The sequence below is a fragment of the Peromyscus maniculatus genome, chromosome 6 (genome assembly GCF_049852395.1).
Source record: "Peromyscus maniculatus bairdii isolate BWxNUB_F1_BW_parent chromosome 6, HU_Pman_BW_mat_3.1, whole genome shotgun sequence".
Taxonomy (NCBI): Eukaryota; Metazoa; Chordata; class Mammalia; order Rodentia; family Cricetidae; genus Peromyscus; species Peromyscus maniculatus.
This window is the reverse complement of record NC_134857.1, coordinates 37,837,614-38,991,046: the sequence shown is the minus strand read 5'-3', so window position 1 is coordinate 38,991,046 and position 1,153,433 is coordinate 37,837,614. Positions and strand designations below refer to the sequence as shown.

The 1,153,433-nt window shown below is 40.5% G+C and overlaps 3 protein-coding genes, 2 long non-coding RNA genes, 1 other non-coding gene and 2 pseudogenes across 21 annotated transcripts; 3 read left to right on the top strand and 5 right to left on the bottom strand.

Annotated features, from left to right (window-relative positions):
- Positions 1 to 6,395: 6,395 nt before the first annotated feature.
- LOC102903591 (small ribosomal subunit protein uS2-like) lies at positions 6,396 to 7,738 on the bottom strand (annotated as a pseudogene).
- An 11,083-nt stretch (positions 7,739 to 18,821) lies between these two features.
- Positions 18,822 to 19,922, bottom strand: LOC102921428 (small ribosomal subunit protein eS21 pseudogene; annotated as a pseudogene).
- A 188,334-nt stretch (positions 19,923 to 208,256) lies between these two features.
- Positions 208,257 to 754,003, top strand: Nbea (neurobeachin). Of its 10 annotated transcripts, none has more exons than XM_076574103.1 (59): positions 208,257 to 208,571; positions 285,887 to 286,118; positions 289,506 to 289,606; positions 289,847 to 289,942; positions 290,624 to 290,745; positions 291,568 to 291,694; positions 295,197 to 295,316; positions 297,652 to 297,798; positions 313,815 to 314,012; positions 314,562 to 314,695; positions 331,267 to 331,375; positions 338,341 to 338,493; positions 339,604 to 339,772; positions 344,384 to 344,463; positions 345,238 to 345,300; positions 345,392 to 345,489; positions 346,795 to 346,887; positions 352,299 to 352,407; positions 362,506 to 362,587; positions 362,792 to 362,915; positions 363,616 to 363,808; positions 366,566 to 367,582; positions 369,169 to 369,386; positions 371,534 to 371,687; positions 378,912 to 379,092; positions 380,347 to 380,477; positions 384,036 to 384,143; positions 391,659 to 391,827; positions 393,828 to 393,923; positions 412,894 to 413,332; positions 425,649 to 425,785; positions 427,855 to 427,981; positions 439,834 to 439,961; positions 473,068 to 473,129; positions 483,088 to 483,152; positions 503,377 to 503,485; positions 506,674 to 506,840; positions 544,719 to 544,843; positions 561,220 to 561,363; positions 565,900 to 565,932; positions 586,047 to 586,183; positions 655,604 to 655,721; positions 656,015 to 656,117; positions 661,064 to 661,179; positions 671,332 to 671,444; positions 684,927 to 685,067; positions 691,405 to 691,524; positions 701,010 to 701,162; positions 713,744 to 713,911; positions 729,458 to 729,520; positions 729,827 to 729,916; positions 732,253 to 732,445; positions 734,300 to 734,371; positions 736,479 to 736,634; positions 737,290 to 737,460; positions 746,569 to 746,670; positions 748,375 to 748,571; positions 750,246 to 750,397; positions 752,208 to 754,003. In XM_076574103.1, the coding sequence occupies exons 1-59, from the start codon at positions 208,302 to 208,304 to the stop codon at positions 752,296 to 752,298; spliced, it is 8,886 nt and encodes a 2,961-aa protein (XP_076430218.1). In that variant the 5' UTR covers positions 208,257 to 208,301; the 3' UTR covers positions 752,299 to 754,003. The 10 variants fall into 10 exon arrangements, with proteins under 10 accessions (XP_076430218.1, XP_076430217.1, XP_076430221.1 ...); XM_076574102.1 differs by having other exon boundaries at positions 208,258 to 208,571; positions 425,649 to 425,803; XM_076574106.1 differs by lacking the exon at positions 729,458 to 729,520 and having other exon boundaries at positions 208,258 to 208,571.
- On the top strand, positions 423,671 to 423,785 carry LOC121830621 (small nucleolar RNA SNORA69). The gene has a single exon (XR_006073834.1). It is a non-coding gene; the product is annotated as a small nucleolar RNA SNORA69 (small nucleolar RNA).
- LOC143273849 (uncharacterized) lies at positions 549,178 to 582,562 on the bottom strand. Its single transcript, XR_013052062.1, has 3 exons — positions 582,474 to 582,562; positions 556,872 to 556,953; positions 549,178 to 549,363 (listed from the first exon to the last, which is right to left on the bottom strand). It is a non-coding gene; the product is annotated as an uncharacterized LOC143273849 (long non-coding RNA).
- Positions 587,652 to 592,934, bottom strand: Mab21l1 (mab-21 like 1). The gene has a single exon (XM_006977549.4). It carries the CDS (start codon positions 589,679 to 589,681, stop codon positions 588,602 to 588,604), a length of 1,080 nt encoding a protein of 359 aa, XP_006977611.1. The 5' UTR covers positions 589,682 to 592,934; the 3' UTR covers positions 587,652 to 588,601.
- Positions 754,004 to 850,196: 96,193 nt separating the features above from the next.
- Dclk1 (doublecortin like kinase 1) lies at positions 850,197 to 1,152,348 on the bottom strand. 7 transcript variants are annotated; one of them, XM_015996304.3, is made up of 18 exons: positions 1,151,971 to 1,152,348; positions 1,146,934 to 1,147,329; positions 1,137,401 to 1,137,747; positions 1,011,909 to 1,012,008; positions 938,113 to 938,229; positions 924,405 to 924,499; positions 910,164 to 910,248; positions 907,608 to 907,716; positions 902,192 to 902,249; positions 901,539 to 901,658; positions 899,578 to 899,724; positions 888,341 to 888,474; positions 884,612 to 884,689; positions 884,178 to 884,274; positions 881,018 to 881,098; positions 870,985 to 871,098; positions 865,917 to 865,990; positions 850,197 to 853,510 (listed from the first exon to the last, which is right to left on the bottom strand). In XM_015996304.3, the coding sequence occupies exons 2-18, from the start codon at positions 1,147,307 to 1,147,309 to the stop codon at positions 853,453 to 853,455; spliced, it is 2,190 nt and encodes a 729-aa protein (XP_015851790.1). In that variant the 5' UTR covers positions 1,147,310 to 1,147,329; positions 1,151,971 to 1,152,348; the 3' UTR covers positions 850,197 to 853,452. The 7 variants fall into 7 exon arrangements, 6 of the variants coding, with proteins under 6 accessions (XP_015851790.1, XP_015851789.1, XP_015851792.1 ...); XM_015996303.3 differs by lacking the exon at positions 865,917 to 865,990; XM_015996306.3 differs by lacking the exons at positions 938,113 to 938,229; positions 1,011,909 to 1,012,008; positions 1,137,401 to 1,137,747; positions 1,146,934 to 1,147,329; positions 1,151,971 to 1,152,348 and adding an exon at positions 925,382 to 925,680.
- LOC121830141 (uncharacterized) lies at positions 943,628 to 946,277 on the top strand. Its single transcript, XR_013052061.1, has 2 exons — positions 943,628 to 944,520; positions 945,876 to 946,277. It is a non-coding gene; the product is annotated as an uncharacterized LOC121830141 (long non-coding RNA).
- Positions 1,152,349 to 1,153,433: the final 1,085 nt, after the last annotated feature.

Here is a 1,153,433-nt window from a genome sequence, read left to right as displayed (position 1 = left end):
AATAGAGATAGTATCCACTTCATACACACAGTGCATAGAATTTTAAATCCCTGAACAGGGCCTTTAGGATCACGTCCCCTGTTTGTAGTTAGAGATAAACCTTTAAAAGCAGGTTCCACTCTAGAACATATCTCTTAAATCTTAGTCATCTCTGATCATCAAGGTATCTCTTCCTTCCCACCAAAATCATCTCCTTGTTATCTGGATAAAAATGCAAATGTCAGGCAATTTTTCTTTGCACAATATGTATTCTATGGTTAATTCAATTAATTTCAGTGTTCCCTTTGAATAGATTAAGAAACACCTAGCTACCTTTGAGTATGTCTGCTTCCAGAAATGTGTGGCTGAGGAGGGAAGACCCTCCCTGAATGTGGACAGCACCAGCTCATGGGCTGGAGCTCTAGACTGAACATAAAGGAGAAAGTGGGCTGCGCACCGCCATCCGTCTCCCTGCTTCCTGACTGCAGACACAATGTGACCAGCCGCCTTATGTTCTCACCCAGTGCCTTCCCCACCCTGAGGGATTGTGTACCCTGAAACTGTGAGTCAGTCGAAGTCCTTCCTTCTTCAGTTGTTCCTTGTCAGGCATTTTGTCACAGCTGTGAGAAAAATCACATGACATTGAAGCACACTTTTTTAACCGTTCTTCAAGCTGGTAGCTAGTCTACTAAGATCTGCAGACAAAAAGCAGGCTGACAGTAAGGGGGAGATTTAGTTATTTTAGGTTGGAAGTATGATAGGACTCAGAAAGAAGCAAATACACATGTAGGCTACTCCCCAACAGATTTTTAAAATGACAAGGATAAAATAAAAATAAGAACTGAAAAGCCTCCATAGAGATGAAACACTAATGTTCCTCAAATGAATAATAATCTAACTGGTTACATAATTGTTACCAGAAACATCGGGTGCTGATACAAGTGGTACAAGTACACTCTATTAACTAGCAGATTAAGGAACAAAACCATTAGTGTTTTAGAGAAAAAAAAAATAAACCTTTTTCAATTAGAACTGTATATCATTAAATTAAAGAATACTTTTAAATTTACAGTTAATGAAAGCATTTTACTTTGTCAGACAAAAATTACACTTGTATATGTGTTCAACAAGAAAACTTAAATTTAAGCAAGATGTTAATTTCATATTATATGAACCTAATCAGAATAGTTCAATAGGATGAGATTGAAACCTGCGCATCAGCCCAAAGACCCACAGGTCACTGTGCATCACATATATTGCAGATCCCAGCAAGGGGAGGGCCACTTACGGGGAGTGTTGGTCAGTTTTACGTTTCTGTGACCAAAAGAAAGAGAAAGTCAGCTTCAGAGAGGAAGTACTCTTCAGCACCATGATTGCAGAGAATTCAGACCATGGCAAGATGAATCCACTGCTTTGTGCATGAAGTGAGGCAGAAGACCATGGTGCCAAGAGCATGTGACAGAGCAAAGGAAGCTGCCTCATAGCATCTGAGAAGCAGAGAACCAGGAGGGGCTAGGAACACGGTATGTCTTTCCAGCCACCAATCACCAGCGACCTACTTCCTCCAACTACCTAAACCCCACCTCCTAATTCCCATCACCTCCTCCAATGCCATTTTACTATGACACCATCAGTGGCTGGAATACAAGGAAACTTTATTTGATGACAGAAACCTTATTTTCATATACTTTCTGCATGTCATAAAATACTACTTACCTTTATTTTTAACAGTGTTGAATATAAATATTTGCGAAGTGTAGTGGTTTATACCTATTATCCCAGCACTCTGCAGGCTGAGGCAAGTGGGATATCATGATTTAAGGTCACCCTGGGCTGCCATGTGAGTTCAAATCTATCCTGGACTACAGAATGAGACTTGGTCTCAAAAAACATATGTGAGTTTTCATCTATATTAAATAGATATATTTAAACTTATTTATGTAAATACATAGCTCATAGGCTATACCTGTCTTGATGATAGAAACTAAAAAGCTAAGAAGAGATATGTTTGAGGGTAAATACAAAATTTCTACTTATCCTCGCATGATTACATACTATTTGAATTTGTGTTACCCTTGACTTCTTATAGTTAACATTAACTGAGGACTTTTAATCTACAGTATTAAAAAAGACTATAAAATAAAATTTCTTAAAGAATCAATAACATGAGATGGTCTGTTTTGCTGCCCTTAGTACAGTGGTTCTCAACCTCTGGGTCACAACCCCCTTAGGGGTAATGTATCAGATATCCTGCATATCAGATATTTATGTTACAATTCATAACAATATCAAAATTACAGTTATGAAGTAGCGATGAAATAGTTGTATGGTTGGGGGTCACACAACGTGAGGAACTGTATCAAGGGGTCTCAGCATTGGGACGGTAAAACAAGCAGTGGGGGTGGTTCCCAGCCTAAATGGCAGAGGTGGAAAAGTCAGGCAGTTCTTAATCTCTGGGCCACAGATGTGGGGTAAACATGCTAGAGCCATGATTCGGTCAACAACAGACCACAAATCTGACAGTGGTTCTTTAAGTCTACCATGAAGCTGAAAAAAAGTCACATCATCCTGGTTTAGCTTATTTTCCTATTGCTGTGATAAAATACTCTTATAAAAAGCAACTCAAGGAAGAGTTTATCTAGCCTGACAGTTCCAGGTTATAGTCAATCATAGTAGGAAAGCCATAATCTGCAGTCAGGGGAAGAAAACATTGAATGTTTGCATTTGTGCCCCTCGGCTTGCTTTCTCCACTCACACAATCCAGGATCTGCCTAAGGAATTGTGCCACCCACAGTGGGCAAGTCTTCCTCCTTCAATCAATATAGTCAGGACAACTCCCCATAAATACGCCAAGAGGTCTATCTCCTAGGTGATTCTATATTCTATCAAGTTGACAATTAACACTTTACATCACGCAGTGTTTATCATTATGTCACAAGTGTCGACAGTATTCAGCAGATGTAGCAGGCTACAGTGACTATGTTTCTGTAAGCATACACTATGATGTTCATGCAATCAAATTACCTGATGTGCATTTCTCAGAATATACCCCACTGCTAAGAAGATCTATAAGTCAAGGTGTATATCTTTACCAACAAATGCACAAAAGAGCAGTCCTAGTTACAGGTAATATGCATCAAGTTCTACTTTAATTAAGTAAATTTGTATTTGTCTTAAAATACTAATAAATTAGTTTAAATTAATACTAATAAATTAGTTTAAATTTCTCCAATAGAGAAGTGAACAATTTTTTGATCATTAAATGAGATTTTTGTACATGTAAAGATAGGAAGACACCATGTTACCAAATACAGTTGGGTCTATTCTCTGACCAAATTTCACCAAGAGGCTGAAGGAAGCTGCTACACAGAGCACCAGAGCAACCCAGCCACACAACAGAGTAAAATCATTCTTCTAAATGACAGAGACAATAAAGCAGAAACTCTCGGGCTTTTTAGAAAGGAACAAAAAAAAAAAAAAGACCTCTAGGCTAAGATGAGACTTACAAGACAATTTTTAGCTTTTTCCAGGAAATGCGAATTTTCAAAAATCAATTTTAAAGGAAATGGAAAAACCCAAATGGTCTTTAAAACACAGACAGTACTGAAAATGCTTTTAAGTAGCCACATTTCAAAAGGGCTGTCCTTCCAAAGGATGGATTACGCCTGTCATGTTTAAACTGCTTCACAGAATATGAAATGATAACCATTTTCCAACAAAAATTTTAAGACCAGCATAACCTAGATACTAAAATTGGAAATGTATAAGAAAAGAAAATAGAGTCATAGTCAAATATGGCTTATGAGTGAAGTACTAATAGGCAGCATTTTATGCATGGAGACAGCCAAGCCATCCCTATTATAATAAATAATAACACGTAAATGACCATGTAAATCTTACTCCAGGGTGTTTTAGTATAAGTGGGGGGAAGCCACATGAACAGATCAAAGGAAAAACACCAATCCATCATGTTGATAGATGACATAAAACATTTAATCAGCTCCACCTCAATCCCACAATGGAAATTCATACTTTAATACTAGCTGATTAAGAAAATGTAGGATGACACATCATAAATGGATTGGGTACCATTTTTAAATGAATTTGACTTCCCTTAATTGTAACAGCTAATTTGATAGGTATGGTAAGCAGAACCCTTCAATAAGTTCATGGTGAAACATTAGGAGGATAGCTATCAACTTCATGACTAACACAAGAAGATCTGTGAAACTCTAGTTGTGCTGGACTTTAAAAGTGAAAGGAGTCCTTACAACCTAAATTTATTGCTCACACTTCATGGTAATTACTTTTTAAGTCTGACTAGGCCCCCACTATGGTGGAATATTTGTTTAACTATGCAAAGATGTGTTGCATTTGTTTAACTATATAAATATGTGTTTCATTTGTTTATGTTGCAGAATATTTTTTTTAATCTATGTAAAGATGTGTTGTATTTGTTTAATCATGTAGACATGTGTTGCTGTTTTACCTTGCCAGCCTAAGGCACCTGATTGGTCTAATAAAAAGATAAATGGCTAATATTGAGGGAGGAGGTTTTGGCAGGACTTCCAGGCAGGGAAAGTAAGTAGGGGGAGGTATATAGGCTTGGGGGAAAAAAAGAAAAAGAAATGCCAGGGGTCATCCAGCCAGAACAGAGGAAGCAGGAAAGTAGGACATACAGAAAGAAAGAAATGTAAAGAGTCTCAAGGCAAAATGTAGATGAATAGAAACAGGTTAAGTTAAAAGAGCCAGTAGGACAAGCCTAAGCTAAGGCCAAGGATTCACAATTAATAATAGTAAGTCTCCATGTCTTTATTTGGGAGCTGGTTGGTGGCCCAAAGAAAATTCCAACTCTACCCACTATATTTGGGGATCCAAAATTCCTCTTCCTTAGTCCTTATCAAACAATTATGCAATATATACACAATATTTGGTTTAAAGATGTTTACTGAAACTTTGCTTATACAGAAGTTTGGAACAATCTTAAAGCCTACAGTCATTAATCCCTCTTGTTCTGTGGCAGCTTTGGCTTCTTGGGTTCAGCCCTTCCTTCTTTCCTGACAGTCCAGCTTCTGGTCATGAGACAAATCTAAGGCATCCCCTTATGATCCCTTACACAGTGTTCTGGTTCCACTAGAGACCCATAACTAATACAACCTCAAAATTCTAGACAGTCACCTTATTTACATATACAAAGGAAAAACAAACCTCTCTTTCTTAAGTCACCAAATTTTGGGGTGTCTTTGCTACAGAAAGTCCTCATCAACCCTCTCATTCATATACCCTCTTATGCCCATACCTTAAGCATCCTGTGCACTCATACCTGCCCCTCCCTCCACCCAGAGAGCAACCGCTAATGAAAGCAACTTGCTTGTGTTAGTAAACTAATTCCAATGGCCAGCACATACTAAGATAAGCCCTGCCAGGATCACTTGATGTTTATGATATCACCAGAAGGTTGCCTCCCTGCTTAATTTAAAGCTTAACTTTAAGCTTAATTTTAAAAAGATGAATAAGATATTCCTTCCAGAATGTTAATAGATGTTCACCCTTTCCTTTCAAGGAAAGTGATGACTAACAGCAGAGCTCATGCTGAAATGCTGAAATGTTATAAGGGAATACCAGAATGACTAAGGAACCCATGTATCAAGCGAGTTCTAGACACTTTTGAGATGTATCTGATCACTTCAAGAATGAATCTCCCGGTAATCTAGAAAGTTGCTTTTATTCTCAATAGCCTGAGAGGATAACTGCAACCTTTTAATGTTTTAATTTATGAATTACTTGAAAACCAGTTAAGGAAAGAGCATGAAGCCACCCCTGCCTGAAAATGTCTGCCTACATCTAACAAATAAAATGTCTTATTCTGTCAAGATCAACTTTATGTCTGTATCCCCCTCTATGGCTTTTTATTTCAATGGTGAGTCATTGTGTTCAGACTTCCTGTAGATGTCATAAATAGCAATGCAAGTCAACATTTATGTAATGATGTGGACCACTTGACTGAAGCAATGACAACATGAACAGCTTCAACAAAAATGCCCAGCTCCATCATGGCAGGCCATGAATCAGTGTATGAATTACCTGGGAGTTAAGAGCATCCTGGGAGAACTCGAGATGTATTCAGAGTGAAGAGATGAGTAGCCCCAGGGCTAGATCATGGGGAGTGAAGATGGGAACTATTGCCTGACTCTCCTCAAGAGATGTAGAAGAAACATCTCCTCCCAAAAGACAAGGAGCCTACAAACAAAAGGAAGTATGGTGGTTTAAATAGCAATTGTCCCCTTAGGCTCAAATTTATCATAGATTTCATATATGATATTTTTTTTTCTGGAGTAAAGACCTCAAGAGACAGCTTGTAGGAACTTTATTTTCCTTCCACCTTTTCCCCTTTGCTCAGTTATCTGCAGAGGAGCTCAGGACCACTCAGTGGTGACTCCAACCCACTTGGTGGCCTGTGTTGTGGGAGCTGCTGTCCACTCCTCAATGGCTGGCTGGGCACTCCAATCTTCAGTAGGGAACTGCTGCTGGATGGGTACAGAGGGCACCCACACACCCTCAGACCAGTCTACTCCCTTTGGCTGAGCAGGAGTTGACTCAGGAGATGATGCAGTCTCTTCAACGTAAAATTCCTCCTTGGTCACAGCCTTCTCGGCAGCAGCCTGCTCCTCCTTCTCAATTTCCTCTAGGTCTCTGTAGAAGTTAATCTCGGGTATGTGGTGATATTGTGTCCCCCAATATATTGTGCACCCTAATAAACTTATCTGGGATCAGATAACAGAACAGCCACTAGATAGACATTAGAGACCAGAAAATGGTGGCACACACACCTTTAATCATAGCATTCTGGAGGCAGAGATCCATCCGGATCTCTGTGATTTCAAGGCCACACTGGAAACTGAGCTAGGCATGGCTGCACACACCTTTAATTGCAGGAAGTGATGGCAGGAAGCAGAAACATATATAAGGCATGAAAACCAGGAACTAGAGCCCTTTAAGCTTTTAAGCTTTTAGCAGCAGTTCAGCTGAGATCCATTCAGATGAGCACTCAGAGGCTTCCAGTCTGAGGAAACAGGATTAGCTGGAAAGTTATGGAGGTGAGGTTAGCTATGGTTTGTTCTGCTTCTCTGATCTTTCAGCATTCACCCCAATACCTGGCTCCAAGTTATTAATAAGACCTTTTAAGATTCATGCTCACAGGAGATAATGCCATGCATGTGGAGTACTTCCCGGGCCAGCATCCACCACATCAGACCCACTGAGTGAGCTCCCTTGTTGCATGGGATGACAACATCTAAATAGCGCAGAGAAGAGTCTGTGTCACACAGAGCAATGGTGGGCAGATTGACGTAAGACGCCTCTGTGAGGGACTGGTGGTCAGCCCTGGGATCAGTCACCACTAGAAGCTGTGGCTCCCTGAAAGCTGTTTGAATGAAGGTCCCAGGAGTGAAATGGCCAGCAACTGGAGTGGATCCAGTGAGAGAAGCAACCTAAAGAACAGCTCGCTGGCCAGGAACACCCTGGAGGAGGAGACGCTGACATCAGCAGGGTTCTCAATGGCAACAATAGCCTGAGTTGCAAGCAACATCTTCTCCCAGGTGCTCTCCAGATTTATGATGTAGGTACCATCACTTTTCCTTCTGTAGATGTACTGCTCCATCTGAAAGTCAAGGTTGGTGCCACCCAAGTGGGATTCTTCGGCAAGGAGTTTGAGGACATCCTGCTTCTTCATCTGCAGGACATCAAGGGATCTGAACATTGCATCAGTTTCCCTTAAAGTTATGAGGGGAGTCAAGAACGCTGTATAGACCCATCCCAGTGAAGCATGGGAAGGTGGCTCAAATATTTAAATACTTGATCATCAAGGAGTGTTGCTAGTTGACAGGGATTAGGAGGTGTGGCCTTGTTGGAGTAGGTGTGGCCTTGGAGGAGGTATGTCACTGAGGGTGGGCTTTGGGGTTTCAAGAGCTCAAGCCAGGCCCAGTGTTTCTCTTGCTCTTCCTGCTGCCTGTGGATCAGGGTATAGAACTCTTAGCTACTCTCCAGCACCATGTCTGCCTGCATGTCACCATGCTCCTTGCCATGATGACAATGGACCAGACCTCTGAACTTGGAAGTCGGCCCCAATTAAATACGTTCCTTTATAAGAGTTGCCATGGTCATGGTGTCTCTTTGCAGACTAAGATAGGAAGATTCTATCAAGTCTAGCTTAGTAAAGTGAGTAAGTTTATTGGGTTATAGGAGCAAAGGTCACACATAAGCGGTGGCACAACCAAAAAGTTGCACTTCTAGGCCAAGTCAGACCACGAATGGAAGAAATGCCCTAACTAATCTATTCCATTTACATTTTTACTTCTTCATTTTATCCATATGGATGTTTTGCCTGCACAGAAGCCAGAGGAAGTCACTTCAGAGTTCTTGGAACTGTAGTTCTGATAGGAATTGAACTTGAGTTCTCTATAAGATCAGCCAGTATTCTTAACTGCTGAGCCATCTCCCACACCCCTTGATATTTTCTTATGTTCAGCAGGTATTTTGGAGTACAGACTTGTGTCCTAATAAAAACTATAGGTACATGTCTTCAGGAAACTTATTTTTGATGAGACTACTGTTTTCATTCCTAAATGAGGATTAGTCAAAACATTAAACCTAAAGATGTTTAATTAGAGAGTCACAACTTTCTAGTTCTATGGTCCATGTAAGAAGCACGGTCCAGTGAAGATATGACAAAATGCAGCCCTTCTCATAATGAATGTCATGGTCCTTACGTAAAGAGCACTCTGACAAGTGTGATCAGCTGTTTTGAGCACAACACCTTTTCAGAACACTTGTGGTAGTTAATTATGGCCATTTCTAGCTCACAGATGGCATGTGAAATTGAAGTGCTATGTTTTAGGTAACAAGGGGGGTGGTATAATAAATAAATCATTGTGAAATCAAAGGGCACAGTTGGTGAGGAGCATGATGGATGGCTGTTTACGACGCCCAGCACCTTGGCTGTTAACAGTGCTTTCTACTTGGTTTCTCAGCACCGTTCCATCTGCCACTCTGTTTTTTGCATGGTTTCCAACACAGTGTCTTCTCTTCCACTTGTCCTAGCAAGCCTGAGTCCCTCCACCTGGGGTCAAGCCTTCATGGTCAGACGCAATCTCGTCAATTGAAATCATTTGCCTCCATGCTCAATAAGCGATGAATCTTCCAGCTAGTGCTCTCTTCTGCCTGGCTCCCCATGTTCTGCTCACTACCAGGCAGGCTTCTACTGATGAACTCACCACATACATACATAGTCTATTCTCCTTCCTTCTACCAAAATACAGCTTATGTACCAGCATCTCCAAGAAGTGGTATCAGTTCACCAATTACCACAGTTTCCTGAGTTCCAAACATACACAGAATGAGCCACCTAATTTTACATCCACTGACCCATGACTATGGATCATGCAAGTATTAGCTAAAGAACAGCACACCTGCCATGCTCTTCCATGACCCAGCAAATGGAAACATGAAAGAAGGAAAAGCAGGGTGTCAAGAAATACTGTCAGGTGTCTAACTAACATACACAGAATTTCAGAAGATAGCCAGAACTTTCTGGTTCATTTTCTTAAAGTAAAACACATGGAATCCAGCTGTCTATAGAAGGTTTCCACTGCTCATATAATAATCCGTCTGAAATATACTAGCCTGCCAGCTGTCAAGGACCTCTTCAAGATATCTGCTGCAAGGACCTGGTATTCTACGGCTCCAGTGGTCAATACAACTGGGGCTCTGCAATCCCAGTGACACTGCAAGTGTAGGGAGGCATCTCTCTGGGAGCCAGCTGCCATCAGTAAAATGCTTAGGGTCCTGGGTGGTGAGCCATGAATCTGGCACAGTTTTTTTTTTTTTTTTTGGTGACTCCATCTAATTCACCCAACACTGCAGAGTATCTGCTGTTGAGATGGTTTAAAAATGAAATGTGAAGGAGCTGTTCAGTGGTGATGAGCACTGGCAGCAAGAGTAGCCAGACTCAGCACTCACATGGGGACTGTAACTCCAGCTCCAGAGGATCCAACACTTTCTTCTGCTCTCCTCAGGTGCCAGGCACACATGTGGCGTACATAAATACATGAGGTAAAACACCATGTAAATTAAATAATTAGCTTAATGATTAATAAAAAGAATTTGTAAAGATCCCTTAGCTTTTAAAGTGGTATATAAATGCATATTAGAAGATTTTTAAAAGTTACTTCAATGTAAAGTGTCAGGAGATTCAATCAGTTATAAAACAATTAACAGTGCAGATATTTAAGGTTTGAAAACAAAAATTTGTCATAGACTGTGATAAACAAAAAGAGAGATAAGATATATATATATACATATATACACATATGTATGTATACATACAAACATATTCATATATATATACATGTATATATGTGTGTGTGTATATATATATGATGAATACACGCTGATAGAGATTCAGGAGGACAGCCTAGATCATGCTGTAACATCCATTCCTCATGTGGCATCTTGACTTGGAGCCCCACAGTCCTCATCACATGCTTCACATGTGTGTGCTTTCCTAATGTAATTATTTCAAGCCTGCTTTCTGCAACAGCCTCTCCTATAGAAGCTGGGATAAGGATCTACGAGAACTACTCAGATGACAGCTCCAGTGCTCCTACAGGCAGTTTACATTGACAGCTGAGGTGAGGAGAGTCAGCTGGGCTCCGGGTCCTGCAGTTCTGCGGTTCCTGTGATCATCCACACTTTAATCAGCCCAGTGGCCACCAAGGAACCAGACTCCCCAGAAGAGCTGTGCTGAGAGGGGAGGCTGCTCACGGGCACATCCCTCTCAGCACACACTCTCAGTCCCTTCTCTAAGTGTCTAGTCCAGCTCTGTGGCATCTTTTATTCTAAATAACATTGGTGTCTCAGAAGACAAGCCAAATTTTCCATTGCTATGAAGGCCTTACTAGACTGGTATCGTGTGGAACAAACCAGATGCAATATGATGCAAACTTTGCAGTTCACTGTGTTATAACCAAGTCAATAAATCATGTGCATAAGGATATAGTATATAAGTAAATGAAGAAAGAATAATCTATCTTTACAAATCTAGTTAATTAATTAATTCTAATTAATTCCCTATTCATAGTTTACTCAGCAATATCAATGTATTTGAGAAATTTGAGATTCTTCCATTCAAAGACTTCAGGCAATAATGGACACACATTTTTTTAAAAAGGAGAGGTTTCTTTAGTTTATGGGTAAGTGTTTTCCTGCATGTATTTATGGACAGTGTGTCCATGCAGTGTACACAGGGGCCAGAAGAGGTCACTGGATCCTCCAGAACTGAAGCTACAGACAGTTTTGAGCCACCATGTGGATGCTGGAAACCGAACCCAGGTCCTCTACAAGAGCAGTTAGTTCCCATGGCGGCAGCAGCAGCCTGCCTCAGCCACAGAGGCCACTATGTCATCACCTGTCGCCAGGTGCCTTTCCACCCTCAGCTACGGGACACATGCACCTCTTAAAAGCATCCACCAGGCACAGGTCCTCCTTTTACTCTCTTGCCCTTCTCTTATGTTTCTTGCCTCTCTCGCTCCTCTTCCCTGTTCTCTCTGTCTATCTGTCTGTCTGTCTGCCTGCCTGCCTCTCTCATATCCCCACACCAACAAGGCCTTTTGCTCTTTCTCTCTCTCCCTCCCCACTCCTCCAATAAACCTCTTGCACTAACTCTTTTGTGCATGGCCTGTTTGCTTAGTGGCACACCTTGGCAGGGCCTGCCTGAAGGCATCCATTTCACCTTTCTTTTTTAAATCATTACAGCCAGTGCTCTTAACCGTTGATCCCTACCCATGTCTTTTTTTTTAATATAGGTAAAATTTATTTTTCATGAATCTCTTGCCCAATCTTCTCCTTTCACATTCTTTCATGCACACAATTTTGTTTGATTTCTCTTGACACACATAAACATATTCAGGCTTCAAGAGACATTTTTTGAGTATGATTCTTAGCTACTATGCCCCAAACTAAAGATATCAACTAATAAAGCACAGAATGGCTAAGGACATAAAGTTGCCTATGAGAGAGGCCCTGGTGACATGAATGTAGGCTGAGGCACTGTTAACAGAAACCAACTCTGTACAGAAGCATTTGAAAAGAAGCCAGGACCAGCTAAAGGACTACATCTCCCACTACCTCGTGTTAAAACAAATATTGTTTTCTATCCAGAAATTCTTTTGAAGACAAAAGGGTCTATAAATGGAATAGCAGGTGTGTGGGTGCCATGTGTAATTATGTACTGATAGAAGATTCCTTTTCTATAAGGTTCATGATGATTGAGGGTACAGTACACAGTCTGTTTTCTAATTACAGTCAATCATTTCCTCCTTGAAGACATTCTGGTAACATGTCTCTGCCACTATTTTTAGATCTATGACAAATCATATATTCTGTACTAATTTAGAAATGTTTTTCATTAAATAGCTCTTATCAAATGCTGCTTCAAGGAAGATACAAATCATCCTGGGATCCCAGGGGTTGGCTCCACTTCAAACAGAAAGGAAATTGAGTCCATTTGAAGGGTGAGAGATACAGGAAATGCCAATCTTATGACTAAGTCAAGAAGTCACATACAACATTTGAAATAGACCCACATCGCCAAAATGGCTTCCCAATACAATTATTTATTCTTAAATTTCCTTAAACAAAAGAAATACTTTTACAGATGTGGTAGTTCACTCCTGTAATCCCAGTACTGACACTTGAGAGGCTGCCGCCAGAGAATAGGAAGTGTGAAGCCAACCTGAGCCTCATTCTAGTCTCAAAAATAAATAATAAAGTAAAATATAGTCCCACATCTAAATTACTATTGAAATACAAATAGTTCTAGGCATGTCCATACATAAGCCTATTTTTGTACCGGAGTAAAAATAATATCAGCTGTGTTGTACATAAGCCTGGAGAAATCCATTAGAAAAGAGGAAAGGGACAAAGAAAAACAACATTCTTCATAACTGAAGTTTGGGCAAGAACTGATACTGGTGTGGGGTTTGGCAGAATTTTTTCTGGTTTCCCATTCTGTGTCAATTACCTAAATTTTGTAAGAGAGGATTCTAATTTCTATTACACACACACACACACACACACACACACACACACGGGGCGGGGGGGGGGGGGGGGAGACGTATATGTTCAAATCTTCATGGACCCCATGATTTGCTTTAAGGCAAGTGTTTAAAGCAAGTGTGCAAGGATGTTTCTAAAGTCCAATTCATGATACTAACATAATTATCCTTTTGCCACATGGGGAAAGAAAAACCAGGCCTCCTCGGATGGTCGTTAATTCCACCCACACAGGCTGATCTGCCAAGCTGCTAAGTAACTAAAATTCTGGATGAATGAGTGGATGAAAGAAAGCAGAAGCAAGACGGGAAGCTGCTTGGTGAGAACATGATGCAGAACATCCTCCTCCATGGACCATGCCCACCACCAGGGACGTGCATGGTCCTTCAGTTCTGCCTATGAGTGGAAGCCTTCGCTATGGTTTAAGCATGGATGGTAACACACAGATTTACATGTTTGATGCTGTCATCATCTAGGGGCCCTGGGGGTGGGAGTTCATGCACCTTCAGGAGGGGTCGGAGCTAACTGGAGGAAGTCTTCTCCCTGGTTCCTTTCTTCCTCCCTTCCCTGCCTCTCCCTTTCTCTCTTTTTTTCTCACCTTCTCTGTTTTCTAAATGTCCAGGCATGAACTGGTTTGCTCTGTCCCCACCTCCCCCCACCATAATGGACTGATTGCTCCAAAACTATGAGCCAAAATAAAGCCTTGATTAGGTTGTTTCCATCAGGTATTTGGTGACAGCAACACAAAGGCCTGACCAGTACACCCCCTTTCTTTGTCATACCACAAAATCAGAAGACTAGGCCAGAGAGTAACAGCTGGAATCAATAGTGCCACCCCAGCCCATCTGCATGGCTCCCATAGTGTCACCCCAGCCCATCTGCATGGTGCCCATAGTGTCACCCCCAGACTATCTGCATGGTGCCCATAGTGTCACCCCCAGACTATCTGCATGATGCCCATAGTGTCACCCCCAGACTATCTGCATGGAGACCATAGTGTCACCCCCAGACTATCTGCATGGCGCCCATAGTGTCACCCCCAGCCCATCTGCATGGCACCCATAATGTCACCCCCAGCCCATCTGCATGGCGCCCATAGTGTCACCCCAGCCCATCTGCATGGTGCATGCCCATAGTGTCACCCCCAGACTATCTGCATGATGCCCATAATGTTACCCCCAGACTATCTGCATGATGCCCATAATGTTACCCCCAGACTATCTGCATGATGCCCATAGTGTCACCCCCAGACTATCTGCATGGCGCCCATAGTGCCACCCCAGCCCATCTGCATGGCGCCCATAGTGTCACCCCCAGCCCATCTGCATGGCGCCCATAGTGTCACCCCCAAACTATCTGCATGATGCCCATAGTGTCACCCCCAGACTATCTGCATGGCGCCCATAGTGCCACCCCAGCCCATCTGCATGGCGCCCATAGTGTCACCCCCAGCCCATCTGCATGGCGCCCATAGTGTCACCCCCAAACTATCTGCATGATGCCCATAGTGTCACCCCCAGACTATCTGCATGGCGCCCATAGTGTCACCCCCAGACTATCTGCATGGCACCCCTAGTGTCACCCCCAGACTATCTGCATGGTGCCCATAGTGTCACCCCAGCCCATCTGCATGGCGCCCATAGTGTCACCCCCAAACTATCTGCATGATGCCCATAGTGTCACCCCCAGCCTATCTGCATGGCGCCCATAGTGTCACCCCCAGACTATCTGCATGGTGCCCATAGTGTCACCCCCAGACTATCTGCATGGAGCCCATAGTGTCACCCCCAGCCTACCTACAGGCTGCCAACAGTGTCACTACCATGAGGCTTCTCAGCCTTCCTGCTCAGTGCACTGCTATATCAAACAGAAAAAAAAAAAAACATATCAATGGAAGATACAGATTATAGTACCAAGCAAAATAGAATTCTTGTGGGTGCTAATTTCCTTGAAGAACCTTTTGTGCTGTTACTCTCAAGACTTTCATGTGGTCGAAAATCAATCTCTCACACTCCCTTCACACAATTTTGTTGATTTTTTTTTGACATCCCACATATGCAAAAAAAATCATTTACTCAAAGTGCTTGAGAGGTGGAAAAATTAGAGTTTCATGCTCTGTGAACTGAAATTTATATAGATTTTTACAGCCTTGCTTTTAAAGAAAAGAAAACGTTTTCTGCAGTTAAGAAATCATTCCAACAGATGGGTCTATCTCTTCAGCACTGCTGTTTCTGGTTGGCTTATGGGTGAATTACCCTGGACATGGTTATAAATTTGAGAGTATAGGAATGAATGAGGGAGGCTTTCTTTCTTCCTTTCTTTCTTTCTCTCTCTCTCTCTCTTTCTTTCTTTCTTTCTTTCTTTCTTTCTTTCTTTCTTCCTTCCTTCCTTCCTTCCTTCTTTCCTTTCTTTCTTTCCTTCTTTCTTTCCCTCCTTCCCTTTCCAGCTGGAAAATACAATGAGGACATAGCTGTAGTATCTAGAAATTGAGGGAATCTAAAAACCATAAAAATAGTAGCTTCCTTTGCCTTCTTTGAGACGTGAACTGTGAAACAACAGTTAAGTTTATCTAGTCTCCTATTATTTATAATGATTAATCTGTGACCATTTTCCCAAGAGAGTAATTAGCTAGGCGATTACTTCAGTATGAATCCAGCATTCTGATTAAATATAGCTTTCCACTTACAAGTATCCAAACATCCAATAAAGCACAGAACAGGGCTTTCTTTCTTTCTTTCTTTCTTTTTTTTAATCTGAGTACAAGAATAGCAGGCCCATCTAACTCCAAGGAGATTTTGAGACAAGTAGGAATCCTGCTAAAGAGGAGCTAGCAATGAAATTCTATCTGCTCTGTTATGTTGAGTTTCTATCTGCTTTTGTCTGCTCAATCTATAGCTCTCTCCCCTGCATATCAGCAAGTTTTAAATGATGAACGCATTCCTGTCTTCCAGTTAAGGTATTTGTGTGTGTGTCACTGGATGCTTTATCTATGTATACTCTGTATTTAAACACTTCATTTCCCTTTCAGAATGAGCATGCTATGCTAAATTTGTTGATGAGCCACTTTCATTTTGTAGAATAAATTAAAGCAAATAAACAATGGATATCAGGGATACTTACTAGTATAAGGGATACTTACTAGTCCTCCATCTCACTATTATCTCTAATGTACTGCTATTAAGAGCAGAACTCCAAATACCAACTCATAATCTATTACTCCTCAGGTAAAATTCTGAGAATTGAGAACTAATTCCTCTGGAACCACAGGGTCTGGTCAAATCTTCCTAGCACAGCCTGTAAGGCTGTTCTTGGCCTGAATGCCACCTCCTCTTCTGTAAGTGATGGCCCCAAGGGCTTTTTGTTAGATTCTGCTGCTAGTGGTGGTGTTGTCTGTAGGGTCTCTCACTGGCCTGGGGATCTCCAATAAAACTAAGCTGGCTGTCAGCCCCAGGGATCTTCCCATCCCCGCTTCCCCAGCACCGGGATTACATGTGCATCATCAGGCCCAGCTTTTCCTATGAGTTCTGGGCATGAAACATGGGCCCTCATGCTTGCAAGGAACTCACTTTACTGGCTAGACTATTTCCTCAGGCAGGAAGTATATATAACAGTTATTTTTAAAGGCTTGACTGTTTATAATATACACAAAAGCAAGTGTCTGCTTTGTTTGTAAACCTGATATCCATTGTTTATTTGTTTTAATTTATTCTACAAAATGAAAGTGGCTCATCAACAAATTTAGTATAGCATGCTCATTCTGAAAGGGAAATGAAGTGTTTAAATACAAAGTGTACATAGATAAAGCATCCAGTGACACACACACAAAAAAAAGAAATGTTCTCAGGACCTGACACTGGATACCTGCCCACAATACTATTTCAGAACACCATCAACAAGCTGATTTTACGCACACTGTGTTCTTTCTAAACCTAGTATAAAAGTGACTGTATCGTGAGTCCTACCATCAGAATATGCCCAGGCTCTTGTCTCTCATCATCTCCATGGATCCCACCAACTGTCCTTAGATTATTACCATGGCCTTTCAAACCCAGGACCTTCTGCATGCAGTGAACACGTTCTCCTCAGCCTCACAGCCTGCTTTGAACAAAGGCCTAGGCCTTCCACATATTCCTTGGCTCAAGGTCTCCAAAGATGCTTCCTCTCAGGAGACTTTTGGGGCTGGAGTTCATTAACTTGACTCCAGTCCAGTAGGTGACCTTGCACTTACAAAAGGCTGTCAGCCTTCTTTGTTACTTTGTGCATTGGGATCAATTTTTTTACAACCTTAATCGTTGCCTTTACGAGTCTACTTTTTGCCTAATGGCTTATAGTTCCCACTAAGATAGGGAGTCTGCCTCCAACTTTTACTCTAGGGTAACCATGGGGGTCCTTCACCATGAAGGTAATAAGTGGGAGCCAAAGAAAGCACCCTAGACCTGAGCCACAGTCTTTCTAGACTAGTCTCAAGAGTAAAATCCTACCATGCACTGTATTTATTAGAAGTAAGTGCAAAATTTCATCCCACATTCCAAGAGAAAGAACATGTGGATTAACTGGGGCTCATTTTAAAGGCTGACTACCCATGCATATATCAGCAATCAAATTCCAAATTCTTAAAGCCAAGATTTAAATCACTGTTTCCATGTTTTGTTTTGTTAATTTAAATTCATGGTAGATGGTATTACTGCCTTTAATAATTGAATCACAAAAGACTTTTTCAAAAACTGGATCTGGATACTGTTATCCCTTTCCTGATATTCTTCTACCCTGTTCTTCCCACCACATCAACTGCTTGTTCTCTTAGGTTCTTGTTCAGGTCATAAACCTTGAATTATCTTTATCTACTCAATTTTATTATCTTCCCTGTCTAAAATAGTAGCAAATCTTTCAAAATCAGGTGATCTCACTTCCTACTGCAAGATTCTAAAATTATAGCCCATGAATTCCTGAGGCCTGAGACCTTTCCTGGCAGTCCACAAGATAGACACAGAAGGGAAAGTCCAACAAAGAAGGGCTGTCACTTTGAGAGGAAAGAAACCCAAAACACTGGTAATGTGGTTCAGTAGTTGAACACCTGTCTCCCATGGTCAAGGCCTTGTGTTTAAGCCCCAGCACCTCAAAACTCCTAATGTTAAAGCATCATTTAAAGGGGCTGGAGATATGAAACAGTTAAGGATGTGTTCTGCTCTTATGGAAGACCTGGGTTTGATTCCCAGAACCCATATGAAGCAGTTCACAAACAACTAAAATTCCAGTTCCAGCATCTCTCTTGGCCTCTGAGAGCACACTGCAAGCAGGTTGGCATACATAGAGATAATGTGTATACATGAGCACATACACACACACACACACACATACACACACACACACACACACACACACACACACACACACACGTGCACAAAGAGAGAGAGAGAGACTTGAGAGCCAGTGAGATGGCTCAGCACATACAGGTGCTTGCCACCAAGCCTAAGGACCTGTGTTCCATTCCTGGGGTCAGTGAGAGACATGAGGTCCTTGTGCTCACAGATAAGCACTAGGAAAACCAGGAGTATTAAACACATAGAGCTGTCTCTACAAAGGAAGAGACATACAACCTGTTTTCTGCCCAAAAGGCTCGGGATGGGTGTGGTTAACAGCCTGGTGACCTCTGCACCATGTATGGACAGGCCACATCTGGCTTCCCCCAGACTCCGATGTTTATCTTAGTCAATCTATCCTCTCCTAGACTCTTTTTTTTTTTAAAGGTACTTTCTCACTTTTATTTATAGCAAATATTCCCCGATCTCTTCTGGTCAAAAGTTCTTTGAGACAATTCCATCAGCCTTAGCCAATCGGAGAATAGAGTCATCTGATTCACCCATCCACAGATAGCATAGATTTTAAACTGGCCATTAAACCAGCCTGTGACCCTGCCAACCTCGGCCAGATTCATCCGGATGGATGCGTGGTCCTTGGCACCAATAATGCGGTTGCTGGCGGAGCATTTCCGCGGCACATGCAGGTCTACGAACTCGCAGGCGTCGTTCTGTATGTCGAGGCGGTGCCTGCTCGCTGGGCCAGCGGGAGCGCAGACCTCTTATAGACTCTTAATCACACACTGATTACCTTGACCCTGCATTCCCAGTCAATCCACAGAACCCAACTTTATGGAAGAAGTCACACAGACTTTACAAAGTTTTCATATAACCAAACCTTACTCTTTATCATACACACAGAATTGAGTGAATTATCACCAGGAAACTTTTTACAAATTGTGCTGTGCTTAAATATGCCTGTAATAAACTACTCAGTGTCAGACTCTCAAAATTTGAACCAACACTGGCTACTGGGTCTTGTTGAACCAGACTTCCTTCTTGGCCATGGTGTTTTCAGAGATCCCTGTAGGGACCCACATAATAGAAAGTGAGAACTGACTTCTACATATTGCACTCTTCCTCCACAGATACATGGTGACATACATGCTGACCTGCCCCCAACACACACAGTCACACAAATAAATAAAATGTAACTTTAAAATACTATTAGAATTTTCAACAGCATTGATTTTTGTCAGTGATTATTTCTAAAGTGAGGTATGATGAAACTGTTGATGTGTTGGTATATAACAAGGTAATAAATAGCACTTCGTGTAATGGCACTATCTCAGTCCATTCACAGTTTTGGGTTACTGTGACAAAATACCTTGTGCTAGGTAATTTATAAAGAACAGACATATATTTCCTCATAGTTCTGAAAGCTAGGAAGTCCAAAATGAATGTGCTGACAGGGTTGCTTGTCTGCTGACTGCTGCTGCAAGATGGCGGCACCCCTGTTCTCCAGCGGAGAGGCATAGTGCGGCCACACATAAAAAGAAAATCTAGCTAAGGAATGGGGCAGAAAGCCTTCTGTACCCCAATCAGAGGCAAGTGTCCCCATACCTAACCACCTCTTAGAGTTCCCTCCTCTTAACACCCGAACGTTAGAGGGACAAGTTCACACCATAGCAGACACCCAGCTGTAACTGTTCTTATCTACCTCATCGCTGCACTCTGAAGTGGGAGAGATGGCTTCACTCAAGAATGTGTTCAGGACTGGCAAACCAGCTCAGTGGATAAAAGCACTTACTGTGCAAGCCTGATGACCTGGAGTCTTGGATCCCCAGAATCCACCAGGAAAGACAAGAACCATCTCATCACACCCATTCAAAAACAATAAAATAAAAGTAAATTAAAGAGTGTGTTTAGCGCCAGTACTGATTTTTCATTTTATTGCTGTCAGCCTGTGATTAAACTCTTTGACCTCTGCTCCAGGAGATACAGGGGGTGCATATATAAAGCATCTTGCACCCTTGAGCACCTGCTTGTGGTACAATTTTACTGCACCACTTTTCCTATAAAACACCATTTTTTAACTTAAAAGAACAGCTGATAGACAAGCTATCATTGTTCATGTTGTGTCTCTGGGAGATACCTTGCTGAAAAAAATGAACAAAATGATCTTGTCACTTCAAAGAATGGAAGCCACAGAAATTGGCACTAATATTAAAATTTAAGATTTCAAGGGAAAATGAGAATTTTGAAAAACTCACATCTGCCATTGTAGGAGTTGACAGCTTTTTAATACCTAAAAACTTTTTTGATGAGGTTGGTGGTACCAGTGAACACAGTCTTTATCTTGTACAATAAAATGTGTCAACATTTAGAAGATCTGCATAACTCAGCATACTGATATTTCCTAAATGACAACTTCATAACCTTACCAAATTAGTCATCAGCAAACTGCATTCACAATACAATAACAGACAAATGTATTTTGGTGTAACATAATAAAACAAAAAGTTTATTAATGTAGTTGTAGATTCTGTCATAAGGTAACCTTGAAATTTTGGCACAATATCAAAGTAATGTCCATAATTGTCATAAATTCCTGCCTTTCCCAAGAGAGCATCTCTTAAACTAGTTCCTCCTCATGTACTTCAGTACAGATAGTATATTTCAACAGACAGTATGAAAAGTATATACTGGAACCCAACATCAATGAAAACAAATGTGAGGTTTGAAAACTATGAAACAACACATTCTTCCTTTTTCATTTGGATGATATGTTTAGTTTTCACACTAACACACTACTTCCATAGACTTACTTTTTCCATTTTAAATGATTGAACAGACATTACTTTTTATTTCTATTATGGCAGATACAATCCATCATTTTTTTGAGGTCCTCAACAATCCTTATAAATACTAAGACAGAATATTTTAGACTCACTACTTCCCTGCCTCCCAAGACACTGTCGCTCTGAATCATTGCAGTGACTTAGAGGTTCTCCATGTTCTCAGCTTTGTTGCCATACAGTTTTTCCAAACCTGATTTCATGGTGACTCTTTTTCACATAAACCAGTTGTATTAAACCCTGATGAAAAGCTTCCTAAGGTTTTCTTTCAACATCATGTAGAGAAAATGTGAATATTCTGGTGGCCTACCAACATACCATCTTTCTCTCTTCTGTTCTGGGTCAGAGCTTCATGCTCTGTCCTGCTGCTCTTCCTTCCAATTAGAACTTATTTCCCACAGGTATATATGTGGATCTATGCACAAGTCTCTACAGCAGGTGTGGAAATTCTTGGATATCTGTGCTCATCTTTGTGTTTTAATTCCTGAAGTCTTCTGTGACCACTGAAGTTTCTATGACTGCTTAAAACAATTCTCTCATGCCCTTCTTCCATTTTGTTTTTTCTACATTTATTATCACCTCATATAGTATATGTTTTACCTTTTTTTTTTCAATTGTATTGTCTGTCTTCCTAAGCTTATGGAAGGCAGGAATTCTGTTTTCAGCTATATATCTTACAGGCTTTCAAATTTTGTTTGCTGAATTAATGAGTAAATGAGGATATGAATGAAAGAAAAATATCCTCAGATGTTCTGAAGAAGTCTGGATCCATTGAAGAGATTCTTTACTGGTCTTTGTAGGAAGAGCAATGTTACAGGAATCCTGTCACCAGTCAGCTAACTAATTGAAAGGAGCATTTTGATCCAACAGGTGGAGTTTGAATTGAGAGAGGATGTAACCCAAAGATAAGGTGAGTCCAAGGTGCTTTTGAAACAAGGAAGCAACCGCAGCAGAGCAGCTGGTGATTCGATTCAGATTCCCCATCCCTTATTGTGATGTTTGTGCATGGATTTTACTGATAATAAACGGTGAAGTATTCATTTGACTTCCTTTATCAGAGCAAGGAGAAAAGACAGGAAAGGGGAAGGGCAACCTAAAACCAGCACAGGCTTTATGGGAAAGAACTTGTGAGGAGCTATCTAGTATAAGAACCAGAGCCTACTGTCCATTCATGGGCCAGGAAAAAAAAAAGGAAGAAAGGAAAAAAGAAAAATGAAGTTGTCCCACTTGAGGTCTGCAGTCAGTCCTTGGTGTAGCTAAGAAGGTGGGTGTGTGGTGGGCTGAAGGCTACCAGAACAGTGACCAAGTCTTGTGGTCAGTCTTCACTCCGAGTCAACATGTCAGGGAGGTAAGAATCCAGAAAAACAAGTTGGAACCAAGTTACTTTCATTCTGAGGATTATCATTATTTAACCAAAATAAAGGAGCTTTTCAAAATGGTGTGACCATAACTAAGAGTCTTGAGGAAAAACCTAATCAGGTCTAGATAAAACAACATAGGCAGCATTACAGGCATGTGGCATCCCAAACATGTGGTCTGAAGACCAGTCCATAATCCAAGTGCTTCTCTATAATTACTTCCTGTGAGTTTTGGTCAAGCTGCATGCCTACTTGTACCATATAGCTGCTTTCCTAAACTACCCCTGCTTGATGCTATAGGCCATATCTCTGGTTAGCTCTCAGCCATCCTCTCCTTTCAGAATGTCTCTTGGTTTACAATCCTCTAACTTTCTCTTCTCCTTAGATCAATTCCAAGCACAGTAGTACTGTCTAAAAGAACATTGTACAAGGATCTCCAGTGACGGAGGTGGCATACCTCTGTCTGTACTGTCCTCTATGACAACTACTAGACAAATGTATTGACTAAGTACTAGTATTAAGTATTGGACTACAACTGAGTTGGTTTCTGTTGCTGTTGTTGTAGTCATTTAAATCTGAATAGCCACATATATCTAGTGGCCACTGTATAAGACAGCATAATATTAGAATGATAGATCAGCCCAATTCTCCAGATTCTTCAGGCCACAGATTTTTCTGTTTGCTTCAACTCTCCTGAGGCATTAACTCAAAAACCTTCACCATGCAAAGTCCTTGTGCTTCTTAATGTGAGCTATTGCACACTATCCCTGATTCATAAACTTAGAAAGAACAGACCAAATGAACTTGGCCTATTTCCAAATACACTGGTACAGCAAGAATTGTCCATATTAAAAAAAAAAACACATCTGTAAATGAATTAACAGAAGCCATCTAAAAGCTTCTTTGGATATTAAACTAAATCCAAGGACAAATCTTAGCCAAAAATTTCAATCATGGCCAAAAAATATATTAGGAAGGAACATGAGTTGAGGCTAGCCTGATCTAAAAAGCAAGTTCCAGGACAGCCAGGACTAGAGAAATCCTGTCTTAAAAAAAAAAGTAGGAAGGAACATGAAGCTTAGGATCGTTGATGGTTGTTGATGGTTGAGCTGGGACCCCTTAAAGCTTTGCAGACAAGATGTCTGCAGTCAGAAAGCTCTTGAGAATGACATCCAGGTATATCTTGATATTACCCTACTATTGACCTCTTAGCTTCACTACCATTTACGGAGCACATCAGGAAAGAGCTTCATCTAATAATCTATCATTATCTCTACAACCATCCAGTAGGTAAAAATGGCTATCCCACTTCTCAGAATTGTTTGGACTCTAAGAAGTATGTCTAAAATCCCCAAGTTGGTAAGGGTTGGGGCCAGCTCACAGGACAACCTAGGCGACCTGGAAACCTTTTTCCTTTCTCTGGATCATGTCATTATGCAGGATTAGAGTCATGAAGGTCACTGGGAGTCATCTGAATATCATGCTTCATTGCTTCCTATTTCATAGCCTCCCTGAATGTGGAGAGGGAACATCTGGGTTAATTCCTAGGCAGGAACACCCAGGAGAGCTTTGAACAAAAGTCTAATTTTATTTAAAAAAAAAAAAAAATACTACAAGATCCCTTACAATAAAGACAGCCCCCAAAGGAATCCATCTTAAAGTGAACACAACAGAAAATGATATTCATATTTAAGGAAAGGGGTCTTATAAAGACACCCTAAAATATGCCACTGAATTTCTTTGGAATGTGTTCAGGAGGTGAAAATAACTGAAGAAATTGGCTCCCTTTTCTTATCACACAATATTCCCAGCCATCTGCTGTGTGTGCTTATGAAGATGCTGCAGTGCTTAAAATTCTCATCAAAGGAAATGTGAATAACCAATTTACAACCTGTGAGGGAGAAGGAAAGGATCCGTCCTTCCCATCCCATTTGGTCTCTGTGGTGGTCTTTTGGGGGGTCCCCATGATCTAGGCATAACAACCAGCACAAACTAGGCTAATCCTCACAGCTTCATGCAGTGGCTTCTCTGGGCCTCTTTGCAGGGATACTCCTGCCACATGCCTGGCCTCAGCAGTTTTTTTAGTGATTTATAGTGAGCGTGTGTAGTTGTGGGTGGCTGTGCTTGTTGCTTAAAAGAAGATTAAATTGCACATACCACCAAATAACAAAACAAAAGGGGGAAAACGTGTGTGGGAGATGGGAGTGAGATGCTAAAATAATTTCATTACTGTCAGGTGGTTTTCAAGCTGTACTGGGGTAAGGGGAGCCTTGAAGAGAATCTATTACCCAAAAAACAAATGAGCTTACATCTCTATACTCATTTTTATTGCATGATACCAAATGGTTTCAAGAACATAAAAACTAAAGGCTGTGATGCTAAATGAAATAAAGGGGGTGGTAACCTCAAGACAAGACCCCACCCAGCTAAGCCTCCAACTTGTGAAAAGGAATTAAAGAAGAGCTTAAGCAGTGAAGGAATCCATCAACAGAAAGCTGACACAAATGTAATTGAGTGATGGGCCAGCAAGTTCCAGGCCCAGCAAGCAGCAGAATTTGGCAGCTTTAGCTATGTGATTCTGGCTTTAGAGTCAAGAATACAAGTGGTTGTGGAATCTTCCTCTGTGACTAAAAAAACTGCTGAGGCCAGGCATGTGGCAGGAGTATCCCTGCAAAGAGGCCCAGAGAAGCCACTGCATGAAGCTGTGAGGATTAGCCTAGTTTGTGCTGGTTGTTATGCCTAGATCATGGGGACCCCCCAAAAGACCACCACAGAGACCAAATCACATGTTGTAAAAGCAAAGAGCCTTTATTTCAAGCTAGGAGCTTGGTCTCTGTCTGACACAGAGAGCAGAGAGCCCTGAGCCTGAGCCAGGGCAGGGTGAGGTTTTTATCTTAGCAGAGGTTAGGGTGAGGGGATTTCCAGGGTTCCGGACCCTAATTGGCTGAAAATTGTCTAGGGGTATAGGTGTGTGTGATGGGAATGTTTGGAATGTCAGGTATTTCCCCTTAGATATAGGCCCTCCCTGGTTGGTGTCAGCTTATGGCTTTTCCTAGATCCGGGTGTGACCTGCCAGTAAGCCTGTCACAGAAGCTGTGTCTGGTCCTCTAAGCCTGTCATGGTAGCTAAGTGGTCAAGCTGTTTTGGCCCCTCCACTACCACATTGGTGACCCCAAGATGTTGGAGATGCCAGAGTCATGAGATATCTGCTAAGGAAAGCTGCAGACTAGGTGTGGAATCAGCCCAAGAAAATAAAGTATTTTTTAGTCAACAAAGCTGGAAAGAGTTGAAGTGCTGAAAAGTGTTTTGACATCAGACATGGAGATGCAGAATTTGGAGTTTGTCCTGTTGGTTTTTGGTCTTTTTTGGTCCAGTATTTCCTAATTATGCTTTCTTTCCTCCCTTTGGGAATAGTAATATATACTCTATGCTATTGTATGTTGGAAGTATATGATCTGCTTTTTTGTTTTGATTTTACAGAGGGTTATAGTTAAGAGAGTGCTGGGAGTCTCAAAAGAGACTCTGAACTTTTAAACAGTGTTGAGACTATGATAGACTATGGAGACTTTTAAACTGGACTAACTGCATTTTGCATTATGATATGGCTACCGTCCTATGGGGGCCAAAGAGTAGAATGTAGTGGTTTGAATAAGAATGGCCCCCATAGGCTCGTATATTTGAATGCTTAGTCACCAGGGATTGGAACTCTTTGAAAGGATTAGAAGTATTAGGAGGTATGACGTTTTTGGAGGAAGTATGTCACCTGGGGTGGGCTTTGAGGTTTCAAAAGCCCATGCCAGGCCCAGGGTCACTCTCTTCCTGCTGCCTGAGGATTGGGATGTAGAACTTTCACCTAGTTCTCCAGAGCCATGGCCGCCCGTGTGCCGCCATTCTCCCCTCCGTGATAATGGACTAATGGATAATGGACAATGCTCTGAAACTGTGAGCAAGACCACTATTAAATGTTTTCTTGTATAAGGAATAAATAAACAAACTTCAGGCTGGTAGATGAATCAGTTGTTATTTTCTCCTGGGACAAAGCTAAAGCAGTCAATGTCTCTAATTAGGGACCTGCAAGGGAAATAGCTCCCACCCTGCTATTTAACTACTAGTTGTCTTACAGGATGCTGACTATGGGAACACCATCTCGTCTCTATCCCAACATCACACCTATCACACTCCCTTCTATCCATGAACCTTATGTGCCCAGGGTTCAGACAGAGAATGGAAACTTAGCACCCATCTGTGTGGAGCCCCAAGATTTTGGGGGCTCATTTTGTGGTAGTACTGTATTCTGGAACTGAAACGTCACCCAAAAACCATGTGGTACAAGTTTGGTTGCTAACCTGTGGTGCTACTGGGAGATGCTATAATTTTTACAAGGTTCAGCCTAAAAGGAAGTTAGATCTCTGGGAGTGGGCTCATGAAGTCTCTCCATCTCTCTGTCTCTGTCTCTCTCCCCATCTCACTCCTCCTCTCCTTTTCCTTGCCTGTCTTTGCTTCCTGGCTGTCATGGGGTGAACAGCATTTCTCTGTCCCCAAGCAAGAATGAACATTTAGAGAACCATGAGCCCAAATAAGCCTTCCCTAGTTTTTTGAATGATTATCTCATTTGTTTATCACAGTATCTGAAACCTCAGTAACATAAAGGGGTGGCAAGGAAAGTCTAAATAGTCCTCCCAACAACAGAAAACAGTCTTTCTTAAGAAGAGAGAGTAAAGTACACATCTCAATACAAGCTGAGACCCAGGGGCTGTGGCCTGCTTGGCTGGCTTGGACTTTGATGGTGACACTAAAATATAGCCTGGATATAGCCATGAGTCTGGCCTAATCTAAGTCCTGCTCTGAAGACAGCAGGTGACATGGTAACCAGGCAGAATGCCTCATGAAGCCCAGCAGCTGTGAGGTCCCAGAAGTCAGAAGAAGAAGAGCTGAAGGAAAGGTCCTGCATGTGTGTGATGAAGACACGCACAGCCTTGAGTTCTGTCATGACCCCATGCCCCACTCTTGTGAGGGTTCGAAGCTGGGATTAGTGTGAACCGGACGGCTCTGTCGCAGTGACAAACACTGCAGCAGCAGAGTACTCAGCACTGTCATGCCAGAACAGCAAGGACCTGTTGCAGGGAAATTTAATACTGGATTGGTCATGTGGGCCATCCACCAGCCTTAGGAAAAGAGATGGGATGACAATGGTATGGAACAGTCACTCTGACTCTTGGCATGCTGACAGGATGGACCACCATCACCTCATTTTCCTTCCCACAAACTCACTCTCCAGGTTAGCCTCTAATGTGGGAATCAGCTAAAAAAAATAAAAATAAAAATAAGTAAATAAATAAAACTTCTTGAAATGCAACCAATATACCTTTTGAATTTGGCTACCAACAGGTCACAAATGTTGGCAATAGCCATCAAAATATTGAAATGACATCACATAACTAGTTAGAAACAATATCAAGGTCTGTACTTCTGAATAAGTCAAAGATTAAAACTGTCACCTACACATACTAATAAGTTAATTATATGCTAATAAAAGTCTCTGCAGGCATGGGCAGAGGAGAGATGCCCCCCCCCCATCAATGCCTGAGGCAGGTGGGAGAGCTGGCCCTGATGTCATAAGAGCAGGAGTACTGTCCCTGCTCCTCATCAGCTGCAGCACTCTAGAGAGTGACCCCTACACCTCACCTGGGCAACACAGTAGAGCTGGCCCTGAAGGTGTGGGTGTGGGAGAACCCAACCTGAGGACTTGAAGGCTGGAGAACTGGCCCCGCCCCTTGCACATTGCTATAAGGAGTGAACTAGCCAGGGCAATGCTGGAGAACTCACCCTGGTGGCTAAAAGAGGGGAGAGCCTGCAGGCTGACCAACCTGCAACTACCCAGGCCTAGAATCAGGGTTTTATGTTGGCCCACCCCAACATCCATCCCATCTGTGATCTGCTGGAGCTTAGGGTTGGGGTGGTGTCAGCTGCAGGATCTCCACAGCACAGGGCAGCTATGGGATGTCCAGGAAGAGTCCCACTGAGGACACAATGTTGATGGTGTTAGTTTTAAAAATGACAAGCAGCGCTGTTACTGGGCAAAAAGATCATGAGATACAACAAAACCCAGTATCAGAGTTTTATTAGGAGGAAGAGGGGGCAGACAAAAGAACCAGGCCTGGGAAAGGAGCACATGCAGAGAGCAGAGAGAGAGGGAGATAGAGTGTGCAGGGGGGCAACTGATTGTGTGACCACGCTGCATGCACGTAATCACCAGCACACACTGATGACATAAGACGCAAGACCCCTTGCTTAGCTCCTGAACTGCACATGTGCATTCACGCAGCTGGAGCATTGGTAGAATCCCAACAGATGGTGCAACAGAGACCAGGGGCCTCGAACCAGACCAATTATTTTTAAACACCTGCATGTAAAAATGTATGGATAAAGGGGTTCACTGTGTGACTCACTGTGTCACACTGCAGCTTCTGTGATGAGATTTTTCTCTTTCTTCCTTTTTTCTTCTCCTCTTTTCTCTTTAATTTTATTTATTGAGGATGGAGGGAGATGGGTGGGACCAGGAAGCATGGTGTAAAAGACACAAAGAATAAATAAAAAGATTTTAAAAAAAAAAGTCTAATTTGCTAAAACCCAAATGAGATTGCTTGTGATTACCACGTGTTTTTTTCATCTCTTATCTTAAACAAGGCACAGGAAAGCAATTGATAACATGGCATGGGCAGTGTTGGTCAGAGGGAAGAACTTGGACTGAGCCAGTGCCTCCTCGGTTACTGTTGTGCTTGTGTCTCAAATCTCCCAGAGAACACCAAGGAGCCAGTTTCTGATGCAAGCACACAAGGATCTTTTTATTTGCAGGTTTGAACCTGGACTGCCACCTTAAGCTCCGATGCAGCGGATGGAGGAAAATGTGGCAATGGTGGCAGGATCAGGGGTAGGAGGGTTTTTAAAGGAAAAAACCATAAGCCAGGAATCGCATGCCTTGGCGTTTTGGGGATTGGATAAAGGGGATGTGGGGCAAGGTGATTTTTTTTTTGAAACTATTGGTCTAGACTTTCGTTACAAAACCACATTTGAAACTGTTGGGTTAGACTTTTGGTGCAAAACCACAACCTGCTGACAGGATATATGGATATCTGCAAGGGCCATAAACTGCCAGCAGGATGTCTGCAGGAGCACCTGGATCTTGTTAAACTTTCCTGCCCTGTATCTGTTCAAGTTGTCATGGCACATTCCTGAGATTCTTCTTGGAACTGAGTACAGCCCCCTGGTCACCAGGTGGTCTAAGATGGTGGCCGTTCCTTAAGATGGAGTCTGTAGAGTCAAGTCTAGGGCTTCATATTACTTTCATTGTTAGAAGTACATCATTAGGTACACTGTGAGCCAAAATTAGCAACAACTCCACTGCCCTTCACTCTGGGGATGATGTGAGGAATTTGACAGGGCCATCCTGCCTTGGAGGATCAGCAAGCAGGGCATGTTAGTCCTCTTCCAAATCTCTTCACTGGTCCACGTGATTTTAGACAACCAGGTTGTATGAATTCCCAGTGTCTTAGCTTCTCTCTTTCATCCTCTCAAACATAGGAACTCCACACCAAGGCTTAGTACAGTGGCCCTTAATAATTTGCTAAACTGTTCATAATCAGAAATCTAAATGATAGTTGAGATCTCTTTCTCACTCACTAGCTGTTGGGAGACTCTTGGGCTGCCCAGGGGCAGCATCAGGCAGACAGCTGAGGATGATCAGCCTGAGATTACATACAGTGTCACTCGGAAAAGCCTGGTAGGGCGTGCCAGCCCGTGCGTTCATGCCTCCTGCCTAACTGGCTCATTGCAGGTACACAAACTCTTCTCCTGCCAGCGCAAAGAGAAGAACACATTTAGAAGATTCTCAGAAATCCATGGACCAGTATTTCTGGTTCCTGGCTTTTGAAAGTTCACCTGGCTTCACCAGAGAAATGGCCCTGAAAGAAATGGAAGGGATTTTTCATTTCAAATCCTACAGAGTTCATAGGAATCACTAGGTGTTTGGTGTGGATTGGGTGGGAATTCCCTTTACCCTGGTAGGAAACAAGCATAACAGACGGGGACAGGAAATGTGCCCTTCAGAGAGAACTTACTTCTGCCCTTTGTTGCTCTGCAAACTGACACCTTCCTGATTCCAAGGAAAGAAAACAAGGGAAAGAATATATGTGCTTAATATTTGGAAATTCTTAATAGCCACACTGAAAGGAATAAGTCCTGGAATAAAAAATAGGTTTAGACTCTCACTACCTGTGTGACTTAGGTACATTACTCAACCTCTCTGAGCCTCAGTGAGAATAATTATTTCCATCCTCTAGCCTTTTTGTAAAATCCAGACAAAGCTGGGCTTTACAAAGCACATATTATGCAAGTCAGCCATTACTGTCTGAAGGAAGGTTTTTGTTACATATGCAGGGAAATGTTAGATTAAAAAAGTGTTTCAGAGAGCCACTGTGGCGTATTGGCAATGAATTCCTGCTAGTCAGAGTGATCCCTGTTTTTTTTTTTTTGTTTTTTTTTTTTTGGTTTTTCGAGACAGGGTTCCTCTGTGTAGCTTTGCGCCTTTCCTGGAACTCACTTGGTAGCCCAGGCTGGCCTTGAACTCACAGAGATTCACCTGCCTCTGCCTCCCGAGTGCTGGGATTAAAGGCGTGCGCCACCACCGCCCGGCGTGATCCCTGTTTTAACCAGATTCCTGGAGGTATTGGCGCACATTAGGAGGCAACCATGCCTTTCTGTATAACTGTTGAGGACAATTCTGGTGCTTCCAATATCATAATGACTTGTGACAACCAGAAGTTATGAGAATTGGCATTTCCAGGCCCATCACATTTGGTTTGCTATGGTTCTCAGGTCACTCAGAGATTCGCCAGTCTGACAATTAATACATTTTTTAATAAATAGGAGGATTTGTTAAATACTGGCCAGGACCATGGATGGATACTGGTCAGGTCCATAATTGAGATGCATGCTCAGATTATGTAAGCAGATTACATTAGTCAGGGGCTTATAAAGGCAAAACTCACAAGGCTACATGCTTCCTGCCATCATCCAATAAGAAGCAAGCATACATCCTCATGTACTTCCTGCCTACATGTGATCAAGTACACATCCTGTGCAATTGGGGCAACCAAGCTTGTTTAGAGAAGTGAAAACACAAAGCTTGTTATCTTACATGAGCAGCTCCAGAATTCTAGGAAGTTATCTGTCCTTGGGCAAATGGAGTTTACAGGTTAGAGGCATTTTTGTTTTATAGATCTCTTAAGGACAGATTTTAAACTTAAAACATAACGATAGCCATCACAGGTTAATTTTTTTTCTTTACACGTTAAAACTACTATCACATAAGCAAGATGAGTGTTTGATTCAGACCTAAAAGTGTAATGATAAAGCTTCACAGTTACGTTAGCTTGAAAATATTTCCATTCAATGAGATGTCAGGAGCCTGAAAGCCTGTGCTACCGGCTTTTCCTGCAAATCTGTGGGCCTTCTCAGTAAAGCAAACATTTGCATGCATCATGTGGTTCCTCTACTCGTTGACAAGCAACATTTGTGTGTGTGTGTGTTTTGATGCCTTTCTGCTTAGAATAATTGTGCATTATAAGGAGACAGAGGCACCAGATCACCAACACATTTCTTGGGTTTCTAGTTGACCTGTCACCTTAACAGTTGGACAGCTAGTGGAAGTTGTCAAGAACGACAATTTTCTTATTGCTGCTGTGAGTCTCTCTTTTGGTGTTTGCATCCTCTTAGTGTTGGGGCTGCTTTCCTAATCCGACAGGAAACAAAATGTGTTCTTTTCAGTTTTCTGCCTGGCTTGTATAAAGGACCACACAGAGAGAGGATTTCAGGTGGCCAACACATTTTTGCTTCTCTATAGAGAAGGTAAGTTCTCCACCTCTCTGCTCTAGGATCAAAAACAGACTGATCCCAGAAAGCTGGGGGTTGAGGGTGAGGTTGAGTCCAGATGGCTCTACCCTCAGAGCTGTCTGTCTCCATGGAGACAGAGGGATGCACAACAGAAGACACCCAGCAGGTAGAGCTGATGCAACAGGGAGGTGGTAGAAAGCAGTAAAGGAGATCTGGGTTGTACCTGGAGGTGGGAGAATTTCTAGTTGTCTTTTTTAAAGGAAAGGAAATAGAGAAAGGAAGAGGAAAAGGAAGGGGAGGGAGAAGGACAGGAGAGGAAGGGAGGAATCATCAAGCTTTCCCTGTTAATTTAATTACAATCTCCTCTGGGTCAGAGTGTTCCTTAATGATGTGAGTGCTTATAATTGTGGATCTGCTTGGCTTCATTCTGGAGAAGAAGCAGCAGGAAAGTAGTTGATCGTGAAAACTACTACCTACGCTCAGCAAATCATCAGTCCCAGTGAAAAGCCCCCATGAAGCCCTGAGAGTGATGCAATCTGTTTGGCTCCTTCTTTTCGAGCCTCACATTAATTTCAGAGGTGATTTCTAATGATTGCATCTCAGAAATTGTCAAGAATGGGTTTTATTTTTTTCTTCCTCCTTTTGTTGCTTGTTGCCAAGCAAGAACAGTCTTGTAATGACACCACTCACTTCGACATGTATTTTCATAATGAGTCTTTAGGGGGATGTGCAACTTAGAAGAATTAAGAAAACAGCCTGCTACTTCCCATAACATCAAAACCATAGAAACGTGGTTCTGCATGCATAATGCCATATGGTAATAATGTCTGCAACACATCAGGCTGTACCCTGCATAAACTGTGAGCTGTCACTGATTCAAACAAGGACAGCGTTACACTTGCAAATATGCACATTTTAAAATAATTAATATCGTTTGTTAGCATTTCTAAGAACTGGAGAATATAGAAGACAAAGGAAAAACATCAAAGCACAGTCTTAGCCCCACCCCCAACAAGTCTACTAATGTGTCACGTGTCACAAAAGCTAATGCCCCGAAAAGCAGGAATAGATGTGTTTTGTTACCTTTTACCACCACGAGGGTTAAATCTAATCATAAGCATTGTTTTCAAAATAAAATAGCAAATATGATCAACGGAGGGAAAATAAGCTTGTCAATGGCCTAGGCTTATCCAGAACTCTCTGTCTGTACAGACCAAGAATGGCTTTCAGACTGGGACTGGCAGAATGGAGCTGACAGTCACTGTCACAGCAACCAGAGGAAGAAAGGCAGTGATGGTGTTGAAATCCTGAGGGACGCCTTTGGAAGAAATGGCCTTTAAGTTTATTCTGGGCAAACACTTTTTTTTTTTTTTTAAATGTATTGCAACACAAGTCTGTCACACTTAAAAGCTGATGAATACAGCTCAGACCTGGGATGCTTAAAAATATTTTAAAAGTCCTGATAATTCATCTTATTAAGGAGCCCCTTAATGAAACTTGAGGATACTCTAATTTTCCCTGTTCAGTATCATGATTTAGTTTAATTCAAGTGATCAAAGTTGGCCCTGGATGTTTGAGCCAAAGGAAAATATCCTTACACCCAAAACATACCCTTTGCTCTACCCAAAGTCATAATTTTTGACTTGGTAAAAATTTCAACAAAGCTGCTGGGAACATTTGTGTGCAGGTTTTGAGATGGACGTGAGTGTCCAATTCATTTGAGTAACCATCAAGAAGTGTGATTGCTGAATCCTATGTAAGAGTATTTTTACTTTGTAATAAACTTCCAGAATTGTTTAATACAAGGTAAAAACTAAGATCTGTCAAGTCCCAAAGAAACCCAGGACAGCTCTCGCTCAGCCCCTCTGGCTCCTCCCAGCACTTCTCTCTTCTCCTCCTACCCTAACCCTCTCCAGTCAGGGTCCGGGGTTCCCTTTCCCCAAGCTCCTCTTTTTCTTATATAACCCAGCCATTTGGTTACATGCTCTCTTGGTTCCCATGTGCCCTCTTGACTCCTGGCTGCCTTGCTCTTGGCCTCTTTGCCCTCTCTCCTCTTCTCTCTCTCTTCCCGTTCCTCTCCCTGCTCCCCAATCCTCTCCTAACCCCGTTTAGCCTGAACCCTTCCAGATGCCTCTGGCTGAGCTCTCCCTCATAGCTACAATAAAACTCTTCTCCTCAACCATACCTAGGTGTGGTCACATCCTCATTTTCCTTCAAGATTCAGACAGAAACAAAACTGGTGTGGTTTAATATGAAGCATGTCCGAGCTGAGGGTGCTATTCTGAGAGGCTGTGGAAGCTTTGGTGTGGGCAGGTGGAGCCTGGATGGAAGGAGTAGGTCCCAGGGTGAGGGTTGGGCAGGCCTAGGAGTGCCTTACCTTGGCTCCTTTTTCTCACACCTGCTATTTCCTGTCCATCTACACGTACAGAAGGGTCAGCAGCTACAACAGATTCTCTATCCTAGCTCTTTGGACCAAGTAATCATAGGTCTTTTTAGAACCGTGAGCCAACATGCATCCTTCCTCATTTAACTCTCTTTCTGTTGGGTATTTGTCCCAGAGCAGTGAAAAGTTATCTAATAGAACAAGGTCCTCCTAGAAAAAGAAATATTAGGAACCCTCAATATTCCAGCTTTAAACCACATTGCCAAAAGTGAAGAAATCAAACTCTACAGAATTTTAAGCATGCATAATTGTAATATAGGATTTTCCTGCAGGAGAGATGTTGGTCACTGAGGAATGACATATGTTCTTAGAGAAGTACGAGCTTAGACAATTGCTCCCTAAGTCACTTTCTTGTGGGAATTATTTCAAATGAACTCCATGTGCCTACAGTATAACTCAGTAGTTCTCAACCTTCCTAATGCTACAACATTCTAATATGCTCCCTCATGTTGTGGTGACCCCCAACCATAAAATCATTTTGTTGCTACTTCATAACTGTAATTTTGCTACTATTGTGAATTGTAACACAAATATCTGTGTTTTTCAATGGTCTTAGGTGATATTTGTGAGAGGGTCAGTTGATCCCCAAAGGGGTCATGGTATACAAGTTGAGAACCACTGGTACAGAGGGAACTACGGATACAAACGTGGAGAAATTACTGTATATGGAGATGGGTGTCCTTTCTAATGACAGCAAACCCTATATTCTAGGTATAAGTAAGAGAATCTTCTAAATGACATTTGTCTTAGTTACTACCACTGATGGGCCAGTGTCTGTTTCTCCCATGATACTCCATGGTCCTTATACATGGGCAGAGTGTGCCCTGCTCATCTTGTAGATGCCTCTGCCACCAGGATGGTGCCTGGCATCAAAGTAGGGCTCAGTTCCTTCTGTACTGGTGGCAGTAAACAGATGAGGCTGTTGCTTGGTCCTTCACTACACTCTGTGACATGAGTTGTTTTGTAGATTCTTCGAGGGCAGGGACCGTTTCACATCCTTTTCCACATTGTTCAAGTCACCAAACAGGATGACACAGTTACTAGATGCTGGGTTATTGGAATGAATCCTATGCCTCTCCTCAAGCCTCTGCCAGAGTATGATACACGTTCTTCTGCATTGCTATGCCTCTCTATATGCAACCTGAGCCCATGATTCTTTTCCCAGCATCTTTGCTCTAATAACCACAGCCTTCTAGGACCCAGTGCTATCTCTTCAATAGGCCTTTAAGGCAGGATTTACTGCTGCTATAGCAACCAGCCTTCTTGCAACCAAATTATTGGCGTATTCATCTGTTTCATACATTAAATAGGTTCTTTGAAGGCTCTGCTTTTGGCTTTCTCGATTTTTAGTGACACATTATCTCACTCATAATGGATGTTCATTATATAGTAGTCAAATGAGTAAAGTCCCTAAAAAATAAATCGGTAGACTTCCTAAAAAAAACTACATGAACACATAAGTAGTTGTTTATCTATTAAGAACATACAGGCTAACTATTGGCCAATTTGGAAGTAGCAAACAGAAATTAAATGTCATATACCAACAGAGGAACATCTGATGATGGCCAGGCATTCCCAAATTCACATTGAGCTGAAGTTGGTCTCAGTGTGAGGAACCATTTTGTTTGTTCTGTGTCTCAGAGTTACATTGCTCTCAGTTGAGACTAAGAAGCACAGCTCAAGATTTAACTACATCATACTGAAATTATTTTCTGTCTTTTTGCTGTAGCCATGACAATTTGCTCCTTTAAAACTCTTTCTTCAAAATTAGGAGATGAAAGGAGGGAATTTTTCCAGCATCTTTTAAACGTCATCTAATTACTAGTCACATCAAGAAAGCGTTCCTTATCAAAATTTTCCTTTGGTCTATTGTACTTGATTCATTTTCTCTGTCATGTGAAAGTGTCATAAATTTTGATAGAGGACCCAATTACAGTTTTCACGAGGAAATTTAGTCAATCTTTTAAAATATCTGTTTAAGAAAAGAGCTGCTACTTTCTTAGACATAGACACTGCTAGCTGTGTTTATCTTGTAGGGGGTTTCTCTTTCTTGAATTTATTTTTGTCCATCTTTTTCTCCTGCTTTCCTGATCTTGAAAGCCTGTGACAATCTAAACCTACCTGACTAGTGCAAGGATTCTCATCTCCATGCCTGATGAGCAACTCTTCACACGTGATGAAGACCGGAGCCACACACCCTTTGTCTAAAAGAGTCCACATAAGTTGGAGTAAACAAAGGTAGAAGATTCAAATCAGAATTAACATGACCCAGAACATGAAAAATAATTCAAAATTAATACCACAAATTAATCTTGGAAGTATTCTAAAGTAGTAAACCGTCTGGAGCTTTCAAGAAGGAATCTGATGGAGACAGGAAAAGCCAAGGTGTAAGATAGGCTGAATCACTCTTTTTTTTTTTTTTTTTTTTTTTTTTTCTTTTTTTTGTGATATATATTTTTTATTTTACAATACCATTCAGTTCTACATATCAGCCATGGGTTCCCCTATTCTCCCCCCTCCCACGCCCTCCCCTTACCCCCAGCCCACCCTCCATTCCCACCTCCTCCAGGACAAGTCCTCCCCCGAGGACTGTGATCAACTTGGTAGACTCAGTCCAGGGAGGTCCAGTCCCTTCCTCCCAGACTAAGCCAAGTGTCCCTGCATAAGTTCCTGGTTTCAAACAGCCAACTCATGGAATGAGCACAGGACTTGGTCCCACTGCCTAGTTGCCTCCCAAACTGATCAAGCCAATCAACTGTCTCACCTATTCAGAGGGCCTGATCCAGCTGGGAGCCCCTCAGCCTTTGGTTCATAGTTCATGTGTTTCCATTCATTTGGCTATTTTTTTTCAATAATTGAGTAAAACTGAAATTGATTATATGCCACAGTCATCCTAGGGACCTCCATGCTATATATATAGCCTCTATGGTTCTATGGGTTGTGGTCTGATTGTTCATTTTATATCTAGAATCCACCAATGAGTGAGTACATACCATAACTGTCTTTCTGGGTTTGGGTTACCTCACTCAGGATGATTTTTTCTAGTTCCATCCATTTGCCTGCAAATTTCATGCTTTCATTGTTTTTCTCTGCTGAGTAGTACTCCATTGTGTATATGTACCACATTTTTTTCATCCATTCTTCTGTTGATGGGCATCTAGGTTGTTTCCAGGTTCTGGCTATTACAAATAGTGCTGCTATGAACATAGCTGAGCATGTATCTTTATGGTATGTATCAGCATTCTTTGGGTATATGCCCAAGAGTGGGATGGCTGGGTCTTGAGGTAGTTCGATTCCTAATTTTCTGAGAAACCGCCATACTGATTTCCACAGTGGTTGTACAAGTTTACATTCCCACCAACAGTGGAGGAGTGTTCCCTTTGCTCCACATCCTCTCCAACATTGGTTGTCATTGGTGTTTTTGATCTTAGCCATTCTAACAGGTGTAAGGTGGTATCTCAGAGTCGTTTTGATTTGCATTTCTCTGATGATTAAGGATGTTGAGCATTTCTTTAAATGTCTTTCAGCCATTTGTAGTTCTTGTTTTGTGAATTCTCTGTTTAGCTCTTTAGCCCATTTTTTAATTGGACTGTTCAGTGCTTTGATGTCTAGTTTCTTGAGTTCTTTATATATTGTGGAGATCAATCCTCTGTCAGATGTGGGGTTGGTGAAGATCTTTTCCCAATCTGTTGGGTGTCTTTTTGTCTTATTGACTGTGTCTTTTGCCCTGCAAAAGCTTCTCAGTTTTGAGCGATCCCATTTATTAATGGTTGTGCTCAGGGTTTGTGCTGTCGGTGTTTTATTTAGGAAATGGTCTCCAGTGCCAATGCGTTCAAGAGTGCTTCCTATCTTCTTTTCTATTAAGTTTAGTGTAACTGGATTTATGTTTAGGTCTTTGATCCACTTGGACTTGAGTTTTGTGCATGGTGACAGATATGGATCTATTTGTAATCTTTTACATATTGACATCCAGTTATGCCAGCACCATTTGTTGAAGGTACTTTCTTTGTTCCATTGTATAGTTTTGGCTCCTTTGTCAAAAACCAGGTGTTCATATGTGCATGGATTAATGTCAGGGTCTTCAATTCGATTCCATTGGTCCGTATGTCGGTTTTTATACCAGTACCAAGCTGTTTTTATTACTATAGCTCTATAGTAGAGTTTGAGGTCCGGGATGGTGATGCCTCCAAGGGTTGCTTTATCGTATAGGATTCTTTTAGCTATCCTGGGTCTTTTGTTTTTCCATATAAAGTTGAGTATTTTTCTTTCCAAGTCTGTGAAGAATTGTGTTGGGATTTTGATGGGGATTGCATTGAATCTGTAGATTGCTTTTGGTAAGATTGCCATTTTTACTATGTTAATCCTGCCTATCCATGAGCATGGGAGATCCTTCCATTTTCTGATATCTTCTTCAATTTCTTTCTTTAGAGATTTAAAGTTCTTATCAAAAAGGTCTTTCACTTGTTTAGTTAGTGTTATCCCAAGGTATTTTATATTATTTGTGGCTATTGTAAAGGGTGATGTTTCTCTGACTTCTTTCTCAGCCCTTTTATCATTTGTGTATAGGAGGGCTACTGATTTTTTTGAGTTGATCTTGTATCCTGCCACTTTACTGAAGGAGTTTATCAGCTGTAGAAGTTCCCTGGTAGAGTTTTTGGGGTCACTTATGTATACTATCATATCATCTGCAAATAGTGAAAGTTTGACTTCTTCCTTGCCAATTTGTATCCCTTTGATCTCCTTTTGTTGTCTTATTGCTCTAGCTAGAATTTCTAGTACTATATTGAATGAATATGGGGAGAGTGGACAGCCTTGTCTTGTTCCTGAATTTAGTGGTATCGCTTTGAGTTTCTCTCCATTTAATTTGATGTTTGCTGATGGCTTGCTATAAATTGCTTTTATTATGTTTAGAAATGTTCCTTGTATTCCTATTCTTTCTAAGACCTTTATCATGAAGGGGTGTTGGATTTTGTCAAAGGCTTTTTCAGCATCTAGGGAGATGATCATGTGGTTTTTTTCTTTCAGTTTGTTTATATGGTGTATTACATTGACTGATTTCCGTATGTTGAACCATCCTTGCATCCCTGGGATGAATCCTACTTGGTCGTGATGGATGATTGTTTTGATGTATTCTTGGATTCGGTTTGCCAATATTTTATTGAGTATTTTTGCATCAATGTTCATGAGGGAGATTGGTCTGTAGTTCTCTTTCTTTGTTGCATCTTTGTGTGGTTTGGGTATCAGGGTAATTGTAGCCTCATAAAAAGAGTTTGGTAGTGTTCCTTCTGTTTCTATTGTGTGGAACACTTTGAAGAGGATTGGTATTAGTTCTTCTTTGAAAGTCTGGTAGAATTCTGCACTAAAACCATCTGGTCCTGGGCTTTTTTTAGTTGGGAGACTTTTGATGACTGTTTCTATTTCTTTAGGGGTTATTGGTCTATTTAAATGGTTTATCTGGTCTTGATTTAATTTTGGTATTTGGTATTTATCCAGAAAATTGTCCATTTCTTCCTGGTTTTCCATTTTTGTGGAGTACAGGTTTTTGAAGTATGATCTGATGATTCTCTGGATTTCCTCATTGTCTGTTGTTATGTCTCCCTTTTCATTTCTGATTTTGTGAATTTGGGTGTTCTCTCTTTGCTTTTTGATTAATTTGGCTAGTGGTTTGTCTATCTTGTTGATTTTTTCAAAGAACCAACTCTTTGTTTCATTGATTTTTTGTATTGTTCTCTTGTTTTCTATTTCGTTGATTTCAGCCCTCAATTTGATTATTTCCTGGCGTCTATTTCTCCTGGGTGAGTTTGTTTCTTTTTGTTCTAGAGCTTTCAGTTGTGCTGTTAATTCATTGGTATGGGATTGCTCCATCTTCTTTATGTGTGCATTTAGAGCTATGAATTTTCCTCTTAGCACTGCTTTCATAGTGTCCCATAAGTTTGGGTATGTTGTACTTTCATTTTCATTGAATTCTAGGAACTCTTTAATTTCTGTCTTTATTTCTTCCTTGACCCATTGATGTTTCAGGTGGGTATTATTCAGTTTCCATGAGTTTGTGGGTTTTCTATAATTTTTGTTGTTATTGAGTTCTAACTTTAAGGCATGGTGGTCTGATAAGATACAGGAGGTTATTCCAATTTTTTTGTATCTGTTGAGATTTGTTTTGTGTCCAAGCATGTGGTCAATTTTTGAGAAGGTTCCATGGGGTGCTGAGAAGAAGGTATATTCTTTTGTGTTAGGATGGAATATTCTGTAGATATCTATTAGGTCCATTTGAGTCATAACATCTGTTAGGTCCTTTATTTCTTTGTTAAGTTTCAGTCTGGTAGATCTATCTTTTGGTGAGAGTGGTGTGTTAAAGTCTCCCACTACTAATGTGTGGGGTTTGATGTGCGTTTTAAACTTTAGTAGTGTTTCTTTTATGAATGTGGGTGCTTTTGTATTTGGAGCATAAATGTTTAGAATCGAGACTTCATCTTGGTGGATTTTTCCTGTGATGAATATGTAATGTCCATCCTGGTCTCTTTTGATTGATTTTAGTTTGAAGTCTATTTTATTAGATATTAGGATAGCTACACCAGCTTGTTTCTTAGGTCCATTTGCTTGGAAAACCTTTTCCCAGCCCTTTACTCGGAGGTAGTGTCTGTCTTTGGAGTTAAGGTGTGTTTCTTGTATGCAGCATATGGATGGGTCCTGTTTTCTAATCCATTCTGTTAGCCTGTGTCTTTTTATAGGTGAGTTGAGACCATTGATATTGATGGATATTAATGACCAGTGATTGTTAATTCCTGTTATTTTTTTGGTTGTGTTGTGTTGTCCTTCTGTGGTGTATGTTGGTGTAGGATTATCTATTGCTTGATTTTTCATGGATGTGTTTAGCTTCTTTGGGTTGAATTTTCCCTTCTAGTGCTTTCTGTAGGGCTGGGTTTGTGGACAGGTATTGATTAAATCTGGTTTTATCCTGGAATATTTTGTTTACTCCGCCTATGGTGATTAAGAGTTTTGCTGGATATAATAGTCTGGGTTGGCATCCATGGTCTCTTAGTGTCTGCATGAGGTTTGTCCATGATCTTCTATCTTTCATAGTCTCTATTGAGTAGTCTGGTGTTATTCTGATGGGTTTGCCTTTATATGTTACTTGGTCCTTTTCCTTTGCAGCTCTTAATATTTTTTCTTTTTTCTGTGTGTTTAGTGTTTTGATTATTATGTGGCGAGGGGACTTTTTTTTTGGATCCAGCCTATTCGGTGTTCTGTAAGCTTCTTGTATCTTCATAGGTATTTCTTTCTTTAGGTTAGGAAAGTTTTCTTCTATGATTTTGTTGAATATATTTTATGTGCCTTTGAGTTGGTATTCTTCTCCTTCTTCTATCCCTATTATTCTTAGGTTTGGTCTTTTCATGGTGTCCCAAATTTCCTGGACGTTTTGTGTTAGGACTTTTTTGTCTTTAGTGTTTTCTTTGACTGACGAATCTATTTTCTCTATCGTGTCTTCAGTGTCAGAGATTCTCTGTTCCATCTCTTGCAATCGGTTGGTTATGCTTGTTTCTGTAGTTCCTGTTCGTTTTGTCAGGATTTCTATTTCCAGCATTCCCTCAGCATGTGTTTTCTTTATTGTCTCAAATTCATTTTTCAGATCTTGGAATGTTTCTTTCATCTGTTTAATTGCTTTTTCTTGGCTTTCTTTGATTTCTTCCCATTTTTTGTTCGTTTTTTCTTCCATTTCTTTAAGGGAGTTTTTTATTTCCTCTTTAATGGAGTTTTTCATTTCCTCTTTAAGGGAAGTTTTTATTTCCTCTTTAAGGGAGTTTTTTATTTCCTCTTTAAGGAAAGTTTTTATTTCCTCTTTAAGGTAGTTTTTCAATTCCTCTTTAAGGAAAGTTTTTATTTCCTCATTGAGGGAATGTTTTATTTCTTCTTTAAGGGCCTCTATCATCTTCTTAATGTCATTTTTAGGGTTGATTTCTTCTGCTTCTTCTGTCATGGTATGTTTAGGTCTTGCAGGTGTAGAATCACTAGGTTCTGATGTTGCCATATAGGTCTTTATGTTGTTGCCTGTATTTTTGCACTGGCGTCTGCTCATCTCTTCCTCTGTGAGGTGCAGGTGGTGTCTGTGTCTGAGAGTGCCTCTCTTGTTCTAATTTTTAGTCTTGGTTTAGTAGTGGTTCTTGGTTAAATTGGTGCTATTGGGCTATTTCTTCAGGGGCAGCTGATTTCGATCGGTGAATTATATACTTATGATTCTGGTGATCTGGTTTGGTGTCTGGGTAGCGCCTTCTTCTGTGTTCTCAGGTCACTTTTTGTTCCTTTGTCAACTCCTCCGCTGATCTTGTTTCTTCAGACTTTAAACTGTAGGCATCTGAATCCTCTCCCAGATGGGTTTCAGCTGAGCAGGGTAGTCTCACCAACACCTCCAAGTTGTTGGGTTTCACAGGATCAGCAGCTGGGCCCTGGGTTGTCCTCAGATGGAGTGTTCAGATTCGTTCTGGTTCTGACCCACGGAGATAGCTTCTTCCCCAGTTGTTGGGGTTAGGGGCGTCCCTGTTCCAAGCTGTGTCTGCTTGTCTCCGTCCCTGGGCCTGTTTACCTCTGCGGTCCTCCGCCGGGCCTGTGGTCCCTGTCAGCTGCCGCTGGTTCTGTCTGCCTCTGGGGGCCGCCACCGGGCCTGAATGTCTCTGTCGGCCGCTGCCGCCGGGCACGTCTACCTCAGCGGGCTGCCGCTGGGTCCGTCTACCTCCACAGGCCGCCGCCACAGGCCTACCTGCGTCTGCTTGTCTCCGCCGCCGGGCCTGTCTACCTCTGTGGACCGCCGCTGGGCCTGAATGTCTCTGCCGGCTGCCACCGGGTCTGAATATCCCTGTCGGCTGCCACCGCTGGGCACGTCTACCTCAGCGGGCTGTTGCTGGGCCCATCTACCTCCGCAGGCCGCCGCCGCAGGCCTACCTGCGTCTGCTTGTCTCTGCCGCCGGGCCTGTCTACCTCTGTGGGCCGCCGTTGGGCCTGAATGTCTCTGCCGGCTGCCGCCGGGCCTGAATGTCCCTGTTGGCCGCTGCCGCCGGGCCCGTCTACCTCTGTGGGCCGCCGCTGGGCCTGAGTGTCTCTGCCAGCTGCCGCCGGGTCTGAATATCTCTGTCGGCTGCCGCCGCTGGGCCCGTCTACCTCCACGGGCCCCCGCCACAGGCCTACCTGCGTCTGCTTGTCTCCGCCGAAAATTTCTCACCAGTTCCTCAGCTGGTCCTGTTTCCTCAGACTGGAAGCTTCTGTGTCCTCATCCAGAATCGGGAGATTGTTTTTAAGGGAGGGAGGAATGACTAACTTATCATAGCTGAGGTTTTTAGTCCATCCTGGGAGGGAGAGTGGGGTCAAGCGGGGGTGAATCACTCTTAATACCCTAACCAAAATGAGGATGCCCTAGAAAGCAGGCTTCAAATTCTATCTTTGACAATGTCAAATCCATTTTGTAAAATTGAAAAGTTCTACAAGCAGCTGAACATTAGAGCATGAAAGGAATTGCCCAGGACATCATTTCTTAAGGTGACATATGTTAGTTCCTACCTACAAACAAACAAACAAACAAAAAAAAAAAACAGAAGTCCTGTGATTATTTTAATTGTGGTGATTTTTGCATAATTATTGTAATTCTTATTATTCTTGGAATATACTGATCTGAAATTGGCAAGCTATGAATTTGAGAACAAGAGTAAGGGATCCAGGGAAGGAGCTTCATACCTGATGATTGTGCCCAGTGTTCCTGTGGTTAACTCCTTTTTCTTTTTGTTTGGGGTTCCAATTTATTTGTTCATAAAATGAAGAGCCCAAATAAAATTATCACAGTCCATATTTTGTGACTAAAGGTTACCTTTAGTAAAAATCAGATATGCTTTATGACTTGGAATCTTGAACAAGATAAAGCTCTGGCAAAAGTGAGGAAAGAAGAATTGACTTAAAAGACAAAAAGTGGGGCAGAAGATACAGCTCTGCAGTTAAGAGGATGCATTGCCCTTGCAGAGGACCTGAGTTTGGCTGTCAGCATCCACATCAGGTGACTCACAACTACTTTTAACTCCAGCATCAAAGGATCTGATGCCCTGTTCTGGCCTCCACAGATGACTACACTCACATGCACATACCCACCCACAGATATATATATTCAAAAATAATATAAATAAAAATACTTTTATTAAAAAGAGAGTAACATGTATTCATGTACTGCCATGTGGACATTTGTAAGTAAGATCAAAGTGCAAAAGAGAAAAGAGAAGGGTAAATCTAAGAAGGTAAATTCATTTCTAACTGCAGGTCTACTCCACTTAGGTCAGTAGAGGCGATGTCTAGAACATAGCTTTTTAAACTGTGGGTCTTGACTTGAAATGGGTCATAACTAAATGTAGGGGACACAAATTTGGTATCAGCAATAATTTCTTAATGTTTATGAGTAAAATGGTTATTTAAAATCCAACACATAATGAACCCAGGATGTTTCTGTCATGACTGGCAAACATGGCATCATCCTGGACTGCAGCCTTGGTTCTGAACACACAACCCAGACGCTTTGCACTGGACATGCTCTCAGACCACAGAACATACCATGGTTGAAATTCATGACTATACTGTGAACTGTGGAGTTTCTGCTGTCCAGATAAACCTCTGCTCTTATGGAAACACAGCGTTCCAGTTGCAGGAACAATGACTGTTGCACTGGCCTCTCATCATCCCTCACACGTAGCAAATGACTAGATCTTTAGCAGTATTATGTTAGGATATTTGATTTTTTTAAACATCGCTGCTAAGTTCTTGATGAGTTTCCTTAAAAAAAAATCATTAAATGAACTTTGGCACGGAGTTAAAACACAACTTTTAACTATTTCTGAAGTGGTCCTAAACACACTTCTGCCATTTTGTCTTATATATTTATGCAAAGTGGCATTGTCAGCACTGACAATTATCAAACAAAAATATTGATCAACTCTGAAAAGCCTTGATGATTATCCACATCCTCTAGTATTAAATATTCAGCCAGGGTGTAATCCTTTTTTCTGTACCAGTGTGTGTATACACATGTATGGTATGTTTAAGCCCATGGAGGGCAGAGGGAGACTTTGTGGTCTGTTCTTGCCTTTTCCTTTATGTAACTGCCAGGGATGGAACTCTGCTTCTTGGGCTTATACAGAAATTCCTTTATCCACTGAGCTATCTTGCAGAGCCCAAGATCTAATTTTTTATTTTTAAAAAAAAATCAACAAGAGTACCAAGTTTATTCATATACAAATCAGCTTTCATCTTTAATAAATGATGATATGCATGCAAAACAATGTTCTAAAAGAAATTTATTTATGATTTATTATCAGTAAATATTTGCCTAGAATACTCATTTTATGTACTCATATACCTGGATCATGTACAAATTTTTCAGGGAAAAATAATTCCCAAGTGGTTAAGATTTAAGAAGCCTTGGTGAGGAAATAGAGATTAAAGCTCAGACTCATCTTTATGGGAAAGAATTCTGTGTGCTCTTAGTCATGTCTGCAATAGACTCAGGGAGGATGGGGCACAGAACATATGAGAGATGATTATCATTTAAGTTCTCAAAAGTATACTAACTATGTTTAGTACACATTTGTCATTCTTTTCTGAATATGTCTAAAGTCCTTAGCTCTGTCCCCAAATAACACAGCATATAATCTGTCACATAAAATATAATAAAATAGGACTCTATAACCCAAGTAACTCCTTTCAGCCCTTACTGCTCTATAAACACAAGATGAAAGCTGACCATATCTCCTAATTTTATTCATTTTTTCTGCAGTAATAGGAGCCCTGATTTCATTTGGGCATGCCTATCTAGAATAAATACATACACCCTACAATGTTTTGGTCAACAATGGACATATGACGGTAGTCCCATACGATCGCAATATAGCTTAGGGGAATCAGCTCTCCCATGCAGATTTGGATGGGTGTGCTCTGTGGTATTTGCACAACAATGAATTAACCACAGAGCATTTCTCAGAATGCTAGGCTATACAGGGCTGTGCTATTTCTGAGTTTCTCTTGCCAATAGGTGGGGCTAGGTGACTAAGTGCTAACCAATGAGATATGTGCAGAAGCGATATGAGATGCTTCTACATTGTAACCAGAAAAGGAAGGACAACATTTGCCTTCCACTCTTCTCTTCCTTCTACTGTCCAAGGCAGACTGGCTAGTGGTGAGCCATGAAGGACATGAAGATAAGGCATCACCCTGGAGTCACCTAAATGGCTTACACAAGAAGTCACCTCTAACAGGCATTGCTCTCTGGCATCCCGAGTTGTTATTAATTTGGGTTTCCGGTAGAACAGCCAAACTCTACCATTTCTAATAAAATTTACCTTGGAGTAATGGGAATATAAATAAAATCTTACACCTCCGTGTGGGAAATGTGACATAACCGATGAATCATTTTCCCGTGAGTACACATTTTCCAGAAGTAACAGCAGGTGAAGGCTTTAGAGAAGCCATTGAACCAAGCTTTGTATTAGGGTTGGGAAACTGTGGCCCAGGGCCAAGTTAAGCCAATGGCCTGTATTTCTAAACAGTTACTGGAACATTGCCACTCTTACTTGTGTACTTATTGTCTGCAGCTTCTTGTCAAGTCCCAGTGGCAAGGCTAAGTTGCTCTGACAGAGAATATGACCCACTTTGATGGGTTTACACCTAAGTAAAGCACTCATGTGTATGTGTGTGTGTGTGTGTGGAGAGAGAGAGAGAGTTCCTCTAGAAACAATTGAATCAGGAAGACTCTGACCTTATGAATGGTTTAATACATTGGTGGATTCAAACTTTGAATAGACTTTTGGGAGGGGATAGAACCATGGAAGTAGGAGGAAGGAGGTCATGGGGCAGGGTGGGGGTGTAGAGTTGGGCTCCACTTCATGCTGGTCCCTTCCTATCACTGCTCTCTGCTTCCTGTGCACTATGGAATGCGTAACCTCTAACACATGCTCCGTCTTACCATAAGCCAGGGATCGATGCAGCCAAGGACTATGGATGGGTATATCCGAGACCATGAACCAAAGCCTTCCCTCCTTTAAGATGTCTTTATCATGTATTCTGTCACAGGGACAGAAAAGTAACTAACAAATACAAATCCTCAAAGAGTTACTATCTAGCAGTTTGCAAGGAAAAAAAAAAACACTGGCTGTGGTGGTTTGAAAGAAAATGGCCCCCAAAGGGGGGGGTACTATTAGGAGGTGTGGCCTTGTTGAATCAGGTGTGGCTTGTTGGAGGAAGTGTATCACTGAGGGGGCAGGCTTTGAGGTCTCTTTTGCTCAAGCTTCACTCAGTGTGACACTGGATCTACTTCCTATTGCTTTCTGATTAAGAGGTAGCCAGCACCACGTCTGCCTGCCCACCACCATGCTCCCCACCATGGTGATAATGAACTGGACCCCTGAACTGTAAGTCACCACCTCAATTAAATATTTTCTGTATAAGAGTTGCCATGGTCATGGTGTCTCTTCACAGCAATGGAAACACTAACTAAGACATTGGCCTTTCTCTTAAAAGATAGAAGCCACTCAACTGTGTGGACTCTGGTCACTAAAGTAATTCCAGATATCAGCTTTTCCCTGACTCTGCCTGGCAGCTTGTTCATATCCATTAGTACACCCAGTTCCCTTTCAGTATTTTATAGTTTCTTTTTCCTTTCCTCCTTTCTCCCTGTGCGGAGGTTTCCCTATTCCCCAGGGACATCTTTTTTTTATGAAAAGTTGTCACATTCTCACAAGAATTCATGAATTGCAAGGGAAATCAGGTTGTAAGAACCAGTGGTATGAGGCTCCATGTCTGACTACTGACCCTTCTCCTTCACCAATTAATGACTCAGTCCCATGTTCTTGTCTCTTAAGCAGGGAAATTGAATTTCACTTTCCAACCTTACGGTGGCTTCTTGCCATTATTAAAGAAAATCAGTTCTAGGCCAGTATGATCTACATATCAAGTTCCAGGTCAGCTAGGGCTGTAAAGTAAAGCTCTGTTTTTGTTTATTGGTTGTTTTTTTCTTTTTTCTTTAAAAAAAAAAGAAGGAAGGAAGGAAGGAAGGAAGGAAGGAAGGAAGGAAGGGAGAAAGAAAGAAAGAAAGAAAGAAAGAAAAGAAAGAAAGAAAGAAAGAAAGAAAGAAAGAAAGAAAGAAAGAAAGAAAGAAAGAAAGAAAAGAAGAAGAAAATTTGAACAGGATTTCAGGTGACAACAATAAGCAAGAGCCTATAAAGAATATGCTACATTTATCAAAATAGTCAATTATCATAGGTGGGAAAAATAATCATACTCCTGGGTATAAATTTTAAATCATATCTATCAGAAAGAAGAAAAGAACAATACTGGCTTTAAATGTGCCAGGCTCTGAGACTCCTTCTTTCTATATAAGAAGAAAGCTTAAGAAAACACTTGGGTCCTTAAGTAATGAAAACTTCACAAAATCAAAATCTTTTGTTAAAAATAATAAAAAGAAAAAATGCAGCTCAGTTGCTACATGAACACTAGTCAGGACACAAGGAACACATCGTTCCTATATTTTAATGGATTTTAAAACTTAGATTCATTTTAAATGCCCATAACATAACATGATTTCCTTACTACTTGTAAGATTCCCAAATCTAATTACATAATTATATATGTATATATGTGTGTATGTCCAGAAAACTTAACATTGTCAGAAGTATGCTATATGCATTAAAGACATCAAAATCTCATTGTTCATGTTATCTCATAAAGCCAGGCTTCCTAGTAAGGTAGCTGCTAAGCCACATGTTTGAAGCCCCATTAACACTGGAAATGTGGCCCATCGTCATATGATACTGTGGATATTGAAGATTTAGATTAAAAACAACATAAAACATTACAAATGTTTTACAGTTTGATTACATGTTGAAATATATTGGCCTAGATAATATACCACTGGAGTCAGCAGTTTAGCTTTTTAGCTGTGACTACTGAAACAGTTTAAATTATACATGAGGCTTGTATTGTATTTCTACTGGGTAGCACAGCTCTGGAGGATCATAAAAGATTCTTCCTCAGAGGCGACTGCCAGCTTTCAGGGTGTGAGAGACAACCATGGCAACAACCCTGGCAATCAGAAAAATTGAATTTTGTATCAGTTACTTCACTGAGATGAAAAGTCATTTTGTGTAATCCCAAAGAACTTAACTAGGAATGCAAGAATATAATATCCAAAGTCTATCATTCTCTTTCCCTCATTTTAATATTACTGATCCCAAAGAGGAGATTTTATATATATTCAGTGCATGATGTGCGTCTTACTTAGGGTTTCTGTTACTGCGAAGAGACACCTCTTTTTATAAGAAGCAACTCTTATAAAAGAAAAACATTTAATTAGGGTGGCTTACATTTTCAGAGGTTTAGTCCAGTATCATGATGCTACATGGTGGCATGCAGGCTACTGGAGAAGTAGCCAAGTGCCTCCATCTTCAGTCAACAGGAAGTAAACTGAATCCCTAGGTAGTATCTTGAACGTATATGTGACCTCAAAGTCTGCCTCTACAGTGATAAACTTCCTCTAACAAGACCACACCTACTCCAAAAGGCCACACCTCCTAATAGCACCACTCTCTTTGGGGGCCATTTTCTTTCAAATCACCACATGTGGTATTTGTTATAAGCAGGGGTTCTTAACCTTCTTAATATTGTGACCCTTTAATACAGTTCTTCATGTTGTGGTGAATGCCAACCATAAAATTATTTTCATTGCTACTTCATAACTGCAATTTTGCTACTGTTGTGAATCATAATGTAAATATTTTTGGAGATAGAGGTTTGTCAAAGGAGTCTCAACCCACAAGCTCAGAACCACTGGTTATAAGAGAAGCACTAGATGGCCAAATGCAGCTGAACTAAAGGAAGAAGGTCCCCAAGCAAGTCAAGATAGCCACACCCTGACCCAACTCGATCAAAATAATTAGCCTGAAGAACAAGACTTCAGTACCTTACACATCTCTGTAGATAAAAACTGTTTTCACTGTTTCCCTTTTACAACCAGAGCAGAGTGCTAACTTTGCAGGTCAGAGAAGGAAGTTTCCCCTAGAAAACCTTGACGACCTCTCAAGACCCTCCCATGCTTGGCTCTCCACAGATGATTGACACAATCTCACTCAACTATGGATCTTAAAACAGCAATTTAAGAGTGCCTTTCCTTGCAGAAGGAGTTCAAAAATTCTAACATGCTTTCTAGGCTACTGGGTATGCCTTTCTTGTAGTGTGTCACTTAACAGAGTGGCAAGTAATAGTTCTCAGCATGGCCTGAATAATTGTATTGGGCTGTTTCCATTGTTTTCAGTGGCTTGTGCAGGACACAGACACTTGACCCCCAGAAAGGCCATCCTTTGGACTTCCTCCTAAGACTCACTTGAAAGCTACCTACCACTGCTTTTTAAGTGTCAAGCACTGCTAAGAATGAAAGTTCTATGCCACTCACTCCACTGGCTTCTACCTTTGTCCCCAAACCAATGAGAAGTCCTTGTTCTCACTCCTAACAGATAGCTCCTAGTTCAGCTCCCAGGAGTAGGAATGCCTAACAGACTATTTGTAATTTCTTTCTTATAATTGATCATATATTTTTATGGACACTTTTATGCATTGTATAGTTGATTATGTATTTAAAGGAATATTTATTTTGATATAGTTGGGAACATATCATAAATGTAGGAACACTGCTTCTCAATTAAGGCCAAAAGAGAACAATATGCTTCCAAACTTAAAAACTTAAAGACATGGCATTTTCTTCATTTAATGTTAACTGATATCATAAACTAGTGGGTGCACAGAGTACTAGTAATGACAACAAGAAAGACTCTATTCCATTATTTTTCTGGTGTTGTAAAGATAGGATAAGGTGCCCAGATACAGGTTTACCTTCTACTTGTGGGTCTTAGTATTGGGCATGTTTGTTTTGCTTTGTTTTTACTTTTTTTAATAACAAAATAAATATAATATGGTAAAACAAAAGCTAACACATCGAAATTGGACAAAATGAAAACACTAAACTGAAAGTCATAACATGTATGCAGAGGACCTGGTGCAGATCTGTGCATGACGTCTCAGTCTCTTAGTTCATCTCATGTTGATTTAGAAGGCCTTGTTTTCTTGATGTCCTCCATCCCCTCTGGCTCTTCTATTCTTTCTGCCTCTCTTCTTGGGTTTCCCTGAGCCCTGACAGGAGAGTTTTGGTAAATGTACCATTTTGGGCAGAGTGTTATAAAGTCTCTCACTCTCTGCATAATGTCTGGCTGTGGGTCTCTATATTTGTTCCCATTTGCTGCAGGAGGAAGCTTCTCCAATGATGGCTGAGCAAGGCACTGATCTATAAGTATAACAGAATGTCACTAGTCATTTTATTGCTATGGCTTATTGTTTTGTTCTGCTTGTTTTAGTTTGGTTGTTTTTGTTTTTGTTTTTGTTTTTGTTTTTAAGAACAGTTGTCTTTGGTTTTCCCCTAGGTCCTTGGACGAACTAGTCTCAGATTCCCAGTCACCCAAACAGTGTTGGTATGGGTTCCATCTCATGGAGTGGGCCTTAAGTCAAATCAGATATTGGGTGGTTGCTCACACAAGCTTTGTGCCACCATCGCACTAGCATATCTTGCAGGCAGGACGCCATTGTAGTTCAAAGGGTTTGTGGCTGTGTTGGTATTTATGTTTCTCTTTTGGTAGCCTGCAGGGTACCTTCCTATACTAAAGACGCTAGAACATAGGAGTGAAGGTTCTATGTAGGTACCAGCTGGACTGCTCCATGTTCAGTGATTTGTCTAGGTATTGTCTCCACCAATGTAGCCTTGATATCAGTTTGTGGCCAGCTCAATTAGATATAACCTGACCTTGGGACTGGAAGCTTCATTTGGTGACAAGAGATGGTCAGTTAGGATTCCTTCTTCTCCATTATTTGGCTATTTCATTTAGATAATTATAAATTTATAAGTGTTCATTTGCTGTTATATATGACTATATATTTTAGGAAGCTTCTATTGTATTAGTTTTTCATATTATCCCTGAAATGGCTCTTAATTTTAAGCCATCTCTCCTGTATTCCTTCCTTGCCCTCCTTTCCCTTTCTTCTCCTCCTCCACTTGATCCTCATGTCCCAGCCCATCCATTCATTTGCAATTTCTAGTTGCTACTGAGGCCAATGGGAGAAAAAGACTTCAATTCTATTTCTAAATCACAGGTGAAGAAGTTCTTCATTTGACTCTTTATAGGCAAAAAAAAAAAAAAATGACACAAGAATTTTTTCCATATGCAAAGAAAATGACACCAGATTTTTTTAAGTTTGCCTTTCTTATTGAAAACAAAACAAACTCAAAGAGAGACAAAAGGCAAAAGTTACTTCCAGCTTATCTAACCTGCAACAGGATCACCCAGGTCTTATAGACTCAACCACAAACTGCCCACGGGATCAACACACAGGCTTCTAGGATTAGAGAGATAGAAATGAGGACAGCTTGTGCAGGGGTAGTGTGAGAGAAGAAATGAGAGAGAGAAAGGGTGGGATGACAGCTGTTACCAACCATTTCTAAGACTTCACCTAATCTAGTGTTCCCCAGAAACAGATGACAAAGTCCTCCTTATGTTGAGATATGGTCCTTCTCTCCCTAGTTTTTTCAGGGTGTCTGTCAAAAAGATATGAGGAGGGACTGGAGAGATGGCTCAGTGATTAAGAGCCCTGGCTACTCTTCCAGAGGACCCAAGTTCAACTCCTAGCACACACATGATGGCTTACAACCATCCATAACTCCATTCCTAGGGATCATAAGCTCTCTTCTGACTCCTATGGGTGCCAGGAATGAATACGGTTCACAGACAAAATATGGTATATGCAGGCAAAATACCCATATACATAAAATGAAAACAAATAAATCTTTTTAAAAAGCATGATGTGATGAACTCCATTTTTTGAGTTGTGTTTTCTGAAATTTAACAAAAGTAGATAGATAGATAGATAGATAGATAGATAGATAGATAGATAGATAGATAGATAGATAGATAGATAGATGATAGACAGATAGTAAACAGAAATGAAGAAATGATATGGGCAATTTGATGAGAAAAGTGATACAAACTGAAATATAAGTGTCTAAGAAACTGACTTAGATGCATGTTATAGATGTGGTAAAGTCAGACAGGGGTGGGCTGGTATCGTGAGGGTGATGTCCCATCACCAAAGGAAGCTGAAGAAGTAAGAGTGTGTGTGACAGGTACCACGGTCACTCCCTTCTTCTATGGGTCTCATGTTTTCCCCCTGAGTCTTATTGTCTTGTGGCCACATCTTAGCAACTACAAAGTCAACGTGTTGTCTTCAACATAAATTCTCTTCAACAAAGAAAAAGAAACATTTTTGAGAAAGTGACGGCTGTGTGCTACTGTCTTAATCTCTGTGCAGCAGTGCTCTATGGGATTGTGATGGACATCAGCAAAGATGTATCATGGTATGGTCTCTATCCCACTTACAAAATGTTCCCGTGGGTATCAGCTGTGGCCTCTGTGGCCACGTATGTGTCAGCCATATCCCTCAGGCGAGTGGACTGCAAAGATGGTCACAAAGGAAGAGGTCTGAGCCAAGGGCACATGCTTCAGAAACCTGGGAGATTCTGAGGGGAGAGAGAAAGAGCCCAGTAGATGCAGTGTGAGGTCTCCTAGTTCATTCTCAGAGCCTGCAGGGGCCAAGTGACTTCAGAGCATAAGAAAATTTCCTATCAGAAAATAGAGGTTAGAATCAATCCCAGGCATGTCATTATTTCAAAATATTTGGAATAATAAGCACAGAAAATAAGAACTATCCTTACATTTCAGATTAGAATGTTTCAATTCAGTGAATATTTCAGTATTTATTATATTATTACTTCCTAGATGTGGTGTTCATGAATGTAATAGTAATTTTTTGGGGGGAGGGTTGAATCATTTTAAATTTCTCCAGGAAAGGTCATACTGAAAGCATTCTGAAAAAAAAATCCTGGTTAAAACATTGCCAACTAAACACATCTATTATAATTCTGCATTTTCTGATATGGACTAAAACTTATATTTAAATCGTTATATCTCTACTGAGATTTGTTGTGCTTTCAGATTTTTCACAGGAGCTCAACAAGAACAGGATTCATGATGTGCACTTCCCATGTTACTTGAGAATATTCAGTTCTACTATAGAAGATCAGAGAAGTAACAGGAGGATCTGAGCTCATAAAACGTTGGTTCACAAAAGACAAGAGAAATAAGCAGCACTAGAAAACATGTCAAGTAGAGATAACAAGTAAACAAGGAACTTGTAGGACATAGGAAGAATTCATGTGCTATGTTAAATATAGGCAGTAATATATGCAAATCATCAGTCCATGGGATAAATTTAAAATATGTTGGAGCAAATTAGTTTGTTTTTTTTTTTAATAGAAAGTGATAGAAAAACAAAATCTTGCTCTCTCTGGGATAACAGTTTAGGTGAATCTAAATTTAGCACCCATTGATGATACCAAGTATGATCTCAAACAGACTCATATCAGCTCAGGTAGAGGGGTTATATACAATTAGCACAGGACTTCTGAATCTTCCAGTCCTCATAAGTTCAGCATCCTCGGGGAATAGTGGCATCATTTATCTTCTCTCATTTCCTCACTAGCAGACAAGGTATATATGAACATCAGGATGATGTTATTGATTGAGATACTGTGTTATTTCCTGTTACTTGGGCCCTAAACTTACCCCATGTTCTTGCCCTAGCTTTTCCTCATGTGTTGACTCAATAAACCATGAGACTCTACTGATTCAGTTTAATTTGGAGCCTTTCTACCTGTGACCTCTAAGCTAGTGATCTGGCAATGTGCTTAGATGCTCTCACTGATCTAACATAATTCCCTGTGTGATGGGTCTGATCCATGGAATTCTAATCATTTAGGTGAGAATCATGTAATCCAACCATCCCCCAGTCACTTTTTTTTTAAACACAGTAAGTTCAACTCATGTAAAGTTTCAACAAATATGAAGACAAATAAAATGAACTCAAGCCTTCACCTTTGAAGAAATGTCTTGCTGGGCAGTGATGGTGCACACCTTTGACCCCAGCACTCAGGAGGCAAAGGCAGGCAGATCTCTGTGAGTTCAAGGCCAGCCTGGTCTACAGAGTGAGTTCCAAGACAGGCTCCAATGCTACACAGAGAAAACCTGTCTTGAAAAAAAAAGTATCATATTGGTTTCTGGAATCTTTCTAAGAGCCATCTGTAGATGTAACCAACCATCCTATTAAATAAGAAACACAGAACCAATGTAAAAAAGAAAGCCAAGAGGTCAGAGCTCAGAGCTAAAATCTCACCCTTCCTCCTTCCCGAAAGAGAGCTATTTCCCTGTGTGTAAGTCGTTTCATAGTCATTCTGCCTTCTCATTGGTTGTAAACCCAAACATGTGACTGCCTCGTCACTGTCTGTATGTACAGCTACCCCAGGTCTTAAAGGCATATGTCTCCAATGCTGGCTGTGTCCCTGAACACACAGAGATCTATAGGATTAAAGGCATGTGCCACCACCGCCACACTCTGTCTATGGCTCTAATAGCTCTGACCCCGGGGCAACTTTATTTATTAACATACAATCAAAATCACATTTCAGTACAATTAGAATACCACCACAGCCATCAAAGGCAGAAGTAATATTTATTTATTGAATAAGAATGGCCTCTTACATTCATATATTTATTTGAATGCTTAGTAACCAGGGAGTGTAACTCTTTGAAAGAATTTGAAGAATTAGGAAGTGTAGCCTTGTTGGAGGAAGTGTGTCACTAGAGGTAGACTTTGACATTTCAAAAGCCCATGCCAAGCTCAGTGTCTTTCTCTCTGCCTGCAGATCAGGATATAGCTCTCAACTACTGTTCCAGCACCTGCCCACATGCCACCATGTTCCCCACCATGATGATAATGGACTAAACCTCTGAAACTGTAAGCAAGGTCCCAATTAAATGCATTCTCTTATAAGAGTTGGTATGGTCATGGTGTCCCTTCACAACAACAGAAGAGTGACTGAGACATCTATGTATCTGCACACTAAATGTCATTAGTAACAGTATGAATACTCATTGTACTCCAGTTGAATTAAACAGTGTTGGTACATTTTCATAATGTAATCATTTTCATACTGATATTTGTTGACTGTGACAAAGCTCATAAGTGTACCCTGAAAAATGGCTTTGTTGAAAATTATAGGTATTAAATCAATCATTCAGGCAGTGACTGTCATGAGGAACAGCTGATGTCTGTCTGGATTAGCTGGATAGATGAAAATCCTTCAGAGGACCAGTAAAACCTAAAGTCAGTTTTCAGTAGATTATGAAAAATATCCTAAATCAACTCTTCATTGTCAAAGTGTGTGGGCAATTAAACTTGACAATGACAGATATGGAATGGCAAACCCATGCCACCAGGCTCTGTTTGCTCAGGCACAGTAGAGGAGAGTCAATGTGAGCATTAGGTGAAAGTCCAGATGTGGTACATGAAACAAAGTGAGACATGGGGAGAAAGCAAAATGGAAGCCTTCTGGGTTGTGAATTATCTCAGATGTCTGTTCAATCAAGGACACATCAGATGGATTATACTTTGTTTGTAACAGACTATCTATAGCAGTTTAAGGAGATGGAAAACGGCTTATGAAATGATACAAAACAACCTACTAGGTCCATTACAAACAGAAGTTCAAGGTGAGGAGGAGCTTTATCATATGTCTTATGTTTCAGAATGTAAATAATATTTGCACATGTCCACAACACTGGAGAGAACATGCAGTTCTCTGGTTATATTGTTTACACTAGGAAGAAGAACTAGGTACAAGAGATGTACTGCAAAGATAATTAATGTTTCAGTTTTGTATAGTTTTAAAATTTTTATACTTTTTATTCATTGTGCTTTGGCTCAAAAAGTAAAAAGAATAAAATCAGTTGTTAAAATTCAAGTTAATTTTTTTGGGGTGTGTGTGTGTGTGTGTGTGTGTGTGTGTGTGTGTGTGTGTGTGTGTGAAATGCTCCCTGATCAAAACTGTGAAGCTCAATCTAGGAAGCAAATATGTTCCTTAGTGTATTTATGTCTACAGCACCCTAGAAAACACAGCTGGCAAGTTTTCATTTTCTGATAAAACTCCCAAAGTCAGGTCAAGTGTGGTGGCTCATGTCTATAATCCTCGCACTGGGCAAGCAGAGGCAGAAAGACACATCTGAGGCCAGCCTGAACTATATAGAACAAGACCCTGTCTCAAGAAATAAAAGGAAATGTCTCTTCTAGTTATGTTAATTGAGTTACACCTAATGTTGACTATTTAGGTGTTTGGAGTAGTTTGCTTACACTTTTATGGCTATGTCACTGAGGACATTGGTTTACCATTTCTACTCAGCTTGGAGTTTTCAGTATAGTTGAATTGACAGCTTTTAAAAATTATAGAAAATTTTTCTGAAAATTAAGACTGAGTGCTTTACAGGGCCCTCATGAAGTCCCAGGCTGGACTTGATTCCTCACAAACATTGGAGAAGAAATGAAAGATACATAACTCTGTTTTCTTATCCATAAAATGAAAATAATAAGAGTGCCTAGTTTGATAAAACATGTAAAATCCCAAATAAATGGTAGTTGTAAGTAATACAACTTAGCACTCAGGGGAAGATGGGTTTGTTCTGAATAAATATTTATACTCAGAAAATATAAGCTTATTGTCTTATTTAAATAAAACTGGACGTGCTTAATAATGCTTGGCAATGGCCATTGCCTGCTCATAATAGCTTGCTAAATATCTCTCCCAAATATCTATGATTACTGGTTTGAATTAGAAAGGCTCATCTCCCAGTGTATTAACAATTAGCTGCTTTTGATGGTGTTGCAAAGCCAAATAAGCCAGTTACTGTTAAAATTTCTTGTTGTGAAAATATCTAAAATGGCTTCTAAAAATGTAGAAGGTAAAAGAAACACTTACATATTGGCTTGGGAGTGAGGAAAAACTAGAGTTAAGATCATAAAAATAACAAGACTTCACATTTAAGAAGTGAGAATTAAATTTATATTTCTAAAGCCTGATATAAAGATGAGTTTGAAAACAGTTCATTCTGATTTGGTTAAATTGACCAAGTAATGGTCCCACAGTCTATTTTCATTGCCTTGATAAACACTGACACAGAATCATTTACTTGGAACTTCAGTGAAGAATCATGTTGTGTCTAAAACCATCTAAAGAGGCTTATGTGTAAGTGATTAGTCCCTGAGAACAGAGATAAACCAGATTCAATCATCTTTGGGTATACATGCTGTCACCCAGTAATTATCAGATCAATCTTTTGATTATGCCTGAAACACAAACTAATTACTTTGAAAATGATCAGCCATGGCTGTTTTATGAACATCCCAATCTATTATCTTCCAAGGGAGAAACATGCAGGCCTAAGGTAGGATTGAAGACACACAACTAGTCAAGAAGATAATGAGCAGCTCCAAGCACGGGCGTGAGGGTGTTCATCACTGAAGAGGGAGAACCCTGTGAGCTCTGACCTCTCCCAGACCCCCAGGGATGCCCTCAGCCAGGTTCACTACCCAGGAAGGAGAGACCCAGTAGCCCCTTCTAAGGACGACTCATTACCTGTCAGTGACATTAGTAGTATACAGCAGTCCCCCCTTATCTCGAGTGACGTTCCCCTGTAGTCAGCCATGAGCTATCTTGCAAAAATAGTAGATGGCACACTTTAGAAGTGAAGAAGTCCTCATTGTGTTCTCATCACATGAGGAGCAGGCAACTAACTAAACTATGACACTAAAGGCATAGAAAGGGGGAGATCTGTGCCTCAGAAAACCAGCCCCTGTGACTTCTATCGACTGAGAACATGTCCAGACCCTAACCACCTGAAACCCCAAAAGGTGCACTTTCAAGCTATTTTTTACAGACAGGGTAACATCTCACTTTTTAAACCTCTGAAAATGGTCTTAGGACAGCAAAGGTCATCTGACATTAACAAAAACACCCCTTCAGCCATAACATTTATGGTGAAAACCATCCCAGTAGCTATTATCACTGAATTATGAAGAGAAAATGAGAACATATTTAACCTCTTGACCTCAACTCAGAGACACTGAAAGCCATGGGTTATCAGAAAATCAATAGAATATGCCAAGTTTTCTCATGGGCAGAAAGAGTCGGATGTTTTCATCTAGTCTCACAGACATGGCTGTACTGTGAGGCCTTTCTGTATAGGAAAAAAAAAAAAAGAGGAGGTGGGAAAGAAAGAATGAAGGCCTAACCCTGTTATTGGTATACAGAGCCGCAGGCATAGGTAGGTATAAATCTTTCAAGGGCTGTCGAGTCTGGAAAGGGAGAGTTAGTTATATAATAGAATTCGCAAGAGGAGGGCTGAGGTCCTCATGCAGATGCAAGCTGATTAAAATTAGCACTTCATGAAATTGCTTTTTTCAAAAAAAAAAATGAAAAGTGATTGTAAGTGGGACATAACTATAAAAGTAAAAAGCCCTCATTTTTCAATCTTTACCAAAGGTTCTTTCCATGTCTGACCTTATTTGGTGTTTCAGTATAAGGCTGCGAGAACTTTCAAGACCCCTCCCCCTTCTCTCTCTCTCTCTCTCTCTCTCTCTCTCTCTCTCTCTCTCTCTCTCTCTCTCTCTCTCTCTTCTTGTATTGTCGTGAGAAAATATGATTCTGTGGAGGCAGGGTAAAGATAGTTCTAGAAAGAGAACTGACATAACTGTGGACAACCGCCCAATGTTCTAGTGGGAGATGCTTCCTCAGTGTCCATCCGCAATGTTGCTGAGAGAAGGTACATGTCCAGGGCCTGGCACTGCCCAGGTGGCATTGGTGGTGCCACTGTCATTACCAGTATATATAAATGGCATTAGTGCTGGTGACATTTCTGTCATTACTGTCTCCGGAAGAAAATCATTCCTCTTCCTGTGTCCTCTCACATTTCCATCTGTCCATCAGATTAGCCAATGCCACACAGGACTTCCTCCCAGCCAAACAGGCCCGTCTTCAGGAGTTCAGCTGTGTGTGCTCACAAAAGATCCTCACAGACTGATTTGCTGGCTGTTGACCTTCCCCCACAAAGGGATGGGATGGGGAGGGTCCCTGGACCCTTACCCAAGTGTCAGCTCAGTCTTCTAAACCAGTTGCATGCCTTCTGCCCAGTTGCATGTGGCCTCCTGCTCTCAGGGAAGGGCTAGTATACAAAGGACAGGAAGGACTGAAGGAACAGGACGCATTTGTGCTGCCTTGGAAAAGACACTAGCCATGCTGGCGCCAGACCCTTCCTGTGCAGCTGCTTTGGGGTCACCCAGGATCTTGTCTCCAAATTCTCATCTATACTTTGTAAATAAGATCAATAAATGCATAGTTCCCCAGGGTGAATTTTGTTTGTCATTAGGGTTGTAGAAGGAGGGTGAGGCATTGTCTGGTCCCTCCAAAGAAAAATTTTCACGACAGGTGGACAGAAAGGTAAATTGCCCAGAGAAGAACAAACAGAAGTGTATTGACATAAGCATCCCATATACACATGGGAGCAATCAGTGATGGCGACTTCAAAGGTGTGGCTAGAATTGGGGCCTCTATAGCCTTTCTTTGTGGTGAATGGGGGGAGAAAGCAGAGACTTGGGGTTCCTTGGGGCACTTAGAATCAGTGACAGCTAAGGGATCACCCCTAAATAGGACATTTATACTATGCCCTGTAAGGACATTCCTGAAGATGTAGTAGAATACAGAAGCCAGATGATTGAGAGAAGGGCTGTGAAATGCCATATTCAGGGTACAGCTCAGCCATTGCAAACAAGATCTCACTATAGCTGTGGTGGACTGCACTGGGCCTGCAAGAAAATGGACCCGTTAACAGCCTATCATGGATCAGGAAGAGGCTAGTGAAGCTCTGCCCCTCCCTGCTGAATTCTTGGCTACCAGTGGATTCTGTGTGAGGGAAAGTCATTGTCTTCAGTTGTATGTCAAATGTGAGCCCACCAGGTCCATTGGATAGTGCCAAACCCATCGGCACACAGAAGGCCCGGCTTAAACTCTGTGGGTAACAAAACAAACAACCAAAAAGTCACAAATGTGGGAAAGGAACCTGTAGGGGGATAGGGAATGACAGGGGTGGGAGTGAGATGGAAGTAACCGATGTACTATATACATGCATGAGATTGTCGAAGAACAAACAATAAACAAAACAAAATTAGCAGGGAAATGGAATGGTCAACAGATCATTGAAACTAATGCAAGATAAGAGCAGATTTGATTTGCAGATCCCTCTGGCTTTGTTTCTGGGTGCACAGATCCATCACCTCATGCCTTTATATTCCTACTTGAAAAAAATAAGATGAAACAGAAATTGATGAAAGACAAAAGACTTATTTACAGTTTGACCAAACTGGGGATAGAACTTGAGGTCACCCAGGATCTTGTCTACAAACTCTCATTCCCTCTACTTGTCCTGTAGTCATGTTATCATTTTGTAGAAAAGACGAAACAAACACCAAGGAATGTGCAAGTTAATTGAACTGTGAGACAAGTTGTCAGAACCATGTGAAAGATCCTCCTCACACTAGGGCTCTGACTCCAGGCTTTTTAGTCTTTCTCTGTCTTCAGCATGGGATTCTTAGGGAAGCTTTCATTCTTGGGGATCCATTTGTTGGGGTTCCTGTTTGATCAGTCTGATTGCTGAAGGACAGCTGCCACGTATTGCTAGAATGTCTCCTTCTGTACACAGGCTTCCATGTAAGGCACAGGTGGCGTTGCCCATGGGCTGTGCCTCTGGTGACTAGTTTCTGTTCTTCCTGAGACAGAGGCAAAACCTGTGTGCATTCATGTCCCACTTCAAGGCAAAATGGAGGAGAACCAGAGAGCTTTATTCAGTATCTGCTTACTTTCACTTTCAGTATCATTTACTTTCACCTCTAAATAGTCCTGTGGCAAACTTGTGGGATGGTTCTTTTGCTACCCTGAGTTATTCAAACTCAGCAAACTTGATTGGCCACCTGTTATGCCCAGATCACGGGGACCCCCAAAACACCACCACGGAGATGGAATCTCATATGTAGAAGCAAAGAGCCTTTATTATCTTCAAGCTCCGGGGCTTGGTCTCTCTGTCTGTCTGATGCAGCTGTGAGAGCAGAGAGCCCTGTGTCCAGGCAGGGTAGGGTTATTATCATAGCAGAGGTTGGGGTGAGTGTTAGAATTCTGCTCTCACTCCAGCTACATGACTGCACATGTGCAGTTCAGGAGTTAAGCAAAGGGTCTTGTGTCTTATGTCATCAGTGTGCACTGGTGATCATGTGTGCACAGTGTCATCACACAATCCGCACATGTGTGGTGTGGCTCTGTAAGCCCATCTGCACCTTAAAGAGCTGTGACTCAGACCTCTCTCTCTCTCTCTCTCTCTCTCTCTCTCTCTCTCTCTCTCTCTCTCTCTCTCTCTCTCTCTCTCTCTCTGTTCTGCTCTGTCTCTTTCCCACCATTGTTCCCTCTTGCTGCATGTGCTCCTTCCCCAGGCCTAGTTCTCTTGTACCCCCCCCAACCCCTCTTCCTCCTAATAAAGTTCTCTGCTAGGCAGCTGTGACTCATGACTCGCAACCTTTTCACGAAGTAACCAGTGCTGCAACCAGCACCATTTACCATTCATTTCAGTGAGGGGATTTCCAGGGTTCAGGACCTTGGTTGGCTGACATTTGTCTAGGGGTATCTGTAAAACAACAATAAGTGTGTGCCGGACTCAGGGACATCTGGCTACCTTATCTAATGGTTGGAATGTCTGGGATATTAGGTACTTCCCCATCCCTGGGTAGATCCCTGGGTGATGTCAGCTTATGGCTTTTTCTGGATCTGGGTGTTGCCTGCCAGTAAGCCTGTCACAGAAGCTGTGTCTGGGCCTCTAGGCCTGTCATGGTAGCTGTGTGGTCAAGCTGTTTTGGAGCCCCTCTATACACCTATGCTGTATCAGATGCTGCCCAGCTACCTGCAAGAAATTCATAATCTCACGAGTACACAAATAACCTGAGTCCATTTGATTTGAAAAGGGAGATGAGGTTAGGAGCAAGCAGCAATTTTAATTAAAATTGAAATTCCCCCAGACTGCTGAGTCAAGTCCATTACTACCTACTATAGAGACACTGCAGAGGCTACAACCTAGAGCTTCTAAAAATCCACAATGAGAGATACAAAAAAGGCTTGTTTTAAGCCTACTTTGTTCCATTAGTATTTCTGAAATAGCATGTCCTTCTGAGCTACCCTCTTTGTGTGGTCAAGCTAATTGGTGTATACCCCATGACCTTCACCAATTGCTCCCAAGTGTCTTCTATCACATCCTTGGGCCCTGTCTGTTTAATCCTGCTCTTTTCTGCTGACTCATCACCATCAGAAGAAGTACATGCCACCATCCCTGGCACTTCTCAGAGACATATAAATTGGACTGAAGTCCTGACAATTAATATCTCCACTCTTCCCAGCATGACACATGCAATCTCATCAGTGCTACTTTACTTGTGTAGAAATGAAAAGAAATTACAGAAAACAAAAGATGGATTTAAAAAAAAAAAAAAAAAAGACCAGCATCAGTGACAGGTGCATTTTACTTCCACTTGTGCTTACAGAGAATAAAGACAGTTGTCATAAGTGTGCTACATCAGAAACGCAGACAGACATAGTTATATCTTTCTATAATGTCAGCATTTATTGTTACTAAACATCCTTAGCTTCAACTTCCTAAGTTGTCCCCATTCTCCTTCCTAGCAGCTGGGAAAATACAGGTCCTTCTAGTCCAGTCTTAACTACTAACATTAACTCTCAGATTATGCATTATATACCACACGGTAGCTACAGCTACATTTATGCATATATGTAGGGTAGAGAATGGTCATAACCGGAGGCCCTGGCAGAGTACAAGGAGTCCAAAGAGGTCGTATAGAAAGAACAGGTTGAAAGTTGATAGTGATCCAAAAATGGTCTCTGGGAAGGTTAAACAAGACACCTTGTTGGAGAGATCTTGAAAGCCACACCATTTGGTTATAGTTGGATCCTAGGCTCAGGGTTAAGCTGAGCAGTGGAAGTCAAGGGCAGGACTGTGGAGGAAAGAGACAAATCCAAGTAAACACACTGACAGAAACTTAGAGCATGAAATCACTCTAAGTGATTCTGCAATTATTGTGCATGTAAACAGCACCACCTGTTTACAGTGCTAAAAACATATTCCTAGACAGAGTCAAATGCTGCTTATAACATGGAGACTCTCAGGGAAGGCACAACTTGGAAAAGCACTGTTTTACATAAGATAGGGTAATTTAGGGCAGGACACATCCTGACCTCAGCATATTGTAGATCAAGGTACAGTTTTTAATCACTTGTTTTTAAAAAAACAAAAAAAACAAAAAACAACTTGCACAAGACATGAAATTGTCCCCCTGTCATTACATCACTTTAAAATCCCTAAAAGAACCTGATGGGTTCTCATTTGAATGCTTGAATTATAAAGTACAGCACATGCATGTAAACCTCCCCACCCCCACTCCATACAAATTATAGTCACACCCAAACTTTAACAGACTTCTTTAGAATCACTAATGGTGGTAGGGTAACAAGCCCAAAGCTCTGCCTCTGCTCTGCCTTTGGCCGTGAGAATTTTTTCCTCTGCATCCTCCCCTGGGAGAGATCTGGAGAATAGTTATGACTCCTTCCTCACCTCCTTCAGATCTTGACTGAAATGTCACTTCCATGAGCAGTTTCTAGGCCACCTGTCTTAAAAATGCTAACACCCTACAGTTCCCTCCCCTGCTTGTTCTTTTGTCTACTTTCCATCTTTAACACACTTGACATATTTATAGCCCTTACCTCTAATATCAAAATATGCTTCTTATTGTCTCCCTCCCTCAATGAACTATGTGGCCCATTAGAGATCTTTGCCTGTTTGGGTCATTGTTACATCCCCAGGACTCCATGATACATAAGGGAAGATAATGTTTGATGAATGCATGAAAAGAGACCTTTACCTTCCGCACTTTGGGGTTTTTTTGGGTCCCTGCAAGTTTCCTAGGACTGCCTATGGAAGTGTCTTATATTGATAAAATTAACAAAAATTTGGAAATAAGTCTGCCTGCCTGCCCACACACCTGTTTCTGTGATGAAGCCAGCAACGGAATATTACCTAGTGGGGATGAAATCACACCAGCTATCCTATCCCCATGGAACAGTACCTGTGGTGATATTTTATTTGTGCTGAAGTGTGGTGATATTTTATTTGTGCTTTAATAAATAAATAAAGCTTGCCTGGAGATCAGAGGAAAAACCAAGCCATTATAAGTAAACACAAAAGTCATGCAATAGTAGCACACCCCTTTAATCCTATCACTTGGCAGGCAGAGATCTGTCTGGATCTCTGTGAGTTCAAGGCCACACCGAAAACAGCCAGGTGTGGTAACACACATCTTAAATTCCAGCACTAGTTAACCATGGAGGTCTGGAGGTCTGTACAGACAGACAGGAGTGGCAAAGCTGGGCAGGAAGAGGAAGTGATGTAGCTGGACAGAGAGAGCAAATCACGTGGCAGAACAGCAAGGTATATAGGCATGGGTAGACAGGAAGTATCTCATATTTGGAAGCTGCAGAGTTGGTGAGGTAAGGTTAGCTGTGGCTTTCCCTATTTCCCTGATCTCTCAGGTTTTTCACCCCCATATCTGGCTCCGTGTTTTTTTATTTAATAAGACCATTTAGAAATTCATCTACAATGGAGCCCAATGTTGGGCTCTCAAATTTCCATAAGGCATAACAGAGTTTCAAAAGGGCTTCTAAAAACCACAATAACAGAGCCAAAAACAGCTTTCTACTTCATGCCTCATGTGGGCCAAGATATAGAGATGCCAAGGTACAGAGATGCTGTGGCGTGTGGACTTGAGCTACAGTATGGTAGGTTCATGGTGTATGGGCTTGAGTGCAGCATGGTGGATGGTAGATACAGCTTTTGCTAGTACAGAAAAAAAAGGGGGAGAAAGAAAGAAAAGGTTTTTGGGCTACATGCTGCTGGATGGAAGCATAGACCCACTGCTTCACAGAGTAAGCAATGAGCATGGTTCCCCAGAGCTGGCAGTAAACATAGTTCTACCATGTTGGGAAACTGAGGTGGGCAGAGCCAGCAGCCAAAGCTGCCATTTCAGTCCTAGACATTCTGCAGTTTAAAGGAGTAGATTCACAATATAAATTCAGATGAAAGAACCCTAAACAATTTACAATGTGTATAAAAATATATGTAGGCTTGGAAGAGAGAGGAAAAAGAATATAGACAGTTATATAAAGAAATAGAAAGTTTTAAAAAATAAAGTCTTTAAAGAAAAAGTAATATAAAAAATAAGCCACATAAAGGTGGATATTACATAGAGAATTTAGATTGTGTTGTCTTGGGAATTTTTAACTGCAGAGAGACATTTGATTGTAAAAGCTGTTGAGTTAAATCAATATGTATAATTTACAGGTATCTTAATTTCAAAATTTATGTCTAAGGATTCATTGCTTTGGAAAAGAGGTTCTGCTTTTGTTTCCATAAAATATGAGAACCTATGGATTTGTTCCAGGTTAAGATGGATCAGATTTGATCAAGCCATACCTCCTGAACCTTAACAAATAATACCTATCAACAAAGGTTATAGCTGGTCTTCCCAGGACTTGACCATTATCTCGAATTTTCTGAGGATCCCTATAAGACTATCACCACCCCCTATCAGCAGGAAGTAGCCTAGAACACTATACCCACATTCCCAAAAAATGGATTATGGATATTTGTCTTTGTTTAGAGATTGGGTAAAAATTTTTATTGGTCATAGTTAATATCTTTCTAAAGAATAAAGGGGGATATGCTGTAAAATATAGGATGTAGATATGATAGGATAAAAGGGTAGATTGTTGAATCTACTTTTAAAGAGCAACAACTTGTTTAAAAATGTTTTACATTGCTATGGATTTTAGTTTGTTGACACAAATTTAAAGTTAATTTTGCTATACTGTATGTATATTTCTACTCTCATCTAAGGTATTATGTTTATGTAACTCATTTGAAATTGTAATGGATAGTTGAGAAATACAGATTAATAATTAGTCATCTATGATAATCAAACATAGTCATGTTAGCTAAGTTTTCTAGGTATACATAGATATATTTCAGTTAGGTAGGTAATCTTCAAACACTTCAAAGACCTACAGAATATGACATTTAAAATGTTTTTAAAAAACTTAGACTTTTCTAGACAATGAGACACGTCTGCTCCTGGCAGCACCAATTACTTCAAAGAGAATGATGGGCATTGAATAAACTCATTATGGAGTTTGCTTTCATTGTGGCAAAAGTTAGTCAAAAGGGCACTGGGCAATGAGGTGCCTTTGTGTCGACTGATTGACAATATGTTGTATAAACTGGACGTGCAGGACCCATAGGAAGGTGACCACTGAACTTTGCAAGATGAGATGGTCCTTCAGGTTCCTACTTCACAGAAAAGACTGTCAGACATTCTACAGGACACAGGAAAAATGACAGAGAGACTAGGCCTGTAGGCTAAAGAATGGATGCCCAATATTACAGAGGAACTTTGTATGATTGTCCAGGCAGGCAGCTGTCTCTATCATTTCCAGAATTTTGGAAGTTGTTTACAATACATTTCCTGTTTACTTAGGTAATATTTATTCTTCTGAGGTCTTTGATGTAGTTGAAGACTAGATAGTTATAATTATAGTTTTCCTTAGTCATGATAAGTAAAGATAAATTAGATATGAAACTTTAGACTCACAATTACAGGATAAATGATAAAATGTTTTCTTTAATTTTAAAAAATACAAATAGACTAGATATTGTAACTATAATTCTTGCTTGATAACTGTTCTATTATGTGTAATTTTACTATGTTAAAGTTAAAACCTTCCTTTTTGATTAGACAGAAAAGGGGAAGTGCTGTGGAATGTCATTCTCTATGCTGTGAAAATGTGTTGCTCTGATTGGTTGATAAATAAAATGCTGATTGGCCAGTAGCTAGGGAGTGAAGGCAGGGTGGGGAGAAGAGGAGAATTCTGGGAAGAGGAGGAGCAAAGTCAGGAGCCACCAGCCAGACACATAGGAAGCAAGATGTCAAGGCAAAACTGAGAAAAGGTACCAAGCCACATGGCTAAACATAGATAAGAATTATGGGTTAATTTAAGTGTAAGAGCTAGTCAGTAATAAGCCTGAGCTAATAGCTGAGCAGTTATAATTAATATAAGCCTCTATGTGTTTATTTGGGTCTGAGTGGCTGTGGACCGGGTGGGACACAGGAAAACTTCCAGCTACAAGTACCAATCATCCTTGGGACTGGACTTCATGCAGCACCTATTTGAGCCAAGACCACCTGAGCAGAGGAAACACCAAGCACCTGTGTGGATTCTCACTCAGAGCAGGTGTGCCAGAAACTGGAGGTTGAAACCCACTTTCAGAGGCACATCTGGATATCAAGCCAGACCCAGAGTAGAGGCCAGAGCTAAAGCAAAAATGGCATTTACATCCAAAGCTGGAACTAAAGTCAGAGCCAGACCCACACTCAGACTGTGGTCCAGAATCATCAAGACAAGGTCCAGGAAGGGTTGGTTGGTGGATAAGAGTGCTTGCTCTACATGCATGAGAGCTTCTTTCTTCTACATGCAAATAACCAGTTTTCCCAGTTCCATTTATCAAAGAAGTTGTCTTTTTTTAATGAGTATATTTTAGCATTTTGGTCAAAGATCAAGTGGTTGATGCTGTGTGGATTTATATCTGGATCTTCCATTCTGTTCCATTGATCAATATCCATGGTCAGTTGGAAAATGCAAATCAAAACTATTTTGAGTTTCCATCTTACCCACATCAGAATGGCTATCATCAAGACAACAAATGCTGGCAAGGATGTAGGGAGAGAAAAAATGTTCTTCACTATTGTTGAGAATATAAACTGGTGCAGCCACTAAAAAAACCGGTGTGGGTGTTTCTCAAAAAGATAAAAATAGAATTGCCATATGACCCATCTATGTAACTCCTGGGTTATCCTGGGTTATATCCAAAGGACTTTATATCCTACCACAGAGATACTTGCACATCCATGTCTACTGTTGCTCTGCTCACAATAACAAAGAAATAGAGTCAACACAGATGTCCACCAACAGATAAATGGATGATGAAAATGTGATATTATACACAGTGGAATTTTACTCAGCCATGAAGAAAAACAAAACTATGAAACTTTCAGGAAACTGAATGGATCTAAAATTATGAAGTGACCCATACTGAAAAAGACAAATACTGAATGGTTTCTTATTTGCTGTCTTAGTTAAGCTTATGTTAAACCAACTTGGGAGGAAAGAGTTTATCTGGTTTACAGTCCATCATCAAGGGAAGTCATGGCAAGAACTCAAAACAGGAACCCAGAGGCAGGAACTGAAGCAAAGACCATGGAGGAATTCTGCTTATGGGCTTGATCTCCATAACTTGCCCAGGAGCTTTCTTTTACAAAGCCCAGGACCATCTCATTGCCCACTGTGTGCTAGGATGCTAAGCACTCCTCCATCAATTGACAATCTACCACATGTCATACAAACATAGCCACAGGCCAATTTGATGGTGGTAATTCTCAGTTGAGATCCCCTTTTCCCAGACATGCCAAATCTACAACCAAGAATAGCCATCCTAAGTCTACCCCCTTGTCATCTTAACACATAAACACATAACTTTAAGCCTTATCTTTTTCTTTCTTTTGTCCCCATCATCTCACATTAATATAAAAATATAAAATACAACCTTAAAAGTCCCAGTCTTTAAAAATTATAATGGCTTAAAATTTCAGTATCCACTTAGAATATCCAATGTCTGTCAACTTTGGGCTCCTATAAAACAAAAACACAACTTAAATACTTTCTTAGTCTGAGGTAAGAACCAAGAGCTGGAGAAATGGTTCAGTGCTGAAGACCACTTGCTGCTCTGGAGGACCTAATGCGTTCTGAGGGTAGTGCACACATAAAGTGCACAAACATACATGCAGGCAAAACACCAATACACATAAAATAAGAATAAATCTTTTTTTTTAAAGAGACAAGAAGCAGGACACAAAAAGTATCCCAGTTAAATAAAACCAAAGTCCAGCCATGTAGCTCAATATCTGAAATCTTGGACTTATGATGTTCCAGATTCCAAAAGCCTTAGGCAGTCCTACCTCTCCAGCTTTGCCATCTACAGCACGCACATTCAGTCTGTATCAGCAGGCTCAGGATGGCTTCACTCCATACTTGCTGCTGTTCTTACTAGATATCCTAGACATCCCACAATCTGGAATCTCTGAGACCTTGAAGTCTTCATTACAATTTTACCAATGGCTTCTCCTGACCTCATACGATGCTAAGTTTCAATAGCTCTCCATGACCCATTCAACCCTACAGTTTTCTGACCACCAAAACCAATGCCATAGGGGATACTTCCACACATTATCAAGTTCAGTTGCCAGCTTGAGATGCAGCCTTGGTACCCTTTGGCCCACAGCTCCTTTGTGCTGACCATGAGAAAACATTTCCTAGAACTTTTCACCTCAGTGATACTTTTCTCTTCCTAATAGCAGCTGATTCTTCAGCCCCAGCTTATCAGTAACAGTTTTATCAGTAATAGTTGTATCACATAAGGTGTATCAGTGTCACATGAACAGCCCTGACAGTCTTGCTTTCCTCTGAAAGTTCACAAGCTAGACCTTTTGCACATCTCTCAGAATTGTCTTCCAAGTTCATCATGCCCTGATCACTCAATAGTTTTTCCAGGCAAGAGTTCCAAATTCCTACAACCCTCCAAAATTGACAGATCCATTATAGCAATTTCCCACTTTCTAGGACTAGTTTCTATTTCAGCTTGCTTTTATGTCACTGTGATAAAATACTGACCAAAAGAATCTTGAAGGAGGCAAGGGTTTATTTGGCTTACAGGTTACAATCCATCATCAAGGGAAGTTCATTTTAGTTAATATTCTCTTGCTATGAAGAGACACCATGACCAAGGCAACTCTTATAAAAGAAAGCATTTAACTGGTGGCTTGCTTACAGTATTAGGGGTCATGGAGGGAAGCGAATAGGCATCACACTGGAATAGTAGCTGAGAGCTTTACATCCCGATCCAAAGGTAACAAGCAGGGATGGGGGAACTGGGCCTGAAGTGGGCTATTGAAACCTCTAAGCCCATTCCCAGTGACACACTTCCTCAAACAAGGCCATACCTCCCAACCCTTCCTATACAGTTCAACTAACTGGTGACTAACCATTCAAATATATGAGCCTATGGAGGCCATTCTCATTCAAACCACCATAGAAGCCAAGACAAGAACTGAAGCATTCACTATGCAAGAGTGCTGTTTATGGGCTTGCTTCCTGCTTCTGCTCTTCTAACATCATTACACAACCCAGGACCACTTGCCCAAAGGTGGCACTACCTACAGTGGGCTAGGCCCTTCTGCATCTATTAGTCATCAAGAAAATGCCCCCTAGACATACCAACAGACCAATCTAATGGGTACACTTCTTCAATTGAGGTTCACTTTGCCCTGTGTGTTAAACTGACACACAAGAATAGCCATCACATATGGAGATCCTAGCTTTTAACTTATTTATAAATGCTAGTTTTTAATTTATTTGTGTGTGTGCATGTGTGTACGGCAGAAAGATGGGTCGGGAGTTAGGAGTGCACATTGTTCTTCCAGTGGACCAGACTTGTTTTGTTTTGTTTTTGTTTGGCCAACACTGACTTAAGGTCACAGCCACCTGACACTCCAGTTCCAAGAGACTCAGACACCATCCTCCAGCTCTGCAGGTACCTTCACTTATATGCAGAGACCCACAGATATACATATGATTTAAAAATAAGAATAATTTTATAAAGAAATCTATTTTAAAATATAAAAATCTTAAATAAGTCTTAGGATATAATTTCTGATCATTCTTGAAAACTCTACTGCCTTGTGTCAAATTCATTGTTAAGTTGGATTCTTGCTTTTTGTATAAGCATAAAGTAAAGACACAACAAAAACTTATTTATGCATTAATCAATGAAAGAACCAGCAATGTATTCTAGGAGTATCTAAATAAAATTTGAAGAAGAGCGGTGAATATGTAGGTTAGAAGAATGCTGAAGGAGAGTTACAAACAGATGCAAACTGGCATCTGTGGGGCAAGATTGTCTCTCCACTAAAAGGTAGATCTCCTGTGTATGTTCATGAATACAGCCATTTATGGAGCTGGTTATCTACAACTAGTGGGGTTAGCTCAAAGCCAGTGAGAGGCAGAGTCAGCCAGGAGGGTGCAGCAACTAGAATATTTGATCTTTATTTACCCTGATCTAAGTCTTTCTCAGTTTCCCCGTCACACTCAGACACCCAATTCCAGCCCCTCTCCTTTTTCCATGAAATTTGGACTTACTGTCCATTTAACATAAAAACACTTCTTAGTCCATGTTAGCACTAAGAAATAAGAAAAGGGGTGCTTCTTTTCTGCTAGTTTTTTCATAACTGTGTACAATTCCCTTAAGGATGTGTTGCAGCTTCTTACACTAACTCTATCCACATACTCCAGCTAAGAGACTTCAGAAGACTCTGAATTTGAAAATAAAATATTGATGTGAAGTAACTAGTCCAATTGTTAATCAGATATGAAAAGCCTCTCTTGCCTCTGATAGTAAAAAAGAGCCAAACTCAATATTTTCTTAGCGCTATCCAAGGCTCTATTCAACTAGACAGGACCCTGAGGTTTAGGCTGGTCAATGTGCTCCAGGCTATGGACAGATGGTATCCCAGGCTTCTAGGACCCAGGCCTCTTCTCCAGGATCAGGCCAGTAGGAGAACCCTTAACCTTTTGCACTTCTTTTGTTCTCTATGTGTTACTTTAAATACTACATTCTGCTTCCATGTTGATGAGCCCTGAAGGCAAGATCTGCAATTGGCTGAAGTCATCCATTAAGTGCTTCATAGAGATATATGCAAATATATGCAAATAAGGTACACCACAGAGTATTTAAGCTAAAATCCACTAGCCTTAAATAGACACCAAATAATAGTCCTAGAAGAGGTAATTAAGTCTATTGTTTACAACCAATTCCTTTGTTAGTTGACTTTTTTCCTCAAATGAAGAGAGTAGTCTTTTTCTTAGCTCCTCTGGCAGAAAGACAAAAATTGCATTTGCTGTTTGCCTCATTGTTATCTACAACAACATAGCCAAATAATTTTATTAACAAGAGAAAAAGTAATGCAGAAATGAGGCAGCAGTCATAAGGCTTCCCATGATCTAGCTGCTGTTCACCATTCCAGTCTGCCTTCCCTGCCAGTCCCTTCCACAATCCTTAGCAACTTCCATACTGTCTATCTTCAGATCACACACATCCTGTCATCTTAGCCTACCTCCCTGTTCAAGGTTGTCATTATTGGAGGGACAAAAGGACATAATAAGATGATAACATGATGGTTCCTGAAATGGGGCAGAGGTTAAAAAGATGAAGTAGGGAAGAAAGGCAGGAAAGTTATAGGGACATGAGACAAGAAAGGAGCCCTTCCCTGTGCAGTCTGGTTGAACCTCTCACCAGCTGAGAAGCTAGAATTCCAGCACACAATGCCTGCTGTGATAGTTACTGGCATGGGGTTAATATTCCTTTTGTATATAATGTCTGAATGTATATGACCTTGGAAAAACCTCATTGCTAACCCCATTCCCACTCCCTTCCCTAACCCTCCATATTCTCTGGGAATGTTAACAAACAAGACTATTAACTTTATTTATAGTGAAGATATCCTAATTTCCCTCATCCTTGTGATATAAAGCTTAACCTATTAATTGAAATCCTATCAGGTGCCTCTCAGGATCCACCCTATAACCTTATTAAGTTTGCTTAATCTTTAAAGAAATAGCTTCAAAACCCAGCAGATATTGAAGTGTGACTCTCTCCTTTTATTAAAATTCATTTTACATACCAACCACAGATCCCCCTCTCATCCCTCCCTGACCCACGCTCTATCCCTTCCTCTGAAAGGATAAGGCCTTCCATTGGGAGTCAGCAAAGCCTGGTACATTCAGTTGAGGCAGGACCTAGGTGCCTCTCAACCAAAGAATGAATAAAGAAAATGTGGTTCATATACACAATGGAGTAGTACTCAGCAGAGAAAAACAAGGAAAACATGAAATTTGCAGGCAAATGGATGGAACTAGAAAAATATCATCCTGAGTGAGGTAACCCAGACTCAGAAATACAAACATGGTATGTACTCACTCATAAGTGGATACTAGATGTAAAGAAAGCAAAGAATAACCAGACTACAACCCACAGCTCCAGAGAAGCTAGCTAACCAAATATGGCTCTCTTAAAGAAGCCCATACTCATGCTCGTTCTGAGATCCTCTCTTCTTAGTTCTTATGCTTAAAATCTACATCAATATTAATATATATTGTATGTGATAGTTATTTTGAATTCCTGGTGTTAGGTTTCTCCACCAACACAGTAAGTCAAATCAAGCTGAATTAAAAGATAAAAGACCAGGTTTAATCTGAGCAAAGCATGGGTGATCTCAGGTTAAGATGTGAAATCACATGGCAGGGCACTATGGACCAGAGCTTAAATACCCTGTAGGCATGGTCTTGAGCAACTCTGGGGGAGGAGCCAGCTGGTTGGCAGGCTTTCTAGGGGGCATTGGTTAGAAAGGGGGAGGGGACTGAGGCGGAGCTTCCAATGGAACATCTCAACCTTCTTGGATATATGGGCACCGGTTCAAGTCTGGCTACTTCCTGTTAGCATGGGAAGATGTGAGGAGGGGGAGTCAGGAATCAGTGGGCTCATGCTCAGTGGGAGGTGTGGGTGAAGAAGCACTCAGTTAACTGCCATCCTGGAAACCTCCAGGATCTGTTTCTTGAGGAAGCAGAGAAGGCAAGTTGCTAGGAGATGTACTTCTTCCACCAAGGTCATAACTTTCAGATGTCCACCAACAGTGCCACAAACTGAGAACCAAGTGTTCAAATGCCTATGTGGACATTCTCATTCACACCTCCACACTTACCTCTTAGGGTTACTATTGCTGTGATGAAACACCAAGACCAAAAGCAACTTGGGAAAGAAAGGGTTTATTTGGCTTACATTTCCACATCACTATTCATCATCAAAGGAAGTCAGGATAGGAACTGGGAGGCAGGAGGCTATGGAGGATTGCTGCTTACTGGCTTGCACCCCATGGCTTACTCTATTTGCTTCCTTATAGAACCCAGGACTACCATGCCAGGGTTGGCACCACCCATGATGGGCTGGGCTCTCTCCCATCAATCCCTAATTAAGAAAATGTCTTACTTGCTTTCCTACAACCCTATCTTATGGAAGCATTCCCTCCTCTCAGATGATTTAGTCTGTGTCAAGTTGACATAAAACTATCCAGCAGACTACCATACCCAGCTTTTATGTTAGGGATTCAAACTTAGGTCCTCATGCTTACATGACAAATGCTTCATCTGCTAAGCCATCTCCCAGCCTAAAGCATCATTAGCAAAACTGTAATTTGCTCCAAACTGGCTAGTCCTGAAATTTTTTTCTGTATTGAAGCCCACAAATCCTAGGTTGAAGTTGCTAAAAGATTGAGGGAATTCCTCACATTGTTGAGGGTGACAACATGCAGATACGCCTCTATCCTGCCACCTTGGCAAAGTGACCTACTCAAGATGATTTTTGGAAGTGAGCTGTTTTGTTCCTTTGCATTCTTTACCCTGCAAACCTGATTCACAAGCCTGAGACTGTGTTAAGTGCCTTTTGGGATTGCAGACTCCCAAACTAGAAACTTTTGGATGGTGAAGATGTTGGCTTGTGTTGTTTTTCTACCCTGGTAGCTAGAGCCTTCTTAAAATTCTTGCAAGGACTATGTCAAAGGAATAGTCTAGCCCACTCGTTTTGTGGAAATAATGGAGTGATTGACTCACAAAGACCCTTTGTTTCATGAAACTGTAGTCATGCTTCTAAATATCTCTAAATTCATCTGTGCACTTCCTGGTGAAGTGTGATTTATCAGTTTGACAAGAAGTACCCCTTCTTGTCTCTAATATCACCTTCCATGTGTGATCAGGGTAATGTCTGATCACCTTGCCCTCCTTCATGGCCATCCTATTAAGTCATTTTTGCTAGAATCTTCTTTATCATGCTACTTCTTCTTTGTAATTGTCTACCTATGCCCTTGTCCCTACTCCTTGGCTATTAATCCCACTTGCCCATGCTCTATTGGCAATTAAACCCAATTCTATACTGCGGTCTTTTTCCTTTTCTTGCAATAATCTCCAATATTTTTTTTCCTCTCCAATTCAACCTCTGTGGTATCCTGATGTTTCTTTGATTTTACCCAAGTCCCATGGCTAATCGGGGCAGAGCTGGAAGATGATTTCTAATGCCAGTTTCTATTGCAGCGCCCCTTCCACCACACCACTCTGCTATGAGTCTCTCAGCCTTGCATTTGCTTGTAAATATTTAAACAGCCCTCTGCAGAGCTGCAGAACAACAGTGAAACCATGCTTTAAACAATCTAGTCTTATCCCCAAAGGTACATTAGAGCCCAAACCATGAAATTAATAGTTACTTACTTACTCGGGATCAATACATTCCTTGGCTGAGATGAGAGGCTGTTTTTGGACACAGCATAAAAGGGATGGAAAAGAGTGAGCAAACTAGGCAATGCTGACAAATAGAAAAGCAAAGGAAATTTGGGGGGTGCCTACAAAAGCAAGGGGGGCAGACACCAGTTCCAGCCATGCCAACCCTCCAAACCTATGCCTCACATGTGCCAGGAATGGATAGAGATGGGCAATGAGGAACTAAGCCCTTGAGACTAGGTACTCTTAGATTAGAAACCTTTTAGGAGACCTAATCCTAGGTCTGGGCCCCCATATTCTCAGGATCTTCTGATTTGGGAGTCAACATCTTCATCAACAATTTTTTAATTGCTCAGTCTTTGTAAATGTCCCCAAACATGGAGTGGAAAAATACCTGATATTCTAAAACCTACCACCAAAAGAAAAGAGAGCTGGGGATCGTAGCACATGCCTATAATCTCAACACTTGGAAAGCAGAAGGCAGAGGACCTCAAGGTCAAGTTCAACATTGACTACGTAGCTAAATCCTGTCACACACACACACACACACACACACATGATTGTTCATATATATATATCCCTAGTTTAGGAAAAACACATATATAGGTTGTAAAAATTCCTAAAATAAGAGAGCTCATTCAAATTATTTTATCACAAAGTAAGAAACATCTTAAAATATCACCATACAGTGATTCTAACATAAAATGCCCTGTTCTGTGTGATCTAGTTTCTCATTTGAACTATGTCAAGAACAAACATCAACTGAATGTATCCCTTTAGAAGCTAAAATAGTATGTAAGTACACCATTCCCATGGAAACTATTTTCTTACTAAATGGAAATAGCATAATTAACATTATAGGATGTCTTTTTCTGAGATTTTCATCTTGTATAATAAGTGTCCATTATGTTCATGAGTAACCCATAGTAGTGTCTTCTCCTTTTATTTAAAAAATTAACTTAATGAATGTACAATGAAAAATGTGCTATTTTTGCTGCACTATTGGTTATAACATGTATTCCTTGAATATATTAATATTTTAACCATAGTTGAATAACCATTGTTCTTTATAGTGTTAAGAATCTAGAACTTTCCAAAAGTCAATATATGTCCTAGATATGTTTGGCAAACTCTACAAGTAAATGTTTTCTTTGTATTTATTCTGTTTGGTTCAGAGAATCATCTACAATGACCATACTTTTGGTTTTAAGTATATAGTAATCCAGAACAAAACAAGGCATAGCAAGAGATAGATAGATGATAGTTAGACAGATAGACAGATAGATAACAAAATGTCATCAAATTGGATGCTCAGAAAGACCAGCAGAAACCATCTCAGGAAACCCTATTGAAGCAATCAGTAGGAGTTCCCATTTAAGAACCCCATGCAGAAAAGAAAGTGCCCTCAGTTGAGGTTTCCAAATGAAGAACAAATAGCAACAGATAGAGATCACATTATCAAATTATCAAATCAGGTGTTTACAGCATGCTGCAGAAACCAACTGGGAAAGCTGAGGCATCAGCTGGGAGTTCTGGAGTGAACTTTTTCTCCAGGGCTGATCTCTCCATGGCTGAACTTCTTCTGGCTTCTCTTTCCCACTGTGGGTCCTTCTTTATCATCAACTTCTGTTGGAAATGGTTTACTTACTATCTGTTTTTCAAGGCCATGATGCTTTCACTCAGGCTGATTTTTCTGTTCTCTTTCCACCCTGTTACATAGTTGGGGGTAACCCATGCCCCAAGACAAGGAACCTTGGAAGATACTTTGAGACAAACAAGGGTCTGGAATGAGAGCAGCTGGGATACAGAGGGCAACCTTGCTTCTGGAGACAGCTTTCAGAGAGCTCTAATAGCCCATGACTATTTACTAATACGTTGTAATTACAGATTTTTTTAAAGATAATTTTCAGTAAAAAGTAAAGTCATATCTCTAATATAGATACGAAAATGATTGTGAATTTTTTAAAAACTATTATTCATTGTTCGCAAGGTAGGTAACAAAGACTTTCTCCTTGACCAAATTCAGGTTCTTCTGAGCTCTTTTCTAGACTAGGCCTCAAACTTAATTCATACCCTTGCCAAGCATGCAAGGCCCAGGAGTAGTGAGACACTGCTAAGGCCATTTAAAGAGATTTGCCCTTGATGTCTGATCACCAAGGCTGGCCTTAGCCAAGATTGCTGTGGCATGGGTTCAGCAAGACCCTCCCCTATTCTTGATGTCTCACTGAGTGTTCTCTGTTCCCTGAGCCCCTCACTCTACCTATAGACTGCCTTTGCTGCACTCGGAGTTGAGTTTCTCTCCTCTACTGAGAAAGCGGTGATACAGCTGGGCATGGCGGTACACACCTTTAATCCCAGCAATCCAGAAGTAGGGAGATTTCTGAGTTCAAGTCCAGCCTGGTATAAAGAGTGAATTCTGGGAAAGCCAAAGCTACCCTGTCCCCAAAACCAAAACAAACAAAAAAAGTCATGATACATATTGTAATGGTTCTGAAAAGAGCCTTCCTTGCTCTTAATACTTGTCAAAATAAATTTAACCACAGGCAGACATATTACCAGTTCAAAGGAAATGTTTAAAAGACAAATATTTTTAAAGCATAAAGAAATCAAATTATAAATGAAAGGAAAACTTTTTTTCTGCAGGTCTGCAGATGGCAGGAAAATCTTTTGGAGAAGATAGAAGTTGCAGATCAGTTCTCTATCCCTTTCCTAGACTTCACAAACCCATACAAAAAGCAGCTTGTAGGTTTCAGCATTGACCATAGCCTGCAAGGATCTGCCATAGATGAAACTATTTTCCTTCAAAATGTTGTTTCCATCCTAGATCACAGCATGGGGACTGTATTAGTTACTTTCGTTGTTGTTGTTGATGCTGCTGCTGCTGTCATTTAATCCCATGGCCAAAGGCAATTCAAGAACTTATTTCAGCTCATGGTTCCAGAGGGCTGTTGTCCATTACAGCAGGAAAGGCATGAAAGCAGAAGCGAGAAGTTGAGAGATCACATCTCAACTGTACCCAAGAGGCAGAGTGAAAACTGGAAGTGGGCAAGGCTATAAACTTTCAAAGACCGGCCCCAAATGACATACTTCCTCCAGCAAAACTTCCAATTTAAAGATTCCATAGCTTCCCCCAAACAGTACCACCAACAGAGACCTACTGTTGAAATACATGAGCCTGTGGGGGACAATTTTCTTTCAAACCACCACAGTGATCTATAAACATGGGTCCCTCCCCCCCCCCCCCCCCCCGTAAATTCCTTAAATGTCAGTGTTGCAGCCATACTCTCTTAAGAACCCACAGCATGATTTCTCATGACCTGATTATCTGTGATCCAGTAGGGAACTAAAGGTTGATGGTTGAGTTTCATGGGTCCTCAGTAAAGCATGTTCTATACAATTGACAAGAATTGTCAGGTCCACAGAACATCATTCCTTAGAAGACTGATATAGTAAAAGCTGTGAAGATTACCTAGTAAGAGCAATGACACTATGAACAACTGGAGTCTGTTTGGGGGAAAGAAAAGACAGTTTTTGAGGGACCAAGTTAAATAAAAAAGGAGAAATTATCCTAAGTGATTCCTAATATTGCTTCACTCAAACAGTTATGTCTCTTATACTGATTTTGTACTAGTTTCTATATACTTTTTTCTCTCAGTTCAGAACAGCATCACTTCAAACGTCACCAACTCCACTGAACCTGTTACCTCTCATGTAATCCACGGGGACTGAGTAGTTGAAGATTGATGCAACAAGAAAGGAGTCTATTCAGATTCAGGGTTTGGTCCCCCACAAACTCGTATTGGAATGGAATTGCCATTGTAGACATGTAGGAACTGGGAATTTTCTATGGTTGTTAGGCCACCAGGGCTCTGGGGGATTGCTTCTAGTATAAAAAGACTAGACAGCCTTTCATTCTTTTATTTATTTATTTATTATTAAGAAATTTTTTTATTCATTTTACATACCAACCACAGATTCCCCCTCTCATCCCTCCTCCCACTCCCCCCAGTTCCCCCCCCCCACCGGAATATCCCCCCAGCCCCTCCTCCAAAACGGTAAGGCCTCCCTGGTCTGTTCAGTTGAAACAGGTCCAAGCCCCTCCCCCTGCATCAAGGCTGTGCAAGATGTCCCACCATAGGTAATGGGCTCCAAAAAGCCAGCTCATTCACTAGGGATAGATCCTAGTCCCTCTGCCAAGGGGGGGCCTTAAACAGACCAAGCTACACAACTGTATTGCTTATGCAGAGGGCCTAGTCCAGTTCCATGCAGGCTTCACAGCTGTTGGTCTAAAGCTCAGGAGTTCCCACTAGCTTGGTTCAGTTGTGTCTGTAAGTTTCCCCATCATGATCTTGATGCCCCTTGCTAATGGAATCCCTCTTCCCTTTCTTCAACTGGACTTCTGGAGCTCAGCCTGGTGCTCAGCTGTGGATCTTTGCATCTGTTTCCATCAGTTACTGGATGAAGGCTCTATGATGACAGTTAGGGTATTCATCAATCTGATTACTGGGGTAGGCCAGCTTAGGCATCCTCTCCACTATTGCTAGCAGTCTAAGCTGGGGGCATCCTTGTGGATTCCTAGGAACTTCCTTAGCACCAGGTTTCTCCCTATCCCTATGATTTCTCCTTCTATCAAGATATCTCTTTCATTGCTCTCCCACTCCATCCCTGTTCCAGCTTGACCATCCCATTCCCTTACGTTCTCATCCCCAATCCCCTACCCTCTGTTGCCCCACCTTAACCCCAGTTTACTCAGGAGATCTCATCTATTTCCCCTTGCCAGGGTGATCCATGCATCCTTCTTAGGGTCCTCCTTGTTACTTAGCTTCTCTGGAGCTGTGAGTTGTAGTCTGGTTATCTTTTGCTTTACATCTAGTATCCACTTAAGAGTGAGTACATACCATGTTTGTCTTTCTGAGTCTGGGTTACCTCACTCAGTGTGATATTTTCTAGTTCCATCCATTTGCCTGCAAATTTCATGATATCATTGTTTTTTTACAGCTCAGTAATACTCCATTGTGTAAATGTACCACATTTTCTTTATCCATTCTTCCATTGAGGGGTATCTAGGTTGTTTCCAGGTTCTGGCTATTATGAATAATGCTGCTATGAACATTATTCCTTGTGGTATGATTGAGCATTCCTTGAGTATATGCCCAAGAGTTGTATTACTGGGTCTTGAGGTAGATTGATTCCCAATTTTCTGAGAAACTGCCATACTGATTTTCAAAGTGGCTATACACAGCTTCTCATTCTTTCTTTCTGCCTGTCTGCCATGTTATGCTTCTGTGGTGTTATGACAGAACAGGGAGGTCTTTCCATATGATGTGAACATCTTGATAATGGCCTCTAGAGTACCAAGGCAGCAAATTTCTGTTCATTATAAATTACTCAGTTTAGCTAGCTATGATGGCACCTGACTGTAATCCCAGTACTCAAGAGACTGAGGAAGAAGATTGCAAGTTCAAGGCCAACCTGAGCTGCATAGCAAGATCTCATCTCAAATAAAATAAAATTCATATTACATAATAAAATTTATATTGTGCTATTCTATCTCAAGTATTCTGTAGTACATAATGTAGTACACAAAGTTTTCCTATAGTGTAAGTGAAGTGCCAATTTCCCCATAGCTCTCTCTTTACCAAGAAATTTAATTTAAAAATAGTTTTTAGATAACATTATCAACTAATGTTTACTGAGGGGGCCCTGTGCTGGGCATTTCATTTAATTTCTCTTTTAATATCTGCAACAATACCTTGAGGCTATCCTCATTTTATCAGAGATGGGACAGGAAAAAGTTTGGTTCAATCCTACCTAGACACTACATGTGCATTTTGCGTCTGTGCCTTCACCTTCTTTCTGGGATTAAGCCCAGTCACCACACCGCTGTTTATAATCCCACTATCTTGAAAAAAAAAAAAAAAAAAAAAGAGTGTCCACATAGGGGAATTTAAATAAGATCTACAAGTTTCTAAAGTCCCATTGTGCTGAGGGGTCTTAGCCTATTCCAGCCAGCTCAGGAAAGAGACTATTTGAGTAGGGGAGGACAGATCTCCAGAGCCCTCAGCTCAGATATCCTGTAGGATCCAGCCCAGCTGCAGAGGATTTGCAGATGTGGGTTGTCTTCATGGGACTGGGAGTGTATGAGCTTCTTGTAGTTACCAAGGTTCTCCTCTGTTTATGTCCTCTGACCTCTTCTAAGCACAAGTTGCCTCCCCTGTCCCAACACAATCCTGCATCCTGATTTCCTTTGTGGGACAGCTTCTCTCTTGAATGTTAAGAAGCTTTCCCCTTTCCTCTCTAAGCTCTTACAAATGAAAAGTCTTAACTTTCTAAACTGGCATGTTTGTCACGTGGGATTCAGGGCTTATTCTAGCTTTCAAAAATTGAACATCCTTCCTGGTGGTTATTTTGTAAAATAAGAATCCAAATTCTCCCAAGACCATTTGGAGGACTCCAAGTAATACAGACAAGCAGTATTTTGGGTAAAAGGCCAAATCGTATTTTAGGATTTGTGGACCATAAAGAGTCTCATCAAATAGTGACTTGTTTCATTTGAGCCTTTTGAAATTACAGGAAGCATTCTTAGCTCCCGCATGTTCTATGGCCCACGGAATTCTCTTTGCTGACCTGTGATAAAGGAAGAGGCAAGTTCAGGGCATTTCTTTGTCTGTTTGTCTATACTGGGCTCAAACCAATTCAGAATCTCATAGCCAATGGGAAACAGTCATCAAACTGGTAAATTCTGTATTTCAGTACTTATGTCTGATCTATGAGCAAAATTGTAAAATTCAGGTTACAAAAGCCTCTTTTCCAAATATCCAAATGCATTTTTATGTCTTCTCTGTATGTTTGTGTGTGTGTGTGTGTGTGTGTGTGTGTGTGTGTGTGTGTATGTGTGTGTGTGTGTGTGTATTTTAGAAAGGTCCTAAAAATTATTATGTAAACACTTTCTTATCTTGTAAATTAGATTATAAAATCTCTTAAATTAAAAGAACTCTATCATGATTGACTTCTACAGATAAGTGTTTATAAAATTAAATATTCCTAAAACTCCCAAACATGAAGGAAATTGAACTTCCTATAATTTCAATGTACTAAAAAAAGAATTCTTAATGCAACTAATCTATATTTTAGGAATTCCAGCTTACATAATTCAGCCAGTCTTTTGCAAATGAGACTAATTTATTATTGTTGGTTTAATAAAAACAAATTATGTCTTCTCTGAGTTATCAGCATTAATTAACATACAAGACTACATTTTTATTCTACGTCAGTGCACAGTTAATAAGCTTCTGCAGGTTTATTGATAGAATAAACTAATGTTACTTCTACTAAATATTTAAGATTATGAAAAATGCAAATGTGTATTTAACTAAATTAAATCATGATTCCAACAATATTTATTCCAATCACATTTACAGTTTGTGATATTCTGGATAGATATCTTCCAAGGTCTTTAAGTAACTCAGAGACTGGGCTTGTAGATACTAACCTGGATGAACTGATGGATATTCACTGGCTATTTGGATCATTTCTAAGAAAGATGGAATGGAGAAACAGTAATCACTAATAATAATTTAGTGTTTTGGTTTTTGTTGTTTATTTTTGTATAGTATACAGAAGTTACTTTTTTTTACTAAAGAAATACATATATTCATTTTGCCACTTTAAAAAGTTATACTGAAAAGTACACATGCAGACAGAAAATCTGCAGGGATTAGACTTGGCTAAAGTTTGATGGATTTATTTACAAGATTTTCTAAAGAAATCCCTAATATCAAATATTATACTGGGGAAGAATTAAAGTTTAGATTATCTTTCTTGGATTACTATTTGGATCATATAGACAGTTCTAAGTACTTAGGTGTATCTTCCATATAACCTGTCAAGGTGACAAACTTCTACAGCTTATGTTTTTATTATTTAATTCTATTTCTTAGGAACAAACTAAGACTCTTTCCAATAATGGTAGCTCCTATATTTATTAGAGTTTTCCAGAAAAAAAAAAGCAGAAGATACAGAAGGAAATTTATCACATGGGATCAGCTCTTGGGATTATGGGCAATGTCTCAGAAACAGGAGGAAGAATAAGCTGAGTCTTGTTTGGATGGAACATCTATCCTTCTTACCCTATCCAGAGACTGTGGCTTCTCATTTTCTACCCTTGAGACTCAAGCAGGACAGGACTTACTTCACAGGCTCTCCAGGCTCTAGGGTCTTTGAGCAAGGACTATAATCACACCACCAGCTTTGCTGGACCATCTCACTAACAAAATGCTAATGCCTTCTGCAAACACACTCACAAACATCCTCAGAAACAATTTTCTTCCAGCTATCTGAGCATCCAGGCATGCTGCTTAAAATTAAACACTATAGCTCTTTGAATAGGTAGGTATATCATTATCCTAAATGGTCAAAAAAAGTACAGATACCATCTGTAGTATCCCTTGACTTCATCCTAATTGGGAATCCAAAACTCCCAGTAGATTTTGATGCTTGTCTGTCCAAACTTCAAAACCCAGATCGTATCCCTTGTACCTTGAAAGCATAGCTGAGATAGTCCAGAGGTTTTTTTCCCTGGAAAATCACAAGGAATGTCTTCTTTTGTAAGTGAAAACAGAAGTAGTACAGATAATTATGCTATTTGAAAATTACTTTAAGTTTCCTGGGATGACACATCAAAGCAGTTTAGCCTTCCCCATTGTAAACATGTGACTCAAAGCTTATGTGTAGAAATAGTTCAGTCATTGTATGCTGATCGGAGCTTCCTTAAGAATTTCCTATATTCTTACCACTGACGACAGGCATCTATTGATTAGTATCTTTGTGCCGGTTTCCCTATTGACAGCTTATAAATAATAATTCCAGTTATCTTAAAATGTTAAGTGGGTGCCAACATCTTTGATTTGAATGTAGCTGCAGCTTTGAGTCCAGTGCTTTCCTTTGAAGTTTTACATCACTTATGTGTATTTTATTAACACAGAGAGGCTAAAGATCTGCATCAGACTGGCCAAATATCTTACCTGATGCTTCATATGTCCTTTAATACTCTGGGTGTATATTTTTATTAATTTATCTCAATTTTATATGTATGAGTATTTTCATATATATATACCCACCACATGTGTCTGTGGTGGCCTTTAAAAGGCCCTAGATCCCCTGAAACTAGAGTTACAGATGGTTGTGAGCCATCATGTGGGTTCTGGGAATTGAAGCCAGGTCCTCTGCATGGGCTGAGCCACCTCCCCAGCCCCTGAAAGTAAGTTTCATTGTTATATTTATAGATATTTTATCTGAAACTCTTTTAAGTGGAACATATTGTGTTTTGCCAGCTATTAAAGCAATCAAACTCCTCATTGGCCCTATTGTTCTTGGAATGAAGTCCCATCAGAAGATACACTTTTGCAATGTCTCACTCGGTGGCTGAGTATAGCAACTTAAGCCTTGTCTCGACAGTTTCAGTTTTACTTTGATGATCTATTGAAAGCATGAGCAGCTATAGGACAAGGTGCCTGGTCTTCAACAAGAAGTATCACCCCAAAATTTGCTCACCAGGTTGGCCTCAACTTCATAAAAGTCTTTCTGTCTCAGCTTCCTGAGGCATGAGGGGTGATGAGCATCAGCCACCATACTGGCTTCATGTACTTTCTGACTGAAAAATTTTGAGTGACATCTCCAGTCAGTCCCTTTTTGTCTTTCTAGGTTCATTCTTCTATTATTCTGCTGTCATTTAGAAGAGCTTTAAGAAAACATAAAATACATATTCACGTCACTATGCTGCTACAATTCTTGTTGATTAATTGTGTTCTTCATAATTTTAAAGTCTTAGTCTTTTTTTTCTGCTACCTTTTCTACCCCTGCTTTCATATTCCAAAGAAAATGTCAAACTGCTGTGATGTCGAATACAATGATGTTCTAGTTTCCTTACAATGAATACATTTTTATTTTTAACAGCAAAAGTTGTCAACTTAAATACATATCAAGAAAAACACCTGTGACTCTAGAAGCCCTCTCAGCTCAGAGAACACAACTCCCAGATCCACAACCCTCTATAACACATTATCAGCAAGATGGGCAGGTTACTGTTCCCAGAAGCCCAATTCTTTCCCCCAGTGTTTGGAAAGGCATGTCAAGTGTGTGATTAAACCTTAATTTGTTGATGGTAGCTTCTCGACACATAATAAGCTCTGAGCAAGCGTGTGGTGGAAACTATTGTAAAAGGCACAGCACAAACACACAACAGAGACCACTGCAAATAAATCAGTGGAGATGCCCATTTGCTCACAGGTGAATGAAAGAAGCCCCTGAAATCTTATCTAAATTTTTCTACAAACATGAGTAAATAACAGTTGGACAGGAGTGGTCTCTCATTGTTCCTCATTTTTAATGGTCTGCTTGGGTCTGATCATTGGCCGCATGGCAGGGAGCATACTTCATGAAAATTTGAAATGCCCTAGAGTTTTGCATGAGCTGTGGAACTATGATGTCAATAAAATAAAGTGGAGATTAGAATAGTTTTCTAAGAAAATCAAAAAGCTGTATTATTCTGGGGAATCCTACCTAAAGAAAAAAGAAGTGGTAAGATGACTATACCAAAGATGGGGAGCAGGCCACCATTCTAGGATCACACTCTTCAATGCTCCCAATGTATTCCCTGAACTAAGGTCTAGCTATCAAGTGATGTAACACTGAGTAGGAAGACTGAAGGGATTGACATGCAAATAAGCTCTCCAGGCAACCTACACGGCTTAAATTCTGCTCAGGCAGGAATATTTGGGGTGCTCATTTGCATTGCATTGGTTAGTTACCAAAAAGTACATTGGGTTCACAGCACTTTAAAACCCTCCTTGTCAGATCCTGAGAACAAATGAAAACGTCTGAACAAAGGTGACTGAGCAGTGAGCTCTCCATCATAAGTCAGAGAAAGACAATACTCTTTGTGTTGGGAACATAAATGTTCTCTTTGTATATGTATCACACAAACAGGGGCCACAGATGAGTGTGACCACCTCTTCTTAAAACAAAGCTCTCAGACCCAGTAGCTTCTTTCCTGGTCCCCTGTATCATGGTGCTTCCAATTGAGTTGCTCCTGGAGTCATAGCTCATACTAATGTTACTGCATCTGCTTCCAATTTATAAAAGTGCACTTTAGGAAATGCTCCTTTCTTTAATTCACAGCAGTATTTATTGCTGCAGGGGAATCCTAGGCTTATTCTTTGGCAAGCGCTCAGCTCTCAATTTAAACAGGCAAAGCAATGCATGTCTCTCCTTCCTTAAATGGGGACTTGGTCTCTGCAGAGTTTGGCTACTTCATTGTCAATTTAAAAAATAAAACAAAATAAAAACCATGAAATTAAATGACCATCTTAAAGTGAGGACCGTTCCAGAAGGTTCTTTTCTGTAGAATCTTTGTGTATAGCACTTCAGCTTTTGTGGTTGGTCTTGGTTTTGTTCTGTTTGTTGGTTTGCTTAGGTTTCATTTTGAGACAGGGTTTCACAATATAGTCCAAGCTTGCCTCAGGCTCACAATCCTCCTGACTCGGTCTCCCAAGTATTAGGATTAGAGGTGTGAGCCACAATGTGTAGTTCACTATTGTCCCTTCAGTGGCTATGGTGCCAGAACTGTGCCAGCTGCTGTTCAGAGCACCCACCTTTCTGCTATCTAGCTCCCAACACTTTCTGGAAAATTAAAATAAAGTAAGTCCATTCAGTAATATACATTAAATACTTTCTCAGTACCATAAGTAGACACAATCTTCTCTGTAAGATTGTCAGGAGTTTGCTTTCTGTTCCTGTGATAAACACCATGACCAAGAGCAACTTACAGAGAAAATGGTTTACTGGCTAACAGTTTACAATCTATCATCAAGGGAAGCCAGTCAGGAACTCAAGGCAAGAACCTGGAAGCAGGAACTGAAGCAGAAGCCATGGAGGAATGCAGCTTAGTGACTTGCCGCTTCTGACTTGTTCAGATACATTTCTAACACGGACCAGGACCACCTGCCTAGGGATGGCACTGCCCATAGTGGGCTGGGCCCTGCTACATCAATGACCAATCAAGACAGTGCCCTATAAGCCAATTTAACAGAGCAAGTTCCTCAGTTGAAATTCTCTCTTCCCAAGTGTGTCAAACAGACAACCAAGATGGTGAATGGAGATGTCATGCAGGATAGTATGCTTATAGATAGGACGGACCGACCATAACAACTCCTCTTGTTGGACTCAGGGTGGGTGTTTTATTACAATGACCACTTTTGGCTGTGAATAAAGATGAGATGAGAACAGCCTGTTTCTATTTTGTATGTACAAAGCCACATTTTCAGAAATGTGTATGTAGAGGAGTATAATTATTTCAAACATGCTTGTGTAATAGACTATATCAGTCCCATTAACAAAGCTCATGTGACTTTATTACCAGCTATACTTTGAGAATTCCCTGGAGTTAAATCTTAGCTGTTTTAACTAGCAACACTCAAGAGATGACAAGGATCTGGTTTCCCAACCTCGCAATCAAGGGCAAGGCAGATAAAACACAAAAGTAGCCCAATAGATCACATGATTATTTACTCACAATAAACTGCAAACAGCCACCTTTTAAAGGACGCTTATCTGTGTTCCTGTTGCCTATCATCTTATCCTTTTGGTCTACAAGTTCCACTCCACGTGGGCACAATGCAAACATTTTTTATAACAAGCAAACAACAGCATATCATAACTTCTAACTTTATAGCCCCATGCAAATATTTAACATCAATCTCTGTTTCTTACTTTCAAAGGACTTCTATGATAGAAAAATAGTTTTTAGTTTTATTTGGTAGACTAAAGAAAAGATGAGAGATTCAAAAATAAAAATAGCATCAAATACACATAAGGTCTATGGTAAAGATAAAATCTGAATTAGAAATGAATAAGGTACACTATTCTCATCAATGCAGGTACAATACAGTTCTTGTCCAGCAAAAGCCACAGAGGAAGTACCACTCAGTAGGAAATACGTATCCCACAATGTTTTATTGGTTGGAAATTGAAAAAGTGTCTTTTCTCCAAAATCAGTTGTTCCTATATCCTCATCAAATGGTATGGAACAAAATACAATTAGTGTTGTAAGTATCTTCAGTCTTTGAAGCTGTTGAAGAGAATCTGATGAACAGATTTAAAATTCTGTCCTATTTATGAGTGACATTCTTATATCTGAATATTTGTAGGGTCTTAGTCTATTTTGTGCCCCTTTAACAGAATTTTTATGTAAGTGAGTGATTTAGAAAGAACAGAAATGTGTTTCTCACCATCTTGGGAATCTCAAGCCAAGGTGCCATCATCTACCTGATGGTGGTCTTCTTGGTGAGTTATCCCATAGCAGTGGCAGAAGGACAATGAAGACCTACTTCTACAAACACATAGCCACTCCTAACACAACAACATCGATGACTCCATGGAGAGATGTGTCCAATGTCTGAACTTCAGGTTCCAACTGTGGGTCTTCAGGGGACATCCTTAGACCACAGCAGCATCTTATATACGAAGGCAAAAGATCCAGACTTTTAAGTTATCTCGAGTGTTTACCAGACCAACAAAACTACTAAAATACCTAAACACTTTTTGATATTGACAGTACTTAGCAGGAGTAAAAATTTGATCAAAAGAGAAAAACTATTCACAAAGCTAATATTTATAATAGCATTAATAATGATTAACATACTGAGTTATTTGAAATCATGCTTCTTAGACACTAAGTATTTTCTAAGCAGAAAGTCCTGTTCTACTGACCATTTAATTTAGGCATGAAATCAATTCCTTTTCTAAAAGCAAATTCTGTTCAAAAGGATTGTGATTTCAGAATCTAGAGAAAGATTAATTCCTATAGAAAGCTGAACTGTTTGACACAATCGTATTTTTCAAGGACACATTTTTAGTTTTATTTATTGGCTAGAAAATAATGAGTTTACAAAAGTTCTGAAGAAGGTTAACTAGAAGCAAAAAGAGACAAAAAGATGTATCTGACTGTTATGTATACGTAATGCTTTTATTTTACCTAATGAAAAAGCTGTGAACACAATTCAATTCAGCTTCGATTAAAACAACAAGATCATTTCCCCTGATTTCATCTTGCTTTCCCATCATGGCCACCATATCCAGATCTGACAAGAAACAGAACTTTTAAGGGTGAATGAATTACAGGAGAGGAGAAGAAATAAGAAATCTATGAATCCCAAAGAAATGAATCAAGGCTTAAATAACATGAAGAGATCAAATTGGGAATAAATAAATAAATAATGCCTCCGACCAGGCATATTTACAGAGTCTGTGACAAGACTGTCACTCCTAAAGTGGCACACATAACAGACTTGTGTGTCATTTTTGCTTAGAAGAGAATATTGCCTATTACCTTTTCACATCACCTTTTTAGAGAAGAGTGAAGAGTTCTGATTGAAAATATAATCCCAACGTATTGTATTAAAGAGATTAGTGCTTATAAAATTCTGTAAATAAAAGAATAATGATGTTTATAACTGTTAACTATTACGTATGAGATGAAAGGAAGGCTATGAGGACAAGTATCCAAAGACTACAGACAAAATGTTATAAAACCAGAACCTCAAGGGGAAACCTATAATCTTCTCTGGGTTACTATGTTTAGTGAGCTTATGAAAATGAGTCAACCTTTGATATGCATTTGATGCAAAATTCCTTAAACATTAAAAGAAATGGAGCTTTCTCTACGTAGTAAAGTTGGAAAGCATTAGTGATCTATGATACCTTTTATGTTTCAAATACAGCTTTACTCAAATAAAGGAAACTTTACTCTCTTGTTTTCACCAGAACTCTTTAGTGGGTTAAATGATTATGTGTCCAAAGAGTTTTAATGGTTTTTAATGTGTTAAGCAATAAGAAGTTAAGGTTGGCATAATTAATGGAACATACTACTGAAAGTTTTTTTTTCTAGAACGTTTTCCATGTCTATTAAAGAAGCATTTAAAGCTTCTTTAATCTTTGACATTTAACCTTTGGCAGGAGGAAGCTCCATTCTATAATACAGTTGTCCCTTAGAGATTACATGTGAGCAACAAGGGCTAAAACGGGCTCGCTAGAATCATCAGCACGAGTAAGTCTGCATATAAACTTCTGGGATGCATGTTACACTCATACAATATATACAACATTGTATTATTATATGTGTGTATAATATATATATAAATGCAATAACAAGTTTACAAAAACTATTCTTTATGCAGTATTGTCCAATGTTTTCACTTCTTTTCCTGTTCTAGTCCCTCTTCTAAAAAACACTCATCACAAGCCTGTAAATTGATTCCACAAGCCACTAATGAGTTGCAATCTATAGTTTGAGAAACACTGCTCCAGACCAATTAAATATTGTACTTTACTCTGAAAGTCTTCGATTAATTGGACACACCTGGAGGCAGATGCTGCCATTTGGAAATGATAGCCGAGGCCAAATTATGGCCATAAATGTTCTTCCTAGCAACCCATGAAGCCTTTCTCTGCAAATTAGTATGGTGTGTGTCACTGTAAATCTTGAAAGCATTTCCTTTATCTGAAGAGCGTATCTGCTTCCAAATGGTGAAGAGAATCCCCCACTGAAAAACAAGCCGAACCACATAGTAAATCCAACAGAACGTGATTAATGGGGCTGGCTGTCAGCAGAGGCCAGCTTTCTTGCCTTAAGAAGTGTAAATAGGACCTCAAATTCATCTTCCTCACTGTTTCCACTTAGGGTGGTGGTCCAGAGATACATTTTCTAGTTAATAATTAATCAGAAGGATCACTGCCAGTGACCCAGAAGGAAAAACGAGTGGGTAGGATTTTCCCTACAAAGAGACAGCTTTCCAGCAATGGCCCCATAGCACGATGTCCTAACGATATAGGAACAATAGCACTTAGGAAATCTGGGCAATATGGCAGATTTTAACAATATAAGCAAGTGTGGTTCTCACTACCCCAGCAATGCCCACTAACATACAGCACCAGCTTTCCTGGGCCACACACTTGCTAAACCTTTTCTATCGTACAGTGCCATAAGCTTGTCCATTAGAGTGCTCTTCGACACTGCAATTAATTATTCTTTCATAGCTTCTTTGGGGTCTTCTATCCAACTTCAGAAAGCTTATCTAGTTCACTGTGGAGTCTGCCCGGTCTAGTGCCCAGAACAGCACTGATACTCAGTATATATTGGTCAGGGTAGAAAGATGTGGGCAGGCACAAAGCATTTCATAAACCTGACCAGCCAAGGCTGATTCCCAGATTCCATGGTATGCTAGAAACAACTCCCAAAGCTTGTTGGGGGGAAGGGGACTGGAAACTGCAGTTCTGAGCAATGGCTGCTTTTCCAGAGGACCTATGTTCAATTCCTAGCACCCACATGGTAGCTCACAACTGTATGCTCTCTCTGGCCTCTTCAGGCACTAGGTATGAACATCGTACACAGACATACATGCAGATAAAATACCCATACACATAAAATAAAATAATTTTTAAAGTTATTCTCTAGCTTTTAACACACTGTGGCACATGTGTGTGTACACACACACACACACACCACTAATGAATAATGTTTTAGAACTATAAATAAATATTTGGTGGATGAATGAGTGAATTGATGGATTAAAATGAATGAATACATTGACAACTTAGATTATCATATGCTTTGTGCTCACAAATAGAGAGAGACCAAGCACCTTGACATATGGTTCATCCACTGACTTTCCTCCTGTCTAGTGAGCCAAGCCCACTTCTGGTTATGGTCAATCACCACCACCCCCAACAAACACACCTTTGTCTCTGCAGCCCATTCAACTAGTCTTTATTGGGTTCCCACCACTGGCCAGCAACCAAAGTGTCTTTCTGATAACACCTTTTCCTCTCCATCTCTTGTTCCACAGCCTCATCACTTCTCTCAGGTGATTTCATTAGCCTTTGACATCTTTCTGCATCCTGCTTCCAGTGGTACCCAAGACCCAGACTTCTTGGCTGCCCAAGTAATCTTTCAGAAATATATATATCCTTATTCTGATAAAAAAATTCTCAAATCTAAACATCCAGGTGTAGATTACAAGGCTCCTCTGTTGCCCTGGTTCACCCCCTTTATCAATTTTACACCTCACTTAAATAGCAAAACCTTTGCACTTTGCTGAAGGACCCATGCTGCTGTATCGGGCTATAGTGTGAGCACTCTACTCCTTCAAATTGAATATTTCTTCCACTTTCTGCAAAGAGATATTTCTATTCTCTTTTAAAGATCCACGGCTGAGTGTGGTGGCATATGCTTTTAATACCAGCACTGAGGAAGCCAAGACAGGTGGATCTGTATGAGTTTGAGGCCAGACAAGACAACATAGTGATTCTCTATCTCAAACAAACAAACAAACATATTCAAAGAAATTCATTTATTTTTCTAGTCATTCATCCCTGATCCAGTTATTCTCCTAGACCACTATTCCTTACTGGGGTTCTGTTTCACAAAGCATTAACAGGCATTTGCCTATTAAAATGCAGTGTTGTTAATTTACATACCTGTTGTTGCCCTTCTCCATACAACTGCAGAGTTGTATGGGATTAAATTATAGCAAGCAAGAATTGAGCAGGAGCCGGGTGGTGGTGACACACGCCTTTAATCCCAGCACTCGGGAGGCAGAGCCAGGTGGATCTCTGTGAGTTTGAGGCCACGCTGTTCTACAGAGCAAGATCCAAGACAGGTACCAAAACTACACAGAGAAACCTTGTCTTGAAAAACAAACAAACAAACAAACAAAAAAGAATTGAGCATGAATCCAGTTTTGTACCTAGGGTACCTACCATTGATATTGGCCTCAGTATCCACCATTCCTAGAATATGCAATGCACCTATTTAAGGAAGAAGAAACTTATTTCAAGGTTCTGTTAGCTAAAAAATTCTGGAGGAGTCATGTTGTGTAGCTTGGGTGCCCCTCAGCTAACCAGGCTCAGTGAATAGAACATTCAGTTGCTCTAATGGATAGCTCTAGCTGAAATCTCACTTTCATTACCTCAGACTGGTGACATTATCATCTACAGTTCCTCCATCAGAGTCACCCATGAAGAGTCAAATACTATACCATCAAATTTACTATACCATCAAGTTTGCCAGATGATTCTGTACCACCCATACTTCTTCCTTCCAAATCTTGCCCACAAAAAGACTGTCACACTGCTCTGCACAACCCCAAAAGCAGTCATCTCATTTTAAGGCACCTGTAAGGCATAAGTTACATGGCTACTATGTAGAGTCCTCATTGCAAAGGATTCTGGGGAAATGTATTTTGTATAGCTTCCTGAAGTTGTTTGGGGAGCCATGCTAGAAGTGAACTAAAGTGGATGACAAATCAGAAAGCCACTTTGAAATTCCTCTCATAAAATGATGAACTAGAAAAATGAACTAGTGGGTAGAGAGGTCTTCTGCAGTTAACAGCACTGACTACTCTTACAGAGGGCACAGGCTTGGTTCCCAGCACCCACAGTGACTCATAACCTCCTGTACTTCCAGTTCCAGGGGATCTGATGCCTCTTCTGACTTCTGTAGGCACACACATGGTGTACACACACAGATGTGAGTAAACACTCATACACATTAAATACAACTTTAAAAAATAAACAAATGAGGGGCTGGAGAGATGGCTGAGAGGTTAAGAGCACCAACTTCACTTCCAGAGGTCCTGAGTTCAGTTCCCAGCACCCACATGGTGGCTCACAACCATCTGTAATGAGATCTGGCACCCTCTTCTGTATATACAATAAATAAATAAATCTTTAAAAAAACAAATGAACTATAGAGGCCATAGTTACCATTTTAATTCAGCATATTATATTGTTTGAATAATTTTAATAAGTAATTTGAATTTAGCCTTAAATTAAAAAGATAGGCCATTGCCTTTTCAAAGTATTGCTTAGCAGTGTATCAGACAGTTATTTTTCTCTGGCCTTTAATGAATCAGCTGTTTCTAACATTTTCTAATTCTCTTCTTATGTGTGTTCTATTTCAACCTACGAGTTAAAACACATTATTTATTTGTATGGAGACATAAGCCTTTCAATTATAACACATATTGATTCTGACAATAAAAGACTGCTTCAAATGTTAGGCCATAACACTTATTTCTTCGAGAATAGATAAATAACATTTTTATTTCTCCTTTGTACTTGGTACCTATGCAGTACATTAATAACAAAAATTAACCTGCCTATTTTAGACATACTAAGTATGTCTGAGACACATTATATGATAAATTAGAATCTAATATAACTATCATATAAGTATATCAAAAACATATTAATGTGTTTTGGATATAGGAAGTATAAACTCTTTTGTAAAATCCCAATAAGCCCAAATATATTCCTTTTAACTCATATTTTCAGTTTCATTTTTTTCCCATGGATCAAGCCCCCAGTTTACAACCTTCTAACACAGTTACAATACACGTCATTTTTGAAGACCCAGATTAAGTTTCCAAAGATGGAACTATGTATGGTACTAGGACTTGATCCCAACAAAGACACTGTCCTAGTCACGTTATATGAGTGATGCCTCTGTCTGCTGCCAGCTGGAGCAATAGCAGTCTCCTTTGATGCACAAACCACAGTGACCTCTGCATGCCTGGGCCACTGAGTACAGTGCAGTGGATCCTAGTGAAGAGATTCCCAGGGAGCCTGTATAAGCAGGGAACCCCGCAGGTGCTTGCTTCTCAAGGGAGTCTCTCAGATAGGGTCATTATTTCATATCCTGAGACTAACGTGGGTCATCTCCATTACTGCTGTTATGTGGTTTCTTTTTTCTCTTCAGAAACCATGCTTTCCTTGACTTCAACTCTACATTAGTTTTTTTTTTTGGGGGGGGGGAGCAAACCACAACATTTTTCAGATCTTTCTCCTCTGATTTTCACTCTCAAGTCTTTTTCTTTTTTATTTAATTTTTCATATATATGAATGATTTGTCTGCATATATGTGTGGTACCATGTGCATGCCTGTAGAGGCTAGAAAAGGTCATCAGATTCCCCTGGGAATGGAGTTGCAGATGGTTATGAGACACCAGGTGGGTGCTAGGAATTGAACCCAGGTCCTCTGGAAGAGTAGTAGGTACTCACAACCACTGAGCCCACTCTCTAGCCATTTGCCATCTATTCTAATGTGAATCTGGCTAAAAACATCCAGCAAAAAAGCCCTGTCATAGTCTAAACTCTGTTCTGCCTTGAAATTTTCTGCACCCAGTTAGTTAGTCCATCATCTTCAAACTCAATCTCTCCCAAAGTGTCAGGTCAGTGACAAGGTCTTTGCTGGAATGTAACACAGTGGCCTCTTGTCCCATTCCTCATGGAGTCCTTGTTTCCATCTGAGATCTCAGGGGTCTTTACTGTCTATGTTTATATGGGCATTCTAGTCTGCTGCACCCCCAACAGACATACGCATTACGCTTTACTCACAGCGTTCTGGGGCTTCTCTACAGCACATCTCCAAAGTCTTTCAAATCCTCCTGAATATCAAAAGCTTAAGAACAACATGGGGGGTTGGGGATTTAGCTCAGTGGTAGAGCACTTGCCTAGCAAGCGAAGGCCCTGGGTTCGGTCCTCAGCTCTGAAAAAAAAAAAAAAGAACAACATGGTTAGGTTTAGTCACAGCAACAACTCACTTCTCCGAGGCCAGTATTCTGTGTGGTTTGGTTGGTTTTGTCACTGTGACAGAATATCTGACGTAAACAACTTAAGAAAGGGAGGGTTTCTTTGGATTCTGTGGGGTGTGGACAAAGCCCCAAGTGAGTGAAGTCCTAAGGGAATGTGTGCTGTTAATATGGACATGGCCGTTTCAAAGACCCCAGATCCTCAGGCCCGTGGAGGAATGACAAAGCCTTCTTCACCCACAAATAAAGCTCATGGGGAAATGACAAGGCCTTCTCCACCCCCACATAAGGCTCATGGGGAAATGACAAGGCATTCCTCTAGTCCATGTGTCGATTTTGATAGTGTGTGTATATGTCCACCATTACTTTCTCCCCAAGATGTTCACAGCACAAAGATTGCTCCAATATAGAATCTGCTCCAATCGAGATTAACTAAACCTGTCTCCTTGTTAAACTGTGTATAATAACCCTGTTTCCTTGTGTATCTGCATGTAATAACCCTGCCTCCTTGGTCATTTGTATGCAATAATCCCACAACTCTGTCCAACTCCATATAACAAATGTGTTCCCAGGATGTTGAGGCCTTGCTAGCCAAGAGCCCAGACCTCCTAATCCCAAATTTGTCTGTCTAGGTGTCTGTCTTTTCTTCATGCCCTTGCTGTCCCACGTCAGGTCTAAGTCCCTGTAGCCATGTTCAAAGTTTTAAAAGTTTTGATCTACAGTTTTCCTTGGATCCATTGGTTCTGGGTCTGTGGTGAGGCAGAATATGGCAAAGTCACAATGGCCATGGTCAAGACCTGACCCTGGCCCTTACTTCCTCTGGGTCGTATTCCAAAACAGTGCCAGCATGTGGGATCCATACCTTCAGTACCCAAGCTTTGGGGACAGATGCTTCATACTGAAACCATAACAGCCACTAATCTTTACTGGGCAATACTTCTGAACTTTGTGATAGGTGGTATTTTAACCTGTAGAAAAAGCTTATGAGAATAAAGAAAAATAAAACTGGTTCAATAGGACTAAGTGAAGATTTTATTATAAGAATAACTATACAACTCCATTTTTATATAATGCCTTTATTTTTTAAAAGCATTTCTTCTGATTGTCACATTTCTAATAAGCAATCAGGGATTATGTCCATTTCAAAAATATTTAAGTTCAGTTTCAAATATGATTCAAATCAATAAAAGAAAAAGATGCATATTGAACAGCTAGAATACACCAATCCCTGTAGTAGGGGCTCTGGGACAAAGTGGGAAAGTTAATGTAATTAAACCATGCTAAACACCACAGTAAGAGAGGAGAGAGCGAGATGGATATCCTCACTGAGCAGAGCAGACCTACAACTCAGCTCAGCCCAGGCTTCCTGAAAAAGCAAAAGTAACATTTAAACAAATGTTTTCCAAACAGTGGGGATTTGGTAGTCCACTTGACCCATCTTACCCACTTCCCAATTCTTGACATTTGAACATATTTGATTGTCATAATGCATTCTCATTCATCTGCCCTCCAGTCCCCTTTCCTCCTCCATAGTGACCCAGGGCCTTCTACATGCTAGGTATACACTCTACCACTAAGCCACAACCCTGATAACTGTCACAAGGATCAAAGGAATTTCACTGGCCCCTAATGTGAAACTTCTTTCCAGGTGTCACCCATTGGACAAGCCCTCTACAACAGCAAAGAAAAAAGATTTAGTCCAAAGTGCCCCACTACTGCCCAATGGGAAACCTTGGTCTAAGTGGAGTCCTGACTTGCGGGAAGGAATTGAGGAGGTGATGAGGTGAGGAACAGTGCAGGCAGGATGGAGAGGGTAGAGAGCAGCACTCTAGAGAGGGCCACTGGAAGGAGACCATTGACAATTCATCCAGTCACTAATGTTTATATGGTAAAATACACACAGTGTGAGATTTACCAATTTAACCATCAAGTGCTCAGTTCTGTGATGCTAAATATAAATAAAACTGTCACAATCATCTGTCTCCAAGGCCCCCATCTTCCCACTAAACTCTGTACCCACTAAACACTTAAGTCTACCCTCTCCTCAGAACCAGGCAAACACCACCCACATTTCTGTCTCTTTGAACTGAACTTATCTGAAAAACCTCATACAATGTGATAATTTAATCATTGTCCCTTTGTGTATGGTTTACTTCATGTAGAAAATGTTTTCAAATTTCATATATATTGCAACATATGACAAATTCTTTTGGGGGGGCTAAAATATCCCATTCTAGTATTGTTTTTTATCCATCACTCATCCATTAAATAGATAATACTTTTGACAACATGGAATAACGTTGCTATGGCCATGTATATGATGGAATCCCTGTTTCCAGTTCTTTATAGAATATACCCAGAAGTCATTCCCTGGCATTACGCCAGTGCTTGGTACATGACTGAATGATACCCATGATTGTTCTTCCATGGAACCTATGTTCTGTGAAGGAAAACAGAACAGCTAAAGGAGCAAGCAGATAGGGCCATTTCTGGGATCTTTGTAAAGAAAATAAACATAACTACAGTGAAGATAACCCAAGAAGGGCAAGACTACTCTGAAGAATATGGGAAGCAGCAAAGATGGCCGACACCTTTAAACTTTGAACTTTGAACAGGGCCAGCCAAATCAGGATGCTATATTAGTGTACATAAAAAATTGAGAGATGTTAAATACAAGGTCATAATAAGTTCTACAAGAGGCTAGAGGCTTATATCATTGTTATTTTATAGATATTCTTTGTTGAGCTAAAAGATTGGGCTCAGGTACATGTTTATCAGACACAGTAATCTATGGCTGGCCTCTCAGATATCTGATCTCTTTCCAGAATCATCTTATGAATGGCAAGAGGATACTTTTTAGTTCTAACTAACAACACCTATTTTATACCCAGCACTACTGCTAGTTTTTTTTTTGTTTGCTTGTTTACAGAGACTTTTCTACACGCACAAGATAAAATGGTATTGATTCTAAGAAGAAATGGCTTACTTCACTATAGCCTTGCTTTAAAATAAACAAGTTCCACTCTGCTCAAAACAAGACTCTCATGCTCTGTCAAACAATGAGAATAGTTTCCTCGCACCTAAGACCATGTGCAGCTTATGCAAATATTGTTTAAAACCTGTTTTTCAATGAATAATGATCTACAACCATCTACAAAGATACACACTTCTATTGCCAAAGACTTCCTATTCAAAGAGCAGAAGCTCTGATTTTTTTTTTTTTTTTAACAAGATGACCTTTTCCCACTAGGTGAATGGACACATCCTCTTGGGTAGAACTAAGACCTTGACACCATTCACATGTAAAGATCTAACAAAAGTTTTCCATGAAAGCTCTACCACAATCCAGCTTAAAATACTAACTGTATTGGTTACATGAGCAAGAATAAGTGATGTTATAATGTGTATATTAGGAGGAATGATAAGATTATTTTCTGTTTTGTTAAATTCTCATTTTATCTTTTACTATAATGCAAGTGGCTAATGAAGTAATAGTGAATCAATATTCTTAGCCTCTAAAGTACTTACTAAAAAGTGGCCAGTTTTGCTTAGTGTACTTACTCCATCAACAAACAGTGACTGAACACCTAGATGAAAAGCAAAGCAGAGGCTATTAAAATTGTAATGTAACACCATAAAGCTAAGCATTTGCCTACATACATTAGCTGATTGCTTTAGAATAAGGTTTTAAACACCGTATGTGGAAATATTTAACATGCTTTAGAAAAGCATTAACCTATTAAGGATCCCATCATTACTACCAGGACGTGCACCTCTGACATTTACCATCTAGCACTGACCTCAAACAGAGAAGTTCACAAATATATTCTTAAAAAAGATTATAGAAATTAAAAAAGGACTCTGACTGTTTTGCATCTCCCCCTATAACTCTTGCTTCTTTTGTAACTCCTCTGCCTTCTTTGTTAGTCAACAGCCAACACATTCTTACTGATTGCCAAACACTGCTCAAAATTGAAGACACAAACAGGAATGAGAAGGATGAGATTGATAATCCATGATATTTACAGTCTGGGTGAGGAGGCAGATTAAAAAAAAAAAGGCACAAAGTTCCCAGATGCCTAGGGAGGAGGTAGAGATGATTATCCACAAACATCAAAACCATGATGTCCAGCATAATGTATAGAGATGTACAAGAGAAATAGTTGGGGAAGATGAAGCCATCTCATCCCTCAAAATTTTTACAGTCTCTTCATGAGGAGGGGAAGAGCCTAGATTATAGACCTAGGGTTTGTACATAGTTCTATTTGACTTCTGTTAAACGTACTGCTGGGTGCCACACAACTGTTACTTTCAGCCTGTTCAATCTTGGTCATGCTTCTTCAAATCTATTGCTTGAGGAATGTGTGGCAGGTCCAGGGAAGCTACCAAAAAAGGCTGCAATCTTGTGTTCTCACTCTCAATATTTTCTTGCCTTGGATTTAGCAGTGTATTTCATTTTTTACTGAGAAGAGGACAATCTTCTAAGCAGTTTATCCTGTTCCCTGGTCCATTGCTTAGCTCCAGCCAAATTCTTGGGTTATCTCTCTACTCTTATCAACCATCTAAGACAGTGGTTCTCAACCTTCCTAATGCTGTGGCCCTTTAATACAGTTCCTCATGTTATAGTGACCCCAACTGCAAAATTATTTCATAACTATAATCTTGCTACTGTTATGAGTCATAATATAAAATATCTGACATGCAGGGTATCTGATATGTGACCCTCAAAGGGATCACAACCCATAAGTTGAGAATCACTGATCTGTTCTGGACTGTCTTTGCTGTGGAATAAATGACAGAAAAAATTCAGCCAGAAGTCCTAAAAACTTCACTTAGTCTTATCACAGAAAACAAACTCCACTTTCTGGGGAAGGTAGTCAAATCCTTTGATCACATCAATTGTGATACAGTGGATAACTATACAATGACCTTTATTTAGTGTCCTGGGCATCACTTAGTCCTAAAGTTTCAATCCAAACAAGTCATTTGAGCTTCTCGGAGAAAAGAAAAACATACATACATGTAGCTGGAGAGCTTCTCTCTGGGTCCCGCCAAGCCCCCGCAGTCCCGTAGCCCACTTATAAAATACACACACAGACGCTTATATTATTTAAATTATTTGGCCTAATGGCTCAGGCTTCTAGCTAGCTGTTCTTATATCATAAATTAACCCATATCTATTAGTCTATAAGTTGCCATGTGGCTCATGGCTTACCTGTACCCTACATCTTGCTTGTCATGGCAGCAGCTGGCAGTGTCTCTCTGCCTCAGCCTTCCACTTCCCAGACCTCACCTCTCTCTTTGTCCTGCCTATACTTCCTGTCTGGCTACTGGCCAATCAGCATTTTATTTATTAATCAATCATCCACAACACATACACACTGGGGATAAACTAAGTAGTTCACAGAACTAAAAGAAAACCTAAAACTGCTCCAAACATTGTGTGTTTGCTTGCTTTTAAGCAAAATACAAAAACTGTTCCAAGTGTGAAAGCAGAGGAAGGATGGGACAGTCTCTTGAGGAAGCCATAAGTAGGATGGACCACTGTGAACACACTTCCTAGGTTCACTCATCATTTCCAGAGAAAAGGGTGTCAGGTGGATTCCCACTCATTAGTAAGAGTGACTATCAAAAGCACAGTCAGCAGAAGAGAGAGTAAGTATATCCATTGCTGTAGAACCTAAATGGTCAGTTAGAACCAATCTTGTTTCTTGGGGGTCAGGGGCTGGGACCTGCATTCCAGTTCAGAAGTTTCCTAGCCCTTCTGTGTATTTATCTAAACCATAGAGTTTAGCCATACCCTTCTAAATAGGACCAGCAGGGCTTCAAAGCTGTCAGCTTCTAAGCACCAGGAGTCTGACTCTCCAATGGACACCTGCATGTAACGATGTATAGACTAAAGAGAATACTGTGTGACTCACTGTGTCACACTACAGCTTCTATGACCAGATTTTTCTCTTCTCTTTTCTTATCTTTTTCGTTTTTCTCTTTTCTTTAAAATTTTATTTTGTTTTATTTTGGCGGGGAGGTTGCAGGAGCAAGAGCAGATGGGGGCGGGATGTGGAAATGAGTGGGATCGAGATGCATGATATGAAATCCACAAAGAATCAATAAAAAGTTAAATTAGAAAAAAAAATATGTAGTGTAGATAGTGGTGGTGGTGCACTCCTTTAATCCCAGCACTTGGGAGGCAGAGGCAGGCGGATCTCTGTGAGTTTGAGGCCAGCCTGGTGTGCAAATCAAGTTTCAGGACAGTCATGACTGTTATACAGAGAAACCCTGTCTTGGGGGGGAAAAAGCCAAACAAACAAACAAAACCAAAGTATGAAGTATAAAACAAGAAGAGAAACTATTTTAGGAAAAACTTTAGGACCAGCCACATGAAGAACCCATTGATAAATCTCCTTGTTATGAACTTTTTTTTATCTATGTTCTTATTAACTAGAACAAATCCTTGAAGAGAAAGTTCATGCCAAGTGCTTATCCCAGTCCTCAACAGTGAGCCAATATTCACTGATAACCCCTCTTTCTACAGAGCTAAGATCTTTTTGAACTATATCCTGTCACTGGGGGCATAGTCTTTTTCACTGGGCTCTCCCCATTAACACCCAATCTTACACATACATACTACAAGGTATCCATTCATTCTCTCTTCCTGTTTCCCAAAACGATTTTGTAAAAGGATAGAGAATATTAGAATCTGATTTTCATTTTACTCATCAGTAGTTCCTGAATGTTGGTCTTCGTGACAAGTTACAATGGGCTTTTGCTGTTGTTGTTATTCATTATCTGAATATATCTGAATATACAAGGCCTGATACTTGTCACTGTGTCAAAGGTCAGGACAGAGAATCCTAAGGAAGATGACGACGACGATGATGGCAATGGTGTCAATGGTCAGCATGCGTAAACACCTGCTGTACAGGTGCTGACTGAAGCTCTTTGTGTGCACTGAACTTCCCTGCTGGTGGAGGGGAGCTAGGAACAAATGTTCATGAGGGAAACAGAAACAAGAGAAGAGGCAACCACTGGGATCAGATCTCAGCAGATGCAAATGATGAGACCATGGAATACAGACTTGCTTTGTTTGATAATTCAACACTTTGCATAGTATCTGATAAAGAAATGAACAAATGGGGCGGGAGATATGGCCAGGTGGTTAAGATCACCGGCTGCTCTTGTAGAGGATTTGAATTTGGCTCTCAGCACTTACAATGATGGCTTACAATCCCCTGGAACTGCAGTCTCAGGACATCTGGTGCTCTCTTCTGGCCTTTGAGGGCACCTGAATTCATGAACATACACACATAAAATAATACAAATGCATTTTTTTGAAGAAAGAAATGAACAGAGGATCCACTAACCATACATATCAATTCTCCTAACAGAGTAACACACCCTAGTTCACTGGACTCCAATCTCTGCTTTGTACTGTTAGAGATGGGAAATCTCAATGTCTGTCCTGCTTTTGAAATGTGGAATTAAATATTCTGTTCGCAAAGAACAAGTGAGACCCAACAACTACTCTGTTTCATTTTATTCCTAGTAAGCAGAAAAAAAAGAGAAGAAAAACCTCAAACACTTAGGGAATCTCAGTGTCTAGTATTGACTGGTTCTTTCCAGCAAAGAGAAGATTAAAATACATCCACTGCTTCTCAAAAGCCTCAATTTCCCTACAGCTAACTTCTCACTAATAGCTTATGGTATCTTTTACATTTAATTCTTCTTTTTATCATGTGTGTATGTGTGTGTGTGTGTGTGTGTGTGTGTGTGTGTGTGTGTGTGTAGCACTTACATTAAATCTGAAATGCTTTTAACTAAGTGCCTGGGAAAGTGGATGGAGAAGTACAAGGTCTGGAAACTATCTAGCACCACATGCCAGTAACCCTTACAGATCATCTCCTGTTTGTTAAATGTCAGAATTACATTAAGTGTTGCTTAGTCTTAAACTGTGAAATAATAAAAATGATCCATTTCCCTATTTAGTCCAAATATGGATCAAATTCAATATTCTTCCTAGAGAAACAAAGCAGAAGAATGCTGGATTATAAAGTAATGAATAAAGTTCTGATGCTCTGTACAACTGGGTCCTCATGGACGGTGGAGGGGGACAACAGTGTTACCTGTCCCAGCTCCTTGTTTATAGCAGGATGTACTTTCTTTTGCACAAAAAAAAAAAAATGATGCATTGGCAAGTACTGGTCACAAGGCACGGGTAAATTCCAACATCATTGTCAGTTTACTTGACCAAGAAGTCTACTTCGCATTTCTCACACTTCTTTCAAATGTTTTCCTTGGTAGTGTCTTTAAAGAGGAAAAGCTTTCAACTCTGAGCACTAGAAGAGAGGAAGCCTCTTAAATCATTCATAGAGAAAAATTAATAGTAAACAATTTAATGTCAATTATATTAAGCAGTTCATGTTCTACATATCGGATGACACATTCTATTCCTCTCCATGGGAAGCTTGGAGGTTTCAGCCTTGTCTTGGGCCATATTGTAGGAGCCAGTCCTTCTCCTGGGCCCATCAACTGTGCTCATCAGAAATCTTGCACAGCACTCTGAGTTTTATTAACCCCTCTTTAAAAAGAGAGGCTGAATATTGAAAACATCTAGCTCCGTATTGTATTAAAATATCAACAAATGTATCTTTAAAATTTTATCATTACTGCAAATGTGTGTGTATGCATGTCCACACATGTACTGTGGCAAATGGAAGGCCATGCAGAAAGAAAAAGAAAGATCGCAGGTAAAGAAATGATAAGTAGAAAGGCATGACTTTGGTATGTTTGAAGGATGATAACAGGCCAGTGACATCTGAAGTAATGCAGTGGCAAAAGTCAAGGGGGAAATGTCCTCAAGGTCAGATTGGGTGAGACCTTGTTCATAGAGGCAAGACACAGGGTTCTATTCCAAACATGAGGCCAATATTTTAGAACATTTTAAACAAACAGATGATCTAGTTAATTTCTCCTTGTTAAAAAGTATCAACCGGCCGGGCGGGGGGTGGCGGTGGCACATGCCTTTAATTCAGCACTTGGGAAGCAGAGGCAGGTGGATCTTTGTGAGTTCGAGGCCAGCCTGGTCTACAGACGAGATCCATGAAAGGCACAAAGCTACACAGAGAAACCCTGTCTCAACAAGAACAAAACAAAACAAAAAAGTATCAACCAAAGACTGGAGACACAGCTCAGTGGTTAAGAATGCATACTGCCAAGGACATGAGTTCAGTTCCCAGCACCTATGTCAGGCAGCTCACATCACCTTTAATTCCAGCTCTGGGGTACCTAGTGCCCTCTTCTGGTCTCCACAGTCACCTTCACCCACATGCACACACCCATACACAAATAGGTACACATAATTAAAAATAAATCTCTAAAAGTTTCTAACTTATACAGAAAATAGGTAAGTCCAGAGGATTTTTTACAAGCTTTCCGGCAGAAACTTCGATGGGTACAAGTTGTTTTGTCCAATTGGTCCATCTGCCTCTTAGTTTTGATCTCATCTTCATAGAGAACAGTGCCTCTCAATCTGCAGGTCGCGACCCCTTTGGGGATGGAACAACCCTTTCACAGGGGTCGCCTAAGACTATCAGGAAAAAGATATTCACATTATGATTCATAACAGCAGCAAAATTACAGTTACTAAGTAGCAACAAAAATAATTTTATGGTTGAGGGTCACCACAACATGAAGAACTGTATTAAAGGGTCAAAGCGTTAGGAAGGTTGAGAACCACTGAGATAGAGTCTCCAGGCAAGGATATCATTTAGGGTGAAAGTAATAACAAAGCAGATCTCCTTTCTGGCATTCCTGGCCTTTGGTAAGGACAGACTTGCTGACAAGACTGTGCTGGTTCGATTTTGATTTTTTGTTTGTTTGTTCTTTTTGGTCAACTTGACACAAGCTAGAGTCATCTGAGAAGAGGGAACCTTAATTGAGGGATTGCCTCCCTCAGAGGCTTCTTGCCTGTGGGCAGTCTGCTTTCATGATTAGTGACTGATATGGGAGGACCCAGCCCATGGTAGGTGATACCGCTCCAAGGCAGGTGGTCCTAGGTGCTGTAAGAAAGCAGGCTGAGCAAGTCATGGGGAGCAAGCCAATCAGCAGTGTCCCTCCATGATCCCTGCCTGTTTCTATTTGAATTATTGCCCTGACTTCTGCAAAATATTATCATGTTCTTTAATTTTTTTTGATTGATTGATTTAGTTGTTGTGACTAAGGGTTTAAGAAGTTAAAACAAGTCTTTTAGAGAACCCTAAAACAGGACTAAGGATAAAGAGCTACCACCAACTCTGGCCTTCAGTTGCTGATCTAGTTTATTGGGAAATCTTGTCACCTAGGAAAAAAGAAAAGCCACAATACTAAAGCTTTCAGAGTGGTTAAAAGATGCATCCCAGTGTTCAAAAGGGAAGAGTTGGCCAGAAATGAGAGCAGACAGGATTATCCCAGGGGGCTGAACTCAAGAGGAAAGGGAGAGAGAAGAGCGGACTTACAGTGGAAGATGAACAACTTTTCTCATGATGGGTATTTTCTCAGTAAGATGAGAAGCAAGCTGCTTGGCTAAGAGAAAAGAGGGAAGTGGTTTTGGAGGTTGGAGAAGAGTAGAATTGCTAGGCACTCCCCGGGGCTCACTTGAGGTTTGTGGTTAGAGATTTAAAATACCACTTGGCAGGCTGGCTGCTTCCTCCAGCTACGGTGAGCCAGGGACGAGACTTTCGTTTAACCCAGGTGAGGTTTCTCCACACAAGTAATGTGAAGGGAAGGTGAAATTAGTGAGGGATTTGAGGGGCAGGAAAGGCAGTGTCCAGAGAAGGGAGGATACAATTACAGCGTGGTGGGAATAGGAAAGCCAACAGGAAGAGAAGGGACTGGGCATCCCTGGCCAATGAACAGGGCAAGTGACAGGGCTAAGATATGGCAGTCAAGTGTGTGCTGCTGGAAAGTGTGAAACTGGAGGTGGTAGCAGTCAAAGAAGCTGAGGTGTGGGTGGACAGGGAGAAAGGACCGTCACAAGTCAACGAAGAAACCCAGAGGCCCGTGGAGTGAGCATGTGTTTGAGTGGCAGTCCAAGTCACTTCATCTAATGATAGCTGCAAGGGTGAAGATGATGCTGAGCCGAGTTCTGGAATGTTCAGTGAATAAGTGAGAGTGACTAAAAGAACTGGAAACTGGAACCAGAAAACTTAAGCCAAAATGTGCAGAAGTCAGATTTGTTGGCAAGGATAAAATGTTTTGCTGTGAGAGTAATGTTGTTGTATTGTTTTTTTTTTTTTTTTTTTTTACTGTCTTATTTGAGGATGTATTTGAATTATTCCTTGAAGATTTTTTTTAAAAATCTGTATTACTTTAAATTTAAGTTATGTGTGTATCATGAGTACAGCACCTGCTGAGGCCAGGTGAGACCATTAGGTCCCCTGGAACTGGAGTCACAGGTGGTTATGAGCTGCTCAACACCTAAAACTTGTGCATTGTAACACATACTAACACACACTAATACACACACACACACACACACACACACACACACACACACACACACCACTTCATACATATGCACACATATGTACAATAGTAGAAATAAATAATAACACATTTTTAAGACCCAGAAAGTAAATAAGTCTCAGGAAGGTCTTGAAACTCAGAACATTCACAAGGCCCCTCCCCAAGCTTACATGAACCATAACAACTTCTGGGAAGCTCCAGGGATATGATTTTCATGAGTTGTCACCCATGCTGGGCAGAGCTTCCGAGCTGCTTTTGAATCACCCATGCTCCTGTAAGTGACCCCTGCATTATTATGCCTATACACAACCCCCATAAATTCACTGGTTCACTAAGCTAAACGAGGGTAATCATTCCCTTCATCTGTCATGGGTACCCTGTCTGGGGGTGAATAGATGTTTGATCACATCTCCTTAGGTATTCCAATTTCATATTCAAATTTCTCTAATTATTTCAAAAAAATTCTTGAACAGCTTATTTGCTCTAAATGGGTTTCAATCAGGAATCAAACATAGCATTCATCTGCTGTGTCTCTTAAGCATCTTTATAAACAATGATAATTTCTCCTCCCAATATATTAAGACTTTTTATGACATTAAATTGTTACATATAAATCCAGGCCAGGCTCCTGCCAAATAGCCTGCCTTGTGTATTTTATTGTTCTTTGTGGTAGCATTTAAATCTTTTTTTTCTTTCCCTGATATTTTCTGCAAGCTGGAAGTCAGAGCTAAAAGCTGGATTTGTTTCAGCTAAGCAATTCTGGCCAGAATAACTTGTAGGTGATGTTGTGAATCTCTTATTGCCTCACATCAGGGCCACAGAAGGTCTGTCTCACTGGTTTTGATTCTAAGATTTACCCTCATGAGAACAATAAGTAAGCAGGGTAACACACTGCAAAGGTCTTGCTCTGAAAATGTGAGCCTCTAATTTTGCTAAATAAATAAATAAATAAATAAATAAATAAATAAATAAGGTCTAAGAAGCAAAAGTATAAAACAAAAATCAAGGATTCAAGAAAAAGTTACAGGAGCTTGATACTGAAGAATCCACTTGCCAGAGGCAATTTTATAGTATGGATATTAGAAGAGTGCAACGTCCATGTGGGGAAATTATGAAGACCATGAGAATAGTATGCATTAATCTACCCCTTTCCATTATTACTCCAAGCCTGTTGCTAAGTAACAGCTAAAATATAGATTCTTCATAAGAAAAAAAGAAAAAATTTAATTCATGAATCAGGCTAAGAATGATTTTAAAATACTATATATACACTGCCTAAATAACTAATTCTTGAGTTGCGTCTGAAAAAAAAAATCAAGAATTTGTAAAGACTCCTGTTTTGTTTTTTTGTAAAAAGCCTGGGAGGGCAAAGGCCAAAGAGAAAAAAAAAAACTAAAACACATTTTATATGGTTTGTTAATGGTTCCATAAATACAAAAAACTATGTCAGCCCTCACTTAGCTAGGACAGACTACAAAATTAACTTGGAACATACATTTTTAATCCCTAGATTACTGTACGCCTGTGAGCTCAAATGGGAACTTAATCAATACAGCGTACAGACTTGCAACCTGCTAATTGCAGTTTCCTGCTGTACACTGGCTGTCTATTTTGGAAAGCAAAAGAAAGCCTTACTAACTTCAGATGTGGCAGGCTAACAATGACCCTGACAGCCTTGGTAACACCCTCAACTGATAACATGGAGAGACACTTGGGATCCCACTTGGGACAGTTCCCCGGGGATGTCCACTGTGTATTCTCAGCTGAAGGACATGCTCTAAGCTAGTCAGGATCCTGGTATGAAGCAGCCTGCTTTGTTCTGCCCTCCCTGTACCTCGGGATGCTCACACACTGCCGCTGAGGTGAGAGCAATTGCTTCTTAGGCCAGCCTCAGCTCTAAGTCACCAAGGAACAGATGAAAATTACAAATTCTCAGCCCTTATCCGCCTGTGATTTTACTGACAAATCTGTGAAGAGGGGGAAGGCCCAGGTTTCCCTAAGTAGAACCCTCCAGCAAAGCAGCAGCCTCCCAGAACAGGCTGTTCTAACTTTCCTTTGTTTACCCACGGTAGCAACCATAGCAACCTTCTCTGATCACACCAAGTGTTCCAATTCCTGACGAAGTTTCCATACTGAGACACCTGCTCTCTGAATAGAAATTTTACTGATCACTCTTACGTTGGAATTCTGTAACACACAAATGAGCAATCCACAAGGAGCTAAAGGCGCAGGACACTGATTTTATATTTCATGTTCACTTTTGTCACTTTGGATCTAATTTTTTTTTGGTTTGTTTTTTTGTTTTGTTTTGTTTTTCAAGTTTCTCTGTGTCCTGGCTGTCCTGGAACTCACTCTGTAGACCAGGCTGGCCTTGGTCTCACAGAGATCTATCTGCCTCTGCCTCCCAAGTGCTAGGATTAAAGGTGTGCGCCACCACTGCCTGCAGATCCGACTAATTCTTAAAAAAAAAAAAAGTAACAGTTTACCTTTCACCCCAGTTGCTGAAACTATATCATTTAGTGGGTGGATGTCCACAATCTTCTGAATATGTGATATCCTTCTCATGTTTATTGCCTGTGGCTTCTTTTATTTCTTTCACCTGCTTTTACTCTGCTGTCATTGTCAACACATTTTGTTTATTTCTTCCCTTCTTCCTACCAACATTAATTTAGAATTCCCTCTCTACTTTCATATGCACTGGTGGCCTATAACCTTAATAACGACTACTTCCTTCAAGGTATTTTCACTGCCAGTCTTCCCTCAGCTCTGGAAACTAAATGTGAGCCTGTGCTTATTCCAAATTCAACCTCCTCACTTCTCCACCGCCCTTAACTTCCTTCTGTGTTTGACCAAGATCATCCAGAACTTCAGCTTAAGTATGTCACTGAGTTTTCCATTACATGTCTCAAAATGTCCTTCCTACTTGCATTATCGTTTTCCATTGAGATTGCAAGTATCCATTGAGTTATAATAGATTAGATACCAGATGAGAGATGAGAGAGAAAGATAACTGGTGATAGATAATAAGATGATAGAGGATGGATGGATAGGCAGATAAATGATAGATAGATAGATAGATAGATAGATAGATAGATAGATAGATAGATAGATAGATAGATAGATAGATGAGCAGATAGATGATATAGCGAGGCAGCCTGTTTTTCTTCCTGAGTAAAAAACTATTTACTTTCAACAAATCACTAATATTTTCAGATTATTCACTTCATTTTTATTTTAGGTGATTTTCTTTTTCAAATAAATAAATAAGTTTTCTGCAGCTAGGCATAGTGGAACACATCTTCAATCCCAGCTGCTTACAACTTGATGGGAATAATCACTTGGGTCCAGGAGTTCAAAGCCAGTCTGGATAGCATAGAAAAATCCCACCTAAAAACTTTTCTTCTTTGGAAAATGTGTATAAGTAGTGTGTCTTCTATAGTTATACATCTGAGGATAAAGAGTCTATAATTATAGTTAAAGATCGATTTTAACTTTTCTAGAGGAGTGGTACATGTACCATGGCAAGCGTGTGGTAGTCAAAGGATAACTTGCTGGAGTAAGTTCCTTCCTTCCATCTTGTGAGTCCCAGGGATCCAATCCAGTCATCAAGCTTGGCAGCAAGCACCTTTACACACTGAGTCATGTCAGCTGCCTCTGAACAACATCTTGACCACATAAATTTCCCTTAAATCACAGTCCATTTCAGATATACTCCCTATTGTCTAGCAAATGCAAGTCTGATGCACCCTCTACCCTCCTTAGTGATTTGCTTTTGTCTCTTGTTGGTTTATTTTTCTTTATAATAATTATTTTATTCCAAATTCTTCTTTGAATCTAGAAATCCAAAAGATTTTTTTTGATATTCCTTGGACTTTAGAAATGTCACCAGAATATACCCAGGCATATGACTTTTATAATTATTATTAATATTAAGTTACTAATATTATCTTTTATAGTAATTATAAATATTAAGCTGCATCTGGGCTTCATAAATTTTTTCAATACACTATCTCAAGTCTTTTTTTTACTTTTTCTTTAAGCTTCAAGAAATTTCTTATTTCATTCTCACTTTTCTGCCAGCCTCCATCTTAATCTCTCCCTCTCTCTCTCCCTCCCTCCCTCTCCCTCCCTTCCTTCTTCTCTCCCTCCCTCTATTTCTCTCCCATTCAGAAATCCTACTATGACACAAGCGAATCTCTCTAAACATATGCCAGGGACGGCATATAAGATGGCTGATGTGCTGCCAGCAGAGATTGGAGAAAAGGGGACCCAAGATTGTGGACCATCAACCCTCCGTGTGTTCCCCTTCAGATCTTCTGCTTAGCATGCCTCTAGAGGGCCAAGGCAGAAAAGCCTACGTGTCCCAAGGTCATGCTTTATGGCATGAACGTGTCATGTCCTCCTCCATATAAATACTTCTTGTAATGCTAGTCTTTTTCTTCTGTCTGATCTTCATGTTCTGTGTTCCTAGATCAATGGTGATTTCTGTGAAACAGGAAAGGAGTGAAGTAAATTTCACAGGAAATTATACAGAGATGATCACCCAGGCTGGGATTAAGGTAGTTATGCAGTTCATGGAAAAGAACCTGCAGCCTGGGGAAGCTTTTTAGGCTTGGATAAACTGTACCGAATGTGTGGTCAACTATAGCACATGGTATGATGTGTATCAACACACTGGACTTAAATTGGCCATGATGAATAATTCAGTTTCTGAGGATACTCCAAGGACATCGTGTAAAACTTGAGACCCTAAGGGGTATTGGTTGAAGACTGTGGATAGAGTAACATACAGATGGGATGACAAACTAAAATTGTGGGAACTTACAATAGGAGGAAAATAGTGGCCTCCACCAAGAAAGGGAGATAATGTGACAATTGATGGAGTGATTGCTACAAGCTTTATTGGGTTCCTAGATTAAAAAGAGCTGCCAAGAAAGGTGAGCTTCCTTTCATAGAAGCTCTAAAAATTAGATTAATTCTTCCCTGGAATTGTTGGGATATAGAAGGACAGAAGTTGCTGACTTGCAGGGACAGATTTCTTGTCTGAGGTCATTGTAGGCCACCAGTCATGGGGCTTGGTGTTTGCAGAGGGCTGAGGAGGAACCTAGGTGGCTGCAGGGGTCTTGAGGTCGGAGCAGGCTGTGTGAGAAGGAAATGACTGTCTGGTACATTGACCACCATTCTTATTTTTACCTTTTTTGTGAAATTGCATGTTGCTAGCCTCTGGGTCAAGTGCTCAGAAGATTGTATAATCATTAATAATAAAAATAGATTATTCTTGCTTTGGTGTTGTCTGGGATAGTTCCTGTGTTTAGTAAAAGATGATGAAGGATATATTGGTGATTTTCTAAGAATAATTTTTGGAATCATGAGAACATTTTGTATTGGGTGATTTCCCCTTTTCTTTCTGTTCCCCCTTTACTTATGATAATAAAAGACTGAGGTTACCAGGGCAAAAACAGAAACTAAGAGACATTAGAGAAGCTAAGAGAAGCCAGGGAAGCAAAATCTACTTAGCAACTGCAGAAGCCCGAAGTAACCTGTCAGCTTGCACGAACACTGTCTCTGAGTCGTTACTGGACCTTCCAGGTATCCCATCCTTCGGACTCCCGAAACTGCTGAGGCTGGTCCCTGGCAAACATATCCTTCAGGTCACTGTTTGTCTAGTAAGATGCCTTTACTTTCTCATGACATTCTAAGGTATTTTCTCCATTAATCATCCAGAATTCTCAGTCTGTCCTCAAATTCACCTGTGGGTTTTTAGTTTGGAAAACTGCAGGTATTTTCTTTTTATACTCAGAAAGCCATCCTATGATCTTGTATTTCCATGAGGGTCATTATATTTTTTTCTGTTTTCAGTCTTCAATTAGCTGCTCATCACTGGAGCCACCTGCTCTGGTCACTAAGCTTTGGCCTCCTCCCTCCGGTTACTATGACCTCTTTCATCTTTACTACCCTACCTAATGTACATGTTTTATGTTTATTATGTGGGTGTTGTCTGATTCTCTCTCTGAAATGAGATGGAGAACTTTGTTTTCTTCCTAAGCTACAAGTGGCTATAATAGAACATAGAATACATTGGTTGTTTACTATACATTTTTTAAAATAAATACTGAATAAGTGACTTGTAGCCAAGCATGGTAGCTCACTCTTTAATCCCAGCACTCAGAGGCTGAAGCAAGAGGACCAATCATGAGTTATAAACCAGCCTTCTCTACACAATTTAAAGCCATTCTAGGTATATATACCCAGAAACTATCTCAAACAAATAGTTTTAGATAGTTATTTGTGATGTATACCTGCCAATCCTGCAATAACCATTCATATTTATGGATAAAGGCAGCTGGGGTGGGCTTTCTCTGTAAGTACAGAGGTCTGTTTCCATTTGTGGGTAGACAATGTTTCATCTGTGTACTCAGAGCTAAGGCATCATGGATAATAGACCATGTCCAAATACCATCACAGCATGTAAAGTCCAGCTCCTTAGGCCAACATGGTGAGGGCCAGATCCTGGTATGGCTACATCAATACCACATCTCCAGGGAGTAAAACATTTCTTTGAAGTACAGTTCAGAGTTTTGTATGAAGGTTGAACACACAAGGTCAGGGACTGTGTGTTCCTGAAGATAACAGAAGGACAAACAACAGTAAGATAAAAAAGACAGGACATCTCTCTAGAATCTTCCTTTACATGATAGATCCCAGTACATACCTTCTTGCAACTTTGCTCATGTCTATAGGCAGTGTTGTCCTCTCAGTGAGGAGCATTCTCCAGAAGGGACAGTTCTCCACTTCAGGCTTCTGCATACATTTGAAATAAAGTGCCTACCACTCCAGTGTATTCCTCAATACAGTCCTATCTGTTTTCATTCTTCCAGAACTTTCCTGCCAAATGCCTGGTAGCTGATGCTGCTGTCCACACCACCATCTTTGCTTATTAGTTGCCCTGCCACCATTGTCCCCAGCTCTGTGGCTCAACAAATACACCACGAAATGCAGCAAGCAGGCTGAATAAAGAACCCTTCCCCTTACCTTGCACCAGAAAATTCTCCGAGGACATGGTGGTACTACTTACAGAGGAAGGATTTTATTTGTAGTGGATAAAACTGTGAAGTTTCACTTCAGGTTTTTTTTCCTCCCAAAATTGAAGTAATATTCTATATAATATAATGAACTTTAATTAAATAGGTTTGGCGTGGTTTGGTTTGAGACAATTTTTCATGTAGCCTGGGCTGGCCTCAAACTCATGATGTAGCTAAGGATGACCTTCAACTCCTGATTCTCCTGCTTTCACCTCCCAAATGCTGAGATTACAAGTGAGTGCCAGTACTGATTTAATAGTACAAATATTCAAGAATGTCCTATGTACATAGGTGGTCCCTGTGTATACACTGGAGGGCGTAGTCACAGTGATTCCTAAGCCACTCTTCCCCCATAGATCATAGTCACCATCCACACCAATTTGAGAACAGTTTATAGGAATGGGTGAGATGTGATTCAGCATAGAATAATTCTGCCATCCACTTAGAAAGCTCTGTAGTCACACACTGGACATGCATGTCATACAAAAATCACCTATCTGGCTTACTGCAGAATTCTTTATAAAGATTACATAAATCCTTTAGTTTAATACCATCTTTGTATTCACAATACCCAAAAGGCAATGGCAAAATTGATTTTATAACAAACTCCATCATTTTAAAATATGATGTATTTTATCCTCAGTAATAACCACAAAAACGTTAAGCTGGCAGGTTTTAAATGTATGTCAAATTCCTTTTGTGATCACAGAATTGGAAAATATTTTTAAATGCACTCCCTGGTGATAACTGACAGTGCCTTTGGTATTCTAAAATCTTTGATTCAAATATGTCAGAATTCTAAAGAAACATACTTCAGAATAAATTTCTTGAAGATGAAAATTTCCTTATAGATTTAGTTCATTCCAGTGGTATGACTGTTCCTTATTTTCCCCAAGCTAATTGTAAAATAGGGTAATTATGAACTGGATTGCATTGCAATAAAAGTGAAATGGAGAGCTTGTGGTTTTCCACACAAATACTTTATGGCAGATACTCTCTCCCTAAGACGTAAAGGTTTTCTCCAATGGAGGTGGAGTCTGCTCTTGATGTAACTATAAAGCTCTCTGCATGGTAACATACAAAATGTTGCTTCAGGCATTGCTTTAAAGTCTTACCTGAAAACCATGGGAAGTGCAATGTCCATTAACAAAGCAGGTGACTGCATGGCTTGATTTGAAGGCGGCTCCCAGCCTGTCCTGTGAGTACAGTGTCGTTCCTTAGAATTCCTAAATTGGGAGCCATTCTCTGAGGCCTTCAGGAGGTTTCACATAAATACTAAAAATGTCTTAGAAAAATAGAACTCAGGACAGGAGGGAGCTTAACAACTGTGGATGCCTGACTTTACCCCCAGCTGTTAGCAATAATACCATCAACACACCCGTCACTTTTCTATTTCATTTAAAGCTAATAATGTAAATTAATTTAAAACCTTGACTTTCTTAGAGAGAGAATTGGTTTTAAATTCAGTATATTATTATTGGAAGCCAAGAAAGAGAAACCTAGGTCAAAGGATGGGAAGAGTCAAGGCAAGCATGAGGGAGAGTTATCCTCTCTCCACTTTCCTACTCCCAGGCACACTAGTCATTCAGCTTCTCTGCTTACCCATCTTAAATACAATCATACATGGCAGCCTCCTTACGGGGCTCTCAAATTTTAATTAAAGCTACTTCCTGCTGTTATCCCCCCCTACACACACACACACACACACACACACACACACACACACACACACACACAGAACTTAATTCACAAGTAAAGATTGCCAAAGTATAGCATGTGATGAATTGACTTATGTAAGTATTTTGTAATGAAGGCCCCAATCAAATTACCTAGTACACAGCTCTCAACCCCAGGCTATGCATCGGGTCCTCAGAACTCATGCTCTTGGACTGACATCTCCCCACATCTTTTTCCCCCAGGCCTGTGTGGTCACCATCCTGTTCTGCTCCTACGAGTTTGACTTTTGAAGATTCCAAATGAAGTGAGATCATACAAGGTTTTTCTGCGCCTGGCTTCTTTCATGTGGCATAATGTTCTCTGGGTTCATCCGTATTGTTACAAATTACAAGACTTTGTTATTTTTTGTGTGGCTGAATAATATCTATACCACATAGAGAGAGACAGGGATGCACATGTAGACACGTATCCAGCCATCCATCAGCCAACACAGGGGTCCCTTACTGTCTTGTTGTGAATGATGTTGTAATAAAGGTGGGGGTACACACTAGTAGAGTTCTCTGTCTTGGGTCCAGAAGGAAAAAAACAGAATGTGTCTCCTTGTCTTTCCAGACTATACCATTCACTTAAGTCTTGGATCACATGTACCAGTCCTGAGCCCAGGGTTTACATTGGCCATGGCCCAACCCTTACAGCCCCTGGGGAGGAATATGGCCACACAGACTTGGCTGATCCTGCTGAAGGGCTCAGATAGCAAGTGAGGCAGAAGGACATAAGTCTCTAGTATAATTTCTTAGTCTCACTTTCTCATCTCTAAAATACAGGCAAATAATATTTTTCACACATTTTCCTTAGGATCAAGCTATTTTATTGACTTTCTACTTTAACTGACTTAGAGTAGAATATGATCCTCCAGTGCTTTTTCAGCAAATACCACTCACTTAATTCATTTAATATAATGGACATCACGATGTCCTCACATTTAATAGACATTTTAAATATTAGCATGTATAGAATTGGGTCCAAAGTACAAAGATCTTTCCTGACTTCCTGAGCCTTATTGAGATCAGTTTACTTTAATGATTCCTTCTATAAAGCATTTATAACCTATAAAGCACTCTAGCAGTAACATTATTATTCCCTCTGACTATCTTGGTGGCTGTGGAAGACGTAACACACACTTGCTTTCCAAGGCCTTGTGTTTCTATTTCTGATGAATCACAGTTGCCCTGGGGTCAGAAGTCTGTTCAGCTGGGCCCTGGGTGTGCTGGTGAGGCATCTTCAAGTCAGAAAGCTGCCGGATGTGTGATTCATGATTTCATTTTTAAAATGATAAAAAATAACACCACAGACAATTGCAAGTGTTGACTGTTCAATAAGAAAAAAAAAATATCCTATGGTTCAGCATAGTAAGGCAGACTTCAATCAGGATCATGGCATGACTGGTCTAGGGGTAGGATTCTAGGACATAGAGAGTGGATCAAGGTTGAGCCCAGAGTGAGCAAGTGGGGTTACAACCAAGGAGCAGGGGCAGGGGTTAGGACACATAAGGTAAAAGAGATTCTGTCCAAATCAGCATAAGAAAATACTTCAGGAGGAAAGCAAGCACACGTGGAGTTGTTGGGAGATGGTGGAAGATAGATCAGATGTTGAGGGTGCCTGCCAGTGGTAGGCCGTTCTTGTCAAACTGATTCCACAGGTCTCATGCCAACAGTGAATTTTAGGAGTAAGTACACAAGTGGGACTAGGGAGGGGTTCTGGTCAAGCAAAGAATCTGCCATCACCAAAGGAAAACATGGAGGACAGAGATGCTCTATGAGTCAGGGGTACACAGAAGCTGGGCCCAGTGCTAACGTCAACAAGGGAATTGAGGGCTTGTAGAGATGGATCAGCAGCTATGAGCATATACTGCTCTGACAGAGGACCTGAGTCTGTTCCCAGCTCCAAGCCATGTTGGGCAGCTCACAACTGCCTGGAACTCCAGTTGCAGAGTACCCACCCTCTTCTGGCCTCCACAGGCACTGCACTCATGTGCACATAGACACATACACATGTGTATAACTAAAAATAAATAAATCATCTTTTGAAAAAGAAACTAAAAGCATTGGTGTAGCTCAGAAAATGTTTTCACTTTTGTTTTTGTTTGTCTGTTTTGTTTTTCAATGAAGGTAGGATTACTCAATTTTACTTCTTGATATTTCTGTTTTTTATTTTTTTTTTTAAAAAAATGGTTAATCATTGTCTTATTTGTATCACCTCAGAGGTTTAATAAAGAGTCTGCAGTTTTTTGTTTTTGTTTGTTTGTTTATTGCTATCTTTAATAACAAGGTGCCTACTGGTCAGGTGTGGTAACACATACCTTTCATTTCAGCAGGAAATCTCTGAGTTCAAGGCCAGTCTGGTCTACAGAGCAGCTCCAAGCCAGCCAATGCTACATAGTGAGAACCAAAACCAAATACTACTGTTCTGCTAGAGGAACAGGAGTGCCACAATAAAAGTACTCCTGATGATATCCTGATTTACTCATAGATCAGTGTCTTGCTCATCCATTGTCAGAGAAGCTTCTCCGTGCAGCAGATGGGAACAAATACAGACCCATAGCCAGATATCATGCAGAGAGTGAGAGACCTTGGAACAAACATCCCTAAAAGTATGCCTTCATCAAATCCTCCCCTCGGGGTTCAGGGAACTCTGAGGAAGGAGAGTCAGAAAGAGTTTAAGAGCCAGCAGGGTTGGAGGACACCAAGGAAACAAGGCCTTCCAAACACAGCAGGACACATATGAACTCACAGAGACTGTGGCAGCATGCATAGAACCTGCATGGGTCTGCACCAGATAGGGTCCCAGCGCTGAGAGAAGTGGGCACATGCCCTCATTCCTAACCCAGAAGTTATCTCCAATTGATAACTATTTGCAAATGAAATTAGCTTTCTCCATGGGAGTCTCACTGGAGAAACAAAGCACAGTAGGCCCAATGCCCTGCAATAGATGGCCAACACAAAATGAACAGCATCTTTGAAGGTTGTTTGTCTCGTATTGCTGTGTCAGGGCATGATTTTTCTATTTAATCTCAAAAGTCCTTTGTGTATATATTATGGCTTCTGGTTTTGTGTTTTTATGGGACTCCTATATATGCAAATGTGTGTGTGTCTGCATCTATATGCTTTTCTCTGGCTCTTTACTCTGTTTGTTTTGTCCTATTCATTTTGTTTGTTTTTGGGTTTGTTTTTATCTTGTTTCACTCTATTTTATTATTATTTCTTAGATGATTGTTTTCTAACAAGAGACAGAAAAGATGTGGACCAGGATGGGAGGGGTGATAGGCCGGAACTGGAAAGAGTTGGAGGAGAGGAAACCATAATCAGGATATATTGTATGAAAAAAAAATCTATTTTCAATAAAAGAAAAGAAGTAATTCAAAACAAACAAGCAAACAAAAAGAACCAGGTGCCTGCAAAAGATGGCATTTTAAAAACCCACCCACAGTCTTTCCTCTCTCTCTCTGTCTCTCTCCCTGTCGATCTCTGTGTCTCTGTCTCTCTCTCTCTCTCTCTCTCTCTCTCTCTCTCTCTCTCTCTCTCTCTCTCTCTCTCTCTCTCTTTCTCTCTCTCCTATCGGGGTCCTCCTATTTAGAAAATGGCCTTCACACACAATAGGACCCATGAATTCTACCATGGATTCAGCTTGACACATGAATTCTAGGGATATAGTATAAAATAATCTAATGGCAATTTGGATTGAAAGTGTTTCTTATCAGCTGAAAAGCTTCCAAACTCATCAATTATTAAAAGATTTTGAAGCGAAAGCTAGGTCTCCAGTGTGTGAAACATTTATTTGAAACTACAGTAAGACCACAGAGACAGGGCGGGGAAGAAAAACAAGCCAGTGCACCTGTGGGGTTCTGGGGGAAATACAAAAAGGTAACCAGACAGTCTTGCCTAGCAGTGGCTTGCATTCTCCAGCCCCTCAGTTCCTATGCCAGTCAGGAAATGACGGGAACTTGTGCTATCTTGGCTCCTTCTAGTGCTGGCTCTCTCTCTCTCTCTCTCTCTCTCTCTCTGTCTCTCTCTCTCTGTCTCTCTCTCTCTTTCTCTGTCTCTCTCTCTCTTTCTCTTCCTCCCTTCCCCGCTCTCTCTCTGTCTCTCTCTCCCCCTTCCTCCCTCCCTCCCTCCCTCCCTCCCTCCCTCCCTCCCTCCCTCCCTCCCTCTCTCTCTCTCTCTCTCTCTCTCTCTCTCTCTCTCTCTCTCTCCCCCTTCCTCCCTCCCTTTTTTCCTTCCTATCTTTCTAACAGTGGGAAGCAAAAGAGAGAGAGAGATTTATTCAATGTGTCCACATAGGGAAGAGGGACAAAGAGATCACTCAAATCCAGCAACTCTTACCTTCAGGGTCCTGACATGAGATCAAAATCTATCTAGAAAGCCAAGGATATGAACATCTACACAGACCCAGGCAAGGGGTGGCCCCACCCACAGTTGATCCATCCTTGTCTGGGCCTCAGCCTCATTCGATAAGGTGGTCTGACTATTGTTAGAATTATGTGCAATCTCTTTCCAGCAGACAAGTCCTGCTCTGGTAGGAGGTTTTTTCTTCTCCCTCTATGAGATTCCCGGGGAAATTCTCATTTCTGTGGATTCATTGTTTCAATAGTCTGATAATTACATTGAGTAATTATCATATGGTAATTACAAGTGTCTCTTTAGGATATCTTCATTTCTGCCAACCCAGTCATATTTCTCACTTAATGTTTGAACATCTCCACCATGAGGTGGAATATGTCTGTGTCTGAACCAAACACAGTAAACAGAATTCAAGAGGGACCAAGGTCAGAAGACATTTAGCCATATATAAGAACAAATTTTCATAACCTCTTAGCATTTAGTTACTTTTGGAAGGGCTGGGGAAAAAAACCAACTTCCTCTTACTGATTTTAGACAGGGTGTCCTCATGAAGCCTAGGCTGGCCTCAAGCTTAGTGTTCTCCTGTTTCGGTTTCCAGGGTTACTAGTATTACAGGCAAGGACTTCTGTGTCCATCACGTTATTTAATCTCTTGGCCTGATCACTTAAGTGACCATCTGATAATGCCTGAGCAACAGTCTGTTGAAGATAGTGGGCAGCATCATGCACGAGAAACTGTGCCAGACAACTAAGACTGTCTCTGCAAAAGCTCAAAGTAAAAGTGGATTTCTTTTCCCCCAGAAGCCAACAGGTAAGTTTGGGTTTGGTTTCATTTGTAAGCTTGGTTTTTCATCTGTTGGGGTTTTGTAGGGTTTGCTATGATTTTCATTTGTTACTTTGTTTCCTCTTAGTCTCTAAGCTAAATAATTTTCACTTTTCAGCTACCAGTAGCATGGGAAAGAATACTTACTCTTCATGTGGTATATTCGTTCTAGATCGCCCTACCAGCTTTCCCTGGATTCTGCTTCCACTCTTCTTAATGCACTCCAGGATTTTACTGGTGTTTTTCTTCAGATTTCTTCAGCTTCTAGCTGTAGCCCAGTTCCACAGTGAAGGCCACATTCAGGATTTTATTATGAAAATGCTCACTTCTAGGTGCCCAAATCTTTTGTGATCATCTATATTTGCATTATTGAACCACTCCAAAATTCAGTGACTTTAAAAAAGAAATCAAACATTAAGTTTGTCCATAAATGAATATTTCAGTGATTTGGTGCCTACTAATTTTTTCAAAATATTTGTAGAATTAATTAAATAAACATTTAATTTTTAGTTTAGTAAGTATGCACTGAAGTCTTCTCTGACCCATTTCGTGGATAAAATGGCACCTGTGATTTGTACAGTCTTGATCTACCAGCCTCCTTTCTCTTTTGCATTCCCTGCTTGGCCAGGATTAAGCAGCTGCAAGTGGGCAGACAGTCACTGCCCAGGGGAATCAACATATAGGAAATATACAAGCACTTCAACTCACATACCTGTGCACCTGATTTCATAAAGGCTTGTAATAGCACTCCCGTGCTGGCTTGTTTTATGTCTTCTTGATATAAACTAGAGTCATTTGGGAAAAAGAAACCTCAGTTGAGAAAATGTCTCCACCAGATTGGCCTGAGGGCAAGCCTTTGATGAATTTTCTTGATTGGTGTGGGAGGGCCCAGCCCACTGAGGATGGTGCCACCTCTGGGCAAGTGGTCCTGGGTTATATATATATATATATATATATATATATATATATATATATATATATATATATATATATATATATATAACAAAACGACTGAGCAATCCTTGATGAACAACCAGTAAGCAGCACCACTTCATGGCCTCTGCTTCAGTTCCTGTCTCCAGGTTCCTGCTTCAGTTCCTGTCCTGACTTCACTGGATGATGGACCATAAGTTATAAACTGAAATAAACCTTGTCTTCCCCACATTGCCTTTGATCATGGTGTTTCATCACAGCAAGAGAAACCATAAGACAACCCCTGTCTACATTGCTAATGAAAATGTTATATCAGTGGCCAGTGGCTCCTAATTTAATTTTTTAACTCCTTTTGCCAACTGTTTCTAAATATAGAGTTAAGAATCCTCACCTCAAGTTGAGCATGATAGCACATGCCCTTAATTCCAGTATTCTGGAGGCAGAGGCAGGTAGATCTCTGTGAGCTCCAGGCCAGCCTGGTCTACAGAGTAAGTTACAGGACACTCTTGGATGGATGGATAGATAGATAGATAGATAGATAGATAGATAGATAGATAGATTCTTGCCTCAGTTCTTTATGCTTGTGTAGTATAGTAGCAAGGAACAGAATTCAAAGTTGAAATGTGTCTGCATGTTATCAGAGTTTCTCTATGACCAAATTATTCTGATGAGCTTCCTTCTAAGCATCACCAGTCACCAATCACAAGCATCTGGAAAAAATGGTAATGACCAGTGTTTTGTTTTGTTTTTATCGATGCTTTTTTCCCCAATATAAATATGATGAATAAAAGCCAGATCACCAAATTCAAGGGTAATTGTAAACCTTGATTCACAGATGCCAGATCACTAAACTCAAAGCTAACTGTAAACCTTGATTCACAGACTGATAGAGTCCGAATTGGCTCCTGCTTCTGTTGTAACACAGAATATTTTTAAAGGCTTAATACAATTCCAAATGTGGAGACTAAAAGCCAGAAGTTGAGAGATCATGAATATAAGCTTATAGAAACAGAACAAATTTATAGATTTAAGGATTCTTCAAAAGGTGATTAAATGACAAAATTTACAATGACTGGACTTTGAAGCCAAATAAACAAACAAACAAATCAAAATACAACATCATCCAGAAGAGGTAAAGCCTCCACAAACCATATGCATCTTCTCTATAAGATAATAGAAGATGAAGACTCCAGGATTGGAATGGGAAGCCCCTTAAGAGTGCTGACTGAAATACTTCAGATGAAGATTGCTGTAGGTAGGGGGTAAATACATTGATTGGGTCTGTTGCAGCTGTCATCTACTGAAAAGGAACACTAAGATAAAATGTCTGCAGAGGGAGTCTTCGGTGTCAAAGAGTACACATGAGCAAGTGTGTGTAGGAGACAGCAAAGCACTAAGTAAGGACACCGGGCTTGCACAGGTTGAATCAGAACAGCCCCATCCAAATCCAAATTCTTCTACTTATGTGTTGTCTGAGGTTGTAAACTTCACTGAAAATTTTCAAACTCCCATTTTCTTCTAAGAATGGAAATAAGAGTACCATCTAACATAATTTGTTGGGTTAATGTTAGCATAAGACCAAAGGAGATGATGCATCAAATAGAACCATCCAAATCTAAAACACCCCAAATTATCATTACCTTGTTGCTATAATTTTACCCTCCACACACTGAACAGACTTTTTTGAAAAAAAAAAAAAAAAAAAAAAACCAAAGACATTTATCTGTAATGCTGTTGCAAAAAGTCCTTCCCAAGAGGAGACATAATCAATATCTACCCTTTCTCAAAAGATCACTTTGGCAAACTCAGGCACCATTCAACCAGAATTCACCCTTGGGAACCAGTGACTTAATTGGACTTCCTTACAGAGCTCATGTGAGGGGTTATGCATAGGTTTGTGGGTTCTCCTCCCCTACAAACAGGTTGGACCTGGAAAGCCTTTTTTTACCCAGCAGAGATAGTGGCTTCCCCAGAGCTGCATAAATGGAACCCCTCCCCACTAGTGTTGCTCAGGCTATATATTCTAGGCCTCCTAAGACCTCTTGCAACTAAGACAGAGTTGCATATAACAGGTGGTAGTGAGCCATGAGGTACGCAGGTAAAGGTCTCTTGACCCTCCCACCCCTCCATGAGGGATGTAAATAGTCGACAAGTCCAGCTGGTATGATCCTTTTGTAAGAGTGCACAGATGAACTCCCCAGGATGGCAGTACTTGTCTTGGAGGACAGTCATACACAACATATGTTATAGGAAATTTCAAGTCATATGAAAATTAACACATTCATATTGTTTCCCAATGGTGCACTATTTTAGAGGAAAAATAAATCACTGCAAGTCAGTTATAACAGATAATTTTACACTTAACACAGTGAATGATTTAGGGATCTTGTGGGTTTTCTTCAAAGACATTCAGCTGGGACTCATAAACAAATAATGTCACAGTAACAAGAGGAAAGAGGCAGGACTGTGACCTTAAAACCAGTGAGGAGACTCATTGGAGAAATTCCTTGGTTCTAGAACAAATTCACAGACATTTTAAAGTAACAGACAAACTGTCTAAAATGTAAAACAGCTTTGGGAAGGCCAATCTAAATCATTCTAAAAAGAAATGAAATGTCACCAAATTCATCACAAAACATTTGAGAAAGCATAAAGGCTCTCTCTCTCTAATCCCTGGAAGAATCCTTCTTAGCAGCATGAAAAAATCCTCAACAAGATCATTCTTACCTGAAGAGTGACCCTGTATGGCATACATCGTGAAGGAATAAGGCCATCCTCACTTCAGTCTCTTGACCTCTGAAGTTCCACACTTGCAAAGGGTTTTGTGGTTGTCTGACTAGAGTGGTGATGGTTTTAATGTCGACTTGACAGGGCCTGGAATCACCTAGGAGACAAGTACTCAGGCACATCTGGGAGGGACTGTTTGACTTGAGCATGCCTGTGAGGGATTCCATCAATTACGTGAACTGATGTGGGCAGACCTATCTTAACTGTGGGTGGCACCTTCCCCAGTAGGAATCCTAAACTGCACGAAATGGAGAAGGTGAATTGAGCAGTGGAATTCATTGATCTTTCCTTGCTGATCATGGACATGGTATGACTGGCCGCTTCAGCCCCTGCTGCATTGACTTCCCTGCTATGATGGACTGTGCCCTTCAATTGTAAAAGAAACAAGCTCTTGCTCCATCAAGTCGTATCTGTCAGAGTACTTTATCTCAGCAACTGAAAAGAACCTCAGTCAAGAGGCATTTGATTTGGTTGGTTCTTATGTTTAATGTAAGTCTTTCTGCTCTGAAAAAAAAATTAATGCAAGTATTCTAATTTACAATCTGATACCCTGAGTAAATCCTTCAATCCAATTGAATTTTGGAAAGCTATAAGGATTACACTATGGAAAAAAAAAACAAGAAACTGTCAAGCAGGAGAGAAGTGCAAGTAGTAGCACTAACATCTGTTACTCCTGAAGTAGAGCGTGCCATGACGAGTCCACACCAATTATGGTGATCCCTTGCCAGTAAGCAACCTGGAAATGGGTATGAGGTAAAATTCTGATCAGTGAGACATAAGATGGAATGCTCTGAGAACCTTACTCACTGACTTAAAACAAAAAGAGACACAAAATCAAAACCAAAACCACTCTTCTAGTAGCGAGTGTTTTCTGACCCCTGGAATATCTACTGCTATCTTGTGACCATGAGCAAAACTGCCCTAGGGATGATAGGGATGAACCAGTATATCAATGACTGCAAAGGATAAAATGGAAAGAGCTCCAGTCCCTGATGTTTGTGAACTAATTTCATCCTAATGCAGCCCTACCATGGACCTCAAAACAGCCCTTGACAGCACATTGAGAAACTTGTGCTATGCTTTAAACACCACATATCGTGTATTCCGTTCCTGTGAAATCACCTGGTAACTTGGACAGTGCCTCTTGCCTTCAGCGTCTCTGCAAAGACCTGTGCCGTGTGGTAGCATTGTGGAGTACCTGGTAAACAAAGGTGAGTAAGCCCTGCGTATACCCCATTTATTGAAGGAGGGTATTTAAAGTACGGCACTTTCCAACATCTTCTACTGCTCCTTCTCAGGATCTTGTGAAAACCTAAAATGTGAGATTTAGGCTATGTTTATAATCAAATTCAATTATATGCTTCTGGAAAACTTAACCATTACAATAATGCTGTACATGTAAAGAATTAAAAAATCAAGCCAGTTAATTTTAGGGGGGAAATACAGAGGTATTGTCTCCAGAGAATGGAAAGAGTCACAGAAATGAATGCTTTGTTTTGCATCAAAGACTCATTCATTAGAAATCAAAGCAGACTACTAAATCTGTTTGCTGAATAACAAAAGCCCTAACATAAGACTTTATTTCATTATCAGTGTGATGTTCTAGGCTAACTTCTGTACATGGGATAAGTCTTTGGGTCACGATCTTATTTAGACCTGTCTCACTTAGAGATTGTTAAAAATTAAACCAAGGCCTTGCATGAGTTTAAATGGCTGAACATTCATCATTCATACATACACCCAAGAAAATACAAATTTACTTAGAATCAGAAAAGCTGGCTGTTGTGGAATATTACTGTAACTAGGCAAAGATGTGTTACATTTGTTTATGCTGTGGAATATTACTTTAAGTGTGTAAAGATGTATTATATTTGTTTATGCTGTGGAATATTAATTTAACTATGTAAAGGTGTGCTGCATTTGTTTATGCCATATTTGTTTAACAATGTAAGGATGTGTGTTTATGTATGTAAAGATATGTTGCATTTGTTTCACTTTGCCTTTCTAAGACCTCTGATTAGTCTAATAAACAGATGAACAGCCAAGAACTAGGCAGAGAAAGGATAGGTGGGGGCTGGCAGACAGAGAGAATAACTAAGAGGAGAAATCTAGGCTCAAGAAGAATGAGAAAAGAGAAAAGAAGGAGAAGAGAACAAAGAGAAAGAGGAGGACACACCCGTGACCAGAAGCCAGACAGCTGCCAGACAGACAGACATAGAGACAGCAGGAAAAATAGGAGATAGAGAAGAAAAAAAAACATTTAAAAAAAAAAAAAAAAACCCGGGGCAAGAAGTAGATAAAAAGAAACAGGTTGGTTTAAGTTAAAAGAGCTAGCCAGAAAATGGGCCTTAGCTAGGCCAAGCATTCATAACTAACAATAAACCTCCATGTCATGATTTGGGAGCCTGGTACAGGTAACTATAAATTGCTTCCTGTCCAAATTAAAATGATTCAGCCACAAGGTCACCAACCTCTAATCTTCCACACTGCAGGAGCCATTGAGTAGAAATTATTTATAAGAAATGAAGTGTTTGGAGGTGTCGGAGACAATAGGTTCTCTATGTTGCATTTTCTGTGACTTATGGGAGTCTTGTGATTTGTGAAAGTGTGCTAACTTCAAAAGAGGGCAGAATTAACATTACAAAACAACTACACCCAACTATGTAATGGGATATCATGGAAGGCTCAAGTACTAAATTTTAAAACTTTATCTAATAAAGACTCACCGGATGACTCTGTATTGTTATATATTATATAGCACATATTGATTTTTTAAAAGCTACGTTTGTCAGGCATGCATGCAATAATCTTATAACATCCTCTTAAGGGAAGCATAATTGAACAGTTAAGAGAAATACTTCTTAAATTATTTTCTACCACAAAATATTCAATATACACTATTCACATCACATTCCTGTGGACCATGGGTCTGAGCCTGTAGCCAAATGCTGTAAGACTTTTGGAGAGCCTGGAAATGGAGTCTGGGAATGAAAGTCTGGCCCCAGCACAGATTCTGAAGCCTTAAAAATCCAGCTCTAAATTATTTAACACTACTCTTGTGCAATGGGGCCCTCATGCCTATTTCTTGACTCTTCGTGGCTTGTGACTGCCGAAGTCCATCAGGTAATGTCACAGCCATGCTAGGGGACATGAGCCCATATCAAGCACAGCCATGCACTGCTTCCCTCAGAATCTGGTTCTCTGGATGCTTCCTTTAAAGAAACTAACTCTGGGACTCCAGGCCATGTAAGAAACCAAAGCCACATTGTCCTGCTTGGATTTGTTTTGTTTGTCAACTTGACACAAGCTAGATTGCTCTGAAAAGAAGGAACCTCAGTTGAGAAAGTTCCTCCACCAGATTGGCCTAGGGACAAGCCTGTGGGGCATTTTCTTAATTAATGCTGATGTCAGAGGGCCCACCTCTCTGTGGATGCTGCCATGCCTGAGCAGGTGGTCCTATGTGTTATAAGAACGCAGACTGAAAAAGCCGTGCCAAGCAAGGCCATCAGCAGCATTTTTCATGACACCTGTTTGAGTTCCTGCCCTGACTTCCCTCATCGATGGACTGTTACCTGGAAGTTTAAGATGAAGTAAAACCCGTTCCTCTCCAAGTTGCTTTTTGGTGGTGGTGCTTTATCACAGAAATAGCAATCCTAAGGCACACATTAAGAAACCATACACAGAGGGTCTGGTTTACAGAGCCTCGCTCCTCCTGGTCACTGCACCTGGAACGGAGACACGAGACAGGTGTTTGGATCAGCAGCTCTCAAATTTTAGCACATACCAGAGTTCTTGTGTCAAAGTAGGTAACTGAGCCCCACTGCTAGGGTTTCTGACTCCGTAGGGCTGAGATGGGCCCAGATAATCAGCATTTGTAATTTTCCACGTAGTCGGGAGGCCACACGTGGAGAAACAGTGTTCTTTAAGAACTGAACACTGAGATTCCAGCACCTTGGTGTAGAGCTGAGCCGTTTATTCTCCTCTGTCTGCAATTCTAGTCCACAATCCCCATGAGATGATTGTTCTGTGTTTTCTTCTCTTCAGGAAGATTGATTACTATGAAAACAAGAGAAAGGCATTATAGGAAATGTCTAATTCATTGTATTTGATTCTAAAAGTTTAAGAGCCACAAACTCTTCCACTTTGGTAATGGGACACAGCACACATCTCAGGGAACACCAGATGTTGACCCACCACATCCCAGAGGGCATTCCCCCTGCTGTTTGGGAATAGGGGCTTTGAGAGCAGAGATGTGTTTGAGTTTTACCTATAACGTTAAAAGTTAGCAGACCAATCAATAAGGTAACACATGGACGACCTTTAGAGTTTATGACATAATCCCCATTCTGCCACCTTCTAGCTATGTCAAACCTAAAGCAATATACTTAACCTTTCTAAGCCTCAATTTCTCCATTCCTAACACAGCCCAGGAGAAATGGTTGTGGTCAGTGTGGGAAACAACACCCTTAAGACAGCACTTGGCAGTGAGGGGCCAGTAAATGTCACGCGAGTGTGTGTGCGCCCTTATTTGTTTTTTTTTCTTTCTTTTAAATCTGGTTAAGCATTAAAACATAGCTGCAAAAGCAAGACATATAAATGTACTCTGTGGTGGTGGAGCAATGGTAAGGAATAAAAGACAAATAAAAGATATTTGATGAGCAGTGGCTGTCATTATCAGAGTTACTATGAAATGGACGCATTTCCTGATACTACAGCCTTTGCTCCAATAAAATAGAGCTGTAATGGGGGGAGGGGCAGATGACCCAATGCACAGTGCCTTAGCCAGGCATGGACCAAAGAGTGAGGGCATAGGTAATAAAAAACTAAGCTAAAATAAAAATAAAATCCCATCACATGGGAGGATCCAAGCATGCTGTAAATGTAATCCCTGCGCTTAATTTTCAGATTGCATCACAGTCCTGACAGTGTCTCATGCAAACAGCTGTGAATGAGACAGCATATACCTTTGCTGGTTCCCAGCCCCCAGCATCTGCTGCTCTTCTTTCCCTTTGCAGCCAACGTACAGATTCCAAGTGGCATGCCTACAAGACAACATGCTGATTGATTGGCAGATGTGTAGCAAACCTTTTGTGCTATTATTAATGAATATTGTATTATTTACTTTTCTAGTTGCTGTGACGGAATGCCAGACAAAAGCAATGTAAGAAGGAAAAGTTTATTTTTGGACTGACAGTTTGGGATTGTGGTGGATCACCAGACAAAAGGTCTGGAGGCAGGAAGATGAAGTAGCTGGTCACATTACATTCACAATCACGGAGCAGAAGGAGATGAATGTTGGTTCCCTACTACCTTTCTCCTTTTTATTTAGTCCTAGATCTGAGTCGAAGATGAACGGGGGGGGGGGGGGGGGGGGGAAGCAATAGCTATAATAAATGTAAAAGCTAAGAAATGACAAGTTACCGTAATGAACAGGGTCTTCACAAAACAAAGAACCTGGAGAGAGAGCTCAGTGGGTAAGAGCACTGGCCGCTCTTCTAGAGGATCCAGACTCAGTTCCCAGCACCCACACAGTGGCTCTAAACCATCTGTAACTCCAGTTCAGGGGGTCTGATGCCTTCTTCTGGCCTCACAGGGTGCTAGGTAACTGCATGTTACACTCAGATGCATGCAGGCAAAACACTCACGCATATAAAATAAAAATAAACAATAAATAAAATAAATCTAAAGGAAAAAGAAGCTGCAGGGCCTCAGTAAAATGAATCTATGGTTATGTAATGCTGGGTGAGGAGGCTGCCAGTTTGGAAGCCAAGTATTTTTCATTTCTGCCACGGTGTAGCTGTGTCTAACCTAAAGCACGATACTTGACCTTCCTAAGCCCCCATTTCCCCAATCCTAAAAGGGCCTGAGAGAAATGGTTGTGGGGAGTCTAGGGGACACTGCCCTTAAGACAGCACCCGGCAGTGAGAGGCCAGCAGATGTTACACAGCTGTGTGTGGCCTTACTTGGGTGTTTTCTTTGTTTGAGCATTAGAACATATCTGCTCCCATCTTTCTCTGACCAGTTACATTATGCCAGGCATGCACATACTTTAACATGTTTTTCTTCTGATGTTTTATTCTTCTTATAATTGAAGAATGTTGCAACAAAACATATTTTTATTTTACCTAGATGGGGGAAAAATCTCTCTAAATATAAGAAATAAATGACAAAGTAAAAGACAAACATTTGATTTCATAAAAAAAATAAAAATAAAACCCTTCCATGTGTTAGGAAGAACCAAATTAGTTAAATTAAAACTGAGAAATAACATAATCAAAAAACTTTTCAAGCCATTATGCAAATAATTCATACAAATCAGTAATGAAATTCAAGCTTCCTGGTAGAAATAGGAACTAAGATATAAACAGATAATCTACCATATTAGTCAGAGAAATCATTGCAAATTTACACCATATACCCTTTCTGTCCTAGCAAGATAGCAAACAGCTATTTTAGACTGGTAAAGTTTCATCAAGACCCAGATTCATATTCCTTTCATGAAATTGGTCTAATTTCCCAGGAAGTAAGATGGTTACATAAATTAGAAGTTATAAAAATATTTCCAATCCAGAATCTAAGGAAACTTAATTATAAATAAATAACCACATTCCCAACAATCAAGGTAAATTGATATTTGTGTATGTGTATGGGTATATGGTTTTATCATTTCAAACATTTCCTAGTGAGCTGAGACAATAAAAGCAAAAATATGGGGGAGAGGGCATCAAGACGCACCAGGATATTCCATGACTTCTGAGTGTCAGTAGTCATGGTGTGGAGCGGTGCATGGGATGTTTTTTCTGCAACACTGTTGGGGTCCAGGAGAGAAGACTGTGGTCACTACCTGCCAGAGGCACTAAGAGGGCAGTCACAGCCCATACTCACTTTCTGTGACACCCCAGGAGTTTCAAACACTAATTTGCATACATGTGTATGCAAAATCACTGCAGTATTATTCCAGTTTGTGGGATTAAGCTAATTTAGTTTCCTTTTCCTTTAAGCTTTTAAATTTTTTCAGTGCTTTTGTGATGAGGTTCAGGGCACACACCGCCCTGAAACACAGTTCCTTGGCATATTGACTTCTTTAAGATAAAGGAATTTAAGAAACATGTATCCAGGTAAAACTCTTGGTCCTTGGGACACAGTCCACTGAGAGTTGCTCTTTCTCTGCAGTGAGTAAAGGAGTTTTCTAACCTCTGAAGCCAAGAGACACAGGGAAGCCTCAACAGGCCCCGCTCCCATTTACTGTGCTGGGCTCATACCCCAGTGGGACTGGTCCTATTCCTGTGGAACTTCTGCTCTTCACCAAACTCTCCATGAACCACTTAGGTTTCACCATCTTTCCCGTGTCACAGGTAACAGGATTCAGGAAAGGACAGTGTCCTTGAGAGTATCAGAGGCTGTAAGCTCTAGGTGGACTGAGGCTTGGGGGCCTAGGGTCCTAGAAAATCAACAGCAACCAAAGCCACCATGAGCTAGCGACCTCCAGGTTCTTGCCTGGTGAATTCAAAGAACAAAATTCATCAGACAGAAGGATGGGTTTCAGAAGGTAACTTGATTATAGGATTGTGAGTGGGAATTCAGGAACAGGTCCCCCAAACGAGATATCATTGAGCTATTAGTCCAGAGGATTTTTTACAAGCTTTCCGGCAGAAACTGTGATGGGGCATGGGGAGGTACAAGCTGTTTTGTCCAATTGGTCCATCCGCCTCTTAGTTTTGATCTCATCTTCATGGAGAACAGTGCCTCTCAATCTGCAGGTCGCAACCCTTGGGGATGGAACAAGCCTTTCACAGGGGTCGCCTAAGACTATCAGGAAAAAGATATTCACATTATGATTCATAACAGCAGCAAAATTACAGTTACTAAGTAGCAACAAAAATAATTTTATGGTTGAGGGTCACCACAACATGAAGAACTGTATTAAGGGGTCAAAGCATTAGGAAGATTGTAAGCCACTGATATAGAGTCTCCAGGCAAGGGTATCATTTAGGGTGAAAGTAATAACAAAGCAGATCAATCTCCTTTCTGGCATCCCTGGCCTTTGGTAAGGACAGACTTGCTGACAAGACTGTGCTGGTTCGATTTTTTGTTTGTTTGTTCTTTTTGGTCAACTTGACACAAGCTAGAGTCATCTGAGAAGAGGGAACCTTAATTGAGGGATTGTCTCCCTCAGAGGCTTCTTGCCTGTGGGCAGTCTGCTTTCATGATTAGTGACTGATATGGGAGGACCCAGCCCATGGTAGGTGGTGCCACTCCAAGGCAGGTGGTCCTAGGTGCTGTAAGAAAGCAGGCTGAGCAAGTCATGGGGAGCAAGCCAATGAGCAGCGGCCCTCCATGACCCCTGCCTGTTTCTGTTTGAGTTATTGCCCTGACTTCTGTCAGTGACCATCCATGATGGAGACATGTAAGCCAAATAAGCCCTTTTTTCCACAAGTTACTTTTGGTGATGGTGTTTATCACAGCAATAGACAGCTAACTAGGATAAGGACCAAGGATGGCCCAGCTTCCAGCCAATGACAAGCGTCGAGACTGCTAGTTCTGAGTCCTTCTCCTCATACTACCTGGCCAGTTTCTACTTCCTGTGCCCATCACTTATGTTTAATACCATGTAGGCCTTTCTCTTATTAATCTGCCTGTTGTTATGAAGGTGTCAGTCGATGAACCTGGTTAAGAGAGGTGGAGGAAAACACCACTTCCCCTCTGCTGTTTCCACACTGAGCACATATTGCTTTTTCAGTTTTGATTTTAATCTTCAAATCGTCCAAGTGAAGTTTTAACCAGGATATCACACTCAGTCTAGGGAGAGCTGCAAAGCTCAGGAAATAAAACACAATTACAAATGAATTTCAGAGAGATTCTGTACATGCTTTTCTTTCTTCTTCCAGAATAAATTATTATTAGAGGTAGAAATGTCTTTCCCTGTACAGGTTAGCTCTAAATCTCTTCAAATTTGGTTATGAATATGAATGTGACCTTTTGTCTCCTATAGATATCCAAGCACTTAAAAGAAGATTTCTGTGAATGAGCTAAAAAAAGAAGACAATTTTTTTTGTCAGTATAAATAGCCAAAGGGCCTGAAACTAATGAGCTCTACATTTGAAAGCACTGGTCTTATGATGAGAAGTAAAAAATTTAAAGCAATGAGTGACATTTTGAGGTTCTCTTACTGATTTGTAAACTGCTGCGTCATCCCCACATTGGAAGCTAATTTTGATATTTTCTGAGTTCAGATTTCTGTGCAGAGAGCACCTAGCAGGAGAAGCAGCAAGCAAGCATGATTCTGCAGAATGCCTTCTGCTTGTGAGGCAGCGGCAGACTGCGAAACCACAGGCTTTGGGGAGGGAGGGTCATTAAGACTCACATGCAGCTTCTCTTTAATTACCTCTGTGACCTGAGACAAGCCAATGTCTCTGGTTTTGTTCAGGTTTTCCACATCTGTAATATGAAAATCTACTGCTACTGCACTCTGGAGCATTATATATGAGCATGACTTGAGTAAAAGATATGAGAGACAGAAGCCAGCAGGCAGCAGCCTTTCCTATGGGTCTGACTCCCAGATGACTACATGCAAACCCCTTCTAAAGTGCTAGCTGATAATTAGGATGTTAACTAGCACCCAAACAGCTGGGGAAGATTTGTGCTTCTAAAGTGGAATCAAGTGGAACTGTCCAAAATATCAGGATTGAGCAGTAGGACCAAGATGCCCAGTGTGGACCCCTGGGAGCTCGGTGGGGGAAGTCAGCTACAGTTTCTCATAGGCTTCCCTCAGTCTTATGAAATGAAAAAGTCCACGGGGATGATTATGTGCTGTGCTCTGTGAATTCACATTGACCAGGGTTGAGGGACTTTCCTACTTTGGTCTCAGTGGGTCCATGCCTTCCCCAGTTCATTCAGCCTGGTCCTAGAAACACCTGAGTAAGTGTTAAGACTAACCAGAGTTTAAAATCCAGGTACTGAATATGATCTGTATGTTTTGGGGGGATAAAAATGAAATATGAGAAGAGGGCCAAAATTCACGTAGAAAAGTCTGACGGACATGGACTATTAAATCTAAAGATGCTCCCTACACACACACACACACACACACACACACACACACACACACACACACACACACCCTGGTAACTTCGCTATAAACAAAGGCAGAAACAGAACACAATTGTAGGTAGTTAGCATCTAACAAACAAGTTGATATCAGTAGTTTTCTTTCTTTCTTTTTTTTTTTTTTTAGCATATCCTAAACTAATTGTTTAATGTGTTGCCTGTGTTTCCTGAGAAGCCTTGTGGCATAGCCCCTCTGTCCTGCTCACCTCGTATATACCTGTAGATCACCAAGCAGATTCCACAACTGCTTAGTCTTCGTAGCTGCTACAAGACATGGGACAGACACATTGTAGCCAGGGCAACACCCCATCTTTCTCACGGACCACCTCACTTCTCTCTTGGCACAGCTTCTACACTGTAGACTTTAAAAAAAAATTATCCAAATCAAAACTGCCCAAAGCATGTAGGGTCTTGCTTTTGACTTATGTAAATTTTAATGAAATATATATGCTAGGCGATTTTAGTTTTTACATAAAAAAATATTTAATTGTATTAAAACTGTGTTCCAAGCTAGTTATGGTGGCACAGGCCTATAATCCCAGCACTTGGGAAGCTCAGGCAAGAAGATACAGAATTCAAGCTCAAGATTAAATATGTATATATATACAAAACACAAAACAAACAAATAAAAGTATGTTCTATTTCTTAGGGGAAAAGGTAGTACAAACTTGGGAACATAAAACCCAACCAAAAGGGCTGGAGAAATGGGTCAGTGGTTAAGAGCACTAGATCCAGGTTCAGTTTCCAGGACTCACATGGTGGTTCACAACCATCTGTAACTCCAGTTCCAGGGGCTCTGACAGCCACTTCTGACCACACCAGGCATGCATGTGGTGCATACATGTAGATTCAGACAAACCACTGAAACACATAAAAAATAAAATAAAATTATCTAAAAGTTTTTAACTTTAAAAAAAACAACAACACCAGAATGAATACATGGCAATAGAGCACATGATAATGTTTATACAAAACTAATTGGGGGCTGCAAAGATGGATTATTGGGTAAGAACATTGCTGAGAAAGCATAAAGCTCTGGGTTCAAAACCCAAACACCCACATGAAAAAAATCTACTCTTTGCTGTACATGCCTGTAGCCCAGCCCTGGAAGGCACACACAGGCAGGCCCTGGGAGTTCACAGGCCAGACAGCCTAGCCAAACAGATGAGCTCTGCATCAGTGAGAGGCACTGTCTCAGGCAGTGTGGCAGAGTGATACACACGCACCGCACCTGCAGGGTCACAGCGTGCACCACTCACACATGCAAATTAAAGACGCTGTTGAACCTTCATTCTGTTGCAAGGGTAACTATTTACAACTCAGTTTTACTGTTACCATGAAATGTTGAAAAGAACATGTTGAAAAGCTCATCCAAAGCAAAGAGCCTCTCAGAGATTTTAAGTATCATCTGTGTGAATACCTTTCTTTATCCATTCTTCTTTCTTTCTTTTCTTTCTTTCTTTCTTTCTTTCTTTCTTTCTTTCTTTCTTTCTTTCTTTCTTTCTTTCTTTCTTTCTTTCTTTTAATATGCATTGATGTTTTGCCATGGGTGTCAGGTCCCCTGGAAATGGAATTACAGACAGTTGTGAGCTGTCATGTGGTTGCTGGGAATTGAACCTGGGTCCATCTGGAAGAGCAACCAGTGCTCTTAACCACTGAGCCATCTCTCCAGTCCACCAAGTATCCGTGAATACCTTTGTAGATGTAACCAACCATCTTATTAAATAAGAAACACAGAAACAATGTAAAAGAGAAAGCTGAGAGGTCAGAGCTCAGAGCTAAAATCTCACCCTTCCTCCTGCTGTCCCAGCTTCCCGAAAGAGAGCTATTTCCTGTGTGTAAGTCGATTTTCCAGTCATTCTGCCTTCTCATTGGTTGTAAACCCAAACACGTGACTGCCTCGTCACTGTCTGAATGTACAGCCCCCTAGGTCTTAAAGGCATATGTCTCCAATGCTGGCTGTATCCCTGAACACACAGAGATCTATGGGATTAAAGGCGTGTGCCACCACTGCCACACTCTGTCTATGGCTCTAATAGCTCTGACCCCCGGGCAACTTTATTTATTAACATACAATCAAAATCACATTTCAGTACAATTAGAATACCACCACATACCTTTTTAAAACAATTTTTATTTTTTGAGAAAGAGTCTCACCATGTAGCATTTGCTGGCCTAGAACTCACTATGTAGACCAGGCCAGCCTCAGACTTACAGAGCTCTGCCTGCCTTTGTTTCTCTGAGTGCTGGGATTCATGTCACACCCCATCCCACCTGGCTATGTGTATGTCTTTTAAAAAGTAGTTATTCTCCATAAACGTGACTAGAGACAAAACCATTCATCCTATACTTGGCTTAAGAGAAATGATACTTTCCCAACTATACAGTCTTGTAACCATTTCCCAAGAAATAGTAAACCCTGAATTCCTCCTGTTCTCAGGGGTCTCTCTTCCTTGTTATTACTGTATTCTTTTCCAGGAAAAAGGACAAAAAAAAAGTTCAAATCTTCACGAGACCAAGTAACTCTGGAATTATTTTTTATGCTCTACCACACTGCATTTATTCCTGGAAAGTGACTGTACACTTACAACAGTCAGGTGATCCTGTATCAGGCCAACCAAGCCACGAGGTAAACTCCATCCTAGGCTGCCATGAAATTGCTGCCAAGAAGGAGCCAATTAGAATCCTGGAGCAGCGGGAGCTTCTTGAAGCCAGGTGGATGAGCATAATTGGCAACATGGAAGGTTCTAGGGTACAAACTAGTAGCAGGGACATAAATGGGTTATGTCAGAAGGGGAAGGTTCAGACATGGGTAAGGCTGCCTGTGGGCTTTAGAGTGTATGTGTGGTTATGAACAGTTTAATGTGATGGGAATGGTCACCTCACCTTGAACAGAGTTTCTCAGGTATAATGTAGTGCCCTGGGCATAAAGCTATAAAGACAGACTTTCCTTTTGTCCATGGACAATGTCTGTTCTTTATGAAAGACTTCCTTTGTAGTAGACTTGACACGCCAGAAAGACAGGTTTGAGTAATTTCCGGACGACTCAAAGGCAAACGCCTTCTCACTTGTTGGTATGTTCCCTCTCTTCTCTATTCTGCCTTGACTCTGAGCAGAGTAAATGCAAAGAAAGCCTTAGTTAAGCATTATTAAAAATACCATCCTAAATTTAAGACTAATAAATTTTGGGAATGTAGTCATGACTTTTCTGTTGCTGTGTTAAAACACCAGAAAGTAACTTTTAAGAAATAAAGAGTTAGCCGGGCGGTGGTGGCGCACGCCTTTAATCCCAGCACTCGGGAGGCAGAGGCAGGCGGATCTCCGTGAGTTCGAGGCCAGCCTGGTCTCCAAAGTGAGTTCCAGGAAAGGCGCAAAGCTACACAGAGAAACCCTGTCTCGAAAAACTAAAAAAAAAAAAAAAAAAATAAAGAGTTTATTTGGGGCTTATGGTTCCAGAGGATAAATCCATAAAGGTAGGGGAGGTGTGGCAGCAGGTAGCTGGTGCAGGAGGCTAAGACATCCTATCTTCAACTGCAAACAGAGGGCAGAGAAATAATTAGAAGTGGGGTGATGCTATCAACTCTCAAAGTTTCCCCCAATGATGCACCTCCTCCAGCAAGACCTACTCCCCAAACAGTGCCAACAACTGGGGACTACATGTTCAAATACCTCGCTGTATGGAGGGCATTTCTTATTCAAACCACCAGACTCTTTTAGAGCACTACCAGAATATATCATACATTGTTCTCTCATTTATCACCACTGCATAAAAACAAAGAACAAGGTTGCACTGAAAAGTATTTCATGGGACTGGGAAGATGGATCAGTAGATAAAGTACTTGCCACACTTTATCTGAATCCTCGGAACCAAGGTGAATTATAGGCCCACCTATAATTTCAGCACTAGGAAGGTAAAGACAGGAATCCACAGAAAAAAAAAAGTCCCACCTATAATTTCAGCACTAGGAAGGTAAAGACAGGAATCCACAGGAAAAAAAAGTATGTCCAGAGCAATCTGTCTAGCTAGACAGTGAGCTCTGGGTTTAATTGAAGGACCCTGCCTCAATGAATAAGGTAGAGAACAATCTAGGAAGACATGCACACATATAAATGTGCTCACTGACACACATGTGAACACACATGAACAAATATACACACATACATATGTTAAAAAAATAAATCATACACACACACACACACACACACACACACACACATATATTCCCTTCAAAACAAGCATTTATTCATCATCTATAGTAGAGTGAGTCCTATGCAAAACACAAAAGTCATGTGATTTAGTAGAAAAAGAAATATGACAGCAAAACTGTTTTCCCAAAGATCATTGGTAAGTGAAGGCTTGGAGATGATAGCAAGATATTAGCAAGCACACCAGGAGAGCAATAGTCAGAACCAGCCAGAGGTTTGAGGAGGTTTCTTGCTCTTTAACTGCCACGCACCACTTGGTTGAGTAAGACGCTCCTTTGCAGATGAGAGTGACCACTGCTCAGTTAATGCTTTCGCTTCTTCCCAGTTCATTTCCTTTTCAGCATCCAGAATGAACCTGACCTAAAGATTGGAGAGAGGGCCAGCAAACAGGGTAGGGAGTGGGGCTGGTTATCCCGGGTCCAGGCAGAAAGTTTACAATGGTGTAAAGCTTGCCTTTTTTTTTTCCATTCTGGACATGTAAGACTGAAGTCAAGTGGGAAGATCAAAACACAGAGACTTCTGCAGACCATTGCTGGAAGATGTGAGTGAAACCATGACCACAGAAACTCTTATAAATGAAAGCAATTAATTGAGGCTTGCTTACTGTTTCAGAGTTTTAGTCCATTGTCATCATGGCAGGGAGCTTGGCAGCATGTAGGTAGACATGGCACTGTAGAAGTTGAGAATTCTACATCTGGACCCACAGGCAGCATGAAGAGAGTGACATTGAGCTGACTTGAGCTTTTGAAACCTCAAGGCCCACAACCGTGCCCCCTACAGCCCAGGGACGCACTTCCTCCAACAAGGCCACATCTACCCCAATAAGGCCCCATCTCAAGTAGCACCCCTCCCTAATGAGCAAGCATTCAAATATATGAGACCATGGGTGTCATTCCTATTCAAACCGCCACAAATGCTAATAACACAAAAACTAAAGAGGAAAACAAGCCTTTGCAGAAGTCTAGAAAACCCTGCTGGAGATTAGGAGTCAAAACAGGAAAGGAGAATTCACAGAAATGTACAAGAAGAACATTGTTAACACTATAAAATGCTGCTGAGGAATCAAATAAGATAATTATGGAGAATGTTCATTAGTTTTAGGGACACAGAGGCCACTGGTGGCTTTGCAAAGAGCAGTTTTAATGAGGTAATAAGAGCAGAAAGCAAATTAGAGTGCCGTGTGGAGAAAGAACTTGAAATGCAGACACCAAGCATGCACAATTGATTCACTAAGTATGCCTTTGAAGGAGAGGAGGAAGAAAGAGTACATAGAACAATACACATAATGGACACAGCGTGTGACTAGGGAGACAGAACACCAATAGCGAAACAACAGTGTTGAGCTAACAAGCACATAGATGTGAACTGGACCAATCACAATGGGCAAGGAGGAAATCAGAGCAAGAGAGCAACTGATGAGCACATGACTGTCTACAGCCTAGATACAAGGGCATCCTAGAAGTCAGCATGGTTGAGCTCAAACTCTTTATCTATTTTCTTTTATGTGTATGAGTGTTTGACCTGCAGGTACGTCTGTGTACCATGCTTGAGGAAGTTGTAAGAGGCATCAGATCCCCTAGAACTGGACTTAAAGATGGTCGTGTGCTGTGGGATGTTCTGTATGTTAAATGGGTTGCTCTGATTGGTTAATAAATAAAACACTGATTGGCCAGTAGCCAGGCAGGAAGTATAGGTGGTACAAGGAGAGAGGAAAATGCTGGAAGTGGAAGGCTGAGTCAGAGAGATGCTGCCAGCTGCCGCCATGAGATGTTAAGATACCAGTAAGCCATGAGCCACGTGGCAACTTATAGATTAATAAAAATGGGTTGATTTAAGATATAAGAATAGTTATCAAGAAGCCTGCCCACGGCCATACAGTTTATAAGTAATATAAGTCTCTGTGTGTTTACTTGGCTGGGTCTGAGCAACTGCGGGACTGGCGGGTGAGAGAGATTTGTTCTGACCCTGGGCCAGGCAGGACCAGGAAAACAATCGTTACAGTTGTGAGCTGCCATGTACGTGCTAGGAATTCAACCTGAGTCCTCTGGAAGAACAGTTGGTGCTCTTATATGCTGAGCCATCTTTGCAGCTCCAAGTTCAAATTCTTGTTCTGGCATGTATCAGTTTCCTTCATCTTTGAAATGGGGATAAACTTTCATTTTTTTTCTAAATCATACATTTTAAAAATACATTTTTGTCATCCAATTAAAAATGTATGGCACACATACCCAAAGAGAGTATGATACGTGAGTATCAGTTTTCCTTTCTTCATGTTAAAACAAGTGGCCAAGAAGAATTTAATATAAAAACATAGATATGTAAAACACATCTTCATATATGAATTCTAACATTGTCATAGTTAATTGGTTGGTGTATTTTTGGTATGTTGTTTTCTTTTTTGAGTCAGGGTTTTTCAGTGTAGCCCTGGCTGTCCTGGAACTTGCTATGTAGACCAGACTGGCCTCAAACTTACAGAGATCCACCTGCCTCTGCCTCCAGAGTGCTAAAGGTGTTTCCACCACACCTGGCACCTTATCCTATTTGAAATGTGCTATGGTAGGATATTGTCGTGCTATAGAGATTATTTTACACCACTTTAAAACCCAGTACTGTACTCCACTTTTATCTCTCAACAGCTCTGTGAAGCAAGTAGGGCAGATGTTATTGTGCCTTGTTACAGATAAAGAAACTGGGACAGGCTGAGGTGAAGGAGCCAGGCCTCGAGAGCCCAGCCCCAGCTGCTGGGTGATAGCTGGATAGGATCCGTCCCTGGAGCTCAGGGCTCTCTTTGCATTCTGTAATATGCAGGTCGGGACCCCTTTCAGCACCAGCAGTGCACAGAACAGTGGTGAGTGGGAAATTTGTTCCTTCTTGCACTTGAGTTTTTCTGAGGGGAATATAGCACATCAATTTAGGTTTTCTTCAACCACAGTTTACCCAAATATCCCCAGAGTGACTAGTTCTCCAGCATTGCATCCTCCTTTCACTGAGCCTGGCCAAGTACTAGCCTCCCCATTGTAAAGTTTAAAGCTAAAGAGACCTGGGGGGAAAAGGTTGAGTCCTGCACCCCAGTGAGTGGACAAGGAAACCATGAATCCATCTAAAAGTAATACAGTGTCCAGGAGAAAGTCTCTAGCCAGAGGGAGCTGCAAAGAAGACAGACACCAAACCAAAATACTAGTCTCACTGCCACTCATCAAGGAACAACAGCTATTTATGCAACACTATTTTAGTGACAAATGTGTAAATGAAGACCTATTCCTGAATAGTTCAATAAATACCTTCATCTGCAGTTTTAAGTGATATGTAGTCATTAAAATAATTAATTGAATCTGTTCCTTGAAATATAGATAATGAGAAAGGCAAGATGCAATTATACATAACAGGATAAAGTGTATAGTATATATTCTCTATGTGTGTGTCTCTCTTTGTGACTGTCTCTCTGTTTCTCTGTCTCTGTCTCTGTCTGTCTGTCTCTATCTGTCTGTCTGTCTGTCTCTCTCTCTCTCTCTCTCTCTTTCTATGTGTGCTTGCTTTTAAGTCTTCTCCGTCTTTCTATGTGATATCCCGCACTTTGAATAATCTTCCTTCTCATTCTCTTCTTCTACCTAGGAAATTCCTAGTCCTCTTTCCCAGGCCCATTTAAAGGCCACATTCTCAGGAATTCTCATATTCCTTGGCTGAAGTTAGGACCCCTCCTTATTTACTTCCTTGTAATAGCCTTTTCCTCTAACAGAGCTCTGGTGGTATACTGTAATAACTGTTGTTCATACTTCCCACTAAAGTATGCTTTGTGCAAAGAGAGACTGCCTTGTTCACCTCCAGCTTCTTGTATAACTCCTAACATTAACTGAGGGCTCAGAGCTCAATTAATATTGATTGGATGATTACATGGTTCCCTTTAAGCATCTCAAGGACATTGGTGACATCACTTCATAGATGTCGCACTCCTAGAGGGTGTTCTGGAGTCTACCACCTCAAAAAGATCTTACTTATTGAACAAATTTACACATAGATAGTATTACAATCTTGATACATGGAAGATATGACTGTGTCCAATAGCTGACATAAATAATATTCAAGATGCAAGACATTGAGAGGAATTTAAGAGGATGGGGGCAATGAACAAGACCTTTAAGGACTAGGGCGTATCTTATTGGTGTAAATCTGACTTCAGGCACATTGACTGTAACTTTTCCTTTGCAGATGATTTGACTATTGTGAAACAGGTCTATACATAGAAGTCTTACTAAAGGGATGGGTTTCTGTAGCCTGTGGTCATGTGCCTACTACATCTGCAGTTACTTATGTAAAGCATAGGCCATAGGCACATGGTCCAAAATGTCTACCCTTATTCTCTATCAATATGGAAAACTGAGAGACTCTAGGGCTAAACAATGAACAAAATTGGGGCCATATCTGCACAAAGCCAAGGAAGCATCCCTGAAGAGAGGAAAGTCACCTGCGCAGAGCAAAGAGAAGCAGATAAATGGGAAATGCCAGCAGAGATGACTGATTATCCAGTACAAAGAGACATGAAGATAGCAGCTCCACTCATCTGCCCAAACATTCACTCATTCAGACATTTGGTGTATTTCCTAGCAACTCTACACTACTATTAGTTCTGAGGACTCAAGACTGAATAGAAACCAAAGTCCATGGTGTTTCATGGGGCTTGAAGTCCTATGAAAGCTGCTATAATAAAGAATTACAAATATTATGACAGGGAAGTTCAGGATGCTATGGAAACAAAACATGAGCACTCAACTTTGTCTAACTTCTGTATAGGCTTCTCAGTTTCTATACCATGTAGCCCCATTGTCTTTCACTTTCTGTGTTTCAGTCCCTGTGAGATTCTTCTATTGCTTCTAACACATGTTGTTTCTTCCTGTGACTTGGTACAATAGATACCTGATTTCATCTACTCAGCATCTTCTTGGCGCTGTCCTATCAGAAACTGGTCTTCTCTGCCTGGCGGAGCTGTTGCTCATGAGAAACTACCTCTCTTGCACTTTCAACCGGCTGATCAAAACTTTCCATGTTCTGAATGAAGTGATTGACTCAGATGTTGGCACTCAGACTACTATGGATAACCTGGCACTTGTTTGTGAGGACTCATGGGGAAAATGAGAAAAGTGTCCGCCCTTCTGAAATTGCAAGCACAGGGTCTTTCGGAGTTCAGAGCTACTGAGACCCTTATTGTTAACATTAAAGAGCTGGGCAGTGGTGGCGCACACCTTTAATCCCAGCACTCAGGAGGCAGAGGCAGGCGGATCTCTGTGAGTTCGAGGCCAGCCTGGTCTACAAAGTGAGTTCCAGGAAAGGCACAAAGCAACACAGAGAAACCTTGTCTCGAAAAAACAAAACAAAACAAAACAAAATTAAAGAGCACGTTCCTATGAATGAGGACAACAGAGGCACGAGATGATGACATCTCTTTAAGTACCTCTTAAACTTTCTAGTCCTCTGAACCAATCAGTTCCCTTTCCTGCAACATGTTTGAGTTGCTTTTACTCATAACAGAAAGTATTCTCCACAGTATACCTGTCTTAGATATATTTCTGTTCTATGCCCAAATAATACGTAAGCATGAATGTAGTGGGACTGGGCATAGCCATGACAAAATTGACTTATTCTATTTTTCTGTTCTTTCTCAGATTGTAAAAGCCCATTGTGTAACACTTAACCCAACAGTTCTTCCAACAATTTCCAATATCAACAATGGTGAGATGGCGTCATGGCTATTCCTACCCTGTGGTGCTTTCCTAAGGTTAATTAGCTACGAAGTGGCTGGTTTGGTGTCTGCAGTGTGTTCTGGCACCAATATCTGCCACATCCCTCCTTACTGCTCTGCCTGGCTCTGAGCCCTCTGTGCCAAGCCTAGTGTATTTAGTCCTCTGCTTCAGCTCTGCTCCCTTGGTGTGCAAACTAAAACATGCCAACTGGAACATTATGAATCTATTTAATTATCCTTTTGAAAAATTAAAATCATAACATAAATTTTATTACCCTGCTAGAGTCTAATTTTCATATGCAAATTTTAATACATTAATAGTATAATCAGATTTTCAAGGCACTTAAACTGTGCCAGTTTATATTTTAATGCAGAGGACAAATGCATTTTTCATAGTTTGATAAAAATAATCTAGAAATAGTTACAGCAACAATCAGACGCAGGTATCCATCACAACAAAGAAAAATCACTTTTGTCCAGATTCCTTCCTTTCTTTAATACACAGCAGTCCTGAACTAAAAATAGAGAAAACTGCAGCTTTCTATTTTTTAAAAGAAAATTTCCCTGTAGTGCTATGGATCAGTCCTTAAAACTACATTTTGGAGACAGAAAAAAGTTTTTGCTCTATGACTTTAAATAGTCCAAATACCGATATTAAAATAAATGATCACACTTCAGTTTCTAGACAACTTAACAAAACTCTGTTGTAATTTTAGGAGTTTAGAATTCCATTTGGATGTTATGTTTGTCATAGTTAGTTTTTGTCGGCTTGACACATACCTGGGAAGAGGGAATCCCACTTAAGGAATTGTCTTTATCAGAGTGGTTTGTGGGCATGTCTGTGGGAATTTTCTTAATTGCTAATTGATGTGGGAGGGCCCAGTCTATCGCAGGCAGTGCCACTCTGGGCAGTCAATCCTGAGTTTTATAGGAAAGGTAGCTGAGCAAGCCACAAAGAGCAAGCCAGGAAGTAAGCAGTGTTCCTCCATGGTCTCTGCTTCAGTTCCTGTCTCCAGGTTCCTGCCTTGCCTTCCTCAATGACAGACCGGGACCTGTAAGGCAAACAAACCCTTGCCTTTCCAAGTAGCTTTTGTTCAAAGTGTTCTGTCACAGCAACTGAGAAGCATGCCAGGACAATATTGTTTTTTTGTTTTGTTTTGTTTTTACCAGTCCTTGAAGAATGACATAGATAGATATACTCTAACAAGCATACTGGTACATCAGAGGTCATCCCCACTTTGTGTGTTTGGGGGGCGCAGTTTACACATGCACAGGTCACACAGCACTTGTGTGGAGGTCAGAGGACACTTTGCAGGTGTCTGATCTCTCCTTCCACTATGGTGGTTGCAAGGATTAAGTTCAGATAAGGCAAGTACCTTTACCCACTAAGTCATCTTGCTGGCCCTTAGAGCTTTATATTAAAATACAAACATTGCTATATTTATACACAAATATAGAGAAGAACATTCACATTTGTGTTCATAGGTTGTATTTTCTTTGTTAAAATATTATTTTATCTGATATATGAAATAAAAGGAAACAATGAATCATTTTTTCCCAAACCCATTAAGAAACCCTTTCTTGGGCTGGAGAGATGGCTCAGTCGTTAAAGCCTAGACTCACAACCAAAACAATAAGAAACCCTCTCTTAGTTTTTAAAGATAAATATATTTAAGAATTTATCTGAACTTATCTCTATTTGTCTACATGAAGATTACCCATGAGACAACATATGAACCAAGTAGACACAATTCTGTGGGGTAACTATCCAAGCACTATAATTCTGGAGAGTCTCCATCTCTTAATATTAATAACAATGCTGTCTGAAACTAGAGACCTTGGTTCCTCCTTGCACTATTGTGGTCAACCACTAACATCTGACCACAGACAAACAAATCATTGATCCTCTAAGTGTGATATGCTAAAGGACCAGAGCAGAGAACATGGATGAGATGTAAATTAATAGAGTAGAAGGGAAGCAGGAAAGAAAACTCCAGAATGATCCAGAATGATCTCTGACCCATCAAGGAGCATCAGAGAGGCCCTGGACCACCAGCCTCCGAAGGAGCAGGGAAGGCACCCAATGAAAGAGACCAACAAATCATTAGTTTAACACTTCAAATATAATTAATTCTATTATATTTTACAACATTTTCTAAATGTGCTAGTGGGATCATGGCATTGACAGCAGACTTTGAATTAAGGGACATTGTTTTCCCTTGCTAATTAATTAATTAATTAATTATCTCCTTAGTTAATTATCAAAGATAGTTGGCTGACTCTGGCAATGACACTTATTCTTTTTCCCATTCTCTCATATGCACACTCTGCTATACCTTACTGAAAAAGCTGAAAATTCAATAAATAAATACGTTTGTTAATGATTTAGTGGAATGCAAAAGGAAAGAAAAGCTGCCAGATTCACACCATGGGTCTCCTGCTTTGCCAAAAATGATTTCAGTGGTGTTAGGACTACTGATGTGAACCCCAACTGCAGGAGGCCAAAATGCTGGGGAGGCTGCTGTTTCTGCAGCTGCTGCTCTCAGAGTCCTGCTAAAGGGAGCTTCCCCATGCCCAGTCTGCAAACTTGTGAATGATAAACCAGAGGTTTGAACATGTTTGTGTCAGGGTTTCTTCCTTCAGCCCCTTCATACTCAGCAAAGAAGTTCTACTGAAATTCAAGACATCAGCTTAGAATATGTTAATGCTCATAAATTAAATTGCTCACAGAAGGTGATCAATTTTTAATGTTTATACTCAAGATGTTCTTTTTAATTAACACTTGGCTACATTTGTTCTCTGTGTGATGCAGAAAATGTCTGAACTTGCAGAGAACTGCATTAAGTTGTTAGACATCAAACTCCAGTAATTTTCAGAGTTGCATCCTTCCACTGAAGAAAAAGGGCTTAGCTTCAGATAGCTGACAGCATAAAGACACCTGAGTTACTCTCAGAAGTAGCAGGAAGTTACTCAGTATGCACAGATATTTTTGGAAAGTTACTTGAATTCTTGATAAAGAGATGGAAAAATATCCCTCCCAAAGACCTGTAATATGCTTGAAGACAGGAGTGTGGAAATTGAAAGAGATTTCTCTATTCAGTTCACGTTAATTAATTTAGAATCCACTCATATGACTAGTTAGAAGGAATAGAACTAGAATAAAAAAGACAAGACTGTTCATTAGCAGTGTGATCATGGGAAATGGGCCCAACTCCTTAGGGAAAAAAACATGGTCTGTGATAAAAACAGATAGACGTTCATGAGCCAAAATGAACAAAGTGGCTTCCATGGTAGTGTTGCTAAGTGTCTTAGTTTGGTTTCTATTGCAGTGATGAAGACCATGACCAAAAACAACTTAGATAGGAAAGGGTTTATTTGGCTTACATACCAACTAAGGCAGGAACTCAAGGCAGGAACATGGAGGCAGGAACTAAAGCAGAGGCCATGGAAGAATGCTGCTTACTGTTTTGCTCACCATGGTTTCCTCAGCAAGGGTGGCATCAACTACAGTGGGTAGTCCCTTCCACATCAAACATTAATCACAAAAATTCTCCCACAGCTATATTTACCAGTTAATCTGGTAGAGACATTTTCTCAGCTGAAGTCACCTCTTCCTAAATGACCTTGGTTTGTGTCAGGTTGACAAAACAACAATAATGAAACAAAAAAATGAGATCAGAAGGAATAAGTTCTGGGCCAATGAGATGGTTCAGTGAGTAAAGACACCACTGCCAAGCCTGATGACCTGAGTCCCATCCCCAGGACCTGCGAGATGAAAGGAGAGAACTGACTTTTACTTTACATGTTGTCCTTATACTCAATATGCATGCCATGGCACACCATACCGCTCTCACACATGCACACAAAATAAATAAATATGTAATTTTTAAAAATATAGATATTTCAAGTCTTAGTTGATGGTGCAGCACAATTAGGGCTTAAATTACGGCAGTAATTGGCACTAGTGTGAATGTTGGGACCAAGTTACACTTTGAGGGTGATGGAAGTGTGATTTTGACAAAATGGATAGAAATTTCCCTTTCTGCATATGTCCCAAGCAGCTGTTGGGTTGAAAAATATTATACATAAATGTTCATGCTTCACTAGTAGTTGACTAGCTGGCTAAGAAGATGCTAAGCCACATATTTTCTACTTAGTATCCTCAGCATGAATTTCTAGATTTAGAAATACTTTCAATTATGTGAACAAAATTCTAATAATTCACACAAACCTTGCTTATAGGTATCTATGAAAAAACCTTAGTATGTAACCCATTAAAATTATTTTTTAAATCCATAACAGGTCAGACTATCTGAAACAAGAAGAGTGTGTTCCTTTGTGATCCTGAAAAATCAGTGTTGGGAGAAACTTCCTGATCCATATTTCTGGGGTATTCATTATAATTTATCATACATAGAACTAGAAAATTTAAATGATTAGTTTTAGCTTATCCAAGTTTACTTTTCTTTTATTTCCCAAATATTTTCTCAGCATTAACAAGTCATTGTTGTTGTTATTTTTGTTTTCCAAGATAGGGATTCTCTGTGTAGCCCAGGCTGTCCTAAAACTCACTCTGTAGATCAGGATGGCCTCAAACTCAGATCTTCCTGCCTGTGTCTCCCAAGTGCTGGGATTAAAGGCATGTGCCACCATGCCCAGCTGTGTGAAGTTTTAGTAGGAAAATTCAGTTTTAGGGAGTTTTATGTTTTCTGAAATAGATGACTCAAGAGTGTTAAGGATATTGTAGTGGTTTGAACTCCCCGTAGACTCAGGAATTTGAACATGTTGTCCTTAGTTGGTTTCATGTTTGCTTTCTGCTCCCCACTTTATGTTCAGGTTTTGAGCCCTCACCTTCTTGTTCCTTCAGTTATGCCTGCTGTCTGCTGCTCTGCTGTCCTTGCCATGATGGACTCTCACCCTCTGGAACCGTAAGCCAAAATAAATTCTTCTATAAGTTGTCCTTGATCATGGTGTTTTATCACAGGAACAGAAAAGTAGGTAATGCAGAAGCAAAGAGGGGGGGGGGACGCCAATTGGCAAAGGGGGAAGAAGACTTTATTGTCAACTGGACAGTTTGTTTTAAATGTATTTGAGGAAGATTATATTTTATAAGTAAAAATGTTCAACTCCTGTCAGCAATAATTCTATTGGCTTGGGACTTTGAGAGGTCTCACCCATTTGAGTTAACATACCACCATTCCTTGAAACACTTTGTTTAAGCTATCTCATATTGATTTGCTATATGATAGTTGAGACACTGTGAGGTTATGCCATATAACCTCTAGAAAAACACACAACTCAAGTACAAAGCAATGATCAATGTTTACCAAGCCTGATACACATTAGATTTGGCTTTATAGTTTTCAAAAGCATACAGTAGATACACATGTGCATGCACACACACACACACTCTCTCTCTCTCTATCAGTTCTGTTCCTTTAGAGAACCCTGAGTAATATCACAGCTCCTTGACTATGGTAAACAAACAAAATGTTGGATCCTTAGTTATTTAAATACAGCAAGAATTAACAGATCTTTTTTTTTTGGTCACAGATCACAAAGTAAATATACCAGGCATTGCAAATCTTTGGTCCCTACTGCCACTACTCTGCTTTGCTAGTCTTTGGTACAACTAAGCAATCACATCCTAATGGGGGGGGGAGGGTGTGGAAAAGCCACAAATAGTACAAATTTAAAAGCCCTGGACTCATTCCAATAAAATTGACTTACATAAACAGGCAACTTGTTGACAGTCCCTGTAGCATACCACCTGACCTCCTCACACACACATGCACACAAACTTTTGCAGTTTTATCATGATAGCGTTGTTTTATAGCTTAAAATATTACTTATTTCAAAAAAAATGCTGCAATAGTTTAACCAACCAAGTAGCTATAGTACATGATTATTAAAGAAACTGCATAAATAAAAATGATCAAAATAATAACCTTTGTGCATTTGATGAGATTATCATTTCTAGAGGCTGGTTATTAGTGAATTTCATTAACTTTTATCTAATCTAGCTAATATAACTTTATAAATTATGTCTATCAAGTACAAAGTGATTAAATAAAAATTCTCTAGTGCTCAATGCTAGAACAGAAACTGTTTAATTGTTTCATAGGAAATATTATTATCATCAGTGGGACATGCTGGAAATACTGGGTATTTTAGCCAGTGTTCTATTGCTGTGAAGAGATACCCTGACCATGAAAACTCTTACAAAGAAAAACATTTTATTAAGACTTGCTTGCAGTTTCAGAGGTCTAGTCCATGGTCATCATTGCAGGAAGCATAGTGACATGCAGGCAGACAGGGTGATGGAGAAATAGCTCATAGTTCTGCATCCAGATCCACAGGATCAGATACACTGAGCCTGGCTTGAGCATTTGAAACCCCAGTGACACACTTCCTCCAACAAGGCCATACCTAGCCCAAATAAGCCAGACCTTTAATTCTTCTCAAGTGGCATCACTCCCTAGTGATCAAGCATTCAAACATTTGAACTTCTGGGGGCTGTTCTTATTCAAACAACTAACTACACTGGGTGTATTAGCCAGGGTTCTCTAGAGTAACAGACCTTATAGAATGAATATATATATATATATATATATATATATATATATATATATATATATTATATATATGTGTGTGTGTGTGTGTGTGTGTGTGTGTGTGTGTGTGTGTGTGTGTATAGGAAGGGGGTTTATTAGAATAACTTACAGGCTGTAGTCCAGCTAATCCAACAATGGCTGCCTATGAACAAAAGGTCCAAGAATCCAATAGTTGATCTGCCCATGAGGCTGCATGTCTCAGCTAGTCCTCAGTATGTACTGGAATCCTGAAGAAGTAAGCTCTAATGCCAGTAAAGGAGTAGACTTGCTATCTAGGGCAAGAGCAAGCAGACAAAGAGGGAGATTTCCTTTTTGCATGTCCTTTATATTGTCTTCCAGTAGAAGGTGTGGCCCAGATTAGAGGCAAGTCTTCCCATCTCAAAGATCCAGATTAGAAGTAGATCTTCCCACTTCACAAATGATTTAATTAAGCAAAAATTCTTCACAAGTTTGCACAACCATTTCGGGGTTTTAGTTAATTCCAGATGTAGTCAAGTCAACAACCAAAATATCTATCACACTGGGCATATACAGGGCCCCTCTCCTCTGTAGGAAATATACAACCAATCAATTATAACTGTGTTCAAATGTGATCTCACAATATTTCTTAATATGGCTCCAAGCAGTCAAACACACACACACACACACACATACACACACACACACACACACACACACACACACACACACACACACATACAAGTTAAAAGAGTGAAACCTAGGTGTTATGGGAATTCATTGCATTTAATAAATAACCTTTGGGCTATCTGGCCCAATGGGCATGGCCCTTTCTAGGTACATGACCTGTTAAAACTGAGGAGGGGACACACTTGCACTCTCTTGTGTGGTAGGAGACCAGAAGGTTGATTCCCTTCACCCCTGTGCAGAACAGAGGATAATGGCAGCTGTTTATTGTGGGTGTTTATTTGTGTTCCCCCAAATATTGTGCACCCTAATAAACTTATCTGGGGTCAGAGAACAGAACAGCCATTAGATACAGAGGCCAGAAAATAGTGGCACACACGCCTTTAATCCTATCACTTGGGAGGCAGAGATCCATCCAGATCTCTGTGAGTTTAAAGCCACACTGGAAACAGCCAAGCATAGTGACTCATGCCTTTAATTCCAGAAAGTAAGCCTTTAATCCCAGGAAGTGATGGCAGAAAGCAAAAAGGTACATAAGGTGTGAGGACCAGGAACTAGGTAGGTTAAGCTCTCAGGCTTTCGAGAAGCAGTTCAGCTGAGATCTATTTGGATGAGGACGCAGACACTTCCAGTCTGAGGAAACAGGATCAGCTGAGGAATTGGCGAGGTGAGGAAGCTGTGGCTTGTTCTGCTTCTCTGATCTTCCAGCATTCACCCCAACACCTGGTCCTGGGTTTGATTTTATTAATAAAACTTTTAAGATTCGTGCAACAGTTTATTTTGTTCTGTATTTGTGAGTGTATTATTCCCATTTTACATCTTAACAAATTCTTGATATCCTTTAACAGATTCTTGTGGGTTCACATTACACCTAGGTGACCTTCATATTACAGAGAACATATTTCCAGCTCAAGAGCAAGCAGGGAACTGCTCCATTCTCCATGGATCTGAATGTGACTCTATCACTACACTGAAGAATATGCCTATCTCCTAGAGTTACCAGGGAGCCCAGCCACGTGTCACATTAGAGGTGCAGAGAATGGTGGCCAGCCACATCTCCAAAGCAGGCAGTCAAGATTTTGTACAGCACATTTGGAAGAAAACAGATTCTCCAATCTACAGATTAAAAATTTCGTAGCTAAAAACTGTGCTTTGAGCTTATTTAAATGGAAATACTAAAAATTTTTCCACAATATCTAAAATAAACCCTGAAGCACAGATTTTTAAGGTTGCTAGTCAGGGACTAAGATATGAAGCACACAAAAGATGATCTAAATTGGACCAGAGCTATAGTAATTTAAATGAGATGTCCCTCCCCATCCCCTATAGTCTTGGGTATTTGAACACTTGGTCCACAGTTGATGCTGCTGTATGGAGAGGTTTAAGAGGTGTGGCCTTGATCAAGGAAATATGTCCCCGGAGGCAGGCTTTGGGAGTTTAGAGACTTGTGCTATTTCCAATTCACTTCTCCGCTTCATGCCTGTGGTTCAAGAGGTGAATTCTCAGCTCTCTGCTTCACTTGCTGTCATGCCTTGATGGACTCTTATCCCTGTGAAACCACATGCCCGAATAAACTCTCCCTTCTCTTTGCCTTGCTTATGGTGTTTTATCACAGCCACAGAAAAGTAACTAATTCAAGAGTGTTCTCACTGGCCAAACTCTTCCTGACTGGTAGCTGATACTGGCTGTCTCTCAAGTTACCTCTGTCTATATCACTTGATGTCTCATGTGCTAGACAATCTTCCTTGGTAAGATGGCGTGGGGTACATTCTAAGAAAATGAAGATCAAGGCCACAAAGCCTAGAAGTTACCGTTATACAAGACATTTCAGTACATCGTGTGGGTCAAAGTAAGACTTGAGAAGTAGAGGAAACAGACTCCACCTCTTGGAGATAGGGACTACAAAATGATGATGTGTTTTTCAATCTGCCACTATTAGTGGAGCTGTAGTCTTCAGTAACATATTCACATTTTTTGGTTGTTAAATCCCAAATTAAGATCTTCCAGTTAGTAAATGCTGGTTAGCAAGTCTAGGTGAGGCCTCTCTGACACCATCTTAAGAGCCTGCTTTTCAGAGTGGGTATGGTGAGTAGGGTGTGGATGAGTTGGGTGTAGATGCATGGGGTGTGGATGAGTAGGGTGTGAATGCCTGGGGTGGATATGTAGGGTGTAGATGAGTGACTATGGATGAATGGGTTTGGATGAGTGGGATATGGATGAGTGGAGTGTGGATGAGTGGGTATGGATTAGTGAAGTATGGATGAGTGGGGTATTGATGAGTGGGTATGAATTAGTGGGGTATAGATCAGTGGGTTTGAATGAGTGGATGTGGATGAGTTGAGTGTGAATGAATGGGTGGTCTCATAAGGGTCTTTCAGAATGAAACTTTCTTCTTTTTTTTCATCCCTTCCTGGTTTATTTAATCAATTTTAAAGAAAGAACCTTATATGGCATCCAACTCTGTAAGACTGTTAGTTCAGTGTTGTGTATAACTTTTACTTCTTTAAAATAATACATGAAACTCCATGGCACAGGGTTCTAATTTCTTACAAATAGACAACCTTCTTTAACAAAGAATATATGAAGATGTTTTTTCAGGCATCAGTTCTCATATCTAGCTATAATTGATTTAGACAAAGACAGACAAGCAACAAGACCACAGCTTTGTTCTTCTGGATGAGAAACAGGGACAGGAAGTTCAGGGTTTGGTTCAAGGACATAGACCCACCTAACAGGAAAACTGATGCCTTAAGACAAAATCCCACATCACCAGTATTTGTGCCATTTTGAGTTTACTGTCTGAGTGGGGTTGGCAGGCCTTTCCTGTAAAAAGCCAGATAATATTTCAGACTTTGCAGGTCACATGGGCTCTTGAAGCTCTGTGCATCTCTGCCCTGTCACACAAAGCAAACATGGACAATGCAATTAAAAAGGAACATACTTGTGGTCTATTAAAACTTCACAAAACCAGACAAATTCCAGAGAGAAAGGACATCTGGCGTCTCATCTCTACTGCTCTGGTTCCTGCCCTGTGAGCCATCGGTCTTTGCTGTTCTTAATAGGTGCACTTTTGCTATAATTGTGAGTGGAAGAGCGTTTCTCAATTTTGTGACAAATCGTTGAAACTGAAGTTGTGAGGACCACAAAACACAGAATTTTTATCAAGCATACATGAATGGGAAAGTTAAGAGTGTAATTAATGACTCCACTCTTGAATACACACATAATGATTGTTCCCTGCTCTGCTGTACATCTGCTATTAGTCTAGGAACAACACCCATGTGAATACCTCCCAAACTCATGTGTAGTGTGCAAACCACTGGGACGGGTGAGAGCCAGAGATATTGTAACAGGATAATTGTGTCTTTTTTAAAAATAATCTCCAGGATATCCTACTATGGCAGCAAAAATGGGCTGAAATCCTGGTGCCCTGGTGCCTGTAGCAGCTCTCCCAAAGGAGAAGCTGCCTCTTGGGAAAAGACTTACTGTTTCACAACTGATACCTTATTACATAATTGAAGCTATGGATACCTAGTTTCTGGCTCGTTCTCCCTCCCTCCCTCTCTCCCTTCCTCCCTCCCTCTCCCCCCACCCCCCCCCCTCTTTCTCCTCTCTGCCTTTCTACAAACTATAACATGGTTACAGGGAAGGCAGACAAAAGCTGAGAACTTTTCTTTTTCCTATTCTAGACCAAATTATAAATCACCCATTTCCTTTACAAACTGATTTAATGAGAAGAAATCACTTGAACTTAGTTCTACAGAACCTAATACAAGGTCCCCCTGCCTTGTTTTGGGGGGATGGGGTACAGTGGGGTAAAATTGACTTCATTAACAAAACCCTGCATGTCCATCCACTTCTGGCCTTCTGAGTTGAGGCTTTGGGGTTCCCTACTCAAGCTCCCTGTTTAGTCAGAAAAGCATGTGGTAAGCTTTAGGCCTCCTGAAGGCCTCTCCACCGGTGCAGCAAACTGAATCAAGCCAAATTGGAAAGCCCAGGTTTAACCAGTAAAGTGCTGCTGGGCGATTCCCTGCCCCGCAGAGCTATCTTTTTCTGGGATGCAGTTTATATAGCCTGTGGGAGTAGTCTTGAGTCTCTCTGGAGGAGTTGTGTTTGGCGGGCTTTGAAGGGACAGATTTTGGGAAAGAGATAGGGGAGGGGAGTTGAGGTGGATCTTCCACCAGAACATTCCAGACTCTTTGGGAATGGGGCATTGGTTCAAGTCTTACTGCTTTCTGCAGACATGGGGCAACATGGGGAAGAGTAGTCGGGAGTTGGTGGCCTCACATTCAGCAGGAGGTGTGAATGGAGGAACATCCCGTTAATTGTCATCCTGGAGACCCCAGGCATCTGTTTCTTGAAGAAGCAAAGAAGGAAAGTTTCTAGGAAAAAAAATATCATTAATATCTGCCTTAGTTGTACTGTAGAGAGCAGAAGAGCAGATAGGCCCTTTATTGGGACAACTTGGAAAACCGGAGGATGGAGGGTCCCAACTGCTGGACAGACCATGTATACTGAACAGGTACTCACTTGAGCCTGGGGAGATGGTACCAGCATGGATGTCCCAGGAGCTTGGCAGCCGAGGGGGTGGTCAGGATCACAGTATGAATGGAGAAGGGACCTCAGAAGAGAGAGGTAGGGGAGGTACCCGGCCAGTGGGGGAGTTTGGGCTGGAAGGTGATGATTGAGGAGGAAGGGCCTTCTGTAAAGGAGCTCAAAAGGGCTCAAACCTGTAGGAGAGTGTGGGGTAGCCTGGAGGCAGGTAAGGGCAATGGGGAGAAGGAAGAGCCAAGATAACCTGAGTTCAATGGAGAGCTTGGTGAGCTCTTGTTTGATGAGTCCATTGGCCTTCTCAACCTTTCCTGAGGAGAAAGGTGTCAACCATAGTTAGGAGGTAACGGAGTTCTTTAGGTGTGGGCATGTGAGTGAAGTCCACCTGCCAATCCTCACCTGGTTGGTGTCCTCAAAGCTGGTGCCAAGGCTGACATATCTGGAGGGCCCCTGTGAATGGACCTGTGAGATACTCAGGACAGTGTGGGGGCCAAGGTGAATGTGGCCCTCAAAAGGCTGAGAATATTGCGACCAAGCAGAGGTGCAGGGCAAGCAGGTATGACCAGAAGAGTGTGAGAAGAATCGCCCTGTAAGAATGCAGGGAAGTGTCAGGGTCTTAAGTGGAAAAGAAGGGATCCTGTCCACCCCTGTGACAGAAATTAGTGAAAGAACTATAGGACCTGAGTGAGATGTCAAAACAGAATAGGTAGGTAGCTCCTATGTCCAAAAGAGAGTCAATGGACTTACCCATTACCTGGAGCATCACCCTAGGCTCAGAGAGGGCAATGGGAGTCAGCTGGTCTAGGCCATATCAGTTCTCCACCAGGCTTAGGAGTTCTCAGTTGCCAGTGTTGGTGAGGCTGGACCTCCATGGCATGGCATAGAGGACGAGCCTGCATGGGGGCATTCCAATTTCCAGTGCCCAGGCTATTGGCAGACAGGTCATGGCCTCCTGGGCAGCTGGGGGTCAGGACAATAGCATGACCAGTGGCCCAGCTTGCTGCATTTGAAGCAAATTTTTGTTGATGTTGACTTGGGCTGAGCTCCGGCAGGATGGAGCCTCGTGGCCACCTTCCCTTGTACCCCTTGTGGGGGCCCTGGTGGCCTCAGAGCAGCTGCTAAGGCTTGGGCTTGGAGTGTATTCTGTTGTAACCTTGTCTGTCAGGTTGACTCGGCTGTCATTCTCTAGCATTAGAGAAGCCATTGTCACCAATTCCTATAGGGGAGTTTGGGGATCCTCCCCAACCTTTTAAAAAATTTTTTCTAACATCTGGTACTGACTGAGAAATGAAATGGGTGGGAAGGCAGGAGTCCGGTGAGACCGAGTAGGAGAAGAAACTGGGGAAGATTTGGGGGGCATTAGGCCAGTGTGTAGGTTGAGGTATTGGGGGGAGGAGAGGACAGGGAGGAGGGTAAGGAGGAGGAATTTCTTCTTAGATTTGTGGCCTCGCAGGAGGGGGTTGGGCAGGTAGAGTTCAGGGGAAGGGAGGGAGGGGCCAGTGTCCCTGGCAGCAAGGTCAGAATGAAGTTTTTAGGATCCTAGTTCCCAGATAGGTGGGAATCTGGAGGTGCCATGACAGTAGCCAACAAGACCAGTGCTGTGAGACACTGGCCCCAGTAGGGAGGGCAGGAATGCAGAATCCAAAAACTATGGACATAGGGCAGTTCTGCCCAATTATATCAGATAGCCCCAATTTGAATAGATTATTGTAAAAGACCCCACAGGAGCATTTGGGGATCAGGCTTTGAATGGCAAGTGCTGTTTCTCAAGTCTAGGCTGAAGCCCGGAAGCCTAGCACAATACATCCACTGTGGTAAGTCTTGGGTCAAAAATGGGTGTGTTTGTGAAATTCCCTTCAACAGAACATCTTCTGGAGAAGGAGTCCCACAGAACAAAGGCAGCCCTTTGCTCCAGAATGGGTCAGGTTGGGCAAAGGCACCCCTTTGCTCTGGAACAGACCGGGAGCCTGGCACAGCCACGTCTTTGGCAGGACACCCTGAAAAATGAAACTTACCCAGTTGGGAGCCAATCTCAGTCTGGTGGAGAGCAGGTGTAGGGGAGAGGGGTGTTTTCTCACCATGTGACCCTGGGCAGTGGGGAAAAAAAAATCAGCCCACTCCCCCTGTCGGTAGGACCTCCAGATGATAATTTGCACCCTGATGGCCTCTCCAGACGCAGCAATCCAAAGTAAACAGAATCAGATCAAATTGGAAAAGCCCAGGTTTAATGGGTAAAGCATTCCCAGGTGACTCCCCAGCCCCTCAGAGAGGAGACAGGGACATGAGACAGGAAGAATCATGTGTCTGTTTTCTGGGATGCAGCTTATATACCCTGTCGTCCTGAGCCTCTCTGGGGGAGGAGCTGTGTTTGGCAGACTTTGAAGGGGCAGGTTTGGGGAAAGGTATGGGGGAGGGGAATTGAAGTGGATCTTCCACCAGAACATTCCAGACTCTTTGATTATAGGGATGCCAGGGTGCCAGAGGTTGAGGTGGAGCTCCCACCCAAACAGCATGGAATACACTCCTTCAAATGGTTTGAAGATTTTTCTGCTACAGAAACAAAAACCCAGCAGACATTTCCTCATGCTCTCCCTGTGATGGCTAGTTTTTATGGAGAATCACTGGAGAAAGAGTCTCAGTTATCTAGTTAAACTGGCCAGTCTGTTGGGGCCTTATCTTGATTATGCTAATTGAAATGGGAAGACCAGCCCACTGAGGATGACAACATCCCGTGGCAAGGACTGCTGGATTGTATACAGGGTGGAGAAAGCAAGTTTGAATGTGTTAACTCATTGCCCTCTGCTCTTGACTCTGGATGTAATGTGACTTCAAGTTCCGTTCCTGCCACTTTGTAGTCCTCACCATGATGGACTGACCATAACCTGAAAATGGCAACCCAGTGGAGCCTTCCTCCCTTCAGCTGCTTTTTCCAGGGGATTTTTATTACAACAGGAAACAAGACTAAAATAACTTCACAATTCACATTTGCATTTTCCCCTGTAAATTATTCAACTTGAACACTTTTTAGTTTTGAAATTCCTTGCTGTGGGATGGTCTGTATGTCAAATCTGTTGCTCTGATTGGTCAATAAATAAAACACTGATTGGCCAGTGGCTAGGCAGGACGTATAGGCAGGACTAACAGAGAGGAGAAAAGAAAGAACAGGAAGGCAGAAGGAGTCACTGCCTGGAGTCACCGCCTGGACAAGGAAGATGTAAAGTACCAGTAAGCCACGAACCACGTGGCAGGGTATAGATTTATGGAAATGGATTAATTTAAGATACAAGAACAGTTATCAAGAAGCCTGTCATGACCATACAGTTTGAAGCAAAATAAGTCTCTGTGTTTACTTGGTTGGGTCTGAGCAGCTATGGGACTGGCGGGTGAGAGAAATTTGTTCTGACTGTGGGCCAGGCAGGAAAACTCTAGCTACAATTCCTTCATAATTTGAATATCCCATACAGTTCCCAAGTAACTTTATTGAGCATATATGTGTTAACAGTAAAGATAAAATATCATTTAGGACTTATATGTCTTTATAAATCTCTAGGTTTTTGTTTTGTTTTGTTTTTTGAGACAGGGTTTCTCTGTAGTTTTGGTGCCTGTCCTGGATCTCACTCTGTAGACCAGGCTGGCCTCGAACTCACAGAGATTCACCTGGCTCTGCCTCCCGAGTGCTGGGATTGAAGGCATGTGCCACTGCCACCTCCGTTCTGGTTTGTTTTTTTTTTTTTTTTTTTTTTTGTTTGTTTGTTTTTTTGTATGACTCAAGATTTTCTTTGAAATCTCCTTGCACCAGTACTTTTACATTTTCCAGCAAAATTCGATTGGTTCTTTTAGATTCAAAACTGGAATCTACAGCTATACATCTCTTCCTCGGCATGGAAAAAAGTCTCTTCGGTTAGCACCCTACTTCCCCTTGCCAGTCTCTCCCATCCCAGGCTGTCTTCAGTAAGTCTTCTGTGTTCTTGTTTTCACCCCATGTACCTGCGCCATTTACCTAGTTCTCTCAACAAAGCTCAAGAGGGATGTAGAGCAGGATCAAAGGCATATAAGAGTATTACAGCTGTAGTTCATCATGATTAGTGGGATAGGTGGCATAAACCTGTAATTCGAATACTTGGGAGGTAGAAGCTGGAGGATCAGGAGTTCAAGGCCAGCTTCAGATACATACTTTGAGTCCAGCCTGAGGTCAAAATAATAATAAATAAATAAAAATCATTATTAATTTCTGTTTTGTTTACTTAGGTCTGTTTGTTTGTTTTTGTTTTTGAAACAGTGTCTCATGTACCCCACTATTCAGCAGAGGAAGACCTTGAACTTATCCTCCTGCCTCTACCTTCCCAGTGCTAGGATTATAGTTATTTGCTATCACACCATTTTACCCAGTGTTGAGAACTGAACTCAGAGCTTCATGCATGCTAAGCAAACATTCTATCAACTGAACTACATTCCCAACTCCTATTTTATTTTTTCCTTTTCTTCTTTTTTAATTTTTTATTAATTCTTTGTGGATTTCACATTGTGCACCCTGATCCAATTCATCTGCCCTCTGCCCTTACAACTCCCTGCCAAAAAATAAAATAAAATGTAAAAATTCTCTTATTGGAAGCTGTAGTGTGTCACAGAAAGTCACACAGCATACCCTTTAGTCCACACATCTTTACTTGCACGTGTTCATTGCAATCAGTCATTGGTCTGGTTCAAGGCCTCTCTGGTTTCTGCTACACTATCAACACTGGGCCCTCACTGGGACTCCTCTTGGATATCCTGCTGTTGCCCTGTTTCATGGAGATCCTGTGGCTTTGGGTCTGCAGGACCGGCCCCTTCACATGCTCCAGCAGTTCATAGATGGATGGATGTTGGGGTGGGCCGACTCAAAGCCTGGTTCTGGGCCTGGGTGGTAGCTGGGTTGGTCAGCCTGCCAGCTCTCCCTCATCCTCACCTGTTAGGTGAGCTCTCCAGCACTGCCCTGGCTAACTCATTCAGTGCAGCAGGCAGCAAGGGGTGGGGCCAGTTCTTTTGCTCTCACGCCCTCAGGGGCCAGCTCACCCACACCACCAGGGGCAGCCCTACTGAGCACAGGTGAGGTTCAGGCCTGTTCTCTGGAGTGCTGCAGCTGGTGAGTGCCACAGGTGGTGAGGGGGGATGGGAAGGGCATCTTTCCTTTGCCCACACCACCTCATAGCAGATGGGTGGCGGAGACCAGCTTTCCCGCTCTCACACCCTCGGGGCCTGCTCACCCTCACCCCCACTGTCAGGGCCAGTCCTCCTATGCTGTCCTGGAGAGGGGCCTGCTCTCGAGTGCTGCAGCAAGTGAGAAGAAGTAGGACAAACTCACTGCAGCCCTTGGCTATCAACGTGATCCCAGACTACAACCCAGACCAGGGACATCCACATGGCCTTTGATGGTGACATGGGCCATGGACACCGACACAGACCCCTACTGCTGCATGGCCACGGACCCAGACATGGCCTCAGTGGCAGCGCAGGCCAGGACTTCACCATGGTCTCAGGTGGCTTCACAGGCTGCTCATATCAGGCTGTTCTCCACTTTCACGTCTCCAGTTCCACCTCACTTCATAGCACACAAGCTGCTCGCTTCCATTTCTCCACCACCTACTTGCTACTTGCTCGCTTTCTCTCCCATCACTCCACCACCTACTCACTCACTTCCCACCATGCCCTGGGGCCCCCGTGTTGTCCTTCCACTTCAAGGAATACCTGGGCCTTCCACCCACCCAGGCGGCATGACTGGCTTCCATCCGCCCCTATTTTATTTTTTATTAACACACTCTGTATCAATATACTAAGGACAAAGTTTCTATTGCTTCATTACATTACTTTTCATTATTTGTCCTTGGTTTTTAAGAACAGTACTTTTGCTCTATTTTTAAGTATAACAGAGGGACTATAACAAAAGGTAACAAATATTTTTTATCATGAGAGGCTAATTGAAATAGGTAGTTCTTTTTCTCAAATCTGAAATTATGGGAGACATTTTGCAAGGATTAAATCCTCAAAGTGTTAGTGAGCTAAGATCTAGAAACTTCTAGCAGATTCAGCCAGAGATGTAAACACTAATAACACAAAATAGCTTTCATTCCTTCTATCTTAGGTCCTTATTATGAGATTTAATATAAAAAACTGTTCAATTTTATGTTGGTTTTCAATTCTCCTCTTTGAAAATTTGTCACCGTTTAGTAATCAACAGAAGCTACGATTTAGATTATTGCTTTCTCCTTAAAAAGATTTCTAAACTGTTGTTATCTCTAGTGTCCCTGTATCCTTAAGGGACTTGAGTGTGTGAATTTTCAACCCTATCAGAAATTCTTCCCAGAATACCTCAGGGGCATGCGCCTCAAGGGGGCAATTCCAAAGTCCAGCCTACAGTGCACAGCCCTGACAATCCCTGCTGTTTCAGAGCTCTTGATATTCTCACCCTTGTTCCCTGGCCTCCTGGTCTACAGCATCTGTCAGACGGAAACCGTGCTCATTGAGTCACTCCAAGTACACACAAATTAAAGGACCATGTGTTCCTGTAGTTCTGCACTGCATTACACTTCTGATTATTGTTCTTTAAAATCATAAGTCCTATTTATTCTGAGCAACTTCATTACACCTTAAAACAATTTGCATAATAATAATGTAAATAATAATATTCATAATGGTAAGTATATACTTTGATAATCACTGCCTACTTTTGCTTATGTTAAAACCAGATTCCATTTCTCCTTCTGCCCCTCCCCTTCTCCTTTTTTTCTTTCTTTCCTTCAGATTCACACCAAATATCCTCTCCTCCCTCCTTCTTTCTCTTTTCTCTTCCTTCCTCCCTCCCTCCCTCCCTCATACCTACCTTCCTTCCTTCCTTCCTTCCTTCCTTCCTTCCTTCCTTCCTTCCTTCCTTCCTTTCTCCTAATTGCACATCATTAAACAACCCAATTTGGAGTCAAGGAGACAGCTCAGCAGATGAAGACACTTGTGACAAGCTTGGTGACCTGCGTTCAACCCTCAAAATCCACATGGTAGAAGAGAGGATGTGTACAAGGACACATGCATGCACACCTCCACCCCAGCCCCTGCCACACACAACAGATAAACATTTTTAAAAAGAAAAGAAGAACCTGATTATTTCAAAGTTTTCTCTCATTGCATACAAATCCTCAAACTGGGGAAAATTATGTTTTCTAACTTTCTTTTCCTCCTTCCACTTTAGTTTTCTGGTAAAGTTATACAGAAAAGAAATCAAGAATAAATAAGTTGTTTGTTGGTGGTGGTTTGTTTTTCTATCCAAGGTTGTCAGCCTGAGTCTTCTCCCTTCTTTGTGCAGATTAGCCAACGACATCAAATTGTGAAGCTGAGCACCCACCAGTGGACTGAGGCATCATCACCACCTATGGCAGGGATTAAAAGACAGAGGCCATTTGAGGGAGTGTGGTCAGTTTGGATTCTTGGCACCCATTTTGCTAAAAGAAATCACCTTGAGGAATTTGCTGCACCAAGATACTTTCTCCCCTTTGTGTGGGTTCTAGACCATTTCTCATTTGGACTCTGGGTATTCATAACATCATGAACAATTAACAAATAGTTATTTCTAAATTAATAAGCTTTGTCAATTATCAAAAACATAGTTTGTCATGAGCAACATTCTTGGGTGTTGGTACTGATCCACTGTTTACTATATTTCAGCAAATACCATCAAACATATCTCTACTGTCTTTGATGCCATTTTTAATAGATTCACATACACTTGATGAGAAGTCCTTAGATTCTTCAAGTGAGACTTTCTACAAAACTGAAATATTAAAATCTTACTTTTCTACAATAGCTGTTGAATAAATGTCCCCAACACTGCCTTAGCTCTCGGTGCTGAAATTAATTCTGTTAAAGGTTTTACACATGACGAAGCATGGTTGCTTGGCTTTGTGTCCATTGCTTGGCTGCTGTCCTCCACATTTCTCCACCCCTCTACAGTGTTAAGAGGGGAGAACTGTCTTTCCTGTCCACTCGAACACCTCTGTTTTCCTCTTTCTTGTTGCAACAGCCTTCCACCTGGCACGGGGAGGGTGTTCTGTGTTCGGGCATCACTGTGTTTAGTTGTTGCAGTTTTGTCTTGTTTCACTCTGTGCAGAAATGTGGACAGCCTGGTGCTCTTATGTCACCTCCTCTCTCGTGTCTTAGGTCACCCCGTAGAGTCATTTCTCTTTATGGTCATGCTTGGTTTTAGTCTTGATAACCTCCTATGATGATGACTGCACAGTGAGTTAAAATAGATGAACATATCGTTTTTAACTTATTTCTCAGCCCTCTAACAGGCTTTGCCTGCTGCTTAAGGCTTAGAAACTAAGTGGTAATGACCTATACAATAAAATAATTCATGTTCATGGTTCTCTCTGAGTAGGATTTCTTAGTACATTAGAGACTATCTTTTCCTTTATAGAGCTCGGGATAGCAAACACCCTCTTCTAAATGCTGGAGGTTACAAAAGAGAGAACATATTCCCCAACGAGTTTGGGTTCAGCTTTTAACCTTACCAGTGGGGCCACTTTAACTCAGCTATCCACCTTATAAACAAGAAAGCTTAAAAACCTCGTTTTATTATTGGCTTCCCTCTGTTCAAAAACCACAGAGAACAGAAGGGGCAACTCTTACATAGAGCCCACTCACAAGGTTACAGTGGGCTAACCCCATGTTTGAATTTATTTGTAACATTTCATTCTGTCATTTCTAAAAAATAAATTTGGAAAAAGTGAAAATTACCTCCTGTTTCCTTTTCCTTCAAGTATCAAAACGAGAGACCCCTGAGCCTGGGACCACTGTGCCCTTTCATGTTTTCCTCTCCAGAGGCTGTTCAACTAACAGGAAGCTCTGTTTTCTGGTGTGTAACTGGAATGTGTTTATCTACATGATAAAGAAAGCATTTCCCCAAAGGTAGATCAGAGTCTCTACCTTTCATTGACAGCAATTTCCTGTAGTTTTTAAATAATGAAAATTGAGGGAGGGAGCTTTTTCTGCCATCTATGCTCCCAGGGTTGTCCCCTTGGGGAGGTGGGTTCTGTGAAAGCTGAAACTACTTCTCAGAGTCTGTGTCATCCCATCTTAGGCATTGACTGTATTCAAGTAGTTTTCATTCACTCAACATAGATTGGTTGACTGCCACCTGTGTAACTGAGGCCACCTGGGACTCATCAAGGCAAAGGAACCTCCCCTCCTCCAGCCATGAGAAAGAACACTCAAGATGAGCAAGTGATGAGGTTAAATGTGCATGCGCTAGCTATCAGCACCATGAAGGCAAAGGGGAATCAGAATTATTCTGAAATTACTGAGCTATGCTCCAAAGGAAGTGTCACAGGTATGATGGACTAATAATCTTGATTGTCAATTTGACACAGCTGGAAAGAGGAACCCTTCATATTGGCTTTATCAGATTGGCTTATGGGTGGGGGATTTTCCTGACTGTTGAGTGATTGAAGGAGGCTCGGTCCATTATAGGCAGCACCCTTCTAAACCTGGGCTGTATGAGAAAGGTGCCTGAATGTGAGACTTGGAGCAAGCCAGTGAAAGCACTCCTCCATGATTTCTACTTTAGTTCTTGCTTGAGTTCTGTCCTGAATCCACTGGATGATGGACTGTAATCTACAGGCTAAAACAAATCCGTCCCTTGATAGTGGAAAGCTAACTAGAACACACAAATGTGAACAGCAGGCACAGGCTGGGGCTGGAGCATGCCCAAGTTTTAGAAGAACAGCAAGGAGGCCAAGGTCAGAACCTGAAACTCTAGCACTTAGGTCTCCTGTGACCAGCAGTTCCTTGAAATCCAGGAGAGAGAGAGAGAGAGAGAGAGAGAGAGAGAGAGAGAGAGAGAGAGAGAGAGAGAGAGAGAGAGAGAGAGAGAGAGAGAGAGATTAAATAAAAAATTGCTGTTTTTCTTCAAGTTTTCTTGACCCTTCCTGTATTTGAGGTCTCCGAGCTGTGTGGGGCACTTTAGCACACACCTGGCATTAGATACTTTCTCCACGATTCCTGAAGCTTGAGGCAGTTTAGTCTAAGAGAAATCACTATATATCTGTTATTCTAAGTGTCCTGTCCCTCATGAAACACCGTGGGCATCTAGTTTGGTTTTTCTTACTCCTGGCTGTGTTCTTAATTGCTTAACGATGGCATCTCATTGACAGATGCAAAGCTGTTGAGATCACACCAGTCTTACTAAAATAAAACCAGCTGGCATCTGAGGGGATCATGCCTGGCCTTCTGGACTCTTCCTTTCTCACTCTACGCTCATCTGTGCCCTACTTTCAAAACCTAACTCCTATGGGAAGATGCTGAATTACAGGAATTCCTACTGGATATTTCTCGGCTCTGATGATGCCTTAGAACCGCAAAGTAGGGACAAGATTCAGCCCCCAAACCAGGGCCTCCCAGGGAAAGTAGAGAAGTGGGGATGGTAGTGGTGTGAGAGAAGTAAGTGAGAGCCGTAGTGAAAGCTTGCATCTTTAGAGGAGTCGGTTCTCAGATCTCACCATTACTGCCGTGTGTGTGTGTGTGTGTGTGTGTGTGTGTGTGTGTGTGTGTGTAGGAGGATTACTGTTTTCAACTTTTACTTCAGGAGGAGAAAAAAATAGTTCAGTAAGGATGGCTTTTATCTAAAATAAAGATTGCAAATGCTGGTGAGATGTAAAAGAGAAGGGCTGTTTGTACAGTGCTGGTGGGAATATAAATTAGTGCAGCCACATGGAAGGCAATATAAATGAACATTCCTCAAAAAATAAATAAATAAAAGCAGAACTACCAGTGATCCAGTGATCTCATTTATTAGGATACATATCCAAAAGAAATAAAGTCAGTGTACCAAAGAGTACAAAGATAGTTTCCCTTCTGTGTTCATGGAAGCACCATTCACAACAGAGAAGAGGTAGACCACCACAGTAAGACACTGGCATTGCCATCTCAGTGACCCAGCTGGCACACGGAAGGCTTTGCTCCATTTGGCTGCTGTCTGGAGTCCTGACCTAGTTTGACCCTGGCTCTGGATTTAATCCCTGCCAGCTCTTTGGAGTGTTGCATTCAATGGTTAATAGCCTGGAAAGACCTTGGGAGGCCTCTTGGAATGAGTAATTGTACAACAGAAACCCTGTGTAGTGAGCATTGTAAGATCTACTCGCTCCTCAGGCTCTGACTTCCTCCGGGAGGGCCTCTTATTTTCGATTAGCAGCCAAGCCAACTAGGAATTCAGTTATCCCTCTTAGCACAGTAACTTTCAACCTGTGAGTCGAGATCCCTTTGGGGGTCGAACAACCCCTTTCACAGGGATCTCCTAAGACCATTGGAAAACAGATATTTACATTGCAATTCATAACAGTAGCAAAATTACAGTTACAAAACAGCAATGAAAATAATGTTATGGCTGGGAGGGGGGGGTCACCACAACACAAGGAACTGTATTAAAGGATTGCAGCATTAGGAAGGTTGAGAACCACCGCCCTAATGGATTCTACACCCAAAGGAAGCCTCTAGATTTCCCAGGCTCGGCTTGGTTCCAGGCTGGGGGTGATCTTAGCCCTCTACTCACTTTATCATTTCATCAAGGTCCTTCATGCTCCAAAGGCAGCCGAGGACTTTGCAGATTCTGTTGCTCAGCAAACTAGAAATGGTGTGTCAGATCCTTACTCAATTGCCTACAGCTGCAAAACTAAAAATGGTGGTTTACAATGTTTCCCCCTTGTGGACATGTGGTCAGAACAAATCTTCCGCTCATTTAGATGACCTCTTTTCCCTCTGTGCGCCCTCTCTTGAAGTCTGCTTCTGGCAGCGAAGCTGAGGACTGCTCTGTGCTGGCTTTCTTTGCTTCCTCCAAGGTATATGCATCCATATATGTTCAGGTACATTCTACCTTTTGTCTCTCAGTCTCTAAGAGTCTAAATGACAAATCTGGTTTTCTTCTTCTCTTGCATAATCACTATTGTGGTTTAGATGCCTATAAGATTGTTCTCTCAGCCTCTGCCACACAATCCCTTTCTCTTGTTCAACCTCTACTGGAGTGACATTTCTAAAAGGGTCAGGCCACACTTTCTAGTTTATAATCTTCAAGGTTCTATCACTTTCAGGATGAGGCTCCAATTTTTCCACTTAGCTCTCAAGGCCCATCAAAATCCACTATCTAGTTGTCTCTAACTAGATAGTTATATCTGTAACCATCTAGTTACAGAAACAGAGACAAGCTACTGAACCATCCTGTGCCTTTGTTCCCATCCCTTGTAAAATAAACAAACAGCACATAAAAATATGATTATTGTGAGCATTGGATAGCATTGGGAATATAAAATACTTAGGCAGTGCCTAGCACACAGAAAGCAAGCTGTTTCTCTTTATACTGGGTGTGTGGCACATAGGTAACACCAAGCTACATTATTACATCCTTTCCATCTCATCTCCCTTCCTGCCTCCTGCTATTGGTGAAATTATTAAGGCCACTCCACGTAGTTAAAAGGAAGATTTATTTAGTAGGTGACTTACAAATGAAGAAATAGGTAGGTTGCAGGGTCTGGGGAAGGTGTATTGCAGTCCAGCAGTGTTCTCTGGAGCTCTGCTCAGTCAACCTCCACCGTCTAGGGTCCAGGAACAGAGAGAGTGCTTGCCCATCCAGGTCTCAGGTCTCCAGATGCCTCCCTTGGCCCTGCCTCGTAGGCGTGACAGTTGCCAGAGTCTCAATGGGGGTTGGAACTTCCAGATCCAAGCTGGAATGGCTACCCACTACACCTGCCTTTGGCTATACTGTCTTTCTGGCATTTCAGAATACAGCCTGTGATGTGATTCTTTGAGGCGTACTTGTGGTGTTGCTTTCTCTGCTTTCAGTGCCTTGTCTCTTTCCTTCCTCTACCTAATACTTCGTTCCAAAGACCCTTTCCATATAGCATCTTCCAGGAAGTCTGCCTGCACCTTTCTGCTCTAACCAGCTTTGCTTGCCCTGTACCTCCATAGCTTCTAGTGATACCTCATTCACTGTGCAGAAGTAAAGGTTTCATCATAAGTCTGTTTCCCGTACAAGAATGGGTCCCTTAGAGATAGGTGACAGTCACAAGCCCTCATTTCCCAAAGAGAAAGAGCTGATGTTGTTGAACTAGGATGTTAATAAATGGTTGTTGGGGGCTGGAGAGATGGCTCAGCAGTCTAGCTCTTTCTGAACTTCAAGAGAACCCAGGTTCAGTTCCCAGCAACTACATCTGGCAGCTCATAATCACACGTAACTCTGAGATTTTGCATTATTAGTTTATTGTTAGTGGTGAAATTAAACTGGCCAATTGGAAATTAATCACAGATGAATATATTTTTAAAGGATGCTCACATTTTTTTCAAACAAAGGACTTCTTACAACAGTATAAAGTTTACTGGTGGTGTTTGTATTAGTTGCTTTTATATGACTGTTTTAAAACACCATGAGATGAGCTGTTTTTTTTTTTTTTCTTTTTGAGCCCACTACCTATGGTGGAACACCTTGCACAGCCTTGATTCAGTGGGAGGGGCTTGTACATGCCTCAGCTGAATGTACCAGGCTTTGCTGATTCCCCATGGGAGGCCTTACATTTTTGGAGAAAGTGATGGAGAGTGGATGGGGTTGGAGAGGCTGGGAAGGAAGGAGGAGGGAAAAGAGGAGCATTTGTAGTTGGTATGTAAAATGAACAAAAAATTTCTTAATAAAGAAAAAAGAAACACATGAGAAAGACAATTTAAAAGAGTTTATTTGGGCTTACAGTTCCAGAGGGAAAAGAGTTCATGATGGCGGAAGAGAGGCATGGTGGCTGGAGCAGGAAGCTGAGAGCTCACATCTTGAACCAGAAGAAGTATCTGAGGAGTGAATTTGAAGTGACACAAATCTTTACACCCTCAATGCCTCCCTCCTATTAACATCTTCCAACAAGCTGTTTCTCTTAAGCCTCCTTAAACAGCGCCACTAACTGGAGACCAAACAGTCAGACATCTCATTCAAACCACCACAACATTCTATCTATCTATCTATCTATCTATCTATCTATCTATCTATCTATCTATCTACCTACCTATCTATCTATTTATTTTTCATTTTTATTTTTTTCCCGAGACAGGGTTTCTCTGTGTAGTTTTGGTGCCTGTCCTGGATCTCATTCTGTAGACCAAGCTGGCCTAGAACTCACAGAGATCTGCCTGGCTCTGCCTCCCTAGTGCTGGGATTAAAGATGTGGGCCACCACTGCTGGCTCCATTTTAAATGTTTTAATTGTGTGTGTGTGTGTGTGTGTGTGTGTGTGTGTGTGTGAGAGAGAGAGAGAGAGAGAGAGAGAGAGAGAGAGAGAGAGAGAGAGAGAGAGAGAGAGAGAGAGAGAGAGATGTATGGGGTTAGGAGCATGCCTGCCACGGTGAATGTGTGGAGGTCAGAGAACAACTTTGTGAAGTTGGATAGCTTCTACTTTTACATGGGTTCCAGGGATCAAACTCAGGCTGCAAGTCTTCTACAGAAAGTATTTGCCCACTGAGCCATTTCTTGCAGGCTCAATGTTTTAAAAAGGATGGCAGTATTAGTCAGGGTCCTGTAGATCAGCAGTTCTCAAGCTGTGCACTGTAACTCCTTTAGGGGTCAAACAACCCTTTCACAGGGGTTGCCTAAGACCATTGGAAAACACAGATACTTACATTATGATCCATAACAGTAGAAAATTACAGTTATGAAGTAGCAGTGGAAATAATTTTATGGTTTCAGGTCACCACAACATGAGGAGCTGTATTAAAAAGTCACAGCATCAGGAAGGTTGAGAACCACTGGGGTAGAACAGAACCAATAGGATGTGTGTCTATACATACATACATACATACACATATTAAATCAGCTAAGATGGAAATAGTAACAACGGCTGTCTCATCCATGAGAGGCTGAGAACCTGGTAGTTGTTTGGTCCTTGAGCTTGGGTGCCTCAGCAGTTCCAATCTGTCATTAAAGACTGGGAAGTTTCCTGGAGAGTCATGGGTCCTTCGTCAATGATGGAAGCCTGGAAACGCTGTTTCTGATATCAGTGAAAGAATGAGCAGCAGCAGCAGCAGCAGCAGCAGCAGCAGCAGCAGCAGCAGCAGCAGCAGGAGCAGCAGGATGAATCAGTTCAGCATCAAGAGAAGTCCACCCAAGCAAGAGGTGAGTCATCTTCCTTCTGCCCTGGCCTTCTTTATCTGGGCTTCTAGCAGAAGGTCCCCAGCACATTTGAGGTGCATCTTCCAACATCAATTAACAATCCTCCAGGTGAAGATCTCTATTCAGATAACTAATTTGTGCCAATATGACATGAAAACCCACCATCACAGCAGATGTTAAGTCTCATAGCTGTGGACCTATTATTACATGAGGTGTTTCAACTGGGAAAGCATCTAGAAGCATTTCATAATTAAGCTGAGACACTGGAGTAAAATCAATAATAAAAAGGCAGCATAGCTATAAAAAGGAATAAAGTCTTGATGCATGCTACATATGAAATGAAAGATGACAGACAAAAAGCCATATATTACACTAATTCACTTTTATGGAATTTCAACTACAGACAAATACATCCAGATAGAAAGTATGCTAGAGCTTGGGAAATGGAGAGTGATTTCCAATGGGTTTCTTTAGGGGCTGATAAAAATGTTCTAGAATAAGACAGTGGTTGTGGGCACACAACCTTGTGAATATATTAAAAGTCACTGCATTGTACATCTTACATGGGTCATATTTATGGTTTGTTGAATTATGTCACAATAAAAATATGTAAAAAAAAAAACCAAAGTGATACACCAAAATAATTACCAAGAATGGGGGAAAACAACGCATGTCATTTATCATTGCTATTAAAAGGCCCACAAATAAAAGCACATTTTCAAAGTATGAAGGATTATATAGCCAGCCACTTAATGGCATCTATAAAGCATTTTTATATTTCTTTTCCTCGAGTTTCCCAGAAGTCATCCTGCTGCACTGTTCCTCTTATTCATGGGCTCCAAAGACTGCAATTGTCAGTTAGCTGCTATTTTGCTTTTGTTTTAAACGTTCAAATTTCTTTAAGTAATTTCTTTTGGTTTTATTATGTTCCCCATTTAGTTCATTCAATAAGATGTTAAAATCTATGCTATTTTTAGATAAACTGAAATGTTCCTTTGACCACTAATTTTATTTTTGAAATAGACATTAATAACTATTCATGCCGATGCTACAGATATGATATAATTAATAACATTTTATGTTTATTTAGATTTACCATACTCACATAACTTTCTATTACTGATCACTATAAATGTCAGTTGGAAAAAGGCATAAACTGAGAATTTCTGTAGAAAAGAGAAAAATGTAGTGGTATCATGTTTTTAGTCTCTTTCTCAATGATAACATAATGCTGAGAGGTCATGTATAGGCTATGGCTCTCAATTTCTGTAGTTCAGAGCATGTCTTGAAATACAGCTATTCTGACCTGGAAAACTTTAATGTATCACATAGGTCAGCAATAATTACACGCTAGTCCAACAATCTAATGTCTCCCAGTGTCTGTACAAGTATCCTCTGTCCAGTTGGTTGACTCCTGTGCTGAAGCTTTGGGAGGGAAAGTGAGGTTTCCTAGGCTGTAGCCTTTAGCATATTTAAAGATGGGTTATGCTTTGTGAGAGTGAACACCCATAATCCAGATATCTCCAAAACTGTCTAAAATGTTGTTATTCTGTTTCTGCTAATGTTGATCATAGTTCCTCTTTTGCAACCCTGAGATGACATTACCAACCTCCTCCCTCAATACTTCCTTCACATCCAGGTGGTGCATATTCTCCCCATTGCCTCAGTTATTTGACTTTGAAGCATTATATATGGCTTCTCTGTTAGCTTAAAAAAACCAAACACAAATCCAGGACTCCATATTAGCCAACCTGAACTGCCATAATAATAGACTAGCACAGATTGCAGGACTTAAACGAGAGGCCCTTGCTTTCTGGCAGTGCTGGAGTCTGGCCTGACTCAGTGTGGAAAGAACTTCCTGGCTTTCATACAGCTGCTTTTGTCTATGTGACCTCCCATGGTAGAGAGAACTCTGGTATCCCTCCTTTCTTCATAAGGTCACGAACCCTATTGAATTAAAGCCCTATCTTTATTATGACAATATTTATCTTTTGTCATCCCTTCATGCAGGCACACTGGGAGTAGTGTAGTGCTTCAACGGTTTAAAATTTGAGGAGAAGGCACAGTTTAATCTATAGCATTTCACTCCTAGCTCTCCAAAACACATGTCCTACTCACAAGCAAAATAGATCTGTTTCAACCCCAAAGCTCCAAAGATCTCAATGCACACCAATATCAACTCTTAAGTCTATAGCCCAAGGCATCTAAATCAGATATGAGTGAGACTAGAGATACAGTTTATCCTCAAGCAAAATTCCTTTCTAGCCCTGAGCCCATGAAATCAAACAAGGCATCATCTTCAAAAATGTAACTGTGGACAGAGTAAGATAGGCACTCCATTCTGAAGGGGAGAAGTTATACAAAAGAAATGGATTCCAGATTGCAAGTGTGTTAGTTATCTTTCTCCTCACTGTGACGAAAGACAGAAGCAATTCAAAGGAGAGGTCTGTTTGGGTTTATGGTTTACGAGGGTATAGTCTATCACGGCCGGGAAGGCAAGGCTGTAGAGGGCTACAACTGTAACAGTCTGAAGCAGGGCTGGGCTATTTTACAACCAAAGACTGTCCCCAGCCACTTACTTCTGCTAGACAGGCTCCACCTCCTCCTCGAGGTTCCACAATCTCCAAAAACAGTCACATCAACAACGCCTCATTTTCAAACATAAGAGCTTGTTGGGTGGGGGGACCTTATGGATTCTGAGCATAACACCAGGTCTACAAGCTAACAAGGAAATTCAATTAGATCTTAAGGCTTGGGAATAATTCTCCCTGATTAAATTTTCTGTCTCTCAGGCTTATTGGAATGACAGTATGACCCTGTGGATGTCTCTGGCCCGGTGAAGGTGACTCACCTCTGAGGCAGTAGGTGGAGGCATACTTACCCACTGCAGCCAAATAGAAAACCAAGGAGGATTCAGTCTTATCTTGTAGGGTTCTGGTGGGAAGGACCTTTAATTGACTTTCACTTCAGTATTCTTCTTAACTGGAAGTATAAAGTAGCTTCACAATCAAATAGGTTTTTATCATCTGACCCATAAGACCAAAGTGGGAGAGTTCTCCTTAATATTGCCTCAGTGCTTAACTGATAGTCCTGGCACACCCCTGCTGTTCTCTTTTGAATAGTCTTTTTTACTCTGTGTGATATGGACAGGTTGAGGATTTCCCATGGCTCCTCACAACCTCATCTTCATCCTTCTACATTTCATTATAGTTAAAGGAGTCAGGCCACATCTTCAGCATTTTGATGAGAAAAATGTCTCAGGCAGATAAACATCCAATTTCATTATTTGTCACTTCTACCTCCTACAATGTGTTCGAACATAATACAGCCAAGTACTTTGTCCCATTATGATAAAGACTGCCATTATTACACAGGCAGCCTTCCTGTTCTCACCTGGGCCCTACTCAGGTGAGTACTTGTTCTCCCTTGACCTTTAATATCTGTGTTTCACCAGTACCCTGCTCAGGGGGATGCAGGTTCTTTAAGTTTTACCCATTGGTGAAGCAGCTTCGGTTCAGAGCAGTACCCCACCTTTTAGTACCAAGTCTATAGTAATAAAAGTTTTCTGTAGTAATAAATGTTTTTCAAGAAATGGAACCCACTTCATTTTTCATTTACACATATATTATACACACATACATACACACACACACACATATACACACACAGGGAGTTTTACGCTTGCATGTATTTGTAGAGTTACACGAAGAGATTTATAATGAGAAATTGGTTCACACAGTTACAAGAATTCTCAACTCTGAAGTCAGTGGTTCTGGAGACCCAAGACGTCTGATGATAGGGTAACACTTGTAGAAAAACTCCTGGTGAAGTTTCTCATCTGAAAGTTAGTAGGTTCAAGACCCAAGAAGAACTGATATTCTAGCTCACATAAGAAGTCAGGAAAAGGCTGGAACTCTAGCTGATAGACAGGAAGATTCTCCCTGTGCTTTAGAAGGGAGGTCCTCTCATTCTATTCAGACCTTGTTGATTAGATGAGGGCCATTCATACTATAGAAGGCCATCTGCTGTACTCAGTCTATAAGTTCAAACATTAATGCTGCCCACACACACTCTCACAGTCACAGAGTAATGTCAGAACTAAATGTCTGGGCATCATGTGACCTAGTCATCTTGACATGTAAAATTTACCATTATAGTTTGCCACAAAGAGGATCCATATTATAACGGGTGGGTCACAAAATGCTGATAGCCCTGTTACAAGAAAAATGGGCAGATATACAAAAGAGGAAATGGTTTGACTTAGGTGTCTGTGCCCCTATGGTGCTAAGGCTTCTGGGATACCAGACACATTTTACTGACAGTGCTGTCTCCCAGGCCAAAGTTATTTTCAAAATCAAATACCACCATGCTGCATGTGAATTTTGCCATTGTGATAGATGGTAAACACAGCTGTAGTCCATTTTTGTCATAAAATACCATTTTTTTTCTCCCTTGGGTGTTTTTAAGATCCTTCTTTAATGCAATTTTTTCGACTGTCAAGTAGAAAATTATACTGTACTCTATGCAGCACAAGACTATGCATGCAATTTTGTTTCACCTGCAGACATTGTGGGGGCAAGGTGTGTCCATCATTATGTGACAGGATACATCTATACATCACTGGAGCATGGGAAGGAAACACACACAGGTTTTCACCACACTCATTGAGAACCCTGAAAAGCAGATCACTGTAAGGATGGTGAGAAGTGCCTTGTAAGGATGGCAATGAGGTATCAACATTATTACTTTAAAGGAATTTCACATTCATTGGGGGGGGGATAAGACTTAGATGTAAAAACTATAAATAAGTTGAAGTTCTTCAAATAAATAAAATGAAGTTCTTCAAGATCCACAAAAGTGGATACCACAAATGTTTGGAAAGCATTTTTATAGAAAGTGGTTATAGAATTGATCTTTGGAGGGTGGTTTGGGGCAGGCAATGAGAGGTAGAAAAAGAGAGGTGTGGGGCATAAGAGGAGGTAGGGACAGAGAAGATTGTGGCTGTAAATTGCGTAGTTAGTATCAGAAAGGTTTGACATGCTAAAAAACCTAAATGGCTTTATCATCCTGTTTTTATATAATTTTTAATAGACTTCACAATCACAGCTTTAGTGTTAAAAAATAAATTAGAAATCTAGATGCATGGCTCTGTTCTTGCCCACAAGCTTCAGATATATGGGGTGGAGCACAAAACCACAAGCTTAGAAGGGATGGAGATTACACTTGCAAAATGCCTGTGGAGTCCTGATGGGAGAAATGGGGTGTTGAAGCAGACAGGGAAACTAGAAACAGACTAGAAATGTTTCAGAAACTTCACCATGTCTGTCTGTCTGTCTGAGACAGGGTCTCACTATATAACTCTGGCTCTCCTGGAATTCACTATTTGGACCAGGCTGACCTCAAACTCACAGAGATCCACCTGCCTCTGCCTCTGGAGTACTGGGACTAAAGGTGTGGGCCACTATACCTCACTGACATGTTTTATTACATCTTGTGCTCATCCTACTCCAAGACTATACGTCTTTTCCAACTCCTGTCACTGACTTCTGCTCTTCCTAAAATTGGTTTACTGGACTCTGCTTCCCTTTTTGTATTTGATAATTTGAGTCTTTTCATGTCCTAATATCCATGTTGCCAAGGTAGCTAAGAAGCGTCAAGTAGATCTCCACTCTCTTTCAGCAGATCTCAGCCACAGAGCAGTACCAACCATAGAAGGCATTGGCACACACGAAGGGGTGCTTGCTTTGGTTACCATTGTGATTAAATGATGCAACCTGTGTTTAGTGTGTCTGAGAAGATCTAAATGCTGGAAGTACTACAATTTTTGGAATATTCTGGCAAAAGATTGTCACATTCAAAATAATAGCAATTGTTATGGAATATTACTTTAACTAGGCAAAGATATGTTACATTAATTTTTTCTGAGGAATATTACTTTAACTGTGTAAAGATATATTACATTTATTTATGCTGCATTTGTTTACTGATGTAAAGATGTATTGCTGTTTCACCTTGCCTGCCTAAGACACCTGATTGGTCCAATAAAAAGCTGAACAACCAATAGCCAGGCAGGAGAAGGATAGGTGGGGCTGGCTGGCACAGAGAATAAATAGGAGGAATCTAGAGGAGAGGGGAAGGAGGAGAGAACAAGGGAGAAAGAGAGAGAGACACCAAGGGCCAGCAGCCAAGCAGCTGCCAGCCATCTAGACAGAGCAGCGCATACAGAATGAAAGAAAGGTAAAAACCCCCTAGGCAAAACATAGATGATGAGTAGCAGGGTAAAATAAGTTATAAGAGCTAGCAAGAAACAAGCATAAGATGGGGCCAAGAATTCATAACTAATACTAAGTCTCCTTGTCATGATTTGAGAGCTGGTTGGTGGCCCCAAAGAAAGCCTGCTACAAGCAATGTACCTTTTTGATATCTTTATGGACTTGATAAAGGAACCCAAACATTTCAGTAGAATGAACCAAAATTATTTCTCTTCATGGTCTTGAATGGTCTTTTGCACATATAATTTTGGATTAGGAAATTTGAGGACCTTGTTGATACAAAAATGGATCTGTGGTGTAGTGTCTTGGGCTGCCTTCTGCTGTTGTACAGTACAGGAATGGCCAAGTAATCTGTGAAGAACACAGATGTAGTGTAGATGAATTTCTAAAATGGTCTTATTAAATAAAAAACACGGAGCTAAATATAGGGGTGAAAGCCTGAGAGAGATCAGGGAAATAGGGAAAGCCACCAGTCAACCTTACCTCACTAACTCTGTAGCTTCCAAATGCTGTGACTTCCTGTTTACCCACGCCTATATGCCTTGGTGTTCTGCCATCTGATTTGCTCTCTCCACCCAGCTACATCACTTCCTCTTTCTGCCCAGCTCTGTCACTTCCTGTCTGTCTGTACAGACCTCCAGACCTCCATGGTTACATAGCATTGGAATTTAAAGCGTGTGCCACCACGCCTAGCTCTGTTCCCAGTGTGGCCTTCAACTCACAGAGATCCTGCCTGCCACGTGATAGGATTAAAGGTGTGTGCTACTGTTGCCTGACTTCTTTGTTTAATTAAAATGGCTTTCTTGTTCCTCTGATTTTCCAGGCAAGCTTTATTTATTAAAGCACAAATAAAATATCACCACAATTTAGTTCTCAGAGTTCTAAAAGCTGGGGAGTCTAAGATGACAGGGAAAGGGGCCATCACAGTGCAAGACAGAGCAGGATACTAGCTTAGGATTCTTTCCATTTTTTTTATAAAGCTATCATTGTGCCTTCATGAAGATGCTATCCTCATGACCTCATCCAACTCTAATTACCCTCTCCAAATACCAACACATGAATTTGTGGATTAAGTTTAGAAAATATGAGCTTCTGTGGGACCCATCAAATCATGACATTCAGGAGTCCAGGCCTATATCCCCAGGTTAATCAACTGCCTACTCTGCATGCTGTTCACCTCACAGGGACTTCACAAGCATTCTGCAAATCATCCGTTCTCCATGATCAGCCTCTGACCCTGTTTCCCCTCTCAGAAGGTTGCAAAAGCAGTTCTACACAGAACAAATTATAGCAAAGTGAGAGCAAAAATATCACTCCATGAATGGCTGGAAAAATGCCTGATAAAGCAAGGACAGCCTTTTTAAGAAGTCTGGATTGGAGACAGGTTTATATTAGGCAGCCTATTCTGAGCTTCCCATCCGACTCAGTCTATACCCTTACCTCTTATATATGCCTTCCTACCCTCCTGAACATAACTTTCTGAGTGTCTGAAGCAAGAAAGAGACAGAGACAGAGACAGAAACACAGAGGCAGACACATACACACACACAGGACAGAGACATACACACAGAGCAAATGCTAAGTAGTCAGTCTGGTATAGAGACACACACACAAACAGAGGCAGAGACAGAGAAAGAGACACAGAGAGATAGGGTCAGAGACAGAAACAGACATACATACACAGAGGACAGACACACACATACACACAAAGTGAATGCTAAGTAGTCAGTATGGTACAGAAGACAGAAACAGATACATACACACACAGAGAGAGAGAGAGAGAGAGAGAGAGAGAGAGAGAGAGAGAGAGAGAGAGAGAGAGAGAGAGAGAGAGAGTGCTAAGTCATCAATGTGGTAGTCATCAAGGTGATCATTTATCAGCCAATAGACAATTATAGAAGGAAACAGAATAGAGAAAGAGAAAAGCCTGACTGAGATCACACAAGATGAAGATCCTAAACAGTCTATATCCTCTGGCAGCCAGTTTGAGTGTCTCAAAGGCTTCATTTGCTGAAATTCAATCCTTGTTGAAAGGCATTACTGACATGGAAATAGTCACAATGTTTAGATGTGTGGCTTTGTCGGTGATTAGGGTTAGATTAGATCTTTATGATAGAGCTGCATAACTGAATCCTGGAAGCGCTTCAAGAACAAGAGAGAGAAAACAGACATGTCTACTCCCTCTCTGTTGCCATGTAACGTCATGTGTCACCTTGTGACTCTGTCAACAAGAAAGCCATCCTTATAATGTTAACCTACCTCAGGCATTTCATTATAGTGATGAAAAATTAATTAAAGATGGTGACAAGGAAGAGATTATTACCATAACTATACCTAAAAATGTGGAGGCGGATTGAGAACTGGGTACACTGGAGGAGGTTGGATGATTTTAGAGGAGCAGTCTAGAAATAGTCTAAAATTCGGAAAGGAGAACATTATGGATGATTTTGGTGAGGGCTCAGAGGATGAGGAATCTAGCTGGAACATGCTCTTCAAAATGTCATGCTAACACATTCTCAGATGCAGCTGTTAGGAACTGGGGTAAAAGCCACCCTTGTCACAACATCACAAAATACCCTGCCTGAACAATAGCCAGGCCCTAGAACTTTAAGGAAGGCTCAAGTTAACTATGATGCTATAGGATGTCTGGTGGACCAAATATCCAAACAAAAGTATTCAGGCTGCTGCTTGGTTATTGCAGGATTAGGGAGCAATGTCAGGACTCAAGGGCAGAATGCATAATTAAAAGAAAGCAGAGTGGAAAGATTTGGAAAATTCACAGCCTGGCCCAGGAAGGATGGAAGAAAAAGTGAGGGTTGCCTCATAGAAAGTGCTTGCTAAAGAGATTAGCAGCACAAAAGAGAGTCAGTGCTTTGCATCACAACAAGGAAAAAAGCCTTGAGGGCATCTCCATGCTCTCAAAGACTGAACCTCCCTTCACAGCTACAGGGCATTTGAGGAAGAGTTTTTCTGTGAAATCCCAAGGCACTCAGAAGGGATTTAGAAATATTTGTTTTATTTTTATTTATGTGTCTCTGTATGTGGGTATCCCTAGAAGCCAGATGAGAGTGTCAGATGCCCTGGAGCTGGAGTTATAGGGGATTGTGGGTTCTGAGAACCAAACTGGGTAAGAGTAGTAAGCTCTTAACCACCAAATCTTCTTTCTAGTCCCAAGAAAGGGTTCTCTACTGGAGCCTAGCAATGCCCGAAGATTCTGGCTAAGTACCACAGGACCTCTGTAGGCTTGGTTCACATGGGCCTAGATGTGGCTTCTGCTGGCTGTATACCTTAATGGCATCCACATAAGCAAAATGTAAGTTCTGGGATCATGGCAAATTCCACTGAGATTTCAGAAGTCATAAGAGTCTGGACAGAAGCCTGCTACAGTTGGAACCTCTGCAGGGAGAACTTGATAGGTCCTTGCCGGTAAGTGCAGACCCTCAAAAGGTAGCCATATCAGTAAAGTGAAATGCCAGTCCTGGAAAACCACAATGGTAGTATCCAGCTCTGTAGAACAGTCATGGGTACTGAGACCATAACCATCCTAGGAATAGGCTAACCTAAACTCTGGGGCCCAGCCTATGCTGCCCTGTGTACAAGATACTGTCTTGGAGCTTCAGGATTTAACATCTGTCCTGCTGGGCTTTAGTCTTGCTTTTAGAGCCAGTATTCCTTTCTACTTGGCTATTTCTAGAAAATTCATTGATTGAATCATCACTGGATTTGAATACTTGTTTGTTATCTGTCTGGCCCCTATAGGGTAGGCCCCGCGAGAGCACTGTCCTCTACACTCTATATACCTTTGTTGATTGAATAGCCTAAGCAGGCCATCCCCAAGGGGAAGAGAAGGCATTGAAGCTCTGCATTTATTCTAAACTGGATTGTTACGTGGAGAAACAGAGAATAATACAATGACTTGCTTCATGTTCCTGACCTTGCTCTTTAGTGAATCCTGGGGCAGACACTCAAGATCCTGTTGCCTTTATTTTCACAGCTGAGTTGCTCTGGTTCTAACTTCAGGGGTGATAGTCTGGTTTCTTTCTAGGATTTCTCTCTATCTCTCTATCTGTATCCATATGTCTCACTCCCTCTTTCTTTTCCTGAGATCTCTTTGTGGGAGATTTTATTTGGTGCTGCCCAGGAGTATGACAAAATACAAGCATACCATCATTTTAGGTTTAAGAATCTCATCCACAACTGCAGGAAATGCTTACAACATCTGAAGAACCCATATGTGGCCCAATTGTTGCTGCCTCAAGAAAGATGTGTCCGGGCCTCTGAAACACCCAGACTGCACAGTTTGTAAATTGCCTAGTTAAGCCTGGACTCAAACTGTGTTACCCACTTTTAAACTGTGTTAGATTCCTTAGCATTTTATAGAGCTGATAGGCTGAGTCCATTACTGTGACAAAAGGATTACCTTTAAGTTGATGCTTTACTATAAGTAATTATTTTCCTTTGGTGAGTCTAAGAAAGGAGGGTTACAGTTTATCACCTGTGGGTGGAATTAAAGAAGTCTCTGGAGTACGTGGAATTCTACCACCACAAATAAAATCAACTTTCAGTATTTGTCAGGGGTTGACTATAGGTTCTCCAAAAATAAAATGCATAGATTCACAAGTCCTTCAATAAGACTGTACAGATTTGCATATAAATTATATACATCTTACTGTATTCCTTAAATCATCCCTCCACTGTTTATAAAAGCTAACACAATATAAATGTTACGTTACATAAATGGCTTCAGTACTGCACCAATTAAGGAGCAAAGATAAAGATGCTGGGCCTATTCCATTCAGATGCAATTACAAAATATTTGGTCCAAAGTTGGTTAATTCATAGAGCTAGACCCTATGGATATAGAGGACCAGCTGCAGCTGTATGTTTTGACTCATGGTATACACTGGAAATTGTTTAAATTAAATTGGTGCTATCCTGGAAAAATCAACTTGGGCTTATTGATACATATTCAAAAACAGATTGTATTGTATGAACTTAAATTGAAAAATTTGAAAGTATTTTCTCCTGATAGACATAAGTCTAACTAGTTAAATAACTATATTTAACTTTGTTAAATAACAATAGCTTTGAAACTAGTATTCATCAAAAATGTTGGCAACCATAGCAGTAGCTATTAAAGACTGATGTTTTAAAAATAATAGTAAAAGGATAGGCCTCTTCAAATTGCATTCTTTGTATGTTGTCCTTAAATATTACTTCTTAATTTCCTTTTCAGGACAATGCTAATTTCTTCTAGTGTAATTATTTTTCTTTATATAATATTCCATTTCTATATTCCTCTGGAAGTTGAGATCCATGCCAAAAATTCTCTCAATTGGCCTCCATCTTTTATGTTGTGTTCTTCAAAGATCTCTTGGGATTTGGGCCATCTATGTGGCACTTAATTTTGCTGTAGTCCCTTAGAAGTGGTCTAACCCCTAGAGTCCCATCACACTTCACATGTCTTTCTTGAGAAATTGGCATTGAATTTCTTGTTGATTTTTTAGAGATCCCTTGGCAGGCAGTTGAAGGCAGCACTTGATTCTAATGGGAAAAGGCACAGCTAAGTGATATGGAAAAGGCATTTCTGAACTGTAAGGCTAACTAAAAAAAACTGACAGTAAGTTCTCTTTGTAGACAAGATTTTTACTAACAAAGGAAACTTATTTTATTCCTTATGATAACATCAAAGGCAGTTTTGCTATTGTTTAGTTCAAGCTCCAACCCTCCACCAAATAATTAACTTCAGGAAAAGGAGATGCTGGCATTTAACTTACTGTGTACTTTGGAGGCAAAACAAACAAACAAACAAACAAACAAACAATCCAGGGTTTTTGTGGGGTCAGTCCTATAAATACTTCTTTGGAGGACCGTTAGTTACATCTTTTTAAGAATGAGGAGATAAAACAGTAGGCAACTAACTTCAAAGTAATTTCTTCTGACTGCATGAAACTCAGGTCATTTATCCTAGCCACCCATCTCTATACTCTTTTGTTAAGCAGATTTCTTTTACTCTGAAATGTTTCCATTGAAACTTCTAAAAAGTTCATTTTAGGACATTCACTCCATTCATTTGCTTTAATTTAATAATCAATCCTTCTCTATGGCATGCAGCTTCCCTTGAAAAACATTCAATTGTTCGTTTCCCCAAAGACTGGAATGTCATATGATGTAGAAGTGTGTTGGTATATTTTTAGTTCAGGGTTGCCTATTTCAATTCGATGCCCCTTTACTATAAAAACTTCATCTTTAGAGAAAACCATGGCCATGGTTTTGCCAGAATATCCTCTCTAGCCAAGGCCCTTCATTTTCATTTGGCTCTTCCCAAACCTCAACTTTGTAGGATTCTTGATGTATTCAGTCCTGAGACCTACACTTTGTCTTGTATTTGACCCCTTTTTGTCTACATTCTATACATTTTATGGCCTCCCTGCTCCACATCATAAACAATAAACTTTAGTACTCATGCCTCTGATGCTTATGCTAATCCTCAGATTATACCATTCCTTATTTCCACTCTACTTGTTCTCTGATCTCAGAATAATCTATACTTCTTATCAATTTCTAGATTCACCAACTATTCCTGTCTTAAATTTCTTATTTCTTTAGACTAAATCATGGGGTGAAAGATGAAATATCAGAGAAGCAGAACAAGCCAACCACTAGCTTACGTCTACGAAATCCTCAGTCTCAAGAGAGAGACTTCCTGTTACTCATGCCTTATATACCTTTCTGTGCCCTGCCATCTTCCTTCCTTCCTTCCTTCCTTCCTTCCCTCCCTCCCTCCCTCCCTCCCTCCCTCCCTCCCTCCCTCCCTCCCTCCTTCCTTCCTTCCTTCCTTCCTTCCTTCCTTCCTTCCTTCCTTCCTTCCTAGTGCTGGGACTAAAGGCATGTGTCACCATGCCTGGCTCTGTTCTCAGTGTGGCCTTGAACTCACAGAGATCTGGATGGACCACTGCCTCCTGAATGATAGGATTAAAGGCATGTGCTACCACTGCCTGACCTCTATGTTTAGTATAGTTGACTGACTTTGTCCTCTGATCCCCAGGCAAGTTTTATTAGTGTACACAATATATCACCACATTATCAATGCTATTTTACATTATACAACACAAAATCTAACCATGCCTAAGTGATGTCTTTAACATCTGTATCATGCATGTGCAAGTTATCTAGAGAAGATCTATCATCAGATTCTCTGTTTTCACAGACATTGCTCAAGAACACCTAGTGAACAAGAAGATGTAGTTCTGCATCTCTACAATCTCTACTTAGATTACTCCACAATAGTCCTTTCATGTGATTAAAGATACAACATTCGCTCTCCTCTTCTCTACCAGTGGTTCACTTTTAACACCACTAACTTCCCCTCATTCTACCACAAGTTTCTTTATTCTCATCAGACCACATCCTCTACCATGAGATTAATGTTGAAAAACTCAAGTGAGGGGGATGGCACAGATTAAATAAATCATTTTTAGCTTCTAGATACCAATGAATAAATTAGGAACAGTATTTATGGCCATTGCTTAGAAACTAGTAATTTTTACTGAAAAAATGTGTGTATGTAGGTGTGTGAGTATGTGCGCGCACGTGCATGAGTGCGTGCGTGCGTGTGTGCGTGCATGCGTGCGTGCGTGCGTGCGTGCGTGCGTGCGTGTGTGTGTGTGTGTGTGTGTGTGTGTGTTTGTATGTTGGGTAGGTGTGCATGCACATGAGTAGGAAGGCTAGAAGTAAATCTTGGGCATTGTTATTTAGGAGTCATTTACTTTATTTTTGAGACAAGGTCTCTCATAGGTATGTTAATTTGAATGAGAATGACTCCCATAGGCTCATATATTTGAATGTTTGGTCCCTAGTCAGTGGATGTTTTCAGGAAGAACTGGGAGGTGTTGGCTTGTTAGAGGAGGTGTGTCATGGGGTATTGTTTTAAAAGTTCATGCCATCTCTAGTAGTTCTCTCTCTCTCTCTCTCTCTCTCTCTCTCTCTCTCTCTCTCTCTCTCTCTCTCTCTCTTTCTCTCTTTCTCTGCCTCATGCTTGTTGACCAGATATAAGATCTCAGCTATTTCTCCAGCACCATGGGCACCATCCTGCTGCCATGCTCATGGTCACGGACCCTAACCTTTTGGAACCCTGAGCACCAAATTAAAAGCTTTGTTTTATAAGTTGCCTTGATTGTGATGTTTTGTCATGGCAATAGAAAAGTAATTAAGACACTGGGGCTCACCAACTTAGGGTTTGGCTGGTCAGTGAGCCTCAGGGACCCTTCTCTTCCCATGTAGTCCCCATGATTGGGACTACAAATGTGCAGCACCATGCCCAGCTCCCCAGGGACCCTTCTACTTCCACTTTCCCATGGTTGGGATTACTAATGTGCAGCACCATGCCCAGCTCCCCAGGGACCCTTCTATTTCCACTTTCCCCAGAGTTGGGATTGCAAATGTGCAGCATCATGCCCAGCTTTTCACATGGGTTCTGGGTTCACATGGTTCTCAGTTCCTCATATTTATGTGTCAAGTACTTAACCAACTGAACTAGCTCCCCATTTCTGAGAAATCAATATTATTACACAAGAACTTTAAATAGAATTATGGTAAGAAATTAAGAAAAGCAAGAAATCATTTGAAGCATTATAATCTTTCTCATTCTTACCTCATAGAAAACAACGCTGCTTTCTATACACCCTGGAGTCATTCTTAGAAAAATAATGCAAAAATAGAGGACAGACAGACAGACAGACAGACAGACAGACAGACACACACACACACACACACACACACACACACACACACACACACACACAGCCTGTTTCTATATACTGAGATCTTCATTGCTCCATTTATGTGAGATTAAGACTTAAAAATGTCACTTTAACAAGTTAGGTAAATCTACTTGAGTGTAAGCATGTACAATATTATAGCCATATTGCTATTCCTTTGGGGAAAAAAAGTCAAGTTATAAGTAAGCCTTTAAATGGAAGTGAATGATGGTGTTCTCAATTTTCTAGTTTTTATCCTCACCCCGAAGAAAAGGGCAACACTATGAGAATGTGCCTTTTCACATAGTCTTTCTAGTGGCTTCACCACTTTTAATAAAATGTTTAATTAAGATAGTTATATTAGTTAAGATGAAGCCTTGGATGATACATCAAATGTCTAAATTAACAGAAAATTCCCAAGGTGGAATTCCGTTTCTTTCTCATTTTACCATCCTAAGTGGCATTGTGGTTCTGTTCTCCATTCACCCAAATGGCCAGGCTTCTTGTGTTTGCTTTAACTAAGGTAGTGTCCTAATTTGGGTGGCATCCAGTGGCTTGCTAACACCCTCACTAAACAGTGGAGAGGGGTGTAGGTTGCTGTAAAGGATTTCTTAGATGATGAAGGCCTTGCTTTTGCTTTACTGGTTGCACTCTGGACACAGTCATTTTGAAGAGGTTAGTTAGTGTTACTTTTATTAGGAATGGTCAGAAGACCATTCATCGTATTACTATATTCTATTATTCTAAAAAGAGCAGAAAGATACTAAGAGACTCTTAGTTTTCTTTTCCATCAACTCTTCAGCAGCCCAAACATTTATACCTATCCTTCCTTCTACATGTGGGATATATTTGTGCCTTTCATGGTGATATGGTGGGTCTACAAAGTCCAGAAATGGCATTTTATAAATTAAAGGCCAAGTTATTAACTTTCTCTGCATTGCATCATGAAATAAGAACTAGATATCTGTTCTTCTCTCTTTCTAAAGCTGCCTCTTAAGAGCCACATCTTTCAACTGCTTCAAGGCAGGCAAGTTGCCCAGTGGGTTCCTCTGCAGCTCCTCCCAGACATCAGCAAACTCAGTGCTCAGGCCTTAGGTGGGGAACCTTGTCATCGCAGCTATGACACTTTCCACTATTAGGCTTTTTTAGACTAGCTCCAGCCTCAATTTTCTCTTTTGCAACAAGTATCAGAATACATCCCAGCTATCTTTGGAGTAGTGTACTCAGGTGGCATATGCTTTACCTGCCATGACACCACAGGTTATGTTTTTGGTTTTTTGAGACAGGGTTTCACTGTGTTGTGTAGCCTTGGAAGTCCTGGATCTCACTCTGTAGACCAGGCTGGCCTTGAACTCACCAAGATCCTCCTGCCTCTGCCTTCTGAGTTCTGGGATTAAGGTGTGTGCCACCATCGCCTGGCTCACAGGATATGTGTGTGTGTGTGTGTGTGTGTGTGTGTGTGTGTGTGTGTGTGTGTGTGTGTGGCTTAGCAGGATTTACCAACTGTATCACTCTCACAAGTCCAGAGAAGAGTAAGATTATTAGCCTTGTATTTCAGATTCAGGGTTCTGCTCATCTTACAGATACTGAATGTTATATCATGGTATAGGTTTGGTGGCCATGCTATTTTCAGTAAGAGGTTCAAGGAGTAAATAACAATCTGTCATACTCATCTCCTCTAATATGGAGACATGTGTGACAGGTCTTAATTGATATTCATTTTAAACTTGGGTGAGTAGGAAAAAATAAAGAAAAACTATATAAGTGAATACATCCAAAGATCATTTTATACTCTTTCCTTGTACCCTATTGACTGATGGACTTGAAGCTTAACAGAAATGAGAGGCAAGAAATAGCAGGCTAGGAAGATTTCGATTTAACTTTGTTCCAAAATACTTTCCTGATAAAGAATCCAAATGTTGGATAAGAACTTAAGTGTTATTTAATTCTTCCTTCCATCTCTGGGAAGCTCAGCATTTAAGATGGCATAGGTAATTTCCATCGAAAGACCTCCATGGAAAGATGCTTCACAAATTCTCTCTATTGAATTTAATGTCTCTCCATTTTCTAGCAGAATGAATCCCTTAAGCTGTAAAGTCTCCTTACATAATGATCCACACTCATGAAAAACAAATCTCATAGGAAACTGACATAATGCTAGTACATAAGTGCTTGAGAAGTGAAGTTTGCATCTTTTGTCAGTAGACAATCTGCAGTTCTCTCAGTTTAATGACTTCTGTGTTCCTCCGGAGTTTCCCGAGTGAATATTTTCCCGCCTTCGGTTTTTTGTCACTTCTAATACCTGAGAAAGGAGGCCAGGCCTACCATCAGGAGAGAATACACACTACCGAGTTCACACTTCATATCCCATCTTGGCCCCAGATGTCAGAGAAGTGAAGATGGACTCTCTTAACACTGAAGCTTCCACAGCTAGAGAGCAGGGACTACAGAAGAAAGAGGAAACAACAAAACGAGCCATAGTGGCCCTGCTGATAATCCCAGCATTGGGAAGGAGAAGTAGGAGGGTCAGGAGTTCAAGGCCAGCTTCAGATACACAGTGAGTGTGAGACCAGCCTGGCTTCTGTGAATTCTTTTCTAAAATTAAAAATAAAACAACAGAGAGACAGAGACAGAGAGAAACAGAGAGACAGACAGAGAGACAGAGACAGACAGATGAAAAATGAGGTTTATTTTTAAACTTTAAAAAAGGAAAATAATATATATGTTTAAAAAGAATAGAAGACTTGTTGCAGAAATCATGACAAGTAAGCATTTTTCTATTTCAGAATCATGTTTTTATTATATATTAATATGTATAGCTATTCTATGGATCTGCTACTCATTTAAAAATAATTCATATATTAATGTGCCTAGATAATTTATACAACATAATTGTGGAAGTAGTGGCTTCTCATCTTATCATTATACATGTGTAGATGTGTAGTTTAGTTCCTGCATAAACTGATTAAGTTGTTTTGCTGGTGGTGTTGTTTTAACCATGGCTATCACCTCTAATTTTGCAGATTTCCAACTTGAAACATTTAGAATGACCTCTGACATCTTTTCAACTATGGTTTCTTCTAGTGGTAGGTGAGTGGGTTTTACAAGTCCATCCATACAGTGTTTGAAGTCTAAAGCAGAGAGGAAGAAAGCAAGCTCTGAGTTTACACAAGAGACAGTAACACACAATACTCCTAAATACTCCACCTCAGTAGCCTTCTGTTTCTAGTTTCATATCTCATAAGAACTCAATATCCTGATGAGTTCCTTCTAACTCTATGTAACTAGAGCCAGCATGGAAGGTCATAGGTCACATAACAACTTGAAGAAATTGAACAACAGAATAGCCCAAGAAAATTGGCTTTAACATATTAGATAGGCAGGTAGATAAGAGTAGATCAATACTCCAAGATACTCCAAATGATGTTTTTTTAAAAAAAAACTCCACATCTTCTTTAGGTTATGCTATTCTGTAGTCACCTGCTTTTTACCTAAAGGGTGGGATGTTCAAAGAGATAACGTTTTTTGCTATTTATTTGTTTAATTTATTTAATATCATGCTTATCTGTGTATTCCTGCATGTATGTCTATGTGAAGGTGCCAGATCCCCTGGAGCTGGAGTTACAAACAATTCTCAGCTGCCATGTGGGTGCTAGGAATTGAACCTGGCTTCTCTGGAAGAGAAGCTAGTGCTCTTAACTGTTGAGCCATTTCTCCAGCCTGAGATAATTTTGATATGTTAAATCAGAGGTAAAAACTTTAGATGTTATGTGAGAAAATTAAAAAACCAGAATATTTTTTGGCCAATGTTATTTATTTGTGTGTGTGTGTGTGTGTGTGTGTGTGTGTGTGTGTGTGTGTGTGTGTATGTGTGTGTATGCGTGCGCGCGCGTGCGCCAGAAAGGGGATCATATCCCCTGGAGCTACAATTCCAGAATTCCAGGTGATTGTGAGCCACCTAGCATGGGTGACAGGAACTTTGGTTCTTTAGGGCAGCAGCAAGTGCTTTTAAACATTGAGCTATCTCTCTTGGCTCCAATTGCTATTTGTTTGTTATTCTTTCGGGGTATAAAATGGACAAAAGGATTATTTCAGTTGTGTCCTTAGGTCTTCAGTTTTCAGTTACTCATTTGTTATTCCACAGGTTTCCCTGGTTCCTACCAAGCACTGCCAGGCCCAAGATGAGCATAGAGAGTAGTTACCTCTCAGGTATCCAGGGCTGCAATGGAGGCAGAGACACAATTTCTTGTTATGTCCTAGTTACTGTGACAGATGAAATGAACTCATTTCATCATGCTAACAACTCACTGAAAGAGGTGCTGTTAATCTCAGGAGGAGCTAACATTTAGAGAAACTGATTTTCTTCAAATCACAAACCGATGTGCAAGAGTCAAGAAGACAAATCAGGCTTGTTCTGCATTACAGTTACTCTCTCCCCACGTCATGAAGCCTTCAGAGTTTTGTGTGCCTCGAGGAGCACCATGCCAACCTGACCAGGGATCTGAAAAGCCTTCATGAAGAAGGGGCAAATGGAATCTTCAGAAATGAGTAAGAATCCCAGAAAGAGAGGTGGTTGTGAAAGGCTTTCCAGATTATCGAAAGAGTAGGTAAAAGACAAAGGGTATTATGGGAAAAACCATGTATGCGTGTTTTATATAATTAATTTTATCCATCTAAAAATATTTTTCTGATGTCAGTGTGAAAAAAGATGAGAGGTGAGACTTGAGTCAAGAGACAGGTTTTCTGATTATAGGAACAGTCGAGAGAAGGCCCCACATGGTCTGACCTGTACCGACACAGTTGTGATGCGGAGGTCTGACAGTGCCTACAGAGTTAGGAAGTGGTAGCTGTAGGACCTCATTGAAAGGCAGAGAACAGGTATAGGCTAAGGAATTGGTGGTGCCAATTCCAGAGCAAGAGAATACAGAAAGAGAAGGGGACTCTGAAAACATTGTTTAGATAGTTAAATCAGGTCCTGTTAAAACAGTACATGAAAAGAACACATTCAGTCACAAAATACAGGTTCAATTCTGTTTGAAAGAGCTACCACAGAATCTAGTAACTCTAAGTTTAAAGTTAAAAATAAATTTCTGAGCAAGTAATTTTATTTCAGAAGAAAACAGTTAATGTTTTATTGGATACAACTAATAATATTTGATATAATTTAGAGGTGGCTTTAAAAATATTATTGCTAATTTGTTGCTGGAGACAAAACCCAGGGCCTTGTACATGCCCGCAAGCACTGTACCATTAAGTACACTCCAGCCCCACAGGAAACTTTATATAATATGCAATTTCAGGTAAGGTACAAACTCACGCAAAGAGAGCACACATACAAAGGTTAGGTTAGATTTCTGAATTTATTAGTCAAGAATATAGTTCAAGGAAGAATAAGTGTTGCACATCCCAGCATGGAATCCTTAGCTTCCAAAGTCCCCAAATGGTAAGAGGAATATAGACAACACTGTCAGAACATGACAGGGTCTTACCAGATCTAGAATGTTCTGATCTTTCTATGAATATGTACATGGACGACATCTCACATATGACACCCATGGCCATAATTTATTGGATTCATCTACTTATAAAGAATCTGTACTAGCCACTCCACACCCTTCTATTTATGGGGATATAAAAAAGCATAGCTGTCCCCTGGATGTGACCCCAACTCAGGGTCAAGAAAGCAATCCTTCTGGGGATAACAATTTCATCATATTCTAAGTCATTATAAGCATCAAAATAAAAGCTAACTACTTGTAATCAGGTGTGCTTCAAAGCAACTAAGGAATAAGATTGCAGGTATTTACTTTTAAAACAAAACCCTTAATTCTCACACCTACATAAATACTGCTGAACATGAACAGAGTCAACTATTTGGCTGGTGATAATATGTTTTCAGACATCTTGAACGTTTATACATTTCTTGGTGTCTTTATACTATTTCTGAACTTCTGTGTCTTAGAAACAACTTTCTAACCATAAAATATATTAATAATAAAAACAAGCAGAATGTTTAATACTGACTTCACATTAAGATTCTAATGTGTGTGAAATTTAGTATTTTATTTTAAAATGTTTTGTCTATTTTTTAAAATTTTATTACATTTAAAATTTATTTATTTATGTGTGTGTTTGTGCCTCTCTCTCTCTCTCTCTCTCTCTCTCTCTCTCTCTCTCTCTCTGTGTGTGTGTGTGTGTGTGTGTGTGTGTGTGTGTGTGTGTGTATAAGGGAGAGGGTGTGCATGAACCACACATCAGTGGAAGTAATAGGACAACTTGTGAGAGACATTTCTCTCCTATAATTTGGGTCCTGGGGATTGAACTCAGGTTATCAGCAACAGGCTAAGCCTGCTGAGCCATCTTGCTAGCCTTTACACTTTGCTTGAGGTATGACCATTTATCCAATGAGTAGTTTCAATGGCAGGTTACATCCTAGAGAAACTTTTATCTTTCCATTGCCAGTTTCAGCACCAGGGAGAGTAATCTTCCTGGCTAACAATGAATATAGATGAGTAAATCCTAGGTGTCTAACTTCAAATTAATGTCTAGGTTCATATGAATGAGTGTAACATGATAATGAAGGACACAGGCACAGGAGAAATATTTGATAAATGTTTTCTCCCATTCTTCTTGCTGCTCTTCTTATTATATGGAAAGCTGATGTAATAAAAAGATACTTAAACTTCTTTGTCACAGGTACCCAATATATGTGGAAACTTAATAATCAATTAGATATTTCTAGCTGTTACATTCTAACCTTAAACATAGCATAAGATTGGACTAGCATTTCTCAATATTAGAGAAGCACAAAATATATACAAATCTCAAGGCAGCTGGGCATGTAGCATGTGTGAGGCCCTGTGTTCATGCCTTGGGATTAAAGAAAAGTATGAATTGAAGATCTTAAAAATTCAGCAGTGCTTATAAACACAAAATAACACTTTAAAGAATAATCAATTATCTTCCTTAACATAGCTATAGGATTCCTGTGAATTATAACTTTTCATGTGAATTTTCGATTAGACTTTTATATGCTTTGAAGAATAAAGCAGTGATCTATTAACTAACTATATTACAATGTATATGTGTTTCTAAGTGGCAGGGGTAGCGCAGAGACTAAAACATTTAGGGAGTTAAGCTTGTAGGATTATTAGCACAAAGAAATTACCAAATTGGTTAATTGGTTGACTACCCTAACAATGACTAAAAAAATCTATGCACTAGAATTTACTCATCTTAACCTTTTAAATGCAATCATTTTGATGGAGTTGGCCATGTGGAAAAAACCTAACATTTAAATAAACATGTATTAATTAATTAGTAACTATTCTTCATTAGTAACAAATTTGGGTACTGCACAATTAATGTTGCATTTAGTTGTTTACTAGTTAATATGTCAATAACAAATCTAAAACATTTTGAAGCAACCAATACCTGCGACAATTTTAATGGCGGTATCTTTATATTGACACATATTGGTTATTATGACAATTTAAATTTAACAGATGTCTGAATGTAATGGCAAACTTGGAAAGCTAGCATTTGTAAACTCAATTACCAGAAATGCTCTGGCAAATGGCCAAAATTTAGGAAATAGGCAGACACATATTCCCAATGGTCCATTAGCATAATAGCCTATAACTGTTCTTGTGAATCGAGGGGAACAAAGTTCTTCAGAGAAGAAGTACAAAGTGCTCACAGGAAACCAAAACCAAAACCAAAAACCAGTTCGATGCTGAGCTCTGACCCCTTACCAGCATTCCACTTTTCCATCATTAAGAGAGGCTGGTCTGAGGTTCATGGGTGATCCTACTAACATCTGGCTTGCACATCTGGCAGTCAGTCTTGAATCTGGAAATAGAAATCAAACAGCTACCTAATGAGTGTAAATTGTCCCCATACACAGGAGTGTTAAGCCAAGCATTTACATGAAACATTTACTTGTACATTGCTTCAGTTTATCTGTCAACTAACTTGAGGGAATAAGTTAGTAAAATTAGGTCATAAGACACAGGAGCAGAGAAAATGTTTTCATTTTCACCTGAAATCATACATATGGAATGTCTAATGAGTGCATGAACACCTGATCTAGTCTCTTTACTTTCAAAACATTTTGTTTAATCATAAAAGCATAGCATAAAACCCAAGAGAAATTTGTCTATACGTCCAACAAAGCTTTGTCTTCTAGTAGTGCCAGGATTTTTCTAGGAGAAACTTGTTGACTCTATGAGATTCCCTTACCTCAAACACATGCTCCAGGGCATCTGTCCTTCAGGGATTCAGGCTTGTTTTCCCAAAGAGCAATATGAATACACTGGAAATGAGGTGCAAAATTACCAGACAGCCTTTAGAAGCTGTCAAACTTGGCCTCTTGTTTATCTTTCATTTTATTATGTTTCCAGGTGTTTGCCCAGTCTGAGATTGCCTTTCTGCTTTGCTCTGGGGATTCCTGGCTGCCCCAACTATCTTTTCTGGGTTTGCCTTAACATTTTTGTCTCAGAAGTTTGGATTCTTGACCTTTGCTTCTCAACCACTGGCTCTGAGCGTTGAACTTGACAATTTCCCTTTTTACAGCCCTGACACCATGTACCCACATTTTGTCAAATCCAGTTTCCTGTTTGGAGTCTACTGCCCTGCAGTTCTAGGTGATTGGTATCACTGTCTCATTTTAGTAGTACTAGAATTAACATCACTCTCTCTGTGACATTTTGTACTTTTCAAAGTGTGATCATATCTGCAGATAGATGTTTCAGTCCTGCCAGGTCCCACACTGTTCAGTCCCAAATAAATACAGAGGCTTATATTAATTATAAACTGTTTGGTCTATTGCTCAGGCTTATAACTAACTAGCTCTTACACTTAAATTAATCCATAATTCTTGTCTATGTTTAGTCACGTGGTTCGGTACCTTTTCTCAGTTCAACATTCTCATCTTACTTCCTCTGCATCTGGCTGATGAGTCTGTCTCTGCCTCTCCTAGTCTGGTCACCCCACCTACACTCCTGCCTGGCTACTGGCCAATCAGCATTTTATTAAACCAATAGGAGTGACAAATCTTTATATTGTACAAGAGCATTATCCCACAGGACATATATAAGTTTATTATAATTTCATTCCTATTTCATGAGTAAGAAAACAGATCCAAAGATACCACACAATGATGGTTACTCTGCAACTTTGAGGATTCCAATCCTCATTAACATGCATGCATAAAGGAACTGAATGTTTTTATTTTGATTTAAGAACTGTTTTTTTCTTTAACAGTTGAGATCACCTGTAGTGAAAGTAATTTATAACAAATTGTTGAGATTTTTGAGTTGTTCACATTTCTATCTCTTAATTTCTTTCTCCTTCTTTTTCCTCAATACAGACTTTTTCAGTGCCATGTTAGAGCCCCGAAGCTCAAGATATTCCTGAAAACTTTACTTATTGGAAAGTTGTCAACCAGGTGTAAAAGTCTTAAAAAGACTACAACACCACAGTCAAAGTTATCCTCTGAAATAGTATTATTCATATAGATTTTATCAGTTCTCTGTCCTCAAGGTGCTGCACTCTACACACTTATAACTTCTTCAATAAGGATGGGAACTTCATGTATTTACTGTTTTATCTCCTTTACTTTAGAACTGTCCATGCTTGGCAGAATACACTTGTGATGGTTCGAATGAGCACTGTCTGCCACAGGGTCAAGCATTTGAGTTCTGATTGGCACTGATTGGGGAGGTTACGGGAATTCTAGGAGGTGGAGCCTTTAGGAGGAAGTATGTTGCTGAGGTTGAGCCTCAGAGTTTATAGCCTTGCCACACTTCCAGCTCTGTCTCTGCTTCAGTGTGTGGATAAAAAATTCCTTCTTTGCCTGCATGCCATCATGCCTTTCCTAACATCAGGGGCTTTTGCTCTGGAAGCATAAGTCAAAACAAACTCTTCTATAAACTGCTTTTGGTCATGGTGTTTTATCACAAAAACAGAAAAAGAACTAATAAATACTCAATAGATCTATAAAGAACAGAATGCCTACACTTTATACTTTATTAGTCTTTTATACTTTAGTCATATCTTGTTTTTCGCAATGAATAAATTTCACTAAAATTTTTGGTCTTTCTTTCTCTCTCTCTCTCTCTCTCTCTCTCTCTCTCTCCCTCCCTCCCTCCCTCCCTCCCTCCCTCCCTCCCTCCCTCCCTCCCTCCCTCCCTTCCTTTCTTTTTCTTTCTTACTTTTTTTCCGAGACAGGGTTTCTCATTGTAGCTTTGGAGCCTGTCCTGGAACTTGCTTTGTAGACCAGGCTAGCCTAGAACTCACAGAGATCCACCTACCTCTGCCTCCTGAGTGATGGGATTAAAGGAGTGTGCCATCACTGCCCAGCATTTTTATTTCTTTTTAAATGAGCTTCTAAAAAGTTTATTCTAGCCTCATTAAGCAGGTCATATGGCTTATATTATTCAAATAGTATACAATCTTTTAAATACTGTATAGTTGGAGACATATAATATTTCTTTTGTTTTGTTTTGGAGGCAGGGTTTCTCTCTGTAGCTGTCTGTCCTAGAACTTGCTGGCATGTACACGAGGCTGGCCTGTCCTCAAGCTCACAGAGATCTGCCTGCCTGTGTATCCTTAGTACTAGGATTAAAAGTGAGTGTCACCATGCCTGGCCATACAATGCTTCTTTAAAGTTGTCCTGGCTGATAGTTTTCAGGACGTTCTCCAATGAACTTGTATTGGATGGTGTACAATTGCTACTGCATAAAATATTAATATCAGTACATTTAATTTCAGGCTAATGCTTATGGTGTGGTTGGCGGTCACAAAGCTCCACAGCTTGCTATTTCAATTATATTGACCATTTTATTTTACATTTTATTTACAGTTGCTGCATTCTAAGTTTCCACACATCTTGTTGCTTAACTATAGTCTCTGTGTTTTTGTTATTATATTTCCTCTGACATTTTTCTTACTTAAAGATGAATGATTATATTGTACAATTCCAGAGACGAGACCAAATCTGTACAGCTATCTTTAAAAGTAGCCAATACTATCACTTACATGTAAAAATTCATATATATCTTATAGTGACTCAATATAAGATATTTTAAATTTAGGAATTAGTGGAGGTTTTGTGACAACAAAAGACACCATGAATTTCATAGACACAGGTAGGAAAACTACCGAGGGTATTAATAGAATAAGAAAGCACAGACACAGAAATACTGGGAACTCATATTTTAAAAACTGAAAACTATATAGATAGGAAGGATATGGCATAATAATTAATTATAACCCCATGAAATCCACAGTTCCCTTTAGAAAGGAAACCAGGGACAATCCTCTATCCGGGCATGAGCTTTAAGTGCTAAGTCTGTTTACAGAGCAGGCAGTAACTAAAGATTTTAATGAAAGGAAATAGAAGATAAATAATTTACAAATTAAAAGCTGGCTTAAGCCACTGCAGACAAGTTTGGCAGATGGTTCACTCCTGGGGGTTAGTAAGTTACAATGGGATATTTTGTTATTATTATTGGCTTTTTGTTTTAATAAAGTCTCAGAGAAAAATACTTAGTTCATAATGCCCTTTCTCCTTCCTACCTAAGACTAGCTGAAACCAAAGTTATCTTGTTAACTTGGTTTAATACACCTAATAGATGTGAAACATTTAGGTTTCAGAATGTAATGAAATCATTAGGATTACTATAAAATAAGCAAATGTTATATATATATATATATATATATATATATATATATATATATATATCCATCATGCTGGGCTATTCATTAAAAACCAAAAAAAAAAAAAAAACTGAGCAAGATGCATGTTCTATTTGGATTTTGAAAAAAGGAAGGAAGTTAATGAATAAAGAGAAGGTAAGTGGAAACCATGTGACTCGAAAGCTCAACACACTCTCTTAACTATTTCTGTCAATTCATGATCACAACTTTTACCATCTATGGAAAATGTAATGAACCTTTCTGTTTTATCCCTTTAAGTTCTTTAAGTGATATACATGAGGTAGTTACATAGTATCAGATCAGGAATTTAGGGTCAAGAATAATTTGCCATAATTTGGGTTCAATCTATATGATCTCATTTTGAACCCCCTTTCTCAGTCATTATGTCATACTTTGCAGATTATTTAGAGTTAGGAAAAGAATGGTAAAAAGAAAACAATTACATGCTTGGGGAAAGAAAATGTTGGACGTTATGACATAACCATGTGAGCTGTCTATGATGTTTGTGAATGAAAAACTATGTGTTCTGAGGATAAACTATTACCTTAGCAGGCTTTGCTAATGTATCTGGAAACATGTTACTTACGTGTTGTGACTGCAAACAAAATCTGCTGGAGCTTGTTTTAATATAAACAAAGAAGCTGATGACATAACTGTGGCCAACATATGATATTCCATTTACCTCTCATGAGATTAGAACAAACAAAAAAGAGGCTTTATATACTCCATATGTACACATAACACACAATTACACTTTGTTCCTGGAGACCTCCTTTAGTTGTATGATTGTGGGTGTGATCAGGTCTCACACCAACATCAACTCCATAGCAGCTTTGCAAAACAGATACCTCACAACTCTTGCCAGGTGGAAAGGACAGGTCAGACACCATTTCTTTTTTCTCTAGTCTAGACTTCTAGTTAAGTGAAAAGAAGTAAGGCAAAGTCCTAAATCATCTCCATGTATGTACTAATTACTTGTACATGACAGTTAACTGCTGTGATAAAATACCTGAGGAAAGCATCTCAAGGAAGGGAGGGTTTACTTTGCCTGGGAATATGGCCCATCATAATATGCACGGGACAATGGCAGGAGTGTGAGGCCCTGGTCACACTGGCTTTGCAGTCAGGAGGTAGAGAGGGACAAAAGCAGGCACTCCACTAGCTTCCTTTCTTTTTTATTCAGTCCAGGACCAGGCTATTCACAATAACAGTGCTGTTCCCTCCTCAGTTAAAACGCTGGAAATGCCCTCACAGACAGGTCCAGGGGTGTAACTCCTAGGTGATTCTAAATGCTTTCAAGTTGATGATCCAGATTGTCACAATGCAGTAACTCCTCACATATGTCAGTAAAGTTGTTTCAAGTCATTGGTCCAGTACTCAGCTATGATTGATTCTATGCACTGCTAACCAATAGTGCTAGAGTTTGGTAAGGGTGCTTCCTCTTATTTAAAGTTTCAAATAGTATGACCACCACTTCAAAGGATCCCTGGATATTTCCTCATAGCATTTCTTGTCTTCCCTCCAGCCAGGGTACATATTTTTATTTGTTTGTTTGTTTTTCTTGTTGTTTTGTTTTGTTCTTGAGAGTAAGTCTGGCTGTGTAATCTTGGCTGGCCTGAATCTTGCTGTCAGTCAGGCTCACCTCAAACTCATAGAAATTTGCCTGCCTCTACCTCCTGAGTGCTAGGATTAAAAGTGTTGAGTCCCTATGCCCGGGGCAGTGGGTTAAATCATAATTATGGAGAAATATAACAGTAATACTTTCAAGAAGAACTAGAAGATTAATGGTCAGTCAGGTATATAACAACATCTTTACAAGTATAAGAAGTGGTATACTAATGTAGCTATAAATCAAATTTCTGATTAATCTTAATATAATTAAAAGCCATTTATTTATTCCACATGATTTTTGTCAAACTAAAATGATTCCTAGGAAGCAAAAAGGCTTATGGGTTATTCTAACTCCAGGTGCTGGAGATAGAACCCAGGATCTTTGGCACACTGGGCAAACACTCTGTCATTGATTTATACAGCCAGCCTTTAGTTGTGAACTTTTAATAGAGACAGAGATCTAGGACCTGTTTGATCATCTCCTGGTGGGAAGCTCTACAAAACCATGTTGTTTTTCTTTTGCATTGGACCTTTCCCTACTCTCATCAGTGTCTTTTATCTGGTAAGATTAGTAGAAATTAAATAGAAGCTTTGGTCTTGGTTACACTGTGAAATGCGTGGGAGACTGAGCTCAGCTAGCCATAGCTAGATCAAATCTTAAATGTATAACTTCCTCAAGCATGACTCACATAACTGAGTGAACCACACTTTGTCTTTGTATTAGCTTGTCATTTGAAGAAGGGGATCATATTTTACTCAGAGCACTGTCATGAGGGTTAGAAATAAAACATGTAAGAGTACACGGCACATATGAGAGGAGTGGTGCCTGACCAATGTAACGTTAACCACAGTCAGCCAGTAAAGCTGTGTACATTCTTAATGTACTTTCCTTTCTCTAGCACATGTACACCATACCTGATGTCACTGTGGAAAACAAAACCATTTAATGTTTGTTAGTGTGAAAATATTACACATGCAGTACACACACACACACACACACACACACACACACACACATTGCATTTCAGAGAAGGGATTATATGTGTGACTACATGTATTGGCCTATGATTTTCTTACTTTTAGCAAGTAAGACAGAGAAAATGGAAGCAGTTTGCTTTATTTAAGTGAAAATTTGTCAACCTAGGTTACTGGAAAAGCCAGAAACATTTCTCTTTGAAAGCTGAAAATGGGTATAGCATTTCCTGTTTATTTAGACGGGATCATGAATGTATTCATGAAGATGGCATTTTCACTGACAAGAATTTCAGTGGGTTTGATGATGAGAGCATAGAAAGAAGCCTGAATAAAGTGCTCAGGGAAGAGAGCACAGTTAAGTCAGGGCAAAGGGGAATTTGGCCTTTAGCCTTATTGTTTTAATCTTGGGACCTCGGAGTTATTCAAAGTGATCCATAGATTCTTATCTACATTAGTTACTGTTTACAGAGATTACAAAACCACATTTATGGTGTGTGTGTGTGTGTGTGTGTGTGTGTGTGTGTGTGTGTGTGTGTATTAGTTTCTCAGGGATGCTGTAACAAAGTACACACTAGGGTTGGAATGAGAGCAGGAGTAGCTTAAGTTGCAAAGATTCTCTCACAGGTCTGGAGATCAGAAGTCAAATAAAGGCCATCTCAGGCCATCTCTCTCTGAAGGTACTACAGGAGAGTGTTTCCTTGTTTCTGGTGGTTGTCAGCAGCCCTGTCTTCCTTGTCCTCCCGTGGCATAACTCCAAGGTCTATCTGGGTATTCACAGAGTGTCCTCTGTTTCTGCCTCACTTCCTCTTCTCTGGGCTTCTTTGTCACTTTCCTTTTTAGATGGACACTAATCCTGTGAAGTCCCACTCCATTCAGTCAGTATACTTGTATCTGAATTTACACATACAGCCATCTTCTTTTCTAAATCAAATACAAATGAAAAGGACTGCCTATTAGAACTTGAACATGTTTTCCTATATAATAATCCAACTCACAATATGCATGTGTGCCCACGCACGTGCGTTTTAAATATATGAGGTGTGTGCTTTATAAAACATAAGATGTTGGGCTAGTGACACGGCTCAGTGGGTGAAAGTGCTTGCCACGGAGGACTGAGCACCTGTGTTCATCTCCGGGTGTCACAGTGGGAGGAGAGAAAAGTGGTCTCTGACCTTCACACACCTGTGTGCCTGTGAGTGTCGCATGCACATGTACATACAAACAGGAATGCACACACACATAAATAACACAATTGAAAAAGTAAAAGTTATTTAATCAAAAATTTCATATTAAATTAAAAACTGAAAGTAGTTCACCAATTTTTCAACTGATAGATATTAAATTCATAAATCTCTAGGTAAGAATCTAGGAGTTGGATAAACATTTGTAAGTAATGAGACAAGTGGTGCACACTCCAAAATTCCTGTCAGAAACAGAATGAGGTAAAGCTTGAAAAGAAGCCAAAGCATGGGGGACCTTTGGCACTCAGATGAGCATTCTAATCGTACTATGTTAGACAAAGAGTTGCTGCTGATGTTTTAAACAGATGTGGACGAATGTAGAATTTATAGTGATTAATAAAGTAAGCATTCTAGACCACTATGTGCTCATTAAAAGCAGATTTAGATTTATTCATGGGACGCTGGTGTGGAGACAGTGGAGGTGGAGTCCAGGACCCCAGGTATAAACTTTCTAGCAAGATATATATATATATATATATATATATATATATATATATATATATATATACATACATACACTTGCTGGTTAGCCTTTTATGTTTAAGATAATATTTCTTTAAATACAAAACACTAAAACCATCTATTTCAGCCAGTGATTTGCAAACGTATAATAGACATGCAAATATCTGCTGGTTGGTAATGATTAGCAGGGTCAAATGAGGTAAAAATGCTGAATTTCTGTGTTGTTTTGTATTCTCTGTTTAGGAGAAAAATTAGTAGATTAAAAAATGGGGTGGAAGGGTCCAATGTTGAAGAAAACTAAAGTTTAAATTGATGAAGAAGTTGTAACCAGGTTATAATTAGTTTTTCATGTGTATGTATATACGTCACTCAACACACATAGTTCCTGTATATGAAGGATACAAAGATGCATTTAACTATATGCTAGCTACTGCTCAATGGATGTCATCTGATTAGATTCTTCCCTGTGGGATAGGAATTATCATGTCTGACGTTCACATAGCCTAAAGAGACTGCACAGACAGTTAAAGGGTGATCCAGAGCCCTGTTCACTTTTTACAGGACAAGGAGCTGACAATCTACAGAACACTTTAATTCGCAAGCTTAAACAATATTTCTGAAACTTAATAAGTATGCAATAGTGAGCTTTTCCTACTTTACTCTGAGTAGTGGTCATTTTCTTTACCTATTCCTCATCTCTAATAAATAAAATTGAACAAGAAAAAAAACAAACAAAAAACAAAATGAACACACCTATTGCTTGAGACACAAAACAGAACATTCAGAGCTCTTAAAGGGATGTTTAGCTATTCATTAAGAAAGGAAAAGGAAAGTTCCTGCTGTCAATGTCTATCAAAGCTCTCATCCAAGATGTCTAGAGTAAAGCAAGAGGTACAACCTCCTGAGATATATATGTATTATTATATGTGTGTACATATTGAGATAAAAACCTTTCCTCCTGGTTTTACATAATTTAAAAGAGAAATGGCATTTTAAATTTGCAAGTGAAATAGTTCTCATAGACCTAGATGATGCTTACCTGAGCCAGGCACAGATACTGCAGGTAGTTTGAAAAGTCACAGGAATTCTTAATTGTGACACTATAAAGTCTTACTTAAGGTTTTGCAAATTTCCTAAGCAGTTTCAATGATGTAAACATTTTATAATTCCATTGCAATTTTATTTAAATGGACATATCAAGTTATCACTTCTTTCCGTTATTTTTCATAACTACTTTAACAAGCTCATCAATACAGTGGGAGTTTAGAGTAATAACATTCAACCAAGAATTAATTGTAAGCACAGGTATTAAGGAAGTTTGTCCTATGGTACTTCAGAAATGTTTACCAGATCCTGTATCCTGGGAGTCGACTGAAGGTCCAACAAAACAAGATTAATAAAAAGAAAGATATTATGATGACTTTGTATATTGACTTTTTTTTTTTCCGTTTGGGATGACAAAATGATTTGAATGCACCTTAGGATTTCTAAGCTTTCTGGTGACTGGCAATATGTCTTTATTGAAAAGGGCACACCTCTTGAAATATTAAAGAAACTATATCCTTGGTGTCGAGGAAGAAATCAGCAGTCATGCTTATTTGGTTTTAATTCATCGCCATCAGAGAGGTATTAGCCTGTGCGTGTTAACGGTTTTTAATTAAAAATTTCTCACGGACTAAGGCTGCTCTATATTCTGATAATTCAAACAAATCTTGTGATCCGCATACGCCTATGGAAAAGGGAGACATCATCAACCGGCCTCATACCTGGGGCTCCTTGGGGATTTCTAGCGCGGGGTGTTGGGCGCCCACCCAGCTCCTCCCGCACCCGCTAGGCTGGGAGGCGAGTTCAAGAGCTCGCTCGGCCGGGAGGCTCCCGGGGTGACACGTCCTATTTTTAGCCCACACGCGCAGGTGCCAGCCTCCCCAGCGGCGGTGGAAAAAGCCCCGCGACATTGCACCTGTCTCCAGACCCCAGCAGCGAGGCGGGGTCGCGGGACCGTGGAGGGCGAGGAGGGGGCGAGGCGGCCCGGAGCAGGTGGCCCGCCACTCCCGGCACGTGGCCCGCGCAGCGAGGCTGGGGAGGACGCCAGGCGGGCGCGCAAGCTGTGTCCTTCCCCTCAGGGCTCCTCCCCGCGCACCTGCTCACCTGTCTGTCCGATCCCGGCGCGTGGGGGGAGGGACGAGGGGTGAGGGATGCGGAGGAGGAGCGTCGGGAGAAAGAGGGGGTGCAGCGAGGGCTCCGCCCCCCCCTCCACCGCGGACGCTGCGCGCAGGCGCAGTGGCCGCTACCGCAGGCAGGGGGCGGCAACATGGCGGAGTGAGCGGCGGCGTCGGGGCTTCACAACAACAGCGGCGCCGGTGGCAGTGGCCCGAGCTTCGGGTCCCCGGCGGAGGGCGGAGGACCGTGCGAGCCGAGGCAGCATCCCTGCGGGGCGCGGGGACGACCGGGCTGGTGGCAGCGCGCTGAGGCGATAGATCGGCGAGGAGAGCGCCGAGGTGATCTGCGAGGAGACCGAGAGAGGCGAGCGGGCGCTGAGGCGAACCGTGCGGAGATCTGTGGGAGACAGCTGCGGCAGTCCGGGAGGAGAGCCCGGGAGGCGACCTCGGAGGCGACCCTGGCGGCGATCCCTTGAGGCGATCCGCGAGGCGCTCGGTGCGCACGGCCGCCGGGCCCGGCGGAGGCGCGGACGGGAGCGGGCCCGGCGCCGCGGCGCTGGTGGATGCTGGGGCTGCGAGGCGCCGGCCGGGGGGCGGGGGCCGCGGCGGGGATAACGGAACCGGCGGAGGCGGTGCGGCGGCGCTGCGCGGCTCCTCAGCAGCGGGGCGGATGGCGAGCGACAAGCCGGGCCCGGGGCTCGAGGCGCAGCCCGCCGCTCTCCTGGCCGTCGGGGCCGGCGGCAGTGGAGGCGGCGGAGGAGCCATGGGGGAGCCGCGGGGGGCGGCCGGCTCCGGCTCCGGCCCGGTGGTGCTGCCCGCGGGGATGATCAACCCCTCGGTGCCGATCCGCAACATCCGGATGAAATTCGCCGTGCTCATCGGACTCATACAGGTCGGCGAGGTCAGCAACAGGGACATCGTGGAGACCGTGCTCAACCTGGTAAGGGTCCCCGCGCGTCCGCGCCCTGCCACCCCGCGTCCCTCAGCCGCCCGCCCGCCTGTCCGCCCGCTTGCTCGCACGGCCACCGCGCCACCTCCCTCTTGCCACCCGCGCGATGCCCAACTCAGCCCGGCTTTCTAACACTTCCGACGAGCGTTCATTTGGGCCTAGACCATGAGTGGAGGGGTGAAGCGGCCCTTGGGTCCTCTGGGGCTTTTTCCTCCCAGCCTCGTAATTGTCCATGCTGTGGCTCCGCAAGAGTGACAGTCCGGCCCCAGGGGCATGACACCCTCACCCCTACCCTCCCACCCTACCCCCCCCCCCCCCCCGCGCCTCCCGCTCCCGAAATGTGAGAAGCGCACTCTCTCCAACTTGAGCAGCTGAGATGCTGTGTTTTCCAGGGAGGGCGACGGATGATGCAGGTTTTGCATCTTGTCTTGACATTCCCAGGCTGTGATGGAGAGTGTTGTGCCTGTGCTCGCCCCGACCCTCATCTCTAGGCAACCTTCCCCTCTTTGTAATCTCTAGTTACGCTGCTCTCTTAGCCTTTAGGGGGGTGTGGGGCACAGAAGGTGTTGAAATGGAAGGGGTACCCGATCATACAGGTTGGTTTCGATGGTTGCCTTCAGGAGCGTGGCTGGTGGATAAAGACCAGAGGGAAAGATTTCAAAGGCAGCCTAGGTTTTGGCTCCTTTCATGGTAAGAGAGTTACTGCAGAACTGTGTATGACTTAATGTTTTGTGCTATCTACAGGGAGTCTAAGTGGTGTTCCTGATGACAGGGAAAGAGATAAAGAGAGGAAAATTCTGAATAGAGCACAATTAAGGGTAGATCATGAATTATACGCTTTGTAAATGCAGTGGTTTGGTTTTTTTTGTTTGTTTTATTTTACTATTTATTTATTTATTTTTTTCTGCAGCAAAGCTCTTAAAACAGTTTCCTCTGCAACATCTAGCCTTTGACATTCAGTAAGGTTGGGGTTTGGAAGGCAAGGTGTAAATCAGGAGCAATCAGTTGACCATTGTACTTGGTGTGAAGTCGCAGGCATAAAAAAATGCTTGGCTAGGGGATTTTTACAACACTCATGCAGTCTGAATTTTCAGTGAGGCAATTATTTTTATTTGATGTATTGGAAAATTAAAAGAAAACTGCAGCAATGGCAGCGGTACCCTGAGACATGGATTAGATAATGTCTGTGGTTTATGGACCTTTGAAATTCACAGAAAAGTTGAAGCACTTGTTTTTCCTTTTGCTAGTGTGTCAAGTCAAAGATAGGTTATCTGTCTTTACTTTGCTATATTTATGGCTGCTTGAAAACAAAGCACCTTTTTTTTTTACTTTTGTGTACCCTTCAAATTAATCACCACAACGTCAGTGTAAGTTTGTAAGGTTGTCATCCCATAAGTATAAGTAGTTCCTTTCAAAACACTAATAGGAATATGGTTTTCTTTTTATTTTACCTTGCTTCAAATAGGCCATTACTTTTATTGCTCCTTTTTTGTTTTTAGAAGATAGGCAACCTCAAGAAATATATTCATGTATTAGCTGCTACTCAATTTATGTATATTTAAAGGAACACGCACATTTTAAGTTTTCCCATTTTCTGTAGCCAATAGGATTTTTACTGTAGATGATGTGATTATGGTATTTGTGTGCTCACCTAGTGTATGATTACCTGGTAAGAGGCAATAGGGCTCTCCTCACAGTCTGGAAACTGATTGGAATATGGAACCAGTGTGGACTCAGTAGCCATGCCTGCTGGATCAGTTCTTGACAGATGGCTTCTTTAGATACACAGTAGACTCAAAAAGGAAGTGAAGTATTTCTCTTATGGTAAAAAAGAAATTTAACTCTTCAGTGAAATGAAATCTACCATACAAGATGCAAACTTTTTTTTCTTTTTAGATATTTACTCTTAGCTTATAGATCTTAGAAATATGTGATACCAAAATCACATACAGCTCAATTCCTCTGTTTGATTTTTGGAATAGAAATAGTAGGTGTAAATTTTCTTTGCAGAGATTTAAAGAATGCAGTCTATTTTTAGATGGAAACTTGTGGGGTAAAGAGGAGATGACAAAAGGCACTATTTATTATTATGATGCTGGCTGTATTGTATTTCTTGAGTTAGCCATATGAGGTCTAGGGTTTTGAATTGTAGGTTTAAGCTTTATTGTTCAAAAATAGACTTGAAATTGTGGAATTTTAGGTTGATTCTTAAAAGTATATTTGGCACCACAATAATTATCAAAGCTTCATTTTTATTTAAGAAGTAAGCACAACCAGTAAAATTCATTTAGAATACTGAGTGATGTGTTAGAAGTTGGAAACTTTTAGTATTTCTAAAATGAATTTCTTTTACTTTCGATCTTAAGTTAAATGTAAAAGAACAATGTAAGGTGGAAATAGTGAAACATTTCTTAGGTTGGCCCATGCCAGAAAAGGAAGGAAGGGAACTAATGAAACCGAGTTCTTACAGTATGCTTGGCATGGTCACCTTTGACAGAGTGTTTTTGTTCTGTTCATTCTTCTTTCTGTATAATGAGAAAATATGAGAATACTCATAGTTGGTCTTCAGGTGCTGTTTCACATTTGCCTTACCTGAAAAAATTTGCAAAGTAAAGTTTAAGTATATAGTAAAATATAGGACTTCACCATAGCTCTGCTTGGAATTTTTCTGCTTTTTATCAAAGGCAGAGGACATTCTTCTACTCAGGGGTTGTAGTGAAGATCACAGTGTAATAAAGTGAATGATGTCATTGTCGGTGCTTGTATTGTGAATCATGGGGTTGTAGGTGACGTAAAACATTCGAATATGGAACAGAGCTATCAGGAACATGATTGAATGAGTTTGAAAATAAGGTTACATGGCGAGTGTGTGGTGAAAAATTTGTCTTGTGGCTGTACCAGTACAGAAACTAGTCTGGAAGCTGGCTTCAGAAGTTTTTTATGTAGCATATAAGAGAGTTTATGTTGAAGAGATTTTATTGGTTAGCTTTCTCTTGTAAAGCAGGCATACTTAAGTCTATTGTTTCCTTTGTAAACATACTTGACATGTATTTATAGAAAGTTTCTACTTCCTTCAAGTAAATGCTATGTACATACATATTATGTTTTTTCTTGGTTTATAACACGGAAGTTTCTTTTTTTAAAAATGTAAATTTTTAGAAAAGATAAGAGAATTAATTTTAATGAAATAATTACAATAGTGTTTTTAAATCTACTTTAGGTAGTATAATTTTTAACTATAATAGTAGAATTCAACTATAGTCTTATAGATTTTTCATGAGTTACTGAATTTGATTTTTTCATGTGTTTATAGATTATTTTAAATTAATTACTATGAAATGTATCATTATGTCTTTAGTTGTAGGAATGATATTACTCGAACTTCTTAAAAAATATAAGTGGTATAACTATTTAGTGTATTGAAAGATGCAACTAAATCCATGAGGGCATTTAGACTATTAAATTCCTCTTGGTATGTGGATCATGGTAGTTTTGTGAGAAGGGGTATTTTGTTATTTTATTTATTTATTTTGTAACTAAACTATGACCATAACTCTTCTTCCTTGAGAGTCTATTCATTTGCAAGTTGATAATCAGAATAATTTATATTTTACTGATGGAGTTTCATAAACCAAATACATATAAATTGAATTTATTAACTTTATATACATAAATTAAGTTTATTAAAAGTACAATTATTAATGAAAAAAGAGGCCATGAATTTGATGGAGAGTGGGAGGGACATATGGAAGGACTTGCAGGGAGGATATGGGAGGGAGAAATATTGAAATTAAATTACAATCTAAAAAATAAATGACAAAAATGCACAATTGTATCTTAGGTAGACTCGTGGAAGTGTTTAATTGCAATGAAATTACATTTATATTGAAATGATTTCTTGCATATTAATATTGACGTATGAGCCTATCTATAGTAACTTACATATTTATTCTTGCTGTTCAGTATGAAAAATTAAATACATAAGTAGTGTAAGTTTGGTATCTTAAGAAGCTTAAGGATATATGTGTCATATAAAGACATTAAAAACTGTCATTTAATGATACTAAAGCAGCAAATATGTAGCTTTCTGTCTTTCTGTGCTCAAGTTTTATAATTTTATTCTTTTTTTTTTTTTTTTTTTTTTTTTTGGTTTTTTCGAGACAGGGTTTCTCTGTGTAGCTTTGCACCTTTCCTGGAACTTGCTTTGGAGACCAGGCTGGCCTTGAACTCACAGAGATCTGCCTGCCACTGCCTCCCGAGTGCTGGGATTAAAGGCATGCGCCACCACCGCCCAGCAAGTTTTATAGTTTTAAATAAATATTTTATTTATAGCTGTTTTGGGTACCAGTTAGGCCATTAATTGAAAGTGTCCCAAGGTTCTTTCTTGATTCTTGGTATGCATTTTCCAAGCATAGTCTAACATAGTAGATTTCACAGCCAAGCTCCATTTTGTTTCCTAGGGTAGCGGTATTACAGTGATTCAACTGCACTTTTTTGTTTATTTAGAATGTGGTGTATCCATTGCAGATTTTTCACATATTGTGCCTGTACTTGATATATGTACTGTTGGCTTAGCTCTTTTGTACCACATACTAGTCACTCTGTATTACAATCATTTATGTGTGTTGTACCTTGTAGCTCTGAACTCCATAATCTTTTACATATTTATTTTTTGTGTTTTTGGCCCTTTCATAGTTAAATGCATTTTGAACGCACAGGATACTATTAGAAGGCAATAATAATTAAAACTAGATTTGAAAGCTACCTACTGAATTAGTGGACAGTCTAGCCTAAATGAGACCTTATTGCAAAACATAAAACAAACAAAAATCTGGTAGAGTCTAGATTATAATCCCCCCTCAAATTCATATAAATTGAATGTTTTGCTTACTCCTAAAAATAAAAGTATTTTGGATATGTATATGTTTAGCTATTAGGCATTATTACATGTGTAAATGTTATTTCTAAATTTAAGATTTTTGTTTGTTTGGTTTTTGGCAGGATCTTACAGTGTAGACCTTGCTGGCATAGAACTCAGTATGTAGACCAGGCTGGCCTATAGTTCAGACAGCCTCTGCCTCCTGACTACTGCCTTAAATAATTGTTTTTAAGTGATATCATGGGAATAACTAAGAATATGGTAAAATCTTTTCATGTTATTTTTATTTTTTATTATTAAGAAAGAAAATATAATCACTAAAGAAGAATTTGAAAAGAAGCATTAATAAGAGTAGTCACCTTAGCGTATGTTTCTCCTTTTATAATCGTACCTCAGTTTTTCTCTAATGGATCATTCACTTACATGCACCCTCATTCTCATTGTCTTGTTGAGGTGGGTGGATCTTAGGAAGGGTTGGCTAACCTTGGTTTATGTTGAACATTTATCCAAAGGGAGTCACATAGTTGGTGCCATGACTTTTTGTACGCTCCTAGTTAAGATACTGAACAGGTAGAGTCTTTAGTAAATGGCTGCAGTGCCTGCCTTCAAATTTGACCAAGTATGAATCCAAGAGAGTTGAATGTCTTCGTGATTTAATACCAGTGCTTCTGTGCCTGTCATGATTGACTGTTTGTTATTTTTTTATTATGTTTATTAAATAACTGTTAGTTATTTTTAATTGTCAACTTGACACAGTCTAGAGTCGCCCTGAGAGAATTACCTAGGTCAGATTGGGCACAGCTATGGGGCATTGTCTTATTTGATGTAGGAGGGCCCCACCCACTGTGGGTGGCATCCTTCCCAGGGTAGAAGGCCCTGGGCTAGCTAAACATGGACCTTTAAGCAAGCTAGCAAGTAACATCCCCTCACGGTCTTTGCTTCACAATTCTGCTTCAGTTCCTGCTCTAACTTCCCTCAAGGATGAACTGTAAAATGAAATAAACGCTTTCCTTCCCCAAGTTGTTTTTTGTCTTGGTGTTTAGCAGCAACAGAATGAAACTAGAACATCTTTAATTCTCTTTTAAAATATGTTACCGTTGTTACTAGTTTTGAATCAGTTGAAGTTGGGTCTTTGTCAGTTGTGAATGCAAAGAATTCCCCTGCTTATACAGAATTACAATTAGTAATTACTAATTCAAATTAGTATTTGAAATGAGACATTGTAAGATACAGAGTTTACAAGCTGAGGTGGAGTGTGAGGCATGAGAGCATTGCCTTCCTTGGCAACTTCTTTTAATGATTATAAAGAAGCTGTTTAAATTGTCACTGTGTTACCTTGCCCATGCAACTGTTTAGGCTGGAATTTAGGGATGTGGAGTCTTCTTGGGTACCCTTTGGGACCGACCCTCTTATAATGTCTTATACTAGAACAGCTTGCTTTAGTCTACTTTGCATGCTTGAAAGGAAAAGAATATGTAGTTTTTTTCAAGTAAGAGAGGTCTCTTTTGAAGTAGCTGCCATCTAAGATGGAAAAGCATCAAGATATCAAGAACTTTGTAGGGCAGAAAGTCATTATTTTTGCCTTATGCTAAATTGATAAGAATAAAGGCAGAAGTTTAAATGAAAACAGTTCCATTTTAAGCTTCAGCCAAGTACCTCATCCAGTGTACTCCCAGCTTCCAGACACAAGTCAAAGTGAATCCAGTCTAAAGAGCTTTAAGCTAGGATGCAGTGAGGATGGTAGAGTTGCTGGGTCACCTCAGCCTTAGTGTTTGTTTATTGTGCTGCAGGGAAGATCCTAAGGTGAGGGCTAAGGCAAGGCCTACTTCTGTAAGACCGAAACTTAAAAGCTGAACCTAAATTGCTGTCCTGTATCTCAGCAAGACCTATTGACTGAAGTACATGACTAAAAGTTCAGTAAGGTTTTAGGGAAACTGTACTTCCAAAAAATACTCAACTCGATCAAAAAGCCCATGTTCTTCTTCTTTCTTTTTTGCCAGTCAAGTCATTATTATTCATGTTTCTGTTAGAACACAGCTGCACATAAAAGCAAACTTTAATGTCATAGTAGTAGCTGAAATTGTATCTGATGAAACAGTAGAAACCAGCCCAGGATGACTGATGGAGCAGAAATAATTGGCCATTTTTACAGGAAAGAGCAATTGAAGAAAATATTCTCTCTTCATTTTTTTTTTTTTAAAATTTAGATACAATATCCAGAATCTGAATGAGTTATATTCTAATGATTATACTTGTTTTCCTTAGATTGAAAATAGACTTTTTTCTCACATAATATATCCTGAGTATGGTTTCCCCTCCCTGTACTTCTCCCAGTTCCTCCTCCCCTCTCCTCCCATTCTGATCCATTTCCTTTCTGTCTCTTATTAGAAAACAAATGAGCTTCTAAGGGATAATAATAAAATAAAATATAATAAGATAAAACAAAAATGAACACACTGGCATTGGACAAAACAAACAACAAGGAAGCAAAACAATCCTAAGAGAAGGCACAAGAAACAGAGACCCACTCATTCCCACACTCAGGAGTCCCACAAAAAACACTAACTGGAGGCCATAATATATATTCAGAGGACCTTGTTTGTGCATGCTGCCTTAGTTTCTGTGAGTTCATATGGGCTTTCCTCATGTTGATTTGGAGGGCCTTGTTTTCTAGGCGTTCTTTATGCCTTCTGGCTCTCGTACTCTGCCTTCTCTTTTTCAGGGTTCCCTGAACCCCGTGAGGAAGGATTTGATGGAGACATCCTTTTAGGGTTCCAAGGTCTCTCACTCTGCATAATATCTGGCTGTGGGTCTCTGTATTTGTTCCATCTGCTTCAGGTGAAGTTTCTCTGATGATGGCTGTGCAAGGTCATGATCTATGAGTACAGCATATCATTAGGAATCATTTATTGCTACTTTAGAAAAAAAAGAACATTAGTATTTGGTTTTCCCCTAAGTCCCTGGGGTATCTAGTGCCAGGTTCTTGGTCATCTGAGAAGTATCCAGTGTGGGTTCCATCTTGTGGAGTGGGTGGGCCTTATGTTAAATCAGGTATTGGTTGGTTACTCTCACAAGCTTTGTGCCACCATCTTCCCAGCATATCTTGCAGATAGGATGCCATTGTCTATCCAAAGATTTGTAATTGGATTGGTGTTTATGTTTCTCCTTTGGTAGCCTACAGAGTATCTCCCTGTACCAAAGATGCTAGAACATAGGGGTAAAGGTTCCATGTAGGCACCAGTTCCACTTCCCTGTGTTCAGTGATTTCTGTAGGTGTTGTCTTCAGCAGTGGGGCCTTAGTATCAGTTTGTAGAGAGCAACCTGTGGTCTTGACAACAGACTATGTTTTAGGGGATTCCCATGGGACCCCTTTGACCAGCAACTCAATTAGATGTAACCAAGTCCCTGAACTGGAAGCTTCATTTGGTAACAAGAGATGACCAGTTGGGGCTCTGTCTCCCTTCCCATTATTTTCAATACCATTTAGATTGCATATATATAATATAGCCATAATATATATTATATATATATATAGCCAATGACATATATCATATTCATATATATCATATATCCACATATATATATCACATATATATTCATATATATATGACTCTTCTACTGTATTTGGTTTCTGTATTACTCCACAAATGGCCCTTAATTTTGGCTATCTCTTCCCGTATTCCCTCCCTTGTCCTCCTCTTTCCTCCCCCTCCCCATTTGATCCTCCTGTTCTAGCCACTGCCATCCATTTATAACTATCTATATTCCCCTTTCCTAACAATATCTGTTCTCCCTAGTTCCTTAATCTATATCTAACCTCGTGGTTCTATGGATTATAGCTTGGTTATCATTGACTTAACAGCAAATGTCCACATATAAGCAAATACATACCCTATTTCTCTTCTTGGTCTGGGATACCTAGCTTGGGATGATTTTTTTTTTCTAATTCCATCTATTTACCTGAAAATTTCATGATTACATTTTATTAACAGCTAAGTAACACTCCATTGTGGAAATGTACCACATTTTCTTTATTCATTTTTTTTGTTGAGGTACAACTAGGTTGTTTCTGATTTCTGACGAATTGGAGCAGCAATGAACATGATTGAAAAAGTGTGTCTGTGATAGCATGAAGTGTCCCTTGGGTATATGCCCAAGGGTGGTACAGTTGGATCTTGAGGTAGAATGATTTCCATCTTCCTAGGAAGACCACCACACTGATTTTCATAGTGGCTGCACATGTTTGCACTCCAACCAACAATGGATAGTGTTCCTCCTATTTCCACATCCTTGCCAGCATGAGCTGTCACTTGTGTTAATGATCTTAGCTATTCTGACAGGTGTAAGATGAAATCTCAAAGTTGTTTTGATTTGTACTTCTCTAATGGCTAAGAATGTTAAACATAGTATTTCTCAGTCATTTGAGTTTCCTCTATTGAGAATTTTCTCTTTGTACCCGATTTTTTCAATTGGATTATTTGTTTTCTTGATATCTAGCTTTTGAATTCTTTATATATTTTGGATTTTCACCTTCTATTGAATGTGGAGTTGATAAAAATTCTTTCCCATTTTATAGGCTGCTTTTCCCAAATAATAATGCATGTTGCCTTACAGAAGCTTTTCTGTTTCATGAGGCCCCATTTATTAATTGTTGATCTTAGTGCCTGTGCTAATGATGTTCTGTTCAGGAAGTCTCCTGTGCCATTGAGTTCAAGGCTATTCTACACGTTCTCTTCTGTTAGGTTTAGTGTATATGGTTTTATGATAAGGTCTTTGATCCATTTGCGCTTGAGTTTTTCAGGGTGATTAAGTATGGGTCTATTTGCATTCTTATGTAGCCATCCAGTTTGACCAGAAACATTTGTTGAAGATTTTTCCCAGTGTGTATTTCTGGCTTCTTTATAAAAAATCAGATGTCCATAGATGTGTGGGATTTATGTTGGGGTCTTCAATGGGTTTCATTGATAAATGTGTCTGTTTTTTTGCTAAGACCATGCTGTTTTTGTAACTAATATTCTGTAGTACAACTTGAAGTTGTGCATGGTGATACCTCTTGTAGTTCTTTTATCATTCAGGATTAACTGTCCAGAGTTTTTTTAGGCACTTCTCATTCTAAGCCTCTTGAGACATCTCAAAGAAGTGGGATGCCTGAGCAGTAGACCTGCTAGATAGAAAATCTCCTAGGGAAGATAATGAAAAAGTGAGAGAATGAATAGGTACTTCCAAAATTAGCTGCTTGAAGAATTCCATTTGCCAGGATGTGGAATTATGGCCATTCTGATCATGACTTAAAATTAGGGTCCATGATTTACTTTACAATCTGTTTGATTAAATGACAATAATCATGTTTTGTGTGTGTGTGTGTGTGTGTGTGTGTGTGTGTGTGTGTGTGTGTGTGTGTTTAGCTATTGCTTATTATATGGAGGATATTTGAATTTCCTGTGTAGCTATATTGTCAGTTTATGAAGTTACTACTAAGAAGGATGTATGATTTGAGGTGACCAAGAATAATGCTTGTATTCTAAAAATTAAACTGGGTGCAGTAACTTGACATTATGTTTTTTAAAATTATTTTCACCTGATAATAGTGGTGAGTACATTTTCTGTATTAGCTAAAGACAATACAAATACTGGTATTAAAAAGATATATTATCTATGGGCAGTGGTGGTGCATGCCTTTAATCCCAGCATTCTGGAGGCAGAGGCAGATGAATCTCCGTGAGGTTGAGGTCAGCCTATTCTGCAGATTGAGTTCCAGGAGAGCCAAGGCTATACAGAGAAACCCTGTCTTAAAAAAAAAAAAAAAAAAAAAAAAGTCTGACTATCTATCTATCTATCTATCTATCTATCTATCTATCTATCTATCTATCAATCATCTATCTACCTTTCTAATGTCTGTCAGTCTTGTCTTTTGCTGTTAACAGTTTAAGATTTTCTGATGTTCATTTGAGGAATCATATTTTCTCATTTTTATAGTTTGGAGTTTTATTGGACCACACACAGAAATTGAAATTGGTTCATTAGAAACAGATACTGTTTATGAAATGTAGGTGTACTTTTTAGATAGTTTGATAATGCATTGCAGATATTTTCCGATGGGGTTGTTAAAATGTTAGAATGGAAATATAGAGTTGACTGGCAATCTGCCCCAATGAAAGAAGGAATCTACTTGATAATGGAGGTAGCACAAAGATATTTGAACCAAGAGTTGGATTGCAGAGAGCATCTCTGGAACATCTCAAGTCTGTTGGTTATATATCAGATGTTTCAGCACATTAAGCTAACTCATTTCCTGTTTTGCTTGTGCTTGTTTAAGTCTTTTATTCTAATGGTTGCATGTCAGACTCATAATACTTTAAATTATAAATTGAAAAAAATCCCTTAGGGTATTAAATATTATAGGACAATAGAAGTATGAATTTTTCAAAGGGCTTGGTAAGTTTGAAAAAGGGGAAATAAACATGGTTAATTACTTTCAGCATTCACTAAACAAGAACATGGGATAGTAGCATGAAAAAAATAATTATTGTTTGTTAGGGGATGCAAAAAACAATCTTAAATACTGTTGTTGAGCATAAACATGTTATACTTTTTCTGAATGTCATTTTAGCAATATTTATCAAGAATTTGAAAGAATTTCCTGTACTAAATTCTTAGTATTTTGTTTAATTGTTTTTGAGATAGGCTGACCTAGAGTTTACTATGTAGCAGGATGACCTTGAATTTCTGTTCTGCCTGCCTGCACCTTGATAGTGCTGGCGTTAGAGATGTATTTTACCACACCTTGTTTATGTGGTGCTGGGAACTGAAACAAGGGCCTTATACATGCTAAGCAAACATTGTACCAACTGAACTAAATCCCTGGCCCTAGGCTTCTTTAGCTTAGGAAAATTTACACTTGGACAAGTTAGAGACTAAATGTAGTTCACTGTTATAAAATAATTAACAACAATCTAACTATTCAGTACTAGGGAAAACTTAATTTTAAAGCCATGTTATATAGTCATGGGTTTTTCTGTTCTTTTTTTCCTGTCATTTTTCTATAAAGTGGGTTATGTACCTGATTAGATTGTTGTGCATATTAGAGAAATTATTACATGCAAAGAGCTCAGGGCATAGATAATATTTATTACTTATTGTTGTTCATAATTTTTAGTCTGAAAAAAGAGTAACTTAACTAAAACAGATTCAAAATACTTGAGCCTGGGAACCTATCAGAAAGATCTCAGGTACCTTCTTCTCATGTCCTCCTGAATCTTGCTCATCACATTTCAAATGATGCCTGTGGTACTCTCCCTTCCTCTTTACCTCCCTCCCTCTTTTCCTTTCTTTTCTAATTTCCTACTTTGATGATGGTAGAAAATAGGAAAGGAATAGGCATGAAGTAACACGTTTCTTGACCTGGAACCTGATGCATCTTCCCTCACATGGTTGAGTCTTACATGGATATACAGTAGGGCATGAATGGTGATCCCAGGAAAATAATTCCTCCCTCTGGGAATATTTGCTTAAATATTTATTAAACTACTTGGGTAACAAGCCTAAGGGGCAAGTTAAAGGATTAAATACTATTTCATGATCACTTAGTTTTAGAAAATAATTTCAGTGACTATCTTAATGACTGACAATTTACAGTTCTTTTGTGAAATTGAACTTCATAGTCTAATCCTTAGAATACTGTTTCCTTTGTAGATACTATCCTTTACAGGTAGGTTTAGAAAGTAAGACTGCAGTAATGGGAAGCAGTTAGACAATTATTTAGGTACTGAATAGCTTTGATAGACTTAGATCCTTAGATTCTAAATAAGGTTCTTTCTCATTACTAAATAAAAATATGGTACCCAGAGATTATCTCAAAAGCACCATTGTGTGAGGAAATGACATTTAGTGGGAATGCTTCCTATTGGTGACTCAAGACCAACTGAAGAGAGAAATAAAAATGCAATTAGGAAAATTGGATGTATTTACACATAAAAGTTACTTAGCAAAAATGATATTGTGAGCTGTTTTTGAGTATGAAAGTGATTTATTATACAGTATTATAAGTGACTTTTTAAATAAGCTTTTTACTAGGCAAAGTGGATCATTTGGATAGTATTTGGAACCAAAATTGGTGGTATGGTTTAATACCTTTCAGAGAAAAAGTAGGCTTGGTGCTATCCTTGTTGAATATTGGAGGTAATATAAGAACCATCACAGCCATGTGCTTGAATATGAGTTGAACCACCCTACTTACTTGAATGAAATAGATAATGTAACTTCTAATTATTATGTTTTCTCTCTTAATTTGCTAATGTAGAGCAAACATTGATACAAAATTTTATGGGACTGTAAATGTTTAGATGTGTCTCCTTTTCACAAGTTTTTTTCCTTTGCTGAGGCATGTATAAACATTTCTACTGTAATGCCGAGCTTTTTACTTTTGGGAGAGGAACTGGAATTTATAGGTTGGACTTGCTTTCACACTTTTATTCTTTTTTTTAAATTTAATTTAATTTAATTTTACAATATAATTTAGTTCTACATATCAGCCACAGATTCCCTTGTTCTCCCCCCCCTCCCTCCCCCTTCCCCTTCCCCTCAGCCAATCCCCCATTCCCACCTCCTCCAGGGCAAAGCCTCCCCCAAGGATTGAGATCACCTTGGTAGACTCAGTCCAGGCAGGTCCAGTCCCCTTCTCCCAGGCTGAGTCAAGTGTCCCTGCATAAGCCCCAGGTTTCAAACAGCCAACTCATGCACTGAGCACAGGACCCGGTCCCACTGCCTGGATGCCTCCCAAACAGATCAAGCCAATCAACTGTCTCACTTATCCAGCAGGCCTGATCCAGTTGGGGGCTCCTCAGCTATTGGTTCATAGTTATGTGTTTCCATTCGTTTGGCTATTTGTCCCTGTGCTTTATCCAACCTTGGTCTCAACAATTCTCACTCATATAAACCCTCCTCTTTCTCGCTAATTAGACTCCTGGAGCTCCAGCCAGGGGGCCTAGCTGTGGATCTCTGCATCCAGTTCCCTCAGTCATTGGATGGGGTCTTTAGCACGACAGTTAGGGTGTTTGGCCATCCTATCACCAGAGTAGGTCAATTCGGGCTCTCTCTCGACCATTGCCAGCCGTCTATCATGGTGGTATCTTTGTGGATTTCTGTGGGCCTCTCTAGCACTTTGCTTCTTCCTGTTCTCATGTCTTCATTTACCATGGTCTCCTATTTCTTGTTCTCCCTCTCTGTTCTTGATCTAGCTGGGATCTCCCGCTCCCACAGGCTCTCTTTCCCTTGACCCTCTCCCTTCATTACCCCCACTCACATCCAGGCTGTTCATGTAGATCTCATCCATTTCTCCATCATTGGGCGATCCCCGTGTCTTTCTTGGGGTCCTGTTTTCCAGGTAGCCTCCCTGGTGATGGGAGTATCAGCCCTGTCATCCTTGTTCCACATCTAGTATCCCCCAATGAGTGAGTACATACCATGTTTGTCTTTCTGAGTCTGGGTTACCTCACTCAGGATGATTTTTTCTAGATCCATCCATTTGCCTGCAAACCTCATGATGTCATTGTTTTTCTCTGCTGAGTAGTATTCCATTGTGTATATGTACCACATTTTATTTATTCATTCTTCAGTTGAAGGGCATCTAGGTTGTTTCCAGGTTTTGACTATTACAAACAATGCTGATATGAACATTGCTGAGCAAGTGCCCTTGTGGTATGATTGAGCATTCCTTGGGTATATGCCCAAGAATGGTATAGCTGGATCTTGGGGGAGATTGATTCCCAATTTTCTAAGAAAGCGCCATATTGATTTCCAAAGTGGTTGTACAAGCTTGCATTCCCACCATCAGTGGAGGAGAGTTCCCCTAGCTCCACATCCTCTCCAGCATAAGGTGTCTTCAGTGTTTTTGATTTTAGCCATTCTGACAGGCATAATGTGGTATCTCAGAGTTGTTTTGATTTGCATTTCCCTGATAATTAGGGATGTTGAGCAATTCCTTAAATGTCTTTCAGCCATTTGAGTTTCCTCTGTTGAAAATTCTCTATTTAGTTCTATAGTCCATTTCTTAATTGGACTGTTGGGCATTTTGATGTATAATTTCTTAAGTTCCTTATATATTCTGGATATCAGTCCTCTGTCAGATGTGGGGTTGGTGAAGACCTTTTCACATTCTGTAGGCTGTCGCTTTGTCTTGTTGACCATATCCTTTGCTCTACAAAAGCTTCTCAGTTTCAAGAGGTCTCATTGATTGATTGTTTCTGTCAGTGTCTGTGCTACTGGTGTTGTATTTAGGAAGTGACCTCCTATGCCAGTGCATTCGAGACTACTTCGTACTTTATCTTCTAGCAGGTTCAGAGTAGCTGGATTTATGTTGAGGTCTTTGATCCACTTGGACTTAAGTTTAGTGTACGGTGATAGATATGGATCTATTTGCAGCCTTCTACACATTGATATCCAGTTATGCCAGCAACATTTGTTGAAGATGCTTTCTTTTTTCCATTGTACACATGTGGCTTCTTCGTCAAAAATTATAGGTGTGCGGATTAATGTCAGGGTCTTCAATTCGATTCCATTGGTCCACATGTCGGTTTTTATGCCAGTACCAAGCTGTTTTTATTACTGTAGCTCTATAGTAGAGCTTGAAGTCAGGGATCGTGATGCCTCCAGAGGTTGTTTTATTGTACAGGCTTCTTTTGGCTCTCCTGTTTTTTTTTTTTTTTTTTTCCATATGAAGTTGAGTATTATTCTTTCCAGGTCTGTGAAGAATTGTGTTGGTATTTTGATGGGGATTGCATTGAATCTGTAGATTGCCTTTGATAAAATTGCCATTTTTACTATGTTAGTCCTGCCTATCCATGAGCATGGGAGAGCTTTCCATTTTCTGACATCTTCTTTAATTTCTTTTTTCAGGGACTTAAAGTTCTTGTCATATAGGTCCTTCACTTGCTTTGTTAGTGTTACCACAAGGTATTTTATGTCATTTGTGGCTATTGTAAAGGGTGATGTATCTCTGATTTCCTTCTCAGCCTGTTTGTCAATTGTATATTGGAGGGCTACTGATTTTTTTGAATTGATCTTGTATCCTGCTATGTTGCTGAAGGTGTTTATAAGCTGTATCAGTTCCTTGGTTGAATCTTTGGGGTCACTCAAGTATACTATCATGTCATCTGCAAATGGGGAAAGCTTGACTTCTTCCTTTCCAATTTGTATCCCCTTAACCTCCTTATGTTGTCTTATTGCTCTGGCTAGAACTTCACGTACTATATTGAATAAGTATGGGTAGAGTGGACAGCCTTGCCTCGTTCCTGATTTTAGTGGAATTGCTTTGAGTTTCTCTTCATTTAATTTGATGTTGGCTATTGGCTTGCTGTAAATTGCCTTTATTATGTTTAGGTATGTCCCCTGAATTCCTGATTGCTCCATGACCTTTATCATGAAGGGGTGTTGGATTTTGTCAAATGCCTTTTCTGAATCTAGTGAGATGATCATGTGTTTTTTTTCTTTGAGTTTGTTTATATGGTGTATTACATTGACTGACTTTCGTATGTTGAACCACCCTTGCATCCCTGGGATGAAGCCTACTTGATCATGGTGGATAATTGTTTTGATGTGTTCTTGGAGTCTGTTTGCCAGTATTTTATTGAGTATTTTTGCATCAATGTTCATGAGGGAGATCGGTCTGTAGTTCTCTTTCTTTGTTGCATCCCTGTTTGGTTTAGGAACCAGGGTAATTGTAGCTTCATCGAAGGAGTTTGGTAATGTTCCTTCTGTTTCTATTGTGTGGAACAATTTAGAGAGTATTGGTATTAATTCTTCTTTGAAGATCTGGTAGAATTCTGCACTGAAACCATCTGGTCCTGGGCCTTTTTTTTTTTTTTTTTTGGGAGACTTTTAATGACTGTTTCTATTTCCTTAGGGATTATTGGACTATTTAAATCGTTGATCTGGTCTTGATTTAACTTAGGTGTGTGGTACCTATCCAGAAAATTATACATTTTTTTTTTTTTTTTTTTTTTTAGATTTTCTAGTTTTGTGGAGTAGAGGTTTTTGAAGTATGACCTGATGATTCTCTGGATTTCCTCAATGTCTGTTGTTGTGTTCCCCTTTTTATTTCTGATTTTGTTAATTTGAATGCTCTCTCTCTGTCTTTTGGTTAGTTTGAATGAGGGCTTGTCTATCTTGTTGATTTTCTCAAAGAACCTACTCTTCGTTTCATTAATTTTTTGTATTGTTCTCTTTGTTTCTAATTTATTGATTTCAGCTCTCACTTTGATAATTTCCTGGCATCTATTCTTCCTGGGAGACTTTGCTTCTTCTTGTTCTAGAGCTTTCAGGTGTGCTGTTAAGTCACTAGTGTGGGATTTCTCCAACTTCTTTATGTAGGCATTTAGTACTATGAATTTCCCTCTTAGCACTGCTTTCATTGTGTCCCATAAGTTTATGTGGTGTCTTCATTTTCGTTGATCTCTAGGAAGTCTTTAATTTCTTTCTTTATTTCTTCCTTAACCTATTGGTGATTCACTTGAGTATTATTCAGTTTCCATGAGATTGTATGTTTTCTGTAGTTTTTGTTGTTGTTGAAATCTAACTTTCAATCATGGTGGTCTGATAGAACACAGGAGGTTATTCCAATTGTTTTGTATCTGTTGAGATTTGCTTTGTGGCCAAGTATGTGGTCGATTTTAGAGAAGGTTCCATGGGGTGCTGAGAAGAAAGTATATTCTTTTTTGTTAGGATGGAATGTTCTGTAGATATCGATTAAGTCCATTTGAATCATGACATCAGTTAAGTTATTTTTTTCTCTGTTAAGTTTTGATTTGGGATATCTGTCCAGTGGTGAAAGTGGGGTGTTGAAGTCTCCCATTATTAATGTGTGGGGTTTTATATGTTGTTTAAGCTTTAGTAATGTTTCTTTCACATATGTGGGTGCCCTTGTGTTTGGGGCATAAATGTTCAGAATTGAAACTTCATCTTGGTGGATCTTTCCTGTGATGAGTATGTAGTGCCCTTCTTGAACTCTTTTGATTGGTTTTAGTTTGAAGTCTATTTTGCTGGATGTAAGGATGGCTACACCCACTTGTCTCTTAAGACTGTTTGATTGGAAAGTCTTTTCCCCAGCCTTTTATTCTTAGGTAGTGTCTATCTTTGAATTTGAGATATGTTTCTTGTATGCAGCAGAAAGATGGGTCCTGCTTTCGTATCCATTCTGTAAGCCTATGTCTTTTTATAGGTGAATTAAGTCCATTGATATTAAGGGATATTAATGACCAGTGATTGTTCATTCCTGTTATTTTTTGGTGGTAGTTTGTGTGTACTTCTCTTCTTTGGGGTTTACTGCTGTGGCTTTATCTATTGCCTGTGTTTTCGAGGGTGTATCTGACTTCCTTAGTTTGGAATTTTCCTTCTAGTGCTTTCTGTAGGGCTGGGTTTGTGGATAAGTATTGTTTAAATCTGGCTTTGTCTTGGAATGTCTTGTTCCTTCCGTGTATGATGATTGAAAATTTTGCTGGATATATTAGTCTAGGCTGGTATCCATGGTCTCTTAGTGTCTGCATTACATCTGTCAAGGTCCTTCTGGCTTTCAAAGTCTCCATTGAGAAATCTGGTGTTATTCTGATGGGTTTGCCTTTATAAATCACTTGACCTTTTCCCTTAGCTGCTCTTAATATTCTTTCTTTATTCTGTACGTTTAGCTGTTTAATCATTATGTGGCAAGGGGACTTTTGGGGGGGGGGTCTAGTCTGTTTGGTGTTCTATAGGCTTCTTGTATCTTCATAGGCATTTCCTTCTTTAAGTTGGGAAAGTTTTCTTCTATGATCTTGTTGAATATATTTTCTGTGCCTTTGAGTTGGTATTCTTCTCCTTCTTCTATCCTTATTATTCGTAGGTTTGGTCTTTTCATGGGGTCCCAAATTTCTTGGACATTTTGTGTCATGACTTTGTTGGCTTTAGTGTTTTCTTTGACTGATGAATCTATTTCTTCTACCATATCTTCAACACCAGAGATCGTCTCTTCCATCTCTTGCATTCTGTTGGTTATACTTGCATCTGAAGTTCCCGATCATTTACTCAAATTTTCTATTTCCAGCATTCCCCCTGTTTGTGTCTCCTTCATTTTTTCTATTTCCCTTTTCAGGTCTTGGACTGTTTCCTTCATCTGTTTCATTGCTTTTTCATGATTTTCTTTCAGTGCTTTATTGTTTTCTTCCAGGACTTTATTGTTTTCTTCTACTTTATTTGTCCTTTCCTCTAGTTTTTTAGAGCGTTCTTCCCATTTTTTGTCTTTTCCTCTATATAAGCCTCTACCTTCTTCATGATGTTATTCATAAGGCTGTTTTCTTCTGCTTCTTCCAATTTTTGATGTTCAGGTCTAGATGTTGGAGGAGGGCTAGGTTCTGGTGATGCTGTATTGCTCTTCATTTTGTTGTATGTACTTCTGCCTTGACGTCTGCCCATCTCTTGTGGTTCGTTCTTGGTCTTATCAGCGCACTTCGTCCAGACAGAGCTGACAGATTTAGGAAGTCTCTCTCTTGTCCAGATGGGAGCTCTCTTGTCCAGATGGGAACTCAGGGGCCGCTACTTTATTCTTTATTCATATGTATCAACTTGAAAAATTCTAAAAGTTACAGTATTGTGGGATTAAATTTTGTCAATCAGAAATTATGGGTGGAAGCCCTAATAAACAATGTGACTGCTTTTGAAGACAAAGACTATTAGGAAGTAACTAAAGGTTAAATGGCTCTGAGTCAGACAGGGCTGGTATCCTTACAAGTAGAAATAAAGTGGCTTGAAGTATTTCTGTGGCTGGGAAAAAGCCATGTGAAGATGTAGTGGTGGTCAGCTCGCCGGATCCTCAGCTCGTCTTGTTTCCTCAGACTGGAAGCTTCTATGTCCTCATCCCAATGGCTTTCAGCTGAACTGCTGCTAGAAGCGTGAAAGCTTAACCAGGCCAAATGCTTAACCAGCCAAATTCCCACACTTTGCCCTTTGCCATTTCTTGGAGTAAATGGGGTTTTATTATTGTCATATACAGAGTCTGGCTGAGGTTAACGGGGGGCTTGTCTAAGTTGCTTGCTTCACGGATGACCTTCAAAACTAGATCTTCCATTTTCAAATTTGCTGTTGCTTAAAATTTATAATTTCTTTGGTAGTGATGATATTGGCAATGTGCTAGCAGCATTTTTTGAAACTTCATATCTCAATCACTTGAGATGTAAAGGCATTAAAAAGCATCTTTGCCTATCCAAGTTAAACAAATTCTTTGGTGTTTACAGAGAAAGAGTTAGAATTTATTTTTTAAGCAATATGAATTAATATAAGAATATCTCCTGTTTTTAAGAATTACATTGTGTTGCGTATTACCTGTGAAATATCACTATGGTTCCGCTCTCATATTTCTTTTACCTAAAAAAAAAATCCTGTTCATGCTTTAAGACTCAGCTATTAATTATTAGCTATTTAAGCAAAATCTTCTCTGGTATCCCCCTAAAACCGTCTTCTCCCATTCTGCCCTCTCATATGCTTTGTTTATACCTCAGATTCAACACTTGCACATTCTAATTATTTGTTTACTACTTGAATTACCTAGAGAATTATAATCCCTTGAGGATCATTGTATTATCTTTCTCACCTTGCTATCTTGAATACTTAACATAGAATCTGGCGTTCTGTGGTGTATAGTTATCCCCCTTTTCTTTCTAAGTATTTTTTCACCTTTGATATAATTCCATAAATTGCCTTGTTTTGATCATATTTTACTTGGGAGTGAACATTATCTTTGTTGTACTTTTGATTTCTTTATTGGCCATTTGCTTAAGCATTTCTGTGTTTACTTTTACAAGTAGAAGGATGCTAGTGACATCTAGATTTATATATACATGGTTCAGTTATCTGAGCATTTAGGATGGGTAAGAAGCCATGGTTCCTCCAGATACGGTGAATAGTCTGACTGCTCTTGATTAGATGAAAATGTTCGTTGCTATCCTAAGTGTAGATGTAACCAACCGTCTTATTAAATAAGAAACACAGAAACAATGTAAAAGAGAAAGCCGAGAAGTCAGAGCTCAGAGCTAAAATCTCACCCTTCCTCCTGCTGTCCCAGCTTTGCGAAAAGAGACCTACTTCCTGTCGGTTCGTTTTTTTATAGTATGTTGTTCTGCCTTCTCATTGGTTGTAAACCCAAACACATGACTGCCTCGTCACTGTCTGAATGTACAGCCCCCTAGGTCTTAAAGGCATATGTCTCCAATGCTGACTATATCCCTGAACACACAGAGATCTTAGGGATTAAAGGCGTGTGCCACCACCGCCACACTCTTGCTATGGCTCTAATAGCTCTGACCCCCGGACAACTTTATTTATTAACATACAATCAAAATAATAATTCAGTACAATTAGATTACCACCACACCTAAGTCCTTCACAGACTAGGAATTAACCAGTTCTTTGACTTTACCCAGTCCAGCATTCTTTTCTGTTTATCTTGATGACTAACTGTAGTTCTCTTTACTTTAGTTTATTTGTGGCTCTCTAGTTTATAACTTTCAAGTAGAAGCAAGCTTTTATTTTTATTGACAGATGGACTTTCTAGCCAGTTTTATTTATTATTTATTTTTGCAGGCTAAATAACTTTTTAAAAATTCATCTATTTATTTTACATGCCAGGTGCAGCCTTCCATCCCCCATCCCCCCACTCCCTCTCTTCCACTCCCTCCTCCTCCAACCCCGCCCCCCCTTTTGTCTCCATCCAGGAAAGGGTGGGTCTCCCATGAGTATCAATAAAACATAGCATATCAAGTTGCAGTAAGACTAAGCACTTCCCTATGTATTAAGGCTGGGCAAGGCGACCCAGTATGAGGATTTGGGTCCCCAAAACCTGTTAGAGTCCCGAGATAGACCCTCTTCCCACTGTTAGGAGTCCTACAAGAGGACCAAGCTACACACTGTAACAAATATGCAGATTATCTAGGTCGGTCTCATGCAGGCTGTCTGGTTGTAGGTTCAGTAGCTGTGAGCCCCTTTGAGCCTAGGTGAATTGATTGTGTGAGCCTTCCTGTGGTGACCTTGACCCCTCTGGCTCCTATACTCCTTTCTTCTGCTCTTTCGCAGAATTCCCGAACGAACTCAGGCTAATGTTGGCTGTGGGTCTCTGCTTCTGTCTCCTGGTATCTTTCTGATGACAATTGGGCCAGGCACCAATCTGGTCACAGGAGGCAGCCAGTTCAGGCTACTTATCCACTATTGCTAGGAGTCTAAGATAGAATCCTACCCATAGACTCTGGGTGATTCTCTTGCACTAGGCTTCCACCCAACCCCCAAATGCTGCCCCCCCCATGTCGTCCCCCTCAGCACTCTCCCCATACGTGACCCCACCCCAGCCTGATAGCTCATGTTCCCATCCCTACCTGCCCTCAGTCCACTCATAAAATCTTTTTTATTTCCTCTTTCTAGGGAGAGATCTAGGTGTCCCACCATGAACTCTCCTTGTTACCTAGTCTCTCTGAGTCTGTGGATTATGTAGTGTAGTTATCCTTTACTTTACAACTCATATCCATTTATAAGTGAGTACATACCATGCTTGTCTTTCTTGGTCTGGGTTACCTCACTCAAGATGATTTTTCCCTAGTTCCATCAATTTGCCTTCAAATTTACTGGTGTCCTTGTTTTTAACAGCTGAGTAATACTCCATTGTGTAAATGTACAACATTTTCTTTATCCATTCCTTGGTTGAGGCACATCTAGGTTGTTTTCAGGTTCTGGCTATTACAAATAAAGCTGCTATGAATACAGTTGAGCAAATGTCCTTGTGGTACGATTCATCTTTTGGGTATATGCCCAAAAGTGGTATATCTGGGTCTTGTGGTAGATTGATTCCCAGTTTTCTGAGAAACTGCCACTGACTTCCAAAATAGCTATACAAGTTTGCACTCCCACCAGCAATGGAGGAGTGTTCCACTTGCTCCACATCCTCTCCAGCATGAGCAATCACTTTTGTTTCTGATCTTAGCCATTCTGATGGTGTAAGATGGAATCTGAGTTGTTTTGATTTGCATTTCCCTGATAGCTAATGATGTCGAACATCTTAAGTGTTTCTTGGCCATTTGAGATTCTTCTGTTGAGAATTCTCTGTTTAGAACTGTACCTCATTTTTTAATTGGATTAAGAAGCAAGCTTTTTATTAGATCTGATCAGACTACTAAAAATGAAAATTAAGTAATTTACTCTTTAGTCCAAGCTAGTGTTCTAGGAGCAAAGTTAAGATGTTCATTGGCTATATAAAAACAATTTGTAATCTCTGCTTTTCAATAACTCAAAGTTCATCACAGGTAATAGAAGAACAAAAAGATAAATTATAACAATAAAAAGTAAAATTGCAGAAGTATAAATGAAACTTTGTAGAGATTTACTTCTTTGGAGAAGTCTTTACTGGGTAGTGATTTGTGAGTTGTTTTTTTTTTTTGAGCTGGTAACTGTTCTCCAGAAACAAAGGGGCAAGAATAGACCAGCTCTCCAAACAAACAGTATAATTTGCACAGGGGCCCTTAGTAATAACTACCGTTTGGTTTTTCTTCTAGTATTATTCATTAGCTTTTATTTTAGTTTATTTTTTCTTTTTGTCTTGCCAAGCTTGTTCACAGGAGGTGGCAAAATTTCTTAGGGCCCAATTTGTTACATTATTTAGGAACTCTATTTCTGTGGGTTGTCTCTGACATACAGACTCAGACCAGTAAGAGATTTTATGTATGTTAACTAAGAAATTTACTGCAAAAAATAGTTCACATAGTTACAGAGATGAAGTCCTAAACTATATATTTGGTGAACTTGAAATTAGAAGAGCTGATGGCATACATGTTTAAATTTAAAGACTTGAGAACTAAACTAAGCTGATGGTGTTTATTCTACTCAAAGACCAGAGGGTAGGTACTTGTAGGTCCCTAAATCCTAGATCAAATACTTAGGAGTGGACTAGTGAGAGGGTCCATTTTCTGTTTTTTTTTTTTTTAGGAATTTAACTGACCCATTAGTTATCCATATTGGGGAGGACAATTTGTTTTGCTCAGTCTATTGATTCACATGTTAATCTCATCTGAAAACATAGACACACTAACTTCTGGTCATCCCATGGTTTAGTCTAGTTAACATATAAATTTATCCTCACAGGGGATGTATATTATATTTTTCCTATCCACTCTTTCCTCCTCCTCCGTTTTTTGCATTGTCTGTTGAAAGGTTGTTATACTAATTATATTCTCTTGCACTTAACAAGCATTTAATAAATACTGAATAAATGATGTATAAAAATAAAAGAGTGATATATTGGAAAAAGTAAAGACGATAATTTTTAATACGTCATAATCCTGAGAAGATTAAAATGGATAAAAATGAGAACATTTTATATCCCCAACTCCTGGCAGCCACATTCTACTTTCTCTTTCAGTGAATTTGACTATCTCATGTAAGTGGAAAGCCATAGTGTTTTTTTATTTTGGGTTTGGCTTATTTCCTTTATAATAATATCTTCAGTGAGTCAGAGGTTGTCACCCCAACCAGTATCTAGTGGCAGTACAGATGAAACACTGCATCTGTATTGTGGATGTTCTGTCTGACACCAGGATCTATTCAGTGTTAGTAGAGACAGAAATGGGTAAGTCAGTAAGAAAACGTAATTTCTACCAATTGCTGATTCTTTGTTTCTTAAATATTATGTGTAATAGATAACATGGATCATAGTCACATTTCTTAAAAAACAATATTTTCCCTTGCTTGTTTTTTTTCCCCCTAATGTAGATTTTTTTAAATTATATTATCTTGGTACTTTCTCCATACAACTCATACCAGCCCCAACCTCATATTATTCATAGTGCTTCTTTGTCTTATGAAACCTAAAATAATTAGAGTGGCAAGGTAGTCCCAAAGGGTTGGGGAGGTGAAGACTGAGCAAGAAAGCCAGAATTCTCTTGAGTAAGCACAGAGGGAAGAAAGACCAGGAACACTCCCATATTATTTTTGTCTTGTCGTCTAAAATCTTTAGTGGTAACAGCAGTTAGTTTCTTACAGGTTGTTACACGTAGTGATTTTAGTTCTGCCTTGATTTTTCAACTTGTCTTTCATCTAAAGTGAAAGCCCTTCAGTTCACTGTGTGCTTCAGAGACTGTTAACAGTGCACTTATAGTCAATAGTCTACACTTTAAACAACAACAAAAAACCACTTAGCTTTCAATTTCTTAAGTTTATCTTATGGGCTTCTAGAGGGCATGATCTATCCCCATTTGAACTCATTTTTACATACCATTTTCTAAAGATGGGTCATTCTTTTAAAAAGTACGTTTTAAAATTTGTGTGGTGGTGGGAGCGGCATGCATGTGGCGATCAGAGGACCACTTTTGGGAGCCTGTCTGTTTACTCCTTCCACCATTGGTCTGCAGCTAATTTTATTGGTAAGCTTTATATTTGGAGACTTGGGAAGACAAATTTATCTTTTATATAGTTTTATAAGTTATAGATCACAACTATCATAGAGTCCCCCTTTATCTTTGGAGCAAAAAAAGATTTGCTCTTAAAATGAATTATAAAATGCTCATCAGTAAGAGACTGAATATTTCAAGTGTTTTTTTAAATGATTTATTTATTTTCATTTTATGTGCATTGGTATTTTTCCTGCACATATGTTTGTGTGTGTGAGGTTATTGGAACCCCTGAAACTGGAGTTACAGACAGTTGTGAGCTGCCATGTCAGTGCTAGGAGTTGAGCCCACATCCTCTAGAAGAGCAGCCAGTGATCTTAACCAGTCTACATTTCAAGTTTTGTTTGGAGGAAGTGATAATGGGAAGAGATCTCTGCTGAGCCATGTAATGATGGTAGGCATGGTACATAGTAAGCACTTGCTAAATGCCAACTTATAAAATAGTAGGCCAGGTTTTGAAGAGGTAGCCATGTTGAAGGTGTGTTATCCCATAAGTACAGTTTTGGTTGAAATATATAGGATTGGAGTTAAGCTTTTGGTTGTTGTTGTTGTTAGTGCTTGCCCCTTCATTGATTTTGGAAGTAGGAGCTAGAACCTTGAACATTTGTGAAAAATGAATAAAAGGAAAAGCAGAGAAAGGAGTAAAAGAACTGAGAACTTAAAAATTATTTATAATTTTTGAATTGCAACAATTTAAGTTTAATTTTTCCTTAGCTGGTTTCGTGAGATTACTATTTTGTCAACTACTCTTTTTTTTAATAAGGAAATCTTGTTCTCTCATCCTTTCTTCAAGGACAGATTCTTTTATTTCTTCAAATTACAGTTTTTCAGTTACTTTATAAAATTGAGTATATATTATAGAAAAGTAAATTGGAAGTCAGGTCAGAAAAGTATATGTAATAATGCAGCAGTGAATTATAAGGCAATATAATTATTTGTTTTATTATTGTTATCTCGTTATTATTGTTATTTTGGCACACTGTGTAGCCCTGGCAGTCCTAAAACTTGCCATGTTATAAGGCTGGCTTTGCATTCACAGAGATCTGCCTGCCTCTGCCTCCGGAGTTCAGAGATTAAAGGTGTGCCCTACCATGCTCGCCCTAATTTATACTTTTTGTTTTGTTTTTCAAAACAAGAGTTTTTCTGTGTAGCCCTGGTTGTCCTGGAACTCTCTCTGTAGACCAGGCTGGCTTCAAACTCACAGAGCTTTGCCTGCTTTTGTCTCCTGAGTGCTAGGGTTAAAGGCATGTGCTACCACTTGTTTTTAAGTGTTGGTATTTTCCAGGATTGAGTAGCTGTAAAGATATTTTTCTTAGGGAGATTACTCATAAAAACATGTATAGAGGATATGTTGAAGAAATAGCCTTTAGTTAGAGAAATTGCATGTATACTGGAAATAATGCTTATCCTGATTACTGATATTCACTCTGAAAGATAAATTAATATATTTTAGTTACTGCTTGACAAACTGTCGTTCAGAATGACAACTGAACCCAATACATTGAAAATTATGCTGCCAAACTCTGAAATAAATAGAAAATGACCTGCTTAGAAAAGACAGAATGTAGACATCTACAGTAGAGGTTTTGACCAGAGTAAAAATGAATGGGGCTTGAATCCATATGATAACAAATTATATACTTTACAATGTTAATATCTGTGTATGTAGAAGGATGAAAGAGTTTATGGGAATAAAGTATAATAATCAGCTTTATTCACTTGTGGCATGGTATTAGTTGTTAAAGAGGGACTCCATAAATGCATCCTGTTTTGAAAAAATGCCAGAATTTTTATAAAAGCTTTTCTTTATTATCAGTACACAGGCAAATATTATATACAAGTAAGTTATTATTGAGTTATATAATTTTCCAGTTTGAGTTTAGTTATTTGGGATGGGTTACTATTTTATAGACTATCCAATTCTTATGATCCCACTTACTTTTCTGTGGTTGTCATCCCTCCCTCATTTTAATAGTAGTCTGTTGGTTCTGAGTATGTGTATTCATTTCCAGTAATACTTCAGTATTTTATGTATACATATAAATTTTATTACACAAGTACTTATTGAATACTTACTGCATGTACTGATAGAAATTATAAATAGATGATCACATCAAAATCTCTGTCCTAGAGTTTATAATGTTGTAGGATTAACAGATATAGGCAATTAAATATGTAAATTATTTTATAGAAATTAACCCATATAGGCATGTTCAACCATTTTACATTGTGATGGGATGTTGTCATCTACAAAGTTCATGCTCAAGAATCCTACAATCAGGCTTTAAGCAAGGCCTACAATTTTGTGTTGGGCTACATTCATAGCTATCCTGGGTACATATGGTCCCTTGGGCTGCAGGTTGTAGGTGGCTGACAACTGGCCATAATGAAGAAAGAAGTCTTCAGAAGGAGTTTAAAAAAAAAAAGCCTTTCTGAAGATGAGGATTTTGAAGACTATATACAAAAAAGTAAGATATTTAATACTAATTTCATGTTGAAATGATATTTTGGGAATTTGGATTTACTAAATAAATATTTAATTTCACTTGTTTCCTTTTATTTCTTTTTCTCTTTACAAGGCCAGTAGAAAGTTTAAATAGATTTATGTGGGTTGTATCTGTGACGAGTTATATTTTTATTGAATACTATTTGTTCTGAGAGAAAGTTATTGGAAGTTTTTAAGATTTTGAAAATAAATGATCTATTCAAAATATAGAAACAGATATTCTAGAATGCTGTATTTCTCTGTATGCCTACATACACGAGTGTACACATGTACACAACATTTTTATGTTGTTCAAACCATTCATATTTTGGCCTTTCCTGGTTTGTGTCTGTTAACGTCACACTAACTAATGGCATTGACTTAATAGCACAATTTAAAAACCACATGTCACAGGGGAGAAGCTTGTTCTCTTTGCTCTGGTAAAAATTGCCTAAATAATTCATGGAAATCAATATGGCAACAAATTAAAATGCATTTTATTGTCAGCAGATACTATGGTGGGCAAATTATACATGTTGCTGTAGAATTGACGGGAAGCAATTGGTAGAATTAAATGAAACAGTTTCATTTACAGTGAGACAAAAGTACTGTTATTTCCAACATACATTGTTTATACTGTTTGCTAGAATGTGTTTCTTAATGAAATAATGAAAAACCCTGCTTTTTTCAAATATGCATACTTTCATAGTTGTCCATATATTTATGCTATCAAAACCAAGAAGAAAAGAATTCTAATTTTACCTGGAAAACAGAATATTTTGTGAAGGTTTTTTTTTTTTTTTTTTTTTTTTTTTTTTTTTTTGTGGCTGTCAACATCTATTTTGTATTAGATTATCTCATGTCTGGATTGCTACTTTAATATTAGTTACTAGGGGCACTGTATTCGAAGAAGGCCTCTGAAACTGTAGAATGTTGGAATGTTATTGTTTTATAAGATTTCAAACATCTGGATTTTCAAATGTGGAGATCTAAGGAACAGAGAAGCAACAGATCTAAATTAGGTAGTTCTATTTTTAAATTTCAGGCCTTTGAATTTCTAATACCGCAGTTATATTTTTGGTTGTATTAATCTGAGTATCTTATATTTATCGAGTATATTATTTTGCTAGGGCTGCCAAAACATACCAAAGATGTGGTGGTTTATATGACAGACATTCAATTTTTCTAGTTCTCCTGACTAGGGGCACAAGACTAAGCTATTTGCAGGGCTGGGATCTTCTGAATGCTTCTTGGTCTGCAGGTGTTTTGCCTGATCTTTCTTTTGTGTGTCTGCTTTAATCTATACCATATGATTAGAATCTACTCATCTGCTTAATCAAATTCAGTGGTGGTCTTAGGTTCTGAGAGTCAGTACTTTATAGGATATTTGAGATGATGCAGTCCTGCCCATACAGCTGGCCTTAGCCTGAAAGACAGATGATGGATGATAGGTGTGCAATGTCTTTGTTATTGAAGCTTTACTGTCATTTAAAAATCTTTTAGTCCATCCTTTTCTATTTTTCTGTTTTTTCATCATTTCTTCCTCACATATTTATTCTTGCATGCATTTATCTCTGTACCCAAAGGCATTATTCACTGGTATCACCTTGAGTACAGTTTTGATTTTTTTTTATTTACACATCAGCATTATTTTATCTTTTTAAATATCTGCTGTAATATCCCAGAAAATGGAGATCTCTTTTCTTTTTCTTTCTTTTTTCCTTTTCTTTTTGGTTTTATGAGACAGGGTCTCTCCATGTAGTTTTGGTGCCTGTCCTGGATCTTGCTCTGTAGACTAGGTGGCTCTGCCTCCTGAGTGCTGGGATTAAAGGCGTGTGCCACCACCGCCCAGCCTCTTTTCTTTTGTGATAGCACTGCTACTACTACTACTAATAATAATAACAACACTAATAACTAGTCTCTATTAAGCTCATATTAATATCCATTGTGCTAAATGCTTTGTAGGTATTAAATTTCAAGAAACCCCTGAAGTTGGCTAGTATTTTATAGATAAGAAAACTAAGGATTAAAGGAGGTAACTCCTCCACCCTTTTAGACTTTATACAGAGGACAGCATTTGCTATGTTTACTGCTTTAAAATTGAAAACAAGATATCTACTTTGTTATTTTCCTATTTTATGATTATGCGTGTTTTGCCTGCTTTAATGTATAGTATTTGTGTGCCTGGGGCCTATTGAAGTCAAAAGAGGGTATTGATTTTCCTGAGACTAGAGTTACAGATTGTGATCTTCTTTGGGGGTGCTTGGAATTGAATCTGAGCCCTCTGCAAGAGCAACATGTACTCTTTTTTTTTTTTTTTTTTTTTTTTTTTTTTTTTTTTTTTTGGTTTTTCCAAGACGCAACATGTACTCTCAACTGCTGAGCCAACTCTCCAGCCTCATAATGCTTTTAAATTAAAGAAAAAATATGAAGAATTTTCAAGAATTTGATTTGTTACTGTCTCATATTCTAGCTGTGTAGTTCATTGCAATTAAAGTATGGAAATAGATTCATGGCAACTATAGTATCTACCTAACACAAGAATTGGTACACTTGGCTATAGAAGTTTAAATAAAGTTTTAATTTTTTAAACCCCCAAGAATTTGTTTGTACCTGGGTGCAAAATCATTCAGTGTCATAAAAAAAAATACTAAATCATATTAGGGCTTTTGGTATAACTAATCTGAATTCATAATTCAGTTCTTGGTTCCACCATTTATCTTTGCTTGTTATCTTGATTGAATGTATGTATTAGATGCTGCAACTTCCTAGAGAGTTATTAGCTACTTGGGGAGTAAGGACAGATTTGAAGATGGAAGAGTCCTTTGCTTGGGAGGATTAATTGTACTTTACTGAGTAGACTGAGTGGAGTAAAGCATTTTAGAGAAGGAAAATTGTGTCCACACAGTGTTTTCAAATACAGATTGAACATTCCTCATCTGAAAATTGAAAATAAATGTTTTTGAGAACATACATAGTTTTTGGATTAGGGATATTCAACTCCTAAATCTTTGTAAAAACAACAAAATAAGAAAAACAGACAACAAAGCAAACTGAAAACTACTCAAAGAAAACTCCAAAATCTAACTCATTTCTGGTTCTAGGTTTTCCAGATAAAGAGTATTCAACTTGTACTGTCTTTTTGCAAATTTATAAGAACAACAGACAACAAAACAAACTAAAAACTACTCAAAGAAAACTCTAAAATCTGACTCATTTCTGGTTCCAGGTTTTTCAGATAAAGAGTACTCAACTTGTACTGTCTTTTTGCAAGTGTTTTGTCTCTCAGTAAATCCCAATGTCCTTTTGTAGATGTAACCAATCGTATTATTAAAATAAGAAACACAGAGCCATGGTAAAAGAGAAAAGCCGAGAGGTCAGAGCTCAGAGATAAAATCTTACCTCCTGCAGTACTCCTAGCTTCCCCGAGAGAGGGAGGTACTTCCTGTGTCCCTGTTTAAATAATCTTTCTGTTCTGCCTTCTCATTGGTTGTAAACCCAACCACATGACTGCCTCATCACTGCCTGTAAGTACCGCCCTCCAGGTCTTAAAGGCGTATGTCTCCAATACTGGCTGTATCCCTGAACACACAGAAATCTACCTAGCTCTTCTAACCACCACGCTCTTACTATGGCTCTAATAGCTCTGACCCCAGGGCAACTTTATTTATTAACATAAAATTAAAATAACATTTCAGTACAAATAAAATATCACCACATCCTTTAGGTCTGAGTTTTCTTTCTTCGTTACAGATTCTTTTCTAGAGGAGACAGTTTTGTGTTGAATTCTCTGTAATTAACCAGGTGCCTTTTCTGGCTTGATCTTACATTTGCTGCTTTTAGCTTCTTTAAAACCAATACCTGACTCTCTGTATTTAGATTTATAAATCTCTGTGTAAATACTGTTTTGAATCAAATTATTTTTGTGTCTTGTTTTTCTATAAATAGCTTGGCCTTCATGGGTTGACTAATCTGAATTCAAATCCTGGCTCTGTTTTTGCCTTATGTCCTTGAGCCAAATATTACACCTTTTTAAGCCTTTATTTTTCTTTGTAGAACTGTTATGTTTATATAAATGTGTGTGTGTGTGTGTGTGTGTGTGTGTGTGTGTGTGTGTACATACATACATATCTCATTTGAAAACAGTAAAGGAAGGATGTTACCTTCTTTTTTTCCTCTCTCAAGTAGAAACTGTGTATATGAGAGATGTAGATTATCTTTAATATCTTCTATACAGAACGCATACAGTGCAGTGCCATTCAAAATATGGTTTTAACAAGGCTTGAATATCTATGAGGTGTTTGCTGTCCTAAGGGAGATGGGAAGATTGTGTCAGAATTCAAGTCAGCTGTGTGCCTAAGCGTATTGCATTTGTATGGGGTACTCCATCCTACCTCCCAAGACTTTCTTGATGAAGGTGGTGGTATGATAACTTACTTTATTGAAGTTTTTTCATTGCTTGGCACTCCAAGTCGCATGCATATAGAATATTTTTGAATGGCATTTAAGGAATTCTTTAGTTTTATTTATAATACTTTCCTTTTGATTTGTAATGTTTAAAAGGTGTGCTTTTCTTAGTAATAAGATGATAGATTTGGATCTGTATTGTAATCTGCTACTAATTTATTGGGTAAGTTATTGCAGGATCCTAGACCTTATTTTATTTTTATTTTTATTTTATTTTTTTATTTTATTTTATTTTATTTTTTTTTTTTTTTTGGTTTTTCGAGACAGGGTTTCTCTGCGTAGCTTTGCGCCTTTCCTGGAGCTCACTTGGTAGCCCAGGCTGGCCTCGAACTCACAGAGATCCGCCTGGCTCTGCCTCCCGAGTGCTGGGATTAAAGGCGTGCGCCACCACCGCCCGGCTACCTTATTTTATTTTACCTGACTGCAAATGAAGTTAGGCTAGGTAATAGTTGTGCTCTCTGCAGATTTTAATATGCTAATCATCTGATTTTTAAAAAGTGCTTTTAAAACATAACATAGGTCTAGTCAAAATAGTCAGTGAAAAGGTAAGAAGCATAGAATAGAAGCATTGTTTAAGAAACACATTGTTGTTTGAATTATTAAGCTTCTGTCAGCTGTATGTTAATAAATTGGTACTAAACATGAGATTTATTATTCAGTTTGTGATCTTAAGTAGTGACGAGTCCATTTTTTGTTACTATAACAGAGTAGTTGGGATTGGTTGCTTATTATACAGAATAGAAGTGTATTTTGGCTCATAGTTGTAGAGACTGGAAAGTTCAAGATTGGGTGGCTTCTGGTGAATGTACTTTTTAAAAGTAGATTCAGTAATCTCCCTTTTTATCTTATCATATCCATATTCTCTCTTTTTAATAATAGATTCTCTCTTTCATAATAGATTCAGTAATCTACCTTTTGTCATTTTTATATCTTCCCCTTTTTCTTTTTAGAGTATATTCAATGATCTACCCATTTATCCTATTATTACTTTATCTTTTTTCTCAGAGTAGAGTCAATGATCTACCTCATATCTATATTCTCTTTTTTCTTTTTTAAACAAAAACTCTGAATCTAATCTCCTTGTTCAGCTTTTTCCTCACCATTAACAATTAACAACTTGTAACCAACCATCATAAACAATGACAGTTATCCATAAGTCATTGAACGACCAAAAAACTATCCACCTCATCTCTTGGGAATGTGGGCATTGTTTTCTTAAAATTACTTCCTGCTTTCTGGGGGTGAAGACATCTTTAGAGAATCCTGAAAAGAAATTTTTTTGGGTTAATTGTCAAGTCCTGGGAGAGGTAGCTGTATCACTTGTTGTCCAGTCTCTGCATAATGGGAAAATGTAGGGCTTGTCTCAAGTCCTTGCTCGAGTTGTCTGTAAATCTGGATCATCTCAGCTAGCCATCTTGAAATTGTCCTGAGCTGTTTGTAGTCCAAAGCCGATCCTTCATGGTGTTAATCAGCTTAATGGCCTTACCATAGTCCATGTGGAATCATCATTGTGGGGTCCCATCATCCTTTTGAAGATTTCAAAATTGCTGTTAGTCATGGTTATGGTTCCCTGCAGATTTTTTTTTTTTTTTTTTTTTTTTTTTTTTTTTTTTTTTGTGCTTCCTCTGCGGTTTGGAGCAATCACAGTCTGATAAATGTCTGTCTCTTGGAACCATGAATGTTCTTCCCTAGAAGAGAATATCTTCCCAGCAATTCCTCCCCACCATTTGTCTGGCCAAACTTCTCCAAACTGACCATTGCCGATGTTTTTATGTAACACGATGGTCTTGGCAATCCCTGATGACTACATGTTCAGGGGTTCCCTCAGGCTTAATAATTGATAGAATTCCTAAGTGACATATTTAGAATTTTATTATAAAGGGTCCACCATGGGGACAGGCACATGGAAGAGCTATACAAGGCAAATTATTGAAAGGGAGTGAGTGGGCTGCAGAGTTTGTGTAGCCTCTCTGGTTATGCACATTAGTGTGCTCATAAATCTTTGTGGAGGCATCAACAAAGACCTGATTGAAGTCAAGCTCCACTCATCTGCTTCGTCTTTTCTGCTTGATCTTTTTGAGGTGATGATCCCTTCAGTGAAACTATCTAAGGACTCACCTTGACTCACGATGTCAGCATGAACTAGGTCTAATTGAGTCTTTCGTTGAGTTCGTGAATAGCACAAGCTGCTGCCATTCAGGAAATTTCAAGCATTTTTGAAGCTCTGTGCCAGAAATGAGGTACAGAGAATAAATATAATTTAAAAAACATATATAGGGGATATTAGTAACATGTCAATAAATGTGTGTGATTGTGTTTTAATATAACCCCATTTATAGTGAGGAATCAAGCTAGACTTTATCAGTAGGCAGGTTTGCAGGCTTCTGTCCTAAGAAATGCTTTTCAAAGGTTACATTTGAGCCATGCCTTCTGTTTCTCGAAAAATTTTTGTTCATGTATGTAGTTTTTTATACATTGTATATGTTATTATTATGAATAATGGGACTCATCTTGCCATTTTTACCATGTACATAATGTATTTCAGTCATAGTAGTACATATCCCCCTCCTAATAATCCTATCATTATTCTCTTTCCTCCCCAGATAATGTATGTGGGGTGTGTGTGTGTGTGTGTGTGTGTGTGTGTGTGTGTGTGTGACTTTAATGAGATTTATTAGCGTTATTTACAGGAATATGGATGAGAATTTGTTTACTGTAAAATCCTCCAATTCCAACTTAATTACATGGAATTAGTATGAATCCCATATGTTAAAGGACTTAACACTTCAAGACTGACTACCTGTACTTCTGCCCTGATGACTACGTGTTCAGGGGTTGCCTCAGGCTTAATAACTGATAGAATTCTTAAGTGACGTATTTAGAGCTATCATTTTAATTGTAATTCTGAAATTACCACTGAAAAAATAATCCCTGCCACCCACTGAGCACTTACTTACTATGAGCCCCTCCTTGTTCCAGAATAAGGTGTTGATGGACTCACTGTTGTTCATGAAAATCACAAAGGCTGAGTTCAAGAGTGTAAGCACTGTGTCACTTCCAGAAGTCAATATTCTACTCCCCCCAACATACATACACTTCCTCTTGCTCTTAATTTCTTTCGGCCTCTTTTGTAGTGTTTCCTGAGCCTTGGAGGGAGTGATGTAGATGTCCCACTGATGGCTGAGCATCCATCATTCATTTATTCTTAGTTCTTTGAGGCCATTTATAGGTCTGTAGTCATCACAGACCTTTGCAAAAAAGGCTCCTTTGATGAAAATTGACATCAGCACTAATCTGTGGGTACAAACATAGCTATTTCAAAGGCAATTTGATGGTCATATCATGACCATTTAGTAAAACAATAGTAATGGCTTCCCACCAAGGCTTGTGACCTTCCTGGTTGTGATTATGGTATTACACATAAATTCGCTTCTGTGGAGCAAGTATCACATCCAATCAGAAAATGATTGGTGGTCATTCCTCTAACACTTGCCACTGTTGCATGAGTAGGTTTTATCTTACCTGTATGCTCCATGATATTGCATGTAGGACTAAGTGTTAAAAATGATATCTTACAGTCTTGGTGATATATTTAGAGAAATTGTTTTGATTCATTTGAATTACCCTCGGAAGTTTTCTTTAAAGGTACTTAGTGAGTGATTACAGAAAATTATTAACACATGTGCCACACCTAGTAATGTGTTTTAGTATCAACTGAGAAAAACCTTAGTTCTCTCTTTTCATTGACTCCTCTGTGTACCAGGCTTTTTCTTTTGGGCCACCAACCAGCTCCCCAATCATGGAGACTTAGTTATGAATGCTTGGTCTTAGCTTATGCTTGTTTCTGGATACCCTCCCCTCACCTTAAATTAACCTGTTTCTCTTCATCTGTGGTTTGCTTTGGGTTTTTTCTTTACCTTTCTTTTCTGTGTATCTTACTTTCACTGCTTTTCCTGTCTGCCTGTCTGGCGGCTGCTTGGCTTCTGTGCCCAGGCATTCTTTTTCCCTTGTTCTCTTTTCTTCTCTTTCTCTAGATTCCTCCTCCTATTTATTCTCTCTGCCCACCAGCCCTGCCTATCCCCCTCTTGCCTAGCTATTTGCCATTCAGCTTTTTATTTGACCAATCAGATGCCTTAAGCAGGCAAGATGAAACAAATAAAACACATCTTTACATAATTAAACAAATGTAACACAAGCAAATGTAACATACCTTTACACAGTTAAAGTAATATTCTGCATATAAACAAATGTAACACATCTTTACATAGTTAAATATTCTACAACACCTCTTTGTGCCTCTGAGAAATCTTGAACGTTACATACTGATACACAACTGGTTGGTTCTGTTATGCTGGGTGATCAAGATTTTCATCGCTTTCTTTTATTTGTGATTTTCTTCAAAAATATTGCTGTTAGAATGCTGTTTACTCTCTGTCATTGTTGAGTTCTACTCCTCTTTTCAGAGAGAGAATTAGAGCTTTAGGATGGAGTTTTATTCCTTTGATTTAAATGGGCTTGTGATTAGTTAAGTTCCACATGCTGATAACTGGTAGAGATTAGAAATTTGGTAAGTAGCATTACACTTCCTGTTAATGGAGTTCAAAGCATTTACAGTGTTTGGGTCCACTTTTATCTTGTCCTCTTTTGTTTTCTTAGGAGATGGAGCAGTAGTGATTTTCTATTTTTGGCTAGAGTTTTTACAAGCGAGTGAATAATCCTGCTTTATCAATTTCTCTTCTTAATGTTTGCATCTTAGTATACAAGAGATTCCAGTAGTCACAGAAACAAACATTTAGAAAGCCTCTAACCAAGTGAAACATTACAGTGGGCCAGAAACGCATATTTTAACTAGGATAATGTGGACTTAGGTTTAACTGCTGTTTACTTCCTCATAACCAGAGAATAGAGAGTAAAGCAAAATAAATACTTATGAGGATATGCAGAAATGAAGCTGAAATGAAACTATTGGGAAAAAACATTTTTTTATTTGTGTTGGAGCAAAGGAAAAGAAAGTTTTGTTTGTTCTTTCTGCTAGTGATCACAGCAAGTTAGTAATATTACCTTCAGTTATAAAAGAAAAGTATTTCAGCATAAGGGCAAATATTTAAATAACCTTTACTTACCTTTTTCAGTTGAAGTATGTATTTCTAAAATTTGGATACATGTTAAATGCTCTTGGTACTGGTAGGTCCATTAGGAGAAAAGAGACAACAGTCCTCTCATATTTTAGTCTTAGCTAAACCCTTGAAGTTAAGTCCTGTAAGAATTCAAGTTCACCATAGTGTACATGTGAAGAAACAGCACTAACTGACTTAATTGCCTAGGCTATTCCTTTACAAAGAATTGCTTCTGACTCAAGCCTGTTAGCGATTTTTCAAGTGCTGTAAGAGAAATAGAAACAACTAGGGACTTTTTAAGGAGAGATGGATTTCATCTTGTTTGAGGAGTAGACTTTCAGGGAAAATAGAAGAGAGATGTTGAAGATGAATGAATGAGTGAATGAATTAGTTAGATTACTGCATTATTAAAGTCATAAATGGGCCGATTTTCCATGGTGGTCTAAAGCAAACCATTTCAGACTGCTGCTTGCCTACAGTCATGTTCTTTGTTGGCAGAACAAATAGACATGGACCGTGTGTAAGTGTCTTAAACAGAGTGGATGCTGAACCTAAGCAGTATGTAGAAGGAATTAATTTTCTAGGCATCTGGATGAAGGCCCAGAGTGTTCAGTTGTTAAGGATTTTGTTTCATGTTTCTTTTGCCTAGCATACTCACTAGACATTCACTGATGGAAGGTGGGAAGAAATGGATGAAAAAATTAAATTTATTTTGTTTTATGTAAGAGTGTTTTGCATGTATGTATGTATGTATGTATATATGTATGTGTACCACATGTGTTTAGTGCTCACAGAAGTTAGAAGAAGGCATCTGATTCCCCTGGAACTGGAGTTACAGATGATTGTGAGCTGCCATGTGGGTGCTGGGATCCAAACCCTGGGTGTTCTGAAAAATTAGACAGTGCTCTTAACTGCTGAACCATATCTCCAGCCCCTTAAGTTGTTTAAAAACAATCTTTTAACCTTTAAATGTAAAATGTAACCTTTGAATTTAAAATGTCTCTTCTAGGCTCATGTGTTTGAACACTTGGTTCCTTGATGGTGGCACTCTTTGTGAAGGTTGTGGAATCTTCAGGAAATTGAATTTCACTAGAAGAAGTGGCTAGGGGCAGGCCTTGAGTCTTTGTAGGCTGGCTTCATTTCATGTCCACTCTCCTACTTCCTGACTGTGGATGAAGTAGGTCTGGCTCCTATCACCATGCTTTCTCTGCCATGATGCAGTGTGTCCCATTAAAATGTAACCCAGAATTAACCTTTATTTCCTTAAATTGTGTCTTTTTAGGTATTTTGTTGTAGAAACAAGACAGGTAACTAATACAGTGGACATATTCTAAGAAATGCTCATCAAAAGTAACTTTGAGGAGTATTTTGGAAGACTTAAGTTGGTCATATTTGTTAATGGGACAATTGGGTATTGACTTGCAGGCCCCTAATAATATTTACTGAGGGAATGTAGAACATTTTAATTGAGCATCCATATATGTACTTTACAGTTTACTAACTTGGCTTAATCACATGTCTGTATTTTTGTGCATCTGCCAATCCACTTAAAAATGGTTGATTATGCTTGCTCTGCATAAAATTACAGTGACCCTGTTAAAACAATTTTCCTTTTCTTCCTTCCTTCCTTCTTCCCTCCCTTCCTCCCTCCCTCCCTCCCTTCTTCCCTCCCTCCCTCCCTCTCTTCCTTCCTCCCTCCCTTCCTTCCTTCCTTTTTTTTTTTTTTGAGATGCTGGTGATTGAACCCCAGAGCCTTGTATATGCTAAGCCAACATTTTACCACTGAGATGCATCATTAACTTTCTAAAAATATATTGTGAAAACAGAAGTCTTGAGTGTAAAACCCACTGAGTTTTGACAAGTGCATGTGTTTATGTCAGTCAAACCCCTGTTAAGATATAGTGTGCTTAAAAAAAAAAAGATATAGTGTGCTGTCAGAACATGGTCTAAGAATGGAGTTGTGTCAGGGCATTCTGAGTGTTTATGAGAAAACAAGACAAGAAAGAGTCTTGCGATCTTAGTTTCTTCAAAAACATGGAATTGTTCTTGGAATGTGCATTCATGCTTCTCCCAGGTGTAGCAGATATAAGTGAGTTTACTTCAGATTTTGCATTACAAGTTTTGTTAATTGTTATTTGTTTATATGCCTATATGGGAAAACACATTTTTTGCCATGTGCAGCTTATCTACCACATGTGACTTTCCTGCCACATGTGGCTTATCCTTATGATTGAACACTTTACTCATGTGACTTTAACCTTCAGAGTATAAATTGTCTGATGCTTTGAATAAAGTTGGCTATTGCATGCGATTTCAGTCCACCTCATCTTTAGGCTCCACTCTTCCAGGTTCACGTGGCCAACTAGAGCCGTAAACAGTATGCTACTTGTTGCCCCAGAGAGTTCTTCATATTCCTCTTTTGCCACTTCATCCCTATCCCACACTTTTGGATGTAACCACTTGTTTGTTTTTTTTGTTTTCCTTTTACTATTGAATAATACTGGCTAGTGTAGAAATTTTTTATAAATGACATTTAAAAATTGAACTCATTTTATAGCTACTTGCTGTGTAGTAGAGGAAGATGACCTTGAACTTGTGATCTTGCTTCCACCTCCCAAGTGCTGTCATTACAGACATGCTCCACCACACTGAGCTGATGTGGTGCTGGGATCCAACCTAGTGCTTAGTGCGGGCGAGGTAGGCACTCTTCCATCTGAAGTACACCCTCAGTCATAAGAGGACTCTTAAGTAAGGTTTCTTTCCACTCAGTGAATAGTTGTTCAATTTCCTCATATTTGTTAACAGTTTCTCTGCATACGTATGAGTGTGTGCTGTTTTTGTATTTGCACTTGTTGGGGTGCATTGCAGAGGTCTGAAGTTGATGTTGGGTATCTTCCTTGACTGATCTCACCTTACATGCTGAGGCAGTACCTCTACTTGCACATGGAGCTATGTTTTTGGAGTTATTCTGGCTAGGCAGCATGCTTTAGCCTGTATCTGCTTCACCCCCACCAAGATGACAGGAGGGCCTGCCATGCTCACTTAGCTTTTTCAGAGGTTCTAGGGGTCCTGGCTGTGCTCCATGTGTTTGACTTTACTTTCTGAGCTGTCTCCCCAGCCCTTCAACAGTTTCCCTCTCTCTCTTAAGGTTTTTATTTTTACCTATGTGTTATACGTATATGAGTGTGTGTGTATATGCATACATGTATGCTGATGGCCTCAAAGGTGAGAAGGCCAGAAGAGGGTATCACATCCCTTGGACCTGGAGTTGTAGATGGTTGTGAGGTGCTCAGTGTGGGTGCTAAGGACTAAACTATGGTCCCCTGAAAAATCATCAAGCACCCTTAACCTATGAATTGTTTCTGCAGCCCCAACAGCTTTTTTTTTTTTTTTTTTTTTTTAAATAAAGGTTCAAACTGTAGAATGGATAACCAGAGTTGGCATATTCATTCTCCTGTTGCTAGAACTCTGGACTGTTTCCAGGTTTTGGCTACGATGAATGAAAATACTCATCTACAAATCATTATAGAATTTAAAAAAATATTTCAGGTCATATCAACGAAGGTAATTATTGGGTCATAGAAATTGTCATACTTTCTTCCTAAGAGATTAAAACATTTTGTACACAAAAGTGTGAGCAATTTCAGTTTGTTCAGGATTTCATATGCTTACCCAATCTGGTGAATGTGTAGTCATGTTTCATGGCACACTTGCAAGATATAAAATCTACTTATAAAAGCAAGTAGTTCTTTTTTAAAATATACCAACAACAAACATTATTTTTAAAAAAGGACAACGATTCATTTCACGGTAGCCTTAAAAGCAAACACCTCAAACCAAACCAAATCAAAATAAAAAAACCCGTACAGGGAATACTATAATGCCAGAAAGAAAAATTATGGAAGGCACTATAGTAAACAAGTTTTTATGTTCATGTATTGGCAGAATCAGTACTGTTGAAATGGCAGTGCAGAAGTGGTCTTTGGATTCAGTACAGTTGAATTAACAAAATCCCAGTGATGTTCTTCACAGAAATGTAAAAAACAGCCTTGATAATCATATGGAAACGTAAAAGAGCCTGAAGAGCCAAGCACATTTGAATTCCTGATATTACAGTTCAATGCTGGAAGTATCACAAAACTTGACTTCAAACTATATTTTGGAACATAGTGATAAAAGCAGTATAGTACCAGTTCAAAAACATTGTAGAAGAACCCTAACATAAGCTCCATTCAGCTACAGTCATCAGATTCTTGATAGAAAGGCCAGAAACATACATTGAAAAAAAAAATCTTTAACAAGTGCTATCAGAACAACTGGATATCCACATTTGGAAGACTGAAACCTGATCCCCATTTCTAGTTTTGTATAGAAATAAACTCAAAATAGATGAAAGATCTTAATGTAACATCTGAAAGTTTTCTAGACATATGCAATGACTTTCTGAATAGTACTCCAGTAACCCAGGAAATAGTAGCAAAAACTGACAAGTGGGATTGCATTAAATAAAATCCTTATGTACAGAAAAGCAACCAGTTAACAAAATGAGGAAACATTGAACAGATGGTGAAATACTTATCAGCTATTCATCTGAAAAGTGACTAATATTTAAAATATATAAAGAACTAAAAAAAAATCAGAAGAACAAATAATCCATCCAAGAATGAGCAATCAAAAGAAAACACTACCAAATACTTTTCCATTAAGAAGTTTAAATTCCTAATAAATGCAAGAAGAAAATATGACTGTATTTACCCAAATGAGTAAGCATAAATGGCCAGAAATTGTATGAAAAGCTGTGCACTGTCTTTAATTGTGAGGGAATTTCAAATAAGAATCATTCAAATTTTATCTCACCACAGGCACTATAGCTTTCATTAAGAAAATAAGTGTTGTCAGGAATGTGGGTGAAAAAGGAACCTTTGTTTGCTGTTAATGGAAAATGTAAATTTATTTACCAACTGTGGAGTGAGTATGAAGATTCGTTAACAATGGAAGTACCTGTATACCACTTCTGGGTATATGTCCTGGGTATTAAAGTCATCTCATTATAGATACACCTAAACACTTGTGTTGTCATTGTAGTGTTTAGTATGTAGTAGCCAGTTATGGAATCAGCCTAAGTGCTCATCAGTGGACGAGTAGAGACAGTGCACAATATATGCACAGTAGAGTTTTATTCAGCCATAAAGAAGAATGAAAGAATAGTTCAGGAGACCATCCTTTTAAATGAAATAAGCCAGTGTCACAAAAACAGGAATTGAATATTTATCTCATGTGTGAACTTTAGTTGAGGGAGAGAAGATGAAAGTAGAGTAGAGGCTAATAAGTGTGGCACTAGGGGTGGGTGTACCTGGGATTGTCACAATACAACATGTTACTTTGTACAATTAACATTGTACAAAAGAGTGAATGGACAAAATAGAGGTGCTATGTGGAAAAAGTGAAGAAAGGAAGGTTGTTTGCTTATATGAAATAATTCAAAGGAATGCCTGCATTAAATTTCAGTCATTTGAAAGAGGTTTACACTAGTCAGTTTTTTACTTGAACAAAGGAATGAGAAAAGACAAATACACTGTCAACCAGGAGATGCTTATTTTAGATGCTTTTCCTAAGTATATTGGTTGTTGAGTGAAATAGAAACATTTCAGATGCTGTGAATGTTGACAAGGTTGGCTCCTTCCAAGTGTTCTATACCTCACCATACCCAAAAGACCTGTACAAATATTTTGCTTTCAGACTACTTTTTAAAAACATTCCTTTGAACATTGTTGTTTTTTTTTCACTTCCAGATTTGCTGTGTATGTAATTTGCTGTGCTTGCCTGCTACTGTTTTATTTATTGTCTTTGTCCATTGGCATATAGAATCCCTCATGGTTTTTGATGGTTGGCTTAAAGTTTTCTTTTGTTGCTTAACTTTCCTATGAACATCATGGACAAATTTATCTAGGAGATAAATATCCATTCCTATATCAGACTTACCAGGTTTTATTTAGCCCAGCAATTTGTATTTTCATGCCATTATAGCAGTCAGAATATATATTATGTTATAATCTGTGATATTATAATTACCCAGATCTTACATAATCATATTGATCTTGATTGATTTATTATATAGTCATACTCTCCAATTTTATATATTATTAATATTGATAACTTCACAATATTTTCAAAACTTATATAAATACTAATTCATTGTAAAATAAGAAGCAGACATTATTATACGTAGTATTTACAATACTCTCAACATTGCCACTTATAATATGTATTTTTTATTTGGGTTCAACAAAATGTTTTAATATAGAAATTAAGCAAGAGAGTTAAGAGAAGAAAAGAGTTACTGATGAATAACAGAAACTCACCAGGAGCATGGATGTGGTCTTCTTTGTGAGAGTCTTACTTCATTGTTTTTATAGTAGTCATATGTGAGAATTTTTTATTAAAAAATTAAGTGAAATTGTGTGTGTTCACACATTTTCATTTATATGCATCTGTGTTCATGTGAGTGGAGGTCAGAAGGTAGCTTTCAGGAATTGAGATTCTCTCCTTCTACTGTGTTGTGCCTGGGGATCAAACTCAGGTTGACAGGCTTGCTACAAGTCCTTTTACCCGCTGAGCCATCTTGCCAACATGATTTTGCAGGATTTTGAAGCTATTATTTTCCAACTGTTGCTAGGAAACCTAAATGAGATTGCAGGGCTCCTGTGGGGTACTTGACAGACTTATATTTGATAAGGTCACAGGGATTCAGAAAGGTAAGATATTTTTACTGTAAACATTGTTAATAATCTTGTTTGAGATTCCCAGAAATGTCTGAGGAAAGGTATGATGTCTTACCTAAGATATTACATAATACATGAGGTCTTAAGCCTGGTTTATTTCTATGTTAAAGTAAAATATCCCTCTATAGAAGGAGTATTATGTATTTATTGTCAGTATTCACAGAAAATGTTAATTTTTTATTTTAAACTGGTGAGAAGCTCCTTTTTCTTTTCAAGTACCCATATTTCCCCCTGTCTTTCTATCCTGCCTTAGTTTCTTCCTCTGAGACTTTGATACCTTAATGGTAAAGGTGACTGAAGGCCTAAGTTTAGTTTTCCAAAATTTCTGTCCTGAGCAGGGATGTGGGCCCTACCTACCCTAGGATCAAAGATTTCAGGTTTGCCTGATCTGAAGTGGGCATGAGAAAGTTGGAGCTTGCAGATTGGAAGGTTATTTGAAGGGAATCTGAAAGAGAGGATGTTACTCAAGATATCAAACCATCTAAAGTCAGTAAATCATACAGTAGATTATTATGGCTAAGATTAGTACCAAAAATAATAGGGCCTTTTTTATCTTGAGTTACCTGATAACTATAATGGTAGATAATTAAAAATGAAGGCAGAGTCTGACAGATTTCATTTGAATATATGTAAATCTTTGAGGACTAGGGACATACTGCCCCAGTGGTCAGGAATACACACACACACACACACACACACACACACACACACACACACACACACACACACTATAGTACTGGCATAGGTTTATTACTTTGTGGTATTGTTAGATGTCTTGTAAGATAGCTCTCCCTCTATTAGATAATTAATCTAGGCAATCTGTCTCAAAGCCCAGAGTCTTAACTCTTAAAGAACTCACTTTCAGAGTAATCGGGTTATGTAAACCAAACTCTGTTGCCTGCCATATGTGACTCTGCTTGTATTTACCTTTCTATCTACATATGTTTATATATATTTAAAAATACCAGCAAGTTATCTGTGGCAATATTGGATTCAGAACACTGCACTAATATTTTTAAAGGGTTAGGGGAAAATATATCTGAATCTGGTAATATCCTTTTGGACAAATTGATGTTTTAGAACACAATCTAAATATTGGGCACACAGGGACTCAGAAAGTATCCTGTCCAGAGATCATTGTTGAATAAATCACTAACAGATGTACTCTAGCAAGAATTGCAGTGATTCAAAAAAAAGTAATGGGCTACACAGTGTAATGATGCACAAAGAAAGTAATAAAACATACATTATTAACATAAACTTAACAAACATGTTAAGTTTAAATAAAATTAATAGATTTTTTTTTTTAACCTGGGAAGTAAAGGAGATCAAAAGTAAACTTAGGTTGTATTCTTGGTTGGAAGAAGGTAGATATACTTGCTGACATTAGAACTTCTAGGAAAAATAAACAGATAGAAATTTGTAGTGGGTAGGCCTTCTAGCTTTGACCTGGAAATACCACCCCCTTTGATGCTTCGGTAACTTACTATAAGGCGGAGCCGAGAGAGGACCCCTGAATACCCAGGATTCAGATGGGGGAGCTCTCTTGGTTCCTGGACCCTGGATGCTGGAGGTAGACCGAGCAGAGTTCTCCAGAGAACATGGCTGGACTGCACTGCACCTTTTCCAGACCCTGTAACCTATCCCTTCACTTGTAAGTTACTCCACAAAATAAACCTTCCTTTTAACTACGTGGAATTGCCTTAATATTTTAACCAATATCTGGCGCCCAATGTGGGGCACCATTTGTAGCTGAAGTTTTCTCCAGTCCTGCCTGGCCCACGGTCAGGACAAATCTCTCTCACCCGCCAGTCCCGCAGCCACTCAGACCCAACCGAGTAAACACACAGAGCCTTATATTGCTTACAAACTGTATGGCCGTGTCAGGCTTCTTGTTACCTAGTTCTTGCATCTTAAGTTAACCCATTTCTATAAATCTATACTTTGCCACATGCCTCGTGGCTTAACAGTACCTTACATCTTGCTTTTCATGGCGGCTGGCTGGGAGCGTCTCTCTGACTCAGCCTTCCACTTTCCAGAATTCTCCTCTCTCCTTGTCCTGCCTAAACTATACTTCCTTCCTGGCTACTGGTCAATTAGCATTTTGTTTATATAGAGCGATGTCCACAACAGAAACTACTAATACTGCTGCCTACAACTTAGCATTTACTGCATGACAGAAATGTTGTAAGACAAAGGTAAAGAATTAAATGTCTAATTCATGCATTCTTTAGGAAATCCAAGAGGAAGCACTGAGATGAAGAAGTGTGAAAATCAAGAGGGAATTTGAGCTTTAGAGATACTTTTAAATAAAAATGCTTTTGCAAATTACTTCGGTGCTTTTTTTGTCTATAAAAATTTCATATCAAATATATGTTAGGACAAAATACCTGGAATGAACAAATTAAATCAAGAAAGGTTTATTTTGGCTTATGGTACCAGAGGTTTTAATTCATATTTGGCAAGGTCCTTGCTTTTAGACTGGTGACATGGCAGAAAGTCATGGCCAAGGAAAGGTATGATTTTTTTCATGGCAAACATAAAGGGGAAGAAGGATTAAGAAAGAGAGCGGGAGAGAGACAGTAAGGAGGAGAGGAAAGGTCCAAACAAGAAACTGGCCCAGAAACCTACCTTCAGCCAGGCATATCTTTCACAGTTTGCTCCACCTCCCCACAGTGCATTGAATTGAACACTCTTGTTGGAATCACTTCCCAAAAGAGTCGCCTTTGAAAACTGATTTGAACATTGAATTGGGAACCAAGACTTCAATCTTGATCTCTTTGGAGGCTACTTCATATGCAAACTGTACCAGAAGCATTAGTAATGATGAAATCATTGAATGATAAATAATGATTAAATTAGAAAAAAAGAACATGAAAGGAGTCAGAGGACATAGCACTTGAGTTTTTTGTAAGGAATCTTCTACACATTTCCAATTAAAAAACAAAGATTTGATAATCTGCATTTTAAAGATGAGTGGTGAACATTGAACATACTAAACTGAAATCTAAGATTAGCTTTTGAGACACAGTATGTGTTCTGACAAAATGGAAACAAAAGTACGGGGAAAGGGGTGTAGGCTCAATTATTAAAGTGATACTTGAGAATGAATGATGTTGTCTTAAAATGGTGTCTTGGGAGGGCAGCTATTACCCAACTGTTACAGTGCTCAAAGTTTCATGCTTAGAAATATTGAGGGAGAGGACTGAAAGTATTAGAATAAAGAAGTTTAACAAAAGTATAAATCTTTTTGAGTTCCACAAGAAATAGAAAAAAAAAACTATAGGTAATAAATGAACTAGAGCCTGATATTTGTTTGGGGGTGTTATTGGGAAACAACTGGGCTTAACTGAGAGGATGTATTACTCATACTAAAAAAAACGGGCTCATTTCATCTGTTAAAATTTTCAACTCGGTTAATAGGACAGATTGCAAGTCTGCATTCTGCGCGACAGATGTGTATACTGGGTATGCAGTGACTTAGGCTCATAATAGAAACACAGTCATAGGAAATATAAATAAAGTGACAGGAGGGATGGGCTTTGGTATTGAACAAGATAGACTTTAGATTATAAAACATTAAAAGAAAAAAGAAAGGCAATATAATACTGAAGGCTATAATCCACACTGAAATTATAAGAATTATTCTTGTACCTTGTATTTCAAGTCTGCTCTTAAAAAGGAGAAACTGCAGAGTATGTAAGAATGAGAGATTGGTAATTGGAAGCTTTAACATTCTTCATTCCAGATGCCTCAGATTCATGAAACATGGTTAGAATTGTTGATTTAATTTACGTCAAACTGTAAACCCTTACTTTGGTGACTGAAATGTTATATTAGTGTGCTTTTTGACATTAATGAACATTGACTATAACATAGGTTAACAAAATTCCCATACATTCTGAAGGCTAGGAATACAAATATTTCTCCACTTTCCAGGAACTCTCCTACACTGGAAAAGTCTTAAGTAAAAAGCATATTCAGTCTACTTACAACACATTCTAATATGATAGCATGCTGTAGACTGATACTTATTTTTGTTTTTTTATTTTTGTGATCAGATGGCTGACTGGGAACTGTGGCTGCCCATCATTGAGAGAATATCTTACCACATATATCAGCTGGGGACAAGATCAGATTCCAAATTATGAGTATAGTTTTTACCAAAGACCTGTTATTTTCATACCACCATAAGATAAAATAAATCATAAATAAAAAGTCAGAGAACAGATGCACTGAAAACAGACTTCTCTAATGCAGTTAACTAGGAATGAACAAACTCAATCCAAAAATAGTAAGGAGAAAAACTAGACATGGAGAAACAGATTAAAAAACAAACAAAAGATGCTAAAAAGGTTTTGATATGTTAGTAATTAAATAAATGGTTTATTTAGCATTAAATGACTGATTGTATTGTGGAAAGAAAAAAGCTAAGGTGTATACATTTTGCAAGAGACACATAATGTGCTAATTTAAAAAAAGTGAAATAAGATCTAGGCAAATAGCAGTCAAGTCCTTTCCCTGCAAGCAGCTGAGAACTTTATAAAAATTACAGAAAGTTTTCTTGTTTGTTTTTTGTTTTGTTTTGTTTTTTGTTTTTTTTCTGGAGCTAAGGACCGAACCCAGGGCCTTGCGCTTGCTAGGCAAGTGCTCTACCACTGAGCTAACTCCCCAACCCCCAGAAAGTTTTCTTAATGCTAAAAGGATGAAGAGATGACTAGATTGAAGTTATATTTCATCCATCCATGTGTAGGTAATTTAAGTGGGTTGAATTTTATCAGCTTTGTAGTCTGTATCTTCTATGTTTAGGGTATGTTACACATTGGCATTTTCAGCCACTCACCTTCTTCTTTAAGTTGAATTTGAGTCTGGTTTAGACATTTAGGATGCTTAATCTTTTAATATAGATCATGTAGGTTGCATTCATGTTTTTCCACATTGTAAAATGTTTGACATAGGTTTCTGTGATCTGAAAGGAAATTAAAGGGAAAACAGCTCCAGGCAACTAGACTGGTGTGCCATTTACTCTTGACGATTGTTACTGTTTTCTTGATGAATTTGATTTGTTAGGGACCTTAGAGGCCTCTGTTTCATCTGGAAAGCAATTCTTGTAGGTGATAAGAAATAGTATGTGTTGCTGGGTGGTGGCGCATGCCTTTAATCCCAGGACTTGGGAGGCAGAGGCAGGTGGATCTCTGAGTTCGAGGCCTTCCTGGTCTATAGAGTGAGTTCCAGGAGTATACACAGAAACTTTGTCTCGAAAAAACAAAACAAACAAAAAAAGAAATAGTATGTGTTATGTGCTATTCCCTCACGTTCAAGATATGTCTTCTTTATTTCTTATTTGCATATAATTGAGCTTTGGTTTATTATTTGGTAATATGTTATTATATATTACATAGTTTTAAAATTCATATACAGTTATTGTGCGCATACACATACATTTATATATATTAATGTGTGTGTGTGTGTGTGTGTGTGTGTGTGTGTGTGTGTGTGTGTGTGTGCAGGACTAGGAATCATACCCAGTGTCTCATTCATGCCAGGCATTGAGCTGCTTCACCAGCCCTAAATATTCCATATTGTCATTAGGATTCTGTTTTAAATTTTTTTCCAATTCACTTTTATGTCTGGATAGCAACTACAGAGTAAGGTGTTACTTTCTTTACTCAATGTGAAAAGAAGGTGATTGCTATTTTCTCAGTTCTGAAACAATATGCTGCTTTTCTTGTAGGTAATATACTTCTCATTGCTTCTTTTGAAAGTGACTCTTTATTTATGTTTTCCTTCTAGAGACAGTCCTTATTTGTGGACTGGGCATGCTTTGTACTTGCTATCCTCCTGTTTTAGCGCCCCCCCACCCCACCCCAAATGCTGGGATTGAAGTGATGTGTAACCATGCCTGGCTTTTATTCTCTTTTTTTGTAACCATATGTGTAGTTGTGATTTTCTTTATATTGGTGAAATAGATGGTAGAACAGAAGTGATTCTAGAATCTACAACCTTATTAGTTTTTCAAAACGTTTTTTCCACTTACCTTAAAGCAATGGTTTTCCTTCAATTTCTTTACTGCTCTTTTGGAAATATGATCTTTACATAGAAAAATTTCTTTCCAGATTGAAACATTCCTCCCTGCAGGCAAGCTCCTTAAGCAGGAAGGCAAGCAACTCAAAGTAGGAAATCCCTGAAACTTACTATATGCACTAGGTCCACTTCTTGCCCGAGTAAGCAATAAAAGCTGTAAATCCCCCTCAGATGGAAGGAAGCTGAGCTGTAAAAGAGTATCATTGGAGAAAAGCTACAAAGAAGAATCTCAGAAGAGCCAATTTTCTAAGACTCAGACAAGCTACAAAAAAACTCTGAGATGAGACCAGCTGCCTAGAAGCAGCAGAAAGCAGCAGAGATGCCTGGAAGAGGTTTAGACCAATTGAGGCACCAGGATAGGACACTCTCTAGTTTGTTGAGCTGCCAGTAGGCTGTGAAGTGTGTTCCAGGTTCCCAGCTTTGTGAGTTATTACTCATGCTGGGGTGGGCTTTGGTAATACAGCTGTCTTTGAATCATTTCTGCTCCTGGAGGTAACCCCAATAAAGCTCATTGATTCACTAAATTGGACTTTAGTGGTATCTATACTTTGATCTGTCATGGGCTCTCAATCTGGGATGAGGAGACATGTTTGTTGCAATTTTCCAGGAAAAGTTTGTCACAGAACAGACTATCCTGTTCCTTTTATTCCATATTCATTCTTTCTCGTTCGTTTTTGTCCCCATTTCATCTGTGCACATTTCACTCATTCTTCAGTTGTATAATCTATAATTGGATCTTGGCAAGATTGTTGTTGGTGGTTGGTTGGTCTTTGGTCTTTTTGGGGGCCTGACACCCAGCTCCCAAATAAATCACACTTACTTATGGAAGTCTGGCCTTAGTGTGGCTTCTTCTAGCCAGCTTTCCTTAACTTAACTTATCCCAACTACCTTTTGCCTCTGGACTTTTCCCATTCTCTTATTTCTGTAACTCTTACTTTTACTCTGTGGCTTGCTGTGTAGCTGGTTGGCTGACCCCTGGAGGCCTCCTCCTTCTCTGGCTCCTAGATCTTAGATCTCTCCTCCCAGTTTTCTCTTTCTATATCTTCTCTCTGCCTGCCAGTCCCGCCTATCCTTTCTCCTCCCTTGCTATTGGCCAGTTCTTTATTAGACCATCAGGTGTTTTACACAGGCAAAGTAACACAGCCTCACAAAGTTAAACAAATGCAACATAAACAAAAGTAACACATCTTAAAATATTATTCTACTACACAAGGTCCCTGCAGGTATGCAGGCAGGGAAGTCAACCACATAAAGATATGAGAGTGAAAACTCTGTGCAGATTGACTTCATCAACCTGGATCCTACTTCAGGGAGTCTAATAACAAGCAGTTTATTTCCAATATATTTAAGCTCAGTATAATTTGGAAAAAAGTTTCCTGGTATAATACAATCCCCTGTGTACCAGGAGGCATAATTACATTGAAACTCAACTCAGGGTACATGTCATTTTTTTTCTAAGAAGATGGATTCTAGTGATAGGTTACTTGTACTAGCTTTAATGCCAAAGGGTCTTGCCTTGTCTGGGTCATAATGATAGCATAGAGATCATTTGGGCAATTAGCCACCTGTGGTCCAGGTTGTAGGAGCCTGGGAGAGCATCTGGCTATAAGAGTCATTTAGATTACTAGCTTTCTAGTTGTAGGAGCTTGAAATGGTCTGGCCTAACAGATAACACAGATCACCAGGCTACTAATTACTTCCAGTTCTCAGCTTTCTGGATGGAAGAGCAGGTTTTTCCATCTTTCCCATTGGAAAGACAATGTTGTGTGCTTAACATTCCTTGCTTCCTTTGGAGATCTGTGGGCACAAGGACCTTTGTGCTATGCTCCCAACATAGTATGTTCTTCACTGATACATTGATTTTGTGTTTTAATTGTAGACAGTAACTTTTATATGGCTTTTTCTTGTTTGCTGAAATCCTCAATCTTGTTTCTTGATTCCTTGAACATATTGGTGATGATTAACATAAATTATGGCCCTCACCCTTCACTAATCTTGCTATCTATATATCTACAGTATTATCTAGACACCTAACCTGTATCCTTTTGGTTTTCCTGGTTTGTAATACTACTTCTTACCATTTCATGTAGCTATTTTGATGGACACCTAAATACAGTAGATGAAAACTGTAGAGGTAATTTTAAGCACCTGACTCTCTTACTTTCTTCTAGAGACTGCTTTTGGTTCCTTAGGCTTGAGATGCTAGCTGTTTGAGGTTATCATAATTTATTTAGGGATCAAGATAATTTGAAGTTGTTCTTAATGTATTAAGGGCTTTTTCCATACTTCTTTTCTATTTTAATTGATACAAAATTCCAGCTCCCTGTATAATTATACATTTATAGGTGTACAGTATAGTGGCTTTATTATATTTGGTGTAGTGTGATTACCTAATTCTAGAAATTTTCTACTTCAAAAGGAAAGCCTGCACTTCTCAATTTCCCATCCTTCTCTCTGGTACCCCTAGTCTATAGATTCCTATTTCCTACATGGACTCATACAGTATGTGGTCGTTTCTGCTTTTTGTCTTACATGCTTGGTCCATTTTCCTTTTCCCTTTGCCGGTTCTCCAAAAATGTATCTTCATGATCACATTCAAAATGTCAAGTGTGTTGTCAAAGGTCTGTAATTGAAGGTCTGTAAATCCTAGTTCTTGTATAACTTTTTCATGGTATACTAAAATCTTTCAAGTTCTCAGCTGCTGTTTCCCCATTCCTACATTGGGCATTTGTCTCAAAGGGAAACAATAGTCCCTCTTCTGGGCTTACCTATTATTTTAACTTCTTTGTCTGGATCTGACTTTGTAATTCTTCACTCTCTTGATGGCTGTCTAATGTTTTCAAATGCTGGTGTTTTTGTTTGCTTGTTTGTTGTTGTGTCTTTTCTAATTTTCCATGAGAGTTCATTAGAAATAGACTTTGTAAATAAATGTTTGCTAAACACATTTGCTTGTCAAACTTTATAAAATTGAGAATATGTGCTGGGCTCTTGCTAGAGATTTATATTCTGCAAAACAGACAAGGGCTTTTGCAGTCAATGAGATTACATTTTAGGAACATGTACACACATACTTCTCAAATATGTCTTATGTCATATGTGAAAAATCATATGAACAGGATAAAATAGGAAAGAAGGATTGGGAAAATTGCTAGATGTTGAGTACTGTTTTAAATGAGGTCATTTAGGAAACAGCCATTTGGTAAGATGACATATGGAGAGAAACTAGAAGAGAGGCATATTGGAATTAGAAAGAGTTAGCCTCAAGTCTAAAAACCTGGAGGCAAGAATGAGGTGAGCATATCTAAGCATCATACAGTATGAGTATGATACAGATAAACTGAGCCTTGTGGAACTGCAGGTCCTGAGTACTACTGTGCAGGTTTAAATTTAATAGCAGAGTTGGGAAGCCATTGTGGTGTTTGGGGCAGAGGAAAGACTCAGCTGACATCATTTCTACCATAGGCAGTATTTTCAGACCTGATGTAAACATTGGGAGATGAGGCTGGACACACAGAAACTATTGATGTTCTCTAAATAATCATGGAGCGAGGGAGGGGAAGGTGCCCCAGGTTGGAGTATTAATGTAGGATTTTAAGTATACTTTGCTGGTACAGAGCATCTCCTTTGTTCGACAAATGAGGATGTGAGAAAGGAATTGAGGGTGATTCTGTCATTTTTGGGGTTCCAAATGAGAAAAGTGGAAATTAGACTGATGTGCTTACTGGATGATTTGCCTCTGTCAGGAAGATAGTTCTGTAATTTGCTAGTTACTTTTGCTTAGAATAAATACCTTTTTCCATTCCTTTAAATTTTTTTTCAAAAATTTTTATTTTTTGTGTATGAGTATTTGCTTACATATATGTATCACATGTGTGCCTGGTGCCTGCAGAAGCCAGAAGAGGACCTTGGATCTCCTGGAACTGGAGTTTTTGATGGTTGTGAGCTACCATGTTGGTATTGGGAGCCAAACCTGAGTCTTGCACAAGAATAGGAGGTGCTGTTAACTGTTGAGCCATCTCTCTAGCCCCATCTCCATCTCCCTATCCATTTGCTCTAAGATTGCTTCTGTCTTTGACCGTAATGTGTATTTATCTCAGACATTCAATAGACAGATCCTGGTTGGCCGGCCTGCCCGCCCTCCCTCCCTCCCTCCCTCCCTCCCTCCCTCCCTCCCTCCCTCCCTCCCTCCCTCCCTCCCTTCTTTCTTTTTTTTCCTCCTCATCCAGTCTGCTAGTCCATTTCTTTTGATTGGTAAGTTTAGAGCGTTAATATCCAAGGTTATTATTAAAATATGTGTATTTATTCCTCCTGTCTCATTGGTTTTGATTTCTGATTTATTTTCTGTTCCTCATTTCCTGATAAGGTTTATACTGTGCTTTAATCCTATGAATGTGTTTTTCTTTCTCTTTGGTTTGAAGATTCTTTCAAGTATCTTCTAGAGAGCTGGCTTGGGGGTCATAAAATCCTTTAGTATATTTATTATTATGAAGAGTTTCTTTCCTCTTCAATGGTAACATGTAACTTTGTTAAGTATAGTAGTTTGATAGACAGTTGTATTTGAATTTGAAATAAATCATTCCAAGCTCTCCTGGCTTTTAAAGTTTCTGTTGAGAAATCTATTATTCCAATGAACCTGTCTTTTTGTGTGACTTGCCATTTCTCTTTTGGAGCTTGCCATGTACTTTCTTGGTTCTGTACGTGCTTATGACTATAATAATGACATGGGAGACTTGACTGATCTTCTCTGGTCTTCTAATGCCTCCTGTATCTGGATGGCCATTTCTCATTTCAGTTTTGAAAATCTGTTACAATTTTATTGAAATGTTTTCTGTCTTCAGTATGAAGGTCTCCTCCTTTGTCATTGATTAATAGGTTTGGTCTTTTCATAGTGTCCTATTGATCTTGAATATTGTGTTTATACCTTCTTATTTTGTTATTTTCTAAGTGCTTCAATATTTCTATCTGTGATCAAGTCCTGACCTTTTGTTTTCCTTTTTATCCTTTATATTGGTGCAGTTCAGTCTTACATATTTTTTAAATACATTTATTTATTTTGTATGTGTGAATGCAAGAATGCCATAGTGCACACATGGACATCAGAGGATGACACTCAGGAGTTGGTTCTCTCCTGTCACTTTGTGGAATTGACTGAAATCAGATCTGTCTATTTATTGAAATCAGGTCTGCCTACAAGTATCTGTACATGCAGAGTCACTTGAATGGCCTGACTGAATGAATTTTTCATGTCCAGTATGGTTAGATTCCCCTCTTCATTATTTCTTTTTTTTTAAATTCTACTTTGTGGTGTGGTGTGGTGTGGTGTGGTGTGGTGGTGGTGGTGGTGGTGGTGGTGTGTGTGTGTGTGTGTGTAAGGGAAGTATATTTTCTTGCTAATCTCTACTTTGCTTTTTGAGGTAGTATCTCTCATTGAAGTTAGGACTTGCCAATTTGCTAGTCTTTTGTGTTTATGGCATCCAATTTTCTCTGACTTCAGTGTGGTATTAAAGGCATATTCTGCTGTGCCGATCTTTTTACATGGATGTTGGGGATCTGAATTTAGCTCCTCATGTTTGTATGTGAAATACTTTATCTACTGAGCTGTCTTCCAGGGTTCAAATTCTACTTTCACATCCTATGTGTCTGTCTTTATTTCATTTGGATTTTTCTTTGTGTTCTTTTAAGAATTATTCAACAGATTGTTTGTGTCCTTAAGTTTCCTTGAACATACTTTAGTCATTCTTTGCAGACTTCTTTTTGAGGGAGTGGTTTGGAATTTCATCTAGAATTCATCCCCATTTGAAGACATAGGGAGGTAATTTTTCCCTTCTTCCCTGCCCCCCCCTTTCATTTTTAAAGAAATCATGCTGACTTGAATTTTCATGTTTCTTGTGGTTTTTTTTTTTGCTGGGACCTACATACCTTGGGTTAACTTGTTGGTAGCATTAAAAGAAAATTACCGGTTCTTTCAGTTGAAGTGTTTGTAGTGTTAAAAAGGGAGTAGGCTGTGGAAAGATTGAGCTGTTGTTTTTCTCTGTGATACTAGTCTTACTGGTCTTCAGGACCCCAGGCTTTGTGGTGATATTGTGTTCCCTGAAATATTGTGCACACTAATAAACTTATCTGGGGTCAGAGAACAGAACAGCCACAATATTAAACACAGAGGATAGGCAGTGGTAGCACATACCTTTAATCCTAGCATTCCAGAGGCAGAGATCTACCTTGTTCAAGGATACAGCCAAGCGTGGTGACTCATGCCTTTAATCCCAGAAAGTGAGCCTTTAATCCCAGGGAGTGATGGCAGAAAGCAGAAAGTTATATAAGGCGTGAAGACCAGAAACTAGAAGCTTTTAGCTGATTAAGCTCTTAGGCTTTTGAGCAGCAGTTCAGCTGAGATCCATTTGGATGAGGACTCAGAAGAAGTCTGAGGAAACAGGATTGGCTGAGGAATTGGCAAGGTGAGGTTAGCTGTGGCTTGTTCTGCTTCTCTGATCTTTGAGCGTTCACCCCAATACCTGGCTCCAGGTTTGTTTTTATGAATAAGACCATTTAAGATTCCTGCTACAAGGCTTACTACACTATAAAAAGTAGAATACTGTATTCAGCCATAACAAAATATAGCACCACCATGAAGACACACTAATGCTCAAATCCAGTTCTCTCTCAGATTCAATCACTTTAGGGAGTAAAGGAGCATTGATGGTACCATGTACACCAAGATGTCAGTCAGCTATTGTGGGTATGAATATGAAGGGGAAAATGCAGAATAAGTCTGTGATAGCATTGGGTTGATAGAGAAAAAGTGGAAGAGGGAAATGTAAGGAGAAGGGGGGAATAGTAGACACCAGGTGATGATTAGTGGTAGGGAACGAGGCAGTTTGGTTATAGGTAGAATAGAGAGGTTATGGAATATAATCATATGAAATAAAATGTCTCATGTATCAGGAGGCTGAGACATGGAAACTCTATAAGACAGGTTAGTCTGTGCTTTTGGGGAAAGCCTGTCCAAGAGAGAATGAGAGCAAAAAGAAGGGCTAGGGGAAGCAGAGTGTGATAGCTATTGTTGGTTGTCAACCTGACTATAACTGGAATGAACTATAATCCAGAAATGGAGGGCACACCTGTGAGAGATTTCCAGCTTGGTTTGAAGTGGGTTAAATCCCCTTTTATTCTGGTCCTTTGAGACAGGAAGACACAGGCCTTTAATACAGATCTTGAGGTGGGAAGATACACCTTTAATTTGGGCCACATCTTCTGCTGGAAGCCTATATTAGGACATGGAAGAAGAAAGCTCTTGTTTTTTGCCTGCTTGCCCTCACCTTGCTAGCACATCCATTCCTTCACTGGCATTGGAGTCTACTTCTTCAGGATTACGGCATATACAGAAGACCAGCTGAGACACCCAACCTTGTGGACTGAGCAGCTACTAGATTCTGGGACTTTCTATTCACAACTAGCCATTGTTGGATTAGTTGGACTGCAGCCTGTAAATCATACCAGTAAATTACACACACACGCACACCCACACATCCGCACGCACGCACGCACGCACGCAGGAACGAACATGCTCACGCACACTCATTCTATACATTCTGTGACTCTAGAGAACCCTAATACAGATTTGTACTTAGAACAAGTTATAACTGGCCTGCTAAAATATTAAATTATTATTAAATATGAAATAAAAAGAATAAATGGAAAGGGAGTTTGCTGGGTGGTGTATAAAGTCTGATGCAGTCTCACTTAATTACTGGCTACAGCTTGGATTCAGTTTCTTCCTGGCCTCCTGGATGCCTGTCCCAGATCTAGTTTGTCCTTCATGATTGATTGGGTTAAAGTGATAGCCTTACCTCTGCAGTCCTTCAGTGATCAGGTTATGAATGCTATTCTTCTTTCTGGGAGGTCTTTTAAGAGGTAGAGATTGGGTCACAGATGCTTGCTCTACCCGTGGGTGATCTTTCACAGGTCAGGTCACAAATCCTGGTCACATTCTGGGGAGTCATTCAGGAGTTTAATTGCTAATGCTGGCCCTTCCCCTGGGTTGTCCTCCCCAATGTTGTACATCTCCCTTTGACCCTTAAATTCTTCAGTGGACTTTGTTTCTGACCATGTTTTTTTCTTGCAAACATTTCTTCACAGCAGTATAGCAGCCAGCTGCCCAGGTTTCTGTATATAGTGCCTGAACACTTGCTCTGAATTTCCTAAGAATGGGTCTGGGATTGCCAAGCCTTTAACTCAGTAAGAGTATTTTAAAAATAGCAGCTTGTGGGTCTGGAGAGATGGTTCAGCAGTTAAAAACACTTACTGCCCTAACAGAAGATCCTGCGTTCAGTTCCCACATGATAACTCACAACCATCTGTACCTCTAGGTCCAGGATATCCAATGTCCTCTTCTTGCTTTTATAGGCACCAGGCACATAAACAGTGCTATACACACATACAGGCAAAATATTAATATATAAAAATAAACCTTTAAAAAAAAACAATCCTGTTTAAGCTCTGGTTAAGCACCTACAGGAGTTGGCTTTCTCAGGCAGTGTCTCTATTATTTAGCTGTTTCTATATGCAACTTTGACCTCCTTTTCTCCCTGCTCCTCCTAAAAGCATTTGTTACTGAATGAAGGTACAATGCCAGTTTTTTGGGTCTCTGCTCTGTTTTAAATATGGTTCTGGACCCTGATTCTCGGAAGCCAGGGACTTGCTAGACTGCACCAGTCTCTCTGAGATGGACTGTGTTTCTTGTTCTGCTTTGAAAAGTTTCATAATTTACTTTGGTGTTAGACTAGAGATTTTTAAACATTATCCATCTTTTATAGTTACTACTGCACTTCACCATTTCCTCACTGGGGATTCCAGCAGAACATGTCTGTATGTAGTGTGCCATATCAGATCAACATTTGTTAAAAGGTTTTTAAGTAAAGGAAAGGAGTTATTAAAATTTGTATTAGAATCTTAGATTTTCATAAGATTAGAAAATACACTTTTCATAATTTATTCATTAGCTTCTTGATTTTTTTTTTTTTGGTACTGCTGTCAACATATTTGTTTGATATTTAGGTGGGAATTATCATCATCACTTCCAACACTTCATTCTAGGAACTGAACCTTGGGCCTCATGGAGGCTAGGCAAGCACTATACCACTGAACTGCATCTCTATCTATCCTAGAAGTAACTTTTTGTTTTTCATGGCAGTTGAAATGTTATGAATCAGATACAGAAGTAGAAACTGGAGTAGCTAATGGAAAGCAAAATTAACACTCTGACCTTTCAGAACTTATGGTCTTTTTGTTCTTTTTTTTTTTTGGTTTTTTGGTTTTTCGAGACAGGGTTTGTCTATGTAGCTTTGCGCCTTTTTTGGAACTCACTCTGTAGTCCAGGCTGGCCTCGAACTCACAGAGATCTGCGTGCCTCTGCTTCCCAAGGGCTGGCATTAAAGACATGCGCCGCCACCAACACCCAGCTTAGAACTTATGGTCTTCATAAGGAAGCAACTAATATTATATATCTAAATCAAGTATAGGTTATACATAGTGCTATGAATGAAATAATACTTCTTTGTTGTAGTAGTAGGTAAACGCTGCCATTTGAACTGTGTTGCCAATCTTTAAATAATGTTTTGATATAAAGAAAACCTAGTAGATGTAGATAGAATCTTCAGCTGTGTATAGGCTCTCCTGGAGAGATGTGAACAGATATTTATTCAGCTCAGATAATATACTGATTACAAACCAAAAAAAAGTTTTATTGAAGTGTAACTCACTGAAACATTAGTTTATCTAGGTTAATCACTGGAACATGAGTGATTATTGAATAGCTGCTTGCTCAAATATGGATGACAGCTCATGCATTCTGAATCCTTGTTACTTGCCCAATATTTGTAGGCAGCTGCACTAAAACGTGGTTATTACTTTCTCAGCTCCAGGAGGATCCTGCTGAGTCATAACTTTGTGACCTCCTGAGTCTTCCAAGTTTCTGAGCTTCTTTAGCTTTTTGAGTTTCATCAGCTTCTTGGGGCCTCCAGCCTTCTTTCTTCTTTGTATGAAGAAGGAATATTTTAATCTGGGGAAAATAATTATGCAACATCAACAAATCCATTGTTGAATAGAGAATAGGAGTATGAGAAATTCAGTCATACAAAAAGCCAGTGAAAAACATGGCAGACACAGAAAAGTGCACAGAAGATTGAGTGGGTGGGGGGACAATGATGGGTCGATGGACTGTTTTGGAAGTGACCCAAATATATGTGAATGGAACCTATTGAGCAAAGAGGAGAGAAACATGAGCCTTTAAGTTGGTAAGGTAGACATAACACAATTAGGTATAACTTACCCCAGTTTGGTAGACTGTGAGGACAAGTTTATTTTCAGCAACAAGCAAACAAGAAGTTTGGAGAACTATTGAAGTTTTTCAGCTAGGAGAGAAACATGGTCCCTTACAATCTGAAAGGATCTTATTGTGGGAGTAGAAGGAGACGTAGAATTAAAATTTTAATTTAGATAATAGTTGTTGTTTTGAAGAGGTTGGACTGGGGATATAGCTCAGTGATAGAATGCTCATCTGCCTTGCTTTAAGTCCTAGGTTTAGTCTATAAAAGCATATATGCGTGCATGTGTGGTGTGTTTTAAGGAAAAGTCTTTAGTGTTAAATGCATCCTTACTGTTTCTGTTATTCTTCATTGTAAGATGAATTGATAAATGGTCTTAGTAATAAAAAAAACCCTGGAGCCAGATATTGGGGTGAAAACCAAAAGATCAGAGGAATAGGACAAGCCACAGCCAACCTCACTTACTGACTCCTCAGCCTCCAGAGAGACCTACTTCCTGAATACCCACAACTATATGCCTTTCTGTTCTGCCATTTCACTTCCTTCTCCACCCAGCTACATTACTTCCTGTCTGTCTGTACAGACCTCCAGACCTTCATGGTTAGTGCTGGGATTAAAGGCATGTGTCACACACATGGCTCTGTTCCCAGTGTGGCCTTGAACTCACAGAGATCTAGATGGATCTCTGTCTCCCGAATGCTAGGATTAAAGACATGTGCTACCATTGCCTGACCTCTATGTTTACTATAGTGGTTGACTTTTTCTTCTGATCCTTAGATAAGCTTTATTAGGGTACACAGATAAAATATCACCACATTTTGTGGTGATTCTTTGTGTTGAAATGTGATATTTTATTTGTATGTTAACAAATAAAGTTTGTCTGGAGATCAGAGGTCATAGTGAGCCATAAAAGAAGTCAGGTGGTGGTAGCACACACCCTTAATCTGATCACATGGCAAGCAGTCTCTTTGTGGTCAAGGACACAGCCAAGCATGGTGACACAAGCCTTTAATCCCAGTACCAACCATAAAGACCTGGAGGTCTGTATAGACAGGCAGTGATGAAGAAGTAATGTGACTGGGCTAAGAGCCAATGAAAAGGCAGAACAGGAAGGCAATAAAAGCACAGGTTAGACAGGAAGAAGCTCTCTGGGGAAGCGACAGCGGGGTAGTAAGTTAAGGCTAGTCATGGCTACTCGCTATTCACTCTGATCTCTTTGGCTATTACCCCCGTATTTGGCTCTGTGTTTTTTATTTAATAAGACTGTTGGCACCCAACTTTATCGCTTTGTATGCTGTGAATGTGTTGCTCTGATTTGGTTGATAAATAAAATGCTGATTGGCCAGTAGCCAGGCAGGAAGTATAGTTTAGGCAGGACAAGGAGAGAGGAGAATTCTGGGAAGAGGAAGGCTGAGTCAGGAGATGCTGCCAGCCACCACCATGAGAAGCAAGATGTAAAGATACCGGTAAGCCACGAGCCATGTGGCAAGGTATAGATTTATAGAAATGGGTTAATTTAAGATGTAAGATCTAGCTAGCAAGAAACCTGAGCTATTATGCCATACAGTTTAATTAATATAAGCCTCTGTGTATTTATTTGGGTCTGAGCAACTGCAGTCTGGGCAGGACTGGAGAAAACCCCAGCTACATTTCATTTTTTTTCAATTATTTTCTTTTATGTGTATGTGTGTATTCAAATTTCAGTTTATCATCTGACTGAATGACTTACAATTCTAATAGCAAAAGCCTTTGAACAGGGATTATTCTCTGTTTTTATTTGTTTGCAAAACTCTTTGATTTGATTTGCTGTTACTTACAAACTGGAATAAGATTTTTACTGTTAGAGTAGGAGTTAGATTAAAAGGATGATATTGTTTTGCAGCCAGCACTTCTCATTATTATTTCACTATACTTTTTAGATTGTCTAAAGTACACTAAAGTGTACTTTATATCTGCTGCTGTGGTCACTTGTTGGTCTGTGTTATAGACCATACTTGTATCTGTTGTGTCCATTAATACATAAAAGTGGTCATAATGTTTTTGGTAAACCACATATGGTTTAACATATGTTAAAGATATATCTAAAGTGGGCATTAACTGTTTTGTAGTTGGTCCTTCATTTTCTTCTCCTTCCCTAGAGTTTCTGTAGAGCATTTGTAGCAGTACTTGTTATACACTTGGGTATAGTTATTTCAATGACACAATAGGAGCTACTTCTAGAGAACACAAGTAGGTTGGAAAAACAAGAATTTTTTTTCTTTTACTTTGTCTTTGTTATAAGGATCACGAATTACTACTATGTTTATACCAAAATCACAAAATATTTTCTTTTTACTAAACAAATCATCTAAAAAGTCATTTATCATGCATGCCAATGGTTAGTGGCAAATCTTGAGAGTTTGAGGACTAGTAGAGGTGCATGTATGTGTTCCTTGGTGTGGTTTCTCTGGTACTACTCCTTCAAGATGTGAATAATGCATGAGTTTAAATTCTAATTTGATACTAGCTTTGGACTGTGAGCAGGTTATTCACTGATGTTAATCTCAGTGAGTTGCACATGACCCAGAATTTTTAGAATTAGAGGATATTACATTCATTATACTCAACTTACAGTCAGTTCACAAAAATGATACTTTTTAATTATCCTGCTTCTGCTTGCATTCTTTCATCTCCGAAATTCATGTAGATATACTTTCAGATTGAAGGACATCCTTTATCAGAAGTTAACAGTGGAAAATTTTTATAATTTTTATTGTGCTTGCTTCTAAGAGTGACTTGAATTGGCTTGCAGTATAAGATATCTGAAGACTGGCGGGTGGAGATTATTAAGAAAAATGTAGTTACCTAATTTTGATCATCAATTTATTCTACTTTCTGATGTCCAAGGGGAAACAAGATAATCCTAAAAGGATAAAATGATGGTTTGCAATATTCTGACTGCTTAATATGAGAAACATTCTTATTTCTTCCTATACTTCACATTCTCTCCAAATTTTATAAATAATTTCTTTCTTTCTGTAGAAGTTTCATCAATGTAATTGTTGATGAAAGCCACCCAAAATTTAGATGTGTAAGGAGATAAATCACTTCTTGGTCTTTTGCCTAGGATCAAGCATAAATATGGGAAATTATATTACTATCTTGCACCTCATTCTTAAGTTGCTGGTATTTTAAAGGGCTTTCATATGTCTTTCATCTTTTTGTATCCCAAATCATATTAAATATCACATATAATAGAGTAGAGGTTATGTGCAAGTATCATGGGATCAGAAAACGAGATACTTTTAATTTTAAAAAGAAATATTCAAGAAGATCTTCTGAGGAGGTGAAAATTAAGTTTATTTCTCAAAGATGACTTATGAGAGAATAAAAATGCATGTGGGTTTTGAGCTATCCGTTATGTCTGCTGCCCTTTGGGTGATTTAGTTGAATTTTACTATTGAGTTTTGATAGTGCTGTATAAACTGTAGAGATGAGTCCTTTATTAAATATGTAGTGTGCAAGTATTTTCTCTTAATATGTAGGTTTCATTATTACATTTGTATATCTATATCAAGCATATGGTCATATTCATCCCTTGTGTTATTATCCTTTTGTGTTCTTTTTCACTTCTTACTTTTCTCTATGCATATCCTCAATAGTCCTCTTTTTATTTTTGTATCTCTTTTCTCCCTGTCCTCTACCTAAAAATTCACATTCTAGAACATATGCAACACTTATTTTGTGAGACAGCCTTGTTGTCAATCTTCAGTTCCAGTCAGTTCTGAAAAGTAACAATCCTACTTTGTGTGTGTGTGTGTGTGTGTGTGTGTGTGTGTGTGTGTACACGCATGTGTGCACGCTTGCAAGTTTGCTTATGCTTGTGCTTATGGAGGATCCAAGTTGTCATTGAGGAAGACTCCATTTACTTTACACTTTACCAAGGCAGAGTTTCTTGCTGTACCCAGAGCTCACTGATTCCTGATCATTCAGCTAAACAACTTGCCTCAGTAATTTTATCTCTGCTTCCGGAATTCTAGGATTACAGGTGGCCTTTTACTTGCCTGGCATTTATATGGGATCTGGGGAGCTGTACTCTGGCTTTGTCTAGTGAGCCATCATCATAACCCCATCTTCTTATTCTTCAGTGGCTGCATTCAATTTCATCATGTACCACATTTTCACTCTCCTAATATATTTTTGGGCACCTTAACTGGTTCAGCATTTTGGCTATTGTGAATAATGTTGTGATGAACATGAATGATAGCAACATAATAGCTTTATAGTAATCTAATTTTGATACTTTTGGGTATATATACCAAAGTGGTGTAATTTGATCATATTGTTATTTTAGTTTTAATTTTTTTTTCTTTTATTGATTTTATTAAGGAATTTTTTTTTTACAACACCATTCAGTTCAACATAATAGCCACAGATTTCCCTGTTCTCCCCCTCTCGCCCCCCTCCCCCCCAGCCCACTCCCTCATTCCCACCTCCTCCAGATCAAGGTCTCCCCCGAGGACCGGGATCGACCTGGTAGACTCAGTCCAGGCAGGTCCATTCCCCCCCTCCCAGACTGAGCCAAGTGTCCCTGCATAAGTCCCATAGTTTTAATTTTTTTTTTGTAGCAACCATATTCTGATTTTCTAGGTGGATGGCCTAATTTACATTCCCATCAACAGTGTTTAAATATTCTTTTTCCTTGGTGTCCTTGCTAACAGTTAAACTTTTAGTTTTGTTGATGATAGCTAAATGTAATTTTGAGTTTTATTTCTATAGTATCTAAAGAACTTGACCATCATTTCTTGTAATTAATGGCTATTTGTATTCCTTCTCTTGAAAAATAACTGTTTGACAAATACTGATACGGAAAAAGAAACTTAATACACTGCTGATGAGAATACAAACCAGTGTAGACACTATGGAATCAGTGGGAAATTCCTTAAAAAAAAAAAAAAAAACCCTGAAAATTGAAGAACTAGCATGCAATCTAGCTATACTACTGCTGTTCATACACCCAGAGCAGACTGCAGAGATACTTTCATATTGTTTTTGTTGCTGGGCTATTTATAATAATCAAGATTTGGAGCCAGCCTAGATGCCCTAAGGGAATGTGGTATGTATGCACCATGGGAGTTTTCTTCAGCCTTAAAGAAGAATGAAGTTATGCCATTTTAAGAAAATGGTTAGAATCATAATCATTTAAGTTAAATAAGCTAGATCCAGAGAGACAAATACCAGATTTTATTTCATGTATATAATCTAGATTAAATGTATATATTGGACCTGGTAAGAAGGCTCAGTGGACAAAAGTGCCTGCCATCAAGCCTGATGATCTGAGTTTGAGTCCCAGAACCCACATGATAGGAAGAGGAAATTGGTTCCTGCAAGTTTTCCCTTGTCCTGTTCCAGAATGTTTGTATAAAGATGTCCTGATAGGCCATTGCATGAAGCTGTGAAGGTAAAGCCTAAGTTGGAATTGAGAAACTGGTATGCTGGGACTACTGGAAGATTCTCAATGAAAGCAGCAGGCATGGAGTGCAGCTGGCCTAGGAAAAGGGATATATATATATATATATATATATATATATATATATATATATATATATGCTGTAGGTAGCAGAGATGGAGCAGTAAGGCCTCATAAGGCATTTGGTACCCAGGTTATTATATTATGAGTTCCAGATGCTGGACATGGAGCTGGAGGACTTCATGTTTGCCCTGCTAGACTTTTGTCTTGGTTTGGTCCTTGTTGTGCTCTGATTTTTCTATTGGAATGGGAATCTTTGTTCTGTGCCATTGTGTGTTGGAAGTTTATAACTTGTTTTTTTATATTCTAGGAGCTTATAATTAAGAGATTGTCTTGAGTCTCAGATGAGATGTGAAATTTTAAGTTTTAAAGTCTTAGAATTATTAGAATATGAAGACTTTTGAAGTTGGATTATGATTTTCATTATGAGATGAACATGAGACTTTAGGAAGAAGAGGGGAAAGGTTATGATTTGAAGTGATGTGCTTGTGTGTCAAGTTGACAAGGGATAAATTTGTGATGGTTTATCTCAGTTGTCTTCTTGACAGGATCTAGAATCACCTGAGATATGTCTCAGCACATGCCTGTGGGAGATCATCTTGTTTCATTTGAGATGAGAAGATCCAGCTAGTGTAGGCTGTAACAAAGGAGAGTGGTTTGAGCACAAACATTAATGCTTGTTACTTGAGTGTGGACTGCAGCTGCTCTAAGCTCCTGCTACTTGTCTTTTTTTTGCCATAATGGACTGTGATCTTGAGCTGTGAGCCAAAATAAATCCTTTCTCCCTTAAGTTGCTTTTGCCAGGGTAGTTTATTATAGGGGCTGGAAAAGAAACTAAGATAATACCCATAGGTTCTAAAACGTATCAATTATATTTATCTCAGTAAGTACCCCAGTGCTATTGTCTCGGAACCTTATTTGGGGGACACAAATAAAGTACATAAATGTCTTTTCTTACAAGTCAGCATTGGGACTTCTCTCAAGTCATTCTGTTACTGGAGTTGGCTTTCCCCTCATGGTAGGGAGGATCATATATCCAAATGAAGGCAATTCCCAGGAATATTCACATGCAATGAGACAGACAAGCAAAAAGAGTGAGAAAAGCAAAATAAAAATAGGAGACAACATTAATGAAACAGATGTATAAAACAACCCCCCCCACAAAAAAAATGGTGTATAAAGAAATCAATGAATGAGAAAAACAATACTAAAATTCACATGGAAGTACTAAAGACTCCACTCCAAACAAACAAACAGCAATACATGCTAAGGCAGAAAAAACAATGCTGGGTTATCAGAGTAGCTGGCACCAAATTATACTGCAGAGCTCTAAGTGATAAAACAGCATGGTACTGACACAAAAAGGGACATGTAGACCAATGGAATGGAGGACTCAGAAATAAAACTATACAACTAAAATAATTTAATTATTTTACAAAGATATAAAAAGCCTACATTAGGAAAAACAGCTTCTTTGACAAATGGTGTTGATAAATTGGTTATCTACATAGAAGGCGGAAACTATACTCTTTTTTCTCATCCTCCATAGTAATTAGTTCAAAGTAGATCAAGGACTTTGATATAAAGTTTGATATAAACTAATAGGTAAATATGAAGATCTAGGTATAGCCTTTCTGAAAAGGACTTCAGTAGCAAAGATAATAACACCAAGACTTTGCAAATGAGATGATAGGAAATGAGCAAAGGAAACAGTTCCCATAGTGAAGAGGCAGCCTTCAGAAAGAGAATCTTCACCAACTATACATCAAAGAGGATGTTAATTTCTAGACTTCATTAAAGAACTACAAAATTGAGCAAATGCGCGCGCATGTGCGCGCGCGCGCACACACACACACACACACACACACACACACACACTCTAAAACAAAACAAAAAACAAAATCACCCAAATCTTCCAATCAGCAAATGCGCAAAAATGGACTAAAAAACAATTTTCAAAAGAAGAAAACTGAATGGCCAATACACATTTTAAATGTGTTTATCATCCTTGACAACATCAGGGAAATAAAATCAAATTAAAACTACATTGCGATTACATTTCCACTCGAATAATATTGGCTAGTATCAAGAAAACAAAGGACAACAAATGTGGGGGAAAGGAATTCTTATTACTGCTGGTGGGAATGTAAACTGGTACAGTCACTATGGCTATTTCTAAAAAAAAAAAAAAAAAAAACACTAAAAATAGAACTACTTACTATAGATCCTAGCTATGCTCCCCAAAGGATTTCACATCTTACTATAGAGATATTTGCACATTCATATTTATAGCTGCATTATGCAGAATATCTAATAAATGGAACCAACTTTGATGTCTATAAACAGATGGGAGAATAAAAGAAAACATTCATGTTCACACAATAGAATTTTATTGAGCCATGAACAAAAATGTATTGATGACTTGTGAAAAAACAATGGATGGACCCAGAGATCATAATTTTGAACTGGAGATCCTGACATTACGTGAAAAAGCCTGACTCATTAAAAAGATACCATATTTTCTCTCATGTAGATTTTAGATCTTGTGTGTGTGTGTGTGTGTGTGTGTGTGTGTGTGTGTGTGTGCAGTATGCACGTGAATGTTATGGAACTAGAAAGGAGTCAGAGAGGAAGGGGAGATTTTGAAGTAGTACTGAAGATTGTAATAGAGCTTGTGTGCCATGACAGTAGAGACAGTAGAAAGGAGGCTACTGTTAGGAAGAGAGTGATCACTGCAGGGCAGGCTGATGGAGCAGGCAAGTGGACAGGGAGAGTATAGTTCTTCCACAAGGCTCAGGTAATATGGAGAAAGAGGGGTGGGAAGATTCCAAGGGCCAGATGTAAGATAGGACAGTTTGAAATGGTGTTTTTTGGACATGACAGGGCTGTTGCTTTCATGAACTCAAAGCAGTGGTGTTTTTATGCACAAAATCAAAGCAGTCAACACATCAACACAGAGGATTGGCTAATTAAGCCCCACCCCTAACAGAAGAGCATTTGGAAGTTGATAGCTGCTGAGGGAGGGAAGAGTCAGTTTTTTCAGTGGCCTGGCCCATGTTAGGTTGCTAGCTCCAGTTGATGGTCCTACACTGGTGAGCATACACTTGTCACTGATTGTTCTCAGTGAGCTATTAAAAAAGTAAGAAGACACCAAGTTTGAAGTAGGAAGTAGTTGGGGAAGGTCTGGGAGGAGCTGAAGGGAGGAAATATGGAGTGGGTATAGTCTAAATATGTTGTATTTATGTATGAAATTACTAAAAAAATAAAGATACTTAAGATAAGCAGTGATAACACACGCCTTTAATCCTAGCATTCCAGAGGCAGAAATTCATGTGTTCAAGGATACAGCCAAGTATAATGACTCATGCCTTTAATCTCAGAAAGCAAGCCTTTAATCCCAGGGAGTGGTGGTAGAAAGCAGAAAGGGCGTGAGGATCAGAAACTAGCAGCATTTTGGCTGGAAGCTTTCAGGCTTCTAGCAGCACAGTTCAGCTGAGAGCCATTCTGGATGAGGACTCAGAGGCCTCCAGTCTGAGGAAACAAGACCAGCTGAGAATCCAGTGAGGTGAGGTAGCTGTGGCTTATTCTGGTTCTCTGATCTTCCAGTTCACCCCAATACCTTGCTACAGAAACCCATTACTTGGTATGCTAACTTTCAAAAGAAATAAAAAATTATGTAAATTTTTAACAACTCAGGTAATATAATACTGACCTTAAAAAAGAATACTTGTTTTTGCTTGTTCAGATGAGGGGAGGGTAGTCAGAAGATACTTGAATGTGAGTGTTTTAAAAGCACATATTTGCAGTTTTACTTTGAGAAAATTAACTAAGAAGTAAAAGGAAGTTATCAGACTACAAGTTCTTCTTGCCTGCTCAGACCTGCTGGTTAATCTGCATTTTAGTTGTTCTGTTCACATACTTTTAATTTGCCCTTTTAGACAAGTTGTCTTTGTTGGTTTCTATTTGTTGAGATTTTATTTTTCTAGTCCCTCCTCCCTTGTCTTTGATTTCCTTTATTAGAGCTGCTTAAGATAGTTGGTTTCAAATCTTTGTCTAGGGAGTCTAAGCCATACCTGCACTTTCTCCTAGGTGCTCTGTTAACCTTTCTTCGTTTTTTAGATGGACCATACTTACTTATTTTTAGGCTTCAGAATTTTTTCAAACTTGACTTTTAAGTCTTTTTATACTGCTGGAAATTAGACCCAGGACCTCACATCATACTAGTAACAGTCATTCTTCTATTTAGTTACTTTAGCCTTGGGAATTGTCATTTAAAAAAAAAAAGTATAATGTAGAAATATTTGATATAAGACCTATCTGTCTTCTGATTTTGAATATATATATATATATATATATATATATATATATATATATATATATATATATATAGTGTGTGTGTGTGTTTGGGTTTGTTTTTACAGTGACTCTCCTCTAAGTGTCTAAGAGTTTTGCATTCTCTGTTGTTTGTGACCTTTGAATTCTGTTCTGTTTCTTTGGCTTGTTTTGACAGTTTCTGTAAAAGCCTAGAATCAAAAAAAGAAAGAAAGACAAGAAAAAAGAAGATTAAAATACTCAGTCCTGGGGACAGTGCTGCATCCTGTAGAGCCTAAGGGCTAACTGGAGGTCAAAATTCTGAGTCTTACTACTTCTTTTTTGAGTGTGCTAATGCCTTGGGCATGTTTATGGCTTCCTTAATTCCCTTCTGTACCTGTGAGCATTAAAAAGACCTTATAACCTCACATGTCTCCTTTTCCCACTTGAATATTTTCTTTCTTGTCACAAATGTTACCTCTTGCTCCAGGCTGCTGCAGCCAATCTGTGTGCTTCCATATGTTGTTAGCTAGCCTTCGAAAGCTGTGCTAGTGGAAACAAAAGGGGATGCTTTGTGCCTGTCTTGGAGTTGCCTAGCAGATGGAGATCCACAAAGGTACAAAGGTCTTTGTGAACAGGGGTAAGACTGCTGCTTCTGGAAATGGCAGTTTGTACCCTGAATTCTTATGACTGTTGCCAGTCTAGGGTATAGGAAATGGTAGAATGGTAGGCAAGGTTATTTAATATTCCACAGTGTTGTTAGCAAAAGCAGTGGCTTCTTTATTTGGTTGTTACTAGAATCTAGTAGTCTTTGCAAGTTGATTCTTATACTTTTGCCAGCATTTTGGGTACATATGTGTACACTCAGTAGTACAATACTGAGTGTACCCACTGTGTGTGTGTGTGTGTGTGTGTGTGTGTGTGTGTGTGTGTGTGTTGTCATTCCCAGGTTGCTTTTTCAAAGAAATGTGTTACAAACTGATTTCACTTGAAAATAAAAATTGAAAGTGGAAACATTTAAGTCTGATTTTAACAACTGACAGTTATGTATAACATACTGAATATACTTGGCAAAAGTTTCTCCTGTGCTGACCAGTATTTTTTTATGTCAACTTGACACAAGCAAGAGTCATCAGAGAGGAGGGAGCCTCAATTGAGAAAATGTTTCCGTAAGATCAGGCTGTAGGCAGGCCTGTAGGGCATTTTCTTAATGATGGGATAGATATCATGTTGGTGGGGTAGGGGTAGGGGGAATTGTGTATGGGGCTACCCCTGTTCTTCTTGGTCCTGGTTTCTATAAGAAAGCAGGCTGAGAAGCCATAGGGAGCAAGCCAGTAAGCAGCACTCCTCCATGGCCCCTGCATCAGCTCTTGCCTCCAGGTTCCTGCCCTGCTTCAGTTCCTGCCTTTACTACTTTTGATGATGAACAGTTATATGGAACTGTGAGTGAAATGAACTCTTTCCTCTCCAAGTTGCTTTTGGTCATGTGTATCATTGCAATAGTAACCCTAAGACACCTTCTTAAGTCAAGAGTGTGTGTGTCCTTTAAATTTTGTTTCATATGAAACCTTAATAACAGAAGAAAAAGTAAGGCAGCAGAGGTATATAAAGAGTTGAAAAAGTATCTTTGGCTCTGTAATGATCTCTACAGCCTTAAAAAAAGTTATATGGGAACTTGAGTAATTAATTGTTGAAAGAAAATAGAAAATGGAAACATTGAGTACAAAAACTCAGCAGACAGCTTGAGAACTGACTTTAAAGTAAAATCTGCTACCTTCATACCTCCTGTCTTTCTATCCTCCCATTCTGTGGCCTCTCTTTCTCTGTAAATTATTGAATAGCTTATATGTGCTTGGCAGTGTGCTTGTGGTATAATATATAGTTGATAAATGGTTCTTGTTCTTAAAGAGCTTGTTGTAACATGTGAGATGTAAAGCAATTCCATAAAACAAACATGTGTCCGTCAGTCTAGAAAACAAATTCCATAGATGGTATCCCATGGGCTCTACATGTTGTATGGCCAATCAGTCTATATAGTTCTAGAAGAAGCTGGGAGTTATTACAGTCTAGTTGCTAGTATAATGGATCTGGATGAAAACTATTTCCTGGCTTACAGATAGCTATCTCTCATAGTATTATCTTGTGGCAGAGAGACAAAGATCTGGTATGTCTTCCTTCTGTATAAACACTAATTTCATATTGAGAGATCTGCTCTTATGATTTCAGTCTCAATTAATTATGTTCCAAAGACAATGGCTTCTAACACTACCAGGTTGGAGATTAAGACTTCATTCAGTGGATTTTGGAGAATGTACATGTTTGCTCCCTAATATTATTTAGTGATTGACATGTGGATGGATTATAATGGAAATTTAAAGAAAGGCAATCTTTCTGGGAAAGGTTTTTGGGGTTAAGTGGTATCTAAGCATTAGTATTGGTAGATATTTGGAGATTTATGATTGGGAATCTTGGAGACATAATAAAAGTTAAAATATCTAAGGTTTGAGAGAAAACTATGCCATATATAGGAATAAATGTATACAGTGTCTTAGATAAAAAGTGACTTTGTATACTCCTTTTAATGTCACTATCTAGAAATAGGAAGGAGACTAAATCTGAGTAGCACATTGAGATTTAATGAACAATGTTATAATTTTAGAGTTTATTGTAATAAATGAATTGCAAAGAACTCCAACTGGTTTTTAATTGTTCTTTTTGATCAAAGTAATAATGAATATCTCAATAATATCCCAATAATACTAAATATCCCACTAATACATAATATCCCAATAGCTTGTGATTCTAAAAATATAAAATAAAATAAAATATTAGTAATTAAAATTCTTAATTCTTTCACAAGACAAAGTATTTTCTAGTCATTATTTTATATCCCAGATGCTTTATCAATATTGTTTATGTAAATAAGTTATTGTCATTAAAAAAGCTCAGCTCTGATGTTTATTTCGTATTAACTTACTTGACTGATTCCTGGGTTGGGTAAAGAACAGAATTTTCTGTGAGAACAGAGGGCCAAAGCAGTACACTGAGACTCCTCAGTCTCAGGGACTTGCTAGTCACTTCGATTCTGAGATACAGGGATTTGCCACACCTTTTTGCTTTTCTTTGTTTATTCCCATTGGTGGCAATGTGACCCCGGGCTTGGACTTTCTTTTGCCACCTTTGCCTTTCAGAATGTTTTCTATGATTTTTCTCTTTCAGAAAGAACTGGATTCTCCTGTAATTGAACATTACAAATCTACTTTCTTGTTGGACATGGTAGCTCATGCCTATAATTCCAGCAGTTTAGCCTAAGGCAAGGGGGTTTGAGTTCAAGGTCAGTTTAGAGAATCAAAGCTAAACAAAATGCCAGAAACTACCAAATAATTTCTACTTCCCCAGTGATTTTATTTTTGTGGTTTGCTCTCTCTAGAATTGTCATTTCTTAACAGCAATCTGTCTTTCTTCATAGTTACTGTAACCATGATATTTTTTTTTTTTTTTAAAGCAAGTCTACTGTTAATCCCACTGGGAGAGAATAAGACCACTACCACAATTTTTGAGCCAAATTTGAGGTATGCTTTATTAAATACTTGCCAGGATAGTGGACACTGGCCAGGTCCACACCTGAGATTCCCGGAGAATGGCCAAGAATTATGCTAGTCTGGTGCTTATAAAGACAAAACCCAGAAGGCAATGTACTTCCCGCCTTCTCCCAAGAGCAAATATACATCCTGACATACTTGTTGCCTACATACCTCCAGCCTATGTGTGATCAAGCACATCCTGTGCACTTGGGGCAGCCAACCTTATTTACAGAAGTGAAAACATGTGGCTTGTTTCCTTACATAAATAACAGCCCCCAGCATTCCAGGAAGTTATCTTGTCCTTGGGCAAGTGGGACTTAGAGGTTAGAGGCATTTTTTGTTTTACAGATCTCAGGCATAGTAAGTGAAACTTAAAACATAACTTTAGCCTGTACATCTACACCTCTGACTTTATATAAAGTAAAAGGCACTTTCTGTCTAAATAAGAAATCTGAATCTGCCACTTCTGTCTGACCCAGATTATATTTAATTCACTTGTCTTCACTTTCCCTCTAAAAGCAGTTACATCTTTTCTTTACAGGATTAGTAGATTGTTGTTTGAATAAGACCACTCACTGCTTTTATTAATATGGTTTAGCTGCTGATGACTATTGGACCACTTGTTAAATAGATGGATGAGTATTTTGCTAATTTCAGAAGGGTTTCCTACAACAGTTGTGTTCTCTTTAACACAACTATGTTATCAGCAATCACCATATAAGTTAGAAAGACTAGCTTTTTCTAGATGAATTAGATACACTCCACAATATCTCTGAGGCATGTAAAAGGTTTTCTGCCCCCCACCCCAATAATACGTTTTCTGCCAACAAAGTAAGTCAAATAAGCCAAACTGGAAAAAACAAATAATAACAACAGGTTTATTGAGAGCAACTCCTAGGTGGGTTCTTTGGTTCCAGAGGAGTTGCAACCCAGCATCCCCCACAACAGGAACTCAAGCAGGGAGAGTTTATAGGTTTTAGGCCAGGGGTGATGTTGTGTCTACCACTAGCTGGGTTTGTGCCCAAGTATGGTGAAAAGCTGAGTGCTTAGGCAGGACTTGAGTTGCTGGCACCTTCCGGGGAGGAAGCTGCAATAGCTGGCCAGAATGTGGACCTGGGCTTTTGGATGCCTTTCCTTTGTTGGAGAGATTCTGAAGAGAGGAGAGGAGAGCAGAGCGGTGGGGAGGGGAGAGGGAGAGGAGAAGGAAGAAAGGAGGCTTTCCAGATGGTGCAGGGGCAACCTGGAGGCTCCAGCCAAACAGCATGTTTTTGCTATTTGGATCAAGAAATCATGGAACCTTGACTCTTATTTGTTGTAATTAAATGATACATAGAAGGATGTAATGTTAGCGACTGTGAAAGATGAAAACTTAGACTTTATGTAGCAGAGCTTAATTGCTAGAATTGTGGGCATTAGATTTTTTTAAAGTAGCCCTTTTCTCTTTTATTTGAGTCCTCTTATATACATTTACTTTATTTATTTATATACTTGAGGAATTTATACCATGTTCTGCTACAGTATTTAAAATCGGTTTAGCAGATTAATCTAAAAAAAAAAATAGTGCTGTCCTTTTCCTTTTCATGTTCTTATTACTGTGTGCTTCTACAGATTTATGTATAGGGTCATGTACAGCTTTATATCTGTTGTTAGAGTCATCAGTAAATATTTATATCAGTGAGATGGAAAACCTCTTCTGGGTTGCTAATGACTCATGAAAAACTTCATACAGTGATGACTCAGGTTAATTAAACATACAATGATGAATAGATAGGTCTTCTGTAGTGTATGGAATGATGAAATAATTGTTGGGTTTGATAGATACTCAAGAAAATAGTCATTGTGTAGTACACTGTGTTGGCTGGAAACTTAAGACCTGCTGGCTTGGTTTTATGGGTTTTCATCTATACTGGGTCAGATGAGTCTATGTTTTAGATGGGAAATTGGGGTTGTTCTAGCTCTTCTGATAACAAATCTTAACCTAATGCTGACTGTGTTTGCTGTTGTGTCATGCACTTCTGTATGTGTGGGAGTGTGTGAATGTGAACATATTTATGTGTGCACGTGTATGTATGCTGATGCCAGATGTTGACACTGGGTATCTGTAGCCATACTTTTTTCTTTCCTTTTTTTTTTTTTTAAATGGGTTCATTGGTTTAGTCCATTGTTGTCATGGCAGGGAGCATGGTGGCATGTAGGCAGACATAGTGCTAGAGAAATAGCTTGAGAATTCTACATTTGGATCTATAGGTATCAGGAAAAGAGAATCAACTGGGCCTGGCTTGGGCTTTTGAAACCTCAGAGCCCACCCCTAGTGACACACTTCCTCCAATAAGGCCACACCTCTTAATCTTTTCAAATAGTGCCATCTCTGGGAGACATTCTTAGTCTAACTACCATAGTAATAATTCATGTGGTTTGATCAACAGAGAGTAAGCATGTCCTAGTATTTTGTTCTTTGTGTATTCATCTGTTACTGTGTATTTAGTGGGGCTGGTAATGGTTTATAAAGTAGCATGTTGATGGGAACAGTAGTAACTTTTGAGTCATTTGCCAAAAGTCATAATGTTGACAGTAAAACAACTTTCTCCTTTTTTAATTTGTATGGTTTAGAAGAAGATTATAAGGCCTTACATATTTCTCTGTTCAAATTATTCTTTTCATGTTTCTACACTTAATGTAAGTTGTTCTTTCATCAGTTCCATATTTCATTTTCTGTGTTGAAATTGAACCAAGCTTCTTTTTATTACATCTTTTTTTCCCCTATAACTTCAGTAATAGAAAAATGAAAGTGAATTTTGTCTTAATATCTATCCTTACCTTCTCATCTTTTTAAAAGGGAATTTGACCTGAATCCCACCCCATAATTATTTGCTGTAGTTTGTGTGTTTCTCTAGATTTGAATGTGCTATTTTCCTTCCATCTCTGTAAAAATTAGACTTCTTTTTGCCTGTTTCATTCCTTATATATGTAATTCTTTTTTTAAAGTATCTACTTGTTTATTATGTATACAGTGATATACCTGCATGAAAGAAGAGGGCACCAGATCTCATTATAGATGGTTGTGAGCCACCATGCAGTTGCTGGGAATTGAACTCAGGACCTTTGGAAGAATAGCTAGTGCTCTTAACCTCTGAGCTATCTCTCCAGCCCCTGTAATTCTTACACTTGGATCAAAATTTGCCTTATACAAGATGACTTAGAACATTTTTAGTGTCCGTACTTCCTTGACACTTGATTGTTTGATATTGTTCTATATTAATGTTGTAAATAACCTCCCATGTCATTTCTACTTACTTTTTTTTTTCCTGTTTACTTTCAGCTGGTTGGTGGGGAATTTGATTTGGAGATGAATTTTATTATCCAGGATGCTGAGAGTATAACGTGCATGACAGAGCTTTTGGAGCACTGTGATGTAACATGTCAAGCAGAAATATGGAGCATGTTTACAGCCATCCTACGAAAAAGTGTTCGGAATTTACAGACCAGCACAGAAGTGGGGCTGATTGAGCAAGTATTGCTGAAAATGAGTGCCGTAGATGACATGATAGCAGGTATGGCATGGCCTGATAGAAAACTAAGATTTAAATAATTGTAAGGTTTCATGTATTTCTTTATATTCTACTGTGAAAACAGACTTGTAGAAATTGCCTTAATTTAAAAGAAATAAATAGGAATATATGGACAAATTGTCTTTTATGTTAACTGAAATGTTCAGACTAGAAGAGAAAACAGAATTGTACTGGGCAAACATAATTACATAAAAACATAAGTACATTAGAAAATTATCAGAAAAATAAGCAGTATTTTTTATGATACATAGAACTAAACTACTAACATATTTAAAATATCGCAATATGTAGGTCAGCGCCATTTACCAAGGTACTCCAGCTCCATGCTTCCCAATCTGCTGCACCTGGAACCTAAAGAATCAGCAGAATATATCTTTTGAAACTACCTATTTTTGTCTTCATATTTTTTGGGGACATTTCTCTATTAACTTTTTCCTAGAGTTCTTATTGTGATAAGACACCACAACCAAAGTGACTTATGAATAAAAACGCTTTATTGGGCTTACAGTTTCAGAAGGTAGAGTCCATGATGAGAGAGCAAAGACATGGCAGCAGGAACAACATAGAGCTCTCATCTTGATTTCGGAGTTAGAGGCAGAGAGAGGCACACTAATGGCCCCAGCTGACACACCTCCTCTAACAAGGCCATGCCTGCTAGTCCTTTCCAAACAATTCCACCAAATGGAGGCAAAGAATTCAAATATGTGAGCCTATAGGGGCCAGCTCATCCAACCGCAAAAGCACATATTGTGGAATAGAATATAAAATGTATGTAGAGTAGTTTTAGTTTATTTTGCTTATTGTGTTATTTGAAATAATAATCTTGAAATCCTGGATTTGTTACTGCTTACTCTTAGCTCTCTGCAAGGCGAGTCTCCTCTGTGGTTAAATATGTTTCAATAGAAATATTTTGGCTGATTATCAACAGCAGTTATTTCTAGAAAATAAATACAGCTTGAAAAAAATTAAGTTTTTATTTGGTTTTGTTTGGTTTTTTTGCAAATAGATGTTTAGTCTACATATATTTTGATGTAAAAATATTTACACAATTCTGAAAGTGCTAATTTGACTGTATAACAATATGTTTAGCCCTTACAAATAGTTCAGACCCAGAGAAATTTTAATGCTTTCATATATTGACTTTTAATTTTCAAATTTTCAGAGGAAAACAGCATGAAAGAAAGAAATGAACAGTGAGGTTAACAAGAATGGATTTTAAATTTAAAAGGTTTTCAAAATTTGGTTTTCTTCCTATTTTGAAATTATGTCCAAAGTGGCATGTATTTCTGTTGAGCATGATTTTGGATGAATAATAACATGACTAAAACTAAGATTAAACATGCATTACTTTCAATATTTAGAGTTATTTTGCAGGAATTTGTGTGAGTGTGTGTGTTTGTGTTTGTGTGTGTGGGGGGGTAGTATAGTATAAATTGTTTAGGATATCATATGATCTTTCAATTCTGATAGCTGGGCTTAAGACATTTTATTTTCCCTCTTTTTCTTTTTTTCCCCCCTGAATAAAGTGTCTACTACTTTACAGAATAGTTTTAGAGTGTCCAGAATTATATACATAGTAGTTTATAGTAGTTAGTGGAACTTAATTCATGAGTGCTGTGATAAGAAAGCAATGAGGGCATGTTAAGACAGTCTCTGTTATACCTGAAGTTCTTTAATTCTCTTATCTTTTCTTCTCAGTAGCATTTCCTTCCCAAAGGACCTTATAGCTGAAAGACATGAGAAAAGGGAATGAGTGTCTTGGAAAAAACCAAAAACATATGCTGCTTATGCTTAACTACTTATATTAGAGGAATTAAAATTTGGATACTATACTGAAAGTTTGAAGGAGTACCTGCAGACTATTAAATTCTCATCTTTGAGTGCTATAGTGTGTTAAGTTTATAGAGGTACTCTAAAGTTAATAATTTAACTTATCACTAAAATATGGCTAAATATTTGTAATACATTGATAAAATCTTTTATAGCAGTAATTTTTTCCTCTTTAAAATTTTTGTGGTTGCAAAATTATCTGCCATAATAAAATTAAACTGAACTGCTTAGTTATGGGTCATCTACAAAATATAATCTACAATATATAAAAAAATTAAAAAGTGACTTACTACAAATTTATCTCCTTTATCCTGATTATTGTAAATATAAAGTTGTTTTGCCAAAATCTTTTTATATAAATATTTAAGAAATCTTCAGTGATAGCCATTTCAGCCAAAAGGTTCCAGCTTTTAAGGTTTTTTTTTTTTAATTTTTCTTAGGAAGAAGCCCAGCTTTATGCACTAATATTTAAACACAATTTTATTGTTTAAATAACAAGATATTTTGCTTCATTTAAAGATGTCTCAAAAATGGCATACACATTGTCAAAATTTTACCATAGAAATTGCTTACTCATTGTGCTAGTTAGTAAAAAATAATGAATTACTTATTGTTGATGATAACCATATTGAATTTTGAAATAAATATTTTAATTTTCCAAATTCTAGTCATTAATCTGTGTTTTTGACAATGTAGATTTTATAATCTAATCTACCTTCTTATATTAATTGGTAGTACATTATATATATATATATATATGTCTGTATATTTATATTCACTTGCATATGACATAAGCACTTTAGAATGTGAGATGTATCAATATTTAGTTGTTTAATTTTTTTACAAAAAGTATTGAGAGAATTATTAATCATAATGTATAAAGGTAGTTACCAGACACAAGATTAATTTTTGTCATTATTTGGTGAGTTGTGTCTGTTACACATTCATGAACATTCACATTAGCATAATGAAAATCAGAAACATCATTTTTAAATTAGATCCAGTTGTAGATTAGTGAGTGGCAGTGAGAGAATTCATACTGCCTGCATTTGAGTACTGACTCTGCTGTTCACTGGGCATACATTTTTGGGCAATGTGACTAAGTTGTCTGGGCCATAAATTTATTCAATTTTAAAAGGAGATGATATTTAAAAACTCACAGTCTGGCTTTGAGGATTTCTGATATTAGTACATATAAAGCACTTAGAATAGTGCCCCAAATGGAGTAAATGCTCAAAATTGTTAATTACTTAATAACTAAAAGGTTCACTACTGTGTTTTACTGGTCAGCTGCCAGTTTGAAAATAGCCGGTGTGCAATGCTAAGTCTTGGTACCTTTGAATATTTTTACTTCCCTTTTCCTACTTGTAACATATCTGTGTCTGCATTGTGAAATAAAATAGTCATTCATGAGGACACTTAGGTATTTTAGATTTTTAAATAGAAGTAACATTTGGTAGCTTTCTTCCCCTTCAAAATATAGTAGCTTGACAGATGAGCTCTTGCCTAGAGTGTAGCATAACTTTATTCTCCTCTCAGATCTTCTAGTTGATATGCTCGGGGTTCTTGCCAGCTACAGCATCACTGTCAAGGAACTGAAACTTTTATTCAGCATGCTTCGAGGAGAAAGTGGAATCTGGGTAAGCTGTGGGCAGAGGGAGGAGTCTTCAATACCAGTACATTAGTACTTAATGTTCAACAGATTGTCCCTGGAGAGCCATATATTTGAATTGGTAATGATAACTACTTCCTTCTTAAACCATTTAGTAAATGATTTAAATGCAATTTTCTCAATAGTTACCATACAGTCCATTGATTAGTGTTCTATTAGGTATTATTGCTAACTTGTACAATGACTATTTCTTTCATTGTTTTCTCAGCCAAGACATGCTGTAAAATTATTGTCAGTTCTTAATCAGATGCCACAAAGACATGGTCCTGATACATTTTTCAATTTCCCTGGGTGTAGTGCTGCGGTAAGCTTAAATACACATGTTTATTTTTACCTATTTCTCTGTTATCTGAGTTTACTTGGTGTTCTATTAGTTTGTCCTTTTTAGATTGTCCTATGAATAAAATTGATAAAATCATATTGTATGTGTCTGTGGTTCTTTTGTTGTTGTTGTTGGGGAGGGCGTTGGGGACAATCTTGTTATGTAGCCCTGACTGGCCTCTGCCTCACAGTCCTTCATCAGCTTTCCTGAGGCTGGGATTGTGGATATACATCACCATGTGCCTTGTTTACCCATTATGTTTGGCTTCACAGTGCTTTAGAGCTTGGCCCTTATTCCATTAACACTTTCCAGGGCAGGTTTTCTCAGCTGTAACTATTCTAGCTTCATTAAGAAAATGAAGTCCTACTAAAAACTAGTACAAAGCATCAGAATTAGAAAATTCTGAGGAATGTTTGTCAGTCACATGTGTCTATATTGTGGGAATTAGAGGAGGGGTTTGCAGAACAGTCTGGAGCCTGCTGAACATGCTAGAAATGATACTTCATCTACTATGTATTTCAACAAACAGCATGTGGAGATTATATAACTGAAATAATAAAGTTTTTTTTTTTTAATTTTTTTTTTTTGGGGAAAGGGGAGTTTGACTGTAGTGACTTTGTATTTCATTTAACTGATAATTTACCAAGTTTCATTGTGTTGTAGGCAATTGCATTGCCTCCTATTGCAAAGTGGCCTTACCAGAATGGCTTCACTCTCAACACTTGGTTTCGTATGGATCCCTTAAATAACATTAATGTTGATAAGGATAAACCTTATCTTTATTGGTAAGTAATAAGTAATATGGTTTATTTAGAACTTTTGTCTTTATGTACTTGAATTTTAAAATTAGACACTATCATAAAGCCCATATAGCTAATATTTATTTACTAATGATTCTAGGTATCTTTACATTTGTATTTTCTTTTCCACTTACAGAATAAGAATCAAAGGTAAATCTGTTAGGGGATCATAGGATTACTAATATCTGATGTAGTAGATAAGATACTAGTTCCCACTAGAGTGTATTTACTCTTTCGTTTCTATAAGTATAATTGATATAGGGGTTAAAAATAATAATAGCCAGGAAAGAAATTATTACAAAATAATATTATTTAGTATTCATGTTCTTATTTAGACACACACACACACACACACATATATATATATATATATATATATATATATACTTATTTGATCACTCACATTATTATCAAAATCAGCTCTTTTTTGGTAAGGTCTTTTAACAAGCATAGGAGATTAGAGACTAAGTTGTTATTGACAACATGAACTATGTTGAAATGAGATTGGAATGGGCTAAGTGGAGATGGTCCTTCACAGTAGGTGAAGTCTGCCCAGTAGACATTTTGATCATTAATTTGTTTTATGTCTGTGGTATTTTACACTTAAATATATATAAAAAATTTTCATGGTCATTTTTTGAGTTAAATTCCTAATTTTTTAGTTACCATAAACCTTATGTTTTAGTTTCTATTTGGCCAATGTGTTAAATGTGACTGTACAGAGAATGAAGTTTTATTGTGTAAGGTTTTAGTAGGTGTTGGTATATTTTTTTTAACTAGAGTTTTTATATTCTTGTATTAATACAGTTTTCGTACTAGCAAAGGAGTTGGTTACTCTGCTCATTTTGTTGGCAACTGTTTGATAGTCACATCTCTGAAGTCCAAAGGAAAAGGTTTCCAGCACTGTGTGAAATATGATTTCCAACCACGCAAGGTAGGGCAGAGTAGATGCTTCCCTTGGAGATCATGTCTGTTGTTATTCACCTATCCCAGTGCTTTGCTTTGACTTCTGTAATATTCTTTAGTTTTTCTCCTGACTTCAGTGCTTTTCTATTTCCTGTGATTTTTTTTATCTTTGTGAGAGGTCTTTTAACCACTTGTGTTGTTTCTCTCACACTTGTTCATTCTCCAAGTCTGATCTAATTCTTCCAGGAAGTATGTGCTGAATATTTTACAGAGTGCTAGACCTATGGGAACTAGGGATGTGATGGTGGACAAAAGCATAAACAATCTCACTTTTTTTTTTTTTTTTTGCTACTTACATCTTACTGAGGATTTTTATTCAGTTTCCTAATTGCTTCTACCCTTATTCTTCAGTGCTCTGTTTCTTGGCTTTTCACCACCTGTGAGATGTTGCCACTTGGGTGTCTTTCCACTTCCAGACCTCAGAACGTAAAACATCGAGTTTCCTTTCTCTAGGTCCACATCCACATATGTGCTGAAATCCTCTGGTTTAGATGTCTGCCTTATAATGATTGGGTCATGTTCTTCATCTTCTTTTTGATTACTTTCTAGTACTATGTATTATGTCTCTGAAATACATTTATTTCCTTCTAAAATTTCATTATTTGCTGCTTAACTTTTTCACATTGTTTTCTCTTCATCTTCAATGATTTATTTCTTTCCTAAACTATTTTATACACTAATACTAGACTTATCACCCTGATGATATTCATTTTCTTAAGCTAGTGATTTACTTTTCAGTAACTACAAAATAAATTAAAAGTTTTATCCATGTGAGTGAATTAGTTTTACTTGTTCAGACAGTCCTAAGTCAGACCTATCAGATTGTCCTACTTCACGCAACATTTCTGTGCTATCTTTTCTGGGTTCCCTCCTTCCCTGACTGGGGGCCAACCAATGAGATATATGCGTGCTTAGGCAAGCTCTGTATCAAAGAGCTGTACCTCCACCCATCTCTCTTTATATATATTATTTTCAGATATAATTAATGCCACTCTTTTTAGAATTATTTTTTAAATAACTTTATGCCCATTTAGTGAGTGTTGAGACTAAGATCTGTCTGGATTTATTTATGGATTTATTTTTTATTCTCTCAAATGACTGACAGTATTGAATTCAGTAGAATACCAATAAATTGGGTAGCTATATAAAAATGTGACTTAAACAGGCTGGAGAGATGGCTCAGAGATTAAGAGTACTGACTTTTCTTCCAGAGGACATGAGTTCAACTCCCAGCACACACATGGCAGCTTACAACTGTATTTAACACCAGTTTCAGTGGATCCAATACCCTCACACAGACACACATGCAGGAAAAACAAAAAGAAAAAATTTATAACTTTAATAAATAAAAAGGGCTTTTGCTTTCTAAAGACATAAGTTCCATCAATCTAGGTCAGTTGTTCTCAACTTGTGGATTAAGACCTCTATAGAGGCCGTATATCAGATATCCTGCATATCAGATATTTACATTACAATTCATAACAGTAGCAAAGTTACAGTCATTAAGTAAAAATGAAATAATTGTGGTTGGGGGAGAAATTATAATGAAGGATCACAGCATTAAGAAGGTTTTGAGAACCACTGATCTAGATAGAAATAGAGATTATTAGACTTGCAAATTTTAGGTATATATATTTTTGACAAATACTATAGTTTCCTTTTTATTGAAAATAGTTTTCTTTTCATACATTATATTCTGATCATGGTTTCCCCTCTTCTAACTCCTTCCATGTTTTCCCACCTCCCCATCCACCTCAAAGCATAAGAATTTCTAAAGCATGAGAATAACATAAATTAGCTAGATTTTAAAAAGCAAACAGGTGGAATTGTTAAGTGAAGTAAAGGCAGTTCAGTCCATTTGCTCACATTTTATTTACTTTGTTCCTATTTGTTTATGAAAACACACTTCTGTTTCTCTTATCATTTTAAATACAGGGATTGCAAAGGGTCTTGGGTAGAGTAGGGCTCAGGGACTGATACAGCTTCAAAAAAATTTTTTTTTTGCAAAGATTCTAATAAACCTTGGAAATGAAAGTCATAATTATAATTATTTGACCTTATTTTTCCTTATTTTAGAATATCTAAATCATCTAATTTTTTTCTTTAATTTTCTAGATGTGTAGTTACATTCTTATTATGCTTCAGTTAGGGAAAACTATACCTCAGTAAGTGGGTTACTGGCCTTTTCTAAAAAGACATGCACACTAAAACTTTTGTTTGCCCAGCTGCACTGCTGAAGAAGTGTTTGACCTTGTAAAAATGAGTGTACCCATTAGCATGTTACCTCATTTGTAGAAAGTGTTCAGTGCATAGCTTGTAGCGATATTTGTGTAAATATTATGTTGTAATTTTTCTTATTTATTATCTATTTTCTTTAGTTGTAATGTGTACCTCAGGAATTCTTAGCATATATATTTTTCTTACTTCTTGTTGTACACTTTTATATATCAATTTTTGGGTCTCAGATTACATGTAAATCACAGCATATATGATTAGTGTCAGTATGTGTATGTATGGAGAGTACTCAAGTTCTGTTACTGTCTTGAACTTAAAAATATGTCAAGCATTGGAGTCCTTTGAAATGGTAAAAACTCATTTGCATCTACTACATTTTTATGGTCTCAAGAAACAGAAAAATAGATATAACTTAACTTAGATTAACTTACCCAGTAATTTATACATTCATGTATTCATATGTCTTATTTATTTTATTTATGATCCAAAATAAATTGTTCGTTTAAAAACTATAGACCTGATCATCATGTTTTATTGAATAAGTTAATGGCACCTAGCCATTTAAGTGAAGTAGTAGACACCATTGAAAACTCATAGTTTTCTTACATAGTGCTTCTATCAGTGCCACTGGTTAACTACTCCTCCCCTCCTTTAACTTATCAGTGCATTTGTCTTCTTAGTTCAGGCTCTTCCAGTTTCCTTCTCGAAGCTTTATAGGCTTATCTGCATCCACACTTGTCTGGCAGCTACATTTCCATGCTGTTGCCAGTTATTTTTCTAAGCTATGATCACCATCTCATGTTTCTCACAAGCTTTAGGAATAAACCATTATACAGAAAGCAAAAGGCCAGTTTCCTACAGATGTTGCTGCATCTAAATACTGAGGAAGTTTTCATCAAACCTCTGTGTGTTCTTTTGCTTGCAACCTTGTTTCCCTCCTGTTCATCCCACATTTCCTTTTCATCCCAAGTGTTCGATGTGAAGTTTTTCCACTCATAGTGATTTTTCTATGATTGCCTTCAAATGTTGTGTGTCTTTCTCAGTTCCTAAGCAGTCACTTCTTTTTCTATTTATCAGTGTTGGAGACTGAGAGTTCCCTGACCTCTTCTTTCACCAGGGACATAAGAAATGGGAGGAAGGGGCATGAGTTGTAAACTCCTTGAGATCTTTTGTAAGAAAGTACAAAGGCTGTGACTGTGTTTTAGACATTTGACATCTTACTTGTTGTATTGCAGTGGTACATGATCAGCATTGTCCACATCTACAACCGATGGAGGAACAGTGAGATCCGTTGTTATGTCAATGGCCAGCTGGTATCTTACGGTGACATGGCTTGGCATGTAAACACAAATGATGTAAGTTTAAATTCTTAAATGTATTTTACAGTATGTTCTCTCACTGTAATATAAGTAATGGCTATTTGGTAGAAACATGCAAATTTCTGTTTGAAAGGTTTTATTTATATTTTATTCTTAAATTAATTAATTTATACTTATATAATTTATATTTAATTCTTAAATATAGTATGCAATTGTTTCAGACACATGATTTAATGATATTTAAAAAAATAAAAATAGAATGAGGTTATGTGGTACCCTGGGGTCAGGTGATATAGGTACCTCATTTGCAAATATAGGCCTGGGCTTGCATCTGACCCAGGACAAAAAGCCTCCCAAGTTTATATTGAAAATATTTCACATCTGGGTGGGCATGGTGGTACACACCTTTAATCCCAGCACTCAGGAGGCAGAGGCAGCTGGAATTTGTGAGTTTGAGGCCAGCCTGGTCTACAAAGTGAGCTCCATGACAGTCAGAGCTACACAGAGAAACACTGCCTCAAAAATCCAAAAAAAAAACAAAACAAAACGAACAAACAAACATAAAAGACTCAATCTGGCTGCAGTGCTTAGAAATGCTATAACAGAAAAGGACTGTGAAACAGAGGGCATATCACCCTCAGGATGATCTGTCATCATAACACAGAGATACTTGCTTCACTTTGTGGGTCTGTGTTGGAGCAGGTGACACTGGATCTAGATAGAGAAGTAAAGCATGGTTTGCAGTGCTGAAAGTTATCTTTGGTGCCAGTGATACACAACACTTCTAATATACCTGGTTGTGTGTGGTTGTAATAGTAATGACTTGTTTTTAAGAAAAACAACTAAAATCTACTTCTAAATTTTGTTTGCATCTCCTTTAATTTTAATCTCTTTGAGGGCAGGGGTTATGTTATATTCTCTTGTTCTGTTTCCTCATAAATGAATAAGACTGTTAACATTGTCTAGTCTATATGTAGATCAGTGGGTGACAAGCTGTCCTGCCCCAGCCAAGTTGACTTTACCTTATTTTTGTATGATCTGGAAGCTAAGATTCTTGGATTTTCACTAAGAATATTTTTAAATAACACAACAGCAGAGCAAATCAATATGAATATGCACAGAAGATACATGGAACATGCGGAATTTAGAAAGTTCTTGCCTGTGCCTTAACAGGGGAAGCTTGCTTTACTGCCCAACAGACTCACTGGGGGAACCATAGGCAAATGAGAACATAGAAATAGGATTCTGCTTCTCATCCACTGATGTTGCAGGGGAATGTCGTCTCTTTATTACTAACATAAAGGAAGCTCCTGTTTTTTGTTGACCAACATTATCTGAAAAGACAGTATTTAAAACAACAACAACAACAACAGTAAAAGAGACAGAAGATTTTGAATTCTGTGATAGTACTTCAAGAAATGGAGAAGCCTGGGCATGTACACATTCTTTATGTAGTAGTAACTTTAGTTTCCACAATTTAAATTACACTTGCATGTTTAATGATGAGTTCTTGTTTTGTTTTTATTATTCCATTCATATTACTTTTTGTTATTGTATGAGGCACAAATGGGATTTCATATTTGATAGATCTGTTTGTCTACTAATTGATTTCTCTGGCTCTGTCTAGATTGATAGCTGAATATTGGTGTGCTTATTAGAATCAATGTGTGGAATATCCTGCGGGAGGACATTGGACAGTAACTACAGTTTCTGGCGTCAGTGTTTGGCATTGAAAGGATGTAGATGTGCCATGCCTTCTAGATGGGAAATTGTTTAGATAGACAGTGTTCTGAGCAGATTGAATCATTATTGTGTGTTTGCTTCTGTATAATCCCTACTCATAGAAGAAGAAACTGATTTTCTTCATCATTGCTGAATTAGTGTAGAAAAAGAGGGTGGTAAATCCATGTGGAGAAATGAAGTAGAATTTTTACAAAATTAACACTATGGATTTATAGTTAAGATTTGATAAAAGTCATTCTTTTGATTCACTTTAACCTCTCTAAATTTGAGCAGCTGTGAATATCAGCAATTTAAAATTAGCTTTGCTTCAGTGAACAAATTATAATTTGTCTTCTGATGTATAGAATTCAGTTATAAACAACTATAAACTCTTTGCCTTTAATGTTACAATTTGTAAAAGTGGTCAAGTCTGAGGTTGTGATGGATGGTGTGTGCTTAACTCCTACTTAACTGACTTTATTTTCTCTAAAACTTGTTCATTGACTTATTGAAATACCTGAAAAACAGTTTATACAATGCTTTTCACTATTATTGGTATCTTAAAATATGTCTGTTAATGAAGAAATGCATTCTTAAATGTTCTGTCATTACAAAATAACGATTCATTTTTTGTGACTTTTAAAAATAGAGCTATGACAAGTGCTTTCTTGGATCTTCAGAAACTGCGGATGCCAATAGGGTATTCTGTGGCCAGCTTGGGGCCGTGTATGTGTTCAGTGAAGCTCTTAACCCGGCACAGATATTTGCAGTTCATCAATTAGGACCTGGTTATAAGGTAGGAATGGCCACATTATTACAAATTCCCTACAGAGGTTTTGTTGTATAGTCTGTTGTAACATTGTAGATTTTTGTGAAAATCTTTGTTCAGTATGGGTCAATGTCACCCCAACTTTTTGAACCTTACTATGATGCTCCTTTTTCTCTGCCCTTTCTGTTTTTAACTATTGTCATTTCATGAACTTTTTATTTTTCATAAAGGTGTTCTGGTATTAAAGACATACCTTTAGCTGTCAATTCTTAAAAAATTATTTTCTAACAGTATATTGCTTATTAAAGTGGTATTTGAAATCTCAGATTTTGAAATATGTACATTATATTACAAACATAGAAAATGATTTATTATATTATGTACATATATATGTTTTTAATATATATAATAATGACGTTTTGAGGTCACAGAGGTTAAGAACACTGGTTGCCCTTCCAGAAGTCCTGAGTTCAATTCCAGCAATCATGTGGTGGCTCACAACCATTTGTAACAGAATCTGATGCCCTCTTGTGGCATGCAGATATACATGCAGGTAGAACACTCAGAAATGCATACATACATAAACAAATCTTTAATAAAAATGACATGTTGAAAGGGGTACAATGGAGAAAAGAGTTACATATTTAGAGGAAGAAGCAGTGTCCAATGCTCTGTCCTGTTGAGATCATTCATTTTATGCATCTACATTTACTTGTCCCTTACATTTGGTAAAGAATAGTGTAATAGATGTACTCTGTCACAAAACCACTGATGCTGACTTATCATATTATCCTGATTTCTATTTAGCTTTTGAAATAGATGCATTTTAGGCAAAATGCAGTATTGACACCTATGAAATAGTTTTTAATAAGTACACTTGGTATGTATGGCTAAATTACTTAAATCACATTTGAATTTGTACAATTTCAGACTATTTGGAGGGGAGATAAAATTATACATTATAAATCAAAGTTGATAATGTTTGAGGAGAACATCTTGTGTTGCTGCTTTTTTAAAGTTTAAAGTTTAAATTTACGGGAAGATTGGGAAGAGTAATACTAAATAATAAAATATTTTTTTAAACCTTTTTACATTCATATTTATGTTTTATTGTTTTATGTTAGACATGTAAGTAACAAAATTATTCTTTTAAAAAGATCTGTTTGTTTCTAGTGACTTTAATAACCAAAATACTAAAAAGAGTCTTGCTGTTTTATGTCACAGTGCCATTACATGCTGCTATCTTGTATCCATTTTGTTTTGTTTCAATAGGCCTAGATATGAATTGGTGTTAGTATAGCCACTTTTCCCCTATACCAATCCCTCCCCTTTTCCCCTTTTATTGAAAATAGATTCCTTTCTCACATAATATAGCCTGATTACAGTTTCCCTTCCCTCTGTTCCTCTCAATTTCTCCTCCCTTCCCCTCCCTTTTGGATCCACTCCCTTTCTGTCTCACATTAGTAACAAACAGGCTTTATGGGATAATAATTAAAATAAAAGATAAAACAAAAACTAGGTGGATGAGATAAATGAACAGAAGGAAAAGAGCCCAAGAGAAGGGGCATAAGTCTCAGAGATCCACTTGATTACACAGTCAGAAATCCCATAAAAACACTAAACCTGGAAGCTATAATGTAAGCACAGAGGACCTGGTGCAGACCCATGCAGGCCTTGTGCATGCTGCCTCAGTCTCTGAGTTCATATGTGCTTTGATCATGTTGATTTAGAGGACATTTTTTTTTTCCTGTCCTCTATTCCTTCTTCTCTTCTTTGGATTTCCATGAGCTCTGAGGGGAGGGATTTGATGGAGACATCTCATGTAGGGCTGAGTGTTCCAAAGTTTCTCACTTTCTGCATAATATCTGGCTGTGGGTCCCTATATTTGTTCCCATTTGCTGCAGAAGGAAATTTCTCTGCTGATGGCTGAACAAAGTGCTGATCTATGAGTATAATAGAATGTCACTGGGAGTCATTTTATTGCTAGTTTTTTTTTTAAAAAAAAAAAATAGTATTTGGTTTTACCTTAGATCCCTAGGCTATCTAGTGTGTCAGGTCCGTGGTCACCCAAGCAGTGTTGGGTATGAGTTCCATCTCATGAGTGGACATTAAGTCAAATCATGTATTGTGCCACCATTGCCCTAATGTATTTTGCAGTTGATCCACTGGTTTGAAGCTGTGTTGCTATTTACATTTATTTTTTGGTAGCATGCAGAGTACCTTCCTGTACCAGTGTTGCTAGAAGGCAGTGATGAAGGCTCTATGTAGCTACCAGTTCAACTTCTCCATGTTCAGTAAGTTGTGTAGGTGTTGTCTTCAGCAATAGGACCTTGGTGTCAGTTTATAGAGAGCAACCTATAGTTTTGGCAACAGCATGAGTAGTTTGAGGATTTCCGTAGGACCACATTAGCTAAAAACTCAATTAGATGTAACCAGTGCTGGTACTAGAAACTTCATTTAGTGACAAGAGATGGCCAGTTGGGATTCTGTGTCCCCATTATTTGACGATTTTATGTAGACCACCTTCATGTATATAAATATTTTAGTAAGCTTCTACTATTGTAGATTTCAGTACTACCTTTCAAATGGCTTAATGTTAGCTGTCTCTTCCCATATTCCCTCCCTCAACTCTCATTCCCCTCCTTATCCCCCATCCTCGTTCCAGCCCCCTCATCATCCATCCTTACCTATCTATTCAGTTTCCCTTTCCTAACAAGATCTGTCTCTCATAGCACCTTACTCTATACCTAACCTCTATGTTTCTACATATTATAGCTTGGTTATTATTGATTTAACAGCGAATATCCCCATAAAAGCAAATGCATTCCATATTTGTCTTTCTTGGTCCAGGGTACCTCATTTGGAATGATTTTTCCCTCTAGTTCCACCCATTTACCTGCAAATTTCATGATTTTATTTTCCTTTTTTCTCTCTATTTGATTTCTTGTTCTGCTTTGTGTTAACTTTGCATGAGAGTCTTAATATGGTTTAGAATGTTTCTAGTCTTCTGTCTTCCTTTGTCTTGATCATAAAATATTTTCATTAGCTTTCTGTTTTTATGGACACTCTCTTTCTCTCTCTCTCTCTCTCTCTCTCTCTCTCTCTCTCTCTCTCTCTCTCTCTCTCTCTCTCATATGTATGAAAGTTTGCTTGTATTTATGTATGTGCACCATGTGTATGCCTGGTATCCACAGAGGCCTAAAGAAGGCATTGGTCCCTTGGAACTGAACTTGCAGATGTTTCTGAGCTGCTGTTGGGGTACTGAGAATGAACTTAGGACCCCTGCAAGAACAGCAAGTGCTCTTTACTGATGAGCCATCCCCCCCACACACACACTGTGAAGTAACAATTAAGCACTAATTAAATGATATTAAATACAGTGACAAAATATAAATAAAGGTGAGAAGTTGAAAAATAATGTAAACTATAAATCCAGTATCACTATTGTAAGCAAATTTCAGAATCAATAGGAGCTTCCTGGCAGCACATAAGGCAAAGGGTGAGATCTAAGTGTTAGGTTCTTCTACTCAGAAAGGAGCCAACATTGTGTTGAACAGCTTTGCAAATTAGAAATTCCTCATTTGGCTCTTTTTTGACATGCTCTTTTATAACAGTGGTAAAAATTAGAAGGAGCCCTAAGTAATTGTGTTCTTTCTACATGTATATAGAGAGTCAAGGGCCTATACTAAAATTTGACATATACACAAGAAATACCTCTAATTGTGGGCATGTCTTGAGAAATTATCATATTAAGTTGTAAAAGTCTCTAACCAACTGAGCCTTTGTTAATGGAGATTGTAAATTAATGAGCACAGTTGAATTTTCTCAATTGGAAATACAAAGCATAGTTATTATTCAGCACTTTGTATATGCAAAACTCTTTGATGTTGACAGGTTTTTTAAATAGAAATTTAGATAATATAAAGAAAGAAAAGATGCAAATGAGACCCAGCCACATCCTGACAGGAACATTCACATACTTCACCCTAGTGTCTTGATAGTGAGCAAAGTCACTGCTTGCAGGAGAGCTGTAGTTAGACTGTTCAGAGTGTGTAGGATATAACAGTTAGTTGACTCTCATGGTCCTATGTTACACATGAACACTTTGATACAAGAGCACATTGTATGGTGAGGGCCTTACCTCTCATTCCCATTACTTTTGGACCCTTACTCCTATATCTTTTTGCACCCCTAAAAGGGGAGTTTCCTCCTTTTTTTCATTGTGACACATCATTGTTACCTATAGAGTTCACATTTAAGAACTACATTATCATCTTAGAAAAAATTTGCAAAGGAAAAATTGTCACAGTGTTGTAACTAGGGATATATCTTTGTGTTTAGCTGTGTTCATAGCTGTTCATGTGGGCTGCAGCAGCCTAGCATCTACTTTTATGTCACACACACAAGCATGACTTTGTTAATCTCTATAAAATACATAAACCACAAATGAGAAAAAAAAACACTATTTTTATGAAACTGGCTCAAATTTATTAATATAATTAGCTTTAGTTGCATCCACTTTCCTACAGATGACAGTTTCATTCTTTTTATGGCTAAATCAAGGAATTTCATTGTATATATGTGTCACATTTTTCTATCCATTATCCTATTGTGACACCTGGGTTTGGCTCCATAACTTAGCTACTGTGACTAGAGCTGTAGTGATCACTCATATGCAAGTGTCACTGTGACGTGCTGACTTGGAGTCCTCTGGGAGAATACCCAGGAATGGTATAGCTGGGTTATAGTGTACAGCTGTTTTTTATTAGCTAAGTAACATATATGGATTTTTATAGTAGTTGGACTGTCTGCTTTTAGGCCAGAATCATGCTTTTTTTTTTAAACTATGGCTATATTAGAACTTGATATAGATAGGAACATTATTCCTTTTCTTTAATTTTGCTTTGTTTTACTTTTGAGTAACTTTTGTTTGTTTGATCTCTTATTGGAATGTCTAATATGTTAGGCGTAAGTGAAAGTGACAGAAAAGTATATCTGAAGTAGTAATGTGAAAATATTTCAGGTGTAATAGAGCTAAAGACCTTAGTAACTCCACTTCAAATAAATTTAAAGAGCTCAAACACTTGAAGCAGTTTCAGATAGAAATGGAACAGCTTGCATGGGGCTACTGCAAGTGCAGAATGAATAAGTGTTGAAGAAGAGATCGCTGGAGATGGCTGAGACACAACACTGAGGAGCATAGCAGCTTGTGAAGAGTGGAGCTGGACCAGCAGCTGGAAGAGATGAACAGGGAGTTCACTTTGGTGTATGCATATGCTATTGTTAAGTGTTCTTGTGCTTAAGGAAACTGTAAGAATGGTTTGTCTGGTTTTTGTGTGATGGCTCCAGTAACTGTATGGTTAGTGCCAAGCCAAAGAAGGAAAGGAGGTGAGGAGACAGAAACACAAGACCTTTGTGGAGGAGAAATGTGAAAAATAGGTTGAGCATTTTCTCTCACTTCACCACTGGGATGACAGCCAGAGACACCTTTTGGATAGTGTCCACCAAGTATGAGAGGAGACAACCAACTAAGGCTTCATCCTGGAAATGGAACAGACAAGTGTGCTCCTACCATCCTATATTGATGCAGTTCATCTGGCATCGGGCCAAGAGCCTGGAGTCATACCATACTTCTTATCTAATAGGCCAGGAGAGAACACAGGAGGAGCAGCTCAAGTAGCTGGGGCCTGCAGACTGGACACCGTGGAAGTCTACCAGTCCCTCCCTGCAGAATTCCACAAGTACTTCAAGGGAGAACCTATAAATGCTGCAGGAGCCATCATTAGGATTTATTCTATTGGTGCCAAATACCATGTGCAGTGCTGCATCTGCTCTGGCCTCTGGTCCCCCAACTCCAAGACCAAGCTAGACAAGGAAGGGAGGAGGCAGGTTCTGGGGATCTCTTCCTGGTAGCTATCTGAAAGGCAGGTGATAATAAAGAAGTCAGTTTGTGATTCTAGCCACTGCCATCACTGGCTTACAGGCCTCTGTGAGGCCAATCTCCTGAAAAGGAAACCCTGATACCATATCTCCAGCTTCCAACTTTCTCCACTTCTGTTCCTGACACCATAGCCAGAATACCTGCACAGTGTCTTAGCTGGCCCTGTCCCAAGCTATTATCCATCTCTGCTTTGAGTGAGATGACTCAACTACCTGCATTTCTAATTCCCTTCTGTGTTGTGTCCAAATCCTAGGGAAGGAGAGAAATCACAAGATAAGCACCCAGGTTAGGGGCATGTGTCCCTACAAAGGAGGATTGGTCCCTCATGGTCTGTGTTCCATGTTTTATTTTTGTCCAGCCTTCCCTTTGGAAACTAGGCAGTGATGTTCAATAAACAATTTCAGATGCTCAAATAAAACAAGAACCCCACAAAAAGTCAATCAAAAACAGATAAACATAAACAAACAAACAAACAAAAAGCAAGACAGAAAAATGAAGAGCCAAAAGTAAAGGAAACCCTTGTAAATGAGAGAAAATTGGAAATTGATTGAGGAAGTAATGGTTTGGAAAAACCACATTAGGAAAATCATAGAGATGAAGCAAAGTATTTTTTTAAAGTTATGAAAGAAAAACACCCTTACATGCCAGAATTCATTCATGAAAGTCTCACTAGGTATGAGAAATGAGAAGATTTAGGAGAAATGTTGGCACCAGCACACTTCAGTGACCAAAGTGGGAAACATGGATCATTAGGACTGAGCCCCAGACACAACAAATAAAAGGTGTAGATGAAGTAAAATCTTCTCTCTCCTGATTTCTCTTAAATGTACACAGTTGACTAAAGCAAACTTCTTTCATGTAAAATTGATTTATGTCACACAGAAAAATGCTAACAGAACACTAGAGGGGGCTAGAAATGGTCTCATTTGGTGAATAGTTTCCATATTTTAGTGTCTAGAAATAAATGATTTGAGATTGAGTATAAGTCAGTAGCTCACTTGACCTGAGTAAAATCACAGTTACATGATTTTTTTTTCTTGAGCTTTGTAAATAAATACCAGACATTTCCTCATAGCACATGCTCACACCTCTCTTTCAAATCAAAGGTAGCAGTTACACAATTGAAAGGATCAGCAAAATAAGAGGTGTCAGGTAAACTAAATACAAACAGGAACAGTTACTATTCCATTCATTTATTGTTTCTGTAAATATTGCATAAGTGAGCATGAGAAATTTACTGGGTAAATAACTCATATCCTCTGCTATAATATAAAAGAAGATTTTTATTTTTAAACAGGACCTGACTGTGTAGCTCTGGCTGGCCTGGGAACTCATATGCTGGTATTAAAGGCATGCACCATCATGTCTGGTAATTTTAGTGAAATCCAGGGAATGGAACACATGGCCTTCCAGGGTGGTCAGCATTTAAGTGGACCAACACAGCTAGGAGGCTTTTTGAATGTTCTTTGTGAAGATGAGCATGGTGTAACTCTATGAGTCCTAGGAAAAGCAGCTGTTGTCACTAGTATAGTAGTAGAGATATCAGGAGCTGTGCTGTTGGTTGGGAATTTTGGAGTTTTGATACATTATGTCTACATCCACAGACATTCTGTAATTACTACAAAAATGAATGATGATACTTGTGAAAGAAACTATAGAGCTTTGATCTATATGTGTGTACATTGAATATATATATATAAATATATTATATACATATACATAGAAATTCACGTTTCTTTCTGTTTGAGGCATTTCTGTAAGTTATGCCTCTTACATTCTTATAACACTAAATGATTATTCAGTCTGACTTTTAAAATTCCAGTCTACTAAAAGAACCATCCTTCCAGGACACTACAGACAGGTCAAAAATCTTCGCTTATAGTAGAAGAATCAGTTTCTGTAATTGCTTAATAATGGCAAATGAGACCTAATTTGGAGTGTCTTTTTGTAGTGAGTGTCATTTTATTAAATGGCAAGACTATTGGACATTGTACCAGTGATTCCCTGTTTTAAAAATTTATGAAATGTTACAGTAATTATGAGGCCAGTACTTGGTACAGTAGGTAAACTGATATATGTCATTAGCGTAATACCTTTACATTTTATTGATTCATCATTTTCTGCTATGTTAAAATACTAGCTTCATTGCATGCATTGAAATTTCCTTTACTAACTTTGCCATTTATTGTCAAACTTGTGTCCATAATCCTTATTCTCTCCAATAATCTGACATGTTTGAGGGTGATAGTATTGATTGTAGGGAATTCAATTGAAAAAATTCAATATATTTAATATTTATTAAATTAAAGAAGTATTCTAAGCTTTGGGGATTAATATGATTGAGCTTATATTCTTTTATGAAAATATAATTACATCCCTAAACATTTACAATTAAAGGTTGTTGTGTGTATTAGAAAGGAAATATAATATATGTATGATCAAAGTTTTATGCTAGGATGATTAATTCCAGCCTAAAAGATTTAGGAAATCTTACAGAGAAGGAAGATTTTTAAGAGTTCTTAGGATATAAGTTGGTGTCAGAGGCATCTGAGATAGAGGACATGATTGACAGAATGGAAACAAAGGTGTGCAGGATATATATGGATAGACCCACAATTAGGCATGACTTTGTTTTAGAACACTTAGTGGGAAGATTAGTTTTATAATGAAGCCCTAGGATTCTTTTGATAAACTTAAATTGTTGAAGGCTTTGAGTATTCAAGTACTAAATTTGGATCATGGTTTTTGCTAAAGTAGTATTTACTCCAAATTTGTAGCAAGGAAATAAACTGATCAGATTATATGCTTTTCAAAGATAGGGTTTGAGATACAACTTTTAGAATCTATATGATTTTTAAATGGCCCAGAATGGATTATATATTGTGCTTTAAAGGGAAGTTGTAAAATACAGAGCTAGCACTAGAACATACTTATTGAATGTTGCCGAATTACTATAATATTCTTTCAGCAATATTCGGTATGTGTTATGGGGAGAGTAATATGTATTGTCTTTTTTTTTTTTTTCATTTTTTGAGACAGGGTTTCTCTGTGTAGTTTTGGTGCCTATTTTGGATCTCACTCTGTAGACCAGGCTAGCCTCAAATTCACAGAGATCCAACTGACTCTGCCTCCTGAGTGCTGGGATTAAAGGCATGCACCACCACTGCCCAGCACATGTATTGTGTTTTATCTAAATGTGGCAGCCAGGTATGGTGGTTCACACCTCTGAACCCAGCACTAAGGAGGTTGAGCTAGGTGAATTGCTGCAAGTTTGAGGCCAGCTTTTCTCAAAAAGCAAACAAGCAAACAGAATGCCTATATTCTTGAAGTTAGTAATGCTTTCTGGAGGTTCGTATTACAAATACCATCCTGCAACTTTTGTGGCAGTTAGACTTAGCTTTTTAGTTAAGCAGCATGTTAGTACATTTTCTGATATCTACATTAGGTAAATGGCCCAATTTAGGTGTTTATGGTCTATTAAATGATGTCCTGCCTCATTAGATTATTTTACAGATAATCTGGATATACAGGCTGCCTGTATAATGTTATATCCCCTTGTATGTACATTATATTAGTATGCCATCTGGCTTCCAGATTATGATCTTCTTGTCTTTTGAGTACTGGAATTTTAGGCATTTATCCCAACATACCTGAAAACTTAATGTAATAAGTTTTTATATTTTCAAGGTTTTAGTTATTAGTTTTTCAAACTTCTCTTCAGTAAAAAGATCTATTGTGTATATAAATTGATACTCAAAGTTCTCTGTGATCTTAAGGCTTTATGAGTAAAAAATTGTGGATCAGTTCATTTATAGTTATTAGTATCTAATAATAATAATAATAATAATAATAATAATAATAATAAAATCCTGTATTAGATACTGGGGTAAATGCTGAAAGATCAGAGAGAGACAAAGGAACAAGCCACATCTTACCTCTAGGACTCCTTAGCCTGAAAAAGCCTCTAGCCAAATTAGTTTCCTCAGCCCAAAAGCCTTTAGTTCCTGTCTCTTCATGCCTTATATACCTTTCTCTGCCCATCATATTACTTACTTCCTATTGCTGGGATTAAAGGCGTGTGACTTCTCAAATACTGGGATTCAAGGTGTGAGATCTCAAGTGCTGGGATTAAGGGTATGTGTCACCACTGCCTGGCTCTGTTTCTCTCCTAGACTGAGTCAATCTCATGTAGTCCAGGATGGCTTTGAAATCATAGAGATCCAGACGGATCTCTGCCTCCCAAGTGCTAGGATTAAAGGTGTTTGCCACTATTGCCTGGCCTCTATGTTTAATCTAGTGGCTTGTTCTGTCCTCTGATCTTCAGCCAAATTTTATTAGGGTACACAGTATATCACCACAGGTGAACAAATGTATCACCATTAATTATTAAACACAAAGGCTAGTTTATAAAAATAATATTTTCTTTCCAAGCTTTATTTTGATAACAAAAATTTGTACCAGTATATAAAAGAGACCACAGGTAATATTGTTAAAATATGTTTGATGATCCATAATAATGGGTTAGAGTAAACTGGTTATTTGCAAGCTGCTCTCAAAACTCTACTGGAATTGCCCATGGAGTACCATCTCAGCAGAAAGGAATATGCTCACTTATATTTTAGAGTCCATGAAAATCAGACTGGATTCTTTTGATATTTCATATAAAAATAATGCTTTATGGGTTTACTATGGGATTGAACACTGATATGATTTTAAAGTTATGTTGTGTGTTATTTGATCATGGAAATTGAAGCCGGAGATCCTGTGGGTCAACTTAATAGAGGAAATTTAGAGGGTGTAAGTTGCTTCATGTCAGCCGGGCGGTGGTGGCGCACGCCTTTAATCCCAGCACTCGGGAGGCAGAGCCAGGCGGATCTCTGTGAGTTCGAGGCCAGCCTGGGCTACCAAGTGAGCTCCAGGAAAGGCGCAAAGCTACACAGAGAAACCCTGTCTCGAAAAACAAACAAACAAACAAAAAAAAAGTTGCTTCATGTCTTCTATGCTGTCCTTTAACATCATTTACTGACTTGAGGTATCTTTCAACACTTCAATCTTTAGTGAAGGCTAGCTGCCAATATTATTTTAAGGAACGATTATTATGTAACTTAAAATTGATTAAAAATACTGTTAAAATGGATGATGTATGCCATGTAATAAGTAATAATGTGTTTATATAATACATTAATATTCTTTGTGCATGAGTATATGAATAAATGAATGCTAACTAATTCATTTTGTAAAACAAGTCCTTCTGTTCACTCTTCTTTCTGTGTGATGTCATTTATTTTCTTGGATATTGTTGCTGTAGGTTTTATATGATATAATGTGCTGTGACAGGGAATTCATTCATCATCTCTTAATTGTACTTTCAGTGTATGCAGGGCCTAAAAAGTTGGATATGCCAGTTCTTACTTTTGAAGAATTATTTACCAAAATATAGCAACATTATCACCAGTTTAGTGTATAAAGCAATAGGTAAATATGGGGAACAGTGACTTGGAATTCTATGTAACTCATGGAAAACTGTGAAAGTTGTCTAACTGAAGGCACCAACTAAATTTGATTGCTTCTGACTTGAACTCAGATTCTCAGAGGAGACTTTGATACATTTAAGTGGTTGAAATTAAATTTAAATTTAGAATGTTAGAAATATATGTGATCTTACACTGTTTACCTATTTTTTTCAGTCTGTTTTGTATTTTCTAGTAAGTATTTATATTATCCAGATATGTTTCTTTTATTTTGCATAAAACCAATACATATGACATCATTGGAATAAGAAGCCACTGTTCTATTTCAGGTCTTCTCACTGTAGCATGCTAATAGACAATGTGAGGTCTCATAGGAATGATAATGTGTAGCAACAATACTTACTGTACATTATCTGTGTAGACAATTTCTATAATATATTTACTTATATTTTGATATATAAGTAAAGATATATATATATATATACATATATATATACATATATATATTTGTATTTTTTCCAGGAAATATGAGACTAAAATTAAGTTCTAATTTTATAAATGTTATCATTTATTTAGAAAAATTATTAAATACAGATCTAATTTGAAAGTTCTTAAGAGAGAATTTTTTATTTTTTTTCACTTTTATTTTTATTATGAATAGATTGTTTTCTCATGCAATATATCATGATTACAGTTTCCTTTTCTTCTACTCCCACCTCCTCCCAACATCCCTCTCATCCGAATTCACTCCTTTCTATCTTTCATTAGAAAATAACAGACTTCTAAGAGATAGCAACAAAACCTAACAGAATAAAATATAATAAGATAAAAATGTTCACATCAGACTTGGACAAGGCAAACCAACAGAAAGAAAAGAACCGCAAGAATCTGAGACACAGTCATTCACATACTCAGGAATCCCATAAAAATATTGAACTGAAAGCTGTAATATATACGCAGAGGAATTGTTTCCTACCTGTATAGGCCCTGTGCTTGATGGCTCAGTCTCTGTGAGTTCATATGAGCCTTGATCAGTTGATTTAGAGGGCCTCATTATCCTGGTATCCTTCATCCTCTCTAGCTTTTACACTTTTTCAACCTCTTCTTTTGTGGGGTTCCCTGAGCTCTGAGGGGAGATACCACATTTAGAAGTGTGTGTTCCAAGATCTCTCACTCCCTGCATGATGTCTGGCTGTGGTTCTCTGTATTTGTTCCCATCTGCTGCAGGAGGAAGCTTCTCTGATGATGGCTGAGCACTGATCTATGAGTATAGCAGAATGTCATTAGGAGTCATTATATTGGTTTTACCTTAGGACCCTGGGCTATCTAGTCTCTGGTTCTTGGTCAGCCAATCAGTGCCAGGTATGGGTTTCATTTTGTCCAGTGGACCATAACTCAAATCAGACATTGGTTGGTTACTCCCACAAGCTTTGCATAATAAGCATAGTAATGAGCTTAACATATTTTGCAGGCAAGACAGATGGTACATCAAAGGTTTTGTGCTTAGGTTGGTGTTTATGTATCTCTTGGTAGCACACAGAGTATCCTCCTCTACTGAAGACAGTAGAATGGAGGAGTGAAGGTTCTGTGTAGGCACCAGCTCCACCTCTCCATGTTGAGTTGTATGGGTGTTGTCTATAGCAGTGGGGTGCTGCTGTCAGGTTGTAGAGAGCAAGCTATTTATCTTGGCAACTGCTTGAATTGTTTGGGGATTTCCATGGGACCCCTTTGGCCAATAGCTCAATTGGATATAATCCAGGTCTAATCAGGTGTTCTGAACCCTGAGTTTGGTGACAAGAGATGGCCAGTTGGGACTCTGACTCCCTATTATTTGGAGACTTCATTAAGATTGTCTTCATATATTTTAGGAAGATTGTCTTCATATATTCCACTGCAATTGATTTTTATACCATCCACAAATGCCCCTCAATTTTAGCTGTCTCTTCCCCAAATCCCTTCCTCAACTCCATCTCCCTGCCCCCTGCCAATGCCTGATCCTCCTGTTTCCCTTCCCTTGACCCCCAGCCATCCATAAAATATATTCTGTTTCCCTCTCCCAGAGAAATCCATGCATCTCCACTTGTTCCTTACTGTATAACTAATCTTTCTGGTTCTTCAGATTGTAGAATGGTTATCATTTACTTCCTGGATATTACCCATGTGTAAGAGAATAAAAAAAAATACAATATTTATCTTTCTGGGCCTGGGTCAAATCAATGAGGATGATTTTTTTCTAGTTCTATCCATTTGTCTGCAAATTTCATGATGTCGTTTTTTTTTTTTTTAAACAGTTGAATAATACTCCATTGTTTAAATGTACCACATTTTCTTTATCCATTCTTTTGTTGAGCAACATCTTGGTTGTTTCCAGTTTCTGGCTATTATGACTAGAGCAGCAGTGAACATGTTTGAGCAAGTTCTTTTATTGTTCAGGATTATTTTAGCTATCTTGAGTTTTTTGTTTTTCCATATAAAGCTGAGAATTGTCCTTTTAAGATCTGTTAAGAATTGTGTTGGAATTTTGATGGGAATCAAATTTGCATTGAATCAGCAGATTGTTTTTGGTTGGCCAAAAATTAAATTCTTATTTTATGAAATTCTTATTATCATTTATTTAGAAAAATTCTTAAAATATAAATCAATTTTGAAAGTTCTTAAGAGACAAATTAACATTTTAATTTTATGTGGATGATTTAAATATCTTAGTATATTTTAATCAAGCAGGGAGTTTTATTTGTTATGTTTTTGTACCTGTGGCTTTTATTTAAGACACATTTTCACATGTGTTATTGTTATATGTAAGTGTATACATTAGTGAACATGTTATTTAACTTTACTACTTGTTCATTGATTTTGCTATCCTACTAAATGTTTATGATTATATGTTTATGCATGGCCTCATGGAGAAACATTGACTATCTGTTACAGTTGAAAAACATGTTTTTAAACTCCTTATGAGAGAAACTCTCAATGCTGGGGATTTGTGTATATTTTATTTGTTAACTGAAAAAATCAACACAATCCATTGTTATTTTTGAGAATACCCGTGTTTTATAAAAGGAACTAAAGGAAAGTTTGATAATTAGGAAACAGAAAACATTTTTAAACACTGGGTCATCAGTCAGGTTATCTGATGCTTGGACACATGCTTTAGAGGGAGTGTTGCTTTCTAAGGTGCTTGGGAACTGGAAACGAACCTAGCAAACATCTGTCTTATCTTGATATAGGCTGTCTGTTGGACAAGAGTTGTCGTGATACCCTTGCAATTTCCCCATGGAACTAACTGCAGTAAATATAAAAAAGTTTGACTGGATCAAGGACCACGCAGCCCCAGTTAAGCCCCTTTGTGTATCGTCTTGGACCTTCCCCTCACAGCCTCATCTTAGTCTATTGTTTCAGATATCATTAGAAGTCTTTTCTTCATTGAAGAGGCTAGGATGGATGTTATTCCAGTTTCAACTAGTGCTCCCAGTATCTCCCTGTGGCTTTTCAGCTATAACTGCATGATCTGCTCTACCTACTTATACTATAGCTCTGCCCTTGCCCACTCAGCTCTTTAGGTAGTCCTTCTTTATCTAGGTGACTTTGGTGGTTCTTAATTGCCTTTATCTTCCATAAGAGTTTTGTTTTTACAAATTGACTCATGTCTTATTTCTCTAAAGTAAGTTTTCTCTGACTGGTGGTCTGCAACAGAAGTCAACATGCTAACATTTTTTAAATGGTAGTTTAAAATTAGTAGATTAAGTACAACTACTAACCCTTTTAAGTATTCATAATTTGAGTAGAATGTATGGTAAATGTTATTTTATAATACAAAGTCAGCCAGAGAAGACAATCAGATAGCTTTCTTTTGGCAACATCACTACCCGCCTAAATCATCATTTCACTAAAGAGTTTTAGAAATTCTGGCTGCATGTTTCTTTTGTAGTATATATTTAGGAAAAAATAAATAAAATTTTAGTTTTAAAGTGGCATATTTTGATACTTTTATTTTGAGATGTGTGAAGCAGTGATTTTTAAAAAATAATTAAAATTGAAAGCTTTGAGGTGAGAAATAATGTTCTATATTTTACATAATTAAGTAAAATGAAATATCTGATCCAAATAGGGCAGTTTTGCTCATTTCTAATATTGAAATAGCTAAATATATTTTAATGTAAATGTACCATCTATAACATTGGATACATGTGATTAATTATTCATTTTACCTTTGTCTTCACTTACATCTGGTAATTAGTGGTTTGCGAACAGTTTGGAGGTAAAAAGACTATAGAGAGTAGTCAGGCCACAGGTAGAAAACTGCTTGAATTTGGCCAGATATACTTGGTTTGCAGTGTTTGTAAATACTTGGATTAATCTATAAACTGAATTTTTCTAAAAAAAAAAAAAACAAAACAATTCACTGTTAATAAATCAAACAGCTTTCAGAACTGAAGTGAAAGCAGCAAGATATGCACCACTCCTGTCTAGTGCCAGATATATATATATATATATATATATATATATATATATATATATATATATATATATATATATATAATAACTATCATTATGTAGTTGTTTCTTTGCTTTAAAAATTCAAAGTTTACTCTTACTTTAAAAAGAGTATTAATGACCCTTTATTTTTACAGAGTACCTTCAAGTTTAAGTCTGAGAGTGATATTCATTTGGCAGAACATCACAAACAGGTTCTGTATGATGGGAAGCTTGCAAGTAGTATTGCCTTTTCATACAATGCCAAGGCCACTGATGCTCAGCTTTGCCTGGAGTCCTCACCAAAGGAAAATGCTTCTATATTTGTGCATTCCCCACACGCGTTGATGCTCCAGGTAAGTGGATGGGCCTTTGTGTTCATGCTCTCAACACTGAGAGTGTTTTCATTTCCTGCAGTAAGCACTGCTCACCTACAAAACGTTACTGCTTTTAAGTTTGAATTCCTAAACCAAGCCTCTCTCTTCACCTTTTGACTTACTTGGAAACTTGTTCCATCTGTTATCATGTGTTTCTGTGTCCTTTGAAGTAAAATCTGTTGACTTTCTGAACATGAAGTTGCTAGGTATAAAAAATACTCTTATTTGAAAATGTTTTTACCTGCCAACTTGAAAATTGCTTGAATGTCCTTAAACCTAATAATATTTCTTCTAGAATAACTTAGTTTCATGGTTTTAGGATAAAGTCTTCTCAGTTTATTTCAACTTTAAAGATGACTAGTCAAAGATACTTCATTTTTACTTTATACATGTATGTTTATCAATAATTAAATTTTTGAGAGCTGTTCCATTATCAAAATACACTAACCATATAAAGATGCCTGGGGCAGGAAATAGTGATAAAAATCATGTCATGGAAGTTTAATAAATATTTTTGTCTTTATTTAGGATGTGAAAGCTATAGTAACACATTCAATCCATAGTGCAATCCATTCAATTGGAGGGATTCAAGTACTTTTCCCACTTTTTGCCCAACTGGACAATCGACAGCTCAATGACAGTCAAGTGGAAACAACTGTCTGGTAAGTTTTCTTTGAATGTATAGTATGCTACTTATACTTCACATGCTTATTTTATACATGTGTATTCCATACTACATACTATATTACAGTATTTGGGTCTTAAGTGCCAGTAAGAATATTCTTAGAACTGAGGCAGACATACATCTGCGTAATATAAAAATAACCATCAATGCTTAGATTCTGATTATCATAAAAAAAATTCCTCCCTAGAAATGGAAGAAATAATTCTAGATGTAATAAAGTGATTTTGATATACAGTTAAGGAAAAGACTTAGTTAGCTCCAAACTTATCTGTGAAAATGCTCATAGTCTTGTCAGATTATATCAAACTACTAAGTTCAATAAGTTATACAGTTTATAGCTTAAAAACTTACTCATTTTATAATCCTATACCATGATCTAAAATTAGAACAGTGTTAACATAAGCTCTCTGTTAAATATACATTTTTGAGGAACACACAAAGATGGCAGTTTGTTCATGTTCAGGTAAAATTGAAATGTCTTTTTAATGAAGTTGAATTCATGCTTACTTCTCATAACTTCCCTTATTTTATTAAAAATACCTTGTTTATCAAGTTCTGATTTATGTATTTTCTAAGGTTGAGGATAAATTTCAGCACTATATGGCCACTTTGCTTTGGATTTTAAGAGTGAGTTACATAGACAAACATTTTTTCAGTCCAAAATAAAAAAAAATACTTCACTAGCATGTACATATTTTTAGTGGGTTATTGCATTTTGAATTAATGGCAAACTAGTAAATGAAATTTTGGGAAAAGTTTAATAGCCAGTAAAATATACGGCATGGTTTTCTCAAATTAGCTGAGTTGGCTTTGAAGATTTCTGTGTTAGTATTGATAGTGGTATTGTTCCTTCCTGTATTAAGAATGTCGTTTTGTAAGAAACATATTGAAATATAAATCTTATTCTCATTAATAACATTCAGTGCCTGTCTATAGGCTATCCTTTATTTCAATGTAATATAAAGGTTGGAGTTTTGAAAGTCAAAGCTTTGATGGGACAATGAAACCTGAGCTTGTGTCCTTTTGGGCTATTACTTTACAGTGAGTCTTTGCTTATTTTGATCCTGCAGTAGATCAATTTAGTGAAAACAGAGACAAAAACAAACAAACCATGCAATATGATCCTGAATTTAAATACAAAATGTTTTGCTGTTTATACCTAAGGGGAGTGTGATGCATTATGACCTACATTTTAAACTAATGCTGTGGAGAAAATGCCTTGCAATTAAACAGTCCTTAGGAATTACTTGGAATTCATAAATTTTTAACTTGAAAAATATTTTCCAGTGAAGATTTAGAAAGAAGGTAATTTGGAGTGTTATAACTAAAATTACTACAATAATATATTTCTTTATGGACAGCTATTATAAAATATTAGTGTTAGTAACACTTCTAATGGTTATTTGGGCCTTTTCACCAACATATGTGGAAGTCTTTTATGCTTGAGTTCAAAACTCATTTCAGTGCTTATATTTAACTTAATATTTAAGTTGTGTTTATTTAATCAAGGTGGTAAAAGGGGAGAATTAAACATTCTGATTTTTTACTTTGTTTTTACTATACATCTCAGGTCCCCCTCATAAATACTAATTCCAATTTATTTAATGATGTACATTTTGTCCTTAGTTTATAGATGATAGAAAACATGTCATAGGAAAAAAATTCTAATCCTCTTTAATAAGAGTACACATCCACATCTAAGACACTGTGGGATTCCATTGTGTGCTCCCTTGATCTTTCCAATTATTATTTCATTAAGCGTTTCATAGTCTTTGATATCTGAGGCATGCTGTTTATAAACATTTGTTGTCAGTTGTACAGTCTTTTAATGTTTACTCTTCATAGGGACCAGCATATAATACAGTGTGTGTCAGCAAGAGAGCCATTTATTCATAAAATGCTAAAAGCAACTTGTTACAGATGATTTCTTTCTCACTTGATGAATACAGATTTTTAGCTACATAAAGGTTTATAGAATTTCTTGCTTTATGCTCATCAATTCATAAAGATGAATGGTACCTTAAAGTAGGATTATCATTTTAGGTTAGCCAGTATTAACTTGTTTCAAATAAACAAGAATCACTCTAAAATGCTTTAATTTTCCAATGAAAGTTCAGTATACTTTTAAAAACTGTTTGTTTGTATATTAAATATGCAAAATCTCATTTTTCAGTGTCTTTCAAGAGAAATTGAGCTAAGCTATAATAACGTTTTGCTCTAGTTTCTGTGTTTCATTCTGAAGCATTTTATTTTCCATGCATTAAGCAGTGCCTTTTTATAAAACTTTTTACTGTTTTCATAGCCTCAGTTTTGGTTCGGTGTAGGAGGACGCAAAATTAAACTCACTGAGGGTAAACTTGTTTTCTGGAGTCGGATGCGTGACTTACTTGTGCAGGATGATTGTTCTATCTTTATTTTATCCTGAATGTTGCATTATTATGTTATCACTCAATTCCTGAACTTTCTGGTCACTTAGTTTAGGATTCAGATCTTGAGCTTAATATTATTAGTGCAATTTACAGTACATTATTAACTCTTTCACACCACAGTTTGTAGTAATATAGCCTTTGAATAATAGGGACTTCAGTTATGCAGAATAAGATATGCAGGTAGATCTACAAACCCTCTGGGTTTGTTATTAGGTTGAGTGAGCTAGATAATTCTATAAGGTTTCATCATATGCTTTGATTTTGTATTTTCAATACTGTGTATCACCATTCTTCTTAAGGTAATATAGCAAAAGCTCATATTACTTTACATGTGACTTCCTTTCTACTAATGATCTTACTTACGTTAGATATCTACTTAATTACTGAAATAGGACCAGGACTTTGAACTTTGTATTTTGGCTGTTATGATAACAGTATAGAAATCAACACCAGATTCAGAAGCCTGAACATTCTAAGATGGTTTTTGGACTTGTCTTCTACTGTAGTACTTAATCTCTAGGAGTAGTTGTCTTGATTGCCTTTAAAGAAAATACATAGGTGTAACCTTCATCAGTGTGCAAAACTGTAATTGACTCGTGGATGAATAATACTGAGCAGAGTCAAATAGCTTGTGGCAATACATGTAGTAGTTGTTCAGGAATTTGTAGTTCAGTAAGTAAATTAGGCCAGTGTCTTATGTTGGTGAAACTATATGCTCCTTATAATTATTAACTACCTTGAACATCGCTGTGAACAACAAAACATCCAAATATCTTTGACCCCTTCTTTGGTTCAGGTAAAATTAGACATTTTGAAATAAGAACAAGCAGTTAAAAACTTTAGGCGATGCACACAAAACAAGCATTCTTTCTTTATTGTGTGACAGTGTAAATGTTTTTTGAACCAATGATTAAGTTGATTTTTTCCCATGAGGCAAAAGTGTATTGGAAGTTCTCAGCAGAAATTCTGTGGAGCAAAGATAAAGTTTCTTTTGGTTTCAACTCTCTTCTGTACTCTGATTTCCGATCGTAGGATTGGTCATGAGTTGATAGAAGTTGTATATGATATTCCTTGAGTATTTACTCTTGTATTGTGTCTGTTCCATCTGAAAGACACTTTCACTGTTAGTTTACTAAAGACTGTTCAAAAATAAATAACCAAATGTGATTGTTCGTGCCAGCAATATCTTATTTCTGTAAAACATAAAATAAGCTACTATCATTTGTAAACTATAGCCCAATACAATATTTTAAACATTATCCTCATGTTATGTGAGCTAACTGTATTCTACTGATGATGAGAAAGAGTGAACATGAATAATCACAGGATCATACAAGCTTAGTGAGGGTGGATGTAAAGGTTCTGACTAAGAAGGCCTGAGTTCAGAGCCACATGTAGAATCTTATGAATGCTTCTAGACTATGATATTTCATAAATTAAAAATTAATTTCAAGTAATAGTTTAAATGAAGTCATGTAGGTCTGTAAGTATTTCCTAGACAAATTAGTTTTTTTACTTTTAATTATACCTGTAGGTTTTATCCTAGAATGATGGAATGTAAGACACCACTCATAGAGAATTTCACAGAACATTTGTATCAGTGATCATGTATTTCAAAGGTCCTCTTACAAGGTGAAAATTGCGACATGTTAGTTAGTTTAGTAAAGTTAAATAATTCTTTTCTTTCTGTCTTAAATCATTCTGTCTTGACTTACCAAAGTTATTCCTGTGATCAAGTTGACTTATATGTCCTCTTAGCAATAATCAGTCCTAATGAGCTCGTTTGTCATACATTAAACTTAGATGCTTCATTGTTTAGCTATAGTAAACTTATTTTGCTCTATTCAAAAAAGTGACATCAAATGTTTTTGATTTTTAATTCAAGAAAATGTACTGCTATACATAGATTGTTACCTTTTATTATGTGCTTTTAATCCAACTAGCCAAAACATAATGTGATTGTGTATGCTAAGCCAAAGAAGTAAAACCAATGTTTTTGTAAGATGGTTTCTCCTAGTGGAGGTTGATGTTGTCGATATAAAATATAATTAGTGCTTTTATTTTCAATTTTATTTAAATACTTTATTAAATATTTACTAAAGTAATTCATTCAATCTTATTTCCTTGATTTTTTTTAATACTTTTATGGAAGAACATGTTACTTCACTTAACAGTCACATTTCCTTGTTAGCCACTATAAAAAACAAAACAAAAAAACCAAACAGCAACAGTGAATTGTAAGGAAACCATTTTTTGGGGGGGGGGCGGTTTCGAGACAGGGTTTCTCTGTGTAGCTTTACACCTTTCCTGGAACTCACTTGGTAACCCAGGCTGGCCTCCAACTCACAGAGATCCGCCTGGCTCTGCCTCCCGAGTGCTGGGATTAAAGGCATGCGCCACCACCGCCCGGCTAAGGAAACCATTTTTGAAGTTAAACTACTTAGGTACAGCTCATGGAAATAATAGATGGCAGGTGGCCATTTTTGTTTTATTTATCTAGACAGAAGACTGGATCATTATTAACCTGTTCTAAAATGTTCCCTAAAGTCATAGATTTGGTGGCCTCATACATTTCTCATTTTTCATTTAATATTGTTTGCTTTTCAGTTTTTCTTCAGATTCAGAATCTGAATGTGACTAGAATTTTAGATTTTGTAGAGCATCAGTTATACTTATCCTTCTCTGGTACTATAAATCTTCATTGTGTTTGAGCAAACTCTTAATCTCTTGATAGGCATGTCTGTCTGTACAGTACAATTTTCTGAACAACAAATTTCTTCTTTTTCTGTTGATTACTTGATGCAGAAAAGACAATTTCAAATATTTTTTGAAAGTTTAGGGGTAGATACTATAAAAATGTTAAACAATACTTGTTATTTCCAAATTCAAATGTGTTAATATTTTTTTTTCTTTGTGGTTCATTTGTTGTATAAGTTATTTTAGGTAACATCATTGAGAATCTCTCCTTTAGTAGCCTAACAGAACACGGAAGGCCTTTGTAGAATTGCTTTGATATTACTTTGTTGGGGTATCATTTAGAGGCTTTCATGGTGGTCATACTTTCCTTTTGGCAGAGAGATTAATTTCTTTTTGGACAAGTTACTAGCAAAATCTCTGCTTTTAAGTCTCATCTCTTATTACATGATAACTCAGTGTGAAACTTAAAGGCAAGATCACAATAAGGCAAAGATGGAAGAGAATCTTGCTGGAAAGATTTGGGGATGCTGTCTTCTTTGAAGTTACAGTTGGCTCAGAGCAGTTGCAGATTTGACATGGAACTTTTGTAACTCTGAAAGCCAGGTTTACTAGTTACTACTTTAATACAGTTCAGGCACGGTTGAATTAAATATGAGAATTCAAGGATTTCTAGTAGACTAGTGGTCAGAAACCCAAGGGAAAGAAGTTTGTACGGATCAGTTCCTATGAAATGAGCATCTTGCACAAGGGTCATGTGCAGACATACATAGTGCCATGAACTGCTTGGTTATTCTACCATATATTCTCATGTGGCTGTGAATTGGACACATACAGCATTTCCCCTAAGTCTAAGAGGAACTTGGATGTTGAATTTATAAACGAGTCCTTATAAAGGGCTGTCTTGACATCATTAATTTATGATTTAAAAGCAAAAAACAAAAACAGACTTGCAGATAGATTTCTGCCAAGGACACAGAAGAAAGTATGTGCTTAGCCCTCAATAATTATTCAAATAATAACAGAAGTTTATTATCCTGGTACTTTTTCTATCTCACATATGTTTAGAACATCTGTATTTTAGACTCTAATTTCTGTATAAATCCTTGACATTTATCGGTTTCTGAATTCCATTTTGAGATTTTCTATGATAGCTTGATGAAAACATTAAATTTATTTCACTCTAGATACTTCCTTTACAATTCACCTTTATTAATGGGCAGTGTTACTTTGAATCTGAGTATTGAAGATTTTTATTGACAGCTTTTGTGGATGGAGAGACTCAAAGCATCTTGAAAACATATTTATGTTTTTGAACAGTTATTCATGGAAAGAAATTAATTGTGAATATCTATCGGTTTCCAAGAAAATGAATGAGATTTTTTTGTTTATTCTTTACATGCCTTCCTCAGTTGCATATCTGATAAATGCAGCAAAAAAGACAATGTGCCTGAGGGATTCAAGAAAAATTCTGGAATATTCAATATTCTCTATTACATTTTCTTTTCTTGTGCCAAATTTTCTATACAATAAATGGGATTTAAAAAATATTAACTCAGAGCAGTTTGTGGAATTCTTGAGGTAAATCTTGTTTGTAGGAACATCTAAAACATATGCATTTATTAAAATATTTCTACTACAGTTGGTGGTTTCACATAAGGAAAGTTTAGAACTTAAATCTAGAAAAGACCAGTGGGACAAAATCAGTAGGTTCCAAATTACAGTTTAACGATGGGAATGAGTAGCTCTGATGTCATGTGCATGGGACTGTGACTCTAGGTAAGGGACTATGAATGTCTTTACCATAAGTGAATGTCTTTAGCATAAGTGATGTATGAGGATGCAGATATCTTAAAATCATTGAAACATCACACAGTTATAGACATACAGAAAGATAACGTTACCCCATTAATATGTACAGTTATTCCTTTTATGTAAACAATATTTGGAAAGAGGAACTATTAATACCTAGGCCAAAGTTTGATCTATAGTTAATGCCTTCATGGCTTGTGGTCTACAGTAAATATCCTTAACAATTAAAGGAGGGAGAAGCTGTAAGTTATGTAAATTTATTAACATAACATCAGTAACATGCAGTAAGATTTTTATTTCAATAAAAGTAGCAATTTTTTGTTTCCTGGATTTTGTAAAGTTGTGAATGACTTTGGATCCCTAAAAGGAGTCATGGCATCCATCAATATTACAGCCAAAATCTAGACATTCATGAGAAGCAAGGGTATTTGTACTTACTGACAGCCTCAAATCCATGACTCGAGCAGATTTCTCAAAATGAAACTTTCTATTGCTTCATGTAAGAACAGATGACTCATATAAGAACCACCTCTAGCCAGTGTCTCTTACAGACATTAATCTAGTAAAAAAAAAAAAATAGCGTGAAGATTTTTGAAGTGGGATGTTGGTGTTGCCTTTTCTGTTTTAGTCAAGTGGTCAGGTTTTTGTTTGCCCACAGCTGGAGTAACTGGTTGGTAGGGAACATTGAGTAAGGATGATGTAAATCCATAGAGGAAAATCATTTTATATTGGCTGGGTATTAAAAGGAATTTTAGGATTGGTCTTAGGTTACACTTCATAATTTGTATCTATACCTACTGAGTGAAATTACAGAAGCCAAAAAAAAAAAAAAGCTGTTTTGGAATTGTGTGCGAAAACAATAATAATTGAATATTGTTCTCATGAGTCAGCATTCACATAATTTAAATATTAATAAAATAATCTAGTTTTCTGTCCTCCACAAGTCACTGTGTATGTTTGTTAAAGTGTTTGGTCTCTAAGTATCATGAAGAGCTTTTGCAAAGTATTGTAAGAACTGAGACAAGTTTGCTGTTGCTGTAGCTTTCTGACCCAAGTATACTAGAATATATAATGTGAAGATAAAGAAAAATTAGAATTAAGTAAGGAGAGACTAGTGGGACAAAATTTTGAAGTACATAGTAGTGTATAGTGTTTTGGTTTTCTTCAGGTCTGCTTGTGTTAGGATAAAAAAATGCAGTGTCAAATTATACATGAACTTTGGTGGCTTTCCTCGAGAAAGACATATTATTAACACGGACAGATACAGTCACTTAGGGATTTGCTTTTAAATCTCACTCTCATATCTCAGAGGAGCCAGTATTTATTTTATTATAAGAATGAGATTAGAGAATTACACATGAACTCTTTACCTTTGATCCCACTAGAGACTTCTGCTCTCATTTTGTTGATTTAGACACATGGCTAACTATAATGGAGCTGGGAAATATAGTCTGTTTATATAAGGAGAAGGAAGCTAACATGGGAATGATGATAACTAGTGTCATCTCTGGTCTACTAGTTTCTTATCTTGTGAATTGCTATAGTTCTTGATCAGAATGGCAGCTCAACGTTAGGAAAGGATCTGAAGACAATTGACACTGTGACACTATATAAACTTGATTAACTGGTAATGTAGTATTTATCACAAGTCTTTCCCATTAGCATACAAAAATCACATGATAGTGAATTACATTGGACCATCTTAGTTTGAAGAGTCAATTAAATTAGTAAGAAATAAACATTCCTGTAATGAGCATATTCTATTTGTTTCTGTCTCTCAGTATGAGAAGAAAATCTTTTATTTGGCAAAATTTATTGACTATTTGAGAGCTCTTAAAAGTACAGAGTAGTAGGTAGAGTGAGTAAATGGTGCAGACTTCATAGTACCTTTAAGGTAGTGTCGTGCTCACTATAGTTTGTGACTTCTGTATACTCAGGGATGAACTATATAAACTAGAAACCTAGGATTGAGGAAGAAGGTATGGGGGTGGTGTTTTTAGAGAAACCAGAGAATATGAGTGAGAATGACTACATCTCTAAGAGAAACCCTTTATTTCTAGTAGAGAAGTTATTGTTCCTTTTCCTTTCTTCATCCTGCCCTTTTGTGTCCTCATTTCTAGCAGTCAGTCTCATCTCAACGAAAGCAGATGCACTAATGAAGCCTAACCTATCACAGCCAAACCTGAGGGAGGGGCATCCTTTCCTTTGGCCATTGAAATAAATCATCTCTGAGCTTTCCTTTTTTTTTTTAATTTTAATTTTTTATTGTCTCGGTTTTCCTACTGGTAGCTTTGGATATAGGAAGAGTTAGAGAAAAATATAAAAGAAGGAGAAGAAAAAGTCTCAGTTTTTTTTTTTCAAATAAGGGAAGTGAAAGTGTCAGTGAGATCCTAGAAAGGGGAGTATTCTTTACTGTGAGCCTATGCAGTTTTTAAAGCCTCTTCTGTGCTGTATATATGGACTTGATCTATATCAGGGGCAACAAGACAAGAAAACTAAGATGAGTTACAGAGATTGTAAACAGAAAATGACAATGATCAGTTTTCAAAGATGGCATGAATTTCTTTATACAAATTCTCAAGGAATTGACACACATGAAATTGCAGATTTAGTTGAGTAGTTTTACACTCTTTTGCAAGTGTAGGATTAAATATTCTCAAACAAAATTAAACTATGTTTCTCTGTATCTTACAATGTGCTGTATGACACCTAATTAAAAAAATACTTTCAAGGGTGGTTTCAGAGGCTTAGATAGTTTAGTGTTTAGGAGGGCATACTGTTCTTGCAGAGAACCTGAGAACTTAGGAGATTGGTTCCTGCATCAGATGGTTAACATCCTCCAGCTGAAGGGAGCTAGTGCCTCTGGTCTCTGCATGTACCTGCATACACAGGCCTATACACACACTGAGAAAGGCAGGCAGGCAGGCAGGCAGGCACGCACGCACGCACGCACGCACGCACAGACTTTTAAAAGAATATGTAAAAAATTAAGTGTTTAAGCATAAATTGTGTAAGATATGTATAGGTTCTGAGTGCTGAAAACTTCAAATTGCTAATAAAAGAAATTCAGTATTTAAGTAAATGCACTCCACTTTCATTATCCATTCATTAGTTGATGGACATATAGACTATTTCTATTTCCTAGCTATTGTGAACAGTAGTAAACATAGGTGAACTAGTATGTCTGTAGTTGTATATAGTGTCCTTTGATTATATGCCTAAGGTGGTTTTTTAGTCACTGTACTATTGCTGTGAAGAGACATTATGACTACGGCAATTATGAGAAAGCATTTCCTTGGGGCTTGCTCACAGTTTCAGAGATTTAGTCCATTATCATCATGATAGGGAGCATGGCAGCATGCAGGCACATATGGTACTGGAGAAGTAGCTGAGAGTTCTAGATCCTGATCTGCAGGCAGCAGGAAGAGACTGACACTGTGCCTGACTTGAGCATTTTAAACATACACCTAGTGATACACTTCATCCACAACAAGCCACACCTCCTAATCCCTCTCAGACAGTACCACTCTCTGATGACTAAGCAGTCTAATATATGAGCCTATGGGGGCCATTCTCATTGAAACCACCACAGTGGTATAGATGGACAATATAGTACGTCTGGTACTAGCTTTTTGAGCAAGCTCCCAGTCGATTTCCATAGTGGCAGTACCAGTTTGAAAAAGCTTTACTTTTTGCTTTTGTAAAGCTTCCTAAGATGCATAATATATTTTTTAAAAGTTTAAATGGTGTTACCCTATAATGAAGGGACAGTGCCTCTTCCAGACACCGTAACTATCAAATAAAAACCATGGTACAAGGAATGGGTTATCTTTTTTGGAGGTGTTTTTCACCTCAAGAGATATCCACGCTTCAGTAGATGGTTCCACACCTAGGCACATACTGTTAGCACTAAGTGGACTTGCTAGACTTCAGAAAAAGAGCACATGAAATTTCAGGGGAAGTGGAGGGGGGGGAAGAACTTGATCAAAACACATTATATACATGGATGGAATTCTCAAACAAAAATGCTATGAAAAAACATGCTACAGATTGAAATAATAACCCATTTCTTATTTGAAGAAGGCTTCTTTCAGTTATATACAAAGCACTGTTAGCCCTCAAGTGTTGTTCGAATCTTAGATGTTCTTTTAATAAAAAATCCAGAGCCAGATATCAGGAGAAGCAGAACAGCCAGCCACTAGCTCTTACCTCTACAAAATCCTCAGCCTAAAGAGAGTGAGTTCCTGTTTCCTCATGCCTTATATACCTTTTCTGCCCTGCCATATTACTTCCTAGGATTAAAGATGTGTGTGCTTCCCAAGCAAAGGCATGAGATCTCAAGTGATAGGATTAAAGGTGTGTGCCACACTGCCTGACTTCTATGTCTAATCTAGTGGCTGGCTCTGTCCTCTGATCCCCAGGCAAACTATATTAGGGTACACAATATATCACCACACTCAAGTATAAAAAATAATCCAATTAAAATATTGTCAAAGAAATCCCACCTAAGTAGACACGTTATTAAAATGAATGTGTCACAATAGCTCAAGAAGGTTTTCAACATTGCTGATGGGGGGTTATCACTGTTAAATAGCATTATACACCTAGTAGAATGGCCAGGGGAATAAAAGAAAAACAAAAAATGAAACAACAACAAAAACACCTGTGCTGCCGATGCTGGCAGTGATGTGCCACAGAGCAGAACACCAATATTAGTAGGATTACCAAAGGGTACAGCATCTTTGGAATATAGTTTGGCAGTTTTATATTAAGTCAGCCACATCATGTGTATTTTAGCTTTCTACTCCTTGGTATTATTTATGAGAAAAGAATGGAAACTGCTCATATGCAAGCATCCTTATTTATTTTTATAGTAGCCTTATTCACACTGCCTTGCTGTAACCTTAGTGCTCTCTTGAGATGAATGGTTGTCCAAAATGACTCATCATTTTCTACCATGAAATATTTAAAAATTAAAAATACTCTGAAATATGTATTTACTGTAATGAATCTCAAATTTGGGCAATATATGGAAATCTAGAATGGAACCTTGGAAGATCACGTACTTACTCCACTTACATGACTTTCTTAAAAAGTCAGAGCTGTAGTGACAGAGAAGCATTCTTGCTACGTTACAGGTATTGAGGTGGTGTGAGTCCAAAGCAGAAGGGTGAGCACAAGGACATTTTAATTTGTGGGTGCCCGTGGAGGCCAGAAGAGAGCACCAGATCCCCTGGAACTGGAGATACAAATAAGCTACCATATGGGTGCTGGGAACCAAACCTTGGTCCTCTGCAAGAGCAACCAGTGCTCTTCACTGATGAGCCATCTCTTCAGGCAATGTATACATTTAACATTTTTGTTTCTTTCATTGGTACATCTAAATAGTAAAATTTTAGGCGTTGAAGTTTTTTTTTTTTTTTTTTTTTGTATCTGTCAGATGTAGGATGTTGAAATATAAAGTCACAACCTATAACAGAGGAAAATATAAAAACTTGAGTTTTAGAACATCTCTGCAAATCTCAAGTATTTTCATGTTTAAATCACCTAAATGAAAACATTGAAATTAACGAGCAAAGATTTCTTGCAAAAAATACCCAGAAGGTACCCTGTGCTACCACCCATACTTCTGTCTGTCCTTTCTTCTGCCAGCGGTGCAGTTGCTGTATGGAAGCAGTTGCCTTTGCTGTGAAGCTTCTGTGCCCACTGAATAAGGCAGCTTTGCCTGTGCCAGTGTTTCCTTGCAGAACTCGCAAGTGATGTCCTTAGGAGCACCTTGTTCAAAAACTGCTGTTGCAGTTAGGAACTTGGTTTAGGCCTTTCTGAACTGTAAAGGAGGTTAACTCTTCTGAGATAATGATTCTTTTATTAAAAAAAAAACTTGTTTAAGTACTGGGAATTAGATTTATTGCCTTACGCATGCTAGGTAAGCTTTTCTCCACTTACCTATATCCCTGGATCACCTCCCCCCCTACCCAGCCCCTCCACCTGTTAAAAGTTTGTGACAGGGTCTCACAAATTTTTTTGGATCAGCCTTGTCCTTTCTTTGCACCCGACACAGAATGATCATCTTGTCTTGGGGGTGACAAAATAGCACAGAATCTATGGTGTAGTAGGTATTTTATATGATTTTAATAATCTTTGAAAGATTTTAGTGTATTTTAACATTAGGCTACTTAAAGAGATGAAAAATGATATTATTTTCAAAAGATTTTAATGATATCTTAATCTACTTTTGAATTTAATTTGACACTCATTTCGCCTATAGGGTTTTTAAGATATTAAATTCACCATTTTTAAGGAGAAGAGGTATTGGGTCTCAGCAAAAATCTTTAAGTTTTGCATAGGTTCATTACATTCTTTTTAATAAAAAGATGTTTATTTTGAAAGCCAAATGAGATATGATAGCTTGTTTGTTTTAATATAAAAATCAAGTATTCAGATTCAATTTTTATATGAGATGGCTTTAGAAATGTTCATAGATTATATGTTCATTCCTTCTAACTTCATTTACAAAGGAGGCATATCTTTGCAATATCTTGTGTATCTGAATACTAAAAGTACCCAAAGATATTAAAACTTTCTTGATTCTACCAATGAATAGTCTCCATTAGTTATTTTGAAACACTAAGTGGAAAAAGCAACAAAAATAAGTCAATCTATATTCACATACATTTTAATGGAATGAAAATATAGTATATAAATTTTCATTTAAAATTATTTATATTAAATATAGTGACTAAATATTCTCATATGTTGTTCACAACTGTTATATGATTCTCTACTGAGATGGTGAGCAGGCCTTGACAACAAATATCCCGAGTTGTTGGTATCATGCTACCTCTTCACCCTCTGATGTTTAGCTCTCACAAATAATGATACATGAATATTATTTGCTAACTTAATCAACGCTTATTAAGAATTGGAAGATGGTAATTAAGTTTTCAGGAGAAAATTCCCCATAGTAGATTATTAGTGTCATTGCACTTCAAAGGAGACAGGATTTAAAATCCCCAACCATTCCTAAAGTAGAATTGTTACTTAGAAAATAATACATTATAGTACTTTTAATTGGAAAGGTTAGCAGTTTTCTATTACTGCATAATAATTAATACCCTCCAATCTGCCCAGGAACCCTCTGACAGTCTGTCTCTGGCTGGCTGAAGCTGTATTTGACAGCCATGTTTTATGTTTTCTTAGTTTTGGCTGACAGAGCTGCTTGCCTTTCTTTTGGCTTAGTGTATATGTTTAGACCCTGACACATGAAGTGATGTGTTCTAGACAGGAAGTGGAATACAGTAGATATAGGAATGGGCTGAAGTATCCTTTATATTTGCCTTTGTATCTAGGGGAGTTGGAAATAGGCAAGAATGGAGAGAAATTTTGTATGGCAGTACACAGAATTTTGCAAGTTTATTGTGAGCCCTGCAGCAATCCGATGCATTTTAGTTACTGGTAAGTTTGTTAAATTACGTTTGAAATTGTACATCTTCAAAGATGGCCATCTATTTGCTATTAAGTCCACTTTGTCAGAAATACCTTATTTTTAAGATTTTTTTTTTGAAAAGATGCGATACGATTATTGCATTTGCTCTTAGGTATAAATTACAAATGCTTTGGTTAGTAAATGCATTTGAGTTTTCTGTTGTCATGGATAATACCAAAGTGGAATCAGTGTTTTATGGACAGCATGATCTTGTGTTCACAATTTTGAATTATAACAAATGTGTCCTTCTGCTTCTGCACAGGAGTGGCACTGTACTTAGAGGCCTGAGTTCACACATTACATGACTGCAAATGAATAATTTTGTGATATAAAAGATTTGTAAAAGTCCACGGCATCTTTGTAATTTTATGTGCATGTGTGTGTGACTTTCTCAAAGAATAGTTCCAGCTTTTCCTTGATGTATCATAGGGACCATTGCAAGGCAGACTTGAGTCTTCTCTTTTGACAGTTCTGATGCTTAGGAACCCACTTTCCTAACTCATGTGTAGGTGAAATTCCATGAATAGGTTTGAAAATTGTGGAATATCTATGCAGCAGCTTTATTTTCAAACATTTAAACCAGAAATGTTATACGTAATAGTAGATTTAAGTGGTTGTTTGTGAAATGGACTTGACTATTGACCCAATTCATTTGAAATCAACTAGATTGTTTAATAGCTTCTTTACAGAATCCCAAGGGAGTCTTTGCTAGTTGTGTTTTCCTTAGAAATACTTACCTTTGACTCAGAGACAAAGTAAAAAGAGTATCACTGTTTGGTAATATTCATTTTCATTTTTGTGTGTGTATGGTTTAAGGATGTAGAACTAGCTAATATGATTAAGTTTTAATTTCCTGTGATGAAGTACTTTATTTCTGGGTAGTATGTTTATCAGAATATCAAGTAGTTTGTTCAATTGTCACTTTTTATAATAATGGTAATGATCATTTTGCTGTTGGTTCTTGTTATGAGAACATTTTTTAGTCTAACAGATAGATAGATAGATAGATAGATAGATAGATAGATAGATAGATAGATAGATAGATAGATAGATAGTCCAAATAACTAGAGAAGTGTGTTGTCAATACTTTTGAAACCAGGACAGCTAAGTAAGTTAAAGTCCAGTTAAATATATTTCTTTTATAATCGTTGAGCTTTCCTCATTATCAAATTTTCTTAAATATTTTTAAGAAAGAATACTGCTGTGTTTATTGTACATAGGCAATATGAGGCATATTACAAAACATTTCAGATAGATAGTATTTCAGTTCCTGGTAAAGTCTAGTATATGGCAATTTCTTCTAACTGTGTTAAGCACATATAATGAAGGCTGTATATTTTCATTCATGTGTCAGTGCTGAACACTCTAACTCATGAAGAAATACATTATCAAAGCTTAATTCTTTGCAGTCACTTTCCTTTTGTTTCCTCATTTACTCATTCAGTGTATATATCAAGTGCTTATCTTGTCTGGTACCCACTCTTATCTGATTTTATATGTTTGTGTGCACTGTGTAATTAATTTTAGCAGCTTTGCACTTCTATAATACATGAGTCATTTCTATACTTTGCTCTCATGAACTTTCCTGAGGGCATGTGTGGACATAAGTGGTATGTGAAATTTCTCTGATTGATTTTTATAAATCAAATAAGTGCTTATAAACAATAGTTCTAAAATAAGTTTAAGAACAGGTATGTTCTTCACAAACAATTTCCTGTACATATTTCAAACTGTTATAGCCTCTTTTAAATATAATATTATGATAGTGTATATATTATAGAATAGTGATATGTTTCTTTTGCAAGGTTCACTCAAAGTAGGTTTATATATATGAATTAGTTTTTATATATGTATTGATACATTTTATGCTTAACTGGGAAATAAATTATACAGTTATTTTTTTAGTTTATTGTTTGTTTGTTTTTTTTTTGAGGATAAAACTAACCACATCTTCTCTTGTGAAAATGTACATGTTTGTATATTAAAAGTCATACAGCATTTTAACAAAATAGAAATTAATTTGAATGTTTGTTATTGTTTGGCATAATAAATTACTGAAATGGAGCACTATGTTTATAATAAATATTTAATGACTACAAAATGAAATTGTCTGTACTTTACACACAGTGCTACTCTTTTGGCATTCCTCGTTGAACTACTTAAAAGTTCAGTAGCCATGCAAGAACAGATGCTGGGTGGAAAAGGCTTTTTAGTCATTGGCTACTTACTTGAAAAGGTAAGAAATACACATTGATGACTTTTGTATGTAGTTTTTGTCACTAGTATAGTTGACAATCACTAATCATATTTTCTTAAGTTACCTTTTGATCTTTTAGTGATAATATTGTTTGGTAATTAAATATCATTTTATATTATGCTTTGAATGTAAGCATTGACTTCGAATTAAGAAATTGTGAATAAAAGTAGAAACTGGAGAAAAATTCTCTCCCAAGCCTAGGGAGTCTGAGGCAGGAGAAATACAAGTTTGAGATTAGTCTGGGTTACTAAGACTCTGTCTCAAGAAAACTCAGTTTGAAAAGATTTTCCCTGTGCAAGTGCTATAGAGAATGACCATGATCTACAACTTGCAGTGACCTATAAATGTGAGGGGGAAAAGGCAAGATTTGAAGTGTGCATGTTGCTAAGCTAAGATTCCGGTATATTAGGTGAATGTAATGCATTCTTGACTTACACTGTTTTGTCTACAGTGGTTTACTGGAATACAACACTATTCTTGAGTACATGCACTAATCCATTTTTTTGAAAAGATAATGGATCTGCTGCATTGCAATCTCATCTTTGCTGTAAAACAGGGACATTATGAAAGTAAGATTTTGTTTTCTGTTTTGTAGGCAGTGAACAGTTTTTATCTAGCTTCTTGGTACATTTCAATAGTTGATAATGCAGTCATCTCTCTTTATTATTTGCTCTTTAAGATCACCTCGCTCCTTTTGCCTTTGTGTTTTTATATACATTAACTCATCAGTTTACATAAAACAAGCAGTTTTAATTATTTACAATGTCTTCTGTTTTTGTGCATATAAAATTTACCTGATTTTTGATGGATTTATTTTTCATCAAACATGTTATTTCATGTCTTAACCGTTTTTTTATTTTTTGGCTTGTCATGAACATAGAAATAGAATTATTGATTAGTTCATACCATTTGTACTGCTATTGCTACTCCCTCATTAATTATAGGCCTTTGTAGATGCCTTAAGATTTTGTTTGTGGAAGTATTATCATCCAAAACTGATGACTTAATTTCTTTTCTGATAACTATTTCTGTTTTTCCTGTTGCTTTATTGTACTATCTGAGACTTCTGGTGCGTTGACTAGAAGTTAAATAATGGACACCTCTTATTACTGATCTCATGGACAGTGCATTTAATAATTATAATTTAAAATATAATCTATTGCAGTAGAATAGATTTTATAGTTTTTTTCCAAAACCCAATTGAATTGTTTATCATTTTAAAATTTTTTCATAAAAATTTGTCATAATAATATTGATTTTTTTAAATATTTTTTGTTTGCACGTATGAAGTTCTAATTTGTTTCTTACTTTGCAAACCATATTCATTAATTTCTAAATAGAAAACTTCCATTTACTCGCAAATACACTCTTGTTCCTGTAAGGTTTTCAGATAATCACCATACTGGCATTCATATTGCTGAAACCTTGGCTCCACTGACCTTGTTTTGTTGCTTGGTTATTTAGATTTTCTTTACTTTGATACCAGCTGCAACATTACATTCCAGCAATGTCGTTCTTCAGTTTTGTGTCAGTTTCTCTATTTCCTTCTGAAGACTACCTTTTACCTGCTGGTCTTATTCTTGAAAACCTTTTCTCCTATAACTCGTTCAATTGAGCTCATCCATTTGGTTGCTTTCATTATCCTATAGATACTAATTATTCTGAAGTTTTTCTCCATTTCAGTACTCACTAGGATGTCCAGTGAGTGATCTGCACAAATTTCATTTACCAAATTATTGCTTCTGATTTTTCTCTCAGATATTCTGTTGTCCTTTTTATCTAAGTCAATTTTATTATCATTTAGCTAGACCTAACATTTTAATCCATTTTGACTCTGGGTTTTCTCACACTAAATCCAAATGCTCAATAATTATGTTTAGTCATCAGAATATATCCAAAATCCAGGACTGGAGAGATATCTTAGTCGTTAAGAACACTTGTTGCTCTTGCAGAAGATCCAAGTTCAGTTCCTAGTACCTAGATGGTGGGCTATAACTATCCATAATTCCAGTTCCAGGGGACAAAAAGCCCTCTTCTGGCTTTACTGGTCACTGGGCATGCTTATGGTACATATACATACATGTAGGCAAAACACTCTTACACAAAAAATACAATAATCTTAATATATCTTTAAATACAATAATCTTAATATATCTTTAAAACTTAATGTATGCAGAAGCAATTGCTATTTCCTACTCTTTACTTTCCTCACTACATGCATGGATACCATCTTAGTCCCAATATCATCCTCTTTCCACATTAGTTACTTTTCTAGTTTTATATCTCTTGCTGTGATAAAATAGTGAACAAAAGCAAGTTAGGGGAGAAAAGCATTTATTTTAGCTTACAGGTTGCTGCCTATTATTGAGTTTGTGAGGGCAGAAAATCAGGCAGGAATTTGAAGCAGAAACCATGAAAGAATACATGCCAGCTGGCTAGGTGGATGGCTCAGACTCATGCTTTGCTATTTTCTTTGTAGTCCAGGACTACCTTCCTAGGGAATAGTGCCACTCACAGTGAGCTGGGACCTCCTATATCAATTAACAATCAACATAACCTCCTATGGCGTATCCACAGGGAAGTCTAATATGGGCAGTCCATCAATTAAGACTACTTTCTTAGGTGACTCTAGGCTGTTTCAGGCTAATGGCTAAAACTGGCAAGTATATTTACATATTTCATCCTTTACTTATACTCATACTACTTTAAATGATCTTACTCCTTATTTGACTGAATTGTTAATCTTATACCTCTGGCATCATATGTTACCACTCTTCTTGACTTCACTATGTCATCCCTCTTTGCCTTTCTCCTAGCAATAAGTGTGTGCATATACATACATGCTGGTCTTTGCAGTACCTTGCTCCAGTCTTCTATTAATTTTCTTCTGTATGCACCTGAATCTTTCACCTCTTTCTAGGGCATGCCTGTAGTGACTACTTCTGGTTAGATGCCTCTACTTGAACTTTCTATCACCTTTTATAATAGTGCTACCAGCTAGGGGCCAAGCCCTCCTTACATGAGACTGAACAATACTTCACATCCAAATAACAATAGCCTATCAGTCTTCATCTTGTCAAGAAACCGACAGAGCATTTGACTTGAATTATCAACAAAATTTTAATGTCTGGCTATTTAAAAAGTAAGTTGCAAGCATTGTTAAGGTAATTTGGTTAGATCTGGAGAATGATGATTATTTAGTATAACTCAGAGGAGAGTGTTGTACTTGAGTGGATTGATGTCTTCAATAAAGTAATAGTATATTGATTTGTACAACAATGTCCCCACTTCGTTTTCTTTTTGTCCAGTAACAACCTGCTGATGGATCAAACTAGTCAAACTTTTAACTGGACATCAACAGGCAAGAAAATTTCCCAAGCACAGTGATAAGGAAAGTTACAGAACCATCTAAACAGTGAATTCAGTGTTAGGTTTGGTTACATAAGTCTTAGATGATATCAGACACCAGCTTTGTCTAGGTCTTTTTTATGCTCTCTCCAGGATTGATTTATACTACAGCTGTTCTCCTTCATGTATCCAGGGTTTTTGCTCTATACCCTTGCATCCAGGTAGAGAGACAAATTTCATTTTTTGTATCTATATACAGTTCTTCCCTTCTAATTGATCTGTCAGCCTAGGGCTTGCCTTCTTTTGTGTCTATATTTGTTTTATTGAAAATGCTAGAGTTTGATACTGGGTCTCTGAAATAATGTTGTCACCTGTCCCCCAACATCAGATGATTAATATGATTTAGTTAGGTTGGTGGATCTCATCCTTGGTATCTTGGAAAAGCAAAATTAATATTAAGGTTCAACTATTTCATGATACACATTTTCCAATTAAAATAATTCCCACAGTTATGTAACATATGGCCATACATGTATTGAATGATTTTTTTCAATAAAGTAAAATTTCCTGCTAAGCCATTATATCCTATAAATGTTGGACAAATATTCTTTTATTCAACATAAGTTGCTCCTTATAGCATTCAGTGCTACTATTTGCTGGTTAGTTACTTCCCAGTGGACACTAATTGTTTTTTCTGATATTTCATATTCTATTTCCAAATACATTTACCTATACATTTAATGTGTTACATAGCTTTCCTGTGCTCTTCCTTTCCATTTCCTCCATTTCTTTTTTTAAAGATTTATTTATTTACTATATGGATGCTTTGCCTGCATGTATATCTGCACCAGTTGTATGCCTACTGCCTGCAGAGGCAAGAAGAGATCTCCTGGAACTGGAGTTACAAACAATTTTGATTACTGTGTAGGTGCTTGGGGTTGAACCTGGGTTTCTGCATGAACAATCAATGAGCCTTTTCCCAAGGCTCCTTCCTTATTTTCTTTTGAACTAACTCTCCAACCAGGCTATTCTAGAACCCATTGTCATCCTCCTTTAGCCTTCATACGAGATCACATCTATGCACAGCACTTGGCTTCATATACTTCATAATTATGTGTTCATGGGGATATTGGCCATGTCATGTCCAGAAGACACTGTTTCACAGCTGTCTTCCCTGACCTTGTGTAAGGAGGATCGGAATGTGACATGGTGATAGGAGGTGACAAGAATTGAAATACATTGAAAAATGTATGAAATTGTTAAAACAATGAATAAATTAAAATATTCTAATGTCATATGGCTTGAATCCCAGAGTTTACATTTCTGTGATGTTCACATTGTGATGCTTCTGCCTAAGATTTATTCTTATTAACTGCCCAAGTATAAATCCCTTATGTATGTGTGTGTGTTCCCAAATGTCTCACACATGTGAAGAGAGCACTCTACTACTTAGCTAAACATCTGCATTGCTGCATCTTTTTTAAAGATTATTTTACTTGTAAAAATGAAAACAAATTACAAAATAGAAAAAATATAAAGCAATCAATTGAAGTAAACACTTCAAGAACAATTGGTTTTCTTTTTATCTTTTCTAATCTCCCAGTTTATCGTTTCTGTTCTTGCTTACTTTTTGAATTTAATATGAATATTAGTTAAACTTTTTTTTTTTTTTTTTTTTTGGTTTTTCGAGACAGGGTTTCTCTGTGTAGCTTTGCGCCTTTCCTGGAACTCACTTGGTAGCCCAGGCTGGCCTCGAACTCACAGAGATCCGCCTGGCTCTGCCTCCCGAGTGCTGGGATTAAAGGCGTGCGCCACCACCGCCCGGCTTTTTTTTTTGTTTGTTTTTTTGGTTTTTCAAGACAGGGTTTCTCTGTAGTTTTGCGCCTTTCCTGGAACTCACTCTGTAGTCCAGGCTGGCCTCGAACTCACAGAGATCCGCCTGGCTCTTTAGTTAAACATTTACTGAGGAATTACAGAAGGGACTGGAAGATAAAAGATCAATAACATAGTGTGCTCTGTTTCACGAGGAAAGAAAGGTACATGGATTACTTAGAGAATCTGAGACATAATGAGTAAGTACCATTCACAGGCCAAAGTAAATACTATTGCAGAGAAAGTTCATTGTACACATGGTAAAACTTTGAGTCACCAATAAAACTCAGTTTTGAAGAAAGTTTTTGTAAAGATTAAATGTGGATCTAAATATACTCTCCAGTAGCATTAATGAGCATAAAAAGACAGACGTCTTTATGTAGAGGTCCAATGTGTTCATGGCATTCAGCAAGTTCAAAACCTATCTGTAAACAATGAATTACTATCAGATGAATATAGTCCTAATGCTTGTTGGCATTGACAGGCTTTTGGCGTTTGAGATTAGATTATCAACTTTTTTGAAGACCAATGTGTTTTCTATGTGACCACATTTTTGTTTGAAATTATATTATAGGGTAGCATTGGCCAAATGGAGTATAACTCAAGAATCAAATACAAATTAAAATGTTTAGTAAAAAGTTACAAGTGAATTAATATTTTTTTAGCCTCGTATATCCAAAACATTATTATAGTATTTGATTAGTTTAAAAGTGAGAACACTTTTTTTTTTTTTTTTTTTTTTGGTTTTTGTGCGTAGCTTTGTGCCTTTCCTGGAACTCACTTTGGAGACCAGGCTGGCCTTGAACTCACAGAGATCCACCTGCCTCTGCCTCCCAAGTGCTGGGATTAAAGGCGTGCGCCACCACTGCCCGGCTTGAGAACACCTTTTAAAGCATTATTTTCATTATATGCTATAATAATCTGTTTTACACCCTTATAGGACATCTCACTGTAGGCAGGCTGTATTTTAAATGTTCATCAGTTACATAGGATAGTGACTACTTTATCAAACTGTTGTGAAGAATGATCATGAGTTTTGGAAGGTCTATTGTTTAGCTGTGTTTAGTGATAAGTCATATATTGGTGTTAGCAGTTGAGCATTTGTGATGGGAATACTCTGCACAAAAATGTTATGTGAAGAAGGTCGGAGTGTCATCAAAAGTGATATTTTATTTATAGTGAAAAAAGTGCAAAGGAAGTCATATTTGAGCAGAGGTCTCTGGATTAATCTAAGGATCATGAAGCCAAATGAGAACATTGTGTCCAGAAAAGTCATGTCTGATTTTATGATGGCCAGGCCAGGCCAGGCAGATTTGTGCAGAGGCAAGCAAACTTCATTTGTCAGTGTTGAAATGCCTAGAGGAATAGAATATAGGGTTCTACTGTGCTTGTTGTGAAATGATTTTAAATAAAAGCACTCTTTTTTCTTTAAGTTATTATAATTATTTTACCCTAATTTCTATAGGATCTTTTGTCATTTTGAGTTTCTTATTCATAATTTACTTTACTTCTTTATATTGAAAAGAGTTACTTATCTGTAACTGGACAAGCTATCACTTCAAAGGAATATCATAAAATTGCATTAACTACATTTTTACAAACAGACAATATACACGTTTGTGCCTTTAATTTAAACTTTTGGGACTATTTGAATTAGTCCTATAAACAATATATAATTTGATATCACAGACTTTTCTAGATAGACTTTCTGTTTCTGCCTTTAGTCATCAAGAGTTCACATAACCAGAGCTGTCTTGGAGCAGTTTTTATCATTTGCAAAATACCTGGATGGCTTATCTCATGGAGCACCATTACTGAAGCAGCTTTGTGACCACATTTTATTCAACCCAGCCATCTGGATACACACACCTGCAAAGGTCTGTATTTCAGGTTCATTCATTTACTTTTAGTTTAATGTTATAAAGTAAAGTTAATGATATAGTTTATAGTTATTGAATCTAATGTATCCAGTTGAAAACATTCAACATTTTTTTTTGCTTATTTTCTAGTCAGTGTAAGGCAGAGATAAAAATTTGAATATGTAAATATAATAAATGAAACTATAGTTAAATGTTAAACTTGGTGTAGAACTGTTTTTTTGTTATTAGATATGATTCATAGCTTGTCAACAAAGAGAATCGTGTGCAACTATTAAAGACTAGGAAAAGAGAACAGAACACTGATCATTTAGACTAGGAAGTTACTTTCATTTTGAACTCAGATGTTTTATCATTACAAATATTTTTTATAAGCATATACATAAACCACAGTATTTTTCTAGAAATTTATATAAAAGCCTTATGTAGTATAATTGAATTTAATCCTAACTTAGGTCTGTATGAGGAATATAGTGATTTGGGATTGTCTTTTGTAGCTTTGAAATCTTTTTCACAACTGAGTAAGTAATGTTTAACTCCTGTTTTTCATTGAGCTTATCTCACTATGGCACTATGTCCACAGCTAATAATTGTTCCCTCTTCTAACTAATGTGCCCGATTGTCATGTTCATATGGACAAAATCTACGTAATAGCTCTGTATGGTGGCACTACATGAAGAAAGGGGAGTCCCACACCCTTTGTCACGTGTTATGGCAGTGCATGAACACTGCAGCTGGTCCTCTGGGGAAGGGTGTGCTCAAGGAACTACTAACAGATCCTTTCCTTAGGAGCTGTCCTAGACACAGCTACATCATTTTATTTCTTATAAGATTAGCCCCAATTATGCTAAAGCCTCAGTTATAATTGATAGTGGCTATTATCCTTAGAGAGAGAACCTTCTTTCCTAATTGGGTCATGTGGATTATCTTTACGGAAATCACTTTCATTGGGTATTTATTTTGATTATTACTTTTTAAGATACAAATGGCTATTAAAAAACTTATTTAAAATCACACAAGAAATTGTAATAGTGTGTTGCCAATTTGCATTTGAACTAAAATGGAATTTATACTTAATGAGCACTTAAATTTACTTTAATTATATATTAGGTTCAACTTTCCCTATATACCTACTTGTCTGCTGAGTTTATTGGAACTGCTACCATCTATACCACCATACGAAGAGTTGGAACAGTATTGCAGTTAATGCACACATTAAAATATTACTACTGGGTCATTAATCCTGCTGACAGTAGTGGTATTACACCTAAAGGACTAGGTAAGCACCCCTGCCACCACATTTCCATTTTCATGTGTTTGTCTAGATCCTGGGTACAAGTAAAATGGACACATGTGCATGGCCACAGTTCTCCTTTAGCTCTTTGATTTCTTATCAGGTAGAATAGTATCTTAGAAGTTGCATGTGGTTAAAAAAAGAGTCTAGGGTCAGTGCCATAGCTCAGTGCTTCAGGCACTTGCCTCAAGAAATTGATGACATGAGTTAGATCTTCAGGCTCCACATGATGGAAGGAGAGAACTGATTCTTACAAGTTGTCCACTGACCTCCATGCTGTGGCATGTGTGCACCACCCATACACAAATAAATTAACTGTGTTTATACTGTCATATTGTTAAAATACTTTGGAATAAACATATTTTTAAATGCATTTGATTTTAACCAAGATGCTTTTTATGGGAGCTCTGGGAGATAGAGTCATAATGTTAACAATGGGTAGGTGTGACTGGTCCCATCCGTGTCTTCTAGTCCTTTGAACTTTAGGGTATTTAGACTGCTTTTAACTTTCATTTCAGATATACTGTTTGATCTGAGTGTAGTAGAAAGTGCTTTAAGTTTTCTACATTTACTTTTGTGTTTTAAGAATATAGACATGTTTTCTAATTATACAAACATACAGCTTTAGAGTACAAAATAAACCCAAAGAAAAACACTCATGGTCCACTGCATGGGAAGAAGCACAGTTGAAAGTGCAGCTCTTTTCCCTGTCAGTAATTGAGACATGAAAATGCTTAAGCTTTCTGCACAGTCAGACTACTTTTTCCATTTATAATCATCCTTCCTGTTATATGTTCTCAATTTTAGTCCAAAAAAATGTGGTGACCTATTCCCATTTATGTGACTGTCTCTGATTTGCTTAGAATAGACAAGAAAAGACTAATTAGAAATATTTTAAATTTTTTCCAGAAATGTCCTACCAGTCTATAGTTTCACCAGCAGTGTGTGGTAGGGATTTTCTCAGAATGTTCACAGTAGTATCAGCTAGTATAGTTACACCAGTCTCTTTGTGGAAGGAAAAATAGCATTAGTATGCTAATATTCTGGTAGTCCTACTTTTTATTTTATGATGAGTCAATAATTGTCACTGACAGTCATGTCTAGTCTGTCTTGTCGGAGTTTATCTTGTGACTTTTGAGTTGATTATGCCCAGTCTCTGTTGAGTAATCTTTGCGTATATCTTTAATAACGTGTAATATAATTAGAGATACATAAACATGTTCAGATACATACGTAACATTGTAGGTGTTATTCATACCATCCATATTTTGTCCAGTAAAAAGCTAAAAGCTGCACATCAACTTCTCAGAAGTATGAATCACAGCTATGTGACTTAGAGCCTGGAAGAGCTTGGAGCCCTTGTTCTGAAAGGCTAAATTGTAGCATTCTCCACTGTGAACAAACCATATTGTCATTCAGCTTAACCTCTGATTCACAACATAACTTTACAAGCATTAAAAGTTACTAAGAGTTATATTAAAAAAAACTGAACTATACCTACATATTTGGTATATTTACATATCTTTTCATTTTACTATATTAAATCAGTCTGCCCCTCACCAGATAGCCTGACCCTTTGAATGCTGACTAAAAAATTTGTCCTTCTTATGATCTCTTTTTGTGAAATACTTAAGTATATACATTATTCTTTGTATCAGTTGAAAATAAATGATAGAAAACATGTTTTCTTATTCCATCTCAAATGTTTCCCTGTGTACTTCCCCAAAGATAAGGGTACTCTGTTAAGTCATAGTGGAGTACCCATGAAAATTAGAGTACTAGTATTAATACAATACTGTTTCTAACCAAAGGCCCCATTCGAATTTTATCAATTACTTTATTGGTAGCACGTCTATAAAACATAATACTTATCTTCTTAAAATGCCAGTTGCAGGACAGTTGCATTTCCTAGTCACTTTTGTGTTCCTTTATGTACACTGGGTCTTTGAGCATTCTCTGGGCTTTCGTGTCCTTGACATTTTTGAAAAGCAAAGACAGATTTTGGAGACCCTTCAGTTTGGATTTGTATATATTTTTTCATGGTGACTTGGGTTTTTCATTTTTGACAGGAATAGCACAGAAATCCTGTTTCTGTCTCAATCTATCCTGTCAGTGGGATACTTGATGATCAGCTGACTTGTGTCTAGTGGTGTTAACTGTGAATGCTTGTCTAGGATCTCGTCTACTTCTGCAGCAAAGCTTCACCTACTTATTTCAAGATAAATCATGATGGGATTTATCTTACTCTGTCAGCTGTCAAGAGGGATCCTTTCTAACATAATAGTTTGCATGCTGCTATCAGAGAGAATGTGTTTTCCTTCTGTATGTATGTGTTTTTCAGTTTTTTATATCAGTATTAATTTTTGAATTTCTCTTTTATTCAGTGTATTATATTAGCAGTCGGTAGCTTTCTCTGTAAGGGCCCTGTACTTTAGTTTTCTGTTGCCATAACATCTGTTCCATACTGTGAATTCTGTTGTTTTATTTTATAAACACATATGAGCATGTTATACTGGAATGAGCATGGCATACTCCAGTGCAACCTGGAAACATGTTGATAAAGATCCTGGCAAAGGACACTGGCTCCTGGGTGGTATCCTTATATATTTTGATGCTTGTATTCTTCCAGATTTGTCCAGTAAGAAGCTTCACAGGTTATGTTGTGCCTTTGTGCAGAGATCCATAGTTTTGTAGTATTTTCTTACTGCATAACACAAAATATTCTTGGTTCTTATTATACCTTTCTTGTTCTAACCATATTTCTCCAAAGAACCCTTGCTTGCTTAATGGATATGAAGTTTTAAAAACTATGGGATGAGTGTTAGTTGTGCCTGCTGTGTTTCTGTTGTCCTAGTGGATAGGTATAGGATATACAACTATATGTGTGCACATAGCTCTATTAATAACATACTCTATTGAAGTCACCTGGCCAAGCCCAGCTTTAAGGCGTTTGGATTTGCAACCTTTTCTCCATAGTGAGAACTGGCTCCCATTGGATTATATGTATATGTTTACTTATTTTCTTGATTTACCTTGTTAAACCAGTGTTCTAACATTTGTACCATTACCTCAGTTTTAACAGTTGTGTAAAGCCAGTGTTTCTAAACCTGTGGGTCTGTTTTGAGGGGGAGTTACATATCAGATATCCTGCGTATCAGATGTTTACATTATGATTCATAACAGCAAAATTAGTTATGACGTAGCAACAAAATAATTTTATAGTTTTGGTCACTACAGCATAAGAAACTGTATTAAAAGGTCTCAGCATTAGGAAGGTTGTGAACCACTGGTGTAAAGTTATGATTCGTTTTGCAATTAATTTTAAATTTATTCAATAAATCTTACTTTTATTTTATATTTTGCTTTTTATTTTACTAAAATTGGATTCATGTCATACATACAACATGAATATAAGTGTGTTTCTCTGCAGCATGCTGTTCCCATTATAAAGAGTGTGACAAGCATATTTATAGCTAACAATTACTGCATGTTTACAATTTAAATTATTGAATCACTGCCTCATTGCTTCGCATGCTTCACACACAGTTTGTCCTAACATGCCCTGTATTTCAGCAATATTATCATTTTCATCCTTACAGTGAAGTAAAAACTAACCTGAAACATTTGTGTATTCTTTGTATGTGTTGTAAATCACAATGAGGCAAGCTTTTTGAAAGTAATGTCAAGTATCGATAAGAAGGGTTAGGTACTTTGCCGTTGATTGATAACAGTGGGCAAAAATACAGCTAACACTTGGAAAATGTGGAACAGGTTTGTTTCTAATAATAGATGAATGCACTGGGTGACAGTTTGCTTGCAGTTGCACTAATCTGCATGAAATGTTTGTGAGTAGATAATCATATGTTATAATGATTACCCAAGGAAATTATGCTTTGAAAATATATAAAGCAGTGACATTAATTCTTATTGCTTTAAGAAACATTTGATGTTTAAACAATTTTTGTGAGTCTAGCTATGCTTAAAAGTGTGTTTTATTATATGTCATACAGTGTACAGATCCTTTCAAATTCTCATTTTTATGGCAATTAGACATTCACAATTGAATCCTTTAAAATTAGAAATGATGGAAATGATAAGTGTATTTTAACTCCCCATGCTTGATTTCATTTACTGATTCAGCATTTGCTGGTGCTCACTACAGTGAGCATTACACATGGGAGAAAAGGATGCAAAAATAATAATTGTGAAGAAGTAGAGTGGGACAGTTTTCTATATGAGGCATGGGATTAAAGGAAGAGTCTCTAAATGGGGAGAACTTTACAGGTCAAAGAAATATTAGGAAATTTGTTTATAAAAAAATAAGAGAAAAATATCCATGATAATATTTGGATTTGCATTTTTCACTGGCAATGATATATTGGAAGTTTAAAGCATCTCCTTTTTCCTAAACCTAACATTCAGGAAATAATATGAAATTGCCAAAAACCTGAAAATTAATTTTATTCTTAGAGTCTTAAAATTATAAAACATGAGCATCAACCATTATGATTTTTGAAACATTTAATATATAATTCTACAGAATTTAAATATAATTGCATTAAGCTTATTTAATAGCATGGCTTATTTTCTTTGCAGATGGTCCCCGACCATCACAGAAGGAGATCATATCACTTCGGGCTTTTATGCTGCTTTTTCTGAAACAACTCATATTAAAGGTAAAATAATTTTATTTTACAATTACAATGATTTGGTGAAAAGGAACTACTATTGTCAAAGTATAAATATCATTGTCATTAAATTATTAATGCCTTTTCATGTTGTTCTACAAACTCTGTAATAGTACCTTTTTTTTACACCTAAATTTGGTCAAATATATATTAAAATGGCCATGTTAAGAGGTATGGATGTGCTAAGGAGATGTGCCAGTTGAGATAAGGAACATGTGAAAAAGAATTGAGCAGAAAACCTTATTCTAGAAAATGGCATGTATTCCATTTTAGCTAAGATTGCAGAGTGTTTTGTCATGGAGGATTTTCAAGAGTAATGTACTTTAAAGGAAGTACACAGGGCAAGTTGTATGACAGTATACAAGGTGATCCCCCAAACCCTTGAGTTTCCATTGCTTATGGAAGCAATAGATAATAAGAGCACCGTAACCTAAAATCATCACAGTCTTATTTAGTTTTTGCTGGCCTTGAACTTATAGAGATCCACCTGCCTCTGCTTCCTCAGATTTGATTCTGAACATGCTAGCATTCCTGACCCTAAGTTTTAATAGTTTCAATCATATTAAAACTTGAAACACAGTAATAATTTTCTAAATAGTTACTTTTAAATGAAATAAAATAGTATTTAAATTATGAAACATGGGGGGATTTTAATGAACATTACTTTTAAGTTTCTGTATGTTTTTATGTCATTGATTTTGATGCCTTTCTTTAAAGTCTTAACTTCAGATTTTAATTAACTAACAAAATATTTTTAATTAGGATCGGGGCGTGAAAGAAGATGAACTTCAGAGTATATTAAATTATTTACTTACAATGCATGAGGTAGAGCATATTTTGTATCTTTCATTTTAATTATTTTATTCAAATATTTTCAATAAAATTTAAATAAATACTGATATTTCTTATTATGCAGGATGAAAATATTCATGATGTATTACAGTTATTAGTGGCTTTAATGTCAGAACACCCAGCCTCAATGATACCAGCATTTGATCAAAGAAATGGAATAAGGTATGATCATAATAGCAGTAGTATTAATTGTGCACCCTAGATTATTCCATGAATGTAAGAAGAGAGAAAAGGAAAAAGCTGTCAGTTCTCATGTTCTCAGGGAGCTAATGAACTGTACAGAAATGGTCTGTACAAGTATGAACTGAGTAATTGTGATTGCTACAGTGCAGGCCTTGCATAGTGGGAAAAGCAGATTTATATATTTATTTTTGCAAGAGCACAGTAAAGAACACGGTGCATTTCAGAAAAAGAAGATGCAAGAGAATTATGGAGAGAGAGACAGACACACAGACCAACCAGAATCAGTGATCTATCATATTATGTATTTTTAAAGCTTTATAGTCAGCAACATGAATGAGAATAGAAAGACTAATGTCGTAAGAGCATTAGAAATTATATTACTCATTACTATTAGAGATGATGTCCTAGGCAGGGGTGGTGGATTAGTAGTGGGAATTACAGGTTTGAAAAATATTGTAGAACCAAAGACTAAAGCTAAAATAATTTGAAAAATGACTCTAGTTGTGGAATTATGAATTATTAATAAGAGAAGCACAGTTTTTTTTATTAGAATTCTCATGAACTTAAACCTACAATGTATCTTCTACAGATTTCCTTTTAAATTTTTTTGCAGTCTCAGCAAAAAAAAAATGCAAAAAAAATGAATTTCATTTAATTCTTGTTATTTTATTTTACTTGTGGTGCTGGGCCTCAAACCTACAGCATTACACATGGGAGACAAAGCTTGCCACTGAGCTGCATCTCCAGACCCAGTTTTGCTGTTAGTTTAGTTGGACGTAAGAAGCTCTGGTGATAATGCACCACTGAACGGTGCAGCTAGTAATATGACATATATATCTGTAGGGTCTGAAACAATTGTTTCTGTTGAATACAGTGAACCTAAAGAGGTGTGTTAGGATTATTAGTATTTATATCCTGTCAGCATTTACCAATGGATTTGTATGTGATTTTTCTCCTGCTATATTATCCCTGTTTTGTGACCCTTTCCTTTTCTAATGTTAATAATCTCTAAATTTTCATAAGAGAGAAATGACAAGGTAGGTGTCTGCCTGTGATTCACTTAGTAATCACGGAAGTATAAAGTCAACATATTCAGGTGTTAAAATCCTAAGAAAAGTAGTGATATGGTCTAAGTACATGTCCAGGAATTGAGGAGTTTTGTTTATTTGTTTGTTTGTTTGTTTTTTGTCCAATGTACTGGAAAGCAGTACTTATAATGTATATGTAAAGTACTGTTTCCTTTGTAATACTAGCTGGGTGCTTAAAAGATCATTTGTTTTTTAGGGTCATCTACAAATTATTGGCTTCTAAAAGTGAAAGTATCTGGGTACAAGCACTGAAAGTTCTGGGATATTTTTTGAAGCATTTAGGTCACAAGTAAGTTGATGTTTTCATAATGAATTTCAGAAATAAGTACTGAAAATTTTCATGAGTTTTGTATTTTATTTTCAACATATGAAATTTTATTTATTTAATTTTAATAGACAGTATCCTATGGAAAATAGAAAAATAATAAATGTGTCATTATAAACTAATGTTTTATTAATAGTAGATTATGTACAAGATCACAACTTATGTAGGATACTTAATTTCTACATTCTAGTATAGATAAATTATGAATTTTAAGAATACAATAAAATAGACTTGTTAAAATGAAAAGTGCACATCTATATGACTTTAATGAAAACTTCTGTGACCAGGAATGATGTATACATTGAGTTCTCCAGGAGATATATTCTCAGGCCTGCACTCTGACATGGTAGTTTATTTAAATTATTTCTATTCTTTTCTAACAATGAGCCCTATTGATACTTTGTGATTGTACATCCTACAATAACACATTTCCCCAAATTCTCTTTCTTAAGCTGCCTCTGTTGACCATCTTCTTCAGAACAGAAAGAAATATACTTTTTAGAGACTGTATTCTATGTATTCTATGCAAATGGAAATGGTTGGTACTGTCTTAAGCATGGCTACCTGATCTTTTTCTCAAATCTCAGCATTGCCAATTTTGTCTTGTGCCTAAGTTTAAATTAAAAAAAAAAAAATGACCATGGTCATATGTTACTCTAAAACACAACTGTAGACTAGAAGCAAAAAGGATGCTGCCCAAAAATTTATGAACACACAGAGAATTGTTTCTATGAATAAGTCTTTGGAAAATTGGTGCAGAGGTCAGCCAATTTAGAATGAGTGGAAAATACTAATTACTGCTGGAAAACACTGGATAAATTTAATAGAAAGAAATAAGAGGAAAACAAGTATTTAACTTAGTAGAAAGACTAGAATTGTCCTTTTTTATGACCTAAATATGCAGAAATGCCATAACTAGAGTGACTTGGGGAAGACTGAGGGAAACAGGTAGATGGAGTAAGTCAGGAAGTCAAAGGTCTAAGCTTTTAAGGGTGAGAGAGAATTCAAGTGACAGCAAACAGTCGACTGCTGTGATTGGTAATTGTGAAATGCTGTCTAAAACTGGAGCATTATTTTCCATGTTAAACTAGAAAGGTAAGTATTTTTCAAAATTATAAAGCTTTCAAAAATTGAGTATCTGTGTGGTTAAAACCAAGAAGAATATGTACAGTGGTTCTCTTAAAAGTGAAATGTAGGGCGCTGGAGAGATGGCTCAGTGGTTGAGAGCATGTACTTCTCCTGAGGCTTGAGTTCCATTCCCAGCATACCTCTCAGGTGGATCACAACCACCTGTAACTCCAGCTTCAAGGAATCTGATGCCACTGGCCTCCTTAAACACCTGCACCCATGTGCCCATCCCCCTGAGACACATAAATATACACATAATTTAAAAGTAAATAAATAAATATTAAACAAAAATTGAAATGTATTTTAAAATGTGGCATATATAACAGTAGACATCACTTATAAAAGTAAATGTAAGACATTTTAAAATCACCATTTTAAGAAAAAAGTCATAGTTAATTGCAAAAGTAAAACTTGGTCTGTTTGTATGTACAAAACTCAAGTAACTGAGACAGATAAAGATCAAAAGAATGGACAGGGAAGGCCGCATAAATGCAAAGCAAAACATGGTAAGAATCATAATCTTTATATGTGACCTCCTTATTAGTTTGCAAGCCAAGAAGCAATAACTGTGGAAAGATGAAGTATATTTTATAATGTTGAATGTTAGAGCGTTAATAAAATAGAATTTACAACCACTTGTAATTTATAGCTCTGAGATAGACTGACTACACCTGTCTCTGTCTGAAAAAGTCAAAATGAAAAGTATCTATATAAGAAGAGCATGATATATTTCACAAGCCCATGAAAACTTTGTGAAAATTTCTAGTATTGTAGTAGACATCAGTGGAAAGTTCTAAAATGTTGAAACAAACTGACATATTCTTACAGATGTGAAATAAGTTAAAGTGGGAACAAAAACGCAAGTCAGATAGTTCTATCTAAATATTTAAAGGGTGGGGCTCAGCGATGGCTCAGCAGGTAAGGACACTGGCTGCTCTCCTGAGGACTCAGGTTTCATTCTGTCATCCACAGTGGCTCACAGCCATATGTAACTGTGGTTCCTGAAGTTCCAGTGCTCTCTTATGGCCTCCATGAACACTGCATGTATATGATTCTCAAACATACATCAAGGTAAAACACTTACACACGTAAAATAAATACTTACAGGATTATGCATAGCTGTCAATTTACAAAAAGGAAATACAGGACAAGCATGATGATATAAAAACTTTAGAACAAAACAAACTCACAAATGAATTGAATAAATACAGAAAGAGGGAAATAGTAATTTATGATTCAGAAAATAGCAAAGATTATGAAGGCCAATTTTTAATAAAAATGATAAATTATAGTTTAAGTCCCAAGAAAAATGTGAGTATATAAGCCATATTTATTAGAGATATGAAAAGAATTTCCTTCATTAACTAATACTCTCTAAAATCACCATGTCACCACTTATCCTTGGCATCCTGCAGAACACTCCTAAACCTAGCAGAATGATTTACAGTGCCATGCATCATGATCCAGGGTGTGTCATATATTGGACTTTAATACATAAAACAAACTACAGAGACATTAAGGAAGTCTTCGATAAAATAAACAACATCTCAGAAAAAAAACAGAATTAAATAAGATTAAATGAATCAGCAACAGAAACGGAGGTTACTTTAAGAGTGAACCTTATAAATATCCTCTGGTCAAAAAGTAGTCACAAAATTTGAATATAATTGAACCAAGTGAAAATAAACCCAGAACATAAGACAATTATTGAATTCTTAGGATTTCTATCAGGGAAAGTCTCCAGCCATATTCTAAATTTTCTTATTTATTTAAGAAACAAGAAAACACCTTAGCCTTTAGCCTGGTATTTCTTTACATAAACGTCTACTTCAGAGAAGGGAAAACATGTTTGCGTTTGTCAGCACTCTTGAGTATTCCTAGTACCATTATTTATGGTTAAGTAATGGAAGGAATCCAAAGTGTATCAGCTCTGTGAGTTCTCACAATTGAAATTTCTTAACAAAGTTCACAAACTACAACGTGCTATGATACAATGGGCCCCCTAACCATGATACACAGAAAAAACACAATCAAAAAGCTATACGTTTTAGGGTCCTCCTTTGGGGAATGTCTACAGCACAGATTTGTTGCTGCTTTGGACTGGCAGTGGGAATGAGGACTGAGTGTAAATGGGCCCAAGGAAACTTTCAGGATGATGAAAATGCTTTATAACTGGATTGTGGAGATAGTCATAAAACACTGTAAGTTGTTTAGAACACTCATTTTGCTTGCAAAATGTTTGAATTTTATAGTGTGTGTATTATGATAGTAGAGTTATTAACAAGAGATTTGAAAAGAAAGTTTTAAAAACCTTAGAAATTATTGTTTAGTATCACTTTTTATTTGGGGAAAACCTTCAAAATATACAAATGTGCAAAAAAGAAAAGACCACACAGCCAAGTTAATAAATTTGTGGTGGTTGGCAGTATATAAAAAAGGTAACATATAAAAAAGAGAAGATTAGCCGGGCGGTGGTGGCGCACGCCTTTAATCCCAGCACTCGGGAGGCAGAGCCAGGCGGATCTCTGTGAGTTCGAGGCCAGCCTGGGCTACCAAGTGAGTTCCAGGAAAGGCACAAAGCTACACAGAGAAACCCTGTCTCGAAGGAAAAAAAAGAAGAAAAAAAAAAAAAGAGAGAAGATTAAAAATGAAGGCCAATATATTGTACATATAATAAGAAAGAAAACAATTGAGAAGATGGAAAAAAAAAAGTCATTGCAGAGGACACCAGAAAAAAAAAAGTTCATTTAATACTTATCGAGATGACAGACTTGAAAACTTTTGTCTTTAGTAGGTGTTGGCAAGAATGTGTATTACTGGTAATTTTGCAGTTACTGGGGAAATTAGATATTGATATACGGATTTTGAAGAATAATTTAACATTTTTTTCCTTTGGTTTTTGAACATAAGATTTCTTTGTGTAGCCCTGACTGTCCTTGAATTTGCTCTGTAAACCAGGCTGGCTTCAAGAGATCAGCTTGTTTCTGCCTCCTGAATGCTGGGATTAAAGACATGTACCACCACTGCCTGGCGTTTTAACAATTTTTTAAAAAGATGGATAAACTTATGATGTATGACTCAAGTAATTCTCTTCTTAATATAGGGGATTATTTCTTAGCTGTACAGATGTCCATGCAGTATTGCTACTGATAACGAGTTATTAGAGGCAACATGAAAGAACATAAGCAGGAGAAATTGACTTAATATATAATTCATATACTGGCAAAAAATTCAATCATGTAATTTATTTAGGAGTGAAATTTAATGACTTAAAATTACCTTTGAAATCTTAATATAATCAATAAAGTTATGAAGGAGAGTAGTATGTATAACCATTTATTTAAAAGCTGATAAATTGAGAAACAGAAGTATAACTTTATGAATTTATACCCCTCTAATAAAAGAATAAAGACATACATGGAAATCTGATGTAAGTTATCAGTTACTTACATGAGGAGAAAAAATCAGAGACAGGCACACTGTTTTGTGACTGCCCTGCTGTTACACAATTCCTTCTTTTTCTAAGAAGAGTCTTCGACTGGAGAGGTGGCTTAGTTAGTAAGGTGCCTGTCTCACAAGCGTGACAACTCGAGATTGGATCCCTAGCACCTATTAAAAACCGGGCATACTGGTACATGTGTGTACCTCAGTGATGGAGGAGGGGACACAGAGATAGACACAGTCTTCTGAAGGTTCTACAATATTCCCAAACAGTGACCAAGTCTTTCCATACAAGAACCGACAGGGGATATTGCACATTCATACCAAGAAAGGAGGGGAGCATTGAGATCATTGGAAGTAAACAGAGCAGTGGTTAATCTGTGGGCAACTGTAGAATTAAGCAATGATGAAATGGAGGATTATTTTCTCTTTGACTCCAATATCAAGGGTACATGTTCACTTTTACCATCATTTAAATTGTTTCGATGTTAAGATTTGCTACAGAATATATTAGAGACTTGGAATGATGTATTCTGTGGATTAGGGTTAAATTATAAAAACCTAGATAATTACTAGAATCTGGATAATAATAACTGCCAATCATCATATGTGGTTATGTTATTTGAATATGTCTCATATTTTAATAGTATAGAGGTTTTCCTTAAGAACTATTTAAATAAAGTTATAGGCTATTAGCAGATAACTAGCTGTGTTATGAACTGTTGCTGCTTTTTATAGAGGAAGGTTGATAAAATAATTATATGATTCTGCATTTGTTTGTAAGTGTTTACCTCCATTCTTTTCAGGCGAAAAGTTGAAATTATGCATACCCACAGTCTCTTCACTCTTCTTGGAGAAAGACTGATGCTGCATACAAACACTGTAACTGTCACCACATACAACACACTTTATGAGGTAAAGTAAAAAAAAAAAAAGAAAGAAAAAGCTGTGACAAGAGTTCTTGGTGTGTATGTATGCTAGAAACCTTTTTGTGTGTGATAGAGAGAACATCCCAATCACTAAGATGAGGCTTAATATTGTGCTAGTTAGTTTTTGTCTACTAGACATATCTGGGAAAAGGGATCTGATTTGAGAAAATGCATAAGATTGGCCTGTGGGAAGACACTTGTTAGTGATTGATGTGGAAGGGTTTAGCCCACCATGGGCAGTGCCACCTCTCAGCAGATAGTCCTAGGTTGTATTAAAAAAAATAGCAGGCTAAGCATACCATGTGTAGCAAGCCAGTAAACAATGTTTTTCCATGGCCTCTGCTTCAGTTCTTGCCTTGAGTCCCTGCCCTGACTTTCTTCAGAGATGGAGTGTGACCTGAGAGTTGTAAGCTGAAACAAACCCTTTTTTTCCCCAAGTTGCTTTTGGTCATGATTTTTTGTCACAACAATAGAAACCCTAACTAAGACAAATTCATAGCTTATATTTTCTTTCTTTTACAAACACTTCCACATGTCCTGTGTTGTTTAGGACTTTTCTTTGAGTATAGGTTTGCTGATTTGCTTCATAGTCTTCCCACACAGATAGTATTCACATATATTGTGAATATTAGTTCTACTTCCATATCCAGTACTCTTCTCCATTTCTAATATGCAGTAACTACCCACCTTTAGATAGAGTTGACACTGAGATGAAGTGTAGGTAAGAATTATTTGTAAAAGTGATGTCCTGAATTGTGTTAGAATCTCACCATTTCCATATAGAATCCCCCTCTCAACCCTTCTTACAAAGTGTCTTAGTCACTGTTATAGTGCTGTGAAGAGACACCATAGCCAAGGCAACTCTTATAAAAGGAAGTATTTGATTGAGTTGGCTCCCTTAAAGTTTCAGAGGTTCAGACTATTATCATGGCAGGTAGCATGGTGGCATACAGGCAGACATGGTGCTGGCTACATCTTGATCAGACAGAAATGGGGAATAGACTGTCAGACTGGGAAGTATCTTGAACGTAGGAGAATTCAAAGCCCACCCCCACAGTGACACACTTCCTCCAACAAGACCAAATCTACTCCAACAAAGCCACACTTCCTTAAAAGTGCCACTCCCTTTGGGGGTCGTTTTCTTTCAAACCACCACATTCCATTCCCTGCCCCTCAAAAGTTTGTAGCCATATCATAATGCAAAAATGTACTCAGTCCAACTTCAACAGTACCCATAGTCTGTAACAGTCTCAAAGTTGTTTCAAAGTACAAAGTCTCTTCTGAGACTCATGGCAATCTCTTGACTGTAATCCCCTGTGAAATTAAAATCAAAAAGCAAATCACATATTTGTAGCAGGCTTTTTCTTTTGGACCACCAACCAGTTCCTAAATCATAACAGAGAGACTTACTAGTTTTGACTGCTGGGCCTTAGCTTAGCTCTTATTTTAATCTGTTTCACTTTATCTACATTTTGCCTCAAGACTTTTTACCTTTCTTTCAATATATCTGTGTCTAGCTGGCCGATGGCTACCTGGCTGACGCACCCAGGATGTCTGCCTTTCTTTCTCCCTCATTCTCTCCTGTCGTTCTTTTCTCTCCGGATTCCTCTTCCTATTTATTTTCTCTGCTCTCCAGATCTGCCTATCCTTTCTCTTCCTAACTATTGCCCTTCAGCTTTTTTGTTTTTTCAAGACAGGGTTTCTCTGTTTAGCTTTTGGTGCCTGTCCTGGAACTCACATTGTAGACCAAGCTGTCTATGAACTCAGAGATTCACCTGCCTCTGCCTCCCAAATGCTGGGATTAAAGGCATGCACCACCACCACCCAGCCCCATTCAGCTTTTTCTTAGACCAGTCAGGTGCCTTAGGCAGGCAATGTGAAATAGCAACACATCTTTTCATAATTAAACAAGTGCAGCATAAACAAATGTAACACACCTTTACACTGTCAAAGTAATATTCTGCAGCATAAACAAATGTAATATCTTTGCCTAGTTAAAGTTATATTCCACAAGACAGACTTCCAACATATAATGGCACAGAATATACATTATCATTCCAAAACATAGGGAAGGGAGCATAATGAGGAAATATTGAACCAAAGGAAGACTGAAAACAAGCTGGGCAAACTCCAAACTCTGCATCTCCATGTGTGATGTCAAAATGCTCTTTAGATCTCTATCTGTATTCAGCTTTGTTGACGGCAACACACTTCTTTCTGTTGGACTGGTTCTGTTCCTTGTTATCAGCTTTCCTTGGCAGGTATCATACAGCTCTGGCATCTCTACATCTTGGGGTCTTCAAGGCAATCCACTGACTGGTGGTCTTTTGAAGCCTCAGTGCCCACCTCTAGTGACATATCTCCTCTAACAAGGCCACACATACTCTATTAAGGCCACACCTCTTAATCTTTCCAAACAGTTCACCAGCTGAGGGAGTAAACATGAAAATATATTAGCCACAGAAGCCATTCTCATTCAAACCACCACACAAAGTAACCTGCACTTATGCTGCCTTACAAACACCAGTAAAATGTCAGGTCTGTTCCTGTATATTCACTTGAATTCTACTTTCTTCATTTTGTCTTTAGTGAGTTTCCCTTGCTTCTGTAGTGTTTTAGCAAGCATATACAAGTGAAGGATATTTTTTATCTTCTTAAGGGTTGGAAATAATAAAAAACAGACTAATATGCTATATGGAAATCTTATATGAGATGCAAATTTCATGGTCCATGTATAGTTTTATTGGCTTGATGCTGATTGGTTTTGACATTCCCTGCAGCAGTTTTTGTCATCCCCTCCTTACTTTGTACTACAGCCTGATTCTTTAGGAATTATGGTAGTGCAGTAACTCAACAGTGATTCACATGACACTTGCCTGTTGCTGGAGATTTCTCCAGTCCTGCCGGGGCCTGCAGCCACTCAGACCCAAGTAAACACACAGAGACTTATATTACTTATAAACTGTATGGCCATGGCAAGCTTCTTGCTATCTAGTTGTTATATCTTAAATTAACCCATTTCTGTTAATCTATAAGTTGCCACGTGGCTTGTGGCTTACTGGTACTTGACATCTTTCTTCTCATGTCGGCAGTGGCAGCTGGCAGCGTCTCCTGACCTCAGCCTTCCTGTTCCCAGAATTCTCTTTTCTAATTGTCCTGCCTATACTTCCTGCCTGGCTACTGGCCAATCAGCATTTTATTTATCAACCAATCAGAGCAACACATTTACAGCATACAGAACATATCCACAGCACTTGACTTACCAAATCTTACTTTAAGTTTATTTTTTAAAAAATAATAATGTGCACCTGTCATTTCTGATTAGAAGGACATTATTTCTTAACTCACAATTTTAAGAGACAGTGAATTGTGGATTCTTTGTTATGGGCATAGACAGCAAGGCCTTGTGTCTCTTACATGGGAGCTATAGTTATGTCAAAATATTCATCAACATTATTAAACTCAGAAAAGCAGCTTTTGGAACATATAAAATATATATCATTATATATATTTTTGTAGATTTCAAAATAATATAGGGCAAATTCCAACTCCCTTTTTCATGTAAACTGTGGACCATATTTGGTTCCCTTCCATGTTTTGCACAGTTCTCAAGTGAGATAGTTTAATTGTGTTCGGTATCCATAAATAAAGTCTGGGAATCTAAACATGTGCAAGTATAGTCATGAATGACTGCAACGTTGTAACCCTGTCAAGTATGTGTCATAGGACTATCACCCATATCATCCTAACTAGTGTTTGCTGACCTTGACACTTCTGCAACAGAGAAATGTAGCTCCTCTCTGCTGTCTTTATTAAACAGTGTGTTTTACTTATGATATATGAAGAGAGCTAACATGCATTCATTATAAACATACAAAATAAAATGTGCCTCCATTACTACTCAAAATAAGTATAAAGATTCTCAATCACACTTCTAACTCTTACAGCATATCATCTTATACATAGCCTTTAGCCCTTTTCAATATTTAATAATATCTTAACTAATGTATCTTTTTATTACAGTATTATTGACTTATAGGAAGTAAGAGTAGTTGTTTCAGATAATGAGACAGTAAATATATTTAGGCTTTGTTGGTTATATGATTCTCAGAAGGAGCCATGGTGATATGACTCAAATGGGCTATATTCCAATAAGACTGCGTTACAGGAAAGTTTGGCTGCATATGGTCCCAGGCCTTGGTCTGCTGACCCTTCATCTACAGCATTATGTTTTGCTATTTTATGCCATCTTTTCTCACCTGCTTCCATGTACAGACAAAGGAGTGGGTAACAATGAAACATCTTGGTCTCTGTTTTACCGCTTCTGAATTTATCATGCTCACTGTTGTTAGTCATTCCTCAGATTGCTTGATTTGTAGACTCTATCAGCTACCAGTGCTATTTTTGAATTATTCAACTTTCCCTTTTTAAGAAGTACATGCAGAACTGAATAAATAACCATAGAGTGGATTGTACTGTGCAGTGTGTTGAGGTGGTTTCCTTCCATTCTCCTTTGTGTTTTGAGACAGTGACTGATACTGTATATCTTCATAATAGTAACTCCTTTTTTTTTTTGGTACTTCTTAGGACATTACTTTTTGTGAATGCTATGTGTCTATTACCTCAAGTCTTAAAATCAGCATATGGTTATTGATATTTTTATCAATTCTTAAAGACATACTGAGACTCAAGATTACATAATTTTTCCCAATAACATATGCTCATGAAATAGGTAGGTTACATGTACCTAAGAGGCAAAAATAGCAAAATTGCCTTCAATAAGTTACATGAAAATTTTCTTTTGAACCAAAGCCTTGCTACAGTGTCAAATATGGGCTGTGAATGCTGATGTCTAGTATTGATTTACTTTGTCTGTGTCTTCATTTTCTAACCAGTTAGTTTGCTTTGGTTTATGATGCTTATTTGGGTTTTTCAGCATTTACTTATGTGAATTTCTGACCCTCTGCTTGTTTTGTTATTATTGACAATCGAATAGGAAGTCAATGAATCCTTATATGGAAGTAACAGTGCAGTGTAGCATAACATTTTAAATTTGAAAGTTAATTGTATGCTCCTAGCCTTAAAACTATAACATACCATGTTCATATGTACACTCGAATTTCTGTTGGACTTCCTGAGACTGGCTCAATGCTGAATACAGCAACATCTTACCAAACACCAGTACATGTTTTGCTGCTGAGATCCAGGTTTGGGTCTCTGTTTCATTAAGCAAAGCCAAGCTGTTTCTGACTCTATTAGAGTGGAAAAAATGCAATAGGTGTGAATCCTCTGACAGTGTATGATTCAGAGACTCTAAAATGGGAATAAAAAAAAACTGGGTTCTTGTATCAGTTGGTCACTATGTATGTCTTTAAATGATAATCATGATGGATAGAAATAAGTTTTGAAGGATTTTGAGTTATTAATGAACTCATTTCAAAAGGTAGAATTAATGTAAATATACTAAAAGGAAGACAGTGTCTGATTGTTCAGCCCTGCTGATTCTACTCAGCAGTATAAGTTTCTTCACTTAGGCTTTAGTCAGTGTTACCAACAGGACATGTTGAATTATGAAATTGTGTTTGAATGAATTGCTATTTCTGGGTCATCACAGTTTGAAGATTGTATCATTGGGGCTGCTGTCATTTATTGCAAAATAACTAAATTCAGCCAGATGGTGGTGGTGGCGCACGCCTTTAATCCCAGCACTCAGGAAGCAGAGGCAGATGGATCTCTGTGAGTTTTAGGCCAGTCTGGTCTACCAGCTGAGTTCTAGGACACCCAGAGCTGATTACAGAAAAACCATGTCTTAAAAAACCAAAACACAAAACCAAAACACAAACAACAACAAAAAAACCCAAACGTACAAACCAACCAAACAAACAAAAAACTAAACTTATGATAGAATTAACAGACAATAATCAAATATATGTTATTTAAGTCAGTGTCCTATTATGATAAAAAGTATTTCATTTAAAACTCGTATTTCAGATAATATGTACATAAAATAGTGTCTATTAAACTAAAATCAGACTTTTTCAACAAGTATTTTTTCATTAATTTAGTTCTTTGAATTTTTATACATGAATGTATATAATTCATTCTGGTTACTCTCTTCCACATTTTCTTCTCTCATTCTCCCTTGTCAGTGCCTACTTTTCCTTACCTGACCTTTTCCAAGATCATTACTTTTGGTTTTATTTTGTGACCCATTTAGCTTAATGAGGGCCATCTGTGTGACCTCCCAATTAGAATTTTCCATTGGAGCCTGATGGGGTCACAGTGCTGGGTACATAGCTAAAGGCAGTGATCTCCCATTCTCTGAATCTATCAATAGGTGTCTTAGTTACTTTTCTGTTTCTGTGATAGGACACTATGACAAAGACAACTTATAGAAGAAAGAGTCTATTGGGGGCTTATAGTTTCAGAGGGTGAGTCCATAGCCATCATTGTGGGGAACATGGCATCAGGTAGGCAGTTATGCATAGTCCTAGAGCAGTAGCTAAGAGCTTATATACTTATCCCCCAGTAGGAGGAAGAAAGCCATCGAGAAATGGTCTGAGCTTTTGAAACCCTATAGCCCACTTCCAGTGAGACATCTCCTTCAACAAGATCACACCTCCTAATTCTTCCCAAACAGTTCCACCAACTATTGACCAATAATTCAAATATATAAGCCCTTGGGGGCCATTCTTATTCAAATTACCACAGTAGGAAATAGTTTGTTAGTGGCCATCCCAAGTACTTGCCCCATCCTTGCCTGACTGTTGATGGGGTATCCTTCTTCAGACCAAGTTCAGTCATCCATAGTTGTGGGAAGCTCTTGATTGCAGTTGATGTATATTGCCTAGAAGATGGCATTTCTCAGCCCTTTCCCCTATCTTCTGACTCTAACATTCTTTAAGCTTCCTCCTCCACAGTGTAGATGAATTTCTAAACAGTCTTATTAAATGAGAAACAAAGAGCCAAATACAGGGGAGAAAGCCATAGAAATCAGAGTGGTAGCCACCAACTAACCTTCGCTCACCACGTTGCCATAGCTTCCCAAGAAAGCCAAACCAGCTTCTTCCTGTTCAACCTGTGCCTTTATTGCCTTGCTGTTCTGCCTTCTAATTGGCTTTAAACCCAGCTACATCACTTCCTCGTCACTGCCTGTCTATACAGACCTCCAGGTCTCTATGGTTGGTACTGGGATTAAAGGTGTGCGTCACCATGCTTGGCTGTGTCCTTGAACACACAGAGACTCTGACTGCCATGTGATTGGATTAAGGGTGTGTGCCACCACCGCCTGACTTCTGTTCATGGCTGGCTATGACCTCTGATCTCCAGGCAAACTTTATTTATTAACAAACAAATAAAATATCACATTTCAGCACAAATATAATATCACCACACCACAGTGTTTCCTGAGCCTTGCAGAAGAGGGTGTGAATGTCTGGTTTAGGTTTGAGCACTTGTCCATCACTTGTTCTCAGCATCTTGCATATCAGTGAGGCTCTCTATTTACCACCATTCACTGGAAAGAGAGCTTCTCTGATTAAGGCTGAGAGTGGTAATTGCCAATGGATATAAACATAGTTTAGAGGGCAGTTGGGTGTGCTGTCAATTTAGTTAACCAGCAGAATTAAGTTATCCCATAGGGCCCAGGAACTGCCTTGCCATGGACTTTTGAGCAAGTTCAAAGTACCAGCTATGGATTTCCTCTTATGAAATGGGCCTCAAATCTTATCAGTGTGGTTAATTGTCTTCATAACAGTCCTACCACTGTTGTACAAATGTCCATGGTTTTTACCAAAATCTTCTAGTCAACATCATATAAATTATGAGGCAGTGAAAAATATCAAGAAACAATGACAGAGATACCCAGTGAGCATTGGGAGTCAGTAAGTCACAAAGGAAGCTCTCATAGCTAGCACTTTAGACTAACATCTTCCAGTAACATAAGGAATACGAAATAAAATTTAATGCTTAGCACTGCATTGAGATCTGTATCTCTAAACATCACATTTATAAAGATACCTCTGTGCTTAGAATTCAGTCTTTCTCTATTCTTTCCAACACAACTGCCACCTGTCGTCACATGTGACTTCACTGTAAGTGTTGAATCATACAAAATTCATGAGGACTTCTTCATCTTATTTTGTTTTAGTTTAGGGTAAGGGCTTAACTTCTGTATATCCCTCGTATAAGTCAGTAGAATCTTCAGGGATCACTTTGAGTCTTAAACTGCCATTAAAAGGTTTATACCTATATTCATTTCTCCCCATTTTATACACATTATTTCCTTCCCTCTTTTAAAATCTCACATAGGTTCTTAATGACAGTTTCCCATGTTTTATTGCTTAATAGAAGCATGCATTTGTACCTGTTTCCAGAACATTAATTAAGTAAATTGATGCTAGAAATGTAGCTCCACTTAACAACTGTTTTCCACCTCCAAACATTAAGTAGTGTGTGGGCACGTAACTGGTACTTAACAAATACATGCTGAAGTCAGTTCCTAAGTATATTTGTATAACTTGTATAAATCTTTCATATTTGAACATGCTGTAGTCATAAGAGTGCTTTCACACAGGTACACTGTAATCTTGGTAGCAGGTTTATGGATAAGCACTACCATTACTGTCTCCAGTGTCACATGACAGAGCCGAGCTTTGAAAAGACAACAGGAAAATCAGTGGTGCCTTAAGCCAGATTGTGTTTCCTGTACAGTGTGACTTATTCTCTCTTGGTTAAGAAGGGTTGGAAGATTCTATCATAAGGGAACATGGTCTGATGTCTCACCTGCAAGTGTGCAGTTATTTTGAGTATCATCTTTATAACAAGAATTATCTGGAATTTTGTCCTTTGTGATTTTGAGGAAAGTTGGTTTGGAAACTCCTTTTAGGTATATACCAGCCACTGTTCTTTGATATGTATTATTCAAATAGATTTTTATCTCATGTGTCAGCTCCATGTAGAAATTCATGCTTAGAGTACGCTATTCAGAAAGCATTCTGACACTTTAGTTTAACACTGTTTATTTTTAAACAAAAGTATGGGTAATTCTATCCAGTATTTATCACTTAAGTAATAATAGACCAATGTCTTATTTCAAGTCAATACATTTTTCAGATATATCCCTCATTTATCTATGTAAATTTCCTGTCCTCTTTGTACTCTGATAAAAATGAAAGAAAAGTGCTTCCCTTCTGAATGTCATGGTTCTCTTCTCAGAAGCTATCACCCCTGTATTCTAACTTGCTCTTTCTAGTCTAATTTTACCTAAGAGCTCTACATAACTGATTACAAAATTAACACTGATATTTTTGCCATGATTTTTTTGTATTGATACTGTGTTGAACTGTTTTTTAAGGTTATTCAGAGTTTAACATGTTAGCTCTAAGTAGAAAATTGTCATTGATAGGAAATGCCGTGTTTAGTGAAATGCATCTCTACTGAATTATATGTATATAGAGAGACAGGTAGGTAGATAGATGTAAGAATAGAGACAAGAATGATTAAAGCCTAGAATACATGAGCAACCACACACATTCATTATTTATATATGACTCAGTTATTCATTCTGTCACTTGATGACTACTGATGTGTGTCAGTTTCTGGTGCTAACCATGGGAACATAACCAAGATGTGCAAAATTATTCTTAAGGGTTTTAAACCTCCATTTTAGTCAAAAATAGAAATATAAATTGTAGATTTCTGTATGAGGCATAATTTTGTTAACATTCGCTGATTTTTTTATTAACATGACACAAAACATCAGTGTTTATAATTCAAAAAAGGGCTGTATTAAAAGTGTATACTGAAAGCATATTTCAAACAGAACAAATTTATATTAGCTAATTATTCTTTCCTTCTATAGATACAGTGTCTGGCTTTTGTCTTTATCCAAAGTAAGTAAAATTTGAGGTATATAGATTTTAGAGTTTAGGGATATATGTCATTTATTAGAAAGCTCTTTTGGGAGAGATATTTCTTTTGACTTGAAATTATTCTAAATCTTTTAGAGATTCTTTTGTTATATAGCTATATTTGGCAGTTTTAATTTTTTCTCTCTAAATGAATCAAATTTTTCATCTTTCAGATCTTAACAGAGCAAGTGTGTACTCAAGTTGTGCATAAACCACACCCGGAGCCAGACTCTACAGTGAAAATTCAGAACCCAAGTGAGCAGATTCCACTCTTTACTATTCCATGGTGGTTATATGATTATGTATGGGACTAAATCGGAGCTTGTGGTCCTTCTGGTGTCCGCATTTTTTAACAGTTACAATTCCATTGCCAGAGCTAAGCATTTAGTTGAAAATTACTGAATGTGATATGTCTTACTTACCCTTTTACATTTTAATTCAGATTTTGGTTGTTTATAGTGATTCTTAAGGTGGTGGCAACTTTGTTAAAAAACTCGACACCAAGTGCAGAATTGATGGAAGTTCGTCGGTTGTTTTTATCTGACATGATTAAGCTTTTCAGTAACAGCCGTGAAAACAGAAGGTAAACAGTCTGGATTTTATTCTAGCTTAATATTTTTTCTGTGCTTGATTTTCAATCATTTTAAAATAAAAAATTCAAATATTTTGTTAAATACTCTTAATCATTTGAAAAAGCATGCTTTTTCCAATTGTATATGCTTTTATTTGGTTGTCCTAGTATATTTAATTAAATATATGTATGCATATGCAAATATACAGAATTGTACTGAGAATGTAGTCAACTGTCCCTGATACATTTTTCTCACCAGCAGTGCATTTAATACTCACTGTGTTGGTTTGCCTGTGTTCACTGTTTTTTTCCATCATGTCACCAATTGTTGTTATGCATTCAAAGCTCAGACATGTTGTGCAGTCTGAGTCCGTGAACTTGTCTGTGGTCATTTCCTAAGCTTCTATCAAGTTTTATATGTTGTATGTGAAGCATTGTGGTGCCCAGGTAGTGAAGTTGGATTGGGGTGCCTATAGAGCAAATTGAGTGCATTGTGATTGCTAAAGTTGGTGAGAACTCTGACCAAGAAGAGTTAGGAAGTGATTTTGATTAATAATTCAAATTTTCTAAGAAAGAAAGAAATTTATGGAAGTTACAGAATACATAGAATAATTTTGTACTCAGATTATATTTTTATTATTTTATTTTATCTACATTTCACAGTAGTAAATTGTAATTTTGATATTTTTAATGAGCTCTTTTTCCTACTTAGATGCTTACTGCAGTGTTCAGTGTGGCAGGATTGGATGTTTTCTCTTGGCTATATCAATCCAAAAAGTTCTGAGGAACAGAAGATTACTGAGATGGTCTACAACATCTTCCGGATTCTTTTGTATCATGCAATAAAATATGAATGGGGAGGCTGGAGAGTCTGGGTGGACACACTCTCAATAGCCCATTCCAAGGTAACAGGGACCCAGCTTGTTCTGTCATTGAAGTTTCAGCAATGGCTATAAACTCTCATCTGGTGCCACCTGGTGGCCATTCTCAGTTATGCCCATTCCTTTATCCTTGTTTTGACTTTGTGCTTTTTCTGCCCCTTGGTTGAGACTCTAGAGCTTGAAGGTGGTTTCAAGATCATTTAATTCAAACATAAAGTTTGTAATTTAGAAATTTAGTTTTAATAACACTTAAAAGATAAAGTGCATGTGTGGGCGCCCACTTGAATTCGGGATGGTGGGAGCCGGGTCTCTCCTTCTACTTTCTGGGTTCAGGAATTAAACTCAGGTCATCAGGCTTGGTGGCAAGCACTTTTCCCTGATGGCCATCTCAGTGTCCCCTTAATTTGGAATTTCACTATATATGTTTGTCACAGATGTGAGAACTTGGGGCTCAACCAGGTTTTTTTTTTTTTTAACCAAACCATACTCAAATCTTACAAGCATATTTCATGAAATAGTAGCTGAAATGTACTTCTATAGATGCTTTTAAAGTAATCAGATTTCATTCTCAAGTGAATAATAAATACTTGTAAATAATAAATAAATAACAAGTGGGACTTAGCTAAGTGGATAAAGTACTTTCTATACAAGCCTCAGGACCTGAATTTGGATCCCCTTCATCCACATAACAGGCTAGGCATGGCTGCACACACTTCCACTCCAGTGCTGGAGAGCATGATAGGTAAATCCCAAGGGTTCTTTGGCCAACCAATCACTCTAGCCAAAACCATGCATCCCAGTTCAGTAAGAAATGCTGTCTCAAAAAATGAGGTGCCAAAAGTGATTGAGGAAGACATGTCAGTGTCAATGCCTTGTGAATGTACCTACCTTCCACGTGTGTGTGTGTGTGTGTGTGTGTGTGTGTGTGTGTGTGTCTGTACACATATGTAGTTTTTTCTTAATATATATACTTCAAATATATATATATATATATATATATATATATATATATATATATATATATATATATATTTTGAGACAGTCTTACCATGTAATTTTGGCTGGCCTGGGAACTTGCTATATAGACCAAACTGAGCTCAAATTCACAAAGGTCTCGATGCTTCTGCCTCCCTGGTGTTGGGACTAAAGGCATGCACTTTTAATATTTTTAATTGTAGTGGTGTAGTCAGTGTTCTATTGCTGTGAAGAGAGACACCATGAACTAGGTAATCCTTATAAAAGAAAACATTTATTTTGGGGCTTGCTTTCAGTTTCAGAGGTAAGTCCATTATCATCATTACAGGAAGCATGGTAGCAGACAGGCAGTCATGGTGCTGGAGAAGTAGCTGAGAGCTACATTCTGATCCACAGACAGTAGGTACTGGGCCTAATGGGGGCTTTTGAAACCTCAAAGCCCACCCCCAGTGACATACTTCCTTCAACAAGGGCACACCTACTTCATCAAGGCTACACCTCCTGATCCTTCTTATCCTTCTCAAATAATGCCATTCCCTGGTGACTAAGCATTCAAAAATATGGGCCTATGGGGACAATACTTATTTAAACCACTATATAGTATCTTTTAATATTTTTTAATTATTCTAAGATTCTATCCTTATTAAATTTTGAGTATCATTTGTCTTTGGTAAGGAGAGTAGTAAATTTATGCACACATTATATTCTAGTAATTCAAAGTTGTGATTTCCTCAACCAGTAGCACCCAGAAGAAACATGGACATCCAAAATTAGGCTGAATCGAGTTATGTTGGAATTAAGGTTTGTGGTTTAGAAAGCTCATATAGTTATTTTTAATATGAATTAGAAAAATTATTTTAGAAACCAGATAATACATGTTTTAGGCTTTCTGGCCTGCCTCTGATGAAGCTGCTCAACTCATCTGTTTAGTGTGAAAGCAGACACAGAGAACAAGTACATCCGTTAACATGGTGGTATTATAAGAAAATTTTACTTATCAAAATAGATGACAAACTGATGTGGCCTTTGAGTAACAAGTTGCCAGCCCCCATGATTGGGAAGTTTCTTTTGTAGGAAATAGGTTTCATATCTTTAGAGAAAGGTCAACCAAGAACCCTGTTAGTCCACAGATTAATATAAATTAAATTTGTGTACCTATAAGAAAAGATTTTTTAACATTAGAAAAATTTAGAAGAATTTATATTCCCTGTTGTAGTCCTACATTTTGCATATGCACACCTTGCATTTGTCATTGCTTTAATAAGTTTTAATGTAACAAAGAAAAAGATATTGCAAGTCCATGCGTAGATCATATACTGATGTTTCTGATTTAGTCACCTGTCTACATATAAAAATTATGTAGTGCCTTAGAAATGTCTGTTTACAGGTCTATGTGAGGTACTTTCAGTAGTGGTTGTGATGGGTAAAAATAATACAGTAGCCACGTGAAAGCTGGCATAGTGATAGTAGTTGTGATATTGGATATTATGACCTGCCAAGTCATTAAGCCTAAACAGTGTTCACAAGTTAGGTATCATATGATGTTGGTTAATATTGGAATACTTAACCTGCACAAAGGAACCTTAATATTGCAGCTACCTATATGATTAGAGACAAGTCAGGAAATAATGTATTGCTGTATTTCATCATTGTTCCCAATCATGTAATAAAACCATTTATTTAATAAAACTAAATCTTAAAGTAATTGTACCATTTTGCTATTATTACTGAATTTTATTTCTCTTAATTCCATCTTTCTCTTGGAATATACAAGACACCTCAGTTTTTTCTTTACTTATTTCCTAGGTTACTTACGAAGCACACAAAGAATATCTGGCCAAAATGTATGAGGAATACCAACGACAAGAGGAGGAAAACATTAAGAAGGGAAAGAAAGGAAATGTGAGCACTATCTCTGGTCTTTCATCACAGACAACCGGAGCAAAAGGAGGAATGGAAATCCGGGAGATAGAAGACCTTTCCCAAAGCCAGAGCCCCGAGAGTGAGACAGACTACCCAGTTAGCACAGATACAAGAGACTTGCTCATGTCAACCAAAGTGTCAGATGATATTCTTGGAAGTTCAGATAGACCTAGCAGTGGAGTGCATGTGGAAGTGCATGATCTGCTAGTTGATATAAAAGCAGAGAAAGTGGAAGCAACAGAAGTAAAACTTGATGATATGGATTTATCGCCGGAGACATTGGTGGGCGGAGAGAATGGTGCCCTCGTGGAAGTGGAGTCCTTGTTGGATAATGTTTACAGTGCTGCTGTTGAGAAACTCCAGAACAATGTGCATGGAAGTGTGGGTATTATTAAAAAAAATGAAGAGAAGGACAATGGTCCGTTGATTACACTAGCGGATGAGAAGGAGGAGCTTCCTAATACTAGCACATCCTTCCTCTTTGATAAAATACCGAAACAGGAAGAAAAACTGCTTCCAGAACTTTCTAGCAATCATATTATCCCGAATATTCAAGACACCCAAGTACATCTTGGTGTCAGTGATGATCTTGGATTGCTTGCTCACATGACTGCAAGTGTAGATTTAACTTGCACATCAAGCATAATAGAAGAGAAAGACTTCAGAATCCATACGACTTCAGATGGAGTGAGCAGTGTCTCTGAAAGAGACTTAGCATCATCAGTTAAGGGATTAGACTATGCTGAAATGACTGCTACAACTCTGGAAACAGAGTCTTCCAATAGCAAAATTGTACCAAATATTGATGCGGGAAGTATAATTTCAGACACTGAGCGATCTGATGATGGCAAAGAATCAGGAAAGGAAATCCGAAAAATCCAGACTACTACTACAACACAAGTAAGCCATCCCATGTGATTCCTAGAAGTAAACAAAAGAATCAGATAGGCATTGAGTTGTTAGGTGCAAAGTGGTTTCCTAGAATGACACTACACTTAAATTCATGTAATTTATAACTTACAGAACTGCGTGCTATGGCATATACATATGAAATTCAAGTGATCTGACTTATACTACCAATTCTGCCACATTTCTCTTAATTTTGCTCAGCCTCTTTGGGTCTCTGACTCTTCTGTCATATAAGACACTGTAGTAGATTAAAATATGACTGCTAAGGTCTTCTGCCCATTCTTACAGTTTGTGTCTACATTTATACCTTTGTACTTGAGCTCTTCATTCTAACCTTGTACTCCAGGCCAGTCCTGTTCTGGGGATTATAGAAAAAGGACTTGCAGCCAGCTTGAACAGATGCATGAACAATAGGGAAAGGACTGTTATCTGTCCATGCCTACTGTGCTCCAGACACTGTAGATGTTTTCAGATTCAGTCCTCAACCACACTTTGGGAGGTAGGTAACATAGCTGAGAATATGTGGAGTTAGGAGCAATGAGAACTTTCTTTGCAAACACAGCAGTAGAACTTGTTACTTTTAAAAAGGAAGCTGCTTAGGCCTGGTGGTTAGTGCTGTGGTTTTGGACAGTTTGTAGTACAGCTAAAACAAAACAAAACAACAACAACAAAAACACTATGTCTTGTGAGACAAACTTGTGACTACTTAATTTTTGGACTAAATCAATATTTATGGTTAGAAATTGATGAGATTATAATGACATTTAAGGATTTGAATTCCGTTAAAACCCTATGGACTTTCCTCCTGCCTCTTCATGGTAAGTTTGTTTCCATTCCACCTATACTGGAAAGAATAAACCATGTCTTACTCTTGTCTTTGTACTCTAGTAAGAGTACTGGAGTGTATATTCTATATGTGGGAAAGGTGTGTTTATTTTTTGTTTAACTGCCAATTTCCATTTTGGTGGCAGTTGTACTACAGTGATAATTGGCAGGGAGAGAGGATATTGAACAAGGTGAGATTTCAAATAAAAAAAACCAGATCATTGCTTACTAGGCATAATATTCCTTAGGTTTGCCTATTTTTCATTGAGAATGCACAGGCATTTTTCTGGCTTCTTTTCTTACATCATACAGTGTGTTTGTTTTTTATTGAAGTATTGTGAATGAAATGCACTTTGAAGTTAATTTCAGTCCCTCCAGTGATATTTCTTTACCGAGTATTTTTAGTTATAATTAATTGATGGTGTGTATCCATTGCCCCTATTCATGCATACTAAGTTCCACAAAGGTCATCTTATACTAGTGTGAAGATCTGTGATTAGGGAAAAGGGATCTGGTTTTAAGTGAGAACTTTAGAGCTGTTTTTTGATGACCTTGGTTAGATTCTGCAGTATCAAAGCAGAAGCCCCAATAGCAGACTTTAGATGAATCTAAAGGATTTCTGTGCAGGTGTTTGAAATGCACTCACCTACTAAAGTCACATGTAAGGCTCCTACTCACTCTGTTATGCACACTGGTTTTTGAATCTCACATCTCTTTTGTGCTCCACAAAAGTTTACCTTCTCTTTGTATAGGCTGTTCAGGGCCGGTCTGTTACCCAACAAGACCGAGATCTCCGAGTTGACTTAGGATTTCGGGGAATGCCAATGACTGAGGAACAGCGGCGTCAGTTCAGTCCTGGCCCCCGGACTACCATGTTCCGGATTCCGGAGTTTAAGTGGTCTCCAATGCACCAGCGGCTTCTCACTGACCTGTTGTTTGCGTTAGAGACAGATGTTCATGTGTGGAGAAGGTACAACTATTTCTTTTCTATATTTTGATCACCTTCATTTGAGAAATTGAATTTTTTTATTTTTATTTTGCATGTGTGTTTATTTTGCTTTGTATCTGTGTCTGCCTACAATGTGCATGGCCTGGTACCTGCTAAGGTCAAAGGAGGGTGTTGGATATTCTGGAACTGGAGTTACAGATGATTGTAAGTCAGCATGTGGGTGCTGGGAATTGAACTTGGATCCTCCACAAGAATAACAAGTGCTCTTAATCATTGAGCCAGCTTCCCAGCATGAGAAAATGAATATTTTTATTGAATGATTTCTGTCATCCAATAAAATTCACAAATTTGTTTTAAAAATTAAATATTTAAGTTTTTAATAGACAAATATTTATATAAAGTATACTTTTTATGATGTTTGGAGCACACATCTCTAGGTATGTAACAATTTAGCTTAAGACAGTTAGAGCAGAATTTTAAAATCTATCTAGCATTGCTCATTCTACACAATTCAAGAATTAAAGACCAGCTTTTGTTTATACTTCTGTAATTGCATATTTTCTTGTTAAACTCAATACTATGAGCTATATTATTGTTAAGTAACAACAATAAATAACACTTAGTACTAAAATAAAATCTTAAAGTAGCCTTTAACATGTATGTTGTTAGAACCAGTATGTATAAGCAGTTAGTGGATGTTTAAATCTATCTGAATTCAGTGTTTACTTTTTTTAAATTTCAATATAGTTTTCTAATAGCAGATTCACATTTCTCAATCAGGAGATGTATCATTCACATGTGCACGTGTGTAAATTTTGGAAGTTGATGGCTGTCAGCAGGAAAAATACCTCGTTTTCAGAGATTTGTTCCACTCGGTCACGTCTCAGGCTGAAGTTGACTTCCCAACTTCTCTTGGTTTTCCTTTAGGATAAGGGCGGTGACTTGAGGTTGTCTGTGTTAAAAGGCAGACTCTCATAAGGCAGACTCTCCCTCCCTTCTCTCTCCATCTTCTTCTTTTTCTATTTTTTCCTTTTCTTCTTTTCATCAACATTTTTTCCTACTGAATGGAGCCCCTTAAGAAATTTCTTCCATACTGTCTATCAGGGTTGTACATTCATTTGGAAAACATCCCCCAAAAAGAAATATGATTCTAATGACTAGGCTGTGTGGATCAATTCTGATTAACAATCCAGTAACTGGTGAGGCCAACTCATCTGTGGGAAGCTGACATGACTGTTGTGGAAGTTGCCAGTGTATTTGCCAAGGGAGTCTTTAAGTTTGATCTCTCTTCACAAGCGAGGCGTAGACTCGTGCTAATGTTGGTGCGTGCTGTGTGCCTTTAGATGACTGAGGAAAAGAAATAGCATGACTAAACATGAAAGTCTATGTACGAGGGGAAAAATGGGATTTGCCCCATTTCCTCCGACAACAAACTGTGTGTCTTTGCTTTTTTTATGGATGCTCAGGAAAAGTTTCAAACATAAGTGTATACAAATTTAAAGACTACATTTAGGCTAGAGGAGAACATCTAATCACACTAAAACAGTATATTTCTTTGGCACCTTCATTGCATGTTTTCTACGGGAAATCCTGCTGCTAACTTCTTCTGTGGCCTCCCTTTTCATTCACAATAATTCTTGGACTTCTGCCAGTTTTCCCTCAGTGATGCTTCACATCACACATTTCTTCATGGGTGTGAAAGATGTGCTCAGAACCACAGCTGGAACTTTCTCTCTGCGGGCTCTCAGCTGGTTTGCTTCCTAACACAGAACAAGCAGATGCAACCAAACTAGTTCTAGTTAAATTCATGTGGCCACTCAGATGTCTCAGAAGCTAGTTAATAATCAGAAATGTGAAATGGAGGATTATTTTCCCAGGCTACTTTTGTGGTTAGTTTAGTCTTTGGAGTACTGATGTCCATTCTTAAACAAACCAAGAAAGAACAAGAATAGCGTATTTTCTAAATATGGACACAAAACCCTGCAGGAATAACTTTTTGACAAAATGCCTGAATTATGAGTTGTTTTTGTTTTAATAATTCCATTTTAAATTTGTCTAGCACTTCTCTATTTTGTAATTGTTTTCATTTTAAAATTTTTATTCTGAATAAAGTATCTAAACCCCTTACATTTACATGAAGGAAATAAATGTGTTTTTTTCTGTTTCAGCCATTCTACAAAGTCTGTAATGGATTTTGTCAACAGCAATGAAAACATTATTTTTGTACATAACACAATTCACCTCATTTCCCAAATGGTAGACAATATCATCATTGCCTGTGGAGGAATTTTACCTTTGCTCTCGGCAGCTACATCACCAACTGTAAGTTCTTTACCTCCACCTAGTGGTTATATTTTGTAATGACATGAGTTGAGGATTCCAGTCATTTGAAAAACAAGCAGATTTTTAACAGTGTCTCCTACAGGAACTCTTATGCCATTTATTAGATTTACATTCCAGTCTCTTTTATTTACCAGTATTTGGGTCATATTGTGTATATTTATTAGAGTATTTCTCAATTATTTCTGGTGAAATCTTTTAAGAACTACAATTATATAATTTTTTTTAACTTTTATATGCTGTGTATCTCTTTAAATCTTATATAGTAAGCTGTTAAAGTCCATTTGTAATGTAATATAACCTTAATTACCAATTTTATATTAAAATATCTATTTCTCTTTCTTTATAAAACATGAAAAATACTAATATAATCAATTTGGAAAGCATTTAATATTGATCATGTATGTCTTTTAAAAATGCAGCAGACCAGTATTAAGTTATATGTAATTTTCATCTTCTATATATATTTAGTTCTAGGCTGGTGTGTCTGTAGCTGAGTGGCAGTACTCCTGCCTAGCATTTGTCATTATTTGGTTTGATTCCCAGAGTCACAATTTTAAAAATATATATTTTTTTGACTTATGTCAGAATAACTCTTATTTAGGTGTAACTTGATTATATGGGAAGGAATATAGAATTCCACTTAGCTTGCAGCCCATCTTGCTGCTTCTCATAAGAAACCCTTTTGTAAGCCCCAGCACCACAGACAACCCTGTGATTTATTAACACATCTACTGCTTAGTGAGGAATTTTTCCAAATTGATCCAGAATTTATTTCATTAGTAACATGATTTTCCTGCATGGCTCTTCTTCTCACTCTGTCCACTGGAAAAGCACTGAAGTTAAAATATTAGCTGCAACAGACTGTAACCTCACACACTTCCTCCAGGCACACATACATACCTGTGTTTCTGATGAATTCATCCAGCAAGCAGGCTAGTTTGGGAACAGTGCAAAAGGACAGACCAGCAATGGGGTCCTGTGGAATTAATTAGTAACCAAACCATGGAAGTGGCCTGGGGAATAACACTCCACAGAGTGGATGATATGTGAAGAAGGTTGATGCCTAACGTTGGTCTGTCATCCCTTCTGTCCTGTCTCAACTTTCCTCTAGTGATGTATACTAAATTCTGGTAAACGGCATTCTTATATTAAGACGGGGAGGGTGCTGCTTTTTCTATAAATCAAAGACTAAATACAATGCTTTCTGTGTGGAATCATGAAATTATCATTTGTTTTCAGACTGTATTTACTTTAATATAAATATTGAATGTTTTTACACTTTTGTGTAGAACAAAAATGATTATTCTATAAAATAATTTAGTAAAAAGTTATCAAAATATGCAGAGGTTTGAAATATCCACATTACTAAATATCTTCAAAATTTTAGTGTCAAATATTCAAAGTATTAAATAAATTCAGTAACTCATAAACCTGTTATGTATACTACTTTAACACTCAATATAGCTTATTTTAAGTTCAATATATCTTAACAAAAACAAAGATAAGATACTAGCATTTTAAAGTTTGATTAACAAGAACACTTGTATATACAGTTTTGACCACTGTAATATGGGGCTTTAAAATAATAGTTTGCCTATTATTTAGACTGTTCTTAGCATATTTGGAAGTTAATTTTATTGCCGAAATTTTTTTGTCTTTATTTTCTGTTAATTGGTCCATTAACTGATTGTACCTGTACTTGGTTATGCAACACACTTGATTTTATATATTTATATAACATACAAATGTATTCTATATAATATAATAAACATGTTTATTGTTATTCATTATGAAAACAAATATATATAATATAATATAAATATATAAGTATGTTTCTTTTTAAAGAAAGTTTTATATATAAGTTATATATATATATATATATATATATATATAACTGTTATATAACTCTTTAAAAAGAAACATCTATATTTGTTCTCATGCTTTCTATATAATGTGGAAATGTGAAGGATATTATTTTCTTTTAGTGTTACTGGATTGTTTAGTGTTCTTGCTATATAGTGGGAAAAGGAGGGAGAAGCCTGAATAAAGAATGAAACCCACACTGAAAATATGAGCTTTTCAGCTCAAAACTACCAAGTACAAAACCTCAAGAGTTCTGGAACAGGTGAGAGGGAGGAGACACTAGGGTTGCTCTGATTTACCAAAAGGGCGCTGTCATATAGGAGCGTCCGAGTATCAGCTCCAGTGCATGAAGCAGAAACACTCGACGCTGTTGTCTTAGTGTCCTGGGGATTTTAATAAGGCATATATCATTTTCAAATTTTCATGTCTATGAAGCTTTGTATTTTTTAATATCTGGGAGTAATGATAGCTTTGACAGTAGTAGCTGGCAAACTTTCTATGTGGAGCTAGATAGTAAATACTTTATAGGTCTTACAGCCATCTGCTGAACTGAGCTGAGTGGGAGTGGAATAGGTTTATCCTAAGAACTCTATGGTATGAGACACTGACATTGCATATGCTGTTCATAAAACAAGAATAACACAGGGATGTATATAAAAACTTTATTATTATAGAATTCATTCTTTATAAAATAGGAACTTGAATTTGACTCAGTGGCTAGTAAGTATAATAAACTATTTTTTAGCAAATGTAGTTATCTCTTAGAAGATACATACTTTTTTAGTATTTTTGTCAGTAGACATTTTTAATGTACAGCTATATTAAACTTTAAAATCATAAGCAGAAGTAGAATTGAAATCTTTTTTGTAGTCCTTTATTTTAAGAGTAACAACCTAAAGCTTAACCCAGAAGTAGCCTTTGTTATTCCTCAAGGTAAGTGCTGTTCTTTGTTGATGGTCTGCTGCTCAGAAACAGACTTATTTTTCAGTGAGACTCAGACATGAATTTTTGTGAAGTTGGGATTAAATGGAAATGATATTAACCTCAGTATGAGATCAATCTTTGCTTCCATGGGGGCTGTTTCATTTGCTGGGCATGGCCTCAACCTTGGTTTAATTGGCTAAGGGATAATAATTATATTTATCCCAAAGAAAGTGTTTGAAAATCAAATTTGATAGTAAATGTGACATATACTAGATGGGGAAGCCTCTTTGAGCTTTCTTGAATTCCTTCAATAACTCCCTCTTTACATATTTGTTTGATGGAATAATAATCCCAGTTTATTTTAAAAGCCTTTCATTTATAAAACTCTAGAATTTAGAATGTTTGAGATAATATAGCTATTTTTGATAATCCGTTTTGATAGCAAGATATTCAACCAGAAATAGTTTTTTTATTTGCTATTTCTAGGGGACTGCCCATTCAAAGTGGTCTGTTTCTTCCTTGAAACTGTAAATGACCACAGCAGTCTGTGTGTAGTAGGAAAAACATTTCTGAATTATTCATATAGTGTCATTTTTCTGAAAGAAAGTTTTGAACTCTTTAATTAATCTTACCTGTAAGGAGATGACTTAATGTAGACTTTAAGACTAGAGATGCATGTGGCTTATATTATAGTAAGCAATCTAAAAAAGCAGTATTTATTGAGGTTTTAGATACTTGTGTTATTTAAAATTGTGTGTTATTTCTGTAAATAACACACAATTTTTTTTAAATAAAGATAAACCAGTAGTTTTAACCTTAATATTCAAGATAAATTAAGACACTTGGCCCAGCATGATGGTGCATGCCTTCATTCCCAGACTGCAGAAGCAAAAGCAGATGTCATTACAGTTCTTTGTGAGTTCAAGGCCACCCTGGTCTACATAGTGAGTTCCAGACTACCAGGGCTACACAGTGAGACTCTATCTATAAATAAATAAACAAACAAATAAAATTGGACCACTTGCTATGCAATTTGATCAGTGTTTGCTTTGTGGAAGGAATACTATTTTGTTGAGTTTTTGAGTTAAGTTTTCCAGGACTAGTCAGTTGAATTACTTCTTTTATTTCCTACCACAGTGTTCAAGTTAGTTATGAATGAAGGCAGAGAATTGAAGGGAAACATGGAAAAGCAAAGAACATTGTCAGTCATACATTCCTTCACATTGTGTTGTGATCATTCAAGATTATTTTTTTCATTTTGGCTTTTTTAAGACATAGTTTCTTTGTATAGTCCTGGCTGTCCTGGAACTCGCTCTGTAGACCAGGCTGGCCTCAGACTCAGAGATCCACCTGCTACTTTCAGTGTGCTGGGATTAAAGGCGTGTGCCACCACTGCCCAGTGACCAACACCACTGACCAACAATCACTCAAAATTTTAAGTTGACCATATTAGTCAACCATCAGAACACAGTGTCAAATGTGGTTTAATTTTTTTCTGCCCCAGGAAAAAAATAGAAATGATATTTCTGGTTCTTCAAATAATGCATCATCATAGAGAAGGAAAGCAAGATTTTCTTCTATGTCAGGCATGATGACAGTCTTAGTTACAGTCATTTAGTAACAGGATGTAGGGGTGGAAAATGTGAGACTTTTGAGTTTGATGTAGTTTATCTCATAGTAGTTATCTTAGTGGTAGTCTCACGGATCTTCTATATATTTTCCCAGTGAATATACCCTTGAAAATGGCATATTTTCAAATTTATACTCACATTTATTTGTTGTAAAAACTCAAAGAATTGGGATTTTGTAGTTTTGGTGGGGGGGGGGAGGCCTATAATGTTTTTATTATATAGACCTGATTCTTAACAAGGCCCTGAAACTTTTAGATGATATGCAGCCACCTAAGCTCATATCATAGGCCTAATAGTGTATCAGTGAGTTATTTTCTTACACAAAGTGAATTTTAAGTTGTGATGGCATAAATGTTTTAGTTTTGTATAGGAAGGGTTCTGAATATTTGAGAAAATTAATTATAATATGATTTCCTCATGGAAGAAGTCTACATAGTTGGTGTAAGAAATACGCTGATTTCCGAGTCATTTCTGCTCAAGTCCATACTGAGTTAGGGTTTGAACAGAGGCATTCTGTGTTTGCTCTTTAAAATGTCTCATTAATCATCTGCTAGGAAAAGATACTTGTTATATAAAATAGAATTTGCATTCTTTCTCTTATATTTGCTATGCTCACGTGAATATATTTGGGGCAGTTATTCAAACAAAAATAAGTTTAAATTTAAATGTTTTCTTATTAAATCTTAATCATAATTATGTACTTTATAAAATAAATATCTATTGTGAGAATTTTGTTTTTAATAAAATAATATAATTTTAAAATGTTATTTTGTGTTTCAATTTTACATGTATTTTTATTTAATTTTAATAATTTCCTTTTTTCTTGTACTTTTTTGGTCTTTTGTCTGTTTTGTCTAATGCATGTCCAGGGTTCTAAGGTTAGTATTACTTTTGCAGTAATTTTTAGGTTTTTTATTTTTAAATTTTATTTTTAATTATGAAAATTTTACTTGGTTATATTTTGAGTTTTCATATCATCTTTTAATCAGACATATCTTTGTGTATTAAAAATTCATTAAAAGGATTATTTTTCCAATACACTGATGTATTTGTTTTATTAGTCACTACAATAAATATCATAATATAATGAAAATAATGTAAAATAGAGTCCTATGTGCAATCAGATTTAAATGCCAGTTACAGCAAATTAGATGATATATATATATATATGTATATATATATTAAGATTTAGTTAGAATTATATTAAATGAATTTTATCATAGGATGCTTATATAATATGTTTGTAAATTATATTAACAGAATGGAATAAGAATCATTTTCTAGATTATTATTCATGTTAAGAATACCTTTTACTTTCAATTTTGATATTTTGGTAAAATAAGTCTGTCAAATTATATGGACAATTTAATATTTATTTATTTAATATTTGTTTCTGATTCACTACTTCAAAATTAGAGCATATTTACATGGACAATTTAATAATTATGTACTTAATATTTTTTTCTGATTCACTGCTTCAAAATCAGAGCATATTTCACTGGTTAGGTTTGTAGATTCCAACTGGAAAATAAAGCAGTAATACAGTGAGGTAGAGCTCTCAACATTTCAACAATTTAAAATAACGAAGAATTTAAGAACATGTCTGCAGATATACTGAATTCTAATTTATTGAAAAGTTATTAAGAAGAACTCTTGACTGATGTAAAGCAATGGCTAGTGTTTCATCCTAGAATAACTGAAAATAGATTTACAGTGAATTCTTTTCTTCTGTTAAGCTCTGGTCACAGCTGTTTAATTTGATGCTGTGTCAGCAGTAAAGCACAAATAGGTAAGCAGACGCATTTCCAGAGACAGTGTAAAAGCCAGTAGGAACAGGAAGCTATTCCATGCATCTACCATGTGCTTGACCTTACCATTTGGTTAAAGATAAATCAGTATGGATAGTTTGCCCATTTTCAGGAACTTTGACAGAATTTTTATTTACAAAGCATATCTTTTCTTTGCTCTTTCTGGCACTAAGAAAATTAATTCTAGTTATGAGAAAATCAAAATCATTATAGTGTTATTAGTATAGAATGAAAAATAAAGAAATGTTGCCATTACTCATAACTTATGGAGTTACACATTCTAAGAAACAAAATAGATTTTAATATTCCCTCTGAAAGTAGCAAATAACATTTTATCATAGAGAATATTTTAGTGAAATCTAACTTTCAGCTTAACAATACTCCTTCCTCCCTCTACAATGAGAGTTTCATAATTTATCGGTTAGGTATCTAAAGGAGCAATCCTTCTGGTCATTTCGAACTTAGTCTTATTGGACACATGAAATCCTTAGTGTTTCAGTTTATGATTCTAAATAGAAAAGTCAATAGTATATATTCTAGTTTAACAGTCATCTATTTGATAGCACAAGAAAATTTCTATGTATTGTTCCCTTTATTCATTATATCTGTAAGAAAGGAAAACATCTATTTGTAAATGGAAATGAAGATTTTAGGAGAGAAAGGCTAATTTTATACCTCTTTTATACCAAAACAAGAATAAGAATATATGTGTGGTTGTCTCTAAGTATCTTTGTGAAATTATATGAAGTTCTTTCTTCAACTAATACAGTATTTAAATTAATACTAATTTTAAAATGGGCTTTTTAGTTTAAGAATAGTGAGTAGGGAAACGAAATTTGGCAAGGTCTTGTGATATGTATTATTAATTTATTTTCTATATTCTTATGCACGCTTTCTATACTTCTTTTCACCTGTAGTGTATATAACATGTGCCACATTTCCCAATTTTAAACAAGGTTAACTCTCCTCTTTTAAAGACTGAGTTGGAAAACATTGAAGTGACACAAGGCATGTCAGCAGAGACAGCAGTGACGTTCCTCAGCCGCCTCATGGCTATGGTTGATGTCCTTGTGTTTGCCAGCTCTCTCAATTTTAGTGAGATTGAAGCTGAAAAAAACATGTCTTCTGGAGGGCTAATGAGACAGTGCCTAAGGCTAGGTAAGTATGCTAAGGTAGTGGTACACACTGTGTAATTAAGTCGACTTGTGCAGCTCTGAGGTATAGAAAGCACTGATTCAGGTTGGTGAATCTGCAGCTTAGTAACTGTCTTGTAATTCCCAGAATTGCTCAGTTTTAAAAACTTGTATCTTCTCAGTGGAGACTGCATGGAATCATTTGTTGCTTCAAATATTAGTCAAACATATTTAGAATTATCCAAAGTCAGTAAAACTGGTATTTATCATTGAAGTGATTTTAATGTAGATCGCTTTGTGAACCTTGTTTATGTCCTTGGCCTGCAAACAACTGAGGATATAGTGTATTGCAGAGCCCTTACCTAGAATAGGAGAGGCATGAGTCTAATGGCCAGTATTAATTACCAAAGGAAGACAGAAAGGAAGTTAGAGAAACAGTGGCCCAAAATCTGTATGTTTCTTATAATAATGATTACATGCGAGTAACAAGGAGTGTAAACTCTTTCTGCTGTGCAGAGCTATTACAACCCTTAGAGTGGATGATGTCTGAAATGAGAAGGTGTACTCTGTAGTCACCAAGAAAGGTGAAGTAAAGTCAGAGCCTTATTATTAAACATTTTAAAGGTTGATATTAATTTGTGAATGTATGTATGATTGTGTATATGTATAGCATATGTGTATATATGTATGTTTGTATATGTGTGTGTATGCCTACCAATGCATTCATATGTGAAAGTCAAAAGATAATGTTCAATATCCTTCTCTGTCATTCTCCACTTTATTCCTTTGAAATAAATAGTCTTTCACTGCACCTGGAGCTAGGATGTCCTCTTATCTCACTAGAGTTACAAGTGTGAGTGACCTTTTTATATGAGGAATTTGACTTCAGGTGCCTATGTCTGTACAGCAAATGCTCTTACCCACTATACTGTCTTCCCAACACCTCCCATAGGCATTTTATGTCGCTAAAATTTTTAGTGATACAGAACATTTGGAATAGTGACTGATGGAAGATTATAGTATTAGGAAGAGTTATTTTGGGAGTTTGAAAAGCTATGGTGATCTGTTTCTTTTGACTTGGAAGTACATGAGTATTTTATTTAATATATATTCTATGGGTATTGTACCTTAATTATTATATTTCACAATTTAAATTTATCTAATTTTAAAAATAATAATATATGGCAGAAAAGGAAATACAAAAAAATAAATAAATTTAAAACATTTTTCTATATAGCCAATGTCAACAATTTATGTTAATATCTTTCTGGTTTCTTAGTTTGCTGTGTAGCAGTGAGAAACTGTTTAGAATGTCGACAGAGACAGAGAGACAGGGGAAACAAATCTTCCCATGGAAGCAGTAAACCTCAGGAAGCTCCCCAAAGTGTGACTGCCACAGCAGCATCCAAGGTAATACACCATTTCCTCTGTAATATGCAGTCCCTTTTCCTTTGTGAGAACAATGCAACAAGATCTATAAATTGACATAGGTTTGATGACCAGGTGCTGGCTTCTGTGCTTCTTGGTGTATCTGCAAGGTTAGCTAACCTCTTAGATTTTCTCTTGTATGTTATTGAAGAAGGTACTAGTAATTTCTACTGATAGGGTTCTTAAGAATTGCATTGGCACATAGCAATGGAGATTTCTGTTTTAAATAGTTACATCTATTTTCAAAGGTCAGCCTATGAGCAAAGCACATTTTTAAATGGATTAGCTTTGGGTAAAAAACTAGTTATTGACTACCCATGAAATGAATGAATGGTATATAGTAGTTTGAAATATATTAGCAATACTCATACAAATGAGTTTTCTTCTTGTGTTTGACCCATGACATCATGTGCAGCCTCATGGCTTTGAAGGTTTATATGACTGCTCTGCACTTACTTCCACATCTCAGTTGTGACCTTTCATACATATAGTAGACCTCATTTAACTCATCTAAAGATTTTGACTTCTTAAAGTTCTATATAATTTCTTTATCTTGAAGTACATTTCCATATATTTTACTCTTCTTAAATACATTCATGTAGGCCATCTTAGATGCTGCTTTCTCAGGTCAAAGTTTTTTGACACCATTACTGTGCACCAGTCCTCTGATGGTTTCAGTAAAACCAGCATGTCTCTTTATCACTCACTGCACTTGTAATTAAATGTTCAGCATTGACACAGTAATTTTTTGTTCAACAATTGAAGAAACTTAATTGGTTTTCTAAGTTCCATGCCTCTGTATTGCTATAATTTCTGCTAGGCCACTTGCACATGCATAAAGTCTATTAGTTATTAAGTGTTGCAGCCTCTTTTCTTGTTCACTGCTGTCAAAGAACTATGACCCACATATTATTTTAATGCTGAGAAGACTCCATAGTGATCTGCATTGCTTGGGAAGTATTAATGTGTCAGCAGTCTGGCTCATATTCACTACATAGACATATTAAAGGGCTGGTTACTAGAGGGTGGTGACCATATCTTGTACATCTCTGTGCCGTCAGTGCATTTGTGGTACTGTAGGTTGCAAAGAAATGTTTCTGAGGTGTGTTCTGGCTTCTGCCACTTAGCTTAGAGAATCTTGAGACAAATTTCCTTGTCTTCCATGTCTCAGTTATTCAGGATTTTAAAGTGAATGAGAATCCTAACTTTTATGATGTTTGTTTAATAAAATGCAAAAATAATATATTAAAGCACATCGAGGTTCCTGGGGTGAGGTGAATATTCAGGTGTTACTGGTGCCTCGCTTCTCTTAACACTTAGAAGAGTGTAACTAATTCACTGCTTGGGAGAGGCTTTGGTCTTGACTGTGCCTATACTTTTCTTCGTTCGTTCGTTCCTCCCTCCCTCCCTCCCTCCCTCCCTCCCTCCCTCCCTCCCTCCCTCCCTCCCTCCCTCCCTCCTTACCTCCCTCCCTCCCTCCCTCTCTCTCTTTCTTTCTTAATTATTTTACGTCTTGACCACGGTTTCTCCTCCCTCCTCTCTTCCCATTCACTTCCGGCTCCCAATCTACTCCACTGTTTCTGTTCAGAAAGGGGCAGGCCTCCCATGGGTATCCACAAAGTGTGGCATATCAAGTTGCAGTAAGATTAAGCACCTTCCTTTGTATTAAGACTGGGCAAGGCAATCCAATATGAGGAATAGGTTCCCAAGAGCCAGCCAAAGCATTAGGGACAGCCCCTGCTCCCAGTGCTAGTCCCACAAATAGAACAAGCTACACAACTGTCACATATATGTAGCAGGCTTAGGTTGGTCCTAGATTGGTGACTACCCCAACTGTCATCAGAGAGCCTTCATCCCCTAACTGAAGGAAACAGAAGTAGAGACCCACAGCCAAACATTAAGCCTAATTCAAGGAATCCTGCTAAATAGAGGGAAGAAGGATTGTAGGAGCCATCCTACAATTGTGGGAGGGACATCACGAGAAAACCCACAGAAACAACTAACGTGGTTCATAGAAACTCACAGAGTCTGAACCAACAACTAGGGAGCCTGTACTTTTCTTACCAAATAAACAGAATCTTCAAACTAAGTGTGGTTCTTCTTATGTTATATAGACAGCATACCGAGTGAGACAGAAATCTGTGTTGTTTAGTTGAGTTAGTGAGTGTGTCTCTGGCTAGAGGTTGGGCAATGAAAAGTAGGTAAGTGTTGATACTGGAATATTAGAAAAATATATGACCTGTTAGCAAAGTATATCCGTACAGAGAATAAAAACAAGTGATGTTGTTTTTATGCATGCATTTCATACATGGCACTTTAGGCAGTATACCATAGTTGATTTTTAATCTAGCAGAAGGGCTCTCTGGTACAAATCTGGACACACTTGCATGAGTGCTGTATCTCCATGGAGCCTCATTTTCATATTGTGTAAACACAGGAGCAGCAATTTAAACTTGTCCTCACATAACTTTTCCAAGGTCAACTGGGAATAAGGGAATCTTTGTAAAATGGTTCATATATTAAAATATTTCTAGTTTTTCTACATGTACTATAGATTTATCTAGTCCATATCCTATATGCAAGTTTTTCTAATTATCCAATGCAAAAACTATTAGGCTATCATATAGGTAATCTAGTTGAATTTTGGAGTAGTTACAATTTTACATAGAGTGGATAACCTTGATTTTAATGGAAACCATGTAACTATCTGCCTTAGATACTGAACTTTTTCCTATACCATGTTCCACCAGAGCTTCATGGCCTCCGTTAGGGGTGAACACCACAGTGGTATCTGTGGGGAAGGAGGAGTTGGACAGCAAGTGCATAGCTGTTATGTGCAAAACTTGCATTTGCATTTTATATATATACATTGTCAGATTAGTCCAAAGCATTCTTAGCACATTGAGTAATTGAAAAAGCACTAGAGTGAGCCAGAGTAACTCGGGGCACTTTCTAATTTATGTTATGGATATATTATCTAAAATCCTTAAGAGTTTTGTTTATTCAACTACAGAAAATCATTTCATTGGTATGTTCTCTAGTGTCTGTCAACTATAGTGAACTAGGACTAAATTTTAGAGCTTACCTTTTAAAAATGGTCATGAAGTGACTACATTTGTAATTTCATAATGTTACATAGCAATATTTTTATCTCATACATATATACGCATGATGGATAAATTAAGAGAATTAAAGACATTTATTAACTGGGAATTTTAGTAACACATTAAGCCAGATAGCAGAGACTTGCACTCAGTTTTTCTGAAAGGCAAGGTATTTTTTTTTTCCTACACAACCTCACCTACATTTATGAGCTCATAGAGGCACCTATGTTGATAGCAGATAAGAACACGGAGGAGAGAAAGCATGGCAAGCAGAGGAGAACAGAAAATGAGCCCCATACCAGTTTTGTTCATTTCTAATTCAGGGGTGCAGGAAACGATGTGGGAAGATCAGCCTAATGTAAAAAATACTGTAATGATGCTTCTCAATAATTTTCTAGAATATGGTATTTCTTAATAATTCTCTTTTGTTTTCAAGACTCCCTTAGAAAATGTTCCAGGTAACCTTTCTCCTATCAAGGATCCCGATAGACTTCTTCAGGACGTTGATATCAATCGCCTTCGTGCTGTTGTCTTTCGAGATGTGGTAAGTAATGTATCTGCTTGGCTCCCTTGCAAAAACAAACAAAAATCAAACAGTAACAACAACAACAACAGTAAAACCAACTTGCATGGTCATTTGTGTTAAGCAGTGTAAAATTCACAAAGTTTTGGCTGTCACTACCAATTGTCCTGTTGTCTGGATATATTTCATACTTCTAATGGTAAAATAGTTGAACCTTAGTTTTCCCAAGAGCTTATTGATAGTTTACTTTGAAAAATGATATGTATGTATACAGGGCTGGCTGGGAAATGGCTGACTGGGTAAAGTGCCTGATGCAAAGCATGAGGACCTGAATTCAGATACCCAGTGCCCTTGTAGATCTAGGTATGGTGCTGCACATCTGTAACTCCAATGTTGAAGACGCAGATGAAGTTTCTCAGATTCAGTGAGAAACTGTCTCAAAAAGTAGAGTGATGGAAGGCAGTCAGCATCAATCTCTGGTCTCCACATTCACACTCACAGGTAAGGAGACACATACATGTACATATACTATTGCTTACACAAATGATAAGTTTTGAGATTTATGTCATATTCCAAGATTAGAGATAGCCTTGAAACACTAAGTTTGACTTTATCTTAGGTCCTCTGGTCCTGCCTTTTATATTTTTTACTCCATTTCCACATAATGAATATTTTGTTATTTTTAACATTTCTTTTATTAGACATAAAAAGTTACCTCATCAGGTATTAAAGTTGCCTTTGGGTATGAGAAGATATTTTCTTTCATTTAAAAAGTATTAAGTATTATTGTGTATGTATGTGCTCATAATGCATGTAAAGGGAGTTGTTAATACCACAGAGTACATGTGGAGGTCCTAGAACAACTTTGTGGAGCCCATTCTTACCCTTTACCTTTCTGAGGGTTCCAGGGATTGGACTCAGATTTCCAGGCTGAGCAGTAAAAACTTTTACCCATTGAACCCTCTCACTGGCCCCTACTTTCACAAATGATAGTATCTGTAGGAATCTGAATTAGAAAGAAGGCTTAATAACATTCAAAGAAAGAAATAGCTTAAGGAAGGTTTAATGGAACTCTCTACTCCATGACTACTTACTCAAGGCAACTAAAAATAAGATAGACCTTTTTATGAATTGTGTAAAAGTACAGTGTTTCACAACAGATTAAGCAATAATAGCAGTTTTAAATATGGGCATTATAACCAGCCAGATTAGATCCTGTTATTTTAATTATAGTTAATTCTTGAAGGAATGTTTAAAAAGTGTATGTTTGAAATGTATATGTAACAATCAGTTAAGTGGAGTGCTTTGTTGTTTACAATGTGGTTGTGATAAGTCTAAGCCATGCGGTATGGTGTTTCATGCTGTAAATATATGATAGAAAAATATTAATTCTTATAATTAATGGAAAATTACAGCAAAATAGATAACTAGGAAAACATAACAGACTTAAGCAATAAATACAAAATATGTAATATAAATCAACAACATGATTAGAAGTATCATCCGTGGATAACAGAATGAAAATTAAAAGGATATATTTTCAGTGTTAAATGAACTAAAAACTGAAATGATAATGCTTAGCATTTCAAGAATGGAGAAATCAGGTTCTTTTATGTAATCTTTGCTGTATAAACCTTTTGTATAGTTCTTCACTACTATATTAGGGAAAAGAAAAACTTTCCAATATCTCACAACCCAGCTCCTGTACTTGTAGTTATGCAACAGTGTATTTAGGTGATAGGCATCAGGCAGGTCTGCATGAGATTGACAGCACACATGTGTAGAATCAGAGTGTTACCTTTTTCTCACCATATTTCTAGATTACAAATGCATCTCTCACGTGGAATAACCTGGGTCCTTAGTTTTTACAAATGTTAGTATGTTAGTTGGTTGTTGGTTTCAAAGTTTTTATAAAACAACAGTGACGTTTAGTTTATTTAATTTCTGAAATGTATCAGACCTCAGATTAGGTTTTAGGAAATATTCATATGTACATTACCTCTGTGTGTGTGTGTGTGTGTGTGTGTGTGTGTGTGTGTGTGTGTGTGTGTGTTTTCAGAGGACAAATAATTGAATATTTGACAGCAATTTTAGGGCAGGAGCTTTTGTGCTTCTCAAAAATTTCTCAGCTGTTTTGCTTTTCAAGCACATAAAGTTTTTAGTATAGTAGACAGTATATGTGTACATCACATTTAGATTTAGAGATTGGGATTATAGTGCTTTTTAAGGACTTCTGAAGGTGTGGGGAGCAGTGAAGAAAGTATATATTACCTGTATAGCAGGACAAGTATTTGCTGTGTGCTAAGATGAAAACGTTGCTTATAAACAATCAGATCAGTTAGATGACTCAGCAGCTGGTGGAGGTGCTTGCTTGCAGGCCTGATGGCCTGAGTTTAGTCCCCAGGTCCCACACGGTGGCAGGAGGGAACAGACTTACATGCAGGAGAGCTGTTCTCTGACTCCTACATGCATATCACACACTAAGAATTTTTTTAAGATTTCTGAAAATTTTTATATATTTTTACAAATTTTCTGAAAAATTTTCAAGAAAGCCTTTATTTGAAATTTCTCAAATAGATTGAAATTATGAGCGAATTCATTTTGTTTTTGCTGTCCTCATTAGAGACTGGATTTTATTAGATCACCTGTATCTCAAATGATATAAAATTTAGCGAAATTTAATCCTTCAAAAAGTACTGGAGAGCTTTGCATCATACCAGTCAGTATGTGCATTAAAATCTTAAGCAGTTATAGGGGTAAACAGTTACATTATTTATTCAAATTGTGGGGAAAAAACAACCCAGGAATACACAGACAGGAAAAACAGAGCTTATGTCTTTATAATAATAAAATACCTCTAAACATCAGTTGATTTATGTAAAATTTAGTCATTCTTGAGGTGTTTAGCTCCTGTGTATATGACACTTTATTTCCAAAGACAGAACTGGAAATAAGGGCAATTGGCTTAAACTCCTGCTTTTAAAATGCAAAAGGCAGCTCTTTTCATGCCAGTTAGGAAGGAAATTTTTTTTTATTTTATTTTACAATACCATTCAGTTCTACATATCAGCCACGGGTTCCCCTATTCTCCCTGCTCCCACCCCCTCCCCTTATCCCCAGCCCACCCCCCATTCCCACCTCCTCCAGGGCAAATCCTCCCCCGAGAACTGAGATCGACCTGGTAGACTCAGTCCAGGCAGTTCCAGTCCCTTCCTCCTAGACTGAGCCAAGTGTCTCTGCATAAGCTCCAGGTTTCAAACAGCCAACTCATGCAATGAGCACAGGACTCGGTCCCACTGCCTAGTTGCCTCCCAAACAGATCAAGCCAATCAACTGTCTCACCTATTCAGAGGGCCTGATCCAGCTGGGGGCCCCTCAGCCTTTGGTTCATAGTTCATGTGTTTCCATTCATTTGGCTATTTTTTTTCAATAATTGAGTAAAATTGAAATTTATTATAAGCCACAGTCGTCCTAGGGACCTCCATGCTATATATATAGCCTCCATGGTTCTATGGGTTGTGGTCTGATTGTTCTTTATTTTATATCTAGAATCCACTTATGAGTGAGTACATACCATGACTGTCTTTCTGGGTTTGGGTTACCTCACTCAGGATGATTTTTTCTAGTTCCATCCATTTGCCTGCAAATTTCATGCTTTCATTGTTTTTCTCTGCTGAGTAGTACTCCATTGTGTATATGTACCACATTTTTTCCATCCATTCTTCCGTTGATGGGCATCTAGGTTGTTTCCAGGTTCTGGCTATTACAAATAGTGTTGCTATGAACATAGCTGAGCATGTATCTTTATGGTATGAATCAGCATTCCTTGGGTATATGCCCAAGAGTGGGATGGCTGGGTCTTGAGGTAGTTCGATTCCTAATTTTCTGAGAAACCACCATACTGATTTCCACAGTGGTTGTACAAGTTTACATTCCCACCAACAGTGGAGGAGTGTTCCCTTTGCTCCACATCCTCTCCAACATTGACTGTCATTGGTGTTTTTGATTGTAGCCATTCTGACAGGTGTAAGGTGGTATCTCAGAGTCGTTTTGATTTGCATTTCTCTGATGATTAAGAATGTTGAGCATTTCTTTTAATGTCCTTCAGCCATTTGTAGTTCTTGTTTTGTGAATTCTCTGTTTAGCTCTTTAGCCCATTTTTTTAATTGAAGTGTTCAGTATTTTGATGTCTAGTTTCTTGAGTTCTTTATATACTGTGGAGATCAGTCCTCTGTCAGATGTGGGGTTGGTGAAGATCTTTTTCATTCTGTTGGCTGTCTTTTTGTCTTATTGACTGTGTCTTTTGCCCTGCAAAAGCTTCTCAGTTTCGAGAGGTCCCATTTATTAATTGTTGTGCTCAGGGTCTGTGCTGTTGGTGTTTTATTTAGGAAATGGTCTCCTGTGCCAATGCATTCAAGAGTACTTCCTACTTTCTCTTCTATTAAGTTTAGTGTAACTGGATTTATGTTTAGGTCTTTGATCCACTTGGACTTGAGTTTTGTGCATGGTGACAGATATGGATCTATTTGTAATCTTTTACATATTGACATCCAGTTATGCCAGCACCATTTGTTGCAGATACTTTCTTTTTTCCATTGTATAGTTTTGGCTTCTTTGTCAAAAACCAGGTGTTCATATGTGCATGGATTAATGTCGGGGTCTTCAATTCGATTCCATTGGTCTGTATGTCAGTTTTTATACCAGTACCAAGCTGTTTTTATTACTATAGCTCTATAGTAGACTTTGAGGTCAGGGATGGTGATGCCTCCAAAGGTTGATTTATTGTATAGGATTCTTTCAGCTATCCTGGGTCTTTTGTTTTTCCATATGAAGTTGAGTATTTTTCTTTCCAAGTCTGTGAAGAATTGTGTTGGGATTTTGATGGGGATTGCACTGAATCTGTAGATTGCTTTTGGTAAGATTGCCATTTTTACTATGTTAATTCTACCTATCCGTGAGCATGGGAGATCCTTCCATTTTCTGATATCTTCTTCAATTTCTTTCTTTAGAGATTTAAAGTTCTTATCAAAAAGGTCCTTCACTTGTTTAGTTAGTGTTATCCCAAGGTATTTTATATTATTTGTGGCTATTGTAAAGGGTGATGTTTCTCTGACTTCTTTCTCAGCCCTTTTATCATTTGTGTATAGGAGGGCTACTGATTTTTTTTGAGTTGATCTTGTATCCTGCCACTTTACTGAAGGAGTTTATCAGCTGTAGGAGTTCCCCGGTAGAGTTTTTGGGGTCACTTATGTATACTATCATATCATCTGCAAATAGTGAGAGTTTGACTTCTTCCTTGCCAATTTGTATCCCTTTGATCTCCTTTTGTTGTCTTATTGCTCTAGCTAGAACTTCTAGTACTATATTGAATAAACATGGGGAGAGTGGACAGCCTTGTCTTGTTCCTGAATTTAGTGGTATCGCTTTGAGTTTCTCTCCATTTAATTTGATGTTTGCTATTGGCTTGCTATAAATTGCTTTTATTGTGTTTAGAAATGTAGGAAGGAAATGTTTTAATTCAGCTACCACTACAGTTCATAGTGGTGCTTATAGCATAGCTTGTATTCATTGATTCTGTATGGATTTATTGAATGTTCTCCAATTGTGGAGAGCAGAATTTCCTGTGGTAGAAACAGAAGAATTGTGGGAATAGCGTCTATTACAGCTTGGGCTGAGTGTGAATTCATTCTTGGATGGAGTCTTTTGTTAGTTGAATTGTACTTCACTTTCCTTTGTAATAACTGCTTGAATGTGTGATTTTTGTCCCTTCTGTTGGTACTAGTCCATCTTCATGAAAATAATAGTCTGCACTTCAAACATTTCATGAAAATTTATATCCCTAGAAAGCTTTTTGTCACTCATAGCATGTGAAAGATTAAATTACAATACTTCAGAGTTGTAACATTTTTTATCATTTCTCCATTACTATACTTAGTCTGTTTCAGCATAGCAAATCATCAGTAATTATTTGTCATTTGTTTTCTTTCTGACAAATGTACATAAGTTCTGAATCATATTAGAATTTTGCTTAAATGGTCTAGTAAATATAGAGGCTGATCATTAATGAAGTAGCTAGAATTGTACGAGTTTTTCTTTTTCTTATTTCTGTCCTGCTGACCAGTTGCTGCTTACTATATTTTGATTTGGAAATACCAATCTTATTTAGCTGATCAAAAGTTTACAAGATGTGGTTGGGGCGGGCGTGGTGCATACCTTTAATCCCAGCACTCGGGAGGCAGAGCTAGGCTGATCTCTGTGAGTTTGAGGCCAGCCTGGTCTACAGAGCATCCAGGACAGGCACCAAAACTACACAGAGAAACCCTGTCTCGAAAACCTCGCTCCCCCAAAAAAGGTTTACAAGATATGGCCTAACAAGGATGTATTGAGAAGTCTTCTAGCTTATCCTTCATGATACTTCTCCTAGAAAAACTTGATTGTTACTTTAATTGTTCATCACTTATGTTACCACATAACATTCTGTTTTACAGTGGAATTGCATGAAATTCTTATTTTATGATTGTTGTTGTTTATATACATCTGCCATTTTTAATCCACATAGCCTCTTGCTCAGGTAGTAGTATATTTTCTAGTTTTGATTTTTCTCTATTAACTTTTCTTATTTATAATGCTTAAATCCTGATTTTTTTAAAAAACTCAGTACATTAATTTTTTCATCCACATGTTTTATAAGGAATCATACAGATAAAAATGATAAGAGAGGATGATATTATGTAGCGCATTGAAATCAATCTTACTGTATTAACTTTTGAAATTATTTCAACCTATGACTCAGATGAAACATTTTAGGCATTTTGTGTGTATCTTTAACATGGTACTTAGTAAGTAATTTAGTTATCAACTCTTAATTTTTTTTGAATTCATATTTAGCGTGTGTGTGTGTATGTATTGTGCACAACATCCTCACACGTTCTCACTTGCCACAGTGCATGGGCAAAGGTCAGAGGACAATGTTATAGAGTCTTCTACCATGTGGGTGCCTAGGATCAAATGCAGGTGTCTTTGCCCACTAAACCATCTGGGCTGGCTCCAAAGGTTTATTTTATTCATTCATTCATTTACTCATTTATTTATTTGTTTGTTTGTTTGTTTGTTTGTTCTGGCACCAAAGAAGCCAGAAGAGCATGCCAGTTGATTAGAAGATGGAGTTTTAGATTGTTATTAACCACCTGAAGTAGGTGGTAGGCACTGAACTCTGGTCCTCTCTAAGAGGAGCAAATGGTTTTAACTACTGGGCTATCTCCCTAGCCCTCCCCCCAGCAACTTTTATTTTATTTATTTATTTATTTATTTATTTATTTATTTATTTATTTATTTATTTATTTATTTATTTTGAGCTGAGGACCGAACCCAGAGCCTGGCGCTTGCCGTTCTACCATAAATCCCCAACCCTCCCCCTACCCCCAGCAACTTTTAAAGAAAAGTTTAAGGTCTAATAACAGAAGAATAGTTTCTTACGTTTTGTGAATTTATATCTTAAAAATTTTGAGTGTCAAACTGCCTTTTTATTTTACACAGGATGATAGCAAGCAGGCACAGTTCTTAGCTCTGGCTGTTGTTTACTTCATCTCTGTTCTGATGGTATCTAAGTATCGGGACATATTAGAACCCCAGAGAGAGACTGCGAGAACTGGGAGCCAACCAGGTAGAAACATCAGACAAGAAATCAATTCTCCAACAAGTACAGGTACTTAGTGTTTGCTTTCCGTTATTTGGCATTTCACTAGTATTTATCTCTTTCGTACTCTCTAACACTTTTGCATTCATGTTTGAACTGTACTTACTCGTAACACTTCAGACATTTACAGAATTGGTAGAGATGCTGATACAGTATTTGTAGATCGGCACAAATATACTGGATATATCTGTACATATTTGCTATCATTCACATTTGTCAGTGCAGCTTTGGGTTACTATTTCCCATTAATGAATAGAAATCATTTGGTTATGCTATTTTTTTTAATATACTTGGGACTCATGCTTCTCAACACATTTCTTGTGAAACTTTTATAAGCATAGGAGGTCCCCATATAGTTACTAAACGTTAAATAATAAAAGGTAAAACACTAATCTTTACAGCCTAATTCAAAAATTTTCTCCTTCCCTTCTTTGCTCTCTCCCCTCCTTCTCTTTTTGCTACTAAGTGAACACTTAATTCAACATCTAAATATTACATCAATTATATAATATGCAAACAAACATTTGGAATTTTGTGCAAGTTGGAAAATGTTTATACAAAGTAGTTTAACTAAAAGAGTTATGGAGAAGTAACATCAGGGACAAGAGTGAGCCACCTTGGGTTATATTGGCCTCATTTGCACAATACTTACACTGCATAAGCTGTTGCATTAATGGCTATCATCACTCTAGAGCCAGTGGTATCTGGGAGAATGGAGCTTGCCGATGAATAAGGCAGACTGAAGTCTCATGCAATAGCCAACTTGATCATAGCTTCAGACAATTTATACTCTAAGGGTTAAGAAAAGGTCACATGAGTATAGTTCTCATGAGTTTAAGCTATATACAATAATAAGGACAAGCTGCACATGGCAAAATCATGTTTTTCCATCAAGGCATATAAATGATACTTTAAACATTTGGTTGAATAACAGCAGCAAGCAATAATGAGTAATCTGAAGTAAACTCACTCTTATCTGCTACACTTAGGAGGAGCACAAAAACACATTCCAAGAACAATTCTGTGTTTTGAAGAAACTGAGGTCACAAGACTCTTGGTTTTCTTGTCATGCTCTCACAAATACTCAGAATTCTCCTCACTCAAATCCATTCTTGGGCCATGATCCAACAATTGGCCTTGCCTACTATATTGAAAACTATAAAAATGCTTTGTGGCAACTAATAATTTGTATTTCCTACTAAGTGTTTACATCAAGATTATTTTTCTGTTGTTTGCGCTGTAATATTGATAACTCAATGAGTGTTTCTTGTAAACCATGCATAGCTTTTTTCTTGCATTCCATTATACTTATTGGATTAACATCTTCAAATTAAAGGTACCTAATGTAATGTATTAATATTTACTATGCTGGCATACACTAGATATTAACTACACAGTAGTGCAGTTCAATTAGTCTAAAATGAAGCATTCCGTAGGTATGCTACTGGTTAATTTATGGGTGGGATTCTTTACTAAGTCAACACATATGCTCTATAAATGAATGTTTTGATAGAGATTTGTAGTTAAACCACTGCATCTTGTTAAGTGTGACAGCCTCCTTTGCTTTTTACTGCTGTTGTAGAGACAATGGATCATCACATTTTAGCCACAGGATTTTTCTCATTGCAGGTCATACTATTCCATTATAACACTATTATTTTAAATTTATTCTGCCAATTAAGCATCAGTTTGCCATTCAGATTGATGTCCTTTTAAAGTATGAAGATATTTTATGTATCATATATGTATAAAATGAGCACTATTATAGTGAACCTTCTAGGTGTAGTTTTCTGGTCTGTGTGCATGTTTTTATGTATGTTGCTAAAAGTACTCTACTCAGTGAGTATTGCCTACTTCCTTTCTCTTAAAACCCCTTTTCCCTCCCTTAGAGATGTGTTCTTTATTATTGTGTGCCTGTTGCAGTAATATAGAAATGTCATAAGTCTTTGGTGTGAACTATATTACTGTCATATTCTTCCTCAAATATGGCTCCATGATTTTCTCCACAGTTGTGGTCATACCATCTATCCCTCATCCAAGTTTGAATCATGGACTCCTTGCCAAGCTAATGCCTGAGCAGAGTTTTACCCACTCATTTTACAAAGGTAATACTGACATTGTCTAATGGCTCATTTGGTATTCCTGTTTCATGAGTTTTTTTAAAAACAAATATTCATAGTGTAATTATTTATAAAGAAGGTATATTGTATTTCTATAACATGACTACCAAGAACCAGTTAGAGCTTTTGTTCTTGCATTCCATTATATTCCTTAAGTTAACATCTTCAAGTGAAGGGTAACTAATGTATTATATTAATAATCACTATGCTGGAGTACACTAGATGTTAACAGTCATACCCCAGTAACGTAGTTAAGTTAGGCTAAAATGTAGCAATCTGCTGATTAACCAGGAAAAAAAAAAGATTGAATGTAACTATGGACAAACTGGCCTATGGGGTCTATGGATTATTTGACATCTAGTCAGAACATAGTCTTTGTACTCTTTAAAGGAATGCAAAAAAAGTCTTGCATGTAAAAAAACACATAGAATTAAATGTTAAACATCCAATAATACATTACTAAGCCTGTTAAGAGACTAGAAAATGTAAGCATAAGCAGAAAACAATCATTGAACAGAAATAGATTTGTAAGCAGTAGTAAATGGTCCAAATGAAGACATTAAAGCCCATGAGAAGTATTTAATTATTTAAGATGTGTTTCAGGTAATGGAAAAAGTGAACACAGTAAACAGAGAATGAGCCCACATAAGGAAAAATCGCAAAAATGTTATAGATGAAAAATACAGCAGCTGAAATGATGATGTTTCTGGGTCCTATTAACGAAAGGTTGGTTGCTGCAGAACAAGAGTTTTACAAGGCAGAGCTCTCCCTCCATTGGTCCCAAGATTTTCCTATGTGCCCACCTTGCACAACTCATGGCATATTGAACATGATTGGTTTTCTTCCTGTAATTAGTTACACTGTTAGTCATGTTCATATCTAAGAGTGATGAGCTAGGTTGCAAAAGAGGAATTCAGAGTCATATTGTGAATTGTGAGCAAGCCCCTGACAGACAGCAGCTTATAGGAGCTAATAACACTGCTCAGCTAAACCCCAGCAAAAAAAAAAAAAAAAAAAAAATGGGAAACTGAGGTCTAACATGAGAAGGCAGTGATTTCTGCTGACAGTTGGAATGAGTCTGAGAGGAACACTGAGCCCAGATGAAACCATAATTTGATGTATTCCATACCTAACTAATGATGTCCTCGGGCAGCTTTAGAACAAGTCATACTAGCAAAGTATTTTTTATTACACCTGGATGAGTTCTCTTATTTTTGAGGGTGTAATTATCTGTACGTAATTAAACAAATGCAACACATCTTTACATAGTTAAACAAATACAACATATCTTTGCATAGTTAAACAAATATTTTGCAACAGAAATAGCTAATGCTAGCATAGACTTTTTAACAGTGTGGTGAAATGAAAATTTCTTTGTGCAAATTAGTAACATAAACCTTGTGTGTGGTTCATTTTGTGAAGAAATGTATTCCTGAGTGACTGAAAATCTTCTAGTGTAATTGCCAAGATTTAAGGAGTCTGCTCATCAAGAAATTCTCACTCTTGCCACAATTTAGCTTATCTGGAAAACTTTGTAATGATAATTTTAAAAAATTCATATTTTCAGGTTAATGTTGTAAACTTACCAGTCTTTATTCCTGACAAGATGGAAAATGATCTTAACTGCTATTGTGTGCTATATTGCTGGGGTTATTTAGGGAAAAACTCCTATTGGTGAAACCAGAGCTGCGAGCGATTGCTCGCAGGACAGGACAGGGAACCAGTGTGGTTTTACTTTTAGAGGACTAGAACTGGCTTTTTGGTGAAGTTCTAAAACATTTTCATAAACTGTGTGTTTCCAAGTGGACGATGGCAATGTTTTTACACATAGCTAGAATCAAAGAGCAACATGAAAGCTAGAATGTAAGGCATGTGGCTGCACACCTTTAATCCCAGCACTTAGGAGGGAGAAGCAGATGGATCTCTGTAAATTCAAAGCCAGCTTGATCTTCTTAAATATTGAGTTCCAGGACAGCCAAACTTGGATAGATGTGTGGAGTGTGTGTGTGTACAAACCTGAAAAAAAAATACATACACACACACACACACACACACACACACACACAAACCATGTGTGTGTGTGTGCTAGAATCTGAGAGACACACAATTTCTCTGATATGTCTTACAATCTAAAAAGAATTTCAAATGAAGTATCTTGATGATTGCTAGTAAGTGGATTACTCATCCACTAGAAGTTAAATATCTGTCTTATGGCTTTGATAGAATGTTTTAATTTGTATCTTCTGTAATGGAAGATACAGTCAAAGAGAAGTCATGAATCTATAGTCTTTTTCTTTTATTGGAATACCATTTGTGTTGTTAGTATTAGTATTGAAGATGGAGTACTGAAATTTGTAGTTGGAATTTTCTTTAGACCACCAACCAGCTCCTAAATGAAGACCCAAAGACTTACTAGTTGTGAATACTGGGCCTTAGCTTTGGCTCGCCCCACTAGCTCTTTTAACTTAATTTAACCTGTTTCTATTCATCTATGTTGTGCCTTGGGACTTTTTAACCTTTCTTTCATTCTTTATGTCCTACTTTCCTGCTCCCCCCTTTTTCTGGCTGGCTGGCCAGTGGTGTCTTCCTGGCATCTCGTTTTCTTCTCCCAAGCCTCAGTTCCTCTTCCTACTTACTCTCATTACTCTCACTGCCCACAAGTTCCACCTATTACTTCCTCATTTGTTATTGGCCATTCAGCTTTTTATTAGACCAATCAGGCACTTGAGGCAGGCAAGGTAAAACAGCAAATTACCTTTACATAATTAAACAAATGCAACACATCTTTACATAGTTAAACAAATGCAACATATCTTTGCATAGTTAAATATTTTGCAACAGAAATTGGCTAATGCTAGCATATTTTGATTGATTTGTATTGCTGAGGATTAAACTCAAGATGTAATAGATACCAAGTTTCGTGCTCTACCACTTGCACCTAGGATGTATTTCTAGTTTCATTTTGGAAATAAGTTTAAAATGGGCATCTCCTCCATCTATGGTGCATGAGCAGGCTTTTTGGAGTCCAGTACCTATGATGAGACACCTTGAGCAGCCTTGGTGTACAGGGAGGGGCTTGGACCTGCCTCAGCTGAATGTACCAAGTTCTGCTGACTCCCCATGGGAGGTCTTGCCTTTCAGGAGGTTGGAAGGGGTGGGGGGGGGGGCGAAGCCTGGGTGTGGGAGGAGGGAGGGAGACTGGGATCTGTGGTTGGTATGTAAAATGAATAGAAAAATTTTTAATACAATAAATAAATAAATAAATAAATAAATAAATAAATAAATAAATAAATAAATAAATAAATAAAATGGGCATTCCCGACTCTGAGTTGTCATTCCAGTAACATACTTCTGTGACATTTCTTTTTGAACTAAAACAAAACATGTTAAGGCGCTGTATTATTGTTAGTTTAACTTGGTTTAGATATGTTAACTGATTTAAAAAACATTGTCATGTTGTAAGTTTTAAATTTTTACATTCCCATTCTTTGTACAAAATGTTTTTGTTAGTAGAGCTGGATAGGAAGGTTAGCAATTAAGAGTACTAATTGTTCTTTCAGAAGATCTGAGTTCTGTTCTCAGGACCTAGGTTTGGTTCCCAGCACCTGCATTATGCAGCTCTCAACTCCCTATAACTCCAGTTCTAGGGGATCTGATAATTTTTTTTCTGCTCTGCAGGTGCCTACATACATGTCTTGCACCATATATTTTACTCAAGAACACACACTCATGAAACAATAGATACATAAATAGTTTTTAAAAGCCATATTTGTATTACTTTTACTATTATTGTTCTTTGGTTCAATCGTTTTCTTTGGCTGTGATGTACTAAAGGGAAGTTACAAATATAACTACAGCAGCCCATTCCCTACTGCCATCCTCTTGAACATAGTACCTGCTTACTTTCTTTCTTCTGCTTATGGTTTATTAGAAAGTGTACTTCCAGAAGATAATAATGACTGTTTCACTTATTTGACTTTTATTTTGTGATGTAAAGTGTGATGTTTTAAGATTTATATCCAATGTGGAATGATTACATCAAACTTTTTAACATGCCACTCACTTGATATATGGATCGTACTTTTTTGATAAACATTAAAGCTGATTGGATATTTAAAACATTTCCATAAATTTTATGACAGCAGTATCTCACTATTAACTGTTGTTACCATGTTGTAAAGTATATCTATACAGTTCTATAACTGTGTACCCTTTGACTAACATCTTCTCAGTCTCTAGTAATAATTCCATTCTCTAGGTCAGTGAATTGTATTTTCCTAAATTGCATGTAAGACTGAGAACATGTGGTATTCATTCTTCTGCATGTGCTTTCTTAAATTCATTTTATATAATGCCTTGAGTTTGTGTAGTTTGTCACAAGTAGTGGATTTTATGGATGTTTTGTAGCTGAATCATATTCCATCGTGTATATGTACCTCATTTTTTCTATGTACTCCTGTATTTATTCCACATCTTGAACATTGTGAAGAGCGTTGTAGATCTTTTGAATGATTGTTTTCCTTTGCTTTGTACATAGGACCAGGTCTGTAATTACAAGTGACTCTGGTGGTCCTATCTTTATATATTTTTGTTTAGAAGTACCACTATACTATTTTCTACAGTGTCTAGACTAATTCTCATTCCCAGCAACAGTGTGCAGTTTCTTTTTCTGTACTTGTGATGTCATGCTTTATCATTGTGATGATACCATTCCATCAGGAACATAGCTTTGAAGTATGTTCTAAAGTGGTAGCATGGTACCACTGTCTTTATTCTTTTTGTTCAAGATGGCATTAGCTATCAGCAGTATTTTCTAGTTTCTTACAATCTATTTTTTTTATTTCTGATAAGAAACATTGGTATTTTGATGTGAATTATACTGGATTTATACATTGGCTTGAATTGTGTATCAACATTTTAGCAACATTAATCTAATATATGAACATAAAATATCTTTGTGTTGTCTTCAAATTTTTTATCATTTTCCTTGTATAAATTCTTCACCACCTTTCACTTATGTGTCCATTAGTTTATTTTCATGGCTAAATAAGATTGCTCTCCAGTTACTTTTTCCAGATAGTATATTCTTAGAAACAATGCTGATTTTCGTGTCTCATGTTGATTTTTCTATCCCATAACTTTGCTGACTTCATTTTTTGTTACTGGCAGTTGTGTGTGTGTGTGTGTGTGTGTGTGTGTGTGTGTGTGTGTGTGTGTGTAATCTTATAGAATTTTTTATGTAGAAAAACATACCATCTTCAGAAATAACTTTTTCCTTTTCCAGTTTGTATGCTTTTGTTCTATTTTTCTTGCCTAATTGCTCCAGTTCAGACTGTAGTGCTGTGTCAAATCAAAATTGTCTTTCTTTAGAGATGCAAGGCATCTCCAATGTCTTGCATGTAAAAGTGAGTGCAGGAAGTAGTTCTTCAGCAAATTAGTAAGCTAGTGAGAAAATTAAGTAATATTTTGTAAAGGTGAGTATTGGCCTTATCCTGGAATTATAATTAATAACCCTGCCCAAACAAGAATCTTACTTGGTAACTTGTCCTGTAAGATGATAAAGCTATATGTTAACATTACTAATAAAGCTAGTAAGTTTAGATAAAATGTAACAAATATTTCATATTAATTTTCCTATAATTTATGGTCAGAGAAAATACTTAAGACAGGAAACAAATGAAAGAATGAACTGTTAAGACACATGTATTAAAAGTCTGAGTAAACTAAATAATTCTGCGTGTTAGTACACAAGCATTCTATATATTTTAACTATTAGTTTACTATCAAATGGAAGAAGTATTGCTTGTCCTAGGAATGTGTAGTTTAGAAGAAAACTAGTTTTCTTTGTTTTGTGTTTTCTTTTGAGATAGAATCTTGCCATATAGCCAGGAAACTATATTCTTTCTCATCTCTTTCATTATACCACATAAATTATTTTGTATTAAAGTTTAATAATAACAGTGAAACTGTGAATATAATGTGTTTACTATTCTAGTTGTTGACATGAACCTGGGAGAGCAGGTCTAAAATTGAGGCAGACTAAAGTTTCATGCAGTAGCCAACTTTATTCAGGCCATCAGACAATTTATACTCTGAGGGTTAAGAAGAATCATATGATTAAGTTGTTCGACCACATGGACAAGCCACACATGGCAAAAACATGTTTTTTCCATAGAGGCACATGAATAACAACAGCTGAAGTAAACTCACTCCTATCTGCTACACCTGGAGATAGAACAAAAACACATGCCAAGGACAATTCCAATGTTTGGAAGAAACTGAGGTCATAGGACTCTTGTCTTGTTTTCTTGGAGTGTTCTCACAGCACTCAGATTTGTCACAGGACTTCATTGTTTGACTGTGTTCTGACAGGAAAGAAGACTCAGAGTAAATATTTGTATAATTAAAAACATTGTTCTCTTGGGTGTGTCTAATCCATGGGCTGGGGATCACATGTAGCTAAGGACAGCTATGAATGTGGCCCAATACAAAATTTTAAATTTTTTTTTTTTTTTTTTTCTGGTTTTTTTTTTTTTTTTTTATCTTTTTTTTATTATTATTATTATTATTATTATTTTACAACACCATTCAGTTCAACATAATAGCCACAGAATCCCCTGTTCTCCCCCTCTCGCCCACCCCTCCCCCCAGCCCACCCCCCATTCCCACCTCCTCCAGATCAAGGTCTCCCCCGAGGACCGGGGTTGACCTGGTAGACTCAGTCCAGGCAGGTCCATTCCCCCCTCCCAGACCGAGCCAAGTGTCCCTGCATAAGTCCCAGGATTCAAACAGCCAACTCATGCAACGAGCCCAGGACCTGGCACCAATGCACAGCTGCCTCCCAAACAGATCAAGCCAAATGACTGTCTCACCCGTTCAGGTGGCCTGATCCAGTTGGGGGCCCCTCAGCCTTTGGTTCATAGATCCTGTGCTTCCATTCATTTGGTTATTTATCCCGGTGTTTTATCCAACCTTGGCTTCAACAATTCTCGCTCATATAAATCCTCTTCATACTCACTAATTAGACTCCCAGTGCTCCACCAGGGGCCCAGCCGTGGATGTCTGCCTTCAGATTCCTCAGTCCTTGGATGGGGTTTATGGCATCACTATTTGGGTGTCTGGCCATTCCATCACCAGAGTAGGTCAGAGCACTTGCTCAGCTATGTTCATATCAGCATTGTTTGTAATAGCCCAAACCTGGAAACAACCTAGATGCCCTTCAACTGAAGAATGGATAAATAAATTGTGGCACATATACACAATGGAATACTACTCAGCAGAGAAAAACAACGACATCACACGGTTTGCAGGCAAATGGATGGATCTAGAAAAAATCATCCTGAGTGAGGTAACCCAGACTCAGAAAGACAAATATGGTATGTACTCACTCATAGGAAGATGCTAGATGTGGAACAAGGATGACTAGACTGCTACTCACATCACCAGTGAGGCTACCTGGAAAACGGGACCCCAAAAAAGACACGGAGAAATGGACAAGATCTACATGAATAGCCTGGTCATGAGTGGGAACAATGAAGGGCGACAGTCGAGGGAAAGAGTGGGAGATCCTAGCTGGATCAAGAAAAGAGAGGGAGAACAAGGAATAGGAGACCATGGTAAATGAAGACCACATGAGAAGGTGAGAAGGGGAGGAAGCAGAGAGCTAGGGAGGCCCACGGAGATCCACAAAGATACCCCCTCAAAAGACTGCTGGCAATGGTCGCGAGACGGCAGGAACAAAATTTTAAATTTATTTAAAACATTATGAGGCGTGTGTGTGTGTGTGTGTGTGTGTGTGTGTGTGTGTGTGTGTGTGTGTGTGTGTGTGTGTGTTTTCTTAGAACTTATATGGTTTTGGGCCTTGTACTTTGTAGACAACAACATAATGTCTCAGTGTCAAAAGGTTGTTCATGGGCTGATGAGATACCTCACCAGGTGAAGAAATTTGCCTTGCCATAAATCCTGAGGACCTCGTCTCTGGTGTCTACATGGTAGAAGGAGAGAATTTGTTTCTGCAAGTTGTCCTTTGATCTCCACACCCACACACAGGCAGTGGCGCGCGCGCGCGCACACACACACACACACACACACACACACACACATTAAATATATACATGTAGAAAATGTTTTCAATTTCTTTATAAGCAGGCTCGAAGTTTTGTTTTATATTTGAAAGTTAAAAAATGTCTTAAATATCTTATCTGAAAGATATTGGCAAAATTTTATGTAAGTACAGATAGGAAGTATTATATGTTTCTGTGATTGTTAATAGCCTCATCTGGGGAAATAGCTTAGTCTGTAAAATGGTTGCCACACAGGCAATTTCAGTTCAGTCTCCAGAACCTATGTTAAAAATAAATTGGGTGTGGTGGCAGGCTTGTAATCCCAGAGTTAGAAAGGCAGAGGCAGGCAGGTCATTGAACATACTATCCAAATAGCTAGCCAAATCAATATGCTCCAGGCTAAAGAGACCATATCTCAACAAACCAGTTGGAAGGCTCCTGATGAATGACATCTGAGGTTGACCTCTGGCTTCCAGTCATGCTCTCACACTCATATAGGGGCATCTCTTCACACACGTGTACCTACACAAACATGCACCCACTTGCTACACACACACAAAAGAAGGTTATCATCAATGGATAAAAACCTCATATGTAAATTAAAAGAACATGTAACCTAATGTGGAAAAAGCAAACAGATGACTAAAAAGGAAAAGTAAGACAAAACAAATAAACAAATAATATTTAACATTTACTGATACCCAAGTAAATTTATATAGAATCAAAATTGTAACTTCTCAAACCAGAATTTGGAAGGGTGAGTATGTATGCTTTCTGTAGCACAAAAAAACTTCCTTACCTTGCTGTAGTAATTCCTCTTTAGTACTGTTTTAGGAAAACAAAAATAGCTTAAATTCAAGGATTTTGTTACGTTTGTTTATTGTATAGTTATAAATATTATAAGTAAATTATATTTATAAAGTTGTTACATTTGCATAATAAAATTTACTCTTTCAGATTATAAAATCCCTCATTTTTCAAACAATAAGTTTTAAAGATTAATAGCCCATATTATAAATGTGTCATTATTTGTAGATACTCTAATGTATTGGTATCATTCTGCAACTCTGAGTACTAATGCTGAAAATGTTATATATTTCAGTTATGTAAATTTGAAATTGTGTCTGTTTTTCATGATAATTTCTCAACTTGTTTAATGTAATTGCCTGTTTTTAGTTAATCAAAGCTTCTATTACACTTTTTATTTGCATCATAATTCAATGAATATTGTAATTTCCTTCATTATATCTATTTTTAATAAATCAGTGATGTCCTACTTACTGTGTTATAAGCATATGTAAAGTGGACAGAAAGTATCTGTCTGAAGAAAAATGGTCTAGGATATGAGGTAAACACTTTTAGAAATCATATACTGAAATGTATTATTGCAAATCATGGTATATTCTAAGGAATAAAGTTTTAAGTTTGAGAAGCTTAAGAGAAGAAACATAATTTGCTTTGGGCGTCGGGTATGCCTCACAGAAGTGATATTTATGCCAAGAACTAGGCATGTTTGGTTATTTTGGAAAAGAATGGAGACGGTGATTAGAGGCAGGATGGGAGGTAGGCCAAATGTCCAGTAAAATTTTGTGTTATCTGGTGATTTAATATAGTAATCAAGGGAAAAAGAAGCTGTCCGACTTGCTTCAGTAGTTAGACAGGAACCAGTTCATGTAGTACCTACAAAAAGCCACATTAGGGAACTGGTTTTAAACTAAAGATAATACCTTATTGGTTTCTACTTTTGTCATAAAATGTTCACAAATATTTAGGAACTTAAATCAATCTGGATTTATTATCTTTTAGACCTTTGGTTAAAAGTATATCATGAGTTTTATTGGGCTAAAATTGGTACATCGTTTCCTTGTTTGTTTTCTGGAGTGTCCAGTTTTCCTCCCCTTTTTGCCTTTCAGAGGCATTTGTATTCCTTGGCTTAAAGCCTTCTTCCTCCATGGACCAGTAATTGGTGCATTATCAAAACATTCTTTAGTTGTCTCACTTTCCTCTGAACAGAATTAGGAGAGATTTTCTATTCAAATGACTCATTAGAGTTACCTCACTTGAGTAACCCAAGGTAATCTTCCCTTTCAAGACCCTTAAATTTAATGTTGTTATATAAGACCAAATATTTTCACGTTATGAGAATTAGAATTTTGATGCTGAAGAGGTGGGGTTATTATACTGCTAGCTGTACAAAGAATAATTTTTAAGGAATATTTTAGCTACAGTGGATAATATGTTCAAGGGGCATGCAGGAGACTAGATTATTGACTCTGACTTGAGATGGTGAGAATGATGGTAGCGTTGTAGAGATAAAGAGGAAAGTAATATGGGGGAATACTTTGAAGGCCAGCTCGCTAGGATTTGATAGCAGGTTCAATACAGGGTTGGAAGAAATGTGATGTTTCAGAGATCACCTCTGGCTGTCTGGTGAGAAACATTGAGATGATTAAAGAACCAGTTGATAGAGACGGCTATATAGGTGGATGCAACGTGAGGACCATACAAGTGATGACCTGACAGGTTTCTTAATCCTCGCAACAGATGGGAGACTAGGTATAGTCTGCAGATTTTAGAGGGTAGCTAATTTTGTCTGAGGTAACAAGGAAAACTAGTTAACTTGTGGAGGCAGAACTACAATTTGATCAGTTTGATTAAATGCCCAGTACCTTTCTATTTTGACTTCCAGTACACCTCCAACAGAAAGAAATACCTCAAAGTACTTGTTTGAGGCATGGAAATATGAAGGAGTGAGGGGGAGAACTGGAAAATCCAACCCATGCTATTTAAAATGTATATTTTTCTAATTAAAAACTCTGAGACCAGCAAAGAACAGAAATATGTTGTCAATACAGACGGGGAAAATAGTTGAGAGAAGATGTGACTCACAAAAACATGTTTGCTTTTTGGATGCATGTTTTAAATAAGCAATTATGGGTATGTGCACATAATTGAAAAGAATGTCTTCTGAAGAATTGAAAGTATGAAGATAATGTCACAACATGTTATGTTGAGGTGTTGAGAGAATCAGAAATAAAACTTTATATATTAAAGAACAACTAGAAATTCTGAAGTTGAAATTACAGTAACTGGAATAAGAAGTTCACTAGAGAAATTCAGAAGTTTAAGCTGATAGCAAGAAGGATTAGTGTATTTGAAGTCAGGCCACTTGTGACTGTCCAGACCAAATGAAGTCTCACTGACTTCAAATATCAAGTAAACCAATGTGCATATACTGAGAGTCTTGCAAGAGAGAAAAGAAAGGGGCAGTTAAAAAAAAAAGTTATGAGCTGAGCATAATGGTGCACACTTTTAATCCCAGCACTTGGAGGCAGTGGCAGATGGATCTCTGAGTTTGAGGCTAGCCTGGTCTACAGAGTGAGTTCCAGGACTGCCGGGGTACACCGAGAAACCCTGTCTTTTAAAACCAAAACCAAAAAAAAAAATAAATAAAAAGTAAAAACAAACAAAATCCAAAAGAACTACAAAAGTTTGGAAGAAATAATGGCCTGTATAAAATGTTTAGTGCACCATGAGTAAGATATAATCAATGTGACCCACACCTAGGTAGTGTGGTCACAACATTGAAAGGTTTTCTTAATTTTTGATTGTATCATCTCATTTTGTCTCTTCTATTGTTTATTAATAAGTTAGATTCCCAAGGCTATATTCTTTTCATATCTCTAGGAAACAGTTGTGAATAATTACCCTGCTTTGCAGTCTCACTGTTGGATGTATGTAAAGCAAACGTTTACACTGATTTTTTTATGTTTTTTTTCCTTTTATTTTATTTTACAATACCATTCAGTTCTACATAACAGCTACAGATTCCCTTGTTCTCCCCCTTCCTGCTACCCTCCCCTTCCCCCCAGCCCACCCTCCATTCCCACCTTCTCCAGGGCAAAGCCTCCCCCGAGGACTGGGATCGACCTGATAGACTCAGTCCAGGCAGGTCCAGTCCCCTCCTCCCAGATTGAGCCAAGCGTCCCTACATAAGTCCCAGGTTTCAAACAGCTAACTCATGCAATGAGCCCAGGACCTGGTACCACTGCCTAGATGCCTCCCAAACAGATCAAGTCAATCAACTGTCTCACCTATTCAGAGGGCCTGATCCAGTTGGGGGCCCCTCAGCCTTTGGTTCATAGTTCATGTGTTTCCATTCGTTTGGCTATTTGTCCCTGTGCTTGTTGAAACCAAGTTTGGATTTTTTAAAAAATCATTTCATGTATTATTTTTGCTTTGGGAGTTAAAAATGATTTTTATATAAGTTAATCTTATACTTTTATAATTAATGTAACTAATTTACAAGTTTTACACTTTTATATTCCATCTTAGGCTAGGGTGTTTCATTTGCTTGATATTTAAGAAGTAGGTGCTTTACCTAATTTTCAGTGCTATGCTACTCCTGTATAGAGCTTGGAAAACACCAAGCTCAGTACTTTAATATGTCAAACATATTGAGATCACTCTGAAACAGGGATTTTGAGAGAAGGAATGTGATGAATGAGGTAAGCTTGTAAATCTCATGTCATTTGTTAAACTTAACCTCATTTTTTTTTTTCAGTACGTATTAGGTGAATTCATTACATTCAATGAAAAACACTAAAAGTCATCTGGCATCCAACTGCCTGTTTCTGACAAGGCTCAGCTCAACCAGGCTAGTAATGGTTCAGCTTTGTGTGCTGGTTGGCTGGCCTATTGCTAAAAAAAGCTCATGAGAGCTGTTGAAACTCACACTCTATAGTTGCTACTATCACTACACAGATACCCCTAACTTTCTGTTAAAGTCATTGTATTAAATCCTCACAATACATGAGAAAGCATTCTAGAGAAGGAAGTATTGTGGAAGCTGCACTATAGTGTCAACTGAGAACATGTTCTGTGAAGGGTGTCCGAGTGCAATGAGAAATGAAGGTGGGCATTTTGGCTAGTAATCAGGTGTTTTTAGTTGTTGTCAATAATGTTTTTTCCAATTACTCTTACAGTGTGTTCTTTGGGCATTTGATTTTACTTCTATATAACATGATCACAGGGTGTGCTCTAAAATACTTGTGTAGAATTTTTATTACATTTCAAAATTATTACTCCATTTTAAAATCACTCAGTATGAAACTTTATTGATGTGTAAATATTTTGATGAGCTATCTTAAAAATTCAAACTTTCATCATAACTTGGAAGTCAACACATTGAGTTCTAAGTATCTTGTAAGTTAGAGGTTTTTGTTTGTTTGTTTGTTTGTTTGTTTGTTTTTTGGGTGTTTTTTTTTTAAGCTTTTCAGGACAGGGTTTCTCTGTGTAGTTTTGCGTTTTTCCTGGAACTCACTCTGTAATCCAGGCTAGCCTCGAACTCACAGAGATCCATCTGCCTCTGCCTCCCGAGTGCTGGGATTAAAGGCATGTGCCACCACTGCCTGGTGAGTTAGAGGTTTGTAATGCTCATTGAGTGTCAGTTAGCTGACCAAATCAGAGAGAAATAGTCCATGTCAACAACATTTAGCTATGCAGCTAAAGTGATAGATGGCTCAGCAGTTGAATACTTGCTGCAGTTTATAAAAAACAGATTTTAAATCCCAGAAGCCACAAGCAGGACTTTCTAGTTAGGGTTTCTACTGCTATGAAGAGATGCCATGACCACAGCAACTTTTATAAAAGAAAACATTAAGTGGCTGGCTTACAGTTTCAGAGAATTAGTCCATTATTATCATGGCAGGACCTGATGAAATGCAGGCAGACACGGCCCTGGAGAAGGATCTGAGAGGAAAGAGCTACATCTTGATCCCACAGGCAACAGGAAGTAGACTGAGACACTTGTCATGGCTTGAGGATCAGTAAGACCTCAAAGCCCACCTCCACAGTTTCTCCAGCAAGGCTACACCTACTCCAACAAAGCCACACCTCCTAATATTGCCACTCCCAGTTAGCTTATGGGGGCCAGTTACATTCAAACTACCAAAAAGAATTTCCAGTAAGGAGTGTAACTCTAGCTCTGAAGAATCTGACTTCCTTCTCTGGTTACCTGAGCATATGCATTCACATATACCCCCTATTGCTCCCCAACCTTCTTTCTTTTGGTATGGTAGTTTATGAACCACAAATTGAAGATATTGTTTTCTTAGATAATATTTTTACTGGGGAAATACTTACCTTTTGGTCTAATATAAATTTTAAAAGTTTAAAATTTATATGTAGCTTTTTTTTTTTTTTTTTTTTTGGTTTTTCAAGACAGGGTTTCTCTGTGTAGCTTTGTGCCTTTCCTGGAACTCACTTGGTAGCCCAGGCTGGCCTCGAACTCACAGAGATCCGCCTGCCTCTGCCTCCCGAGTGCTGGGATTAAAGGCGTGCACCACCACCGCCCGGCTATATGTAGCTTTTAAGGCAAGGCATACTATAAAAATGGTTGGATATCAAAAATCAAAACTCTGTGCACGGTGACAGATATGGATCTATAGTGAATCAAAGACCTCAACATAAATCCAGTTACTCTGAACCTGATAGAAGAGAAAGTAGGAAGTAGTCTTGAATGCATTGGCACTGGAGATCACTTCCTAAATATAACACCAGTAGCACAGACACTGAGAGAAACAATTAATAAATGGGACTTCTTGAAACTGAGAAGCTTTTGTAGGGCAAAAGACACGGTCAATAAGACAAAATGACAGCCTACAGAATGGGAAAAAATCTTCACCAACCCCACATCTAACAGAGGGCTGATATCCAGAATATATAAAGAACTCAAGAAATTCGACATCAAAATACACAACAGTCCAATTAAGAATTGGGCTATAGAGCTAAACAGAGAATTCTCAACAGAAGAAGCTCAAATGGCTGAAAGACATTTAAGGAATTGCCCAACATCCTTTAATCGTCAGGGAAATGCAGACCAAAACAACTGTGAGATACCACCTTACACCATCAGAATGGCTAAGATCAAAAACACTGAAGACAGCTTATACTGGAGAGGATGTGGAGCAAAGGGAATACTCCTACACTGTTGGTGGGAATGCAAACTTGTACAGCCACTTTGGAAATCAATATGGCACTTTCTTAGAAAATTGGGAATCAACCTCCCCCAAGACCCAGCTATGCTACTCTTGGGCATATACTCAAGAAATGCTCAATCATACCACAAGGACACATGCTCAACTATGTTCATAGCAGCATTATTTATAATAGCCAGAACCTGGAAACAACCTAGATGCCTTTCAACTGAAGAATGGATAAATAAAATGTGGTACATATACACAATGGAGTACTACTCAGCAGAGAAAAACAATGACACCATGAGGTTTGCAGCCAAATGGATGGATCTAGAAAAAATCATTCTGAGTGAGGTAACCCAGACTCAGAAAGACAAACATGGTATGTACTCACTCATAGGTGGATACTAGATGTAAAAGCAAAAGATGACCAAACTGCTACTCACAACTCCAGGGAGGCTATTTAGTAAAGAGGACCCTAAGAAAGACATTGGGATCGCCCAATAACAGAGAAATGGATGAGATCTACATGAGCAAACTGGGGGTGAGGGGGGTTAATGAAGGTCAAGGGTCGGGGGAAAGAGAGCTTAGGGGAGCAGGAGGTCCCAGCTGGATCAGGGACAGAGTGGGAGAACAAGGAAAGAGATACTATGATAAATGAAGACCCCATGGATATAGGAAGAAGCAGAGTGCTAGAGAGGTCCCCAGAAATCCATTGTGGACTACTGACAGTGGTCGAAAGAGTGCCTGAGCTGGCCTGATCTGGTGATTGGATGGCCAAACACCCTGGCTCTCATGGTACAACTCTCATCCAGTGACTGATGGAAGCAGATGCAGGGATCCATGGCCAAACCCCAGGTGGAACTCCAGGGGTCCAGTCAGCAAGAGGAGGGGTTATGTGGGAGGGAGATGTGGAGACCATGTTTGGAAGAAGCACCAGGGACAAGTGGCCGTACTAGTGGAGACACATGGACTGTGAACCAGTGGCCTCTATCGAGCTGGACCAGGTCCTCTGGATGGGTGAGACAGTTGATTGGATTGAACTATTTGGGAGGCCCCCAGGCAGTGGGACCAGGACCTGTGCTTGGTGCATGAGCTGGCTTTTGGGGGCCTAGGGTCTATGCTGAGACGCTTTGCTCAGCCTTGGTGCAGGGAGGAGGGGACTGGGCCTGTCTTGGCTGGATCTACCAGGCTGGACTGACTCCCCAGGGGAGACCTTGCCTTGGATAAGGTGGAAATGGGGGGTGGATTTGGGGGGGGGAAGGCTAGGGATGGGAGGAGGGAGGACGGGGGAATCAGTGGCTAATATGTAAAATTGAATTGATTATAAAATAAAAATATTTATTAAAAAAAAAAACCAAAACTCTGGACAACATCTGTAAATGTAGGCCAAGGACTGGAGTATATTCCAGATATTTTCTGACAGTTAAACTGTGAGATAAAATTGACCCATGTTAGTAACTGTCACTGACATTGTAGTTTTGTTATTGATTTTGGAAGCTCCTTCATTTCACTTACATTTCCTGTCATATGTTACAGAAATGTCATAACTGCTGTTCAGTGTTCTTGGTATTTTGTTAAAGTTTGAGTGGCCTCAACCACCTTCACTCCTCACTCTGTGTCCCTAGGTTACATATCAGCTTCCAAAATCTACTCTCACCGTGGTGTGAATGTCATCAAAATTTATGGCTCTTCTTCTCTTGGTTTCCAGGCATAAGTATTCCAGAAATTCTGTAGACTTTATTCTGTAGAATTTTTATCTTTTGAACTGCTTTCCTATTTGCATTGTTTAATCAGTAGTTTATTGCTATTCTTTATTCTTATTAAACTCATCATGATTTTATATCTTCCTTATTCCTAATGCTATAATTTTAATTTTAGTCTTAATTTTCTCTTAAAAGGTTTTATTTTTTGTTAAATCTTAGCTATAATTTTAACTCCTATTCCCTAATGCTTTTCCGGGTATTATTGAGATTGCATTTTAAAACTAATATAATTGTTATAATTTTTAATCTTTAAACAGCACAAGAGACATCTAGTGTATTTTTAATCTTAATTATTCTATGTTGGAACAAATATTCTTTCCCTAATTCTCAGATTAATCTTTTTTTTTAATTCTTGAGAAAACTTGACAATTAAAAAAGCAAAACTAAATAAATATACAAATGACTATAATATAACATTACATTATTGGATATATGTACATTTGTCTACTTAAATGTATATTGGACAGTGCAAAGTTTAAAGAGATAACTATTTCTGTATTAATGCATAAGCTTCAGTATAAGTCTAATAAAAAAAATAAAGGAGATTATAGTTTCTTTGCCTCTTAAAGTGTGGTGAAATGATTCTGAAATTAATCTAGAAAAGTAAATAAAATCATGTTCATATCATAGTATTCTTCTGCATTCAAGAGATTAGCAACTGTTTAACCACAAATCCAAGAGTTGATCTGTGTGTATGACTTTATCTCTAAAAGAGCAAACAGCATTCCTCTGTGTTTTCAATAGCTTGTCTCATGAAGCTTCCTGAGCTGCATGCTGACATCAGGCCTGTTATTTTCTGTTCAATTTCTTACTGATAGAACCTCTGAAAATACAGAAGCAAACATCAACAATTTTAATAAATTCCTATACTGTAAATCACATAAAATCTCTTAATGACTTGTTTTTCATCTTCAAAATTATTTTAAGTTATGCTAGGTGGCTGTGGCATATGCCTTTAATCCCAGCACTCAGGAGACAAAGGCATGTGGGTCTCTGAGTTGGAGGCCAGCCTGGTCTACACACACACACACACACACACACACACAGACACACACACACACACACACACACACACACACACAAAGATCAAGTACATTTTCCAATGCTATTTAGAATTATTATATGGAAGACTTCATCATATTAACTTTTGTCATCGGACTTGGACCTTTTAAAAAAATATCTCCACACCGTGTGTGTGTGTGTGTGTGTGTGTGTGTGTGTGTGTGTGTGTGTGTGTGTGTGCGTGCGCGTGCATGCGTGCATTTCTGTGTCTACATCTACATGAACACTCCCATGTATTTCACATTGTAGGTGTAGAAGTCAGAGTACCGCTTGCAAAAGTTGGTTATCTCTTGTTATATGAGTTCCAGAAATCAAGTTCAGGTTATCAGACTTGGTGTCAAGCTCCTTTATGTACTGAGTCATTATACTGGCCCAGATTTGACATTTTAAAGATATATTTCTTTTCAACCATTTTAATTAGTAACATGCACAATTGCTGTTTATAAAGATAAATATGATTCTGATTCCATTTTTACAAGTGGAAATTAATATTTATCCACAAAAATTAGGCAAGAGTTTCTAAAGTAATTGATAATAAAGGTACATATAGACTAGTTTCTTATGGCACACTGTGGTATAATTAAAGAATGTATCTTTTTGAAATAATCACTTGACATTTCACATTTAAAAAATTCACAATTATATGTATATAAATTTACAATAATGTCTTTAGCTAATTTAAACATTTGGGGCATTTTTTTATTAAAATGCCAAAAGGGGCATTAAAATGACTTTATATTTTTAAGGACCATAATAATTTTTAAGGAAATAGCAACATTCTTTTCTTGTATCTTGTTTGAGAACTAGCAATGAATGAATAATGGGAAGTTGATGTAACACTTTTTATTGCTTTAAGAAATTGATTGAATTATCCTCTTAAAGGCATGTGTTTTAGAGTGTCAGATAGGTTTTTTTTCTTTTAAGAAATGGGATTGTTTTGATATGTGCTGAACAAAACAACAGGTGCATATGGTTGTTGTATATAAGCTGAGTTGTGCTGTGTGTGTTCAGATAAACCCATGGAACCTTCATTTGCTTCATACCTGCACTTGAAACCTTTTGATTAGACCAAATTCTTTCATTACAGAAACACCTGCTACATTCCCAGAGACTGTAAAGGAAAAGGAAACACTAACCCCTGGTGAAGATATTCAGCTAGAAAGTTCAGTTCCTCACACAGATTCCGGAATGGGAGAGGAGCAAGTGGCTAGCATCCTGGATGGGGCAGAACTAGAAACGGCTGCAGGTCCTGATGCAATGAGTGAACTTTTATCCACGTTGTCATCTGAAGTAAAGAAATCTCATGAGAGCTTAACTGAACATCCCAGTGAAATGCTGAAACCTGCACCATCCATATCTAGCATTAGTCAAACCAAAGGCATTAATGTCAAGGAGATACTGAAAAGTCTTGTGGCTGCCCCAGTTGAGATTGCTGAGTGTGGCCCTGAGCCTATTCCATATCCAGATCCAGCACTGAAGAGAGAAGCGCAAGCTATTCTTCCTATGCAGTTTCATTCCTTTGACAGGTATGTACCAAACTTCATATCAACAGTGCTGTATCCATAGAAGGAATACTAAGCTCTGTTAATTTACAAAACCGTAGGAAGGTCTCAAGAACTTCTCATTTGTTACAAGACAGTCGAACTGTTAGTCCCCAGGATTGAGCCTGGGATGAGGCATGATATGGTAAGTAGCACATTGCACTGGGAAATGGTGAACACATCATCAGGTTTAATCTATCACTGAAGAATGATCACACATTGGGAAATCTGTTTTTCTCTTTAGCTTTTACCATTCTCTATATGAAATGGATAAGCTAACACTCTAAAACGTCTACTCTGATTTTCAAATACTCTTCTGTTATAAAATATTGTAGTAACTATTGAAGATTAAATAACATCCTTTAAGTAGCCACATTTAATTTTAATTTTTAAGTTGATCTTTTTTGAAAACTACAAAAAGGTTTGTGATTTTTTTTCCTGTAATAATTCTGCCATCATAAAAAGTTTATTTTGCCAGATACTTGAAAGTAAATATTCTCAAACGGCATTTTCTGACTTTAAACTACTTAGAACCTGGCCCATATATCTACATTTAAATATAAAATCATTCAAAGAATTTAAAAGCAACTGATTCCTTTTTCTAACCCACTATATATGCAATTAAATAATTCAATGAATCAAAATAAAATGTTATAGCTATAAAGAATCCTTTAATTTACTACAACTTACAATTTAAATCAAGTGCAGCATCAGAAAAATATTGCAGGTGTTCACTAATTACCAGCAAGAGTGTTTGAGTTCTGGTTTTTACTTTATACTCTATACTTCCAATTATGTTTATGTGTAGATATGTAAACTAACGAAGATGTTGGTTTATTGTATGGATGAAATGTTTGTTATTGATGTTTAAAACATATCTTCATACCAAAAATTTGTGTGTGAGAGAGATGATTGGTAAGCAGGTGCTTTCAGCTTTAATGATAAAGATTTAGTTTAGGAATCAGTGTTTCTTAAGCTAAAATATCAAGATCAATGTATAGGCAAACAGAATAATAAGTAATATTAATTTATTACTGAGTAGTTAGATGATGTAATTTTCATCAATAATCATCATATAAAGATGTGTCATGTTAGATGTTTCTAAGAAGTGGCAAATGGTAAGACTCTGAAATGTAGAAAATTCTTTTCTGACAAGTCCTTATTATCAAATAGTTGTTAACTCTGTGTTCTCATGTTTATTTATACAGTGATTATTTCTTCTTGTCTTCCACATTACATCTCTACTTCAATTGTCCAATATATGTTTACAGGATATGAGTGTTATTTCTACCTATTATTTGTGTCAGTCTATGCCTTCTATGTGCACATAAGACTATCAGTGTCTATATACTAAATACCACAAATTAATAAGGTAATTGAAGTTGTCCAATTTAATTTTAAATTGTATCTTTAAATTTTGTCAAAATACAAATGAATGAATCTAGATAATTACTGAAATTTGAAGGAGAGAATTCAGTATAAGCCAAAAATTTTTGTTGATTTGGATTTTTATTCATTTTTTTTTCATTAAAAATTACAACTGTCATCTGAATGGTCACTTTTCTTAGCTGCACAGCATTTAAACTTTTCAGAATATTGTTTTGAAACAATAGGACTTTATTTGTTCCTGGTAACATTTGTGCACAATGTAGTAGGAATGGAGTCATTATTCTAAATTGTGTAAGTAGAATGAAATAGAAGAGCACAAAGCATGTTTTTTATGTTTTTATTCTTTTTAGGAAGAGTCTCCAGTGTAGTTAATATATGCAGTAGCTCAAGTACTAGCAAATGTAAATGATGAGGTGATATTGATGAAAGGAGGGGATTGAGGTCTCAGGGGGCACTGATGAAGGATTGAACAGAAGCGGCCTTGCACTGCACGTAACTCAAGTCTGTCGTCTTCACTGCTCAAAGCCATAATGGGAGGTGGCAGTCTGAAATGAGTTGCCACGGCGAGCAGTATTATTTTTGAAATGCTTTCACACAAATCACTAGGCCCTGCATACAACTTAGTTTCATGCTTTAATGTCATCAGGAGGCACAAATTGGTGTGTCTAATTGTTTGCCACCTGCCAGCAAAATGAGCTGCCAGCCAGCCAGACGGGTTTGATTGTCTGTCAGCCATTCAATAGATCGAGAGTGACAACATCAAAAATTTAACTTTAAACTCTGAAGCTTTGAGCAGCTTTTCAGAGACATCATGCCCACAAGAACTCCTGGACTGCTACATTTTCAATTATATTTCCAGTATATTGCTGACATTTACCTTATCTGTCTTAAGGTAGCTATAATTGCATTATGAGGTATATAAACATATTACTGAAACACTGACATCTGAAATCCAAGTTATGACATGTCTTTTAACAACAGATTGAATTCCTTGAAAAATGGGATCCAAGATGACAGCCTTTAGAATGAAAGTCCAGAAAGCTCCCAGTGTCAAACACAATTACCACAAGGCTTATTCTATATATAAAATATTTTGCTTTTACTTTTAGTTGAAATAGCTGTAAACTCAGTTGCTGAACTCAAACTAGCACTAGGTAATTGTACTGGAAATCATCTATGATACTTCTTTTGTTAACCAGTTGCTTATTGGTCTGTTGTAGTCATTGCAGCAATGCATTTCCTATGCTTACTCCAGATTATAAAACGACTTGCTTAAACAAAACTGCAAAGACTAGAGTTCTGATCACTCATCTACACTCATCACTCATTTTTCCACTTAGGATGGAGCATTGAAGAATTTTGGTGTTTTAGAGTTACAATATTTTAATATGTAAAAAGCAACATCAAATTCTAGACATGCTTAGGTCTAAGTTTATTTAGAATTTGGTATTTCTTCAAATTGTATGTGGAATTCTTTATATGTTCTTACCTACATGTACAAAAACTATTGGTTTCAAATATTTCCTCGTGGCATCTGTACAGATTATAAAACATGTCTTTGATTATACTGGGTTACCAAAGGGTATATGTATTCATATAAAAATATGGAATCCCCCAAACCAGTCTGCAGTAAGCACTGTGTGTAGAGATTGCTGGATTCTTACTATTGAGTGAAAACATTTAGGATGGTTTTGTTTCTAACAACAGAGTTTAGTGTTGTCATCTGGAAAGGGACACAGCAAGTTGCAGAATTCTCTACCAACACTGCCTCTCTTGGTAGATTTACTAGTAGACCATAGTTTGTTAATAGTTCTAGTTAAGCTGTCACTAACTGCATGTTAGCTTTTCTCCAAGTCTGCAGGTAAGGTTGTGTCCCACCCACCCCATTTTTAAATAAAATTACTCTGTAGTTCACCATGGTTCTTTGTACATTTCTCTTGTTACTCTTTTAGAAATTGTTATAAATTTAGCATATCATAGAAAGCTTGCAGTTGTATTGTTTCCTTAACTAACAGAGGCCAATATGGTTAAGATTATATAATTACATGCCATCCTTTCTTGTTTTTCAAACCTGTTTTGTGTTCAGATTTCTAGGTTTGATGTAGTTAGGCAAACTAGTAATATATTTTTCCTTACTTTTTAATATTTTGCCTCCAAAGCATTTGCTTTTCTATAATAAGAACAACTCTGAAATATGTAGTTAAAATAAATAATGATAAATAATTTAGATTTCCTATTTTAAACAAAGTATAAGCTTAATGTAGGTATATTCTTTCTTCATTAGATTGTTAACATTGGCTTTATTGCAAAAGAGTAAAAATAGAGGATGTAATAAAGAAGTTCTTAAGCAGATCTTACTTATGTCTTTAGCCATAGAACTAAGGTTGTTTTTTAAAAGTATAATTATTTGTGCTGGTGTTGTATTCCTACTTCTTTGTGTTTGTTGAAGAATCTCTTTTGATTATACTATTTAAAAGAAAAAAGTAAATATATTGACGGATAGTTATGGACCTGCCAGCTTTTACGAGTTAAGTATTCCATTGTAATCTCTGATTTTATCCTACCTGGAGTGGACTGGGTGTGATGGAGTCTTGACAATGTGACTGTACCCTGTGCTCTCTTTGTCTTTCCTGGCATCTACAGAGACAGTTTAAGTGAATTAAATAATGGATCTCTTTTCAGTAGGTAAATTAATGAAATAACTATTTAAACATATATTGGTATTCTCAAATATTTTATCAAGTAGAGAAGCGTAATAGATGAAACATTAGATCAATAACGCTGTGATGTCTAGTGAGAATCAGTAAACAACTGCAATTCCTAAAGTATTTAGCGTATTATTTTTCCACTCAGTTCCTGTTTTTTACATAAGTGTCTTTGGACAAAGCATGATCTGTGAATAAATAATCCTAGCAATTGATAGTTGTTCTCTATATAATCTGTTCTTGCTGTTTACTCCCAGTGCCCTCTCTGTTTTAGGGTGTCATTCACTTTGTTAGTTAGATCTTTGTATATTTATGTCAGAGACATTTTTCTATTTTACTAATATTTTTCTTTGACAGTTTGGTAGATTTATATAATGCATTCTGATTACTCTGACCACCTGTCCTCCTTTACCGCCCTCACATCCCTGTTAACCACTCACTCCTTACCGGTCGCTTTCCCAGATTCATGACTTTTGATTTTGTTTTGTGACCTATTTACTTTAACTAGACTGTTTGTGAGAGTATCAAAACTCTCTGCTGGAGCCTGGTGGGATCACCATTGTGTACATAACTGAAAGCTGTGATGTCTCTGCTCCTTGGATCTGCCCATGGGAAGTAATTCAGCAGTGAGGAGTAGGTCCCTGACCCCATCCTCTACCTGTGCCTGTAGCCCATGGGCCCATTTTTATGCAGACCCGGTGCTGTCATCATAGTTGCTGAGAGGTTGTGATTACAATGGCTGTGTCACAGCCCTTCTTGTATTCTGCCTCCATGGTTTTCTTCCCCCTCTTCCGCAGTTTACCCTGAGCCTTGTTTAGGGCTGAAAACTCGTTTGTCATTTATCCTTAGCACCCTGTCCATCCGTGAGTCTCTACATTTACTGTCAGTTACTGGATAGAGGCTCCTCTGATTAAAGCTGAAAGGAATATTTGTCTTCATATAAAACTAAATATTTAAAAGTTACTTTGACATTGTTCTAACTTAGCTAAACAACAGTCTTGCATTCTTCCCCAGGGTCTGTTACTTCCTGTGGGGTTTTGACAAGGTTTTACAGTAAGTAACAGGTATGGATCCTTTTTGTGTCGAGGTAATCAAATTTAGTCAGAGAGGAGTTATTCACCTTATAAAAGCAGTGCCACAATTGCACTAGTGAGCACATCTTGCCTGGCTGATTCATCTCATGGTTCGGAGTGTTCACAGGTAGATAAACCATTGATACTTTTGTCTCCCAGCAGTTTTGATAGCATCTACCAATACTGTAAAAGGAAGCCAGTAAAGAGGAAGAAGATTGCAGCTCAATTGCCGCTTTTTATCATTCAGTGAATAAGGGTTTCCTTACCCTCACATGTACATTTGATTTCTTAGTAATAGTCATTCTGACTAGGGTGAGATAGAATCTCAGGGCAGTTTTATTCTGCATTTCAATGATGGCTAAAGATGTTGGGCACTTTTAAAAGCTGTCTTTTCATCATTTTTAATCATTTGAGAATTCCTTGTTTTTATCTGTAGACCATTTTTCGAAAGATTGGTTTTCTTAAAAAAAAATTTCCTTGTGTATTCTATTATTAATCCTCTGATTGATGTATAGCTGGCAAAGATTTTCTCCCTTTCACTCAAAATAGCAAATGACCCAAGTAAAGTCTTTGTACTTCCCTCTGAAACACCTCAAACCAAGCCTCCATCATTTGCATTGCTCTCAATATTCTTAACTTCCATGCTCTTACAGAACATCCCACTGAGCTCTCAACACTCAGCAGCTTTTCTAGCCAAAGTTCCAACATCCTTCCACAATCCTCCCCAAAACATCAGAAGATCTGTCTCATTAATACCCTACAATCATGGTACCAGCTTCTGTGTTTGTCCATGATCTATTGCTGTGAAGATACATCATGATATCAGCAACTCTTACCAGCCAACAGCATGTCCAGGCCTGTCACAACAATACCTGACTCCTGGTACCAACTTGTCTTAGGGTTTCTATTGCTGCAATTAAAGACTGCAAAAAGCAAATTATGGAGGAGAGAGTTTATTATAAGCTTATATTTCCATATCACAGTTCATCATGAAGGGAAATCAGGACAAAAACTCAAATAGGGCAGGAACCTGGAGGCAGGAGCTGATGCAGAGGTCATGGAGGGGAGCTGCATACTGGCTTGCTCAGCTTGATTTCTTATAGAACCCAGGTCACCTGCCCAAGGGTGGCCCCATCCACAATGGGCCAAGCCCACCTACATCAATCACCAATTAAAAAAATGCCCCCACAGGCTTGCCTACAGCCAGATCTTAAGGAGGCATTTTCTCAATTGGGGCTCTCTCCCTCCTGACAACTCCAACTTGTATCAAATTGACACAAAACTAGCCAAGACACTCACATTCTATCAGTTGCCTTTTGGTTTGATTGACTGTTTCCTTTTCTGTATAGAAGATTTTTGTTTCATGAGGTCTCGTTTATTAAGTCTTTTTCACACTATTAGTTCTATCAATCCATGAGCAAAAGAAGTCTGTCTTCTAGTGATTTCTTCAGTTTCTTTCATCAGAGATTTAAATTTTTCATTGTAGAAGTCCTTCCTCTCCTTGGTTAGGGTTACTCTGGGGCTTTTCTTTTCTTTTCTCTTTTGTTTTTTTTCCGGCTGTTGTGAAATGGAATTGTTTGCCTGATTTTTTTTCTCAGCATGTTTTTTATTGGTACAGAGAGTGAACATTGATTTCCTTATGTTAGTTTTGTTTCCTGACACTTTGTTGAAAATGTTCTTTAATTCTGGGAGTGGTCTGGGTGAGTCTTTATGGTCTCACATATAGAATCATATCAACAGCAAACATGAATTCTCTGAATTCTTTTCCTATTTGTATCTTTTTTCTTTTTCCTGTTTTACTGCTCTAGCCAAGATTTAGATCACTGTATTGAAGCTGGGTCAGGTCTCTACAGGGGCTGGTCACTTCCTGCAGAGCTAGCAAGAAGACTGAGGTTGACAAGGAGTCCTGATGAAGGCAGGTGGGGGCTTGAGTTTCCTATGGGGAAATAAGGAAAGGCCCATAACCATAAGTAAGGTCATCATGGAGTCCAGAATAAAAAAGCATGCTGGGACCTAAGTACCTTAAGGAGGAAAAATTAAAGGTATAGTTAGCTTAGGGTTCTGGGGAAAGTGGGTGGGTTTTAGGCAGCCTCTGGAGAAGTTAGAGAGCAATTACTTTGCAGAGTGTTGGCATAGCAATCCTAGAAATATGAGAAGGATTTTAGGAAAGATCTCTATCCAGCTTTGGAGTTGGAGAAGCACAGTAGGGATCTTAGGCACACAAAATTCAGTATTGTGATCCTAGGCAAACAATGTGATCATGTTAACTAAAACAACTTGTCTTCAAAAATTCATGAAATTATTGATGAAGAAAAATACCTGGGAAATCAGTCAAACTCACCTTACTGTTAAAATCACTTGAGTCTTTGTCACATGGTCATCTCAACAATTTGAGCACACCTATCACTGGAAATTAGTTGATAAGTATTAAAGAGATTTCTTGGTGCTGCTGGCCCTAACTTGATATTTTCAGATGCATGGAAGTTTCATTTTATTACAGGTCTTTAGATGTTTTAAAAGTTACTACATGTTTTCCATATTTTTTTAGTCTTTTCAGGCTTCATAAGGCTTTGTTATCTTTATATCCTATAAGTGTTTCTTTTAGATATGAGAGTATTGTTGTTACTGTTAAACTATGAGGCCTCAAACTGCTCATAGGTTTTTCACTTAGGAAGACAACAAGGGAAGAATGTCACAGGATTATAGCTTCTTTCAGTCTGGGTACTATTGCTAATGTAGACCTGACCTGCATCAGCACTTTTGAGACTTCCATGGTAATATCAATAGCTTAAAGAGCAGTGATAATCTGTAATATGCAGATGCCATGCCAAGTACTTTGACAGCAGCCTTATGCAGTACAAACCATTGGGAATCTCTTTGTAACAGTGAAGAGAAATGTGGACTCACATGCTCCATTTCACATAGCTAGCAGCTGTCAGATCTAGACCTCTAACCTAGGGTAGAACACTTGGAGGTGTACTCTCAGTCATGGTGCTTCACCAAACCCAATGGTGTCTGTAGGTGAACTATTCTTTCCCGCCCACCAGTTTACAAATAACTGACAAGGAGACTTATTAATTGTAAATGCTTGGCCAATAGATCAGGATGGTTACTAGCTAACTCTTATATTTTAAATTAACCCATATTTCTTATCTACCCTCTGCCACATGGCAGTACCTTCTTTCAACGAAGTATGATCTTCTTGCTTCTCTCTGCTATTCTCTTGACTCCTCAGATTCCACCCTCCTTCTTCCCACCATTGTCTCTGCCCTGAAAATCCTGACTAGCTGTTAGCCAATCAGCTTTTTATTAACAATGAGAGCAACATTTTTTCACAGTGTACAAAAGTATTATTCCACAGCATTTCTTCCTTTTTGTCTAAATAAAAAAGGAAGGTTTTAATTTTAACATAGTAAAATTATGTAAAACAAAACAGTTATCAAGTAAGAATTATAGCTAAAATATTCAGTCCATTTATATTTGGCAAAATCAGAGAAAATATTCTATTATCTATCTTTGTGAGTCTAAAGTTTTATATCTAATTTACCTTTCTATCATAACTAAGGAAAACTTTAAGTCTAATTATTTAGTCTTCAACTCCATCAAAGACCCTAGAAGGGTGAAATGGTACTGAATGACAGGGACATCTGGCTGCCTGGACAGTCACCCTGGTTCTTATGTAACCTTGGGGCATCCAACTTTGGCCTACAGGCCTAGTATCTGACAGATATTTTTGAGAAGCAGGAAATTTGGAAAAACTGTCCTACCTTGTCTTGGCAAAGTTTGATAATCGCCTTCTTTTGTGTCCTACTGGTCCAGTTTGGACAGTGTACTGTCAGCAGTTGAGGCAAGGGCAGTTTCTTTGCCCAAATGGCTAGCTTTGGCCATAAAGAAAGTAAATTTCATATGGAGTTTTTTCTTTTTTTTTTTTATGACTTTTTTTTTTTTTTTTTTTTTTTTTTTTTTTGGTTTTTCGATACAGGGTTTCTCTGTGTAGCTTTGCGCCTTTCCCGGGACTCACTTGGTAGCCCAGGCTGGCCTCGAACTCACAGAGATCCACCTTGCTCTGCCTCCCGAGTGCTGGGATTAAAGGCGTGCGCCACCACCGCCCGGCTCATATGGAGTTTTTTCAATGCCCATCTTCTTTTTTGAAATAAATTGGTGCTGTCAGGAGCAGATATTTCTCACTGTCAAGAAAAGCCTTATGTTTTTAAACATTTTAAATGCCATATTCTGTAGGTCTTTGAAGTATTTGAAGACCATCTATCCATCCAAATATATGTTTAACCTTGAAAACATACCTAATATGACTGCAAGTTTGATTATTATAGATGACTAACGACTAATCTATATTTTGTAATGATACACTGTTTTTTTAGTCTTCTAATTTTTATTAGTTTTTTTTTTAATTTTGTAATTTAATTTAATTTTACATATCAGCCACGGATTCCCTTGTCCTGCCCCCCTCCCGCCCTCCCCACCTTTCCCCCATTGGCATCTCCTCCAAGGCAAAGACTCCCCATGGGGATTGAGTTCAACCTGGTAGATTCAGTCCAGGCAGGTCCATTCCCCTCTTCCCAGGCTGAGCCAAGTGTCCCTGCATAAGCCCCAGGTTCCAAACAGCCAGCTCATGCACTAAGGACAGGTCCCGGTCCCACTGCCTGGATGTCTCCCAAACAGATCAAGCTAATCAACTGTCCCTCTTATCCAGAGGGCCTGATCCAGTTGGGGGCTCCTCAGCTATTGGTTCATAGTTCATGTGTTTCCGTTCGTTTGGCTATTTGTCCCTGTGCTTTTTCCAATCTTGGTCTCAACAATTCTCACTCATACAAACCCTCCTCTTTCTCGCCAATTGGACTCCTGGAGCTCCACCTGGGGCCTGGCCGTGGATCTCTGCATCTGGTTCCCTCAGTCATTGGATGAGGTTTCTAGCATGACAATTAGGGTGTTTGGCCATCCTATCACCAGAGTAGGTCAGTTCAGGCTTTCTCTCGACGATTGTCAGTAGTCTATTGTGGAGGTATCTTGCAACACTGAAATAGTTAATGAAGAAATTAACAAAAGAAGGGTTTGTGTTATGGAAAGGTAAGAAGTTTGGACTTGAGAATGTGATGTTCATATAGTTTCACTGAGTGGACTTCATCCATCAAAAGTACAAAACAGGTTATAAGTACAGCTCTTCATTTTGTGGAAGTATTGCCACTACCCTGCTGAAAGAGAAACCATGTTTACCTTTATGAGTGTAAAAATGACAGCCTGACAAAGACAGTTCAGAAAAATAAGTATATAATAATAAATGGGCATATTAATAATAAAATATACAGGCATTAAATGACAGCATACATTGAATATTTTTATGCTGTCAGTCACTGTTTCTCATGCTTTGCATTTGAACTTAAATAATCTTGTGAATCTTTTTCCATAAAATCAATCATAGTTGAGTGATGCTTGGGAGATATTTATGAAATAAAGTTTGAAGTGCTATAAATTTTGAGAACTAAGCCTTTACAGCAAGGAAATGTAGATACTGATTATATTTTGGAAATTAATATTTTAAAATTGAGCAGTATCCACATATGTTTATCATGACTGTGAAGTTAAGATTTTTAAATGAAATTTATTTAAGTGTTGAATAAATATAAGAAAATAATGAATTTCTATGTTACAAAATTAAGGCCTGAAAGCTAAGTAGCACTTTAACTATATATGCATGCTATAATATGAATTGTCTTGTATTAGAGAAAACTATTTTAATGAGAGAACCAAAATACTAGATTTTTATTCCCTTGGTGTGTTTGTTATCCTTCACTTCATTTTCCACCATCATATTTTCTTTGGCAAATATTTCTTTTATATATATATATATATATATATATATATATATGTGTGTGTGTGTGTGTGTGTGTGTGTGTGTGTGTGTGTGTGTGTGTGTGTGTGTGTAAATTTTGACAGGTTTTAGAAAGTGGGATGTGTGTGTATGTGTGTGCATGCCACCTGGAAATCTGAAGACTTTGGAGAGTCCGTCCTCTCCTTCCATCATGGAAGGAGAATGTCTTGTTTCTGCTGGACTGTGTAGCATGTGCAGGCTGACTGGGCAATGAGCTTCTGGGCGAATCTCCTGTCTTCACCTTCTATCTTACATCAGAAGTGATGGAATTACCAGGTGCTTGCTACCATGTCTGGCTTCTTTACTTGGGTTCCAGGGGTCAGGTTCTCAGGTGTAGCACAAATCTTAAGTCTTATTAATAAAAACAAACCTGGAGCCAGGTATTGGGGTGAATGCTGAAAGATCAGAGAGACAGAACCAGCCACAGCTAACCTCACCTTGCCAAGTTCTCTGCTGATCTTGTTTCCTCAGACTGAAAGCCTCTGAGTCCTCATCAGAATGGATCTCACCTGTACTGCTCCTCAAAAACCTAAAAGCTTAACAGACTCTAGTTCCTGGTCCTCACGCCTTATATACCTTTCTTCTTCCTGCCATCACTTTCTGGAATTAAAGGCATGTGTCACCATGCCTGGCTGTTTCCAGTATGGCTTTGAACTCACAGAGATCCAGACGGATCTCTCTCTGTCTCCGGAATGCTAGGATTAAAGACGTGTGCTACCACTGCCTAAACCTATATTTAATATAGTGGCTGTTCTGTTCTCTGACCCCCAGATAAGTTTATTGGGGTGCACAATATATTGCGGTACACAATATCACCATACTCAGGTGCCAATTTTTTGGGCATTTTACATGCATGATGGTATAATAAGAAGGAAGTGGACATTTTGTATACATTTTATTGCAAGATTATTTGTTAAGCATGTGCAAAATATATTGACCTGAGCTTCTCTTGATTTATGCTTATTTTTCATTTGTTATTTTAAGAAAGATTTACAAACTCCAGAGTCTACTTTAGTGTTTACCAAATAAACATTTAATGTCATAGACTTCCCAGTGTTTGCTTAAGTCTTCCTTTTATCAGTGATGTTAGGTTTGCAAGTTAACAGTGTGGAGGGTTCGGGAAGGAGAGGAAAGAACTGAGGGAAGGGAACTTAGCTGGACTACATTGTTGGCTTTGTGTATCTGCTGTGCATCATGGGAACAGGCTTTATCTCAAGCCTTGGTGTTGTTACTGTCTTTCTCTGCAGGAGTGTGGTGGTGCCTGTAAAGAAGCCACCTCCAGGTAGTCTAGCTGTCACTACTGTGGGAGCCACCGCTGCAGGAAGTGGGCTGCCAACAGGCAGTACCTCAAGTATATTTGCTGCCCCTGGAGCTACACCAAAAAGTATGATTAACACGACAGGTATCGTCCTTATAGACTTTTGTGAAGCTTCATCCTTTTTTCTCCGTTTGCTGTATCTTCATTTTCCCATTTGTTCTCAACAACTAAAAAGCCCAGATCATTTAGAGTTAGCTTAGTTTTTAGTGTGCTGCAACAACTTCTCACAACTTGTTGCTTGTTTTAGGACACAGATACAGTGGTCATATCAGGAGACAGTACTGGTTTTTGTTTTGAGTTTTCTCAAAACATCGTAATCTACTTTCAAGGTACAGTCAGAGTATTGGAATACATTTGGGGAGCAAAAGCTGATTTAGATACTAGAGAGTGACAGGGGAAAAAACTTATAAAGCATGTGAAGGTGCATCAAACATGTTAGTGCTAGAAAATGGATTTTTTGGATTGAACCCTAAGGTGTATCCTTTGCTAAATCCTTCAAGGAAAGGCAGAATTCTCTAAAAACCTTGATGATATGCAAGAGCCTCAACTTTGTAAATAGAGCATATGAATACGGACCATTGCCTCACACTGAATTAATTTATATTCTTAGATTATAACTGTATCCAATTCATTGTCCGGCTATTTCCTATGATTCTAGAAATCAAAAATTCCAATTTAAATTCTTACTAAAATCAATCTCTCTCCTCTCTCTCTCTGTCTGTCTCTGTCTCTATCTCTGTCTCTCTCATTTTCTCTCAAATTTCCAGAAATGTTCCTGTTGATTAATAGCTAAATAAATCCTTACCCAAATCTTTGTGATTCCATTTTAGGTATTTATACAACGCAAGATGATCCCTGACTTTCCTTCCCTGACTATAGTAGTCTTCTGTTCTCCAAACTGTATAGCCTTGAACTTTTCCATTTATTATCATTACTTAGATTCTTCCCATTTCTATTGATTTTGTAGCTCCTTTTTGTGCTTTCTGTATCTATCTTGTTTATCATGCCACCTGAGTCTGACATATCATGAGCCACACATTTATGGGTGTAGTAAGTAGAACACTCTCTCAAGCATATATACTTGTCTCAATCATTGAGCAGCATTAATGGCACTTTAAAATTTGTAAGTTTATTTTTTCGGTTTTAAAAATATAACAGTGTAGTAGAATCTGTACTTAGTGATATCTAGTAAATAAAGTCCTTATTTTTCTTATGACTGCAGTAAAATGAAAAGATTAAATCACCTTTTGTCTTTGTACAAGACAAGTTATGCTTTCTTGTAATTTTGTTTTAAAAATTAGTGGTATATAACAGTATAAGTTTTTTGATAGTATAAAATATATATTACAGTATAAATTTAAATTAAGCAATAAACTTCCTCCTTAATACTTGATCATATATAGATAGATATAAATGTGAGCTAGCATTTATGCTGGGCACAGTATACAGTTTAGATATTGGCACATGGCACTGTACAGCTGTTGTAGTGGAAATTCAGTGAGCAGCTCACTTTGTTAGAATTAGCATAAGATATAACACTTAGGAACACTAGATGTCCCTCACTTCCTTTGATGTACTCACATGACATATTATAGAAAAACTCGAAAATGGCATTTTCATATCATTGAGGAGAACTAATTATTTTAAAATCAGGTACTGTTGTACTCAGGATAGGACCTCTGAAGCAATCATTTTTATCAAAGTCAGAATTTAATGCTGCAAAATGACAAAATTATGCTCCCAGTGCTCTAAAAATTATGCCTTAGATCATGAGGTCTATGAAAATTACAACATAGCAATAAATATGGGGACAAAATTTTCACATTTAAATTTGCATTGTTTTATTAGCCTTATTTAATCTAGATTTTTTTCATCTGTTGATGTCTTTCATTTATACCCATTTGTAGCATGTAATTTTGTTAGATTAACATAAGTTAACTGGATTTTAATGTAATATCCATTACTTAAAATCATGGAATTTATTAGTATACTTATGACCAAATAAATTTTAATTGTCAAATTATTGTTAGAAATTCTGATGAGTTGTTCTTTGAAAATCAAATAGAAATGAAGTAATAAAGATATTTTTCTAAATAAATTTATATTTAAAACTAAAATTATTATTTTGGGAACAGGTGCTGTGGATTCAGGGTCCTCCTCCTCTTCCTCCTCTTCTAGTTTTGTGAATGGTGCTACCAGCAAAAATCTTCCAGCTGTACAAACTGTAGCCCCAATGCCAGAGGATTCAGCTGAGAACATGAGGTATGCATAGCGATTCGTTACTTTTACCAGTTTTCTTCTCCCTTTTTAAGACACAGTGAAATATTTGGTGATAGGTACACATACGGTAAACATTCTTGGGAATGTCAGTTAGGTACATACTCTTAATATATTTGGGTTTTGCCTAACCATGGTACTTGGGAAAATTACTAAAAGTCAGTGTTATATTTTCAAATGCAATTTGAAGAGTCTTGATTAAAACTGCTTACAGAGATTTTAATTCTCTGTAGTATAGCACATATTATCATTTCCAATAATAGTTCAAATGTGTAAAGATAGTACAGTAGAAATTGATCATCTCTGAGTGATAGCACTTTAAACTATTAGCTTGAAAATAAGTCTGTGTAATTTTATGTAATATGTATCATTGGACCTCAAATAGCCAACACTTATTTTGTTTATTGTGGTAAGTGATGACTCATAGAATGTACTGCCCCTCATTATGAAGTTTATAAACATTTATAATTTTCCAGTTTTTAATCTATTTCAAATAATGCTTTTAAGTAAATGACAGTATGGGTATCTATTATTGTCTGAGTATGTGCTGTGCTACTGTGCATATCTGTTAGGCAAATAAAAGATTATAATGGAATTGCTGCCTAGTCTTTCTGTGTACTGTGACTAGAGTATGCCAAGTGAATTTTGTGTGCATTTGTCAGAATTTACAGACTTGGTAGCTGAAAATAGAATGCCGGTTCACTCTCATCTTGGCCATTTTGCAGGGTTTTTTTTTTTTTTTTGTCATTTTCATTATCAATATGGCCTGTTTGGAACAATAGAATATATATATATTTGGTGAAATTCACAGTACCATTTTTTGGTGTGGTTGCCTCTTGTGTTGTATAAGCATTTGCTTACATTTCCCCACTCTTTCTATTGAGTTTTGTAACCAGCTGGAATGGCTTTTTGACAAAAAACAGGAATAAGAAGATGGCCATCCCTCATTCGAAGACTTCTTTGTACCATGATTCTCCACTTCTGTCACCAGTTATGTCCTTATATTCTTGTTTTGAGTTTGACCCTCAGTTCTGCTCTATCTGCACACCTTCTACACAGCTGACAAATTATCTTCAGGTTTAATAACGACAGTAAGGGCTTTGAGGGAGGCCTTAGGGTCAGAGTTCTCCCTGCTCTATACTCTCTTAGAACTTTAGAATCAGAGTTAACACACCAGCTGTGTGAAATAAGTGTGTATTTTCCCATAGAATGGAGTCTTCTGAGACCATTCTGTAGTGTGCTGGACTTTTATTTCTCTTGCCAGATTTTCATTTGCACACTGAACATCAAATACTCCTTTCAGAATTTTAGTTTTTCTTAAACTAATGGTTCTTAGTAATGATTCTTATTTTGCTTTGTATAAATCTTAGTATGTTTCTGATTTTATTCAGTTTTAAGGAGTTTAATAATTTGTGTCTATTTTTTCAAGTTAATTTTCATTTCAACGTCATTGAGATCATTTGTTTTTGTTGCTGAAACTCAATAAAAATAATCAGAATGCACATTTTAATGAGTTTTTGTAGTTTATAGTGTGGTAAAACCACATGGCAAATTAGGGTGAAAGAAAATATACTTATCACCTCAGAAATTTCCACATTTCTATATGTAATTTACCCCATACCTGTGACCAGTAAACACTTAGGTGCTTTTCAGATTTACATATTAGATTTTACATTCAAAGGTTTTAAAAGGATGAGATCATTTGATATGTACTGGTTTTTGTCCTTCTTCTTTCTTGGCTTATTGATTTGTTGGCTCATTTATCTCTTTGTTTTTGACTGTTCTTTTCCTATTTAGTACTAAGTATTATTCCATTTTGTGACTCACAATTAATTTGTTTATTCAATGATAGACCTTGGAGTTTTTCCAATTTTGGCATGTTACAAATAATGATTTAGAAAATCCTAAGTCTTGGGATTCCCAGTACATTTCTTTTTATTTCTGTTGAGTAAACAATTAAGAATAAAATCACTGTTAGGATAGTAAGTAAATGCTTAAGATTATGAGAAAATGCTGAGCCATTTGCCAAGTAGCTGTCATTGCACTTTCTGGGGCAATGTATGAAACAGTCCATGCTTGACATTTGTCTGTACTTGCTGTTGTTACATTTTATAATGGTGAGATGATTAGATCTTGTTGGTTTATTGCTACCTGCTGAGTGGTTTTGCCTATGTTTATGGGTCATTGAACTCTTCATTTGTCTTAAAAAGAATTTTTTCTTATAATATCTAGGAGTTACTAGTTTACTCTTCATAGACATCCTTTGTCAGCTACAGGCATTCCATTGTCTCATTCTGTAGACTGTTAAGAGCAAGAACTTTCTAATTTCTGTGAAGTTCATTGCCTCAGATAGTCATTTCTTTTGTGATTTATGACATCTATAATAACTAAGTTATTTTTATTAACCCCCAATGTTCTGTCCTCTTACTTGACCCCCTAAAAGTCTTGTTTCTTCCCCACTAATGGCTAGGTCCCTGATCTATTTGATATAGTTTTAGATAAACAGCTGGGTAAACTTTGAGATTTGCTCTTAGGTACAGTGGTTCAAAATTTGTTTTTATCTGTTTCTTAAAACAAACAAAATTGGTGATATTTACATTATGGCTGTATTGATCCTGTAGGCTTGTGGAGAATTATTAGTATCTACTACTGACTATTAATTATTAATGTTCATCAGTGCTGTCCATCATCTTGTGAATTTTATTGTAACAATCTTGAACTTTGTAATGTGCCTTTAAAAACAGCTTCCATGTCTTTGATGGTGTTCTGAGTTAGGATTTCTCTTTTTCTTCCTTCTAGTACTTGTGTTGGGTTAATGGAGTTTTCTTTTTCTTTCTCCCAGTTTCTCTCCATTGTTGATTTGTTTCCTTCAGTTTTAAATACTTAAGGTTTTTATGTTGGAATTTTAAATTAGTGCAGTTGTGTAGTATTATTTTCTTATAAAAGTTCACAGTGGCCTGTTCTTGCAACCTTTGATCATCGTGCATCTTACTTGTAATAGTTTGGTGGAGCTAAATTGTTGCAAAGAGGTATAGCACTTACCAAGCATGCATTCTGCTGTGGGATTCAATCCCCAACATGCAGATAAAAGGAAATAAAATAAATAGATAAATCAAAAGGAGCAACACGTTGCTGTTGTTCTGTCCAAGACAGTCAGTTTACCCACATTTATTATTTCTAGCACTCTTAATTTACATAAATCTAGGGTTTTGTCAGGAATCATTCTCTGTACTGAAAGAACTTCCTCAAACAGTTCAAGCTAACTTCAAATATTTCCTCAACATTTGTTGTTTGGAAAAGCCCCTAGTTTTACTTTCACTGCCTAATGATTTTCTGACCGATACAGAGTTGTTGATTTTTATGTTTTGGAAATGGATTTGAAATACTTTATTTCATGTCTTCAGACTTGCAGGGTTATTCTGAAGAGAATGCCATTCTTTGTTCTGTGAAGTGAGCCTTTAGTCTCTGCTTTCCTCAAACTTCTTATTATCTTCATTGTAATATTTTATTATGACAAATTTGGGTTATTTACTATTAAAATTCTACAAGGTGTTTTATGTCTCTTGGGTGTGTGCTTTTAGTAACTTTTACTGTTTGGGGAAAGTTCTTAACTGATGATCATTTATTTCTTTTACTGTGTCTTTCATTTCCTTAGTTTTGTGTTGTGGCCACATCAAATTTGCAGAAATCTAGTACTCTGTAACAACATCTGTTTATTAATTCCCTCAGTTCTGCAGGCTTTGAATCTAACTTACTCAGACTGGCCTCATAGCTGGACCACATTCTTATGGAGACTGGGATCTACTTCCAGATTATGTGAGGCTGTAAACAAATCCAACTCTTATCAGATAGGACTCATGAACCTGTTACTTTCCTTGTTGTCTGTCCGTGCTGTACTTGGCACTCAGCATTTTCCCTTTTCCCTGAATGTGGCTTGCAATACTCAGAACCAGTAGAGTGTGTCAGGTGCTTCTCATTCTGGACTGCTGGTGTTCCTCTTCTGACTCCTCTGTCCTGTCTTCTTCCTTCTCGGTGCTTCTTCTGGAACCGCAGAGGTGTCCAGTAGTCCATGTGCTTAGGCTGAGCACACCTACAGGGCACTCTCCCTATCTTAGTGTACATACTCTTAATTTGACTTGCAAAGACACTTTTGACATGATACATGTCCTATACATAGCCTAGGTTCCATAGGCTATGGCTCAGGTATCTTTTGACACATTATTTAGCAACACCATAAGAAATTAGTTCTTACTGTTCCAAAGCTCTTGAATTCCTATGTGATAAAATACTTAAAATCATATCTTTTAAATGTTAAAAATGTGGTGTGTGTATTGCTTTATTATTAACTAAAATCACCATATTATGTAATTAGAACTTAACACTTTTTAATTGTAATGCTGTATCCCTTGAAGAAATTCTCCTATCCTCCCTCTTCTTCCCCTGTCTCTAGCCTGTGTAACCATATTCAGCTCACAATCTCAATAAGACTGAGTTCTTTAGATTCTTCATGTGTGAGATCATACAGTATTTATTCTGTACATGATTTATCTCATGTTGAACATTGTCTTGCAAGCCTATCCATGTTTGCTGCAGATGACAGGATAGTACATATTCTACATGTGGTCTAGATACTACCCCTTCCCTATACATTCACCTATTGACAGACACTTAGGTTAATTTCACATGGCTTTTGTCAACAGTACTACAGGAAGCATGAAAGTGTTTAAAGTCACTGATTCTTCACCTGGTTTACTTGACTCTGTTGATTCATCTAATGAAAGCATATTGTCTCTTAACTATATTCTTCATTTCTACCATTGTTTGAGATTTACATACTTTTGCTTCTTTTGTAATACACCTTTGCTCATACATGTTGGCTGTCTTGCCATGTCTTAATTCTTTCACATGGCAAATAGTGCTTGCTTTAGATTCCTAGATAGTTCTAGAAGCAGATTTGCTTATGATCCTCGTTCTATAAGCTTATCTCTGTTTTTTTTTTAATTTCTTATTTATACTAGGGTGGAAAGGGTTAATCTTTATTTTTTTTCCTTTTATTTTATTTTACAATACCATTCAGTTCTACATATCAGCCACGGGTTCCCTTGTTCTTCCCCCGCCCATCCCCTCCCCTTACCCCCCAGCACACACCCCCATTCCCACCTCCTCCAGGGCAAAGCCTCCCTCGAGAACTGAGATCAACCTGGTAGACTCAGTCCAGGCAGGTCCAGTCCCCTCCTCCCAGACTGAGCCAAGCGTCCCTGAATAACCTCCAGGTTTCAAACAGCCAACTCATGCAATGAGCACAGGACTCGGTCCCACTGCCTAGATGCCTCCCAAACTGATCAAGCCAATCAACTGTCTCACCTATTCAGAGGGCCTGATCCAGCTGGGGGCCCCTCAGCCTTTGGTTCATAGTTCATGTGTTTCCATTCGTTTTGCTATTTTTTTTTCAATAATTGAGTAAAACCGAAATTTATTATAAGCCACAGTCGTCCTAGGGACCTCCATGCTATATATATAGCCTCCATGTTTCTATGGGTTGTGGTCTGATTGTTCTTTATTTTATATCTAGAATCCACTTATGAGTGAGTACATACCATGACTGTCTTTCTGGATCTGGGTTACCTCACTCAGGATGATTTTTTTCTAGTTCCATCCATTTGCCTGTAAATTTCATGCTTTCATTGTTTTTCTCTGCTGAGTAGTACTCCATTGTGTATATGTACCACATTTTTTTCATCCATTCTTCTGTTGATGGGCATCTAGCCAGAACCTGGAAACAATCTGTTTTGTTCTTTTCTGCTGCTTTGAATACATTGTAATTTTGGTTGAAAATGAAATTGTGGATATGATGTTGGCATCTTAGTAGCATTGATGCCTGAAATGTGCCCTATTCTACTTGTGCCAGGTTTTTAGTGTCAGAAGCCAAGTCATCCTAGTGTGGAGATTAGCAGAATTTTATTTTGGTTTTGGTTATTCTCTGTGAACTGTAACTCTCTGACTCTTTCAATCTTTACTTTTTACTTGAATGGGTGCTGTTTTGTCAACTGTTCTCAGTCTTCTTCCCTCTTTTTTTTTTTCCTTTTTTTTTCGAGACAGGGTTTCTCTGTGTAGCTTTACGCCTTTCCTGGAGCTCACTTGGTAGCCCAGGCTGGCCTCGAACTCACAGAGATCTGCCTGGCTCTGCCTCCCGAGTGCTGGGATTAAAGGCATGCGCCACCAACGCCCGGCTTCTTCCCTCTTTGTAGGCTGCTTGGGTGTTATCTTTCAGATAGACTCAGTACTCTGAACCCCCTCTACAGTCATAGACTGCTAGTCTTTCACTGAGTACTTGTGTGCCCAGTGTTCAGGGGCCTGGGCTTCTTGTTGTCCTTGTTCAGACTCAGTTCTCAGTCATGGGCAGATAGAGAATCTCACATGGATTCTGACTACTCAGTGATGGAATCTCGAAATTTTGAGGTCTCAAGATGTTTTCTTACCCCATCCTTGGTGCAGAGAATTTTCCTGTTCTGGCACTAGCAATGTTTAGGCTTTCTTTTGTGTCATGAATTGGAATGATTGCTAGCTTTCCCACAGCCTCCATGAGACTGTTACCCTGTCATATGGAGGAAATGGAGAACGATTCCAAGCTGTACTTTGTGCCTTCTTACTACAGTTATTGGAACATCTCAGCTTACAGAAGCAAAGGAAGTTTTTCCCATCTTGTACATTCTATCCAGTCTTGTCTTATCTATTGCTGAGGCTTATAGAAAACTGTTTGAAAGTAGCTTTAGGATCCTGCTGTGTTTACCACTCTGAGAATTTTACTCTCCTATGTTATAATGCTATCACTTCAACTTCAGAAATTTCAAATGTTAGCTGAAATGTTATGACCAGCTCACATAGTGCCTTATGTTTCTTCTTCCTCAGCTTTCACCAGCAAAGCAAGTTCCTGTATCTTTTTCCTGTTGAGAAGTTCTTGTTTTTTATTTCAAGTTCAAGGCTAGTTGCTACCTGGTAGAGTTTATATGCTCTTGTGTCAGAATAGGATTCTCCATCACAAATAGATGTCCTTTATTTCTCCTTAAGTAGTCAAGTTATTTGTTGATTTTTTTTAACTTACATTTTACAAAGTTACCTATGAAGTGAATGCTATTCTAAAAGCATACTAAATTACTACCTCAGGAAGGAGCTTCATAAGCAAAGCAGGGCATATGTCTGGCTTACTGGGGAATGTTCTGGATAAGACCACCTATAAAGGCTTGGAGAGTGAGAATTAGTCTGCAAGAAAAGTGAAACAATTTCAGAACACTGCTTGGGAAAGAGCCAGAACTGCAGTAGCCTCAAGAGGGGTGACATCTTCAGTCAAATCAAGGCTCAGTCTCTTTACCTTTCACTGACCAGCATTGGGTGTGGCTTTGGTTGAAGCAGCCTCACTTCTGGGGGCGCTCTACAGCCCTGCTCAGAACTCTGCCAGAAGAAGAGTAACTTAAACAGCTCCTGTGATGTTACTGTCTGGGAATAACTTTATTTTTAGGGCGTTTTATTATAATTTGTCTATCAGTGATTTAAAGCACAAATATCCTGGCCCTTTATATTACTGGGCTTGAGTCTCAGTTAATTTTTTATTTTCTTGACTTTATATTTTTGTCTCACTATAGGGAAGTTTGATGATATTTTGTTCAAATAGTTGACTTGAAAAGAGGAATTGCTGAATTTCCATGTTCAGTTATTTCCTTTCCATCTACCAAACATCCAATTAACAATTTCCAAAAATGCACTCCAAAAGCTTTTATAATTATTTAAATACATCCCCAACAGGCATCATGTTTCTTAAAACATGAAAAATATTTACTTAGAATTTAGTTTATATTATAAAGTAATAAACTTCTTATATGGAAGAATTCTGTTCAGCCTCAAATTTCTTAATCTTGTGTAATTCTATCTACTTTCTTAATGTGTACATTGTGCTCTTAAAATATATATTATTCTGTTTGGAAGAAATCAGGAGAAATGTCAGCTTTCTATTCTATAAGATTGTGAAAAATAAAATAAACACACATTTCTTTTTTATAGCATGTTGTTTTGCTTAGTGGTAGCAACCCTAGAAACTTACAGCTTAAAAACTGTTTGACTGTATGTTACTGATTCTGAAATTTCTGATCTGTTTACCCATCAGCTCTCTAGTATGCTTACTCATGTTTCACAGCAGTAATTGAATGAAAGCCTGATAAAATGTTTAAAGGCAGGTCTTGTCAGTTCCTAGTCATAACATGTAACTGATTAAACAACCTTGGATGGCTTTTCTATCATAATAGTCTCTTTCTATGTATTTTCTTAAACAAACCATTTCATTTACCTATGTCTACATTCCCTAATTCATATAGGAACATTTAATTAGTTAAGTGTTTCTACCACGGAATTCCCTAATTAAATTATTTTCTATCTGCTGTATCTTCTAGGTACTTTACATAATACAGTTACTTATGTTAGCTTTAGATTCTGTTGTTATAACTGCCCATTCCTTTTTTATTTTAAGAAATGAATACATTTAAGAATTTTACAAAACAAAATTATTAATTTTTCTTTGTGAAATCATGCGAAGTAACTGCAATACTACAAAAAGAATTGCCATTGAGAGTAAATCAAGATTATAAGTTTATGAAGTAGCACAATTATAATAATGGAATTTAATAATATGAATAATGTCCAAAATGAGTGTGGGTAATCACAAGTTTTCTAGAAATAGAAAACATAGCATGTTTCTATGCACTTTTTCAAAAATCTTCCCCATTGTCCTGATATTCTTCTTAAAACCACCATGATCTTGGATATAGCTTGAGGTTAAATCTTTGTTTAGAAACATTTAATAAGTATTGTAGCCACAGGTTTTTAGACACTGCTTTTTTCCACAGCTTGATTGTGTTATATTTATATAAAATCCTTAGAATTTACTGAGACTTTTAAAAAACATGTAAAAGGAAGGACAAGGTTGGTGTAGTGATACACCTTTGATCCCAGCACTTTGGAGATAAAGGCAAACAGCTCTCTGTGAGTTCAAGGCCATCTTGGTCTACAGGCTGAGTTCCAGGACAGCCAGAGGTACATAGTGAGACCCTATATCAAAAGAAAAAGAAAAAAGAAAAGAAAGTACCTAATTGTGGTTTTTAAAAAAACAACATTATTAAGTACTTGTACTGCAGGCTATATTGTTTTATTATTAGATTTCACATGTATAGACTCTCATCTAAAGCATCATTACCTCATTTGAAGGTTTTATTGTCTTCTCTTTAACAATAACAAAATTACTGTTAAAATGGTTGATAAATAGCTTCAGTTGCAGGCATTATTTTCTATATGAAAATCAGTGGTGCTCTTTCTTAAGAGTTTTTGCTCACTATCCAGAAAAGGAGCCAAGTTCAAAGGAGCCACTGATCTAGCCTCATGAGCATCTCTAGTGTTTAGTTCAAGTAAAGAATGGAGTAAGGAGAGTGAAGTCAGAGACTTAAACAGTTTGGGTTCCAGCCCGGGGTGTGTTCTCTATTCAAGGTGATCACCTCCCTAAGCATTAAGAAGGTGCTAAAGTGTAATTGGAAGACTGGGGTGCCATTTCTGTAGTCACTGCACTTTTGTATTCTGTGCGCCAAAGGAATGGACTTTTTTGCAAATGAGGTAAACTCTCAGAAAAACTGAAAAAAGTACTAGTACTCCCCCTAAAGTAAATAAAGCATGCTGCTATTTTTTGCACAGTAAATTGCTTAAAAGTATTCTTCATTTTTTTCTGCCTGCTCTATGGTGTTTGTTTCTTTCTGGTCTTCTGCTGTTAGCTCAGTCTGACCTAGAACTTGCCGTTCTCTGTCCGGGTCCCCCCAGTGTTCAGATGCGCCCACCATGCCCAGCAGTTCCTTTTACTTTGTCTTTGAGAGAAACATCTATTTATAGGACTGAAAGGCATGGAGTTCCCTTGGTTTATCATTTCTTTATTACATGTTAAGAGATAGTTTTCTCATGCACACCATGGTATTTCAACAGTTTATACTGTGCTTTTCTCCAAGAAGAAAAGCAAACATTAGAAGAGAAGTGCAGGCCCAGCATAACATGCCTTTTTGTATGGAAGGATTCAAGTCTTTCGTTGCCAAGAAATAAAGGGGCTCTAAAGATGAATTTTATTTCCGTTCCACTTATTTTGATAAATTATATATGGATGAATACATATTTACCCTCCTTTGAAAACACACTTGGAATAATGTGTAAATATCAACATCAGCAGTAACCTGTCAGTTTCTTCAATATAGAAAGGAATACAAATACTTTTCCACTTAGAATGTTATGTGTTATATGGTGAGGAAATCTAGCAATATGATTTGATGATGGATATAAACCTCCAGAATCTTGATTTTTCATATTTCTGTGTGCTCACTCACTCATAAATAAATCTCAGTGTTTCTTTCAGAAATCAGTTTTAGAAAATATTAATAATTATCTGGATCTATTTCATTTCTATAGTTGTAATCCCTACTTATGCTTTCATAGTAGATGGAATTACTTTATCTGGAAGCTATGGAAATGATTCTACTGATGAAAAGGATTTGGTGAGATAGAAGATGATAAAAAAAAAAGCTCTATTTATAGTTATAAAAAGTCAAGAGAAAATCTATTGTGATGGTGAGAATTCTGAGCCTTTAGGTAGTCTTAACTCTCCAGCTTTTATGTTAACATTCCTTAGCATCAGCTTCTCTTTAAAGCAGTCAGTGTCAGAGTGGTCCCTGATTGGCATCAGCATTAGCTGAGACTTGCATGTACAATCTCATTTACAGCTGTATATGCTCAGTGAGAAATGGGTGGCTGGGCAGTCTGTGTCAGCAGACTCTGCTGTGATTCTGCCTCACCCCACAGCTACAGGGCGGGTTTGAAATAGACGCATCACTGTTAACACCTTACTCCATATCTTCTGTGTGAGCAATGAACTCATCTAACCTTATATTGATTTTGTTGTTGTCGTTCAGTGTATCAGAGTCATATTTCACAATAATACATATGAGTGGGTTTTATTCAAAATATGACAAGATTAACATTCCTGACATCTCACTATGTACTGGATGCTTTTCTGCTCAGATTTTGTGGCTTAGATGATTAATCTCCACTGGGCAAATATTAGGATCATCATTCTTCAAGCAGGCAAAGCTGATGTTCATAACATCACATGACTTATTCTGTAGCAGAGCCAGTATTCCCATTTAAGCAGTCTTTCCCAACACTTACTTCTATGAGACGTAAATCTATGGCCAAAATATTAACCTGCCTATGTAAAAATATTTCCTCCCCATTTTTTTCTTTTACTTATAACATATACCTGCAAGTCAACTACTTAAAATGCAACCCTGAGCCATACAAATAATATTTTATTCTGACAAAGCAAGTCATCTGACTTCCAGTTACCTTTCGTTGTCCAGCTTTACAGGAAATGCTTTTTGCTAACAGGAGTTTAAATTCTTTGTAACTGCTATAGTGAACACACAGTAGGCCTAAAAGCCGTTGTCCCTGATGATGTGTGGAGACATTGAAGAACTCATTTTTTTCCTGATTCCTAGATCTGGGCAGTGTCTTTGGCCCCTTTGGGTGCAGGACTCAGGCTCTTTTTCACAATGTAGATGTTCTCATTCAACTTAAGTCTACAGAGTAGACACCAGACTCTGCAGCACTGTGTCCCTCCCAGATTTCCATATGAAGCTTCCTATTTTCCATGGGCTCGGACTGGACTTTTACTGTGACTTGTAAATATTTTAATTTAGAACTAAAGTTTATTTGGCATTTATATTGAACTATATTTACTAGTCTTTATGTCTTAATTTCAACAGCATCACTGCAAAACTTGAAAGAGCTTTAGAAAAAGTTGCTCCTCTTCTTCGTGAAATTTTTGTAGACTTTGCCCCATTCCTATCTCGTACACTTCTGGGCAGTCATGGACAAGAGCTATTGATAGAAGGTATGATTTCTCTATATATTCTACATATTGTACTTTCATGAAATGTACCTGTTAATCATGACATAGCTTGTGCATTTAACAAGATATATATTACCAAAGGAATTTAAAGGTATCATAGCTGCAGATTCTCATGAGACTTTGTGTGTATGCTTTCTCTTTACTCATTTTAAGGTGCCACTTTGCAAAGTCAGTGCCAATGACAGAATTCCAAATGAGAAACTTTGAAAGGTTTTAGAATGAACAGTAGTGACTCTTCTATCTCAGTCTTATTAGTGGCACTGTACATCCTTCCACGGGGACAGCACTTATTAAGCATTGGTCTCTTAACATTCCCTGCTGTTCTGAGAGTCATGATTCTTCAAATGACTTTTCTTATCCATATGATGTTTTCAATGTAAGAAGCTGTAACCAGGAAGTCAGTAAACATTGAGAAATACTGACGGGCATTTGATGAAGCTGTTGTCTCCTCCTCAATAGCAGCTCAAGTCAAGTAGTGAATGGTGAAGATTTAATTTGTATACCTGTAGTAGGAGAGGAGCTTTGAAAATTACAGCTAAACAAAGCTTTATTTCATGTAAGCCTTTCAGTTTATGACTGTTACTGTGCTTCAGGAAGGGAAGAGCAGTGTTAGGATGGCCCTGCAAGTAAAAGGGGTTCTTTCCACCCTTTTAGTGGAAATAGTGGATGTAGCGCTAATGGCTTCCACTGCAGCTTACTGGAGAAGCAGGGGCATTTTCCTGTTTGTTCTGACAGTGTTGCTCTGCTTCTGCACAGTGTTTCTATGAGGAAAAATGGTGATAGTCAATGTCAGCCCTTGGGCTCCTATTTCTACTCTTTATGTCCTTTGGGAATTGCTGAGTTACTGAGTAAGATGGAGTATTTGGATGAGAATTAAATTGCATAATGCATTTAAAGTTTCCAAACAAAGTGGTAGCTAGGAGAACAGAAAAACACCAGTGTCTTTTGGATGAAGCAATGTGGAATAGAAAGTACCCAGAGGGAGCTGAAACATCTTTTTCTTCACCTTGAGTGACTGGCAAGCTGTCACAGTTGTGAGCAGAGTGGAAAAGTCACTCTTTCTGTCATCACTTCCACCCACAAAATGAAGTAGGAAATGTTGCAGGGATCAAGACTCTGAGCATCTCACTAACTAAAAGCTGCCCCTTAATGAAGTTCATGCTCTTAGAACCTTGGAAACTTCACCTTGACCTCAGATTGTGCTTGTCTAAGTACATTATTTCAGATGTGTGTGATCCATTGAACAGTGTGTGTCCCATGGATACACTGATGCACCTGTCCTGAGTACTGTGATGGAAGGACCAGAAGCTTCCCTCAAGGAGCTTTCAGTCTACAGGGAAAGACCTATAATTTAGAGCATATACAAACAACATAGAGTATAGTGAGGCCAAATGGCTGGATGACCACATACATTTCTAGTGGGATCAGAAGCAGGTATGTTCCTGGGCTTACTCCTGTCTGCTCTTAGAGTCTCTTTCTCATCTTCGTACAATTTTGAAGTAAGTGTCTCTTGCTTCTGTTTACTTACTGTGCATGGCAGCCCAACCCTGTCTTATGAATTCTGGACAGACGTTGAGCCAGATACCGCATTAGATATTAGATATTAGATATTAGATATTAAGTATTTCTGACCAGGTACCTCATTGATACCTCAAACACACTTTCAAAACTTTAATCACCTTTCCTCTCAGATGGATTTTCTTATGTCATTACTCAATTGTTTTGTTACTAATGTCACTCAATATAAACGTTTGAAAAAAACCTGATTATCCTTTAAATTGTTTTCCTTTTACTTGATATTTACAGTAATTTGGTAAGAGATGATAATTTTTGAAAATACTAAGTTGAAGCCTAGTTCTCCAAACAGTACTGCAAATACTTTATCAAGCTGTTTGAAACCCTGCTAAGATGGTGGGAATGATGTTATGGTAGCTGAAAGTTGAGATGTGGTACATGTAGATTCTAAGGGGACTAATGTTTATTGGTGGATTTTTTCTTGCTTCCTTAGTTCTTTTGGTTTTGTTGAGTATATTTTCCTGAGGAGCAAGAAAGCTGGTAATTATGCTTTCATGTTTTTTGTAACATGGTAATTTTATTTTAAAATTTCAATAAATATTAATTGAAAACTAATGTAAATGTTTTCTCACACCTTGCAAAATAATGAGTATTTTTCTGTTTTCATGTGTACCCTGTGTTCAAAGTTTACAGAAATTAGAAATAATAATTAAAGATAAAGTAAAGGAATAAAGTTAGTAATATAATAATGCTATATGATGGACTTTATGTTGTTATTAAAATGTAGCCACACATTTTACATAAGTTATCAAAGAGCCAGAGCATCAGTAAAATTAGAAAAGTAAAAGTTATAAGGCTCAGATATAGGTTACATCTCATGGAGTGGGCCTGAAGTAAAGTCGGATATTGGTTGGTTACTCCCACAAGCCTTGTGACACCATTGACCTTGCATATCTTGCAGGCAAGACTCCATTATAGATCATAGATCACAGGGTTTGTGGGTATATTAGTGTAATGAACTCCCTAAAGATAGGTCCTCAACATGTCAGGCAGTGTATCTTTAGAAAAAACTACTGCATAGAATTCCTGTAAATAGACTATTGCCAATCACTAAAATTGGGGATAAGTTTGATCAGCTGAAGGAGTAGCATCAGACTAACAAATAGGTATAAGCAGATATGTGAGAACTCAAATTTCTTCCTAATCATATATGTACTGGGACAGCTGCCTAACATATCACTCAGTGTATGTTCTGGGAGCTTAAGCACTGAGTCCTGGTATGGTTTCTAGGATCTTTCCCCTTCCCCAGTCCTTTTGAAACTGTTTGTCATTATTAAAATGAATCTGTGATTTTATTTTAAAAAGGCTCACGTTACAGGGTCTTAAGTGAACATATTTGACTATTTGAAGTTCTAAAGAATTATTCCCAGATGTTTTAACTACTATATTTTGGACAAAAACATTCCCATGCATTGCAGTCTTTCCAGAATTTTCCATGGCCAGACATCTGTACTTTTTCTTATACCTTTTTCATCAGTAGGTGAAAGGCAAGAGAAATGGTTAGGAGAACTCTTTAGTATCCCTTAAATATCCTAAATGGAAATGAAAGACTGTGAACAGTAAGCCTCTATTGATAACAGTGATGTAATATGGACTTACAAGTGAGTATTCTAGAGCTGGAATACTACCACAAGTTAGAAATTAGACATTTGTTGTTTTCCCTCTGGCTCAATACAGTTTTATCCTGTAGTTTTTCTGTAGTCCAAATTATATATAATGATCATGTCCTTCCTTGCTAATGTAAAATGGCATTTCTTTATAACAGAATGATAGCAAATGGTAGATCTTCAAGATGTGGATTTTGCTTTTTAAATGTCATTACTTAGGAAAATGAAATGTTGATAACCTTAATCTATGACCCTGCAAATGGCCCATCCAATCCATGTGTCTAGGAATTACTGCTCAGTAACAGAATGAAGTTCTTATCTGCCAGAATTTGGTTGTTGCTTTCCAGATTCATCTATTCTCCTTCCTCTTGCTGTAGATAGCTGGTAAGCAAGTCATATATCATATGTCTTATTGACTTATTTGTTTTATTTAGAGTTGTTTTCTAAAATTTTATATAGGGTTCTCTCCATTTTATGTAGACCTCTTCTCTTTACATGAAGTTCTCTTCATTTTTCATGGAGTCCTCCTCCTATTCTTTCCTCAAAGTTGTACTCATCCTTTGACTCCTGTAACAGGGTCTATAAGAAACTTTAATGTACTCTCTTTAGTGCTTCTGTGGGACATTTTATTCTACTAACAGGATTATTTTCATTTATACTTTTCTTGCCATTTTCTCACTTAAGTTTTATCACATAATTAATATCCAGTATTTCCTTCTTCTACTTGAAAGGACACTGTTTTTACTACTGATGATTTTTGGTAGAGGTAAAATTTTGTGTTCCTTGATAAGAATTCCCACTGTTGATCTGCTGTCCATACCCATGAGTTTTCTACTTCATTCTAGATTGTTCTCTACTCTACCCTATAAAAGTGCATGTTGTTTCCTGTTCTCGCTTGTTTTTTATTTGGGGCATCAAACCCAGGATCCTAGGTCTGCCAGGTGAGTGCTGTAGTGCTGAGCTCATCTCCAGCCTCCACACTCTTACTCACACTTCCATCTTTCCATTTCCCTCCCTCTGATGTGACATTTCCTCTATCTTAAGAAGGAAAACTGTCAGACTAGTTTGAAGAAGCCAGGAAATTACACAATCAACACTTCGTCTCCTTAGCCATTGATTATTTCTGTTTGAAATATTGCTTACCATGAATAAATCTTGTGATGTTTTACTTTATCGTCTATGTATGATACATGCTTTATCATATATGTGTGTCTGACAGAAGCAAACCTTGAATTTATGTAACTGAAGCCAGTTCCATGTTTTAAGAAAAGAAAATCACTTTCAGTGTCTATATAATAAAATATATTTGAATTGTATCTTGGTTGGGTGTTTTATGTTTTATGTTTAGTTTTCTTTCTATACATGTAGTTGCTCAATTTTTCTCTTGAGCAATCAATCACTCCTACTTTCAGTTGTCTCTGTTCTTTATGTGCAAGCTAAAACAATACCATTCATTTTCATATCAATGTTATTTAACATATTTTGTTAAACTTACTATGTGATTCCAGAGCAAGTATTAATGCTATTTTTATTTTTCCTTTGGTGGACAAGACTGTAGTTATTCAAATCTTACTTAGCTTCCTTTAAAAATGTTCAAATTCTTTATGAACTACTGCCTAAGAGTCCCTTAGAGTGAATATAGATCTAAGTGTCAAAACCCACAGCAAAGATGACAGAAAAATAACAAACGATCAAAAGTATTAGATCTATTTGGCTTGCTGCAGCAATGGAAACTGCATGCCAATAAAACCAGAAAGCTTTTCTCAAAGATCTGAGGGGCTAGGGAGATGGCTCAGTGCTCCCACACATGCATGAAGAACAAAATTTGCATCCCCAGACCTTATATAAATTCAAGATGGGTGTGTCAGCCTGCTTGTGAATGCAGTGCTGGGGAGGCAGAGGCAGGGAATTTCAGGAGCAAGCTGGCTGGCTAGACTAGTCATATGGGTGAGCTCTGGACTCAATTGAAAGACTGCCTCAATGAATAAGGTCCCTCACTTACTGTTCATCCTCTGTTATCTGGCTTCAACTCCCTTAAGTGTGTAGAGCTGTTTAAGCTCCTGTGACAGCACGGGCTCAAGTCCTTGAGGACGCTTTTAACCCTTTATATGACTTCATTCTGTGAAAACACTCATCCCCCCCCCCCATGGCCTATCATATAGTGAGGGCCACTTACCAAATCCACCTGCACCTGAACACCTACAAGTCAATGAATGTTACCTTGGAAGATCCAGTTTTAAAATGAAAACTTAAGTTAGCATATGCTTTTAATATCCACATCATTGTTAATTGCTAGCTTAGCAGTAGCTGTTATTAAAACAGTGAAATGTTTCCTGTGAATAAGGTAGAGAATAACCAAGGAAGACTTCTACATTATCCTCAGACTTCATACACACACACACACACATACACACACACACACACACACACACACACACACACACACACACACACACACGTGCTTATATGTATGCCAGCGTGCATACATAAACACATCCACGCATAAATACATATATATGTAGTAAGTAAATTATTGATGCATAAATCGATAAAATTTTGAAGGAGAAAGAGAGAGAGAGAACTAGTTTAGTATTTAAATGTAAAGATATAGGCTCCATTGTGAATCAAATGCTAATTGTTAGAATTGGAATAGGAGTAGGATTGTTAAAAATGTGACAGTGTCATAAAGTTTCCACCCCCTCCAAAAGAGGGTGTCACTGGACTATTGTTAGAGGAATGAGCCTTGTCAGCAAAGTACATGGCACCCACAGTACTGTGGTCACAGTGAGAGGTCACATGTTTGTATTTTTGTCTTATAGAAAATGATGTATTAAAATGTGATTTCTTTTTTTTTCCTTGTGTGTATAATACGCATGTGTGTGCATATTCAGCTTTGCATGTGGTGGGTACACACATGAGAACGGGCATGTACATGGAGGGCTAGAGAAGTTGATGTTGGGACTCATCCTCCATTACTCTACCACCTGACTCCCCCAAGGCATTCTTCCCACTCAGACTCAGAGTCACCCTCTGTCTCGTCTCCCTAGCCAGTTTGCTCTGAGCAACCTCTTGTCTCTGTCTCTTTAGCACTGAGGTCAGACTGCCATGCCCATCCAGCATTTTGTGAGTCCTGGAGATCAGAACTCCAACCCTTGTGCTTTAAGGGCAAGTACGTTAACCATGGAGCTATCTCCCTAGCACTAAAATGGTTTTTTTAATTAGCATTTTAAAATTGCCATAGTGGAAACAACAAATATAAGTATATTGCATTTGGGAACATATTATATTTTTAATATCATCAATAAAAGACCTGTAGAAGAGAAAGTAATAGCTATAAAAACAAAAACAAATGGACATTTAAAACATGACTAGCTGACAAAGGTTTCCATTGGCCCCATATCGGGCCCTGGGAGTCATCCAGTCAGCTGCAGAACAGGATGTGGATCAATACCTGGAGTAGACCATGGGAAGCAAGTGAGCCTTTGAGGAATTGAATCAGCACACCTTCAGAGGAAAACCCACAAAGGTCAACTTGAAAATATCAGTTAAAGGAAGAAGCACCAGTGCACTACAATAGATAAGTCCAAGGGGGCTGTGGTAAGGTGAGATAGGGGTAGAGTTACCAAGACCCCATAAGAAATTAACCACACTTCCCCTGCAGAATAGGGGTCCATACTATGGAGAAACTTCTATGAATAGTATCTACACTGAACAACGGAAAGACAAAAGTAATGAAGAGAAAAATCCAAATAAACTGTAAAAGACTGCCAGCTAAAAAATTAGTTTATCACATTTTTAAAAACAACTACATGAACAGTACATGTTTAAACAAGTTATAAAGAAAAACAGTTTTTGGTTTTTTTTTTGTTGTTACTGTTTTGTTGCTCATGGTTTTAGGTATTTTATTCTACAGTCATTTGCCCCCATTGCCTTTGTTCAGGGCTGTACACAACAGTGAGAATTACATGCAGAGGAGATTCTTACCTCATGGGGAAGAGAGGAAGCTAAGATAAAGATAGATAGGTAGGGCCATGGTACCATAGCCTATCCAAAGACATGTCCCCCAGTTGTCCTAACTTCTTGTCACTGGATACCAAGCACTAAAGATTTCATACCTTCCCTATAGTGCCAAAGGCTGGTAACAGAGCATTAAACCTATGGGCATTTGGATGACACAGAAAATCCATACTGCAGGAATAATAAAGCAGCAAGGCAAAATCTGGGAACCTGAAGAGAAAGGTCAAAGGTTATGTTAAAAAAAATCTGAAATTTAAGGAAACTCTTATCACTTAAAGGCAAAGGATATTAATTTTGTGTATTATAGTAAATGAGAATGAGAAGAAAAATCACATCAGAAACATGTTTAAATGAGCTAAAGAAGTTAGGAAAGATTGAAGAAGGTAAAAGCTATTTGAATCAGAGTTTAGCAGTTATAACTCTGGAGAAAGAAATTAGAAAGGGATAACAAATAAAGGAGAGAATTTTTTGAGATGGAGTTAGAAAAAATAAATGATAAAATCAATAAATAACGCCATAAAAGTGCAAGAAGAGCAATGAACAATATAAAGATCAAAAAATCTAATGACTAGAAAGAATAAAAGATGAGAATGAGCAAGTCACATTTACAATATCTAAATTACTGGGGATATATAGTTTCTAATGAGGAAAACAAAGTCAATTAGAATTATCAACTCAAATTGTCATCAAATGTTTAAAAGACAAGATTGTAAAATACATCTTTTTTCCTTTTTTATCTTTTTTCATTCATTTTATATACCATTAATACATCTTCAAAGGACATATTGAATGTCTGTGAAAATTAACACCAAATAACAAATACTGATACATGTTTCTAGGAACCTTATGAAATTTAAAGAAAATACTTTGGATAGCCATAAAATGTGGAAAAATTGACAAGTGAGGGAGAATCAGATTGTCGTGATACTTTTAAACACCATGTTTTTCCTTCAGGAGAGAAGTAAAAAGTAGGTTTTGTCTATAGCAACTACAAATAAATATGCAAGAAATCAGGAAATAGTCTTCCTATTCTTTCTCCCTGAAGAATTTTCAGAAAACAATGATTTGAGAAATCTTAATCCAAATATATCTTAAACTCAGATATAGATGTGTTTAGCGAGGATCTTAGGGAAGAGTATTACTAAGTCCTTAACTGAAAACTAACAAAGAGAAACATCCAATACTTTGTCAATCTTTGGTAACAAAAGATTGCATCAGGTGGGGTTAGCTTTCTCTTAATGAAATACATCATCTCGTAATGATAGAATGATAGAGTCCTAGAATAATACTTGACATTCTCAAAGGAATTAGTAGATCTTAACAAGACCTTCACAAAGAGAAACAAGTTCACAGTCAGATGGGCAAAATACTATCTCAAACTTTATACAACTGAGCGAATGGATATCATGAATGCCTGCATAACCCAAATGTTGAATTATACCATGAGAGTTCAATCACCAAAATTTGTGCTGCTGGAATTTCTGTGGTCTAAATGACTCAGTTTTCTCAAAATAAACCACATGTGGGAAAAAAAAAGTGGAGTCTGTAGTTTGAGATGAAAAGACATATCAAAAATAATTAGTAAAACTAAAGTATTTATACATAAAACTATATAATTAAGGTTGTGAAGCTATAAAGAGAAGGAAGATGGTTATCATAAAAGGATAGTGGTTTATAGAAGGAGAGGGTTTTAATTAAGACAACACACAAGGGTATCTTTAGTATACTTGGCAAAAATCAGCTTCTTTAGCTATGCAATGGTTACAAGATCATTTCCTTCATGCATGCAATATTAACCGATTTTGATAAAGTTGCATGAAATTTTACAATTAAAATGATCTTTCTGGTGCTGTGAATTGTTTGAGTTCCACTCTCCCACTGAACTCTACCTTCATGTCACAGTGAAGTATTTTTGATGTCTTCTGTGGTGTAAGGTATAAAATAAACTTTCAGTAATATTTAAAACCTAATTAATGGTGATATAGATCATCTTTCTGGAAGGGAAACTCATCAAGAAATTATTTCAGTCAATGGTAAACTGCCCATTTTAGAAAGTTTTCATTTAAACATCTAAAATTATTGTCATGGAATTTACCCATTTATATTTTAAATTTTGTAGATGAATAAGGAAGTGAAAATAACCAAGATAATTATAAAACTGAAACTCATGTTTTAATTGAAGCATAGATCCCTGTATCACAGTAAATATTGTAGTAGCACCTCTCCAGCATGTGGTCACTCACAGTCTGTGACAGTGACAGATAATGTAGTAGAAGCATCTTAGGAAACAGAAGGGTAATTAAATCCTCTCATCATTGTGTACACATGACACTAGCAGGAAATCAAAGAAACACAACTTCAGATGTTTTAGACAATGGAAATGTTTACCCTTCAAACACGAGAAATATTTCTTAACTTAGACATGAAAGATCAGGAGACAGCATTATATTTTGCACATAAAAATTGATCACTTCAGTCTTAAATACCCATCTCAATTGATAAGGAAAAGTCTTGGATAAATTTTGATACTCTTTCATTATAAAAATACTCAGAGGAAAGTTAGATAACAAAGAAACTATCTCAGCATAATTAAGGCCTCACAAAATGCCCAGAGCTACATTCCTAAGCAATGGGGCAAAGCTGAATGCTTTCTCTGTGAATCCTAGTGTATTAGTATTAGAATGACCAAACTCTGTTTGATATACTATGGAGAGTTTATCAAGGTGTCTGTGCAAGGTAAAGATTTACACTACATTGGACAGGAAGAAATAAAACTTGTCTCTGTCTCATAGGATACTTGTGTAGGGTACCACTTAGAAATAATGAATGGGTTTAGCCAACTTGCAGGACAAAAAATTACCATCCCCACAGATCATCCATCTTTTATGAATTAACATTGAGCAGCCTGCAAAAGAAACCAAATATAGTTGCAGTTATAATAGCATTTAGAAGAATGTACTGCTTAGACCTAAATGTAACCAATATGATAAGATTTGTATTAATGCAGACTTCAAAAAAATTGCCAAAATTAAAGACATTTCAAGTGGTCATGGACTGTAGAGTTGATATTAGGACGCCAGTACTACCCAGGTGGTCTTTGTGTAATATTTGCCAGTACTATGAGAGTTCTTGTCAAAAAACACAATGATGGCTTGTGTAAAAATGAAAACATTGTCTAGTATAAAATTCATATGGAATCTCAAGGGCATCAAAATAATAAAAAAAAATAGAAAAAGTTGGATGGTTGAAGCTTAGTGGTTTAAACACTGCCGTGTTGCAGTAATCAAAACCAGTGTTGATTGGAATAGGGCATCAGAGACAGCAAAATCATGAGCTTTTCTGTTTAGCTTTTGTGTTGTAGATTTTGGAGAACTCTCCATCTTTCGGTCTCTGTCTCTTGAGTGCAGGGATGGCAGGAGTGAACTACTATGCATGTTTGCTTTTAAGAGAAATATGAAATGACTCTCCCTGAGTTTCCTTTTTCTCATGATGGAATAACAGGAAGTGAACTTGCCTCATCTTGTTACCAGGATAATACTTGACACAATGTGTGAATCTAAATGTTTTATACATTGAATGATGACCCTCAGATTCCTGTAAACCAAGGCAGAGGGCAGGGTCCTAGGCATAAATGAATGGGCTCTGTGATTTCCTTGACACCTTTTCTGGGAGGATATTCTAGATTGCCATATATAGAAGATGTTCTCAGGTGATTCTTAGTAACCTTGCTGAGTTGAGATGGTGATTAGAATTGAGGAAGCTGTAAGCAAGGTCTGTAGGCAAGGGAGCTACTCTTTGAACTAGCTTTGGAAAGCTGTGTGCACCTTGAATCTTTGAAGCTATGAATACATAGGTACAATATCCACAAAGCTAGGTAAATCAACTATATGCCTTTATTGGACAGCTTCTATCCTACATAGTTGGGAAAAGTTCTGTCTCCACCAAGCCAGCATTCAATTGCCACTGCTCACCAGGGACATCAGCCCAGGAGGATAGCAATACCAGCATAGTTACAATTATTTCTATAGCAGAGCTCACTCTAGATCCATTCTAATCTAGATTCACTCCAAAACAAACAAAATCAACCTTCAGTAATGGACTATCGGATTAAGTTGTTTCACCCACAATTTAATTGTGAAAACACAGCCCAACGCATATTAAAGAATATAGCAAAATGCAAGTATTTACCAGTGTAGTATTCACAATTCCTTCATCCAAACAAAATTGTTGTATATGAGATGAAATAGCAGTGAAATTTAGCACTTTTGTGCAGGGATTTTGTTAGAAAATGCAGAAAGGAGTGTTTAAAAGAAAAGGGAGAGAATCGTGAGACAGTATAAAAAGAACAAGACAATTTACAGTAACTGGAAAGATAAAAATCTGAGAGTTTGAAAATAAAATCTGAAATGTGAATTAATATGATGTGTATGACAGCTTTTACCCTAAATAGGAACATATAAGTGCTCTTAAAAGTAACCAATTGACTCTTTTCCAAATGTAGCAGAAGAAAAAAAGTTACTAAGTTAAGAGAACAGAGCCATAGGAACATAGGGACTGGTGTACAGGAACCAGCATTGTAAGAGAAAGAGTACCAGCCATGGAGTGGTAGAAGGAGGACAGGAAATCAATAGCATCCTCATTTGTGTAGTAAGTTCCAGGCTTGCTTGAGAACCTGTCTCAAAAAAAGAAAGAATATTATATATTTTATACTATGTTTGTCTGAGGACATGGGAGAGAAGAGGGTAAAGTGGAAAGGGGGGATGATAGAATAATAGGCAAATATCTTGAGAGCTATAAATCCTAAGGTTTATGAAAATTAACCACCAGCAGGACCAAGACTAACACTAGAACACCACAGAACATCATAAAAAATTCAAAGCCCATGTTAAAGAGAACATTACAAAATAACTCACTGGTGAAAAGCAGGCACCGACTCATTTAAAAGTGACTTGAACACAACATTTGGCCAATGATGTCAGAGGCCCAGAAGCACCTGGAAAGCTTAGCATCATTAGCAAGTAGTTATGTGTAACAGTCACTCACCACTACAAACACGTGGAAATTGTTAAAATAAAACATGGACCATAGCAAGAACTGGAGAAAGTAACATGCCGCCAGCAAGAGTCATCCACGGCTTTCATGGTGGCTTCGAGGATGCAAAACAATCCCCTAGGAAAATGATTTATTTTCTCTGATTTAAACAAACACTTGATGTATAAACCAGTAACCTCATTCTTAGGTATTTCTCAAGGAAAATGAAAATTTCTTCTCATGTAAATTCATGTAAGTGAATGTTCGGATCAGTTATGATTGTGATAATAGCTAGAAAAAATGAGAGTGTCCTTTAACCTTATTTGGATGAATTTGAAAGGACCTAATCACAAAAAGCAATTCTATTTATTTATGTATTTTATATTTTCCAAAAAAACAAGTTCAGTGATAGAAAATAGATTAGTGATTCCTAGGGCCTGTCAAGGAGGAAAAGACCTCACTGTGTGAGATTTCTTGAGCAGGGGACACTATTCTATGCCCTGATTATGATGACATCACATACATTAATATACATGTTAAGTTTCACAATATAAGAGAGACTTGTATAATGAAAACCAAAAGTCATGGTTGGAAGAAATGAAAATCTAAGTAACACTCAAAATGACTGAAAGCATTACTGTTGTTATAATATCAGTACTATCCAAATTAGCCCACAGTTCATTGCCTACAATTCATTACTCACAAAAATCTCAGTTTTTTATGTAGAAATAGAAAAATCAGTTGTAAAATTCAGTTGAATTCGTTGGTCAATAATAGCAGAGGACTGTGACACATCACTTTAATGGACACATCATGTTTCCAGATAGAAAATGCATAAGAAGATATTAGTGCATATGCTACACTTTGGACCAAATGGACATCATAACCCCCCCTCACTCTCCGTCTCTTACACACACACACACACACACACACACACACACACACACACACACACACGAGGGAGGGGGGGCAACAGAGGGGAGGACAATAACACGTTCATGTAGGAGGTGCAGAATATATGTTGTTTTACACAGCCCAGGGAACAGAGTCCAGGCTAGATGAGATTTAGGACAGAAAACAAGGCCTAACAAAAATAAGGCGGCTCAGAAGATGATCACTTATGACTGCAATGTATAAACCAAACTAAAAGGAATTTCACAAACACTGAAACTCATCAAGTACACCTGACAGCCAGCGTATCAATGAACGACATTTCAAAGCAAATATTAAATTTGCTTGAAAGGACGGGAAATGGAGATTGCAACATATGAAAACTCACTGGGTACTGCAAAGAGCAGGTTTAGAAGGGAAATTTATAGAACTAAATACATTCAAAAGTTGAGGGGAGCTTGAGCAACCTGTTAAACCACAATGAAACAAAATTTTAAAAAGTTTAAGTCTGGTAAAATAAAAACAATATTACTAAAAGTAAATTAAATATAGATTAAAAACAGTAGAAAACATGGGCAAAAGTAATAATCTTGAAAGGGGCAGAACATTCATAAGAATGAAATGTGTGAGCATGTAAAATCGCTTTGGTTTTTTGAGACAGTCTTTCTGTATATCCCTGGCTGTTTTGGAACTTGTTCTGTAGATGAGGCTGGCCTTAAATTCACAGAGATCCACCTGCCTATGTCTCCCAGGTGCTGGTTTTAAAGGTGTATGCCACCACCTCCTGGCTAAAATCTCTTAGTGAACTAGTCATGGGCATTTTTGTGTATGTGGCTGTAAAAATCTCCTAGCAAAGTGAGACTCTTGGCTAGAGACCCAGAGACATAGAGGCCTGATGGCCCAGACCCCAGTAGTGCAGGGACATGATTGGATGTGGCGCTAAGATTAAGGTAGCCATCTTGTAACTAACTAGCTACACAAAGTAGGATTTCACCATTCTTAGCAGGCATAGTTGGAAAAGTAGCAGGCTTAGCCTGACCATGACACTCCATTTCAGAAAGACTTAGTTGAGTTTACTACAAAACAAACTTAGCCAGGACATGGAGACTAAATACTCATTCAACTTCAGCACCACTCTGCCAGACTCTGGGAAAGGTCTTCTGGATCTGTATTCAGGGAGGGAGACCTGGATCCAACTCAGAATCTGCATGGGAACTTGAACACTCATTGCAAGCTGCTGATCAGACAAGAGAAGGTTGTACAGTAGTTGGGCCATGACCAGCAGCCAGGAGCCTGAAGGACTGTCTAAAGGTATGACTAGCATCTGAGATTCAACCTGTGAACAAACATCCTAAACAGACCACGTCTGTAACCAGATCTCCAAAAGGAAGGTCCAGAGTTGGGACATTCTTCTGAAAGCCAGGTGACAAACAGGTTATAATGTTTTCTGACTCTGTACCCTATTCTTTCTATCTTTGTGTCTCTTTTCTTTCTCTTTTTCCCACTTTTTCTATTTTCATTTTCTTCTTCCAAAATACATAGGCTGATCAGATTTGTAATCTCCACACCCCCCACCTCTCCTAAGCAGGAATGACATACCTCATTTGATTACTGTATATATCCTTCTCCCTTTTCTAGGCAACCTTTTCTGAAGACTGTCTGGCTCCAACCTCCTTTGCTCTTACTATTTTCACTTTCCTATGTTTCCATCTCCTTTTTTCCATTTCCTTCTTTTTCTGATATTAATCACTAATCTTACCATGGGTGTTCTTTCATTTCCATTAAGACTTAAAATAACTAATACATTAATATACAAACTGCTGTCAGTTACCCTTCACTTAATAAAATGGTTGGCATTTATGGGGTGATCAAATTTTAATTGATTGACTATTCTTTCATTTGGCCACTACCCTTTAATAGTGATTGCTTTTGCAAATAATATTATAAAAACCGGAGAGAGCTGGGAATCAAGCCTCATCCCATAACCATCAGTATATCAGAGAAAAACAACACCAGAACCCTATAAAAAATCAAATTGTCTTGAAGAGAGCAAACACTCCCTCCAAAAGAAGAATTATTTAAAATACCTAAAATAAACGCAATGTTTCCTGGCTTTGAAGGGCAAGCCACAGCACAAAACACAAATGATAGAAAAATGAAGGCAACACAATTCCTTTAAAGCAATACTAATTCCATAGTAAAAAAAGCCACAAGTGAGATTGGATTACATAACATCCGAGAAAAAGAACTCAAGAATTGAAACTGTATTCAAACAACTTAAAGAAGACCATTCCTGAAGAAATCTAAAAACACAAACAAAATACTGAATAAAATAAGGAAGTCAATATAATATATGAAATAAGTCTTCAATGACTTCTTCAATAAAGAAGGGAAATACTTGAAATGAAAATCAGTGTATTAAAATAACAGTTATGTGGGAAGTTTCACCAATATAGTGGATCAAGAAAAGGATTGACTATCTGGCTTGAAGACAAAGTAGAGGAATTGAAACATTTAAACAAAGACAAAGATTAATTAATAAAGCAATTTTAACAATACTATCAAGATCTACAAGACACACTGTAAAGAAAGACCAAATCTAAGAAACATGGGGAGAGGGTCTCAAGGTATAGAAGATATTTTCTCCAAAATCTGAGCAGAAATTTTCCTACAATTGGAGGAAGAAATTTAAATCCAGATATAGCAGCCATTTAGAACATTAGACAACACCAAAAAGAGCACCCCTATCATATTATTATAAAACTCCTAAATACACAGAACAAAGAAAATATATTGAAAACAGCGAAAGAGAAATACCAAGCTACATATAAAGGCAGGTGCATCAGAATAAGCAGATTTCCCAAGAAATTTAAAAGCCAGAAAGGCTCAAAATAATGTATTTCAAGTTCTGAAAGAATAACTAGCAACCCATACTATTGTATCAGCAAAGTTACCCGTCAAGACTAAAAGAAAAAAAAAACTTTCCATAGTAAAAACAAGCTAAAGAAATTCATTGCTACTAAGCCATCTCTATAAAATATACTGATAGAAATGCTTCAGACAGATGAGAAAGACAAATATATCCAGGGAGAATAAACTACTCTTAATAATATTTAAACAAGAACTTGGTAGGATAAACCCAAACTGTATAAAATCAAGAAAATGAGAGGAATTAGTATTCATCAGTGATAACTGAATATGAATGGATTCAATTCTCAAAATCAAAAGATGCAAACAAGCAGATTGAAAATTAGGGCATTTCTCTTTGTTGCTGCCAAGAATTGCATATTACCATAAAAAACACAGATGTTCCTCAGAGGTGAAAGAATGGGAAAAGGTATCAAATAAAATATACCTATGGAACAGTGGTTCTCACTGATCTATATCTGACAGAAGAACTTCAGATTAAAACTGGTCAGAAGAGCCTTGTGTTTGTTTGTTTGTTTGTTTGTTTGTTTGTTTGAAAAGATCATTCCATAATGATTAAGGAAACTATATGAAGACCAAAAAAAGGACATTTTGATTCTAAATATATACACACCACATGTGTGAACCCAATTTTATACAACAAATAAGACTAGTTGTAAAGATGCAGATGAACCCTGACACAATCATAGTGGGTCATTTCTGCACCTCACTCTCATATTTACAACTCAGTCCATCTGTAAATGTCAGAGAAACATCCGAATTACATAGTGTCATAAATCAAATAAACTTAACAGTCACCAGTAAAATATCCATTCAGACACTGAAGAATACACATTTATCTCAGCAGCCTATGGAGCTTTTTCCAAAGTAGATTGTAAAACACAAAGTAGATCTTAGCAAACAGGAAAATTGAAGTAATTCTAAAATTGAACAGTAGAATTCAACTAAAAACCAATATTAAGAAAAAACTATAGAACATAACAAACTCATTGAAACTAAACAATATACTGTTTTATGATGAGTGGGTCACTAAACAAGTCAATGAGTAATTTTTTTTAAATCCTGTAATTACATGAAAAAAAAAAACATAGCATGCCAATGCCAATAGGATACAATGAGAGCAGTTATAGAATAGAAGCATGTTGCTCTAAGTGCCTGCATGAGAGCTCAAGTAAACAACTTAATAATACACGTTAGGGCCTTGGGGAAACAAGACAAAGCCAAACCCCAAATTAGTAGACAGAAAGCAATAATTAACATTAAGACAGAAGCTGATGAAGTTGGAGGAAAAGTAAGAGTAAAAGAATCTTTCTAGGTTTGTGTTGGAATTTTGATGGGGATTGTATAGAATCTGTAGATTGCTTTTGGTAAGATTGCCATTTTTACTATGTTAATCCCACCTATACATGAGCATGGGAGATCTTTCCATTTTCTGACATATGGAAAAAACAAAAAACGCAGGATAGCCAAAAGATTCCTGTACAAAAACAACCTCTAAAGGCATCACAATCCCTGACTCCAAGTTCTACTATAGAGCTACAATAATAAAAACAGCTTGATTCTGGCATAAAAACTGACACGTGGACCAACGGAACTGAACTGAAGACCCTGACATTAATCCGCACACCTATGAACATATAATTTTCGAAAAAGAAGTCAAAACTGTACAATGGAAAAAAGAAAGCATCTTCAACAAATGGTGTTTGCATAACTGGATGTCAACATATAGAAGGCTGCAAATAGATCCATATCTGTCACCATGCACAAAACTTAAGTCCAAGTGGATCAAAGACCTCAACGTAAATCCAGTTACTCTGAACCTGATAGAAGAGAAAGTAGGAAGTAGTCTTGAATGCATTGGCACCAGAGATCACTTCCTAAATATAACACCAGTAGCACAGACACTGAGAGAAACAATTAATAAATGGGACTTCTTGAAACTGAGAAGCTTTTTTAGAGCAAAGGACACGGTCAACAAGACAAAGTGACAGCCTACAGAATGGGGAAAGGTCTTCACCAACCCCATATCTGACAGAGGACTGATATCCAGAATATATAAAGAACTCAAGAAATTAGACATCAAAATGCCCAACAGTCCAATTAAGAAATGGGCTATAGAGCTAAACAGAGAATTCTCAACAGAGGAAGCTCAAATGGCTGAAAGACATTTAAGGAATTGCTCGACATCCTTTAATCATCAGGGAAATGCAAACCAAAACAACTCTGAGATACCACCTTACACCTGTCAGAATGGCTAAGATCAAAAACACTGAAGACAGTTTATGTCGGAGAGGATGTGGAGCAAGGGGAACACTCCTACACTGTTGGTGGGAATGCAAACTTGTACAGCCACTTTGGAAATCAATATAGCGCTTCCTTAGAAAATTGGGAATCAATCTCCCTCAAGACCTGGCTATACCACTCTTGGGCATATACCCAAGAAATGCTCAATCATACCACAAGGGCACATGCTCAGCTATGTTCATAGCAGCATTATTTGTAATAGCCAGAACCTGGAAACAACCTAGATGCCTTTCAACTGAAGAATGGATAAATAAAATGTGGTACATATACACAATGAAGTACTACTCAGCAGAGAAAAACAATGACATGAGGTTTGCAGGCAAATGGATGGATCTAGAAAAAATCATCCTGAGTGAGGTTACCCAGACTCAGAAAGACAAACATGGTATGTACTCACTCATAGGTGGATACTAGGTGTAAAGCAAAAGATGACCAAACTGCTACTCACAACTCCAGGGAGGCTATTTAGTAAAGAGGACCCTAAGAAAGACATAGGGATCGCCCAATAACAGAGAAATGGATGAGATCTACATGAGCAAACTGGGGATGAGGGGGGTTAATGAAGGGCAAGGGTCAGGGGGAAAGAGAGCTTAGGGGAGCAGGAGGTCCTAGCTGGATCAGGAACAGAGAGGGAGAAAAAGGAAAGAGATACCATGATAAATGAAGACCCCATAGAAATAGGAAGAAGCAAAGTGCTAGAGAGGTCCCCAGAAATCCACAAAGATACCTCCACAATAGACTACTGGCAGTGGTCAAGAGAAAGCATGAACTGACCTACCCTGGTGATCGGATGGACAAACAACCTAACTGTCGTGATAGAACTCTCATCCAGTGACTGATGGAAGCAGATGCAGAGATCCATGGGCAGGCTCCAGGTGGAGCTCTAGAGTCTAATCGGCAAGAGAGAGGAGGGATTATATGAGCAAGAGATATTGAGACCATAATTGGAAAAAGCACGGGGACAAATAGCCAAACTAGTAGAAACACATGAACTATGAACCAATAGCTGAGGAGCCCCCATGGAACTGGATCAGGCCCTCTGGATAAGTGAGACATTTGATTAGCTTGAACTATTTAGGAGGCCCCCAGGCAGAGGGACTGGGACCTGTCCTTGGTGCATGAGCTGGCTTTTTGTAACCTAGGGCCTATGCTGGGGCACTTTGCTCAGCCTTGGTGAAGGGAGGAGGGGACTGGACTTGCCTCTACTGAATCTACCAGGCTGAGCTAAATCCCTAGGGAAGTCCTTGCCTTGGAAGAGGTGGGAATGGGGGGTGGATTGGGGTGAGGGCAGGGGGGTGGGAGGAGGGAGGACAGGGGAATCCGTGGCTGATATGTAAAAATAAATTAATTACCAATTTTTTAAAAAAGAGTAAAAAGAACCAAGGAAACAAATTCTTTACATCTGAATAGAATTCAATTGTATATATGTGCCACATTTTCATTATCTGTTCTTTACTTGAAGGACATTTAAGTTGTTTCCATTTCCTAGCTATTATGATTAAAGCAGCAATGAACGTGACTGAGCAAGTATTGGTGGAATGGAATGTCAACTTCTTTGGATATAATCCAAGGAATACTATAGGTGGGCCATATGGTAGATCTGCTTTTAGCTTTTTTTGAGAATTCTCCTCACAGATCTTCATAATGACTTCACCAGCTTACAATCCACCCAAGTTATAATTTTGTTGTTGTTGTTGTTAGCCACTCTGACCTGGGTATGAAATCTCAAACTAGTTTTAATTTGTATTTCTTTATTTGGTAAGAATGTTTAATACCTTTAAAGATATTTATTTCTTAGCCATTTTTAATTCTTCTTTTAAAAACACTTTCTTCAGATCCATAGCCATTTTTTTAAAACAATTGAGTCATTTGGGATTTTGTTGTTGTTTTTATTTTTTATTTTTTGAGTTCTTTGTATATTCTGGGTATTGATCCTCTAGATGAGATACATCCCTGGCAAAGATTATGTCTCACTCTGTTGGCTTCCTCTTTATCCGGTTGATTGTTTTCTTTACTGTACAGAAGCTTTTTAGTTTAACATAGTCTTGGATGTTAATTTTTGCTCTTAATACTGGACAACATACCATCCTATTCAGAAAGTCATTTCCTACACCTATATCTTTTAAGGTATTGCCAGTATATTTCTTCTAGCAATTTTAGCACTTTAGGTTTCATATTGAGGTCTGTGATTCATTTGGAGTTGATTTTTGTGCAGCATGATAGATACAGATCTAATGTCATTTCTCTACATTTGGACATTGTTTTCCCAGAAGCATTTGTTGAAAATGCTGTCTTTCTTCCAGTGTGTGATTTTAGCATCTATGTCAAAATCAGATAACTGTATCTATATGAATTTATGCTTGGGTTTTCTATTTTGTTCCATTGATCTAAATGTCTATTTTTTGTACTAGTGCCATTATCTTGGAGATAATCAACAGCTCTCTAATTGGACTTAAGGCTCTGATCAGTCGGAGAGAATTCTCACCTGTAACTATAAGCCTAGCTAACTACTTATGACTGATGAGGTCATGAACTCTAATGAAGAACCTACTACTGCTACCTAAACCAGTATAATTCCCAACAACAGTCTAAATACTTACCCTTATATCCACAGATAAGTGTAACTCTCACCCCTCATCAAAGAAGCTTTCCTTTACAGCAGATGGAGATTATTACACAAATCCAGGAGTAATAATCAAAATGCAGAGGCATACAGACTGTGGATGCTCAAACCCAATAAATACCTCTGCAGTGTACCCTCTATAGCTAAGACTGAGGAGTATCACAAAAGAAAGAATGGAAATGTTGTAAGAGTCTGAAGACACGGACATCTCTAGGAAAGAGTGTCCTCTATAAATGTCAGGAAAGCTTAACCCATGAAAACTCAAAAAATACCATCACCTAAACAAGACCTGCGTGATAAGAACATCAATGTGTTGACATGCCATTGCACATGGAGGAAAACTCACAGGACTCCACTGCTAGATGAAGAGTGACTGACAGTTAATTGCTGCTGAAAAAGGAATTTCCATCTTCTCCAGGAATGAGCATCCTGATAGGTTATTCAGTTTCAAGTGGTCAACTCTAAACACATATACATAGGAGCAACACTAAAGGGACTCCACAGATTGTACTGATGTGTGTGTGTGTGTGTGTGTGTGTGTGTGTGTGTGTGTGTGTGTGTGTGTGTGTGTGGTGTAAAGCAATAATAATTGAAGAAGAGGCCAATAATTTGAAAGAGTTTGAAGGGGACACAGGGAGGTTTGGAAGTGGGGAGAGGGAATGCATAGTGGAAATGATATAATACTCTTTTATAAAATTCTCAAAAAATTAGGAATCAAATTAATAAAAAGTATAAGACTCTAATTTTATTCCCAAAATAGAGTTCTTTCAAGAAAAAAATAATACCAGCAAGTCCTTATGAAAAATAACTAAAATAAAGAGAGAAAAGACTCACACTAATTAAATCCGAGGTGAAAAGGGAGCCATTATGACAGATTCTAATGAAATCAGACAATTATTAGGACCTACCTTGAAATTTTATATTCCATTAAATTATAGAGTATAAGATAAATGAATGAACCTTTAGATGCGTATCACTTAACAAAATTAAATTAATAAGATCATTAAAACAGTTCCATCTGTAACAAGCAAGGAAGATGAAGCAGTAGTAGAAAATCTCCCCAATAAAATATACTATAGGTCCAGACGAATTCACTCCTGAATTCTTTCAAATTTCAAGAAGACACACACATTTTTATTAACACAAACAGCATGGTACTGACACAAATGATCAGACAATTCTCAAAAGAAGTGCCAATAAACATGAACTTTTTGGCATTAGTAAAAAAAAAAAACAGATCCAAGTTTAAATTTTTGATAATGCTAATAAATTTGCACAGTTCTTAGTGCTTGGGGCAAGCTCTAATAGTGAAAGATCTCAAAGAAAATATAAGAACTGTCTACTATTTACCAGTAACTTTCTGAATGTGAGTGAGAGCTACCGAAATTGAATTTTAAATAACAGTTCAACTCTGTACAGACTTTCACATATAGATTTTTTTTTCCTGGGCTATCAGACTGGCTCCCTTTCTCTCTAGTTTCAGGCTTTGAGGTCAGACCCAGGGCAAGTCAGCTTTGACTATTAGTCTCCCGTCAGTCTTTCTCAAGTGTCAAAATACTGTTTTCCACATACAGATACTTCTTAATTAGGTAGGGTTGCCACAACTTAGGGAGACTCTGGAGAACAAGAAAAACAAGCCATTAAGGACTAATCCTTACTAAAGAAGCCTGAGAAAAATTGGATAAGAAATGAACATTTGCCGGGACTTCTACCCCTGCCCCTTTATATTTATATTGTCCATAATATGCTTGGAAAGTTCACAATTTTACTATATAAAAATATTTTCCAATTTTTAAGTTAATTAGAACATGGGTTTTTTTTTTTTGAAGATTTGTTTGTAGTTAAGTCCTGTTTATCAAAATAAGATTGACTAGTTGACCATTGCAGGATCAGATGCAATTAAATTCAGTAGACTGTAGACCATAGCTGCTAGCAAGTTATATTTCAGGCGTTTTTGAAATAACTTTCAAAACTTGTAGATTATGGACTAAATTGAGAAATATAGAGGTAAAATATTTGAAATGCCATACAAATATAATGTGTTATGATTTTTATTGAAAGTTCCCAGAATCTTCAAATATTTTGCAATTGTATTGATATATCTGGTGTTCAGAATTCAGAGCATTGCGTTTTTTACAAATTGCCCTCTATATGAATACCTTGCTTCTTTCCTCTGTCTCTGAGTTCCTAGTGGCAGAGTCTTAGGAATTGGAAGCTTTTGTTATTAGCCGAACCCTTATAAACTGGAAAGAAGAATCCTCCATTATTTCAGCCATCCCCACTCTAGCTTTTTGTTTCTTCCTCTGCAGAAATCCACGCTCCAGAAACCTTCACGTTTGCAGAGTGTCTCTGGTACCCTGTAAGCATTTGCTATACCAGATGCTGTTCTGATACTTCCCTGTAGATGAACTGTTTCACTTGTGTCCTCAGACATTGTTGTGCCGTATAAGCTTCCTATTTGGACTGAAGATTATAAGGTCATGATTGCATCTTTGATTTTTTTTTTTAACTAACAAGATAATGCAAACCATGATTGTGCTATTTTTTTCCATGCGTAGTAAGAACTTGATCAGCAAGGATCTTTTTGTTGTACTTTACTGATTGTTCAGGTTAGTTGTGTTAAAGCTATGGGATGCTCCCCCGAGGCTTCTCTAGTTTCCTCTCCTGATTTCATTGTTTGTTTGCTGTGTGCACATCATCAACTCCTGTAGAGTTGGTTCTCTTAATCTAGTTTTGCTTGCTATGTGGCTAATGTAATTTACAATTATATATAAAATCAATCACTCCTGAGGTTTAGGGAATAGTTTCTTAAAAGCTACAGTATATATTTGGTGCCGGCTTAGCTGTTCGAGTGTTTCTGCCCCTCCTTCTCCATGTGGAAACAGGACTTGTGCTTCATGGTGCATGTGCATGCCATCATCTTCCCTAACGCGTTCTTCTGTCTACTTCATGTGGTTGTTGTAATCCTACTAAGTCCGTCTGTTGGTAGTTTTCTCATTAAATATGGAATTATTTTAACTCTAAAACTATTTATTTACAAAGCTTACAGAGGATTTAGACAGCCCAACAGCAAAGCAACTAATTGGGAAGTTATTTCTAACAATGATGTTTTGTCTTTTTACATACTTGTTTTGTAGTGGAGAGAATGCTTAAGGATAGGTGCACTCTCAGAAAACACTTCTTTATTTAAACATCCTCTTTAACAAATTAAAACATTTTTGATTGCTGGTCTTAGAATAATCCCCTTATCACTCTCCCTACAAATTAATGGCCACCCATTAGTTCGAGTTTCATATTTCCTGTTGATTCCTGGTAGTGCCACTGTTTTCTTTTTTGTCAAGGAATAAATTAAAATACTATTTATCTAGATCACTGAACCAATGTCCTAAAATTCTACTGAGATAGGCCTTGCTGCTCTCACTGAAAACTGGTCAGTGTGTTTGTCTGGGTTTCCTACTAGAATTGAGGCTTCTCTAGGAAGTAGAACATACCTGTTTCTTTTGTGCCCTGGCACATGGTAACTATTTAATGATACTGTTTTAGATATTATTAAAATCACCAGGTGTCTTTAGTTCTTGAAAACACAGATCCTGCCTTTCTGATAGGTGTACTTCATCTACATACAGTTTCAAAAGAGAAATATTTCTTGTTCTAAGATGAATTAGAAAGAATAGAAGGTACTGTTTACTTTTATTTGATAATGTTCTAGTATTTTATGCCATGTACAAACTTCTATGAATGATTATTGGGCCACTGGTATATAATACAATTTGACTCTAAAATCTTACTCTGAATTATAACTAGATTTGAATTAGATATAGAATGTTTTGGTTAGACAGGTAATTTTTACAATTTTAGTCATAGTTATTGTGTATATGTGATGATGTCTGAATATGTGCATGCCGTGGAGTGCATATGGGAGGTAGGATGAGACCTTTATGGAGTTGGTCCTTTCCTTATACTTTTATTTGGGTTCCAAGGATGAAGCTCTCAGGTCATCAGGTTTGTGTCTTTTCCTGTGATCCAGCTCACAGGCACATAATTATACAAAATAATTTTCATTAATAATTAAATTAATGACAATGTATTTATATTTTGTTTACATACTTTATGGCATATCATGTCAATAAGTTGTTTCTTTGAATAGAATATGAACTTATAATTTCTGGGACTTTTAAGAATATTTATAATGTTATATAACAATCTGTAAGACCACATTTTATTGCTGATATTGAATAATTATTGCTCATTGCTCACCTTTAGTGTTTTGCTTTAATGTTACATTCACTAAAGAAGCTCAGTCTGGGTCAAGTCTGAGAACTTACTGCTCTGAGCACACAGTTCTTGAAGGTCTAGTTTATTTTCTCAGATTGTGTCCACAGTTCAAGTCTGTAATTGTTGGATAAGGCTGAGAGACTCTTGAAAATAAACCAGTTCACCTGACTAGCCTCTTCTTGAGCTGCCTTAACTTGAAAGCATTTTCCTTTTATGCTTTCATCACAATAATTATCGAGTGGCTTCCATTTAGTAATTGTCTTAACCTTGTATCTTTAACTTTACAAAAGCTTTATGATGAAAAAGAAAGTGATATCGTGCATTTACATTCATCATGGTTTATTAATGTATTTGAAAAAAAACATTTGTTATACAACTATAAAGACCCTAAGGGTTCATAATGACTGTTAGAGCAACTTTAAACTTATATTTCAGAACTTAAATATATTTATTTGAGTTTTAAAATTAATGAGAGCTAGAATATAAGTTGTTTGGAAATACAATTTTATATTGTTCATTTTTATATGATATAGCTAAAAGAATTCCACCATTTAAAAACATATAATGTTATTTTAATATAAAGACATTTTTATAACTTTTATTTTAAACTTTGTTTATGTAGCTATTTATGTGATATCACATGACTGGGGTATTTCTCCTCTTTGATTATTGACATTTCACTTAATGACATATATAGGTAAAATACATGGATAAATTTTTATGATATTTGGTTCAGTCTTTTTCGTACAATATTGAACTTGAAACAGACATAGTTAGCATGTTTGCACTGAACTGAGGATTTTAGCATCTGAAGTTGATCAGGGAGATGAGAAGCACGTTTCACAGGGACTAGCATAGGGCTAGTTGTACAATCAGCGGTGTAATCAAGTTTAACCCAGAGAGCACTATAAAGGCCAGATGATTTGTGACAGTGAACATGTCTGTTAGTTCCCTTATTTCAGCCTTCCTCATTACAGTTTAACTAAATCAGGAGGTCAAGAAAAGGGCAGGGCATTCCAGGCATTCACCATTGTTTTTTAAAAAAAGTTCAAATCTAATCTTATGGTTAATAGTTTCTCACAGAAACCTCAGAAATACATGTTTTGTGATTTTTGAGATAGTGTTTAGCTGTAAATGTGTTTTTAGTGTACTGTAGAATATTTCATCAACATATATGTGCATGCCTTTTCTCTGTAATTGAGCTGATAGCTTCTTCAAGCCAAAGACTATGTTGGCTTCCATATGTCACAGGCCCTTCCTCAATGCAAGGTCACTAACATTTGCTTAGTTGTGGATTCAGAAGTAAATGATTTAATGTTTCCATTGAGAATCATTAATTCCAATCATTCAAAATGAGAATGTTTCCAAGTATAGCCTTCCCCTACATGTTAGCACTGAGTAATTTAGACATCACAACCTATTTTTAAAATGTGTAAATCAATCATGTCAGTGAACAGAAGTGAAAAACACATGAAAAGTGGCACTGAGTATCAAAATTTACCGAAGTATTTTTCAAACATTATATTTTTGATGAGGTTGCACAATCTGAAGTGTTTAAAGTATAAGTAGTGAATGTCAACTTGGGGCAGGATGGACTTATGTAAGACCTGTTACCATAGATGTGTTGTCTATCATTTTATAGAACAATCATCTTTGAGTGTTATGAACTTCAAGCCAAGCAGTGCACACGCGCGCGCACACACACACACATGTGCACACATGTGTCTGAATAAGGTTTCTAGGGCATATCAAAAGAATGACAAGAAATGAGAACGATTATGTCAGTAAATCAGTCCAAGTGATTATGTGGGTGCCATGTCACTAACCTTATAGGTACTTTTGTTTCTGACCAACACAGGCATTCTAGATGTACAGCCATTCCCATTTAGAAATGAGCTTTAACTTCTTTCGACCTAATGGAATTTCCATGGGGAAGTGTACAGTATTTATTTTATTAATATTTGTTTCTTCATGAATGTTTGAACATATTTCATATAAATGACTACCATTACCTATGGACATTAAGAAGCTAAGTCCCATAAAAAAATTTTAAATAAATATTTGAAATCCCTTATTTGGGATTTTAAAGCCAGAAACATTTTATAGTTCAGACATATAAAGCTAATAGTTACATTTAAGTTTACTTCATAGCCTCTTCAGGAAGGCCTAGGCTAGCTGGTGGAGCACTTTAGTTACTCAAATTGGCATGCCTTCCAGGACACGAATATTCACAGTAAGGGAATGAAGATTGTAGCAGCATATTGCTATTCAGGTGAAAATTTGCCAATCGTCCAGTTTTTGGTAATCTTAAAAGAATTTTTTCATTTTTCTGTGGATTTCTTGAATTTTGAAATATCATAAGTGCATATCAAATAATGTTCCCCACAGTTTAAAAAAAACTCTAAATATATTGGTGTGTATACATTTGGCAGACATTTACTACCTAGGCCTCTACAGAGAAGGATATAATCAGTGGTCTTCTAAATACAGCCGGGCTGCCATTGTGTGGTAACTGAGTTGTTAGTTTTCTGTACAAATCAGTTCTCACCAGCTCTACAGTATTTGAATGGGCTTTGTTTTCAGATAAAATTTATTATTGTAATGTAAAACTGAAATGGATTGAATCAAAGTTAGCATTTTAAGTGTATTTAAAATTTATATTGTTATAGCTTCTTTAAGTAATATGTTTGATGCCTTCAAACTGTAGAAAAAAGTTATTTTGAAATGTCTAGTGAAGTGTTAGCTCATACTGTGTCAGTATATGGTAACATTATTCATACTAACAATGGAATTCTAATTCATCATTGGTTTTCCAGAAATGCTGTCTAATATTGTTCTTGGAGTCTTATTTTCATGTTTTTAAATTTGAGGATCCACATCAATTACTTACTCTGTTGATTTTTTTTTTAAACTGAAAGTAATTTTTACAGAGAGTACCCTGCCAGTGTTAGAAGAAAAAACAAATGATATCTTTCAAATACAAAAGCAAAAGAACTAGTGACAAATACAGGAAGTGGCTGTTGTGCCAGAAAGATCTGGTGGCTTTGCAGCATCCTGATGCTCCACCACTATCCCTCTCTGGTGTGCTCATGTTCCAACATGAGAACTACACAGGTACCCTTGAAACTAAGGCACAAGAAGCACAGTGGGCACTTTCTTCTACTCTCATACTCTCTAATGGTGGTTCTCCACCTGTGGGCCATAACTCCTTTGGAGGTCACATATCAAATATCCTGCCTATCAGATATTTACATTATGATTCATAACAGTGACAAAATTACAGTTATGAAGTAGTAAGGGAAGTAATTTTATGGTTGGGTGTCACTACAACATGAGGGACTGTATTAAAGGGTCATAGCATCAGGAAGGCTGAGAACCACTGCTTACAATATTACATCCCAGTACCATTGTTCTGGTTTGGTTGTTGATGTTGTGTTTCATATCTCAGACATTTGTCCCCTCCCCCCATCTTTGCCAACATAGGGTCAGCACTAACCAGACAAATGACACTCCTTCAGGTGTTCCCACACAGGCTGCTGACCATGCTGTCCTACTGTACCCTTCATGGTCCTCTGGATCACATCAGTTACCTGATAACAGTACCTACACTGCACTCCTCACTTTCATTAAAATGATGCTCTCTAGGACATTGGACACAGTGCTCAGTATATGCTTTCAGCATATGAATTGGGCTCTTGTTCTGTCAATTTTCTTACCTTGCCTCCCCAGCATCTTACTAAGTGTTGTTGTTGTTGTTGTTGTTTTGTCAACTAATGATGGTTTCTAAATACTTGTTGAGATTCTTTGTCATAGATATCTGTCAAAGTCTCCTGTTTCAGAATAATGCCCTTCATGGAAGAGGATGTGATGTTTCTTCCAAGATGAGTCCCATTGCTTGTTGTATATTGACTATTGCCCTACACTTCCCACCAGGAGGAACAGCCTTAAAGACTGGACCATTATGCAGTATCTGAAAACTAAAGGGCTTTTTCACTTGATCTTTAAGTTCAAGAGATACATTAGTCAGACCCTCAGATTCACACTGGAGTCTGACTGCTCTTCAGAAGAAATGTTACTGTAGCTTGGGTAGTGCCTATATTAAACAAAGATAGCTTGATCCCAAGGCCAAGCTTTTTATTTCATACTCATTTGGGTAGTTTATAATCTGGTCTATCCTTTACTATAGGGTTTTCATTGCATTGTTTTGGTTGGTTTGGTTTTAGTCAAGAGCAAGTTTATTTTCAAAGTTTCTAGTAAATGTGAGTTTATTTTCAAAGTTTCTAGTAAATGTGTACACAAATGTCTGCCAATTTGGGATAATTGTTTTCATCTTACTCTGTTTTGCTAGCTGTTTGGATCTAGACCATCTAATCAATATGCACATATGCCTGTGTCTTGGCTACCCATTAGCTGATGTCATCCTTCAGCAGTGTAGTTGACATTATACTGAGGCTCTCGTTAGTTAGTCTTCTTCCAGTAGAGCATCTTTTACTTGCCAGCCTCCTTCCTCTTATGCCATAGATACCTGCCTTCATCCAGCTCTTTGCTTTATGCTGCAAAACTAGTATGGCTTGCAGTGTTGTGTTTGTATTGTGGGCAGCATATTTATTCTAGTGAATACATGTCTTCTGGTAAGAACATTCTGTTGGTTGGCCTGTACTTCTGCCCTCTACCTTCCAAACAGGGACTCACCATGTAGGCTTGGCTGACCTGGAACTTACTAGAACCCACAGAGAACTACCTGCCTCTGCTTCACATGTATGACTCCATTGAAGGCTACTTTTTAGTTGACAAGGCACATATTGTCATTATACAATGGGAATGTCATTATCAATCATTGGAACCATTTCCCTCACTTAGTAACCTGCTCATAGCTCTTCATCTTAACTTCCCAAACAATTTGTAATTTTCTTTCTTCCAGTCTTTCTCTGAATTTTAACCTAGGTTCCCAGTTCTGCTTTCCAGCACCCTCATCCATCCCCAAGGTCAAAAGCTCTATTGAGATATTTCTCTTTGTTCCTTGGTCATGCTATCCTTGTTGCATAATGTATTGCTTCCCATTCCCACATCACCAAAACATGTTACCTTCACCAAGGAAGCTGTCAAAGTCACTCTAGTTATACTTAACCATCAAGAACTTCATTATCATATAGATGCTAGATTGTTACGTAGAAAACATAAAACAATCATTCTAATGAAATGATGTAACCTCTGGCCCTAGTTCTACCACTTCCTAGAGGAAACACATTGGTCTTATCACCAAATATTTTCATTTTATTAGTCTATCAAATGCTATAATGAGAACTGGTTCAAAAGGTTAATATTATAAGGTATTTGAATTACAGACTGGAATGCTTGCCGAGCTGTAATTAGTAAACTCTTATTTATCATTCTGAAGTGCTCATACTTTACTCTTAGAAGTGTTGTCAGATACGTTGACTCAGTAACAGATTTCTTGTCTGATAAATTCAGTGTAGTAAGACCTGCGTGAGTACACTGTTGTCCAATGTCTAAACAGTTAAGAGTAGTTCACAGCATCATCAGATAAATTTTACTTACTTGAGCTTGTGATTAAATTTCCACTGAATGAAATTTATTGCTTCTTAAATTTGCAAATATGGTGATGTTTATAAGAATAAAATGTTATTTTATTCTGTATGTTCATCTCATTATCACAGACATCACACTGCATATTACCTATTTGTCTTGTGTGTACTCCTTCTAACCCTTAGGGATAATTGACAGCAAACTATAATTCTAGTCAGTTTCCAGAATTTTCTTAGCTTATGCTCTCATCATCAGTGCCAGGTCTGTTTTTGATTCCTGGCATGTCCTTTGAGAACAGGTGCCTTTGACCAGAACTAACTTACCAAACACACTGATAAAGAGTGAGGCTCTGTGGACCTGAGTTCATCTTCTTTTACAGACATGAGAAGGGATGTGTTTGCAAACACCAGCTTGCTATCCTGCCAGTTTGTTCACATTCCTTTGGGAAAAATACATTAATGATGTAAGCTTTTATATTTTCCTAATGATGCATTGATTTTCTAGGAGTTATGAATATGACTATTACGTAAGAGTTGGCTTAAAAATTAGTGATAATTCCATTTTTCTAAGTTTTTACTTAGTATTATGTATTCAAAATTAACACAGAATAAAGATGGACAATTCTTACAGCAGAGTAGTATTGTTTGTGTTAATATACCCACAGTTTAATTATGATCCTATGGCCATTTCCTTAAGGTTTTTTTTGTCAGAATTCAAGTGCTTGATCAGCCAAAAAGCAATGATTGTTCCATTAATCTTTCTGATTCTATAGCTCCTGAGTGTGAGGATTTCTGACCAGTCACACCACATGTCTCTTAAACAAGCTTTTCATGCTAGTCTCTTATTTCATTAGCTGTCTGCCCAGAATCTGATAATATGGAGTACCAGTGACTCTTTACAGCTTGTCTGTCTGTCTGTATGACATAGATAAAGTCTTTACCAGAATGGGCACAAAAGGGTATTTATCCACCCCCTGCAATAAATGCACATGCTAGTGTCTACAAGGCACTTGAGACTGCTAGCTGAAAACAAGAAATTAAAACTGTTGCTTCAACTTTGCATTTGTTAACATTTTGATGTAAGACCAAAGCATCTCTTTCTGTAAAATTATTTACCGGGCCAGCAGGTGGGCTCAGGAGGTAAGTACCTTTGCCCCACAGGCCTGGAGTTCTAGCCCCAGAACTCACACAGCTGTCCTCTCTCTCTCTCTCTCTCTCTCTCTCTCTCTCTCTCTCTCTCTCTCTCTCTCTCTCTCTCTCACACACACACACACACACACACATACACACACCACTTATCTATTCATAATAAATTTTATTAAAAGATGCTTTTTTGGCTGTGTTTATACTTACGAATTAAAATTCTCAAAATCTATCCATTAAGCTCTTTTTCTGTAAAAAAATAGGCCCATGACTTGGACATTTATTTTAAAGTAGCATTCATTATAACTAATATGCTCTTCAGAGATTATTATTTTAATAAGGTAGCAACCACTATAATTAATATGCTCAGAAATTATTATTGCCATATTTACATATCCCTATTATATTTTAGAAATTTGCAATTATGATCTACTTTATATATTATATTATATTATATTATATTATATTATATTATATTATATTTATTATATATATAAAACATTTTACACATCATCCTTTATTTAGGAGAGTTGAATAATTTATGTCCAAGCTGTTTACAGAATGTTTTTCCCTGTAGACAAGGAATGGCATTAGAGCATAAAGTGACTTGCATGATCGAGTGATGTAAGGAAAATTAACACAGGCCCCAGCAGACACGAGTCAGTAATCCTTGGGATCACATACTCACTGTGCTCACTTTTTCATTATTTGTGATACTTGGTCTGTGAGTTTGGATCATTAGTAAGTTGCGGTGAATGAACTGTGTGTACCTTGTTTAATTTTGGTCCTCCAAGTAGAAAATGCCAGCAGCTCTTCCATATTTGTTCTCTGCTCCAGGAAACATACAGCAATGCCTTTGGATTAAAGCAACTCTAACTAGCTCAATTTCAGTAGTCATCCCTTACTTTATATAAACATTTTAAAACACCATGACCTAATAAGAACTGAAACATGAAATCAATATTTTAGCAACTTTCATATCACTTGAAACATTTGAATATTTTAAATTAATGTGAAAGAGTATATGAATGACTATTTCCATTCACTTAATTTCTGAAGTCTTGTTTCAAAGAAATGTTTTATAATTACAATCAGGTAATTCTGTGCATGTGGTATGATTTGACCTTTGCTGACCTTCCCCTATGCAGGCCTTGTGTGTATGAAGTCCAGCACGTCCGTGGTGGAGCTTGTCATGCTGCTTTGCTCTCAGGTAAGAGTTTCAGTCGCTTGGTCAAGTTAACCTGCATGAGAATTTTTTATGCATGTATAATATTAATTATCATTTACATTTTATCTCTCGCTGTGGAGAATGCAGAAGGTAGTTGGCCTTGCGGCACATAGAGCCTAGTGACCATCCGTGTAAGCGCTGCTTTACACTCTCCTCTCTGCTCTCCTTCCTGACCTCCTGTCCTGTTCTGTCTGTGCCTGGCTCTGTTCTATGCCCTTCAGGTCTTTTGCTATTGTCTGCACCATCTTTTAAAAATACTGCAGCCCACATTACAATTTCAAAACCTAACTAGTAGTCACTGCTGTTTTCTTCTCTGTCCGATTAGAAGTGATAGAAACTCCAGTGCCTTTTTGTGTCAGTACTAAACATGTACAGTCCAGCCATTGGTGAGCCATCTTTGGCAGGCTGCTTTTCTAATTTTATGTTGAGTCGGTATGTATTAATAAATCTGAAAGTCTACTGAGTGGTGACTATCTTTAGTAACAAGATTTAATGGTAAATGGTTGGATATTGTTTCTTTTTATAAACTATACAAAAACAAACAAAAAACTTGATCTATCCAAAGCTTGCGAAGAACCATGTATTAGTTGGATAACTTAAATAGAAATGCATTGGTCTTTCCTTTCACTGGCACTTCAATTCTCCCTGTTACCATATGAATGTGAAATATTCCATATTAGAATGAAAAGGGAGTAGATACATGTTTGTAATAAGTAGCTGTTGTATTTATCCGTGGTCTCCTCAGTAGAAAGGTGAGCATATCTGACCATAACCGACCTGAGGTCCACCTAACGCCACCGCCAAGCCAGATAAGCCAAGTGTGACTTCATTGGTCTTTAAATGTTACAGAGCAAAAAACAAAAGCTTACCTACTGCCTTAACAGTGGCCTCCTAAGTAGAAGGGTGAGCACACCTGACCATAACCGACCTGAGGTCCGCCTAATGCCATCGCCAAGCCAGATAAGCCACATGTGACTTCAGTGGTCTTTATATATCCCGGAGCAAACAGTAAAAGCTTACCTACAGATTCCAGGTTCACATTTACTTTCTTCAGGAGTGTGTTCGTGGGAAGCCAGGAATACAGTTGAGAGGAAACCATAGAGAGCAGCAGCCCTGGAAGGAGCTCATCTGCAGAGCGTGTGAAAATTGTACCCAATGCTGAGGTCCTGAGTTCAGGGGAAATGGAAGCTCCGTGGACATTTTAGGTTGATAAGAATCCAAATATTTAGCAGCTTTTGTGGCAAGGCATAGTTTAGAATGCCTTCTTTCTTAGCCCTGACTATCACTGCAGTTGAGAGAAATAAAGAGGAATGTTGCATTAGGATCTGGTGTCTTTAATGGCCTCATCATCTAATCATAGGTTTCACATCACCCATTTGCTGGCTCCAGGAATTCCTGCCATTAGGGGCCCTAGAGAGGAAACTTTGCCCCAGATATTGATTGGAAGGAAGAGTGGGAAATGTAAGCTCTCTCTGTGGTGCACTTTCTTCAGTGTGTCAGCAGCACAGCATGACAAACGGCCTCTTAGATTGATTTCCAAATTGAAGTTCTAAAAGAATTCAGTGTTCAAACACTGACAAATTTAAATCTTTCAAGTGCTTTACTGGTTAAATAGCCCTCACATAAGTAACCTGAGAGGTCTGCACATTAAAAATAACTCGGGTTGTTTTGTTGTTTTCAGTTAATCTGTAATGTTACTTTCTACAAAGCAAATTTTTTAAGAAAGCAAATGAGTGGTTTTCATTCCACCAAATGCAGTTGTGTAGGTTAACTATTTCAGTGTGGAATAAGCTTATCAATCCATCATTGCAGATCATTAGCTGGTCCATAGATGTTTTCAAACTTTGGTTTTGAGGGTACTGAAGAAGATAGACACATTTCAAAAGGTTCTTAAAATAATATGACATTTTACTCTAACACTACAATTCGTGATTTTTACCAATTAGGAGGATGACCACAGCAGTGACAGACCTCTGATGAGGAAAGTTAATAGTGCTGTAGAGATAGCGTGGCCTAGCTCTCCGAAAAGCATGATCTTTTCTGCAGATCTTAATGCATTTCTTCCATTGGAGCTGATCCCTATAGCATTAGCACCAGTCTGCGGGCTGTCTTCCTGCCAAGGCAGGCAATCATGATGAATCTTTAAAACCTCAGACCTCAGAGCTCTTTTTGCTTTGTTTTACTGTCAGTCACCACAGGATGAGCAGCAGCAGTGAGCGAGACTAACAAAAATAGTTCAAAGTTCAATGAGTCCTTACTGTCTGGATACATTATATGCTCCCCACTCCAGTGAGAAACACCTTAAAATATTATCCATGCTGTGATTTAATCCCTGCCAAAATAAGTTTTCAATGCAAATATCATTTTGTAATTTGTTAGCATAAAATTTATTTATCCTCAAATTTAGACAAGCCATTGGAAACTCAAATTATGTCAGAATAAGCAATGGGGATTAAACAGAAAAGGAAGTGAACTTTCCTTTGGCTGCTCTCTTTGCTAGAGCTCATTAGATGCTTTTACTTTTACACTCTTCATTTTCATGTTGGAAATTGTTTGTTAAATACTACATGTTATTAGGAATATTTGATTTTCTTTCCTTCTTTTCTGAGGGCCTAAAAAATTACTCTTGCCAACAGTTTGTGTCCAAAATGTGGTCTAAATTCACATGAGATCGCATTACAAATGTCTGAAGGTACTTGTCAAGCATAATTCGGTTCATATGGCACCCTCTAAACTCCAAGGGGCATGGTATCCATTTTACCCCTAGTGGGATTTTGCATTTCTTCAAAAACATATTTTAAGTTTCAAGACGATATTACCATTCTCCATTGTAATTTGCTTATTGTTCCAAAAACAGAACAATTTTTGCTGTATTTGGATACTTTCTTCAATGTACATCTTCAATTTTAAGAATTAATTATTTACTCTTCATTTATGGTTTGTGAAAACAGTTACCATCATCTTCCTAATAAGATGTTTCTTCTCCTTTCGAAGTGTAAGGAACTGTATCAAGTGGTTAGTCTGTGTTTTACTTGACAAGGAGGCCCTGGCCAGTGTCCCACACAGGTTCCACGGTTGTTGTAGGTACCGTGGCATCAGACTGTGTATCTCTGCAGTGCTGTGGCTGAGTTGCTGCCAGCCTCTCCTAACACTAACTTCCCTCTGAAGTTACCCTTGCTGGACGACATTCTTAGATGAATAGCAGACTGAGTTTCTCGAGTAAACTTTTTTAGGTACTGTAATAGTTTCTAATTATTACCAGATTTTCTTTTTTAGGAAGTCTCCATGAGAAGAGCTCTAAGAAAAAAAATTGAGTGTTGTTACCCACAGGATCTCTTTAAGCTTCCATCAGTAAAGCTTAGCAGATGCCACTTTCATTTCTCTTTGCCTTATGTGTCAAGAGATAAATTGAGGGACCTCATGTAAAAAAAAATCATATTCTCAGTATTTAAGTGCTTTCTGACTTAAAGCACTGATTAAGCAAATGCCTGCTTAATAAATCATTCCTGTTCTCATTAAAAAACTTTAAAATACATAAGTTAAAATAAAAAGACTCTTAGGATCTATGTATGACATGCTCAGCATGAATTATTTTGTGGTTTGTATGACTTTGTTCTTTTCTAAATACTTCATATACTTGACTGAAAGGATTTGGTGACTTCACTGGTGTGGTCAGGGTGTGACCCAGGACTTTAAAAACAGTGCTCACAAAGGAGCCACAACTGAGGAAAATCCTTCTTTCAAGTGATTTGGCCTTTGAACATTTAATTTTTAAAAACTTTTTCTCCAGTTTGGTACAGTTTAGTCAGATGGTACAAAAGAAAATGATTTCTTCTAGATGTAATAAAGCCAAGATGAGATTCTAAGGCAAGGCTGAGGCTAACGCAGAGGCCTGATAAATGTCTTCATTCATGTGTACTCAGTACTGTACTGAGTACTCCATACTGTAAGGACTTGGCGTTGTGTAATAAGATGATAAACATGAGAAAAGCAGAGATGGATCTGTGTTTTTCTCCAGGCCTTGGGAAATATCATTAAATCCTGAATGTGAATGAAATTCTATCACATGTGAGTCAGTGCTTAGGCACTCTGTGACCACCTTTTGTTAGTATTTTGTTGGTTACTAAAACCTTAGTGACATGCTTCCATCCCAATAGGAGGCTAGGCATATTATCTATGGTATTGCAAATTACACATCTGAATTTGAAAGCAATGAGGCAGAAATTCAAAACAAAACAAAACAAAACAAAAACCCAACAACACATGTTCTGAGATTTTTAATTGATATAATCAAGCAACATGCATGTGTGACTTTGAAGACCGAATGTTCATGGAAGGCTCTACGGAAATGGACCCTGAAGCTGGTAGGCTTTCCCTGCTACATTATCAGAGAAGGAGACACATCTCTTGGAGACAGTCCAAACATGTATGAAGGTCTGTTTGTCCTCTTATGTCTGTCCTCAGACCTGGGGCCAACCTTGTTTATTGTACATCAAAAATGAAATAACTAGGATTAGTGAGATAGTTCCACAGGTTAATCTGCAAGCCAGACAACCAGAGTTAAATCACCATAAGAAAATGAGAAAACCAAATCCCTGAAACTGTCATCTCACTTCTAAATGAGAAAAGGAAATAAAAAGGGAGGACCTGACTACTCCTAGGTATGGTGGAGGAGAAAATTGATTGTAGATAAAAGGGAGAGCACAGTAAATATGAGTGAGAACATAGCCAGAGGCATCAGGAAGGGTCCAAAGTGAAAATGCCTGCCAAGTGAAACAGGCCATGTGAGAAGAGAGGGGACAACCAGGAGCAGCAGCCAAGAGGACAAGAGGTCCAAAAGGCCAGAAAGGCCCGGCATAGTCAAAATGGCTGGATTATATAGGGAAGACCAGCTGCAGGGAGGGCAGCCCAGCCCCTGGGCTGGAGAGTTCAGGGTAGGGGTAGGGTATGCCAGTCAGGAGGACCCTGGAACAGGTATGGACTGAGGGATGGTGGGAGAACCTGGCACCCAGCATGTGCTTTGATATGTTAATAGGCACCAAAGTTAGTCATTTGTACGGGTTTGAGACCTAACAACTGCCACATGCACTCCATGGCACAAGCATACTAATGCCCCCTCCTTCAATATCACACACACATTAATAATAATAATAATAATAATAATAATAATAATTATAATAACAATTTTTATAAAATAAATCATACAGAATTTACTGTGTTATATAGAGTATTTCACATTTTTCTGCGTGTCTTTCACATGAAGTTTTCACAATTTTAGTCATTTTTTTCTTAATCTTTTAACAAATCCATCTTTTTGCTTGATACCTTCTGTAAGCTCCCTGCCTTCATGTTCACATGAATTGGCTTACCTAAAAAGATGTGGATGCTCATCCTTAAAAAAAAAAAAGGAAGCTTCATTGAGATGGTCAAGGAAAGGAAAAGGAGGCCATTCTCTGAAGAGAAAGGTCTATCCCAGCTCAGGAATTTCTGTCCCCTGTCTCATGTAACTTCTTGTGTCATGTAAAAGGCCTTCATATTCTCATGCTAAATCAGAAATTAAAAGTTATACTTTACATGTTCAACTTTTGAACTTTGTTTTAGAAGTTCTTGTTGTATCAAACTTTAATTTCAAGACTTGAAAGAATTCAGAACCACATCTGTAAATAAATCTTAACTGTATATTTGAACGTGACAAACACTAATTTTTTTAAATGTTACATATTTTATTTTAGAATTGCTCTAATTGTGTCCATAGATTTTGATGTGTTATGTTTTCATTTTCATTCATTCAGTTTTTAAAAGGTTTTATCCTTTTTGATTTCTGCTTGACCCAGTTTTCACGTGATAGTATGTTTGTTGCTCAGAGTCAGTTTTGTGTGTTTTCTTCTGTTTCTGTTGTGGACATCCAGCTTTAATCCATAGTGAGCTTTTGTAGACAGTTCAATAGGCTTCTGAGAAAAATAAATCAAAATAAAACAAAACAGAAAAAACATTCTTTAATGCTTGGGTGGAATGTTCTATAGATATCTGTTAGATCAATTTGATGTATGATATTTATTAACTTCAGATTTTATTTAATTTTTATCTGGATGCCCTGTCTTTTGGTGAGACCGGGGTATTGAAATTACCTATTATCTGTTAGGGTTGATGTGTGACTTTTAGATAGTGTTTCTTTTATGAAATTGGATGTCCTTTTGTTTTGTGGTTATGTCTAGAACTGTAATATCCTCTTGATGGATTTTTTCCTTTAATAAGTATGTGTACCTATGTTGAACATGTTCAAACTTTGTGTTGTCATTCTTTAAGAAATACAGTAGGACAGCTATCTATATAGCATTTATATCACTAAGCATTTTTATACTAAGAACTACAAATCTAATGATTATTTATATTTTACCAGGGGATGTACTTATCTTTTATACAAATATTATACCATTTTATATGAGGGACTTACACAACCTTGAATATTGGTATCCTTATGTTGCCTACTTGTTTTTACATGATTATCCTTTATATTAGCAATTTCTCTAAATTTATCAATTAATCATTGATTTTTTGTTGTTTCTTACATTATTTTTCCTATAAGCTTTTAGTACAATGTTCATGAAAGTAAGCCATGAAAAGGCAAAAAAGAAAAAATACTTAATATGTTTTATACATATACTCAGATACACATTAGCTTATCTTTCTGTCCTATATGGCTTCCTTCCTTCCTTCCTTCCTTCCTTCCTTCCTTCCTTCCTTCCTTCCTTCCTTCCTTCCTTCCTTCCTTCCTTCCTTCCTTCTTTCTTTTTTTGCTATGATAAACACCATGACCTGTAACACAAATCTTAAAAGGTCTTATTAATAAAAAAAAAAAAAAAAGACCCAGAGCCAGATATTGAGGTAAAAGCTGAAAGATAGGCGAGGCAGAAGCAAGCCATTAGTTCTTACCAGCACTAGTTCTTACCCCTACGAAATTCTCCACCAAAAGAGAGCGAGCTCCTCTCTCCACCCCGCCATATCACTTCCTCTCTCGGCCCAGCTCTATCACTTCCTGTCTATAAGTACAGACCTCTAGACCTCCAGATGGCTAACTAGTGGCTAGCTCCTCCTTCTGATTTGCAGGCAAGCTTTATTTGTTAGAGCACAAATAAAATATCACCACAATGACCAGAAGCAGGTGGAGGTGAAAAGGATTTATTTCAGCTTACACTCCCAGGTCACAGTCCATCATGAGGGAAGTCAGGACAAGAACTCAAGGCAGGAAGTTGAAGGCAAGAACCATGGAAGAACACTTGCCCATTAATAGAAAATGTGTGGATCACCTCTTTTTTATTTTACACAGTATTCTTCACTCCAGTTCTTATTCTTATTAGCTTTACTAGCTTATTGCTTGGGGTTTTCAACATGTCATCATCTTATCAGTTACAATGAGCATTTACTTTGAAGATTTTAAGGAAACCACCACTTTGGGTGATAGTTAATGTTAAATAGACCTTAAGGATACAGGAAATAAAAAATCAATTTTCAGTTTCCAGAAGACTTTAAATCTATTCTTACCCTCTTGTTTTCCCTTCTAATATTTACCATGTTTTCAAAATGTTTAAGATGGATTAAATACCTAAGGATATTAAGTAGGCATGTTTAATTTTATACAAAGAAGAAAGAATGAGTAATGTGCATTGAGCTGACATAGATGAGGAGAAACTGAAGGAAAGAATAATGTTCTGGGTCTGAGCTGTCTACCGGCCATCCTACTGACATAAGAGAACATAGGGATTTCATCATCACCCTTCTGGAACTTATTTGTCTTCAGAGTGTTCCATTTCAAAGGGTCTTCACACAAGATCCAATTCCCTGAGAAAGTCCCTCATCTTAAGGAAAATTTATGTATCTACAAAGAACAGTAAAAAATGGTGACAAAGCTGTTTTAAAGACTTGATTGTCCTCTGCAAGCATTTCAACTTGAAATGAAATGTTTCCCACTAAGATAAAGATGTGATGTGGGGTGTTCATGTACCCAGCAGGATGCAGTCATGTCAGTTGCTCCTCTACTCACAATGAGTTTGTTGTGCAGGGTTCTCCTGGGGCAAGATAAAGCCTTAGAAAACATATATTTCACATAATAGTTTTGAAAACATTTACTTTACTCATCTTGTGCATTGGAGTATTTGGATGTGTTCTATAAAATGTCTGTGAGTTCTGTGATTGAAGAGCATGTCAACAGAGACATAGGTTTAAGAAGTTGTCCCTATGACTGACTCTTCTTCATAGTGGAGTGAATTGTTATCACAGTAAATGTCAAATAGTCCTGAAAAGCTATTATCTTTTGTGGAATCTTGATTTGCAATAAGCATAGTATTTAAGAACAATGTCTAAAAGGATGGTAGTAGGACACCTATTTAAAATGTAAGAAAAGAAGGCCCCTGTGATTTTCAATAAAGATGGAATTGAAAGGAGTTCTGAGAAATGGAGCAGCCTTGTCGAGGTGCTTCACGGCTGCAGCACAGTGGCTTTGTGCTGTCCCCAAGTCTTTTCCCAGTTACTGATTCTCTTTGTGCATAAAGTGTAGACTCATGGTTTTCCTTGAAACAATCATCTATCAGTTTGCTTCAGTACTTTATTCTCAGCACAAATTCAAAGCTCTAAATGGGAATGTGATCTATAGTGAAGAAAAAGGTTGAGGTTAACAAGAAGACTTTTTTGTGAATCTGGATTCATGCTTAGGGCAATTGAATACCACTAGGTAGCTAGCTTTCTAAATATAAACAAAAGCATGGTCTTCTATATAATGAACTAAATAAAGTTTTGTTCCAATGCTACATGGTTATTAATTAATAATTAATAACACTATTAATTATAACTATGTCATTCAGAAAAGACGTGTACTGAGTTTACTTGTATACTGATTTGTTTCAGTCTTTTTGAATGTGAATCTGACTAGAGCAATTTATTTCCAAAGCAATCTAGAGATATGGATTGTGTAAAGGTACAAATGCATAAATGTATAGATTTCCTAAATGTATAGCAACATAAAGGTATAGATACATAAAGACATAGGTGCATAAAGGCAAAGATGTATACAGCTACAAAGTGTAAAGGCATGGATGCATAAAGGTACATGTGCATAAAGACATGGATACATAAATGTATAGATGTATAAAGTATAGATTCATTAAGGCACAGATGCATAAAGGTAGAGATGCATCCAGGTATATGTGCTTAAAGGCATAAGTGCATAAAAGCACAGGTGCATAAAGGCATATGCACATATGCATAGATACATAAATGTATAGATACATTAAGGCATAGGTGCATAAAGGCACAGGTTTATCAGGGTATATGTGTCTGGAGGTATAGATATATGCACAGATACATAAGTATACAGATGCAGAAATGCACAGATATATAAAGGTATATGTGCATAAACATATGGATGTATAAAGGCACAGATGCATAAAGGTATATGTGCATGGAGGTATAGATATATAAATGCACAGATGCATAAGCATTCAGATGCAGAAATGCACAGATACATAAAGGTATATGTACGTAAATATATATATGCATAAAGGCATTTTGCTTCCAGTTATAATGAAAACTCTGTATTAATGACTAAAATTTTCAATAGTATAAAATATCTCTTCCTTGTGCATAGCTTCAGGCCTGTTTTGGTCATTTGTTCTTTCCTGGAAGGAAGCTTGGTGCTGAACGGCCACTTTACCTGCTGTGTTACTTTCCAGCAAACTTCAGATTTCTGGGCACCAAAAGCCACCTTTTAAACTGTGTGAATCAGGGTCATTAAAATTTCTTTCTTCTGAAATGACACTTGTTATAAAACCTTGCAAAGACATTTGAAAACAAAATATTGTGGAAGTTACTAACAGAGGTTACTAGCGAGTTATTATTTCATTTGCATGTTCATTTTTCTTATATTAGCTTTGGTTTATCCCTTTAGGAATGGCAGAATTCTATCCAGAAGAATGCAGGCCTTGCATTTATTGAACTCATCAATGAAGGAAGGTAATTAATTTTACACTTTCTGGGAAACTACACAGTGTGCTTTTGATTCCACTGGACAACTGCTCTTTCATACCATCTGTTCTATAAATTGTAAGAAAATAGCTTTGAATTAAATAATTTAACATGTAGGTACTTAAATTTTAAATTAACAAATTTTAAGTGTTAAGTATTTAGGTTTTGGATACAAAGTATATATGAAATAATATTAGATTCATGATGTTTTGTGAGATTTGAGCCACATCTTACTGAGTAGTAAAGTTGTGTTAGACAGATCAAGTGAATCCAGTCTGCAGTCCCATCTGCCACCCCATCTGTTTTCAGGCTAAGCTCCGTGTTTAGGCTTGAGCCCTTATCAGTTCACATGAAGTGGCTTCTTCTGATCCTATCATGCAATTGGTACCTGACTGGACATATAAGGAATGTTCAATACAGAAGGTGTAACAGCCTTAGTTAGGAGTGTCTGTTACCATTGTTAATGATGCCATAGATGATATTTTGTTTGAAACCATTGTTGTATTTGTCACTGTCAGGTGTGGTTGTTTACTATGATTTTTGCAGTGCTCTATGGGTGGTATAAGGTTGCTAGAGCTGTCACAGTTTGATATTTCTAGTTTCTATCAATTCAAGGCACAAAACCATTACAAGTTGAATTTCTTGTATGATATAGTGCCTTCTATGGAAAATAATTACCAAATATTTGGTATGATGTTTGCTTATTTTGGAACAAGCTTTATATAGACTAATAAGGAAGTAATGCTTATAGTATAAGAACTTGACTTTTTCTTCAAGAAATAATGATCTTTCAAAAGTAGTTTATATGTGGCATCAAAACTCAGTTTTTAGTATTGCTCTGCTTTCTTCCATCACTGCACTGTATCCTCAGAAACTATCTCTATTTGTATAGTATCTTATTGCACATTTCTTCTTTTGATATGTATAAGCAGTGTTTTCATCATAATACAGCTCTGAAACTTAAAATAAGTTTTATGCTTACTGCAGTGTTTAAAAATGAAGGAAATTATAAGAATTGATAGTAGGGAAAGAGATGACTTAGGGGTTAAGAGGATTGGCTGGCTGATCTTCCAGAGGACCCAGATTCAATTCCCAGCACCCATATGATGGTTCACATCCATCTTTTAATCCAGTTACAGTGAATGATGCCCTCTTCTGGACTCGGTGGGCATCAAAAATGAGAAAAATTATTTTACTGTCAATAACACTTGATAGAGCGAAGGGAGCTGAACTTCTAGTGCTTTAATTAGATTATAATTATTGACAGAAAAGAATGATGCTAGAAAAATTGCTAATATCAAAGATATATAGCTTCTTGAAGTTTCCTTTTCCAGTAGTAGTTTAGGGTTTGCTTTATACTGAGAGGACTTGAAAATAAAGAAAATACTGATCACTTTTTTAGATAATTAAATCAGAAACTCTCTCCAAGAACTCATTGTTCCATACAAGCTTTGCTACACAGAAGACGGAATATTATGATCCTAGTTGAAGGTGATCTTAGTATTGACAACTATAAAGATAGTTTTCAGGATGAAAATTTTGATCATTTAAAAGCATAGAACATGAATGGGGGGAATATCTGCTATTGTAAGTTAAGCTACAGTGCTTCAAGGTGGCCTTTATTGTAAAATGGCTTTTATTTTGACAACATATTTAAGGCTGAAGGAGCCATGCCAGTGGGAAGAGAATGTCATCTTAAATTTGACCTGAGACACAGTTAAAAGACATCCAGACTCGGGGAGAAGAAAACTAGGGATCAGAACTGGAGATGGAACTCAATAGACACTTCCTGCCTAGCATTGGAAACCTAGTGTTTGAATCCTAGCAGCACATAAGCTAGGTGTGGTGGAACATGCTTGTAATACCACATCTTGAGAGGTGCACAGAGGACGATTAGAAGTTCAAAGTGATGCTGAGCCACACAGTGAAGCTAGTCTAGAATCCACAAACCTTTGTCTTAAAAATCAAGCAATAAGCCGGGTGGTGGTAGCACATTCCTTTAATCCCAGCACTTGGGAGGCAGAGGCAGGCAGATCTCTCAGAGTTCAAGGCCAGCCTGGGCTACAGAGTAAGTTCCAGAAAAGAAGCAAAGAAACACAGAGAAACCCTGTCTCAAAAAACAAAACAAAAATCAAACAATAACTTGTAGACTTATAAACAATGATAACAGCTCAAAGGCCTGGAGGCATGTGGTAAGGAGGAGGAGGTTTTCCCAGTCATCCCACAGCTACTGGATCTAGTGCCACAGACTCCAACAACACAGGGTCCTCTCATGAGAGAACTTGGGCTCTGGGTGCTGGGAAGTCATTATTGAGGATTAGGCATTGTGTGCAGTGTGATGCACAGATTCAAGGGTTCAGTATGGAACCAGACTACCTACCCTGTGAGTCTTCAGGCATCTTTTTAAGGATGATGTAGCTATGAGAATGGAAGACATGAACACATTAGAAAGTATCATTTGGAAATGAGATCAAGAAGACTGTGATGATAGAGAGAAGAGAAAAAAAGACAGCCTGGTTTCTGGCTTTGATAAATAGGTGTCAAGTACTAAAGGTCCAGCTCACCTGGGGAGAGCAGTGCAGGAGGGGCATTGGTTGATGAAAAGTGCTTTTGATTTGGGTTGCACTGAACCTGTGAAATGCCCAGTTACAGAGGTTCAGAAGTTATCAAAGTACTTGGATCCTGAGCTCTTCAGAAAGCAAGCTGGAAGGGTTTTAGGTGAGTGGGAACTCAAAGGCAAGCTTCTAGTGCATGGAACTCATCTCTTTGCCCACATCTCCATATGTTTGCCTCATTTTTTGTTTGTTTTTTCAAGGCAGGGTTTGTCTGCGTAGTTTTGGAGCCTGTCCTGGAACTCGCTCTGTAGACCAGGCTGATCTCAAACTCACAGAGATCCACCTGCCTCTGCCTCCCAAGTGCTGGGATTAAAGGTGTGCACCACCACTGCCTGGCCTCTTTCTGTGTTCTGGAGTTAGCTTAGATACAACCCTATCACAGACATTCCCATGAACAACCACCTGCATGGCATCATCTCCAGTTATCTTTGTCACCAGTTTACAGGTCTCCACCCTAAAATTCTTTCCTTAAAACTTAAATTGTATTTGCTATCTTAGATGTGTATAAACCACCACATCTCTGCAACCTGGGATAGTGCCCCAGTATGTATTAGAAATTAGAAGTATTTATGAAGAGATGAAGAATAGTGAGTAAATTGTTAAAATGGCCAGTGTTGAAAAGACAGGAGAGAAATGACTAAGGAAACCTCAGAGCTTGTGGGATGGTTTGGAGGTTTGGATAAGTCTAAAGTGTGGTCTGTAGTTATAATCTGGTGTTTTCTCTTACAGTCCAAGGTTGGTGGGAAGAAGACTTGAGCACATTCCCCTTTCTCTTCACTGAGCCTGTAAAGCAGACTCTTTTCCCCTGTTCCCCAACCTCTCCCCTTCCTCTTGGGCCATACTCACGATGGCTTAGTGCTAGGAATTGCTTACTGGCCATGTGTTTCTTATGGCTATTTTCACAGTGCCTAGTCAGATATGGCACACACATATTATTTATGCCAAGTTCACATATCAGCTCTTCACTGGAAAAATGCATTTACTATAAGCATTTAACACCCTGACATTATTTTAGAGAAGGATTTAAAATGTGGTAGCACCTATTTCTCAAAAGGTTGAAAAAAGTACGTGTGACATTTATAAGAGCTGCTGATATACAGACACTTAGGATGAGAGGCTCCATCTGTGTTGTTACATATTATACATACTCAGAATTCTCTGGTTCCCATCTGGATCATTCTTTAATTTTCTTGTGCAAAATCAAAATGTCTTTTGGTTTTTTGGTTGTTTTGTTTTGTTTTGTTTTTTGAGACAGTGTTTCTCTGTATAGTTTTGGTGCCTGTCCTGGATCTTGCTGTGTAGACCAGGCTGGCCTCGAACTCACAGAGATCCGCCTGGCTCTGCCTCCCAAGTGCTGGGATTAAAGGTATGCACCACCACTGCCCGGCTTCAAATTCAAAATGTTAATACTGGTTTCCAAAGGCCAGTATGTAGATGACTATTCAGTTCTTAGAGTAAAAGCACATCCCTCTGTGTATCTGCTACTGTAACTACTCACTCACTGTGTGCTACATACAAACTCAGTACTTCCTATGTGTGTTACCTCATTTGTCTGGACACAGAACATAGTTCCTAACTCTCAGCTTGACTGTTGGGCTGTCCATTTATTTGCCTGGTAGGAATGGAAATAAAAACCTCCAAGTGGAAATTGTTATAAATGTTTATCTTTCTTAACAGCTACATCCATTAATACAATCCATCAATCAGAGCCTGAGAAAGCATGTGTGAGTCACCTACAATTAACAGGAAAAACCAGCTGATGAATGCACAGCTGAACTACAGCACACCCAGGACAGCCTGGAATTATACTCTGGATCATTTAAAGGAATCTAACAAAGACTCTTTATTATTAAAACAAAGCAAGGTTAATGGAATGTAAAATTGCCTAAAATATCTTGGCAATAATAATTAGAATTTAAATTATTAAAATATGAAATGAAGGGGAAGTATATAAGGAAGACGTTTTTAAAATATGGGATGTGAGTAATTCTTTGAAATGAATTAATCTTTTCCCTAAATAAAGTTCTATCACCCTTTTGAAAGGAATATCAGATATAATTAATGAATATCAGATACAATTAATGAATTCACTGTAAAAATGCAGGATGTTTATGTTCACTGCTGATATAACCTGGGCTCACAATGTTCCAGTTTTCATTTTATGAAAGGTAAAAGATAAGCTTTAACCCTTTAGGATCTTAAGAGGTAGAACTTGATCCAGGTGTAATTGATTAATAATTATGTGGCCACTGTTTGCATGCCATTTACCATTTAAACTATCAAGGTTTTGTTTGAGTTTGTTTCTCTAGCAGACACATTCAGTCACTCACACTGAATCTGTCTCTGTCTCTGTCTGTCTCTCTGTCTCTGTCTCTGTCTGTCTGTCTCTGTCTGTCTCTCTGTCTCTGTCTCTGTCTCTGTCTCTCTCTCTCTCTCTCTCTCTCTCTCTCTCACACACACACACACACACACACACACACACACACACACAAACTCACACCAGCAAAACATTTCTTTGGAGCTGATGTTTTAGTTTAGTTTTTAACCATGAATCTGTGGAAACTTGAAAACAAAAGTTCTTTCTCTGTATTGTTTCATCTGGAGACCTAATAAGACCTTTTTTTTTACTGTTCTCTCTCTCTCTCTCTCTCTCTCTCTCTCTCTCTCTCTCTCTCTCTCTCTCTCTCTCTCTGTGTGTGTGTGTGTGTGTGTGTGTGTGTGTGTGTGTAATAAATTATTAAGTGCTGAGTTTTGTAAGTAAATGATTAAAAACTGTCTTACGCTTTATAAAATTACTGTGTAGTTCTATTTTTGACTTGAATATTTTAGACAATGTTGACAAAGTATTTATTCAAAGCTGAAGAAAGTCCCATTTAATACAGATTAAATTTCACATACTAGGGAAATGCATTTCACATTTACTTGTGTTAATTTGCTTTATGTTTTCATAACAAAACACTGGAATCTGGCTGGTTTATAACCAAAAATTTCTTGTCCCGTGGTTCTCAGTGCTGGGAAGTCCCAAGATCAAGGCTCCAGCATCTGGCAAGGGTCTTTTTGCTCCGTGCTCCCAAGGGTAAAATGGAAAGACAGGATGAGAAAGAGCAAGGGGAGGGGTGGTCTTGGTTTTGTAACAAACCTACTCTTGCAATAACATTAATCCATTCATAAGGCCACAGCCCTGAAGATCTATTAACTCTTAAAGCCCCTACTTTTAACATTGTTGCAATGGGGTTAAGATTCAGGCTGATAAACTTCAGGAAACATTCCAACCACGGTGATCTTCAGTCTTATTTGAATTATATTTTAACCATATTTAAAATATTTCTCCAGATACAATTGTATTTAGATATTTTTAACTTTTGAGAGAAAAAAATTTTAAAATGTAATTCTGCCTTAATCATCCTCACTCAAGGCCAAGGTTCTGACTTCCTCCATATATCAGGGAAGTATATTAATCAAATTCTAAGTTTAGTAGTTCATGTGTTGGTACACAGAAAGCACAAAGGTGATTTTCCTCAATTTTACACACTATTTATAAGCCAACATTACTACTTTATAACACTGCCCCATTTGGGGAAAGACTAAGAAAAGGGTTTTATTGTTTATCAACTGTTAATATAACATAACATACACACAGGTAACCCTGAAGGTCTCAGCACCTGTTACCTACACAGCATTGAAGACACAGCTCACTGAAGACTTAGAAAGTACATATTATTTGTTTAGTTTCCATATGGAAAGAAATACTTTTACACATATTTCTTCTATCCTACTAATTTAGAATTGAGAAATTTGGATTTAACTTGAAGAAAAACTAACCCAATCAAGGATATACTAGTCAAGATATTGCTAAGTGCAAAATAATCATGTTAAAGCTCCAGTGGTGTGACTACAGAGTGTAGATGTAACCAACCATCTTATTAAATAAGAAACACAGAACCAATGTAAAGAAGAAAGCCAGGAGGTCAGAGCTCAGAGCTAAAACCTTACCCTTCCTCCTGCGGTGGTCCTACCTCTCCGAAAGAGACCTACTTCCTGTGTGTTTGTCTTGATATAGTCTTTCTGTTCTGCCTTCTCATTGGTTGTAAACCCAAACATGTGACTGCCTCGTCACTGCCTGTAAGTACAGCCCTCCAGGTCTTAAAGGCATGTGTCTCCAATGCTGGCTGTATCCCTGAACACACAGAGCTCTGCCTACCATGTGCTGGGATTAAAGGCGTGCGCCACCACCGCCACGCTCTTGCTTTGGCTCTAATAGCTCAGACCCCCAGGCAACTTTATGTATTAAATACAATTAAAATCACATTTCAGTACAAATAAAATACCACCATAACAGAGCACTTCTTTTAGGAGAGGGACTCAGAGCCATATAAGCAAAGGTTAAGATTACAGAAAGATAAGTGGCCCTGGTGCTCACTGTAAGGACAGATAGAGCCCCATCTTCCCCATCATAAGTAGCAAATGTAGGCAAGATCAAAATTGGATCATTATCTCTGTGGTTTATATTAGTTACCCATGCATGTTTTCATGACTTGAGTGCTGACCAGTAATTTACTTACTGCTTAGTGCTGATAGGGGTTTATGAAAGTTATCTATGTATCTTTGAGCATGTGCAACTTTTATGATTTTTTTCTTTTTTCTTATAAAGAAGACATCAATACAACAAATTACACCATTATCTAGACTTCTGTATTTGTAGCATAATGGAAGAAAAGTAGTGAATTTCACTTACTAAAGAGCAGAAGGGATGTTAATAAAGTATTTAAATATTTAATGAATAAAAATACCAATTTTTATGTTCCTAACCTTTCAGAAATATAAGAAATATAAAGCTTCCCAGCTCATCTTATGAGACCTCCTACCCTTTACAACAGCATCAAAGTCATTTCAAGAAATGAAACTTCCTATCAGTACCATTGTTGGTTGTTTTTACTCTTTTGGGGGGCCCGCCACCCAGCTCACAAATAAATCATACACAGAAGCTTATTATTACTTACAAATGCTTGGCCTTAGCTTGGCTTGTTTCTAGTCAGCTTTTCTTACCATAAATTATCCAGTCTACCTTTTGCCTCTGGGCATTTTCCTTTTTTTACTTCTTTCACTTTTACTCTGTGGCTGGCTGTTTGGCTGAGTGACTGACACCTGATGCCCTTCTCTCCTCCTTTGCTTGCTCCCATCATAAATAGTGCATCATCTATATATGGACTTGTATATCATATCCAGCAACTTGTGAAAATAATTCTACAAGAAAACTTCTAGTCAAAAATGTAGAGTCGGTGTGACATTCAAAACTGTTACATGATGTTCCACATGCACAGACTGAAAAACACACTTGTGAGTGAGCATTCTCAGAGATTCAATACAGTGTGGAATCATGATGCTCATTCTTAAATTAGGACTGAAAGCGAACTTCCTGAACATAGTGATGGCTACAGAAGCACAGCCAATGCCTTGACTAGTGGAGACAGACTAAATACTTCTTCTAAATAGCCAAAGTGTGGTGATACATTGTGTACCTTAATAAAGCTTGCCTGAGGATCAGAGGGCAGAGCCAGCCACTAGATTAGACAATGGTGGCACACACCCTTAATCCTATCACTCAGGAAGCAGATATCCGTCTGGATCTCTGAGTTCAAGGCCACACTGGAAACAGTCAGGCAGTGGTGGCACATACCTTTAATCCCAGTACTGGGATGCACGTACTCCTTTAATCCAGGAAGTGACCTTAGGGCAGAGAAAGGGTTATAAGGCATGAGGAAACAGAAACTAAGGCAGTTCAGCTGAGACCCTTTTGGTTGAGGACTCAGAGGCTTTCAGTCAAAGGATTCCTGGAGTTGGTGAGGTAATAGGTGGTGGCTGTGGCTTGCTCTGCTTCTCTGATCTTTCAGCTCTCACCCCAATATCTGGCTCTGGGTTTTTTTATTAAAAGACCATCTAAGATTCGAACAACACCAAAGCAAGGCAAGGATTTTTGTATCACTCAGCACTTGTATTGGGTATTTGACCAGAGGTCTCACCTCATTCATTTAGAGAGGCAATCCCATGGCCAAACAAGGTACTAGAACTACTAAATGAATCAAGAAAATAGATAGGACATAAGGTCAGTATTCAAATATTATTTGATAGCATGCTTATAAAAGAACCAAATCAAAAGTAAAGTGAAATACTTAGAACTATTCTCTTAATATATACAAAATCATTGTACAATAAAACTACAATGTATTTTATATAAACTAAAAATTGAATAAATGCGCAACTCTTCTCTGCCATGGATCTTTCTAAGCTGATAATACAGGCCTAAAGTCCTTGGAGGATTTTTTAGTTGTTGATGATGATGTTGCTTTGTATTGTTTTTTGTAGAGATTGACAAGCTGATTTAAAAATTTCCATGAAAGAGCAGAGGGACTCTGATAGAATATAACTAGGTTAGATGATTTACCCTACTTGATTTTAAGACTTCTGGTAAGCCAAACCTGAAAAGACTGCTACAAATGCAGCCCAAGACATGGTCGTAAATGTGCTTTAAATATTCTAAGTTGTTGTTCCCTAACTCAGTTGAGAGGTCCTCCAGTGTGAAGTTTGTAGATGGCAGTGTTGTATTGCAATGGTAACTGCTAAATGCCAAGCTGGTGCAGTATTAATGTAAAGGTAGAAAGATCAGAGAGATAGAGGGAGAATTTGTATCTTACAAGTCAGTGAGGAAGTCAGGTTCTAGATCTTCAGGCTGCACCACTTTCCTGGGCAGGCCCCTTGCCACCTGGTCCCTTGGATTTAGTAGACTGATGGGAGATTGTTCTATGCTGCTTGAGGCATGAAGAGTCCAACCTGAATAGTTCTTCGGCTTGTAAAATTTGTCACCAGTGCCTGTGGAAGTCCATGGCCTCAGTTCACTGTGCCAGTTACACAAATACAACATATAAGAGCTACAGTATTCCTTCAGTTGGTGACCAACTTCTTGGTACCAAAATCCTAGACTGGCCAGGCCAGATGGAAAGCTCCCAACCTTTAAACCTGCATGGATTGTGCTTCTCTGACACTGATAGATATTCTCATCTTCAGTCTGCTGAGGCATTTGTTTGATGTGAGTTGCAGCATCTTACTACCAGAGTTGGGAATAAGGCTTGTAGGGATAATGTAGAGCTGGTAAGCATTATATCAAGCAAAAACCACATTCTGCCTAGGACCCTGGTAAAAGCTGCTCACATTCATCCCTTTTGTTAATTCTCACACATAGAATTTTCCACATTTTACAGAAGACTACATAAACCAGAAGAGCAATAATTTGCTGAAGAGTTTTATAAAACGGTGGAAGAGAGGCCTTGGTGGGTTGAGCCAAGGTGCCCCATGGCCAGTGAGAGAGACATGTCATGCAGACATGGTGGTCAGCAGTCAAGGAAGCATGGCAGAAAGTCAACTTACACCATGCAGACATGGCTCCCACGTGGAAAGTTTTATTAAATGGGGAAAGGGGGTAGAAGAAAGAGAAAACGGGCTGGGTCTGAGGAGAGGAGAAGAAGAGAAAGAGAAAAAAGAAGAAAAGGATGGGAGGAGGTGTGCACTACCTTGTGACTAGAGAGGAAGGGAGAGAGAGAGAAGGGGGAGGGGTTTTCTCTTAAAGAGGATTTTATGTAAGATGATATTGTCAGGGTCCCGGGTGGGCCAGGGGCAGGTCTGAATGCTAACAAAGAGTGCCTTTCAGGAAGATGGTCAGAATGTATGATCTTTCATGAAAAAGGGAGAAAAGGAAGATGATGTGTGTATGTGTATATCTGTGTATATATATGTATACATAAGACTATGTGTGAAATAAAATAGTGACTGAACAAAAGAGATAGCCATAAGATGCCACAGTTTATAAAATTTAAATATATACAAATTAATGAGCACTACATAGTTGATAATTCATTAATTAATAAAATCAAATATGACTTTAAGTTATATAGAAAAAATAATACTATGTACACATCCGTTAGTTGAGTTTATTGTTCATCGTAGCATTATAATGATGCAAAAAAAAGGGAAAGAAACAAGAATTTCAGTCTTAGAAGATATAGATAACAGAACTGCATGGGCTGCAGGATATTGGACTTCCTTTGGGTATTAGAAAATATGCAGTCAAACTCTCACTACAGCAATCATTAAAAGATAATAAACAAAACAGTATTTGAATTGGGCAAAAAGTTCAGACACTACTGAAATCAGTATATAAATGGTCAACCACCATTTGGAAAGATGTACAAATTTTTTTTCATTTGAGAAATTCAGTTTTGAACCACAGTGAAACAGTGCTGTATACCTGCCAGTGTGGTAGAGTTAAACAACATATGGCAGGCGTGCAGAATATCCATCCACCTGGAAAATTGATTATTCAGAATCTTAGTAGGTCAAACATACACATACTTTATGACCCAGTTTTTCTAAGCCTGGTTATAGGTCCAACAAAATGAAAGGTCTATGTTAAAATGTGTGGGTGAATGTTCACAGCAGTTTTATTCATTTTAGCCAACATTGAAAATGATCAGATATCAATGAAAAAGTGGGTAATAACCAAATAATAATGCAGCATCATAATGAAGTACACAGTCAGCAAATGAAAATCTTTCCCACTTATGTGACAATCAACCAAAGACAAAATTATAGAAATAGAAACTGGATCACTGGTGCTACATATGGCAGTTTATATGAAATAGTTTATTTAACTAAATTTATCAAGTGGTGCATTTAAAGTAAGTTAAATACTGTATACAAGTTAGATCTCTATGAAAGAGGTTAGAGGAAGGTGCCTTAGTAGGTAAAAGCAGTGGCTGTGCAAGCCTCATGACTTGCGTTCAACTCTCAGAATATAGTGTGGAAGGAGACAACTAGCTTTCCAGAGTTACCCTCTGACATTCAAATGCGTACACCAGCAGCTCAAGTGTGTGTGTGTGTATGTGCATGTGTACACACACACACTAAATAAAATAATAAACAGACAAATTTTAATCTACTCTTCATTACTTATAATGTGCAAATCATGCAACTAAAGCCTGTCTTTATCTGGTCTTCCCTCCTGCTTGACACTGCACCAGGCACATGCTGTGTCCTGCTTATAGTATATTTACCAACACAAAACAAACAAAAGCTTGATTCTGCTTCTCTTACCTTTCTTCACTCTGAAAGCTGTTAAATGCTAACCTGGAGTGATGAACTCCTGAAAAGTCAAAGACACAACACTTGTTTTTTATGTAAATAAGAAGCTATTTGTGTTTCTCTAAAAGATAACAAATGAGGTAGGGATCACATAACTTATGCAAGGTACTCAGTCTGGTATGTAGTTACTTCTCCGCGTTCCTGACAAACAGTAAGGAGTCAGGAAATTTCACTTGGTTTTTGTCTTAGTTGGGGTTTCTATTGCTGCAATGAAACACCGAGACCAAAAGGCAAGTTGGGGAGGAAAGGATTTATTAGGCTTACACTTCAGCATTCTGTTCATTTACACTTCAGCATTCTGTTCATCACTGAAGGAAGCAGGACAGGACTCAAACAGGGCTTGATCCTGGAGGCAGGAGCTGACACAGAGGGCATGGAGGAGTACTGCTTACTGGCTTGCTTCCCATGGCTTGCTCAGCCCGCCTTCTTATAGAACTCAGAACCAACAGCCCAGGGATGACACCTCCCACCATGGGCTGGACCCTCCCTCATTGATCACTAAATGAGAAAATGCCTTACAGCTGGATCTCAAGGAGGCATCTTCTCAGCTGAGGCTCCTTCCTCTGATGATTCTAGCTTGTGTCAGGTTGACACACAAAACTACCCAGTACAGTCTTATTGTTAGTATTTATATAAGTGATATTCAGATGGGGTTTGAAAGACTCTGGAGGAAGTGGAAAAAATTGAATACCTCACACAGCTCACCCAAGAGCACATATCTTCTGTGTTACCAATATGGTGGAATCAGTATTATATGGTCTATGGCATATTGTAAGCGGTACATCTACACATGTATACACATGTGCTTATAGACTGTTGTGCTATTTAGTCATCAGTGGAAAGGCAAAAGCAATGGCACTACCTCTCATCTTTTGCAAAAGAAAAGTATTTTAGGTAGGGTTTCTCTAGTTTTTAAAACTTGTACTGGTAGACTGAACAATAAGAAATTAGATGTGTTAAGTCTCATTCACAATATTTACAACACACAGTAGCAATCATCTTCCCTTCAGGAAGAAGCCATGTGATCACAGGAACACAGAATAGCTTGGAAACTTCACACGGAACCACATGCATGTCTTTCTTGTATCCTTGTATTATATTGTGGCTAGTTGTACTGTTATGCCTATTGGCTTTTATACTTTCTTCCAACTTTGTTTTTTATGATCTGTATTTCTCCACTCTTATTAGTACTGAAAAGTAAGTGGGATAGAATGACACAAAGCAAGCTTCCTCTGTAGCCCTGCCACATCTCTGATCTTGAGCTTTTGTTGTTACAGTCCACAGTCACTGTGCTATTTCTTCGCAGTCTTTCTTATACCTAACATTGTCTCCTTCTCTTAGATACTAGCATCTGGTCTGCTTGACATGGACTCACAGAAATTAAGCCAACAAACATCTTAATTATTTAGCTGAGAATTAAAGCAGAATGGTGTAGTTATAACAAATAATTTTTTAACCATTGTCTTGACAAGACTTAGAATCTTGAGTAACTACCAACTTTTTCAAAAATAAGGTTTAGAGAATGGAAAAGGTTTCATGGTCTTTTTTTTTTTAGCAGAATTTTGTTTGCTAAAATATTTGTTGTGTAAAGAGGATTTTGATAGATGGTAATGCTTTTAATGTTTTACTTTTAGTAGAATGTATCTTGAAAACAACTGTTCTAAACCAATATCCCAAGGTTATAGCTAACATGTCCTAAAAGAGCACTAACTTATTCTACTGTTCTCACAACAGCTTTCTAAATCAGTATTAAAAATAGTTCAATTATCTTACCTTCTTCAAAACACACACACACACACACACACACACACACACACACACACACACACACAAAACCAAAGTAATGGGGCTATAGAGATGGCTCAGTGGTTAAAAACATTAAAACATTGGCTACTTTTGCAGAGGATCCAAGTTTTATTCCCAGAGCAACTGACAACTATATATAACTCCAATTCCAGAGGATCAGAATCCCTTTTCTGGCCCCTGAGGGTACTGAATGCACATGGTGCACAAACATCCATGTAGACAAAACACTCATACACATACCTAAAGAATAAAAATACTGAAAAAGAATTTAATGAAATAAGGAAACTGGCAACAATTTGCGTGAGTTTAAACTCGGCAATAACTTATCTGGATTTGACACTAAAAGAAACAACCAAAGAAAGATGCATTGAGCAATAGTTGCCAGAAATCAAACTTTATGTTTGCCAAAGGTCATGCATTACCAAGAAAGTAAGAGGATAACGGGGTTAGAACAAACACTTTTAATTAACATGTGTGATAGTGGCTTAATATGAAGAACCTGTAACCCAAAGGTAAAAGGTCTAATGGTTCCTATTTAACATTGGGCAAAAGGTTTGATACAGGTATTTTTTTTTCCAAAGAAGATGTGGAAGTGATTGTTGGGAAAATAAAAAGATGGTCAACATCATAAGTAATTGTAGAAATGTGGGTCAGGATGCGCTGAGGCATCACTAAATATACCCTGCAGTTTTGGGAATGGCCACTCAAATGCTTTTAGGGATTCAGGAATCCAAAAGGATCATTTACTCTAGAGAGGAGTTGAGTGACTCTTCAGAATTTAAACATAGACTTACAATAAGACCAGAATTTTCACCTTTATGCATATCCTTAAGAGAATGGGAGGCAAATATTCACAGTAGCTCAAACTGGTAACAACCCATGTGTCTATGACCTGATGAATGCATAAAGAGAGTATGCCTTATGCAAAGAACAGAATATCATGGGGCTCTTAAAAACGAGTGATGTACTGACACGTGCTACATGTGGATGGATGTAAAAATTCACTATCTGAAAGAAGCCAGAAGAGTCAATGTTTATATGGTTTCATTTAAATAAAATGTCTAGAATAGGAAACTTCAAAGAGAAAGGTATGTGTTAGTACTTCTAAAACATGAGAAACAGAACCAGCACTATATGCTGATGGGTGTGAGTGTGTTTCACTCAGTATTTTATATGGTACTTAAGGTTAATGGGTTGAAATGATAACTTGTGTCTGTGTTGGCTCTCAAAAACCTTGGTCAAAACAAATTGACTGTTAAATAAGACTAACCAATTTTTACCATCAAGAAAACATGATTCTATGAGTTTCTTTATGGAGTAAAGCTTCTTAGATCTTAGAACTGCTTCCTACAAAAATAGGGTGGAAAATTGTGAGCTCCTGTGGTGAGTGGCTTTCTTTTTCCTCAGCATGAGTAAGCAGAGGGTTGGGGACACTGGGAAGACTCTCCAGATAATTGGCATTTTTCTCCGGTGTGTCTGAGGCCAGTGGTTACTTAAAGTGTAGCGCCCACCCCACCTCTGCACTTGCTATTCCACTGTTCTGCTCCTGGGAATGAGACCTATTAGCCAGCTGGATCAGGAGCCCTTCCTTCATGCTGTCTCCTCTTAACCTATTTATGTTTTGGAATCTTCAGTAAATTTCACATTAGTTTTCTTTTCCCTTGCTTCAGCCTTAAGCACGTGTTCAGCAAAGGCACTGAGCTAAATGCTCACATGTTTCACATCCCTCTCTTGAAGCCTATTCATCTACAAACTAAGCCAATAACTTCATCAAGTTAGTGTTTGAAGTTTGTAGTTCTCTCCAGTCCCCTATGTATGTGTGTTTGTGTGTCTGTGTATGTGTTTGTGTCTCTGTGTGTACATGTGTGTGGTATATGTGTCCCCAAAGGATGATAGGTCATTCTCTATTATAGTCCATCTTATTTTTTGAGGTAGAGTCCATCACTGATCCTGGAGCTCATCTGCTGGCTATTCTGTCTTGCCAGTGAACCCCAGGGGTTTCCTTTCTCTTCCCCCTCCCCCATGCTGAGATTATAGATGTATGCCACCTCACCTGGCTTTTATGTGGGTGCTGTAGGTTCAAACTCAGGTCCTCCTAACCACACAGCAGTCACTTTTCCCAGGTCCTCTTTTGATCCTTTGTGCTGTTCCAGGACAGCATCACCATAGAGTATCTGTCCTCTGCAGTGATTGGGAGGTTATATCTGCATGTGGCAGGGTCTTCGTTTGAACAGCTGTTACTACTGGGAGCATCTCCATGAGTCCTCCATGAGCAATGCCTAGTTATTCAGGCCAGTTCTCATCACAGAGTAATTGTGTTTATTGCAGAGCAGAGACAAACATGGTTGTAGCACAATTTTCCAACATGGTTGAACTTGAACTCAGAGCAACTGAGAATTTTTATTACAACTCTGAAATAAAGGATTTATTCACTCAGCATTCTTGGTGGAAGATGCCATGCAGATTCTGCAGGTCATTGTTTTGGGAAAATATTAAAACAGGTTAATAAAATTCAACTTTGATAGATTAGAAAAATACTGACTATTCAGGATTCTTAAAAAATACATAATTTTAAAACTATATTTTGTCAACCTTTACAAAAGTCAGCATATGTAATAGTTTCTTCTTTGGCTTTTCTGTGATTGTCAATGAAGAGGACATGTGTAACTAGAAGTTTCTCCGGGTCCCGCCAAGCCCCACTTATAAAATAATCGCTCAAAAGATTATATTAATTAAAACTGCGTGGCTGTTAGCTCAGGCCTACCACTGACTCACTCTTACATTTAAACTCAGCCCATTTCTGTTAATCTATATATTGCCACATGTTCCATGGCTTTACCCATGTGCCATTACATGCTGCTTCCTGGATGGCAGGATGGTGTCTACTGACTCAGCCTTCCTATTCCCAGAATTCTCCTTGTCTGCTAATCCTGCCTGTACTTCCTGCCTGGCTACTGGCCAATCAGCGTTTTATTAAACCAGTATAGAAAAGCATTATTCCACAGCAGACATGTCTGCCATAAGTAGATCAAATGTAGTGGTGAATATAGGAGGAATTACTATAAGTTGGTGTTTCATAAATACATATTCTAGTTTTTTATGTGTTGGGGAGTTTGTGATGTGTTGTGTAATGTGCACATATGTAGGTGTGCATACATGCTTGTGGAAGAGGGAGAAGTGAAGTATCTGTCTCTGCTGTTCGCTGTTCTCTGCCTTGGGAATGGGATCTCTTACTGAACCTCCAGTTGCCTTTTCAGCTAGGCTAGCTGGCAAGTGAAATCCACCTGTTTGGCTTCCAATGCTGGGTTACAGGTGCACACAGGGAAACCTGGCTTCTTAAAGTTAAGTCCTGCTTGCAATACAAGTGCTCTGAGCCGCTGAGCATGTCACCAGCCCCATAAACACAAATTCTAGGACAACGTCAAGCCTCTGCCGTTCTAATCAAAACTTAAGACAATTGAATAAGGAAGAGAGACTGATGTTATTAATGAACTATGAAAAGCAAAACTTTTGATCTTGAAAATAATACTTCAGATTAAAATCTCAGCAGAGAATAACCTGGCAACCAATAAATATAAGCATTAAAACTGAATTTTTAAAAAGACCTAGGTAATATAGAGAGACTGAGAGCTGAGGATTCTCATACTTTATGAGAAGAAACTTGGTAAATTTGCTCTTTAATGGAAAGCCAGAATTACTTGAAGTTAACTCTTCAAATATGTATATTTTTAAGTCATATAATAATTCCTAGTTGCAAAAAGAAAGGTTAGAAGAATGGCTTGACAGTTAACCATACCACCTGCTCTTGCAGAGGACCGAGTTTAGTTCCTAGCCTCTATATCGGGAGGCTCACAACTACCTGTAACACCATCTCCAAGAGATCTGAAGTCCTCTTCTGGTCTCCACAAGTACCCATAAACATGTGAACTTACACACAGACACACACATTTACACATGATTAAAAAAATAAAATAATTTTAAATTTTACAAAAAAAAGTTTCACTGTTTTCAGCTGACAAATGAAAATATGTTTAATTATTACTCAAAGGGTAATGACACAAGTATTAAAAGTACATGTTTTACTCTAAAATATTGGTTAATAAAGATCCAGTATAAAAGTGAAATTATGAGTAGTTTTTCAGATTTTGACATGAAACAAGGTACTTCAATTTACTTCTTCTTTTCACTTTCTTTTTATTTATTCTGTGTCTTACATCATGTATCTTGATCCCATTCATTTTCCCATCCCTTTGCATCCACCCCTGCACACACATACACCCCCAAATAAAACATAACGTAAGAGAAAAAGGAAAAAGGGGGGGACTAAAAATCTCATCATAGGAGCTGCAGTGTGACACAGTGAGTCACACGGTGAACTTCTTTGTCCATATATCTTTACTTGTAAGTGTTCATTGCAAAGAGTCATTGGTCTGGTTTGAGGCCTCTAGTTTCTGCTACACTATTGATGCTGGACCCTCACTGGGACTCTTGTTAGACATCCCGATGGTGCCCTGTGTTGTGAAGATCCTGCAGCTTTGGGTCTGCGGGTCAGGTCCCTTCGTGTGTTCCTGCAGATCATAGATGGGGTGGATGTTGGGATGGGCCAAGTTCTGGGCCTGGGCAGCTGCAGGGTTGGTCCGCCCACCAGTTGTCCCCATCCTCACCACCAGGGTGAACTCTCCAGCACTGCCCCAGTTAATCACCCTTGTAGCAAGGGCCAGTTTTCCTGCTTTCAGACCCTCAGAGTGGGCTCTCCCACACCCACACCATCAAAGCCAGCTTTACTGTTTCCCAGGTGAGGTACAGAAGCCAATCTCCCTAGTTCTGCAGCAAGTGAGGGGCAGGGATAGCCCTCCTGCTCTTATGACCCCAGGACCAGCTCCTCCACCTGTCTTAGGCATTGATGAGCAGGGGAGGGAGCACGGAAGGACATCTCTCCTTTGCCCATGCCACCACATGTCAGACAAGTAATGGAGACAGCGCCCCCCTCCCCAACATCAGGACTGGGTCACCCTTCCCTCCAACCATGGGCCAGCTCTGCTGTGCTGTCTAGGTGAGGAGCATGGCTCACTTTCCTGAGTGCTGCAGCTGGTAAGAGGGAGGGTCTGCTGTGGGATGGTCTTTATGTCAAATGTGTTGCTCTGATGTCTGTTGCAGGCAGTAAGGGGCAAGGGACTGGCTCACCCACACCTCTGCCAACATGGCTGGCTCTATTATGTTACTTAGGTGAGGTGCGGGGCCTGCTCTCCTGAGTGCTGCAGCTGGTGGGGAGCAGGGACAACTCTGCTGCTCTTGTGGCCTCAGGGCCAGTTCTCCCACCTGCCTCAGGCATTGTTGATGGGGGAGGTCTAACTCTCCTTGCCCATATTACCACAAGACAGGTGGGTGATGGGGACAGCCTCTCTCTTGCTCACCAACTTAGGGCTGGCTCACCCACACCTGCACTAACAAGGTTGGCAACATTGTGTTGCCCAGGAAAGGTGCAGGGCCTGCTCTCCCAAGTGTTGCAGCTGGTGGGGGTCTTACATTTAAAATGAAACAGTGATACTCCTGAGAATTCTGTCAGGGTAAAGAATTTTAACAGTTGGTCATGATGGTTTCAGCCAATATGACTGCCACCATGAGCCAGAGATTGCTGCTTTCTCTCTGTGGTTCTCATTTGCCTGGATTTGCCAAGAAGTCCTTTGGTCTTATGGAATTTCTAGACCTGCCATTACCTGCTCAGTTGATTTTGAACTGAGACTTTCTCTGGACCTGGGGACGGGAGCATCTCTCTGGTCTCCAAGGCTTTTCATGTGATGTGGCCTGAAGCATGACAGCTGACTCCAAAGAGAGAGTTCCAAAAAAGTCAAAAGCTGCCAGCCATCCTATGCCATTAACCCAAGTCATGTGACATTACTTCTTTATTCTGCTGAGCACGGGAACCTACAGAGCAGGCCACTAAGAAAGCAGAAGTGGGAGTATCAAAGTAATGCTGCAGAAGAGTGTCACCATTCTGGAAAGAACTGCCTCAAAGAAAGAAGTTAGCAGAAGACTGAGGGAGGGCCCCATGTGTCAGTCACAAGATCTCTAAGACAGGTCACTTTGAGGAAAGCAGGTGAAAGCAGATTGCTGAGCACACTAGCTCTACAAGAGAACAGGCTGGGGAGGCTAATAATGGTGGGGATACTCTATGGTCCATGCCACACACTGGAAACACAACAGTATCTGCCTGTTAAGTTCTGAAGCTGGGGGAAGGGAGTGCAGGAAAGAGCATTTGACTGTTCATTATATTTGAAAAGCTTGAGTTTTAAAGAAATAGCTTACTAATGTGCCCTACTTTGCATTGCAATAGTTTAAAACTTTGTTTCATTATAGTTCTAAGAATTTAGAATCTCCTCATTTAGGAGCTTTAGAAGTCCTTCAGGCCTATCATTTGCCTTGCTAAACATGCCACAGTTGTAATTAAGATATATCCTCTCCTTTATAATCTAGCTTTACATAAGTTTTATGCATAATTTTTGAAATAGTAAAATTGTATTATTGTAAAGTAATTGGGCACCCCTCCCAAGAAAAAAGCTATCATGAAATAGTAAATCCAATGGTATTTCTCTTTTCAGATTGCTGTGCCATGCTATGAAGGACCACATAGTCCGTGTTGCTAATGAAGCTGAGTTCATCTTGAACAGACAGAGAGCAGAGGATGTACATAAGCATGCAGAGTTTGAGGTAAGGTTGTAAAGTCAACCATCACCCATTTGTTACCTGACATATGACATACTTCAGGAGAAAATACCTCTGAAAGCATTTTAGGCCCTGCTTTTAAAGATTTTCCTCAGTGTCAATCAAAACACTGATACATTTGCACCTTGTCACTCTGTCATGTTCTCTTCACCAATGGGGTAGAGAGGCCTGACGTCATTCTCGGCTACTGTAAAGACAGAATCTTGAGATTCTAAAAACCTTGTTTTTAATCTATTAGAGCTTTACATAACAACTAGGTGTATGTGGATGCTTGGTGTGATTTTATGAATGGACTCATGTGGAGCTCAACAGATCTCCCAATTTCACTATTTTAAATACAGCAGTTGTTCAGTATTTCAGGTCACTCAATTTTTTTCAGAAATACATAGATAGTCTAATAGTTGGCTTTCATAGGCTCCTGGTGACCTTGGAGTTAATAACTGCAAGAATTCATTTTCCTGGTGCATCATGCCAGTAAGTGAAGCTAGAGAAGAGAGCCTGTCATTCTACCTTCCATGGGGTTTTTCTCTTAGTAGAGCAGCTCACTGAGTCATGCACATTGATGGACTAGGTCTGGTGATCTCTGACCGTGATAGCTGAAAAGCATGAGACAGAAAAATAGCTGTTGTCACTTTCATACACACAGCCACCCCTTGATTGGTCAGATGGATAGCAGGTACTTGATGTACAGTACATTGTAAAGACTGTATTTAAAAAAACTGAAACATCAGTAAAAAAAAAAAAAAAGTATAGTGACAGGTAGTTTACCAAAGTTAAGTTTCATATCACTTCAGCAATAAAATTGTTGGATATTTATCAGGGTATCATGCAGTATTTTAGATGGCTAGAAAAACTGAATTATCTCTCTTTTGAAGAATATATTCATATATAAGATGTCAGAACTCAAAAAAAGAATCTTTAATTGCATTTCAACTATGGTAGTAAATAAGATTTAGAATTTTAACTGAATTGCCTGCAGGATCAATTCTGAGGCAATCGTATTTCTACTAAAAAAAAATTCAGGTTGTTTTGTGGAGATATAGCAGACCAATATTTGTCTTATGAAGCATTTCAAATATATTTTCAGGCATACAGATATTAGCTATGACCTTCAGCTCATTTTTAAACAAAGGGGCCATTAAGACAAGGACAATGTTTCTTTGCCATCTATTTATTACTGTCCCACATAAGGAATATTTAAACATTGTTTTGTAATTGCTCTCCTGACCACAATGATTTGTTTAAAAATTGTGACATTTTGTCTGTGCATTCTGTGTGCATGCATCCGTGGCTCCCTAGTAGAGAAGTAAGACTTTCTCAGACTCACCCTAAGTGTCACTTTTTTCTGAAGTAGTGGTGAATTTAGTTTCCCTGTGGCTGTGCAGCAAGGGGAGGGGGGGTGGAAGCTTCTGAAGGCAGTGAACATGCAGGTGAGACATTTTTAGGACTCAGGATCCACAGTGTATACTGCCAATAGAAGTCTAACTTTGAGAGAATAGTCACTATTACTTAATGGATACCCACCGGTTTTTTCAGATCAAATGCTTACGTTTGTTTACTTCATGTTAGAATGTTAGTAAATTCACTAGTATGTGTGTATCTGTGTGTATATATGTGAGTGTGTGTGTATCTATGTGCTTGTGTGTGTATGTGTTTGTGTTTGTATCTGTGTCTATCTGTATGGGTGTATGTATATATTTATGTGGAGGGTGTTTGTGTGCGTGCGTGCACTAAACACATCAATTTTAAACTATAAAAAAAAATTTCAGAAGGGATGACATTTGACTAGACTTGACAATTCTCTTTAACCCTCATAGAAGCCTGCAATTAAGGGAGAACCATATTTAATTTGAACTGAGTACTTCACAGTTAAGGCTTTTTTTCTTAGTTAATACTATAATTGTTAAGGAAGAAAAATGAAAGTTTAATTTTACCCTCCAATGAGCTAATGAAATATTAACCTCATTATTGCAGTAGATCTTTGTACTAATTGGTGATTCCCTGTACAAAAAGATAAATTGTAAAATGAATTAATCCTTCTTAGAGTACTATGGGTTCTTTCTACAGAAGAGAAAGCTTGCCTAGAATATGTGTCAGCAGACAGGACTGTGTCCCCATGCCTAGGGCTTTACACAGTGCTGACAACTGGAGCTGGTTACATGTATTTTCTTAGATGTTTGAGATGTAACTCTAAAATCACAGCCTGAGCCAGTCTGCACAGTAGCTAATCTAAAACTCCAGTCTCCTTTCAGCTCTGTATCGAAGATTTTGCTAACAGGGTCTGTTGATCATCAAGAAGCGGGAATAAGATGCAGATGTGACAATTGATGGCTGTGATTGGGAATTGGGAAGATGAGAATAAGAGTGATTCTTGTGAGACTTTTTGAAGTACTAACTATAAGAGTTTGGAGGGAACACTGGGAAAGCCTTGTCTTAGCTCCTCATTTTACAGATCAGAAATTAAGAGCAGAAAGCAAGCAGAGTCTGCTTAAAATGTGAAATAAAATCCCAGTCTGCTAAATATCTAAGTAATTTTTCTTCTACACTACATTGTCTTTCAGGAAGCAAAAAAATTATATGGCAAATGACAAGATTTTTGTTTTCAAAGTAATTATTGAAACCATATATATTTTATGTGAGGCTTGCTAAATTGGTTTTAAAAAGTAGACTTAGGTTTTAGTAAACCATTTCTTCTTAGTGATTAATTTTGACACTGAAATCAGATTTTAAGAAGTGAACCAAAGTATAAAAGTCATTAATTTTGTTGATATTTTTCTTTTTTTTTTTAAGATTTATTTATTTATGATGTATACAATATTCTACCTGCATGTATCCCTGCAGGCCAGAAGAGGGTGCCAGATCTCATTACAGATGGTTGTGAGCCACCATGTGGTTGCTGGGAATTGAACTCAGGACCTTTGGAAGAGCAAGCAGTGTTCTTAACTTCTGAGCCATCTCTCCAGCCCTTGTTGATATTTTTCAAAATATTTTATATATACTTTTCAGAAGAGCACAGTTTTCCAATTTGAAAGGTGGTTCTGCCTCCTTTCGGACAAAGTCTTAGGTCTTGTCACATGGGGGTTTAAATTTGGTTGTTCTTCCCTTCAGCTTAAGGGGAGGCATCAGTTTTTCGTGCTACTTAGTGTGTTCTTACTTGTTGCCTGCCTTCACAGTCACAGTGTGCACAGTATGCTGCAGACAGGAGAGAGGAGGAGAAGATGTGTGACCACCTCATCAGTGCGGCCAAGCACCGTGACCATGTGACGGCGAACCAGCTGAAGCAGAAGATTCTCAACATCCTCACCAACAAGCACGGTGCCTGGGGGGCTGTCTCACACAGGTGCGTGAGGATGGGTGTGGAGGGAGAGAGGAACACATGACAGAACTGACAAGAGAAAATAAAACCCATTCTTCACCATAACCACACATTTGTTACTTAAATATCATTGCAAATATGAAAATGGGCCTCATTTATTAGTTCATATCTTCATTTTAATAGTTTAAATGGAAACCTAAATGGTGTGTTTTGTTTGGTTGTTTGTTTGGTTAGTTTTTGGTTTTTGAGACAGAGTTTTTCAGTGTATTCATGGCTGTCCTGGAACTCACTCTGTAGACCAAGCTGGTCTTGAACTCAGAGATTTACCTGCCTCTGCCTCCCGAGTGCTGGGATTAAAGGCGTGCATTACCGCCACCCAGCTAAAAACCTTAATGTTTTGAAATTTTCTCTAATGCTACTAATTTATATTTTAGAGTAATAGGTAATGATAAAACATTTGCTTATGCAAGAGTGCTAGGTGTAAGATCTGCCTCTCTTTTTAAAAGATTTTCAAAATTAACTTTATGTCATTTTTACCTTTTATTCTATATGGTAATAAAATATAATCACTTATTATAGAGAAATAATACACTACTTTAGAATGGTTTCTTTCACTCTCCATTCAACTTTATGGATTTTTCATCTCAAATTATATTTATGTTGCTGTAGCATAATTAAACCAAAATTGATCATTTATGAAATATAAATTTTCTGTTTTCTGAAGTGTATGGCACATAAGGTGTTTTGTTTTTGTCTGTACACAGTCTTCACCAAAAAGACTAATGAAAAAGCTCACTGGGTTTAGATTGCTGGTGTCACCTTTCTTACATCTTTCTTTTATTGAACCCCTCACATGTTTTGACTAAATTTCCAGCAGTGTGGTGATTTGTGGAATATAGACTGATGCTACTGTGAAGCATTCTGGGATCAGTGATTCTGTTAGAGGAGACATGACAGTCTGTCCTCTGCTTACAAGAAAGATTTAAGAAAATAGTAGTGTTTTGCATTTAAGGTAATACTGTAGCCTAATAGCTTAGAAAAAGAACACCAAGTACTTGACATTTATAATAAGCACATAGCAGCTATACATGTTACTTTCAGGAACTGCATTGTCTTCTCAGGCTCTGCATTTGCAATGCAGACTCCATTAATCAAGAGACCTACCACACTGGTGTTACCTTAAGGATGCTCCACTCTCAAGTGGCTCAGACTTGGCTGCATATCTTATCACCTTTCAAGGGGAAATATGCAATGCCACTATGTCAGGGAGGTGCACAACCTCATATCACACAGGAAATGTAGCCGTGGTGGAATTGCCGCCTGTGCTGCAGATCTCGTCACCCATCTCAGGCCATTCAGTCACTCCTCCCTAGAACCCATCTTTGGTTCTGTCCATTGCTAGACAGGTGCCACTGTGTGCCTTTTTCTGGAGAGACATGAACACGTGTCTATCCACCCCAGAGAGGGCACCAACAACAGACTAAAGAAACAGTTATACCCAAATCTAACTTAGTAACTGACTCTGGGTTAATTGGGTGTGTTAAAAGGAGCATAATTGAAGAATTACTTCCATGCAATGGCAACAACTCATGCAAGCTGCGTTCTTGCAGCTCCCTACACTACTTGAAACAGAGTGCAGATCTGAGGCCTCCTCTTCCCCTTAACTGTCACTTTCCATAGAACTGTGAGAGGGGTTTGTGAGTCCTTTACATTTCAAGAGCTTCCTGAGCCTGGCATGTTTTGTTTATTTCTAAAGTTCCATAAGCCTCCCTCCAGAAGGGGCATACCAATTCAGAGGAAAGCCCATCCAACAAACACCAAAGTCTTTGTGCCTGCATGAAACTGCAGTCAGCAATGTTTTTATTAAAGAGTTGTGTGCAAGCCCAGCAGCACTTTACCTATATTCCAATGGGAATCATGTATTTCTCAATGTATTGGGAAAATATTATAAATTAACAGTTGCTTTTGAATGCTTTCTTGTGATTTACAAATGTTCTCACAGTTCTCATTTTAATTCAGCAAGAAATAGAATTAATTGCACATTGGCATTTTCATTTTCTTTCAGGGGGACTGAAAAGCATGTTTCCAAGTGGAGTGGCCGTGTTTTGATTAGAGGTCGTTTTTCTGGACTGCTTAGCAGTATTTGACAGTCAAAGCTCTGTGCTCCCTTGGTTGCTTTGGTTCCCTTGCTGCCCACTTGGCCCCTGTTGTAATGCGTCCCTCACAGTTCATAGCTTCCCCACTGCATCCACACTGGCTTCTGCTGCATTGAGAGCAGGCTGACCTCACTTTGCATGTTGTCTCCTCTCCTAGGCCCTTCAGATTCCAGTGGCTTTCTAGGCCACCTTATCAAATTCTCCCACTTCCTGTCCTTTCATCATTTCTCTGAACTCATAGCTCTAATTCCTTTCATGGCCTTAAAATTTTAAATGTTTATTTCTTTCACCTGTTATTATGGATTTTCAACTCTATACCCAGTGTATAGTACTCTACATATAACAGATGCTCAATGCATATTCTTTACATTTATTTTTTATATTCTAATAAAAAAATAGAATTATAGCACTTCTCCCTTTTCCTTTCCTCCCTCCAGCCCCCCAGTCCCCCTCCCTTCAACTCATTCCATGTCCCCCCACTCTCAAATTAACAGCTTCTTATTTTTTGATTTTTATTATATAAATATGTATAAATATGCATGAATATGTAAGTGAAACCTGCTGAGTCTGTTTTTGTTAGTGTGGATATGGCTTCAGGGATGACCACTTTGTATTGAATAACCAGTTAGAGGGCTCATGCTTAGGAGAGGCTAATTCTTAATTCCAAAGTCATTAGTTGCCTATAATTCTTTCTGTAGGAACCCAGTGAGATTTTCTCCCTACACCATTAGCATATCTATTGATACTGTCATTATTCCAGTCTTGTTCAAACAGCTATTCCTAGTCTACTTCCTGTTATTCTGGCTCCTAGATGATGTTCTCTGAGCCATCGATGCAGGAGCTGTGCTGTAGATGTGTCCAATTTGTATGGAATCCTCACAATCCATTCATCTCTATGTTGTGTCCAAAAACAGTTTTCTGTGATGATCTCCATTTGCTGTAAGGAGTCGTGTCTTTGAAGAGGAGTGGTAACTACACTTACCTGTGGGTTTAAGAATAACTTTTAGAATATAGTTAGGAATTATGCAAAGTGGCAACAGTAGATTCTTTTCTAAGATTCTTGAACTCATTCACTCTGAGATGGTGACCAGGTTTCTAATACCAGGCGTGATTTCTCTCCTGTGGATTGGACTTTAAGTCGAACTAGACAGCTGTTGGTTACCACAGACATGAGAGTACTGTGAATAACCTGTGACTAACAATTCAAAAGCAAGTTTTTAATGCCTGATACTGGGGCTGTTGTTAGTCTGTGACTCTTGTCAGGAGCATTATCAGCCCAAGCACTATAACGTGTGTGTGTGTGTGTGTGTGTGTGTGTGTGTGTGTGTGTGTGTGTGTGTACATATTTACATTCCAGACTTCAAAATATAGTCTAGAGCTATATAATAAAAACAATATGATATTGGCACAAAAACAGAGATGTAGACCAATGGAATAAAATAAAAGATCCAAACATGAGTACTTATAACTACAGCCATTTGACATTTGAGACAAAAAAATACATTGCATACATTGAAGAAAATGTTGAAAAGGCATTTTTAACAAAGATCCTGAGAAAATTCCATGTCTACATACAGAAGAATGAAATTATACCCATATATATCACCCTGCACAAAAATTGTCTCCAAGTGGATCAAAGAAATAATTTGAAACCAGAAGTGCTAAAACTACTAAACTAAAACATAGGTAGTACCTTACATTATATAAATTTAGGAAAGGACTTTCTTAATAGGACTCCATTTCTCCAGGAATTAAGACCAACAGTTGACAACTGGAGCCTGATAAAACAAAAAAGCTCCTGTACATCTAAAGAAACAACCAATCAAGTGAAGAAGAAACCCACAGAATGGAAGAGTATCTTTGTAGCTATATATCTAATAGAAGATTAGTACCCAAAATATACAAAGAACGATATACCAAGAATATACAAAAAACAAAGAGTCAGGGGGGAAAATGACCCAATTTTTAAAAATGGCCTAGGAATCTAAACAGAGTTCTCAGTAGAAGAAATCAAAATAGCTAAGAAGTACCTCAAAAAAGTGTTCATCACTCTTAGCAATTTGGGAAATGCCAATTAAAACACCTTTGAGATTCTATCTCTCCTTAGTCCAAATGGCTAAGATCAACAAAAGAACTGATTTTAAAAAAAAAGAAAGATAAAACGCTCCTGAGGTTGTGGATAAAGAGGAAACCTCATCACTGTTGGTAGGAATGCAAATTGGTGCAGCTGCTCTGAAAATCAAACTGGAGAATCTTTCAAAAAATGAAAATAAATCTACCATATGATCCAGGTATACCATCCCTTGGCATATGCCCAAAAGACTTGACCCCCTACCCCTCAAGGACTCAGCAGTGCTCATTGCCACTCTGTGCACAATAGCTGGGAAGGGAACAGCCTCAATGTCTCTTGACAAATAGATGAGTAATGAAAATGTGGTGAATAAACACAGTGGACAACTAATCTGTGAAAAATGAAGTCGTGGAGTTTGCAAGCAAATTGATGGAGCTAGAAAGAAAATATGGGTGAGGAAACCCAGACTAGAAAGACAGATACATTTATAGTCTCTTGTCTGTGGTTCTCAGCTCCGAATCTTCAGATGTGAGTCTATAACCTGAAATAACAGCAGAACCCAGGAAAGTAAAAAGGACCCAGGGGGTGGGGGACCTTGAGAGGGAAATAGCAGGATTCAGGTGCTATAATGCAAAGTGAGGGGATGAGCAGGGGGACTCCAGCTGGAGAGGAGGGAGGAAGGTCAGTACAGAAGGAACAGGAGAGGAGGGACAAATAACAGCAAGGTTGTTTGATAGATCCTCAAGGAATCCTATGATTTTATGTTTACCTAAAGTTAAATTCAGTGTGTATTTTTAAAATGAATTCATTCTTGAAGGTCTGTGTGCTGTAGTACCATGTGTCAGTGGTGTTTGGGCTTGTCTTTATCATATAGGATGTGAGCTTCATAACATGAAGCTCTATTGTTTATTTGTTGAGTATTGTATTAACCTTCAGCAAATAATTTCTCTGCTCCTCAAGTTGTGTAATGAATAAAATGAGTAAATAGTTTCTACATTATTAGTAAAATGAATTGATGTGTGTAAAATGTCCGATGTAAGATATATAGTACATCTTTGTTCCCTTTTTTTTGTTTTTTTTTGACTACTTGCAAAGAGCCTATTAAATGCAATAACACCCCAATATGTTATTTTTATTTTATTCACTTTTTTTGTCAACAAATTGAAACTTGACTCCTGTCTATGCCAGCATAGTTGTAAGCAAACTTGTCCTCTAGCCTGGTTTGTTGGCTATTAGAAACAATGATATTAAATAAGAGGTAACAAACACACAAGTTGTGGAAAATGCCAGCAAGGAAAAGTACAAGGCCCTCCAGGACTTTTGTTCTATTAGGGAAGAGTTCTTTGAAGAAGCTCTGTTTAAGCTAAAATTGGAAGTGATTGTTAGATGGGTGTCTACAGATAGTGGTTTTAAGTCATTCAGGAGAAAAATATTACCAAAACTTTGACCTGAAAATTAACAAGATGAACAGAAAAAGAATAGTTTGTCTACTGCTTAATGAACAGGGGAGTCAGTAGCTTGAAGTAGTTTGAAGAGTTGACAGGAGAGTAATATATGAGCAACATGATCTGTGTCCTTATAGATCATACTGAAAATGTGTGACTTTGTCAGGAGAGGCATAAAAACAATAAGAACTTTGAACTGCAGGGCAACAGGATCTGATTTATGTTGATAAAGATAAGTCCAACTGCTCAGTGAAGCTGTGTACAGAACAGATAAGAAGGTATGCATGCTCACCCTGTTCAGACCTGCAATCTCTCAGTCCAGTGTCTCCTCTGTCCCGATCACTCGCTGGTTCTCTCTGACTTTCCTAGCCCTGCTCCTCTCATCCCTCTGCAGGAGTTCTGACTGGGGCTCTGTTTGAAAGGCTTGCACTATGTCTGTCTTTCCCAGTATCACAGCATTTTCAGTGTGGGAACTGAATGCTAATCCTGTCTAAATTCTGCTTATCTACTCTACATTAAATATGAATGAATGTCACTCCTATAATCTACCTCATGTAAAAATGTTTACTTTTAACACAGATATGCCAACTCTGGGTTTTTACTCAGTCATGCTACAGGACCTAACATACTTTAGCATTTAAATTAACTTTGTTGCTCTCTCTTTCCACTTTGACTAAAGTCTAAAATTTGAAAAATCCTTTTAAAATATGTATCTCAAATTTCAGTACTATTAATATAAGCTTGAGCTATTTTTCTTAATCTATATTAGTTTTGAGGATTATATTTCCTACTTTTACATGCCATAATTGCCTATATCAAATCCAAAGAATCTAGCAGACCCTTGAGTTTTTAAGCCTGTGTCTTAATTTTTATTGGGCTTTTTCATAGAAATATTAATATTTAGATTCTGTTTCCTGATAAGATGCTGGTAGGACCAATTACTGGGTGCAGCTGTTTATGAGCAGTAAGTATACTGGCACATCGTATTTAGTGCCTTATTTTTGTTCTAAGGTAGATAATACTTTTTCATTTTACACATAAGAAGTATGAAGCTGATAGAAGGCTAATGTCTTGACCAGCTCACATAGTTAAATAGTAGTAGAGGCAGATTTTAATTGAGATATGTCTTAGCCTGGAGGCCAAGGTAATTCCAGTGTTGAAATTAATTACTAATTATTTATATTAAGCATTAAGACCATTGATTGAAATGATAAAATATCGCTAGCTAAATGGAAAGAAGGTTTAGAAATATGAGGGGTTTTTTTGTTTTTTGTTTTTGTTTCTTTTTTTGGCTTTTCAAGACAGGATTTCTCTGTGTAGCTTTGCACCTTTCCTGGAACTCTCTTTGGAGACCAGGCTGGCCTCGAACTCACAGAGATCCGCCTGCCTCTGCCTCCCGAGTGCTGGGATTAACTGGGATTAAGCATTACTGGGATTAACCAGTAATGCTGCAGATGTGGAACTGTCAGTGATTTTAATGCAACCGCTGTAACTAACATTTAAGAAATAAAGGCAAATTGTCTCTTAAAGAATGGCGAAGAGTAAAATCTCGACAATGAGATGGAGTGCACGAAAAGGAACTCAAAGGGGAAATGAAGCCACTGACATCCAAACTTAGCTGTGTGCACTCAGCAGCAGAAAGAAGTTGACAGGGGAAAGAACAGGAACTTAAAGATAGATCATGGGCTTTCACAGTTGAAGAACAGGGATGAGCCGACTCCATAAACCTATGGCACAGTGTCAGAAGGTCTGTCATTCCAGTCAGTGGAGAGAGGGGCGGGGGGAGAGAATGAGAATGAGTACAGAAAAGTTACTTTAAGAAGATAGTTAAAACATGAAATTTCATAGAAGATACCAAGTTAGGGACTTAAATATAGAGACTCCAAATAGAAAAAAATTAAAAGCTATATTTAAACATACCATAATGAATCTGAAAACTAAAGATAGGAAATTTTTGAAAGAAGTCATGTAAGAAGAAATAAACAAACAAAATATGTGTTACATCTAGTGGAACAAAAGCTCACAAGATTATAGCTTTCTTGTAAAAAACACAGAGCCAAGAAAAAGTATTATTAATTCAAAGTTTTATATCCAGCAAAAACCCTTACTTTAATTATGGCAAAATGAAAGTGTTGTCACCTAAGTTGTTAGCAGAAGTCACATTCTCAAAGAAATGCTGAAGATATTGTTCCAGAATACAATCACTGAGAACAGCTGGAATAGCAGCTGGAACTTCAAAAGTAAAGAGGGTTTTGTTATGTTTGTTTGTTTGTTTGTTTGTTTGTTTGTTTGTCAACCGTGACATTAGAAAGACTGTACTAGAGAAACAATGGACCTTTTTTTCAACAAATATTACTGGAAACACACAAAATTTGGAGCAGCCTGTACTGCAGTCCTATATAAAAGTTAACTCAAAATAGGTCTCAAACTTATACATAAAATGTGAAATTATAAAACTTCTAGAAGAAAACAAATTCTTTGTGGTCTCATCTGGTAGAATGACTGATTAATCACTAAAGATCTGATTCTTAAAAACATAATAATAAAAAAAAGAAAAACATAGGACCAGAGAGATAGCTCAGTAGTTACAAGCACTGGCTGATCATGCAGAGAATCAGGGTTCCATTCCCATCAGCCATGTGGCAGTTCACAACTGTTTGTAACTAGTTCCAGGGGATCCCATGCCCTCTTCTGACCTCCACTGCGCATCAGGCAGTCAAATGGTACACAGACATACATGCAGGCAAACACTCATACAAGTAAAATAATTTTTTTAAAAAGAAAACATCACAAAATGGTCATTATCAAAACTAAATATCTATTTTTAGAGGGGAAAAAACTCAAAAGAACTTGAAAGGATGAGAGAACATCTGCACTAGACTGGAAACCCCATAGTTTACAGAAGATTTATACCTAGAATATAGAATGTACTTTCTGTGTATAAGGATATGAAACAGGTACTGCAGTTTAAACAAGCAGCAAAGCCCTAGAGGAGACACTTCACATGAACAAAATCGCAGAGAGACAAGAAGCACATGAAGATACTCAGTATCAGCTCCTACAAAAAGTCAAAACAAGATTCAATTATGCGTTTATTGGAATGTCCAAATGAAAGCAACAGAGATGTGCTGGCAAGGTAGTTCAGCAAGTAATGGTGTTCAGCACCATGCAAGAACTGGAAAAGCTATGAATGAAGCATGTGTAACTCTCACACATCCCTGTAGAAACAAATGGGTTCAGCTTCTTTGGGAATATTTCAGATGTTATATATATATATTATATCTCAGTACTATTCTGTGTAAAATAATAAATTATTCAAAGGTGAAAAACATTTACTAGAAGTATTCAAATAGTTTAAAATGTCAAGCTTTCATCTAGAAATGTGCTACATAAAATATTTTTATGTAAGTTGTGTTGCTAAGATATTGATAGCACCTGTGCTAGTTAAAACAGCACAGTAATCATCCTATCTTTACAATGTGAGGTGTGAGACTCCTCAGCAAGTAAGGACTCACTCAGTAGAATGTAATTCTTTTGATTTGGTTATGTAAGGAGGAAGGGGATTGAAAGAATCGGGGAGACAATAGGAGCAGAAAAAAATAGCAAGTGGTAGATTGTGAAGACTAGAAACAGCAATCCAAGACTGACACCTCCAACATGTAGAGATTAAGATGATCAGATGGGGAAGCTGAGTATTGAAGACTAGTAATCAGGGGTTCAAAACTGAAAAGAAGAAATGCTGTATTGGGTGGTGACTTTGAATTATTCAGCGTAATTCCAGTATTTAGGGTGGAAGAGGAGATGTCTGCATATTTTCAATTTTCCATTTTTAAGAGGAATGGCCTGGGATAGGCACGGGACTCCAAGGAGAAAGATTAAAAGACTATTGCTATGTTTAGCCAGAATTTAAGTCTCCAAGTTCAGCAAGGCAGTAGTGGCACATGTCTTTAATCCCAGCACTCCAGAGGCAAAGGCAGGCGATGGATCTCTGTGAGTTTGAGGACAGCCAGGTGTACAGAGCAAGTTTCAGGGTAGCCAGGACTACTCAGAGAAACCTTGTCTTGAAAAGCAAACAAACGGGGCTGGAGAGGTGGCTCAGGGGTTAAGAGCACTGGTTGCTCTTCCAGAAGTCCTGAGTTCAATTCCCAGCACCCACATGATGGCTCACGACCATTTGTAATGAGATCCAGTGCCTTCTTCTGGCCTGCAGGCAGAGCACTGTATACTGAATGAATGAATGAATGAATGAATGAACGCATGAACGAATGAACAAATAAATGAATAAATAGAAAGAAAAGCAAACAAACAAAAGAAGTCTGAAAGTTCATCTTCCTTAGAACAAAGTATAATACAGATGCAAATGAAAAGAAACAAAAGATACACTGCAGCATAGCAGAGCTTAAAAGGATGTCACAACACAGCCCTAACAGAACTCTAATACAGGCACACTCCAGAGGACCCATCTAGGAGGACGTAGAAATGGAGATTGTAGCACAAGTGTCTGCGAGAGTGGGAGAGCCTCGGCTGGAGATCCCCTGACCCAATTGATGGACCTAAAATCTATGGGTTTTTTAAAATTAGGATAATTATTTTTGATCAAACTTCCAGAGATGTCTGTTTTAAAATGCATAACACATACAGTTAGAAATATATAAACCACACAGGTGCATATAACAGAGGAAAGCAATTTGCAGATAAAACAACCAATCTCACAAACATTAGACTACTTTCTTAGCCACGGAAGCCTTCAGTGTCTACTGTTTTTTTCTCAAATTCCCAGGATTGCGATTTCTCCTTAACTTAAAAAGGGCATAAAATTGCAAACTTATGATCATTTCCCCTCCTTAAAGTGAGTCCATCACATCTCTAGCCCTCAGTGCAGTTGTTAAAAAGTGTACATACATTCACAAAGCTGTAAACAGTGCTGGCAAGCACTAAAGTTAGGCAGACCCTAGAGCTCGTCTGCTGGAATCATTGGAGATGATGCTGTCATACATATTTGGATGGTGAAATAAGTCTGTGGACTCTCTTGTGACTTTTATTCTTTTGCTTCTTGGTTTGGATAGTTTCAATTAAATATCTAAATTCCTTGAAACAATGTACTCAGCTCCTTACATTCCAACATGAAAGGTATATTAAATATAAAAATATTTAAAATATTAAATATTTAAGAATCTAAATCCCAGTAGTTTCTGTATGAATATACTGTTTTGTAACTATGTATATTTTTGTTGTTTTTTTTTTGACAAATGAAAGGAATAAAAAAATAACTAAAGGGCTAGGTTAGTTTGCAGTAGTGTTGTGTTGTGCTGTGGGGACACTAGACCACATGTGTTAGATTGTGCTGTGTGTTTTAATACTCTGCTTGTAAGTAGTTCATTGTCATTTGTCAGTGATAAAAGTTTGCCTGCTACTTGGAAAGTGTCTTTGGCTTAGAGTGCTGTATTTGAAGTCATCTGTCATGAATACTTTGATGAGAGACGATTATTTATGTTTATGGCATTTTAAGTAACTGGGCAAGAACCTTTAGAATACAGAAAAAAAAGCCTGATTTACTGTCATCTCTGTTCATGTCATTCTGCAACCTTGACAGCATAGCGTTCCTGTATACCTCCCAATGGGGATAATGCAGTAAAAACACATGAACACCAACACCTAATAATTGTTTCCACCTTAGGAATTAGCAATGTGATGGAGTACATATGACTGGATGGGTGTTATTGCCAAAGCACTCCACCAAACCCCTTTGCTAATATGTACTACTCACTAGAAAAAAAAAAAACTGTTTTCATTTGTAACCTGCTTCCTGACATTTGCTGCATTTAACAGTCTGTTATTAAGAGACAAAATTTTATGTAAATAATGTGTTTGACTGTTTTTTAAGTCAGCTTTAAATTTTGTTGTTCTTAAAGCCATAAAGTAAAGTTTCTGCAAAGTTATTTCAGTGCTTATTTTGATATGATGTCCTATTGCATTACCTCTCTGTTGTTAATTTATTTATAGACACTCCTTAATACATGTGATTATGTAATGTGTCAGATGTTAATTTTTAAATTCAGTGAGTCCTCCATCTCTTCATTCAGAAAAAGATTGGAGATATAGAATCCATTATATAAGGAAATTAACCTGTAACAGTATTGGGAAAAGTAGTGAAACACCATAAGGGTTCCACATTCAGTCCCCAATGCCTTGTGCTCCAGAGCCATGCTTACAAACCACTAAAGTATGGATTTGCCACAATACATCCTATAAGCAAATGCTATGAGGGTGCTCTTTGCTTTGATATAGCTGCAAGATTAATGATCTTAGCACAGTATGTTTGCTCCCACCAGTACTTCTATGTTAAAAATAATGCATGGTTTTGGCAGTTTAATTTGATATGACAAAACCTCCCTTTCTATGGTGGAATTTTGTATTTAACATTATAGATATAGTTCTGAGTGTGTTATGTAAGTTGGCATTTTAGAAAAACTACAGGCTATCTTATATAAAGATCATCATGAAATATGTATGACATAACTATAAAGACCATTGTGATCATTGTTAATAACTGCCTAGTTGGAATGGAAATCTAAGAGAACTGAAGGCTGCCATTATGTAAAGAAAACTCTGGTAAATGAGTTATCTCTACTAAGTGTAGATCACTGACATCAAGGCCGTTACAAATTCTCCATGAAGAAAGCACTAGTAATGTGTCACCACTAAGTAAATAGTCATCTTTTGTTACTTTAGAGTTAGACGGTTGTGTCCCAAGAATGTCATCTTCTCTTTTAACAGCTTTCAAGCTAATATAAGCCCTAGAAATCTAATTTTCATGATTTATCTAGAAACTATATCTTGTAGTATTTACTGGGGGACAGTGTGAGAAATGTGAGGAACTGGTTCTCTCCAACTAATTATTTCTCATATTACCATTATTCAGTGAGTAGTTACCAATCTGTAGTCAAACACTATGGACAAAGTTACTGTTCAGAATTAGAGTGAGGCTTTACAGAAGTAGCATTTTATGTCCTTTTTCTCTTATCATAAATTTTTAAATTTAACTGTATCTGGCTTCTGAGAGCTAGACAATAAAACACGTCAAATATGAACTACTTCATAGGCACTTTCAATGCTGTAAACAGTATTTAAGCCATAAATAAATATAGGAAGTGGGGAGGTAGCAAAATAATCTTTACTTTTCTAGTATCAATTATTAGATATGTAAGTAATGGGTCATTTTCACTCTTGAGGATTGGAGTGTTGGTTGGCTCATTAGTTAAGAGTGCTTAATGCTCTTGCAGATGACCTGGGTTCTGTTTCCAGCACCCACATGGCAGCTCACAACTATCCACAACTCTTAATTCCAGGGCACATGACCCCATTTTTTTTTACTTCCATGGGTATCAGGAGCACATGGTACACAAACATGTATGCAAGCAAAAATCTCACACACATAAATAGAATAAATAAATCATAGTTTTAAATTTTTATCTTTTAGTAAATTTTGTGGTACCATGTCAAAGTTAGGCGAATACTTGTTCATAGGTCCAGATCACGGGCAGTAAAGTAACAGGACCTCACCACTGTTTCCTTGAGGAGCATCACACCTGTTGATACTTGTGTTCACAAGTTAGTTCTTAACACTATTCTGCATCTTATATAGCTTCTTTTAGTCTATAGCAAAGTTAAAAATGTTTCCCATGAGCTTATAATTTTTCAATTCTTCACTAAATAAATGACCTTTACAAAATGATGATGAAATTTAAAAAGAAATTTACATAATGTCAGGATTTTACTATTTTATTCTTTTAATGTAAATAAATATGTATAGTATTTTATTTGGTCATCAAAAAATATTTTCCCCTAACAAGAGTGTTGACACTCACCTCTAATCCCAACACTCTGGATGCAGTGGCAGGTGGATCTCTGTAAGTTCAAGGCTACACTGGTCTACAAAACAAGTTCTAGGCCAGCCAGGACTACACAGTGAGTGAGACCCTATCTAAAAAGCAAAACAACACAACAAAGAAAACACACATACACCCCAAAATTCCTCACCTTACATCCAGCTCCAAAGTTTTCACAAGCTTTAATGATATATGTACTGTTCTGAGTTTTAATTATTTGCTTTATGATTTACATACCTGTTATGTCATCAAAATAATTACATCTATTGACTTGTTTTGTTTTTGTAAGTATTTGTGAGGGGGCAGGAGGAAAGAAGAGAAGGGGGATCTGTGATTGGTATATAAAATAAATGAAAAGTTTCTTAATAAAATAAAAGAATAAGCCAGATTTAAAAAAAAAAAGTATTTGTGGATATATAGATAGAGTATCTAGTAGTAATAACTTTCCTGAGTTTCTATAAATTTGTGAGTTTTCCAAGGAAAGCAATATCAGCTTTAGGGCCAAAACAGAGGAAATTCAAATTCAGCTTTTCAGATGTTTCTCACAGCTGTTTTGTTGTCATTTCTGTTGCTATTGTTAAAAGGAATATGACTTTTTAGTTTGTTTGTTTTTTTCATTTTTCAGTATTTAGGTGTTCATCTGCCAGTATTAATCATCATAAGAGGAGCTTCTTGTCTTTTAAAAGAAGTTAGTACAAAACTTTTGAATCCATGTACTGAATAGCATGCGAATTGACCTAGTTAATACCTGCTTTAAAATTCATAGTATGTGATCAAGTCTCTCCAGTATTGAGTTAAAGCCTACAGCAGCATCTTAGATTCAAGAATCGTCCAGACTCCATCTCATGTAGGTGTCTTAGCTATAAGCTATCTCAACTCCAGGCTGTCTCAATTCTAGGCCTCAACATCTCGACACTAGGTCTTCTCCATTAAAGGCATCTCAACTCTAGGCACCACATGTACAATGTTCATATCTTGTTAACTTGCTCAGCTAGTTTTCTTTTTTTTGGTTTTTCGAGACAGGGTTTCTCTGTGTAGCTTTGCGCCTTTCCTGGAACTCGCTTTGGAGACCAGGCTGGCCTCGAACTCACAGAGATCCGCCTGCCTCTGCCTCCCGAGTGCTGAGATTAAAGGCGTGCGCCACCACCGCCCGGCCTGCTCAGCTAGTTTTTGAGAAATTTGTCAGATGAAGTTTTGAAAGCTTGTATTTCTGTGGAGTTGTTTCAGAAAAGCCAATCTTAGAAAATCTATAAGGAGGCTGGAGAGATGGCTCAGAGGTTAAGAGCACTAGCTGCTCTTCCAGAGGTTCTGAGTTCAATTCCCAGCAATCACGTGATGGCTCACAACTATCTATAATGAGATCTAGTGCCCTCTTCTGGCTGGCAGACACACATGCAGGCAGAACCCTGTATACATAATAAACAGGTCTTTAAAAGGAAAGAAAGAAAACCTTATTTTTCTTCCTGGACTTTAGCTGACCATGGTTAAACATACGTTTACATGTTTAATTCCTTACTTTTTCCAAATATGTGTAGCTACTTTCACAGCAATAAGGTGCATGCTTCATCATTGCAATATCTGCAAATATGCATGAAGTGTCAGACAAATGTCTATGCTCAGATGCTGCATACTTGAAATCAGTATTCACAGCCTTAGTATTTGTAAGAAGGGACCGAACTTGGGATTTTTTAAAGCAAGTTGTCTTGAATGTATTGTTAGAAAAATTAGGAAATTTAGCAAATCTTAACATCCAGTTCACTTCCTCACTTACTTTTCTTGATTCATAGTTACCCAAATTAATATGATTCTCTGTTGTTTACAGATGTTCAATAGAAGAGTTGTTGTTTGAGAATTTAAATGTTCGATTTTTTTTCTTCTTGGGTACATTTATAAGAAACAGGATTTGGTTTGTCTTGGATTCATTGGATATTAAAATCACCAGCTTTTAGTTTTATCTATTCCTTTGTTACTTTTGCCTTTGGTTAAATACGCCATAGGGAAAGAAGAATTCTCTATTTTTTCCCATTATTTAATGGTTTTGAGCAGATCACTTTTACTCCGTGCTACATTAACTTTCCATTGCAGGCACTGTTGTAAAGTCCAGTGGCCTTAAGCATCATCAAGTTTGATGGTTGGCGTGACTGCCCTTGAATTTCTCAGTCTTTCTTTTTTTTTTTTTTTTTTTTGGTTTTTCGAGACAGGGTTTCTCTGCGTAGCTTTGCGCCTTTCCTGGAGCTCACTTGGTAGTCCAGGCTGGCCTCGAACTCACAGAGATCCACCTGGCTCTGCCTCCCGAGTGCTGGGATTAAAGGCGTGTGCCACCACCGCCCGGCTTCTCAGTCTTTCTTAAATGAAAGCCTTCGTTAGAAGGATGCTTCTTTCATTGTAAACTTTTTGGAATTTAACTTCACTGTTAAGATTTGAAGGTCTATAAACATTTTTGTGAGCCTAATTGTTGCTTATTTAGAACTCTGACACTTCAAGTAAAAAGTATTTATAGTGCAACTATTATGTGTAAAACCCAAATTGCAAATAACATTATTTAGCAGAAGAAAGTGCAAAATTCTTTGGTGCTGTCGGTGTGTTTTAATTAATTTTTCTTCTTTTAATACTTTATATAAATTACCCTAGTTGTTTGAATTGCTTAAGAGTTGAGGAATAGTCTCTAGGAGACTGCTATCTTATGCTTAGGCTCATGATGAAGAAAGCAAAGTTTTCTCCCTTCTGGATTGGTAGACTGTTGAGAGAGAGATTCTGAGTTATATAGAAGAGTAGGAAAGGCAACTGAGAGGTGGTGAGAAGATACTCCAGTAGAAGGAAGCTGCATAAAGTCTGTCCCCATGCAGCTCAGGAGGTTAACTGGTCCAACATTCCTGGCACATTTGCAGGTCTCCTTTTGACCTTAAGAAAGGATCGGTTCTATAGTGACAAAGAGATGCTCTTTGTTTCCATGTTTCCTCAAAGAGATGAACATGTCAACCCTCTACTCAAGTAACAAATTAATTGTGGCTTCTTTTGCATTCTGACTAAAGAGAATTGAAGAAACTCTGGAAGTGAGCTGCAGCTGAGGCAGTGTTACTGGTGATCCACAGCATGAAGCTAGTGAGCAGCACCAACCAGGTGAATGAAGACTAGAAGAAAAAGGAGCCAGGGAAGGTGGCAGGGTCAACTAAAGTTGAACTGCTGCGACTGAAAGTGGAAAGAATATGCCCTTTGGAATACGGGGCCTGACAGAAATTTCCCTTCTTACCGAGCAATCATTTCTAGACACTACAGCTCTAAACTGGTTTTTGCTAACTAACTTGCATATATTACAGTTTATAACTTTTACATCTAAAACATCTCAAACTCTTCAATCCTTTATACCTGAGTTACCAGAAAGTAGTAAAGCATCATGTCTTCGTCCTTAGACTCTAATATACCTTAGCTCAGATCCTAGTGGTCCAGGCCTGTCCATTCTGGCTATTCAGTCCTCCAGTTTTGTCAGAGTAATTTTACACTTCTTTCCTGACTTTATTTATTGGCACCGTGCTTTTCTGTGCCCTGCTATCTTGGAATAAATTTACACTCCTGCCTTCACAGTAACTTCACCATAAATTCCTAATGCTTTCCACCAGTCAGCTTCTCACTTAACCCATCTTTGGTCTCTACACACACAGAAAGAGAGAGAGAGAGAGGGAGGGAGGGAGGGAGAGAGAGAGAAAGAGAGAGAGAGAGAGAGAGAGAGAGAGAGAGAGAGAGAGAGAGAGAGAGAGAGAGAGGAGAGAGAGGCTGGAGAGATGGCTCACCCATTAAAGGCTAGGCTCACAATCAAAAAATATATGGGTGTGGTCATTTTTTTCGGAAACATTCAGTTATTTTAAGTGAATTTTAGATATTTCTTTACATTAGCTGTATCTAGACTTTGGTTTGGTACTTTATAGCCTCAGCTTTAAACTTTTTTGAAGTTCATGTATGATAAAGAATACAATCAAGCCGGGCGGTGGTGGCGCACGCCTTTAATCCCAGCACTCGGGAGGCAGAGACAGGCGGATCTCTGTGAGTTCGAGGCCAGCCTGGGCTACCAAGTGAGTTCCAGGAAAGGCGCAAAGCTATACAGAGAAACCCTGTCTCGAAAAACCAAAAAAAAAAAAAAAAAAAAAAAAAAAAAAAAGAATACAATCAAGAGGACTGGTGATATGGCTCCCTGAGTAAAGTGCCTTCTCAAGACCTGAATTCAGATCCCCAGCACCAATGTAAAATGTCACATGTGTCAAGTTCCTGTAACCCCAGCACTAGTAAGTAGAGAGAGACAGATCCTGGGGTCTTTCTGGCCAGCTAGTGTAGCCAATATGAGGAATGCCAGGTTCAATGAGAAACCCTTTCCCTAAAATCAAGTGGAGAGACAATTGAGGAAGACATCCTGATGTCTGTCTCTGGCCTCCACACTCCTTGCACCAAGGAATGCAACATCTACACACATATGTACATACAAGCACATACACTTAGACATATGAGCACACAGAGAATATGAGTGGAATTCTGGTGGCCTTGAGTACATTTTAACATATAAAATGGGTGGGTTTGAATTTAAAATATGGAGTGAAATGGACTACAGATTACCACAGAATGAAAGGAGAAGGCATCGCATGGGCTTCCCTCCATATATGGAAATGTGGCACAAAGCAGAAAAATACACATTATAAAAAGAGCACCTCAGTGAGTTACAAAATGGACACTCCCTGTGTGATCACCTAGGTGAAGAGACAGTGCCACTAATTCTCCTGTCCCTTCAAAAGTAGCCAGATAAAAGCATTGGTTTGTACTTGGGGGAACCTAGGCCTTGAAACCGTTTTCCTTCAAAGAGTACATACTTGTCACCTAGTTTTGTATTCATGCATAGACTCCTAGAACATGAACTTGTTTCTCTGGTTTTGTTTGTCCAATATTTGTGACATTAGCCCATATGGCATAAGCTTTTTAGATGGTTTAATATTCACCTAAATACATTACATGAATGTATCTGAATTTATCTATTACACAGATTTTTACTATTATGAGTAAAGTTGCTCTGATGATTCCTATACATGTTTCTTATTGTTATATTTTTCAAAAAAAAGTATATCTGTGTGTAGATACACACACACACACACACACACACACATTTCTGTTTGAAGAACAACTAGGATCAGAGTTACTGAGTCATGGTGTAAACACGTGTTTCCAAGCTGTTCTCTGTTTCTGTACCTTCTGTCTTTTTCCACATTACTATTTGGGTGTCAGTATAATACATTGAATTATAATATCATTTGCAATTTTCTGATTTCTTAAAACCTCAAGTACCTCTTATCACCAGTGCCATTTGTCTCATATCTGTTTAAATCTTTGTAAAAAGGTTTTTGTTATTTTTTAATTGTATGTATGGCTATGGTGCTGTATGTGCACATGAGTGTAAGTGTCCATGTGGGGACTAGAAGAATTGGATACCCCAGGCCCAGAAGTTAAAGGTGATTGTGAGCCACCTGGTGTGGGTTCTGGGAGCTTGTGTCTTCTGCAAGCAATATTCATTCCTAACCACTGAGCTGTCTCTTCAGCCCCTTATTGAATCTTCTGTTGAGCTGTTGCTCATTTGTAGCAATTCATTATGTGTTCTGGATCTGATCTTCAGTGGAGGTGAGCATTCATATGGCTCCTCCCCACCACTCACCTTCACTTCTTTTATAAGCAGGATTTCTAGTCCACATCACCTTTTCTTCTATGGTAGTGATTTTGCTTCTGGAAATGTCTTTTTTGTTTGTTTGTTTGTTTTAACACTGTGTAGATGTTCTCCTAGTGTTCCCAAAGCTTAGTGCTTTGACTTTGACTTTGTGCTTAGGATTTATATGGAACTTGTGCAGGAGGCAGAAGTCAGTATTGGTATTTGTTTTTTGTCAGATATCCAATAGATCCAGCAGTATATATTGAAAAGGCCACCCATCTGTGTTCATACTGTACTAATAGCCTGTGTCTGGGTCAGTTTTCAGACTTCCTGGACTCCCTTTTCAGCACTCTGGACCAGTTGTCTGTTTTATTTTAAATCATGTGTATGTTTGTGGAAACATGTCCGTATAAGTGTGGGTGCCCACAGAGGCCAGAAGAGGGCATCAGATGCCCTGTAGCCAAAGTTATGGGTTGTTTTGAACCACCCTATATGGGTGCAGGGAACCATACTCCATTCAGCAAGATCTCAAATACTCTCACTGCTGAGCCACCTTTCCAGCCCCGCTTTCTGTTTTTGAACCCAACTGTCTTGATTGCTATAACTTTATAAATAAGCCTGATACGTGGCTTATTCTCAGGTCCGTGGTTCTCATATGTTCACTTGGCTGTTCTTGACCTTTGCACTTCTGGGGAAAAGTGTTGAGATTTTTACTGAAAGTTCATTGACTCTATCGAACATTGGCAGCTTCATAAGATGGTATGCAGATGTACTTTGCGATGGGCCTTTACTTGTGCAAGTCATCTCCCGTTTGTCTTGGGGATGGTAGGTAGTTTTCAGAGTGAAGATACTGTACATCTTTTCATAAGATTATTTTTAGGGATTGGTGTATTTTGAAGCTGTAGTAATTGTATGTGTTTTTTAATTTAGGAGTGAGCTTGGGACTGATGACAGAATACAGTCGTTTCGTATATAGATCTTTATCCAGTAATCCTTCTAAACACTCATTGTTCATAGTACTGTGCATTTCCTTAGCTATTCTGGTGAGTACAGTATCAACTGAAATACTGGCAGCATTGCTCCTTTTCCAGTTCTCCTTCACTTTGTTTTTGTACTCCACTATGCGAAGATCTCACACAGTGTGTTGTTTCATGAGATGTAACAGTGAGGTTCTTTCTTTGTCCTCATGGCAAGGACTGTTTCAGTATTTTACAGTAATTTAAATAGTTTTATAAGTTTTTTTGTTACATTTTGGTTTTTAATATATTTTCTTTATCTAACTAAAGACGATTCCTGCTTTGTGCTTTGGTCTATGTAGTTTGTAGAACGTTTTTATAAGTAGATGTAGAATTTTGTCATATCTTATCAAAATCACATGGTTTTTCTTTACCCTTTTTCTGCTGATGCAGTCATTGGAGAGGAGTTATAATATTAACTTCTCAAACAGTGATGGTTGAGGTAGACTGGCATTTCAGACTGTACACTTGTCTCAGAGATTTGCTTGCTAACCCTCTCCGTGGTTTCTGTTAGCTAGCTGTAGTTTAGTTAACATATTACTGTTCACAGGCTGCTGTTCTATGCAAGGTAATTCCTAGCCTAAGGGAGCTCTCTGTTGTCTAATCTATGAGAGCATGCTAGTCCTTAGTAATAGTAACATTACTATAAAGCAGTTCTTACTATTGGAGTGAAATATTAACTAGCCTGCAGGGTTAGTAAAGAAATCGTTCAGATTTCCAGTTCCAAGGAATGGCATAGGATTAGAACAGCAGGGATATTTGAGATATGTTAAATTAACCAGAATAAAGCATGAGAATAGTCATAATTAAAGATAAGAGTCAAAGTAGAGTTCAAATTCAATCAAGGAGGATCTTGATTGCCCAGCCAAAGATTAGGCCTGGTTCTGTAGCAACTCAATTTTACAGATAAGAAAATGCATCTTGAGAGGTCATGACCTGCCTCTGGTACTACCAAATCAGAACTGCAAATTCATAATAAAAAGAATTTAACCACACTAGTCCTTTATAAAATAGACTGCTAGTCTACTAACTAGTTTTTTTACCTTATATTTATAAAATAATTTTTGAAATTATGTTCTTCTTTGTATTACTACATTCTTCATTTGTAAAATTAAATTGATGGAGACCAAAACAGAACAATTATTCTGCAGCGGTGACAGAGGTAATAGGGATTCATGTCTTATGATACTGGATGTTCAAGCAAGGTCATGGGTGCTAGAGAAAGAGAAACAATCCATATAGTATCTCTGGGTGATTAATGTGAGAGGGCATGTCTCATTCGGGGTTCTAGCCAGTACTTATATTAGTTTTGAAATCCTGATGACACATTGCGTGTATCTAGTGGACGGACGCCTTTCCTCATGATTTCTTACTTGCTCTGTGCTTTCTTAAGCTAAAAGCTAAAAGTTGCATGCTTCATTTGGAATGATGAGTATCTTTGTCTTTTCCTTATCTCTGTGTTGTACTAATAACCTTAATATTCAGAATGCATTTTTATATGACATATATGTATATATATTGGGGGACAAGTTCTCAGGACATAACTTAGACAAGCTTTAAACTCTCCACCCTTCTGCCTCAGACTCATGAGTGCTGGACTCCAGGTGCCTGTCTGATGCCCAATTTTCTTTCCTGTATTTAAGCACATGTTTAGAAGTATGAGGAGGCCAAAAGGATGAACACATGCTAAGTAAATAAAAGACTAATTATTCTTATTCCTAGAAGCATAATACCTCTAGGGTAGAAATATGATGTCATGCAGATAGCATTAAATGCACATAACAATTGTGAATATATGGTTGTGAAATGAATGAATTAACTGAAATTTATTTTTCTTGTCATTTCTACAAAGACCTGGAAGATTGTGAAGAATCAGAATCCTTTCTGATTCACTGATTTTTAAGAGATGGTTATAATAAGTTAATTTTTGTATTTAATTATTTGTTATCTACTTTAATAATAATGTCTTTGTAACACTAAAAATTCATAAGCTTCTACATTGCACTAAAAATGAAAATGGTGAATTTTAGTAACAAAGGAGGTTTAGTTCCTTTTGTAAGCAATGCTTCAATTTTTAAGTTTTGCCAGCAAAAATGCACACTTATTCTGCTGTTAACAACACTCCCAGCATAGAACTCCCTCATATCATGGCTTTTCATTACCTTTGCCCAGGGGTACTGATCCATCCTGCAGTGCTTCCTGCTTACCCATTGAATTGATTAACATTGACAGATTATGTCATAGTATGTACTGATACGAATACTGGTGCCTTAATCATTTAGAGAAATTAGAATTAAAAGAAAATTCATAGAAGAGAAACTCAGACATGGCTTTTGTAAAGAATTAATCAAAATCGCCGAACTAGAAAGAGTCCCTGAATCAGTTAATTAGGTGGACTTAACGTGAGGCATTACATGGCCTGACAGATGTTTCAGAACAGAGTTGGGAATGGAAGAAAATATGGTCTCTCAGATCCAAAAGTGAAATAATTTCACCCAAGAACAAGTTATTCTGGTCAGTATATGAATTGAACATAGCATTGAGTAGAAGGAGGTGATGGACTAGCCATTGTTCTTTAGTGTCCTTATCAAATAGTTGGGTTTAGTGGGGAGAAGTAGGCTTCTGTGTGCCCAAGTGATCACTGTCATGGTATGCTCCCAAAGATTCCTCCACAAACATTTACAGTGAAGCCCTCCTTTGTGAGGGGAGGGGCTGTACTCAGTGTCAAGGGTCAGCAAATGGTTATAGTTTCTAAATCTATGGCATTGAAGGATAAAATAAATATGTAAGACTTGACAAATGAAAATGACTAAAATTATTCATAAAAATCTGTTTCAGTGCCAAAACTAATGCTAAAATTTGTACATATTTTAAGGCAGATGGAGTAAACAACTTGCAGTCGAAGTTTTGTTTACATGTTTTAACATATTTTTAAATATTTGAAGTTCATGTACCATTTATGCTCATTGGAAGAGTAATGAAAAAGCCAGGCAGACAGGTGTTGCTGCATGTTGGCTGGTCATGAGAATCCAGTATGGAAGATAAATCTAGTGAGAAGTCTCAGTTGAGGTCTAGAACTAGTCAAGGTATGCTGGAAAGAGTATTCACATTGGAAAGCAGGGCAGTGGTGGTATACTCCTTCAATTCCGGCACTTGGGAGGAAGAGGCAATCAAATCTCTTTGAGTTCGAGGCCAGCCTGGTCTACAAAGTGAGTTCCAGGACAGCTAGAGCTGTTACACAGAAAAACCCTTTCTCCCTGTCTCAACACACACACACACACACACACACACACACACACACACACACACACACACACACAAATTGGAAAGCAGGTCCATTTTACCCTCTTTCAGAATCCACTGGCTTAGAAATTAAAGGAAAAGTCAGCATTTAGGAAAAAGACTAAACAGAATTGTAAAATGCTGACACACATTAGTACCTGCCTACTGAACACTCTGTGATGTTGCAGTAAGCAACACAATACTTCCAAGGCAGTGTGTAAGAGCAACAGGGCTCAGGGGTGCTTGAGACATAGTTAGTTGGCTGGGATACTTCACAGTCCATAGTTTGTCTAAAACCACTTCAACAGGGTTTATACCTGTTTCTCATAATTGTGTCATGACACTGTTGGCATCTGTCCTTGTCTGACACCCTGAACTGTGTTACTTTCTCCTCCTAGTGATGTTACTTTTGTTCTTTGGCTAGGTAGACCTCTTTTGTGTCTTTTCTGAAGTAAGACCTTTAGTAAATTTTACAGTCAGTCATTCAGGGTTATAAATTTAGACTTTGGAAATTAAAGTCACTTTGAGTTCATGTATTCTGCTGTCTTAAAGGACTTCTCTTCATTATCCTGAAATTAAAAGAATAAAAAGATAGACATTAAATTTTATTGTAAATTTATAATTAGTTTTTAATTTTGTGTTTCTTTTATGTAAGCATTTAACTTCTATCTGGACAAAAATTATAAATGATATATTTCTCAGTTAATTAAAAATTCATGTTTTTAACTAAGTGTAGGTACAAGGAGTAAGTTCTAGTGCTACACAGAATAGGGAGATGACATAGTTTAGAGTTTGTCATATACTTTATAAAGTCCCAGGAGCTTGTCCACATAAAGAAATAAAATTGCCGTAGGAGAGGGCAGTGCTCATTATGATTGATCACTGCACATTATCTGCCCTAAGATAGGAACAAATATCACCTACCCATCAAAAGAGTCAAAGGAAAGTTCTTTACCTAACACATACGGAGAAAGTGTTTTGTCTTTGATGTGTGCCTGGTATGCCTGGGCTTTTCTTTGGTCCACCAACTCTCAAAAAACGACATGCAGACTTCTGTTAATTATGAAAGCTCAGCCTTAGCTTAGGCTTGTTTCTAACTAGCTCTTATAACTTAAATTAACCCATTTCTATTAATTTCATTCCTGCCTCATAGCTTTATTACCTCATCTCCAACCATACTGCCCATTTGTTTTGCTCTGTGTCTCCTGGCATCTGTCTCTGCTTTCTTCTTCCCAGTGTCCTCTCTGCCTAGAAATCCTGTCTAGGTATTGACAATACAGCTTTTTATTAAACGAATCAGAGTGGCACGTCTTCACAGTGTACAAAAATACTATTCCACAACAGCCTGGTACCCTAAAAACTCATTGGATGTTGACTGTGTCCATTGTGCTGGCCTCACATAAGGCTCCTTAGTGCCATGTTCATGTGGCAAGGGAGACTTTCACTTTTTCTGCCTTTGTCTTCCAGAATGTTATGGATGACTTGAATCAAACTCTTACTGTATTAGCCATTTAATCCATATATTGTGAATTTAATATGTACACTTAAAAAATCTTCCTTCTAAAAAAACCAAACAAGCCAGACAGTGGTGGTGCAAGCCACTTAGAGGCAGAGGCAGGAGGACCTCTGTGAGTTCCAGGACAGCCTGGTCTACAGATCCAGTTCCAGGACAGCTAGGGCTACTCAAAGAAACCCTGTCTCAAAAAACAAAGCAACAACAACAACAGAATTCTTTCTTGATTCTCAAGTATCTTTACTACACCATCTGAAATTCTTTCAAAATATTTTACTTTCGCTTTTCACAAGTGGAAGTGTTTTCAATATTAAATTAAAAACTGTAAAAATATTATGTTATTTATCTAGAATAACTTACTATAGCATTAAAACTTAAACTAACCTGTGACTGCCTGCAAGTTCCTGTGAGGCTTTAAGTCAATGCTGGTGTAGTTACAAGGAGGAGCAGACAGAATGAAAACATGCATTATTTCCCAACATGAAAATATTAGCTCGGTTTCTTAGTTAACTGTTATTTTGTTGCAATGATTAATCATCTAGGCAAATAAACCTAAATTTTATTTTATCACTTTACTTTTGTTGCCAGTGTTTAAAAATAATATTGAGTATTTTGTGATTGTTGATAAATGTGGCCGAAATAAGCTTATAGCAGAAGATCAATGTTTTAAAAATTGAAACAGTATAGGTTTGTATTGATTAATGTGGCTAAATCAAAATGGGAGGCTTTATAACAGCTTTCTTAGACAGGCTGCTCCTCAGTAATGGCAACCTATCCATTTTAGCTTTCTACTGATAAATCAGCTTGAAAATTGGATGTCAAATTTTTTTTCACTGAAGTAGTGATTTTTTCTTGCCCTTTAACCTTTTCTGATATATTAGATTGGTTTATAAGACTAAACTCTATCTCAGAGAAAGCAGTTATCAAATTGACAGTTTGATGGATTTTTAGATGATTTTAACATGTTTTCATCTATATATATGAATATATATATTATACGTTATGTCTGTGTATAATTAAACATATTCTAATGCCCTGTCTGGGAATAGTTTTTTACATTGAAAAATTGAAATGTATATTTCAAAACCTTCAGCATGCTGTGTGTGGGTCTTAGAAGTTAGAGAAGGTCAGAGTCCTGACTGGGCAGCTGCCGCCTTCTCCTGCAGTGTTCTCAGTTCTGTTCAGTGTGAACAGTTTTTCATGGGAATTGATGCATCAGTGGCACTCTCATACCTTCTAGTATGGTCAAGGGAAACCTGGCAGGCTTTGTTACCATGAAAACAAGAAACACACCGATGGCACTGCCTTCTCAGGAAGCAGCAGTGGGAATTTAAAATAGCACAGGAAAGATACAATTAACATCACAGAAAAACAAGCTTCATTTGGATTTAATGGGTTAGACTTAGGTGATGGTTGACAAGACCATACCCTCATGCCTCTGTAGTGAACTCTGTTAGCCTGGGAAGGTATTGATTGTGAAGTTTCTGTTGTATAATTACTTTTTTTTTTTTGCCAAGAAAAAAAATTCATGGTGTATTGATCTAGATGGGAGCCTCTGCGTAGCAGCTTTCCTTGGCTAACAGTGAGTGTCATCTTTCTGCCATGATAAATGGTAACGCACTGGCCCCACATAATTACTTTGTGGTGAAATGAACCTCCTATCCCCTTTTCCCTTCCCTGTGCAGAGATATAACAATCGTCTTCATCTGAAAGCTGTAATTTACTGGACTAATCATCCTCTTAATGGGGGAAAATCCCTGTCCCCTAGAGTATGTCCTGTGTTGGCTAACTGAAACAGAAACACCTTTTTAAAATAATGGGGAAAAAATACTCCACAGTATGTAGCATTTTTACCAATTCTCAATTGTTCTTATCCATGCTTTCAGCTGTCTATTCACCCTTGATCTATATTCAACTTTCAATTTTATATTGGATATAAATTAACAGAGGAAAGATACAGTCAAATGCTTGGTTTGCAATGCAGGAATGATTTATATAAATTAACTTATTAAGTTTATGAAACTGACTACATTTTGTAAATACAAAACAGTTTATTTAGGTAACACTTGTTTTGAGAAAACCCCTACTTATAACACTTCCCTATATGATTTTAAGTCTTAAGCAGCATTTCTCTTTGTGAATTCTTTTTCTTTGACCATTCTTTCCCTCAAGCAGCAAATAAGCCCCCTTGAGTGTGACAATCACACTCTCCCCAGCCATTCTAAAACACTAAGATGATTTGGGTTGCTTGTCAGCCTTTTAACAAAGATTCTCAGTGTGTTCCCAACTCTCCTTAAGCCTGTGCTATGTTTTGATGAGCAAAGACCTGTCTTTCATGCCCCTGCTTTAATACTTCCTCCTGCGTAATGACTTTTCTTTAAGTAATGTTATTTAAAGAGTGTCTGGCAGTCATTCTAGATCATTGTAAGACCGTGGTGAAGGGTTGCATAAAGGTCATTTTCAATGATTGTGCTCAGTTAAATAAATGTACAAGTTTCAAAAGGAGTCTTGCTTTTCAGTCACAAACTCCCTCTTAGTGTCTCTGGGAATACCAAGTAAAATGTAGTTGTTTCTGCCTTTAAGACATTGTATTTTATATTTTCCTTCTCTTTGTTAATTTTTCTCCTCATAATTCTGTTTATTCCCACAACTGAGCACAAAAGTTTTATTTGGTTGTAAATTAGATCCATCACTTTTGACAGTTGATGGAAACCTTATATATAGATATTAATGAATGTTTAGAAAGGATTATTCTTTGCTAAGACTTATTAAAAATCACTACTTTTTAAAAAAAAATGAGACAGTTCTCCCTTGAATGTAGCGCAGGTTGACAGTTTCTTCCTACCCTGGCCACAGCTGGCTTCTTGCTGTTCACAGCTAACAAGTGAAATCTATGCAGATGAAAGCCATCCTGATCCTATGTAGTCATTTCCCGTCACTTTACCAGCCTTAAATTACTTCCATGACCTAACACTGCTTATCAAGAAAGCCCAGACCCAACTTCTGCATTGAGATGTGCTGTGCTCCAGGAAAATGATACTTCCTTAAAGCCACCACACTGTGGGTAGCTCATCACCACAGTGTCATTTTCTAAAGTAACTATTGTGTTTGCTCCCCGAGGAAATACTGTCTCTAATCAAGTCATTTATCACTTAGATTCTAGAAATCTGTATGCAAAAGCAAAGATGTCCCTTTATTTTAATCATTGACACATTTTAAAAATCTGAAACAAAAAAAAAAATGTGCTACAATGCCTCAGGTCAAAGTCTCATTGATCTGGTATTTTCTGAAATATTTATTTTAGCAAATTAGATGGAAAGCTGAATTGTATCTGAATGCTTCAGAAGTCATAGAACTACAGTGAGTTTGATGGAAAACAGCTTTTCTCCTTCCTATTCTAAATGGTTCCTACTTTGATTATAAGCATTTATTATAATTATCAAGAGATTAGGCTCTTATAGAATCCTGGTAATGGAACCATTTAAAAGGAATATAATGGCAGTTTATTGGATTCTGCAAAAGGAAAGAACACAGCTAGAGTGGTCTGTTTTGTACAGGGCTCCACTCTTGGCTGATGATGCTCATTTTATTATTCTATCTCTGTTCATTCACTGTGGTAGTTTTGGGTGGCTAAGGATTTAATGTTCTCTAATATGGGACCTGACCTTTGGCCTTTTTATGCTTTCCATCTTTTGTAAGGCACACACATATGTGTGTGCTGACTTTTCAGTGTGACTATCTTTGCTATAAAAATCAGTGCAGTTCATATCCAATTAATTCCTCATAAATGAAAACTGTGGACCTAACAGTTTTCATTAGACTATTTTAATTTATTTGGATACACACAGAATACAGAGAGAGAGAGAGAGAGAGAGAGAGAGAGAGAGAGAGAGAGAGAGAGAGAGAGAGAGAGAGAGAGAGAATACAAGAATACAAGGTTTGTCATGGGGTAGAGAAGAAAAAAGAGACAAAGTTCAGTGGAGTAGAATTCCCTGAACTTGTAACTAGCAGAACTGCAGTGTGTGCAGAAATACAAGAGAACAATTAGAGAATTGATGTCTGTGCAGAGAAGGGACCAAGGTGCTGATGCTGTCTGTCAGAAGCGCATGTCCTCAGAAGAGGCTCAAGTTCAGCAAACCCTTTCTTGTTCTGTGAGACACTGGGAAGGCTGTGCTAATGATATTGGACATCCTGAAAATAAAAGGCCGCTAGCCAGCTTCCTTGCCTAAATAGCATCCTGTGCATAGTAAACCTTCAGAAGTATTTTTTCTTAATTACTTTGTTTTTATCCAAGTGGTAAAGGAAATATTTTTATTTCAATGTTTATATTTTCTGTTGGATATTTTTAGGGAAGGCCTTCTTTCTTTTTTGTGTGTGTCTCTCTTATTTTTTCTTTTTCTTTCTTTCTTTTTTGTTTTGTTTTGTTTTGTTTTTTACAATATCTTACTCTGTAGCGCAGGCAGGCTTTGAGCTGGACATCTTCCTGCCTTAACCTCCCAAATAGCTAGGATCACAGGCCTGCCCTACTATTTTGGTCTACCCTAAATAGTATTTCTTTGAAGCATTTCAAATTTGTATTTCTCTACTTTAGCTGTTTCATATTATCAATGTATGTAGTGTTATTTTGTGGCTGTTGTTGCTAATCAAGAGTGTAAAGTTAGGAGTCATGGTTCCATCCTTAAACTTAGCTGAAAATTCTTAAACCACTTGGTATATACCAGAGGCTTTAGCTGCTGTTCTAGGTTTCTGGAGACGTCTTGCCTTCGTTGCTCACCTTCTTGTATACTGAGAACTGGAGATGTCGTCACAGGCCTAGGTGCACTGGCACACAAAGCAGGGAAAGAACAAATCAGAATGCTAGTGACTCACAGAGATGGAGAGAACGCTCCATAAGCCAGCTCTTTTGTGATAAGTCGGCTGCCTTCTGACACAGCACTAAGCATTGTCTTTAAAATAGTGTGTGTGGTTTGTATACTGTATTGCATAATGTGTATGTACTATGTAATGTGTATTTATATACTACTTTACTATATAATATAGAGGGTATATCTAGTATAGACATTTTATAAAATGTATGTATGTAGATAAATGAAAAATTACAAAACATCTCAGTCCCAACAGGGTGGTTCACAGCTGTAATCCCAACACTTGAGAAGCAAAGATAGGAAGATCACCAGGGGAAGTGTAGGCTATCCTGCACCACAGAGTGAGGTGGAGACATAGAATACTGAAATATTTTAAGAGAGTAATTTCTAGCTTCCTCAGGATTAGAATACTACTCAAAAAAACATAGAAAAGTGAAATTAGTACGTGTATATTTGTTAAAGATTTCATCTGTGTCACTGACTGCCAAACTAGGTCATTAGGAATCTGTTTCTTTCTTACTAGACTTCCCCTTAGGTAGAATTATATATGTCAGTTTGTCAAAATCCTTGTCCATATGAATTCATTTCCTTCTTGCATATAGTTGTATGCAATAGTGCTTTTGTTAATGGCAGTTGAGAGAGAGTGGTACAGCCTATGTGCAAGAAGAACATGAAGACAGTAGTAGTGGTTTGGTAGGAACAATCACCATCAACCTTTTGCTTTAGTTTTCTATTTGCAAATCAGTTATAAACTTTTCTAAAATTACTATTACTCATATTCTGCCTGAAATATCACTGACTTTCTTTAGTAATGCAAAGATTTTTTATTTCACTTAGGGATTTGAGGGCACAGGCAAGGCTTATGTTTCCTTGGTAGGCCTGTACCAGTACACTAAAATCACCGGAAAATAAGCAACTGGACACCCTCCCCCTGCCCCCCCCAAAATGAGTTCACCTCTAAGAATTGCCTTAGGTGTCCAATCCTTTTCTAGTTCCTAAAAACAGTATTTTGTTCTTACAGGGAATGTGTACATCTTGTAAACAAAATTAGAAGTAGGCTAGTGTCTTGTGCTTATTTGTTGCCTAGTGATGCATGCCATCTTCATTTGTACACTGCTTTGTAGAAATGCCAATTTGTGTGATTATTGAGCGTTAACCCAAATGGTCCTGAAAGAGATAGTTTAAAGCAGCTTCACCATACGAGATTGCCAATAGCTAACACCTAAAATAATATAGTTTGCCAATCATGAATCCTAAGGGTCTCAAATACAAACTCAACAGGACAAATAGCAGGCCAGAGTTGCCATGGAAAATGGAGGGGTCAGTAAGGGATCTGAAAGTGTCATGTGGGTGAATGGGACTTTCTGTTCCCTAGATAATTTCTAGTTAAGAATGGTGATGGTGTAGTTCTAGAGGTATTTGGAAGTACGGTGTTAACAACTCCACAGAGTGAGCAGTATTCAGAAAGGTTCAGAAGAATGCAATGTAATTGCTGATGTCCTTCCAGGTCATCTTGGATCATTTCATTGGGAGTCACTACCACCCTGTTGCATGACTTAGCCATCTTGAGGTTCTCCTTCTTTAGAGGGCCCTGTGATAGGCCAGTTTCAGCTGGTGGGTAATTAGCCTGATTTGTCCAGCTGCCCTGCAGCAGAAAGGCAGGCTAACAATTTGAGGTTCCTTATCCCTGTTGAGAGTCTTAAGACAGTTCACCTGAGCAATATGGGAGCTTCCTCTTAAAACACATGTTAATGTTTTATTTAAAATAAATGATTTTGAAAATTGTCCCAGTAGCCTTCTGATCTTTAAATAGCAAATGTTTCTTTTGTTAGAATGAAACTCAATTCCCTGGACATCGCATTTAAATGGCCTCTTCTGTCTTATATGAACACTAACTAGAACCTGACCTCGGTTTCTTGTGGACAGATTTTCTCATCTTGCATGTTCACATTGAAAACATTACCCCTTGAAGACTATGAAATCATTTTCTTCTTTATGCTACCAGAAAAACAGACTTAAAGGATGTGGTGGTATGCCTGAGACAAAAAAGAGGTGGATAAATGGGGTTTTTACTCAAAAAAAAAAATCTACCTTCTCTGAAGAAAACAAGAAAATCAAAAGCAAATTGAAAATCAAACATATCAATACCCATACTCTAGCAAAAGGCCTTTCTTTTGCATAGTTCCAAATGTAAGTCCTTGAGACCTTTAATATAACTAATTATTTTAGGGGAAGACTAAAGATTTCCCCTTATGTAGTTTTCCCTCTCCTTATCAAATAGTCATTCCTCCCCTTCATATTGATAGTAGAATAAGATCTATCTGATTAGTCAAATATGACCGAAGTATAAGGCAGACATATGAAAGAGACTAAATGAAACCCATGATTTTATTCAGTTAACATATGCTAATACAAAAATAACTATATGCCTCCTAAAAATTACTAGATAACATTAACTTGAGGTTTTAAAGTTCACTGTGTCACTCCCATAATTACCAGTGTTCATCCAGGTTAGTTTAGCTCTGCTGGAAAGGAGGCAGTCAATAGCTGTCTTCAGTGTCACATCCTCAAGAGAATTCATTTTCTCCATTGCTTTTATAGTGAGTGTAGCTAAGAAATCGGAGTACCAAAGAACACACACTTGCTCTGCCACTAAGTGGTTGCTTGATCCTGAGAACAACCACCCATCCTGGCCTCTATTTTCTTATCTTATAAAGGTGTGTAATAGTGGTGCTTTTCTCGTTTGGAGTCTAAGAGGACTAAATAAGCTAACATGTGGAATGATGCCCACTGGCTGTCATAGTTGCCATCCTACCAACTTATCTCTTGGGTTATCTGAGGTAACAAACAACCTGAACATCTCAGGGATTCAACTCAAGAAAATCATATTTCTCACTCACATCCACATCCAGCACAGGCCTCAGAATAGCAATGCTCCCAGAAGTCACTTAAGCATCTTAAATACTGGATGGTGTGTTGAGGGAAGGGACATGGTGCCTATTCCCTATCCACTGTCTCTGGGAGTCTTGTCTGAAAGTAACTGGCTGCTGCTCACAAGTAATTGGCCAAAAAGTCACATCAGCATGCTTTTCTTCAACATGCATATAGAGTTAGACATGGTAGCGAACTCTTGTCTCCCAGCATTTGGCATACTGATGCAGGGAGATTGATCTTCCTACAAGGTCAAGGCAAGCTTGAGCTACATAACAAGATCATGTCTCATTAAAAAAAAACACAACAAAAAAAAAAAAAAAGAAAAAAAGCTAGATGGGAAAAGTACAATCCATAGTGTGTCCAAAAGGAGACAATGACACCTTTATCTTAGTAATAGCTTTATTATAATTTATAGACTATACTACCTACCCATTTAAACTATATAGTTCAGGTACTCAAATTAGGATTGCACCATACTGAAGTGCATAGTTCAGGCTTGGTATGTAGCTCAGTGGTGGAGCACTTGCCTAGCATATGCAGAGCCCTGGCTTTAGTCCTTAGTACTGCCCCAAACAAGGAAAAAAAGACCAACAGACAGACACAAACTCCGGTCTTTAATATGCAATCTTTTATTGGCATATATTCACTGTATGAAGTCAAAGTACATTATATACTTTGTGCCTATTTATGTGAAGATAATTTTTAATTACCAATCTGTTAGACACATGTTTTTGTTTGATCTGGGCAAGATTAGATTTTATACATGGATTTGGGGGGTGTGGGGTCTAGACAGACTTTCACTATGTAGCCCTGACTAGCCTGGAACTCACTCTGTAGACCAGACTGGCCTAAAACTCACAGAGATCTGCCTGCCTCTGCCTTCTGAGTCATATACAGAATTATTGATATCATTGATTACTAGGGGTAATGCATGTTCATGTGTCTCATGTGTGTTTTCAGTAAAGTATCTGTTTTTTCTGACTCTAACCTTTTATCTGATCTCTGGAATAATTTTTATTGCTAAATGTCCAGCAGCCGGTTACCATCTGGTTTTGTTTTATAATGTAAATTCAATCTTCTGTCTGCTTTATAAGAGTAATGTTGGTTAAACGGTGCACTGCTCGTGGCTGGCCACCACCCACAGCAGCCATGCCAGCAGAGGAGAGTGCTGATCAGAACAATCAGAGGCCATGGTTACCTTTTAGAGCTTTATTGGGAGAGAAGGGGGAGAGAGGGGAGGGAGGGAGGGAGGGAGGGAGGGAGGGAGGGAGGGAGGGAGGGGGAGAGAGAGAGAGAGAGAGAGAGAGAGAGAGAGAGAGAGAGAGAGAGAGAGAGAGAACAGAAGGAAGGAAGGAGTGGAAAGGAAAGAGAGGGAGGCACACAGAGGGCCCAGCCGCTTTTTAGGCTGGGACGCTGTCACAGGCTGATGACGTAATTAAGGACAGAATCCTTACAAGTAATCCATCCCTTAAAAAAAAAAAAAAAAAAAAAAAAAAAAAAAAAAAAAAAAAAAAAAAAAACCTTAAGCACCATAAAAACAAAAACTAAACAAGAAAATCAAAACTGTAAGCAAGCCCCCAAGTTAATGTTTTCTTTTTTAAAAGTTGCCTTGGAGGCTGGAGAGATGGCTCAGTGGTTAAGAGCACAGACTGTTCTTCCAAAGGTCCTGAGTTCAATTCCCAGCAACCACATGGTGGCTCACAAACATCTGTAATGATATCTGGTGCCCTCTTCTGGCCTGCAGGGACACATGCAGACAAAACACTGTATACACAATAAATAAATATTAAAAATAAAAAGAGTTGCCTTGATCGTGGTGTCTCTTCACAGCAATAAAAACATGACTAAGACAGAAGTTGGTATCATGAGTGGGATATTTCTATGACAGCCTGACCGTGCTGTTTGTTAGAGGAATATGGAAGACTTTGGGACTTTGGACTGGAAAAGCAGTTGTCATGGCTTAATGGGCCATCCTAGTAGGAGCATAGAAGACAGGGGTGAGGGCTGTTTGAACTTTGGGGGCCCAGCTCAAAGAGGTCCAGAGGGGAAGAATGTTAGTAAGTAGTCTAGAGTTGGTTCTTGTGATACTTTAACAAGGTGGCTACTTTTTGTCCTTGTCCTAAAATCTGAGGTTAAATTGAAGAGGTTTAGATTAATGACATTGGCAGAGGAGGTTTCAAGATAGCCTATGTTGTATGATTATTAGTGACCACTCTTGTACAGATCTATAATGAAAAGAAGCAAGATGAGAAAGGAAAAATACAGAATGTATACTTTTCAGGGTTGGAGTAGAGAATCAGGAAATGTAATGCAACTAAGTCCAGTGCTCAAGGAAATAAATAGTTAAAGAAAAGCCTGGTGTTAAATGGAATAAAGGGAGTGATGACCTCAGGAAACTTTAAGCAGTGAAGAAAACTACCAACAGCAAAAAGCTGATTCAAATGCAGTTGAACAAGGAACAAGTTCCAGCCTCATCAAGCAACAGAACGTGGCAACTCTAGCCACATGGTTCTAGCTTTAGAGTCAAGAATACAGGGAAGGGATTATAGAATCTCCCTCCAAGACTAAGGAAAGCTGCCAAGGCCAGACATGTGTCAAGGGTGTCCCTGCATGGAGCTCCAGAGAGGACATTGCATGAAGCTATGAAGTTGAAGCCTGGACTTGTTTTGAGACCCCAAGATGTTGGAGACGCCAGAGTTGTGGGACACCTGCTGAGGAGAGTTGTTAACAAGGAGTAGAACAAGCCCAAGAGAAAGAAGTGTGTTGCAGTCAACACAGCTGAACAGAGTTGGAGAGCTGAAGAGCATTTCGACATCAGATGTGGAGCTGCAGAGTTTGGAGTTTGCCCAGCTGGTTTTCTGTCTTGCTTTGATCCAGTATTTCCTCACTATGCTCCCTTCCCTGCGTTTTGGAATGATAATGTATATCCTGTGTCATTATATGTTGAAAGTATGTGATCTTTTTTATTTTGATATTTATAGGGGTATTAGAGTTGAGAGATTGCATGAATCTCAGAAGAAACTTTGGACTTTGAAACAAATTTGAGACTGTTATATACTATGGGGACTTTGAAGTTGGACTGAATGCTTTTTTGCTTTATGATATGGCTATAAGCCCATGGGGGCTGTTGTGGGGTATTCATCAAAGAAGACTGCTCAGACATTGGTTTAAGCCAACAGAAAGTCTTTACTAGCCAGCCAGTGACTACTACACTGAGTGTTCAGGATCCCAGTGTAGTACTGAGCCTTTCTTAGGGTGAGCTTTTAAGCACAAAAACCATATTCTAGGTTGGCATACTTGAGTTAATAAGAACAATTATCCAGAAGCAGAACTACGGAAGCTAAAAAGCAAGGTTAGTACATTTTGAGACTTGCCCAGAACTATATAGACTTTGATGAATAAGGCCTTTGTTTTAGTTTTGGCAGGTGGTGCTATCTGTGTGCTGAGTTTTACAGTCTGAATGGCACTTCCATCATGGAGTCAGTTGTGCTAAGTAAAGTCTTAGGGCCTACTAAGTTCTGTGGCCCTGTTACAGGGTCCAGAAAGTAGAATGTGGTAGTTTGAGTAATAATGGCCCTTATAGGGTCATATATTTGAATGTTTAGCATCAGAGAGTGGCACTATTTGAGGAGGATTAAAAGGATTAGGGGATAGAGCCTTGTTGGAGGAAATGGCTGGGGTAGGCTTTGAGGTTTCAAAGCCCATGCCAAGCACAGGGTCCCTGTCTTTCTCTCTGCCTATGGATCATAATCTAGCTCTCAGCTACTGCTCCAGCCCTCCTTGCATGCTGCCATGCTCTTCACCATGATGATAATAAACTAAACCTCTGAAACTGTAGGCAATCCTCCAATGTTTTCTTTTATAAGAGTTGCCTTGATCATGGTGTCTCTTCACAGCTATAGAACAATGACTAAGATAAACCCTCTGAAACTGTAGTTACAGACAGCAAGTGCTCTAAACCCCTAAATCATCTCTTCAGCCCCAGGGTATAGGTATTTTGAAGTTAAAAATTATTCTGTTGACTCCTTGTTGAAAAGTATACTTGTTCCAGACCTGATATTAGAGATTCAGTAATGAGCAAAACAAAAACAGGCCCTGCCATATTCTCCTGTAGTGAATAAACTCTATGAAAGCCTTCTGCATGTTTCTACAAATAGTGCTGCTTACAACAGTTACAGTATCATCTTTTTTAACTGTGTTAGTGTACATCAGCAAACCTAACTTTTTAAGCTGAGGTATTTACCACCAATGTTTGTTGAAGTTAAATTGAAAGTTCCATTACAAAATACTGCATTGGACATATAATATGCATGTTTCAAGTAGTTCCTAATATGCACTGTGGGTTGTAATAATGGTTCAGCATGTACAAGACAATGTTATCCAATGATAACCATAGTTGTTAATGGTTTATATTAGCTGAAAGCTGTAAAATCATCTGAGGACTCTTAGCGTTAGAATAATAATTTACCAAGACAATTACCACATACTGGAAATTTTTTGCAACTCTAATTTGGTATTATTAATAATGGATAAAATTGCACTTTTCTCAGGTTGCTGTGGGCAGCAGGGATTTACTTCAATGAATATTTCAGCACATCATTTTAATCATTTCTCTACCAGATCCACATGGGCAATATTTTATTCTTCTTAATTTAGTCTACTAAGCCACAGACATTAAATTGCAGACTATTTGTAGTAAGATCTAGTCTGTGATTTACAAGCTTGTTATAAAGTGTAAAAGAAAGAAAACTGCCATTAAGGCTTGCAGTTTGATGTTGTATTTGTTACTGAACTCCCCATGATCAACGTTTTGGTAGAGAACACTGAAAAATAAAAAAAAAGAAAGAAAAATGGCCAAGTGTTTACAGTGTAAGAGAATAAAGTATGAGAATGCAGCTATTTAACTTGATTGTGATAGTAAAACTCATACAAACACAACTGTCTTAATTTTCCAGAGATACCAATGAAATAAAATTTTAATTTTAGGGAACAAATGAATGTCTAGTTTTGACTTTTTGTTAATAACATTAATGTCATTTCTTTCCCACATCTAGTCAGTTGCATGACTTTTGGCGTCTGGATTACTGGGAGGATGACCTTCGTCGAAGGAGAAGATTCGTTCGAAATGCCTTTGGCTCCACGCATGCAGAAGCACTGCTCAAATCTGCCATAGAGTACGGTGAGTGCCACTGCCTCCAAAGCAGGGCCCCTCCTGAGGGGAGAGGTCTGCTGTAGGAAGAATTTCGTTTTTCAGTGTTACGTCATATTCACTGCGTTGTGTCAGAAATAACATGTCTTGCCTTGCCCTTTAGGACTATCTGAGTCAAACTGAAATCCGTATTTCTTAGATTTATTTAAGAGGCTTCATCTTACCATAAAAGATTAAAATATTCACATCTGGTCAAGATAGCCTAAAACTGTAGTAAAATGGATTTTTCAGTGTCTTTCAAACTTTAATGACCACAAGCCATGTAAACATGTTATAATACTCAAGGGTGGGTCTGTGTTTTGTGTTTTTTTCTACCCTGGGTACTGCACGAGCCCTGCTGCAAAATCTGTGTTTTTACCCATCAGTGTGTGTGTACCCACATATAGATAGACATATACAGTGATCTCTATTTACATATGTATATATATAACTGAAATGTTATATTAGTAACCTATATATTCCCATCCTAATTTTTTTAAGCTCAGAAAATTATCAGGCTGGGGAGATCAGTCAGTAAAAGTCTTGCTGAGTTCCTCTTAAAAGTAGGACACAGAAGCATACATCTGTGACCCCAGCATTGCAGAGCCAGAGACAAGCAGATCCCTGAAGCTCACTGGCCAGCCAATCTAAGCACTCAATAAACTCCAGATTTAGAGAGACACAGTTTTATAAAACAAGGTGGAAAGTAATCAAGGAAGGTATCCATGCATCCATGCATACATTCACACATGCACACACAATTGAAAATGGTCAACAAAGACATGGGTGGCATCCACATGCACATACATGTGTCCACATAACCATGTGCATTGTGTATACATGCAAACACATGCATATACATATACCACACACATGACACATAACTAGACAGTCTTCTTCTGTTCATCCAGTTCAGCTCCCAGGCTTCCAGTGGATTGCCAATGAAGTTTGTCATAACTGTCATACATTCAGTGTTATCAACCATCACTGCCAGAAAGCTGTACCCCAATTCTCTTTTTAAAGATGTTTAGTAAAAATATTACTATAGTTTAATAAAAATGTTACTTTATTGTCTAATAGGTTTCCTTAATTACATTTTTGTTTGCCCACTTTTTAAATTTATTGCATTTATTGTGTGCATACGTGTGCTCATGCTCGTGTATGCACAAGCACAGGCACATATGTCTACATGCCATAGCTCATGTGTGGAGGTCAAAGACAGCCATTTCTCTCCTTTCAGCGTAGGGGTCCTGGGGATTCAATCCAGGTTCACCAGAGTTAATGGCAAGCACCTTTACTCACTTGGCCATCTCACTGTCCCCGTTTACACATTTTTAAATGCTCTCGTGAGTTTAAGGCTGATTGGCTATGTCAGAATTTCTGATGCCATCTATCCAAAGGTAACAATAATGAGCCCTGTCCTTGTAGTTTGTGTTGTCCATTTTTAACTCTGGAGTTACTTGCCATACTTATTTTCACTTGAGAGTAATTAAGTGAGCTGTCTATTTTAAAGTTTACAACATTTGGTAAAAGTTTTACATCATGGTATAGTTTGTATCATGCTATACAATTCTTATTCTTAATGAGGTGAATGTAAAAAGATACAAATCATTACCAAATGAACACTGTACGTCAGGGTTTCAATGCAACCATTACCCTAAGAAAAATTACAAAGTAATTATACAGTGGAAGTAAATATTAAAAATGTTTCAATAAATCATAGGAGTCCTTACTATAAGGAATTCTCAAATCAACTCTAAAGCCCATCTAAGGATTTTAGCACCCTAAGGATTTGCAGCCAACTTAAAGAGAGTTGTTACATTCATGATTCATAGAAATATTGCCTATACAGGCAGCGTATACTTAATAGTACCTGGAACTGGCCTGGAAATCACCATGAAGATGACCCTGGCCTGGAATTCACAGTTCCACATGCCTCTGCCTCTGGAGTTCTGGGATTAAACATGTGTGCTTTATTTACTAATTTAAATTCAGCATGCGTTTATCTCATTTGAAAGTAGACTTGTCTGCAAATAATTTGTAAGAGAGTTTAGGCTAAGGAGCATTGATAATAGTTATAAAAGCTTTAATTCTGTAGAAGCTACCATCCATACTCTACAGGTTACTTCAAAAGGGCTTTGTTATGAAAATACTTATTTTGTTTCTGCTTTAAAAATGGGTCTCTTTGTGTTTGATTTGTATTTTTTTTTTTTGCCTTAAAAATCCCTGTGATGGAGGTACATATTTTAGTCACATAGAAACTATTGTTAATAAACCTGGACTAAAATAAATAGTGCTCACATCTTGAAATAAATGAGCCATGCTGGCAAATCTGTGTACTACATGGGAATTTTAAAAATGCTATTTTCATTAATTTTAAATGCTAGATGATGATCAGTATTCAGGATCTTTTGTCCCTCTTGTGTCAGGTTCCTTGAGGAAGAGAAAGAAGAGTGTTTTTATTTGACAAGTATTAAGAACAAGCATCATATATTTAAAACACTTGTACAGTTCCTGTGGTAGAGTCAAATGATGATCACTCGCCAGGGTTCAGGTCATGGTGTAGAAGACCAAAGATAACACACCACAGATCTCCCTCCCTGAACACTTCCCGGGTATACCTTTTCAAATGTCTGTGGACCTCAGGAACTGAGGAGAGGGTTAGCAGTCTGAAAAGGGGCAAGGGACAGGAAAATGGAAATATTCCAGGGAGGAATATCTGCAGACAAATAAAGGGAAGATTACAGGCACCCAGGACTCCCCACTTCTTCCAGACCTGCTTGCCCCCAATCTGCACATGAAGTACTTCTTCAGAAGAAAGAGGAAGTAACTGCCAGTAATGATTACAAAGCACTTCCTTCAATAAAAATAGATGCTGGGAGGCTTAATTAAAAGCAGATTCTGTTTTTAAAGATAAGTTTTATATTCAAAACATCTATATAAAGCAAAAAAAGAAAAGCCAAACTGTATAAAACCCAATCCATTGTCTGAATACCCTGTCAAACATTATAATGTCTTTATGTATGCAAAGTCTGGCAGGGTGCAGACCAACAGCCGCCTTGTAGACCTGTGATGTTGGGTACGCAGGTTAGGGTACCGTCATAGGACAAAGCTGTAAATTCCCAAAGTCGACAAATTGAAATTCAATGTGTTCCTTCTTCCTTGTCAAATAATTGCATCATTTCTACCTCCCTGTGATAAAATGTTTTAAATCCTAACTTGCCATTAGGCTTTGAATATGCACAATCTCAGTTGTGGATTTTGGTGAAAACGATTTTTCATTTATCCATGTGATAGAAACGTAAATGTTTCAGGAACAAAATACTGGTAACTTCCAGTGTGGGTGTAATCAGTGATAAAATAGTCAAAACTGTTAAAGACTTGTAAACTGAGAGAGGTAACCTTTCCTTAGTAGGTAAAACATGTCTGGACGCCAAAGCCCAAGTTAGTCATCTGTTCGCATAGATCATGAGTTTGGAGACTAGGAGCCTCCATGAGGGTAACACAAGTCAAGCAGAGGCAGTGGACGACTTCAGGTTTCGTGGAAATGCCGTGGATCACTTGACCTTTCTTGATACCCTAAGTCCAGACACACGGTTTGGATTACCATAGAGTTGTATTTCCATGATGGGAAGGAATATTCAGCTGTAGTTCAGATTTCATAGCACTATTATCAGTTTTCTTAGAGTCTCAAATAAAAATGTTAATTCTATCTTTAAATGAGTAAATAATCAGAGTTGGATATCATTTTAAGGAAACAAAAGATAATAGTTTTATTTCATAATGATTTTTGAAAGTTTGCTCCATGATTTTATTATTAAAACTTGTAGCTGACCTTTTTCAACTGGAAAATAGCCTGTGCAGCGATGAAATTTTTCCTGCTTTTTAGTAACACTAATGAGTTGAATAATTTATGAGGTAGTCATGTGCAAAAGATTCAGTATGATTTGACACAGTCTCAGTCTCTGGTGTTGGAATGTGATTAATAAAAACCTAGAGGCATGTAATTTTTTTCTTGATGTTTAATGTGCTAATTTTGCATGTACTGAATGTGTTGTTTAGGTGGTTTTTAGTGGTAAAATCTCTTTCAATTTGGAATTTAATTATCAGGAGTTTTATAAACCATAGCAGTGAAATTATGTAAGAAAGATGTTTTAAAATTCATCTTCTCACCAGCAAGGTTTATTCTTTGGGCAATTAGCTAATAGGTAAGTAATTGAAATAGTGTGTTTTAAGTGTTACATATTAAAACAATACCTAGACTCTTCAACTTCTGGTACATTCTAGTGTGTAAAGGTACCTGCTGACAAAAATAGGGAAAACTCTTAGTAAGTTTGGATCTCTTTGGTGAGTGTCAGTCATCATTTGGGCTTCTGTTTCTCTTCCATAAAATTACAGTGGAGCTCCATTTCATCAAAGGCTAAGATCGCAAGTGCTTCATGTCTGTGATCAAAGACATCATCTTAAATAGGTCTGATCTGGCACTGCAGAGGAGGGCAGGCTGCCGCAGCCTGAGGGAGGAAAAAAAAACACAGAGCAAAGATGACAAAGTTAATCAGTCATTTCTTTGGCAATAAATAATAAGATATGCTGAGAACTGCAAATGAGAACATTCTTAGGTTCCTCAGAGATCTGTCTGCTTAACACCTGATTTATCTAAGCTTGTGAAGCCATCAAGTTATGACCTTGATGCACAAAAAGCAGCTCTGTAATGAGCTGGAATTAAATTAGTCTGCTGCTGAATGCATGGCTACTGTAATGTGTTACATGCAGTCCTCAGAAAATAGGAAGGTACTGAGAGTAGAAACATAATGCTGTGCAGCAATGCAGCCATTGAGGAAAACCATGACATTGTCTGTCTTCATTCTTCCAAGAGTTTGCAGTCATTACAGCATTTGAGAAACCACATCCTTACTGTGTAGAAACATGAGTAAACCAACTGCTTTAGTTGGTGCATTATAAATTGGATCTCTGTATTCGGAATAAAAATTAGTGGTTTGAATGAGGTTCCAGTAACGGCTGAAAAATTAATGATGCAATTGTTTTAAGAGAAGGAAATACCTGCAGTCAGTTGTCTGCTAGCCCTTCTTGACATCACCTCATAAGCTTAGACTCCTACCCTTGACTTTACCCTATGGTTTTATAGGCTAGAAAATGACTTAAATAGATTTTTTAAAATGCAGTCATAAAGGCTACAAATATGCTTATAGCACCCATTTACACATACATGGTATTTCTCATATCAAAAACTATTCCAACAAGCTACCTAGTCTTATGTTGAAGATTCAGACACATAAGATTTAAGCAGATTCAGAAGTTTAACTGTGCTAATTGAAAGGCGCTTACTGAAGAGTTTCTGTGTACCACACATGTTCTAAACACTGGGTTTGGGAGCAGGGCATTCTAACCCGCAGAAGCACAGGAGACAGGCTGACTAGAGAAGGTGTCACTGAGAGTAGCTGACTTACAAATTGCCTTAAGAGAATGATCTGCATTTACCAGGTGAGCAGGGAAGTAAGGGTAGAAAGATAGAAATCCCCGAGATAGGAGGGAAGGGAAGATGAAGGGAAGAGAAATCGCCAACATGGGGAGGGAAGTGAGTAGAACGGAACAGAGTAGGCTAAGCTAGGCTAGGCAAGGGGAGATAGAATTCACTGACATGGGGAGGCTTAAGGCCTTGACTTGATGGACTCTGTGTTTGTATTAATGACAGAAATTCAAAAAGTATTCGTATTTAAGACTGGGGATATATGGCCCTGAGCAAGTCTTTGCAGTCAGACTGTAGCTATGAATACAAAATTTTTTATTTTAGATTATAAGTAAAAGAATAATTTAATGTATATCAACATATATGGAAAAAATTAAATAATTTTATTTTAGATATCTCATATTCTCAGATAAAATAAAAACCACTTACAAACCAAAATCTGATTTCTCTACATATCCCATTAGAGCACCCATGTTTTTGTAGAGCTGAGTGCTCTTTAAAACCCAGTCACTGTCTTGTACTTATTTGATGAGGTCCATGTACCGCATTTAACCACATACTTGATGAGTTTGGGAAACTGAATTGAAGGATGAAGTTTTCTAAAGTCATAACGGCAAGTGCAACATTTTTAAGATCTGAAATTAGTTGTTTATATTTTATTTTACTTAGAACATCCTGAGATGCTAGAGAGAAAGCTGGGGTAAAGTTCGTCTAGTGGACTTATGCCAAGTTACAAGGGGAAACATACTTCTTCATTAGTTTGCTTATTTTAGACCAATTTCTGGCAACATCTACATACCACTGCATGAGTAATACATGTACAAAGAATAATAGGTTGTGGTGATATTGTGTTCCCCAAAATATTGTGCACCCTAATAAACTTATCTGGGGTCAGAGAACAGAACAGCCATTAGATACAAAGGCTAGAAAATGGCAGCACACACACCTTTAATCCTAGCATTCCAGAGGCAGAGATCCAACTGGATCTTTGTGAGTTCAAGGCCACACTGCAAACAGCCAGGCGTGGTAACAAGAGCCTTCAGTCCCAGGAAGTGATGGCAGGAAGCAGAAAGGTATTTAAGGCATAAGGATGAGGAACTAGAGCTGGTTAAGCTTTTAGGCTTTTGAGCAGCAGTTCAGCTGAGATTCAGAGGCTTCCAGTCTGAGGAAACAGGATCAGCTGAGGAACTGGCAAGGTGAGGAAGCTGTGGCTTGTTCTGCTTCTCTGATCTACCAGCGTTCACCCCAATACCTGGCTCCAGGTTTGCTTTTATTAATAAGACCCTTTAAGATTCATGCTACAATAGGTATTTGTTTTGCAGTATACTATCAGTATGGTGAGCCCTGTGAAGATCATATGCCTGAGTGGCAGTTGTAAACATGAACTGAATTCCTCCAAATCAGTGAATAGAGTGGGTGTGTGGAGTTAAGGTCAACACCACACAGAGTAGTGTATCCCCAAATGGAGACCAGTAGCACATGAAGGAACCAGAGGCTGTTATGGGGAGAGGGCATGAAAATGAGGCTGTGAACAGAGAGCTGTTGAAGGATTTATGTTTGTGAAAGGACAGACCACAGAAATGAGGTGACCTAGTGATGTGGTAGGTGATTTACGCTCACCCCAAGCACCACCGGCCATGCTCTGTGTGCACTTGACCCTATGGAACATTCCCTTACATGCAGTTTATCTGATAATAACTCTCACAGCATGTTACCCATGAAGATGTTGTAATATAGGCCACCTCAGTGTCACTCATGGGCTTTATATATTGTCACTTCTGAAAACATAATGTAGGTTTATTTTTTCAATTTATTTATTTGTTATACTGGCTTTATTTCTATTTATTTTTTATTCATTTATTTATTATTTACTTATTTTTTGTCGACTTGGGTTGTTCCTAGGGCACCAACCCAAGTAAAGAATCATTCTGCCCCTGAGTTACATCTCCAGCACTAGGTTTTATAAAGTGCTGTTAAAAATAGCCTGCACATCAACAGCATCCTAGCTGTGCCTTATTTTAGTAATAAAGAGAAGGGAGTTAGTTACCACTTTCTTCCTCCTCTCTGAGCCCGTTCAAAGCACCTTCTACTCCTTTTCCAATAGTCTGAGATACTAGAAGCAGATTTCCCATGTTGCTGTAGGAAGTGCCCCCCCCCCACCCTTCAGTTTTTGCTTATGTCATCTACTTCATGTTTTTTCCTTCTCAAGATGTGCTGATTCCAGGCTTACATTCTGTTCCTGTCTACTCCTCGGGGCACAAGATTTAGCAGGCTTCTTTCCTTTCCATGTTCCCTCCCCAACCCATCCCTCTTTTTTCTTCTAAGGGAATAAAATGCTTACAGAAGGAGGGAATGACCCACTGTTATTCCATTTCAATACACTCATCTCCCATCGCTGTTCTTCTAAGCACTTTACCAAGGGGATCAGACTCTGCGGTGAAATGAGGCAGAGTTGAGGACACATTGTCCTGACCTGTATGATACTTAGTTCCAAACTTGATCAAGAGAAGTGTTTGTTTTTCTTCAGGTAAAATGTGCTACGTGGCTTGCAGTATATCAAAATCCAGTTCTAAGTAATTATATATCACCCTAACTTCAAGGCTAGTCACAATTCTACTGAGAGATATCAATCCTAAACTGCATAAAGAGTTAGTATGGTATATATTCTTCTAAAAAGCACAGAATACAGTTTTCTAGATTGACTGTTAGATTATTATATTAACATTTCATAGTTATATTGTGTTTAAATCCACTTAAATGCAGTAACATTTCTTGCACCTTTTTAATTGCATTTTTTTCTGTTTAAAAATGCTATTTATAAATATCCCCTTTGCTAGTCTGCTGTAAAAAATATTGCTTACATATGAATATTTTGAATTAGGAATAAATGAAATTCTGGTTTTTGCTGTCAGAACCAAATTGTGAAAATGTATTACATGTCTTTGAAAATCAGTATACTCTATTAGCAGGCCTGTCAATATAAAAAGGGCCTCCCATTTCCACCTCCTGCTCTAATAACCTGGGTTACTCTCAGGCAGTTCACATAATCAGAGTATATTGTCAGCTTACTGGAGTTGGGGAAGCATGAAATGAAAATCGCGTTAATATTGATCCAATTCTTTTACTTGCAAGTGTCCTTGCTGTCCTTTTGCACTGAGCAATAACTGTTGGTGTTAGGTAGCCATTCTCCTCTCTCTTTCTTAAATTCTAGTCCGTTGTTACAAACATAACTAATCTGCATAAGGGTTTAACGCTCAGAATAATTTCTATGGACACTGAATCTTAATTAATACACAGATTGCTAATAGTAAATGATTACTACACACCAACATTTTCCTCAGGCTGTTCAGAGGACAGCCTACCTGAAGGGATAAGGGATGTCTGCACATTCCTCCTTGATAGAAACACAAAGGATGCACTGCTCCCATTGTATGCAAGGTAATGATGTATCATCAATAATGATACAAGTCCAAGTGCCATTTTTGAATCTTTTATTTTATAGAAGCATATATAATATCTATTTGTGATCACTCACTAAACTCTTTGTCAACAGAAATGAATTATAGTGGGAATGATGTTTAGATCTTCCTCACCTGGACAGAAATACCACAGCTAAAAGAAGGAGCATGAAGGCTGATCTTGCAGCTTTTACATCTGACTTATTAAACTTATCCATTAATCACTCTGCCTTTATATGAAGGTGTCAAAGTAACACACAGAAATTGTCTGTTTGAGTGTGAGCAGCCTGTTTCATTTGTGGGGACATTTTTTTTTCCAGAAAAGTTTATGCAGATGGGATGAAGGTTCTGGGTGATGGATCACATATAGAAAGAGTAATGTGCCTTCAGGATTCCAGTCTCTCTAATGTATAGTGGAGTTTTCACCATTGGGATTTTCCTGGATTTTTTCAGGTTTTTTCTTTCTTTTTCCTTCCTTCCTTTCTCTCTTTCTTTCTTCCTTTCTTCTTTCTCCCTCTCTCTTAGTATTCTATTCAGACCATGTCTCACTTAAAAATAATCTTTCCTTTTATATCTCTATCTTAAGGAGGAAATGTTTGTTCTATGTTTAAAATCAAACTCTAAAATTACATCTGAAATTTAAATTGTTTAGAAGGGAACTATTTATTTGCTAGTGGGTGACTGCTATGGCAAATTTCCACATAAGTGTCTTTAGCTTTTATCTCACACATTCACTAAGCCCAGCACCCAAAGTTGGGAGCAGTAAATTTCTCTGTGATTTTTTTACATTCCTTCACCCTTTGCTGTCCAATGTTCAGAACTATATGGTGCTCAGTAACAGACATGCATGTCATCATGAGATCTTATAACTACACCTAATTAGAGGAAAGGTGCATTTATCTTGAACTCTTTTTCTTTGGGTGGCAGTTAAATAATATTGTGTACAACTACAAAAAGCACCATCCTATAAAGGTATTTGTTGCTCTGACTTGAATTTTAATGAGAAAAAAATATCTTTATTTTAGCATTTCCCAAAGTATCAAAATCATTGGTGCTTTTATTTTTTAAAAAGTATTTAAGTTTGAAGTTTAATCACAGTATTTTATCTGACTTATATTAGGGTGGTTTGTCAAAACACATTGAACAAGATAAAAAAATATTATGAAATGATACATGTTGCAAAGAATTCTCTCTTGAAAAGAATGCCCCCCAGTGAAGCTAATTTCCAGATGTCTACAAACATTAGAATTTTCTAAGCATACATTTAGGCAAAATTTAAATTATGTTAAATTTCCACTCTGCCAGCCTCCCTAAAAAAGATGAGAAAGTACTATGTTAAACTTGTTTTTAATTGAAAAATCAGAAGGTCTTTTCCTTCAGATAACCAAGATTTTAAACATTCATATTGTTAGAATAGCCGTGTATACAATTTCAAAAGTCATCAGAAATGTTGATGCAGTGCTGGACAGTGTAGCACATGCCTGTGATACCAGCAAAGCTTTGCTTGGAGTATCACTGTTTCAAGGCTGGCCAGGCCTTCCCTGTGGGCTCAAGGCTTCGGCAACTTTGTGAGATCCTGTATCCACATTTTTCAAAAAAAAAAAAGAAAAAGGGGCTGGTGATATAGCTCTATTTTAGAGTGCTTCCCTAGCATGCATGAGGCCCTAGGTTAAAACCTTTGACCCCAAAACTGATGAAATGATGATGATAAAAATAAAATATAAAGTTGGTGTTTGTATAGCTTGTTTAATAATAACTTAATGAATGCAATGAATAAACTGGTCCCGCGGGGGGTGGGGGGCTGGGGGGTGGGGCAAGTATTTAAATGTCAGCTGTCTGCACTATGTTCTGTTTCACAAGAACTTAACAGCACATGAACTGCATATTTTCTTTGTTCAGGAAACATCTCTTTAGACTAACTGAGGGTACATTGTGCTTTGTAATGATTATGAGTAGACACCTTGCATAGCATGGTAGACGGAAATATTCCACAAAGCCAAGGGCACTGATGTTGGCCAGGCAGTGCACTTAGGATTTCAGAATCAGGCTGATCTTATTTTAGGTTTATGACTCTCACATTTACCCACTTTCCCTTCTCCCTTTGTATAGATCCAGTAATATCATGAGAGGCAAAGCTTAATTTAAGTTTAATGAAGTTCAAAATACATAAGCATGCGCTATCTCATCTTAATTTTGCAATAATCCCTTGAGACTTAGGTTAGGAAAATACTCATTATTCTTTCACAGATTAGAAACTGAAGTTAAGAAATTGGTGGGTTTTTTTTTAACATTTATGGTGGGTATAAAAGAAAAGAATAAAGAATGATAAATAGTAAAGTCCAATTTCCCATTATGGATAAACTGAAGGACATGCAAAGAAAAGTAACTTAAGAAACAGTGTATAGGAGAATTAGTGGGTGAGTTATAACAATATTACTTTCATGTGCTTTCTCAACAAACATTTGTTTACTCAATGCCTGAGCTATAAATTAAATTACACTAAGAAAGTGAGGGTGTAGATCAATTGTAGAACACTTGCCTTGAAAATTCATGGCCCTGGGTTCCATCCCAAGTACCACACCAGAACTAAACAAAGGGGAGAGAAATGCCACTAAGAAAATCTCTAAATAAAGCATTTCAAAATAAAAGATATAGGTTTAATATTTAACCCACACAAGTTTGACAACATGCAATAAGCCAGATGGACAAAGAAATCAGCTGTGTCAGGCTCAAGGCTTAATCACTAAGCCCCTCTTCAGCCCTGCGACTGCTGCTCTTTTTTAGTATCTACAGTTCACTGTAGAATAATTGCTTAAATGAAAATAAATCATGTTGTGTTTTCCTTTATGGTATTTTTATCAATATAAAATAATGTAATAATAATAACAAACTAATTGCTAGATCTTGATTTTTTTAAAGACATTGATAGTATCAACCGAAGCAGATGTGCCCATTCTGTCAATGTATTTTAACTTAGGATTGTTTAAGACAATAAAAACTGAAGCAATAGTAATAAAGCTGTATGGTGCTGGCCTATAGCAGCAATGCCGGAGACAGTTTTCCTGTCACTTGCCTTTTAAAATATCCTCTGTCAGAGCAGATGATTTAGTCAGTGATCGAGAGCTTGCTAGCGTACATGGTCCTGCATTCAGTCCCTGGCAAGGAAAAAAAGTAAATTAGTTAATTAGCTTAAGTAGAATATACTTGGATTCTCATGGTTTCCTGGTTATTAAGAGAAACTTATGAAGGAAGAAAGTCTTCAGGGCTGCACATTGTCTCTATAACTCTATGAATAAGTCTATGGAAAATGCTTTCCTGTGTGTAAAACATGATAGGAAATGAAAACTAATCTATTTTTGCATTTGACTTCATTCATCCACAAGTCTGTGGTACTTTTTTCTCCTGAAACTTTACATTTCCATGCCATTTTCCTATCTTCTCTCCTGTCTGGCTGTACTCATTTCTTTGTGATTCCCATTTCCAGTCTAAAGCGCTCCTCCGGTGGTTTGTGGCATTTGCTCGTTAATTTCTTGATGAATGGCTAAAGAGGCCAAGAAGTGCGTTCAGTTCAACATGTCTTCTAAGACAGATGATCTCAAATAAATTCTCCTCTCAATCAGATTTTGATTTGTTAGGTGATAAACCAATTCTTTCTAAGGACAGTGTTTACAAGCCTTGTAATGAGACAGCCCTCTGAGACCTTCCTCCTTTTGCTGTAATGTTGATGGATGAAACTCTAATTCATAAAGGATATTGTGATTGAAAAGCACCTTTAAATCTCGTATACCCTAATCTAGACAAATGTTTGTTGCAGTTCCACAAACTGGTAAGTTCACTGGGCTGCAAGCTGCTAAGCCTTCAGCAGGCTTGATCAGCTCTGTGTGTGGGTACCAGTTCCTTTAGCAAATAGCATGAAACATTTTGAATGTTTTCTGCTTCAAAGCTAGAAGAGATCAGACAAAGCTTGCTACATTTCCAAGCTCCTTCTATTGCATGTTTTTTACAAGTAGATTTTATTGTGGTAACATAAAGTCACCTGAAACTGCTCCTCTTTTTACATGGTTGTAATACAAGGAAAAACTTGTTATTAGGCTGACTAAAACTTAATGGGCATTGTTACCTTAATGCAAATACCTAGGCTCCATTTCACATAAATTAACACAAATCAGTGAGATTCTGGGGCAATTGGGGAATTTTTGATTTAGAAATATCCAAAGATGACTCCTGTGCCTCCATTCACTCATCGAAGATTTATTAGTGCTTATTCCTTACCAGGCAATGTGCTGAGTATGAGAGAATACAGAGACAGATATGTGATTCCAGCCATCAGAGGGCCTCCACGTGTCTGTGGAAATAAATACGCAAGCAAATGCCAGGTACTTCAGCTGGGAGAATTAGGAGGTGTGGGGAGAGCATAAGGAAAAGAGTTGACAAGTTATGAGAAGGGAATGAATGTAAACCTGAACTTCAGCAGGTTTTGTGTGCACCTACTGAGTGCCAGCCCCGTATGCTGCAGAGATGACGAAGTAGTGTAGTGCGGAGGGCAGGCTTATAAGAGATCCTGCCTCCATTATGTATCCAAAGTTATATTAGCTGTGACAGCACATGGGTTACCTAGGACAGATATCTGAAGGAAGAGAATTGTGAAGGGCAACTAGAAATAGAAAAGGGAAAAAGGAATACCCCTTACATTGGGCATAGCATCAACACAGATCAAGAGAGATGTGAGAACATGGCATCTTCCAGAAGCTAACCTTGACTCAGTACTGCTGTGGAACAGTGGGAAGAGGTGAAGTGAGGCTGGCAATGAGAAGCTGAGGATTTGATCAGCTGTGCCAAGGAGTCTAGGTTTTACTCTATCTACAGTGTAAGTCTTGCTGAGAGTGTTGATTACAAAGCAAATGAAATGAAACAGGAATACTCAGCATACTTGTACTGTATGATAAACATTCTGAAAATGAGTTGAGGGTCATATGAGCCAAAGACTGATAGTGCAGTGGCCAGGACCACACAAGATGACTCCTCAGCCTTTGACCTAGGCAGGGGGAAGTAGGAACAAGCTGGTTAGCTCAGCTGGGGAATGCATGAGTACTTGTTATGTGGGTGAAAGATCTCTGAGTTGTTTATCATTGCATTTGCATCTTTTGTTGAAGGAAGCAAGCTCAAAGTTTCTCTAATTAAATTACTGCCGGACTGGCAAAGGGATTGAGACTATTACTCCCCCTCAGACATTCCTGCTCTACTGGGTTTGTATTGCGATATGCATCTGAAATAGTCCATACTCTGTCTTTAATCTATTATTCCAGGAGTAAGAATCACCCATGAACAGTGAAAAGGTACCCTATGTAGCCCATGTAAAGTCTCCATTGAGATGTTGGTTTTGCAATAGCAGTATTTGTCTCAAGTTTTTCTAAGCATCCAAGGTCACTGTGTAGCAAGCTGCATTATGTTCACCATACTAAAGGGCTGTTGCCCCTGGGGGCCTTTAGTGGCAGCTTGTCCCTACAGCTAGTGCCACTCTGCAGTGGTTCTGGTGTAGCTGTCCTCTTAAGCATGTGCTTTTACTTTTTTGTGGCCTTTGACTCAGTTTGTATTTATCAAGCAGAATTGGTGCCCCAGTCTCTACAAAAAAGAAAAGCTATTCTGTCTCAAAAAAAAGAAAGAAAGAAAGAAAGAAAGAGAGAGAGAGAGAGAGAGAGAGAGAGAGAGAGAGAGAGAGAGAAAGAAAGAAAGAAAGAAAGAAAGAAAGAAAGAAAGAAAGAAAGAAAGAAAGAAAGAAAGAAAGAAAGAAAGAAGGAAAGAAAGAAGAAAGAAAGAAGGAAAGAAGGAAAGAAGGAAAGAAAAGCTACATAGATCAGGGAGAGAAGGAAGCAGGAATGAACGAAGGGTTGAGAGTGGGCTTGCGTGCTGTTTCCCAGTGCAAATTTTACAGCACCTAGATGTGCTTCCAGGAAAGCAGTTGAGTAACACCAGCATTGATGCGCTGTTGGAGGCCTGTGGAATGGACCTAGGAGAACTGACCAAATAAGTGTACTGTAAATTGTATCAGGAGAACATTGGGCCAAAGCTGTACATGTCTTGGGAGCAGCATTACCACAGAACCTGGCACCAAGCACAGCACCACCACATAGGACCAATTTCCAGGAGTATATACACTACATGCAGCACCTGCTAGTCAGTGCTATCTTTCAAGCCTATACCAGATGCTATAAGTAGAACACAATATTTTCCTCCAGATTGAACTTCAAGGAACACAGACAAGATTGTGTGCATGTTCAGCATGGCATACCTTAGACTGAAATGGTATGAAATAGAGCTTTTCCCATGTGGACCAGTTTATGTATACATGTATGTGTCCAGTTTATTTGCACTTTTAACAATTTTAGATTGCTGTCGCCCAAAGCAAGTGTTTGAGAATGTGGAAATGCTTGTCAGGAGGTCAATTTGGATATGTGAACTAACATTGCTCCTCTGGAATAAAACCAACTTGGCTGTTTGTGTGTGCTTAATATGTTCTTTAATTTAGCCTTACTGGTATCTCTTTTGGTTTGGTTTGGTTTGGTTCAGTTTGGTTTGGTTTGGTTTTCCTGAGACAGTGTCTCTCTGCATAGCCCTAGATATCCTGGAACTCATTGTGTGTTTTACTATGGTTTTATATTATTTTGTATACCAAAGCAGGATATAATTTCAGAAAATCCATTTTTATTTCCTTCATTGGTAAAGAACCCACTTCGTGCAGTATGCCGATTGAGCATCCTTCTACCTTACCTCCTTGTGTTGTAGCTCCCTAGTCGACACCATTTCTTCACTCAGAAGTGAATACTTTCCTGTTTTCTTTATACCCATCTCATCGTCTTTCAAAAACTAGTTTAATAATTAGTTAATTCCCACAACAATATGGTTATATAAATTAAATCTTAAAATGGTATGGATCAGAAAGCTGTATTTGAAGGGAAATACAGATATATTTGTAGAGCATGCATGATTCTAGAGTCACATAGAATGGGTTATAAACTTGGTCCGATAGAGCAGGCCTGCACTCCCTGCTACTCAAAGCTGCTGAAGAGAATCACAAGTTCAAGGCCAGCCTTGGCAAGTCAGAGAGACCTGGTCTCAAAAAATAGAAAGGGCTGTTGGTAAAAATCAGGGAAAGAGTATTGTAAAGAAAGTAGAAGGGTGGATTGTAGGACTACAGTGAGCCAGTAGCTTGCTCTCCCTACTTCTTCATCAGTAAAGTAAGGAATAAATCTCCTGCAACTTTTCTCAAAGAAATTCAGACCAACAAGATAAAGAAGTATTTTAAAAAGCTCTGTGGTTATAAAGAAATAGCAAACATAGCATATAGTAAAGAAAATGTATGTAATGCCTACTAAATGCAAATATATTCCCAGTAACTAAACTGCTGTTTTGGTTGCATGTAGGCACTGAAGAAGATGTAGTGAAGTCCAAGAAAGCATTCAGAAGCCAAGCAATCGTAAACCAGAACTCCGAGACTGAACTTATGTTGGAAGGAGATGATGATGCCGTCAGCCTGCTCCAGGAGAAAGAAATCGACAACCTTGCAGGTACTTGTTAATATGCTTCTGCTTGTTGTGAGGAACACATAAAGCCACTCAATTCCAATTCTATCTCCTGGTGAAGAAATGTATGCCAGTGGTTGTCATGGTCTTTATTCATATGAAGGTTGATAATTTAATGTGCCTCATTCTCTGGACTTGAAGCAAATGTACTTTACTGACAATAGATCAATAGCAGCACACATATGCAATGAGGAACAGTGCTTTAGATGAGGAAGTAATTCTGAGTACATATCCTGGCATAAAACTACTGCTGCTGTCGGAAGATAGGATAGGATAACAATCCCTTGACTTCTGTGTCTCTCTCTACCCTGCTGACAGCCTTGGAAAATGGTGCTTAAGCAAGGTGAGCACAGGACTTGCCAGCCAGTCCAGGATGAATTATTTGGAATGCTTTGCTCTGCCCTCACACTTCTAAACCCCTATTACTACCATTTAACCTCCCAGTCCCACCCTCAACTTCTCTTGGTCCTGGTGCTGGTCTGAGGTCATTGAGAACAGGATCTGCCATGGCCTGATTGGGTGCAGACATCTTCAAGGATCAGCTAATAACCTTTGAGATCTGATTAAAGCAGGTCAGAAAGAGACAAATACAACTTGGACTTAAAGTATGCATTGAGTCCAAGAACCAGACTGAGATTATATCCTACCTAGAGCCAGGTTAAAACTTCCATGTTAGCTAAATGTGGTAGTACACTGCCATCTCAGCACTTGGCAAAAGGACTGCAGGTTCAAAAACAGCTTGTGCTATACAATGAAATTCAATCTCAAACAAATGACAACAAAACCATCCTGCTGCATAGTCTCAGACCTCCAGGTGAGCTTTAACCTCTATTTGTTGTCAGCCACACAGCACCGGAGTACAAGTTGAGTAGGGCAGTGAGCTTCTATGCATCTTCTATTAACAGTATTACACTTCTGTTTCCAGGAGCTCACTTACTGAAAGTAATATGGTATAGCTCTATAAAAGCCTGTGGTGATTTATTCCTACAGCGGAGATGTTATTACTCATTGCATGGGGGAGACAGACACCCATCCTCCCACTTCTAGAGGATATACTACAAAAGGTTATTCTAGTGCCAGGTCCTGGAAATGCCCATTACTACATTTCTCTATCATGAGAATTGTTTTTCCTATTTCTAAAAATCTATTTACTGTTTCCTGAATACCAAATGTTTGTCTCCAATTCCAAAGTAAATGTTTAAATGTTACTTTTGGAAATGAAGGCCGACGAAGGCTTTTGCTAGATTAGACAGCAGGTATGACTCTTTTCCTGGACCCATTCCTACTTTCGAGGTCATAGGAAACTCACATCTTATGTCTGACTTTGCCTTTCCTCAATCACCAGTACTAACATCCATGTTTTGCCATTATGTACTTTAGTTTGCATTACCTGGTACTTTGTTTCATCAAAAATAGCTTATTCAAGTTGGCTTGTTCTCTTGAAGCTTATATTAAATCTGCTCAGTATTAGTATTAATCTGCCAATCACACAACCCACCAAACAGTAGTAACTCTTCTGTCCTTTAATGGTAGCTAACTTTTAAGTTCTGTTCATAAGCATAACCATAACAGTGAAAACATTAAATCAGACGCCTTAGAGCAATGAAGGTACCCTTGAAATCAATTATTAATGTGTATTATAAGTAATAGTGGCATTTAATAAGAGTCACTTAAAAATAAGATTGTATAATTTCTGGTCATCTGTCTCTCAGGCCTCTGACTCCATCCTTTCAGCAGATGTTCTTTGAACAAATCTACACCTGTCCATATCCACTCGGTCCTAACTCATCCTCTTCATGTAGGATCCTTATGTCTGTCTGCAAAGTTTAGAGTGTATCCTGAAACACTGATGATCCCTTGCCTAGTCCACAGTGTTCATCTTTAAAACAGTAGCCCAAAGTGTCATTGGAGCCTTGAATAAAGGAGAAAGTGAGTGAGAGGTGAGTGTTCCATAAAAGGCAAAGAAAGACACAGAAATAGTGTTCAGAATTTACAGGAGTGTGTGTGTGTGTGTGTGTGTGTGTGTGTGTGTGTGTGTGTGTGTGTGTGTGTGATGTAAATGCTAAGTTCATTATTGCTCTCCACTGTCATGACTGACATTTCAACACAGAATTCATTTCCAGAAGTTAACTGCAGGCCAGGATCCCTAAATTGAATGAAATCAACTATTAATAACCATATAAATGGGTAACATTTTTGCTCTAAGAAATAATTGTCATTATCATAGTTATTTCTGTCTTAGAGAGTAATTTTTAAATAGCAGTATTTCTTTTTTTGTGTTTTTTGTCTGTCTCTTTTTGTTTGTTTTGAGACAAGGTTTCTCTGTGTACCCCTAGCTGTCCTGGAAACTCACTCTGTAAACCAGGCTGAACTCACAGAGATCCCCCTGCCTCTGCCTCCCTAGTGTTAGGATTAAAGGTGTGCACCACCACCACCACCAAGCTAATAATGTATTACTTTTTAAAAACTTTCTTTTATTTATTCTTTGTGTCTTTCACATCATGCATCCCAATCCAACCCATCGCCCCCCCCAAAAAAAAATAAAACAAAATAAAATTTAAGAAAAAAAAAGGAAAGGGGGGAAAATCTCATCATGGAAGCTGCAGTGTGACACAGTGAGTCATGCAGTGAACCTCTTTATCCATACATTTTACATGCAGGCATTTATCAAAAAGAATCATTGGTCTGGCTCTGCTATACCATCGACACTGAGCCCTCACTGGGACTCTTCCTGGACATCCCATTGCTGCCCTTAGTCATGAAGATCCTGCAGCTCTAGGTCCACAGGACTTACACCACTTCCCCCCATGCTCCAGCAGATCACAGATGGGGTTGGCCAACACAAAACCCTGATTCTGGGCCTGGGTAGTTGAATGGTTGGTCAGCCCACCAGCTCTCCCCTGTCTTAGCCACCAAGGTGAGCTCTCCAGCATTGCCCTGGCTAGAGCAAGGGGCAGGGCCAGTTCTCCAGCTTTAAAGTCCTCAGGTTGGGTTCTCCCACACCTACACCTTCAGGGCCAGCTCTACTGTGTTGCCCAGGTGAGGTGTAGGGTCCACTCTCCGAGTGCCACAGCTGATGAAGGGCAGGGACAGCTCTGCTGCTGTTATGACCTCAGGGCCAGCTCTTCCACCTGCCTCAGGTGTTGATGGTGGGGTTGGTTTGGACATCTCTCCCCTGCCCGTGCTGCTACATGACAGATAGGTAATAGGAACTCATTACTCATGGGGCTGGCTCATAACTTCGGGACTGGGTCACCCACACCTCTACCAACAGAGTTGGCTCTATTGTGCTGCCCAGGCAAGATGCAGGGTCCACTTTCCCAAGTGCTGCAGCTGGTAAGAGGGAGGGTCAGCTCTTTTGTCCACCACAGGTGTTAGAGACAAAGAGGTAGAAGACACCTTTCCCTTGCCCTCATGACCACATGGTAGATTGAGGGCGTGGGAATGGCCAGCAATCCCACTCTTACACACTCAGGGCTATCTCACCCACACCTCTGTCAACAGGGTCAGCTCTGCTGTGCTGCCCAGGCTAGGAGCAGGGCCCGCTTTCCTGAGTGCTGCAGATGGTAAGGGGAGGGTCAGTTCCCTCGTCTGTTGCAGGCGGTGAGAGGCAAGGGATAAGAATAATGTATTTCTTATTCATAACTTATTCTAAATTTCCTGATAGTGCTGTTCTGCCTAAAGAGAACTTCACCATTACAAGAGACAGTTCCAAGTTAAAAAGCAAAAGATCTTGAGAATCTGTATATAGTATTGATATAATCTCATGTTTATTTGGTGTCTCAGAAAGTGTTCTGTAGTCACCATTGTCTGTTTACAGCTCAGAAATGAAAATTACAGTGTTTCACTTCTGAATTTAACTCGGAGGTATGTCCACACACTATTCATATAAGAAGTATAGTATTTGGGCTGAAGAGTTGGTTCAGTGGTTAAGGGCACTTGCTGCTCTTTCAGAGGACTTGGGTTCAATTTCTAGCATCCACATGGTGGCTCACAACTCTCTGTAACTCCAGTTCCAGGTGACCCAACACCCTCACACAGACATATATATACAGGCAAAACACCAATACACATGAAATAAAAATAATTTTTTTAAAAAAGCACAGCATCAGAACTACACAGGTAGCTCTGTGCAGAGTTCCTTGTCCTTTCCTTACAGAGCCCTGCCTTGCTGACAGACACGCTGAGACCGCACTGCAGTCCTCCTGGAACCGTACACCAGGGCCTTTCCTTGTCGCTGCATCTGGTCACGTGCCAGCACATTAGTACTGAGAGGTCTGTGACTGCATGATGACCAGGAGCAGGAGTTAGCTTTACTAATAGTCCACGTGTTGTCTAGCTCCAGTCTAGTGGCTTTTTAATCTTTTTTCAAAAGATTGCTTTTAAAAAGCACAGTTTTACTTGAATGTTGGCTGTTTGCCGTGTTTTCTTTATTGTTTGGTACTTCTGCTTTTAATAGGAATAAAATGTTCATAAAGTTCTGTAGTTTCAATGTCACATGATTTTCTTTTTCATTTCTAGTTCCCTTTCTTCCCAAGCTGTTCATCTCCAGAGGCAAGTTAAATGTGTGTGACTACTAATCACTCAGCTTACTATGTTTGTAGCAGCTAATAGGATTTTAATATAGAAGTATGCCAATCAACTAAGTAATTATTATATTATTAACATCTAATCTAATTCACTTTAATTGCTGTTTTAGTTTATAGTGATCCACCAAAGTGAATTAGCCCTATGATTCCATATGTGCCTAAATATTTCATCTTACTAATTACATTTTTACTTGAAATACTGAAATAAATTAGTATAAGCTAACTGAATTTAATATAAAATAGCAATTATTTTATTTGAAATTTAGCAAATTGTTTCTTCCAAAATTTCAAGTAATAAGCTGAAATTAAAGATTAACTCAAATTTATGTGAGTAGACAGGGGGATAATTGCGTTCAACTGATAAAATGCCAACCCACTGGTACAATGTATTTTTGTTTCTTTTAAAAAAGACTGTTACATGGGGCTGGAGAGATAGTTAAAAGAACTTTCTGCTTTCAGAGAGGACCTGGGTTTTGTTCCCAGCACCTACATTAGGTAGCTCACAACCATCTTTAACTCCAGCTTCATGGGATCTAATACCCTCTTCTGGCTCAGGTACCTGCATAACATGGGGTTCATAAACTTAAGTGTAGGCACACATTGTCTTAGTTAATGTTCTGTTGCTGTGAATCGACGCCAGGACCACAGCAACTTTTATAAAGTAAATCATTTCATTGGGGCTGGCTTGTTGTTCAGAGGTTTAGTCCATTATGTCATCATGGCAGGAAACACAGTGGCAAGCAGGCAGACAAGGTGCTGGAGGAGGAGCCATCCAGATCAGCAGACAACGGGAAGAGAGAGAGCACTGGCTTGAGCATCTGAAACCTCAGAATCCACCCCCAATGATAACACTTCCTCCTCCAGGGCCACACCCACTCCAAAAGGCCACATCTAATAGTGCCAATCCCCATGAGCCTGTGGGGGCCATTTTCATTCAGACCACTACACACATATACATATAAAATAAAATGCCTTTTATGGTTTTTTTTTTTTGTTGTTGTTGTTGTTGTTGTTTTTAAAAAGGGGAAAAAGGGGACTGGAGTTATGCTCAACAGTTAAGAGCACTGGCAGCTTTTGCACAGGACCTGAGTTCAGTTCTCGGCACCCACAGGGCAGCTCACAACCATCTGTAACTCTAGTTCCAGGGGATCTGACACCTGCTTCTGGCACCCAGAGGCACTGCATATGTTATGCAGATACTACCCATAAAATTTAAAAAAATCTTTACAAAGAGACTCACATATGCTGAGTGACAGTAGAAATATTTTACATAGCCAAGTTGAAATTTCTTTATTGTTATTTCCAGAATTTAGTATTACAAATTTAGGGAATTCTAGTGAATTAATGACTATAATGATGTTTTATTATCAGTTCTCTAAGTAGTAATAATTTTTTCCTATTGCTGTTTAATAATGAGCTTTTATCATCACCCATTTAATGTCCAATATCTATGAAGGTTTTCCATAAGCCTAATGCTCAAACTTTTTCACCAGAAATATTATTTCTTTCCTTCAATTCTGCAACCTCTCTGTGAGAAACCAAGATCCTCACTTCACAACAAGAGAACTAGAAATTCACTGTAGCAAAAGTGAGGCGTTTATTTCACAAACTTGCAAAGTCAGGCACCAGTGTAGAGTGGCAGGCACACTGACTGAACATGGAGAAAAGTTTATAAATGGGCCTATGGAGTGGCGTGCCCCTTCTCCCTCATTTGATGAAGCAGGAGGGGACACTCCTGTCATCTAGGTTTTACCCTTCCCCACATCCCTTAAACTTTTTCTTTTATTCAGCAAAAACCATGTGTGGGTTCATATCTACATTTATCATTCTGTTTATTTTAAAGTTTATCAGATCTATGACCTTGCAAGCAAGCTAGGCTGTTAGTAATTCTCTCAAGTAAATGTTTAGTTTGGATAAGGGGATAACTTAGCATTGTTAGAGTCAGGGATAGCTAGACTAGCAGGCATTCACAAGGTCAAGTGCTTTCTGCCTTTGCAGCTGGATATTTATAAGCTGGTTTGATGCACCATCAGAGTTTTCTTACATTCGTATCTCCTCTTAGAACCCATCTCAATTTTAAGTCCACTTAAAATACCATTTACTGGCTAATCTTGAAGTCCTTTAAATTTTTTTTTTGACATTTCTTGGGAAATGTTGGTTAGCTACATCACAAACATATTCACATGCAATATAAAAATCATAATTTTTAGTATATTAACAGTTACACAACATCTCCTAAATGAAGCTTTGTGCTCTTTAGCTGCCCTCCATGTTTTTGTCTCTTCTTCCTGGATTCTTAAGCAACCACTGGTCTCCTTTCTGTCTCCACATTTTCTGTTCTGTGCATTCTGTAGTGGACTCATGCAGTCTTTTGTGTCTGTTTTCTTTCACTTTTCTCCGGGGATGGCCCATGGTGGAGGATATCTGTCCTTTCTGTACGGACTGTTCCCTTGTACATAGATCACATTATTTCATCCATTTGCTGGTTGGTAGACATTTGAGTTCTTTCACCTTGAGGCTGTCTTTAATGATGCTGCTCTGAATATTTGTGTATAAGGTTTTATGTAAGCATGACATCTTATTTCGGGGGCTTTCTGCCTTAGATGGTAACTCTGTTTGCTCTTTAGTAACGGTCTGGTGCCAGATGCTCACCAAAAAGACTTATGCCATTGTACATTGCATTTGCAGTTTTCAAGTCCCCATCTTCACAATTTGTTACCTGGAGGCCACATAAAACCCCTCACTTAAGATGTTGTCTTTCCTCTCACACCACAGTCCTTAAAGGCTGTGCATTGCCTTCCTTTTAACCATGAGGAAATCTCTCTTACTTACAAGGCTCTTACTGAACCTTTGGTAAAGTTTAGTAAATAGGAGAGCCAAGACTTTCGGCAAATGGGGCTTGAAATTAAGATACATGTTCATGAAAATGAAGTAGTCAGTTCACCCCTCAGCTCTTCCATAGGGAAACTTTTTTCTTTTTCCCCCTTTTTATTAAAAATAGATTCTTTTCTCATACAATCTTTCCTGATTACAGTTTCCCTTTCCTCTACTCCTCCCATCCCTGCCTCCCCTCCCATCTGAATCCATTCCCTTTCTGTCTCTCATTAGAAAAGAACAGGCTTCTAAGAGATAACAAAATAAAATATAATAAGATAAAACAAAACCATGTCATCCAAGGTGGACAAGGCAAATCAACAGAAGGAAGAGAGCCCAAGAGAAGGCACAAGAATGAGATCCACTCATTCCCAGACTCAGGAGTCCCATAAAAATACTAAACTGAAAGCTGTGGTATACACGTGGAGGATCTGAGAAAAGACTGTGCAGTATCTGTGCTTGCTTTCAGTCTCTGTGAGTTTATATGAGCTTTGTTTGGCTGATTCAGAGGATCGTTTTCTCCTGATATCCTCCACCCCCTCTGGCTCTTACTCTCTTTCTGCCTCCTCTTCTGTGGAGTTCCCTGAGCACTGAGGGGAGGAATTTGATGAAGACATCCCATTTAGAGCTGTGTGTTCCAAGGTATCTCTCTCTTCACCCCTCCCTCTTCCTCTCCCTCCTTCTTTCTCTCTTTCCCTCCCTCTCTACCTTTCTCTCTGTAATATCTGGCTGTGGGTCTCTGTATTTGTTCCCATTTGCTGCAGGAGGAAGCAACTCTGATGATGGCTGAATCCTTATGATCCACTGATCTATGACTATAGCAGAATATCATTAGCAGTTATTTTATTGTGTACACACACACACACACACACACACACACACACACACACACACACCAGTAGTATTTGTGTTTATCCTAGGTCCCTAGACTATCAAGTCTCTGGTTCTTGGTCACATAAGCAGTGTCTGGTATGGGTTCCATCTCATGGAGTGGGCCTTAAGTCAAATAATCAGATAATGGTTGGTTACTCCCACATGCTTTGTGCCACTACTGCCCTAGCATATTTTTCAGGCAGGACAGATTGTAGACCAAAGCTTTGTGGCTGGGTTAGTGGTAATATTTCTCTTTTGGTAGCCTGTAAAGTACCTTCCCATACCAAATACATGTAGAATGTAGTCCTGAAGCTTCTATGTAGGCACCAGCTCAACCTCTTTATGTGCAATGAGTTGTGGGTGTTGTCTTCAGCAATGAGGCCTTACTGTCAGTTTGTGGAAAGGAAGCTACTGTCTTGGCAACAGCCTGGGCTGTTTAGGGAGGCCCATAGACCACTTTGGCCAACAACTTAATTGGATATAATGCAGTCCCTATACTAAAAAGCTTCTTTTGGTGACAAGAGATGACCAGTTAGGGCTTTGTCTCCATCATTATTTGTAGATTTCTTTAGGATTTTAGTTTCCACTGCATTAGATTTCCATACCACCCCTCAAATGCCCCTTAATTCTAGCTGTCTTCCTCTGCATTCCCTCCCTCAACCCCATCTTCTCTGCCCATCCCTACCTGATCCTCTTGTTCCTGCCCTCACCACCCCTAGTAACCCCATAAAAATCTGTTCTATTTTCCTGTCCCAGGGAGATCCATGTGCCTCCCCCTTGTTCCTTCTTTTTTCTAACCTCTCTTGGTCTATGGATTGTAACTTGGTTATCACTTATTTAGCAATTCATATCCATATATAAGCAAATACATACTACATTTATCTTTCTGAGTCTGGGTTGCCCTACTCAGGATGATTCTTTTTCTAGTTCTGCCCATTTGCCTGAAAATTTAATGATAAATCATTTTTTCTTCAGTAATTTATGACAGTTTTATTCTTTAATTTTCAAAAATTTATTCTTCACAGTACATTACATCCTGACTGCAGTTTCCCCTCCCAATCCCTCCCTTCCCCTCCCTCAGATCCACTCATCCCGTTTCCCTTCAGAAAAGAGTAGGCCTCCCAGGGATATCAACCAAAAACGGCATAACAAGTTACAATAAGACTAGGCACAAACTCTCATATCAAGGCTGGATAAGGCAACCCAACAGGAGGAAGAGGGTCCCAAGAGCAGGCAAAAGAGTCAGAGATAATCCCCCCCATTCCCACTGTTAGGATTCCCATAAGAACACCAAGCTATGCAAACATAACATATATGCAGAGAACCTAGCACAGTCCCATGCAGGGTCCTTGATTGTCACTTCAGTCTCTGTGGGCACCTATGAGGCCTGCTTTGTTGATTCTGTGGGCCATGTTCTCATGGTGTCCTTGACCCCTCTTACTGCTACAATTCTTCCTCCCCAACTTATGCAAGGTTTCCTGAGCTCCACCTAATATTTGGCTGTGGGTCTCTGCATCTGTTCTGATCAGTTGCTGGATAAGCCTCTCTAATAATAATTGGGCTATGTACCAAACTGTTCTTCTGGCTCGTGTGGGCTGAATGCTGTCATTTTTTAACAGCTTAGTAATATTCATTGTGTAAATATAACACATTTCTTGATTCATTCTTCTATTGAGGGACATCTATATCTAAGTTGTTTCCAACTTCTAGCTACTCTGAATAGAGCAGCAATAAACATGTTTGAGCCACTGTCCTTGTGGTAAGATGAAGCTTCCTTTGGGTATATGACCAAGAGTGGTATAGCTGGATCTTGAGATAGATCTATTCTCATCTTTTTGTTCATTTGGGTCTTCTCTCTTTGCCTTTTAGTTAATTAGATAAGGATTTATCTATTTTATTGATTTTTCTCAAAGAACTATTCATTGATTCTTTGTATTCTTTGTTCCTATTTGGTTGATTTCAGCCCTGAGTTTATTTCTTGCCATCTACTCCTTTAGGGTATGATTTCTTCTTTTTGTTCTAGCTTCCAGGTTTTCTGTTAAGTTGGTAGTATAAGATCTCCCCAGTGTTTTTATGCAGGCACCTAGTGCTATGAACTTGCCTCTTAGAACTGCCTTCATTGTGTCCCTTAAGTTTGGGCATGTTGTGCATTCATTTCATTTAATTCTAGAAATTAATTTTTTCTTGACTTATTTTTCAATCAGTTGAAAATTGTTCGGTTTACATGACTTTGTAAGCTTTCTGTTGTTGATATCTAGACTTAATTCATGGTCGGCTAATAGGATGCAGGGAGTTATTTCAAATTTTCTTGTATCTGTTGAGACTTGCTTGGGCTGTAGAAATGGCTCAGCCATTAAAGGCTAGGCTCACAACCAAAAAATATGAGAGACTTGCTTTGTATGTGGTCAGTCTTCAAGAAAGCCTCCATGAGGTGCTGAGAAAAAGGAATATTCTTTCTTTCATGTGTGGGTAAAATGTTCTGTAAATATCTGTTAGGTCTATTTGGTTTATAAAGTCTGTTAGTTCCAGTATTTCCCTATTTAGTTTTTGTCTAGATGACCTGTCTATTGGTGATAGTGAGGTATTGAAGTCTCCCACTATCAGTGTATGAGGGTCAACATGTGATTAAAGCTAGTAATGTTTCTTTTATAAATGTGGTTGCCCTTATGTTTATGGCATAGATGTTAAGAATTGGAATGTCATCTTTGTGGAGATTCCTTTAAAGAGTGTGTAGTGTATTTCCCTATCTCTTCTGATTAGTTTGGGTTTGAAGTCTATTTTGTATGATATTGAAATCTCTACACAAGCTTGCTTCTTGGGTCCATTTGCTTGGAATACCTTTTTCCAGCCCTTAATCTGGGGTAATCTCTATCCTTGATGTTGAGGTGTGTTTCTTGGATGCAGCAGGACAGATCCTGTTTTCACATCCATTCTGTTAATCTGTGTCTTTTTATTGGGAAATTGAGACCATTGATATTGAGAAATATGACTAATGATAATTTTGTTGTTGGTAGGGAGGTGTGTTTCCATTCTTTTGATTTTGCTAGTCTGAGATTGTTCCTTGCATTTTCATAATTGTAGTTAACCTCCTTAGATTGGAGTTTTCTTTGCAGCACCTTCTTTATGGCTGGATTTGTGAATGTTGTTTAAATTTGGCTTTTTTGTGAAATATCTTATTTTCTCCATCTATGATGATTGAAAGTTTTGCTGGGTTTAGTAGTCTGGGCTGGCATCTGTTCGTCTCTTAGAGTCTGCAGCACAGACCTTTCTGGCTTTTAAGCACAAACCCTTCTGGCTTTTAAGTCTCTACTGAGAAGTGAGGTGTAGTTCTCCTAGGTCTGCCTTCATTTGTTACTTGACCTTTTTCCCTTTCAGCTTTCAATACTCTTTGTTCTGTGTGTTTAGTATTTTGATTATTATGTGCCAGGGGAATCCTCTCTTCTGGTCCAATCTATTTGGTGTTCTGTAAGCTTCTGATACCTTTATAGGCATGTCCTTCTTAAGGTTAGGAAAATTTTCTCCTATGATTTTGTTAAAAATATTTTCTAGGCCTTTGAACTGGGAATCTTCTCCTTCTTCTATTCCTAATATTCTTAGGTTTGGTCTTTTCATAGTGTCCCAGATTTATTGACTGTTTTGTGTAGAGAATATTTTAGATTTAACATTTTCTTTGACCAGTGTATCTGTTTCTTCTAGCATGTCTTCAATGCCTGAGATTCTCTCTTCCATCTCTTCTTTTCTGTTGGTGAAGTTTGCCTTTGAAGTTCCTGTTGTAATTTATAAATTTCTCATTTCCAGAATTCCCTCAGTTTGGGTTTTCTTTGTTGATTCTACTTTCATTTTCAGGTCTCACACTGAAATTTTCATTTCCCTACACTGTGTTTTCCTGGATTTCCATAAAGGATTTATTCATTTCTTCCCAGTTTGTGTATTTCTGGATTTCTTTAAGGGATTTATTTACCACATCTTTAAGGACCTCTGTCGTCTTCATACAGGCTATTTTAGGTTTTTTTTCTTGGGCTTCAGCTGTATTGGAATTTTCAGGGCCTGCTGAGGTAGGGTTGCTGTACTCTAATGGAGATGCATTATTCTGGCTGTTATGTTTTTATGCTGGTGTATAGTCATCTGGGATTGGGGTGATTATAGGTCTAGGTGCTGATTTCTGGTTTGGTCTTTGTTGGGTGGGTGTTTTATTCCGTGGTTTATGTTTTCTCTCTGGATTTTAGGAGAATGTGATAGCTTTGTGTTGCCTGGTAGGAAATTTTCTGTGAACCTGTTAGGTGTGACCACTGGGAGTTCCAGGTAAAATGTGTTTCTGAGTATTGGGACCTGACACTTAGGAATGAGGATAGATAGGCTAGGGGTCTTAAGTGGTGAAGGTCTTCAATTAGCTTGCCTTTTCCCCTGATCTACTCAGCTGGAGTGTTCCCAGAGAATGCCTGCTATTATTAGAGGCTGGGTGAGTTGGGAGAAGGGAAGTTGGAGAAGATCTTTGTGATCCATTGGGGATGGGGTCAGAGAGGAAGAGGAGAGCACAGCAGGTGTTCTGCTGCAGAGAGAGAGGTGAAGGTCTTTAGTTGGATTGCCTGGTCCTAGCCTGCTCGCTGGTGTGCTCACGGGTAATGACTATTTGAGTTGGAGGCTGAGATAATGAGATGAGTTGAGTAAGGAAGGTTGGAGAAGAATGTTTGTGATCATTTGGAGATGGGGTCAGAGAGGAAAGGTGTTCTGCTTTTTGTGGGGATGATCTGGTTATGAGACTGAGGATTTGGATCTACAGGAGTAGAAGGTGAGGTGAAGATCTTCAGTCAGCTACCTGCTTCCTGGCCAGGAGGTAGGGAAACTCACCTCTCCATTTCACTTCTGCTAATTATGTTTTTATTAACTGAATATCTCTGAGGGTTCTCATTTATAAGGCCAAAACAGCTACGCTGCTCTCAATTAAGAAAGGTCTCTTTATTGCATAGAAAGTGTGTGCTGTAACCAACATATTAGAATGTTACTTTAAATACATTTTTAAAGAACAGTAATGATTTTTTAAATAGCAGTGCTGGGATATGGATATTACAATGTAAGCTGGACTTTTTACTGTGGATTTTTTTTCAAAGTAAGATGCTTATAATCCTTTATACAAGTACTTGTACACACACCCTTCCTGAACTGAAATTCAGGAAACATGAATTCTGTGAATAAAGAATGAGAAAGATACAAAAATAAGAAGGAGCCTAGTGGGATATGTGCTGGGTCCCAGAGCCTCCCTCCCTCCTTCCTCCAGAAACAAGCTCTGTGTTTGCTTAGTGTTCCTGACTGCCACTGGGCTACTGTGAGGACCTGAGCCTGGGAAACTAAAATCAAGGAAACGGCATAGTGCTACAACCCAAGGGTTTCAAACAAGTCCGGGCGTCAGAAGCACAGATGTATTTGACTTTGGGTAGAACCAGGTAAGTATAAAGAAAAGAAGACACTGTTGCTCCACACTTGAGTGCAGGTCCCTCTGCCCAGGCCCGTCTGCCCAGGCCTGCCCCTACCCTGCTGTGCATTTCTAGCATGGTGAACAGAATGCACTTGCCTGGCTTACCAGCACATATATATTTAAGATTCTCCACGTGTATTTTTATGTAATTTTTGTTGTAGATTCTGACTAGAATTAATTTACCAAATTTGTATTCAGGGAAAGATGTCTCTTAGACATTCTGGATTCTCTAAAGTGTATTTAACTCAGGACCCACCCCCACCCCGCCCTATTTTGAAAGGCATGTGTATTTCAAGGGAAATTTAATCCATATGTTCCTGACTCACTCACACTTAACTCATCAAAACGTTGTTTAGTAAAAGCTATTTGATGTTGGGAAAGCCTTACAAGACTTCCTAAGTCTTTTTTTCCCTTTCTCTTTGAATTAGGAAGAGGCTTTGCCCGTCATAAATAGCATACTCAAAGGGTTCACCTTCAGCTTCAAACAGTTCACCAGTCCCTTAGAGATAACATTCACGTGCCTATTTCTCTTAAAAGCTAAAATGTTTAACTTTATAACTAATTTTTTTAATACCTGGTGTACTTTGATACCTGTCATTGTTCTTAGAAAGTCAGCAAGCCAGTGTAGACCTTCAGACATTATATTGTAGCTACAGTCCTATGTTTCCAAAAATATATGTCCTCTTCAACCATGTCTGTAGTCCATAAAACATATTTAAACTACTCTTAATAGCAATAACAGTCCTGCTAACCTGACTATAAATTTTAAACTATAATAACATAACAGAACACAATTTAACTGTGTCCATTATGCATTAGCTGTGCTTCAAATCATACATAAAACTCTCACATACCTTTTATTTTAAGAATAAGCTACCCTTTGGTCAAGTGTTTTATAAACCCCAATAGTAAGACCTTTTCTTCCTAATACATTGTTTTGGTTGAAACATTTTTCCACTTCTTTCTCTGTATGCAGAATTTCTAAGAATTTATCATCATACCACTAATCTGAAAAATAGGGCAATAATCATCTAACTTATTGGTAGACCGTGGCTCTCTGTATATGGGACACCAAGCTATCACACATTACAGGTTTTAGAGAGAGCATGAAGGAAGTATTAATTGCCTAATAGAAGTACATGAATTTTGTTGTTTGAAACACTTGGAGGAGAATGTGAGATAAAAGAACTGCTTTCCAGTGAACAGACTATTCACACTAGCATCTTGAAGCAAAGGAGGAGGATTGATCTACATGAAGAAGTGCCCTGCTCTTCTCTCTGAGAGACATTAGCAGTGTTGCAAAGCTTAGGTGAAAGAGTACTTTCCCCCATTAGAACAGTGGTGTACAAAGGATGCACAGTCTTTACAAGCTGATGGTACTTTGAGCTGTTTTTATTCCCATAACATAATGCTGCATACAGAAGCTGGAACCTATAGAAAGTCCAAGGCCATAATCACTTAGCCTGGAGAACAAGAATTTCTGTGGCAAGCAGATTACAAACACTCCAGCAGAATATACTCTGTTGGTTCAGATAGTACTGTGACAAAACTTAGGAATTCGGACATGCTCAGAGGTTAAGAGTCTTGCTGCTCCCCAGAGAACCTGAATTTGGTTCCCAACAACCACATCAGGTTTCTCACAGTGGCCTGTTAACTTCAGCCCCATGGGAACTAACACTCTGTAATGGCCTCCCCAGGTACCTATATGAACATTGCATACATTCACATAGACACACATATATGCATAATTTTTTAAAAATTAATAAAGTTTAATTGATTTATAAATAGAAAAAGAAAACATAGACCCTTTTAAACTGTAAAACAGAGGGTAATTTGAATTTGCTGTCTAAATTATTATTGTTTAAAATTTTTCAGACAAGGCCGGGCGTTGGTGGCGCACGCCTTTAATCCCAGCACTCGGGAGGCAGAGCCAGGCGGATCTCTGTGAGTTCGAGGCCAGCCTGGGCTACCAAGTGAGCTCCAGGAAAGGCGCAAAGCTACACAGAGAAACCCTGTCTCGAAAAACCAAAAAAAAAAAAAAAAAAAAAAAAAAAAAAAAAAAAAAAAAAATTCAGACAAAATTCTATAGTGATTGAAGTATCTTTTATTCTTTTTTATTCCGAAGTTGTGCTTTTCTTTCATTTTACATTACTAGCTTACCAACCAGCTAAAAACAGCCAAAGTGCTCCTCCAGTTCAGCTTATATGTGAATCAGGAATTCAAAGAGAAACTGAAAAGCTAACAGATAAATTCTGTATCTAAATTTGGATTTGCCCTTTTCTGAATAGAAATGGAGGGTCAGATGCGGGTGGGACAGAGGGGAGGTGTGGAGGGAGGACTAGGAGGGGAGGAGGGAGGGAAACTGGAGTCAGAATGTAGAATATAAAGAAAATAAACACTAAAATAAAAATAAAATTGGATAAGAAGGTTTCCACTTACCAAACAATATTTTCTGAGGAGAAAGAGTGATGTAGATAAGTGTAAATGTGGATGGGAGACAGAATTAACATTTACTAAGAGGAGACGGTATTACAGGCTGAGAAGTGCCAGTCTGTTGCTTAGAATACAACTGAATTTTAAAAGTTATGTCATAGCAGTGGGAACACTGACCCACCATCACAGCCTGAGAGACTTGGAGCCAAGACATAAATCTGCTTTTCTTTTTCCAGGCACCTTTTTAATTTCCTCATAGCTCTGTTTTTTGAAACTTTCAATTGGTTAACAAATCAATTAAGTGGGTTATTGCCATCTTTATTGTAGTTTTTTGTTTGTTTGTTTTGTTTTTTGGTTTTTCGAGACAGGGTTTCTCTATGTAGCTTTGTGCCTTTCCTGGAACTCACTTGGTAGCCCAGGCTGGCCTTGAACTCACAGAGATTAACCTGGCTCTGCCTCCCGAGTGCTGGGATTAAAGGCATGTGCCACCACCGCCCAGCGTAAAGTACATTTTAGAAGAGGAGGAGGAGGGGGAGGAGGGCGAGCAAGATAGCTCAGTGGATTAAGATGCTTGCCACCAGTCTTGACAGTCTGAGTTCAGTCTCCAAAACCCACATCATGAAAGACAAGAACCAACTCTTGACAACCTGTCCTCTGTCCTCCACATATGTACCATGGGGACACACACACACACACACACACACACACACACACACACACACACACACTCTGTAATTGCTTTAAAAAAGAGAGAATGGTTTACAATAGGAGATACCCAGACTACACTGTAGTAAAGGCAAGAGCAGGGAGGGCATGTGGGCCCTTAGCAACCATTTTTAGATCCTGACTCCAACTTTATTCTAGTTGGATATATTATTTCTTAGATGTAAGCCATGGTGATACATGGAATAAGATACATGATAGAATCCCTGCTCTCCAGGACCTGACTGTTGGGCTCGGACTGCTGGATTTACAAGATTTAAAAAAATGATCTAAAGTTAGAAAGCAGAGTTAGGCTTGGAGTTCACAATTTAGATCACCGAGGTCACTAAGGAAATGGATAATATAGAGAGCAGAGAGCCTCAGACCAGCTGCAGAGCTCCAAGGAACAGCAGGCTTCCGGCCAGTGAAGAGAGCTGTCAGCAACACTGTGGAGGCCTAGCCAGAAGACAGCAGGGCAGTCCTGTGCCATGGGCATCAGGGCCCTGCTTCAGCAACTTCAACCTGATGTTCCTTGGAACACAGGTATTTTTAAAACCACAAGCACAAGCAATCCCCTAGGAAAGTGTGTCTGAAAGAGTCTAGTAAAATCAAAAGGTTACAATTTTGCTTCTTAACTCTGAGAACTTGCGTTTTTATTAACCATAGGACATTTTCCAAACACCCTGGCAACAGGCCAGGTGGGAGTGTAGCCAAAGAACTGAACAGAAGACAAAAACTCTTTAACCTCGGCAGGCCTGCAGAGGGCACAGATAAGAAGACAGCAGCTGAGGTGACAGGGGAGGGTGACATCAAGCCCACAAGCAGAGAGAGCAGCTGACTTCCAGTTCCAAGAAAATGGACAACAGGAGATGAGGATAAGTTTGGTACAGAAAGCCTTGAGATAGAGGAAGACATCAAGACAAGTACAACCTTTTATTTTTCTCCAAAATATGAATATTGTAAGCCAGAATGGATGCTTGTAGAGCCACAGTTCTCAACATGTGGGTCACAACTTTTTTTGGAGTCACATACCAGATATGCTGTATACCAGATATTTACATCACATTCATAACAGTAGCAAAATTACAGTTATGAAGTAGCAGTGACAATAATTTTATGGCTGGGGGTCACCACAACATGAGGAACTGTATTAAAGGGTCGCAGCATTAGGAAGGTTGAGAACCACTGTTGCAAAGGATGACCTTTCCTAAGAAGAGGCCTTGTATTTACTAAGTCTTCTCAAAGGTGTGTACGTACCCTCCACACAAAAAAAGATCCAAACCACTGCTGTACACTGCAGCATCTGATCTCTACTGCCATAATCTCAACAGATCTGATACCCAAAGCTATGTGTGCTTTCTCAGTGTCCTCTCCCACTGCTTCCCTTTCCTCGTCCTGCTCTCCTCCAGCCATGCAATGTGCAGCTGTGTGTCCGTCCATAATATTTCCCATTACATTAGGTCTGTCATACCCATACATCACAGCTCTTGGAATTGCCATTTCTGCAAATCCCATGCCAACTACCACCACCCTAGTGAAAATTGTTACACTTCAAGGAATGTCCATAGGGTTGTTCTCTTCCTCTTCTTTGGTAGAAGGCAGTACACATAAGGATATATAACCTAACTTTAGCATCATGTATAAATCCTACCTCTGATGTGGACTAGTTGAAGGACCTTTCTAAACTACCTTCATTCTCATTTTCTCATCTGTGGACAACATCAGTAGCTGACGTACAGAGTGATTGAAAGGAATAAATAAGATTAATTCATGTGCTGTGCTTTATATAATGCTCAGTTGAGCCCTTCTCTCTATGACATAATTATCCATACACATTTCTTTTTTATTTTACCCCATATTTTTACCTCATAAAGGTCCTTTTTTAAATGAAAATTATACCTTATACATTACTGTATTCCCTTTAGTTCCCAAAAGAACACAACACACAGTCATTACTTTTTGTTGATTGCATGAATGAATGGATGCTGAGTTAAATGCCTCTGCATCTAATTTCCGAAGACAGAACAAATTGTATGCTAAGAAAAATATGGCAGTTATAAAATTATGCCGTTTTTATGAATAATATATATGGGGTGTAACTAGAATAATTAAGTGTAATTGCCATTGGATTTTAGTATATTTTTTTAATTTTTATTTTCTCCAGGATTCACTCTCTTATGAGAGATGAGAGAGTGAATTTTAAGGAACAATTTGGAATAAAACAAAAAATATTATCTGGATTTTAAGTGATTTTTACTGTTACATACAAATGACACAGTGGTATGTATCATTTTCTGTATTCTATTCCATAAATGCAGAATGCACTCTTTGAGTGAGTTCTTCAGGTTGCTGATGTGAACTAGAGGACCAAATGAACAACATGTTCAATATCTTAGGAGAGCTGCAATGAAAACGTGCCAGGAGCCCTGGGACTACGAAGGCTGGCTAGAATGAGCCCAACCTAGAGTTTAGGGTCCTAAGCCTCCTGCTCATATATATCTAAATCACGTTCTCTGGTTTATTCACACATCTAGTCTAGTAGAAATTTACTCTTCTCAGATACAAAATGACATCCTGATGCCATAAAAGAGTCCTAATTCCAGAAGATGAAAGATGTCTCCCATATGTTGAACTAAATGTAATATAACTGGAAACACAAATCTCATCCAGCTCACCTGGGAGGGCAGATTATCACAAGAGCCAAAAAAGAATTAGTGCTTTTCAGTAAGGTTTTTGTTTAGGACATCTCAGTGCCACTTTATCTGGACTATCTATGTGCTTTTTAAAGTTTTTCTTTCTAAAATCCATGATAGTCCCTGCAGAAAATTCTATATATTTATTTATTATATTTTAACATAAAATACATAATTTTATACATATATAGACAAAGCATTACTTGTTCTACAAATGAATTGGGGAATATAAATGAAAGGATAAGGTTAGGGTCTACTAGATTGTCTCTTGGTACCTAAGACTATTCGTTGCTGGCACATTAAATAAGATGTAGCTTTAGATAACGTTAGTAGTAAGGAGGTTCCCTGCCATTCTGAACAAACATCATGCTAAAGTGTAGCGTTGAGTTGCTTATTATGAAAGAGGTCTCTCATTTTTCTCAGAGCTGCCGACTGTGGTAAGTTGACTCTTTCCAGAATAGATTTACTAAGGACTCCAGAGATTAATATGTGCTCTTAAGCATCAAATAGGAAACAGGGAAAATGTGGGGATGATCTGTTATTGTAAATTTCAATGTTTAAAACAAAGGGAACTCAAGAAGTCACCAAGGAGCATCAAAGGCCACTTTCTGGGTACCGGCTTATATACCTATGCGACTGTTTGGGGGCACTGTGTAATGAGGGTTCTTGGAGAAAATATTGCTAAAATTGAAGTGCATACCCCATATGCTTCTAAATTTGTTTGGAAATTAAAGACCTTTAATTTTTTTTCTTTGATTATCCCCCAAGTTTTCCTAGCAACGAACGTACTTAAAAATAAAGATCCCATAAAGTAGTGATTGTGGTCAGTGTTTTGGCCACATTCTGTTAGCCACACTATTTCCTCAGAAATTTTGTCACATTATTACAGAATCAATTGTAAATATTTACTCCCTGTTCATATTTTAGTCTTATTTTTTTTAATCATCCTAAATACAATGGCTTTCAAATTAGCTAAGTATAACAAATATTAGCTGGGCAGTGGTGGCACATGCCCTTAATCCCAGCACTCAGGAGGCAGAGCCAGGCTTATCTCTGAGTTCAAGGCCAGCTGATCTACAAGAATGAGTTCCAGAATAGCCAGAGCTACACAGAGTAACCCTGTCTCAGAAAATAAATAAATTTTAAAGAGAGAGAGAGAGAGAGAGAGAGAGAGAGAGAGAGAGAGAAATATCAGCTGATTCCAATGTACACTGCAACAATACATTTTCTATATAATAAGGTCATTGCCAGTCATATGTCTTATCTACTAAGTCTAACAATGCCAGTTTTAATTGACTTTCAACTTCTTTTGATTCCATATTCTTTGTGCTGTTAGAACTGGTAAATGTACCGTCTGCAAATGTAGTTGCCATACTTGCCTTTTGATAGCTAGGACTCTGTTGACCCTCCTAAATCATGATTAAATCCTGCATCAGAGCAAAGAAAAGCAGTTCTGACCTGTGGGACCTGGCCTTGGTGTTTCCGGGAGCTGGTCTGGAGGTCACCGCTAAGCCAGGGTGCTCTTGAGCTGAACATAAACATCACAGAACACCATCATCTATGATGTCACAATAGACAGCTTAATAATTTGATCTAAGCTCAGACAAAAGCAAGGTCATGAAACACTAAACACCCCCTCTCCTGGCTGAAGTGGGTAAATGCTGCTTCCTTACAGCCTTAGTTTGCTGTTGAAACAATTGTTAAATAGCCAGTCCCCAATAGCCTGTTTACAGCAGATACCACTGCACAGCAGTCTTCCTTCTCGAGTCATGAAATTCGGCAAATCCCTTTACCAAGGTCTTGATCCTACAATTAGTCCTTTGCCATTCGGGCCCCCATAGTTTCCACTCCTCTTCCCTTACAGTGAGCAGTCAGCCGGTGGTTCTGTTGCAGGTGCCATTGTGACATCTAGAGCCCAGTTTCTGTGAATGGGAAAGACTTTTTGTAAACTGTAAAGTTATATTAAGATGCTAATGTGTTTTCATTGATTTCTAGGCTTGGGGATCTGATTTTTCAGAAACACAATCCAAACCCACAAGTATTTAGCATTCTTTTAAAATATATTCAGTGGTATTCTTTTAAAATATATTCAGTGGCTGTGTGGTGGTGCACACCTTTAGTCCCAACACTTGGGAGGCAGAAGCAGGTGCATCTACAAAACAAGATCCAGGACAGCCAGGGCTGTTACACAAAGAAACCCTATCTGGAAATAAAATATATTCCATGAGCATATGTACTTCTGACACATCAGGACACGGTGAGATTTACCATGTGTTTGGAAAAAGTGTGATGGCCTCAAAAAGAAGCTCCTTCTTGGCAAATTTCTGATGCCTGGTGGCACTGGTTCTAGAATAATGGTAAATAGCACCCTTAGCCTTCCTTTAAAAGCAGTCATGGACCCATAGCCAATGTGAGAAGTAAATAAAGTTTGCTTTTTTCTGCTTTTTTATTATCATTATTTGTGATAGAGTTTTAAATTATATGTGCCAATACAATAGGAATAGGCCATTTTGTAATATTACCGTGCTGTGTGTGATGAGGACATTATTGTAATTTATTCTTTCATTATTAGGGTAGCTATTGGAATGGATGTATCTACAGTCAGTTCCCAATTCACTATACCAAGCAGAGTTCTGGAGGTTAAACCCTTAGTGCTGGGGGGTGGGGCTAGAAATGAACCAACCCCATAGATGAGTAAGTATCTCCTGGCAGAGGGATACTGCTCCTCAAAACACTGTTTGGAAAAAGATCCCGGGTTTCTAAATCTCTTGGTACCATATGGAAAACATGCTGGCTTGTGATTGTGCTTTATGTAAACATTTTAATATAGGATCCCTAAAATCCAGAGGCTCCCCGAAGGGGATTAAAGCTAATCCCCTTTCTCTATTGCTGCAGTGGATTAACTGTGCGCTCTCTGGCTGCTCTGCTCCCCGGAGGCTACAACAAAAAGGCCCTGCGCTCCTCCAACAATCTTCCGAATTGGGAGTTGTAATTGGAGATTTGCGGGAGGTTGGAGGGTTCTAAGGTTGAATATTTCGTGATGTGTATTTCTTAAAGAAATCCTTTTATAAACTCCCAGAAAATCTCAACTCAATAGAAAGAAATTGGAGTACAATCAAAAGGAAGCTCAGTTCTGTTTTAGAAATGTGTGCCCAGCTAAAAGCTCCCGAGCTCTACGTAAAATTCGTGCTGTCTTTCAGTAAATCAGAGTATAGCTTGGTTAACTTCTCTCATGATCTTTTTAATTTTTTCAGTTTTCCCAATTTATTGTTTGGATATGTTAAATTACTTTTTAGGAGAAGGAAGCAGCTCGCCATTTTTAATGTTTTTGTCCATTGTTTTTCTCCAAATGTCAGACTTCTAAAAACCTAAAGCGTGCTCATCTTTTAGAATGAAGTTTCCTAGGTTGTTTTGTTGTTGTTGTTGTTTGTCTGTCTTTTTGTCAAGCCTAAGTTGTTTAAGACACTTAGTTTCAGATGTGAATACAACGAACATTTCGGAGAGAAAACGAGGAAACCCGCGCTCGGTGCAGCGCTGCGGTGGCGCAAGGGTTAAGGGAGCGGTTCGAACCCGCGGGCGGGCGCGGGGGATCCGGATCCGAGGAGGGCCCCGGGGGCTGGAGGCGCCGGCTAGCGCGGACCCTCCAATAAACACAAAGGAGGGCCTGGGGAATAGAAACCCAAATCCACTTGTAATCGTACAAGAGATTCGGGCATAATTACTTGAGCAACCTAGATTAAGATTGATGAGCCTTTAAAGTGGCGCTCCAGACCGACCGCCTCGCCCCTTGGAGGAAGGGGAAAAAAATTCCCGCAGGCCGCTGAGGACCCAACTCTGCTGGCCGCACCCGGAGCTCGGGGCCGTCTTGCTGATCTGCTAAGGCAGTCAGACCTCTGAAGGCGACCCCACTTAGTCTGCTGCGGGCCGGACTCCGTAAGCCCTACCAAAGCCGGCCTAGGCCTCCGGGTCTCCCCTCAGAAATAGCTGGGCTCCGCCGGACCGCTGGCTCCGCGAGCTTTCCCGGCTCAGACCGGGGCCTGCCTGCGTGGTGCGGGTGAGCGCGCAAGACTCCCTGATCGGTCTCAGGCTGTGTACCGCAAAGGGCGGGCATTAATGCCTGGGTTCTGTTGCTGGCTCCCTAGAACCTAAAAGACATCAACAAAGCCCACGTTAATTCTAAATTTCTTGTCCTATGTTTAGACCAATATCGAGAAGAGGGATTTCAAGTAATTCCCCCGTGAATCAGTATTATAATTGAGGAAATTCGAAATGAGCACTCCACTCGGGTGCGCACACTTTCCAAAAATCTATTGAATCCTAATTTCTCTGGGTTCAAAAGCTGAGAAATGGCGCTTTCCACCCCTTTTCCATGAATGGTTTTGTTTCAGCGTTTTTCTCACATTTTCATCTTTGATGTGCTCTGGTAAGAAAATGACGGCCAAGGTTTTCATTATTTCCTTCATAAGAACCCCAGTAACTTTGTATTCCCACCTTTGGACGCCAAAATTAAAACAATCCTTCCATAAAATGCTAGCCCTTGGGATTTGTATATTTAGCCGCTTTCCCCTTTCGCCTCTATCACCTCTCCTTGGGGTAGAGATGCTGCCAAAAGGATTGACTTATGAGATGGTTGGTCTTCGGAAGCATTACCCACTGCCTACGGTCTCTTGGAGAGCAAGTGATGTTCTTTGGAGAACGGGCACCAAGGATGCATCCGTTCTGCTCTGCATTTGTAAGTCGAATACAGGCAGTGCCTCACCAACCATGTATATTTCTAGGCAGAGGTTGGAAACTGGCATGTTATGGGTCTCTTATTCAACATCCTGAACTCTTGAGTTTTTATAAAATTAGTCTCGTTTTAAGGTACCATATAAATGCCAAACAGACCTTACCCAACATGAAAAGACCTTGCATAACATAGGCACCATTTTTCCTAGTATATCTTTAAAAACAAGACCACGCCATACTCTCTGGAAGGGACTTTGGGAGCACCAGCGAGGCTCAGCCTGACTCACTGCCCCTGTCTTGCAGGCCCTGTGGTTCTCAGCACCCCTGCCCAGCTCATCGCTCCCGTGGTGGTGGCCAAGGGAACTCTCTCCATCACCACGACAGAAATCTACTTTGAGGTAGATGAAGATGATGCTGCCTTCAAGAAGATCGACACAAAAGTGAGTTAGAGTGGATGCACCGCATTGGTGGCTTTGATGGCAGGATGTGGTTTTCAGTTTTGCTTGGTTTTAAATGACTGGAGAGGTATACATATTCTCATCTTTCTTATAGAAAATAAAATGAATGAAATAACACATGATTTATTTCAGAATTGAAGACTGTATTACTGAGCTTAAATCTTAAACTTAAGTAACAGAGCATGTGCATTTGAACAGTCTTCCTATGTGCCTTTGTGTGTACTTAGGCAGATTTGGTGTTTAAGTCAGTTGGCCCCAGATCTCTGGGGCATAGTGTCTCAGTTCCTGGGAACACTAGGACAGATCGTGTGAAATTTTGTGTTAACATCACGTTTAATTTACAAAGGTATATATTGCAATATGAATTATTATGTATTGAAAGGTTATAAGGAAACTGGGGCAGGGGCCATTTGCATATAATTTCATTTCCATTATTACATCCATTTTTCATCTCCTGAATTAAATGGATTTTACATATGGATTTAAAAGGCAGAAAAGCAGGTTCTTTATAAGCTTTGATTTAAATGTACACACACAGCATACTCTAGTACTCACATGCCATTCCAGAAGGTGCACATTTGGAGCTTTGGAATGGCACACATGTTGGCTAAATCTTATCTTTGGATTTTAGCCCCCTGACCATCAGAGAAACCCTACAGCACAGCACCCTTCTGAGATGCATTTCACTAGTTTCTTATTTATGTCACTGTAAGATTTGTAGATTTCTCCTCAGGTAAGAGGTTGAGATAATGGGGTGTTCTACTGTCATTTTGAAAAGATCTTTAAGTCACGTCAAAAGCTGTTCTAAAATAGTCAGACTTGAGCCTTATTGTCTATATTTAAGTTTTATGCAGAAATGGAACAGTACAGAACATTATTTGTAATTGAGCAAAGGAAGTCCTGAAGTTTATTGCCACCCGGATGAGTGCAGAGCCTTAGTCTCAGGCCTCTCAGCACTTGTTGATCAGGGAGAAACAACCACAGCCACCGGTGTAAGGAGGGAGTGTGCTGTGCTTAAACAAGGAAGAACTTGTTTTCATGGTTTGCCATTAGCTTTCCTGTGTGGTAGGAATGAATTGTGGTTTTCTGATCAATTTCTTCCAATAACCCTTGTCGTGTTAAAATAGGTTGATAAAGTATATTGGTTAAAAGATATGTTCATTGTATTGTTTAGATTTCATATATAAACTTCAACATTTTTATTATGACTTTAAGTTAATTTTCTCAGAATTTGCTGCTTTTAAACTCAGTAATCTCTATTGCCCTGATAGGATTTCCCCCTTATATTGTCAAAAAGCTACAGAAATACTAACCAGAAGCAAGGTCTCGAAAGTAGATTATAAATGTGTCAGTTGTAGAAACGAACCAGCTAGTAAATTAGAAACTGAGGAAATGGATATTTTCTATAGCTATTCAAAAAAGAGCCCCTTTAATGTGTATTTTTGGTGATTTTATTAGCCTGTTAGTCAAAATGTTTAAAATACTCGAGTTGATTTTCAAAAGGAAGCATTAGCTCTTCTGACAGAAAACAATTTAAAAATGAGACACAACAATTGGGTATTTTACTTCATTTATTATCTTCTAATTAAATAAAATCAGCAACAGAAATTAAAATCTAAATCACAAAAGTAATTATCCAGTGTATTTCAAGTGCATTTTCAAATATATATAATTCAGATATTCAAGCGTTATTATATAAGCTGAATTCAAATTTCTTTGAATATATTTAAATAACATTTCAAGTATACTTACGGAATGTTAGAACAAGCAATATATTTGAAACAAAATGTAAACTTTTTTTTTAAGTTCAGACACTTCACAGACAGGTTAAGTACCAGGAGGAAATCTACCTTTAAATGCATCTCTGTTCGTGGAAAGTGTCTGGAAGTTTCCAAATGGCAATTTCAGTTCTGTTCACCAAATCACAAAACACCAACATCCACACTTTCAAAGACAACATGAGATCACAATTTTTTGTTACAAATCAAAATATACATTACTCGCTCCTCGATCCTTCCGATGGCACATCCAGGTCATGTTTACTGGAAGGCAGATTCGCCTAAGTCTCAAGATTGCTATAATCCTTTGACGGAGTTGGCCACGGTCTTGCATTGTTGCCCTGCTGTTTTCGGGTTTTGTGTACTTACTTTTCAGGGGAGATGGGAGATGCCTGCTTAAAGATACTTGTGGGTGTAGGTTTCCCCCTGTGTTTCCCTACTCCTTTCCCTCCTCTTTTAGGGGTGTGTGAGATGATGCATGAATGTTGTGCTGTTACTCCTTCTGAAGGAAGAGATTGTTTGCACTGTCTCAGGAAATACTAAATAGGAATCAACCAGGAAGTTTTCATTTCGTCGGGACTTTGAGAAGAGTGATCTTGTCGGCCCTGGATTAGATCATCCTCTAGAGTTTTTCCAAACTTTTGGGGTTGGTCAGGATCTCTCTTGCCAGTCGCCACGTTTGTTTAGCAGCGTTTTCCAGAGCCGAGTGCGGTTTGCCTTGAAACAGATCTAAGTTCGGTAAGAAGTAGTGGGGACACCGCCGACACTGCAGGCACGAGATGAGCTGCAGCAGAATTCCATTCAGACGGTCGCCCAGGCAGGATTCGTCCCAGTCCGACTCCCGGGGATGCTTCTCACACTCGTAAGACACCAGCGTCTTCATGTGGTAGTTGTTGAGGGGCTGGCCTGGCAACTCCAGGTGGCGGTCGCGTAGGGTTTTCAGGATAGAGAGACATTTCTTCCTGCAGCCCCCCATTTGCAGTCTGTTCTCAGCCTCTGCAAACTGCAGCACCCAAGCGTCGCTCTCCGCCGAGCTCTGCTTGCCGGCCAGGGAGTGGCACTCCTTGGACAACAGATTGAACCCCTCGGCCTTGACCTCTGCCACTCGGTTGGGTCCTGGCCAGGGGATGTGAGGAAGCGGCCAGTGGGCAGCACTCCGCGGCCAGATCCCGGTGCATTTAAAGGCCGGGGTGATCTGCACCACGTACCTATCGCGGATTCTCAGTTTCACTTCGCTCGTGTCAGCCACCATCTTTACTACATCCCTGTAGCTACACTTGTCCACCGCCTGAGCCACCAGCGTCTGAAACCTGGAGCGGATTTTGCGTGCGGAGAGGTAGCCAGAGGCGGTGATGAATTCCACCCAGAGGGACATGCTCCTCTTGCGCCCGTCGCTCAGCTTCAGCACCGCGCAGCCAGGCAGTGAGCCGTCGTCCACGAAGTTAAACACCCCCATCTGGTTCAGATAGAGTACCACCTCGAACTCGGTGGGAGAGATGACCTCCAGGCCCTCATAGCGGTTGTCCATCTCGTTAAGGGAGCTGATGAAGCGCGGTTCCTGCACCTCCACCTCCTTTAGGACGTCGGAGACCACTTTGCAGACTTCCCGGATGGTTTTGGCGATGGCAGCTTTCCTGGCCTGGCATTTCTCGTTGTAGTACTTATTCAGGTGGTAGACCAGCTTGGCCTGGGCCGCGATCATGTTGGGGCAGAGATCCGGATTGTACACCGGAGTCTCACAATACGCTGTGGGATCCAATGCGGCTGCTAACGCTGGAGCCAACTTCGGTGGTGAAAGGGGGCCACTCGCAAAAGGCACCCAGCCTCTCTCAGACAGGCTGCAGTGGGGGCCGCCCTGCCCTGCCGGCCTTTTATCCGCGAGCCTAGCCGGTCTTAAAGTGAAAGGCTGCACTCTCCTCCTCTCTCCTCCGTTAAAGAATCCGTGTCTGAGAGAGACGCGTGGAGAGAGCACCTTCTCAATAAAAACAAAAGTTGCGCTGAATCCCAGCAAAGCTCTTCCAGTAGTCAAAATAGTCACCCCTTTCCGTATTTATTTGCGTTTTCCCGTAATCATTGTGTGTGCAGGACTGTTAATCAGACGGAGGAAAAAATGTGCCGAGTGTGTGTCCGGGTGAGTGTGTGTCTGTCAGAAGAAGCTGCTGTTGGTTTGTGTAAAAGCCCAGATGCACTCGTGTGGAAATTATAAAGGCAGGGCCAGGCAGGCGGGCGGCCAATCGCCACTGGGCTCGTCACGACAGCCTCCCCCAGCTTCAGCCTGGCTAATTAATCCCCCCTCGTGGATAGAGGCACAGAAACCAAAGGTAGGAAGCTGCTGCGGGCAGAAAACCATCCAGGCCACCTAGACAGGTTGGAAAGCAAAAGGAAATCTGGCTTTGGTGTAACTTAAAGCATATTTCCACTTGGAAAAGACTGGGCTAAGAGAAGGGGCTCTCTGTGCTGTAAAGCGTGCTTGTCTGTTCACCTCCATGAGCTATCCAGGTGTACTAATGGTCATCCTCCAATTAGTGAAGTCAACGGGGCTTTCTAGAACAAAGTCACTAACTTGCATTAGAGCAAGGTAATTAACACCCGTTAATCCTTGGGGTCTTCTTAATGCAAGTTACAAGTTTGCGTCTTAACAGACTGATGGCTTCAGACGGAAAATTCTGTCCTCCAGTTTTTCTCCATGTTGGGTGTTCCCAGTCAGAACACTTGTCCAAACCTTAGGCAGAACCTGTTCTCTTTTTACCTAGGTTTCCCCCTTTTCATTCGCTGAGAGGAATCTGATAAATTACTGCAGAGGGCAGTAGAAAATATCTACCCAGTTAAAAGAGGGGTGATTAAAACAAGTTCACCTGTCTGCAGTTCCCCGTGTCTGTAGCTAGGCTGGCCAGTGCTCAAATAACAAACAGCAGTGAGGGCTGTATGGTCTTTCGGGAATACTTCCACAAGATCTCTGGGATTTGGATGGGCTGTATTGGACAGAAGTCTCTAGAAGATTCACAGAAGTGGGCTTTACACTGAGAACTTGAAGGTGTGGCCGTTCAGCCTTGGCTGCTCCTGCAGGCTTAAAGACAGATCTCCCATCTCAGATATCCCTAGTGGTGGCCAACAGTAGATTCCTAATCTTACGGGATTTCATAATTTGATTATGGGAAGATGGCCAACGTCTTCAAAAATTAATTTGTAACCATTCAGGTTTGGGTTTGTCTGTTTGTTTTAATTTGTTTCATTCTGGAAATTTTCAAAGAAATGAACCTTTCTAAATTTTGGAACCCTAAGGAGGTGTTTTAGGGAGCTCCTCCTCCTTCCCAGACCACCACCAGATGAGCCCTCAGTGCACATGAACTAAAGAATGAGTGGTTAGGGCGTGCGCAGTAGTTTTCAGTTGCCTGCCTTTAGTGCAGAGGTCTGTTTGTTTCCTATTAAGAGAATTTCCAGTGTAAGGCTAGAGGAGCACCTGTGTAAGCACTTTTAATGGACTCCTGTTGAGGACTCCCAACTTTTAAGCATCACGGGGCCACCTCTAATTTAGTTTCTTGTTACCCAAGAGTGATAGGTTCCGATTTAGATTAAATTAGTGTGTAACATTTGGGGCTTACGATGGCCGTCTATTCCATTCCCCCAAGACATTCTGTTCCCTCGGGAGAGTGGACTAGGGACTCCCAAAACCCCTCCCCAGTTTGCAGGCGTCGCGGGTGAACGCACTGCTACCTTTTGGCAGCTGAAGAGGCGGTGGAGGAGGCTACCCAGAGCGCCAGACCAACAAGAAAGAACTGTGCCGCTAGGAGCGGCTGCTGGGGACGCGCGGGTCATCAGGGTGGGGTGCGGCAGGCAACCTCTCCCTGCGGCCCTTGCGCCTTCCCCAGCTCTCTTCCTTGGTTTATCTGTTCTCAGGATAATTGTAAAGCTTTCTGGGTGTCTGGGTGTCCCAACTCTCCGCCGCTGCTGCAAACCACACTCAGTGTCCTTGTACCACTCTGCTCTCGCCGCCTCCCAGCCCTCGAGTGGCTCCGTCCTAGTGTGACCTGTTCTCGGGCTTCAGTGCAACCCAGGGATACTTGGCCCTGACCTTGCTGGGAGATCGCGCGCCCGAAGCCTCACCCCGCCTATGGGGCTCGAGGTAGCTCCAACGCCGAGGCCCTAGTAGTTCCCTATGTCCGACAGTGGGATTCGGGATACCATGGCCGCCGACTGCAGCCTGGCGCAGGTGGCGCATCTTTCTGGGCTCGCTGTGCGGCTTAATTGGGTTAAAGCGAAGCTAAACACCGAAGCACTTTGTGCAAACTAATTGATGCAACCGAGGCCCTTCCCTAACGATTTTTCACTTGGAGCAAGAGAACCACGAAAGTCGTTACTCCTGGAGAGTTGCGGGGTAGTGAGGCCACGGGTTTCTGGAAGGCCAGGCCCGCCGGGCGTCCTGAAGCACCCACCATGCCCGGTGCTGACAGTGATTTACATAAAACTGGACTCCCGGCGGCTATTGTTGCCGTAGGTTGACCCGGCGGCTTAGAATAACACTAGCTTGTCTTTCTAGCTGCTGCTACCCGGATCGTCTGCTACCCTGAGCCCGGGAAATGAACTGCGCCTGTAGCTGAATCCTTTCCGCAATCTCAACACTCCTCGTTGTAGAAAGAAAACTAAACAGCACTGATGGCTGCTTCTTTCCCTCCTTGCTTTCTTTAATTGAATTGCCCATGGAGAGGAATTAAAATTAACGATGTATTTTTGTGTAATTCACCTGATTTTAATCGAGGTTTTGGCATTAGATATATTTTGTACTGGTAAATTATTAACTCCTTGATAGTAATTTTAATTTAAAAAATCATTCGACCTATTGGATTGTTTGAACTGATGGTGTTATACAGAAGTGATATAAAATCTGTTTTATTATGTGAAAAGTCTATATAAGAACTGGATTGATGCCAGTCGATTTTTTAAATACAGTGTTACAGAGTATCAGAAGAAAAGCTGTGTGTGCCTTGTGTTTTAAGACATAAATGGTGAATTGTTTTCAGTGGTATGCATGTAGGCATCCTTGACATGAGCTAATAATAGAATGATAATTGAAGAAAAGTGACCTAATTGGAGGGAAAAGAAATACCCAAGAATCTCATGATGTAACCACTGAGATGCCTGCATTGGAATGGTGTTTAGGGTTTAACTAAGGCGGCCTGGATTTAAAATATTCCAGTTAGGGAAAAGAAATCTAGCTAAGACACAAGCCAGTTATCATAACATCTAGCCATATTTGTGAAGGTAAAACAAATGTTGTGAACTTTAGCACTCGGAACAGGACTAATAATAAGGACAAGACAACTGTTTCTGAAGTGCGGCTTCCTGAGTGACTGTCCCGGTGGGGGTGCACTGCCATGGTCTGTGCAAAGCCATGCATGCATGCATGCAGTCTCCTGCAAGGAGGTCAAGAAAAACGGCGTTGTGTTCAGAAGTGTAGGAGCCTAGGGTTTAGGGGGGCAGGGTTTGTTGTTTTCTTTTGTGTTTAAATGACTACTTAAACTCAAATTGCAAGTTCACTGACTTCACCAGTGGCAGCCTTCTGGAAGCTCATAAGGGATGTGAGTGAGCAGTCACGGTGCTCACATACACACTGTCCTCCGTGTTTTCATTATCTGCCAGCAGCTAGTTTATTCACAACTGTTCATGAACTTAAAGTTTTATTTTTTAATATGTGCTTATTACTCCGGAGACTTTAAAAGAATATGAAGTTGTTTTTATTAAATTATTTAACTCTACTGCTGGAGTGGCTTTGAAGGCTCATCGTGTGCATCAGATTTCTTCCCTTCTCTTTTCTAAAAATGGACGCAGGCTACTTTAACTGTTTCTTTCTGCCAGACACAGTATATTCCCCCCTTTACACTAGAGAAATTAAAGACAGATATTTGTGCAGGGTTTTCTTTATGTGTCAGATTAAATAACGTGAAATGGGGGCAGGGGTTCTAGCAATTTGATGGCATTTATATCTTTCTTCCTATTGTGACTTCTGGTATAAAAGCACTTAAACAAAATAGCTTGAAAGTTTCAGGGATTTCTTAAAGTTATTATTTTGTTTTTGAAAGTCAAGTTCATTACAAAAGCAGGCAGGAGATTAAGGTCAGTGTTTGCATGACATAGACCTGTTCTGTTTCTTCGATCTGAGCACCCTAAGAATGGATTAATGGTTAATTTTTAAAAATGGCTTGAATGATGGAGTCCATTACCTCAGTGTTCTTTGTTGCCCTGGTGCACAGCTCTATAGTCACATTTGTAGTGGCAAATACTTTTTTCTACACCATTCCTTAGTGTTGCCATTAGTAAGAGTTGAAAAGAAAAGTAACTTACAGATTAAAGATGCCAGTTGGAAGTAGAGGTCTAAGGATCACCACCCCTGCTTGATTGGCAGCCAGACTTTTCCTTTTATAGAAAAGGGAGTTAAAAGTTCAGCTTGTATATGTAATCCTCTCAGTTTCCTCTCTTCATTTGAATATGTGCATAGAGGTGCAGGATATTTCAGGTTGCTTCTGTAAGTTGGGGCAGAGCTGGGGAAGAAAAAAAGATTGAGGGAAAACTTATCAATGAAAACAATTTTTTTTTCTGTCCATAATGAATTATGTCTCTGATTTCTTCCTATTGTCTTTGGACAATGGGATTTAAGTTTACTTGAGTTTCATGAAATGATGATCTATCTCTCTGTCCTTCCTCAGAACCCTTGGTAACATCCCCAGGTTCATTATGACAAAACTAAAATTGTTTTTGTTAAATCTCAGCCTGAATTCTTCATTCAGATATCACAGAAATAAGTAAGTAGACAGAATAAATGGACTCATCACTTCATTTTTTTTTCCGTATGAACAAATGAAAACAAGGACCCCCTCCCCCACACACAACAAATAACAAACCTGAGTTTACAGGATTTTATATATGTGACTGCAGCCCTAGTGCTCTGAGTAGGCTGCGTTTTTATTACACCTAGAGAAACAGTGGAACCAGGTGTGATCAGCTTGTTAATCTAGGACCGCACTGCTGTTATTATCACTTCATATACTGTGATGATTAAACCACTGAAAATATTCAGCATGACCTTGAGACTGTAATATGGTTTCTAACTAATCAACTTCCAAATGAGTGCTTATCCAAAATAATCTCTCCCTTTTGTTATTTAGTGTTTGGAGCTTTTTTTTTTTTTTTTTGAACAAAGCATTCCTATAAATTGGGCTTTATTGTAATTTTCAGTAATTATTAACTAAAGTGCTAATTTAAAGTAATTATATCACAGAAAATGATCACCTCTTACAACATTTATGTAGTGACAAATATTTTATAGAAAAGGGGACATATACAAATAGGAATTGTCTTGTACATATAGGTATAGATGGTAAATGTTTGCAAACAGACTCCCTATAGAATATTTTGTTTCCCCTTCTGGCTATACTCACTATACTAAGTGTGTAAATTTTAGTTTACCAGTGTGTACTATTTCCTAAAAGCACAATTTTTTGTATAGTGGTGTGTTAAAAATATCAAGTGGAAAGTAGAATTGATAAAGAGTACTTTTAAATCTATATAACCTTTTTTAATTTATCTGAATAAAAAATTAAAATCAAGAGCATGATTTAAAAGTAGTTATTAAATAAGAATCGAGGATCCTGTTAAGTAAAAACCCTAGCTTTCCTTTGGTATGAAGTCTGCTTCATAAAGTTGGGTGTAGGGCTGAGGAGATGACAGCAGCTAAGGGCACTCAATGGCTGCTCTTCTAAAAGACCGAGGTTCAATTCCCAGCGCCCACATGGCGACTCAAAACCATCTGTAACTCCAGCTCCAGAGAACTGGTGCCTTTCCCTGGCCTCCTTAGGCACCAGACATGCACTTGGTGCACATATATATGCAGGCAAACCACTCTCACACATAAAATAAAATAAAAATAACTTTAAAAAATACAGTTGGGTGTATTGAACTATAATTTGCAAATAGTACAATTCCAGTCTGTGAAGTTTTCATGTGAATGTACCATCCTCTGAACTCCCAAATGAATTAGCAATATTTGAGGCATATTTGTTATTTAACATCTTCATGGCAAAAGAAAGAAATCTCACCAACTGTCAGTATTTGTATTTTACTTTGAAGTTGCTTTCATCTTTCTTTTACATGATATAAGATGAGACTATGAAGTAATTATAGCTAATACTAAATAATGCATGCACATTCTTGCATCATATGCTTCAGAACCAAGTTTCATATAAATGCACATTGTTACTTAAATTTAGATGGTCAAGAACACCAAACAAAGACTTGGTAAAATGTCCAAATAGGGACATTTTTGTTAATGCTGCTGCTCTCCCAGATAGCTCTAGTGGAACTTGTAACTAGTCTTTAATCCCCCCAAGATACACAAATTATTTAAATGCTTTCTGTTTTATATTTTTATTTGCAATTAAAAAAGAAATTTTAATGTTACACAAGCTTATTAAATAACATTATTATTTAATGTTACAGGCCTATTAAGAAAAAAGTTATTGCTTTCTTAACAATCTTAAACCATTTTTAGCCAACATTCTTTTCAGTGTTTAAAAAATGGCCTGCACATGCACACATTCATACACGAATGCGCGCGCGCGCGCACACACACACACACACACACACAACCATAGTAGATAGTAAATGGTTGAATTGGCTTTTTGTGTTTTTACATGAATCTGCAAAAAGGAAACAGGGACTAAATATAGACTTTATTTTCAGGAACACTCCATAATGTTTGTTGTTGTTGTTGTTTTTTAAGATTTATTTTTATTTATGTGAATGTATGTGTGTATGTGATAGAGAGACAGAGACAGAGACAGAGAGGCAGACAGAGAGGCAGAGAGAGACAGAGAGAATGTATGCCGTGTGTGTAGGTGCCTGTGAAGTAGTCCAGAAGACGATATCAGATGCCCTGGAGCTGGATTACAGGCAATTGTGAGGTGCCTGATGTGGGTGCTGGGAACCGAACTAAGGATTTCTATAGGATCAGCAAACACTCGTCCTTAGAGCCTTCTCTTCAGCCCCCATGGACCAGTTCTTACCAGTTTTCAGTAATACTTTCATAGATTGCTGGCAAATGGATTTAAAAACTACTAACTAGAAATTCAACAATTTCTATCTAGTCACATGCATTTCAGTGCTGTACACTTTTTGTTATAAGATCAAGAAGCTTAAATGTCAGTAGCTATTCTGTTCATGAAAAACCTATACTTCTCAGACATTCACCTACATTGATAACTACCCATGCACATAAAAATGTCTTTACGAATTTAAAAGCATCTCCGACTTTTGCGACAGACCAAGGTTACTGTTTTGTAACCTTCACCTGTATTTGATAAGCGGAATGCATAATTCATTGGGGAGGGTGGGTGTGGGTTTGTTTCTGGGTTGGGGCTTCCTAGTAGGCAGCCCAGTTCTTCATTTGTTTTTCTCTCCACGCTGCATTAGCACGTTTTCCCCTGTGTGCATCTGCCAGCACACAATTTAGCCACGGGCATCTGTAGACCTTGTGGTGATCAGTATTGCAGGCAAAAGCCATATGTGTTTAAATAAAAAAATAATCTCTTTATTTCATTTGCTGTTTTAACTGGATGGATAACTTTTGTGCCTCAAGACAGAAGAAGAAAAAATACAGAAATAATTAATTGCCTCTATTCTTAAGGCAGTTTCATTTCCCCCTCCAATATGGAATGCTTGTCAGCTCTCCTGATAAATGACTGCATGTATTTGCATAGATTTTACATTAACACAAAAATTAGTTTTATTTGTGAAAAACTAGTTTACATAATAATATAAAGTCAGTGTTATTGATTACATTTTTAAACATGATGACTGTAGAGAGACTGTATGTAACATTCTAACTTTTCAGAGGTCTGGTCCACTTGTTCCTTAATTTAAACTTTCTCTTTAATTATTTATATTGCTTTGTATTAACTAGATATAAAAGTGTAGTTATAAAATTTCCAGTTTTAACAAGCATCTTTAAAAGGTATTAACCACAGCCATTTCAGACACATAGCACATAATAGCAATCATTTGGATAAAAGATTACTTTAAACTTTACCAGGGAATTTTTTGAAAATATACATTATGAACTGCATACATTTCAAAATATTGGAGCAGCATGTCATGGGACTGGTCTAATTTTGATAATCGTGTTATCCCAAGAGCACACACCATATTGGATATATGTAGTTGAACTCTTTCCTGGGAAGTTATTTCTAATGTATCTAAGAGCCATCCTCTCCTCTGTTGTTCTATTTCCTTAAATGTATTTGATTGAATACCCTAACCCAGTCTTAACATAGAATTAAAAACAATAGCAGCGGCAACAAAAACAAACAATACAAAAAAAATAAAAAAAATAAAAAATAAAAAAAGAACCACTATCCTCGAGCTGTCTGGGTTCTGAAAAGAGTTCCCATCTAAGAGGCAGGCAGGAAGCGGATGATATGGCATCATGTTGTCTAGAGGCAGCCTGCTAATTACATGCCGTCCTTGTATTATCCATGTTGTGGAAAATGCAAGTATGTTCAGTGCTGTTAGTTACATCACAAAGCTTTTCATACAGTACACTGGATCCTCAAGAAACAGACTGACTATACTGAAAGGCAACCCAAACCCAGAGTATCTCTGCCACTTCTTGATTCCAGGCCACCCTGGGTGCCAGCTGTCACAGCTCAGCTAATGATGACAAATGCCCCTCTCTATGCAGATTGCCGAGCTTGCAGGCTGCTGTGAGGCAACCAGATTACCTTTCTTCAGATAGTAACTTAACCTTTTAAGCTCATGTCAAAATCAAATGATTGGCTGTGATAGTTTCAATATCTGTATCTTTAAAAAACCAAAATCAAAGTAACACCTTATGATGCTATGAAATTTGTTTCACTGTATGATTGGCAGCCTTCACCTTGGATGCTACTGTAATGTTCTTAGTGAGATCTATGTGGGATATATGGCACAGCCAGTCTCAAGAATATGTATTTGAACCAGCTTTAAATCAGGTAATAGGAATAATTGAGAAAAGCTAATTCTGTGAAATTCTGGGGGGGAAATGTGTTCTCTTTTTCTCTTCATATGAATGTTGGAGCCTCTCCTTCTGTGTATAGACCCTGCATGCTCCAAATGAGTGGATGATTATTCTTTATACTTAAGTCAACACGAGAGGTGGGGTGGAGAACAATACTCAGTGAATGTACGATCTCATTCAGTCTGCAAAAGAAATGTTAGGCCCCACAAATGAAGAAACCAAGACTGAGAAGGTTAAGAGTCTTACCAAGGGTCACACAAACAGTTTCAGAGCCAGGTTGGTCTGACAGTGGCTAATGTTGGCTCTACAGCATGTGGACTACATTACAAAGACAAGTATGTGTGGACTCATGTGCTTTCTGGTATTCTTTGTAGCAGCAGATGCTGTGGTAAGTATTCTGAAAAGAAAACTAGAGGCCTGCTTTAAGGATACATTAGCTTAAGGATATGATCAATGAGTTTTAAACTCCATATTATATAATTCTTAATACGCTATAAACTTCAATTTTATAACTTGTTAGTCTTCCACATGGGGAAAATATTTAGGAAGGATATATACTATTAAATAAATATAAAATTGTACTAATTCACCCAGAGATCTATTTTCTTCTAAAACCAGTTGATATTCATAGGTAGGCCTAGTGACATGGCTAGGCAGCTAAAGGCATTTGCTGCCCAGCCTGATGACAAGAGTGTGATCCCCAAAATCCAAACAGTAGAGAAAGAAAATTTACTCCTGCAAGTTGTACTTTGTATTTCACATGTGCTCTGTAAAGCACGTGTCCCACCCCATACACACAAAATAAATAAATATAAACATAAAAGTAGAAACAAAGTTAATGGGCTGTATCTTTATAAAAAGAGAAGTTTAGAAATAATTGCTTCAACAATTATTTGCAAAAGTATCTATATACTTCTGTAGGGTTCTGTTATTCATATTGTGTCACTCTGTGATATCAGTGAGCTATGTAAGCCAAAATAATATATAGCTTTTGTAAGACTCATTGAAAACTTCCTTTCATCATTAAAGTGCAGCCCTCTCCAAGAATGCTGTATAGCCAGGTATACTGGCCCAGAGCTGTGTATCATCCTATCACCTAGGAAGCTGAAACAGGAAGAATTCATTGAATTCAGTCTGGCCTTATAGCAAATCCCAGACCCTGCATCATCAGCCTCTGTCTCAAAATCAAAATCAAATCAGAACAAAGCTTTGGGAGCCCCAGGTGCTCCCCCCCTCCCCCCCCGCGCCCTGCCATCAAATGTGAGGATTGTTTTCAGTGATTGACATCTGTCTATTATGTTGTAAAATTTTCATATATATTTTAATTATGATACTTAGAATTTCCAGTAAAATTAATGCTTAGCATATGTAAATGCATATAAAGCTTCAAGTGAACATTTTGTTATACCATACCATGCAATTAGTATGAGGAAGAATAAACTTTGCCTCATGAGTCCAACATTCTCTCTCAGGGCAGAAGAGAAATTTAAAGGAGTTCTGTGACCCCTCCTTTGGCTATATGTCTCCTCTGTTACCCAGCATGACTGTCCAGTCCCTCTGCTGAGAAGGAGGCCATCACCCACCCACATTCACTAACAAGAAGGAATTCTTAGGAAGCTCTTCCTGATACAGGGCCAAAGTCCCTCCTTGAAAAGCTTACCTTTTAGTAAGGATTTTCCTCCTACAGTCTTATTCTTTTAACAGAAGGAGGCCCTTTAAAGTAAGCATGATCAGCCACCCCATTACAGCTTTTTTTACTCTATAGTAGTCTTTGGTGGGAACTGCTCTTGATAATGATCTCTTCCTGAGCCAGTGATGTGTGGTCCAGCACTCACTCGAGATGCTGGACAATGGCTGGAGAGCTGCAGCTCCTGTTAAGCACCATTGTCATGGGGACAGGCCCATCCTCTGAAGTACACCGTGCCACTAAGCTGTGAGGTCTGGGATTAATTGTAGTAAATGTATTCTCAACTAGTGGTATTTTCAGTTTATAATGAGTTTACTGGAATGCAAGTCCATTGCCTGTCAATAATAACTATATGTCAGATATCAGATTGAATATACTTGTACCCTTCAGTCTCTGTATTGATACCGTGTTTCATGATAGCCACTCCTCTGTTCAAGACCCAAACTTTTACATATGGCTTTTGGTAAATATGATGACTGACTGGAGTTTATTACTCCCAAATGAACTGGGGACTGTAGAGCAGCTTTCAATAAGTGAGACATTTAAATCAACTTTGGGTACTACCAAAACCCTGTTGCTAAATGCTGTGCATAAATATCTGTGGGGGGGGTCCCTGCCTCCTGAGTGCTGGTGTTAAAGGCATGCACCATCACACCAGTTGTAACTAGAATTCTAAGTGTATGACTTTTGTTTTTCCCAACGCAGTTTATCTTGCCACTTTTAGGTATTTTTCCTAGGTTTGACTGAGAATAAGTTTTCTATTATTATTTTGAGTAAGAACAAGCATAACAGCTCTTTCTAAAAATCTGTGAAAGTCTACAAATACAGTGTCCATAGCAAAACAGAATCTAGCTTAAATAAATTTAATGTATCAATTTATCCTAGGTATAGAAAGAACTCAATATGTAGACAGATTAAATTCACTAACTATTCCTTGTCAAATACTTTAAATTCTGGGCTGGGGAAATACTCCAGTCCATAAAGTACTTTCTAGGCAAGCATGAAAACCTGAGTTCAAGCTTACGAACATCCATAAAAAGCTAGGCATGGTGACACATACCTTTAGTCCCAGCACTCAAGAGGCAGGGGCAGGTGGATCTCTGTGAGTTTGAGACTACCCTGGTCTACAGAGCTAGTTCCAAGACAGCCAAGGCTACACAGAGAAACCCTGTCTCAAAAAAAAAAAAAAAAGAAGCCAGGCATGGTGGAATATGCTTGTAGTCCTGCACTGGGCATGCTGAGACAGGCAGATCCCTGAACATAGACTACGAGGTAAGTCAGGCTAATAAGAGAACTGACTCAGAAAACACAGTGGACAGCACCAGAGGAATGCTGCCTGACCTCTGGTGTCTTCATGCACGGTGCACATTGTATGTGGATGTGGTGGTATTGTGTTCCCCAAAATATTGTGCACCCTAATAAACTTATCTGTGGTCAGAGAACAGAGCACCCACTAAATATAGAGGCCAGAAAATAGTGGCACACACACCTTTAATCCTAGCATTCCAGAGGCAGAGATCCATCTGGATCTCTGTGAGTTCAAAGCCACACTGGAAACAGCCAGGCATGGTGACTCATGCCTTTAATCCCAGGAAGTGATGGCAGAAAGCAGAAAGGTATATAAGGCGTGAGGACCAGGAACTAGAGCTGGTTAAGCTTTTAGGCTTTTAGCAGCAGTTTAGCTGAGATTCATTTTGGATGAGGACTCAGAGGCTTCCAGTCTGAGGAAACAGGAGCAGCTGAGGAATTGGCGAGGTGAGGAAGATGTGGCTTGTTCTGCTTCTCTGATCTTCCAGCATTCACTCCAATACCTGGCTCCGGTTTGTTTTTATTAATAGGACCATTTAAGATTCATGCTACATGTGGACCCACACATATGAAACACACACACACAAAGATGCTTAAAATTCTAACCTAGTTTCTCATGTTTTTATCAGAATGTACACCCCATTTGGCATGAAGCATATATTTTGACCTGAATCACCTTTTCTGCCAATAGCTTTTGTGTCTGTAAACAGAATCATCAGGTTTTATACATGTTTAATGCACAGAAAAGCAAATCAACTTTAAATACAAATGAAGAGCACCCAGAGCACACAAAGTACTATAGGAATCCTGTGTGTGTTAGCCTGGTACTGTTTTCATTTGGAAATAGTAACAACAGTTTTGAAATCATTTAACGTGAGTGGAGTAAATGCTTGTAAAAAGTGATATAGTTAATGAGTTAAAGACAACATGAAATCCTTTAAACTATAGAACATCTCACTCTCAGCCTTGTGTGGTGGCCCTTTAGTCTTCTCTGTATTTTTACTGTTAAAGTGAGCCCTGAAAACTTTATTCTTTCTTAAATTTTATTCATTCCTTTATTTATCTGTTGGAGGTGGGCTTGCATGTAGGCCATGTCACACATGGAGGTCAGATGATAACTCAAGGGAGTCACAGTGGGGTCTCCTGCTGTGTAGGAGATTCATCTGCCCTGCAATCTATGCCGTCATCAGCTTTGAGGTGAGCACCTCTCTCTGTGAGCCATCCTGCCAAGGTAGTCTTCCCAACAGGACCCTTGCACTGAATCATTTTCTTGCAGTACATTGCTTGAGTTGACTGTCAGCATGCCAGAGTAAGTAGAGAGCCAAAGGGCCTCCAGTGGGCTGAGTTGTTTAAAAGATGCACTGGAGAATTAAATAGTAAGAAACAAGTAAACAATAAAATGCAAAAACATAATCCACATCTCTAGGTATCTGTGTGTTTAAAAAAAGGCAAAAATCCCATTTATACTCACTTTTTATGAACATTATTTACTTTTAAAACCCTAATGTTCTGCTAGAAGTGAATTGATGTTTTTATTTGCCAACCCCCCTAACTAAAATAAAATTACTATTTTTTTATTTATTTTTGAGACAATATCTTTGTGTAGGCCTGGCTGTCCTGAAATATGCTATATAGACTAGGCTGGTCTTGGACTCACAGAGAACTGCCTGCCTCTGCTTCCCAAGTACTGGGACAGTTGTGCGTGCTACTGTACCTGGGTCAGGTGAAATGAGTGCTTTTTCCCCATCATTATTGGGACTTTTAGGTAACAGCATAAGAAAGACAGTCTGCCTGAGCTTTGGCCTTGCTGCTGTGTCTTGGGCAGAGAATAAAGAGGCCCCACCTTTTACAAAAGCAGCCTTCCCAGTGTAGAGCTGCCCCTTCTGTCTCATCTGGTGGTTTACGCAGTAAGAGGCATCTCAGTTGTTTTATGAACTCCCTCTCTGTGCTCAGAGGAGTTTATATGTTGCCCACTCTATTGTGCTTCAGTCCCAGCAGACCCACGCACATTCTGCTGAGCATATTTGGGGGATAATTAGAACTAATGAAGCCTGGAACAGATCTAATTCTCTAAGTGATTTATTCCCATGCTCTCGTCTGATGCCCAAGAATTCTCCAGATCATGATCTAGCCCATTTATTTTTTTCCTAGCTTTGTGTTGTCACAGCTATTCTGTTTTTAAGTTGGTGTGTTTGTTGCCTTTCATAGACATTAGAAATACATCAGGTCCCTAAAAGGCCAAGAAATATGTTTCTGAGGAGGTTTTATGTCACTTCTTCATCCCCAGGGTTAGGGGACTGCCAGCCCTTTGCTGCCTTTTGTTTGTGTTTAGACCCCCGGATGCTCATGGCACCTGTGAGTAGATGAACCGGATAGGAAGCCTGGGGTGGTCATTCTCTATCAGAACAGGTACTGGGAAGTGAAACCTACAAGAGAAATAAGTGAAAATCATTAATGAAGCATATCTGCTGCTGATATAGGTTTCCCAAGGAAGTCGGGAGGGCTTTAGAAGCTATTGGGATGGCCTTCATTTCAGAGGTCTGTTTCATTAGCAGGGCTTCAGTGTGTTGGCAGAGCTGAGAGTGACATTTCTTCACATGCCCTCACCAAGTAGCCAGTGATTCAGTGGCCTGTAACACTTTAAATCCCATCAGCTAGCTTTCCTTTCCTGTTATAACTGCTTCAGTGAGTGGCACTTGTGTTAGGAAGGTTAAGATCTTGGTGGCTTACTAAGGGCATACTGGACCAAGGACAGACACAGTTGCCAACAGAAGAAGGCTATAAAGATATTGAAGCAGTGCTACAGTAAATAAGATGCCCAAGTCTTTGCAGGTAGCTTTTGTAGCCTGTGTACTTGTACTTGTACTTGTACTGTGTACTGTGCACTTGTACTCCTCTTGCCAAAGAATCAGAGCAGAATTTTTTAAGAATTGGCACTTTTATGTATTGATCCCTGTCCATGATATTCTCCATTCTCTGTACTTGAGATAATAAACAGCTTAAGGGCAAAGACCAGTTTATTGCATTCACTGAAATACCTACATCAGTAAAGTTCACCAAGCAGGCTGCTTAAAGAGTATTGATGGTCCTAAGATACCGGCATACTCCTTTGATAAATGTCAGTCTTAACTGTACACCCGAACCTATAGCTTCTTCTCATCATATGCCACTCCTCTGCCTGGAAGGCAGCCAAACACTCCAATAACTCATCTTCGGACCTTGGGAGGAAAAGTCATCTGTACATTTTTATCTCCTTTAAAAAGACAAGGGCTGTGGTAGAAGAGTTGCCATTAATGACTTCCCCCTGTATTGTAGATGTCCTACGAGCTGCTTGTACTTTTGTCCTCTCAAAAGACTGTGGAGTGGACACTGCTGCCTCTTTCATATTGGTAAGACCCTGAGACACAGGGCAGCCCAGTAACTCCTATACCCTTTCAAAGCTGGGTATCTGCAAATTTGTGATTTTTCTCCATGCCTGCTGGCTCCACAGCCCAGGCCCCACTTTCTTGGTTCATATACTAAACCTCTCTAAGTTTGTTTTCTCACATGCAAGATAAAGATAAGAATATGTAGATGGTGAGGATTAAATTAAATTAATACACATAAAATAATTAGACTGTTTTAAAACTTGTTTTTTCCCAGTCCACACGGTACCTAACAGCTAGTGTTCAGCATTTCTGATTCTAGATCTTTGAACTTATCAAGACTGCTCCTGGGTGAATATTTGCTAAATGTCCAATTAAGGTAGTAGTATCTATCTTGTTCTTAGTTAAAGACACTGTTAATTCTACTAGCTATTTTAACCATTTGCTGCAATGTTTGTAAAATGAGTCAAGTTTTCATTCCTGCTCTCCAGAAACCCTGGTAACTACATTGATAACTCAAATTGCATCTCCATCCAAAAACCTTTCTCCACAGTCCAAGCTCATTTGTTCTGTGGTCTCCACATTCTCTCCCATATCTAAGACACATTTCAGACTGATATCCAAGCTGACTGCCCATAGTCCACAAGTGGCAATTCTTTGTTTTCATACCACATATGCACAGCACCAATAAACGCACTTAGACCAATATTATAGCCACCATTTTCTCTTAAGTGGCATCTCTTCCCTCCAGTGACATACCTACTCCAACAAAGCCACACCTCCCAATACTTCTTCAACAATTCCATGAACTGGCGACCAAGTATTCCAATTTATGAGCCTATGGGGCCATTCTCATTCAAACCAGCACACCCTCTCTGTCCGTTTGCCCTTGGATTTTCATTGGGAGAACTGTGTTTCTTCATCATCTGAATGCTCTTCCTTGTCAGGCTTTAACCTCACTTGACTCCCTGGGGTTAGTTGTGTGGAGTTGAGCACTGTTGAGATCTAAGTTCAATTCGGTTTGGTTTTTGTTTTTTGTTTGTTTGTTTTTGTTTTTCAATTTTGTATACATTGCTGTTTTGCCTGCATTCATGTCTGTGTGAGGGTGGAACTAGAGTTACAGACAGTTGAGAGTTGCCATGTGGGTGCTAGGAATTGAACCCAGGTCCTCTGGAAGAACAGTCAGTGCTCTTAACTGATGAAGTATCTCTCCAAAACCTAAGTTCCTAAACTACAGGTGACAAGCAGATGACTTTTCATTTGTCCCTTACCCCCAAACTCTAGCACAGGACTCTACACATATGGGGATCTCTGTACAAACATCAGGTGAGAAATTGAGGGCAAAGATTAGGGCTTGGAAGTAATTAAAAGAAAAGTTTCTAAGTGATGATTAGTAACCATTTCTTCTTTGTGCAGATTTCAAATTTAGCTTTCACACATAGTATTTCACCTTAAGTGTTACAGTAATTACATGCCATAACTCATTCTACATGCTAGTTTTCAATTTTCTCTTCTGATAATTATCATTTTTAAAGACTTTATTTATTATGTATATAGTGTCCTGCCTTCATGTATGCATGCAGGCCAGAAGAGGGCACCAGATCTCATCATAGATGGTTGTGAGCCACCATGTGGGTTGCTGAGAATTGAACCCAGGACCTTTGGAAGAGCAGCCAGTGCTCTTAACCTCTGAGCCGTCTCTCCAGCCCCCTGATAATTATTAAAAACCAAATTTGGTAAGTAGGTTGAAATGCTCAGACATTTCAGGCTGTTACTATGAGCTTGCTTGATCATGAAGCAAGTTTGGAGTTTTATTCCTGACTTGTTACGACTACAAGTGATCATTTTGAGAAAGTCCTTTGTCATCAGTCTTCTTTTAGGCCACCCTGCAGCACAGTTCAAATAAGTCCTTCATTTGCATGGTTTGAAAATAAATATTTTCATTTTCCATCATCACAAATTATGAACTTTCTGTCATTAAGTCTGTGTGTAAGCAGTGTCTAAAATGTATAGTCTTTAGGCTACTAATGGGGAGTGGATGTGTTAACTACTGTGAACCCAGACATGCAAGCTTATATTGTTTGTAGCGCTTTGTCAACACAAGCTTGGGAACATGGAAACATAGCCCTGAAATTCCTTGTACTGGGCTTAAGCAGGGAGCTTAAGTCATTCAGTTATCAGACATTTATTGAAGTCCTCTTAAAGCTCCCCACTATTCAATGTGAAACCATCCCTGCCTCACAATTCCCAGGTCATTAGGACTGCAAACCACAGACTACACAGTTGCAATTCAGCAAGCCAAGAACCCAGTAAGTCCAGAAGGAGGTACTGAGGAGCTGTGAAGGAGGGACACCCAAACACAGCCCAAGAATGACGTCTGAGCAAAAGCCTGAAGATGAGTGTGTCAGTCCTATGAACAAGCATTTGTAGGACATCATTTTCTCTTTCCATCTTCCTATTCTTAAGCATCAGGACAACTAATTCAGCCCCAGGCCACGTTGCTCATAGCTCCTACATAGGGGCAACCCTACGAGAAAGGTCACACGGCAGGAAAAGTATTTGGCTGCTCCTGAGTTGACTCTGATACTTGCTTGGGTACAGGAACTCTACCAGTTGGCATACAAAAATAACCACATGAGTGAGTTTTCTAGAAAGAAAGTAAGTTCAGTTTTAGCCATTGATCAATCTAGATGAAACAGGCAGTTTAGTGGAGTTGAAGTGAGTCTGAGGCTTAGGAGAAAGATGGAGGAGTCACCACCAGAAACGTGCTCAGAAGCACAAGAACATCTGCAAGTCTGCAAGAGACGGTATGTAATGAGACCAGTACAAAGAAGTGGTTTGATTGTGAGGCACTCCAGCACAGGAAGATGGGACAGGAGGAGTGAATGGGAAGCAATGTTCAGAGAGCTAAGGAAGGAAACTAACAAGATTATTGTAAAGCCAGAACAAGAGGATGCAGTGAAGAGCTGAGACCAGCATTAGCCATCACACAGTTCAGGGAACACGAAGAGTCCCTGCCCTGCCTCTCCACATGTATGTTAGTCGGATTATAGAGACAGAAGGCAACCAGCCAGACTGAAGTGAAAGTAGGAGGTAGAAAGTGAATCATAGGATACATGCTCAGTAAAAGTGGATCTAATATCAATGAGATTTTGTCAAATGTGGGTGCAAGACAACTTTTAAGAGCTGCTTGAGCATGCCTGGGTCACAGAAAAAGAAGCTGTGGACATGAAAACTGACAGGAAGGGGAAATTCATGGAGCTGGTTTGTTTTCACACTAACAGAAGGAAATGTTACAATTTTCTTATCACCACAAAGAATTGGCACATAGGCTGATTACTAGGAGGTAATCTATATATTTCTTACCATTTCATTTTATTTTTTCGAGTCATATGTATTAATAAGTGAAGGATGAGATACTGGTTTTGGAAACTCAGCCAGAGGCTTGGAAGGGTAACAGGAAAGGGTGTTGCATCCTGGGAGGTAATTTTGGCTGGAGAAGAGCTATCAGCTAGCCATTAAAGGGTCCCTTTTCTCCTGCTTTAAAAGCTTCGGGACCCAGGTGAGGGTGGTGGAAGGGATGGGCTATTTCCAGCCATCCCCAACAAGAGCAGGAGGCAAAGGGGGTGACTGAGGAGTAGAGAGCTCCCATGTGCGAACAGAATTTATAACAGCATCAACATACATAAAGTCAGAATTACTCATATCACACAGCTTCCTCATGTGGAAGAAGGGAGAAACAAAATGACTGGATACCCAGGGATGAGGACTTGTGGAGAGCTTACCGCAGAAGGATGTGAATACTGGACCTCTGTGAGTCTCAGCTGCCAGGCTGCTGGTTCCAAACTGATGGGAGTCAACTTTGGTCAAGTTGATAACCTGGAAGAAAATGGAATGATGGCAAAAACTGCAAGTCTTGTTAAGAGTCAGGTTATAAGATTTATACACCCTCAGGCTGTCTGGTTTAACTTGAATTTCATTGGTAAATCCAAATTTAAATAGGAATCCAATTGAGCAGTTTATCTGACCATTGTGGGTAGAGGTGAGCTATCCATGTGGTGAGTTCTTGAGCAGGTGGGTGCATAAGATGTCTAGAAGGCAGGAGGCAGAGGAGAAGCAGAATGAGGTAGAACATGGCTAAAAGTGGACAGAAACGGCTGGAATCCAAAGGCCAGAGTTTTAATATTAAAGTAATAGGTTTTCTATATGGAAATTGTACTCCATAAAAAATGATATTAACAATTGGAATGGAAAAAGAAAGGGAGCCAGAAAGAATAGAGTGAATTATGCTTTGTGACTAGAGAAGGAACAGGCTGTCAGCAGAGCCTACAGAAAAGCATGCACAGCCCAGTGCATGAAAGAAACTTCACACAGAACTCAAGTAATTTGGTGTTCTGCATACCTTTAAGATATTTAATTAATAATTCTATCCCAATATCTGAGAACAGTAGAATTGATTCCACTCTTCCTACAGCCTGGATGACCATGAAATTGCCCATACAGGGCAGTCAGGACACTGCTCCCCTCAAGCTGAACACCCTGCCCACCCTCCTACCTTCCTGCTAAAGGTGGCATTGCATGTGAAAGCATCTGCAGGGATCATCCCTGCCTTGAATCCACATAGTCTGCTTGTTTCCAGTGGTTTCCTAAGGAGGAAGGAGCCTGCTGTGCTGACTGCTTCCTCTGAGATATGCAAACCTTACAAATGCTTTTCCTTTGTCTTTCCTCCTCAGGTAACTCCTTTCAGAGAAAGATGCTCTTGCCTGGGGTTCAGAAAGGTGGGGTGCTGGGCTTGACCTTTTGAGTGAACTCTGTGATCTTTTAACTGGCTGTTTGCTACCTCATCTAATGGGAGCTTTGAGGGAGATGATTTCTAAGCCCCACCCCCTTTCATTGTTAAAGTTTTATTTAACTTTGAGGTCTGTGCACAAGAGCTGTTTGACCTTTACAGGTCAGTTTCTTCCTCTAAACCACAGTTACCAGAATTACAGTAAAGATCTAATCGAGTTATTTTATTGTATTAATGTTTTCTTTAAAATATATCATTTGTTACTTAAATCTTTAGTTTTTGAGTATTTTTAAGTCAAATTAAGTTGAATGTGGTTTGTCACCACCAGAACTCATATTGAGGAGTCTTTGTTTCATAGTGTTGGTGTTAGATAGGTCTAGTTCCCCTTTTCTGTCTTCCAAGTGTCCCCAACCCCTCTTGTCCTCACAGGAAGCTGAAAAGCAGCAGCCTGCCTAGGCTTGACCTTCCAGCCTTCAAAACTGTAAACGCAGTAAACTTTGATTATTTATCATCATTCAGTCTCAGGTCTTCTGATATAATAATAGCAAATGGATTAAGATTAAGATACAGTTTTAGGAACTTGAGAGATAGCTCAACAGTTAAGAGCTCTTACTGCTTACCTGGGACCTGAATTCAGTTTCCAGCACCTTTGTTGGACAGCTTACAATGACCTGCAACTCCAGCTCCAGGGGGTCTGATGAACTCTTCTGGCCTGCATGAGTACTTTCAAACACACACACACACACACACACACACACACACACACACACACACACACACACAATTTAAAATGATATTTAAAATGTCTAAAGACACAGGTTTATATGTTGATCTTTATATAACTTTAGAAAATACATAGTGGATATTATAAACTGGAAATCAAAGTTACAATGACAAGAAAATAAGAAAGAATAATTAATCATGCAAAATGAATTTAAGACTTCAGGGTACTAAAAGATCTTCTAAGTTTAATCAAAGAACCCATCATTGAGGAATAATAGAGAACATGAGATGTGTTTGAAGACATGATTGGGGAAATATTGAACATTGTGTATTTGACTCTTCTTTCCAACATTGCTCAGCAAGGTGTGGAAAGGACATGAAAAAAAAGACACAGTACAATCTCACTTTCCTGGAGAAGAAATTATGATCTAAACTAAAAACAAAAACTCACATTCTGATAAATTAAGTATCCCATAAGGTCTAGCTCAGTCTCTAAGAAAGTAACATACATGTGGGCATTCCTGTTCCCATGGGGAAGGGGTTCCATGACCTCCTGCAGCTGTCAGCACACAGATAGGTGTTCCAAACCCATATACAGAACAGCACAGAATTTGCATATAACTACACATTTGTATCCTTAGTCATCTCTAAATTACTCATAATCTCCAATAGGATATAAGCATTGTATAAATAGGGGTTCTACAGTGTTTAAGATATAATGACAAGAAGGCATGTGCACATCTTTAGTACAGATGATTTTTTCTGAAAATTTTTGATTTATGATTGGTTGAATTCATAAATATGAGTCCTGTGGGTGCAGATACAGAAAATCAACAGCAGAGTATAAGAAATAATGAAGGGGCTAGGCATGGCAGTATACACCTTTAGTCTTAGCACTCAGGAAGCAGAGGTAGGAGGATGGTTGTGAGGGCCAGCAGTGTGGCTTGGTGGTATAAAGTATTAGCCTAGTATGCACAATGTCCTGATTCCAACTCTCAGCACCTCAGAAAAAAATAATCAAAATCCTCACAAAGATACAGGTGGTTTAGAAATAAAAGGTTAAGAAGATATACCATACAAATAACAGTGGCAAAGCATTAGAGTGGCTACATTATAACAGACAAACCAAACTTCCACTAAAGAGTAGCTAAACTGGACATTTGTAAATGATAAAGGCATCCATCTGGTATGCAACTGACAATAAACCTCAGTGAATATAAAGCAAAGACACAGAATTGAAAGATGAAATATACAGTTCTTCAATAGCAGTTGCAACTTCAATACCCCACTTTAACGGTGTATAAAATAATGAGATAAAGATCGGCAAGGGCAAAGAAGACTCAGCCACCCTGTGCTCATGCTACAGCAGAGGAGAGCTTTGGGTGCAGCCCAGTACGGAATCCTACACTTACTTATAACACTGTGACATGGTGTGTGTGTGTGTGTGTGTGTGTGTGTGTGTGTGTGTGTGTGTGTGTGTGTGTGTGTGACTTGATTGTACTGTGAGATGGTACATTGTGCATTAGTGACTGTCCCATTGCTGTGAAGAGACACCATGACCACAGCAACTCTTTAAAAGGAAAACATTTAATTGGGGCTGGGCTTATAGTTGCTTAATCCATTATCATCATGGCAGGGAGCATTTTGGCATGCATGTCACTGGAACAGTAGCTGAGAGCTATGTCCTGATCTGGAGGCAACAGGAAGGGAGAGACTCTGGTCCTAACATGGGCTTTTGGGACCTTAAAGTCCACTCCCAGTGGCATACTTCCTCCAACAAGGCCACACCTACTAGTTCTTCTTATCCTTTCAAATAGTGCCACTGCCTTGGACTGAGCATTCAGATATATGGGAGCCATTCTTATTCAAACCACCACAGTGTATGACTTGATTACACTGTGATCGTGTGTGTGTGTGTGTGTGTGTGTGTGTGTGTGTGTGTGTGTGTGTGTGTGTGTGTGTGTTTTGGAGCATGAACTTTTGAGTGTAGATCACCACTTCATTGGCATGTGCAATGCCAAAAGGTGATATTTGCTTGAAACTAACACACATCTAGAGAACACTGAACAATAGTAGAGTTCTTCTGTAGTGTCTGTGGAACATTCTCCAGAATGACCATTCATCAGGCTATAAACAACCTTCAGTAAATTTAAGGAGGAGGAGTAAAATGTCATAAAGAATTTTCTGTGGTACAATAAAATTAAGTTGTTTGTTTGTTTTTCAAGACAGGCTTTCTCTGTGTAGCCACAACTGTCCTGGAACTTGCTCTGTAGACCAGGCTGCCCTCAAACTCCTGAGTGCCGGAATTAAAGGTGTGCACCACCACTCCTCAGCTAGAATTAAGTTTTGTTTTGTTTTGTTTTAATCTACAAAGTACACAAATAAAATTAGTGAGTTAGTAAAGTTTGGAAAGTAGGTACAATTCCCAACACTGTAGAAATTTTCTCAGTGGTCCTGGAAGAGCTGAGGCTAGTTTGGCCAGCTGAAGCTATTGTGAGTAGTTGTAGTAGGATTAGGTTGGATGTGTATATTAGTTTCCCACAGTATATACATCTGATAAACAGTGTGAACAGAGGTTATCTTAACAGTTATTTCCTGTGATACAGAGTCAGCATTATTCCTTCATGTAGTATGGCTCTTTAAATTTATAATTAAAGGTTATGCAGGAAAGTCAAATAGCAATGTACAAGAGTTGTTTTAAAGGTGGTTTCATTATGAGAAAACTATAAATATATGAAATATATAATTCCTGCAAAACACCTTCTTCCCCCTCAAATGGAGAAATCTTAGTACCAGAAAAGCGCATGGCCTGCAAGACTTAGATTTCATGTCAGACCATCCCAATTGAACAAGCTTCTAAATCAAGTTCATGTTATTCTAAATATGGCCATGGTCAGATATTTGGTAGAAAATCAAAGGAAATATCCAAGTATATAATATTAGGTAAGACTATAAATAAATTGAAATCTCTTTTGGTACCATTAAGATCTTTGAGTTCTCATTTTGGCCATCATTAAAAGAGATGATGTGCGCTGGAGAGAAAGCTTGGCAGTTACAAACACTGACTGCACTAGTGGAGACCCCGATTCTGTTCCCAGCACCTACATGGTAGTTTAAACTGGAGTTCCAGGGAATTGGATACCTTCTTCTGATCTGTGAAGTCACTGGGCATATTCATGGTGCACATATACACATAAAGATAAAACACTCATACATATAAAATAAAATAAGTAAACTTCATTAAAATAAGTAAATAAAAGAGATGTTGTAGCATCCCTTCCGAGAGAGAGAGAGAGAGAGAGAGAGAGAGAGAGAGAGAGAGAGAGAGAGAGAGTGTGTGTGTGTGTGTGTGTGTGTGCGCGCGTGCATGTGGAAATTCAGAGGGCAACCTCAGGGTTCTGCTCTCGCTTTCTGCCTTGTGTGAGGCAGGGTCTCTTTGTTGGTCACTCCTTTTCTCACCAGGCCAGTTGACTTGCAAGCTTCCGGGTATCACTGTCTCAACCTCCCCTCTTGCTGTAGAAGCTCTGAGATTACAGACCCATGCTCTCAGGCTTTATGTGCATCCCGGAGATTCAAACTCAGATGCTCAAGCTTGCATGGAAAATTTTTTACCCACTGAGCCTTCTTCCTTGCTTCCTCATTTTTGTAGTTCAGAGTGGTGTTTTAAATTGATATGGGTGAATAGTCACAGAAACAGAGAAATGACTGAAATATGCTGTGCCTAGGATTATACAGAGCTTTCTGATATGCAAATTAATCTCTCATACATAAGTCAAAGAATCTTAATGCTACCTTCCTTAGTACGTGAAGACACTAATTAGTTCATTGGGAAAACAGTATTCAAAGTGAACTTTCAGGGTACAAGAGTTGAAATTAAACCAGCAGTACATCTGGGGGAATATGCAAACAAAATAGTTTTATTTTTTTAAGTGATTTTTTTGAAATTCCATTCTTTTGTAATAAAAATGTTGTCTTAATGCTAAGAAATAGAAGTTTAGAACATTTGTTAGAGTTTCTATTGTTGTGATAAAAGACCATGTCCAAAAGCAACTTGTGAGGGAGGAAAGAGTTGATTTCAGTTTACAGTTCCACATCACAACCCATCATTGAAGGAAGTCAGAGCAGGAACTCAAACCAGGAACCTGGAGGCAGAAACTGAAGCAAGGGCCATGGAGGAGTGCTGCTTACTGGCCTACTAGCTCATGATTGCTTAGCCTCCTTTCTTAAACCATCTAGGGGTGGCAGCACCCATAGAGAGCTGGGACCTCACACATCAATTACCAATCAAGAAAATGCCCTACAGACTTGAGTGACGGCCAGTCCTGTGCAATCATTTTCTCAATGAAGAGTCCTTCCTCGCACTTGACCGTTGCTTATGTGAAGCTGACTTGAGAAGTAGCCAGCGTAGCACATCTAGCATAGGCCCGCGTCTTTCAATGCAGTTTTCTGTGTTTGCACACAAGGAGGCAGTTCTCCCTCTGCCTCTTGAAGATGCCCTTCCTCTCTGTGGACACTCCCGATGCTGTCCTTGTTGGTTTGTACAGCAGAATTGCATACTGATCCTTACGGTGAGCTTCTTCCCCCACAAGCAGCCTGCCTCCTAGCACTCAGAACAAGGGAGTCAGAGACAGGAGTCCTGGACTACTGGGGCCTACTTGGGGAGGCCTAGGTGATGCATCACTCCAAAACATGGGCAACATCAAGTCAGCATCCAGGAAGCATGGATGACACTTGGCATTTGATAAAATCCTCTCCAGGGAAATCTGAAGAAAGATACCAAAAAGGGGCCAAGCTCCCTCTAAGGTGTTCTCGCCTCTGGCCTGTTTGACTTCACAGATGTACCCAGAACCATTTTTGCTTATTTCTGACTCTCAATAAAATTTATACTAAAAATGTGAGGCTGTATTTTTCAAATGTATGTATTTACTGTTCATTTCTCATTATATCTTAAGGAAATGGTATCTGTCCTTGCCAATGGAGATGTAGGGTATTAAATTCCCCATTCACTTTTAATCCCTAATATTACAGTTGGCTATGCCTGGTCCAAGTACACATACACCGGGTTTTATGGTTTTTGTTGTTATTGTTGTTTTTCGAGACAGGGTTTCTCGGTGTAGCCTTGGCTGTCCTGGAACTTACTCTGCAGACCAGGTTGGCCTGCTACTCAGAGATCCGCCTGTTTCTGCCTCCTGAGTGCTGGGATTAAAGGCGTGTGCCACCACTGCCCAGCTGGGTTTTATGCTATTAATGAATTGTTCATGACCTGTTGGTTGGGATTTGTGTGTTTGTGATTTAAAGAAAGAGCTATTTAGGGAAATGTGTATAACCACAGCAGGCAGTTGATAAATAGGTGTTATTCCAGGCCTTGGGTGTGTAACCCAAGTTAGTAATTACTTGTAGAAGAGAGTAGTCTTGCCATAGCAAGCAGTTTGGGCTTCTTTTTGCTAATGAGAGAAGAAGCTCTTGACAGTGCATTCTACAGAGAAGCATCAGATCTGTTTACCTGGTTGAAATTCAGGTGGTTGTATTGCGGTGTCGGTTCTCTGGTTTTGGCAGCACTTCTGAAGTGTCTGTTCACTCCCTTAGTGGATGAATGCTGGTGTTGACACCACCTAACAAGCAGGGATTATGTGTTTACAGAAGAAGTAATATGATAGGTCAGGTCTAGGAGGCACTTCTCAAGAGCTTGCGCATAATGAGTAGCTGGCAGGGAGGGCAGAGCTGACACTCTGGAGGGCCTTGTTGACACCTGCCTCTCTTCTCCAAAGCTCTCTTGATCATGTTCAGCTGCTCTGTTCTCATGTGGGGAATAATAGTAGAGTAAAGCTGCTTTTCGGTCTCATTTTTCTTGCTAATTTACACATTCAAGCCATTTTTTGTTTGCTACCCTTATTTGCTATTCCCTTTTGTCAAGACGCTGTTCTCTTTCTTGCCTCGGGCCTAAGAACTAATTTGAGCTTCTATAATTACTTCATGTTTTACACCTGTCTGCATATCACGCACCCCTTCCTCTGCACTTACGCTGTATATTTCTTTGCAGAAAAGCTGGATTTTATATACAAGAACTCCTCCGTTTCTCCCCTCAGACATCGTAGGGAAGAAACACAATGAAACTATTGCGATACCATCATCTGCAGCGTGCCTGACCTCCACAGTTCATGAAGGACAAATGGACGCTGTCTGCTCAGACAGCTTGTGTTAAGATGTTGTAGAGCAGAGAGGCTGAGCTTTGTCCTCGTGAATGAAGCGATGGTTGTAGTCATTTTAGAATCATTAAGGCTCTGAATGCAGTGTCTCGCCCTACAGTGTGTGCTCTGTGGCCACCCCTCTGCTTTAATAACAGCTGATTAAATTTGGGTCAAGCGCACTCTGAAGAGCATTACAATGAAGAAACTGTTGTAAAAGTTACCTGTTTAAAAAGGCAATTGATTAGATGTTTAACTTAAGTGACAGCTGCAATTCATTTCCCGTTCTTGGTGCAGTCTTGCAGCCTGGCCGCCTTTTGTAATTTGGGCTTCATTCTTAAGAACACTCTTGAATAACACAGGGTTGCTTTCCACTTGAGCCTGCTCCAATCCAATTAGGAGTTTAACAAGGGTCAAATTAAGGAGACTTTACACTCCATGTTTGCATCATTAGTCATAAGACTGTTAGGTGAGCATGTGACTGTGTCAGGGACCAGGGGAAAGGCTGTAGTATGGGACAGACCAAGGCTGTCATCCACCACCGGCTTTGCCCCTTGGCTGATGGAGCTCAGCAGGCTAGCAACAGTGTTGCCTTGTCAGATGCTGGTGTGCGGTTGTTGGGAGGTACAGGCCTAGCTGGGCTGATGAAGAGTGTGTTTTCTGCCTGCTCTCTTCCTCTTCTGGCAGGCTGTTGTGATTGGGCAGGCTGCTGGGAAGGCAGGAAGTTGAAACCTCTTGAGCACTCATTATTTTTGATGAGCTGACAACTATCTAGGCTGCTTCTCTCTTCCTGCTCTTTTCTGCCTTTTTTTTTAATACATAATATTTGGTTCTGTAAAACATTATCATAGGACATGAAAATGTAAGATTTTAGAGTTAGTGTTGTAGTGAAAATCACTTTCCTGCCATTTGAAAGCAGAGTTCATAAGGGTATTTTCAAAATTTGCGTTACTGAGGATAGCATTTTTTCCAACCTGTCCATCAAATTATGTTTATAGTTGTTAATGTGCATCAGCCACATTATATCACTATGCAGAGAAAATGACCTGTTTTTAAAAAGAAAAGACAACGGGATTCTGCTCACCAGTGCCTGCATGCGTGGGATATTGCTGGGGACTGCTGGCATGCCCATGAGCAATGCTTTGTGCCAGAATACAAAGTAAAGACTTATCTAAAAATAACACTTCCATTGTTCCTTTCTTACTTCCTCAACCCATTAACAGGTGCTTTAGTATCATGAGAGTTTTCATAGTCTAATCCCCTTTCAGAAGCTTTTCAGAATAAAAGCCCTAAATGGTCCTCAGTATTAATTTGATGTGACTTCTGTACAATGTGATTTAAAGCTCTCAGAAGCACATTTTCACTGCTTACCCTTGTTCAGTAGTGCAGAATGTGGAAAATGCAAGCTACTGTGTAGTGTAGTCTCAAACGTGAAATATTTTGTTGTTTCCTTCTACATTATTTTCTAGTTTAGAATGAAGTATTATTGTCTCTGTGGTGTGACTGTTAATCCTCAAAAATATTATTTTGTACTACATATTTTAAATGTATTCTTAATGTTGATGTTTTTCAAAGCTATCACTTGAGTCTTGGATTTGCCAAGAATTAAGAGGTGTGATGAAGTCTGCCTGGCACATAGCAATCAGGTGTAAAGATGTGATGCCATTACATCTTTGTTTGTACCTAAGCACTTCACACCCAAGAGCTTCCAGTGCTGGCATCTCACCTTAGGTCAGGGACTCCAGAAGCCTCAGAAAATAATCCTGGAGAGATGAAGAATGAAACAAACTCCAGTCAGTACCATCTTTGCAGGCACTGGGTCAAAATTTCCAGAGTTTGACCTCATGGCTTATTCTTATACATTTAAGCATAGTAAAAGGTTGGGGAAAGATTTCCATGTAACAATTATCACAACAAAGCTTTAGGCATGGCTGCATAGACATTCCCTAGCAAAGCAGTAAAGCACCTTTTCAATAAGAATGAGTTCTATTGGCTGATAAACAGAGCTCAGGGCTAGGACCTAAAGAGGAAGGATCTGTAATAAGAATAAGGGTAGATTCTATTTGTAGAGGGTACAAAGTGCATGGGACCTCTTTCTTAAGGGTGGGTTCTACTCACTGAGAGAATTACTCTAAGCTGTGCTGCCTACAACCTTGCTCCTGGGTTTTGTTGCCTTATATACACATCTGCCTTCTGATGCATTAATATCTGGCAAACACAAACCTTATTGTCTACAAATAATTTAATTCTGCTCCTGTATATTCCATGCCAAATTCTATTTCCTTGCTGTGTCATCCATCAGCCTTGCTTCCAGAATGGGAACAAAACCCTATTCTTTGAATTCGACATTCCATCACTGACTCAGTATTTGTGTTCTCCATGAGGTTAAATAGCTTTGTGGGTGTGTATACATGTACCTAAAAGGTTGTCTGTTTTTAACGAATACCTTGAGCATTTCTGTTATGAAGCCAAGGACTAACAAGTAATAAGGAGAACTCTGAGAGTTGGATCTTGCCCTTTAGAGCTTTAGTGGAAGTCAGGGACAGGCAAAAATCAAGTAAGCACACAACGTGGTGTCCACATGCAGCTGTGAGAGAGAACACGGTTGCTCGTGGGTGACATAGCAACTAGCTATGCCTTCCCGAGGACCCCGCTTTGAGCTCACCTCTGAAGGCACCTCACTATTTACAGTGTCTTATTTCTTTCTAAAAGCCACACGGGCTTTTGACATGTACAACCCTGAGAGCACATTACTAAGGAGGGTAACAGAAGGCATCTACAAAAAGTCCCCAGTGACCAGAGTCCCAAAGGGAAGTTCATGGAGGCTACAGGCAGTCTTTATAAACAGGCCAAAATATCATGAATTCCAAAACTGTTTCCCCTTTGCTTACAATTTCCCTGGGTTTTAGTCTCCCTTCCAAACAGTTTATTCTGTACTTGATCTGTGTACCATGTTGGAAATAGATGGGAATCTCTAGTCTTGACTCAACAGTGTGCTGGAACCAGTTCCCCTAGGCTGGACAGAGCCTCACATCCACTGCTGTCTACTGTGGTGGAAAACCTGGGATCAGAAACCTATAATGATTCATACAAACTCTGTCTGCCCAGCCCAAGGGCATTTCATACCTTGTTGCACCCAGAGACTATGCAGAAGGCTTGTTCTTAAAAGTAGAGTTGGAGAAAGTCTGAATCCTCACAGGTTCCCTTCATTCCTGTATGGTATCTAAGAAGGTAAACGTGTTTGTGTAGGTGGTAGAACACTGATTATTTAATAATGAGTCCACTCAATGCTTTCACAAAATGTACATAGAGATTAACTTCTTAGTTGTATTGTTATCAGGAATACATTCAGGGCCACAGGGGAGGATGAAACTATATTCTGATGTTGTGCTTTATTAATTAGACTTTCCTGATGGGTGTTTAAAACCATGCAGGTGACCAAAATTCACATTTTCTTTTTATCATGACTAGTTGAGAGTAAGGTTCTCAGAGGTCACTTAGGCTTGTGTATGTATATGAATGTGTATATGTAGCAGTCATTCTATCTGTGGTGGCGCACACCTTTAATCCCAGCACTCGGGAGGCAGAGGCAGGTGGATCTCTGAGTTTGAGGCCAGCCCCGTCTACAGAGTAACTTCTAGTACAGCCGGAGTTACACAGAGAAACCCTGTCTTGAAAAAACAAAACAAACAAACAAAAGACCTTGCTTGATTATGGCTTTGCTTGGAAACACTAAAGACATTTACCTCATGTACTAACTCTCCTTTACAGAATGAACACAAGTTAGAATCCACCTGGAGGGCATCCATAGCCTCCTTGAACAATAGGACAGGTGACTGGCAGGAACAATGGGATGTTTTGCAATATGCCCCACAGTTCCTAACCTAGTTGACTTTGGAGGTCAAGGGTCAAAATATTACCCCTTTTAATCTTTGTCATTGCTTTTTATACATCCAATGGATAAACCAAACTTAATTTGTTTCCAATTCTAGGTTCCTATTTTTCTTTTCTCTTATTGCTCACACATTTCTTTACACCAAAGTCTTTTTCTGATCAACATTCCCTGCAATTTCATGAATCCAATTTTTAAAGAGAAACCTAGTAATTTTGGTTCTCTCCTTTCTTACTTACCAAGTCATATTGTCTTGATCCAAAAGGTATCCAGAATTTTACCATCTCTCTCCAGGACATATTTACTTGCAGATGAGTGCCCAATAGTGTGATAACATTCAGAATGGCTTTATTAAACATGCCATGGTGTTCTTTTCCCATCGTGTTCATTCACCTTGACATCTTGTGTAAAGATCATTTTAGTAATTTATTCTGCAGGAATGACAATAGTCTTCAAAAACTTCATTCTTTTTGTTGTTGTTTCTACATGGCTGTTCTCATCTGAAGTAACTCAGTGCCTGTCACTGGCTGAGCACCGACATACTCAGTTTTGTTTCATCAGCAGCACAACCCTTAAAGACAGGGGTGGTCCTCCTAATTGAGAGATGAGATAGAGGTTCAAGAGTAAAGTTCAGTCATATACTACATAGTGAAGTTTGGACATACCACATGCAAAATGGTCTATAAAATTATGTTGCAGCCAGGCAGCGGTGGCACATGCCTTTAATCCCAGCACTCGGGAGGCAGAGGCAGGCAGAGCTCTAAGTTTGGGACCAGCCTAGTCTACAGACTGAGTTCCAGGACAGCCAGGCCTACACAGAGAAACCCTGTCTTGAAACTCACACATACACACACACCAAAAAAATTATATTGCCAAGATATTTCATAGCCATCTTGGTTTATGTAAGTATACCACATAATGTTCACATAACAATGAAATTGCCTATATGTATTCCTCAGAACATGTACCCTGTAAAACAGCACATGACTGCAATTTGAATGAAGTCACAGGGCTGTAAATTAGAACTGGTTGTAGAATTCAGATTTGCCTAACTTTATAGTCTGTTCTATGACCACTGCATGAGAGGGCCTGGAGACCAGAGATATGAAACGTTCTGGAATTTTAAAGGTTTTTAGTATAATAAGATGGTGTGTGGGTCAGGATACCCTCAAGAATCAGAATGCAGAAGGCAATACTCAGTTTTGAAGGAGATTATAATCCATATGCAGGAGTTGGCATTTTACCATCAGGCAGGAAAGCTGACATTTACTCTTGGGCTGGAGACCTGGCTCAGTGGGTGAGGGGCCTACTATAAAAGCATGAAGACTTGAGTTCAGATCACCAGCACCCACATAAAAAGACACACATGGATGTATAATCCCAGCTCCAGGGGTTGATACAAGTAGATCTCAGGGGCTCACCAGCCAGTCAGTCTAGTCAAAATAATGAGCTTCACAATTCTGTCAGAGACTGTCTCAGAGAATAAGATGAAGAGCAATAGCAGAAGGCACTAACATTGACCCTGACCTCCACATGTGTTTACACTGGTGTTTACACATGTGTTACACACAAACACCATGTGCATATACATCACACACAGCACACACATGCATTGTGTTAAAAAGTAATAATTACCCATGAATGTAGTGTGATGAAAACATTTGAAGACAAGAATTATGAGTTTTTAGTGGCATGTGAAATAACATGAATGGTGAAATTTGGGAGATTTTAGGAATTAGAGGAATAGAAGTTGTCAACCACCACCCCTTCTGAGATAGCATCTCACCATGTGGCCCAGGCTGGCCTCAAGCTCTTAAGATCAAGCCATCCTCCTGCTTCTGCGTCCTAAGGAGCTGGCATCACAGCACGTGCCAGCAATGATTGGCTGTGGATAGAACTTGGAAAATGATTGGCTGTGGGAAGGAAGGGAGATGATGACCCTTGCTTTTCCAGCTGAGTTGTTGATGGCACTCCCTGAGATGGAGAAGTAAGAGGAACTGAGGTTGGAGTTGATTGTGGAGGTCTGATTTCTTTACACCTCAGTGGTCATCCTGATGAGACTCGGACCACAGGAGCCTGGGTTGGGGGAGTAGAGTTCTCAGGTGAAGGCACAAATGTGACACATCAGAAACAAAGTTGTGGGCCTGTGTGAACAGAGAGGGATTACTTTGGAAGCTTCCCACTACAGTGAGGATGCAATACCAGAATACCTAGCAGCCTTGTCCAAATGAGAAATGAGTGAAGGAGGAGACAGCATGCCTTTCAAGGAAGGATACTTCTTTTACTGGGTTGGTGGCCTAATGCCTAAAGGTCTAACTATGTTGGCCAATGCCCATGTGTTTGTTTGTTTGTTTGTTTGTTTGTTTGTTTGACCTGTGTCTAGTGAACTGTCTGACTATGGTTCTGGTACTAGGAGTCAAACCTATGTTCCTGGCATCTTAGAGGGACCGCCTGACAAGAGGTAGTCTCTCTTTCCTTGAATGGTGGACACAAATGTGTTGCTTTTTATTCACAAATCCTGGGAAGGACCTAATAAGCCAGGAGGACAATCTTCTATCCACAGGTGGCTGTAGGCAGGAAAGGAAAGGGTATCAGAAAACTAACAATGTATATGAGGGATGGACCACAGTAAGTTATTGACAGGTGCCTAAATGCCCCTGGGAAAGAAGCCAAGTGAAAGCCAGGGGCCATCTGTTTGGGCCAAGGGCCTATCTGAGTTCTTGTCTCTGACCACTGGCCAAAGCTGTTTGTGCATGCTGATTCTACGTCTAAGGGCCAAGCAGGAGCCTTTGCTGTGTTAGTCTTGGTACAAGGATGTCAATCCTCTTGCACATTCCTCTGTGTGTATGTGTGTGCATAGGAGCAACAGAAATGAAACAGCAGGTGGCAATATGCATACCAATGAATTCATGTTAGTCATGAAAACCTCTTTCAAGCTCTCGGACCCTTTTAATGCTCTGTAATATGCTCCAGACACGCCCTACAGTGGCTCCTTCAATTCCACTTCACTCTTCATGGTCTTATTCTCCTACAAACAGAAATTCGGCATCACCTCCAATGAAAACCCCCTAAGTGCTTCCAAAAGTGTGACAAAAATAATTAACCAGTATTTGGGTCTAAGGAGAAGATTCCACGGGAACTCCATCTATAGTCCAGACTCTTAGGCATTCACACTCAGAAGACTGGAGATAAAGGTCAAAGGTAGTTTCAACTCTTGGAGCAGACTTTAATGACTTTAAGTGATTTCTCCTTGGTGCAGTTGGGTGGGTGCTCAACCATCTGTTGAAGCAGTGCTTTCTGTTCCAAGGACCTGCCTGTCCAATTCAGAAACCCCATGTGTTCTTACTCAGGTGGCCCTCAGACTTAGCACCTGTTGGTCAGTTTGTCCTTCTGTTCATATATAGCAGACTTTCTTTTGGGCCACCAACCAGCTCCTAAATCGTGACATGGAAACTTACTATTAATTATGAATGCTCGGCCTTATCTTAGGCATGTCCCAGTAGCTCTTATAACTTAATATAACTGGTTTCTCTTCATCTACATTTTTGCCTCAGGGCTTTTTACCTTTCTTTCATTCTGTACATCCTACTTTTCCTGCTTCTTCTTTGTCTGGCTGTCTGGCGGCTGCTTGACTAGCTGGCCCCAGGCAACTCCCTCTCTTTCTCACTCATTCTCTCCTCTCTTTCTTCTGATCCTAGATTCCTCCTCCTACTTATTCTCTTTGCCCACCAGCCCCACCTATCCCTCTACTGCCTAGCTATTGGCTGTTCAGCTTTTTATTAGACCAGTCACATGCCTTAGGCAGGCAAGGTAAAACAGCAGCACACAATTAAATAAATGCAGCATAAACAAATGTAACACACCTTTACATAGTTAAAGTAATATTCCACAACATTCATCTCATCTTTAAATATTCTTTGCCAATACTTCTTTCCCTTGTTTACTTTGGACATTGGCAAACTGAGGCCACTTCCGAATAAAGACGCTTTTCTCCAAGCCTGAGGACCTGTGTTTGATCTCCAGAACCAGCCCCTGAAAGTTGTCCTATGGTCTTCCAGTTTGAACCAACATTATACACTCACTCACTCACACACGCACGCACGCACGTGCACACACACACACACACACACACACACACACACACACACACATTTTTAAAAGATGTCTTCATCACCCCTCACTTGAGACAGGACTGCCCATGTACTGCAGGTCTTTTATTCTATAGAATAGCCGTGCTGTTCTAGACATAAAGTGTGGAACCAGAAGAAATTTTGGCCACATAAAGACCTTTAAGTGCCATCTTTATTTTATTTATTAAATATTAGCAATATGCAATACCTTTCTTTCATGATGTCTTGACATTTAGTATTCAGTTAACAAACCTATGGTGTAGTGGAGGACTATGAAAAATTATGAAATATTGTGAAGACTTGAGTGTGAAATATTAAGTGCAGAGCAAGGAAGCAAAAAAACAGCCAGGATAATTAATATTGGATTTGTTTACCCATACATCTAGCACTTTAAGTCTTCACCAGTCATGATGGCAGTATAGATAGCCACTCTGTAGTATTCTAATACAATTAGATCTCACTATAGGCACTCCCCAGTGCTAACCACACTTGCTGGTAAAAGTAAGGCAACCCTCTAATGTTCTTACCTGAAGTTAGATCATTATTTTAATTTGTTACCTGCTGGAAAGTGATCCTCTTTATCTTTTTTTTTTAATTTTTATTTTATTTTATAATTTAATTTAATTTTACATATCAGCCACGGATTCCCCTGTCCTCCCTCCTCCCGCGTTCTCCTCCCAGCCCACCCCCCATTCCCATATCCTTCAGGGCAAGGACTGATCCTCTTTATCTTACGCCACCTCTTACTATTCCAAGAGAAAGATTTTATGTTCCATGGTATAACAGTCAGACTATTAGCTAACTGAAAACACTAATTGCAAACAACTAGAAGAGTCCGACTTGAAAAGTGTCCTACATCAATACCCTTACTAAAGTTTTTGTTGCCGTGGTTGGAATTAATGTGGAGATTAAACTCAGGACCTCTTCAATGCTAAGCACACATGCTACCTGGAAGTTGTACCACAACACTAATATGTTTGCTTCTCTTTGTTTTTGTTTTTACTACCCATGTAGACACCTGATAATTTTTTTTGTTTCTTTGTATAAAACTTTGTAACTGTTATTAGTGGAGTAGAAATATAAAGTTAGACTTTTCTGTAAGTCTGCATTAGACTTACTCTCTCAAAGGAATCTTAGCCCCATTTATATCCGTAAGAGAAATGAAATGGTCCTCAATATAGGCAGACATTTGTAAAAAATCTGTCTCAGTTTCCCACACAAAGCTTGTCAGCCTCAAACTAGTTTTGAATTGTCAGTGAAAATATTTGCTTTTACTTTCCAGCACACACTAGTTTTACTCCAAGTACATCACAAGTGAAAATTTGAACACACGGTTGCCCAATAGCAATTAAAATCTTGACTGAGTTGAATGATATTTACAGAGGAATGCATACAGGTTAAGGAGAACATTCACTGCTAAATAGTCTATATTCTTGATCAGTAGTCACTGTGGCCTCTGAGGTGGCTCTTTGTTTTGGTTACATGGTGTAGACCACACTGACTTGGTAGCACAACCCTATCATCCCAGCACTTGAGCTTTGAAGGAAATGAAAGGAAAGTGGAGAAAGAGGAGTATAGGGATAGGGGAGGGGAGGGTTATGTAGGGTGTGTACGTGTGCGTGATGTGAGATTTACGGCTCTACCTGGGATCAGCTGCTTTCCACAGTTGGTTCATAAACCACTTGCTTTTTTGCGGGTGCCTTTCCACCTCTCCCAACAAGTAATTCTCTTCTGTTTATTCATAGCTTTGGTCTCACTGAATTTTTAGCTTGCAGGGCCCTGTCTCCGTTCTCCTGGGCTCTCACTTACGTGGTGACATTTCAGCTTTATCCCTGCTGCCACTCACACAGCCCCTTTTGCATTTTGTATTTCCAGTTCCCTACAGAGCTCACGTGGTCCAGCGGGAGCAGACCTCCTGATTACAGCCCTAGCCTGCAGAAGGCTCCCAAGAGCAGAGTCTGTGAGAAGGCAGGCGTGGGCTTCCTGCTGCTACCTTTTCATAGGATTGAGTTTTCTAAGTTTTGCTTTCAGTAAATAAGCCCTGAAACTTGGTGTCAGGGTGGAGGATCTCATTCCTTTCTCTATAACAGTGCTCTCTTTCAAAAATCCCTGGCCTACGTTTATTCCTAGCTCTACTCTTGGGAATAATTATTCCTGAATTGCCTTGTTTTTATCTCTAACTTTGTGCTGAATTTGATGGTTTGTTTCTCTACCTGCCCATTGGGATTTTACACGTTTGTGCCCCAGACCCAGGAGGTTTCAGTAACTCTGCACTGGTTTTTTAGCAACCTTATACCTTGATCCTTTTTAAGCTTTCTGTTAGTATTTGTGATCTAACTTACATTTTATATGTTCCTACATTATCAAAAGTAGATTTAAATTATATAAATTCTGACACATTCAGGGACATGTTAAAGTTTTCAGATCTTTTTTTTTTTTTTTTTTTTTTTTGGTTTTTTGAGGCAGGGTTTCTCTGCGTTGTTTTGGTGACTGTCCTGGATCTCGCTCTGTAGATCAGGCTGGCCTGAAATTCACAGAGATTAGCCTGGCTCTGCCTTCTGAGTGCTGGGATTAAAGGCATGCGCCACCACCGTCCAGTAGTGCCACCTCTGCCCAGCCAGATGTTTTTTTTTTTAGTTAAACAGGGCCTTTAAAAAAAGTGAACAGTTAGGCCGGGCGTTGGTGGCGCACGCCTTTAATCCCAGCACTCGGGAGGCAGAGCCAGGCGGATCTCTGTGAGTTCGAGGCCAGCCTGGGCTACCAAGTGAGCTCCAGGAAAGGCGCAAAGCTACACAGAGAAACCCTGTCTCAAAAAACCAAAAAAAAAAAAAAAGTGAACAGTAATTTTAAAGTGTTAACTATTCCACTGATCTGAGTTTATGTAATTTAAGTCATCCAGTTATTTTTTAAAATATATAAAATTCCAATGGGGCTTAGAAATACCTTTTAAATAAGTTTTGACATTTGGATTAATTCTATACCAAAATCATTTGACATAACTTTGTAACGGATTCTTGTTCTGAGGAAGGTTTGCATAATGAAGGTAGTATCTGTTTTTAACTATTTGCCCTTACCCTCTTCCTGAAACAGCAGTCTGTACCCCTAACCGTAGCACTCAGGAAGTATTTTGCTTTCCCTGGGCTCTGCTTATTACCTTCTCCTTCAGAAGAGAAAGAAACTGACGTGAGCTTTATATAAAAGCACCCTTAGGGGTAGAAAGTGAGGGAAGGCTGCATGATTTTAGAGCAGACAAAATGTCGCTTGCATTTTGCTGGTCAGTAGTTTGATATGCTTGTTTGCTGATGTGAAATGACTAGGGCTTACAAAACAAGGTTTTGTTTTTTAGCTGCCTGTGGACCTACTGGGGCCTAACAGAACCTTGTCAGCAGGTCATTAACTCTGGAGAAAACAGCTTGCATTAATATGCTCTAATCCGGTATAATTAGTCAAATTACTGCACGCCGACCAGCTTGTCATGTGTTGTCAGACTTGGCATGCACACTAGATTGCCTGGGTCCCTCTGGAATGCCACCCTCAATCAGGGAAAACTGCTCATTTGTAGTGGTCTTGAACTCTGGAGAGAAAAGCCCCTACACAGTGGTCAGAAAGGAGCTTGCCTAATTCTTAAAGTTCAATTACTTTTTCAGCAAAATAATTTATGTTTTGGTGATCGAAACAGAAGCTTGTCATTTCTACAAGCATGTTTCCTGAAGCACATCTATGTAAGTCAAAAGTAATTCACATTAGTGCCCAAAGAGTTCTTAAAGAAATTATTACTAGTTGACCAGTGTGTTTGTGTATGTTTGTGTATGTGTGGGTTATTTTCCTGTAGGGTGAGAGGTTATTAAACTCTAAAGGGGCCACATTAGCATAAATTTACAAGAGCTCTTGTTCTGGAGGCATGATAAAAACCAGTGTTACCTTTGCATTAACACCGACTCGCTTGTTGTGCTTTTGGCAATGACAGATAAGTCAGCGTAATTCCCCATTGCAACACAAACGATGCTCCAGATTCCAAACGCATCCTGAAGATGTCACTGACAATAATCTTCAAAGAGCGGCCAGTGAGAGTGGGCTGTGTGTTTGCAGGATGATATACTGCAAATGACAGGAAGAATTATGTGAGTGGAGACGAATCTGTAACATATTATTAAGCAATTTCACGAGAATAACAGGGATAAAAGGATAATGGATGAGGGTGTCATTATTACCTTCATGTAGTGGGAAAGCACAAGCAAAGGTAGAGAGACAAGATTAATTGAGGAAGGCCGAAGCGCTCATTGCTCATCAGCTCCTTTGTGCTCCCTGCTCCTGAAATTCCAGACCAGAGAAAAGGTGCCCAGAGCTGCACTTGATGTGGCTGGCTGTAAGGAGTGCAGGCTGACAAGGCGCTTTTTAGTCACCTCTCCTTCTGTCTAGAAACAACAACAGCAACAACAAAAGGCAACACAACAGTCCGGCTAACTGTCTTTCTCTGTCTCTGTGCCACCTTCCACTGTTAGTCATGCTTCTACACTCAGAAATTAAATGATTTCAAAATGCATTTTCCATGCTTTGTCAAAAATGCTCTTTTCAGTTTGGAAATTCAATTTTGTTTATAGAGTATTTCAAAATCTGTAACAACATTTGACTGTCCTAAGATCATAAAAGATAAAGCAAAATTGGTCATCAGTTTCTAGACTGCATTCTAAGTATGTATCCCATTTATGTGGCTTTTAAATAAAGGCAAGTAGACCAGGAATAGTCTTTTATTTATTTATTTATTTATTTATTTTACAATACTATTCAGTTCTACATAATAGCCACAAATTCCCCTTCCCCCCAGCACACCTCCCATTCCCACCTCCTCCAGAGCAAGGCCTCCCCCAAGGACTGGGATCGACCTGATAGACTCAGTCCAGGCAGGTCCAGTCCCCTCCTCCCAGATTGAGCCAAACGTCCCTGCATAAGTCCCAGGTTTCAAACAGCTAACTCATGCAACGAGCCCAGGACCTGGTACCACTGCCTAGATGCCTCCCAAACAGATCAAGCCAATCGACTGTCTCACCTATTCAGAGGGCCTGATCCAGTTGGGGGCCCCTCAGCCTTTGGTTCTGAACCTGCTAGAAGAGAAAGTAGGAAGTAGTCTTGAACGCATTGGCATAGGAGATCACTTCCTAAATATAACACCAGTAGCCTAGGAATAGTCTTTTGTTTGGGGTTTTTGTTTGTTTGTTTTGTTGTAGTTGTGTTTTGGTTTTGGTGCTGTGGATTGAACCTAGGGCCTCTGATTCCTGCCAAGCACTCTCTACTACTGAGCAGCATACCAGCCCCTAGACTGTCTTATTATGTACTAATGTGCAAATTATCTTCGTCTATACCTTACCGTACTTAACCCTTAGCAGTCATCTTCAGTAAGCAGAGAGGATTCCTACTTACGTTGTAGAAATAATAGAACTATGGAACTGAAGATAAAATGGATTTTCCAAGAAATGTCACAGTGAGTGATGCTTCTAAGAATAAAACCATCACCAGACACCTCGTCCAACATACTTTTAATTTACATTCATGCCATCTTTTTTTTTTGTCATGATTGTTTGGTTTGCATATGTGTTTTTAATTATCTTGAAACTCTCTTCACTAAAGAAGCATCCTGGGGTTTGGTATGGTGTGAGAGGAAAGAGACTAGCATTTGTAGGTGGTTAAAACTCTGTACTCAGCCCTTGGAATATCAACATTATGAATTCATAAAGGGGGAATCGAAAATTCAGAGACAGATCTCATTTGTCTGAGCTCACAACTGGAACTGTAGTAAATTTAAACCTAAGTTTTCTTGGCCCCAAAGCTCATAGGATTTTGTAGCTTTGGAGGTTTTTTTTTTTTTTTTTTTTTTTTTTTTTTTTTTTTTTTTTGGCTTGGTTGTTTAATTTTTTTGTTTTTTCACAATGTTGTCACTTTGTTTTAGCCTTTAACTCTCCTTCTTTCTGTCTCCATGCCTAAATATTAGGATTGGAAGTAGACACTACCAGCCTGGCTACTTCATGCTCAAACACTGGCTAGCCCAACACTTCTGTCTCTATTCTATCTTACATTTACAGTCAACATATACTGTCTTTTTACACTTGTCCTATTTCTATCTACCTGTCCTATGACTCAGTGAAGTCTGCGCTTTATTGGAAAGAAGTCTTTTTGTATGACTTTTGACTCAAATTTACTAAACATACAAACAATCTCTTCATGTTTATGAGATATGGGGATAAAGGAAAAGAATACAGGATATGTTACCATATACTTAGAGCTATCAATTATCTTAAGGTTTTTATTGTTTTCTGCACTTGTTTATATGGAGATCAAAGAACCGCTTATTGGACTCAGTCCTCTCCTACTCTGTGGGTTCACAGGATCAAATTCAGATTGTCAAGCTTGGCCATAAGTACCCTTACCCACCAAGCCATCTCTAACTAGTCATTTTTTTTTTGTTTGTTTGTTTTTAAATCCTTATAGCAACTTCTTAAAATCTCCATTTCAGGCTTTGGGGTGAGGGATGTGCAATCCCTGCACTCAGAAGGCAGAGGCAAGTGAATCTCTGATTTCAAAACTAGCCTGGTCTACAGAGTGAGTTCCAGGACAGAGCTACACAAAGAAATCCTGTCTTGAGAAACTACAAAACAAAACAACAACAACAAAAAAAAAAAAAAAAAAAAAAAAATTTAGAAATGTAGAAACAGAGTCAAAGGAATTGCTGCAAATCACAGATGCAATGAAAGGAGAGAAACAGAGGTGGAACCAGAAGCTCACTAGGTGCTAGAGTCCATGCATTTTCACAGCACCACAGAGCTCTACTCCTCTTTTTTTTCTAGCAAAACGGAGGTTCTCCTGCAGTCATTCTTAACTTTGACTCATGTGCTTTCCCGTTTGCCAAAGGTTAGAGATAGAGGAAATATTGGTGGTCATGGATGAGCGTGTAGAAGGCATATCCCTGCTGTGCCAAGAAAGGAACGAAGCAGCTTTCGTATGCAAATGGCCAGCAGGATGAGCGCCAGTCACATGATCCCAGTTTTCCATATCAAGCAAGAGCATGAGGAGGGGGCACTGTGAGACATCTTGTAGGAAGACACCTTTATTTTTAGTTCTTTATGTTTATTTATTTAGGCAGAAAGGTAGAATGGAAGTGACTGCTTGCAGCAAGGAAGCAAGACAGGCTAGGAAAGGGCCAGGCTTGCTCATGACCACATGCTGGCTGTCCATGAATTCCAAACGGCCTTGTTAAATAAAAAACACGGAGCCAGATATAGGAGTGAAAACCTGAGAGATCAGGGAAATAGGGAAAGCCACAGCTATCCTCACCTCACCAACTCCGCAGCTTCCAAAAGCCAGCTAATTCCTGTCTACCCACGCCTATATGCCTTGCTGTTCTGCCATCTGATTTGCTCTCTCTGTCCAGCTGCATCACTTCCTCTTCCTGCCCAGCTCTGTCACTTCCTATCTGTCTATACAGACCACTAGACCTCCAAGATTAACTAGTTTTGGAATTTAAGGTGTGTGCCACCATGCCTGGCTCTGTTCCCAGTGGAGCCTTGAACTCACAGAGATCCAGACAGATCCCTGCCTGCCAAGTGATAGGATTAAAGACTTGTGCTACCGTTGCCTGACTTGTATATAGTGGCTGGCTTTTTTCTCTGATCCTCAGGTAAATTTTATTGGGGGACACAGTATATTGGGGGACACAATACATCACCACAACGTACTGTCTGTGAACTGATGTATTCCTTACTCCCGTGAGACAGCACTGAGAGATACCACTACCAGTCCCTTCAGGACACTGTTCATGACCCAATCACCTCATCACCTTTTACTAGGCCACATTTCTTAAAAACCCCACCACCCTAGTACTGGACACTAAGCCTCAGCATGAGCTCTGCTGGAGACAAGCCCCCCAGGTGATAGTGCGCTGAGTGAGTATGCACTACAACAAGAAAAACAAACTGGAAGGAGTAATCAGTCTGGAGTCGCTTAGGTGACAGTTGCATCTACAGTGCCAGCTGTTCCATCAGTACAGTCAACAGGTGTAATACTAGCTCTGTCAGGAAGCCACAGCAGGCAGGACTGTAGGTGAGGCAACTCTGTTTGTGCCCGTGCCGATAAGCTTGAGAGACTGCTTGCCCGGGCACTGGGAATAAGCATCCTTATACAATAACTGACTGTGGGGATTGGGAAGGGAAGATGAACCACGCCTAGTTAGGGGGCAGGTGAAATTACCCATGGTTATGAGACCTGAGACACTTGCCACAGAAATTCCCAGGAACATCCTTCACTTTCTCCACCCCTTTCCCCCTCCTCCTCCCCTTCTCCCCCCCCCCCCCCCAGCAACTCCAGGAATCAGTTCCTCATCTCTCTTTTCCAGTGCTCTTCTATATTACCATTACCTCAACTTTCTTTCTTGACCTGGTAAAGGGAAAGACCACAGCCTTCTAGTTTCTCCCAGCTCATCTCTGGTAACTCCATAGGAAGTTTTGAAGTATTTACATTGCTCCAGTTAGAGAGCTTATCCATGAAGCTCATAATTTGTGGCATGTCACAAACTAACTTTTCTGACAAACATTTTCCTGATAGGGAAGCTTCTGTTGAGGGGAAGGCCTTTTCCTTTCTCACCGTCTCTGCCATGTTCCCAGAGAAGAAATGACTGCACGAGCTTTCCTTGTTCTCCTTGTGGGAGGAGGGTATTGCTGCTCTCATTTTTCTACAACAGGGCTTCAGCATTTTAGGTCCCTCAGAGTATAGAGTTCATAACCATTTCTGCCAGACCCACCATGCACTTGTGTTGACTTTTCTTAAAATAATAAGGCTTCATTTGGGGCTTATTTCGTTGAGTTTTATGAGAAGTTTAGCTGAAGAAGTCTAGTGTGTACTGCACTGTAGGTGTGCAACTCAAAAACTGTGTGGGCTGGACCTCACTGGATTGAGACACCCGCACTGGCATGGACTTAGGAGAGAAGCCATCAGGAACAAGAGACTGCACAGAGAATTACTATGTAGAACAGTTCTTGCCTTTGGGCAGAGGAGGGACTTTGATGTTATAAATGAGGATTCAATTTCTAATACTCTATGGTAAGTTTCTCAGAGCATTTGACTTTAGTTTTAAGTCTCAAGAAGCCTTGTTAGCCATTAGGTAGCACAGTGACCTGATAACTGGAAGAGTCCCTTTCCATCAGTGCTCTGACTCTACTTTTAGATTTCATCTTTTCCTAGAATTATTATTTATACTCTTCCTTTTCATTTGCTAAGGTCCATGCTTTTGTTTATCTGCATTTCCTTCTTTCTATTCTGCTTTTTGATATGTCCTTTTGATTTTAGTACTTAGCCTGTGTTACATTTATATATTCTTTTTATTATAGTTGAAATATTTAAAACTAAGAATTTGTATTAGTGTTCTACGTTTATCACTCTTTACTTAGACATGGCACCCATTTCTTTGAAGCTGTCTTGCTACATTCATGCTCAGAGAATGACGTGACTCGAATTGAATCCAATGGCTAAGCCAATGCCAAGATCTTTCTTTGGGACCGCAGAAAGGGTAAAACATGGAGCCTGACTCTGACTTCATTGCCCAGCCAACAAGAAACACACAAGGAAGAGCTGTGCTGTACACTCAAAAGAGAAGATCCTTTGTATGAGTTCAGTGGGTCAGCTCATCTTTACACAGCATGGTCTGAACAAAGAAAGGAGGTTAAGGAGAGACCTCAGCACTTCTCCTTCTTGCTCACTTGCCTACGCTCCCATAAGTACCAACCTTTTCACCTAGCACTTAAGCCTATTAAATACAGCTGCTTAAAATATGTTATTTGCCACTGTGCCTTGTGTATCAGAAAACTGACTGTTTGAGATTTGCATTGAATGAATGCAGAAATCAGGAGCAAACACTATATTATGAAATGAATTTGAAAATCAGCCAGTTAATCTGCTTATCTGAATGTGTTTCTGTAAAAATTTAGGAAAAGCTGGCAGTAGTGATGCCATGTTAAGGACCACTGAAGTTGTTAAGGTCCTGGAAAAGGGCTGTGATGTTGAAATGTTGGGGAGAATTTTCATAAGCCCTTGATTGAAATTTTCATTGTAACTAGTTCTAAGAACTTAATGAAACTTGGAAAAGTTAATAAACTGCATGGAATTTTGGAAGAATAAATAAATAACTGAGAAAACTTGCCCATAGTTCTGTGAAAATGTTCTCTGTATGAAGTCTAAGGTAAGGTAGTCTAAGGTAGAAATCCCTCTGGATTGCTCTAACAAACTTTCAGACAGACAGAATTCATTGCTTAACTGTCCAGTGTATAAAGCCTAAGTCAAAGCGCAGGCAGATTGGGGCCTGGTGAAGGCTGCTCTCTACTCCCTACATGATGCCTCCTTCTGTGACACACACACACACACACACACACACACACACACACACACACACACACACACCCCGCCCGCCAGACAACTCAGTTGGACAGAGGGGAAGTGGGCTCCTCCAACCTCTTTTCTATGGAGTAGAATTCTATTCTTGAATATGGAGCTTCCATGACCTGTTCAGTCACCACCCAAAGGCTCCACCTCTTAATGCCGTCATCATGGGAGGTGGGTTTCCATGTGTATACTTTGGAAGAACAAGAGCATTTAGACTGGGCCTCTTAACTTGCAGTCTCAGCTTTGTTAGCCTTCAGAGTTTCTGTGACCTTGATGAGGCAAATGAACATCACCTATCTCTTCTTCATTCCTGTAAAATAGGAATAAAAATCACCTCATTTGCCATACAGTGACTGTATGTGCATAGAAAAAAGCTGGACTAAAATAACCAATGTCATATCAACAACTATTTAACTTCAGCATACCACAAAAATTTTCTACATTTGCTTTTGGCTTGTTTTTGAAGAATAAAATATTACAGATACAAATGGTGTCTAACCATGGTTCTACTCTGTTCTCTCTTTTTCTAGAAAGTCCACATTATTTTAGGGGTGCATTATGCAATTTGGTCATTTTCAATTTAGGATTAGTATTCAGTTTTCTGTTTCTCATAAGTTCAGGAATAAGTGATCCATTACAATGACTTTGTTCCTCTGTGTTATATAGTTCATGTCCTTTGTGCTTGCATGTTAGGGTGCACATGCACATGTGTGGAGGCTGGAGTCGATTTTTGTGTCTTCTTCTATTGCTCTCCACCTTGTTCTTGTTTGTTTACTGATTTTTTTTTTTTTGTGACATGGTTTCTCTGTGTAACCCTGGCTGTCCTGGAACTCACTCTGTAGACCAGGCTGGCCTTGAACTCACAGAGATCCATCTGCCTCTGGTTCCCTGTGCTCTGTTTCTGCCTCTCCGCTGAGATTAAAGGTGTGCGTTAACACTGCCCTACTTCTCCACCCTGTGTTTTGAGACAACCTGAAGTTCTTTGGTTAGCTAGAATGGCTACTCAGCAAGTCTCAGCAATCCACCTATCTGCATCCCCTTATCACTGGGGCTTCAGGCATGTGCTGCTGTGCTTGGCTTTTGTGTGGGTATTGGGAATCCAAACTTAGGTCTGTATGCTTGTACAACAAACATTCTACCCACTGGGTCATCTGCTCAGCCCCTGTGATGACCCCTAGTATCGGGGCAGGCCAGTTACATGGTCTTCCAGAAATCTTGAGTCTTGTTACCAAGAGAAGATGTAAACAGCCTGTTTGTCTTTTGTTTCCTTCTAAGAGTTAGTTGATAGCAAAGAAAACCAAAACACATCATGTGTCCCCAGTGTGAGCTCATTCACTCAGCATGTTTATTTTAATCATTTCTCCAAATGGATAAAGTAGGACCAGAAGCAATTTCATAACTTGATTAAAGCTGCTGTGCCTAGCAGATTTCAATGACAAACATGGATATTTACCATATCGGGAATAAGGTTAATACTTTAAAACAAGGTTGACAAGAGAAAAATTGTCTTAGTTTGCAAAAAGGATATTTGTTTCTTTAAGTGAAAATTGGGGTCAGTAGGTCAGAGCTCTCCATGCTCCTACATGACTGAAATGAATTAAATAATGCTGCAGAAAAGCCACACTGAGCCAGCTAATGACAAAATTATACACTGACGCTTGAATAAAATCATCATACATTGGAAACGCTTGGTATGAGGAAATATGAAATGTTCATGTTCGTCACCTCAGTACAGCAGTCTGGAGTCCCAGACCTCCTTCCTGTGTTCATGGACTAGCCCACGGTTCATGTCCAGGAAGCAGGTGCTCACCTTCCTCTTTGAGACATTTCTAGTCTTAGTTACCCCCTTCTCTCTGCATACTGATTTGCACATGATAAGTAACAATTACTCTTGGTTCAGTTAAAAATACCCCACCTTACTTACCATCTGGGGTGAGTATTGTTCTGTAAACCCGATTTTGAGTTCTTGATCCACCTCGACTCACCACCTAAACCACAGCAGTCCTTTTGAGGTTAACATGGTTCCCACTGCTTTATAGATAGAAAATGGCCAAATACTTGACTAAGGTGATGGTGCTTGTGAATAAATTACTACATGACAACTCCATGTTTGTACTGGTGACATTTCAGGAATGTAATGCAAATAATAATGTTTGATTTAGTGTTGGCTTTTGAGATTCAGTGAAAGTTGTGAATGGGAATTTATTTTTCATAACCAGAATAAAGAGCACTTCATTCCTGAGTGTTAATAATGCCTTATATAACACAGCATAGATACACATGGAGCATTGTATTTGGCTCTTTGGGATTTAATGATAATGCCAGCAGTTACCCTGTGGAAATGGTTTTGTCAGTGAAAACACTGAGTTGTCTGGGAAATACTTTATTACATTTGCTTATATATGAGCTCACACAAAGTTATGGACAACTTTGAATAGTTGCATGTGAATGTAGTAGATCCCTATCATATCTACAGGATACTGAAATGGAAGTTGCCTGGTGTAAATGAGATCTCTCCAAGCCCTTGTAAACACAGTCCAGTTTGCTGTGCCCTCTGTGGATGCATTTGTTCATAATGACACTTTTCCCACAGCTCCAAAGGCAGAGCATTTATCACAGTTACCTGTAAATACTAGTACTAGTTTTACCGTCTCCTTACTCTCTTCATGTGTGTTGATGCTCAGAACACAGGAATGAAACCAGCCCTGCTGCTGGTCACCCTTGCAAGCTTGGTTTTGAAGACAAGCAATTCAAGTATCAATAAACTGAATTGAAAACACAGTTGAATTTCCAATGTCATGTGGCTTGTGCATTGAAGGAGACAGATGGTTTGACCTTCCTTTTCTCTGTGCCCATATTTTCAATGTGACTCTTTTATCCCTTTTTTCTATGATATGACTTTTTTTGCATTTTTATAAAGCAACGTGCATTAGGCCTGTTATTAGGCATTTTTAATTACTGTGCAAAACTGGGTGTAATTGAAACAAAAAGCATTGTTTCCAATCCTAGTTTTTTTCCTCAAGTCCATCCTGTCAAGCTGAAAGCGTGAAAGTTATTTTCTGGTGGTGTGATTAGATTGGGGCTGAACTCTCCAGCTGGCAGGCCTGTCTGTGACTGGCGGCGGCCTGTCCCCAGTGCTTGTCATTTCCTGACGTGCCTGACAGGATGGGGACAGCCGCCCCAGATAGGTTCATTAGATGGTGTTTTCTACAGCTGGGCTAATAAATAAATAAATAAAGCCCCTGTGCTTTGTCAGGGCCCAAGCTGTAGGGCCCTTCGTGTTGCTTTAAAGCAGGGCTTGTTTTGACAAATTTTGATCTGTGTGGTTTTTAGATTTTCTGACACATCTTTGCTTCCTTGCCCTTTGGCCTGCACTTGTGGTCTCTGCCTTGTTGTGCTTCACAATCCTAACACATCTTCCCAAGAGAAAAAGATCTACAGTTTTGGAGGGTCTAGCACGCAAAAATAGTGTACTTCTCCATAGAATAGCAGTAGCTAGTCTATTTCCATGGTGACCTACACAGTGGGAGGAGAACAGTCCTAATAATGCAATAGGCCAATTACAAGAAAGGTTAGAGTTTTCACAGAGCCTGCAACATTCTACCTACATGAGAATGAGGATGGTTACTAGCCGTCCACACTGCCAAGTACACCACTCTTTCGAACTGCCAGGCACTTGGGCTGTCTTCATCTAGGCTTTGAGGAAGCTGCCGGTGTCCTTCCTGGGTCGATAGGCTTTTATGTCAGAAGAGAAGTTAGTGAAGATTATAGAATACCCACTCATTAAAACCAGAAGTAACTCCCGAATCCAAATTTGGAAATCTATTTCCGTGTCAGTGATGGCCCTCATTACTGTTCGCTGATGTGACCAAATCCAGTTTGTGTTTAAAACGCAGGAGTATGACAGCCATGACGACTGTCTTTGCCCAACATCTAACCTTTCTAATGGCAGATTTGGAAAAGAAAGCGAATTAAAAAGTAGATATTGACACTTCCTAGCTTTGCCAGTCACACTCTCTCCCTTGGCCCGCAGGGACATCTGAGGGCAATTCTTAGTAAGCTGAAAACACTAGACCACGGCTCCTTAATTCCAGAGCCAGTCTCAGCTGTCTTTGTTTTCACATCATGCTCAGATACAGAGTGTAATAATGTTGTGTCTCGGGTGCTGTCACTGGTGTAATAAATGGGGTCCAGGAAACACAGGAAGCTCTTCATTTGCAGAAACCCCAGCCCTTACCTTTCCTTTGTGTTGCTTCTCCACTGCTCTCCTCCCGTCTCTATGACAACTGTGTAAATTGGGATGGGCAACTGTCATCTGGAGTATTACTGAGAGAAAAGTGTTAGTGAACACACAGCTCCCATAGATGGAGCATTTCAATATAATCCAATTTTAATTGAGCTCCAGAGACTTTGATGTGTTGCAGAAGGTTGGGCGAGAGCTATTCCAGGGAGAAATTAAAGCAGCCTGGCCAGGCTCCCCACTCCAGACTGTCACCATCTTAAGCCGGCATTAGCATCAGACCTAACCTGCCCCTATGGAACGACTCACTTCTCTTTTCAGAGTCTCCCTGATGTGTTTTGCCATATGTAAAGCAGAGCACTTTCATCTTTTTATATATGTTTTTACACCCATTCGATTAGGGTTGAAAGGCTTGTAGCAGCCCTGAGACTCATCTCCCGCTGTCTATTGGACTTTGCTTTTTCAGTTGAGGGAAAAAAAAAGGGAAAGCACAGCAGGGATTAGTGTGAAATTGTCAGCTATCATATATTAAACTTTCTTTTTAATATTGCTGTGTGAGAGCCAATCTAGGAGCTAAAAAGTAGAAGGAAGTGTAATTTTTCTTTAGCATCGATTTTCTGTTGTGCTACCCTTCAGTGCCTAGATCCTTGGGCATTTTCAGAGGTAAGTGTTCTTATTTCACAAGGCATTAAAGTATCCTTTGCTCATTGGGTAAAAGGGCCCTCAGAGAGAGCCAGCTATAGATTCTCACAGAGGCGTATCAGTCCTTAGTGGAGAGACTAGGAATCCTTTTCTGGTTTTGTTTTTGTTTTTTGTTTTGTTTTTAAATAGAGCGAAAAATAGGTACTTTTCATATACATTCTAAAATATTTTAAAATTCTAAAATGTTTTAAAACGTAATGCTCAGTAATCCTAAAAATGGCATAAGCTGACACTATGAACTAAATGAAACAAGCATGAATCAGATCACTGTGCCAAGAACTGAAAGGAATTATTATCTAGTGATAGCATCCCCAACCGGTTATCTTTATTACCAAGTCAGAGAAATCAGTGTGAAACAGTGAGGAATCAGGTAAATTACGAAGATGTTTAGTGTCGGTTTGAGTGTGTATCCTCACAGATTCCTGCAGTAGCACTCAGACCACACTCACGGGGGCCTGGTGAGAGCTGAGGAGGACCAAGAATTGTGGGCTGTTGTGAGCTTGCAAACTCGCCCTGGGCAGGCCCAGAAGAAGAGACCCTGTTCTCTGCATCCTCTGTGACTTTTCTCCATATAAATAAACATGTACTTACCTCGTTTGGGGTTTTTGCAACTTTATATTCCTTTTCTCTTATAAAAAATAAGAGTCCCCAACTTCAGGGGAGGAGGTTGTTACATATTTTCTAATTCTCTCCAGGCAACTTCAGGCCTGCATAGTGCTCTGGTGCACAGCACTACACCAAATGCTCCATCGGGTACTTACTTAACTTACTTTCAGGGTAAGATCTCCACAATGCACACCAAGGTCAAGATCGGAAACCTCTGGGCTACAGCACTTGTGTGTGTATTTTAGATTTTGATAGATCACACCAAGGTTTCTTGTATGTAGTACCATCCGCACTCCCAGGAACTCAGGGCACAGGAGTTTTCTGCACAGCAAGCTCAGTGTTAGCAAGCCTGTGGGGGTTTGTGACTCAGGCAATGAGTTGTAAATCTGTGGTGGTCTTCCTGTTAAGACAAGTGGAGTGTGCTTTAGTTGGAGAAGAGAAGTGTGTCGTGTAGTCCTTGTGAGTTGTTGTTTCAGGCCACCCTTTACTGGCTGAATGTCCGTAGGCAACAGTGTAGTGATGACCCACTTACATACCACTGTGCACTAGAGGTCACTATATTTTAATGATAATACTTTTATACATATACCCGTATCTTCCTTTTTCATACCAACTTTCTCCTTTTCTCTATGGAATGCCCACCTAGATTGTAGTAGTCTGATTTCAAACCTTGAGCACCATTTAGAATGTATCCGCCTACACAGTAAGAATCATGCTGCTCTAACGTAAGGTCAGTAATTTTTTTTTTACCCCAAAATTCTGGCACAACCTTCATGAAAATATCATTAGTTAAATGTACTAACACATGTGTACTTACTAGGCGGGATTCTGTGCCAGATGGGCCTCACTCTTCATAAATGAATTCATGATGTGGATGTCTCTAGTATGCATTTTGATTTATCTTCTAAAGCAGGCAGGCATTCTGGAGAAGCATACATGGGGTGGGTGTGCCGTGGAACTGCACATGTAGAGCCATTGCTGTGTGCTACATGCCAGTCCATGCAGAAGGAAGATGCTCTATATCAGTGTGGTGTCTGAGTAAGACGCAGAAATAGCTTTGTGTGGGAAGAAAACAGTGCTATAGAGAAAGCTTGTTCATATCGACGGAGATTGCAATTTTAATCATTTTAATTCGTTTTATTTAATTTACTGGCAATCATTCCAGATATGGATAGGGTCACTGTTATTGTTGTTAACACATTTCCTTTGCCGAAACTCCTGCCCCTAAGGGTAGTTGCTGAGTGATGGCCACATCTAATGTCTGAGTGACTGAACCACTTCTCTTTCTCACAGTATTATGTGTGCCAAAATCTAAACCTAGAGATGGCAGAGCCCTGCACTTACTGCACCTCTGGAGTCACAGAAACCTGCAGCACCTCTGGTTTCTCAGTGGCGTTACCAGGACATACTCAATTGGTTTAACACAGTCTACTTTTCCTCTCCTCTCCTTCTGCACCTGTCTGAAGTGTCCTCCACTTCCTTCTGCCTTAATTGAGATCTCAGGTTTATCCTCCTAAACTCATTGTGTAAACAGCCTCCACAGCATTCTTTCCAGAATATAGACGGATCCTGGGCTTTGTTGCTTTTTTGCCTCTGCAGAATCCCAGAACTTCTCAGAGCTCACCCTAACTATAAGCTGATTTTGAAGTCACAGTTTGCATGTGTCTTTTCTTCGGTGAGTGTTCTGGAAGGCCTCATACCTCTAGAAGCACCGCCTTACAGCAGACAAGCCTGTGATAAGAACACTACATAGAGGCTCATCGCATTCTTTCAGCCAGCCAATCAGATGCAATTGTCCTGTGTGCCTTGTAGACACAGGCACAGGCTGAATGAAAGGGACCTCTCTGTCTTGTTTAACACCATTCCCAGCAGCCAGCGTCATTCCTGGAACTTAGTAGATTCTGACCCTTGTAGATTTTGTTTGATGTACAACTCAAGTGTGATGATGGAAGGCATTGCCTAGAGACAGAGGACTTGTCCTAGGACTCACAGGCCATTCCTCCGTGAAGTAGAGCTATGCTATAAATAGACAGATGTTGTAAGGCTGCACAGTAAGCTAAGTAAACACAGTGCAGGCCTGGGCTGTTCTATCATGCTCCTTATGCCAGAGAGCACTGCCTTCAAGTTCCAAGATCCCCAAAGTTCTGTTTTCTCTTCCTGCAGTAGCATGAGTGATATTGATGCACAGCAAAGAGCAATGGATGTCCCTCAAATAGCCAATCACCCTCCCATGTAGAGAATTGGGAGAAGTAGAAAACCCAAGGAAATTCAGGAGCCAAATTGTCTCTAGTTGAAGCACTTTTTTTAAAAAGATTAATCTTCACACATGACAGAGTACTGAGTATCATCTATTAAGTAGTATATAAGGGGGAAAAGTCCAGTAAATAACCAGAGTTAGTTGGACTACAAGAAGTCCAAAAGAAGCTTTAGATTGGAGCATAGAAGCCTGGAAAAGAACTGGAATGGGGACAGACTGCTCCTTCTTCCTCCCAGGTTGTTGACTGTCCCTGAGGTTCTGATGGGGAGGACTTCTGAGTTCCCTCCTCAGCATGGCATAGAGCACCTCACTGTGCCACCCCGCCTGCTGTGCCAGCTGTGTTAATGGTTTACACCCACAGTGCTCTCATGCTGTATGAGGAGAAACTGTTGATAGGAAATAAGTTACAAAGATTTGATCTGTCATCCTCCCAAGCCCAAGTTCTTACCTCCAGCATGACATACAAATAAAAAAAAAAAGGTAGTTGACTGGTGATTTATGCTTGTAATCCCATCCCTTGGAAGCCTTGGGTATGAGGATCATGAGTTCAAGTCTGACTGAGGTCTCATAGAGATCCCCTGTCTTGGGAAAAGAATGATTTTAGCCCACCACTATGAGGAAGTGAAACTAAAGAATTCTATGTAAATGCTGCTTGTTCCCTGCCTCTAGTTTGGTCTCAGTGCAGCTATTGCCAGGAGAGTGGAGCCAGAATAGCACTGGTGGTAGAGAAAGAATTCTCTTGGGAACCCCTTACATGTACTGTCAAGGCTTAGGAGTCAGGTTTTCACGGGCAGATACATTTCACAAACTCTAAACTCAAATTTTACTAAAGCAACTTTCATCTGCTAATTACTACTGTGGAAGAAAAGTCTTTTTTTCTAGGAAATCATTCTTATTCATCTTGTGGTCCTGGTTTCTCGTGAGCCAGGTGCCTTCCTGGTGGGCACTTGGTAGATGGTTGACTATGCTTTGAATAAATGCTGCTTTGAGCAGCAGATTTTACTAGTAGGGATTTACCAAGCAGACAAGGAGAACTATAGTGAAACACATTGTATGAAAATATTTAATACTTACATACTTAAAAATTCTAGTAGATTTTATTATCTAGGGCAGCTTTATGTTTATGGAAAATTAAACTGATAATATACACAGAGGCTGTGTGTGTGCGCGCGCGCACCCTTCTGTAAAAAGCAGGCATGTAGACTAAGTGAAGAAACAGACTTTGTGTCAGCTCTGTGCAGATTTCCTAACTCAAAAGTGTGTGTTAGAGAAAGAGCTGTGGGGCCTATAAACACACACGGCGACATAACAGATGAGAGTTAGCTGAGGGACCGAGTCCTAAACCGAAGGGCCTCTCGGGCTGCCCGAGTTGCCTGCTCTTCTCAACTCAGCTTCACAGCCCCACCCCCACCCCCCACTCTGCCGGGCTTGGCTTTCTTGTTTTTCACATGGATGGCATCAGCACTTCTGAAATTAGCGTCAACCCAGGGATATCCGGAGGAGGAGGGAGGGAACTTTCCATTTGTTCCCACTCCAGAATGGCATTTTCTACATCTGATCTGTCTCTGAGATGAGTGTGGAAGGAAGAAAAGACCACATCTGACATGATCAGGGTTATGATATTATGTTCAAATTATGTTCATTTGAAAGATGGAAGTGGGTGGAGCAGGGGGCAGAAGTGAGTTCTGGTGTTACTAAAGTTTCCTCTGAGGAAGCACAATAAAATTCAAGTAGGAAAGTCCTTTTTGTAAGTTACATTTGTGTGTTTGGTGTGTATGTGCACACTCATGCATGCTGAAGTTTGAGAACAACTTGCAAGAGTTGGTTTTTTTATTCTACCATGTGACTCCTGGGGATCAAACTCAGGACTAAGGGTTTAGCTGCATACACCTTTACCTACTGAGTCATTTAACTGGCCTACAAATAGAAGATTCTTATTGGACCTGGAAAAGTGGAATGTCACTAAAGCTCCAATAAATCACTTCATTTTTATTTTCATAAAGTATTATAAAGTGTTATTAAATAATAATTAATTAAATACTACTAAATTATAAAATATTTTGTTCTTAAAACCATAGATGCCAAGTGCCATTAAAATGATACATATACTCTGTCTTTGTCCTTTTTCTGCCACACACTGATTCCATATGTATTTAATAATTCAACAAAACCATTTTTGCTGAGTTTCAGCACTGTAATGGGCATTGTACTAAGTAATAGTAATAGAGTAAGTAGTAAGGAGAAATAATTGGTCAGAATTTAGAAGAAATGCAGTTGATAAAACGTGCAATTGGTTCATAAGATTACCTTTGGGTACATGCTGTGGAGAGAACTTGTATATCGTGCTTTGAGATCATGTGGTAGAAAATTATAAGTAGCTAGAGAGGTCAGCTAAAAAGCAGGCAAATGAGAAGTGAACTAGGCAAAGAGAGGAGGAAAGATGCTTCCAGGAGGGGTGGAACATGTTTTTTTGGCTATCGTAGGAAGCAGCCTGGCATGTTGAAGAGGCTGAAAACAAGCCCGTGTGGCCAGAGCCAGGAGGGCTAAGTGGCACCAGATGCACCCAGAGCCGGAGACAGGATGCATGCACCGAGACCCATCTCATCTGTCTTGGCTTCTGCTCCTCAGAACACCAGCTGCTCTGTGGTTCCTGCTCACTGTCTTCTTGCTGCTTTTGGCTCCTTCCCATTCTCCCGTGTGGGCGTCTGAATATCTCACATTCAGATTGTCAAGAGAGATTATCTGACTGGGTCAGACAGCCAACACTCATGATAGTGTGACTCTGGTACCGGGCAGGTTTTTCACAGCCATCAATCCTAAGTTTCCTGTTGAGATAACTGCCTTTATATGAACTGTCCATTCCAGTTCATTCTACTGTGGCTAGGATCATGGGTTTGCTGCTATGTAAACCCAGTACAAAGGAACATCTGTATTAGTCAGGGCTCTCTAAAGGGACAAAACTTAGAATGGCTTACAGGCTGTGATCCAACTAGTCCAATAATGGCTGTCTACCAATAGAAGGTTCATGATCCCAGTAGTTGTTCTGTCCACGAGGCTGGATGTCTCAACTGGTCTTCAGTATACATTAGAATCCCGAAGAATTAGGCTCTAATGTCAATAGAAGGAATAGAAAAGAGCAATTGCTTTCTTTTTCCAAGTCCTTTTATAGGTCGCCACTAGAAGGTGTGGCCCAGATTAAAGGTGATCTTCCCACCTCAAAAGATCCAGATTAAAAATGAGTCTTCCCACTTCAAATGATTTAATGAAGAAAAATCCCTCACAGGTATACCCAGCCACTTGAGCTTTATTTAATTCCAGATGTAGTCAAGGTGACAACCAAGAATGGCCACCACAACATCTTAGAGAGGAGTGGCATCCATGGCCTGACCTATCCAGTCCTATTAAACTTGGAATCAGTCTAAGGCCTTTGGATTCTTGCTGGTGTATTTGTTTTCTTTTCACAATGCTAGGGAACATACTCAGGGCCTTGAGGATGTCAGTCAAGTCCTCTGTTACTACCCCAAACCCAAGCCCAGTTCTTGTGTGTTGGCTTAAGAATGTCCCTGTGCAGCACAAGCTACCTTGGGAGTTACAGTCCTCCTGTGAGTTCCTACTCTTGTCTCCCAAGCATTGAAATTATAGCCCCCATACCTAGCTTACCTTGGGACTGTTAATGACTGGCTTAAATTGAAACAGGCCATATTTATCAGGAACTTCTGAGGGGGCTGGTTTAGCAGTTAAGATCATTTGTTGCTCTTGCAGACGATCCATGTTTAATTTGCAGCATCTACATAGTAGCTTACAACCATCCATAACTCCAGTTCCAGGAGATCCAGTGCCCTCTTTTGTCTTCCACAGGTACCCAGCATGCACGATCCACAAACATGCATGTAAACCAAACACTCACACATAAAATAAAATGAATAAATCTTATAAAAAATGTTAAAAATAACTTTTCTGAACATATTACTATTAAATACAGATCAGCTAAGGTATTAGTGATGTTAAATAACTTGCATGTGTTGGATGGCCTCTGTTCAGTATGACCAGTAAATAAAGAGATGCGTTGAGAAGTCCTGTCCTCGGCCCATCATAGAGTCACAGGTGTGGAAGACAAACCAAGTAAGCCAGCAGTTATGGGTTGGCTTTGTGATGAAAGGGTGGGTACAGAGCTCTCTGAAGGAGCAGTAGGGTCTCTGAGCTTAATTATTAATGGCAGTTGATGAGCAAAGCACAACAGTGAGGGATTGGCAGGCAGAAGAAATATTATGTGCAGGGGCACTGGAGTGTGACAGAACATGGCACATGGGGACCTGAAAAGTATTCAGAATGGTTGACTTAGGAGCTGGGCAGAAGGCGTGGGGTGGATAAATGTGGGATTTCCCACCACTGTTAGTAACTGTAGCTGCCACTTTGTGTGTATTGTGTGCCTCACAAAAGCTCTGCTATATATGGATGAAGTGCCATTACAGTTCTTTTGATGTTTAAAATTTCGTGGGTCAGAGTGGGGATGACATTAATGCTTCTGTTTTGTGAAGGTTCCTGCAAGTTCATATAAGCATGTGCTAACCAGGGAGTAGATGTTTGAGTCTTTAATTTTAAAAATATTAAGATTTCTCACTTCGTTAGACACTTTTTTGTGTACTTAAATTCTTCACTGCAAAAAGTTTTAATATTGTGGAAGAGTTTTCTCATAGCACAATTAGATCCCCAGCAAAAAGCAATTCTCTTTTCTGTCAGGTTGGTAAGCATTGATCAGTTGGGCTGCAGCAGTAATTACACTAGCATTTCATCTGATACATTTTCAAAAGGCTAAACAACTTGGCTGACAATTTATAGTATCCAAATAGCAGTTTGACCACATTGGTTCAAAGAAAGCATGCTAACTCAATTGAAATTTGAAGAAAGCATGTCTAAAAATAAAGAACTTACAAATGTAACTATTAAAAAGCTGTTACATGCAGAATATTGCAAGAGAAGTTAACATTATAGTTTCTACAAACTAGTATCTTTTGTTGTTGTTTTGTTTTATTTTCAAGACAGCATTTCTCTGTATAGCCCTGGCTGTCCTAGAACTCACATTGTAGATGAGGCTGGCCTTGAACTCAGAGATCCTTCTGCCTCTGCCTCCCAAGTGCTGGGATCCAAGGCATGTGCCACCACATGGCTCCAACAAACTAGTATCTTTATAATTGTGTTGAATTCTTTTCTCTCTAGTCCCCAGTCCCTAATCCTTTCAAAAATAACAGCAAAGAGAAAAATGTAAGATTTTAGAGTATGCCAAGTTTGCGGAAATTGGGAAACACATTTACATGTGGTGACATTCATGATTAAGACGAAAACAAATCAGCCTCACCAGCATTGCTCTCTCAGGCCACACTTTGGAGAGTGTGTAGTGGAACTAGAGGATTCCAGTTACAGCTCTGCTCATTTGTAAATTAAACTTCTAAATGTTTCACTCAACACAGTGGTCAAGGTGCCCTGTATGGAGGCTTTGTAAGGAATATATCAACAGACCCTCACTGTCTCTACTTGTTCTCCAGGATGCAGATAATAAATAGACCAGTTTAAAAGTACTTGCCACAATGTAAGATACTGTTAAGGACACTAATGACACTCTTTTGAATGAGTTCATAATTTTTAAAAACTAATTATGACCTACTGTCTGTGTATATTATTAGACCAATCTCCCTGTTTTCCTGTTAAAATCCTTTCTTCACTCTAGTCACAGAAATGATTTCTAACGTGTTAATTTAATCATTTGGCATCTTTGTATAAAATCCTCAAGTGGCATGAGAGTGTTGTCAGACCAGGGCCCAAACTCCACATGATTTGCCTGATCTAGCCTTGTGATCTTGCTCCCACCCACCCTTTACTAGTCTAATCTTTCATCTCTCCTCCTCACAATACATACCACCACACCCTGGACCCATAGCCTACTGTGCCTCATTAATATACATGTCCTTCCTTTCTCCTGGGACGCTGATCTCCCAGAGATCAGGAGCAAGGCCTCTGTTATTCATCAGTCACCCTTGATCATAGTATCTGTTAAGTGAAAGTAACCAAAAGATTATAAAATAGCTACGTCACAAAGAAAAGATTGGTAGAACAAAGACAGTTTTTTCTGCAGATCACAGTAGTGGCTGTTGCTCTAAGCCTGGGCTTTGAGATCAGAGCTGTTAATTCAGGTAATTTCTAGGATATGAGTCACAGCTAAGAAAACAGGTTGTGGCTTTGAGTTCAGTGAATTATTGTATGAAGTTCTTTATACATTTGCTGATGGTGTAATTACTAATTATTAGGACCAGATAGTGTGTGTGTGTGTGTGTGTGTGTGTGTGTGTGTGTGTGTGTGTATGTGTGTGTGTGTCTGTCTGTCTGTCTGTGTGTGTCTGTCTGTGTATGTCTGTCTGTGTGTGTCTGTGTGTATCTGCACACAAGAAGGTAGGGTAATTATAGTAGTGTGAAATCCTTTGTTGAGCACTTCCCATGTGCTTTTCTAAAAAGAATGATTTTACCTGATCTCACAAGCATCTGATGAGGTTAGCTAGTATATTCCTTATCTTAAGCAAACTGAAGAATCATAACTGCCTGAGGTCTTACCACTAGAGAAAGGGCAGACCTTACAGGTCTAGAATATAAAGATTAATGTATAAAAAACTGTCTATAGGTGGATTACCTAAATACTGCAACTGCAGAGTGTATTGACCCCTAACTACCCTATAACTTATAGCAGTAGTGGGAATGATAGCAGATGTGCACTATCAGAACTATAGCAATATAACATATACCAGCAATGGACATGAGAGCAAATGAGCACTAAGAATTATAGCAGCACTGTGTAATTTTTGTTAGGATGTATTTTTAATTACTACACAGAAACCATGAAATAATATTAGAAATTCATCTCAATGAGATCACTAGCTGAAGTGCCTGCCAGTGAATATTACTTATTTCAAAAAATACAGAAATAACTGAAATTTTAACTGGCTTCTTCTCTTAAAGATGTATTGAAAATTGATCCAGTGGATAGGAGAGCTGGGGAGAAGCTGGGAGGAGTGGAGGGAGGGGAAACTGGTTGGGATGTATTGTATGAAAGAAGAGTCTATATTTCAATTAAAAAAAAAAGATATATACTGGCATATACATGATTTTTGTTGGGTTCTTGGTAGAAAATGTACCTCAATAATGTATATTCCAGGTTGAATTTCATTATGTAAAAGTAACACAATATCTGACTAAGGTATTTAGGCAACCGTTAAAACAGCATTTAATAAAAACAAAAACAAAACAAAAAGATGTATAGAAATCATGTTCACATACATAGAGGAACTGTCAACTTTCATTCTCAAATGTTACTCAGTGTTTTTACATGTTGTATGCTAAATGTCACCTAGCGATCTATCATCAAAATTACTTGTAAGTATCTTTAAGTTGGCAGTCCAAATAGATCCAGTTTGTTTTGAAAATAAACAACTTGGAAAACATTTGACTTATAAACGGATTTTTTAAATTCGCCATCAGAGTGCCCACTCCTCATCTCTCCATCCTATCTTACATGTCCTGTGTTTGAGAGTCCTTCACCCTCAGCAGGTCTTCTACCCCAGTCAGAGCAGATACTTCTTTGTATTTTTAGCAAGAGGCTGGTGATGTAAAAATGCAATAGAAAAGAACCCTCGTCTCTTATTTCTCCTTGAGTTGGTTAGGGAAATAGCATCACCAAGAGCAGGCATGAGAAGCTGGAGAGTATGCCATACCAACAGTGATTGGGCAGCTCCTTCCGTCTCCACCTCTGCTTTTCTTCTGGGTGGGGAGTCTTCCCAGTTTAGCTAGCAGATGTGGGGAGAGTGTATATATTCCTGTGTGAATAGAAACCTGAGATCTCTTTGAAACTATTCTGTCTTGAATATATTCGCTACAATTCTGAGCCATTCGTAATTTACATGGAATTATAAAAGTAATGGGGACCTGTAACATAATATTGACTTATAAACCCTTTAATTAAACTGTTGGAACTGAAAATATCTATAAAATATGACCAGCTCATGAGCACTGACAAGGATACATACAAGCTCTATGACATTTTAGTTGTTCTAAACAGCAACTACGTACTGCTTGACGCATAACTTGTATTTTCCATATCCCGAGAGAAGTATATGTACTACTCATCCTAATGTATGTGTTAGGTGACCTGAGGTCAGCAAGGCCATCAGTAAACAAGAACTTTTAGTTTGCACAGTATTAGCTGCTTCTGAAGGAAAATAAAAGACAAAACCGATTTGACAGCTCCATTCATGTTTCTGACAATGTTGTCCATGTCTGATTCAGATGAGTGCACATCGGCCTTATTTTTCTTCACATGATCACCAGATAATGTGTGTTAAGCTTACATTTTGGGAAGGTGGTTTACAAGCTGGTGTTTCATCCTGTTTCCTGTGCACTTCAGCCTCTAGGTGAATGAGGATGACCTTAGGGAACAAGCCGGCCTAGTCTTTACTTTTGTATACCAGGCACTTAACTCAAAATAGTTAGTGGCCATTTTAAAAAATGACAAGATTCCATAAGATTGGGGATCATGATGCTTTATTGTTCATTTTTATGACCTATAGAATGCAATGAAATTCATGTTTATTTGGCTTTCAGAAAATGAAGCCAAATGAAGTAGTTAGTAGCTGTTGATTAGATTCTGTAATGTGTTAACTAATTTACAGAAGCAGGAAGACACAGCCAGAGGATATGGGAAAGTTGACCTAAAGAAAACAAAACCACAATCCTCAACTGTTGATAAAAGTACTTGGATGATGTAGGAGAATATCTTAAACTACAAGGAAAGTGAGTTAAAGCACTGCTATAGGAGATCCTAAAAGATAGATAACATTATGTAATAAGTAAAGGTATAAATAAAACATAGACAGCTTTATTGTATCAGTTCATATTTCAGACCTGGGCTTGGCGCCCAGATTTTTATAGAAACATGCCGTAAAGTCAGCATTCAATTGACTATAAATGATATTCCTTTACATTTCTGAAATGCACACCAATAGATTAAACTCCTCATCACATGCCCCAGTAATATCCCATCTGGCCACTCTCCACTGTGTGCACAGCCTTCTATTCCCCCTCGCACAATTCCCCAGTGTTGTCTAAAATCTTACTGAATGACCTTCCCACTGCCTTTCAGGAACCATTTGAATCCAGGCAGGGGAGAGAAACCACATAGCAATTTACATGGCTGGAGCGCAATGTAAACAATTATAATTAAAGCAAGAGATTGGGGCTACAAGGAATGGCTAATAAGAAATAAGAAACTCTTAAGAACTATAGGAATCCTGTATATAAGGAGAAGGAGTAGCTTGGACTGCCTTAGAAGCCTAGGGTGAAGCCTTTCTGCCATGCTATAGATTCCTGAACGCCAGTCACACAAGTGTCCTACTGGAACACTGTCCTCTAGCAGTTTTTTAGAAATTTTCCTCCAAGGAGTTGGTAAAGCTGTCCTTGGAGTGTCCTCACCAGAGACACTGCTCTAGAACGACTGGAGCTGGAAGTCCTTGGAAACTGCTGTCCAGTGGGGGCAGATGGCCTTTGTGGACCTCAGGAGCTGGCATTGAGACCAGGTACTACGGAAGGTACTTCAGCACAGGAAGCAAGCCCTTCCTCCATGTGGCTCCCTGGTGCTTCAGACAGGCTTTATCATCGTGCAGACTAGCAGAGGGAACAGCTTTAAAGGGCACAGACTCATTTCAACAGAGCAAGCAGTGAAGAATCAAGGTACACGCAAGAGACTAGTAAATCCCTCCTGACAGAACTTCTGACAGAACCCACAGAATCAGGCCACCGTGTTTTCCCAGTTACCTGCTTGATATATCGCAGTTCCTGCAGACAGACATGAGTGTAAACATACCTGTGTCTGCATATACATAATGTATATTCATGCACAGTAACATAGCATACTAGTATTACATGAGGGGCCCAGCATAGGCTTCACAAGAAATTACCATGCTTATTCAAGTGACTGAATTTCAATGGTCTTAATTATTTTTCTTGGTGAAATAATTATATGCAGATAATTTTCAACTGTTTGTCTTAAGATATCTGTTACTTCACACATGCAGAAGATGTTGGTATCTTGTATTCTTTCCATTCTTCCATTCTGAAAAAACTATACTAGTGTATGAAATTCAGAATGGCAACTGATTATAGTTACTTGAGAATGTGTAAATATGAATTGCAGTGAGTCACCATAGTAACCATTTTGTAAAATGCATGAGAAGTTTTGCACTTAGAAGCTGAGAGGAGTTGTCATGCAATAAGAACAATTTATAGAGCCGGCCCTCTACTCTATATATTCCCTGGACCTTAAACTAACCAGCAGTGGGTATTATTGTCACCACTTTTCAGAAGACAGAAGATGATGGAGTTAGGTACTTTTTCCAAGATCTAGAGCTAGCAAATGACAGAGCCAAGATTTGGCAAGAGTCTGACTGACTCTGAATGTCTCAGGACTTAAACACGTGCAACAGCCTCTGCAGACTGTCTGGCCTTAGGAAGACTCAAACCGAGTTAAAAACTGGAATGGGGCCTGGAGAGAACTCACTCATAAAGTGCTTGCCGCACAAGCCCAAGGACCTTGCTTTGGCTCCTCGTAGCAACCACATAAGGGAAAAAAGATTGACATGGTGACATATTGCTGCAGTCACAGTGCTAGATCAGTAGAGACAGGAGGATCCCTGCTGCCCAGTCAGGTTAGCTGAAGTGATAAGCTCCAGATTCGGTGAGAAACCCTGCCTCAAAATGCAAGGTGGAGGGGCTGAGAGATGGCTCAGCAGTTAAGAGCACTGACTTCTCTTGCAGAGGACTTGGGTTCGATTCCCAGCACCCACTTGGTGGTTCACAACAGTACATAACTCCAGCTTCAAGTGATGTGACTTCCTCTTCTGACCCCCACAGGCACCAGGCATGCTTGTGGTGGTGCACAAACATGTATGGAAGCAAAATACTCATACACATAAAATACTAGGGAGAGAGAGAGAGAAAGAGAAAGGGAGAGAGAGAGAGAGAGAGAGAGAGAGAGAGAGAGAGAGAGAGAGAGAGAGAGAGAGAGAGAAAGAAAGGTGAAGAGCAGTTGAGGAAGATAACTGACATTAACCTCTCTGACCTCCACACATATGTGCATACCCATATATACCCACAGGAACATGTACACACACACACACACACACACACACACACACACACACACACACACACACACTTGTTTGCATTTGTTTCTTAAAAGAACCATGAAAGAACTTCATAGTTACTTTCAAAGCAACCGAAACCTAATGTATATGAAACTTAAGAACTACTTTCCGTTTTCTGCAAAGTAAGTGCAGGTACAGATGTAAGGAAAAAGTGTTCATGTGTTAGCAGCATTGGTGCTTCAAAAAACATGTGCTTTGCATACTCGACAAATGTAGCTTCATCAGCTGTGAACTGGTCTGTGCTGAGGAGCAGGCAGTCTAGGTGCTCGGTGTTCTGTGGAATGTTCTGCATGTTTCAGCAGCCCAATGTGGGGCCAACCTGGCTGCACCTCCTTTGTGTTCCTCATGGTTCTCCCATGCTGCTATTATGTCAGCTGTACATCTCCATATATATAAGAAGGGCAGTAGAGTGTCAGCCTCCTGTGACTCATTTTATCAGCGTTTCTAATGCATCCTCAGCCGCCTTTAACTCTGTTCTCATTACCAGCACTGGGTCAAATGTCCTACCAGAGTTGCAAAGCAATTTGGGAAAACAGAATAATATTATAGTTGCCCTAGACCATGGGTCTATGACTACTCACAGGTTACCAGGGAGAAATTGAACAGTTACAGCATATAACATGTTACCTACAAACCCAAGAACATCTGCTGTCTCACCTTTTACTGGAAAAATCTTGCTCAGACCAGTCAGGAAAAACTGAACACAGTGGTAACTGGCTTCCATGAAATAAGGGAGAAAGAGAAAGAAGGAGGAATTTTTGGCAGTACCAACAGTGTGTGCCACAGACGGGATAATTTCTGTTTCAGTCACAGAGTCGTTTTGAATATATAATAATTCTTACTCCTTTGTTTCTTCTTGAATCAAGAGAGTTTAGAGAGGTGGAATATACAGTATTGTTTGATTGACAGCCGTGATGTATCATGAAAACAGTAGATAACTCATTTAGGATTTTACATAACACTCTATATAAAGTGTTCTCTAAGTCTTAAGTTTCTACTTCATTGGTTACTGTCCTTTTAACCCATTTATCTTAGGTTCTTGCATACACTGAGGGGCTTCATGGGAAATGGATGTTCAGTGAGATCCGAGCTGTGTTTTCGAGACGCTACCTTCTGCAGAACACGGCATTGGAAGTGTTCATGGCAAACAGAAGTAAGTCTCTGAAGGAGCCTGAAAGATGTGCTCACCCTTGATACTATTCATTTACATGTAGAGTACTGTTTGATTGTTGTCTGTATCTCCTTTTCTGCACTATCACCAAAGCAAAGTGTGTTTGAAGATGTTCATTTAGGTTTCATAGGGACAGAGCTGTAGAGAAGGCTCATCTTCTCTGAAAACTCATTGCCATTTCAGAGAAGCCACAGTAGGCCCTTGAATACTGTGTCCTGAGTGGGCAGCTCTCCTGTGCTTTGCTAAATAAAGTGCCTTCTTTTGTCCTCCCGCAGCCTCTGTGATGTTTAATTTTCCTGACCAAGCAACAGTTAAAAAAGTTGTCTACAGCTTGCCTCGGGTTGGAGTGGGGACCAGCTATGGTTTGCCACAAGCCAGGTAATTATATCATGTTACACATTATCCGTGGTTTGTTTACATACAGTAATTTTTAAGCCCAAGGACATTCTTTCTCTGTGGGTTATTTATGGAGAAGGAGATTATGGAAACCGCTGCACTGAGGGTTAGAGAGTGACTGGGGCAGACTTATTAAAAATGTTTCCACTGTCTGCGGTGATTACAGTCACAGTTAACATATACAGAAAACGTCTCTTTCTGGGTGGTGGTGGCATGTACCTTTCATCCCAGCACCAGGGAGGCAGAGGCATGCCAATCTCTTTGAGTCCAAGGCCAGCCTGCTCTACAAAGTGAGTTCCAAGACAGCTACACAGAGAAACCCTGTCTTGAAAAATGAAAAACAAAACAAAACTAAAAACAAAGGAGGAGGAGGAAGAAGAGAAAATCTTTCTAGTTAAAACCTATAGTACTAGTATACCAAAAGTCTCTAATGGTGTTTGTGATTAAGTAGTAGGGAATAGCATGTCAATTATGGCTTTATAAATGCTAAATATAAATGGATGTTTATTAAGGTAATAAAACTCTTGGAATTTCTTATTTTAATTTATTATTATTATTAATTATTATTTGGTATGAATGCTGTATCTGCATGCATGCCTGCATGCCAAGAGAGCATTAGATCCCATTATAGATGGTTATGAGCCACCATGTGGTTGCTGAGAATTGAACTCAGGACCTCTGAAAGAGTAACCAGTGCTCTTAACCTCTAAGCCATCTCTCCAGTCCCTTGGAATTTCTTGAGAATGATAGTTATTCATTATGGTATAGTTTTAACTTTTACCTAAATCCTTCATCTTAGTATTTTTTAAGAATCATTCAAAACTTCATTTTATTAAATGTTATTAAGTTACTAATCTAAGTAGAAAACACAGTTACTAATTATGTGTATCATCCATGCTTGAGTCCATGAAAGTGAGTACCTGAATAAAAGCTCGCTCGCTCTCTGTCTGTCTGTCTCTGTCTGTCTGTCTCTGTCTGTCTGTCTCTGTGTGTCTGTCTGTCTGTCTGTCTCTCTCTCTGTGTGTGTGTGTGTGTGTGTGTGTGTGTGTGTGTGTGTGTGTGTGTGTGTAACAAAAAGGCTCCAGAGTTAAAACATTGCTGGTCCTGGTTCAGATATTCAGTGACATCAGCAATCTGGATTGGTTTCATGATCACACAATCACCGTTGCTGCCTCAGACACCCCATATCCATCTTCACACAACCAGTCGAGAGAAGACACAGCTAATTTCTCTTTAAATGTTTATATTTTAAGAGGGTCATATTTTTCAGAAGCTTCTGAGAATCTTTATCACAAGTCCCTTTTGCTAAAAGAGATCATCTTACACCTCTAAAACAGCAGGAGTGTTTGCTGACTTGGCCCAGGGGTCCCCAGCATTCTAGGGCTTTTGGAAAACACACCTTTGATTCCTTGCTATGTCCTCCCTGAGTAGGAGGAGGATTATATCCACAGACTGGTGGAGGTGTGCTCTGCATAGAGAGACTGCACTGTGCACCACAAACTGTTAAGTCCTTGAAGATTAGTGCAGGGCACTCCTGTGTGGAAAAGCCAATCTTTGTCCATCTTCCCTAAATAGATACAAGACATTCTAAAGATAGGGGTTGTGTTTTATTTATCTTTCAACTTGTAGCTCACAGCTCAGTGCGTAATTGCAAAAATGCTTTCTAAGTGCTCTTCACTAGGATTCCCTTGCATTCTGTTTGACCTGTTCTCTTTAAGCTTCCAGTACAGGAGCAATTTGTGTGCATGTGTGTACATGCTCAGCATGTTCGTGAGGAGAATGACAAGATTAAACCAAGACATTAGTAGATAATGAAGCATGTATAAACAATTCAAGTCAAAGAAGAATGCATTTAATCTATCAAAAACAATGAGAGAGGTTTGTAAGGCTTGTCCTTATTGATTGTCTCCAAGCTGACTCATTGTAATCACTACTTCCTTCCCAAGTGCTCACAGACTATACATTTAATCATCAGTTCATTCATTTTTTCGGGAATGAACATTAAGAATACACAAATAGGTCTGTCTTTCCCCTGGTTAAGTGTGAGCTTCTGCCCCCTAGCATCTTACTCAATGACCATAGTTCCAGAGGGACATATATGATTTGCTGCCATGCTTTTGATTCATTTAAAACAAACAAAAGTTCTCCTACCATCTGCCTTACCTATTATGAATATCAATTTTCTTTGAATTCTGAAAGATTACCTTTTGGAGTAGAAAAATAAATACTCAATAGATTTGCCTTTTCTGTTACTTCATAAAGGCAGGGACTCTGAACACCACACTGGTCTCTTGGCTTGTTTTTTCCTTAAAGTCTCCACTCATTCTTACTTTCCTAGCAATATTCTTGCAGGCTCAGTTTGCATATTTCTGAGACTTGTAGTCTTAGAAGTAGCAAAAGAGACTAGGAGAAGTACATGTAGGCCTAGACCTGCCACTATAAGCTGAGTAATAATAAATGCCCCTACCATCTAGAAAGAACTCAGTATATACCGGTTAAAAGAATGAGTGATACTAGGCAAGAGGAATAACATTCTCACATACCATAAAATGGGAAAATATCTTTGTAGCGGTGTTTAAAATTGAAATATTGTTTGAAAGACAAAGTAAAGGTGTACATGCAGTCTATACTTGTGTACATGCATGCACATACCCACAGGTGAGGGTGCATAGGTAGGTAAAGTATATACACGCTGACCCCTTCCCATTCCCTTAGGCTGCATATGTCTGCTGTGGAAGATCTTATGAGGTTTTGAGAATTGTCAGAAGGAAAGAATGATAGCATGTTCTTCCAAGGAGAAGCTCTGGTGTGTCCCAACAGATTAACGAAGACTCCAGATATCTATGCTATGCCTTCTTGACACCTGGTTCTGTCAGTATATGCAAAATTAAGTCAGCTCTCAGGAACTTTCAACTAAAGCCTTCAGACAATTTTAAACAACAAAGCATTATCAAATTCAAAAGTGGCTATCTTCCCCCAAAACAACTAGCTTCAGCATCCCCTATCATAGACTAAGGCAAGCTCACTAAGGAGGTCACATTGCAAATCAGATTGTTGCTTAATAAGCAAAAGTTTAGGACAAAAGGACAATAGCATAGCCTCATGAATGTCTCTCTGATTAATTAATATTTACAGTGTGGTTCACTGAGTACCTCCCATGTGTTAGGGACAATTTTGTCTTAATTATGACAGGACCATTTCCCTTAAATTTTAAAGCACTCACATTTTATAAAACTAATGAGATTCTTACCCTAAGTAAGAAAACTTAGAATTAGATAACTTATCATTGCTCCTACTTTCCTAATTCTCATTTTTCATCTTCTATCAAGGTGACTCATGTTGGTCCTATAAAACAGTCTTTTCACACTGGACAAAAAAATTACTGGCAAACACTCACTCATATCTCACATGTGATATTAACTACTGTTCTGTGTTTTCTATCCAGACATCAGGGTCCAAAGGAAATGCCCTGGCTGTAATTAGAGTTGATGGCTTTAAGCTATCACTGTTGCTATGTTACTTGATGCTTTTCATTTCTCACTTTCAACACTGGGTAGCCCTCATTTTCCATATGACTTTGAGGAGCCTAAGGTTTGTTTTGGTCTTTACCAGACTCAAAACATAAGATCTCAGTGAGGAGTTAGTTTGGGTCCAGAAAAGTGAAGGTCCTAGCTTCAGGTTTGGTTCCAATGCTTGAGAAATTATAAAGTGCTCAATAGGTGCATGCCCTTTCAGAAACTGCAGCTGCTTAGAGGGAACCACACAGAGTACCTGTCTCTTTATCAGGGTTAGACTCCAAGGAGTGACTTGTTTAAGATAGTAACTTAGCCACCTCCCCTCTCCCCAGTACACAGAGTATCTTATGCTAAGTAATATAGAGAAAGCAGATTTAATTCCGTTTCATAGGCTGATCATACAAGATCCAGCCTTATCTGCTCAGCCTGTGGTGAGAATTCCTTGGAGCAAGAAAGGAAAGTGGCCATGTAAGATGGGTCCAAACATTCAGAGCTTCCTCATTATGGCAGCCTGTTGTCTTTGAGAATTTACTTCCTCCATAAGACCATCATTAATTCCTCCTGAGGATAGTGCCCCTATGGCCTAGCACCTTTCATAAGGTCCCTCTTTTTGAAGATCCCACCACTTCAACACTACTGTCCTGGAGACCAAGCTCCAGCACATGAATCTTTGGTAGACATGCTCAGACCGTACCAAGACCATAGCAGGCATTGAGTTTTGAGTGAATGTTTCGACCTAATTGCTTACTGGACAGAACTGCTAGGTGTTTCTCTTGGCCAAGGAGCATTGTGAAAAAAATTACTGCAACATTAAGGGTAACATGATTTTTAACAGTTTCAGGACCAAGTGGCTTTATCATGCTTTTATAAATATACTAGGTTTCCCCTTAATTTTCAGGTAAATGCTGTGAGCCTATAAGTACAGAATGATGCTGCTATGTTTATGTCCCTGGGCCTGTGTATGTTTTCAGAGGTCTCATTTTGTTGTTCTGCGTTAGTTTTGACATTCGTGGTGGGTATCAATCGTGCAGGTGGAGATGCACCGTGCCACTGAGATGAAGACTGATGCTTGCAGGCAGGCACTGTGTAACTAGTAGTTTGTTGTCAACCAGTAGGTTTGCTGTGTGGTCTAAAGTCCACCATGATTTATTGTGAGCATAGTTTTATCATTTTTTCCAGTGTACTGTAATTAGCCATTTGCAACTGTATGTTCTCAGATAGATCTGCTTCCAGACTTGTCCTTTTCTATAACAGAAGTCTCAAATAGAGCTGGTTCCCACAGATAAATATCTTAAAATCCACCCATGAAGGCCAAGCCACAAATTACTGAGTGATCTCAAACAGAAAAGTTAGTTGCAAGTGGACTTTTGACAGCTGTGACTCAAAGTGTCTTTCTGGTCTGCTTACTAATAGGAGGATTTCACTGGCCACTCCTCGACAGCTTTATAAATCTTCCAACATGACTCAGCGCTGGCAAAGAAGAGAGATCTCCAACTTTGAGTATTTGATGTTTCTCAACACTATAGCAGGTAAGGTGCCTTGCTTTTCAGACCATCGGAGTATTGGGTGGTATAACCTGATGGATGTCTTGTTTTCATGAGCTCAGATGCAGTAGTTGGGTAAACATGGTACATTCACACTGGAGTCTGTCAGGAGCTGTGCAGCTGATAGCAAGGTTAAGATGTTTTCTTGCTCTCTTTCTGCCTTTTCCTTTGCTGGCAGAATTGTCTGAAAGTTTATTAGAGTCAACTAACTATTGCTAGACTATCTAAAAATAATAATGGGAAAATATGGTTTCACTCCTTGGTCATTGTCAGCAGAAGCAACCAGACAAGAGAATAAGAGACTCCCACCTAGCATGGATATTGCCTGGATTAGGCCAAGATCTTACAACATCTTTTTTCTTTTAAAGTCCTCAAATAAGAATAAAAACCCAGATTATATTTCCTAACTGATGAGCACAGTTACAGTGCTTGTCAATTAAGAGAACACAGTGGCTTGTTTTCTTCCTCCTGATCAGAGGTTGTGGATGGCTCAGTGGATGTTGGTGAAACCTGCTCCTTCCCTCTTTTTATGTAAGTTGAACTTCAAGAGCCCTGAGTCATTCTGATTTGTAGAGTTTGCTTCTATGAACCAAGCTGTGTGGAGCCGTACATTGGCAGATGGATCTCAGCAGTGGCCAGGATGCCTGTGTCAGACCTGTGATTACTGTTGATGTGACTCCTCACAGTAGATGCAGTAGTGCTAGTCCCTGAATCGTTGTTTTTAAAGGTGACTGAATATTCATGGAGATACTACAAGAACTAGAACATGGTTGGTCAACAAAAAGGAATAAAGTTACTTGAAATATTTTTATTTTAGTCATAAATACATGTTAATATGTGTATTCATATATAGCAAACTTCGATCTTAAAGAAACCTGTTTGCTCCCTAAAAAGTAAATGAACTGTATAATACTATTAAGTTACTGTATCATTTGCACCCACAGAAGAAATGAGCATAAATAATGAAAGGGAAATAACTTAGTTTCCTTGGCAGAAATCCCACAGCACTATGACTGTTAGTTCCCAGAACCCTGCACATAGCAAAACCTGAGGTTGCACAGGTCCCATGAGCCCCTCCCACGTCCATGAAACCAACTGCATTAGCTGTAGCTTCTCACAGGTTGTGAGTGCATGTGAGCCCATGCCAGCCTTATCATTCAGACAAGAACAGGACAAGGGCGGTGTAGGTTCTAGATAAGTACATTTTTAAAAGTACTTTTTATAAGGGAGTGTTGCAACTCTGGGGGAAGGGTATCCTGACTGCTCAGGGGAGTCAGGTACTACCTTGCGCTAGCTGCTAGGACAGCTCTGCCAGCTGGAGCTCCACGGGACAGCTCAGCTCTGGAGGGAATGGTATCCTGACTGCTCGGGGAGTCAGGCGATACCTAGAGTTGGGGTGCGGTGGGGGATGGTCTCCCCCCAGGATATAGCAATCCTGCTCCTCTCCTGGAGAGCCTCTACAACTGAGCTTTGCTCAGTCCCCACTTAAGGGGCCTTTCCAGCAGAGCTCTGCTTCTTCTCCAGCCCAAGGTGTTGCTTCTTCTGCTTTACTCTGCTAAAGGTGAAAGCCCTGCAGAAATGTAGTAAGCTCCTCAGCTTGAGGAAAAGTTGTTACTTTTTCTGCTCCACTTTGCTCAGTCCCCTAAGGGACCTCTTAGCAAGTTTCTTCTTCTCAGTGCCGATGAATGAAGATCTTCACACCCAAGACTCTTTTTTTTTTTTGGTTTTTCGAGACAGGGTTTCTCTGTGTAGCTTTGCGCCTTTCCTGGGACTCACTTGGTAGCCCAGGCTGGCCTCGAACTCACAGAGATCCGCCTGGCTCTGCCTCCCGAGTGCTGGGATTAAAGGCGTGCGCCACCACCGCCCGGCCCCAAGACTCTTTTAAGAAAGAGATTTATTTGGGAAGGAGGAGTCCAGGAGAATGGCTGCCTCTACCAGGGTGGGAAAGAACCGCCCACAACTGAACAGTCAAGGAGGTTTATATAGGATCTCTTGGGGGCAGAGTTTCACCAGGGGGGAACATTTTCTGTCCAGGGATTGGTTAGATTTTTTGTTCAGGGATTGGTTGGTTTCATGGGTTAGGGGCAGAGATGGCCCTGATTTCAGAGTCAAACTATGTTTCTTTCACTGGCTTTTCTTAGCTTTTTGGCTCTAACTCTAAGGCCAGGGCATATTTCTTTCACTGGCTCTGATTCCAGGGACAAAATATGTTTCTTTGGCACTGCTTTCAGAGTCAGAGCATATTTCTTGGGTTCTAGGTTCAGGGATAAAGTGTTTCTTTCACTGGCTCGGGTCCAAGATCCAGGGTGTGTTTCTTTCACTGGTTCTGGGCTCCAGGGTCAAGGTGGGTTTCTTTAGCTAGCCCTTTTTCCCTACACTTTTGGTCCTGTTTGAACTATGGACACCCAGTTCACAGTTGCAGAGAGTCAATGCTTCTTAGGTAAGTACATGACTTCACAGCAAAGCATAAACACCCACTAAAGAGAAGACGGTCAGAACTCCACACTGGCCATTTGTGTGCCCCAAAAAGAAGAGGGTAAGAACCCCAGACAGGCCATCTGTGTGTCCCAAAGAGAAGAGGGTCAGAACCTCAGGCAAGCCACCTGTGTGTCCCAAAGAGAAGAGGGTCAGAACCCTGCATCTATAAGTTTTCCTGTGTCCTTCCCAGTCCTGCAGCTGCTCAAACCCAAGTAAACACACAGAGGCTTGTATTAATTATGAACTGGATGGCCTATAGCTCAAGCTTCTTCCTAGCTAGCTTTTGTATCATAAATTAACCCATTTTTATTAATGTATGTTTTGCCATGTGTTCTGTGGCTTTACCGGCCTGCTGGCATCTTGTTCCTTGGGCAGCCGTCTGGCATCTCTCCAGCTCTGCCTTTCTCCTTCCTCTCTCCCTCTGATTTCCTGCCTGCCTCTAAGCTGCCTTATCATAGGCCAAATCAGCTTATTTATTACCTAATGAAAAAAACATATAGTCACATCATACAGAAAGACATCCCCCAGCATTTCCCCTTTTTTTTTATCTAATCAAAAAGGAAGATTTTAACTTGAACATAGTAAAATTGGATATAATAGAACAGTTATCAAGCAAGAATTACAGTTATAATATCTAGTCTATTTATATTTGGCAAAATTAAAGAAAATATTCTCTTCTCTAGCCTATATTTGTGAGTCTAAAGTTTCATATCTAATTTATCTTTTATCATAACCAAGGAAAATTATAACTCTCTAGTCTTCAACTACACCAAAGACCCCAGAAGGATATAATATTACCTAAGTAAACAAGAAGTGCATTTTGCAAGCAAATTCCAAAAATCTAGAATGACAGAGACAGCTGGCTACCTGGACAGTTACCCAAAGTTACTCTGTGACATTGGGGCATCCTTCTTCAGCCTATAGGCCTAGAGTCTCTCAGTTGCTTCTCTCTATGTCTTGTAGAATGGCAGTTTCTTCTGTGAAGCAGGAACATGAAGGACCATCTCACCTTGTAAGGTTCAGTGGTCACCTTCCTATGGGTCCTGAATGTCTAGTTTATATAACATCCTGTCAAACAGTCCAGGCAAGAGCAGTTTCTTGCCCAAATGGCTGTTTTTGCCAAGAAGAAGATAAACTCCATATAGAGTGTCTTCAATGCCCATCCTCCTCTCTGAAGTAAATCAGTGCTGCCAAGAGCAGATATGTCTCACTGTCCAGAAAAGTCCAAGATTTTAAAACATTTTAAATGCCATATTCTGTAGGTGTTTGAAGTGTTTGAAGATCACCTATCTAATTGAAATATATCTATGTATATCTATAAAACTTAACTAACAAATATAAACATGATTATTATAGATGAATAATTATTAATCTGTATTTCTTAATTACATTACAATTTTCAATGAGTTGCTTAAACATAATACATTAAACAAGAATAGAAATATACATACAGTATAACAAAATTAACTTTAAAATTGTAATAAACTAAAATCTATAGCAATGTAAAACATTTAAAACAAGTTGCTCTTTAAAAGCAGATTCAGACAGGTGGTGGTGGCACATTCCTTTAATCCCAGCACTCAGGAGGCAGAGCCAGATGGATCTCTGTGAGTTCAAGGACAGCCTGATCTACAGATGAGATCCAGGACAGGCACTAAAACAACACAGAGAAACCCTGTCTTGAAAAAACAAACAAAAAGTGCATCTAATAATCTACCTTTTCATTCTATCATATCTACATCCTATTCCCCCTTTTTTCTTTTAGAAAGATATTGACTATGACCAATAACAATTTGTAACCAATCTCTAACAAAGACAAATAGCCATAATTCAGTTTTTATAAATGTGGGTGTAGTTTTCTAGGCTACTTCCTAATGACTATGGGCACTGGTAGTCTTATGGGGATCCTGAGAAAATTGGAGATAATTTTCAAGGCCGGGGAAGACCACCTATAACCTTTGTTGATAGGTACCATCCATTAAAGTTCAGGAGGTCTGGTTTGATCAAATCTGATCCATCTTAACCTGGAACAAGTCCATAGCCTCTTGCTTCCTGTGGAAACAAAAGCAGAGCCTCCTTTCCAAAGCAACATATCCTTAGATCCAAATTTTGAAGTCAAGATACCTTTAAAATATATGTATTGGTTAAATTCAGCAGCCTTTATAATCAAATGTCTTTTTGCAGTTAAAAATCCAAAAGACAATATAATCCAGACTCTGTGTGTGATTTCTATCTTTATGTGGCTTATTTTTTATGTTACTTTTACTCCTGTTCTAAGTTGGAATGTGCTATACCCTGTACATAGAACAGTCTCTGATTTGCTGTTTTCCAGAACTAGTTGCTGTCCTTGCTGATGCCCTTAGTGAATGAATGTCAATAAATTCCAAAGCTGTGGTATGGTGCCCCCTGCAACCACATCATGCCTGTTTCTTTCTGAGAGTCACTTTGTTTGACTAGGTCAGGATGCTTCTTCTAAATCTGGGAAAGAGATAACTTTGCAATCCCTTCTAAAAGTTACACTTGAAGCCAAGTGTAGCACATGCCTGTAATTTTAGTATATGGGTAGCTGAGGAAGGAGGATGGTGAGTTTGAGTCCAGCCTGAATTACAGAGCAAATCCAAGGCCAACGTGGGATATATAGTGAGATTGTATTTCAGAAGGCTGTGAGCAGAGTAGAAATGTGAGTGAATGTGATGAGCTGCGTATGAACGGCATAGAAACCATCATGCCTGCTTTTGTTTTACTTCTTAGAAGCCTGGGGTTTCGAAGCCAGAGTTTGCAGACAGAAAGGGTAGGATGGGATGGAATTTGGATATAAGCAATAGCAGTAGGGTGGTGAATAAAGACGAAAGTGAGAGACTGAGTGTGTGTTGTGGGGGAAAAGCCATCCTAGCTTCCTGCACTCACTCTTCTCAGAGTGCACCACCTGGGGTGACAGATGTAGATGCCCTGTTCTTCTGCAGCCCTACAGTGTTAGAAATGGCACTGGACACAGCAGTCTACCTTTCAGAGCCTCCAAGTGGGCCTCATGCTGCAGGTTTGAGCACCATTGCTCTAGCCGTCTGAAAACCAGTTGCCATAATAAGCTTTGCATACAAAGACATTTGGAATGCTGGGCATAGATGTGTACATCTGTCTGCGTGTGCACATACACACGTGCAAGTATGTGCGTGTGTTCATGTGAAGAATGCGCATGCATGTGGAGGCTAGAAGCCCACCTTGGCTGTCATTCTTGGCCAGGGAGCTCCAGGGATCTGCCCTTCTCCACCTCTCTAGCAATGTGATTACAAGTACACATCCTACACCCAGGTTTTTCTTACAAATGGGTGCTGGGGTAGAGCCGAGAATGCCATGCTGAAGTAATGAGTGCCTTACCAAATGAGGTATCTTGCAACCCTGGAAGCATTTGGGATGCTAAGGCAAGAAGATTTAAAGTTCTAGGCCAGCCTGGGCTGCAGAGCAAAACTCATCTTTTAAAAAAAAGGGATAGAGCTCACACAAAGAAGCAAGCCATTTACAGCTGTTGATTGTAATGAAAGATTAGGGGGAGATACAGACTACTCAAGGAAGGTTTAAGTGAACTCTTCAAGGCTCTGGACAGATGTCTGTGAATGCAAAATGAATGCTTAGAAGTAGAATGGCAGTGGGGGAGGTTTGTGAATGTCCCAGATGCTCTCCTGGGCCTTCTCAGCGACTCTTCTCCTGCCATCAACCATGAAGTTCTAAGTGAGTGCCAGTTTGTATTGAGCACCAGCACTGGCACTCTGGGCAATGGCATTAAATAGACTTGTTCATTATGTTGGTGGAATCTTGGTATGTGTGATCCACTGTGTCAATTCACTGGGATTGTGGGCATGGGGTTCTTACAACCAAAACTAAATCAAGGAGCAGAATCAGAGTTTAATATGGAATGATCCTTTCAAGTTTGATACTTTTGACAAAAGTAGGTCAGTGTGACTTCATAAATTTCATATTTTTTCAATGTTTTAGTTGCATTCCTACCCACTTGAGTTTATTGTCTGTGCTAAAATAGCTTCCCTGAATCATACAATCCGTCACATGGCCCATTCTGTGGTAACACTTCTTAATGTCTGTTTGACTTGGCTGGTTTTCTTTTCTCATCTCTAGATGCTTGAAGCAATGAGACTAGAAATGTGTGGGAGCAGCTACTTTATAGAGCATGGCATAAGGACAGTGGACTTTTCAAGCCTCATGTGATAAACATCCTATATGCTCACACAGACACAAACAGTCGCATATATATTAGAGAAGCTGCCAAATATTCAGAAAACATGGTTTTTCAAAGAAATTTCCTAAAGCCCAATAATGTGTTCAGTTGTTGTCCTATTTGTAAATTTAACAAATATTCACTAAAAATATGGAAGTGTTAATTAAGACTTAAGTAGCACCTAAGCCTAGCTGTGTCAGAGCTGACATCTTGGTGATTTTGTCTGCTCTCATCCCTGGTGCTATGTCCCTGGGAACCTGCAGCACACATGGGTTCTGGCAGTACCTTCTCTGCTCCCTAGGTATTATCAGGACAGTGTCTCTGTGTATCCTAGGCAGGCCTGACCCTCCTGCCACATCCTCCAAGTGCAAAGATTTCAAACATGTATCTCCACACCCAACTTTATTTAATTAAATATACCCTGAAGGCTTAGCTTTCAAAATGAATGAGAGTCCAGATTAGAACTATGGTATTTAATTCTTTTTTAAATACTTAAGATAGCTTTCAAAAAAAACATTAAACTATAGTAGATTATGGGAAATAATTTTAATGATGCTTGGAATTCAACTAGAAATACAGTTTTGGTCTCTGGCTCCCAGAGTTGACCTGATTTCTGCTCATTGTGTCCTGACAGATATAGCCTAAGCCTCACTTTATACATTCTGAGATAACACTAGGAAAAAGACAGTAAGAGCTGCATTCTTGAATTAAAACAAACAACAACAACAACAACAAAAACTAGACTGATCGCTAACACAACTTTGTGTAAATGATCCCGTTAGACTTGAGAGGCTTTTTTTTTCCTTTAAGGCTTTTGACTTGTTTTTCATATGATCAGCTAATGAATTCAGCACAACTTTCCAGCCCCAGCCCTGTTCTCCTGCTTAGCACTTTCCAGGTTCTTATTCCGTGATGAACAAGCTCTCCCTGGTTAATTATGTATATATTTAGCTACTGCATGTGTTGGGCTTATTATTGTCATCTAATTAGATGTAACTTGAACTGCTTGCTTCCAGAAAAATCATTAAAAATTCTTTCCTAATGACCTAGAGATGACAAAATGTCTGTAAAGTGTGAAGACGCCAACGACACAGGAACAGCGTTCTTACAGCGTGCTAATCCAGGTGCCGCCGCCATCTCATTAAACGATACTTTGCTGTCATTAACATTTTCACCAAGGAATTGCAGTTATAATTTCCTGTCAGCTGTCTCTAGATCACTTTACCTTCAAAACTAAAGTGCCATATAAAAACATTAAATTGGATGGTTTAATTAAAAAGTTTTTTTTTTTTAATGAAGAAACATATCCAGTGTTTCTGAGATCTCATTTACTGTGCTTCACTTTTATTGTTTGAGTAGATTAGTGTTGTGGGCTTCCAATATTAATATGCATCTTCTGAGATACATCCTCTGAAGCATAGTTAGCAGAATGTGTAACGTGGTGAGCTCTTACCACCAGCAGAGAAGGCAAGAGCCTACCAAGATAGCACAGGTGTATTTGTTACATGTGATATGTGTGGGCTCTGCTCAAGAGAAAAGCAAAATCAGCCAACAAGTGAACACTAGATGACCAGAGATGAGCAGATATTACTTTGGAAATATTTCCCTTTGGGAGATTTAATGCACTTATTTTTTCTCATGTCATGAAGATGTTCCATAAAATAAAGAACGCTAATTCATTGAAACTTAGGGATACAAACTTCTAAAGAACCACTTCATCATTCTTATTCTTCTTTGTGACCTTTGGCAGATTGTAAATTTTTAATTCAAGTAAAAAATATATATAGTGACTGTCCATGTGGCAAGAGGAAGTAGAAAATTGTAGCAAAAATGGGGTAATGCCATTACATTTTTAAAAAAAAATTTATTGTATTTGTTCAATTGAAATGATGTTGTGACGCTATAGTAATGTAAAAAGTACTAGAGTTTTCTTATCATTTATTTTATAGAACTTTGTAGGAATTATTAAAATGGCTTACAAAAATTCAGAGTTAGAGAAATTGTTCTGAGCTGTGACTTTAACATCATATCATTGTGTGTGTGTGTGTGTGTGTGTGTTTTCAAAATGAGGATTTCTTTACTCTAGAATGTTTCTGGCAGTAGCATAATATCTTCTGCTTTATTATAAACACATTTATATTAAAATGATAATTTCCTCAATATGTGCCCTTTTTCTTATACTATCTTCATGTACAGGAACATTGAAATTTTCTAAGAGCACTTACTTGCCAGAGAGTATCTGCCAAGACACAAAGGTTTTTAAAAAAACAAAACAACCAAGGAGGGGCCTCTGTCTCCCTGCCTAACCTGAAGCAGTTAGCCATGGTTTATCTTGCTTACTCAGTTTCTATCTCCTTCCCAACCCATCTCAGTTTGGGATAGGATCTCGCTGTGTGGCTCTGGCTTGCCTGAGAGTCAGGATCCTTCTACCCTAAGCTCTGGGTGACTGGAATTACAAACCTGTATCACCACACTAGTCTGGACACTGTTACTTAAATATGGTAGCATCTTTTGCCTAGCTAATTAGGTGAGTCAGTATGATCCCATGAAGCTTCCACATTCCCAACATGCTTTGGATCCTACTGAAGATATTGAAGCACTCTTTTAAAAGCAAGCAGACAAGCCCAACACTTCCACAGTTCTTCGCCCACGTGCAACAATATAGCAGGGAAAGAAAACCAAGGTACAGGGGAAAGGAGTGTGTTTGGCACCTGTCTCCTTACTTCCTCCTGCCATCACAGCACTTCCCTGCGTGTGCAGATTCTTGCTGTGGATTCTCAGTGCCTCCAGAGAACCTAGGCCTTACTCATTCTGGCAGGCACTGCACCACTGAGCTTCAGTCCCAGCCTCTCCACTGAGTCTTGATGCATGCTAAACTTAGCATGTTTACTGACAGTGCAGTTTTTGCATGTATCTTCCGTACAGCAGATCATCATCTGATAATAAGCTCCAAACATGCAGTTCAGCAGCTCTGCGCCCTCCATGACCCTTTCAAGGTCCTTGGCTGACAGGGTTCTGCTTCTAAGGTTGAATGTTGTCTATGTCAAGATCAACAGAAGTAATATGGATGCACACGTGGGAAGTCTCAGTGGACCAGGTTTCACAGTGACACAAATCACCTCTGTTCACATGCTGCAGATAGAACTAAGGCCCATTACCACAACTGCTTATAAGGGAGGTTAATCCCGAGGAAGGGGATCGTGTGTGATGACCAGCCAGTTGTCACCTATGTGAAGGTCTTATTGAAATTGTTGAGGGAAGACACTTTGAACATGGAGTTATCAGAGCACTTCTGATTAAACAGAGACTTAATCCAATAGGAGAGGTCTTTTCTCCTGAAATACAGTGGTTGCCTTACTTATGATAAGCACAGAAACTGCTTTTTAAGAAGTTAGGGCATACACATTCACTTGTTTTCTTTTCTCTACTAGGACGGACATATAATGATCTGAACCAATATCCCGTGTTTCCATGGGTGTTAACAAACTATGAATCAGAGGAATTGGACCTGACTCTTCCAGGAAACTTCAGGGATCTGTCAAAGGTAACAGTTAAATGCACAGAAATCTCCACTCTAAGGAGCTTCAGCAGAAAGGGTTTCTGCCAGAGTGTACATACTCAGTGAGTCTGTGAGAAAGTTATTCCCTCTTCTGTAGACCAGTCTCTAATTCTTATCAACTCAAGCCACAGGAATTACGCAAATATCAGTGGCATTGGCAGCACCATCATAGGAACAATGAGTGTCTGAGGAAGCAGGATCAGGAAGAAGTTGCTTAGGTTTAGTCCTGGGGAGAAATCTAAAGTTAGTACAAAGCCTAATGGCCAGTCGCTCGTGTGTTGTATTCCTGAGGTGAAGAGAATGTTGTCCTGACCACAGTAGCAGGTGTCCTCTGGGAAGGGCTTAGCATTAAGGAGGAAGGAAGGTAAACCAGCAAGGATCTGTTTAGATGGAGAAGGTGGGACCCTCAAAAGGACTCGGGATGAGGATAAGGACTACAAAGCAGATTTGGGATAAGTGAACCTAATTTTTAAGTGAAACGTTAAATGAGATGCCAAGCTGAAGTGCAGCTAAGAATTAGAAATGCCCAAAGCAGCATTGCAGCCTGAGATCCCATTGAACACTGAGTCACGCCCCCATGAATCAGTTTTCAAACTGCGCATGCGTGATGGTACCTAGCATGTTACTCACCTCGCAGGTCCACATTTACAGTGCGGGGCACCAGGCAAAGTTACTCACTTTCTCTTTGCCTCAGTTTCTTCATCTGAGTACTGGAATGGTGATAAGCAGCAGGTCATAGTGATGAGCTCTGGTGAGGTGCTATGTATGTGTGGCCTAAAACAATTCATTAATGCTGTGTATATTGGTTAGAATTCTCAGTCATTACCATAAGCCACATGCTCTACGATCTGAAATATCTTTCAGGTAGTGATGATGCCAACAGCATACGCCTGTTGTCTACTGTTGTAGAGGGTATGCTGTACAGACAGACACTGTACATGTTTGCCAGGACAGAGGGCTACTCATTGGTCATTAACGCAAAACCTATTTGGTGCAAAGGTAACATTAAAGTTGCTCTCTAAAGTCTTGTCTATGTGGGCCAGAGACGTGGCTCCCCTCCGATGGTAAAGGTGCTTGCCATCAAACTGACCTGTCCTCATTCCCCAGGAGAGAACAGACTCTGGCTTCACATGGGCCTACACACATACACACACACATACACACACAACACACATATACAAGTAAGTAAATGTGATTTTTAAAATGATGTAAATCATGTCTTTTTAACATTGATAGAATTTATTAGATACTATGTGTGCATGTGTGTGTATAAAAATGAAGTTTTATAGTGTAGGTTTTCAAGGACCATGCACATTGTATGCTCACCTCATATCCTGGTTAGTTTTTGTCAACTTGATACAAACTAGAGTCTCCTGGGAAGAGAGAACCTCAACTGAGGAATTAACTCCATCGGATTGGTCTGTGGGCATGTCTGTGGTACATTTTCTGAACTGCTAATTGGTGTAGGAGGGCCCAGCCCACTGTGTGTGGTGCCACCCCTGGGCAGATGGGCCTGTCTGGGCTTCATAAGAAAGTAGGCTGAGCAAGCCAGTAAGCAGCATTCCTCCATGGCCTCTGCTTCAGTTCCTGCTTCCTGGCCCTGGTGTCCCTGGATGATGGATTATGACCTATGATCTAGAATAAAACCTCTGTTCTATCAAAGCAACCAAAAGCAAATTAGGACCCTTCATATGCTGTGTATTACTATAGTTATTTAAGATTCTTTTTTATATATAAAGGAGAAATGGTCCTTTTGATCTGAAATTCAACTACAATGTCATAGTCAAAGGAAACTCACACACCAAGACTTCTTCCTTTCCTCCAGTGATTCTGTCAACAAACACTTAATGTGTGCTCATTGTGTGTGCAGAAAACAGGCCTCTGCACCGGATAGATAGGTGAGCCCAATGGGAATGAGTCAGATCAGCCTGGTGGGGAGAGATCAGCCCTGAACAAAGATGAGAACTTAGATCCTAAGAGAGGAAACGGGCAGTGGTGAGAGTGAAGGAGAGTGGGACCTGAAATACTAATACAGCCAAAGAAAATACAGTGTTCGTTCTGTGGACTATAGGAGTTAGGTGCTAGAGTGCTTGCTAGTGGTAACAGAATTTCATTTCCCCGTGTAACATGGTGAGATCACTGGTTTGGGGGTGGTGGCGCGGATTCCTGGACTGGAGACCTTGTGTCTGGTAGGCAATGTTTTACACGAAGCCACATCCTAAGCCCTCCTTTTCTATTTTATTTTAACACAGGGTTTCACTAAGTTCCCCATGCCACCTTGCACTCACTCTGCCTCCAGATAGGACTTAAACTTGAGGTCCTTCTGCCTCAGCCTCCTGACTAGCTGGGGTGACAGCCTGTGCTTCTGAAGTAACTGGAAAAGCTGCCTTCATTCAGAGTGCTCAGTGTGTGCCTCCTTTGACAGCGCTTTGCCTTTTGTGACTCACATATACCTCCCCAATTTTATGAAGTGTGAAATAAATAGCAGAGGCAAACAGGCAGAGCCCGAGTTAATCAGGGACCATGCACATGAACTGTCTCCTTTTGCAAGCATAGCATTGCCCTTGGTACTGGGTGGTTGAAGGCATGAGTGGGAAAAGAGAGGTAGCTTTTGCTTGCAGTTCTCCCACCGTCCTGACCCATGCGTTAGCAGTCTGTTATTTACACTCTGTCACACTGACAGGATGGGAAAATGTTAGCAAATTAAAGCCTCTTGATATGTTAATAAATTACCCTCGCATTGTTCCCATGGTTCACTGGATTTCTTAATAGGAACTTCCATACAAATGGTCTAGGAACCCAGGACTACCCTTTATAAAGCCCACTAATACACAAGGTTTTAATGGATGAAAATGTCTCTTCCTGTGCACCAATGGGAAAGTGACATTAGATGTGTACCATCGGTGGGACGGAGGGAGGGAGGGAGGGAGGGAGGGAGGGAGGGAGGGAGGGAGGGAGGGAGGGAGGGAGGGAGGGAGGGAGGAGGCTGCAGTGGGTACAGCACTACTGCATTAGGAGGAACCACCCAGAAACACAGGGACGTCTCACAGTTCTAACAGATACAGAAAAAGAAGGCTTCAGTGGGAAATTGTTTCCCAACAGCCCAAGGCAGAATTGAGATTATTAAATGTTATTAACTGGGATTAATAAGAAAAGCAATTATTTTAAAAACACAGATTAGGAGTCTTGATCTAACTAACAGTTCTAGAATTAGCAGTCAATAATTCTAGAGTTTGTTTTTGCTAACATTTGAGGTCCCAAATAATATCATATTCCTTACTGCTTATAATATTAGAGAAGCTATTAAATACACAAACATGAAGATTTTTGTGTATTTCTTTATACCACCACTTACACTGTCTCTGTGGCTTCTAATTATGGCAGAAACCTTTTGAGTTAAAGGTTCAGAAACTCAGCTCAAATAGCTCAAACATCAAATCAGCACCATTGCTTCTTATAACTGGAAGATTCAGAGAAGGGTTTGGCTTTTTAGGAAGATTTGCTCAGTGGCTCAGATAATGCCAGCCTGTGTCTCTTGCCATTGTAGACTTCAGACTTACCTTCTCCTCCACAGCCCGTGGTAGTTCAGACATTCTCTCTCCTCTCTGTAGTAGTAGAATGGCTGCAGTAGCTCCTACCTCATACTTGGACTCAAAAGAATCCCAGTAGCCCCAGTGTAAGAAAAGAAAACTTCTTTCTCAGCAGATGTCACTGATGCTACTTGAGAGGGGCAGGACAGCCACTTGCACATGGAGCTGGAGGTCAGATCAGGATGAACTAGGGACCCTGGCCTGCCCTGGGTAATGGGGAAAGAGCTGAGCAGAGCCTTGGGATTCTTGTTCCTGAAGGAAAGGAAGTCACTTTCTGTTACCACGTGTGAACTGAAATACACCTGACACTTTGCTCTTTATGATTACATGAAGGGAAGAGCACATTGAACTTGTACACACCTCCAGCTGTCAGAAAGATCGTAAGGTATAACCTTGACCCTCACAACAGCCATTGTTTAGGCAGCCACACTCTTTACACAGATCCGTAGAAGATACGATGCTCAGTGGAGTCATAGCTGAGTTTACCAGGAAACAAATGAAGCTTAAGCTTCAAGACACCTCAGTTTTCAGGGGCTTCTTCCTGTACTTTGCCCTAATTTTAGGAACACAGTGTTAAGTTCAATTTCCATAAGAACTGTGTTAGTCACTTTTCTGTCACTGTGATAAAACCCTAGAGAGGTAAATTTAATGAAAGGATGGGCTTATTTTTGCCTACACCAATGTAGATAGGGCCTCTGTGCTGGTTGGATTTTTAGTTTTGTTGCTATTTTGTTTGTCAACTGACACAACCTGGTCATTTGGCAAAAGGGAACCTCAGTTGGGAAAATGCCTCCATCAGATTGGCCTATAGGCAAGTTTGTGGGGGTATTTTCCTGATTAATGATAGATGTAGGAGGGCCCAATTCACTGTGGGTCCTAGAAAGTATAAGAAAGCTGACGGTGAGCCTGGAGAGCAATCCTGTATCACTCCAGCATGGCCTCGACTTCAGTTCCTGCCTCCAGCTCCCTTCCTTAAGTTCCTGCCCTGGCTTCCCTCTGTGATAGATTAAAAGCTGCAAGATGAAATCAACCCTTTCCTCCACAAGTTGCTTTTGGTCATGGTGTTTTATTACAGCAATAGAAGCCCTGACTAAGACAGCCTTTGGTGTCACACCTTGTCACAAGGGGCATTCAAGGAGTGGTGGATACAAAGCAAATTTTCAATCACCCTCTGAATTTCTCTACCTTAGTCATGATTGACTAAAAAGTCCAGTGAAAGACTGTTTGATTCAACTAAATCATTTTTAATTCAAGTAAGGTAAAAAAGAATATTGTTCAATAATACATTTTTCATGCCACAATTGTTTTATTACCTCCTTAAATGCCAAAACACTGACCCTAACTGTTTATTAAAACATGAGTTGCACATTTATCTAGAATGAATTTTTTCATTTATGATCTTATTCTTTTCCTGGCCACCTTTATTAAACCAATAAAGAGCATGGGAAAGGGTTTTTATTTAGACTTCTTTTTTTATTAGACTGCACAGGCTCAAGTATCACTCATTATAAATTGTATTTATTGTTTGACAAATAAAATGGTCTGTCATTGACCAGTGTTTTCAGTACCAGCCACCAGTAAGTAGGTGGAGAGATTTTTTTCCTTTCATTTATATAGATATTCCCTATGGAAATACGAGCTTGTTATGAAATTTGTCTTAAAACAGGATACATGTTAGTGCCTCAGTTATTTATATCTACTCACATGAGTTTGACTCCCAGGTTCTAGTGGTTACATGATTTCGACATGAATCATAGTCTCTGCTCGTTAAAGTACAAATGGGATTTTCCATTTCCAAGCCATGTCTTCTGATAAATGAAATCATTTCATCACGAAACCAAACCCTGGTAATATTGACATAAACATAAGACATCACACATGTGTACACACAGGTTCGAGTACACACACATATGCACAAACACACTCATTCACAAAATGGAAAGATCTATTTTGTTAACACAGGAGTTGTTTGACTGGCAGGTGAGGATGAACTTAACGTTTCCCACATTATTATGCCATTTAAAAAGAGGAAGTGATAATGCCTGGGGCTTTGAAATGTGGCAGTGCAAATGCGTGTGCTGAGGTGCAAGTGTTGGTGAGTGCCTGTGCGTATGGAGTGGAGTTGATTAAGCTGGAGAATGAGCAAACCAGAAACCCATAGCATCTTCCTACTTGTTCTTATCTCTCCTTTCCACCATAAATACAAGTAACCAAAATGAAAATTTTATTAGGTTAGTATATAACCTGCCTGATGATGAAGTTTCAATAACTAAATAAATATAGACTATTGGAAAAGTATTAAATGTACCAAACTTTTTAAATGAAAGTCATGGAACTTGATAATTTTTGACAGTCTAGTAAATAAAAATAATTTAACTCTATTAACATTATAGTAATGACTTTGGCTTCATGTAGTACTGTGGGGCGTTTACCCACCAACCCCACAGCTCCCCAGAGTTTTCTTGAGTGCGAGCAGCAGGAACTATTAGATAGAAGGATTTATTGCAGAGACTCTTGCGGAGATAAACAGATAGAAAATAAAGGATAGCCTCGAGAGGGCCTGGAACCTATTCCAACAGGCCCCGACTGTCTCTACCCCAGGGTTTTTATAGAGATGCCAAGGGGTGGAGCAAAAGACCTCCTCCCCCAGGACAGCCAAGTGCAGACCATCTTAGACACCTGCACTCAGGCCCGTGGTCCTAATCATCCTCCATGTGGACCTGCTGGGTAAAGCCACGAGGAACCCAAGAACGGGCTCCCACATAGTACAAGGTCAAGTTAAACTGGCTTCAATTGAAAAGATAAAGTTTTTTTTTTTTCCTTTGGTTTTTCAAGATAGGGTTTAGCAGTGTAGCTTTGGTACCTTTCCTGGAACTCACTCTGTAGCCCAGGCTGACCTCGAACTCACAGAGACCCGCCTGCCTCTTGCCTCTGAGTCCTGGGATTAAAGGTGTGCACCACCACTACCCGGCGAAAAGATAAAGTTTATGCAAACCTAGTGTTTTTAAGGAATCCAGAGTAGGTCAGTATTGGGAAGACCTGCTCTGAGAACATCTCTGCTGCACCTTGCTCTGGTGTTGATGTGACCAGCTCTCAGCAGTATAGCAAGGAGGCTTTTGTACCCCCACCAGAGATGGCTTTCTTCCCATATATTGGCAGTTAAGTTTCTTTGGATCCACTCTGATCATGGGTTGTTTTATTTTTTGCCCCAGAGTAGCCACATAGGATTTTGATAAACTTGATTGACAGTTTGGAGTTGTCAGGGGTCAGCCTACCTGCATCAGGCTTACTGTGTATGAAGAAGGACTAGTTCATAAAGGAAGGAGGAATGGACAGAGGAACTGTTGCTCTCGCTCATTTGCAGAAGCTGGTCATAGGTGTACCTGCGTGCATTGGGAATTAGTGCTCTTTCCCCAGAGTGCACTTTTTTGCAGATGCTTAGTCCTTGCACTGGCCTCTGCATCCCTTTCTCACTGATTCTGCAGGTCTCTTAGTTAAAGGAACCTGCCCTTGATATGTCTTCCAAATGTTTCCACTTGGTTGTTTGCCTTGTTTTATGGCTATACATTTTGTCTAAAATCCCCACATGGAAGTTTTACATGATATTCTATAGTCATTCTAGTCGGTCTTTATTCATTCAGGGTTTGTTACTCAGCTAAAAAAAGCAAAAGCCAAGCCGGGCGTGGTGGCGCACGCCTTTAATCCCAGCACTCGGGAGGCAGAGCCAGGCGGATCGCTGTGAGTTCGAGGCCAGCCTGGGCTACCAAGTGAGCTCCAGGAAAGGCGCAAAGCTACACAGAGAAACCCTGTCTCGAAAAAACCAAAAAAAAAAAAAAAAAAAAAAAAAAAAGCAAAAGCCAGGTGCTGTACTGGGTGCTGAGAATTCAGACGTGGATAGTTTAGCTGTTTCGTTTAGGGGCCAGTCTACTGGGCAAAATGAGTTACAAACTTACTTCACTATTCCTAGGCACTGTCTGTGAAGCTTCCAGAATGAAATCTGAACCCCTTCCAAAAACATGAGTCAGATAAGAGAGATGCAAAGGGCAGAGGGGTCTGTAGGAGTGAGTCCTGCAATGTCATGAAGATGTTTTTCGGGATGATGTCATGTAGTTCATGATTGGAGAAGTGGAAAAGATAAGAGTTTGAGAGGCCTGTGTTATAGATTTTTGAGCCCTTGATTATTACAATGAAAGATAACTTAGGTATATCAGAAATTCTGATATGATAAGGATGTTGAAACACCCAAAAGCTCTCCTTAGAAGCCAAACACAATGACTCAGCTTCAAGCTGTTTCTAGCACAGCAGAGCACAGCAATTGTAAACTGCTGTAAATCTGTAAGCTGCAGAGCTGTCGCTAAGTTTGAGATCTCAGTTTCCTCATCAGTAACACAAGGGCATAGGACTGGGCTAAGATTCTGACCCTCCCTCCCATTCCCGCCCTCCTTCCTTCCCTCCCTCCCTCCCCCTCCCTACCTTCCTTCTTTGGCTCTGACCTCCTGCCTCTACCTCCCCCGTGCTAGGATTATTGGTGTGTGCCATCTGTTTCTGAGCTTCTTTGGTAGATAAGGAAGCAAGCGGGCAGTTATGAAGAAAAATGGGCACACAGAGATTCTGATTTTAGAGTCAGCGTGAAAGTGCAACACAGTGGTGTGGACAGAGGGGTCATTGGGTATCCCTTTCCTTCTTGTGAAGTTAGATAAAGCGATGCCTTGCAGACCCCAGACATTTGTGTAAATCACTCCAGAAAATGGATGAGTGAGTAAACAGTATCTTATACAAATATACAGTGTCCTTAACAGTCATAGTGGCAGGTAGTAGCCACAGAAACATTTTAAGTGATACAGATAGAACCTCAGTACTGTGAGCATTGACATGCACATTTCCAGGTTTTAGTGATGCACAGTGCTGAGGTTATTGTAATGAACATCACGTTTCTCCTTGAAAGCCCTTTTAATTCTTAAAAATCACAATCTACTTGGATGAAACTGACCATTTATTGAGTTGACATTTATTATTTATTCAAGTCAGTTCAGCTTTGTATCCCAAGTTTTCTCTCAATGCTCTAGTTTTTCATACAATATTTACCCAGTAGTCTTTTTTACTTACATTTTTTAGTCATTTTTTCCTTTCCTGATATAGATGCTTATTCTGAAAAATTACTTGATATAACAGGTTTTAACGTAGAAAATATTGATGAATCAAGACTAAAGGAACAGAAAGAGAAAATAGAAAAACAAATAAAATGGAAAGCGCACTCACTTTTATATCAAAAGAATTCTCACCCAAATGCATCAAAGTGCAGTCTAAGTAGAGCTTGTTCTGTTGTGTGTTTGCAGCAGTTATATATTTAGATAGATAGATAGATAGATAGATAGATAGATAGATAGATAGATAGACAGACAGAAAGACAAATGATAAGTAGATAGATGAAAGATGGATAGATATGATGTCCTGAATATTGTAAATTTATGCTGGCATCTCTCAGGATATTTTTTTTTCCATAGAGTAAAATCACAAACTTGTTCAAGGAAAAAAAAAAAGTTTTTTGTGGCACTCTCCTCTGAGACAGATTTCTCTGCTGCATCTTTGAGGAGTGGATGATAAGGGATACAAGTGGGGGACCAAACATTTGTTCAGTAGATACAACAGTGTTTTGTTGGTACATAAACAAATTTTACCAGGCATATGACTGTCTGGACACATGTCAGTTCATTCTCTTGAGATGTCAATAGCATTTTAGCAAGTTATGTAAGCTTACTCGCCCTTCTAAAAACAACAGGGTTTTATCGGTCTAGAAATCATACTTTTAGTCTCTGCCTGCCCCTTGTGCCTGATTTTATGTCATGTGTCACTGTTCATTTGCAGCATAAAACAGCAGTAGATCTAATACCACGTTTTAAACTCTTTAAGTGGAAAGCACAACAATGGCTGTATCTAAATGCTAATGGAAAAGGAAACTAGCTCCTATTGCCAACCAAATATGTCAATCTCAGTAAACCGTGTGTTTTCACCAGAATTTCACCTATAGTCATCTGCAAGATTGATATGGGATTTGCACTGCAGTGCTCACCTAAGTTTTAAAAAGATGCCAGACTTACAACCTTATCAATAGAGAGGTAGACCGATGTTGACGTAAGTATGAGAGATTCTGATGTCCTTTGGATGGAGTAAGAAAGAGGCCATCTATTAACAGAATTTGAATCTCCTCCTAAACAACTGGAAGCTTTTTTCCTTTGAAAAGTTTGTTTCTTGACTACTAGAAACAAAATAATTTTAAAGTGGTAACAATGAGTAAAACTGTTTACATTTCAGAAAATTTATTTATAGGTTCATTAGACAAAAATTCCAAATGAGAAATGTATTTGAAGTAGTAAAAAGGAGAAGTTTGCAGGCTTGGACACAGTGCAGCTTTTCATACAGAACTCACATGATTCTGCAAACACTCCAGTAGAGAGACTTCAGTGAAACTTGAGCAAATAGAAAATGTAAATATGTATTTTCTCCTTTTTGGGTAGTTGAGGAAAAGGACTGGCTTCTTTTTCCTTCTTCCTTGATGTTTTGTGAGCAAACATTATCAGTATAAGGTTGACCCTCCCTATGGGCAACTGAAAGATCCACCAGCACATTCAAGACAGGAAGCACCACACTTCTCAGATGGCTCACTGAGTTAGAAGTTTGTTATATGGACATCTAGAAGAGTCCAGATCTGGTTCACTATGTAACTTTCATTTTTCTACTTGGTAGCTCTTGTCCTTTCACCAACCATAAAAGTTACATTTGTTTTAAATATCAAGAGTTTTACATAATGTTTGAAGAAATGCCTTCCTTTTTTACATCTGTGTAAAAAGATTTAGCACAGAATGGGATTGAAGCCTTGAAGTATGTAAGTGGAAGGTTTATGCTTTCATCCCAGGAGTCACAAAAATGAAGGCCAATGGTTTTGAAACTTTAAAATATTAATACTCTTGTACCCAAGAAACACAACTTTTAAAAAATAAATAAGTTGTTTAATATTGGTTAAGTCATAATAAAGGCTAACATAAAAGGAACATACTTTACAAATAACTTCAATATTCAGGCTAAGAACCCTTACAAATAAGAGCTTATTATGGAAATTCTAGCAGCCTTAACTGCTGGCATCATTGTGTTGTTTAAATTAGTCTTCTGGGACCAAAAGAAAAGGTTCACAGCAATTTATAAATGAATTTTTCTCTCTTGTGTAACATTATATGTCCCATTGAGACACTAATTTTCTATGACTTCTCCTGTTCAGATTAAGCTTTTGGAGAACTTTATGCTTAAGTAGTAATATTAAATTTGTAGGTAAAGACTGATACACTTAATACTTTCTTTTTCCATGTAAACACTTATTTATACATTATGCAGCTAAAAGCAGTCACTTGTATCTAGCTGATAAGTATGGACTCCATAAGTGTGGACTCCATATATGAGGAAACCAAGACCAGACAGAAAATTGAACTAAGGCAGTTGCTATTTGCACTCCTGTCCAGAAGAAACTGAGACCAATGTCTCTCTGTGGTGCCGACTAGCACAGGAGAGCTCAGGCTGCCTTCTAGGCTCACTCAATGCCTGTGGCTCTCCTCAGCTCCTCTCACCCCGTTCTGTACCCGAAACATCTCCAGCTTATGGCCTTTCTTTACCCTAGCTTCTCGATTCTATATAGCCCTGCCATTTCAGCTAGGCACTCTTGGCCCTCTCGTTGTTCTCTCTCTCTCTCTCTCTCTCTCTCTCTCTCTCTCTCTCTCTCTCTCTCTCTCTCTCTCTCTCTCTCTCTCTCTCTCTCGTCTTCTCTACCCCCATTCCTCCTGACCCCTCTCCTTTCAAGGCTTGGTCCATTCTGCTGACCATGTTTAGTCTACTGCTTCTCTCCCTACTCAGGACTCTTCCAAACGCCTCTGGCTGTTCTCTCCCTCATATCTACAATAAAAACCTTCCCCTCAGCCATATCTTGGAGCAGTCATGTGCTGTTGCTGGAGGGCTTCTCTCCAGGTTCCAACAAGCCCCGCAGTCCCACAATCCATGTATAAAATAATCACTCAGACGCTTATATTACTTACAAACTGTATGGCCATGGCAGGCTTCTTGCTAACTGTTCTTATATCTTAAATTAACCCATTTCCATAAATCTATACCTTGCCATGTGGCTGGTGGCTTACCAGCGTCTTTACATGCTGCTTGTCCTGGCGGTGGCTGCAGTGTCTCTCCCTCCTTCTTCCTGTTTCCCCAATTCTCCTCTCTCCTTGTCCCGCCTATACTTCCTGCCTGGTCACTGGCCATCAGTGTTTTATTTATATAGAGTGATATCCACAGCAATGTCCTCACTTTATACAGTGAGAATGTGCTAGGAATCATTAAAGACTGGGTGTGCTAAGAAGTTTGGAGCCATGGTCTAATAGTTAACATGAGCTTTTGGAGGGAAGAAAGTAGCCCATATCCTCCGCTAAAGTCCTGATAGCACAGGTTGTAGTGGCTTCACAAGGCACCTGCATGCAGATCTGAGTCCTCTGGATCAGCCCTTCTTCACTTAGTGTGTTGTTTATCATAAAAAGGATTGGTGCTGTTGTACCTGTTTCTTGAAACCCCCAGACACCACCAAGGAGCTGGATTCCGATGCAAGGACATAAGGGTCCTTTTATTGTGAGGTTCATCCTGGGCCACCAACAGATGGAAGGAAATGTGGCAGTGGCCACTAGCCCAGGTGTAGAGAGTTTTTATAGGGAAAAAACACAAGCTGGGAATTGGCAACTTGGGATTGGGTAGAAGTGATGTGGGGCAAGGTGATTTTTTTAAACTATTGGTCTAAACTTTGGGCGCAAAACCACATTTGAAATCATTGGGTTAGACTTTTGGTGGGGAACCACAACCCCCTGAACAGGATTATCTGGACTGCTCAGCAGGATTATATAGATATCTTCAAGGGCCATAAACTGCAGACAGGATGTCTGCAGGAGGATACTACTCTGTATCCGTTCAAGTTGTCATGCACATTCCTGAGGTCTTTTCTGGAACTGAGTACAGCAGGTCGTCTAAGATGGTGGCCCTACCCTAAGAAGGGGTCTGTATTGCCTTCACAGTGCTCCAGTTGGGCAATAGCAGGGCAGGACCAGTGTTCCAACTGTGCTTCCTCCTCTGAAGGACCTTGGCTCCTTAGCATACAGCATACAGACTGAGCCTAGCAAGCAGGAAAGCCAATGCAAAGGAAGTTCCACAACTCAGCAAAGACAACAATATGGAAATCTGTCTTAATAATTATTGCCAAGCTCTGTGTCTATTGTGTGTGCTAAGGAGCCAGGAAGAACAAAAAGGAATCATGAAAATACTGATTTGACCTGAACAGTTAAAATTGAATCACTTTCATTTTGTTTTGGTATTTTTTTTCTTACGGGTTTTTGTTTACTGGCTTGTTTTGATTTTTATTTTTTGTTGTGTTTTGTTTGTTGAGCGAGATCAAGAAAGAACATAAAATTGGATGGGTAGGAAGATGGGAAGGATCTGGGAAGTGTTCGGTGGTCCAAGAATGTGATAAAAAAAAATATATATATATATATATATATATATATATATATATATATATATATATATATATATATATAAGAAAAAAGTTTTAAATAACAAAAACCTGAATGACCCTGGGAATCTAATTTTCTAAAGTTATAGCCAAGTCTGGAGACTTTACACATGTGCCTGTGTATTTTTATCGGGTACACTGATTAGTAATTAATATTGAAATCCACTCGTTGAAAATGCCATGCAGAGCAGTCCATTAGTGCTGAAGTACTTTCAGAATGAAGCCTGGACATCTAGGATGTTTACTGTTACTGTGTGAAACAGAACATTTCCTTTTATCTTTTTACAGCCAATTGGTGCTTTGAACCCCAAGAGAGCAGTGTTTTATGCAGAGCGTTATGAGACATGGGAAGATGATCAAAGCCCTCCCTACCACTATAATACACATTACTCAACGGCAACTTCGGCTCTATCGTGGCTTGTTCGAATTGTAAGTATCATCCTTAACTTAGCGGTCTCTAACTCCAGAGTGTAAGTAAATTAAATGAAGATCAAGTACATTTGGGGTTCACTTTAATGACTAGAGGCCAGTGAGTAGAAAGTGGACGCTATGTACCCCAGGGAAGAGTTCAACCTGTAATCTTCCTTCTCAGCTTCCCAAATGCTGGGATTATAGATGTGCATAACCACACTTTGCTTTGATTTTTTTTTTTTTTTTTTAATATATGGTCATCTTTGTAGAATTGGGTTAGGAAGCCAGTTACTTAAATTCCTATACTTATTTTTGAGCTAGGGGTAGCACATGCTGAGCAGGCACTCTGTTACTAACTCTAACCTTGCGTGCGTGTGCACACACCTGTATCCCCAAATGAGTCATAAAGGACCCTCTGGTGTATATGTTGAATTTTTAGATCAATTAATATGTTAATGAAACAAACCCCAAACTGACTTTAAGAAAATACCAACTCTGTACTTATAAACCAGAGGTAAAGACAGAAAATTGTGATCCCTTTTTAGACTGAGGTTTTTAATTGGTCTCATCTCTCCAAGATTCAGCTTAATTGTATGAAATTGGAAGTTAAGAAAATCTTAACTGTATTTTAGATGCTAGAATAATTAGATCTAATTGTAATTTTGAGAGCATTACATCTGTGGCCAAGCCTGATTATGGGAACTAGTCAGAGCTGCCCTCCTTCACTTTATGGCCACAGTGCTCTCAGTAGGCAGAAGGCATTTCCCACTCAGGCAAGAGATGACAACCTCAGATTTCTCACAGAGTTCATGGAATCCATCCTGTGGCTCCAGCCTCGGAACTGAGCAGACTATAGAACTGATCAGTCAGGATTCAGGGGACCTGATTTCTGATAGCCACAGGCATAAAATGTAGTCTTAATTGATTTGCACTCAGAAGTAGGAAAACAAAAAGACTGATAAATTCAGTTCTCTGATCACCAGTGATTAGACCATAAAGGCAAATTTCTAGTCATTATCACTAATAGTGGGGAATGACCTTCGAGCATGAATGAACTGCCAATAAACAAAAATCAGTCCAGGAAGCATAGATTTAAATTCTAGAGAAAGGGTGCCAGTCAAGTTCTATATGCTGTCTGCTCTGGAAGCCAAGAAAAAATGTGGCTGTGCCTAAGCAGGCCAAGAACTGCCCCCACAACCCACAGAGCCCATTGGGTTTCATCAGGTTAGTCCACCTACACTTTGCAAGAGGCCCCCAGAATCACAACATAACCACATTTTCAGAAAACATTGAAACCAAAAGTTTTCACTCTGAGAGGCTCTTTTATACCTCATCAGAGTCCCTGATGCCACAGCCTTGGTGAGCCACCACAGTGAAGGGGAGTCTACCTCACTCAGGCCTCTTGGGGATGGACAAAACTCCAGGGCTGTGTGTGAAAACCACAAGAGCAACAACAACAACAGATGTTTCAATTGGATTGTCTTGAGATTTAAATGAGAATAATGTTTGATTGCATCTTGAAGTAGACACAATGGTGTTATGTGTTTTCTGTGAATGCCAATTAGCCAAATCTGGAGACAGATTGGCAAAACACATGAAAAGAAAAACACTTGTTCTCAACCACCAGATTTATTAACTATTTTTCTCTTCTAAGTAAGCTAAGCCTTTTCTCCAGTCACAAAACACAAGAGGTCCTCTGACCGACCTGCTGTCCCCGTGGGTAGAGCACAGACAGGACCGAAACTGTGGGGGGGCCTGACAGTGATCTTCTGTGTCTCCTGCACAGAACGCATTGTCTCACAGGGAATCCCTGACTGTTTAACAGCTTCTAGTACCCTGGTTGAGAAGGAAAAGGAACGGGTGGAATTAGTTTCATAAATTTTAAACCTGGTATACCCAAAATGTTACTTTTTGGTCATGTAACCAATAAAAAATTATTTATGTGATGTTTAATATTTTTGAACTCATTTTGGAATCCAAAGACTATGTTATATTTCTATTATGTCTATTGACTTCTGTATCTGACAACACATGTATCTAACTTTCATTTAGCTCAAATGCTTCATGAAAAGCTATCAGATACAGCACTGGAGTCCTGTGGTCTAACAGCTTGAGGAGCATTCAGCTAATGGGCCAGGGAACTTTGCTTTCTTCAGTCTTACTCTAAGGACTTTATGAAGTAGAAAATGCATTTATAATTTGTATCACTAAGAATCTGTTCATAAAATATAATACATATTAAAATAAGTGGCTGTCTTCTACCTTTCAATCCTTTTAGACCTAAAGTCATTACATTCATTATCTTTCAATATATTTAGTATGACAATGATGATAATTGCATAAAAATGCTAATTAGCTATATACCTCATTACTTTAAATTAAGAATATTCTTTTAGTTAAACTCCCAGTGAAATCACTTGTCTGACTTGCTAGGCTCTAGAAAGACTGTTTCATTGATTGCTGCCAGACAAATGCTGAATAAACCCTCATTCCAAAGTGGGATTTCTTAAGATAATACACGGACATGTTGTGCTCAGATGTTTGTCCTTCCAGGACCTGAGACATCACCCTGAGTAATCACATGCTACTCACTGACTATGACCAGTTTCCCTGGCTGACTCAGTATGACAGCTCAGCCCTTCTGTGCTCAGCTAATTCCTTAGCCATTTAATAACAATGATTCTTAGGACATTAAATAGGTAACATTCAAAATTGTAATATCTACATGTGTTTATAATTTAGAATGTTTTTTATAATTACAGATTATTTAGAAAACTTACCCAAGAAACTCAACTGTAATGTATCATTAAAAATACCCGTGTCTAGTAAAAAATAGCATCAATACTTTCCCAAGCATCATCCTTTAGCCAACCCAAATAAAACTTTTCATTGTGGTTATTTTGGATGCTACACTTAAGGGCAGTACACATTCACTTAGAGGAAAACAAGTGATATCTAATCAGAAATCAGAAGTGTGGCATACAGAAGGCACACAGGTTAATTCATAGAAAATGCTGATTGATTCTAGACTTACTTTTGAATTCTTTCAAAAGAAATAGGAGAAAATTATATCTCAAGCCTCAAAGTAGAAATAGTCATCCCTTCCACGCATGGAAGTGTGGCCTTGAACTTGCACAGATGCTGGAGGGAGGCACACACCTGCTGGGGAGACAAAGTGAAGGTGCCAGCCCAGACAGACAGCAGGACCTAGCACAGGGAGGTCTCTGCATTAACCTGTTTCCTTTCCCTCTTTGTAAGGTGCCACAGCACTTCAGTTCTGCATCTGAAAGGGACTTCCGCACAGTGGGGGCTCCCTTCCAGAACCCAGATTAGGCACAAACCACACCCAAACACTTGTTTTTACCAAGAGATCCTTTATTAAACTGGGAAGAAAAGTTAAAGTGGCTGCTTTCTGACTCAAGCAGAAAAACAGCAGCAAATGACCTTGCAGGTGTCATTGTTAAGAGAAGAAGGGGAGGTCTGGGTTAGAATGGGCTAGGATGTGGTAATAAAGGAGACAGAGGATGAGGGAGAAGGGGAAGGGGACACGGGAAAGGGGCAGGGATAGTTGTCCTGGAGGGACAAGGGACAGCCTCTGGATAGAGAGGAGACAGATGTGGCACATGGGCAAATGGCGGTTTATAAAGGTAAAGGGGGAAACCTCACGTTAGGACGAAGTGTTTAATTTCAATTGGGCATGTTAATTAAGTGAACCAAAAGGGGCTTCTAATTGCTGAACTTTGGCAGTCAGTCCCAGGAGAAAGAAGTGGCCAAATAAGGAAACAGACCTTGGTGTCTAGCTTCAGGAATGGAATCTAATGGTTTTTAGCAAGACAGAGAGAATGGGGGAGAAGGGCAAGGCCCGCCAGAGCCACATGCTCCAGGGGGCTGGTGTCCCTTCATCTTTCCTTTGCTGTGATTACACATGGTTGGGGTTCAGTTTTGTTTTTAAATGGAATGAAGAAAACAAAAAAGACGAGTGTTGTTTCTAACATGGAATTGAGTGGTCTGTAGAGGTTACAAGGCAGGGAAGGTGGCCATTGCCTTTGGAGGAATCTAGTGAACTAGCAGTCTGGGCGCACCAAGCTGCTTGTTGTGTTATACTCTGGTGTAGGTAAGATACACCAAGCTTTGTCTTTGTTATTTCACTTATCTAATCCTGTAATTACCCTAAAGATGGCTGTCAGTGTCAGCTTACACTGATGAAGTAACAGAGGCAGTTCCAGGACAGTATGTAAAGGAGCTTGCCCAAGACAGGTAAATAGTTCAGTCAAACTTTAAAATTAGTAAGTCATGTTTTGCTCAATGTATCATTACTATTCTTCATTTTTAACAGTCCAATTTTGATTACTGAGCATATATACCACATTTACCATCTGACTTTTAGTAGTAAATTAAAAGTCTACAAGGCAAGTTTAATCAGTGAGAGACACCTCAGATAGTTTTTATTCCTAATTATGGTGACATCCATTCATCTTTTATATAACTTAAAATCTTAACAGAGTGGACTTTCAGGCTGCATATTTGATTTCCAGGTAAAATAATTGATTTTTTTTTTTGGTACCCAAATAGTAAATTTCTCCCCAGATGCAGTAAGCAAGATCAAGCCAAATTAAAATGACCAGGTTTATTTGGGCCAAATGTTCTCCTCTGACTCTCCAGTGCCCCGCCTCCACCCCAGAGATGAGGCATGGGGAGGGAGGAGGAGAAATCACTTGGCAGGTACAGAGACCCAGGCTTCAATACCCTGCAGGCAAGGTCTTAAGCTTTGGAGGAAGAGCCTGGACTTCTGCCATCTTTCTGAGGGGGCAGGGTTTGGCGAGGGAGGAGTGAGGCCAGGGCGGAGTTTCCGGCCGAACAGTAATAGATTCCCCTGTTTTTTGCTATATCATTCATGATTTTATCTTTTCCATCTCACTTTTCTGTCATTCAAAATTAAGATAATATATTACAAACTTAATAAATTGATGACGTCTATTCACACTAAAATTGCAGAAGATTTGAAAAAGGTAAATATTTCTAGATGTTGCCAGATGATCACCCTCTAAGCAAGGAAAGGAGGGTAAAGGGATATGGGGAATCTCTAACACATTAAGAAACAAACAAAGTTGCATAGTAAAGAAAAGAGACAAATAATTAGGAAAATGACCTGCAGAATTCTTAACATCATCAAAGTTGGGAATGATTTTTGTTATTGATCCCCGCCCCCCATCATAAGCTTCAGAGAAAAGGGTTAAGTATGGCAAAAGAAATACACATTTGATTTTGCTCTACTTATAGGTAACTAGGGAATCTTTAGTGAAAATGAATATTATTTACTCTTTTTTGGAGACAAATTTAGTGATGTCAAAAGCAATGCTTCCCATTCAACCTAAAAACTGCAGAGCAGGCATTAAAATGGGATAAATGCCCGGGTTTTTTGATGGCCTTATCCCAGGGCTCCTGTTATGGGAGATGTCCTGATTGACAGACATAGTGCTCAGGATGCTAGTCAGCAGCAGTCACAGAGTACTGAAAGTGTCAGGTCTCAATTGCATTCACTTTAGTTCATTCCTCATTCAACAGATTAAGTAGTGAAGATTTCTATGCACTAGGAGTTAAGCTAAGTAGGAGATGAAATAGGGAGTGAGATAGACAATCATAGCTGTATGAACCATGTTCAGAATCTAAGGAGATGTCAGCTGCTCAGTGAATCCAGAATAGCCTTCAGGGGTCAGTGTTAGTGAGAAAAAAGGATGTTTGCATCTGGCAAAGGAAAAAGAACAGACCCCAGCAGAGCAGAAGGGAATTCGAGAACCAAGACAGTGCATAGTTGAGACTTCCTGCAAAGCTCTTGGAGCTATCAAGATAACTGAATAGGAATTGCATTTCTAAAGAGCACCAGACCATTGTGTAGACCTTGTGTTTGGGTGGCCCTTCTTAGCTACTCCAAGATGGACATCACCAAACTAATTCCCTACTCAGAGTGAGTGGCTTGTCTTCTTGCAGTTAGTATGTATAGGCTGAACTACTAGAAAAAAAAAAGAAGAAAATCTCCCTTATAAATGCCATGGGAATCATTTCTAGAGAGATCATAGGGTACATCATCGTTTTGCAGATAAAAAGACATGCCCATGAGACCAGAAGTCATGCCAGACTGTGGAGCAATGGGCTGCAATGGCACAATCAGCCCAGACCCATTCTCCTGACACCTTGGTGTGGGCTTTTTACCCAAGGCTCTGTATTTCTTCTGCCTATGGAGGGCCTCAGAGACTAGTGTCTTTGGGTTCTTTCGTTTTGTCTTGTTTCTACAAAGAAATGACTGTAGCTATCTGTGTTTCATATGATCCACTGACTGATTCTTTTCTTTGCTCAGGAGCCATTCACAACCTTCTTCCTCAATGCAAATGATGGGAAATTTGACCATCCAGACCGAACCTTCTCATCCATTGCAAGGTCATGGAGAACTAGTCAGAGAGATACCTCTGATGTCAAGGTATATAGTTTATTTATCATTTATAGTCATGGAAATCTAAAACTTGTTGAAATTTTTATTTTTAAGTATAAATGGATATATGACATTTTATGTTATGGCTTTACTCCATTATATTAAAATTGTATACTACATCTAATCTTAAAGAAAGTCTGTTGTTGTATGACCCATGTAGTTTAATGAGGGCCGTCTGTCTGACTGATATATTGGGAATACCCATTGGAACCTAGTGGAGCAGTCACCAGTGGGTGCATAACTTGAAGAACTGATCTCCCTTTCCTTGAACCCAGAGGAAATGTTTCAGCAGTGAAGGGTAGGCCTCCCTGAGACCCTCCTCCACCCTGACTGTTGATGGGCCCATTCATGTGCAGATATGGGGTAGTCATTGGTTGTTTCAGAGAGTTCATGACTATAACTATTGTGTATTGCCTAGAAGGTAGGAGTTTGCAGTCTTTCTTCCTTCCTTCTGGCTCTTACCATCTTTCTATGCCCTCTTCCAGTGTTCCCCAGCCTTAGAAGGGATAGTATAAATGTCTTGTTTAGGGCTGAGAACTCAACCCTCACTTGTTCTCAGCACCTTTTACATCCATCAGTCAGTCTGCCTTCCAGCAGCTTATTGGAAAGCGAGGTTTCTCTGATTAAGGCTGGAGTGGGAATTGTCTTTGGGTATGAACATGCATTTAGAAGGTGGGTTGACACACACTTAGTTAAACAACAAAGTTAAGCTCCTCACCCGCTCCTGTGACACCTTCAGTGTGGGCTTTTGAGAAGGTTTGTAATAGTAGGTATGGACTCCTTCTTGTGGAGAAGGCCTTAAACGCCAGCAGTGTAGTAGCTTGATCACTTGACAGTTGTGCCACCACTGCCCAGATGAGCAGGACCTGTGATGGATGAGGTTAGCATTGTGACGTGTAGGGTTCACAGCCAGATTTCTCCCCCAGCAGCTTATATGGCACCTTCTAGCACTTTGAAAGCTAGCTGGAGGAGGCTCCCAGCTCAGCTCCAGCTTGATTTCTCTGTAGCATATGATCAAGGTGTGTGGTGCCTTAAGCAATATCATCTAGTTCTGGTATACAACTAAGAGGAATGGCAAAAGCATGGTTTTAGGGGATTCTGGGGTCTCCCTAACCAACGACGAGTAAGGAGATGCTCCATACCTGGCAATGGAGTTTTTTGTTAATAACAAGTAGCTTCAATTAAGAACCATTAAAAAGTATCTCAGGATTTTTTTTGTTTTGTTTTGATCAATTAAGGTGTTTTCATTAAAAAAAAAAAAAAAAAAAAAAAAAAAAAAAACTCTATCTAACCCAAATGGGAATGGATAAATGGAAAGAACAATCCAGTAACTCACCTTTCCTGCTGTTGACTCAATATTTGGCCCATTGCATAAAACACGGTGGGAATTGGATCTGACCTTAATGTGTCATAGTGTTATAGCTGGCCCGGCTTTGGGTTTGTGTAGCCTGGGGCAATTAATAAAGCATTAATGACAAGACCCATTTAAAATGCAGGCTTTTCTATCCAGCCTTAGCCTTTTACTTGACTGCCTGGGGATACTATGCAACAATACATATTAGATTAAACCAGCACACACAATACCCAGAAAGAGAGCAGAGCAATTTTACAGTTGGTACAACTTAACTAGTGGTAAATACAAAGATGTGTTAATTGTTTATTTGTGCCTCTTTTTTTTTTTTTTTTTTAAGAAAAAGGAAAGGAGTACATGGCCATGATTGATGCATTAGGAAAATGTGTTCCTTTCTCTCTCTTTCTGATAGTAAGATCACATGATCAAATTATTACATAGATAGTTTTTTATTTTAAACCTTTTTTCTTTATCAGTGCAAAACTATTAGGTGACACTGAATTTAGGGCTTAGTCCTACAGAAGGGAGCCAGTTAAACTCAGCTGTTTGATTTGCATACCTATGTCCACCCGAAATAACTTATACAAAGTAGTACAGTGTCAGCAAAGAGAGAATTTTGTGAGGGAATGGAAGCTGTGTGTTCACTTCCTTTTCAAAGCAAATCACACGAGGTTGAATGTAGCACATCCATGTTTTATTTGTTGCTATTAAAGTTGATGAGAGTCAGTCTTAATTTATGCATATAACATTCACATTTCAAAAAAGCCAGGGTTTAACCTGCAGCTCTGCTGACTTAAGTGTGGTGACCGCACTTGACTTCTCTAAGAAATTAAACTAAAATATCCATAAGCCATGGTTCCAGCTGACTGTGGCCAGGGATCCATCCGGAAGGGAGCTACTCTTATTTAATGCACCTGGAGAACAAAAAGAAAACTGGGAGCTGGGAGGCGCTCCGTGGGCAGCAGTATCTCAACTTCATGTTACAGAATCACCTAGTGGACAGTTTGCATGGAAGTTAAATATTCTTTTATACAATTGACTATTTCCATCTTACGTCAGAGCTGTAGCCTTAGTTTATCAAACTACTTCAAGTAGAAACTCATCCTCACTGTTACCTAGCGTCATAACAACAAAGAATTGGCATTTTTCTTAGCTCAGAGGTCCACTCCCACATGCCCACACACACGTGGGGTCAGTTATTTCTAATTTATTTATGTAATCACACTTCTCAACTTAGCTTTCCTTTCCTTCCTGAGAACTGGGTCAGTGCTTCAACCATCAGAGACCTCAGCAAGCTGCATTTCAGTCACTGAATCCCACTACAGCCTTCTTCTTGTTACCAATTAAGGAACTTTCACAGTTTGTTGCTAATTGTGGTACTTGACTACCTGGAGTCAGGCATCAAAGAAGCCATCAATGTGACTGTCCCTAACTTGGAAATTTTCTTGGTTTTCCTCCCCAAGCAGCACTGAACCCCCCACCCCCACCCCACCCCACCCCACCCCCACCAATACCTCCACCACACACTCAATTGGCTAATAAGGAATGGGTTTCTCCACCTTGACATTGTGCCGACTACATTGTCAGCTCCCCCTGACCAGCACCCTTGGCCCTTGCATACTGTGTGATTATATCCTGGGGTCTCTTTCTTCAGCAAGACTGCGTGTTCACACACACAGAAATGGACTTCTGTGTCCTGGAATGGGGCTCTGTGTACCTTGCATGTATTTGCAAAGGGTGATTCCTAATAATGGGGCCAGTGGCTCAGTGCCATCTGCGTGTTTACTTTTTAAACATATGATCAAACCATCATCCCCAGCGATGACAGTTCCCTCCTAAAGCCATATGTTAGGCTGCTCTTTCCCCATCCCCAAGTCATCCTGCTGTAAGAAGTAATGTGGTTGCTGCTGCTCTGGAAAGTGCATCAGGGAGTGGACAATACTGTCTCTGAATTCCATCTGCCCTTCCTTAGCCATGCACAGCACTTTTCTATACTTATTGACCATAATATGACATGTTCAGGCAGATCCCCAAGTTCCAATCCAGCTTGGTCTACAAAGTGAGTTCCAGGACAGCCAGCGCTACATAGAGAAACCCTGTCTTGAAAGAGGGAGGGAGGGAGGGAGGGAGGGAGGGAGGGAGGGAGGGAGGGAGGGAGGGAGGGAGGGAGGGAGGGAGGGAGGGGAAAGGAAAAAAAGAAATTGCAGACAATATGGTTTCCATCAGGTTCCTATTCCATGTGTGTGCACACCTGTGAGTGTGTGTTTTTGTGTGGGGGGAGCAATCACATATGTTCATGTGTGTTCTGATGCTTTCTGTTACAGCATCAGAATATGGGTCTTATGACAAAATGTTAGAATATATGAGGTCTTTAAAAATAATGGTGAGTTGAAAATTTTAAGTTCATGGTTCAATACATCTATTAAAGTATTTTTCATTTTAAAAGAATGACTGGTTTAGCAGGCAAGAGTGAGTTACTGGGAATAATAACCCCACTGACTTCTGGAGCATGGATTTTTATTTCTGGTCTCTACTGTGTAATATAGCAGTTGATGTGTTTTCAAGGAAACATATTTTTGTTTCCAGAGAGAAACTATCTCTGCACTATCTACTGAGGTAGACAACCTTGCAAGGGAGCTGAGAATGCAGTGGATGGTTTCATTCTGTCTCTCTCCATTAATGTCAGCTTCTTCCTGTGCTAATGAACACAAGATGAGTAGGAAAGGGAGCTGCCCAAGTGACCTCTGAGAAGAGGCCCCAAGAGTGGAGTCAAATCAGTTAGTTTTGGCTCTGGCGTTTTGTATTTTGATTTTAAATTTCTTTCCTTCAGCCATGCCCTGCGAGGAGAACTATTCCACTTAGAGATATCCTTACACTAATTTTCCTTAATACCTTCCAAAGTTGTTATGTTACATTCTGAATAGCTATGTAGATGTTAGAAAAGGTGGCTGTGACACAGTGTCATTAAGGTGACATAGTGTAAATTAATGCAGTTAATGGAGGTGCTCACACTGCCTCAGTGACCCATTATGAGCTCTCGTGGAATTAACAGATGCCCAGGCATCAATCTTTTGGGAAAAAGGATAGAAAAGCGCTGGCAGCTTTAAAACCTCGCAGTGAATTATATTAGGAAAGTGAAAACGTCTGGGTTAGATTTGATTTCACCAGGAAGCCATAAAGTGGTACGGCTCTCAGCAAAATATATTAAACTGAAATGTCAGATTTGATGCAATAGGTACACAATTATGATAGTGTTAATAGTGGTCTTCTATCATCCTAAGACATACTTTCCAGTTCAATTTCTCAGCAGCTTGAACTTGTCATAAGCTTATAAATTAGAAATTGTGTTTGAGGATATTTTCCTATTTTTGACAGAACGCATATACTACTATTAACTGTACCGTAGGGTTTTAGTATAGCTGTTAAAATAAACTAGAAATCACATTTGCAGATACAAAATGCCTGTTACAATATTCACTTTGCCATTTCTTTAATAATATTGCATGTCTTTCTGTACTGGTTTTCATTTAGCAATATTTAAGCTCCTTGGATTTTTCTTTAAAGAGAAGCTGTTTAAAAATGTGGGTGTGTGGGGGGGGGGGCGTGTGCAGTAACCCAGACAGCAGTTGCCTTGGCCAGCCTTGTCTAACCTGCCTGCATGGAGGCAAAGCAGACTGGGTTCCTTTTGAGAAACACTTCACAGTTTACAAACATACTTTTGGTTGGTTTGCTAAGTGCTCTCAAAGCAGGTCGTTTTGATGGGAGACCAAAGCCTGCAGGGTCCTCTTGGCGCTGTCTGTCTGGGGCTCCCCATTCCTGTGCACTCTCTCATCCTCTAGGGGTCTTTTCTTTTTCATGCATTGCCTCTCCTTGAAGTTGAATGCTTTTCTGCCTGCCTCCTTGTAGGAAGTTAGGCCAAAGTCCCTTTGCCTGTTGGACTAGCAGCTATAAAAACACACAGCCACTCTGTATGTTTAGTCATAGCTCAGAATTAGAAAAAATCTTACTCAAATCTTTTGAGACAGGAGACTGTGACTTAAAACAGTCTTTAGTGCTCAAAAGATCCCTAGACTTCACAGTAGCTATACAGATGTGCGCTCACCACCTTAAGCATACTTCACATAACTCCTAGGAGGGCTTTCTTCATCCCTGTCTTGAGCCTCACCCTGTGGCTACATTCTGTTCGTTACTCTGAAACTGACCCTCACCTTAAGCCTGCCTCTCATTTTGACCATCTTTTGCTATCTTAAGTTAGACTTTTGTGTATCTCAAAACCCTGCCCCAAACCTGAAAATAAGTTTCTTCCTTATTTCTCATGGCATCTTACACCCCTGGTCATTTTAAGCATTCTACCTAAAAGTTCCTTGGATACAAGATCCTTAGGTACTTTGAAGGATGCAGCCTTGTTAAACGTCCCTCCTCTCCATCACTCAGGGACCTTATCTCCTACTTCCTCAGTAATCTCTAGGACAGCCCCACTGTAACACTTCACACACACACACCCTGCCCCCCCTCCAACCCTGTCTGCTTCTTAGTCCCAAAGCCACCGCCTCACATTTTAAGCGTTTACTAGTACAGTACTTCTCCTTTAATTCTAAGCTCTGTTTCTGTAGTTTCTGCGTAGCAGACCACCCCAAAACTTAAAATTCAAAACTGTTCCTTGGCAGTCTGCAATCAGAGTTCAGGCTCAACCTGAATAGCTGGGCTCTGTGCAGTAGGGTACCTGGACAGCTTGGTTGGGCAAATTCCTCACCTCTCTTTGCATCCATGTTCATATTACAAAACGTGATGGTGAGACATCCATCCTGTGAAGTGCCTGTCAACGCTAAGAAAACATGTAGAGTACTTAGAGTCATGGCAGGACTCAGTAAGACCTGGAAATGCCGTCTTCAGCTTTAAGACTGAGTGGCCTTAAGCTTTAAGCATCGTTTCACTGATTCCTGGTCTAGCACAACAGATCAAGATGTCATTGCACAAAACCAACTAGACCTCAGAGGTAATACTCTCTTAGTCTTTGTACTACTATTAAAATAAATCTTTTAAATAATATCAGTATAAGTATACTGAGATGCTACCAGTATCCTACATTTACATACCAACTTTCAATAAAATTGGCTAATTGAAACAAAATTTTAAAGCAGTGAAACAGACATAAAACTTCAAACTTATCTGCTGCATCAGATGCTTCTCCTAGACCTCCATGGCTTTGCTCTCCCCTCCTTCTCTATCACAAACACTAAACTGCCCCCAATTTCTTGTTCAGACTAGTTCATTACAATTGCTCTGGTGTTTTAAGGCTCCTATGTCCTTGCCAATAAGTCGCTCAAAGCAGCTGGTAATCATTAAAAAGAGAGAGAGAGAGAGAGAGAGAGAGAGAGAGAGAGAGAGAGAGAGAGAGAGAAGGAAGGAAGGAAGGAAGGAAGGAAGGAAGGAAGGAAGGAAGGAAGGAAGGAAGGAAGGAAGGAAGGAAGGAAAGAAAGAAAGAAAGAAAGAAAGAAAGAAAGAAAGAAAGAAAGAAAGAAAGAAAGAAAGAAAGAAAGAAAACAAAATTTCTTGATACCTACTTTAAACCATATCTGTCTAGTGACTGTTGGAAGTGTGAGTGATTCCTTTGAACTTCAAACTCTCATAGCTCATCCCAACAGTGTAGGTAACCATCTGGTTTACAAACACATCATGCTTAGCCAGATAAGGAAGAGAAGGGAAGGTCCTTGCCCCAGGACTGTCCTCCAGGCCCTAACACTGCTTTACAGGACTTGCACCCATTCCAGCCCTCTGGACTGTTGGACTGCAGCCCCTTGCCTGTCTACATCACTCTGTTATTGGGGAGGGCCAACTTGTGGCACCGTCCTTTCCACTGTGCCTAGATGAAGGCCCTGCCAGGACTGAGAGTAAGCATGCTTGTTCACCATACAGATTTCCTTTCAGCCCCTTCTCTCTTCCCCCTACACTAAGTCTTTCTTTGAAATTGATCTCACATATGTAGATGTAACTGGAGTTCTCCTTTTCTTAGCATCTCATTGTGGCCTTGCTCACCACACCTCATGCTCTGCACCTTGCTGTGGACCTCCTCTTGTGAGCTGCTGCTCACAGGCACACTGCGTCTTCTCCTTCCTTTCCAAGTCTCCCTTTGGCTTTGTCACCCAGAACCCTCTGTATTTGATCATGGCCATTGCTCTTCCAGTTGACAAACAACCCAGCTTTCACCAAACTGTCTCCATCATCTGGTGCCCACCCCCTCTCTTTTCTGGTTCTCCTGTTTGGTCTGTCCCCACTATCCCCTTCCATCCACCCATGCCTATGTTTTCCCCTCTTTAATAAAACTCTGTGATGGTCTCCCACCCTTTCCCCTGATGGTCCCTTTAGCCTTGATCATGACCCATCCCCATTGAAGTGTTTCTGGACCCACCCAAAGTTCCCTGCTCTCTTTGTCTGCCCTTCCTTCTCCTGTGTGATGGTTTTGATTATAGCCACTGTTTATACCTCAGCCCTTAGACCTCAATTTGAGTTACTGGATGGTTAGGCCATGGCTTGTTTACCCAGAACTCATCATACTGTGTGGAACTCAAAACCTTTGCTCCGCGAAAAAGAAAATGTCTGAGAAGTATATAATGGATTTTAGAAAGAGTTCTATTCAAATGGTTTAATATAAGACAACTGATTTTTCTTACATTATATTAAAACTGATTAATGTACTATATAATTATTAATATAATATGTAGTTATATTAAAACTGATTCTTAATAAACTTAGCTCCATTTATCTAGACAATTAATTTATATAAACCTCATTATGTTCCTGCAATGCCATAGAAAATGAATTTAGTTATTGCTTCCTTGTCATCTACAAAATCATAAGACTCATTGTCAATCAGTTTCACACAGAGCCTTGCTAAGGTAGACACCACCCAGAAGAGATATATCAGCTTTAATGGAGATGCCACGAAAGAAAAGCATATAAAAAGTATATATGTTTTTAGAAAACTGAGGCCCATTTATTTGAAGACTTCTTGTCTGGTGGTTTACATTTCCCCTGTGCATCCCTGGGGGTAACCACAGGAAGATTCAAATTTCTGGTAGTATTCTGTTAGCCTGGATCCTAGGACATGAATTAATGTTGTGCTTTTTACAATATAGTGTAACCCTCATCTTGAAATTTAAGAGGATATATATATATATATATATATATATATATATATATATTACTTCAAAACCATTGTAGTTTGTTTTTCAACTTCTCTAGTTACTTACAAAAAAGCTAAAAAATAAGGACTTAAAATAATTTTTTTCTATTCAGATTTATTCTAATGAGGCACAAACCTCACATTGACACTCAGGTTCATCTTGAGTCCAGATATTTATGCCACACACAGATAGTAAAATAAGTCATCTTTATGTCCAGCTTATCCACAGCCTATATTTAAACTTGATTATAATGTAAGTATCAGTCCTGTTGTATTCAGTGGTGGGTGTAAAACAACTTGGTTGGAGCTGGGATATCTCTCTGATGAGTACTGGCCTGGCAGGTGCCAAGGTTGTAACATCAGCACTGGACACAAAAATCATTTTGTAATTAAAAAGTAAAATGATGAATGTCTGTAAATACTATGAATTATAATTGCCACTATAATAAAAATCAAAAGTAGCAAATATTGTGATATTTTTAAACAAATCCTGGCAGTGACATTTTAGTTGGCATAGTTTGTTAATATACATAAAAGGTCCCTAAGCAGCATAGACCTGTTGATAGAGCTTCATATATTTATCTATTGATTGGAAACTGCTGTTACTTTGCGTACCCATTTATCACTGTTTTTGTTTGTTTGTTTCACTGAGGATTGAACGTAAGGCCTCCAGCATTCTAAACAAGGGCTCTCTACTACTGAGCCACACACTCCATTGACTCTGTGTGCCTGTTTCTCAGAATTCACAGTAAAGAAAGGATGATAAATTGTGTAAAAGAAATGTTTCATCTTCTTGGATCTCTAATTGTTTTTAACTGGAGACTAGAAGGGCTGAAATTAGGTCAAGGATTTGTTTCCTTTTACAGTTGGTAAAAGTCAATCAGTTTTGTCAACTGATGTTACCAACTGGCTACTAAGCTGCATCTCTTTTCTTCACAGGAACTAATTCCAGAGTTCTACTACCTACCAGAGATGTTTGTCAACAGTAATGGGTACCAGCTGGGTGTCAGGGAGGACGAAGTGGTGGTGAACGATGTGGACCTTCCCCCCTGGGCCAAGAAGCCTGAAGACTTTGTGCGGATCAACAGAATGGTAAGAAAACTGGTTTCTGCTAAAACAGAAGTCAAGAAGTTCACATCTTCTATGGTCTTGTTTTTACCTGCTGCCAAGTGTCCTTGCCATCTATGATGGTTAAAACCTAAGAAGCAGTGACAGAATCCTGCTGTAGTCTTCTGATGGCATCCTTTGTTGTAAAGCAGACTTCTCCTGAGGAGGATTGATGGGGAGATATTTCAGCTCTGTGTGTTCCTGCAGGAGGAAGCAGACAAGTGTCTGCTGACTAATGTCACACATTCTGAACGGCTTAAAATAGATGTCCATCCCTTGTTTCTGTCTATTGTAACCAATGCATCTACATACATTACTCACTCATAAAAGTATTCAGCCGGAGGGATTTATGCATGGGAAGTTTGTGGCTGTGAAACACATCTCATGCTGTAATGCACCTAGCCTGGAAGAAAGTACCCATCTACCAGCATTTCTAAAATACACGTGGCAGAGGTCTGGGTGTTCACATACATCTGTAAATAATGTCTGCTGGTGGAGATTTTATAATTTTAATATATTTTACCACAGTCCAGGAGATTTGCATCTTGGTGTGGTTATGGTATGTGGGAAATGAACCATGCTATCATGTACTGATAATGTTAAGAATTGTTGAGACAGTGGCCCCCAAAAGCACATCACTAGCCCTGTTTGGAGTAATCTCAAGTCTGGTCACCTGTCTCATAAATCTGCTTTCCTCTTTCGGGCAGTTGATTTGAGTCAGTATCCACATAATTTCCACACAGCACAATAGGAGTCATGTATCCCTTTGGGAAAGAGTATTATGATATGAAATTGGCATATTGAATAATTCACACACTGAGCGGTTTAACATCAGTGGGTTTGGCCTGCTCAGAGCTGGGCAGCCCTCACCACAATCAATTTGGAGATATTGTATCACTCCATAACGAACCCCTGACCTGTTGGTATTTCATCCTATTTTCTCAAGTCCCATCCCATCATAGCCATGACCAGGCCATGCTAACCTTCTTCCTGCCCCCACTGTGTTTCTAATCTTCTGCCTTCTAGCCTCTCTGCCTGTTGTAGACATTTGATATGTGCAGTCCTAAGGCACAGCTCTGTATGTCCTTCCCATACTGTGCTTTGTATCGCACTCTCAGTAACAACTTTTATTTTACAGCTATATTTTCTGTCTTTAAGAAATATTCAGCAAAAAAAAAAAAGAACGAAATATTCAGCTTTTGATATACTTCATTTTGCTGATATAATAGTCTTATACTTAGAAGCACCATATTAGGGCTGGGCAAGGTGACACGTGAGTTTTTTTAATTAATTAGTTAGTTTGCATCCGGAAGACCTCAGTGTTTCCTCCCTCCTCTCCTAATCACTTCCACACCTTCCCTCCCTGCCCCCATCTACTCCTCCATTTCTCTTCAGAAAAGAGCAGGCCTCCCATGGATATCAACAAAGCATGGCATATCAAGTTGCAGTAAGACTAAGCACCTCCCCTTGTATTAAGGCTGAGCAAGGCAATCTAGTATGAGGAATAGGTTCCCACAAGCCAGCAAAAAAGTCAGAGACAGCCCTTGTTCCTGCTGTTAGGAGTCCCATGAGAAGACCAAGCTACACAACTGTCACTGGAGGCCACTGTTTCTGAGTGCCACACATTTCATGAGGTGGGAAGGTACTTTAGAAAGGGGGTTTGCATTCTTAGTTAAAGGGTGAAACAAACAAAAAAAAGGAGTGAAATGCTGAGAAGATAGGTTAATGAGAGGGAGAGTTCTCTGCCAGGAAGAGAAAGGACTTAACTTTAAAGACGGGAAAATGGCCTCTAGTGTGTTGTCCACCCTAGTGGCCTGATATCTCTTCAGGAGAGCTCATTGTCTGTAGTAGGTTGTGAAAAGTGTGGAGACAACTGGCTTTAGCATTTTGAGAGCAGTCGTCTATCCAATATTGCTTTTTCATTGTAATGATTTGGTCAAACTTCATAAAAATGAAAGAAGTCACTGGAGAGAAAGTTGATGTATGGTCAGGTATCACAACAAGCCTTTATCTTACATTACCTTGCAACAAGTTCCAGACAGAAAGAGCAGTGAACTACTCAGTTATAGTAAAGTAGGTATTACAGAAAATAGACAGAGCCTGTGCAGAATGCTCTTCAGAGACAGGAGCACAGGCAGCCAGTGGTACTCAGTGTGAGACGCTGTCTGTCCTGTGAGAACCAAAGTGATAGCAACAGGTGGAAGGGCCTCTGCTTATGGGAGTGTCTGCACTGGCGCTTCCAACGCCAGAAGCAGAAAGCAGTGGACTGGCTGCCGAGTCAAGGCCCCAGCGCAACTGTTCCACAGTAGAAACTGGTCCTCACTGTCTTGTCTCTTCCTATTGTCCTCTCTGCCCACAGCTCATCCTGGTCAATTCACTGGTGTGTTTGAATATGGAGATATTGCGAACCGGACTTACAGAAAACATGCCTTGTAACAAATAGTGCTGGAGAAGTGGGTGCTAGAGATGTTAAGATTGTTTTATGCAAAGCAACCAGGAACCTATATAGATTATTAGCCCGGATGGATTATAGACCAGAATACAAAGCTCACAACTGTTAAGTGTCTAGAAGACATGTAAGAAGCAATCTTTGTGGATGTAGGTTAAGCAAAGATGCCCACATATGATACAAAAGTACAGTCCAGAATGGAAACACTGACAGCCAGGACATTAATAATGCTTCTTTGTTTTGAGTAGTGCTAAGAAAATTAAGAATAGTTCAGGCTGGGAAAAGCTTTAAAACAAACATAGGACTCAGCAGATGAAAGGCTGTACATAGCAGACAACCTGAGTTTGCTCTTCAGGTCCCACAAGATGAAAGGAGACAACCACAGGTTGTCCTCTGTCTATCCCCACACTTGGCATAGCATGTGCACATGTGTGCACACACATACATATGTGTAAATAAATAAGTGTAAAAACAATCTAATGAAAGACTGGGGCCTGAAATTTAAAGCAGATAGTCAAAAAATAAAAGTAATAAAACAATAATTAAAAATCCTTTTTAAAAAAGATTTATTTATTTATTATGTATACAATGTTCTGCCTGCATGTATGTCTACAGGCCAGAAGAGGGCACCAGATTTCATTACAGATGGTTGTAAGCCACCATGTGGTTGCTGGGGATTGAACTCAGGACCTCTGGAAGAGCAGTCACTGCTCTTAACTCTGAGCCATCTCTCCAGACCTAAAAATTATTTCTTAAATAGTGAGGACAAAATATTCTCCGGTCCCCTCCAAAAACAAAACAAAACAAAAAACCTACACAGACAGCATCTTCCTCCTGAGCAATGTAGCCTGCTAGATATTTATGCCTTTAAAAGTATCACATCACTCCAGAACCTCTCTTACTCACCTACACAGGACTGCCTTCTTTACATTCGGCTTTTTAGCACAATTCTTGAGAGCCATCTTGCTTGTATCCTCACTGTGCTGTGTGTGTGTATGTGTGTGTGTGTGTGTGTGTGTGTGTGTGTGTGTGTGTGTTTAACATCATATTACAAGTAATGTCAGTCAATATTATTAATTCATGCAGCAGTTAGTGAATGCTGGAGTTATTTCCAGATCTTGGCTGTATCAGGTAAGGCTGCTATGAACATTGACACAGCATCATTTTTCTATCATACAAGTTTCCAGAAAAGGATGGGCTTTTATTTCTTTAGAGTATAAACCTAGAAATGAGCTTGCTCACACAGTAAATTATATTTAACATTGGGCAAACTGTCAAAGAGTCTTCTATAGTGACTATGTCCTCTTCTATCCACACTGATCTCCTTTACCCACTTATATCTCCTGCTTTTGTTTTTAATTATAGCCATTCTACTGGACATGAAGTGATATATTTTTACAATTTACAATTTTAACTTATTGTTCTCCGATAAATGATATTGAATACCTCTTTATGTGTTTATTAGATGCTACATTTCTATATATATTAATAAGACAGTGAATAGTGACTTATAAATACAACTTTGGTATTCTTTATTTGGAGTATCTTATATGTTCCTCAAATTAGTACTCTTATTTCAAATATGCCTAATGAATAGAAAGGTAGGTCCTGCTTTTGAAGGCAAATTCCCAAAGTATGCAATATCCTGCCTAAGGATTTGGGGTGTAGTGAAAGCTAATAATTATCTGGACAAGAAACCACCAGGTCATTACTATCTGTAGAAACTAATCAAGCAAGATGATGCATTCTTAATTGAATCTGCAGAAAAATGTGCAGTGAGTTATTTAGTGTGTTAGATGGCAATGCATCCAACCCAGTGAACTTGCCATATAAGAACATTTCTAGATTTTCTTTTAATGGGATTATTTGAGAGACTGTTATGGTTATTTTCCTAAGATGTATTGCCACTTGGATCCCTTCTTTACCTCCCCATGAGAATAGTCTTTAAACCTTCTCCCACAGTTGGAAGTCAGTAAGCTTTATAGATTGATTAAAAACCAACCCAAATTAGTATAATGTTATGTCTACCATAACACATGCTCCACTCACCTAGTGTCAGTGACATAACCCTTCTTCCTTTTGAATCTGTGGCTATTTGTGGGTGTGGAGCCTTCAACAGCCTGACTGTGGTACTGGCTTTTTTCACTTGGAATCCCAAAGATCTAATTCAGGCAAACACTTTACCAACAGAGACATCTCCTGCCTAGGTTTCCCCCTCAATTCTAAACCAATTTTTTTCCTATCTTACTAATGAGTCTATGAAGACTTGAAAAGTAATCTTTTGCTGTGTGCTGGATAGTTTGAAATCTTCCATTGCCCCAGGAGCCATGTCAGAATAAGTAGAAGATTTGCATAAAGATCCAGCATACAGTGGATGGCTTCAGAAATCTTCCATCTAGGACTTCCTTGAAGCAACCCTGGGAGGCTTACAGAAAGAACTCTCTTACACATCAGCTGGGTCATAGGTCTGTGGCATGTCTGTGGCAGCCATTTTTGCTTCTGGGTTAGTACTGCTTCTGGAAATTCCTGAGCTATAAAGGGACATGTCACCAAGTGTGGCTGTATCCACAACTGCTGCTCTCTGGGTCACTTTCCTGCATTTCACCATCTTGAAGTCTACTTCCCCAGCACAGATCCTCTTGCCAGGTTCCTCACCTGCTGATACGGGGTGATGGCACTGATCTGTAGAAACATAGCAAACCATGAGTTAGTACTAAATATCATGAGCTTGCTACATATTTCTAAGTTTTGCCAAAGGTACATTTATTTGGTGTGTGCTTCTATAATATAGAAAGCCTATATACCAATAAAGTGAGATGTAGAAGCATGTGTCTTCCCTAAATTCTGTGATGACAACTACCATTCATTCAGTGTTTTGCTGAAGTTTCTGCGTACTTATTGGGTAGTTCCTATAGGTTTTAGTTACTCTGAAATAGGTTTGGAGGGGAGTATAATGTGCTCTGCTGTATTTTAATATAGACTAGGATTATCTCCAGTTATTCACAAGAGTTCTTTGTTACTGAGCCTAATGTACAAAATGAGAATGTCATATATCCCAGAGAAATGACATTCACTGTGGTAAAAGTCCTTCATCTCTTTGTGTGGATTAGTATTCTGTATCCGTGAACATTCCCTCCTCCTCCTTTCAAGCTGTCATTAAGAAATTCAAGGCAGAGAAGAGAAAAATAATTGTATGAAAGGGAAAGCATCACTGGTTTTTAAATGTGGGCTTTACCGTAGCTTGTGGCAGTTGAACAGGTGTCTGATATGTGGGCAGCAGCCTTTGCTTGTCTGCAGATCCTTTTCCAGCTTTGAAAACCAAAGATTTAGTATTAGTGTGCAGTGACTGTACAAACTCATAGAGCTCATACCTGTCTATAATATTCTTCGACCAAAGCCCTCCCCTAGTATTTTGGCTTGTCTGGATGCAGTCTTAATCTGTTGTTACACTTAGTGTTGTTGCTCTTGTTGTGACACTAACACATATTGCTGCTTGTATGTTGTGAATGCAGTGACCAAGATGTGAATGTAGTGACAAAAATTGTTTCACTGAGGAGTTGTATAATTTGAATTTGGTCTCATTAGGAAAAAAAAAATGGAACGTAATGTCATTAATTTTGGTAGATATCTCAGTAAATTCTACATGCTTTGTTTGCACAGCAAGCAAGCACTGGCTTAATTTATCTACACAGAGCTAAGCTGATCACAGCCAACTTCCTTATGAAGCATTGATAAAGCCTTGTGTTCAGTTCTAACATGATTAGCATCTGACCTTGTGACAAAGGACAGAAATAGAAAGTCTTTCTGATAGTATTACCCTAATGCTGGCTTCATCAATCATAATCTACCCATTTATAATTTCTTTTAGAGAAAAGGCCTTCCATGAATATGAAGTGGTAATGCAGTCTAGCCCTCAGCTCTGCTGAGTCAAAGGCAGAGCATAGACCACATGCACCCAGGCAAGGCACTGAGGCCCTGTGCTTCTGCTATTATAGTTTCATGTCCTTTACAAATTGTTCCTATTTTGAAGAAAAGTTCTAAAAGGTAACAGTCTGAATTTGAAATATTTTACTAACATATGAAGCAACAGCTTACTTAAGAACTAACTAGTGAGCACTCCAGACAGGTCTTCTAATTTATAGTACATCACTGACCAGGCAAGATTCCCTGCACCATTGAGCTTCTTTTCAATCAAGACAGACCAACTTCCTTATGAAGGAAGGGAGGGATAGAGGGACAGAGGGACAGAGGGAGGGAAAGAAATAGCTTGCTGTGTGAGGTGGCCAGTTCTAAGTTAAAGAGAGGCAGGAGGGAAGGAGTTGACTTTGGGAAGAGGTTGGTGGGTCCATTTGAAGGTGAGCTTGAGCAGAGGCCTGAGGTGAAGGAGTGAGCCACCGAACTCCCTAGAGACAGACCTCTGCAGGCAGAGGGACATGTGGGCAAAGTGCAGTGACAGGCATGCTTGACCAGGCCAGTGTGCCAAGGTGCAGTGAACAGGGGTGCACAGCAAAAGAGAACTGAGCAGCAATAGGACTTACCACGTCGGCTTGAAGGCTCCGCACGCACTTGGTGCAGCGGAGTGAAGTCTGCGGCGCTGTTTTGAGTGAGGGTTACTTGCTCAGACCTCCTGCAGCAGTGAGAGCGCTGGGATGCCAGGGTAGAACTGGAATTCTACCAGGAACGTTTCCACAGGTGATGGGGACATGGAGGGGAGGAGAAAGTAGTGAGACGCTGCTGTGAATCCATTCTCTGTGTACTCTAATGGTGGACCCCCCAGTCCCCTCCGTGACTTCTCCTAGTGACATTTCTCTCAGTTTCTTCATTTTACAGAAGCAGATAAAGGGTCAGGAGGACTACGTTGCACATTGGTTGCTCACACATAGCAGAGACTTTGAATATTTCAGTTTGTTTTGCTAGGATGAGAGGAAGGAGGTTAGTACTTATCATGGCATGGGGGCAGGAATTCTAAATTGCAGGACAGGCTGAAGTCAGCATTCTTACCCCAGTAGACGCTGATCTGTTGAGAACATAGAAAGCTGCTTATCCTTGTACCTTCCAAAAACAGTGTCTGGCATGGGTAGATGGGCAGTAGTTAGGGACAGGTTGTTCTTTTGCATTTTGGTAGAATGTGCTTGGGAAATCAGAAGTTTTTGTCTTTTTTGTCACCTGTCCCTAGGGTCTAGGACACTGTCTGTCTCCAAGGTATACTCTCTAATTGAGTATATGCATTATACTTTTGAAACAATGAAGTGCTAGTTGGTAATAATCCCATATTTTTGTAGTGTACTTTCCAATTTGTATGTAAATTGATTTCACAAGTAACTGTGCGTGCTGCTGCCACTGTGTTATGACAAGAGGGTGTTTGTGAAGAGCACATAGGCCCCCTTTTCTCACAGAAGAAAAGACAAGTGAGAGAATAAACACCTGACAAAGAATGGTTCGACTCAGAAATGTACAAGATGAAGTGGCTCTCAGGCCAGTGAGAAGGGGGCAATAAGACATGGCTCTGTGCCCTGTGCCCTTTGCCCCCATGGACCACCTCGTCCCAGAGCCTTGATCTATATCAGAGTACCCTGAAGATTCCCAGAGGCAGAGATGGGACAGAGTGAAAGACTAGGGCATGCAGGGCTGTGCTGGCTGAATTATGCATGGAGGAGCCTGGTGGGGTTAGGCTGTAAGAGAAGGCACAGGGCAGGGTAGCTTTTGAAGTCTGCTCCATTAACAGGCTACCATGCACTGGGCGTGGAGAAAGAGGCCACATGTATTGTAGGGGCCATTTGGATGGTAGTGAGGCCCAGAAAATCATCTTGGGTCATGGTACATCCAGTCATCAGTCAAGAAATTTAGGGTTATTTATAGAATAATTTAACACACATTCCCCACCACAATCATTTAAAACAGCTTTGTTGAGCTGGGTATATCAACCCAGCAGTCAGGTTACTGAGACAGGAGGATCACTGAGAGTTCAAGGCCAGCCTGTGACCTATGGTGAGTTTGAAGCTGTCCTGGGCCACATAGCATGACCCTATGTATGTATGTGTGTGTGTGTGTGTGTGTGTGTGTGTGTGTGTGTGTGTGTGTGTGTACAATTATGTTTATTTAAAACATATATAATGTAAAACATGCATATATAGATGTCCAATTATGTTTATTTAAAACAATAATTGAGTAATTAAAGTCATAATGACTAAAATTTTAATGAAATCATGGGATAAAAAACTAGCCTAGACACTACAGAAACTTGAATGCTTTTCTTATTATCTGCTTGAATACACGCATCACTATTCAGAGAGTGTTTTATTACCGAAAGCAGATCTTTGATAGAATAAAAGGATAGGAATATTCTTACTTAGTATAGAAGAGGTAGAAATTGCATTCCAGTATATAAAAGAATTCACATAGTTAATTTCATTTTTTCTTTTTCCCGAGTTTTAGAGAGGCTTTATCCCAAGTGCATTAGTGAAAGACTTCTCTCCTATCTAATACCCATGGGCAAAGATGGGGATGAGATTTAGGTAGTGCTATCCATCTGAAAGATACCACTCTACTTCATGTGTCTCTTCACTTCCTTCATCCAACATCCCCAGGGTAGAGTTATGGATTGGAAATTGGGTTATCTAGGCTTAAAGCAATTGCCTCTGCCTTGAGATGTGCAAGGAGATGTTCAAGAAGCTATTAGGGCCATTACAACACTAATAGCTTAGTAATCGAGTATTTTTTCATATTTTCCAGTGTAGGCACTATACTAAAATCTTATTTCAAAGTGCAGAGTGGGTCTGTGCATGCAAACCCAGCTCTGAAAAAAACAAATAAGCACAGCCATGTGTTGAGTAGCAGGTAAGGACCATTTAAAGTGCAGTGAGCAGCCCTGGGGTGGACTTCTGCTCTGGGTGAGGTGGCAGTTAATCGTCAGTTCCTAGATATGCATTTGACTTTGAGCTAGATTTAGCTTTCAGGTGTTCTAAACTTGGGTTTTCTTTTCCTCTTTCATAGTGAAAAGCAAGGTAGTGATAATAAGACTGGTCATCTTCACTCCGACCTCATTTAATTCTATGAACGAAAAGGCAAAGCTGTCCAGAGCATCTATCTATGTCACTGCCACTGTCAGTTGATTCATTGTGCCGCCTCTGTTGTGGAGGCTAGACTAGAGCAAATGACAATAGGTATCAGAAAGATTCGGAGTTAATTAAATATTACTTTGAAAACTATGAACTACTAAGGTTCAGAGCTGAGAGGAAATGGAGTAATACCAAGCAAGATATTAAAATGCAGAAATCGATGCCCAGAAGCCTTAGAGAAATTTAATGAAATTTCCCTGAACCCTCATAAAAATCCAAGACTTCTGTTTTTTAGGTGAATTCTACCAAATTTTCAAGAGATAATGAACTCCGTTCTTATACAGAATGCCCCCAGAAACCATGGAAAGGCATTTTAGAAGGGTAATGGAATTGTGATTCCAACAGTAATTAAAGGGGAAATTAGAAAAAGAACAAGTGCCAACTTGATATACATGGAAAGATGGCTAAGCTGCTAAGAGTACTTGCTGCTCTTGCAGAGGACTGAGATTCAGGTCCCAGCATCCATATGATGCTGCACACAACCACCTGTAACTCCAGTTCCAGAAAATGGGATATGGTCTTCTGGCATCAGAGGGCACTTACACAAACATGGAGTCATCCAGTTAAGCTCATCATGTACACACACACTTAAAAAGTTAAAAATACAGTGCTGAGGAGGCAGAAGCAGGCAGATTTCTGAGTTCACGGCCAGCCTGGTCTATAGAGTGAGTTCCAGGACAGCCAGGGCTATGCAGAGAAAACTGCTCAAAAATAAAGAAATAAAAATAAAGTGAGCAGAGGATATGAATAGGGAAATTTTAGGAGACCCTAAAGACCAATAAATATGTCTTTAAAATATCTAATTTGTTAGTACTCAGAGGACTTCAAACTAAAACACTTAGTTACTGTTTTGTATCTATCATAGTAGCCAGAATTAGAAACCTGGGTAACATCAAAGGGGAAGTGGTATACAGAGGCACCAGGGACAACTAAAATTGAGGACAAGACAGCCATTCTGAAGAGCAGCAAGCCGTGGCTTGGGAGGAGGACGTTGACCCCGGGAGTGGGAGGTGAGGCATTAGTCCTGTTCCAGAAGAAAAATCACAAACGTCCAAGAGCCGAGGGGGAATGGGCACAGCCTGTGTCTGTGCAGCATGTAGAGCTGTGGGTTAGCCGCACACAGGCTGCCAGAGGCAGATCTCAGGACAAGGACAAAATGAGATCCTAGGCCATGGCTATAGAGCAATCACACGCACAAGAGGACGCGTCATCAGAACAGAAGGAATCAGTAAATACTTCCCAGTTGTTGCCTGTGGGGGAAGAGGAAGGGAAAAAAGAGTGCTGAGAGGAGTAAACACATTAAAAACTCCAATACTGGAAGCCATTATTCTCTCTGTCCCTCATTGTGGCTTTATCCTAACAGAATAATAGTACACTTGTCAGTCTTTCAGTGAGAACTCTAAGATTTATTTCACATAGTTACTGTCTAGCAAATCACAAATGACCAAAACTTTAGGTATTAATTCCACAGCTATTCTCAGTTCCTAGGAGGAGATTTGAATGTGACCACTCAGCAGTGACCCTGCATTTTCGTTAGCTTTTTTATCCTTCCATCCATTAGACAAGGCATTGAAATGATCACGAACAATTATACTGACTTTAAATTGACTATGATATTGAATCAACAAAAGCACACAAACTATAACAGACACAACTCTACAAAAATTTAAGTAATCATTTTATTTATGTCTCATTGCCCATATTCTGGTCTAAATGATTAGTTTAATATTAATAAAGTGGAGCATAAAAATTCTGTTTAGTTTTAGTAAGTAAATGCTGTTTTCACAAAATCTTAGTATTTACATTTCTGGCTGAGAATTACACAGAGTAGTTATTAAAAATTACATTCTAAAAACAGTAATCGGGAAAAGAATTGCAGGGAATGAAGTATCAAGTGTGGGGAAGTTAAAAAGCACTGTTGAGAGTACAGTTTTGAGAGGATTCCTTTGAAAGTTATTTGTTAATGATATGAATTCCAAAAATGGGTTTTCACCTTAGAAACTAGAGCAAACAACCAGAGAATGACTTCATTCACACATTTACTGGCAGCTGTGGGTCATGATATACAGCCATACACAGAGAAAATTCTCAAAGCTGAATACGAACTTGCTGTGCGCATGGTTGGCATCCTGCCTGCTTTGACTGCATCAGAAGTGAAGGAGTGCGTGAATGGATTACTCCCATGCAGCAGAGCACACACTACTATTTTCAGCCAGGACTGAATAGGACTCCAGCCCACCTGTCTAGATGTTTCCAGGAAGCTTCTAGTGGTTCTTAAATAAAATCACATTATCCTAATTATCTCACGAATAAAAAGTGTCACATAGCCTATGTAAGGAAGTTACTCAGACACTTGCCTAACATGCCCATTTCCAAACTCAGAACATCTCAGCGAAGTAAACACAAAGGGCCTCTTCTCTGCAACCCTTCCCAGAAACCTGTGCTCATTTACTCTCTAACTTACTTCCCCCCTGACCAGCAAATCTCCCCAACTGTCTGGTGCTTCCCAAAGTCTCTGTTAGCTGGGTTGATTCCTGGCATGAAGAAGGTCTTCCTTTCTAGTCATCTTAGAGGCAAGGTGGAGGAGTTCATTCAGGAAGATAAACCCATATCAAAGCTTCCTATAAAATAGTTTAATTTTAAACTAATGTTTAAAAAATAGAAATGAAATTATTATAAAATGGCATTAAACAGCTATTACAAGTTATTTTTCTTTTGAGTGTGTGTTTTTATAAGAAATGTATTTAATATGAACATTTGTGTTGTGATATATAACGGAGCCAAGAGAATGGCAAGCATTTTGTGAAGAGACATTTATTTAGCTCTCTGTCTTATTAAAGGTAGTCTTTTGCCACTTCTGGGGACTGAAGATCTAATATATACAAATCAAATAGAATATAAAGGCATAATGTCTTTATTTATACTGACTATTTCACAGTGAGAAAGTGATATGGAGCCTTGCTAAATCTGCAGTCTCATTATACCTTGATTCATTGCAGGCCCTGGAAAGTGAATTTGTTTCTTGCCAGCTCCATCAGTGGATCGACCTTATATTTGGCTACAAACAGAGAGGGCCGGAGGCAGTCCGTGCTCTGAACGTTTTCCACTATTTGACCTACGAAGGCTCCGTGAACCTGGACAGCATCACAGATCCTGTGCTCCGGGAGGTAGGTGTCCTGAGCTGCTCCCAAAGTGTCTGGCATCTCTCAAACACAAATCTGACTTCCCATCTCTCTCTGTGTAAATCTCCTTTCAGCCTAACTCTTCATTACACATACGTTTCAGTTTTTTGACAAATGAAAAAAAAAAAAAAAAAAGGAAATGCATCAAACGCATGCAATGAGACTAGTATTTTGGGATTTTTGAAATTCAAACCTTTTAATGAAGAACTGTAATTTTACTTCCAGATCTTCATTAAAATGCATAATTGTGTTATTAATGGGTAAGGCTTAGATGAATATTTAACTATGAGTAATTCACTAAAATAATCAGCAGCATCAGTTTTTCAAAACAAAAGCAACTTTGCAACTTTCTAGAAGGAACATTTAAAGAGATATACCAATGTAATGGATGTTATTATTATACTTTATTTCCATGTGTTCTCAGCCTGAACTGTCTGTAGCTAACAGTTGGGGATTGTAAGTATTTTTAAGTGAAAACAATCATATTAAATAGCATTTAAATAACTTCCCATGCATAAAATGACTTTGGCTAGGTGGGCAGAGTAAAGATGCAGCAGCTGCTAGGTAAGTATTGCTGCAAGGAGACTATATTCCTGCCCTCCATCCTAACCGCAATCTGCCATCTGTTGTATGCAAAACAAGCCATCGTGGCTACATCTCCAGGCACTGGAATGCTTTTTCAGTTTTCATTTCAGAGGTAGGAAATGTGCAGATTTGGGAATCAAACTCTCTTTAAAAATCTTGTATCCATTTCTTACATATCCTATAAAATAAAGACTCCATTTGCATGAACCCAAGCAGAGAAGAAAAGGAAGAGAGAGCACACGATCATTGGTCCCTTGGGGCAGAGCACTTGGAGAACACATTTCGAGCATGTTCTTAAAGGCAGTGTTGCGCAGTAGCAATAGCACAAGGGAGGAGGAGCAGACAGAGGGGGAGTGATCCAGGGAGAACCCAGGTGTTGTGAAATTGTTTGGTGAAGTGAGAAATATCCCCCAGAGACCACTACACTTGCTGAATTTAGGGCCCTCAGTTGTATATAAATTCTAATCATCTTATCTGGTGGGAAGTAATGCTTATAACTATGCCCCTTTGCCTAATACAGGCCCATTTTATAATTGTTTTACAAACAAAATTCATCTTTTTCAACCTACATTTTTTCTTTCCCTCCCCTGGAGAGGGTCTCACTATGTAGACCATTCTGGCCTCGAACTCAGAGTTCACCTGCCTCTGCCTCCAGAGTGCTGGAGTCAAGCTTGTTCACTGTCTCACCCAGCCACAGTGAACACTTTTCTAATCAGAAAAGGGAAAATTGGATAGTTCATCCTTACAGTCCAAGCCCAAGTCCAAACTGGACTTGATTTATAAACTTCATGGACATCTTTGGTCCTGGGTATTTTATTGTGCCTTTTCCTCTCTACAACAAAGTTCTGTATTTAAAGAGAAATTACAGGCCGATTATGTTGGACAAAATACAAATTTGAATATACTGAATATGAGGAAAATCACAGGGTATCGTTTAGATTGTGATAGGAAAATAGCAGGGTTTTTTTTTTTTAATGTAAATGTCAGTTGAAAAAGAGACACATAGGCCAGGGAAAAGACACCAGAATTAGAATTGAGACATTCCTTCCATGATTCGAGTGCATATTTGAACCTCACTGAAGGTGTCTGCTTCTTCAGCCATCACACCATTATTCTGGACAGCGGCAAAGCCAATTAGTTGTTCACAAGCCTTACTTAGCACACTGTAGGAGCTGTAGCACAGAATGGGGGCTCTTCACTGATTTGCTGAATGAAAACAGGCCCAGCCTCATGTTTGCTTATTATGTAGATGCTCTGAACAGAATCTGTTACATTATGGATTCTTATTACCCCAAGTAATGCAAACTGTCTAGGGCTAGGCAGGATGTCTTTGTTTAGGGCTTGTCTCCTTTGAGCATCCCATTCTGAGTAAACACTTGCTGGATGCTAAAGCTCTGCCATCCTCAGAGTCAAACTAGAATGTGCATCTTCTCATCCTCAGACCCTTGCCCAGGTGTCTTGAGTTGTCATCTCTTAGAGCTGTGAGGAGGCACACTCCAGCAGCACACCTCTCCTTCCAGCTAGCACAGGCCCTGACACAAGTCAGCAGAGGTGTTTGTACTGGCTTTAAAGATCTCTATCAACTCAAGTGCTGAGGAAGCTGCTTCCTCTCCTTGAGGGCAACAGGAGACCATAGTGTGGTGCAAACAACAGACTGGGGGCTTAAAAAGGAATATGCTTAAACTTTTTTCTCTCCTATTCCTCACCATCATTTCCTCCCATACATTCCCATTAATGTCAATGAATAAGGGAGAATGAAACATGTTCCCACAAAAAGTCCTGTACTACCATTTAAGATCTCGAAGAAGAGTTCTCCCCAAAAGCCAAGAACCATTCAAGAACAAGCTAGCTGAAGATGCCAGAGTGTGGAACCTCACTCACTACTTTACTTGTTCTCTAAAAGAAGAAATAACACCGTACCTCATTTAGGGAGACTCAGCCTCCACAGTCATGAGACACAGGTAGTAGGTAGTGCAGCTAAGATTTGATAGTCATTTATGCGGGTCCCCCCCCCCCCCGGGCACATTATCACCATGAAAGATGTAAACAGAGGCTGAGTTTTCCTATCCTGATCACCTAGTTCCAAATAAACATGCAGAGGCTTATATATGAATATAAAATGCTTGTCCAATAGCTCAGGCTTATTACTAACTAGCTCTTACATTTAAATTAACCCATTTCTATGCATTGATGTATTGCCACGTGGCTCGTGGCTTTACCTGTCCCCCAGCATCTTGCTTCTTGAGCGGCTGGCTCTCATCTCTCTAGACTCTACCTTTCTTCATCCCAGTCCTCAGTTTGACTGTCCCGCCTAACTTTATCCTGTCTTGCTATAGGCCAAACAGCTTTATTTTTAACCAATGGAGTAATATATATTCACAGCATACAGAAGGATCACCCCACAGCAGAAAGACTCCTGGGGAGGTGTATGCAGTACCTGGTTTCAAAGCATTCCAGGTGGAACTCTGTAGACCTGCCCAATGAGACCCTGGCTTGAGAGAGATGCTTTCAGTCTGAAAGGTTGAACACAGACTCCTAAGAAAAACAGAGCTCAAAGTTATCCCATTCACGATGTCTCCACTCATTTTATTATAATGATTATCTTGGTATCTTTTTAGCACAAAGGTCATTAATATATAAAACCACAGAAAAGCTAGTTTTTGTTGTTTGTTTCATAATGCCAATTTGCCTGACTAAGATATTTTTTTAAATGCTAAGCATCACCATAAAAGACTAACGTGTCTCCTTTGTTCAAAAATTCTATGATCTGCCTGGAATTTTGAGCTTTGAAGTTAGTACTAAAATTTGAGAAATAGCTTAAGGTTATTGACTCATTCCTCCCTGACAGGTGAAGTCATGAACCAGCACTAACCACAGCAATTATGGCATTAAAATGTCAAGAAATTAGAGGTCAGAATAACAGATAATTTTCTTCTCTGTGTCAGATTAAAAATTGGCATTCTTTGACAGTTTAGGATCTCTGGCAGAGAAAATGATGACAGCTTAACTTATTTTATACTTGTAAAGCAGTAATTGATAGTAAACTTTATCTTGACAGCTTCTGGGCAGAAACATGACAGCGCAGTTCTGGTACAAAGCTCCTTAATATGTAAACACTAGGTCTGCTGGAGAGTAGAGATTTATTTAAACTGTCTTAAGTCTTGTCTTACATCATTATCTTCTGGGTTCTTTTCTCATGATGGCTCAACTACTTGGGCAGTGGTTTTGAAGCATGATAATGAATGAATAGTCTTTCTTCTCCTTTTCCCATGTTAATAAAAACCACCATTTTCTTCATATTCGTACCTACCAAATGACCTGCATCGGAAACAGGGCTCTGGGTTAGTAGTCACTGGGTGCTGTGGTTTCCTTCCTCCCTGCTCCTCAAGTGTGATCCAAAGCCCAGCAGAATCCCAGCCTCTGGGAGCTTGTTAGGACTTCTGGCTAGAAACTTAAGCTTCCCTAACGTGACTCAGGAGAGCATTTAGGCAGGGCCCATGGGGGACTTGATGTTAGAGATTTAGTTTCCTAAACATATTTTGGGTGTGGGGTGTGTGTATGGTGTGTGTGTGTGTGTGTGTGTGTGTGTGTGTGTGTGTGTGTGTGTGTGTGTGTGTGTGGTGTTTATATGTCTGTGCTTGGGTACCACACTGTGTGTGTGGAGGTCCTGGGACAACTTAAGAATGTCAGTTCTCCTTCCAACACAGGAGTCCCAGGGACTGAACTCGGGCTTTTAGGCTTAGTGGCAGGTGCCTTTACCCACTGAGCCTTTTCAGCAGCCCAAGAAGGTGGAGTTGGAGGTTTGTTCTACATTAGATGTGTTAGAACTACTTGAGACGCTTCTGCTTTCCCATACATGTAGAGAGAGTAGAGAATAGCATACTGGAGGTCACCCAGTCTCATCTCATTGCATCTGCTCCTCCAGCCCTGGATCTACCACTGTTTCAAACATACATCCCATGCCCAGAAAGATATCCTAGCAACATCCACTGTGTCTTTCTTCCTGTCCTATGGCTATTAAGAACAAAAAGACTAACACTCTGTGTCTGTTCTAAGTTAATATTTCTGTTCTCAATTATTATTTATAGCTATAATTTTTCTTTCAATGTCAATAGTTTAGTTTTGTTAAAAATTTATTTGAATGTATATGTTTCTGCGTAAGTTTATATATGCAGCACATGCATGCAGTGCCCATGGAGGCCAGCAGAGGACATAAGATTCCCCTAGAATTGGAGTTACAGGCCATTGTGAGCCTCCATGTGAGTGCTGAGAAAAAAACCCAGGTTCTCTGCAAGAGCAGCCAGTGCTCTTGACTGCTGCGGATCTCTCCATTTGCTCAAGGTCATTAGTTTTCAAGAAGCTAACCTAAGTATGGCACTGGTGTTGAAGGTGCACCTGTGCAGCAAGAGAAAACGTGGAGTCAGAATCCTGCAGAAGCTGTCAGCTCACGCCAAACAAATGACTGAGAGTGCTAAGTTCTGAGCTGACCTAAGACTTGTCATCATACCTATTACCAACCTCACCGAAAAGAAAAATGATTTAAATGACTCACCCTGTGACAGGGAGAGGTAGACACATAAGCTGGTACCTGGGACATAGGGTCATGCAGTGTTTATATAGTTACAGATATAGTCATCAATTTTGCATTTTAAAATATTCAATACATTTTGATATTACCAGCAATCACCAAAAAATGTGCTATTTTTCCATCTAGCTGTCTTTACTTAGGCAGGCTCTGCTTTGATCTCTCTTTTGATCTGCCACGGGTAACAGAGCTGCTCTCTGTGTGTGCTCTGAGGAGAGCGTGCCCACAGGAGGTAGGCTACATCACTTCAATTTCACTTCATTTTCTTGCTGAAATGTTCCTTGCTACTACAGAGCACTAACATGATAGGGCTGTCAAGAACCAGCAAGACAGATGTGTCTGTATCCAAAACAGCTGCTGCTGACTTTCCCAGAGAGATGAGTTCATAAAGTTCATAAGGGGAAGAAAATCAACGCACTTTTCATTTACTGATGATGTAAATGCAAAGACAGTCTCAGCACTGATGGCCCTCCCTTCTGTACTCACCCTCCTCTGCGTCTATCAGCCCTTCCCTCCCTGCACCGTTGATGTCTCCCTTTGATATAACCAGGGGTATCAAGGAATGCTGCCTTGATCCTCTAGGTTTAGCGTTTGTGGGTTCAGTCCTCCATCTGTGAGCCATGAACGAGCTACCTCAATGGGCTGCAGCACGTGGCATTTGCTCACAGAGCCATGGGGTCTCATTATTTTCATACTGGCTGATCAGGACTCTTCTCCTAAACAGCTTTTCAGAGAAATGATCACAATGAATGAGCAAAAAGATAGCTGATGATGGTCTCCTAAATGGCCTTAAGTAAATTTCTCCTTTACTACGTTGAAATTTTTAACAAGTTCAAAATCCAAATTAAATGCAAAGAGCACCCCTATGATTTGATTAGCAAAGCACACATAGTCATACGGTGTTCTTTGGAGTTTTGGTGTCAGGAAGAAAATACCACAACCCAAATCCCTGTGTTTCATATCTGCAGCACTGGGGCTTACATGCAGATTTGGTTAATAAACTTTGAATGTAGAAGTTAGTATCAAAGAAATTGATGGCACACATTGATGGCTAATCTGTAATTTGGGTTTCTCTTTTCTCATTGGATCTTACAGTGTCCTTAGCTAGTCAGTTTCTTGTCTCCCCCACAAAAACATGAGGTGCAGCTAGACAGCCTAACATGTATATCAGATATTTTTCCTCCTCTTTGTGTTCTTTTCATTATGTGCTTTTGAGATATGATAATTGTCAGTTTTCAGAAATTATCAGCAAAAGCTTTTATAGTTCCCCACAGTGAAGATGACAACTGCTGTTTGTAAAAGAAATGCCTGGAAGCCACCTTCCATCTTCTATCAGCATGGAGCTTAGGCACATTACACCGTCATCTGCTTCAGTTTGTGGGAATGGCTATCACTCAGTCATTTCAGTTAGATAGTCAGGATTCATGTAAAGCTTCAGACACACTGATAACGGCCTAATTTAAAGTTGTTTGAAATCTCAATGCAGTCTTTGTAAATTATTGTTTCCCATTTACATCAAAACCAGAGGTCATTTTATTCTGTTGAATTAATACTGTGATATTTTGAATATGAGTTGGGTTGATAACATGCTTCATTTTGGACCATTGATGTCCCCACCTGGTGAATTTGTGTCCCTGTGTTCTACACACCAAGTCAAACCTTGAGCTTCTTGTCTTTTTTGGTAACTCCCTTCTGTAGTTAGACACCCCACCTTACAAGGCCACCACCTGCATACCTGCCCCTCACTGCTTTCAGTACCCACCTGCCCACAGCTTCTTCCTCTCCTTCTCCCTATCTCCCGAGTCAAGCAGCCGAGAAGGCATTTCACAGATAGCTCTTCAGCCAGGACAGGTTTGACGGGGTATTGCCCTGGATGCTCTGGGTTGTACCCTTGGGGGTTCAGCCCTCTGTTCATGAAAGAAGAGTGCTGAAGTGAGCAAAGAACCCCAAAGAGGAAAGGCTCCTTAAGACATCATCTCCCTCTGGACACAGTGAGTGCTGACTGCAGAGGACCCCGCCCACCCCCACCCCCCCCAGGGAGCTCATAGCAGGGCCCTCTATAAGGTCTTCCTCAGTAAAATGGCTCTTGATGGAGAACAGTTGTACTCCAGTCTGTCCTGCCCTGACATGTAGCAAAGATAAGCAGCACCTGTCTCCCTCACTGGTCACACCTTTGCACTAATCTCTGGGGATCTCAGCATGTGACCTGTCAAAGGGACACTGAAGGCTTCTTTTAAAAGAAAACCTCTGCCACATGCTGCCACATGGATGAACCTTGGGGACATTGTACTAAGTAAAACAATTTGGTCACAAAGCAAAACAAAATAAAAAAGCAACAGACACCCCACACCCACCCCTCACCCCCACATATAAATAGAAATACTCCACTTAGAAGAGAAGTCTGCATCAGCCACTATCACAGAGGAGGGAGCAGAATGGTGGTTACCAGAGATTAAAGGAGAGGGGAGGGTAGACATTTGTTTAGTGTATCCAGACATTTTGTTTTACAAGACCTAAGGAGCGATGGTGATAAGTTGCACAGCAATGTATTATATGTACTGAACAACTATATGTAAAATAGCTAAAATAATAAACCATGTTTTATGTGCATCTAAAATTGCCTTAAGAGGTAATAGAGTTTAATATTGGTCCTTGTTAAAGAGGTGTAGGTAAGATACAGAGGTTCAGGAAGAGAAAGCAAAACACTTGAAGGCTAACACACTCAGGCCCCAGGTAAGAGGGGAAAGTGCTGGAAGAGAGATAGCAAGAGATATGTCGTCCTGCATAAACTGTGATCTGAGGCAAGAGTCCAGCCTGGCCACGGCTAAAACAAGACCTGGCAAGGAGAGCCACACAGAAAATCCCTCAGCCTCCTGTATCCTGTGCTAAGCTAGGCTCTCCTGAACCCAGGGGGAAAGGCCAAGAGCAAGGAGTATAGTGAGGAGGTTTGTGGAGGCCCATAGATCGGAGCCAAAGAAGACCGGTGTCCAGCACAGCATCCATCCCCCTTGAACGTTGCTTCCAGCTAAGCAAGTGTATTGGAGACATCCAAGGCAGGTCAGCCACTACCAGCTGCGTTAAAAACCCATGCACTGTTCCTTAGATTTGAGCACATGGCCACTTCAAGTACAAAATCTGAGAGAATTTGCCATCAGTAGAACTGGATTAATTATAAAAGAGAAAATATTCTGGATGGGAGATTTTCTGTCAGGATAGAAATCTGTTAAGTCGCTTATGTAACATCATTATGATTGACCATTCCAAGGAGATGGAACTGTAAAAAGTAAGTCCTCTCTTTACCCTCAGAGACTTGAACCAAAAACAAAGGCAGGTAACAATAAACCTGAGCTGCTCCTGTGAGCCTGGGCTAAAAGAGCCTTCCAAGCCAAGGCAGGTCAGTTCTTTTCTTTTAACTGGAGTTAGCAAATAGTTGCTTACATATTCAATAATTTTGCCAGAATAGATTTTTCTTAGTCCTAATGTAGGTGATTATTAAATCAATCATAAAAACATTTGTATTTCTACTTGTGGTTTCTCTGAGGAACTTGAAACAGTTGACTATAAAACAGCACTTTAATTTTTTATATAGTTTAATGTTTAAAAGCAAGAAATGATGGAGTACATATATTATTTTCTTGATTTACTTTGTTCTTGGTTTTCCAGCATTAAAAAGTAATGCTTTATATGATCTTGTTTTATCACAATAAACCAAAAGCAAAGCTTATCAGTTTTAAAAAAACAAAAAGCTTTTCAGTTAAAATATATTCGACCACTAAGTCACCTTTCTTTTGCTCATTCTCAAAATTGCATTGTTTTCTCATTTTTTATGTGATTAGACAGAATTACAGGTAGAACAGAAAGATGATACATTTATTGTATTTGCCATGTCAAATTTATGTATGTATGTATTTGGGGGGTTATGGAAACAACTCCTAAGTGTTAAAAATCACTCTAACAATGAGATAAGCGCAAGCCGAGGTAAAATGGTCAATTTCTTTTCTCTGTTCTCAAACAACCATTTTTCTTTTCTTTCTTTCTTTCTCTTTTTTTTTTCTTGAATTTTTTTGAAAACCACATAGAGTTGGTGACCCTAAAGCTGCCACATTGGAAAGTCTGTGTCTCCATAGATGATAGGTCCCCCTTGGCCACACAGATGGAGCCCCTCTCAATTAGCCTTCTCCCAGGCTGTACACTCTTGCACTCAAGGTAACACATGCCTCCGGCAGGTCACATGCAATTAGGGTAGAGTTGCATATAAACGGTTGGGGGAGGGGCTGGATACTCAGGTGTTGATCCATTGACCTTCCCCAACCTGATCCTTCAGTTAGGGAATGTCAACAATGCACATCAGAGATCCTGGTTGATATCTGCTAGCAGGACCACTTGATTTGATGAAGATAGCAGCTTTTTGATAGGAGCTTTTTTGATGTCAACCAGGTTGACAACAGTTAGAAGGAGAAGGAGGTAGGAGGGCAGAGAATGAGGGAGGAACGAAAAACTAGTTTTAAAGATTCTATGGAAGAAACAATGCATCCAGGTTATATTTGCCTACATTGTGGGCAGGACAGAGTTAAGTGTTTTTATATATTGCACAGCGAGGGTCTGCTACAAGTGTCCTGGATTTTGACTTTCGCCTTGTTTATGAAGTCTTTCCTCGGGACAGGCACATGTGTAACACACAGGCGCATATAACCAACCTACTTGTGTATCTTTCTGAGGATTTAGTGCCTGATTGTTCACAGAGGAGGAACTTTGTTAGAAGGTGTCTTAGTTAGGGTGTCTATTGCTGTGATGAGACACCGTGATCACAGCAACTCTTATAAAGGGAAACATTGAATTGAGGTAGCCACAGTTTTAGAGGTCTAGTCATTGTCATCATGGTAGGGAGAATGGAGGCTGGGAGTTTGGTGGCATGGAGGCAGACATGGTGGAGGCCACATCTTGATCAGAAGGCAACAGGAAACGGTCTGTGACACCGGCGGTATCTTGAGCATAGGAGACCTCAAAGCCCACCCCCACAATGATACACTTCCTCCAGCAAGGCCACATCTACTTTAGCAAGGCCACGCCTCCTAATAGTGCTACTCCCCATGAGATTATGGGGGCCAATTACATTCAGACTACCACAGAAGGGGAGGCAGAGAGGACAGAAAACAGTTAAGCAAGGGGACCAGCAGGTCAGGGGAGGCAGTGTGCTGCACTATAGGTGCCACACAAGGGTCCTCTGTGCCTGTGTGTAGGGCGTCTTGTTCACTCATGAATTGCAAAAGGTGCTTCTCCTTGGGAGCTGAGGGAGTTCTGGCTCCATCTGCCTCCAAATGGGCACCATTGTGTATCAGCCTTGACTAATGAGGAAGACAAATCTAGAGAGAGCCTATGAAAGTCAGTGAGAAGAAGGCCTGATTTCAGATGTGACTAACTGTAATTTGATTGGTGGGCACCAGAGTGTTGTACTATAAGAGCCTAACAAGACAGAGGACAGTGAGGATCACAGAGAAAGTGACCCTCCTGGGTCCTTTCCCTACTAGGAGCTTTATATTACAACTAAGCAGATAAGACGGGGTCATCTGTGTATGAAATGCAGAAGTCACCTGCCGCCATCTTACTTCTTCAACTTTGTATATAGCACGCAGCACATTTCTGTGTCTTTGCCTGCCTGTCCTTGCAGAATCCTAAATGCTCGAATCTCCTTGAGGTGTTGAACACACCTGCTTCATGACAGACCCTTGAGAGACAGATGCTAAGCATTTAATGACTGACCAGTGAAAATTCTGCAGAGTAACAAAAAAATTAGTTCAGAATCACTATAGAAAAATTGTCAGGTTTTAAAAAAACAACTTGAACTTTCATTTCTATCTGAACAGTTCATAATAGAAAACTAAAGTGGTCTTCCTTCAGAAATCAGTTGGTGAGATAGTGAGCTCTGGCATGTAGTAGATACAGTCCATGAATACCCACCCTAGAGACCACACAAATCCAAACGGCTTCTTCATTTATAGCAATGGCCATTACATTCTAGGTTCACAAACCTTAGTACACAAGTCAACACCACAATTTGGAGAACAACTGGGCGTTCTACCCACGGCAGCTTCCCCAATTCAGAATGAACATCCCATGGTAGTACTGCCTACCTCCATATAGAAATGTTCCTCCAATGGTACCTGCCTACCTCCATCAAAAATGCGTAACATTTTCCTGAGCTATTTCTAAATAGCTAGAACTGTTTCTAAAACCTGAAGCTACTAACAGCCCTGATATCCACTAACAGGGAAATTTCTAAGTTGTGCTAAACTGATAATGGGACACTGCTCAGCATAAAAAATGAATAGTGATGGATACAAAAATGGATATCACAGACATTATGTTGATCCACAAAGGGCACACAAATAAAATGTTTACCTTATGGTTTGTTTTCTAGAAATTCCAGAAAAGATTGATAAGCATGGGAAGTGGTTAACTTGTTGGGGTGTGGATTGTGACAGTTGGCTAAGGAGAGAGAAAAAGTTGCCCATATGCATGTTCATATTTCTGTAACCATCACAAAGATCAAGATAAGGAATCTTCCAACTCTATCCCTAAGTCTTCTGTCTTGATAAAGAGAAGAACTGTGTGTCTACTTTGTCTTTCTCTTGCTTGAACCTTAAATACAAATTTGTAGAAGTGTGCTGAAAACTCCAAAATCTGGGCCACCAAGATGGCTCAGCAGGTAAAGGTGCTGGCCACTGAGCCTGACACCCAGGTTCTACAAAGTGAAAAGAGAACTGACTGTCTCAGGTTATCCTCTGATCTTCACATGTGTGTCACTGCAAATGTGGCCCACACATATCTGTACATTCCTAATAGTTAATGTAATTTAAAAGCCCATGATTCCAGTTTAGAGATCACAAACCTAATAAGCAGTGCAGCTTTCTAAGAATAAGCCAACCCATGTTTTCATGTCACCAGCCAAAGCATTGTCCACCAAGGACCCTGTGTAAGTGTTGCAGCTCTGAGGGGAAAAGTTTCCCCAATGCAAGTGTTGCAGCTCTGAGGGGAAAGATAACCCCAATGCAAGTGTTGCAGCTCCGAGGGGAAAGATAACCCCAATGCAAGTGTTGCAGCTCTGAGGGGAAAGATAACCCCAATGCAAGTGTTGCAGCTCCGAGGGGAAAGATAACCCCAATGCAAGTGTTGCAGCTCTGAGGGGAAAGTTTCCCCAATGCAGGTGATGCAGCTCTGAAGGGAAAGTTTCCCCAATGCAGGTGCTACAACTTTGGAGGGAAAGGTATCCTGTCAGGAGCCAAGTAATGCAACAAAGTCACACCACACAACAAACCTCACACAAGAGATTTATCAGGAAAGACACAAGAGAGTGGCTACCTCTGCTCAGGGAGAAGCAGCAAAGAACTGAGAAAGGCAGGCTTATGTAGGGTTTTTGGGGTACAGAGTTTTCCAGGGTACAGATTTCCAGTGTAGGGATTGGTGGGATTTTGAGCTCAGAGACTGGTGGGTTTTCAAGTCCTGAGCTTTGGGCTTTTTATTCTGTAGGGTGGAGCTTGGCCACTTGTGTCTGAAGTGGCTGGGTCTGTTCTGTGGGTGGAGCCTAGTGGTTGGAGGTCCTCATGTGGGGCCTGCACCTGGAGTGGCTTGCACCCTGTGTTCTTTGAAATTGGTAGAACACTGAAAGCTTGACAACCGCATTTGTTTTTGAGCAATCTCAAGTGCTGCACCTGTTACCTGTGTGGACCGTGTTTCATACAGGGATTGTTACTAGAGTCCCTTGACTCTGAGACATACATCTTCTGGTAGTGGATAGCTTCTCAGTGAAGAAATTGAGTCGGCAGGCTCATTCCCAGACATCTTCTAATACTGGAGAACTTCTTAGTAAAGGAAGTTGGGTTGACAGACTCCTTTCCAAAGTTCAGTCTTATGCCATATACCTTGCTCATTCATACTTTTGAGCATTCAGAATGACTAGACTAAGAGAGCATTCACAAATGCCAGCATCTACAATAGCTCGGTAGGGATGAAGCAAGTGAAACATGCAGTCTGGGCTTGTCTCCACCACAGTCCTCCCTGTTGTGTGCATTCATGTGCATATCTGATTTCCTTCCTGGGCTGCAGACTTCCTGAGGGCAGTGTGGATGTTGACTAAGCATTCAGATGTTTGTCAACCTAATTGCTTGTAGTGGCACTGAACTGTTGTAAGTAATGGGCTCTTGTGTTTCCTCTACCCCGGTGTTCATATGCTTTTCATTTTCTGGACCAACTTCCAGCTTGGCCCAGATGCCTCACTTGTGCCTCACTTTTGTAGTCAGCAACTATCGGAGGACTGAGCCACTGACCTCACCTGCAGAGAGTCAGACTGAGCAAACAGACAGACACATAGTCAAATGTCCAATTCCACAACAGAGGGAGGAACTGTACTTTGAGATTATGGGGGAAGCAGGTGATGATGTGTAGAGTCCCAGCCCAAGAACAGCGTCGGTAGAGGACTTCCTCTTGCATGAGGAGGACCTCTCAGGACAGTGAATCAGATTCTAAGCTGTATGCTGGGCCCTACATCACAGCAGGCTGGTCACCTATCCCAGTATCGATACCAGTGCCTCCCTTAAAGGGGTGGGGAGAACAGGTGTAGAGGGGTAAAAGGAGGCAGCATGCTCCACTGGCCAATGTCTAGGGATGGCCAGAGGTGAAACCATGCTTTTCTGATGTCAACAAGAACTGAGATTTTCTAATTCAGAAGGGAAAGACGACTTGGAAGGCAGGAACACAGGATACCTAATAGATAAATTCTAAAATACAGTCCCTTGGTGCGCAAAACCATCTGATACAGGGAAGAAAGCACAATCCCAAAAGAGAAATTTGGAATCGGAATGCTCTGCCTCAATCCAAAGGAATCACCAAAGAGCGCCGAAGAAGAAATTTCTGGAAATTTACACCAATATCCTAACATTTTCTGATATAATTTTAATACTTCTGTTTGTGAAACAAAGTAAAAGTAAGTGGGAGATGCTGGCTGACTCTTCATTCAGTGAGTGTTTAGGGGCTCCCTAAATACGACGGGGCAGTGACTGAAGGTCGGAAGTGTTTGATGTTAGCTCCATCTTCTCGCCCCTATGAGGTCCTTTTCCTTGGAGGAGTAAAAGTGCAGACCACAGTGTCTATTGCTAGAAAGACTTTAGTTGATATTGGACATTTGCTGACTAGGACAGCTTTAACAGTAAAATTACTGCTTTACTCCGGAAATAATTCTCAAGAGTTATTGTAATAATGTGAAGCCAACTAGAAATGGTCTCTTTTCCCTTTTAAACCATAAATCTTGCAATGGGGAGACACAGTGTGGTGGTACCTACATGAATACAATTTAGCTGAATAGTCACACTTTGCATTTGAATGGACATCATGAAAATAAATGTTACATTAAAACTGGACAGCACTTAAGGAGATTTAATAATTCATCCCATTGTCACTGCAAATAAATGAACCAAAGCCCCTTTTATGCAGTTGTTAAAATATGGTGGATAATGATCCATTCATGTTTAATATTGCTAATAAATTTGAAAGTTCACGTTTTTCCTGATAAACATTTTCTTGAAATGCAGTGTAGAAGGAGAGATGGTTAAATTTAAGTACTTTATAAATGAGAATTGTAGATAGTGATGCGATTAGTGGCAGTGTTGTGTCAAGAGCCATATACCAGCTTACCTGCATCCTTCCAGCACTCAGCAGTGGGCTTCATATTTCACTTTTATGTGCACCAAATTGCACATGATTGTAGCGGGAAACTAGCGTGGTAACCGAATAATGATCATAGTAAATATTGTGCTTTTCCTTGTTGACTTAAATTACACATTTACAATATCTCAGGAAAAATCTTATTAGTCTAATTTAGTATGTTGAAATATTTTACCTATAAAATTTATGTATAGGAGAAATACTTAAGTCTCTAAACACACAGTTGCACATATACAGACACATGGGCATGCACATGCATGCAGTATTATATTGTGTGATCCAGACAGTTTGAGATGGAAATTAGTTTTATTCAATGGGAGCCATATACTTTTAGTATTCATATCTACACAGTCTTTAATAAAATACTGCAAATAGCTCAAGATACCCAAAGAATTCTGTCCTTTTTAGTGACTTTTCTCTAAAGTTTATGTGGGGGAAACTGAGAGAAATTAATTCATACCTTAGCACCATAGCAAGCTGAGATGTATTTTTTTTATTGAAATCTTTGCTTTATTTGATCACAACACCAAAGCCTTAGTGTTCTGACCTCGGGTTGCCCTCTGTGTCGACTGGAATGCATAATTTTCTGAATTTTATTTCATGTTGGTGGTAGACATTATGTCTCGTTCTCTTTTCCTGTGAAGATTCCAGAAGCTTATTTCATTAGAGACCCCCATACATTCCTCCTTACCAAGGACTTTATTAAGGTACCTGTGTTGTATCTAGTGTTAAAGGTGTTTTTTTGTCTTTAACTGCATGCATGGATGCACAGATTAGCATTTCCACATTTAACTCCAGCTTCTGGTGTGCTTAACTGAAGCATGATTAGAAGAAGTGAAGCTTGTCCACAAAATACTAACCCTTGGAGGAGTCCGCACCATGAGAAAAGAGCACTCATGGAACTTTCTAGACTCCTTTCATGGCTGACTTGAGCTCCACTTGCATTGTCAGGAGTGTGTTGACCTCTCTTTTGACACATATTGATTATGACAGTCACCCTCCTTGCCCTGCAGGCCATGGAAGCACAGATACAGAATTTTGGACAGACGCCATCTCAGTTGCTCATCGAGCCACATCCGCCTCGGAGCTCAGCCATGCACCTGGTAAGGCATCAGCCTTTGGAGGGATTTTTCTCTCCTTTGTACCCAGGTAGAAAGCAAATAAAATGGTATTTCAATAATATTTTCAGAGGCTCTCCATTTATCTGTTGCCTCTGAAGCTCAAGGGCATGCTAGAAGGAAGTGTGGTTTCTCCTCTTCAGTCCTGCTTATTAAGTGAGCCCAATCTTGGGCTCACAAAGGCAGCATCTACTTCTCCATAAGCCTATTAGTGTACACAGAGGCACACACACACTGGCCCCAAATTAAATTAGATCTGTAAATTACCACGCAGTATAAACACAAGCCGTAGAAGAGTGGTTCATTTTAAGAAAAGTGAATGCTTCTAAAGGCAATCTGTGGCTCCTGCCAAGCGGCCGTGAGACAAAACAGGCTGGTTACAAGTAAGGGCTCCAAAGTCAGATATGAACCAAACACCATTTCTGCCACTAACTAGTGACTGTGGCTGAGTACTTAACAGCAGTGTGCTGACATTTGAGCATCTAGAGCACAGGGGTGACATCCCTGCACTGACACTCTTAAGGCCTGCTTCTGAACCTCTCTTAGGCCAGCCCCTGTGATCTGAGCCCCCAGTAGATGCTAGCTGGCCTCATCAGGAGGCCTGTTTAGTCCTGTTTTACAAGGAAAACATTGTAATCTTTATGTTTTATTCAATTTTTTTTGTTTTGTTTTGGTTTGGTTTGGTTTTTCGAGACAGGGTTTCTCTGTGTAGCTTTGTGCCTTTCCTGGATCTCGCTCTTTAGACCAGGCTGGCCTCGAACTCACAAAGATCCGCCTGCCTCTGCCTCCCGAGTGCTGGGATTAAAGGCGTGCGCCACCACCGCCCTGCTTGTTTTATTTAAAAATTTGAAGGTCCTTTTTCAGTTTATCAGCAAATGGGGAACATTCCCCCTTTTATTTAATTCAATGAAGGAAAAAAAATACTTGCTGAGATACTTCTAATGTATTTTTTAAACTGTGATCTTTCACTTTTTAAAAAAATAAATGTACAAATGTTTCAAGACAGAAATAGTTGCAAATGAATTCTCAAATGATCTATGTGTATCCACCATCCTGGAGACAAGCTCTTCAGTGAGGTGAAAAGCTCTGAGAGAGGATGGGTGTGTGCCAGTAAGCCTGTAAGCCAGTATTTCTCTGATGGAAGCAATGTTTATCCCTTTCACTTACTTAATGTATTTTTGAGACCTCCATGTGTCACATGACCACCAAGAAGCAGGCAGTCTACACCTGGGGAAACAGAGCTACATGCTTGCTTTAAACCTCGCCACAGCAGCCAGCCACATAGTCTCAGTCCAGTAGGCACAGTGGGTGTCTTGATTGCATTTGGTCCTTCTGTGTAACAAAACAGAAGGATCGGCATGTGACACAGGTCTTTCCCAGATGACTCTCAGCCAGGGGACGGACCATGTGTTCCACACTGCCTGAAAGAGTCTCTTACACCTGTTGTATGAAATGACTTGGTGGGAGAGTTTTAGTCCACATTGCTTTTCTCTGTTTTTAATGATGATGATGACAATGATAACTATCCTGGGGAAATGCCCAGTTAGAACTCACTACCTTCCTACAAGGAATTATTGCATGCCAAATAGACATGGAGCTGTTAAAAGAAAATGAGCTTTCTAAACTCATGCTCCATAGAGAAAATCCTCAAACATATATGAAAGCCAAGTAGTAATTATTTCCAGCATTCTTATTTTATGTTTTTGTTATAGTGCTCTGTAGTGCTTGCAGTATCTGCTGTCACCTCATATGCTAGATGTTTAGGAAGAAAAGCTCAACAAAGGATTGACCCAAGGTCAACTGAACCTGTAAGAGAGAGGAGGCAGAAGCCCTGAACAGTAGTAGGTCAGATATGTGAAGGTTTTAATCGTTTACACTGTGGCCCTAGGTTAGCCCAGTAAAGATGACAGCTACCAACCAAATCACTTTATATTTCATGCTAACAACATCAGCCACTGATTGACTAATTTTCCATCAAGTTGGTTTTCTAACTTCCCTGAACAATTATGTTGCATCTTGTGGCTATGTCTGTGAACTGACTGTCCACAGAACAACCTGGCCATATACAAATTGAGGCTGACTCTTAGCAACAGAGAGTAAATACTGCCTCGGTGACTTAGGCCCTGCCCCTCTTCTCTGTGCCTTCTTCAGGGGCAGCTGCTCCATCTTAGATGCCCTGGCCTGGGAGACAGTTCAAATGGCTTGGAGGTCCTGCCTGTGCTCCTGCTGGCCTCATCTGTCTGTACCTCCTATCCCCAGACCCTCAACTAACCGAGTTATCCTTTCTGTCTCCTTCTGTTTCTCCCCTTTCTACACAACAGTGTTTCCTTCCACAGAGCCCACTCATGTTTAAAGATCAGATGCAGCAGGATGTGATAATGGTGCTGAAGTTTCCGTCCAATTCTCCTGTGACCCATGTGGCTGCCAACACCCTGCCCCACCTGACTATACCTGCAGTGGTGACAGTGACCTGCAGCCGACTGTTTGCTGTGAACAGGTGGCACAACACAGTAGGTACGTGGGCCACAGCACTCACCACAGTGGTGGTGTTTCTTTTTTTCTGTGTGTGTGTGTGGGGCGCCCCCCAGCTCCCAAATAAATCACACACACAGAGGCTTATTCTTACTTATTTAAGCCCGGCCTTAGCCTGACTTAGTTTCTAGCCAGCCTTTCTTAACTTACCCCATCTACCTTTTGCTTCTGGGCTTTGTCTGTTCTCTTACTTCTATAAATCTTACTCTTACTTCATGGCTTGCTATGTACCTGGGTGGCTGGCCCCTGGAATCCTCCTCCTCTTCTGGCTGCTAGCCTTCTCTATCTCTCCCTTCCAGATTTCTCCCTCTGTGTATTCTCTCTGCCTGCCAGCCTCACCTATCCTTTCTCCTATCTTGCTATTGGCCATTCAGTTCTTTATTAGATCATTAGGTGTTTTAGGCACAGTAACACAGCTTCACAGAGTTAAACAAATGCAGCATAAATAAAAGTAACACACTGTAAAATAATCTTCTACAACACCACAGAGCTGAGGTGCCAGGGGCTCAGGTGTCATTACATACAGACAGCGGCAGGACAGAGTGCTGTCAGGCGCAGTGGTGGTGCAGTCTGTCCACTCCTACAGCCCTAGGCTAGTGCCTTAGGCTTGCCTCCCTTCTTTCTCTGCACGCCCACAAACTCCCAAACAGAGAAAGTTTGTCTGGATTTTGTAGGCAATGACTTCAAACCATCTTCCTTCAATGTCCTTAGTTTACTTAGCAAATATTTCAGTGCCCATTATGTGTCAGATAGTCCTAGGCTTTCAATTTCAGCAGAAACAAGATAAATATCATCTCTAGCTTTGTGGAGCTTGGTCTGTGAGAAAACGAAAACACTAAAATTGTCCAGTGATTTCACATGTGTTTGCTGCACGTTCATCCTTGAGAGCTCCAGCCGGCACATCTTGAAGTGATATAATGTCATCGCAAACATTTAGACATACTGATCCCTATTTAACCGGGGCAGACATAGATGTGACCAAATGATTTAGTGGCCCAGTTCACCACTTATGGCGTCCTGCAAAGCCTCAGGACTTCCACTGTCTCCAGGACTGAAAAGATGAGCCCTGCTGATTTAACCTGGATCTTTCTATTCCACTGACATCTACCTCACTCTGAAAAGGGCAGTGATTTATACCACACTTTACTTCCTTGAGTTTATATGTGCCTGCCTCTGGTTTATGGTTATTGGTGATATTATCAACAGGGGGTAGCGCGGCTTCTGCTGGCCCAGGAGTGGACAACAGATGTCTTATGGGAAAATAGGACTTCATTGTTCACTGGGCCTTGGCCTCTAGGACTGTTTTTCATTAAGAGAAAAAAAACTATAAAGGGCTAAATTATTAAATTGTTCAAGAATATTATGTATAGTTATTTCATAACCATACATGAAAATATGACAAATGAACTCGGTCAGACCCCAGATGTCAGTCCCAAAAGTAGCTTTAGTAGGATGAAAGTTTTAGGTATGGCTCAACTTATAACATGGATTGACTAGTCACATTATTGGGAAAGGCCCCTTGTAGGAGAGCCCCAGCTCCAGCTGGCCCCATGCCACAGAAACCTGGCCTTGTCTTGTATTCCAAGCCTACTGGTTGCTTTATAAGAAATGCTGTGATACTCTCTCTGTCCAGTTTATCACTCTTCTTGGCTTTGTATATCTCAAGGAAAACCTAAAGTCCCAGCTGTGGTGACATTTTAGGACTCTTCCATGAAGTCACATGATAGAATCAAGTTGGCACAAATTTTAAACAAATGCACATTTTATGTGGGCCCTTGTTAGGAAAGGCTTCTTTTCAGATAATCTCATGGCAGCTTTCTATGCTCACTTCTTTAGGCCTCAGAGGAGCCCCAGGATACTCCTTGGATCAAGCACATCATCTTCCCATTGAGATGGACCCATTAATTGGTATGATATTGTATTTGTTACTTTCTGTGGCTATGATAAAACACATGACCAAAAGCATCCTGGGGAAGAGTTTGTTTTGGCTTGTGGTTCCAGAGGGAGAGTCCCTCATGACTGGGAAGCATTGTAGCAGGAGCCAGAGCAGGAAACTGAGAGATCACATCTTCAACCAAACACAAAGCAGAGAGAGTGACAGGAAGTGAGGTGAGGCTATAAATCCTCAAAGTCAGTCCCCAGCAATGTGCTTCCTCCAGCAAGGCTCCTAGGTGTTCCACAACCTTTCCAAGCAGCGCTACCAAATTGGGGACCAAGTGTGCAAACGCCTAAGCTTAGGACAGTCATTGCTCATTGAAACCATGACAGCTAACAAAGATGCATTGTAAAATCTCATCTGTCTACACATTCTTGCCTGGTTGTTTGTCTCAAATACAACTGAGTGATAGATTACAACATCAACATGAAAATGACGTTAAATTGTCACAAAGGGTTTTGCCAACCTCTACATGCAATCCAAGAATGCTTCACTGTTAAATCTTTTATGGCATTTTCTTGATGTTTTAGGAGATCATGTAAGTTGAATAGTAAAAGGCAAATAATTACACACTGCCCTGTGTTTGAGCCTCAGATATTCTTAGCAACTTTATAGTACTTAAGGTAAAAAAAATTGTTAAGGGAAACCAATATTGAAAAGCACCTTCTAAAAAATTTCTATTTGATGGAGGTAAACTTGTTTTTTAAAGTAAAGGCATCTGAATTGCAAATTCCTGAGCCTCTTACAGTCTGTAACCTCTTACAGTCGCTTACAGTCATGTGGTCCATAGGCATTCTATGCCCCTTGTTTTTGTGTCTGTGAGGTGGTTTAAGATGATGTTTATTCTCCTAACGTGTGGGATTATTTAGAAAATTAAACTAAAAGAAACTTTGACATGCTATAAAAAGTTGCTCAGTTATGCATAAGCAGTGGTATTCTGTTCTTCAGTTGATTCAGCTTTCATTTTGATGGGTCTTGGCTTTTTCTAATTCTCATCCCCAACAAGATAGCCTTGCAAAAATGCAAGCTTTGGGACTAAGAATATTTGAGTCTATCCTTGTTCCACTGTCCACCAGACACCGACAATGAAATAGGCAGCTAGTGTGTGACCATGGTACAAACAACTCTGCTCTCAGTAACCAGACACCAGTTCTGTGGTTTTCCAGCAGCCCAGGACAATGTCAATTCTCTCTTACTGCTTACCCTAACTGAGTAAGAGTAATTATTTCAGTTATTTTGCTGCTTTAGTAGATATCTACAGATGCAATTTAATTGGCATTGCAGCCTTGTGATGGTGACCTTCAACATCTGCACTTCCTGTTTAAGAATTCAGGAAGGGATTTTGCCTGAAAGGATGGCGCAGCTTAAGGGACAGGCTGGCATCCAGACAGGCACTGGGGAAATCAGAGACGTCTCTGAGTTCCTGGCTATATTCAGATTTACTCCCAGGGCTGCACACTGATTCTCTGCCTGTCTCTCTCTCTCCCCCAATCGCTTTCCCATCTCTTTTATTGGTCTCCTCCCCTGCCAGCCATGCTGCGAAGGCCTTGTGTTGTTGACAACCGAGGTCTTTAAAGCTACTGACCTGAAGCTCCCCATAGGCTTCCCACACACACACCAGCAGCTCTCTGCCAGCATTTCACATGGATTGAAATACGCCATGAGAAAGTGACAGATGGAGCAAATATTAAGATACTTTTTGATTGTGTACAAGATTTACTTCCACCTGGTTCTTACTGGACACTAATGAACTGGAACATAGCATGCATGTACAAAATCAGATGCATCTAAATACTTTTAATATGTTTCCAATTCATTGTCTTAGATTCCTTATATGTTCTCATTTATTGGTGTAAGAACTGAGTTTGCTGACATAGTTTTTAAGTACATGATATAGCTCATGAATAATCATTGCTACTAAAGGAATGTATATTCCTGGAGGAAAACATGTAAATCTTAACAGTTTTGCATCATTGAAAGTCTATTGCTACCTCAGTGAAGCACAAACGTATTTTCCTTCCATGAGGGCATGATGAAACTTTTCGGAATCGATCTTCAAATCCTTTTGTTTGTTTTTAGCAAATAATTCTGGTGTGAACAAACGGCAGATCACAGACCTAGTGGACCAGAGCATCCAGATCAACGCCCACTGCTTTGTTGTCACAGCAGATAATCGCTACATTCTCATCTGTGGGTTTTGGGATAAGAGTTTCAGAGTTTACTCAACAGAAACAGGTAATCTTCACAACAAGAGTTTATTCCCAGTGTTCAGGAGATGTTGGAAGCATGAGGGCCTGAATTCTTTTCTAACCAGCTGTCTGGCTGCATTTGGCAAGCTCTAGGATCACTGAGAGGCCCAGTTTCCAAAATAAGATGGAAAATAACTAAAGAAAATATCTGATACCGACCTCTGGCCTCCACTCATGTGTGCACACACATATGCGCACAAGCACATATGTATACCACCCATGCACTCACAGAGAATATATCCTCTCTAATGTGAAGTCATGATAGTGTAGAGATTCTATGCTCTGCCACCTCGAAGTGGTCAAGGTTCAGTGACCACATGTAAGCTAACCAGCTAGTTCTGCCTCAGAAATGAATTACTGCTTCAACTCACTACTGAGCTCGTTTTATACCTCAGTGACGCTATCAGCCCCTCCCCACATTCAAATCCAAGATAGAAAGTAAAACCCTCCATTGTCAGACCCAGATTCATGAGAAAAATTATGGTCGTTTTGTAAGAACTTTTCTTAAAAGTCACCTGTGAGTGGATTGGAATATCTTGCAAATTTGGAGATCTGTGGCTTCTTTTCACAAATTAGTAAAATAAAATTAGATCTATTTCCATAAAGACAATGAGTCTAAGTGGTGTCATTCTCTGCTGCAGGGAAACTGACGCAGATTGTATTTGGCCACTGGGATGTGGTCACGTGCCTGGCCAGGTCCGAGTCCTACATTGGTGGGGACTGCTACATTGTATCTGGATCTCGGGATGCCACCTTGCTTCTCTGGTATTGGAGTGGGAGGCACCACATCATAGGAGACAACCCCAATAGCAGTAAGTGTTTCCGACAAAGGTTCTTTCAGACAACAGATGGCTTAATTGTGTTTTCTTGTTTTATTTCCTTCATTTTTAATGGAATCTGTAAAGAACTTAAAATATGAAAGTTTAAGTGGGGAAAAAAGTGTAAAAATGAGCAATTACTGTGACTTTGGCCTGGGGAGAGTCCCAGGTCTTCTCATGATGACCACTCACTCAGCCTCTCAGCTGCTGTCACCAACACCCAGATGTCTGTCCCCAGGCTCCAAAAGTTTACCTAGGCTGTTAAATCTCAGGGTTTCTCTCAAGAATCTCTGCCTTCCTTAAAATCCTGTGAGCTTTTATTTGTGCCTCAGTCGAGTGGCTCATTACTTTCTTCAATGTGGGTAGCTCTGCCTGGGATGGTCTCTCTAGTACTTCTGTTCCTCAGTGCCCTGTGTGAGGAGAAATGGCAAGAATGGCCTTTACGTCTCACACTTCTTCCAGCTTGTGTGCATTTTATCTGGAATGCTACAAAAACAGGAGACGGCTGTTGATGGACAGGAACCAAGGCCCTATCATAGTACAGAAACTACAGAAGTATATGCATTGAGGAAGCTGGAGTTTGTTCTCAGTGTCCATAGCTGGAGTTGGAAGTGTGCTGTGAAGTGATGCTTACCTTTCGGTGTGCGGTGAGAGTGTGAAAGGGGAGGCCTCTAGCCTACACTTTGGAGTAGGCTGTGACAAGGACTCAAGGGTTGTCTAACATGGTAAGATAATGTGTTACCAAGTCTACATTATCAATGAACATTTCCTGATAAATTTAAACAAGGTCATATCCTTATGTTCACTTCTAAAATCCCTATCTCATTGGTAGCAGAGTTCTGTTGTGGGGCGGGGGCTGTCACTCCACATCTGGAGTGTTGATATATATATGTGGTTTATCTAAGCATACCCTCTCACATTTTCAAATGTTCTTTATCTCTGTAGCACTAGCACTCCTTAAAATGTGTCATCCTATATATACATTGACAAAAATTAGCCATTATAAGAAAAAGGAATTTTAAAAAGCAACAGAAAAAGTCTGATACCTAATCAGCTAACATCTTCAAAATGAAACTCAGAAGGGATAATCCAAAAAGGGAATTCATAGAGCTCTAGAGATGAATCTGAGATGAAAGGTGTGAACTACTCTTGCAGAGAACCCAGGACTGATCCCCAGCACCCACCCATCAGGAGGCTCACAGTCTCCTATAACTCCAGTTCCAGAGGAATCTGATGCCTCTGACTTCTGTGAGCACCTGCACTTGCATGTACACTCTACACAGTTACACATACACATGATTTTTAAAATGACTCTTTTAAAGGGGAATTCGTATCTTAAAAGCTACCATCTAATAGCAAAGATGAGATTTTATGTTACATACTGTCATCAGGGAAAGAATTTTAAAGAAAAGACTAAATTATAGTAACTATCTGTGTTGGCTGTTCTATGATCTAAGATGCCTTTAACCCTAAAGATGCCAAGTACTGATCCATCAGTAAAGTTAAATCTAATAATATTTAGAATAGTTCAAGTCTCTGGTAACAGATGCTATGTAAATGTCCAATGTTTATGTAAATCAATAAGAAGGAAGTTGTCAATATAATATTTATTTTTGAAAGCAATATTTTTGGAAGTGGGGTTTTACTATGTAGCCTCAGCTAGCCTGGAACTCCCTATGCAGACCAGGCTGGCCTCATACTCACAGAGATCCACCTGCTTCTGCCTCCCTAGTGCTCAGATTAAAGGCATATACCATCACACTCCGAGTAAAAAGCAGCATTTTATTTCAACCTTAAATGAGGATGAGATTATCCTTTAAAAAGTAATTACCAAGTGTATTTTTCAATATTGCTTGCATATATAAGATTTTTTTAATCAAAAACTCTTGTTATCATTGAATCTACAAACTTCTGTAAAGTGCAGTCCTCAATCTGACATGAAATGTAGGCCTAGGTGTGTGTCTCCCATTGTCCTCATTGGAGGACAGGGTTGCTCTTCAGAAAAAGCAGGAGGAGCAGATACAGCACAGATGGAGCAGGTGGTACGTGCTGGTGCATGCTGTGTCCTGGGACTCCAATAAGCTGTGAGTGCTAGGTAGAAGATGCCTCAGCCTTCAGGAGTTAAGTCCTGCCTCTTGAGTGACTAAGCACACTGAGTACTTCCAGGACTCAGTAGCTCTATCAAGTAATATTAATACCATCAGTACATGGGCACATAAAAAGAACTTCATATTCTGCATGAGGATTCATGAGCTGTATTTAAAAAAACAAACAAACAACACCATTCTGCTTTTTGCCAAATGGATAACCACAAGAGTAAAATCCTTAAATAGGTAAAAATATTTAATATTTGATCAATTTGATAGTTTTATGCCATTCTCTACAACAGTCTGTCTCCACAAAATATCTATGCCTGACTCAAGCAGCTGAGTCAATCTGTGTTTTTAAAGGCAGCCACAGCACTCAAGACATAGACAGCCATACCTGTGACAGCTGTGGTATTGCTATAGACATGCAGTCATTGTCATCAAAAACTGACAATGTGAAAGAAACTGTCCAGTTTAATCTAGTGTAACTAGAAAGTCACAAGTCAGAGGACCTGGTTGTATGTGTTTTCTGTCTCAAAATACATTGCTATTTAATACCAAAAGGGTGCTTATACTAACTGGTAACAATGTATGGCATAATGCCCTTGGGTTTGGAAGGTGTGTACACTAATATAGACCTGAAGGAGAACCCTAACCTGGGACACTGTTGCCCGGTAGCTGCTATAATCTAGGAATGAGCCTACTATAGACCTTGAATCATTTTGTATGCCATAGAGACCAAACCAGACTCATTCATCAAACCAGCATCCCGGAATGAGGATTTGTGTCTGACTTTATGTGAGTATTGCTGAAATCTAACCATGAGGTCAAAGGGCCTTAATATACTTGTTTCTTTTGTACTGTTAGCACTACACAATATTGGATGCCTTTGTTGTAGAAAGAAAAATAAGTAATGTTTGTAGATTTTTAGGCAGTTAAAGAAAGGTTGGTTTCGTTATGTCAAATTGTTGTGACTGATTTAGACATCTCAGAAGTCTCATGCTGTCTTTTCCCCCCATTTCAGTGACTGTATCACAAAGACAATAGAAATTTGCGAACAGATTAGGACACAGAATTCCAGACTGTAAAGGAACAGGCTACCTGCTCATGCTACAAGTCGGATGGTCCTGTTCATTAATGCATTTTATACTCATGATGCTATTGTTACTCTTTCATGTGGTGTTGAACGCAAGAAATCATCCTGGAGATTTACAATAGGTCCCTGACTAGATAACAGACCTGCAAAGATGTGAGGGACAGGTGCTTTCATCTGAAACAGCCTTACACAAATTCTGAAACTAATTTGGAAGTGATAAAAATTAATTTGCGCACTTTAATTGGAAGCAGCCTCCTGCATGAAAGAACGCAGAGCAGGGCAGGCAATTTGTGCTAGTAGCTGATTGAATTTTTTGTCAGGTAGGTGTCTTGGACTTGGCCACTTATCCTCTAGAGCCCTTCTTTGCAATATATTACAGCCCATCTCTGACTGGTGAGCTTTAACCAGATCAATGCTATTCCTGTGGAATTCCCAGGGTACAAGATTCATTGATCTTGGGACTTGACAGCTCTCATTACGTGGTGTATCTTCCAACAAGATAGTCACAAGAGGAGCAAGTTAACATTGTTGTGTCTTCAGTAGACCCCGAAAATGCATTAGGACCTCAGCTCAAGTCCAATCTGCTTTAAAGAATGTAATTTAAATGTTTATTTTGAACGATACATACATATGAAAATTTTAAAACCATAGCAATATAAAACCCTGAAAGGGGATTTAGTGCTCATCTTTCAAATCAAATCCACCAATATCCACTGAGTAATATGTGTGAGAAAGTTATATGCTGTTCTGATCCACTTTTTAAACCCAGGTCTCTCTGCCCATGTGTAAACACTATGCAGACCATGAAAGCAGAGGACTGAAAAGATGTTTCCAGCTGTGCACACACACCTTCTCTGGCCACCTATTGTGTTGGACGCAGCCTTAGACACTGACCTCCTATCAGCTGCATCAGCCAAACATCTACCAAACTGAGTTCAGCTCTTTGTTTGCCACCAGCCTTTTGTCCAAAGACAACCCTAGAGCTAACCCCTCAGTTACCACCAACCAGCAGTGTGATGAAGGAGACTGGCCCAGAGGCAATCTTTAATTTTATATATATTATATATATAATATATATAACTAATATATATATAATATTTGAATGAATAAAACTAGTTGGCTCATTCTCAATCCAAGGAATCTTATTTAGGATGTAATAAATGTTAGAGGAAGCCTGGGCAGCTCGTGATACTTCTCAGTCACAGGACATTCTAAGCCAATGGCTATTCTGCATAGTGTCCCATATCATCTCTAGAGACATTTTGCATTGGTGACAGGAGCAGGACTGCCTTCCTCTTGTTCTGTTTGTCGTCTCCCTTTATAGGCCTGAGACTTTAAGGAAGGTGTTAGTCTGTGTTGGATATAACATGAAAATCAAGAGTGACTAATTTCTCTGACCAGACTGGGATATCTGAGCATCTTGTGGCTGTTTTGTAGAAGAGGAAGGACCAGAAGGATACTAAGTTCTAGACCCCTGTGAAGGTGTGGTCAAAGACACCCCATTATGGGTCACTGGTATGATCTAATCTATCAGTCACTGTCCTTAGCTATTCCAGGAAAGTTCTGGCAAATATTTGAAATCACAGTATCAGTGAAATTCCTATAATATTTGATGCTTTATTTTGGAACTTTAAATTAAAATTCCATCATATTTTTGTAAGTGTAAGCGTGAATGAAAATGGTTTGTACCTCGATTCTGTAGTGGCATCACCAAGGCCATAAATAAAATCTGACCGCTGTGTGTCACTAAAAGGTTCATTCTCTGATACTCACAGACAGGCACTGAGGACTGTGGGTCCCAGAACCTCAGCTCTCGTTCCTTAGCTGATGTAGAAGGGCGGAAGTCCCCTTATTTCAGTAAGAACCATGAGCAGTGTCTGTGCTGACCATCTCTCAGAGCTACAGTCCATCTTAGTGAGAGTGCTCCTGTCATGTCCCTGTGCAGCACTGGCAGCCTTTGTAGTTTTCCATGTGTTTCAAGGATGCTAAAATAAATGCCTGTTGATAAAGGTGAGATGGAACTGCATGTTTAAGCCCTTTCTGTGTAGAATTCCCAGTGCTTGCCTGTGAGGACCAGATGCTCTTGTTCCTTATCCACAGTACTGGAGTGAGGCAAGATGAGGTTTCCTCATCGCTGAGGAAATGAGTGGGAAAGGGGTGAAGTGCATGGTCCTTGGAGAGGAGGTCTCACCTGCACCTCCCTCTGTGCCAGGCCCTTTGACCCCGAGCTCCATCCATCAGCCATGATGTGACAGTGACAGGATATTACCAAGATCTCGAGTGACTGTTGGGGTGTGTGACATCTGTCCCTGGTGATGAAGTATAGGAAAAGCACTTGTCCTTGTGCAGATTTCCAACCCAAACAGCTTTGAAGAAGGCTTTCTTTACTTTCCCAGCTGAAGCTGGAGCAGTTAGGAAAGAGCAATGCTTCCAGGGCCCTAGACAGCGCCATTTAATATTTACGTTCCACCCTCTGTGATCTGAGATCATAATGAAAGCAATTAGACAGGTCTTTGAAGAGCTACTTCCTTATGGAAAATAGACCACATAAGGAATTTAAAATTGTTTTTGTTCATTTTTTTCTTAATTCTTTACCATTGAATGTTTGCTTTTTTATAGCATATTAGGAAGATTTATTAGAGATATAATTTATTAAAGATATAATTTCAGGATTTTTTAGTGTATTAATATCTCCAGAGTAATCAGAGAGACTAAAAGTATGCCTGGGAGAGAAGGATAACTGGGTAAGTGCAGTTAACCAAGTACAAGGTAGTCTGCATTTGGATTCCCCAGCACACACTGGGGTGCTCAGGAAGTGACCTTGCACATCTGTATCCCCAGCACTGGTAGTCACTGGCCAGCCAGTCTAGCCAAAACAGCAAACTCCAGGTTCACTGAAACAACCTATCTCAAAAATGAGGTTAGGAAGCAATGGAAGACACTGGATATCAACCTCTGGCCTACAAGTGTGCACACATCCATCTTATTAATGCCTAATCACCTTAACAGGAGACTGAAGATGTCTTGGAAGCACAGTTTTTCAGTTTTGTGAATATGTTTCAGACAAACTCAAGGCTGACAGGTACTTTACCGTTATTCAAAGCCCATTACTACAGTTTGCATAGATTGAGAGCTGATGGGAAACTACTGTGGGCTACAGTGCTCATTCTCCCAGTCTGCACTTCAGAAAGACTTCAAAGGAGAATTTGTGTTGATAGATCTGAGAAGACTCACCAACATGGACAGTCTCTAGAGAAGCAGAAAACAGTAAGCCCTTCCCGAGTCACAAGAGTGCCAAAGGGGCATGTCGGCAGCAGGTGCACATGCCAGCCCCTGAGCCTTCGTGTCTCCGCACCTGCGCCTGACAGTGAGTGCCAGGGTCTCAGGCCAGGACACGGTTCTCGGAAAGAGGAATGCCAAGACCTAAGGCCAAAACACAGGGCAGTTCTCGGAAAGACGAGATGGGGATATGGGGAGGTACCCATCCAGAAGGAATTCACAGAGAAAAAGCAGACAAGGAACCAAAAAATCTCCCCAGGCTGAGAAACCTACTCCACAAAAACAAACAAGAAGCAGGAGAGAAAACTTTTAAAATGTGTGATGCTCTTTAAGATGTAAGAAGGGTGTATTAACAGTTCTACATTTCTTATGCAGGGCTGAGTACAAAGGAATTCATTTTATTTCTTTAATCTTAAGCATATAAATACTTAATGTGTAATAAATATTTTAAAAATTCCCTAATTCCAGAAACAAAGGCAAATCTGGCTGCTATGTTGGAAGACCCAACTTGGTTCTTTTTAAAGAAGAAAATTGTCATCAACATCACAAACGAAGAGAAGGAGGGCGATTGTCACATCTTACAAATGTATTCTTGGGTCCTTGAACCCTAGCTAGAAAAAAACCAGTCTTACTCACAATTCATCTTAAGACAAATTTCCACTGGAAAAAATTCAAGGCATAATTATGACCACAAATGGATTTCATCTGTGTTACTACCTGAGAGAAATTTTAGTTTCATAGGAATGAATGAAATTTAGCACAAAATATCATAGAATTTTCTGTCCTCAAGGAATTATCTGCTGATCTCTTAGAACATAAGTCTTCTAGAATTTTGGAAGAGTTGGCTGCAGTTATAAGACCCAGGTTACAGTGTGGCTCTTCAAGGTGCAATGGCTTGTGAAGCTGATGGACTTAAAATGAAGTCATTGTATTCAGATATACATACACACAAAGGCGGCTTTCTATGTATGTGCTCTTTGCTAGAAGGATACTGCAGACATCAAAGATCAACCAATGACATAGACCATATGAGTTTAGTATAGTGCTTTAAAAATGAGGAGCAAAATGAGACATGGGTGACTATAAGCCACGTAAGATTTGAGTAAGTGTGTTGTTCCTAGAAACAGGGTATTATAAGCCATAGTTAACATTGCTGGCCTCAGCTCCTCACCGGTAGAAGGCAGCCAGGCAACTGGGGACTGTATTCAGAGGTCGGGCACCAATGGGAGATGACTCAGCCTGACTTCCTAGCTAGCTTTGTTCCTAAGAAGTGGAAAATTGAGATACTTGTCTTTCCTTTGCAATTTTGCCCATACCCCCTCCTGCTTCCAATCACCTCTGCCTGTTTGGGTGGAGACTTAGGAGCTGTTTTTAAGTGAGTATGAGAGCATGAGCTTTAGACATGGAAGCTCCCACTCAAATCCAGCTCCTGATACAGGAGGCACTCAGGAAGGGGCTGAGTAGCCCTACAGAGCCTTGTGGGACAGACTATGTGGAACTGGGGAGTTTCTTAAACCCTCTCCACTCATGACCCCTTTGCACCCGTGACATTTTTATACAACCATAGTTATACAGGTGTAGAAAGAGGTGTACAAATCAAACACCCATAATAAATCATAGACATCTGTATTAAAACAATTCTTTGGTATACCTTTAATTTCATCCGTTATCAAAGGAGAAAGCAAAGTTTCATTGAGATGATGTCTTCATTTTAACATGAAGGATTAACTCTCGATTGAACACTGGACACTGGAGGATGTAGAACATTGTGTACATTTTTCATAGTCCATGGACTTCTGACTTTATAATTGAGAATGCTACTTTATAGAAATCCATATTACTAAATGGCAGGAGCATGTGTAGTCCCTTTCAACATGGTTGGAAATTCTGTCTTACTCCCGAGTCGGAGTTTACTTAGTATTCTAATAGAAGTCGTGTCAACAGCTTTCAAGATCACATAGTCTGATGCAGTTCAGTCTAGATGTGTATTCAGTTGACACATGATGAAGATGACAGTAGGAACAGGTACTGAACGGAACCATCGTGTGTCTATAATAACAGAAAAACGCATGTGTGCCCAAAGAACTACAGTCCCTAACCTGTGGCTGTCTGGAATCTGAGTCAGGTGCTGCAGGAAGTTAGTGTTGTGTGGCACAGAGTACAGGAGCACGTGTTCAAAACCATGCCCACAGAGCGGTGAGCTACCAGCCTCCAGAAACGCCACATGCACATTGTCATTGGATTTTGAGTTACTTTGTGGCCACTGTGCTTTCAGGAACCATTTACTGTTGCCCAGTGCTCTGTGTCTCCCATGTTCATGTTTAAGCTGGCACTGGAGACAGTGAGATGACCTGACCTCACACGATGTTGCCATGACTACATGACCCTACATATGTTTGAGAGGATAGCCACTGACACCTCTGAGCATGCACACGGATTAATTTCCCCGCTGTCCCCACCGGCCTGTAGCAGGGACAGTAGTTATGCCATGTCACACGTGAGGGACAGGCAGAAGGCAAAGTGAGTGGCTCCGGCCATACAGCTAGTAAATGTCCTTCCTCATCGTCGGTGACTGTTTTGTGAGTGGCTCATCATGTCTGCACTGGTCTCCAGTGATGCCCTGTTGCTGTTTCTTTGTAGGTGACTATCCTGCACCCAGAGCTGTCCTCACAGGCCATGACCATGAAGTTGTCTGTGTCTCCGTCTGTGCGGAACTCGGACTCGTTATCAGTGGTGCTAAAGGTCAGAAGCCATTTCTTTCATTTTCTGTCTCTAGGCAGTGAGCATTTTCTAGCTGTGACTCTTGTTGATTTCTTCCAGAGGTTCAACTCCAACCGGTGTAGCATCTGGGTTCTCTGCAGTTGCTTAGTTTTATCAAAGATTAGTATTATTTACCAGCATTGCCATAAAATATAGTTAAAAGTTTACAGTGTGGTCACTGGCGTTCTTACCCAGACACTGGTAAATTAAATTTGCAATGAATCCTCATGATGCAGCCATGAGAAGGGGCATTTAAAAGACAAAGGATGCATACCACTAATGCACTGAACTTGGATCAAGTTACTCACTAGTCTGGCTTTAGGACCTTCACTTCCTCTGCAGGTCCTTTCTCTGCAAAGCTGACTCTGCAGGGAGAGAGGAAAAGGAGACAGACTGCTTCATTTCCTGTGTAGAAGAATTGTCACCTGAAGAGGCTCTTCTGATAGGGTGGCTCTTCTGGGCTCTTCTGACAGGGATTACAGGCCTCAATGGGAACTGTCAAGGCAGAAAGACCATAAGGGCCAGAGTGTAGGAGGCTGGCCAGAGCTGAGCAAAGGCCTAGAGCAAGAGATGGATAAGGGCTTAGCATTATTATTTTTAGTGGGAATTCCTTGAAAGTTTTTTTGGGGGGAGATAGGGGGTAGGTTGCTATTTTATTTTTTATTTTTGTCAAGGTCTAAGACTCCAGATGACCAGACATTGTTGTCAGAGATTGTTCGGCAGCATTATGGAGTATGAGCAGTCTGAGAAAAAGAGACCATTTGCTTTGTATTTCAGAACAAGTGAGCCTAGCTCTGCAGGTGCAAGCAAAAAGCTTCTTTCCTACAAGTGGTGACAGCAGAGAGATTCGCTCTTTCCCACAGGTCTCCATAGCCCTCCCCCTTTTAGTCGGGGGAGAGATTAAGTATAGTTTGATATTGACACCTTTTTTGTGTGTAAAATGTGGCTATTCAAATCAATTGACATGTAACCACAGTTTTTGCAGGCTTTGGTTTTTGAGTGAGCAAAGAGGCAGGCATATAGTATGAAGTTACAGCATTTGTTTCCATGATTAGGTCAGTGGAAACTGAATATATTTTCTTAATATATTTTCCAAGGCCATAAAATTGCCCTGAAATAAGATAAGCCTTTCTCTGAATCCTTCCCACTTTTGCCCCACTGTTAATATTAAAAGGCAAAAAAATATTTCTGTAGTCTGAATTAATCAATTAACTTCTTAATTACACATTTACATCTTACATATGAACTACAAAGGCAAAGCTTGCTTGGCGGTGACATGTCTATACTGTGATGCTGAAATCTGAGGCAACTGGAGAAATTTAGCAACAGTTCCGATCATTTTCTTAATGAGAACCTTCTAAAAACACAGTAGATCAAACTTCTTGGGCATACTCTTTGCTCACTTGACTTGGGAACTAAAGCTGGTTGTGATGACTGTTACTGGAGGTAGGGGAAGAGATTTAAACTTTAGAGCGCTGTGGGTGCTGCATCACTGTGTGTGTTTCTGTGTGTGAGTGTAGGTGGGTGTGTATGCATGCACGTGTATGTGAATAGTGTTACAGCCACAGCACACCTCTGTTGTCTTCATTTCCTTTAACAAACCCCAGTGCCCACTCAGGTGTGGTTTTGGGTTGGTGGCCCTGGTAGTCTCTCTAATTAGCCTGGAATCTGTGTTCCCCACTGCAGAGGGCCCTTGCCTTGTCCATACCATCACTGGAGACCTACTGAGAGCCCTAGAAGGGCCAGAAAACTGCTTGTTCCCACGCCTAATTTCTGTATCCAGTGAAGGCCACTGCATCATTTACTATGAGCGAGGACGGTTTAGCAACTTCAGCATCAATGGAAAACTTTTGGCTCAAATGGAAATCAATGATTCCACCCGGGTGAGTACACATCAGTGTTGAGCAGCAAGAAGCCATAGGAGTCAGACTTACTTGACATCAAAATGGCTTGGTGTAGAGCTTCCCCGGCATCCACTTAAACACATGCTGGGTTTGAAAGCATGCAAACTCATGTTGATGAATGCTTTGAACAAACCCAAGATTGCTCAGTACTGAATAAGCAGCTCAATGAGTAGACTCTAGAGACCACAGTTATTTGCCCCTTCACAAACAGTGGTCGTGGCTCTATGTTCCCATGGTGTCCTAGTTAGAGTTTCTATTGCTGTGATAAAACACCATGCTCAAAAGAAACTTGGAGAGGAAAGGGTTTACTTCAGCTTGATCACAGTCCATCATGAAGGGAAATCAGGAACTGAAGCCCAGACCAAGGAGGAACACTGCTTACTGGCTTGTTCCTCATGGCTTGCTCAGCCTGCTGTCTTATACAAGTCAGGACACCCCTGGGCAGGGCCCTCCCACCCCAATCACTAATTTTAAAAAATGCCCCACAAGCTTGCCTACAGCCCAATCTTATGGAGGCACTTTTTTCAATTAAGATTTGTCCTTCCCAGATACATCTAGAGTTCTGCCAAGTTGACAGAATGATCAGAACATGTGGACAAAGAAGCCTGTCCTGAGAACCCTGACTGTTGCCCTCATTCACAAATGAAGGACAGTGGCTGGTGCCTCAGTACTAAAAACTATTGTGAAATATGTCTGTTCTTTATGCTGTCTCCATTATTTACACTCAGATTTTACAAAATGGAGTGTTCTCACAGATTGAGAACATTTCACAAAGTTCTCTCTAATCTTTCTAGATTAGTTTGGCAATATTCTCATTATGACTTTCATAAGTTTATAACCAAATTAGCTTTAAAGATTTTTGTTTTAATTATGCTATATCTGGGGAGCAGGGAGTGTGCACACTTGAATTCAGAGGAATGAAGTGGATATCAGATTCCCTGGATCTTGAGTTCCAGGTGATTGTGAGCCATGGGTGCTGGGAACAAAACTTGTGTCCTCTAGAACAGCAGGAAATACTCTTAACCACTAAGTCATCTCTCTAGCCCCTTAAAAATTTTAATTGTTTCAATTGGCTTTAATAAGTCTTTTAAAAAACAAAACAAAATTTTGATAAATTCCATATTGAAAGTTCTATGGATTGGATCTAGGAAACTTGGACAGCTGACTAAATAAGGAGATAATGTTAAGGAGATTGACAGTGCTTTCCAGGTAGTTGGTTAGTGGTCTGTTGGTTTCTTGGTAGGTGGGTGGTTGATTATTGAGTGGCTGGTTGTTGGTTCGTTTGTGATTGGTGAATGATATGGTTAGTTGGTTGGCTGGTGGTCGGGGGATGATTGTTTGATGATTGGTTAGTGGTTGGTAGGTGATTGATTGGTGGTTGGGTGATTAGTAGTTGGATGTTGATTGGTGAGTTGATGCCTGGTTAGTTGGTAGTTAGTTGGTGGTTGGTTGGTTATTTCATAGTTGGTTACCTGGTGCTTGTTTGGTTGGTGGGTGGGTGGTGGTTGGTTGGGTATTGGTGGCTGTTTGGTTGGTCGGTTAAGCTTGCATACACTAAGGCAAATGCTTGACTGTTCAGTAATTGCTGCTCAGTCATGACCATTGACACAAAACAAATGAAGAGATCATTGTTATCGGCCTTTTGTTCTGAAGGCTATTCTCCTGAGCAGCGATGGACAGAACTTGGTGACTGGAGGGGACAATGGTGTGGTGGAGGTCTGGCAGGCCTGTGACTTCAAGCAGCTGTACATTTACCCTGGATGTGATGCTGGCATTAGAGCAATGGACTTATCCCATGACCAAAGGTGAGCCATGCCAAGGGCAGTGTGATCATAGGAACAGGCCGTTAGCTTGGCATTCTCCTCCTCCCACCCAGATTAAGGAAAGAGAAACATAGAAAGGGCAAACTGGAGATGAGTAAGAACCCAAGGAAGGCCCAGCTTTTCTACTATAGAAAAGGTTTCTTGGAAGAATATTGGCTTTGAAATATTTTAAGTATTAACACATAAAATAAATGTAACAAAACATTTTTACAGTCTAGTAGAATGGTACAAAGGACTCAAGAAAAACAGTATGCAAGTCCAGTCAGTAAACTGCTTGCTATGTAAGTATGAGCACTCAATTCAAACCTCAGAACCCACATAGAGAAGCCAGGCATGGTGTGCACACTCATAACCTCAGCCCTGAAGAGATGGGACATGATGATCCCTGGGGCTTCTGAGCCAGCCTAGCCTAGTCCATGGGCTCCAGACAGAGACCCCATCTCAAGAACAATAGAGTGTCTGAGGCATGAAGCCAAAGTAGTTTTTTAGCCTACACACACACACACACACACACACACACACACAAGAAAAAGACGTGACTTGATGCAGCTTGAGGAATAAAAGTTTTTAAGGAAAGCTTATGGTTACCATTGGAGTAAACCAGTAAATAGATGTGGCATACTTCCTAATTATTTGTATGTGCACAAGTTGTTTTTTTTTTAATGTGTTTTAAATGTCTTCTCAGGTAGATTATTTGTCTTTCAATTCATTCAAATGCTTTTTGCAAATATCTGTTACCAGTATTTTAGCTAAAATATCCTGCCACGTGCTAAGGAGACATAACAAGGTGACCCATTGCACGATCCTAATCTAATTGCATGGCAGAGGAGCAGGACCAGATCCTGGGAGGAGATGAGGAGATGATTGGCCATGTGAGCAGCTGAGGAGGAGCCATTTGTCAGGCTGGGTCAGAGTGGGCGTCAGTGAACACCTGCAGAGCCATAGTAGTGTAGGAAAGGTGCCAACTGCTTCCCTATTTCCATTTTAATCTCATTCTCAATTTTGCTTATGGGTTCTGTGCAAAGCAGTGCTGCATTGGGACAGTTGACGCACAGAAAGTAGAGCTGGTATACACATATTGGGGAAGTAGGTACAAGACACATCGGTCTGATGATGGGCTGGATTAACAGCTGAGCACACTGCTCCATCAAGACAGAATGTCATGAGACGTGAACTCAGTCAGTGACAGTGAGCTATCCCAGAGAAAGGAGCCTCTGATTGGTTAGAAGGCACAAGAGGGACAGAGATGATCTCACCTACATGGTGACTGCAGTGACTCAGGATGGATGCGCGAAGTCTGGAGGTTTTATGATACTACCTGCTGTGTACTAAGCTATACAGTGGCTAAGCTGTCCAGGAGACAAAACAAAATTGGTACCTGAGGCTTCAGGAAGACTCATGGTTCGTATACCCACCACCCATATCCAGGGTATATAGTGAGTAGGTAAGAGATGGAATAGTTAAAAGGACACTAAAAAATAAAGGCCAGAATTCCACAGAAAAGCCCGGGCTCGTCCCAGAGGAGGATGTGGGTAGACCATAAATACAACAGCTGAGAGGCAGTGGAGCCCAGGTCACCAGAATGTGTGGTTTTGTGGGCTTGACTAATGCTCTCCCGCAGGGCTCTCCACTAGCTGAGCAGCCCTTGGCAGAATCAAGAAGAAATGCTAGACCTCTCTCAGTGTGCACAGTTAAGACTTGGGGACTTGTGAGATAAGGCCCGTGTCCAGCATAAAGTGGAAAGTGGGTACTGTTTTCCTGCCTCTCTTCACACCCATCTCTGCTTTTACAGGACTCTGATCACCGGCATGGCTTCCGGCAGCATTGTAGCTTTTAATATAGATTTTAATCGCTGGCATTATGAGCATCAGAACAGGTACTGAAGAGAAGCTGCAGAAGCCACGTTCAAGTGAGAGCACAGTGCTCTGTGGAAAGGCAGTCTCTCTGGTGGGGACGTCGTCCCATCGGCTGTTTGTACATCCATCCCACCTAGCAGTCGCCGAACATCATAGTCAGGAGCCATTTCACCCTGTTTTCCAGGACTGAACACCAGCTGCTGCCAAGCAAGCTCATATCATGTAAATTATCTGAATTAGGAGACGTTTTGGTAATTATTTCATATATTGTCGTTTATTGAGAAAGGTTGTAGGAAGCCTCACAAGAGACTTTTGACAATTCTGAGGAACCTTGTGTCCAGTTGTTACAAGGTCTAAGCTTTGAACCTAACCTGCATCCCATTTCCAGCCTCTTTTCAAGCTGAGAAAAACAAAACCCACGTTTGATACTTTGTACATCATATGCATCTTATTTAAAGGGATACTTTTGTAAAAGTGAAACCTTGTATAAAGAAAGAGCAGCCTTTGTTAATTTACTGTGGAGGTACAACCTGCATGCTCCCTACTCCCCACCTTTTGATGGAACTGGTGCATTCAAGATAGAAAATGGAAAGGACGCAGCTTGTTCAAAAGGGTTGAATTTGGGCTCAATCAGCAGTTTTAACATTTTCACCAAAATATGATTTGCACTTTTTATTCTAAATTCATCCCTTCTAAGTGAAGTTTGCTCATATAGCATTTCGATACTAAGCCATTATTTGCCATTGTTGGTAGTTTATACAAAGAAAATTCAGCCCTGCCCTTTAGGACCTGATGATGCAGCAGAAAGGGAGCCTGGGGGTGAGGGCCTGGTTTCTCCTGTGTGGAGTGGGAATCATGATCATTAGTCCCATTGCATCAACTTCCCAGCACCTGGACGTCGCGCCCCTGGTGTCAGCCCACTGGCTCCGTCTCCATGTCCAGGGAGGATGAGGATGCTAACATTTCCCCCTCCTTGGTTCTCAAATAACTTAGTTTAACAATGAGTCAGACTTTATTACAACAATAACTGAACTTATCCCTTCGTTCCTTGTGAGATTCTCACCTAAAGCCACATTCCTAGCCTAAGGCACTCCATCTTTTACAGTATCAAATGATGGCTCTCAAATGATTTTTCCATCCATCGTCCCGATCCAGCCATCACCCAGGGGTCTATACATTTTCTTCATGTTTCTTCTTTGTATATTTGGTGACTGTATTGTCATAGATGTACATATCGTGTCGGTAGGGCTATGAGGCATGTTACAGGAATGTAATTTTCTCAGAATTTCACTCACTTGCAGTCATTTATTTCAAAAGATAAAACAGGATAATGGGTTCTTTGTATTGGCACTTTGCACCAGACACATATCATTATTTATTGCTGTGATTACTTATTTGTCATCCACCTTGTACTAGAAAGTTTTAGCACTGAATTATTCCTTCTTCATTGTTGTTTGTATTTATGAAATTCTGAAATTATGGGGAATCAGTGTACTGATTACGTTATTCATCACCAGGCTGTGAGCAATATCTTGAGTTTGTAGCTTAGAATTGGGAAGGCACTGAACATCTGGAAGACAAGGTCATTTCATCTTGAGATCATGGTGAAATATTTTGGATATATAAATTCCTTAAGCTATTGTAACCATGTTTTATTGCAAAGATGTAAAATATGCCAGATGTGTGTGAGTTGGAAATCAAAAAAAGAAAAATAAAATATGCAAAGAATTCAGATTGCTTCACATGCCACTGGATACCTCAGTGACACACATTCCTTACACTGGCCCCTGAATCTGAAAAATCAGCATTGCCTCCTGTGAGGGCCTCACATGCAGAACCATGAATGGAGCCCTAATAAAGCCAGCAGTCATCTTGTCCTTTGCCAAGAATGTGGCCAGTGGGGTCCACGGGGACAGGAACCAAGCGATAAAGGAAATGTCTTCTTACGTGAGTATTATCAGATAATGGCATTTTTATCTAAAAAAAATTACCCACACTTAGTAGAGTTCATCAAGGCCAAGTAACTCAGGCAGGGACTGAGGTCTGGAGGAGCTGAGCAGCTGCTGGCCACAGCAAGGTGGGTGATGGGCAGGTCAAGCTGCCATCTGCATTACTGTAATGGGAAGGGTGTGGGAGCCTGTTCTCAGGTTCCTCGTGGCTTTACCCAGCAGGTCCGCATAGAGGATGATCAGGACCATGGGCCTGAGTGCAGGTGTCTGAGATGGTCTGCACTTGGCAGTCCTGGGGGAGGAGGTCTTTTGCTCCACCCCTTGGCCTCTCTATAAAAACCCTGGGCCAGAGACAGTCGGGGCCCGTTGGAATAGGTTCCAGGCCCTCTCAAGGCTATCCTTTATTTTCTATCTGTTTATCTCCGCAAGATTTTCCGCTATAAATCCTTCTATCTAATATTTCCTGCTGATTGCACTCAAGAAAACTCTGGGAACTGTGGGGGTGGTGGGTAAACGCCTCACAGAAGGGTGGGGGCAATGGAACCCCAAGACGGACTAGCCCTCTTTGCATCCTGCTCCAAAGCCATACACTTGTCAGGTGCCACAAACTTCCGAGCTCCTTCAGCCCAACCTGCATGGTAACTGTCAATTATTCCTGCAAGTCAGTCACTAAATATCTGCTGAAAAGATCTGGAAACTGCACTCCTTTCCAGCATCATCAGCTGCACTCCAGGAAACCTGCTATTGGGGGTGCTCTCTAATCTGACCTCCTCTCCATCGTACCCTGCTCAGCATTCTTCAGGTGAAGTCTTGGGAAGAGGGTGGTTGAGCTTAAGAAAATCATCTGGAGGCTTTAAAGAGTACAACATAGGAGTCCCAGTCCCCACATGATCAGACGTATCGCCCTTGACTACATCTTAACAACCCTGATTTGAGAATTAAAGTCCAGGCCCTGAGTCCTCCAGTTGGCTCAGTCATACACGTGTGCAATCTCTCTCTCTCTCTCTCTCTCTCTCTCTCTCTCTCTCTCTCTCTCTCTCTCTCTCTCTCTCTCTCTCCCCGTGTGTGTGTATGTGTGTGTGTGTGTTCACACCCTCAGCCATCCTGTCCATTTGCAGAGCTGGAAATGTAGCACAGTTGTCAGAGTGCCTTGTATTCATGCACCAAACCCTGGGTTCAAGCTCCAGCATGGGAGTAAACCAGGTCCAGTTAATTCCGGGTCATCTGTAATTGCAGTTCTCAGGAGGTCTTGGCAGGAGGATCAGAAGTTGAAGGTCATTATCGGCTACATAGCAAGTTCAAGGGCAGCCTGTGCTGCCTGAGGCATTGTCTCAGACCAAAAACAACCATCACATTTGCAATCTCTGAGAACCCCTGAACCCTTGTCCCCAGAATTCTTCCTCCCTGGAGTGCCCAGGCTACTCACATCACCCCATTTAACATCTCATTGAAATTGATTTCAACCCATTGGGTCATGCATAGTCTTGTTTGCCAGGCAGAGGTACCCCAACCTCATTTCCATGCAGCATTATAATAAAAACATCTTTTAAATTAAACTTGAGCAAACAGATACAGCTCTTCTTTGAGGTCAGTGAAGTTAGAGTGCCATTTTAGGTAATGTGACAACCATTTGCACCAAAGAGACAGCAAAAACGGAGGCTCACATGCTGTAGAAACACAGCATCCGGAATTGCCTCACCCCCTTGTTTAGGTACCACCATGCTAAGAGCTGCCTAAAGGCTTCAAAAGAGCCTCCTGCCCTGGTTATGAAGAGAGCAGGATAAGACTCGGAGTAAGTGAATTCAGTTATAATCAACGCCCTGAATGTCACTCAGTGAAAGACCATTTCTGTTGCCTTTTATGCTAATTTACAAACTAATCATTATCCCACCTCCAAAAAGCCATCCTCAGGACATCATATCCTTACTGTGATATTTCTGCTCTTCCTGGAGTTGAGTTTGGGATGACAGCACTCTGCTACACAAATGATCTGGAGTGAGTACTGGCTGTCCACAGATGCGATATAAACCAACACACAGCACGTCTGCCCTGGAAACTGCATGGTGGTCACTTGGTTGAGGTGGTGCCCGTGGTGCTTTACCAACACTCAGTGTGTCTCTGTCATAAAACTGGGCAGGGGACTGTTACAACACACTGGCACTTGTCTCCTTCCTGGGTCACTGGGATTCTAATCTTACAGCCTCGGGGCAGTATTTGTGATTGGACAAGATTCTCAGCAATACACTAACAAACATGATTGCTGAAAAGAACCAGGTGATTTCAGATCCCCAGGCAAAAATGACAAAGTTCAGTGGGATGGTCAGGGGCCCATGAACTTCCTATAGCTCAGCACCCCAGCCTCCCACTGCCTTCTCTCACGCTGCACTGTGGGACCCAGGTACTCATGCTTCTATCACCATGCAAATCCTGGGCTCTCTGCCCATCTCAGAAATACTAGTTACAGTGAGTCCCAGCAAACTGCAGAAGAGGGACTGTTGAGGTGTTTTAATTAGTGCTTTTAACAAGAGACCACACAGTGGTTGAAAGAAGACAGTGCTGATAGATGATTTGGGTGAGAGCTTCTTTGATTGGAATGCAAAAGCAGAACCCCAAACCTGGAGGCCTTCCTTCGTAAATATCTAGTTGATTCCCTCATCCGTTAAGATGGGGGCATAATGATAACTCTGGCAAGGATTCCTTTAAGCATCACAACAAATGCCCTGGTAGAGCCTCTGGATCTCAGGAGCTCCACACCACTCATGCTGTCCACACTCTAGAGAGAATGTATTTTCACTGCCCAGTGTCCTTCCCCTGTCTTAACTGCTATGCATTGTCACTGGGTATTGCGAGCTTTATTCCTATCATAACATCTATGGAGACTTCCAGTCACAGCATTTAGTCCTTGGAATGGAACTCTTGAACTCAGGCCTTGCCAACCAGGACACTCCATTTCTGCTACCTTGGTGATAGCATCTCTGACTAAAGGTGGCAGATGGCTGAGAGGGACTTATCAGAGCTGATTCTTAGTTTCTTTTTTATTATTATTGTTGTTGATTATTTGGGAATCTCACATCATGCACCCTGATCATGCTCACCACCCAGTCTTCCCATCCCCCCCCCATGGTGTCCTCCCACAAAAGAAAAAGTCCATTTTGTGTTGTCCATATACTCCCTGGAACATGGTCAAATTCCTATTGGCCAGCCCCCCAAGGGACAGTGAGTCTTTCTCCACCTGTGTCTGCACCAGAAGCCGTCAACTGAGGAGAGAGGGGCAGGGCCAGCTCTCCCTCGAGAGCCAGAGACTGTTTGCCTGTGCCCTTTGACATTGACCTGGCCTCAGGCGGCAGCCCAGACCATGCCCCACAGGTCAGCATGGCCTCAGGTGGCTACACATGCCACTCACATCAGCATGGTACCCCAAGGCAGCAAAGCCTCAGGACATCAAGGTCTCAGGTAGCAGCTCAGACCACGTACTTCCACGTGGATCTCAGATTTCATCAAGGCCTGGGCAGCAGCGTGGACCACAGACACCAACATGGTCTCCCTTGGCATCTCGGACCAGGGTGGTCCTTTCAGGTGGTCCAATCCAGACAATGAAACTTTCCTCATCTCCGGCCTCTGTTGTTGCCCAGAGCCAGGGAGATCTCCCCGCCAGACATCAGGTTCAGAGGTTGAGTCTGCATCTTCATAAGCTCCAGGGTGTTGTACACCATCCCACAGTCCCACTCGGTTTTTTCTCTTTCCCATCTCTCCATCGCATACTTGTTCACTGTAGTGGTGCCTACCTGCCCTAGGCTGCGGGACCAGGTGATGCTTGGATGTCTTCCTTTAATTTTTTAATTGTATCCTAAAGTGAGAAGGCAAAGTTATCTTTCTCTTCTAGAGTCTCCGGCTTGTCATTAAGCAGTCAGAGTTTGTTAGCAACCTTGTCCACATTGCACACAGAAGGCCACATGCATCAGACAGGAGTGAAGCCACAGGAAATGCCAGTCAGGAGTCCAGGGGACACAGGTTGCCCCAGTCACACAGATGTCACACTTCTGGATGTTCACTTTCCCAGTTAGCTTCAGCTGCTAACTTGAGGCAACCCAGAGTTATTGGAGGGAGTCTCAATTGGAGGATTGTCTGGGTCAGACTGGCCTGTGGGCATGTCAGCGGGCATTTTCCTGATTGCTAATTGATGTAGAAGGGCTCGTGCGCTGCAGGCTGTGCCCTCTCCCCAGAGATAAGAAAGAATGGCTACTTTGGGGCACAGGTAGTGACTGGGTCCTGAAAGGACCATTAGGGCACCAGAATTCCATTCTGGGTATGGGCCTGTGTCTCAGAGCTGGGTTTGCCACCAAGGAGAGCTTATCCGAGAATGTCACTGAGCAGCCCTGTAGTGACTTGCTTGTCTCTGTGTGTTACATTTACACTTCAATAAAAATGCACACTTTGAAAAGTTAAAGATAGACCCTATCTCACCAGCTCATGACCACTGAACGTGCATGTTCCACCCACTGGTTTCATGGCTCTCTCCCATTTCTATCCTCTGCAGTGGTTTGGGGGTCTGTATATTGGCTGCCCTGTGCCAACTGACACTTTTCTTCTAATGGCAGCCTGGTTCCAATGCTTTCTTTTGCAGAAAGCCAATCCTCTACCACCTAAGTACACACACACACACACACCTGAACACACACAAACTTTTAAAAAATAAGTTTTTTAAGCCTCAGACTCTCCAGCGAGGTTTGGTCAAGTCCCAGAAGACCCTAAACCAACCCCTGAGAACTCAATGTTCATATGATAACCTACAGTTATACAGCCCTTTGGGTTTGCAAACCATGGGACTTCCTCCAGCGCTCTGTCAACTGCATACCTAAAGATACCCCAGGAAGATGGGAGAAGTCCCAAACCACAGAGCTGATGAGAAGGGAGCTAGTATTCAAGCCCAACCTCCAGGTCCCAAGTTGACCAAGCATTTACCTACTCCTTTACCAGGGCTCACAAAATACCACCACTAAAACATAGCCCTTCAACCTGTTGAGTGCTTGAAACTCAAGACCACAAAAGACAGTCTCAGAAGCATCCTGAAAAACCAATGTATCTCTGATCTCCTAATCTGTCTCTCTTCCTCCCCTCTGAAGCTAGTCATAGATACCAGGATTCTGTTTCCCACATCAGTCCTAGAAACTAGGGTCCTTTTCCCAGAGCAAGATACTTATCCTGAAACTTACCCCAACCCTAGTATGTTGTGTAAGAGCTGGCTATCTTAGTCACCAACCTATTGCTATGAAGAGACACTATGACCAAGGCAACTCATAAAAGGAAGCATTTAATTGGGAGTTTGCTTATAGTTTCAGGGGGTGAGTCCATTATCATCACAGCAAGGAGCATGACGACAGGGAGCAGGGCAGCAGGCAGGTGTGGTGTTGGAGAAGTAGTTAAGAGCTCCATGCTGATGTATATAGGCCAAGAGAGAGGCTCTGGACTTGGCATGGGCTTTTGAAACCTCAAAGCCTGTTGTTGGATCCTAATGGCTCCCTCAGAAGAGGGGTGAGAAGGTGCAGTGTCAACAACACAGAAAACAGGAGTCAATTGAAGGCAAACAGCAAACTCTTTTATTCAATAACAAAGAAGGGTTTATGAACCCTCCTCCCAGCACCCAAGCTGTGTCCCAATCTGGTAGCCATCCCTCATTGGCTGGGCATGATCAGGAACTCTGATAGGACCTGTTGCTTGGCCCTCAGGCAGACTCCAGGTTGGCTTATAAGGAAGTATGTTGTGTGCATGCTTTGGCAAGTAGTTTCCTCGACCCTATGGGACTGTCATACAAAAGCCAACCCTCCCCACTCCCCAGTGACATACGTCCACCATCAAGGCCATACCTCTTAATCCTTTTCAAATAGCGACACTTCATGATTACTAAACATTCAAATATATGAGCCTATGGGGCCATTCTTATTTAAACAACTACACTTGCCATAAAGAAATACTCTGGCTATTTTCTCTGAGCATTAAGACTCTCATTCCAGAAAGGGTTCTGTGCATGGCCTAGAGGAAGAAGTGCTACAACTGAGGGGCACAGAATAGCCAAGCAATGTCTGCGACATTAGATCATGACAGTCCCATCAGCTACATAGCTAATTCAAGATGAGCATAGAAGACCAGAGTCTCTGGCAGACAGGGAAGGTTGAATGGTCATAGCAAGTATTAGCCAGCATTGTGAGCAGGCCTTTGTGTGTTCATGTGTTGGTTTGTTGATATTTGTTGGGTTTTGTTTGGAGAAATGGGATAGCATTAGCTCTCAGTAGAGATGAGATCTAATCAGAACGTGAGACTTACAGGCAAGCATGTAGACTTCACACAACATGCCTATACCCAGGGATTTTCAGAGAGCAGAGGAAAACAGCTATATCAAACAGACACAGTCTGGTGCCACTGCTGCCTATGAACATCAGCTGAACATTGAGCACAATCATGGTGATATGGAGAGGCTATCAACAGCTCCCTGGGTGCCTCACAGCTTGGGTGATTATCATCATATTCTCCCAGTAGCCCATAGAGTTGGCATTATCATTCCAGTCATTCTTATGAGAGATGTGAGACCCAATGAGGTCAAGTGTCTCCTTCAATACACACACAGAAATTATCACTATATATGGGGCACTCAACTTGAGATGATCCTTCTGCTTCTGCCTCCTGAGTGTTGGGATTACAGTAAACCTATACTCACATGACTTTTTCCATAAAAGTGTTAGGTAAAACCCAAAGTTATATATGAATACAGCTCAATGAGGTTAAACCTTGGGCATATCAATCAAAAGTGTCCAGGTATAGGTTTCATGAAGCCTAGCTTTGTACATTGTCTCTAGATCAATTCATTGCAAGGTATTTGGAAGGAGACAACCTCCCCTGAAATTTTGTCTTTAGGGGGGTTGCAACAACATCTACCCTTTCTCCTAAGGTTCCAAAGACAAACTAACCATGATTCCACCAGACTTCCCTCTGGGGAACCCATGAATTTATTAGGCTTCTTTACATAGCATAGGTGAGGGGTTATAGACAGAAGTTGGGGGACCTTAAATAGTCATATTGGGAGGTCTATATCCAGCATGGGTGGTGATTCCCCCAAGATGAAGTGCAGAAATCCACCACCCTCATCCCTTCCCTACCCTATATTCTCTCCCCTCTCCGCTAAGGCCATGTGCATTAAGGTAGACTTACACACAAGTAGTTGGGAGGGGTGACTGGATACTCAGGCCAGGGTCCCATGGAAAAAGTCAACTGTCAGCAGATCCAGCTATGTCGATCAAGCAGGCCTTGCAGAACTGAAGATGGCACCAGTTTGGCTTGGAGGACTGTCTTGGGTAACCTCCTGAAGGAACCTGGCTATTACACTGGTGTTGGAGGCAAGCCAGGTTGTCACTAAATTTCTAACTATGAAACACAGAGAAGAGACAGTGTTCTCTTTCAGGAGTGTTGAGTGTGGCTGCTCTGGGCACTGTTTCAGTCATTGCCCAGTGTTGGGAAAGCTGCCCCCTGGTGGGGGGAGTGAGGGAGCAAAGACTGTGTTAGTTAGTCTTATGTGGCTGGGACAAAAGAAGGAACTTTTTCTTACAGATCACAGTTTCAGAGGGTTTGGGAGATGGAAAGAAAGGTAGGGCAGAGTCCATGGCAATAAGAGCGGGCGGCGGCACCTTGAGGGACGCTGGCAGGGGAGCAGCGCCAGGAACCAGTTGTAAGGAGAAAACTGGCACAAGTTTAGAGCAAGGAACTATTGATGTAGGTGAACAGGCATGTGGGATACTGCCTGGGGATGTTAGGACGACTCTTTGAGAGAATTAGGTGGTCCTACATTTTAAGTTTATAAAGAAAAACAACAAACACTGTAAAGAATCAGAAAAAATATTAGACGACATTTGGCACTATAGAAGGAGGCTTAGCTAGTTAAAAAAAAAATTCTCCCACTGCAAAACACCTAAAATATTGGAGATGAAAGGATGAGAGGTCACAAGAGAAACCAAAACCAAGGCTGATTTATTGAAGGAAATCCTAAATAACCTGCAGTTACTGAAACATGCTTTACCAATTCTACCTTCCGGTACTAAGGAGAGCAAAGGTTAAAGATGCTCCTAGCAAAGCCAAGTCCGAACAGAGCAACGGCCCCCACCCAACCCAGAGCTGCCGAAAGATTAGTCTCAACATGGAAGAGCAAACAACAGCCACGCTAAAGAACTCTCCTTCTTCACACTGGCTTTGGCCGTAAAAGGAGGAAAGCCCTCACTGACAATGTATCACCACAGCCTACCCTGCCCACTCCTGTGAGAGGTCAAGAGCCTTGTGCCAGGACTTCAGCTGAAAGTGTTCCCATTTGGTCCTTTCTCGGGTGCTTGCAAATCTGTGTCTGAGAAAAATAGACTTGCCGGGCGGTGGTGGCGCACGCCTTTAATCCCAGCACTCGGGAGGCAGAGGCAGGCGGATCTCTGTGAATTTGAGGCCAGCCTGGTCTCCAAAGCGAGTTCCAGGAAAAGGCGCAAAGCTACACAGAGAAACCCTGTCTCAAAAAACAACAAAAAAAAAATAGACTCCCAAGTCTTCAACTATTCCCCATGGTTAAATTTGCATAAATATTCTCCCTCCCCTTCTCTCCTTCCCTCTCTTTCTTTCCAGGAGAAGAGCTGGAAGTAACAACAGCAACAATCACCTAAGATGTCAGAATTCCATCCTAAGCCAAAAGCAAAATGTGCTTAATATGTTTTCAATTTGAATATATTAACATAGTTTGAAGTGTTATTGATTATTTCTAAGCAATTTAAAAGGAAAAAAGAAGCATGGACGTGGAAGGACAATTGTGGTGGTATTGTGTTCCCCAAAATATTGTGTACTTAATAAACTTATCTGGGGTCAGAGAACAGAAAAGCCACTAGTTAGGCAGTGATAGCACACACCTTTAATCCTAGCATTCCAGAGATAGAAATCCCTCTGGATCTCTGTGAGTTCAAGGCCACATTGGAAACAGCCAGGCATGGTAACTCACTCCTTTAATCCCAGAAAGCCAGCCTTTAATCCCAGGGAGTGGTGGTAGAAAGCAGAAAGATATATAAGGCGTGAGGACCAGAAACTAGAAGCATTTTGGCCTGGTTAAGCATTTTGACTGGTTAAGCTTTCAGGCTTTGGAGCAACACAGTTCAGCTGAGATTCATTCTGGATGAGGACTCAGAGGCTTCCAGTCTGAGGAAAAGAGGACCAGCTGAGGAACTGGTGAGGTGAGATAGCTGTGGCTTGTTCTGTCTCTCTGATCTTCCAGTGTTCACCCCAATAACTGGCCTCGGGTTTGATTTTATTAATAAGGACTTTGAAGATTCCTGCTACAGACAATGCTTCATTTTAAAAAGATAAAGCAAATTTTAAAAATAACCAAATCCAGTTTCTTGAAATAGAAAGAGCAATTGGTATGACCTGAAGTGTAATCGGCTACACAGCAGGTTAAACTCAGCTGCAGAAAGAGTTAGTGAAAGGAAAAGTAAGTCTTGGGAAATTGTCTAGAATAGAAAGCAAAAACACAAACATAAGAAAATCAGAGAAGGAAGATTCTACATATGTTTAGTTTCTACGTATGTTTAGTTTAAGTTCAAAAATAGACAGAAAACAGTATTGTAGTATTCAGAGATAGTGGACGAAATATTTAGGTCTTCAGAGCAGGAACCAAAATCTATAAGCAGAATTAATATACACTTACATTTGTAACAACATACACCACCAAAACCAAAGAGGAAGTCCCAATCCTGAGAGAGGACATTCCTGGCCGGGAAGCTATTGTAAATAAATGGCCAACAAAAGATGATAACTTTGGGGGTACCATCCATAGGGAATACCCATGCTCTGGTAGATGGCCCTACCTTTGTGTTTGCTCTAACATCACTAAGTAGACTGTGTGTGAAAGAAACGAAAAACAAACAAAAACAAGAGAATACATGAAGCTGGGAGGGAAAGTGGGGGATGGGAGGAGGGGGATACACTGGAAGGGAGAGGATGGGATGGCGTTGATTAAAACACATTATATGTATGTGTGAAATCTTCAATAAAAAAAACATGTCAATAAAACCATCTCACACTCAAAAGATCCTGAGAGAAAATACCTCATCCATCATCCCACACCCCCAGCAGACAGCTAGCTGACTTCCAATAAGAAAAATAACAAACCCGCAAGATGAAGGAAGGAGCAGCCGTTTTTCAGGATCCCTGCAAAGAAAATAACAACCAATATTTTGTCATCTGTCACAACACAGTAAAAAGCTTTTCAAGAATAAAAATACACTAAAGACATTTTTAGATAAACAAAAAATCTAAATAGCCCTTCACAAAGGGACTTCACCTCCCCAGGCAGAAACCGGCCAGACACAGGTAGGAAGCTGAAACAGAGCAGGAACCAGGAACAGGGAAGCCTAATCAGGCAACGGAATAATAACACTCCTGTCTAACACAGCAAGAGAAGGAAGACCAGGAAATCATGCTGGGCAGTGGTATCTACCGAATAAAGGGAAAAGTTTGAGAGAAAGCTTCTGGGAACCCTGTGCAGCCTTCTAGGGGGCAGCGAAGGGAGACCGCCCATCAGCTTTCTAACATTTGTTACTGTAAGGAACTACCTGAGCTAACTTCGAAAGGAGAAAAAATTATTTTGGCTCCTGGCTAGAGACTCCACTCCATGGTGCTCCAGGCATCACAGAGAAGATTTTGAGGGGAGCTTTTGGTAGAGGAAGCCTGTGTACCTCATGGCAGACTCTGAAAGAGACCAGGGTCCCACAATCCCCTTCCAGGATGCTGTGAATGACCTAAGACCTCCCATTACAGCCCAGCTCCTAAAGATTCCATGCACCCCCGGGAGCACCATGGACTGTGAATCAAGCCTTCAACACAGAGACCTTGGGAGGGCATTTCAAAGTCACACCCAGGCACAGGTGGGCCTTTCATTGACGCCACTGCCTTTGAGGGGCCCCTGCACCTGTAAGTAACCTCTCCCCCATATTCCCAGAAGCAACCCCAATAAACTCATGGGCTTATCTGGTTGAACTCTGGCAGACTTTGATCCGCCAGTGGCTCCTTATCTCGTGAACCAGGGATGTCACATGACAGAGAACCAGAAACAACAGAGCTGAGTGTGCACAGACTAAGGCCTCTACAACCGGAATAAAATAAATATTCCCTCCTTTAAATGGATTGCCTTGGGTATTTTGTCTCAGTGACAGAGCCCTAACCAGCAAGCCTTACTAAAGCAACAGAATTTGTGGCACATAGTCTCAGCTGGCAACTCCAAGTACCACCTAAGCAGGTTTTCAACATTTTTAAGACAAGTAAGAGAAAGAAGTTAAATTTATAATTTTGTTGGGATACATAGTTTGCTTCTGATTATGGCTTTGTGTCCAAACATCTAATCATTTCTTTCTAGCATAAAATCCTTAGTTAGGGGACTTCTTCAAGGGGCTGTGAGTGTAGCTCAGTGACACGGATTTGCCTAGCATCATGAGGCTCTGGATTCTCCAGTACTACAAAAAAAAAAAAAAAGGAAGCAAGGAAGAGAAGAGAAACTTTGCTTTTCTTTGATATGTCTGCATAGAATAAAATGTAGACAGATATCACAAGAGTATGGTTCCCATAAAGCAACCCCTGGGCAGACATTGCAGACTGGTGGCTTAAAAATCCCAAATGTATTTTCCAACATCCTCTGTGAGCCTCTCCTTGACGTTTGGAAGGAGCCTTATTGTCATCACACATGGCTTTCTCTGTGTGAGTATAGTGTGAGAGGGGAGTGGAAGGTAGGAGAGAAGGAGAGAGAGAGAGAGAGAGAGAGAGAGAGAGAGAGAGAGAGAGAGAGAGAGAGAGGTGCACATGTGTGTGCTGGTGCACATGTGTGTGCTGGTGCATGCACCATGACTAAGCATTTGGAGGCCCAAGGTCAAAGTCTAGTGGCTTTGTCCATTGCTCTCCACCTTATTTTGTGAAGCAGGTCTATCAGTGAACCTGAGGTTCATCCGTTGTCCAGACTGAGCACCCGTGAGCCCCTGACTTCCTCTAGCCTCCTTCCAGGGCTGGGGTCACAGGAGCACACCACCACATGTGGCTTTTATGCTGAGGATCCAAACTCAGGTCTTCAGACTTGTGCAAGCACTTTACACACTAATCCAGCTCCCCAACCCTACCCCCCCCCTTAGAGGCCCTGTCTCTAATACAGTCAAAATGGGAAGTTTTGGATGGGTAAATTCGTGTCTTAACAAGAATATTGTGTAACACTTGCTTATGGAAACAGGTGACACTGTGGTAGAAGCCTACCCTTCCATATGGTCCTGCCTGAGAGGACAGACATTTCCTTCACCGTCACAAACATGGTTTTGAACTTTCCATTGTACACCCGATAAAGGGACCTTGGACAATAGATTAGTCAGTTGTCATCAATATGGCAAAGTATCTAAAAAATGATATTAAACATGAAAGGACTTTTTTGGTCATGATTTCCATCTTATGTGGGCATGTCATGGAAGAAGGGAGTGTGTTGATGTAACCAATCGTCTTATTAAAATAAGAAACACAGAGCCAATGTAAAAGAGAAAGCCGAGAGGTCAGAGCTCAGAGATAAAATCTTACCTCCTGCAGTGCTTCTAACTTCCCTGCCAGAGAGCTACTTCCTGTTTGTCTGTGTTTAAATAGTCTTTCTGTTCTGCCTTCTCATTGGTTGTAAACCCAACCACATGACTGCCTCATCACTGCCTGTAAGTACCGCCCTCCAGGTCTTAAAGGCATATGTCTCCAATACTGGCTGTATCCCTGAACACACAGAAATCTACATAGCTCTTCTAACCACCACGCTCTTGCTATGGCTCTAATAGCTCTGACCCCAGGGCAACTTTATTTATTAACATAAAATTAAAATCACATTTCAGTACAAATAAAATATCACCATATTTCCCCTTTTCTATTTTAATAAAAAGAAAAAAGGCAAAAGGGTATAACTAACAAAAGAAAAACTATATACACAAGTACAATAACTATATACAATATATACAAGTAACAAATACCTAAACGATGTCTAGTCCATTTGTATTTGACAAATCAGAGAAAATAATTCCCTTATCTATCCTATTTTAGTAAGTCCAAAATGTATCTAATTCACTTTCTATCCTAATTAATCTTCAACTATAACTAACTAATCTTCAACTCCCTCAGAGACCCAAGAAGGAAATAATATTAGCTAACAAAAATAAAAACAGGAAGTGCACAAAAGCAACTTCCAAAAATTTTGTGAGTTGACAGAAACAGCCAGCTGCCTGGTCAGTCACCTGAGGTTTCTCCACAGTGTTGGGGCATCATCTTCAGCCTATAGGCTTAGTGTATCTGACAGACTCATTTGTGAAGTAGGATGTACACAAGGTCAACAGTTCAACCTCACATTGGGTGAGAGCAGTCCATGTACCAGAAACACCTGAATTCCACTAGTGTCATGTCATGATTCAGGATTTTAAATTCTGGAAATTGTTGACCACTTTTGAATTCAGCTGTCCATTCTTCTTGGCTGTGTATATATGGCTTCATCTCAGCATCCCCTTCTTCTCCACATCCCTCTATTAAATGCCAGTCTACTATTGAGAGGCATGAGCTTTCAGTTGCTGTTCCATTGCACAACAGAAGCCATCGGCCCACTGCCTGTTCAGCTGTCTTCGAAGAAAAGGACACTGTACCTTTTCCAGATTTTGAAGGCCACTTCAGGGATGGTGCCATATTGTCCTGGCCTCAGAAGATGCCTTTTGATAAAGCCATAACCACACTTGTTTTGGCAGAAATTGGTAGTCCTTTGTTTCGTATTCTGTCTGTCCATTTTTTCCTGTTGATTTGAGGATACTTTGTTGTCCAGTGGCTAACTTTTGCCACAATGAAAATTAACTCCATATGCAGTTTCTTCAATGCCCATATTTTCTCTGAAGTAGATTGGTACTGCAAGGAGCTGACATGTCTCAAAAAAGAAAAATTTCTAAGTTATTAAAACATTTTAAATGCCATATTCGGTAGATCTCTGAAGGGTTTGAAGATGACCTGTCTAAAATATATCTGCTCAATTTTTAAAACATATCTAATATGACTACAATTTCTATTGTAATGTCTAACTACTAACTTTCATTTCTTTATATCCTAATAGTTGGTAATAATGTAAAGTATTTAAAACTAGTAATTATCTTTTTCTTTTCTTTTCTTCCTTCCTTTCTTTCTTTCTTTCTTTCTTTCTTTCTTTCTTTCTTTCTTTCTTTCTTTCTTTCTTTTTTTTAAACAAGAACCTTAAATCTAATCTCCTTTGCTTAGCCTTTTTCCTAACCCTTGACAACAACTTGTAACCTACCCCCCTAAATAATGAAAATTATCCCAGACCCAAAACCCGTTAAAAAGAACCAAAAAAACTACCCGCCCCACACCACCTCTTTGGGAATGTGGGCGTCGTATTCTTAAAATTGCTTCCTGCTGGGTATGGGCGAAGTTATCTTTATCCTGAAAGAAAAATTTTAGGTTAATTGTCAAATTATAGGAAAGGTAACTATATCCTTCATTATTATCCAGTGTGTGTATAATGCCAAAGTTCAGGGTTTATCTCAAGTCCTTATTCAAGTAGTCTTTGAGACTGGATCATCTCAGCTAGTCATCTCAAAATTGCTCTGAGCACCTTGTAGTTCAAAGCTGATCTGTAGATGATGTTTGTCAGTTCAGTGATATTATTATTGTCCACGTGGAATTGTTGTTGTTGTGGGGCCCCATCTTCTTCCTGGAGACTTCAGTTGATGTTAGGCCTGGCCAGGATTTCCTGCAGAAAACTGATAAGAGACTCGAACACAAAGACATATATATGCAGCTAACTGAAGCCTTTTTTCTAGAATTAGTTAGTACTCTATATGACCATTCATATCTTTTTTTTTTTTTTTTTTTTTTTTTTTTGGTTTTTCGAGACAGGGTTTCTCTGTGTAGCTTTGCGCCTTTTCCTGGAACTCACTTGGTAGCCCAGGTTGGCCTCGAACTCACAGAGATCCGCCTGCCTCTGCCTCCCAAGTGCTGGGATTAAAGGCGTGCGCCACCACCGCCCGGCCATTCATATCTTAACAAAGTTTAAAATGTATATGTATATATTAATCTTGTAAGTTTTGATATAAAATTTATACTTTAAGAAAAGTTTAAAGAATCAGAATAGAATCAAAGAGTTGAGATTAGTAATAGAATAGTCCCTTAATTAATTTGGCTTTTGTCCTGTCCCATAGCAGAAAATGGCTCTTTTATTCTGGCATGATACAGGGAGTTTGTATCTTCATTTTAACAACATGCTTGAGTTTAAAGAAGGAGAGAGCCATTCTCCAACTCCAAAGTCAGCTTTAAATTTTAATTAAACTAGGACTATTAGAAGACCAATAGTGTTAAATCTTTAGAGAAAAGCAGAAACAAACATTTAAGAAGACATAAAATTTTTTAGATAATATATACCCATACACCGTTTCACTCTGTTTCCTGGGATTGATGATTGGTCCCTTTTCTTCAGTTGTCTCATTTGTCTTGTGTTCTTCAGATTCCTTAACCATCATTCTCCTAAAAGACAAAAACAAAAACCTTTCCCCAAGACTAATTTTGGGGATGTTCCCTTTTGGCAAGTTATTATCTGATTAAATGAAAAGGCATGTGTTACTGGTACAAGTTAGTTTAAATTGGATGTTCATGCTGGTTGACGAACTATCACCTCCTCTAATTAAGAGGTTTCTCTTGTTCAAATCGAACCTTTATCAATTTTGATGGTACCCACAGCTTATCTTCTCCTGTAGAAACAAAAGCAAAACCTCGTCCCCAACGTAATACATACCCTGGTTTCCATTCTGAGGTCAGCACATCCTTAAAGTATATAGGCTGATTTAATTCTGTAGTTTTTTCTATTATCCAATGTCTCTCTGCAGATGTTGTTCCTTTCTCATTGGCATTCAGAAAATTCAAAGTTAATAGAGCATTATGCAGTCTATTTCTGGGGGTTTTTGTTACTCCTTTCTGTTTATTTAGCATATCCTTTAGAGTTCTGTTTGATCTTTCTATAACTGCTTGACCTGTAGGATTATGTGGTATACCTGTAATATGCTTTATATTGTAATAAGCAAAAAACTGTTTCATTTTAACAGAGACATATGATGGAGCATTGTCAGTTTTGATTTGTGCAGGAATACCCATGATGGCCATAACTTCTAGCAAATGAGTGATTACAGAATCAGCTTTTTCAGAACTCAGAGCAGTTGCCCATTGAAATCCTGAATAAGTATCAATGGTGTGGTGTACATATTTCAATTTTCCAAATTCTGCAAAGTGAAACACATCCATCTGCCAGATTTCATTCCTCTGAGTACCCTTTGGGTTACATCCTGCTAGTAATGGCGTTTGATTATAGAAGGAACAAGTAGGACATTTCTTTACTATTTCTTTGGTTTGTTGCCAGGTTATGGAAAAATCCTTTTTTAAACCTTTACTATTGACATGATGTTTTTTATGAAATTCTGAGGCCTCCAGCACATTTCCTATCAATAATTTATCAATCTCATCATTGCCTTGTGCTATAAAGGGCCTGGCAGACCAGTATGAGATCGGATGTGAGTTATATATAAAGGATGACTCCTTTTCCTGATTGTATCTTGTAATTGAATAAATAGTGAAGTTAATTCTGAACCATCAGGGATAAATTCTGCAGTCTCAATATGTAATACCACTCTTTCAGCATACTGAGAGTCAGTAACTATGTTGAGAGGTTCTGAAAAATCCATTAATACCAACAGAATAGCATACAATTCTGATTTTTGCACTGAATTATAAGGACTTTGAACCACTTTACGTAAATTTTCTGATTTGTAACCTGCCTTTCCTTGTTTATTGGCATCTGTATAAAATGTACGAACTCCAGATATGGGTTTTTGCCGTACAATTCGAGGCAAGATCCAATCAGCTCTCTTTATAAAATCAATTCTGTTGCTTTTGGGATATTTGCTGTTAATTTCTCCCAAAAAATTACTGCAAGCTCTTTGCCAAGGTTCACTTTCTGTCCATAATTTTTCAATGTCCTCCTTAGTTAAAGGTACGACAATTTCTGCTAGGTCTATTCCTGCTAATTGACGAAGTCTCAATTTTCCTTTCCAAATCAAGTCAGAGATTTTTTCCCCATAAGTTTTTAATTTTTTATTTGGTTTATTTGGTAAAAATATCCATTCCAATATAATATCTTCCCTCTGCATTAATATTCCAGTAGGGGAATGCCTAGAAGGTAAAATAACCAAAATGCAATCCAGCTTTGGATCAATACGATCCACGTGCCCTTCATGTACTTTCTTTTCTACCAAGGCCAATTCTTTCTCAGCTTCAGGTGATAATTCTCTTGGACTATTTAAGTCCTTGTCACCTTCTAAAGTTTTGAACAAATTAGTCCAGTTCATCATTTTTTACCCCAACAATAGTTCGTAGATGAGAAATATCTCCAAATAATCTTTGAAAATCATTAAGAGTCTGTAGTCTATCTCTCCTAATTTGCACCTTTTGGGGTCTAATTTTTTGTAGCTCTATTTTATATCCTAAATAATTAATAGAATCTCCTCTTTGTATTTTTTCAGGAGCAATTTGTAATCCCCAGCAAGGCAAAATTTTCTTTACTTCTTCAAATATTATTTCTAAAGTATCTGCATTTGAGTCAGCTAGTAAAATATCATCCATATAATGATAAATTATAGATTTAGGAAATTTTTTACGTATCACTTCCAATGGCTGTTGTACAAAATATTGGCACAGAGTTGGGCTATTTAACATTCCCTGTGGGAGGACCCTCCATTGAAATCTTTTAACCGGTTGAGAATTATTATAAGTAGGCACTGTGAAAGCAAATCTTTCTTTGTCTTTTTCTTGTAAGGGTATTGAAAAGAAACAGTCTTTTAAATCAATAACTATGAGAGGCCATCCTTTTGGTAAAAGAGTAGGCAAAGGAATTCCAGATTGTAGAGAGCCCATCGGCTGAATTACTTTGTTAATTGCTCTAAGGTCTGTTACCATTCTCCATTTACCAGATTTCTTTTTAATAACAAATACAGGAGAATTCCAAGGGCTGGTTAACTGTTCAATATGCTGAGCATTTAGCTGTTCTTCTACCAGCTCTTCTAAAGCCTGGAGTTTCTCTGTTGTTAAAGGCCATTGCTGAACCCATACAGGCTTGTCTGTTAACCATTTTAAAGGTAGAGCTGTTGGTATTTTTGGAAGATTATCAGTTGTTGTGCCCTGTTCTTGTATAATATGGATGGCTGGTGACCACTCAAAATAATGCCTTCTAATATTTCTCTCAGAAACATGTGCTAGTTTATGATTTGTTTCTGAGATTGGAGGGATTTTAATCTGAGTATTCCATTGTTGCAACAAGTCTCGACCCCACAGGTTCATAGCTATGTTAGCCACATATGGTTTTAATTTTCCTCTCTGTCCTTCTGGACCTATACATTCCAGCCATCTTGCACTCTGTTTCACCTGAGATAATGTCCCAATTCCTAACAGTTGAATGTTTACCTCCTGAAGAGGCCAAGCTGGATGCCAAAATTCTGGTGCAATTATGGTAACGTCCGCACCTGTGTCTACGAGACCAGACAACAAAACACCATTTATTTTTATCGTTAATTTTGGTCTCTGTTCATTAATAGAAGTTTGCCAAAAAATTTTCTTTATGTTTTCTCCTGAATTTTCTATTTTCTCTGTTTCATCATCCTGACCAGCATGATTTATTCCAATAGTCATTTGGTTATTTAATCGCTCAGAGCAGGGATTTCCTCTACAACTGCAGGAAAGGTTTGAACTGGTTTTGCTATGGGGGCCTGCATGAGGCCCCTCCGGGAGTTTCCCGAAAACTGAGGCAAAGGATTACCCTGTCTGTCCTTTGTTGATCTACATTCGTTGGTCCAGTGTTTTCCCTTACCACACCTTCTGCATACTCCAGAAGGAAGGGGCATTCTGTTGCCATTGTTCCTTGAAGAAACATTGCTTCTAGGAATGACCTGTTTACAGTCCCTTTTAAAATGTCCTTGCTTTCCACACCCAAAACATCTAACACTCCTCAAACCTTTTGAAATTACTTCTCCTACCCATGTATCATCATGCTCATCAACCTCAACATTAATTGTTTCTCTAATCCAATCTTCCAAAGGTGCAGATCTTGCCTTTAACGGCCTGATTATTCTTTTGCATGCTGCATTCGCATTCTCAAATGCCAAAGCTTCAATTATTGCCTTACTAGCTTCAGATCCTGAGACCATTCTGTTTACTGCTGAAGCCAGTCTTTCTAAAAAATCTGTGAAAGATTCTTTTGGGCCTTGCATAACCTTTGTGAATGGCTCAGGTTTTTTTCCTGCTTCCTCAACTCTGTCCCATGCATTCAAGGCTGCCATTCGACATAAAATTACGGTTTGAACATCATATAAACATTGTGTTTGTATTGAAGCATATTGGCCTTCTCCAATAAGCTGATCCTGACAAACTTGTATTCCTTTATCCCTCCATTGTTTTTCTACGTTTCTAGCTTCCTCCTTAAACCACGTTAGAAATTGAAGTCTCTGGCTGGGTTCCAGAACAGCTTGTGCAAGGTCCTGCCAGTCCTGTGGTATAATCCTATTATATGTTGACCAAGAGTTTAACATTTGCTTTACATATGGGGAAGGCATGCCATAAGATACTATTGCCTCCTTAAACCTTTTAAAATCCATCAGTTCAATTGGAGCCCAGATATTTTGTGTAGCCATTTGATCAGGCATCTGCTGTACGGTTACAGGATAAATTAAGGGTGACTGTGTGAAAACAGGCTTTCTTTCTGTAACCTTATGATCCAAACTTGAACCAACTTCACTGTTAATTTCTTCTGTCTGAATTTTTACAGGTTTAACAGGTTTTTCTAAAGCTGTTATCCTGGCACTTAAATCGACTATCTTTTTAAATAGTAAAATGAGAATAAGCATGGTGATAAACTGCATAATTCCCATAATACTAATCTTTTCATATAGTTGTTCCATTGTCAGACTGCCTAAAATTTCAAACAAAACCCATTCTTCCAATGTACACAGGAAACCCATTTTTTTTAAATGTGGAAAAAAATTGTCTTTTAAATAGTTTCCTTTATGACTTACCAAATCTGCGTAGAACAGTAAAAATCCCAGCGAATTTCAAAAGAGCCACCTAGTGTCCTAGGTGTGAATCCAGAGAGAGAGAGAGAGAGAGAGAGAGAGAGAGAGAGAGAGAGACAGAAACAGAGAGACAGAGAGAAAGCAAGAGAGAAAGCAAAAGCGAAAGTGAAAGCAAAAGTGAAAGTGAAAGCGTAGCTGGCTAAAGCTTAAATCCAGCCACTTGTTCCCTCTTGAGCCGAGTCAAGGCTTGGCTTTACAGGCAGGGGCCCTGTTTAGCAGTGCAGGCCTGAGCTGTTTGTAGCATTGGCTTTAAGCAAGCAGCTCACAGTCCGGCCTGAGGCCAAGCAGACCTTGGGCCGGGGCTAGGGAGCTGGCTGCTCCGGCTAGGGAGCCGGCCCCAAGCAGTTTTTAATGGATTCTGCCCCACTTTGGGCGCCAGATGTTGATGTAACCAATCGTCTTATTAAAATAAGAAACACAGAGCCAATGTAAAAGAGAAAGCCGAGAGGTCAGAGCTCAGAGATAAAATCTTACCTCCTGCAGTGCTCCTAACTTCCCCGCGAGAGAGCTACTTCCTGTTTGTCTGTGTTTAAATAGTCTTTCTGTTCTGCCTTCTCATTGGTTGTAAACCCAACCACATGACTACCTCATCACTGCCTGTAAGTACTGCCCTCCAGGTCTTAAAGGCATATGTCTCCAATACTGGCTGTATCCCTGAACACACAGAAATCTACATAGCTCTTCTAACCACCACGCTCTTGCTATGGCTCTAATAGCTCTGACCCCAGGGCAACTTTATTTATTAACATAAAATTAAAATCACATTTCAGTACAAATAAAATATCACCATAGGAGTGTTGGAGAAAAAATGCTTACTCTGTGGCAGCCAGGAAGCAGAGGGAAAGGAGGGAGAATGGGAGGGAGGGGCACTGAGGATGAGATACAGCACCCCCAGACTCGCCCACACCCCATTATCTATTTTCTCCATCCTAGCCCTGCCTCCAAAAGTCTCTGTGACCACCCAGCCATGCCAGCTCATTAGGACTCCGTCAGCGTTCACGGTTTAGGTCAGCGACCTGGGATCCTATCAGCAGTCAATGCTGAATCCGTGAGCTGAAGACCAGGCTGGAACAAATCAGCCTTTGGGGGAATTCTTTATATCCAAGTCATTCTAAACTCATCATGCAAAATAACTATGTGGAATGGATAATTCTGGGTCGACACATAGGAGGCGACTTACAGTTCGATGTGATTCTTCCTGATATTTCACAAACCCAGAAAGATAAAATCAAAATGGTATGATTGAGTGGGGCCAAAGAAAAAGATGAAGTGGCTGGGTGTGGAAGCCTGTTCTCGGGTTCCTCATGGCTTTACCCAGCAGGCTAGCAGGTCAGAATAGAGGATGATCAGGACCACAGGCCTGAGTGCAGGTGTCTGAGATTGTCTGCACTTGGCTGTGCTGGGGGAGGAGGTCTTTTGCTCCACCCCTTGGCGTCTCTATAAAAACCCTGGGCCAGAGACAGTCAAGGCCCGTTGGAATAGGTTCCAGGCCCTCTCAAGGCTATCCTTTATTTTCTATCTGTTTATCTCCACAATAAATCCTTCTATCTAATATTTCCTGCTGTTTGCACTCAAGAAAACTCTGGGGAACTGTGGGGGTGGTAGGTAAATGCCCCACAGCTGGGTGGCGGCGGCGGCGGCGGCGGCGGCGGTGGCGGTGGCGGCGGCGCATGCCTTTAATCCCAGCACTTGGGAGGCAGAGCCAGGTAGATCTCTGTGAGTTCAAGGCCAGCTTGGTCTACAGAGCAAGATCCAGGAAAGGCACAAAGCTACACAGGGAAACCCTGTCTCAAAAACAAAAACAAAGATGAAGTGACTATAATTCTGATAATTTTAGGACACCAGAACTCTAACTTCGTCTTAGTTTTTCAGGTGAGTTCATTTTCTTGTTCTGTTTCTGGAATGCCAGACATCCATCCTTTGTCCAATCCTTTTGCTCCTAAAAGAATTAAAAAAAAAAGAAATTAAGATTGAGAAACTAATATGTGTCTTTCATAAAAGAGAGCAGAATTTCCTTCCTCAGCAGCCTCTACACACTCTATCCCTTCCCTTTCCCAGCTGAGCCGGCATCAAGCGGTGTCATGAATGCTAATTGACACTTTTCTGGAAAGCATCGAATTGCTGAAACCCTGACCCTGTTCAACTTGATTATCCTGACTCAATTAGAAATCAAGAAACTTCCAGAAAGAGAATACGTGTGTGTGCATGTGTGCACACGCATGCACGCATGCATGCACGCACTCACGCACGCACGCACACTTTATGTCCTGGCTTTTGTTCTCAGAAGGTCATGGGGGGGCGGGGGGAGGGGGCGAAATTAGACCTGTGTTTACACAGCTCTTCTCATTGGCCAGGACATAGTTTTTGAAAGTTTGTAAACTGGCCCTTCCAATTTAAATTGAATAAGTAGGTGCAGCTGAGTAAATGGAGAGACCTGGGTTTGCGGCCATGTGTTTTCACTTTAAAACTACATTGATGGGGAACAGAGGGGGCTAGAAATGAAAATAAGAGAGCTGGAAGACAGGTTCTTTAAAGGGAAAATGTGAGAAAATGAAGAGTCAAAGCAGAAGTCCTCTTTGCTGGGCCCTGGGGAGACCTAGGGGGCCTGGGGGTGGGAGGCATTGAGACTACAAGGGCAGTCTGGAGAGGCCCCCTCCTCAGAGCTGCCTGAGATCTGAAGATGAATGGAAGAACTGCCCCTGAGGAAAAGACTCCCAACACCCAGAGACCAGGTGCCGGGACAGGACCTGAAAGCATACGGGGTTTCCTCGGATGGCCTTAGAAGTAAGGCAGTGCCAGCTGGGAGTCTTCCCACAGGCCCCCTTAGAACAACACACTGCTACCTGGTAAGAACAGTGATTTGTTCCATAGCTACTTGTCAATCAAGTGTCCCCACCCCACTCTCCAGAGCACAACTGTGTTTGGAGATTTCGTCCTTAAAAAAGTCATTTGGGTTAAAACAGGGTAACTGGAATCTGAAGGAGAGTTAGAGGGCCACAGGAGAGAAGGAGCGAGAAACAGGGTCCCCAATGATGGCAGCTTCCTGTTTCCAGAAGACATTGCAAGGAGAAACCAGGAAGGTATGGTGGCAGGCATCTAAGCAGGACCAATGGAGGTAACAGGGGACCCAGGGGCCTCATAAAATACTCACTTCTGTGCCCAGCCTTAGGCCTGCCCCATCCTGAAGGGATTAAGACCTTACTTTCTCTTTTTTGGAGTTTGGTTTCCTGTCTTCTACTTTCAATTATTAGTCTATGCCAGGGCTCAGCCTCCTAGGGCCAGAGAGGTAGGGATACTTTGATCTTTTATGGCTGGAAGGCAATTTCTCCCAGGGGAACCAGGATGGGGCCTTAGGCCAGCACTCCGAAGCCAAGAAACTGGGCAAATGTGGTACCTAAAGAACTGCTCATCTTCCCAGGGGAGCGAGGTTGAAAGGTGGCAGGTTCCCCACTCAGTACACACAGGGACCGGCAAGCCTCTGCTTCATGGCTTCCTCACCCCACACTGGGCTTCTGGGCCCTTGAGCGGTGCCCAGCTAAGTGTAGTCACCTGGGGTGAGCTGTCCGGGGGAAGGGAAGACATCCATCCCCCACCACACCGCACCCCATCTCTTTCTTCTGTTTCTTAAACCATTCTCGCTGTTGGTCTAGAACCCACAGGGCAGGGCAAAGGCTTCCTTCACACACTCCTCCCCTAGCCCTGGCTTTCACAGCTCTGGGCCCTGCAGGTCCTGGAGCTGATGATGTGTAGGGAAGACGGGCGTGAGTGCAGTCTGTGAGGCTGTGGGTGTGGCCAGTAGAAGGCTTCTCTGAACATGCAAAAGGCCCTGGGTTCCACCCCCAGCACTGCCATGGCCACTCCATAGAGAGGGCCCTTTGCTTCAGACTCGGAATCTTTTGGGTGCCAGTAACAGCTAGAGGCAAAGAAGGTCCACCCTGCCTGGGAGGAAGGCTGCAAACCAGGACTCCATTGGGTCTTAATGTCCGCTCTTTCTGCCCACCACGCTCAAGTCCTTTTCTTCAGTCTTTGCTCCGCGTTGCCTGCTTTTGTTCCTGCCCCATTGCCCTGGGTACCCCACTTTTGTTTTGACTTTCCAGTTGCTATGACGTTAATAGGCTGAGGGCAAAGAGCAGTCCATATTCTCCAGAACTATCATACTTGCTTATTGGGAATTAAGGTCACAGGTTATCAAAGAGTCACATAGAACAAATATTCTCAAGAGGACCCTATTGGTGAAATTATTATGGCCACTCCACGTAGTTAGAAGGGAGGTTTATTAGTGGCGTAACTTACAAATGAAGGGATAGGTAGGTTACAGGGTCTGGGGAAGATGTAGCGCAGTCCAGCAGTGTTCTCGGGAGAACTCTACTCGGTCTACCTCTAGCGTCCAGGGCCCAGGAAACAAGAGTGCAAGGTGCATCTGGATCTTGGGTCTTCAGGGTCCTCCCTTGGCCCCACCTTGTAGGCATGACAGTTACCGAAGCCTCAATGGGGGTTGGAACTTCCAGATCAAAGCTGGAATGGCTACCCACCACAAGACCCCTCCTTTCATGGCTGCTAATAAGGAAGGAGAGGATACCGGTACCAACACCTATGTTGGTAGAGCCTCCTGGCTCTCTCTAGAGAGAGAGACAACAATCTGGAAGCTCTTTCTTACAGATGGGCAGTCATCCGCAAAGGCTCCCTTAGACTGTACCCTCACCCACTGGGGTATGTTTGATCCATGGGCCTTAAGGAAGGAGTTCCTTATTGTTTTCCACACTGACCTGGTCTGAATATGAACTAGAGGATAAAAGGCAGCCTTCAGTGGGAAATAGCAACAACGTAGAAAGTCTTCACAGCTGTGAGCAGATCCCCGCACAGGTTAAGAAATGAGATGGGCCGATTTCTCACTGGGTGAAGCCTCATAGGTGGTTGCTCCAGTTTCTGTCAAGTGTTGTCAATACAGGAAACATTGACAGGGCATCTCCCAGAAGCAACAGACGGATGGGCGTAGCAGAAACCGCTCACTGCTGTTGGCTCAGGGGAACAGGCAGGGTTAAACTCCGGGGTCCTGAAGTCAGACTGACACCCCGCTCTTCCCGGCCGCCAGTGAACACCTGGTGTGATTCTCCTTCGAGCATCTTCATTAAGAGGGAGCGTGTGGCACCTTCCCTGATCCCACTGTTGCTTTTCACCCAGGGCACCACCTTCTTGACCCATCGCCGGCCTGGTGCCCACAGCCAGGGGATCTCTGGCGATTTCAGGATGTTGTTATTCTAGTGGTCAAGGGTGTCCTTGTAGATGTCCATCCCTGGCCACATAGGCCCCTTTTGTGGTGGTTAGTTTTGTGTGAACTGGACCCAAGCTAGAATCCTCAGTTGAGAAAAGGCTCCCAGCAGATTGGCCTGTGATGGCCATGGAAACCCTGGCTGTGCTCCTTCCCAGGCAGGGCTGGGATCGCTTTCCTCGGGACCACCTCCCGCCCTGCTCTCTGATTTCCCATCTGCCTTCTTTCCATCCATCTCACCCTGTTTATTATCGGGACAAAAACAATAGGGGCCACATGTAACTTCAAAGAGCAGCAAGAGGCTCCTGTTCCAAAACTGCAGAGGCCTCTGCCTTAGCGTAGCTCTGTGCGTCTGGCTCCCCTCAGCTCTGGAAATCCTAGGGGGTCAAGAGGAGGTCCTGTATGGACCTCATCGGGAATGACACAGGGCTGATGGGAACTTCATGAGTGTTCCTGCTCTGTAGAAGAACCAGAGTCAAAGTTTGTGAGGGGCATGGGACTGAGAGCTGGCACAAAGGTACTGCCCCCACCATAAAGGGGTGTGTGGTAGAACAATCCTTCTGTACACTGTGAAGACCTGTTGCTCTCATTGTTAATAAAAAGCTGATTGGCCAATGGCTAGGCAGGATTTTCTTTTGGGGCAGAGAGAATTCTTGGGAAAAGAAGGGCGGAGTCAGAGGGGACGCCATGAGATAAAGAGTGAGCAGGATGGGAAATACATGAGGTAAACGAGCCTCTGGGGCAGCACATAGATGAATAGAAATGGGTTCATTAAAGTTATAAGAGCTAGCTAAAAACAAGCCTAAGCTATTGGCTGAGCATTTATAATTAATATTAAGTCTGCCTGTGGTTATTTGGGGAGCTCCCAGCAGGACAGAAAAGTCCACCTATAGGGGTGGGATTTGGAGGATAGCAGTGAAGCCGAGTGGCTGGAGGGTTTTCTTGCACAGATGTGCTCTGAAGCTGGGGAACAACTGACCAGCTGATGTCCATTTTACCCTACAGCCAAACCCGCAAGAGCAGCAACCCCTGGACCACTCACCAGTAGATAATGGTCACCTTCCATCTGCTGTATCAGAACTGGGAAGCTCCTTACAACAACTGGAAGCCACAGTTCCTAGTTCCCAAATGAACCCCCAAATGCGTTCTTTTCACTCCTGTCCTTCAAGTACATTCTCCCACCATGTTACACCCCCACCCCCATTTAATATCCAGGCCATTTTTTTCTTTCTGCTCATGCCAGGGTGACCTGTGGGAAAAGCAAAGCATGATGATGATGATCGGGCCCCATCCATCCACCTAAGCTCCACCACTGGCCGGGCCTCTCCGAACAAGATCCATGAGACAGTCAGAACACTTCGCCAATAGTTGGGATGAAGTGGGCCAGTCACCGAGCAGATAATTGTGAATGGGAGCCTGTGAAAATAAAGTACCTGGCATGTAATCAGATCTTCTGTGGACCATTTGGCCTCTTCCTCTTGGTCCTCAGATTCACACAGGTGGACGAGCTGGGATCAGAGAGGGGGCGGGAGAATGACTAGAGATGCTGTGCAAATTCCTATCTGGCGTCTCTGATGCCTTCAAATTCAGCAGCTATGTCCTGCGCCCAGGGAGGCTGGGGGACAGACACCCTAGCACTGGTGTCTCTGAAACGTGAAGTTCCCCTCGTTGCTTCCCCCAGGTCGCACTGATCACCACATCATGAAATGATTTTCCTTCTCTCTTTATCCCGTTCCCCCACCCCCGTTTGCTTCTGAGACAAATGGAAAAATAATTTGATCTCCTTGATTCTGTTCACTCTTGGTATTCTCCCCCTTCGCACTGAGGCCCGCCCCTTGATAAATAAGAACACATGTGTTGAGATCCTGGCCTTCACCCGCTGGACTCAGCCCTCCTCCTCCACTGGGTGGGGGTGGGTTTCTTTCCAAACTCGGAATTAAATCTCTCACAACAGGAAGAACATTGCTTTTCTTTTAAAATTTGAGGGGAAAATTCCCAATTACACCAATTCAGCGATACAGCTTCACCCTTTAATCTGGAAGTTTCCTCTCTCCAGCTCCAAACTCCCTGACGGGGCAAGCAGCAGACTCAACACAGCTGCTTCTGCCAAGCCAGCGCTGGTCCATCATGCTGGAAGCCAAAGGGTGACAGATGTATATCTAGGACATTACCCTGTATGTAGATTTCATCCGGGCCTGACCTCGGCCCTTCTGCCTCCTGATGGAGTCACATAACAGACGGACACTTCCAGTGGAGGTTTTTGGTTTTTGGTTTTTCCTTCTAAGACTGGTCCTCTGTCTAATTCCTTCACATGAAGGCTAAATTTCCTGAAAACTACATTTCAAATGTTTGAAAGCAACTCCATCATTATTCTTTAGTATTCTGGTCTCCGGGCAAACAAATTCACCTCTTTTCTTTTAAAGGCACCCCACAGACACTGCAGAAACTTTTGGTTGGAGCATCCCCTGTAGATGGCATCCGAAGCAGGATGTCTTCTTGAACTGAAAGGTATGTTGAAGAATCCCTATAAACTTTTTTACACATCAGTTTAAAACCGCCTTCCAAGAGGGATATGTTCAGCCCTTGCTGCCAGGGGACTCTCCGTTTATGTGGCCTTTGTTTATGTATGCCCCCGTTAATAAAAACTCCACTTAACAGATGCACTCAAACACCTCCTTGGAAACTAATTTTCTTTCTATCGCAAGAGCTTTCTGGGAAGGAATAAAAGGAGAGTGGGGTTGGCAGCCCTCCATCGTGTGGCCGTTTATTGTCATGGAATGTAGCAAAGGAGGGCTCCTGCTAGTTCATTTTGATTTCGGTGTGTAAATCTGCTCTCACCTCAAGCTTGACCACATGACGGTGCAGACACACATTAAACTGATTATTTCAGTCTGAGCTGTGTGTAGACAGTGCACTCTAAATTGCACATAAAAATGTTCTCCTAAACCATACCACCTGCCTGCACAAAGATCATGTTCTTTCATAAAGACAGACTCTAATATGTTTCTGGGATGCTGGCCTCCAGGCTCGAGAAGATTGTCTCTCTGCAGGAACTGGGTTGGGGCTGTGGCTTCTCTTGGCTGCCTGGTTTCCTTTCCAAAGAGACAAGGATGCTGTTTTGGAATGATGGTGCCTCGGCCGGCCTCTTGCTCAGGAGATTATCATCTCATCCCCTCCCATCAAAATGCTGTCATACAACAGGGTGGGTGGGTCAGCAAAATGCCTGGGAGACTGTGGCACGGAGAAGTGGGGTGTGTGGTGACAACATGAACCATCACAGCACAGGGAAGAACATTTAATGAAAACAGGGTGTGGGGGGGGGCACCTAGGGAAGAGAGAAACTTTGAGAGGGAAGGTCAGACTAACCTGACTTTGCCTTGTTAGGACAGGTTTCACAGCTGACTTTTCATTACCTGTCTGTCCTCCGAGAGAGAAGACTCAGAGGTACTGGAGGAGCACAGTGTGATGTTGCTCTTGCAGTGAATATAAAAGGCTTGAAAATGGCTCCTGTCTCTTGGTTTGGGGGTTACCTGATAAAGACCTGAAGCTCACCCCCTTAGGCTCGCTCTCTGTCTCTTTCTTGCTTGTGTGTGTGTGTGTGTGTGTGTGTGTGTGTGTGTGTGTATGCATATGTGTGTGTGTGCATGCATGTGTGTGTATGCATATGTGTGTGTGTCCGCGCGTGCGCTCGCGGACGTGTGTGTGTGTGTGTGTGTGTGTGTGTGTGTGTGTGTGTGTGTATGGTGGGTGATTTCTCATTAGACCTAAGACTTCAATCTCCACCCTTCTCACTCTGAACCCCCTAGTCTCTGAGCTTCCAAACACCATTCTTTCTCTATTAACTCTTCATCTCCCTTGCAAATTCCTGCTCTCTGGTCCCATGGCGATTGGTGTTTATGTGGCAACTAGACCGAGCTACAAAGTGCCCAGATATTTGATCATACATCATTCTGATGTGTGAGTGAGGGTCTGTATGACGTGAATACTAGAGTCAGCATACCAAGGGTAGTGTCACCCCATCCTTTGGAAGGCCTAACAGAACTACAGGTTAGATCAGGAGAAATCTGTTCTGTCTGCCTGACGGTCTTCAAACCGATGGTCTTCAAACCGATGGTCTTCAAACTGATGGTCTTCCTTGCTTCTGCATTTGGCCTGAACACCAGTGGCCTTGCTCCTCAAGCAGTCAGACTACAGACTGCGTCTTTTTGGCTTCCATCATCACAAGACAATGTCTTTTTGTTCTTTCTCTTGTGCTTAGTTCAGAACCCAGGGGCTCATACAAGCAGAGCATATAATGTACCTAATCAGAGCAAATTCTTTTTTTAAACATGTACTTAGGTCTTGTGTGTGTGTGTGTGTGTGTGTGTGTGTGTGTGTGTGTGTGTGTGTGTATACACAGGGCACACAGCATGTGTGTGGAGGTCAGAGGACAACTCGAGGGAGTTGGTTCTCTCCTTCCAACAAGTGGGACTAGGAATCTGCTGTGGGATGTTCTGTATGTCCTGTGGGAGCCCTTCTTGGGTTCTTTGTGGCGTTACCCAGCAGGTCCGCATAGAGGATGATTAGGACCATGGGCCTGAGTGCAGGTGTCTGAGATGGTCTGCACTTGGCTGTGCTGGGGGATGGTCTGTATGTCAAGTTGTTCTGATTGATCAATAAATAAAACCTGATCGGCTGTGGCTAGGCAGGAAGGATAGGCGGGACTAACAGAGAGGAGAAATAAAAGGACAGGAAGGCAGAAGGACTGACTGCCAGATGCCGCCATGACCAGCAGCATGTGAAGATGCCGGTAAGCCACCAGCCACATGGCAAGGTATAGATTTATGGAAATGGACTAATTTAAGCTATAAGCACAGTTAGCAAGAAGCCTGCCATGGCCATACAGTTTGTAAGCAATATAAGTCTCTGTGTTTACTTGGTTGGGTCTGAGCGGCTGTGGGACTGGCAGGTGACAAAGATTTGTCCTGACTGTGGGCAAGGCGGAAAACTCTAGCAACAGGAATCAAACTCAGGTTACCAAGCTTGGGTTCAAGTACCTTTGCTCACGCAACCATCTCAACAGCCCAGAGCCAGGTCTTTATAATAAATTCCGTTTCTATGTACCTAGTTCCTGTGAGTTCCACTTGTCTGGGGGATTCTAGTCTGAGCCCATCCTTATGTGTTGACTTCTATCCCTACATCTCCTTCAAGTCTTAGTTGGCTTCCTACTGCTTCAATAAAGACCGTGACCAAGAGCATTGTGGGAAGGAAGGATTTGTTTGGCTCACAATATCCCAATCGCACTCCATCAACTGATGGAAGGGAGAGCAGAAACGGAAGCAGAAGCCATGGGGAAACGCTGCTCACTGGCTTGCTCATCATGGTTTACCCAGCCTGCTTTCTTATACAACCCAGGACCATCTGTCCCGGCCCACAGTGGGCAGGACCGGCCCACATCAATCATTAATCAAGAAAATGGCCCATGGACTTGCCCACAGGCCAGTCTGAAGGAGGCATTTTCTCAATTGAGGTTCCTCTTCTCAGATGACTTTATCCCATACCAAGTTGACAAAAACAAAACAAAATGAAACAACACAAACCTAGCCAGGACAGTTTCAAATGAGCCATCCAATCCAGGTCCCTTCAGCGGCTCTCAGGGAATCAACAAGCCAACCCTCGGAACTTGCGAATATTTATTTAAATGGAAAAATTGACTTTATGGATGGGAGGAAGCCCAGGGAAGGTGTCTGAGTGAATCCTAAATGCTGTCATAGTGTCCTAACAAGAAAGGCAGGAGGTGCCATACAAACTGGGTTACCCCACCCCTCACCCCCACCCCCCTCGCTCTCAATTGCTGTGACAGAATACTTGAGACAACTTAAAAGGAGAAAAAAAGCTGGCTCTTGGTTTCCAGGTGTCAGGTCAAGGTTAGTTGACTATTGTGCTGGGGCCTGTGGGCCGGGTAGCACACATCATGGCAGAGAAGAGCTGTTTACCCCCATGGTGTCAGGAAAAGGGGAGATTGGAGAAAGAGGAGAGGAGAAGGTCCTGATGTCCCCTCAAGGACACACAATAATGGCCCAGTCACTGAACCCTTTGTGTTTCTGCCATTTCCTGGTAGCTGCTGCAGACCTAGGACCAAACACTGAGCACATGAGATCTGGATCAGGGGCTAGAGATTGTAGCCCAGTGGCAAATCATGTGCAAGTGTGTGCCGAGCTCCTGGTTCAATCTGCAGCAACACACACACTCACGCTTAAAGCAGTGACACAGAATTTAGGATATTAAAGCACAGAAGAGGAAAAGCGATATGACTCCAAGTTTGGAGTAATGAGACCGTGAACCAAGGAATCCCGGCAGCCTAAGAGGCAGGGGGACAGATTGTCCCACAGGCTCCGGAAGGAAACCAGCCTGTTAACACCTTGGTTTTACCTAAGTGAGACTGAATTTGGACCTCTGGCTTCCAGATATGCAAGGAAACAGAGGTGCTTTGTCGTAAGGCACCAAGTGTGTGGCAATTTGTTACAGCAGCAAGAAGAAACTAATACACTCTGCAAGAGTTCCTCCTGGAGAGCAGATTAGTAGGGGCAATCTCCACACCTCCTAGCTGGAGGGTTTGGCTCTGCTGCTGAGGATCTTCAAAACTTTCTTTTCCCTTGGATCCCAATTCTGTTTCTCCAGTCGAATTTCAGAGTATTCCTTAACTCCATTCTCATGACCCCGCTTGGTCCCACTTGCCGAGCAGGCCCTGACTGAGTGCAGGCCCTCATTGTCTCTTGCAAGCATTACTCCGTCTCCTGCTTAGTTTGTTTCTAGTCTCTTAGACCTTGGGTTACTCAGCATCTTCCTGCAGCCAAGGCATCTGCACCAATCACTAACCTGACCACACCCCTTCCGGAATAAATCTTCATTTTCATCTATTCTTTCTTCTTATACACAGTACCCTCTTCCCATCAACCCCCCCCCCTTCCAGCTCTGGCCAAATCTATCCAGTCCATCACACAGGGCAAGTCCAGACCCAATACATGTTTAGTGGGACCAGTATAAGGTATGGTGTCAACCCACTGATACTTAAGGGAAAAAAAATACCTTAACTTATGATGTTTAAGACACATTTAAAGTTGAGATTTCAGGGGTTAGAGAGATGGCTCAGTGGTTAAGAGCACTGGCTACTCTTCCAGAGGACCTGGGTTCAGTTCTCAGCACCCACATGGCAGCTCACAACTGTCTCTAACTCTTTTCATCTTGTAAAACTGAAATCTCATGCCCACTAAACGCTAACTTCTCCTTTTCCCTCCCTTCAGCTCCTGGTAAACACCAATTAACTTTCTTCCTCTATAAATGTGAATATGAAAGGCAGTTGACATTAGTTAACTCCATGGGATTTTAACTTTTATGGCCCTTTTATGTCACTTAATATAATGTCCTCAATGTCCATCCGTAGTGTAACATAGCAGAACCTCCTTCCTCCTTGAGGCCAAGCAATATTCCATCGTGTATGGATGCTACATTTCCTTTATCCATCCACTGGATACTTGAGTTGGTGTTACTTTATTTTAAAATATGATCAGCCACCAAAAGGTGAAATCACACGCCCTGGTTTCATCAGGACTGAGCTGAGAGCCTGGCTCTCCCTCTTTTTGCTCAGGGTCTTGGACTGGCTCACTTTGTGGAGTGAGAGGGATGACGTGGTTAACATCGCTGTCATCATCCCGTCAGCACATAGTGGTGCCCAGTGAGGAAGAATTAAAATGAGTGTGGTAGAGCCACCACACCTGGACGTCTCATGATGGAGAGGGAACGGTGTTGAGTTCTAGTGTCCGGTGGCACACTTCCGGCCCCACCACTAACCACTGCTGTCCCCTTGGAATTAGGGAATACCTCAGATCCACATCTTCTCATTTGCCAAAAAAATCCTCAGAAGACACAAAGATGAAATGGGTCTCACTGTGACATGCAGGGACCAGGCAGACACCGGACTCCACATGGTGACATTAACAAGGATGCAGGAAATAGTACTCACTAGGTTATGCATGCCGCCTTCACCATATCACTTGGTCCTTACCCTCGGAAATGTTACATCTGAATTTGAGGTGTTCTGCTGAGCTTGAGGGAGATTAAATGATGTGCCTGAGGTCCCGAAGCCCCTCAGCTAATCCAAGAGAACTCGGGGCTGACAGCTGAGCTCTGCTGTGATCCTGTTGGCAGGAGGAGGTGACCACGTGGTAGGGCCACACCCTGGTGAGTGCCCTCTTCCATGCTCTGTATCTCCTGGGGCTGGAGGGAATTCACTGTTGAAAACCTGCTTCCCTGACCATTGTATTAGGGCAGGCAGAGGAGAAAGTGAGTATATGGAAGAAAAATGGAATCCAGAAGGAACTTGGGATGAGGGTTGATGGTATTTGGATCAATCTAATTAGGAAGAGCCTCGATTTTAGATTTTTAAAAAAAAATCTTACATTAAACATAGGAACTCACTTGACAATCTTCTATGGCACACACACACACACACACACACACACACACACACACACACACGCATTCATAATTATGTTGGTGAAAACAACCTTTGTGTGTAAACATCTCACAAGGGGTAGAGTGTGTAAGCCCATGTGGGCACTTTTTGGTTATTTAAAAAGATTCAAAGAAAGTAGCCCCCACCTGTGGAACTCTGGGGAGGGTCTGGAAGGGGGCCCCCATTTGATCCTTGCCTCTCACCCATTTCTCACATCTGTTGTTCCCTATTAGCTACTTGGTTCTTGATTTCCCACAGTCCTCAGGACAGTCCCCATTTCCCTCCAGCTCCATAGACAACATTTTCTGTCTGTCTCTCCTGAAGGTCACAGTGACAATCCTCCTCCCTCTGGGGTCTTAAAAAGTGGAGTCTCCCTCCTGAGCATAAGGGAGCTCCCAATAGTCAGCTGACAGAAGCTTTCAAAGCTAGGGAGAGTCTGAGTTAAATAATGGCCAAATAATGCCCCCACCCCCACACACATATACACATAACTATTAAGTAGCTCAACTGGCTTCCAGGGTCAGCGGACTGTTGTCCTCTGCTGCGCCCCCTACCGGCAGCAGATGGGATCAGGAGACTTGGCCAGGGGGAGGGCACTGGTAGGGTTTGGTGAGAGAGGAAAATGAACAGCAAGGTTAAAGATACAGGAGAAAGGATTGGAAGTCCAGACAGAAGGTGGAACATTAAGAGAGGGTCCCTAAACCGGGTGGTGGTGGTGGTGGCGGCGGCGGCGGCGGCGGCGGCGGCGGCGGCGGCGGCGGCGGCGGCGGCGGTGGCGCACGCCTTTAATCTCTGCACTCGGGAGGCAGAGGCAGGCAGATCTCTGTGAGTTCAAGGCTAGCCTGGTCTACAGAGCAAGATCCAGGACAGGCACCAAAACCACACAGAGAAACCTTGTCTCAAAAAAACCAGAGAGAGAGAGAGAGAGAGAGAGAGAGAGAGAGAGAGAGAGAGAGAGAGAGAGAGAGAGAGAGAGAGAGAGAGAGAGAGAGAGATGCTGTGAGATCAGCAGGAAGAGGTTGAGACAGAGCAGGGGGTCAGCGCATGCCAGGAAGTTGAGATGGTGTCTTGTAGGGGAGGGGGGGCGACAGGAGAGGACATGACGGGGACACTGTGTCTTCTGTGAAGCAGAAGATATGGTCCTGCTTGGAGGTGGGGATCCTGGACAGGAGGCATGGATGACTTCTTGCTGGATGGTTTTCAGAGAGTATGGAGGAAAGCCTGACTGTGAGGTAATGGGTTTCTGGACTTTTCTCCATTGGCCCCAAGCAGTCCATGGGAAAGAGCAGAGAAGGCAGAGGAGTGGATGTCCCAGTGGGTGGCTTGAGGAAGGAGGTGAGGTAAGAGGGTAGCTGAGATACTGAGTTGTGGGCTGGGTGTGGGGGTGGAGATCCTGGACTGATTGTCATGGAGTCAGGAGGGAATAAACAGAGAAGCAGGCTTGTGAGCAACAAGTAGGAGGATCGTGGAGGGATCGGCAGAGATCGGAGCCACAGCACAGTCTAGGTGTAGACGCGAGTGACTGGATTTCTGCTGAAGCCAGCAGGGGCAGAGGAAGTGGGGAACATCTTGGACACAAAGCAGGGAGGCTGCACCACAGAGACCTTGGCTGATGCTGACTGAAGAAATACTACATGACGTCAGAACACAGATAGGGTCCCAGGGCAGGAGGGCAGTGGGTCAGGTGGGTCAGGCACTGAAGGAAGGAGGGAGACGAGCCCCAGGGCTGGCTGGGGAGAGGGGGAAGGCACAAACCCTACACAGAGCTTGCTGCTTCAGGAGAGAACACTGAGAAAAAGTGTGCTACCTGTTCCCCTGTGGCTTCATGCTCGGCTTCTCTGGATGCAGTTACAGGCACTAGAGGACCTGGGTTCAATTCCCAGTACCCACATGGCAGCTCACAATTGTGCAGTGTATCACTCCAATGCCCTCTTCTAACCTCTGTGGGTACCAGGCCACAACATGTGGTGCCCAGACATAGATATGGGCAAAACACTCACATGCATAAAAAGTCTTTTTAAAAAGATTACGGAGTTCTTATTTTTCTGAAATTCAAACCAGGCACCCTATGTCTCAATCTGGTGGCCCTACTTCACAGGAGTCCATGAAAGGGAATTTCCTGCCCCTCAGACCTGGCAAAAGGAAGTGAAGGGTCCAGTGGGGTTTGTGACTGTGGAGGAGCACAAATGTCATCAAAGACAAAAGAGCCAGACACTGTAGGCCAGGCTATCCCCTTCATCCCACCTGACCCTGCCTTGAGTATCATCCAAAGACTAAGGGTCAAGAGGAAAATATTCCAGGATGCAGCAAGAAGACTGTTTTTACTTCATTTGACTTTATTGGGGGGGGGGGGGGCGGCGGCAACGATTGTCTCACGGCTCATACAAAGATATTGGGAGACAAGCACGATAATGACAAAAATGTTGTTTACGTAAAACAGTATCGTTGAGTGAATATAAGCAAAGGTTGTAAAGTCAGTGGCAAAGGCTTTTTCTGGATGCTAGGCTCAGGAAAGATGCTGCTGATAGGCCTGAGAGTTTCTTGGGGCCGGATACAAAATAGTGAGCTCTCCAGAAAGAAAGCAGGACACCACTTCGTGGGAAAGGAGGTTGGCTTTTGGGAGATGGCAAATGGTTTCCCATTTCCATCCACTGAGTTCTGCTCCCAGTAAACCATATCCCAGACAAAAGTACCTCGTAGCTTGGAACAGGGCTTGGTTCCTCTTTGTCATTCCAGCTGTGGCACCATGGTGCACACCTGGCCTTGTTCTATTCTGCTCACTGTGGGAACCCTTTGCTCCAGAAATGTAGTTAGATACATCTGAGGACCTGTATCACCCCTCTTTTGTGATGTTGTCTGAGCTCTGGTAGTGTGAGACACCCAGCACAGCTCTCTTAGAGGACAGTCATGTCCTAGTTGGTCTCTGCCCTGGTGTACAGGTCCGAGTCTTCCTAAGCCTTTTAGCATCTGAAGCACATGCCCACATACTTCTCCTAGAGATGACATCTGTCTTCGGTAGAATAAAGGGCTCTTTTCTTTCCTTATTTCTTTTTCACTAAGAGCCTTCCTTCTTCCTCCAACCTTAGGAAAGGTGATTCTTTCCAGGATTCTATTCTGTTTCCTTTTATCTGTATTTGTCTGTGGTGTGGGGTGTGGGGTGGGGGGAAGTATGTATGTGGTATATGTGTGTGGTGTGTATGTGTGGTGTGTGTGTGTGTGGTGTGTATGTGTGGTGTGTGTGTATATGGGTGGGGTGAGTGTGTGTATTAGCGTGTGTGGTGTGAGTATGTGGTGTATGTGTGAGTCTGTGTATATATGTATGTGTGTGTGAATGTGTGTGTGTTAAAGAAAGGGAGGGAATGAGATCCTTTAAAGAATTAAGTACAATATTTAAATAAACGTTCAACCTGAGTGACACATCTGTAACCAGAGCTTACCCTAGAGGATGAGGTAGAAGCATCCTGAGATTGTAGCCAGCCTGGGCTGCATAAGGAAATGCTACCTCAAAAAATAATATTAAATATAACTACCCAATTGCATTATCTTCAAAAGAAACTGCATCAATCAGAATTGTCTGTCACTGTGACAAATGACTGAAGAAAAGATCTATTTTGGGGCCAGACATGGTGGCATTTAATCCCAGCACTCGGGAGGCAGAGGCAGGTGGAGCTCTGAGTTTGAGGCCAGCCTGGTCTACAAAGTGAGTTCTAGGACAGCTAGGGCGACAAAGTGAAAACCTGTCTTGAAAAAAAAAATTATATTTTGGCTTAAGGTTTGTCCATGGTTGTCTGGCTCTCTTGTTCCCCGGGAAGTAGCCATGCTGCTCACTTTGTGGCAGCCAGGAAGCAGACAATGCAAGGTTAGAAGGGGCCAGAGCAAGGTGCAGCTCTTGAGGACATGCCCTTCTTCCAACTCGGTCCATTCCACCGGAGTCCATGGCCTCTCTGCACAGCATTACCACCTGAGCTTTAGGCATCCATCGCTTGGTGAGCATCGTGGGCTCTTTCCACTTTAAAGCTTCTGTGAATAGATGCTGCCATAGATATTAAATGCCTGTTTGGTGTAGATGTGTGCTCCTGTTTCCCCTGGACATTCATCCCTAAGGAACGGCATTGTTGAAACACAGAACTCCACATTTAAGGTCTGATGGCGCTCCCGGGCTGCTTTCTTAAGTAGCTGTGCCGTTCTCATCCACACCAACAGTGCACAACGGTCCCCGCTTCCCCACACCTTTGCCCACACTTGCTTTGGCTGCTGCCTGACTGGTCCAGCCATGGATTCTCCCCCTTCCGTTCTGCCTTGGTAATGTGTGGAGTTGTTGACAGGCTTCTCAGGCACCCATTGGTCATCTGAATGTCTTCTTTAGAGAAATGTCTATCCAGATTCATCGCCCAGGATTTTTGTTAGTTTACATATCTTTATCTTGAATTGTAAGACTTAAATAATGAATAAATCCGCTATGAATATCCATGCACAAATCTTTCTGTGGATGGATGCATTTGTTTCTTTTTGAAACCCTGGGTGGTAATGAGACTGCTTGACATTTAGAGGTTCTAGTATAATGTGAGAAAAGAATAAATTGTTTTGACATTCCAAAGGGAGAAGCCTGTCTATTATGAATGAGCCATGATTCAGCCAGAAAACAGGGGACACACACACCCCTCCTGAGACTTTATCATGAGCAAGTCAAATCTGTAGACAGGTGGGTCTTCCAGGGGAGTGAAGTTCCAGATGGTCCCTAAGAACTTGTGTTTGGATGAGATCAAGGCTATTTGAAGTCCTTCCAGCTAAGAAAGTTAGGCTCAGCCTCCTAACCTGAAGTCAACCGAGGAAGTGTATGTTATAAAGGGCTCGCCTCTCACTTCTGCCCTCCAGGTCTTCTGAGAGGAAAGATCATTTCTGAAACACACCAGAAAGCATGTTTTACACTGAGAAATGCAACCCAGTATCAGAATCCCCCACAAAGCCACCACACACAGCATCCCCAATTTAGAATCTAAGTAAGTTGATTCCACCCTGGTCATATGACCATTTCAAGCCCATAGAAGGGAAGTGGTTGAATGGTCGCTCCCAGGCAAGACTTTCTCTTGACTAAGAAGGTAGAAACCATGGTGGGAGTCCACAGCGCGACTTTCCTGAAACCGGGAAAACTGGATCCCTGACGGAATTCACGAACAGAGCCAAACAAAGAGTCTTCTTATGATAGCCCACAGGACAGAGCAGCATGCCCAGCACACACACATTGTTCAATAAGAGCAGCTGCAATTGAAGTAAGACCTGAGGTGGGATTGTTATGCCCAGATCACAGGGACCCCCAAAAGACCACCACAGAGACGGAATCCTGCATGTAAAAGCAAAGAGCCTTTATTTCAAGCTCTGGAGCTTGGTCCCTCTGTCTGTCTGCCACAGCGGTGAGAGCAGAGAGCCCTGAACTCAGGCGGGGCAGAGTTTTTTTTATCACAGCAGAGGTTGGAGTGAGGGGATTTCCAGGGTCCAGGACCCTGATTGGCTGACAATTGTCTAGGGGTATCTGTAAAACAAAAAATAGGTGTGTGCTAGACTCCAGGACATCTGGCCACCTTGTCTAACGATTGGAATGTTTGGGATGTCAGGTACTTCCTCACCCCTGGGTAGATCCCTGGGTGGTATCAGATTAAAGCTTTTCCTGGATCTGCATGTTGCCTGCCAGTAAGCCTGTCACGGAAGCTGTGTCTAGGCCCCTAAGCCTGTCATGGCTGCTGTGTGGTCAAGCTGTTTTGGGGCCCCTTCACAGGAGCCACTGACTCCACTAGGCCCTCTGCCCAGGTCCTCTCTGCATGTGGCTGACCTAACCGGGACTCATGAGGAATCTAAGATGTCAGTCCTGTACTCCTGGATCCACACATCAGCTCTGGCTTTACCATTTTCGGGAGCGTTTGCTGTTTTCCAAGACAAGTCAGACATCTGGCATCATGCTCTGCTTGTTCACACTCGGGTCCCTCTGCAAACCTCTGGTCAGAACTATCTGGATTCCTGGAGAGACAGATGATGGTTCTGAGGTTGCTCCACAGCCTCTTCCTTAGGGAGCTTTAACCTAGTTTATCCTTCCAGCTAACAGCACCCCCAGGGCTGTTGGCCTCATTGAGCCAAAGCCTCCAGCTTGTGCCCTGAGTCCCCGCCCCCCCGCCCCCCCCCCCCCCCCCCGCCGCCCCCATGGCACCATCACATTGGTGAATCTAGGCCAGCAGACATGGTGCCTACCTAAGCGCATCATCTTCTCATTGGAATGTTCCAGCAGGAAGCAGAGCTGTCGCTGTGTTCATCCCAATCTAGCGCCTGTGCTGCTCAAAACAGAAGCAACATCTTGCTGCCGCTGGCCGCTGTCGGGTATCCTCGGTGCCTAGGACGGCAGTGTGACTTTTAAATGGCACCAGGCAAATGTTTGCAGATGAAAGGTAAACACGGAGCAGAATGATGTTCTGCCATTGACGGAGGTCAGGAGGGGCTGGCCTTCGCTTCCCTGGAATCAGAATCAATAACTGGGCTGGAATTAGACACCGCAAAGGGCAGTCCTAAGGTACCAGCACTGCACTGTGTGTACGGTGGGAGAGCTAGTTGCGGGACTCTCCAAAGGACACTTCCTAGTGCTTCTGCTACCGCCTCTCCTGCCCGGAGCTCTTCTCGCCTGGCAGACAGCAGGCACACAACCATCATGTGACAAATAAGAGAGGCTCTCTGTGTCATTTGCTAAGCATTTTTAATTCTTTGACACCAGCTTCCTAGGAGGCAGGCGAACTATGCCCCAATCTCCTTTCCCGGAAGTACTAGTTCCGACTTTGAACCAGGATACATCCAGGTTGTGATAGTTGGGTGTTTCCTGCATTCTGGGCTGGTTTCTAAATTACTTTTAAAAAGCCCCACACCAAGGGACTGGAAAGATCTTGGAGAAGACTTAGGTTCAGTTCTCAGCACCCATGTGGTATTTCACAATGCTTTGTTCCAGTTCCAAGGAGTTAGATGCTAGATGTCCTCTTCTGGCCTCCGAGGAAACAGTCTGCATGTGGTGCACATGCACACACGGAGGTAAAACACTTATAAAATAAATCTCAACAATCCTTGCAGCATCTCTATGAGGTAGGCACAGTTACAGCGTTCACTTTACAGCAAGGAAACTCGAGCGTGGTGAACAACCACAGAGCTACTTGGTAATCTAGTGGGTTACTTGTCCTATCCCTTGTGTCTAGACTAACCGAGACAGACACTAACAGGTTCCCACTTGCTAGCTGCAAACCCTGGTCAGAGACGGTAAGCCATGAGGGAGCCCAGAGCTGAGAGTCTTCCTTAATTAAACTCAGCAGCCTAATATTCAGCTTCCTGTTTAAACAACCCATCAACCTTCCTGAATGTCCCTCTTCCTCAAAAACCTTCTCAAGAGACCCAGCAATCCTACTTTGGAGCATTTACCCAAATGAAAACATGGGTCCTCACAAAAGCTGATACCAACTCTATTATTGACAGCTAAACCCTGGAAACAATCTAAAAACCCATCTCCCGGTGAAAGCATATGAAAGTCGCATCTCCCAGAAGGAAACTGAGGCAGGGCCAGGCAACAGCACGGACAGGAATGGATCTCAAGGTTGACACAGGCAGATGCCAAAGCATGCTCAGACGATGGCCTACAGAAGGCCAACCAGAGACAGGTTAGAGGTTTCCAGGGGCCAAGGGAGGAGAAGGAAGTTCATGACAAGGAGACACCGGGAACTTCTAGGGGAAAGGAGCTGGAAGTTTGACTATGGATGTTACAAAGATGGGCAGCTGCCTCCATGTCACACCCCTAAAAGGGTGAAATCTCATACGTAAGTTATATCTCAGCAAATGTCCCCTTCCTCCAAACCTGCTTTCCTCATTCTGGAGAAGGAACCCATGGCTTCCCACGTGCTGGGCAAACATCCAATCATTAGACACATCCCCAGCCTAGCAAAGCCTTTAAAAATAACCTTTCTCTTCTCCTCTGACGCAATCTTGCGATTCATTTATTTATTTAGTCCAGTTCGTTTTCTGTTCGTTTTTTAGACAGAGTCTCATTGTGTGACTGAGGCTAGCCTCAGACTCACTAGGTAGGTCTGGAATTCTCCATCTTCCTGTCTGCCTCTCCCCGATGCTGGGATCATCCATGGGTGCCGTCATATCTGGCTTTCCTTTCTTTTTAAATTCAAGTTAAGAGATTCACACTTAAAATACCCTTTTCTGGGCACCAGGCACGCCTGTGATACCCACACAAGCACGCAGGCTAAACACCGGTACACAAAAATAAATTTTTCTTACGTGCACAATTTAAACACGTCAGTAGGTGAATAGACTGGTAAACCAGGTGGCAGCTGCATCCTGGGGGCCAGAGGAAGCCTTTCCACACCTGCTAGGACAGCTGCTGTGTTCTGAGTGTGGGAAAGCCTCAACCCGGGGTGCGTGCGTACAGCGGCTTTCTACTAACCAGACCCCATAAGGCTACCTAACCTTTGTTTCTCTTCTAGTGGGATCGCCAACACATTGGAAAACCCGTCTATTCTTAGTGAGTCTTACAGGGACAAACTGTTTATTATCCACCACCACCCCTACCCAGCCCCAGCCCCCCCACCCCTGGCGGATTCCAATAGGTCTAAGACAACTAGGAAAGGACACTGGATTGGTGCAGGCCAGGGTCAGTGTTGGGGGCTAGGTGATTGGCAAGAGAGCATGTGGTCTGCAAGAGTCCCCTCCCCCAACGCTCAGCCTCCCCCTCCTGGGGACTGGTGCCTTGGCCCCAGGCAACAGAGGCAGCAACACAAATAAATAGAAAAGCTGTTTCATTAAAATCTTTCTAAGACGCGGTGCACTCAGGGCTCAGTCTCCTGTGACCTCTGGAAGAGAAGAGGCGGGGCTGTTCAAGACAGGATTGCCCCTGAGGCTAGACTCTAGAACAGACATGGACAGGGCAGCTGAGGGTCAGCCAGGGCAGCTTCCAGCTGGAGGGGGACTTCAGGCCCCAGCAGCATCAGCAGCTCGGCAGGGAGAGGTGGCTGCAGCAGCTGAGGCAGGCGGGCGGGGACTTGGTGCAAACCGTGAACTGGCAAGCCTGCCTGGCCCCCAGACCTCAGACCGGGTGTGAGAATGCGATGCTGAGACCGGTTATTGCAAAGTGAGTTGGTCCACAGCGTTTCACATTATAATGACTTTCCATATCTTTCCCACATCACCCAGCTGGTTGTAAAAATCACTTGTAAGTAACCGGATTCTGGGCCCTGTCACAGAGAGGGACAGTGCATTCCACCTCACATCTTCTGGATTTTTCTGTCTATATTACACATAAATCTAAAGATTCCTTTTGAATGTCTCCTCCAGGGCATGCATTTCCTGCAACTAACATAGCATCCAGGCCTGCTTAATTAATAAAACAAGCCTATGTACATCTGTAGTCATTCCAAGCTATTTATTACTAACCACGCTCCTGTTTTACATGGAATTCAGCCTGTTGGCGCAAAAAATTCAACGATTCGCTGAACTATGTTTTTGCTTTTTTTTCCCTTTTAATATATGAGTTGTTTTGGCTAGGAACTTCAGGGGTTTCTTTCTGAGAATCATGCCTGCTCCAGTAGGATCTGAATCATCCAATGCTCAGCACCAGGTGAAGCCCAACGTTTTGGGAACAAGCTGTGCCCTCCAGTCTGTTGCTCGGTCTCTTGATTTTTCCACATTTAAGTGAAGATAATAAGACACTCTTGCCGGATCCCGGTGAGGATTAGACATATAAAACATACAATACCTTATAACCCTGGGAAGGAATGGAGTTTTGCCTCTGAATCCCAGATCTGATATTACATTGGTTGACCATCAAAAACTCTTTAGTCCTTTAACTTTCTACTTTCTTTTTTTCTTTTCGTTTTTCAAGACAGGGTTTCTCTGTGTAGTGCTGGCTGTCCTGGAACTTGCTCTGTAGACCAAGCTGGCCTTGAACTCACAGAGAATCACCTGCCTCTGCCTCCCAAATGCTGGGTTTAAAGGTGTGCACCACTACTGCCAGGCTAATCTTTTAACTTTCTTAAAAAAAAAAAAAAAAAAAAAGGAGCTACTGATACCTTGTACCCTTGTATTTTTTTTTTTTTTTTAGCATTGATGAGATTATATAGATGGAGTTAATTGGCAGTAAGGGCTGTTACTCTTCTTTTGCAGCTTTGGGGTCATTGTGCATTCCCAATTGTCAAACTTTTCTCGATTTGGGAAAAGACTGTATCTAACTATGGAGTGGGCAGGCATTTCTCTCAGAGCTCATAGATGGGTTGACCTCTCTATGCCTTCATCTCAGCTTGAAGGTCAGCAGGAGCATTCCTGAGCCCTTGGGGGGTCTCACAACTCTGCTGAAAAATGTAAACACACCGTGTTCATAAATAAGCCCCATGGTCCTTCCGTTTCTCTTGGACCCTGACACACAGCTTCCCTTTTCTGAACCTGACTCTGTGTGGAGAGCATTGCCGTGTGTCTTGACTGAATGGTGGATTACACTTAACTCGATTTCTCCACAGGATGCCTTTCCTCTCCTCCTCTTCTGGAGCTGCTGATCTTCGTAGACAGTTCTTCAGCCTGAACTTGGGGAAAGGATGAGCATCATGGGAAGCAGCTTTGGTTATGGCAGCAAAGCACAGAGTACATCTGTAAACCTTGGCGATCTGTAAAAATGTGGCTTTGTTAAGTGGTCAGTGTGAACATCTGTGAACCTTGGCCATCTGTAAAAACATGGCTTTGTTGAGCTCAGGGCCAAGTCCTGGATGGACTTGAGGTTCTCAGAGAACACCACACAAGGAAGATTCATGTGTGGGTGGGGAGGGGTGAGAAATATCACTTCTGAACTTTAGGTCCCAGGTGGGAATCAATCCTTGTTAGGAAGCTCAAATCACGGTCTAGGTCCAGCCTTCACCTGTGTTGACTACACTGCCCCATCTCATCCCAACCAGTCCTTGTGGTGGCTTTGAAAGGCACTGAAGTCCAAGACTGGTTTCTGAAGTGCTTTAAGAGCAGCTACCATCTGGGCCTGGCTCTTGGAGTCCCCGGGCTTCACAGACTGGCCTGACCCCTCTGCTTTAACAGCTTTGGGGTTTGTGTACCTGGGGTCTGGTACCTGCTGGAGTGGAAGTTGGCTGAACTGATTTGTTTGTTTGTTTGTTTCTGGACTCGCTGATCCCCAGGGACTCTTGTATCCATGACCTGACCTGATTACTCTTGGCTCTGTGTCTCTATATAATGCAGGAGAGAGAGAGAGAGAGAGAGAGAGAGAGAGAGAGAGAGAGAGAGAGAGAGAGAGAGAGAGAGAGAGAGAGGGCAAACACACACACACACACACACACACACACACACACACACACGCTACTTTCTTAACATGAGATTCTACTGATTCCAAGATAAAGAACCCAGAAGGATACTATTTGGAGTTTGTATTTGTCATTTTCCCATATCTCTGACAAAATGCCCAATAAAACACCTTAAAAGAAAGAAAAGCTGGAGTTTGGCTCATGGCATCGGTCTGTGGTTGGCTGGTTCCGCTGTGTTTGGGCCTGAGTCATCAGAACATCACCGGAGGAGGATGTGGAAGAGAAGCTGATGACCGAATGGGCATGGTGACTGGGTCAGACAGAGAAAGGGTAGGATGGGAACAAAATATACTCTTCAAGGACTCCTAAGCAACATGCTCCTTCCAACTAGGCCCTTCTAAAAGTTTCTGTCACCTCCCCGAGTCCTGGGAGGCTGAGAATTCAGTGTATTAACTCATTGGTGAGCTGAGAACCCCGAGGGGTTCTGCACTGGGGACCAACCCTCCACATGTGAGCTTGAAGCTGAGGCAGGGGCATGCCAGGCACCAGGTCTTTGAAGGGGAGGCTGGCATGTGGGTCTTTCTTTTTCCCCCTTTCTTTTAAAGGTACCATACTTATCATTTTCCTTTGAAGCCTAGACCCTGAGACGTTAGATTCCTTTGTGCCCATTGGATTTCAATGGACTTCAGAACTGCAATGCATTTCGTCTGTGTGAAATCTTCTATGCAAAAACTGCCTAACCTTTAGCCACTGTGCTAGAAGCACTAGACTTTCAAAGGCCTTGGCCATTTTGTTTTCATGGGTTCCTTCATAAAAAAACAAACAAACAAACAAACAAACAAAAAAAAAACAAACAGCGGATCGTTTTTAAATGAACATGCTGACATAAGACAAATATCCAGGCTAAGTTCATTGTTGTGTTCATGATTTCCTTTGATTTTAATAGAATATAAAACCGTTTTCAGTGCCCCCATAAGTCTGCTGGCTCCCAGACGCTGCCTGGTCCACGTGATGGCTATGTTACCCCCATGTAGAGCCTGCTTCAGGCTGCGCTGGTATTCTATCTTATATATCACCTCCATAGCCTCTGGAGGCACTTGACTCCTGCTCTGCCGCAGGAAACTGGGCTCTGTTGTTTCTCCATTCCTTTTTCATTTTCCCCCCGAGAAGGCGTTTGTCAACCCAGGGAGGGCCTGGATGATGGATCACAGAATGGCTTCATCAAATCCAGTTTGTAGAACCGAGGAGTTTACTAGGTTAGTCACAGAACCACGGGGGAGGGGTTAGTCTCAGGAGCATGAGCAACTCTGATAGTTATGTCACCCAAAAGCTCGATAACCAACATTCCTGATAGCTCCCACCACTGCGTAACTGCAGCTCCCTGAGCAGCCTTTTGGAGTCAAATCTCACTGAAGACTTCCTTCTCACCTGCTGTGGTTGCTGTTTATACAACCCTAGGGAGGGGCCTCTTGCGTCTTGTTAAGTTTCTCGTGGATTTCATCAGCCTCTCAAGTCTCTCCCCTTTATCCAGGAAGGAATCTTTGCGTTTGTGAAATGTTTTCCTACTCTGCAGGAAAAGTTGGAAGACTAGCACCCGTTTGTAATGATTATCTAAATTATTCTATTATTAATAAAAACTTGGGAGTCAGTGCTGTGGGATGTTCTATATGCTCTGATTGTGTTGCTCTGATTGGTTAATAAATAAAGTGCTGATTGGCCAGTAGCCATGTAGGAAGTATAAGCAGGATAAAGAGAGAGGAAAAGGTTGAGTCAGGGAGATGCTGCCAGCCGCTGCCATGAGAAGATGTTAAGATACCAGTAAGCCACCAGCTATGTGGCAACTTATTGATTAATAGAAATGGGTTAATTTAAGATGTAAGATCTAGATAACAAGAAGCCTGAACCATTAGGTCAAACAGTTTAAATAATGTAAGTGTCCGTGTGTTTATTTGAGTCTGAGTGGCTGCCGGCCCGGACGGGACTGGAGATAGCTCCAGCTACGAGTCAGTAGGGTGTGAACCTGGTAGATCCAAAAAGAGAAGGAGAAAAGCCCAGCTGACCCTCTTCTGATTTTTCAAGATCCAAAAAGATCCATGAAACTCCTAAGCCCCTCCTTTCTCCCTGTGTCCCTCCCTCCCCATCTGAGTTGGCCAAAAAAGCTCTGTGCTTTATTCAGGTCAGCTGAGCGCACACGCCATCCTCTGAATCAAAGTTCAGTTTAATGACAGTTTCGGGGGACAGAGTGAACAAATCTCCCTCAACACCTGTTCTGTTTCATCTCTGTTGCTATAACAAATACCATGAGCAAAAGTGATTTAGGGGAAGAAAGAACTTACCTACGTTTATAGATCATAGTTCATCTTGGAGATAAGTCAGGAGAGGAGCTGGAGCAGGACCTTGAAGGCAGGCCTGTTTATATTTCCATCTAGTATTACCTCTGATTAAGGAACTCACTCCAGCCAACCAAGTATAAAACCCACAGGGGGGCTTTGCTTGCTGGCTCACTGTCCAGTTTATGCTTTGCTAGCTAGCTTTCTCAGACAGTTCAGGACTCCCTGCTCAGGGAATGGTGCCTCCCACAGTAGGCTGGATCCTCCTAAGCCAATTAACAGTCAAGACACTCCTCCTCCTCCTCCTCCTCTCAGATAACTCCAGGCTTTGTCAGGTTGACAGTTGAAGCTAAGTAGGACAACCCTTCTGCATCTGAGTGGAAAATACTCCTCAGAGGGTGAGAAGACCCTAGGGTGACTGTCTGAAAGGAAGCCTTACAAAGGGGAGACCCTAGAGAGGGTCACAGGTGCTGTTGACCCCAAGAACTCATGTCCTTTCTGGGCAGTCTTTAAATGAGGGCCCTGTGGCCTTCATGCACAGAGGGTTCAAGGTGGGGCAGTTCCTTCAACATCCCTGTTAATGACACTCACATTTAACTCCATCCTGGGAAAATCAGAGAGCAGAAAACAAAAGTCCATTTCTGACAATCAGGTAAAGCATGTTTCTGGCAGTCAGGTGATCAGTATAGTTTAAACTTCTAAGTTTCATTCCAAGTACTCATGTTGGGCATCTCACAACTACCTATAACTCCAACTCCAGGGGATTGGACACCCTATTTTGGACTCTGTATGCAGGTACCACAGAGACACCCACAGAGTGCCAACCCATACTCAGACACACACTTGTATAATAATTTTTAAAAAAATCTTAAGAAAAATAAAATTCCTATTTCTTTCATTACTGAGTCTGTGGATGATACTCACTCTATTTACAGCAGCAAGGGCCTTGTCAGAAACATCAGCCCTAGCTGAGACAATCTCCAAGGACAGCAAAGGCCTCAGAGGACCAAGTATCCCCTTCTTCAGAAGACCAGACTTTGAGTCATGCTTGACTGACACTCCTTTCTTGGGAGCACAAATAACTTGTAAACACTCCTAGCAGAAATGATGTGTATGTACTTGGCATTCAGGCTGTCCACCAGGTCATTAAACCTTGGCAGTTTGTAAAAATCCAATTTAAATAGGTGCTCAATGGGTGCCTAGTCTGTAATGGGCCAAGACTAGACAGGTCTCACTCCACTGTTGGACTCAAGGCTTTCATGCCACATGTACCCAGTAAATGCTACCACAACCTAGATGATTTTGGATGCATTCTTTGTCTTGTCCATAGTAGACACTCAATAAAAGAAGTTGGAACTTCTCTGAAAGCTCTGTTTGTTCTTGAGGGCAGGGTAGAATTGTCCCTTGGTATTGAGGATCCTCGTACATTCAGGCCTTGGTCCTCTCAGATGCCACCAACCAGATGTCCCGTCTTTCAAGGCAAAGTCTGATACCTGGTCTTAGTTTGGAAGCTTCCTTAGCTATGTACGAACTTCCTACTCCATAACGTCCCGCTTACTTAATTCTCTCCTCAAACTCAGTGTGTCTCCAGTCCAAGATCTGGTACATGAGAGACACAGAGACGTGCTTGATGACTTGAGAGGCGATGGGCCACAGTCATCCAAGACAAGCTCGGCTCATCAAGGCCGGGCAACAGCAATGCAAAGCACACTCCACATCACCGAGGGGCAGTAGCTTGGCAATTTCTGGCTAGGCTTATTTTTATTAAGGTGCTTACTTACACGTTACAGATTCAAAGACTCTGGCATGCAAAGTTTCCAGTAGAACATCTCTGCTGCACAAAGACCTCCTAGGCCTTGTCTAGGAGTGATGGAGTCCATGGCTGTACCGCTCGCTAAAGTGCAGATGTCCGAAAGAGAGGAGTCTCTGATTATCTCAAGGGATGCTCATAGCTAAAGGAGGAATCTTGAAGCTTAGCAAACAGAACACAGCCCAGTAGATTATCTAGCTGTCTTCTTGGGGTTGGATGAATGTTTTTTTCTGGGCCATTCCCTAGGGATTGGGATAGTACACAAGTGCCCCCTGGTGGTTTTCCCACCAAACTGCAAAGCTCTGAAGATGGTCCCAGGTGGGGCATGGCTTGTCCACAAGAAGAGTAGCAACATCTGTTAGGCAAAGCAAAGAATCAATGGGGCCGGCAAAGGATGGGGGAAGAGCACCTTAATTAAGTGCCTGACCTTGTGGGATGGCTTCTTAGTGAGTCTCTGTCCAGTTAGTCTATGTGGATTGATTTTGTGATTACACCGTGAAGTCCAGCCGCCAAGAGCCTTGATAAAATCTTTACACATAGATTAAGCATGGAAACCAGGTAAGGACCTCGGAGGGTTTGCCAGATGTTCCAGCAGATGAAGGCCCCCATGGAGAAGACCTGTGCTTTCAGGGTCGACTGGAACTGTCAGCTGCAGCGGCCAGAGGGCACAGGGATGACAATGGGATTGGCACAGACCTGCTGGAGAGCGTGCTGAGAAACCAGCAGGCCAGGAGCTGTGGAAGACCATGGGCCTTTCATCCCTGAGCTCTCTACAACAGGAAGACCGTGTCCCGTGGAGCAGAGCACTCCCACACCCAGTCCACGGTCACTTGGTACTGAAGGTTATCAGGACTCTCCCAGTCAGGCAGGAATTATTCTACAGATTAGAACTTAACCACCGGAGAAAGCCAAGCTGATTCTCACTCCCATATATAAATGAATCAAATCAAATATGGTGTAAGCCATCTTAAATCACAGGGTGCATGGCTCATAGGTGGGCAAGGCTTGTAGGCATGCCATTTTTTTTAATATCATAAAACGCATAGAATAAAATAATTTCGAAGTGGCAGTCTTGTGTTCTGGATCTTTGCTGTCTGTTAAGTCTTACCATAGTCCCTTACACGATGCCTCCTCTAAGGGGCTCTAACTGCTGCCCTTTCTGTGTCCCTAACCCCCTGCCAACAGTTAGGGTGACCTCTGAGAGAGGTAAAGGGGGATTAGGAGCTAGATAGCTTCCCTGATAGGCACATAAGGAGAGAGGCCAAGAGGATGAACTTCAAAGAGAAAAAAAAAATATGATTTCACTGAGGAGTGCAGTTCAATGGGGGACATGTGCTCGGCATGCTTGGGGTTCAAGGTTCAATCCCTACATCACAATAAAAACACAGTGATGATGATGATGATGATGGCAAAGATAGTGATCAATAATAAGTTCATCAATCCTGACAGATCTGGAAAACCAAGTGAAGCACTAAGAGCCCAAATCATCACATTGTTTTAAAAAGTTTCAATATGAAATTCTAGTACATGAGTTCGAGGCCAGCCTGGGCTACCAAGTGAGCTCCAGAAAAGGCGCAAAGCTACACAGAGAAACCCTGTCTCGAAAAACCAAAAAAAAAAAAAAAAAGAAATTCTAGTACATACAATGGACTTTGTTGTTATTGGTCCTTTATAAGTTGCCAAGCAGTTGTTTAACTATTGGGGGACTGGACAGGGCGATGGCTCTGTAGATAAGGCATTTCCTGTCAAGTCCAATGGCCTGAGTTCTATCCCTGGGACCCACATGGTGGAAGGAGAGAACCGACTCCTACAAATTGTCCTCTGACCTCCACACCCATGCTGTGGTACGTGTTTGCACACTTATGCCACACATGAATAAATAATAACAATGAATTATATAAGTAAATCATATAAATATTCAAATAAAGTATGTAAATAAATAATAAAATGAATAAATAATAGCTCCAATGTTTGAAATGTGTATTACAAGTTTCATTTTTTTTCAGAAGGGCATGCTGTTTAGCTAAACTGAGATTTTAAAAGTCTGAACTATGCTTTGGATGTGGCACCTTGGATTCAATTGCCAGTACCAATGAATAAACAAACAAACAAACAAACATGCTTATTTTACTAATCACCCACCCACTTAATGGATGACTAAGCTGAGGTTTTCTGCTCTTGGAGCTGTTCCACAACTGAAAGGGAGAGGGAAGAAAAGGAGGCTGGCTTCCTCCTCCCAACTCCGGGATGCTCATCCTCTGACCATGTGTGTGACTCTGGAATTCAGTTTCACCCTTCACACTTTCTCCTGGCTTCTTGGGAAAAGTCCTTGAGACATGATTCTTGAAAACAACAATACCCCATCCATGAAAAGCAGGTCATAAAACAAAAGAAGGGCTTCCATCCTCTCCCCCAAATAATGTATCTTCTACTAGACCTTGTCTTCCTAAGGCTTCCTAGGACAAAAGGACCAAATTTGAAACATTTGCCGAACTGAAGCAAATCTGAGCTTTGCCAGGATCCTTATGGGCCTTATAAATATTTATATGCAATAACATCTGGGCCTGAGCTCTAGTATCTGAGCTCATGTTTGCTGAATAGTCTGGCTTTGCTTTGTTTCTTGAATGAGAGAAGCCTGCAGAGGATACCTTCGGTTTCTTGAGTCAGCAGCATTCACGCTCATTTTTCTGAGTGTATCTCCTAAGCGCCAAGCCAAAGTCAGCTTGATTTATTCTTCTTATTAATCAGAAGGCACAAAACGAAGCAAAATGGGGGCAGAGGGAATGGAAGGTGGGGGCTCTCTTAGAACTGGCTCGCACAGCTGAGGGTTGCACAATTATCTGCAAATGTCAGGTCCCCAAGTCCAGTTTTGCCTGAGCAATATGATTGACTGTCCCAAAGGCCCCGAGTTTCCTCTAAATAATTGCATAATGTTCTCACTTTGTTTTAGCTGAGGAGACTTAGTCATGAGAATCGAACAAATGCAGCTCTCTTCAAGTTTTCCAAAAGCTTTTCAAGGGCTGATTTATTATTTTTGGATAGGTCAAAATGAGCCACGTTTGCATAACCAGAAAGCAATTATGTCTTCTGAATTCAAAGGACAAAAAAAAAAAATGTGTGAACGTCAATGAAGTCACTCCTCAATTTTCTCTTCTAGAGGAAGAGAGGGCTGTTAAAAGTCCCTTGGTTTTTTCATTTGGAAAATGGATTTGTGTTTTTAATCTCGTTCAGTATGCTTAGAGTCCTTCACCTGCAATAAAGGAAGGGCTTTTGCCTTGAAAACTTTGAAGGAACCACAAGATTTCCTATCTCTGTACCTGTTCACTCCTCAATAAGTCCGGGATAATGGTGGAGGGACCCCCCAAAGTTAAGGGCGAAAATCACTTTCAATTTTTCTGGAGAAAAGCTGACACTGGGACACATTGTGAGGGGCTCCCCACCTCCCCATCACTGGATGTCACAGAAAAAGGAAGCGAAGGAGCTGAGAAGAAGGTTGGACCACTACAGTGCTTATCATACAAGCCTAAGATCCGAGTTCTGATCCCCAGGATGTGCACAGAAACCAAGGCGTAGGCAGGTGATTCCCCAGCCCAAGTGGAGCAGAGGCAGGAGGATGCCCAAGATCACTGGCTAGCCAGCCAAAGCTGAGAGCTTCAGATTCTCTGAGAGTACCTGCCTCAAAAAAGTGAGATAGAGGACTATTTAGAAAGACACCCAGACTTTGACCTCTGGCTTCCACACACGCCACCCATGCATGCACACCCACACACTCACATAAGCACAGAAACCCACGCAGAGAGCAGAATATTATATGCTAATAAAGGCAGGATGGAAAATGTGTTTGTTGCAGAAGGAGGGAGCTGTCACCTCAAGACAATTACAAGTGCTGTCCACAGATTGGAAAGATTTTCCCCAAACACAGACAGCTGACACTGGAGTGCACACACACACACACACACACACACACACACACACACACACACACACGCCCCCATACACACAGGTCAACTGGAGGAAGTTGTTTTGGCATAGGGAAGCCCAGGGAATGTTCAAGGTTATTGGCTGGGAATCAGTTTCTCGGGTGTCTTCTTGTTTTGCATGAGTTGCAGAGTGTTTTTCTTGTTCTCTGTTCACCAGTGGAAACATGAAAACTGTCATCATTTCTAACGGGGACTGGGGCTAGGGAATGCTGGAGATCAAACCCATTGACGCCTAACTGCTAAGCATAGTGAGTGCTATAGCACTGACGTATACTCCCAACCCAACATCTCATTCTTAAGGTTAGGCTTTTCAGAGTCAGGGCCTCTTTGGGTGACTACATCGTCTCCCTTGAAAGCCAACCTGAGTCTCTAGTCTATGATAAGAAATGAAGGGTTTGAGAAAGGGATTCTCCACCCACCCTGACCACTTACCTGAGCTCATCACTCCAAAGATGACAAAGTGAGGGAGAAATGTCCTCACCCTAGATTTGGAAGCTGTTTTTGTGCAAAGATAGAAGCGACCTTTTAAATGAGATAGAAAGTATAATTATACCCCTCTCCTCATGATTAGACTAAGTTTGGAAAAGAAATCTTCAATATGATCCCCATAGGAATACATCTAATATGTAATTTGAAGTCATAAAACATTCTTGCTGCAGGGAAACCCAAGGGAACCACGAGGAGATTAGATTTATTTTCCTGTGTTTTTTGTAAGTGAGGTCAAGAGGCAGGAAGAGGGGCATCGCCTATTTCATACTAATACTCTGACATCGTGTGACTATGTTCTTAGGCCCAGATCCAAATGGTCCTCAGGCCGAAAGGAACTGAAGCTGAAAGCTGAGAACTATCCATCCTGAAGCTGAGCGGTCTCAAGTGCTTTTTGAAAACTGAGTCCGCACACGATGCCCAGAGCCTCCCATGATTTCTAAAGGCCGGGGACTCTGGGAATGTGCTGATGAAAAGAAATCTCAAGGGCAGTTGACAAAACGTAGCCTTTGAAACGGGGACTCAGATTTCAGGGATAAAACAAATGATTTTGTTTAGCCTAGTCAGAGGAAAGCGAATACTACTTCAGGGTTTGAGCGTGCAGACCTGCTTATGCTTGACAGGTTTCCAGAGGGCATTTTAATATGACAAAAATAATACTTGTAAGATACGAGCCCCCAGAAGCTGGCCAAGGTAAGAGTGGCATGAATGCTCTGCACTAAGTGGAAGAGAACCCTTTAAGTCTTGACGGTTCTGCTGGATGCATTCTCTTAGGATGATGGCTGTCTGGATATTGCGCAGACCTGTAAGGCGTCGTAGAAGGTACTTCATAAGGATGATCTTTATTAATTCTCAGGGCAAGCACACGAAGTTGATATTCTCATTGACCAAATGGGGAAGCTGAGGGTAAAAGAAGGAATGCCTTGGCTCCTGCATCATTCATCTGGTATCTGGCATAGCCGAGATTCAAGCCCAGATCTGTGCTCCCATTAATGGGCTGAGCTGCCTCCTGGAAGGCCTCACTAGGGTCAAGGCCCTTCTGAGAAAGGCAGGAAGGAGAGAGAGCACTAATAGAAACAATACCTAACTTGTGTTTCCAGGGCCAGGGGGGAAGCTGGGGTCCACGAGAAACCTAGCTGACTACACATCTGGGTACCCCATTCCAGCAACACAGGGGAGTGAGTGGAGGGCAAAACTCTCTATGTTGAACCGAACAGGTGTTTTAAGAGTCCATCAGAAGATAGTGAGGAGCCCCGATAAGACGTGCGGTCAATCTGAATAATGGCTAGATACCATCCAGAGAGGGCAAGGGAGGAATTCTCATACTGCATTAACTTGGGCCTGGAGAAGCTGAGGAAGAGAAGTGTGTAATTAGGAGCAGCAAGTTCATCTGGCGGAGCAAAGGGGAGCATTTCCGACAAGCCCCAGTGCCAAGATCAATATTATCTTATATTAAAAAAAAATTGAAGTTGATACGAGGCTTTTGCAGAGGCAAATTCACCATGACCAGGAGATGAACAGGGGGGTGGGGCCAGCAGATGAGGGTAGCAACTGATTTTCAGTAGCTGGTGGAAGAAGAAGAGAAGAAACGAAATTCAATATTCCAGGAACTAGGGCCCTGTGCATGTCGAGAACAAAAGCAAACCCGGCCTGCTGGAGTAGAATAATGCAGGGAAGCACTGCGTTCAGGAGCTATTGAGCCCTGCAAAGATCTCTGCAGCAGTCCGGGGGAATCTACAGCCATACACCTGTGGGGCATTATTACCGTTTGCTCTGTGCCATGAGCCTGGCCCCTCACAATGCTAAGGAGGGAGCAACACCATGATGCTTGCGTTCTTGGCCTTGAAGGGATTAGTGTCAAAAGCTACCACCTGGGAACCGAGCAGTATGGCCACACCCAGGGTTTCCCCACCTGGTGCTCTTTTTGCCATTGGGTATGGAATTTTTGAGGTGGTCCTTTGCGATATAAGTTTACCATTCTAGTCTTGCCCATTCAGCCTGCTAATCAAACAGATGGCTGAGGCCAACAATCTGCTACTTGGCATGACAGATGGAATGTGGGTGTCTTTTTTACAGATGGCCAGTTTTCAAAGAGTAAGAATAGGTTAAAATGACAATTTTTGCTTAGATACTCTCTAAAGGAATTTTGAGAAATTTTGTACCAGTCATTTTCAGTTGACCTCTGTAGCGGTTTAAATGATACCTGTCCCCCTTGGGCTCAGGTATTGGAAAACTTGGTACCCAGTAGGTGGTGCTGTTGTGGGGAGGAAGTAGAGCCTTAGGAAGCGGAGCCTTGCTGGAGGAAATATGTCCCTGGGGATGGGCTTTGAGAGTTGATAGTCTCACCCTACTTCCAGGTGCTCTCAGCTTCCTGTGTGTGGCTGAGATGGCTTCTTTTGACTTGCTGCTTCTACTCACTCTCAGGCCTTCCCTGACAGTATGGATGACAGCCTTCTGGAGCTGTAAGCCAAAGGAAATGCTTCCTTATGTCACCATTGGTCATGGTGTTTTAGCACAGCAGCAGCAAAGTCACCCAGGCAACCTCTAAAGTTTTGTTTGTAACTGCATTTAAAAAAGCAAAACATCTAATTCTGTCATATTGTAAAACCCTACAAATAAAAATATGAGTTATCAGTGTTTCTAAATGATCAAATAATTTACCACCCATCATCACCTGCTTTGAGACTATAAGAACAAATCCACTTTAATAGAAGGGAACAAAGTATAATTTCCCTTTGTTCTTGGCAGTGAGGCAGCTGCAACACCTCCTTCATGTTTGTGTTTTGTGTTCCGTGCTTATTTTTATGACTGTGCGATCATGTCTCTGTGACAGACACTTGTATGTGTATTTGTGTATTTAACTGTGCAGGGCTGGGAACAGAAGACACAAGCACTGAAGAAAACGATGGGCTTGAAATGTTTAGTTTATTTTCTATTTGAAGACAAGGTTTTACTACATGACCTAACCATTCTAGAACTTGCTCTGTAGTCCAGGCTAGCCTTGAACACAAGAGCCCCTTGCCTTAGCCATCTCAATGCTGGGATTGCAGGTGTATCATACTATACAGCTACATTTTATTCTTTATTGAAGTCTTATAATAAAGAACATGCCTGCCCCTGGACTTCCCTTCTGGGACAAGAGGTGAGTGTCTGGGCTCAGCCTAGATCCCATCCCTGGGCACCAGCAACTCTGGGGAGGACCTGCCCAATGTGGCCCCAGGTTCTGGTCACTGGGCAGGTTCCCTTCTAGCCCTACCCAGAAGGCTCCCCTTCTCCAAGACCCCCAGCAGACCCTGCAATCTCCACGCCGTGCCCCCATGCCCATCCACCCGAGACTCCAGCCACTTCCTGAGACTTAGAGACTGGCCCCCAGCTCCCATCCTGCCCCAGACTTCCCTTCTGGACAAGACTGCCCATCTTGCCCCGGACTTTCCATCTGGACAAGAGTTCCCATCCTGCCCTGGAGTTCCCATTTGGACAAGAGAGCTCCCATCTGGACAAGAGAGAGAGACTTCCTGAATCTGTCAGCTCTGTCTGAACCAAGTGCGCTGATAAGACCAAGAACGAACCACAAGGAAATGGGCAGACGTCAAGGCAGAAGTACATACAACAAAATGAAGAGCAATACAACATCACCAGAACCTAGCCCTCCTCCAACATCTAGACCTGAACATCAAAAATTGGAAGAAGCAGAAGAAAATGGCCTTATGAATAACATCATGAAGAAGGTAGAGGCTTATATAGAGGAAAAGACAAACAAAAAATGGGAAGAACGCTATAAAAAACTAGAGGAAAGGACAAATAAAGTAGAAGAAAACAATAAAGCACTGAAAGAAAATCATGAAACAGCAATGAAACAAATGAAGGAAACAGTCCAAGACCTGAAAAGGGAAATAGAAAAAATGAAGAAGACACAAACAGAGGGAATGCTGGAAATAGAAAATCTGAGTAAACGATCAGGAACTTCAGATGCAAGTATAACCAACAGAATGCAAGAGATGGAAGAGAGGATCTCTGGTGTTGAAGATACAGTAGAAGAAATAGATTCATCAGTCAAAGAAAACACTAAAGCCAACAAAGTGATGAACCAAAATGTCCAAGAAATTTGGGACACCATGAAAAGACCAAACCTACGAATAATAGGGATAGAAGAAGGAGAAGAATACCAACTCAAAGGCACAGAAAATATATTCAACAAGATCATAGGAGAAGACTTTCCCAACTTAAAGAAGGAAATGCTGATGAAGATACAATAAGCCTATAGAACACCAAACAGATTAGACCCCCCCTAAAAAGTCCCCTCACCACATAATAATTAAACAACTAAATGTACAGAACAAAGAAAGAATATTAAGAGCAGCTAAGGGAAAAGGCCAAGTGACTTATAAAGGCAAACCCATCAGAATAACACCCGATTTCTCAATGGAGACTTTGAAAGCCAGAAGGACCTGGACAGATGTAATGCAGACACTAAGAGACCATGGATGCCAGCCTAGACTAATATACCCAGCAAAACTTTCAATCATCATAGACAGTGTGAACAAGACATTCCAAGACAAAGCCAGATTTAAACAATACTTATCCACAAACCCAGCCCTACAAAAAGCACTAGAAGGAAAATTCCAACCCAAGGAAGTTAGATACACCCTCGAAAACACAGGCAATAGATAAAACCACAGCAGTAAACCCCAAAGAAGAGAAGTACACACACACTACCACCAAAAAATAACAGTAGTGAACAATCACTAGTCATTAATATCCCTTAATATCAATGGATTTAATTCACCTATAAAAAGACATAGGCTTACAGAATGGATACGAAAGCAGGACCCATCTTTCTGCTGCATACAAGAAACACATCTCAAATTCAAAGATAGACACTACCTAAGAATAAAAGGCTGGGAAAAGACTTTCCAATCAAGCAGTCTTAAGAAACAAGTGGGTGTAGCTACCCTGATATCCAGCAAAATAGACTTCAAACTAAAATCAATCAAAAGAGATCAAGAATGGCATTACATACTCATCACAGGAAAGATCCACCAAGATGAAATTTCAATTCTGAACATTTATGCCCCAAACACAAGGGCACACACATATGTAAAAGAAACATTACTAAAGCTTAAACCACATATAAAACCCCACACATTAATAGTGGGAGCCATCAACACCCCACTTTCACCACTGGACAGATCTCCCAAATCAAAACTTAACAGAGAAATAAAGAACTTAACTGATGTCATGACTCAAATGGACTTAATGACATCTACAGAACATTCCATCCTAACAAAAAAGAATATACCTTCTTCTCAGCACCCCATGGAATCTTCTCTAAAACTGACCACATACTTGGCCACAAAGCAAATCTTAACAGATACAAAACAATTGGAATAACCTCCTGTGTTCTATCAGACCACCATTGTTTAAAATTAGATTTCAACAACACCAAAAACTACAGAAAACCTACAATCTCATGGAAACTGAATAATGCTCAACTGAATCACCAATGGGTTAAGGAAGAAATAAAGAAAGAAATTAAAGACTTCCTAGAGATCAACGAAAATGAAACACCACATACCCAAACTTATGGGATACTATGAAAGCAGTGCTAAGAGGGAAATTCATAGCACTAAATGCTCACATAAAGAAGTTGGAGAAATCTCACACTAGTGACTTAACAGCACACCTGAAAGCTCTAGAACAAGAAGAAGCAAAGTCTCCCACGAAGAATAGACACCAGGAAATTATCAAAGTGAGAGCTGAAATCAATAAAATAGAAACAAAGAGAACAATACAAAAAATTAATGAAACAAAGAGTTGGTTCTTTGAGAAAATCAACAAGATAGACAAGCCCTTATCCAAACTAACCAAAAGACAGAGAGAGAGAGAGAGAGAGAGAGAGAGAGAGAGAGAGAGAGAGAGAGAGAGAGAGAGAGAGAGCATCCAAATCAACAAAATCAGAAATGAAAAGGGGGACATAATAACAGACATTGAGGAAATCCAGAGGATCATCAGGTCATACTTCAAAAACCTCTACTCCACAAAACTGGAAAACCTAAAAGAAATGGATAATTTTCTGGATAAGTACCACATACCTAAGTTAAATCAAGACCAGATAAACTATTTAAATAGTCCAATAGCCCCTAAGGAAATAGAAACAGTCATTAAAATTCTCCCAAGCAAAGAAGCCCAGGACCAGATGGTTTCAGCACAGAATTCTACCAGATCTTCAAAGAAGAGTTAATACCAATACTCTCTAAATTGTTCCACACAATAGAAAAAGAAGGAACATTACCAAACTCCTTCTATGAGGCTACAATTACCTTGATTCCTAAACCAAACAAGGATACAACAAAGAAAGAGAACTACAGACCGATCTCCCTCATGAACATTGATGCAAAAATACTCAATAAAATACCGGCAAACAGACTCCAAGAACACATCAAAACAATTATCCACCATGATCAAGTAGGCTTCATCCCAGGGATGCAAGGGTGGTTCAACATACGAAAGTCCGTCAATGTAATACACCATATAAACAAACTCAAAGAAAAAAAACCACATGATCATCTCACTAGATGCAGAAAAGGCATTTGACAAAATCCAACACCCCTTCATAATAAAGGTCTTGGAGCGATCAGGAATACAGGGAACATATCTAAACATAATAAAGGTAATTTATAGCAAGCCAACAGCCAACATCAAATTAAATGGAGAGAAACTCAAAGCAATTCCACTAAAATCAGGAATGAGGCAAGGCTGTCTGCTCTCCCCATACTTAATCAATATAGTACTTGAAGTTCTAGCCAGAGCAATAAGACAACATAAGGAGGTTAAGGGGATACAAATTGGAAAGGAAGAAGTCAAGCTTTCCCTATTTGCAGATGACATGATAGTACACTTGAGTGACCCCAAAGATTGAACCAAGGAACTGATACAGCTTATAAACACCTTCAGCAACATAGCAGAATACGAGATCAACTCAAAAAAATTAGTAGCCTTCCTGTATACAATTGACAAAGAGGCTGAGAAGAAAATCAGAGATACATCACTCTTTACAATAGCCACAAATGACATAAAATACCTTGGGGTAACACTAACCAAGCAAGTGAAGGACCTATATGACAAGAACTTTAAGTCCCCGAAAAAAGAAATTAAAGAAGATGTCAGAAAATGGAAAGTTTTCCCATGCTCATGGATAGGCAGGACTAACATAGTAAAAATGGCAATTTTATCAAAGGCAATCTACAGATTCAATGCAATCCCCATCAAAATACCAACACAATTCTTCACAGACCTGGAAAGAATAATACTCAACTTCATATGGAAAAACAAAAAACCCAGGATAGCCAAAAGAATCCTGTACAATAAAACAACCTCTGGAGGCATCACAATCCCTGACTTCAAGCTCTACTATAGAGCTACAATAATAAAAACAGCTTGGTACTGGCATAAAAACCAACATGTGGACCAATGGAATCGAATTGAAGACCCTGACATTAACGCGCACACCTATGAACATATAATTTTTGACAAAGAAGCCAAAAGTGTACAATGGAAAAAAGAAAGCATCTTCAACAAATGGTGCTGGCATAACTGGATACTAACATGTAGAAGGCTGCAAATAGATCCATGTCTATCACCATGCACAAAACTTAAGTCCAAGTGGATCAAGGACCTCAACATAAATCCAGCTACTCTGAACCTGCTAGAAGAGAAAGTAGGAAGTAGTCTTGAATGCATTGGCATAGGTGATCACTTCCTAAATATAACACCAGTAGCACAGACACTGAGAGAAACAATCAATCAATGGGACCTCCTGAAACTGAGAAGCTTTTGTAGAGCAAAGGATACGGTCAACAAGGCAAAGTGACAGCCTACAGAATGGGAAAAGTTCTTCACCAACCCCACATCTGACAGAGGACTGATATTCAGAATATATAAGGAACTCAAGAAATTAGACATCAAAATGCCCAACAGTCCAGTTAAGAAATGGGCTATAGAACTAAACAGAGAATTCTCAACTGAGGAAACTCAAATGGCTGAAAGACATTTAAGGAATTGCTCAACATCCCGAATTATCAGAGAAATGCAAATCAAAACAACTCTGAGATACCACCTTACGCCTGTCAGAATGGCTAAGATCAAAAACACTGAAGACACCTTATGCTGGAGAGGATGTGGAGCTAGGAGAACTCTCCTCCACTGCTGGTGGGAATGCAAACTTGTACAACCACTTTGGAAATCAATATGGTGCTTTCTTAGAAAACTGGGAATCAATCTCTCCCAAGATCCAGCTATACCACTCTTGGGCATATACCCAAGGAATGCTCAATCATACCACAAGGGCACTTGCTCAGCTATGTTTATATCAGCATTGTTTGTAATAGTCAGAACCTGAAAACAACCTAGATGCCTGTCAACTGAAGAATGGATAAATAAAATGTGGTACATATAAACAATGGAATACTACTCAGCAGAGAAAAACAATGACATCATGAGGTTTGCAGGCAAATGGATGGATCTAGAAAAAATCATCCTGAGTGAGGTAACCCAGACTCAGAAAGACAAACAGGGCATGTACTCACTCATAGGAGGATACTAGATGTGGAACAAGGATGATTGGACTGCTACTTACATCACCAGGGAGGCTACCTGGAAAACAGGACCCCAAGAAAGACATGGGGATCACCCAATGACAGAGAAATGGATGAGATCTACATGAACAGCCTGGACATGAATGGAGGTAATGAAGGGCAAGGGTCGAGGGAAAGAAAGCTTGAGGGAGCAGGAGATCCCAGCTGGATCAAGAGCAGAGAGGGAGAACAAGGAATAGGAGACCATGGTTAATGAAGACCACATGAGAACAGGAAGAAGCAAAGTGCTAGAGAGGCCCACAGAAATCCACAAAGATACCCCCACAATAGACAGCTGGCAATGGTCGAGAAACAGCCCAAACTGACCTACTCTGGTGATGGGATGGCCAAACACCCTAATTGTCGTGCTAGAAACCCTGTCCAATGACTGAGAGAACTGGATGCAGAGCTCCATGGCTAGGCCCCAGGTGGAGCTCCGGGAGTCCAATTAGCGAGAAAGAGGAGGGTTTATATGAGCAAGAAATGTTGAGACCAAGGTTGGATAAAGCACAGGGATAAATAGCCAAATGAATGGAAACACATGGATTATGAACCAATGGCTGAGGGGCCCCCAGCTGGATCAGGCCCTCTGAATGGGTAAGACAGTCGATTGGCTTGTTCTCTTTGGGAGGCATCCAGGCAGTGGGACCAGGTCCTGCGGTCATTGCATGAGTTGGCTGTTTGAAACCTGGGGCTTATGCAGGGTCGCTTGGCTCGGCCTGGAAGGAGGGGACTGGACCTGCCTGGACTGAGTCTACTAGGTTGATCTCAGTCCTCCAGGGAGGCTTTGCCCTGGAGGAGGTGGGAATGGGGTAGGCTGGGGGGAAAGGGAGGGGGGTGGGAGGGGGGAGAACAAGGGAATCGTGGCTGATATGTAGAACTGAATTGTATTGTAAAATAAAATAAAATTAAATTAAAAAAAAAAGAACACTCTCCAACAGGCATAAACCTAAGACTTTAATTTTTTTTTTTTTTTTTTTTTAACCATGCTAGGGCTCCATCCCAGAGCCAGTATATACAAGGCAAGCACTCTAGCTCTGAGCTCCAACCTCAGCATATAAACTAAATTCTAATAGACAAAGGTCTTCATAAATGAAAGGGAAGAGGTTTTTGCTTTTGAAGTCACAGCAATCCTTCTGCCTCATGCCCTGAGTGCTGGGATTTCAGGTGTACATACCGTGCCTGTTTTTTGTGTTTTTTTTTTTTTTTTTTTGTGTGTGTGTGTGGTTGGCTTGTTTGTTTGTTTGTTTGTTTTGTGTGTGTGTGGTTGGGACATATACTGTGAAGTGTTTTTTAAAAAGTGGATGAGGTGGCAAGGGAGGGAGGAAAAGGGTCTCTTGAGCCAATCAGTGTTGAGGAGAGAGGGCTCTTAGACATTGAAGAGCTGAACATTGATTCTTTTAAAGTTATCCACATGCCGGTCCCAGTCAGTGGGAACATCTTGGCATGCAGGGGGCTGAAGGGAGATGCTGGCTGGTCTGGAGCTATGGTGCAACTCAGTCCTTCTCCTCCAAGTCACAGAAGCCATCCATGCCCTACAGAACTAGTCAGCCTTGCTACTCAATAACTGTGTGGACTCTGACAGCAATGAGCCCTTCTGGGTGCTCTGCTTGAATGGGCTCTACTGCATCCCAACAGGGCTGTGAAGGCACTGAGGGGTTGATAGACATCAGCACAGATGTGGAAAACAGATGCTCCCTGCTTACTCGTTTTCTTTGCTACCAAGGAAAAGTTCTGATTATTTTGATTTAACTACAAGAATGTTTATTATATTCTTCTCAGTTCTCAAGGCAAATCCCTGAAAATGGTCCTCTACTACTATTTCTGAGTTGGATACCACCAGGCAAGAGGAAAGTGATCTATGTTTTGGTTCTCCCCTCTCTATATTGGACATGACAAGGGAGTTAGTCCTGTCCTCAGCACCCTCCCTTGATGATGATGTTCATCATCTCCCTTCTCTATTTTGGTACAAATCCCACCTATGGCCATAGAGGTGGGAGGTGCTGCATGCACGGAGGTATCCTGTCATCATATTTGATATTTTATCTATTTTCATGGCAAGCCAACCTATATTTGAATTACTACATAAAAACACATGTATGAATTGCTACTGTGCAAATGATTTGGGTCTCCCATTATCTGGGAAGGTGAGTAGGGCTGTGTACCCTGTCTACATTTGAAGGAGCAGAGGGACCCTGTTAAACTAAGGTCCTTTTCTACCATAGCCAGACAAACACGACTCTGGGCTGGGAAACCATGCAGACAAAGGTTCAAGCCCAAATGAAGCCACATTGTAGCAGGGGAAGCTTCCGTGTGCCACTTACCCTCTCTAAGGCCAAATTAACAATCACAAAATGTGGCCAACACTACCACTTACTCACATGGCTGTTGGGAAGATCCAAAAAGGCAAAGCAGAGGCAACATCCATACAACATCTGGAGGGAGCAAATATACAGAAAATGCTGGGACTTAAGGTCAGGAAATAGCAAACAAAATTTAGACAAAAAGCTAACCATAGCAGAAAAGAAAGAGCAAAACCATTTAAGTTTGTAGGTGGCATGACTACCTTAGGACATCACCAGAATTTATCTTTGCTAACCTTACCTTTTTAAATCAAATTTTTAAAAATTTATTTTACAAACCAACCACAGTTTCCCTCCCCTCCTCTCCACCTGTACCCTCCTCCCACCTCCTTTTCACCCACCCCTATCCACTCCTCAGAAAGGGTAAGGCCTCACAGGTTCCAAAAAGCCAGCTCACACACCAGGGACAGATCCAGGTTCCACTGCTAGGGGCCCCACAAACAGACAAAGCAACACAATTGTCTCCCACATGCAAAGGGCCTACATTGGTCCCATGTAGGTTCCCTAACTGTTGGTCTAGAGTCTGTGAGCTTCCACAAGCTCAGGTCAGCTGTCTCTGTGGGTTTCCCTGTAATGACCTTGACACCCCTGGCTCCTACAATCCTTCCTCCCTCTCTTCAACAGGACTCCTGGAGCTCGGCCTAGTGCTTGGCTGTGGATCTCTGCATCTGCTTACATCAGTTACTGGTTGAAGGCTCTATGATGACAATCAGGGTTGTCACCAATCTGAATACAGGAGAAGGCCAGTTCAGGCACCCATTCCACTGTTGCTAAGTCTTAGCTGGGGTCATCCTGTTGATTCCTGGGATTTTCCCTGGCACCGGGTTTCTCCCCAACCCCATGATGATCCCCTCTATGAAGATATTTTTTTTGTTGCTCTCCCTCTCCATCCCTCTTCCAACCAGACCATCCCAATCCCTCATGTTCCTATCCCCCCACCCCCTCCCCTCTACCTCCTACCCCTTCCCCCAATTTACACAGGAGATTTATCTATTTCCCCTTTCCGGGGTGATCCATGTGTCCCTCTTAGGGTTCTCCTTATTACCTAGTTTCTCTAGGGCTGTGGATTGTAGCTTGTTAATCTTACCTTTGATGATAAATACTAGACTGCAAATATACTCAAACATTAACTGTCCAATTTTTGGCTTTTAAAACCTTGTATGCCCATTTTACATTTTTTTAGTTACTTGTGTGGGAGGGAAGCCTGCCACAGCAGGTAAGTGATGGTCAGAGAACAATTTGCAGGGGTCAGTTCTCTCCTCCCACCTTGTACATTTAAGGGATTGAATTAAGTTTATCAGGCTTGGTGACAAGCACCCTGATGCTGTGAGTTTCAGTAAACTGCCCAAGTTCTTGCTACTGTGTGGGAGCCCACAAAGGTTTCCTAGTGAGATCTGAGCTTGTTTTACACAGCAGGGCTGCATTAGGGAACGGCTGGACCACGTGCATGGTTACCAGGTGTCTGAGATGGTCTGAACTTGGCTGTACTGGGGGAGGTCTTTTGTTCCACCCCTTGGCATTCCTTTAAAAGCCCTTTAGAAGAGACAGAAGGGGCTGGTGGGTTGAGACCCAGGCCCTCCCGAGGCTATCCTATGTTTTCTGTTTTTCTCTCTCTCTTTCTATCTACAAATTCCTTCTTTTTCCCTGCTCAAGAGTGCCCTGGGGGAATAAGAGGAAGCTGGTCTCCCTCACTACTGGTGCCAGATCTTGGTCTCAGCCAGTTCTGTGTGGTTCCAAAACCCATACTCAAGTAAGCTCTATTCGGCCCTAGCTCCTGTTTTCATGGTCTGTACATTCCTGTTAGCTGAGCTACATAGAAGTGAAGGATATAGTTACCTCTCCTAGAATTTGACAATTAACCTAAAATTTTTCTTTCAGGATAAAGAAAACTTCGCCCATACCCAGCAGGAAGCAATTTTAAGAATACGACGCCCACATTCCCAAAGAGGTGGTGTGGGGCGGGTGGTTTTTTGGTCTTTTTAATGGGTTTTGGGTCTGGGATAATTTTCAATATTTAGGGGGGTTGGTTACAAGTTATTGTCAAGGGTTAGGAAAAAGGCTAAGCAAAGGAGATTAGATTTAAGGTTCTTGTTTAAAAAAAAAAAAGTAGATTTAAGCATCTACTCTTTTTTTTTTAAGATTTATTTATTTATTATGTATACCGTGCTGCCTGAATGTATGTCTGCAGGCCAGTGCCCTCATTACAGATGGTTGTGAGCCACCATGTGGTTGCTGGGAATTGAACTCAGGACCTCTTGAACTCAGGACCTCTGGAAGAGCAGTCAGTGCTCTTAACCTCTGAGCCATCTCTCCAGCCCCAAAGTCAGCTTTAAATTTTAATTGAACTGGGACTATTAGAAAACCAAGAGTGTTAAATCTTTAGAGAAAAGCAGAAACAAACATTTAGGAAGACATAAAATTTTTTTTAGATAATATATACCCATACACCGTTTCACTCTGTTTCTTGGGATAGATGATTTGTCCCTTTTCTTCAGTTGTCTCATTTGTCCAGTGTTCTTCAGATTCCTTAACCTTCATTCTCCTAAAAGACAAAAACAAAAACCTTTCCCCAAGACTAATTTTGGGGATGTTCCTTTTTGGCAAGTTATTATCTGATGAAATGAAAAGGCATGTTTTATTGATACAAGTTAGTTTAAATTGGATGTTCATGCTGGTTGATGAACTATCACCTCCTCTAATTAAGAGGTCTCTCTTGTTCAAATCGAACCTTTATCAATTTTGATGGTACCCACAGCTTATCTTCTCCTGTAGAAACAAAAGCAAAACCACGTCCCCAATGTAATACATACCCTGGTTTCCATTCTGAGGTCAGCACATCCTTAAAGTATATAGGCTGATTTAATTCTGTAGTTTTTTCTATTATCCAATGTCTCTCTGCAGCTGTTGTTCCTTTCTCATTGGCATTCAGAAAATTCAAAGTTAGAAGAGCATTATGCAGTCTATTTCTGGGGGTTTTTGTTACCCATTTCTGTTTATTTAGCATATCCTTTAGAGTTCTGTTTGATCTTTCTATAACTGCTTGACCTGTAGGATTATGTGGTATGCCTGTAATATGCTTTATATTGTAATAAGCAAAAAACTATTTCATTTTAACAGAGACATATGATGGAGCATTGTCAGTTTTGATTTGTGCAGGTATACCCATGATGGCCATAACTTCTAGCAAATGAGTGATTACAGAATCAGCTTTTTCAGAACTCAAAGCAGTTGCCCATTGAAATCCTGAATAAGTATCGATAGTGTGGTGTACATATTTCAATTTTCCAAATTCTGCAAAGTGAAACACGTCCATCTGCCAGATTTCATTTCTCTGAGTACCCTTTGGGTTACATCCTGCTGGTAATGGCGTCTGATTGTAGAAGGAACAAGTAGGACATTTCTTTACTATTTCTTTGGCTTGTTGCCAGGTTATGGAAAAATCCTTTTTTAAACCTTTACTATTAACGTGATGTTTTTTATGAAATTCTGAGGCCTCCAGCACATTTCCTATCAATAATTTATCAATTTCATCATTGCCTTGTGCTAGAGGGCCGGGCAGACCAGTATGGGATCGAATGTGAGTTATATATAAAGGATGATTCCTTTTCCTGATTGTATCTTGTAATTGAATAAATAGTGAAGTTAATTCTGAAGCATCAGGGATAAATTCTGCAGTCTCAATATGTAACACCACTCTTTCAGCATACTGAGAGTCAGTTACTATGTTGAGAGGTTCTGAAAAATCCATTAATACCAACAGAATAGCATACAATTCTGATTTTTGAACTGAATTATACGGACTTTGAACCACTTTACTTAAATTTTCTGATTTGTAACCTGCCTTTCCTTCTTTGTTGGCATCTGTATAAAATGTACGAACTCCAGATATGGGTTTTTGCCGTACAATTCGAGGCAAGATCCAATCAGCTCTCTTTATAAGATCAATTCTATTGCTTTTGGGATATTTGCTGTTAATTTCTCCCAAAAAATTACTGCAAGCTCTTTGCCAAGGTTCACTTTCTGTCCATAATTTTTCAATGTCCTCCTTAGTTAATGGTACGACAATTTCTGCTGGGTCTATGCCTGCTAATTGACGAAGTCTCATTTTTCCTTTGTAAATCAAGTCAGAGATTTTTTCCACATAAGTTTTAAATTTTTTATTTGGTTTATTTGGTAAAAATATCCATTCCAATATAATATCTTCCCTCTGCATTAATATTCCAGTAGGAGAACGCCTAGAAGGTAAGATAACCAAAATGCAATCCAGCTTTGGATCAATACGATTCACGTGTCCTTCATGCACTTTCTTTTCTACCAAGGCTAATTCTTTCTCAGCTTCAGGTGATAATTCTCTTGGACTATTTAAGTCCTTGTCACCTTCTAAGGTTTTGAACAAATTAGTCAGTTCATCATTTTTTACCCCAACAATAGTTCGTAGATGAGAAATATCTCCAAATAATCTTTGAAAGTCATTAAGAGTCTGTAGTCTATCTCTCCGAATTTGCACCTTTTGGGGTCTAATTTTTTGTAGCTCTATTTTATATCCTAAATAATTAATAGAATCTCCTCTTTGTATCTTTTCAGGAGCAATTTGTAATCCCCAGTGAGGCAAAATTTTCTTTACTTCTTCAAACATTATTTCTAAAGTATCTGCATTTGAGTCAGCTAGTAAAATATCGTCCATATAATGATAAATTATAGATTTAGGAAATTTTTTACGTATCACTTCCAATGGCTGTTGTACAAAATATTGGCACAGAGTTGGGCTATTCAACATTCCCTGTGGGAGGACCCTCCATTGTAATCTTTTAACCGGTTGAGAATTATTATAAGTAGGCACTGTAAAAGCAAATCTTTCTCTGTCTTTTTCTTGTAAGGGTATTGAAAAGAAACAGTCTTTTAAATCAATAACTATGAGAGGCCATCCTTTTGGTAACAGAGTAGGCAAAGGCATCCCAGATTGTAGAGAACCCATTGGCTGAATTACTTTGTTAATTGCCCTAAGGTCTGTTACCATTCTCCATTTACCAGATTTCTTTTTAATAACAAATACAGGAGAATTCCAAGGGCTGGTTGATTCTTCAATATGCTGAGCATTTAACTGTTCTTCTACCAGCTCTTCTAGAGCCTGGAGTTTCTCTGTTGTTAAAGGCCATTGCTGGACCCATACAGGCTTGTCTGTTAACCATTTTAAAGGTAGAGCTGTTGGTGTCTTTGGAAGATCATCAGTTATTGTGCCCTGTTCTTGTATAATATGGATGGCTGGTGACCACTCATTAGAACAATATCTTCTAATATTTCTCTCAGTAACATGTGCTAGTTTATGATTTGTTTCTGAGATTGGAGGGATGTTAATCTGAGTATTCCATTGTTGCAACAAGTCTCGACCCCACAGGTTCATAGTTATGTTAGCCACATATGGTTTTAATTTTCCTCTCTGTCCTTCTGGACCTATACATTCGAGCCATCTTGCACTCTGTTTCACCTGAGATAATGTCCCAATTCCTAACAGTTGAACGTTTACCTCCTGAAGAGGCCAAGTTGGATGCCAAAATTCTGGTGCAATTATGGTAACGTCCGCACCTGTGTCTACCAGACCAGACAACAAAACACCATTTATTTTTATTGTTAATTTTGGTCTTTGTTCATTAATAGAAGTTTGCCAAAAAATTTTCTTTATGTTTTCTCCTGAATTTTCTATTCTCTCTGTTTCATCATTCTGACCAGCATGATTTATTCCAATAGGCATTTGGTTATTTAATCGCTCTCCAGAGCAGGCATTTCCTCTATGGCTGCCGGAAAGGTTTGAACTGGATTTGCACTGGGGGCCTGCCTGAGGCCCCTCTGGGAGTTTCCCGAAGACTGAGGCAAAGGATTACCCTGTCTGTCCTTTGTTGATCTACATTCGTTGGTCCAGTGTTTTCCCTTACCACACCTTCTGCATACTCCAGAAGGAAGGGGCATTCTGTTGCCATTGTTCCTTGAAGAAACATTGTTTCTGGAAATGACCTGTCTACAGTCCCTTTTCAAATGTCCTTGCTTTCCACATCCAAAACATCTAACACTCCTCAAACCTTTTGAAATTACTTCTCCTACCCATGTATCATCATGCTCATCAGCTTCAACATTAATTGTTTCTCTAATCCAATCTTCCATAGGTGCAGATCTTGCCCTTAATGGCCTGATTATTCTTTTGCATGCTGCATTCGCATTCTCAAAGGCCAAAGATTCAATTATTGCCTTACCAGCTTCTGAATCCGAGACCGTTCTCTTTACTGCTGAAGCCAGTCTTTGTAAAAAATCTGTAAAAGACTCTTTTGGGCCTTGCTTCACCTTTGTAAATGACTCAGATTTTTTTCCTGGTTCCTCAACTTTGTCCCATGCATTCAAGGCTGCCGTTCGACATAAAATTAGGGTTTGGACATCATATAAACATTGTGCTTGTGCTGAAGCATATTGGCCTTCGCCCATAAGGAAAGAGAGAACGCACAAGAAAGCGTAGCCGGCTAAAGCTTAAATGCAGCCACGTGTTCCCTCTTCTGCCGAGTCAAGGCTTGGGTCTGGCTTCCTTAAGCTCCGACCATGTGCTTTGGCTTTACAGGCAGGGCCCTGTTCGGCAGGGCAGGTCTGAGTTGTTTGTAGCACCGGCTTTAGGCAAGCTGCTCACAGACCTAGGCCCGGGCTAGAAGTTGCTACCCGGACTAGGACGCCAGCAGCTCAGACTAAGAAGCCGATCGCCGCCGGCCGCCGTGTGCCGCCGCTGCCGCCGCCGCCGCCGCGGGTCGCCTGCCGCCCTTGCGGGAAAGCGGACCTGCCGCCAAGCCAAGCAGTTTTTAATGGATTCCTGTCACGTTGGGCGCCAGATGTTGATGTAACCAACCGTCTTATTAAATAAGAAACACAGAAACAATGTAAAAGAGAAAGCCGAGAAGTCAGAGCTCAGAGCTAAAATCTCACCCTTCCTCCTGCTGTCCCAGCTTCGCGAAGAGAGACCTACTTCCTGTCGGTTCGTATTTTTAAAGTATGTTGTTCTGCCTTCTCATTGGTTGTAAACCCAAACACATGACTGCCTCGTCACTGTCTGAATGTACAACCCCCTAGGTCTTAAAGGCATATGTCTCCAATGCTGGCTGTATCCCTGAACACACAGAGATCTTATGGGATTAAAGGCGTGTGCCACCACCGCCACACTCTTGCTATGGCTCTAATAGCTCTGACCCTGAACACACAGATATCTATGGGATTAAAGGCGTGTGCCACCACCGCCACACTCTTGCTATGGCTCTAATAGCTCTGACCCCCAGACAACTTTATTTATTAACATACAATCAAATTAATATTTCAGTACAAATCAAAATAATATTTCAATACAATTAGATTACCACCACATAGAAGTCCTTTGTGGGAATGTCTCCTGGTTGGTACTTCCAGTGGTTGAGTTCGTGGCTTTCTGTCACAGTGTTCTTGGAATTCAGGGTCTTATAAACAGTGTTATGAGGTCAATTCATTATTCTGAGGAAGGAACCCAGGATTATTACTCTATTGGGAGAAACATTTGTTGATATAAAGGAGCAAGCCTTCCTGCCAAAGAGTGCATTTTGAGATTTAGAGGCCAGAAACTACTATGGAAACTTGAAAGAGGATTCTGGGTAGTAGCGCTTATGGGCAGTTGGCTTGTAAGCAGGACTCATGTTTCCTTTTCTACATGGAGGTGAGCAGGAATGAAGTCCTCCTTATGTTCTGCCATTTCTTACTAGGTTTTAACTGAAGCAGGATGACAACAAGATGCTCACAGGGGTGCAGAGTCCCCACCACTATGATGAGGACAGATAGCAGTCCCAGGTCAACCCAGGATTGTTACTTGTCAGCCTGTATTCCTGTTCTTGACCTTCTGCCAAATGGTTTGGTGTGAGGGCAACATGCCCATTGCTTCTGGCCTTCTTGGTGCTGACTTGTGGGGACCAAGTTTCACTGACCTGGAGGCACAAGTCTCAGCTGTGCTAAAACCAATAGCAGCGTTTGGCCTAAGAAGACCTGCCATACTGTGACCTTTTCATGTTTGGGCTGAGCAGCTGGGCATTGGGTTTCAAATTCGGTGGATGGAGGCTTTGTTGAGACATGGGTTCTCTTTGACTCTACAGCCACATCAGGACCAAGCATTTGGGTCCACCTAGCACACTTGCTATTGGTAGATAACAGATACTAAACCCCAAAGCTCAGCAGAGTACAGCCTATTGGGTTCCTGTCTGTATAAACTGACACTCCAGGACAGGCTACACTGAGGAAAACTCTTTTTGTGGTGTAAACTGTGGGTTCCTGTTTGCTTTTGAAAAACACCTCTTCTCACCCTACTGTCTCTGCATGACCGCTGTATGAGCCGAAGGTCTGTATTCACTTTTATCTACAAGTTCATGGGTCTTTGCCATTGTTTGGTTTGGTTTAGGCTTTTTGTTGTTTTGTTCATTTGTTTGTTTTCCAGATTGTCATGAGACAGGGTTTCAATATGTAGACCAGGTTGGCATGGAATTTGTGATCCTCCTGCCTCAGCCTCCCTAGTGCTAGAACTGCAGGCCTGTTTCCCCACACTCTGCTCTACACATTTGTGGTGAAGCTGCAACTCTTGGTTTGGCTGTATGTGAAGATGGAGCCTCTAGGGAGTCAAATAAGCTTGTCTTTTTTTTTTTTTTTTTTTTGGTTTTTCGAGACAGGGTTTCTCTGTGTAGCTTTGTGCCTTTCCTGGAGCTCACTTGGTAGCCCAGGCTGGCCTCGAACTCACAGAGATCCACCTGGCTCTGCCTCCCGAATAAGCTTGTCTTTAAGAGAGGACATAAAGTGGAGGCTGGATCAGAGAGGATCAGCTTCCCCATCTCAATTTCCAGAACACAAGAACTGAAAAAAGGTATGTGACTCCGAGGCAAAATGACTGTCTATTGCCTTAATAATTCTTTCCAGGGGCCCAGAAGAGAAACTACAAAATGTGCAAATTATTTTCAAGAAAATAATCTAAGTACACCGAGCTCTTAGTCTATCTATGTTATTCCTCTGGGATAAAATCCTATCTATACAACTTCAGTTCTGTTCTCATGCCTAGCTCCTTTCTTGCCTGATATCTCTCTATATTTATCTACTGTCCCTTCTAAGTTCTATCTTAATTCTCTCATCTTAAATCTGCCTCATCTAGGTGCTTCTCATCTCATTCTTATCCATCTAGTACTTCCCCATCTGGCTGTTCCTCATCTTCTATCTCGTCCTCAAGTTCTCTCATCAAAATTCTCCTCTAAGTCTCCTTATACCTCTTAGTTCTCCCCCAGTCTCTGAGGTTTACAGGTATATACCCATGCAATAGCAATGCTCTAGCCTAAGCAAGGTCACCAGGCTTGAATTCTTACAGGGCCATAAAGGCAGACAAGCGTTTTCCTCAGGCAGTGACCACCAGGCTTTCTTTTACAACCCAAAAGGGAGTGGTAAGGGAGGAGTTCAACTGAGAGCTAAAATTGGTTAATATATCAGAAAAGGGGAATTTATGGGCTCACACTACATTCTTAGAAATGGTTAGGTAAGAAGTTAGGAGTCTATAATGTTAGTAAGGCTGTATAAGAAAGGAGGGTCTCACTTAAATTGCACAAGAAATAAAGCTATCCACCTGACCTAGGAGACAGGCTTGTTTCCATAAGGGTGTTGCCTTAGTTCAGGAGATCATTTGGCCTTGGATGCTTGATAGGTATTTTAGATAAATACACTGTTAGGAGTTCTTGGAAGCACACATAGAATTACAAGAAAATCATTGTAAGAACCAGCTAATATATATATATACAAAAGCTAAAATATCACCAAGACTTCTTAAGCCATGGCTTGACCTTCAGAAAATCCTTGGTCTTTCCAAGTAGTAGCTTTTGTGATAGTAGCTGGATTCCATTACATTTTCCTGTGGCTTGCAGCAAAGGACGTATGTATATGCATACACGCCTGTGTTAGTGTGTGTGCGTGTGTGTGTGCGTGCGTGTGCGTGTGTGTGTGTGTGTGTGTGTGTGTGTGTGTGTGTGTGTACAAACCAGAGGAAACCTCCCGTGTCATTCCTTGGACAACATCCACTTTTCCTTTGAGATGCATCTCCTTTCTGCATAGAGCTCACTAAGTAGGACAGGATGGCCTGCCAGGGAGCTTAGAAATCCATCTGCCTCTGCCTCCCACCTGTCCTGAGTACTGAGATTACAAGTGTACATCATTGTAACTGCTTTTTGATGTGGGCTCTGGAAATTGAACTTGGGTACTTGTGCTTTCAAGACAAACTTAACCACTGAGCCATCTCTCCACTCACCCTTATTGTAAACTTTTGAAAAGTGAAGTACACAAGTAGTTTGTTTTTAAATCTTTCTTATGTATTTTACAGAGCTTGTCTATAGTGTTTAATCCTTGGGAAATGATAGAGGCAAAAATACCCAATGTGTCCTGCTCCATGTGCAATTCATGGCAGGGGGGAATCACAGTCCTGAGAGATCATGGCCCTGGGGGGACACTGAATACTATTGTTCAGTTAAGTTAACATACCTTCTAAATATGTATGTTGTCCATCGACAAATGGCTCTCTCACCCTTAACCTGGGAAGAAGCCTCTTTTCAGTGAGTGATGGTAAATGCAGCGAATTGGGGCTGCATACAGTACTGAGAGTAAGTCATGGAGGAGTGCTTAGCCCTAAACAAGACGTTTAGACCATCCCCTCTAAGGCTTAGGGACCATCAGAAGAGAAGGTAGAAAGAATTCAAGAGCAGACTGGCAGGAAGGAGGGCTTCAAGATGTCATCTTCCAGGCATGATGCAGCCTTTGCATTCGGGAAATCACAGAAGTGAAAGAGATTATGCCTGTACCAGGGTCTTTATAAAAATGGGCGCTTTAACAGTCAGGCATGCTGGAGGAGGGGCTCAGGATGCCCTAGCCTTCACTGCTGAACTGTTTGCTACTGACAGATTTGGGGAGAGGGGAAGTCATTGCTTTCAGTTTTGTACCTACCTGTGACCCCGCCAAACTGCAAGAAGTAGCCCCAGTTCAATGGTTGCATACATGGCTTTTAGTCACAAAATCAAACCAAAAGCCATGAACCACTCAGGGAAGGGTCTAGTAAGGATGCAGAAGGCTAAGGATGGGGATGTGGGAGAGACAAGCAGGGGTTGTGGAGGAGTAACCAGAGTACATTATATATTTTCATGAAACTGTCAAATAACAAAATAATGAAAACAATTAAAAAAAAAACCTAAAACAAAATAAAAGAATCCACAAAACTGTAAATGAGCAACATAAATCCTTCTTTTATATTGATGACTTCAGGTATTTTGTTACAGTAATGGGAAACTGATGAATGCACAGAATTGCCATTTATTGAACTTTTGCCATAGACTCCCATATTTAACTGCCCTCCACAACCCCCTCCGCGCCCCTCCTCCTCAGCTTTTGCCTGTTCTATGGTGTTTACTAGTCTCTAAATGCCTGGCAATGTGGTTCAGTATTGTTCTAATCATGCTTGCTGTTCCCATTAGCGCTGGAAAGCCCCCAGGAAACCTTCGCTTTGAGGTGGACTGCTTCATTTTCACAGGGCATATATACACTGCTTCATTTTCACAGGGCGTATATACACTTTTTCCTCTTCAGTCCTCCCAGCTGGGGGATTAAGGCCTCGGTAACCCCTCTCCCAGTCATGGCTGGCCTGTTTCCACAGCCATGGTTACTTCATTCTCTCTGTCCTGCGAAGCTCACGATCTCATTTCTCCCCTCTGTACAACTGCAGACAAACAGTAGAGCCAGCATACCTTCACGCTCTTGTTTCTTTTCAAGCTTTCTTCTTTCTGATTGAAGGAAACCTCTTTGCTGTGGATGATTGTTTGATAAATAAAACACTGATTGGCCAGTAGCCAGGCAGGAAGCATAGGCAGGACTAACAGAGAGGAGAAAGGAAAGGACAGGAAGGCAGGGAGGAGAGACACCAGCTGCCATCCAGGCAACAGGTAAAGCCACGGAACACGTGGCGACATATAGATTAACAAAATTGGGCTTAGTATAAGAGTAAGAGCTAGACAATGGTAGGCCTGAGCTAATGGCCGAGCATTTTAAATAATATAAGAGTTGGTGTGTTTATTTTATAAGTGGGCTCCAGGACTGGCGAGGCTTGGTGGGAGCTGGAGGGAAACTCTCTAGCTACACCCCTTAGTGGTTCCTGAAGTGAGCTCTGGTTGCCTGCCCTCACCAGGATTATTTGACCTTGGATGCTCGCAGGTCCTTGTTTTCAAGTCCCAGGGGAGTGGTATTGTTGTTGGAATTTTGTGAGATTGGTTTTTGTTTGTTTGTTTGTTTTAAACCTTTGTTCTTGCACACCCCTGACCCCCAAGGGTGTTCTGTGACTTTCAGTGGACTCAAATATATTTAGGTGTGTGTCTGTCCTTGGTAGCCAAACTGTTGGATCCAGGATTTCTATTCTGATGGTGATACTAGCCTTTTGATTCTGGTTCATTTCTTAGCAACGATTTGGCATAATTTTGAGAAGTTTATAGGGTCACCTACAAAGGCACAGATTGTGACAGCAGAGAGGAACAGCAGCTGTTCCTTCCATTTTTGTTGCTTCAAGAGTAAAGTTTTTAGCCCATGGAACATTTGCCCTAATCTCAGTCTCTGACTGAGCATGACCTTAATTTAACCAAGGGTGCAAGAAACTAGATGTTTCACTGTGGTGAAAACATGAACTGATGTATGTCTCCAGAATAGCAATCTTGCCACATGTATCAATCATATTCAAAATACACAGACTGCACTGGGGCATAGCTCAGCCTGAAAAGGGCTTACCACATAAACCTGAGGACCCAAGTTCAGCCCCAGAACCCATGTAAAAATCCAGTGCACACATTTAATCCGAGTGATTGGGAGGGAGACAGAAAGATCTCTGGGGCTCTCTGGCCAATCTGCCCAGCCTAACTAATAAGCCCCAGGTCTCAGCCCATTCTTAAGAATCAACATAGATGGCTGTCTTAGCGTTTCTGTTGCTGTGAAGAGACACATGACCGTGGCAACTCTTATAAAGGAAAACATTTGACTGAGATGGCAACTTCCAGTTTCAGAGATTTAGTCCATTATCACCATGGCAGGGAGCATGGAGGCTGGGAATATGGCAGTGTGCAGGCAGACATGGTGCTGGAGAATCCTACGTCTTGATCCAAATGCAACAGGAAGTGAACTGTCTCACTGGGTGTGGCTTGAGCATATATGAGACCTCAAAGCCCACCTCCACAGTGACACACTTCCTCCAGCAAGACCACAGCTACTCCAACAAGGCCACACCTCCCATTAGTGCCACTCCTTTTGGGGGCCATTTTCTCTTAAACCACCACAATGGCCATGATGAGGAACAGTATGAGGTTGACCTCTGACCTTCACATGTGCACATACGTGTGTGCACTTACATACACACAAACATGCACACATATGAACTGTCCTAAAAGTTCTGATCCAGGCATTTATATTAAGGAAATAGCTGATGGTCATGAAGATTTTTGCTGTGAGAGCATAAAGGGTATGGGAAAACAAGTGGTTTCTGTCACTTAGCACAGGATGCTTCTGTGACCATATTGTGTGTAGATCCCTTCCCTGTACTATCAAATAACTCTCTAGGGCACATAAGTAGGACCCCAAATTCAACTGAATTCTGACACATTCTACCTGCAGACAGCATTGGATTCTGCAGCTTAGGGGCCCAGCGTGTAGGACCATCCCTGCCACTTCGGATGCCAGTCACAAGTTCCAAGCAGTGGCTAATACTTCAGATCAACCATAAAACAAAGCTCCTGTGATACTCTCCTCAGGTTCAGTTATTTCCTAGGATGGCTCACAGCACCCAGAGAATAGTTTACTTAGATTTACCCATTTATTGTACAGGATATTAGAAAGGACACAGATGAAACAGATGAAGAGATGTACAGGCAAAGTCTCGATAGGGCTTTCTGGCCCTGTAGACTTTGAAGAACATGGACATTTGTAGCTGGAAGTTTTCCTGTGTCCCACCTGGTCCACAGCCGCTCAGACACAAGTAAACACACAGAGGTTTATATTAATTAAAACTGCTCAGCCATTAGCTCAGGCCTACCACTGACTAGCTCTTACACTTAAACTAACCCATTTCTGTTAATCTATATGTTTTTTGAGATCCTGTGTGGGGAAAGGCACCCCATGGTTCGTCCCTTATTCTCTGCATGTTGATCAGTTGGGATTCTCTGTGGTAATCCCCATCTGCTGTAAAAAGGAGCTTCTTTGAAAAAGGCAAGAGCTACACTAATCTGTGGGTGCATGTTCACTGAGAAAAGAGTGCTACCAAAAGTATTTAGGTACCTCATAGACAAAAATTAAGCTTTCTGTTTAAGCAATGTAAGTCTTGACCTCATGCCCTCTATGTTTGGTCACCGCCTCAGTGAATGCCCTCCATTACCCCAGGACAATACTTCTTGGGAGTAATCCTGCTTTGTCACAGCTCACATCCACCTACCTCCGATGCACATCCATAATCACAGGCTCATTATGATTGTCACCCCAGGTAAACTACCATCACATCTATAGACCACTACAATGGCCTCCCACTGTTTTCCAGCAGCAGAATGACCCCATCACAGCACTGAATCTCCATGTGGAGTTTCTTTTGCTAACGCCTTCCATCTCATTGAAAGTCTTCATGATCTGAAGAGGGATTCTATGAGCAAAGGGCATCAAGAGCATGATGGGGAAACCTACAGAGACAACTGAACCATGATAGTTGGAACTCATGAACTTCAGACCAACAGCGGTGGAGCCTGCATGGGACTGCATAAGTGAGATAGCTTGGTCTCCTTAAGGGGCTCCCTGGTAGTAGGATCAGGATCTATCCCTGGTGCATGAGCAGGCTTTTTGGAGCCCACTACCTATGCTGGGACACCTTGCATAGCCTTGATGCATGGAGAGGGGCTTGGACCTGCCTCTACTGAATGTACCAGGCTTTGCTGACTCCTCATGGGAGACCTTACCTTTATGGAGGAGGGAATGAAGGTGGGTGGGTTGGGGGGGAAGGCTCCGGGAGGCGTGGGAAGAGGGAAGAGAGGGGAATCTGTAGTTGATATGTAAAATGAATAAAAAATTTCTTAATAAAGAAAAAAAAAGGAAGTCTTCAGGATCTTCCTCCTCATCACCTCTGTGAGAATGAAAAACCATTTTTTTTTTTTTAATGAAAACAACACTGAAAGCCATTCACAATGGCATCTGGAGGCCAGTAAGGGCAAGGGACTTCCACATCATGACCACAACAGCTGCTACCTAAGGAGGTGGTCCTCTGGCTGTAGACAGCTTGGAAGAATAATTCCATGATACCTGGAGATACGAGGTACCCACCAAGGAGTTACCGGAGTCTTGTTTAATGGACACACAAACTGAGTCTAGACACTCTTTCTTTTGTCTTCTCTAGGTCACAGAGTCCCTGACACACAGCGCTGGTCCTTCCTCATTTGCAACCAGGTCTCTTTTACTTTATTTCCTCTTTCTGACCCTGCTTTCTCTGCAGCTTTGGGAACACCAAACGGAAGCTATTTGAATCCAAGTCTCCAGAACTGCCATTTCTGAGATCTCAGGTGAAGTTCTTTTGACTTTTCCAGCTGGCTCTGGGTTGTACCCGGGGGGCAAGTCGGATGCCATCTCTTACCACTCTCCCCACCCTCACCAACCTTTCCATTCTTGTGAACAGACAGGCAGATTCTTCTTTGTTTTGTTTCTGCTTTTTGAAACAGGGTTTCTCTGTGTAGCCTTGGCTGTCCTAGAACTTGCTCTGTAGACCAGGCTGGCTTCAAACACAGAGAACCACCTGCCTCTGCCTCCTGAGTGCTGGGATTAAGGGCATGCATCACCAAACCTGGCTACAGGAAGATTCTTACTCCTGGATTTTGCTATTGGCTCTTCCAAGCTCTCTGCAAAACTCCATCAAATGTTTATAACCTTGGTTCCACCCTTTGCAATGAAGTCTGCCCTGGGCACTATGTTGACCTTGGTTTTCCTATTCTCAGCACTTCTCATCACCTTGCCCAGTTACATATGTTTATGTATGTTATATATACATAAATTATTCTATATGATAGAAGTTATGACTTTCTAACTAGTGTATCTCACTGATTTATGATGTATATGTTTTCTACACTTAAATATCTCTGGTATTGAAATGTATCTGACAATCACTGGTGTTGCTTGTCCATGGACGGCTTTCTCCCCTTTTACAGTCATCTCAGAATTACAGATCATATAACAATGGTATGTCTTAAAACTGATGACGTGGTAGATTGTTTGCAATTATTCTCTTCCTTGTAGCCACATCTGTTTTCAATGTAGTTCTGTGGGTCTTCTGTTTCTCTACCCCTTAAATCTTGCCTGGCATTACAGCTTGCTTTGATCAATCCATGATGGCAGGAATGACGATCGGGTTCTGAGCCTGGCCCTCAAGAGACTGGTGTACTTCCTCTCCCTGCCTTGGAACTCTGCCATGTGAGAAACCCTGAGGTAGCCTGGTAAATGAGGGGGGACAAACAGCCCTGTTACCTCTGTTGTAAGAAGTGCAGCTGTCTCGATGACAGGCAGATGACCATACGCACCACACAGATGAACCCTGGGAAATGGCTGGCCCATGGAATAGTGACCTAAATAATAATAATTACTTTGAGGTGGTTCATCAAAACATAACACATAACAACTATTGATGGTATCGAAAATGCAGTGAGAACAACAGATAATTCTTATTGTGTTTATCGTATATATTCCTTAAAACAGACACAAGGGATAAAACAGCTACCTCTTCACCCATTTATGGCTGATATCCCTATAACAAAAGGCAGATCAACTAAAGAAAATCATAAATGTGTATTGAATAAAACTTTTATGTTGCGTAGGAGACGTCAGAAATGAAGACCCAGAGGTCTGGGGAGAATGATTTTCATAGTGCATTGTGCAGGGACGTGACTGAAAGGCTAGAGGGTTTGATATAATGACTTTGACTAAGGCCTGTTTGTTTCCATTCTCAGACTTCCAAGGAGGAGGAGGGCATCTTCCCTGTGATCTTATGACTTGTTTTATGAACTGCTTCAGGGGAGAAAGGCAGATCCGAGAGTGAACTTCTGGCTTCTGTGACTTCCTCCATTTCCTTAAGCTTAAAATAGTCAGTATGTCAAGCTTCTGTATTTTGGGATATCATGTCCTGAGCTGTAACATAACTTATAAACCCCAGGAGGGGCAGGATTTTGCCCTTTCTGTCATTTTTAGTACAGTGCATTTTGCTGGTAACTTTGTGCTCCTGTTAGGAGAATTAAGGGTGACTCACCCCTTCCTCTGGCTCACCACATAGCCTCCATTCACTCTTCCTTCCTTCCTTCCTTCCTTCCTTCCTTCCTTCCTTCCTTCCTTCCTTCCTTCCTTCCTTCCTTTGTTTCTTTCTGTGTTTATTTATCTATTTGTGGTTTTTTTTTTTTTTGAGACAGGGTTTCTCTGTGTAGCTTTGCACCTTTCCTGGAACTTGCTTTGGAGACCAGGCTGGCCTCAAACTCACAGAGATCTGCCTGCCTCTGCCTCCCGAGTGCTGGGATTAAAGGCGTGCACCACCACTGCCCGGCTTCTATTTGTGTTTTATTTTTACATTCAGACCACAGTTTCCCCTCCCTCCTTTCCCCTCCTCTCTCTCTCTACCCTCCATCCCACCCCCACCCCCTAATCCACTCCTCCTCTGTTTCTCTTCAGAAAAGGACAGGCCTCCCATGGATATCAACCAGCCTGGCCATATCAAGCTGCAGTGAGACTAGGCACCTCCGTTCCTATTAAGGCTGGCATCCAATTTTCTACAATAACCTTTTCATAGCATGCTTTCCTTTTATTAAAAAAACATAAGCAGAATTAATGCCTCAGTGGATAAAAACAACCAACCAACCAAACAAAAATGTCCTACTAAAAACAAACAAAAGCTAACAAACCAAAAGAGCTGCTTGCAATCCCAGCCCTCCTGTGTGGAGATGGGAAGAAAGCATCCATTTGTATACCTCCTTCTCCATGGAAGAGTGAGCCCAAGTCTCATTGATGGAGAAAGAAGTGAGCTACACCACCATCTTGACTTTTGCTTGACTTTCCTGGAATGGTCCCTTCTCCACCAACACCTTCCTTCGTTGTAGGAGAAGATGGGATTTGAGCCTGTACTCTAAGCCACTTCTGTGAGACTCACTCGTTTTTCCTGGGACATCATCTGTGTGTGCACAAGGCATATGTGTAACTAAACTTCCGCTCGTTTGTCTCTTGTGTGACCAAGCTCTTCCCACCTGTGTTGCCTGACTCCTCCACCATGACAAGCTTATTTGGACTCTTATCTGGAACTCTGAGCCGAAATCAACCTTCCCTCCTTCAGCAACCTTTCTCAGACTTTGGCCATCACAGCGAGACAACGAATACAATGACTTCTACACTGTAACTCTTCTGGTCTGCAGATCAGCATCCTACTGCATACTTGAGCCTCTTGGGTATTTCAAAGTCACCAAAAAAATTAATACAATTAAGTTAAGGTCAGTATGTACCTCCGTTGCCTCAACCAACCTGCCTTGAGATGGGACACACCTGCTTCTGCAGGCAGGAAACACAGGGCTGTATCTGATCACTGTTGTTCAAAGCCCCTCATGTTAAAGCCATTTTTAATAATAGCTTCTAAACATCCATTTCCTTCATCTTCCACTCACACTAGCTGGGGGTAGCACCTCTCCTCTTGAGACAGAATGGAAAGATGGGACATTAAGTGAACACTGGAAGAGAAAGGCACCTCTCATTCACTAGGAATTGCCAAAAAGCTTCCTGCACAAGACTGTATAATCCATTTTCTGACAAAAATTGCACAAACAGGATTATGAAACACATTTACAGTGAAAAATACACGCCTTGTGACCTAGTATAGTAAGAACTCTTTTGACCCTTTTTGACCAGATTTTTAAAAGTCTTGTCAGTCTATAAATGTGTATAGTCCATTTCATAAGCCACCTTATAATTCCACCCACTACAGAAACTTCTTAGATTAAAAATAAGCATACCAAAACATTTTCTCTTGGTCTTTTAAACTCTTTTGAACAACATAGCTTGAAAAGCCACCACATCACATCCATAGCTATTGGTCAGACAGGTGTATCTCCTTAGCTTTCTAGAAAGCAGCCCGAGTGTTCTTTGTGAAATGGGAATGTTGTCACATCAGCCCTACCTCCTGCTTAAAACTCATCGGTGACTTCTGCTTGCGTGAGGGATAAACACCAGACCCACCCGGTCGGCTCATTCTCTCTCTAAACTTCCTAGAGGTCAGTACCCAAATGGTCTTGCTTCCTTCTACCCCTCAAGCTCCACACAGCTGTTCCCCAATTGCTCTCTTCCCTCCTTTGCCCTAATGACTTTCTACTCACCCTAATTTCAGCTCAAGGGTCAACTCCTCTAAGAGGGACCTCTTTATCTCCATAAAACACCCTGATAGATTCTCTCAGAACATCCCATCTTCTTATTTATACTCATTATAGTTGCAACTTTATTTGTGAGATTATCTCATAATCTTTTTTGTTGTTGTTGTTATTGTTTTGTTTTGTTCCTGAGACAAGTATTCTCTGTGTAACAGCCTTGGCTGTCTTGAAACTCACTTTGTAGACCTAGCTGGACTTGAACTCACAGAGATCTGCCTACCTCTGCCTCCAGAGTCCTGGGATTAAAGGCATGTGGCACCACCAGCTTATCTCACACCTTATAACCTACCTCTCAGTTGTAAAATTCAGGAGGCGGGGAGGGTTCCTGGATTATTGCTTATCTTCCCTCCCAAAGTCAACTATTAAGCCGTCAGAGATTGCTACAGCTTTATCCCACCTTACTGTGTAAGAGAAATTTCCACAGGGCTTTCGTAGATCAGCTCTATCTGATTGTAGGTCACAAGACCTCCAATCCCAGAAAGGAGACTGATTATCTAGGAGGAGGGAGTGCTCACACAGAGACCTGGAGGAATCTGAACCTGCAGGCCGTGATGGTGTCCTGCATGCCAGTGTGTTATCTTCTCAGCAACTGCTCCTATTCCACGCTGCACAACTGCCCATGCTTCGTTGACGCTAAGTCTTACAACTTTGGATCTTCAGTATGAAGGCTCCCATGTCACATGAAGATCAAAGAAAATTGTTAGGCTCCCAGGTGCTCCTAAGCACCTAAACCAAATATCCAAAAGCCGCACGCTCTTTACAGTTAGCTCCAGCTGCCAACCTGACACAAACCAAGGGTCACTTGGGAAGAGGGAGCTTCAGTTAAGGAATTGTCTCCATCAAGATTGTCCAGTGGGAGGCCAGCCTGGTCTACAGAGTGAGATCCAGGAAAGGCGCAAAGCTACACAGAGAAACACTGTCTCGAACCCCACCCCCACCCCCCCCACCCCCCGGCAAAAAAAAAGATTGTCCAGTGAGCATGTCTGTGGGGGCATTTTCTTAACTGCTAAATGATATAGGAGGGCCCAGCCCACCGTGGGCAGTACCATCCTTAGGCAGATGGGTCCAGGCTGAATAAGACAAGGTGGCTGACAGTGAACCTAGGAGTGAGCCAATAGCAGCGGTCCTCTATGGTTTCTGCTCCAGTTCTTTCCTCTCTAGTTGCTTTAGGTCATGGTGTTTATGTCAGCAACAGAAAGCAAACTATGACACCCCTGACCCCTGAAATCCACAGGTGTGCACAGATGTACTCACACACACATACATACACACACACACACACACACACATACACACACACACACACACTTCCTTTTAGTCATGCATTGCAGTTACCACACTACCCAGGTAACGTCACTGACTGCTGGGGATCGCCTTAGCCTCCCTTGTAGTTCCTGATGGCATTCCCCTCTCCCCGCCCTTATCCTTCTCTCTGCCCTTATCCCTGATGCTTCTTTTAGGACCTCTGTTAGAGTTTGGATCTGACTTGTCCCCCCATTAACTCCTATTTTAGACATCTGGTCCCCATCTGATGGCTTTGTTTGGGAGCCTGTGGAAACCTGTAGGAGGTGGGGTCTAGCTGCTGGAAGTAGGCCTTCCTTTCGGGCTGGGTCTTTGGAGGTTGTGCCTGCTAGTTCCAGCATCTCTCTGTTTTCTGGTCCTCTGTGATGTGAGGCACAGGCGTGGGGTTCTGTTATCATGAACTCTGCCATGCCTTCCTCACCACCAGGAACTGAATCCTTCTGGAATCATGAACCCAAACACACCTTGCCTCCCTTGGATTTTTTTTTTTTTTCTGTCAGATACTTTTGTTAGAGACACATGAGGATGTGTGAGTTACTTTTTGTTGCTGTGATAAAACACCCTGACCAGAAGCAAGAGTTTATTTCTGGGTGAGAGTCTTCAATGGTGGGTGGGCACAGCAGCGAGTGGCCAGAGCAGGATGCTGAGAGATCACATTTTTTAAAAAGATTTATTTATTATATATAGTGTTCTGCCTGCCAGAAGAAGGGACACCAGCTTTCATTACAGATGGTTGTGAGCCACCATGTGGTTGCTGGGAATTGAACTCGGGACCTCTGGCAGAGCAGCCAGTGCTCTCAACCTCAGAGATCACATTTTTAACTGCAAGCAGAAGTAGAGAAGTGGAGTGAGGCTATAAAACCCTCCAAGCCTGCCCCCAGTGATCTACTTCCTCCAGCGAGGCCACACCTCCTAAAGGTTCTGTAACCTCCCGAAACAGTGATTGATGCCAAGCAAGGACCAAGTGTTCAAATCTTTGAGTCTCCAGGGGACATTTCTCCTTCAAACCTCCACAGCAGTAACTACTGGGACCTCACTGTTGCTAAAGTATCACAAGGCCCCTAACTGGTTTCCTGCTTGTCATGCTTGTCCCTTCTGAAACCATCTTTCCCCTCTCACTGGGCCATCTTTAAAAACACAGATTTGCATATATTACAACCTGTCTTTGAACTTTTGACATCTCTTCATTATTTACTGCGACAGTCAGGGTCCCCATGATATTCCCACCAGTGGTCCTTCCTGCCATGTCAGATTTTGAACTTGATGTTCTTCACTGAGACTCTTGAGATAGAAAGGCTTTGAGCGTGCCTTTAGGCTGTGTCTGAGCCCTGATGATGAATCTTCTCACTTGTATCCTTGTTAGTGACCTGCGATCTCAGCTTGGGGTCCTTGGATTGTGTTTAAAGGCCCCTGTGTGATGACTATGCAGAGACCTCTGCCCAGGAGTCTAGACAGCAGGAGGACCATGTTGGACCAAATTCATTGTGATTTATGAACCCAGGAAGTATGTTTTGAGCCTTTGTTCATACCTGTGGCTTGAAGGTGAATGGAAGGAAATGCATGTCTGCCCAGAAGTGGGATTTCAAAAGCTTGCCTTGAGTTCGCATCTGCTGCACAAAACGAGTCCCTGCTTACACTTGCAAAGATAACTGCCCTTCTCCTTCCTGGGCCCCACTGATGTTCTCTGCCTCACGGATACAAGACATGGCAAGGCCCCTAGCTCTCCAGAGATGGGGGGTGGGTGCACTTCCCAGCAGAGACTCTTCTGTCAGCCAAATCAACAGGAAGAAAGAAAGTCAATACAAAGGCAACTGGCTGTCGCTCCAGTGAGCTTCATGTGGAAGAGAGACAATGGTCTGGGGGTTCCATATGTAAACATTTTTAAGATGCCGGTAGCCAGCAGGCAGCCTTTCACATCAGAGATCTGTGAAGAGCATGGGCATATGGAAGAAGGAGGGAGACGGAGCCCCACCCCCCTCAGAAGCCCCCACAGCCTGTTCAGAAGGAACCAGAAGAAAGGAGTCCTGCTTTCCTTCCCAGAGCCAGACCCTGCCCTCCTGATTTACAGCGGGACTTGGGAGGTGGAGTGCTCAAATCTAAAGTTACTGCAGCTGCCTCTGTGCCGGTGTGAATGATGGAGAGGGGAGCAAATAGAGTGTGGGGGAGGGGGTGGGGGCAGCTCTGCCCGGGAGGCCATCCCCAGTGACCGCAGTCTGCTAAGAGGGCACAGCGGGCTGGAACAGTAATGTCCACAACCATGCTGCCTTGACAGCAGCAGGCTGTCAACACTGTGGGAGGCTGGCCCACGCAGGTGGTCATCACGGGCCTTCAACACACATGTGCATATGTGCATACTTGCATGCCTATACAGCGATACCCATCTACACGAATATTTACAAGCCAAGTAATTTTTAGGCAGTGGATGCACCTTTGGGGACGGTGTAGGGGAATCCAGATGACGGGAAGTGGGTCCGGGAAGGGGCCACAAGCTGGCAGTCGGTATCCTGACTTGATTCTGTGATGCTCGGGACCCTGTCTCACCTGGAAAATTCTATCCTGTACAGAAAGCCCTGCTGACAGATTGAGGACAAAGCCAGGAGTCATCACCTGAGCCCCAGGGCACCGACTGCCTATGAGACTCTGGCTCAGGGAGGCAAAACAAATGAACAAACAAAAAACAAAACAAAACAAAGACCTGTAGGCAGCTGCCACTGAGGCTCCTAAAACCTGTCAGGGGACCCAATCCTGGTACTTGTTTGCGGAGGCCTGGAGGCTGGGCTCTTCCCTGCCCACCTGAATGTGTTTCTGGGCATTCAGGAAACTGGGGATACAGCAAGAGTTGCTTCCCCGTGCCTGGTTTTTTCATCAGATGTTTTCTGTGTCAATACATTGAGAAGGGCAGGTTCTGTGGTCAGATGGCCCCATGTGGCAGCATGCCGAAGCCATACCTGTCAGCCACCTTGGTGTGCGAAAGCATGCCAAGGTGTGGGCATTCCAGGAGAATCCCCAAATACAACTGGCAAGAGGAGGCCTTTGGACAGGTGGGTGGATACCTGTGTTATCAGGAGGCCTTCCTCTGGAGCAGGGAATCTTCAGGTTTCCATTTCCAGGCACTGATGGGGACCGTTGCCTTCCTCTATGAAGTAAGTAGGTGGAAACAATAGCGGCTTTTATGAGGCAAAAATCGGCTTGCTCAGGGAGACAGGAGCTGACTGAAGAATGTTATTAAAAGACATGGGAACATCCACATGGTGAGAGAGGAAATTGAAAATGTCTGGGCTGGTTGGAGCCTTGATTTAGTTGTTGAAAATGAAAGGATGTGCGGAATGATGAACCCATGCTGACAGGCTCACTGCTTAATCAGAAGAATCCAGCAAATTAATAGGTAATTCTGGTGGAAAAATGAAACCTCTCTTGGGTGGAACATTAATTATCACCCTGCTATCAAGGAAAGGTGACAATGTGGACTTGTCTAGGAAGAAGGTAGGAGAGAGCGATTTTCAGGGTCAGTGAATCTCCGCCTCTCCTCCCTCCCTCCTCTCTTTCCTTTTCCTCTTCCTCCACTTCCCTCCTCCTCCTCCTCCTCCTCCTCCTCCTCCCCCCTCCTCCTCTTCATTCTCCCTTTTCTCCCAGAGCAAAGAGAAACAACCTAGGAGAGAATACTTTCCCCACAGGAAGAGAGCCTTAAGCTTTGAGAGCGGGACAGGACGTTCCTGGTTGGGATGAGATTACATGTGGCTGGTTCTTTTGTTTGCCTGGGATGCTGCCTCGGGATCGCTGAGAGAGAAATTTGTATTTCAGCTCAAGACTGGTGTTGAGACCGGGCTGTGTCAGGCTCCGAGTTACTCTGTGTTGTATAAAAACCATGTTTTTTTTTCAGGCTGTGCTTTGCCTTGGGAAACTGCATTTTACAAGCAGTTTTTTTTTTTTTTTTTTTTTTTCTCTGTTTTGAAGGCAGAGGATGATTGCAGCCTCTGGGTGGACCCAGAAAATGCACCATCTGCCAGGCACCACCCATCCACACTGATAAATGGCTTATTGATGGGGAGAGAAAGGGAGTTGCCCTGTAAATTTATTGGGAGTGAATTGAGATTACAGAGGTGCACAAGTGCATTAAGCTTATAGAGGGGAAAGCAAGCCCGCAAACTTAGCTGGTGTACCAGAGGGAGGAAAGGGCGTACCTCTCCCACCTGGACTCCATAAAGAGATGGACACCAAACACTGGGGTGGCATGGCAGCGTGCCAACCTATCTTCTGATACCCATGTGTGCCTCAAGGACTCACCTACTTGGATTAATTAACCTCCACCCCCATCCCATCCCCTTACAGGCTGGAGCAGCCTATGGTGTCTGCCCATCCACCTGTTTGTACCTAGACATGACCCGCTTCCTGCTCCTGATCCATCGTCTGCTCCAGACTCAGGCCAGCCCTTTCTGGATTCTCCAGCCTCTCCCTCAAACCTGGTACCAGCAGCTTCCACCAACAGGTCTGGTTCATTAGCTTATCCCTGCAGACCTTTTCTCAACTTCCGAAACTTCTTGAACTCAGTTGCAACTGCTTTAACGTGTATTCATATACATGCTTACACACCTGTGTGTGTGTGTGTGTGTGTGTGTGTGTGTGTGTGTGTGTGTGGTATGAGAGAGTTAATATTAGTAATTAAGATGGGAATAAAGGAACCCATATTTGCCTTGGTCAGGCTGCCTAGTCAGATGGGTTTTATGACACACTACTGTCATTAAACACGATAAACCTTATGAATTTATTGCTATGCAATAAATTCTGACATAGTGGAAAGATACAGGCATGTTTGCCTATATTTCTGGCATGGCGTATGCCAGACAGCCAGGCTGGCTTCCTTAGAAGCCTTCTTGCTCCGTTTCCTCCTTTGCCACTGCTGGGATGGGAGTTGTCTGGTTTTCATGCAGTCGTGTAGCTGTGAGATAGGCTAGTCCTGCCCTTTCCTAAAACCATAGCGGTAGGTTGGTGAGGCCCCGTTTCTGGACCATCTGCTGGGGTCATTCATGTTTTCCTGAATGTTTGTGCACTGTTCTCATGGTTCTGAATGCCTTCTTCCCACTTCCTTCTTATTTTTCAGACTCCGATTCAGGGACTCTGCTAGGGCTTGCGTATAGACTCAAAGCTTCAACCATGTGAGAACCAACCCTCATTAGAGGTATTGAGGGAGTCAAAAGAGCCGGGGTCTTTTAAAGGCAATTCAGATTGCATACGGTCACTAGAGTAAAGCCTCTGTGATTGAATCCAGGTGACTTTCTAAGTAGAGAGTCCAGAGAGCATACACATGTGCTCTTCCAGTTTCTGGCCATGGTGACCCTCCCGCCAAGTCACCTCTGCACTGTCCTCATGAGAGAGTTATCACTAGATGTGGCTCCTTGATGTAGTACCTCTAGAACTGTGAGTCAAAATAGTCTTCCTTTCTTGATAACTCAGACAGTGGTGTTTGGTAACCAGAAACAGATCAACAGCAAGATCTCTTCCATGAAGCCATCTGTGAATGCCTCACAACAATTAAACTGGTCTTTGAAAGGAATCCCCAAGTGTCCCATTTGTGTTTTTACTATAACACCTGGGATCACACAGGATGGCTGCTTTCTATGAACCTGGAAAGGTGATAGTGAATCATATATTTAGTTGCCCCAGAGACGACCACGTGATAGGGACTTAACTGGAGGTAAGAGTGTATATGACTCACACTGGAAGGGAATGTGGGGTCCCAGGCTGAACTTCTGTTATGTGTGTTTGGTAAGAAGAATAGGTCCTTTGAGGGGATCTGGAAAGTCCAGAAAGAATGGACAAAGAAATGTGGCTTATGCTGGGGGTGCATAAAGAGAGCCATTTACGGCATCCCATTTCTGTTCACTCTGTCAGAAGGGCACAGGACTCTTGGATGAAGAATGTGGATGGGACCAAGAACTTCAAATCCACACACCCACCCAGAGCATCCCTCAGGGCTGGTTTCGAAGAGTTCACTAAGTGATCGCTACTTCCTTTCCTTTTCAACTACCCACACGACACACCGGAAGATAAGACTGTGGCGACTTTGGCCTCTTTCGCCTTTAGTGTTGTCAGCTCCGTCTCCCCTTCTTTTCCTCTTCCTAAGAGTCCAACAGAGTGGGTGGACTGCAGATCTGGTTACATGTGACTGAGGGCTGGATTGCAGGCAGCCTACACCGTCTACACATGCTGGGAGCCAGTGACAAGCTGGTAGGGATGTTGTGCCCCTGACAGGCTGGTATTTGGCCATCTGTGAGTGATAAATCAGGAGCTCCACATGAGCAAAGTGTAGAAGATCCCTTGCTAGAATGAAGGTCTTATGAACAGGAGTAATATGGTTTCTTTTTAGTCTTTATGTATCAGTCATAGTAGGTCTTGGTTAAGTTTGTTGAATCGATGGACATATTACTGTATTAAAGTAGGATAAGAAGCTAAAACCTTATGCTAATTCCAGATGGCAGAGAGAACTCTGGGATGCCTTTTACCTCAGAGCCCAGGAGCCAGGCCAAGAGCACCACGGGGTGTGTGTACCGTCCCAAGGGCAGATGGCAGACACACCTTTTCAAGCATCAAAGTTGTTGTAAACATACAAGGCTTTGCTAGGTGTAGACAGGTCATCTGAATGCCGAGGCAAAAAATCCCAATAAATGCCATCTTTGTTAAGTATGTTTTCTTGTTTTCCAAGTTTTCTGACCCAAAGCAAAAAATAAACGGGCAATGATTTTTTTTTTTCCTAAGCCCAAATAAAGTGTCATCCACAGCTCTGGCACTCAGTCAAGAAACACTTGAATGAATGATTTGAAGTGCAGGCAAGCTGGCTTGGACATCTGTCACAGTGCTGACGGCCAGCGTGGATCTGGCTGTTCCAGCTGGCTGGGTGTGGCCCCGGGTTTTGTCTTAGTGCCCCTCTTTGAGGAGACTGGACCAGGCTCAGGCTACCTCTTAAGATGGGGGAAAGCCTTTCTTATTTTGTTCAGGAGATGTGATGTGAAAAATTCCATGATGCTTCTAATACCTGTTTCTCATAGCCCATTTACCTCTGTTTTCATAACCACCCACTCTGCAGACAACTTGCAACACCTTTCCAGCTCCCCAGTCCCAGTGGCCTGCAGTCAGGGAAGGCTATTCCTTCCCAGTTCCCACGTGGGGCAGCTCTATCATCTTCAACACTACAGTTGTGACCAAGACTTTCCTCCTTTGCTTGGAATGGCAGAGTTTTGGCTAGGCCAGCAGTCTCATAAAGCAAGATAATGGTCCTTAGGAAGCAATTACTTTGGTCAATGACCATTGTTTCACAGAAGTTGTTGCCAGAAGAGTCCAGAAAAGGCTCAGTGACTTCTCTACAGAGAGTATAGGAGAAGACAGGTGTTCCGAAAGCCCATGGGTGGCAGGGAAGGTGGCTGCTAATTTCTACAAGACCTTGGAGATATTCATAAAATATTATAAAAGTGATACTCATAGAAAGGTATTTATAAAACTGACACCAGGGGACCTGTAGTCACTTGGGCTGGTTTACTTTTCAATCTCCTGTCACTGAAATCATGGTAGGAAAGAGCTTTCTTCCATCATACAGCTCTGTGATTTTTTTCTAAGGTCAAAATTCCATGTGTAATACCCAATGGGGAAGGGCAACAAAATGGCAGCTAATTACAGGTTAGCAGCTAAACTAACAGTCTCCTCTGGTGAGCCTGTGCGTGTAGGTTGATGGAGAAAACAAGGCTGAACAGTATTTGATTTCTCTGTGTTTGTCCAAGTCACTGGCCTAGCCAGGAAGGTGATATATGAAAAGGGACATTTTTGGAATAGTTGTTTTTGAATTATGCTCATGAAATACATACTGTGCTGTGGAGGACATGTGGGAAAGCTACATTCTGACCGCATGACTAATTTTTAAAGCCTTGCATAGAGAGTACCCTGCCCCCCAACCCTGAACACAGCTGGGTTATTCCTCTCTGGACTGAATGTGTCAATCCTGAATTGCTCTGAAATGAAATTTTACTCCACGATGGCAATGTAAACCGAAGAGCTGGTCCAGCAGCGAAGGTCATTGTGTACACCAAGAGATATTACTTTATTAGTTTAAGAACGTGTTTTACATAAAAACAGGCAACATCAAAAGAGCTCATTTGGTAAATGAACATAATATATCACAGATGATTTCATTCCACATTCACCTACAATTTATGAGCTTAAACTGAAGGATTAGGGGGAAAATTGGGTCTCATTCCACCTTTAATCATGGGTACAAATCGTTTGAAAGTTATTTCATTGGGATTCCAAAACCAGACACTAACCTACGCCATCTGATCCATGCAGCAAGTGACGAAGTCAGAATCGCAAAGGAAATGTTGAATTTTTTTTTTTTTTCCAAATCAAAACCTTTCGGGAAACTTGTTAAATGTGTCAAGTCCCTAGCCCACTTCTTTAGTATGCAGAAGCAAAATACTATTTAATTTCACGCACAACTAATCCTTTAATAATTTTCTTTCAGCCAGAATGAAAAAAGCTAATATTAATTTCCTAATAAAATTTTTTTTAAAGTTGTCAAGGATATGACTCTAACCTTGGACCAGTTTCAATCTCTTTTTATTTATTCTTCAAATACACTGAGGATTCAATGTCAAGGGCAAGTGAGAAGTTGCCCCAGAGAACCAGTAAAGGTCTGTTCCTGACTACAGCCAACTGACTTGGAATGAATTGAACTTGTTAGGATGTTGAACACCACTTTAAAATCCACTCGTAATACCACCAGTTCTGAAGGCTTAAGCACTAATTACTTTAAATTAATAAAGTATGCCACAGTCAAAAATATACAGCTTTACATTAAAGTAACATTAAGAGTCTCAGTTTAATTGACAAGAAAAGAAATGTTGAGGAAATTTACAGGTACAGTTGAGAGAGATAGCCTTTCCTTGATGGAAAACGATGAATCCATATCCCTCATCTGTCTCCATGGGTAAACCACATGATCACAACACCTGCCAGTTAGATGCTCACTTACCGAAAAATGACCACAGAGGCCTCCATATTAGAGCCAGCAACAATAACAAACAAACCCAAACGCCCCAGCCGAGGCATTCTAAACCTCTACCTTAGATTTCCTGTTTCCCACCAGTTTATGACCCTTAATGCTACTGGCTGGCTGGCTGCATATTTGAAATGATTAGAAAACAAAAGAACAGCTTAGAGTACCCCCCCCATCTGTATGTAATTACATACAAACCAAAGATTCCATCTGACGTCCGGGGTCCCAGCTCTTAACTGTTCCATGTGTAAGCACCGTACAGCCCAATGGGAAAGCACGCTTGCAGTCATCAAATGTTTCGGATGTCCTCAAGTTTCCCTGATTTATTTGCCTTTAAACAGGAGAGGATGAAGGGCTAGTTTATGCTGGCTTTGAATCTAAGTTGACAAAAGTGTTAATTGTGGGGGCGCTTTTAGCCTCTAGTCTCCCAACAGACAAGAGTGCCTTCATGAAACCTGATGATTAAACTCGGAAATCCAGATTTCCAAAGAAACATGTGTCTAACCCTCCACACAGTTTTCAAACCAAAGCTCTGTTGGGTCAGAGAGGTTTTTTTCCAAATTACCAATGGAAGTGGCAGGTAGCTCGTGGGAAAAGTGAACCTATGAGCTAATCAACTTCAAGTTTTTTTTAAAAAAAAATCTTTTGACAAAAAAAAAGAAAGAAAAGTAAAGAAAGAAGAAGAAAAAAAGAAAACCACAACAGTAATTTAAAAAAGACTTACAAATAATAGAAAATATTCTATAATATATGCTAGGTGGTCCATTTTTTAAAAAAGCATGCCCAAATGAGTAATTATGTTAAAAATACCATCTTGGATCTTGGGGCATCCCCAAACTCTGAAATCACAATGAAGGCAATGTATTCCGAATTCTTGGTGTTGAGTTTTCCTCGGGAGTGGAGAAGTTGAGAAGTGTGAGATGTGCCCTCACTCTTCAGAACAGGCCTTGAATAGCAAACTTTAGCCTGAGGCACATTTTTATGGTCAAATTAAAAACCTTCCAGAATAGGAGTTTATCATGGAAATGCTGACAGGGCTTTACCCAGAGAAGGGCTAGGGGCAATACAATAATGTGAAGAAAGCTCTCCCTCAGCACCACTGCACTTCAGCACAGGGGATAGAGTTGTCTAACGGATGCCTTTGGCCAGCAAACAACCGTGATTTAACGCGCTCGAGTCCTGGTAATTCGGTAGCTCTGCGACCCTCTGAGCCAATTTTTCTTTCCTTTTTTTTTTTCCAACTGAAATATGCCTCAAAGGGTAAAGGATTGCAATTTTAGCCTTCATTCACAGATGCACTGTTCTCTTTCAACAGTATCTGACAGACCTGTTAACCACCACTCACAAGAGAGCTAAGCAGGTTGTAGGAAAGTCTCAGCGAACACAAAACATCACGTGTTTTTCCCTTGTTTATTCTCGTGCCCTCCTCTGCGTATGTTAACACGCGCCATGTGTAAGTTAGATGAGGGCAGGCCAGAACATTTCCAGGGACTGACGTTCTTCGCTTTTCCTTCTAAGGGTTTGGAACAAATCACATATTTATTTATCAGGACAAATAAAGTAGTTTCTGCCACAATGCTGAGGGGTAAACGTATTCATTAATATGAACGGGTCTCATCTACAGAACTGACTTACAGGAAGCAAGTAATGCAGGATTGCTCAACTACCCCACTCTCAAACTGAAAGACTCCTTTAAATACCACAGGGCTGGTCCTCTTAGTAAAGGAAGGGCAATTCCCATCACCAAACTACTGCCAAAAGAGTTATATTCAATACTCAAAAATATGGATACATTAATGATGGTTAAGTGGATAATTACAGAGATACACAGCCATAATGGCACATAGTTGTTCTATGATACACAAAATAAAAAATAAGATTGATTTGGTTATAGAAATTCAAAGAACACCACCACTTAATTATTTCTAACTGAAACTATTCCGAGAATGTTGGGGGGAGGGGGGGAATTAGTGCTGGCTAAAACCAAATCAATCTGGGCACAGCGAGTCGTCCTCACAGGCTTGTTTGTTCGCCCTCTGAGTTACACCTCTGACATCTAAGATCTTGGTAGCTTAATGCTGGAAAGATGAGTGAATTACTGCATTCCATCCGATTGCTCAATATTTCTCCTTGACAGGCCACATCCCACCATTTATTCAGCATAGATCACTGAAACTCTATAGGGATGTGCTGTGATCTGCCTTCTGAGTGGGCTCAGAATTCCTCTGGGCTGCCCTTCTGCAGCAAGATGGGAAATACTCTAAATGATGATAGACAAGAGCCAGAGCCCTGCACTGTGGGCCTGTACCCCTGGATGCTGTGGCCTTGTGTTAATGACCGAGGGGAAAGCAGTAATTCAGAGAAAGGAAACATGCAATCTGCTATTGCCCACAGGGCAGTTGATAGTCACACACACCGAGTGGAGGCTCAGCTACGCCATTGCTTGATATCTTAGAATAAAAGGGCTTTGCTTTTCTGTTCCAGAGACAGTAGTGATTTCTGACCAGTTCTAGGTCCTTCACCAATATTAACTCTATCTTCAAATCAACACTCTTCCTGGTGGTCTGTGCCCTGTCTGCTCCCAACACCCAATTTAAGTATTATGCTGATTTATAGCACTTTATGATTTTTATGTGCTGTCATTTTTGGGTTCTCTAAAAGAAAAAAAAAAACTAAGTAAGTGTTGATTTAAATGTGGAAGACCAGAAAATGTGGGATTCGGTCATTTAAAAGTTTGTATGTGTGTAGAACACAGTTTAAAGACTGTGTGTAAACACAGCAATTGAAGATCAGTTGGAGTTTGAAAATAAAGACCTGACTATGGAAGGGTTGTTCATAACTTTCAAGACATTAAAATATATTCAGAGTAAGAATGAGAAGATAAGGATCACTTGTAGCCATTCTGGAGTCCATCACTCTTCTCTCCTGGGTCAAAGTTGAGAAAACATCAGGGCAGCATTTGAGTTGGGCCCTGCCTCCCGGACACCCCTGAATCCTTTTGGAGCATAGTCACAATGAACAGGAAGCAACAAGCCCCAATTCTGAAATGCGATCAGCTCCCAAAGAAGCTCAGGTCTAGGGAGACAGATTGGGTAACAGGAGTGGAAAACCAGTCCCAATCAGGTCCTGGCCCCAAACCACGAAAGCAACCCATCTCTCCTGAATGGCTAGAGACCACGATATATTAAAGAAAATCATGAGTGCGAGTGGTAGTTTCAGCCTCCTACGTGTCTTCTGGGAGACTTGCAGGTACCTAGAGTTACTCGAGGAGTTGGTTTCTTTCTATGAACCCATTTTTGGAACCTTTTGGATTGTGTTCCCACTGTACTTCTGCCACCTTGCAAAGCCCTTGCCTCTGGCTCCCTCTCGCCCCAGATCTTCCATACTCTGTGTTGGTTTCACACTGGTGGCTACAGTCCCGTATAAAAGCAGCTGAGAAGAGAAAAACACAGGACCTTGCTTTCCCTTGCTGGTTGGATTTCCAGCCCTGTAGAGCACCTGGTAATTTATTGCTCTTTTCACCAGTAATTTCTAGATCTTTTCTGATCCTGAGCAGACAGACCACAACTCACCAAGCACAAGCCAAGGCTAGGTGGTTCCCCGAGGGTCTGCCTGGCACTAGCAGCAGCTAATGGGGAAGCAGCATTTTAGGGGCGTCATCAGCACATCTTTGTATGGAGACAGGGAGAGACACTGTCAATCACTTGGGTGAGGCTGCCACAAACCTAATTCCCTCCAATAAAAGCAGAGAACTCGCTGCAGCTAACCAGCTTACTACTTAGGAAAAGGATTCCCTTTCTTCATAAGATGGTTAGAAATGAGGGGGGTGCATCTGCTGACTCGTTATAACACCTGTCATGTTCTAAATCCACAGAGAAGCTTCCACAATGTATCATCCTCCATGCTCTTCTTGTGTGGACATTTTAGGGTCTTAATGACGCCCCTTGGTCTGCAGCAAAATCAAGAAATGTGTGTGAATATACCCAAGGTTCTGCAAAATTCCCCAGCAAGGAATCTAAAGAAAACTCTATGCACTCAGAGGGCTAACATGTGCTGTTACATATTGCAGATACTAGCTTGACTGATGAAAACATTCATTGCTTCTATGTTAAAACAAAATTGCAAATTAGCCTTAACCCTTTAAGGACCCCTATTAGCAGCAAATTACCATCGTCACAAACACCACATGCCTTCTCATTCAGTAAAGGGAACTTGCTACAAAGATACCCAAAACATACTTTCTGTTCTGCCATTCAAGCATTGAGTGCTAGATAGATCAGATGAACCTGTTTTACAGAAGTTTGGGGGAGGGGAGTCTCAGAGTCTTAAAGGGTTAAGCTAGGACTTTGAGTAAAAGGGTCTTATTAAAAGGGCGAATTGGGGGAGCGAACAGTCTCAGAGGAGCTGGGGGAGTAGTCTTCCGATTCCGAGTTGAGTTCTGGTGGAGCTGGCTGTGCCTTGTACCGGCTCCTCACATCCTGGTGGCGTCTTCGTCGGAAAACCTGCCTCTCCTTATCAAGAGCGGTGGTCTAGCAGGGGCATAAAATGAGAAAGAGGACAATTAGGCCAGGGGACATGGCAGGAGAGACTCTAGATGTTTTGCAGTTGGAAAGTATGCTGGCCAAACCAACCTGCCCATCATGGCTCACTTCTGTCAACAGTCACCATTGTGGGGATCCGGTGAAAGGACCTGGTCATGAAGGCAGCAGGCACAGGCAACGTCACAGGTTCCAACCCACCCGGTGCCACCAGCTTCATACCTATCACCCAGCACCTTCCAGAATCATCCCCACATTAAATGGGGGCGTCAGTCCTTTGTGTGTGACAGGTAAGCCAGCCTCTTGGGTCACGTTGGCCAACAGGCAGCTTAGGGCACAGGAGTAATAAGGCTGAAGTCACCAGAGGTAGAAATGTAGACACAAGCTCTCCCTGCAGTGCTAGCAATTTTCCCTGTAAGTGATCTGATGGTCTCTTGATAAGGGGATATGGCAGAACCTTGGGAGGGGTGGGGTGAATTTTAATGAAGCCAATGCCTAAAAGGGAACATGGCTTGGAATGAAATTAAGCCCAATGACTACATCCTATGGGTTTCACTTTACAAAGTCCAATTGCATGAAAGTGAGTAGTTTTTGTTTTTTGTTTGTTTTTGTTTTTGTCTTCTTTGAGAATTCCTCTCGTCTCTGCCTAATTTTACCAAGGAAACCTCAGACGATCTCCGGGATGTGCTACCTGGCTGTGACCCCAGACGTTATTACAACATCAGTATGGGGACACAGTGTGACTTCATCTCATATTTAGTGGGTGTGGGGAGGGACGGGCCCATTACAGCAAAACCCTGACAGAAACCAGAAGAGCAGGCACAGAGCCGGAAGACAAATACTGAACACGGGTCACAGTGGAAGGGGAAGCCTTCCTTGCCCGAAAGTCCCTCTTTAAAGGGATGTAGCCTGGAGGCTACTCCATCTTTTAAGAGCTTACTTTCCCTCTGCGAGGATATCTGCTGCCATTTTTTCCTCTGGAAATTTTTACTGTTGGTTTCTTCAAAGAACTGAGATAAATTTATAGCCAGCCTGGTTCTGAGAACAAAGTGAAAACTAAGCCCCTCGTACGATTGCAGAATAGCATTAGGACAATCTTAGATCTAAAAGAAAGCAATCAAAGTTCCAAAATGAAGCAATAAAGAGCGAAATAGAGACAGCGTGTAGAACGGGGCAGTAAATGGCTTACTTAGGCTGAGCCGTTTCCACTTTAAAAACGATGCACACACTGAGTAACAGTGTTAGGAGCCAATGAGGGCGATAAACTTTAATAATTCACTTCTCGCTTCACAGAACGGCTAAAGCATGATCCAATGGCCTCTCTGTTGAAATGTCTGCCTTGATTCTGCCCCCCATTGAATTTTTAAAGGGCCTCATATGTGTAGTTTCGGGTCTCATACCCACTGATTTCATGAACACTTCAGGCTCACAAACCTAAATTCCTAACTTTATTTAAAACATTGTAAAGTCACAACACATGGTATTTTGCTTTTCAAAGCAAACTGAGAATGCTCTGTTTGTGTGGAGTTGGATGTTTGTAGAAAACAGATGTCTATTTAGTCTGTCTGACATAAAAAGCATTCTGTAGTTAATCCAAGGGTAATATAAACTCGTCTCCTGGTCATAAAAAATATAGCTGTATTTCTACCTTTCTGCGGATGAAAACCTCACTGGCACTGGACAGAATGCTGATGGGGGAACACAGGCCGCCAGGCATGGGAGGACACACAGGGAATGTGTACTGCTCTGTGTGGCCCATTCATTCAGTCCAGTCATTATTCAATACAAGGAGCAGGCCTGGCCTCTTCTCACACTTACAGAATTGCTGCAGATAAAATTGGATGTTTGAAAATGTTTTAGCAGGCAAGGCTTGCAGAAGTGTGAGGCACTTTCTTCTTGCCTTTGTAACTTGATGCAAGATAAGGTTTGAAAATTAAGCAATGGAGGCAAAAGAACGCCCCATCACAAGCTGACTCAGAGAACTTCCCCTCCTCCTCTTGCCTAGCACCCCCCCCCCCATGCACCAATTCAATAACTGACTTGTTGAGACAGACTTTAACTGTGATTCTCTTTGTTGAATTCTCAAGGACCTTCAGACATTTAGTTCCTGATCTCCCTCGGATGGCTAGGATTAGCTGAGTGTTCAGCTGCTCTAAGTCACGTGCCCCTGCAGCGGGACACTTTTCCAGAACCACTGAATGCAGTTGGTACAGAAGCTGGTGGCGCTCCTGTTAAGCCTGTGCTCAGGTGCCTCCTCACTTTGGCCTTCCCTTCTTCAGGTTCTCTTGGGGTGATCCTGTTATCTTCCTTCCTTGCTCCTTTGCCTAGAGAAGCCTCTCTCATGCTTGTTTAAGTGCTCAGTTCCACTTGTCCTGCCTAACTCCCTCATTAGCAGCGTTCTACGTAGTCACCTCCCTAGATAAACCAACGTGTGCTACCACGCTCCCAAATTTCACAGCACTTCTTAGGAAGGTATATTGGTCCTATCGTACGTTCCGGGATAAGGGTCAGATGGCAGTTTCTATTGGATTTAGAGATGCTTAGGAGTGAAAGAGGCCATCCAGAGCATCTCTGTCCAGGTCTCTGTCTTTATAGGACTGCAGTTGAGGCTCAGTGTGTGGAAGGATTTTCCCATGTACGGCCCTAAGAATAGAATTCCTGTCTCTTGCACAAGGCTCAGGCAAGCATTTGCTCTGTCATCTATTGTAACAGAATAAAGCCGAGTGAGTCTCCATGTGTGCCCAGCTCACCTCAACTCCGTTCTCATCCCAAATAGCAGGGAAAGACCCTAGCTACAGACAGTCTCCAAGACCAAAGGCTGAGGGTACCCCCATGCTGATGATCAGATGAAATCTTGGGGAACAGTAAAGTCAGGATCTACCCAGTCCAAGCCCCCCTGAATCTGGCCTAGTGCTCACTACAGAAATGAGGTGACTATCTGGGTGACTGTAGCAGTTATCAATAGTGCAACCAAAGACCATATAGAGGGTGTTTCTTTTGTAAGCCTCTGCACCCTGAGCCCCGGCACATTCTGCCTCTAGCTCTATGGACTGTGGTTCATTTTAGGAGGTTTCTCCATCTCCATTCCCACAACAATGTGGTTTGTAGTGCATTTACTGTGTGTCCTGCATAAATCACAAATGACTGTTTTCTTCCCCATCTTACAGACTATATAAAGGGCCATGATCAAGCCTTAGGTGCCTTCTCTGAATTCTCCACAGTTCACAGCACACAACAGATACATTATGAACTTTGTGACTATTGAAATATGAGGAGTTCCAACAGAGGTCACCTACTTCCCTCTGGGGTACCCAATCTCCAGTACATCCTGCAAGTAGCTGACAGGTCAATTTTCACAAGGTCCAGTGTATTTACAATTCCTCGTAAAGTCTAAATCCTTGTCCCAGCCTCGCCAACGCACTGACAGGAAAATTCTCCAGTGTCAGGTTCCTGTTATTCCTCAGAACTGATCAGTGACATCAGTAAACCCATTGGGTCCCTTTAGCAGACACCAGCTCTTCCAGAATCCATCCCTTTTCTCTGCTTACCTTAGTCAATCCTGCCTTAGTTTCTTTTCAGACACCTTTCCACTCTCATATTGACTCCAGTGAGGGTGACCCTACCATATCTATGAGTGCTGGGCTTGCCACTAGAAGCAAGCTTAAGCTGACAGGTTTAGGATAGACACCTACCCAAGTCAACAGGACACCCTGAAACTGTCTCCGACAATTCACCTTAACAATGAATGCCAGTTTTCCAGATGATGGCTTCTCCAATCAATACCACAGGATATTGGAATCAGAGACAATTCAGTGAGAAAAGTGTGAAGGACAGAAGGGAACTGGGCTTTGAATGAGTGCTCAATCTACCTACTGCCAAAGGCAGAACCCACCCACAGACCTATCTGGTTATAGACAATACTAAGTGTTGTTTGTACATCAACCAGTCTGGTCTGGGCTTTCGTCCCATACCATCACTGGCAAAGCTATGAATCCACTTGATTGTCCTCAGCTCTGCATCCGGGCTCAAGCTGCTCCTCACCTGACATGACTTCTTCTCCTCTGCCCAGCCCAATGTGTGGATTCGCCAAGACCTAATCACAATTCATCTAGTACAGTGTATCACCCCCTAAACTCCTCTGTCAAGAACCTTCTGGACCAAACCTTTTGCCTTTAATTGCACACTGGCTTTTTACCACCCTTTCTGGGTAGATTTCTCAGATTTCATGTAAATTCCTCTATGTGCAACCAGAAACTTCCAGAATACTTATCTGACTGTGGCATACTAACTGGGCATGTATCATATACTTCTTATTCAATCCAGAATTATTTTAGGTGATTATGTACTTTCTGAATAATATTATAAAATAGAACCCTAACATCTCTATGAAATTATAAAGCAAGAAATTAATAGAGTCAATACTTCAGAATCTAATCTGTTTCAAATATTTGCAAAATTATTTCTATGTCATAGAAAATCATTTTTCTATTATTCCTCATTGGCAAATTGCAGTTTCTGTTCACAGTTAGTGCTCTGCCATTTATGATTTCTTTAGAATTGTAATTAGAGCCCTCAAAATTAGCACACCTTTCAGATATGTACAGTTTACTATTTACAACTGGAGTCTGTAGTCCTCTTACACATTTTCAGAACTGGTCAATTCAGCAAGAAAACAGGTCTACTTGTGGTGATGTATTCTCAAGAGAGATTGTTCTGCAAATGTGACAAATTGGAAACCCTCCCCTAAGCATGTGAAGCATGATTTGTCCTCAGAAGTGTTGTGTTGCACATTTAAATTCCAGGCCATTTCTGAATGGCCGAGAGGCAGCTTTACTTATTTATTTATTTTTTATCAATCATACAAGAGTCTCAGATATCAAAGATGCTCAGTACTGCCTCCTCATTGTCTATCTTTGCAAAGTGAGTGTGTCTTCAGGTGCAGGCTGGATGTCCCATTAACACATCAGACTTCCTGACAGATTTATTTTGTAATTTGTTCTCTCAGTGATGGTGGTTGTGTTGGAACCAGCATGAATATACTTGCTATTGAAATCTCAAGAGTCTCCTCAGTGAGTCTCCATTTCATTAAGAGCCCCTAAGAGAATCTCAAGACTGGAGTATCACATCTTGATGTTAATGACCACAAGTTAGAGGTAAGCAAGGACCCCTTAGGACTCCAAGGCTGATCGTGGTAACCAAGTAGGAGTTACTTCAAATGCATGTGTGGCCTGGTCCCCATGCTGTGTACTGGGGAGCTTGGTTGAAAGAACATATCATTGGAAAATGAAATTATATAGAGAAACAGACTAATAAAGGCCCATCCTACATAGAGGAAACACCGCAAATACCCAGCTCAAACTGTTAGCTTTTGACTCTGACAAAGCCCCTGGCTGCTACTGTAGCAGGTGACGGATGGTTATAATATGCCAGTTACCACAGCAACTCAGGTAACTGCACTCAGCATAGCTGGAAATCTAAAAGGAATTAATATCTATCCTGTTCCTGGGTCATCACAAGACCAGGCACACTGAAATAAAAGGCAGCCCTTGTCTAAACAGGAGAACTATTTGGCCAGTGAATTCTATTGATGATGAGTAAGCCTGTGCTCCACACTCTACTCGGATATTTTAATCCCGTTTCTGACAGTAAATTTGAAAATATGCACAAGTGAACTTGAACTTTATCTCTCTGGTCCCTGTGCAATGTTAAAGAGGGAAATGCTGCAATGGCGGGGGAAGGCTGGGCAGAAGTCAGGAGTCTGAGTTTAGTATCAGTTTTGTCTTTGCTGCTAGGAGGCATCACATATCTCTGTTAATGCCTGTCTTGTCTGGCAGCTTTAGCCTAATCCTCTTGGAAACAGCAGTGGGTAGAAGTTGGGAGAATTAGCTTTTTGTCCTAGCTCAGCTAATGATGTGACCTTGGACATGCTTCCTTCCTATACTGTCTTCTGGATTCCATGTGCATGCACTGAAGGTGTGCGTGCGTGCGTGCGTGCGTGCGTGCGCGCGCGCGCGTGCGTGCGTGCGTGCGTGCGTGCGTGCGTGCGTGCGTGCGTGTGTGTGTGTGTGTGTGTGTGTGTGTGTGTGTGATCTCTCAATGCCTGATCCTCAGGAAAACGTTCACCTATGAAATTCCACCAGAATGCTTAATATCACCATCAATCTACTGTAATGGGCTGTGTTTTCTCTTAGCAAATAATAGACCTTACAGTCTATGGATCAAAAATATTTCTCTTCTGCAATACAGGCAGGATTCGCAAGGGATGTACTTCATTTCTGTTGTGCGGCGATGTTTTCTGTCATGGCAGTAATTACTGGATTTAGGAAACTACATTTTTCAAAGGCGCAAGTGTTGATGACTTTCCCTCTTTGGCTTTTCCTAATTTATTGCCAGCCATCACAACGAGTCTTCATTTCATTAATAAAAGAACATTATTGTGCATTTTGCCTTTTAGCCCATCCATTATTCATACTACCTAGGAGGCTGGGGCATTAATCTCAGGAAACCGCTCCTTGCTAACCCTCACTCTGTAGGGACTAAGTTATAATTTGCTTGCCATTAAAATTAAACTAACAAATCGATCCGGGTATCCCCCCTCATTCTGTTGTCTTTATTGTCATGGTTATTACTGTTCTGTTTTGTTTGGCTGGTGGATCCTTTGGAGGCCTTGCCAGCAACTGCAGAGTACCTGGAGACTTGGCGCAGATTTCCCCTGGAGTAACAGTCACCATTAAAATGGCAAAAGGAGGCTTGCACAGGATAGAACCAAGCAGCCTGCTCTGCGGTTTCCTCAAGGTGACTCTGTGAAGCATTGCTTCCCGTCTTCCTGGGAAGGCTGACCGTGCTTCCATGTCTGCTAACTTGACCGGACACAGGACTTTGAGATGAGGTGTGTAAAGGAACCTCAACTAGAACTAGCCTGGCGCCACCATCTTCACAGCCTCGCCTCCCCCGCCCCTGCCCCCCAAGGGTTACAATGGTGGCCTTTGCAGGGCATCGAGCTCGGGCTTCCAGAAGATTGAATTTACTTCCTTCATCTGCTCTGCAGCCTCTGGTTTCCTCACAGAAGAGAAACTGAATCTCCACGTCTCTGCTCCTCACCACACTAGCGAGCTAAGGAATAACCCCAGACAGGGCTGGTCCTAAGCAAATCTGTAAAAATTCAAAACCAAGTTGGGCCTTCCAGGTGTGTCAGGGGCTAGGTGCTTTTATTGTAAATACAAGTCTAGCTTAGCCAAAAGTCTTACAAATACTCCTGGGTTGTTAAAAATGAAACACCTCCAGAGTAGCTTAGATGTGGTCTGGTTACCCCAACTCTACCTCATCAAAAACACATCCAACCTAAAAATTTCTTCTTTGGGGTTCAACTATTCATTCATTAATTTAGCAAGGATACCATTTTAAATAGGTCCCATTCCTAGTCTAATGAGATTTTCATTTTTAATAGGTGGTACTTTTAATCTAAAACGGCCCTTCCCCCTTAAACTCAGGGACTTTTTGCAATGGGTCAGAGAGGTAAGAGTTTCGGGTTTCAGGTCATTTGGTTCTCTGACACAACTTTTCAGATCTGCGCAGCGGGGCATCAGCAGCCACAGACAACGTGTCAATGAGTGGATGTAGCGTTGTTCTAATAAAACTCTTTTTTAAAAAAATGAGACAGGAGGAAGGCTAGATCCTACCGTTTGTTGTAGCATGCCAATCCTGTCCCAGGGGACAGCCTTCTAAACTAACTCTGCTTTGGTACTTTCTGCTCTGGACACCTGAGTGAAGGTAGCTGTTGCCAACCCTCATCAAAGGTCAGGCGCTTACCCAGAGAAAGTATTAGGAAAGTTCATGATTCCACCTCAAGGATCGCCAGTTTTCTCAGGCGTCTGTCTGCTAGGCAGTGCCTTTCTCTGGGACGTGAGGAAACACAAGGGAGTCCTTCCTGAGCTCTGTTTAGAGGCTGGGACAGATGAGGGTGCAAGAAAGGTCGGCTCCAAACCCCAGGCTTTCTGCCCCCCAAACTCCCTTCTCTCGAGGGCTGCTGGATTTTAACCAACGCTCAAGGCTTCTCAGGTTTTAACGTGGTGTATGCTCCTCATGTATTTGAGAATCCTTTGACTCCAGCTTGGGAACATGTATTTATTCTCCTTCTTGATAGACCTTATGCTGCTCCCTGGGAGAGAGGCTCCCTGGCCTTCCTGTTTACTCCTGTCCCATGACTGTCTGAGTCTCTTCGGGGAATGTGACCAAGGCCTACTTGCAAAATGTGGCAGAAATGAGGATGTAGAAAAGACAGTGGGTGTTTACCTTTAAGTCAAAAAGAGGGACAGTGAAGTAAAAATAGACACTGAGCGGTAGTTAGTAGACACTGGATTGCCCAGGGCCCCGGGGAAGGGGACAGACCCTTCAGTTCACACCCACTGAGGAGGACTTAGGTGCCCCCCTTTTCTCCTCTCTAGTTACAGGTTGAATTTACAGAAAGACGTGTATGTTGTCGAAAAGCTCTCAGAAGAGGCCTCTGGAAACAAATCAAATGAAACAAATCAAAACTGAACAGCCATCGTCTTGGCTTGGTGAAACATGGCCCCGGTGGCTCACTATTCACTGTGTAACTCCTGGCTGGTCTGGAATTTGCTGCATAGACCAGGCTGGCCCTAAACTTATGGAGAGATCCACCTGCCTCTGCCTCCCAAGGGTGGGATCAAAGGCATGTACTACCATGCCCAGTTATTCCTGCCCTTCTTGCCACAGCAATAAACAGGGAGTGCTCTTGTTTTTTGTTTTTTGTTTTTTTAACCTGGCCTGAGACCTCAGGGTTTCCTAAGGAAGAACTGCAGGGCCCCAGTGCTCACTGTTTTCTGGAAGCGTCTCTGCCACCAAAGCATGGTTGATTTTGAGGTTTGTCTGTGATTTGCTGGAGGCTTTCAACTTACCCCTCTGTTACAGAAGAAACCAGGGGTGGGACAGGGGCTAGGAGTGGTCAAGCCCATGTCGTTCCAGAGGCATAGGCTCCTGTCCTCTGGCGGCCTCTGGGACTCGGCCCAGCAAGGCCAGGGCGATTTGCCACCAAGCCGGCCTCCTTGGCCACGGCTGGCAGAGCTCTGCTGTGCCCACAGTATGCTGAGAATCCTATCTGGCCCCCATAGGGACACCTCTTTCAAGCCTGCACCCAGCAAGATCCATTTAACAGACCCCATTCCCTTTAACAGCAGAGCATGACAGCATTTGATAGCCTCCCAAAGCTGGTGCCCGGCTGCTGGAGCTCTGCCTCATTACTCACTGTTTCAGGAGGGGGGTTGGTACCAATATGCACATTTCAGTCACGTCATGCCTGGGAACTCAATCACCCCTTTGTCCTACCTCACCTCCCCATTTCATCTTATTCAACATTGGCCTCCTGTTTGGGTGTTTGTTTTATTTAACCGAGGTACTTCATTTTGGCCATGGCCACAGTCTGCGTGCACTTCAGATGCAGAATTCTTTTCTGTGTGTTCGTGGCCATGGCATCAGCCACAGGGACAGCTGTATTTGGGAAAGGTAGAAATGATGCGACTAGGTCTTCTCTGGGAGGAGGGAGGGATAGAGTAGGTTGTATGTTTTCCTGGGACTTACAGCAAGGAGAAGCAGTGCTTCAGGGGGTGTGGAATAGCCTCGTGAGCCGGGGCTTTGGGCGGTAAGGCCGCCTAGATAAAGGGGCTAGCCAGAGAATGCAGTTCCCTGGCTGTGGGTAGAGAGGGGAGTTACTGCGAAAAGAGTCAGGGGCATGAAGGAGAGGGAGGAAAATGGACTCCCCATCATGTCTCCAGGATCACTGAAATGTCGATTTGGGGCACCTCACGCGCGGATGGTTTTACTGGCCGACACCCTCATGTGAGCTACTTTGTAAATGTGAGTGGGACTCCAAAGTGCTTTGCTCGGAACAGTGTCAACAGCCAGGAGCGCTTATAAACACAGCAACTGGGAGTGGGTTGTTTGCCTGCAACGATGGTTTATGTGGAAAAGCTGGCCTGCCACCCTGGGTAGATGAATGCTCCCACTTCCACGGAGATAAAAGGGAAGCATTTGCTATCAGCGAGGAGAGCGTGTTCATTCTGGGTCTAAATGGCATTATAAAACTTCCTAATTAAGCATAGATGGCAATGAGACTTCAGTGTCAAATCTCCTGTTTAGCTTTACATACTGTGTGCGCTGTTGAGTGCAGCAGGAACTATAAACATTGTTGTTACTGCCCCCAGCTGGAAAACAGAGCAGTTTATGTGTGGAAGAAAAAAGAGATTATCTCCCATCTGCTCCTGCCCATTATTCAGGGATGTGTCATTTTTGTCTGCCGATGGGGACCGTCACTAGCTTGTAGTTAGTCTTTTTAATGCTGGGTCACGTGTATTAATTATTATGCTTACTTGACACGTTGCGCCTACCCTTAATTCTATGAGTTCTGTAATTCCTCAAGATTTTCCTTTTTCTGAAATTAGATGAATTTAAGAATGTCAGTCTTTCTTTTTCTTTCTTTCTTTCTTTCTTTCTTTCTTTCTTTCTTTCTTTCTTTCTCTCTCTCTCTTTCTTTCTTCTTTCCTTCCTTCCTCCCTTCCTTCCTCCCTCCCCCTCTCTTTCTTAACACAAGTAAGTATAGATGTAATTAGACACACACAATGCCTATTTTTTTTTTACCATCTATCAATTCTACACGTACATGTCTGGCTGATATGCCCCAGGACAGGAGACAGGATAAGAAAGGCTGCAGCATGCTATGATTCAATGTACATAAAGTATGAAAGGGAGCAAGACTAATCGCCACAGGTAGACTTTCCAGTTAGCCTTTCCCCTGGGACAAAGGCATCCCCTGGGAAGGCCCGGGAGGGTGCTTCCAGGGTGCTGGGAATGTTCTGTGCCTGATACAGAGACTGTTCCAGGAGTGTGTGCAGTGTGTGAAATCTACTGGGAAGATTAGCTTTTGTGAAATGTGCACTCTTTATATCACCTTCCGTGCTAAAAAGTCAAAAGCTGGGTCTGTGTGCAGGCCACTCGTAATTAGCTCCCCCTCCCCCAAAGCTAATTTACTTAGGTAAATGAAGCACTGGCTAGGGGACCCCTCCCTTAGACCAATCCTGAAGGCACAAAGAGCCTTCTCAGGAAAAATGTCCCAGAAGTCTTACTGAGGCTAGGGGTTTTCCTATTGTAAGCAGATCTAGAAATGATCATGACCTTACTACATTTTTGATTATTTGTCAGAGTGTGGCCTGTGCTGGTTTTCTAAGCCCATTGTTTTGAGGCCCTAATTATAAAAAATAATTAGGAGCCATAATGAGAGGGCAAATTTATGCATGTTTATATATAAAGTAGATATCTGTCTATACCCACATGAATTAAACTTATTCTGGTAGACTCGGCAGTCTGATCCATGAGACAGTGTCAGGAAGACACTCTGGCACTGCCAACAGACTCCGTTATTTAAGGAAAACCAGTGCCGAGGCTAGGGGCAGGGGCTTTTCTTGGCAAGTACTACATCATGGAGCTTTTACCTGGAGATCGTTTTGGAGACATTAAGGTGAAGAGAAGTTCCCTAGAACTTCTCAGAATTCATTTCTCAAACCATCAAAAGTCATCTTGCTTGTGGGTAACTCTAGAGAGATACACACACAATGCCCCTTGCAGGAGATGCCAGGGCCATTGACTGGAATAGGGAACGATGGGATAGAATTCACAAGCCGGTTAAACAAGTCAAGACTTCCCATGGACCCCCTTGCTCAAGCAGATAAGCCAACTAAATCATCTGACAATTACAAAATATCAGTTCATGCAGTAGCTAGTACATAGAGGGGATTTCGGGGAGAGAGGGGCAAGAAAACGGTCAAACAGAAACAAAACAAGAAGGTGGAGAATTCGAAAACACAAGCTCACCAACACACACAATGCATTCTGTAGCCCACTGCGCTGGGAGGCATTTCTACTGCTAACGTGTAAATGCATTGTTCCGTCATCTAAGGAGGTTCGGGTCGGGCTGGGTGACTTTAAAATGACAGTATATGCTTCTATAGAGCTCACACTAAGGTGCTTCTGCGGTTCCGTCTGTTAGAGGACAGCAGAGCTCTGGAAACATCACTGCTGCAATCAGCAACAGCAGGCAAAGTCTTTGGCGTCAGCGTGGAATATACTGTCCTTTTAACCGGAAGGGGAAATCGATACTGAGCATGTGCAATGGAAAGAAAGCTGGCAAATGTCAGTGTGAATAATGGGTGAAAAAAAGGAATGAGGGGGTGTGGCATCTCAATCAAGATTAAAATGAAACTGATAAAGCAGCATATGGACTGAGTAACAAATCAAAAACATGTTTATCCACTGAAGGAACTGGTAAATGGAGACTGCCAGCACGTTGCCATGGAAACACTGACTGTTGAGCTGCACCATCTCATACCTTATCCAATACATTCCTGGTTGTTGGTAGTAGTCCAAAGACCCTGATCTCTTGATGGTAAACCCGTGGTCCAGCTGAGCAGAGAGAAATGGGGCAACTCAGTGGATCAACATTGTGCTCGAGAATTAAGACTCCAGTCCAAGCTCTTCATTAACTACATACGTACGTACACACAGTGATGAGGCCTTTTCTGCAGAGCAGCTAGCTAATAATGTAATCTGCACATTGAAAATAAAATAAAACAAAAACAAAAAACACAAATCCCTTTCGAGTATCTTGGATGCCAATTTGCTAGGATAGATCTAGTCTGTCAAACCAGTTTTTGCATATACATTTAACAATGTCCTCAATTTCAAAAGCTATAAACACCTTTCTATATATACAATAGAAAATGCTTTGCAGTTAAAGTGAAATCAGCATTAGTCACTGTGAGCAGGCAGATTGGACACCCTCCCCAACAACACCCAGTAGGCTTAAACTCACAGCTTTATAACTATAAAATAAAAGGAAAAGATGAGGTTTGAAAAGTACACACATCACAAATATTTAGAGTTAAGAGAGAGCGGATCTTCAAAAATATAGCGATTCTTAATTATATTCCTGAACTAAAGAGATGAGCTAGTACAGTTTCTCTGGGAAAATAAAATTAAATGAAAAATAGCTTTCTCTGAACATTAAAGCATATATGAGCAGTTAAGTAAGTGCTTAGCATTAACAAAAGGCATAGCAAATGCAATACCAGGTGAGTTCCCAATACCGTCCATTCTGGAGTAATATGTCAGCTTTTGGCTGCCTGGGAAGAAAGCCTCAGTGCCCCAATCTGGAGAACAATAGCCCCCTGCTTGCCTGCGCCCTGTCCTGCCCACCCAGGATGCACCTTGCTTTGGAAACAGAGACTCCGGAGTTCTTTCAAGCGTCTCACCGATTTGATGCTCCTGACAGCTTCTACTAATTCACAAAAGGCATTTCAAAAACATGCCAGGGCACCAGGCATTTAAACTAAAAACCACTCTGAAGATTGGGTGTTCTGATTGGAAACTAGGCTGTACTAGTGCTCAGAGAAAGCAATGTGAGGTTGTAATCTTCAAAATGTATTATTTCACACCCCCACCTTTTTAAAGAGAAAAACCTCGTAGCACGCTTGCTCTCTAGGAGATGGTTGTGTGGCCTCTATTTTAGGCCACAAAGAGGGGGGCAAGTAACTAGTTCTCTACTGCCATCTAGAGGCGGAGTGTCATAGAGCAGGGCACGAGGGCTGTGGAACCCAGCCTCCCAGCATCACGTATTAGCTGATTAGTATGGATTTGTTCAATTAGACTGAAATGCTCTACTTGTACGAACAAAATTCAAAAGGACAATGTTAAAGCATTAGGAAAATTATCAACTAAAACAATAAACAGCACTAAATGGGGGAGAAATTGGAAGTGTCATCTTAGTCATGGGTCCTTCATCAAGCTGGGCAAATCTAATCATGCCTCCCTCCCCTCTCGGCTCGCAGAGAGTCCACCGTTAAAATGTCATCTCTAATTCCATTTCATGTCTATAAATTGCATTTTAATAACCCTTTGTTTCCCTGTTTTTGCTTTTTTTTTTTTTTTTTTTAACTCGCCCAGCTGATAGGAAAAGTGTCAGGACAATGAATCCTTCTCAAAGACAGAATATCTTGGTTTTATGGACAGCGTGGATCCTTCCCTGACCACACTGCCAGACTCAACAACATTAGGTCATTTTCCACTCTTTCCGAAGGGCCCCATGACCCCCAAGATCTCCGGTTGGTAATTACATTCCCAGCCAATTTGGGACCCTTGTGCGGCCTCATGTGAAGCCATCCTTTGGCCTTCCCCTGCTCTCATTTGTGTATGGAATGAGAACCAGGGCCGGGGAAGTGGTAACATGAACTAGCCAGTGGTTCAGACTGTGCATCCGTGTTAAAGGACACCCATGTCGCAGGTGACACCTGTGAGCGGAGAGTGTTGTTGAGACTGTATGCCCCTTTGTTCTTGTGTCACTCAAGAAAACAAGCACGTCACAAACTCCTTTATAATCACTGATGCTCTGTGCCAGGTAGATTTCTAACTAAAGAGAGACAAGTCCTATGTAAAGACCAATGACATGACTGTTTCCAGAAAAAGAAGAAAAAAAAAAAAAAGGGAAAACAAAAAAATTCCACAGACACTCCAATCTAATTTAAAAAAAATTCCAGGAGAGCATATAATTAAAAAAGAACAGGACTATGTAAGATAAAGACAGTTTAAAGTAAAATGCATATGTTTCATAGCCTTCTGGGAGCACATATATGCTCAGGAGAAAAATCTCTTTGAAGGAAACAGTTTTTACTTAACTTATTAAACAGAAATCATCACTGTGTTATGTTTAGTGGAGAAGTTCTTATCATGGGGGAATAAAACCAGAATTATTAAATTGTCAAGTGGTCTTTATAGATTATCCCATTCATAAAAGGTATTTAGTTCACCTTCCACTAAAGTCCTGTCTCATACAAGGTTATTGCTCTCTTCCATACACAGAGTTTGGAAGGGCATATTATTTGATACTAATGTTATTTAACATTACTTAATCTTGTGAGAGAACCGCTACAAATACTAAGTCTTTGTACTTAAGACAAGAAACAAGTTTACAGAATTTGCCAGTGCTATTCGGAAAGCTAAAAGCAAGGCAGTCCTCATGGCTAGCTTTCAATTCCCAGCTCTCCCCATGCCTTGCAACTTCCAGAAGTCTTTGTAGAAGATGGAGATGCTGATGTGGGAAAAGCATCCTGGAGAAGGCAGGTGAGTTCAGACCCTCTCTTTTGACACTGACATTGATACTTGAAATTTGAACAACAGTGGCTACCATGCAGATTATGCCCAAGTAGTGTGGAATGGCTAAAGCGCCTTAAATGTGCATCCATTTCAGGGTTAACTCAAAGTTAGCACTCTGGAACTCATATTTATATTGTGGTTTGGTTGCCATGGAAAATACATCAGTGATAAACTGAGACCTCTCCTCTCACAATAGCATTCATGCTGGGCACAGTGACTCATATCTCAGGAGGCCAGGATAGGAGAGCTGTTTCAAGTTTGAATGAAGCCAGCCTGGGCTACATAATGACTTCTAGGTCAGCATGGTGTACAGGTGAGATCTTGTCTCAAAAAGAAAAACAAAACAAACCAACAGCAGCAGCAGCAGCAACAACAACAACAAAACCCAATAACAAAACAAAGAAAAGCAAAAGAAAACAATTGCATTCAAAATGGTGTAGTTGTGATACTTAGAAAAAAATATCAGTGGCAACTGATATTCTGTTGAGATATTTTGATGAAGTTTTAACAAATTCATAATGTAATAAAGTAGTAAAGACTTGGTTTCAGAATTTATCAGCATCTGATTAAAATAAAATTTGCCCTCAAAGATGTATCATTTGCTGACTGGAAAATCATACAGAAATTTCCGTCCATAGTCATTACAGGACTCCCAGAATACTTAAACAAACCATTACTAAACAGACAAAGCAAACTTAACCAAAGATCAATTAAGATGAAATTATAGAGAAAAAAAAAAAAAGAAACCAAATGTCCCAGGTGGGAAAGATATTCTCTTTATCAGCAACGAGCCATGAGCAGGAGGAAAGAAACAATCTTTTTTGTGGACAGGGTGCTTGGCCACCCATTCCAAAGTGGGGGCCTACTGGAGCCAAATCTTTTAGAGTAGCCAGATCTATGAAAACAGAGTTTTGGATTTTCTGGGTATCCCCAAGAGATAGTAGCTTGCAAAAATTCCTAGCTGACGACAGAGAACAATGAAACTCTGGAAGATATGAAGGACAGTTGATTTTGTTTTCCCACTGAATTTTCTTGGAAAGAGATAAGGAGAGGCAAAGAGAATAGCTTGAGTGTGTAAAACCTCAGCATTGCTGAGGAACATCCAGGGGAGTTTACATTCTAAGGACAACCATCTGTCTACTCATGTGTCATTTACCCACACTGGATGGAAAAAGGTCCCCGGAGGACTGTGAGATGGAAACAGCAAGAGCAACTTGTCTTTGTGCTACTTGCAAAGTCAGGAAGTCTCTATCATACCGGGAACTGTCCTTATGGGAGGGAGTCTTAGCTTTGGCACTCTAGCAAGACCAAAAACGAAAAGAAAAACAGAACACTGAAACACACCCATAGAAAGGATTAACCAGGAACACTGCTCATGCGCTGAGCAGTAGGGCTGTCCACAGCATGAATACTCCCCCAAGGGTTGCTATCACCCTAAATTCTTTGTTGAGAAAAGGGGAACAGCTTCAGTGACTTTCACAGGGAGCGTGCTGCTAAAATGTACCTAGTCTGGCTGAAGAGGAAATGGTTAAAAACCTCAAGTGATCTGAGATGTGGATATATGCAGTCCAGAATTTGACACCAGGAAGTTTGAGGTTTTAGTATTTCTTAGACCAATTCAATCTTTGCTAGAGACGCTATCAAATTACACATGGTGGATGCCGGCATGTGTAGAACAGGAAAAACAAAATCCAGTGCAACCTCATCAAATAAAATGGCAAATGACAAAAGATGTCAGCTTAACAGATTCCGAAGGAATGAGACCTTGTGACTTCACTGGGTGTTCCCAGCGGTCCAGTCTCTCTAAACGGCACTCAGGGTTTGCTCTCTGCTCTGTTTTGCCTTTCACCTAGAGTTAGTAGAAATGTTTGCATTGCTCCAGCTTCTCTGCCATGCTGTCTACCTCCCAGCTCACCATTCCTTGCAGGTCCTGGCTAAAGGATACGGAGTGCTTTCCCTGATTGTCAAGAAGTTTACCCTGGCACAGAGTCCAGTTTGGGGAGAGCTTTTCTTTCTTTTTCTTTTTTTTAACTTAAAAAAAAATAAATCGTGAAATTAATATATGCTGCCAGATACCCTGGAGGTATTGGATAATGAGGCACTCAGGGAGACACTCTACACACACACCACCTCCCTGCTGTCTGAAGAAATGACCCACTGTGCTGTCCCCGGGAGGAATCTCACAAGGAATGCCTGTCTCTCGGGTGGGCTGCTCTTAAAAGTTAGAGGTGGATATTTCAGATGCTTACTGCTATGACAGAGACTCCAGCTGCTGTGCTGTTCGGCTTGGGGCCTGTGTTGAAATGCTTCTTGATCTTGCCAGCTACTGACAGCTGATGCTCGTTTTCTGGGAGACCGTCGTCCTGGAGGATGAAAAGGGTGAGAAACAAAGAAAAAAAAAAGCAAAAATGAGATACACAGAAGTGAGGAAGTGAGGTCGAAATCTGGATCTCAGGTCAGGATCCTAGAATTGGAAGAGGTCAGAGACCAGTCAACCAAGGCTTTCTCGTGACGCTGTCATTAAGAGGGCTCCACCCACTGCCTGCCTTTGCTGTCTGTCTTTTAACTGCTGGCCCTGCACCATCAGACCCTCGGAGGTTTGTCTCCAGAACCAAAATATTGCGACTTTGGTTCCTAATAAAATCTATTTTCAACCTTGGCCCCGTGGACATATGTTCAAGGAAAGTTAATATGGCTCATTCCAAACTGCCGGACTCAGCAGGACTTCTCCCTCGGAGCCCATGATTTAGATCCAAAGTGAAGGAGATGAGCAGATCTGGTTGCATGTGTGGCCATAAATAAACTTTTCCCCCAATAGCTGCTCAGTTGGTCATTCTAAAATCCCAGACAACCTTCTAGACAAAATGTTCTTCCCTAAGTTTGAAATCCTCCTTCCTGCTTTCACATCATCTGCTGTTATGACTCTCATTATGACGTGAAGCTCCTCTTAGCTAAGGCTTCTGCTCTTGGCTGAACAAACCACTTTCTCGGGCTAAGGGTGGCCAGGGATGTGAGGATGCATCACCACTCACTGGGTCACGATGGACGAAAGGCTGCATGATCGTTGAATGCAGGGGCCGTTATTTGCTCACTGCTGGATCCCCAGGTCTTAGCACAGTGCCTGGGCACATGTCACACATTTAATAAACAATTATGGAATAGGTGAATGAATGGACAATGGGGTGTATATCACTGGTAAAATTTTTCTCATTCAAACCTGGGAGAAATGTCCATTTTCAGTCCTTTTTTATTTTTCTTTCCCCTTAACCACTTTACACATCGTTTCTTGTCTCTGTCCAGGAAAAGAAACCTGCTGTTCCCCCAAGCATCCCACATGTTCTTTATGAATAAACTGCTCTCTGCACATGGGCTTTGCTCCTCATTTCAGCATTGGTCATTCATTCATCCAGCGGATATTAACTACAGGTCTAGATGGGAACCAAGATCTTACTAGTTAGTATAGGAAAAGATAGCAAGCAAAAATACGAATGGATCCTGTTCTTTGGGACTCTGATCTCTCTTTTTCTTGAAGACTTAAGTCCAAATGACCTGTTCTAAGACATTTTCCTTGTTTAAGCACAGTCCATTCCAATGGCTTTTTGTTAAGTCCCCAATGTCTTTTATTTTGTCAGTTTGCTCACATACGTGTATTTTCTGGTATCAGGTTACCTTATTAATCTACCATATTATATCTATCCATGACCGATCTATTATCTATGCACCCACCTGTTCACTATTACCATGTTGTACCACCTTTTCCAAGTTTTCTGCAACTGTTAACACAAGCCCTTGATTCCTTGATTCTCTGACCTGCACACAGTATGTATTCATGTTATAATGAACATATGGGTTAATGGTCAGAAGAAGGAACTAACTAATAGGGTTGTTTTTGTTTTGTTTTGTTTTTTAAACACAATCTGGAGGAAGAGTTTCTAACAGTGAAGAGGGAAAGATATTCCCATTTTACAATATGAGCCAGAAATAAACGTTGAAATGGGATGATACTTGGAGAGGTTACAGAAACAAGGATGGGTGAAATGCCTACTATGCTGAGGGCTAGATTGGGGATGCCAGGCTGTGGGAGAAAGCAATGACCTCTACCTCTGGATGCCTGCATGCTAATGGGGAGAGAAAGGGCACATGATGAGCCAAATATGAAAAGGACCAACAAGATAAGGAAGCGTAGTTATGAGGCAGCTATTTCCAAAGCTTGGTGGGAAATCCTAATGTTGAGAGGAATGGGAACATATTGCCCCACTGTGAACAGGCTTAGAAAATTGTTCATGGAGGATGGGTTCAACCTTGTCCTTAAGGATCATAATAAGGCTGACAGGCAGGAAGGAGAGAAGATGATATTTTGATGTTCAGTGTGTCCAAGTAGTTAAGATGTTGCCTACCCAGCAATGAGTTAACCAGAATATCTCAAGGTAAGAATTCATTCGGTAGAATAATGGCAGATGAAACAGAAAGAATAGGAGATTGTTCAAAATCACTAGAGTTGTATTCTAAAAATGGAAAAACAGCTATGCTTCTTTTTTTCAAAGATTTATTTTGATTTTATGTATATGGGTTTTTTTTTTTCTGTGTGTATGTATGTGCACCACGTGTGTGTAATGCCTGTGGAGGCCAGAAGAGGGCATCAGATTTCCCAGGAACTAGAAACAGAGCAACACATATTTGTTGGCTGCCAAGTGGATGCTGAGAACTGAACCCACGTCCTCTGCAAGAGCACAAAGTACTCTTAACCACTGAGCCATCTCTCTAGCCTCCAGCAATGCTTTTTAATAAGACTGATGTAATCTAAGACATGTGTGCAATGACCAGCCTCCTACTCAGACATCTAGGTAGGCCACTATCTAGTTTTTGAATGTACATGCCACTGGATGGTGATAACAAATATGTGGCCCACACTTTTAAAATGGGGCAAATTCAGTGGTGTATATAAATGCCACTCCCGATGTTGTTATTATAAAAATGGTGCCTGAATTTTAAGACAGTCAACCACCCTTGGAATCTAAGTTAATTTTTTTGAGAGATTATTTACATATTTCACAAGGCATGGAATGAAATGAAAGTCTTACCAGTATCAGCATTATTCTTCTGGTCTAGTTGGGGGTTCTTCTTGAATTAAAGGGATGCATTGTGAGGTACTGTTACACTTCACTGCCAATGTTGTAGATATATGCTACCCAGGTCTTACTACCATCGTTCCAGGCCACTTCAGGCAAAGAGATTGATAATGGGCTTTTGACTATGAAACAGGGTGAGAAACTAGGCTGGGGAAGCAAATTTAGGTCAAAGAAACTTGAGTCCAGTTGTAGGCTTAGGATAAGCTAGAGGAGAAAAAAGAGCCGAGAGACAGCAGGAAGGGGCATGGGTGGAAGGTGGACACAAAGAAGAACTTCCCAAGAAGGAGCATGTCTTTCTCCCAGGGAAGCTGAGACAGGAGCAGGCTACACAAGGTCTGTGTTTAAATGTAGGGGAGGTTACCTACCAGGAGAATGCAGGCAGAGCAAAGTGAAGGAAGGATTAATTATTGGTGGCCCTGTGCCAACAACACATGCTTGACTCCCTTTATCCTCAGACTAGCACCCACTGTATTCATTATTAGTCCCATTTGAAGATGAACAAACTGAGGCTCAGAGTGGTGACATCATTTGCTCAAGGCTAAGTCAAAAGTGAACCGTGTCTGAACTGTTCTTACTACCAAAGCACATGAACTGCATCAATAGAGGACGTTCACTCTCATGGAGCCCTTTGTACCTAGGTTCCAAGTTAGTTAAGTGCAAATACTCAATGAGCTGCCTTTTCTGCGATGAAAATCAAATAGCAGTGTGGTAGAAGGGGAGTTCAATCCGGGCCAGGAACCAGAGGCTACGTGGACAAGCCCTAGTCGAGCCTGAGGAGAATTTAGAGGTCAATGAGAGTGGCCATGAGCATGTCAGGGGAACGTTCCTTCAGGACATCGTTAGAAACCTCCATGTTAAGTGAGGCCTGGGTGTCCACTCATCTATGACATGGAAAATTCACCTAATAGGGCCAGGGTTCTGGGGTTGTGGGACATACTGGGTAATGCCAGAAGGGTCTGGTTGACCTTCCTGAAGTGTGAGTGGTGCACTGGTGACAGCGTGGGTCTCACTGACACGGACTGTGTGTGTTTAATAGCTTACGTGCAAATGAGAAAGACAGAAGCGATTCAGTAGGTGCAGCCGTATTCCACTCTCTAGACGGAGCCATCCCATCCCCTGGCCATCAGCACCTCGGCCAGTTTCCCTTCCTCAGCCTCTCCCAAGCAGGTTCTTGAGGAAAGCGTTTTTTGGTTTTTTTTTTCCCCCCACCATCCTGCAATGGATTTCCTCCTTGTTTCCCAGCCTGATTCTGGCCTGAGTCTCCTGTCAGATCTTCTAGTGACTCCTTCTCCATGCTGAGGCCTGGAGAGTCAAGCCCCCAGCCTTAAATTTCAGTGAAAGTTTGAGCTTCCCTGGGACTATCACATCAGTTAACATGGAGGCAGTGAGATGGACCAAAGAACTCTCACAGGGCATCAGAGACAGTGTGGACTTCATGAATTTTAGAACATTTAAATTAGATAATTTAATTTAATTTAATCTGCAATTAAATAAGGTGTCTCAACTGTAGAAGATCTCTCTCTCTCTCTCTCTCTCTCTCTCTCTCTCTCTCTCACGCACACACACACACACACACACACACACACACACACTGCAAGCAACAGATTTGTGGCATTTCTTGATAAATTTTGAAGACCTTGAGCATGATGGGATTAAAGGACATAAACAATCGGAGTTTTCAGGGCTCTGATGTCTACCCAAGCCATACAGATTGATGGTGGGAGTTAGCTGACTTTCTGCCTTGCATCAATGCAATAAATAGGACTCACTAAAAACATGCATTTTTATATATACATCTCTATCACTATTACTTAGAATAGATTATGTGCCAAAAAATGTGCTATGAATTTTCTAGATGTGGCGAACCTGGCAGTATTTTACAAATAGCTGCAGTATTATTACCATACGCTCTGGTTGGGGAGTCATTTCTGAAGTTTGACTCAGGCTGGTTGTGGTTTAAGGCTAGTGGTTTTTGATTTAGAAACTCCCATCCACCACTTGGCAGAACATTACAACTGACAAGAACAAAATTAGTTTGCAAAATGGAAAATGAACTCTCCCAGCTGTCTGCAGGAGAGCTAACCTCCTGGTCTGCGTTCTCTCAGGGTTGCTGAGGAAGAGCTGTGGTGAGCAGAGCCTGGCGGGGGCTCGGATGTGAAGTCACCCAGTAGAGTGAATTCCCTCTTTCCTCTGGAAAGCATGTCAGGGTCATGCTTTAGAAAAGCTGCCTTCCCCCCATGGCTTTTTGGGTTTGATTCAGGGATCTGGTTTCCAGTCCATTTATTGCCAGACTCTATTATTAAAAATTTCTGTAGATTTATGAGAAGCAGGGCAGCCTTGAATAGTTTACTATGAGGATATTCTGATTTAGTTTAGAATAATTCCCAGTTCATTAGCATGCTCTTCAATAACCGTTGCATTTTACCTCCCAACGAGTTGCCCCCACTATTCTTGTGAGGGTCCCCGGCCTGACACTACCCCAAAACTTCTGGCCTCCAGCATTCCTTGAGTCTACAGTTCACTCTGCCCTTGGAATAAGGAAAGAAATGCTCAAACGGAATCGACTTTTCATGTCATCATTTGTGATTTATGAATATAGATATGTAGTGTTACATTTAATTACAAGGCCACTGGAGTTCATTAACTTATCACCTGTTCCACCAGCACAATACGGGGAGTGTATCTATCTGTATTCTTGTGTGCCCATGGCTAAATTCTATTAGTCAGCATGGGCTATCCTAGGATACCATCTAGGCTTACTTTTTCTTTTTTCTCTCTTCCTCTTGTTCTTTTTTTTTTCCTTCAGTGTCTTGGCTCAGGCTCAGCACTATCTTTCCAAAGGAATAATTAGGTAAGATAAAGAAAGTGGAGATTAAATTTAAAGGTTAAGAAAGAAACAAATCTCAGCTTGGTTCTAGAACTAGCTTGGCTTATTTAAGTCAGTCTTTCGGTTAGAACAGAGTCTGAAAGCTGGTCTGGCATCCTAATCTTTCGGGACCTGTGAGAAGTCTCCATGCTCAGACACAGTGACAGAGCAGTGTATCCAGAACCTCTAAGGGCAACGCCAGTCATCAGACCTGCCTGAGACTCTCCACTGAGTTCCACGCTTTGATGTCTTTGTGCCTTGCCTTCTTCATCACTGAGCTCAGGAAAATAATGAAGAAAAATGAAAATTACTAAAGTTACAGTGATGGGGAGTGTTTGGAAAATAACACAGGCTGAGGTGGGTTACCATTTTGAGAACAAAAACCAAAGCAACACATAACATTAAACACAATGCTCATTAGATCCTAATTAAAAATAAGAGGTTTTGTTTTGGAAGTTGTCTGAACTTTCCCCCCAAGATGCACTATTTATCAAAAAAGCCTCATTTCAGGGAAAGTGTCTCACGCCCCTTATTCCTAGAATGATCAAGATGTGCTATCACCTATTCCTGTTGTCACACAGCATGTCTGCCTGGTCCTGTGGCTCTGCCCGAGAGGGTCGATGAGGTGGATCAAACAGGTCCTGTCGGCACTTTGCAACTGTATTAAAGCCAGCATCCATAGGGCTGCTGCGCACCTCACTGAGGAGCTTGTGGCATACAAACGGGACCATTTGGGGGGTGATAGGTTTTCTTCCTTAATCCGGCTCCCCACACACCAAGACATATTACAGTCTTCATTGTGTCATTGTGTGACAACAGATGACACCATTGCTGGCTTTCCCTAGGTCAAATCTAACAAACATTTACTGAGTATCCATGAGTCTTCTTCACCCTTAAGCATATGGCCCCCTTTCCATCCTCCTAAGAGGTAGACAAATTGATTTTATTCCCTTCCCCCCCAACCCCGACCTGTTTTCTCTGGCAGGTAAGAGGCTTGGGAGAGAAACAAACCTGTAAAGTTACAGAGGTGGACAAGCCTCCATTCATTCCTCACAAGAGGTTTCGTACCAAGAATGCCTTTGTTCATGTGGCTCGCTGGACCCCCCGGAAAAGCCATCCATCACCCATGACACTTTCCAGGCCAAAGAAAATGTGGAGCAAGGTAGAACTGGTACCCAGAGTGTATTAAAAAGAAACATGGGCTTGCTTAAAGGATGCTCTGGGATGAAGGTTAAAATAAGCGACTTTTGCTGACTCCATTTTTTTTTTATTCTACTGCCTCTCTGCTCTACTTTCTGTTCCATAAGAATCACCTTTTCAATTCCAAGTGGGCCAGGTAAAAGGTCATCGTATAAGCATACAGAAAATCAGAACTAATGAGAGGGCAGAAAATGTTTTCTGCAGACACCCAAAGGGTTTACATAACTATTATTACTTTTAGTCCCCTTAGGGAAAGGTTTTCTGTTGTGGCCAGATATAATCTGATTGCCAAATGCAAAATGTCTTGTTAAATTTATATCCCTTTAGGTCCCTAATTCATTTATTTTGATGGCTTGGTCTTTTTTTGTGTTGACCTTTACAAGGCTAAGCACTGGTCACCAAAGCTTATTGGTCAAATTTATTATTTGGAGGCAAAGAAAAGGAGCAGTTTCTGACTTTGTTGCCATATAAAGATAATTTCAATGTGAGGCCAACACTTTATACACCAAGCTTTAAAAATGTTTCTCTAAAATCAATATGCATTTCCCCCACCAGACTATAAAGTTTATTCTGTCTTATTTTAAACCTAGATGTTTATATTTGCTTTTTTAAAAGTTGTGTTTTTTTTAGAATCTTAGAGAAAAAAAAATAAATTAAAATGAAGCATAAACCCAAATGTCCAGGTTCAGACCTGTGGAATGGAATGGTCCGACACAGGGCTTGTATGAGAAACTGGGTATAAGGCAGCTGAGGGAGGCAGGTGTTCATGCTGAGGTGGTGTACAGGTTGCCTCTACAGAGAATAAAGCCGGAAGGTATCTTAATTTGTGTTTCTACCCTGGTTGGGTTGGCAATGTTATTAGTAGGGTGCTTTGGAATCAGAATAAAAGGACTCTTGTTTCCAGCTGTGTCTAGAACCCCTTATAGATCCAGACCTATTCACAAGGTTATCTTGCAGTACATACCCATGGCGTGCTGGAGCTGGCCTTTTGGACTCTCCTTCCAATACCCCTAAGGGACTAAGCTTTCGAAGTTACCCCATCAAGTCCTCTACACATTCTCCATAGAGGCTTCTGGCCCAGCCCTGCTCAGTGCCTACAGCTGTTTGGTTGGCTTAGACCAAGCTCCTGGAGAGCGGGTCTAAGAGACAGTGAAATCATGTTGAGGTCTCTAAAATGGCTCTTGTCTTCTATAAACGGCTTTCCTTTAAAAGGTAATGCTTCAACTTGTACTGTTAAGTCTGTGTGGTCACCTGTCTCAGTTTTTCCAGGCCTTGCATGCAGATTGATAGGTTGTGGGTCATGGGTGCTAAATGAACCCACAAAGATCCTTCTAGATCGATTACTGCCATTAAGACAGCCTACAGCAGGCCTGCAGGCCTGCTTCCCTCACACCCCTGCGGGAAGGTGTGACCCCCGAGTTAGAACAAATAGTCTGAAAGGGTACTGAATCGAGGTCAGTGTCCATATGGCACTCTTCTATATTTCCAGTGTTTTCACTTACTACACGGTATGGTACACTGGAATCTCCAGACTTTGAGCTGGAAGTGTGGGATGCTTGGCTATAAATCTGTCTCAACTCCAAGCGTGGCTACTTCGGGAGAACCATCTCCTCTGGCTTCAGTCTTCTTGTCAGTGAAGTGGGTACGATAACACCCACCCTGACTATCCTGTAGGCTTGTGACCAGGCTCAAATAAGACGCTGTCACAACTTCCCTACTTTATAGTAACAGATAATTTTGGCTTAGCATCCCACTGTAAATGCAAAGGTTAGAGAAACTTAAGTGAGCATCTGTGAGTGGGAGCCGCCTTGCCTCCCTCTCCCAGGGATGAGGAGACCTTCACACATCTGCCCAACATTTGAGAAACTCTGCCAAGTGAAAAGGCCATAAAGGAACCTTGACTTACATCCCTACACGCTCGTATTCATCAATATTCTCCTGGTAAGTAAAGACAACTTCACCATGGTGTGTGAAGGTTACATTCAGACATATAAAGAGCTGGACCACCAGCTGATCCAGCATAAGTATCCCAGGCATGTGCCATCCTACATGCTACCTCACCAGTTGAGTGTACTTCCCATTCAAGCCTTGTTCTCCATAACTATTTTAGAAGGGAGCCATATAACCATTTGCTAAGGTGACAATTCAGAACAAGGGAATGGGCACGTTTTTCTTAGTCTTCAACCTAGAGCTATGTCTAGCGGTGCAGTGGGGAGGCTGACGGAATCAGTGTCAGAGAACTAATGGTTCTGTGAGCGTCCTGTCTGTCTCTACACACAAATCTGTAGCTGTCTTCTATGCTGGCACTAAGAACCATTCAACCTAATCACAGAGCTTCCCCATCTGTCAGTGGGGCCTACATGGTAACTGGGTTAGAAAGTTGCCAAGTGATGGGGACAGACATGATCCATTAATATATACAGAGTGTTCAAAACAGTGCCACGGACTCTGGAACTTATGCCCTTTATGAATATTAATCACTATTACCTATCAGAATTGTCTTACTAATCATAGGTAGAGAGAGGCAGGGTGAAAATGAGTGACTGTTCTAGAGGGTGGTTTCATTGCTAAAGAGCCACCGTTAGATCCTGAAAGGGCTGCTACAAGCAACCCTTCAAGAGCTTGGGAGCACAGAGCCTCAGAGCCGCCCAATTAGAAGCTCACGTTAAGGAGACCACCAGGTGCTGTGAGCACACTCAAGCCTGAGCAGTGCTGAGCTGAGGTCTCAGGGGAATGGAAAACTTGGGTTACTTGCATTCTGGTATTGAGACTGACTGAGTATCTGTGCTGTTTTAGTGGCAGTTATCCAGCCCTGATCTCAGCACAGAAAGCTGCTGTGAGGAAGGAGGATAAGGACCACACCCACATCGACCTCCCAGCTGGAAGGCAGTTCTTCAGGAAACAAGCAAGACAGACTCATCAGAAGCCTTCATGGAATACTTGGGTGATCTTCTAACTGGCCTGGCACACTTAGAGGGGGGAACCAAGCCAATCACCCTTCAAGAAAGAAGTGGTACCATTAGGAAATCTGCGAATATATTTTTACAGGAACGCTGGCAGTGATTACAGAGAAGGAAGGTCACTTACATTCACCCAGGGATGCTCAAGGACCTGCAAGGCTGAAAATCTCTGGTCCACGTTAACCAACAGCATCATGTTGATGAGCTCCTGTGAAGGGGAATATTAGACTCCATTTATCCAGCCCTGCAGGGAAAAGCTGGGGGGTTGCAAGTTCAAGATTGCAATCTCAGTTTGGAAAAGCATTTGGAAAAGTCCACAATCTAAATCATGTCACTCCACTTACCCATGACTAGATGGATCACACCTTCAAATGTTAAAGAGACCGTGAACTTTTGGAACACAAATATTCAGCTTAGTCGATAGAAAAATACAATGAAATTAATATTTATGTAAATTCCATAAAACACTTTTAGAAGCAAACTCATGTTAAACAAGTGATCTACCTTTTCACTGGGATGTAATAGTTTAAAGCCATGTTTCTTGGTTGTATAGAAGTCATATCAAAAATAAAGAACAACTTTGGGGTTGGAGAGATGGCTCAGTGGTTAAGAGCACTGACTGTTCTTCCAGAGGACCTGGGTTCAATTTCCAGCACCCACATGGTGGTTCACAACCTGTAACTCCTGTTCCAGGGGATCTGACGCCCTCTTCTGGCCTCTATAGGAATTGCACTCATGAGATGCATGTGCATATGTACATGCATGAAATAAGAAAAAATAAAATCTTTCAAAAATACTTTAAATTTATATTTTGACAGATAAAAAAATGGGTCCTCACTCTAATTTCCAGGCAGCATATTTAGGATTAAAGAAAATGAATGAAGGATGAATTACCAAAAGCTAGTTGATAAAGTAAGAAAACTATTTTCTGGAGATACAGCTTTGGGTGGCACAATGACTTTGTCATCATCTGCCCACTTTGGATTATGAATGGATAGATACATGTTATCCAGTTCTTTATGCATTATATGGGATTATGAATGGATAGATATATGTTATCCAGTTCTTTATGCACTGTATGGGATTATGAATGGATAGATATATGTTATCCAGTTCTTCATGCATTGTATGGGATTATGAATGGATAGATACATGCTATCCAGTTCTTTATGCACTGTATAGGATTCCTATTGATGGAGTCTTCCTTAACTTTCTTCATTCATCTTCTAACTTACACAAGTATTTATTAAAGCAGTGGATGTGTATATTATAGCTTTTGCTGGGTGCTATACAGGGCTGAGAGTCAGTCAGTGATGCTAAGCTCTCAGGTTATATCGATGCTGGCTTTAAGAGTTGAATGCATTCCTGAAGAACTATGTTGGGGTGTTGCTACATACCTGAATCCCTGCACTTGGGGGTCGGAGTTAGGAATATTCAGGACTGAGGCCAGCATGGGCTAAATAGGGAGACTATATTTATAGGTGAGAATGCCTTCCCCTGTCTCTTGGATCTATCACCTTAGGGTCTTTCTTTTAACTTCTCTCAACTCCTGATGTTTCCTTGAGTCCAAAGGTGGACATGATGGAAGAAGAGGTCTGTGTGCCACAAGCATCATTTTGTGTACACAAAGCTCCTGCCTGAGCAGAGGAGTTTTAAACTGAACTCTGATTCAGGAGAGAGAGAAAAAGTCATATGTACTGAATGACCAGAAAATGATCAAGTTCTCCACACTGAATTTTGAAGAACTTAGCTCAACATTCCTGTACACAAAACAGCTTCAATATCTCTTACTCAAAACGACTTTGGGATTTGGAATTTTTGTTTAAATTTCGCAATATTTGCAGGCACATAATGGTGTCTTGAGGACAGAACACAAAACACAAAATTTAGTTGTTTCATATGCACTTATATAAATAGCCTGAAAATACCTTTCCACGGTATTTTTAGCATGCCTGTATTTGACTCCAATCTGTTACAGGTGCAGAATTTTCCATTTAGGATGACATGTGTTGACACTCAAATTTCAGATTTTATTGAATTTTGGATTGAGTTGGGGGGGGGTCAAATTAGAACTGTTCAAGCTATAGACATTCAGAAGAGATGAAAATGTTCCCACCCTGAGGTCTACCAATATACCAGCAAAAATTATTCATTTTCTTAGATGCAGATGAATTTTTTAAAAATATGTTAAATAAGCATAAAGCTACTATTTTGCTCACTTTTCACATCCAATTCTATGCTGTACCCTGCTGTGAACACCCCACCAGGCATCAGAGGAGCTGATCTTGGGTTAGAAGGATTAAGAAACGTGAGTTCCATCCCTCCTGCCTCTGAACCCATGCCATCCTATAAGGTTAGACTTGAATAATGGCATCTCTACGACATTCTTTTTGATCATTTCAACAGAGGTTGAAGCTGAGCTCTCTTCCCTCTGATTAATCAGTTACTTGATTCAATTATTTATACACTGCTGGTTCACTGAATGCATAGGACCACTGGTTATGTACTGGTCATGATGTAGGAATTGATGGTGTGGCAGTGAACTAAATGGGCAAAAATCAAGGGCTGGAGAGATGGCTCAGTGGTTAAGAGCACTCTCTGCTTTTGCAGAGGACCTGGGTTCAGTTCCCAGCACTCATATCAGGTGGTTAGAAACCATCTGCTACTCTATTCCCAGACAAACACACACATGCATAAAAAAGATTTTTATAAATGGACAAAAATCCTAGCCTTCACAGAATTTGCATTCTAGTGGGAGAGTCTGAAATCAATTGCATAAGTAGAATTTGATCTGCCTACATATGTTTGTGTAGGTTATATATGTTTAAGTAGGTGGATTTAGAGGACAGTTATATGACAGAGGGGATGGACATGAGAGCTTACGTTCTGTTTTTGAGACTAAGCACATACACTGCACAGAAAACAGTAAAGTAGAGGAGGAGGACAAGGCAAGGGAGATAAGGTGAGCCAGGAAAAAGTGAAGAGCTACGACGGGAACCCGTGGCCAGAGGTGGCTTCCCTGAGAGGAGCCATTCAGGGAAAACAAGGATGCCGTGCAGAAATGAGTCTGGAGTGACAACAAGGTGGCGGCCTGGGGACAAGCAGTTCTGGGGACAGTTGAGCCATGATGGCTGTGAAATCTTGAAAAACCCAGTTATTCTACCTAGAGTGTGTCCGGGAGTCACGCTTTTATCCTTAGTCTGCTCGTACATGCTGATTTAGTTAGAGCCAGCACTTCCATTAAGGTACCAGGCTCCAGGGAACAGGACAGGGATGGACCCCCCTACCTTAGCAGAATCGGACACGTTGTCCCAGTACGGAGGTGGGAAGTCCACTTGGCCCATCAAGATCTGATCAAAAAGCACCTCTTGGTCATCACCACTTCTGTGGAGACAAACAATAAGAGAAAGCAGAGCTGAGTGTCAGCTCACCACACACCCCTTAAATGTGCAAAGTATACTTTTCCTAAAGCCACTGAAAATGTCAGTATGCAATTGTTTTGGTAAATTAACAAAGGATGAGGTTAAAGACTCCAAGAGGAAGATTTATGGGAAGCGTGTAAATTAGCATGCACTATGGAAAGAAGAATGAGAATTGCAAGTGGGGTTCTCATTATGTTCCCCGCTGCTACAGGCTCCTTTGTGTGAGAAGGGCGAATGGATCATTCAGAGAACAGAGAAATGATTTGTTGGTGCTGAATAAAAAAGATTGCTGCCCATACCCACGGAACGGAGGGAAACCGCACAGCAGGATGTAAGTGATCACACCAGCTGCCCAGATGTCCACCTTGAGGCCATATCTGCAAAAAGAAGTGATGCTGGAGTTAGCAGAGTCAGCCAGGACAAATTATACAGCCAAAAGTCATGACTCTTCCACTGGCAGCCCAATGAGACCAAGCAAAATTTAAAAAATCTGACAACTGAACAAAAACTCGCTACCCCCGAGAGTTCTTTCATAGTGCTGGAAGGTGCTGTGCAAGCTGGAAAGGGAGGGGAGCAGCCAACAGTCCTACCTGGCTGTGGTGCCTATGAACCACAACAATGACCCGTTTGTCAAGATAGCCCCAAAGATGCAATGGTGGCACTCCTGTCTTAGGGGCAACCGACAGCTGTTTAATTAGACTTCAGGCCTGACCAATAGGACGGAAATCATGTTAGTTACCCAGGCCTAGTAAGGCCACTGATCTTGAAGGAAAACCCATTTCTATCACTTTACTAAAGCAGTACAGTTCCTAACTGCGTTCTAATTACTTAACCTTATATCCACCTCTCATCAAAGAAGCTTCTCTTTGCAACAAAGAGACCACTGCAGAAAGCCACATCCAGTCAAAATGAACAGAACAACTGAGTGGGGAGTGACCAGACCTAATGGATACTTACACACATGCCCCTCAGAGAACATCGTGGAAGAAGGGGCAGAAAGATCGTAGGAGCCAGAGGTCCAAGAACTCTGAGGTGCGATTGTGTCTCCTAGATTTTGATCGGGAAACTTCACTCATGATACCTCAACAATATAGCTGCCTCAACAAGACCTGAGTAAGGGCAGCGTCAGTGGACATGCTAATGGGGAGGAGGCAAATCTTACGGGACTCCAACCCTAGACAAAGAACTATCAGCAGCTAAGGAATGCTGGAATCTGACAGAAGAGGATTGTCTTCCCCAGGGATGAGAGTCCTATTGATTATCCAATGCCAAGTGGTCATCCCTGAAATCATATGCATACAAGTAATATATATATATATATATATATATATATATATATATATATATATATATATACATACACACACATGTGGTGGTATTGTGTTCCCCAAAATATTGTGTACTCTAATAAATTTATCTGGGGTCAGAGAACAGACAGCCACTAGATACAAAGGCTAGAAAATGGTGGCACTCACACCTTTAATCCTAGCATTCCAGAGGGAGAAATCCCTCTGGATCTCTGTGAGTTCAAGGCCACATTGGAAATAGCCAAGCATGGTGACACATGCCTTTAATCCCAGAAAGCCAGCCTTTAATCCCAGGGAGTGGTGGTAGAAAGCAAAAAGATATATAAGGTGTGAGGACCAGAAACTAGAAGATTTTGGCTGGTTAAGCATTCAGGCTTTTGAGCAGTAATTCAGCTGAGACCCATTCCGGATGAGGACTCAGAGGCTTCCAGTCTGAGGAAAGAGGACCAGCTGAGGATCCGGCGAGGTGAGATAGCTGTGGCTTGTTCTGTCTCTCTGATCTACCAGCTTTGACCCCAATAACTGGCCTTGGGTTTGATTTTATTAATAAGAACTTTTAAGATTCCTGCTATACACACACACACACACACACACACACACACACACACACACACACACACACATATATATATATATATATATATATACAAAAAAGAAGGCCATGAACTACAGAGGGTATAGGGGAATGGGAGGGTATGGAGGGAAGGAGAACATGATAAAATTATATTTTAATTTTAAAAAGTTAAATAAAAATTACATCACATAAAAATATATCTGCAGAAAAGAAAAAAAAGGAAACAAAACACTCCTGGAGAGATGGCTCAGCAGTTAAGAGCAGTGGTTGCTTTGTGGAAGACCTGGGTTCTGTTCCCTGCACCCACATGGCAGCTCACATCTGCAACTCCAGTTCCAGAGGATCTGACCCCCTCTTCTGGCCTCCATAGACACTTCATGCATGTGACAGACAGACATGCATGCAGACAAAACATGCATAAACATAAAGTAAAAACAAATATTTTTTTTAAAAAACCATAAATTGAAAAAGACTGAGCCTCTTGAGTACACACACACACACACACAATACTACAAGCCTGGGTTGATGATATACTTGCTGTGGATATATTAATTTTTTGGCCATATTAATTGTTAGATGGGGCTGGGTCCAAATGCCCTCAATTTAGAAGCAGCAATTAAAGATTATTTTTTAGTTTCTAAAGTATGATATACATTATTTTTCCCTCTCAAACACTGTAGACTGGACCAGATAAATATCACCTATTTTATAGAAGATAAAATGGGTCCAGTGGGTGAGTAATTTTGCTCAAGATCACACCATTTGTCAGCAACAGAACTGGGCTCCAATCAAGCACACAACCAAATCCTCTTTCTACCCAACTCACGCAGCATGCATCAAGGCATGTCCTGGCCAGAAACCTGCTAGGTAGAGGCGGTGTCACTGAGGGTTGGCAGCCAAGGTACTTGTGTGAGCTTCCAAATCACTCAAATTTGGCTAACAAAATAGTCCACGGGGCTGAGGAGACATCTCAGTGGGTAAAGTCGCTTTCCACCAAGCCTGATGGACCTGAGTTTGGTTCCCTTGACCCATGTGGTAGAAAGAGGACCCACTCCTCAAAGTTGTCCTCTGACCTCCACACATGCCTTCGACAAATAAATAAACAAATAAGGTATCCTAAGGATTCCCCATGAGGCTTACCTGCTTGTGTGTTCTGCCTTTCCGTCTTTTGGGTGACTAAACAAATAGAAATACATTCTCTACCTGGGTATAAGTTTGAGTCATGAGTGAAAAGAATACTTGGGGCTGGTAGGGTAGCTCAGAGGTAGAGTGTTTATATACATAGTATGCCCGAGGCCCAGGGTTCAATTCTTTGTAGCAGAATACAAACAGAAAAGCAAGAAGAAAGGGGGCCCCTTTCCCCTTCCCACACACCACCCTTCCCATTCCTATCACTGAAGGGTAGCATTTCAGATCTCTGGCTGTGGCTCTTGGTAGCAAATTAAAAACAAAACAAAACAAAAGTGAAAAAGTCTGTGTTTAAGTCACCCTGAGTTCAAATCCCAATTCAGCTACTAGGGAGTCATGTGATTACAGGACACTTAGCCCATTAGATGAAAATCTCAACACATTCACACAGGAGTGAGAATTAAGTAGAGTTTAAGATTTGGCACATAGTAGGTCCTCAAGGAATGGGTTACTCCCCTCTCACTCTAGGACAGAGACTGACATTCATTTCATTCTGCACACGCATCAGCAAATAGCTAATGGCCCTCGGAGGCCCAAGATGCTTGTTTTCCTTAGAGATGTAATAGCTCTCTAAGATGACTAAAATAGAGTCAGGGTATAAAGCGAGGTGAGAAAAATGGCCAGAGGGGAGTTTAGAACAGGATACAGCAGGGCCTCATTCTTTTATATTTAGAAGAGATTTAATTACTATTGATAGGTATTTCTCCACTTATCTGGACATTTATTAATTTTTTTATGGTTAATAGCTCTTTCACCTTTAGCAGAGACCAAATGCAAGCTTTAAACAAGATGACAGTCACTGGCAACTTGATTGGGAAGACAAAGAAAAATGGCTTGCTGAACAGGTGTGGGGGGCGGGAAGAGGGGAGAGAGAACTGACGGGTAATTCTGTCCAAGTGCCACAGCCCTCGAATGATGCTTATTCCTTTGCCAGCTCTAAAGCGTGAGGGAGCACTCACCCAGTCTCTGCAATGATTTCTGGAGCCACATACGTTGGGGTGCCACAGACTGTGTACAGGGGGCCGTCGACAATGGTGGCCAGACCAAAGTCACCCAGCTTGAGCGACTTGCTGCCGTCCTGGTGCTCGTACACCTAAGATAAAAGTCAAAAAGCGTAAGTGTCCTAAAGCCGAGAGCACCGTGGGTTCAATTTAATGTAAATGAAGCAAATGGCAGAAGCCCAGGCGGCCGTTCAAGGACAGCCGCTGAGGAGCACCTTTCTCGGTTTCATTACAACATGAGAGGCAATGAAGGAACAGCCAATGGAACTGTGTTAAGCAAATAATGGGGGCATTCATACAGCAGAGTGCAGATGCTCATGGAGATTGTCGTGTGGGGACTGGAGAGATGGCTCAGTGGGCAAATGTGCCTTCCACCAAGCCTGATGACGTAAGTTTCATTCCAGGACCATACATATGGTGGACACACACACACACACACACACACACACACACACACACTGACACACATACAGAAACACATACATACACACATACACAAGCACACATTGTCACACACACTCTTACACATATACACTCTCACATACATACATACACTCTCTCACAGACATACTCATATACATACATTCACATATACATGCTCACACACATATATACAAACACAAACACAGACACAAACACACTCACACACACACACACACTCACATACAAATACATACACATACAATGAATAAATGTAAAAACAAATTAAATGGTAATGTAGGGTCCTATTTATTGAAATGAACTATACTTGGGAAGCAAGGCTAAGGCTTCAGGTTGTTTTGTGTATGTCCACTAAAATACATATAAGGACCAAAGCCTTTTGTATATGTCCACTAAAATACATGTAAGGACCAAAGTCTTTTGTATATGTCCACTAAAACATGTCTGAAATAGCTCAGCACTGGGGTTCCTACTCTGGGAAGTAATTATGAAGATTTCTCCCTTTACCTATCTGCATTTGATGTTTTCCACAAAAGGAATACCAGAAAGTCTTTTGCTTTGAATTTACCATTTGTGAAAACAGCCCCTTCGCTCCCACATGCCACCCTTCAGTAAGAGAACAAAACATCCACACAGATATTAAAACACTTTGTTTCCAGTGCCCCATAATTCCAGCAAGATCTATTTATATTTTTATTAATAATTGAAGAGCATGTTAACATTTCATTTCACCTGTGGCAATTTGGAAAGATTTATTGGGTGTGGAGTCAGCACTCAGCCCAGCTTCCCTTATTAGGGCCGTAAGTCTGCAGTCCTCTGAACAAATCCAAACAAGCAGGTTCGTGCCTCTTAGGCAAATATGTAAACTCCTTAATGGTAGTCCAAGGTCAAACCAAAAGGACATTTTTTTTAAACGCAGCCCAAACAACTTCATTGATGACAAAGGATAAAAGGGCATGCAGAATTCTAACTCAGTGTCCTCTCCTGGAATCCGTAAGACAGAGAACGCCGCAATACAATCCTATTTCCAGATTGCAAGCACAATCTTCAAGAGATCCTCCAAAGAAATGGCCACGTTTTCCACATTCATCAAGGTGATTTATCCAGCAAGTTGAAGCTTGCCCATCCCTGTTATCACTTGCCGAAGCTGTCACTTGCTGAAGCCGAATGGGCAGCAGGACACATCTCCACACATCAGGAGCACCACTACATGCTACCTCTGACTGCTGTTGCATTCCACGGAAGCCCTGGGGCAGACGTTTGGCCAATGCAGCCGCAGGGTCAGAGATGACCACTTGGCCTTGACTGTTTTGGCAGAGGCAGATCTACTTCTCTGGGGAGACTGCATAGAAATGATTTCTGCCTAGAAATGATTTGTCCTCATTTTATCCACCCTGCTCATGTCGTCTCTAGGGTTGTGGATCCTGATCACGTCTGGCCTGCCCTTGGTAGGCATCCAAAGACTTGGGCAATCACCTGCATTTTGGCTGCTGGGACAGCCAGCCAGCTGTCCTCTGGGGTGGCACTATCTTTACTTAAGGAAGCAGCTGTGTGGGTTTAAGTTAGCACTTAGAGGCACCAGATCTATGAAACACGATAGCTTCTCCAGCCTAAACGTTATCATGCCAGCCGTTCTGGTCATCCAAACAATAAGCAAATGTTTTTCATGAAAGGAAACCTGAGATGGGAACACGGAGATTGGCTGTCTAGTTCATTTCCCGTATAGACCAGAGCTGTTTACCTCCTGAATTCCATTTTGGTACCAATAACTTTTCTAAATTGCAAAATACCCTCTTGCTTTGATGTTCTGTGGGGTCCGAGCATTCACGATGTGTCCTTTGTAGCTGAGCAGATTATGATATATTCAACCCCATTTATACAGGAAGCTTCCCACCCCTAAACACAGTATCTGTATCACCTAGCTTTATTCAAAAGTTTGACAAAACCAGATGTTGGAGGACCCAGTCTTCAGAGGCCTGTTGTGGTTCTGAATATGACTCTGTAATTTCCTCACAGGAGGAGGGTTACTAATGATTGCATTTTAATAGGAATCCTGTCTAACTGCGTACAAATTATATTTAATACGGATGAACAATGTAGTTGAAACTAAGGAAAATGTAAGGACTGGGGTTCAACCCCCAGCATTGCAAAACAACAACAACAACAACAAGCAAAAGGAAAAGAAAACACAAAAATGCTACTCAAAACAATGGAGGCATCCTTTAAAATATCAATACTTCCACAAACTGCATAACATTTAAATATATTGAAGCTATAATTTTCTACTCCTTTTTATTTCTTTAATCACATTCATGTGCAGCTCCCCCTGCTTGTTTATTTTTTTTTTTTAATCTTTGAAAATTGTGCGATTTTCATGAGTACAAAGAGACTCAAGTTATACTCAGGCAGGACAGACAGAAAGGCCAACTCCATGTAATTGGAAACATTTCAAGACACGAGTCCTCTGTGACGGCTTCAACAAAACGTTTTTGCAGGTGAATGAATATATGTCCAGGCCTTTAGTTGGGAATTCTGTTAACTTATTGTCAGGCCAGGCAGGAAACAAGGTGGCTGGGGGGTTTTCCTCTGTCAACACTTTGGGAGACGGATGGAGGAGAGCGCAGTCTGTGTTTGCTCTCATCCAATGGGAGAGGCCCTTCTTTATGTGGCACATGGAGCTTCTCACAAATGGGCTGGGAGTAATGGCTGCAACCAGGAGACATGTATTGTTGTTGCTGTTCTGTTTTTTGAGACAGTTTCTTTGTATGGCCCTGGCTGTCCTGGAACTCGCTCTGTAGACCAGACTGGCCTGGAACTCACAGAGATGCACCTGCCTCTGCCTCCTGAGTGCTGGGATTAAAGGGGTGTGCCACCGCCACCACGCCCAACAGGACATTCACTCTTATCTATCACTGCATCTATTGTGGACAGACCTGTGGACCAGTGAGGCCACTTGCAGATGTAATTAAAGCTTTATTTAAGAGAAATCACAACTTGCTCAACTTAATTGTTTGTGGTGTATGCATGTGTTCAAGAACAACACATACTCCCCAAACTACCTCTACACAGTATTTCCAGGGCAACCCTAAATTCACATGGAACCAAGGTTTTAATGAAAAGTTCAAAAACATGAAGGTTGCTCACAAATTCCCACTTAATATGCTAAGCCATGGTGTGGAAGAAATGGCTCAGCCATTAAAAGCACTTTCTGTTTTTCCAGAGAACCCAAGTTCAGTTCCTAGCACCCAGATCTTGTGGCTCACAATTGCGGGTAACTCCAGCTTCAGGGCACCTGACACCCTCTTCTGACCCCTACGGGTGCTGTGCTCATGTGAACACACATCCTTAAAAATAAAATTTATAGTTGCCCTTGAGTTTCACAAAACAAAACACACACTTACCAAAGAAATGGCAAGTCTCAGAATGAGTTCTGAGGGTTTGGGGGGTTGGGGGGGGCAGATCTCCCTATCGTGACCATTTTTCAGAAAAGGTGTTAAGCAGACTGTAAGCACAGACCCTGACAACCTAACCTACTGAGTCAGGCTCTGGTAGAGGGGGAACGTTTTGCCACAACTGCATGTTGAAGCCTCTATAAAACATGACCCACACGTTTAGCGGGAGCACATTAATTGTCAGTCAAAGAGTTCACAACATGAGGTATAATTTAACATTCATCCCAGGCCCCTTAAATACTATAGCCGTTCCCCCACATTTTAAACACCGAGGGGCTATTAAAAAGACGGGGATTAGTGCAAATTACCCAGCATGTAGTGCTCTCACTGTTTTAACTAAGCAATAAAACTGTGTAATTGTACAACACTAATTGAATGCAGCCACACGTAATTGTGGGCTGCCATATGTATCCTATTACCATAAAGACTGTCAGGGTTTGGTAAGCCACCCTTGTCCCGCTGCAGATGGCTGTAGTCAGAGAAGTAGTTCTCTTGGGTTTATTATATGGCCATAAAGACATCTCATGATTTGACATACTAAATGTGTCAAACGACAACAATTATGAAAAAGGTTTCAATTAGAAGCCGAGGGCACGCCCTACCGGGGATCAATATACAGAGAGTTCAGCGTGTGGACTGGGGGGATGCTGGTATTTGTTTTCAAAGGTGGTTTTATTTTTGTGTCTTTTTGGGTTAGCTGGAGTTTTGCGTCAGCTGTAACTTGTTGAAGACTAGGTATTTGGGCATTTGCTGACTTCCCTTGGATGGGAAGCTGAGACCATTTGGGAAAGTTTTTTTCTGAAAAAAAAATTAATATAGACTCATAAAACTGCAGCAGTGACCATAAAATATGAAAACTCACAGATAACCTGAGCCCGGTCTTGTGGTTTCTGAGGTTTTTCTTAGGGGGGAGGAAAAGCTGACTGATAAACCAGATGTGTTAGAACTCACACAGCTCTCAGAGTTGCTCCAAATTCAAGGCCCGTTCTGCTGGAATGATGGCCAGTGAACTGTTAGTAACCACGGAAAGCGTTTCACAGAGGGGCTCGGTAGGAACTAACAATGATTTCACCAAATAGACTTGACGAAGTAGCGTGAAATGGACAAAGCCGTGAGAAGGGGTCAATTTACCTTTTATTATATATGGAGTCCCTTTAAAAAGAGGCTGATTTTCCTGAAGCTGTGGCATATGGCCCTCACAACGCTCCTTAAGAAATGGTTTGAATTTAAGTCTTTAATCCTTAAGAAGCAAAGGAGAGTAACACTTAAGTGGGGAATTATTTTGTAAAATGTACTTTATGACCATAGTTATGTCTTAAGTTAGACTTCTTTGGGGAAAAAAAAAGCACTAATGAGAATTTAAAAAAGAAAAAAAAAAGCCCTTTTATTCCCAGATGTCAAATATTTTAGAACCCATGAGTTAAATAAAATAATGAACTTTGATAAGAACTTGATACAGGTCGGAAAGGAATATGCAGTGGGAGAGGTTTCAATATAAAGAGAAATAAAATCCCTTGTCCAAGCACCACACTGGTGATATCCAGGAAGGGAAAGCCGTGAGCGGAAACCTCAGGAAACCCAATTCTTACTCCCAATTTAAATCATCATGAAGTTATCTAACACAAGGTCTATGCAGCTGCAGGGGGACATTCCAGATCCTGTTAGGAACAGGATCCTAGGATTTTTGCCCAAACCAAGGGAACTTAATATCACAGCAATCCTTAAGAAATTCATTAGATTTTAGTCACACAATTAATAGCCCATATATCATTGTAGAAAAAAAAATATTAGGAAAGTCAGATCACTATAAATAAGAAGGAACTGAAGCCAGCTAGCGTCTTCACACTATGGGTGTGACTTCTAGAACTTTCCTTGCTCTTTTTCTATTTCTCAAGTACATATCCACTGGTGACATTCTGTCCATGGCCTGTAGACCGTTTCTAACTAACAATGCTAATAATACCACATCTAAACGGATTATTAGGGGATTGACAGTCTTGCATTTGAGACAGAAGGACATCCCTTATCTCTTGGGTCTAGTATTGTCTTGGGTGGAAACTAAGGGATCACAGAATACAGATGGACCCTGACCTTGGAGGAGCCATCCACCGAGGCCAGTGAGAAGGGCTGGGGCACACATGCCACTCCATGAGCATCGTGGAGTTGCGCGAGCATGTGGGCAGAGAGTTCTGAGAGAGCGAAGCAGATTCTCTGAGGAACTATGCTTCTGCAGATCTCTACCTATATATGGACACACCAATATCTATATCTATATCATCTGTATCTCCCTACAGAGTTAGGGAGAAAGATGGTTGGTTCTGTGCATACACTTTTTTAAAAAGTTGAGGACAACCTGTTTACTTTATATTATAAAAAAAACTTTGATTTACTTAAATTTTTGCTGGTAAAGACTAAATTTTGTGAGGTGTATGTAGTTTTTTTTAAAGACCCATCAATGTCCTAAAAGAAACAGAGGTTGTGATGGGTGAGTTGTATTTCCAGGGGATTTTACCACCTGTTGGTCACCCCTAAAACCTTCATAAATTAAAGCTAAGCCTATTTCCTTTTTTAAAAAATATATTTTTTTATTATTTGACAATTTCATGCACGTATATAATGTATTTTGATCAAACCTACCTCCCATTTTCTCTCCTTCCAATTCTTCTCCTCCCCAGCACCCGCTCTCCCCTGCCAACTTCATACGCTCTTTTCTGAAAATGTACTGCATCTGCTTGGTGATGCTGGCACGTGCGTGGGTGCAGGGCAGGCTACTGCAGCATTTAGCTCCTCGGGGCTGGCTTCACGGGATCAAACCGACTTTCCCTGCCCCAGCAGCCATCAGCTGCCCATAGCTCCTCAGGTAGGGGTGAGATTTCATGAGCCCCTCCCCACGCATGCTGGGATTTGGGCTGGCATAATCAGGTGCAGGTCCTGTGTACACAGCCCCGACCACTGGGTGTTCAAGTGTGCAATGGCCCTGCCGTGTCCAGCAAATAGCTTTTGTTTTTGAAACAGTCCCTTTAGTCATAATCTGTCTTGTTGGTTGCATGCATACTGGTCACATGCAAGAGGGAGGCTGGGGCATTACTGCCATCTCTGCCCTCAGAGAGGTTTATTGGGGAGACGAGGTGACTCCTTTGTGTAACTGAGGAGTTGAGAAGTGGCCTAAGTCCCTCTGTCCCCTATTCATTAATGAAGCACCCCTTACTCCATGATTGTCTCATCCACTCCATCACCGATTTGTCCTCCATCTATTTGATTATTATGTACCAGGTTTGATAACAAGTAAAGCAGATAGGAACATGAATGACATGGAGGAAAAATGTTGAAGTTGATGCAAAAGTCAATTTCTAAATTCTGTTCTTACTGGGTCAGTTGTCAGTTCTCACCTAAAGAGTAGCAGAACACACTGCTATAGGGGAGGCCACGTTTTCTCATTAAAACACTTTGACCTTATCAAACACAGATCGATCATTTATATTATCAGTACAGAGCTTTAAAGCTATGCTGCATTTTAGTATTTGTTGCTGTTAGAGTTAAAAGTAAAACATGCCACAATTCTGTATACCCAATTACACTACATAAAATGAAATCTGTACTTGACATTTATAAAAGTCACTGTGCTAGTTACAAAACTCTCAATCAAACATTTAACTAGCAAAGGACTTGTTAACAATGCAACAGTTCAGAAGGATGTTGGAGTCTCTTAACGAAGGAGTAAAACAGAATGTGGAATGAGGGGTTTGCATGTATTTGTTAAGTTTCCTTGTAGGCAGTAAATACATTCCAAAATTTATACTAATTTTACTGAAACACCTTTCAAAAATAATCTAGAGATTTATCTATGTTTTGCCACAAAACAGAAAAACATTATATATGGGTGAATAGTAAAAATTTAAAAGCAATGCCCATAAAAGATGAAAGATGGCATTTTCTTATGTACAATGTTACTGTGAAGCAGTTTTAAATTTTTTTGCCACAAGTAACAGGTATATAAAAAGGAAAGGACCTGACATAAAATCCCAGTGAAGGAGACTTGGGGGAATTAAAGAGCTTTTTCAAGGTCACAAAACAGGACAGCACTAAAGTGGAGCTCTGTGGCTTTTGTAAATTCTAAGTATGTGAAGAAGTGGCCCCCATAATGGGTCGGTCCTATTCCCATGGAGAGCTCAACAGCATTTGGAATCAAGGAGGATCTCATTCATTCGTAATTAGAAATATCATCTTCATTCCCCTAAATATGTTCCGCTTTCCTATTTATTCTGTGATAGATTTATCCCTAAAAAATGCACCAACCCCATCTCCTCACAGCAAGAAGCCATGACACTGGGGAAGTGAATCTATTCATTTTTCTTGTAGCTATTTAAAAGAATTGTGAATACCTGCAATAGTTTCTTTATATTTTTCAAATCAAAGCAGAAAAGGGGGAGAAAAAGAGAAGAGAGTATACATAATTCCTTTCTGGTTCATTTAAGTTAAAGTATGTTCCAATGAGCACAGTATTTAAAAATATCCTGCAAATTATAATTAAAAAAAAAAGAAAGCACCCTCACTGCTGTGTAATCATAGAAGGCATTTACAGACATAGACAATGGTCTGGTGAGGAACCAATAAACAATGGATGCCCCAAAACTACACGGTGAAGGGAAATGAAGCCTAACTTGCTGATCACTGAGGTTTGGAGCCTGGAGAAGTTACTTAACAAAGCCTCGCTTGTAAGTCTGTTCCCATGAGGCAATGCTGCGTGAATCAGGATACAGGAGTAATGACTGTGGATGACAGAAAATTGCTGCAGTTCATGGAGGCAGCTATGCAGAGAGAATGTTTAGGCTGCTGCAGAGATTTGGAATTTGAGGTGCAATTAAGTCAGACCTCTGCCATTTGACCTCAGCTGCTTGCATGAGCCAGCCGCTACAAGATTACCGACGTAATTGCAAAGAGCTAATTGTGTGCATATTTATTTCTTGAATGCCTGTCTTTTATGCTTGAATGTCAACTCCATGAAGGAATGTGTCTAGTTCCCTGGCATGGGACCTGGCCCACAGTGGCACGTGATTAGTCTCCTCCTAACTCAGAGCACACTGCCGTCTAGGGTCTTTGTGAGTCAGAACTCAGTTGAGACCTTGAGTTTTCTACTTGGATATTATAGTATAACCTTGGGCAAGTCATTTAAATTCTAGGCACCCAGTTTCTTTACCAGTGAATTGGAAGAGTTAAAGAAATTACTCCACATGGTGGCTGTGGGGTTTAAACAAGATCATAGTTATTTTTAAAAGCTCCTAATGTGAGGCTGAACATGTAAGTGACTCTCTCCAGTAGCAGACCTCCCTCATTAGCTTTTATTTGTGAAGTGGGAGTTAAGATACTCTTGAGATTTTAATTTTTTGAGACAGGGTCTCTGTGGTGATTTTGTGTATGTTCTAACAAATAAAGCTTGCCTGAAGATCAGAGGGCAAAGCCAGTCACTGGTTAGCCATAGAGGTCAGGCAGTGGCAGCACACACCTTTAATCCCAACATTGGGATCTCATGCCTTTAATCTCAGCCCTAGGGAGGTTGAGACAGGAAGTGATATGGCAGGAGGAGACAGGAGCTCAGGTTTTTCAGATGAGGAGTGGGTGAGGTGAGAGGTGGCTGTGGCTTGTTCCTTTGTCTCTCTGATCTTTCAGAATTTACCCCGATGTCTGGCGCTGGGTTCTTATTAAGACCGATTAGGATTCGTGCTACAGGTGTCACTAGGTAGCTTTGGCTGTCCTGGAACTCACAATCTAGACCAGGTTGGCCTCCAACTCCCAGAGATCTTCCTGCCTCTACCTCCCCAATGCTGACATTAAAAGTGTGTGCTACCACACCTGGCACTCATATGCAGTCTGATCACCTCAGGCAGCTGAGGTGCAGTGTGGATTTCTGTATTCCATCACCAGACATCAATTTCTGATTTAGTAGAGCTAAATTCAGGCCCAGAAACCTGCATTTTAAATATGCTCAGAAGTGGAAAACAAAAGAGAAAAAAAGACCATCTTTGGGTGGATGGGAGAAAAATCATTTTCAGTTTCTAGCCTGAAGAATCAGTAAAATTTATGCCACTCCATGTTTCCCAGTATAGCTCCTCCTACCTAGTTTTGCCTTCCATCTAGACTACCTGTACTGCCAGCAAATAGACTAGAGAAGGAACTTTGTTGGCAAGGAGAACTCAGGGAAATTATAAACAGCAAAGCAAATAGAAAGAAAAGAAAGACATCAGGGCTTTGGGCTGTTATCTGCTTTGTTTTGTTTTAGATAGGGTCAAGTAGTCCAGGCTGGCTTTGAACTCCCTAAGTAGCCAAGGTTGGTTTTCAACTTCTGGTCATTCCATTCTCCTACCTATCAAGTGCTGGAGTTACCGGCTTGTACCACCATACCCGGCTTTATGCATTGTTGGAGATCAGAACCCAAGGCTTTTTGAATGCTAGGCAAACACATTACCAACTGAGCCACATTCCCACAGAACCCATTTTCTAAAATGTCTTTATTTCCATGATTGTTTTTTGTGTCGAAGTGACAACATCTACTTCTTATGGTTCTTTTCTCTTTGGTTTTAGACCATATATCACTAAGACACAGAGCTAGGATAGTAAAAGAAATGCTGGTGGGTGGGGGCATGGCTCAGTCAATAAAGTGCAAGCTTGAGGGCCTGAGTCTGGATCCCCAGTACTTACATAAAAGCCAGGCATGATAGTACATGCCTGTGAGCCCAGAACCAGGGAGGTGAAGACAGGTGGACACTTGGGTTTGTTGCTGATTAGCTCAGCCAGACTTGCTGAATCAGTGAGGGTGGGCTCTGGATTAAGTGAGAACCTTGTCACAGAAAGTAAGGTGGAGGCTGGAAAGGAAGACGCTGGACACACATACATGGACCTCAGGTCATCACTCAACCACACCCACATCTGTGCACACATGTGGACGCACACATGATCCCTCTGTCCCCTCTGCACACAAGGGTTTCTCTTTCTCTTATATTAGAAGAATACTGGTACAGCCATGGAAATGATCCCATTCCCTATTTGGTCCTAGCCCATGATGTTAACTACAGCCAGCTTTTGATTTTTTTTTTTTTCAGAATGTTGTTCCCATTTTTAAGAAGTCAAATGTTCTTGAGGGTGTCAGAGCTCTCATAGATCACCTTAAGGAGAAACAGAGTACAGTGGAAATGAACCCAAGAAGCAAACAGTTAAAAAGAAAGAAGAGGGAAAAAAAGTGGGGGAATGTCCATTCATTAGGGAGAGTTTGGGTGTCAAGATGCCAGAGGATGGCTTTCCTCTTACCAGCAGGTTCTCTGGCTTGATGTCACGGTGGACGATGTTCAGGCTGTGCAGGTATTTGATGGCACTGGCCAAGTTGTACAGCATCCCACTGGCATCTCGCTCTGTGTATTTGCTAGTGGAAGTGATGGCATCAAAAAGGTCCCCGCCCTGGAAGAGAGCAGCTGGCTGAGTGGGATATTGACAGATGGACCCATAGGCTGCCCGTCGAGGGCACTGACAAACCGGAAAGGAGATGAAGGATGGACTAGAATTTGGGGGCTCCTCGGGGCTTTCTCTGCTATTCCTTTTCAAAGACCAGACTATGGCGATTTCTTTCCTCAGTATGAAAGATATTGACATTTTATCCTCAGCTTAAAAAGAGCAGTGACTAGTCTCCAACAGCAGACATGTGGCTGTCTCCACAGCCCCTCACCAGGGAAGAGGAGGTGGAGCTGGCTTCCCTCTGAGAAGCCTCATGTTGAGAGACTCTGGTGACATGTGCTACCTGCCACACACCAACTGCTAGCGAAGTGCAAATTCATAGTCCTAAAACTCCCCCAGAAAGACAGGTACTTCTGCAAACTTCATCCTTAACAGAATGTTCTCCTGCCTTTGAAATTATTAAGACACGTGCGAAACACTGGCTGTTTCTCTCTTTCTTTGAATTGCTACATTTAGCTCTCTTGGAGTGGGTGTTGAGCTTTCTTTTTCAATAATGTGTTTCTCTGTAAGGAATGGAAAATGGGACCCACAGCCTGTTCTGAAGACAAGAAAGACAGGGAGAGGGGGAGGGGAAGACGGGGAACACCACAGAAAGGTTTCTGGACCTATTATTCTTCTGAATTTTTGTTTTCTGTGTTCCTTTATAATTTATCACTGCTTGATCAAACAATGATTTGGGGCTCAACATTAGGTTGATCTTATTTGAAGTCCTTTCAGGGAGTTTGGGTGTGCTTTACCAAAAGCATTTACATCATTCTTTAATATTGACTACGAAACAGCTGAGCCCAGAGCCCAAATGCATTCATATGTCACCACATAGTGAGCAACTTAATTTCCCTTTTGAAACAGTAAAAACAAAACATAGCCTTGGAGGCTGTCAGGTTTCAGGTTTCACAAACCACCCTGGCATCTCTGTCCCCTGGTCAAGTTCCACCCTGGAAACTTCTCTCACTGTTGGGCAAGCAATGGTTCTTCCACAAACAAACCTAAACCAATGTTTCATATCTCTGCTTTCTGTTTCTCAAAGACGGGGCTGTCACCTAGGTAGGACATTTGTTCCTGAGCCACGGGAAGAGGTGGAATGTTCTCTGTGGTCTAGTGGAACCCTCACCCTTAGTTAGACAGCAGGGCATGTGTGACTGTATGTGACAGCCTGCAAAGACCCAGATGCTGTCCTGGTCACCTAGGCTCCAGCCCCCAAGGCAGTCCCTTCCGGCTCAGACAGGACACTTTCTCCCCTAGTTGAGACATCTTCGTTATGCAGAGAGAACTCACAAAGGCTGTTCAGTGCACTGAAGGCGTCGCTGTAAATTGATCGGCTTACAGTTGGCGATTGGACTGAGATCTGTCCCCAGATGCATCATCAAATGCCTCTATTTCTCATCCCCAAATTTAACTTGGCCTCATTCTCCCCACAAAATCAGCCTACATTGAGCTGACCAATAAAAAATAGGGAGGTTAATCATATTTTTAATAACATACTGCAGGGCACTAGGAATGAGTTGAAGCCATTGGTTTAAAGAGCCAAGCTATGGTGAAATTCTGTCCTGTGAGCTGGAGACAGTATAATTTACAAGGTGAGTAAAGTAGTGATTAGATAATAAAATGTGTCTATAAAAATTTTAACAAATAAAAGGACCGCTCTTTGTAAAATGACAGTTTAACATTTTTACCACAACATTGGCATGTTTTAGTCATCTCCAGACTCAAATATGGCAGTGGAAGTAGTTTTTCTTTTAAAAGAAAAACAGAATACACACCTTTACTAATTCCATGACGAGATACAGTTCAGTGGGCACATCCATCTCTTCAATCAAGAGAACAATGTTGGGGTGCTTCACTCTCCTTAAGATAGACACCTCATTCTGGATCATGTGCTCCTGTGCAAGGGAGAAGCCATTTTAATAAACTTGAAATGTATGAGGAACCAACTCAAAATAGGATGACAACCTAAAGATAAGAGAGATGCATTTTGGTGAAATGTAACAGTATTCTGAAGACCCTAAAATAATTAAACTCAAGACCCATCATGACAACTATAACTTTCTAGAAAAAGACAGAATGAATCTTAGATAACAAATATAAGGGAAGAAAATAAAGCGAGCAAAGATGAGGAGAAGAAATGAAATCAAATCATCCCAACTACTTTTATTACAGGAATATCTATCTATCTATCCATCTATCTATCCATCTATCTATCTATCTATCTATCTATCTATCTATCTATCTATCTATCTATCTATCTATCTATCTATTTTCAGGAATATTTATATAGTTATACATTCTTCTAAGTTTGTGCCATTCTGTTCCATCAGAATGCATCTCTTGGGCTGCACTGAATTAGGAAGCTGGTTTCTGTTTCTCTCTACCCTTGAATGCTAGCTTCACAAGAGCAAATAAAATGGGTACGCACTTTGCCTCGACATTTACTTTTCTTGATGATTTTCAGGGCATACTCCCGAGCAGTTGACCTGCAAATAGAAAATAAAACTTAATTTTTGGATCAATTGAGTCCTTTCATTGGGAGTTAATTTCTTGCTTGTAGGTCTCAGTGTTTCTGTTTTTGAAAGAAACAGACTTCTGTACAAAGAAGTTTGCAGATGTTTACGGGTTTACCCCACCTAAGGACAGTGAATGTGTTAGCACAGACAGACCTGGAGGTATGCAGCCATGTTTACGCAGAAGACACTGCCATTGTGACTGTTTAAGCCTGATGGCTGCTGTCCCTTCTCCTGATGGTCATGAGCAGGGGTGCAAAGCATATGTGGGTAATTGTCCTCTCTGCTACTCTTTTAATTATCCCCCACCCCTGCCACACACAGGGTCTCCCTAAATAGCTGTCCTCAAACTGATGATCCTCCTGCATCAGCTACCAGAGTGTTGGGAATCGAAGTGTGATCTATTGTGCCCAGTCAGTCTTTCTTGGGGTTCCGTCTCCACAAGAGTGACTATGACAGTTGTCTGAACAGCTCTCAGGTCCCCCTGAACTCTCCTGAGAAGCAGATCACACTCTGTAGATGTCCGTTCAGTGTCAGAGACTGAGGGTGAATTTCTGGAGAACCCAAGAGGGATGAGGCTCAAAGAGGAAAGAGAAAGGATGAAACTGTTTCTGGAGCTTCCTAAGACCCATTGGGCCTTCTGTGGCTGTCCATCACAGTATGAAATGGAAAGGATGGTTAAAGTCAACTTACTTCCCCATAGCCACGTGCCAAGGACAAAAGCTCAGACCCTGAGCTTCCCGGATAGCCTAGCCACATGCCCGATGCACGTGGGACAGAGGGGTGGGCCATGCTGTCACCTTGCCATAAGTGTTAATAGGGCCAATATTTCCAAGATATTCGGACACCAAACCTGAGGGCATGGCTACTGTTAGAGGACACAACACACAGGAAATTACGCTAAATGGTGGCCTCAGAAGCAAGACGCTTTCATTTCTGGCACAAGACCCGCAGATCTCAGCCTTTTCATTACAGAGACACGTCGCTTGTCTGGATCCACATGGCTGTGGCTGGAACGAGGCTGATGAAGGAGCAAATTGGAAAAGGGAATTTCAAATTCTTCATATGGAATTTAATGGGATGCCCACTTGTATGCTTAGAGCAAAGAAAATGGTTTTTCTATAGACCAATTTAGAGGCCAAGTATTAAAATATCTGTTATTTTAATATCATGGGTCTTTTAGAAACTAGTAACATGTACTATTTCTAAAAATGCTTGTTACTGTACTTTCAGGTCCCAGCACAGAAAACACTCAGTAAACCTTACATTGTTATGATGAAATCTGTCGGGGGGAGCCAGAAGGTAATGACTTTGAAGCCTTCCTTCTCTACTAGAAGTCTTTTATAGCCATGGCTACTGTGGAATCTGGGAAGGTGGAGTTTTTCTTTATAGGCAGGCAGACATCCTTGTGCTGGTGACAGGGTTGTCTCACAGAAGGCCAGGATCTTACATTCTGTCCCAAGCCTACCATGGAGGGGAAGATGGAATCAAGCGTGGGTTGGGTAGCCTCAGGCCTTGTAAAGAAGTATGTGACACCTCTCTAGCTAGAACATTTTATAACACCAACATCCTACCAAATGTACTCACATCTTCTATCAGACAACACACCACAGAAGACCACTCAGCTTAATATCACAACAATTCTGCCTTCTTAGAGGCAGAGCTGTAGTCATGGAATAATAACCCTTAATTACTGTAAGTATGCATTTAGAGGAGCAGCTAGTCTTCGAAAATGAGCCCCAAAGCAGGTATTAGTGCCAACTATAAACCATAAGGTAACAACGCCAAGGCACAGTTTAACCAAAATAACAAACTTGATTTAAGGCATGGAAGATAATTCTGGATGTCCGGCTTGCTGCTAACAACACAGGCCATTTGCTTTTTTCTTCCTGCTATTACATTCCTGCCCTTTCATGGGACTCTCTAGGCCATGGAAGAGCAAGCAGCAGTACCAGAGAATTATGTCTTTTTCCTTGTCTAGGGCAAATCATTTGGTAAGGTCACCTTCCCATTAAATATGGCCTAATGTTGGAGCCCAAGTGCAAGTTTTACAAAAACAGGAATTCTGACAGCATGGACTAGTCACTTTCCTATTGGACTTAAGGCTGCTCCACAGATAGTAGCCATGCCTGACAGTTATCAGGGCCAAGGACATGTGATGAGACACGAGCTAGGGAAGAACCTGCAACTACTGCTCTGCTAATGAGACATAGTGTTACATTGACTCCTAATGGCTTCTCATCATACCGGTTGATTACAGCATACCTGACCCCTCATCCGAGAAGCCCCCTACTGCCGCAGGTGATTGACACCAGGACCCACAACTGGTCAAGGTGCTGAGAGTGATTCCGGTGCTCAGCCTTAAACAGGACATCATATCACACCTTCCTCCCAAAGGTCAGGGATCATTGTGGAAGAGGTAGTGGAGACTGTAAGAGCCAGAGGTGGTGAATGTCTACAAGGACATGAATGTACAGTAGCTGAGACAGCGCTCACAAGACCCGCACAAGCTCAAGCTAGACAAAATTCCAGCATGGAGATGGGGAGAGTGCAGGAAGTTCCACCCCTAGCTGAGGAGCTATTGATAATTGGTGGCTGCTGGGAGAAGGAGAGTTAGTTTTCTTTAAGGGTTGTGCTCCTGGTAGCCCAGGATAACCCAGTGAATGGCCACATGCTAAGAGCTCTTAGATGATGTTAATATAACTCAATGGATTTAAAAACAAAATGAGGACATCACGTTGGAGGGGTGTGGAATGGGGAGATGGATCTGGGAGGAGATAGAGGAGATGGATGAATATGATCAAAACACAATGCATGAAATTCTCAAAGAATTTATAAAAATATTTTTAAAAATCTCATTGGCTCAAATAGCGGTGTGCTAGCAAAGAATATGCTAGAAGGCCCACAGAAGAGAAGGCCCATGTCACCCTGTCACCCTGTCACTGTACCCACTGCAGAAAAACTGCCTGTGATGGCATATTACTACAGGGCAGGAACATCATTACCCATTATCCCCCAAAACATAGCAGAATGCACCCACAAGCAGCATGTGCCATTCACAACATTCTTAGCTTGTGTTTATTTTCTTGGATCTCTGTAAAATATTAAAAGAATGTTTCACAATATCTCTGGAGAGAGAGGGCACCAGCCATATGTCCTTGCTCAGCAGGAGCTGGAGGCTGACACTTTCGGAGCAATCTGGTATTTAGACTCTAAAGTTTCACGCAGTGAGCCCAAGATGTGAACTCATGCAAAATGAACACAAGCCAAGTGAGAAAGAAAGAAAGAAAGAAAGAAAGAAAGAAAGAAAGAAAGAAAGAAAGAAAGAAAGAAAGAAAGAAGAGAGAGAGAGAGAGAGAGAGAGAGAGAGAGAGAGAGAGAGAGAGAGAGAGAGAGAGAGAGGAGAATTCTGTATGGAGAAGTGGGAACTGTCTAACTGTCTAGTGAATGAAGGTTGGGATCCTAGGACTGAGATACCATCCTGGTGCAGGACCAGGGAGATCAACCAGTATAACTCACCACTGGGGCAACCTAAGAGATGATGAGTGCTGGCAAATGGTTAGAAAGCCCACAAAGAAAGACCATGCCAGTCTGCCAAAACAGGAGCCTTCCTACTTAAAATGCCTTTCCTGATTTAATTTATGCTTTATTGTTCATTGGAAAAGTGACTTTGGTGCAGGTAAGTTCCTTATTAGACTCTTGTGAGGAATCCTTTACTAGAAGCAGTTGGGTAGACAGATTTAAGTATGTGTTTGGGAACAAAGCTCTGGTCTACATGTTTAGTAGATGACTGGCCTTGGACACTTAATGTCTTCAGTCTATCTTTTTATAAAATGGGAACAGCAACACTGACCTGATTGGATCATTATAATTCAATGAGATACTATAGTTTAAGGACCACAAACAGATGCTCGGTAAATAGTGGTTGGTGTGGTTTCAGGAAGGGTGGATGCCAAGGTGGTAACGGAATGTTTTCTGTATCTGACAGCCAGGCAACTGAAGGCTGGCTTCCATCTGTGGGGGCTGGGGACGATGGGAGAGGAGAAAGATGAACTGACAGCCCCAGCAGGGGAGATTTCCATGCCACTGACTACTGTGACTCGACCTCACGCAGAGTAAGTGCCACAGAAGGCTGCTATGCCACTGTGAGCACCCCAGCCCATGGAGTACTGAGAGGAATGAGATCTGAGAGCTACTGTGTGAGGGTTAGTTAGTAGGAGCTTTGCCGTCTTGAATAAAGGCGTGCTGGGGTCCAGCATCTAGGCCGATGCTGGTTCAGCTAAATTCTGGTGATGCAAGATACCCTAGGCAGGCCTCCCTTTCTAAGTGGCTCGGATTCAGGCTCTTCTGTGCTACAGCTGCCTGGCCCGAGGTGTCCTCTCAAAGTAGTGGTATGACACAGGGCAGGGACACTTACACAGGTCCCAGGAACCTGAGGAATGTTCAGCTCAGTGGGAATAATGGGGGGAAGGGAGCAGGGAAACAGATGTTTTCATTCAAGCCAGCCCCCTGAGATCCAGAGGGATCCCCTCAAGGGATGAGCTAAATGCCCCCAGCACAGCTCTGAGAAGATGCTAGCTGTCCAGATCACCAACACAGGCAACTGCCCAGGACAGAACTCTGAGTGTGACACTGAGCTGGGGTTTTGAGGTCACTTCCCTAAGGGCTGACACTGTTTGTCGTCGCTTCTCTGCCTGGTGTCCTCCAGCTACCGTCCTTGAGCAGTCATTAAGAACCTCTGCCTAAGTCGGGCATGGAAAATGCCTGCAATCCTAACACTCGGAAGGCAGAGGCAGGAGGATGGTGAGTTTGAGGACAGCTTGAAAGGACCTTGACTCTAAGCCCACAGGGTCTGTAGTTTATCCATCTGAAGATACTTGCACAGATCAAGTACCATTTTTGTAGACTTGGCACACATGCATTTTCAAACTTTTCAAGGTTATTGTCATAAATAATTTTTATTTTGGTATATATTAGAGATCCAACTCTATAAAAGAACATTCTTGAGGAGAAGTATAGGAGGAAGTCTTCAAAATAACTCCTCAAGAAAAATAATATAAAAATATTACCTGCCAGACCTGGGAAGCTTTTCTAGATACACTAAGTAAAAAATCAAAGTCTTTCTATCTTAGAGAGCATCCCAGGAATTGTTACAATTTTACAGTCTGTTTTTAGATGGCTTTTGTTTATTATTTTTTATTCTTTGTGTCTCTGGGGTTGAGACGTTAACTTAATCCGTATGTGTCTCTGCCTGAAAATGGAGACTGGGTCATGGAAACCTTGGAGGCCAGTGTTTCCTTGAACTTCCCACACAGACAGACCCCTGCTTACCTCTCTATGCATTCCTTGACAACAGCAAAATTTCCATCCCCTATTGTCCTCCCAACTTTGTATCGCTCAGTTATTGTGGCAGGAATCTGGAAGCCTTCCTCAGACTCTTCTGAAAGAATTATTAGTGTGTTTTTATTGATAGAGAAGGAGGCACAGACCACAAAAGATACATTTCTAAGAATCACTCACAGACTGGAATCAATTCAGAAGCACTGTGGGCAGCCCCCTCCCCTGCAGGCTCATATAGACTCCACGGTTTTTAACCAAGGCAAATGATTAATTAAAAAGAACACCTATTGGGCCCACCTGGACCTATATCACTGCCACTTATGTTTTCTGCTTCAGCAGGGATTCAGAGGAGGAAATTCTGCATTTTGAACTTCATGCTAATTTGATCAATAGCCCTCACTGAATACCCATTGTATTCAGAGAAATGACATTCTTATGTACAGGGCAGAGAAAAGCATTTCTGGAGGGATGCTGAGCAGCTTGACATTGTACAAGCATGAAAAGGTCCTGCTGTTTGGACATTGAGCTTGACTCCATCCTGAAATGGATATCTCTGCAAAATTCCTTATGCACTCAGGGTTGCTGGCCACCCCTCCCTAATCTCAATGAGCAGATTTTAGACAAATGTTCTCACCAAGGAACCTGCATGGCAGATGTCGAGTTTAAACCCTGATATCTATTATGTCTGTGAGCAGAACAGTTTTTGTAATAACATAGCATTTTCTCCCTCTGAAAATGTATTTTGAAATATTTTACAAATGCCTAATAATGCTTTAAATAGCCAAGGCTATAAAATTAAATAAGCCATGCTTGGGTCACATAAATATGATGCATCACCTTTAACATGTCAAGGGTATAAAAACCCTTTTAAATCTGGGCTGTAAAATGTACATGCTTTAAAGTTATAAATCCCAGCTTTCCCCCAAGCTACCCACATGCAAAATGGCATAGGAGCCTGGTGAGCTTCCCAACTGTGCTCTCCTCCTGGCCTGTCCTCATACACTGAGTTTCCTCCCTCAAAATAAATCTGGGTGTGAAGGGGGTTTCTGGTAAGTTTTGTAGCTTGTACTGCATATGTGGTGCTGGGGAGGAAGGAATGGAGAGTCGTCTGAGGCCCTTTGTGCTGGCCTCACAGGGCTTGTACAACCGGGCTGCCTTTTCTAGAAAGTAAAGTCAAAACACAGGGCAATTGGCTCCCCTATACCCTGTGCATCTTCACGGCCTCCACGCTGTGGATGGCACTTCCCTCCTGGCTCACTGGAAGCTACCTGGGCAATGCCCAGAATAAAGTGAGGGCTGCAGTCAATGCCTCCTCCCTTAGCCCACCCAGGAAAGAGTCATGATTTTGCCCGGGTTTGAAAGACTCGACCTGGGATTTTCATCTTCTCCTTGAGGAGGGGAGGAAATGGTTGTGGGTTATCTGAATTTACAAGCCATCTGCCAGATGACTGGGTCCGAGGACTCTGTACCTGGGTGATACAGGAGTTATCCATGACCTCTGGGATAATTGTGATCGTACAGATGGGGTCACCTGTCCTCTCTTCCAGTGGAAACATTCAGTGGGCCACCCATCCAAGACACAACATCTGAGGGTTTTCTACCAACTATTGATAAAGGGTCCGGTCCCTCTAGACTCAGCCTAGGTTTAGTCAAGGACCATTACATTTCACTGGGTGAACACAGCACACTGGAATGAAGGAGACTCCCAGATGACTGGACTACAGTTTCAACACATGCAAAAATGTGTGCTATAACTATGGTAAGAAGCAAACGATTCCCATGTGAGTCATGTGTCTCACTTAATGTAAGAGAATACCTTAGAGGGTGCATTCTTGGGAAAATATCAAGTCACATCACTTGAAGCAGAGGAACTTATTCTTAACAGTGGCTTAATCTCAACACTCTTCCTTTTCCACATTATTTCCCCTCATTGATTTGAGCCTGATTACAGCCCCAGGAGGGTGGAAATGGTGACATTTAATAATTTGCATTTCTATAAAAGGGGAACTAAGACAGGGCTTGTTCCACACCATCCAGCCAGTTAGCCAAAAAGTCAACACTCCAATCCAGATCGCTTTCTTACAGCACAGAGAAATTCTAATGCAAATTAGTTTACGGGACAAGCAGTATGTCTTTGCAGTTATCAGTAGTGCTTCTTCCTGTAAAGTTATAGTTTGATCAGTTGAATTCCCTTAAGTTGGAGCCCACCGACAGGTGCTCATACACAAGACACAGTTGTCTTTTCACTTCCAAAAAGGGAGTAGAGCTTGGAGCACAAAGGCAGGCAGTAGCTGGTCTTCCTAGGCATCACACACCCACACAGGATGTGAAAGCACTCAGTCCGGCCAACTTCTCTTTCCCAGTCTCAGACAGGGGGTGCTAATGCCTATGGGAGTCACCCACTCCTGTCCCCAATGACACCCCGCCCCCCACAAGCTGCTGGAGTTTGGCTACTCATTGTGTTTGAGATGTTATAGTTTTCAGAGTAAATACAGCTAACTCCTCCTCCATCCGCCCTGCAAGCTGCGCTTTTCCCCAGCTCATCACCTTCCCCAGGGCCGTCGTTCTCATCCATTGAGCTGCAGACTTTTGTGGATGAAAGTGAAGTAGAGGAGCCGCCATGCTGAGAAATCTGTAAGGGAACAGGAACAGAATAAAAAAACCTGGGTCAGAGTGATGGAGCCTCCACACACCATACCCAGCCCAGGATCTCAGGAGCTAATGTTGCCCCTCCCAGGGAGGAACTGCTCTTCCAACTTGGGAAAGGAGATCTTAAGAATATCTAAGGAGGGTCATAAATCCCGCCCTCGCTATTAGCCAGTAAGAGTTTGTACTGACTGGGAATCGTTGGAAACCTGGATGCCCACGACTTCTTCTCTCAAAATTAGCATCCTTGAGCTCCAGTCTGCCAGATTTTAGGCACCTCACTTCTGTCTTCTAGTCTACGCTGAGAGTCTCAAATGTGGTGCCGTTCTGGCTTTATTTCTATTTTTACAATAACAAAAAGTCTTTTAAGTTAGTTGTGGACTATTCTAAAAAAAAAAAAAAGCAAATAACTCAGCTTTAGCAAAAATTTAAGAGAAAAGTAGAAGACTGGATTTGTTGCTCTCACTTTGAGATAAAGACACACAGCCAATAGGAGACCAGCTATTATCTCTCATACATAATATGTCTGAGAGAAAGCCAAGAATGAAAGCCCAGGCCAGGAGAGTCTGCTGTAGTCTGGATGGATTTTGACCAAAGACCCATGAGAGCAAACAGGGTATTGACTCCCTTAGAGGGAAAATATTCAATATCACAACTGGCTGGGAGAGTATTTGACAAGGGACGCTTCCGTCTCTGCCCCTACTTCTCGAGAAAACAGCTTGCACACAGTTATGCTATTTCTAAATAGTGAACACAGCTCATCCTAAAAGATCTTCCTTCTGTTCCCCTGGGTTTATCCACTTGGTTGGCCTGATGGGAGCAGGAGGCGGTGAGGGGGCGGCATTGGCTCATGGTGCCGGCTGTCTGTGGAGCAGAGAGAAGGGAGAGCGGCTGTAGTTGCATTGATCACGAAGCGGCGAGGAGAAGCTAACATGACCTACATTTCCTCTGCTTACCCGTCTCCCATTCAACCTCCACCCCATTCCAGCCAGCTATGGCTGAGCACAAACAGGGCAGAGGAGTTGTATGTGGCTCATACCCAACAGCCTCCTGCACAGAAACCCCAAATACCTGCTTCTTCATATAACAGATTTATGTGTTTGGGGATACACCACCTAACCATTCCAGGGCCATCTGAGGCAAGCACCACAGAACCTCTCCTGAGTGACAAAGGGACAAAGATGGATATATCCCATTGGTGAGTTCATTGATCTTGACAATTGACAAGCTTAGAATGAAAATTATACTAATCATGATACTTCTGCTTCCTTACAGGACATTTCAGAAGTTTTGATGTTACTATTGTATACCCCCAAATGTCATACAGCTTGTGTAATGTGCCTTGTACTTCCCTGTATCACAAAAATCTTCTCCCAATAAGCTTGGTGACTCGAATCTTTTCCCCATATTCTCTCAGCTAGCCTCCTTTTAACTAGGAACATCATAGATTCAAAGATTCTGATTTCCAAACAGAGTTTTTGTTTGTTTGTTTGTTTGTTTGTTTGTTAGTACAGAATCACAGCCCACCATGTTGAAGGCACAGTAAATGTATCAGCTTCGAAGCCATGCTCTACTGACCTCCAAGAATGCCTGTTTGCAAAAACTTTATACTTATAATATCTGCATGGAACGCTGAGACAAGGCAGATTTAGTATGTCGCTCCCTGGAGAAAATAAACATTCACATGACCACACTGGAGGGGAAGGTGTGTGCTTTCCAGAACAGCGAGATGTTTTCCTGCATCATTCCAAACGCTATGATGATTCAGGCAGAAACGCATGAAATAAAACGGATAGGCTGGAGAACTTCTCTTCTGGGCTGTCTAACCCTTAGGTGTCTTCTCTCAGCATCACAAATGATGTTTCATAACGTAGGTATATCATGGTTTGAATGTGGCAGATGCTGCCTTGTCATGTTGTATTCCATATTTTACAGTCCAAAGACATTGTTTCATCAAGCACCCAAGTTAACAGATGAGTGTATTTGCTTGCAAAGATACCACAGTCTATATACTCAGTTAAAAAGGCTGCTTCCATTAGTAAGGCCATCAGGTGCTCTGCAGGGAACTCTGACCCTGAGTACATGGTAACATCTCTTAAAATGTGTAGTGTTCTATAAACTTGCTGTGTATTCTTCAGTAAACTGTCTCACTGACTAATGAAGTGCGTTTTCAACAGAGTAGCAAATGTCTGCTGCTATGGACGCCTGCCACCCTGCCAGCTGTGTTTGTCCTATCAGATGAACTAAAGTCCCCAAGGTTTCTAAGCTCAGTTCATTTTGCATTTTTTTAAGAGTAGGGTCAACACAAGTATGCTGATATCTACAATTGCTTTGGCTTTTTCAACTCTAAATCTGTGTTTTTGAAAATGTAGCCCATGCCATTTCAAATTCCTTGCTGGTTGAGACTAGTAGATGACCGGTGGTTTTAAGGGAAAAGCTTATTTATGTATAAAGAGGGTATTCTGGAAATGGAAAGTTCTAGTTTTCTTTATTATGCTCAAGTACAGTAAAATAAATCTATTGAGCTTCTAAGGGCATTATCTCTTCTCTCTCCAAAGAAGTAAGAAGCTGAATACTATACACTCTTCAATGGCAATGACCCCCTCACAGACTCAAAGAACTTCAGGAGCTGAACTGGACCTTAAATGTGACCCTTTCCACCCCATTTCCACTCAGAGATCAAACTCCCCACTACAGAAAGGTGCAGCCAGTACTGTGGATATTTCCTATTCATCATTTTTATTGCCCATTTCTAGAGTTAACCAGTATGAGAATAGAATCTATTCCCACAAGACAGACTTTAGATTAGTCCTGGAAACCAACAGGACTTCCTCTGAGCCTCCTTTCCCAATTTGTAGATGCCCGTACTTTCTTGTTCATCATGTGATAAAAATCTGTGATTCTCCCACCTCCTGGAGGCATGCCAGAGCTGCCAATCCTCCTTAAACCCGGTACTCAAAACTGAAAGCCACCATCTAAATGTGCTCCACCAGCACTGGACCTTCTTTCTCCTGAACAGAAAGTTAATTCATGTCAAGGTCATGCTGACTTCTCTGTAGTGCCCCATTTTAACAATTTATCAACCTCACAGGCAAACCCATTTCCCTATTTGAGAGGTTAATTTTATGGACCAAGCGCTGAGACTTTATGTTAAATGCCATCCTGAATAGTATTCATTTATTTTATATTTTTTCCTAGACTATTAATTTTTGGATTCTGGTTTTGCCATCCCACCCACTACCCTCTCCTTTCCCTCCCTTCCACCATGCCAGCAATCCGCATGGCTCTCTGTGGAAGCTGTTATTAATCTGCCCAGGTATGCCTAGACACTTAGATTTGAATTTGCATGTCTGGCTTGAAAACGGTAACGAGCACATATAATGAGCTCTTTAGAAGTGACCTAATAAAATCTGCCAGTCCTTCATATGGACTGACAGACACCGAAGAGACCGACTGCTTCTAAATGTAGTTACTCTACCTACTTTATGGTAAGTGGACAAATCACTGGAGAAGGTCCATGCTGGTGAGGTTTTATGGTGATTTCAGTTAGTTTGCTAATTCGGAGGCATCAGGGCCTATAGTACAAAACACATGGTTACTTTAGAATTTAACACAATTAGCTGCCCGAAGAGGTGCCATGACATTTGAGATGTCATCGCCTCCCCACAGATTTAATGAGAACCATTTGGGCAGGTTGCTGACACCTGGAGGCTTTTACAGAACACCTCCATAAAAGCGCTGCCCTGCAAAGTAAGAACACACCCCCAAGCATAATGATTTAGCCTGGGATCACATAACAGATGGGGATGGACGTGGCAAACTTTTTGAAGTAAGTGAGAAAGCTGAGCTAACAGCTCTAACCACATTTTACCAAGATGTATATGACGACTCTGCTGTCAAAGACACAGTTCATTTTTAAATGTTATGAGTTACTTATGGCATTTGTATGAATGTTGTCACTCAGCCAGGGTCCACACTGTATCAAGATTTGGAAAATATCCAATCGATACAATTGACTCAAGCAGAGTAGACAAATCTATCACATAACCCAGCTTTGGCTGGAGAATGGTACTATCTTCAGATTCTGCCTTGGCATATAGTTATGTTTTGCTGATGTGGAAAGAGGCTGAAAAGAACCAAGAAACCCAGTGCTCACCCTTGTTTGAGTTCTGAATTAGCTTTATAAAGGAAACATAAGAAATAAATGCTTCACAGACTAACCACTGTCTGAATAATCTTGATGATGGGTCTACAGAGAGTTTGAAGACAACCCAATAGAGCAACATGAAAAAAAAAGTTTGTGTAGGGCACTGGAGTCTAACAAGAGTTGGTGGGATATAGAAAAGCCATGTATTCCTTTACTCCCCAAGTGGTTATAGAACAGAAGGCTGAGAGCACCAATCTGCAATGACCAACAGAAGCCCACTCTGAAATAAGGCAGACTCTGTCTACAGTACTGATAGCGTGTTCTTCCTAAATTAACTCTATACAGTCAAATTAAGAACCAAGAATGTTTGAATATTTAAAAACTCATAAACGTTCAGCCAGATTGTTTAAAAGACCGAAAAGCTATTACTCAAGAAATTGGTTTGTTGATAGAAGGGGCACATGAAAATGATGATCTTGGATTATATCTTTGCTAGAGAGACCATGGGAGCTAAGATTTCAAAAGTGAGTGAATTCATTTACAATACAATCTCTGGTGCATCAGGTCCTCTCCTTTGCCTCTGCTTCAAAACCAGAACGCTCAGGCAAAGCTCCCCACACCTGCCATGTGAGCCACTTGTCCAGAATCCATCACACTGGATCTCTCAATCCTTCCACTCACTCTTCACAAACCCATAGCTTGGAAGGGGCTAAGGACGTCATCTTCTGTACCTCATGGATTGAGTCATTCCCTTAGGAATTTTCTCAAGTAGAGTTTTCAGTCTTTAATGAGGAGAGCTCGCTACTCTTTTAGATACCTACTTCATTTAAATTCAATCTCTGTTAAATGAAGATAAATGCCCTTTGGAATTATATAAATTTGGAAAATTCCCTCTAGTTGTACCATTGTAGCTATAGATACTGAATAAGTTTATCATGGAAGCAAGGAAGAGAGAAAATTATAGTCTAATAATATTAAGCTCAACAGAAATCTAGTAAAAGTGTTAGATCTAAAACTGTAAGGATGATCTTTTTTATAATTTTTTTAAAGGTTTATTTATTTATCTTATGTATATGAGTGTTCTATCAACTTTATGCCAGAAGCGGGCATCAGATCCCACTAGAGGTGGTAGTGAACCACCAAGTGGTTGCTGGGAATTGAACTCAGGACCTCTGGAAGAACAGCTAATGCTCTTAACCGCTGAGCCATCTCTCCAGCCCTGGTCACTTATAATTTTAATGTAATGTATATTCTAACTTGATGAGTAAAATTTTCTATTCTTTAGACTGTACTATGAATTAATTATAAATACTTTTTCTAAGAAAAATTTGAGGTATCAAATGTTTTTTATCATTAGTTAATTGCAAATTATTGAATATATTTATCCAATGTTTTACAAAACAAGTAGCCTGTATACATACACATATATACCCATATACATCTTCCTGCTGAAAATTCTATGACCTTAGGACAAAGGTCATTAAGCTCAGGAGAAAGCTAATCTGATTTTTTTAGTGCATTTTAATCCCACCCCCAAGAAAGTTGCCAATTTGTCTGACAAATTCACCCTTAAGGCAATCCTGAGAGGAAGGTATGTTGCTAATTACAATGCAGCCCTTGGAAACAGCATTTCCCATCAGATAATCTTACTTTGTTTTTCCTGTCAGTATTTTATTCTTCACGTGTGCTACTCTGTAGCCTGTCTAGTAGCACCTGCTGTTACTACTCAGCACAAGAAGACCTCGTCCATGGCGATGAAGGCAACCCTTGCCCCACACAGTTACTTCAATTCTAGCATCTAACCAAAGAAACTCACTGAACAACATAGGCAGTTTTTCCTGTTTATTACACGGTTTAGCTAAGCTGCTAAATGTCACAAAGTTCAGTTCAGGAAAGGGTAACATGGTTGCACATGAAACACAAGGTACAGCATTTTACAGCACAAAGGTGTGAAAACTTTCCAAACTGGGTAGTTCAATAAAACATTTCATTAGTTCTCATCTCTACAAAATTCTGCAGGTTGCCTTAAATGAGGGATTTCCCAATATACTGCTCTTAACCATTTTAATACAAAATGCTTTTTTGCAAAGAAGAGACTATACATCCAAGCAACTCCAACTGCAAATGGTATGCAACCTTTATTAAAAAAAAAATCCAACTTTATAACATTCATAGTGTTTCAAAAGAGTCCTCAGGAAAAAAATGGGAACTAAGTTCCTCGCCTGGCAATGAGTTAAAACGCCTCAAAAACACATCACAGTAAAATTAACTTCCATATTCTTTGCCTATTAACCTTCGAATATCTACTACCCTGGTTTTAAAAACATTGTGTGGCCATATATAATACAAACACCAAGTGTTTCATGCTTCACTTACACTACCTCAGAGTTTATCCATCACCTTTTATTACAATAAAATACATTTTAAAGACACTATACGTCATGCATCCTTAAAATTATAGTGAGGGCCTCCGATTTTCCAGTTTTCCTTACATGCGTTACGGGCACAAAATCACAAATATTTTCAGCTGACAGTTTAATATGCTGTATCAGGCAATTGTTCTAATGTTAACATATTTCTGATCTCCATACTATTCCTCTGGGGGTTCACTCAACCAACACTGCGGTCACTAACATGCATGATTAGAGGCGCTGGCGAGGCTAATGCAAATAGGCACAGATGAGCAAATGTACGCAGACAGTGAACTTCAGTCAATAAGCATTTTCAAGTGTGTATACACTCATGTAGACACATAGACACACACAGCAGGTATCTTCAAAATATTTCAACAGTTTATAAGCATGAAAAGAACACACAGGATGGCCTTACATGTTACCTGGCTTTGTACTAAACTTCGAAACTACTTTGACTCTTCCTATTTTTTGTTCCAGTGTAACACTCAGCTATCCACAAGCCTAGAAATCAGTCTGTTTGGTGAACATTGATGGATAATCACTGTGGTCATCAATATACACACAACAGGAAAATGTCATTGCATTCAATCAATTTACTGACTGGACATCAAGATTTACAATAGAAACACCAATGAGCATTTACATTTCACAATCAATGTAAGATTGGATTTGCTTGGATTGCAGTTCTTGATTTGTCTAGATTTCAGTGAATCTAGGATAAATCAGTACATGTAAATACTTGGAGCTGTTTCATCATGCTAATTTAACAAACTGATTTTGAGCTTAAATATGTACCAACTAATTAATATTCATGTCCCAACTGTATGACATAAAGGTTTACATACAATTCTATAGGAGCCAGTAACTTATAAGGCCACACCACAAACACCATCCTTTGTTCTTCGTGTTCTATATACATACACAGATATTTACGTAGGCACACCCACATATACATCAAGTCCTGCAAATGCACACAAACACCTACACACCTGTATAGATATATGGCCACCATAGAAACACAATTTCAACAGTGAAAATATATGGATTTATCTTTTAGGGCTATTTTTATACATTTTCACTCACATTTTCTTTCAAAAATGAGGCTTTTAGACTTCAGTGTTTTTAAATAGGAACAAAAGCACAGCCAGGCACGGATACACCGTACGTGAGAGCAGAGTACCCTTGCTGCCTAGCAGAGGCCTCACAGGCAGGGCGCCGGAGCTGCTCAGATGTTTGCAGAACATGGAATCTGATTCTGAAATGTTAGGGTGACCTCATATGTGCATGCAGGCGTGTGTACAGATGGGTGGACCTCAGACTTTTAGTTCAGAAACCTACAACAGGACAGACCCGCTGCTGAAATGATGAGTCAAGACAATGACTTTCGCATAGCTTCCAAATTTACACTGAACACCATGTTTTGTGGATCACTAGGTTTTGAGCTTCTAAAATGCTGAAAGCAGGGACCTCTTTGTAACATCTTTCTCTCTAGCTATGTCTAAAAAAACTGTAAACACAAATGCAAAGCCCGAAAAAGGTCAACACAGCACAGTCTACATTCAGAGGTTTATCAGCAGGAGAAAAGCTTGTGACTTCTGTTGGATAGTATCCTCTCCTGCTCAGAAGGGCATTCTTAAAGTTCAGTGACTAATGATGTATAAAGAATTCTAAAAGTAGCCATGTCTTAAGTGACTGTAAATTATCCACTGGGTTCCACCAATGAACTGGTTTGCTGCTTGGATGTTTAAAAGTTCTGCTTTAGTATAATAGAATTATTTCCTGCAGAGAAAGAGATCTCAGCGTATGCTATTTTAATCTTGGAGGGACTTTAGTTTCAAAAAGTAAATGAGATATATGGCCCTTGAACAATCCTTTAATAAAAGTCATATGTTCAAAGATGAAATGCTGTGGAATAGCATCTCTCTGGAAATGCTTGAATGGAAAGTTGGCCATAATACCTACTGGCAATTAGTCCAAGTCCACTCTCTTTCTGCTGTGTCTAAACAAAGCCATGGGCTTTATAGCAATTGGCAATACCTGCTACTTACACAGAACAAACAGCATTTATTGGGCCTCTCTAAGCAGTGGTTGTCCATAAGACTGGCAGCACAGGGGAGCTGAAATTACTGGAGTTTATATTTTTGTTCTGGACCATCTGACCCACTGCTTTCTTTGCATTTTTGACAGGTTAGTCAAATACATACTAATCTTTTACGGGCTCAACTATATTAAGTAATGCATTTTACAAAGACATAACACTGCCACAGACAGCATAGGCATCCTCCCAGATGTTTACTGTCTCAGCTAAGACAAGGCAGCCCTTTGATCTCAGCAGGAGTCTCTGTTCATGTCTATTGGAAACAGTTTTAAAATTTGAAGTCTGGAACAGGTATGATTATTTTCTGTCCTTTCAAGATGGAGGGATCAGTCTGCAGTTCTCATATAACACTCCAGAGAAGTGTCCTCCTCTCTAACAGACAGGATAATGAGACACTAATTATTACTCGGCTAAATTTTCAAATGCTGGTAGGTTGCCTGGACGTTTTATTTTTCTTCTTCAGTCGGAATATTTTATTCACTTGTCAAGTGAGATGGTAACATAGGTAACTATAAGCCAGATGGGAAAATTTGCCAGTTGAACAGTCTATTGAGGGAAATAAATCAATAACATTTGAAACTGTATGACAAGGGAATTCCTCTCCATCTTGAATCAGGCATTTTCAAATTGTTTTCAAGAAAAATTTGAAAGAAATTTCAAGTAAAAGGCTCCAAATGGCACCATACATTTTAAATCTGTCACCCTACTGAGATATGTCAAGCCTGGAGAATATAAAAGTCCATGCTTTGTTAAGTTTTAAATTGTTAGTGTTTGAGCTAGTAAAAAGAAATGGTCACGGGGTATGCTCTAAATACAAGACACCATACACATTTATTTCTAACATCCAGATCTAAAAATAATTGTTTTACGTTTAAGCAAAGCTGACTTACACTTTTGAAAATAGAGAACTAGAAGAGAAGAATTAGTAGGTTAACGTTTAACAGTGGGTTATAATCATAGACGCACTTGGTTGACACAAAAGGAGTTTTGCATATGAAAATTTCCCAAACAAGAAAAGAATGGCGCTGTGGGTGTCTGGGAGCCTAACGTACACAAGCACCATTTGGAAGAATTTCAATTCTCAAACTGAGCTTATTCTTTGAAACAAAGTACAAGTCCAATTAAATTTTTTTAGGTCAAAAACTTTATGCATTTGAAAAAATACATATACATACTGTTGCTGTTGTTGGGAAGCATTGTGTAATTAATAATAATGCCAAGTTCTCCAGGTTTCCATGTAGCTGACAGTATTTTTTAGAAAAGATAATCTTGAAAAATGAAATCCATGTGTCACCAAAACCAGAGGACATTCCTACTGTGTAACATTAGTCTGGGGAGAGGTCTCCTACAGGAGCCCTTCTCCTCCTCAGACACACTCACTCAGAAAAATTGTGGAGAGTTTTTGCATTATCTTTCAATAAAATAACCAAAGGCCATACGATTTTTTAAAAAGAGTGTACCTTTTAGAAAAATTATGTCTGCTACTGTTATTTGAATTTGCTTTATATTAAGTACAGACAAATTGTTATCTATATGTCTGTGATGCTTAAAAATAAAACTCATTTATAGAAATGGTGACTCTGTAATGTTGGATGGTTAGGGTGGTTCTTGTACTCAATATTGGATTCATATCAAATTTACCTGGAACCAGACCTTAGTCATAAAATCCTCAGCAATGGAGCAAATATTGTATTCAAACTCTCCTCAGTTACGTCAAATGGAGGAGACACTTAAAAAATATTCTTTCAAAGAAGAATATCATGAGTAGAAAATGTTGGCATACTTGCTTCTGTAGGACTGAATTTTTATGCAAAACTCTTTTGTGTATTTTGCTGTTAGACGCTTGCTTAGGAAATGGGAAACCTTGATCCCATCACAAACCATACATATCGCTCCATTGTGTCTTTTACATTGAGTCTCCTACTGAGTCCAAATCATCCGATGAGAGGGGGCGGTACAGGTCCTGTAAGATGAAGGGCAGGACAGATTCGTTTACTCATCTTTCTCGGGTTCCCAGCTGCTCTTGAGGAGCAACTTGGAAAGGGATGGGTCCTTGGCTTCTAACATCATTAGAACTACTCAATCAACTTTGGATAAGAGAGAAGATAACACAGGCAGAGTGATGATTTCATTTCAGTGGCACGAGAAATATTTCTTTCCTGAGCTATCAGGGGCTCCTGCCTTCCACTGTGTCCAGTTGAGTTATGGCCCCCGCTGCCAGCCAAGACCAGCTGTGCTATTTTGTGTCTAGGCAATTCTTCTATGGACATTTTCTTCCCATTCTGGGTAGAAGAATATGCTTACCTCACAAAATAATTTATCAGACGCAGCAGCTGGCATCCAGGATATTCTGGGATGTAACTCCAGTGTGTCGTTGCACACAGTGTAAACCCAACACACACTGCCCTTCCAAAGTTTTATGTTTGGGTGACTGGAAGAATTCTCAGTTATCCCCATCCCCATCCCATCCCAACTCTCCTTCTACTTTCCAACCCCTTCTCCATCTCTTCCTGTCTTCTTCCTGCCTCTGTCTGCTACTACATCCCAGTGTCGGTAGCCAGGCAACCAGCTCAGCACCAGCAAGAGTGTCTACAGTTGGCTTTTTTCCAGTTTTGTGCCACCCACTCCTACAGCATCTGATGGATCAGCTAATCTACAAAAGCCAGTGATGTGGGAGTGCGATGGGGAAACTTCATTCAACCTACACCACACAACATGCTTTTTCCTTGATGTCTTAAGAAAAGGGACCAAAAAACATCCATGGATGGGGAGAGATCCTCACAAACTGACTTCTGAGGCCAGGCAGATGCCTCTAGATGGCCACTTAACTAACTGGGCTTTGTGTAAACAGGAAAGGTCCTTGGTCCACTGTCTCCAGTGTATTTATAAATTCTGACACGCAGACTTGTCTTTCATATGACTATTCTAAAATGTCAAAAAGAAGTAATTTAGAAACATGGTCTTAAAGGGAAGGAAAACAGCTTATTAAATCATAGTTAACATAAGTAAAATACAGTTTTTTTTACTTGTAAAAATATGTTATATATCTTAATATTCCTTTTGCTTCTGATCCTGTATTTTAAGGTGTGTGTGAATGTGTGTGTGTGTGTATGTGTGTGTTTGTGTGTCTGTCTGTCTGTCTGGATGGATGAATGGCTTTGCCAACTCATTTTCTGGGTATGTTACTAGGCAACACAGAAAGAAAAAATTGGAAGTGGCTACTGTTTTCTAATTTGCAATAAAAGGAATTAATTTATTCTTTGAAGTGTCTTCTTCTAGCTCGTACTATCCCTCACTTATTTCAGTATTTCCTGCACAGAAGTACAGCCAACCGTTTGAAAAGAATATTAACCAAATTTGAAACAGGAACAATTTTTAAGGCTATTCTGGTCCCGTTTTGACAGGGAGGGGTTATTCAATGCAGTTGTCTACACACAAAGATGAAAGCTCCTCTCACCAAAGCAGCTGGAAATGTCTCCATGGTACATAGACAGAGGGTGTTCATAAATTCAAAGGCTTGAAAACAGAACCATCTTTGAATGCATGTAGCCAAATTCAAAAGCCTAGAAACTAAACCATCTTTGAATGCCCTCGGTATCCTGCTTACAACATGTGTTTAATAAATGTTTTCAGATGGTGATAAACTCTCTGTTCCCCTGAAAGTAAATGAGAAAAAGTTGGCTTCCTCAGCGATAGCGCTATCCCGGTATTTTAAATGGCAAGATGAAAAAAAAAAATCTGTCAGAGAGTCACACCTGTTAATTACTTCTGAAGCACTGCAAAGTGCTAATTACATAAGTCAATGTGGCTACAGAGCTGGATGAAATCTTTCTGCCTCAGTGGAATGAAAAATCCCACGGAAGCTGAGAAGAAAAGGATGCAAATTCTGGCCTCATTCTTCTAGTAAAGGACAACTGAGCAGAAGTTCTTATGCCCAAGAAACACCCAGGGAGAGAAGATGGCAAGTCTTCCAAATCATCTTGAATTTAGTCTCAACAAGCAAACCTGAGATATATCAATAAAGAATGAGATCTGAGTTCAATGGATCCAAAGATATTTTGGTTTCTGTGACAGGTGTGTTCTCTGAAGCACACATACACTTCAAGAGAGGATGTTCCTGAGACATTCTCTATGCCAGATCTCTGGCTGTTTCTAAGGAATGGAACCTTGCAGGCTAGTATTTGTGAGTACAGAATAGCCACATTGGCTCTTCTCTCACCTAAGGATAATCTTTTAAGGTAGTGAATGAATGTGGCCAATTCTATATTGAGTAAGTTTATTAATGATTCCTGAAATCACTCAGGATGTATGACAGATCTCTCTAATAAAAAAATGATCCCATAATTGAATAGAGAAGCAGATACAAAAATCACAGGCTTGAACAGACTAAACAAGCTCCATTCAGTGCCAGAGAGAGCTATTTGGGGCAAGAGGTTCAATGTGACTACAGACTGGCTGATTTCTTTTTGGCCCCCAATGAAAAAAGGCTGATGGGTTTTGGCAGCCTACAGATCTAACTTGTGTAGAAAACTCGAAAGAGAGGGACTTCCATATTTGATGAGCTTAAATTTATCAAATTTAGAAGTGTCATTTAAATGCATAATAAGAGAAATTAAACTAAAAAATTCTGATGTTTAAAAGTCTCTGAGATATCTGTTTGCTGAACTATTTCAGTGGGCACTATCATACAAACCACCTAAGGAGATATATGTCCCCCATCTCTTTCCTGAAATCAGGACTCTGAAAGGTCATCTACTTTTTCCAGTATGCCTTCCCCTTTCCCTTTCCCAGATCATCTTATCCTCTGGCCTTAGTATGACTGGAATGGATGAGCAGTCCAGGGAGTGAGTGAGGGGAATATGAGTAGTTTCTTCATTCCAGAAGGTCACCCCCTTGCTTAGCCTGGAGAAGTTATCACTATATCCAGTAACTTTTACACGCTTGTCTCTGAGCTCAGTTCATTTCTCTGTTATTACACCAGGGGCCAAAAATAAATACAAGAAAATGTGCTCAGTGTGGGTCCATTCACAAAACCGGTATTGACGTTCCCATGGCCTACTGCATGGGTTCTCCAGCTGCTCTGGACCACCCTGCTTGCTGCTGAGAAATTCCCTACTAGGATGCTGCCTCCATGGTCTTTTCCTTTCCCTTAAGAGGCTGGTGACTAATGGCAGTATCTAATGACACTAATTGCAACTAAGGACACTCGCATACATAATAAAGTAGGTGCAGTATGAGCAAACAAGAGGGTATTTAAAACTGAAGCAGCCACTGTACATTCTACTCACAATTAAGACTGGCCAAGAAATTGGAAAACCTGGGTTCTAGCTGACCCATAGCAATGGCGAGTGAACCACAACTGGTTACCCCGTGCCCTAGCTTGGTCATTCCCTCCAGAAAAGCAGCACTTTTTGCTGGCATCCATGCCACTCTGCACCAACACCTAGACAGATCTTAAATAAAAGGCTTTCTCATGTCCTTACCCTCTGCTTCCTCAGGCTTCCTGGGCTGGTGGGTGACGGACTTGGTGACTTGCCCGAACGTGGAGTGGAGAGCTGACTACCAGGGGTTCCATTAACTGGAAATAAAAGGAATCACACACAGAAAATTAGCACATTAAAGAATTTTCATGACAATTCATCTTCTCAGGGAAATCAACAGTTAGAGAAGGGACATCAGCTAAAAATTAGACCCATTATCTGATTCGTGAAGAAAAGCCTTAGGGAATACCCATCCTCAGACATTCACTGTTCTGTTAATCTCGTGTTTAATACAATAGCAGGTTACATAATTTTTTTTTTTTTAAAAAAGTACTTTGCACAATTTCCCAGTGATGGCTTTATCTGAGCCAAGAGAAATTTTCTTGAGTATGTTCAAGGCTTTGAGACATCTTTTGGTATGTGTCTTTAGTTTAGTTACCCAGTGGGGAAAAAAAATGTTGAAACAGCTCACAGGTGGTATTCCCACAGACTTGGAAAAAAAAATAGAACTGTGTGTTTTTATAATTTAATCACTCACTTTTACACATTCCTATATTCATTTATGTCCTGTCTAACCTCCACCCCCCCACCCCCCAAGCCAGATTCTGATGGGTCTGCCTCAAACAGGACAAAATAATTGCCCACAGATGCTGAGAAACCCCCCACAGTTTGTCTTTGTTGCTATTGAATTGATAAAAAGCTGCCAACAGGTCCCAAACTCTGGAATTCTACCCAACACTCAAGTGGCAAACACTGTCAGTAAGCTGAGATGAAGCCACAGAAGCAGGCAATTCTTGTCTCTAACTAGCACCACCTCTGAGAACACATACCCCCCGAAGACATGATTTTATAAAGATATTAGAGGCTGCCACTCTTAACTTGGCAACCCCGCAGATGCACAGGGAGGGAAGAATCAGGCAGGAGAAACAGACATTCTGGAGGATGCCCTGAGGGGAGACCCGTCAGTGCATTCCACTTACCTTCTATGAGTTCTAACATGGACACAGTCTTAGTGTTTGACCTGCCAATAGCCAGAGCCCGAGCCTCCTCTCAGCACCAAGCCCCGCACCCGCAGACAAGGGAAGCAGTTGGATTAGCTAGGGACAGCTAAGGCTGCTCTGGGAGCAGGCTGAATGAGATGCAGGATTCATCAGCAGATGCCTTTTCCTGCGTAAGGCTGACGTCTTCCCAGCGGCAGTGGGAGGTGCGGGTTCTGTCTTAGGCTACATCAAAGGTGTCAATTAAGCCTCATGCCAACGCGTTGCCACCGCAACCCCCCACCAGACACACACTAACTCCTCACACCGGAAGTCCCAGCTGGCTCAGTCCTTTGCACTGAATCATGAGGAAGTGCCTCTGGGGGCAGGCAACTCAGTGACTCATACAAGAATCAAAATGACAATAACTCGTCCAGAGCCCCGCAAGTTCCAGGTGATAAGGAAACACAGAAGTCTACGTGTCTGTGACCCCCCCCCCCCCGCCCCCACACACACCGAGTGCTCATAAAAACTTACCGGGCCAGGGGAAGGGGAAGCTCCTTGAGCCTTTACTCATCTGCTCTGAAGATCTTTAAAATGCCACATACTGCACTAATTGGTAGTTTTTCTTTTGAAATATACTGATGACTATTCTTAAAAACCTTTTTTTCCCCCGGGGGTGGGGCGCGGGGGATGCATTGTTTATGGATGTTGTTTTGTTCATAGCACAACAGCAAGCTGTGAGTGTTTTAATTTGCTTGCATGCTGCCGGTTGTCTTTATTCAATGAGTTCTGTGGTTATGGCTTACTGGACTGGACTTCCCAGACAGCGATCTCTAAGGGAAGAGCTAGGGAACAGACCAAGATTTCCAATGTAAGTAGATGCAGAACCCACACTTACCCAGGGAGGAGATGCTGCCCCTGGTGGTTGACTGGAAAGCACCCTTTATTAAACTAGCATTCAAATCGCCCACTTTGACTCTGCTTTACAGCTAAGTCATACTTAAAGGCTACACAGACTGATGGGGGAGAGGGGAAGGGGAAGGGATGGGGACGAATAATGAAGCAAACACAGAAGTGAGTCTTTTTATATTAGAGATTCTGGTTTGTTGCTGTTTTGGGTGCTAGGGATGAAATAGGGGGGCACACATACTGGTGGGCATTCTCTGAGCAAACCCACACAAGAAACTTCTGTCCAGCAAGTGCAGATGCTGTAGGTAGCGTAGCTTATCGTGGACTTACGTTCTATACACCAGTCAATGCATTTGAACCTTGAAAATATATCATCTCATCTAACTCATGATGGTTTTATGACACAGGCAGTGTTCTTTTTCCCCGTTTCACAGATGAGGGAATTGAGTCATAGACAATGAGCAGTTTGAAAGCTGAAGACCGAGACCTAAACTGCACAATCCACAACCTACATGCCTTCCTGTTCTCACCTTCCCTCCCTGCACCAGACTTTCAGGGAAGTCAGAGAACCAATCATTACAGTGCGGTCCTCTGAGAGGGGAAGCTTGGGATGCTGTTATTGGAATTCCTGACGAATGGGGTCAAGGTCAGCAGGCAGCCCGTGGACAAGGCAGTAGGAAAGGAGCTGACCACGTAAGATGAGGAGATGAGTCCGGAGGACCATCTGTGTCAGAGACAGGCTTGGTGAGGGGCAGGCAGCTTAGCTTACTGTGGACGTATGTTCCCTACTCCAGTCAATGCATCTGAACCTTTAAAATATATCATCTCATTTGACTCATGAGGATTTAATGACATAGGCAGTATTAATTTCCCCCATTGTACACATGAGGGACGCTACCAGCCGCAGAAATATGAAGTAGGAATTCAGCTGACTATGGCAAAGCTGGAAGAGGATTTTTCCAGAGGAAGCCAAGGCTCAAGGAGTATTGGTGTTATTTGGCTTTTGAATATATCAGCTGTTTTCTGCTATGAATTGCATGTGTGCTATTATAGCTCCCCCAATGGATTCTTCTTCCTAAGAACTGACTATGAATTGATCATTCTTTGGACATAGCTTTTCCCAATACAATTAAGGTATTTGGATAACAGTCACACAGGCAAGACTTCCTTCTTCCAGGCTTTTTGTTTCTCTTTTTCAGCATTAGAATCAGATATCTCCTTTAGCATCCATGGCTAGGACAAAAAGCTCTGGACAAAAGCAATTTATCTGAGATACTTCTCAAATATCCAAGGACTAACAGCAGACAGAATAAACATTCCAGACCACCTGCTAGTCTCCTGAATTAAGGCAAATATTCATACAGAGACACCACCTAGGCCAGGCAGACATTAGGTACATAACTTTGTTTCTTGTGCAAATTAAGCTCAGATCTTCCTTTCTTACATAGCCTTAGTGGTAGTTATCTCTAGATTTTCCTTTTGACATTTAACTCAGAATGAAAGGGCTTTTTGCATACCAGGTACATCAAGCTGTGACACAGGCTGCCTAGTTACCCCCACCCTGCCAGATAACGATGTAGTCAAGTTTTACGGAGACAGTTATGGCTTCTAAAGAGAAATAGGCAGTTATATTTTACTCATGATTTATACTAACATTGTAGGCTCCTAACTTTTACCTAACCACTTCTCGGAATGTAGTTTGAGCACATAAATTCACTTTTTTTTGATATATTAACTGATTTTAGCTCTTAGTTGACCTTGCCACCTTTAACCACTCCTCTTTTAGGTTGTAAAAGAAAGCCTGACAGTCACTGCCTGAGCTAAACTCTTCTCTGCCTTTATGACTCTGTAAGAATTCAAACCTAGGATGATGAAAGAACTAAGATGAGGAACAAAGACGGAAAGAACTTAGAACAATGAGAGGACAGGAGAGGAAGGGACAGAGAGGAGCTAAGTATGAGAACAGGACTGAAGCTGTGTAGAGAGATTCTGACTTAGAAGAATAAAGTGTATAGACTAAAGAGCTCGGTGTACTTAGATTCATTCGCGTATCCCTCAGATTAATTCTCACCGCTAGCAGTGTCTCTTCTGGAACTCTGGGGAAAAGACTATTAAAGACTGGACCCCAATAGTCTTTAAGCAGGAATGGAGTCATAGACAATGAGCTGAGTTGGAGAGGGAGCCGCTTTGTGAAGGAAGGTGAAGGACTGCTGAGTATGCTGGGTACTGAAATGCATGGTAAGGAGTTTGGTTGGTATTCAAAGGACAATGAGAAGCTATTGCATGATTTTCAGGGGAGCCAAGGGTCCAGATTTGCACTTTATGAACACTCTCAAGAGCTCTTACTTTGCCAAGAATGGATTAGAGGGGAACAATAAGGCTGTCCCTTATAATAATGTCAAAGCAGGCCAGCAAGATGGCTCAGCAGGTAAAGGCATTTGCCACCAAGTCTGAGGACCTGAATTCAACCCACCTTTTCCTTCAACATTTCAGACAGAAGATCCTACATTTTCTTAATAATTGGAACCATAAATTCAGGGTCTCATTTCAATCAATCAGAACACGTAGTTCATTGCTAAAAACTCTTATCTGTAGGAAGTTTATTATCGAGTATGAAAGTTCCTAAAACATCCTAGATTTTGGAAACAGTTAACTAATTCATTGCTTCTTCTAAAAAGCCTTAGATTCTGTTTGCACTAATGAAGAGACTTTTTAAAGAATTTTTTTTTTCTCTTTTCAAGTGGATTCCTAAAGCTCTCAGACACCAGGTACCATGTGAATATTTTTTACCAGTGAAGCTGGTAATGACATTAAACAACTCTCAAAGCAAGCCTCGTTGAGAGGTAAATGGCTTCTTCTTTTCCTTGAGTAAATATTTTACTGTGTCCCTGACATGACCAGATACAGTGTTTAAAGGAAGGAGGAAGTAGAACATTCTAGGAAAGTGGATCCTAGAGGGAGAAATGGGTAAGCGTGGAAGAATTGGGAGAATCTGCAGGGAGGGCTATGCAACACTAAGGAAGCGTGAAAAGTCATATGGAGACCTATTTTATAAGCTAAATAAAATGTAATTTTAAAAAGCTGAAACAAATAGAGCATGGTAGGGGCTAACGCTCGTTCAAGAAGCTATAGGTTATTAAACAAAACTTCTAGTGTTGATATGGAGTCTTTCCCAGGAGCTGTTGGTTAAGGAAGAGCCACTGGTACCCTAAATAATACAGGCTATTGCCATTGACTTGGTTGTCCTCTGGAACTTGATGGTAAAACCCTGTTGCTGATATCACTTGCTATGGATGCTGAATATAGGTATACCAAGCTGGATCTGACCTGGAAGCTTCCTTACGGGTAGCAAGCTGTGCTGGTTTGAATGTGAATGGCCTCCCTAGGCCCACATATTTGAACTTTTGGTTCCTAATTGGTGAACTAGTAAGGATGGATTAAGAGGTGTGGCTTTATTGGAGGAGGTGCATCACTGGGGTTGGTCTTTGAGGTTTCAGAAGCCTACCACAGGCCCATTCTCTCCACCTCTGCCTCTATCTTGCTAATAGCATGTGCATTTTCAACTACTGCTCCAATGCCATGCTTGTCTACCATACCTGCCACCGTGCTTTCTGCCCTAATGATCATGTACGAACCATTTGAAACTGTAAGCAAGCTCCCAATTAAATGCTTTCTTCTATGATGTTGGTCATAACGTCTCCTCACAGCAACAGAAAAGTAACTAAGACATTGGCTTTCATGGTGCTGGAAGGTGCTATGCAGGCTGCTGGGGAGAAAAGTCATCACTCACCTGTGAACCCTTTGAGCTACAATAAGATCAAGCCTGGCACGGTGTGCCTATTGTGTGATAGTGGCATGCATATTACGGGAGATAACCAACTACTTTTTAATGGGATTAGAGGCTATACCTCAGGAAGGAACTCTTGTCTGGTACCGTGAACCGAATCAAGAGCTGATGGCCAGAGAAACTGTAGGCCATGGGGGGTGGGGGACCCACTACCATCATTTTGCTAACAGACACATGATGGAATTGCAGTCTAAGTAGTCATATATATATATATATATATGCAATGCTTTCAGCCTTCCTCAGAGAAATTTCTTATTGTGCTTAATGGAGGGACTCATAACTGGTTAAAAAAGCAAGCCTCAGGAACATCCTAGAGGAGGAGACAGAAAGAAGAGAAGACAGAAAGATGGAGGATGGGGGTGGGGGAAGTGCCAAAAGGGTACTTTTTGGACACAACATGGACGTGGTACCCAGGAACTCACTGCAGCTGTTGTTATTCACATAAGACCTGCACAAGATTATGCCTGTCAACATTTCGTCATGGAAGAGGGAAGGTCTTGTGAGGTCCCAGCCCTCCTGAGGGACGACTGACAGTTAATGGTTACTAGGGGAGAGGGTATCACTTTCTTCAGTTACATAGTCATGGGTAAGTTTTCCATGCTCCAGTAAAGAGCTCCCCACTCCCACTCATGCGAGCAGCTCTAATTAACATAACGGGCCACACATACATAGATGTAAAAGCAGGATGGGAACTTGGGGAGAAGAAGGGTTTTAGCAGAGGGGGAGGGGGTGACAGAGAGTAATGGACTGAAAATGAGTAAAGTTCATCATATACATATATGAAACTCTCAAGGAATATTTAAGCAAATAAATAAAAATTTTGGAAAATTAGGTATGAAGGTAGAAGCCTATAAACTTAGCAGTCATGAAACGGATGCAGGAGAATCGTATTTGAATCAGCCTGAGACACACAGTAAAATCAAGGAAACCCTGGGTCATGTGAGAAGACCCGGGGGAGCAGAAAGGCATGAGGGTGTTCAGCTAGAATCACTACACACTGGAGTTTGCAATCACCAGGAATTAAAATGAGAATCGGGGAGGAAAAAAACCTAACACTTCTGCAGAGTGATGAGCATGGCTGAGAAGTCCGTACAGGAGACAACTGAGGGTGTCTATTTGTCTCCAGGAGAAGCAGGACGCAGAGGGTTGAACAGACTCGCATGATTTCAAAACACATAGGTCTCATGAAGTAACATCAGTGGTCAGGTGAGTCTGCCCTAAGTCAGTTCTTTGGACCAGAATCAGAATGCACATGGACTTTCGATCTGTCTTTTCCTTTTCTGGAAACCCAGACCTAAATGTTGCTATAAAAGGTGGACACGAAGGAAGGATAGAAGGAGAATATATAAACCACTGTGGGTGTTCTACAGTGTAAGAGATGTTAAAAGAAGCTACATAGCAAACCCACTCCATAGGTACTATCACCTCAGCTGGAATCCTCCACCCGTTGTTTGCTGGAATAACTAAGCTTAGGCAGGAACAAATAGCTGCCATGGTTTCTTAAGGCTTTATGCACATTTGAAGATGTTTGTGACGTGAAAGGCAAATACCTGTAGCTCCCTTTGACCCTCAGGACTTTCCTCAATTTTTTTCTTTACTAAGTATTTGCATTTAAAGTTTTTGTCTTACCTTCAAACAAAAAGTCAATCAGAAAGTTTTATCAACATCTTACCAGAGTACAAAAATATGTATATTATAAAAAACTAGAAAAATGTTTAGTAATGAGAATATAGTACTTACAATTTCATGAATTATAACGAAAAAATTAAATTATTACTTTTACTTCAGTAGGGTCTTGTGGTATTGTATTCCCCCAAATATTGTACATGCTAATAAACTTATCTGGGGTCAGAGACAGAGCAGCCACAATATTAAACATAAAGGATAGGCAGTGGTAGCACACGCCTTTAATCCTAGCATTCTAGAGGCAGAAATCCATGTGTTCAAGGATACAGCCAAGCATGGTGACTCATCACGCCTTTAATCCCAGGGAGTGGTGGTAGAAAGCAGAAAGGTATATAAGGCATGAGGACCAGAAACTAGAAGCATTTGGCCTGGTTAAGCATTTGGCTGGTTAAGCATTTGGCCTGGTTAAGCCTTCAGGCTTTGGAGCAGCACAGTTCAGCTGAGATTCATTCTGGATGAGGACTCAGAGGCTTCCAGTCTGACGAAACAGGACCAGCTGAGGAACTGGCAAGGTGAGATAGCTGTGGCTTGTTCTGCATCTGATCTTCCAGTTCACCCCAATACCTGGCTCAGGTTTGATTTTATTAATAAGAACTTCTAAGATTCATGCTACAGGGTCTTGCTAAGTAGCTCAGGCTGGACTGGAATGTGATCTTCGTGTTCTCAGCCTGTTGAGGACTAAGATTATAGTATGAGCCACCAGTCGCTTCAGAATAGAATTTTTCTAAGTAAAAATAAATGTCCAAGTGATAGCTTTAATAGTTATTGCTCCATTTACCCGTCAGACTGCGTATGTAAGTTTCAAGCTGTTTGCTGTGATGAAAAGTTCTGATCTGTCCTTTTCTTCCCTTTATTTTTTAGTTGCCGCATGGCCACAGGTGGCATGGACTCCACTGGCCATCTCCCTGTCATCTTCTACCACAAAAGTCATTTAGCTCTGGCGTTGAAAAGGCCAGGATCAGTGAAGGAAGTGGAGGCAAATGCATGTGTATCTGTAGGTCCCCAGGGTGGCTGCCCAGGTGAGGCTCCAGCTCCTGCCTTAGACTGCCCCTGACTTCCTGGGCACAGAGGCTAATTGCCCTGTGTCCATGGCATGCCACATTATCAGGGTGAAGTAGGAAAGAAGAATAAGAAATCATATTGACTCATGAAAAACAAGGATGGCGCTGTAATAGTGTTAGAATTAGAATTCAGAATTAAAATTTAGCTTAAAATTAGAATTTAGAATTCAGGTTAGAATTAGAATTTAGGTTAGACCTAGAATTAGAATTTCCCAATTCTAACTTCATAGGTGAGATAGAGCTTTGATGGCTACAGAGAGACCATCTGCTGGGGGTGATGGGAAGGAGGGATCACCAGGAGTCGAGGTGAAGGGAAAGGAGACATGGCCTTGCCAGTTCATTTTTAAGTACGTATTTATGAGAATGTGTTATATGATACCTCCACAGTTCCAAGTACTTCTCAGTTCACTCACGCAGTCAGCATCCACCCAGAAGGTACCATGAACCCGATATGTTAGAAGATGGACGTTTTGTGTTTCTAAGCGTTGATCCCAGGCTGTGGTTGTGGAGAGCAGCTTAGGTACCACAAGCATCATGGGTCAGCATGGCTGAGGACAAGAAGCCCCTTTGAGCCTCCTGCCACCAACTGAGGCAGTGCATCCTCCCACCTCAGCCTGGGAGCCAGACTCGGCAACTTAGTCATACAATCATGGCGAACCATCCCAGGCAAGCCCCCAAAGCCATGTGGTCTTGCCTGCTTGAACAATTGCTCCTTAGTTGTATCCTCGCTGTGGAGCCCCTGTGAACTCCTTGCTATCTGGCTTCTAGAGTGGACCACCTCTGTCTTGCCCTCCACCTCCAGCTTCCTGAATTTTGAGCTATTACTTCCCTCACATAGTTCTCTATATTCCTCTGATCTACTCTCAGAATGGCAGATGTTCCTCACGGCTCCATTTTCATCTTTGCAAATCTCTAGATGAGGCAGAAGAGCCTTACATTTCTATTGTTTAAACAATTGCTTTCTGCCAGGGTCTACGCTCTCAGCTCAAATCTCCTTACTAAAGCAGTCACTCATGCTTCCTGACATGTCCACAGCATCACGCATTTCTCATGTCAAAGTGGAACTCTACCCCTGCCCCCCTGGACAAATGGAACCTGTTTCTGAGTTGCTCTCATTCCCACATCTGGCTAAATTCATTGGTTCACAGCCCTTTGAAGTTTTCTTCCATTTCTAACAAGGTTTCAGGTCTGTTCTGCTGATTTCTCCCCAGGGTGACTAAAGAAGCCTCCAGAGCCTTCCTCCCTTTGTATAGAATTGTTCTAAGATGGCGTTTTGTTGTTCAACTCAGCTTTGACAGCCCTTCTAAAGACCTCTTTCACCTCCTAAGACCTACAACAAGAAACGTGCCTTCACAGCCCTGTGCAATCTGACATGTAACTTTGCATGTTTTCCAGACCCTTCTAGAATTCTACTCGTGATTTTGTTTTTCAGAGTGTCTCATTGTGTAGCTCAGGATAGCTGCACACTCCTCCAGCCTTCTGAATGTTGGGCTATTAGGCATGTGCCACCATGCTCAGCTCCTTATTCAACAGACAACTGTTCCTTATACATTCATGGCTTTTTGCCTTCATTTAATTTGGAGAAAATATCCTCTTGGCCCTGTGTATCCTAGTAAGATTCTTCCAGTGCCAATGTATAAATCCTAGACTCCTGGAAACTTCCTCTGACTGAGTTAATGATGCTTGCCCTCTCCATCCTCTGGGCCATCACCACATGACACTTAATATACCATAACAGTACCCCCCCCACACACACACACCAGAATACAAATGAGTTTTTTGTCAAGGACGGTAATTTAATTGTTGTTGTCTCCTTGGGGCCTAAGGCGTGCTGGAATGTGGCAGACGCTCAGGAAGTGTCTAATTAACCTGGCATTAACAGTGAGGAGCTGTACGAGGCAGTTGGTACAAGACACTATCCCCAAGTAAACATTAAGTCGTGGTAACGGTTCAGAGCTATGAAGAATATCTTTAGGGACCCCACTGCAGGTGAGTACTGAATGGTTGAGAAGAGAATAGTTGTGGGCAGGCTTTAAATACAAGAAAATTTGACAAAACAAGGGATGGACCACTAGGTTCTTGGTAAATTTGATCTCCAATAATTCTGTTGGAGCCTCAAAGCAGAAGTGCTCCTTCTTGTAATGCAGACAGCTGAATCTCCGCACAGAAAGAAAGGATGGAGCTAAGATTAATAGCTAGCAGTTTGCCTTTGAAGGCGTCTGATAGAAATCAAAAGAACTTGCCAAATTAGTCTTGTGAGCTAATTAAAATTCTCTACACTTCTCCAGCTTTGATTCTGGTCTTCTTTGCATATGTTGCATAAAATATTTTATACATCCGTAAAAATGTAAAATTTAAATAGCATAAGTAAAAAGACCAGGATTTCTGGAGTCACATATAAGTAAATGTGATGCCTGGGGCGTATGCAATAGTGCTTCAGTCACAGGAGAAATTCATGGGCGAAGGCTTTTCTCTTTTGACTCTTCTTCCTCACATCTCTAGCACTCAGCACTGACCCTTCACAGAAAGTCCCTGCTCATTACTGAACACTTGTTGCCAGGAGTGTTTCTATACAACAGAAGCAATGCAGTTGTCCCTCAATATTCTTGGGGGAAGGGGTGTTGGCTGGCTCCTCCTATGAATACCCCAATCTATAGGTACTCAAGTCTCATAGAAACTAGCATGGTATCTGCATATGACCTGTGCATAACTGCTAGATTAGCTCTAGATTACTTACAATACATGACAAGGCATAAAAGGACATAAACAGCACTTATATCACATTACTTAGGGAATAAAAACCCCCAAATAAGCTGCATATTTCGTACAGATGCAATTTCTTTCCTGAGTACTTTTGGCTCATGGTTGGTTGAGCTGGCAATGGAGAATCAGCAGACATTGAGAGCAACTACTCTGTAGACTGTATGCTTCTGAAGGTAGGGGTGGTGCATTCGTTCATGCTTGACCTGAGGCTTATAAGACACCGGTAGGGAGGGGCTCAATTATGTTTGCCATGATAATCTATGAAGACAGGGATTCAAAGAAGAAGATGTAACTAGACAAAAAGAAGTTGTCTATGTATCTTCCATGGAATAAAAGCTCTAAAACAAACCCCCTACCCCAACACCAATGTTCTTGTAAGAGATCCAAGATGAGGTCTGCATTTGGAAATTCCCAGGTTTTGGGAAGATTGAAACAATGCAGTTTCAAGTTAGATACCTCTGCTTTCCTCCTATTTTCCACATTATGAAACAATACGGAGGCAAACTAAACTCTACTGGTCCTTATTTAAATCAAATCAGTTCATATTATAGTCTTTCTTTTCATGTGTGTGATGTACAGGTGTGTGCCAGCATGCATACCTACATGCTGAGGCCAGAAGGATGTTAGGTATCCCACTCTCAATGAATCTGAAGTTAGGCTGTTTCAACAAAGCTGGCTGGCCACCTGGCTTTGGGGATCTGCTTATGTTTGTCCCCAAGTGCTGGGGTCACAGGCATATGTGGGTATGCCTGGCTTTTTTATGTGGGTCACAGGGATTTGAACTCAGGCCCTTAAGCTTGTCACCAAATAGCGGACAAGCTAAACTTTCCCAGGGGAGTCTGAAATACAGCAGGTCCAGAATCATGTTGTCATCTCAGTGTCTGTAACTAGGCTATACAATGGTAAAGTGGCTGTCCATGCTTTGTGTCACCTAGAGGTCTGCTATGGTGGTGAGGACTAAGGATGGTTATGACAGCCTGTAGACAAGGAAGATGAAGACAGGAATCCATCTCTGTGAGGTCAAGAGAGAAAGATCAGCAAGCCATGCCTTTCCTCCTCAGTTATTCAGAGTCAAATGGGTTCTCTGTGTATTTCCTTTCAGTTACCAGAATCCAGTGGTATACATCAGAATTACCTGGAGGGTTCTGGAAACTCAAGTCTGCTTGGCCCCATTGCAGAGTTGCTGAGTCGGTGGGTCTGAAATGATGCTCAAGGCTCTATATGGCTGGCATATTCTCAGGTGGTGGTAATGAGGCTGAGAACCACAGCCCTCACTGTTGATTGAAATGTGACCATGGACTCTTTGATTGAACCTCCCCCCCCCCAAAGACTGCTAAAGCAGAGGTTCAGATCCTTAGCAGCCGAGGGAATGGGAATCATCATGTCAAACTTTGCCTCTTCTCAAGCAACTCTCATGAGCTCTACACTTTTGAGTCTTGTACTTTTGAAAAGTCTTATTTTAGGGTCTATTTTACCTCAATAAACTATGGCAAGCAAGGAGCTCTCTGCCTATGCCTAAACTCAGCAATAATGAACTGTGAGCTTGTCTAAGTGCCAGCCATGTTTTTTTGTTGGTTTTTTTTTTTTTTTTTTTTAGTTTTTTGAGACAGGGTTTCTCTGTGTAGCTTTGGTGCCTGTCTTGGATCTTGCTCTGTAGACCAGGCTGGCCTCGAACTCACAGAGATCTGCCTGGCTCTGCCCCTCAAGTGCTGGGATTAAAGGCATGCACCATTGCCACCCGACCAACTTGTGTCTATCTTAAGACCAGAGGAAGTTGGGAAGTGAAGATGGATGAAATTCATATATAAATGAATAAAACTGTGTACAATAATAAAAAGTTATAATGCCAAAACAGCATACATTAAACAACCTAAATGCACACACAAATTAATTAATTTAAGAGATCAAAGGAGATGATGTTGGGACTGAGATGTTCTTTATCTCAGAACATAGCCATTTCCAACACCAACATCTGAGTCCATTCTGAGTCTGACCCAGCCAGGGTCACTTCAGTGGCAGACCTTGCCTGTCCCAATCTCATTGTTTTTAGCCTCAGAGCCATATAAGTTAACACAGGCCATTGTCACAAGCATGAGAAACACAAACATGCTCAGCAAAGACAAACTGGAAACCCCCCATAAGCCAGCCCCAAGTAGAATCAATGCCCCAGTGGAAATTTCTAGACCCTGAGAGCTGAGCCAGGTAGAAGCTGTAGCAGCTGGTGGAATGCTTCCATTTGGAGCAAATCTCTATTTCCTGAGTCTCAGTAAGTGTGTTTTTCTAAGTTTAATTTTTTTTCTCTTACAGCCAACATGCTAGACTTAGGCAAATCTGTTCATCCGTTTGAACATGTTCTAAAATTATAAACCAGAATTGACGCCCGCTTGAGAACCTCACGCTCTCGCTCCCCATACCCTCCGCTGCGTCAGAAGCCAGGCGGTGGTTTGGGAGGGAGGCTCTTTTACCTGAGCTGGTGGAGGCTGGGGACTTGCTTCGCCGGGAGGGTCCTGGGCTCTTGGTTGTGCCTCTGCGGGACGATGATGCTATTTTGGTGTAAGAAGTGGATTTTACCACGCGACATTCTGGGGAAAGAATGAGAAGACACATGAGCCAAGTCAGGGACACTCCAAGCCTCCAAATTTACATTACAATAGCACTATGAGTAACTCTGAATAGTCTGATAAAGGGGTGCTTTTATTGAGGTTCTTTCCATGGACCCCTTCAGTTAGCTGCGGTTTTGTAATTTCACTGTGAGGTCTTTCTTCCAAGAGAAACAATTAAAAAGACAGGTCCACTTTACAAAGCAAGAAGTGTGATGGAAGATTCCTCACACCTTGACAGGCCCCAGTGTTCGTCCTGGGGTCCTTCCTGGCATAACTGTGTATCTTTATGATGTGTGGGAATTCGATGTAGGTAACACTCGAGATCAGGTGGTACCATTCTGCTCACAAGGAAAAGATGACCTTCAACACATCACTGGGTGAAGCTGCCAGAGACCTTTCTTTGTGCCTATAAAATTGCCTTGCTGTGAGGATGAAAAACAATCTCTTCTATTTTTAAATTTTCAGTTTTCTTGCTCATTAAATTCAGTGCTAAGTATTGTAAATAATGAAGAATTTCTTATTTTTCTCTCGGTGAACTGTCTGGTTTATTTATGAGATGCAAATTCACAATATCTTGCTCTAACAAATGCATCTTTTATAACTGAAAACTATGTTTTTGGAATGATAATCAATTAGATAAAAAAAAAATATAAAGTACATTTAAGAGTACCTGATAACTCATGATCAAATGATGCCTTAGTTATGAAAGTGCTAGACTATTTTTCTCCTCCTTTATATTTTTAAATAACAATGGAGTTAATCTACATATTGGTCTGTAATCAACCCTTTTCTCACTTCATTAGTTCTTGGAGGTGCTGGTTAATTTTTTGTTAACTTGACACAAGCTAGAATCACCCGGGAAGAGGGAATATTAGTTGAGAAAATGCCTCTACCAGATTGTCCTGAGAGCAGGTCTGTGCAGCGTCTTCTTGACTGATGATTGATGTGGGAGGGTCCAGCCCTCTGTGGGCAGTGCTACTTCTGTGGTCTTAGGTGATATAAAAAAGCAGGCTGAGCAAGCCACAAGGAGCAAATCAGTAAACAGCACTCCTCCATGGTCTTAGCTTCAGTTCCTGCCTCAAGGTTCCTGCCCTACTTGAATTCCTGTCTCAAGGTTCCTCCCTACTTGAGTTCCTGCCTTGGCTTCCTTCAAGGATGGATGAGTAGGGATGAATGAGCCAAATGAGTGCCTTTTCTTCCCCAAGTTGCATTTGGTCATGGTCTTTATCACAGCAACAGAAAGCGAGCTAATTCATGGGCATTTTGACCCTGACCTTTAGCATCTGTCAAGCATCTTACCACATGGAATATTCTAGTTCACTTAAGCACTCAAACTTTAAATTAAACTGCTTTCAGCATTTTGTTACTTTAATAACTTAGTAGCACCCTTGTAAATGAGCATTTAGTCACCCAGTTATTTCCTTCATAAATATTTAGTCCTTGAAACTTGAAATTCAATTTTTTAGTAACTGGAAGAACACACTGTAAGTACTCAAAAATATTTGCTGAATGAGTGGACTTGATGGATTGGAAGATAAGTAACTTTTCCTCTAAAGTATCTTTTTGAAAAATTACTTTTATGTGTTTGTGTATGTGTACCTGCTTGCCTGTATGTGCACCATTTGCCTGTAGTACCCACAGAGGCCAGAAGGGGGAATTAGATCTCCTGTATCTGGAGGCACCAATGGTTGTGATCTGTCATGTGAGTGGGTGCTGGGAACTCACCCCTGAACTGCTGAGCCATCTCCCCAGCCCCCATAAATTCTTAAAAGCTCTTGTCCTCAAGTATTTCACTTAAATTATGCTTTCATTGGCTTATGGTCATTTTCTTGACCTCTTCTTGTGGTTGAGCATTATCTTACAATTTCTTTTTGGAAAATTTATAAACAAAATTAAGATATTGTTGCTTAAAATTTGAGGTGGTTTTATTGCCAGTAACATTGCAGATTTTGTTTTACACACATACTCATCATTTGTATAGCTTCTTTTGCAATGACTTATCAATGGCCTTTGATCGCCTGAGATTGAGAGAATCTTTCTCTTATTGGCTTGTAAGAATACACATTCTACATTCAAATTTTATTCTTTAGTCTATTATGCATAAAATGACGTTAGTAACATTTCTCTTTGTTGACAGTTGTTGAAATATGTTAACTGTTTGAATGTTTTCAAGAGTAGTATTTATAAATTAAAGAATGGGTCTGGGGGATGCCTAATATTCTCAAAATCCTGGATTTAATCATCAGAAGCACACACACACTCTAATTTGTTCATTGTTTTATTATATCTTTTAAGTAAAGAATTCACAATTCTGGATCACTGAAATTGTAATCCAGATTCACAGACACTGACGCCTGGCTTCATGCTGAAATTATACTTCCCTATCCTTGAAATTTGTCATTCTGTAGGTTGCAAATATGTTTCTTTACCTTATCTGCTTTGAGCAAGGTGGTTGCCATTGCCTAGTAAAAGGAGAAACAAGTGTGCATAAGACACATCAATGCTCTAAGACTAGAAACAGTAGATAGGAGGCAGAGAAGAGCCCCCTACACTGAACTGAGGGGAAGCAAAGAGGAATGATTTAGTGGAAGGGAAGGAGGAGGAAGAGGAGGAGGAAGCAAAGAGGAAGAAGAGAAGGAGGAAGACTCCTGCCATGAGGTATGAGTCTGTGTGGTCTCTTCTGAATTTTTTTCATAGTAAAATGGAGAGAGAAAGGAATCGAGGCCTTGACCTACTCAGGGTCAATCCAATTTCTCCCAGTGGTGACTTGGAGCACTGCTCTGGCTGGACCAGGGAGCCTCAGAGAAGGAATTGTTTCTTGAAAGAAGATTAAGAACGAAACAAAACAAACAAAAAAACCTACTCCTACAGGCTTCTCAACACAATCAAAGGAATGGCCAAGAGACAACTTGTGTAATGCTGAAGACACAATCCGAAACGGTGGGTTCGTTCACACGGTGTGGGACTGCAGTGGCTTACTGTGTGTCCCAGGAGGTTTTAATTCACAAAGCTCTGCTTTGGAACCAGAGAAGAGAACCTCAAATTAGCTGAGGACTCTGTCCTCACAACTGACGATATATTCTGGAGTTTGTCCTAGATTTTGGACATCTGCCCCGTCTTCTGGCAGCACATTAGCAACGAAACTGAATCATCACAGTGTGGCTGGTCTGTGGCACGCCTCCAGTTACATTTTTATCAAGTGCCCACTATGTGCCAGGCACTGAGGGCTGCAGGCAGGGTGCTGAACAATACAAAACTGGAGCTTGCAACACCAAATGTAGTGATGCTTTTTTTTTTCCTTCTAATTTTTGTTTCATAAACCACAGCATTTGAAAACTGTTAGTTATTCCAACAAATTGCCGTTAAATAACTATAGATTCTTCTGATTTTAAATCAAAACCAAGGCTGTAATTAGGGCAGGATGACTGGGGCTCTTCGTTTAAGGTTATGGACATCTGGAGGTCACATAAATTTAAGATAATTATTTTGAAAGCTCAGTTCGTTAGTGGGAGTGAGCGGGCAAAACAGAAAGTTACCAGATGGCATGGGCTGTTAATGCTAGCCATCTTTGAGCTGGAGCTGGAAATTCAAATGCTGGTTTTGGGATTTGCCTCATGATGTTTGTCTCAGGGACCAGAGTTGTTAGCTGTAAGTCCAGCTAGCAGAACAACAGAACCAGTCTTGTCACACTAAGTTGGGATTCTTCCAGCTCCCAGAAATAGATCAGACTGTTGATGCAGACAGCTTGGTCTGATCAGAGCAAATGGAGGCACTTCAGTAAGTTTTTAAACTTAGTCCGCTTCATAGTATTAATTGATCACATGTATTCATGTATTGCCTTGCCTCGCTCCTTTACTCTGTTGAGCACTATCTGGCATGTGGGTTATGAAAGAACACAGAGTAGCTGCTCAGCAAATAAGACCTGGTTTGATATTTTCCCTGTGAGAACTTGTGTGAACTCCCAGTATTCATTGAACCCATCCACCCTACCTCCACCCCACTTTACAAATGAGAAAAACCAGCTTTCTGAGAGCTAAATGACTCACATCAGAACCCAAGTCTCTAGGCCGGTGGGGTGGTTTTATCCCCATTTCCATGTGATTGATATTGGAGCTTAACTCCACTTCTTCATTTGTGACAGCATTGTAGAAGTAACCGTCTCATTAAATAAGAAACACAGAGCCAATGCAAAGATGAAAGCCCAAGAGGTCAGAGCTAAGAGCCTTACCCTTCACTGCTGCAGCTATCCTCTTCAGCCAAGAGCCCTACTTCCTGTGTTTTTGTCTTTATATAGACTTTCTGTTCTGCCTTCTCATTGGTTGTAAACTCAACCACATGACCTCCTTGTCACTGCCCATCTGTACAGACCTCCAGGTCTTCTATGGTTGGTACTGAGACTAAAGGCGTGTGCCTCCATGCTGGCTGTATCCTTGAACACACAGAGATCTGCCTAGCTCTGCCTCCCAAGAGCTGGGATTAAAGGCATGCGCCACCAACGCCCGCCTCTGCTACGGCTTGTATTAGCTCTGACCCCCAGGCAACTTTATTTACTAACATACAAATAAAATCACATTTCAGTACAAATAAAATATCACCATATTTCCCCTTTTCTATTTTAATAAAAAATAAAAAGCTTATAACTAACAAAAGAAAAACTATATACAAAAGTACAATAACTATATAGAATATATACAAGTAATAAATATCTAAACAATGTCTAGTCCATTTGTATTTGACAAATTCAGAGAAAATAATTCCATTATCTAGCCTATTTTGGTAAGTCGAAAATGTATCTAATTCACTTTCTATCCTAATTAATCTTCAACTATAACTAACTAATCTTCAACTCCCTCAGAGACCCAAGAAGGAAATAATATTACCTAATAAAAAATAAAAACAGGAAGTGCATGCAAGCAGCTTCCAAAAAAAATGTGAGTTGACAGAAACAGCCAGCTGCCTGGACAGTCACCTGAGGTTTCTCTGCAGTGTTGGGGCATCATCTTCAGCCTATAGGCTTAGCGTATCTGACAGATTCATTTGTGAAGTAGGATGTACACAAGGTCAATAGTTCAATCTCACATTGGGTGAGAGCAGCCCATGTACCAGAAACACCTGAATTCCACTAGTGTCATGTCATGATTCAGGATTTTAAATTCTGGAAATTGTTGATGTGTTTTGTTTTTAATTCAGCTGTCCATTCTTCTTGGCTATGTGTGTGTATGGCTTCATCTCAGCGTCCTATTCTTCTCCATATCCTTCTATTAAATGCCAGTCTACTATTGAGAGGTGTGAGCTTAGTTACTCTTCAAGAATAACTTTCAGCTGCTGTTCCACTGCACATGAGAAGCCATCGGCCCACTGCCTGTTCAGCTGCCTTTGAAGAAAAGGACACTGTACCTTTTCTGAATTGCGATGGCCACTTCAGGGATAGTGCCATATTGTCCTGGCCTTAGAAGATGCCTTTTGATAAAGCCATAACCACACTTGTTTTGGCAAGAATAGATATGATAGGATAAAAGGATAGATTAATGAACCTACTTTTAAAGAGCAACTTGTTTAAAATGTTTTACATTGCTATGGATTTTAGTTTCTTGATACAAATTTAAAGTTAATTTTGTTATACTGTGTGTTATTTCTACTCTTGTTTAAGGTATTATGTTTATGTAACTCATTTAGATTGTAATGGATAATTAAGATACAGATAATTAGTCTTCTATGATAGTCAAACTTGTAGCATGTTAAGTTTTCTAGGTATACATAGATATATTTCAGATAGACAGGTAATCTTCAAACACTTCAAAGACCTACAGAATATGGCATTTAAAATATTTTTAAAAATTTAGACTTTCTGGACAGTGAGACATGTCTACTCCTGGCAGCACCAATTTACTTCAGAGAGGAGGATGGGCATCGAAGACACTCCATATGGAGTTTATCTTCACCTTGGCAAAAATAGCCATTTTGGCAAGAAACTGTTCTTGCCTGGACTGCTTGAAAAAAATGTATCGACTGGACATGCAGGACCCATAGGAAAGTGACCACTGAACTTTGCTTAGGGAAATGGTCCTTCAGGTTCCTGCTTCGCAGAGGAAACTGCCAGACATTCTACAGGACACAGAGAAAAATGACTGAGAAACTCTAGCCCTGTGTGCTGAAGACAGATGCCCCAACTTTACAAGAGAACTTTGGATGACTGTCCAGGCTGCCAGCTGTCTCTGTCTACCCTGCAAGACTCCCAGAAGTTGCTTGCATCCTTCTCCCATTTCTCAGGTAATATTATATCCTTCTGAGGTCTTTGATGTATTTGAACACTAGAGATAGTTATAATTTTCCTTAGTTATGATAAAAGAAAACTTAGATATGAAACCTTAGACTCACAAATATAGGATAGATATGATATCCTCTTTAATATTATAGCTGTAATTCTTGCTTGATAATTGTTTTGTTATATGTAATTTTACTACATGAAAGTTAAAACCTTCCTTTTTGAAAAAAAAAAAAAAGAAAAGGAGAAGTGCTGTAGATATTGCTCTGTACAAATAAAATGCTGACTGGCCAGTAGCCAGGCAGGAAGTATAGGCAGGACAAGCAGAGAAGAGAATTCTGGGAACAGGAAGGCTGAGGAGAGAGACACTGCCAGCCGCTGCCATGACAAGCAGCATGTGAAGATGCCAGTAAACCACGAGCCACGTGGCAAGGTATAGATTTATAGAAATGGGTTAATTTAAGATAGAAGAAGTAGATAACAAGAAGTCTGCCACGGCCATACAGTTTGTAAATAATATAAGTGTCTGTGTGTTTATTTTATAAGTGGGCTGTCAGACTGCCAGGGCTTGGCAGGACTGGAGAGAAAACTCCAGCTACACAGCATCCTGGGAAATTTCTATCAGTGACCAGGAGAAGGGGAAGAGGAGCGAGTAAATGAGTATGATTCATGGGAAGGGTGTCAAGAAACTAGTTAAAAACTCAAGATATCAAACCCAACTTTCTACCAAACTGTCCATTGCATCATAAAAAAGAAATAACGAATTGACTTTGAGATATGGAACTATCCAGAAGTAATCATGTGAAGACTGAGGCACCTGAAGGATGGTCACAAAGAGCACAAATCTCATGCCACTTGCCCCCAGGGTAAGAATGAGGCTCCCTGAGTCCTGCTGGGGATTAGTCTAATTCCAAAGCCTTGGGCTGGATAACAGAAAGAGAAACAACATAAAATTATTTGGTTTTGTTTTCTCTCCAGGGTCAAGATAAACTCAGTTAAAGAATGCTGTGGGGCTAAGATGTGTGTATGTGTGTGTGTGTGTGTGTGTGTGTGTGTGTGTGTGTGTGTGTGTGTGTGGTGTGTGTGGTGTGTGTGTGGGGTGATGGAGAGAGTCTTCCAACAGCTTTCCAGTTAAAAGTTTGAATTTTCAGTTTTTTTTTTTTAAATTGGAATCACATCTTATAAAGGTTAAAAAAAAAGTCATGAGGAAAAACAAATGATAAATTCCCTCAGAGAGAATGTCATAATCCTTGTCAGTTTAAAACCACAATTGAAACATGGGGAACAAACTGACCTAAAGAGCCAGCAAATACAATGCCTTTTTGCTTGCATAAAGGACATTGTCACTCTCTCCATCTAGGAAGAAGTTGGTCCCTCACATACGAAGACATCAACCCTTCAGCGATCACATCTTTTATTACGATCAGATTACATACTTGGACTTGACTGATCAGGTCTGTCAGAGGCTGTATGTCCTTTGTGGAGATGCTACACAATTCAGATATTCCTCAATCACATTGGAAATGTGACTGTGAACCACCGAAGAAATGGCCAGACTTGCTATCAAAGATCACAGCCTACTGAGTGAGCACTTGTCCTTTGGTATGTGTGGGGTTCGGTTTCAGCTCCACACCAAAGTCCATGGATACTGGTCTCTTGTATGAAATGGTGTCATATTGTCATGTTTAGCGTAACCTACACATAGTCTTCTGTGTACAGTTTAAATCATCCCTAGGTTAATAAACTACAACAGCAATGCAAACTGTGGTTGTAAGACATGGTTTAAATAGCATGGATGAAGAAACAGGCCTGTACACGCCGACATTTGAATGCGAATGTTCCCCATAGGCTTAAGTGTTTCAAGAGCTGGTTCCCAGGAGGTGGTGCTGTCTGAGGTTTAGGAGGTGTGGCCTTGATGGAGGAAGTACATTACTGGGGGTGGCCTCTGAGGGTAGATAACCTTGACTTACTTCCATTCTGCTCCCTCTGCTGCCTGCTTGTGGTTGGAGACGTGAGCTCTCCATTTCCCACCTCTGCCTCCATGACTGCTGCTTGCTACCCAACCACCCTGCCATGATGGACTATTTTTCCCCTCTGGAATCATAAGCCTCAAAATCTCTTTCTTCTACAAGTTGCCTTGGCCATGGTATTTTATCATAGCAACAGAAAAGTAGCTAATATAGCCCACGTTATGGTTTGGATCTACAGTGTTTCCAATGGCTCTCATGTTGAAGGGGCTTGTCTACTATTTACAGAGGGCCATGAGGGCACTGACTTCATCAATGAGTTCATCCATTCATGAGTTTATACTGGGTGGATTGGGAGGTAGGGTCTGCAGAGGCCACTGTGGACTTGACTTTGCTGGGCATATCTTGTTTGGATTCTTCTCTTGCTTTGCTTCCTGGATGCCATGAAATGAACAGTCAGATTTCCTCTGCCTCATTTTTCCCTTGTGGGGGCTCTGCTCTACCTAAGACCTCAGAGCAATGATGTCAAGTAATCATTGACTGAACACAATGAGGCAAAATACATTATTCCTTTTTTCAACTGTACCTTGAAACATTAATCCTGGGGATGGCAGACTAATACAGTACAGATGAAGTTTTATTCTCTGGAGATTAAACATGAGGGCAAGTGTTCTGCCACTATGCTCCACCCCAGGCACAGATGAAACCTTGATAAAATTTCCAGTCCATGGTTGTCTTGGTAGAGCCCGCACGTGTACAGTAGTAAATGGGTGCTTCCAAAGGCCAGTGTGTGAAGGCTTGGTTCCGAGCACCATGCTACTGGGAGGTGGCGGTGCCATTGAGAGGTAGGGCCCAGAGAAGGGCTCTAGGTCACTGGGGACACACCATTGAAGGGGATGGTGGGACACTAGTCCTGTCCTGTTTCTGTTGGCTGGCTTGAGATGTAAGCAGTTAGTTTGGCCGCATATTTCTTCTACGACATGTCACTCTTCTCAGGGGCTCAAAGCAAGGGCCTTGCCCAATTTCCCCTGGAAACTCCCAGAACTGTAAGCCCAAACAACTTTATAAGCTATTGTCTCAGGTTTTACAGGAACAGAAAGCTGACTGATACATGCAGAAAACACACCAAATGCGTGGATTGAGGTGATGATATCCACAGGTGAGGCACGATGATTCCTCTGCTTTGGAAATGTTTCTACCTAACTCTTTGGGGCGAAAGTCCCCATCCTCCACATGGTCCACATGCTCTGCATAGATATTCACTCTGCAGATGCCCTGGGCATTTGAATAGATGGTAGTTTCAGGTTCCCTCATTTCAGACATGCCACTCAAGAAATGGGCAGATTGGGAGAGACAACACAGATGGTGAGGGATGGGGAGGGGTGGAACATTGTCTTTGGCAGTGTTCCTGGTAGCATGAGAATCTCCACCTAGGCGGATCCTCCCTGCACCCAGGAACAGTTGGTAGGTAGGCTGATGTGCTGCAGCAGGTGCTGAGGGACAGAAATGATTCCAGAATGACACAGCAGTGCCGACAGCTCACCTGAGAGCACACAGCATCAGTGGACCAAGAGGTCACATGCACCTGCGGCAGAGCATTGACCAAAGCACAGGTGAACATCCCTGGTTATCTAGACAACGCTGGGGAAAGGCTGTATGCTGGGTAGCAAACAGTCTTTAAATATAGAAAGATATTTATTCCCATTATCCCTTTTTAACACCAGTCAGAATAAAAGCATTCCTAGCCTCTGTATATAGCTCCTCAACATTTAGTCTCTCTGAGCTGTTGAGATTATTCGATCTCACAGAAACCATTACAAGCAGCGCCCTATCCTGATGACAACAGCAAGCTCCCTCCTAATTTGGCAAAGGCGCAGAGCCTCGTCTCTGTTGCTATATATGCAAAAGAGTCAGGAAGCACATTTGGTTCTAGCATCTTTTTGTTAAAAAAATGGCATAAACTCTTGATGCAGAGAGAGGGGAGAGAGAGAAAGAGATGGGGAGAGAGAATGAGAGACAGAGAGGAGAGAGAACAAGAGAGAGAACGACAGAGAGAGAGAGAGAGAGAGAGAGAGAGAGAGAGAGAGAGAGAGAGAGAGAACGAGGCCATGCTACCTGCTACTTCTCCAAAAAGTTGCCCTGAGATGTTCATGTTCTCTGAGTTGGAGGAAGCCTCTCTGAGAATGTTAATTAAGCTTATTGTGGTTACTCAGTTGACCCTTAGTTTCAGGAACATTCTCTTCTTAGACAGCTGAAATGGCTATCCGTTCCTCCAAGCTCTTCTGATGCCTGAAGGATTCACTACCTTCTGCCTCATGGATTTTGAAGCCTGGCCATCCTCAATTAGTCTTCAGTTTGCCTATGTGGGTGAGCCAGACAGAGCATTGCTGGGATCATTGATGACTAGAGTTTACTTCTTACGGTATATAATGATTTTCACGCTTCGCAACAGCTTGGAAGGCAAATGAACACTCCTTGCAGGAAGGGGTTCTGTGCATCTTCCCAGCCACATGCTCCAGGGTGGACTGAGTCCCAGCCTGTGTTACTACCCCACCTGGCTTCTGAGTCCACACTGACACTACAGTGTCACCACCACTGCCTGGGAATCTGAGCAAAGGCTGCTTCCCCGAGCCCCGTGTGCAGCGTGTCTAAGATAAATGCAGCAGGACCGAGACATTCGAGCACCAAACCCTTAAAAAGGTAATGTCAGGAGTGTGCTGAATGGGAGGCAAAGGCATCAGTTCGGTGGTTTCACAGGAGAGTAAAAGACCCAGCAACTGAGATCTTAAAAGTGTCATCTAAAAATACAGACACGTGTGGCTGGCTGAGGCAGCTCCTCAAAGGATGCTGCACAGTTTTCAGAACACCAGTTCAGCACTCCAGCCGGTGCCCACGTGCTGGCACACCTCGCGACTTCAGAGGCTCTGCTGAGAGCTGTCACATTACATAACATCTGTGAGAGGGTCGATGGCACGGGCATTTTCTGTATTAACATGGAAACTCCTTCCTCAGATCTAGAGTGTTGGTGGCCACAGCGAATCTCTTTTCCACCTACTTCCCTGATTCCCTCACAGTCAACCAACAGAAGCTCTTGTCTAACAGTCCAGGGTTGTGCTGTCCTGAACTGGGGAGACAGTTTGGCTCCAGGAGACTGCTCGGTAACTCAGGTTCCTACCCTTACTTCTGTCTCTTCAAGTGTTCTCACACGCACGGTCCCTGTGGCGGGCTCGCAATGTTAACCCTAAGGGAAAGGAGAGGAAACGGGAAGGCCTCAAAACACCAAACCAAACTGTGCCTCCTCCCACCAGAACTTCATTTTCTGAAGTGGTTGCTGTCCTTTCTCCCTCCCACACAACAATTACAGAGGAGAACTGCCAGCTCTTCCTAGTTGTGATGACCACAAATATCTCCACACACTGCCCAGCAGCCTATGATGGGAGCCTGTTCCCTCTGGTTGGGAACCACTACTACCTGTCTCCATTAGGCAGCATTTCCCTGGGGTAGGCCTAAGTTAGTTCCTCCTTGAAGGAATTAATGAAAGCATTGCCCATCACTTGCCTGGATTCCTCAACAATGCTTTTTTTTTTTTTTTTTTGGTTTTGCAAGACACGGTTTCTCTCTGTAGTTTTAGTGCCTGTCCTGGATCTTGCTCTGTAGACCAAGCTGGCCTCCAACTCACAGAGATCCTCCTGGCTCTGCCTCCCAAGTGCTGGGATTAAAGGTGTGTGCCACCAGCACCTGGCAACAATGCATTTGTTTTTAATTCTTTCTGCAGTCTTAGCAGCACAAATTGGTTCTAAGCAAATTCTTTCAGTGCTCTGTTACTACTGGATGGTCTGTGTTGCTCTGGTAGTTTCCTATTGATAATTTGGAGGTGAGGGAGAAGCACAGGATAGAGAAATTGAACTTTCTGCCATGCAGAGGGCAAGCTTGAGTTTTGTAGAAGGGATCAGAGCACAGCCCAGGACCAACCACACTCTAAGCAATACATCTTCCTGCCAGATTGCACGTGTTATCTGCAACCACCCTTCTGGGAAGAAGTCCCAAGCAGAGATCCAGAGCCCCTGTAGCTGATTCAGTGCAGGAGAGTTTTCTCCTTAGCCACAGTGATGTGGGAGTCTGTGAATTTAGTCATTAAACCTGACAACACTAGGCACCTGGTGGCTGCAACAAAGCCAGGATCTCGTCTTTCTGAGTGTGCAACAGTTATGCACCTGCTAACAATACATTCACCATGGGAACCCTTTCTCCACCAAGAGTGAATACCATCCCAAAAGAAAACTTAAAAAAAAAATGTCATTGTCATCTGCAATTCACAAAGAATCTGCCATCCTGTCAGGTGGTGGTGGCACACTCCTTTAATCCCAGCACTCGGGAGGCAGAGGCGGGCAGATCTCTGAGTTCAAGACCAGCCTGATTTACAGAGTGAGTTCTAGGACAGCTAGGGCTATACAGAGAAACCTTGTCTTGAAAAAGGCAAAAAAGAAAAAAAAAAGAAGAATCTGCCACCTCAGCAGTGACCCATGGTACTTTGGACAGGTGCTGTCGTCTTTGATGAACACTGCAGTTGCAGTTACTGAAATCAAAAAGCCCCTGTTGAATGGATGTGTTTATTTTTATAAAAGGTCCTGAGAATCTTCAGTGACAGGTCTAGAAAATCCATAGATGCCTCTCCTTCCAAAGCGGCATGGTTTCCACATCATTTGGCCCGAGCATGATGCCTTCTTAGTATTTCCAGGAGTCTGACTGTGTTGAGATTGAGTAATGGAGGCAATAACTGGATCATATAAGAACTTGCAGCTACTTACCCAGAAATCCAACCCTTCCCATGCTGACCAGCCCAAAGGGCAGCACACTTGAAGTCAGAACTGCAAAAGGTCAGAGTACTGTCTCTAATTCCAGCCTGGGGAGCCAAACAGCCGCCTACGAGTCAACCAGCCTTCAGTGGCCAGGGTTTCAGTAGCAGCTGAGAGTTTTCCTGGTTTTCGTTACCATCTCCAATTTGGGACTTACTGGCCAAAGCCAAATGTGCCCCCTAACCATACCCAGAGGATGCCTCACTTTTAGACAGCCTGTCTGCGGCTTCCCCGCAGACAACCTCCATCAGGGCATAACCGCACCTCTCCTTTCTCCCACTACAGAGTTTCCTGCGCCTGCCTCTGAGTTTCTGCCGAAATGCAGATGGAGGAGGCTCACTCTCTGCTATGCCAAGCTCAGAATAAACAGCTCTCCCTTATCTCACTCAGTTGGTCCTCTTCTATTTCTACCACACACATGGCTGTCACACAGCTGTGACTAGATCGCTGGGTATCTGGGCCTGGATCTCACATTCTAGGTCATTCCATAGACTCGTGTGGCTGTGCTGATGTGCCATGTGCAGGTCTGCATACCATCCCTCTCCCTCTCAAGGTCTTTAATTCACTTTTAGGTGCAATGACCCCTTTTCTAAATGAGGTAACAGTTACAAGTTGGTATCTTTCAATGGCTAATTATTTTATCTACCATCATATGCATGAAGTCACTCTGGTAACAGTCATCTTAAGGAATTTTTGTCAGGAAAAAGGTTGATGCTCCACTGCTTAGAAACTTCAATGACACCTCATTTTCTTGTGGAATGACCTTCAAATAACCTTCAAGGGACCTGCTTACCTCAGCTCTCTGCCCCCATTTCCCTTGGGTATGTAATTTTAGTTTCTTAAGTATGCTAAGAATCCTCCTGTCTCTGGGTGTCTATGCAAAGAACATTCCCTCTCTACTGTGAACTACTCCTTCTTAACCCCTGCTCAACTTAAATTTATTCTGCAAATATTTTCTGATATTTCAAGTGGTAGAATGTGATTTTTGATTAGTCAAGAAGACACTTGCTTAAAAATCCAAAAAAAAAAAAAAAAGGGCGGGTGGGGGGGAGGGGAGAAAGACAGAGGCAACAATACATGCTGATTTTTAGGGGCTTTGCCAGGAATTAAAAGGATAGTAAATGGTGGTCCTCTACACTGGTGGTCAGAGAAGGTGTTTGGGCAGAGAGGACATTGAAAGTTTGGATACAGGAAGAAGCCAGCCATGAGCAGATGGGAGGGAAGGGAAGAAGGTGGGGTCCCGTGAAGCCACAATTGGGAAGGTCAGGTCAGGTACCATTTTAATCAAAGCAGAAGGCGAAGTTATGGAAGAGACTTAGTTAAGGGCAGGGATAGGGTCTACTCCACACTCTCTAAAGGACACTCAGCGTGCTGTGAGACTCCAAAGGTGTGCGTCTGAGTAGGAAAGATGGAGGCCTGGCTGTGGCTGGAAGTAAAGGACAGATGTAAGAGATGGACACGGGATGTGATGAGGAGGATGGAATCCACGCAAGGTAAAGATGCGCTGTGGGGAGACAGGGGTACCCTGGGACATAACGATCTCAGCTTACATGCTTACTGTCACTATGCTGGAATGTCCTGATGAGGGGTGTATGCAGCATGGTGGCTTCCTGTGCCCACAGGCAGGAAGGACTAAGCACCTAGCACTGTCCATAGCCCCACTGCAGGAGATAAAGCAGAATTTAATCCTTTAAAATACATGGTCTTGCCTCTCCGAATCTCTCTCTGTAGCTCACTGTAGGGGAGGCTTGAAATATCACAATTAAAACCACAAATGGGCTGGGCGGTGGTGGCGCACGCCTTTAATCCCAGCACTCGGGAGGCAGAGCCAGGCGGATCTCTGTGAGTTCGAGGCCAGCCTGGGCTACCAAGTGAGCTCCAGGAAAGGCACAAAGCTACGCAGAGAAACCCTGTCTTGATAAAACCAAAAAAAAAAAAAAATTAATTAAAAAATAAAAATAAAACCACAAATGGTCCCAGTGATGTGTAGCCATGGAATATGAAGTTTTTTTTTTGTTTGTTTGTTTTTTTTTAATCTCTAGTACAAGGGTAAGATGGATGCTGAGAAAACTCCAAGGCTCGGTATGCGACATAGTTATGTAATATAGCTTTTGGACAAAAGGGCCAAAGTAAAGAGGAAATAAATTAATAAGACAAATCAGTCCTAAAAACCTAACATCCTATTTCAGATCCTGTCTCAACCCATGCTTGCAGAAACAACAGACTCTCTTCCTGAGCCCCGGCTTGAGTGCAGACTTCTGTATAATAACAGCTTGCCCTACTTATTGGCAGCACATGACCGCCTAGCTCTCACTAGCTCTAAGATGGGAAGATCTGAAAGATAGGTTAAGAAGCATGTAGATATATTATTTAAGAGCTGAGAGCTAGAAAGTGATGAATTACCTCTTGAGAAAAGGAAGCAAAAGAAACTATCATCACCACCAACAAAAACCCATAAAAAAGGAGTGAACTGAAATAAAATTTGACATCCCTCTCCTTAAGTGAAGCCCTCTTACACCTTGCTTTGTCCCACTCATGCAGATAAAAGATTTTTGGGTATAGTATTTTGGGTATAGTAGCCTTGAACACAGACCCAAGTGGGCCAGAGATCAGGGGGTCTGGAAGAGCTCCCTGGGAGGCATAGAGAGGTAACTGGACTTCCAGGCCACACACACAGCATACTTATCATTTTCGGGCAGTGTGCCATTGGCAAAGGGCAAGGTGGTACTGCTGAATTATCTTGTGTTCCCTCTATGTGTTTATGACGTGTCACAGTGTGGGTGATGATAGGGTCTATTCTTCTTCTGTTTGCCTACTCCATGTTCTGAGATGTCCACTAGAGTTCAAGGTATTTGGGACTGGGAAGCTCTCTGGCTCTAGAATCTTCCGGGGATTTTGATGCATCTTGGGTCCTATCCCAGGCAGTCAGAATGTGTTTTTTAAAAACTCACCATTCCTGGCCCTTCACATTCACATCAAAGCTTGGGAAGAAATTGTCTATACCCACAGAGAGAGGCCCTTAGAATGGTGGACCCCAAATATCACCGAGAGCAGTTTGAGGGTGCTTGTGACAAACCAAGATTCTCATGCTCATTCCCCAGAGACTCCAGTCTCACAAGCCAGCTCCCAGATGTTAACCCACTTGAGCATGAGTCTGGTACTCTGGGGATCATTCGAGAAGCCGGGCCAATGATGGCAATAAATAAATATTCACAGCTCTAGAGAAGAGCACACGACAGGCAGAGCCAAATGTCTTTTTAAAGAGCATTATTTTACAGTGTCACTTCACTCCTCTGACGACAGATTCACTTCTGGGTTGTCAGTGAATGCTCAACTTTCCACACCCTTTCCTCAGGTGTGGTTCTGAAACTATGGGCCTGGAAATTTATTAGTTTATTTTTTATGTAATTCTATGGGTAGTTCAGATAATCATGGAATTTCGGGCAAATGCTTATTTTTTTTTTGAGGTTCACATTTAAGGAAAATTCCACAGGTCAATCATGTAGGGCATCATGCAAGGTCTTGTTCAGATATTACAAGGTAATTTAAGCAGAAGGACCAGGTTCTTGGTGATAGGAGGAACTTGTATCTAAAGGAAGTTTCCAGAAAGGGCTTTACCCTCATCTAATGTCCTGGGGAGTGGACACCAAGCTTAAGATTAAGAACGAAGATATCCACCATGTAGGATTCTATATTTGAAGAGAAGTGAGTCTGGCCTTCCTCAGACAAAAGACTTCCAATGGGGAACATGGGATTTCATGGCCATTGCTCTCTTGTCTCAAGGTAAAAACAAGGCTTAGGAAGAAAATTCTTCAGCTAAAATCATCTTGGAGCCTACAGTGGCATCAACAATTCAGTTGAGAAGCCAAGATCAAACCCTAACTACAAAGCCAGGAGTAGACATTTGGATTCTTGCGAGGAAGAAAGCACCAGCTTGTGGCAGGAGAGGACAAGGCTTTACACAGATTAAAAAGCATCGTGTGATAGGAAAATTGATGTAAACCCACTTCTTAGCCAAATTTCACTTAACTAACAGGCCAGTTTATCCTACCTAAATGTTTTTTGGGAAGAAACAAGTAATGTAAATGTATATATTTGGCAGGAGATTAAAAAAAAAAATAAGAAAAGATCGAATTGGCATAGCCCACTTAAAACCTTATTTATTTTTAAAGATTTATATTTTAGTTCTTTTATTTATATGTATGTATCTGTGTGAATGTATTTCATGTGTGTGGGTACCCATGGAAGCTAGAAGAGGGTCTGAGATCCTCCAAGTACTTGAGTTACAAGTGGTTCTAAGCCATCCCATATGGATACTGGGAATGGAATTAGGGTCCTACAATGGTTTAGGTATGGTTCTAAGCAGGGGCAAGCTGTAGAATTAATAACCTCTTGGAGAACTGAAGAAGTACATACCCACCTCCAGAAAAAACCCAGCAATTATTATTAGTAAATAACCTCATTGCTATCACACAAACAAAACCTCATTTCTGGAAGCCTTCTGAGAGTAGGTCCAGGGAGATCCACCAGAGACATCAATGCTGCACGTAAATTAGTGTTCTGTGAACAGCTGTGCTGTGGGCTTGGCTACTCTTTGAGGAAAGCAGCATGGAAGAAGTCAGGGAACAGGGATGAAATAGGATTCTTTCTTTTTTCTGCAACTCAGTACAGGAAGCAGACAGCGCCCACACGGCAGAGCAGCGTTTGTAGTGTCTGTAGATAGCTATCCAGACACTGCTGTCCCAGAGGGAGTGGCAAGCTGGGCTAGTTCACCCCAAAATTAAATTGGATAAAAAAACAAACCCCAAAACAAAAAAACAACCCCAAACCTAGCAACTCAAAGCAGAAATGGGAATCTAGAGAGACAGCACATAGATGTGTATACACACACACACACACACACACACACACACACACACACACACACACACACACGTATACCTGGGGGAGGTGGGGAGAGACAGAGAGAGAGAGGCAGAGAGAGAGGCAGAGAGAGAGAGAGAGAGAGAGAGAGAGAGAGAGAGAGAGAGAGAGGAGAGAGGAGAGAGGCAGAGGCAGAGGCAGACAGAGGCAGAGAGGCACAGAGAAACACAGAGACAGAGATTATTTACAGATTATCTACTATTAGCAATCACTGGAGTGACGTACTGACTAGTGGTCCTCATGGGGACATTTCAGGGGTTCAAGTGCCACACAGGAAATCTGTTGTGGGGGTGGCCAGGTAAAGCAAGCTGCTGAAAATGGCTGAAACAAGCAGAAAGGCATTTGTGGTGAGTGTCTCATTATTAGGCTGGACTTGCTCGCTGAAGCCCCTCCGAGGGGACTTTGAGTCATAGTAAACCCCTTACACCAGTTTGCAATCAGGCAACACATTCGCCTCATCTTTGACATCCAACTGCCTGGTTTGTTGGATTTCTGGCTAATGTTCTATTGCGTCACAAACCCTGATGGCTGATGAACCTGCTTCTCAGCTCTGCCCTTGAGTCAAAGTCTCTCAAGGAGCCATTGATTGTATGAGGGGGGAATGGTGAGAAAAGAGGAATACTAGAGTTCTGCCTGAGGAGGGGCTCATTATATCACTTTAGCGACAGTTTCTGAGCTAGCGAGATGGCTCAATAAGGAAAGGTGATTTCCACAAGGCCTGATGACACCAGTTCGATCCCAGAGACCTATGTGGGGGATGGAGAGAACCAGTTCCCACAAGTTATTGTCCGACCACACACACACACACACACACACACACACACACACACAGAGAGAGAGAGAGACAGAGACAGAGACAGAGACAGAGACAGAGAAACATAGAGAGAGACAGCGAGAGAGAGAGACAGAGACAGAGAGAGACAGAGACAGAGAGAGACAGAGAGAGACAGAGCGATCTAAGATCTCATTTATATCATGGGCTATGTTTTTTGTTGTTGTTTGGTTCTTTTGTTTGTTTTTAAAACAGGATTTCACTCTCAAGCCTAGGCTAGCCTCAAACTTGTCAGTCTCCGGTCCCTACATTCAAAGTCCTGAGACCAGGCTATTTTTGAAAGGACAAAGCTATGCCTATGAAAACAAAGAATTGTAGAGGAAACTATGTTGCCACATTTGTGGAATTTAAATACATACATGGCAAATTTCTGAAGTACAACAAATTTCTAAGTAAATAATTTCCTTTTCATATATTCTTTCACATTTGTATATGAAACAGGGTAAGTTAAGAGTGAGCTAATTCCTGGGAATAATTTTGTGTGTTTTACTCAGAAAACCAAGCGTTTCCTGTACTCAGGTTGCCTACTGTGTACTGTGTATTCTCCTGTTCCTCAAGTTTGGCCCTCATGACTTAACGTTCCACCTACGGAGACCTATCCTTCCCCATCCGCTGCCTAAGACGATGGTTGATTGTACAGTTTAATTTTAAAGAAGGCTTTTCATAAGCCATTGATCTTTTTTCCCTCCTATTCCAAATGGCAGACATGAAATTACGTCTCTGGGTACATGTGATTAATCTACAATCCAGAAGTGAAGAAAAGAAGAAAAGGTTAGGGACATCTAAAGCCTCTTTTTTTTTTTATTAGGAGAAAGCAGGCTTTAGGTCGAAAATGTGATTTATCTCCTTTAAATCCACTTGAAGATCACCTTTACAACAAGGGTCAAATGTGGCTTGAAATGAATTCCCTGTGCGGTACTTAGGCAGGTCCTAAGTTATAGCTTTTCAAGGCTAATAAATACTGTAACCATGTGATGGCAGCCATCTAAATGGCTGTACATAGGATTTGGGGGGGATTGTGGTCTTTCAATGGAAAGAGTCTGGTTAGAAAGGAAACATTAGAGTTGACTTGTGGCCAGACTGCTTGAAATCAAATGATATTCAATTTACGTCTGGCCTTCAGCCACCAAATAAATGAGTCATTACTGCAATCTGCAAGGCAGTTGTCTCTGGCAAAATGATTCACAAAATGACTTCAGTGGATAGCTTGTTTGGGGAACAAACTTACCATCTTCAAATATTTACTGGGTTAATTGCAATTGTATGCAAATCACAAGGTCAATCTGTATTCTTATAAGCAAATTTGGTCTTTTATTTCCAAATCAGAGAGTGTCAAGCTGTGTTCACAGTTTCACATGGAAATGGTGACTTTTCCTTTCCAAAAAACATTAAGTGAAGTGTATTGAAACATTCTTGTTTTGCTCTTCTTAAGAAAAAAGAAACCTTGGCTTGTTTCATCCCTGGTACTTCATATATCTGATAAAAAGGAGAGAACCCTGAAACATGATTTAGGCCAAGAGAGATGTGGGATACACAGTGGTACCTAGTGACAGCAGGATTCCAGTGAGTTCTACAGGACTCATCTTAGGAAATGTTCACATACAGTGAATAAAAACATTTTAGGAGAATCTCCCACTTTTGAGGGGTAGAGGAAGAGGGTCTGTGAGAACAGTTCCTCAGTGGATTTTTTACTTTTGGAAAGATGATCCACACTATTATAAAAGTTCAGATGTGCTGAAAGTTAAGGGGATAAAGTTATCAATAACCAAAATAAAGATTAGGACCCAGGCCTTGCTGTGTCCCTTGCATCTCCAGCATCTTCCCCTGGGTCCAACTCTTGGCTGTAACTTCTTAATAAGTTTTTAGAAGCCTCCCTTTCCTACTTTGGTTTTGCTCTCGCCAAAATTTTCTTTCATTTCGTGGTGGGAATAAAATGAAACTGCGCCAATAGACTGAAACAGCTACACCATGATAACAACATATTCATTTAAATGTATTATGAAGTGATATTTAATGCCATGTAGTATTTGTTAACGACAAAAGCAAGTTATAAAACAAAGCAGATAAGGTGCACATGCATGCAACATGGCTAAAGATGTCTGCACAGGCTTTAAGTATACTCCCACCTCATCAAGGAATTCAACTTTTGGTTCAGATTTCATTCATTTCCAGTACTCTATAATATACAATGGTTACTTTTTTTAAATGTGAAAATAGTCTTAAATTTTAAAATGATTTCTAAAGTCTCAACTAAAATGCCTTAGAAGACAAAAGTCAAGTCTGGCCCCTCCTCACTTTCTCTTAGCTCGGCAGGCACAGGTAAACAGCGCCACAGTTTTGAAGTAGCTTGTCATAAATGGCAGCGAGCAAAATGCCCATTCGTTCCCCCACTTAAGAACACAGTTTGGGCCGCTTACCATATTAGCTCATTTCAATTGACCTAATGCTTATTACTAACAATGTGTTTTCTTAAATATTTATTTCATAATCTGTTTAGCCAAACTTTAATTGGTGGTTTTTACTTGTTTTCTCTAGATTTTTTGATTATAAAGAAAATAGTAGACTCTGTAGTACACTTCAGTACACTTGTGCGCACAGTTTCTAGAGACAAGATTGCTGAATAACTGATGTCTCATCCGAGAGACATGCGCCTCCAAGGTGTTTATGGACTGATGGGTGGTGGTTAATCTCACCAGCTTTGCATGAGGATGGGGATCCCCTTGATTTCAAAAACACTTCCTTTTGTCTTTCAGGGAGATATGGGACTTTGGCTGATGTGTCAGTTCACGTTTCTTTCCTACAAGGTGAATTTAAAACTCGGCCCCATGTATTTCATAAGCTACCTGTCTGCTCTCTCCTATAAACTGTCTGTTAATGTCCCACATCCACTTTCTGGTATCCGTTCTTTCCTTTTCCCACTAGCGAATGTTGGTGTATTAGAAAATTCAGCCTTTCACAGAACGTGTATCTTACATTTGTTCCTTGCCCCTCAAGTTGAGCTGTAGGGTTGTCCTGTACAGACTTCATTGTTTTGGCCAGCCTTTCCTTCTGCAGATTCTAGGAACTGATTACTAAGGTGACCGTCCAATATGGTGTTTGAACAAAGGTCACAAAGTATTTTCAAGGCATATTTTTAGTACGTGAGTGACATTACAAACGGTCTTAGAAATGGACAGGAATGGGCATTCCTTTAGCGGTCTGTGCAGCAGAATTGCCTTAAGGAAGCAACACATGACTCTAAGTCTTACAGACATTTAAAGAAAGAACAGAAATGTGAACACAGAGACAGGCTGGATTATCTACTATATTTAGGACTTTCAGTTTGTCAAGTTGTCTTTAAGTCAGAGTGTTTTTTTAAAAGTCTCCAATTATAACATTTTTATTAAAAATGACTATTATAAATTTGTGCTTTCAAATAAAAGTTTTCCTTTTTTGATTGAATCAAAATGGCTCTTGGCACTGCCAGCGTGTATGGGGTTTATTTCTAGGATGAGGAAAAGGCTGCTAACTGATTGTTGTGATGGATGTGCAGTCCTCTGACTGTACTAACAACCACCAAGTTCTTCACTTTGAGTGAAATACACAGAGCATGAATTCTATCTCAGAAAAGCCGCCATAAAAATAAATTGTGATGCCTGAAAAACCAATGTCTCTGCTTCATGCTGCTCAGTGCCTGTGCTGCCCCAAGCATCTTCTGCCTCGGGCAGAAAAGGATTCTCTTGGGAAAGAGACTTGCTGAGGGCTCATCCTGGAGACAGTCTCCACCTTGTCTGTTCTCTGATGCCCTTCCTACTTTAAAATTCTTTCACTCTCTTGGCTGGGTATAGAACAAAACTGATGGAGGGGTGTTTTCAGTCTCCCTTTTACATGCTTGCTGTTCTCTGGTCCTTGGAATTCTATGCTTTTACTCTGTGCTCTGTAACACCTACACTGTAGTATTCGACATAGAGCCTTGAAAGAGTCAAGGAGTTTTTGGTGGCTGTCATCAGCTGTGGGGCATGATGGGAGACTCCGTCTGCCCTCACATTCCTGAAGAATATGAGACAATCCACATTATGTAACCACCGTTTCTAAGAACAGTTTCTCTTCTCTCCTAATTGCTTGCACCAGTTATTCACTGGTAGTGTTTGCTACATTTGTATTCTTTGAGATGGTCCATTAAAATGCCAGGCAAGCTATAGGCATTACTGCAATATTTCTAAAAGCTGTGATAGCCACTAACAATGGTCACTACATCCCAGTCTCCGGAGTATGCATCAAAGTCAAGAGAAACGACCATTTTCTTGCTGAAGATCTGAAATAAGGTACAGATGAACAAAGGTCTTTATAGGTAGTTTAATTTAGTGGAATCATCCTTCATGCACACAACGGGGGAAAACACTGTCAAGTCTTTCACCATTGAACTCTCATATTCTGAGTTGCTTCTGTGTTTTAGACTTTGGACAATGTGGGTCAGATACCAGTTAAAATTCAATAGGCAGTGATCACACAATTGAACAAATGTTCTAGAGTATTCTTCAGGTCTCCATAAGGGATCTAGGATCTACTGCCCTTAAGGAGCTCCCATTCACAAGATTTCCATCCACTCGTGGCTTTTCCAGGGTCAGTGGGTAGCTAACTTGTGTGCCACCATAAGTAGTGTCTGCTTCAATTCTATCTTATTGCCCCTTCTATGGCTTCCCCTAAGCAGCCTCAGCCACTCCACCTGGTTATCTCCAGATGTGAGCAGAAGATTAAACAGCCTGGGATAATTCAAGGACATTTTCTGGGCTAAAAAAAGAATGGCAAGGTCTGGAGTTTCCAAGGAAAGAAAAAGGTGTATGAAATATGTTAAAACATGGACAAAACAGGTCTCCCTGTGTGGTAACATGCATTAAAACATGGACAAAACAGGTATCCCTGTGTGGTAACATGCATTAAAACATGGACAAAACAGGTCTCCCTGTGTGGTAACATGTAAACACCCTGAGTCCACTTCTAGCAGTGTAGTGGCAGATACACCCCTCACACAGGAAGCTATGCCTGGACCATTTGCTCCATGAGTGTGAATGAAGAAATGAGACAAAAAGAAAGACTTCTCCTGCATGGCAGTATCTTCTAGACTACAGAGGAGGCACAGGGACTCCACGCGCGAAGGAAAAGGAGGTAGGTGGGGGTGGATGCAGATCTCCCAGAATGCTGTGGAGTTTCCGGGCCATTTGCTCACCAACTCCGCTCAAACTCTGTTCCATCCGCTTGGCAAACGCTTCCTGAGTAGCAACTGTTTCCCAGACACCATATATTTACAAAACAGAACAAAACCCTGTCTCCAACTTTAAAAAAGAAAGGCAGACACATAATGATTCCAGCAGAACCATCAATATTGATCATTCCTAGAACATGTCTATGTGGCAGTTCCAATGCCAAGTTTTTTACATGCAGAATTTTATTTCATGTTCTAAATAGACACTAATGTGACTCTGTTTTAAAGACGAAGAACTCAAGGCGATGACTGACCCAGGACAACAGAGCTTGCTAGAACTTGAGATAGACTAGACCTTAGTAGAGTCTGCCATCAGAGCTCCAGAGTGGAACTGGCACGCTGCCCTGGAATGAGGCTTTAGCAACAGAAAGGAGAGGGTTGCTCTAGCCTGGGTATGGGAGAAATGTTAGCAAGTTCCAAGCATTTGATGCTGTAACACATTTCCCCCACCTGAGCTGCATCTAGGAGCGATGTATGATGTATAATCAAGACAGATCAGAGTGAAGAAAGGCACGTGGGCACAAAAGTACTCAGTGTCCCAGGAGGGCAGGGGAGGGCGATGTTAGAGGAAGGCTACACAAAGCCCTGAGCCGCTGTGCATACAATGCCAATTCTTTTCTTCCTCCCTCCCTCCCTCCCTCCCTCCCTCCCTCCCTCCCTCCCTCCCTCCCTCCCTCCCTTCCTCCCTCCCTCCCTCTCTTCCTCCCTCCTGCCTTCCCTCCCTTCCTCCCTCCCTGCCTGCCATGGATGTGTGAACTCCAAGAGCAGACAGGATCAAGCAGATGAGCAAGGACTCAGATTTCACCAAGGTTTGTCTCCAAACACTCACAGACAATGACCTTCCTTTTTACATGCTTGGGTGTAATGAAGATTAGTAGAAAGAGTGACTCCAAATTGGAGCACAATTGCACAGGCAATCATACTTAAGTCATCTTGAATGCCTATTTTTTCTTACAGGAAAGAAATAAAACCTCAGATGAAAATTCCTCAGATTGACTTTTAAGTATGTTTTGATCATTCAGAATCACTCTTAACACCCATTTATAAAAACAAACAACAAGAGGGCAATTGTGGTTAGGAGTTTGCAGTGTTCTCCTAGACAACACTTAGTGTTGGTTCAGTTCCATTTAAGGAATTGTTTTATTTTTTATTAAAAATAATTTTCATTTTATTTTATGTGTGTGAGGGTTTTGCCTACATGTATGTCTATGTATCATATAAATACCTGGTGCCCACAGAAGTCAGAGGAGGGTATCAGATCCCTTACGACCAGAGTTACAACTGGGTATGAGCCATCATGTAGGTGCTGGGAATTGAACCCAGGTCCTCTGCAAGAGCAGCCATTAATCTTTGAGTCATCTGTCCAGCTCCAGGAATTGTATTTTCTAAGTTATATCTACTTCAAAGCACAATGGACCTGCCATGCAGCCTACATGTACACACTTCTTATTCTTAGTTTCTTTGTCTGAGTCAACTGTCTTCTTTAAATGATTAGCCAGGCCTCTTGCATTTGTGATCTATGGGTAACTATGAGTTATTTTATGTTACGATTTTAAACAGGAATAAAAGATTAGTATATGTGAAAACACAAGCACTTTCCAGTGATCTTCTTTATAATTCAGTACTTATACAGAATTTAAAAAACCACAAACAACAAACAAAACCCCACCAGGGATTGCCCCTAGTAAATAAACTTAAAGACAGACTCATCTTTACAATTATCATTACTTAGCAAAAGTAAAATAAATCAATTTTAATGAGAAGAATAAAAGGATTATGTCTGCTCTCACAAGTGCAAAGTTTTAAAAAAGTCCACAAGCACCATATTGATGTTTACATGATTGCTTTTTTTCTAGTTCGTATGAACTTAAAATTCCCATCAGCAAAATTTGCTCTGTGCCTCCCCCAAACTTTCTTAGAAGACTTTAGGATGAATGATTTACCTTGACCCCAGATGAAATGTCAAATACACAAACACACCCACATCTACCAAGGGACAATATATTTAAAATATTTACTTCAAAACAAAGTAGAAAATGGGTAAGATGCACATCCAAAACAGCCAGATTTCAGAGACTTTGATTAGACGGTACACAGCAGTAACAGAGCAGGTAAAACCTTTAAAACGTGCTGTTACAATCTTAGTATGTAGAACAAAGCCAACAGCAGATGACCTGTTTTCACCGAAAGTAAAAAAAGAGAGATGGATGTTCTTAAGAAATCTGCCAAGGGTTGGCAGACAATTTCCCTCTCCCATCTCCCATGTTCTCAGTACCAGCACACCAAGATGGAGAGAGAGATGGTCCTGACTTTAGGCATACCTTTAGAGGTGCAGGAAGGGTTAATGCACACTTGGATAGTTTCAGCACTGTGGTTGGTGTGCTGGGCTAAAAGACAATAGGTACATGGAGGTCCCTCTGGTAGCTGAGGAAAAGACATCTAACTCATCTGGGTGTGGGTGAGTCAGGGGAGGCCAGTGGAGCAGGTAACAGATCAATCTCAAATACTGCTTTGATGTGGATCTGAAATGTCACCCAAAAGCTGTATGGTGAAGGCTTGGTGCCCATAGTGGAAGTATTCAGAAGTGAGGCCTCTGTGCCTCTCTCTCTCTCTCTCTCTCTCTCTCTCTCTCTCTCTCTCTCTCTCTCTCTCTCTCTCTCTCTCTCTCTCTATTTGTGTGTATGTGTCTGTCTGTCTGGCTCTCTTCTCCCCCTTCCTTTCTGGCGACTTTAAGATGAGCAACTTTGCTCCATTACATGCCCATAATGATGTTCTGCATCATCTTTTTTTGTTTGTTTGTTTGTTTTTGGTTTTTCAAGACAGGGTTTCTCTGTGTAGCTTTGTGCCTTTCCTGGAACTTGCTCTGTAGCCCAGACTGGCCTCAAACTCACAGAGATCCATCTGGCTCTGCCTCCTGAGTGCTCAGATTAAAGGCGTGCACCACCACCGCCTGGCTTTCCAAAATATTTTGAAGAATGAGAATAAAGTCAACAGAACTGAATGTTAGAGAAAAGAGTTAGTGGCCGTCTGGAGGATAGACTGAGGTGCAAGATTAGGCAGGCAGGAAAGAAGCTAGGGGATGGTCATCGTATGGGGAGAAATTAATAATGCCTTGACCCAATTACCCTGGTAAGTGAGGCACATGATGCTCCAGATATGACATGCCAGCTGAAGGTGGCATTTCACCACCTCAGTGAAGACTTGAAGGATGTGCCCGCCAATCTGCAGAATGCCACTCGGGCCACGCTGCTCTGGCTATGACAAGCAGTCACAATGAGTCATTGTCTATAACTCTTTCCTTATCAAAGCTTATTGATTAGATCATGGATGGACTAAGATCATAGGTGCTCTGTCAATAGGGTACATCAATCAACTTTTGTCATTAGCTGGGGTGATTTTATTGGCAGTGATGGTAAGGAAATGCTGGAGTCTCCAGAAACCCAAGCCATTCACTTACAAAAACAGAAACAGAATAGTCATGAACTTGACTCAATAAATCCCATAGGAAGTTACACATCAGATTCCAAAAGGTATAACTAGACCCATTGTGGGTAACCATCATGATCTTAAAGGATCAGATCAATGTTTCTTAGATATTTTCATTTCTGTCTTAATTCTTGTGTTTATAACAAGAAACTTTCACTCAGAATTGAGGGGCCATCTATTCACAACGGTCACAGGAAATATCAGTATGGAAGAGGTCTTCAAGTCTATGTGAATGAAACCAATAAGTACCTAGACTGTAATACAGGATGTGTACGAGTACACCATGTGAGATTGATTAGAATTTTCTTTAGTTTTTTTTCTTGGGTTTCCTTCACTACTGCTAAAAAAAAGGTCTACATTGAATTCACACTTAAAGTCTATGAACGCCTAAATAAGTCCCAATTACAGCTACTAGAATTACCTATAATTCCATGAATTACGAAATACCTATAAATCTCTTATCCTGGACAATTGGGCTGCAGTATGAATTCTCTTCAAGGCACACTAAACAGTGGTCACAGCCAAGGCTTCCAGGAAAGCCATGGGAGACAAATGAGGTATGTTTTTTATGGTTCCATGTCCTTGGGAAGAAATTTAATTATGTCTTTTGGGTAGGTGTATAAAGAAACATCTGGAAACCTTGCTTTTTGGAGTAAAAGCAAACATGAGCAGGAGACATTCCATATACTACAGAGATTGTATCACAAATAATGAGAATTGAACTAGAAGAGAGAGATTTGAAGGCTCCAAGCAAAGACAAGACCAGAGCGTGAAATTCCAATCACCCTGATTTGATTAAAACACACTCTACATAAATCATCATATCGGATTCAGTAAAGAGGCACATTGTGTGTTAATTAAAAAGAAAAGATAAAATTACAGTAAATTTGGCTTTGGTCACTCTTATTTTCTTTTTTAGAAGATTTATTTGTGTTATTTTTAATTCTGTGTATGTATATGGTTCTGTGTCTATCAAGTGCAGGTGTCCACGGAGGCCAGAAGCACTGGATGCCCCTGAAGCTGGAGTTACAGGTGTCTGTGAGTCACCTGATGTGGGTGGTGGAAACTGAACTGGTCCTCTAGAGGAGCAGCATCCTCTTGTAAGCCCTGAGCTGATCCACAGCCTCTCTTGCTCATGCTCCCAACATCAAGGTGTAAGGATGGTATGAATTAGTGCTGTTTTGTTTGTGTACCAAGGACTAGCTAACCCTTTGTATTCTTGATTTTGTAAAAAGAATATATATATATATATATATTCTTTTTGTGTGTGTGTGTGTGTAAGAAAGAGAGAGAGACAGAGTCTCACACACACACATAGAGAGGGAGAGCCCACCTGCATGTGCACTTGCAGAGGCCAGAGGAGGATGTCATTCCAACCCTTTCCACTGAGGCAGGTTCTTTCCTCACACCCAGAGCTGGTAGTTTAGGCTAGCCCCCTCTGTCCAGTGAACTTCTGGGCTCCACTTGCTTCTGTTCTCCAGGGCTGGGGTCACAAGCACAAGTGACCACGCTGAGCTTTTACATGAGTACTAGGGATTCAAACTCAGGTCCTCAGGCTTGTTCAACAAATGCTCCTACCCATGGAGCCATCCTCAGCCAACTTTGTGTTCTCCAGCTTAGATTATGGTTTTTTCAATTCCTTAAAATACAGGCAAACAATGATGCTCTGGTTACAGGGGAGTTGGACATCTGTGTACAAAGACTGACAGGGAGTGTATCTCTGAATTCTGGTCTGTGTCCTCCTTTTCGTAAAACAACAGTGAGAATTTTAACTCTCAACTGTCAAAATGATGAGGAAAATGGAAGGTATTAGTATTATTTGATTTTTCCTAAGACCTAGGATCCTATGAGATGAAGCTGAAGTGTCTTTTAGTATAAGTGTGTATGAAACACTTAGTATATGCATTTTAGTATGACTGACCTAGACACTCTGCACATATATTACCATTTTGTAGCTTGGTCCTCTTGTGGAACTCCCAACAGTGGGAACGGGGGCTATCTCTGACTCTTTTACTGACTTTTAAGACCCTGTTCCTCATACTGGGTCGCCTTGACTAGCCTTAATACATTGGGAGGTGCTTAGTCTTACTGCAACTTGATACATCGTGTTTTATTGATGCTCGTGGGAGACCTGCCCTTTCCGAAACAGAAATGGAGGGGGAGTGGACTGGGGAATGGGAACAGAGGGGATGGGAACAAAGGGGATGCGGAGAGGGACTGGGAGGAGAGGAGGGAGAGGAAAATGCAGTGAAGATGTAAAACTAAATGAATAAATATTTAAACAGTGTGTGTGAGTGAAGAAGCTGAGACAGGGACATGAAGTTCACAGGGAAGAGAAGAAGGGAAGCAGGCAGGGTTCACGGTACTGTCCAAGGGAGACACCGGAAAGCCCCTGAACAAGCAAGAGGAGCCGACAAGAGTTTGATTTGACCGTGCAGAAGGAATATTAACTGCAGTCACATTTCAACACTGCTTACCATATGCCTACTTAGCATGCAGTGTGGTGATGAATATGCAAATCATTAGGTAGGTGTGAGATTAACCTGAGCATATCGTTCTTTAAAAATTTATCTTGTGTGTGTGTGTTTGCCTGTATATATGTCTGTGCACCACGCGAAAGCCTGGTGCCCCCAGAAGAGGGCATCAGCTCCTCTGGAAACAGAGTTAGAGACATGGGGATGCTGGGAACCAAGTCCACCCCCCCACCTCCACCCCCCACCCCCCGGGGAAAAGCAGCTAGTGTTTTTAACTTCTGAGCCTTCTCTCCAGCCTCCCTAAGTACATCTTACCCACAAGACTGCACTCCACTCGGTATAGTTGGGCCTCACGATGTAGCATTCCTCTACCCTGAGCACTGACCAGTTTCAGTCTTGGGAGCGTATATGGAATGACAAGGTAAGGAAGAAATAGAATGGATATTTAAAGGAACAATACATTTTGAGAAATGGAATATGCAAATGAAGACAAGAAGGAGGCTACTGATAAAAGACATGCTTGCTGGTCTGTATTACAGGCTGTTTGTAAATTAAATTTTCCTTAGATGTATTGACATCTTGGGGGAAATGGACATACTAGTAAACTTCATAATCAAATTCTCAAAGAACAAACAGCTAGAAAATTGTGTAGTCGTATTTCTAAAGAATCTGTGGTGGGTGTTGATTAGAAATACAGATCAAATATAAGAAAGGAGTTCAGCTTTCTCTAGAGTCACACCTATTCTGTAATGAATAGAATCAGATGCATTTCTGGTTTTCCTCTTTATTAATTACCATGCAACACCTTGGGAAGAACACATCACCAGAATTAAAACGAAGCAAAGTAACATAATATACAGGCTATGGAGATGGACTCAGGGACTGTGAGGACAGACCCAACTCCTTAGCTTTAATAAGATTTTACTTTACTGAAATAAACATAGAAACTATTTCTCAGGTTTTGTGAATTAGCCACCTACAGGTTTACCCTACATTACAGCAGGTTTCTCAGCTTCAGGCCATTGATATTCGGGGCTGGATAGTTCTTAGTTGTTGGGGGATGTTCACTGAAGAATGTTTTCCACTTTCCCCAACCTCTACCCTCTAGAGGTGGTGCCAGCCTCACAGTGTGACAACTACAACTGTCTTGACCATTGCCTGGATATGCAAAACCATGCTGGGAATGGCTCCTTCATAGAACATGGAAATAAAAATTCCATTATTGTATCCATCACTGGAATTCAAGCTCAGGTAACTATTTCAGACATAGGGAACATTTCCTTTGGCAAGAGCTATTAAGCCCTACAAAAGAATTATATTCAAGAAAATAAAAAGCTGAACTTTTTTTTTAAGGTGGGCATTGAAAGAATGAGAAATAAGAATGAGAGCACGAGGAGAGATAGTTTAAAAGACGGAGATGGAATTGGAAAGTGGAGCTTCTAGACTCCTCTGTATTGGGCCCACAGCCCCTGGACCCAGCCTCCTTGACCCTGGCATCCTGACTCCCAGACCAGATGCTCACTCTGTCTCCCTAAAAAGAACTGGGGATAGAGACTGGAAACAGTCCAGGATAAGGATGGCCTCTCACCGAGGTGACTGACTTGCTGAGTTTGAAGTGGGTAAAGGTGGGGTGGAAGTTGGCTTTACCGCACGAGACTCCCCTCCCCCGGGTCTGAGTGGAGAACAGAGAGGAAGCGGCCCCTTGGAAGAGCTCATCCCTCGTTTGTTTTCCACTCTCTATGAGAAATGTGGTTTTGCTCCACGATGCTCCAGCTGGGATGTTCTGACGTGGACCCAACACAAAGAGGCCAGCCCACCATAGAGGGGAACCTCCCAAACTGCTCAATCTTCCTAATGCTCTGACCCTTTAATACAGTTCCTCATGTGTGGTGACCCCCCAGTTATAAAATGATTCCATTGCCACTCCATAACTGTGCTTTTGCTATTGTTAGGAATCATAATGTAAATTTCTGATATGCAGATTAATTGATATGCAACCCCTGTGAAAGGGTCATTCGACCCTCCGAAGGAGTCATGACCCACAGGTTAAAAACCCTTGCTCTAAAACCATGAGCCATGGGCTGGAGCAATGGCCCAGTGGATAAGAGCACTGGCTGGTCTTTCAGAGGACCCGGGTACAGTTCCCAGCACCCATATGATGACACACAGTTATCAGGGGATCCTTTGGCTTCTCCTGGCCTGCACAGGCACTACATGCACATGGTGCACATATATACATGGAGGCAAACACCTATACATACAAAATACATGAATCTAAAAAAATTATTTTTAAGGTCATGAACCAAAGTCATCTTTTTGTCCTTATAAGTTGAATGTCACTATTTGTTATAGGGACAAAGCTGTCTGATATTGTTCGTCGAGCTCCTACTAAAAGCCTAGCAGTAGCTTTAGACCCTTCTGAACACAAGGCTCCAGGGGCCACTCCGAGTTATCTTTCCTCTTTTCTGGCAGCCTACTCTGCCGTGTCTCCAGTGAACAGGAAGAAGAACGCGATAGTGATGCGGGTAGGATCACCGTCGTTCTCATCGACGGCGGCTCGCTAGAGGAAGAGCATGGGTAAAGAATGGCTGAGTGCACAGGCCACTGTGATGGGTATTGATGCTGGGAGCAGCACATATGTGGCACAGTGAATGTGACCCTAGACATGGGGCAGGGGGCTCCTCAGAGAAAGGCCAGGGAAGGATCTCCTGACACTTTTAGCCCCATGAATAGTCACAACTGTGGCTCTAAAGGTAGGTGTGTGTCCAAAAGATGCTTTTGTTCGGGAGATGAAGCAGGAGGGGGGGTCAAACCCCTGTGGGCCAGATGCTGCTATACATCATTCTGCAATGCAACAAAATATCTTGTAATTAAAATGATTGCCAAATAATGAAAATCACAGTTCCCACATTCCTAGTTTCATTTTGGGCAGGGACGGGGGCAGGGGGAGTTACTCAGTGGTTCCTCAATGAGACCCACAGCAATTTCTATAGGATTTCACAAACAAAATGTTAACCCTTTAGGGTTTAATCAAAAAAAGATGTTTTGCCTTGCCTTCACTGTGAGATTAAGGCACGCGAGGCCTCCTACCACATCTAAGCTCTTCCTTTCATTCCACCATGCTGGGCACATGTGGTAAGTTTCACAGGACACCACTGGCTATGGCACTCATGACTGGGAGGCAGGGGTGCTGAATGTAGGAACCTGCACAGGAAACCTGCCCAGGAATGTTCGTGCCTCCAAACAGTTGTTTGCTCTACTATTTGACATTTAATATGATTCATCTTGGCATTTTTGATTTTAAATCTTTACCTCATTTCCTCCTATTTCATCCATCCACTTCATGAATGTCTAAGTTAATCATAAAGAGCTATTTTGGTGCCATATGGCTAATGTCAGTCAAACAGTCTTTAATATTTTCTAAGTAACAGGATATTGTATTGAATGCAATCAGACTAATTCCAACCTGAAAATGCTAAAGGTTACACAAACACACACACACACACACATACACACACACACACACACACACACACACACACACACACACACACACACACACACGTTCTAGAATGGAAACTCTGCTCTTCCAAAGCAGTTTTGGTATAAGACCTAAGGAAAAATGAAATGTGCTTCATAACAAACTACTAAATGATGTGAGATATGTGTACACTGTGAAGATGTGTGGCTGTGATTGGTGTAATAAAAAGGTAATGGCCAATAGCTAGGCAGGAGAGAAAGGTGGGACTTCCCGGAAAAAGAGAGGAACTCGGGATGATTCTAGGCACACTAGAGAGACACCAAGATGATATGGAGGGAGTCAGACATACAGAATGAAAGAAAGGTAAAAAGCCAGGAGGCAAAGTGTAGATTAATATAAATAGGTTAAGTTGAGTTATAAGAGCTAGTGGGACAAGCCTAAGCTAAGGCTGAGCTTTCGTAATTCATAATAAGTCTCTGTGTTGTTATTTGTGAGCTGGTGGCCCCCCAAAAAGCATATGACTACAACTAAACACCACAGAAAACATAATTTTAATTCAAAGTATAAATTCACCAGTGATCTATTTGCCTAAAAGCACATCAACATCAAACAGCTCACAAATTCATAGGCAGAGCTCACAATATCGGTTCTGAGAATGTTAGTGAATTATGTCCATGAAAGAATATTTTGATCTTAGGAATTATTCAGGTAGCTGGTTTCTTTCCAGTAGTCTAGACATCAAACAGGACCTTAAACTATTTCTTCACACACTTCCTGGTAGGTATAAATCCATACCAAAGCTCTGAGTTCCATTTGTTTCTTTGGAACTTAGAGCGGTGTGCACACACACCAAAGGGGACCAGAAGCATTTCACGCCTAAGGATACTCAAAACTAAATTTACTTCAAACAGCATTTCAAGTGGCTCAGAATACCACAGGACATTTTTAGGAGCAGCAACGCTTCACTGAGTAGCGGTTTTAGTAGGGAAATCTTCTAAGGCCTCACAAAGGGGAATTCTGTTGATGACTGGCTTTTGCTACTCTGGAAAGAGGACGGGTTGGGGAGGCGAAAGGGGCAAGTGCTGGCTGGCTGGGGACTGTGGTGCTTCTTTCTGTGCCCTGTGCCTCTCAGAACAAAAGGACTAGACAAAGAAGGGAGGTTTGAAGAGCCAGGAAGTGTGTTCTGGAAAACAGACTATGAACACCAAGGTCAAGGAGGGAGGTGACACATTTTGTGACTTAGAGAAACAATTGTTTCCTTTCTGAAAATTTCAGACATGTGCACAGTGAAGTATAATCTTTTCTATCCTGATTTCCCCACTCCATCTCCTCCTGTATTCTCCCACAACTCCCTGCTCCCAGCTTATGCAGCCCAGCTAATGTCACACGTGTGTGTAGTTGAGAGGCCTCCACTGGAGCACATGTCCCCAGTAAAGAACGATTCTCCGTGCCCCTTGTCACTATCCGCTGCCAACAGCAACTCAGTGTAGGGAGGGACCTGGAGGTTGTCTAACCGTCCATGCCTGTCTTTGGGCTGGTTCAATCTCAGAGAGCATCGCTGTGGTGAAATCATGGTAGTGATAGGCACACTACGTCCAGAGGACAGTGTCTCACAGAACTCCTCCCCACCCTCCAGCTTTTACTTTCTTACTGGAGTCTTGGTGCTGTAGCGCTGGGATTAAATATAGATGTCCTATTTAGTGCTGAGACCTCAGTCTTCCCAGCACACTGATCAGCCATGCATCTCTTCCACTGACAGCCGTCCACTGCGTAAATGAAGCTTCTCTGACCAAGGCTGAGAATAACCTAGGTCCTCTGGTGCCATCTTTGTCTTAAATTAGACTTGACACCTCTTCTTGGGAACTGACAACCTCCAGCAGCTTGCAGATCAGCTAATGACCTCAGCAAAACTGCAACATTGTGTGTGTGTGTGTGAGGGGGGGGGGTGCCCTTAAACCGTGCTTTCTAAAATCTACTTACTTTTTTCTTTTTCATAATTTTAAATTTTTATTAGGTTTTTTTGGAATTTATTAGTTCTTGCAGTGGACAGTTGTGAGCCAGCCTAGGATCCTTCCCAGCACCTTTAACGTTGTTCCCATGAGGAAACATTTTGTTTATTAAGGGAACAGCCTTAAAACAAGAGAACAGAGCACACCTGCATGTAAGTCGGGGACATCAGAACAAGTAATTGGTACGATTTTTATAAACTGCCATTAGGTTTAAAAGCAAGACTTCTACAAACATTATTTTTTCCTCTAGATCCTACTGCTGCTCTGAGATTTTAGTCTAGACTAGGTGTCTAGTTTATCTTAAAAGGTTTGTGATGATATTATTACTAAGTTAAGGAGTAATGGTTTGGACAACCTTTGTTTCTCCTTTCTCCCGAGGAAGCTTAATAAGTTAGAGTTGGATAATAAAGAGTAGTCAAATTATGGAAGAAATTTTTAAAAGCTTGTAAGTATTATTTTAAAAATCTCAAACATTTGAATAGGCATTGGAAATAGCAAACAGATCTCAGCCAATGCTATCTGTTATTTCTCAACAGAAAATGAGAACCATTCTCAACCAAATTGGAAGGCCATTTTATTTTCACTTCTATTTTATGTACAGAGGTGTTTTGTCTGCAAGTGTGTCCATATACCAAGCGTCATTGCCTGGTGTCTCTTGAAGTCAGAAAAAGGCATCGGATTCTCTAGGACTGAGTTACAGACAACTGGAAACCACCATGTGGTTGCAGGAATAGATTCGAACCTGGGTCCTCTGGAACAGCAGAAAGTACTCTTAGCCACTGAGCCACCTCACCAGCACCCCACCCCACCCCAAACCATCTTGTTAATCAAATCAAGTAGTAGGAAATGTTGGGTTAAGAGCAGGGAACAAAGGATGTGGATTTTGCTGATTCTGAACTAGCTTAGACAATAGCGGCTTCTGTGTTCTGCCCTTTGTGAGGGCACCATCATTTGTAGGGACATGATTTAGGTAATCAACTCCTATTGTTGTATTTTAATTTTCTTGTAATTTGGTGCCAAAGAGACAAGATACAGATGTTCAGACTGTCTTGAACAAAATCCATAAAGCTTTTATTTTTCTTCTTGACAATAACAAAAAAAAAAAATAGGTCTCTAAAGAGTATCAGGAGAGAGAAAATATGAGAACAGAAGTTTCTCTCTATCCCAAGCCTAGGACTCCTGAGCTGCTCTGAGCATTGGGTAAGCAGGCTCACATTGCATCAGGTCCAACCCTTCCAATACCATGGCTAGCAGCTAGTTTATGGTGCAGAAGAAGAAATAAGGCTGACAGATGAAAAGAGAGCTTCCAGAGACTAAGGTTGCTCATGTGCCATGACTGGCTTCACAGGAGGGGGTCCTGGCTGTGTTCCATGGCTACAGTAGTAGCCCCTTCAAGGTAAACACATGCCAAGATTGCAGAAGATGCCCAAGACTATAGATAATATAAATACCCTATACACACCATGTTTCTTTTTCCTATACATACCTACAGTGAAATTTAATCGGATCACTTAGATTTAGTAGGGAATTAAGAGTAACTAATAATAAAATACACTAATTATGAAAACACACCATACCTGCATGGGCAGCTGCTCAGTGAGGTGTGGGCCAGAGCTGTACTGATGAAGTTGACCCTGGACACAGGCTAACTAACACAAGATTTCATCAGACAATATAGAAATGATGATGAGTTCATTACTTATATAATTTTTCACTTATTTTTGGGCATGACTGACTATGGGTACCTGATACCACAAAAAGAAAAGAAAGGAAGGAAGAAAGAAAGATAGAAAGAAAGAGGAAGACAGACAGATTGATTTATTAATGCCCCCATTCAAATATGCAGACTCAAGTCTTCAGAGAACCAGAAAATAAACAGACATTCTTTCTCTCTCTTTTTCTTTCTTTCTCTCTTTTTCATCTCTCTGTCTCATCTCTGTCTGTCTCTTTATCTCTGTCTCTCTGTCTCTCTGTCTCTCTCTCTCTCTCTCTCTCTCTCTCTCTCTCTCACACACACACACACACACACACACACACACACACACACACACACACACACATGCATTCTCTCACACCTTCCTCTCATTTTAAAGGTGTGGTCCTGGAGCCTGACAGGGCTTTTGGGAATACAAGCTCCTGACTACATGCCTTTTGTTCACTTAGCCTCTCTCAGCTGTCCGCATTTCTGAAGGGGAAATGGTCCTCACGGGGTGGGGGTGGGGCGGTCCTGGACGCGATTTCTGTACATGTATGTAATGAGGTGATCCTGGTATGTGGCAAGCCCTTGATAAATCCTGACCCTGCATTGCTAGTGCTCTATTTTTTTCTACCAAGGCAATGGGAGTTATTTCTACCAATGGCTTCACAGGGAGTTATCCATGAGGGTTTTCAATGTCAAATGTGGGGAAGGAAGTGAATTAGGATTTATAGGGCAAGTAGGCACCTGGGGCAAAAAAAAAAGGGGGAGGGTGTCTTTTATATTGAACAGAGTTAAAAAAAAAAAAGGAAAGAAAAATCATCTCAGAGTTTATTATACCTTTAAAAGAAAACAAAATCTCCCCTGGGTGTGAGCGGCGATTTCCACAACAAACAAGCTTGGCCTTACTGCACCACAGTCAGAAGCTTCTAGCATTCAGCTCCACGCCCTCAGCTCCCACTGTGGCCCTGCCCGCTCCCTCTGTGTTTCCTCTGCCGGATCCAGGCGCCTGCACCTCATGCTTCTTTGTCTCCTCTGGGTGCTGTTTCCTGACCGTCAGGACTAGTCCTGGCTGCTGGCATTATAAACCCAAGTGCACGCACGTTCTCCAGTCCCCCTGACAGAGCCTCGTTAACCGCGGAAACAACACGGGGAAGCAGCTTCCCTGCAGCCCGCTTCGCTATAACCCACTTCCAGATAAAATCCATCCGCACTGGGTGCCAGCAGCGGCGCGCTAACAGTCAACACAGCAGCAGTCCAGTGCTGCTCCCGGAGACCGGGAAGACATGGCTGCGTTTCTAAGAGGCGTTTTCACACTGGACTCCTGGTAGACGAAGATGAAAGAACGGTGAAGACAAAAGAATTTGATAAAAACAGGGGTGAATCTTAGACTCAATCGTCTATTGAGTCAAGAGACCTAATAGAAAAGAAAGAAAAATATTTCCTTTCTGTGCTGCAAATAGGAAAGGGTATCACATATTTTCTTCCCCTAAAACAAAGAGTTCCATAAAACAGGACTTTTTTTTTTTTCCTGAGCAGCCAATTCCCTTCCCGGGCCCACAGGCCTGTTTCAGATTTAAGAGGAAACTAGCACCATAGTTACTCCTGGGGCCACTGTGGCAGCGTTCTCCTGATGCAGAATGGGAACAAAGACATTAATGTGACAGCCAGCCTGCACATGGAGGACGGAAGCTGTGTGCATGGGGGTGGGGAATTAAAGGAGAGAGCACATAAAAGGATGTGTCTGAGTCACACAAAGACACTGGCTTGTGCAATTTATCATTCTCAGTTGCATGAGAAAATGTGATTCAAAATTGGCTGATAGAAGGACGTGAGAATAGATGGAATTAAAAAAAAAAACCTCTTATTGAAAAATTATCACTGGCTTCAAATCTTAGGTCTGTGGAGACGGCTCCATTTTGCACCAACCACCTTTTTCTGAAATGGACACTTGTACACAGAAGGAAGCATATGCTCTGAAATGGCCCTGCCTCTCTAGGGATGGCAGCCGAGCACTGTAGGGCACACAAGTGATGCACAGCAGACCTGCCCTTGGACAGTAGGTGGTGGGATTCTGTGAGATTTCCCCCTGGTGCCTGAGCTACTCCTAGGTATGGGGAAACCGAGACGGGGCGCAAGACTCTGGTCCATACCTAGTGTGGCAGTCTATGCATTATGATGGGGTTGAGCACAGTAACCAAGAGTAATGTTGTCTCTGAATCCAGAACCTTCTCTGCTTAAGTTGCCCTGTGTGTTTGAAGTTGAGCTGCCACTGGGTTCTGGGGGCTTGTGTGAATGGCACCCACGGGCTCATATATTCACATGCTTAGTCCCTAGCTGGTGAACTGTTTGAGAAGGACTAGAGGATTAGGAGGTCTGGCCTTGTTGGAGGAAGCGTGTCACTGGGGGTGGGCTTTTCAAAGACCTCTGCCAGGCCCTGTCTCTGTTTCTCTGTCTCTCCTTGATTAGTGATTCATCGGGGAGGACCCAGCCCATGGTTGGTGGAGCCATCCCTGGGCTGGTGTTACTGGATCCTACAAGAAAGCAGACTGGACAGTCTACGAGGAGCATGTCAGTAAGCAGCTCCTGCCGCCAGGTGCCTGCCCTATGTGAGTTCTTGCCTTGGCTTTCCTCAAAGGGCTATGATTCATAACATATAAACCAAATAAATCCTTTTCCCCTAAGTTGCTTTGGGTCGTAGTGTTTCATCACAGCAATGTTAAACTTAACTAAAATATATCCTTTTTCTAATAGGTCCAAATCAAAAGTTTACACACACACACACACACACACACACACACACACACACACACACACACACGTCCCCGCTGGCACAGTTTGACTCACAACTTCTCAGCTTTGCACTGGTGCAGCTGTGCATGCCTACAAATACTCTGCTTTTCATTAAAAGCACAGTATCAGTCAGTTCTTGAGCTGTGGTTGAGCTATAATAGCTATAATGTCTGGTAGGTTGGGGAATTCACTAAATGTCCTACTTATAGTATTTTTAATATATAGAGTGTTATTGCATGTGACTCTGTCTTGAGTTGATGAGTATCTATGCATACAAATATTACATATGTGCCACTGAACAGCTATCTGTCTCTCCTTCAAAACATGCTCACTGGAGTGTAATGAGGCTCAGGATGTGCTATCCTAAAACATGACCCCTTGCAAACCAAGGGAGGTGCAATCATCTGTCACACCTCCTTCCTCCCTTCAGGAGACGTAACTCCTAGAAAGGCTTCTCTGTTGTATTCCCTGAAGCAGACTGTCAGTCCTCATATAGGAAGTGCTGCCCTTAAGCCTGAAGGAAAGAAATGTCCATGCTTTTGAAGACAATGGAAAGAATATGCAGAAACAGGACTGCTAAGCTTCTTTGCCCAGCTCCTTCCTTTGCTGTGCTCCACGACTGCCCACTCTTCATCAAACCTAGCTTAAGAACACACAGGTTAACCAAATCTGATGGCACAGGCTGTGAGCCCAGCTCCCTGGGAGGCTGAGGCAAGAGGAATTCGTGTTTCAAGGCAGCATGAGGTCCCGGGGTCAATTCCAAGAACTACAAAGAAGTACAATAAGGTTTTAGTGGTTAGGGTTTCTGTTGCTGTGATAAACACCAAGCAGCTTGGGGAGGGAAGGGTTTCTTCATCTTACAGCTCACAGGTCACACTCCATCATCGCTGACGGAAGTCAGGTCAAAACTCAGGGCAGAAATCAGGAGGCAGGAACCGAAGTAGAAGCCATGGAGAAATGCTGCTTCCATGGCTTTCCCAGTCTACTTTCATATACAACCGAGGGCCAAGGTGGCACCCCACCCCTGATCCCTGCCACAGGATGGTTTCTCCCACATCAATCATTAATCAAGAAAAATGCCCTATTGATTTGCCTAGAGACCTCTTAATGTTTTGGTTTTTTTTCCCATTGAGATTTCTCTTCCCAGATAACTCCAGCTTGTGTCAAAAACCTAGCCAGCACAAAGGTCTGTTTATTTGGATCTTCAATTCTTGTAAAAGACTCTCCATAAACCCAGAGCTTAGGTGAAACCATGTATCGGTGTCTCTCTTGTTAGCCTGACTTTTATTACAGAGGGCTCTTCCGTGGATTGAGGGTGGGGGCATCTTCTCTTCCTCCTTTGCATCTGTGCATAAATAAAATCATTGCACGGGATGAAGGCTGGGCTGGGACTCTTGTCTGGCCATCTTTTGGTGTTGCTGCTAGGGCCCCGAATCTATATTTCTGGTGGTCAGGATACTGTGCAAGTTATTCCCCAGACCCGAAATACACAGCCCTCCTGAGGTGAAAGCTTCAGACAATCCTGACAGGGACTTACAGAGTGGAAGACACAGTAGCTTTGAGGGGAAAGAAGGCAAAGCAGACCCAGTGTTTTGCTTGGCATAATTTTTTTTTAATTGGAAAAAAATCTTGAAGACAAAAAGAAAAGGAACACGTATAAGCTGGATACCGACTTAATTTGAATCCCAGCTGCATGACCTCCACCTACATGTTTGCAGTGCCATGGCAACGGGGCATTTCTTAAACCACTAGTTATCCTGAGAAGGTGTGAAGCAGGGATCAGGGCCTCGCTGGAGGCATTCTCCAGCTGCTGGATGTGGCGCCGATGGCCCAATGCTCATATTGGATTCAGAATTCAGGGAGACTTTCAGAGGACGAGGCAGGCGTGGTGCGAGGAGAAAGCTCACCAACACTTAAAAGCCAGGTGTGGAGAGAATGAGCAGAGATCACATCAACCCCTGCCAGCCAACCATGTTCTCTTCTCTAAATGGACACCATCAAATGATATGCTTAATTTATAAGAAGCTTACTACAATGTAGACCCCTTCAAGTGGCAAGAAAAAATAATTAACCTATTCCATGTATTTTCACATTAATGTACAACATAAATCTTTATTCTTCATTTGAAAATGCATTAAATAATAAACTTGAAATAAATGTATTCTTAAGGAACCAAGTTTTAATTTACCAGTTGTATCAAAGATCCCTATATGGTGGCTCACAGCTTATAACCTAGCAATCAGAAGGCTGAGTCAAGATGATCAAGAATTTGTGGCCACTGAGGGATCCATAACAAGATACTATCTCAAGAAACCAAAAAGTTAAAGTGAAAAAAAAATGCATCATGGTTTGCAATGAAAGGAATCTATGGGTATTACAAGTAACAAGTGGCAGACAACTCCATCTAAGATATGGAATAGATTCAAAGCTGAAATTTGGAGGACTAAGGAGTTGTATGGAAAGAGTCTTCAAGTTTATATAATAGAGGATAGTATCCCAAGTGTGAAGTGAAATCAGACGCAAAGCCACCAATTCCCCCATGTCCTTATAATGGCTTTCAATAGACCCCACTCTTTTGTCATAGAGAAGGCAGTGGGTTGTAACTCCATCCCTGGTGTTGAAGGGATAAGATCCCGATGCGATCACTTCCTGTCTGGGTTTAAGCTTTGGATCTGATCAACATATATTTGCTTGGTAATTTTGATGTGTTAGACACCGAAGACAGAGCACTGAACAAGATATGACAATGACACAAAGCCAATCAGACCACCATTCTGAGTCTATGGCTGATACTATAAAATCAGTATCAACAATGAGCAGCCTTACTTCCCTCACAGGTAGTTGTGAGGCTTTGTGAAGAAATCCACAAAAGCATTCTAAAATGGTGATGACCTAAACTGCCTGCCACACATTCTCACATTCTTCTAATTAGTTTACGTCTAATTTATCAAAGAGGAGGAAAACCTGTTTCATGGGGGCTGGAGAGATGGTCCAGCTGTTAAGAGCACTAGCTGTTCTAGGAGAGGACAGGGGTTCAGTTTTCAGTATCCCCATAGAAACTCACAGCTGCAGGGGACCTTGTGTCCTCTTCTGGCATCTGGGGACCCCACATGCATGTGCTGCACATAAACTCACACATGTACACATAAAAATAAATGAAAATGAAAAATGCACTTCAAAAGTGTATTATTTCTTTTCAGTTGTACCCTTCCTTTGTTTTGGAAAGACTTCTGTAGGCTCACAGGATTTAAGGCAAGGAGAGCTGGTACTAATTCTAACATCCTCAGCATCCCCATACAGTTAAAATCCTTGGATCTAGCAATTCAACTCTTTCCTAAGGAGGGGATTCTTTCTTCAAATCTTATTCAGAGCCAACATAGATAGACAGATGCCACTGGGTTGCTCTGGTTGATGGAAAGGCTGGTCCTCTGGTTGTAGACCCTGAGGCTTTATTGGAACCCTAGAGAGGCCCAAGTCATTTTAAAAATCCCTCCATTTCTGTGGTTGAATGTGTAAGAGGGTGGGCCTTTGAGTGACACAGGCTGGACTTCCATCTTGATTCCACTAGAGATCCTTCTTCAAACCTAGCTTTCCTGCTCCGTGTAATGGGGCTAACAGCAGTACCATTCCACTGGATGCTGTGGGAACTTCGTAACTTCACCCACAGGAAGTTACTGGTACACAGCTTGGAAGGTACAGAACCAACTCACTAATTAGTATCCATCTTTTTTTCCACTTCAAATTCACCCATGTGATAGACATACTAACTTTCATAAATCATTGCATTCCACATGCCCTTGCCCCTTTTGAGCTTTATAACACATTTTTGTTATAGCACAAGCTTTATAACACACCTCTTCACTATTGTATACCAAGTAGATGACACATCACTTATCCTATAATGGATGCGTGACTGCGGGTATGTGTATGGATGGATATCTCACTCTATCTGCAACTGTAGCTACATCTATACAGGTGTCATCAAGCCCCGCTGCCACAACACTGCCATCTGTCATCCCACCAACCTGCTCTCACATGTCTAGGCTTAGATCAAACAGCTATGCAAAGAATGTGGGACAAAGGCTAACTATATGAAGTGTAGGAGAATATGTGTGTTGGTATGCTTTTGTCAACTTAACATAAGCTAGAGTTTTCTGAGAAGAGGGTACCTCAACTGAGATAATTAATGTCTCCATCAGATTGTCCTTCATGCAAGCCTATTGAGCATTTTCTTGATTAATGACTGATGTGGGAGGGCCCAGCCAACCGTGAGTGGTGCCACCCCTAGAGAGTTGGTGCTGGCTCGTATAAGAAAGCAGGCTAGGCAAGCCATGGGAGCAAGCCAGCAAGGAGCACTCCTCCATGGTCTCTGCTTCGGTTTCCACCTCCGGGTTCCTGCCCTGACTTCTCTCAGGGATGGACTGTAACCTGTAATGTGAAATAAGCCCTTGATCACAGCAACAGAGACCCAACTAGGACAATATGTAGATGTGACAGGCAAACCGCCTAAAAGGAGACAATACCCACAACCCCAAGTAGTGTGTGCTGTGCTACAGCATGAGTAGCCAGAACAAATATAGTAATCAGCAGGGAAGGATGGTAGTATTTCTGAGGAAGGAGGCTTGAAGTGGGAGGGGAAAGGTCTAACCCAGGTAGAGGCAGAGGAGGGTGCATGGAGACCATGGGGGCAGCCTGTACTGTTACAGAAAAGGGAGAGAGAGAGAGAGAGAGAGAGAGAGAGAGAGAGAGAGAGAGAGAGAGAGAGAGAGAGAGAGAGAGAGAAGAGTGAGAGCAACCCCAGTTCACCAAAGTTTCCTGAACTGAACTCTCGTCCAATTTAGAAAGAACTGGGGCAGGATGATCAGGAGGAGAGATAACGGGACATCTGCTCTGGGGGCTTTCCACCCAGTGCCCACATCCACACAAAACTGACTGCATCTTGTTCTCACCTGCTCCTCCTCCCCAATGCTCCTCCTTCCCCCAGCTCCTCCTCCCCTTTACTCCTCCTTCCTCCAGCTCCTCTTCCTATCTGCTCCGCCTTCCACCTGCTCCCCCTTCCCCCAGCTCCTCCTCCCACCTCCCCCTCCGCCCCCTTCTCCTCCTGTGTGGTCCTGTCACAGTGTACCAGTACCACCCAATGAGAGCAGAGCATCTGCCTGTCATCCCTCAGTCATTGCTACTGGCACATGCCACATTCAGTAAGTCACCAGGGCAGTAATCTCTGCTTGCAAATGTTTAATTCTATTCACCGTTGTCTGTCCCTGCAGCCAACTACCAAAAGCATGTTACCAGCACTTCTGTGACTGTTTCAACTACCACCTTCCACACCCCTTGGGTTCCTCCAACCCACTCTTAGCTCTGTCTTCAAAGAGATTTTTCAAAAGAAAAAAAAAATGTACCTGGGATCCTGTCATATGTTCCTCTTATCCCCAGGATGTTCCAAGTCCTTACAGTGGCTTGTCACAGTGTGTCCCCAACCTCTTCTCTTAGTGCGATTTTCCCTTCTTCCATTCTAGCCATACTGGGTTTCTTTCACTTCCTTCACTGTCTAGTATTCAAGCATGTGTTCCTCTCACTAAAATCACTTTTCCATATCCGTCCTAACACCATGCCACACCCACACTCACACACCCATTGAGTCATCCTGTCCCACCTCAGTGGCCCGGTTAACACCTCCTGTTCCTGTCAGTTTTCAGCTTAAAGTCAGCTGCCTGTGAGAAGCCTTTCCTAAACGCACATCTTCAAGCCACAAGGCATGGTCTCTCAACCTCTGGTACTTCCGTCTCCACGGCACAAATCCTTGCTGTCATTCGGTGTTAGAATCTCATACTAGATCTGAGGAGCGCCAGGCAAGGACCATGACTGCTTTGTATAATGTGTACAGCAGTCAGAACTGACTAGAGGAGATGCTCAGCCGATATCTGTAAAATGAGTGCAATTAAGATCATGTGAGTGCCTTCTGTAGTCAGAGAATAAAAGAAGGACCTGGAGACTTTTGGGAAGCCCCACACATGGGACTGATAACTGTGAGAAGGGATAGAGCAGCCCACAAATCAGGAGTGACTGTGCCAGCCCAGCATCTGGGAGGAAATGGCATCAAAGACAGTTGTGCTAGGAACATATTTTTAAAATTTAAGCATAAATGGATAGAGACATACAGGGGTCATCCCCCCAAATGTTCCCTATACTCTTAAGATGAGTTCTGCACAACCAAAAAAGTTTACCAAAGCCAGAAAAACCCTGCCCTGCCCTGCCCTTGAAACATACACAACTATGGTATTTTGTTGGCTTTTGTTCTTTAAATGATGACTTGTGCTGAATCATATTTCAATTTCAAACCTTTTCCCTTAAGATAAGCATGAAAAAAAAAATGACTGGAAGAATGAATCACGTTTTACAAAATAAATAGTAGGTATTGCAATTTCACAGCCTTGGACACAGTGGAAAACTGCTGGATAGTTCTCAGGATGATGGTAACTTGTGTCTCTGCTGCCTGTCACCTCCATCCACCCGTGGACACCCTGAAGAAAGGGATTCTATCAGCCACACAGCACCGAGCTCAGAGCAGAGCTTGCAGCAAGTGGTGACTAAATATTGACTGACCGTCCGAAAGCTACAGAAGCGTGTACTAGCTGGAGGTCAGGTCTTGGTTTTGAATCTGTTTCTTCAGCTGTGTGACAGAAATAAAAGCCTTTGTCCATGTGCAAGGTGGCCATGAGGACCATCAGAAATAACACACATAGAGTCACTTTTCAAAGGGTGAAGAACCCAGCTACATACTTCCCTTCATTCATATGCACTGGGATTTCAGCGGTGGATGTGAATGGAGGGAGCCAGGGTACTGATACTTGTTCAGTGTGAATCTGAGAGGAGGACTGGTGTGTGTGTGTGTGTGTGTGTGTGTGTGTGTGTGTGTGTGTGTGTGTGTGTGTGTTTCCAGCCCTCATGATAACCCTGATGAAGAAATGAGCTTGGAACTGCTAGACACTTCAACAGAGTCACACAACCTCAAGGGGGCAAACTGCATTATAGTAAGTGACCTCAAGCTGATTGCCGTCACAGGGTACCTCAAAACTCATCTTGTTAAAACTGAGATGTGTTAATCACTTGATTTGCTAGGCAGAACTTCAGGTTCTTGAAACATGGTAACAAAAATATGAGCTCTGACACACAGCATAGAGCCTGTTGGAAGCTAGAGATTTAAATAAATATGTCCTACAAAATTCCATGCATCTCATAAAACTGGAGTGTGAGGCTGAGAAAAGAATATGACAGGAAACACGGAGAAGGTTGGAGATTGGGAACAGAGACAATGAAGATGATAATGGTGACAACTTACATTGAATGGCACTGGGTTGTGCTCCAAATTCCTCACATTCGTCAACGTCCTACTTTAGCATATGTATGAACAACCTGTCACTCTGTGTTCCTATCAGACATCCAGCTGATGCTACTGTGTGCCTGGGATGCTGTACTGAGTTAAAGGACCAGTTTGTTTAACTTCCACAATAATTCCCTGATGATGTTTTTACTGTCTTTGTTTTGAAGTGAAGGAGGGTTAGAGATGTAAGAGTAGAGTACTTGTCTAGCATGCAAGAGCTCCTGGGTTCAACTCTGATGCTGCAAAAGCAGTAAAGAATAATATAAAGAACCAATGAAACACTTGGTTCTTTGAAAGGATGAACAAGGTCAACAAAGCCTTAGCCATCTAAGCAGAGGAGAGAGAGAAGACCCAAATTAATAATCTTAGAGATGAAAAGGAAGACATCAATAGATGCCATGGGATTCAGGCCATTATAGCATATTGTGAAAACTCACATAGAAAAAGAGTTAGAAACCTAGATAAAATAGATATATATGTTTCTGGACATATATTATCTACAAATTAAACCAAAAGAATATAAACAATTTAAATAAACTTATAATGAGCAATGTAATTGAAGTAGTAATAAAAAATTAGTCTCCCAACTAAAAAGTCCAGGGCATGATTGCACCAATAGCCAGCAAGAAAAAAATGGCACAGCTTGGACTTGATGGGTTTTAAAAAAAAAAAATGAAGACACAGAATTGGGTAGGTACAGAAGGGGCATGGATTTGGAAGAGTTGGGGGAGGGGCAAATATGATCAAAATACAATCTATAGAATTCTCTCTCTCTCTGTCTCTCTCTGTCTCTCTTCTCTCTCTGTCTCTCTCTCTTTCTCTCTCTCTCTGTCTCTCTCTCTGTCTCTCTCTCTCTCTCTCTCTCTCTGTCTCTCTCTCTCTCTCTCTCTCTCTCTCTCAAATCTGGTATGCCTGCATGCCAGAAGGGCATCATATCCTATTACAGATGGTTGTGAGCCACCATGTGGATTCTTGGAATTGAACTCAGGACCTCTGGAAGAATGGTCAGTCCTCTTAAGCATGGAGCCATCTCTCCAGCCCCCCCAAAATTCTCAAAGAATTAATAAAAATATTTTCAAAGAAAGCCTAATAATAAATGCTGGAAAGGATGAGGGGCAAGGAAGGCATCTTTATGGTGCTGAAGTGACTGTAGATTAGTCCAGCCACTATGGAAATCAATCTGATGATTCCTCAAAAAAATTAAACCTAGAATAACCATGGGACTTAGCTATGTCACTCAAGTGAACGGGCCCATGGGAGCTTGTGTTGGCAGACACCAAAGACACCTGCACATCTGTGTTACTGTAGCAATATTCACAATATTCCAGTTATAAAATTAGCCTAAGTGTCTATCAAAAGATGAATAGATTTTTTAAAATGTGATACACGTACACAGGAGTTTTATTTAGATATAAAGAGGAATGACACAATGTTTAATGCCATTTTGCAGGGAAATGGATGGAACTAGAAACATTAAGTAAAATAAACTAGACTCAGAAGACAAATATTGTTTTCTTCTTATAACACACACACACACACACACACACACACACACACACACACACGAGACATGAACGTACAAGTGTGACTATATGGGAAAAGGGGGAGGGAGGGAAGAAATGTGATGCTACAATGGAGTGAATATGGCCGAAGTACATCATATACTCGAATGAAAAATGTCTTTATGAAACCTATCACTATGTACCATGAATATATGCCAATAAAAATGAAAAGGATAAAAATCACAAAATGAATGGAAGGAAACTGAATAAAAGAGAGTGAAGCTGTGTCCCAGGACACAGAATCTGCTGCTGAGGGTGCAGCTGGGGAGCGGGTCGGGCTGCTCTGCCCTTGTCCCTGTGGCTCCTTGAGTCAGCTGGGTGCTCATGTGGACCTGGGTGCTCCGTGTGAGAAAGAGTTGCCCAGGGGCATGTATGCTCTTTTGCACTTTCTGGCCACAGGAACTCAAGTCGCTCTGCTCCTGACTCCTGCACTGACTCTAACGTGAACTCCAGAGGAATCCTTCCTCTCCCCCAGGTCATTAATGTCAGGTCTCTGTCACAGTGAGGACAAAGCCAACAGATTGGCTCATGTTTGGAGCTTCCTCTCCGTGATCATTTCTTTCCTCAAGTTTTCTCTTTCACTGAATCAATTCTGTGAAGGTCACAACTTTTTCTTTTTCTTCCTTCCTTCCTTCCTTCCTTCCTTCCTTCCTTCCTTCCTTCCTTTCTTTCTTTCTTTCTTTCTTTTTCTTTTTTTCCTGTTGTAGCCTCAGTGCTTCTAACACGGTACGCACACAAAACACAAATCTCTGGCAAACTACAGAGAAAAAACTTGTTTACAACGTATCACACTCTATCTAGATTATCAGTTCTCAACCTGTGGGTCAAGACCTTTTGGCGGGGGTCGAAGGACACCTTTATAGGGGTCGCCTAAAACCATCAGAAACACAGATATTTATATTATGAATTTTAACAGTAGCAAAATTATAGTTATGAAGTAGCAATGAAATAATTTTACGCTTGGGGGGGTCACCACACCATGAGGTGTGCATTAAAGGGTCGCAGCACTAGGAAGGTTGAGAATCACTGCTCTAGATTGAAAGCCCTGGCCGTCATGAAGCTTGCAATTTCGTCAGAAAAATAATTCAGTTTAATGTGGTCAGTTGCACCAAGCATGCCCTAAGCAAGTGCAGAAAACACATCTAATTGACTCCAGCTAGCGCCTCGGGCTTTTATATAGGGCACAAGTCTCTGGAAAGCCACTCTGGGCACTTCAGCTCCCTTCCTTCTCGCTTTCTGCTCACTGTCAATCTTTTGCTGGAGGTGCCACGTCTGTACCCCACTGCCTACGTTACCTGTGCAAAGGTGCATTCCCCAGATGATACCATTCCCTAAAATGGTGACACAGGAAGTGGAAGACGGTCCCGGCATGAGGCCCCGCCTACCACACCATAGAGATGGTGTGGCTAGAGAGTGGAGAATAGACTGTTCGTGGGCCAGCGTTCCAGAGTGTGATTGTGACTCTAGAGAATTCTTTTGGCTCCAAACCTCCAGCAATGATGGAGGATAAAAATCGGAGTCTAGGGCGAGTCAACTACGAAGTTAGGAGTACTGGGCACATGAGAAGAGAAACAACAGATTGCCAAACAGCAGGCCCTGCCCTTTGTAGGATAGGGCCTGGGAAGGGCAAAGCCATGGTCCCAGGAGGGTGAGAGGAGGTAAAAACCCAGAGGGCAGGGCTTCAACAACTCAGAAACCAACTATGAACCCCCAAAGACCCGGGCTCCGCGTTGCTGTCCAGCCAGCTGTTAGTGCATATTTGATGGTGGAGGAGATGAGAAAATTTCCGGTTGCGCCAGCCAGAACTAAGGTACAGTGCAACTACCAGGCTAGCTTGGCGGGCCTGAGTGAACCCCAGGCTAGCTGGGCCGACCTCACTCATGTTTACTACCAGATGGCTAAACGTCCTCTGCCTCGAAGCTTTGATCCCTTGGCAGTACCCGCCCACCCACTTCAGAGGGGTCATAGTGAGTGCTCCTATTCAAGGAGCCTGGTGGCTGAGGACCGCCGAGCTTCCTTTCCATTGCCACCGCAGGTCACTGGCATAGGCAAGTATTCCCAGCCCCAGACATTAACGGAGTTCCACAAGGCTGAAGCGGGGCCAACTCGGAAGCCGTGTAAGAATACGAAGGAAACTCAGGTACCCCAGGAGCAGCTGGAGGACGCCAGGCAGCCTCAGGAGCCAAAGGTTCAGACTGACAAGTCCTTTCTAGAATGCCTAATCAAAAACTGTAACCAATTTAAGAAGAATCAAGAGAGGCCAAGGAAGGGCTGTGCCCAAGAATGTGGTGAGGTAGAAAAAAGGAAGCCTGTGGTCTCAGGGCACATGAAGCCAACCACAGACCTTCAATCCCAGGACAGGAAGAACCAGATTGACCTCCAGCAGCCGCTGCAGGTAGTGACTAGGCAACGGGCCTCACCAGAGAAAAGCCTGAGTGAACAAGAAGTTCCATGTACGGTGCAGGGAAGAAAGACACAGCCCACGTCAGCTCAGGAGGAGAGCCAGGCTGGGGAACTGTCAGCGAAGGAGAGCGAATCGAAGACCTACCCGTCCATCAACAAAGAGAACCAGCCCCTATGGAGGAAATTAGAGCAGCTCGCTCAAGATTATTACAGAGCGGAAGATGCGCGGAAGCAGCTACTGAGACAAAAGCAAGAGTTGAAATACAAACGATGGGACTCTGTCATCCGGGGGACATCAATAACGCTGGCAGAGCGCGAGTGTAAGCAACAGCGACGCCCCAAAAAACCCAAGGTGCTCAAGACCACGGTGAGCAGTCCGCTGTGCTCCACGGTAGGAGTAAATCTGCAGTAATCCCCACAATACCAGGTGCAGCAAGAGGAACAGAGGAAATCACTCATTTTAGACCCGCGCAAGCAGGCACACAGCACTGCTGCCTCCTGGGAATTATGCGGCAGCCGACACGGGGGCTGGAAAACCTTGACTCTGGAAATGAGAGTCCACCCCATTGCCCACATTTCTGAAAAAAGACTCAGTTTTTTTTTTTTTTTTTTTTTTTTTTTTGCTTCCATCTCAAGCGATTAGAACAATGGCTCTTTGGGGTTGCTGACCAGTAAAAGAGTGAGAAAGAGCTGGGACAGCGAAGACCTGGTGTTCAGCACTAAGTGAAGCAGATGGAACTGTTACAAGAACCCACAGAGACAGAACTCAAGGTCTCAGGACTCCCGAGAGTGTTTAAGCAGCCTGCTGAGGTCACATTCAGGAAGGAACCCCGACTCCCCATGGACCCGGGAACAGGATTTCGGATGCAGCCAGCCTTACTATTTTGCCTACTATGGTCCCTACGCTGCGCAAAGGGAGTCTGAGTCACTGGGAAGAGGCCAGGGCCTGGTGGGCTGCCCTAGGCTGAAGGAAGTCTGAAGGAGGAGGAGACTTTGGGTCCTGTGGGTGTTGAAATGCTCATGAGAGATAAGTGAGGGGTAGAGATGCTACGAGACAAATGATACAGCTGGTGGCACCAACAAAGGACACACGCTGCCTCGGTCCCCTGAGTCACCAATGAATCAGCATCTGGGGGCAGGACGCACAGCCTTGGACTGCATTTTGGAAAAGGGCAGTGAGATAAATTTCCAGACATTCTCTGTGTTCTCGTTCGTCTGCCATCAGCAACAGAAAGAACAACCAACAGCCAGAACAGTCACACAGAGGCCAAACTTTCATATTAATTAAAAGCTGTGTAATGAATATCTTGGCCAATTTTTCAATCACCAGGAGCTATAATTGGCCCCAGTAAGAGACAGCTTCGAGCCAAAGACAATGCAGGGCGTGAGCTGCAGATCATAGTTTACATTCTGGTTCTGCCGTGCACAAACACGCAGTGTGGGAAGGTCACAGTACCTCTTTAACACGCCTTGAGAGAGCTACCTCTATCCCAGGTATAGGTACACATGCTGGTTAGCATGCAAGACGCCATATCCAATGTTCAATAAAGGACAAGAGCAACAGTAGTGGGAGTCACAAAGTGCTCATGCTGTGTATTTCTCTCTCCTGTGATTGCTGGGATCCAAGGGTTAGACATAAGCCTCATTCCTGTTCTGGAAAGGGACTGATTCTGTGAAGAATGCCCAGGAAGGAGGAAGAGATTCTTCAAGGACATGAAAAAAAAAAAAAAAAGTCATGGTATTTTGATGCCAACACCCATGAGACAGGGAGAGACAGTAGCAGAACAAACACATGGCCTAACATGACCTGTTCCAGGAGAGGGCGCTGAGGAGCAAAACAGTCTGAGAGGGCTCAGAGGATAAGAGGATGGCAGCTGCGGACACCCACTATTTATTCATGCGTCGCAACTGAACTTCCTCTGACCTCTGTCACTCCTCCAAATAGTATCCTTCAGGTGCCCAACATATTCTGAAAGGCCCATGATATGTGTGGCCCCTTTAATTCAAGACCTCCACATAGCCATCTGAATGTCTAAACTGCAGATCTGAAGTCTAGAGTCTTATCTGGGTAGGAGAAAAATGCTTTTCTTCTTTAATCCATTCCTTTTCTCTCTCATTCCTTCCTTCTTTCCTTCTATTCTCATTCTTTCTAGAATAATTGTCTCAGAGAACTCAAGAGGAAACTGTAAAAGCTTTGCCAAAAAAAAAGGAGGAGGGGGAAGGCTCAGTTGGAGATGTGCTTGCCTTATAAGCACTTTATAAGCACAAGGACTTGAGGTCACCCCCCAGCGCCCATGTTAAAAACACCCGGTGTAGAAGCCATATGTCTGCAATCACAGCCCTGGAGAAGCAGAGGCAGGAGAATCTTTGGGGCTTACACTAACAAGTGTGGCTGAATTGTTCTCTGTTCAGTGAAGGAAGGACTCCATCAGAAGATAACTTGGAGAGCATGTGATGATTTGTTCTAATTGTCAACTTGACACAATCTAGGGAGTCTCCATGGGCAATTTTCTGGGTCTGATTGGTATGTCTTTGGAAGTTATTTTGATTATTGTAATTGAAGTAGGAAGACCTACCCACTGTGGTTGGTGCCATTCTCTAGGCAGAAGATCCTGAACTGGGCAGGAGTGGAGAAAGCAAGCTGCCCTTGACTGTGAATGTGGCTAGCTGCTTCAGATTCTTAGTATCTTGGCTTTTCTGCTATGATGGACTCTAACCTGGACTTGTGAGTGAAAATAAATCCTTTCTCCCCCTAGTTGTTTTTGCTGGGGTATTTTATCACAGCATCAGGAAACAAAACTAAGACAGAGTCAGGATGATTGTAGAAGGCACCTCCACTGCACACATATGCACCTACACACACACACACACACACACACACACACACACACACACACACACGATTAATAAACAAAACATTAGCAAGAGGGGCTAGTTCTTGCTGCACTGGCTGTTCTTGCAGAGGACCCAGGCTTGGTTTCCAGCACCCATATGGAGGCTTCAAACTGTAACTCCAATTCCGGTGGAGCTGACTCCCTCTTCTGGCTTCCACGGGTATCAGATGTGCACACATGTGGTGTACTTACACACATGCAGCCTACACATCCATACACATTAAATAACACTCTTCAAAAAACAAAATCTTGCAAGATCAAGAGTTCATGATTTGGCTTCATGGATGAGTTTAGAAGAGATAACAGAAAGATGACAGAAAGACGGATGGATGGATGGATGGATGGATGGATGGATGGATGGATGGATGGATGGATGGATGGGCAGGTGATAGATGATGGACTGACATGATAATGCTTTAGAACTTCAGTAGTATTTTATGCCGTGTGTGTACACATGTGTGTATTTGCCTGTAGGCATGTACTTTTTCTTTTCTTCTGGAGCTGAGTTGTGCTGTCTTAAGCCCTTGTGAAGCAGAATATTCTCCAAAGACTCAGATAAAATGAATGATTCTGACTAGGACTCAGCAGACGACAACCTACAAGTCACACTGAGCCTACTGCCCTCTCTGCTGAGCAGAGCTGGATTTACCTGCTGTGGAGGCTGATTCTCACTGCAGTAGAACTGACTAGTCATGGCGGTCACACAGCCCATGTGGCCTAGGACTGATGACTGCCTTGTTCTTTACAGAAAACTGGTGGTGACCTCAAATTGAGTTGCTATTTTTAGAACCATCCATCATAGCTAAGCAGCTGCTGGCCAATAATTCACCAGATATCTAAAAGTGGCCAAATGATGTTATAATGCCATCTCTCCTGCTCCAATTGGTGAACTCATAGGTCATTTCCCTGCTCTGGCTTGACTCTCTTCTTTGGAATTAAGAGTGGTGAGAACTCTACAGAAGCTCCCTGGGCCAGGCTTTCTTTCCAAACGACCAGGGTAGAGGTACTTGGGTAACAGAATTGTTACACTCTAAATAATTCAAACAGGCTCTGTAGCTGCTGGCTCCAACCCAAATATGAGCAGTTATAATTAACAGCAATGAACTTAAAAGACAGTTCGAAATGTGCTAATGCTCTCAGCATGTCACAGCAAAGCTGTGGCCTCACGTGATGTCCTCTTTTCTCAGCCCACAATGTCTGTCCAAATAGAGAAACACCCCATGAGCATTTAAAAATAATGCTATCGATCAGACTGCTGGAAGGCTGGGTTTTCTTTCTCTTTATTCTTTTTACTTAAGTACTTTTTTTTTTTTTTTGCTAGCACAGTACATTTTCCCTCTTGGGCTGCAACCTAGGTGGACAAAATGTCTTTGCTCCATTTTAATACACTTTAGATTGCTTGCATACATTTTTTAAAGCGTGTTTTCATCGACATGTGTTAATTTTATCATCTTTAATTTTTTTTCCTTTTTTTAGTTTTTTTTTTTTTTTTTTTTTGTTTTTTTTTGTTTTTTTTTGTTTTTTTTCGAGACAGGGTTTCTCTGTGTAGCTTTGCGCCTTTCCTGGAGCTCACTTGGTAGCCCAGGCTGGCCTCGAACTCACAAAGATCCGCCTGCCTCTGCCTCCCGAGTGCTGGGATTAAAGGCGTGCGCCACCACGCCCGGCTCCTTTTTTTAGTTTTAATCACTCTCATTTTGCTTACTTACTGGAAGATCAGCTCTTGTGTACGGATTGTAGCTGCATGTCCGTACTTCTCCTTCTCTATGCAGAAAAATCTATGAACATTAGATTGCATTCAATATGCCTGAAGCTTTGTATTTTATCCAGCTCAGGTTTCCCGTGCTTGAAACTTAAGAACCGCCTGCTTTAAATGACCCTGCGATTCATACTGAAAGCTACCTTGCTGCAGCATAAGATTTGCATGAAAATAACTGTCTCTTGGGTAGAGGGAAGGAATGTAGTCACCTCTCAGGACCCATGGAAGACTGGTACCAAAAGCTGTATATGCTCAAACCTCTGAAAAAAAATGACACAGCCTGTACATACCCTTTCATATACTTCAAACCATCTCCAGATTGCTTATAACACAAAATACAGAGCAGTCAATAGTTATCAACCATGACAAGTTTGTCATGTTTGTCAGAGACTCAGGTCTCGCGGCACCCCCCCCCTCCCGTGGTTGGTTGAATCCACAGGTACTGGTGCTATAGGCATGGGCAGGCTGTGGGACAGTTATATTTGTAAACCTAATCTTAATACCCAAGAGATCATCAGGAGCCATATTCTATTCAACAGTGTGACACGAGCTAGAATTTCTGGGCCCTTCTCTTTGGGTTGCCATGCAGCCCTTACTTCACTTTCCAGTCTAGGTTTGCTAAGCAGGGCTGCCAGACATGGATAGCCTCTTTCTGGGAGCTGTTTGTGAACATATTTTTTCATCCTACATCAGTGTTACCCACACTTAGTAGCATGTTGTTCAGATAAATGTTTCTTAAATCGCTCAAAATAAGGATCTAAAATTCTGTTCCACTGTATCCAAGCTATCTCTAAGAAATGAGATAATATCAAGCATTCATATATGCCCATCACATTGCAGCCTTGTAGGATGGATTTTGCCCCTGTGGTGGGTAGAATACTCATGACAAGACTTTGTGATTGGCTCTGGGTTTTCTCCATTTCGCTAGTGGTCATTAGCTCAGAGAGGGTAATTTATCATGGGCCATCTTACCATGATAGTCTCTCCACCCATCTTTAGGACCTTCCTGAGGCCACATTTTCCTCTGGTGGTGATATGTTGGCTGATTGAATGATGGAAGCAAGCCTGGGTTGGAAGTCAGAGCCTCAGGTCTCAGCTTCAACACTAACCTACTGGTTGACTTGACAGGCATCAACCCCCTCTGGGATTTGGTAGCTTCACATGTGAAATTAAAATCAGCCTTAAGGTTCTCCAACAACAAGGGATGCTGTTGAGCAAGAGTAGCCAGTTCACAGTTGACCTTCTGAAGGACAGGGATGTACATAGCTTGAAGTATAAAGCTGTCTACAGCAAACCAAAGGAGCGTTGCACTATTCCCATTTTCAGGTAGCTCAACATAAGACTCTCTCCATTGGTACAGGGAGCTAAAAGCTAACCGAATACATAGGCTCTTATGCAGAAGTCAAATTTTTGAGAGCAGCATGTCAAAGAAGAGTACTTATCCTACCTTACCTTAGTTAGATGCTGGTGTCTCTATGTTCCCTAGAACTCAATAGGTAGACCAGGCTGTGTGAAGTCGGTGTGGACTCTGGGTGTTTAGCATTGGAGTCACAATGCAACACTGTAGCCTACTGGCACCTCAGGGTTTTGCATGGGGGCATGTCAGGCACTTCCACTGTTCTCCACAGAGAGACCTTCACAACTGGTTCCATTGCTGTCTCAAGTCAACTGAAGTATCACTGCGGTCTAACGTGGTCTTCCCCACAGCCTTCCCACACCCCCTGCCTCTGTCTTTACTTTTTTCTACTTTGGGGAGCCTGACTTCTGATACACTGTGTAGTTTGCTTAGGATTTTGCATATTAAGTGTATCTCTGTAAGATGTTTGCTCTCTGTGGTTAAGACTCTTCCTGTAGGCACTGTGATGTGCCCAGTACTCGTGACACTGTCTTGCCATCCTATATGCATTCACTTAACATTAGGTATATCAGGCTAGTACATATTTATATGCATAGAGATGTACATGATCCTTATTTTCGTATCTAGGAAGCTCAATTCATGTGTTTAAAATTTCATATCTCACTTGAGAAAAAGGTGAAAGTGCTCATTTTTTCCTCTTAATATACAAATTTTCTGCCTTCGATGGCATTCTCAGAATAATTCTCTTGACAGTTGTTATTGTCAAATGTTAGACAAACAGTTGTATTAGAATCTAAATTTGGGTAAACTGGCATTAAGGTGGAGTGACAAAGCTAGAAAAGAAGTTTGTTTTCTCCACAGAAAAAGTCAATTCAGAAGCTACCAGTGAGATCTCCTGACTGTCCTGTCATGGCGGTCTCCACAGGTGAACATACAGTGGTCCCTGTTTCAGTTGGTACTCAAATGTGTGAGTGACCCAAGAGATGGATTTGTCGTTAACAGATACCAAGCTAGTTTCTACCCTGACCGCTGATGACTTTTGGCTGTCACTCCTTCTCTATGCTAATACCTGTAGATTCTGTTTAAGATTATTTTTACATTATGTATGTGTGTGCCTACATTTGTGTATGTGCCTCATGTGAGTGTAATGCTCACAGAGCCCAGAAGAGGGCACCGGATCCCCTGACACTGGAGTTACAGAAGGTTGTGAGCCACTGTGTGGGTGCTGGGAACTGAACCCAGTCCCTCTACAAGAGCAGCCAGTGCTCCTAACAGTTGAGCCACCTCTTAATGCCTCACATACAGATTCTTTACTAGGACTTATGTGAATTTAGAAGACTCCTCTTTGTATCTTTTTAGCTCTCCAAGAAGAGATAGGCATGTAATTTCACAATTACTCTGCCCTGCTCATTAAAACATGAACTTGTCATCTACACACATTTTTTAAATCAAAAAACAATACTTTTTTTTTACTTTCAAGAATTGTTGAGAGAGAAAAGTCTAGCCTGAGGCAATGAATTGTCACAGAAAATCAGTGTTTCAGTGACTTGGAACACTTAAAATAATGAAAATATATGAAAACATACAGTCTCCACGCAGGTCAAATTATCACCCACTTTGGAAAGTAAATTTTAAAAATCATTTTCACATCAAGTGCTGTCCACATTGGTTTTTATTTTTCTGTAAGTTTTGATATTTAACTTTAAAAAAATCATTTTAAGTTCCCAAAATGCTCGGCTACATTACCTGTGCGTGGTGTGGTAAACTGAACTGACATTTCAAAGAAACAAAGAGACCTGTACTATGAAGAACATCTTGAAAGACTCCGCTACATTCAAGAGTATATGTGGGTCAGGTCAAGATAAAAAAGGATCTGTTTTCTTTGTCTATAGGACTCAAAAAAAAAAAAAGCATTCAGATGCAATTGGACATGATGTATAGTTGGCCATTCTCTGCCATTCTGTGGGCTTCCTCTTCACTTGCCTGATTGTTTCCTTTGCTGTACAGAAGATTTTTAGTTGTCTGAGATCCTGCTTGTCAATTATTGAGGCTAATGCCTGAGCGAATGAAGTCTGATTCAGAAGCACCTGTACTGTGTAGAGCACTGCCTACCGATATTTTCTCTGGCAGCTTCAGTTTCAGGTTTCACACTAAGAGGTCTTGGTTTATTTGGAGTTGATTTTTTTTTTTAAATAAGATTTATTTACTTTTATTTTACATGTATGAGAGTTTGCCTGCACCACCCTGTGGAGGCCGGAAGAGGACATTGGATGTGCTGAAACTAGAGGTTCAGATGGTTGCGAACTATCATGTGGGTTCTGGGGACTGAAGCCCAGTCCTCTACATGAGCAGCAAGTGCTCTTAACCACTGAGCCATCTCTCCGGCTGCAAACTGTAGTCGATTTCTGAAAGGATGATGTATATGGGTCTCATTTCATTCTTCTCTATATCCACATATTTGGGGGTCATGAATTTGAGAGGAAGCATTTGGGGGGACCTGAGAGGAGTTGGAGGGTAGAGATGATGCAAAGACAGAGACACCACTCTATTCAAATGACAGCTGCCTTGCAAGTTGAGACCCAGCACATCCTAAAGCACAGGCCTAATCACAGCCGGCTACCTTCTAACAAGGGCCTTTCCAATGGAGTGACCCAAATAAAGCTGCTCCTCCACATTAGCCAAATATGTCTTTGCCTTGCTTGCAGGACTGCCTTATGAAAGCCTCCCCACCTCAGCCCCATGTGCCTTTGTTGGAGACCATACCACTTCTGGCTCGCTACTGTACAACCAATGAACTGCTCCCAGTTCAAACGTAGTTCTTAAAAATTCACTGTGGCCAAGTTTATCTTATAATATGACAGTTGGTTGCCCAGCTGCAGGCAGAAACTTATCCAATCAAAGATGTTCACTGGCCAGACGCTACCTGCCACTGCAGCCCACAAGGAAACCCGTCAGGGTTACTTCAGTTTTTAGTCTTTTTGTTTTAGTCTGGGAACTTTTGAGCAACCATGTTACTGGTGTTTGGCGAGGCAAGCTCCAGGAAACACAATTTAGTTGGTAAAGGAAAAGACCTGAAACTCAGATCTTATTTCTACACCTTCCCCTGCTATTATGAATCCCTGGGCAGAATTCGAATGCTCAAGAACCTTGAGTAAACAGAATTAAGACTAAAATTGATAAAATGCCCTCTGGTATGAATATAGTTAAAGCATTAGATGGAAATCTGTGATGAGGCAAGTAGAATCCAGCTAGAGATCACATCAGACAACTCCAGAGAGGTCAGCTGCCCCCAAAATAACGGTGAGTCTGAATTATTTGGCTATAGATAAAAGAAAACATAACCTGTCTTACTCTGCACAGAATAAGTTTGGGGCCCCTGTCAAATGTGTTCGAAGGTCCTATGGTGGGCTGTGTTCTGTTGGGGTATCATTTCCAGGAGGCTATATTGCTGGCCATGGGGTTTCCAGAGGAATGGGAGGATGGTCTTCAGAGAAGGAGCTGTGGGAACTTTGCCAAGCTTCAGGGGTCAGGTGTGGTGGTGCCTGCCTCTGATCCAGAACTCAGGAGGTGGAGGCAAGTGGATCCCTGTGAGTTTGAGGCCAACCTGGTCTACAGAGTAAGAACTGATCTCAAGAAATAAAATAAGCTCAGCTTTGGGGAAGTCTTGGGCTACATCCTCAAGCATCTGAAGGGATGACGAGAGAAACAAGCATCTGTATCCATCGATCCAAGCAGCACGTCTTGGGTCCTTACTACATTCATGGTGCTCTATAGGTGAGGTGGGATATGGAGATTAAAGATGCCTCTGCCTACTGTGCAGGTGCTTACAATTAAGTGAAATAAAATGTCAACTATGATTCCCAGTTTTCCTACCCATTCTGTTGGCCACTGGCTATGTTATAATAATGGCTGTTTTCTTCCTCTGTCGATTCACCTGGGCCACAGAGTGTCCAGATTAACCATTATTTCTGGGTGTATCTGTGAAGGCGTTGCTGGATGAGACTGCCATTTGCTTAGATAGACTCAGTCAATGTAGCCGTCCGTCCTCCTGAATGTGGGCAGGCATCATCTGAACTGACAAGAGTCTAAATAAAGCAAGAGGAACTGGGAGGAATGTCCATGCATTCCCTTCCCTCTCAAGCTTGGGGCATCTCCTTTCTTCTGTTCCTGTCCATGGGCTGGGCATTACACATCTCTGAGGTTCTCACATGTTCACACGTGGATGAACCATGCCACTCTATCATTCCAAAATCTCCAGTTTAGAGATAGATGATCATAGGATGTTTCACTATGGCTGCTAGAGCCAATTTCTCTCTCTCTCTCTCTCTCTCTCTCTCTCTCTCTCTCTCTCTCTCTCTCTCTCTCACACACACACACACACACACACACACACACACACACACACACATCTTAGGAAAGTATGGATAGCTAGGTATTTGGAACACACAAATACAATGCCCTTACTAACTTCTTTGGTTTTGTTTAGACAACAACACTACAGTATTTTATCTGAAACATTAATGTGATCAATATAAACTGTGTTCGTTGTTTTTAGAAAGACCTTTGGTGTGAGGCAGTCAACAAAATGTTATAATAGAGAAATGGAACAAAAAGCTTGAAAAAGAATAAGAACTCAGGGGTTGAGACAAACCAAAGAGACAGGACAAGAGGGGTTTGTGTGGGGTGAGAAGGAAGAAGGTCCCAGGTTTGTGGGACAGTATGGCCTAAGGTGGAGATGTTGAGAAGAAGTGGTACTGAGGAGACCAACAAATATCCCTTGGACTAGAGGGCAGGGGGTCTAAAGTGATGGCAGATGGCAGCAGATGGCCAGGGGTAGGGGGTTGGGGGGAGGTAAGTTAGAACCACCTTCATCAGCATGCTAAGGAGTCTGGGTGTGCAGTGATCATTTAAAAAACAAAACAAAAAACAAAAAACAAAACTCAGGAGAGTCAGCCTGTCCAAATAAGGTGTGGAATCATTGGACCTAAGAAAGCAAGTTCATGGGTCTTTACAGCAGCCCAGGCAGGAGACAGAGATGAGACACTGCCCATGCACTGCTGACCGAACAAAGACTTGGCCTTAGAGAGTGGGTATCAGAGGTGATGACAGATGGCTCCATGTCCTAGGGTCTGGTTCTGCAACCTGTGTTACAGAGAACGCCGGTGCCCGGGACTCACCCAGGAAACCAAGAGGGCAGTGCAAGCTGACAACTGGACCACCAGGTGATGAGTTCACGTGCCGGGTGTACTGAAGTTTCTGTGGCTGTGGAATAATCAAGGATGTGTCCAACTAGAAAGTCAGACATATGGCTTAGCTCATATGAGGAATCAAGGCTAGACATACAGATCGGGAGGCAGTCAGTGAATTTAGAGGTTAAAATTTCATAGTCGAATGTAGACAGACTTAGGTTTGAACTCTGCCTTCTATATTAGCTAGCTGTGTGGCCTCAGACAAATTATTTATCATCTCTAAGCCTTAATTTCCTTAATTGTAAAATGGGGAAAATTACACATACTTCAAAAGGTTCCGCTTATTGCTTACCATCTGGCGGCCATTTGTCACCATCATTGTGGGCCATCACCATCATTGCTGAAGCCATTAAAGTAGATGAACTTGGCTAGGAGCAGAGTAATTAAGTAGAAAAAAGGGATGCAGAATGAGTCTCAGGGAACAGTCACTAAGGATCTATGGCAAAGAGCAAAGTTGGAAGGCGCCCAGACACAGTCAGAAATGCAGAAGATCAGGAGGCAGAACACCCCAGACTTCCAAGGGACAGCATTTCGAGGAGGGGGTCATCAGAAATGGCACACACCACAAAGAAATCAAGGAGAGAGGACGACAAAAATATTCAGCACAATGGTCAGAAAGTTGACATTACTTATTGGATTATTAAGAATGTGGCAGGTGAGGGAGCCAGTCACAAATATGATGAAATTCCAAAGGGAAGTTTCAGGGGTGGAGAGGTGGCTCAGTGGTTGGAGCCATTGCTGCTCTTGCAGAGGACCTGAGTTCAGTCTCCAGTACCTCTGTTAGGGCCTCATGACTGCCTGTAAGTCTAGCTCCAAGGGATCTGACACCCTCTTCTGCCCTCAGTAGGGACCTGCACATGTGTGCTCCCTCTCAAACACACACGCAGAAAATAATAAAATAAAATGGAACTTTCACCCAGACCCCAAGGAAGTAAAAACTAGATCCCAAAATGAACTCTGAGCTGGGTCACCTTCCAGAAATTTCCAAGCACCTATAGCTACATATAGCCTTTGGGCCTATTGTCCACTTCAAGGGTGCCAAAGGCTTAAGCCCTTGAAGAGAGCAGGATCTTCAAGAAAGACTTTGCTTTTTAATATAGTCTTTTGGTGATGTGAGGGATGAAGCCTTACACATGCTAGGAAAATGCTCCACTGCCCAGTCTTATGTGGAAGAGTTCTCAGACAACTATGATGGGAACTCCATCATTCTAAAACAGAGGCAATGCTCTTCTGCTCCATAACAAGGGTTTCATGGGAGACAGAAAGCACTAGAGGGAAGTCTCCATGAGCAGCAGGGAGTGGTAGAAGTGGAGGGGTGTTTTTACATAGTTTGCTTTCCCCTGAGCATTTTGTAGCAAAGGACCCCCGGCTGCACTGGGTGGCCCATTGGTTGGGACATGGGATGAATGAGTGATTTGATGGATCTGAGTCTGCATCGAGTTCCTTCAGTTTCATTCAGACTCTTCCCAAGAGGATCATCTGGGGCCAATGGGGAAGTGAGCGCTTTAGAAAATACTTGATGCAAGGGAGCAGCTTGGACCTGCCTCAGCTGAATGTGCCAGGCTTTGCTGACTCCCCACGGGAGGCCTTATCTTTTTGGAGGAGAGGATGGATAAGAATGGGCTGTGGGTGGATGGGGGGGACTGTGGGGGCAGTGGGAGGAGGGAGGAGGGAGGGATCTGTGGTTGGTATGTGGAATGAATAAAAGTTTCCTAATTAAAAAGAAATGGAAAATACAGCCAAAGCCAGAAGACATTGGATGCCAATGTCACACATCAGGGAAGAAGGCTGGAATCCCTCTGCCAGAGTCCCTGAAGAACCCCAAAAGACAACCAAAAGAAAAGTTGGCTTTTAATAATCAGTGATGGCCTGGGGAATTCAGGAATCCTAGCATAGTCAGTGAGGGTGCTCACCTCTCTTTCCCCTTTGTCTGCTCCACTCCCATCTCACACTGTCCTGGAGAGAGCAGACAGAGCAAGGAGCCTGTGAGTAGAAGGTAGTAGAGAAACAGGAACTCCGCCATTGTCCCAGAGATGTTGGGCCCTCTACAGGCATGGGGAAAGAAGTTCCACTGTGAGGGTTGTTACATAGAACTTGATGTTTGCAGTTCTGAATTACGTAGTACTCTAGGCTAGAAGAGTGCAGAACATTTTTATTACCTACCAATCTAAAAGGTCAATGGAGGGCAGGTTTTTTTTTTTTTTAACAGCTGATAAAATTCCATAATCTTTTGTGTTTAATGTGGCCGTTGCCTAAAGTTACATTAAAAAAAGTGAGTCAGAATGAGAAAGCGAAGACTTTGAGGATGTAATTTATTGATTACTTTTAGCAGACTGACAGAGGAAGTCAGCCTCGGTGACTCTGGAGCTGGCAGAGACAGTTGAAGGCATCTGCAGGGCAGGAGGAACCTGGCCTTGGCTGTAGGCTGAGGGGCGAGAGGCGTAGCCAATCCACTAGACCAATGTGATGGGAATGCTGGGAAGGTGAAGTCACAAAGCAACAGAGGACAAGATAAGATCAATCATGGCTCCCTGTCCTTCAAAAGACAAGGAAAGAGTAGGGAAGAGGTGTGAAGATTTAGAGGCATTTTGCTGAAGAAAATAATGAAATTTTATAGTGAGCCATATTGATTCCCTTGGTGAGCTGGGAGGGAAGCTCCTTCAGGATACTGACAGGCATGGTGGTTTTTATGGGGCAGGGCAGAATCTGGGAGAGCGAGTCAATGCTAGAAAGAAAAAAAAAAAGACTAGTTTTCATTCAATAAGGACGAAGTAGTTATTTTTCCTGGGGGATAGTGGGATTGGCCTTGTGTGACATTATGGGTGTCACTCTCACGGGATTGCCACTGAGGAGGGTTGGGGACCCGCAGCAATGCTGTGAGGAGGACTTCTGTGAAGCAGAAGAAGGGGAGAGACGATCCCTGAGACTCATCCTCCAAGGATTCATGCTTGGTGCTGTACTCTGTCGGGTTTTCCCTTCTACAGTGCATCTGTCAGTTACCACACTCAGAAGACCAGGGGCACGGAACAGAACCATGTAAAGAAGCCATGGCGTATGTTGTCTAGTGCCTGGATTTCTGGTGTAGAAATTGCTCTCACGGCAGCAAGCAGACTAGCCTGTGCTTGACTTAGGTCTGTCTGCAAAGCGTAGCACTCTAGGCCTGCTCAGCTCCACAGCATAGCAGTCAACTAAATCCGAATATTACTGAGCTCCAAGGCTTATATCTCTATTCCCATTAAAGGAATGTGTGGTCAAGAAAGTCTTCAGCACTTCTTTGCTGTTTTCTTTTAAATTTTTATTTAAACAGTTTTTTTTTCATACAATGTATTTTAATCCCATTCGTTCCTTTCCCCATCTCCTCCCAGGCCCTCCCACCTCTCTACCCACCCAACTTCATGTTCTTTCTTTCTCCTTCTCTCTCTTTCTACGTCTCAAGAAAACAAATATAAACACATAAAACAAATAAAAAACAAGACAAGGAAAACAACCTAAAATCAAAACAAAATATAATTAAAATTAAAATAAAAACTTAACTGACAAAAGGCAAGTGGGAAGAAGAGCCCACCAGCATTCACGTCCTTTATTCAGAACTCAGACAAATGGCCCAACCCTCCACTTTAAATACCAGGCTGAGTTCTACAAACCCAAGCCAACGCAATGGAAAATGAAGAATGAGTGTGCCAGATATGACATGCTCCTTAAGAAGACAATTTTTGTTGGTCTATTCATTCCTAGAAATAACTTCTGAAACAGTAAAATGGTACATCTGGGAGAAATCTGCCCACAAGACTCATTGCGAACCAGCCTTGTAACCCAATTAAAGCTATGAAGAACTATTGGTCTGCTGTGAGCCATTAGTCATTTTAACATTATACTCTCCCAAAGGTATAAAACCCATGAGAAGCAGCAGAAATATTTAATATTCTGGGTCAAAGTTCAATGCTGAAGAGCCTCTGGTTCCTTTAAATGTGAGCAACATTCAAGGTTAACATGAGACATCCTATTTGATGCCTTACTATCTATAGTCATTTGTTCCTGGCGCACTTTCTGCTGCATAATAAATCTATAAATAGCAGAGTTTATTGAATAAATGCAAGAAATAGTGAATTTTGATAGCAGTAGCTTCAAGTCACTTTACAGGGAGGCCTGGTCTTTATCTAAACTTCATTTTTCTCAGTATTTTCAATGACTCTGTGGCTTCCAATCTCTCCAGATCCAGGATGGAGCCACGGGAGCACCAGAGATCTCTTTATGGACAGATGGGAAGACACACACACACACACACACACACACACACACACACACACACACACCATTCCCAAAGTCAGGAATCCTGAAGGCTGTTAGTTTTCAAAGTCTGACTGCTTTTTCTAAATGTATGTATGTGTGTGTGTGTGTGTGTGTGTGTGTGTGTGTGTGTGTGTGTGTGTGTGTGTTTTAACATTTTAGAGATCCCCACCAGGGAACCTAGGCCTCCTCCTAGGCCTGCCTCATGTGTAGCGTGGGGCAGAGTGAGGAGAAAGTGAGAGAAATCACCTTCTAAAGAATAACCAAAGCAAATCTTGCTGGCATCTGTATCCGGTGAATTCCTGCAAATATATCTGTGCCTGAGTCTGGCTGAAACCTTCTGGGGACATATTTCAGTGAGGGAAGACTGTTTGGAGGTGCTTTGACATTTATTATTTTAAGTTCATTCCAGCCTCCTGGCGGAGGGTAGATACAACATAGGAAACGGGATGTGGAGTAAAGACACCACACAGATAGAAGGGCCTGGCGCTTGGATAAGACCCATGCCTTCTGAGGCTAAGTCAATGCTGTTTGTGTTACTGTCCGTTTGAGCCCTAAGAGCACTCAGATGGGCAGAGTGGCGGAGATCACCACAATGAATGGTACCTACTATAGTTTCTGCCATCTCATTCAGATTGAATCCATGAAAGTGGTCAGGATGGAGGAGTTATAGGAACATGTCCAACTAGGCAATGGGTACCCAACACCATGAGAAGCCTAGGAAATGTCCCTTCTAGAAATATGCTCATATTCAGGAAGAATACTACATTCCAGATGGTTATGTCTGGGAAAAAGCTAGATTTATCATGTTCTGCTGATATGAGACTATACATGTGTGTGTGTGCACACATCACACATCAGAGTTCTTAGAGAAGTCTTGAACCTTCATAACCTTCAAACTCTGTACCTCACATGGTGACAGACACTTATACTCTCAGCCTTCTGGAGGCTGAGACAGGAGGATCTAAAGCTGAAGGCTAGCCCGAGATTTATAGTGAGTTCATGGCTAGTCTGGTCTACACAGTGAGACCCTACCTCAAGAGAAATATAATAGGGCTGGAGAGATGGCTCAGCAGTTAAGAACACTGGCTGCTCTTGCAGAGGTCCTGTGTTCAATTCCCTGCACCCATGTGGCTGCTTACAGCCATCTGTAGCTCCAGTTCCGGGGGATCTGATGCCCTCTTCTGGCCTCCACAGATACCATATGCATGTGGTACACAGACATACAGGCAATCAAAATACCTACATACACATTTTTTTTAAATATGGTAGAACTATACAACTACCAAAGTTTACTACATATTTGGTCTATTCTTTAGTTCTGTCCTGTTTATGTGTATGAAGATCTGTATGTACATGTGTATAAATGTAATTTATGTTTTTATCTCTCTTACTTTAATAAGGAGACATGAAATATAGACCCACAGAACACAGGAAATGGACCAAATCACATATCTGACATTAAGCGTGCAGTTAAAGAAAAGCAATTTTCACACACGGCTGAGAAAACTGATCTGTTCCTGGCCGACAAGAGCAGTCTTCCTGGGAGCTGTCTTTTTCTGTTGTTTCTTTCCATTTGAATCACAGAGCACAGTCTCCTGTTTATACTTATTCAATCTTACTTTCTTAGATAGGCTGGACTCCTTGCAGATTATGGCATCAGCCTCCCCACCAGAGGAATTCAACCACTTAACTTGGTGTGGTCAGATGAACATTTCTAACTCTGCTAAGGCACACAGAGCCCAGAGCAGAACCCTGTAGTGTGATGACCAGTGGGCAAGCACAGCCCCTACCTGCAGGGAACTAACAGGCTTTCAATAGAGATTGTTGGATATCAGCCACACATCAGTATCTCCTGGACTGACAGTTCAGTCAATGAGACACACAGGTGCCTGTGCCTGTGAGAGCACGTTCTCAGCTTAGACAAAAGGTTTCAAGGGCACCCTGGCCACCATGTTGCTGAAATTCCCTGACAGCATTTGTCCAACCTATCACATGAGGGGTAACCCAGTGACAGCTCTGTTGTTTGGAACTCTGCTACTAGACATATTGATATCATTGCACAAAGCCAAGGACAGTGAATCAAATGAAATTCCAGGGACTGGCAAGATGGCTCAGTGGCTCACAGCACTTGCTGTTAATGTGGAGTACCTGGGTTCAGTTCCCAGCACCCGCGTGGTAGCTCACAACCATCTGTAACCACTGTTCTAGGTGATCTGATGCCCTCTTCTGGCCTTTGTGGACACTGCATGAACACAGTACACTCAGTGCCCTTCCAATAGTTATACCAAGTTTTAGAAATTAGAGGAAATAAATTTGCTTCAACTAAACTCTGAATGGTTCTTACCAATTTCCATTGTGGGTTGAGATACTTTCCCCCAGAAAGCCCTGTTTAAATCCCAACTTCTGATATCTGTGAACATGAAGTCATTTGGAGAGAGGATCTTTGAAGATGTTCTCAAGAAAAGAGGAGGCTAACTTGGATGAGGATCGACCTTTATCTAACAACAGATGGCCTTGTAGGAAGAGGGAAAGGGGATAAGCATACTGAGCCATGGGGATGGAGGGGGCAGCCTGGAGGGATGTTCCCATAGTCAAGGAATGCAAGACTGACTGCCAACAGCAGCCTCTAGGAGGAAGAGGGAGGGAGGGATTCTGCCCTGCACTCCAGCCAGTACCCATGACTTCATTTTGGACTTTCTGCCTCAATAGCTGCACCACAGTAAGTCTGTGGGTGCCCCCGCCCCACCGGGTATTTGAAATATTTATTTATAGTTGATACAAAACATTGAACGTATTTCTGGGATATAATGTGATGTGATGCAATGTGATGTTTCAATACACAATATAGAGTGATCAAGTCAGAGTAATTAGTCCATCCACCACCTCAAACATTTCTCGATATTATAAAAAAAAATGAGGAAATGTGAAGTTGGAGACATGAGTAGGGAGATCCTGGAAGGTGGAGGGTTTGTAAATATGGTTAAAATACATTATATACCTATATGAAATTCTTAAAGAATAAATAAAAGCATTTTCATCTTTTTGTGATAACATTCAAAATCTTTTCTAGTGCTCTCTGTTGCCCTGGCTGTCTAGTTTGTGGAAGTCTGTACAGCAGCTTTAAGAGACTAATGAAATACAAGAGGCAGAAAAGACATAAGCTTCAAATAATAATTTCCTGACATGAATTTCACAATCTCAGAAAAGTAAGAGAGACTTAGGCTCTTAAGAAGGCAGTTGGCTGGACAGCAGAGAGACACCCATGACAAGACCACATGATGAGTGGCAGAAAAAGCCATGAAAGGGTGGGCACATGGGCCTTGAGGATGAGGGGCTAGACCAAAAGGCGACATCTAAGCCAGGCTCATCACTAAGGAGTTGATGTGGGCCAGGCAGGCACTACTCAAGCAAACCCTGTCCCTTCCGAATGGCAATCGGTGCCACACGCAGTGATTGTCATCAGTGGCTGAGCAACTCCGGGTTGAGCTTCCTGTCTCCATCTTGGCACCTTCCCTCACTCTGTTTCCTCATTTTCAACCAGAGAATGTGCCACAAGGGATGGATCTGCCAGCTTCTGCCGGCCTCTATATATAGCACTCTGGCCACCATTTGGAAGGTGCTGAAACTTTCTTGATGGATGACACTCTGCTAAAATGGTTACATTCTGAATTAGAACAAGGAAGGCACCCCACATAGCACGTGAAGATAGGAAGGAGAATTTATGGCTCTTCATTACTGATACTGATGCTGCCTGCTTCCACGTGGCCTCGGGAACTATGTATCTGCTACAGCAGAAGTCTCCCTTGGAAAGCCCCTGTGCAATGTCTGTGGGAGATGGTTGGTGACACTTGGGAACATGTCCTTCCTAATTCCAAGCACATTAGTAGCTGGGTTTGTTTCTAAAGCACCGCCTTGTTGCACAAGGCCACTTCCTGACACCATTAAATCAAGTGTGGCTCTGCACCAGGAAAATTATTAATTCTGAAGATGTCCCCACACACCTTTAAGGAAGTTTACCATGGAACTGACCAAATACAGCATCAATGCTCGGATACAACTGAGTAAGTAGAGATGAGCTGCATTCAATCACACTTAGCATTTATAAAAAGATTCATATTTTAATACATTAGCCCAGAACATGCTGTACAAGCACCAGGAGAATTGCAGTTGACAACGTGAGAATTTAGTCTCTGGGTAAGTTCATCTAAGGAAGTGAAACCTCAATTTAGATTTTTTTTTTCTTCAGTCGGCTCTCCTTCCCCACCTCCTGTGCCCACGTGTTTTTTCTAGAATGGAGGAGGGCACGCTACACAGTAAATGGATTGCACACCAAGAATTGAGTAGAACATATTTATCGGGAGAAAGAAAGTGAGGAGTTCAACAAAATGGTTTGTAGAGTGCTCTCAAGGGGTTAAGTGTCAAAAGCTGGCTAGAACGTGTGTGTGTGTGTGTGTGTGTGTGTGTGTGTGTGTGTGTGTGCATGTATGTGCATTTATATACACTCATGTGAGTGTGTAGATACACTTGTGTTTTCTTTTAAAATACTTTTTAATTTTATTTTATTTTATATCACATGGGTGTTTTGCCTGCATGTATGTCTGTACACCACGTATGTCCCTGGTGCCCCTGGGGGACAGAAAAAGGTACTGGGTCTCTCAGAACTGAAGTTACAGATGCTTGTGAGCCGCCACCCTGTGGCTGCTGGGAGTCCAACCAAGGTTCTCTGCAAAAGCACCCAGGTCTTTTAAGCGCTGAGCCATCTCTCCAGCCCCCACTTGTCTTTAACAAAGCTGAGGGGGGAGCTATGGGAGTGCCCTGTCACTGAGCTACACCCCCAGATGTCTTTTGATAACAGAGGGCTCGGGATTGGTCAGTTTTTTTTTTTCTGGCAGTTTTCTGTTGCACTTCACAGAAAGTCTACCTGCCTGCAGTGGTGGGTGGTTGAAGCTCCCAGGCTGACAGCATATCTCACCACATCAGGAGCAGGGGACCAGCCAGCTGTGTGGCTTCCTGGGATGGGCCAGGTGGGAGTAGTGGCCTGAAATCAACCTGACGGCTAGATAAAGAGAACGGAGGGAGGCCTTGCACGCCAGTGGCCCAGCTCCTGTGCAAGGCAGACGTGCTCTCAGTATCAACGCAGCAAGTGGGCTTTCTTTCCAGAACACATCTGGTGTCCCAGACCGTTCTATCAAAAGCAGCTATTTTCTTTAAATTGAAAGTCAAGGCCATTTATTCTTCTCAAAACCTGTGCTGTCAGCTCTGCGTCCTGGCTGGAAACATTTGCTGTTCCACACTGGCAAAGCTGCTTTGTCCTCTCCTTAAACAAGGTGGGACACTTCCTCCCTGAGCACATCTTGTGAATGATACATTTACATAAATCCTTGCCCCAAGAGGACGTGTGTATCAATTATAAAGATGGAATGTATTTAGAGAAAACTTATTCGGAGGAAAAGAGATGCCAAAGTCATCCTCCTGTCAGGACCTTGCATGAAAATAAATCTTGTCGTGGGGCACATTCATGTCATCTCTCTGTACTTCCACTGAGCACTTGAAGATTTCATGATGGAGGGTAGTTTTCTTTGCTTACGTTCCTGAAGTCATGAGTTAGTCAACCGTTAAGTGCGCATCATTGATATTATATATGGATATGTCTGTGCTGCTTAATGATGAGGGTATGTTTTGTGACCTGCATGTTTGGGTGACCTAGTGTGGTGGCAACATCATAGAATCTAGTTAATAAGGTAGAATGGCTGGCTGTGCTGTACCTGAGCACGGTATTGTCACGAGGCTCCACTATGTGTCATCTGTCGTTGGAAAAAAAAAATCTGTGCATGGCCCATCACTACACCACACATAACTGATCCAATATAAGTCTACAACTGAGCTTCAGGGCGAGCTCAGGACAGGACAATGCTTGCTGTTATCTCATTTCAGGACTGTCCACCCATTTTGTCAATGGAGCAATACATTTACTTATTACCTCAAAAAATGTCTCTAACTAGATAGAATTTGAAGGGTCAGTAACTATGTAATAGTTCCCTAATTAAATTAGAAGGAAAATTACCCAGGCCGGATGTCCTGGGCGATTATTTTACCTGTGATACTGTAAGATTCTGAGATGGCTCCCGAGACCACCTCCCCCCCACCCAAAATAAATCATTCTGAAAATCATAGCTTTTTACATTAATTTCCTCATTTATCAGTACTCCCCTCTTTATCAATCACCAAGGGTCACATTTAGTTCATTAAAGGAAGGAAACTACCATCCTGACAGTTCACAGATGTTAATGACATATAAATTCCAATGTACTTCAGGGAGAGAGTACCAAACCGTTTTCTCAGGAATCAGAGGAAGCCACATGAAAGCTAAGTCTAGAAGCATACTCTGTAATTTTATGATTACAAATCCATCCACTATAAATTGTTTTATGAAAATATATAATTAAAAGTGTAGAAATCCACACTGTGGTTCTCTGTAAGGCATCAGTTCAGTTATTAAATGGCTATAAATTAGCCATTAGGAACGTATTCTTCCAAATGGATTAACCTTTTCAATTATCATTTCATCTGTTTTCTATATTTAAAAAAATCAAAGAAATTCAAGATATGGGAAAGACAAGGCAGGAGAGGATCTGAAACTGATTTGGTGGCTTTGGAGTTGACATAATCTTGGCCTGGTGCAGTTCATTTTGGAAAGCTGCCTCAAATTTCCCCGGGTTTTGAACTTTTTTTTTTTCCTTACCACTTTCATCTAGCAAGAAATCATCCTGGTAACGGAACTTCTCTGGTCCACATGCAATAAAAATGTCATCGTCACCAAAAAAGTCCTGAAGGCACATCACCTATAAGAGAAAAGCATGGTACTCAGCCAGGGGTCCACACAACAGCAATCACAACACCCCCCCCCCCCATAGACCACTGCACAAAGCCATTTCCCTCTAATGGAATCAACAGGGGTGTTTCAAAGGCTCGGCTCCAGCATCTGTTATCAGTAAGGAACCAGTTAGTCTCAGGTCTGCAGGAAGGCAGAGAAGGCGACCAGCCCCAGTAACTGTCACATTTATGACTGGATACATCAACAGGCTATGAGGCAAGAGCTCTTTGTTTCCATAACACCGGGGATTCAGCTACTCGGAGCAGAGACCCACTCCCCACCCCCTCCCCTGGCTTCTGAATGTAAGTTCCAACAGCAAGGAGAGCCAACGTATGGCTTTCACAGCAGACATGCTTTAGCTGATAACTGATAGCATTGTGTACTCACAACAATCACTAAGAAAAACAGTATATTAAAATAACCTGTAGACCCATTCCATCTCTAGTTGAGATAAAACTGAAACCCTTATAAGAGGAAGGATTTGAAAAAGGAGTTTTTGATGAGGTTTAGATACAGACACCAAAGAAACTCGATGACTTTCTCTCATGTTACATGGAACACGAAAACTCTCAGCACCCTACCCCCAATTACTTTTCAATACTGAGGATCAAGCCCCAAACTTGTGCCCATTAGACTGACACTCCGCCACTGAGTTGTGTCTCTAGCCCTTGTTTGTTTGACACAGAGTCTCACAATATACCTAGAGCTACCCTTGGACTGTCCATCCTCTTGCCTCAGCTTCCCTAGTGTTGAGATTATAGCCTGGAGCCATCATGACCTTCTCCTGGAAACTTCTTGTCGGGTGAAAGAAAATTTTAGAGCAGACATGCTTGCATGTGTCTGTCATCTAAGCACGGGGGAGGCTGAGGAAGAAGGACCACTAGCTTGACTTCAAGGATAGTCTGAATATCACAGTGACATTCTGTGTGAAAAATAAATAAAAGGACTCCATGTAGAGTCTATTCCCACATGAGAACTCGAAGGTAAATGTCACTTTGCAGTGAATTGTGGTCGGCATGACTCATTTGCAAGCTTGAAGATGCTTTTCTACATTTTCTGCTCATCACATGGGTTACGCTAAGGCTGGAATGCTGCTGAATCCTATCCATTCCCAATTTCCTTTCACCATGTGGGTGAATCATAAGGTGACTCTACTTCACTTCTCTGTCGATGTGAAGCACGGATCAAAAACAAGGTGGAGGAAGAAAGGCTGTATTTGCCTTGCAGGTTATAGTTGCTCACCAAGGGGAGGCAGGGCAAGAGCCTGGAAGCAGGAACTGGAAGAGATGTGGAGGGGCACTGTATACACGCTGGCACCCGGGCTCGTGTTGGCTTACCTTTCTTGTATAGCCCAGGCCCACCTAAGGATGGCACTGCCCACAGTGGGCTGGGCCCTGTTCTACCAGTTATCAGTCCAGAAAATGCCCCACTGTCGTGCCCACAGGCCAAGCGGGTGGAGGCAGTTCTTCAACTGGGAGTCCCTCATCCAAGGCGTGTCTGGTTAGCTACAAAACTCACCAGGGCAGAGCAGAGCGCTGCAAAATGAGCCTTTTGAATGGCATTTCCCTCTGGGTGCTTGGGCACCAAAGAAAAACACGTGTGGAGGGTGAGATGCTAATGCCCTGAGGTTCCTGTCAGCTTCTCTCTCATTGGCAGGTCGGTCCTGGGTGCCTCTGGGGCTCTGCGTCTTTGGCAGTCTTTAGTCGTGCTACCATGCCACATTACACAAGCTGTGGGACTCAGCGCTGTGGCTTGGGAGCATGCGACAGTCTCCACAGCTCCAGTGCAATGCATGTGGGCTACCGAGGGTCTCTCAAGGTGTCTCGTTTCTAAATGACGGCCTGGCCACAAATTTTTTAGAGGACATTTCTCCAACCGTTTGATGATAAACATTAAGTATGAATCAGATGTATTCATGGCTGTTAAGTGCCTTTTCTGCCATCTAAAGCTTGAGGGTATGGATCATTTAAGAGGAGGGGGGACCCCAGGGCTTCATCACAAACTTAGTATTAGAATAATCGAATTTCCAACTTCTTTACAAAGAACCCTTTGGGTGGCAGAACATGTCCTCCACATAACTCTTTTTCTCTCATTCCGGTGCTGGTCTCGTTTATCTCGACATCCCAGCTTTCTCTATGGGTCCTGATGTCATCTAGCCAACCATTCACAAGACATATCTCTTTAATATACAGAGGTTTTTAATGAATGCAAGGTAGATGTAAGATAGCTCAGGGCACAAACATACAGAAATGAGTTAGGCATGGGCTCTCCCTCAGTAATACTGAACACTACCCCCCAAGTGCAGCATGTCCTTGAGAAGTAGGTGCTGAATAGAACTTGTGCCATCAGGGGTCCTATGTCCAAATGTCACATTGAGTTTATCCAGTGTGGACAGGTTCCTTAGTTTCTGAATTTCTGAACTCCAAATAATCTTAGTGCACTAAAGTATACCCAAGTTCAAAGAGGAGAGGGGGGAAACCAAGATCCCTGAACTTGACTCCTGAACTGTCTCTTCCACAGCAGCATGGATGCAGTGTTCCATGGCCCTCTTGGGACCTGTGTGGACAGCCACAGGTCAAAGATCTCAGAAGCTAGGCATGGTGGCACACACCTACAATGCCAGCACTTGGGAGGCTAAGGCAAGAAGATTGTGTGTTTGAGGCCAGCCTGGGCTACAGGGTGAGATGCAGTCTCAAAATAACGCAAACCAACTGAAAGAGAACTCAAGGAATGTGCAGGGGGGAACTATTGATTACCTACCATCTTCCCAGGGGGCCATGCTTTGCTAGCAATATTTAAGTACTAGTTTATTTTCTGAAACTTTTATGATGGGCCTACAGTGTGTCAAGTTCTAAGCCAAATACCATGATTTTTTTAAAAAAAAATCTCTGGTTGGGGTTTGGGGAGATATAGTTCAGTCTAGAACGTGCTTGATGTATAAACACAATGACCCAAGTTTAGTCTCCAGAACCCATGGTTTTTGTTTGTTTATTTGTTTGTTTTAAAAGGTAAGGTATAGTAGAACTTATAATCCTAATGTTGGGGAAGCAGGAGCATGTAGAACCTAACTGATAAGCTTGAAAACGTGATAGAGGGTGCTCAAGGAGAAACGGTACCTAGGAATAATCTCTGGTCTCAATAATGTGTACGCATACACACAAATGTACACAAAAATGTACACATATACACATACACAAAATTTCTTATAGACCAAAAATGTTGTTTTATAAAGGAAACACTCCTTCCTTTCTACAGATTCTGCCATATTCATTATAGGAGGATATCAGGTGGGACCACACTCAACTGTGTATGCAGTTTTTGCTAAGTGGGTAGATAACCGGGGCAGGACTACACAGCATGTTCTGGGTGTGTTTCCAGCATTCTGCGGATGACCGTTCTCCAAGCTTGAGGCTCAAAGAACACAACAGACAACAAATGACCCATCTTGGACGGTTTCAGCACGATTCTGTTGGCAAGTGGGAGATGAAACATGACAAACTTTTGATGTTCCTTCCAGCACCGAGATTCCAAGAATATGAAAAGAACACAGTGATTGCTAAAGAAATTATCTGTCATCGCGCAGCAGGAAAGACATGGGGAAAAAGTCATTCCAATGTCAAGTATTATGTACTCATTTACCGCCCAAGCTTCAGTGAATGGAATTAATGAAAGTGTTGAACTGTGTGAGACTCGGAGGTTTTCAGCTGAGCACTGCTTTGCCTCTCTTGCTCTCAACATCCCACTGGGGAATGGCAGTAAGCTCCATAGATGACATTAAAAAACAAAGCCATTCCTTACGAGACACCATGACAAAGTGGCTGAGGGCAAAATGGATTTAGATTCAGGTTTAAAGGAAGGTGGATCTGGAAAAGGTGCGTTTCAGTTACTCTCCTGGGTAGTGTTGAGAGGCCGCTGCAATGTAGTCCACCCAACAGAAAAGAGTAACAGGAGAGTTTAAAATACCCCATTTTCTTTTGGAAAATGCAGTGGGGGGAATTTCCCTTGTTTTCTCTGAGCATTCTGGCATCAAAGGGTTATAGAAAGTAGAAAAATGTAAAACAAATTTTGCATGATAAAATGAAGTGTGAATCACTTTAAAACTTGATGTACTCAAAACTCAGCTTGATTTCCAGCTTTAAAATGTAAGTTACATTTAAGGGTGAAGAACGTGCTTCATGCTACAGGGGACCATGAATATGGACCCCATCTGCCCCGAAATCTCTGCTCAGCTGTGGTCAGAAGCATCCATCAAGATGGGGCAGATGTAAGAGAGGTAACAAGTTTGAGGAAGGAGACATACTCAGATTGTGAGGAACTCCTGTCCAAGTCTTCCTCTTTCACTGGCAATATCCTCTTACCCACACCAGATCTCCAAGAGCTGAGATTGCCTGTGTCTCTCCTTTCCCATTCTTCTGGCTGTGGGTTGATTTCCTGCAACATCTCCAAATCCCAGGCAGCCGCAGCCCTCCTCCCCGTGGCTGCCATCATCCTGTCTGCCCAGAGCCCAGGGACCTCTTCCAGGGACCTTGGTGGAAGGTCCTTGTAGAAGTCTGATTGCTTGATCCTTTCTCGGCAATCCATCCTGTTTCATTTGTCAGTCTGCAATTCCATAGTAAAATAGCAAATTCTCTTTCTGTAGCTCAGAAACCATGGCTTATCATCATCAACCAAAAGTCTGCCTTTCAAAGCTGGCAATACAGATGCCTTCACATCTGTTCCAAATCCACCTACCAGGCTCTCCAGTTGTGACCCAGTGTCTGATGAGTAATAAACATTGTTAGATGGTTGGATGGCTGGGTGGATGGACAGTTTATGTTCTAAAATGAATGTGTTTCCATTGATTTTATTTTCTGAAAAGGGGCTTATTCTTTCCTACATGTGATCTTTCTTTTCCATAAAGATGCCCCTATTGAATCCACCCTCATCTAGACTTGGTCTAAGTCCCTTCTATGGTCTAAGGTTCATTTGAAGGTTCAAGCCTTACCTTCCCCATCCCCTCCAATCCAAAGGGACACACCCTTGTTCTGAAGCTGTTGTCATCATTTAATAAATGTTTATTGACCATTTATTTGATAGCCTCAAGAATACGTGTCCTCTTCTTTTTCAGTCTATAAGTTCATAGACTCAACAATCCTTACAACTCCCAACACAGCATTTGTTGTGAATCAATAACTCACCAAAAGTAACACACACGATTTTCCAGTGATTTTTGCCAAAGGTCTGAGGTGCTGTGTCTGGATTACTCTACCCTCTCTCAGTTGTCCTGAAATTAGTTTTGTTTATAAAGATGTAAAATCCGGTCAGGGCAGAACAGTGTCTCTCCTGAGTGGTGCCCTTTTTGGTCCTACATCTGTGCCTGCTCTGGAGCACATTCCCCAAGAGCACAGCACTGGTGGCCACCTAGGTCATGACTGAACTCCACTCTGCCACTTAGCTCTGAACCCCTTTGTGCCTCAGTTTATCACATTAATCTTTTTAAGGATTTGATGTCTTAAGACCACAAATAGGAAACAAATTCTCAATAAGCTTTAGCCATTTTTTGAGCCAAGAGTATTGTCTTTATCTTTAAAAATAAGTATGAACCAAATATAAACCTACTTCAAATGAATAATTTTTAAATCAGAACCCAACATGGTTATATACTTCTAGATACCACACCCACAGGCTTCTTTTCTAAGTTGATCTGAGCACAATGTAACAAGTGGATGTACCTTATTGCTATGGGGACAAAGATTCTGTCAGGACTGTCATTTCATTTCATTTTGTTTTGAAATAGGGTCTTACTACGTAGACCAGGCTGGCCTCCAACTCTTAGAGATCCACTTGTCTCTGCCTCCACCATGTTGCCTTTTTAGGATTACTATTTTGATGAAAAGCATGCTCTAGATTTGAGCCATGGGATTGGTGCAAAGCAGTTACAAACACGAAGCCGGCATGTGGTCCATGTCTCTGGCTTCCCTTTGACTCTCACTGCTTGCACCTCTAGAGAATCATTTCAAAGGCTGCTCTCATCTGGGACCGCAATGAGAGTTGTGTGAATCATTGTCTCAGCTCAGAAGCTCAGGGGGCCGTCTGTCTGTCACCAGCTCTTTGACTTGTGGAGACCACAGATTTGTATTCTTTTGAAAAAGTATCCCAGTTGGAATGCCCATATTAGAAATCAAACTCTATGTACATTGCATGGAGGTAGAAAGGAAACGGTCTGTTTCTGGTACACTGCTCAAGTCCTGTCCATGGATATTTGGTTCTTACCTAGTACTTTGGTTATTCTATGGAAATTTAACTTCAAAGGAAGTTCCCCGTGCATTGTATGAATTTCCTTGGATGGTGCTTAGGACAGTACTGGAGCTAGAACACCTCAACACCCACAGGTGCTTAGAATTGTCACATGTGCTGACAAAACCCACTTGAGTGTGCAGACAAGAGCTTCTGAGCAGGGATCAGGAAATCTGCTTTCCGGGTTAGATTTTGTCACCTGGCACAAGTAAGAGTCAACAGGGGACGAGGACCCTCAGCTAAGGAAACACCTCCATCAGACTGGCCTGTCTGACGGTGGGTAGCTCTGTGCTGCCTTCTCTTGACTGACAATTGATGTGGGAGAGCTCAGCACACTCTGGGTGTTGCCACCCCTGGACAGGTGGTCCTTGGGGGTATAAGGAAGTAGGCTGAGCAACCACGGAGGCTGAGTTAGTAAACAGCCTTCCTCCACAGTCTCTGCTTCAGTCCCTGCCTGGAGTTTCTGCCTCGGCTTCCCTTAGGGACGGAGGGGAGCTAGGAGTTGTAAGATTAAACAAGCCCTCTTCTCTCCACATTGGCTTTGGTCAGTGTTTCGTCATAGCAACAGAAAGCAAATCAAAGTTCTAAGCTCAATTGCTGTAAGAAACACGGAGGAGCTAATTCAGTTTTCTTATCTGTTTCTGCATTGTTTCCAATGTGTGGAACTTGAGAACTAAATGACAGGGATAGAAAAGTTGGAGACATTTGTGTGTGTGCTGTAGCATCGAGAGCCTTTGCCCCTGCTGCTGTTTGGGACCGTGCTGAGGGCTGACCCAGAGTCCCCTGCATATTAGGCAAGCGTTCTGCCCTGAGCGCCAGCTCCACATTCAGCCCTCCCCACGGTGAAGGGGACAGATAGACAACTGCTGGACAGCTGCTACAGCTTGAGTTGAAATTGCCTCCATCCTAGTCAGGGTCACTGCTGCTGTGATGAAACATCCTGACAAAAAACAACTTGGGGAGGAAAGGGCTTATTTCACCCACACTTCCATGTAACGGTTCATCACCAAAAGCAGGGAGGGCAGGAACTCACATCGGGCAGGAGCCTGGAGACAGGAGCTGATGGAGAGGCCATGGAGGAGTGCTGCTTACTGGCTCGCTCCCATGGCTTGCTCAGCCTGCTTTCTTACAGAACCCAGGACCACCAGCCTAAGGATGGCACCACCGCAACTGACTGTGCCTTCTGACATCAATCACCAAATTAAGAAAATGGCCTACAAATTTTCCTGCAGCCCTGTCTGATGGAGACATTTCTTATTTGAGGTTCCCTCTTCTGCAATGACTATAGCTTATGTTAAGTTGACATAAAACCCCCAGCACAACCTCCCAGCATGGTGTTATCGGGAGCTAGTACAGCTGCTAGCAGACAGAACCCCCTGGTGGCAGACCTTGGATCACTGATGGCACAGGGTACCCTCAGCTCCTCCCTTCTTCTCTTTGTTTTCCTGGTCACAGCTTTGCTTCTCCCTCAGTCCCACCATGAGCAACACTCAGCCTTGTCAAAGACCCTAAAGCAATCACCTACGTACTGAACCTTCCCAGACTGTGAACCCAAATCAACCTTTCTCCTTCCAGGACGATTATTCCACGTGTTTGTCACAGTGTTGGGAACACTAAATGACTCTATGGTGGTGAGGATCCCAATCTGTAGATGAACAAGGCAGCCTAGGATGGAATAGAAGATCAATGGAATCCAGGTCAGTTAGAATTCAAATGCAGGCTCTTAACTGCCAATCTGCAGCAAACTATGTCTTTTTAAACCCACACAAACCTATACCCTGGCATGTATGTCTCAGACATTTTGGTTGATAAAACGGTTGCTGTGAGTAGTTATCACATATAATAATAGTCTAAGCATCTAATAAAAACATTGTTTTTTCTTTAAAAGAATTTGAATTATTTCCTCGGCTGGAGGAAAGCTTATTCTTTTTCTAGCTATGAATTCACATCTTCTCCATTGACTCATCAAGCCAGCGCACTCCTCTAGGGAGACAGATGTGTACAGAGGAAACAAAACCCGGCAGACAAACATGGACTTCCTCAGCTCAGCTTCCGGCTTGAGTTGCTCTGGGAGGGCAAAGATTGAAACAAAGGCAGTAAAGGCATCTGCTGGTTACACATTTCCAAATCGAGACCACGGAATCCATTGCCCTTCACTGGAGTGTGGTCTCCATGGCAACAAAGACAGCAGGAAACTGGCCTAGATTCTTATCAGGGCCCTTAGCAAGGACATTTTCTTTACAAGAGCGCCCTCTACACACCAAGTGGAGGATAGCTCCCAGACGTTGCCCGAAGCAGAGAAGAATGAGAGATCATTGTAAAAAACAAAAACAAACACAAACCAGTATAAAAATGAAAGCTAAAAAATTCAGTGCAATTACTGAGTTCATTGATTATTGTATAATCCTTTAATTTTCTTTTCAAATATTTATGGATAATTTCTCACTCTTCCCGATACCAGTTAGAGACAGCAGGCATAAAAGCTCTGTTGCTTACGTTTTGAAGACTTACTTTTATTTTATTGATGTGTCTGTGTGTATGTGTACATGCTTCCAGTGCCTGTGGATGCCAAAAGAGGGTGTTGGATTCTCTGGAGCTGGAGGCAGTTCTGAGTTCCTGACATTGAATTGGGAATTGAACCCAGGTCCTCTGCAGGAGCAGTAAGTGCTCTTAACTTGCTGAGCCATCTCTCCAGCCCCTGCTGCTCACAAGGTCAGCCTGGTAGCATGCTCCTGCAATCCCAGAGCTGGGGAGGAGGCAGAGGCAGATCCCTGAAGCTCATTGACCAGTCCACTTAGCTGAATCCGTGAGCTCCAGGTTCTACAAAAGACTCTGTCTCAGAAAGTAAGGTAGAGAGTATTCTCTCTCTCTCTCTCTCTCTCTCTCTCTCTCTCTCTCTCTCTCTCTCTCTCTCTCTCTCTCTCTGTGTGTGTGTGTGTGTGTGTGTTGGGATTACATATGACTATTTGTATATGTGCTTATGTGTGTGAGTGCAGAGGTCAAAGAAGGATGTCACGCTCTACCTGCCCCGTTTGCTTGAGACAGTCTCTCCCTGAACCTAGGGTGGTGGCCAGCAAGCCCTGGCGATCCTCTTGTCTACATGCCATGGCACTAGGGTTACAGGCACACACGGGGCCATGTCTGGTCTTTTATGGGGGTGCTGGGGGTTCTAACAAGGTCCCCATGCTTGCAAAGCCAGTGTTCTTACCCACTGGGCAACCTCCCCACGCTCACTCTTCTTTGACACGGCAGAATTCTGTTGTGTTGGTTCAAGAGAGAAAAAGGATTGTGGAATTGAAAGTACATTCACTCATTCACTCATTCACTCATTCACTGGGCATGTCTTCAGGTGCTCTCTTTCCACAGACATCAGCTGCTAAAATGCAATCTGACCAAGCACAAAGCCTTTATGTAAAAATCAGCCTTTCACAGGCTGATGCCAAATGACTGGTCCCTTGTTATTTAAATCTGTCTTTTAATAACCGAGGGTGCTATTTACAGTGACTTTATTGATAATTTTAATTTTCTGACTTTACAGTAGTGTGAGGCTATTATGTATCCACGCAGAAACGGCCTTAGCATACACTAACTGCAGGCAAGATAATGGTGGAGACCCATGGGACCCTTGTTTTTAACTTTTAATAGAGTTTTCGCTAAGTTATAGGAAGTACTGAACACTTTATGATAACACAGGCTTTGTGTTCATTAAATGGCTTTTCTCAAAGGTAGGGTAGAGTAAGTGTTCTGAGCAGACAAGCTGGCCAGACTAAGCTGTGGTGTGGGGTATGCTAGTTTATTAGATATGCAGTACTAGGGGCTTAAAATATTTTCAAGTTTGAATGTGATTATTAGGTTGCAGTCGCATCATGACTCCAGGGGAATCTGCACTGACACGTCTCCTTTGTCACTTGTGTGACCTGGTCTGCGCAGGTTACCATAACAGAGTACCGTTGACAAGGTGGCTTATAAATACCGGAAAGTTGTTTCTCCCAGTTCTGGAGTTTGAAGTTTAAGACCAAGGTATAAGCTGACTCAGGGATCTAATGAGCCCCCCTTCCTTATAGACCATATCTTCTCACATTAGCCCCACCTGATGGAAGGTTCTAGCATCTTCTCTAGGACCCTGTATAAGGACCCTGATCTAGTCATGAGCACTCCCAAAGGTCTTTCATCCTGCATCTATTGCTTTAGTTGAGGGCAAAGGTCAGGATTTCAATTTATCAGTTCCCCAAGCTAAAGTCCTGTGCAAGGTGACCTCCAGCAGCAAGTACTGGGCTCTGACACGAAGGGATGATCTTGGGCAGCTATCTAATACCTGAAAACCTGGTTCCTCCCGTATTAAATTTAGCTGTAAAATTCTGTTATTGTGTAGTTGTGTCTTGGTGTGCATTCCGGGGGACGGGGGGGCGGGGATCAAAGGACAACTTCCGGGAGCTGGTTCTCCTCTTTCACTGTGGGATCCTGGGCTAGAACTCAGAGCAACAGGCTGGACTGTTGGGAGCTTTTACCAGCTGAAGCATCTTGCCTGCCCCGTTTCCTTGTGTTTAATGGAACTACCAATCCTATTCTTGGGGGAGTCAATGAGACAGACACCATGCCTGGCTCTCAGAGAACCCAGAGTACGACCATATTTACTGTTAGTGGTGACGGCAGCAGGAAGGCACGTTGGCTGGAAATCTGTATTGAGCATTATTCTGGGGCATTTGGATTAGATAGTTATAGTTATAGTTTTCTCTGTCAAGAATTTCAGAAAAGAAACTCACTAAAGAGGTGTAAGTATATAAATTTGAAAGACGTTATAAGATAGTTCTGTTAGTAATAAAAGTTAGGATAGAAAGTGAATCAAGTACATTTTGGACTTACCAAAATAGGATAGACAATGCAATTATTTTCTCTGAATTTGTCAAATACAAATGGAATAAACATTGTTTAGGTATTTATTGCTTGTGTATGTGGTATATAGTTATTGTACTTTTGTATATAGTTTTTCTTATATTAGTTATAACTTTTTTCTCTTTATTAAAATAGAAAAGGGGAAAAAGAATTTCTACTGTATCAAGCTAATAATAGAAAAAATAAACAAATAAAAATGGAAAAAAAAATTTAAAAAAAGAAAATAACAGCATTAGTAGCCTAGGAATAGCTGGGAATGAGAACTACAGAAACTAGGGTTTATTTCAAAACTTTCCAGTCTTTGTCTCTTACCAAGTAACAGCACATCAATCTTGTTCCTGGGTTTGGTTTCTTCTACTTCTTTAGTGTCGTCTGCCATATTGTTAGAGTTGCTTATACTAACCACTAGACACTAGTCCACTAAAGACTTAACTCATGGACCAGGAAGGTGGAAACCATTTCACAGTCATCTTTTGGGGGGCAGGTGTAAGCGATCATTGATCAGAACTCCTATTAATTATGTAGAGCTGGTGTCCAAGAAGAATGGTAGCCACACCCAGGAGCTGGAATATTTGAACAATCTGATTGAATTCAGATTGTTCAGTCAGGGTTAGAAAAGATTAAATCCATGCTGAGAGCATCTCTCAAATGATCAGCGCACACACACAGTGGAGATAGTGGCTTGGCTTTGAATCAGGCAGATGTCTCTTTAGAGTCACACAAAATCATACAAAAAGACTCCTCTGGCCTGGATTCCATCCAAGCTGTGTTTGAGCTCTAATTTAAAAATAGCCCCACCTTAGAAGAGATTTTCTAAAGTCTATTCTTGTAGAAATGCTTGTTTTATGATCCTGTGGGTGTGAGGTTGTCATTTGTAAAAGGACAATGAGGACAAAGAGCTGATGTTCTGAAATAACCCTAACAAGTTTATAAGGAGCTTGGAAAGCTCCATTAATCACATGGGCTTGGAGCTAAGGGGACTTACAACCCAGGAAGGAGTCACCAATCAGCTGTTAAAAAGTGTTCGTTAGAGGTCTTGTCATCCAAGCAAAGACACAAAGGTCAGATGTCAAACCCAGAGCACAAAAGCCCACCACAGAATCTGTGTGGCAGCACCCTCAGGTAGAGTTGATCAGAGTTAAAATATTTCAAATAATGCATTCTGTCTCTCGGCCTAAATTGCTGACACAGGATCTTGCTTTGTTGCCCAGGCTGGCCTGACATCCGTGATCCTGCTTCAAGTGCCGTGTGTGTGTGTGTGTGTGTGTGTGTGTGTGTGTGTGTGTGTGTGTGTGTGTGTGTGTAATTTCCCCCCTCTTCCCACTTCCTCTCTTCTTCTGCCTCTCCCCTTCTTTCTAGGGCCTTGGGTATGTTAGGCAAGTGCTCTTCCATGGAGATATCTTCCAAGACCTCTTCTAATTTTTGTTTATCTTGAGACACCGTTTCACTAAGGTGCCCTGGTTGGTAGGCATCTCATTGGATAGCCAAGTGAGACTCGTAAGTCTACTATCTTTTGTCTCCGTGTGGTTGAGAAGACAGGCCATTTAGGTTACCAGTAAATACCCTTAGATAAAATCAGATTCTGAGAAAGCTTTGCAAGAAAATCATAATCCAAAGTATTGGTATATATGTGAAGGATTAAAAAACATAACTACTTTTACTTGTATGTGTTTGTGCCCTGGTTTATTGTCTGAAGTCTCATATAATAATAACCCTCCAAACCACAGATGTCTGTGCCTGCCAGGAATATTTATAAATGTTGCTTGACATTAAAGTATGAAGTTGGTTGCTTTAAATGTGTCTATATCTATTTCTAATTTACTGGTTTGTAGATATAGCTTGACACTAAAAAAGATATTTTTATGCAATTCAAATTAGTTTTCTCAAGTGATGATTTTCAAGCGACAATTATTCCATAGAGTTGACATTTCCAAAAAGATTGTTAGCAACACCATCACCACCAACATCAGCTTCACTGTCACATGATCAACAACACTACTAGAAGCCCTACCACTATCCCCACTGCCACCATCTCTAACATCATCCCCATCTCTATCATCATCCCCATCTCCATCACCACCACCATCTCTATCATCATCCCCATCTCCATCACCACCACCATCTCCATCATCATCACCATCTCTATCATCATCCCCATCTCCATCACTACCACCATCTCCATCATCATCCCCATCTCCATCACCACCACCATCTCCATCATCATCACCATCTCCATCATCATCCCCATGCCAATCATCACTACTATCATAGTCATCACTACCATCATCACCACCACAATCATTGCTAGTACCACCATTACTATTATAGTGGCCACCACCATCAAAGCCATTGTCACCACTACCATCACCACCACCACCACCACTATCTTAGCTACCACCATCACCATCAGCACCACAACCATACCCACCACTACCATCATCACCACCATGTAGCCAATACCACCACTATCACCACCATCATCATTACAGGCACCACTACCCTCACCATCATAGCCACTACTTCTGTCACCATTGACTCTACTGTAGATACCCTCATCATCTCTACCACCATTCCCTCTCCTATCACCTCCACAATTCCCTCCTCTGGTATGATAACCACCTCTCCTGCCATCATCCCTATTGTCATCATCAATCACTACCACCCTCCCACGATAATTACCACAATAATCACCATCCTCAATTACAATGAGCGCCCTCATAAAAATTTGAAGTGCATTTTTGTGTTTGTTTAGTGCTGCGAGAGCATGGTCTTTTGTCTCGTGTGTGTTCTGTGTGGCAGTTAGCTACTGTTCTGCTCACTGGGTGCTTATTAGTTTTTAACTGATAATAATCATCCCAGTTGGAATCAGCACAAAGTGAAGCTAAAATGCTATTAGGAATAAATTATATTTTGTGTCCATGCTCATTTGTAGCTGGTAGATATATACATATATACATGACTTTGAAAATATTATTGAAAATTATTTTTTTGTCCCAAAAGATATTCGAGAGCCAATCCCCTTTTAACACTACAAATGGAAACATTCTCTGGACCTGTTTGAATAATAATTCCATTTTGCGTGATTACATTTGCATCTAAACAGAGCTGATGCAAAGGTGAGAAAAAGAGATGGCTACAGGCAGACTTTAAAAAGCACAAATAGCTCAGAATGAAGGATTGGCTTCAAGACATGATTTTATAAGTAAACGCTAATCTAGTATGTAGTTCTGAACACAAGCTTGGAGCTATCCTTACTCAATGACCTTCAAAAATGATAGGTGTGGGGAGATGGCTCAGCAGTGAAGGGCTGGCTGCAGAAGCATCTGTGTTTGATCCCTGGAGTCCTGTGAAAAGCTGGCCACAGTGCTGTGTGTTTGTAATCCCAGAACTGGGAGAGCAAAGGCATGAGGATCCCTGGGACTCACTGGCCTAGCAGCCTAGTGTAATTGGTGAATCCCAGACCAATGAAAGACCCTGTGTCAGACATAAGACAGAAGGTTCCTGAGGACCAACAGCTGACATTGTCCTCTGGCCCCCACATGCATGCATGGACACATACATGCACACTCATACAAAAGAAGAGATGGGAGCTAAAACATTGCAAATCATTACTGCTTTCGTCTTTATCCTGTTCTGTGTATGTGGGAGTCTGTAGAGTTCTAAACCTCAGCAACTCGCGACTAACAGGGCTGGCTGCCATGTCCTCACAGTGTGAGCTGAAGGAGAGGAACTTCCTGCCTGCAGAAGTCTGGCAGGTGACACACACAGGAAAGAGGGCCAGGCCTAATAAAACACAGCAAATGAGCCGATCAATGGCCATTAACCCAGATAGGAAATTGATGGGGCTGCGCCAAATGGCAACACTCTTTGCCCAGCTAAGTCAATACTCATGCAACAAACCAGCTCAGATGAATTATTTTCTAAAGAAAAGCAAAACCAGGTCTTCTTTTATTTGAACATCTCTCAGCTTTATTAGTTGTAGTGTTTGCGTGTGTGCATGTGTGCGTGTGTGTGTGCGCGCGTGCGTGTGTGCGCGCGTGCGTGTGTGTGCGCGCATGAGCCTGTGTGTTCATGTACCATTGATGCTTTTGTGACAGCCAGGAGACAGCTTGCAGGAGTCTGTTCTCTCCCTCTACCCTGTGGGTCCTTGGGATCAAACTCAGCTCTTTGGACTTGAAGGCAGGCACTTCAACTGAACCACCCCACTGGTGTGGAAATCTGAGTTTTAAAAATTGGAAACACATATATTTTCATGCCCATGACTGCACACTCTAAATAAAACACTCCCATGACCTAGAGAGGGCAGGCAGTTCAATCTTGGGGGGAGGACTCCATACTCAATGGTGATTGCTCATTAAAAAAACCAATATGGCAAGTATCATGGGCGTATATGTACGTAAGTGTGTGGTATGTATAGTTACAAAAGCTTATGTTGAGGTCCTGGCAAAAGTGTCAATCTGTCAACTGTAACTGTCTTTTGTGTCTTTTCTTCCTTCTCCTAGATTTTCCCATCATTCCCTCCTCCCTAGAGAATCCATGCCACAAAACATCAGCACAAACATCACCAGCTCAATAGAGATAAAACGACAAAGATAGCCTTCACCATAATGCAGACCCCCCAATGCACTCTGGCTGCAGAGATCGGCCATGGTCTCAAAGCTCCAGGCTTTATCTTTATAGTGAAAAGTCTGTCTTTAAACATAAAAACCACCTCATACGCAGTCATTTTCCTCATGGCCATCTTCTCTGCTTAAATGTGGAAAACCAGCAGACTCATCGAAAGCCATTAGCAACATTAGTTCCAGCTGACAGAAGTGAGGTACAGAAAAAGCAGTGGCTTGGGGAAGCAGCCTCTGGGCCTGAGGCATCAGGTGAGAGGATAAGAAACCACCTGTCCACAATTTCTAATGGTTGGTTCTTATTTATTGGGTTTCTTGGATGTCAGGAGTAAGTTGAAATGGTTATTTCCTTCCACAGAAGAGTCCCGTATCACTGATGGTCTCTGTAAGTGCCAGGAGAGGCTATGCATGTCCCCATGGGCCCAGTCTGTTTTTTTATAAGGAACAATCACCTTGCAGAGGGAAATGCTCTCCATGTCTGGATGAAGGCATGCCTGTGTTTGTCTATGTGTACGTTCTGATTTGCAATCAATAAAGTATCGACACAGGACAGCTTACATCAGTGGGTCTGAGTATTGACTCTGGAATCTGGAAGATTTGGGTTCAGCTCCATTAATGGGTGCAGTGGGCCAGCTACTCAGTACTGAGAAGCCCCCATTTCTTTACAGGACGCAGGTAGACGATCTAGTACTACCCTCCCAGGGCGACAGAAAGAATTCAGAATTTGATAATTCACAGGTATGTAGACATGATGCAGATTTGCAGGGAGAGGCAAACAACAGTCCTTAAGTTACTACTGGGGAAGCCCAGACTGCCAAGGTCATTCTCAGAGGGTCAAGGGTCATTGACAAGAGGGCGGGATAAACCTGCAGCATCTGGTTTGTCCTTTTCCTGAATTGTTTTTACAGTGAAGATCATTCTAACAGCTTTCAGACTTCAGACGACTGCAAGGAACAGGAACTGCAATCAACACATGAAAAACAGCATCCTCTCACCCTATTACTTATGTCCTTTCCCTTCGCACACAGAGAACACAGTTGCAGTAAGTAACTACACTGATAGATGCTCTCCCTGTACGTTCCCCGAAAATCATATCCTTTTCAAGTGTCTGACAGGCAGGCGAATGAGCAGACCCTCTAGGCTAATACATTTGTCCATGCCAATCATAATCCCCTTGAAGGCAGATGAAATGAGATCCAGGCATGAAGTGCCTTGACTTAGCTGCAATTTGGAGCTTTGAAACTGCAAAAGAGGCAGAACCATTCAGCACAGAACTTGAAATTGAGGGGCTCTCTTGTTGGTCCACGGATCAACTTCCATGTGTCATTCACAAGTGTGAAGCCTGATTCTAATGCTGAATCTTAATCAATCTGATAGGTTAAGAAGCCCACGCAAAGACTTATGGCTATAAATGCATTGAAGTAAGATCACCATGACTTAATTTTTAAAGAGAGAGCCATGTGCTTCTCCCCATTTCACTCTAGTGTCATACTGCGTTCAGTGTCCAAACATGTTGACAACATGTTTTGAAGCCAATAAACAGCTTTGTGTGAACTTTCACAGGTAACTGAACAGCTGTCTCATTATTTGGAATATCTTGGTGAACAGTTTTGCTCAAGGTTGAATTGAGAAGAATCAGGCCCTGTTTGGAAACAGCGTCACTACTGATGCAGTTAAACTTTGAGTGATTCTGGAGTTGGGTGGGGCCCTCATCCAGGAGGACTGGAACCATATAAGATGGGGAAATTCATAGACAGACAGACAGACAGACAGACAGACAGACAGAATGAAAACCAAGTGGGGCAATAGCTTCCATAAGCCAAGAGACACCAGCAGCTGCCAGTGAGCACCAGGAACAAAGGATAGGCCTGTGCCTTTCACCCTCCACGAGGTACCAGCTCCTGCTCAATCTGACCTTGATCTTCGATTTGGGGCTTCCAGAAATGAGGTAATAAATTCCTGCTGTTTAATATGCCCAGCTCATGGCACTTTGCTACAGTGGTTCTAGCAAATCAGCAGAGGTGTGTGTCTGGTGCACACAAATTATAGAAAGACGAGTTTCCTTCAAAGCACACTTATCTCGCTTTGACTAAAATGATAGGCGGAAGTGTTCAAAGTCCATTGAGTTAATCAGCTGGAATCTGGATGTTCTTGGAACCTCAGCTGTCAGTGGCTTCACATTTCCATTGGTCTTATGTTCTAGAGAATTTTAGAGACACTCCCTAAAACCCAGAACATTCTGCCAAGACACTGTCTGTGCTTTGCAGACTTGAGGGCACTGTCAGCATCTGTGTGTGTATGTCACATAAGCCATACCTTGCTTAGGTAAGGCTTGCTTGTACATACTCCTTTTCCCCTTTATTTTCTCTGCTTTGTTCCTTGTTAGCAGTTTCCCATTATATAAGCAGAACAGTGAATGAGAGAAAGAAGCCTTTATGAGACAACTCCTTGGGACTGGAAAGATGGCTCAGAGGCTGAGTGTTTACTGCTTTTGCAGAGGACCCTGATTGGGTTCCCAGCACCCACCTGTAGCTCCAGTTCCAGAGGATCTGACACCCTCTTCTGGCCTCTTCAGATTCTTGCATGCATGTGGTACACATAAACTCAACACACACACACACACACACACACACACCTTAAGAAAAATAAGAAAACTGATTTGTAGGATTTTTTTTGTTTGTTTCTCTGTGTAACAGTACTGGCTGTCCTGGATCTTGCTCTGTAGACTAGGCTGGCCTCAAACTCACAGAGGTCCTCCTGCCTCTGCCTCCCAAGTGCTGGGATTAAAGGCGTGCACCACCACCACCACCACCACCACCACCAGGCTCTCATTTGGTGTTTTTGGATCAGTGTGGTGTTCCCAGAGTGTCTGAACCCCAGTTCCATCTCCTCTGATGTGAGGGTTGCCTGGAATGGAGAATGCTTTTCTTCCAGTTTACACAGGACATGTGCAAAGGCAGACTAGGAGGCAAGGGCTTCTTACTAGCTCACCACATCTGGATACTGATGGAAGCTTAGTGAGGTTGCTATGGAGATTTGGAGTTAATCAGAGGGGACACAGAGAAGATAATGGATGCTACAAGATGTTACCATTCTCCTTGAGCCTTCTGGGGAAAAAAGGAGGCTATCAGGCACCATGACTTAACCATGTTCCTGGACTTTGAAGACTGAGATTCCCAAGAATTCACTTCATGCTGTGAGGTTAAAGCTTTCCATCAAACTCTTGGCACACCCTAATTAATAACATGGAACTTCAATGCTCTAGGTGTTTCTAGAATCATGAAATAGCTAACTTCTTACCACAGTATTACAACAATTTAGAAAGACATGTTTTTTTTTTTGGTGAAAAGATACTTTCAGCACCAAAAATTAGTGGTTAAAATTTACTGTATTTTAAAATTAAATGTTGGGAAGATCATCTTTTCATGATAAAAATTCTTTAAGATGCAGTAAAATCCTTTTGCATTAAATTATAATAATTGAGAATAATCAAGAATTATTATAGCTTAGCTTAGCTTCTCTGCAGAAATGAATTAAATTTAGAAGATAAGTGGGTGTCTAAAATAATCACAGAATTAAATGCATTGAAAAGGAATATGCTAGGAAGTGCCAGGTTCCCAGAATTTTGGGGTTTGAGGCAGAAAAAAAAGGAGGGAAATCATTAGCAATGAAACTATAAAAACTCCAGAAGCAAACATTTTATAAAAAGAAGAGATGAACATGCAAATCACATACAAATCACACAAACCCATGATTCCAGAAATCATAGTCAGTGCCTAGGCATCCACATTTCCACTGTGCCCCCTTTTAGGCAGGCTCACTTCTACCTGAGTCTCTGCCTTGGTGAGGTCCTCAAATCAGCTGTATGTATTTCTGTGCATGGTTGGTACTCAAGGAGGTCAGAGAGGGAGGTGCTTTTAGGACTAGAGTTACAGATGTGTTTGAGCTGCCATGTGAGTGCTGGGAATTGAACCCAGGTCCTCTGGAAGAATAAACAGTGGCTCTTAGCCACTTACCTCTCAAGCCCCAGGAATATGAACCCATTCCATTCCCAGAATTATGTATATGCACACACACGCACACACACACAGACTACTGTATGAGTTAAGTATAAGGGTTTGTTTTTTAATGGTGGGACATTCAAATTTCAATGTCCATGAACAAAAACCATTGGAGCACAGCCCAATCATTCATTTATGGGTATGCATTACACCCCATTCAGATAAGCTTCAGAATAGTTATCCCTCAGTCACCTCCCAGCTCAGCCCCAGAGAGCATCATCGGCAGAGATTCCAGTCCCTCATACAAAATGGTGCAGTGCTTGCCTGTAATCTTCACGCATCCTTCTGTGTGCATTATGGCATCTCACAATACAGGAAGAGTGTAAATGTGTGTGAACTATTGTTACAGCATATTGTTTAAGGAAGGGCTTACACTTGTCACTCCAGATACAGTTTTCTACATGTTTTCCATCTGAGCGTGTCTGAATCTGCAGATGTGGAATTCATGGATACCCCGGGTCCACTGGAGTTACAACAGGGACTGTGTATATTTTTAGCCTGAAATATTTTCTACCTGAACTGTTATTGGAAGAAATTTGCCAGCTCCTACTTGTATAAAAATGTAAGTTGCTTTGACATAAAACCTACAAGTGGTTCCTCTCACATCCTCAAGGATGCCACTCTGGAATCATGCTCTGGGGACCTTTCTCCGCCTGTGCTCTAAACATAGCCCAGGTTCTTCAGGAACATGCCAATCATGATGCTAACTAGGTTTACACAGAGCAATCTTCCAGAGCTGAAGGGATATTCCCGTCTATACCAGTAAGGCTCCACTCTGTGTGACCCAAACCAGGCTGGCATGCACAGATACCTGGATACCTGGATGTGTGTAACCAGTTGATATAAAGGATAGCTCCATCAATTCTTTGGCTGACAGCTAACTGAATTAACAGGAGCATCTAGGATTTTGGCACTGTGTGCACATGGCTTTCATTCTGTTTAATGCCAGCAAGCTCTCTCTCAAATTTCACTCACATTACTGTAAACTGCATTTCCACAGTTAAAATATTTACTTTTTGTGAATTTCAGTTTATCCATTGTTCTGCCAAAGTACACAAGAAGGCCCTGCTCATGGAGCCACCACTACCCACACAGAGAAAGTTCCACAGTAGCAAGAACATTTAGTAAGCCACACTGTGCTGGATAGTTTTACATCAACTCGACGTAAGCTAGAGTCATTTGGGAAGAGGGAATCTCAACTGAGAAAATGCCTCCACCAGACTAACCTGTGGGCAAGCCGTTGAGGCATTTTCTTAATTCAGCTTGACGTGGGAGAGCCCAGCCCATTGCGGGCAGTGCCACCTCTGGGCAGGTGGTTCTGGGGTACATAAGAAGGCAGGCTGAGGAACCCAGAAGCTTGTAAGCAGTGTTCCTCCGTGCCGCCGCTTGACTTCCAGCCCTGACTTCCCTGGGTGATGATCTAACTACAAGCTGTAAGGTGAAATAAACCCTTTCCTCCCCAAGAGGTTTTTGGTCATGGTGTTTTTATCACGGCAATGGAAACCCTAACTAAGGCAGGATTTGGAACCAGGTCACGTGTCTTGGGGAGGAGTGTGGTGCCACCGCAAATTTGGCCTGGAAAAGCCCCTGAGTGCTCGGAGTTTGGTGGACTGCTCTGTGGGAGCTTGGAAGATAATAATGTGAGAGCAAATGGGGGGGGGCGGCTGGAGGCCTGGCTGGTGACGTTTCAGAGGGGGGACTGAGAGTCCACCGAAGTCTCATCAGGACCGTCTGGTGTGTTGAATTAGAACCGTTAAAGTGAAACCTTGGCTTTGCTGGGACAACTGATACTGGTCAGCTGGGGTGGCCGAACCTTCGATTACGAAGAGACCAGCACACACCACGCCACCTCTTCTGACATAACCAGCTGGACGCTCCTGAGGGTCAACCCACACTGGATCCCTCTAACCATTCATATTCTCTCTCCCTCTCTTTCCTCCCCTCCCCTATAATCTTGGCAGCTCACTGCTTTGTTACATTTCAGCCAGTATTTCCATCTTGCCATCAGGGACCCATAAAAAGTAAAAATTGACCCTGTCATACATACGTTCACTTCAAAATCGTTCAGGTATTTGAACGATCTGAGTAACTGTTCGAGTGTAAACTCTAATAAACAGAACCAAAGAACTCTTTCACGAGTTCAAGTTCCCAAAACCATTCAATCTCTCCTCTCGGGGCGATGATTATGCCTAATTTGTTGTTCTCAGAAAAATGCCAGTCATCTTCCATTAAATTGTGTCTGAGAAACGAGGCACAAGGGTGCTTAGGACTTCAAGAGGCCTGAGTCATGAAACCGGGACAAGTATCAGATGATGGGAAATGTGCACAGTACTAAATCTGCTATACCTGAGAGCACCTGAACCTCACAGGCTACAGGTAAAGTCTTGTCCTCCAAACAACTGCGGAGTGCTGGGCGATGCTGAAGAACAGGTCTTAATGGGAAAACCGTGTGACACAGTAATTGAGGTTTACAAACACATACGGGGTTGCGGGACATCTCCATTGATGAACGGGAATCAAAAGTATTGAAACTATCAGTCAACTGATCGGATGAAGACCTCCTACAGCTGGCTTGGAGGTGTGGTGATATTGTGTTCCCCAAAATATTGTGCACCCTAATAAACTTAGCTGGGGTCAGAGAACAGAACAGCCACTAGATATAGAGGCCAGAAAATGGTGGCACACATGTCTTTAATTCTAGCATTCCAGAGGCAGAGCTCCACCTGGATCTCTGAGTTCAAGGCCACACTAGAAACAGCCAGACATGGTGACTCATGCCTTTAATCCCAGGAAGTGAAGGCAGGAAGCAGAAAGGTATATAAGACGTGAGGACCAGGAACTAGGCTGGTTAAGCTTTAGGCTTTGGAGCAGCACAGCTCAGCTGAGAGGCATCCAGTCTGAGGAAACAGGATCAGCCGAGGAACTGGCAAGGTGAGGAAGCTGTGGCTTCTTCTGTTTCTCTGATCTTCCAGCATTCACCCTAATACCTGGCCCTGGGTTTGATTTTATTAATAAGACCTTCTAACAATTCATGCTACATGGAGGGGCCTGCAAATTTAAAGGGAAGAAATGGAGAGAAAGCTGCAGGGGTGAAGGTCAGTAAGGGGCTGGGGGTGCACTGGGGCCTCTGTAGAGGCTGCTGTGCAGGGGTGAGGGGCAGTGAGGGGCTGGGGGTGCACTGGGGCCTCTGTAGAGGCTGCTGTGCAGGGGTGAGGGGCAGTGAGGAGCTGGGGGTGGGGGTGGTATGCTAATGCCTTTGCAGGGGGTGCCGAGCAAGCACCCAACTCCCAGCAGCAAAGGTTTCATCTTCTTCTCCTTCCTGAGCGCAAATGAGGCTGTTCCGATTTGCAATGATCACAGTATTTGGCAGAAAGTCAAGTTAACACCAGTTGTACATTGGAGGCACACAGCGACGTTCTGCTGTGGCCTGTGGGGCTTGGCGTTAGAATTTTCCTGAGACGTAACTCTAAGGTGGCAGGTGAAATTCCCCTCTCCCGCTGGTGGATGCGAGTTCCTGTGCATCCTTAATTTCCTTTGCTGCTGCAGCTGCTCTTTGGAGCAGACAGCAAAGCTACGCACACTGACGGAGGGCTCACCACTGAGCTGCACTCCCAGCCCCAGAATAAGTTTCCGCTTTGCGAATCGTTCTTCTCGTGATTCAGAGCCACAGTTGCATTTTCTAAGAGGAAGAAAAACAAGAGACCCAAACAGGAACAAAAATATCTCCTCATCCAGATCAAGTGGAAAGGACACCTGCGCAGGTAGCTAATTGCCTTATGCTCCACTCGGCAAAAAGAAAAGGATTTTCCTGAGGACTCTCCTCGAGCCTCCAAGTCCCGATGTCCTGTCAGCTCATCCTAAAAACCAGCCAGACAAAGAAGGAAACTGACCACTGCACAGTTCAAAGTAAAATCCTCAAGTACGGTTTTCCCAGGGTCTGGGGTAAAATTCTTTCACTTTTTGCCACAAAGAGTGTAGTTTTGCCACTGGCAAGCGCACAGAATGTGAGGTGCCTATAGTCCCGATTCTGCCCACCCATGGGACATGGATTGAATTTGGATTACCTATGAGGTAAATTCAAAGCCCCAACTACTCTCATGGATGTGACCTTTTGGGAGAGGGGGGACAGGTTCTTGAGGAGGAGATCACAGTGAATTAAGTGGACTGTCTTTAAACCCTATGCCAAGTGGCAGATGGGTAAGTGATAAAAAAAAAAGTGGAGGCTGATATTGATGTGATGTTGATGCTGTTATGGTCCAAGAGCACTTGGCAGTACCAGAAGCTGGAAAAGGGAAGGAAGACTTCTCCCCAAGGTCCTGGAGGAAGTGGACCTTCACGGCCACCCCAGTATTGGGTTTCTGGGATCCACAGCTGAACAAATATATTTCTGTTGTTTATAGCCAAATGAGTGGCAATTTGCTAAGGCTGTCGTAAAAGGGCATGCAGCATGCCCTTCAGGGTGATGCATTTCCTCCCTGGGAGCCCTCCACATTGTAGGACCAGCACATGCCCACCCAACGCATACTTGGGTGTCAAACAAGCTGTCTGCCATGACCTTAATGTGTGTGTCCCTCTCCAAACCCCTGAGCTCATAGGTTGAATCCTCACCCACCCCAGCATAATTGCAGTAAGAGACAGGCTTCTGGGGAGGGTCAGTGATGTGATGGGCCCCTCACGAATGGGCTAGTGCCCTTGTGAAGGAAGCCCCAGAATAGCCTTTGGTGGTATGTGAGGGTGCAACCATGAGTAAGTACCACAGCCTTCACCATCCAGACAGCAGTGTCTTCACCAGACAGGGTCTGCCAGCATCTTGGTCTGGCACGGACTCCTTCCTGCCTCAGAAGCAGAGAGGAACATGTTCTTTATGAACCTCCTCGCTCTCAGGGCTTCATTTTCTTCTAACACTGTTGTGACTCAAGCGTTGCTCAAGTTTCGCGCTCTACTGACCTTTCTCTTTCCTTTAAGGACCGTGATTTTTCAAGCATGTTTGTTTGACTTCTAGGTTGCCTCACTTTCCCAGGATGGTGAATCCTAGATTTGCCCCATCCGGCAATAATTCTGGTGCATGCTACCAGATTAAAAGGATGTACTCTCCCACGTTGGACACGGTTCTCTTGCTTCGACACTATTTTTGGGAATGGGAAGGTTTTATTCACCAATCTGATTTCTAATATTTTGCCCCAAAGAATGAAAGTTAATTTCACACATACTTTCATGACCTACATTTTATTTTGTTTTGACTAACACATATTACTCTAACATATTGATGGAATTTTCATGGTGTTTCTTCAGTTTACTGGAATTCAGGCTGAGAGATTGGTGGGGCAGGAGAGCGGAAAGGTAGCCCTGGTTCAGCGTCTGTAACGTTAGTCACAGAGGGTTACCCATGTGACCGTAAGAAAGGAGGAAACTGGGCAACCCATGGACAGCTAAAGTCAGGGGAGCAGCATTACAGGAACATGCCCTCAGGGTAACAAAGATGAGACACACACACACACACACACACACACACACACACACACACACACACACACACACACACACACATAAGCACACGTCATCGTAAGGAAGAGCAGGTTATGATCACAACAAATGTAGCTGGAAAGAAGAAGTGAGCCATAGGGTCCTTTAGTTCTGACCTCCAAGCAGAGCTGGCAAACTGACTTGGCCTGTCTGTTACCCGAACAGCATCCTTAGGAACACCATTAGGGCAGAGAAGGATGGCCGAGTTCCTTGTAACCCAGCCCTGAGACAGGAGGATTACAACGGGAGTTTCTTGAGGAAAACTTGTCCATCTGATGCTCAGGGGAGCTCCTGGGATCCAAGATGGCATCTGATCAAGGAGCCGGGATGGAGCCACCACTTCGGGACCCCCAAGGCTGCCAAGACAACCCCTGATGAAATTTCATCTCCCTTTCCCAGGTCCACTTGGCACAAAGACAGGGACCATGTAACAAGCACCCCTTCCTCTGCCAGCTAGTGACTGTGCTCCTGCAGAAAGGCCGACTTCCTTCCGGCTTCACACTAGAGCCCTCCAGCTCTTCCCAGCATGCAATCGGGCACGCCCTGGAGCATCTCCTTTTCCAGCTGCAGACTTAAAATCCTCTGCTCTGGAGGAGTGACCACTGACCTCATGTCCAGCTCTCTCCCTTGGCTCCACTGCATCTTCACCCATTGCTGTCTCTGTGGCTCTCATAGGCACAGCTCACACGGATCCTCAGGGGCACCCATCTGACCATCTCTCTCCCCACAGCCTGGCCACTTTCTCCTCTTCGTCTCCAAATCACTTTCAGGGAATTCTTTCCTCCTGTGGGTTCTCAGTCACCAAAAATCCATCAACTTGACATGTGATATGGATGGCCTACTAAGGGTTTGGCTGTGTGTGGATGCATATGAGGAGGGGAAGAGAAAGGGCCAACCACAGACAGACGTGGTGTTCAACAAAGTTTACTAACCTGTGCAAATGAATAATAAATAGAACACGGATTGGTAGTGGTGTTGGCACGGCGGTGGCGGGGGTGAGGGTGGGGGTGGGGTAGATAACAAGGCCAGGGGTGGGGTAGCAGCAGACACCCACCTTCTCACAGGCATGGAGGCCGGAAGCCCAAGATCACTGTTTCCACAGGGCTGGCGTCTCCTGTGGCAACAGTGCTCTGTGAGCGGCAGTGAGCAAGGCCCTCCCACTCCTTCAGCCTCTCCGAGGTTCTCCATGGATGGCGCTGCTGCTAACACTGTCAGGTGACTCAGAGGAGCAGGGCAGAGATGCTCATCAGCACAAGGCCTGCGTGCTGAGGCAAAGCCTTAGACACGACCTCCAGGTTTAAGTCTTACAGACTGTGGGCTTCATTATTTTAGGAATCAATTGGAAATATTCAACAGCCCTCTCCAGACATTATAAAATGGTCAAAATAACATGCAAGGTTTGGGGTATAGATGCATTCAAATTGTGTCAGCCATTCCTGAGCAGGCCTTAAGAAACTAAATTCAGAGCCATGAACCTCACAAATACTATGAGTGACCCTCCTCTCAGAGTGTCCAGTTAGCTTCCTGCACAATTCACAGTCTTCTTATCGGAGCCTCTGTCCTGGGAGTGGTAAGGGGGACATGGGTGCCACCCACCTGGAGCTTGCCCCAAGCGAGGGAGACCCAGTTCATCTTGTCCTCAGCCCCCTCTTCTCAGCTCTGCCAACACAAGCTTCCGACTGCAGTCTGACCCCACTGGGCTCCCTTAGTATGATTGTTCAAGGAGACTGAGGACAAGGAAGATTGGGTCTAGACTATTCCAGATCACCAACATCAGCTGTGAGTCAGCAGATACTAAGGTTATGATAACTAAGTCCAGGGATACACTGAAATTCTCAAGGAAGGGATCCAACTCCAGATATCACGACGCAGGTTTAACTGTAGCAGAAAGTCGTTGAACTCTTTCCCATGAGCAAGGTGGGAGGGGCTGACTGTAGTGATGCTGGGTGAGAGGATGGTACCGCTCTCCAGCAGGATGTGCCAACCACAGCTCGGGCACAGATTACAGGAAGCAGGGTGGCCATTTGTCTCCGAAGGAGGTCTTAATGGCTCATTACTATGGATTCGCTACAAATTGGCATCAATTTCAAGCATGTCAATGAATCTCCATGATATTAATAATGTATGGTAAAACCACATTGAAGAATGAAATTTTTTTGCTCTGTGCAACTTGTTTTCTCCCTTTTTATATAATAAATCTACATGTGGTGCTTTTACTATGCACCAATTTTGATTATTAATCTTTAACATTAGATTATAGTTAAGGGAAAACGGGCATGTAGTAGAATGATTTGCCATTTTAATAAGGAAATAGAAATTTTAAATGCTCAAACTAGCAACATGTAATACCACAGTTGTCCACGGGGTGGCAAGAGAACTCCAGAAAAGTCAAGCTTGGCCTGTATCAATTGCACTGAATTCTATGCACACACCTCACCCTTTACAAGCTCCATTTCATAAAGAAATACTGCAAAACGACACTAATTAGAAGAATCACGAGGCTGTCTTCTACAAGGGTTATGAAATCAGCTTAACGACTTAAAATCTAACGACAGTAAGAACTACCAATATGCTGAGTCTCAGGAACTGCTAAACCCCACCCAGAAATGGCCTTCAGTGGTCCTCCGATCCTTACAACAATTCTCTTCCTTAAATGGAAGTCATATGTGATTTTTTTTTTTTTTTTTTTTTTTGAGATGAGGAATGTGGTCCCTCCAGAGTTTAGTCACTAGTCAAGCTGTCCCCAGTATTGCAGAGGGCTCTGCGAAACAGTGAAGCCTGGGAGAAGAGGTCAGGCCATGAGGAGGGCGTGGGCCAAGAAAGCCGTGCCAAGTGGCGCCAAACAACCAGGAAGTATCGAATGATGGAGCCCTGAGATGTCAGCCCATCCCTGCAGGGGTTCAGGACCGGGACAGACAGAAAGCAATCATGCCAACAGGGTGAGGGGCAGGAAACACGTGGAAGGCACGACTGTCAGCCCACGGGCACGGCTGCCCTCAGATCCGCTTTCCTGCCTCCTCCGAAGCCCTGCTTCCCAACGCCGGGGCCAAAGCACTGACTCATAGCAATCTCAGCCCTAGAGGGAAGGAGCTGGACACTTCTTTCTTTGGAAAAGATGCTGAGTCGGCTCCATCGTCGAGTGGTGTTGATTCATGGGGAACGAATCCCAGTGGCCGCAGGCCAGCCCTGGCCATTTACCTCATTCAAGTCTGGGCGGCTGGAGTGCAGCAAGCTTTTGCAATGCGTTCCTCTGTGGTAAGCGCTCAAAATGATCTTTGTCTCTGCAGAGGGGACCACATGCCAGGCACTGCGTCCCTCTTGCAGTAAGGATGAAGGATTCTCTGCACAGCCCTGGCATCGAGCCAGCTGGATCCCAGCACACTGGCCCTTTTGTAACCCCAAGTAAAGGATGTTCCGACCTGAAGTCTGCCATCAGAGACATAATGGAATCTCCTAGCCTGGGGTCAGTTGGAAAAACCATTTATTTTTTTTTTTATAGTGTGATAAAACTGTCATTACACAAAAGTTATCATCTTGCATAGTTTTATTATTCATTATGTGGTCACCAGTATTGTATCTCTAGAACTCTTCATTTTTTGAGACTGGAACTAGCTGTCAACGGCCTCCTCAACCTTTCCCTCCTCTGACCTTGCTGACGCAAGTTACATTCTGTCTCTGTGACTTTGAACATTCCAAGCATCTCATAGAAGCCGAATCATACAGTATTGGTCTTCCCCCCCATAAAATCCTCAGGGTTCATTCAGCTGTGGCCTGTGATGGGATTTCCTTTGTCATCTTATTATTTTGTGGTTGGTAAGCTTTCATTGTATAGAAGAGCTTTAGGTTTGCAGCAAAGTTGAGCAGACATTGCAGGTCCTGTCCGCTCCACACACACAGCCTTGCCTCCTCTCAACACCTCCAACAAAGTGGTATGTTAGTCACACATGAAGAACGCGCACAGATGCGTGATTACCACATGCTTCCCATGATCCATGGCTTCTCCTGGATTCACTTTTAGTATGGTACAGTCTGTGCTTCTGATCAAGCTTAGGACATGGACCCACTATTAGTGTCATACAGAGTAAGTTCACTGCCCCAAGAAAGTGTCTGCATCCCTTATTTTTTTGTAAAGATTGTTTATTTTTATTTTATGTATATGCACTGTTTGCCTGAACGTATCTAAGAGCACCACATGTGTGCAGTGCCCACGGATGCCAGAAGATGGCGTCAGATCTCCGGGAACCCGAGTTCTGGATAGTTGCCGGCTACCATGTGGGCACTGGAAATCAACACGGATCCTCTGGAAGAGCAGCCAGTGCTCTAAACCAGTGAGCCATCTCTCCAGCGCCCTGTGTTACTTTATAAAAGCCGAATAATATTCCACTGTTTATTCTTTTTTATTTTTTTCTTCAGGGCTAGGAACTTGACACTGGGCCTCATAAACATCAGCCAAGTGCTCTACCGCTGAGCTCAACCCCCAGCCTGCTGATTGCTCACTCTGTTGATGGGAATTCGTTCTACAGCCCTCTTGCCTGTGGTTTGCTCGTCTCTGGACAGATTAACTTCTGCAAAGACCAAGTACAGCCCAACACAGGCTGCACCGAGTGGCTATTCCATGGGTGCCTTATGAGCAGAGTTCAGATGAAGGATTTGCATTCAAGAATAAACCAATGAACGTAAAAGACAGCAATGGCTCCAGCAATCTGGTTTGAGTTTATCTCCTCTACCAAGGCATATTATCTGACCTCCTTGAGCCTTAAGTTTGGAAAGTAGGTAGATACCAGTCACTACTCACCACTATTAGCACAAGCTACACGGTGTGAACACTGCATGTGCATGGCCAGGAGTTGATAGTGCCAGGCTGGAACCAGGGAGCCACCGCCCTTTGTAACTAGAGACTACGGAGGAATCCCGGGAGGTTCCCTTTGTCTATGGCCCTCAGAGTGGTGCTTGACTTTTAGCTCAGATGTGTCTTTGGTCATAAAGGAGTGTGACTATGAATAGCATGGAGTGCACTGGGTGGGCATCCTCTCACGGCCTCTGAAAGACATTGGCAGCCTAAACTGGGCCATCGCTTAGTCATTCCCTCAGACGAGATGACACGGTTGTGAGGCAGCTCTGGGTGGTCTTCATCCCGGGGTGGATCTGAACAGAGCCCGAGAGATAATTAACAGCTTCACATGACCTGCACAGCTCATGGTGGAGGGCAGGGCCGTCTGCCTCCTCTCCAGCCACAATGCTGAACTGGAGGAGGCAGTGGACTATTAACCCTGGGATTCCAGAAAATTCTGAACTCTACCCACCTCTGCTTGCTAAGTCCGCTTTCTTTGTCATGTCTGTTCTGCTACCACAAGCCTTTCAAAGCCCAGGGACAGGCTCGGCCGAGAGGAGGGGTTCTGTGTGTTTGCCTTTTCTTGTTTCTATTCATAGTTCCTTGCTTCTATTTTCCAGAATTCCCCTGATCCAGCCAGCTCTCACCTCTCCTCACTCCTTCCTCCCCAGACTCCTCTAACATTTGAGCTGTGCCTTCCTCTCCTACCTCCCCCATTCCCTGCCCCCTTTGATTTTTACAGCTGCAAGCCAGCCTGTTCCACCCCCAAACACACACACACACACACACACACACACACACACACACACACACACACACACCAGCGCACCAGGAGACCCCTTGTGACAGCACCCTGGTCCCAGAAGCACCATAATCCTGTCTCTGCAGTGCCTCTTGTCACCATGGAAACAAGCATCCACAGGCACTACAGACAGACACAGCCATTACTGGCTGGTACCTGTCAATCCACATGTGAGTGTGTGTGTGTGCTTAAAATAGAAACTCTGCAAATAAAAACAGCAATTAGGGAAATCTGCACATCTTTGTGCATCTGCAGAGCTGGGCTGACAGTGGCTTCTCTTTCCCATCATCCTTCTCCGCTGCTGCTCTTCTTCGAGGTGTACAAAACCAGATAGCAATGTCTCCCTGGAAACAATGCTCTCCCTAGGGGGATTAGCCCTCCTCGGGACTCAGGTTAGCAGGGTCGTCAAGAGCAGGTGAGAGACTGGCAAGGCCCTCAGAAAAGCTGCCATTGATCCCTGCCCTTTGTGTAAAACAAAATGAAGAAAAATGAATCAATTTCAATACGAAACTGGAGAGTGAGTATTGAGGAAGTGACAAAGGAGGTTAGGAAGCCAATGCCAGGAAAGCAGATGAGGCCATGAATGAAGGAGGCTGACGCCAGGACAGATGAGGCTATGAATGAAGGAGGCTGTAGCCAGGAAATTAGATGAGGCCATGAATGAAGGAGGCTGTAGCCAGGAAAGCAGATGAGGCTATGAATGAAGGAGGCTGTAGACTGTTTTGCAATTAGCAAAGGCTAAGTCACTAAAAGGTGATTGACAACTCTCCCTGGCAGCACTCGGTGATAACCTGACTTTTTCATGTCACTGCAAGGGGAGGACTTTGGCCCTTAGGGAAGGCCTTGTGTTCCAGAGAGACAGCTGTGATGGCTGACACACAGTGCTAACTAGCAGACCATTGCCCTCAAATAAAAATTAATATAATATATAAAAATATAAAAAAGATTATATTTAGGTGTGTATATATACATGTAATAACATGCATACATATAATATATACTAATATATAGTGTTAATATATAATATATTATTATACAATATATTGTATATACTATTGATACATACAATATGTAAGAACATACATATGTAATACATTTATGCATGTAATAACAATTTTAAAAGGTATAAATTTGAAGAAAAGCAAGAAGGAGTATATGGGTTTATAGGGAGGAATAGGAAGGGAGAAATTCTGTAATTTTCTTATAATCTCAAAAAGAAAAGAAAAATATTTTAAATTTATTCCAAGGAAGAAACAGTACAGCAAGCAATCCACATAGTGCAACGGTATTGCCATTCCTTGGAAAGCTTATACTCAGGGCCAGGAATGTGGCTCAAGGGTTGACCCTGGCTTGCACAAGCCTGGGGGTTCAATCCCTAGGACCCTATAAAGCGGGCGTGGTGGTTCCTGCTTATAAAATCCCAGCACTTGATGGGAGGCAGTGGGAAAAAATGGCAGGCGGAAATTCATGATCTGTATAGCTTTAGCTAGCTACATGGTGAGCAGAACCAGTCTGAGGCCAGCCTGGGTTCCATGAGACACTTCCGTAATAAAACAAAACAAACAAACAAAAAACAGAGCAAGCAACTCCAAATGATGGCCATTCTAAAACTGGACAAGATGCCAAGAACGCCTTAGAAGGCCAGAGAAGGAGGTAGGGTCAGGAGGTGGAGTGTCCAGTCCTGAATTCACCCAGCAGGTGAATGCCTGGAGCCCGAATCTCTGTAGCCACAACAGTTTTCTCTCATTGCATTTTCTCACGGAGTATCTTTGACTTGCTTTGCACACATGCTTTAAACCAGATTCGACTAGCCAGCAAATCTGTGATGAAAATCAGAAGCTAGTACTAAGGGGGTGGGGCCTCTCACCCCCAGCACCTGCCCTGGTCTGACTGGCACCGTCTGTGTGTGCCGGTCACTATCACTTCCCTGCATCTCACAGACTAGACTTTGGGGGTGGAGGTTGACGTGGGAGGAATGTCGATCCTGACAGGACACCCATGATCTGCAGGACAGACCCAAGACCCTTCCCTAAACACAGGCTGCATTTTCCAGCTCAGTGCATCCGACATGGCCCTCGGGCTCCAGCTAGCCGACCAGACATAAGAGCTGGGTGTGCTCTTCACAGAGGCCGACTCATGGAGGACAGGCCACATCTAAAGAAGAGAGAGACAGACTGGAGAAAGGCAAGCCGGGGCCCCCTCAAGAGACCTGGGCAACAGCATTAAAGAGGCATCCTTGTCAGCACTGGGGAAGTTGAAGTAACATTCTTATGAACAAAATGTTCCCTTTCCCTGAAAATAGGTTCCGTAGGAAAACATTAAGGTACATTTTCTTCCCAGTGTTCCCATTAACCGAGTAGAGAAAAGGGCTGAGGAATGTGCTACGTAGAGCCAGAGTCTGGCTCAGAATTACGTACTGACGTCACAAAGGCGGTGACATCATATGCAGATAACAAACAGCCTGTCCCAGGATCACAGAGGATGCAGCCCTTCCTATTTCCTGGGCCGGCAGCAGAACCAAGATCCCCAGAAAGTCTGGGGTCTCCGAGAGACCAGAGCCTGCCTGCTGAGCCATGGTCCCAGCCAAAGGGCCCCCACTACTCATTGCTCTGCCGGGGGGGGGGGGGGGGGGAATTCCCGCAACTCTGCGCAGACCAGCCGAGCCACTTCAAGAGACAGAGATAGCAAAACCAATGTTCTTTCCCTCTACATGTATTTTCTCACTTCATGTGGCAAATGCCCCTGAGGGGTGTCGCTGCCTAGCCTCACAGGTGAAGGGGGCTGAGAGGGAACACGATATTCACTCTATCAGTGGCATGGCAACACCGAATCTGCCTTCCTCCCTTTCTGGGTCTGGGATAACTTGGCTACGCATAAACAGTGGAGGTTTATCTGGCTCGTGGTCTTGGAGGCTGGGAAGTCCAACCGAGCATCCATAAAAGCTTTCTTGCTGTGTTATTCAATGGTGGAGGCAGAAGCGAGGGAAAGAATGAACAAGGAGGGGGTGCTTTTAGACCCAGCTCCCCTATCTCTGGGTAACAGTCACGCCCACCATAACATTAACTCAGTTCATGACAACGAAGCCGTATAACCTCATCACCTCCTAAAGATCCGTCTCCTAGCAACACTGCAGTGGCAGTGAAATCTCCATGGGAGTTTTGGAGGGGTTACCCACACTGTGGCACAGCCCCAGCTTTGCAGAGCTTACTTCCGGCTCACCTTTTCATCTCCACATTGTGTCTAATGGAAAGGTAGCTCAGTGGTTAAGAACAATGGCTGCTCTTCCAGGAGACACAGGTTTGATTTAAAATGCCCACATGGCAGCTCACAATACTCTTTAACTCCAGTACCAGGGGGTCTGACATGCCCTTCTGGTGTCTGAGGGCACCAGGCATGCACAAGGTACACAGACATGCATGCGGGCAGAACACTTATGCACGTAAAAAAAAAAATTTTAAAGAAGCTTACACTATTATTTTGCTAATGTATTACTGAGGTCTAAGTGGCTCCAGAGTATTTATTGTCATGTCTCCATGTTTCTGCCCACATCTATTTCACTAAGACAAGGGTGTGGCCACCCATAGCATCCTTCAGTCCCAGCACAGCCTCTAGTATGCTGTGCTAGGGATGGTACCTCTTCGGGGGTTCCCAGGCTCGAGGGATTGAACAGCTGTCCCTCCCTCATGCTTCTCCCCTTCACCTCTGAGTGCCTGGAACATCCCATCCCCAGGGCTGGAGTAGACTGCGCACTATCCCACCTGCTGGCCAGTGTATTATGTTGACATTGGCACCCACAGGGTGACCACATGCCCAGGCTGTTAGCCATGCTGTGTCACTGATGCCCGCATGGGGCTGGAGTGCCCATTTTGTACCAGCACTGTGCGGCCAGCTGTTTTCTGCTCTCCTAACATCGGTGCCAGCCTTCCTCCTTGCATCCCAGGGAAGCCACCTGGAAAAGATGTAAGCTGTACCCTTCACAGTGTGGCTCATTCAGTCACAGTTTGGGGCTAGGGTGGTGGGCAGGATATAAATTCAATTTTCAATTTAAATCATACAGCTGAGTATTGACTCTGCCATTTTCGAGCTTTTTGGTTTAATTCTGAAGGATGCCTCACACAACTCCCGCCCCGCTGCATGCAGATGGTGTTCCTGTACCCATTCTGTCTCAATCTGTGCTCCTTAAATCTATTTTCAACAGCTGACCTGAAGTTTGGGAAACTGATTGGTCCTCCCAGTCTTCTGAAATACTAGTGGGTCTTGATAAACAGCAGTTTCCATGGAGATGACCAAGGAACGTTATACCCATGTTGCAAGGAGCTCCTGATTTTATCTCAAGCCATTAGCTTTCACACACACTTCATTCATTATTCATTTGCTAAGAGGAAATGGCTGCGACCCAGAACATTTCAGGAGACCTGAGTTGGTGAATCAGAGCAACATGGGAATACTCACAGGGCAGCAGTAGCCCGTCAGGCCATGGAGAGGCCAACCCGGGATTTAAACACCCCTCAGAAGTGACGTGTGGGCGGACTCCACCTGCAAGCCTTCTCTGGCACACAACTATACATTCTCAACCAAGGAAGAATTGAAAACTTTTCAAGTTCCCTGGTGATCGATGGGGTCACTGAACCAGAATTCATGGCTCAGTTCTTCTGTTCCTCACCTTCTGCAGCCTGTTCCTTCCTCAGTTGACTAGCTCACCCCACCACACCCCACCACACCCCACCCCACCCCACCCCACACCCCGCAAGCTCTGTGACCATACATGCATACCCCCAAAGCAAGTGAGCTAGCTCCATTTTTGTAAGGGACAGGTAGATTTCAAACCATGGCTCCTATGGAAAGGTGGTTTTAAAAAGTGTGTTTTGGGGGGAAAAAAAACAAAAAACAAAACTACAGCATCTTTAAAACCTAAGAATCCCTTTTTTCATAATGAACTAAGTTCTCTCTCACATGTAGTACACACACACACACACACACACACACACACACACACACACACACACATTTATAAAGGTAGAGGCAATTGTAGTTACAGTCAGGAAACGAGAAAAGGGAGCAGGAAGGGGGAAAAGGGAGGTTTTGAGGAAGAGGCAGCTGTAACAGAGCACACATGCTATGAAATTGGAAAGGGGAGGGCTGAGGGTGGAGAGGCACAAGGGGACGGGGAATGGGGGAGAAGAGGGCAGAGGAGGATCAACAAAAGCATATTACATATGAAAATACCATAATGAAACCTATTACTTTGTTCAGTAATTTCAAAAACAGAAACAAATAGAAAAAGAAAAAAAATGACCTAAACAAGTTAAAATGCAGCACATTCCTTAGGTCTTATCCATTTACTAACTGGATATTAATGCAGTTTATGAACATATTTCATGGAACTTTCTACTTAAAATAAAATCTAATAAAATAGCTTTCATTTTTCCTGCTCCAGGCTAAAAATAAAAAATAAAAAGTAAAGCAGGAGTTGGTATAACTTTCTTTAAGAAAGCATGGCCCCAGGGGTAGGCAGTCTTAATGACACTCTTTTATAAATGTCTATAAAAATAAAAATCATTTCCGAAGGCAGCATGGTTGTGAAAATTGTAATAAGCATAGAGCATCCATTCACAGTCCTGGGTCCTAGCTCCCAAACTATGTTTCCCTGGGTAGAAATGTGTTCATTGTTTCTAAGCATATAAAACCAGGTTGAGTGTTGGCGTACAATCTGCCTTAACATTAGAGAACACATATTAAGAACAACCAATGTATGTAAGCAATCTTTATATGACTTTAATCCATTGCCTGGATTTTGGAGTAGGAGAGATCCGCAACCCATGCTATTTATACTTTGAAGCAATCTTTTCCACATCCTGCCCTAGAGAACCATAAAGGCTATACAGCTTTTACAGGCAGCCCAAGGTTTCTCCAAAGCTCAGCCACTCTGTCAATAAATCAAGGCAAGGACCATTTCTGGGTAGGAGAGGAGTTTAAATTTAGCAACACATTTTAAAGTACAGTGATCCCTCACTGTTGGCTCTAGAACCTCTAAGGCTAATCGCATCCACAGATGCTAAGCCCTTTACATGCAACATTATATAGAATTTGAAAATAATCTACAGATATCCTTGCATCCTTTAAACCATCTGTATATTATGTATTGAAATTTCATATGCTATAAATGTTGTGCAAGTCCTTTTTTGTGGGGATGACAAGAGAAGAATCTGTATGAACTCCATGCAGATATGATGTTTTTGTAATGTTTTCATCCTGGTAAGTTGAATCCAGAGACTCAGAACCCACAGATCCTTTACTGAAAGCTCACGGGAAAACGTTGGCTTCAGGTAGAAAGATAAGGGATCCAACTATAATGAGGTTAAATTTGCCATTCTGTGAATGTGGGAGCATCACCAGCATTCTGCATGCCCTCACTGTCTCCTGGGACTTGGGAGCACATCTTCTGACTAAGGGGACACTCCAGTGTCACAGGCGTGGGTCCTATTGGCTCTTGGCTCCTCAGTCCATCTTGTGCTGTTAAATGTCTGGTCTCTGGCTTTGCTCTCCACCACAGCTTATTTCTTGCTGGTCCCAGCTGGAGGGACTGAACACTTCTCAGAGCTTACTTTGTAGAGGAAACAGGAGCTCTTGGTGTTGAAACATTTTTGGTGTTTTTTTTTTGTTTTGTTTTGTTTTGTTGTTGTTTGTTTGTTTTGTGCTTGGGCTACAGATGCAGTCTGCATTATCTCCACCTGGCCCTCACAACATTGGAGCACAGCTGTGTACACTCAGGGAGCACTCCTGATTGAGCTGGGGGCAAATGGTCTCTATTAAAATCCAAGCAAGACGCCATGTGCTACTGTGCCTTATGGGTTTTTAAACAGATATCTCAATTCTGGAAAAGTTTCAGGAAGATATGTTTCAATATTTCTGCCATGGTTTTTGTTTTGTTTTGTTCCATTTTAGAATCTGGTGGATTCTCTTGCATATAAAGCTTACCTAATAGGCCCATAGACGCTGACTATGGAAAATAACATTTTTGAACTTTGGCATGGGTATTGATCTCTTTGGGTCTACCTGTGGACTAGTTCATGACAGGGTGAGAGGACATATCCTTTCCTGATGACAGGGCTTTGTACAGATTACTTCACAATATGGCACCCTGGGGGCTGGAGAGATGGCTCCTCAGTTGCGAGCACTGCTCTTGCAGAGGACCAGTGTTCAATTCCTAGGACTCAACTGGCCGTTCACAACTATCTCTAACTCCTCTTCCAGAAAGACTGACACCATCTTCTGGCCTCTGTGGGCACAGCACACACACACACACAAACACACACAGGTGTAGGCAAAACACCCAAAAACATAAAATTTTGGAAAATATGGCATATTGGACATTGAAGAACCAAAGAGACAGGAAGGGAGCCAGTGACCGATGCCCAGGAGAATCTGCCCACAGGCCTTGCACAGTCTGACCTCCACATCTCTGTAGCCTCTGCCCTCTCCCCGACAGCGTTTCTCCTCCAGCAAACCTAGCAGGGCCAGCCGTACACAGGTCTGACCACTGCGGAGTGTCTTCATCCCCTTGCCGGGGCACTCTCGTGTCATAGAAAATTATATGAGAGAAATTTGTTGTTAATCTGTCCTTTGTTTTAGTAGCCTCGGGAATCAGCCCAGAACCGGCAAGGGCAAGGAGAAGACATTTCCCCCTCTCCCCACCCCATGGCAAACTAAGGTCTGGATTGCCTTCACTCTGGAAGCTGTCTACTCCATTCTGCCCTCACAACACACAGCTTTGGTGTTTGCTGATGCTAAGCAGGCATTGGGAGAGCTTTTTTTTTTTTTTCCAAATGCTTTGAAATGACAACACACATCACCTAAAATGTCAAATAAAAATCTCATGACATTTTAAATCATGGAAATTATTTTATAATTACACTGCCCCGAGACTATTTTGGTTTAATTGCTTCTCTGAGACGTCTCGAGGAGAGTGGTGAGATGGGGCACATCTTCCCCGATCTACAGCTTCATCCCAGATAATAACTTGGTCCCCACACTTTTGCCTCTCTGCTCCATGCTTCCTCCTCCTGCAGATCCCAGCCGCTACAGCTCTACAGCTGGCATTTAGCTCTGCTGTTTTGAAAGCGAGGGCTGTACTAAACTGGTTTAGGAAACAAACCATCTCCACGTACGTGGGGAACAGGCAAGGCTTTCCTTTGACAAGCCAAACCCCCAAAGAGACCGTGAGTTCCTGGTGGTCCAGCCAGGCTCAAGTTTGCAAACTAAAGATTCTCTTCGCGGTGTACTGGCAATGCCAGGAAGTTCCTGCCCTTCCTTCCTCGGCTCCCCTCGAGTGACATATTCTCAGTACATATTCCAGTCTGGGGCCAGCAGAGGAGTGGAAATGAGGTCAAGACTAGAGACAGACAGCTTTCTTGTGTGTCACTCCCTGGAGAGCTATGGCATCCACAGTCATCTCACAGTCTAAAATGGCACAAGCTGTGTGTCCTTGCTGGCTTTCCTTCTCTTTGTAAATGATGCCGGGCTCGCCCTCACCTCAATCCTGTGCGTGTTCTTCGTCGGTGTGCTCGTATGTGCAGGATGCTTGGGGTAGTCTCATTTTGTGCTTGCTCTCAGTAGCCTCATCAGATCCGGATTTGCCTTGGGAATGTCTCAGCATGAATGATGTCATATGGTCACAGTGGCCTCTCTTTCCCCTCAAAGTCCTTTTGATGATCCCTTTGTGTTATCTGGTCATTCATTTTTTTTTTTATTTCAATTCTCCCATTTTTTAAAACCACACTAGTTCAGCACTACCTTGTCTGTGATCATCAAATCTCCAATTGATCACACCTGTGAAGCTGCTGCCCTAACACCCAATGTCTTCTGATCTAAAGGAGACAGTCGCAAGCTGGGCACTTAATATCCTTCAAATACAAGCTCCGGTGCTAGGTCTCCAGGTTCGTTTCCAGTCACTCTCTCATGTACCATGTGAGTGTGCAGATGTGTTGGTTTTGTCCCTACACACCATTGTACACATCCACTGCTGTGATGGGAGTACCCCAGCTGCTCCATCTGCAAACCTAGCCTCCTTCAAGACTTGTGCCTCAGCTTGAGTCTGTTACATCTTCAAGTATGCCTTGAGCTCACCAAAAGCAACAGGCTTCCCTCATACAGTCAGCTCTCTGTATCTGTTGGTTCTACAACTATGGAATCAACCCCAAACAGACAAAAAATGTACAAGGAAATACTCATAATAGAGTTTGTCTTATCATCTGTCTCTCTGAATAATATCATAGAACAATCACATACATGGCAATCCTATGGCTTTCATACTATGAGAAGCTCACAGATGATGGAAAGCAGAGAGGAAGAACATGCACAGAGACTAAGCAAGCACCATGCTGTTTCATGTAAGAGACTTGAACATCTGCAGATTTGTACACAGAGGTGCTCCCGGCACCAACTCTACATGAATACTAAAGAAAGACTATGATTCTCTTCCCCTTCCAACAGCCACCACCCTGCCCACATAGTTAGGAAGCAATAGGAAGTAATGGGAAGGGCTGAGAAGATGACTCCACAGCTCAGAGCACTGGCTGCTCTTTTGGAAGGTCTAGGTTGGGTCCCCAGCACCTAAATGGTTGCTCACAATCACCTGTAACCTCATTCCAGGGGATCTGATGCCCTTTTCTGGCCTCTGTGGTCAGGCACTGTGGGCATGTGGAACATAGATGCAGGCAAACACTCATGCACATATAATCAAAAAAATTAACTTGGAAAAGCAGTAAAAGGAAAGGAGAACTTGCCCTGGTTCACCTCAGATCTGCCACACAGCTCCTGCTTAGGTTGGCATCACAGGGCTTGAATTCAACCGCTTTCATTAAATAATGAAGAAAAGGAGTTAGGAAACGTACCAGCTATGAGGAGAGCATGTTCATGCCTCCCTTTCAGTGTGGAAGCCTTTGAAGACCTGACTATGGATCATGAAAGGCAGAGGGAATGAACAAGAGGCCAGTTAAAGCCCTGGGTCCTTCTGGTGTCACAGACAACTTCCTTTCATCTGCAAAACATCTTATGGGAGACACCGGACCCAGTGCCACAAGCCCTTTGAAAAAAGGAAGGCAGAGAAATCACAGGCAACCTCAGAACATACCGAAATAAAGGAAAAAAAGAAAAGAAAAGGTGAAAGTCATTCGCTGTGTGGTCCCTTGGAATCTGTCATGCTGTACCGTATGGACTGGGGTGTTTGATGGATGCTTGTGGCAGGAGTCACGGGATTTAGTCAGATAAAAGTCAAGCATGAGAGCAAGGGAGGTGGCTCCGGTGCTGCTTTTCTTACTAGAAGCTTCTCACCCCACAGCATGGTCAATCACACTGCAACCTGCAAGAAGACTCCCAAATGGCAATGCCCACCAGACCCCAAACCAGACTCTTGCCTAACAAGGCGCCCTCACAGCAGCTCTTGAGGATACAGACTCTCAGCCAAGAAAGGTTACCGACTTTGTAAGACAGTTTGTCTCTGGTAACCACGCTAAAAATAAAAGCAGGCAGCCAACTGGTGAGGTTATCTGCTCCTTTAGAAAACATGGTTCATGCTCTTCTGGGCTGGATTTCTATGATTGGCTTGGATGGAGGTTTCCAGGAGCTTCTGCCCCCAAGGAAGCTTGACAAATGTGGCAGGATGTTGGCAGCATGCAAAGCTCTGACTCAGTCTTCAAATGTCTGGCATTGTCCATAGACTTCTGAACCGGACCTGAAGCTATTACAGGCTTTAAACTTTCAAGCAACTGTACCATTAAGCGGCCAGCATGTGACTGTATTGCAGTTTTACCCACTGCCCACAGACCACAATGCATCTGAGGGAAATTGATATAAATCAACAATGAAAGGAGCAGAGGATGGCAAAGAGAGGCAGCCCATCATTAAGAGCCATTCAGCAGCATCTGGCTTGTAACTGCGGTGCAGATTCAGAAAGCAACGAGGCGCCATTGTGAGTGATCACCAAATAGCATATTTTCTGAGCAATTTACCCCCAAGTGTTCCCAAAGGTGGCTTCACAATAATAGGGTTCTTTCTTTTTTTACTTTTATTTTTAACCTTTGCTCCAAGAAAATAAAGAAAGCTTCCATGTATCATTATAACTGTAGGGGTTTATTCTAACATTAAACTGACAACATGCCCCCATTTCTTCTCTATCGTATTGGAAAGACACATTTAAATGCCTGAGTTTATAAGCCTTCAGTGGGGGAAATATTTGAGTGAATTAAGTTCATCTAAAAAAAACTAAACCTAGTGTTATATATTTTTATTATACTAGTTAATATGGGATGCATTTTTAAAGTGCTAAACCAATACAGTAAAAGTAAAGGGCATAATTGCAAGATTAATAAGAAAGAGACCAATCCTGGAGTCTTGCTAGCAAGGAAGAAGAACATTTTTGCTCTTCTATGAAATAATTTTCTTTGATTTTTATTGAGGGTAATTCAAATGTGGGGGACAATCTGGAAGCCTCTTAGTTTTACCAACAATTAACAGGAAATTATGCTGAATGAAGATTTCCCCTATTCTCAGTCACCAATTAGGATACATTGGCTTTTCTGACTGAATCACAGGTGTAGAAATAAAAGAAGAAAATTGCTCGTTTTAGTGGCAGGCTGTGGGAGACAGCAGAAAAGATGTCAGCTTTCTGAAATCATTCATTTTAATGGGTAAGTCTTTGCTTGCTGGTCTTTTTATGTAAATTTAAATTTTTTAAAAAATTGTATGGGTTTGAGTGTTTTGCTCACATGTGTGTGTGCACTGTGTGTGCAGTGCCCATGATGGCCAGAAGAGAGGGCCTCAGATCCCCTGCAACTGGAGCTGCAATGATTGTGAGTTACCATGTGAGTGCTGGGACTCACACCCGTGTCCTCGGGAAGAGCAGCCAGTGCGCTGAGCTGCGGAGCCATCTCTCCAGCCCCTGCTTTTAAATGACAGTCTGTGGGAACATTCCAAACCTAATGAAGCATATTAAAAGTCTGTCTGAAATACCCTCTATGTAGACATTTCAGAGGGACAAATTATTCCAATCTATTTTTGTTTAAAATAAAGTTAACACTTTGTTAAACTAGGAGGAAGAGACATCCATCAGTTTCTCTTCTTTGTGATGTATCCAGTTGGGCTCCATTTCTCTGTGTGTGGTACCACAAACAGGACTGTGGGCAACACTGTTCATGCCACAATTAATTTTGTGTATTGATTCAGTCCAGACTTGCGGTCAAACATTGTTCTGAATGTTTCTATGAGGGTATTTTTGGAGGACAGATATTAGCATTTCAGTCAGTGACTGGAATGATGTAGAATATGTCCTCCCTATTGTGGGGGGTGGGGGCAGGGGGGCTCTCCCATGACTTGAAGGCCTAAATATAACAAAAGACCAACACAGCCAGGCAAGGAGCCACACTGCCCTAGACACGGAAAAGCTGGTTCCCCCAGCTCTCCAGCCTGCTGGCTCACCTTCACTGTTTTAGATTTTAGATTGTTTCCACAATCTGGAGAGCTAATCCCCTAGAATAAATGTTTCTATACAGGCGTACACCTTGTTGGTTCTGTTTCTCCGGTGTACCCCACCCAACACACCACTTACACGAAGCTCATCATCTACTCTGTGCATCATTCCCTGCACATGGATATGGGAAGCAAATGCCATTTTTGCACCTTTAATATGGAGAGTGAACGTTCAAACTGTTGTCCATGAAGTTATAGGTCTCTACTCAGAACTTTTAAGATCCTGGTGCTGTTTATTTTGGTTAGAAGTAAGTCCTTTAAAGCCATGTAACCACTTCCCTGAACTCGGGAGAAAGTAGTCTCCTCCTTGACTCGGGTGAAGCTTTCACTTAAAGGTAGGGTGGGAAAGGCCAAGCAGTTTCCAGAACGGCTGTCCTCTCCTGGGGTTCTGTCCCGTGATGTGGAGTTGATTCCAAAACGAGACTCATCCACATACAAATGCAAAGCCAGGCTCACCCACTCCGATGACCTTTTCCCTGAGCACGAACGTGTACTGTCTAGCTCGTGCTTTTTTGAAGGATGGGGAAATGTGAGCTGAGCTATTGATGAAGATAGGCTCCAATCCAACTGAAACATACACTGTAAGAGTAGCTCCAATCTCTCCCCGCATCTTCTATTTTGGGAGGGTGCAGGGAGTCCTGGTGGAGCAGAAAGTAGGAAATTTGCTTTGAGGTCAGAGGACACGTTCACTTTCCTGTGTGAACCAATCAAGCGTGGCTCTGATTTCAAGGGCTGATTTCCTTCTGACAACGGAAAGCGTTAAAGAGCTGATCTCATGCTCTCGTCCTTCAATGCTTTGTAATGTCTGTGCTCAGGAGTGGGTATTGGCCTGATTAAGTTTTTTGGCTAGATTGAAAATGGCTTTTTCCCCCAATGAAAACTTTAATTTCCTTCCAGAAGGTTCTAAATAAGGTTGTAGGTCACTGAACTACTGGACTTGCAAAGGAATAGTCTTTAGAAATTAAAAAGAACCCCACCCCCCACCGTGCAATAAAAACTAAGCAAAACAAACAAACCTGGAAGAATAAACTATGGTTCTCATGGACTAGTTGTAGCTGGTTCCTGATCCTCGTTTTCCATTGTTTGGAAGGACTCAGTCTTCAGAAGGCACGGGCCCTGAAGTGTTCCGGTTAGCGTAGGGTAGTGGTCTCACGCTCATCATTGTTGCTTAAACATTTACTACTAAAAATTAATCTCACATTCAGCCAGGCTAGCCACCTTTTCAGCACAGCCAGCTGCCTGCTGTGTTCTGATCGCTGGTTCGAATCATCTCAATTTGCTGGTTTCACTCTGTCAATTCCCCTCTTGGCATAGCCTCCCCCGATTCCTCAAGGGCTCAGTTGCTGACACTCTTTGTATTTCCTATCCCATCAACTGTCCTAAAGCTGCTATCAAATAGTTGAAAGTTGTAACGTGAAAATCGTAAGAATGATCCCTACACACAGGGATCATGAAAAAAGATGCGAGGCACCTCTGTGGTGCAGTGAGGTTAGGAACACACACCCGCTATCACAGAATCTTCAAGTACTCTGACCTACAGTACTAGTAACTGGTAAAGTCAAAAGTGCTTTGGAGCAGGTCTTGCTTCTGCCATTCTAACATATTGAAGTGACCCTAAGCACACGGTCTGCGTCCCCTTTACTTACCACCTCTCCCCCACACGGGTGACTTTCTACCTCCTTGTCTCTCTGTCCTCAGCCCCCACCACTCTTGAGGTGCCCATTACCCAAAGTATTTAGAAAAAGAAATACTTTTACTGTTTTATAAGTTTGGAATATTTTCATGTGTGAAATGAGTATCTCCAGTTGAGACCCCTGACCTGACCACATAATTCATTTATGCTTCGTGTGCACCTGTATGCACACACAAAGGTGTAATTTTATACCTTTTTTAATACTGATAATTTTATACAATGCTTCTGATAATCTCCACAAGAGGCAGCAGTTTCAGGGTGTGGCCTTTTCCATTTGTACCAAGTCAGTGCCCACATACTTCAGCTGTGGGTGCATTTTGGACTTCAGGTTTCGAGGTTAGGGATCTTCCATCTACACCCATTTCCCCTTTGGTTCAGCTACACAGAATCCTCACACTCAACAGCCAACTCTGACATGCCTTCTAAGTGCAGGCTTTCAGCCTTCTCCATTGTTCCCTGTCCTTTGGGGGTGTGCGTGCTTCTCTCACAGACGCCAGCGTACACATCCTCAGACCACAGCCATTCCACACCTGTCTGCTGCATGACACTGTGCTGATGCTGAGTGATTATCTCTTCAATGCACACCCAGAAACCATTCCAGATGAAAGGAAAATGTGCATTCCATAGAGATGCGGTTCACGGCAACTCCCACCATTGAAGTCCTCAGTAAAAAAGACACAGCAAACATTGACGCGTTTCTACATACCAGACCCAAAAATATACGGATCGTGTAATGATCATCAGCTTGAAAGCGAAAATGTGAGAGAAGGCATTTTCGGGAGCAGGTATCATTTTCATGGTTCTCCAAATTAAGATCTCTACTCCCAGAATTGGAATTTCTTACGGACATTTGGTGAGCAAAGCGGAGGGCCTGTTTACACTCAGATCTCCAAGTCCCTTAAAAGTCCGATGGCGACAACCATTGTGGAATTAGGAGCCTCAGCCTTTTTCCTTCTCTTATTTCTTTCCCTTCAAGAATATTCCGGAATAGTAAAACTCTCCTTTCCTCTCAGATCCAGCAGACCTCATCTTCTTCCCACCTAGCTGAACAAGGCCTTCCCTTCAGAATCTACACAGAGCCCTCTCACTTCCATTCCTTCCCTCTGGCCTTGGTTTTCTTGATCTAAACAGAGTACAATCATGAGACTGTGATTTTTAACACAACAGCATTAAACACAAACCAAACTTCTATCCCCTTGTTTCTGTTACCTGAGGTCTTAATGCCTTAATACTAAACTATGGGAAGGGTAAGCTGCCTGGCAACCAAGTCTCTCAAAGGGCAATGGCCTGTGTCTGGGGCCCTCTCCACAGATGTGACTCCCAGCCTGCTGTTTGCAGAACTACAGACTTTACTCAAACACACGAATGATTGCTAAAGCCTTCTATACCACCCTCTATTATTTCCCACTTGGTGGTGTGAAACTCTGTGTCTGGGGCAGTCTTGCTGGGAAGAGGAACATGCTGGACTGTGGCTGGAAAATGAAGTCCAGCTAGGCTCCCCACTGCACTTGGCCATGGCATCCACTCCTATACCTGCCTGGTGGGGCCTCTTCCCTCCATGCCCCTGCTTACTCTCCAGGTTAATCATCAACTACAGGATGTAGAAGGCCTTATTAATTCCCCATTTCCTCAGTAACACCTTTTTCTCCCTGAGGCCTCATTGTCCACTGTAGTTTTTATTTTTCATGCGAGCTCTAGAGTTTCAGAACTCAAAGACAAAAAGTAAGTTAGGGACCTTGAGATCTTATGATCCTACTGCACACTGCCATGTGTACCTGTTGATGGCGTGAATTCCACTGAATGTGACTAAAGACCAGGCACCACAAATTATGGCCAAATTGAAGCAAGCTTTCTTCTGTGCCCAGCTGAGCCAGGCCCGCTCTCTCTCCTTAAGATGGGATTCAAAAGAGCAGCCCTGAGCCAATTTCTCAAGCCTCTTTTATAGGGCAAACCCGCAAGGTGGGGGGATTTTACAAGCAAGCGTGATCACAGAAGCAAGTCCAAGCAGTTAAGGAAATCTTCTTGAAATATTTGTTATAGAACATTCCATAGTTATAGGGTGGGTCGCAGCTCAACTCCAACAGGAAACAGAAACCCAGCTTAGCTGGAGCCTCAAAAATGGCTTCTAATCTTAGAATAGAGTCAGGCTGGTTTCTCAACGGTAATTCCAGGGCAGCGGCCAAAGGAAGGCAGGTCTCTAGGCTGGCTTCATCCAGAGGTTCCTCATTAGATGCCTGGCTACAAGAGCAGCTGCCAGGCACCGAGGGGCCAAACTCCATAACAAAATGGAATTTTGATTTGTAATATCCCCACTTGTAAATTGGCTTAAAGAGAAGGAAGTCAAATTTCTATATCTAAAAATGAATCTGTTATTAAATATCATTACATAAATTTGCTTTGCATATCATTCACAGGCCATTAAATGGCAGTACTTAACTGACTAGAAACAAACAAGCATAAGAGTTGCTAAACGTTTGTTTGCAATATGTTTCTGAGAAACATCATACAGAAACAATTATATATTAACTACAAAAGCAAAAGAACAACAAAAACCCCGAGTATCTCCACAACAAAAAAACCTGGGTTATCTCTTTCCTTCAATATTAAGGACCACTGACTATTTGATTTTATATTGGCAAAGGCAGTGCATCACTTCCAAAAAATGTACGTGCCACTCACTGCAAAAAGATATGGGTATTATTGCACACCCATTGCTATAACTGAACATCTACACAACTGGTTCCTTGCACATTAATAAAACACCAAGAGAAGCACATCCAAGCAGAATGGTGCATTTTGACCAGACAATTCTTTTCTTGTCATCAAACAACAAAGCTTAATGGGAAGACACACCTATCTATGAATCAGGAGGTTGAGTGTGTAAAGAAAATGTTTATGTGACTCTGTGTGTGTGTGTGTGTGTGTGTGTGTGTGTGTGTGTGTGTGTGTGTGTGTGTGTGTAGGGGGACCTCACTGTCCTCATCTGCAAAATAAGATGCTGGGTCAGATGACCTTCCAGTTTCTTTCCAACCCTGGCAATCTGTGATTGCCATGACTCCTTCAGTGTGGACAACAGTAGCATATTTCTTGTTCGCTGGGGGCCAGTTCCCTGACTTTGAGGTGGAAATGGGAAGGACAGATGCCATGAAATAGGATGTGGACTCTACCTATGCCAAAGTCAGGAGACACAAGACCAGCATTGTTTTGAGAACACAAAATAAAAACTTCATGACTCATCACCCTGGATAGTCTCTGAACAAAGCTTGCTTTTCAGTTTGTTTTGATTGATGGGGACAGTTTTTTTTTTTTTCCTGCTTGCAAGATGAAAGGTCAGAGCCATGGTGTCTTACTGTGTGCCTCTTAATTAACTAGGAATGAAAGCACATCATTGTACAGATCAAGTTCATTGGAAACTTTGCTTGACTCTTTCAGTATTAGCTGGATGAAGCTTGGATGCACTCTTGCCTTTTGGACGCTGCACAAATAACTGGATTACCTTTGATTACCCACTTTATTCCTTTGAGGGAGTCTAATGAGGTTTGGGGAGGTCTCTTTAAAAACAACAACTGTACTCATAGGATCAGGTATGATGCTATAAGAAATACTCAATTTTAGTTCCAGCAATGGCCATTGCAAGGCTTGGTTTAGGCAAGAGCCAAATTATACAAACATAATGTTTTTAGAGTTTTCAACATTTTTTTTCTTGTTTAGCTGAGTGAAAGGAAACTTATTTCTAAAACGAGTGTATTTCTAAAACGAGGGCAACTTTTAGGTTTCTTAAGCAGTTTCAAATTTTAGTTTGGTGTCATCCAATTTAAAAGAGTTTGGGGGTTTGTTTGCATATTTTTTCAGTAAAACTAGCAAGAAATATTTACTAACATAATATGTGTTGGAGAAATAAAACCAGTTTGAAACATGTATTTTTAAGTATGTATCTACCACATATCTTCTTCACAGTGAAGTACAAACAGTCTTTTAGACAAAGCAATCCTTTTATAGAATAGAATTCCAAACATACTGAAGCAGTAATGCTACACTCAAGTTTTCAGTTTTGTTTAAGATAAAGCATTTGAGTAAGTACCCAGGAAAGTTGGAGTACCATTCTCTATTGGGACCCAGAAGGAAGATGGTACTTGTTGGATGATTGAAAACTAAAAAGTACTGAGGTCAATAGGAAATCATCAACTCTTAGCTCATTTGCAAGTATGTACATACACATACACACGTGTGGATGTGTGTGCCATACACGTGTTTCTCCAGGTTGTTGTTCTCTTCAACTATCTGTCATTCTTAGAACAGTAACCAAATGATTGTAAGAAGCTCTTCTTTAAAACTCTGTGGGAAATTAACAGAAGAGCCACTGTTCCTAAGAAACCAGGAGTGGGGTCCCTACAGTAGGGGAAGCATTGACTGCACCCCAAGGGCTGGAGGAGGCTCATCAAGGCAGGACCCTGCTTTGGCTTCTGCTCTTTCCTCTCTGCTGCTTGTGACCAAGGTCAGCAGTTCTATACCCTCATCTCAGCTCTTTGTCCACCTATCACAGATCTGTTCTCCTCTGATGCTGGAGAGCTGTCTGCATCAACTATGGAATGAGCTCCTGATGACAAGCAGATCCCAGTCAGCCCGTGCTTAGAGTAAACCCATGTTGAAAACCTTGAAATCTGGGAAGGAAAAGGTGACGTTGACTTTCACTTGTCCTCAGATCCTCATGATAGAAGAATCAAAGGGTTGGAAGGGGATAACAATGACATTTCTGGGGCTGGAGAAGCAGATCAGCAGATAAGAATGCTGGTTGCTCTTGCAGCAGACCCAGGTTCAGTTCCAAGCACCTACTTGGCAGATCATAACCATCTACAACTCCAGAGCCATGGAATCCAGTGCCCTCTTCTGGCCTCCATGGGTACTGCACACACATGGTACACATACAGAAGAATGTAGGCAAAACACTCACACAGGTTAACAAAAGAAATTGTATTTCTAATTTGCTTTTTTGTGTGTGCCCATGTAATCCACCCAACCTGAAATCCCTAGGCTGAGGGTGGATCTCAATAGTAGAATGCTTGTCTAGCTTGCACAAAGTCACATGGAGAGCCACGCCAGCCGCGGCCACCACAGCCACTGCTCCATTTTGACCAAGACAAGACACCCTGCCATCAGGGTAGAGAGAAGGTGTAAATGGGGTGGGCTGGGAGCAGCATTAGCTACCCTAGAACTGGAGTTACAGGCAGTTGTGAGCTACCTGATGTAAGTGCTGGGAATCCATCCTGGTCCTCTGCAGGAGCAGCACAAGCTTGTAACCACTGGGCAATCTCACAAGCCCCTGTTTGGAAACTCTACTTTGTAGATGTAACCAGATGTAGATGTAACCAACTGTCTTATTAAAATAAAAAACACAGAACCAATGTAAAAGAGAAAGCCGAGAGATCAGAGCTCAGAGCTAAAATCTTACCTCCTGCAGTGCTCCTAGCTTCCCGAAAGAGAGCTACTTCCTGTGTGTCTGTCTTTAAATTGTCTTCCTGGTCTGCCTTCTCATTGGTTGTAAACCCAAACACATGACTGCCTCATCACTGCCTGTAAGTACCTCCCTCCAGGTCTTAAAGGCATATGTCTCCAATGCTGGCTGTATCCCTGAACACACAGAGATCTACCTAGCTCTTCTACCAAGTGCTGGGATTAAAGGCATGTGCCACCGCAGCAGCCGCCGCCGCCACCGCTGCCGCCACCACCACACTCTTGCTATGGCTCTAATAGCTCTGACCTCCGGGCAACTTTATTTATTAACATACAATGAAAACCACATTTCAGTACAAATAAAATACCACCATACTACTTCATATGTTCTATAAGTGTCTCTTCTTCCTCTTCCTCTTCTTCTTCCTCTTCCTCTGCCTCTGTTTCTGCTTCTGAATTGTTTGCTTCTGCTTCTTCTTCTTTTTTACTAAACCAGCAATCAGTATTTTTAACATTACTTTGTAGGCCTTAAATTTTTGTATAGACCTAAATTAGTGTTGTCAATATACTATGGCAGCTATATAATTTGTGTCCACTTTTTTTCATACTGCATACGTACCCTGACCATAAATTATACTCCCATAGCAAGTATCAAATATTTCCTCCTGATAAATTGCTAGGAATTAAGTTGAATAGGCTAGACATTTTATGGCTCTTGATATACACCACAAAATTGCTTTCTAGAAAGACTGATATATTTTATGCTTCTCTAGCAGTATGTGAGGACCCAGTTTCTCCAAACTCATAATCATTTGGGAGATGGAAAATTATTTGTTGTTGTTGTTTGCTTGGTTTTATTTCTTTGTGGTTTTGTGTAACCTTGATAAATAAATAAATAAATGGCAAGAGCAAGATTAAATAAATAATAAAAATAAATATAGACATAAATATAATTAATTTTCCTGGCACTCCTTCTGTAGGCTAGACAGACTTTGTGATCAGAGATCTGCCTGCCTCTGCCCCCCTATTCCAGTGCTGGGTTTAAAGGGGTGTATCACCTTTTGGCTTCCTTTTATTTCTTTAACTCCAGGAAGACTATCAGACGCTTTCTAAGTAGTCCTGGTTTCAGGTATCTGTGAGTTCCAGGCCAGACCAGCCTACACAGAGATGTCCAGGACTGCCAGGAATCTATAGAAAGATTCTGCCTCTAAAACCTGAAGTAAGTAAATAAGAAAGTAAGAAAATGGTGGCCAGTCATCATGGTGCACACACTTAATCGCAGCAGAAGTAGGAGGATTTCTGTGAGTTGGAAGCCAGCCTGGTCTAGGTAGTGATTTCTAGTGCTGCATAAAGAGACCCTGACTCAAATACATAAATGAATAAGCAAATAAAAGTAAAACAATATAAACATGAATTTAATTGACTTGGAATAAAACAGATAAACAAGGGATGGCTGTGCTTGGTATCTGGCTTATGGCCTAGGGTGCCTGAAGCCCTGGTCTCCATCCCGTCAGTACTGCATGAAGTGGGTGTAAGGCCCCTGCCTGTAAATCCAGCACTCAGGAGCTGGAAAGAGGAGGACCACCACTGCCCAATGGGTTGGACCCCCACATTGGTTATGTGCTCTACTGTACTGATTCCAGTGTTTCTAAGGCCTTTTCCCCGACACACCAAGAAGAGGCTTTATTCAGGCAGGATGGCCCAGAGCCTACACAAGCCCAGACACAGGAAATAAATAAGTACATATCTCCAAAACTCAAAACAGGTGGGCACTAGGTAGGCAGACCATGCACACACACACACACACACACACACACACACACACAATCACAGAGAGAGAGAGAGAGAGAGAGAGAGAGAGAGAGAGAGAGAGAGAGAGAGAGAGAGAGAGACTAAGGGAGGGAGAGAGAGAACACAAAGAGAAAAAGAGAAACTCACTCGTTAACATTTTGTCTTTCTGAATTCCAAGGTTATGTAGAGAGACCTGTCTCAAATAAATAAACAAATAAATAAATAATGAAAAAGAATTTGAGGAATCATCAAGGGATTTAAAAAAAACTGCTACTGTAACTACTTGTTATAAAAGGTAGCCAGCACTACAGCATGACAGAGAGACCTTATCTCAATTAAATAAGAAACCAAATTAAAATACTGAGTTACCCAAATTTAAAGAAAAAAGGAAAGGAAGGAATGGAGGGAGGGAGGAGAGAGAGGGGGAGAGAGAGAGAGAGAGAGAGAGAGAGAGAGAGAGAGAGAGAGAGAGAGAGAGAGAGAGACACAGACTATGGAAAGGATACCTGTAGTAGAGATTGAAAACTGCAGTTTGGAGCCGGAAGTTGTGGTACACACATTTAATATCAGCAGGCAAGAGGATCTTTGAGTTGGTGGCCATCCTGGTCTACAGACTGAGTGCCAGGACAGCCAGGGCTACACAAAGAAATCCTGTCTTGAAAAGCCAAAAAGAGGAGGAAAAGTAGGAGGAGGCGGGGAGGAGAGCCCCTGAAGAAAGGGTCAGAGCATGTTCTGACCATCATCATCATCAATGGCCTTTGTTGAGTGACAGACCAGAACAAGGGTAAGAGAATCTTTCTGGAACATGGCTCCATGAAGACAGAAGACTCATGGGTCACTGCACAATCGCCACAACCTAAACAGAATCTGGCAAAAATGTAAGAGCTCAGTAAATCTGTGCTGAATGAACAATGAGCTAAGGGACTAGGGACAAGAGAAAAACAGGAAATAAAAAGGAGATATACAAGGAAACCAAGAAGTTTCATATGATCTTTGAGGGACCATGGGCTGTCCTCAGAGGGAAACAAAATGATCATTTAAAAATTTAAGCACAAATATTCTGTGCTTTCTACAAGCCTCTAAATCCCTTGTAAGCTGAAACTAGCATAAATCAAAACATGCCTTGGCCATTCCATCTGCCATCTTGCTCAGCTGCCCAGCCATGGAGCATCAGTTGTATTCCATGGGGGTCACTGCAGCTGCCCAACCTGGCCAGACAGAGGCGGGCTGTGTAGTCCTGAATGGAGAAAAGGCCCAAACTCAAAATTCTAATTACAGGTTTCCCCTGAGTGAGAATTTACTTTTACACATCTAAAAGTCAAAAACTCTTTAAGATGAATCATGATATTGGGAGCTGTCTATAAAATATTTACTTACTTCTGAGTGCATTTGCTTACTGTTTTATTGAACTCAGTGTTCACAACAGCCTTTTAAAGCATCAGTATCTTTAGAGATTGAACACAAGAGTTCAATAGCTAGCAATTTTCAATAGCTAGCCCAAAATTAATATGAAGAGACTGATAAACCTAACAGACCTTGGGTGAGATGCCATGATACAGGGTTCTTTCAACAGGAAAACAAAATATAAATTACGAAAGCCATGTTTGTGTAGAGACAAAATCAGATAACTGTCCTATGACCCATAAAAGATGAACAGGAGGTTTGAATGCAGGCTGGTTTTTAACAGAATGTAATTTAAAAGGACCAGTGAGAGGAGGAAGGGTAGCTGATATTCAGATAAATCGGATCTGATCTCAGCATGCAGAATGACAGACACAAATGTATGTCAGGAAGAAAAGACTTCACAGCCATCATCACACACTCTCCCCTCTGGTTGTAGGCACTGGAATGAAGAGAGTGAGGGCTTCAGAGAAGCAAAATTTAATACATAATCTCTCGTCACAAAAGATTCATTGCAAACTTCCACTTAGCCTTAGGTCAAGGCAGAAGCAATTAAAAAACCTCTAAAAAAAACCAGACAAAATATTTAATGATAGATAGAGACTTTGCAGGTCTCTCTAGAAAAATGTTACAAATGGATGCAAGAAATGATGATGCAAGCATGCTGCTGCTGGTGGTGATTTCGTGTATTGGCCAAGGCTGGGACTGCTTGCTGAGGGCCATACAGAGAAGGGCAGAGGCATTCCACCGGTGTCAGGATGCTTGCATTGGAAAAGGAGAGAAAGGGAGTTGGGGAGGGGGGGCGGTCACAGAGACACAGAGAAATGGTTAGGGAAGCCAAAGCCTTGCACAATCAGGAAAAGAGCTCAACAGTACAGTCCTTATCTAGAATGAACAAAAGTGGATCTCCAATAGCACAAAAAGAAAGGGAGCGAAAAGAAGAAATGAGAAGGAAAAGAGGAAGAGGAAGGAGGGAGGAATGAGTGCAGGAGAGAGAAAGGGAGGGAATGAGAGAGGGAGGGAGAGAAGGGAGGGAGAAAGGGAAGGGGAAGGACGAAGGGAGGGGAAGATAAATGGAAAAGAAGGAAGAAAGAAGGGAAGGAAAGAGGGAGGAAGAAGCGAGGGAGGAAAGGAAGGAGTAATGGAGTGAGGGAGAGGATGATCAAGAAAAGAATGACATTTTGAGAGATTCCATGGAAGAAAGCCTTTGTTCAGTCTAGAAGAAGGAACCCAACAGCCATATCTACATCATATAACATATAACACCAGAATGATACACAGTGTCATGACGTTATGATGAGTTGTGTTTACATTCAAAGCCTCCAGTGAAATGATTTTGGCGTGCTGTGAAAAACCTGCTTATAAGGAGCCATGTGTAAAAGGACACCCCGAGGGTAGGAGAGACAACTCAGCAGGTAAAAGAACTTGCCACCAAGCCTGATGACTTGAGTTCAGATGTGGACCCCATGGTTAGGTTTTGGCAGCATCCAGCAGACTAAGACACACTGCTCTATTTTTACCTTTCAGAAAAAAATGCCAAAAACTTCATAGGAAGATGAATGTCTATCTGAAGAGACAGCTTGGCTGTTTAGAGCAGGGACTGCACTTGGAGAGGACCTGAGTTTGATTCCCAGCACCTATGTTTTATGACTCACAAGGGCTGTCATTCCTGGTCCAGAGGATCTGATACCCACTCTGGCCTCTGTGAGCACCTACACTCATGTGCACATACCCACCTACAACCACACCCCTTCTCCATCCACACCCAAACCCTCTGATTTCTACATTACAGGATTGGGACTGTATTAGGATCATTGTTATACCAAACATCAAATTTTATATATAAACTTCCTATTAATTTTATATTCTTTGCCATCAAATAACTGAAAAAAAAAAACTCTCTTAAGGGAACACATTTGATCTATGACAAAAAAAAGTACCATTCTGCCGGGCGGTGATGGCACACACCTTTAATCCCAGCACTCGGGAGGCAGAGGCAAGTGGATCTCTGTGAGTTGGAGGCCAGCCTGGTCTCCAAAGTGAGTTCCATGAAAGGTGCAAAGCTACACAGAGAAACCAAAACAAACAAACAAACAAACAAACAAACAAACAAACAAAAAAGTATCATTCCATTTTCTTGCAGAGTCTCTGGCTTTAGTTAATAGTTATCACAAACATCCCTAAGAAATTAGGTTGAAATATTGTTCAGGAGTATTAAAAAACAATCCTTAATCATCTTTTAGTCATCCTCAAACTAACTCTGCCAAATGTTTGTACAATTCGTTTTTACAAGATTCTCAATCAAGCAATTTTCATGAATGAAAATTACCCTTTTCCTTTACATGCAACAAGATCCTATTGAGTTTGATTTCAAATGTGCTAATTTACTACTGTCATTTTTGTAAGGCTATAAATAAAGGTTGTTCTCATGTGAAATTATTTATAGGAGACTGCAATTTTTTTGACTCATTTTATCTATTCATGTTATGGGGAAAATGAGTTATCAACAACTTTAATAAATGGTCAAATATTTCACATTTTAATGCTTTCTCAACCAAGTGTCTCTTTGTCCACATTTGATATGATTTTGTAGAAGACATATATATTATCAGTGAATGAGTATGGAAGTTCTTCTCCAAGTTCATTTGAATATGTAGAAATTGCTGGTGGCTCTTTCCATACCGCCTTCAGTTGGATGCCCTTTCTTCCTCTAAAAATGCTGATAGAAATACACTATACACAATCATGGCCCCAACTGCTGATGTCAGGAGTTTAAATTTATCATGATTGTGTGTGGTTTCTTCGTGGCTAATCAATATGCAAATTTATTCTCATTTTGTATTTCCTACATACTCCACCAGAATTTCTACATACTCCTCTATGCTTTTCCCCCGTGATTAATGTCAGAGACATTCCCTAAACTAATTTCTTACTCTCACTTTCTCCAACATTTTAGTCAAGCTGATGCTAATTTATTTATTTAGTTATTGTTGGTAACTATATGATGGTTCCTATGATTAAAAAACAGGCTGCTCTGTAGTCTCAATGTCTAAGCTCATGTAACTGACAGATTAACAGATAATTATTTATCCCAAATTGCTCCAAAAGTATTTTTTGATTTCTTTTATTACCATATAACACTAAGGTTTGTATCTATGTAACTAAATACATGATTTAGTTTCAGTTCTTTCCATATAAGATCTCTTCTTCTTGTATCTAAAACATTCATATGCCAAAGCACTTGGTAATTCCAAAGATTGTAAATGAAATTTCATTTATGAACTGTTTTTTTTTGTGTGTTAAATATTTTCTTCATACCTACTTCTTAACAACTCTCATATACAGTGCCTCCAAATGTTGTTGATGATACAAAATGGTAACTACAAAATTAATTAATATATTTGATACCTGGTTTTATGTTGCATAAAAGCTAATCTAAGGACCACCAGTATTTTCAGTTCCTAACAAATATCTCAGAGTATAGCTCAAAATTAAGGTATAACTCCTAAAAGATGACTATGATCCCTGGGTTGGGAGAGACAATGAAAGAGGCTTTGTTTTAAATAAGCATATAGTGTAGAAACCCTTCTGGAATGTCTCCCTCATAAAGCCATGGAAAGCAATGACAGAAATGATTAGAATAGATAATTTTAGAATCTGAGAATCTAGCAGAAGCTTGTGCCAATCTGAGGAGCACTAAAGTAAAGAAACAGCTGACTTCAGAGTCCCTTCTGTGAGCTCTGTGCTCCTTTCCTTATCCTACTCCTGATCATTTCTCCCCAGTAGAGTGAAAACTGGAAGAGGAAAAGAATGAAGGTCCAATGAACCACAAGATATCAGCAAACACATGCACGCACGCACGCACTAGGAGTTTGAAAGGGAACTGGCAGAGAGAAAAAGTAGAATAATACTTGAAGAGACAATGATTGCAATTTTCCATAAATGGTGAATATCCTTGACTTACATATCTGAGAATCCTATAATGAAGCCCAAAGGAGATTATCACAAAAGTTTCACTGCCCAGATGCATCATGGTTAAAGTTTAAATGCTAAACACAAAGAATCTTGAAAACAACAAGCAGAACACAATTGATAACACATGGCGGATCCTAATGGTAAAATATGAGCTATCATTGAATACAATGGGAACCAGAGGAGGTGGGATGCCATTGGAGCTGTTGAACATGACTACAGGATCCACTCAACATTTTATATCCAGTCCAACTATTTTTTCAAATAAAGAAAGGAGTTAGATGGAAAAATGGTCACCAGCAGTTATCTCCTAAAACATAACATCAGTAGTCTTTCAGGATGAAGTTAAAGGGTTAGGCATTAACTGTGGCCACTTAAAAATTAAAGTAGAAGCTGATGAAGGCTTCCACTTGGGTGTGAGGAGAGCAAAGAAATGAATGGACGGGATGAATTAGGAGTCACTGTCTTTTTTGCTGAACTTCCACCAATTTAGTCTGGAAAATTTACCCAACTGTGCGAATCAAAGGATATTGGCACTCCTGACACATCTACTGGTCTTATATACGTGACTAATAATGAAGTCTAGAAGCTAACCTACAGGCTTTTATGTCTTTCAAATATGCCTATAACAGTGAATAGTGAAGGATCATGCCACAAAGGGTTCCAAATATGTCAAGATCTTGCAAAGATTTTTGTCCCAGTTGACACAAAACCATCATATGACCTGACCTGTCTAGTTCATTGTCAACTTGACACAAACCAGAGAGGAGGTAACTTCAAGTAAGAAAATGCCTCTGTAAGACTAGCCTGTAGGCAAGCTTGTGGGACATTTTCTTAGTCACTGAAGTGAGAAGCTACTGGATGGTGGCCCAGCTCTCTCTGTGTAGTGCCACCCCCTGGACAGGTAGTACTGGGGTGTTTAAGAAAACAAACTGAGTGAGCCAGAGGAGCAAGGCAGTGAGCAGCATTGCTCCATGGTCTTTGTTTCGGTTTCTGCCTCCAAGGTCCAGCCTTGACTTCCCCCAGTGATAGACTATAAACAGCATTTTCCTTCGAAAGTTGCTTTTGGTCATAGTGTTTTCTCACAGCACCAAGATATAAGCAGATTCACATCTCATTGCCACAGACTTGAGACAAATAAGGTTTCTCTATCTATATACAACTATATATAAGCTGAGATGGCAAGATTCTAATGAAATCTTCATTGGATGGCCCACACTAAACCTAAGACATCAACCTCAGCCCGAAAGTGAGTCGTCATTGTCTCTGTTCCATGTGATTGTTTCAAATACAGCTTAGGGCGGATTCATTAAATAATTAGTTCTTCAAGAGTCTAAACTTTCGCCTGTTGCCTTCAAAGCTTCAGAATTCCCATTTCATACTTAGGTTGAATGTTTCTGGCCAGCGTTTCTGCACTGTGTGTCTTTTCCTGACAATGAACTGGTTTCCTTGGAAACATAACTGCCCCCAAATTCAATTTGAACAGAAATATCCTTTGCCAATGGGTTATCAGGAATGGAGATAAAGCATTTGATGATTAGAAATGATATACTGTCTTATAGTATATTACTATAATGTCAGAGTGAAATATTAGCTTCTCCTGACAGCCCCAAAGAAACTACATTGCCATAGAGACATCCTGTCCTAGGGATGTCCAACTCTACTGATGAAAAATAATGAAAAGATACCGAGATTTTAAAATTTGTTTTCTAATTTCACTTTGGAAATCTAGCTGAAACAACAAGGCTAATAATATCCAAGGCTTTGAACTATTTTCACATAGTGAGATCCTCATGGCAGCATTAATCTCTGTGACAACAGGAACTACCATGAGATGGGCCATGCCTAATTAACACACAATCTCAGAATAATTACTGGCTTTTGATGAGTACATTCAACAGCCTCAATGTGTTTCCATCAACTGTGGACCCTCTAAGATCATGACTGCCACTCTGAGATGCAAGGTGAATTAAGGAAAGTACCACAGATTTTATCCTATATTATGAAATATATACTATAGAAATATAAAATAAAAACTACTTTCTAGTCCAGGACATTGGTTAGGATAATCAACTAACTTATTTTCTGCTGATAGTTATAGTAACACTTATTCCTATTCTTTTAAAAAGATCTATTTATATTGTTTTTAGTAATGGGTATACACATGTCTATATGTGGGTATGTGCAGATGTAAGCCCAGTGCCCATGGAGTCCAGAAGAAGGTGTCAGATTCCTGGAGGTGGAGTTACATGTGGTTTTTAGCTGCTAAACATGAGTACTAGAACTGAACCCTGATTCTCTGCAAGAGCAGCAAGCATTCACTGAACCATCCATCCCTCTAACCCCATATTGCTTCTTAATCACCTGAGGCTTAAAAACTGGCTTTTTACCTCTTCAGTTTTGCTCATGTTATCATGATATATAATTTGCATTTCTTGTGGATTCACAGATTATGAAAAATAGCAAATCAATGGTTGTTTGTAAAGGATGTACCACATATGGGTAAGATTTGCTTTTTTCTGTAAGCCAAATGCATGGTGAAGTTAGGATTTGATCTTTGATCAATGTGACAACATATATTCTGCTATGATTCTCCACAAACATCTCTGATAGAGCCCTGAAGCCAGTTTATTTTTTCACACTCTATGTCAATGACATCACTCATGGGCTTAAACCCTCAATGGCTCCCCCTTGCTCCTTCACAGCACCCTTCAGGATCACATTGATCAACCTCCCCAGCTTTTCAGGGACTCTTGTTCACAGTTCTCTTCCTCTGAGCTCCCTGCTCCTCCAACTTTCCTTGCTTTCCTTCCTTCAAGCCCTTGCATACGCACCACCTCTGCCGGAGAATGCTCGCTGACCCTCTCCATACCCAGGTGACCTCTCACCTCTACCCTTTCTTCATCTGTCAGCTCTGGATCCCATCCCCAGACCTCCCCGGGCACAATACAGTTTCTACCCTAACAAGAGTGATCGGAACGCGTGCATTTGTGTGGCTGGTACATCTGTATCACCTAAGAGCTGGCCATTGCTGTGACAGAAGCGACTGCATCTGTCTGTCTTCTCCCCATTGTGTCCCCGTGTCCTCGTAGCATCTCAAGCACTATTGGGAAAATGAGTGCTTGGACCAGCTGTCACTCCATTACCTTAATGTCTGTATTACCACTGGCCTGAGTCAATTCAAAGCACTTTCAACACAAACACTGGACTCTCCTCACTAAAGTCACTGACTATGACATTTTATTAGAGATACACACAATCCTAGTGAACATGCAGAGCCTCCCTTTGAGACCCAATCACAGGAAATGAAAAAGCCCGGGAGTCAGGTTGAGACAACTAACAGGATTAATATTTGGATTAAAAATTACCTCCACGGCATGTGGCAAAACATAGTAAAATGGGAGACATTAACAAATGCTCTTTTCAAGCATTCCAAGTCTTTTTAAAAAAAAATTTAGGCATAGATGTCTGTTGTCATAACTGGATTCCATTTTCTATTGGACGGAATCAGTCCAAGAATTGTCTAGTGACAGCATCAATCATGAAGTCTTATGTAACCTCCCTAACAACCACAGTAGTCAAAAATGATTCATTTAGTTTTACGGGTGCATTTCAGAAAGGCTGGGTAACTTGTTCAAGGCCACACAGACACAGTGGCAGAGCAGGGAGCTACAGCAGTGACCCAGATCTGCAAACACAGGGACCAGAAAACATTTTGTCAATGAGTTGTAAGTTATATCTACCTCCCGAAACAACTGCCCATTCTGAAGCTGGTAAATATTGAATGAAGAAGAGGCTTAAGCAACCACATCTGCTGTTACTCAGAATCTGAGGCAGACCTTAAGACTGCATCCACTTGACCCTTGCAGCGTCCAGAGATGGGCATTTGCAAACATTGGGTTAATACGTGGCCAGAGTTCCTCTGCTCTCTTTCTGTTTTCCCATTTCTCTTGAATTATTTCTTTATGAGTAGGGATATATCTACATTCATATATGTGGACATATGTGTGTATACCTACAGGCACACATATGTACCATGTGGGTGACGAATCAGAAGAGGCCAGAAAAGGACATCAAAATCTCTTGGAATTGGAAAAACAGGCAACCATTTGAGCAGCCTCTTGTGGGTGCTGGGAACCAAACCCAGGTCTTCTTCAAGAGCTGCTAGTGCTCCTAACCACTGAGACATGGCTCAGCCCCAGCCAGAGTAAATTTGTTTTTTCAAAGTCTGGGAATGTAATTAAAGTGCTTGCCTGGCATACAGGAGGCTCTGGGTTGATTCCTCAGCACCAGGAAGAAAGAATGAAAGGAGCAGAAAGGAAAGGAGGGGAAGAACCAATGCTGTATGAGATCCTCTTCTATGATCTTATTGCCTGTCAGCCCCAGGTGATTTTCTGGTAGTTCACTGGATGATGTAAAGGTGTCCTATTGTTACTAGACGGTTAAGATGATCATTTGTTAAGCCATAAAGACAAGCTGAGTCACTATGGACCTCATTTATAATGGTATGACTCGATGAATTAACATTGGGCTACTGTTAACTTTTTAATTATAAGAATCATCTAACATGATCTTTCGGATCTCTCTGCAATCTTTCATTGTGAAATCTGAGGCTGTAATGTTCCCGACTTTGCTAAAGGCTTCTTGTGAGCCCAGCCTCTCAGAACACTCCTTCCGGGGCCTGCTTGCTAGACTAGGGGTATCAGAAGGGAGGGTCCAGATAGCTGTACAGCCTGACAGTTTAGAGGAAGCAGAAGGTATGTGGGAACAGCTCTCCCCTCCCCCTTCAATCATTAACTAGTCTTTCCCCCACTGTACTGCCTGGCTCAGAGCCTTCACAAGTAAGTGGTCAGTTCACTGGAAATTTGTATCTACAGGCTTGTTCTCCTCTAAAACCCAAACACCTTCGACTCCTGTCATCAGAATTGGAGGAATTTGAAGATTTACACTATGGTACGCATGCTGGATCTTTGCTTTCTTAATGAAACACTTCCTTTACAGAGCAGTTTTGCAAATAGGCGAATGAATGCTAGCTTGTCTTTTTTCTGTTCCCTTCAGCCACCGTCTTTTGAGACACCTCACGGAAGGGAAGTGGTCTAGGGACTTCCCAAGAGGCATGACCATGGCAGCCTACCCTGACACCTCTCTACAGCGCTCCTTCCTGTTGGCTTCATCTTGCAGTTTCTCTGCTTTCTGGCTTCATTTTATTGCAAATGCAAACTGTAGGCTAGGGATGACTAAAGTTCCTGGGGTTACAGGAAATGAATTATCCTCAACATTGCTGAGAAGATTTCCTGTCAGCCCTCGCCTCTGGCAGACACTGTGGATTGGGAGTTAGGTGCTGTTTTCACACAACAGTAGAAACAGAGGACATGGTGAGAAATGGCCTTTCCAGAAACAACAGGATCGATCGGCCAAACGCTGACTGAAGCAGAGACAGCAACAGCGACGTCTTTCTTGAGCTACTTCCATGCTTTTAAAGTAAGAGCCCCTTAAAGACATCTATCTATATGAGGCTTGTATTCAATCCTGACGATGCTCTTATCTTGAAATAATGCCCTCCTGAAACTCAACACTAACAACTCATATGATGACCTCATCTTAAGTTTGATATTGTACTCTGGGGGAAGTCAGAGGCCCTTCCTGGCTATCTGATTCTGACTCACTGGCTGCTGTTAAGCTTTTTTAAAAAAATAAACTTAAGCTGTAAAAGAGTGGTAATTCCTACTCTGCATTTTCCTAAGTTAATAAGAAGATTAAAATCATATACTATAAGAGGCTGCAGAGTCTGGCATAGTGAGTTCAGACACTAGGATCAAGCAATTTAAAGCATTTATGCTTAATTATCGGTGTAACCCTGGCCAAAAGGGATCTAACTTTTCTGAGCAGGGAGTCATCAAATCTACTGAAAGAGATAGCTTTGAATTTTTAGAAAGATAAAATGCCAGTCAGAATCGGTTGCAGAGTTGGCGCTCAGTAATTGTTAATGCCATTCAAAGCCACAAATCTTCATCAAATACAAAGCACGTTGCCTGTTTCCCAAAATAATGAATAAATGAGTCACTGGCTGTCCTGCAAATGACTATGAGACACCATATTAAGGACAGGGAGTCAAAAGACGGTGAGGTCACTGGCCCAGCCCTCGCCACCAGTGAACAAAGGAGTTAGTTCAAAGTTAACTTGAAATGTTCCCCTTGAAGTCACCAATACAAAAAGCATAAGGCGAATTAATCATTAAATAATAAATGAATCACCCATCTAAAAAGAGGCATAATTATATTACTATAATCAAAAAGAATTTGTAAAAAGTCGGGACAATATAAATTTTGTAATCATTTTCACCCTAAACTAAACACAGACTTTTCAAGTATATTGTCTGATAAAATGAGATTTTGAGTTTGGTATAACTATGAATAAATCTGTGTATGTAGTTTTCCTATATCTTTTATTTTTATTCAAAACCAACAGATATGAGTTCTTATTTCACAGCTCTGCTTTTGGTAGTATCTTGGAAGTGTTCATTCCACAAACAGATGTTTGGACCTTGTGCATACTCTTGAATTGTACAGTCAGTGTGGGGATTGGTTTCATTCTTGACATTTGGAACAATTTAAGCAGTGACACCAATCACAAGTATGAATGAACAAAGAAACAATATAAAGAAGTTCATGCAAGTTCCAAGCCGCCAAACTTGCTGGCAGACTAGCTCACTGTGGAAAGTAATCAAAGCTCTATTTGATCATTAACAGGTGTAAATCCTCACACTGAGCTTGATACTAGGCAAACAACAGGCTCACAAACCTCTCTGTGTTTGACGTGAAGTAGGAAGCAAGTTCCAACATGAGGCAATTCGTACCATCTGAGAGAAAGGAGCAAATGAAAGATGGTGGAGACAAGGGAGGAACCCTTAGGAAAATAGAAAGACTTAGGCAGGGTGGTGGGGTGGGGGATGGTCACCTAGGCAACAGGGTGCTGTCTGGGTATCAGACCACTGAGCATTCCTCCTGTGCTGAACCCATCCTCTAGTACTATAGAGATACCGGCTGAATGTGAAGGACAACACAAAGCCCTGCCACCCTCAACCATCCACTCTTGTCCTCTGAACTCAGCTGATATGCATCCCTCCCTTTTTGTGAATTTTCTAAAGAATGTGTAAGCCTGGTGTGAAGCTCCACCGTTTCAGAGTGGTGATTCCAACTACAGTTCACTGAGATGTGTCAGAATGCCTATTCCAACTGTACAGTTGACTGAGATGTGTCAGAATGGCTGTTCCAACTCTACAGTTCATTGAGATGTGTCAGAATGGCTGTTTTAATTGTGCAGGAGTTTATTGAGATGTGTAGACTTTGGATCTCATACATTTGGGTGTCTGGTTTTTTTTATTTGCAAATTCTTTATAATAAAGCTTTAATTAAAATATTTTTATTTTGGCATGTGTCTCTCTTTCTGTGTATATATATGCCATGTGTACACAGGTGCCCACAGAGGCCAGACAAGAGCTATGGATTCCCTGTGGCTGGAGCTACAGGCAGTTGTGAGGCGCCCAACATGGATGCTGAGAGCCAAACTCCAGTTCTCCAGAAGATCAGCAAGCACCGTTCTCTCTGCAGCCCCCAAGCCATCTCTTTAACACTAAACTCAGGCGTAGCCACTGGGCGCTATTTCTTCTTCAGTCCAAAAAGGAAGGATGGCATAAGGAAGCTGAGTGGCCAAGCTCACACGGCCTGGGGGGGGGGGGGGTGTGAGGGTGGGGGGGGTGCAGATTTGAGACCTGAATGATCCTTCTCATTCCAAAGCCAACGGGTCTCCAGCACCCTTCTCGATACGTCATCACAGTGTGCGGAATGTCTACTGTTTGACAGTTCTCATCATCATACTGTATGACTAGTGACGACATCTCACGTGACCAAGCAGTCATTGTGAAAGGCATCAACTCGCAAAGAGCCATCCGCACATCCGGCTGTCCTTGCCATCAAAAAATGTGTTTTATTTATTCATTCTACTTTAAACGTGACTTTTAGAAAAGATATAAATATCTCATTTTGGGTGAGGAGCAGCTACAGAATGGATTCAGAAACTCAGAGTTTCAAAGCTTAGGAAACTTTAAAAGAAAGCTCCAGAAATAACTCTTGGCCACAGTGTATTTCTGAAGTGTGAAGCTGAACCCCCTTGCCAGGCCTTCCTAACAAAATCTGTGAAGAATCAAAGGACACAATCTTTTAGGATTTCTTCTGCCACGAGAGCTACACTGAGCTGCAGTGTGACTGTGCCTGCCATGTCCCAGTCTTCCACAAGGCAGCAGCTGGCCATGGTTTAAAAAAAAAAAAAAAAAGCAAATTGGTGAATAAAATTCACACTCCTCAGAATGTGCTAACTCCTTTCTAACTAAACCAAGGAGGCAAGCACTGATGATTTAAAACGTCCTCTTCAATTTAAATTTCTGTCGATTTTCTTGTAAAATATTGTGTTTATGGCAGTGAGGAGGCAGGGCTAGCATGTGTGCATGTACACACACACACACACACACACACACACACACACACACACACACGCACATACCATCCTTCCATATTACAAGACTGAGCTACAGGATATAGAGAAATCTTTACATCAGCTAAGCAAAGGCCAATTTTAAGCATGAAGTTAGGAAATACAATGGAGAGATACAAATTTGTCGCTGCATAAAGGGGTAAGTTTAGTGACATTATGGTTCTGAATTCAGTATTTATATAATGCATATATATATATATATATAATTTAGCATGTGTCTAAAATTGAGATGACCCTGCTTCATAGCAGACATTAATATAACATAAATAACCTTTCTTTAATATAATATGTCAGTTAGATTCAGGCAAAAGTGTGAATTTTATAAATGTCAGACTCCTCTTGACCCAGGGTCCAGTTAAACAATATTTACAACTACAAAGAATGTATAAGAGTCTCTCAGGAACATTACGCACCTTCCAAACGCAATTTTCTTTTCTTTTCTTTTTTTTTTTTTTTCTGAGACAGGGTTTCTCTGTGTAGCTTTGCGCCTTTCCTGGGACTCACTTGGTAGCCCAGGCTGGCCTCGAACTCACAGAGATCCACCTGCCTCTGCCCCCCGAGTGCTGGGATTAAAGGCGTGCGCCACCACTGCCCGGCCCAAATGCAATTTTCTAAGTAGGATTTTCTCAGTATTTTTTTTAACATTTTTAGCACTTTAACAATAGCAGTTATAATGTGTATATCTATTGTTTAATATTTTTCAATCAACTACCTTTTTAAAAAAGGATTACTATTTATAGAACATTTGAAGATTTACAGAAAATTATAGGACAATTGTGACAGATTTCTTATATACCCCCATTGATTGTATCCTCTATTATATCTTATATTATTGTTAGATACTGTGTTCATATTTGAATGAACCCATGTTCCTTTGCAATCTTTTCTCTCATATTTATTAAAGTATATTTGACAAATGATAAATGTACATGAATATAGTGGACACTGTGATATCTTGACACCTATAACTGTTATATGCACTATGGATTGATAATTAAATCAAAATAATTAACGTATTTATTATTTCAGGGACTTATCTTCCTACCTGTATTTTCAAGCAAACAATATAGTATTACTAACTGTAGCTACCACATGCTACATAAGGTCTTAAAATTCATTTATCTAGCATACCCAACTGCAACTTTGCATTATGTCTCAATTTGCTTCTCTGTAGCTTCAGTAAATCAGTAAAACACTAGCCAAAAAAACTGGGGCAGAAAGGGTTTATTTGGTTTAAAAGTCACTGCCCATCACTGGGGTAGGAATTCAAGGCAGTAACCGAAGAGGCCATAGAGGAAAGCTTGATCTCCATGGCTTGTTCAACATGATATATATATATAGTCCAGGCCCATCTACTAAGGAATAGTACTGCCCATGGTGGACTGAGCCCATCCATATCAATCAAGAGTTAAACACCCCATAGACATGCCCAAAGACAAGACTAGTGGAGGCAGTACTCAATGGAGGTTCTTTTTCCTAAATGACTCACATTGTGTCAAGTTGACGAAAACTAACCAGCATCCCCTTTTGACCAACAGCTCCTCACCATCCACCCAACTCTCCCCAAACCCACCACTGTACTGTTTTATAAGGTCAACCTTTTGGATTTCATGCATATGTCAAATCACACGGTATTTGTCTTCTAGTATCTGTCACTTTACTTAAGACTCCCGGGTACATTGTCACCAAGAACAGGATTCTTTTCTTGCTAAAGACTGAATAATTTTCACTTGTTTACATATACCTCATTTTAAAATCTATTCATCTACTGATAGTCAGTGGGTTGATTTTGAACCTCGGAAATTGTTCATGTCATAATGAACATGAGTCTAGCTCTCTCTTTGACACACTGACTTCATTTCCTGTGCACACATACCCTAGGGGAAGAGCTTGATGTGATAGGAGCGTCGATGATTCTTCATAACAGAAAGTGCTGAGTTAAATTCCCCCTCGGCAGCGTATGGAGGTTCTCCTCCTCCACAGCCTCCCTAATACACGTCTTTTTGATAACTGCCATTCTCATTGGGGTGAGGTGCTATGTCTTTGAGGCTCGGATTTGCATTTCCCTGAGAAGAAGTGGCACTGAGCAGATTTGCTTACACCTCTTGGCCATTTGTGTATTTGCTTTAGAGAAAAGTCTGTTCAGGCACTACATCCATTTATTTATTTATTTATTTGTTGAGTTCTTATATATTTTGTCTATTAACCCCTAATCACATGTATTATTTGAAAATATTCCCCCCTTTCTCCAAATTATCTCTTAAGTTCATGATAGAGCAAAAGCTTTGGGTGTCTAGCAACTCAAAATTAATTAAAACTTAAGACCCAAATCTGTAGAAATACTAGGAAAAAAAAAGAGAAATGAATAACTCTTGATGCATCATGATTTAAATCCATCCTTCATTCACATTTCCTTAGCCTTTGCCTAGATTACAGGCACTGTTTTGTATAGTCAGATCTTCTCCACAGTATAATTCCACTTAACTGACACGGCCCCTTAGGTCCTTTTTGGCCGTGATGGTTTCTTAGACCGTATTTCTTTGGTTTTGGATGAGAACTGACAGCTGTGGAGTCGCCTCCTGTTGATGTATGTCTCATGTCTTCCTCACAATCCAACAGTGTTGTGAGTTTGGGGGAGAAGGAGGAAGGGGTGAAAAGGCATCCTCATGGCTCTCACCCCAGAAAGTGCATACTGTGGGGAGCGCTCACGATCACAGTGAGTTAACTCTGCTCATGCCAACCTTGACCATGTGCGAGGGTGACTCTCCTCAGCCTTCTCAGGTGTAAAGGAGACTTCTTTTCCTGTCTCATTCCCTATGAGAGACTAACAATGTGCAGTCCATGCAAATGGCGGGGAGTTGTGCTCTACCTCAAAGACAGAAGATCCACACAAAGCACTCAGGTTTCTTCTGAATTGATGGGCTGTCTTCCCCCGTCTGTTTATTAGTCATGGACACAGGGATACTTATCACATCCTTTGGGTCACAAACCAAGAACCCTGGACTCAATGTGTTGCTCAGTTTCTTCCAACATGGCCACCATGAGCGTCTTCACGTGGTTCCTATGTCCCTTTGAAATGTCTCATTTTTGTGGTTTTATTTCCTTGTTTCTTTTTCTTTTTCTTTTTTCCCCCTGTCCAACTGCTTGCTTTGTAGCATGACCAGAATCAATCACTCTTCTAATGAAGACCTCAGTCCCTGGTCTGCTTTTATTCATAAATGATATTTAAAAAACAGGATCTAGGGAACAGACACATTTATTGCTGGTAACATGGCATTGCATCTATGCCTTTTCAACTGATAGAGAAAATATGTGTGTGTACTAACCAGTACATTTGCTCACATCTATAAATATTTCTGTACATAGCCATCTGTGCCTACTCAAAACTATATATGAGTTCATATCAGTGCCTCTAACTCTAATTTTAACCAGTTGGATCATTTTTACCTCCATCTTGTTTATCTGTAAAATTTCACCCCAGCAGCGACAAACCTGCTGTCTGCCATACATTTACTTAATTATCCAGGTCCCTTAAACACGTGCAGTAGCATCAGGATATTTCACCTGCATCCTAAGAGGAAACAATTTATCATCTATAGGTCACACTTATATATAGCTCCTTTTGTCTTCATTTATTGACTTTAGTGACTTTAAATCCCCAGTTCAAAAAGTTTATGGCATAACTTGCTATATAATGAGATTGTTTGGTTATATATTATGTTGTACCTTAAAATGAAAAGGAGGCCAGCATATTAACCTACCTCATTTTATCCTAGGTGCTAGAATTTCAGCTGCAAGCTTAATTAATCTCTATGGTCAAAGAGTTTGTTCACAGTATGTATAAGGCAGTCACATATAAGCACATGTGAACCGTATCTACATATAATCCAATCACTGTAATGAAATATTATGTAAATATGTTGCAATATTTCATATTGCACTTTCTGATAAGGTACACTGTTGCTCAGTGAATAGGCGTTAGAAAGAATGCAAGATTATATATTAGCATTACACAGATGATTCGGTCTCTAAGGATTTGAATTATTTCTTCTCTTCTCTTTCCCCACATTTTAACACAAAATCCAGGGGAATGCTGCCTTGGGTGCTGTTTTCTATCATTATTGGATCCATTATACCTGGACAGGTAAGTGCTGTGGGTAGAGTGGGAAGGGAGGCCTTCGCTTCTGGGACTCAAGGTCGTTGCTCTACAAGGAGACAGTGGCATACAGAACATGGGTTCTTACTTGGCACCTCGCCCAGTTCTTTGTCCTGATTGAAGATAAGTATTACAAGATAAATGCAAACCATTTCAATCGTGGCCTAAATTTCATAAATGTGCTTATTGAATTATGTCTCTCTACTCATTTCTCACAAAATAAGTAGAGATAAAATTACTTCCACGTTTCCTTTCCTTCCCTTGCACCCTGATTTAAAGAAAGCACGTTTTCGGTGGGGATTTGAATGGGAAATGTTCTCCATACACTTGCACAGTTGAACACCTGGTGCCTAGTTGGTGGTGCCATTTGGGAGATTGGAACCTCACAAAGTTGGAGCCCTGCTGGAGGATGTATGCCACTGGGGAGGGCTTTGAAAGTCCACAGCTTCACACCACTTGCTCTTCACTCTCTGACTCTTGTTTGGGCTTGAAGATGTGATCTCTCGGCTTCCTGCTGCCAGGCCTCCCTACCATAGGACCTCTCCCTCTGGAACCCCAAGCCAAGGTAAACTATTTTTTCTTCTCTCTCTCTCTCTCTCTCTTTCTCTCTCTCTCTCTCTCTCTCTCTCTCTCTCTCTCTCTCTCTCTCTCTCTCTCAAATAAATTGCCTTTGTCAGGATGATTCATCACAGCGATAGAAAGTAACCAATGCATTTTCTAATTAATTTGACTGAGAAGTGGTGGCCAGAGGTAATCGCCACCTCCCCGAGGTGGTGATAGTTACGTGACCTCCATGTGCTTCTGCAATCTTCACCTCCTATCAGAACGCAAGCTGCAACTCCTCTATGCACGCACTGACTTTTGATGAGAGTTGCCATGTAAGGTGAGCCTGAACTTCTCCAGAGCACATGGAAAGAGGGCGGTTGATAACAACATAATGATCAGGGATACCAAAGTGCAGAGAACCATGAGTTCACAAGGCACAACTAACTATGAAGACTGACTTGCCAAGGTGGGGCCTCTCCCATGAAGTCCCTACCCTCCAGGAGGCATGACGTGGGGCCCCACTGCAAACAGTGTCTCACAGTCTACTCCCTGGAGGAACAGGGCGTCATAATGAAAACCCAAAGGAATCCAAAGCAAGAAACCAAAGAACTGTGCTGTCTATTTCACTTATGTGAACTTTTTCTCCAAATGAGGTATGGTGAGAAATTCAAAAGAACTTAATGTGATCTAATGTCCAAGCATTGAGATGATTTCTCCACTTCCTTTCATGAGAGAAAACACTGATCAACATATTAAATGTGTGGCCTATTTAAAATGACTAACAATATCACCACCCTTAATGTTCAGTGATTCAAATTCATGTAGTACCTCATTTAACAGGTTAAAAAAATTCTTATTGCCAGACATGGGCTGCATGCCTTTACTTCCAGCACTCAGGCTGAGGCAGGTGGATCTCTGAGTTCAAGGCCAGCTGCGTCTACATAGTGAGTTCCCCTCTTAAACAAACTGAAGTATCATAGGAGATAGCATGGCAGTTATCAGGGGCTGGAGGAAGGGAAGGAATGGGAAGACACATCAACAGGTGCAGAACTTCAGTTAGAGAAGTCAGGCCAAGTAACCTATCAAAGCGACAGTAGTTAGTTGTGTATTGTATACTTAAAACTTGCGTAGATGATAGGTTTTAGGCTCACCATTAAAAATGGAAAAACTGGCTGGAGAGATGGCTCAGAGGTTAAGAGCACCTACTGCTCTTGCATAGGACCAGAGTTTGAGTCCCAGCACCCACATGGTGGCATACAACCATCTGTAACTCCAGTTCCAGGGGATCTGATGCCCTCTTCTGGCCTCCATGGGTACTGTACCCAGGTGGTGCACAAACCTGTGTACAGGCAAAATAAATTCAACTAAAATAAAATAAAAAAATCTAAAAAGCCTTCTAATGAAAATTAATTAGCTTGACTAAACTATCAATAGTGGCTCAAATATAGCATATTCTATACATATCAAAATAGCATGGTGATTATTATAATATTATATAATTTTTTATCATGTTAAAAATAGTCTGGAAGGAAAGCTGGAGCTGACTGATGATCAGAATTGGATATGGGCTCAAACTGGCAATCATCAATCAGAGTAGAAGCATTTCTAATAAAGTTCTTGATATTAGTTTAAACCTTAGCCCAAGCAGGAGACAACTATAAATAAGCATTAATACAGTTTTATTTTTATATTAATTAGAAAATCAATAACTATTTCATATTTTAATGGAGTCTTTAATACAGTATTATTTTACCTTACATATAGTCATTCTATGTATATTTTATGCTCATAGTAAATAGACTATGTTTCAGTGGTTTGATTTCAAAATCAGCATCCCTCTGTTGGTAAAGGTTGTATGTTCTCAACTCATTTTCTTTACAGTGGTAAAATTCTGAGCCTCTAAAAATTCCAGCCAACAACTGTCTCTCAGCTCATTCACAATTCCAGGGAAATCCACTGCCTTAAACCAAGGTTGTACATTCAATTTAGTGATATCTAAGCACAAGGCACAAAGTTGGGAAATGAGAGACTTCATTATCAGCTTTACCATAATGAGTGGTGTGCTCTGGGGAAAAAACCAGTTTCCCTCTGTCTGAGATACCCAAAATCCCTCAGAGCATTCAAGTAGCCGACTGTGTTTGTCTCAAGACTTTATGAGCTGAGGTCTCAGAACATATGAGCACACTTCGAGCCCTTGGGACTTGAAATCTCTGTCTCCTGCTCCAAATACAGACGTGGCTTTGTGAAGCTCTGTAGGGCCAAGAGTCCATGGTGGGAGGGGGTGTCTGGAAGTGGTTTCATGTGTAATTTCCTATGTGGCTTGAACCCTATCTCCTTGTGTTTCTCTGCCCCTCCCCTGTAAATTCAATCTCATTGTCTTCATGCACTTTCCATCTTATCCATTTCCATGCGACTTTGCAAAGACAACAGCCAGCCTGAGAAAATGAAGTGCAGTGCTGCGTGAGAGGAAGGCTTTGCTGTTTGATTGCTGATTATAGGATGCCAGATGCCAGGCCACTGAACACCCTGTGCGCTGTTTTAGACACCACCACGTCGCATTGTTCCAAGTAAGTGCAGCAGCCTAAGAAACATGAGCGTGTTCTGATTATTTCTATGAACTAGCCAATCCGTCCCCAAACTCTGATGACCCCAGAGAGTAGATGCCTATCTGGAAGCATCAAGTATACCTCTTGCACTGTGAAAATGTAGACATTTACATGGATCTGTTTTCCAAGCCTTTACCTATCGTATTTTCTTAGTGGCTTCCCTGCTGGCTTGACAGAACTCTTCAAATTGCTATTTTCAACCATTTAAAGAAAAGTTTATGCTTCCTACCTAAATTATCCATAAATCTTTTATGAAATTTTTGTGTACGGTATTTCACCTCTGAAAAGTCTCATCTTAAGTTTTATAAGCCTCCCCCCCAAAAAAATGCTGTATTATTCAAGTGTGTAATTTGTTTCAGGAATTTTGATCACACTGTGACACTTGGAGACTGTTAATAAAGTTTAACTTGAATCAGGAGGTGGAACTAGTGACCAGCTGACTGGAACTGACCGTAGAGAAACCAGCAGTTTGGATAGTGAAGACACACAGGAAGGAAAGGGGAGGGGGACTTGAGTTTGGCCCTTTCCTTTTGGTTCTGGGACAAGGAGAGAGACAAGTCTCTTGTGGTGTCTCTGGCCAAAAAGCAAGATCAGCTAGTTGTTACTTAGCCTCTCTGAGCTAGCAGATTTTCACCCCAACCTTTGACTCCTGAGTCTTATTAATATAAAATAGAACAATAGACTTAATTTAAACCTACATATTTTGGCCATGACAGAGCAATGGCCACTGGACCCGAAGCTCTGCCAGGCCATGGCCTGAGTGGCTGGCAGGGTGCTGAGTGGAGGGCTGTGGGGACAGAGACAATAATTAAAATATCAATAGATTCATATGCAGCCACTAAGTTGACAGAAAAACATTGTTAACTTTCTTTGAAATCACATTTGTGATTTTTAAGTGTACATCAAGGCTTCATGTAAGTCCCTACCATCAAGAAATGTGTTGTAGAAAGACTGCATGTAGCAATAGTGACAGATACTTCATGATGTTAGGTAGTTATACACATTAACAGAGAGGGAGGCCTTTGGGGGTGGATCCATCCCTTGAAGACTTTGGGCTCCACCTCCTCTTTCCCTGGGAAGGGCCGGCAAGGAAAGTGCCTCCTTAGGATTTAAATTGCCATACAAAAAGTTGAAGGCATCTGGGCTTTGTTGAGGGCAATACTACTTCCTCCTGGTTATAAAACAGAAATAAAATCTATGCTCTACATCAGGTCCTGGGTGGATACCTGACATTCCAAGCAATTTCAAACATTCTACACTCTCATTTCCTCTTTTTAGGAATTCATCTTGCTAGGCATGTCAATCTCTTAGCCTGAAGTGCAAAAATAAAATCTGCTTCCCCTAAAGACATACCGGAGGAAGAGGAAGTATTCTCTTAATGAGGAAGTAATATACTTTCCCTCCTCTGAAGCCCCTTCCCTGGGGCAGCCCACCCCTAGGGCAGACCCTCCCCTTGGGGCAGCTTCTTGCAGGGCTGTTAATGCTGAACTATGGCACCTTGACCATGGAGTGGGGGCTGGGGGGCTGCCCACTTTCTCTTTCTATCCTTTTCTTTCTGACACTCTGGGCTTTTTCACTGGCTCTCCGAAAACAAACCTCCTCCTTCCACCACGGGTCTGCAAGCCGAACTCCAATTTTCTTTCGACCCTATCTGAAGAGCGTAGCTTTCTGTCTTCTCCATCAGCCATCTTGGAGCAGCTGCCAATGTTTACAGCTCATCTGCCCTGTTGTTTTTCTCTCAAATTCTAACAGAAGTTCTTTCCTTAACAGGACTAAGGGCTGAAAGAGGGAACCCCAGTTTCTCCAATGACATATGGCACTAAGAGCTGAAAGAGGGAGCCCCAGTTTCTCCAATGACATATGGCACTCAATGTGAGGGCTCTAAATTTCCTCAGTAACGATGATGACAGATTAAAACTTCCTAATACAGTATGCTTGAAGTCATCTGATCAAAATATGACTACTAAAAAAGTGCTCATAAATAATCAAAAGCTAGCTATGGGGTGCAGAGAAGCCCTACTTTATATCAACCTTTGAGTTTCATTGTGGGAAAACTCCTTGTGATAAACCCATGATCAGTTCAACAACTGACTGGAAAAAAACAAAAACAAAAAACAAAAAACCTTGAAATGTAGCAACCAGTTCAAACAAGCAAGTGGTTAGCGTAAGCTTAGAAATGGCTCTGTCGAAAGCATTGTTAAATTACATTTTACAACTGAATGAATACATGTGCCATCATTAGATACTGTGGGCCCATACATGTTTGGTTCTTTAGTAATACTGCTTAAATAATCAGAACTGGCTAGCAAATGAGGAAAAAATAATATTTCTTTCTCAACTTGAAGTGTCTTGAGATATAAAATGCTAAGGAAAACACTCATGAATTAAGTAGCAGGTACATCATCTAACAGCAATCGTAAAACATTTGCTCTACTAAGCTGGTGTTATTGCCTCAGAGTACTTGAGCAGAATTTAAACTGAGCAGAGAGAGTTGGGAAACAACATCTTTAATCTGAACCTTGCTTTTAAAGCATCCAGTGCCAATCAAGGCTGCAAGATAACAAAGGCACGATTTGGTGGCATCCTCTAAGAATCCCCATGCCAATTCCCATATTCTGCCGCCACATCTCCCCACTGGAGCAATCGTGCTTGGGAGGATTAGGCCCCATTATTTCATTTGTGTTTTGAATGTGATTTTCATTAGCGCCAAGGATTAAGTTAAGACCTCCTTCTGCTATGCCTGGGGCTTGAGTTTCCCCACAAATGATAGGCTTAGCACTGGTGCACACTCTCTCAACCCATGTCCCTTATGATTACCCTGACTGAATTCATCTTTCTATTCACTTGCTTCTAATGGCCAGGAATTATGTCAGGGATGGAAGATCTGCGGAGCCTCAAGGGTAGACCTTCCCTTCCAATGCTCCCCTGAACAGTTCAGAACAGCTAGAGTGAGGATTGCCGGTAAGTTCTACAGAAAACATGAAAAGTTAAGTTTGGCTTCAGAAGCCCAGTGACTTTCCCCAAGTAATCCGGGATGACTAAGTCTGAGTCAACAACAGCGGATGATGCTAACAGCAAAATCTCAAACAGGTGATATATTTAGTGGGGATGCACACCACACACCCTGTTTCCTTTCACACTTTTTATTGTGAAATAAATAAGATATTTAAGCCGGGCAGTGGTGGCGCACGCCTTTAATCCCAGCACTTGGGAGGCAGAGCCAGGCGGATCTCTGTGAGTTCGAGGCCAGCCTGGGCTACCAAGTGAGTTCCAGGAAAGGCGCAAAGCTACACAGAGAAACCCTGTCTCGGAAAAAACCAAAAAAAAAAAAGATATTTAAGAATTTTCAAAACTGGTTGGTTGGCGCACGCCTTTAATCCCAGCACTCAGGAGGCAGAGGCAGGCGGATCTCTGTGAATTCCAGGCCAGCCTCGTCTACAGAGAGAGTTCCAGAACAGCCAGCACTACAAAGAGAGACCTGTTCTCAAAAAAACAAAACAAACAAACAAAAATTTAAAAATGGAAAAATGTGGGAGCACAACGAAAGTGTTGTGACATCCTCTCTTTAAATGTTAATCCTTCTCGCTCCTGTCTGCTTAGTCATCAAAGAATCCATTTTTGCTCTCTTGTTCTAAAGGTCCTTGGAGAATCCTCAGCACTTTTATTTGGAGTAAGAAGTATCAGGGATTCCTCAATTGCCAGGCCTCACCAGCCATCCCATAATAATAACCCTTCTGCTCAACCACACTCATGCCTTTGAATAGTAAAGGATAATTTGTCTTTATGAACAGGAAATCCTTTTTTCCCTTTAAGAACACACCTCTATGTTTGTTTGAACTGCATCTTTTCAGTTTAAAGCAGGAAAACATCCTTTGGTCATTGGGTTTCTAACCCCACACTCTCCGTGCACTCTCCTTTGTGGATAAGGATCACATTTTCTTGAGATCCTCTTTCCGTTTCTGTTCAGTCATTGGCTAGACTTCATCCAGCACGTGCTGGATTGTCCTCTGAAGTTTCTCGATTTCATCGGAATAAGAGCTGGCTTTACGTTAATGGAGAACCAAAGCCGGGGGTGAACAGTAAGAGGCTTGTCAGCATCACCTTTCTGCAGGCTGGAAGCACAGTCCCTCTTTGTCTCAGAGGCAGCCTCTGGATTTCAATACTTTCCTTATAGAGATAGCCGTCTAAGTGAGCTGTGTTTACTGATTAATGATAATTATTAAAGAAGCTTAAAAGTGAATGAATCTGGACTGGGGAGATGCTCAGCTGTTAAGAGCACTGACTCCCAGCACCCACATGGCAGCTTACATCCCTCTGTAACTCCAGTTTCAGGGGCTCTGATGTCCTCTTCTGGCTTTCTCAGGCACCAGGCACACACAGTGCACTTAGACACATACAGACAAAATACTCCTACCTCATTCACATAAAATAAAAGTCTGAATAAACAAATTAAGGGAAAAAAAAAACCACAACAACTACAAATGAATGGATCTGTTCAGAAAAAGACCCAAAGCCGTGGAGAAGGGAAAAGACAATGATTAAAAATGTGCCTGTCCTGTTAGAATAAAAGGTTGCTACTCCTGGGTGTGAGGGGACTCTCCCCACCCATTTTGCACTGGAGTCTGCATTTTGTCAGCTCCTGCTCTGTGCTCATGCAGCTTCTCTGGGGGATCTGGAACTTGCTGTCATTCAGGCACTCACTGCATTCACAAAGTTTTCTTTTCTCTTGTACTCAGCTGGAATACGTCTCCCCTCATTTTCTACCAACTGGCATCAGTTGTTTTCTCCAAAGTTGGTTACAAAATGCGTTCCAATCACCCCAAATGCATAGCTAAGTAAATATCAAGGGATGCTAGATTCCAGGGTGTCTGGGGTCTTCGTTTACAGTGAAATGCAATACACTTTTAACAGGGGCCACTGTAGCAGAGGAACAACAGTTGGGAGGCACCCAGCAGCTGCCGAAAGAACAGACAGGTTCAGATCTCAGGAAGCTTACAGTCTACTGAAGGGCCAGATATCCACAACTATAGTGAAAGCTAGACAGAACCATCACTGCATCGGATTGGACAGACACAATGAAGTTTCAGCAGATGGTGAGGTCAGTTCCCACTTAGCAAACCTGAAAACAGCCATAGAGAAAGTAAAATATATGATTAACACACAGAGTGAACCAATAATTACTCATCAGCTGTGTGCCAAGTAATGTTTGGAAGTCTGAGGATGTAGCAGCCTATTAACATCCACTCTTTGTTCTTCAAAAGTCTTAGAGAGGACAGACAGATGAGAGGTACCTAGAAGATGACAGACAGACATATATAGCTAATAGATGATTGACAAATAAAAGATAGATAGATAGATGATAGATAGGTAGAAAGAAAGAGATAGATAGATGATAGATAGATAGATAGATAGATAGATAGATAGATAGATAGATAGATAGATAGATAGATAGATAGATGACAGACAGACAGACATTACAGGGAAATTATGGGAAAAGGAAAGTGCCACTGGGAGAGGCCAGGTTCTACTTTAGGTATAGAAAGGCCTCCCATAAAATGGAGGTCTTTAAACTCTGTTCTCAAGAAAGTGAGCAAGCAAGATATGTAGATATTTGTGGGGAGGGATGGTTCTTGAAACTAAGCTTGGAATTCACCTAGAAGATATTAGACTAAAGCATACAGGGAGATTTCAAGTGAGTAAACTAGAGAGTACAAAGTGAACCAGCTGGTGCTAAAGCTCGTGTCATTGGGGACAAAAATAAAGCACAGAACACAATCATAGAAATGTAGAGCTGAACGGCATTGGACACCCCTGCGTGGCTACTGACGCTTTTGTGCTAGATTTCTTTTTTTTTTTTTTTTTTTTTTTTTTTTTTTTTTTTTTTTTTTTTTTTTTTTTTTTTTTTTTTATTTTTCGAGACAGGGTTTCTCTGTGTAGCTTTGCGCCTTTCCTGGGACTCACTTGGTAGCCCAGGCTGGCCTCGAACTCACAGAGATCCGCCTGGCTCTGCCTCCCGAGTGCTGGGATTAAAGGCGTGCGCCACCACCGCCCGGCTGCTAGATTTCTTTTAGCAAGTATGTAAAGCAAAGTTTTAGAAGACAAAGGTCATGTTTCTCTTTGGAGTGGAGAGTATGTTTCCTTTTAGGATAAAAAGTACATTCTTTTAAGGGTCAAGGTAGTGGACCTTTTCTAAGATTGATGTAGAATTTTCAGTGATGACACCACCCCATAAGATGCGCAGGTTCCTGTGGACTTCCTCCCTTTACCCCCCCCCCATGGACCTGGTGAGAAGAAATATTATGTCATGATGCCCGCTCCTGAGCTGTGCATTATAACATTCTTTGACCCAGGAGACCCATGTCCTTGGCTAGAATCTATGGAACTATTGCAGTGTAAGTCGTTACCTCCTAAAGTGAGACAAAATCAGAGAATCTTCTTATGGGTTAGTACAATGCTATGCTTAGAAATGTGCATTTCACTTGGGAGAATGAGAAACAAGTGATGAATTTTAAACAGAACACTGTTTCATCATATTAAAGGACTGGAGTGGCTTAGGGTGAACTGGAGGTGAAAAGGGTGATGGAGACTGACAGCTCACACGTTCTGGACAGACTGTTGACACATGATCTTATTTAACCTTCACAACAGATAGCGTCTTCACTTACTCATTCAGCCAACATGCAGGGACAATTTACTGCGTTTGAGTTCCTCAAGCATCTGGGACACAAGTATCTGTTACAGAATAGTATTTTAAGGTGTGTTACTTTTGTTTATGTTGCATTTGTTTAACTCTGTGAAGCTGTGTTACTTTACCTGTGTAAAATACCTGATGGTCTAATAAAGACCTGAACGGCCAATAGCAAGGCAGGAGAAAGGATAGGGGAGAGAATATATAGAGGGAGAAATCTGGGAAAGGAGATCTAGGAACAAGAGCGAAGAAGGAGGATTCCAGGGGCCAGCCACCCAGCCACCCAGCCACCCAGCCACCCAGCCACCCAGCCACCCAGCCACCCAGCCACCCAGCTACACAGCTAGTCAGGGAGCAAGATTTACAAAAGTAAGAGAACAGGAAAAGCTCAGAGGCCAAAGGTAGATGGGATAATTTAAGTTAAGAAAAGCTGGCTAGAAACTAAACCAAGCTAAGGCCCCTGGACACTAATAATTAAGAATAAGCCTCCATGTGTGATTTATTTGGGAGCTGGGTGCCCCCCACAGAAGTAAAAATTCCCAAACAACAAATATCCTTGTTGAATATTAGGAAATAAGAGTGAAGAAGACCACAGGGGAGATCCCATCTCGTGGTGGTTTAAATAAGAATAGCTCCCATAGGCTCATGTATTTGAATGCTTGGTCACCAGGGAGTGGAACTATTTGAAAGGATTAGAAGGATTAAGAAGTGTGGCCTTGTTGGAGGAAGTATGTCACTGGGGGTAGGTTTTGAGGTTTCAAAAGCCCATGCTAGGACAAATTTCTGCCTCTTTTTCTGTGTCTGTGTCTGTGTGTCTGTGTGTCTGTCTGTCTGTCTGTCTGTCTGTCTCTCTCTCTCTCTCTCTCTCTCTGTGTGTGTGTGTGTGTGTGTGTGTGTATGTATGTGTGTGTATCTCAGCTACTTCTCCAGCATCATGTCTGCTTGTGTGCTGCCATGCTCCCCACCATGATGATAATGGACTAATGGACTAATCTCTGAAATTGTAAGTAAGCCCACAGTCAAATATCTCTCTCTCTCTCTCTCTCTCTCTCTCTCTCTCTCTTTCTCTCTCTCTCTCTCTCTCTCTCGTGAGCGCAGTGTTTCTTTGTGTTACAGTCTTGGCTGTCCTGGAACTCACTTTGGAGACCAGGTTAGCCTTGAACTCACAGAGATCTGCCTGCCTCTGCTTTCCTAGTTTTGGAATTAAAGGCATACACCACCACCACCACCTGGCCTAAATTCTCTCTTTTACGAGAGTTGACTTGGTCAAGGCCTCTTTACAGCAGTAGAACACTGACCAAGACACATCTCCATGGGAATCTCCAACATTCTCCGTTTGGATACTGACAAGTAAATCCTTAATAGAATGTCAAGTGGTCATAAATGTTTAAAGAAAAACAAAGCATGTTAAAGAAACAGTAACATGGATACTCTCAAGGTGGGGAAGGTAGGTGAGATTTCTCAAGGAGGCACATGTTAGCAGATGCCTGACAAACACCAGGCAGAAGCAACAATTTTGTATGTAAGAGACAAGGAAACAGACGTTCAGGAGGAATTGATCTTACTGAGCTCTTGTTCACACTTCTAAGTAGCAGGAATGAGGACATGAGCCAAGAATTGAGAGGTGCAGCAGTAGCCTTTGGCTGCCTCCTCATGCATCCCATAGTTGCTCTTCTATGCACAAGGTAATGAAGAAAGCTGTGGTGTTTCAGAAGAACAAGGAGAAGGGACAGATATGAATGAGAAAAATTCACAAAACTGGCCACTGGTTAAAAGGCATGAAAGTCTGTGAGGCTGGATGGCCAGGAGCACTTGTGCTCAGGAGGAGGGCCCCGCTGGAAGGGGTGGTGAGCAAAGGGAAAACTAATCTTTACCCTCTGACCTAGCAAGCCTGATACATTAGCAGAATAGGCCTGGAAAGTGTCCCTCACCTTTGACAGCAGCATCTGCTTTGATCCTCTGCCCTCTCTCACAGCTTTCACCCGTCTTCCAACTCTGGTGACACCCCAGCCACTGATCCCTGTGACAAACCAACCAAAGAAGTGAGCCATCCCACATCAGCTGTCCCTCTTCGTCCAGTTCCCGTCCTTTCATAAACTGAGGTGTGAATTCAATGTCCATTCTTTTAAAAGAGATTTTAGGGTATCCTTTCTCTTGGGGCAACTTGGGCATGTTAGGAGTTCAAAGGCCCCAGTGCTTCCCCAGCACTGACTTTACAGGACTTCCTGGATAGTGCTGGTGTTCTGGTGTGTGACTTTGTCTCTTCTACCTGCATTCACTGGAATAGTTCTGGTGCCACACTTCCATAAGCACAGCTCACATCTATCTATTGAAACATCTCTCTTCTTCACAACTTTCAAGACCCCTCTAGGTTAAAGCTGATAGTAGCCTTTTATTTCTAGTTTAAAATAGTTCTCATTTACTGCAGAAAAATTTAAAGTACAAAACATTAAAATATAAGAAGACAAAAAATATTTAGACTTCAAAGAAGTGTATAATACTAGTATATGCACACATGTCACATATATGCATTCATATGTGTATACATATATATGTGTTCTCCATTTTGACATAAATGGCAACATATTTTTTTAATTCTAAAAGAGTAAAACACACTGTTTTAGAATCATCACCAAGAGATTCTAAAAGTCCTCAGATTCAGGCAAATGTGTGAAATATGGTCAAAATTGAAAGTTGGTATAGTTGTATTTTTTTGTGTGTTGTTCTTACTATTTCTCATTTTGACTTTGGAAATCACAATCAATCAATCAATCAGGAAGTTCTCCACACTAATCTCCTCCTACTGCTAAAACTGGCCAATACCATGGATAGCAACATCCCTTCCCCCAGCCATTGGGGGAAACAACTCTACTCCAGTCTAAGGAGTGCCTGAACAACAGGAAGTGTGTGGTGGGTTCTGACTGACTTAATAAATCCCAACCACCAGAAGCAATACATTGACTCCAACAAGTCCGAACAGCAGAAATGCTTCCTGTTACATTATCTGAACCCATGTATTCCTTTTCAACGTTCATAATATCCTAAAGCCTGACAAAATGTCCATATTAGTATGTGATATTTCTATAGCAAAAAAGCTATTTCTATAAGTGAGATTCTAATATTCAATTTACAGTATCTATATTGAAACAGGATTTTTGACTAAATTTCACCTTATTAGTGTAATAAATGCCTCCTAGTTGATAGTCCATTCCACCATTTATTATCTACTCTATATCAGTTACTTGATCAAGCTGATTGTCTGCCTTTTGTACACCTTTTCCATTCTCAATGGGATAACGGTAAGAAGCATACTCGTTCCTGTTGAATATGCCTCATGATTGGAAAATTAATCATTCATTTTATTTATCTGATCAATATGCAATCATTAATTTTGATTTGCACACCATTATAGTGTGTGTGTGTGTGTGTGTGTGTGTGTGTATGTGTGTGTGTTGCAGTGTATAGAGTGGCAAAGATTTTCAAATTTTATATAGTAGAGTTAAATTTGTGCTCAACAAGTATCTCTATCAGCAAAATAACCAACAAATAGCTAATAATGAAATATTTAAAGGATGTATGATTAGAAATAGATCATAGGCATTGCAGAGATGGTTCAGTAGTTAAGAACACTTGTTGCTCTTATGGAGGATCTGGGTTCACTTTACAGCACCCACAGGATGGCTCATAACCATCCATGACTCTAGTTCCAGAGGGTCCGATGTCTTCTTCTGTTCTTTGCAGGCACCAGGCATTCATGTGGTGCATACACATGCATAGGCAAAAAACTCATACACATCACATAAAATAGATAACTCAAAATTTTAATTACATCATAGCAATAATTTCAAGAAAACTGGTAACTAAACTAGTGAAGATAAGATGCCAGGCAAAAAACTGTGTGGCTGTAGGCACAGCAGGAGTACAAAGAAGAAACACATGGAGCATTTATCCTATGCCCCCAATAACTCCAGGGCTCAATAGCTGTAAGACATACAGCAGTGGTCCACAGTCAACACAAGTAATTGCTGCCAGTTGTGATGATTGCAACAACAGTTTAGGGATGACTTGTGTCTAACTTCCCAAGTTCCCACAAGGAAGAAGCACTCAGGGTTGAGTAGGTCAAAACAGTTGTCTCAGATTGTGGAGAGCTCACAGGCCTTTGAGAAGAGAATAAGAAAGTGCAGTCAGTGGTGATGGTGCTGTGGTGATGATGCAGTGTTCGGGGAGGGATTAGGATGCACCAGGTATGAGGAAATTCCTAAGCAAGAGATCTTCAACAAAGAGGAACCGTGAATTCAGAACAATAGCTTGCTCACCAACCCCCATCCCTTTGGCCTTCTTCAAGGGAGATCTGGGACTTCTTCCCAGCTCAGGCCAGTCTAAGTTCTCATCTGGAAATCAGCACTAGCACATTCAAGAAAAATAACCTGTTACACATCACATTTTGTTATAATAGTAATAGGCAAGAAGCCTTTTGTGGGCACATATGAAATCTGTTCTCTGAGACTGGAAGATTTGGTAGCTGGTTCTTCACAGAACATAGATGGCTTCACTCCTGATGGCTAGGCGAAAACTAAAGCTGTCAGCAAATACTTTCCAATTGTCCACAGTTTTCCATTTAAATTTTGTTTTAGCTACTGCCCGTCTTTCTGCCCAAAGAGTGACTCACCAAGAATCATGAAATGATATTCCAGCCCATATGACAATCAAGACAATCTTGCAGCTGGAAGGAAGTTAGCAGACAGAGTTTTCAGGCTGAAGACTATCGGACAGGAGCAAGTGAGATTTGTGGACGTAGTTTGGCTCGGTTTCCTGTTTGACAGAGATCCCAATGCATCAATACTCTGAAACAGCCAAACACTTTATACCCTATATCTACTCAGAGGGAACTGACAGTCAAAGACAAACTGGCACTAAGTCACAGCACAAAACATTTCCATATCCACCACCCATCTGTCATCTTTCAGAATATACATGTCATTTGGGTCATCTTGAACCCTGGAAACCCAAAAGCCTATCTTTCAGATGGTTAATCAGCCTTCTAAGGGTGCTGCCAAGGTATGGAATGTTTCTGCCAGGTACAGTTCTGCTGAACCTTCCTTGAGACTCATCTGAACTCCTGTCATTTTTGTTTGTTTGTTTTTGTTTTTCAAGACAGGGTTTCTCTGTGTAGTTTTGCAGCCTATCCTGGAACTCATTTTCTAGACCAGGTTGGCTTTGAACTCACTGAGATCAACCTCCCTCTGCTGCCCGAGTGTGCTGGCATTAAAGGCTTGTGCCACCATGCCCGACCAGCTCCTGTCAGTTTTAAATGCCACTCTTAAATGGGAACACCCACATTTACTTACACAGTGGCGTCGAGGTTTAAGAAACATCATACATAACTCCAAGAAGCCCAGGGTTGTAAATTTGTCTGAATGTCACTGAGAAAGAGCTGCGTGAACAGATTCAGGCAACTCTGAATAGTTCCCTTCTCCTGTGTGTCCCTACCACTGAATAGATAGTGCTTGGAATCCACTGGAATGTGCGCAGGGGCTTGCTGTCTTGGTTACCACTCTTTGGCCAAACTTAAAACCTAAGAAATCACTGTTCAATGATTCAACAGCTCAGTCACCACTAAGTCACCACAGGAGATCCATCAAGTTCTCACCCAGACACAAGACAAACGGGGTGCAGTGCAAGGACCCGGGAGGAAGTCTTGTGTGCTAGAGGGAGAGGGGCCTGGGGTCTGGGCACAGCAGTTTCTTTTGAATCTCAGTATTCCTTTTTAAATTTAAACCTACCGGGTGATTATTTAAAATGTAGATCATAGCACCTTGGGGGAAAAGGTTCTATTGATTTTGTTTTTAACATCTGACAATTTTATACTTCTATACAATGAACTTGAATATAAAGACTTCATTATCTTCCCTTCCCTTGTCTCTCTCTCACTCTTGATGAGCGTCTTCTGAGTTAGTCCCTCTCCTTCCTCTACCTCCTTATACAAGCTCTACGCCAGTGGTCACAGATGCTGGGTGTTTATGACTGCAACTGCCATGTCACATCCAGGAAGCAACATTTCTCTGTACCCCCCACCCCCATCCTCTGGCTTCCCCAGTCTAAAAAACACACTCTCTTCTTCTGTGTTCCTTGAGTGTCATAAGAGGGAATTAAGATGTCCCATTTATGGATGAGCACTCAACATCATTTATTCTCAGAACTTTGATCAGCTCTGAGTCTCTGCTTCAACTGTTGCTCACTGCCCCAAAAGGCTTCTGTGACCAATGTGGGTGGCATACTAGCCTACGAAGTGGCAGACATTCTGTTCCAGCTGAATCGTTGTGAGAGTTAAATATAATTATATCCAGTGCCTGCCTTACATAGAAATACACCCACATAATAGATAGGAGGACACCGCTGGCAGTGATTAACAAGAAAGCAATTGCTGGTGATGGAAATTTAAAAACAAAGAAGAGGATTGACCACAGATAAAGACATCATAGAAACTTCTTTCAGACTAGACTTGATCTATCTCAAGTGAAAGTCAAATGTGAAAACTGTGATTTCAGATTTCTATTCCAACCTGAAAATATGTTTGGTCACTGAGGGTCTCTAACAACAAGAAGCCAATAACCCTGGCCCCACTGTCATCATTTTTTCAGGTAGCCACCAACAGAGTAAGGTCCTGCTGCCCTTGTGCTCCATGGCTGCCTCTGATGTCCTCTGGCTCCGTGCTTGTAACACGAGAACAGGACCCATGTCTATTTGCCTGGACTTGCCTGTAGCTCGTTCAATACCACGTGCCTGTTAAAATGAAATGGTTTTGATACTGATCATGATTTTCATCGTCTGAACTATGATAATAATTATTAATTCTTAATAACTTTTGAACAGCTCCTCTGACATCAGCAGCACATTAAAAAGTGCCTTGGGAGCTGACTTGGAGACCTTGGAATATCCTTGAGGACGACTCCTTGAGCTGTAGTTCTAGTGTTTCCCGGGATCCCAGGAGTAGAAGAGAAAGGAGTTGTAGAACCGGAGGGATTTGGCATTGAATTCCTTCTAAATGATCGCACATCTCAAGAGGACATTGGGGTGTTAGATCATAGCATCAGCTATGATTTACAATTTTCAAAATATACAGAAGAAAAAACTCTGCACATAATTCTGCTTCTCAATACCCTGGAGACACTGATTTTTGGAGAATGCACATGATTGTTTTTGGAAAGTAGCAAGGAGACTGAGGAAGAGGACTGGTGTGGCCACTACTTCACAGTGACTTTATCTGCTAGAACACCCCCTTCTACTAAGAAAATGGGCCAGAATAGGAGAGCCTGTTTCTTTTTGTCTTAAGAAGATTAGCATCCCTTTTGAATTAAAAAATGCAAGGAGCTACATACAACCAGTGTCTTGCTGAGTGATAATGTCATTTCTTTTTTGGAGTGGAGAGTTAGGAACTTAACCTTGAGTGGCTTTAAAATACTCACCCCTCCCCATGAGTGTGCATACAGTTCTGAGCATACAACTTAGCAACCACGATGAAAGCAATAGCATTTTTGCAAGAATGAATTACTTATGAGTAGCTATAAAGAATCCCCAGAAAGTACTTCATCAGTCCATTACAACTATTAATTAATCTGTAATAACCAGGCAAAACAAGGAATAATCAAAGTCTGATTAAAGAGCTGGGGTGGGTTGAATGGAAAATGCCCCACAAAAGTACGGGTATTTGAACACTGGCCTCCAGTTGGTGGCACTCTTCAGGGAGGCTTAGCACATGGCAGCCTTGCAACAGGAAGCACACCACTGGGGGTGGGCTTTGAGACTAAACCTCACCCTGCTTCCAGTTCACTGTCTGCTTTGTGCTTGCATTTGAGATGTGAGCCTCCAGCTTCTCGCTCTTGCCGCTAAGCATAACCTCTGCTTGCAGCCATACTTCCCCGCCTGGATGAACTCATAGCCTTCTGAAACCACAAGCTCTAATAAGCTTTCTTTTATGATCTTATGTCTTGGTCACAGTGCTTTATCACAGCAATAGAAAACTGGCTAACAATCTAAGAAGGATGACACGAGGTTGGCAAGAACTTTTAGTATTTGATGCATCTGTTCATGTAGCACGCGCTTGCTATGAACAACTCGAGTGAAGAAGGCATTTACTGATCTAACCCATAAGAAAGAAATGATTCATCTGTGAATTTCAAAACAAAGATTAGGCATCACTGAACATAGTACCACAGACGCAGTGGCCAGAGGGAGATAGTGAACTACGGATCATAGATTTATTCCCACTCAACACTGACAGCTCTGAGCTCCAGAGAAGTCAGAGGTCCATAGAAATTAGGTCTGTAAATGGGTGGAGAAAGAGCCAAGCGTGGCGGCGCTCAGAAAGATGAAGTAGAAATGTCTATCACAAGTTTGAGGGCAAAGTGCACCACACAAGCAAGCTCAAGGCCAACTGCGCTGGACAGTGAGGACACAACTCAGAAACCAAGGCTGCAGATGTGGCTCAGTGCCTACCATGCACAAGGTGTCGTGCCCAACCCCGAACACTGAAACAGACACGTAAACAAATAAAGCTAATGGGAAACAAAGAAGAAAAGGAACATCCTCATCTTTACCCTCCATAAGTTTAGGATACCAAGACAAAGAAATAAAACGTGAAAATTCTATGTAAAGCCATCTGGTTTATGCCATATTGATGGTAACTCTCCTCTGTCATCGGATTTTCTCCTCCAGGAAGCACAGGTTTGGATTCAAGCACCCTGACATTTGTTACTTTCTCTCTGCGATGAAACACTAAAAGGTGATGATGCTAACTTAAGATTCAGTGGGATTTCTAATAAGGCTGGGAATATTCCAAATAGTCACTCTCCTACAAAAATAAACAAATAAAGCTTTCTCTTGCCATGAAACAGACAGCAGCTATGTAACAACTGAAGAAGACAGGCTGTAGCCGGCTAGGCAGTAGGCGACTCCCAGCTCCCATACCCAGGGCTCGGCCTCTCACGGGGAGAGGATCCGAGTCTAAACTCCACTTCTGCCGTCTACTGGGAGACCTTATGCTACTTAACCTCGGTGTGCTTTGATTTGCAGGCTGTTGTGAGGCATGGAGGAGAGGCTACATGTTAGCGCATGCTGGCTACAGAGCAGGCAATGGCGTATGCTGGCTGCTGCTGCTGCTGCTGCTGCTGCTGCTGCTGCTGCTGCTGCTGCTGCTGCAGTGACTTGCAATTACACTTCCTGTATAGGGTGAGGGGAAGCTAGAAAAGGGAAAAATGTTTGGCAAAGATTCTTAGTGTCTAAGAACTGACTATAAAATTTACAGCAATTTGACATTGTCAAGACTCACCCAGAAAAGATGACACATTTAAAAATCGTTCCTGAAATCTAAACAGCCTACTCATTGAAATTCTATTGTCAAATGAAAAAAGTAGTAATTTCACTATTATCATAAATAAAGAATAGATGATACTAAATATGCATGCTTAGCTGGTGAGTCACTGGGAGTACTGTCCCTAGGATGTGACACACCTGAGTGACACCACTTCCCCAAACAGATCTCATCACGGTTAAAACCAGATGCTGTGTGGGCCTTTGATGATGGCAACAGCACACTCCTCTCTTAAATCCCATTCACTAGAGTCTATGAGAATTCAGTATGCCATGTAAACAGGGTAGATGCATCCTCCTCCATCACAGACCCAGAGGTCAGGAAGGAATCTGGGCTTCATTAAAAAATAAAGGCATAACTGAGTGGTGGTGGCACACCCCTTTAATCCCAGCACTCGAGAGGCAGAGGCGGGCAGATCTCTGTGAGTTCCAGGCCAACCTGGGCTATAGAGTGAGTTCCAGGAAAGGCTCCAAAGCAACGCAGAGGAACCCCATCTCAAAAAAAAAAAAAAACAAAAACAAACAAACAAACAACAATAACAACAAACAAACAAAAGGCAGCATTAAGGTACATGAAGAGTGGCTGGTACCCCACTGCGGGCAGTTACACAGTAAACTGGGATGCTGGTACCCTTTTCCCAGTAGGATTTCAGAGCTGTATCCCTCTGTCCTAAAGATGGCCTGGCATGGAAAATTCACTGCTATCCCCTCCTAAATCAACAAGCTCAAGGAAAGGAGTCCCTGGCTTCCCTAAGAAAACAAGATTATTGTGTACTATAGCCAGACAATCCTTTTTGGCATGATGGAATGTGTTCTACATGGAAAGGAAAAGTTACTGGTCTGTAAAGTAGGGAAAGGAAAAAAAGAAAGAAAAAACAGGAAACACGTACCTAAGTAAAAGTATATACATTTTTACCCTTGGTTTGGGGTGCATGCCTGCAATCTTAGCATTCTAGAGACTTAGTCACAGGTTCAAGGCAAATTTGGGCTACACAGTGAGTTCCTGGCTAGCTGGGCTACATAGTAAGGCTCTATTTCAAATAAAACAAAGAAAATTAAAACAAAATGCATGTTCTTCAAGTGAGGGGAGGTCAATATTTGAGAAAAATACATTTACAAAATAAAGAAAAATTAATGAACATTCTAAAAAAAAAACCATACCACCATCTCTGGAAATAAAAAAATACAGCATTTTTTCCTCTGATTCTTGAAAAACTGTAGCTATAAACTAGTCAGCCAGATTTGCTAAGCCTGTAAGAGCATTCTGTTCCTGTTCTCCTGGCAGTAAACGATCTGGCTGACTGCACTCTGGGAAGCAGTGATAAATTTCCCTGTGTCTAGTTAAAATGCCCCGGGGCTGTGCATAGGCTGGCTGACCACACTGTCTTGGTTTCAGGTTCTAAACAAGAGGTCATATAAATCAATCCTAAACTCTTGCCACAAAGCCACGGTGAAAACAGTTCCAGAACTGGATCTCTAAGTACATTGAATTCAGCTTTGGGGGAACTTCTACGAGCAAACTAAAATGTGGCTTTTACAGTTTCCAAACTCAACCCTTAGCTGTTTTTGCTTTTAATTTTACTCTTTCAAAAAAAAAAAAAAAAAGATTTGTTTTTGTTTTTATGTGTGTGAGTTCTTCCATGTACGTAAGTGCACCACATGTGTGCACTGCCTGGGGAGGTCAGAAGAGGCCTAGGACCCCCAGGACTGATTGTTTTTAGATCTGTGTGAGCCATATGAGAGCTTCAAACAGAACCCAGGTCCCCTGGAAGAGCAGCATGATGGGTGATATTGCCCTGTATGCTGTGAATGTGTTGCTCTGATTAGTTGATAAATAAAATGCTGATTGGCCAGTAGCCAGGCAGGAAGTATAGGCGGGATAAACAGACAAGGAGAATTCTGGGAAAAGGAAGGCTGAGTCAGGAGATGCCAGCCCACTGTCCAGGGAGCACCATGTAATGGCACACAGGTAAAGCCACGGAACATGTGGCAACATATAGATTAACAGAAATGAGATGAGTTTAAATGTAAGAGCTAGTCATTGGTAGGCCTGAGATAATGGCTGAGCAGTTTTAATTAATATAAGCTTCTGAGTGATTATTTTATAAGCAGCTGCAGGGTCCACGGGGCTGGGCAGGACTGAGAAAACTTCAGCTACAGCTATGCTCCTAACCCCCCGAGCCATCTCTCCAGCCTCTCTTTTATTCCTACTCGTCTTCTTTGTCTGAATCTTGCTACAGCCCAATTTTTATTAATGACTATTTCACCTGACCAACATAGATGGCTTTTCATAAATTTCTCATGATCCAGGAGACAATAAGTTAGAGCAATAATTCAAATTAAATGGATCTTAAATGGTCAACTTCTAGAGTAAAATTAGAAGATTATGGGGATGGATGCATAGTTCATCTCACTTTTGTCAAAGCAGTATTTTAAATCCTCTTTCAAAGAACATGGGTGGTAGGAGCTACAGAATATGTGCTCTTCCAAAAACACACTGAAATAATCTGAATAAGAAGTTTAAAACTCCAGAATAATGTGAAGGTAAGCCAAGACAAAAAGTAATATTTTGTTTGTATGTCCAAATCTAGCAGATGTATTAAAGCCAAAGAGTCTCGTATTTGATGGTCTAATATCACTTTGTGTAGCATGAATCTTAACAGATCTTATTAATAAAATCAAACCTGAAGCCAGGTATTGGGGTGAATGCTAGAAGATCAGAGAAGCAGAACAAACCATAGCCACCTCATGTTGCCAGTTCCTCAGCTGATCCTGTTTCCTCAGACTGGAAGCTTCTGAGTCCTCATCTGAATGGATCTCAGCTGAACTGTGTTGCTCAAAGCCTAAAAGCTTAACCAGCCTAGTTTCTGGTTATCACACCTTAAGTACCTTTCTGCTTTCTGCCATCACTTCCTGGGATTGAAGGCTCACTTGTTGGGATTAAAGGTGTGAGTCACCATGCCTGGCTGTTTCCAGGGTGGCTTTAAACTCACAGAGATCTGGGTGGATCTCTACCTCCCAAGGGATAGGATTAAAGGTGTGAGTGCCACCATTTTCTGGCCTCTATATCTAGTGGCTGCTCTGTTCTCTGACCCCAGATAAGTTTATTAGGGTGCACAATATTTTGGGGAACACAATACCACCACAACTTTGGGGGTAGCCTAAGGCATCCTTGGGGCATACAGTTTTTACATGACATTTTAGTGGTTTAATCTTAAGTTCACATGATGCTGAGCCTCACTCTTCGTCTCTTAGAAGAACTCTGAATGGATGGATAAGAAGCAGAGCTTTGTTGGAAAAGTCCAGCAGAATGTTTGGAAAATATCAGCTGGAACGGTATCCAGTTGGAGAGGACAGCTTCGAGGGACACTGAATCTTTTAAAACACAATGCTCTTTCATCCTTCAAATGACAGGAAGATGACATTGCCAGCATGCGACAGCAATGAGAGTAAGAAACGGGGGAAATAAGCAGGGCACAGTTACCAAGAAAGTGACAAGGGGTGACTTCCGGTTTCTTGCCCCCTTGTTGGCGGGACCTCTCTTTCCTGGTTCCGCCTCACCTTCCTTCACTCTATGTTCTTCCCTGCAGGTTAAATTCTGACTCCTTTAAGAAGATAAATCCATCTACCTAACCCTGACACACTAACCTCTTCCCTTCATCCTCACCTTCCTTCACTCTATGTTCTTCCCTGCAGGTTAAATTCTGACTCCTTTAAAAAGATAAATCCATCTACCTAGCCCTGACACACTAACCTCTTCCCTTCATCCTCGCATCCACTCAGGGTGAGCCTTGATCTCAGCCACTATTTTGTGCTGATTTGAATCGTCATCAGCTGTCTCTTGTTTGTCCCTTTCTTTGGCTGTCACAGGAGTGACATTAAAATTATGTCTATTTCATAGTGACCTGAATACATATAATCTAAGATGTTTAAATTCCAAGACTGGACAGCAATTATACTGGTCAGCAGTAAAAAGGAATTGTAATTATCACATGATTCAGTGTGGTACATGCCTTTACTGCAACTGGCTGCTAAGCAGACACTTCTTTGAACGTCAGCATATCTAGTGACAAAGAGAGTGTGGTGGTCTGAATAAGAATGGTCCCCATAGGCTCATATATTTGAATGCTTAGTCACTGGGGAGCGGCACTATTTGAGAAGGATTAGGAGGTGTGGCCTTGCTGGAAGAAGTGTGTTATAAGAGGTGGGCAAAAGCATGCCCAGTTTCTCTCTGTCTCTCTCTGCTTGTGGATTAGGATGCTGTTATCCACTACTTCTCCATCATCACACCTACCTGCTGCCATGCGCTCTGCCATGATAATAACGGACTAAGCCTCTGAAACAGTAAGCAAGCTCCCAATTAAATGTTTTGTTTTATAAGAGTTGCCTTGGTCATGGTGTCTGTTCTCAGCAATAGAACAGTGACTAAGACAGAGAGTGAGATTAGAAGTGATCTTTGGTTTGAAAGATATTCTAATTTTCTTTCTGTTGTTGTAATAAGACACTAGCCAAAAGCAACTTAGGGGATGAAACAATTTATTGGTTTACACTTTCTGGTTACAATCCATCACTGAAGGAAATCATGGCAGGAACCTGAAGCAGAAACAATGGAGAGATGATGCTTACTAATTCCACAGAATTATACTTAGAGAACCTTCTTTATAGCTCAGAACTACCCAGTATCCAGAGAATGGTGCCACCCACAGTGGGCTGGGCCCTCCTACATCAATCAAAATAGTACACTACAGAAATGCTCACAAGTCAGTCTGACTTGGGCAATCCTTCAACTGAAACCCCATTCTCAGGTGACTTCAGACTCTGTGAAGGCGACAGTTAAAACGAACTAGAACAAAGGGTTTGTGTTGTTCTTGTGTTTGTTTTTAAGAAACTAAAATGCCATGTAACCAAAGAAGCTTGGGATGAGATCATTCACACCAATTTCATAATGCCTAAGGGAATTCTTTAGTCCAACAAGTCCCTAGCATGATCAGACTCAGTCTTGACCCACAGGGTAGCAACCTTCCAAAGAGAACAGTCTGGCCGTTTTTAAATAGACATAATGCTAGTTTCAAAGTCATCTCACTGACAATTCGAAGAACTGTGGACATCTAAGACCATGCTAGTATTTATAAAGACTGGGTACTCCACAAAGTATGCTTAGCAGCAACAGCATCAATAACTATTGTTCTGCTGGTCTGGTGGATGAACGGACGGGCTCAGAGGTGACCCAAGTCACTCAGATTTTGGTCAGACTGTATGAAGTCGGGTTGAAGTTTATTAAGCAGGGCCAGGCGAAGACCATCATTTTTCTTCTGCGCCATTTCTGCTTAGGTTTCACTGATGATTGCCCACATTCTCCTTCATCTTTGGTTTTGCCAGCTGTCAAACATAATTTTTCCCATCTTTCTAAAGAAACTGAAGGGACATCGTATTCTGGCAGAGATATCAAAGGCAGAGACACTCGCTTGCCTCCAAGAAAGCTAGTTGACTTGGGGTGAAATGAGGCAGTCTTGTGTAGAAAATCAGATTTATATAACTTCATTTAAGTGTAACTGTGCACATCTCCCGTTTTCTACTTTGAGCATTTTGACACTTCAAACTTTCCCCCAAAGACAGATTCTTACATTCCTGCTAATCTGTCTCCTTTCCTTTCTAAGACGCTGCTTTACCACACTTAGAGCCCAGACTTACTGCACAACCATGCAGCTAAAACTGCAAAGGGATACCAAGATTTCTTCTTTCTTTTTCATGTGTGTTTTTGCTTCCCTTTGAGACGAATCTCACTGTGTAGCCCCAGCTGTCCTGAAACTTACTATGTAGACCAGACTGGCCTCAAACTCACAGAGATCCCCCTGCCTCTACCTTCCATGCACTTAGATTAAAGGCATGCATCACTACACCCAGTTTTGGTTTCTTCTTTCTTAAGATATAAATCTAAAGAGGAGGTGTAATGCATAAAAGGCAATGTTACTTTAAAAAATAAGACTGATTATTTTAAAAATAAATATTGAAGTTTATACCATATGATGTATTTTGTAAATACTATTCTGTAATTTTCTCATTGTATAGATACATCATTTAACAACAACATTGTTATTAGAGGCATTTAAAATATGATGAAAAAATTCAACAGCATTAAGCAAAATATGTTGATGGTTGGTGGTGGAAGCCAAAACATGGCTGATTCCAGATTAGTTTTACTGATCTATGCTACTTCATGGCAAAATACAAATTAAAGTTATAATAACAGCTAATCTTTAGCCAGAAGTTTATATGAGATGAAATGCAATGCCTTAATCCATTATATGTCACCTCATTTAAGCCCTGTAACAACTCCACAAGAATACTACCATCTCAGTTTTAGAGATGAAGAAAACAAGGATAAGAAAAACCAGAAAATATTTCTCAGAGCACATAGCTAACAGATAGTGGGACACTCACATTTTCATTCTCTGAATGAATGACAGAGAATTCATGGTCTTCACCATAAGGTGGACTGAATGTGCTACATTTGGCTCTAGCACATTCAACTTTTATATCTGTGAGGATAGTACAGTAATCACTGTGTTTTCATGGCTGGCATGGCATATGCTTCTTTGAGGAAGTTAGGCTGGCCAGTTGAAAGCTATCACTGTGGTCTCTTGAGCATCTGACTGCACAAGCAGCTTTCCTGTGTCCTTTCTACCTGTTAGGAGTGATTATCCTAGATGTAGGGATCCCCATACTACAGCAGCCATCAGTGACATGATTTTAGACAATGAATGAGAGACTTATGTGTATGTAATATTGTCACATTAATCAACTCACAAACACTTTAACTTGAATTTTGTTGTTGAAGCAGACATATCAAAACTTGAAAACACATCCCAACTTCCTAGGCATGGTAGCACACACTTTTAATCCCAGCACTCAGGAAGTAGAGGCAAGTGGATCAGTCTGGCATTCCTAGCACTCACATGGTGGCTCATAATTGTGGATAACTCCAGTTCCAGGGGATCTGACACTCTCTTTGGGACTCTACAGATACTGTACACATGTGATGCATAATCATACCTGCAGGCCAAACATCCACACACATAAATGAATTCAAGGCCAGCTCAGTCTACATAGCAAGTTCCAGGCCAGAAAGGACTGGACAAGAGACCCTATCTCAAAAACAAACAAATCAAAAAGCCCACACAAACAAAAATAAAAAATGTTGAAGAATACCAGTGAACATATGTTGATCAAAACAAGCATAATGAACATATTAAAATATAAATTGGCCCAGGTAGACAAAGTTATGGATGTTTATGCACTCAAATACTAGATTAAAATCATCCTTATAGCATATTTCATTCACCAAATTTCTCTGTTCCCCCCCCCAAACCGGTTTTGTCTTGTCCAGTTATGCCCCTTAGTTTTTCCTAAGCCCCGCTTGCTCACCCACATCAGGTTTAGATACATATATTTAATGCACACATAGCACTCACACATATTCACAGCGTGCAGTAGTGTAGTTCCATCATAGAAGCACACATGAGCCATGAGCAAATCAAGGCAATCAGCATTCCAGTCTTCACAAAGCCTGTCTGTATGTTGAGGACCCAGGCTCTTCTGTTCACATCCAAAATTGTGAGTGGCCTGTAGACTGCATTTATTATCCAATTGCTTCTTCTCAAGGCCATCTGATCTCATTAGCAGTAGATCCCTGGGGTCCCTCTGTTCTTGTGGGTACACTTGCCTTCCAGGATGCCCCATGCTGGCTCTTCCCATGGAGTCAATCACTCCTTCCCAGTACTCTAAAATAATGGTTTTCTTCTTCCCATTCTCTCTCTTAAAGAAAGGTTTATTATTTTATCTTATGTGTATGAATGTTTTGCTTGCAGGCATGTCTGTGTACCATGTGTGTTCAGCACCTGTGGAGGCCAGAAGAGGATATTGGATCCCCTGGAACTAGAATTACTCTTATGAGCCATCACGTGGGTGCTGGGAAATTGAACCTAGGTCCTCTAAAAGAACAGCCAGTGCTCTTTTCCACTGAGCCGTAACTCTGGGCCCTCTCTCCATTTTGGAAGAATCCACAGTACAGTCTAATAACTCAGTTTCTTTGCCAAGCTCATTTATTTTATGGCTTTCAACTATCATCTGCATGTCAGTGTCTTCCTAATTGTACCTTCGGGCCAGTCCTGTCTGCTGAATTCCAGACTGTACCCAACTGCCTATTGTAGCATCTCTAATGCATGACTAATGGAGACCTCAAACTTACCATGCCTAAAATTGAACATGTACGCTCTTCACACATCTATCTCTACATCTAGGATAATCACTCCTAACAGGTAGAAAGGACACAGGAAAGCTGCTGGTGAAGTCAGATGCTCAAGAGACCACAGTGATAGCCTTCAACTGGCCAATCTAACTTCCTCAAAGTAGCATACTCCAAGTCAGCTACAAAAACACAGTAAATACTGCACTATCCTCACAGATATAAAAGTTGAACTGTCCATAGATCTGCAAATTATACAACATGATGCATGATGACAAGAATAATCATAATTATTGTTGTATCATAATATAAAATATGTCATTGACACTCATCACTATATGGGTTCTGGGATATTTTGGGTTAAATAGTATATTCCAAAATGTTATAATAGCCCATCAAAACTAGCACATGACAGGCTGGAGATATGGCTTGGCGGTTAAAAGCGCTGACTGCTCTTGCAGAGGACCCAGGCTTGATTCCTAGCACCCACATGGTGGCTCATAATGTGGATAACTCCAGTTCCAGGGGATCTGACACTCTCTTTGGGACTCTACAGACACTGTACACATATGATGCATAGTCATACATGCAGGCAAAACATCCACACACATAAAATAAAAATACATCTTTAAAGGTAGCCTATAAGAAGCAAGGTTTAATATTTTAATTCTGCCTATAGTAACCACTCTCAAAAACAGTTTTACTGAGATATAATTTGTACACCATAGAATCAGTTCATTTTAATTACTCAGCTGAATGGGTTTTAGTAAACAAACAGTGAATGGCCATCACAACAATTCATTTTTGAAACTCTTTTGTCATTGTTCTCTATGTCTACCTCCAGTCCCAGACAGCTACCGACCTATCTTTATAGATTTGCTTTTTTTTTTTTTTAAGAAAGCTGACATAATTAAGGGCCCTACTGTTTAACTAACCAACATTCATGTATGTTGTCCCAATACCACAGTAGCCATCAGTGATATGGTTTTAGACAATGAATGAAAGAAGTCTCCAGCCTGCCCAAGGACAAGCAAGAGTATTTTAGCTTGCAATAATAACTTGCCTCTAAAAGCACGTGAAAATCCAGAGCAGAATGGAATGAATATACAGAAGGCCACCATCCAAAACAAAGCAACAGGGATGAATGGTACTCCATCTTGATTTAATTCCATCACCACTCACTGTAACACAAGTGAGCCCTCACAGAGAAGATGGTTCTATCCAGCTTAAAGCTGAGCTATGGAAAGGGGCACACACCTGACCTTGAGACCCAAATGAGGATGTTGCTATCTCAACCTCAAAGAGCAATGATCATCCATTAGACAGAGGCATATGGATTATCATGACAGACTGATATGTCCTCAAATTGGATGCCTAAAATAGTGTATGAGACCATTTTAAAACAAATCTATACAGCCAAAGTTAGGAATATATTTCTCTAAGAACTATAATTTCTCTTGTGTGCCAGTATATAAAACACTGATTATAGTTTTTAATTGGTTAATTGGGTGACTGACCATTTGGTGATAGTATTGTATGAAAGACAGCCCTTAGTTCTTCAAACTAAATGATTATAAAATACCGATCAGACACAGCTGGTTGCTTTCCTCCAGGCTGGCCTTGAACTCGACTCCTGGTCCTCCTGCCTCTACCCCCCAAGCCCTGGGATTTCCCCTCACTGTTTCACAATGTTAATTTAAGGAATAAGACAGCAAGGACTACTTGAAATCTCATCACTGCGGCAGGCAACAGATTCTCTTTGTTGAATAAATCATTGCCATCAAGGGTCTGATGAAAGAGACGAGAGCCCAGATGCTCCGAAAGGCTCCACAGTTCTCTATCCCTATACACACCCACAGCCTTGATAACTGCCGAGAGAAAACGGTCAGGAGAATCCACAGGACTCCCTCAGGCTGAAAAGCAAGATGGAGGCCTCCCTTGACTGAATCCTCAGGTCCCCACTGCCTGTCACTGCCAAGGATGAAGTCACTCGGCAGCCAACCTGCAGTTTTTTAAGCTTTGTGCGGCAAAGGCTGTTCCTTAGCAACCGATGTCCACAAATGGGTTTCCAAGGAAACCAGAAAGCCCGATTTATAAAGCTATGAAACAAAGCAACTGTAAAGGCAACACTAGACACAGAAAGTGACTATTCTTATCATCGCTACTGACTACCTGACAGCAAAGTGGTACAAATGCTTTATTTTTTTTTTTAAGTTTAATGGAATAAAGCCTCGTTGGAAGCTTGCCCCATTCCCCACCCTGACCTCAGCATCTCTCTCACCGCACATTTTCAGATTCAAATGAAAGATATCAAATATTTGTGTGTTTAAAAAAAATGATGGTTCTGGGAGGTGACATGTTTTTAAGATCATCTATAAGGTACGAAATTGTTTCCAGATGCCAAGCAGAATTCTTCAGGCTTCACGTCTATGTAAAATAAGATGTCTCTGTCATCTCATTTCTCTTCACTCTAACAATGCTTACTTTAGCTTCCTGAACAGCAGATTTCCCTCACAGAAGGCAATAGTTGCAGAAATGGGGAATTGAAGATGGATGCCAGTGGTTATACATGGGTGCTACACATACACCACATCTGAGCATCCTATCATTGAGACATCTTGCTCTAAGTAACAGCAGAGCCAAATGTGTTATGACTCTGACTTTTTCAGATTTTAGAAATAACACAACATGTGTGTCAAAGGTTGCTTATCACCAACAATGGGCTCTGAACCACACTGGCCATGGCCAGCCCGTTAATTATCCTGCAATATCACGTGTTTTCAGCAAGGAGGGATAAATGTGACTTTGAAGACCTCACATCACTGGAGGTCAGTTTTACCCCGGCAGGAAAAGAACTGATGGTTTATATTTAACGAGGTGAGTTTCCAAGGAAGGAAGAATTGAGTGGAGGGACCCAAGGAAGGGAAGCAGGAAGCTGAGGGGAAGCAGCAGGGGAAGCACCATGGCAGGGGTGAAGGCGGAGACAAAGTGGGATGTCTAAGCATCTAAGCATCTAAGCATCTAAGCGAGAGTCAGGGACTATACAGGAAGTTTCTAGGTCACCTTGAGTTCTCTTAACTAGGCTGAAGACAATAAAACACTCAGGACATACTCACCAAGGTCAACAATACTGGGTCTGATTTGTTCATTTCCTGCAGGAGGCTGAAATTCAGCAATGTTCTAGCTTTTCCCAGACATTACTCATCCAGGGCTATACTAATCCTGGTCTGAAAATACTCTGTACTGAAATACACACTTTTTTGCTTCTTGCTTTATCTAATATTTGGCTGTCTTGGATTTTGAGTTTTATGCTATTTAGGACATTAATACATGAGATTTTTAGTTTCCCACTCCTCTACATGTATTTTCACTTTCCTTTTCAAAGAAGGAGGGTTCTCAATGGCTCTCAACCAGGGGTGGTTTTTGCTTCCAAAAGGAAACTGACAAATTCTGGAAATGGGGTGTGAGAAGGTAGGGTGTCCACGGCCATCTGGTGAGCAGGGGTCAGGAAGGTTGTTAATCATTTTAAAAAACAGAACAGCCCCTGCAACAAAATCAGCCTGACCCCAAATATCACTAGGGTAGCAATGAGAAGTCCTGCTTTACACAATTACACATAGAATGTGGTAATGTTGCATTGCCCACATCACAGAATAAGTATTTAAGTGGACAAACAATTTAATATATCACTAACTAAATGGCTAAAACAAACTCAACCTTTAAGACAAAAAAATTAGAGTTGGATAATTTTTAACATAAGTGAAACTAAGAATTCAAGGTGACTTAAATACATTTTCTCCTAAATTGTTCCTTTTCTGAATACCTCGTTAAATGTCATCTGCTATCACAAAGGCTTAAAAGCAAGGTGAATTTTTAAAGACACAAGCTTCTTACTTGATGCATTACTAAATAAAACATAATGAAGCAGGAAATGTATCGGAAGTCACATATTTGTTATACTAAGTCTGTAGATCTTACCAGAGAAGACCATCCATAGTTCAAAAGAATAGGGGTAGATTTGGTGGATTTCAAATGAAGTTTTTAATAGTTTCAATTTAAAAGTCATGCTTAATGAAGCCTTTAAAAGCTGGGTCTCACTTTATATAATTGGCGTCCTTGGAAAATTTCATCACTCTAGAATTCTAACTCGTATCCAAGTAGAAAACACAGTAAATTGCCTTCTCTACCTCCTGAGCTCAAGCCTCTCAACCATGCATGCACAGGAAGTCTTTATAATGTACAAAGGACAGCACCAGTTATTCCTTCAATATGCACTCTTACTTCTTCAATTTAATTGGAAAGACTGTAGAAATTAAACAGCTAAGTGGGGAGGGGTCAGTTATGTGCTGATTTCACTGGTATTTTTAACTTATTTTAGTTTATTTGGTACATTGCCAGAAGGCTGCAAGCTGGGTAGTAACAAGAATACTACCTACTGTGTGTGTGTGTGTGTGTGTGAGTGTGTGTGTGTGCATGTGTGTGTGTGCGCGTGTGTGTGCGCGTGTGCGTGTGCGTGCGTGCGTGTGTGTGTGTGTGTGTGTGTGTGTGTGTGTGTGTGTGTGTGTACGATAGCCTCCTATGTGCTGGGGTTACAGGTACATACCACATAGGTTCCTAAACTAACATTACGTTTTCTAGAGTCCGATAGAACAGGATATAACAATTCTAGTGACTCTGGCATGGAACATGTATCAGTTCACAAGGAGTTTGAGCCTCTCATCTCCAGCAGTGCCGTCTTGACAAGTGCTTGGCGATGCCATGTGTCACGTAAGTGTCCAAAAGAGTGTAGACAGGAGTTAGGCTCCTCAAAATGTCCTGACAGTGCTACCAACGCCCACTCTCCTAGAAACATCAGCCCGGGCAACTGCAGCTTCCCAAGCACACACAAAGACACCAGCACAGCTCCAACAATGAAGAGGAACTTGTGTGTGAGAAATCAGAAAGGGAACTGGTCACAAAGGCAAGCCTGGTCCACACGGCATCAGTGAAACACTTCCGCAGTAAAAACGGCATGCGATCAAACCTTGACTCTACAGAGGAGTGCTCACTTGTACAATGAGAGATGCGTGCCCTCAAAGTGGTTCACCAAAACAGATGAGGACTATCCAACATGGAACCCTGACGGGGACTTCCACACAGTCGGGGGCTCCCTCCAGGACCCCAGATTCGGCATAAACCACACCCCAACACCTGTTTTCACAGAGAGATCTTTTATTAAGTGCCAAAGAAAAGTTAAAGTGGCTGATTTCTAACTCAGGCAGAAAACAGCAGCAAATGACCTTGCAGGTGTAATTTTTTTAAGGGGAGGTCTGTGTTAGAATGGGCTAGGATGTGGTGGTAAAGGAGATAGGGGACCAGGAGAAGAGGGCAAGGGAAAGGGGCAGGGGTATTTGTTCCGGAAGGACAAAGGACAGCCTCTGGATAGAGGGGAGGCAGATGTGGCCCATGGGCCAATGGCGGTTTATAAAGGTAAAGGGGAAACCTGTGTTAGGATGCGGTGTTTAATTTCAATGGGGCATGTTACTTAGGTGAGCCAAAGGGGGCTTCTGATTGCTGAACTTCGGTCGTCAGTCTCAGGAGGAGTGGCCAAATAAGGAAACAGACCTTGGTGTCTAGCTTCAGGAATGGAATCTAATGGTTTTCAGCAAGGCAGAGGGGATGGGGGAGAAGGGCAAGGCCTGCCAGAGCCACATGCTCCGGGAGACTGGTGTCCCTTCACACTCTGCAGCCCGTACCCATACACAGCCGCTCTTCTGCTCCTGCCTTGCCCGCCGTAGGCTCTGGGAACTGCGCTAAACAAACGTGCCTTCTTTCTACTCTGATCTGAAAACGTGAATTCTGTCACCAACCCACCAAATCTCTCTCCAAAAAACGTCACCGAGGTCATAGGAAGTCACGAATGAGTGAAGTTGTGAGTGTGCATTTTGACATGAGCAAGGCTGGGTGAGGCCAGCTGACCCATGGGAAATTGGCGAAGCCGTTACCTCTAGGGGTCCCCACTCAAGAGGGATGGCAAAGCTTTCCTTGGGAGTGTGGGTGTTTAGGAACTAACATTGATCAGTGTGTGGGAAGAGCAGCAACTGCCGCTTCCTGCTCCTGGCATTCACACAGCCTGAGACTGCTCTTCCACAGAGACCTCCTCCCAAGGCTAGCTAACCCCTCGCGCTGCGCTGTACACAACAAACGCGCTGAGGTTCAAGGCTGCTCCCCGCTGAAGATCAGAGAACACTAACAGATTCCCGGCATCACAGTAAGTGCGTCCGTGTGTCTGTACTTTCTTCACGCCCTCACAGCCCCTAACTAGGGCTCCCAGACCCAAACCGCTCTGGACTAGGAACATGAAATTTACATAAAGCACTAAACGTGGATAAATACTTTCATTTGAAAGAAAGATAGCCCAGGCATGATGGAGCATGCGCATAATCCCAACACCAGAGAGGCCGGAGCGGGACGATGTTGAGTTTGAGCCTAGCTTGGGTGATACCCTAAAAATGACCTGAGGAAGAATGAGAAGTGTCGGGGAGGAAGAGAGAAAACAAAGGGGTGAGGGAGCGGGGCAGGAGAGAGGAGAATTCATGCCCTGGATTAGACAAATTCCCGAGCTAGCTGAGCCCCAGGTTCCAAATCACTATTTTATCTTCTCTTTCACGCCCCTCCCTGTTTCCTGAGGCCGGGGGAATATACAGAAGCAGATGGCCATCCTCAGAAAAAGGCAGTGGTTGCCTCTGAAACCCACTCCTGAAGCTGCAAAGTTATGGTTACAAGGAACGGGCTCTCTCCACAAAAAAAAAGCTCTTTCTTCAAATAATTTGTGCAGGGGAATCTGAACTCTCAGACCCTGAGTTTTCCAGCCATCTGTTTGGTGTCAGACGGCACACTCATCCCTTACAAATGGGTGTTCAGGAAGAAGGTCGTTAAGAAGGGTAAAGAACCTAAGTTTAATTAGACCATTAGAAAGCGTTATATTGAAGGGAGGGAACATCGTCACGTTGTCCTAACAGAACACAGCAGTGTCCTCTCAACACCTCCGGCCTTGGTTTCTGAACAGGGATTTTGATGGCCACATCAGGGCCGTAAAGGGCTGGAAAGTTCTCGGCTTCAGCTCACTAACAATTCTGCACACTATCTGCCTTTGTGTTTGTGTCTCTATAATACCAGTTCTATCTTGTGATTAAAGACTTTGTTGGGTCTCTTGTCAATTCACCTTCAGGTCCAGTCTGAGAGATCAATTTCTAGCTAAAATATCAATGCTGGGGTAGAAAAGACAGACTGCTGGCGTCTCTGTCCTCATCAGCTACTGCTTAATGCCCAGGGAACCAGGGGACGAATGGAGTGACCATCACTTGCCCAGATGAGGAAAATTACAACTTAAATGGCAGTGATAAAATGTTTGTTAACTGAACTGTGTACTCATGTCCACACAATCACCAAAACATGGAGACTTGATACACGGGGACCAGTGTTCTCCAAGGACCAGTGTGTGAAGGTTTAGGTCCCAGCGTTGCACTGTGGTGAGCCATGGACACTTTATGAGGGGCCCAGTGGGAAGCTCTTACCTCACTGAACCCTAGGGTTTTGTGGAACCCCAGGTCTTCTTAGCCTCTCTGTTGAATCTTGGCTGGTGATATCAATTGCTTATTCTGCCTTACATCCTGCCTCATGTGTTCCCTGGGTCAGAAACTCAAAGCAGCAGGCCACTGTGCTTTGGATAGTCCAGATGTGATCATGCAGTGGATAGTCCAGAATTATGAGCCCCAAATAAACATTTTTCTCCTTAAGTACTTCATTATAGGAACAGGAAGTTGGCTAATACAATCCTATAAACCTTCAGGGGATGATTCAGTAAGATCAAACATGGAGTCAAGGCTAAGAAGAATGATTGTGTCACTGGTATTCCAGTAGTCTATAATATAATGGTAGGAAATAGATGACCATGGAATGCCCGTGGCAATGATCTTAACTCTGAAATTTGTTTTAGATAGGTTCTTTTTCTTTTTTTCAATTGAACAATGGCTTACAGAGGAGCCGCAGTGCATCATCTGCTGTGGTGTCTGGGGCATGGCTCCTTATCTCTCCCTACAGGCAGTCCGCCACTATGCTCTGCTTGGAGACAGTCCTCCACTATGCTCTGCTTGGAGGCAGTCCTCCACTGTGCTCTGCTTGGAGACAGTCCTCCACTATGCTCTGCTTGGAGACAGTCCTCCACTATGCTCTGCTTGGAGACAATCCTCCACTATGCTATGCTTATTCTATTAAACACAGAATTACATAAATCCAGTCAACAGGTTTGTTTCCCTGCAGATTTCTCTATGTCCTTTTGCTATTTTTTTGTAACACAATTAAAACATGCTGGAAAATAACAGAAATCAGTAAAACCGAGATTTCTCTTTCTCAAGACAACTGGTTTTATCAAGAGGGGAAAAAAATGAAATTTGTTTCCTGGCTAAATATATTATGGAGAACAGATACTTGGGACTGGACTGTCACAAAGGAAAAGTCAGGTAGTTCCCGAGGCATTCAAAACCAGATGCAGAAATGTCAGTAAACATCCATGAAAGCGGGATCAGGCATGGAGGGCATGGAGGGGCCAGACGTAAGAATCACCAAGGAGACAGTAGCTGGAGATAAATTCTGCCTTCTTCTTATCTGCAGATCACTATTGATGCTGGTTGGGGGAAGTGGACCACAGGGACAGCCAATATGTATTTTATTTCAAATGACGATTGTACATCACTGGGCACCTAGGGCTCAAACCTTGCATCAATTTCTAAAATTGTTAGTCATAGTATGCCGAAACGAACTGGCGAAGGAGAAGATACAAGACACAAAATTCAAGTTTCGAAGGGCTCTCTGCAAGAACACTTAAGCTGTCTGTCTGTACGGGTATAGAAACAACTGGAGTCTAAGGGTGGCAGATGAGAGCCCGGACCTGGAAATAGTTCATCCATTTTGAGATTTGTCCTGAAGAACTGCACGTGACAAGCAGTCAATTATACCTCTGGTGGCTGCAGCCACGCTACTCATCCTCTGTGCTCCCCACTGACACTGCACCAGACAGGGTGCCTGCAGAGGAGCAGCACAGAACACTAGAAAGGGAGAGGGACAGACACATGGCTGAACACTACCATGAGAATAGGAAACCAATCCAAAGTTGTCCTCACCGCTGCTGCTGACAGGGATCCAGTTTAGTTTTTCCCAGGACAGACTTACACTCGCTCATCAAAAATAACGGCATTAGTATTATTCCATTTCAAAAAATATCCTGAAGTCATTGAAATCAAGGTGAGGCTTTGAAAAGGAACTGAATGCACATAAATATTCAAAGACTATAATCTAAAATCTTTAACTGAGAACAATTTCCAGTTGTTACCTTATCAACAATAAATTACTAAAATATTTTGGTTTTTTGCACACACCCACTTGTACACCTACTCACATGTATTTGTGTGCTTATGTGTACAGGGGAGAGGGAGAAGGTATGCCATGCAGGAAGATCCCAGGGCAACCCACTGGGACTGCTTCTCTCCTTCTGTCATTTGGGTCCCAAGGACCGATCTCTGGTCAGTAGGATTGGCAGCATGTGCCTTTACCTGCTGAGTCATCTCACCAGCCCTAAACACTCACTTCTAAAAAACATCATGAAATTCAAGTCTCCAACAGTACATGTAAATTACTTCAACAAACTAGCATTTACCAAGCCCCTAATAAAAGCAAAACAGTGGCCAGCACATCATCACCCAGTGACCCCACTGAAATCCAAGTGCTTGTGTTCCCAGTGCTTTCCTTTGCTTGAAAAGAATTCCTCATAGAACAATTAAACCTCTAGAGCACTCTATGAAAAAATTTAAATAACTTTGATCTTTTTGAAAGTATTATTTATCTTTGTACTTGAAGTATGTGTTTGTATATGATGTGTGTACAGTGCCCACAGAGGCCAGAAGAGAGTGTCTCTTAGAACAGGAGTTCCATGTGACTGTGAGTCATGTGATGCTCCATGAAGTAGAGAAATCAAAATAAAAATGGCTAAGTCTCTCTTGATTCCATTAACCACCACACATGAAAAAGCAGAATGAGACAGGTTTGCAAATATGTCAATGTCCACCTGCAGATAGCATTTTGGACAGTAACAAGGGAAGTATCACCAACAGGATGCAGAGAAGGTAGAGTGAAGAACAGACCTCAGGCAATCGGCAGCAGAGCCTCAGAGGACAGCAGGCAGGATACTATTCCATCACAAACACAAAGTGTTTTGACTCACTTTCAATAACCCCAAAATTGCAAAGACAGTAAATGTCTCACAGTAAGAACCTGGCTGCATGTCCTTCCATGTAACACATAAGCCATCCAATCCAGATGTCATGGTGCTACCCAAGCTTCCCTATAGCAGAGACCACAGTGGAGTGTACAGGAAACAGCTTTAGCAAATGCATAATTATACAAAAACAGATTAAAAAAAAATGCGGTCCACATCGTCTTAGGTTTTTATTGCTGTAACGAGACACCATGACCATGGCAACTCTTATAAAGGAAACATTTAATTGTGGTGGCCTGTGGTGGCCCGCTTCAGGTTCAGAGGTTCAGTCCACCATGGCGGGGAGCATGGCAGCATGCAGGCAGATGTGGTGCTGGAGTTGAGAGTGCTCCATCTTGCAGACAACAGGCAGCATGGCAGCATGCAGGCAGATGTGGTGCTGGAGTTGAGAGTGCTCCATCTTGCAGGCCACAGGAAGTAGACAAGCTCACTGGGCAGTATCCTGAGTACATGAAACCTCAAAGCCCACCCCCACAGTGACACACTTACTCCAAGAGGTCCACACCTGCTCCAATGAAGCCGCACCTCCTAGTAGTGCCACTCCCTGTGAGATTGTGGGATTGTGGGGGCCAGTTACAATCAAACTTCCACACACATAGAAAAAAATGAGGCTCTTCGTTAGTTCTTGTCCACTTGACACAAACTAGAATCACCCAGGAAGAGAGAGCCTCAACTGAAGGATTGCCTCTATCAGATTGGCCTGTGGGCTTGTCTGTGGGTCATTTTTTAAAATTGCTAATTCACGTAGGAAGGCCCAAGCCACATGGGCAGTGCCATCCTGAGCTGGTGGACCGCACTACAACCTCATTTGCAGAAACAGGGGGATGAGAGTCAAGTGAGGGGAGACCCTTTAGAAACAGCAATATAGTTCAGTAATACTATTTCAATAACTGTGTATTCTGACACACTTTCCTCAAACCTCCAAAATCTCACGTGCAGCTACTGCTAAGTCCTTTAATTGTGACTCCCAGGAAGCCTAAAGCCACACATGCCTTATAGGGCATGCCTTATCTTCCCTGAGTCTATTAGCCCCATGCTCACATCCGTGTTAAAATCTACTGCACTCTAGCTTTGCTTTATACTGGCTTCTCTGAGATTCTTTTCTGTGGCAAAGTCAAGAGTTCTTTCCAGAGAACTCTAGACGGAGGCTGCTGCAGGCGGGAGTGCAGAGCTGGCTCCTCGTCTCACACCTCACTGCTGCGGACAGCTTGACTGTGACTTTATTAAGGTCATTGCCTAAGACAACTATGAGGCATACATTTTATGGCATATAAATTATACCTTAATAAAACTGTAATCAGTCTTTAGGTTTTTTTAAAGCTGACATGTTTTAAGCTTAACGACATTCCATTTCCAAAACAAAATGGTTGTATTTCTAGGAGAAAATTCACATTATAAATGCCCTTTTGCAAAAAGAATGTACCTTTTTTCATCACTGGAAAAGTAAAGCTTTGCAACAATCTAAGAGACAATGTCCTTGAGGTTTTAATATTTATTCCAAATGGATTAATTTCATAATAACGATGACAAAAGGTCACCAAAATAACAACAAATACTTAGAAGAAAAATTTTAAAGGCATTTCAATTGTTTTGGCAAATTCCCATAGTTAAATACTAAAAGAGCACGAGAATTTAGTATTTTGAAACCCTCATGGGTAAAGTTGATAAAGTTTCTCAATGAATTGTGAACAACCCTAGAACAAAAAGATGTATATAAATTTTATGTGTTAAAACTTGGAAAACATCGTAAAGCATCATGTACAGTGTAGTGGTTAAGGAAGGCTCTGTGTCCCACTTGGGTACGAATCACAGCAGTTACGTCTACTCTGTTCTCACATATCTGAAGTTAAGACAGCGATAATATCTACCACACAGTGTGGCTGACACAGTAAGGAAGCTATTAATGCTTGGCATAGGGTAAGCATGCAGATAAGTGCAGGTCTGTTCTTGTCCGGTTTAGTATGTTGAGGTTTGTGCTGATTGGAAGTCAAGTGCCCTCCCCTTTGAGCTCAGGAATGTCAATTTTGTTCCCCACTAGGTGGTGCTGTCTGCGGGGTTCTGGAACCTTAGGAGGTGGAGCCTTGCTGGCAGGAGAAGTCACTGTTTGCTGGCTGGGACCTTTGGGGGTTCATAGCCTCACCCCACACCCTGTTCACTCTTTCTGCTTCCCGTGTGCTACTGACATGAGATCTCTCAGCGTTTTTGTTCCTGTTACCTGCTACCATGCTTCCCTGGCCATTATGGACTCTAACCCTCTGGACCCTTAAGCCAAAACAAACTTTCTTCTATACATTGCTTTTGGCCATGCTATTTTTATCATGGCCACAGAATTGTAACTAATACAGCCTCATCCCTGGTCTGCGACCTTCCTGGCAGGCCAATTCACCAGCCATGTTGATGCCAACTGGGCACAACAGAAGATCTCTTCCAACTGCTGAGCTGTTCCACACTGTTACTGCCATCCCCTGGCACAGAGATGGTGCTAAGTCTGGACTTCCTTTGGCTGACTTCAAATGAGAGGGGCAGAGTGAAGGATGCTCCAGCAGGATTCCTATGACAGAATCACTCAAATAGCCTGTCCAAGTGAGTAGTGTAAGAAAGAGAGTAAATAATTCAAATGATAACTACAAGTAAGGATCGCTTTTCACAACAAAACGTATTTTAAGACTTTGAAAATAAACTATCTTTACCTAGGGTAAAACAACAACAAAAAGTAACAATAAAATGACTCCTAATGACACTCTGCTATACTCATAGATCAGGGCCTTTCTCAGCCATCATCAGAGAAGATTCCTCCTGCAGTAGATGGGAACAAATACAGAGACCTTCAGCCAGACATTATGTGGAGAGAAACCTTGGAACACACAGCTCTAAATGGGATGTCTCCATCAAATTCCTCCCCTCAGAGCTCAAGGAACCCCATGGAAGAGGAGGCAGAAAGACTGTAAGAGCCAGAGGGGATGGAGGACACCAAGAAAATAAGTCCCTCTAAATCAGCTGAGCAAGGCTCATATGAACTCTCAGAGACTGAAGCAGTAAGTGTAGCATCAAGCACAGGGCCTGGATGGGTCTGCACCAGATCCTCTGCATATGTATTATAGCTTCCAGGTTAGTGTGTTTATGGGACTCCTGAGTGTGTGGAAGAGTGTGTCTCTGATTATTCTGCCTTCTCTTGGGGCTCTGTTCCTTCTATTGGTTTGCCTTGTCCAACTTCAATGTGATGGCCTTTGTTTTGTCTAGTTATATTTTATTTTGTCATGTTTGGTTGTTGTCTCTTAGAAGTCTGTTCTTTTCTAATGAGGGACAGAAGGGGGTGGATCAGGATGGGAGAGGAGGGGGGAGGAACTGGGAGGAGTCGAGGGAGGGGAAACTGTAATCCAGATATATTTTAGGAGAAATGAATGCCCCCTCCCACCCCAAGACAAGGTTTCTCTGTGTAACAGTCCTGGCTGTCCTGGAACTCACTCTATAGACTAGGCTGGCCTTGAACTCACAGAGATCCACCTGCCTCTGCCTCCTGAGTACTGAGATTAAAGACATGTGCCGCCACCACCACCAGGCAAAAGAATCTATTTTTAACAGAAGGAGAAAATTTTTAAAAAGTAAATAAAGGCTAATGTCTTCAAAAAAGAAAAAAGAAAAAGAAAGAAAGAGAAAGGAGAAAAGGAAAAGGAAGGAAGTGTCTTCAGTGTTAATCATCAATGGATTTTCAATTCCACTATACCTTCTATGTCTCCTATGCACAGAATGTGTGTGTGTGTATGTGTGTGTGTGTGTGTGTGTGTGTGTGTGTGTGTGTGTGTGCGCGCGCGCATGTTTGTGATGTGACCCTGGAGCCATTTTTGTTTCTGATGATCTTGAAGGGTTCTTTTTGGGGTTTGGTTGGTTGGTTGGTTGGTTGGTTGTTGTTGTTTTTTGTTTTGTTTTGTTTGTTTGTTTTTGAGATAGGGTTTCTCTGTGTAATAGTCCTGGAACTCACAGAGATCTGCCTGCTTCTGCCTCCCTAGTGATCTTGATGTGAAGAAGTGGATGGTGATGTCACCACCCTGACTGCCAACATGCCCTCATGGAAGAGTAAAGGCTAATAACACAGAGTTTGGACAGTTACAAACTGTTCTCAAGTCATTTAAAATAGGCCACAGGCTTTAAGAGCAGGGATTAATTTTAATGAAAGCCATTTAATAGTACATGGATACACAAAACTAAACATTTGTATTATTTGAGCTCTGAATGCATTAGCAAAACAACTCTTCAAAAACATGAGGGCAATTTCCCTAAAAGTGTTTCCAGACACTATAAGGGCATTTCCAAGTAAGACTACCCCTCCCAACTGTCTGCTACCTACAGGAATATACGAATGTGATATTATTGGTTTCTCTCGAAATGATGCTATTAGAGAGCAGTTGGTCTGAGCACCTATGCAGTGTGGGACGCAGACAGCATGATGTTTTCTGATCTAACAAACCTATGAGAACATGCATAGTTCAGGCAAGAAAACACTTTTAGGTTAAAAGATTAAAGTGTGTCTTCTTGATAGAATCCACATGAAACTGTTGATTTAATTTGGCCAAACCAGAGTCATTTGCCAACACAGGTGGCTTGGTAATGGGCCTATTTTATGTCACTGTCAACAATAAGCATTCTGCATGGTGAACTAATATTTGAGGTTTGATTTCTTCCAGAAGAAAAAGAAGTCAAAGAGATGATCCTCATGCCCCTTTTTTGCCCAGCTCATCAGGGTCACCACATGTAATGATAATTTAATAAAAGGGTGTTTATTTTCAAATACAAAGTGACTAGACCTATCTATTTGAAGTGCCATACAAATAAAACAGAAAAGGAACTTTTGCTGGAGAAAAAAAAAATTATGATGTTACCAAGAAACAGCATGACCATTTCCCATGCCATTCTCTCACAGGACACCAACCCCAAAAATAGAAGGAGAATTATGGAGGCCATTCCACTTCTCCCAGGGCATAGCATCAAGCAGCCAGGAAAAACGAAGGGATGAGCTGGGTCTCCACACAGCCATCTGACTTAATGCTGGAACTCATTACTTTTGACCTTCCAATCCAAAAGAACCCCTGGTCACTGGGCTTTTGAATGTGTTTGCACAGCTTTGTGTCCTGTGTCCTGACTGGTGCAAAGTCAAGGCCAGTCCACAGATGCACCAAGTAGGGACACCTTATTAGCCTACTAGCCTCCTAGGCTTCACATAAGAAAGCCACTTGCCACTGTTACTTCCCACAGATTTACCCCATCCACTATTCTCAGCAGGCAAGTCTGGGAGATATAAGATCCTTGGCACCAAATAGCCACGCACACTGGCTGATCATTACCTTCAAAGTTCCTTGCTCTTCCATTTCCCACACACATTAAAAACACCCTTGTGTTTGGGCATCTTCCATGCTGAAAGTTTTCTTGCCTGTAGGAACTGTACCTTGGCAACAGTTGAAGAGCTAAATTCAGCTCTCATGGGGAGTTTTACTGACATTCACTCATCCCCACTAAAGACTCGCAGAAGATGAATGTTGAGAACACTCATCTGTGTGTGGTGTGGGGAGGGACACAGATAGCACCTAGCAGCATGCACACTAACTCTGTGGCCATGGCGTGTATCAATCTCTTCCTCAAAGTTGGCATTTCCACAGTGTGCTCACCATTCTCTGAATCTCCTAATCTCCATTTAGTCCCCATATCTCCCATCAGGGCTGGATTTCAGAGGGAACACATTTCATCCTCATGGCCCAGATGCTTGCCTGCTGACATTTATCCCTTGATATCTGATTTGAAGACTGACATTGAGGGAATGTTGATGAAATTACTAAATCAGCTAAGATTGATGTTCTCATCCACCTACCATACAACCATCAGGGTTTCAGCACCCAGAGGCCTTCAGACTCCAGTGTTACATATGTACTGTTCCACCCCCTGTACTGATGTTCTCAGGACTTCTTGTCACAAGGCATCACTGAAAATATTGCCAAAATGTCCTCGCTGTTTCAGTGGATCTAGACAGACAGACTGCATGATGGCCTTCTCTAGTGACATCACTGCTGCTGTCTTTAGACACTTGCTTTATAGGACTTTTAAGAAGATGGAATAATCATGTTTTTAGTATATAGAATTGTTTGCATTTTTCTGTTGTATAAATAGCTTAAAAGAAATCTCACAGCACTACTGTGAAAAATCTCAAAGAGCAAAACATCTACAGCATTGGGTTGGTTAGACCCTGAATAGCCTAGCATGTATAAGACCCTGTGTTCTATACCGAGCCCCTACAAAGGAAGGACCAAACTAATGAGCAGGAAGCCAAATTATACAAAGTGGAGTTCTTATTAAAGAAAAAAAGCAAAGAAAATGGACCAAAACATGGCTGAGGGCCATCTCAACTATCAGACTAGGGATAATTTAAACTTATCTTAGTATTTTCTCATTTACATGGAAATTCTTTACATTGATTACATATTAATCTGTGATGCAAAATGCTAATTAAAAATTAAATCTCCCATCTGTCCTTTTGTTTCAAGGGCATGTTGTTTGTGACATAGTTGAGATTCAAAATTGGGTTTTTTGAAGTTCCATTTGATTTCTGAAACTGTTGTGGTTTGGTTTTTTGTTTTTTGCTTAATTTGGTTGCAAGGATTTAAGCTAATCAGAGGAATCTGTCACAGCATATGGCTAAGGCCACCAATGCCCTCAGTTCTGGAGGTTCGAAGCTCCACAATGGGCGCAGATTCTTCCCTTGAGACTCTTACTGGCTCATCAACAGTTTTTAAATCCATCAGCCAGACCTTCCTTTAGTCACTGGGTGACCAATGCAGTATCCAGAAGATTTAGGTCAGGTTGTCTGACTAGAGTGGTGAGATCTTTCTAACAGACTATCTATTGTCCCCTTACAGGACAAAGTTGCTTCCAGTGACTCTCAGAGTGCTCCCACATTGGCAGATGGATTTTGTTTATTAAATTGTCTTAAGAGTGTTTCACAAGTAGAAACTCAAGACAGGAAGCAATGACCATGGTGGGAAGCTCACAGTCTGGTCACACTGCCAGGGAGCATTACATTTGCTTAGCGTTCCACACCATGAGAGCCCGAGGTGATCAAGGTGGCCCCACCATGGCCATGGGTTCTGTGTACTTTGCTGGACATTGGAAGCAATGTGCTAATTCAAACAGTGAGTCCTGGGACAAACTGGTCAATTATCCAACATGGTGGTTTGAATGAAAATGTCCCCATAGGCTCATGGGAAATGGCGCTATTAGTAGGTGTAGCCCTGTTGGAGTAGGTGTAGCCTTGTTGGAGGAAGTGTGTCACTGGGGTTGGGTTTTGAAGTTTAGATGCTCAAGCCGGGCTAGGTGTTTTCTCTATGTTGCCTGCAGATCCAGATGTGGAAGTCTTGGCTCCTTCTCCAGCACCACATCTGCCCACATGCCACCATGCCTCCCACCATGATAACAGACTAAACTTCTGAACTGTAAGTCAGCCTCAATTAAATGTTTTCTTTTATAAGAGTTGCCATGGTCATGGTGTTTCTTCACAGCAATAGAACACCAACTGAGACATCCAGTTACTGAGATATCAAATCATTAACTGATCAAAGCTTTAACCAAGTCAGGACTTGGAGATTCAGAGGCCAGCAGGGCACCTTCCTAGCCACATGCCATAAAATCTTAAGGAAGAAACAGGCATGCATTTTACCAACACAATGAGGAGTTATAGCCTATATACAATAGCAGCAAATGAGTCCCAAGAGATGGAGCTGTGAGTTCTCACAGGAAACAAGGAAATGATCTGTAGATGAGATGAACTTTAAGCTGAATCTTGAGAAATGAGATTTGCAGAGCCAAACAGTAGTGGTACATTCAGAGAAATGTGTCGCATCATTGGGATGATAAAATTCAGTATAAATGTAAGCAGTGACTGGCTCAAAGAAGATGTTCAAAAAACGATGGTAACAATATTAGTATAACCTTATAATAGAATGGGTGACCAGCATGTTGATATCCTTAAGGAATACCCTGTACAATTAAAGAAGCAAGCCAATAAAATAACATGCAGGCTGTATTTACAATTGACTGACAATGAATGGACTGACAAAACACCATCACTGATAGTCCATCTTGGTAGTTTAGTTATGAAGGAAACAATGCAAAATGGCTAATTCTATGCCCATGGTCTAACCAGTGTTAATTACTAGTGACCAGTGACCTTAGGAAATCTGGAAACAAGTGCAGGAAATAAGATTAGTATATGGAGAGCACTTATTACAGCTCAAGCAATTGCATCAGTGACAACCCCCAAAATACAAGGTAAATGTTATGATGGCAACTTTAATGGTGAAACAAATCCAGAGAGTTTGATTTGCCAAGGGTCACACCACTGGTGAGGGTTAGAGCCAGGATTTGCTCTTACAGAGGTTTTATTCCAAATGTCATATTCTAGGCATTATCATGGGAATTGTTTCTATGTAAAAAGACATATTTACAAAGGAAGAGAAGATTGGTCATCATTAAGGAGTGATGCTGAATAGTGAGCTCCTATTGTATAGTTCAGACATGACTTTTCTCAAACCAAAAATAACCAAACAACTAAACCCTTGGTATTTCAATGTAACAATTGATGGCAATCAGTAACTGCTATGATTCATATCTGTCATATTAATACGAACCTAGTCATACTCATAAGTCAAACAAGCCCTTTCCTCCCCAAGTTGCTTTCAGTCAGTTTTTTATCTCAGCAACAGAGAAACAAACTAGAAAGGAACCAATCATGATGCTAAATTTGTCACATGGATTATTTCCTTTAACACTTATGACAATTAACAAAGGAGGCGTTATGATTCTTATAACATAAACATAGGAGATAAAACAGTATCGTCAGAGAGTTAATTGCTCCCACTGGGAGAATGTTTTTTATTGTCTCTAGTGTAGAAGACAGATTTTTTACACAAATCTATCAGTCTGTGAAACCAGTGTATCTCTTCTGTGTCATGTAACTGTTTCTCCCTATGCTTAAGTAAAATACATAAACATCAAAATTCCTCATCCTAAGCAAATTCAATATACAGAATTTTAATTTTAATCAGTAAATCGGTTGGGGTGATTTGAATAAAATGGCCCTTATATGCTCATATATTTGAATGTTTGTTTCCCAGCTGGTGGAACTATTTAGGAAGGATTAGGAGGTGTGGCCTTATTGGAAGAGGCTTATCACTGGAGGTGAGCTTTGAGATATCAAAAGCTCATACCAGGCACAGTTCTCTCTTTCCCTCTCTCCCTCCCTCCTTCCCTTCCTGCCTCCCTCCCTCCCTCCCTCCCTCCCTCCTTCCCTTCCTGCCTGCCTCCCTCCCTCCCTCCTTCCCTCCCTCCTCTTCTTCTTCCTCCTCCTCCTCCTCCTCCTCCTCCTCTTCTTCTTCTTCTTCTTCTTCTCCCGCCCCTCTCTCCTTCTCTCTCCTGCCTACAGATCAGGATGTAAGCTCTCAGCTATTGCTCCAGAGCCAGCCTGATGCCATGTTTCTTGTTGCTTCCCACCATGTGATCATAGACTGTAAACACACCTCCAATTAAATTGTTTCATTTAAAACTTGCCTTGGACATGGTGCCTCCACAGTACTAGAACAGGGACTAAGACGCCAGCATATTAGTCATCTTTTCAGTATTATAACCAGCACTTGAAATGGCCAACTTAGAAGGAGAAAAGATTTATTTTGATTCATGGGTTTAGAAATTCCAATCCATGGTCTACTGGTCACATTGCTTTTGGACCTGTGGAAAGGCAACATATCAACAAGAGCATGTGGTGTGGTAAACTACCCACTTCGTGGACAGGGAGTAAAAGGGGAGAACAGGGGAAGGAATGGGAGGGTGGTTCAGGAGTTAAGTTTTCTGCACTGATCTTGCAGAAAACACAAGTTTGGTTTCCAGCATCCCCATCAGGAGATTTACATCCGCCCATAACTCCAGCTCCAGGGATCTGACACATCTAGTCACCAAGATTATATGTGATGCACACATATACATATAATTAAAAGTGAAGGAAATATTTTTTAAAGAAAAGGTAGCAGGGTAAGAAGGAGTAGCTTGGCCCCCACAACTCCTTCTGAGGGCATTTCCCTGTGATCTAAAGGCATTGAATCAGTTCCTGTCTCTTAAAGGCTCCAAGTTGAGGAACAAGCCTCTAACATACAGATCTTTGAGGGACATCCAAGATTTGAACCAGCTAAGGAAACGAAATGAATTTCTCAGACTTAAGAAGAAACTACAAGCCACATTTTCCCTGGCTGAAATCTAAGCCCACACATAGCTGACTTTAAATCTGTTTCCACCATCTCCATAGGGTCCTCAGTTCCCAACCAGTGGTGCGGCCAGGTTATGTGGCCAGTCGCTGTGAAGAACACATCACCACTAGGAGGCGATCATCCAGCAGTCTTAGAGCTCCCTCTGCTCCCTACAGAGGAGCCTTTGGAGAATGGGTTTTCAGCCCTGCTTTAGAAGGAACCTTCAGAACTTACTTTTGTTAAAACCACTTCTAGAACATGCACCACTGCAGGCATCCATAGTTGATTACAGCAGGTGGAAGAGGGTGTAGCCCTTCCCAAATCTGAGGAATTAACATCTACATCAGAACACTTGTAGAGCCTAAGTCTTGATTAACCACCAAACATACATCACCTAAAATAGCACATCCTATTCTGAACACTTCAATTCTCTAAGTAAAATGCCATAATTATTTTAAGCTCCCCTTTCTTTGAAATCGGCTAAGATATTTCCATCAACTCCCGGGTCCGATGAGTTGGGAGGATGGCTGAACATGTGCTCCGAGCTTTTGTCAAAATTTCAATTCTGACACTTGAGGATACAAACTTAATTACTCTGACTATTTTTTATACTAACTGCAAACAAAACTAAAAAAGTGCTGTTCATTTCCTTGATATAGATAATAAATCAAAATAGTAAAAAAAAAAATGTAGATCAGAAAGAAGGTTTAAACATGCCAATGGGAATAAGAGTTGTCGTGGAAAAGCTTTATTTTCCTCAGAGAGACAGAGAGAGGGAGAGGGGGAAGGGGAGGGAGAAGGAGAGCAAGAGTGAGAGCAAGAGAGAGAGAGAGAGAGAGAGGGAGGGAGGGAGGGAGAGAGAGAGAGTCACTATAGCAACAAATACAGGCAACCTCCTTTTCAGGTTCAATGAATCCTTATTTCTTACTTTTTATTTAGAAACTTTCAATTTTCACGTTTTTATCCTTACTGACTGCTATAACCAATTTCAGTATTTAGCAACCTTTATCTCCTCCTATACTTGTAAGAGGAAGGTGTAGTTTATTCTATGAACACAATTTTTAAGATCCTTTATGTTTTTTTAATTACTCATATTTATCTTTTGTGTATGAGTGTATGCCTACAGGTATGTCTATGTACTATGTGTATGCAGTGGTCACAAAGACGAGAGGATGGCATTGGATTCCCTGGAACTGGAGTTACAGATGGTTGTGAGCCACCATATGGGTGCTGGGAACCAAACCCAGGTCCTCTGCCAGAGCAGCCAGTGCCCTTAACCACTGAACTATCTGTCTTTCCAGATCCTAGTTACTTTTACTTCAGAATAAAATTAGATATCTAAAACCAAAGGGGGAAAAAAAGCAAAGGCCATCTTGTGATATGTGCCCGCTAATTCTTTGGACATAGCAAGAGACCAACAAAACAGCAAAACGGAACCGTTACAACAATGTTCTGCAATAGGATATGCATGCGGAGGTCCCTCCCTCTCCTTATCTCACTAACTGTGCAATGTCCCATTTGATATCTCCAGGCCATGATTGACCTCTCGGGTCACTGAATGCATGGAAAAGTGAACGAGCTGGCAAGAAGGGAGGACCGTGCTTTAGCCAAATGATTCTGATGATTTTTTACATAAGAAAAGCAGGAAATTGCTGGCTCACACTGTCACGCTAGTAGTGATGGATTTTACTAAGTTCATTGCTTACGTGAAATATCTACCAGATAAAAATGTAGCCTCTCTGAATTTTTCCTCTGCTATCTAAGTGTGCTCTAACACTGTACATGCTATATATTCAATGTCTAAGAATAGGCAGATCTACCTATGGTTTCCTCTTAAAGACTATCTGGTTTACTGCTGTTGTATTTCCGAGGGGGTGGGGGTCACTGGGAAAAGCCTCACCTATGATCTTCACTGTACAAATGACCTGCTTGGGCACTGGCTGTTCTTTATATTTCTAAAGAAGTGTCAATAACCATGACTTTAGAAGATTTACCAGCGGCAGGCAGCCAGACTGACATTTCCATAAAAGGATTCAAGAGCCATGTTATACTTGTATCAAATCTTGTATCTCTGTGGCTTAATCATTTCAAAACAGTAATATTTCAAACGACCTCCAAGAGTGACCACTTAGCAGGCTGTGAGTGAACAGCCCACACCGAGACAGTGTTGTGTGTCTCACAACAGAGAACATAAGATAGAGACAGTGACTCTCAAGTTCTCAGATTCTGGGAACCTCTGAAATGGGGAGAAGGGGGCTGCGACTCCAGCCTTCGGTTTACACACACATGTCCTGTTCACTTCCTGGCAGGCCTCAGTCAAGAGTCAGATAAATAAAGCACCGCTGAGAATAGGGTTCGGCAAATATTTCCGTGACTTCTGCAGCCACGACAGCTGACAGCTTGATAACACGATGAGCAGAGTCTCCCAGAAGCTGGTGGGGGTGCGGTGGGAAGAGGAAGGTTTTAGCTAAGCAGTTCTGGATGCTTCTCTTCATGAGCCACCATGGGCGCCTTAGCCAACTGCAGCTTCCTGTAGACACTTTAGACAGTGAAGCGTCTCCAATATGTTGGTTCGCTTCATTCCATCTAAAAATATCTCAGAGAAAAAAATGTGCCAGGGGCTGAATGAACTCTGAGGCTAGGGCTTAATGCAACCCTGGGAGGCAGCAATTTAGGAGGCCACACAGTGGCAAGAACTAGTGAGAACAGTGTGGACTGTGCCCTCCAGTGTCTAGTTCCTCTGGGTAGCAGTGAACAGCGGGCATAGTTTTCACTGTTACTGCTAAAACCACAACATGCGCTGTTTCCATCCACAACACATCTGCATGCTGCCCGAAGGGGACAGCGAAATCAACCCAGCTTGGACGCTGTCCTCACTCCTCACTGCGCAGCTACCAAAAGCATTCAGGCATTCATTTTATAAACAGTTCTATTTCTTCAGTGCAAAAGTATTATCTTTAAATATTTATTTATGTATTTTCCATACTGCTTACGGATTTGAGGCAGACCTGAGTTAAGCAAATAAAAAAATAAATAAAGGGCACAAGTCAATGAGCAGTTAGCCTAGTTGGTTAGATGGTGGTGCTAATAAAAAAAAAAAACTGGTACAAATCGTTATAAGGCTGGTTCCTGATGCAGCATAGAGATGCCCATGTCATCATGTACTGAGTGTGCTGGCTAGGTTTAGGTCAGCTTGACACAATCTAGAGTCGTTTTGATGAAAACACAGTTGAGAAAATTCCTCCACCAGATCGCCGTGTGGGCAAGCCTATTGTGCATTTTCTTGATTAATGGTTAATGTGATGTCACCCCTGGGCAAGTGGTCCTGGAGAATATAAGAAAGCAAGCCATGAGGACCAAGCCAGTACGGAGCACTCCCCCATGGCCTGTGCTTCAGTTCCTGTCTCCAGGTTCCTGCCTTGAGTTCCTGCCCTGACGTCTCTCAGCAACGGCTTTGCACAACTGTCAGACATGAGAACTGTAAGTAAACCCAACCCTTTCCTCCACACGCTGCTTTTGGTCATGGTCATCACAGCAATAGACACTGAACTGAGAGTTAAGTTCACTGCACTACACTGAGTGTCACTCCATGGGAAGGCTTGGAAGAACCCCGCTGTTTCGCAGAGGCCTACTAAAAACAACCTGTCTCTGCCAGAACTGTCCAAACATTCTACCTGAACAAACTATTTACTGGGCAGATTTCCCTTTAGAACTGAAATGATTCAAAACTCCTGGGGTCTGTGAAGAAGGGCTTTATTTTTGCTACTTGGAATTCAAACAGAAATTCTTCATGCTCTTTAACTCTCTCGTCTAATTCATCTGCACAGAAAACTGTGCTTCAAGAAAAGCAGTCAACTTCAGTAGTCAATTAGAATAGCTACAGTGTATATGAGATATCATCTTTTCAACTACGTATCTACCTATCTATCTGTCCTTCCATCCATCCATCCATCCATTCATTCCTACCCTGAAAACATTCAAATGAAATTCCTTGGGAAAAATGCTTCTATTATAGGTTAGACCTTGAACATCCTCCACAGGCCTAGCAGTATGTTTCTCATACATTCTTAGCAGTATGTTTCTCAAGCTGGTGCTAGAAGAGGATTGTGGTTTCTTCATGGCCTCTTTCTCACTTTCTTTTACTTCCTAGACGTTAGATGAATGGCTTTTCTCACTTTCCTGAGTTCCTGTCACAGAGTTCTGCCTTGCCACTGGCCCAAAGGATTGGGCAACCTGGTCATGGATTAATATCTGCAGACCTGTGAGCCAAAGTACTTTTCTCTTTATAAGTTAATTACCTCAGGATTCTCACTGGGTCATGGGACGCTCCCTGCCACTATTCCATTAAAATTTTTTCTCAATAAATTTGCAGGTGTTCTTAGCCTGATCTGCCCTGGTATAGAGATAACCAGCACAAGCCTTGAAGTGTCACCAGCTCAAATTCCAACTCCACCATTTGTTGTCTTTAGATATGTTTTAAGCATGTTTTTTTACATGTTTAACAAATAATGTCTTAGTAAGAACAATAATCCAACTGTTGTAGGAATTAAACATGATCATACATATCATATGCTTAGAAAAATGCTCAATAAGCCTATTATCACTATTATACTCCAGGATTTCCATCACATACCCTGTCATAGCTGGAACCATATGCCCTCTACAACACAGGAGTAATAATATCCATGTTTTATTGGTGATTATAGTGAAGCCCAGTCACATGTTTTCAAAAATCATCTGTTGATAAGCCAAGATTTGAATCCCAGTCTTTGGTTATTCAACATTGGATTATTTCCAATTACACTGAATTATTCACATTGATTATTTATGTTAGTCCACAGCAAACATAGCCATTGTGAAATGTTGATGTTAGGCAAATTCAGAAAAGAAGAAACAATTAAGAACATTATATCAAATCTAGAAGAAAGTAAATGATTAGTTGATACAAGTATTAACTGAAGCAGTGGCCCCTGACTTCTTGACTTCCTATACAGCAATTTTGAATACCCAAAATTCCAAATGAGAAAAAGCAGAAGAGGAGGAAACGGGGGAGGGAGGAGGAACACTTACAAATAATTCAAAATTCTTTTGATGGACTTCAGTTAACATACAAAGTAGGAGGTTTCATTATAGCATGCTCATCCACAGGCTTCCTGACTTCCTTCTCAGACATGCCCCCCTGCTGTCTGCCTGTGTTTCCTGTGTCATCCATTGCTGGTCCCCTTCTTCTACCCACATAGTGCCCCCATTCTGCCTTTATATGCATGGCAGGGTTGCCTTAAAATTTCCTTTTTTTTTTCTAAAAACAAGTGAACTCCCATCTTGGAAAAAAAAAAATCATCTCAGGAAAATACAGAGCTACGGAATGGCTGCACAACCTGAGATGGACTTCAATGCCTAAATGTGATGTTCGTTTCCTTGTGGCCACCATAATTCACAAGCCAATGGTGGACTTGCTGGCCAGTGATATATAGAGGACATTCAGACTTCTTAGGTCTCAAAGATGGAGAATATTACCCCCATGAAGCCTTATCCACATGCAAGTTTTCTGAGACAAGCAGAAGACAGTCAATAATCACAGACAACTGGTACTCTTCTTCATTCCTAATGAATTTTAATAAGTTAGGACACTTAAATGGATCCCCAGCGGAGTGATTCTTCATGACTGACACGCCTTATAGTGTTAGCATCTATTCTCATTCATAAACTTTGGATGCATTAGCCTTTAGGAACTTCCATGAGAATTCTAGTTAGTACAAGTCTCTTCATTATGAATCTAGTTTAGATCCTTCAAATTACCCTCAAATCACAAAAAGTCATTTAAAAACACATTAAAACTACATTTCAGGAATGGTTTCTGGGGAGGGAGGATGGTGTAAGGGTAAAGAGGCCTCCGGTAGGTTAACCATGCTCCAGTGGGTGGTCCCACACCCTTCAATGTATGAGCAGCACAAATCAGATTCAGTGAGTTACCAAAAAATAAAAACTAAAGGGCACAAAGTTGGGAGGAGGTGAGGAGGTCTGGGTAGATCTGGGAGGACTTAGGGGAAATAGTAGGGGATGAATACGATCAAAATACATTGTGTAAAATACCTACATATTAATAAAAATATATTGCAAAACATATATTTCAAGCAAAAGTAATAATGCTCAGAATGATCATCATAAACAAAAGGGCACTGTTCAACTCCCAATGCAAATAATCAGCACAGATTCTTCCTGCAGTTCCCATCCTGACAAGCCTTCTCAGAGTAGCCTAGGTGGAAACAGGCCATTCCTTAGCTGCAGATTTTAAAGTCTTGACAATTCCATTGACTATGACTAATGAACATTTCTGAGACATAGAATCATAAATTGTGATTTAGCTCAACAAATGTTTTCTATTTTTCCCTTGCAGACTCAGTTTCTCTCAGAATCTTAATCATTTTTAAGGCTCTAGCAGGCCTTAAAGGACATAGGAAAAATTTGAAATCAGAAGACAGAATAGCACTATTACGCTAAGCGAATAATTACTTAAATAATTAAAATGATGATTTCCTCTTCAAAGATAGCTCCTCCCCTTTGTGGTTTTTTTTTTCTTTCTTTATTATGGTGATCAATCCTGTCTGGTACCAAGACTAGTCTCAGATCAATGCGTGTTTGTGAACTAGGTGACCCAGTCCCTTCAACACTAATAAAGCATGTGCTTGAGGTCCCCACTTTATGCCAAGCATTATCCCCCAATTTCCTGGCACTTGCTCGTAAAATCAGAGTGGCCCAGGCTCCACCCTTACCTGCTTCCCATCCAGAGTGTACAGGCGCTTCACCACACCCGAATCCAGCTTGATAGCATCGGTAATGTCAGTGAGAACCTGCTCAAAGGAATGAGCCGTCTTCTTGTTCAGCAGGATCCTGACAGCCTTCCGTGGCTTCACCCCACTTCTGATGATGGTGACCAGCTTGGGTCGGATGAAATCCTTATTCTCCCGAACCTCTGAAGGTCCTCCCTTGGCAGTGGCCAGTGAAGATACTGCCCGGGAAGCTGAGGTGGTCTTGACGTTCACAGACCAGTTGGGGTTCACATTCTTGGTGTACTCCAACTTCTTAAAGGGCTCAATAGAGCCACAGACATAGCTTTCACCTGAGGAAGAGAGAGGGGATTTCAAATTTACACCTCAGGGAAGCCATTTCCTTTCCCTACATTCCTCTTTCATGTCTCCATTTCTAATCAGTGGCAAGAATCACCTACGACTTTCAAATCCATGGAAGAATGATAGAGAATTAATTTAAAACACTATTTTTCACTTTCAATATCTTTCTTTTGATATAGACTAGCTTCTTGGGAAGGAAAACAAAACAAAACAAAACAAACATTTCTCTCCCTCTGGTTGCTGATAGAAATATCAATATTTCCACTTCTGAAGGAAAAAGAACTGGAATTCAAAAATTGAGATTATCTGTTGATATTTAAGGACATTTAAATTTTCAGCAAACTTCAGAATTGTGAGCACTTACACCTGGCACCTGAGATGATTTGAAAACTAAAAACAAATGGGTACACAGCTTCTTAAAATAGGTAATATATAAGTTTAGTGAGTATAATACAAAAATTCTGTTTAGCCAGATAAAATTGTGAAAGCCAGCAAAGACAACCAGCCTTCTTTTCTGCTGCCTACGTCATGCTGACCAAACCACACACACAAGGAAGTCAGTTCAAACGTGCTGATAGGCGAAAGTGAAAAACTACAAACTGTCGCTTCACAAATGCACTCTAATATCACAAAATGTTTATTAATTAATGACTCAAGAATATGTTAATGGAACACTCGACCTGAAAATATACAGATTATTCACAAAAGAATTCAACACAGGTGCTAAGAGACCGAAAATTGTGAAATGATTGATTCTAAATACATATTTCACAGGATGAGGCAGAAACACTTCAAAATTAAAGATTTTATCACAACACCCCCACACCTCATTGGTAAGCTTTTGTAATCAGAACCCGGTGGATGCCAGTAAAGTAACCCATGCCTCATTCAGCACAACCCATTTGTTGTTACCTAAGTCCTATTTTTAAACTAATAATGCAAGCACTCAACGACACAGAATTAAGCAGCCATGTAAAAATATCCCAACCCCAACCAGAGTTTCAAAAATAAAAAGACAGTTGGATATGTGTCTTAGCTTGCTTCATATTGCTGAGGTTAAAAACTAACCAAAATGAACTTGGGGAGGAAAGGGTTTATTTCAGCTTATAGTTTATAGTACATCATGGAGGGAGGTCAGGGCAGGAACTCAAGACAGGGACCTGGAGGCAGGAACTAAAGCAGAGGCCATCGGGGAGTGCTTCTTACTGGCTTGTTCTCCATGGTTTGTTCAGCCAGCTTTCTTAGAGATCCCAAAACCACCTGCCCAGGGGTGGCACTGCCCACAGTGGGCTGAGTTCTCCTACATCAATCATTAATTAAGAAACTGTCCCTACAGACTTCATACAGGTAATTCAATGGTGGCGTTTTCTCAATTGAAGTTGCCTCTTCTCAGACGACCCTAGCTTGTGTCAAGTTGAAAAAAAGCTAACCAGTACAATATGTGTGCCAACATTTATTTTGCTAAGGGTTTTTAACACTTCTTTCAAACATGTATATTATACCCCATAAAAACCTATAAACCAGAAAATATTTCTCCACCCCCCTTCCTTGGAAGAGCTGACTCGTCCCAAGTATATTTCCCCAGGATCCAAGAAGATATCATACATACATATACATGTGCATGCCCATATGCATATACATATATGTTGCTGTGACAGGGGTGTTTTTCAAAGTTTGTAAAAGAATTATGAATTCATCCGTGGGAAGAGCTATGTGGAAATTCGGACTCAAAACTGTGCTATGTAAGCGTGTGAACTTGGACCAGTCCCTTAGATTTCAGGGTAGTGGTTTGCTCAGTGAAACTTCATTGAGCTTTTATGAAGGTCAAATTAGAAAGCCTGGGAATGCAACTTAGCACACACATAGCACAGAGGCCTGGGTTTGATCCTTAGTACTCACCCACCCCTAGTAGACAGTGGAGATGAGAGTATCACAAAGAGGCAGCTTTACTCTTGACCAGGCAATAGGCTTAAAAGGACAATTAAAACAGTAAGTTGGCCATACATCAAGTCATGTTCTGATGCATGCCGTCTCACCTACAAATCTCACCACAGCTTATGAGTCCAACACTAGTATGCCTCTCACTGTAGGACACACTGAGGTACAATACCCTAGGTAGCTTATTCAAGGTCACATGACTAGCAAAGATGAAAAAAAAAAATTCAAACAGTGATTGGTCTGACTCCAGAACCTATGCTCTTACTTGTGATTCAATGTGTGTGTGTGTGTGTGTGTGTGTGTGTGTGTGTGTGTGTGTGTGTGCCTCTGAAGAGAACACCTGTCTGAGCTGAGATAGGAGAGAAGCTGTCCTTGTTAGATCTTTGATTGTTCGTTTGTCAACTTGACACACATTAGCGTTGTCTGGGAAGAACCTTGGTTGAGAAAATGCCTCCATCAGATTGGCCTTTAAAAAAGTCTGTAAGGAGATTTTTCTGACTGAAGACTGATGCGGGAGGGCTCATCCCACTGTGGGTGATATGTCACCTCTGGGCAGGTGGTCCTGGGTTTTATCAGAAAGCAAAATGAGTAAGCCACAGGAGCGAGCTAGTAAGCAGCACTCCAACGTGGCCTCTGCTTCAGTTCCTGCCTCCAGGTTCCTTCCCGGTGTTTCTGCCCTGACTTCCCTGCATGATGGACTATGAGATGTAACCTGAGATAAACCCTTTCCTCCACAGTTTGCTTTCAGTCATGGTGCTTATCACAGTAAGAGAAAAGCTAATGGAGACAGAAGAAAACAAGGACTACAGTTAGGTTGTGGAAAAGTGACATGGTTTTGCTTCTTTTTCCATTGTTCAAAAATTTTCTACAATTTTTATTGTAGAAGTGTGCATTTCTCCTTCAGTCCTGAAAATGGGTGAGACTGTAACTCCACAGTATTAAAGTCTTAAAAGCTTTCATATAGCAAAAGAAAGGAGAGAATACGTTGAAGAAATGTCTCAGTCAGAAAGAACAAAGCTTGGTATCACCTTGGATTTGAAAGGTGGAGGGGGAGAAATCACGGGTGATACTAAATAAAGCTCATCTCATTCCATTCAGGCATCTATGTGAGAGTGCCATGGACAAGGGAGTTTACAACTGCCAAACATTTCTTTCTGGGAATTCTAGAAAGTGGCAGTCCCAGACTGAGACTCTGGTGGGTTCACAGGGCCCCTTCCTGGCAGATGGCACCATCCTGCTGTGGGAATGAACAAGGCAGCTCCCTTAGGCCTCTTTTATCAAGCGTGTACTCCTGTTTGTGAGTCCATCCTCATGACCTAGTCACAAGGTTTCTGTGTTTTAACACCATCACATAATGGTTATGTTTCAACATAGGACCTTTTGGAGTTTGCAAATATTAGTAACCTAGCAGGTAGTGACATCACCCAGAGAGGTCTGTAACAGGAGAAGAGAAGCAGATTCTGGACAGTGGCAAAGGGGATTTCACATGACACTGCTGAGCTGGAAGAGACTAAGGGGTCATTTCAGCTGAATACATCCAGGCAGCTAGAGTGCAGAAGCGAAGTCTGGTCTGGGGAGACGGGTCATTATTTAATAGTGGCCTTAAAATAATGGGAGCTGGTAAGATCACAGAAAATGATCCAGAGACAGGAAAGTGGAGGGAGGGCACCATGTCTAAAGTGTGGCAGGTAAAGAAGGAAATAAAAAATCACAAATAGGAGGCCACAGCAATAATCGCTACAGTTCCACTGGTCAATGCCTGGATGCATGAGCAGCAGCTGGAGGAGAGACAACGTGTCCACAGGGACTCGAGGGTTCTCCTACAATACTTACTCATTGCCCAGAGGGACACGGTGACGGTGACGTTAGAATAAAGATTTACCCAGAGTTGCTGACTCCAGGTAAGGCGTCTGGACAGAAATGGTACCCCAGAGGGATGTGGAGTTACTTCTGTGGAATCTCTATGCCAAACACTCAGTACCAAACCAACCAGCAGACAACATTCTGCAGGCTAACAAAACAGTGTTCAAAACTCTCAAGGACTGCCATTACTTGGCAGAAGTGACAGACATGGCAGCTAAATGCAATGTCTGTTTGCATAACAATAAACTTCCCACCAACCTCCGTGGGAAAGCTGACAGAACTCAGTGCTGTGCCATGTTGCTCCATCCATTGAGTTAGGTTGTAGACCTTCCATTATGGCAGTTGGCCAAAGGATGAACAAGGCACCTATCTTGTGATAGTTATTCGAGACCAAGTTAATTTCTAGATGAAATATTTGTAATTTACACAAATGATTTGATTTTTAAAAAGTAAAATCTAATCCGCGACTCACATATTATATCCGTACTCTTTCCGTTAAAATGTTTTAATAGGAATGAAACAAGAAGATGAAGAGAAATGACTTTTTGACCTCAGAGCACACCACACACAGGAGACATAAAAGAAAGCCATAAATTAAAAGACTAGCATATTTGAGTATGCAGATTTTAGTATAAATCTACATGACAGAAAACACAATCAACAAAGTCACTATGTTAAGATGAGTCTAGAAAAAACCACTCATTAAAACAAAGGACTAATACTTTAAAAAAAAATAGATCCTATGTCAGTTAAGATGATGCCAATGTGGCAGGAAAAAAAATGATAAAAGGTACAAAGCAAAAGGCATAGAAAAATATACAAATGCCCCTTAAACACATGAAATGATGGAAATTAAAACCATAACAAGATAGAAGTGTTTTCTTGATATATTGGCAAATGACAAGACATTTGACAACGTCATCTTGAGGGTGGTCAGAGTGGAAACTGGAACCACCTTGGTGGGCAGGGATTCACCAATAGTCTTTTACCTCCACACAATAGTTTTCTATGCAGTCATCCTAAAGTGAACCACCAACATGAAAGGGCAATATACATCCAAGTGTGCTCACTGCAATGCTATGTGCAGCAGCAAAGGGTTACACATATCTTAAAATCTCATCAAGAGAAGGCTAGTTAACTAAACATCCATATAAGGAATATGGTGAAGTAAATAAAAAGGACATACTTGTTCAAAATGTTTCTGATAGGAAAGGATCTCCAAGGTAATAATGTTAAGTGAAAAGCAAGATACAGAAAGGGATGCATTTAAAGGTAAGATTCTGGGTTAATTATATGTAGATTGTAATACATTTGGTCACACTAAGAAAGGACTGAAAAAATAAAAGAGGAAAAAAAAACACAACTACTACACTCATTGCCTTTGGGGACTTTTATGGCAAGCCTGCTTTGGAGTTTTACAGAAAGGAATTTTTAAGTTGTTTGACATGTCAGAGAGAGGCCCAGTGAAAGTAAATGAGTTACAAAGAGCAAAACACTACACCAAGATAGAAAGAAAACCATCCTGAAAGACAGACAAGCAAAAGTCAGGGCAGGAGAGAAATCAGCTAACTGCTGGGTGAAATGCAGTTGATTGCCCAAAGCATTTCCTGTGGAGTCAGGCAACGTGCGCAGAGACATATGTGGGAATGGAGGAAGGGGAGGGGACCCCACTGTTTCCAGCAGTACTGATCCGACAGGCACAGACATTGATGTCCAAGGACTCGTTATCTGTGTCATCTGCATCTTGAGAAGGCTCTGGCCCTCCAGCCTCACAGATGAAAATGCAGGGGAGGAACCAGCCAGCCATTGTTCAGGATCCTGCCACATCTCTCTCCTCAGAGTCTGAAAGACTGAGGTGTGGTACTCTGATTTCTCCACAACAGCTGTATCCCAAAAGTAGAATCAAAATGGCTCAAAACTGGGGAAGGAGGTCACACCCTAGGTGAGTCACTGCCCAAACAGGGCTGCAGTACAGCTGTCCTTAGTGAGCATCACGGTTTGTGAAAACGTATCAAGACCATTTTGATAGCAAATCCTTGAGAATGTCACTCTTAAATACACATGTGTACACACATATCAGCATGCACATATAATATATTACAGACATAGACGCACATTCGCTTGTTTGTGCAGACATACATTCCCTTGTTACATAATTTGCGCTCAGAGCCACTATCAGTGTGCCTGGAGCACACTGATGCATAACGATCAGAGTCTAATAATAAAACAGAGAAAGTGCCCATAAGATTTATAAATAAAGCCAGCATTTGTCATAGTTACTTGGAATTTTTAGCCTGAGACCAAGTGAGAAAGAACAAACTTTAAAAAAATAATTGCAAGCCAAACACACTCATCACTACACTGGCTGAAGGGATTTAAATTGAAACTCAAACTTTGTCACACTGGGAGGGAAAATAGAAAGCTGATATCATGAACTGATGTCTGTATGAATTAGTTTCCGAAGTGGGGGGTATGGGCCTAATGAGGATGAAGCAACGTTTTGCATTTTAATGAGCTAAGCAAAACTGTAAAAGACAAAAAGCAAATATCAATGAATTCCCAGCTATTTTAACACTAAGTGCAGCTGCACGCTAATTGTCGGTATTAAGAATGAAAAAAAAAAAGTTTTAACTGAAAGTTTAAAAAAAATGTAGATGCATACATGGCACTAAAGATATCATTCAACCAGAAGAAAAAGGTATATTTAAAAAACAACAAAATGTCAAACCATCTTAAACATCAGAATAGTCCATCAGCAGTTACTTTATATTGGTTGGGGGGGGAGTATTGAGAGAAAGTCAAAAGGTGACTTTAGGAGCTGTAAAGACAGCTCGGTGGTGGGGAGCACCGGCTGCCCTTTCAGCGGACCCAGGTTCAGTTCCCGGCTCTCACATGGTGTCCCACAACCATCTCTAACTCCAGTTTCAGGGTGTCCGACACCCTCTTCTGGACTCTGCAGGAGGCACTGTCCACACATGGTGCACATACATGCATGCAGACAAAACACTCATACATATAAAATAAATAAATATTTTTAAAAGATGACTGTGTTTCTGAGATCAGCAGCTTCTGCTTTTAGAAGTAAATGAATAATAAAAACATTTGCAAAAAAAAAAAAGTTTTCCAAGAAATAGTAGAAGAAAAAAAAATTTCATTGAGATCCACTACCAGGCAGAGGAATAGGTGGTCTCTAGATAAATTGGTACTAAAATGTCTGCCTTCCCAGTCCATCGGAAGACAATGGACACACCGAAACAGACACAAAAGTGCCTTTTGCAGGAGCTAAAGTCACAGCATAGTGCATCTTAGTGCCTGCCTTCCTGACGTTTTAGAAAAGAGTTCAGATCTTACCTCTACCATTTCCCGATGTGTGATTTTTTTTTTTTCCCCTCTCGGGATCACTGTTCGAATCATAGGGACTTAGACACTCAAGAGGGTTCTGACTAGGACTGAACACATGCTCAGTAACTTCAGCCATCACAACTGTCTTCAGCCAAGACAGCAATAGCTCAGAGCAGGCATTGTATTATAAACAGGAGATGAGGCGAGATGGTGGTGACCAGTCACGTCACTGCTAGACAGGCAGTATGGTCACCGGCCACTCCCATGGCCACTCTTCCATCAATGGCAATGGTGAGTCCAGACCAGCTGCGAGCAGGAAAAGCAGAAGCACCCCTGCCTTATGATGCCACACAAGTGACTCTAGGACAGAAGGAGGCATCAACCCCCCAACTATCAAGGACATGCTGAGATCTGAGCGCATTTTTTTTCTATAACACCATTACTCCACACAGGAAGTCTTGGTGACTGGTCAGATATCCGACCCATCTGATCTTGCTACAGAGCACTTGGAAAACACCACCAAATGTTTTCCTTTCCCTTGTATTCACCAAGGTCGTACGAAGGACATGGCACAAAAATCAAAGTTGACACAGAGAGACTTCACGTCAGTCTTCCTCTTTAATTTGCTGGAAGTACCAACCTCTGAATAGAAGGAAAAGAGCCAACACTACAGGCATCTTGGCATGGCGACAAACCACCAACGAGATGTGAATTCCCGAAAAGTAAACACACAAAGCTCAGGCTGCTCCACACCGGCTAGAGTCCAGTCATACTGTGCCTGGACTGGCACTCCTGCAGAGGGACCAGGGGAAGGGGGGGGTCACACACAAGCCCCAGCTACAGAGGAAGACGAGGGGGCTCTGCCTGTATGCAGCCATGTGGCTGCAAGCCTGGACTCCAGTGAGGCAGGATGGAATGTTCCCTGCTACCTACACAAGCCCAGGACCCAGCTGGACAGTGGGACCTGGCCAAATCCTGCTGGAAGAAAGACAGAGTGACAGGCTGTATGTGGTCTGACGGTGCCGCCCTCTTTACCCTCACCTTCAGAACTTAAGCTCAGAACAACCTCTCCAAAGGAATCTGAGGGATACTCAGTACCAGTTATTACACTCAAAGTGGTTAAAATTGGTTATGATTTCTACAGCAATGAAAGACTCCATGCTGTGTTCAAATGATGATGAGCCAAACCTCATCCTTGGAACCGAACTGCCTGGTTTTCACATGAAATGCCCACAACAGATTATCTGTTAGAATGTACTGGATTTTAAAATAATACGAACAGACTAATTTCTTCTTGTTCTCAAATGCCACAGGAAGACAGTCACCCTCCCCAGGAGGCACCCAGGGGAAAGCATTGTTAGAGGACCCCATTTTTGGTCCAGCAGTCACCACTAACTTATCATACAACCACAGACATACTATGTGGGTTTCTAGGTCTGGGGTCCCCAGTGATGAAATGAATGGGTTTTATATCTTTCCAAGGTCCCTCTCCACTCTAAAATTTCATATCCGCACTTCAAGACCCTTTGGGCATTATGATCCAAAAGTTCAGTTGGTGTCTTAGAAACACCACTGAACTGTGCAGCTAAGGACACAAAAAGAAGGTTGGTTTTGTTTTTGTTTTGGTTTTTGGTTTTTGGTTTTTCGAGACAGGGTTTCTCTGTGTAGCTTTGCTCCTTTCCTGGAACTCACTTGGTAGTCCAGGCTGGCCTCAAACTCAGAGATTCACCTGGCTCTGCCTCCGGAGTGCTGGGATTAAAGGTGTGTGCCACCACCGCCCGGCCAAAAAGGAGCTTTTAAGATTAACCGGATATGGGTTTGAGAAAGCAGACAGGATGCTTTGGGAGTTGACACCTTTTCCTCCTGTCTGTCATTATCAGGGGATACCTGGCTAATTACCATTCTCTTTCTTTTCGTTTTTCACAGAACAGGAAACTTAAGCATGTTAAGCAGTAAGAGGCTCCTAGGCATGGGCTAACAGATAAGTAACCCTCAGTGGCCTGCAGGGTCCCCAGAGGTTCTCAAAAGCTCACCTTCCACCAGCTGGTCCAGGCTGGAGATCTTCTTGAGTCCATCGATGGTGTAGATGGTTCTCACCCCCTGGGGCAAATTCACATTATCCGAGAGAGTTCGGGTCAAATCAGCCAGCAGGGCCTCGAAGGATCGGAAGCGGTCTGGGGAGATGGCGTACACAATCCCTTTGAAGTAGCGGTCACCATTTCTGTAGAATCGAACCTTCTTGGCTTTCTTCTCGGAGCTGAGCGTCTGCAGCGTGCGGGTGCGGTAGAAGCTGCAGTGGGCGCTGTGTGTGGGGCTGGGCAGACCGTTCACCCGGGACCCCCGGCTGTACCTCTGCGCCTTGTCCCGCTCATCAAAATGCTCCAACTCCATATCTCTGCCGAACGACATGACTGGCTTGTGCGTGGAACCTGCGAGCCCCAGAAAGAAACATAGACCCGGTTACCTGAAGCTCGTGGGTTGAGAGGCCCTGAGAGCAGCTGGGAGGAAACATTGCCGTGACTGGTGATGTATTTGGGTTGTGGAGTGGGAGAGAAAGAGGAGGAGGATAAGCAAGGAATAGAAGAAAAAAGCAGATCTCAGTGCTAACAGCCTATTACTCAACCAGAGTTTGGTTATACACACGCCCACCGCTGTCTGCCTACCATCCCTCAGGCTGCCGTCGTACCCTCTCAAGGTGTCGCCTGCATATTTCTAAGTGGAGAAACTGAGGCCTGGGGTATTTCCTCTTACGTTTCTCCGAGAAATACAGTTGAGAGATATTTCAATCAGGAACGTTCTTCCCCACTCCCACACTCCAGCTTTGCCGGATGGTTCCCATGAGCTGTGCCCAGGTAGTGTGCCAATCCCATAGGCAGGTAGAAAAATGAGCAGGCTGGGGAAATGAAGCGGGTAGCATTTGGTGGCCAGTCTGTAGGAGCTTTAATTAGTGTGTGCTCCCTACGGCCAAGTGGAGAAGAAATTGAATCAATGGGAAGTTCTACCTACTTTTAAGAAAGACTTTGAACATAAACACATATCCCATATGCTAAAAGTGACCTCCCCTCAGACCTTCTGCTTGTTCTTGGTAATAAAATGGGCTAAAAAGAGAAGATGACCATAAAGAGGGTGGGTGAGAGGAAGAGGAGTGGGGAGACAAGAGGAAGGTGAGGAGAGGGGAGGAAAGGATCCGGGAGGGGGAAAATGGAAGATGTGTTTACTTGGCAGCATAGTTCGCTGTCCGCCTAAGGGTCACTCTATCTCTGTGGTTAAGGAAGCCAAGGCTGCATTGAGGCTGTAGAACATTCCTGACCCAGTATTAACTATATAACCTGAGAAATCTACTTGATTGGCACCTGTAAAACTCCGTTACATAGAGGAATAAGACTAGCACCTACTTCATCATTCATATTAACTACTAATACATACAAAGCTTGCATGCGATGAGCACAGATTTGTTTAAATAAAATATGCTTTCTATTCCTGCCCCTGGCCCAGAGATAACTAGTGGAGACAGAGCCTTCTTCTACCTGCTCTTGCAAGGGAGGCACCTGACTGCCATACCATGAGCCTCTGGAAAAGAGATCTGAACGGCCACAGTCCCCAGTCTGCCTCCTATGGGGCCCTGCTGCAGCAAGCTGCTTATTGGATAAAGCCATTCTTGCTACAAGCTAACTGATAAAGAAATTGTCCTCCTTGCGGGAAGATCAGAGTTTCAGCCCAACAATCTGGAAAGTGGAAAAGCCTCAGGATACATTTTTAATGACAAAATTCCAGACACACTGAAATAGACTATAAGTCTGATAGAAGTCTGAAGGAAGAATCGAGCTCCCTTGTACTTCCCAAGTCACTGATGGGACGTTTCCCCAAACTCAACAAAACTGCTACTTGTGACTAGCCTTTCAACTTTCAGCAAATTGACCCCTGAGCCATTCAGAGTGGGTTTACACCAAAGTTTATGTATCAGTTGAATGAATCAATTTAATTTAAAATTTGTGATAAACCAAGCACGATGGGCCATCTTCAGCTACATAGTAAGTTTGAGGGTCAGCCTGGGCTACATGAGACCCTGTCTCAAAGAGCTCTAAATTAATTAGTTAGTTGATGAACTAAAACTTGCAGTAAGAAAATTCACACACAAAATCATAGCTAGAGAATTGGCAGACCAGAAATGAAGTAAAATTGGTGTCTAGGATACAGTGACCCTAGGATTCAGCGATCAGTTATATAATGTGCTAAAATCGACACAAACAAAAACCTCTTCTAAAACTCACACAAGGCAGCTAGTCTCATCAAAGCTAGGTCTGGAAAACTGAATTTACCCAGTCTCCAAGTTACAGTTGAGGGAGATGAATTTTCAAGTTTGATTTCTCTTGATTCTAAAGTAGGTGCTCTTCACCCCCAGCCCTATGACAGTAGGCCCTGGTCCCATGAGTTTTGAAGCTACCACACCTGCCTAACTCAGTGACTTTGTGCTGAACACCTAACTAATCAGGAGCTCTAGTGTTGGAAAGTCCACTGAGAGGCCTGGGTGGGGGAAGGGGACACAAAGGAATCACAATAGGATTAAAACCTCAGTTTGAGTTCAGTGCATCTTCTCTTCCAACAGAAAAACTGACTCTCATCTCTCAAATAATCAATCATAATCTAATTTTGCATCTTTATTAAAACTCTACAAGCTGTGAAGTGGTTTTGTTGATTTTGAAGTAAATAACTTTAAAACTGTCACCACTGGGACCAATCCTGTAGGTGTTAGCTGCACAACAGAACCAAAATTCTGCTCCGATATTGGTACCTGCTCCTACTTTGTCCATATATTTGTTAAATAATCTGTCTTCAAAAAGGTGTGTGGTTTGAGAATGGGGGTTGAGGAAATGGGGGAGGGAGAGGGGGAAAAGGGAGAGGGAGGAGAGGGAAAGGAAGAGGGAGGAGGGGGAAGGGGAGGGGAGGAGGGTTGGAGGAGACTGCTATGTTAAGCCCACTCAGTACTCTTCAGAACTCCCCAAGTGATAAAGGTCAAGGTGGCTTTTGATTGGATTTCCTTCCTTTTTAAAGGCATTGGTCATTCTTCCATTCCTAGAGGCTTCCTTCCAAGTAGATATAAACAAAAAGAAATAAACAGAGATCTAGCAAAGGGTGGCACAGTGATGTGACCAGAGACAATGAAAATCAAGTACCAAGGGTCTTCAGCCTTTCACAGTCACCAAGAAGTGTTGGCAGTTGTTCAAGCTGGGAATGCTTTTAGGAACAAGAATCCAAATGAAGAGGAAAAAAAAAATGACTTAAAACAGAGAAGAGTTTGTTTGTTTGAGTCACGGGTTCATCCAGGGCAGGGATTACCTCTCCTGCTTCCCATCAGTGAACAGGAGGAGATGGTGCCCCCAAAGCAGAACTATGCTCAAAATGAAATTGCTGTTAAGGCCACAGATTTCACTAAGTGAAGGTCAAAGCCTGCCCTACACATGTTGGTCTTCTGGTAGTCATGTGTGGTATGAAAACAGGTGCTCTCTCCTTCACCTCTGCTGGCTCAGCTTTCAGAGACTTAGTTGTACATGTGAACTAAGAACTCCAGAAGAAAATTCCCTGGGCTTCCACTTCCTGTGGAGGATGTTGGCTAGAGCATGCCGGACCTGCATTCACAGACTATGAGTGGCTAGAGGTCTCAAGATGTGTACTGGCACCTAGGAGGTACTCACAGCCCTCAGCCACAGAGACCACAAATCATGGGTGGAGAAGAATGTGAACATTTCCTATAAATATCACGAAGCCAGAAAAGCACCATTGTTCTCAGTGAGATTTCTCACCATTCTGGGGAATATCTATATTCACCTTTCTCTCTGTGAATGAGCTGGCATTTCAGCAATTTAGAAACACACACACACACACACACACACACACACACACACACACACACACACAAGCACACCACACCACACCACACAAGAATCTAGCATAAACCCTAGGTATCACATCTGGAAATCCAAGGCATATTTTAGCAGTTTGATTCGGATTCAGGTGAATAGAAATGCATGGAATAAAAGACACACGCGTGCATCTTCTGAGTGCATGCACCACCCCAAGCCAACACATCACAGGATGTGAGCATCTTCTAAATTTTCCTGCATATGACTTCTCTTGAAATTTCTCCTAACCTGCATTCATGCAACATTCGATACCTAAATGCTGCCCTACTTTCTTTTCTCATTGAAAGGCGATATATTTAGGAACAGTCATGACACGCTTTTTTTTGGGGGGGGGGGGAGGTTTGTGGAACACCCTGTAGTGTGGCAGCTGAGAGTGTGTGCACAGTAACCTGGGCACACATTCACAGGTGCAGTCAGAAAGGGAGCCGTTTTGAATGAAATCTTGTTGCTTCTCTCATCCACTAGCATTTCCTTGCTAAATCCAGCGGTGATGCCTCGCAAAACCTGGTTTTCAAAAGCAGCCTCTTTTGTGGGGCAATGCGGCGCTGTGTGTGCGCTCCCCCTAGGAAGAAAATGTCTTTTCCTCTCTGCATGCTTTTAGCACTGCAGGTACTAATTCGTACACGAGGCTGCCTGGCTGTCCCCAGAGGAACTTGAGACCATGCAAAAAAGGTACTTGCAACACCCACACTGCAACCCCCGTCACCAGGCACATGCCACTCTCCTGGGCACTCGGGAACGCACACACAATAAGAAGCCAGGCCCAGCCACTCCTTCCTAGACCACTTGGTCCTAGCTCCACAGCCAGTCCTGACAATGACAAGCACCTCTCCCAGCTCCTCCGCCCTGACTCTCCATCTCCAACAACAAGGCAATGGAAAGCCTGGTGGGCCCAGCTTGCCAGACTCCCTATTTAAAGACGGGTGGCACCAGACAAAAGAGGCAGGAGCCAGCAGCCCCGGGGCCGCGGGCACACAACGCCTCCGGGCCGGTCCAGACTGGCCAGCCCCAGGCAGCCGCCTTTCGAGGAACGGCGGGCGGGGCGGCGGCCGCCCAGTGGGGTCCACCCTGGCAAAGGCCACCAGAGCTGCGGTCAGATGGCACCGCGGGGCCTGCCCGCTCCTTCCCCAACCCAGGTAAAACACGCACCGGTCGCGGGTGGCCGCTGGGTTGTCTGTGGCCGGCTGCTGGAGATGTCCTCGCAAGACTGGGCGCGGCTGGATCTGCGGAGCACCGGCAGGCGTCTGGGTTGCAGCCGCTAGTGCACGGATGCGCCGGGGCTGGTCCTCATTGAAATGCGGTTCTCTGCTCAGCCTCACTCCAGCCTCTCTCCCGAGGAGGGCGGTGGCGCGCAAGCTTTTCTTGTGTCTCACTCGCTCTCACGCCCTCCCTTTCCCTCCTTCTCCGCTCCGCCCTCCGCCCTCCTTGGCAGGGCGCACCCACCGTGGCTGCGTCCAGGGTCCTCCTCCCTCCTTTAGCCAGGCTCCTGGCTGCAATGATCTTGGTGATCTGGCTTGCCTGACACCCCCGAAGCCTCCCCAGTCCCTAGAAGGACGTGCCAGAGGATGGGGGCTGATTGGATGGTGGCCGAAGGGTCTGGAAAAGAGAATATGGACAGAGATGGGTCTGAGCCAGGACTTGCGCAGGGCAGAAAGGTGACCCAGAATTGAGGTTGCCTTCCTCAAAGGAGACCCCCGCCCCCCGACACACACACCCTTGTATCTTCTAATATGGCATCATGGTTTGATACACCCTTTCCAGGATTAGGGAAGCCAGTGGGATCGCCTCTCAAAAGCGCTTTTCCTGACCTCTCCCGGGGGACCAGATCTGGATCTTTCAAGTTAAGTGTTCTGATTTAACCCTCAGTACTCCTACTTGAGAAGAGCCACATTCCACTCATCGTCTGCGATGGACCCCAAGACATGAGTCACGCCTGAGTCGGTGACCTGCTTAGGGCTTTATTTCACAATAAGCCTTTGATATTTAAGGGTCACACTTTACTCTTGGAGGCCTCTTGGCTGCCAGGATTGGCGGTCTGTCAGGGTGGAAAGCCCCGTAAACTTACACAAGCCTTCCCTCCCAAGACAAGAATGTTCTCAGAGCCCAGATGTTCACAGCTTCTTCTGGATTTAAGTATCCTTTGGAGCCACATCCAGGCACTGGGAGTCCATCCTGGGTATCTCTGAAGCCTTAGCATGGCTCAGTATACAGCCTGAATATTAAAACAAACAAGCAAACAAACAAAAACAACAAAAAACATCTAGTGGTTTTCAATCTTTCTGATGCTGCAACCATTTAATACAGTTCCTTATGTTGTGGTGACCCCCAACTACAAAATTATTTCATTGCTACTTCATAAGTATAATTTTGCTACTGTTACAAATTGTAAATATCAGTGTTTTCTGATGGTCTTACGTGACCCTGGTAAAGGTCGTTAGAGCCCCCCCCTCAAAGGAGTCATAATCCACACATTGTGAACTGCTGCTAGGCGATACATAGACATATACCAATATATGTATGTATTTGTTTGTCTTTCTGACTCTGAACAGCTCAATGGAAAATTCGAAATTATTTTTATCTCCTGTCCACTGGGCCCAGTTATGTATTTTACT

What these genes read in the sequence shown, in the direction of transcription:
- Dclk1 (XM_015996303.3), bottom strand. Translation starts at nt 1,147,309, where the DNA reads ATGTCGTTCGGCAGAGATATGGAGTTGGAGCATTTTGATGAGCGGGAC. An exon ending in AAAGTAAATGTCGAGGCAAA is followed by an intron (nt 901,659 to 902,191) that starts GTGCGTACCCAT and finishes TCCCTTGCACAG; the next exon opens with GAGCACATGATCCAGAATGA. An exon ending in ACGTGTCCGATTCTGCTAAG is followed by an intron (nt 881,099 to 884,177) that starts GTAGGGGGGTCC and finishes TCCCCTTCACAG; the next exon opens with GAGCTCATCAACATGATGCT.
- Mab21l1 (XM_006977549.4), bottom strand. Translation starts at nt 589,681, where the DNA reads ATGATCGCGGCCCAGGCCAAGCTGGTCTACCACCTGAATAAGTACTAC.
- Nbea (XM_076574102.1), top strand. Translation starts at nt 208,302, where the DNA reads ATGGCGAGCGACAAGCCGGGCCCGGGGCTCGAGGCGCAGCCCGCCGCT. An exon ending in ATGATTTCCAACCACGCAAG is followed by an intron (nt 291,695 to 295,196) that starts GTAGGGCAGAGT and finishes GTTGTATTGCAG; the next exon opens with TGGTACATGATCAGCATTGT. An exon ending in TGGGGGGCTGTCTCACACAG is followed by an intron (nt 506,841 to 544,718) that starts GTGCGTGAGGAT and finishes TCCCACATCTAG; the next exon opens with TCAGTTGCATGACTTTTGGC.